Below are 1,153,053 nucleotides of genomic sequence, written 5' to 3' on the forward strand. Positions count from 1 at the left end.
CGGTCAATGAGAGTGAATGTCATTCTCATGAACTCGTGTTCTAGTATGGTAAGTGGGTCGTTCCGTCATCGATGGCCTACATGCGTACTTATACGATGTCCCTTTTTTCGTGCAAAACCAGACTCAATAACCAATATGCATTCCTCGAGACTTAGCGAAACATGGGGTAAAGGACCCAATTACTGACACTTAACAAATTACAGTCACCTTAAGCTATTTTACTTAAAATAACGAATAAATAAACTATAGTATATAATCTATAGTATAAATTATAAGTTGAATTACATAATTCTTTTCGTGTATGACTTTACAACGTTTATTTATTCGTTATTTTAAGTAAAATAGCTTAAGGTGACAGTAATTAGTTAGGTGTCAGTAATTGGGCCCTTTACCCTATATCTAAAGAGCATTCATGTTCGATTATTGATCATTTCAGAAGCAATTATAATCCATTTAGATATCGCGAGATTCGCGATAGAAGAGTGGCGAAGAAATTTTAAAACGCTGGTAATATTTCACGCGGTACAACTTTGACGAATTTGTCTCTCGAAGTGCTCCTTCCATCGAGATACTTGCTAGATGCTCTCAGATTCCATCGAGAAGATTATTGTCGCTAAGAACGCGCTACCGCGCATCGCAAACAAAAACAAATGACTGTCTTCTTAGTCGCGGAGGCACCGCGCGAGGAAATCGGGGGGCCCAGATGAATTCCAATTAGCTTCCCGTCTCATCGTTCGTTGAACTTGGCGCAGGAGTTTCAGAATCGTTTGATCGGGCCGAGATACGGTCAATGCCATCGCTATTAAGGTGCTTCAGCAAGTTTCTGCTGACGGTGAAGCGAAACACGCGGTAGAATCCAGCGGTCAAGCGCGCGCCAGGGCAAAGGGAGGAAAGCACTTTCACCACTGTGGCTGTTACCGTGGTTTCCTTCGGTGTATCATAAAATTCTACATGGGATACGATAGTCATCCGACCTTTGTGAAAGTCTACCAAGGAACCGCGAGTATACTTCCAGCAAAGTTTCCACGATTCCTTTGCACCGAGCTTATGCACCGAGCAAATCCATAATCATGAAACTATAAATTAATCGATCGCGCCGAAGGTGATGCCTCTATTTTTCCCAGCGCCTCCCTCCGATCGTTTGAAAATTAAAAATGGGACGTAGATGCATCGCTTATCACGCGAATAACAACTGCCGTTGGAAGTCGAAGGTCCCACTGGGTCAATGCAAATTGGCATTTTCGCGTTGAGAGATTTGGTCGAAGCGCACGTTTCCGCGGTTGTTAGAAGGTGGTAGATAAGAAAGGGAGGCGATAAGCTGAGTAACGGGGGATAGTTATTAACGTTAACGTCGAGCTGTTCGGTTATCGCCGTGGTTGCCAGTGATTAGACTTGCTCGTGCCTTATCGTTCATGTGGAGTTTATTATATAAAGGGCTAAATGCTAAAATGTACACAGGATTACCGTTATTAAAAATGGTTCATTATTGCGATATTAATAATTAATTACACATGAATAGTTTTCTTTCTAATAAGAGGGTGAAACGATGATTCTTACCGTGGCAAAAACGTATTAAATGCATCGATTTTTGCCGCGCGTTTTTATACTCGTAATTAAATTACAGCGGTACACGTGTCGTTACAAGACAGAATCGACGATTAACATGCGGATACGCCGTTATTACATACTAACCGACTTGTCTTTTCTAGGCTTCGTTCGTGTTCGCTCCGCGAGCATTGCCATAATAAATTTTCGTTCTCAAAGCACCGATTTACATTCAAAAGACTCCCAAGATCGTTGTAGCACGCACTTGTTCGCAGAGACAAAATTTTATTTACTTATTCTAGTTAAGTGACCGTCATTAACAATATCTCGGATTTCCCATTTTTTGTTTTCTTCCCATTTTCCCTTTATTGTTTCATTCGTTACCTAGATTTAGAAGCCGAAACACCGCTAGCACCGGCGACAGGGTGCGTCATCTCTAGATTAATTCGAACGAAATAACTTCCATCATTGTATAGATTGTAATTAGGTAGATTCAGGAAGTGATTTGAAACCTCACTGCAGTCCTTCGCAGCCACAATATATGCATACGGAGAGATGTCTGACGCACGTCGAGAAAACCAATCGCGGTGATTAATGCCTATCGCAAGAAAGATCATTTTACGCTATCGAGTGGTACAACAGGACTTTCGTGAGATAATGTATGACTTGGTGGTAATACGTGTTTATATTGTGGATGAAAAGGAAACTTAAGACGAGAATACTAAATAATAATAATAATTAATTAATTAATTAATTAATAATAATAATAATAATAGAAAGTTATCGCTTAAAGGAGAATGAAATTTACACGCAAAACAATAGTTAAACGCACTGATTCGAGAATAAAATATTAGCGACGGGCGAACCGTTGGCTCGCAAGGTACGACGCAAGGTTTTGCTTTATTTAGTATAATAATGACGCACTATTATAGAATGAATCGAGAGGATTTTACAAATCCGTCGGTTAAGCATTAGCGCTCGTTGAGAACAGTTCCTTATCTATTATCCGTATAACGCGTATTACGTAAGGGATTCAAACAAAACGTAATGTTCCGCTTTCATCATTTATCGATAAATAGTGACATCAACGACTACATTTTTCCCCCATATGTAAATAAAGCGAACCGACGTCGAACAGACGCGAAACGGAAACCGTGAATGCCTTTAATCGTGATAATTAGTATAATACAGTACAGGCCCATGAACGGCAGGTACTCATGTCGCGGTCAAGATAAGTCACAGAAACTTTTTCTCTATTTATACTTGCATACGCCGAATCGTCTCAAGTTCGTGTATATATATAGATAGTCCGATTTATCGATTAACGATATGCATAAGTAAACTACTACACACACACAGGAACCAAACCACAAAATTTCGAGTTACTCGTAGAATTTGTTAAGACAGGTGAGGAATTTTAATAATTGAACAAAACATACAGGTATAGTTTCAGTAGTATTTATATATAGCCCAGTCTTACAAAAAAGTGACTGCATCGTTCCAAGGGACGGGCAAACATTGCTCACTTGCGTTAAAACTAACAATCAGGTGTGCTGTCAGTTCAAGGTTCTTTGTTTCGTTTCGTTTTTTGTTCTCTTAAATCGTTTCACTGAGAAAGTAGGTATATAATATTACGGTATTATAAGCACAATAATTAGAAATTAAAATATTCAATTCAAATACAAATCCTACTTTCACTCTCCTATGTTTTACTTCCATTTCTTTTGTTTATTTATGAAAATCAAAGCGGACATATTTCTTTTTTTTTCCTGATTTTTATGTATATTATATATATATAATGTTAATGTGACCACCTTTAAAATTGCCTCAATTGCCATTGTGGCAACGTCTCACAATATTCGCTGGCCGCTCGGGACGAGGAGGAAATTTCAGATCGATCACGTTTGTCTGAGCATTCTTCGAACCCGAGTACTGGCTTAAGTTTAAAAGTAGACGAGCCATAGCTAATTTCAATCGGTGCTGATGCATAAGTGGCAATAGGCTGGGGCTGCTTGTTGGTGGCTTTTAGATGTTGAAGTCAACGGGGGTTGGCGCATCACATGGCATACTTGCGCGTCCATTCACGTGCCAATTCATTGTACTTCTCCCTGTCGGTTTTGTATAACCTTGCTATCTCTGGTACCAAAGGATCGTCTGGATTTGGATCGCAGAGCAAAGAGCATATTGACAGTAACACTGGAAAACGAAAAAATTTCATTCTAAGTAACGCGCTTCCGTTGCCTTCCTGTGTAACCTTCAAGCACATTTGTAAGGCTATGTACCCTTTGATATGGTGAGTGCTGGCGACCATTGCGATCTTAAAATATCCAAACAAATACTTCCATTACTGTTAATATTTGGATGATAAATTCTAGTCGTAAAAGCAACCTGTAGAAACGTGCGTTCAATTAATATGCTATTCGTACATAACCATATTACATAATGTTACTTTACATTCCATTTACATACCTTGGGTGGTTTGAACGGGTAATCTGTGGGGAAGTGAATTGTAAGGAAAAATACTCCTCCTTGATATGGACTGTCAGGCTGAAATTAATATTTACTTCTAAATATATCGCAATATTACAGTCAAACCGTTTCAAAAACAAATGCTCTTTTTAATTGCTTCTCACGATTAAACATTTTTATCCTTCATTGCGTAAGAAGAAACAGAATAATGAAATTGTCGTAATCACATTTGATAAGTGAAAAGTTACATTCTGTTGCTAAGTTATTTTAAAATAGCGCTATTAAAAGAAGATAAAGAAAAATAATTGGATGACGTAGATGCAAAAACATTGCAGCGTAGAAATATCTTGTGATTTAATGACAGTGAAAGTTATTTGTAAAATCTTATTCAAATATTACATGCTTCGCTTCATCATCGGTCAGATATAGTAAAGCACAAATTTCATTATTTAAAAGTTGCCTTCGAAGTTCATAGCAAAAGCAAAGACACTTTAAAGTAGTACTTGTAAATTACATTTATACGAACAAAAAACATTCAAAACAATGTATACTTACTGGTCCCATTATAGTTGCCTGCCAGTGGAATACTGAAAATGATAAAAGTGAAAATTATATTTCACTGTAAAATATTATTAATAAGCGTGAAGTAAAATAATGATTTATATCGAAACATTCGGATAAAGAACCATTCGTACATTTTCCCTTGCTATATAGGAATATATTTAGCTTACTAGAGTGTGCATAACATAAACTATAATAATATTTTAACAATAAGAAAACTGTAACTCAAGATACGAATAAAGTGAATACAGATATAATTAAAGAGACTTACAATCATCTCCTACAGGACCAGCAGAGCATTGCGCTGGTGGGTCTCTACCGAGGTCCTGAAGTTCCTAATTAACAGAGAAAAATCAAAGTTAAAGTTGACTTAATTTTACAGACGACCGTAAAGTTCGACTCAAATTTCATAGACTGTTATACTTGTCATATTTTCCCATGCTCGTCGAAGCTATCTGTAGCGTTATAGGGTCTGATTTATTTCAGACAAGAATGTACCTCTACGATCATATATTTATTTTATAAATTGAAGTTCAACTTTTTCGAACAACGTTTAGGTACATGAATAGATCGAAAGGGAATAAAGACTGTTCAAGGCACATGTAAACAAAATGCTCTGATATATATCAGACAAAAATTGAAACAAATTTTATTATTATCTCGCAGCATAGCGTTATAACCACACAAAATAAGTGTATCACATTCTTCGTACTATACATCTTGAAAACATAGTTTGAAGTGATTCATCCATATAAGAGATAATCATTTGGAGACGTATAGTAGTAACAGAAAGTTAAAGCAGAGAAGCCACAAATGTTAAGATATATAATTAAGTAGGCGAACATATAACAGTTAAAGTAGTCGGTTGAAAATAAATGTTATTTGTTAGATACGTATAACAGAATCAAACAATAGTATGCGGTAAAGTATTCGCACTACTTATATCGCATTGCCATAGAGGTACGAGTATAAAAGCCATGGTAAAGAGACGAGGGGCATAGGAGTTTCGCTGGATCCATGCGATCATTCCAAGGCTGATACGACTGGAAGATTCTGCTCTTTTGTCTGGAGTATTCGATTGAGAAATATTATAACAACTGACAGGTCAGATTGCTGGTATGCGTGATATACAAGCGTATCAGCCTTAAATGATTCACTTTATCTCACTAATGCGCTGCCGAGGCACATGGTGGAAATCACGTTATCCATCGAAGCAAATAACCAAAAGTGGTCACTTAAAAATTCCATGGGTGCCATCTCTTTCCACGGATGGATCGTGAATGCACTAATGAGATTTTCGTGATTTATCGGTTACCTACAGCTCCGCGCGTATACGCGGTACGTGTGTATATATAGAGAGATGTATGTAACGCACGGTTTTACGTTACTTCCGGCAATTTATCGGCTGGCCACTTAAAATATATATATATATTTTTTTTTTTCAAGATTTTCACTGTCACCCGCAGAGCTATGTCCACTGGCACAAAGTGGCACTGCGCTGCGTGCGCAATGCACCGTGTTGTGATAAACGCGTAGCCGAGTAAATGAAAGCACAGAAAGGACGAGTGCAAAAAGGAAAACGGGGAAAAGCCAACATGATTTTCAATGCTGGCTCTCACATTGCTTCACTGCAAAATCGTTAAGGGCGTTCAACCGCATTCGGCACACATCACATCAACACCCGACTGTCTCTGTACAATACGAACACCGCTGATTGTCCACGTACCTTATTAATTCGTTTTAAAGCCATTTGATGATTTGTGTGTTGATATTAACTGGCTGAAAACCAGACAGCGATAGCCGCTAGCCGAAGATCTTTGATTAGGGATTGCAAGATGGCTGCCTTCTAAACGTAGTCCTACTGCGTTCGTCAAGCCAGACACCGTAGACTATTCTTCCAGCATCCCCTCTGCGCCCGGCTGCCCTGTACTGCGCCCCGTCGACGGTTATTTTAAGGGTTAAATTTTATCGCGCGGACGCCCCGACTGCAAACCCTGTCCTTGCACTTTTTCCTGAATCTTTTATTAGTGAAATCAAGCCAGAGCCACCACGGATTTCCTTTTATCGGCAACTAGTGGATTTTTAACATTATACCAACGTTCGCCGACAGATGTCGCGCTGAAAGGTATGAACGATTGGTCAATGCGCGTGATTGAAACGGATTCTGTTCGTACTTCGTATTACATACATGCGCGTACGTGCACACGTACGTACGCGCGTACGTATACGTACCGAGTATTTGCATCAGCCCAACGATGACCGTACAAAATTTCAAATATTCCACGAAGTCACCAAACTACTTAGATTTGCACGTAACTCCGATACGAAGCACCGAGTGGAACTCAGTCGGAGACAACGGAAACGTCCTGCGATGTGCGTTTAAACGGATCAAGGGAGGATGATGAGAAACTCTATTCATAAATTATGCCCGTTCACATTCACGCCTATTGCGAAATGTAAAATAAACTGTTCGCAGCTACGTATGCCCCATGTGAACCACGCTGCATCTTCCCGGTAAAACAAAGCAAGTAATAGTCCTGTCAGACGCGACGCGAGGTTAGGCACGGCCAAGAAAATTAACAAGTACCGTTTCGACGAATAATTCACACCTCGACATCGTCGCACGAGTTTGCCAATAATCGATCAATATGGCCGAGGAGAAGAGGAAGATGAAAGGATGTTACTGTATCCGACAGAAATTGCACAGGCAGCAGCAAAAGAATCGGGAGCAGTGCAAGAGGAAGAGGCAAACTCTGGTGTTCAATTCCGAGGAGGAGATGTATCACGAGCCGTACATGAGGAACTTGAAGAAGGAGTTCTCGGACGTGTCTATACTGTGCGACTCGAAAATCGAATTGCCATGGAAGGACATCGCGTTACCGGCAGCCGGCATGAGAATCCGCCAAGACCTGTCATTGATGCCTTTACATGGCCAGGACGAGGACGCTGGCGACGAGACCGGGAAGGAACCAACGGAAGAGGAATCCTTGGGTAAAATGGCTCTGCCGTGGAAAGATCTGATAATCACGGAAGTGGTACAGTCGAGGCAAGCTGACCCGGCAAGTTGCGACTCTACGCTGGAAATCCCGTGGAACGATCTCGTGCTGGAGAAGCCGATAGAGATACGAGCACCATCGGAGGAGTCTTGCGACACCGATGACGTCGAAATTCCATGGAACGACATTCTGATACCGCGAAATATCGTGATCGAGTCGTCGAAGAAGAAGAAGCATCCATCCTCCAAGTACCCACCGCGTGGTACAGGCACGGGGTCCGATAAATGCAAAAGATGCTGCGCGAATGTCGTCGGAAGTAAAATCACGGCTTGCTGTAAATAATTCGTCGAAATTAGATAATGACCCTTCCCGTAGAAAATACAGAATGCTCCCGCTAATATTATACCGAAATGCGGTGTAATATCCACCACCTATATCGTAAAAGCGTTTTACCCACGTTTCGCTTCCGAAACAGTACAGTTACCCGTTCAGAGCTATATTGTACGTAGGCATTCGCGAGCATAACGCATAAAAAGAGCACAGATTACATAAGCTTTCGTAACTCCAAGGTCGGCTAGTATCTTTTTCATTTGGTTTATTTTTAACCGACCGAAATTGTTGGGCGTCTGGTTCCGCGGCAGTGGACGCGGAAATAATCTGTTCGGGAAGTAGCGAGAATATACATTCCATCCCGAGAGCTCGTGCCTCTTTAATCGTTTTACTGGAATTGATAAACAGCCGGCCGCGAGTATGCGCAAGGATTACAAGAGCGATAAAGAAATACGAGAAAAAGTGATCGCGGGGTTACGGCTAGCGACGGTAGTCGCGGGGTCAGTTCAAACGGTTCCCGCGGTGGCGCTGGGGGCTGTGCGCGCGCAGCACCGCGCCGCCATGTTGCGTCCGCCTGGTGGTGGTTATTGGCGGCAGTCGGCACTTGCCAGTAGGCGCGAGCGGTGGTTCGTTCGTATCGCGGTCGCGTTACATACCTGCTCGCTCGAAAATGGCGTAGTAAGGTGGGAGAGTGCCGTGATATATGTATCCGTATGAACGTACTCCAATCCAACCGGTACACGCGCGCCTGCTTGATTCTCGGGGCGCCTGTAATCGATACCGTCCGATCGAAGAGCGTTGTGATTAATTCGACGGGACACCGCCGTTCCCGCTATCGGCAGCGTGAATAAGTGTGTTGTGTGTTTTGTGACTCGTACTGGTGGCTTTGACAACGGATGTGCTCGCGTGCCTCGTAACGACGTGGGGCACGAGCGAAGGGCAGAATACCAGGGCGAAGGGGGGCGTGATCCTCTTTGCCGTCGGTGCTGGGATAACCTCAAGGATGGCACTCGTGCTCGCGACGAACCGAGAATCATTCCTCGTGACAGCTTGACGACCTCGACTCCAGACGAGTTCAAGATGGCGCCACCGGCATTTTGACACTTGCCCGAGATCCGTCAGCTGGATTTTACAACCGCCCCGTGTCTTCTCTATTATGAGCAGAGAATTCCACGTCTCCTGTACACCTTACACTTACCAGGTCAGCGGCAATCCGATTCCAGTAATTACTAGGCGAGTTAGCGTAAGCTATGTGATCACCGCCGGCAGTGATTACCCTCGCCATGTCTCATAAATGAATACTGCGAATTGTCAATCTCTTCTGGTAACAGAGATTAGTACCACCCCTGTTTTACCTATTAGATTTCATGACGATTCCATAACCGCACTTATATTAGACAGTTGAAGAATGAATCGTAGGTTATGATCGCTCTGGAATGAATCTCTCGAATCGCGCACGTTTATTGTAATTAGGCGGGACTGTGGTAGAGCGTGAGACGTCGTAAAATTCATTTAATGTACGTTGTCCGGAATAACATGAAATATTACGTAAAGGGTCTTGCGTTTCAAAACGAATGGCGTGATCTTTTTCGTCATTTACGTTTCAATGTTGCAGCAGGTGTTTGCTAGTCGAACTATTGCTATTGTTCGCGCTGCTTCCTTAAAACGTAATATTAGTGGTAGGTTAAGATCGTTAAACAGAGTGAAATAGTACGTAATACAAATTTCCCATGAAACTCTTAGAGACAAGTCGTGGTGTATTCGTTCAAACTTCAAGTAGTAAAGCAATTGGTGGGAAACAATGAATGCGATGTTAATGGAGAAACGACGGTCGATAGATGATCGTTGATGGTCGAATCGTGTGATATGTAAATTGACAAGTGACCTAGCAGGCCCATTTTTTGCTCATATTGTTTCGTTGAATCTTCCGGACACGGCAATGAGCGATGGGTGCTCGTCGAACACCGTGTCCGAAAATGATTTGTTTGAGTCGAACGCCGTGGGGGAATTAAGTTCGGGCAGTTCCGCAGCTAATAATGAAAATGCTGCGAAATTGTTTGCTAACGGTACAATAACCAAGAAGGTGAGATCAAAGAGAATTTCGTAGAGAATTGTTTTGTAGTAATGGGGAAGAGGAATTCAGAAGGGGACTGCATATTTTTCTATCGAAATAGGAAAGAAGTGTAATTAATTTCGCTATCGACACGTCTCGAGCGCGACTCTCAAGTTCTAACTTATTTTTGTCAATAGAAATCATTTCTTCTGGAATACTTCGCGCGTGGAAATATTAAAAAAAGATGAGGAACTTTCGTTATGCCTCTCTCGAAAAGTTCTTAGCGCACACTGCAGCTGTTGCTTTTCATAATGCTACACACCTCGCGAAATCACGCCTCGTTGCCTCTTGTTTTCGATCGAAACCTCGTTCAGTTATCGTAACGAACAGATCAGATCCAAGCTACCGAACATTGTCCACTACCTGAAGCGTTTAATGAGATCGAAGAGCGGAGGGAATCGTGGGATCGAGAAGGAAGCAGGCAGCTCTACCTCCCAAATCGTGGAAATCACGGAGAGCTTGTTGAGTCGCGTGATGCTGGAAGCTCGTAGCGGTAAAATTGTCATTATACACGCAGGACAAAGGCTCGAGTCATTCCTCGATGTTCGTCCGACAATAACTCAGCTTTCTCCCTTCTTAACGCTAAGAAACACTGGGGATAATAGAAAATTTCTCTATGCTAGAATAATGCTGTTCGTATTTAATCGCACGGAATACAATTATCGTAGGAACGAAAGCCACTGACGGTGGCTGCCGCATTATATTTTTCCTAATTTCATCTTTGCGGCCTGTGTAATCGCCTCAAATGACCAGTGGATTCTCTTCGTACCGTAATTGTTTCCCACCCCCCATTCGGAAAGGGTCATCTCGTCCGGCAAATCGGTTTTATTTCGAAATCGAGAATCCATAATTGTTTGTGCATTAAACCGTCGACAAAACATCATTCGCCAGTGTCCACGATGAACGAGCGTATACCGGAAGACGGGGATTCGGCTGACTGGTCCCAGACCCGTGTGGTCGAAACGAGGTGGTACGGGACTGACGACGACCCTTCGGATCATTTCACGGGGCTCGAAAACGAAGGACCTTCGACATCCATTACAAACACCGACGGCGATACAAGTATATGCTTTAAACAGTTTAGAGCGTTGATTATGAGGGTGGTCGTGGAAGTAGACGTACATGCGGGCTTATTGATCCTATTATTAAAATATGTGAATTCAGCGACTAATTCACTCATCCGTTGCTGTGTACGTTTGCCTGTATTTTGTCGTACCGTTCTTTGATACAGTGGGCTCGTCTGGAGCGTATAAACTAAAATTATTGGCATCTGCTCGCTGGGGGAATTTAACGCGATACGTAGATTCGGTGTGATAAATTGCCACACAGTAGGACTTTCCAGACGGTTCATGTTTATGGTAGGGTCGTTAACCTTTCTGGAGGTTCTAAGAAGGGTCGTAAACATCTGGCCACCACGTCTGACTGAAAACTCGTGTATTCACCACTGAATTTCGCGGGGGGTATCGCTCAATTTTCTAACGACTTCCAAAAAAGTGGTCCGAAGGGCCGGCCACTGGGGTTAGTTTCAAGAGGTGGTGGGGATAATTAGTGGACCTTTATGGCGTTCTGGAGGTGAGACTCTATGGGAGTTCTACTGTACTGGAATTCATCCACGATATCGTATTTTCATATTTTTTTTCTTTGATATGGTTAGAAGTAAATTCACATATATACTGATTTTTGGAGAAAATGAAAGTAGAAACTTTATAGAAATTAGGTAGAGTCAAATACTCGATTGTTCGGAATAAAAGAGTCGATGAATATTACGAAGAAAGAAGTTCGACGATGTGAGGCTGAAAGTTCATGCTTCGCCATTTTTCTCGCATTACGTGGATTGCGAATCCAATAACGTAATATTCATCGAGGCTGGCGTGACGAAATTCAGTCGGGCTTCCTTCCAGGCGAAGATCAGTCGAGAAATCGATCCGCGGACTCGACCACGTCCAGTTTTGCCGAAAGTGATCCCATTGAAACAATTTCGAATTCCATGAACACCGCCGAAGCAATGACCACCGACGACTTGTTTATTAACGTATTAAACCCTGATGTCCTGGTCACGGGGAGTATACTAGAGTTCGCTGAAGCTCTGACCCTGCCGTTAGGGTAAATTTAATTAGCATCTTACTCGCGCAGCCTACCTGCGTTCACTCAAGCGTGTTTCAAGTAGCAAAAGTGAAATTTTTAAGAGACCTTTAGCAAGAGCCGCGACATAAAGGACTCTTAATATTCTTAGAGTATCTCAGTTGATTGGTGAACAAAGAATTGGCACGTGAACGATTTTCAAAGTCGAAACGAAATCATCTGGTTCCTCAAATATATTATCTCCACTATACATCTAATTAACTTCCTTTTTTTATTCTTCTATCATTTTCTACTTCAAACACTTCAAGTGAAAAAGAAATCAGTCAAAAAATTTCATTACTCCAAAAATTGCCACCATAGCCGACAGGAATTAAAAAGAAAATTAATATATAAAAGTAGAGGAGTAGCTTTGAGCAACCACTTTCTTCCATGTCGATTGTATTAGAAAATCGAGATGCAGAGGGTTGCACAGCTCACCTCCGTTGTTTCCTCCTACCAAAAGGTACTTAGTTTGGTCCTTTCGTTGTTCTTCAGTCGCGGCCATTATGGCCCAAGATTCATCGAATATCGACGAGTTTCGGCTAAGAAATGCTATACGTAAATGTGCCCTTTAGAATACAAGGAATACAGGGTGGAGGGCTTAGAACTGAAGAGCCCCGTGCCGTCCCTTTGGTCTATATTCAGAACGACGACCGTCACGAACTTTATCTCGATGGCATGGTAAACGGTGAGAGCGGATTCAGTCGATCGAGCACAATCGGGTAAGCGTTTTGTGTACTCTTAAATTACGCTGCCGTTTGGATCATTATCCGAATTCGGTTATTCCATCCGTACCACGAAGCACGGACGATAATGCTGTAGGCTATCGATAACGAACTCGGGCCACCAGATCCTTTCCCGACAAGAAAAATATTTGACGCGTTGATAGTCGTAAGCAGATATTCTAATCTACGGCTTGATAAAGCGATAATTATACATGGCACAATCAGCACCAGCGAAAGTGCAAACGTTATCTATGTTTTCGCCGTCAATATTTTCGCAGGAATTTTCTCTTTTCTCAGGAAGTTATACTAATCCAAAATTTCTAATAAAAAAATAGCCGCGTTGACAAGTAAATTCGTCAAGGAAATCGCTAAATTAATTTTACATAATTTCCCTGTGGAACTTGGATTCGTTTCTTATTGTTACTTTTCATCTGTGAATAATCTGAAATCCTTGGCAAACGAACTCTGGCTAGCTTAGTAAATTAAAGCTTCGCATGGTTCTGCAGTTATTCGATCTTCGTTAGTGTCAGGTTGATTAAAACCAGATTGCCAGTACAAACCGAATGCTGTTCCAGGTTTCTACTCAGAGTTCTTCGTAAAAGTTGGAGGTTTCAAGGAAAGCCCATGTAGGCACACGCGCGCCCTCAAAATTGAAAGAAACTTATTACTTAATCCACTGGTTGCGGTTACGCGCAGTGTTTTCTTCTTTTGCCCCGGTTCTCGCTGGCGCGTGTGATCGCAGCACGCTCAGAATCCCCGCGACTCGTTGCAGAGATATCGAGTGTACTAGAATCGCGCGCAGGAGTCGGGATTGCGGGCGCATCGTGCGGCCCCGTGCTCGGCAAACCTATTCGCGTGCTAACCGCGCTAAAAAATCGGTAACGGTATCGTTATTGCGGTCGGTTTACATTCACCCACCGTCGGCGACACTCTCCGGCCGACGCCGCCGGAAACAGTTTCGGCTGGTCGATCGTCTTCACCCTTATTAACTCCCGAGCGACACAGTCGAGCGAACTTAGGGAGCAGTTGTTCACCTGTGACGCGTAATAATCGAATTTCTTCAACTCCGAACGAACCTCGAATCACACGAATTCGATCCTGAATTCACGATTTCGATCTTACTTCGGTCTTATCTTACATCTATATCCGAAGAAATATAGTTTAGAAGGATCCGTGCTCCATGTACCCACGAGACGCGCCTCTGAAGATTTCTGGTTGCTCCGAAACGTGCGGCAGATGAAGTGCCAGAAGGTGGGGACGCGGCTTAGAAAGTTTCCGCAAGCTTTGTAGTATTTTCGTTGATCTGTTATCCTGTTATGCTCGTTACCACTTCTCGTCGCGCTGCAGGAGCAATAGAAAGGAAGTTCTTATCCTTGCACAGTGAAATGATTCGTTGAGGTCGTTTCTCAAAGGAAACGTTCCATCCATTCTAGCCGGGCGTTCCGCCGCGCCAAGAAGCCAAGCCAATCGATTTTCCTAGAGCCCGCGTTTTCCCGTTCGGTTCCGTGATTCACGATCTCGCGAGCCCGCGAGCCGCTTCTTACGGATCGGATCGGCCCCGTGGCGTGCAACAAGAATGCAAACAGTAATTAACACGCTTCCTGCAGCAATAAGGAAGAAATAGCCGGGCGCCTAGCTGCTCGATACGTCGGTAGCAGAGGCGATGGGCGAGTCTGAGGGCGCGAAGCGATAAAAACAATAATCGCTGCAAATAGTACGTATCCGGGTCGAAATTTCGCGGCTCGTTATTGCGCCAGATACTGGTAGTCGCTTAGGAAGGCAATTAACCCCCTCGGACCGCGTGTTCACCTCAATGGACGCGGTTGTAAAATCGCGGAGCGTCTGAATGAAAACGAGACTCGGCTCCGTTCCCCTCTCGTCCTTTCCGGCGTGTAACCGCGCGAGCCGGCCAACAGAATGAAACAAATTCAATTTCTATCGAAAGCCCCCTCGGTTTATTATATTCAGACGGTGGAGTGTGACTGAACAAGTTCTGCTGGTAACGCGAGGTGGCCAGACTTTCACGAGTACGCGTCTTGCTCGCTGGATCGTACCGTAGATCCTATTTGATTACAGGCTGCGCTCTATCCGAGCGGTGGTTACGTCTGATCGTGACTCATTCGTTTCGTGCACGCGCGCCGGGGCACGTACACACCGAGGCACATTTGTATATCTATCGATCACCTCATTTGAGAAAGTACGCGTGAGGTAATGCGCATGGAAATATTAATTTCATCCGTTATTTATAGCGCTCTTTGTCTCCGCCAGGAACACGTGATCCTGGGAAGTAATTCATTAAATGTATCTCGTATGGTCGAATTTGTACCGAACCAAGTGCCACGTCCACGATCATATTCAGGCTCGAAGCGCCGAGCTTCGCTAGGGTAATTGTGGGGGAGATGCCGCACTGGCAGAGTTTAGTAAACATTAAAACGTTTAGAGTGAGTGTAAACGTTAAGAGTTTACCACAAATTAAAACTTTAATTTTTTAACGGTGAGAAATATTAAAATTTTGACTTTCGTTGATGCAAGTAGTAGCGCAAGATGCTCGACTAATAATACATATCCTTGGGAAAAGCTTCCGTTGTAAAATTTAGACACGGTGACAATTTTACGCAAATTGCGGCAACTCTCCCGTAATTACCCTTTGCCGAATCGCATAGTAACGCTCGGGCCAGGGATGACGAAACGCTGAAATTCCACCACGTCCACGCGGTGGATGAAAAAAGCACTCACTTTCTCCGTACCGGTGCGGGTTATGTAGACAGAAATTCGAGCAACGAACAGAGAAATTTCTCTTGTTAAAGCCTGCATCTGCGGTTACGCGGTCGCCCCTCCCTCTGTCCGCCGCGGACAGATTCTTGGGCTCTAACGAAAGGGTGAATCGCGCGTTCCGTTGCGGAATAACTCGAGCGATTTGTCAGGGAGGCAGGTGCATCCTGGCACGGATTATGGATTCGGTGTTCGCCGGTCGATCGGAGGTTTATACACATAGGAATAGGGCCTGGACGGGCATAGTACGGGCGGCGGTGGCGTGCCGATAAGCTTCGCAAAATTTCCATTACGGAAGAACCAGCAGCTAACCGCTGTCTCGTGATCCCCGAGGCAATTAAGCCTGGCGAAGAATTTTTACGAACTGCAACCGGGTCGAAAGCGAATCGCGACGAGTCACGATCGAAGGGCGTACGCTGACGACGAAATGGGGGATTAATGGCATATCGAATTAGAGAGACGGCCAGGTTGCTTTTATCGGGACCGGGGCCCGGGAAGACGATGAAGACGAACTTCGGTAATGTGGCAAGTTTCTGCGGTTGTAATCGGGTTAAGGTTTCTTGATGATATCTGGGGGCAAGGGCTGGTGGGTTTAGCTTCGTGTTTCGAGGGGATTGATAGGATCGATCGAGAGTGGGTTCCTCTGGGTGGAGGTGAACGATGTTGAGTCGCGTGATTCAGTTTTGTGTTAGTAGAATCTTCTCCCAGCTTTGAAACGCACGACGTATCTTGCGACGCTGAATCGCGTGCTTCCAACTACGCCTAGGAGCGTACACGTGTGTTTGATTTATGACCCATCGCAAGTCGGGGATAAAAGGGGACTGTGTCTATAATTATGTCAAATTTACTCACTGTCGGGTAGTGCTCAATTAACTATTTGCACCATCGAAGACATTGGAGTATATAAATTGGAAAGTTCTTACTCGTCGGTGCACAGGTGTCCTGCATGTTCGGAATTGTAAATTGAAATTGATTGCACTGTTTGAAAGCTTGGCTGTAAATTTGTTGAACATGATAGTTTTAGTGTATTCGCCTGCTTTCTGTTCCATTGAGATTCTCGCGGCGCGTTTGGGTCTCTTCTGTCATACGTGGAACGTGAAGTTTTCTATGTAAACAAACACCCTGTTCAGAGAAATCAAACTTGGCAGAGATTCAGAACTCTAAAGCGTATTGATTATTCCTCGTAGGCTTTCGACTGATTGTGCCACTTCCATCAGAATCATAACAATATCTGCTTATGCATTGGTGCACAAATTGTCTGATAGTGAAAACCTTGAAGGCTTCGCGAAATATAATTCTTTGTTTCTCCTGAAAATTTTAATAGTAGTTTGAACAAATTTTTTCGGGCTAGCTTACGAGAAAATTAATTAAAAAGAAAACACCACAGGGATGAAACTACTTAAGTTTAAAGAGATTCTAAAGTAGAAGTATTTGTGAGAAAGGCTACTGAAAACTTTCGTGATCGTTTTTTAAATTTAAACAACGTTTCATCGACTCCCAGGAGCGAATTTAGCAGCGCGTCCGAAATGGAGCAGGCGGAAACGCGTAATCGAAGAATAGGACAAGACCCTTCGCCCCAGTTCTACAATGGCACGTTCAACAGGGCAATTCGCAAGTCGCTTTGTCGGCGGGACGACGAATCGCACATATATTGATGTCGCAGCTCCATTTCCCGATACACGAATCGAGTATGCAAATTCGAACTGGGTGGATATGTGTAATAAAGGGATTGTTTGCCAACGAAATTTTCCTGCATATTCATTAATGCCGAGACCGGAATGTGTACTGAAGTTAATTTACATTTGTTATTACTCGTTTACACTTGCGCTATATAGCACAGAAAATTGCTATTACACATTACGGAAATTGAGTTGGAAAATTAATTGGCGGAAGGTGGGCGCGTGATAAGTTTCTCACGGTGGAACGAAATAATTAATACACTTGTGGCGCTAATTAGGTGACATTAGAGACCGCGTTTTATAGAATATAAAGTATTCTAGCAGTGCGATATTTTGAAACGTGTATCCAGTGATTTCGAATTCAGAATTTGGTGCATAAACGGGACAACAAATACTTTTTCGCTGGGTGTTAATGAACATATCTTACAAATCAGATATTAATAGACTGTTTGTTTAGCAGTCTGTGGGTACTGTTACAACTATGCTCATCCACTATGCATGGCCTATAATTAATTCGTGGCGAGCGGAATGCATGTACGAGCAGCGCGACCACGAACTGTAAGCGGAAGTGACTTTTCAGTGGGTAGAGGAAAATGGACGCGCTTCATCTTCGTACGAGTCCTTGTGAACAGTAAAATAATACCGTCCTTTGTGAAGATTTCACAATGAGAGATTATGCTTTAATCCCGGAGCAAACTTCTATTCGTCATTGGGGAAACACAATCTCGACGTTGGTTCCCGAAGAAGCTTCGGGGATCTATTGTATAAGTTCTACATTTCACGCGGTTAAATAATCACGCTGCTTAGAATAAATAGAAAATCGCCGACTCGAGTGGTTTCACCATTCAGGAAGGTATCCAGTGTTATACAAGCCCCAATCTACTATAGAAATTAGGTATACCGTCAAATGGGTTAATTGTGATAACAAAAGTAGATTTTAAAATAAATTCCCCTGGCATCTATTGTAGAACAGGCGTTACTCTCAGACAAAACGCCTTGAGTAGCTTTAGTTGCCTACTCCAAGATGCATTTTGTCTGAGAATAATACCTTTTATACAATAGATGCTACAGGAATTTATTATAAAAATCTAATTTTTTTTGGTCAAAGCTACCCTAGTAGTCAAAGTTACAGTAGGACATATAAGGATACACTCCCCTCTTCATCAACGGAGTTTACACGAACAGCCCAGTGATACTGTCGTCTAATTATTTCGAGCAGTGTAGTAAGTACATATATTACTACAATAACAACACTATTTAGTAACCCGGCGAGTATAATAACTCGAAAGTGAGCAAGGCAATGTAATTGCAACGATATATTTCACGTGTGTGCAAAGGGAAACTGTGCTATCCGTGCTAAATTCATGCTTTTAATGGAAAGAAGAAACTCTCGTCTAAATCTGAACGCGTATCACGTACGTTTTCCATAATCCGTTCCCTTTGGATTTTCATGGGAAGTCGTATACATTCGATCTCTCCTCGGAACGACTTTACGCCTGGCCACTGAAGAACAAGCATCGAGCGCAATTAGCAATGCCCTACTCGTTATGAAGACGCGCCTTTAATAGTGCATTGTTTTTCGCTGGAACACAGCGAGCTGGAAGGAATTCGCCCGGCATAAATTACGGGAACAACAGATTTTCTAATTTATGTTAATTCCGCGGCTATCTCTCGGATCGGGGCAATCCTGGACGTAGGCGCAAGTGCGAGGCTTTTCTTTCGCAAGTTTACTTTCGCGGTATCGATCCGATCGATCTGCTTTCAAGGAAGATAGGGCGCAGACTTTGTCAGCATTCTTAAATGCCTCGTGCTCTGAGTTATGCTGATCGCTGCTTGCTTCCCGCGTGTATTTTCGATGTACTAATTTTCTCATTAGTGGAAGGTCTTTCATAATTCAGTAGGGGGTGGCGTCACTTTATTCGACGACCTTATAGTTCTCGTACACTGCTCTCTTGAGTGGAACACCCAACGCGGTAGTTGTAAATCAGAAAGAGTGTTGCTGAAAAAATTCATTATGCAAATGTGTTGTAGTATTGTAGTAGAAAGAAATTTTTAACGTGGAATGCCATAGTTGGGGCATAATGAATTGATTACTCAAGGGCAGCTCCACCTCCCTGAATTTCATCGACATAGGTATATTTCTTCATCATATTCTCTTTGAATTTTTAATTAAAAAAATTCGTCGCCATTTCTCTTGCTTCGAATCTAATTTTCTGTCATTTGGAGTTGGCTCTTGAAAGCAGGGGAGCCTTCTGGTACCTAATTTTGACCTACGAATGGCTTCTTATTTTTAAAGAATTTAGAAATTACGCACGTGATAATATTTCCTTAGTTCCAGACTAACAGGATGGTGGTGGACGAAGGCAATTTTACAGAATGGCAGGTCGAGGATAAGATTCCGTGATTATCGAAGGCGAGTCGTTAAGAAGGAATTCGAACGCAGCATTATTTTCCTAGAAGCTATGACTCAGCCTTCCATAGTAACAAAAGTAAAAAAATACCCGTTGCAATAAACCCGCTTGTACGTAGAGCCTAAAAGCGTTACTCAAACGTGTCCCACTTTTAGCTAGCGACAAGAGTAGATGCTCGTATGCGTCCTAGGACTGGTATTAGAAAGCGTGTTACGCGATTATAGACCTTTGTTTATCCCTCGTTATTCAACCGATGATGGTGTTTCCCTAGTAATTCAAGCTTTTTTTAACGGCCCGGCCACGCAATGCCCATTTATAGGCGCATCTCTGCTGTTATCATCTCAGACTCATCGAACGTCCAATTGGAGTAGCACAGTTGATTCTTCTCCCCTTTGTACGACAATCAATTTTAATGTTTTTTTAATTTTCTGCGCTTCAGTTCGCGTACGCATGGCTTCAGAGGTTCATTAAGAGGGGGCATATAAGGGAAATTAATGAGATTAAGTATGAATTTCACAAGAGTGGTATCGAGCACGAAGAGGATTAAGTAGCCATGAAGTTATTATAACAATAGTTTCAGTGCATTAACTTAGTTCAGTCAGTTTACTTCATTTTTTATTATTCAGCATTTATTTAGACATACACAGCTGCGTTAGAGATATGTATTAAGGCTTGAGGAGGCAGTCAGCAAAATATTTAGAGGCACGCTTAAATTGACGAAGCCGTTTTATTCAGTTTGTAATACAGACCGAAAACAAGCTTTCTCCCGCTCGCCGTCACGCGATTTCAATTAAATGACACGAATGCCAGTACATGAGACCGCCAAACGAGAACAAAATTTCACGTAACCGGTGGAAACTTTTAATTACAAAACCTCCGGATACTCGTTACAGTTCTCTCGTGTGTATTTTTAAATTTCTCTTTCGAAGACACGGCGGTGCAAAGTTTACCACCACCTCTCTCTGGCCAGTGGGAAGACATATCAACTGAATCACGTTCGATAATTCTTCTCAATTATCCAACCCTACGGGATCATCTCTCGGCAACGCGTGAACTCTTGCAATTCTGCTTCAAGGCCTATCGAAGCTTTCAGATCAGAAAACCCTCGTCAGGCTAAAGCTCAATACTAAAAATTCTCTACACTCCGCACCATCACCTCGTGCCTACTTGAACCACCCAGCAAGCAGAGTCCCTGCAACAATGGACCCAAGCGCACCAGTGTTCCCTACTCAATTAGCAGTTGGTTCGAGGATGGGCCGTTTCCGTCTATCAGATACCCCGGCGAGGAGGGTGCTCCTCGCGGACGCTCGCTAAGCATCCAGGCTTCGCGGGCACGCGAATTAACGCGTAATGTTCGCGGATGGAGCGCGCAGATAGCGCGGTCAGAGGTGGTCGCGAGCCGAGGATAAGGCTGGGATCGCGTACAACCGCAACGCGGGCACGTTGAAAGGCATTATATCCGCGAGCGCGGCGAGTTTCTCTCGGTATTAATGCCGAGTTATCGCCGGCCGTGTCCGATGTCGCATTCAAACTCGGACAATGCCCGCCCACATTCTCCTCGCGCGAACCTGGAAAGCATCTTGCAACCTTGGCCAGCCAGCGTCGCCAGAAAAAGAGTCCGCGCGTCCAATTTACAACCGCGGCCCAACAGCCGCGAATCATCGTCCATTCAATTCTTTAAGGACACCGAGTGCACGGAGTGGGCCGACTTTGAATTTACCGCCGCTTTTTCGCGGCCACCCTCGAATCGCTGCCTATTCTACGAAGATGCGCGCGTGTTCTTGGCCTCGCGGCTCTTTGTACCATCGCGCCTATTTCCGATTAAAGTTTCTTCCGCTCGTACTTTAGAGCCGCGATACTCGAGCTGGGGTAGCAACTGATTTCTGGCTTTGCCATGGTGCTTTTTGCACGTGGTTCTGACTACTATGCTCAGCGAAGCGGGTCGAGGTGTCTGGATATTATAGTGGCTTCGTGAGTCGTAGGAGTTTTAGCGAAGAACGTGCATAGGTTTTTTTATAGGCGCTTTTAAGGTTCTAATAAACGATAATGGAGAATGCAGACGTGTTCGATGTGTTTTGGAATTTTAAGGGGCACCATAGTTAAAGTTACCGATGTGTGACTTAAGTCCTCCGAAGACAAACGCGAGGGCGAGCTTATGTAGCGTTCGTTTAGAGGTTCGCGCTGGCCAGCTGATTTTACAATGTTACTTCAACAAGTCGTTTAGTATCATTTTGTATCGTGGCTCACGAATTCAGCAGCTTGCACATGTGGCGATCGAGTCTTTACTCTCCACCCTCGAACCTCTAATTTTAAGATTAAATGATCGCAAGCATATCGCTGCTCTGTACTTAACACACTCGCCGTAAAGCTGTTGTAGACACAGGGTGTCACGTAAATCGATGCACATGTTTGTCCAGGTGGTTTTCAGTAGCCATCTTGCTGGAGAACTTAAACAAACGCGCGGAGCAAGATAGCGTTTCGAAGTGATTACTCTTCGTGTTGACCCTTACGTTTGCTTCGCGTCTTGAAAGAATTTAGATCGCAAGCAGATCGTCGTGGTATCGTCTCTTCCCAAAACTTTCAGTATTAACTTCTTTCAGAATTAAGTAATACTTCGAAATCCAACGGTACCTAGACATTTCTTTCCTTTCGGCTGCACAATTACGCTCTGACATTCATCGTGAACCGTTTAATCCCACAACATGCCAATCCTACTTGGAGAAGTAAAATACACTGGGTGGCTTTCGGTGTGTCAGTAGCTCGGTAACTAAAGCTACATCGTCAGAGCAGCATGCTCGACAGGAAAAGCGGATATCCTCCCAGAGGCAAGCCCATGGGACACACATCTGGCTGATGCTTGACGAGGATGCCAGAGTGAACGTATCGTAAATATACACGCAAGTGTTTATTAGTGGAAGCTAGAAGGTTTCACCGGCACTTTCAGCGGTCGGCCGCGTAAGAATGGTTTGCATTTCACTGGTGAAACTCGCGTGGAGCGTCTCGTCGTCGCGGTCGGGCGAAATACAGCCGACGTCAGGCTCGTGCGCTCGCTTTCCATCATACCCGCTTCTCGGGGTCTCCGGGCTTTTGTCCTTGCTGAACCTCTGCACGCGCCTTGGCGCATCATCTCCTATCTCTGGACACGCACTCATGCGATTTAACCTTTTACTTTTCCCGTAGCCTCGCCTCCGGGAGAAAACCTCTGTCGCCTTCTAGGTTCTACGAGGCATTCTCTTTTCTGATTAGAGATATAGCAAGGAGTTAGGATGATAAGAAACCATTTCTTCGCCGGGGATTTTTACCCAGTTGGGAATGTAACTTTTTAGTCTCTACCTTTTTTCTGATCGCCACTAAAAGTTCGCATCTTTGCTACTTAGTTTCTAATCGGTAATTGCCGTTTTAGTAAAAAGATGGCCATTAGTTTAGAATGAAAACACGAGGGACTTCTTTTTGTGAGATATAATTCGATGCGAGATATCCTGTTTGAAAGGAGTCGGTTTTCAGGTGCATTCTATCGCGTTATCGCGATCGTTGTTCTTATTAATAAGAAGGATATAAAATAGTTAGGATAAGGAACGGATAACCTCTGTGCCGAGGTTTCGCAGCAACGCGTGCGCTCGTAATTTCGTTCCGCGCACGTGCACTCGTACCACAATAGCACTCTCTCCAGGTCTCAGGAGCTTTAATGCGCCGTCGAAAAAACGAGGTCCCCTCGACGGCGCTCGTGGGTTCAATTATGTATTTCGATTCAAAGCCACCAATTGTCGCGTAGAGTCCCTTTTCACTGGTACTCGGAGTCGAACCAGGCACAACTCCTTTCGCGAGACAATGCCCACGCGAAGAGTGCCACGAGATTTAAATACAGGAACCAACTCCACGGGACACCATTGTTGATCCGTTGTTCTCCTCTGACCATCCAATTTGCCGAGCACGCCGAGAATTCCGTTTCTTCGGAAGCTAATGCAGGCAATTTTCGTTCACTTACCTTGCGTAACTGTGAGTTCGTTCCAATTTCGGTGGAGTGGAAGTAGAGTAGCTTCTCTGTGTCAAGGAGCAAGTAGAAGTCAGGCAAGCGACGACCTAAAAAAGATGAAATTTCACGAAATATCGAGCCATGGGTCTCGTGCTCTGCTGCATCTGTAGAGAATTATATTTTCGATAGCTACAGCTATTAAGGGGGTATACCCGTTTGAACCTTCGGAAAATGTATACATTTTGTGGATTTTTTTACAAGTCAACGGTTTGATGCAGATTTCCCGTTTTTTAACTATGTTTACATAGTATTATGAACTACTTATAAAAAAAGTTTCAGTTAAAAAACTATTGTTTTTCGGAAGTTACGGATACATGTCCGAAAGTCTCTCGATTTTAGACGGCTAAACGGTGGCCCTAAAAACTCGCGCCACGTTCAACCAATTTACTTCAAATTTTGCATGCAGAATCATAATAAGATTCCACATCGTCCAACGAAGGCTTTTTTTATTTTGATTCCCCGTTTATTATTTATAAAGGAAAAAGGTGGATTTTTCTCTTAGAAAAATTTAACTTTACCTTTGATCTCTCACCATTTCTTTATTTTTCAAAATTTTCAAAATCGCCTTCGTTGGACGATGTGGAATCTTATTATGATTCTGCATGCAAAATTTGAAGTAAATTGGTTGAACGTAGCGCGAGTTTTTAGGGCCACCGTTTAGCCGTCTAAAATCGAGAGACTTTCGGACATGTATCCGTAACTTCCGAAAAACAATAATTTTTTAACTGAAACTTTTTTTATAAGTAGTTCATAATACTATGTAAACATAGTTAAAAAACGGGAAATCTGCATCAAACCGTTGACTTGTAAAAAAATCCACAAAATGTATACATTTTCCGAGGGTTCAAACGGGTATACCCCCTTAATTCTAGAAAGAAAAGTCGATGTAACTAGTCGAGGAAGATATTAACACAGTTGCTAGACGCGCAACTATTTAATTGCGGAAGCTAATGACAGCAGACTTTCGAGACGAAAAAAGTACGATTTCGCAAAAAGTGTTTCTTAACGGGGCTTGCAACGGCATTAAAGTGCCCGTAAAATTCGCTTCTATGTAATGGAATATTAATTTTCGAGCCTGGAGTCAGCCAGCTGCGTTGATTCGCGCTGACAGCTTTGATTTCTAGCGATTTTTAGAAATCCTACACGTCGGGTTGTTTATTATTAATCGCTGTGTACGGTGAAAAATTCAATAACCATGAAAATGCATACGTTTTCATTGAATTCTCTCATCATTTTGCGCTTAGAATATTCAGAAAGCCTATGACGAGTATTTTCTATCTAACAATAATGGTTTAGCAATTTTTGCTGCGTCTCTGAACGTAACAGCCACTTTTTATTTTCATTATATTGCGAGGTTATTCTCGACGAAAGTTAAGTATTTCGAGGACAAAGAGAAAAAAAGGAAGAGCGGGCCATCAGTGTCCTAGACACCCGCGGTTTTGCACTTTCTCGTTCGCCGAGACATGCAAAAGCAATACGAAAACCTATCAATATTGACATACTTTTCGTCGAAAAAGTACCTAACCGCAATTCTTCGTCGAGAGGAGACCAGTCAGAAAGCTGGTAGCCAACGAAATGAATTGCGGTCTGCTGTCCGTCCTCCTGGATCTTCTAAAAGTCCATTCAGTATCTAGAAAATGAATTGTGGGATAGTAAACATTTGCACGATCGGAAAAAGTACAAACACTAGTGTTTTTTAACAAACCCCATAGTTCGACATAAGTAGCAACACTAATCTGCTGGAAAGCGTCCATTTGCAAATCGACATTTCATATCTAATTATTGTTAGAATTCCTCCAACACTTTCCATTTTGAAGCAGAATCTTTTCTCTAAATTATTCATTTTACTTTTCAATTCAGACATTAACTTGGATAACATCTCCCTTTCAGTCTGCTTTGTTGCTGCGCACAAAACGCCGCTCTATTTTATAATTAACGCATTCCGTGATTAATCACAAGGATTTTTCCGTGAAAAGAACATCGACGAGCAGATTTCTCTTTCCGTTTCCGCTACTTGTGGCCAAGTATTTCGCCACTCAGCCGCTTATCTCACAATTTCATGCTTGCTTTTATCATTTTCGCGATCGATCGTGGGTCACGTTCATTCTGAATATGAATTTTTATTTTATCATGCAGAAAGCTGATTTTACAGGCAAAAATTTACAAAATTATGGTCGAGAAATAAGTAATAAATTATACAGATGCTGTGTTAGTGGTTATGATCCTTCGTGATTGCACTGTGAAGGAAGGAAGTGGAATTAAAAAAACGTTGAGTGAGCTAGCACAGGTGTTGGATAAAAAGGGAAGACCTCAACAAAGATATTCAAAAAATTATAAAACTTTTGGGATATGTAGAGGATATATAGGTATGTATTCCACAATTTTTTTTGCTACCCATATTCACTCAAAGGGGGTGAAATTGACCCTCGAAAAGCCGGCTATTTCCCGATCTTCTGTTATAATTCGCGAACTGTAAGAGATAGAAAAAAAGTTTTCAGACAAAAGTTACTTCTTATAATTAGAACTATCATGTGGTAACTTACAGCTCGCGAGTTATAACACAAACTCGGAAAATAGCCGGATTTTCAGTAGTCAATTTCAACCCCTTAGAGTCAATTTGAGCGGCAAAAAAAAAATACACAGGTATCTCGAAAGTTTCATAATTTTTTTAATTTCCCAGCTAGGAATCTTCCCTTGTAAGTTACATATCCTAATTAGTAACCAAATAGGTATGACCAAAGTATACGAATTGAGTTTGAAATTTGAATAGTGGAAAACTCCTGACTCCTTTTTGCATTTAAATTAGTTCGTTGGAAAAGTTATGGGCAATCTATTTGAAAAGAAAGTCCAAGTGCGACATTTTCTTAAATATTAGGTACCTCGCACTATTAATTTACCTCGTTCGTTATCCCCCTCGCGCACAGTGATCGCCAACAACGATTTTTGACACGCATCTGAAGGAAGGGGCGATCGAATGCCGAGGCTACGAAGTCGAAGGAGTAGAGTCCTGATTAAGTGGTACCTGGCCGATCGTCAAGCCTCGCGTACCTTTATTCGCATCACGAATTTGGGGCGCAGACAGCGTCGTGCCGGCGTATTTAGTCCGTGGACATTTTCATCTGGTTAAAAGGCTATTTCTGTCCGACAAAGTGCGGCGAATTAGCAACTCATCTTGGTAGGTCATCGTAATGCGTGCACCTTGTAGACGGTGCATTCCGTTTCTCCTCGTAAAGCCGTTGTATAACGATCCTTTACGCGTACCGAGACGAGCTAATGTAGGATCCTTTGCTCGACTCTCGCTTAGAACCACGGCTTTATGATCCAGGAACTTCTTTTGCATTTCCACAACGTCTGCTTGCAGCCGAACGATCTGAATTGCTACAATACCAGGCATAATGCTCCAATAAACTTCTCGCTGGAACTTGTGATCTTGAAGTTAACGATCAACCGACGGGATAGAAGCAGGGAGATTCGCGTTGCTCCTGCAATTAGGTGTTGTGGAGGATTTTTGTATTTTATATTTTAAGGATTCTATTTTATTCAGATAAATATGGAAAATAAAGTTTGAAAAAATACAAAGTAGTTACTTGTACAAAGCTAGCAAGGCTGTGTGGTCTGCTGTTTTAAAGAATTCGTCCTTGTCTTGCGGTCTAGAGGTTTTTATTCCAACAAGCTTTTTCTTATTCCTCGGAATGCAATTTAATGTTTACCTTGATGAGACGAATTCTTGGAGTTAGGTGCATTTAAATGTCCCCAATGTATTGCTTCATCAAGTGAGTACCTCGGTGGACTGTTTACTTGATAGGAATATTTATCATGCTAAAGGTTAAAGTGTTTGGAACGTATCAGACACGATGCCTTCATTCATAATAAGTTAAATAAATTATAGGAGTAGTATTGATATGAAAGAGCCTTCCACGACGGTATCACATCGAACCTAAGGTCTTTGGCTGAAGTCGCCTGGCTTTTTAAGGAATCCACGCTGTTTCACGCCTCATCGAGCGTCCTTGATTTAATTCCGTAGCCAATTCGATAGAGAAAAGCGTAATTTTTATCGATAACCTTCGCTCGGTGCCTGACTGACTCACTAGCCGGTTCTCTCGCTACCTGTCGAATCAAATGTCAGGTGTTCTCTCCTCGACAAGCGATTTACGTTTCTCTTTCGCGCGATGAAAAATGCCCCATCGTGAAACACGAGGACTGGAAAGGTAGCAACTAGCGAAAAATCCTTTCTACTTTTTTGCCCATTAAAACGGGTTGGCAAGCAAGATGAGCGAAGTGATAATTGGCAACTAAAAGTTGAAACTCTTTCGATCCCAATTAGCATTCTATAAATGGCGGTGCCATTAATGATGGGCACAAGCGCCTTTCGATCGTTTCTCAATATTTTTCGCCACGAGAATTCACAGTTTCAACGCTCGCTGAGGAAATTTGTAGTTACCTGCCAGTGTCCAAAATAAAAAGTCGAGGAGCCCCTTATCTTGTCTAAATGAACAATTACAATTGGATTGTTTGTAAATCAGCAGAACGGGCGTTTCGAATTTAATTGTACGCAGTCGAATTTAATTCTTCGCGATGACGTTAGAATTACGTAGCTCAGAGGGAAGAGGCAATCGAATTGTTTCCTACGGAAGTGTAACGGTATCTAAATGGGTTAGATCTGTGCACCGTTACTCATCACATTATTTTCGAGCTATTTGCCTCTGCGATTCCACGCGGAGTGCCGAGTAATTAGAATTCGAGTCGAGTCGAACCGGAAGCGATTGCAAAAACCCGTAGAAAAATTGTGCGGACTCCTGCTTGCGAGTCAAGGAACAGAAAACGATGGTCTGCGAAATAAGAGTCTTTGTCTTCGGTTCTATAAATGAGACTTTAATTTTAAGAGCGAATAAAATCGCACGAGACCATCTGCAAACGAATATTTAATTTATTTACCTATATAATTTTGGAATCGAAGTGACAAGTTGAATTAACGCTGAGTTCGCAGTTTCTTTTTTTTTTGCTAAATACCTATCGTAATTCTAACGCGAATTCGCCGAAGGGAAGTTCCGCGATGCTCAGAAAGTGCTGCGAAACGATCACGATGGATCTGGATCGCGCGATCGCGCCGCTCCTTCCGCATTTCTTCAGCCATCAGCGCATTGTTTACGTGTCGTTGGGCACAAGTGTCTGTTCCCTCGTAGATTAAGTGGAAGAACACGCGGTATCCCTGATTAACGCCTAATCTGCATCGATAATACGGAAGCGCGAAGGCGTAACCCCTTCGGTGGTGTTTCCTTGCGAAACTGGTTTCCTCTGGCTGGGCAAGATCAAGGCTCCCGACGGATCGATCGGCGATTTCGAGGTTACGCGGCAGACACAGACGAATTCGATCGGTTCTGATAAATAATTTAGCGGCGATCAGGCGGAGTGAACGCTGCCAAGCCAGCGGAGGGCGCGCTCGTTGTCTGGCCTTTAATTACACGATCGAATCGACGAAACGGCATTGTTGGATCGTACCTTGATGAATCGTGAGAAGCGAGTGGTCTAATGCAATTGAATATTCACAGAGCGCAGGGAAACAAAGTTGCTAATCAGCAATTGCTAATCGACTTAATTTAACCTTGCGGGAATTCAACGTTTGGACGATCGGGTTTAGAAGCTTCAACGAATCGATTTTGAAATATTTATCGAGGAAATTAATTGCCCCGCCATTTATGTGTGGATAGTAGAGGTTTTTGGTATAAGTTTGAGGAATAATGACAAGTTTAAAAAAAGATTTTGGAGTAACTGGATCCAGGCTGAAAGAATTTGTTATAAAACTACGATTTCACGTTACGGACGTGTATGTTAACTTTTAGCCTCGAAAAGTCGTGGAACGATGTCTGATTCGCTGATTATCAGTTGCATCGACTTCACGTTCGCTGTGTTTTCCCTGCCGCTCGATTCGCACAAATTCCAGTGCGTTCCAACTGGATTAAACGTGAAATACAACGTTACAGGCCGTTTGCACTCCGTTTCGGACGGAAATAAACCTCTGTTTCATTCGCGAGCGGCGCAAGGCTGCGCGTGCGACTATCAAGCGTGGCATTTGCACGCGGAAACCAGTGGGACTGCTAGCATTCTTGATCCAACGTGTTATTTCAGTAAATCACAGGGGTATCGATACGCCTGTTCCGTTGGCAAAGAAAATGTTTTTCATGGGGAACCGATTACTGACTAATGCATCATTAGCTTTCCAACTACTGATCACTCGCAGTGCTATCGGCTCGTCGTTTATTCGAAAATTCATTCGAGTTGCTTCTTAGACGTAACAGGTTTAGTTTAATGTCATTCGTTCCTGATGCATAATACGAATTTGAGCGTTGCAACTTGATCGTTGAATAATAATTAATTTGTAAATTCTGGTTTTTCTTTTATTCATTCAGTCTCTAAAGTATTTTGTATAATTATAATTGATTTGTGCTATTAACTCACAATCAGGGAACAGTTGAACGTGCCTGCCGTAATGCGTTTATTTTGTGTTCTTTATTTTGTATTTTATTTTAATTCATTTTGTTTTGTAACTTGTTGCATTTACGTTCTCTTTCTATTATTATTGTACTTTGTCATGAGTCTTCTGGTTAGGCTTAAAAGCAGCAAATTCCTGAGTCTCGCACAGTACTTCTCTTTGTGTTTTTTTTTTGGAATGTAATAAAGACGTATTATTATTATTATTATTATTATTATTATAGTCGAAGGTTGGTATTGATCGGGTATGTAAAGGTAGAAGGATGTGCGCCCGATTATATCGTAGTGGTATTTTAAATCGAATAGAAGTTACGTTCGCGTGCGAAGTTTCTTTCGATTTTTTTTTTTAAATATAACGCAGAAATTATATTGTCTCGGACCGAGGAGGCACTGCACTGCAAATTAATAAGACACATCAATGTAACACGCAGATTGCACGACCTACTTCTGTCGAACCTTGTTAGTAAGGGGGACATGCTTGGCCAATGGCGCACCGTCACACAGCGTGGTGCATTTTAATTTACACGAGTCGTAAAAAATCATGCTTCCACCGTGGAAGAAACATCGATGCGAATCGACGTTTTACGTCGCCACTTTCGGCCGAGATGCACTCGTTTCCTTTGAATATACGAGGTAAGACTTGTTGAAAGCTATGTAAAATTGAATTCGCGATAAACACATTAAGTAAACGAGTGAATTAACGTTAAGTAACGCATGTACGCCACTTCGAATGTTTAATGAACTCGCTCAGTTCACGAGTTGAACTTCACGCGACTTAACCTTGCATCGGTGTTCTTCTAGCGCAGAATACTCTTCATTGTGTCGCCTTAATTGCAGGAAATAGGGAAAATAGTAAACTTTATTTATTTTTAAACGAAGTGCCAACGGGTAAGATCCGATTAAAGGAGCTGCATAGTTGATTTGACTGCAGTGTGTTCAAACGAAGCGTTTAACCCACGGCAAATTGAAAACTTGCGAGAATAGGATCGAATGAAAAGCTCGTGTGATGAATGCAGGTTACACACGCGTAAACAGCCAAATCGATCCGATCCGATTCGTTCGATTTATTATCGCGATTGCGCGGGCTCGTCGATTACGCGACGCGCCCATGGTTGTAAGAACAAATTAGAGCTTTTTACGTGGCCACATTGAAGGATCGAATGGCTGCAACGGTTTCGCGTAATAGCGGCCGATTGATGCTGATTGATGGTCTCGTGGTATCGCCGGGCTGAAATTAACGATGGATACCGTAGGACACGGTTCGTTAATCGGGCAACCGCGACTCTAAAGTGAGCAAGAAACGTGGTTGCACGGGTCCTGCTGATTCTTACATTCGCTCATCGCGATTCTACGGCGACAGGACGCGTCGCAAACGGGAGCCAAGTGAAGTTTATCCTGTATGATCATGACCTAAAATCCACCACTTGTGGGGCCTACATTTACTATAACTGCTTCACCTACAGTGACTCGCATTAATATTCGGACACTTTTTAAAATCGCATAACTTTTTTAGAATTGGTCCAAACAACTTGAGTTTTTTTGAGAAGCTAGAAGGATTAGTTTGCTAACTGACGCGTTTCGTCGTTTTGAAAAAAAATGTATTTGGTTGGAATAGCGAAAAGAATAGTAAAGGTCGATTTTTAAACTGTTTGTTGTGAGCTTGTAATGAAAATTAAAAAAAAAAAAACCGTTCGTAGATTGCAGTAAGTTGTATACGTGCCTAAAATTTCATCAAAATCGGTTAACGTTGCTGCGAGCTACAAACGTTTAAAGATCGCAGAATAAGGTCGAGAATCGCGAAAATTCCCGAAATCAGCGATTCTAAAAAAGTTATGCGATTTTAAAAAGTGTCCGAATATTAATGCGAGCCACTGTATATCCCCAAAAGAACCTACATAAAGAACACCACTTCGGAGCAAGCAGTGCCCTCTAAACACCTAAGTAGATCCACGAGTCCAGTCAACTCGAATTATCGGGACTCCAATTCCTAAGGAGAACTTGAGTGAAGGGGAAGCACGAGCAGAACAAAGCGAAGCCAACCGAACTTGCTTGGAAGAGGTGAAATTAAACAGACAGCTTGAAACCTCGTTCGACCCGACCGAAACTCGGCTTACCGAGGCTCCACTGTGCCCCCCCCTGTCTGGAAACCGGACTTCATTCCTGCTTGCATAATCGCGGACAAATATTCGACCGTGGCGTGCATTATGCAGGGTAACGAAGCGACAGGGGTCACGGCGATTTAATTGTACGCCGTGGAATTCGTGTTTCCAGCGTTAAACGCGCGGACGGCCAGTAGAAACAGAAGACGAGATCACGGGCGACGATAGAGCCGGGCGCGGGATGGCGATAATGCATGCGAGTCAGGCACTAAAGTTCCTGGCAACGCCCGTTCCGCGCTCGGCCATGCATCAGGCTCGCACGTGGCTTCGAAGAGTAAATCCACGTCGGCCAGGCGCTAGGCGTCACGAAAATCGAAGGGCAGCCTGCACCGGTGAATATAATTACCGGCGCAACGAACGTGCCTCGATTATCGCGGCAACGACGCTGGGCTCCCCGCCCTCGTCCCGCTACCCGCTCGCCCGATATCGCCAAGAAGTTTTGCTTTCGCGCGTAATCTCGGGGGTGGATCGATGAATAATACATGGGCCGTCGCGGGAGACGAGAGGCTGCGCATTGTGCCACGGGATTGGCAGAAAGAGGTGGGTCGCTGGCACGAGAGACGATTGTGTTTCAGTTTTCTGTGATCACCGTGGCGTGGGTGATGCCCGTGGGAGTTGGCCGTTTCGGACCCTGTACCGGAGATGCAGTATCTCAACGATCCAAACTGAATCGAGGGTTGAATGTAGTTCACAGTAGATTGTACTGTAATTATTAGATCGTGTTCCGATAGCATCTGCGCTTCGTCTTTGGGACGGTGTGCTTGAATAATTCATGCATCAATTCTGCACGTGGACTTTAGTGATACGCTCGTATTGACGGATCGTGGGCGTCGCGGAAACGAAGTGTCGACACTTCCACTATCAACTGTAAAGTATCACCGGTTCTCGTGAATAGCGTCTTGCTTTCTACGAGTAGCATTTGCGCGAGGATATTCATTGCGATGCCTTTGAAGCTGCTTCAGTCGCTTTAGAAGTATCCCTTTCCTTCTGGGTTTCTCTTATTAGGGTAATTGTGGGAGAGTCGCAGCACCTTTGGCAAAATTGTTGCCGTACCTAAATTATCCATATCCTTAGTTGAACATCTTGCGCTACTACTTGCATCGAAGAGAATAAAAAGTTTAATATTTATCACCCTTAAAAAATTAAAACCAAAAACATCCTTCTGCTGAGAGAGACGCTGTATCTCCGGGCGCGACGTTGCATTTCGGAACAATTTTAATTCTCCATTTAAAAGCTGAAATAGCGAAAGTGCGGCGACTCTTCCATAATCACTCTACATGAAATCCTCGTAGTTCTAGAATCGAAATTGTATTTTACTTCGCCCGATTCACCTGATATCGGCAAATTAGGGCAGACCTCGGAAAGCTGGAGAAACACTCTGCTTTCAGAAGCAGGCATTGCTGTTTTCCTTTGTAAATTTGCTTTCGAATCTTTTGTCCCTCCCTCGCTGCCACATATTCTGCATGGAAACGCTCCTCAGAAGCCCCGGACGATATTTAGCTGTCGGTGAAATCGTTCCTTGTCAGTTTCGCAACCGCCCTGCGGTTGAGTCAGGCACGGGTTTCGAAGTTTCTATCGTCAGCTACTAGGGCTGTCGATGAAATCGATTGTAATTACACCGCTACAGTGGCGAGGCATTCCGATGTTGCACTTTGGCCTGGAGGGTTACGCGTACCACGTGCATTTCGTTACACAATGACCTCCGCGATAAGAAAGTGTCCATCCTCGTCGGTAGGAACGTTGGTGATACAACTTTTGTATTCAATCATCGTTTGATTAAAAAAAATAAACGAATTAAAAATTAATGGACGATAGTAGAAATCCAAGCTCTTAGTATCGACGCGCAACACATTCCTCTCCAATACTCAGGAACAATTGTCCCGTGCTGGTTCCAATGATGGCGTCGCAAGGAAACTCGAGCAACGTCGAGCCTGTCGCCGATTGCGCCACGTAATTAAAGTCGACCGTAAAAGTACCTAAAACCAGTCCAGGTAACGAAGCTTCGACACGGGCTACTTTCTCGTTCACTTTTTTCCCCTTATTCCTATTACGACGCCCGAAATATCGGCGGGCGTCACTGGCCTGCTGGCTGAGGACCTCGTGCGCGTGCAGACACTGCGGAGAGCTCGTGCACGCGAGCAGTCTGACCTCTGAAAGACAATAATTCAATAATCAACCTCTGGAGGTCTGTCCTTATCTCGCAACTTACCTTTGGAACAGTTCTTGGGAATTTCAGTGACCAGTCGATATGTAATTGTAATCTCGTCGTAGCTTATTAACCCTTAACTGGTATCCTGGGGTCGCTCGTGACCCCAAGCACCCAAAGTTCCATGTACAATTTTCGGTTGTCTAAGTTGGTAAACTGAATTTCTAATTAATTTTATAATAATAGTTTAATTTTCTACGCTCCTATTATTTTATACATTACCTAAGATGAAAATATTCATAGTGGTTGCTCTAGTGTCGACTTTACAAATTTCTGTGTCCTTTTTTATTTGGGGTCTGCCACGACCCCAGTATACCAGTCACGTTTGCCAAAAACAGTATACCAGTTGAGGGTTAAATTCAAGCAGATTTTAATTTCACACGGTTGGACGGGCTGTTTGAACGTAAATTCTTTAATGATAGGAAACAATTTTATCGAAGAAGCAGCCTAACGACTCGCGCCAGCGTTTCCTCTCATTGTCGTGCACGACTCTAGGAAATGCATTTCGTAATGAAAAATTTCACGTGTTAGCTCCTCTTACTTTTTCCTCGGCGGCTGCTCTGGGTGCTTTCTTTTCCGTAAGAACACCGAGTCGCCTCTAATCTCGATAATTAGCCGGGTTTTCGTAATTAAGGATCGATCCCGCTGAACGAAAAGCGCGGTTCTGCTTCCTCGAGGCTTATCGGCAAGAGGAATATACGACACGCGAATTATAGAGTCTGGAGGTCTGTCAGCATTGTTTGTGTGCAGTGTCTTTACTTTTTAACTCGAGACGGAGGCATTACGAATTCTGCTTTATTTATAATTACCTTATCGATTTGGAAGGATCAGCATGTAAAAGTAGACGAAACAGACTTCTTTGTAGTGTCTAGTTTGAAGTGGTATAATGGTACTTCCTTATTGCTCGTGTTTTAATTTTGATTCCACGATTGCATTGCTTTTATTAACCATTCGATATTTCATAGTACAGGGATTATCTGTTATTTTACCCGCGGCTTGTGATTAAAGTTACGGGGGAAATTAAAGGCTTAGCAGCCGAGATCTCTGATAAAATTAAAAATGCCCGTGATTTTGTTAGACGAACATTAGTCTCACAAAGATAAGCGAAATTCAATGAAATACACCTTTATGCTCGTTTTATATTCTGCAGCATTGATTCACTGCATAATACATCGAGTCGGTTGATTGCATTATGTTTTGCTGACGCGCTGGAAAAATTATTATGAGAAACAAATGGAGTACTTTTTCCGTGTGAATGCTTGGGAAGAATAAATTGCAGCGAGAGAAAGGCTAATATTAATCTTCGTAATTATTCTGTAGTAATTAGTACTTATCAGAATTATTACTTGGAAGTTACGACACCACGCGAATCAGAATTTCATTTCAAATGCGTAGGTGGAGAAATGAAAGAGGCAGCGAAATTACATTTATATACTCTAATCGTAATTAATACCATTTTTGAAGTGTACATTTATTACAAATTTATAAGGACGAACATTTCTTATCTCAAACAAAAAGGAACCACATCCATCAATTTCAGTACACTCTGCACTATCATTTAATTTCTCATAGTTTCTCTTTAATATCAACACGATAAAATTGATACATAATCGTGCATAAAACAGTGATCATTGGATAGAGTAAATTGAAAACATAATGGCGTGCATTTTTTAAACACCGGGGAGGCATCGATATCGAAGACACGGAATGAACCAGGTTGTCTTCCGCCATAGATAACCATCCACTGTTCGTAATAATCGACTTTCATTCATTCTTTGACCGTGTTCGTTACGAGCTAGTCTCTTTACGTGACTAGCGCGCTGCACTGCCATCCGGTGCACGTATGTACATTCATTCGTTGCTATCGCCCCGAATCGTGCAGCACCCAGTGAATGTGCACGTTAATGAAGATTGCTACGATGCAAGATAATTGCCACATTGTGCTCCTCTCGTCAGATCTCAGATTTCGACTTCGACACGTCTGCCAGCAACCCGTGCAAACGCTGAATTTTGTGCGACATTGTCACCATAAATGCATCGTGTCGTTATAATTGATTAATTAAGGGAAGTTGTTAGATAATGAGTGCGCAACGATTTCAGATAACGAGAGAAATTGTTGTACCTGGTCAGCCAATTTCAGTGCCGATATTGCGAAATGAAACACACGAAACGGCTTGTATCCAGCTAGATATTCTGTGTTACAGGATTTTTGACCGTAGAGATTTTTGGTGTTAACTTTTCAAAGTCTATTATTGTACGCTTTAGTCTGTAATTTATTTCTGAATCTCCCTTTGTTTCCGTAGTAGGTATTTTATATTGCGTACACGGAAGCAACGGAAATGAATGAGTGACGTATAATTAAATGTAGCACCCCGTGTAAACATGTCTATTCCCACGGGAAATCCTTTCTCCCACCAAAAAATTGAAAAAAGAGCTCGAGAAGCGTAAAGCCACGGGTTGCCTGCTTCTTCCGTACTTTCTAATCGTAAAAATCAACCATGATAAATCGTTCTCCATTTAAAGATGGGCCGCGAAGTATCGCACGGATTTTGCACGGCTAATCAATCTTGCCCTCGGATGCACTGGCGATAGAGTTATCTAACGACCATTAGGGAAACTTCTGTCGTACGATTTCCTACTTAGATCACGGCTGGAAGATTTAAGCGCGTCTCCGATTCGAGCATGTCTGCGGGTATTTCGCTACGAGGCAAAACGGGAAAGCTGTTTCGCCCTGGTGCCAGGTATCCGTATCACCGATGGCAGCCTCGAGAACTGTATCGATCTTGCTGGACAAATGATGTCTCTGACGTTTAATCATATCCACTTTCCTGTCCTTTCACCTTTTACCTTTTAGTCTTCCCTTTCCCATCTTCCTTGCATCATTGACTCCTCATATCCATTTAAGCTTCTCATTTTTCTATTCCCTTCTTCCTTCACCCGGCTATAGCCAAGGGCGGATTCAGAGGGGGCAATAGGGGCGATCGCCCCCCCGCCAAGAGTAATAAAATAGAAAAATATTATGACACTGTGTACTATTCTGTATAAATAATTAATGTGAATGTAATTATTTAGGTTATAGTTTCAGATCGAGATATTAAAATATAAATTTCAAGCAAATTTTAAATCTTGTAAAATAAGACTAAAAAATGTACTTATGTACTTTTACATATTTCGCCCCCGCCAAGAAAGGCTTCTGAATCCGCCACTGCCTATAGCCTGAACGCAATCCTCGAGCCCCTCGAGGCAACTGACTCGATCTCGCCTCTCATCTCTCTTCTTTGCCCATCATATTTAGCAGACACAGTCCTTTCTTTCTGTCGCTTCTATTTTCCTGTAACTCCCTATCGCTACTCTCTGCCCCTCGTGTTTCCTATTTTCCAAAGCTTTCTCGCTTATCTGCACACGTCACGTGGCGTTTATCGCGTGTACACACGCGCGCGCCCGTCCACGGTTATCAGCGACAATCACGGGCCGGAGGATTAATAAAGGCGAGCCTGAGTGGAATCTAGGAAGTTCTCTATCGGACTCGCGGACTCGTTACAGCCGCGCGAGGGATCGATGCTGGTTTCTGGATCGTTGACCGCCGCGCTGGAAATCGCAGCGAGCTCTGCGGCTGGTTGGCACCCACCCCGAATGATTTATTCCGATTATAAATCGGCGTGAAACTCCTATATCATCCTGTCGCGAGTGGAACGATCGCGATGCCACGGCCACTCAAACTCGTCAATTTTCGGCCCACGCTTCGCACGTACGCCTCGGTGCGCGGGACTCGTGGAAACGGAACCTCTCACCTCTGACTGGCGCGCACGTACAATTTCGCGGCTGCGGGGCGGGTTTCGGGGGTTTCCGACGACCTGGTCGGCGTAATTGGGAGGTTGATCGGTGGGGGAGAAACGGCGTGGGATTAATTGTGGTAGAGAGCGGTGCAGGGCCATTTCTTGGGTAGAAGTGGGCTAGAAGATTGTAAAATGGAAGGAGTTTTGTCTCATTATTATTTCATTTTGTATGTTTCAGGTAAGACAGCGTCGTCGAAAACTGGCCTAGGATTCGCAGTCTTCCTGTTTTTGGTATTTCAAATTGACAAGTATATACCCCCTTTGTACAACGAAAACTCATTCATGTTACAAACACAATACACGATACAATTCTTAAACCTTCACCTACCACAGAAATCCAACCCATCACGCATCAACTTAATCGCTCATAAATCGACTACAGGTGCTGTCACTAAATTCTGTACCCTTCAAAAGGAACAGACTAAGCAAAGGGTTGTATCAGTGTCAGCCTCCCAAGAGTCAAGACTCTGCGAAGCCACGCAAGACTGTCTTCGACTCGTTACCGAAAGTTAATGATAAACCCGATTTACAGCAATTCCCAAAGACATCGCCACCCTCGGGATTTCCACCGGCGAAGCAGCTCCGCCATTTGCAGAAGAGTCCTCTGCTCAATTATTTTCGTGGCTGTTCAGCCGGTATGCACCGCGAGAGAGAGAGCCCTGGAAAGGTTGCCTCTCGTGCAGCGTTCTTTCGGCGTCAAGTGTATCGTCCCGTCTCGTTTCCTTCCCCTATCCGGTTCCCCTTTCGTCCCCTTTTATTTTCCCTCGTATTCTTCTCCGCTAGGGTCTCGGGAGATAATCACGGCCGTGTTGCTGGTCAGGGAACGAGTTCTGCAAGCAAAGCGACCCGTGCAAAGGGAACGAAGCTCGCGCAGTTAGCCTCCGCGCGATAGAAAGGCCTGGCCGAGGAGAAAAGACGGGCCCGGCAGAGGGAGAAAGGGACGGGGGAAGAAGAGGAGGTGGCTCGTTTGCATACGACACTCTCTGGCAGTAGATCGCTGATCGCCTAATAAAGCGAGGCGACAGACATTCCGCTACGCTTTGAGCGCACTTTTACGCGTCGTACGATCTCCGCGAGTAATTTGAGCGTTAATGAGAGTGGGAGAGAAAGAGAGATAGCCCCGCGAAGATCGGCGCGGTGGATCGCGTGGATCGTGCGCGTAGACGGAACCGGGCACGTAGGTGTCTCGTATCGGGCAGCTTGTTAGATCTTTATATGGCGAACGGAGCGGGAATTAAAGAAATCCGCTGCATTATATTTCAAGCTGTTTATTTATGCGTTGATAGAACGAACGGGGGAAAGGGGGTGGCAGGGCGTGGGGTGGAAACTTTCTTTACGATCGAGCTCTAGTGCTTCTCTTTTGCATGGCTCGAGAGGCGGGTATGGGGGACTGCAAACGCGAAATGCTGCAAGAAGTGCAACGTAATTGCGAATATTTTAAGTAATTCTATGAAAGTGGTATGCTATAAACTTCTAAATTCTTCGTTTTCTCCGCGGAATACTGTACTGAGAGTTGTAAAATATATTTCCAATGAAATAGCTAATGTTCTAATTGTGGTGATAATTTAGGAAAGGGAAACGTTATGGGAGCTTTGTAAATTTGGAAGTATTATTTTAGTGTCTTTTCGATATATTTGGTTTTAAAGTTATTCGATGAAATGGTGGAGGTAGTAATCTTAAAAGCAAGTAAGTACCTCAGGGAATTGAATTTCGATGAGGTGGCGAGTCGACGACATAGACTTTGATCCAACGGTGCAACGTTAAATTTCCAACGATATTTACACCTTCGCCTTTGGCGAAGGACAGTACGCCTCGTCGCAAAGATCACGATGTACGAAAGCGATACACACGATCGAATTTCATCAAGAATACGCGATGTCTGCTTATCGACGTAACCCTAGATGTGTACCATCTAATCAAACAGGTAACCAAACACTCGACATTACGCGAGGATTTACACCTTGTTTGCGCATACATGAATGTGAATCATCGTGAACAAGGTGATAAGCTTTGGGACTCTGCATTACATATATGTTCCGAAGTGTCTTCAGAATTGTCGCTTTAATAAATAATATTGCAATTATTTGTTAAAACTCCAAATTCGTCGAAAAGTATTTCGATCTTCCAATTTACTTAAACGATATCGAATTCCTTTGAAAAATCAAACAAATCAAAATAGAATGCTTTCCTTTTCGGTGCAGTGTGATTTTGATAAAATTATACAGAATAACCGTGCAAATATTTTTTTTACAAAACGCAACGCGTCTCTTGCCCAGCTGCCACCGATAAGAAGCAAAAAATTCGAAACAAAGCTATCAACGGGCTCTCGATAAGATAATGTTTCGATGAAAGTACAAGCTTTAGACCTCGAATATTTATCGTTAGCCACGAATTAATTCATCCTGCCCAGTTAGAACGTCCAAGTAGAATCAATGGGCGCAGTTGGCTGGCTTGCTTTTCTTCGCAGCCAGGCTCTTTCATTGACGATGCTCATTGAAAGCATCATCTGGGAATTGTTCGTGTAACTTTTGTGTAGTGACACAGTTGGACCTCTTTGAAGCCACACTGATTGACTGTACAAGATAAAAAGTGGAGAGACTTAGGTTACAATGGAGATATTTGCGGAAAATTGAGTTGATTGGTTAGTCTTCTGAGAGGCACGGCTAACTTATTTGGTCCACGAACTTGATCCTCAGCTCGTTCATTTCCTCCCGTTTCGGTAAGCTAAATTCTCGGCGAGTCGGGATGGCCGACGCGTTCGAAGCTTAAAAAAGAAAATGACAATCGTACATCCTGCGGAAGCGGATGCCCGCCGGTACGCTTGGCTGACCTCTCCAACCTTCCACTCCTCTCGCTTCTTTTCCCTACCTGCACATCGGTACGTCATTACAACAAAAATGGCGGTCCGGTAGATTGTTGCATTACATAAATCCGCATAAAGATGCGGGCGTCAGCGATGGTTTATTGAACCCGAAGACGGTCTTCGCGGGGCTGGACTGTTCCCCTTCCTAGCCGAATAATGATATTGAAATCTTTCGGTAAATCGACGGATTCCGTCGGTGAGGTGAATTAATTTAGATCGACGAAAGGAATCTTGAATATAGTTGCACGCGGTGATGCTTCAGGGAAGCATTTATTACTTTAGGTTATTATTTGCAGATACCAAGCGTGGCACGTGATGCGAGAGCGTTTATATTCCCCGCGTTTCTAATTCCAACGGCTCACAAAGTCCGAGTAACTAATCACAAGTTGACAGGGAAATTAGCAAGTGAAGACACTGCGTAGAGTCAGTTAAAGTTTCGGAGTTTCTCCTACGATCAATCACGGTCCAACCCTAAACCAACAAATTACAGCGATCACTATTAGTGTCTGAAATAAGAGACAAAGCAGAGGAGAACTTGATCCTGCGGACCGTATAATTCTCGCAATTCTCGTATCCACAAAAATTAGTGTTATCCTCATTCTCTGCATTTCCAAAAACAGATGCTTCATAAACCGCACTGCTATCGAATCATTTCTCTGTCACCGTTAAAATTTCCCATTCGTTACATTTTATTTACAGCGCCACGAATCCGCCAAACACTCATACGGTGCAAAAAATCAATCGCCCACAAAGTCCCACAGCTTGGCACCCCGCGAACACCATGTGCGCTCCCACTGTGGCTTGCCATATGCGCCGATTTCAATTCCAGTGGTTCATTTGCCACACCATAGGCAAATTCATTTACGCACGCACACGGAGCGCGTGCATTGAACTTGCTGCATTGTGCCCCTTACTCGTCGCCATTGCTTTGAAAGAGCAGCGGGCTTTTCAACGTTTGAACACCGGTCTCGCGACGCGTCAGCATCCCAGCTGTTTATCAGGCAAGAATTAAACGTAATTGAACACGATCCAGCGAAGGTGGTCCGAAGCACTGTAACCTCTCGACATGCCTCTACTGCGAGCTGATATCGTGGAGGACATGTTGCCGGTGATTTGACGCGGGCTACCACGGATCGATACTTTCGAGCGAGGTCATTCGTGGGAATTAAGGCGGTTCGATATGTTCGGCGAGCAGGGGAGAGTGTTTAATTCGCGTACTGCAGGAAGGGATTATGAGGGAATGGTCAACTTGGCTTCGCGGTGATGTAGGGACGTAAAATGTTGGGTTGCTAGATCTCGATTGCAGTGTTGTCCCGGCGTAAGTCCGGGTCTCCTGTTTCGTTGGAAGTATATTTCTATCCCCGCTACTTCTTTTGTGAAGAACAAAGGCGACCATATCGTCTCGTGGATATATGGTTACGCACCACTTGTGTAGTTACAGTCAAGATTTTGGCACTTAAAGGTCCATTCTACTTCGCTGAATATACATAAGGCCTATGTTCGTGAATTATTTTCGGATATTTGTGCCTCTGTGAGCAGACTGCGGAAGTGTTCGAGGGAAAACTATTAAGGGGGAGCCCTATTTAGGACGCTAGGTGTAAGGTGATTCTTGGGAATTTTTTTCTAAGAAACTGTTGCGCGGATCTTTCCCAAACTTTCAGGGTATTTTAGTTCACATTCAAACGATAAAAATTAATTTTTTCGTTACAAAGTGTTGGGTAGAAATGGAGATATATGAACACGTTTGTAGGGACTCGCGCGCCGGAGTTGCAACTTTGCGATTATTTTGGAGGCCTCAATTCTTCCGAGAATTAAAAAACCAAGGATTTTCTTATTTCTCGTTTATCTACATTGTCGGTGGACCTAACAAACGAAGAACGTGTAACGAGAACACTGAGTGTGCAATGCTCTGCCCCGAATGGGCTGGAATTAGCAGGATAGGAATGACACGCAACCCTGCAGCCAGCAATTCGGTTCCCGTTACGACAAAAGAATAACGCGTTGCACGGTAATCTCCAGCCATCTTACAATTTGCTACGTTTTCGCCGTTATTAAGAGCGAGGAGCAGCCCGCTGGATACCGTTTCACAAACAAGAAACCTATATTTCCACGGGAATCGTGGCATTATGCCGTGGCATCGCAGACAGAAGACAGATGGGTGTTGCGAGCTCTATCATCTTCGAGTGGGCAGGTCGAATTCACGATAGTCAACTAACCATTCGACCTGCTTTAAATACACTGCTTCCTATGAAACACGAGTGCATTGTGGCTTGCAGAGCTGTAGTGACAAACCTGAGACTCACTCAAGTGATTTGCAAAGCGGTTATTCTCCATAACACATTCTAACATACCTCAGGACCTTAAACTACTAACATTTAAAAGTCATTCTAAACACATCTCTGTTCTCAAGACACTTAAAAGTACTATGCAGGGCCGGATTAAGACCTTTAGAGGCCCTAGGCACTTAAAAGATTTTGCGGCTCCCTTAAACAGGGTGAGCACTGCAACGCGATGTACGATTTCATCGCCATTTTCGGTAATTTGACTGAAAAGTGTTTCTAACAGAAGTTAGATTTTAAAATCCAGAGAATTTCTATGGTGTCCATCTTTTGTCCTGATGCCTCAGCACGTGCTTAATTTGCCTACTGGTTAATCCAGCATCGGTGCTATTTGCAACTTTGTCTCCTGTACATCACTGCGTTGCAGCAAGCAAAACTGAAGTTTCCAGGAACTTCTATCCCGTCCCCTACTGCTCCCCAGGTCCACGTATCTCTGAAAAGCACAATAGACATTGTTGCCCGGGATACCTCGCACAGCGATCGCTGCAAAATCTCGTCTGCAGTCCCGCGTTCCTCTTGCGAGGCGGTTGAACGGCCTCGTGGCGTCTTGGAGAAGGAACGATTGAGCCACAAGCAGAGAAGCAGCCGCAGAGCTGCTCTCCGCTATCGTTTAACCGGATTAGGAAGCCAGTCGGAGAAACGGCCCTGTTCCGCGATGCACTTCAGATACAATGTCAACACGTGTACGCGCCCGGTGCATTACGGGCCCGCTTGTGCATCGGTACGCGCGTGCGTTACCGCGCCGGGTGAACACGGGTGAACCTTGTGCCTCTTACTCGGAGCAAGTTGCTTCGCGACGAGTGCGCGCACGTGGTTGCGCGGGCTTACAGTCGATGGCGTGTGTCGCCCCTTTTGCGTTTCCTGTTCGTCTAGGAACGCCTAATTAACCCATTTCCCGGCTGCGTACCACATGTGGCGCACTGATACTTTTTTGGGGCAAAAACTTGCATGGTACATGCCTGTGTGCAATGTGGAATAGTGTTCGCAAGTATTCGCCGCGTGGTTTCTCTGTTTCTAATGGCCAGGTTCTCTCTAAAAATGCCTGAAGATTAGATCGGGGAGCAGTGTACGATTGCAGCATTGGCTTTGCTCGTTATAGGACCGAACAAGGTGGAAGGAGCAGTGGAAGTTGTAAAGCAGTAGCTAGGAGTGATCTTTTCTGTTTATGAGGAATTCTCTTTGAGATTATTGACCTCCCTCAGGGCTTGGAGTTTACTTCATGGGTGTTTCATCCCCAAGACGAGAACTGGCGATACTGGGACACTTGAGCTCGCTCAGTGCTAAGACCGTGCAAGGGACTCAGTTGGTAGCGTTTTCTGTGGAGCAGAGATTAGCAACAGTTTTATTTAAACCAAAGTTTCGAATGACGAATGAAGTTGAAGTGACTTTTATTTCATCTGCTATTTAAATACTCTTTTATTTAGTTAATGCCCAACTCTCCTGTAGAGATAACATTGGAGTCTGCGGTTATCATTGAATTTGGGCTCCTCGAGGTAATTCCTCTGCCCCGACACTACCGGATGCGGTTCCTTGTGGCTGTTAAAAAATTTGATGAAGCCTGAGTATTCTGAGGAGCTGCTTTTACGTGCATCACCTAGAGCGAAGACCTCCCACTAGTTTTTGGATAAATAGTACGTCGGGAAGAGCGATGCAAAGGAGATAGGTAGATGGAAAATATTGTGACTAAGTCTCTGTCTCTCGTTTCTGTCCTTCATGCTACTCAGTATTCGTGTAAGCCCACGTGCGTACCGTTTGGTTAAGTGACGCGATCATTTCACAAGTCGAATGTCAAAATCGCGATGGTTGCCGGTTGTTTTCGCGTTGGGTTCGCGAATCGTCACGGAATGGAGCGTACACGCTTCGCATCGCGTGCGACAATTCTCGTAGGCAAGCTGGGGCCGTATGAATTTCATGCTTGAGCCGCGTTTGACGGTTCGTTAAACAGACCACCGTATATTTTGTAATTGTTCTCGAAAAACGCACCGCGAGCAGCTTATTTACCGAGCAGACCAGAAACCTCTCCAGGCTGAATTCTCCGCTTAAACGAGGGACCTCGCCACTCTTACAACAGAGAAGATGAAACATGGCGCTCGAAAGTGATAACAATTCGATGTTAAAACAGCAGGACTCCATTGCCACGCTTTGTAAACCCGTGAAACAGATTTCGGCGGTTGTTTCTTTAATCTTGCGAGATTGCACGCACCGCTACGTTGTCTGCGGCCTAATTAAAGTTTCAGTTTCGCAATCGAAGGAGCAAAAAAAAACACTTCCATTCGACCAGACTCCGAAAACTTTGGTCCACGAACCGCCATTCGCGTGATCAAATTTATGTAATCCTGGGAGAGTCATTCCTGAGCACCGGTTTCGTATTATTAACCTTCTCAGTGAATTGCAAAAGAGTTAGGGTACACGAGTGACTTCTGTCGGGCGTAAATTTCGTCAATTGGTTCAAATGAGAACGTCTACTTTCAACTTCACGCTTTAACTTGTCGATTCCGTAGAATATCTCTGTAGTTTAAACCTAACTACAAACGCCGACTCAGACGGAGGACAAGTGGCCCTAGCATCCCTTCCCCAAAGAAGGGGCTTTGTAAAAAGAAAAAAAAACTGGATTTTATTCTTTAAATAAATTTTTTAAATCACCTAATTCCTCCCACCAATATAAAATCTGGAGTGCGTCACTGCTAACCGCCAGTGCTTTCCTTCTTTCCACAGTAGTACACCAATATATTCTCCCATCCATTGGCCATTGTACGTGCAAATATCGTGGCCATTACACACACTCGAGCGTCACTGTCAAGTGAACACCAATTCCCTTCTCTTTCTTCAGGTTAATACATGCACTTTGTTGCATATGCACTGCCTGGTCCTTCCTTCCTTCCTTCAAAGTGCACTTTTATGTTCGGTCTGATGACGATACACGCGTATCGTCGAGGGTGGCGTTCAATTTCCAATCACTGATTACAGGATAATTACTGCACAGTGATTAGAAGATCCTCGACGCTAAAAGACTGGGGTTTCCGGTCCTGTGGCTCGCACCGGCAGCGAGTACTTAATTACAAGTGGCCAGATACCGTATCTCGATGCACTTTTGCGTGCTGCGTCCACATTAAGACCCATTCTGGACACAGTTAATCTGGCGCGTGCTTATGTCTTGGGCGGGTGCTGCTGTGTCTCGAAGACAGGGTCCACGTCACTTTGGTTTTCGGCTGGAAATTCCAATTTTAGTTTGGTATCTTTAGTCATCAGCTAGGCTTAATAGATCCGTGAAAGTTTTATGTGATATTCTTGGAAACATTCGAATGTATTTCGTATCGATTGCCAGGTAATGGGTCTCCCTCTGAAGACTCGTTTTCTTGTTCGTAGTTGTAGTTCTAGAAATTCTGTGGAAGTAGTAGACTGTTTTTTGGTTTAAATAGTCGAAGCACTTCTGGCCACCTAAATTTTCATCATTCTAATATTGGAGCTCAATGACGCTCATTGTTACAAGTGCCTGCTAATCTTCGGTGTTGATTCATCGAAATTAATAAATAATCGGAAGCAACAAACGCTCCACGGAAATGATTACTGTACGGCCAAGAGTGCTCGCTGCCTGACCATGGATAAAACAGCGGCCACGCTCTACAAATCAACGGAGAAAATGCGTATGCGCGTTGCCATTTCAATGCTTTATTTCTACGCGATACTCGATTCCATGGGTGCCGGTGTACGTGGGTTTTTGTAATGAAATGGCCCCGCGTAAATGTAATTCTTCGTTGAAGTATTATATTATACTCGGTGCCCGCTGTTTTCTGGCGAAACACGGCGCAAGATACAGCAATGTTTCGCAAGGTATCTTGTGTCGTACTCGATTTTCTCGAGAATTTGACTTTGCCTCTTATATTTATTAAAGCGACGCGCACTGACACGAGAATATGTACCACTTAGTACATATCAGATAACTGCGAGAACTTTTATGGAGCCAAGTATGGTCGAGTAGTCATAAACGCGGCTCAATTATATCGAAATGTATGATATTTATAAGTACACTAATAACTGGGCGCGACGCGAAGGGCAATTCGCGAGTTAAAGACGTCATTAAGACTTAATCACGGTGCGTTAACTGATCAGTGAATTAGAGGAGGGAAACGAGAGGTATAAAGCGAGGAGTGGTTTCGTACTGAACATCAGTGATGGATCGCAGGGAACTAGTAATTCCCAAGGAGATTTGCGAATCACTTAGCAAGCAGCTTAATTAAACGACTTGATGCCATTTTTCGTTTACATATTAATAGGCTTTCTCCCTATAAAACGATCGCGCGCATTAGTCACACTCGGCTCCATTACACGCCTGGCAAATGTGACACACGGCTATTTGCATACGCGGATGGAAAATCGCTCGCCGATCGGTTAGGGACGTAGAGCGTTCAGTGAATGCGACAGGAAAGCCGGATTTCGTTCTGTAACACGGTGAGTATCTTTGTTAGCGATGGATCTCGGCACGATTTCACTTTGTCCAGAGCCTGCGTTCCCATCATCCGCCATCTGTTACATTTTCAGAACACCTGTTTACCGAGAGTTCGTACCTGCAAGACGCCGCCAGCGTCGTGCACTTCCTCATTATTATAAAGAGGGGAATAATACGGCGTGATTCACGCGGAATATAATCCCCAGGTGCACGAATATTAGCCATTTCCCTCAGTTTTATGTAATCGGAGTTTCACTTGTTACACTTTTTATCGCGTTTCTTGTCTCCGTTCTTTTAAATGGCACTTTGTTTCTCACAGCAAACATAGATGCGTGTAGGAAGAAAGAGAACGAGAGTTGGAGATTCTCGTCTGTTTTAATTAGTCTTCTTTGAAGATATCGGGGAAGTTTAATAATCGAAGAGCGACCCGTCGGGGATGTTTTTAAGAACCGTCGGGGGACATATTGGCAACGTATGAAAATAAAGTTTCATTCGCCACCGATACATTATGCATAAGGAAAGTTACTAGCTATTGTGGTGTTTATAATTTATGTAGACTCATTTCGCTGCTGTGTTCGTTTGATTACTAGTGTAATGGAGTAATTGTCGGTCAATTTTCGGTACAGTTATTTGTAATTAGTGGTATCGCGGAGCAACGTTAATTTCTACGGGTAGCTAAGTCGATTTAGAATGCAGAGTGTACGGTATTATGGCAATTTAGTGGTCGCTTCTCATAGCGGAAGAGAGATTAATTTCGACGAAGCCAACACTTGGCCACGATAAATAGAACGATGAATATTTATAGCGTTGCTCCAGTAATGCGCGGAAAAATAATCGATAGATTTCGCGTAATCTCTCGTTTACACGATATATATATATTTATTATTTATTCGCCCCATTGCTTTCTGCAAATCGCAGAAATAAACACGTACACGTGGCATTTTAAAAGTATGGAGTAAATTTAAACATAATTTAACTTTCCTATAATTTTGGAGTATAACTTTGTTTTTCCACAGAAGAAGTGTCTGTTAGTTACACTCGCAGCTACGTGGGTTTAATGAAACCTCGATCCAACGAAGTTTAACGTTATCGTCTCGCAAGATGTCAGAGAAACGTGCCACTTAATCGCACGGAAGGTATTTTTCACTCCGTGACGTTGCAAGTAATCGTTAGCTGGACTTCACGTGACTTTCAACGTATCAAAATGAATATCGTAGTATCATAATTTGGCTGTTTATGTCGGAGCAGAATTTTACCTGCCAGGTAACACCCAAATGATATAACTCGAGAACACTTACGTTTAATGACGACTCGAATGCAAACTGTTGCATCATATCGACCTGTGGAATATATCTTTTTATATTACCTTGATTAGAATTTATATTAATTCATAGACTCAGAAATCACGGAGTAGGTATCTTTAAAAATTATACTTTCTAAGATAATGAATTTGCAACCAGTTGAAGGACATAATTGTATTTTTAATTAAGCAAGCTCTTCATTTCACCCTGCAGTCGAATAATACATCCTACTTTCCTTTTGCACCATTTCTACTTCTTCTTTAATCGCCATGCCCAATTCATTTGTACACACTGCTACTCTGGAGTCTCGATGACCCAAGTTTCGCTTAATCCGAGCTCTCGATAATTCCACTGGATTCTGTTTATCAGGGATTAATTGGCGAAGTCGAAAAGGCCACGATGGCCGTGGTCAATTAACTTACGTAATCACGCGAACACGGGAAGCGGTATGAATAGGTAGCGTCATTGTTCGTTCATTTGTCAAGGCATGCATCATCATCATCGGAGGCGAAGGCACCTGCTCGTTAACGCGGTGAAAACACGAGGACTCGGGGGCCCGCGATGTTTTCTTCTAGAAAGTGTTCGATTCGGCTCGAACGCGATCGAAAGGACGGTTTCTCGTCTACGATGATCTGTTATCATTCGCGAGACGATTTCTTCATCTTATTCGTGGCTGTCGAGAGCTCGATCAAGAGTCTGCCACGCGCGATACTTTCCCTCGTTCGCCCGTGAAAATGCGCGGGTAAAAGCGTCTTATAAAAGATCATCGTCGAACGATGGAAAGCGTTCCTCGACTGCCGTGCTCTTTGATTATTCGAAATTCTGAACCGAGTGTTGCGATTTGTTTTCGAGGTATCAAAGTCCCCTCTTTTACGATACTCAGAGTTTACTATTCGAATGATGGAAATGAAATGAGTTTTTTTTCAGTAAAAAATAGAGTAGATGTAGAAATAAGATGATCGTGAATATGGAAACCACGTTCCTCGATTTATCGCGCGTGCAGTGGAACTGTTTGCTCTCTATCGAAAACGTTCTGTTATCGGGTCTGACTTTTTATCTACCCGCTGGTACCACTGATCGATTAATATCTCTCCGATACTGTGCCTGCGCTGTATAAAGGTAGCAGAACTCGTAACACGTGACAGGGTTCATTAAAATATTACAGCACAGTAGTGGAGTAAATTATTCGTATAAATCATTAAAGCTATTCCTTCGTGTCGCAGCTGAGGATAAATATTAATTCAGCAGGTATCCCGCGAGTCCCGTCTGATTTATATGCGATTACTGTAAAAATTCGCAAGACCTGGGGGCACGAGGATTTTGTCAAACGACTGCAGCACGCGTTAAGGTCAACGCACTTCGTTTATTGCCATTTATGAATGGCGAACTCGCGTTCGATGAGCGTGAAGCTCACAAAGAGGCACGCAAGATCGTTTAAGTTTCTAGCTTTAACGCCGCGCGGATTATCATCAGCTCGGAAACATAATTTCAAAGGGCCATTAGCATCGGATTCTTCGAATCGAGCAGTTTCTACAGATTTAATTAAACGCAAGTATATATCAACAGTTACCGAGAGCAAAAACTCACAGATTCCTCCGTGAATTATGCAGCAGGAATGTTTCACAGCTGAATTACTCTAAACTTGTTTCACGCCAATTAGCTTCGCGATATGTTCGAAATCCGTTTGAAAACAAAACACTGTTAGATGCATATGTAATGGCGCTACAATAGCTGCACAGTTACAACGGAAACACATTAATCTGTAACGCGAAAACGTTGAAAACAGAAAAGCAAAAGCTCGCGTTAAAATATAATAAATTATCGTGTAATCCTTGGAGAAACCTCGAAAATAAGGTCCGCGAACTACGTCCACCCTGTTACCGGCGTGGCAACCAATAAAACGGGGGAAACGTAGTGTTGCTCATTACAGAAAGGCGGGAATGCGGTTTTGCCAATTAAAGAGCGGAAAAACAGAGAGGCTGGCAACGCGAGCGTTCGGCCGGATTAAAAGTTCGTAAAAGATCACCAGGGGAATTTCCTGCCCGGATGAGTTCTGTAGAATAAGCGCGATACACTGGGTATATTTTACAAACGTACGGAGACGATAGGATGTTCCCCTGATTTATTTCGCTCTTGATTCCTCGTTGGATTTATTCTCGTATCAGACGCGCGATTGTCGAAGCTGCCGTGTTCGCGAGAGGCAGCGTAGAAACGATTCGTTGTCACGGCATTTTCGAGCAGCCCCGCCGTAGAGCCGAAGACTTATAGCGGAATAGCGACCGAACAAAAATGGGTCGACGCTCGTGACAACGACGATGGTACGAACCGACACCGTGTCGTTAACGTCGTTCGCGTGATATTTATTGAATTACTGAATCGACGGGCAAGCATTTTTCCTCCTTTTATTTTCGAGCCAGCCTTCCTATAATACTAGCCTCTAAAATGGGAGCGGTGAATCTATTCCAAGAAATTTACACGTTTCAGTGACACACTGCCTTTCTTATCCAGACAAGCCGCTCTTGACGCCCGTTTCCTGGATAGCGGCGGAGCTCTGAATAAGAAGAGAGCAAGGGGACGCGAAAGAATGTAGAACCCGCAAGAAAAGAGCGGAAGCGATTGGGTGTTCGATTATAAATCGATTATAGCGCGAGGCTCTACGAGGTTTCTGTACGCGACACCCTTTCAAGCTGCCTTATACCTGCCTGCCAGTTGAACGTGCATCGTCGCAACACTGATACGAATATGCTTTATGCCGCAATACGTCGCGAATCGCCAATCAACTGCATCCTGCGACCTCGTTCATCCCTTTCTCTCGCGCGGCGTGCATCGTAATCACGGCTTGCCCGTACGCAGTCCGTGATAACAGACAGTGGTTATGATTTACACTCATTCGGGCCGGATCAGCTTCGCCGACCCAGAGGCTGTATCACGCGCGTTACGATCGAGGACCGTCGATGAGCGTAGCCTGATCGAGCGGGATGCTATTAATGTTTATTGAACGCTACGATCGTGCGTGCCTAGTAAAGCTGATTAAACGTTAGGTAAATGGGAGGACACGTCTTCTCGGTACTTTTGCGTTAACGGTACTTATCGAGTGCGAATGATACCAGCCAGTGGCAAGCTGGCTGCTTTCCTGATTGGACGGGGGACGTTGATGGATTTCCGAAGTTAGATGTAACTCTTCGAAGGATTTTAACAGGTCATTTTAAAAGTCTTTGTTTGCGTGTTTCGTAAGATGCGGTTGTGACGCTCCAGGCGCCTGTTTTTGCTTAAGGGTACTGGGCAGTCGTTTTTGTCGAAAATGCTTGCACCGTCTACTTGCAAGGTAAAATCCCGAACCCGGAAATTCAACAAATTTGGAGACTGTGAATATGTAGGGGATTTTTTTCTGATTACAACGCAAGTTTTGTTTGCTGTCCTAAATTACTTTAGGGGGGTGAAATTCACCGCTGTAATTTCGGCTGTTTTCCGATTTTATTTTGTAAATTGCAATTTGTAAGTGATAGAAAAAAAGTTTCGAGACAAAAGTTACTTCTTTTAATTGGGACTATCATTTGGGAACTTACAGTTCCCACAGTTCGCGAGTTGGAACACAAAATCGGAATTTAAGGGGTCAATTTCACCCTTTTAGAGTGAATTTGGGCAGCAAACAAAAATTGCGTTCTAATCAGGAGGTAATCCCCTACGTATCCACAAAGTCTCAAAATTTTTTGAATTTCTTAGTACTTTTAAGGGGGAAACCTATTTTTGGCGCTAAAAACATAGCAAATTTTGGGATTTTTTTTTGAGAAACTAGCGATTCGATTTATCTGAAATTTGGGGCATGTTTTTATGCATCTTTGAACAGGATATAGTTTTTTTATTATTAATTTTTAATATTAAATATAGAAGTTATGCATGATTGACTAACACGCCGCGCAAAATTCGTCGTCCGCTGGCGTGCATGATATTCATCGTCCAGGTAATCTGAAACAGAAAAATGAATCGGCGTTTCACTTTATAGATATGTAGCTTCAGTTTGACGAACCAGAATAGAACAAAAAAATGATTCAATCAGTACACTGAATTGAGAGCGAGTGGTCGCTAATTTTATTCCCCTACTAAAAATGTTAACACACTGAATTTATTTATTTCCTTTGCTGCTTCGTTTGCCAGTTTCACTGATACATTTACTTATTAATAGAACTAATAGAAACAGCAGCCAGTATAGTTCTAACACGAAAGCTATTGAATTTTTTGAACGAGGCATCGACTTGTTAGTAAAATGTTGGCAGAAGTCATTAAAAAGGTGAGAAGCTGCATTAATGATTAGATTTATTTCATTGTATGTTTTTCTTTGTAATAACATTCAAACGAAAATACGAGGAGACTTTCGAAATAACCTAATACCTGCGAGGATCTTGTACCTTCGTGATTTCTGTACAAGGTAGAGATTAATTTCGTCGCGATTCTCGTTTCATTTTCACTGTGCAGGAGGCACACGTGCCGGTGTGTCGAGGCTGTGCAGTAAAATTTAATCAAATAATATCGATAAAACGAAGTCGTGCCAATGCAAGCATGAACGACGTACGAGGACGGTTGTAATATTACGTCCGGCCAGCAGCGTCGTGAAAGCGAAATTGTGAATGTCGGAAGGAAATTATCGTCGCGCTACTTTTGCTCGGTAATTGTTTGACTGATCAAACAATACTTGCTTGTTGTGTTGGGCGGGGCTTATGGAGGCAGCAAGGGAAAGTGAAAATTAATCAGTGTCGCCTGTGCTAGTAACTGTTAGTTTTCAATTCGTCAGCTTCTGTCAGTGTCAGTAAAGCTAGAAGCGTGTTTCGTCGTTTTGAAAAAAATTCCAATTAGTCGGAATAGCGGAGAAGATAGGGGAGGTCGCTTTTTCAACTTTTTCATCTGAGCCTGTAATGAAAATTTAAAAACTCCGTTTATAAATGCTGAAAATTTCATCTGTGACTCACCGAACCAATATGGCAGCTCCATTTCCTCGTATTTCCTCAATTAGTTGCTGCGTGCTTTACTAATTTTTGTACGTCTATGCATCGTTCTTTCGACTAGCTATTACAATTTTGCTTTGCTTGTGTATTTAAAGAAATTTCATATTCCGAACCAACGTGCCTAGGGAGCTTAGAAGACTTTTCTCGGACATCGCGTAAAGATCCCTCTGTAGAGTCCCGTTTAAAATCAGAATCTAATAGAAAGTATCGTTGCCGCGCATCTCGTGCTTCTCGCTTAAGACAAAGAATCGACAGTAATTATCGAAAGAGTTTCGTTATTCCGACAATCATCGTCACGCTTCGCAATGCACGCGAAAAGGGAAACGGCGCTCGTTGATACGCCGCGCCATAATTTCGCAAGATTTTTCCAGCCGCGCGTTTTCCTCCACTTAAAGCAAGCATCCAGCGGGAAAAGCTCGAGCGAAAAAGTAGTCGATAATGAACACCTTGCGGAGAAAACGGCATAATAACGATGCAGTGTCGAGCGGCTAGACTAGCCAGCCTCCAATAAACGTGCACTTTAAGAGATCCGTGCTTCTTATTAATATGCCGCAGAGCAAACGCTCTCAACATGTCTAATTTTTCTCCAACGACGATCGTGAATACGCAGCTTAACGAGGTTAAGTAACCGCTGGAAACGTGAGCGACGATCGTTTAACCCCCTGACTAAGGGGAGCTTACCAGATGCTCGTTATTTAACTAATTTAATGACCGCGGTCACATCAGTTTCACCTAAATTCTAGTTCAGATCGAAAGTGTATGCACAATCGTGGCGGTGATTTCGTATATAAATTCTTGCCGGGAAAGTCGGAAGGGTTGAAGCTGCGGGTGAAATTTTCGCAATCATTTTCGTCTGCGCCAGATTAGCAGTGTTGTAGAGCCAGCTGACACTCCTCCTTACATTATTATTGCCCTATCTACTCGATGTGCCATTCCACTTGTGTTTCGATGAATGAGACCGTCTGGCTTCCAATTCCAGCCGGGCATGGTGTAACCCACTGTTTGCACAGGCGTAATTTCTCTCCAGGCGGGAACAGGCTGTTCGGAACATCGCCCACTGCGCCTTGGCTGGAATTGGCCGTACGATTACTTCGAAACGGAGACGTCGTGTGTAGGCATGACGTAGGACTTTGCTTTCGCTGGCGAAACAATAAAATTGGAGGTGCTCGAATCCGCCCGAGACGCCGCAGTAGGAAACGGAATAATAATGGCAAGTTTGCTCAGCGAAGTGGGCACGCGTCACTTGCGATGCTTCGCTGTTGGCGGCTGCGGCATAGGAGACACGAAGACGATTCAATTCCCTGCCACTGCTAGCGGCGCAAATAATTATGAAAAACCTCGAGCGCCAAGTCCGTGTTTCCACGATGTAGTATACTTGTTGCTTTCTCTGCCAGCTAGCTGAATATTACGTTAGTTCCACCAGTGGAGCAACTTTGCGTTGCAGAACGATGTGACCGACCCATTTCTTCGTGTTTTCGCAGGAACTTCAGCAAGTATGTGCGGTTCTTATTGCGTTGTACTTGTTGTTCTTCGCCCTGCTTTTGCACCAGTCGCAGGAGCTTGAATCATAAGCAAAGCCACTCGAAACTGTTCAAGCAATCGCATGAGAAATAGCCTCCACTTCAAAAGTGCCTCGCGCGATCCATTAATCCCTCGTTAAAGCTGGCCTTAAACATTAGACTCCTTTTAAATCGGAAATTCGCAGCGCCGCGAGCCGGCGGGCCTAACCTCCAGGCAAATTAGGTAAATGTGTGGCGAACCCAGCTTAATGCATAATTACGAAGCGTTTGTGGGCCACTACGATCGCCGGGGTGCGGCTTTGCGTCCTGGCGACTGCACCCAGAACCTTCGTGCTCATCGTTAATTAAAAGACGCGAGATCGTGCTTCCCTCGCTTTCGGCGAGCGAAGCTAGTAATCGACGGCAGAGGACGGTTCGCGGCTCATATATCCCCGTTTCCACGACACCGTGCTGGCAAATCGGTTCGATCGGCACGAGACTCCGCCGCCGATCGGCACGCTTCTACCTGCATAATTAACGAATGTGCGACGTCGTCTCGAAAACGCTGCGCGATGCGCCCGTTACGTAAACACGGTGCTGTCATAGAGAAGAATGAATGGCAAGCGGAAATGTTCCTTCCCACGTGGCACGATCGAAAACCTGATTATTTCCCGTTAGCCGTTCCTTCCGCGGCGTGGAATTTAATTTATCGATTAATCGGATACCGTTCTGCTCCGGAAAGGAAGGGAACCATGGAACTGCAACGATAATTAGGTCTAATTGAACCGCGGTTTCTAAGAAATTCAGCCACTGTTACCGCCGACTCACGGTCAGGAGACTCGTTTTTTTTCTCTCCCCCCTCGCCTGTCCCCGGCTTCGGCCATCGAAACACTTTTGATTCGCTTCGCAATTAATTAAAAGCGAGCTACGTGCGATGGACTATCATCGTGATTACAATTTGCTCGAAGCTGCTCGAATGGCTTATTGCGTAACAGATGTTTTTCCCATGTTGGAGGGTAGTGGCAATTTCAACGGAACCGAGAGTGAAAGAGTGTTTATTATTCTTCGGAATTAGAGAATTCTAAAAGGCTTCGCGTTTTATAGCCTTTTCATGAAGTGCAAATGGTGTAACCAGGATCTGCACCATGAAAACGAAGTCATTCAGAGTGAAGAGTTCCTGCGGTGTGGCGTAGTGTAATGTATTTTTTATCAAGCATCTTTTGCGCGTGATAATGTTCCTTTGAATAGTGGGCTGCTTTATATTTAACCAGTTTAATAATCTCCAACGGGAGCTTGAAATATCTGCAGGCATTTAAAATTTAAAGCGTAGTCTCGCCATTTAGTCTTTGTGTCTCATTATCATATAATTATCCGGTTCCCCACATTTTTGCCATTTGCATCAATTAACCTAGAAACTTGCAGCACATAGAGTACCTGGAATCCTTAAAAACGAAAAGGCCACTTATCGGGGGATTGTAATTCTATAAAGACACACTCCCACAGTCAAGGATTCTCCTCGTAAAAAGCTTAATTCACCGAGCTCGTTAACCACGAGTAATCACCTTTCGGTCCTTTTGTCTCTGCGGCCCGCGTGAAAGAATATTAATCTTAGAAATTAACCTAAACCCGTTCTATCAAACGAGCCATGTAGCCATTACGAGTGTAGCGATGTATCGCAGCCAGCGCGCCAATAAAATCACGAAAACGTCCCCAGCATCCTGAATACGTTAATCACTGGCGTGTCATGCTCGAGCAGCAAGAAGAAGAGAAAGATATCGCGATCGTATCGAATTACAGGAGAAAAGTCCGCAGGACCAAAAGGACGACGGCGACGATGGCGCGCGTGTCGAAGTTCGGATTAATCTGATGTAAGGGGGTTGTGAATCGGGTTCATGGTTGAATAACGGGCCCATGGCCAGAACCAGGGACAGGATCAGAGACGAGATGACAACTGGTCCTCGTATCGCCTTATATCGATGCAGTGATCGATAGATTCCATAACAGGACACGGCCGCGCGTATTATGCAAACCCTCGGGGACCAACCAATCGGGTCATCGAATCGGCGAGATTTCGCGAGTGACGGCTGGCTCGCCTTCGATTTTCATTTTTCGCCGGCCCTGCTTCCATGCGTTCGGGATACCTAATAAAACGTAGGCGAGTAACTGGGTCAGTTGGAATAACGTCCGAAACGGGTCGACACGCACTTGCTGGGTAAACTATCGATCATAGGGGACTGTGTGGGACACTTTCGTTCATTTCATTGGGACATGCAATTTGTAAGAGGAGCGAAGTCGATCTGATAGCTTCGAGACTTGTGATTCAAGCTATATTTTATTACCGGAGTGTCACGCTACACTAATACATGGGTACTACAAATTTAGGCGGTATGGCTGATTTATGTTAATTATAATTTCAGCACTAATAATAGTACTATTAATACTATTAATGCTAATAATAGTACTGATAATAGTGCTACTTATAGTACTAATAATAGTAGTAGAATAATAATAGTAGATAATTATAAAGTAAAGTCGTTCAGTTTTCACTGAAAATTTAGCACTGTAGCATTTACGTTGAAAGGGTGAAAACATCACCCAGCTATTAGGTACCTCTTTGTCATCCTGTGGAGATTCTTAAATCTAAGCTCGTAACCTTGGAGAAGGTCTTGAAATTTTCTTTAGACTCCTTGGTGCTTGTCAAAAAGTCGATCAATTTTCACGCAGCATCAACAGACTTGAATTCATTCAAGTATCTGCTGAATTAGCTCACGCTGCTGGTCCATAAGCTGCTCAATTTATAACTTCGTGTCTAAATGTTGTCTGGGAGTATTAAGAGAAAGTTCTGTCGATGATATAGTTGCTCCGGTTACATGGAATAATCTATATTTATTTAACATGCTACGAATTACCTATCGCCGGAGCGGACGTGTAAAACTGAGATCGAAAGTACGAGAAGCAGATGGATCTGTTCCGCTCCAGTTTTCATCGGACACTCCAGAGTTCCGTTCTTTTCGATTATTTTTCGAGCATCCTCGTGCACGGTTGCTGGACCGCGCAGGGGCACAACAGAGGATCGGCTAGAATGGAAAGTTACCGGTGATCCTGTTCCTCGCAGCCTCGATATTTATCCATTTCTTTATGGGTTCTTGATTAATTACGAAGCTAATGTACGGCACTTAGCGTTAGAGCCACTCGGGCTCTTTTAAACGAACACACTGGTTATTAGAATAATGGTTTCGCATTTTCATAAACTTTCTGCATCACGAGGCAGTAATTACACTCGTGATTAGTCAGGGAACACTTTGCTGATCGCAGAGTTAGTGGCTAATAGATCTTTGATCATTGGCAGGTTAACGCGTCGGTGAGAAACGGACGATAATTATTTCCGAGGCAAAGAATAATGGCAAGTAACCGTATCGCGATTATTCCCCCCCACCCCCAAAAAAGTGGTTTCTTTTAATTAAAAGTTTCGTTGAATCTGCTGTTCGGTACTTTTTGCTCCGTTTCGTTGTCTCGTAATAGGGAGCTTCTGGAACTGATCCAAGACTTCGGTCGTGATATTCTGTCGCGTGACAGACTACTATTGTTGGTGATATTGTACCGGTGATGCAACTCAGGGAAACTAATTAAAGGTTTCTTTTATGTCTCTTTTTCTATATGAAATTACAGAAGACTTCATTCTCATTTTATATCGCCAACATATATTTTTTTTTAACTGATAACCAATTTGCTACAGTAAATTACAATCTCACGTATCAGGATAACCATCTGTCGCGTATTTCTCGCAGGAGCTTTCATTTTGGCCAACCAATTTAAATTCTAGGAAGAAGTCCAGCATTTAAGAAGCAAATAAAATTTCGAAACGAGTCAGTTGTGCGAAAACACCATCACGAATCCCATGAATCTAACGCGATGACATTACCCTAAATAGCTTGTTGCAGTAACGAATGGCACCGATTCGTCAGAAAATTTCTAAATAGAAGCAGGAAGCCTGTGAATGATAATTATGTATCTTTTACGCTAAACTCAATATGTGCTGTAAAGAAACACATCTCGTAAATTTAATCCGACGACAGGACGCAATTAGTTATTTCCGACAACGATGTCGAATTTCTAAATCACAGTAAACTCAACCTTAATTTCACTCTACGTATATTAACTAGCTGTCAGCAAATGTTTAGACAAAAAGATCAGCAAGCAGATAGATTCTTATTTCTATAACCAATCTGATTTTAGCTAATTACTAAGTTACATTCAACCTATCTCCCTGCTTATACTTATTTTAAAAGCAAAGTTTTCCCGTGCTCTTCGATTCTGTGTCTATATATGTTAGGCTGTAAATAATGTATCGCGGTATGAAAAGACAAATTTCTAAATTGAGAAAAAAGGCAATCCACGTAACGGTCCTTTTGCTAAGATTCAGTAATCGATTTCAGTTCACCTGGACATGCGAAATCAAAGCGGCCGACCGTATTGACGTTTTACGATCATCGTAAAGACCACTTTCTATGCATTTCATAAACTCGATACGTCGATGAGCAATGAGCAATTGGTTCTCTCTATCGACGAACTTTCTATTCCATCTCTCCAGCATCGGCGTCGTTTCGTTTTACAAACTTGTTCGATTGTAACACTAAAACGTGCGTATTTGTTCAGCTCCGTTGAGTCAGAAGTATCTGCTCGGGTAAACGGGAAAAGTGCATCTGCGCGACACTGGCGCCCAACGGGGAGTTATCGCTGCAGCGTTGAAAAGGCAACCTAGTGACTCGTTCACGGTTCAAGTGCAGCTCCTCCGGTTTGATTTCTAAAGAGTAACAGAACGATTTGAAATTAAGATTGCAACCGGCTCGGCTAATCTGGATAGTGCAGCAGCTCCGATGATTGATACGCAACGTATTTATCGGTCTAGACATGCAACCAAGCGCCTCGTTCGAAGGTTCAGCGGCACACGACTCTAAGACGATTGGGAACTGACGTGTTACTAAGAGGGAACAGACAGATCGGTTACTTCGCGATATTTTTCCGCTGAGAAACATCGGTGCCGGCCCCCGATCGACCGGCGATACTCGGTTTAACAAGAGCAGGGTGCTAGAGCGATCAATTCGAATGACATGTAGGTAGGTTCCGAGCACTTGGCACAAATGCTACCTCGAGCTGCGAAGCTACGAACACGCTCGTCTGCTAAATGAGCGGCTTTAGCTTAGATGCACTTAGAAATCTCCTCTATCATCGATACATCTTCATGGCGCAGAGCTACGCAGGGGAATCCTGATTCCTAGAACGTCTCCATCATCTTCCCAGTCGACTAGTCGGTAGCAACACTTGCCCCGAGTGCTCCGACCGCGCGTTCCATTTCGCCCTGCCACCAGAACCCTGTCTCGTACACCAGGATCCCTCCCATTTGTCAGAAGTTGGACGAAACGGACTACTCCGCGGCAAGTAGGATGGCGCCTTGGGTCAAGGCCTGCGCGTTTCAGGATCATCGTCCTCCCGCGGCAAGGGAGCATTCCATCGAATGTCGAAGGTCAAGAGCTTCGAGGCGAAATAACTTAATGGACGGCATTTGTCTCGATCTGCTTCAGCTTATTATATTCCGCCGGCGTCGGGGTGTAATTGGAAAACAGAGGATCCCGGGCATCGACGCGGACGTTGCGTCGGCTTTACGCAACTCGTGGGTGTGATTAATGTGACGGTGTAATTAAACGCCGGCGGCGGGCTTCGTTTTCATGCCGGCGAAAAGCGTCTCCACCTTGACAGCGATCGTATCGCGAACAATGTGGATCGCTTGGCTGTCGGTGCGGGGGGATACTTCGCGGTGGAGATGAATCGTTAAAGAAGGGTGCAAACGTGGCGAATTAGTTAGATATATGATTCAAATTGGAACACAAGGGGTGCTTAAAAAGGGTTATCAGGGTTGAAGATTTTATGTTTATTAAGGGGTTACCTTGGAGGATCGAAAATCATCTGTAAGTTTCAGAACTTTTTGGGGCGAAATTATAAAATAAATGAAGAATCCTTTTTTAACCTCATCAAAAAATCGTCTAATTTGGTGCCGTTTTGAGCGTCTCAGGATGGCGTAACTTCTTAATATTCTTGCTTGTGTTGCTAATTGTTTGAGTTTGTATGGCTGTTGGCTGGTGCTTTATCCAGTTTCTCTCGAATTCCTTGGTAATTCATCTTCCTTGCTGGAAGTATTACGATCTCACCCCTTTCCGATCGAATTTATAAAATACGTAAAAGGAACGTGATTTATGCGACGGTGATAAGCTCGTGGGAATCAGTCGCGTGAGAAAGTTTGGTGAAATTTTCGCGGGTCTTGCATAGAAACTGCTTCCTAGTTGCCGATCATTCCGTAGATGTATCAGAAACCCCATTACTCTTCGCCTTGACCCTCATACGAATACTACTTTCTGTTTCTGTTTAAATCGTACAACTGTTGGAGAATTTGATTTATTTATTACAAGTGACTGCAGGCAGTTCATAATCCACCATTGCACTACCATATTAGAGTTGATGCATCAACCGAATTGGTATTGTATGCTCAAGCTATGCTACTCCTGATAAAAAAAAAACAGTGTCCTCTTACTAAAAATTCATTTATTTTCTCCTTCAACACCAGGAAAAGTTCAATCTTACTCTCGGCGAATAGAATTCTAGAAACATTGCGCTATAAATCCCGAACAGGCTTGCAGCAAATATTCTCGACGCGTTCCGTAGGTGTGCGGCATTAATCATAAAAAGAGGTTCGTAATTGGCGTGCTGCTTCGTGGAAAATTAAGAAATTTTGTTTCCCTCGCACGGTCAGGCACCGCGAGGCTTAGCGCGAGGAACTCTAAAAGGAGAAAGAGCAGAGTGATGAATGCGCCAGTAAAAATGGTAAAAAATCACCAGCCGCGTTGTTCGGCCTTACGGTGTTGTGCAAGGCGCGTGTTTTATGGTTACCTCGTAACAAGTTCATCAAGGTGATCCTTGCGTGAACTTTAACACGGCCTTTCTCTTGCCTCGTCATGCTGGCACCCACATATTGTTGACTGTAGATGGTCCGGCTGATAATTTCCTCGAAGAGCCATGAACTTGAAGTGGTACGTGTAGACCCGCGCGTAGGATCGCTCACAAGCACTCGAACGTTATCCATTTCACGATGTTTCTCCGCGAGTGAACGGTGATTAATTCGCGGCAACGTCTGGGAGGAAACCGTACTGTATAATTTCATGCCCCTCGGTAACAATGGTTGCGCAATAGTTGTTCCTTTTAATCTACTGCGATCTAAAGCTACACCGCGGCTCTGTTTTTACAGACGATTTCCCTCGAGTCCATTCACAACAGTAGAAATTACACAGTTCATTCGGTTTAATGAAAATACTGACTCTTACGCGAAGTGGAATTTAATGGACCAAGGCAGTGGCATACCCAGAGAGTACAAACTGGATTTTAGTCTTTAAATAAATTTTTATAATCACCTAATGAATTTCATTGAATTCGCATTAAATAAATTTTTCTTAAAATCATTTCTGTCCGTTCAACTTGGCTCCCCTCAAGATTAAATCCTTTGCGCGCCGCTGCACCAAGCTATGTATATACTTCTTACATTACACTTATGTGTTTCTAAAAAAATCTTTCAACCACCCACCGAACCAATATGACTGCAGCATCGCTCCCATTTCTCCGCGTTTCCCCGAGGATTCCACGTGTATGCCTGACTTCTATCTTCAAAAGGAATCTCCCCCAATATTCAAATTCCTCGCCGTTGTTTACCCGTTGCTACCAACCGAAATGCAAACATCGAACGCGACCCAAAGCAGTGAAGCAGCAAACACCTGCCCGTCTCAGTCGGCGACGCACAAAGGGGACGGTCGGGGCCTAATGAAATTGCGCCCGCGTCTCGCGGTCAGCTCGAACGGCGCGCGATTCATCGTAAACGGGCCTCCCTCGATTCCCCATAAACGTCCTTTTCCCTGCGCCGATATTATAATGCCCGGTCGCAATGGGTTGGGGGACGGCTGCCGTTCGACTCGAATGGGAACTGGCCACGGAGCGAGCCCGAACCGTCGCACATACGTGGTTCCGTGGTTGTCTGCTGGAGCACCGCGACGCACGGCTCTGTTCGTGTGGACGCGGACCTTGATGCATTAAGCAGTGTCCTTGAGACGCGAGGCCACCTCTTCTGCAGCTCGTGCCGCGGGCAGAGCGTGGCGCGCAGCCTTCCCCGGGTGCGAATCGGCGTATCGTTTACCCGGCGGAAACTGCCGCGATAGGTCGGCCCCTGGCCTCTCTGGCAACGGCCGTTCTGGGGACGTCGCGGCTCCAGACATTAAGATAAATGTTCCAGCGGAGTGGATGCTAACGAGAAGTCGGGCTTAATTGACTTGGACGTAGGTTCGATTAGCGCGGCGTCGTGCGACTTCGTGGGTGGTCTTGGAACGGATGCGCGCGTGTTTAGGAAGAAGTCTGAGTGTGGTGGCTTGTAACACTTTGGCTGGTGGGTACACTTAGCACCGGCAGTTTTAGTGTTCGTACTTGGGAAGTTGATATGGTTGGGACTTTGGTGTTGGATTCCGTAGCAGGAGAATCAAGCGTAACAAGTTTTTTACGAGTTCTAAGTACTTTCAAGAAGTTTTTGTTCAGAAGTCTCCGATCGGCGTTCTGACAGAGATTCCGCTCTTAAACTCTAGCAATGAGGTGGTCTTAGGAGTTTGCGACAGGGTTATATACACAGGAGTTGTGGAAGAAGGGATAAGGATGACGTGGAAGGAACTATCGTAAGCGTAAAGGTCGACGATGATGACTAAATCTTTTTCCGAGGTTTTGCGAGGGTGACTACTTAGTTGCGATGCATTGGCATGTATTTAGGATGTTTGTAACGTGTATCTAGCTAGCATCCAACATTCGATTGCTTCTTGTAGAATGTACAAACTTTGGGATATGTTGTGTGTATTGCTAGGTGAGTACTGAGGATTGGGGTAAAAATTCGATGCGCGTATTTGGTTGATGTCTTCACTGAGGTGTTAGTCGAAAGGGATAGTATCTTTAGACGGTTTTATGGAGACGTAGTGAAATTTCAGTGGAGGAACATCAATTCTACGATATCACAGGTGTAATTTATATATTTTATATCTGATATCGAGGGTTTCTAATTTCCTTGTAGAATACATTAGACTTGATAGTGAATGAATTAACGATATAAGAACTACGTGGTTGATAAGCTGAACCTGATCCAAGATCCTCAGAGGATCGAATAATAAAAATCATGCAAGAGAAGGATCCATGGCTGAGACAATTTGGCAGGCCCGCGGAACGTCCCGAAATCGAATCTGGTATAGAAAATTGGCACGAAGAAGACGTTAGGCTAGAGAAGGCGAATGCGAATCGTACTTGCGGCCAAGCCCATCCAGCCCCGTCAGTCCACTGGAAGAACAAGAAAATTAGAGTTGAAACAGCTCAGGAACATTACTTTGGCTTCGAACGCTGCACACTTGCGCGCGGAATCACATCGAACGATGCCCAGCCTATTGAATTACACGAACGCAGGCGGGATAAGCGAAGAGTCCGCGGCACGTGGAGGCGGACAGGATCCTCTTCCCTTCTCTCTTCCCTCGTCGTACGGGAAATAGGCACAAAGGATCCAGCGGCGAAGACGGCGGAACGAGCGCGTAGGCACCAGCTCGCTCCTTATAGGAGTGACACACGCGCGCGCCCGACGTGGAGGATTATTATGCGGATGATTACCGTGCTCCGTGGCTGGGGGGATAGTCGCCTCGCCTTGTCCAGGGCCTTATTTCCTGGGGTGAAAAGAAAAGCCACGCGATAACCATCGACGCCTCTTGAAACGCGCGTGAGCCCTGCTGCGGGCGTTTCTTCTCGCGCTTGCCTCTTTTAGTGTCCCCCCACAGCCTATACAGTAGTACTGAGATACTTGTTGAGGTTACGGGCGGAAGCTCAGAACCAATAGGAAGTGGAGAGGGAAAGCTGATGCTCTCTATTGTTGCTTGATTAGACAAACGCAATGTACTTTAGTACAAAGTACTTTAAGATCTGCAGCAGTGGTAGGCTGAGGCTAAAAATATTGGTTGCCAGGAGACAAAGAGGGCCCACTCAGAACTTCAAGACTGTCATTTAATTGTTTATAAGAAATAAATAAACATTTCAAAAATACATCAGTGGCAAAAGAGTGCAATTAAAATTTTTTGTGAAAGAAATGTATATTTTTAGTAATTACAGTGTTTATTTATTTATTTATTTATTTAAATAATTATACGGGGAATACCCATGGTTTACAAGAGACAAAGCAGAGAAATTAACTAGAGAGTCTATACAATAAATAAGCCAAGGATACACGGCTAACAAAGCCAACTAAACTGAACTAAAAGATAAACAAGAACTAAGAACACAACATTAAATACTAAATACCATTTGTCGTCGAGCAAGCTGACACCCTGGCCACTGCGCCAATGATCTGAAGTATACCTATTGAGGTAGATAGCTGTTTTGATTCTGCAAGGTCCTGCAGTGATGAGAAACATATACCTATACTAAACAGCTTACATACTCGCGAGATTACTTCACATTAGTGGAGCCTAAGTAAGTTACCTGTTCCAGCAACTAAGCATTTAAGTTCCTCTTCATTTTGGAATGAACAGGAAAGGGTGTCCTTCCTTCAAATATCCACATCAAGAGTGGAGGCAGAAGAATCACAATTTTCCAAACTACTTACCGTCTACACCTAAAAATTCTTCTCAATGCTTGTCATCCACCTACTACGAATGCACACGTTCCAACATAGCACGCCCCTTTATTATTTCATTAAAGCCCGTGACGCGCTCCAAAAAAGGCGCCCGCTGGTTGGTATTCCCCGCGGGAGCACGTGCTAGAAAATAAACCGTCCTTAAGTGGAACAATAGACTCCTTGCACCTGAGGACGCCGATAGAGCAAATCGCCGACGAAAACGGTAACGGCGAGTTTATCCGTAGATCGTCCGCGAAGATTGCCCCGTTCGCTGGCCCGTTCGTAAATTCCCGCGAATCGATCCGATATCTCGATCCTGGAATGGCTTCCCTCGCCGTGTAATTCGTCGGGGGGGTTCACTCCTGTTCCTTTCAAGCACCAGCCGCCGCATTGTGGCCCGGCATTGCGCAAGAATTCACTCCTGATCGTCCTCCTTCGCGCGGCGTCTAACGAGAGTCGTTTAAGGAACGGCGACGTGGCCATTTCAGGGGGAACAATGGGAGGAACGTGCTGGTGCATTTTATGGGGAAACACGGATATCCACGGTGTCGGGCTATACCGTGGATGGGGATCTAGCCTTGCGTGGAAAAGTCTTGGGGAATAAGTTGCTCTCTGGTGAAGGGCGATGAATATTTTGATTCGGTATTCAACTTCCACGATTAAGGAGTTGAAATGGTAAGCGGCGTAAGTGCCAAAGAGATCAAAAATGAGTTTTTTTAGAGGGAAAGAATGTAAACTCCATGCTGGATACGGTGGTAAATAATTTATTTTAGTTTCTAGGGCTGTCGCAAGACAGGCCTGAGATCATAAGTACCAAAGTCCCTGTGGTTCAAAAGAAAATACTGAAAATTTTCACTTCTGACACTTACGTCATTTACCATTTCAACTCCTCAATTCTTCGGTCTTAATGGTTAAGATGGGGCTCTAAGTGACTTGTGTTGTGATTTCAGCATCGTCGCCATTAGGATAGTGTTTCACTAGCATCAAACTGATTTTGCCGTTCAGAGGTCCAGATGAAAGCACTTATCGTAAGGTTAAACCCAGAGGAGGTCGCGAAAAATGCAATAGTCACAGTGTTTATAGATAGGTCTGTGGTTTGGATCAATTAAAACTCATTTCGGTGTCCTGTAATCGGTAAATTCTTACCAACGAATTTCAAGTTAATTTACCTTTCAATGAAAAATGGAATTTTGCCAGTCACGTGGCATGAAATTAACCAGCAGGGAATATAGATGTAGGAGTTATTGGCTGTTTTAACAACGCTCTCGAAGGAAACGACACTGTCTACCACTGGCATGAATCATCGCCGACTGGCGAAGGTGGGATCCGTTTCCTCAACTGGGACGCATTATGCTTCCAGGGAAATTACAACACGGCGAAAGAGGCTTTTAAATGCCGCAACCAGGTGACCCAGCTGAGAAAAGTCAAATGTTGGGCAACCGTTGAAATCCTGTCGGTCACTTGGTCACAATTTTTCTCACCGGGAGTCACGGCACCGAAGAACGTACGGTTTTCGTAATTCCTTGCCACATTGCACCGCTGTGGACATCCATGGTGTCTGGTATCAGCGAGGAAATTCAATTTCAATGCATCTCAACTATCATTAGGTTAACAAATCGAATTTCATTCGTCATTCGAAATTCTATTTAAATAAAAATGTCGCCCACCTCTGGAAGAGTGTATAGAAATATTCAAGAGAATTTAGTTTCTGTTGCACAAACAATTATTCTGAAAGTAAATTAAAGGAGAGATATTAGCGATACTCTTCGAATAATAGCGTTTTCTAAGCCTCCTATTATTCACGGAGATTGTAGAGAATCGTACTTTGATTTTCACTTGCAGAGAAATTGTAGAAAAATTCTTCCAAGAAGTGCGATCTTTGCGTCATTCTATTACCTTCGAGTTAGCCTGTTTGTTAGTTAAGGTTTCTATGTGTGTTCTAGAGAATGGCCGTAGCTTTCATCCACGTTTCTTCTCGATCCTATAAAACATCACCGTGGAAGAAGCACTGCGCATTTTTATTAAAGATAAAAGTTGGAGAAATTTCACCGCGCTGAATATATTCTTCTCTCCACGGAGCAACGATTTTCTAATGTTTCTTTCATACGTTGTAGAAGAATTACGGTATACAGAAACGAGAATGCAATGTAAACCTATGAACAGTATAAATCATGACTTCCGAGGCGACTCAGCGACGCTCTTCCTCCAGACGTGGCTGGAATGCTGAATCGCTGACCATATTATTGTCCATATCGTTTACCGCGCGGTATTCCGATACGTTATATCCGCGGCCGGTGCAGAAATAAAATAATCGAAAGATCCCCCCGTCGATTATGCAACGTCTACTGATGGGATGCTAATATCGTATCGTCGATTTCATCGGAAATGCGATGCAGACATTGCGCGTTTTCATTCGGTTTGACGACGGTGTTTTTGACTGACGTCAGTTCTGCTTTAGTCGATCGAAAGGCCATTCTATTCTAAGCATACAAAACCACGCGAAATAATTTTCTGACATTCAGTGTATATGTAGAACTTCGTTGCAAGCTCCACTTCCATTTCTTCTAAAACCCTCTGCGAGTTTATAATTCATTAGCTGAGAATAGAAAATGGTCCCAAGGCTATGAAAATATTTCTTGCAAGTGGTAGGCAGGATTACTCATACGTTCTCAGAAGAATACACGTGGGTACGTGAATTTGGGGCCGAACAATGGTGTTTTAGAATCTGCCATCGGTGGGTTTAAGGAAGAGATTCATGGCTGGAGCGGACGCAGGAAAGTCCACCCGCTTGGTTTATAGTGTTTATACTGTAAAGGCCGACGGGAGATCAGGAAATCCTCGCTTTTGCAGGGTAGACTAAGCAACTACTCTCATTTCCAAGCGCGCGTGACGGGTTAGACACGATGTCCGTCCCTCCTCCCAGCCCACCCCGTTTTCTTTTTCCAGCGATCTGACACTGAACTCGATCGTTGATCTCATTCAGGGTCGAGTGTTCCTCGAGTTCCTTGAGTTACGCTCGGCGTTGTTTTTGCCCATCGTTTCTCTCTGCCATCAAACGCTCGCATGCTCCTGATCGCCATGCTACTCTTTCATTGAATCTCTGTTTGTGATATACTCGAGTGTACGTCGAATTGATTACTTATAAATATACTAGACGCCCCTAGATAATAAGAGAATTAAATTTGACATTTTTTAAATTTGACAATTTACATTTTGCTTGGATCTAGTTTTTGGATCTAGTTAATCACATGGCAGGTTCTCGTGATCGTTCGTGGAAAATTGGCCGTGATTTAGTCGCTCGAAGTGTAAATGCGGAGGCTCTGAAGCATTTACTTAACGTCTGACATGGAAAGCCGTAGGAAATGTCATCGAAACGGAAGTTGCGCATCAGTTGCCTACGAGCAGCCTTGCCATCCTACTCACTTCTCGAACCTTACGAGACTGGCAGAAGGAACAGATTCTCAGACTTCTGTCTATCATTATTTTCGAACTATTTGTGCATGTGCTTACTAAAATATGTAAACGAGTGAACAGACACGCGTTACTTTTGAAAATGCGAAAGTTCAGTGTAGAACAAAATTGAAAGTATAATGATAAATTTGTTCCTCCGTGTATTTCAAGTTAATTTATTTCTTTTTAAGGCGATTTATCTTAACATTCTCATTTATGATTCTAAACGAAACGAAGCCTCGCAATGGGAACCGATATTCCACATTCTTCATTTCTAATGAGAAAAATTCCATCTTCAGCAAATTTCTTGCCTGTTCAAAATCACCAGGCATATTCACGCGTTCTCTTACACCAGGCTGCGCTATCTTGCACAACTCATCTTGGGCGAAATCTACAAATTACCGCAACCGTTTTTATCCGGCACAGTTGCGCCTGTTGCCTGCTCGCGATATTAGTAATACTTCACCGCGGTCTGATACTAATTAGCAAGCGCCTCGTTCATTTGCGAAAGAGGAATTAACGCGTTCCACGTGGAAGATATACCCTCGATACTGTGGCTGTTGCATAAAACCAGAGGATCGTGGATTTTCCTTTTGAAAACTGGATAAATGACAATCGATTCGAGGAATTCGTTTCGCTGCATCATAACAAATTCGAAGTAACTACCAACGCAACATTACTCTGCTCAATGCCACGTACCAATACAGAACGGAAGATAAATTAAATGGAAAAATATCCCCGAATCGATGAGAAATTATAAGCAGCGGCTATTAAGGGATATAATCACACGATCGCAGCGCAAACTTTTTTTCCCAAGTGGCAATTTATTTAGCTCCCGATAGTCTACCTGGAACAATTGCACAGCAGTCGGTCTAATGAATAGTCCGCGTCTATTACACGGGTAATTGCGGGGTGGTAATGCAGTAATCGTTTAATCACAGCCCTTCAGTGTTTGCTTAAATATAAAGGTTTCACCTCGGTGAAAGTTTGTCGACCTTTTTCCCCTGCCTTCGTGCCCCGTCCCGTGCAAATGTGTAATTGAACAATTATTTCGTGTGTTTCGTCCCGCGCCGAGATTCAACACCGTAATGGCCGGTTAGGCAGGATACGCTGTTCGGTGTTATTAATTTCAGCCAGCGGGGAAAAGTTTTTCTTCCTTTCCCAAGTAGGAGGAACCGAGCGCAGCGTGTCCCGTGGTTTCAGAGAAACTCGGTATACATAGTATAACGCAGATTCGTAATTAATTACTTCTGCTTTTTTTTCTGAGGTACTATCTCTCGTTTGAATATGTAGTAGGCTGGTTTTATTAAAAAAAAGGAGTTGTACCTTATGGAAGTAATTATTCGAGCATTACTGTTTTGTAATATACCTAATTATAGTCGAAACTAGATCAACTGGCTGCTCTTTCGTAATGATATAGGTATAACGATTGCATATTCACTTATTCAAATCAGTCGTCAAGGTTTCTCTCTTTTGCTTCTTTTAGAGTGTGTTTAAGTAGGAAAAGAAATGGAGTATTATTTATCAGGAACCTCTTTATATATCCAAGGCTTCATTATTTTTGTATTTCCCAGTTTGGGATCTTGAGACCAGTTATGTATTTAGATGTCACAGTTTTCCCATTATCTGCTCGTAAAGGCGCGAGAATTGGAGCGTAATCGTGGCACATTAATACCGTATTAAGCCTACTGTGCTTTGGAAAAAAACAGGGTACGCTGCCTTCATTCAGGCAACGCTCTCCATAGCCACCACAAGGAAATGTAGAGTCTCTCTTGGCTCTCTATGACATCTGTAACAGAGACTTTACGTTTCGTCGTCTCCGGTGTTCTTCCCTCGTCACAGGAATCATTACGAAGAAGGCACTTTGACACAAAAGCCCCGTTTTCTCTTACTTTCCTGCTTTGCCGCTCGACTACATAGTCGTGCTGTGCATCACGATGCAGAAACCCTCGACGCGTGCTCCTCGATTCTTTTTCGAAGGAATTGCTGATGGGCTTCGAATCGCAGCGAATATACTTTCGACGAGTCTTCAAACCCTCGATGTCGTTAGGTTTCTCAGTCCATACTCCACAGGTTGGCAATGAAAAAACTCTGCTCAGAGATCTCTGCTTTCTGCATCGGAATGTAATAATCGATTCTAGTCCTGCCTCTTGTCGTCTTTCTAATAACCCAGAGTTTCTCCAAGTGTCACGGATGAAACTGTACTCGCCTGAATCTTTTATTCGCCACCTGCAGTCGTATAACTCCCCAAGTAGAAAGATATTTCTGTGCAATTACTATTACAAAATTGCCTAAAACATCAGCCTAAACCTAGAACGACACTGTGAAATTTGAATTTCCAAAATCCTCTTAAAGTTTCCGGAAAAAACCTTTTGTATTTATCTATGGGCGTTTTCAGAGAAGACATTTACAGCATATAGTATTCGTTGACAGTAAGAAAGTCGAAATTTCGGAATGGAAGCTTGATATTCTAGCGTCCATCGACACTTTCGTAGAGGACATAAAATTTATCGAGGTCCCCGCCCGCAGTGTTCTTCTGGGGCTAATTTCACAAGCTTCGTAACACCGAAGCCCGTCCCCATTTCTCGGTGACCGAAGTTGCATACCGAATCCCCCGGATCACTATCGATTTCAATCGACCACCGCCGAAGACGAATGATTCTTAGATCGTCCGTCCTGCACGCACTCTCATTTTCCAATCCATCATTTCCATCGATCAAAGTCTGTTTCGATGCTCGGGCTCGGCGCAACATCTGCAGCGCAACGAGATCCGAGCGTTCGGTACCGGTTGGTTAGTCTCGTAAGAGAAACGGACGGATATTAGGCCCCAATAACCTGATTCTCGTCGCTTTATTCTCATCGCGCGTACTCGGACACGTTGTTTTTCAGCGCTCTCCATACGACTTAGGTGCATACCAATTACTCGCCGCGGCGCAACGGCAACCTGCACATGTGAAACGCAGACTTTTCCAGCTTGCAGTGATTACCTAATTGGCCGCAGATGCTTCGCCGCGTCGACTGTATCTTTCCCTCCGTTCCGACTACTCTTTCGCAGAGGCGAAAACTGATGAAACACGGCCGGCCCGCCGCGTGTCTCACCGTTTCCAGATCGAACGGATAAGCGACAGACCGCGGGCAACACTTTATTTCGCACAGTAATTATGTGTCAGATGCAGCGTACGGTTCGCGCAGTCGCTGGGTTGCATCACTCGTTTTAATCCTTCGATGTCTGTGCCTTTCTTCTGCCTTCTTGGCGAATAGGCGCGCGTTTGTTGCTGAAAGGTTGAGGATTATACCGGGGACATTTAGTGGATAAATGTGGGAAGTGTCGGAGTGAGGAGTTCGCGGGGGTACGATTGAAGCTTTGCGTTTAATTATAATTCTATAAGAATCCGACGTATAGGCAGAGAGACTGATACACAGGTGTAAAGTAGCACATCGTAACCATGAAGTGCAGTATAAATAATTAAGTTTCCTGTAGAAATCGTGGAAACATTTGGCCACGTATAGAGGATTACTTCAATTTCTACCTGCAAGTGTTGTGCTGGGCGCTCGAAGCTTAAGGCTAATTAGAAAAAGAAAAGGAGAAACTTATCGAATAATTCGACTCGGTACAAAAGTCATTACCCCTAAGCGTATTCCTCCCATTAGAATTCAAAGACCCGAAGGAGCGCGTATAGTTCTCGTTCCGTTCTTCTATTGCCGGGTTTAATTGATTCTTTGCTTTCTACGCCAGTGAAAATTCAGGCGCATGTGAATGCATTCTCAGAGCACGGGCAAAACAAAGAAATTAATTAGTTTCTCTGTCGTAAATGAAAGTCGAATAAAGTTTCAGCCACCTCGAGATATTAATCGGAGTCGTTGAGAGCAACGCGACAAATCGATCAGCGCGCGATAAAGGATCTTGAGGAAGGATGGGCGAGGGAAAGAAATTCTACTTTCGAATGCAATGAATCACAGAGATTATCGGTGCTGTTTCGCGTGTTGCTCGTGTCGCGGCAGCTCGTCACGTAAAAGACGACGGGGAGGCGAAACACGCGGACGACGAGGCACGTCTCGCGGGCTGGCAACACCTGCCACCGCGCGTTTTGCGCTCCGCGAGCATGGCGCGCGATTCGCCTCGAGACGTGTCATTTTCGCCGAAGAAAGTGCCCGTTTCTCCCCGACGTTTATGCAGTTCCGTAGCTACAGCTCTGTTCCCAGTATCTGGGTTGCGATTGTCGCGTCATCGCGGGCTGTCGAGGGCTCCGCAGGACCCCTGACAGTTTGTAGATTTACGCTGTCAGAGCATTCCGAGGCAGTTGCTCCTCGATCGACGCTAATTTTCCTGCTGGTAATGTCTGCGCTCCCGACAGCACGCGATGATAGCGCAACAGTGTTTCTAGCCGAGAGCCTAGCAACGATCCGCGATCGTGTCGCAAGCACCGGCATCGGCTAGCCCTAAGCACCGTACGTTAAGCAAATCGTCGCGTAGCCAAGCGTGCCGGTCGCTTTCCAGCGGCTTATATTAGCACAGCTATCTAACAGTCGCTGCTATGGGGTTGTTTCAGTGTGGCAGCGGCGGTGGGTCAACGGAAGGCGTGGTCGGTAGCGTCGGTGGTAGCGGAAGCGGCGGTAACAGCAGCAGCGGCGGTGGCATGGATTGCATGCCCCTACGTCCAGGCCCCTTTCACTATTTGATAAGCGAGCAGGCCAAGTCGTTGGTGGCCCTGCAAGAGCTGCAGAATGAGGTCGGCGCCCTTCTCGAGTTCCGGGACCTCGTCATCGAGACGTTCCCAAACCTCCGGCACAAGATGGCCGCGACGGCGTCCGCGGGAGCGTCCGTGATATCGTCCTCGTGCACCCAGAACTCGCATATCCCCCGGCCGCTCTCCAGCCCATCGAGGCGGATCAACGAATGGGAGCCGGGTAAGGTTAGGCGGCGGATACCGCGGGAAGGGGGCGAGTCCTCGTCGTCCTCGTTGCCCAGGAGTCGCAGCAACTCGCACAGTGGCGGGACCAAGAACTGCAGTGCCACCGTCCAGGACTCGGGCTTCAGCACGGAGACGTCCTCCAAGGACAGCGCCTCGACGGCCATAGCGCCCAGGCCGAGCAGCCCCCGGCCGGGTGTCCTCGACGAGGCGGAGGACGAGCTATGGAACCTCCTGGACGTGATCCATCGGAAAGGGATACGGCTGAGAGAGGAGGTGGAGTGCCTGCAGGGTAGACTAGAGAGCGTGGCGCCGGAAGATCTGGCGTCCACGGACATCCTGGACGCCGTGAGGAAGGTGACGTGCCTGGACGGCGAGAGGACGTCGCCGATCACCACGGAGGAGACCAGGGATTCTCAGGTGATAACGCTGAGAAGGGAGAAGGAGCAGCTGCTGGATAAGGTGGCCGAGCTCGAGGCTGAGACTATATCCAGTCGAGCCAGGGCGCAGGAGCTGCAGTCGGAGCTGGCGGCCCTGTCCGCGCTGAAGACGGGCCTGGAGGATAGGCTGAGGGCCGGACTGAACGATACTTCCTCGGATATCCTCGCGCCAGGGGCGCAACGGTTGCAACCGATCGTGACCGCGTTGCCCGTCGTCTCCTCGCCGAAGAGCAATACCGTTAGTAATATTAAGAGCAAATCGTCGGCGTTCGCCTCGGTGGCGGCGTCCACGAAGGCCCATAAGAGTCGCTTTAGAACGAGGACCATCGAGAAGAACGTCCTGCTGGATGTCACCGCTCACAACGAGGAGCTGCGCGACATCAACGTCGAGGCGGGCGTGAACGAGAGAAGGGCAAGACTGGGAGCGTTGGACTCCATCCTCGTGTCGCCCGCCAGGGTGGCGCACGTTAAGGACGTCGACGCCAACAAGATCGCTGCCATCCTCCGTGAACACTCCCCCCTCGAGCTGCAGCGGCATTTAATCACTACTACCGTCCATAATCAGGTCAGTTAACGAGGCTGCGTCTTACGGCGCTTTTCTTTGGGGAAGGATATTTACATACTTGGGGATTCTGTTCTTTTTTTGCGATTGAGTTATGACGTTCCTGATACCTGTTTCGATGTTTGCAAGAACAGTTTAATAGAATACTGTGGCTAATTACAGGTCCTACAAAAGAGGTTAGACGATGTAGAGAAAAGTACGGAAACCCTCTCCGAGCGGCTGGATAAGGCGCGCGAGGAGAACGATGACCTACGATTCCAGGTAATTTATATTAGAAAGTGGAAGTTTATTGCGAGGATGAATACTAGTGGGGCAGTTTAAAATTCATCAAATTTATCATAGATTTTTGTATTAATATTATTGATTCTCTAAATTTATCAACTTATAAGCTGAATTCTAGCCAAGAAGTCCTATATTCTGTCTATCTCTACAAGTGTCCCAAAATCATCATCGCATGCAAATTCCTTGTACTAAAAGGGATCTATATCTCTGCATGGCGGACATTAGAAAATTGTATATTTCCGATTTCAAGTACACTGGCTTACTACAAAAATGCAACAGCTTTCAAGCCAGGAATCCACCTGAAAGCTAAGCGAAGCTATGCAATGCTAATTTTTAAAAAAATTAATTTCAGTACATCCGTATAGAACCGTCTCCACCAAAAGCTAAGCTAAGCTGTGCCATGTTTGTTGCTTTATAGCACAGCCAGATAGCTTAGCTTCCAGGTGGATCCTCAGCTTTAGTCCCACCGCTCTTTTAGTACAAGTGATTCCCGCATTCCATTTCGCGGCATAAATTCGGGAACACCCAGTGCGTAGCCTGGCATTTCGATGACTGTTGCAGCTGGAGGAGAGGAACATCGAGCTGGAGGGCACGAAGGCGCGCGTCCGCGTGCTGGAGAAGCAACAGCAGCGGCCGCCGACGGAAGCGGATCCGGAGGCGGACGCGGAGCAGGCTAGATGCGAGCAGAACGGTCTCGAGCCAGGCAGCAGCACGGAGTCGGCTCGAGACCACCACCAGGCCGTCGAGGTGAAACCGTCGCCCCGACGGCGTCCTAGTCGTATACCATTACCCGGCGCCACGGCGAAGGCGACGGCGCCGAGGCCGCCCAGCCACGGCAGGAACGACAGCAGAGAGTCGTTGAAATCGTTAACGAGACCTCCGCGTGATTCTAGTCGCGACAGTCACGGTGGCAAGTCTCTGTCGAGGCCGCGCGACTCGAACAGGGACTCGCTGGGCAACAAAAGCCTGACGAGGAACAGTAACAACGGCAGTGGCGGCAACAGTAACGGGAACGGAAACAGCAAGGAGACGAACAGGGAGTCCCTGAACAGGTCCCTGCCGCGTAACAATTCCAGCCGAGACTCCTTAAACAAATCCTCCTCGCTGTCCCGCGCCCGCGACTCGCTGGAGTCTAACAACCTCGGCACGTCCCCATCCCCGGGGACGACGCCTCCTCGGCGACCGCCCGCTCCTGCGCGCCGTTCCTACAGCCTGGCCCGCGCGTCGACGTCCGTTGATAACGAGAACGGCAAGGTACGATCCATAAAGCAATACTTTTGGAACAACTGGCTGAAGCCGTCGTTGTCCAGCGGCCCGATCCAGTAGAGCGAACCACCAGTACCTCCTCTTCTCCAAGGACGGCCGATAGTCGCTCTTATATAGGGATAATCTACTGCTTCTAATCGCGCTCAGCCCTACCCCGACTCGAGCCCATCCTCCACCACGCCTCAACCGACACCGTGATTCTCTATTTCTCTCTCTCTATCTCTGTTCCCGTCTCGACACGCTGACATGTGCTCACCGTACGTTACCCGGTTAAACAAAACGAGGAAACATCCGCTACCGGAGCTACTTACAGTCCAACCCATACAACCCTCCTCACATCGGCCCAACCATTCGCTAGTCCTAATTATATCGTCCCCCATTAATTCGCGTTACACGGCGCAACGATATTCTATCGTCATCGATTCCCCTTTCTAATCGCGTCATACCTCTATCCGTCTCCCGATCTACTTCGTTGTCATCTGACGCGGTTCCTGACTCCTCGGTTGTCCTCCGCCCGTTCACACGACGCGGCCACTCTCGCGAGAGACTGGACACGTTTCTGATCAACCTCATCGTGTCGACACCATCATCCCTGCAAAAGTTATTCAAACTCTGACGCACACAGAGAGACACTCGACCGACACTTGTCTTAAAAACCGACGAATCGCCCGACGATCCACTACCGAAATGTCTGATCTGGAGCGCAGGCGAGCGTGCGTTCGAGCCCGTCCCCGGCGGTCCAATAAAGAAAATGGCCCCTTCTCGCGTGCCGCCGGTTTTTCTCGTAAGTTATGCTTCTTTTATTATCATTTGCTTCGATGCTTCTTCCTGGATGTGGTGAGCTATGAGCCTGTCTCTGGTTTGTTTTTTTTTTCATCCTGGTTCTCCTTCTTTTTTCTTCACACATCCTTTGATCAGTAGTGACATATCAGTAGCGACCCTCTCACCTGGAGTTTGGCATGCGCACGCACCCGTAGTGAGCCTTCCCTTAGGAGTTGTCGGAGCTGGTCCCCACAGTAGCGTACGTTTGAATGCATCCCCTGTTCCCATTAACTCCCAGACTTAAACAGGGCTTCTACACCCTCAGTCGCGACGACGATTGGAAAATTTACTGTCCGATTCTCCTGACATTGCGTTGCTTTCGGAATAAAATCAGTGGGCTGCTTAAGATCGCCCCTGCAACTCGTAAGCTGTTTTGTTTGAGGGATGAAAAGTTTGCACTTTTTGTCTGCCAAAGACAGTGGCTGAGAATGGCTCTGCCAGTATTCTTGAGCAGCCAGTTGCCCTTAATCCGACTGTAGGAGTCTCTGAAGTTTTCCAAGAAAAGAGTACCAGAAAGGACGTACTAATTGCAACTGTCCTGCACAGTTAAACAATTTCTTCCCCGCAGTATTAATCACGACCCTAAATTCCTCTTTACTTTCATACTATGGTAGTGTTACATTTACTTGCAGTAGAAGATGCATGTGGGTACCAAGAATCCCTGTCGAATTTTCTGAATGCACGATACGCTTGCACGATGAAGTAATTAACTTTCACGAGAATGTGAAACGTATATATCAGACGAGGGAAGTTTTAACTCATTATTAATACTTTAAATTCTGTAATTACTTCTGATACAGTGATTCAGAAAATTCGACAGATCGTTCGCCACGAGGCGAACGCGGGGGGATGAAAATTTCTCCCTTCGACTATCCTCACGTCCGTTCCCCTTTCACTGTCTACACTCCTCCGTCGTGTCATTACGTTTGTTGCAACTGACGAATTCACGGATCAAAAAAAAAAAAAGGAACGAGTGATTTATTCGACACGCACGTGAAATACGTCATTATACCGTAAATTTCCATCGCGCATATCGGGGCTCCCTTGTTTCTGGATGTCCATTAATCTTTTCCAGTTTGTTTGCTCTCTTCATTTGCTGATGTTTGATCTTATTTTGCTAGCGTTGCTTGTATGCGGACACAGCCTCGAGAGCCATGACGTGGCTCGGAGTCGCACTTATAATGATTGATGTAAAGGAAAATGAATCGACCACACGCTTACCTGCTTGGCCTTGCGGTTCATTGTCCATCTCACGTCCAGTGCTACGTGTCACTACGAATTAATCACTGACTTACGATGCAAATCGTACTTTAAGACGCATTGTACGTAGAGACCCAATCGATTCTGCTGAAATCTGCAGTGACGAGCAAAAGTTCATTCTCTCTCACAAACCACACGCAAGCTCTCCAATCTAATACGAGATAGAATAATCCTGTACCATTTTCGAATTCCAGGCTTCGATGCCATAAATCACAAAACTTTCTTCCGCCACACGATTCTTCAAATAACCATACAATCAATTCATCTAATATAACAATTCGAGTATTTCAATTTATCCTGTAACTTCGAAACATCCATAAATGCACGGATCGATCCTTCCCCCAGATAAAAAACCCACAAGCTTCCCATCGCCATTCGCAATACCGAATTCTTGATCGTCACTGCATTCGTATGAGGTCTCAAACGATCTCCATAGAAAATCGAACTTCACCGTTTGGTCGTCACGTTTCCGTGAGAGCTAGCAGCACTATTAGTAGCCTTTAGTACCATGTAAAGTACCAGAGAACGTATACGAGCACTGATCATTATGGGGTGTTTTTTGTGTGTGTACTTTGCCTCGGGAGGAATCGCCACGTGAAAAGCAGTCGAGTACAAAAGCCTACACGCCGCGAGTCTCTGAAATGTCGAATTCTCGTCCAGGAGCGGCGGTGGCTGGCCACGCAACGCTAATCGATGACGGTGCCTTTTCAGGTCTGCTCCGAACCACCGAGCTCCTGGTGCTCGACGAACGGCAGCTTCCGACACAGCGACTCCTCCTTGTACCCGGACTCGCTGAACCAAGAGACCTCGTCGGTGACCGGTTCCACCAGGGTGGAGTTCATCATCGGCTCGCCGACCAGGCGGTTCCGCCAGAGCTCTGTCTGGCCGCATCGTTACTTCGATAGCATAGATTCCACGGCCATGCTGCCTGAAAGTCTTCTAACCGACGAGTTCTCCCTCCGTCGCGGAGAGGCCCTCGCCGAGTGCGATTCCCTCGAATGTCATCCGATCTCGAACGAGAGCTGAGCCGTGTGAGACTTGTCATTCTTTGGCAGGTTGGATAGAGGATCTTGGTACTTTCTGTTCCTCCTTCTTTTCCGTATTTTCCTGCTGGTGGATCAGTATTTAGAGTGGAGAACGATCGGCACTTGAAGGCTCAGATTTCATGGCATTTTATTTGCACGAATGGTGGGGTTAATGGTTAGCGTGTACTACTGCTGTGGAACTTTGGATATTTACCATCGATTTGCAGTATCTTCTGGCTGTTATGATCATTGCGCACGAGCGGAAGCGACAGTAAATTGCAGAGGGATATTGAATTTTGGGTAGTTTGTTAGCCTTTGGCCTTCAAGTGGTCGTTGGAAGTTCTTCCGGTAGTTCGAAATGGGCTTACGTGGAATTTTATAGAGATACCCCAGAGGAAAGTTTTTATTAAATAGAATTTCGAACAGTCGTGTGAAAAAGATGCATCTTCTTCTTGCAGACGTCGGAAAGTAATTGCAGGCATTAAAGAATTTGGTCTTTTATTTTTATCTGTATTCTTTATCAAGTAAACGTTTGATAGAAAGATGGCAGGATCGAGAAAAGATGGCAAACTTCAAATACCAAGATTCTTTGGCGTATAGAAGAATGGACGAACGAAGAGAACGCATGTGTGTGAGCTATTTTCGCAGCAGCCTATCGTATCATCTCTCTGTCACCATCGTCTCACTTTCATTCTGCATTTCAGCTGCATTTTCATCGCGCAGATCGACTGCGCGCAACAGATCGGTCAGGGTCTAATTTACGTGTCTCGCGCACTGTGGAATTGTCCCTTATTAAGCATCGTCGATTTCTCACGACCGACAGAACAGAAAATTAACCGTGATTAAGTTGTGTCGGGTACGACGTGTGTTTTGCACGCGAAAAATTGTTGACTATACCATGGTACACCGTCGTGTGTTCATTTTCAGTATCAATCGAGAGACAGAATTGAACTTTCTTTAAAGTACAACTTTTTTAAATATTTGACGAGCACGCGCAGATTCTGCAATGATTTCCCGCGAGAGGATGCCCGCGAAGTTTCTTTTCGTAGGATTTAATTTTCTTTCGCAGACGTGGGGCACTCGCGGCTTTCGCGAAAACTTCTCTAACTACAGCGATCACTATGAATCAACAGTTTTCGAGGCATTTTCCTGACACTTGAGAGAGGAAACTGTAATTTGATGCGTTTCCATCATTTATGAATCCCCAGTTATTTGCATTTCGTAGCAATTCATTGTGCATTTATGAAGCCCTTAAAGTAACAAGGAGACCCAGTTTTATCCGCGTGTAGGATTATTCTTCAGAGTTGAGGATTATTTATGTAGATTATCAATATTAAGTACACGCGTTGCTGCATTTATTCGTATAAACTTTCATTTATTTCATAAGTATTATGTTGAAATATAATTATTGTATACTGTAATTTATGACACGTGTTAGGTCTAAGTTGCAATATACAATCTTTAGCAACGGTCAAAAAGATGCTCTGCTTTGATAAAGTCTCTGTGTCATTGTGTGTGGCGCTTATTATAGTTGGGACAAAATTAACTGGCCAGTTAAGATCATTTAAATGCTCCTCCTGCCACAAAATATAGAAGAATGGTGGGGTTAGCTCTGCCAGAGGCCGTGAGTGGCCAGTTGCATTTGTTGCTGCTATAATCGAACAAATATTGCCTCAACTCTGATATTCTCTTAGTACAAAATTTCGGAACCTCAAGTATTGCTCGAACAGTACCATTCGTATTTTAGAAGTGACCACTGTGAACGATTCTTATAGTTCAGTCAAATACATTTCCCCAGACACCATTGATATACAAAGCAATTGATGCATTCTTTTACAAGCAACTTCAAGGATGAGTTTGTATCACAAACTTTCTATTACTTGATACTGGTTCGGTATAGAACATTTCTTATTTTTTTTGTTTCTTTTGTGATTTACAATCGACTGTTAACGAAGTTTCTGAGGTGTACGTTTCAGCGCATTTTAGATTTGTATCTTTATATCTTAAGACTGTACCTATCTGCTGATATGAAAAATTGTCTTGTCATCGTCGAATATTTTCGTATAGAGTTATGAATATCGCGAGTGAATCTGTTCTTAACTTTTGTAGCGGTTCGGTTAATTCTATTAATCTTTTCGTGCTGTAATGGCAGTTATGGCTTTTAAAGAGATTCTGTAAATGATTTTAAGTTACTTTGGTTGCAAAATATTTGCGGCAATTTTCTTTCGCATTTATATTTATTTTAGACAAACTTTGACGATATACACATTTTCTTTTATTTTTTCCTGTTTAGAATACTGTATCGGCGAGATTTTTTTATCTGCGCGTCTAGTATGTACAAGCACGATGTTTTTGCACGAATATTTAATTTTCCACGAACAAATAAGGAAAAACATTGCTGAGTTTAATAAGTTGTTACAACTTTGATTTGATATCCTAGCATAAAAAAATCAAATTTTATACAGTTCGTTAAACGAAACTACAATTCGCTTAAATGTTTCAGCGGCTTTATCTTCTTTTCGTAATTTTGCACGAAATGGTTAATGAGAACGAACGTTAGACGATATCACGACCACCAGCACATTCCATTCTGCGAATTCGAGCCACAATTTCGTATTCCAATGTACCATTTGTACCTTTCGTTTGAACGTGCGTGGTAATTAATATAATTTATTTATTGTGTGCGTGTGCGATGCGGGGGACTAGCATCGAACGTTCGTAGAAAAGAGAAATATTGAAAGCGTCACAACCCTCGAGAAATTTTATCGACGAGTACCAAATGCGGGCGCGAAATCACGAGAAAACGAGCGGTGCGAAAGAGGAGGTTGCAATTCACGAATAGATCGTCGAAAAGCTTTTCTGGAATCACACATATCACGGGTGATGGCACGGAAATGTATCTTGGACAATATTACTCGCTGCTTGGGATATTCAATAAACTGTCAGATTTTTCCCATCATCGAATCGGGGTAGAAATCGAGGCGACGAGAATGCTCGTAAGTCTGCGGAATTTTCAGAGCTTTCGAAGGATTTCGAGGCAAGATTGACTCGCATAAACCCATTATACTTCGAAGTTTCACGGAATTGATAAATTTGAATACCTTAAACACCGAGATGCTTAGTCGACTTACTAATCTATCCGAATTAAAATCCCCAAATATTTCCGTCACGTCTACACTCGAATATAATCCTTCCATAGAGGACAATTACTTAATTACTTCAAAGTATCTCACACCCTCCGAATCTTTCGAATCTTTGTGAGATCCCAGACATTTACAATTAAGACAAACCCGTGACTAACGCAGGAATAGACTCTTTACACGTGAGAGAAGAGGAAACATGGAAAAAACGAGTATCGTTTTTACTACACGATCGTATTCGTTAGGGCGCACCACGTTGCGAGATCACAGGCTTCCATTATGGTCGGAGCAAAGTCGATTGATCGTTGAAGGCCACTTCCCCCGTTCTCTTCCTCCTGGAGCGCTAGAGACAAACTACTGGGAGGTACTCTGAGTCAAGGGCTGGCAGAAATCGATTGACTTCGTTCCGACTGTATTGGGGATCGTGAAAGGTGTTGTTACGGTGACTCGACGATACGCTACGTACCACACAGTTCCTTGCTTCAACCAATTTTCGTTATTTATAAAAGTGATGGTTAAACGGCGGGGAGGGAGAGGGGCGGGGGGTGGGGGTTAGAGGGGTTGACGGCCGCGAGAACATCGGGCAGCGTACGCGTCTAATCACAGAGCTAAACCTGTGATCCTAGTTCGTATGATATAAATATTAACCGCGCGAAACATGTGATTAACTTAGCCGAACTCATAGGACTGACGGACTTTACTTATTATAATTATTATTACTATTATTATTATTATTATTTTAGTGCCTAAAAATATTTTTTACGCGGATAGCAAACCAAAATCGAGGGCCGTGCGCGTGCGACCCGCGACGGTATCCTTCTCCTCGTTCAGCCGTCGCCGCGCGCGGCGCGTGATAACGGGTCGCGCGGATGCGATCGCGGGAATAGAAACAGAAAATGCTCAGAGGTAGTGTTTGGACGATTGTTCGGTGTGTAACAGCCGGCGGACTTCCTGTGCGTGCCGACTGGAGGCTATTATTTTTATATGTTATTAATTAAACGACTGCGAGAGGAGGAGAGCGTCGAGGCGGACCGCGCCGATCGGCGCAGCTTCCTTTTTCTTTTCCCTCGACGACGCCGTTGTTTCTCCCGTCGTTTCGTTTCTTCTTTTCTTTTTCTTTTATCGTCGTTGTATTATACGATTCGATACTTGGTCCTAGGTTTACAAGTCGGCCCGCGCTCGGGTTCATCGACCTTTGTTTTTATTATCGACGCGCCTCGATCAACCATTTGTAACATGTATATACGGTAACGACGTCGTGAAATTATTTAAAAGTTAGTTTAATGTACAGGCGAATCTGTGTAACGATATCTGCGATAATGTGACTCGGTTAATAAATACGATACCACTTAGCCAGAGTGATTTCTGTTTGCCGACCCTCCGGGGGAAGCTTTCTTGGCTGCTTCGTTGTTTCAGGTGCAAGTGTGCAGACGGCTCCTTGGGAATTGCTCGTCAGGTTTCGTTGTTTCTTTTTTCTGTGTCAAGTGGACATCAGTTTGTGACCGCAGGGGGTGAAGTTCAATTCAGAATACAGAAGGACGAGATTCTTCGCGGTGAAATAAGTCGAATATATGGAGTAAAGGTGTGCTTTCCTATACGCGTTCGGAAGCAGCGTTAAGAAATTCAAAGTCGATTTTCTTGAAAGTGGAGCGCGATGTCAACAAAAAGTTACTGTTCCTTTTCGATTTGTAACAAGTAAATGAGTCGAGAAAAAGCAATACAATTTTTTGATATGGCGCTTAATTTTCGAGAAAATCGGCTTTGAAATTCCTGACGTTGCGTATAGGAAAACCTACCTCAACCATATTTCTGTAACTCGATAAACACTTTTTTGTAATATATTCTTTTTAATCTTGCAAATACTAAGATCTAATTAACGCCATTCCCACTTGCATTTTTTAGATTAAGGGCTGTTCACGTCTGTCACCGTTTCGGATCAATTCGGTTCGACCACCTTCAAATGATATGAATACTGTTACTCACTTCGTCGTGTCACGTGTATATCTTATCTTTACATATTCATTAAGGTTATCCAGTTCCATAGTTCAGTAACCAAATACGTGAGTAATTATTCTACCCATTTAACGAAACTGAGATTCAGCTTCTCATGCATAATGTGTTGTTACTATCGACGTTGCATCTAAATTTATAATTCTAAGTCCGTTACTCATCACTTATTACCGAGAGCATTTATCGCCTCATTTAAGTCCAGAGGCGGATTCAGGAGCCTTTCTTGGAGGGGGCGAAATATGTAAAAGTACATATGTACATTTTTGAATCTTCTTTTACAACATTTACAATTTGCTTGTAATTTATATTTTAATATCTCTATCTGACACTATAGCCTAAATAATTAAGTTTACAATAATTATTTATACAGAATAATAAACAATGTCATAATATTTTTCTATTTTATATTTCTCGGGGGGGGGGGGGTTGACTGCCCTTATCACCCCCCTCTGGATCCGCCCCTGTTTAAGTCGCTAAATTGGCTTCATGAATTTTACAAAGTAAACGGTATGCTCCCAGATTATAAATATTTCATCTGATATAAATGCCTGGAAGCTGAAACTCATTACTGCAGCTGACAGATATCTCACAAAAAGAATTACATACTTCAACGTCCCAGAAAAATACATTGCTGAAATACATACCGCACCAAATCTGATACTAATAGTACCACAAAGTCCTACAAGAGAAAGAAAGCATTGCACTAAACATCTTGCAATTACGCTATCAAATATTTCTTCTATCATCCTAATCCAAACCAGTAATAATCGTAGAAGACCAATCAGACATTCAGAAACTGCTATTAAGGGCACCCCCCGGTCAAATCGCGCGAAAATGCAGGCCAATTTTTTTACAACGATGCAACACGCGATGCATATCAGAAGCAGGGATGGGCAGAAATGAAATAAAAAATTGTTTTATACTCTATATCTGTTACAGAATAAAGTGCAAAAAGTTTTGGACCCATTCTTTATATACTTTCTTCTAGAAAAAATCATAAAAGTCACCAATGCTATCGCGCGATTTGACCGCGGGGTGTCCTTAAATTGGGAGGCGCTTGAAAAGTGCACCTAATTCTATAAAACCAGTAAGAAAAGAAGAAACCGATAGAAAAAAAGAAGCAAACGAGAGTAGTTCCTCTGTTCTTTTTCACCAACCACCCCGCGTCGAACCTTGTACCATTCGAGTGTTCCTAGATGAATTCACTGAATGCTTTCCAGCGACTATTACTCACCGCGCAGCGCTGACGTTCCCCAGCTAGATCGGCTTCAGGTCAGACTACGGCATTTGTCAGGTGCCGTGCGTCGTTGCGCGAGGTCGCCAATTAAAATTCAGCTGCCTTCACCTGTCACGCATCGTTGGAAGTCCGGGAACGAAGCTTCCGGATATTTCATTGAAGGAGGAAGAAGGGGAAGGGACCTTGCACAGTTCCTCGGAACTCGTGATATGGCCGACAAGTGAGGCTCCGCCGCGATCCGCTTGAAAACCCCCATTTATTTGCCTCTGCATTCCTTCCCCGTGACACAGGTCCAAGAGCGCGAGACACGCGGAACACGGGGATGGAAACGAGGAAGACGATTACGATCCTGCCGCGCATCGTCCTCCCGGGCCGCTCACTTCGTAGGAATCTACGCTCCTTTTCATGCTTTTCCCCGTTTCCTTTCAAGATCAATTGGTATTTCAACGCGGCCCCTTGGTGGACAATCGAAACGCGGCAGCTCTTTGTCACTTTGCTCGTGAAGGGAGATTGTCCGGCAACAGGAGCCTCGATTACGCAACGATGGTCGGAAGAAAGTTTAGAATGCGAACGGTAACATGAATGGCGTGGTTTAATGAAAAGGAACGGTGTCGCGTGGGGTGTGCAGAGTTTATACGAGGTGGCATTAAGGATTGCGCAAGACAGCGGCGCGGTGATGATGTGCGAATAGGTGGCTAGTGTTAATGTGACTTGTACACGTACTTAAAAATGGCATTTCTCAACTTTCTTCTGGCTACCACCGTACACCGCGGGTCGAGAACGAAAACGAGAGGGACTCGTAAAGACGTGTAAATCTTAACAGTATGGTAATCCGAAGACATGCTCTGAATGTCTCAAGCAAGACGTACTGTGCAAGGTGGCACACTGTGGAGGATTCACGCAAGGAGTGACTCAAGAAATTGCCCCTTCTTGGGTCCCACGATTTTGGAACTGAATTTTGTGCGAAATGATAGCTTATGATGAGGCATCAATCCCGATAAATTTTCAAGTTGAGGTGGCAATTAGTTTCTAAGATATGGGAGATGAAAGAAGTGAAAATTCGTTAACGCGTCAGCCCATACGCTTCGATGTATAAACTTTTATGTCATTCCGATAATATAAACAATTATTTCCAGGGGTTTTGCTGTCTGCTAATAACGAATTTGAACTTAGATTTTCAAAATTCACGAAGAAACAAATCAAGAAATATAAATGTCTGTGTAGTAGGTGCGTTTTTAATATATCGTCCACAATGTTGAATTGACCATTTGATTTTTCACAAAATTCAGTTTCAAAATCGTGGAACCAAAAAGGGGCTAAAAAGCCTCATTTTGGGGTCACTCTTTCGTCAACACTGTAGATACACATCGGAAACTAGCGACATGGGAAATAAGAAGAGGTTCCCGGGAACATCGCACACGTGACGTGACTTCTTTATGGACGCAGACGATTCAGAGCACTTGGTGGTGGACATTAGAGCGGTGTTCAAGTTAGAACTCCGTGTGACATTTAGTTCTAACCGAACTCTACTACTTAATTTACTGAACTGTAGAAATTCGTACACGTTCGCGTGACAAATGGAATCTGAATTTCAAGGTTCGGTGGGATGTAGGGCGGCAGCTACTTAGACAGATTACTTAAGAAGACTGAAGAAATATTCTCTGCCATGTACTCCATCGCTTCGAATTGCAAAATTCTTTTCAGAGACCTCGCCGCGATGGTGCACCTTCTGAAGTGCTCGATTGGCAACGGGATCCTTTTTTTGCCGAACGGATTCAGAAGAGCCGGTTACGTGATGGCTGTGATTTCCAGTGTCACTATAGGCCTATTGTGCACTCACACGGTGGTGGTGCTGGTGGGTAGACGCGTAACGGGAAAAAGTAATAGAGAGAAAGACAGTTACTTCGAGGGTTTTGTGGCAATTAAGCCGCGCGATTGCGCAAGGCATTGGGTAATCGCGCGAGAACTATTCGGAAGCACGATGGAACGGAATCCGCCAATTGATCGTATCGCTGAAACGTTTTTGGTTTTCTGAAAATTGCATTTTGGACGGAAAAACGTGGAAATAACAAAGTACCATTACGCGAAAGTATTATTTTCGAATGGTAAACATCTAGGAGTATTTTGCCACGCTTCGACTAGTGCGTTGATACATTTCTCTAGAGTTCAGCAATTTAATCGGAAATTAAAAAATTCTGCACACGGTAACTGATACGTGCCTTTTTTGTCGAAACTTGACGAAACGAGACGTTGCGATTCATCTTTATCTAGCGGCTTATAAAACGCGCGAAATCTCGCGAGCAGTTCGCGCTGTATCAGTGTATTCCGTAACTAAATCTGGCCTAAGATTTTTATCATTTCGCGCGATGTAACTGTCTCTAAATCATTGCGCGAACCCTGCAATTATATTCCAGAAGCACGGAGCTGTCTAAAAATCGACGACGCACGGGACTAAGACACAGAAACGCGCGAAACCGTCTGAGGCAAATGCAATTAAGGCATTAACGGTTAATTATTTTACGACGAGCTTATCATTTTTTATTTACCGTGTCAACTAGAACAAACACCTCACCCGAGCACTTTGTAATTCGTATTCTTCTTGGATGCTGTTGCTGTCGTTGTAAAATCATACTCGTAATTGAGTACAAAATTGAAAGTCAGTTTCTTTTTTATATTTATTTATTAACTAGCTTTGCTACTCGGCTTTGCTCGAAATTTAGATTCTGTTTTTTTTTTAAATAGTCACATTCATCTGGATTAGTCAGGCATAATCAGCCGAGACACATTTCGCGATCCCAGAATAGGGCGAATTCTACTTACGCCCAAATCGCCCGCAACGCCCGTGGTTTTCCCTTCCAAATTTATGAAAATCTCCTGAAATATGGAAAAGAAATCTGTGAAAGAGCCATTATCGGTAAATACAGGTTTTTAAATATAAGTTTCGTCTCGAAAACAGGAACATATAATTTATGATATTCATTTTATTACAAAAACGGGAAATTCCTGCGCGGGCGATTTGGGCGTAAGTTGAATTCGCCCATAGAAAATAAGAAAAAAATAGCAAAATACAATGAAAGTAAGTAGAAGGTACCGAGAATTCTTAACCGCCTTCATCGAAGGAAATAAAAAAATTTATTTGAAGCTTTGACAAATACGACTGTGAAATTGTAATTTATCACGTCAGATGACACCATTTTTAAAAAATTCAAAGTGTGAAACCTAAACTCTTTTCATTTTATTATTTTTACTATATTCATCCAGTACAGACACTACTACTTTCAAAACGATACAAAAAAGTTTCCACAACTTTCGTTAGATCATTCTTCTGTCACTCATTTATTATCCATTCTCGTTATATTCCATAGCCACCAAAAAAAAATCATACTGACTCTGATTATACTCTTGGGAAATGTTCAGCATCAAAGAGGGTGTCATCCCCTACTGTGGCACACAAGATAAACAGCTGAAATTACATGGGGAGTGGCAAAGACGACAAAAGGGTGGAAAACGGAATACTTCCTTTTGTCGAAATATATTTTCATTTTCAAGAACGAGGGAGTGTTTACAAAGCTGTGGACTTAAAGGGGGTCGCGACGGTGAGGTAACAGCCGTGTCAGAACCGCGTCTGAGAACGAGTTCTTTGAATGCAGGTGCGATGCTCTCAGGTGTTATGCAGGCGTAATCGCATACCGGCGCTGGATCTCGCCCAAACCGCGACGGTTTCCTTGCAGAGTGGTCCAGAAGGGATTCGAAAGTACGGAAAAATCTTCGGCGTATTTACCAACGTCCTCATCTGCTTCGTCCAATTCCAAGCTGCAGTCGTGTACATACTTTACGTGGCCACCTCCTTCCAGCAAGTGAGAAACAACTCGTGCGCCCACTATTTTCCACCGACGCAACTAGACGACCAAATTAATTTCTCTCCGAGTAACGACGAAACGAACGACGATGGAGGATATTACATATACTTCAATAGGAATATTCTCGCCATTAAGGGGTACTTGCGGATTTGAGGTTTCAAAGAATCAGTTTTTTATAGGTATATAAATTGACAGTATGACAGCTCGAGAATAATCAGTTAAAATTTCATAAAGAAATCCGAAACATTATCGAAGTTATATCGTTGACAATGAGAAGCAAAGCAACTCACGCGATCCACGCTCGGTATTCAAGAGAAGTACCTACACTTTTTTCTCGAAACACCATTTCTCAAGTTAACGCGCACGATTAAGAGAAAACCACACGTCAGTTTGCCTATATAGCTAGGTCCCCTAGTTTTAGGGCTGGACTTTAAAAAACCATTTGATTTTTCGATTTCCAATGATTGAACGAGGTACTACATTGCACGCCGCAAACTGTAAAAAACATATTTTTTATGACAATATTTTAATGGGAAATTATAGTGCAAACATAGATTAATGAAATGTAAAAAGTTTTATCAATATATCTTGCATAGTTTTTTTAGAGAAAAAATCCTAAAAATCGTACCATTTTTAGGCGCCAAACCCTCAAGTACCCCTTAAGAAACAGTGTACACGGTTCTTTTTATTTTTTAATACGTAACACGAGTGTTGAATCGGAACTGAATGTAATTACACGAGTGGTTCAAGTTTCGTCGCGAATCGTGACCGAAACTTTCCGTTGCCAATTACGCGACTGGCACTTGCTTTTCCTCCTTCGAATGGTTCTTGCGTCGATCGATTCGTCGATGCGCATCGAAAGGACGTCGCGGTCGCACTCTTATTCTCACTGCATTTACGAAACCACTTTCGGAATGCATAATAAAGTCTCGCTTAACGCTCCCAGGCGCGGCCGTCACTTTCGTAAACCGCAGATTTAAATATCGTCGTTTCGGTGGATTAAAGCCCGCGGTAACTACGAACAAAATTAACCGCCCTTTCGTTACTTAGCTCAGCCGTTGTTTCACGCAGGCTTATCTCGAAGTGGTGAAAAATGCTATCTAAAATGCTACTTTAGCTTTTCATAATTTCAACGGCGCGCTGAATCTTAATGTAGATTTTCGGGTCTGAAACGCGTCAATTAGGTTTGCAAGACTATAGACTTTAATTTCTTACTAAAGATACTGAAAATTAATTAGCCCGTTGGCCAGCAGAATTATTTCGATGCGCCACAGCGATCGTAATCAACGAATTCCTTTCGATATGAACATACTTATATTCATCAGATTACAATGACTGTCCATCGATCTTACAAGGGGATCTTCAGGTTTGGCAATTTCAGAAAATGTTGATACTGAAGGTCTTCACTCGGACATTAATTTTCCAAAGCGGTAAAACGCGCTTTTCAGCCAAATTCAAGAAAATCGACTTTGAATAATTCTGAGTTCCCTTATATACAGGGTGTTCCTTTACCCATGATGAATACTCCAGAGGGTGGTTATACAGGCAAAAATACGACGAACATCAGGAGTGACGAAATTGCGGTAAAGGCTTCGTTTTTGAGAAAATTGATTTTTAATTTCGCCAGATACGCGTGCATCGAAGGCGCGTGTCCCTCAGGCTCAAGGGAGCTCAGAATTTTTCGAACTCGATTTTCTCGAATTTAGCTGAGAAGCGCTCTTAATGCTTTGGGAAATTAATGTCCGAGCGAAGACCTTCGTGTACACTAACAATAAGTATCAACATTTCCTGAAATTGCCAAACCTGAGGGTCCCCTTGTCAGTTTTGGTGTTGAGGAAAGTTCCTTTGCCCAACGGACACTTGTCACGGGCGCACCGTTGCGAATCGACACTGTACCCTCGGATCATGTGTTTCCTTCAGGTGATTGAGTTCTTTTCTGGTTTCGCGATGGACGTGCGGATTTACATATTGGCCCTGTTCCCTTTCGCCTGTATTCTTGGCTTCATACCCAACCTGAAGTACCTGGCGCCGTTCTCCATGATCGGCTCCGTCTTCATGTTCCTCGGCCTCTGCGTCAGCCTCTATTACCTCCTAGACGATGTCCCTGATCCTGGAAGGCTGCAGGCCTTCACGCACCCGTTCCCGGTGCCGATGTACTGCAGCCTCTTTCTGTTTGCCCTGCACAACGTCGCCGTGTGCCTGCCGCTGGAGAACACGATGAAGAATCCGTACCACCTGCCGCTGCTGCTAACGTTCAACACGCTGTTCAATATGTGCTTGTACACGGTGTTCGGGTTCCTAGGCTACAACAAGTACGCCAGCAATACCTGCGACACGGTCATCAAGAATTTTCCGATCGAGGAACCGTAAGTGGGCCAGTCCTGTTTCCAGATCCCCGCTGCTTCCTTCGATCATCTCGTGAAATGAACGGTGACGTCGTGTGAGCGGTGCGATGGAGTTGTTACTTGTTAAAATCTGTTTGCAGGAGCATCGTTTCTCGACGATGTGGATCTTTGGAGGAAGCAGCGAGGCACTTTTATCTTGACTAGGAAGAAGTTTGAATATTGAATTTAGAATTTGCTGCCTTTATCTGGTTGCAGTAGTGTACTCGGGAGTTAATGGGGGAGCCGAGTTGAAGGGACAAAAATATTTTTAATATTTAATATTTAATATTTAATATTTAATATTTAATATTTAATATTTAATATTTAATATTTAATATTTAATATTTAATATTTAATATTTAATATTTAATATTTAATATTTAATATTTAATATTTAATATTTAATATTTAATATTTAATATTTAATATTTAATATTTAATATTTAATATTTAATATTTAATATTTAATATTTAATATTTAATATTTAATATTTAATATTTAATATTTAATATTTAATATTTAATATTTAATATTACAAATTCATTTGAAGAGTAAATTCGAGTTTTCTTTTCTTTTTACGAAACTCTTAAATTACTTCAGTCGTGGATACATTAATCTCCTTTCTCCTTTTCCTTTGTGGAGTGCCAGCAGAGATTGAGAAACAATTACTTGAAATAAAAATTTGTGCACGAAATTTTTATTTCAAATAATTTTTTGCCCATCTCTGGGTATCAGGAACCCTTGGCTCTCCCCCCTGGGTGCGCCACTGTTTGGTTGGGTGTATCTTTGTTGCATTTCAGTTTGGTTGATTTGAGGGGAAGTATTTTACAATTGCACATTGCGGGTGCAGTCTTTTGGGAGGACACAGTTCACGGTAGATATAGTTCATTAACAAGTCCATTCACATCTAGAATTAATTTTCTCTGTTGGCTTCGAATGCAGGCTGTATTGTGCACATATTTCGAGATGATATTGATCGAATGAAATGCGAGGAAATACCGCGCACTGGTTATCCCGCCTTAAGAATTGATAAGATTGAAACGTGTGGACTAAAGTGCATCCACATTTTTCTCCATGTACAGCTTTGTTGTCTTAACGATAATAAGAGAGGCGCTGTTTGCTCCACGTAATGGGAAAAGAATGGTAACACGGCAGATTACTTTAACAAGGAAAACACATAATCCGTATAAAGTATATCGTAAACTGGGGGAACCTTGGTAGGGTGGAGTAACATTGGTAGTTACTTGTACTAAAGAAGGAAAAGAAGGTACAAATTTTATACGTCTTCACACTTGCACTGCAATCACAAAAGTCGCGACGTTAAAACAGGATTAAAGCGAACGTAAAAATGTTAATTTATGTATTATGTAACAAAATCTCACAAAACATGCCGGTGTTCCCCCACGGTACTTTGTAATCGAGATTTTCAGAAACTGATTTCCAAGAATCATAATTCATAACCGTGACATTCTGTAGATGAATCAGTTTCCTGTAATTTATGACAGACTTTGTCTCTCTTCCAGAGAACCCACACAGACTGAAATTAATTAACTGCCGAAGACTACTGGTGGCTATTATCCCCCACCTATCTTCCCTTTGTTGGTCCAAAAATAATAGCCAACCGATGTGTTTGTACCATTCGGTAACGCCACTTTAATTTAAACATGTCTTCAAGTGTCTTCCACTAAACGCACATCTGTTGCAATTTTGCTCCAGGCACTTAATCACGCAACGTGCAATTATAAGCTAAACGCACTCATACATAATTCATATGCTCTGTGTAAAAAGTTCCATGAAAATTATGCGTTTCGATAGGAGTAACGTTCAAGCCCCGCTGCAATACAGTGCATTCCAGCGAGAGTGGACTGTCGATCGTAACAGCGGCTGATCGATATCTTCGTAATTGAGAATTAGTACAACGGAAAGTACCTAAACAATGTGTCCATCACGTGATTCGGCCCCAACGTTAAATTAAACACGTGGTCCGATAATAATATTTAGATAACGACCGTGCCGGTATTTTTTGTTGCGTCAGAGGTAATCAAAAGAGAAGTTCATTCTCTACTATCTTACAGACCAGCTACATACCTGTATTGTCGTAATCGGGGCTCATCAAATAGACAGTATCTCTTTTAATTAACACTATAATGCTAATCCATTAACGGGCATTAACCCGTGCTTCGTGGATTGCCCGTGTTCCGTGGAAATCGATTATGCTTAATGGCTGATCTTAACGAGAGACACTTTATACTACAAAATCTCCTGGTGAACCTTAGGATTTATTTTCACACAGATGTAAAAGTGTCAGTTCCCAATTCTCCCTCGACTATCACTCTGCATGTAAACGAAAGAAGAATTTTATCACTGTACTAATAGTTTTCACGAAGATGCACATACCACTCTGTAGATTCAATTATACTCACCTATCCGCAATCGTCTGGTCGTATACTCAGACAGATCGTCGCGTATAAGTTCTCGCGTATTTATGATTTTAATCGAAAGATCGCCAAGTAGTCTCGAACCGATATCGCCGGTATTAAGGAACTCGATGGCGTTAAAGTCCCTGCGCTCTTTTCTGATAGAAATTCGGATTACGCGGCTTCCACTAATCCGTTCTGGGCGCCGAATGTAGCCGGGTGTCGCGTTAAAAAATAACGCGATTTTTATTATCCCCGTTGTTTGTACATTCCCGTTGTTGGATGATATATGGCCAGCTTAGAAACTAATTACTGGGAATCGACGGGGGATTCATCGAAAAGAATCGCAAGCCGCAGCGTTACTGTAATTTTCCATTAGCGACGGCGATGGCCTTGAAATTATTTTATTCTTTAGTTCGTAGTATCATACACGTATGTACGCATGCATCGAGTGAAAATATCAAGGGGGCTAGGGTAACTCGAAATTCTGAAGGACCCCGATACCATCGAGGCGTCAGTTTATTGCGATATTAATCAGGCCGTTATCAACGAAATTCTTATCGATTATCGAGGGAGTAATTAGCGGAATAGTTGGAACGGCTCAAGGTGAAAGAATTACGCAGCGAAATCCCTCTTGTCTTATCGGAATCAGTTGGACGAAGTTGCTTTTGGCTCTACAAGCTGCTTGTATCCATCAAACTCCTTGTGCTTTGTTTTTATAAGCATAAATGTCAGACACAAGCGATCGTTAGCAACGATCTTCAACGAGACTATTCGTACCATCGACTGTCGAAACGCGCCTGCTTAAGTCAGTCAGCTTTGCACCCCACAGCCTTGTGATACTTGGAAGGAATTAGACGTCGATTTATTCGTCATCGATTTGTCCACTTATCTGGTGACTATGTAGGCCGAGTACATGCGTCTCGTGGAATTCTAGTATCACTATTTACACGTGCTCTGGACGTTGCTTCTTATCGTGCAAATTAGCTGCGCAACTTTACTTGTAGGTATACGCTGTATAAAAAGCACGTGTGCAGGCGCTACATTCTGTCGGGCGCTCGCCACTTTCAGCTTATGATCTAAAAACCGCCCTACGAGTGGATGCTTCTCGTCGACGATAACTATCGCGATTACAGTCTGAATGCAGCGCGCCAGAAGTGTGTCGTGTGAGTGCCAGTGTCCTGGTAAAGCCTCGTTATTATTAACAGCCCCAAAAGTAATTGATATAAATAATTATGAATTTTTAAAAAAGAACTTGTTAATATTGGATTAAACTCTTTTGAGTTATAAGGAGGCGTCTTTAAGCTTGTAGGATTTTATATTTTTTATTATTTATTAAAATTGTAGAATCTTGTTAACCGCTTCGACGATGTAACTCCTGTTGGCGTGACGTGTAGCGCCTGTCACAGTCATCTGATTGCAAGACAACGAAATTTTCTTAAAGTTAGATAGTTTGCGCTGGGATTGAACATAATAATTAAACAATATGAGGTTCAACTTAATTTTTTTTCTTTCAGGTTTAAAGATGCCTCCTTATATCCCAAAAGAGTTCAATCTAATATTAAGAATAGTTTTTTTTTTAAATTGATAAATAACAGTTCTGTCTGGGGATGTTACACGAGAATCCTCCCTCAAGCCCCTGGCGTTAAAAATATGAAGATACATCGATCGATTTCGCTTCTGAAAGAGTGAGTATCTATGCTTTGGCTCGTCTCCGATGATTGAATTAGTAGAATGTATCGTACCAGCTGGTTTAACATCCAATCATTATTGATTGTGAGAAACTAAAGATTGTCAATGGAAAACTCACTGCTGTGCGCAGTTTACGCGATTCAGGCTACTCATAGGATGGACGAATTTCTGATTCCTTAAGCAACAGGTGCTATGAGGCTGCATAATGTCCCATTTCGAAAAATTAATTTCGTCTTGCGACTTTTTTTAATTGTGTAATAAGAAAAACCACACAAGCGAAGTTATTCAAGTGTTTACTAAAAATGATTATTGTTATTGTTACAGCCTCGCGCAATCAGTTAAGGTAGTGATTTCCCTGTCTGTGATGTTCTCTTTTGGGTTAGCGTACTATGTTCCGCATTCGATTATATGGCCAATGATCAAATCGAGGTACGAGACGCAAAAGTACTCTGAAGCCGCGTTTCGCTTGGTTCAGATAGTTGCAACAAGTAAGCGGAGTTAATCTTAGCGGAAGTTTGTAGTGTGTACTGAAGTGGACCTGTAGAAGGTTTCTCCAAAGTGACATAAAATTAACGCACCGTACAGGAATGTTTTAATGTATCTTATTTACTTTTCTGCGAGTTTAGTGACAGTAGGCATTGCGATCCCTCAAATGGTCCCTCTAGTCGCACTTCTCAATTCCGTAAGTATGACCACGATGATGCTACTGATTCCTGTGCTGATCGAAACGACAACGAAGTGGGAAACAGCTTCGAAACTCCTTTTCGCGAAAAACATCGGTATCTCCGTCCTGTGGATACTTCTGTTGGTGAGTGCCCGCAGGGGGTGTCTTCTGCTTCGACCTGACTGTAAGTATTTTATAAAGAAATCGTTCAAGAATTCCCCCAAAAAAGGAGGGAGGTACGTGAAGCATTCCGGAGTAAAGTAAATGTTAGAACAGTGATATTACGGAAAATTCGAATGAAAATACCAGCTCACAGATTAATGGCCAGCTGTGCTGCGTTGCAGGAGTTTATCAGTTTACATATAGATTTCTTTCGACAACTACTAACGAAACGATTGTGAAATATCGATTAGGATGGAAAACTGAGACAGTATATTTTGACGACAGATGTAAACAATCTTTCGTCTTCTGATACCGACAGCCATAGATGCAATTGGATCAGTCCAGTGGCGCAATCAGGATTTAATCGCGGGGGAGCCGAGTTGAACAGATAAAAAAAAATTTGAAGAAAAGTTTATTTAATGCAAATTCAATAAAATTTATCAGGTGATTATACAAATTTATTTAAAGAATAAAATCCAGTTTTCCTTTTACGAAGCCCCTTCTTCGGGGATGCCGGGATCCCTCCCCCTCTGGGTGCGCCACTGCATCAGCCTTTAGGAAGTAGCGTAGTATGTATTCTTTAACGAAGAATTATCGACTACTTAGTTATCGTCAGTTTATTTTATTCCGCGATTTTATGCGCAACTGTCGCGTGTAGTGTAAAATACTTTGCAATATCAGCATCGACTATGCTTTCCGCCGTCGTGCGTTGTAAAACAAAATATAAATCCCGATCTGCAATTTAGCTAATCGCAGAAGCTAGCCAATGTTTAACGTAAATCGCATCGCAATTGTTTTCACTTCAATATCGGTCGTTCGTCTATCGATTTCGTCGTCAAGGTACTTTTCTCGAAGTCTGACGAGCGATTTTGTCTGTTTCCGATTGAACGATTGCTCTCCTGCGTTCAATAGGGAATAAAATTATGTTTCTCCTGTTTCTCAGTTTTCTCCATTATGCTGCACTTATTTCCATGCAAAAGAAACACGCCTCCGAGCTGTATCAAAGGTAACATCTTTATCTCCCTTTGTCAGATTTCCGGAGTGATCGAAAGCGCGTGGTCCATCGTCAGAGAGTACAATGACGCGAGAGAGAAAGGGTGCTAATGAGCAGCCAGTGAGTAAAGGCGAAAATCGCTTCAGCCGTTGCCACGCACTAATTTTGCAAATCGACAGATCGGCAACCTATTAACTGACCTGAAAATACATTCCACGTTATCAGATTAGAAAACTTAGTTTCATTCGTTTCTGTAAAGTACCACTCGCGAAACCGGTGGATCCCGATAAGAAGAAACTCTCCCGATAAAGCGAACGTGAACGAAATAAAACTTTCAGCGGAACGTTACGCGACTTCCGATACTCCGTTAAAACGACCAGGAAAGACAAGCTTGTTCCGCAAATTCTCTGTCTCATTACAGCAATCGATCATAAATAACTATCCGCGGCAACGGAGCGGCATTAAACCGTATCCCACTTGCATCAGCGCGAAGGAAAGATAGGCAAATCCCGGAAACACTAGTTCTTGCGCAAAGCGGGCAGCTTTGAGCAGAAGCTAGGTGCAATTCACGCGGTTTATTAATTCCTCGCGACCACTTCGATCTGCACGGCTCGCGCTTGAATATCTCCATAAATTACACACGAACGAGTGCAATCGAGTGCCCATCTGAATCACTTAAAGCTACTCCATACCGAAACGCCGCGCTTTGTCTACTTCCCGCGCTTGACCCACATTCCACCACCCCGGCATTTAAATTTCAATAATCAAGAAGATTACGAGGGCACTCCTTACGGTGCCAGGCCCCGCATCTACCCTCCCCAAGTCAGCCCGCCCGAAGCTCCCCCGCGCTTCTCCCAATTCCTCTCAGCATCGTGCCCGCGACGGTGGGCGAGCATAGTCGTGATTCATCCGCTTGCACCACTTACGCAACGCTCGAGGACCGCCGCGAGTCGGGCTCGAACGAGGCGAGCGATGGAAAAGAGGGTCGGCGAGGAGATCGGCGCGCTTGGAGAGGGTAGCTGGTGGAGGGACACGCGGTGGCCCCGCTTGGGAGCTGCGGGCGAACAGGCGGGGGGCAGAGGGGGGCCGGAGGAAAGGTGAAAGGGAGCTGGCGAAATGCAGACAGCGCGAGATCGGCGCTTTGGAGCAGAGCGGATCGCGGCTGCCCCGTCTGTCTGCCCGCGATCGTCGCGATGCTAAGGACGCCACGGCGGGACCGTTTTTGAGACCACGGCAGATAGAACGCGGTAGGACGGCTTACGCATCTCCCCTACCACGCGTCGCGACGTCGATTCTAGCGGGACGCCCGGCACTGTATCACGTCGCGTATATATACCTGAGTAGCGCCGAAAAAATCCGGCCAGTCGTACAACGTCTGCCGCCGTACCGCAAGGATCACCCCTCGACTCCACGAGATCGCTTTGCCGCGAGGTACTGTCACCTCGATCCACGATCGTAAACGTCGGTTCCGGTCAGACCTGAGCCAGACGCTCGAGTGGCTGGAGAACGTAGAGAAGAACGGGGTGAACGAAGATCTAAGGTGGATCTCGCAGAGACTGCCGGGGTGTTCGAGAGGCGAAGAGTTCGCTGAGAGTTCGCTGAGACTTTGAGCGCTCTGGGAAGTTGGTGAATAGGAAGATTCCAAAGTGAGAGCTTCAGGAGGGATCAGTTTCCTCGCGGTTTGGGATATCAAGGGGAAGGATTCGTGGGGGTTAAAGGTCCGAGAAGATCGCTGCTCCCGGAGGCTGGGAGTTCTTGAGAAATTCAGAGGGAGAGATCGCGGATCGTATTCATTGACAGTGAGGAATTACGCGCACCAGCGGATGCACCAACGTCAGCGATAACCACAAAGCCTTATCAGCATTTCGCCTTCTGTATTTCGAAGGGATTTGCATCCGTGGTATCGGTAAATCAGCTTCTTGTCCGTGGCCGAGCATCGCAAGTGTCACATGCGCTTGGATTGAGCGGTTTCCTGCCGCGATAGCTGTCGAGACCGAGGGAAGGATTTTATAGGCGGCTCTCGGGGGACGAGTTTCGTCATCTACCTGCCGTCGCATCCTGATTATCAGCGGCGATAAGAGAAATCCCAATAGACGATTGAGCGTTTCGATCGGGGGAAACAGAAGCCGGGTGCCACTGTATCATTCCGCGGTATCAGTCGCGCGCGGGATTTCGATCTGGAGGTGCACAGACCTGCTGGCCAATAAATCATACCGCATGACACTGGCCGAGGCTGCTCCAGGATCCGCTGATAAAGCCATTATCTGCGGCGACGCTACCGTGCTCGCGTGATAAAACTACGGGGAACGGGTCTCAGCTTCTCAGCTTCGGATCGTGGCCAGGAACGCGTCGGGGAGGAAGCTGGATCCTTGGAAGATCGATCGAGGATGCGAACAGGACGCTGACACATCCAGCCCGCCGCATTCCCCTGCTCAGCTTCACCTCGCAGCCTCTCAACGCGGAGGAGGAACGCCGCCAGGCGCATTATATCCAGCCTTGAATTCAATCAGCCGAGGGTGCACGTGAGTACATCTATTTTGCATAAATACAGTCGCGGCGTATTCATGGTCGTGTAAACATGCCTCGGAGAGCGATTAGACACCCGCGACGCCTGCCGATTGTCGTCGTTCCGTTACGCAACCAGATAGACTTTAGACGTGGAGTACAATCGAGATCCATTTCGACGATTGCCGAAGCCGGTTAGCCGATCTCTATCGATCAACGTTGGGAGGATTGTTAATTTTCGAGTGGCGGACGCGCCGCGAAATCCTGATAACAGTGACGATAGCTGCCTGCCCGCGGACCGATCCGCTGGCTAGCCTGGCGACGTACGCGGAAACGAACTCGCGCGTTCCGTTCCGCAGCGCCCACGACTCTGGAAATCCCTTTATTTGCGCCTCGTACATGTCTGCCGCGTGTTTGCGTGCATCCGCGGCCGTCTGAAATCGACGGAATGCCGAGTTGATTGTCTTCCTGCTGGCTGAAATTGCTGTGCAAATAATTCCCGAGCGTGTCTGCGCAGCGAATATTCATACTTTCCTACTCCTGGAATATTAAGCACGCTTGTGTTAGTCGCGTTTTTAACGGAAGCACTCGAGTATTCTAAGCAGGTAGCGTCGAAGTAAGTTAAATTATAATAGGCGGGTAAGTGGCTCGAGATAAGAACTTGGGGCCTCCGCAAATAAGTGAGCTTTGAATTAGACGATTCTTCTTCCCATCCACTAACCATAAATCATTCTCCGCCAGCTTTTGAACCTTTGTTCGCCGCCGTTGCATGTGCCGTGCCTCGTCAGATTACTACTCGAGATTTTAGGAAGCATCCCCACTTTGTCCTCGAGCAAATGCGCGGAGTCGCCTTTGCGAAGGACCTCGCGCATTTCTGTCTAACACCTCCGCTCCGCGGTTCCTCTCCGCACAAGGAAACTCGACCTCGAGGAACATCGAAACGTGACCATTCCATGAACGTGCTTACCGTCGCCTTGCCAGCGGAGCCTTGAAATTAACGAGTTTCCTGTAACGAAGCGATTCTCCTGCCTCCGCGAGGATTTACTTCGGGAATCGTAAAATGTTCGTAAACGGCACTCGAGGCCCGCGGAGCTGTTCCGTTGCTAGGAACGGTGCTCCCGAGGCCTAGCCAAAGAAATGCACCACCAATGACGCCGTGACGCTATCGATCAGCGTATCGAATCATAAACCTGGCGCTCTTTTGAGATACCGCTCGCGTGGCGCTCGTGCGCACCGGAAGCCGGGGCTCTGTAGGCTGCGGCACTTATTAAAATGATAGAATGCACGTTTACCGAGGAATGCGTTTGACAGCAGTGGACGTTATGAAAATGACGCGCTTGTAAGTGCATTAGCATCAGCGATAACGTGCTTTCGCGCTGGCTAATATACAAGCTCCGGGTGGTTTCCTTTATTTCCTTCCGGGTAGTGGATACGAATCGTTATGCGAAATTTCGTCTTGAGCGCGGCAAATTACTGCGGCCCGATTCCATCGGAACTGGAACTTGGAGAACGCAACGGCGATTCGGGATAGCTTCGGTGGTTGCGGAATGGGAGGTGTAGGGAGAGATAGGCCGAGGAATATTTCCTGGCTGTATGGTCCATTGTGCGACGAGAACGGCGCCCGGAAGTCGGACGAAATTATGGCTCTGAGTCCGCAGCAACGCCGTGAGATGATTTCTAAGCGGATAAGGTTGTAATGTTAACGATTCTCTCTTCATAAATTTCTGGTACTAAACAGCTTCTGTATTTCTTGGTTCTTGGATATCTCTTGTCGACACCTGTTGATACGAGATTCGAATTGGCCAGGGCAATTTAACTTGCCACTTTGAATAATTAACACTATTCCTACCACGACCGGTCAAATGACCGTTTTTAAAATTTTGATTAGAATTTCCTGTATACAGCGTAATTGAATCGCCTTTAAACTTTGCGACTGTTCCTCAAATATGTGTATGTGCATGATACACTTCTGAATAAAAGAAACTATATATTTATACTGTCAAATTGGCTCTTATCTTCAGTCTGTATTAAAAAATATAAGTTGCGCTAAAGACCGGTCAAATGAATAGGTATCGTGGTAGGAATAGGTATACGTGAAGTGTCGGTAGGAATAGTGTTGAAGCAACCGATCCATATGGGGGATGGGAACACTTGTGGCTTACACCGTCGCGCGATAGTACCCGTCAAAAAGGGAACGAACGGTTACGTGACATTTGGCGAATCACGATCACGCGAATCTCCGTGAACCAGCCACGACAATTCGTGCCGATTTATCGCGAGATATCGCCCTTTCCTGTCCAAGATCTCGTAGATCTCCGTGTACCGGGCCTGTTGCCTGGAGCTCGGTACACCTGGGCGCCGTAATCCCTTCCAACGCGGTGGTTGCTCGTGACTCTTTTCTATCCCTTGCTTACATCAGAATCGTTTATTAGCCACGTCGTGAGTCCTTTCTCCTTCCTGACATTAGAAAGTACCCACGTGCATTGTGCGCGTACGTTCCCGCGGATTCGTTCAAGGATATGCCCCAGCTGCAACACCGTAATTGTACATACTTACGGGCGATTCTTGTGGCGGTCGATTACTCAACGTCCCGATCTCGTTCGTTTAACGAAATGGGCCCTTAAGCCGCGCTCCCACGTATGCTACTCGCTACATGTACTGTGCAGGAGTGGTCGCTGGTGTTCTTTAGTACTTAAGGGGGCACATGGGTATTTAGAGGTAAAAAAAATGGTAATTTATTTCGTTTGTTTATGATAGCCTTAGAAGTCTTAGAAGTACTTTAACACGTTGGTTGGCTGCCATGTGACCCGCCGGCGTGTCACGCAATGTCTTATTTTATATTGTACTTTTCGCGCCAATAAAAGACGCGACGACTTTTATTTTTTAGCGAAGAAACAGGAAAGGACTTAGCATCAATGAAGCGACTTTCGTTTTACGGTTGATAAATAAACTTCTTTATTCTCTAACAATAAGAATTACATTAGAAGCAAAATTAAAAAGGAATAAAATAAAATGAAGTAATCAACTAATATGAAGCGTATCGTCTTGCATTTTTTTTTTAAAATATAAATTAATGGTATTTATGAAAGCAATCTAAGCCGAAGACAGGTTTGCCTTCACATCTATTACAATAGGTCGGTACATTCTTACATTTTCTCATCGCCTCGTGTGTACAAACAGTCTTCTTCAATTGCAAGTAGCATCTTGAACATCTTTTGTGTATTTTGTGTGAATAAATGAAAATGAAATGTAACAAAGTGAGGCCGCCGGCGTGTCACGCGGCACTGCGAGAATACAAGATAACTCCAGTGCTGCGTGACACGGCGGCGGCCACAGGTTACATGCAGGTATATGCAAATGCTATGGCGAGTAGAACTCCGCGATTTTTTTAAAAATTTTCCACCGCGTTCCACATTGTAGATTTTGAGTTAAAGGATACTCATGTACAGCGATTTTGCTTTTAGATCAGTCGGTCAATCGGAATCGTGTTCACCACGTGGAGGCGCGCACTGTGCAACCACTCGCTTTGACGTCTTCTATATCAATTAATTTTTAATATTTCGTGAACATTCTTATTTGAAAATACGTCCTATATCCCTAAGAAAGAATTGTTAAAAGAGCAAATGTTTAAGTTATTACTGTCTCTACAATCCAGCCCAGAAGCAACCGTTGATTTTAGCTGTCTAACGCCCATGTACCCCCTTAATTATTTATTCATCGATGAAACTTTGTAAAATTTAATCTTCACAAGATGAACAGTTGGCTCGTTCCAAATTTGCGATGTTTCGTATTTGCCTATATTTTCTATAAAACGGGACAATGCAACCATCTGTTTCCTTGAATTCAATATCCCTGACACTTGTATCTTTCCAATGGTTCTTGCGCGTCACTTAATCGTTCCTTTTCGTAATGAATTATCACTACGCGGAAAAACCTGACGTTCCTTTATGTAGAGCAGTTATATCCAGGGTCGAGCAACGTGACGTAACGACGCGCGTTAAACTGAGCGGTGCAGTACAAATCGTAATTTGCTTGTTTTTGTTAATCGTCGGTGCTAATAGTGCGAGCGCTTGTTCCTCTGCAACGAGATGCCGTAGCCAAGAGTATCCACCCTTTTTCCGCAATGTTGCCCAGTCCTCTTTGCTGCAGACTCGAATCCAGTGAATTGCTGGCAATTACAGTCCGAGTAGCAGAGACTACTTTCTACGAAATTGCACGTCGGTGAGCGAATAGTCAGTGTTACTAGTAATGCGATCAAACTTCGGTGGATTTTCACAACGCGAGTCGTTGTGCAGAAGCGAACGATAAGCATCGATTGCTACAGCGAAAGCGTTACCTTAGGAATTATTTAATCATGTGCCGGTGCTTATCTACACTTCGCACCCGCTGGTCACTGCGCCGAAATATTTGTGACGTGCGCATATTTTTTTTTTTTTCGAGCTGCGCACAAGGCGGCCAGACATGGGATTGTGAATACGAACCGAAGGTTTCGTGACTCAGGATTTTTCTCAGCTTTGCGCGCGGTACGCTGTTCCTTCGGAATCGGAAGGAATGCAACCGTTGACCGGGCATTCGGTTAAGAACGATCGCCTTGAGCGGAAGTATTCCGTCCGTCATCGATCAAAACGTACGCGTCACGAATGGCCGCGAATTATGGAAATCCAGCGCGATAAGTGGAAAGAGATGGCTCGCCAGTAACGGTGGAAAATTTCCGCCGATAAGGGATGACCTTCGCCGACCGCTACATTCTTGAAACGTACTCGTAGAGTGGCCATTTGAAGCGCACAAAAGTTGTCAGATGGTTTTGTTTCCAAACACCCCTCCTTATCTACAGTGATGTTTGTATCGTCTATCGCGGCATCGCCACTTGTTATTAATTATTCATGCGCGTCCCGCGGTGTCGCTATTTTCGAGTGTCGACAAGATCGCCGTTCTAGGATCGTTTCTACGTTTCGATAAGTATTTAATAATCCAGCCGCAGCTGGATCTAATTTCGCAGAACTCTTTTTCGTGTACCAAATTACATATCTTCGAGCGATACCTATCGGCTAATTTAGTGAACCGATTGATAATCGTGGCTCGATTCCAGTAGATCGTGCGGGAGATCGATCGACGTTTCAATAACGATGAAATGCGCAGGACGCAGATATTAATTAACGATGATGTAAATAAACCATGAATTGCGTATTATCGCTTTGTTTTGAAAATACTGCGAATTTATCGTACCTAGGCGTATCGGATTTGCATACGAATTTTTTCCCCCCGGACATTCTTCAGGTACCGAGCGCGTGATTTCTGTAATTACTTCTAAGAACACCGCTCAGTTACCCACCTGCCATTCCATGCTAACAGATCACGATTCTATTTGCTGTATTCTAATCGCCGAGATTCGTATCTTCCTCGCGCAAGGATCATTGCGAGGCGAGCGTCGGAGTCCTGATTAACAGTGCTCGCGTCGTTCCCTGGCCTCAGGGGCGGTGCACCGTGTAATTGGCAAAGCGAAGTGTGAATGACGAGTGATAACGAGCGATTAAATGTGTGGCATGTTTAAAGAGAAGCATGTATACTTCGTTTCAGACTCGCCATGGGGAAGAATACAAAGCAGCAGGCGGCCATCGACAATCCGATGCAGGAGTTCAGTAGCAGGTATCGTTTAATAATCACGTTATTTTTACTTGCACGAGGAACTCTAGCACGTTTATCTGTCATCATTATTGATGACTGCTTAGATGGTGGAATTCTCTCAAGTGTCGTAGCCGTCAATTATCAATTGAAATCTGAGTGAATACTCTTGTCGGACGTGAAATTAATTATATTATTGTAAGCATCGCGTGACTGTACATTACGTCCGCTCAGGATAAAGACGGTGCAAGTTAAAGACGTTGAAAAATTGTTTTCTGTTTTAAAAATAATACTCTCGCTCCTCCTACTGAATATTATATGCGAAGAAGCTATTTTTTAAGGGAAGATAAAATTGACCATTGAATCAGTAAAACAGCCACTGTGATTCATCTTATTCATATTATATCGATGCATGCTCCTACCACAAAGGATTCAATAGATCCCTTAAGCGAACCCTAACACTCGATTGATGAGCTAAAATCAGCGCTATTTTATCAGACACGACCAACGAAGTCTGATAAAGGCTCGTCAATTTCTCGTGCATCGCATTTTCCGCGAAACATTGATCATTGTACTTATTAACTGACTCGCAATCGATGCGTATCACTTCAGAGATGTTTGACAGTAAATCGGCGGGAATACCTTGGCCATGGGAAGGTCATTCAGTTTAGTATCTTCCATACAATCTCGCTATCTATACTGTTTTGGCGCTGCTTTTAATAAAACGAAATCTGATATCAGCATAATTTCTTGCATTAACAGCACCAAAATAGCTGGCGTCGTAATTGGCGAGTACAACGAGAAGGATGAACTATACGACCCATTCGAGCACCGTGACAAGAAGAACACCAATTCGTATGTTACCATTTTCTCCACTATATTAAAACCATTTTACTCTAGACCCCCGTAAATCCCACCCTCCTTCCTCGCAACCCTCTCGAAAGCCTCCGCAAGTTCGTCGCAACGGAACTGAAGAGCATTTCAAATAAAAAAAACCAATGCATTGTATTGCACGTTGCAGAGACATCGGCGCCTTGGCGCATCTGTTGAAGTCGTCGCTGGGCACAGGTATCCTGGCCATGCCCAACGCGATATTGCACGGCGGCGTACTGTTCGGTGGAATAGGGACGATAATAATCGGCTTCATATGCGCGCACTGCGTCCACATATTGGTCCGGTCGTCCCACGTGCTCTGCAGGAGGACGAAAACACCTCAGATGACGTATGCGGAGACCGCGGAGGCTGCGTTCCTTTGTGGACCGAAGCCAATCAGGCCTTTCGCCAATGCCAGTCGAATATTTGTAAACAGCGCATTGTGCGCGACGTACGTGGGCGGGACGTGCGTTTACGTGGTCTTTATAGCGACCTCGATCGAGCAGGTAAGCAAGCCTCTTCCATCACGATCCTGCTGGTTTCTTGAGTTATATGCAGGTACCCCGCGTCGAGCACAATTTCACCTTGGCGGCGCGAAAGAATGAATTGTATTTTTGTGGCAGAAACAAATTGAACGATGGTAGGTACTTTCGAGAGTAAGGGAGAGGTGCTATAAAAGGGACGATTTTCTTTAGCGTCCATTTCTGACAATATCATTAAGGTATTTGAAGAACAAGTATATACGTTAATGGAAAGTATGCTTATTCGCCTTCAATGAAAATATATTGCAAACTCAATAACAGAAAATACCAAAATCTTCGAGTTTTAAATAAGTTGAGAATGCCTCTTTCACGACTAGGTAGTCTTAACCCTAGTAGCATTTCTGGTTGGCCCACAGTATCCCCAAGTTGGGAATTAGTTGGCCATCAAAATGCCAACGATAAATGCTACTAGGGAAATGGGAGATTAGGCGTCGTGAAAGGGACACGTTAATGAAAATAAATAAAACGAGAATAAAAATGAGATTAATTGTTAAAATATCATTAATAGCACATAGAATAAAAAAATGAAATTATTCAATTACTGGACGTGTCTGTTCCAGCGTTTACTGATAGCAAAGTGTTCTTTACAAGCACTGCACTCACTATTTTTTAGGATTATTTGTTAATAATCTCGCCTGTTTTCGTAAGCCCATACTCGAGTCAGAAGAGTGATTCTAAGTAAGTATGAAAGGGACAGTCATGAAACACGCGTCTCATTTGAGACTTGTTATGTCGTCCCATTTGAGACTAGGTATGCGTGAGCATATTACAAAATAACCATAAAACAAAATATAACCAATCAAGCTTACTTGTTACATATTCTCGTTTCAGGTGAATATTACCTCGCATTAAAAATATAAGGCTATCGCAAGCAAAATAACTTGTACGTGTAATGCGTTTAGGATTTTGGCAACCTGATTTGTTCCATTTGAAACTTACCCCTTTTATAGCACCACTAACTGTATTGTGATTACCTGAGACTTTGAGAGGAGACTTTGTACTCACGGTTTGAGTTCCTTTGGAGTACTGATACCGTCGCTTCGATTGCTGCAAGTGCGCTGCTACGGCTTCAGTGCAACACGGTTGTTTGTACTTGAAGCTTGAGTGTTTGAACTTTAGAGAGCGGTGATGTCAGGAAGTTAACTACCAGGTGACCATTCGTAGTGGATGAGTCCGAACAATAAACGGGGATAATTCATGGATGCCAGTGGATTGTGCTCGATTTTGCATTTGCCTGGTTGTTTAAGCTGGGACTTTATAAGGAACCGTTGGGTTTACAGAATGAGTCAAGTCTGGAATAGAGTAACTTCTAAGGTAGTTGTCTTTGCGAATTGTGTTCCGGTTTTGTAAGCCCGTCGAGGCCTAAGTAGATTGTAAAACCAGTCTAATCTACGTGATCAGTCTGTCCGTCGTCGCACGTGCATCTTTCTCCTTTTTTCTCCGATCACAATTGAAGATCTGTGCCAACGCGTAGCCTCGGGACTCGTACTGACTCGCGCGACCCGCAAGAATCCGGCCTGCCTGCTGGCATCGAGTGATTACGCTCTGTTTGAACGAGTTTCAAGCAACCAGTTCGAGGCATCGTGTAACTCTAGCGTTAAGTAAAACTTGCTGCGCAAAAATCGCCGGGTGGTCGACTTAATAGATACAATAACTGCCCCGGAATGAATATATCGGGTAGACGTTCTCTTTTTTGTCGAGCACACATCTAATAAGATAGAAAGTAATTGCCAAAGAACAAGTTAGAAATGGGCAACACAGTAGAAATTAAAGGGCCACGAAGAGAAGCTGAACTCTTTACTTCGCTTGGAGGGTACAGAAGCCAATACGTAGTTTAAAAAGCTCTTTATTGTTAAAAATTTTAGTTGATAAACCAATTAAGTCTCTGCTTTCATACGTAAGCAATAAATGGCGATAGGTACTTTTATATGGACTACGGAACTATCATACTAGGCAAAATTATTCAAAGGATAAATAGAGATGACTTCGATTTTAATATTTATTGTTAATGTACTTACACTGATTGGCTTCTGAACCCTCCACTTGCAAACACCAGCCTACTTTGCGGTACAACATTCTTTTCAAACGCCACCGATTACTACACTCGATTCACTATAATTTTCTGATTTCAGGTGGCCAACTATCACAGTGGTATGGACATATCGATTCGCATGTACATACTCACGTTGATCCCAGCAGTGCTGCTGCTTGGACAGGTGCGAAATCTGAAGTACATGGTGCCATTTTCCATGGTCGCGAACATTTGCATGATGATTGGCTTCGCGATCACCCTTTACTACGTCTTCACGGGTATCCAATTTACGGAGGACGTGAAGCTGTTCGCTTCGGCTGAACAACTACCCACATTCTTCGCCACTGTGATATTCGCCATCGAGGGCATCGGCGTTGTAAGTACCATTCTGCCCGTTTCTACGCGCTTTCAGGCCGTCCTTAAATTACCTAAGTGTAATTTTCGCGATTTCTTACTCCCTGCTTTCTCGCTCCCTTCCCCAGTATAAGAATTTGTACGATTTTATACTCCAACCCCCTCCCGTTGGATTCCGGGCTTAACTGTAGCGACTTCCAGAAAACACTTCGCGACCCACAGGTTGGGAACCACTCTTCGGTTTCATTCACAGCTATTGAACTGACATAATTGTATACCTACCCGTGATCTGATAAATTGATTTTCACACAGGTGATGCCCGTGGAGAACAGCATGAAGAACCCTCAACGCTTCCTCGGATGTCCAGGTATCCTCAACATAACGATGAGCATAGTGGTCACCCTGTACGCTGTGTTGGGTGTCTTTGGCTACCTGACGTATGGGGAAAAAGTTCTGGGAAGCATCACTTTGAACCTGCCAACGGAGGACATGTAAGTATTTCTGGCAAATTAATTCGGAATCTGTTCTAAGCTCCTAACATCGAGGCAGTAAACAGAAGGTTGACAGAATTCCTTACAACGAATTTTCTTCCTTCCTTTCGCAGTCTGGGGCAAGTGGTGAAGCTGCTCATCGCTCTGGCTGTCCTGTTCACGTACGGGCTACAGTATTTCGTGGCATTGGAAATCATGTGGAGCTCCATTAAGGATAAATTCAGCCACAAGTTCCAAGGATTGTGCGAGACTTTGTTCAGGGCGTTCATGGTATTACTGACAGGTAAGAAATTTCCTTTCGTCCCTGGTTATTGTGTTTCTCGGAATAAATTCTTTAATAGAAATTGGGCAATAGTAGCGTCAGTTTGAAACGATTCTACCGTCGAAGTTTGCTACTGATGCTAAAAGAAATTTTCCCACGAAAGCAATGCAAAGTTTACGTTGTCATACTCACAAAAAATTCTGTTACTGTCAATAATTATATTATAAAATAATTATTTATAAGTAAATCACGGCGGAAGAGCTAGATCGTACCCTGGGGTAGTTAGATCCAATTACTCCCTAGTCCCGTGATTTCTAAATACATGATAACAATTTACTACACTCGCTGACTGGTTTGCAATGCCTTCAGTCTCGATGAAGCAGGTTCCCACAATGATATGCATTATCCAGACGCATGAAGGGGAGGAAGAATTTGTAAGGTTTTGAATATCACACCGCATTCGCACCATGCCTTTCGTTTTGGCTATTAATCACCTCGGTGACGATGACGCCACGCGAGATAAGCGGTCTTGCTTAAAGTATCGTGTGGCGGCCTGATTCCCGAGGTTTTATTAGTCGTGCTCGATTAAGAAAGTTTCCACAGTGGTACACATCATCGAGACGCAAAATTGTAAATTACCCCAATTTAAAAATTTTAAAAGTGGAAGGGAAATCTTGTTCGGAATGTAACTCACTTAACGCGTACGTCACGTAGAACACATCAGTTATAGATAATTCTATTTAATGAAAGATTAATCTTTTCTATACCTTCGAATGAATTGTGTCGACTAATAGAAACTGGGATGAACCGCGAGTACCGCGATAGTAGTACTCAGACAACGAGTCGTGATTACTCTTCCGCTTATTCCTCGTCTGCGCTGCCAAGCGTGTACCAGACCACGCGTGTTACTTTCTTAAGGTAGAGAGAGAGAGAGAGAAACGCGAGCTGCAATGGAAAGGTGGAGGCAGACTGGGCCAGGGAAATACCTGTTGGTTCTATAACCGCATGACTCACTGTTAGTCGTAAGCACCGTTCAATGACTCGTGCTTGTTCAGCTCATTGAGAATCTATGAGTCGCTCTTTGCACGGTCGGCGTTTCGACTTCTTAGTGCAACAGCTGCTTCCACTTTTATACAGCAGACGTGAAATAACGGATATAGTTATTATTTTTGCCATGAAATGAAAAGTGATAAATAAACAAACTTGCCTCGAATCCTAATGGTATCTAAAGTTAGCTTCATCCATTTCTTGCATACTCATTATTCATTCAATTCATTAACTGAAGTATCTGTTTCAATTGAGCTTACTTACGCAAACTTAAGGGGTTGCGCTCAGTCAGGAGGCCGACAAAGGTGTGATTTTTTGGAATTTTTTCTCAGAAACTATAAAACTTTATTCAAAATACTGCTTTTTGTTTGAAAGGTGGGAGATTCTAGGAGATTGTAAATAACGTTGTTAATAATAAATATTTGTTAACGCCAAAATTCGGAGACTTAGCTGAATGTACTACCTTTCAAACAAAAAAAGTTTTCTGAATAAAGTTTTATAGTTTCTGAGAAAAAAATTGCCAGAAATTACACCTTTTTCGGTCTCCTGACTGAGCGCAACCCCTTGATCCTTCTACGTACTTTCCTAACTAGTACCTGGTGCCTAAATTTCAACCTGTACCGCCACTTTCAATTGAATAATTAAATTTGAAGCGATCAAGATATAACGAAATTACCAGAAGCACGACACGCGAGTCTGTCTGCTCCCTAAGCCTACTCGTGTAATCGATAAAAAAATATTATTTCTAACAATCTTCTCTTTGTCCTTTCAGTTGTGGTGGCCTTGATAGTCCCGGACCTTGGACCATTCATTTCATTGGTCGGCGCAATATTCTTCTCCATTCTCGGTATCAGCATCCCAGCAATCGTGGAAACGATTTCGTGCTGGGAGGGCCACCTTGGCGCGTTCAAGTGGAGGCTTTGGAAGAACACCCTGCTCGTGGTGTTCTCGATGTTCGCGCTGATATTCGGCTCGTGGATCTCCATAGTTGAAATAATCCAACTGTATCATTAGACGACGCTCCGAATCTGTTCACACACGTGCAGACTTACGATTGACAAGAAGTCAACGATACTATAGTCGGTGCAAAGTGAAGCGGCCACCCTCCCCGCTCTGAATATACAGTTATATTCGCTCGGAAGAGAGATGTAAAACAGTGGGGGAGACTTTCTAGTGACCTTGAAGAGCTGATTAATTTTGTTCTGTCTCTAGAGTTTATCCGATCACTTTTAAGTGTTCAACCAACGTGACATAATTACGATTAACACAGTTTACACTGCAGTACAGCATTTATTTGTAAGACTTTTTCATGTACATTCTGTATTTATTTTTACATTGTACTTAAGCATGTTTCTTTCAGGCACGCGAAATATCGTAATTACTTAAGTAGTTGTTTCGATTATTGTAATGATTGAGTGTTGTTACCCGTGGTTGAAATCAAGCAATATTAGAGGAAAGGATTGATAGTAGGATAAATTTTATTTATTGTAAATACGTATAATAGGAGTATGATTTTCTTCGGAGATAAGAGATTTGTATTAATGGCAGTTCGCTGATTAAGCAGAAGCTGTTTAATAGTGTACATATGTCAGGTCAACGTAGCTGTGCTCGCGTTTCAAAGCAGCAGTGAACTTCGGGAAAAAGGAAGAGTAAATTAATTCTTTTATTCAAATGAAGGAAGGTCACTTGCTTATGTGTAAGGATTCGCATAAGGCCTAAAATTTCCAATCGAATCTGAGGAATCTAAGTCGACTAATATTTAACATCGTTAGTAAATGTATAAAATGTAATGTTCGCAAGACTTTTTTAAAAAAGACAATCATTTGTACGCAGCAAACAACACTTAAAAGTTTAAACTACCTTAGCTGTCACCCATATTTTTGTATCGGAGAGTGAGAAGAATATTGCGCACAAGGAATGAAATAATTGTGCAACGGAAGCTGAATTATCTCTCGATTGAAATCGCAAAATTTTTGGATGCTTCGGTGCTTGCAAATTTGGTGAGCATATTACAGAGATTTTTACACAGGTGCAAGCAAACGTAGAAGTGTAATAGTTTATTAATTTCCCTTGCTCTCGCTCGTGGCTTCTACTTTAAAAAATAGTGGTCGCGCGTTGAAATCTCTCGAATGTGTGCACAGGCTGTCGCGGTGCCCGGCGCGCAGCATTATCAATTTGCGAATTCGGCGACACCAATATCAGCTCCTGCGTTGGAATCGGCGGTTGTAATTTACGCCCCGCGGAACAACGTAGAAATACAGCCAGGAGAACCATGTAAATTCCAATAATCAGTGGCAGATATTGCACGAACGACAAAACTCGTACAACACGTAGACTTTGATACGACGGCGCTATCACAGACAATGTTGGTGTGTTTCCCTGTAAAATATTCGTTACTTGTTGGATCGTCTCATTGTTACCCTAAGAATCTTCTAATTATGTTTTAATAATACGATTTTATATGATCCACTACCGTGTAATTAATGGACGCGACGAAGAAGGGCGACACTTTTGATAAAAACAGAAGAAGAGAAAATGAAGCGCGGCATTGCTCTCTAATTTTAAATTATTTATTTTAATATCTTGTCTCCTATTTTAAAATCGGAGCTTCAAATTCAAAGGCTACTACTTTATAATGATTTCTCGAAGAGGACTTACTTCCTCGCACCACATGAGAGGGAAGAAACCCTCGCTGACGTTAGAAAGCAGTTCCACTGGTTGCCTACTCAGCCTCAAATTTAATTGTATTTTCTTCTCACCAGAAAGCGGTGCTCCAGTCACTGGCTCGATAACGATAAACGTCGAGTGACGCTTTTCGTCAGGTTTCAAGCCGCGAGCATAGCTCAGAAGTTCTGGATCACCATGCAAGAAGTGCGGCTCCGACATAATTATAGGCGCCTCCTGCAACCCACAGGACATTGAATTTAAAAGGGACTCTTCTAATTTCAATATAACGTTACCTGACATTCCGCCACGTCGATCAACCCCTGTGGCAAACACTCCTTTTTCTTCTGCACTACCGCACAGTAACACTCCGTTTCATTTAGGAACCACACCCTTTCCTTCATGACATATCGTGACCCAATTAAACCATTTATAGACAGGTCGAGCTCGTAATCGGCATCTATGCTTCTGCGCACGGTTTCGTCCAAATAACTCGCATTGCGATAAAAGAATTCAAATCCTCTGTAACATTTTACATAGCAGTGCTAGGGTACCTGCATAGTTCAGGTATGAAGGTCGAAACGCTGGGCAGTGGCTCCACTAATGGCGCCCACGTGATGGTGTCTGTCCCTCTAATTTTGTTGCAACTTTCAGAAGACCAAAATGTTTGCACCCTTTTGCCCTTGAAGGAAGTCGTGTCGCCCAACTGGGTTAGATTCTTTAGGCCTCTGTTCGTAGAGAATGGTCCAGAAAGTGTGGCATTTATCTGGAAAACGTAGAAGCCCGTTAGTTCCTTTTATTCTCCATACTCCCACCGTTAAATCATACCCTCTGGAAGATACTAAGAAAATACACTCCTTCCTTCTCGGTTGCCCTCAGAACGGGTGGTGGCTTGGCTGCCAGTGTCTTGCAAATTAGTTTCAGCTCGGGAAATTTGTTCACATTGCAGGAAACCTTGACCCCGTTGAAGAGTATATCAACCGGACGAGCTTTCAAAAAGATGCTGCTGCGATTTGTAAACAGCTTCGGTATGTCGTCACCATATTTCTCCATAAGTTGGGCAGGCAATGTAGCTAGCTGGAATATCACGCCTTATTTAGAAAAATCGCAGACAATTAAATAACTTTCAATGGCTAAAATTGAGCCAAGTTATGCGGAAAGCTACCAACCCTTAATAATCCGAAATTGAGTATAAGTTTGAAGATTTAAATTATTAAAGAAAAGTAGTTTTACTTTTGTTTTTTAATGGCTTATAATTTAATAGTGAGTAGTATAACTAACATTATCTTAAACTTTCTGTAGTTTTTGTTTTCGAGCCTAAACTGGAACCATGGCGTGGTAGTTTAATAATTGTATAACGTAAGACTCGTTTTATGGATTCGTAATTTTTTTGCAAAATAAAGATCGCAGAAGTATGGGATCCGTATTGTGTTTAATTGATTTTTGTTTTCGCATTTTGAGGGTTGGAAGGTTTCTGCATAACTTGGCCAAATTGATGGTATCCTAACTTCAATAGCCACACCGTTGCTTGTAGATGGTTAGACGAGAAAATCAAATGTTAAATCCACGTTTAGTTCTACTCACGGTCAATATGGTGCCTATGTATGCTGGATTTAATATCGTGACTTTATCAGAGCGGGACAGGTTCAGGCTTTTATACTTATTGAAGGTGTACGTCGATTTTGCCATGTACGTGATTTCGTCTGTCTCTTCGTCGACGTCTATTATTTCCTTCTCTAAGAGTACGCTAAAAATGGGAAGGTTCTTAGCTTTGTTAAAAATTATACAGACATTTAAAAGCGTTATTGGCTAATCTTCATTGTTACTCGTATGTGAAAGGGCCACATTCGACGAAGTTCGGCTTATCTCCTCGCATTACGTCGTCTGGATTGGTAACGTTGAACAGATAGCACGAAAACAATAAATTTATAGGCGATGACCATGCCTGGTAATTTACTGTACCATCAATTAGCGGTATGTTCTGTAAATAGGCATTTTACAAATTAAATGAAATAAGTCTCCCCGCGCATGGATCACTAGTGACGTTAAAATATGAAGAAGGTTGTACGCGCGAGGTGATATCGAACGTTATTAGCATTGTTTGTTTTATAAGAATTACCCTGTGCAAGACGGTAATATTTTTCTTACAGTTTTCACTATGTAATCTTTGTATATTCACTTTAGCAACACATTACGGTATTAGCATTGAAAAATAATAATTACAGCGTACCTGACGTATGATAATTAATACGTAAATCATCAGGTACTGTCCCCAACCAAGCACTGCACCAATCACTAACAAAACAGCTCCAACTAAACCGCAAAGAATCATCGTTACTCTCTAGATTTAACTATCATGAAATATCCTGCATTCAATCGCGTATATTAATGAATATTTTCATTAGGATTATTAGTCTCTCAATAACAGCGTTTAGGCCTGAAACTCCAATGGTTGTTTTATGCAATGTTCTGGGATTCCCTTTCCATACTGAAACTCGAGACCTTTGCGTTGGCGTATCACTCATTGTTTATTAATTATACGTTCGTGCAGCTACGTAACGTGGATTTATGTTAAAGATACAAACGGTGGCATGAATTATTCGTGGCTCTCATATCATTCAATCAAATTCGAAACTGACAACAATTAAAATTCTCCCGTCACATTTTTCGTTTATGATCAATACTCAGCACGCGTTAACACTTAGTGATCTCGTTGACGCGTTTAAGTGAAATAAAAAATAAATTAAAGTGAAATATTTGTATTAGTGATCGATTGCGAATCAAGGGGCTACAGTTCCGAATGCTGCAGGTCCGCAATGGTAGCAGTGAAAGTGTTTCCAACGATTGGTCAGTAATATTTTATAATTCCTCCACTGCGAATTATAGCTCCTCAAATATCGCAAACTTTGAATTGATTTAATTAATATACTTGTGATAAAGAACGTCCAAATTTTATTAAGCTATTTTACCGCGATTATTATAAAACTATTTCAAATAATAAAGCGTAAAATACCAGGGTCGATTAAATTGCATAGAGTTACCGCGAAAAATTTAAACTCGCTTTTCGATAGAATCTGCCTTCACAGTAATTTTTCAGTTTAGATCGTAATCCGCGCTTTTTTAAAAATCGTGTGATCGCAAATGTGGAGTAAATTCTTTTGCATTTATATTTGTCAAGAAAATACAGAAATTTTCAGCTTGGCACTGTCATGGAGACTCCAGGCCCTAGAGCCTTTACGTTCCATGTTGGTTCTATCCATTACGTTGCCTGTAATATTCATTAAATTTTAAAATGAATCTACCCCCTCACTAGCAAAGCCCAAAGCTCTAACGGCGGGAGATTTGAAAAGCAACGTTCCGCTGCTTAAATCCATTCGCCATTGATAGGGGGCTGCGGGTTTCTTGGCCCTCTGGCGGTAAGCCTAGAAACCTACAGAACATGTGGAGTTGTGGCATCGAGCATGGTGGACAACAGGGACAGAGGGGAAAAATGAAATGGCGGCGTTACTTTAGTTTTTGTTAGAATTTCGTGTTTGTCAACGCCCGCCGCGATCGAAACGATTTTTATTTACCGCCACGATCCCGCGTATCGGCTCTCACGTCGCGTTCAGAGCTATCCTCACCGGGTCGAAGGTTTTACTTGGGAACGAGCGATCGGGAACGGCATAACCTAACCGAAAGCGTAAAGCGTTTGTGTTTAACCGCGTTGCGAAAGTATGGCAATGAACGAAGACTTCAATTTTGCCGAACTGTGCAGACTCTGCTCGCTGAAGAGTAATCACCAACTGCAAATATTCGACAAGGAGGGGGAGCAGAGGCAGTTACTCTTCAAAATACGTTCCTGCATTCCCGCTGTGGTGAGTCAAGTAATTTCGTCGTTTCGCTTTAAAAATTCCACGTTTACCCGATTCATTAGCGTTGAACCTGAATGTTATTTGATCCTGACGTATCTTTCATCTGCTCTAAAAAATCACACGCTTTATTCGATGCAGGAAGGAGTAGGAATTAATAGATGTATGAGTACTCACTACCAATATGCTATATATTGTTGCAACTGAGACTTCTATTAAAAGTTAAATTAGAAACTAAATTTTTCGTTGTAAAATGTTGCTAAGTAAATAGTAAAAAGAATGAACTTTGAAAGGTAGTGTGGGATTCAAGTCAAGGGTTGAAGGTACAGCGACAGGGTTAATTTCTGTAATCACTGTATCCTGACAAATTTATTTAAGCAACCTGACTGTCCTCGCATGCCCTTTGAAATGGAATTGGAAATATAGTAAAAATCAAGGGTTACCCCAAAAATTCTTTGTATGCTGATGGATATAAAACTCTGAAAATGAAAGAAGCCTGTGAGAAACTGAAAGAAATTCAGCTTCCTCCATATTTCTCCCTTTCAAAAAATATTCCACATTCAGCGTTACTTTCTCCATCAAATTTCATTGCAAATGTTCACCTCAATTTTCCTGTTTAAAGGGAAATTCAGTGCGATTTGATGCAGAACGAAAATGCTGTTTACTTCGTGATTTGTCCCCTCGGAAACGGCTGCGTTGAAATATCGAACTTATTGCAGATAACGAAGGAGGACGCGTTACCGAAAAATATCTGCCAGCGATGCGTGTACAAGCTGGATATGTTTTATGAGTTCCGAGTGAGTTGCATGACCACGGACACAGTGTTGAAAAATTACGCGGACAGTTTGAAGCATCTCGCCGCATCCGTGAACCAGGTAAGTCGAGAAAAACGCGAGAGAGAAAAAGGTGCACAGCCATTACCCTGAAAACCGAATTCATTCTTCTGTTACCTTCTCCTCGGTTCCTTATTCCTTCTCTACTACGAGCTATTTTACGAACACACCGATTCCGACTCTGTAATTCACTGCTTAAACAATTTATTGCCATGCGCATTACTCCTGGGCATTAAAGCGCAAATCTCGCACGCCGAAGTGGAACGCTTGACAAGCATAAAATATAATCCCGACTTCCGTGCGAGCGTAATGAAACTCATAAACATTGCAATGACACGTCGAAATTTCAACTCATTGTGTAAGCTCGACGTTCAGCGTTGAGTAATCCCTGTAAAAAAAAAAGCAAGGATCTCGAGGTAACTCAATTTTCGGACCACCCCTGCTTCCGCCACCCTCTGGGCAGGCCAACGGTAAACGCTACTGTGCATAAATCCCCCGATTGTTTCGTGAAGCTGGTATTCAGCGGCGCTGAAACGTACGGCACGTCCGTTTGAACAAGACACGGGCGAAAATATTCACAACGCACCCCCGTAAATACAGCTGAACGTAACGAACGAGCAATTCATAGCGGCCCGTTCACGGGCTACCACTTTATTTGCTCCTAATTGATTTCACGGGGACATCGGGCGCGTTTAAACCCCGGAGCCCACGTGGTTTACGGGCTGGCGAGCAAGTGCCTTACAAATGGCGGAGACAGCGCGCTTAATAAAGGTAGATTAAAGGTCTGACGTAAAGCGTACGGCGGGTATCTCCGCGCTGCTCGAGAGGCTGCTCATTTTTTTTTTTTTTTTTTTGTGGAGAGGGGTTGCGGCGGAATTTATCGCCGTACAACCGATGGACACGAATAGTCGCGGAGGACTGGCTATCCGAGTGGCGGTCGTACGTATCCTAGGAAGTACCGGGGACTCTTTACAGGCTCGTAAACTCGCGTAGCAATTTCCGACACGACGCGTTAAAGTGACTTTATGCGTCGAATGGGTGGCCGACACGAGTTCCACATTTCGACCGGCGTAAAAAGCCCTTGAGGCGACACGCGCCAGCGTTGTACCACCTCCTCGTGCCCGTCCCACCTTCCAGCCGGGGTGATCTCGCGTCCTGGTGCTCGATAAGCATGTCGATGGGCGAGGGGCGTGCGATGCTTCGCGGTGGTAATCGTGCGTCCGTTGCTGTTCCATTTTCTATGCTGGAACGTAATGGTGCGGACGTGATACTTCTGCAATTAGGTTAACAAGATTCCAAGCGCAGGGTGTAGGCTAACTGGTGATGCAATTAGGAAGTTGATTCTGTTATGAATGTGGAATACGAATTCGTTTTGGAGAAGAAACGCGCGTGAGTATTACGCAGGATGGAGTGTGCTGGGTAGTACGAAGGATAGGGGATGATAGCAAGTGTAAAATTAAATTGATAAGGGTAAAATGAAGTTCTTTTACGTAGAGCTGTATTCGCAAGGAAATCGAATTTGAAAATTCGTCATACCGAAAGCAACACGAAAGCGTTCCTGATCGGTAGTTGTGGCTGCTCGATTTCCTTGTTCCTCCACCCCTTTCGTTGTCCAACGAGGCATGCTTCCAATAATTCCGCGTCGCAGCAGACAGAGGGTGGAAGAGATAATACAGAGTAATTCTAGATACCGAGACTACTTAGGCTGTAGATCATACAGAAAATTGGGAATGTCGCGTTACTTAGTTTTTCTCTATTTTTCCATGGTCACGTTTCTCCAAGAAAATGCACCTATGTACAAACGAATAAAGTTCCAGTAAGGATACATCGGTTTCGAATCCAAATGTCGCAACATTTACCTGCACCAGTTTTCCCTATCTCTACAAAGGAGACCCACGGGTCCGTCCCAGTTTCTCGAATCACCCTGTATACAGATAAGCGCGCGGATGAACAGATAGGGGCGAAAGAGAGACCGATCGCGCGGAGCAGCCTAGGATAGAGGGTGTAATACGTGCACGCACGATCACGTGTGTGTGCAAAGCCGTCGCGGCGCTATTGATCGACGCTAGGCTGCGTCGCGCACAGAAAGCGAAAGTCAGAGAGTCCTCCTTTTCCACGGCGTCTCGCCTAGTCCCCTCTTTCTGTCCCTTTCCCCTCCGCCGGCAGGACGTCTCGCTTTATCCTAGCCTCTTCCCCACACCGTCTTAAGCCCGTCGGCGTCCTCGTTGCTCCGTTCCCGTAGTTCTCGCCTTTATACCTCTGACCGTCTCCTCTCTCTCCTGCCCCTCCGGTATCCCCAAGATCATTCGATCCCCTCCCCTGGCTGACCCGTTGGATCTCCTTGTCCCGGGCACAGGTGCAACGAGGAGCCAGGCCTGCACCTCTGAGAAACCTGTTTCGCGGTCTGGAATACCCCAGAACGGCCGGCGGGGTCTGGTTACCCAGGTCGATGGTGGATGGGTCCCGATCCCAGGAGGCCTGAACAACGGGCTAAACGGAGCAAACGGCGCGGAGGGAACGGTACTCGTCCGCTTGGTCGCGAGACGCCGCGCGCTTTAAGTCTCGCCTAATCGCGCCTTACGTTACCGTCCGACCGATACGCGTCTGCCTCCGTCCCTCTCGCTCAGTCAATGTCAGTGTCAAGGTCAGCGGGCCGACGCACTGCAGAGCGCCGACGCCGTCGTCGACTACGCTGCTCTCTTCCGTCATTGTGTGTATCCGGCAGGCGAGTCACTCGGTAGTCCGTGTACGCGGCACAACAAGGTATACACGAAGGTCTCGTTGGCGCGCATACTTTGCCCCTCTAGGGCGTCCCTTTGTCTCTTTCTCTTCATTTCCCTCCCCGCCCGCCGCTGCGGTGCCCTCTCGCTTTCGTTTCGCAGGGATCTCCATTCGATATCGTTGCACCGCGCCGTCTCGTCCGCGTATCTCGCCTCCTCCCTGTGCCTATTCTTCTTTCCCTGCCCGCCACAGTGTCGCTCGGAGCCTGCACCCGCGCCTCGTCGCGTCGATTTCGCCTCCGCCACGCGAGGAGCCGCGTAACCTCGTGGATCGAACGCGCAACAACTCCCCCCCTCGTGCGTGTGCTTGGCTCTGCCCAAGTGTTTCCCTGCTCCTTGTCCCGTCCGCGTACCGTCCGAGGCACCCTGGAGTTTCTAACCCTCTCCCAGTCGCTCCAGAAGCACGCCGCCACACGGTGCATTCCGCGGGGACCTCCACTCGATATCGTTACGCCGCGCTGCATTCGTGTGTCACCGGCTATCTCTTCTCTCCTCCTGCTCTCCTTCCCTTCTCCCCCTTGCTCGTCTGTCTCCCCCGTCTCCCTCCCGCCACCTCCTGCTCTCCTCTCTTCTTACCCTCTCCGCTCCTCCTCCCCCTTTCTCCGTCGGCTGCCCCTCTCTTTCTTTCTCTCGCTCTCTCCCGTGGCTATACCCCCTCCGCTCCGACGGGACGTTTTTTCGTCTCTTTGTCCTTACATCCTCCCGCGCCGGGAATCGGCGGCTAGCTCCGCGGGACACACTCCGGCTGCCCCGTAAAACGCGAGATTCTTTCGTGGCGTCGCGAAAAGAAACGAACGCGCGTGTCCGTCGTTGCTCGTGGCGGTTGCCGTCGTGCTCGTCCGCGGTCGTCCACGGTCCGGAGGCCCGATCCGTGCTGGAGACACTTCTTGGACTCACCTAGCCAGTGCACAGGTAGCCCCGACCTTTTTTCACCCACTTCGGAGAGACTCCCCACCGGCATGGGATCGAGGACACGGTGCTCCGTTTGAATCTCCGCCTGTGACGTCGTCCAGTGATACCGTTCCACCAGGACATCCGACTGTGAATCGATCGGGAGTTCACGGTTTCTCCATCGGGACGCAAAGTGTAGGTACGTGTGCCTGGAGATCGGCGGATAACGTTTGCCCGTCTTTTGTGGGAACGATCGTGTCTGGCTCTGTACACGCCAGCTTCTTTCTCTCTCTCTCTCACTCTCTCCCTCCTCCTTTCCCTCTCTCTCTGTCTCTCTCTCTCTCTCTTCGTCCCGTTCCTCCTCCCCAGCCCTTCTTCCCTTCCCCCGGTCGCCTGTCTCTCTCGCTTTTAGGTCATCGTTCTTTACCGAAGGACCTTGACGGAGCAGCCTGCGTGCAGAGATCTTTTCGGCTGCTCCGAAGTCCCCTGTCTTTTATGTATTCGATGTCGTCCTCCTGGGTTATGGGCTCCTGTAATGCTACTCGGCGAACAGGGGTCCCCGATTCGACGATCCCTCGGCTTCGGCAACGGTCGTCACGTGGACGAAATTATCGCTGGCCTGCCACGTTTCTCGGCAGCTACTCCTACGTTTTTGCCACTCCGACCCGCTCGCCCTGTTGAGCATCTGCTGGCTAGACGAGCAGCCGTAGACCGTTCTGTATCATGTTTTACGCATGACTTTTAAACCCGATCCAAGGATTAGCCGCAAAGCGTCTCGAGACTCAGTCGCCGGCTCGGCGGAATTTCATTTTTCGGAATGGAAGATGCGAACGCCGTGCCGTCGTCGTCGTTTGCGCCGCGTCGCTAGGGAATGGAATAACTTCGGCGTGTCCGCGACAATGTTTGAAACTCGTTTCGTCGGTAAATATCGATTACCGCTAACAGATATTTGGCACCGAGCGCGCCTTCGCCCGCTCTGTTCCCGTGATTAATCGTTTTCCCATATTGGCCCCGAAGCGGTCACGCTTTTGTGCGCGAATTGATAGAAATATCGCGGAATAATGTTTGCTGGTGCAGGCCGCCTTTAATTCAACATCCGCGGTGATATATTTCGCTGCTCGGCCGTGTATTTTGCAAACATCGCCGCTGCTACCCTCCCCCGCCTGCCGTTTCAATTCGCGCGCGTTATATCGCCCGACCTAACAATAAACTCCGAAAACCGCTGGGAACAACATGTCGCTCTGGTTTGCTGCCTCCGGTCACGTCTCACTCCGAATCGCGCGCTGGCTAATCTTGCTTCTTTTGTTCACTTTCTGCGCAGGCTGCGTGCAGAGTTTACTGACACTTAATCTTGTATTTTTGGCGATATCGACTCGGGACTGCCGATAAACTGCGATCGCGGCGTTTCGAGGCAATTGGATTTCGGTGTCGCGTACCTATTCCACGAGAAGATTCCATTCAGCGAGTGGATCTCCGTGTCACTTCGGAGATCCGTACTGCGAGAGGGGCTTTGCCGTTGTCAGTGGATGGGTGCGATGTAAGACTAAATGTACGATTAATAGGGCGCGGATAAGGACAAGATGTCCAACGGCAGCCAGCAGCAACAGCAGCGATCAGCCTACGTGGAAGCGCACGCGGTGGCCCATGCTGCGGTGCAGCAACACATGGCACAACAGGCTGCGCAGGCTAGGCTCGCTGGACCCGGCCCACCTGCGACACCTCAAGCGCCCAATCCTACGTTCACCTTGCCGGACGATGGCCTGGGCTACGACGATGGCGTGCGCGTTCTGCGTTCGATCGGTACCTGGTGGGTAGCTTAATGCGTGACGATCGGGTTGTACGGTGAGCCTTATCGATTAAACGCGGGAACAGGTCCCCAGACTACTCCGCTGCGATGCGCCCCGGCGGAGTAATGCCGCCATTCCCTGGCACGATGGAGCAGCAATTCGGGAGCAGGGCTCCGACTGTAAACCAGCCGTTAAGAACGACGAACAACGTACCCTCTCGCCCGGGCTTCGCGTCCAAGGCCACCAACACAGGGGAACCCGCGACGAAGGCGTTCGCATGCACCGTTTGCGGCAAGGGGCTCGCCCGTAAGGACAAGCTCGTCATTCACATGCGCATCCATACCGGGGAGAAGCCGTACTCGTGCGAGGTTTGTGGTAAGTGTGCTCGAATCAGTTGCGCCGGTGGTTCGATTGTCGAAGTTCAACTCTACGGAGGTTGCTTGCAGGGAAAGCGTTCGCCCGCAGAGATAAGCTAGTTATCCACATGAACAAACTTAGACATAGACCAGGAGTGGCGCCACTTTCGACGCCCACTGCTCCGAACTCGGAGCAGCAGCAGCAGCAGCAACAACAACAGCAGCAGCAACAGCAGCAGCAGCAACAACAGCAACAGCAGCAGCAACAGCAACCGTCTCGTCAAGACACTATACACAAGTTGAAAGAGGAACCGGTTAGTTGGGCGTGCGAGCTTTGCGGTCGAGCACTGGCCACGAGGGAGGAATGGATGCAGCATGCTCGGTAATTTTCGATTTACATTGTCAGCCTGAATGATCCCCGAGTAGATGGAAGCCTCGCCTGACATCGCCAGTGATTATTCTGTTGCAGATCGCATTTGGAAGCCTCAGCCCCACCGCAGCACGCGGCACCGTATTTCCCAGGCTCGACGGCCCCACCGCAGCCGTACGCGTCCGAGAGGCACTTCTGCCTCATGTGCCGCACAGATTTCACGGACAAGGCCGAATTCATGTTCCACGTTCGCTCTCACTTCGAACCTCACGCCCAGCAGACGCCGCCGCAGCACTCGGGCGGCAAGCAGGCCGGCGATCCCGCCACCGCGGAGCTGATCGCGCGCGGACTGGTCGACCCGTCGGGATTATGCAGCTAGAATTATCCCTCCTGTCGATACGTACCATCGATCCGTGTCTTACCATAGTACAAGTTCACAACTCCATTCTCGACCAGGACTTTTGCATAGGGTGTCATGCATATTGTGATTGTAATGAATATATACTGATTTATTAATAAGAGGGCGCACAGTGGTACGTTCGCGAGCAATGCGTCGGCGCAGTGACAATTACGAGCGGGAGGGGGTGGGATTTTACCGCAAGGTGTGTTCAACTACCGGTTCAGCTCATCTTGGTTGTCGTTTCATTTCACAGATGCCATCCACAGGTGGCGCCATTCTTTTCGTGGGGGAAAACGAAGAGTATCTTTTTCCATCGCGCGACATATCAGCGAGGCAGGCTCGAAGAACCGCGGTGGTACCACTGTGCGCCCCGTACATATGTATATGAATCAAGGCATACGTTATTCGTAAATTATTTAGGTATTGACGCGATACTGATTCCATGGCAAGAGTGAGTATTCCACTATCGCGTCAGTATTTAAACGTGATTACTTAAATAATAGTATACGTTCCTACATAGCTAGCTTCCCGCCATCTTTAGGCATTAGCAGTATACGCCATTCGATGTACAGGTTTGTTCTCAATGCTATCATATTTTTTTATACTGTACGTTCTGCGATACGGAGAATCCGCTGTTTCCAAGCAATCGTTTCTAAAAGCGCGACCGACTGTTCGGCGTGGTTGGTCCCGAGAAGTATACGAATACTTTTTACCGTTGGAAATCATTGATTAGAACAGCTGAGTTTGAAACGCGTCGATGGGTGAGAGTGCGCTCCGATCATGTGATTCTTTCCTCCCCCCCCCCTCGGTTTTCTTTTAAGTGAAACGAGTCCTTCAAGAGCAACGTATTTTTATCCTCATTATCGATTTGTAGTACCAAACGTGTAGTTTCTAACTGTGCTATAGCGTAAGTGTTGACAATATTACCAATCATCCCAGATGTTTTATATTCTTCATCGATTTTCAAACGAATAGACCATCTCTTTTTTAATCATCGTTTCTTTCTTTTAAAGCATCTTGTTCGTCGTTACTAAGCGTCCTTGGTACCTGAGGTGACATCGCGTACTTAACCAAGGAAGAGTAAGACTCGGTCCGCGCCGCGCATGCGTCGCACGGCCATTTTGTCGTAGGACAGTAGGGATTACGAAAAGTGCGCGGGTTTATGCTTGCAGATCAGTTCTCGTGATCCGAAGCGCAACAGAATGCGAATATTGTTATTTTATTTCATCGAATGCCAAGCAAACTGTCGGCGACAATAATTGTACATTACCATTTCGGTTTCAACGCAGAGATCATCGGTCTGTGTGCCGTCGAATGGTGTCTTTCAGTTTCGTCGAGTATCCTCCCGCGAGTGACTCTGCATTGCGAACAAACTGTCTCTTCCAAGTAACTTCGTAAGGGCTCGCTTTCGCAGCGCTTTAACACCCCTTTCGTCTTTAGAATAGAACGTTAGACAGCCAGCGCGAAGCTCTTGTTGCGAAACTGCCGTGCCTCCTGCCTCACGTACCCGACCCACTTCCGGCTTCTTTTCGGTCCGAACCATTTCCGGGACAACTGTGCCTAAGAGGGTATACTTCAAAAGCTAACGAGCCTACCGTTAGGTATATATTTTGTATAATTGTAACTAGTGCAATATAGAATTAATCGAATCGACAATAGTTGCGATTGTGAAGAGAAAAAAAAAAAGAAAGAAAAAGGACGAAGGAGGAAGAGAAAGGCATAGGGAAAGGAACGAATGAAAGGATGGGGAAATTTCTGCGAGTGATCTCGGTGTAACGTTCGAAAGCTCGCGACGACGAGTGAAGCATAAGTGGCGCTGCTTATAGCGATTTAATTAGTGCGATGTAAAAAACAAAAGGAAGAGGAAGGTTTAGACAGAAATGCTGGCCTTTCTTACACAGTTACGAGGTACTTCTTTGTACTTAGTGGTACGTATTAGAAAAGCGATGGAACGTCGAGCAGGATACGTGCGTCGTGGCCTGCGAACGATTTATTTTCAAATACAGCTCGACCGCTTGTACGGGCGCGATCTAAGAAAGAGGCGTCGAAGGATTTAGAAGCGTGTGGTACTTATAAAGGTGGATAAAAACTGTCCGAGTGATCTGGGTTCGCGAATCAACTCCGCCGTTGAAGCGAGGCCAGCAGAAGATCTTTATTGCGAGTCAGATCTTCGCTCGAACCCTCCAGGAAAGACATTCTATGTACCTGCTTGCCATTCCAATATAAATCTCAATTTTCGTAGCACAGAATACCGCGCGTTTCGGCAAGACACTTCGGACAGAAGTTCTGTAAAATTTCTTTACCTCCGCCGAGATTGATTTGCTCTCTTTCATCCTCCACAAGTACCGCGCTCCTACATTTTCGTCGACCTTTTCATTCCTCTTCATTTAGATCGCCCTGTACGCATGGATTTTCACTTTTTAACGGCCGTCAGTCGCGTTCGATCGCGGATCGGTGATAGCCGGCACGGAGTTGCAATTAAATCCCAGCTAGCACGAAGACGCGATTAAAGTTGATCTGCACGCTCGTCGGAGTTACGTTTCCGAGGGGAAGAAGTACCAGGAACCGACACGTCAGAGAAGAAATTATGCCTGCCATTTGCGCGCCGTCGAATTAATGTAAAAGTAGTTTCGCGAATGCCTAGCGCGATCTACGATCCGAGCTCTTGTTTTTCCTTCAGGCCCCTCGAGAGAGAGAGAGAAGCTCGCGCGGGGCGAGATGCCGGGGTACGAGAGGAAATCGTGACGATTTATATTGTAGTACTTTGTACGATCGAGAGACGAATACTGTATTTAATAGACGTATAGTGCCTTTTCTCTGGGACTTTATCCGACTTCCGATCATTTGAAATTGAACGTGTTAAGGAGGCACACTGGCACGAAGTGTTTTTTTTTCTCTCTTCTTTTTTTAAATTACGACGATAAGTTAGATCGTAGGCAAGACGAGGTTTATTCCATCTCGTTCCCTTTTATTCGATGTCTATTTCGTTTTTTTTTATTCGTTGTTTCGAGGCGTGAACGTTCGAATGCCACTGCCTCTAATAGCAGCTGTTTTTAGACTACTTTTATACTGTTGATGTCACGCGCAGCTACTCAGAGTCAGTATATTACTGCCATAATCCCATGAAACGAAATGTATACCCGTATACCTTTATAAATAAAACACGACTGGAAAAAGTAACGCGTCGTTTCTCGGACCATCGGATCTCCCAGGAGTGTTGCCAAAAATATACTAAAGCATATAGACGTGCACAGGGCGATAGGCTTAAATTAAGTCCACGGGAATGCCTGAAACTTGGTGATACTGAAAAATGTTTCAGATAAAGAGATAATCTTGCGGCACTAATTGTGTCGTAGGTAGAAATCTAAAGAAGATACGAAGGCGAACTTTGTTCTTTAAATAGTACCATAGTTTACTGTACAAATCTATTTAGCAGGCATTTTAATATTGCAAAGTTAAGGGGGCCACCGCGGTAATGGCCCGAAAAGTAAAGGCGTCTTTGGAAATTTATTAAAAGCAAACTACGTAATGAATCTTTCTTAAACTTTCAGGACTTTTTATTGGATATTCAAGTTATACGAATATTCTGCGGCTCGCGATTGATATTTCAGACTCAGTCGCACGTCTCCTATCTTTCTCTCGTTTCGCTCAACCGCGAACCACACAAGTGCCTCCTCCGAAAAGGCTCGCTGGATAATCCACAGCAGTGCGCGTAACGCGGATGCAGACGCAGGCAAATATGCAGCCAGTGGAATTGCGTTGCATCCAGCTGGACAGGGCTGCACCCGTTCGGCCATAAATTAAATCGGCGATCGACTTTCTCGAACGACACCAACGTGACGCGAAACGTTACGGTATGCGTTTCTTTCGGCCCACCTCTCTAAGGTTATCGAGTTCCTGCTCCGATATGGCTGGTTTGCCTTGCCGCGCCCGTAGAACCGCCACCGGCAAACGAACTGCATTTTTCCCCTTCGGCCAGCCTCCGCCGGTATTATTCGCGAGCCGTGGTAATGAGATAATCGCCCCTTTGTCTCCCGAACGCTTCCTTCTCGCTGCGCTCCGGAAGAGGGACTGGTATAATGGCAAAGTGGGACTCGATTTGTCTGAAGGATCGGTGGCCGGGATTGGATCTTTCGAACGCGTAATCACGATTTTTGTTAGTGATTAATGGCTAATAATGTGTGAAAGGGGACTACTTTTGCGTGACGCAAGGTGCAAGTGATTGAAAAGATGGATACTCGGGCCTAGTTATGCAGGAGACTATCAACCCTCAAAGAGACAAAGAATTAGTTAAACGGACCTCGTAATTCTGTGGTCTTTATTTTGCAAAAAATTACCAACCCTTAGAACAACTCTTATATTACGCAACTATTAAAACTGCCAAAGCATAGTTCCATTTAAGGCTTGAAGAACAAAAGCTACAGAAGATTTAAAATAATTTTAACTATGAGTCTTTAGGGTCGAAGAGTAAGGTGTTCTGTCGTAGGAGACTTTTACCGAGGATGGCTTATAGCTGAGTTTTCAATGGAAATACAGTTTCTGTGAATAACTACTGTTTTATTGACATGAAATTTACAGATTCGTATTGAGCAATCATAGTTCAGGTTGCTAACATGGATGTAAAGTTCAAGCAGCTTGTCTACCCGATGTTTCGTTATAAATGAGCATGGGTCTGCGTGATAGAATCGTGTATCCTCCCTCTGGAGTCACGAGATTCTCAGCAGTTCGCTGCAGCACTGCAGGGAACGCCAAAGGTTGCTCGATGAAAGTAATGTGACCCCGAAGTTGCTTGAGACTGTGCTCGCATTTGTGAAGAAAATTGCTATGCAAAACAGGGGCGTCGACCATGCGTCTCGATGAAGGAAGTCTGATCGATCGACGTTTCTGGAATGTCGATTGATTAATCATCCGTATCAGTGGTACCATCAATTTTATAAACTTCTCCGTCAGCTTTTCCCACAGTCACTTCTTTCACACTCCGTCGAGCATCCTCAAGAAATCCTCGCCGCGGCTCGAGCCTCAGCTCAACACTGTTTCCCTTGCACGTGTAAACAGCCTTCGTTTTTTTTTTTTTTTTGTAAGGACGTAAAAAAACACTCCTTTTTTGCGCATGCCTGTTTACACTTTTTTTCGTGATCCATAAAGAAGCGCCGACGATAAAGAAGCCGCCGCGCCTCGGGTCACGATTCCTTGTTGTTTTTCATGTACGTGCAACTGCCTTCGTTTTTTTCGCGAGGTCGCACGCATCGCTCATCTTCCTTGCACTCGTCTACGACTTATCTCGTCCTTCTTGCACTCGTCTATGACTACTTCCCCTTTATCTCCTGCTAGTTGTTCGCACCTTTTTTCAGCACAATTCCCCGAACACTGAGAAAAAAACAACTCGCCGCGGGCTCACCTCTTTCTTCCTCGCCTTGCGTAAACAACTCGATTCGTCCTCCTCGCACGCACGCACATCTACGCTCTCCTTCCTTTGCGTACGTCCGAGACCCTCTTCGTCCTCTTTCCACGCGTTTGCAGACTGAATTTGTCCTTTTTCTAGTATTGGAACGCGTTATCTCCCCTCGTTTCATTGGTCACCGAGGAAAGAAACGTGCTCGCCAGGATTGACAGCTGCTTGTCTAATCCGCGTGGACAAGTTCCTCCGTCCTTTTTGCACGCGTTTAAGCTTAGTATTACTCTGCTTTCTTTCTAGCAATGGGTATCCTCAGTTTGGAGCACCTGCTCCGTTTGGACACTTAGAACATCCTGCTCTTCTCGATTGGCAGCCGCTCTTCTAATCCGCGTGGACAGCTTCGTCCTTCTTGCACGCAAGTGCAATTTCATGTGTCTTACTTGCACTCATCTACGGTGTCTCCGTCTTTTTTCCACGCATTGAAGACTTAGACCGTCTTCTTTTTTTCACGCCTAGATGTTCACACTTTTTTTTCCTCGGCCTTTTAAGCACCGCTAAAAAGGAGACCGCCGTCCCGCAAGCTCGAGTTACTCTTTATTCGACCGCGCGGATACGACTGTGACTGTTTCTTTTGCAAGTTTGGGTACTTGAAATTGAGATTTGGGGTAATTGAAAAAAATACGAGTGTCTTAGATTTTAGTGTTTAACAGCATATTTCAAGGATAACAAAGTTCGCTGGTAGATACCTAATTTGACTTCTTTACCGTTGAATTTACGTCTAATTATGGTGCAGGAGTATCAGACTCCTTTGAACAATTATTAATATTTTCACCTGAAATTCACTTCAGATTACTGCACACGGATGAACATTCATTATGTTGCATATCGAGGCAAGAGAAATTCCACCGGAATAAATCAACGAAACTTTCCAGTAGATCTATGCTATCGCGACGCGAATATTTGCGTGACTCGGTACAGGTAATTAGGGAAAGTGTTCACGAATAAAGGAATCGTTTTTAATTGGCAAGGTAAACGGAGTAATTTATTCGTTGCATTCCCTTGAGAATTTATGCAAAGTTTATGCAGTTTTTCAACAGGAAGCTTGACTTGCATCCCGTTGCAAGCCTCGCGGTAAGATCATGGACAAGGCTCTGGTTACCTACAATCTCTTAATTATGAATGCATGATCGCGTATCGAATACAATCACCGAGAATTTCCGTGTCTGTCACATATGATCGTCCGTTATCGATAATATTACAAAGGCGTTTTAACCTCTTACTGAACGACTCTCCCCTGATCACGAGTAAAATTTATCGGATGAAAAACGATACAAGAAATTGCAGAAAAATTATATAGTTATAATAAATCGTACAGTAAGAGATCAATTACGCCCCACACCACAAATCGCCCACGTAGGAACGTGGCTTAACACCTATCATTTTCCACACAAATCTTTTTTTCCATTCAACCCCTTTTTAGGTGAGACACTTTTCTGGCTCGCGACTGAGATTTTATTCATATTCACGCATTCCCCATCTTTCCTGATCTTTTCTAAATCAATGCTGCCTCTACTACTCAGTACTCAGTAACTGAGTAACAGAGGGCAATTGAATTTTTATAAATGCATTTAAGGTTAATTACTTTTCATAAAATAATTTGAGTTCTTGGCAGATTTGTTTAAGATTAAGTTAATTTTATTAAACATATTTAAATTAATTTTGAGTAGTTGTACTTTTCTCAATGTATTTAAGGTTAATTATATTTCATAAATTAATTTGAGTTTCCTGGTAAATTTATTTAAGATTGAATTAATTTCATTAAAAATATTTAAATTAATTTGGAGTACTTGTATTTTTCTCAATGTATTTAAGGTTAATTATATTTCATAAATTAATTTGAATTTCGTGATAAATTTATTTAAGATCACCTGCGATATCAGTCGCGCGCCACAAAAGTGTCTCCTAAAAAAAGTTTTCTCGTTTCCTCCCCCCGATTATCGCTCATACCTCGCTAATGGAGACTTAACTTTTACTGAAGGTGTAGGAGTAGCCGTCAGGAGTCCTGTTGAAGCTCAATTTCCCCGGTGGGTAAAATCTGCGAGGGGGTGGCGTCGTGATCGCGTTGTACTGCGGCAGGGGCCTGGACGGGGGTTGATACTGCGGTCGAGGGTTGTACGAAGGAGCAGGTTGGGCCGGAGGTGCTGGCTGAGGCCTGTACTCGTACTGCTGTTCTGGCTCGTACGCAGGTTGAGGTTGCGACTGCACTTCGTACGCTGGTCGATTCTGCGGTTGGTACTGCGGCTGCGGGGGTGGGTTGTACCTCGGTGGTTGATAGTCTGGTGGATTGTACTGTGGCAAAGGCTCGTACTCCGGCTGCGGTGGGACTTGCGGGGGTGGAACTGGTATGCCATCTCCAGAGGCCTGGAAATTCGAATAAACCGGGAAACGTAGGTTGCATCTTTTTCTTTCCTTCAGCGAGAAGGTAGTCACACTGAGTTAGCATTATTCGCGAAGGCACAATCGCAATAATTAGTGTCGCAAGCGGATGCAGCAACCATATCCGATTTGTCAATCACTGTGGATAATAATTACAGCACTGTGAATGCTCATTTCGGAGATGAAGAATATTGAAAAAAAAAATAAATAGACGAGTACATGGAAAACGGAGTAAGATAGAAATCCACGCGAAATCTAATTTAATATAACTTTATTCCTATTATGACCTACCTGGAAACCATTTTTCCCAGCCGTGTATGACACCGTACGCCTTTGCCCCGTCGGATCTACGTAGGAGTACGACCCACGACGATTTCCATACACGTCACTTTCTTCTTTGAATTCGACCCCGTCTTCCTGCGAATAAGCGGCGCCAAAAGTTCCATCGCCAGCGAGATATCGGGCGTCGCTCAAAATCGCTGCTTGCTGAGGCGACTGGTACTGGCCGCTCGACGACCGACAGGACACCAGTGTCATCGTGCAGAACAGCAACACCTGGAGATTACAAAGGAACCTGGTTCTCGCCTTGTGAAATATTAAAGTAAGCAATGTATCAATTTGCAAGATATTAGAGTATATCATTCTTTCAATTGATTAAACTGCTTCGATAAAATGCAGTCACTATTTCGAGTTTGATTAAGGCAGTTATTTTTTCAGTTATCTTCGTGTTACGTTAAATATTCAAGGGAATGTGAAATGAGGATTATTAAAAAATCTACACAATGGAACGTGATGGAATGTGACGTAAGGATCGTCAAGTAGGGCACGCAGGTTATACATTACACTTGTATCCGTTACGAATCCGAGACAAATAAAGCGTTTCGAGTGAAATTGAAAGGGAGTACTCACGAATATGGCACCCATAATAGAGCGATAACGACACCGGGGCGACGAGAAGTGCAACAGTGCTCGAAGGACTGTTGAGAGGGGCGTTTTATACGGCAGATTGGATCACGTTGACCTGAAGAGGCCTTGATGGCCGCCCGCGCGCCCTGGCTGCAGAATAATGCACATTGCCCTCTGCTCTTCTACCACGCCTTTCGACTACCACTAGGCTTTCCTCTCGGGAGCTTGTACTGACATTTCTCTGAGCAGTTTCCTCGCTGTTAGACTACATAATGCAGTATGTTGCTACAAAATGTATTCTAGAGAGAATGTTGCATTCGATTTGATTATTGCTCCGAAGTCTCTGGTTAGAATCGTTATTTTATTGACAAAAAGGACGTAAACAATTATGGTGAAAGCTACGTCATTCATTCGTTCTTCTTGCAATGTATGCAATATTTCTATAACATGTCTAGAGTAGTCAAAGTTTAGTTCCACTCTGTAACGCCATTCTTGCCATATCTACACTATTACACACCCCGCTTTACACGCTACACATCACAATTCATACTATTCATGCCCTGCTTTGAACTTAATGTGGTAAGTAGTTACTCACACACAACACACTTCATAACTTTCAACATTCGTTTTAAGCTTCCCGCGAAAACGCAACAAAGTTGCAAGGGACAATTTTTTCAACAATGTTGCAAATGAAATTTCGGCGATCAGAAACCAAAATCCCGGGTTGCAACTTTGTTGCGTACCCGTGAGAAGCCGAATTTTGGTTTGCAACTTCGTTGCAGCTGCAAGAAAAGCAAAATTTCTGTTTGCAACATTATTGAGGCCCGCGGGAGCGCAAAAATGTTGCAAAGCGGTGGGTTTTTGATTCACGAACAGGTAAATTTTATTTGCAACAATGTTGAAAAAATTTTGTCCATTGCAACTTTCTTGCGTTTTCAGGGCATTACTTACCGGCAGCGAATTAAGTGGATGCGTACGAAATACCGGTCAATTCGAACTTGAGCTCTTCGGCAATACCGGGGGGTTTGTGCGAAGGAAATTTTGAGGGTTAAAATTGTTATTAACAAGTTTGACAAACAGGTAAAGCACTGTTACTGTTGAGATCTATGAAACAGCCGATTTTTATTCGACCGGTCGATAACCGAAATCAACAGAACGCCGAGATTTAGACTACCGGTCGATACGCGCTGGCTTCTTAATCGGCTGCCGGTAAGTAATGCGCTAATACCGGTATTCTAACTTATGAATTATGGTGCGGGAAGTGTGACGCGTGAAGAGTAGACGGCGAACTGTGAATTGTACAGTTGAAAAATCGGATTTGGAGCCTGGGCACTGAAATTCCATTTGCAAGAATATTGAAAAAATTGTCAGTTGCAACTGCGTTACATTTTCACGGGGCGTTTAGTTACGCCTTCCAGGTTCGATCCACTTCTGTGAGGCGTGAGGTGTGTTTTGTGTTATTTGGTACTACACGCTATCTAAATTTTAATATATGCATTCCAGATCTATTGGCATTCTTTATTTGCATTCAGGTGCCTTGTGTATATCGCATCACACAGCGGGGTGGTGTAAAACATACGTACGTCGTCTGGGAAAATCTCACTAAGGAAAAATCTATTGAAAGAGCTGCAGATAATTATTCCTCGAAGATATGAGAATTGTCTCGCGTTAATGTCAGTGCTCCTCCAGGTTACCCCGCCTCGGATCTTAAAATAAAGTTTCATACTGAAGTAAGTTTTATTTTAAATCAACGCAGGCCACTGGTATCCGACATTCGCAAGTGTTTTCCATAATTAAATTCCACGGTAAAAGCACGGGCACTGAACGGTACACCTTGCAGTTCCGTGTTACAATTGGCAGAAGGAAATTTCGACACCGTCGATTTGACGTCATACTGTTCGTCGTAAGTATTCTATTATTACCTTCTGCTTTTCCCTTAACGTATGTTTTACGATCGCCTTTTCTGGAACAACGTAACATCCCGCTTGTAATGGCGGTGATAATAAATTTCCTATTTTATGTTTGTTACTCTCGGGCATATCAAGTGGCATATACTCATAAGGAAAAAGGCTGAATGAATTTGAATTCCCATTTACTCGAAAATGAGAACCAGCGCGTTTAATTGCCCATTAACCATTAAATCTCGCGGAGAGGCAACGCAGCAAGTGGAGAAAACAAGGAATCTGCAATTATAATGTAACGGATCATCTGAATTTAACAGGGATCATTTTTCATTCGCCTTATCTTCTAAATCTGTTCAGATAGATTTGCAATTTGCTATAAATTCACTGTTGTCAGCTATTACAGAGGGCGCGGATTGCATCACGTGGATGCATCGGTGCACCTTTTCAGTAGGTCTAAAGAAATGCACACTTTTTATATGTATAATCGAGAAAATAAAAGCATTACGCTTCCCGTTTAAGAAATCGCAATTTAAAACCAACAGCTTTCACACTCGCACCGATTTCCCGATATTTTTGATGCCACGGAATGTGAAGCACGAAGGCTTATATAATAATGCTCTAAATTCTCTTGCAAACTCCGAGTATTTACTTTCGCAGTAAATAGATATTTCGCTTCCACTGAAATAAATATCTCCCATTTGCCAAAGATCGTTTCGTGCCGCTCGTCCGTCAAATCTGTCAGTCGATTCTATTAAACGAATGTTAATTCGCTCGCGTGGTTTCACAATACCGTAGAAAGCGCCCGGCGAAATAGAATTCGCTGCATAGAACTTACAATGTTCGTTTAGGGATACGCGCTACCGCGGCAATAACTCTTCGTTTTGCGATTATCACAATTAACGTTCCCCTGGTTGCCGCGCCATTACCTTCCTTTCTTCCATTTCCATATTTCCATGCATCCGTGACTCAGCCGCTGCCCGACGTTACTTTTACTTCGCGATCCCGCCGAGCAATCCTCGCCGCGAGATCTCCTTTGACCGTCATCCCAACCGATCGACCGCGGCTCCCCGTTTTAATTGCCGATCTTATTAATGACCGCCGCTCTCTGCGCAGCCGCGGGCTGCGATTGCAAAAAGGCGATTCCACGTTGGCGCGCGGAAAATCGCCGGGGCCTTAATATCCGCGAGTCGACGCGAGCAACGTTCTATTTTTAAGCGATTCCATGGAAGCACGGTCTTCCTTACGATAGACTTTCTCTGCCTGTTTCCGCGGAACGGATCCTTTTTTCTCATCGTGCCTTTCGAATATCGTCGAGGAACTTTCCTGGTCGATGCTCGTACGGTTTTTTGGCCTACCCGCGGTGTTTACACGGTGTTACCAAGGCTCCCGTTGCCAATTAAATCTGATAGATCACGCTAATCTTCCGACTCGATCGTGGCGCGCCTGGAGTTTAAGTCGCGGCCCCACGGGGCGGGCTTAAGACGCTTAGTGACGGGCTTCAAGACGCTCTGAATCACGTCAAACACATGAATGATAGTTGAGTGGCAAATACCTAGTTGCAATATGTTGACGGGGCTTGAACGTTTTAAGGGGTCCTACCTTGACGGACGAAAAATGATGCGAACTTTCGGAATTTTTTTAAAACAGAACCATTAAATATATTTACTTCCAGCTTTGCGGTTTTGTTTGTCAATCTTTAGAGAATATGAAGAAAAAAATTGTATACGAAAATAGTGGTTATTTCCAGAGATATAGTGCTTCAAATGGAGCGCCTTACAAAAATCATATGCGTATGGTTAGCATAAAATAAGAAGTTGTAGTTGTCTGAAATAGAAAATTTTTTCTGTAAAAAATTCGCTGGTTCTTAAGTCGCAAAAGTATTTAAGAAGTACTGAAGATATATACCAAGTTTGAAGTAAATCGGGTGATTGGTTTTTGACTATGCTAATTAATTCGAAAAACATCGTTTTGGGAAAGGCGCGTTTAAAGTTTTAGGTACCGTTATTTTTTAATTAAATGTTTTTTAAAATGCTACGTAAATATATAGGCATAAAGTTTTCAATTAATGTAATTTGAGGGGTGATTTATGGCAAGTGGTTAATGGAAAAAATTATTAAGAATGTCTGTATGGTCCATACCAGTCTTGCGATTTAAAGGGGTTCATATTTGGTGACAAATTGTAATGTGCTTGGTGCTTCAGGTTTACTTTATTGCATTGCACGCGTGGGAACGCGGCTTTACCTTTCAGTCCTTGCGATAGTAAACTATCTATTGAAGGTTGTGTTTGATAGTAATTAGTGATATGGTTCAAAAGGAACTGGGTACATGAAGATATTCCATATTCGTTTCGGAAGATTTTAGAAAGAAATGTTCTTATGTGTCCTTGTTACAGAGAAATGATGAAGAAAGCTATTTTGCATTATAAAATACAAATACATCGTAAAATTATTGCGATGTATGCTGTGATTGTATTAATTCATTGAATGTAGAACATATTTTGTTATGAAGTACTGAATGATTTCATCTTAATGACACTATTAAAATAAGAATAAGTAAAAGAGTGGTCGATACATAAATATAAGTAAGAAGCGAATTATCTACTATTAAGTAAAATCTTTTTTATCTTTTACTCACAGCCTTGTCTGAGTTAGTCACATGTGTGTAATGAATGTAATGATACATCATTATCATTTCAGCAACCAGATGATCTATAAATTAATTAATGATCGACATAAACTGAAATTTACGCCGAGAGTAAAAATTACGTTTCCATCCTCTATACTTTGAACCACTAACGTAAAAACTTCCTATTTCTGCTTCTTTTGTTCTTCAGAAGTACGTGGTGTAATGAAGGTAACAAGGATCTGGTAATTTTGAAAATTACTATGGTTTTTCATGCTCGATAAAAGAAGTCGAGGCTGCCTCCTCGAACTCTGTTTTATGAGTACTGATCTCTTCTGTAATGAGTAGTAATGAGTTCCGCGAACTGTCATCTCGCAATCACGATTTGAATATTTTTTTAGATTTATTGTCAATAAGTTTCGCGTCAATTGGCTTTCCAGAAAAGTAAATTTCTGAGATCGGCGATTTGTGTTGTAAATTATCTATAAATTCTTGCTTAAAAATTTGGAGCATTCTTGCTAAACAAATATTTCAATAAACTCCTGTTGCATTTCAAAAGCTACTTCTATAATAATCCATTATCTTATGTACTGATGTTTGAAAAATGGGAGTGATGAATATACCATAAATTACTCGTGTGAGATCTCTCTGAAAGAACGATCATATTCGTACATTTCAAAGTCTAGAGAACTTTCTCAAAGAAAAGTGAGTGCTTAGCCACAGAAGTGTGTAAAATGTATTCAATAGATACGTACTTATATTTCATCGACAAGGAAATTTCTTGAGAACGAAGCATGCTATGGTCAATAAGAAACGTTTAATTTAAAAAGAAATTGAATTTAATGGTAATGTTTAACATAATTTATGCACCAAACTAGTTTGCTATAAATTTTTTCGCATATATTTCCATTGAATTACAGTTTCGTTTTCGAAAGGTGATGATGCATCTGGAGATAAGCCCAATTGCACACAGTCTCGCTGCACTTTTATGCTACGTTTACAATAAACTATAGAAAAGAGAATGTTCTACTATTAATTAAATAATTTCAATGAGTAAAACAGTAGATTACCATAAAAATATTTAATTCTGGAGTACTAAAAGCTTCTTTACGTAGCAATACAACTTACATATTTTTAATTTAAACAATTATTTGACAGGGTACAGCATCACTGTATGCAAGAATGTTTTATTTTTCGTCATCGCAAAATAGAAAATGTGGAATTCTTTTCTAAAAGTGGATTCGACTGCATTCCACTACTTTTCGTTTTTAAAGTGCACGAACCATATCTTGTCATCAGTCTACGTGTAACGAATCGAGGCAATGTAATTACTTTTCGCTATTTCTATTTCAGAGAAGAAATGTAGGAGCTAAAAATAATTTCTCTTCTGTTATGCCTTAATTGAGTACAAGTGAACTATTTGATGCACGAAACTGGTTTCATTAGCTTCGAGATTTCTTTTACTTATAAAGGACCGATTGAGCAATAGGTGACTTAAATTTCTGTGCTGATCAATGTTCGGTACGAAACAAGCCTTTTTCCTTTTTACTCCTTGTACGTATTTACTCTTGTCATCGATTCCTGGATTACTAATTTTGTCACTCCCATTGAATCTTTTAGTCCTACTTACCTATATACAAATCTGGGCATTCTTGCTGTAATCAATACTCCAATAACTCACCATTCTCAAACGATCAAAATCACCAATTCCATCAGTTAAAGAAACTCTAGGAACCAAAGCCTAGTACAAAACTCCAAATAATACTAATAAATCACTAAATGGTTCAAGTCAAAAACCTAAAAAAAACCAGAATTTATCTCTTATTTTATTCAGAGATGGGCAAAATTTTTTATAAATAAAATTTTGGGGAAAGTGGTCTAAGCCATTTTTCTTTTCATTTCGCGATATTTAAATTTCTGCGGTTATGTAATCGATCCAGAGATGGGCAAAATTCTTATTTAAGTAATCTCTGAAACAATTTAAACAATCTCTGAGTCGATGTAATACAAAATAAGGAATAATTTCAATTTTTATTTCAAATTTTATTTAAAATATTATTTAAAAAAAATTTTTCCCATCTCTGCATTGGTTACAGAACAGCAGAAGCCTAAATATCGCGAAATGAAAAGAAAAATGGGTTCGACCAGTTTCATAATCACCGGCACAAATCTAACTCACCAAATTAACGCAGTTCCCAGTAACACCAGCTCCCAAACTCCCGAGGACGCCACGTTGCGCTCCCCATTTCCGTTACCCAAAATGGAGCGGTGGAGAGGGCCATTGCAAGGCATTTAAAGGCGCGAAAGCCCGGTGCTCAATGAATCTTGACTCAAGTATCTCCCCGTGCGTCATTGCCCATCCCGCGAGAGGTTGTAGACCGGTAACCTCGGACAGTTTTGCGTCCGCAGCTTCCTAGATCGGCTTTGTAACCGTGTTGCGCCAGAGAACGCATTCTCGCAATCGGCCCGGCGATAATATCCCCGAGGGCCCCCGTCGGCCAGCTCGTTACCCGGAGGCAGAATTACTTTAAAAGTAGGTAGGCAACGGCCGTCTGCTTGGCTGGCCAATTACACCGGGGCGACTCCGACTATATAGAAGAGGCAACGAGCCACCGTCGGCTGATTTCCACCCGTAGACCCGCGAATCGAGGATCCACGTTCATCGTCAGCCATGAGGCTTCTAGTGAGTGCATTCGAACGTCAAGCTCTGGGGGGGACTCGCACGATTCCCATTGGAACCACTTGGACAATATAATCCCCTCGAAGTTAAACTTAAAGTCCCCCGGGAGGAGGGTAGATTCCAAATTCACCGCCGAGATTATATAGCTATTCCCAAGTTTCTTTGGATTTGGCTTGTAGTTCCGTATTTAGTGAGTGATGGATTTCGGGATTTGGAGGAGTGCTTTTGTGCTGATCTATGGGAGGTTCGCCAGTGCTGGGTATTAAATTGGTAGCCGCGTGGAAGGTTCAGGAAAAGTGAACGCTGACGTTTGGTGATCAGGATCTATCGGCTTCGCCTAGCTGCCCCTTGTTTGGGCTTGTCGCTTACGGCGCTGACAGGTTTGATGCTCCTGGATTGGGAGAAGTAGGAACTGGAAGGGAATTTCGTTGTTGATTGCCTCAGTGGAATTGCGTTACTGAGGCATATCGTATTTAACTCGTTTTTTCTTGCGTTCGTTAGTTTGCTTCCTTCTTTGCGAGACTCTAAGTTAAGGGATAATGAGGTTGTGTAAGTAGTAGTAATAGTCGTTCTTGTTCCAGTTCAATTTTCCCTTAATACCATGCACTTAAGTAACCAACCACCAAGCACGTAGTTCGTTCATTTCAGCAGAGATTCTAAGATCCACAGAGATTACGAAACGTCTCCTTATACCCCGTTTATTCGAATACAATCAGTCTTGATTTCCCACCATGGAGCGTCGCTTAAAATAGCCATTCGGTGCAGTTCGTAGTAAACTCGGAAACAGGGCCGGGCTTAATTTCATGATAATGCCAGCGCTGTAGAAGGGAGTGAAAACGTTGGACGGCGTTACAAACGCCGATTCGTTATTTGTAAGGTGGACAGTTTATTCAAAGTGACGGGGCAAAGGCGGAAATCTAGCGCGGCAGTCGAATGTTTTATTGAAGAAAACGAACGTGCGAATTCTCTTCCGCGTGCGGTGTCGTCGGCATCGGTTTCCAACGGAGAAAGACGACCGTTCAGGAAGACTTCACTTTCTAACGGATCCCATTACCGTTACAGCATCATTGCATTCCTCTTTACCGGAGGTTTCTCGCGGGGAGTAATGTGTTCACCTTCGTGCCTGTTTGCAGATTCTTATTGCCGCGTTGATCTCGACAACGATAGCGCAACGAGGCCCGCAACGTTCTTCGCGAACACCTCAGGCCCAAATTAGGTACAACGATCCCAATGGTAAGTAGATTTTGGGGGTGAAAGATTCGGGGGAGAGGGGTATAGTTCCTGTGCAAGATTTAATATTGATAATACTGTTCGTATTTACATTAGTGATAAGGTTTATAGGAACCTATGGAGGCATTTGTCGTCTCTCAAGGATAACGGATATATGTATTTAAGTTGCAAGTATTATACATATATTATTATCACGACTACCCTCCCTGATTCCAGGTTTGAAGGTCAACTGGAAGTTCTTCGTGCCCCCAAACCAAGTGCGCCCTCTGGTGAGTTCTCAGCGCGCCGAGCGAGGGCAACCCCTTCATCCTCAGCAACTGCAACAACCACTGCAGCAGCACCTACAGCAACCACTGCAGCAACATCTGCAGCAACCACTGCAGCAGCAACTGCAGCAACATCTGCAGCAACCACTGCAGCAGCAACTGCAGCAACCACTGCAGCAGCAACTGCAACAACCGCTGCAGCAGCACCTACAACAAGCACCGCAGCAGCACTTACAACAAGCACCGCAGTCTCAGCTCGTGCAACAGCAAGGAGACCCCGAGCACCAGATACAATACAACGCGTACTCGCAAGTTCCAGCCCCGACGCAAGCGCACGCAGAGCTCAATCAGGTACAGTACAAGGCCTACCAACAAGTTGAAGCTCCAGCAGAGGCGCAGTCCGACCCCAGCCAGCTGCAATACAAAGCTACCACGCAGGCTGAACTTCCAGCAGAGGCGCAGCCAGACCTCAACCAGATATCCTACAAGCCCTACTCCGAAGCGCCAGCTAACGTGAAGCAATTGCTCTACGAGAACTCAAAGTCGCAGCGTCCCTATGTCGATCCAATCGGCATTCTCTATAACCCCAACTACGAGCAGCAATTCGAACAGCAATCGGCAACCGCAGAGCTCCCGCAGTACGAAAAGAGCTACGATCAAGCTGAACAGCAGAAGTCCAGGCGGGACTATTCGAGCAGGGGCCTTCAAGGCAGGATCGTGTACAAGGATGAGCAACCTCAGCAGCAACAACTGTCACAGCTGCCACAGCTGGTGCAGGTTCCGGTGCCAGTGGATAACATACCCATGGCACCAGCTCCTAAACTGCTCCTCGACAAGAACATGCCCGCGGAGCTGCAACAGTTGCTCGTCTACCAGGCGCAGGCACCGTACGACGTGATCGCAAACGGAATAAACTACAGGCCGAAAACCCTGTTCGTGCCAGAACAGTTGCCGGAAAATGGCAAGGGGCCGTACAGTTACCGTAGCAGGACTTACTACGTGCACAACGACCAGTACCAGCCGATTTACGACTCGTCCAAGCCTGTGCACGAGGAACAGAGGCTTTGATCGAGGGAGGAACCGAGGATGCTTCGCTAGCGGGATCTGCGTGTTAAGGTTGGGATACGTCTGAGGATGATCGAGAGCTTTCGGGAGCGGAGAAGCGTGGTTCATTTTGATCTTCTTAACTCTTTGATCGTTTCATTTGGAACACGAGTTTTAATAGATTATTATTATTTCTCTATTTATACTGGGTGGCAAAAGATCTGCAATGAAATGTTCATTGATTGGATAATTAATCTGACTGATACGTTTGAGTTTGCTGGCAAAGTAGAAGGATTGAAAATTCTGAGAATGTGAAACACGAAGGTTTAGATGTAACTGACAAGTGAAACGCATCTTCGTATTCTTAGGTCGCACAAGATAATTATAAATGTTTGTTTAGCATAGTCTCACTGATTGTAGATTTAAACTAATTCTGCAGCTTTAAAGTGGGCATGAATATTTGTTACCCTTAAATACACTTAATTACCCTTTAATACACTCGGTTATAATTTACGATATTATTAAACTTTCAGTTCAAGCACTATTGTATGACATACGAAATCAATGTCGTCGAAGATGAACATTCAAATTGTAAGCTCTAATCTTCCCTTGATCTTATGTTACTATATAAAGCGCACTATCATTTGCACCCAGACCCTTTTCATGCGAACTTTCAATTATTATTACTGTTTTTATATAAAACCTGCAGTTGTTAATAAACATTCCTCCAACAAACTTCCGCTCTTCTCTAAAACCTCGGATCCTTTACTTTATAAAAAGGAATGCAGACTCCAGAGTGTTGTTTTCCGTTCCCATAAAATGACCGCTCGCGTGTTCGCCGAGCAAGTGGAAGCGGCGCGAGCGGAACTTCCGCCGTAAAAGTATCTCGAGCGGCAGTTACGAAATCGTTATCGATCTACCACTTCCGAGGCGAAGTTTCTTAGGAGCAGCCGCTCGAGGAAGAACACTTCGAGGGGATTGCGATCTGCTCGGCTAGTTGTGGCTAACAAATCTCTTCTTATTAAGCCACGGTAGAAAGTAAGATGGTTTCCACCTTTCTAATAAAGACAGGCGGGGTTCGATCAGTGATAATAGAAAGCAATATCGCGGCCGGCCGTTCATCGACACATGGAAAGTAAGTGGATGATCATTTATTTGTTCCTGGATTAATATGATGCCCATCGGAACGGCGGACGATATCCCGTCTGGAAGCATCGTCTGGAAGTAGCGACCTAGCGACACGTAATTCTCTGAGTTCACGGTTCGTTAATTGCGAGAGGAAGGAAAATTGGCGACTACCAGCCGTGGATGCTCTAATTACGTGACTTTTCTCTTTGGTCCTAAATTTCAGTCGAGTGAGATGTCAAGAGTTGGGAAATACCGAAGAATGAAAGTGATGGGAGCTTGGGATTAGATGCATTTTTGCGAGCGAAGAATAGTTTCTATAAATTGGTACACGAATGAGTAAAAAGCTTATCCAACTTTTTGTTACCTGTCCGATTCTGCGCAGTGCGAATTCTACGGAGAAGTAGAAATGGATTGTACGAAAATTGGAGTCAAGGTATTATATGTACTGTAATTGAAACGTTTGTGGAATTTTAATCCGGATTTCATTGGACTTCGCAATTAAACTATTATCTTTCTTCGAAGTGTACTGCTAGAAAAATGTGGCTCGAGCGAAGTGGAATGTCCTGTTACGAAATTTCTATGAATTTCGCTACTGTATTCCGAAGTCTAAGGCAATGCGATTACTGGGTCACTTTATTGAATTCTGCAAGTGGATATGAATTTCTTTTTAAGCGATGAAAGTGGAGCAGAAAGTAGTTGGTTTCCTACTTTCGTATTCTTAACAAATAGTTCCAATTTCCAATTTTGTTCTGGTTAAAATCTAACGAGGAACAGTTCCCGGGTGTACAGTAATGAGACACAACAGAATCAGGAAACTTTTTGCGCGTGTGAAATTTTGTAGAGAATTTTTCGCTGCCCTGATACGTCTCGCGACAAAAACGACGGCATTTCTCCGAACAAGGAAGACCGTGCAAATCGGTTTCGTGGCCTTCACGCATTGTGCACCGATTCGCGTTACTCTTAGCGATCGCGATCATGCCCGCGCTTGCCCACATGCACACCGCAACTTTCGTTTTCACGTTGCTCGCTCGTACAAATGCATTATTCAGCAGGACGTCTTAGAGATCCCTGGATATGTATCTCGTCGGATTAACGGAATATTTATTCCCAGACATTCAAATAGCGTTTAACAGAGGAAACATTAGAGAACCATGAGATACCAGAAGTGCAGTTGCATTCCGAATGCAGTGAAAAGAGATCGACAAGCTTGGCTTGATATAAAACTGGTAGCTAATTCTGAATTAATAATCACCGATCTTAATCGAGTCTTTGCCAATACTTCTGTATATTTTTGGACCTTAATAATAACATTTAAAAATTAGGTGAATTTTAACAACAAAAAGAGGGAATCGATTTTATCCACAAATATTTTTTTAAATACAAAATTGCACATATTAAAATTTACATTTCTGCAAAAAGGGTATTAGAGCATTACGAATTGTTACTCAAAAGTAAAAAGATTCAAAAATATGAAAATGGTAACTCTAAAATGATGCTGAGGTTCAGTGAACCCCGTGTGATCAATTTGTGATTATAATGAGGTGTGACTACGGAGGGTCAAAGACAATATGGTGAGAAGAAAGTAAGAATGTGAATTGGAATATTTAATGTGGTATTAAGAAGGCTTTGCGGAACAGTCAACTCATTTCTATTATTCAGTCGTAACGATTACCCAAGTTGGATGCACACATAGGTGCATTAAACGATGCGCATGGTCATCGTGCGGGTAACCTTTCAATAGCAAACTCTTGGGAAACGCGGCTTTGAATTGCATTCCTGGACGATGGCTTCAACATTTTCACAGAATGCAATCGAATGCACTTTTAACGTGTAACGCGAAACTCCAGTGTGCACGCTAATATCGAGCCAGGTTCTGGGTACTTTTATTAATTTCTGCAATAGGTCCAGAGCAAGGGGACAGTGATCAAACGCGATTTCCTCAAACAAGAAACTGGTACATTCGTTGAAGAGGAAATCACCTATTACGTATTGCGTAACTATAAATACTAAAGGAAATGTGGGTGTTCAGTATTAGCCTCACCTATATCCTTCATCCCTCACGTATTTACATTGTAATTAAACCCAATATCAAAGGGTACTCACCTGTATAAAAATACAATACTAAAACACTAACTACAACCAGATGAACATCATCTTGATTTAACTCATCTTGAGGTATATGTATTGTATCTTCGCTTCGAGCCAAAAAGATATTAAGGACTCCATGAAAATACATTTCACCCCTTTTCACCACCCCCTTAGGGGTTGATTAGGGCAAAATCATGAAATTTGTTTTGAGGCATTTATGTGGGTAATCTTTCGAAGCAAAAACCAAGTTGATATCTAATCGAGCCTAAGAAATAATAAGCAGTCCGAGAAAACATATTTCACCCCGAATTACCCCCTTCGGGTTGGAATTCCAAAAAATCCCTTCTTATCGAGCAACTACGTGGCAAAAGGAATATACCATTCGAATTTCATGCTTCTAAGTTTGGGCTGGACTAAAAATTTTTTATTAAAAAAACTTATAATATATATTATTACTTTTAACCCTCGGCTGTCACATTGGTTCAAAATGGCCTACAATTTGACATTCAGGTAAAATATCTTTGAGGCATCATCGAAAATGGAACTACCGTTTAAACATGATGATACTTTAAATGTTAATCAGCGATGAACATACATTCTACAATGTTCGAACTAAATCTCAGAATTTTTGCGACTTAATTTAACAGACAGTTTTTAAACAGCATTGAAAATTGGCTTGGGTCAAATGGACCCAGCGTGGCTATCGAAAAAATAGGTGCGACAATCGAGGGTTAATAAAGATGTTGTTTCGACAAAGCGAACCAACTTTCGTACTGATCTGCTACAATAATAAAAGAACAGATGGACTTGTCACCATACTCCCAAACTCCCACACCCAATTATATCTGAATGCAGTCAATAAACATCACATAGCCGTGACCATCCACGCATAAAGAGCCATCACCATTGACAATGAGAGTGATCGACAGCGGGATGGCGGAAAAACGGTCTCGCGCTAAAAAGGCCAGTTCCGCGGAGCGTTGCCGGGGAACCGATGAAATGGTGGCCCGTGGAGGTGGCACGAGAAGTCATCCCCGTCGTCGAAAGGCGCCTCTTACGTGGCCGCCTATAAAGTTGTTCCGGTGACGGCGCGGCCGCCTCAGAAACGTTCCACCCTTGAACGCATCGGGCAGCCAGCTTTCTCGCCATGAATTTGCTCGTAAGTAAATCTTCCGCATCCATGCGATAAAATCGGGGCAATTAGCTCTTCCCGCGTTGCTCGTCACCGGCCCCCAGCATCCGTGCTTTCGGTCGATCTAGCGCGTGTAGCTGAACCGGGCCGCGACGGTCGAGAATCGGCAGCCGAGGATAGCTCGACGGTCATCCGTCGCACGAATATGGCGTGTCGCGTGCGGCTAATTGTGCTGGGATCTTGGACTGTCTTGCACTTCCTACGTGCAGGTTTAATTGGTAGGCGCGTCTATGCATCGCGGTTTAATTGGGCCATGGGGAAAGTAGATTACGAGGGAAGTCGGAGGGATATGGGATTTTCGGAGCTAAATCGCTTGGGAAATTCTGGGATGGCAGAAGTTACGCGTGGTTCTTAGGTTCCTTATGAGTTGGGTGTATGTACATGTTTCTGCGGAAATTTCGCTAATTGTGTCGGCTTCATTATGGTTGAACGAGGAGACGTGATTGAATTTTCAAAATAGTTTTGCGCAGTTAGATTCGAGCATCGAATATTCAGAATATGTTAGTTCATCTTACTCTGGTTATTTACTGGAGTCTGTTACTTTATTTTAGGCTTTCAAAATCTGTCTCGTATTTCGCTTTCCTTTTCTCGTTTCTAGGTATTTCGTATCGAAGTAAATTGGAACAGTCAGTTTTTATATGAAACTTGTTAACGTAAGAAACTTAATAAAGCTTGACCACTTTACTTATTCGAATAATTCAGGCGCCCAACTTTCAAAGAAATGGCCATTTTCTCTTCGCAGTTACGTTCCGACTAATCTCATTGGCAAGAAATGAATTGGAGCAAATAATATATTGGTGGTCCGTGGTTAACCTGTGTAGTTCAATTCGAAATGCCACGCTTTCTCAGCTTACGAGCCCAGTACATTAAACGTGACCATAACTTCATTTGCCTCCGACCAAATTGATCGCTGTAACTGATCACGGATAAGAACCTGAAACAAGACAACGGCTTAGATCAGTCCTGTCTAAAGTTACTCCTCTAAGAAAAATCCTTCCTCCCACTCTGTCTCAGTGCCCAGAGTCCAGGAATTGTACAGCCTGTTTCTAAAGAGGTGGTCCAAAGCTCGAAGCACTTAAAATGTATTTTATGAGTTTGAACTGAAAAGAGGATTGATTTAGACACCGAAATTTAATGAAGACACAGAAGTCTTAAACTTACACTTACTTGATTTTGGTTTTCGGGATACCTAAGTCTAACTACTATCAGATATTAATTTTGTTTAGAAATAACAAGGTTTATTTCAGAAAAGCTAATTTTCTACCACACCCAGCAAGATCGTACGTGAAAGTCTAAAACAAAATACAGCACTACCGATAATTTCATATAATTAATTATGCTTTACCTTGAAGAACGTTTTTAAGATACCATAAGAAACTTCGAACCTTCTAGTCCAATAATTTCGTTACTCAAGATGTAAATTGTTTAACGGATGTGCAAATATCTGCATTCAATTTCAAAACAAGCGTTGCCTTTCTCTGGGCGATACTTTCAGTAGACAGGCATCAAAAAGACAACCAAAAACTAGCATCACTTAGAGCTTACAATGTTTTCATTTACTTTCATCGTCGATACATACCCACAAAATGAAAGTCTCGCAAGAAGAAGGTGCAATCACGTATCCAACATGGCGAAAAAGCAGTTGCGCTTAGTCTTATGCTGACCCAGTTATACTAGCGTTATCCTTTTACTACGATCTCTTCAGGGATACTTAAACACTAAAACAAAAAGTGGCACGAATGTACAGTGGGTCATGAAAAAGCAACGATCATTGGATAGCAAATTATCTAAAAACCTCAATCAACCTTCATTAAATAGACGCAAGGTATCTCGATTTAAATTACACGAAGCTCACAGTGTCATATGTAGCAGAAAATCATTTGAATAGCATTAACTTGAAATTTTTATGGTGGTCCAGGAATTTACTTATTCATATTATTCTACAGTCTACACTATACAGTTTAACTTAATTTTTAAGAAGAATCTCACAAATCCATACGTTAAATTAAAAAGCATAAAATTTTTGTGAAATTTAAATTAGATGAATTTCGTTCTTGGGGCCCAATATTGCGTGTCGAGATCTGCTTTTCCAAAGGTATGCACTCGTTAGAGGGACACTTCTATCGGACAAGCTGAACTGGTAACTCCAACTTCTTTTTTTTGGTCGTGGCATAATCGAGCCAGGCGTGTCTTGTTGGTTAATTTATATTTCACTTTCTACCGGTGAGCGTGTAATTCCTGTAACGGTGTGCTCGATCGTTACACCGCCCAGTGGCTTAGTCCCGGTTTCCAGATAGCTCTCGTTCCTTTTTCTTGCAAACTGAAGGTGGAATGTTTCGGAGGAAAGGCTCCCCCCTCGCTACGCCTTTTCCCGAGTACGGAAACTGCATTTGCCGATCGAAGACACGGGACTTTCCCCTGGAACTGGAATAGCATATTCACTTGAGTAGAGTTCCTTAGATGAAAGAAACTGGAATATTCAATGGATCCGATTAAAAATTAAAACACTTTACTTTGGGATGTAATCCTTTGATCTTGACCGCGCCATTAGAATTTATTGAATTGCAGTAGTCATTTGCTGTGTGTTCTTATTTGTTATTATGATTTTTAAGTCGTGGTGTATTGGAATTACAAGGCATGTATTATTTATCCTAAAAATTATTGTATTAATTGGAATTTTGGGTTGTAGATCTTAATTTTAAATTAGTTAATGTATGCGAGATAAGTGCATTCGCATCGTGTAGCATTTAAATAAGACCTTGCGAAATTGATTTCACATTGAAGAATAATTAGGTAAATGTACGTGGAATTAGTGTTTCAGGAATGCAGAATTTTTTCCCAATCCTGAAATACTTTTACGCCTTGATTATTCTGTCGATGTAATCGTTTGGTATAATGAACACGTAATATGTTGTATGTAACGTTGTTGCACCGAGATGACAGATAAGGTGTTCGATTAAAGGAATAGATTCATTCTCGTTCGATTCGTTCAATTAAGTTAATTAGCGTTAACGAATGAATTAACCTTATGTGGTAGTGCGCAACGAACTGTGCTTGCTATACCACATTTTTGCAATTACTTTAAAATGAGTTGTATCACAAATTGTTTTATATAATTATTACTAGCTTTACTCGGTTTCGTCCAGAATTTCGATTCTGATTTTATACAAAAAAAAAGTTTTTTTTGTGAAAATAGTCACATTCATCTGGATTAGCTAGGCATAAATAGCTGGGGCACATTTCGTGACCCCATAGCTTACCGTTCGAAAGTTTTTGGGCGACAGATAAATAAACAAATTCTTTCTGGTTTATATATTATATAAATATATATAGTATTCAATTAAAAATGAGGCAGGAACCAATATCTTTTTAAAAACTTTTTCTCTTTTTCATGAAGGTCAAACACTGAAACTCTATTTATACTTTAACAAGAACAGAGAACACAATACCAAAAAATAGTACTGTCAAAAATTCCAGAACTATCGTTTGATCAGCACGTTCGCGAAACGTACTATTATTAACTTGACTCTATCTTGAAAGAATCTGGTCTATTCAAGTACCTACTCGAAGTTGCGACTTTCCCTCGCAGCTATTTTGCGCCGCTCTCGAAGTGCAACACCATATAAAAGCATGCTGCACAAAGTAGTACGTAATAGTAGCTGTCACTGCATCTAGTCCCACTGTATTAAATAATACTATGATTAAAATTTTGCATTACGCCATTGGTCACATAAAATTCCATATCCTACAGTTCTACTTCTCGTAATTATAATATAAATGAGTGCGATTAAGGTGAACGACACTTTAGTGACTGTTCATATATATATCGAATTTTATCGCTAATTATTAATATTAATGTCTGCTTGATATTGTCTAATATTTCAACAGCAATCGTGTTCGAAACTAACTACCTTCATTAAGCAGAATAAATTGCATTGATTCATTTAATTTAGTCTTTACGATTGCGCCTAAAAATGCAGTAGAATGTTAAATTATGAAATAAATATCTATACATTATAAAATTTAAGAATAAGAAACGAAAAAATATTTCAAATGGAAATATGGAGTTTACATTGACGTGGGATATTATTGTTCACAGGTTCTATTGTTAATAGCACTTCCTATGTGCATAGCACAATTCTCAATACAGGGACCAAGTGACGGGAACCGAGTCGCACAGGGCTTGGTGGTAGAGGAAGGGAAAGGAATCCGGTACACGGAACAAAATGGTAAGGCATGAATAAGAGACTGATACTATTACCTCGGGAAGAAAAATTCTGGGATATTATCTATCCTTCCTATTCCTCCAACTGATACGAGTTTACAGATCTACGATGCGGACTTCATTTCTAATCAATCCTAAAGAGGAAATCAGCGGGCGGATCTATGGCTACAGCTAGCCATTTAAACAATAAGTCATCATACAAATTGGATATTTTTATTTTAAGTTCTGAAACGCATGAGATTTGCTTAAGTGTTTTGCAATAATTCGTTTCTTAGTTAACATTCAAGTAATTTATCAAACATGCATTAATCGTGGGAGTTTCCCTATGGCAGGACGATTTAATAGTTTCGTTCAGCATGCACTATTAACTCTTCAGCTTTAATTCAGCTTTTTGTTTACGCTCTGCCCAATTTTCTATTCTCCAGATTCTCCAAGTGGTTTCACTATTCAGGGTGCTACTGACGGTCACTCCAGCATCCAGGGTGCCGATGATGGGCACTCGAACTTCCAGATTCAAGGTGCTACCGCTGGCACGTCGAATTATGTGATTCAGGGTGCCAGCAGTGGTCCAAATACATATTCTGAGGGGCCAGCTCCTCCTCAGTATAATATTCAAGGAGCCACGGACGGGCGCAGTCAGGCTGGCTATGGGCCTGGTGAGAAATCTCTTCAGTACAACGATCCCAGTGGTAAGCAACAAAATTGTACATTAAACTAGTGTTACTACCAAATTTTATCGTGAAAGATGTTTAGTGTCTAATAGATTCATTTCAAGAGAAGAGGAATTAATCTTGCAACCACTTTTTATCAAAAGATTATGATCATTTCTAAAAAAGATGTGAGACTTTAAACAGATAGTGCCATCTGCAGAAGACAGAAACACATAAGATTGACTAAAAGTCTCATCAATTTATTCCCACTTGCAATTTTTACATCGCGAATTCGAAAAGCAAGTTGTACTCTACGCTATTCGCCCACAGCACTTACAGAGCTTTGAGTATTAACTTGGACACTGTGTAAAAGGTTTGAGAGTGAACTGGAGGTCCTTCGAACGCCAGCAACGACTAGGTTCACAACAGCAAGCGCAATATGCGGAGGCGGCTGCTGTGCCACACACTCTTCCGCGCATCCCACCTCAGCAGCAAAGAGCTTACGCACGGCCTCAACCGCAGCCGCAGCCGCAGCCGCATCCGCAACCGCAGCCGCAGCTACAACAGCAACAATCTCCTGGTTTACCAGAACCAAAGCCGTTTGAACAGTCGCCAGCGTATCTGAAGCAGCTCCTGCAATATCAATTACAGCTTCCGTATCTGAACAACAGTCCTCATCCTTATAGGTAATTCACATGCAAATGTGATTGAGAATTTTCAAAATAAACTCGGAGTAAGTTCTGGGAAATTCTGGGGTTCAAACTCTGATCGATGCACTTGAGACCATCAAATGCTCACTTCTCTTAGGGATTCACTCTCACTTTGATTGTCTTTGGTAGAAATTGTAAACGTTTACCACTTTAATGAACCTGAGAGGAGCGCACGATTCCAGAAGAAATTGCGAATTTGTTTGGAGGTCTATTCTATAGTATGTACATTTTTCGCAATTCTCAGGTACGATGGTACAATCTCAGGGGGAACAGAGGTTGCGAATCAGCAGCAGGCTCAGTACCAAAACGAAGCCCAGGGTCAGCTGTCTCCAGAGCCACGACGCCCAGCCTACCGTGGAAAGTCGCGTGTTCATCATAGGCAAAGAAGACAGGCTCCGCAACATGGTGGTGGGCACCAAGCAACGCAGCCTCTACCTTCTAACAACCTGCCCCCTCATCTTCAACAAGTGCTGAAATTCCAGTCTCAGACTCCCTACCAAAGTGTGATCCCTGAACCGTTCAGGTAAATTAAACGTCCTTTTATTAATCATTGGCTGGCATGCCGAGGTCTGAAGGCTTTCTCGGACGCGAGACTCTGGGACTCATGAAAGCGTGTACATTGGACGTACATTCCATTTCTCATTAAGATCACCATGGCTTCCGCCATGTTTGACTTCTGGCTTCACTTGGTATCCCTGCTAAACTAGACTTCCATTAAGTTTAAATTGAACGAATTTGTAGTATTCTTGGACGGAGGATAATGATAGCAATGAAGGATATTGGAACAAGCTAAGTATATCTCGCCTAAATAGTTCCTGCTCAACCAATACTGCTCTCTCAACTTATCCTGTCCGCTTATTAGTCCCTGCCACTTAACTCCACCTACCTTTCAATTTACCATCTCTTTACACAGTATTAACGCAGTCCCAGTTGCACTCCAGTGTCTTCTACCTGTTTCGTTACGTCGCAGTTGCACACCTCGCCCTAAGCTCGCGCGAAACACCGCAATTTTCAGATTCGACCCGCAGTCAGCTATACAGGATCAAATGCAGCAGGTCGAAGCCTACTATCGGAACGCGAAAGCGCAGCCGCCAGAGATCAGAACAGGACCCAGACCGGAACCCAGGCCGAAAAGGCAAGCGCCACATCCTCAGCCGCAACCGCAACAAGTACCGGCAGAACCTCAGCTCTATTATTCGACAAATATTCCAGGTCCTCTGCAACAGTTGATGAAGCTCCACGCCCAACTCCCCTACAACATCATACCCAATGAGGTTTCTTATAAGGTTGACAAGACGTTCGTGCCTCAGCCCATTCCAACAGCTGCGCCTGCGCAGCAGGCTCAGTATCAAGATCAGGGGGCTCAGTATCAAGATCAGGGGGCTACGTATCAAGGTCAAGGGGCCGCGTATCAGGGTCAGCCGAGTGGATACAGTCAGAGCTATCAGTCAGAGATACAATACCCTCAGCCTGGCTACCAACAACCTGCGGATGACATTCGTCCTGTCACCGAGAATTAATACCGAAGGCGATCATTGACGTATTGATTGTTCGTATGTTTTCCTTCTCAATAATCAGGTGTTTAATATCGTTATCGATCGATCGAAGCGCATCGTATGCCTTCGTGAATCGTGCTTCTATATTTTTGCTAAAAGGCAGACCGATTAGACTTGTCTTGACTTTCACTTGAATTATTCGTTATAAGTGCTCGCGTTGCTTACTAAATAGTTCGTAAGCTTTCCTGGGCCGAAAAAAGAGTTCCATTAACTATTTTATTATTGAAAGAGTTTCCATCGCACGGAGGTCTATGTGGGGAGGGCGTGTTTTTAGGTAATTTGTACCCTTGGGGAAGTAAAAGAGGACAGGTTTGCAGGAAAGCAGCGCGCCAATTTTGTAGCTGTCGCCACAAGAATCATCGTGATACATGGCTCCCGGGAGGACGGATGTAATGTCGTGTTAAATGCTATGGATGTTATGCAATAAACTTATTTCTTTTTTTTTTATTATTTTTTTATACTTACATGTTTCTTTCGCTACTTTTCCCACTGGAACGATCGCCGTTTGGAAACATCTCGTCAAACACTTCCATGCACGACTGGTTGAATGTTTGAGCGGTGATAAATAATGCGCGAATGAGGGCCTCGCAACGGAAGTGGGTCAGGTTCGTCGGTGTAATGTTTAAGTTAAATTGTAGGTACACGTAAGGAACCAATACTGTGTAATTATGTGGTAATAAAAGTAATGGCGATGATACGTAACTACGTTCTTCTGATAGCACCTAAACAAATCTTAAAGGACCGTCATGAAATATAACAATCATCACATTCAATCCTCCGTTTATTAAAATTTCACACGTGATCCACTTTCCCTCGAAACTTTATTACCATTTAATCAGAAGCTAATCGCCCCAGTGATTTAATTGTCAGAAAGTTGCTTTCGTCGTTGGAGCATCGAGTTTCGCCCAGGCGTTTGGAAAAGTAGGATCTTCACGGTCACGCGATCGTTAATTATTATTAATGATCGAAATCAATGCTCTTCACACAGCATTAAACATTTAAGGCACACGTCGAGGAATGGATCGGCGAACGTGCAGCTGCATTAAGGTCAACCGTGCACGATCTACCGCTGCAAGCAAAATATATGCACGTACCGATGAAAATGGTAGCTTTTTATCAGAATACTAAGTCTCTGCTGAAACGGCACACTTTGCTCGAGATATTAATCGACCGGTCGGCTTAGGAATACGGAAGTGACTGGTGCATATGCTTCCTGCAATGAGTGACCGTACCGTTACGTGACCAGAAATACGGGTTTTACAATCATTGACTCGTGATTTATATTTACGTCGATACCGATTTTCGACCCACTGAATTCATTCCTATTCTACTTCCCTCGGTTTCGCTGGAACTTCGCGAGCTATCGATTACTTCAACAACTGTGCACTGAAGTTTCAAACGGACTTAGAAGATGAGAATTTTACATATATGTTTCCTTTTTGCGCAAACATCAGAGCCGAAGGAAATGAAAAATTAAGACTCATAACACTTAAGAGTATTAATATATTCTTTTCTGAAAACAATTGAGGATTCAGCTCCCAAACAATGTTATTCCGCAGTGAAGTACTTAATATTTTAAAAATACCAATATACTACATGAATTTAATAGTATTACACTAGGGGCATATTATTGGCTTCCACTTTTAAACTATGGTGCATTGCTCTGAATTGATTAATTCTCACGAGCTCTTATTTCTTTAAAAAAAAGTCCATCATACCGCTGCAAAATTCGTGAACTACAACAAGAAGAGAAATTATAATTTCATTGAAAGATTGATTTAAAACTAACTGTTGCGACGAAATAAAGATCACACGTACTTTTTCTCAACCACCTTCATTTCTCGTTTCTTTCATACACAAAAGACTACGATGCCGTTATCCAATGACAATGGCTGCAAGTCAGTGAATCAATTGCAGAAGAGTTGTTGGCTCCGAAGCCCGGTTTCAGTGGAACAACAAGGGTTGAACGATCGATCGATTATTTGGGGATACCATAATTACCGTGGCCCTAGATGCCTGCAATTTCATGATTTCCCTTCCACCAGGCTGAAGCAAGCTCAACCGCATTTAGAGTTGCCACTAGTATTTTAAAATAAAGTATATCTCAGCATTTGCTGAGAAGTTTTCTCTGCCATGAACGAGAAGTGGCGGGATGAGAGAAACAAGATCTCTGTTAATTTAATAAAGAACAAATTATTTATATATTTTAAAAAATTGCATATTGCATATATGCAATTGTATAAATTATAAAAAATTGCTCGGTATTGCTAGAAGCAATAAAAAATATGTTTGGAAGAAATAAACCGTAAGATTAAAATATACTTTTAGTTTTTTCGAGCGTACTTATTTTTATACTCCACGAAAGCAAATTTACGTTATTTTCTTGTAAAAAATGTGGCAACCCTAACAGCATCCCCCACTTTCTAGATCCTGCTGCAATAATCGACGCCCAACTAAAATTCCAAGTTACACAGTCGTCTATCGCGGCTAAAGGAAAAAGTTGATTGGACGACTTTCACGTAACTCCAAACTAACCTCTGATATAATACGCAGTTAGGAAAAGTCTGGTTCTGGATTTCACGCAGCGGAGCAAGGACTCGACTGGGAAAGTTCGTCGAACGAACGTGGATTTGTCGTGTCAATAATGCGGGGCAATTTCAAGTCTTTTTCGTGGGGGAAGAAAGTTGTCTCGTTAACATTAAATTTATACTGTCGATTGATACTGTAGCAAAAATAAATAAAATCACGATGTGTACTGTATACAAATAGGGGCTTTGGAAAATTATTTTTTGAAAAAGTTAAAGTGTGTCTGGAAGTAAAAAATTCTGAAGTTCTGTTCAAGGGATTTAATGAATTTTTAGTGTTTGGATAATTGTGGTAAAATGTGAAATCCTTTCTGTGATATCAAGTTATTGAATAGCGCTGCGTTTGTTTACTAAAACGTGTATTTATATTAATAAAACTACATTGCACTGTATTACGGGAATGGTTATGTAACGTGCGGCATGTAGTTATGTGGAACACAAAAAGTATTAAAACTGTATCGCTTTTAGATTTTAATGGTAGCAACTTTCTCGTGATTCCAGATTTTGATGGCGTCATACAAGCCAGATAATTTAGAAATAAAACGATTATATGTTCAAGTTTCTAGGGTAAAAGTACGCAGTATAATAGTTAATACAGAAGTATATTAATTAATACTACTATACGCATCATTAACTTTCTATTGAACCATAAATACTTATGAATATTCAATTAAGAATCATTAAGAGAACTTTAATACTCGATTACTTGTTAAAGTACTGAAACCATCTTTTTGACACCCAATTATCAACCACTGTAGTTAGTTGATGCATAGCACATTAGTATATTAAACATAGTACCCCAATCATCAATTATTACCAAACAAAATTAATATCCAGCAACAACCTTTTGCTTCCCCATTCAGTGAAAATGACAGAATAGCATCAGTTTTGTTCTCCACAAAATCAGTGACCTGTGACCCATTGATAAATAGCAGGTTCTCTAAATTACTCGCAATTTCGATGGGAACTATCGTGATCCTAGGTTTTCCAATGCAACTAGCTGGGTCACTTCCTGGGCAGCGGCGACTGAAATGCGTTGCATGCCGTGCATACAGGGCGCGTTTGTTATGTGACGAACGGGGGCAGGGGGCCTGCATGATGGAAGAAGAAAAAAAATCAGTCGAAACCGACCAACCGTGAAAGTTAGTGGCTGGTCGGACCATTTACCCTGGAAACGCTCGCCCATATAGAAGTGCGTCGCGACGCGGCCGCCAGTTTCGTTTGGCTACCATCCTGAAACCACCTACACCTGCACCATGAAGTTCCTCGTGAGTAGAAGTCGATTTTCTTGCCAACTTGTCTTTACTTCGAATCGTATTTTCATTTCTTTATCTTCCATAGTGAAAATAAAAATGGGAAGCATCGAGGGCAGTTGATTATTCTTTGCTAGATTTAGAATGTTGTATTTCTTCTAAAGAATCTCCCGTTCTTATCGAGATCAGAGAATGCTGTGGGATTTCTAGACACATTAAATGAGTTTCTTTTATCAGTGTAGTGAAAATTTAAGGAAAATTTAGTAATTTTAATAAAACAGTGCAATCTTAATATCTGGATCTGGAGTTATCACTTGTTTATAAGGGTGAAGAGCTACTGAGAAATGTGTTTAAATACCTAGCTATACAAAATTTATTTTTTTTTCTGTCAATGAAGTGATATTTGAACATTTTCTGTCGAAATATGGATTGATAAAGTTAATAGTTCCGTTTCCCGAAACAAGAGAATGAATATCTTGAGAAATGTTAGATTAAGGTAAACTCTTTAACAAATTAGCTAGATTACTTAACTTGACATTATTTAGCACGGTTTAACCCACATTACACGTTATCGTTAGTGTTAAATCACGGTGGGTCACTTGAAAGGTGTGCACGTATCAGATACTTTCATCCTTTCGTGAGAACTAGCTTCGATAGTTTGCTATCGGGCACATATGTATGTATGTTACGCTCGATGGTGTGCATCGTGAGAAATCAGTAAAGTGCATTATGCATAAAGTGAATTATCTAGCTTTCTCGATCGAGACACGCTGATTATCACGTATAGGTACGAACGATTATTTAAAAGCAACTATTCGTGTACCTTACTCAATTCTGATACAGTGGAATTAATTGTAGTTACTATTTTTTACGTTCCCCGTTATTCGTTATACGCAATAATACAAAAGTCACGAAATACCATAGAAATGTTCATATTTCTTAAACTTTCCTGTCCTGGAAGTTGTAAGTTTTACTTGCAACTACTATAAAATATATTAGGAAACTATAATTTTATCGAGTACTAAGGAATATTACGAATTCCAGGTTTTAATATTAGCCGTGGTGCCCATTTATGCCACAGGAGACGTGTTTGGCGATCTTTTGGGGCAGGAATTTCATCATGCAGCCATTGGTACAGTACACCCTCAACCCTCGAAACGTTCATTCCTCATTTCCTCTCCCCAATCTCTGAATTTGGATGGAAAAAATCTTATCACCCACTTGCAGACTAATACACCAATCTCTATTACCTCTAACGACTCAACCTTCGTTTCTTTCAACCCCTATCCACTATACAATCAACTTCGTTAATTTGCAGATCACGTCCGCGAGAAGAGGCAGGCCCAAAGCCAGATCCGTTCGTTCCACGAGGCGCCACCTTATGTGAAACAGCTTCTGCAGGCGCAAAATTCACAACCTCCTCTCATCCCTCTCCCAGCGCCAACAGTCCCAAAATTAGGCCCCTCTCAGCCTGTACAGCCGCAAGTAGTGCCACAGTCCCAGGTCTCGCAGTACCGGCCACAATTAATTAACCCCAACAACCAGCAGCCTCAGCAGCCCCAGCAGCTCCAACAGCCGAATTACAAGCAGATTCCTGTCAGCCCTACTCGGTACAAAAAACCCATCTATCCTCAGCAGCCTCAGTACCGTCCAGCCCCTGCCAATTACCCTCAGCAAGCTCAACCAAACTACGACAACCCTCAGTACGCTGCGAACTTGCCGGCTCACCTGCAACAACTGGTGCAGTACCAACGGAATTTGCCCAACGCACCTTTTGGCAAACTGTAGTAGTTGAAGGCTCGTCGAGGGATGGCAGTTCGAGGAGCAGAAATTGAGGGAACCGTCTGGGGAGGTATCGAGACACGTCGAGTTCGTTATTGTATATTGAATTTTGTATACCGAAGCTGAATCACATCTTTCGTTCTTGCACTCGATTTATAATGGAATTTCTTTTATTTCTTTGGGGGTTGAACTAAAATGTGGGTATTAAGTTGCAACGGTGAGAATGATCCGTTCATTTGCTGCGTTTCGATGGACCTCGCCAGATGTATGTTAAAAGTGGTGTTCATTGGGAGGACGAGATTGTTTCTTGGTACATGTATGATATATTAGGATTATTATGTGTTAATATTTTTGTATGGTGAATGTATATTAAATTGAGAAGTAGACAGTTAAGGGAGAGTTCAGTGGTTCGTTGAACTGATTTATTGTAATATTTATGAGCGATTGCTGATTGGAATTGGGAATTGTGCTTAATTTGTGATTACTAGAGCAATAAAGAGATATTGAATTCCGAAATAGGGAGCACAAAATGGAAATGAATATACTTTTATTTAATTCCATGAGAATGTTCTTAAATGAATTGCGAAAATATTTTCATTCATTGTATTACTCGTTTACAACTCCACTTCACCACCCAGAGTCTCCTGTTAAAATCGAGCTCAAAAGTCCATTTTCTATCGAGTCACGATTTACGCTACTTTCTTTTCCAAGCACACACATTTTTCCTGCATAAGCCAAAATTTGAAACTCGGTTTTCTACATGCAAAATCTGAACCAAATCTCTCGTAATCATATTCATAACGACGCCGTGTATCACAAGTACTTTCATATACTATTAAATATGCTTAAGAAAAAGGGACCATTACCATTTAACGCCACCACATATGGATGGCTTAATGCACAAATATTGCATGTCCGTTTTCTGCGAAATTTGAGTTTTTATACGCAAAAAATAGTTCGCGACTGTTTCTTTGTGCTGTATAAAAATCACATTTGTATCAACTTCATAAATTTGTCAGAAATAATATTTTTCTTCATTGTGTGTCCCTAAATCTTATAAACCATTGTACGTTTAACCTGTTTTTCTCGGAAACACTAAAAGTGGACATAAAATGTTAGTGCACTAAGCCATCGATATAGAGTTGACAAACATCCCCCCGAAGTTTCTAAATTGACTAACAATGAGAATCGATCCAAGGTATGTTCTCACCAAACGTCACCACCATTGCTTTCCACCGGCAATCCAAAAACGATCGCCATTATCGCAAACAAACTGAAATCACTCGTGAACAACGACGGGGTTCAAGCTGGCACGGTATTACGTGAAATTGCGTCGTTAAACGCGCCGGGCCCGCATTAAGCGTACTCAATTCGTCACTCGAGAAATCAAGGTATCATCGCACCGATGAATCCGCACAAGGGGCGGGTTTCTACCGTACCGTGGCGCGCCGGGGACAGACAGCAACCCCCTTTGTCGCCCCCCCCCCTCCCGCACGACATCCCACACGCTGCAGTCTCCGTGGCAGAGAGCAGCCCCTAAACTGCAGCCCGTACCGCAGTCACACCACCCCGCCCCGAGTTTTACCTCCGTGTGTGAGTTGAATACATCCCTCTCCCCCCTTGGATGGACTCACCGGCAAACAGGGAAGAGGATTAGCGAGTCCATTAAAGTCGCGGACTCTATTATCCAGAGGGCACGGCCACGGTGACATCAACCGCCTGTCAGTGGCGTAGAAACGCAGCCCGATCCCTGGGGGGGGACTTGCACTTTTCTCCCCTCCATTTCCTTCTCTGCGAGTACGTTCCACGGAATGATGGAGATTTTTTGCTATATGGTAGCTGTAATGTTGGCGGAAAAAGATTTAACGAATTGCTATTTTTATGAGGATTTTACATATTAAGTAGAAGTGGAGTTAAGTTCTTGTGGGTGAAGGATGCTTTCTCGGTTGACGTGCGCGACGCTTTCTTTGAGGAGTTACAGCGATCGAGAGCAGAAGTGTGTTTCAGAAGTGAAAATGACGTAAGTGAAACGTAGATTGATAGTAGTTGCGCTCGATTTAGATGCAACTCTGGGGCAATGTGAATGAAATATAGTTACACTCGAGAGGCGCTTAGAAACAGTATACGAGCGAATTAATATCGCTTTGGAACGGCTACTTTTGTTGTAATAAGAGCATGGTGAACGAAATTTGTAGCGTGCGTAACGAGTGAAACCGACGCGGCAATTAGGCTCGCAACTGGAGCATCGTATAAACTCGATTCATGAGAACAGGGAATACACCACCGCAATAGAGGAGGTTCTTCCTTCCTCGCGATTTAATAGTGACAGAAATGCATTGAAACACTGTCGCGAAATAAAAGTAAAAATTTGGCACGTGCGCCTTAATAACCCCTAAATCTTTTCACGGCCAACTCGGAAGCTCCCGCTAATTACCCCGAGATTAAATTCTCACCCCTACCGCAACTACATGGAAACACAGGGCGAAGCTTCGCTCCAGCAGCGCGCAAAGGACAAAAAGATCGCCGAGCGGGGCCGCCCGTCTTTCTGTCAAGCGATTCGTTTTCAAAAAAAAAAAACAAGCCAGCATCGAATCGACGCCACTGGCAGGGTGGTGGGGCGAGGGGTCACGGAGGCAAATTACAAAGGGAGGATTACCGGCAGCTGGGCTACCAGGCAACCATCTCTCTCCTGGGTCTTGCTCGCGAGCCATCCACGTCGCTCGAGAGCCCTTTGTCCTTCGACGCATTGGTAACATAATTATCGGAGTTATAGCAAGCCAAAACCGAATCCGCCATCTGAAGGGGTCGCATGTGACGCCCGGTTACCGAGCCGACACCACACGCACATGCCGAACGTGCGGGCCACGAAGTTGCAACGGGTATCCAGTGACTTGATTCCAAATTCACGGTGGACGTCCCCCAGCTTTGTGTTCTCATTGTGCGTCCAATGATTTCATTCTGAATTCACGGTAAAAGCCTCCCAATTTCGTGATTTTAATTTAGGATCGCGGAGAAGGCTCCCAGTTTTGAATAGTCAGTGTGTGTCCACGGGGATGAAGCAGAATTTACTGTAAATTTGTAGGTTTTCTTTTTTTTTAATTTTCATTGCATGTCAAATGACCCAGTTCTAAATTAAAAGCCTCTCAGCTTTGATTTCTTGTATTTATTTCTGTCTATTGGTTTGCACAGCTTCCTCTGGCACTGGGCTCGTTAAATGCCACGTGAAAACCGCGTGCACACACTTCGTACGCCTAATTACGAGGCAAATGCGATATGCACGAAAGAGATTTAGCATTCCACAGTTTCGCAAGCCAGCGCGATTTGCTGCAATCACCGTGTCACGTTTTTGCAACGTTCGAAACACGAGGACACACGCAGACAGAAACTGTTGGGTCGATGGTTCATTGTTCAGGCCGCGAATGCCGGTCTCTGATGAAATGTGAAAGGAACGGCGGGAGTAAATCCGCAAATTATCGGGCTGATAACGAATGGGGAAGGGTAATGGCAAATGGGAGATTGAGTGGAGAGGCTGAGGTTTGCGAAAATGCTTAAATCAGGATCAATCTGAATTATTAGTGAAAGATCAACTCGATTTGGTATGTGCCTAGTCGTTTAAGGAAAGGAAAAATATTTCCTTACCGCGTGGAATCTAGAACCTTTAAGAAACTCCACGTCTCGTTACGAAGAATGATAAATAGGTACCTACTACTTAAATCGCGATGAATTATTCGCGATACGCTCCTTGCTTCTAGTAATTCAGCTTTCATGCAGGTGATAAATTCTTTGCGGTAAAAAAATAATAAGCATCGAGGATTAAAGTAACAGAAACCGCAATTATTTCTACACCAACCCAATAGCTAAGTATTTTTAAGTAATCTTCCTTTCAATATTAAGATTTCCCTGTTTTTTTTTAAATTTTAATCGTTGAATTAGAAAGACACTCGAGTGGAGTTCGTTTCAAGTGTTATTGCAAATATTCCATTCGAACACTGGATAATCCCTCGGTGTTGGTTTATGAAAAGAAGTTCTCGAGGGATTGGCGTACGCAATAAGTCCACAAATCTAGCGGATTTGGTGAACTAATATTGTTGTTCGATTTTATCATTGTTAAGCTAAGTTAATAACTTTCATAACAAGATATAGGAGGAGCGTGTGAAACGGGTTGTGGTTTGCCGTAGCGCTCCAATAATTGCGCTTAATCCTTAGGGTGGCGGCACGCGGCCAGCAATCGCAGGCAAATCTTTGTCAACCCTCTCTCGTAGAGGCCTGCGCTTCCCAGCTCTTATTCCAAATTTGGGGTTTACTTGTCTAACACGTTTACAGAATCCTCGAATCCTCGAGTGGGTAAAACTTTTCTGAAAAGAACAAAATGCCTAGACCAATTAGATTTTTAAGAATTAAATTTCTGTGACTGTAATTGCTAATAAATTCAGAATATTTCCTATATCCAAACGATTAATGGGGCCAATAGGCATCGATAGATTATATTTAACCACGCCCCTGTCTTTCACATTTAAATAAACCGTGTTTTAAAGCCTCTCAATATCTTCTCCATTACACAACCACCTATTCTACCCGTAGCTATCAGCAATGTTGCATATAAATGAGACAAAAGTTCACAATATTTACCTCCATCGTTCATCGTTGATAGAAAGACGGGTCACAAAGGGAGAGGGGTAAAAAATACACGTACGCGCACGTAGGGAGGGTATGCTCTGGCTAAACGATGCCGATTTCGATGATCGTTTGACCCTTTTCCAGGTTCGCGGTACCATTATGAAAAGAAGCCAGACCGGAAAAATCCAGCATGGCCGCCGGCAGAGGGAGAGCACCAATGGTTGCGTGTCCCGCGACAGCTGCGCATCCCTCTCGGGGGATCAAGATTTCGACTGTCGTCCCTTCTTCGTTCCCGAGACGCCCTAACTTTCTGATTTTTGCCTTACGAAAGTCAGCCATTGTGAAGGGGGCCCTAGGTTCCCTTGAATATGGGCCTGCCGTGCACGAGGCTTCGTGTGGTCTTAAGCCGGGCATGCAGGATCCTGGGCCCAGAACGTTGTCTACGCTACACCGCGATCTCTTTGTAGACCTAATCGTGCTTTTAAAACGCTGGCGCAGTGTTTTCGGAAGTCGCCATTGTGAGACGTAACGGGCGTTCACGCAATGCGCGCGCTGACCAAAGGGATTAGAGAACTGGAAATACAGATTCAGCTGAGCAGGAGCTCGAAGTGTAGTTCTAACAATTCGGCGTGCAGGCAGTGAATTGCAAAGTAGCGCTTGGAATTTCGAAATTTCAGAACTTTGCGAATATGGGGGACTTCTCCTGCGTGACAATTTGAGGGGGAAATCTTCCGAATTTATTAGCAATTACAGTCACAGAAATTTCATTCTTAAAAATCTAATTGGTCTAGGCATTTTGTTCTTTTCAGACGAAATTGGTCCACTTGATAATGGATAAATTGATACAAATTATACAGCGAATACCCCATAAACGAAATGTACTTACTACCCCCAAAGTCCCGGCACGCGTTGATCCCCAGCGAGAAATGGCATACTGACCGACTCACTAAACCGCGTACCTTCCACAGTTCACCAGGGGTCAACACACTATAACTGTCAAGCGCCTTAAGTTTCGTGCACCTGCCACGACCGTACGCCGAGCTTCCAGGCTCGTTCTGCCAATTTCAACAATTAAAGTCAGTTATATCGGGGAAACAGATTATGAGCAGGACGATGATCCCTGCCCACTGAAAGGACGCTGCTCCTGCTGCGGTCCCTCGGTGTCCAAATCGATCCTGCTTACGTCTCGGGTCTAGGGCTTCTAATCCAACAACGAGGTAAGACACCGAGAAATCCATAACCATCGACACCTGTGACCGAGTTCCTCGAGGATACCGAGATAATGCTAGAAGGGGTGTTCTTAGCTGCATTCAACGACAGCTACGTCAGGTGGAGCCGAGACCAGACCCCCTCCCGGCGGTACCCTTTAATGCACTTTGACGTAGTTTAGCGCGCAACAGTCCGCGCCACGCTCGATGCCAACGAAACTGTTAACGCGAGACCTGTTAACCGATTAAACGGGTTCGCTAAGGCCACCGTGATCCCCTGCTTTCCACGGTGACCGAGTTAATTATCACGATTCCGTGCTGGCTGCTAATAAGCGTATTTAGCGCACGTGGGGATACTGGCCGGAGATTACGTTAAGACGATTCTGTAGGATCATCTTCGGGGATGAATCTCTGGTTCCCGATGGTCTGGAATTAAATGCCCGACACCGGGCTGCTCAATTGTCGTCTTAATTAATCCTGTATCTTCTGTATTTAATTCTGCGTGTTAAATTCGGATCTTAAGGGTTTATGCCTAGCCAGCTTTCGAAAATGAACGCACTTTTCGGGAATTTTTTGTGGAATATCTACTGTGTATTTTCTTCAATTATTTCTCTCATTTTAAAGGTACATATATGGAGAAACTTTCAGTAAATTTATTATAGAAAAACATTAAAAAATAAATGAATAACAGCCATTCTCCCGGGAGCTGTTTTGATATAGTCGCTGTGCCGCGAGCAAGTTTTCTCTGAGCCAGCTCATTTAAAATTAAAAATTAAAAAACATTCTGTTAACATATGGTTGAATTCGGTAAATTTGAGTTGATGAACGAAGGTTTTTTCAAACAGTTGTTTCTTTTTACAAAATGGCGGCCGTTTAACGCAAAGCCACGCTTTTTCGGTGTCTGAATTGTTCGTTTTTCGTTAATTAAAAATAGAGTTTCTGTTGAAATAAAAAATCCCTCGATCATCTACTAGTCTTTGGTATATAAAAGAAGTCTGCAGAAGTTTAGGCCAATCGATACAGCGGTTTCCGAAATATCTTGCTCACCGATATCGTTTCTTAAAAAGTTCGAGACGCTACAGAGACGCTGATCGTCAGAAAGGACATTCTCTGTGGAAACGTTGTCTCTGAAAGGATTAGCGCTGGTTAGAGGGAGGAGGCGGCACGTGACGTCGACCAGCGATGATCACGAAAATAAAGGAATCAAATCACTCGACAGCGGATACCCTATTTCTCGATCCGTGACATTTCACTCAGCGACCGGTAAGGGTACTAAGCGGGGGCACGATCGCCGCCCGATATAATTTATTCGGACAATGAGCATGCGTCCCTTCGGTGCCCTAGCCCCGTCCGTCGCGCCCCACCGCTCCGAGGCATCAGTGTCATGGCGGTGATGAGCCCCTTCAATGACAACGACCAACATAATCTGTTCCCATCAGCCAAGTAGACATAATGGGCGCGTCGACGAGGGCTAACAATGGGGCGGCATTTTACAGGAGAGCGCCGCTGGAACTCGAAAAACCCCCACGTGGAACCTGGGAGGAAAAAGTAGAACGACGCGTAAACGAAAGAGGGGGTTTCAATGCACGCACACTCCATTGGCGAAAATGATTGCCTACTTAGGCTGCGATATTTTAGTTTGCTGATGGCACTAATCCCACTCCCCTCCCTACTCCTCATTAAAATTGCGATAATATTGGGAAACGTTAAAAGCAGAATTTAATAGAAAAATTATAGAATCTTCTCTGCTTGTGAAGGAATTTTTGAAATGGTACTTAACCCTCATCCGTCCCACGTGCCAATTTGACACAGTGCCAATTTTATACTGTTCTGTAATTTGTGATTCTTGTAAACAAGCAGTATGTCCTGCACATCATTTTATTTTATGCGAAAGTTGCGAAAAATCTAAGATGTAAATGTTATCAATACTTATCAATTTGCGTAAAAAAGTATTGAATAATAATTGTTTACCTTGTCATTTCAGCGATCTTTTATCACTATACACCGAGGGACAGATTGAGTTCGTGCAATGAGGAACGGATGATGGTTAAAATATCCAATCAATTCCAAAATCTAACATCGAATAATACTCCAAAAATGAAAAAAGGTCTTCTCTTTTATTCTGAAACATTAACTAAAAGTAACAGCGAAAGTAACTAAAAGGGGGCATAAACGTTAATCTGACGCCTTAAAGGGGTGTATATAGAAGCCTGACGATACCTTTTCACCCCTCCGCGCCAGGGACGACGTTATCCTAACTGAACGCCGAAACGAAAGCATCCCGCCCGTCAGCGAGGAGGAGTCAGGAAAAATGTGCTAGCCAGCAACACCGACGACATCGCGAAGGGTAGGTGGTGCCCACCTGGCATCCCTTGAGCAGCGGGCGCAGACAAGGAGGGAACTCTGGCGTCGTTCGCCGTTGCTACGCTCGAAACCGGCGGAAACGTACGTGCGGGCCATGCCTCGGCTTTGCTTTATTAAATTCCTGACACGAGACGCCTGGGAGCACGTGCAAATATTCATTCACGAGGACGAAAAAACGGGAGGGTGCTCGGCGCCGCGGAGGCGCGCGCCTTAACGCTACATTCAAGGCGTGCCGACGCGTGTGATTTAGCGACGTCGTCGAGCAGTCTCTGTTTCCATTCTGCAAAAATGCCTCACCCAGTAATTCGCCTATTACGCGAACCAACATCCAGGCGGGACGTTTACATTCAGCATTCCAAACGTTCCCTGAGAAATGTCACGCGCGGGGGTGTAGATCTCTGAAAGAAGATTATGAGATTCTGTTACTAAAATATGTATGCATTGAAGGAAAACTACGTTTGAGAAATATTACTTATCTGTAAGAATAGTAACAGCCACGTGGATAATTATTATATGTTTCTAAGGCTTCGGGGAGGATACGCAGTATTAAGGGGTTAGGCCAAAATTGGAGGTCCGAAAGTCATATGTAAGTTTCAGAATTTTTTGGGGCGAAGTTAGAAAATAAATGAAAAAAAGCTCTTTAAAAAAAATTGTAATTATATTTTTTGACGTTCTGAAAATGCGGAAAATTTTCATTATTTACATGACATTTACTGCAGAATATTGTCTTTCCTAAAAATCAACAGCTTCGCGGGACAACACACAACTCGGCCATTTTTTAATATTTCTGTAGAATATTTATACAATATATTCATTAATGCATGGCCTAAACACACGAAGTATAGAAATAATTTTGAACCTCATAGTATCATAAAAAAATTCGTCTGATTCGTTGCTTTTTTTAGCGTCTCAGAATTCTAATAAACTATTAGCGAAGAGTAAAAATAAAAGAAACATTCGGAACAGCGGAGTTTCTTCGCCACAGAGGAACCGCGCGCACCAGCAACCACAACGCATCGATAACAATAAGGGGTTTGAAGAGCAAGGCGATTGTTACACGGCTGCGGCAACTGTAACGAGTCTCCCACGAAAGAAGTTACCAAAATCTAGATCGCTCAAGTGCTGCGTCGTCCCGGTTGCAGCGGCCAGGAGGCCCCTTTGGTTGCTCGCTAATTGACTACAATGCCTGCCGCGTATGGAGCGCATTTTCTGTTTTGTTGCCTCAAAACAAAGCCGACAATGCCGCTGATCCGTGGAGTGGCCACTCGAGTAGCAGCGTCGCGCGGCCGCCCCTCGCCGCGATTTCTCCCGTAGAAGCGTTCGACAGGACGCGGAGGACGACAAGTCGCTCGAGGATCGGGCGACGAAATCGAGATTGTAACATATAGTCGAGTGCCCTTTGTTAAACCCACCGGCGGAGAGCGCAATTACATCCTCGCCCCCATTGTGCCTCGACAGCTTTTTGTTACAGTTTCGTCCGGTTACCTTGTTCCGAGCGACAGCAATGGGCGGCAAGGGACACGGCAGCGAGGGGTAAGGGTACGCAATCGCAGATGAGGTTTCGCGCGGAGTAGTTCGGTGCCTGGCGAAAACCAGCCTCAAATTACTCACTAGGTACATGATCTTGGAAATTATTCTATGATTAGCTATTAGCTGGGGACTGTAGGTTACACATTATTATTATTACGACTTTATTACTCATTGAATGGAAGACATAATACATGTAGAGAAAGTAAGTAAGAGTAAAGGCGAGGCAGCAGTAGGAGCTGTCAATAACCCTAACCATAAGAACGTAATACTAACACTTACATGATACTAATTACTACAAATAAAATTAAATGAAATGAAAATAACAACGGTGGCTAATACACAGTACAAGCGAACCCACATCGTGGAGGAGTGTAAGATGTTTCTGTGCCAGAAGGAATGTTTCCTGCGAACATCCCCTGCTCATCTCTGCAGATGTGCTCTATTCTGAGAACAGAAAGTTCCTGTACTGGAATATTAAATCTGAGGCTCGCGTAATGAAGGTTTGTGCTACGAACGTTCCTCAGCAATCGATTCATCCAACTCGAAGTTCTCTATTTCCAGAGGTACAGTTCGGGTAAAAGTAACCACAGCCAGGCACCCGTCTCGCCTCATCCGCAGCGTAGACTGCGGGAAGGCAAAAAGACATGAAACAGACGACGACAAAAGCGGAGGAAAACAGAGGAGGGTAGAGCGGTGGTAGGGGAGTGGAAGAATAGCATTGTTTCTGTCATTGTTTCACGAAATGACCCGCGTGTTACGTACCCCATTGGCCGTCTCGTGGCAAGGTGCTGATGTCCTCGACCGGTGGGAACCACTTGTCGACTTTGTGAACGATACGCACACGTACACCGGGCGTAATTACGCAATTGCGCCGGCACGATTGTCACAATGGCGAATGGGGAGGTCCCTTTTACAGCAAAGCGAAGGAATTTCGTCCGCGGGCGAGCCGCACCATCTCGCCCGGCTCGTCATCGCTGGGCCCCGTTGTTTTCGTTGTTACCGCCGCTGCCACTCGGCCCCGTTGTTGCGACTCTCATTCGAGCTTCCGCCGGTCTCACCATCGAGATCTGGGGATTATTATTCGCTCGGCCGGAAACGTTACAGTATTACATGCTGAAAAGCTCTGCCTCCTCGAACAGAAGCACCACTCCGGGAGAGGGAGAGAGTGGCGCACAGGGGTGGCCCATGGCGAGCACTGAATACAAGAAATTGTAACATACGGTGGCTCGAGGGTTTCATTAAATCGAGATGTTAATTGCGAGCCGCACGATGTGCTTTGATTCCTCCTGCCTCGATCTCTCGCTGCTCTGTCTTCACCTTTTCCATCCATTTTTGCGCGTCGACGTACTACTGTGCCCGGATCCTAATCGAATTTAAGGGGAGGTTCCGGTCTAGAGCCCAAGAAAATAGGCGATATTTAGGAATTAATTAAAGGAAAACTACTATATATAATTTAATGGAACTTTTTGCATTGTATTAAGGATGTCTTAAATTATAGAAATATATTTTTTGTTTTATAATTAATCATTGCAGACGGCCCTGGGTAGCCGTTAAAGTCAAGGCGTCAAAAAATTGATCCAAATCGGTGGGCGCTGTATCTCCAAAAGTTATTATCCGATTCGACTGAAACCTTTTTTATTTTAAGAAAAAATATCTTTTGATGAATAAAATTACTTTTGGATATTATATGAATGTTAAAGCTTTATGCGATACATACAATATTTATTCCTGTACCCTTTTCCTTTTCAACAACGGAATAATTATTCTTCAAACAGTTTTGATGCTTCTTTCATTTTTCATGGAGGATTCTCGCTCTCGTTAAACTTGCACTGTTTTCTCAACGATCCTATCTGCCGTTTTGTCTCCCGATCTCGTTTAAGGGAAACTCGCCGGCGGATCAGTGGAGCAGTATTTACATCTGCTCGACCCAAAAAATTCTACGAACTGTCGAGGTGCAAGGGCTCCTTTGCGGGCGGCGTTCACCGATACCTTTGGGCGGACTGTTTACCTGAGTAATTTGTCAGTGTACAATGTTCGAATCCGAAATCCTCGAGCCTTGAGCCCTCTGGGACTCGGTGGTCACATTTTAATCCAAGCTTTGCGGCCGCATGAATGGTCTCTTGCCTCTGTAGCGACTACTTGCTGGACGTTTAGAAATAGCCGAACTCTTCTTACCATTTGACACTTCCCTTCGTGTGCCGAATTCTCTATTTTTATTCGCGATGGGAAATTAGAGGGTCAAGATATTTTCAGTTTGCCGAACACTCGGCTGATGTAACCTCGTTTAATTTGTCTTCAGATTCTACACAGGGGTTGTGGAATAATGTTTGTGCTTAATTTCCTTCTTCATCGACCTTAACAATTATTTTTCTTTGCTGCAACACGTGTAGATGAATTTTCACCAAGGTTTCTTTAATAATATTTTACTACACTCTGTAAGATGATGTCAACGTCTTTCTTCTAAAGCGTGTCGACGTACGTTACACCGTGAATGGCTCGAGTATCCAGGGAATTAAGCTGGTACCTATCGAGGTGCTGTGTATCGATGTATATAAACAGATTTACAAGCGAAGGAACACTAGGAGCGTGAAGTGCCAACATTTCAGGGCTCAGCCATGCGAATCAGAAGAGTCACTCGAACGCAGTTGGAGCTGGCACTGCTGTATTCTCCATCCCGCATCGCTTTTTCATTTCGTCTTCGAAAGAATTCCTGAGAATATATCTTCGAAGCACCAAATCGACGCAGTCGTTATAGCATACCTAACTTTAAGGAACCCTAAAATAAGCAACGACGGAGCTCTCGAGAAAGGGAGCATTGAAGACGAAAGAATTTAAAGAAGGGTAAAAACCGGTGCGGATGGTTTTACTTGACGTTCAAGTTAGAGGAGTTGTATATAACCATCTTCGAAACTACCGAAACGAAAACAAGTAGGACTTGAGAAACCTTCAATTCTTTTTTTACCATTAAAGATACACAATTCCTACAATATTCCAAAGAGAAAAAAGAAAATAAAAACCATTCGTTGCATGCTGCCTTGAACTCTGCATACAGATATCCAATGCAGACGGCTCACCTTTCCCAAAGACGTTCCAATGTAAATTCAATTACACCGTGCAAAATATCTGGATAAATAAATACGCTCGCACAATGATGGGCCGTGTACAGTCGATTGTAACTTGGAACATTCAGCCCCCGGGAAGGATCATTGATCCCAGATCATCGTTAAAAATAACAGAACGTATTTTTCAGAGGGGATGCGTGACATTTCGGTCGACAAAGAGACGTCGATGCAGACTTTGCCAGCCGACTTCCACTGGATATTTCCAATGCTTTCTCACCGGTCTACCAAGATGATTATTTACCCGCCTTAGTGATTACACCTTGGTCTACCGCCGCGCCGTAGGGAATGCCTCTAACTATGCTGACAGCCCCCGAGGAGGAACTCCGACGCGGGCCAACCTTTGTACTGCGATTACCACTCAAATCACCGTGAAATTCCCGTGAAATGCGTTTCATTGTGCCGCCGAAGTGCAGGTAAAATTTAGATGTTCCTCGTGTTACCACGAAAAAGATTCCTCTCGGTCGCTTCGAAAGCTTTTCCCAAACGAGCATTGATTCTTCTTAATTTTTCGTTTATTTCTCGATAAAATTTATTCGCAGGTTTCTGTCAAGAAATAATTATTATTAATCGTGAAGGGTACTGTGTTTCATTGTTTCTCCTTACCTGTGTTATTCTCTTTTTTTTTGTGCGTAATTGTTATATAATTTGTGTGGTTTTACAGATTATTCTAACGATTATATTTATGTATCCACTATTGTAGGTTTAAGGGAGAAGCACGGTGTACGATCAGTAACATTTTATTTACATACTTTGAAAGTTCTATGTACAATCAGACGCACGCCATGGGCGCGATAATATCATTCTCCAATATATTTGAACTAATCATTGCCGGCTAACATTGAGTCGTACAGATGTGTACATCGTATCTTACATTTGTACACGCGATTCCATTTCGTTTGCCCCTTATTCATGCAACTTTCTCAGCCGTCGCGAAGTGCAGCTAGAATCCTTAATTACCCCTACTGCTCCAGTGCCGACGATATCGATAACGAAATTTTATATCTCATATTAGGTTTATATTGCCACGAACGCAACGTACTTCTCGTGAAAGTTACGACTACTCTAAGTCCCTTATTTCTTAAATCAAAGTATGCCTTTTAATCTAGCTGAAGTTCAACGCAAAGTCCACTAAGCTGTATCTCGTTAATGCCGTCAGAGGCAGCTGCTGGATTATTGCGACCACCGTACCTCGTACGAGCCTCTGAGTATCGTACAATAATATAAAAATAACCTATGCAACATCTTTCCCCGTGGACGAAATATTACCGTGGTGTACAAAATCGTTTGTGATATGTCCCCCATCACAGCTGATCATTACATATATTATTCTCAACCTAATCTGATCGTTGCGAACCGAAATACATTCGTATAACCGTCACTTTCACGCGCGACCGTTAAGCTTCGTTGAACTTTTCGGAGACACGTCGTTCTACAATGCATTTCACGATATTAGATATTGCTCTTCGAAGTCTCACCGACGTGCAGTACAGCGTTCTGATATGTGTCTCCCTTCCTTTGGTAGAGAAGAAATTTGAGGAACCCCGGAGATGTTTCCGGAAACTTAGCACTACACCCTAAAGTCTTCTCCCCCAAAAGAGTCAAAGCTCCTAAAATCTGTGAGTGCTCTAGTTTCTCTTGTAAAATTTTTGTACAAATCCAGGCAGTGCGTAAATTAGTAACTCTATAAAAAAGTATCAAGAATCTTAGGTCCTATCCTAGCGCCTTTCAAAAACCCGTCCACTCACTACGAACCTAACAACCACCCAAGTCCTCAAATCATCGCTTAAAAGATCTACGTATTCCTCTAGCCCGCATTCCTTGATCAACAACAAACGAAGACCCATCGTTTTACCTCAAGCCACTCGCACGCTACATCCACCATCAACCTCCACTAAACTGCTCGATCAATCTCCCACCTAATTCCCTCCAGGCCTTTCACCCCACACGGGCCCCCGTTCAAGCTGCCTTGTACATGTCGCAGATGATCCTCTCGATGGGGATGATGCCGATAGTCCTTCTAAAGAAGAGCTCTTCGATCGCGTGCGTAGAGACCGAGCGGAGCGTTGGCAGCAAGAGCAGCAGCTTGCCGAACCTCAGTGCGCCGAAGGAGGCGCCGCTAAGCCTCTGCCCAAGGGCTAGTTGCGCGCCATCTCTCAGCCTCGAGACTGCGGCGGCGTCTCTGAGCCTGCTTCCACTGCTGGGCGACGCCGAGCCGTTGCTGCTTCTGCTGCTCGGCAGAGGCTCGCTGTCCAGGCCAGCCTTGAACAGTACGATCGCCCTGATGCAGGCGAACTCGTGCTGGTCGAGGTTCATCGAGTGGAAACCGGCTAACGTCTCCCTGAATCGGTTCACCTCCACCGCCAGGCCAAGGCCCTGGGGCCCAGGGGGAAGAAGGGCGGTCGGGTCCAGCGTTGGGAGGATCTGCGCGGCCGCGAGCAAGAACAGTTCCCTCCAGGAGGACTCCAACAGAGTCAGCTGATCCTCCGGTGCCAGGTTTGTCCCGGCAGCCAGGTCTCTGGCCCAGTGGACGTTGAGGAAGAGCAGCCTTGCTGCCTGCTCGCAGATCGACTCCGCTGTTATCGCTGTCATCAGTGGCACGGATGACAGGCCAGCAGTCATGATGCTCATTGGAATCTGCAAGTTGGAAGGAGGGAATGAGTTTTATGGCACTGTGGGTGCATTGGGACTTTATGGCGGCTTTGCCTTGGCCTTCGTTCCGAAAGTGTTTCGACGAAGGAGATTGGGAACAGGATGAGGGATGCGTGAAAAGAAAATGGCTAAGTTTGCTGTAATAAATATTGGAAACTTATGTTACTGAGACGTGGATTTGTGGATGAAGTTTCCTACTTAGAGGAGACACTAATATGGGAGCTATAATAAATTAGATTGAAGCTGAAGTAGTATGGAACTGAGATTTTCCAGTAGCAGCTTAGACATGAATTTTCATCTGTCCTCAAAGGACGTTTATCAATTGGACGTTATTCTAAGTACCATTTTACAATTTATGATTGTAATTAACTATTGGTGGCGGAGTAAAATATTATCTGCAAAAGTAGCTCACCTTCGACATGGCCATGCTGTTGCAGTAAACAGGATGTGGAAGGGGATGATGAGGGGTTGGCGCTGCGACAGAGACTCGAGGCTCTGTCGGTGGTTTAGGCAAAGCCAGATCCAAAGCCGCCGCTGGTGGGGGCACCATGTTGGCCATCATTTCGGGTTCTTTAAAATACAGGGCCATCTGCCTACGTAGAGTCGAGTTTCGTGGGCCGCGTTCGTGTTGCACAGCTGGAAAAATACGGAAATTCGCGTTAACCCACCGTTTAGCACACATTACAGAACGTGTTTATTTATCCTATGCCTCGTATTGTCTTTAGGGACGATTTTGATGATGTTCCGTGAAGATAAGCCTATCTTTGTGTCTTCACATTTTTTCGAGAAACATTTGACTTGAAATGAATACAAAATAATAAATTATTCAGCCAAAAATGTCTCCTGCTATTTAATTTTAGTACACCACGAATATCTGTGGTTACAAAGGCCTGGTAGCTGTGGCAAAGCTATGGCGGCCTCCTTGATCTTGCAGTGAGTTTTATATCGTAAGAAAATCCTTGTTTTGTGGAGCGTACTTTTCAACTTACCGTCCTTGTTCATGCCAGCTTGAATGCACTTGGCCAGGCGACACGCTCGACATTGGTTCCGATGTGTCTTGTCCACCATGCACCCCCCTTCGGACTTGGTTTTGCAGACATACTGACGGTTTCTTCGTATCGATCTCTTGAAGAAACCGGCGCATCCGTCACACGCGAATATACCGTAATGCTTCCCTGAAGAGTGGTCCCGGCACACCTTGCAGGGGATGTCGTAAAGGATGCGACCTGCAACAGACAGAACGCTCTTTCGTCAGTTTATACGATAAATGGCAATTCACAGGTCGAAAACCACACTAATTATATCAGATTTATGGAATTTAATACGGGAGTATTAAAATTAGAAGAAATAGGATGACATAGATAAAATAAAGAGAACAATACGACAGTTCTCACGAGTTGCTACATCTACAGTAAAATGGTGGTCCCAAAACACTGACCCTTGAACAGAAATCAAAGTGCAATTAACCCCTAACCAGCAGAAACTATCAACGAATCAGCATAAAACACTGAAACCTAATCCATAAAGCATTTCCAACCAGGCATCGAATCCTACAAAAATTCCAGCAGCAATTCCACGCGCAAGGCTGCCGTCAATCTCCACCAAAATACTCCCCACACAGTCCCCGAGCTAGACACAGAAAATACACAATCCATTTCCCTAAACTGGACAAAGAGCCGTGCAAGAAAGACGTTGGCCCGCGAATCTCGTCCAGGGCTAAACGTCGCATTGTTACCCATTCCCGACGGCCAAGAAAGCCGCGTCTAATCTGAAGAATGCCGGTATTTTGGATCGCCGGGCCCGTTTACCAGCGAAAACACCGTGTCCCCCCGTGAATGACGTCGCCGATGAATGGATCGATTTGTCGCCAAGTTAGAGGCAAAGAGCACCTCCTGGACGTGCGCGCCTCCGTATACCTGTTCCTCAGCGCTGGCCCACTCCTACGCGGTACAGAGAGGCAAGGGTGTGGTGTGCGTATATAATGGGGGGGTAGCAACTCGTTGTCACGGGCTCCGCCCACGCCATTGAGCTCGACGGGGCTCGTGAATGGGGCTGAATGGACCGGATGTGGCTGCTGCATTCAGCGTGCCCCTTAAGTGAGCAGCCCGAAACACGACACTTCGCTCGTATCGTCTGATCGCTCCCTCGATCGGTTCCCTCGCGCTCCTTTATCTTACTTAACGTGGATCTTATTATGGGAGAAGGTTAAACGTTTTCCAACCACCACGGTCGCCTTTTTTTCTCTCTCTCCTTTCACCCGTGCACCGGTGGTGGGTGGATAGAGAGATTGGTGAAGTTTGTAGAGGAGCTAGGGGGGTAGTCGATGGGGCCGTCGGTGGACAGACTCTGGGACTGTTTGCTTGGCAGATAAGACGGCCAGATTGTGATGGGGCGCGGATTGTGTCGGTTTTTGACATCAGTTTTTGGTCGGTTTTCATTGAGTCGTTGAGGAAATGCTTGTGTAGGGAGGCGGGTGATATTGTGAGAAGATTCTCGCGGAAGGAGATCTGTTTTTGTTGTAGAAGCGAGATGGAGGGTATGATTTCGGGGTTATGAATTGTCTTGCGAGGCTGGAGGCAGTCGATGGGTATTGGCGTTTGTTGAATTTTGGGAATTTGGTTCGCCTGCCGGGGGTTTGATTTTTCCGGTTTTTTAAAAGCATTAGGATTAATCTCGTATTACTTCTGAATGATTTTCGGGGGGTGATGTCAAAGTTCGTATATAGCAAGATCAAATATAATGTTTTCAGTTTATACTTTCTTAATTTTAATGAGCGACTTGATTCAATTCGAAGCATTAATCAACGCAAAATTGGAGCCAAAGGGGTGCAGGAGCAACCTGTTGATTTCGCGGAGCAGTATTCCATTATCAATCGCATTCAGCTCCGAGCTTATCAATACGTTTCTAGGATATTAGCATGTATACCAGGGCAAGAAGAAAAGCCACCGAATGCGTTATCGAGTGAAACGTTAATGAAAACGTGACCGCCATGCGAAGTAAAGTGCATGGGTACTGACCGCGGTGACAAACGGGTTGCAATTACAGGGTTGCTCCCTTCTGGGGCAAAGAAGACCCTCTTCTGCCACGGGGGAAAGTTCGAAAACACGTATGCTTTGCCTACGGAATATATTAGTAAACTTTCTCTTCGCGAAGTTCCCTGAAATAGCAAATTACTCAAACTTCACTCAACTTCAACTTCGCAGAATTCTGCACCGTACTCTTAATACCTTCAAATGAAACAAGTATCTTAATATATACTTACCTACTACAAACTTTGCAATGATCCAAAGATTCTAGGAATTCCGATAAAAAAAATAGGGGATGCACTGAAAATTCGTATAACTCGAAACGATGAACAGTTTCGCGATGATTTCGAAGAAGTAGAAAAACGAGCTGATACGTCCCCGAGTAGTTTCAATCAAGGAAAAATAATTCGTGGTTAAATACAGTTGAAAGGATGGTAAATCTTAAGAAACCGCGCTCGAACTCGCAGCAAGAGAAAGAGAAACGAGAGAGCAAGGGAAATGCGAGTTTCCGCGCCTTCTGCCCCCAGAAAGTGGAATAGATCTATTATTACGCACGCGTCTACCTCGCGAGTCGTTTCAATAATATAATTTGAAAAGAGGATAGCTCGGTGCTACCGACGAACGCACGCAGAAAGAGGCGGTGCACGAAGGAACGCGGGGTCCCCGATCGGAAGAATCACGCGATGCCACGGCCTGCGAGGCAATGCTCGAGCGATCCATGAAATTTGCATTCGCGAGTCATTCGCGGTTGAATTTTTCATCGGCTGTGGAATCGAGGTCTGTGTTTTACGAGGCGCCTCGCATCTACCTCCCGTCCTCCACCATCCCGTCCACTCGTCAATCATTCATGGGATTTTTACAGTGATCGAGCTCGCTCCCTCCGGAGAAATGGAACTCGGGGGGGGGGAGGGGGTGCACGCGCGCGCAGAAGCGCACGCTTGCTTGCGATTAGCCACACGCAAATCGCGTGCTCGAGCATGGAACGCACGCTCCAGGTAAGGGGGACTGCAAAACCGACTGGCTTTCTTGGCTCTTCCGTTCCCTTTTCGTTTTCCATGCTTGCTTTCAGGGACGCTCACCTTCCTGCTCGTGGAAGGGATGACTGTATTTGGCTGACCTCTTTTGATCGACGAGATAATTTCACCAGGAAGGGTGTGAAATTTTCAGAGCAGAAATGAAATCAAAATCGTACACTTGAAATTTTAGTAACTTGGACAGAAGCTTTATGAAAGAAGTACATACGTGGAATTTTAGTTTCTGGAAAATAAGGGTCTAATGCTGGTTAAATTTTGAGAATACAAGTGCAAATAGAATTGGTAGTTTAGTAAGTTTAATATTGTAAAATTTGGAGATTGTACCAGCAATTTCTGCGTTAAGAAAATTGAACATTATGCCTGCTTTTCTCTAGGGAAGATTATCACGAAGCATTTTTCTCGCGCAGCTGTTGGGGGTTGTCGTTACTGTGACTGCAGTTCCAATGAATTTCCAAGCACGACACTGCTTTTCGTGTCCCGTGCGCGACATTAAAATTACGGACAGTCGAAGTTCTATCCAACCCTACAAACTACGATTGCCGTTAGAGGGGTTAATTTCGGGGTTGATTCGACCGGATGTGATTCACTCCAGCCGTGGCGTCACTTTATTCGGAACTTTTCTCCGTTGAAAGCCTGTTGGTCGAGCAGCTTCGATGATGCAGGTTCGTGACGATAGAATTGAGGGAAAAGTTCGCCGCGATTATGGGACGTCGAAAGGGGTGAAAAGGGATGAAGCGTATTCCACGACGCCCGACAAAGAGTTCAACGAAAGTTCAAGTCGCAGAAGTTCGCTCTAATGGCTAGGTAGCTCGTCTGGTGTGTGCAATTGCTGTTTCAAGTTGACAAATTGAATTGCTTCTTCTACGCACACGTCCCTTCCAGTCATTTCACCACCAAACGAATTACGAAATTGAGACATTCATATGTGAACACAGGGGCGAGACGTAAAATTTGGCAGTCCTCACATGGGTTAACTTACAAAAGGCAAACTTTATATTTGCAGAATGTAAACAGTGTTTAAAAGAGGGTTGGGATAAACTACCCTTAGAATTACCCGCGACAAAAAAGCCTGAGGAATCTTGGGATTGAAGTACCTTTGCTGGCAGTAATACGGAGGTGGAACTTCTGCATTCCGCGTACTTTCAATCAAGAATTGTACAGACACATACTACTCAATAAATCAAATTATGATTCTTGAATCTGCAGGACACTTAATTTCAAATGATTTCGTAGAAAACAATCCGCAAGTGGCAGAATTAGAGAGGAAGAATCTCAGATCACTTGGTGCTTGTTGGGTGATGCCACCGTTCATTTTGTCATCGTCCATCAGGTGTTACGGGCATCGTTAGTGGAGCATGGGAATTTCGTGGCATGTGTCACGAACCAGGCGCTTACCACCGATGCATGCACGTAAAATATACGTGCACTCATCCGTCATCTGCTAACCCTAGAGCGGGTGTAGGGGTTGCGAGTGCCCATCCACCCCCTCGGGCGAAAGATGCGCGCGATTCTCCATTATCTGCTTTTTTACCATCCCATCACTGCAACTCCCGCCTCATTTAGAGGCCTCGGTTATTATCATACTTTTAGTAATCGTGGGCGAGCACCGAATGGGTGAAATTAATCGAAAACAACTGGAGGCTTCTAAACACGATATTTTAGGGAGGATGATGATCATACAGCAGGTAGATTATTTTGTGATTTAATAGCTAAAGAAGCTTCTTATTAATAGCTTTTCTAATTAACATTTAACGAGTAATTTAAGTAACTTGTTCGACTCTAATTCTCTACTGATGTATTTAAATTCAAGCTCATTTGAGTTTGCTTCTGATACTTGGAAATCGAATAGTGGAAGCGTTAAAATTTTCTTAATGAACGACATTCTAGGTTTAAACATTTCTATCCCTTTCGATTTCTTAATTCTTATGTGCACTCAGTGAAGTGCGCAAGAGTAATGTCGGCGAGCCTTTGGTTCTCGCAAAGTTGTGTATTTAAATTGAAGCATGCTGGCTAGAGACAGTGGAACTATACTGTCCAGGTGGGTTTTAAATGGATTCCCTAGTTGGCTAGTAGCGTTACGAATCAAGCGTGCATTGATTCCTCGACAAATGACGCCCGAGCTGAACCACCCACGATAACCTGCTAGTACCTATCACGAAGATTCGTAGTTACCGCGTCGCATTTCGGCCATCTGCCGTTACTTTCTCATGGATGAATGCCACTGGGGTCGAATCATTTAAATGCACGACTGTCCGTCGAGTTTAAATACCACGCATATGCTATTTGTTTCGCACGAGATGCGACCCGCGATGGGAAGCACCCTGCGACGGGCCAATTATAAACGCCTACCACTTTTCGGTGTGATTAACGATTCCAAAGTGAGAATTACAAATTTCCAATCTGGGAAAAGATATTTTAAAATAGGAACGTACGAACTTTCTACGAGAAGTACACGAGAAGACGATTGCAGAAGGAAAATGCAATATAAAATATTTAGAATTGCACTAACGATAAAGAAATTCGAGAAGATCAATATTATTTTATCTCTGAGTTGTATAGTTATTTATAATCAAACTTATGTCGCTTTGGAATCACATTAGATTCTAATAAATCGATCATCAAGTTATCCTACCCCCAAGTATGTACTCTTACCTCAGCGTTACTACAATTATTTAGAATTTAGGTATTCTAATTGTAAGACAAGGGTTTCGAACTATCGTTTCTTATTCAATAGTTGAGGATACCCTATTTTACAAGTACCCGAACCTCGCGGATCGTTGAAGTCCCTTCACCTGTGTACCCCCGCTGAAGCACAGGGGTAAAAATTACGGAAACGCTGACACCTTCCCGTCCAGGTATCATCTTTCTCAAGGCAGGTAATTATGCTACCTTGTCCGATGTTGACACCAGGTCCTGTGGGGTCGCAGACGGGAGCTTTTATGACTGTGGTTTCAGAGCTAACGAGCATCGTAAACGAACACTCCATTTTATTGCCGCCCGTGCGATAAACACGGCTACCGTTATGTACGGTATTAAAACGCATACGTTTTTTTTTTGCCTCTGAATTTTACAGAGCATCATTGAGTCAGTGAGAAAGGGGAGGAATTGCGTTAATCTGTCGAAGAAATAGCGCTAATCCAGAGATAATAAATATTTCGATAAAAGCTGCGGACAAGTGTGGAATAAAATGTAGATGGATTAAGTAGAAAGTAATGGATCGACGAAAATTCTGGGGTGAGAGGTACAAAGTGGCGGAACGACGCGCGACGAAGACTGCGCGGAGGATTTTAAGTAGAAATACACGAGTTTGGTCCAGCCTAAGTAGTTCGATACGAATCTCGAGAAACTTCTTAAGAATTTGCGGTCTCTGTTGACGTCAGATTTTTGGAGTGCCTTAAATATGATTTTTAAGTACTGGAGACAGATATTTTCATGGAATTATTAATGGCAGGTATCGTAAAAGCTCGGAAACAAGTGTACGTTGTAGAACGAACTTATGCGAAGATTAACTTAAAGGTGACAGAGATGAAAGAAATTTAATATTAAACTTTCAATGTCATTAAACAGTAATATATATTGGAGGACCTAGAAAATCCTCTAACAATTAAATTAACAATTTCATTAGACTCCCCATATAACTGTTCAAACCAAACCAAATACAGAAAAGAATAAACCTCAATGATCCTTAAACTTCGCTTTACCTATCAAATATCACAAAAATTCCCCGTTTTACATCGCAGAAGAGCCAATATAAAATATAGTAACCAAATCAACTATTCTCTCCCAAAAGCTAACAAAATCCTCTCAATTCAAAGGCACCAAAATTAAACGACAGGGAATTAAGTAAATTCCCCATGAAAAATTCAAATCAAACTATCGGAGTCTACAGAAAACAATCTCAGAAACACTCACTGGAAGAGGCGGGCATCTTCGGTTGCGGCACGGGAATATGTCCAATCTGTGGCTCCTGGTTCTGCATCTTCGCCCCGAAAGCGTCCTCCACAAACACACCAGCACTCCGCGGCAACGTAAAGCAGACCCGTGTGTGTCGAATTTGAAACTTCAACCGAGAATGTCGGCCACGATTCTATCGCACAGTGGCGCGGAGTGATTCGATAGCCGATCGGGAACTATGGCATGTGACGAGGAGGACTTCCGCACCCCGTGAGCGAAGGACTGCAACTCCGGCGTTCCCCGCTCCCTGCCTCGCGATGCTCGAAACGGGGGCTAACTTCGCGATGAAACGTGACTGACAGTCATCGTGGTCGGGACTTCTTGATGGTAAGCGCGGCTCCTGACCCTTCTCAAAACAGCGACGCCGCCGGGACGCTTCATTGGCTGGCAGCTTCCCTACCCTTGTGGAAGGGCGGTCCGTTCGAATGGAGCTGGTTCGTCCCTGGCTAGCTGGGGGTTGAATGTCAGCCGAGGCGGCAGGGAGAGGTGGCGAACGAAACTGGGGACGTCAGATGCCCCCCACCCTGTCGCCTCACCCTTTGTGTCGCCCCTATTCATCCGGCGGCGAGGTGAAAACGAAGGCACTTCCACCCCTTTGGCCCTGTCCGCGGACCTCTCGCCGCGCAACCGACCCCCTCCACGCGAGCGGGGCTAATTTCGTGGCGCGCTTACGCGACGATCAGAGACAATGTTCAGTTGCACCTTCTTTTCTTTATCCTTCGGTGTTTAAAGGGGAGAAATTGGGAGCTTTTGGAGGAATTCTTTTTGTAGAACTAGTTGAGTTTGGGTACGGTAAATTGTAGCAGAGAAATAGTAAAGTGATAAGGTAATTTGAGGACAGAGGAGAGCAAGTAGCAATCCATTTATAATTTGATTACATCCACGTGTAATTTTTTGGAGGCAAAAGCGATATTCAGTAATTGAGTACAGGAATTTGTAGAAGTAGTTAAGTTGTGGTGTAGTAAATTGTAATAGAGAAACCGTGACATGATGAGGTAATTTGAGGACCGAGGAGAGCATGTGGCAATTTATTTATATTTTGATTACTTCCACGTGTAGTTTTTTTTTAGGGAAAAGCGAAATTCAGTAATTCATTATTTAAATATGACATCGTGCGTTTGAAAATTAGGCGAATGGACGTTATAGGTATGAAAAATGTTACTTTTTTAACCGGATTAAGGTGAGTAACTGAATAAAGGAACAGGCAGGCGAAGGAAACCACCCTCGCAGTTGCAGCCAATAGTGTTCACCGAACACTGCTCTAAACCGAAACTAGACCACGCATAGTCTCGCTCTTGAGCTCCACCGATGCGTGGATGGGAATATATTCGGGTAAAGAGAGGCGAAAAAAAAGCAAGGGAAACAGAGGCGATGAAAGGAAGAGCGTGGAAGGAGTGCGAAGGTCAGGAGCGAAGCCTCGGCTTGAGGGCTGAATAGAGATACGCGGAGGAGGTTACACAGCCCCGTGCACCGTCGAATAATGCCTCGCGCAGGCAGATGCGTCTCTTCCTGACTCCCTGACTCCATCTTGAATTATCTCGTGCCTGTTACCCTCGTGACGAGCGCACCCCTCGCGCGGGAAACCCGTTTCTGGGGTGCGCGATGTCTATACAGCGGTACTCGTTAACCGAGCGCACGAATTACGACAAGAATCCCGTCATAACCGACGTAATATTACGGAGATTGGATCTGCGGATAGCGAGCTCGATCACCCCATCCAGGTTTCAAGGGCCTTCTCGATGATATCGCCCGATACGAGCAGGGGTGCGTTTCTCTTTTGGATGCGTGCATTATTGCGCGAACATCGATCAGATAAAACGTCTGAAGAGAGAAAAGAACGGGGTTCGAGATTAATTTCGGGGTTAATTAAGGCAAGAAGATAATGAGGAATGCTGTGTGGGTCCAGGGGTGTTTGTGCATATTTGGCTTTTCGAATGGCCTGAATTTCGAACTGCAACGCGTGATTGTAATGCAGAATGTGAGCAGAAGGAAAATTAAGATTTTACAGAAAATTTTGAATCCTTTGCTACTGCAATGTGAGATTATCTTAAAGTTCAGGCACTTAAATAAACTTTTATATTCCTGTTTATAACCCTACCACTTGGAACACCTATATTAGTTTTATTGAAGCAGTGTGCATTCGGGAGAGTAATATAACGAGGGAAAGCTTTCCTCGCTTAGATTATTTCGATGTTGCATAGTTCTCAGCGAGGGATAGAGACGTCCAGAGTGCCCTCTTCATATTTACACCCTCGACTTGCTCGGTATTCAGGCCTGGAAGATCCAACTTCAGCGAATGCTCGGCGGACCGTGGCTAGTTTTTGGCTTTGGCGCAATATGTCGAGAAAGAGAGGGAAGATTATCCACATAACTGTCCGGAGGAGGTTTCACAATGGTGTATTCTCTTTTCTGTGTTGCATGGGTGCACGCAAGAGGGACGAATAAGAGATTCGAGTCGCTTTGTCAAGAAGGCAAATACAGCTAAAACGGCCCCTAATATCGACGAAATCAAAATACAATTGTCTAGCGAACAGTAGTAACAGTATTCACAACGACAAAACGATTCTATCGAGATTTCTACCTACCCTATTCTGTCACACGGACCCCGAAAAAGGAGCGTGAAAGTGGAACATAAAATTCTTAGAACACTGATTGAAAAGCAGACATCTGATTGCCATTTTCTTTACACAAGCTTTTGCTTTCCCTATTCGCAAGAGAACATCTATGCTATAAGTCACAAGCTAACCAGTAAGAAAGACCTCCACTTTGTCGCTTCCTCTAAAAATCTCCTCCTCCATCATCTCGTCTACTAAACACTCTATGCTTATTATACCGATCTGAAAAATCTACAAAAACTAACCCTGCACCCAATCACGCGCAACGCAACCCCCAAAGTTTACAGCATACAGAGCCCAGAGCTCTACTTCGAGGACGCGCCACTACAGAAACCACCCCTCGGCGTAAACTTGAACGAGCGTTCCATTTAGATTCGAATACCGGTGCCCCTAGCTAGGTGAGCTTTGTGCTCGGGCGAAAGATCCTCCTCGGGAGGACTTGCTCGCCACCCCCCCCCCCCACTCCCCCAAAGGAGAAGCTCGCCAGATAAATGCCAGCAGATAGGGCGCCGATAATAGGGTCAGTTCGTAAGCAACACAAAGCCAGTTTAGTACAAGCTCCGGGCTAATCGTGCCACCAATATTGTCGTTAATTCGGCCGACCATCGATCCGGACAAAGAGTTATATAAGTAACGCAGGCGACGGGTGGTCCAGGCTTGTGGCCCACGCCGGAGGAGGACGAGGGATCGTCGACCTAATGGGTGGACAGGAAGCGGAAGGGAATAGGTAGAACGCCGGTAAGCAGGGCCTGGAAGTGGCCTCGCGCTTAGTAGCTTTAAATCCAGAAACTTGCGAGGCCAGGTAGAGATCCCGGGCTCTGCGTCTTATGTCGCCGCTATCTCCGTCGACATCTACGGGGAGCGCTCCGACCGTCGCGGCAACGATAATCCTGCCGGCGGTGCTATTCACTGTTTGCGCCTTGTTTTACTGGTATTGCATTTAACGAGGTTCCGTGTGGCTAGTCCCTCTTTTGGCGAAAGAAGGTCGTAAGCCGCAGGACGGAGGAACAGCTCGATTACTCGCGGGCGACTCGATGTGGCCTTTGGATACCTAGTCCCTGGAAAGCATCCCCTGCGTTCGTATCAGAGTGACAGGAGTTTGGAATGAATTTTGGGAAATAATTCTCGCTTCACTTGTTCTATTCTTTTCCTTATGTATGTTCATTGAGGTGGTGGGAAAAATAATGGAGCAGTATGAAGTGATAGTAAATTTAAAATTGAGATTAATCCTCTATCAGCATATGAATTTTAACAACTGAAAAATGTACAGAATAAAGAATCAAATTCTGACGACAATTCTACCCGAAATCTTCTCACAGAATCATGGAAACGGAATTATTACAATGTTCCTCGATCCTTTATAACAAGTCCAACAGCATCCATGCGAGAGTTTAAAAATCGTGATGTCCGTGTAATCTTACGACAAAAACCAACGTCATGTTCCATCTATCGATGATGAAAAGCGATCCGCCTTCAAGCGTGGAGGAGAACGCTGGACCCTCTTAAGTCGTCCCTGAGCACAACGAAGAGATCTTGCAAAATTAGGTTGACATTTTCCTAGCCGAAGCGCCTTCACGTTCGGAGCCATTGGAGCAAGTGGTAATCCCATAGCAATCACACGGTCGACTTGGCAGACATTGTGGGGCGCCGTGGGCTCTGTCAAAATCTCGTGCGGCCCCACAGAATCGAAAATAAGACGGTGGTAAGACCGTGAGCGGCGAGCACCGCGTTAATGGAGGATAAGCTCGTGCTTCTGGACTGACTCTGCTTCTGTTCCTCGGATATCCCACGGGAAGCTGCCTTTTACAGCGTTCACCTGCCGTCCCTTTAAATCTTCAAGGTATCTTGCTGTTCGCTAACAATGCCGCACTTTTGTTGCTCGCAAAAATGGTACTTCTCCACTAAATATTCCATTGTCACGAACACATCAAGCATTATTACGAGCCTGATTACAGTAGGCTTTACTATAGCCACACAAGTAAAATTGAAGAGTCCATATAGAAAACACTGTAAGCACCAAAATTAAAAAAAAAAAATATCGGAAAATGTTCTACGTACCAGTACTATAGGTGGTGTAGAATTTGATTTTTGGCACTTGCAGTGTTTCCTACAAGGACCCTCTAACCTTGAAAGAAAAATCTTCCTTCTACATCATCCTAGACTTTAAATCGAGCTGTACTCTTTGTGTCGACAGTCATTAATAAATCACCCCGACGAGATAAATAAAATTCCACCCCTGCGTTCCCTTGTCCAATCCATTTCCGATAGTGCTAATCAGGGGGCTGTGTACGCGAGTCTCGACACATCATATTTCATTAAGAACCGCCCTGCTCGCGTGACACACGAAATCGTTTTATCTCCGCCGCGATTAGAACAATGATCCGGCAAGCAACCTGTTGCTCCTCTGTCTAAACGCGATAACAGCGTGCACGCGTTCCTGGCGTTATGGGAAACGCGAGGCATATGGTCGGATCGATATCGTACGAACGCGATCATCATCGGCGGGCCCTCCGGGTTCTACCTGAACCGGGGAGGGTGGGTCGTGGGCGCCCTGGCCGAGGAAACTGGCAGTAAAATCGGGCCATATGCGAAGTTATGGCCTCATGAGAACCCCCGAGCCTCGCTGGTTAAATGCAATTTGACATGGGAAAGGATCATCCCCCGCGGTCGCGAAAATATTACTCGTCGATGATTTTCGAGGACTCCTGTGTGTGGGCCTCGAGTGGGGTTGTATAGCAATCGTGCGGAAATTCTCAAGTTATTTTAACATCTTTCAGAGAACGAGGTCTGATTTCTCCGTAAGTGTACCAACAGGAAAATCTTTAGGGATATAATGGTTTTAAAGTTAAATTAAATATATATATAATATTGATAGTATTGTTTAATATTATACTGTGAGTTTATTAGAGGATTTCCCATTTTACACTTAGAATATTACTGAAAATTACTTAGCAACCACTTCTGCAAAAGAGACAGCGCAGAAAGTAGGTACATACTTTCGTTATTCTTCAGTCGTGAGAATTTATATCCAGATTGGACTGAGTCACTATTTACACATCGCTCGCGTGGCCCTTGAAGAACTTTAAGAACAAGTCACGAAACTGGAAATGAAGACGGGCGCAGCGCGCCTCGCCCTGGCGGCGCAAACGTTCGTTAGTCGGCCGGAAGTTCAGTGTTATGAAAATCAGTCGTCGGTTAGGAGATCCCTGAAAAACCTAACGAACTTCTCACCGTTTACGTTACGCGTTTCTGCCGATGGAAAGTGGGCGTGCACCAGAGTGACAAGTAGCTGCACCGGCTAGCAGATCAGAAATCAGAGACGCTACCACCTCGAGGGGTTGAGAAGAAAGCGACGAAACTCCTTGAGCTACCTTGCAAGACGTGGATCCATCCTGGGCGGGAACATCCGGCCTCTGGTTACGCATTCACCTATCCAAGAACTATGAAACTGCTCCTCGTTATTGCCGGCGAACGAGAGCGATCAGTGGGAACCTTTCTCGTCGATTCCGTTGGGCCCCTCTTTCCCTTTAAACATGCGACGCTGAAAAGTTGCATCCATTTGTACTGGATGGGTACTTTATTATATTCCGAAGTGGCATCTGCTTGAAACTTGTAGAAGCATCACGATAGTGTCGAGAAATCATTGAGAAATCATTTCTTATAGTAGAAAGTAGAGTTTATGGTACCCTCAACTTCTACAATCCACGTCAACCCACTTCTCTTCAATCCCTAGAAACCTCCGTCTTGCCTCCAGATCACGAATCTTACTCGCGGTACTTTCAGGCATGCATAAAATAAGCTACTATTCCTGTCAAAGACACACAGCAACAGTGTATCTCCCAGATACCCGAGCAATCTCTATTGTAATATTCGTTCCCCATTCCAGGAGCCTATCGCGAGGTACCAAAAGCTCTTCCGCGGCAGCGTCCATTCAAGCCTTCGGAGCATTTTCCACCATACGCGTATTCACGATGGCGATGCTGCGTTTCGGGGCCAACCACTCCCACCTCTTCCATGAAAGGGCACAGGACGTCTTCTTGTCTCCCGGAGGAGAAAGATCCCCTCGGTGTTCTTGCCTTCGACCATAGCAGCACAGCCGCGCTGACTGTGAGCGAACTTTTCAATGGCCGTCCTGAAAAAGCACAACAGCCTAGCCAGTGACGTAACTCGAGCCCGCTGTCAGCGCTGACAGTGCTGACGGTCGATCCTTTGTCAGACTACTCGCTGGCCTCACCTACTTCGGCCTCCTTTTCTCTCTGCCTCTTCTGCCCCAGCATTAGCCTCTCTCTGTCTCTCCACCGACGTATCGCCGCCGTTCCTCCCTCTATCATTGACGCTTTCGTCGCGGCGCATCGTAATGGGAACAGGATGATTCAAAGGTTTTGTACGTGGAAAAGCTTTCTAAACGAGCACCGAGGATGATTCAATGAACTCGAAAGATCGACGTGTCTGTGTTTCTTGGGAGATGCAGTTCGCAGACTTGAGACTTATCGCTTTGATCGCGAATAACTCGGTCAATCAAAATCATACAGCAAAACCAAAACAACGAAATTAAAGAGAAATGTTTGCTCTATAAGAACCCATTCGTTGGATTTACCGGGAAAAAATTATTTCGCCCGTGCATACGTTCAAACTAGACAAAAATTTCTGAAACTTCGTTTCCTGCGCTTCATCTTGATAAAACAGTGTCGTAATGGATGAAAAAAATGTTGAGTCCTCGATTCGAAAACTAGAAGCTTCAATCGTTGGAGTGCGTTTTTTAAATAATTATTGCGACCATTTTTCGCAGAGATACAGCCATACCATCGCTTAAACTTACAAAATCTCAAACCTTTTTGTTTGAGTATATTAATTTGGCAACCCATTGTATATGGTACTACTGGAGAATTTATTCAGAGTCTTTATTTTCTAATATGGAATTCTATATTTCTTTCATCCCCACCTTGTTGTGTCTTTAAGAATTTGAAAAATTGTGCGTATATAATTAAACATGCATTGAGAAGTGTGCAATAAATGGAAGAAAGAAATGACACTTTTCAACCCCTGTGATGTTTTTTTCTGTCGCACCCCTTTGATACTAATATAATCATTGAGTTCCAAAACATACCGGTATGTTTAGAGCTCAATGAATATAATTCGTATAGATATACGAACGTAGTTAAGATCCTTCGATGGATATTAAAATAGATCCTTTCTACAGCAAATTATTTACCAGGCATATCGAAACTCATTGTTAGCGATGACTCAGCTATGAACGTCAAACTCGCATAAAATTGTTGAGGAACACGTGTAAGGTCCTTTCACAGGATCTCGATCCCGAGATGCGTAACAGAATTCTCTCTCCCTTTCTCACCAAGCCTCCTCGCCTTTGTTATTATCCTCTCTGTCCTGTTTTTTGTTAAGCGCGGCCGGCGCTGCTCTCGTTTCGCCTCGGCGAGGTCTCGTATTTCGTCGACGCCGTTTCGCCGTTCGCCTCTTCTTTTCATTCGCGTTCTCGCCGGTCGATTCGCCTTTTGACGAACTGCTTCTTTGGTTTGAAATGCGCGTCATTCAATGCCCGCCCGCGCCAAACAAAGCGTTTCCGGAAGCGTCATGAGATTTAACTATATCGCCGCGACGCAGGTAGATCATGACTGATTTCTCGAGTTAAAAACACGGGCTGCGCAGATCGCCGCGCAGATCGCTGCGCGACCCTACTGTGCACTGAATTTTCGAATAACTAACGGTAGTTTAAATAGACGATCATTAATTAAAGTGTCGAAAATTGATGTTTAAAACTGTACAGTTGAATAAGCTAAGCTGACAAAAATCGGTAATGGTAATTTCGGTAGAGTTTACAGTTTATACACTAATCGGTTAAGTTGGGAGATTATTAAACTTCTCAATTCGCACTTTCACGCGCCAATATACGGGCTACATGATTTATCGGCAAGAACACTTACTTAGAATATTTAGAAAAATACTTACCCCCTCGGCGCGACTGTTCCTTAAATCCACCACTGGGGATGATTAGGAAACGAAACGCAAATCCTCGTGGACGCAATTATCATCGGGACTCGTTATAATGCGTCTCTAATCCACTGTCCTCGGCGGTCGTCAAGGCACTAACACAACATTCGCAGCGTTTACAACCCCGCACGCTCGGTTTCCGCTAATCGCGACGGGTCTCTTTCCCTCTTATTGCCGCGGTTTTACGACGGTCGTTTTGCGGGTAGGATTTTTTGCGGCGAAGGTGCATTTTCGAAATCGTATCAAGTCGTGGCAAGGTGACGCTGGTTTTCCCTGTTCCAAGGCACCCTGCGCCACTCCTTCGCCCCTTCGTTACCCTCGAGGACCGCCACCATGTCTCGTTTTGTCTGGCATAATTTATAGACGGCGCACGACTGACCCGAATTCTGCAAAATTCTCCGCGATACTTCACAGCGCTGTATCTCGGTTCCTCCTTCTGTTTAGGCACGCGCCCACAAGCGTTGTTTATTGAGACCATTCACGAGGACACCGCAACAATGGCAGGCCGCAACGGGCCGCTGAGATTTGTAAGACAGATGGGCCAGAGTCGCAAATTTATGAGACGAGGCGTAAATCTTTCGATGCACCGATTCGCTGCTATTGACGCTGCTATTTCTGCAGAAAGCATATTTTGCGTTCAAAAATCACCTACCTACTTGAAAAATTTATTTCAAAGTGTTTTTAACATCCTCAAACCTTTTCAGGTATTTAGAAGTTGTGGGGAGAAAATGGGAAATACAAGTGAGTTTGAATTTAAACAGGACGTACCCCTGGTTATCTAAGAAGCTTGTATCTATTGTGTATCTAAAATGGACGAAAATGGAATTTTCTAGGAATCTTCGAATTTTACAGGAAATTCGCTGACCACAGTTACACTATCTCACCTAAGTAAGCGTGTACCTACTTTAGAAGCACTGGTTAATCCACGCAGATTAGCACGGAGAAAATTCGTCGCCCTTAGAAAAGGAAAGCCCAGCCCGGCAAGGGGGCTGGAAAAAATGTTTCCTCGCAGCTGGGACATGGAAAGTTTCGGTTTAATTTGCGTGTTTGCCTGGTGCGGCGTAAGGACGACGCAGGATTACGTATTATTGGTAGTGCCGTTTGTCTCTGGGCGGCGAGAGATTGCTGGCTTATGGTAATAAACGATAAAAAAAAATACAATTTTGGGGGAAGTATTAACGGTCGTCAGTTTCCGACGTGGGATTAGCTACCTGACGATCCTCCATAAAGATCGGCGCCGCCAGAGGGATCCTCCACGGGGTTGGGGAACTTTTTACTCGAATCGTAAACTACCGTGTACGGAGGTGTTGTTAATTGCTGGGGCCATTACAATACACTTCTCATTGATCTGTGTTGCAACGGTGAAGAGAGGGATACGTCACAGCTGTTCCCATTTCGGACACTAACGTGGGCCTCGTTCTGTATGGCGCAGAAGGTGATCAGTAATGACGTGTCAGTAGATTAGGGGGTGATTTTGTAATACTGAGGGAAAAGAAAATATTAAACAAATGGCATGTGGAATAGGATTTAAATAAGATAAGAGGTTTGATAAGTTCAGGTACCTAAGTAGTGTTTAATAATATGATTCCTTTTAGTTATTACGAAAGTATTAACCTGTTTTCCTTTCCTTCTCTTTGCTCTGGCGGTGTTTATCGAATTTTCTTAATACACAAAGAAATATCACGATGAATCTTTGTACTATCTTATTTACAACTTGGAGAACAAAGTCTGAGGGAGGAATTTAAATTAAAAATGTATTCTTGCTTCGTGGTCCCGATTTACACCCTAATGTTACCTCGTGTACTAATGTCAATTTTTATCTGCCATTTGCGATGCTTCATTTTCGCATCCCTCTCTCCAGCGCGATTTGTTACTCGAACGCTATCGATGCGTTGCATTATCCACAGTGCACAGTGTATCAATGGAAACCGTTACACGATACGTCAGCGCGGTGGACACGATAATCGCGTTAATGGAATCAGTAATTTGACAGGTAAGCGTACAGAGAAATTATTTCTATCAGGGACGTCTCCCAAGGACCCCGGTCAACGTGGTATTACGAGATAAACGGAGGTCGAGGGCGAGGGTGAGATCCGTGGCGCGATGGGGCCGTGATTCATGCGAACAACGCGCGACGTCTGACGCGATTGGAGAAAAAGATCGAGAAGGGAAGGACCGACTGCGAGGAGAAGGTGGGAAAATGGAGCACGTGTTTCTTCTATGGGAGAGTTCACACGGGGACCATTTCTCGTCAGCTAATCTAATCATTCCGTGGTAAGGTACCGTGCTTATACAGGGTGTGTCGAGAATCAGTCGCGAATCGAGGGAAACTCGTGGATTAATAGCTGGAATATTAAGCTCTTATCGTGTAGGAAGATTGTATTTCATGGATAGGTGCTAGAGAAGGGAATATTTTTTAATACGAATGTCCTGTAATTCAATTGAAAAATACGTAGTTCTTATGTTCAATATTTCGATATGCTGGAATATTGTCAAAATTGCAAAGGTTTTTAAAAGTAGAATTTACGAGGTCCAATAAAAACCAAATTTTCTTCGAGGTGTGTTATAAAATAGTTTAGAATTACTTCACCAATGGATGTTAATACGAGCAAATCGATTCGTGACACACCCTGTATAGACATGTACGTACAAGTAGGAGCCTCCCATCCTCTCGATACACCCCCGTTGGCATCGCCACGACGTCGATCTATTTACCCCTACGGCAGGACACTTCGCTGCCGTGTCAATGCGACCCCCGTTGAGAATTCCATTATCACCGCCACGATTTATGCCCGTCCCTCCTCCAGGCGTGTAGAAATGGAGCCCTCCCATTCCTCCGGTGTAATATACGTCGCGAAGAGCCCGCGGAAACAGATTTTCACTGATTCGAATATTCGTGGGATCGCCGCGTGGGTGGTGCGTACACTATTATGAAAGGAGTTACACTAACTTTTGTAGAATACAACTTCGAATTAAAGGAATATTTAGATTAAGGGGAGCTCAGATTATCATCAGATATTAATAATTTGGGATATCAAACCTTTGTTTATTAAATGAAGTGCAATGAGCTTCGTGATATTATAATATAAAATTCCGAAAACTGTACCGAGTACAAGTTCCTGAGGGGATCATTCAGCTCGAGGGTATATTACGCAGTCTGCCGGTCACCACGCCTCTTCTAACACCCGCCTACGATAGCTTTTTCGCATGCGTGGTATAGATTCACCACTGTGACCCCATACAAATTACAAACACTTTTATCATTTTCTCATTATCCAAAATTCACGTGCATTACTTATCGCACGTCTCCTACTAATTGTAAGCCTCAAACATTCGTGCAATGTATGCACAATAACACGAAATGCAATCCACGTCCCTTTTATCGAAATATAAAAAATAACAATACACAAAGCCTTGCCCGAAGTAGACGAGACCAAGCGAAAGGAATCGTCGCCAGTCCGAGCCAGATGCCTCTCTTAAATTCCCCGTTTCACGCGTAGATTTCGATACACGGAAGGAACTCTAGTGCTCCACAACCAAATTATCCCCCTATCCTCTTACCTCCCCTGGAGAAAGAATCGCGAGGGTTGAAGGTGCTCGACGCCTTAATAGAAGCAAGAGTTGCCGCGGAGCTGACAATGGCGCAGCGGGTGTTCGCGATATAAATATTTGTCTTCCAAGTGCCCCGCAAGATCTCGGGGTGCGAGCATGTGCGAGGTGGGGTTGCCGACGCGCAGGCGAGGGGTCAAAATAATGGCTGGGCGACGAGGTGTGCCCTGTTACGCGCGTGAATGTGTAATGCGCCCCTCGCGAGGTGGTTTTCGAAGCCGGAGGAAAGCCCTGAGCCACTCGAAAGACAAAAAGCTACCTTAGCGGAGATCGACCCGCATATCTTCTCCTGTCAACAGTTTGTGGGAAAGTTTCCGGGGAATATGAAATGTCAAACCTCGATCGTGACGCTCCACGCACTCACCATTGTTCCCGTTTCTCAGGAACGCCGATGATCGAGAACTATGTACAGTAAAACATTCAACAATCCGTTGGATTCACTATTCTGTGACCACTTTTTAGACAGTCTGAGAATTGTAAACTCCAGATAATAAGAATTGCGGAAGCTTCTGGGTCCTATTTTTACCTAAAATTTTCGGCTCACTTGTAGATGAAAATCACTTCTTCATTAATCGTACTATAAAAAAAAACTTGTACCCTCCGTATTATTTACTATACTGTCACAATTGTAACAAAGGCTTGAGCTTTTGCTAGCAATGCACGATAAGTCTGTGATCGAGGATGGATAATTAATCTGCACGCCAAATACGATCACTCAGCGAGCTTCTCGGATGCAAAATATATTCGCGCAGCCATGATTGATTCGCCTGGGTGGTTCGGGGACGAGCAAGGTCCCGTTTGACACTAATATCTCTGCGTTGGCTCATCCCGACAGGACTAAAAGCCGCCCCTTCCCAAGAATCGGACATCTACATTCACCGCGCAGGATAATGCTGGCTCCCGCAGATGGCAAGGACAAATCACTTAACGCGACCTGGCCGCCTGCTCGTTGCTCTTCGTCCTCGCCTCGCGGGGTGACAAATTATTTTCCATTATCACCGTCGATGACGTATACGCTTGGTGGTAAAATATGAGCATGCTATTCCCAGGAAACGGGGTTTAATTAAAGGAGGGATCTTGAGAAATAGACGACAACGAACTGAGTAGTTAATTCAACGGTGTCTAATTAACTGGGCATTCGGGATGTCGCTTCGAGAAACTTGATTATAATCTAATACGATGATGGTTTAATTTGAAAGTTTGCGTTGTTTCAAAGTAGATCAAACTCAGGAAGATTCAGGGGGTGGGAGTGCTTTTTAGATTTTCGTTTCACTCTCAGGGTTGTCGCGGTTTTAAAACTCTTTATGGAACTTTATACAGTGCATGGATTAAGGGGGCATTCCGGCTAGCGCGCCGATAAATTCAGCGATATTCTGGAATTTATTGCGACGAAAATAATTATAGAAATGGAATAAAACTCTTTTTCTATTTATTAAACTACATTTCTACAGCAAATAAAAAATATAAAAGTAACAAAATTTTTTTTTTAAATGATTTTGAAAGCGGTCTTGGTAACAGTACATTTAACAGTACATTCTTGAGGATACGCACTTTCGAAAAATGTTTAAAAAAATCGATTTTTTCAACCAGTCCAATAGGAACGACCCCTAAATAACAAACCTAGACTACTATTTTCTATAAACCAAATATTTCACTTATGGAAAAGACTGTCGAACGTGCTAATCTTCGCCACAGTCAAACACCGCCTGATCGTTCGATTGAAAATCAACAAGGTGGGAGCGCGATGTGTAAACAGAGCGTATTGCCCTACAACGTGGAGAATCCCTGTTTCCGGTATCGTGTAAATAAGTTTGCAAACACATCCCTGTGATGACAAAGATGGACTTACTTTTGAAGCACAGTAACAAGCGAAGAATAGTAAACAAATGATATAAAAATGTCCTCCTGCTAAAAACTTCCGGGTGTTAAAAACAGCCACGAAACAATTTTACCAATAACAAACAGTAGCAACCGAAGATTATACAATATTCAGATTATAATCCGAGGCGAACCGCCCTGCGCAAGAAAAGAAGAAAACAACACCCAGCGCGTGCTTTGAAACAGCCTCCCTCTGCCCGGAGCGTCTAGTGAAAGGGACCGATGAACAGAGATTTTGTCATCGAAATTCACTGACAGCCTTCCACCGGACGCCATGCGTGGCCCTGCACCTCGCCGGATCGAGATGAGATGTCGTTTTCAGCGCGTTTTCTAGGGCCCACGATGTACTCGAGGAGAGAGGACGAAGGAGGGCGATACACGGGGCATGAATGGACGCGGGGCATTCAGTGTTTAATCAAGGATCTATGCCGGCTGAATGCCTTCGAGGAGTACCTTTGTGCCCGTTCGCGTTACGAGGCGAGTCCTTTCTGAAAAGTGAGGGCGTGGGAGGAGTAACGACGCGGGGGGACGAAGGATGTGTACGAGTGCCTCTTTCTCCGGGCCTTGGACGTTCCGTCCGCGGTAGGATAAGGCACAGGTGGCCTCTTCGTACCTTCACGCACCACTAATTTCTTCCTCATTATCCTCCGCAGGCGGTCATTCGAGGTTCCGAGCTTCTTGTTCCGCATTTACCTACCCATTGTTAGCCGAGGGATCCCGCGGATCGCGTCTTCCCTCTCGAACGTGATCTCCGTTTCCTTCGAACGGGAGATGCTGAAGAGCAAGTTAGAGGGCGTTAGGTGCCTCGGTGAAAAATAAAAGAAAGTCATGTTTCAGATTGAGCTTAATCACCACGAATCTGTCTCGCTTTGAATCTCGATATGATAATGGGCCACGGAGTCTATCCATCTTTGCGTCCTCTGATCCTAAAGATCCTTCACTCTCCAAACTTTAGCATACGCAGGTACTACCTCCACCTCTATTCCTACAATTTCCTTAATACACTTCTTCCACCCACTTCTTTCTGTCTCTCCACTAAATATCCCAATTGATATGCTGTGTTATCCCTAATCTCTGCCAACTTATTCCTTCCTTTCGCCATTACTTCTTCCTGCTTCCTTCAACTCTTCGTCATCTCCAGGATCTGACTAAATAGCAAAGGAAGAAGACTTGCAAAGGGTAGAAAAGCAGGGCAGACTTCAAAGAGTTCAAAGGCCCAAGATGTGATCGAAATGATTTATTTGCTGGACCGTGGTCCCATCGCAGGAGAGATCCAGGGGTGAGAAGCTAAAGGGAAGCAGGAGCGCTCGCATGCGGAGTCACGTGTACAGCCTCAGGGTCGAGTGCGTGCGTCGCGTTTGCTTTCCGCTTTTGCGGCGCGCGTCGTTCCAGGATCACACCCTCTCGAGCACGCACTCCTAAATGCCGCTCGCCTGGCTCGATTAAGGTGACTGTCACTACCTCGGGAAAGGGGATTAGTATTTCAATTATTTACACAATGAGACATGGCCCTACTTCTCCCGTCCTCCTTGCAGCGCGCCCTTCGCTCATACGAATGTCCTTGTCGCGCGCACCGCGTTGCATCCTCTTTGTCCAGTGCGGATAACGTCGAGTGGCAGCGTCCACGTGGCGATGTTTGCTCGCCGGCAATTCAAGCTTCTCCAGGGGCTTTTGATCGTCCCAGCTGCATCGGTAAACCGAGCCCAAGACCCACCCCGGACCATGCCAGGATAAGTTATTCTTCTACCTTATCGACCATGTTAGGTCGCGTTTCAGGTTGCGGGACCGTCAGGCGTAGAGTGCTGTGTGTCAGGTTTAAGGTAGTTTTGCTTAGGATTAAGCTGATCTAATCTAAACGAGTGCATTCGTACAATTTCGATCTACCATTTCCCAACTCTTTTTCTTATTCAGATTTAATTTAGGTCTGTTATCTTAAATTATAAACAGCAGAAAATTATCGGGTTCAAAAGAATCCTGACAGGAGGAATTATGTAGCAATGTGCTCCCGATATCTAAATACAGTGTTCTGCGCAAGTTACTCTTGAAATAAATGAACAGAACTGAAGAGGAATTCAACAGTATTCAATTTGCACAGTTGTGGGATCAGGAAGCCCCATAAAAGGTAGCCGGAAATAAGAAACCGCGGAGAGGTAAAGAGAAACCTCGGTGGAGTTGGTTAGGCGGCTGACCGGTACGCAGAGGATCCGGAAGACAGTAGGTTCGAGTCCCAACGCCCGAGGCCTCTTTTCCCGTGGCTCCCGAGCACGTAGAAACTTTACGAAACCGATTCCTACAGAATTAACTAGAACCTAACGCCCAGTAATTACTTTACGACCAGTCGATTGCCGGGGATTGATGTCATACCATCCACCCGTCAGGTATACCTTCGAACTTTCTGAAGAACCCCGATAAAACCGCGTCGAAAGTCGTTTCGCCCGATGCAAATTATTCGCAGCAATTCGAATGCTTGGATTCCCCATCCAGAACTACCATATCGGGCATGGGAATCGACGGTGCGACTCGGACCGCGTTTCCCATCGTCCGAGTGGGCGTAAAACTATCGAACAGCGGTAGTATCGAAGGTACCCCGAGGGTGAAGGATCCCAGAACACCAAGGACGTTCACTGCCCCCGCGACTGAAACGCATACATATAGAGAGCCCACGATAGTCCTGTCTGGCGCCGGGATAATGAAGCTGCTTGGACGGGGCTGTCGATCATTCGCGGCGGGGTAGAATTATCGATCTAACTGCGTGAATATTTTATTCCGTCGAGAGCTCCGTTTCTGCTAGTCGCTGCTGAATTTAACGGAGAAGGGACTGGGATTAATAAGGAAAAATAAGGTGGCGTCGATCCTCGATAACCGTGAAACGTTTCAAGACTACCGGTTCTAACCGCGAGCTAGAAGAGCGCGGAGTTGAAAGAGCATTGAGGAATTGGACTTTGTTCGAGTGGGAATTAGGCTCGATAAATTTGCTGCGATTGGAATTGGAACAAGTGGTTCAAAGGCAATTTAGATTTAAGAAATGGGAATGCGATTTTTGAACACACTTGTTAGATGGTGAGTTAGTCTTAGGATTTTGAATACTAGGATTGTTTTTTACAATTTGTGCTTTGATCAATTACTCTCAGCATACCACGATTACACCTAAAGATCCATATTAATCACTAACCTTAAGAAGTTGTTCAAACTGCATTCAGGCTCCACGTCTGTATCAACGCGGTTTTGATAGATCGACGCGATTTAAGGTAATTTTTGTCCGCAATTAAGCGATGACTGCTTTCGACCTGATAGCTGGGTTCACAACGAGGTATTTATTCAGGACATAATTGTTAAATTTGTAGCAATCCTGGCTGTCTCGCGTGGACACGTTGATAACGGTGGATATCCAATGTGATTTACAAGCTCCAATTAATGCCAGAGTTGAATCATAAGGGAGGATTGTGTCTGTTATTAAAGTGGACCGCTGCTTGCATGAAATAATTCGGTATGTTAGGAGTTGAATAATTGACCTGTCTTGGCGATCGTGCAGTCATTGTTTACCATGAAAGATGGTCTCTTCTTTTTGATAATCTATAACTCATCAGTTTGGTACTCGAGCAGAGAAGCGTGGTGGAGTTATTTCACTGAAACAGCGCAGGCGTTGAACGTCCCGTAGCCGTGGGCCAAAGTGGCGATTGTTAAATTAATTTTTCTTCCGCATCACGATAAAATCGACGTCCTGAGAGTCGATCGAGAGCACGGATCAAGTTTTGAAGTGTGAATTACTGTTGCATGATTGGTCCTCTTCTGCCTAGCATAGCATTATTCTCTGGACTTGATCGCTTTATATCCGACTTTAACATACTCCTTCAACCCCTCTATTATCGACTTACCTTCGCGTCGATAATGACCGCATAAATCGTTCCGTAGTCGAATGGACAGTGAACGCGCGACGTCCTTTATTTTCCAGCACGCAACCTTGCGCGGGGCAGGAATTTCCTTTGAGGGGCCATTACGCAGATTATGGGAAGAATTCGACCTCCCTTCGGTGCCGGAGCATTGATCATGCCCGTGGTGTGAAAATTATTGAAAATTAACGTTCATTTAAGACGCATCAAAATATTTCTCATTTTTTACCATCTGAAACGTGCATTATGCGTATCGCATTGCGGATCGTGTCCTGGCGAGTGTATAGAGAGTTTAAAACGGAGTGTTATTTCTTTATTTTCTGGGGAACAGGTAGAAGTCGGCCTCGAAGCACGAAAATGTGATGTTTCGTGTATCGAATATGACAATCAGGAGACTTAATGACTTAGAATATGATACTCGAAAGATCGTGTCTCTCTGTTACAGTAGTTAATGAAGGTTCTATTGCATAGTGACGCCAATGAAGTTTAACAAAGTCTGAAGAATCGCTCGAATTTCATTTCTCAAATGTACCAACTTTCAGGATATCTGAACATGTTTGATCGCATACGGTGGGTCAACAAATTATTGGCACACCTTTTAAAACAGAATAACTTTTTTAAAATTGCTCCAAACGACTTGAGTTTTTTCAGAAGGTAGGATTAGTTTACTAGGTGACGTGTTCCCCGTTTTGAAGAAAATTGCAAATGGACGGAATAGCGAAGAAAATAGTGAAGGCAGCTTTTACAACTTCTTTATCTGAGCTTGCAATGAAAATTTAAAAATCCCGTTTGTAGATTTAAGTAATTTGTATTTGTACAAACTGAACATTTACTAAAATTTACTAACCTAAAGATTTGATATATTTCGATGCCTGTTGCTTATTTGGATTCTTAAATTTTCATTGCAGGCTCAGATAAAAAAGTTGAGAAGGGGACTTCACAATTTTTCTCTCCATTCCGACAAATTGCAATTTCTTTCAAAACGGCGAAACACGTCACCTAGTAAACTAATTCTTCCTGCTTCTCAAAAAATCTCAAGTCGATTGGATCAATATTAGAAAAAGTATTCTGTTTTAAAGGGTGTTCCAATCATTGTTTGACTCACCGCAAGTCGAGTACATTATTTCAAGGAGCAAAGAGAACCGCATCGACGCTCGTGTCATGGCAATTGAATTTATTACAAAGTTTCTTTCGAAGAATGACAATGGTTGCACAGCGCTAAGGGCAATATTCCATAGTAAAACATTAGCTACGGTGCGCACTGTGGAGCGCCTTTATCGTGACGGTATCACCTGCAACGTATCGGTATGCTGTATCGTTTACATGTAAAATAGGGACGATTAACGCGCGCTTAGCCTACGAGGATGAGCAACAATCGAACGAACGGCATTCGTTTCGGCGATTCGACGCTTTTCCCAGACACATAGCGGCGGATCGGGGAAAAGGTCGGGCGAGCTTACATGGAAACGATCGAGACCGTATAATTTAAGGTGAGTGTACGCGCGTAACACGTTATTCAAAATGGCAGGAGGAACTATCTCAAAGATTGAGGTAATGAGGAAGAATGAGCTATTTAACCCTAAATAAAATAACGTTGTCATCTTACGAGCTAGGGTGGACCCAGGGGCGACCGCGGGACCGTCGAGTGAGACGCTTCCTTTGACGGGGCTGGGCGTCTTAAAAAACTAGAGGAAAAACTTAAGGTTAAGGGGGTGCGGAGACGCTGCCGTGACAAGTCAGCGCGTCCATCGCAGCGGCGGAGCCGTCGAGTATCGATTAAAGATGCTTCGTAAAGGATTAATGAATTAAATTAGTCTTGGGTGGAGTCCGAAAGGTGAGGCCCTGGCAGCTGCGACTTCTCGATACGCTTTTTCATCGCAGAAGCGTCGCCGTGGACGAAAAGCACGCGACAAAACACGTTCAGTCGAATTCATTTTGCATCTCTCCTTGCATCTGCTCGCCGCCAGTTTGGTGCTGATAGCGGCAGGGCGACGAGTGATTGTCTGGTCGGTGCTGGTTGCTTGTCTCCTCTGAACTGTTTTTTTGTTTAAGTGTACTACTGTATGTATACACTTGCTGAGCACTCGATGGACAACGGTTCACATTCTTTTCTATCGAGATATCGGCAGTTTCAATCGCTTGCTTTAGCACTGCAATATCAAAGCTACTCCATTATAATTCAGAATGTGACCTATTCGCCGCTCTTGCAAATGATTGTGACGTAAATCCTTGCTCCCATCTGTCCACAAATCTCTTACATCGAAAAGTGTCGCGGTAATCTTTCACAAACGCAACGAAACTTTGTCCGACTCTCAGCTTCGCAAAAATAAGAACTGTCGCGGAAGAGGGGTACATTTTTTTCAGACGTTGCGGAAGAAACAGTTGAGTGAGTGAAGGAAGTGGCGTACAATTAGAATCACAACATGAATAGCATCGAAAATTATCTCAGAATCGTCGACTGAACAACGAGACACTGTTGCCTCTTCGCCGTTACACACACGTCAACGAAAAACACGCTTCTGACTAACGCGATCACAAAAATTACGCAACTTGCGTGGCGCCACGACCGGGGAATTGCCCGCGGCGAGGGACTCGATCGCTGGAGAGAAAGAATCGTTCCTAGGGCGATACAGCGATGTTAACACGATGGGCATTTAGGTAGCAGACAAAAGTTCCCATCTTCGCTACCCAAACGCGCAACTTTCGTTCCTCCAGTTTCGCAACCGACGGGGGATCTCTTGAAATTCGCCGCGTTTCGTACCGTCGAATCGTCCAGCGACCTTTCTGGATCGTTCGGAATGGGCACGCACGATGACGATCGACACGCGAGCTCTCTTAGATCCTAGAAGGCCGTCCTTAAAATTAATCGACGAGGCAGTTGCGTTGGTAAGAGCGAAAGTATCAGTCGTTTTCGTATTATCGATCATCGTCGCGACATATTGGACGAGTCGCCGAGCTTGCGACGTAGTCTCTCATTTTCTAATTAAAATTATTGTATCTGCCATGACGGACAGACAGAAGTTTAGCGATTATGTCACGAATGCAGGTTACTACAACTATTTGTTAGCTCTGGGTCTAAGTAATAGGAGTTTTAGATAAAAGATTTATGAGGCAACTGGTGGCAGCCAGCTGCGTCATCGAAACAGAGAATTCCATATTATTCTGAGACTACAGCTTCTTGGTTCTTTAAAATTCAAAAGCTTTTGACTCATTTTTTAATAAAAACGTCAAAGTGAATAATATCCTCAACTTCGTATTCTCTTCGTAACCTCGACCACTCCGATGAAAGACTCGATCGCGAAGCTCGCCGAGGATCTCTGTGACCTTTTCCAGGCCACAGAAACGACGGAGGTGACGACGAACCGATCATTACCGTCGCTATTAACAAGCTCACCTATCTGCGAAACTCAGGTGTACCATGTGTTTAACAGAATCGTTCCCTCGCTACACGATTGACATTGAATTCTCGAAATTACATCGCGCGTAGTCGACGATCGTATTTCGAACACGTTGAGTCCTAAACACAGTGTGAGTCCACTTTATCAGCTACAATATTTCCCTTACTTGCGGAGTAACGGAAAATGTTTCACGCGTACATACAATTGTACCAGGACGCAATTCCACTACGTATCTCCTTTTAATTAATTTCTATTTGATATATTTATCTCGGTTATTCTACTCCTCCAAACAAATTACATCATTCATCCACTTCCTCCTGTTACAATTCTCCAAACACCTTGGCATCGCACCGTGCACGCGTGAAACACTGTACTCCATCAGCTCCAAAAGGAAGAAGCACTTTATAAGTCCCCAGTCTCATCCTAATCCTAAAAATCTCAGTCATAAAACGAATGAAGATCCACAAGCAACTCCATCGACAAGAATTCAAAGTCCCTCTCCCCTCGACTCGTCCCATCGCGTGTCCCCCGGCTCGCAGAGCATATAACAGTCCATACGTCCGTGAAGATCGACCGTGCACGACCGATCGACAGCCGCGAGTGATTCCTTAGTTCCTAAAAGGGTCGTCCTTAAAATTACTTTCTGAGGCAGTTGAGTTGGAAGTAGCAGAAAGATCAGTCGTGTTGCGTCCCGTTTCGTTCCGTCAACGTCCAGCAAACATCACGCCGGGCTTGCCTCCGTTGACGTTCCTATCACCCTCCTCGCCGTGTTCGCCCCCCTCACAGGGAAAGGAACTTCATCAGTGCATCGTGAATTAGCCGAGGATTTATGGTGCCGTCCGCGGTGTAGCGGACACCTCTCAAGGAACCGTCGTCGTGACTGACCACACCGTACTCCCCGACGATGAAGCCGTCCGGAGTCCTCTCCTCGACCCTGTACTTCCTGTAGTTCCGTCCCTCGACGACGTAGCCGACCTTCTGGCCGTCCTCCACCCCAGAGGGATTCGAGGGCTCAGCGGGAATCAGCTGGGGCCCGTGCATGTTCCCATTGCTGCTCACGCTGGCAGACTCATCCACTTCGTAGTTCTGCTCGTCAGGTTCACCGCCGCGCTCGTGGCTCAACGGTTGGCCCTCTGAGTCGTACACCTTGCTGGGTTCACCGTAAACTTTGGCAGGCTGGGAGTACACCTTCGCTGGTTCAGAGTAAACCTTAGCTGGCTCCGAGTAGACCTTCGAAGGCACCGAATACACCTTCTCTGGCTCGCTGTAGACCTTCTCCGGCTCGCCATAGACCTTGGCTGGCTCGCTGTACACCTTGGCTGGCTCGCTGTACACCTTGGCTGGCTCGCTGTAAACCTTCGCCGGCTCGCTGTACACCTTGGCTGGCTCGCCGTAGACTTTCTCAGGCTCACCGTACACCCTCGCCGGCTCGCCGTACAGCTTGGCTGGTTCGTTGTACGGTCTAGCTGGCTTATAGCTCTTGGACGACTGGCTGTAAGCCTTCGTTCCAGGACGATTATAATGGGAGGCGTCGTAGTGCCTCCCGGCCTTCCGACCCTGGGCCTGGAAGTGCTCCGACTGCATCTCCATGGGTTCTTCGTTGAACTCCTTGGGCTCGGAGTCCTCCTCTGGCAGCTCGTAGTTCTCCTCCGTTGGCAGGGTGATCATATCCTCTGGGACGTTAGCTGAGCTGGCGTTGTCTCCGCGATGTTCACTGAAGGCTGGCGTGTGCCTGGCGACTGGTCCAGGGGTCACCGAACTCTGACCCTGCCAACTGGTACTCGGCGAACCCTCATCCACAGAAAACTCGCTTCTATTCGACTCTGACACGATATTGCTGAGCTCCTCCGTGACGAAGCTGGAAGACGGCGGCGTCACCGTAGATGACGTCTTAACCGTGGTCAACGTTGCACTGGTCGTTGTCCTAGCTGTCGTGTTAGGAACGGTCACTTTCGACGTCGATGCTCTGGTCGTTGAATTACTGGCGGTGCTCGGCGGTCGAGTGACGACCGTCGCGTCGCCACTGTCGTAGTGCTCCACCCTGACCTTGTACGGCGTTGCTTCGACGGTGGACGTCACGCTGACGCCGATCACCTTCTGCCGACTGACTTTGCTCGACGAGCCGCCGGTGGCGTTCGTCCCCGACGGGGACTTTTCTCGCGCTGCCACCGAAGAGACCGTAGTACTCGAAGTCTGTGGTGTCAGCCGCGTTGAGGATAGGTCGCTGGTGGTGCCCAGCTCGTCGATCAACGACGCCAGGTTCTGCTGCCTGTTTTCCAGTGTTTTGTGACTGATCGGGTAGAATCGGACGACCTCCTCCTTGCCGCTGGCGTTCCGCGCTCTGGGGACCACTTGCTTGCTACCCGGGTTCCGCGATATTCGGTAGATCGACGCCTCGTGCTGATGGGACTCCGCTGTCGCGCTGTCAACGGCTGTTGCCGCCTGTCCACCGCGCCTGAAGCTCCTGCGTCTCTGCGGCGGCGTGGCCATGGCGCCGTTTATGAACACTGACAGGAATTCCGTGCCCGCGAGTATGTCGTTCCTCTTCGCTGGAGCACCGTGTACTTCGTCCCACACCAGCGCCGCCTGCAGCAGTACCTGAAAGACGGTTTCCTCGGTTAGAGGGACACTTAAAAGGTGGCATTCAGGACTTTTAGAAAGAATCAATATAACCAGAAAAAAAAGTGTTTGATTTTCTTCCTCCTCGAGTGAAAGGAGTGTACAACTGGTAGAGTGGCACCAATCTTGAACCCGGAATTATAGACCGCGTCTGTTAGTGTCACCGTATTTTAAAGACATTTCAGAGGTGTACCGCTGTACAATAAAACCTTATACCAGAAAAGAGTATTTCTAATAAAAGAATCAACGATGACATGGTTGATTTCATATTCAGAAATTCATTACCGATTACTCAAGATTTAACTTCTTCAATGTAACCGCTGCAGAGAAAGCCTTTTCAACACCCGTGGCAAGTATTTACCGCAGAAACTTATCCTTACATAAATAACACGAATTTTTACAGTACCAGTTACACAATATAAACAAACATAACATGCTCCAATGCTCTTAGAGTCAAAGACATTAAAGTTCCATCAGACTCTTAATGACCACCCACTCATCCGCTTCCCATTTTGAATTTCGTTCATGTTCTAACTTACGCGATACTTAGGATCAGCGAAATAATAAAATCACTGAGGATCATGCCTCCGAGGGTGTCCAGCAGCGCAGCATCGGGCTCGCTCGTAAGCGGAACTAACGCGAAGCTTGGACCTGTTCCGCGGTGTATAAAGCTTGGTCGAACTGTTGCGAGGCCATTAAAGCCACGTGGAATCGGTGAACAAGTCCGTAAGTACTTTACGATCCGAGGACACACGGAACACGTCGGGCTACATTTATTTTTCAATCCGCGCGCGAAGCGATAAAACGCCATTGCGCCCGGCCGTTACTGGACACGGCGAAGGCCGCTGTCAGGTGCATCCGAGCAATTTATAAATTACGTTACGATCACTGTAAAGTCCCCCAATGGGCGCAGCTTATTACAGCCCACTGGGGCTTTAACTCGCGGCTTCAGGGATGTCACCTTCTTATCTCGCGAAGCATCTCATTTCCTGGTGTGCTTAAAAACCGGCGGCCTTCGATGCCCACCGTGAACGCCCGTACATCAGGAGCGCGTCGAGTGTCTTCTGAAATGAAAACCGACCGTATCGATACGCTGGGGTGCGAGTTTAAATTGATTTTGTATTATAAATTGATTTTGGTGGTTTCGAGGCTGTAACTTGATTCTTGGGAACCTGTTAGGCATGACGGAAAATAGAAGAGTTTATCGGAATGCGTGGACAGATTTATTGAAGTTTCAGAACCGATTAATATTTCTATGATGTAATCGCCATCGTACTTTATCGCAGCGGCTCTGGGATGCCTGGATTTAAGGACACACGAAGCTCGCGCTTTATACGGAGCGTTAAGGTATCATTTACGCTGTTATTACGACAGAGGGGACAGAAAAGAAGCGGCGAGAAGAGATAGGGGAAAAGAAGGCGGAGGGTAGAAAAGAACGTAAGGACGTTTATTCCCAATGCGAGAGCGCAAGAAGTCTGGACGTTAAGAATTTAAAGAGACACGCTTTGTCCATCGCGCACGGTTTTACTGCTGGTTTTTCGGTGTCGTCGCTGGTGGTTCGCCCGTAAAGCGCTCCGAATCGGATTTTTGCAATCTTGGGGAAGGTCGCCGCCAAGCTCGTTGCGTCAGCTCCGAAAAAACGGAACACAATGCGGCATCAATCGGAGGATTTGCGAGGGACATTATTATAAGTGAGAAGGAACGTGCTGCCATGGAGCAAGGGAATTATCTTCGCCGAAATAAGTGCCGTTTCTTCGACACCCCGCGTCCCATTTCCTTTGCGCAGCGATCGCCCGGCGAATCGCTGGAATTCCTTGGAAATTGCATCGATATTGTTTCCTGGCTATTTGCAGATTATCCTTAGCAGTCCTTTTTCGTTATAGACAGCTCCCGAACTCAATCGCACGTGTTATTGAGGAATATTCAAATTTCCAGCAATAATTTTCTACAGATGTTTCACTACAGCCGGAAAGGAGCAAGACGACGAAAATACGAATTCCTTTTAGATTCCGTGAAAGGACGTGCACTGCGTGGCGCGCTCCGCGAAAACAGAAGAAATGGATGGCGCAGAGGAGCAAACAGGCGAAAAAGGTGCAATGTGGGTGGATACACTGCGACAGATACTTTACGACGCGCCTATGCGGCAGTGCATTATTCCTTCGCGGATTCCTCGACAATGTTGTTTACATGCAGGGAAATAATACTGGAAAAAAATTGCAGCATCTCGAGTGCTTTTTAATCTCGCTGAGGCGATTACCTGACACGTAATATCCACTTTGATATCATGGATTTACAGAATAACTAACAGCAGACAATATAAGTGACTTACAGGACTCGTACACCTTGTGCTTTTCTTCTTTACACAAAATTTAACTAAACCTCTGCGATGGAGCTTGAAAGCATGGGGAAATTTTGTGCAAATTGTTCGCTGAAATTGACCAATGGAGTCAGAAGCTTGAAGTGCTTTTTCTACCACTAGCAGTCATAGAAAAGGCATCGAATAAAATTAAAAGAAGAACTACTATAAGAAGTTTATCTTAATTTTACACTACTTCCAAATTCAAGTTAGTTATTACACCTTACTATCGATCAGACACCTACAATAATCACTCCCATTATTATTGCGACTTTATTACTTATTAGATCGAAGATATAAACTTAGAATTAACTAAAATTACTGCGAATAAAATGAAATGAAAAGAACAGGAAAGAAAAACATGGCAAGGTAGAACTGACACTAAGGGAAGTGTTGGAGAATGTGTTAGATAGGAGTCTAACTGTCGGATAGTAGCAAGAAGAGAGTTATAGTAATATGCAGCGATATAGGGAAAAGAAGCTTCGAATTGCGTGGTACTGTGTGCAGGAATAGAAAGAAGAGATTGGTATCGTGTTGAAAGACAGCTGGAGGAGTTATAGGAAAGGTTGGTGAGTAGGATATTGTAAAGATAAGAGAGACAACGAGTATCTTAAGCACAAGAGAGCATAAGTAGAGTTTTCATCTTTGCGACATACGCAACCAGGAGAGTTTTGCAAAAAAATTATCTACGCATACTATTATATTCAAGGTTTCTCATACCCCCATCTTGTCAACAGATCTTCCCAGCCGAAAACCCGCCCGATGCACCGATCGCTCCGATCGTTAAGCGAGCTGCTCGAAAAACTGCTCGTTTCCAAATAACACGTAGCAGAAACGTGAGCCATCTGCAAGGGTAATAAGTGGGCGCAACGAGATGACCTCATCCGAGGTGTCCACAACGGCGGTGAGCGTTCTCCTTTCAACAGGAAATCGTTCTAGACCAGTCCTGGCCAGCTCGAGCGTAGTCGGTCAACTTTGTAAATCGAGCGTGTACGCGCGTTTGCGTGCGGACGATTTATGGCCGCGCGGCCAGCCTAACTGGCGATTATTAATTCCACCGATACCCGGAATCCACCATGGAAGGTATTAATCTCTCGCGCAGAACAGGCTCCTCAATTTTCTTTCATTCGCGACACCTTCCCCTGTCGTGTCATCGCGATAAAAAGAATTGAAGAGTCCTTGTAAAAAAAAACAGTGTAAGTGCCAAAAATAAAATTCTACACTATAGTAGAGCATTTTCCGATAATTTTTTTTCTAATTTTCGCACTTACAGTGTTTTCTGCAAGGACTCTTGAAATTGTTTAGGACCCAAAAAATTTCCTCTTCTCTGCCAAACAGGCTGCGTCGATTTAATTGTTGAGTTGGATATATATGGGGGATTAGTATCGTAGCTTGCAGAGATATAGTGTCTAACCTGGGACCCACTTAAATGAATATCTTTGAGGGTACAGAATACCAAATGGTTTCTTCATGGAGAACTTGATAGTTGACAGCGAATATGGAGTCTAGTTTCACGCATAATGTGATAAAGATTCCGATCCAGTTCCAATTTAACATTCTTGTATTTTTAAACTGCATAAGTAGTGATACTCTTGAGGAACGAGTGGGGCTAGTTTAGGGTGGGTCAAAATGGACCCCGTGTCCGTCAAGTAAGGAGTATAATACACACTGACTGTCCGAGAATGATATGCTGATTGTTTTTCTCGTGTTTTGCTCAATACTCCAGCTCGGGAGTGACTTCTGTAACTTTCCATCAAGCCCGTGTCAGAGACCTTGCCAGTGACCTCCGCCAATGATTTCGTCTGAATAACGCGATGGTCATTCCCGTCCGATCTAATTAAAGTCAGTTCACTGGCAGGTGTCTCAGGGTGAACGCACTTTCATCGAACATTGACGTAATGAATCCTTTCGAACGGCACACGAGCCAAATTTGGCCCAGGGGCTCGATCGATTCGGGCCCCGATTACGATCGATCAAAATCGACGCCGTTAACGGTAGACGCGGCTGCGCGATCGAGCCGTTAAAACGTGATCGGTGGAATTTGCGTGGGTACGAAAGCGGACAAACAGTGGACCCAACCGAGAGCTGATGTATCCACGTGCGTTATAAACAATATGCAGGTGCGGCAATTTTAAAGACGGACTCGTCACCGTTAAAGAATCGTGGAGTTTAATATGGCGGGAATGAGCTCAGCCTAGTGGCACGTCGATGTTCCGTGCACTCGCTGAAATTGGATTTGTTTTGGAATTGTGATGGGGTTAGTTAGTAGTAGCTTCAAACCAGGGCTGGCCTTCTTTATAAAGGGGCCCTGATGCAAGATATATTTTTTTGGGTCCTAAACAATTTCTCAACGGTGAAAAAAACATCTTTTCACGAAAAAGGATAATAATAACAGTAATAAAGAAAATAAAATAAAATAATAAGAGAAATAAACAAATAAACATTAACCTATTTAAATATATGTCTTTTTACTTTTTATTGCTGTATCATTAATAGTATTAGATTATTAAACATATTAGAAATTATATTCTAATTTCTTTTTTGACAGTCCTCGCATACCATGGTATGAATGCCACAACCACAATTGTGGTGTGTCCGTAGTATTGCCAGTTCTGTGTTTAGAGCGTGAAATTCAAGTCGGTTTATAAAATTAAATTAATGTTAATCAAATAAATAACTTTCGTCCCCTTTTTTCTCTTTTTTTAGTTTCTTTTTTCTTCATTTTTCCTTTTTTCTGTGGAGGGATAGAGTGATAAGTGCCAAGGGAAATAATATTCAGTGGGAAAAATAGTAGAACAAGAATTACTGCAATTGTGCTAATCCTTATGCTTCTAGATAAGCACAAATATTTTTTCAAAGTCTTAAGTTTCCCATTAATAACGCAGAGAAATTTCAAAATATGAAGAGCATTAAATTCTACCATATTTTAATGACAACGACAGATTCCTTGTGTAACAGAGACCCACAAGCCTATTGGGAAATGTTCCATTTGAAGATCAATCATCTGTTTAACAAAATATAATATAAAACGATTGCTACGAGGACCCAGTACGACTTACCAAAATATCTTGCGTAATTGCTGACTGATCGGAACTATTTCAAGAGACTTATCGGGCTTCCTTCAAGGGCGACATCAATTAATGGGATACAATGTTCCTATAGTAGTACGTCGTTAATAATAACATGCGGTTGCAACGGCCTGAGATTAATCAACGAGAAGGAACGTACGATGATATTGACTAATTTCTGATGTTGTGAGCGTGCTCAGCGTTGAGGCAATCCCGTAATTAAATTACGACAACGTACTAGGAAAGAAGCTGCGAGCGACGATAGACAGACAGCCGTTTCGAAGGCAAACTCATCGCGAAGGAGTCGCGGCTTTGAACAGATGCAAGTGGGCGCAAGTCCAGTTAATGCTGTCGCCCCCGTTTTCAATGTCTGTGTTTTTAATATCCCTCTTTCTCTCGGCGTACGGTTGGCTGGCCTACTTACGCGTGACTGCTCTGAAAATGGAAAAGAGTCGCCTAACGCGATAATTCAAGATTCTTTTGTTCCACTTCGCGAGGAAGTCTGGGAAGTAGATTAGGTTCGACTCGAGTCAGACTGCGTCAGCTTGCTGAAAATAGTTTTATTTCCTGTTACTACTGTATTTCAGAGAAGCTTCTCTTGTTACTATTAAAAATAGATCAATAATAGAACACAGGTGTGATTCGAAATTTTCAACTAGCCCTGAGGCCCATTTAAGAGAGTACACTAGTGTAACTGCCCGTTTTTTTAACGGCATCTTTGAGAATTTATTTAATAAAAACTATAAGGTTATACTATCTGGCGTTTTGCCTGCATATTAAGGTATGTTTGAAGTAATACTCAGAATTTATTTGATCTTTTTTATCGCGCATATACATAGATAGACTATACAGTCGGTGGCGCATCTTCAAAAAAAAATTCCGACGGGTGTTGTCGCGGAAACTGTTCTAGTGCTCCAAAATGAAAAAACTAAGGTTTATTTTCTTTATTATGTTTGTCGCTATGGTTGGAACCACAGAGACCCCCTAACAATAAAATTTTTCAGAATGACAGCAGTTTGAAAAGAATGTCAGATTTTTGCTGATAAATTTAGCTGTTTTCGTTCCGTAGAATTAATTTCATACAATATAGCGACAAACATAATAAAGAAAATAAACTAGATGAAAAAATTCTGAATATTACTTCAAACCTACCTTAATATGCAGGCAAAGTGCCAGATAGTATAAACATATAGTTTTTGTTAAATAAATTCTCAAAAATGGCGTTGAAAACAGGCAGTCACACTAGAGTACGCACTTAAATACCCAAACGAAAAATGTCTATTTAAAAGAAAATGAGGATTCTCTAAAATCAAGTTATAACTATGTTTATAAATTCTGAAAATTCATTTAACGCCCAACTGTTCGGCCTAAAAGTACAGCAACCTGCTCCTTCACCCCATGCCGCGCTTAACATCAATCAAACGACTACCAAGTACCAAACTCCGTTTATATCGTTCATTGCTGTCGTTGCTCGATGCACAGGGAACAGATGAAAAACATTCAGGAAGGAATGTCCGCCAGAGCGGACTGGCCCGTCCAAAGGAGGCGTCGATCATTATTCCCACGTATTTTTCCGTCGTGTCGGCGTATTTTTCAAGGAGGAAGCAAACGAACCCGCTGCTCGCCTTCTTTTTTTCACCCCGCCGTCGCTTATTTTCTGGCGGGCGGACGTGTCCAGCTCTGGCCGGCGGACGTGTCGACGTGAAGCACGTGATCGGGGGAATCGCTCGGCTGGCCCGTGCACGCCGAGTAAATGACATGAGCGTATCAGGTTCTGAGGAATCTGCGAAAGAGGCTGCGCGATCAAGGTTGCGACTGGGTGTGGTGAGGAATATGCATGTGCAAGTGCAGGCCCGATGGCTTCCCTATAGGTAGCCCGTCCAACTCGTTTCCTCCAATGAAAGCCAGTCCCTCTCGGCTCCGACTAATTGTCTTCCCCGTGACGCATGGTCTGTCAACGATCGCTTTTGTTCTGACAGATTCTGAACAGCTTCCCAGCCTCGTCTCGCCCGCGCTCTCCCTTGCAGGGTCTCGTATCGATGACGATGCACATAGTCCTACCAAGGTCGACGATTTCTTGCAGTTATCGCTACTTTATGGTGGAGGGATTCGTGTCGCGGTTCAGTCAAGCGGCGAATTGTACACAACGCGTGCTAATGTCGAAGCTCTGAGTCCGAGGGATCTCGCCTTGAAGGGAAGCTTTTTATTGGCAAACTTAGTGGTAGCAGTTTTAGAATATCATGTACTTGGGGTGCAGACTTTATTCTTTTAAGTTCTAGGGGTGTACGTTTAGAGATTGTTAGCTCTGTGATTGTGATGTTCAGAATTGCAGGTTCTAGGATGATGGGTCTTGGAATAGTAAGTTGTTCTAGGTGGTTGGCTTCAGATAATAAGTTTATGTTTTTGAGGACTCAGATCGTAAAGTTTGGAGCGTTGGAAGTTGAAGAGCTGTTGGTTCATTAATCGTAAGAAGATCCTGAGGTTGAAAACACTAGGGTATCGAATTGTGATGTTGCAAGTCTAAACTCTAGGCCTCCAAGTCACACGACTACAAATTACAAGCATGGATTTATAGTTTGTACGATACACGGATTAATAGAATCGATCAGTGTGCTTATACAGGTGCAGCTACCTCAATAGCAATCTCAACAAATTGAATTGCCTCTAGTGACAGCTCGTCTACTTGTAATTACAGGGTTCATACAAGAGCGCAACTAGTAAACCAGTTATTGCAGACCCTTAATTGTAATGAAATTCGTTTTTTCCTCGGGAATAGATTCGCTTTGTTATAGTGCCTACAATGATATAGGTCACTTCAGTGCGACAGTTCTTAATGAAAATTAACATCGCAATAGTAACGACGATTTCTTGAAACACACATTTCCTTCGAAATCAGAATAATAACACGACCAAAATTAAATCAAACCGAGATCACCGAACACCTTTTATCTCACGATTTGCAAACGTGAAAATGTAGCTTGACTAAACGAACTGTAAAGAACAGTTCTTTGTAAACATCTCAGAGACAAAAAAGTCAGTTTTCTCAGTGGGTTGCTTTTGAAGCGATTAAAATATCAATTAATAAGCAGTTCGTGGTTGCGACGAAAGCAATTTCTCGATTTGCTCGGCGATCGTGCGGCTCTCTCGATCATTCCCACGCCTGCAAACGAAAGAAGTCCGTGGAATTATGATCGGGGCGAAACTAATCACGCTCCTTCAAATGAACACCCTGCTGTATATTGTACTTGTACACCGTTCATGCAAACGTCCTGGCAAATTATTGTGCAGCAAACATTGTACACCGTTGAGCAATATCGAAATCATTGGCGCAACAACGCGGCGCAGGGAGTGTCGGAAACGTTTATGTTTCGTGGAGGATCGTAGCCTCAGCGTTTAAATATGTCGAGGGGTGCGACATAAAATGGTAATATGGATCGTTAAACGGCGGACAAAAAACGAAGAAGAAACGTTACGTTAATAACGGCAATAAAGAAAACAGTGTTAGGATCACTTAATATGTAATCATTTCCAAAGCACTCCGCTATCTGAATTTCAGCTACAACATTCCACACACTTATAGTGGAAGTAAGCCGAATTATATTGCGAGACGCGCAGTTTAACGGCGGCTTGTTAAACAGCAGACAAATACTAGCTCTGCCTCTGCCCGACAGGTCCGTTTAATTACAAAACTGCGCGTTTTATTTACTGAACGCGTTTATCCCCTCTCCATCTACCATCCCGCCGCTCGTTTTAGTAATAATTTTTTGTCGAAACGTTCTGCTCCTCGCCGCCGTGTTCCAGAAATCTTGTAAGGAGGATTATAAACGCGGCGAATTTTTAAACCGCGATGAACAAGGTCGCGATGGAATTAAGCAGTGTGTTCGCGCAATTAAATGGCCCATAAAGGTGGGCATCTTACCCTATGAGATGTTCGCTGGAAAAGCTTATCTTTTACAAGCAGTGCTCCTTAAAACGACTGATTTATGTCTTTCTAGATTTGAATAGAGGAGATTTAGTTGCTCACTTTATCTTTTTAATTCGCAAGTCTTAAATTATTATACTTTCCCCTCCATTTTCACCTCCTTAGAGTATACGCAACGAAGAATCAGTTTTTATAAATATTGTCACGAACCCCTAATAACAGCTCTTCAGGCTATTTGTAACGAATGAAAGAACCATCAGACTCTGTATGAACTTCGATGTCGCTACACACACAGGCAATTATACGAGTGATTATAGGGAATACCGTGCATATGCGAATTTTCAGCGGGCTTACCGCGTTCCTACGCACACATTGTTGCGATAATAACCGTGACACAAATAGCAGGAAGTGTAATATTAGCAATAACTATAAAAGTATTAATAATCGCCAGCGATGGTAGTGATTATTTACCCAAAAGGAATGAACAAAGAGCGGTGTACATACTTAAGTGCGCATTAAACGTACACCGCCGCCAATTAATTTTTATGGTAATACACTAATAGCCATAACAGAGAACATGAAACTTATAATAGGCACAGATGCTAATTGCTACGGTATTAAGGAGAAATATAATGACAACAATCGCCGTCGTACTTAAACGAATTTTCTGGACCAAGGTCGCGAAAGACGTTCGTCCAAATTATAGCCAGTCCGTGCAATTTGCTCCACTTCGAAATTTGTATATACGTAAACTCTTCTAAATGTTCCTTACAGAGCGATGGCAGGAACGGGTTTCTCGTCATCGACAGAAGTAAGGGTCAGTTTTCAATGTCTCGCCGCGGCGAAAGTTTAACTAGCATGCGTGTACACCCGTGAATGCTTACACAATGCACAGTGGCGTAATTTCGTGCTCGGGGACACCGTAATAAATGCTTCAGTCCTCCCACACTCCAGTTCTATATAATTTACGTAAGGTGCGCGGGCGCGCGCTTTATATAGACAAACAGGAAAGCGACTTTTAGCCACGGTCTATTTAGTTTTCGGTTTGATACTTCGGGCCTCACTTTTTCATACAGAAATGGTGTTTCTTTTGTGTGATATCAAGATCGTGAAGAGTGGTGTATACTTGGTGTAGCATATAACAGGGTACGTCAGTGCGTGATTCAACGTAGGAAGTGTGAAACATTAAGTGAAGGGTGAGGGGAAAATCGAGGAATGTCCATTTTTCGTGATTATGCTATGAAATTTATAATAATTTACATGTAAATATCTCTATTATTAAGGCCTACTGGCAGAAACGCTCGGACAGCTATTTACTTATTTTCGATATAGATCCATGCCAAGGCTCATCAAAATCGGTGTCTACCACATGGTGTCCTCCCCTTGTCAGCCTAACTCAACCCAGAATGTTTCTCAAATGTCTTCATTAAATCTAGTATTAACTTATCCTACCACTGACAAACCGCACGTATACAATACAGTGTCGTTCATAAGTATTAGGATACCTACTCTGTGAAATAATTGTGAAAAACCTTGCAAATTTATCTACTATTTTAAATTAAAAACACTGAAAAGTATTCAATCTGTACCAAATATCACGCTTTGCACAAATACATCAGGTGTCCTAATACTCATGAACAGCAGTGTACATACCTCTTCCCTCGATCCTAACCCAAACGTCCACCTCCAATCCCAAACCCATGCCACTCTAAACTGAATGCCTCAAAGCAGTGCCACGATAGGGGACAAGGAAACCCCTATCAATTACCTATCCATGCCCCTACCTTCCGTCAATTTCACACGTCTCCGGCCAAGGTATCCCAGCAGTCGCAGCAGATTGGTTACAGCACCCACTAACACCTACGCGGCCCCCTCGAGACCATCGATCAGGCCGAAAACGAGAGAACGTCACTGAATCACGCACGGGGTCGCGCGACCTTTCGCTCCCGGCGTCGAAAGGTCCCAGGGAAGTGTGTCGATGGGCACAAACATCGTCGCATCGTCGTGGCGACGAGAGCCACCGTCCCGTTTCGACTTCTATTTTCGTTTGTACGATGGCGACTGGCCACAGCCGAGATACGATCTTCCGTTACAGAGACGCGTTAAGGACAGAGGTGAAAACGTTTACGTGCATTCCACGTTCGGGACGTGGGTATTGGATAATCGCGAGGTCACGAACCGGCGACACGGTCCCCCAATGGAGGAGAGTAACGGACGGGTCGTACAAAAAGTATTCGGGTCATCGAGCGGTCGAGAGGCGCCTGATATCGGATACATCATTCTAATGACTTCCTCGTGCGTGGGCAGCTGTTTGGATCCCCCGGCGAGGAGCCGTGGTAACGACCGCCGCGACGCCATCGACGCCTGGCGCCAACAATTCCATTTCTCTTCGGGTTTCGTCACGAACAGAACTCGATGAAAGCGAAATTGAAGAGGGCACGTGGTTGCCGCGCATTCGTGAGACGTGTCACGTGCGATGTTCCAGCATCTTTTCTCAGGAATGATTGCAGGGTGAACGGTGTTGGATGATTTTCAGAATGATTATGTGAATGAGGGTAAGAAGGGTTGCAGCATCCACTACATAGCTAGGAAAGAAGTTTAGAGGTGATTGAAGAGTAGGTAATCTTCTGTATTTGTAAAGTGTCTTCCTGTATTAACATAGTCGATGCAGAATAAAAAGTGTTATAATTTTAAGAAAATGCTGTCCGTATTCAGTGTACAGAAATTATTGTGAATTAGAAATGTGAGAGATTACGCATCAAGTGGGTTCGGTCTGTCAAGAAACACTTCGTTACTATTTCCTATCAGTGTACGCTAAAAATAGCCCCATGACGAAATAGGAGCAACTGCACAAGAACGAACGGAGAAGGAAGTTGATCGTGAGGAAAGTTTGGTAATCGCTTATAAGAAAGCCATGTTTTTCGTGGGCCGCAAGAAGAGGATGCTATTGATACAGATCGAGGTAGGCTACGTTCCATGAATTTCACACCACATAAACCCGATTGAGAGAGGGAGCAGAAGAAGCGAAGGATACGATGCACGGTTACGGTCGTGTAATTAAATTTAACCGCAAGAATGCAGCATCGTAACAACGGATTGCAGCTGACCTTTCGAAAAAGTCGCCCTATCAAGCTGCACAGACCAAAGGGAACTCTTTCCACATCCCTTAGTCACGAAATTCAAGCTGAAATTTCTTACCACTCTTCTGTGCAAATCTATTGCTAGTATATCAGTCAGGACATGATATTATCTAAGGATTCTTGTTCGTTGCGCTCCCATCTGCAGTTGCATACACGTTCTATAAAGCACTGCACGCCAACGCATCCATTTCACCTGCTCGTTCCGCCAAACAAGGGTTTTAAAAGCTACCCCGTTGTGTAATATGGAATTAAGCTCCCACCAACTGATAAGACACAAGATAAAAAACATTTTTTAATTAAATTGTACGAACCAATTAAACATAAGTTTCGCGTTTAGCGTGAGTGAGTGCGTGAGTGCGACTCGCGGTGATTCAATAACGCTGATCGATTCAATAATAAAGAAATCCGTAATTAATCTCGCGCAAGTTCACACGGGAAGCCGCGACAGCTTGATTACAAGGCATTATAGACTCATCAAGTAATTACTCGCGATACGGTTTCGCGTTACACCAGTAGAACGCAGGTTAATAAATCGTCCAGCCTCGATGCACGTGTGCACGTGCACGTAGCGTGACTCTGCTGCACGAAATATGGCTGTCATTATTGCCCGGCAGTCCTTGTTTATAATCAGTGGAACGTGGGGTTATAAACGGCTGCCTCCTTCCTGGAGAGATTGCCAAAGTTTTCCTAGGGAAGTGGTTTCGCCTGACCACTTCGCTGGAAATGCAGGTGCGAAATGAAGGGAGTGATAAATGCATCTTGCAATTAGTTGCTCTGTGTGAATTCGTGGTGTATTGATAGATGAATGAGTTAGAAATGCTTTGGTATATAATTTTCGAAGGTTGATTATTTTTCAGTTGTCGTAGCCGTTGCTGATTATTGCAGCTGCGATTGAAACGATTCGTATTGACTGCTATGAGTTTTACCAAGTGCATGATTACATGTGCGATGGGTCAACTGATAAAGCAATAGACTTCATAAAATATCAGCCTTTACTTCAGAATCAGATCTCAAACTGAGTAATTAAATGTAGTTTGAAGATTTTAATTGTTAAAGAAAAGTAGCTTTATTTCTACTGGGTATATTTTATTTCTTGTTATTGTTTTACAATGTTTTTTAATGGGTTGTTTAATAGTGAGTAGAATAGTTTGTATTATTTTAAATTTTCTGTAGCTTTAAATGGAATGTTTCTAAGCCCAAAATGAAACTATGGCTTGGTAGTTTTAATGATTGTATTAATGTAAGAGTTGTTCTATGGGTTGGTAATTTTTTGCAAAATAAAGATCACAATGGTATGGGATCCATACTGCGTTTAACTAATTTTTTGCCATTTTGAGGGTTGGTAGCTTTCTTCAACAGGTTGTTTCTGATCTTATGAGTGACAGTAAAGAACACTGCTGGCTACCTTTCGCACTGAGCGTGAGTGGGCTTGCGGTTTACGCGAAGTTGAAGTTGAAATTGGAAACTAGTAGTAACGTGAGTTAGACAGAAAAGAGTGGTGATTTATTTTAGACTGCGAATTAGGTCGTCACTTCTGCAGGAGTTCCATTAAACGATCACATCATCCTTCCCACATCCATTGCACTCACTTTAAAGTCTACTCAAAAGTGTGCCCTAAATATACACCGTAATAAACTTGGAATCTCCGCGTGCAATTTGACCGGCGTAATTTGTATCAATTATTTGGACGAAAAATTTCAGAAGGGACAGATCGTATCGGCTAATGTATGGTAATCGCTTCCGAGTGGTACTGCCAGTTAAAAACGAGAAATTACAGAAGGAAAGGCGGACGTTAGGCGAAACGTAATCGCTTGGAATTTCCAATAAAACTGAGAAGGACCGCTGCAGGTCGAAAATTACGGAGAGTATATGTAAATTTTTGTTATTACTTACGGCCCCTTCTCGGCTGATCGCGATACTTTCCTGACAATTATCCGGAACGATCGCGCTCCTGTTGTAATGCTCTTGGATAATTATCGCGCGCGCCCTTCCGATCCTCCAGCGGATATTGATTACGACAATAAGCGTAGTTCGATTTTATGCAAACATATTAATGGTAATTTATATGCTAATAAACTGGACATTTACGCAAAATGCGCAGGGGTGGATTTTGAGATTTAGCGCGCCTAGGTTAACAAGCGTCTACCACCCTTTCCGTGGAATATCATCAAGTGTTTTAATTGAAAAGAGTCGAGACAATTTAAAAATTAATTCAACATGACTACTCACACGCGAGTTTTTGCTAATTCGCTACATGAAAAGAAGTGATTTGTTTTTAAAGTTGCCTCGCGCCCCTGTGTTTAAATATTTTTCAATTTTTTTCGCTCAATATTTGTCGCTCCTGAAAATTTGCCGCTTCCCAAATTTACCGCTCCTGAAAATATGTCGCCCCCAAAATTTTCCGCCCCTCAAAATTGCCGCCCCTGGAAATGTACCGCCCTAGACTGCAGCCTAACTTAACCTATACACAAATCCCAAATATTAGATTTACAATCATTCCTCGTGAAATTGAGGAAGTCTATTTCCCACGTTGCTTACTTTAAATATGGAATTCTTGAATGTTTGTAGGTAGTTTTCAAGAAACATTAAGGGTATCAAGAGAAAAGTATATTTAAAATTCACCAAACATCCTATCTGCTTTTTAATAATATTAAGAAACTAATTTCAACATTGCAATAAATTCACGAATTTGTACGATTAAGTAATTCTTACGTATCTGTTTTACGTAGACCAATGTGCCAGCAACGTTTGCAAAGCTTCGTGACCGATCATTATGAAATCAATTGTTCCGAGGGTCTTGGCGACGAACAGGTCGCGCGTCGAACAATTTCTTCGCGCGGCCTTGCAATATTACGTCAAGAAAGCAGAGCAAGAGATCAGCTTAGGGATACAGAGCTCGCACACGAGAAACGTGAACCTGGTGCTACGTGTCTCTCTTAACACGGTCTTTGATCATGTGTGTTCGTGAAAGGCTTATTGCAGCTGCGACGCGAACACTATTAGACAACCAACTCCGAGTGTCCAGTTTTCTGGTGCTTTCGTTTCGATCTCGGCTCCGTTCCAATATTCTAATTAACGCTTTACCTGCTACTCTTGCATACCGCCTGTGATCTTAAAAACTCAGTATTATTTCACACTTATCAGCGATAAAATTGTGCCATTGAAGGATCAAATACAGATGCTTACCAAATGTAATTAATCAACTTTCTGAGAATCAATATTCTAATTTGAGAAAGAACGGCGATTGTGAGTGGGCCAAAAAATGAAGAGGGTGAAGAGTTAAGGGAAGGTGACAGTAAAATAAAGTTCCAATTGGAAGAGAACCGGAGATATTTCGTACAAAAGCCATTGTGCACCTTGAAGGAGGATTTCGCTCATTTATCTATCAAGGTCTTCGAAATTACCCGCCCAACAGTCTCAACGAACCCGCCGACTCGTGAAAGGAGTGGAACAGTTCGCGGCAAGTGCGTACAGAGAGTCATGGAACATAACCCTCCTCTTTATTTCCTCCATCCACGAGCTGCAAAGTAATTCGAACGACCGCTGTTTTTTTTCAAGCGAGATTTAATTGAGACGTGAAGGCGTTGCACGACCGACGCAAGGTCGGCGGTGCACGATCCTTACGCCGAACAGAGAGGAGCCTCGTTATTGCAAATGGCACCCTGCGTCGCTTATTGTGGACGTTCGACTTCCACTTTCGTGTTTCGCGTCCTTCTCCGGAAAGAATTCTATTTTGTTGCGACGTGTCGGGGCAACTTAAGGGGACGGAATCAAAGAGACAAAGTACTGGGTGTCCTTTCGTGGATTCTTGGCGTTTGATGTTTGGCGGATCGAAGAGAATGCACGACTACGCATTCTTTCAGGGGTTTATGAATAATTCAGAGTACTTGGGCAATGGATTGTTCTTGCTAAATTGTTTTCTGTATTTGTATGGCGTATTATATGGCCATTTAGGCAGATTCTGGTTAACTCGATGCCAAATAGAGTTTATAAACTTAATTCAAAACAAGCTGGTTTCATCGGCTATTAATAATGTAATACACAATAAAATTAATTAATTTTATAAGGATTAGCTAAGTGGACCTATTTTGTGTTTTTAAATTTTATACAGGAAAAAGTTTTTTGTTTTGTGTTATTCATGCACAAATACATGTTAAATAAACATACGAATAACGTGATATTGTAACTTACTTAGGTATTTGGATAATGAGAATGATCATCACATGAGACATGTACAATAATTAAGAGTTAACAATTAATCCAAATTATATAAATTCCGGAGAAGGAGTTTATATAGTGTACCTTGTACTTTTCATTGAATGAAACCATTTATCACGAAGCTTATGAGTTTCAATTTTATACACTCGAGCAAATAATATTTATATTCCCGCGTACATTACTCTGTCCAATGTCCCACTCTTAATAATTCTCACTGCACACAGAATATGAGTTGAAATGTTCAACTCGCAGGCTAATAATAATTAACCCTGTCGCGTAAACTTGTCGTCTCATTTTCGACGAAGGGACTAACAGAATTTAAGAATCGCACGCAGGCATTAATGACCTTGCTCACTGAATTTATTAGTTACATGCCGATCTGTAAGGCGAAACATGATCTCGCGTTTATGCGGTATCGTGTGCGAGGCACGGTAGCCAAATTTGGAGTCGCGATCTTATCGGGAATGATTATGACATAGTTGGGCATACAGACGGGAGACAAGAGATTAAGCCATAACAGCACTATAAAATACAACTCGAGAAATTAATCTTCCGTTACATTTTTACCCTCCTCGTACAAGCACGCCAGCGACACGACTTCTACTTACTTAGCAGCTTCGGAGATTAACTAAGTTGGAGTACTTATTCCTGGCAGAATCTTGACCACAAATTCCGAGTTCACGAATTACACATCAGCTTTTGGATTTCACTCGAGTGAAGCGTGATTGGAATCTGCCTTTTTCGCGTGTAAACATTGCCTTCCCACTGTGCATTACTTTTTTCTTTATATGAGACGCGTCAAGAACAGACTCACTTGGTTTGGAGTCAAGGGCGGATCCAGAGGGGGGCGATAGGGGCGATCGCCACCCCTCCCAAGAGTAATAAAAGAAAAATATTACGACACTGTGTACTATTCTGTATAAATAATTAATGTGAGATAGAGATATTAAAATATAAATTACAAGGAAATTTTAAATCTTGTAAAGGAAGATTAAAAATTGTACTTATGTACTTTTACATATTTCGCCCCCTCCAAGAAAGGCTCCTGAATCCGCCACTGATTGGAATTTACATTACATACAGGTTTCAGAAATTTTGTTCTACCACAGTCGAGCTGGATATTGGAAATATCCATATCCACGCAACGCGAGAAAGATGCGACATTCGCTAGTCACGATCGAGCAAGTGGGATTGGGAGCTGCTAGCAGGAGAGTTAGCAGAGCCGTGGAAAATGACGTTCACGGTGGTCAGCGATTTATCCTCGAAAACGGGTCAACGTTTCATCGGTGCACATTTGATCTTGGCATTTGCAACGTGCAGCGTGTGTCGCGGTGAAATAGTGTCTTGGCTGTTGAAGTCGAGTTTCCATGGAAATCGGGCACAATGCCAGTGTCAATTCCACTTTAAATGGTAATTGAAATGTGCGGAGTGTTTCTTCGCATCAATGTGCATTTACTTAATTGAACAACGTCGGAAATATTTCACCCTAATGGTTTGCGCAGGTGCAACACGCTCAAATAAGAAATTTCTAATTAAAATACCGCAAGTGACCCCGTTTCCTACGACAATAAAATTATCATCGTAGCTTTTATTTCTGCTAATTCTGAGTTAACTTAATTCTAGTTGTAGCGATCCAGTTTGGTTTAAAAATGTCGATTATTTACAACAATATACTACAAAGTACTCCCACCGTGTTTCCTACGCTGCATATTCACGTAACGAACTGGATTTCGTCGATCGAATTATTAATTGCTTCTCGTCCCGTGCCTAAATTAAGTCGGAGAAAGCGGACCTCCCGTATGTGCATTTCAAATGTTCAGGTCTCGCTGGAATAACCGAGGGATATAAATTACTTCGTGCACAGCCACGCCGTCGAATCCATTTACTTAGACACGTTAGTTACTTAAAATTTTACGGTAATTTCACGAGCCACTCTACCACACCGGCCGATTATTTTCCGATAATCCTGCAAAGTTCGCCTTATATAATCTAAAATCCAGCTGTTCCCATTCACAGGCTGACCACGGTTGCGGGCCTGTTCTACTTGTTCTGTAACTGTGATCTGTCTTCCTTGGCGATACGCCGCCAATTGCATAATCGATCAGCCGGGACAGAATTTCAATCGGTATTGATAACCAGCACTTCAGGATCTCTCGTGTCTAGCAGCAATATCTAGTCGCCTAAGTAGGAGCAGGACGTTTAACTTCATATACTCTAATCCATTCGCTTTCAATCTGCAATACCGAAGCTTGTTTCTTTCACAAAAAGCATATGAACGGTTCCAAGTGGCAGGGAACCTGTCACTAACTGAACTTCCCAAAACTGGAGGATTTAATTGTAAGTACCGCCTACACAAGTTTGCAACGCGAACCCCATTAGCCCACTCCATCGCGAAAAATGCTGAAACGTGTCAAGTGTTACAATTTTCATCTTAGCGCTCCAATTACGCAACGCTTTATTAGCCATTAAAATGAAGAAGCTATCGCCAGAACAGTGACGAATGCTTTTGACGACCTCGTCCGTCGCCTCTAAGGATCTGCCATCTTACTCAATCGACAGGTCCTCGATGCTACCAGGCGGCCTCGAGGCACGGAAACGCGCGGTACGTGGACAGTGGGGTTTTTGACATAACGGATCGTCCTGGCAAAGAAGTTATTACGTCCATTGCTAGGCTGGAATAGATAGGATAGGTCTCATCTAGGAGGTGGAGTACGGAGAGCAGCCGCGGCCTGGCATTTACTCACAGTTATGTGAAAGGCATATCGGCCGTACCAAGGTACTCCTACATACTTGCACAATACTTTGTGCACTGGCGTTATTGAGTCCGACCGTCGGCGAGGCGGTAGAATAATTGTCCAGGGTAGAGAAACCACGAGTAACCAAAATGTATCCCCATTTTCGGACCCCCTTCTTCCTATCAATTTTCCAATCTCTTAGGAGCTTGGGATACATCGATTGTGACAAATGAAGAAGGCTGTTATAGTGAATTTCGGGGATCGTCGTGGACATTGATTTCTGTGTTAGAGGGATATTAAAAAAGGAGGGATAGGAATGTTTGTTTCAGAACATACAAGTGTTTCCTTCAGTGCGATACAAGGAAATAGATTAATTCTGCGTGGATCGCGTGTAAGTATGAATGGAATGTTAAAGAGTCAGATTTTAAATGAAAATATTGAATTAAGATTGCTTTTCAAATTTTTGAATTTGTATAGCTTGAAGTTCTCCTCAAATTTTCGAGACTCTATTTCTAAGCAAATGTGCATTGGATATCAAAAAGTACGCGAAAGTACTCTCTGATCCAGTTTCGGAATTAGAGACACAGTTGCCTATCGAAATTATAATTCCTTGAAATGAACCATTGTACACGGGAAACGTAGAAGCAATGGGAAGATCTTCGTACCTCTGTCTCCCTGTTCCCATGTACGTACACGTGTCCGAGCGTGGGCAAAACGCCCGTGGACTTGTTGCCTCGCGAATGTAATCACGGTAATCGGTGTAACGTTTCTCGTTAATCGTTCGTTATAACTCAATCGGGGCTGAATCGCGGCCTTTTATGAAGTACAGATAGACGTGGAAACGGAATCGGAGGTCTTGTTAGGCGTGTTCGTTCTTTAACGACGAGACAGAACGAAGGGATTGGGAAAAAAGGAGGAAAAGAAACGCAGCTTCGACGAGGCTGATTTACGAGCCTCGGCGTTTGCCTGTCGCGAGATCGGTGTACGATTCCGCGGCGCGATCGCTCGCTCGTTTGTTAATTAGTAACGACATCGTGGACGGGCGTAGTCGCGAATTCGGAACCGTTAGGATTCTACGCAGCCTTCAGACCTTGGAATAATAATTACTTTTCCCCCCTGCCGATTTAACTGGTTCTACTCGCTCCCGCATGCTGATCGATCCGCCTGCCGTTCGCGAACAACACGAGGGAACAATTGCACTGCTTCCAATAGGGCAAATGCAAATTTCCCGGCGGAACAGGTAATTAACGCTAATCTTTGTCCACGCCGACGATTTCGATCGTCTTTATCCGATGTGCAATTAACGAGCTATTTAGTAAAGTATTTCAAGTGTCAAGATGTTTCAATTCTTTCGAAGTAGAAACGACGGAGGAATATTCGAAGAAGCTTGAAAGATTAAAGGAACAATATTAATCATTCCGTTCTTCAATTTTCAATTTTTTACGAGGATTCGTATAATTTCGGACCTTGGATAATGGCGCTTAAATAGGTGGAGAAATGATTATACATATGAGATTATGTTTCTACGTCCACGTACCATCGTTCGCTCGAGCAATCGCGCCGATTATGCCATCGTATTCTATATCGCAATTAAGCACCGACTCGATCGAACGTTACGATGATTACAGGTAGTAAGTTTAAGTGGGCCGAAGGTGGAATAGCTGCGATTGAATGCACGAAGTTGCGGCAGGTCGAGACCTTATCGGTATACTCGAGCGATGCATCGTGCATCTCCTGCTATTTCCATTCCCCCATCGGAGGTGCAACAACTGAGGACGTTTTCTGCGGGGAACTTTGTATTTACGCGTGGGAATAGCCTCCCGTTTCGCGGTGCTTAGGCTGAAAGGCTTTCATCTCATTCAGCGAGGATTTCAGGGTCACGACCGAGATTCTTTCGTGGGTACATCGCTTTTGGTTATTTCCTTAACGCAAGTGGGTAGGTAAAACTAGTTATACCAGGGTTATTCACGTTTATGGGCATTCCAGGCCAAAGAACCACGATTGCTACACGCTATCGCAGAGTTCTCGTTTAAGGGGTCTGCCTACCTTGACGGACGAAAAATGACGCGAACTTTGGGAATTTTTTAAAACAAAACCATGAAATACACCAGCTGAGGCGCCCCGGATCGCCAATTCCCGTCCTGAGTATGAAATTCCCTTGAAACAAGCCCCAGTCTCTGGGGGAGAGCCGCGCTAGCAACCACTTTATTACAATCCCCAAAATTTCGGGAGCCAACCGGCTGCCACGCGGATTCCACGGTGGATTCCGATAATAGCGCGATCCCCTGGACTATTTCCGCGAGGGCTGCTCCTCCGTATGAGTTACAACTCATTAACCCGTCGTTTGTTTCCATTATGTCGTTCTTACGTCTCATTATAAATCACCGTGTCGCGTTACGAATTGCATCCACGCCGACCGGCCGTGACAAATTGCGCGCGATGCGAATCTCGCTGATACGCCGTGAAGGAGCGGAACAACGCGCCATCGCGATACGATCCGTCGCGCGAAGGTCGCTGGTAGCGAGGATCCACCGGATCGGCGGATCGATCCCGCAGGTCCGCGCTGCCCGCTGCCGAATTTTTCGATCACCAGGTCAGATTCACGGGTGACTGATGACAGCCAGCCACCGCTGCCCCGTCCCAGGTCAATCTTCGGCTGGCCATGACACCGAATCCCACGGGCGCGCGGCGCGATCCGCTTGTGAAACGCTAAAAACAATGCCACCCGAACGAATCCGTCTGGTGGCTTGCGTGTCGCGCGGGTTCGTTAACTCGCGACGTGGAAGAATTATCGTGGAACGGCCCCGCGATTCCAGGGGCGAGTTTTTGGAACATCTCCGCGACTCTGGCCTTGTGCTACATTTCTCATTGTCATTCTTTTGGTGCCAGATGGTGGTTGGTGGTTCGATGCTGTTGTAGAGTCACGAGTAGCTTGATTCGTTGTTGTTGTTCGTAATGAGGAAACCAGTGAAGGATGCTGGGGAATGTGGGAGTGCTTTTCTGGGGCGAAATTAAATTAGAGAATTCATGTAGAAAACACTGTAGGAGGAGTTGGAGCACTTTGGTGGAAGGGGCAGAATGAATTAATATTCTCTGGATATCAATTCCATTGATTGACTCTCTATTCCTTCTCATTCCACATCTAAGTTTAAATCATCTTTTTCCTACACTGCCGCTTAATACTTGAACGCTCATCCTACTTGCCCTTCAAGTCTCACACCCGTTTCTTTATCTTCCGTCCTTAAATAAGTCAATTTCTTACTTGTTTATTTTTATTTTTACTTTTGTATAATTGTTTTGTTGTCCCTATTTTAGTCTAGTTTTATACAGGGCTTGAGACGGTTTCGAAAATAAGTGTTTAAAACTGTTATAAAAAGCTTCTGATTACAACAGTTATGGAGAAACTTTATTCCATGTAACTATTATAAACAATCGAAATGTCCAACTATTATCTGTTTTGGTTACGGTTCCTATTTCCCTCCCCATATCGGTTCCATAACCCTTACTTTTTCGGTTCTATATCGGTTCCGAAACGGTTCCAGAATCAATTCTTGTATCGACTTTTCCCTACGTGTCAATGCTAATACTATATTATAGAATTTTAATTTTGACACTTACAGTGTTTTCTATAAGGACCCATCAATTGATTGTACGTCTAGTAACCACTTCATTTGACTAAGTAGCTGTGCTTGTTCTAGACTTAGGTACGTCTTGCTAAGTAGTTTATCAATGAGAATTCCACTGCAGACGTTGATGCAATGTTTCCTTCCTGCTCACCTTCGTCTTCCATCCATCATGACGGAATGACCCAGTTCTATTATCCCAGTAATTGGAACGAATTCGAGGGACGAATTCCACGCGGGGCGGGGCGAGAAGATCACAAACGGGTGCGTGCACGTGGAAACTGCATAATACGATGAAGGATATATAACGGCAACCGAGAGCTTTGTGCATCGTGCCGCCATAAATCACGGGAAATACGAGGTGACTTTAATGGCTGTTGCGATTTTTATCCTCTGGCGTGGCGCGGCGCGCATTTCGCGGTGCCCCGCGCCTCCCCACGAGAAAAAAAGTAACTCGTTGCACGCGAGAAGTGTTGAAAGTATCGAAACGGGAGGCGAGGGCTCGCGACGAATTACGAGAAATTTCGTGATTTATGCGGCCTGAATCATCCCTCGAATATCTCGTTGCAAAACTGCGGCGGCGCCATTCGATCGTGCCCCGAACAATTCACTCTCCCTCGCGTTTTTTAAACGTGCAACGAGCGTGGCATTGAGAATAAATTGAGGTGCCACTCTCAGTAGTTATATTACTTTCCCGAAATTAATTCTTTCGCAGTTTCCCGTCGCCGTCAGCGTCGCAGCCGTGGATTTCATTTACCGCGAAATGCTTCGCGTACTTTGCGCGGATACTATAGTAATGTCTCCAAGTGGACACTTCATATGTCGCGAGTTAAATAAGTATGAAAAGTTTCCTTCCGGAGCCGCGCTTAACGAGCAAGATAAACCCGAGCACGACTCTAAATGTTCGGACGCATAATTTCATGCCCAATTCCGTACACGTTGTATAACTCTGCGGGGAGGGACTTGAGGGGTACCGCTGCCTTTAAATTAAGATCAATTAATTTCTGAGTGCCCTTGCGCAATGCAGGATACACTCGCATAATAAGGATATCTGTCCAGTGATTTATAAAAGATGAGCCATTCGCATCCGCGAAAAATCGGCCCGCGTAGCGGGACGATACTGTTCGGCCCAATGGGCCGCTTTTACGAGTAATTAAAACGGTTTAACGGCTCGTTAAATTTATTAAGGAAACGGGGAAAATTTATCGCGCCGCTGCGCCGCGTGGAATTTTATAAAACGCAATGGCACGGCACTTTTATGCGAGCGGGGTGGAATGCGCGCCCTTTTTCGCGTGAAACCGCGGGAATCGTGCGGGCATTAAAGTCGGGAAGAGCGGCCGAAAAATATGGCGGCGTTACGGCTCGTTAATACTATCGTGAGAGACGCTCGATGGCGCCCCGTATCATAATCCTCGCGAAATTTTCATACACGCGAATAACGGAATTTACGAACGCGGTTTAAGTCCGCCGGGGGACGCGTCCGTGTATCGAGCGATAATTCAGAATCAGAATAATTATCCAGCCCTATTATGGTCGCTCTACAAGACCAGCGAAGAATCGACTTTGCGTAACTCTGGTCGGCTGCAATAATCCTGTCGTTTGTTTTCAACAATAAGAAAGCCACTCTGACCAGCGTAAACCGCTCTTTTGTATTTAACCGGACAAATTTAAGGCGTCCACGCAGCGTGGCTCGGTCCTAATGGGTTGTATTTCAAGATGATATCCATAGAATTGGGCGCAAGAAGAGGATCTTCACGAACAGATGACCGAAAATGTGCACAAATCGTATTTTGTTACGGTTTATATTCAATATTCGAGGGAGCACTCCCGCGTCGCTCAGTGTTAACTTTCTTTAACTTTCTTTAAGCAGGAAAATAATATCTAACGATTGCTTTTTATTATTCAGGGAAGTGCTCACAATTTACTTTAAGTGCTTCCATTGTGCTGCGAGTGGTGGTGCTGTGGGAAAGTGACTTAAGGAACGAGACAGCCACACTTAACGGTCCACTTCTCCAGTGTTCTAAATTATGCGGCAATATTTATTGCTGACATTCTGAATATAACTTTATGCTTCTTCGCGTCAGCGGAACTGAACGTATGGCTAACCCTGACTTGAGCTTCTGCTGTGTACATTCGTTACTGTCGCCGAAGTTGTTCATTTCTGACGTGTGCACAAAGGTCCATTAGCTACTTGAAACGGCGAGAGCCAATGCGACGCGCTATGCACCTCCGTGCAAAAGAATGGCCACAGATTTGTCCGCGAAGAGTCGACACTGGTAAACTGTACTTCATTGCACAATATAGATTCAACCACGAGGTTTATCCCAAAATAAATAACCCACTATTAGAACAAAACTCTTCAGGAATAGCAGACTAAAGACGCACATAATCTGTAAGTACATTATTTTCAACTCGTTCGTGTCGTGAAGATCCTGAGGGCCTGAATATTTTAAAGAAAATTCCATTTCACGGAAAGATATGTCCCTTTTTCTGAGTTGCAATCGTTTCCTGCTTGTGTCCACGCCGATGTTCGTAGACTGTCTTCGGATATCCAGTTACCTCCTGTAGAGGCGGGTGGAAGCTAAAAATGGACCCGGGTGTTTTGCGGTTGGCAAGTACGTGGATCCCGATCGGTGAAGGTCGTTCAATGCCGTCCGGGTCCGATGGCACGAAAATAATTCCGGCTGGGCACCCGTCTAGGCTGCTTCTAACGATAGACTTCTTCCCCCCCGATTCCTTTACGGTGGAACGCCCGGGGAAACGGCTCCTCCTCGCTGGATTTATTAGCGGGCCCCGACGAAGAATTTTATAGCTCCAAGTGATACTGGAGGTGGTCATTGACGCCCTCGATGAGTGGCCATTTTATCGCTTTATGGTGCGCGCCTTACCGACGTCTTTAAGTGCTTAGCATGCATGTCGAGGCATTTTTTTCTTTACTACTTTACGCTTTAAAATGTTAAACACTTTTTACCGCGTAGTAACTTTTCGTGCCTCGCGGGACGCCTGGTGTAATAAAAGAAATCTCTTCGCTGCTTGGTGATAGATCATTCGTCATCGAAGGGTTGATGAAATTCTGTATTCAGAGGGATTTCCATTGCCGGTAACGCGGTATTCAGGACCGCAAGGATTACCAACTCCTCTCTTTAACGCGGCGAAACGTACAGCGGCCTCTGCCTCGATACTCGCGCGCGGATCCGGCATTGTAACCATCCGGCTCGGTGAAATTCCTTGGAAGGAGATTTGCGTGAATCCCACCAGGATGTTCCGCGCGATGGCGGGAATAAAAGCAACCCTGACGCACGTAGCTTTGCACCGCGCTAGCCGGCGCATTTAGCCCCGTGAAATTACACGGGGAATGTGTCACATTGTGTGCCCATAAAGACTGCTTAATTGCCCGTAAGGCTCCGCTGTCATGGGATGCATCCGCGTATAGGTTAGCCGTCCGGTTTAAACGAAGTCACGCAGGCTCACCTTGGAGATGGGATCAATTTAATAACGTCTCGCTAAAAATCGTTTTTGACGTTGCCCTCGACTGGACATTTTACGCTGCTTCGCTCGCCTCGGCGAAAGCGTCGCTTTGTTCTTGAACAAAACCCCAACCCTTGGATAAAAGTCACGGCTGCGTATATCTGGAACTTAATTGCTATATTGGCTTTCATAAAAGGGACCTCCCAACATGGTGTGCGAAATATGTATATACCGAGGCGATTATTCTCACCCCAATTCCCCAACCACTCCGAACCCAAACTCCCTTTACGCCTCATCCACCTTCCAGCCGTATTTCTTCGCGGAATTCCCCGCGGACAGCGATTCAATCGTTCGCCACGGAGAAGCATAGCTATCCAACGGACGGGCGGCCTCGCCTCCGTAACGAGAAACCGAACGTTTCGAACAGGATGCATCGGGGCTGCCGTGTCACCGTCGCGATAACAAAAATTCCACGAGCCGCGGCCGACCACCGGGCGCCAAACATTTAAATTGCCGGGATAAACAGAAAGCAAACAACGGGCAGGAATCCCGGCAAGTGGACTCGCGAGGGAAGCGTCGCGTGCACAAAAGGAACGCGTAGTCGCCCAGGATGGGCCCAGGACACGTGGCTGTTTATCGGCAGTCTACCTTCGTTCGTCCTTGCGGAGGTCCTCCAACCCGGCCGGCGTCAACGGCCCAAATATATGACGCAAGGAACAGTCAGCGTTCAGATAAGGACGCCATCGGGATCCTTTCCAAAATTCCTGAAACGCTGCGCCGATATCGCGAAGCTCGTTCGCGGGTAAACATTGCGGAAAAGAGGCGGAAAGGCCACGGCGCAGTCCGCTGCGATATTCCTCGGAGGTGCGACACCCGCGATGATTTTAGCAGGCGCAGCGCGGAAAACCGTCGACGATTGGTCTTTTTATCGAATTCGCCATCATTCCGCTCCGTAAATACGATTGCTTCAGGGAATCGAAGGCGGCGCGGTCTCTTGGGAAACGCTCGCCGCGAGTGTGAGAATCGATCGCTTTCGCGCCAAGCTTTCGTACCGCGGGGAGCGTTTCAGGGGGAGACGTGTCGTTTTTGAGTAGAATTGAAGGGAAAGTAAAAATGCATAATGGCATAATGAAAGAAACTTCGCTGAGAGCATCTCGAAAAATCCGAGGAAACTGAAGTTTTACCATTTACTTTGTGCCGTTCTTGTAAAAAAATAAATAAATTAGGCTGTTTCTAGATCTCTACGAAGCAGGCAGGGGTTTCTAACTTTACCTGAAAGGCGAAAGACGCGTGAAACTTGGAATATTTCAACATTTGTTAAAAAGTGGACGAATGCTAGATGGGTAGGACATTTTAACTAAGGAGGGCAGTATATAAGAAGCTTCTAATATCGAAGTAGTACCTACTCCTATTACCCATTGCGTCTACGAACTAGAGACTAAAGACTGAGTTACATTTGATCTCTAATCAGTTACTCGTTTATTTTCCAAACGAACCATCCGTACTGCATGACGCTCGGTGATTTGAACGCCTGCACAGGCTCGGCGCTCGGTGATTCCAACGCCTGCACAAGCACGACTCTCAGTGACTTGAATGCCCGTACAGGCATGACGTCTCCCTCGTGGTCGTGCCAATTCTCGAAATTTCACGAAACAACGCAACTTGGTTTCCCTCAGCAGCGTTCTCAACGATCGAAGCCGACGATACCCCGGCTGAATGAAAGAAATTACACGGCCGATACCTCTCGATTAAAATAATTGGATTAAAAGTCCGAACGGGAGCCGCGTGCAGCGCGATTCGAACGTGAATGTGACACAATCTTCGATCTACTTTCCAGCCTGGCAAGAGGATTTACGGAGTGAACTCCTACGCGGCGGCACGAAACCCGTGGCGAGTTCGCAGGCTAGCCTGCCATTTTTTTTTGCGACCTTCCTATCAGGGAATAAGTAATGGCGCGGTGTCAATGAGTTTGGCGCCATCGTGTTCCACCTATGCCTCTACACGTGTAGGTACACGCCAGATCTACAGCACGATTCATGTAGGGGAGACCGGGGTAAAGTGAGCCTTCGGGTAAAATTAGCTCTCTTAATTTATTATGTAAAAATAAAATACATTTACACATTTTGGTAACATAATAAATGTATGTAATATAACAATGATAATTATGCACATTCAGATATCGAAAAATGTAAATTCATTTAAAAACTTGAGAATTAATTTTTAGGGACTTCTAATTGGTTTTCTTTTCAATTTAGTCTTTTGGATGAATCAGTCATAAATATATTATTTTAACTCAATTTTTTCTCTACGTGTTTAAAACAAGCTTATCAGCATACGTGCACACGCGTTCGAGAAAACATTAATCCCAACAGTATTAAATAATTAATTTATTCTTTTTATTCTTTTTTTTATCGCTTTTTCTTTTCAAGTTGAATTTTAATATATTCTAAGTTAATCTGAACCATTGCTACTCGTAATTTGTCAATAGTAAGGATTAAATTATATTATGCATTTATTCAGACACATTTTTATTGAACAGAAAAAATTGTATTCTACTTTAAACCTTTTATGCCCACTTTACCCTGGTCTCCCCTGTTGCGCCGTTCATTTACTTCTTTGACGACTAAACGTGCTGTGTATTTTTTTTAGAGATTCTTTTGATTAATGGGTAGTAAGGTACATGAATACTCAGGAGCACTCAGGAAAACTCATGTAAATATTCAGGTTTTATTTTTTTTTCGAGTAATAAAGACGATTAATAATATATAATAATAAAATAATAATACTTTCTGAAACGTCACTTGAATCTTCATTTGTCCTAGACTTCGAAAATATTCTAGGTATATTTTGGTCTGTGTTTTTTTTATAAATATTAAAAGAAGAATAGTCAATTTTAGCTCCTAAATTTACTCTGTATTCCTCCTAAATATGGTAACAATCAAACAACACAAGATTCAATGGATGTGCGATAGGAATTGAGGCGGTAGCATGCTTGATATCAAAAGGATCGTGTAGCTCAAAGTGGTAAGACGTGTTTTGAAAAGTGCACTGCAACATGTGTAACAAAGGGCCCTGTAAATTGAATTTAATCATCATACACGGCGCAAAGTGTCTTATCAGCCTCGTATCTCATGCGGGACTTTTCAATTCCACGATTAACCCGTCAAGCATCCGCGTGTCACTGGGAACTGCAGCGTAATCAATTTTCGCGTGAAATTCCATTTCGAAGTTCCCTCTCGGTGCGTTTCAATTAATCTTTCCATCTTGCCGGCGCGGCTCGTCACTTCATTAAGAATCCGCCCGTCATAAATCCGACCCCTCGAGCAAATGCAAATTGCGTGTACGCGGTAAATTGAGGTCCGCCTAAAAAGGACAATTTGAATTCGAACAGCTCGAGAATCCCCGGCACGTCGATGTTTCAAAAAAAAAAAAGAGAAAGAGACGAACTACACCGGCGCTGATGGCGGGACGATGTCATAACCAACGAACACGCTTTTATATCCTCCGCATGTGTAGCCCGAGCCGGAGCAAATAATCGTTTCACGACTCCCTCTCGGACGTCAGCTGAGTAGTCGGCTTCTATTAACGAAATTCGCGTTTTAGTTCCACGAGCACGGGCGTTCAATCGTTCAACGTCGCCTCTTAAATCATGCAGCGCGGATAAGCTTCACAGGCGGTAACACTCGTAGCCATTAACACCTGCGGGCATCCATCGCCTTCGTTCCCTTCGACTGCCTTTTGCCAGCCGAACTTCCCTTCGTCGACCGGCTTTCCTTCATCGTTCTACCACCAGCCCATTAATTCCCGCCCAATCTCTGCAATCTATCGCCCTCTAAAATCTCAGCCAATACGTTAACACGAGGCTCCTAGTCCCGAGCGCGGGTCAAAAGGAGCCGCGAAATCGCTTATCTTCGCTTCAACGCCTTTTACCGGGCGTCGAGGGCGTCCGACGCAGTCATGGCTCGCCTTATCTCTGTCCAATAAACTTGGAAATACTTCAACACCTTGCAGATCCTTGACGTAAGTGCCGTAAGTCATTCAAAAAATGGCCAAGTTGCCACTCTCCGGTACTTCGATCACTGGACATTGTCGCTCGATTATGTTAATGCACTCGCAGCGGAATGAAAGGGGAAATATCTCGGACAGCCTCTCGATTCAAGGGAATCGGCCACCTCGCAGGGACCACCCTGTACACGGGCGTCCGAAGCAACGCTCATAGGACGATTGACGCACACCATTCCAGAGAACCGGTACAAATAATCTGCCCGCACGACACCCTTCGTGAAACTCCACCCTACGCTGGCATTCGACTATATGTAGGAGCCGGAGAGATAACCTCAGTTCTATTAATAGCAGCGGGAATCCTCAGTCCTCCGTGGCGCCACCCACGTCTCGCTTCTTGACCGAGTGTCTCATGCTTCTCCGCAGACTTTGCCCTCTGCTCGCGCACCCTCTTGTACATACGTTTTTTGCTTGCGAATCGCGGGGAAATCTCGTGAACAGAGTATGGGCCTTCGTAGGATGATGACACAGTGGTAGTTAAAAGGGACGATAAGGTTTAGTCTGTGAAGGGATTTCGAAGCAGAGTATGTTAAGATTACTGTGCAACTTTAAAAAAATTCTAGTTAGGAAAAAGATAGTTGAGGGCCTCGCAAAAACAGTTCTACATTGATTGGTGCACGTTTCATGCAAATCTTATAACAAATGAACGATTTATTGCAAATTTTGAATCTGCACCCACTTAAAAGATTTGAAAAATTTGCCAGAAATAGAAATAGAAACTTATCAACTTAATAACTACTAGTTATTGTGTGAAAAATATATAGTTTTCAATTAGTGTTTTCTTTTCAATGTTAAGTCAAAGCAATAATTGTATAAACAGATTTTTCTAATTTACTTGAAGTTGGTAAAGATGGACCTGCACCCTTCTTGCTGCAAAGTCCTGAATTTGAAAATGAAGGTAGAAGTTTTAGATTTTCGAGAAACTTTCATGGTTCCGAGTTTGATTTAAGGGATGAAGATTTTTCAAATAGTAAAGTAAAGTCGGTTACAGCCAAGGGATGAGTATAGTGACTAAATTATACAGAAAACTGCTAGAACATCTCACGTTGCAATAGAAAAACCTTTTAAACAGAAATAAGCTTCCAACTGCCGGCGAAATAACCCAGAACTGATTCCGTTACGCTATTGCAGATAAAAAAATTTCGCTGAAACGGGGCAGCAGTCTCAGCTCGTTGGGGTGATATTTATTGCAACCAGCGTGCAAGCGAGCGCGCCGAGGTTCGCAGCGGCTCTCGAAACTGTTTGGAGCTGCCCGCGATTAAGATCTAAGGCCTCGAGCTTTCGTTGGGATCGCGCGTGCACGGAACAATGCCGCCTATCAATTTCATACGTGTCGCAATGATTTATCCGATAAATTGCCTAATGACACGCGGCAGTTTTTAGTCCGCGGCTGATAGATACATTTGTACAAACAATGTGGTTGCAGCTAGCCGATCAGAGCGGTTATTACAATGGGACGGGGAGGGGGCGGACAGGCGAGCTCGAAGTTCATATCTGCAGATACGAGTGCTGGAGAGGCGAGCCTCTACTCCCTCGTCTCATTGTTCGATCAATCCACTCAGTTTCTTTCGCTAATTCTGTAAAACCCATTTCCTCTAACATACGCTCAACGTTTCGATTTTTAATTAAGGGATGCCCAAATGCGCGCTGGCTTCGCGGGGACTCGCGGCGACACGAGACCAAAGTGGTCCGGGAAGGGACCGCGAGGCAAAGCGTGCCGCGTGAATTATAGCGACGCCGGGCCGCGTAGGTCGGCATTTTTGCGAGCTTCATTATTCCGTAAGATCAAAGCGTGGCGGGAACGAGACGCGGGGGTGGCTGCAGGCGACCTGGCGTGTGACGATCCCGGAGCGACAGCCAGAGATTTCGCAAGGTGGTTCGTTCGGTAGAGACAGTTATTCCCCTGGAATCCAGCCGCTCGTTGTTATCGCGCGAGTTTAAAAATACCTGGCGCCATCCGATTCGGCTGGCACGAGCACCACGTCTGGGCGGTGGGGCCCGCCATAAGTTATTTCCAGGATTGTTCTAGCGGCGAAAGTTTCGCACAACCCGGGGCCCGCGTTTCCGATTTCGCCTGCATTCCATCGATCCCCCACGACCTTCTTCGCGCGCCTCCCTTCCTCCTCCCTCTCGTCCAAGTGGAGTAGATCTGACTATGGGACCACACGGTGTCGCGCTGATGCTTCTCGTTGCGTCTCGAAATAAAGTGGAGCCAATTATGGGACATGGGTCCTTAGGTGTTCTGGTCGGGTTATCTGTCGTCGTATTTCCTGCTTTATTTTGCGACAGGGAACCTTTGTTTTTCGTGGGAATTTCGGAGACCTGTGCCGTATGAGAGGTTTCTGCGCTGGAGGAGGATAAAATGGTGTTGGTTGAATTAACCACCCCATGTTTTTCTTGAAATGGACGGAAGTTTGATGCTCGAGCTAGCTGGGAAGAAAAAGCGGCTGTTCAAATATTTGCAACATTCGAAACAATTTGCTGACAAATTCAAATGCAGCCCCCTGCGCCGAGTGTGATTTAAAGGTCTCCGTTGGCGTAGGAACCAGTTATGAAAATCAATTTTTTCTCGTCGCGAAATTTCGCGACAACAATCGAAACGCGACTGTTCCCGTGATAATAAGAATGGCGACGGAGGTGGACAAACGCGCGTTTATTCCGCGCTGGCGCGGTGAATTTGATGCAGGAAATATTGAACGCGAGTGACGCAGCCTTGCGCAGTGACAGTTAGATTGAATCAATTTGCCGCGACGAACATTCTCGATCGTGCGACGGCGGGAACTTGACGATACACGAGGCGGAATTAGTAATAAACAAAAGCACTTCGTTCTCGTTATGAACTATCGACGGATGTTCCTCGTTGTGGCGACACAGGAAATGGGGGTAAGGGAGCAACGACTGTGATTTGTCCTCATGTGACTGGTGTAATGTGATGCATCACACGAACGCACGCCACTTCAAACTTTTTCCTGGATCAATCAGACTTTGTAATGAAACAACTCTTGTGGCATTGCGTTGATTTATTAATTATAGTCAAGTTACCTCATGCTGTACGTCTACCAACCCCGATCATGGAGCTGGTTGACCAGCATGGAAGGTGTTAGGAAAATATTAAAATACCTTAAGTTTTATCATATTGAGTGAACTTTAATAATTTCATCAGATAGCCAAATGTATGCTCTATCAAATATAGTAACCGGTTTAATGATATTTCGTCCACATAATTTATTAAAAATCAAACACTGAAAAAGTGGCCTACCAGCTCCGGTTCTCCCTACTGTTTGTTCTCTAAAATAAGAATTTTTAAGAGTAGATGTAGGTAGAACCAGGCATCCTAATCAACGAGTACCTGCCCAGAGAATACATAATAATTTTGATTAATATGTAGGTAAATTAATTCCAAAAAAGTAATAAGAACGAATTAAACAGTATTTTACATTTTAGCAGTCCAATAAAAATTTACCAACATCCATCGCATATTTCCAATGCGCTACTGCAAAATCCTGCATTCCCCATTAGAATTCATCTATCACGAAGCTCTCAACCAATCAGGTGCACCCCCTGCATCCTGCAGATAACCCACGACCCCATGAAAACGCGACGCCCTCTCGTCGAACGTAATCTCTCGCGGACCCTGTGATTTTTTCGGAATAGAACAGCGGTACACGAGAAATGGGCATCGTTTTCTCCGTTACGGTGTACCGTTACCAAACCACGACGACCACCACCGTGTACCACCGCCACAATGCAACGCGTGAATTCCGCAGGTCTCTAATGCTTCTTAACGGGACCTCGAACCTGCAGACCTATCTTCTCGCTTCTTCTGCTTTGTTATCAAAGCAACGCCTCCTATTCCTTCTTCAAACGACCGATAAGAAGGTGCAGATTACGTGCAATACCCTTTTGTGTGAAAGAAACTCTTACAAGTGGTCAAAACACCTTTAGATATCGAATAAATGAGAAGATAGAAAGGAGAGATGAGCGTGTGTTGCTAGTGAAAGGTTTGAAGTGATTTATCTCAATTAGGTACTTTAGGAATAAGGTACTTCGCGTAGATATAATTTTTTTAGATTCTTTTAAATCGTAAGTACTCAATTCATTTTTTTAGCGTTGGCTCGGGCATCTGTGGCTTTTAATAGGAAACAGTATCAGCTGAGATTGGAAGACTTGCAGGGATTGAGCGAAGAAAGTAAACGAAGCTTTCTACATGCAAACTGACTGGAATTTTTTGGTCAACAGGACAGCTTTGAATGCCACGCATGCCCTACATCATTCTGTGTAACTGCGCCCGCGTTACGTTGTAACAGAGAAACTTTCGTAACGCTCGGGTTCCGGCAATGCTTCTATCGATCTTTCGTCAAGTGTCACGTTTGTATTTGCAACACTTTTTTCATTCCCGCTAGACGCCCGGAATCGTTTTAGCAGGAGGGAAATGATATTGAAATCGGATCGACACGGTTACGACACGAAATTTAGACCCGTTAGCCAATCGCGGTGTGCCACTGAGCTAGACATTGTGAAGGACAAGACTGAGTCCAGCATTGTCCATTTTTTTTTTTTTGGCAACTAAATGGACTGATCTGTGCTAAGACGATTTAATATTCATAATGTTCCTAATTCCATCAACAACTGCTATCTACCCAAGCAAAAACCTCGTCCCTCAAATTACAAATCTATTCAATTATTTCGATAGTGTTTATCCATTTCTCCTACAGAAATTCCAATAAACTTCTTCGAGCGAAATACGTACAAAAGAAGGAAAGACGCGTGACATCACCTGATTATCTCATCTGACACCAATTCACGACGCGGACTTAATATTCTCCTTGGAATCTAGTCTACCAAATCCCACTGTCCCGTTGGGTTTAATATTATTATATATAAGCCTCGCAAAATTGTCTGATTTCGTGCTATCGCAATATATGTTCTACTGTCGCCACTTTAGCAAATGTTTCTCGAAAATTATTGCCGTCCTGATGTTCAGCTCTGAATGGTCACGAATCGACTATGTCCTCAACTGTTCGCCACGTGAACGACGCAGGGATAAATGTTCGACGACTGTCGAAGATCGGCGAGTGGAATCTGGTAGCAGTGCAGTCTTCATAATCTGTTTTCTATTGTACCGTTGCAGCCGTTCGCAGCAACGACCGATGCCAAGGCAACGATAAATTCTCTCGTAATATCGGTGGACCGGTTTTCACTGACGGTTTCTAGAAGCAGCACGCGAACCAACGACGGACAAAAAGTGACCCGCGCGAAATTGAAGTCTCCTGCGCAACTGGGCTTTTTCTTTTTTTCTTCCGTCCTTTCCATTTCGCGTGAGTTTTTTATAGAGCCCTCTCCAGCTGTGCTGGGAATCGCGATGACACGAGAAAAGCTCGGAAGAAGATGATTATTAATATATCACAATAATTGCACTTTGATTAATTAAAATTAAATTTTAAAACAAACACCAAAGGAAATACTCAAATTCATCAGATTTACCTTTCAACCACTGGAAGTGCTAAATCAATCTGACAAATGCATGGAGTCGGTGCATTTGGCATTTATTTATTCCCCACAGTGAACAACAATCGTGGAAAAAGTTCAGGTGAAGGAGGGTGCCTCGAGTTTTCAGATGGTAGAAGTTAAAAAGCTCGAGTTTAATTATCATCCTGCGAGAATTTTACGCTGTGGTGAAATAAAATCGATAAAAGTTTCGAACAGGAGTTCCACGCGATCTTTCAATGCCGATCGTGCGTTCGTGTTTCACGCAGGTGCACCACGGATACCACACACAGAACAGTGTGGAGCCTGATAAGGAGTGCGGTGATTTATGCGTGAATTTCTGTAGCCCGTGGAGCGCGCGCGCACGTTACATCGTTACACCGGAGAACGTATGGGACCCCGTGATCGCTGATAACAGACGCTAAAATAAGTACAAGTTTCATTGTTCGAACTTTTATCGAGATAGTGGCTTTACGACAATTTTGCTTCGACAAGCATACTACAGATGAGAATTTCGAAGCAACTGGTTCTGACGATGACTCGCGAGATTAAAGTTCCTGGGTTTCAGTTGTAAATGTAGTTATCTTTTATGGGATTTTAAAAGGGGACTTTCAACTTCAATGAGTGTATAGGACTTACTATCTTGAGTAAAAATGTTTAGGTAACGTAGATTAATAGGAAAGGATGGATGGAAGCTGAATTTGATGTAGGCTAAAAGTGACAATTTTAAAGTGAGCATCCCTCCCAATCAAGGTGTTATTTGATAGAGAAGGTTTCAAAGAATTTGGTTATAATTTTTTAGGATTCTTAAAAACAAGAACTTTAAGCACAATATGCAAAAGAAGAATTTGTTTATTATAATGAGTTGCAAAAATTATTTTTCTGTTTAAAGAAAAATTTATTCCAGAAGGCCAATGTTTCTTCTTTGAAGTGAAAGAAGAATGAAGTGCATAGGTCTAATAGTTCCTGAGATAAAAATTCATTTGTAGAGCCCGTTCCCGTGAAAGTAAGCAAAAATGGCCAATTTCGACGGCGCGTACTTTTTAAAAAAATTCAAAACCAGGAAAATGATGACTTAAACCCCCCCTAATTCCCCGTGGACTACGTCATATTTAAATTTCGTCAAAATCCCCTGACATCAAGTTCGAAAAATAATCGATTTGCTGTGAAATGTCTTCCTAACTTCTACATCTTTTCTTCGTAATTCCCTGCAAACTAATACAAAGGAGCTTTCCAACAAATCCCAATTTATCAGCTAAACAAGCCTTAAACCATCGAATAAAAAAACCTCCAACACCCTCCATCCATTCCCCCAAGAACAACGGCCTTCCAAACCCGTCAAATCCTTTCCTTAAGTCGCCACATAAACCCATTGAAATGCTACACGAATAGTCGAAAGAGGAAGATCGATGGGGCTGATGTCACCACCCCGCGAAAGCTGTGGCAAGTTCGAAGCGATGCAAAATACGCGACAAAGCTACAAGTTCCATGCAACACGGGGCAATTTATAAATTGCCCAAAGAAGGATCGCGTGGAATGGATTCGATTAGTAACGGGCGCAGGGACAGGGCGAAGCGGAATATATCTTTGTAATCCAGGCATTAATCACCAGCCCGGGTGTACGAGCCTATAACAATCGTAATTAATAATAATTCAATATAATCCAGCCAGCGAGGGAGTCTGGGAAGGGCATAAATTTCGCGAGCGTGCACCGATCGCCTGACAGGCTAAGATCGTTCCCTTTGACCGTGACCTTCGGTCACAATGACCATTCTGCGAAGGCCACGAACTGCGACACGCGCAGAGAAACGGTCGCCCGTTATGCGAATTCGTAAATTCTTCCCTCTATTAAGTCGAGTTTATGTCCACCACCCGGGGGAGGGCTTTCTCTTCGCGCACAAAGACGGGTGTCTGGTGCAATCTTTTTCCACCGGCACCGTCCTCGGTATTCCAATCAACGATAAAATACTCGTTTCTGCCTCCACAGATGCGCCCTATTCTTCTCGTTTCTCCCGCAGTTTACACGCTTTCACGGAAGGGATCGCGTGGAGGATCCAATGAAGGCTTCAAGGTGAGGTATTGAACACACGGAGCAATAATGTGTCGATGATGTGGAACTTTTGTTGGAATGATCGAGGTTCTTACGCTCGGGTATGCGTAGATAGGGAGATAATGGGGAAGGATTGTGGGCATGAATTTGTAAGATTCCACTTAAGATGACCTGAATTTCTTATGAAGGGAAATCTTATGTGTATGGTGGTTATACGATGAACTGGAGGAAACCTGGATGATGAACATGTGGAAGATGAGGTATAGGAATAGTGGTACTAGGTGTATAGTCTCTTTAGGGTTCTACTTAGTTCGCCTTTCACCATTATTTTGCGCTTTATACGCCTATTGTTTCTCTCAGATCGCCTTCCCTTTCTTACTTATGGAGACACGACACTTCGTTTGGTATGAATTTATAGCGAACATGTTGACTTTTTTTATGGTACATTTGCCACCTTTAAATATCGTTTGCGGGCTTGGGCTCCCAGTAACGCCTCGGTACACGTCCATTAATTCTAATTCTAATTTTAATATTATTAGTTCATTAGTTCTATTAGTTTCTTGTATTATTGCTTGTTTATTTATGTACTGGTTTTTCTTCTCTTTTCTTTTCTTTCACATTTGTTCTTTGTTCATTTACTGAATTGTTCATTGCAAACTAAAGGGTATTTACCCGTGAAAAAAAATAATAATAATAATTATCGCCAATAAAGACATTTAACAGTAATAATAATATAGTAAAACTAATCTCAATATCTATTTAGTAACGAGTACGATACAATTCTCAAATGTTTGTATGTTTCCTAGACAGAGAGAAACAATTTCTCACAAAACCGCAAGAAAATGATTGCTCTAACTGAAAATTTAAAATTCTTCCACCCTCTTCTATCCTTTCATCCAACTCCCACCTATGTCCAGTGAATGTGCATCCTGATGTTTATCCTCACCACCTCTTCTAGTCTACAAACGTGTCTCACACATGATAAAGCTCTCTCTTCCCCACATCGCGAATGGAAACCTCGCTCGCAAATACCCCCATTACTAAAACCATGCTTCAACGACCACGGCAATGTCCCAACCACTGGCCTGACACGCAAATCTACAAATTCCTCTATCGGAGAAACCAAGAATCATTTGGAGGCGACGTAGGAACGGGTTCTGCTCCAAAATCTCCCCAGTGCCAGTTTCAACACGTCGAAGTCGGCGGAGCGAAGCGCGGGCGCCGAGTAAACGCGCGAAAAAGCAACGAGACATCGCCCGTACGGGCCATTACGAAACGCGACACGCGAATTTTTATTCAGGATCGCTACCGTTGGCCGCGGCCGCCTGTTAAACTCGGCTGGAACGGATTTATCGTAAGCACCGATTGTACGCCGCTTTTTGCCACCGACGGGACAACGGTCGTCGCTCGTTAACGCAGCGGGGTGTATCAGCGGTTGGTATCAATTTTCGCCAGGTCCCGGGACCGAACGTCTGCGCCGCTTCGCAATTTAATTAACCGGGACAGGCTCGCGCGGCCCTGTACCGTTTGTCGTCACTTCCACGTCGTCGGCTGCCATCGTGGTCCTCTTCAAACCGGGCATTGCCTGTTAAACTGGCCATTATCCAATTATCTCGGTGCTTGGAGTCCGCGGCCGTGCACGCTGCACCAATTAAACCCTGCAATGGTCGTTGGTGTGTCGCGAACTCGGGCGAATTAAGAAACCATTCGGATGCGTCGAGGTGTCGCTTTAAATGCCTCGGCTGCCGCCCCTCGAGTCTTCGCTCGTCTGGGCCGTTTCCTGACGGCACTCGACACTCTGCCCGTGAGAAACTCGCGAGGGATTCGATGGGATCAGGCTAGCGAGTGAGCCGAGAAGCTAAGAACCTGGGGATCTGAGGGGGCTTGATGGTTCGCTAGCTTCTTCGCCGATTTATGGGATAAGGGTTTGAGAATTGTAGGTGGGATGGATGCAGAGAGATGGTGAGGGTGATAGGGGTTGAAGATGGCGGAGTTGTTGAGTAATGGGTGACAGGTATGTATGTGCACACCTAGGGAAACGGTCTGTGCAGGTATTTGAATATACCTACGCCCATATTGCGCTTCGATAGGATTCCTGTCGCATTGTTTAAAAAGAGGCTCCCAACCGGTTATTTGTGAAGATCGGAGCACGAGGATCAGCCACTTCATAATTATCAACAGTGCCATGTACATCCTTAATCAACCGGCCGGTCGAGGTATCTTTCAAAGAAACCGGATCGCGGTCGATTAATCGCGTTTAATCGGTTATTAATGTCCGAAATTCCTTGAACATCGGGGAGTGTCGTGGCATCGTTTTGCCGCGGCTAATTACACCTCGGCTCACGTGATCGCGGAGTCGAGCAGTGGAAACGGAACTGGTATTCGCGCGACTCTCGACACGTGCACGCATTTGTCTCGGGGCCCGCATCTTGGCCACGGGTAATCTCTCTGATTGCCATCCCCTGTCTCGGATTCCTTCTATTTTTTTCGTGAGACAACCGCACGGGGACTCCTGACCTTCGATTGTTACTACTAGCGCTTCGCGATGTATCGGTGTAGAAGATGCGCCGAATGTCGGAATGCTTAAAGAATGATCGAATGGGTCGTGGAGAATTTTGAACGAAATAGAAAGGCTTGGTGGAAAGTGAAAATATTGAAGTAAAGAAAATAATCTCATAGGTATTTCTTGAACGATGATCCTCCTAGTGGGTATTTAAGCAACGCAAGGAACTGAATAGTTTATGGAAGAATATGCAGTACTAACAAAATACTACGCGCTTCGTTTCGGGCCTAAGAGATATTAAGGACTTCATGAAAACACAGTTTACACCTCTTCACCCCCTTAGGGGTTGCTGAAGGCCCATTTTTGAAATTGGTTTTTAGGCATTTGTGTGAGCAATCTTTGTGAATAAGAACCAAGTTGATTACTAATCGGTCTTAATTGATATTAAGGAATCCGAGAAAATACATTTTACCCCTTTTCACCCCTTTGGGAACAGAATTTGCAAAAATCCTTCCTTAGTGGACGCCTACGTTATGAAAACACTTTCCAAATTTCACGTTCCTTGGTTTGAGCTGGGCGTTGATGAGTTGATGATTGAATCAGTCAGTCAGTCAGTCAGGACTTCTTCTTTTATATATACAAATTAAAGCTCCTGTGAGTATCGTCCTTTTATGCAGAAATTTTATTTATAAAATTGAATAAAATATCAAAGCTTTCGGTTTCGTTCAGATCGAGGCACCACTCTGTGTTGCGTTTACCCGCAACTTTAATACAATTTATATTCCTCCGATACGTGTGGGGGAAAGTGGGCACAGTGTATAAAATTCGCAAACTGCCGTTTCAGGGAATGCGTGAGGAAAATACTGATTCAAAGTAAGTAACACATAGTAGAAAGCTTCTGTGTAAAATTTCAGGTTCACATTACAGATGTTACACATTTTCTTTTGCCACAATTGAATTAATTTTAATAACTATACTATCTGATCGGAGAACTACATCGTTTCGTACCTTAATCAATATATACCCCCACAGAAAAAAAATAGTAGACGATCCCTTCCACCTGAAAAGATTCTACTTCCAAAAAAGACGTGTAAAAGATTCCACTTCAAACAGTGGCAAACAATCTTTCCCTCCCCAAAGAAATTTCAAACATCCCTACAATAAAAAACAAATGCATCTTTTCGAAAAGGTTGACGATCCACCTAGATATCAAAGGATTTCACTAGAAGCAGGACGATCGACCTTCAGCCACGTTAGAAGATACCACGTCACGGTACAGACCTTTCCCCGATTTTAAAGACGACAGTCCCATCGGCGACATAGCTGGCCTGAGGATCGTCGCGATTCTATATTGCATAAGTCAGAGCGTAGAAGCGTAATCTCCCGTAGGAACCGCGGCAACTTAGCATTCGACGCTTGCATAACGAAGGCGAGCGCGCTCGCCATCGACGTGACATGCACCATATGCTAGTAACGAGCCCCAGAACACTACAAATTGCGTCGAATCACTTCTACAGTAATTCCAATCTCAAGCACTATAAGAACCCTTAATCAGTCTTGAAACTCTTCGCACACCTCTCGTTTGAAATCGCTCAATCCGCCACAAAATGCGCAATAGGCAACGTTATTAATCCACACGCGCGGTATGCGTCGCGCAGCACGTTCCCGTGTAATAATAACAGTGTTCCGGAGTGATTCGAAGCGAGGCAACGATCGAAAATTTGCAAGAGAGCGGATCGAGCACCCATCACCGCTATCTACGATTCAACGCTCTAGCACAGGCGCTCGACCAGCGTGTACCGCCGCGGTAAGTATAGCAATCGCTGGCTAGATAACGGCTGTATCCTTGACTCCAAGCTGCGTGTGCACCTCGACACACGGCCGTGCGCGAATGCCACCGGGTGTGATTGTAACGCATCGGTTTCGCGAGAACCGGAATAGAGCTGGGGCAGCAATGATCGACAGTGTCGTCACGCGGTGCAAAATCATAACGCCAACCTAGCGCTGTTACATACGATGGGGCAACCATTGATGACACCGGCGAGGAAAATGTCACGGTTTGCATGTAAACGGTACTGTTTTTCAAAGTGCAGGATAGTCTGCGTTTAGACGTTAATGTTTCGAGGGAAGTTTATTGGAGTTCATTGGCATTGATCGTTATTAATTATTAGTTGGGGACATATAGTTCCAGATGAAGATCATCTATGTGATGAAGGTATGTTGGAGATTGTAGATAACGAGTTTGTGGCGTGGATGAGTTTCTTGGGGTAGAACGAGGCTGAACACATTGATTGCACCCAGAGTTGGGCAAAATATAATCTAGTTACAAATTACAAATTATGATTACATTTTGCCCAACTGTGATTGTAACGTTATCGCCATATGGGTTACAGTTTTATAAAAATATTAATAATGTATTTACTACACCATTAGATTGTGTTAGATTAATACATAGTTAGTTGTTGTTGCTTTTGTGGTGAGATTCAGTAAAATGCTGTTTTAAAATCTTACCCTTTTGTGTTAAGCATTGTGATTCATGCTGATTTGCACCATCGCTAATGGTTTTTGGCAATGGCTAGAGGAATCAGTGAAACACTATGAGATAAATTAAAAATAGATTCAGTTGATATGAAGGCCACTCTAGTGAAACTTGCGTGGTAGTTAGCGTGTTAAAATATGGGGTTTGATGAGTGGCTTCTAGAATATTAGTTGTAAGTGAGTCACAGTTTCTTATGAGAGATTGCTTATGGGCGTTAAATGTCCCCACTCTAAATGGTGTAAGTAACAGAAGAACCGCAGGCCAAGCGTTTCGAATTGAAATCCGAGAAAAGGAGGTTCGAGTCTCGTCAAGGGTGCTTCCTTCTTTATATAATTATTTTCTTCGATTAAATTGGCGTCACGTAGTCACGGACTGTGCCCAGTATTTCGCTGATCAAACGAGAACCGGTACTCCTTGCTCAGTACAGTGCTGCTTAATGTTTTATTGAGTGACTATGAGGTGGTAATGACCTTCCAAGTGAGATGCAATGTGTGAAACGTTGAGAAGGATATACTGACGAATATGATAGAGGTACATTAACGAAGTCATTTAGTCTCTTGATGGAGAATGAGGTGTGAAAACATCCATGGCTGTGATGGGGATGATTACGAATGTCTCAATTAATTATCTTTGAATAGATATTACTTTATTACTTGCGACATGGCATTGTAGAAAACGCATTCCTCTCCCGAGAATAAAATTACCGATTCGAAGAATGGGTACACGATACTTGAACTGGATCCAACATTAAGTTTCACTGGTATTTTACAGATTATAGATATTACTTTGTCTGTAGAAATTTTAGGTGTATGATTAATATTAAATCTAAACGCTTCGAGTAGACTGTATGAATAGGAAAAATGTATCTATTGTTTTAACTGGGAAAGCGTTGTTAAACGGGCTATGGGAACATTGATCAAATTACTGGAGGAAATGTCACGGTTTATATTATAAAGGGTGGTGTTTCTGAAAGTAATATGATGGCTCGCGTTGAGTACGCAACAAAGGTTGACGTTAGCGAATTCGTGACATTTATGCCTGTGATGTAATTTGGAGTTATTTAGTGTAGATGTTGAATGCCTGCTCTCGGTTTGTGAAATAAGGAAATGCCGATGGTCTTTGGTATTCGTGTAATCGATTATCAGCTTCACAAATTACTCGAAACCCTTGCATTCCAATTTCCATGTAATATGAAATAGAATTAAAAAAAAAATTAAACAAAAGCAATTGCAAATATCTATGAAAATTTGTGCGAAGAGTTTTCAATATCCTTCCACAAAAATAAATAAAATATCGAAGAAGTAGCCAAGAAGAAATACAGAACGATATTACACCACCATCCACAATTTCCTTCGCATTAATCAGACGTAGAAAAATACCAGCCTCTCCTTTCTTTAACGTACACCCAATATTAACATAATACCGATGAAATATTCTCAAGCTAAAGGTGTATAGAACATAGTTATCCAGGAAATAGTATCTCTAAACTCTACGCTCGGGTTTGAATTCCACCGGGTTCAACGTGAATGTTACTGTTACAAAGCCTAACGTTCAGCTCCAGTACAATGCATCCTGAATGCATCGAGCCAGCGCACGATATTTATATTCGCGCCAAGTGACCTCATAAACTCATTAAGCGGTTCATAAAACTGATTTACAGTCGACTCTACGCAGCGAGCTAAAGCGAAAACTCGAGCGACCTAAACCCAAAGTCGTGTCCTTCGAAGTCCCAGCCCTTCCGTCAGTCACAATATTTACGACATTAAACCTGACATACCACCACCTTCCTCAATCAGAGGAGCGACACTTTTCCTCGATCGATCATCGGCAACAAAGTCATCGGACGTGAGACGCACGCCCCCTTGTAAAGCATCTGCCGGTAAAAAGTGAAAGTGCCACGTTCCGTCGGCGTACCATCTTATCAGAGCCTATTAAAATGATGCTCACGAGCCCGCACGCACACGCGCGCCCTCGGGCACACCGAGGCACGCGTCTGCGTGTAAAGAGGAGCACGGGATGCAAATCGCTACTCACCAGCAGGAAAAATACCGTGCTCGTGGCGGTGGCTTCGAACGATATTCCGCACGCCATTTCTCGCGATCGAACCACCAAGGCTCCTCCTCTACCAGACCATCATCCTGGGACCTGTCAGCGAGGCATGCGGCCGCTGGCTTCGTCGAGCTTCTCCCCGATTAACCTCCGATCACTTTTCCACCACAAAAACCACCACGTTACTCGAACCAAGCCTCTATCTTCCCCTCGGGCGCGATCGAGCAGCGCCTGGAATTGGGCCTCGATCTCAACCTTCTGCGCGCTGGCGATCTTTAAAGCTCCAGCCCCGGTCCAGAGCACCGAGGACGATCTACAGCTGTACGTCGCAGCGAGGATCGATCAGGCTTCCAGCAATTGCTTGACCAACGTGTTTCCTTCTCTCCCTCTCTGTCTCTCTATGACCACTGTCCAATCACTTTCTGAAGGATCGAACCGCAGCAGCCGGATACCGCTTGCTCCCTGGGTACTACGCCGTGGCCCCCCGCTGTCCCCTTTCGATCCACCGCCCGTCCAACACGCGCAACTGGCTGCGAGGACTAGAGGACGCGGCTGGAGTGCCCCGGTGGTTGTGTACCGTGAGGACGATCCCGCGATGCTTCTCTCCTCGTGGTTGAAAGGTGACGATTGCACGGTCCTAACCGTAGCACAGGGCTCAGGCAACTGACAGCGGGTCAGAGCCGCGGCACACGGCGCCACGCCGCTCTCACAGCTGATCCGAGGGACCCGATCGCCTCTACTCGCCTCTCTACCCTCTCTCTAACACGCGATTCTCAACCTCCGCCGCCGACGGTGGTGCTCCCCACGATTTTGCCGATCGGCGAACCGGAAAGCCACCGGGGAGTAGGGGCTGACGAATCGCCAGCTTCCCCCCCCGCGGCCGCCCGCGTCGCCGATGAAAACCGTGTAACCTTTGTGCACGCGAGCATCAGGGGGAAACACTGGGGAATTTTGTGACGGTGGTTCTTCTTCCTTGGGCAGCTTCCTTCTTGGCTTGTTTTTTTTCTGGCTTTGTAAGGTGGACGCGGGGCAAGTGGGTGGATGAGTATGTTTGGTGGATGTGAAAGTGGATGAGAACATGGAAGAATATATTCTATAGATAATGGGCCCTATTACGCTTGGACTTGGAATTTATAGGAATGGTGTAAGGGTGCAGGGGTTGCTGGAAGGATTAGTCTGCTTGGTCTGTAAATCAGTGATATTTCAGTGAGAAAGTCGAGCTTGCGGAAAAGGCAGCGGAATAAAAATTGCATGGATATGAAAGGAGAGGTATATAATGGAGAGGGTGAAGTTCTGAGATAAAACTCAATACACAGAGGTTGGAAATTAATATTTTAATAATTATAATACTAATATTACACCCGAAACTCAGTTAAAAAATTAGGTAGATTGTAGAAAGTGTGTTTGCGTCATCCCCTGAATTTAATAGCGTTAAAAGTTCGAGTTAAGCGAGTGCTTATATTCGTAACGTCAGGTTCTGCGCACGCGCTCTGAATACATAAACAAGGAGGGGAAGAGTTTGACGAAAAATGTCCCTTTCAACGTTGAACAGTTTCGAAGGAAAGTAAAATCGGATTGTCCAAGATCTTTAACTGAAACGAACTTGATAAACTGCTTCCTAAAATAAGCCTGCAAAAGAAATCGATGGCAATCGTGTACCGGCGATGAATTTTTATGAAACATGAATTTCAACGTGGTGGAAAGTATTCCTCTATAATCTACAACGTTGCAGCGTCTAATCACTCCTTGAACGACAAGTCGAACACAGCAACGACCCGATCGCCATCGCGATATTTTTTCCAGGGCACTAGTTCACCTCGTTTATGCGCTAAAGCTATGACCGTGATATTCACGTCTGATTAAGTTTTTGTTGCCGCACAATAGTGTAAGAGAAAGTACCGCGAAACGTGTGTTACACGTTTCAGCGTGGTGTTAACTGTAACACGGCTAAACGACGTTAATTTATCTCGTCCCCATCGATGAATTGCCCGCGCTTTTTTTCCCATTCGAGCCGAGAATAATGGAACACTGTTGCCGCCACCTTCGACCCTTAACGGTCCAAGTGCTTTGCGCATTTACGATGCAATTTAGCGGGTACAATTCATCCTTGGAACTGTCAATACGATTATGACAAAGTGCCCTTTTATTGTGCCTTAAATCACAAGGATACGAAGCTGGTTAAATGAGCAGCGTTACTTGCACACATCACTTAAACTACTTCTGACCAGAATGTGCGCGGAAACATTTCAGCCACTGCATTCCCAGCCAGAGTGACAGTCCAGTGTTTTCACGCGAAGTGACTTTTTTTCTGCCAACAGATTTTCTTCTTGGATCTTTCGACTCCACTTGGGCGACGTCCCAGACGCGCAGCAGTTCTAAGCGAGCTACTGACATTGAACTGTTATAAAACGATCGAAGGCCACGAACTCTTCACCGACCGCACGTCGCGAGCGTGATCTTCCGCCACGAGGCCGCGGACGTGAGCAGCAATAATTAATACCGCGGGAATTATTCATGAATATTAATGGGAGACCCGTGCGCGACGGACTCCCGCTGTCCCAGATTCCCGTGATCCACATTCTGCTTCTACTAGCTGGCAAAAATGTTCTACGAAAGCACGTTAATTAGGCGAATATCGCTCATTACTTCGAGTCGAAGGTCGCAGCCGAGCACGCCCCACAAAAGTGCTCGCCTCAATTACGCCTTCTGGATAAACCGCCCACGTGCCCTTAATGTCCGTCTTTTCGTATAATCTGTCACGGTCCCGCGAACTCCGGACGATTACCAGCGCAAACGGTTACCGAAGTTTTCGGAAGCTTTTACGCCTCGTTTTTGTTGCACGTCTGCGGCAGTGGATAGTCGAAGCCAGTTAATTGCGGCTGCTGCAGGGGCACGAACAGAATGTAGATACTTCTCGATGCGTGTTGCACATGAAGTTTAATGGATCTGAGTTTCAGATCTTCTTTGCGCATGTAGCTAATGTGTTTTCTTTATTTAAGAGAATTTATTTGCATCAATTTTTTCAATGAGAGATTAGTTCTGTTTCTATTCAATTAATTTTGTAATATAATATAAAAATTAACATTTTTACATTTGCCTTAACCCTTTCGTTGCGTTTTTCGACTCGAGCCGGATTTTGACTATAGTCCACGCATTAAAAAAAATGTATTTTTGTACTGTGATAAACATGTAAAATGCAAAAAGAGTTGAAAATTAAAAACTTTTTTTATTGGTGTAAAATTGACACTTTTCAAGAATCGTCCGAAAATTTACCTTCTTCTTTGTCCGTCTTACTTTTACCGTCTCCCTACTTTGACGGCCTGGAAAGGAGCGCGATATTGGGGATTTTTTTTAAAGAGAACCCCTCAAATTATATTCATTGAAAACTTTATACCTATACTTGTACATATTTAGGCAACATGCATAAAATTTGTATCCTTTTCCTTCTTTAATACATATTAAGTAACTGCCAATGTGTTACCTCGTACTTCCAATGTTCCACCAGTTTACGGTACCTACCTATTCGAATTCTGAGCAAAGAACTTCGAGTGTTTTGTAATAATGCTAAAGTTAGGAGAGATTTCTTTGTACATTTAGGAGAAGAGTAAGGCTCGGGAGATGCTTTAAAAAATCATAAAACACTAAGGACGATTCGCGAAGTTTAACATACAAACCGCCAATGGAAGGTCGGCCAAAGGCGTTTTTACACGGAGCCGAATCTCATCTCAAGCATGATTCGAGCTTTTATTGCGGGCATAAATTCCACCTCCCTCGCCCTGCTTCCGTTCGAGAAAAACTCAAAGTGAACTTAAAACCGTCGCAACCGCGACGGATAAAATAATGCCGAAGCATCACGTGGCCTCCTCCGAACGGTATCATGTTCGTTTTTAACAACTTTTTGAAATCGAATAAAGTTGGTATTTACGGGGCCCGCAGAACCGCGCGGGCCCATCTCGCCTGATGCAACAAAAGATCATAAACCTTGTCGGGACTGATTCCGTCTCGTAAAACTGCATCGGCCGCGAAGAGAATTCTTTACTTTACGCGCCGGTGGGAATAAATATTGAACGCTAATTGGTGCAAAGAGAGGAGCGCGGATAATTAAATTTCAAACCTCTTTCCAACGCTGGCAATCGTCGAGTCTTTTCGTTCCACTGTAACGACAGAAATTACCCGAATCGTGCCACGAAACCGTTCTGGTATTTCGTCCGTCGTCACGATAGACAGTCGCCGATGACTATTCGGGAATACAAAGCGATTTAATGAAATCCTTGTGCAATAAGCGCGGATGAATAACCGACCTTGCGTACGAGCTGTACGGCCTTCGTTAAGTTAAGAGCGCAAGGATCCTGCCAGTTTTTCACGTCACGACGAGCCCCGTCTCCGGCTCGAATTCGTTCGCGTCCAGGCATCGAAATCTCCGGGAATGCCAGGCGGCGCGCGCGCGCTTACGCGGAGACTTCAACGCTTGGGCATGCGGCGTTTATATCTCGGCACAGAGCTGAACAAATGCTTTTCGTAATCCGAGTTCAAAATAGTCAGGCTATACGCCGTCTGAGGTCTGTGAATCACAATTTAGTGATCTGTCGGATTCTTTGAAAAACTTCTACTATATAATCTTCGCATAAAACTTTTATATCATCACCTTCCTGGCTATTTCTTTTCTCCCTGGTTTATAATCCCAAAATACTTACTATTCAATAGCAGTTCATAAATAACGACTCCCACTGCTTAAATATCCTATTGCCACCATTTATCCCACCTTTCTTCCACTTCCATCGCTATTGGGTAATTTCGGGAGAGACACACCTGAAGGAGAGATGCCACCGTCTCCTGTTCCGGCTGCGCTAAACAATTGGCAGCATTGATAGAACTGTTAATACTGGTATTCTTGTCTGTGAACATAATGTCATTAAACAAAACACACCAATCGTGTTGTTCAAGTGCATTAGAACCGAAAAGGCTTTTCATTGCCTTGGATTTCCTGCGAAATATTTCTGTGGACGGTGAGTAAATGTTACCTTATTATCGCGTAGCTTTAACTATAATTATTGGTTTAGGGGCAGTAGTTTCTTTTCTCTGTATAATTATTGCAATATTAAAATAAAGTTTTAATACACCTACTGCTATATTTTGTTAAAGAGATTTAAATAAATAATCAAACTACGTTTACATATACTTTCAATTGTATTTATTTAATACTTTGCAAGCAAGAGAAAGAAATGTTGTTCGTCTCTACCGAAATGATCCCGCAAGTGAAAATCCTTCTCCTCGTTCCTCTCCCATGCTCCACGAAAGGAACTCCGAAACACAAGCGCCTACGACCTTTTTCCGCCGGCACTCGCGGCTTCTTTCCCCGTCCCGTTAAAACAGCAAAGTGCATCGGTGCCCCCCTCCTCGATCGCCGGACGCTAAATTTCCCCTTTATCTGCATTGCTGGGATGCCTGGCACCGCGTCTCCGCCTCGGCCGGCGCGTTTGCGCGCTGGAATTCCGTCGGCCGCGGCAAACGCGTCGGCTTATATTGGAGGTCAGCCGCGACCTAGGCATATCTCGCCGCATTGTTCCGTCGGTCGCAGCATTGTTTCGTCGCCGGTCAACGGGGTCAGCGCCGCGAACGGCCGAACCTGGATACGTATCTCGACGCCGCGCCGCCGTGGAACCGCGCAGGATCTGTGCATCCGCGCCCACCGTCCCCTAAAAAAAAAATCCCACGCCCTTCCACCGTATTTAAGGATAGCATCGGCGGACTTTTGTCCGGGCCGGTGCCCCGTGCACTCTCCGATATAATGAATGCATTACGCCGCGCGCGCTATCAGCCAGCAATAAATCGTGGGTCGGCGCGCGGTCGAAGGCACCGACACGCCGCGTCGCGAATATTACAGGTTGGCTGCTGTGTACCGGAGATAAAGGTTCGACGAAGGACACGGCCGCGCGGTGGGCGTCTGCCTCGACTCTTTTTCCCGCCGTCCTATTCTTCCTTTTCTCCCCCCCTTTATTTATTATATTTATCGCGCGTGTTAATATGTCGGCCGGATGATTTCTTGATCGAAGCCCGCTGGACCTCTGTGAGAGAGTGGGCGATAGCGAGCCGGTTCGCTGCGCCAGGTGAGGGAGATTGATTTAGGGGGGCAGTAGGAGCGCGTGGTCAGCTATCTGGAGGCGGGTGTGTGTGGAAACTTTGAATGCCTTGCGAGGACGTGATGATAGTGCGAGACGTGGGATGCTGTTGTTACGTCTTTGTTACAGTTGCCGCGAGGAAGCCTCTGCGAAAAGCGGTTTCTGCTGCAGTTGCAGGTATTCTGGTACTGCGGTAATGTATTCTGTGCCCCGATAACTCTCGATCAGTTTAGAGTGCACCCTCAAATTTCTCACCACCGCGAAACCAACGTCGCTGAATCTCGGTTAAGTTCTCTGCCATTGGTACTCGCGAAAGAAAAATTAAATGGAATTTTAGGCACGCGGTTTCCGCAATGAATCTCACCAAACGCACCTATATCGGGCTACACCCAATTAAATAAACGAACCAGTTCATAAATTACACATCGCTAACCGTCCCGATAGCGAAACACGTCTCCGCGCGTTAATCATGGCCGGATCGTTAATAATCTGGAACAAAAATTTACATGTACACGAACTCGGTCCGCGTACTTCCACCTTCGCTTCTACCTTGCCCTTCCTCTTCTCCTTTCACCGAACTGGCCGATAAAACATCGTTATAAGTCGAAATCGTTTGTGAACCTCGATTCTTTCTCCTCGTTTCAGCGGCGTAAAAAGAGGCATTCAATCTCGGCGCATATCTGTTAATCACTCGGAACCATGTAATTGCATTCCTTCTCGGACTCGATGGCTTCCTGATCCGCGCGATTCCTCCGACGGAAAATCTGCTGCTCGCGGAGTTATCGTTCCCTTTGCTTCGATCTCCGTAATGAATTCACAACGCGGCAGTGAGAAATGTCTTTCGTGTTTAATACTTCGTCAGGACAGTAATGTTATTCAATTCGCGGCCGTGCCTCCGCTGGAATCTCCTCTGATTATTTATTTCGCTATTCGATGCGCTTTGACAGAATTGCCAATTAGCGGGCCGGGGCTCGAGCAATTATAATAAATATCCAACTCATCGCCAAAAAGGCCGAAATGATTGCGAAGATCCGTATTCCTCGGCAGCGTCATTCGTACGCGTTGAATTAGTTCAATCTTCTTAACAACGTGCAAAACACGAGTCTGTAAAAACAAAGTCGTTCGTTAAAATACATCCGCGGCATCTTGAGTGCATGCTCGACATTTGAGCACCTTCATTAAAATTCCACGCCCACGGGGCTTGCCCCCATGCATCACGGTTATTATCATTTTCCTCTGGACATTGCTGACGATCAGCCTACTTGGCCGCCGAGTGACGTTCTAATTTACAAAAATGACATTCCGCTTTTCGGATAAGAGGCGAAACAGGACTGTCATCTATTTTTCTTGCTCGCGAGTGCCGAGGCAATCGTGTCCTTGCTTGAACTCTATCGCCACTAATTTGCCAGAGTGCATTTCAGTGTCAAGGAAAAAGTACGAAGTAATTTGTTCCTTAGTTATCCTCGAACTTGCCCGAGTTTGTCACGATGTTTTTTGCAACCATTATGAGAAGAGATAACGGTTCCTTTGCTAGCATGAAATTAATGGGCCCTCTTTGTCGGTGTCTCACGCTGAATATTGCCATCGAGAGCAATAAACTATCGCTTTGTCGAAACGTCCTTGCCACCCGCAGGCATACCACTGGGTCTTTGATCACGGGGGAATTTGGGTTTAGGCCAAGTAGGCTTCTCCCTAGGGCGGCAAATTTGCGGGAGTGGCAAATTGTGGGGAGCGACAAATTTTCAGCAAAGAAATTGGAAATGGTTTAAATACAGAGGCTTCGGACAACTTTAAAAACAATTCACATTTTCTCATGCTGCGAATTGGCAATGACTCAGATGTGAGTTGCCATGTTGAATTAATTTTGAAATTGTCTCGCCTCTTTTAAATCAAAATATTTGATGATATTTCACGGAAGGGATGGCAGATGATTGTTAGTTTAGGGGCGCCGAATCTTCAAATCCGCCCTTGTGTTTGATGCATTTTATTAGAAATTATCTCAAAATTGTTTCATGGAACTATTGAAAGCGTAGCTGGTTTGAAAACTGGCATAGGTATTTCGTTCTTATTGAGTCAGTAAAAGTAATTATATACCTACTGTAGACAATTATTTCATGTTCATTTACAGAGAACTGATAATAAAACTGAATAAATTATTAGGCTTATAGGCGGGATACTTGAGGATGCTACGTGTCTTTATGATTCATTGGAAATTCATCCCTGAAATCCCAGGTTCGTTCTATTAAAAAACCTTGTGGGTCAAATTTTACTACCGAACGGTAGAAAACCAAACCCCCAAATCTTGAAGGTACAAATTCCAAGAAACCCTCAGGTTTTATACACATGTAGCATGATTCATCGATTTAAGTCATCCCCGGACCTGTCATTTCGCTATATTTTAAGATCACGTTGACCATGAGAGCGTTGTTGGTCCTTTTTGCTTCAATTTTCCACTTCACTCCCTTGAGAGGTTCTATCGAGGACTTCTATCGGGGCGTGATAAACGTCAGCGGATTTGATTTAAGCAAACTTAGCAGAAGTGCTGCTGCATCGCTCCTCGATTCTTTTCTTTGTCGTCTCGTACGAGGTTCGGCTACCGGTTGCCACGATGGAACGCCATTCCCTTTTTCGCCTTTTTCAGTGATCGACCGCCCCGGCTAGACTTTGAACGATGAAAATAGCGACTGCCTGCTGGGAGTCCTTCTAACGTGTCGGGCGACGTTGCTTTGAGCTTCCGCTGTCCTTTCCCCTTCGATTTTTCTTTATCCTCCGCTATTCCTACGGGCGGGGAACAAATCAATGATAAATTTCGCATTGGACCACACTGAAGGTGAATTAAAATAAATTTGCAGGGAGGGTAGGTGGTGTGAGATGAATGGGGTAGTGGCTTCGTTCAGGGAACGCAGCTAGAAAAAAATTGAGAAGTTCAACTGACAAATATTTGTCGACCCTATCGATGCTACAAAAGCACAGCACCAAAGAGAACTGGTGAATCATATTTAAAAAATTCTTTGGAGCGATCTGCCAACTTTGCATGTTCGATGGAGATCTTTTGAATAATTGCACGTCCAATTAGAATGAAATTAGAATACTTTAGGCACGAATTCTACCCACTTTGCACAGTAATGCTAAGCTCATCGTTTTGTCCTTGTACGCGCAGGATCAGCTATGATCAGTGGCCGACTGAATAGAAGATCCTATGAAAAGGACCTCGTTTAATAATCCCGGTAAATCCAGGCTGGCGAGGATAAAGTGGCGGTTTAAACTTGCCCGGCTACCGCGCGCAGAGATTTACGACGCATGCGTGCTTGTGTTATTGCCCGCGCACTTGTTCCGTTTGATGCATTGCCCACGGGTGCAGTTCTCGTCCGATCGCCAAAGTAGAGCTGCGCTGGGCACAGTTGAGGTTTGAATGGATTTAAGAATATCCTTATGCTGCTGGTACTTTAATTGTTCGAAGCTGAAGACTATTGAACTCACGAACGATCAAGTAAACTGTGTTCGAAGAAGATCAAGGGTTTTTCTTTCACATGTCTAATATATCTCTTTAAGGAGAACTGCTTTCTGTGGTTTTCAGAGAAACAGAAATTCATAGGAAGAACACTCCATCGTCACCAAAATATGAGCGAGTCAGAAACTTTGTGTTCATTCAAATCTGAATCATCGGACCATTCCCTACCGCAATTCCGGAACCTTGAACAGAAATTGCTTAATTATACAATTTTATGATTTCATTCATGAATCGCTCGAATCTGTGATTTCTCACGGCGGGGGGACATCGCCTCGGCGATTTCAGAGATATCTGTCCCAAGTTCTTGCATAAGATCGTATAATATCGAAAATTCTTTCATCTGATGCAACTTGGAGCAAAACCACCTCCATACAGATTTATGGACAATCATTTTCCACCATGCACTTTGACTACACTGCGTTCCACATTAGAGCATGCTCGTTTCGCGCAGGGATACACTGTTGCTTGGTAGTAAACCGGCAGGGAAATTTCTACGACCAATCGCGTGTGTCAGATCCGTGAGAGCTGCGCAGATCGGTCGCAAATCGGTAGGTGCGTTGGTACACTCTTATATGGAACGCAGTGTACTAATGACAGTGATTGTTAATCACGGCAAGAATGGACAGATCGTTATGGCTCGGTTCGAACAATATCTGTTTCCTATTTTGAAAGACTTTGCGCTGGAATCCTGAGCAGGAAATATTCTTTTGCAAGCGTTTAACCGCGACTGCCATTCTTACAAATCTTGAATATTCAGCAAGGCTCCGGCGGGGACGAATGGCCATGCATCATTGCCGATTAATTCCGTTTTGTTAGACTGCGTCAAACGAGACTCTTATACATGCCCGCGGAACCGGTGCAGCCGCGATTACTGCAAACCATTTCGAATCTATAATTATTGTTGACTTTGCGCGGTCACTAAGGCGGTAGCACTGATGTCATTGAGTCGAACGGAACTAAAATCGGATCGATTGTTGGGAAATAAAGCTGGTGGAGCTGGCTTCTTTTGTTACAGTTCCAGCAAGAGCATTTCGAAAGTTTCGTTCAAATCAGTTTCTATAGCAATGAGATTTAAAATTTTCCAACTGTCGAAAATTCTGCTTGCAAGTTATATAAATTTTTAAATTAACAAAGGCATTTAATGACAAGGCAGTCTGCATTTATAATCCGTAAACGAATTAAAAACTACACTTGCAAATAATAAAATAAAGCCTGATTTCTTAACTCTATCGAACCGTTTCTGAGATATTTATTTGTCATCAGGCTTTCTTCCTGGAAGAAGCGTCGGTTAAATGATCGTGCAGTTCTCTGACTGCACAGAAGCGGTTTCCTCATATTCGTGATTCACGGACCATGGATATACATTGGTTAAAACGTTCGAATTCGAGGTTGAGAAAGGTCGTTCGAGGTTGCCGTTGCTGATTGGTTAGAGGAAATTAACGGCGAACGAAAGAGCAGAGAATTCGCCAGGCGATTACAGTGATTGCGTTAGACCTTTAACGCGTGACGTAAGGAATTCCGTTTCAGGTCGTCAGAAGTTTGACGTCACAAGGACAGAGGGGAGAGAAAAATCAGCGAAAATCCACGCTATTGAAATCGTGAGACTGCAGAACCGTATTTCCGTTTCCACGGTAATTATGCGCGTTTCTGTACCGTCTGAAATCTTAACACGCTATGTAACTTAACTTACGAGACGTAAGTACTAACGATAGCTTTCTAAGCGTCCAAGACTCTCGACCATGTAAACCGACGATTGCATCGTTTTATGATTCACGTGGTCGATGATTAGTCAGATACATCCAATTAAGGTACACCTTTCCTGCGTTACAAACAGTAAAAGTTGCGCAGAATACGTCACTTTTGCAGATCTACACGAAACTGTGTTTAAAATAGCAACCCCCATAAAAGTAACTTCCATGATTCAACGTACACTATTTATACAGTATAATTCTTTTACGTCTTTCCGATATTACGAAAGTATTTAGCACTAGAACCCCCGACAGTTTCACCTACCTAAAAGTATTTCAATAATTTTTGCGCACAAGTATCTAATGTAAGTATATATTTTCTTTTTATTAATATAAAGTAGCATTATAGCATATTAACATATGTAGGTACACAGCACATTCATTGTAGTAAAAATATATTTTTTACAGCTTGAAAGATTAACTACTTTAAGGAAAAGTCACTGACGCACACACGTTTAGTTGCAAAAATAAGAAGATTATGAAGACACTAAATTGTTTTAGGGGTATTTTTTCGAGCATTCTCATTAACGTGAATTCTCCAATTTGTCGCTTCTATTCTAATATAAAATGGTGGCCAGTGTTGGGCTCGTAACATTCCATCTCGACTATGCAGCGCTCTAGAACCAACTACTTAGTAGCCGATTTTACGAAGATATTAGCGGCCAATTTGGGACCACCATGGATTTCGATAACAGCTAAACGTTTTTTTATTCCATTATGCCCGTTCTTTCTGCATAATTAAACGACCCACCGCGGCCGTGCCACTGCGGGGAAGATCGCCGGGCGGACCCTGATCAATTTTCGTTGTTTTCGTCGACACACGTAAGACGGTAGCATGCTACGACCAGAGATTGACATTAAGATTGGATGCTGATATTTATAACGAAACAGACCGGCCGAGCTTCGCGGCCCGTTGCTCGCCGATGCATATTGCGGCCATCGTTTCGGGTAAAATATGGCTGGATTATTATCAGACCGATGAAATTTGATATTTCGCGGCCATGCACGCAGCGAGCCTCCTAAGAGGGTTCGCAGCGACCATAATTCAGGGACCGATTGTCAGTGTTCTCGTAATGATGCATTAAACGCGATACCATCTGCAAACATAACTTCACATTGTACCCCATCGGGTGGATCAATTTTGAAAGAGTTACAACACCTAGGAGAGACTCAAAATGAAACTGTCTTTCTATACTCGCAATTTTATCGCGAACAGCGGTGCCGAGAGAACCAGTTTTCTTAACAGGAAGCAAGATTAACTTTCGTTTTTCTCATAAAAATGGAGTATTCGTAACCACTGTGAAACTAATTTAAAGTAAATATTACATCCTTGAGCCCGCAAATGTAAATTTTAATCAAACTGTTTAAATAATAAAATATAATTAAATTTAGAAGTATAAAATTTAAAGGAACTCAACGAATGAATAAAATAAAATAATTTAATACAATCCCTCTATTTAATATCAAATATAATTAAATTTAGAAATATAAAAATTGAAGGAACTCAACGAATGAATAAAATAAAATAATTTAATACAATTTAAATTTTATATTTCTAAATTTAATTATATTTTATTATTTAAACAGTTTGATTAAAATTTACATTTGTTGGCTCAAAATATAAAGAATAAACAAAACTAAAAAAGGTATTATAAACGAGCAGGCGCGTGTGTGACCATGAGCTGTACTCGAAACCTTCACTCATCATTGCCTTTTCCCTGTGAAATTCCAATGCCATCGTCGAATTCCTTTAGCCCCAGGATATTGTGCTTGTTCGACTGGATACGTGCTTTTTGGAATAAGTCCATTTACAAGCTGGAACGCATCAGCCCGGTGCAGCTTTAAATTCCTACACGTTATAAATCCAGGTTTTATCGTATCACGGCGAGCGTGTCTCATTAATAATTTCCGTCCGGAGCCGCAAAAATTAATCATCCCAATACCCTTCCGCTTCGAGCGAGTGATTTACAGCATTCTTGAGCGCGGGACGTTAGAGTTCCCAGTGAAACAGTTCGCCCAACTTTTCCCCAACGAGTAACGAGACTGCAAGGGTCGCGGAATAAATAACTCGACGGCGTGTTGACTCTACGTGGTGTGTTTGAATAAAGTGAAGTTTTCTCCTCTGCCAAAAATGCCAACCGGAGGGGACCGCGTTTATTTATGATTCTATCGTAATTGTCAGGACCGTTTGTACCTATAGACATCGATTATTTATAGCGCGACGATAAATTATCTGGCGAACGCGTCTCTCTGGAAAACTCTCTGACTGCATGTCGCTTAAAATCTGCAATTCTGAGGCGATACGGACGTCCATATTTCTTCGTGGAGATTAAATTGCCACCTCATTATCCGCCTTACCTGCCGAAAATAAATACAACACTATCCCCCGACGAAAACAATGAAATATTTGCCGACCAAGTTCGCGGAGCTGCAATAATATCGCATAATTCAGTTATAAGTAGACAAACTGGTTAATGAGATTTACGCTCGAGGAAGCTTTGTCCAACTGTATCGGCCCCAGTGTCTCCAAGTTATTTTCATTCGTCACGCTTTAAACTCACTTGACATTGCGTCGAACGCGATAAAATATTGATCGCGCACCCATATGGCAAGAGGACGAAGCTCGCCGGTGAGCTGAATTGAGAAATGGGCCTGGAAAGTTTCGTCCGTGGCGGGGAGGATGACAGCGGGGGCCCGTTTCGTTGCTCGTGCACGGGCATGATCTACGGGACACGATGTTCCCGCGTACGATCGATAAATACCGACACATCGGCCCGTTTAATGGATGCAGCTCGGACGAAATTCCGGCAGCTTGATTAATTGCGCGCATGCTCGATGGCCAGCGGGCTGCTTGTCGACAGGCGTCGATCAGTGGTCATGAATATTCACGGTTTGCTGCTTCCTTCGGCGACAGTTCGATCAATAGAATATTAATAACCAGCGAACATGGAACAGAGGTACTTAAGGCGCGAAGAGTGTCGTTAGCGTTGCTTAATTGTATCGCTGCGCCGGCCTCGATTAATCAGCCAGAAACGGCGCTATTGAGAAGGCTCCTAGGGAAACTGAGGTTGCATCGTGTGAGGCAAAATTACGCGAGACTCTTAAAGACGTTCTGATTGATTGCGTAGCGCCAATAGTAGGCCGCTGCTGACAGATACCTACGTCTTTCGGTATGCAAAAGACAGATCAGCTGATGGCGGTGCACTTGCAAAGCTCTTCGTAAAATAAGTTCAAGAAACATTGAACGTTAATTAAGGGGAGAATCCTACTTCATGGGCTAACAACATAGCAAGATTTATGAATTTTTTTTTGAGAAACTAGCATTCCGATTCGTCTGAAATTTGGACCATGTTTTTATGCATCTCTGAAGAAGTTGCAGTTTTTTTTAATTCATCTTTATCGTGATTCATATTAATTTCAAGCTACATATGTACAAGATAAATCGCCGTTTCATTTTTCTGATTCAGATCACCTGGTAGATAAATATCATGCACAACAGCGAACGACGAATTTGCGAGGCGTGACGGTCGATTATGCATAACTACTATATTTATGTTTAAAAATTAATAAAAAAACCGCAGCTTCCTCAAAGATCCATCAAATATGGTCCAAATTTCAGATGAATCGAATTGTTGGTTTCTTAAAAAGAAATCCCAAATTTTGCTGTTTTTACTCCAAAGAATGGGATTCCCCCTTAATCCACTGAACACTTTCTAACTTCTGTATACTGTATTACTTGTGCCGTGTCTATAGATAACTCTTAAAGGAAAGCGTATTTACGCGAACTGCCCGTTCGTCGCATTCTTCCGACCCACCTACCCGCCTTCAAGTCGATCGTCATTTCGTGGAAAGAGTCGTTGCGTCGGGTAAACACGAGCAGGCCAAATTCCTCGCATTTCTCCGCCCCGACGTCGCGAACGGCGACGTCTGCCGCGAAAATTAACACGTCGTTCGCCGCTCGAAGGATACAATCAACAGGGAAATCGACGATCCAGTTCCTGACGCCGATGTTCCGTATAATTCGAATCGTCCTTTGCGGGCCGGGAAGAGGCACTCCGAGATCTGCATTTTTCGCAAGGTCAACCGGTGCCTTACACCCCGGCGACGGCGTCCAGTCCCATCTCGGGTCGAATTTCTGATATACAGAGGCACCGGCGATTTTTCAAAGTCGCACACCCGGCTCCGACACGGCATGGCCCTGCCCCATTTGCATAATGGGTTCGAGCACTTGTCCGCGCAGCTTCTTTCCTGGTCGTCACTTTTTTGAAATTACGCCGAAGTAGAGATGAAACGGGGGAAGGATACGACGTGTCCACCGTTCGATGGTGTATGATACTCCGCGGGAAGTATCGATACAAGAATCTCTGTTGCTTTAAGTATATTTATGGAGTCGTGGAAAAGTAGTTCCTACGACGCGTGGAATAATCTGTGGGGAACAATTGGAGAACGATGCTGAGGGAAGATCGTGTGATGAAGATAAAAGTTCTGGTTAAATTCAAGCGCAGCAAAATGAGAGAGCATGATCACCTGAAATGAATGTTCAGTTACTAAACGAGAGATATATTCCCGCTCTTCCCTGGTTTTAAGTGCTCTTTTTAGTTGTTACTGAATATGCCTGTCCCTCGGTCGTATGGGACCGATTGCAACCAGTTTCAGCATTCTACGACCGCTGTTGTACCGCGCTATGGTGTCTGGTCTCTCCCTGTCTCTCCCTGGATTTTCGCAGCACTCCCTCGCTTTTCTTCACTCTTCTCACTGGATTCTATCTATGCCTGTATCTCTTTACCCTTTGCAACTATTTGCCACATTCTTGTAATGCCACGTCCCTGGTTGCACCGCAGTGCCTGTCCCTGGCTTTACGCTTTACCCCATCGAATTTTTCCACATTTTTCATTTCATTCTGTATTTGCCTGACCCTTCCCACCGATCCCAACCATTTTCAATATATTCCCACTGTCCTGTTCCACTCGGCCCGATATTATTCCTTCGCGTTTGTTTAAATTTTTCAATTGATTCTGTATTTACCTGTCCCTCTCCACCGACCCCAACGATTCTCAGCATATTTCTGTTGCCACTTTGTTGTTACTCGTACGTTGAGAGAAGCGTAAACTCCCCCAAGGCAATATAATTAATTTTAAAGGAGTTCGAAAGAGAAATCTGATGTAACCTTTACAATAATCGCGTTTCACCTGCGTTATGACGTCACTTGCATAATTAACGCCGACGAAACAGCCGAGTTAACATTAATATAGTAACCGCCCCTTAATTAATTCCGCCCGAAGCTGAAATCAGTTTCCTGATTGTCGCGCGCCAGTAAAATAAAACCGGCTCGCCGCGATTTTTCTAACCTTGAACCTGGCTATCCAGAGAGTTTCCGCGCCATAATCGTAACCTAGATGCTTCATTGTACCTTATAGGTATCCTTGTCGATTTACCTTCCCCCGACGCAGACCCAATCAGATACGGAAAATTACCAGCCCACCTGTACTATTGCGTGTCCCATTACTACGCATGAGATACGTTCGAATCGTACGCCACACAGAATTTCCATTTGTATGCGAATACCACGTGGACATATGCAACTGTTAGCGGTTTTTATTGACTTCCATGCGGCCAAGGTAGGTACCTGTAGTAACTTGCTGCTTAGATCGGTGAACGCACTACGGACATCGTTTTAGAAACTTAGGTAAGGTAAGTGGCCTCACTATAGGACAGGTATGAACACAATCGTTTAGGAACCAGTATTCTTCCTCGCATTGCTCCTTTATATTCACTATTAATAAAAGATTAAACGCGTAGAATATATTGAACGCTCAAAAAGAAGGGGTCAGCCTTTGAAAGGCATTCATTTTATTAAATTGGCAAGTGGGTATTCAGATATTAATCACTGTCTAAATTATTTCCATGGAAAGTTGTTGCAGACCTTAAAATAGTAAAACCATCGTATCGGTCTCGTTTCATTTCGAAATTGTTAATCCCGATGGAAGGATTAAAAGAGTCTCTTAGCCCAGGGCTCAGTGATAGATGACAGTGATCTTGGCAGATTTGACCCACCTCTATAATGAAGGATTTCTTTATACAGTCTGACTGTTAATGGGCACACCTTCTGTAAGAATAATGCCTCCGAATTCTTCGCGTTCGTTTTACTTTTTTCCACCGTAACGTAATGTCTCTCTTGGCTACCCAAGTACAGTTAATTACCGCGGTTTCGCGTGCGCTCGAGTCGTCAGGGGTGCCGATTTACAATCGATCGAACAAAGCCGCGCTTATTCGCGGCCCAAATCGAGCACGCCCAATCGCAGGTGCAATTTGATCAGCAACAATAATTGGCTTTCGATTATGATATACGGGGCAAAATAAGTCCAGCGAAATCGAACCGGTTGCGGGGTCCACGCCAATGCCATGATTCATCCTTGATCCGAGAGCAAACCGAGCGATAATTGTGGCTCTGGTTAGCATTATCATTCGCCTTGGATATTCGAAGATAACGCTGAATTAGCTAGAAATTTTCGTTACTTACACTGGCGGATTCAATATTTGAAAATGCAGATGTTTCGTTGGAGGGACAAGAAATAAAAGCAACAAGCCATACGTTCAACATATTTGCAATTTAATAAAGTGGAAGGAATCAAACCGAATATCTTTCATTTCATTCGAACAAGCCTAAATGCATTATACATACTTAGCTCCTTCCACAACCTCTTTCCATTCCCTTAAGAATATAAAATACACAACCTTCCCAAACTGCCTGACCCATCCCGTACAAAATGAGCCATAAAATTAAATCAGCAAACTCTACGTTCACACTAATTCCCATTTCCAGTTTAGGAAACACACGGAGTCAAGAGGCACCTAAACTTACCCCCAAAATAAACTACCACCCCTGACACCTCCCTTATTGACAGTTAAATTTCATTCCCATCGATTCCACCAAAGATTCCTCGAATGGCACCTACCTCCGCGCCTCGGTTATTACCCAAGCCCGATACTTTTGACCAGCACTGTATCCGCCGCAACCAAACCCTGCAAGTTTCCCTCGATGGAAGAAACGCTGGAAGGGAGCAGAGTCGTAATAAAGTTTCGTGGCAGTCGCTTCTTTTTCTCGTTGCCAGTCCACCCACTCCCGAAATCTGTCCCCAACCGCATACCACGGCCGCTTAACTTTTTACCACGGCCGACGCGCGTTGACGTTTACTGCCGTGGCGTCGCGTCCCGCCGAAGACGCACATTCATTCCGAATATACGGGGCGATAATATAAACGGAATGCGCCGACGCACGATAATTGCCCTTTCATTGCACGCAGGCCCGGCGTCTATTTTATGCGACGTTTCAATTTCGTATATCACGCGGGAAACGATGAGGCGTCCGACGGTCCGTGGCGCGCTGAATCGGCCGCTAATCGAGATTTGTGAATTAACGGGGTGGGCGACGGTGGATTAATCCTCCACAGTCACGGCACCTCCTGGCGTTTCGGGCAGCGCTGCTCTCGATAAAGGACCAAGGCGAGTCAATTAAAGTAATTGCATGAATATGCAACGCGACCCCTTATCGTCCACCGTTTGTCTTATCGTTCATCTTCTCTTTTAGCGCCAACCCGGGGGCCCTTGATGCATTGGCGCTGCACGACTTTAGTTATCGTCGAGCTGGTGGGAAAGTTACCTCGATTATTTTCAGCGAGGGTAATAAGACTGGTTTATTGGCTGTATGGGGTTTGGGGGAAGGAATTTGAATTAGAGAGTGTGTTTTATTGATTGAATTGGGTAGTGACTGAAAATGTGCTAAGATACTACTGTTTAGTCAATTTGGATTGAAAGGGGAAGTTTGTTAGGGTGGGAAGACATTTTCAGTTTTGGTGACTCTGATGCTATGCTTATATCTTTGGTAATGAATCTAGTAATATTTTTGTGCTGAATAAGTACATTGTGGTACTTAAGAATAGGTCACAGATTTATTGGGTAGAGAGTATTGTACACTGTCTTAAATGTGAAGTCTTTTTTAAACACCCTGTGTATTGATTCCTTTCCGCCCGTTTCTGTCTGTACACCGCAGTAGAATAAGCTGTCTTTGGTCAGGCGCGATGTGAAAGTAACGATTCCAACGCAACAGAGTGTCGTTACCTTACGGTTTGCCGGGGAACTTCGTTCACAATAACCGACTGAGTTCTGCAGGTGTATATAGATTTCTTTAAAAAAGGGCAAGAAACGTATCGCCTACTCCACTATCTATAAAAGTTCCCTAGTCTTCAAACGCTTTTATCACAATTAGTATTTCGGATAAATTCATTTCCAAGATATAATGATGGTTAAAAAAAAAAAGAAAAAAATTGTGAGAATATATCCTTAATACCTGTTATGAACCACAGAAATATGTCCTATAAAAAGACTTAATGTAAATCAGTAATCTCAAAAAATACTTGTTTGTTTATATCTCACTTCTAAAATCGATCACTCTTTAAGCACTGCCGCAAAAATTTGATACTTATAATAGATGGATGTAAGGACTTGAAAAGAGAAGACAAAGAAATGTTTGTTCCAGAAATAAACTGAAACCCTATCCATTACAAATGCTTAGAACGTTGCTGCGACTTTTTAATCAGATATCATAGTTATCAAATTAACGAATAGTTTGTGCTAAGAAGGAAGACTGATTTAATGAGTTACGGTACTGGAATCCATGTTAGACAATACAGGTCTTACAAAATACTTGTACTGTTGAAAAATGTTTAGAAGGGAGTTCAACGAAAGTGAACGCCCTTGTTTCGCTAGCACAAGTGCTCTGCTTCAATATCGAATTATGTCGCACGTAACAGAGTTACGTAATTAGAAATGAGTCTAATGTCCCTTTGATGGACGAGCAGCGAACTCTGCATTTCGATTGCAATGACAACGTCCACCCTGTTTGTCATTCCACGGATATAAATTCCGGTGCACTGTCCTTTCTTACTTTCACTGCATTCAACTGCACTCTAGATGTCTCCGTGACGAATGCATTTCGATCACGATTGCTCGCGAATCGCTCGACGATTTTAAATCGTAAATCGGACGACGACATGAATGTATTATTCACGGTCGTAAATTCGTGGCAACGAAATAATGCGACCTCTCGAAATTGAATTTGAAGAACTGCGAATTAAGTGCTGCACTCGAATTGCGTGTAATGATCGTTGGAGAGTAAATGAAAAGGTAAATAATAATTAGTAAGATTATCGTTGTTCGAACAACTTTTTGTAAACAGAAATTGGAGATAGTTCTCCATTATAATAAATCAATTTGTGCCTTATGTACAATGCTTTCGTGTAACAATTGAAAACTTTAAAAAATCTGTGATTGTTTTATTCTGTGACAGTGAAGGAGATAATTCTTGAATTTGCAGGTACATATTGTATCTCGAAGGAAGTACAATTTATTCTCAGTTTTCACGTACATACTTTCTGAAATGTCCTGTATTTTTATACAGATAAATAGAATGAAGAACTAGCAGAGTAAATTGTACCTTTCTGTGACTTGTTTCCTAGTTTTGAAATTTAGAATATCCCTGGGAAGTTTGTGATAGAAGTTCCTACTTAATTAAGTGCTCTTAACTGAAATATCAATCTAATAGTCTCTATTTATATCACAGAAGTAATGCAATCGATAGTTCAGATAAGGAGCAAATAAATGTTCCTATTAAAGCAAGCTTATTGTAACACAAAAAAAAATCCTTTTCATTTCCTCGAACCTATCACTTTCCAGTGGCAAAAAACTAGCAAGTTTAAACAACACAAAAACACAATGTGCATTACGTAATACGAAAGTATCGTTCAAAAAGACAGTTCTAAACGTGAAAGCCGTTTCTGCAGAAATTGATTCTCACGAATCGAGCAGTTGGGTTGCAAGATCGCCAAAGGAGTGTATATTTCACTCTGTTCAGCCTTATGGCGCCCTTATACTATCACGATAAATGTCAAGAAGTTCTCTTATACTATATGATCACGAAACTTCTCCATCAAACGGTCATCTCTATAAGACCAATAACACTTTACCCTGATCACACTATAAACATGATACAGAGCTCTTTTTAGTATTATTTACGTGGCAATTAATGCCAAAAGAATAAAACTCTGTCGAAGCTGCTGTAAGTTAGAAGCAACACTACTCGGTTTCTACGTTTGTATGTTCAGAAAAATTCGTGTGTAATGTGGATCAGAGAGCCGAGGCGGACTTTCATTTCTAGTGGCAAGGTAGTGATGCAGCGAATGAACAGATTATCTCTGCAGGCGATATCACGCATAACGTCCTTGCGAAAAAAATATTTCTCCTGCAGAGGATCACCTTGCAGAGTCACAGTTCTGGAAAACACGAATGCCGGTTGTACACGTTCGTTCATGGGCTTCCCCTTGACTGCAACCACAGACACTATTACGCGTTTACCAGACGCCAGGTTTCGACATCGACACGAATTTCATCGATGTATGAAATCCACTATGGATTAAATATCGAGGTCGTAGTCTAAATGTTTTTAAACGATTGTATTAGCACTTGGTACCAGCACGATAATTTGGTACCAATTAATTGCTCCTCTTAAATAAAACAGACCTAGGATTTTTATTAAATTATACAAGACCAAAACGCCCCAAGCAACATTTCCCAGATCAGCAAATTCGTCGCATCACTGATGAAATAACAAACGCATAGACTTAAATGCACTCCAAAGTCTCGTGACAAATTGGGGAATAGTTACCTTTCCCTAAATTTCATCAGGCCTAAGAAATTCATCGGCAGTTTCAACAAAGCTACACGAACGCTGTGTCTAATTAGGGTTCTCGTCTAATACACCGAAATTTTCAGCGTTTCCCAAATGGCCAATTACGATCAACCTAGTGATTTAGAGTCTTCTGTTGCCCTTCTAGATGCCTCGATGGAATCGCGGCTTTTCACTACCGCCAGGCTTACGCAACAGGGCAATGAAAAGCGGAGGCATGTCATGCTCGACGGTGAATAAAAATTGTGACGTTAGAGATTTTCAAAGTCGCGATTCGGTGCGGTGAACTCGCGCACTTAGATCGCGGCGTGGCTGAGGCGGTGGTCGGGCCCATGGGCGGGCCCCGCCGCTCCCCAAGGGGGCCTATATAAGTTGACTCGCGATCGGTGTAACGCGATCCTATAACACAATCGCGTCTGCCTCATCAGCAACGAGACATGCCTCTTCCCGTGAGTATTCCTCTGTTTTTCCTCTTTCGCTAACAGTGCTTCCCGTCGATGACCCTTAGTGGACGACTAGATCACTCCAGAAACGTGCTTGCGTTACTTACGCCTGAGTGGGTTTGATGTTTGGACCAGTGTATCTTACATTTTTGCTGACAGTATTTTGTATTTATCGCTTGTTAGTGGGCGAGTAGAATCCGGCGGTAGGATTGCATTCGTTATGTGTGAATAACTTCGATATTTAGAACAGTGTGTCTTCCTCCTTCGCTGCCAGTATTTTGCTTACACTGTCCCCATGGTTCAACGCAGTATTTTGTTCGTTTGAAAGTGATGACGACTTGGACCAATTATTTCTTTAGTATATCTACCTCGACAGGTTAGATCAGTGCTCGTGTCAAGCCTAATAAACTTTTCAATAATTTTGTAATAAGATGTGTGTCTTTCTGTGGGTACTCTAATATTGTCACCTTGTCGGATAAGTTTGCCCATTGATAGCCTCGTGATGAATGACTAAATAAACTACTTTATTGGTACGGGTGCGTTTGATGGCTGGAGTATTTCGATATTGGGAGCAATAATTTAGTATACTAGTTTTCCGGCTTCCCCTTTAATTGTTTTCACGACCTACCCTCGAGTTTCATTCTGTCCAATTGCCTCTATGATTTAAAACGGCATTAGTTCATCTGCTTTGTAGTGACTTTGCATAATATAATTCGATCGCAACTGCTGTGCTAAGAATACAGTAAAAACTAAATAAAATATGTACGATGGCAAGGGAATTGCCGCGAAGTAACGTTCGTCAACCCGGCGTTAAGGATTTTCCTTGAGCGTAAAAACCGGAGGCAATTCGACATAGGAAAGAATGTCAAACGCGCAATCCCGGCTCCAGACTATCATTCATTGTGCACGAGGTTATTGGAAAGTCAACTGTTACCCGCGTGCCAACTGTTTTATGCAAACTCGTGTCACCAGGTGCTGTTTCTCTTGTTTTGCGCTGGCCTTGCGCTCGCCCAGCACAATCAATACCCCGTGACCACGCCGGTGCCTATTTTGAAGCAAATAAACAAGTAAGTATCGTTTCGCTACCATACCGCAGAGAATTGGGTCGACCAGCATATCGATGCATCTAATACTTCTATCTTTACTAAAATCAACTTCATCCTTTACCATTTAACACCCTCATCTCCACTTTAAAAGTGTCTTAGAATTTGTGGCAAGAGAATACTAATAATGCAAGAATTTTGCATTGGCTAACAAGGTGCGAAGATTTTTCTAGGAATCTCTGATTTTCATGCACAGACACGCCGTGGCTTCGTGCATTTACAGCGGGATAATAGGGAGAATGATTTGTAATAGAAGTATTGTTGTAAAATTGTGCACTTCCTCTTGAAGATTCAGACTTAGTAAGGACGAGTATTCCTTGGACGTAGTTTGTGGGAATTAACTTGTCCCGCGAAAGTATCGCCATCATGCGCAATGATTTGCGCAGATAGGTCGTGAAGCAACGAGCCACTGCGAAAACTGTATTTGACCATCGAAGTAGGTGTAACGGTGACTAGTTTCGTAAGATTCGTCTGTCTGCAATTTCAAGGGTAAACCTATGCTTTTATTCGATTCCGCAATAAGCTATTGCCGCGTGCATTGCGTTAACCCGCTTCCACGCGCTTTTGTAATTCCTCTTGGGATGCTCGTGGGCGAGATCAGTAAAACTGAATGCAAACTTCGTGAAATTAAGGATACTTTCGAATTACAAGCTACGTGGATATATCTTCCTCGCACCACTCGATAATATTTGCTGTATAAGCTTACATAAAATTATTTATGGATAGATAATAAAAATAAGAACTCTTATTGCTTCTCGTTTCCCCCAACACAGATTAACTAACATCATATTAAACGCATTTCCAAAAAACACAGCAAATCATTGCATAAACATCGACACCACCCATTACGTAACAGAAAAGGCACTAATATATGACAAAAACAATAATCAATCTACCTGCTACGATAATGAAACAGTTTAAAGTGATTGTACTTCACAAACAGAAAATTCACGAACATTTACTCAAACTTCCTCTTCGACTTTTACTATCCCACTGATTCCCAAACTTTTTTGAGTCGCGATCTCCTTTTATAATATTCAAATAACCTGCTTGCCATCCCCTCATGTAAGGTACGATAAATAAAAATAGGAATTTCGGAATAAAATTCTAACTTAGTAATATTAACAAAAAAAACCGTAACGACCTCCCAAAAAACACATCGCGACCAACAGGCTGAGAATCACTGTACTATCTAAAATCTGTATAAGAATTTTACATTACCTGTTCTCAACGACGTAATACACTTACATAAGTAACCAAAAAACAAAATTGAAGACCAGTGAACCTCTGAATTGCTCATAATCTGCGTAACAATCGTTTCGATTGTGTTAATAATCGATCCTAATCAATTCATCCCCCACCCAGGCACAATGGGGATGGCAGCTACAGTTACGGGTACGAAGCAGCGGATGGTTCTTACAAGATTGAGTCGAAATATCCGACTGGAGAGGTGTATGGAAAGTATGGGTTCGTCGACGACACGGGGAGCATTCGAGAAGTCGAATATGGGGCATCGAGACGCGGATTTGAGCCAGCTGGCGCTGGGATAAACGTGCCCCCGCCAACTTTGACTGGTAACAGCATCGCTAACCCGAATTCTCCCGATGACGACGGACAATATAGAGAGGATCCCTCTGTTTATTACACCGATCCCCGATTCACTAATGGAGAACGCTACGAGCCATCGCCCCGTCAACCTTTGGGCTACAATCAACAGCAGCGACCGCTTCCTGCACCGATTTACAACCCACCCAGGTTGGTGACGAACTGATTACTCTAACTAACCGTCTCTGTAGTTTTGAGCAGAAACTCGGCATTTTACTCGGGAAGGGTGGTACTTTCAAAAAATGCAAAAAAAAATCGAGTTTCTGACTGCCTAGTCCCCTTAAACTATACAATATGACCATCAGACTTTCTCTCCTACTATATATCTGTCTATATAAAAAGGAACTCCATTTCATTTTGATCTTTAAAATCACCCCCCATTAAATCAGCCACGCGAAACCTATTCCAAAGCAACGGCCTCGAAGATCGTCAGTGCCGCTTCCAACAGTTCTAAAGGAAAACTTCCTCAACGCCGTGCGCGCGCCTCCACAGCGATCCGCCTAAATGTCAAGTGAATCCCGCTTGAAAGTGCAGGGAACGTGACTTGCTCAACTCGGCGGCTACTCTTTGCTCGTTGCATTAAACGGCGGAATTAACCGACATACTTTGTCTCTCGGCTTTCCAGGGCTCCCCCGCAAGTGCAGTATCAGCCCAAGCCGCAGTATCAACCGGAATATCGACCGCAGTACCGATCCCAGTATCAACCGCAATATCAGGGCCAGCAACAACGGCCCGCGTATCCAGCCACGCCGATTCAAAGTGGGCTCCAAGGTCGCCCAGAACCCAGCATCGATCCCAACGCCGGGTTGGCCTCTTACACGGTTAATTACAGGCGATAGACATCTCTCTGGCTCGCGTCAGTTCGTTGTAAATATCGTTTTATTTATGCCGATTTCCGGGACGCGTCCTGTACGTCGTAGTTAGGGCCAGTTTTTCTGACTTGGTTCGATCCGCGGGCTATCGAAGCAAGGCCACATGCGAGCTTAAAATACCGAGAACTTGCTCTCTTTCGAATTGTTAAGAGGTTGCGGATTTTTGGGTTCTCGAAGGACACTGGGAGGTCTGAACTGATTTGTGGGTATTGATTTGGGGTTGTTTTTGGAGGAGATTCGATCTATTGTTCTGTGAATTCGATGTATTAGGCTGGGGGGTATGCTGATTCTTAGTTGAACGTTAGTGAGGAGTGAATTTACAGGGTGAGGTAGGAAGGTGTTGTATGAAGAGGGGATGCTGAATTTTATTTGTCAGTTATTGTTTGAATTGTTTTGACACTTATTTATATCGGAATTTCTTATTGCTTCTGTTTGAAAGCATAAGGTGGCGAGAGGTGACGAAAGTGAATCGAATTAGCAATCATTGACTTCATTCTTTAATCTATTTTAACTTAGGAAATAGAGACAGTTCTTTTCTTATCTCATACTTTAAGTTTACCTCCTAATACGTGGTTCAACATTATGGCTGTTCATAAGATTACGCTGAATTAACTCGTAATCACGATTTTAGTATGTTTAAAGTAAGAGTTCGACCATTCTGCTATGTGAACCGTACACAGAAGAATGGTAACATTTACCAATTCTCAAAATTTAAAAATATAAATGGGAGATGTTGTAAGATGCAAAAAAATTCGGAAGGACTCCACACACACGGGAAACACGAGCAAGTATACGCACACCCATCGCACAGCTATAGTAAAAACTTCTTTATGTTATATACTTTTATATGAAAAAGTCAGTGTACAGGAAATTGGAACGTTCCTACGCCACACAGGCTACAAGTATTGTTGCCCTTTCGATTTTAAGGAAAAAATTTTGTTTATTTTGAAATTCAGCGTAGGCAAAGAACGCATAGCAGGTCTTCACCTAGATATCGGCCGCTTGTAAAAACGATTTATGATGGAGGGGGGCTGAACAAGTGTTATGCGGTTCGCTTTGATGGGAAACGGTGGAAAATGACTTTTCTTTAACTTTTCCACTGTTTTGCCAATGCGTGATTATAAAAATGGCCAGAAGAAATTCGAGCTTCGCTCCATCATTAATTTTACAGACTTATACTAATTGATCTACTCTATCACTTTTCACAAATTATTCACTCCACAATTTCTGTACATTCTAGATTTTAAGATGTTTTGAGTTCCACTTAATCGTCAGACAGTCGTACTCCCATTGTGTTACATTTTAACCCTTTACATTTTAACGAAGCTTCAACTTGCAGCAGAAGGAACTGTTTTCTATTTCCTATGCTAAAGCTCACACCACAGCTGGATACCAACAAAATACCCAAATGTCAATCGAATTTTCCACAAAATCTGTGCACCTCGAGTGAGTTAGAGAACGTGGACCTCGTAACACCATCAACTGCATCAATATTTAACAACTATCGCTATTAACGAAATCCATGGCACCATGCCATCTCACATTCTACACGAATCTGCTGTTACTCTTAGAAACTCACCATAATACTCCAACAAGTTCATGACTCTTACCATAATTTTTACAAGTAGTTCCTCTGTGAAACTCTACCTCTCTCTCATTCCTTTACCCTCGTACCTCTTTATACTATCAACAACAATAACTTTGTACCATCATTCTTCCCACCATTTCTGACACCCGAAGCTCAAACCATCTGTTACACGTGCCCCACATAATCGTAACTGCGTTTCAAAACTATCTTCCTCGTAATCGAAGCATTCTTAAATCCCATTTCATCGTCGAAACTTCGAGATACATATCGACGCCTGCCAATCGACGATCCTGCCGTTCTTTCGCGCGATTCGCGACGAATGGGGTGAACAATTCGCGAGATATGCGTGATTGAGACGGAATCCTGTTCATGCTAATCAGCGTGTCGCGGGCAATTACGAATGCAACCACCGGTGAACTTGACTGGCTGGCAAAAAATCCCGGCGTTGGAATAGCTTCGAGCCAAGGCCTTCCGAGGATATCGATCAAGAGATGCATGTAAACGACCTGTCCAACGCAACACGTAGGCGATCCACCTACTAAATCACGAGCATGTCCGCGGGATTCCTGCGTGGATAATTTGCATCGCAGTTCTTTCTTCTATTCCCCGTCGGGAATGGACGGGAGGCATAAACGTTTAAGAGCGTGCGGAGAATTGATAGAGAAACGATGATGGATGACTGGATGATGTAATAATAAATGAGGAAATTTGTAGACATTTCTACAGATATGCTGTTACATATGTTACACGTGTTCGTATAGTAGAGACACTAATGTAATTTAGTGTGTTACCCGCACTGTTTTCGCATAATTTGATGTATCGAGTTAATAAAGTATTTATGGAAGAATTCGACGAGAGTTGAAGTAATCAAGACTTTGTAGTAAGAGAATGTCAGGATCACGATCTCAGTAGTCATAATGTCAGACAGGCTTATACACAGCTTTATTTATTATCTTGAAATCCAGAAACCTTATTGCAACTCCCACGTGCAACACTCTCCTGCAGCGCACCCCTCTTCTATAAACTTCGTGATACTAATACATCTTAAACCCGAGATCTACTGTGATCAAGAATCACCCCATCTACCACTCACAACTGATCTTCGTAACAGGCATTCGTACACTCCCTTAAAAATTCCTCGCCAAATATTTCCGTAACAACAAGTAGCGATCTCTACTTCAGTTATTATGTATCTAAAACAAACGACCTCGTGAATTTATACGCGAATTAATACTGCGCAGCAGGAACCAATATCCGAAACTTGTTTCAGAAACAACTGAACTGTGTCGAAAACGATTAACCTTGCCAATCTCCGCGCGGTGCACCCTGACCAAGAACCAACCCAAGCCACGTCACCTAAAAATTCCTCTGCACACTGTTACGCGCCAGGGACTAACAATAACATCCAGGACTCGCCTCAGAGGCAACGCAATTCCAAAACGAACGACCTTGCCATCCAGCACGAAAGCCTCGGACGCCAGCAGATAGCCATACAACTGCGCATACCGAGGGGCATTTTTCCACTGGCAAGGAAGGCTGTCGCCACGCCCAGGAATTTCATCCGCGCTCGTCGACCGTCATACGCATTGTGTAATTATCTGGTGCACCTGTGGGCGAAACTCTCCTCCGCCGTTCCTAGCCGAATTTTTCGTTCGCACGCGACCCTCGAGCCAAGAAGAGACCGCGAGCATGAATTTCATTAGGATAATCTTCGGTCGTTTGCCCCGATACAGTTCAACGACGGTCGTGGGCGTGCAGCTCCACCGCCCTCGGGCCTAAGTTCCGTCATTGACACTCGGGGATCCTTTGTTACCGCGTCGTATCGGGAGCTTGCGATTTGCGGTTGTCGCAACGCGCTGTAATCAACGTACGCCCATAATAGCAGACGGTGGTCGTTACGCGAGAGTTATGAAATTGCAAGAAGCACCGTTTGAACGTGAAATTCGAGGCTGTCCGACTTTCTTTTCCTTCCACTCTTCCGCACTCGTACAACGCTTTTCAGGTTTCACCTCAAGATTTGAATCTGAATTCGTTCCAGCATCGACTCGTGCTGCGCGCACTTTCGAGGAAATCTTCTGTGCTGCCAGCGGACTTTTTTCAGCGAAGACGTTTGAGTGAAGTACCTAATGCTTCTTGGCTACGTGAAAGTAGAGCCTCTGTGCTTTCGTTTTCAGATGACCTCATCGATATACGGAAATGTTCTTGTTCCTCTCGGTAAGGAATAGAATGCTTGGGATTTTTACGAAAGCTGATAGAAAAAGTTCGAGCATGGGCAAAACAGTTCGTTCTGTGCTCACTGGAGGGTGATCTTGAACGTGTGATCGATCCTTTCGCGTGTACAATGGGAAAGCAGCGGGGTATTTTCAGTGGAAATCGTTCGGAGCAAGAAGCAAGCGTGGAATTATAATTCGATGGAATTACATTTGCTTTCGGGCGAGGTTCAGTCATTTTTTCAACGGCGTACAACAAAATGAGATATTTCAGATATGTTGAACCAAAGTATTCGAATGAAACGCCATCCATATTCCATAAGAGGTGACTTAACTACAATACATAATTCAGCCTTCTATACAAACCGTACCACAAACAAGTTCTCGAACCATGGTACCTCGTTCCGCTCGCCTCGGGGATGAAAAAGAATGAATTCCACTCTGCAAACTCGCCACCTTCGCTTCAAAGTTTCACAAGAACCTCTAGGAACTTCACAGAACTTTTAGTCCTCCTTACCTAATCAATTCTGCCTCGAACAAAACATTAACACAACAAACCCAAACTAAAATAAACACGTTATCACTTATACCTCTCCTAGTACCAGACAAATATTATTGCAAAAATGTGTAGCTCCCTATGTTGGTCAAAACCAGTCGAATCTGAATAATTTTATCAATCATATTAGGTGCTATAAAAATTCTACGTACTACTTCCACCACTGTACATTATTACACGATATCAGTACCTGTACCTCAAACCGTCCCACACGTTCCCACAAGGTTCTATCATAAAAAAGAAGGGCCCGTGACTCAGAGGACACGAGTACTTCGAACCGCAAGATCGCAGGATCTGCCTCCATCCTGGGGACGCGTAGAAAGAGCTGCCAAGGTTTGCCCACTCGTTTCTGGGACGTCCTGTACAGAGCAACCTTCAAACGCGTCGATACCCTTTGTTCAGCGCGAAAACGAGATCCTGGTCGGGCGGCTGGCGTCAGCAGACAATTGAGATTACTCCTGACGTGGGCATGCGGGTATAACAGGAACCGTTGGCTGCCTTCCTGCTCCAACCTTTTATTCTGATCCTGAACTGTCCCGCGCGGACTTACACGTTACGCATACCTGATACGTGGGGACTGCCACGGACCACCGCCCATGCCCACCTTTCACAATATACGTGCCCCTCGCTTCGGCCACCACGAGATCTAGCCGATCTACTTCGTCGCTCGGCCCGTGGAAGCGTATCCTGATGCCCTTTACCGAACTTGCACCGCCATCCACGCTCTCTTCTTTATATTTCGATTTTCAATACACGCCCGGCATGTCCCGGCGTGTCTTTCCACCGTATATCATCCACTTCGCGCCTTAAATGTCAACGACATTGTCAATCCCGTGGTGGAGTTTGCGGCATCGGTTGCTGGAGGTGGTTCGATGGATTTTAGGTGAGATTGTTGGAGCAAATGTGAGAAAGGTTTGGGGTAATTAGCAAGGGCTGGGTGTGAATGAGAGGTGATTTTTGCGTCGAGCTGAAGTGGTCGCGTTTCGCGTAGATGTGTTATGTAATTTGGAAAGGAAAGTATGTTGATCTTGCCCCGTGTAACAGTTTCTTTAATTGGTCGCGTTATGGTGGACACTTGCAGGTTTCGGTCACCTTTGTGCTCATATATGGAATGGTATTTGGAGATCATTAGGGAAAGCAACTTGCTGCTGTTTGGTGAGCTGATATTTATTGACAATGAGTAAGGGTTTGTGATGTTAAAATTTATGAATATTATTGCAGTCGTATAAGATTTTCAGGGGCTAACGCGAGCATTTGCAAAACAGTGCAGTCAACTTTATATACTAGAATTAATTATTGTAAAACATATAGTATTTCCATGAAGCTTTTAAACTCTGGTAGAGAATATAACTTTATTTTATCATTAAGTAACTTCTGTTAGGTCAAGAACATATTTTATCGTAACACTAAGGTACCCTTTCCTCCTTATCTCAGCATCCGTTGCATAATAACGCGATAAGTCCAGTATTATAAATCAAGGATTTTTGTAGAAACTGAACCAACAACCTGAGCCTAATTATACCCACGAATCCTTTTAGAACACGGAATTACCCACAAGTAGGGATCGATAAAGGAAAAGAGACAGTTTGCCAGACGACGAAAGATAAAGACACTTTATGCACTGTGACAGAACTTATTTCCAAGCCAGACTTATTTCCTAGATACCAATACCAATAACGATACGCGTTTCATCGATACACCCGTACGCAATTTCGCGATTCCGCGTTCACTCTCGAGACATTCTGATGCAAGGCGTGGTACGACGGACTATCGCGAGCCAGATATGTATATCGGTGGAACTTGCTTTCCTTTATTCGCATAATACGCACGCACGACTTTCATCGCTTCGCTGCGGCTACGTAATTAAACCGTTTGTTTCGAATTGAATAAACTTTGTTTGTAAAGGACCACCCTGGTTGGTAGCAAACTAGAATCGAGTATGGCTATGAAGAGGGACATAGTTCCCCTTGTTTCAATGATAAATTCGTAACTCCACGTGTGACAAATTTGGGGAATTTTTATGGGACATTAAATTGAAGAATAGGAATTTAAAGTAGAAAGGAGTTGTATGATTTAGCGTTGAAATAAAAGGTAAGGTAATTAGGTCTTCGTTGAAAGCTGTTGTGTCGAAATTATAAGAAAATCGTTGGGTGTATTTTATATCGTAATTAATAATTTTATAGATTCAGATAATTCTTTCCTGAAATTTAAGGAAAATTTTGAGAAAGTAAGCTTCATTCTTTGGGAGGGTATGCGTGGTGCAAAGGTCCTCTAATTTAGGTCCAGAAATGGTATAACAAATTTAATTCCAATTTAATTCACAGTAAGCTTTCTACCCAAAAAAAGAAAATTCCTTTCCTTGCGTCACAATGTTTACTAATCGATTATTAATACTCGGCGAATTTTCGAGTATACCCGCCGTTTCTATCATTTAATTACGCAAATACTCTCCCACATGCATCGCGCATCAAGATGTCCGTGAAACTAGGGTCGTGAGAGACTGAAAAATGGAAACAAGTGTACCATCTGCATTGTCGCTGGAGGATCAGCGTTGGATTACTCGCGTGATTAAGAATTCACATACCGTGGCCTTCCATAAATAATAGACGGGGATTGTTCGTTCGCGAAGATAAGGCAGTTCATGGACGTTTCTCATGTTGAAGAAATAATCTATCCGGTTCGCGTGTGGATTCGCACGAGACTGGCCCAGCCATCCTCTTCGTAAATAAGATTTTATCAATTTCGGAAACTAATTCTAAAGAGCAGTAATTCTGCTGCCACCATTGGAAAAATCGCAGCATTTTACGAATGACATCATTTGCAACGAATAGAAACAGATTACTCGAAAAGTAGAAGCAGACCTGACGTCAAGATCGAGCGACGCTTACCTCGATCGCGAATGGAAATCGATCTATTGTGTATATGAATTCTTTACTTCGAGATGGCCTGTCAAACATCTGGAATGAAACAGAAAGCTCGCTCGATCGTAAATGGGAAAAGAATTTCTCAATCTCTCGTGCAACCACAGTTTAATCACGTCCTTGCAATAACACTTCCAATCCTGGTCGAAGTGACGTGATTTCGTTGTTAGTTAGCGCGCAGATGTAACAACGATTCGGTTTGTTACATAGAAATAGAAAGCGGTGTGTGGTCAATTAGAGAAGGCTGCCCGCTAAAAAAAAACACGTGCCAGTGAAAACAAGATCTACGCGGACGCGATAAAGGGAAATAAAAAAACTAGAGAATTGGTACAGTATGCCTTTGAAATGGTAAAATAACAGGCTCGGCATCCATACCAATGAACTCGACTTTACATGATCTGATCAAAAAGTATAATGCACTTATAGTTACACAATGTAACCTTCCTTTATCGCGAAACTGAAACGCGTGAAAAACTGCCGACGCTTGCGAAATCTGTGGAAATATTTCACGTGATTCATGGAGATCGTTTGAGACGTTTAAAAATGAAAAATCACGATGCAGAGACACAGATACAAACAGATTACTTTATTAACTTCGCTGTAACAGAATTCAGTTGCTACAGAATAATTTTAAAGGACACTAAACGTTGGTCAATTAAATTCAATTAAAGATGATCAATAATTCAGTGGAACCAAGAAGTGAGTGGTCTCAGCCTCTGACTAATTCTATGACCTTTAATTTCTATTAAAAAGTTGCTCTTGAGATCTGTTGCAACCAGAGCACGATGCATGCGCGAAGAATTGCTAATCAACAAAGCACGCCAGTGATTTCATTAATTATTCAAATGACGCGTGAGCCCGTTACCATTGATGCAAAGTAGATGGCCAACGAATCAATTTCCTGAATCATTGCCAATGCCTTCAGCACCTCTGAACGTTAAATTATGCACAGAGATTTCCAGGAATACTAGTAGAGAACTATATCCCGCGAGGAATTTAATTCAACCCAACAGTACTTCTCGTACGAAATGCTATCTTATGGCGTGTCTCTGTTCCCAAAGAGAGTGACACGTGAAAGGCAAGCCTGCAGTTCGGGTTGACCTTGCATACCTTCCAATAAGTCATATCGTTCTACCGACCGCGTGTTGAAACACTCTGGTTCGTTCTCTCAGATCCTACCGGAAGCTTCTACAGGGTGATCCTAGCGCGACTGGACTCAAAGAGATGCTGCCCGGCACCTCGTGGCGAAAACAACACGCTGCGATGCCTCACCGAGGCTTTCGACCCACGAAGGGGCTGGGATACCTAACCCAGACTTATTAAGAAGTGCGAAATGTTCAAGTCCCGCATTTCTCATCAGATCTTTGCGAAAACGCCAATCGATTCCTTTTGGTTTTCCGATGAAAATCATACCAAACGGAGTGTAACTTATTTTACGCTATTTTTAAAGTTAGCTTGAAATGATGCAAATCGATTCTTCATTCAATTTCCTTCATTAAAATCCAAAGTATGTCGCCCTAGGTGTTCTTTTCATCGGTGAAACATAAGGAATCGATTGGCATCGATTTCACGAAACGTCTGATGAGAAATGCGGAACTTCGTACGGAATATCGCACTTCTTAATGGGTATTCCAGCTCCTTAGTGGGTCGCAAGCCATAACACTTTGTTTCCCTTTGAGTCCAGTAGCGGGAGGGTCACCCTGTATATCGCCAGCAACGTTTCCGCTCCAAATCACGTCCGAAACTGGTTATTGAGCAACTGAGAAGACTTGACATATCCCCTGATGTCCCTCCGATTTTTGACTTATGTGTCCTATCGCAATAGGATTTCCCGGAATGGACCAGCAACACGAAGGGGGTGATTCATCACTCATAACTAGCCCTGCTTAAAACATCATGATAATAATTTTAATAGCTTCATCAATCAAATTCAATGAACTCACTTTCTAAACAAATAATCCTCAATAATCCTAACTGTTCCAACAGTTCTAGTATCCCAATCGTTTCCAACCACCTCAGCGTTTCATCTACCAAGTATAAATCGAAAAGCAGCCGATTACGTCGTTCGTAATCGAGGTTGCAGCTACCGAACAGAAATCGAGAAGCAACCGGTTACGCATTTCGTTCGGCCGAGTATTACGGTCTCGGAGCAGCAACCGAAAAGCAATCGGTTGCGTATTTCGACGCACTGGAAACGTCTGAAAGGCATCGACACGCTCGATTCACGATGGACACACGAAATCCACCGACCCGATTTCCCTTTCACCGTCTGGCATTGAGAGCACATCGGGACCATCGACGAGCTGAACTCGCGCTGGGACGTAATCTGGGTCGTTCGCGGGTAATTATCGCGACCCTTAATCACGAGCCGCACGCCTCGATGGAAGATTGCGACGAACGGTGTCGATGGACGGGCCTTGGCGGTGCAATTACTCCGTTGCGGCAGGAGGAAGCGAAAGATTGTCATTTCTGGGAGCGAGGCAATTATTCCTACGTCCGCTGCGGCCACGTAATACAATTGTGCGTTCGTTATAATTAATATGGGAGCCGTGAATGGATTCGAGCGGGTCACGCATGAAATTCGCGTGGGAATCGCAATCGAGGCCGATCTTTGTTCCATGCAGCGCGGATCCTCAAGACATTTCCATACGAGACACTTCTGCGGATCGTCGCCTGGCAATCTGGATATATTCACGTAGCGCGGACTGTTCTTAATTACGAAGCATACAGAAAGATAGGAAATGTGTGAATGTGTTCGAAATACCAGTGTGAAAAGGTGGTTAGACATAAAAAGACACCTAAAAGTTGCAAGGTATTTGTTCAGGTCTTGGGCTTGGCTTTCTACGTGACTGGTTTTAATCCTGCCTTCTAATTAAAGTAATTTATATTTATAGTTTAATGTAGTATTTAGAAGAACTCCTCTTGGATTCTAATTATTGCAATGCTCAAAGTTCACGTCATTGTTTCTTGAACTTTATACTCTCCTTTCATAATTTATAAATTTTGTAGGATTAGCTAAAGTACGCGTTACATCAATGTTGTATTTAATATCTCTCAACTGCAGAAAAATAGTGATCCTCAATTATATTTACCACGAACAAAATATATTAAGATTCCTTCCCCATCAAATTTATGTGCATTAAAGGCAAGGATTCGTATTCACCCGCTTATTAACGTTAATAAATAATTTCACTCTATTGCAACGAGAACGGCGGAAGTATGAATGCGTAGGATTCGTATGCTCGAAGAGAGTTGTAGAAGTTAGACACTGGAGGTACGAAATATCCATTGGTTGAAAGTCGACCAAGTAATGTGCCCGATAGAAAGTAACGAAATGTCGATCCCCCGCTAATTTTACGACGGAAACCGAGGCAGCCGAGTTGGACGTTTCGCAAAAGTCGAGTGAAAACGCCGAGTGCTCGGCGAGATTCCAAAGGCCGTGCACCGTTTTACCGAATCGCTGTTCAACCTTGCCTTCGGTCAGTTTCAAGGTAACAAGTAAGGGAATCGATGCTCTCCTTTTTCCCTTCTCCCCGGGCACGTTGCAGATTTTCAGCTGAGGGGTCCAGAAACAAGTGTGGCAGTTGACCCTTTTCAAGATTTCCTTTTGGTTTCGTTGCAAACACTTTAATCTGTAAAATGGTCCTTTCGAGGATCCAGAAGACAGACGATAAATTCGAAAATATAATTTGGGTCAAAAGAAGCTTCATTCCTTTTTCGTTTCTTCTGCCACTTCAATTTTGAGACGAAATTTCATTCAACCGAATAACATACAAAGATAGAAACAGCTGGAATATTCAGGATATTTCTAATTATTAAGAATTGCAAGAAATTGACAGAGAACTTAATCGAGACTGCTTGCTTGTTATCAGCCATAATCAGAGTGATGCGAGTTATCATAATCACAGGCAATTTGTAGCTCTTGATGGATCCAAGTCTGTCTTTAATAGGTAAACTACGTTCTGTCCTCCACAGACCATTTCAACTATTTAAATTAATTATATAAAGGTTATTTAATTGACGCAATTATTGTTACGTCACCGAAAGCAAAGTAGCGGGCAGTGCTATAATTAGAGATTTAAGCGCGTGCTGGCTGGTTTGCACTGTCTCATTCTACTCCATAAGCGCGCGACCAGTCCTGTGGCCGACAAAGCTGTCTATCCGTATTCAGAAGAATTATGTTGTAGATTACGTGGTTTATAAAACACTGTCAGATTCAGCGGGCATAATTGCTCCTTCATCTCTGCTCGAATTATTGCACTTCGAGAATAATCGTTTCCCAGCGAAGAGGGATCGTTATCAGTTAACTGCAAGGTGATTAAACATAGGCAACAGTGTCTGTAACGGTAATTCAAGTCTGACATTTGAACTTTGAAAGTTTTTCGCCTACCAAGGACAAACGATTACTGCCTGCAACAAATACGTTAATACGAAGCAACGGGAACTTTATATCTGCATGTTCCTCGCGCCCAGTCTGAATAAATATCACACAGTGTTACTGCCTTTCAATTATTTACGTTCAAGTACGTTTGCAACAAATTGGAGCACGGATCAATTTCTACGGTAACTTTACGTTAGTTTGTTTTAATGAAAACTAAAGCAATACATCTTTCAGGTGTTGCTCGTTGGGTCATTGTAAAATGTAGAAGTAGAATTTAAAAATCGAAAAATGATTGTTCAGGGTGTGGAAGGTGAATGCTTCTTATGTAATGATTTGTTGCAAGTTATGGTAGAAGTGTTCAGAAATAATTAGATTGTAATTGTGCAGGATACCAAAGGATAAGTTGTCGAAACAGTTATTATTAGCTGTGTTTTCATCGTTGTGTTTTTAAAAAGATCAATTGCAGAAGTTTTAATGATCCCACATGTGTGTACAGATACGAGCACAGTAGCAAAGCTAGATCAACGGATTAAATTAAGTTCAACACGCGAAACTGTTTCACTGCGAGTTCCTAAGGTGAAATTATTATGTAAAGGCAGCGATGTGGATATTGAGGTCACGTAACTGAAATAATATATAGTACGTAGGCGTTGAGGGAAAAAATTAAAGAATGCACTTGCCTCTATCGCGAATTTACCATTTTCTTTATTTTCAGAGACTTATCCAACGTCGGTGAAAAATATCCCACAGTGCGCGGCTGAAATTTCCACTGAATAATTTGCTACAGGCGATGTAGGTTCGCCGACCTATCCAGTTTTACCACTTCCATTACAAATATGTATATTCGTGGAATTAATCTACATAGAATCGCGACAATATGCAAAAAAGGTACAAGTAAGAATTTTCTACAATTTATAAAAAAAAATTAAAGAAAAATTTAAGGCATAATAATACCACAAATTACACAATAACTCTGTGCTGTCTCAGAACACTATTAACCGCAAAATAGAACCATACCACGCGTATTGAGATTAAGAAATTACTTCATTAATCAATAGTGAAAGTACACAACATACTTGCTCTGTTTCAATAAAAAGAATCACGACTACTGGGTCATTAGTAACTATATCTCTAAAACGCCGTTTCTTTGGAACACAACGAGCCGAGTGAAACATAAAAATGATCGAGCAGGCATGTAAAATAATTCCTTCTCCCCGCGAACCAGCGAATTTGGACAGTAATAAATCGCCATAATGAAGCACACGTGGTGACCGTTACGACCAAGAATCGGGGATACAGTGAAAGGTTCACGGCGGACAATAAAAATTCATCAGCGCTAGATCGGCGGTCCAATCGGGAACATTAGAATGATTTTCAAGAGTCACTAGAAACTGGAACAACCTGCCGGGCGACGACGTGCGGCGTATACGCGTTACAGCAATAAGGTAATACAAGAGGGCACGTGGACGAATTAGATCCATTCCATCAGCCGAAACCTCCATACGCCTAGCCCGATCCTCATTACCCGCCACCCACGGCAGCCCGTGCCCACAGAACAATCCAGCGCTTCGATTAATTGCACAACGTAACCGCGAGCCTAGTAATTTCGTTAAATCAAGAGGCCAGCTGGAAAAGAAGCATTACAAACGCCTTTCGCAACCAGCCCCTCCAAACTTTTTCACGCTTGCGTTCCCTATCAACGCCCGCCATCTGCCAATGAACGAGCATCTCTAATTCGAAATTTGACTGTGGACCTAGGGGACCGCGTAAGTCTTCTCCAACTGTCCGAGATGCATGGCCGAGCGGCGAGGAATGCGCGCCGTCGTTTAACCGTTAAAAACGTGCGCGGCGTCAAAAGTGGTTCATCGGTCCAGCCGGTCGGCGATCGATTTTCCAGATTCCCGAGAAACCGGGGCAGACTGGTGGGGAACATTTAGGGGATATAAGGTGCTGTAACAAGACAAGGCGGCCGTATGAACAGGAGTCGAATAGATAGTGAAAGTCCCCCAGAGCTAACAGGAGCGTAGATGGCAAGAGGGGGGTAGGAACGGGGGACCCCAGTAAGGTATATGAGGGCCTCAGTTCGAGCAACCGCTGGTACTCTAGCCTCGCTGCCTACTTACATTCACACACACTAACACAACTCACCACCTGGAACACAATGCACACCGTCGCGACGGTACGTATTCAGTGCGCCATCATCGTCATCGTTCTTATTACCGAGCCCTTCGCGAATCTCGTCACCCCACTTCTAATACATCGAGCGTCATCCTCCGCGGTTGTCGCACGATCGACGTGTCAACGTGCTCCCTCGCCGCCCGCGTCGTCGTTGGGCCACCTGGAGACGTGGTCCCGCGTGTGATGTGCTCGTTTCTGTCTCGAACTGTGCTTGTGACTTGTGCATCCTGACTGGTGCACCGCGACTGGACCCACAGCTATGTCCAGGCTTGATAGAGTTCGGCGGTCTGCAGCTCGATCTATGTAGTCGTTAAAGGTCGCTAGTTGGTTCGACCGAGAGTCGAGCGATGTAACGAGCGTGGAGGAAATTTCATTAGGCCCGGGCAGATGGGTAGCGGATCGTTATCCACCGCGTCGGAGATGAATCGCGGTTGTGCAACTCGTTACGTGCGCGCGCGAGATTTAAAAACGTTACTTAACAAAGGGGCCGTTCCTTTCCACGTTCCGTGAAATCCTGAAAGTGGTGCGCCGCGTGGCGCTTCGGCCGCGCAGACTTTTATTCTCCTCGACGCCTACTCGCTCGACGAAACGGCATTATGTAATGATCCCTGCCGAGCAGGAACACGCTCGAGAATTATGTCGGTCAGAGCGCGTGGCGGTAGAAACCGTTCGCGGCCGTTCGGGCGGAACAACAGGAAACCCGTTGCGCAGATGGAAGCCCGCGTAAGAATGCCCGTCGACATTTCGTCCGCCGGTCGTTTAGTGGACCGCGCATGCCCGCGCGACGTAGATTAGCCAGCTGGCGTGTAAGCGTTTATCGCGTGGCTCGGCTCGGCTAACGAGACTTTTACCGCGTAATCTGCGACCTGGCGATCAAGAATCCGGTATCCTTCGGCTGTGGTTGTCCCATGGACGTGGTGTAATAAAGTTACGTCTGGCGGTTAAGGCTCTGGTAACAACGGAGGGTCATGCATCACTGCTCGCGGACCTTTCCGCGAGCAATTACGTTTTATGAAGCCTCGAGATTAACACTTTACGCGACGCTGACCGCGGGCCGATTGAATTTATAGCGCTCGCAGCGGCCGTGCACCGTCATGAATCACAAGACGCACGAGTTTCGCGAAATATATGAATGGTTGAAAATGCTCTCTGAATGAACAGAGGTTGTTAATTGCATATTATAAGGAGGGTGCACATCGCACGCGAATTTAATTGTTCGAAGTACATTTCAAGGGAGATTAGCACTCGAGACTTATGTAAGTGTAGTGGTATCTTAAGGGGTCATTCTGGTAATCACGCCGAAAAATTCGGCAACATTCAGGTTTATTTCTCGGTGAATAGAATGAATAACAATGTCAAACTTTTTTTTTAATTTATTAAGCTACTTATAATGTATACGGAACAATTTATTAAATAAACTTTTAATTGTGATTTTTCAATGTTATCTGGTGTTAAAAATCGCGCCTTTGAAATGACAGCGGGAGTGGTTTCAGCTTACAGATTCATCTGAAACAAAAAACTCAAACTGATTCTTAATCATTATGAGTACCGCTGTCGCAGGTGCCAGAATTATCCACGTAAGTCAAAACTTAACAAAATTGCGCGCATTAGAACTTCAAGTCTCGAAATTTTCCATTTTTACTTGCAGTTTGAATGCGCGCAATTTGTTCCGTATACATTGTAAGTAGCTTAATAAATTAAAAAAAAGTTTGACATTGTTATTCATTGTATTCAGAGAGAGAAAAAAACCAGAACGTTACCGAATTTCGCAGCGTGATTACCAGAATGACCCCTTAAAAAATAGGTGGGAAATCTGTGAATGTGTATGGCAGTCTCGAGCCACCGGTGTCTCCCCTTAGAAAGCTCTAATTCAATTTTCCGGGAAACGTTACCGATATCCTGAAGAAAGAAACCGCGGAAGTGGGAGTCACTTAGTAATTGCAGTCGTGATCTTTACGACCGCTAATTGTAATCGATTAGAGGCAGAAAAAGTAACTGGGGAACGATAGTGTCGGTGATCGAACGACGCACGTAACGTTCTCGATGGCGATCGGCGATTAGAAGATTTCTAGCCTACTTCTAATAAAAGCAATTTCCACAGCAATAACATTACCGTAGGATTAATTGTACATAATCTACGGTGTCCGTGTCGCGTTTATATCCCCTCGCACTGACTATACCCAGAATAACACTTATCTCCACATCCTCAGGTAATATCACTGGTGGCTGCCATACTGTCAGTATCGGCTCAGCAATACCAACAACCAGGTGGCAACTATGTCGACGAATACTCCGGGTACGAGTCGCCAAGGCCAGCTCATCCAACCCCTCGCAGCTACTCCGCGGACTCGGCGCCGTCTCGCCAAGCTGCCGCTCCCACTACCCCCAAGCCAACTCCAGTGGCCATCTTGAAGCAGATAAACAGGCACAACGAGGACGGCTCTTACACGTACGGCTTCGAGGGGGGCGATGGCTCCTTCAAGATCGAGACGAAGCTGCCCAATGGAGAGGTGAAGGGTAAATACGGTTTCGTGGACGACACTGGCAAAGTGCGAGTAGTGGAGTACGGCGCGAACCAATATGGCTTCCAACCCGCCGGCGAGGGTATCACTGTGGCGCCACCGACGCTGGTGGACGAGACTACCAGCAAGGAGGCCCTGCAGGCCCAGGGGTACCAGGACGAGTACCAGCAGCAGGCAGCCAGGGCGCAGCTTCCAGCACCTCGACCAGCACCCCAGCAGATCCAGTACGACCAATCGGCCTACCAGCAGCCCCAATCCCACACCCAGGCCGTCTACTCCGCGCAGGTGGCGCCCAGGCAGCAGTCTCTGCCAAAGCCACCCATTTTCACGCCCGCAGCCGCTCTTCCCCAACCCGCGTACCCAAGGCAGTCTTCGATCCTCCAGCAAGCTGAGGACCCATCGCCACCTTCCCAGCTGTACAATCAGGGCCCCGCTCAGTTCGCGCCTGCCCCCGTTCAGGAGCACCGCTCCCAGCCACAGCCGCGCAGCCAGAGCGGCGGCATTCTCGATCAACTGGCCAGGGATTACGCTCTGCCTCAGGGATCCTCGCCACCGTTGCACGACATCAGCTTCGGTTACTACTAGGCCCCTCTAGTCCCCCCCCCCTCCGTGTTCGTCAGGGTGTCCCCCTGCGCGTTTTGGTCTTTCTATAACGTTCGAAGACGCGATGCTTCGATGGCGTGCCGTTTCTTTCACGTGGTCGCGGCGTGGCCCGTCGACTCTGGCGGGCTGCTCTGGGATTCGTGTATCACGTGACGATTATTGCCGAAATGGAAGCAGCAAGGGTAGAGAGCTTGGGGAGATATTGAGAGGGAGTATCGTGGAGAGGAGATTAGAGAGATTCTGTTCGTAAGAGATCTAGGGTATTCTTGCGATGTAGATGAATAAGCTGGACGTCCTTGGTTTCCATTTCGGTAATAAGCAGGTCGCTGTCGTGTCTGTCTACCCGAGTCGTAATTACTCTAATACTAATAGCACGAGTCCATCCTTGCCATTGGAACCAAATGTTAAGAGAATATTTGATTGCGAACTCTGCTAACACAGGATTGTTGAATGGAGATATAGAGGGTACTGTTACCGCGACTGAAAGACTTTGTGCTGTCGATATTTTCTCGCTCTTCTTCTATCAAACACTTCTGTATAGTGAAAGATTCCAAGGAATCTCGACTTAATTTTAATGTAGCCCTTACTGGACATATTATGTATGTAGCTCGTAATGAATTTTATTCGATGAAACTGTTTGGTTCTCATTTTTCAAAACATCCGATTCCTCGGAGTGAGAGTACCCTCGTTTCCACTTGATCAATGCGAAAAACGTATGTAAAAAATATTCTACTCGCTTGCCCCGTGGCGTGAAAGATTGTAAAGACATTGTAAATAAAATTCCACGATCCACGGCAGGTGTCCGTGCTGGTTTGAATCCTGCGGAGTGCAGTTTCCACGCGTCGCGAAGGATAACGTGACCATGTTTGTTTTCTACCAAGGAGAACCCTCGCTTCGTCAAGCCGCGTCTTCGAGTTCGTGTCTAGCGGGACTGCATAATAAATACAGCACGCTTACTATTTGTAATTAGATTGGAATAAAGTAAGACCAACGTAACACTTCACGTAACTGTAACGCCAACCTATTTATATCTGATTATGAGGATTAAAAATCTTTCTACCCATGATTCTGACGCCCCCTTTGATCGCAGGTCACGTTTCAATTTTATTAATGAACGCGCGAGCGAATATTGACAAATGGCCCCTGCAACTTTCTAAGCGGTCCCGTTTTTGAACTGGTCTGACTGGCATAGTTGCTTTCAACAAACGACCTTTCGAATTATTCCTTCTATGATCGACATAGCAACGGGCTCACTTTAATTGTATCAGGTTATACCGGAACCACGTTCGTTGGAATTTCAGTTACGAAATTTCGACGACCTTCGTATTCGTTCCACAGAAAGGTTTATGTGGACTGGACACTACAATGGTGCCGCGTGGTTACGTCGGACTTCGAAGTAAAAGGTAATATAGTGATTGTGTCTATTACGTGCCAATTAAGCTGTTGATGGATGCGAAATTTCTGGAGCTGTGAGGCAGCAGGAGTCCCACGAGGCTGAGGACAGTTTCTATGAAGAGCTTTCTACAGTTTCCTATAGACATTTCACTTTCCTTGACATCTGCAGTGTGGTTAAAGTGTGTATTGTTAGGGACGGCTATTTTCAATGTTTAACTTTCGTGTTGGAGTATTTCTGATTATGGAAGTTCTGTAAGAAGCTAGAAATTCAATTGCTGAAAGTACCCTAAGCCTTCGTGTACCTATTACAAGCAAATACTTCTTCTGAACTAATTACTTGAGTGAAATAAAGTTGCACTGAAATATATTGAATCAAAGGTAAGAAAATAAAAATGAAGAAAGTGAGAGATGTGAAACTTTACACTTCAGTTTCCTCAACTTTTTCGAAAACTTACCTTTCACGAACTTCATGTCTCCTCAGTTACCATCGCAGTAATGTAACCTGAATTCCGCGTGCAGCCTGCAACGGCGGCTACCAGAAATACATTCAAGTAAAGTGGGTTCCATAACAGCTGCGCCTTACTCTACGATATAGAAAGTGCGAAGCGCAGAAATTACTGTATATTTAGTAACAAATAACTCAATCACATTGAAATTAATCAATGCATCTGTTCGATATGATATACTGTCTTTTCTCCAAGGTTCTTGTTTTTCAAAGACCAATTTCCTAAGCTCAAATAGACTGCAGATTAAACTACTTTTTTGCTAAAACCATATTCCTATCCAATTTTCAAAAACAGAAAAGTACACACGTCTATTTTCCTAAGTGAATAGTGAAGCTAAGGTAATGGACGTTTCAAAACAAAGAATAGTACAGCTACGCTACTCTTTTCCCAAATCTTTCCATCACTTTTCCGGATCCATAAAATGACGAAATTCCTGCGTACGAATGTATAGAGTTTACAGCAGTCTTCTCGCGCAACGAACAAGCTCAGCAGCGACACGAAATTCTCTATTATCTCCCAGATCTTCGCCACCGAAATTCGTACAATTCCCACGCGCGTCCTTTTGTTGCAACTTGACAGTTTTCTACGCTACAACAGCGCTTCCTTCGATGTCGCCACACCGACATTTCTCTGGACACTCGAAGGAATATGCGTGTACCGTGGCCCACGTAGCCTTATTCAACAAAAGTACTACTCCATTCAGAAGATTTCGAAGTTAAATATGGCTCCATTGTGTTTTTCGAGAACATGAATATTCACTTCTGTTTCGCTGACCGCGGTAGTAAGGTACGCTTAGTGTTGCCTCACGAAATCTTGAGAATTGTTCCAAATTTCAGCACCTGTATCTACTAATCCCTCTGTAACACCCATGCCACCAATAATCTCCAACATTGATCGAGGAGTTGAAATGGTAGACGAATGCCAAAAAAATGAAAAATAAATTTCATAGTCGAGAAGGATGTGGATTCCATGCGGAACGCGGTGGCAAAAGTTATAAATTATTTAACTTATTTTATAATACTTAAATTATATAACTCATAATTATATAACTTATTTTATAATAATTTATTTCAACTGTTGTGGTGGAAAACGTTGGCAGTACCAGCAACCTTACGGCCCTAATATTTTTATTTCCCTCTAAATCTGTAAAGGTGGTATACGCTGAAAGTCCATAGCGATAAACGATCAAATTGCCAAATATAACAATGTAAGTGAGGAAATTGAACAGACATCCCTTTTTTGTTTCCACTGAAAATTTTAACTACTCGCACTTTCATCCTTTACCATTTCAACTCCTCAATTAACAATTCCCCTCAAAACTATCTGAAATAAAAGACACGCCAGTGCACTTATTATTACTACTCTGTAACCCAACGAGAAATCAAGTATTACTACCAATATTTCTCCACAAAAATCGTGCAAATGAATCCACACCACGAGAAACTTTACGGAACGCTTGCACAGAGTGCTCACGCGTCACAGGTGCAGATACCACCCTTAAATTAGTATGAATAAGACGTCAAGGATTACAGGACGAATCGCAGGAAAACGTTCTGGCACCGTACCAAACGATCGTGTCATAATGCACGTCTGCGCGAGGTGAGCATTACTCCATGTGCATTGACCTTCTTCTTCTGCGCAACAAGGCTGCCGCCATCACGTTCGCAGGTGTAACGTCGTACGAAGATTCGCGGGTTGCGCAATGACGTATAATAATATCGACGCGCGTGTCAGTGACTCGGGGCCTATAGAAAGTTGCACTCGTCAAAACTAATTCGACTTTCTTCCGCGTTCTTTTGCGACTGAACAATTCCGTTGGCCCTCGCACCGGTAATTTTCTCAACGACGAATAATCCTTACGATAAATCTCACGAGACAATTAAGTCATTACTTATTCTATTATTTTCTAATTCCTTTCTAATTAGGTGCATGAAATTAGACTCTCACGAGTCAAGTTATATATTTATATTTTCAAAAATCTTATCTCTCGCGACTTCTTTCATTATTTACAGTTAGTTGTTGAGATTTTTGTCTGATGACAGAAAATTCTCGTGTAAAATCTCATCGTGGATTCGCACCCTTGCAGTGGAACTGGCAGGCCAGCATAGCTCTTAGAGTTGATAGAAATTTCATCGAGGGCCCGACAGGAGATGCAGTTCGGGTGACGTTTGTTATCGTCTAAGCGAGTCACGCAAAGTTTGCCCACGGCTTTCAACATGCCAGGCCATAGTTACAGGGACCTGCCTACTTTGCCGGAATTTATCGTCATCGTTGGAATCGTTGATTGGTTGATGCAAGCTGTCGTGACCTACCCGTCGATTTCAGTTCTGCGTAAATGATTTGAAACGTCTTGGCAACTCTCGCCCAATGAACGGTGACCTATAACGGGGGTACACGTCAGATACGGCGTTTTCTTCTGGGGAAAGAAGGTGCGTCTGCGGAAACCTTGTTCAGCACGGTCTGTCGGCTGTTTTGCGAGCTACTGTGTCAACAGTCATTGATCGTTCCGTATAATTCGTGACGAAACAGCAATGCTTAAGGGAGTAAAAAAGGATTGGGCTTGTTTTCGGTTAAACGTCTCTCTCGTCTTTCTGATGTGAATTTTTTTTTTTGAGAGGCGGGCAGAAAGTTTTCAGGAGATCGATGAAAATAAATTGTGCAACATGGATACGATGAATGCACGTGAAATTTGCTCGGAAGCGAAAGGAGAAATTGCCCATCGATGAAGTTAACAAGTACTTGGATAAACACAAACATGATCTCGGTGTTTCTGCATTTTCTAACGGGGATCGCGAGACATTAATAGCACGGCGAGTAATTTTTATTCGTATAAAGCCGGAAGGTGAAACGGAGATAAGGGAACAAAGATATCTAATGAAATTGTAAATCGAGTGTTGCAGCTGCGAGCGCGAAGACGGACACGTGAAAAGAACTTTCCCCTTCGAAAGTTCTAAGACGGCCAGCTGAGTAACGTAGAAGCGTTTTATCCTTGAGATTTAAAACACCATCTTGCGACGATAAATAGTTAATAGTATTAAAATAATATTTCAAATCAACCAACGTATAAAAAGTGTAATTTATTACAGTCATGAATGCTTGGTTATTGGTGGGTTACTATTTTATTAATACACTTGTTAGCGTAGAATCTATTATTTGTATATATTACTAGGTTCTGAATGTATTAGTGGTGAGATCTAGTCATTAATATTTTAATAATATTATTTTTAATCATCAACTTATTTTACTACGGCCACTTAATATTATTCTAGCTATTACACTATGAAAATTGCGTGCTACTGATGCATTAGCATAATCTTAACTGTTCAGTTTTCCATCCTCCAAGCCAGAAAGTTTCCACGAAAGCAGTTTAGTTATCTTTATATCCTGAAGACTGAGGAAAGTGGCTATCCAGTGGCCATTGAATGGCTACTCGCATATTCCTCTACCCCATTCAATTAAACCATTTCCAAACGTTAAAATCCGGCCTGTTACTGATAAATGGGGCACATTATTCGTGAGATATAAGCTTAATGGCATTTCATCTTTTTGTGCAAGAATAATTTAGAATTCAGAGCAAAGTTCCACTTTTCTTGCGTCAGAGCTGTGTCCCCTTTTTCTGCCCAACAGAAACGAGGTCTTAAAAGCCAGCTAGCAATGAAACGGGGAAGCACAGTGCAAATAAACTTCACCAGTGCATCCATTCGTTTCTTTCCATTGATGGGGCCGAGAGTGAGCTGGAATCGTCGCCTCTTTCTCGCGGTAATGAAAGTAGGTAAGTGCATTTTCTTCCGAGAAACCGGCCCCGCGATGGAGCATAAATCTGATAAATCATGACAGATAAAGCGGGTTATTCGTGTTATTGATTTCATTCCATTTTACCCGCGTTTCGCGTCTTATTAATACCATCGAGGGATAAAAAAATACACGGTCGTTTAATGTAATTCACTTTCTACGTTACAGGTGAACTTACAAGGCTCGATTACTCCCCGTGTGCCAAAACATCTGGGAACACAACAAAAATGAAAACACGTTTGACTAATCGTTCCTCCGAACCGTACAGTGCAGTCTAAGGGATTTTTTACTTTGCATCAAGCGCAGACTTTAAAGGACTGTAAAAGGTGCTCGCACTTTTACCTCACACATTCTTTTTATAATCTCGCACCTCTGTGTTCAAGCGGATTATGGAGGTACTTTCTAAACGCGATACTGTAGGACTATTAGCGATGTTTCGATAGCTGAACCGTTCGTTTAAAATTCGATCAAATTCGAGGAACGTATCGTAAACAGATACCCGGCGGGGAAAGTTTACTTCCTTTTGTTTTCACTTTCAGCCAGTGCATAGCGGCATTTTTTTACGTGCGTTACGTTTTAGGTGCGCGAGCGTAAGCTTGATGCATTTTAAAATCTGTCCAACTTGATGGATTCGAATCCACTTCCGGCGGAGTTATTGGACGTAGTACTTGGTGTTCAGACGACGCGCGCAGTTAGCGAATCGATCAACTGCAACGGATCCGTGTGTGCATCCCTTGGCCAATGAAATAAGGGAAAGTCAAATTAGCCTGAGATTTCAAGCATCACGTGCTTTATGGACAGTGCGCGAAGTAGGAACATCGACGACTCTCTCAAATTACGATGCAGCATTTTCGAAGCTGCTTCGGTTATCGTCGGCGATCAAACCGCGAGATCCCACTCGCACTTTCTTCTAATACCAGCATCGCGGGAGTCTCGCGCGTGGAGGATTCGTTGCGGTTAAAATGTGATTAATTAATGCCTCGAAGTCGTTGAACGCGGTATCGAGCTTCCTACTTTTAATAAGCTTGCCGATGGTTTGATTATTTACTCAAAGATTCAAACGTTGTAATTACGAGGTAGGAATTTATACTTGACACTCAAATGGACGTGGCATCAACCTTCCATTTAATTGCTACTCTACGCATGATATTTAAATTCTGCATGTGGTTCGAAGTGTCAATTGCAAGAGTGTATTAAATGGCACAAAATGTAATTTTCTACGTTTTATATACATTTTATTATAAAATGGTAGAGTCATATGCAGCTTTGAATGTGCATAATATAAGTTTCTACGTTCTAGAAAGCTGCATACACTTAAAATGCAAGACAAACTCTTCAGAAATTTTTAATTGCAACAATATCTCATACTAAACACGTATAATAAACACATTCCTGAGTAAATTCTTCCTACCTGCGCATTTAAATTCCAATTACATAAATCAAATTGATAATCATCTAAGGAAGAATATAATAATTAATAAGCATTCAACAACGAAGGCTTGTTCATAGAAAAATAGTACAATACCACTAAAAATGGTACAATTATCCTTCACCCTTTCCAAGTACTACCTCCAAAAAAAAAAACGTCACACCAACAACTGCTCTATCTTCCAACAAACACCCCAAAATTCCGCGCCACACCTTCTCAAACATGATATTAAACCAAACAACCCTATTCCAAAGTCTACCCCCGAAATCCACACAAACAATCCCCAAACAACACCAGCAAAGCATAAGCTACACACTCATTCATCTTCCAGAAACGTTTCGCCTGAGAGTCACGTTCCAACGGTGCCCGAAAACATTCCACCAGTTACGTCATTCCATTGGGCAGGAATCGAAATGCAGCCTACAACGGAGAACCTTTCCCGCCGAATCGAAGGAGATCGTTATCGGCTCGAGCTTGTAAAACACCTAGTGTCGATCCTCGCGCGGAGCTCGACCTATATCCAGCTGACATGACAGCCGGACGCGATCCATGGCTGCGTCTACGCACGTTCACATAATGCAGGTTACGTTCACGCAGACCCACCCGCAATTTGGCAATGTCAGGCCCGTGGCACGGCGGTTTGGCAATGGCCATGCCGTGCCCCGGCCTCCGGGGAGTCTAATTTGCGGGTGTAACACGCTGTCGAAGAGGACGGAGTTACTATCCGCGCTGGGCCCCCACTATCAGCAAAACCGTTCCTATAGGTTATAAAGGACCGAGCAGCGTACTATACGACTGCACTCTCTCAGTGAAACTCTCGGAGGATCGTTCCCCCCAAGCAGCCCGTACCCTCCTCGTCTGCGACGCGTGCACCATGAGGATTATATCTGTGGTATGTAGACTGGCTTCTGTAATTTCGCCTCTTTCTACGCGGGGGCTTTCACGCGAGGGCGGGTCGCGAGCCATTGTCTCGACGTGCTACCGTGCAACGTTCCATTGACAGGGCACGCAGAGGCTGAGGATGAATAGCTAGGTATAAGTACATTTCAGGGAGTTCTGTACGATACTTTAGGAAATGAGGGTGTTGTGGATCGGTGTTGGAGAGTGGATGAAATTTTGAAGGTGAATGGTTGTTGTTTTTTAGTGGAGAAGTATGTTTATTGAATATTTCAGTGTGGAAAGTGCTGCATACCTTAGTAAGCGATGGAATTATTTGAATGCGCGACTTTTTAGTTAAGATGGATTTGTCGCGATTGAATGACAGTGAGCTTGGATTTTTTTTTAATTTAAATATGATTTTTTTCAATTCTATTGCTTCGAATTTTTTCGCAACAACAGGTTTCTTGATAATCTGCCCCAAGATTTGGGGCGAATCGGATATTTCTCAAGGTTTTGTTTTTCGCTTGCAGAGGAAAGATTTTTAAGTAGGGTTTTATTTTTTATTATTTATGTTCAAGCCAAAGGGGTACTATTTAGTTACAAATATATAATACAAAACTAGTTTTCTAATTTGTAACTCTTATTTCTCTACCATCAAACACACAGTGATCCGATTCGCCTCGGTAGAGCCTACTAAAAAATCTTAAAATTTACAAGAGATTATGGTTCCTTAGGTTACAATCTTTCGAAAAAAACACGCGTGCGCGTACAGTTTTCTGCTAAACTTCTAAATATTGCGATGGAGATAGTCTCGCGTTCATCGCCAGGGAGTGACTTCAATGCCTGGTAGAAGATAGCGCAGTTTTATTTCGAGCGTTAGCCTCTATCGAAAATTATGCAACCAAGTGTGCTCTGAATACCTACTTTCGACTGTCTTTCGTGCTTGTATAATAAATAACGCCGGATGAATATTAATGTTAAATAATAGTTTACATTATTCGTGTCACACCCACTGTTCACCAATAGGAGAAAACTTAATTACAATCTAACCTGAGAGTGGCAGCCATCAGACTAGTATTTCATAATATTAACAGTTGATTTGATATTACGAGACCACTACTTAATTGTTAATTATATCAATAGATGGATAGAAATATAATTGTATCTTCTTATAAATTACTCCAATCAGGATTTGTTTTTATTCAGGAAGTGTTACAAGCATTTCTGATAAATAATCCAATTTTCTCTCAAACAAAGGTAGCCCGGTCTATAAATAACCATGAATCACAATCTCATATTTAATATACCCGTAATTACTATACATTTCCTCTACCCGTGTAATAATTAAGCTGCACAGGGCTTTTATTGAATGAAAAATAGGTGTACTCTTCCCACGGTCGTTGCAGACATCCATGTACCGGAGAATAATTTCTGTTACAACGTATCTCGTTAAAACAATAATCCATTAAAGCCCCCGTAGAAACGTGTACGCATTCTTCATCTTCTCGTACGCACCACGCTGTAACTACTCACAGCGCAGCGAGCAGTTATTATTTTCAACAAGAGTCTTACTTGTTGTGCCCACTTTCATCTATCTCATGCAAAGAAAACATTCGAAATTTCTAAATTTAGGAGCATCGAATTTGAAGAACCTATAAACGCGAAATTTCCTGTCCAATAGTAGATAGAATTCAAATACCTACTTTGTTTCTTTCACGAATGAATTTAATTATTTATTGGTGACAAGAAAGAGGTTGGCCAATTTCCGTTCCATTTCTGTCCTCATGGTGATGTGACTAGGCTTCGTAATGAATTAACAAGTATGTATGTGGAGCAACGAAAGTGTTGAAACCGTGTGTCGTCTGTCGCGCTCGTGCGTCGCCATTCATAGAAAATTCGTCATAATTAACGAAAGCATTTCCCTTACTTGTTCGAAGAGGCATTCTCTTCTTAATTTCTGTGGGAATTTTCAGTCGTTCCAGGTTTCCCTTACGATCTTCTCTCGTGTGATCAGTTGTGCGAAAACATGCATAGAAACTCTAGTAAAACTCTAATTTCACCGTTTTTCCACCTGTGGCGTTTGTTCGAGCTATAAGGAATATATTAATGACTCAAGTTCAATTTACTTGTTCTTCTGCCTCGATATGGCTAGCTTCTGTTGGGGAAAGCGTTCCTAGCGTGTACCTAATTAAATAATAACGAGTTCCCTAGTTACTCGAATGGCTAATTAATTAATTCGACTTGTGAGCAAGTTTGATTAGTCTTCAGTGAGGGAAACAGGTATTTGTATAGAAATATTTTTATATTCCGTTCTGAATATTTATTCGAGGTATGGCGCAGAGATTTTTAATTGTGTCTTTCATTATGACACTTGCTTCGTTGAGTATTAGAGAATTCTTTACTAATTTAACAAATTACTAATGCTTTCAGCTTAGACGAAGTCGTTAGAAACGTTGTTAAAGAGAACATGGGAATGATCGAGGATCAACAGTCTGCTGGCCTAGAGTGTTTTATTATAGCTACTTTCACCAATTTATAGCGAAACCTGTTATTTCGTATATTCTTTAGTAAATCAGCGTTCAGTTTCATTGTCGTGAAATTAAGTAGCCTTGTCAGCGATTGCTTAGGCATGAACGATTCGAATTAGAAAGACTCGTGGATATTTTAAATGCCATGTAATATACGTATATTCATTAAACAGCGCATGGCGAATATCCCACTACTAAGACAAAATAAAAGTTCTGGAAAACAGTCCTTTCAAAAGCCTCCTTAAGCTTATACCAGTAACCCTCATAAATCTTCATAAATAGATTACCAGAACTATTACTCTCAATACCACCGGTAATAACAGTAATTATCCCAAAGCATCTACAAGTAGCAACATTAAACCTTCGCGGTAAAGAAAACGTTTCCTGCACTTAAAACACATTAACCATTGCAATTATTTAACGATCACTTTGTACTGGTACATGCACTAAAAACTTCCATTTGAAAACACCTTCGCGGAGTTCTAAACGTTTCTTCTACGTTTCGAAATGTTTTTCAAAAATCCATTATTCTCATATTTTCCCTGTAAAAAAGATAATCCTCAACAGATTGTTTATGCTCGACCAAAACACCCCACCTCGAACCTACTTCACAGCCCATCTCCAAAATAATTAATCGGAGCATCCGATCACACCTCGAATCGAAGCGTGTCCGCCACAGCAACGATGCATCGAATCTTGAACACGTCCTCGCTGAGACCTAGTTTCGGCCTCATAGGAGCCAATGACGGAGAAACTGTCCGACGATAAGTCGCGAAAGCGAGGCTAACGCGCGCGATGGGGGTAGATGTTGCTTTCCTCGCGTCGGCGAACAGTCATCAGCATCGGTACTTGCTCTCTACCTCGGCACGAGCGCCACGGAAAATTGGCGCCCCCTGTATCCGCTACAGATTAGTCGTTGTTAGAACTCGGTTTACGATCGTTCTCCCCGTTTCGTAACAGAAGGAAAATCGTCGGGGCCGCTTAACAAAATAGCCCCAATAACGTTCGTTGCGTGTGCACAGCGTTGGTAAACGCGGCTCGGGCTAATCTTACCGGCTGTAATTAAATTAAATGGGACGTAGCGGCGCACGTCCTAAACCAACAACGAATCGGACAAATCGGGAATGTTGAAACTGCCACTGGCACGCGTTCACGACTCATTGGTGGCTGTAGGAAATCCGTGTAACGCGGGTCGGCACGGTAACAGTTTCCAGTAAACGGCGCTTTAACGGGGAACTTTCCTGTTTTTGCACACCTCCGAAGGAACGGGCTCATTAGATAGCCGGGCCGCAGGAATAGTGAGAGCGAGAATGCTTCGTGTGCAGGAAGACTCCCGCGCCCCTCCGCGAAATGTACCGCGGCGCAGGAACTTTGGATCATTATAGCGCGGCGTGTTCGGCAGAAATGTACGACGATAACAAATCCTCCTAATTAACAGTCTAACGCAGACTTTCTCGCTCTTGCGTCTCACCTTAGATGCCTCGGAATAATCTTGTAACTTAATTAGACGTTAAATGATGTATGCATGCCCGAAGCTTTCGTCATTCGATTGGCGAACTTCGTTATAGACTATGGGATCTGAAATTGTTCCATTTTAGCATTTGATGCAGTTACAGAAGCGTCTAGAAACGAGAAACACATACTGAGAACAACTTGCTTATATTTTTCTGAAAGTAAGAAGGATCGCTAAATAAAAACATGAGGGGGTTAAAAAGGATCCTTGGGACATAGTAGGAATTATGAAATAAGAGCATGGTTGAGGTAAAAAGACTCAAGGGACGTAGGAGTTAAAATAGTGTTTCTTTCTTCCAAATGATCGATGACATAACATTTCCAATTTATTGCTATTGTTCGTCGCTACTTCTGCAAATCCACGCTGCTCTACTTTCAAAGCGGAACACAAAAGTAGAGATGCCTCACTTTCAGTGTAGAAATTAGTTCCAATTTCTTTTCCATTGTCGCGGAAGATACGCATCACTGGTTAATAGTGCATCGGCTGCTAAAAGCAGGATCCTGTGAGTCACGGGAGATTTTCGACGCGCTCGGTGAAATGTGAGAAACGAAATACAAAACGTAGTGTGGGAAACTGTGAAAGAGCCTGGTAAGAGTGAAAATGCATCCAAGGCAAGGGTTAAACATGGTCACGCTCTGCTGATTCGTAACGCGCTAATAGAACGTGCCCGTGCACACGGTATCTAATTTTCCAATGCTTCCTTAACCGACGTTACATAGGAGCGTTTTTTTCGCTGATTATTATGCTTCCTTTCTGACATTTCTCGGCGACTGCGTGCCAGGGAATAAGGGGAACTATTCGTGAAACGGCTAACCTCGAGCTACAAGTCACGTTACATTTACTTCTTTTGATAAGTCGGATTAGAACTAGGTCAGTTTTCTTGCGTCAGCATTCGTACGTTGGCCACTGTATTTTCTTGAAGATTTTGTTGAACTAGTGCTTTTTGAAGAATCATTGTCTAAAGTACTAATAAGGCTACCCATCGAGGATACTAAAATCAATTTTTAAATAAAAATTGCCGGGCATACACTAATCTTAAAAAGGCACTTCACGCTTCGGTCAACCTCCACGTCTTACACTTCAAATCAAACCGCAAATTATTCATGAAAATCGCAACCTGAGCTTCGCTAATCTCTTATGAGATAAATTTGGAGGATATATAGAAGACATCTCCCAAAATAAATACAGAAATAAATTTAACGCAACAAATCTAAATATTTCGACAAAAAGTGAAATAAATAGCTCTCAGACCTCGTCGAGGCATGATATTCGAATAACAGTGAAGCAACCTATCAAACGTAGCTGATATCGAAAGCAATAATAACTGTACCCGGTCAGTGGGGATTTTCAGTGCCCTGGCTCGCTTTCCAACTGTTACTTAAACGAAGGGAAACGCGAGTGGAAGAGTGACGCCGCGGACGAACGGCGCTCAGAAGGCAAGGGCAGAGCGGGTCCTGCATACCAATGCTCGGTTCTCAACGCCCATACGAAATGAGTCACGTTCACTCTCACTTGCTCTACGCGAAACCATATTTAGACTCTATGCACTCTTTCCCCGTGCATTTTACCAGGCCTGGGGAACGTTCGGCTCTTTACACTTTCGAACGTTCGTCTCGACCTTACGCGACGAACAATCACCGCCTCGCAGCGACTCGCGGGCGCACCCTTTCACATCTGTCTCGCTTCCGGCGGATACATTCTGCCGGGAAACGGGAGGACATACGCGTCATCTCGCATCCTCTCTATCACGTCCAAGTCGGATCCATAGATCTCGAGATACACGGGGCTCCGTTATTCACCTGTCGCTGTACCCACGGCTCCTCAGTCGTGTCTCCGAATGCATCGAGACCGCCCCGTTCGAACGAGAATTACGACGTTGACATTAATGGCGGCATTACCATTGAAATCCTTCTCTCGATACGTGGAAAATAATCGTTGGACGTTTCGAGGGAAGCTGTTAATACCGTGGGTAGGGGTTTGTTATTTCACAGCTGCGTGCGCGGCGACTCGAGCAGTGATTCAGTGCTTTCTAGACGCATGAGAAGAAACTCGACCAGCAAGGTCGTACGCAGCGACCACACGTTTTGTTTCCCTCTGACGTGTAGAAGGATGCGAATTCTTTTCTGACTGATGCATATGCAATCGCTGGATAGCGTTTATGTGACGATAATGTGGATTTCTTTTGAGGAATGCTTGGAAGTTGGTGTTTTTCTCATTTGTGGGTGATTCTTTTAATATTTCTGGCGTTTAGTATTTTCTTATCGTAGGAATAGGTTTCGTAATTCCTATATGTTCGAGAGCCACGGAAAAAATGGATGTCGGTGACGGGACTCGAACCCACGATCTTGCGGATCCTCTGCGTACTAGTCAGCCGCCTAACCAACTCCACCAAAGTCGAACCTCCGTGGTTTCTTATTCCGGACTCCCTCTTATGTGGTTCCTGATTCTGAAATATTTCTATAGAAGTGGGACTTTTGATGCAACTCAGTGCTTTAAGGTTATTCCATAATTTTTTGTAAAACTTCAATCACCATTTCTTTCAAAGGGACACTGAATCATATTCTCCTCCACTGAGGCATCTCCGTACGCCTAATTATTTGCTTGTTCCACTTCCCACGCATTATTCGGCGAACCTCGAGTCCAACTCCGAAATTAACAGAAAAGTTAGGCTTCGTATCTAATATTACGGTTGTAGAACATACTTTGTCCCTGAACATACACTCTAATAGTATTTCTCGACAAGTAATTTCATTCTATATTGGCTTCGTGCGAACGTTTCCTAAGAACCAATGGCCACCAGTTGCACCACATTCACCAACGCCGAGCGCAGAAAGAATCGTACGTGTGCACGCTCATTACGTCGGTCAACTAATTAAAGCCAGCCAGCAGGTGGTTTAATCTGAAACGAATCATCGATCGTGGACAGCTTCCGCTACGGAAATACGAGCGAAGAAAGCCTACACAAGACACTTTAACTACTTCCTCCCTCGAAACACGATATAAATCAAACGCCTGGCTCTCCTAACCGTATCTGGATCAGATACGCGTTACGCAGCGCTTGCTGCAATAGAGAACGCGATTCTGAAAATGCGACTAGTTGCCGTCATTTTTTCCTAAAAGCAACGGTTCACCTTCACCGTGAAAGTGACCGTTTGTCGGCATTCTAAGCTAGCTGTTTGCTAGCTGATGCGTGCAATTGCTGCGATAACATCGGCCCAGCAAATCTTCATCGCGAGGGAAATATCTTCCAGCGATTCTGACCCCGCGATGTTATTGGAAAACTTTGTTGTTTGACTCGTAGAAGTGATGCAAATATAGGGTGGATGATGGAGTTTAGAATTGGATTCGTCGAATGACACATCAGCTCCAAAGATAGTTGCGAAGCAATCGCTGACTCTTTGAACTTTCAGTAATCTTTCCCCCCCTCTCTGTACCTCGATGCATAGGTAACGGAAATAAATTGAAGTAATTGTAGCAAATAGGAACGCCGCTTCCAGCTACCGCCTCCCTCAAACAACAAGCTTACTTTTACTTTCGAAAGAGTAGCCTGGAACGGGTCGACCGGACCAACACTGCGCTCTTTCTCCGTCTGTAAATATAATGCTAGAAATCAGGACTATATAACAATGCCAAGCCATTACGCCACTACTGTACTATCAAAAATTAAACGATTTCCGAGACTTGGAACTCATTCAAACGCATACCCGCATTGAAAATATTAGGTCAGTTCAAAAGTTCGTTCCCTTTATTGAATCAAAGTTTTTATTGAAAGTAAATATAGAAGCTTTCTTAATCAAAGTATTTTCCTTGGCGAGCTATAACCTTTTGCTACTTCCTTGATAAACGTACAAGTAGGTGTAATAAAAAAAAGACATTTCCGTAAACCTGACAGAAGAAACTTTTGCACCGACTTAATATTTAATAGATCCCTTTTGAGAATCCCCATTAAACAGAGGAGCAATCAAATATCCAAATTTCGCAGATGACGATCCCACATTTTACACTTCGAACCTGAATTCCTCCAAAGCAACCGGAAACTTGAACTTCCACCACCGCGTAAAGCCATCGTCCACGTCCCCTGAAGTCGTGATTGCGAAATGCCAAGCGAGAACTCGGTTGCCCCCAAGCAACTGCAACGTTTCTTGCCGCTATTGATATCGTTTCGACCCAATTTCCCGCTGCGGAATAGTGCAGCAACCGCGATTCCGAGGGAATCGTGGGGACGTCTGCGTGCAGCCAGGCGGACCGCCTCCGTAACGCTTACTTTCGTAGGAGTATTTTAAAGCGAGACAGGTTTGCGCGGCAGTGCTGTTCTTCCTTTCTCTGGAAAGTCGCAGCTAGAGGGCTAGACAAGGCGTGGTAGGCCCGATTCCTTCCAACCAGATCGACCGAATGTGTCCGTGCCTCTCACTGTATGCGACTGGCATGCTCCAGCGGTGATTACAGAGCCCGGCCACGGCGTCACGATTTTCCAGACCAGATGGAGAGTCATTAGACTGTACACGCTTCCAGTGGACCAGGCTATCGTGGCCAGTGGGCCCCGTTCTCCGTAATGACCACGGAGTAGCCAGCGATGCCGGTTCCGTGCGACTACAATCGAGCCCCCTCGATGATTGGATCAATAACGAGGAAAAGGGGACAAAATTAGATCCTTCCTGGCTACTTAGTTTCGTTAGTGATCCTTCTGTACCTGGTCTTGATTATCCTCTGTTTAGCAATGGGAGTTCCATGGGGTTTGATAGTCGATTGAATTTAGTTCTGTTTAAATGGGTTTGAGTAGATTGCTTGCTGGTGTTTCTTTAACATTGTTCTTTTATTTATGTTGCTTGTTAGAGAGATCAATTTGTTTTTTCGAGGTGCAAGAAGTGTTCTGGATTCAACGGAGCGATAAATGAAGCGTGTTGGTTTTAGGTGGGTTTTAAGATCATCGATTGCTTCACCGGTTAAACGGTACCTTTTGGTAGATCAACTCAGCGTGAGTTTCATAAGTGGTTGGTAAAAAGGAAAAATATGCTACATGAAGGTAATCCTTTCACGCTGCTGAAGAAAGGGTACTATGAATAGCGCCGACTTTCATTAGTCGTTAACGTCTGAAGACAGACCTTCTGCAATATAATATAAACAGCTTAGTGGAACTACTTCATCGAATTTAGCTTATGGCTCTTTCGTTCTAAATAATGTAAACAAATTGCAAAACCACATGACACTAATTACCTACCCATTTCCATCGCATGCCACAACTGTTTCGCGTTACGTTCATCGCGGAACAAAACTCGGCGAAGTACAGCGTGACAGCGGCACATAAATCACACCACAGCGAGCAGCCAAATCGGAACTTTCAGATACGAAATCCCTGACGCTATTCAGCACACTCAAAGCATTATTTTTTATTCCCCTTTCAACCACTTTCGCTCGCAAACAGAGGAGGGTCCGTGACCTAGTGGTCAGATCTTTCGATGACCTTCGATTCTCCCACCGGTGACGAAACGCGTTCCATTCGTCGCGTTTCGTCAGGAAGGGCAGCCGCGTTTTGCCACTGATCGAATTAATCTGCTCACGCTCGCAAAGCACGATGCATACCGTAGCGTTCGAAAGTCCCGTAACGACGTACCACCCTGTCTCAAGGACAAGCCGTGTGCCAAAGGCGCCTCGAATATTCCCGCGGCTGCGCGCCCACCATCGATCGAGACATCGAAGTCGACGGTATCGCTGTCGACGCGCGACCCGCTCTCATTTAAAGACCCCACAGAATGTCGACACAGCGATCCGTTCTCGTTCGTTAAAATCTAAGAATGCAGTGTTTAATGCAGGATGAAAATTTCTACTGTGTTCTGTTCAGAGAGCCAAGGTTCTAGTGACTTTGGTACGATGATGGTTTTGTGGCAGCACGCTAAAATTCGTTGGTGTAAGAAATAAAAATTCTTTGTTCCGCTTTTATATTGCAATCTGCTTTTTGTTTCACCCTCTTGCACGTTGTTGAAGTTCAACAAACTCGCTGGGGCATGGGTCATGTAAGTCAGATATCGGGCTTTTGTGGGGCAACAGAAACTTCTACATTTTTCTATATTTTTTAAAGACTCGTGTAAAATTATAAGAGTACCTGTGTATGCTCTTCGATTATTTATATAATTGAACGAGACTTAGATCGCAACCATGGTGGAGAATTAATGGAGAGTGTAATCGACTTTTTAATTTTGTGGATAGACGAAAGCTTCCAGTATATTTTGCGAAGTAGAAAGCGTTTAGAGGCGAAGAGGGATATAACAAGTGGTCGAATAAGCCTAGAAATTGCTTCGTGTCGGCTCTATTATTTCATAAACGTAACCTTCCTGGAATGCATAAACATTAGACGCGGTAATTAAATCGGCGTCGCTTTCTACGCGCCCCTCGAAGGCGTGCGGCGCGGTTTTATGCAAGAATTTTCTTGTTACGTCGTTTCCACGCCGGCTCCCTGCACCCGTGGCATACCGAAACAGGGCATCGCGTAATTTTATACCGTCGATATCGTTCTACGTAACGGAAACTCGATAGAGCCCGCGCGGACGCCGCGGAATCCGTGTTACACGTTCGATAAATATATGGACACGGCGAGCATGAAAAATGATCGTCGGTTTTTGCACTACTCGTTCCCCTTAAGGACGTTCGAAAGTTGAACGGAATGAGATTCGCGGCGAGACAATCGAGGAAAACACGGTACAGGAATTTAGGCGGGCGTAACGAGAGAAATAATACACTCGCAAGGGAAAAGGGAAATTATGCCGATGAAAGGAGGAGAAAGAGGATCGCGGGACAATTACGAGCAACGGAAATCCCTGTTATTGGTTCCACAGACTCTGCGTAACCGTTGAAAGTGATAGTTGAAAGGACTGTGTTTCCTGCAGGTCGAACCTGCTGTTATTTTAGTCGAGGGATGGAGTTCGAGGAATTGTGCTTTGCAATTATTGTAACGAGCATTACGAGAATTCCGTTAACCATGGTGATAACGGACAGGAATTAATATTTGATACCACTGAGCTGAAAATTGAAAAGAAATCCGTAAGTGTTGGAGTTGCTTGAAAAACCACTTCCAGCTTTTCAGACCAGAGTGCCACCAATAGTACTACATACTCTTGAGGTACACCCTCCAGAATTTAAAGCACCAAAATACTTATCACAGTTCAAAAGAAATATCAAAGATACCCCACCTCCAAAAAATTCAAATCAACTCAACAACCACAAACTTACTAACCACAAATTAAATTACTCCTCAGTTTCATTCCGCATACCCCAACATCCTCAAACATCCCAAAGAATCCGCAAAAGTCTGATGTATCGAGGTACCCTACCAGGATCTAGAGTCGAGCCTCGCAGAGCAGCTAGTAATCCGTTTCGCCGCGAGGGAACGTTTTAAAAGTGACAGTCGCGGCGTTTCCTGTGAGTCGTCGCGAGGCGTGGTTGTCTTTTGCGCGAGCATTTGCTCCCCGCTCGGTTCAAGGAGATCCAGAAGCGACGGCGTAGCGAAACGGCCGTCGAGATACGACGCTCTGAATCTGAATCTCTCACGGTAAGCACGCCGCCATAATCCTGCCTCGCCCCGTATTCGGGTCAGCCGAGTAAGTTGCTGTTACGTAACACGTGTGCGCCGGGGCGGTGTTCCCACCGAGTCGGCTCTACCGGAAGTCGGGACCACGTCTAGTTGCCGTAAGGGCATACGGTCAGGCATGGGAAATCCTGCTCATAATAGGAAAAAGCCCGCTCAAGGATGAATCAGAGGCGACGAAAAGTATTACAAGGAAACTCGACCGTATCGATGGAAATAGGTATTAGATATGGAAATGAGAATGCAATTGAAGAACACGCGAGTGGAGATGCTCGTTTCCTGTGGAAGGAAGGTTGTAGCATTCGTCTTATTTACTGGGGATAATATAGCTTGCAAGGTGTAGGTAATTATTTCGATGGTGTCTTAATGGGTTAGACCACTTTGGATAGGTCAAGAAATATCGCATCTTTGGCAATTTATTTCTAAGTGACAAAAGCAGTCTTTTGGATTAAAATTTTTTAATAAAAATGGAGACATCTTTAAATAATATATACAATTTTTGTTCAAGTTTTCTTTAAAAACAAATATGTCGGTCGAGAGAATACCATGATTTCTGAAATAAAATTTTAACAATAGAATATTAAATAAAACTAAATTGTCTATCGGCCGACGTTCAATTTTTTCGATATTTTAATTTTTCCCTGACTTATTCGTAAGTAAAGGTTTCTTACACACGAAACTGAGCTTTTTGCTTCGAGGTGTACCTATTTTGTTAGTTTTCAACCAATCAAAAAAATTGTACGTCGGCCGATAGACAACTTAGGTTTATTTAATATTGAATTATTAACATTTCAGAAACCTCCTCATCAGAAATAGCGAACACCAAATCGTACACGCCAGTGTGTACTCCTGACCGCCATATTTGATTTTAAAGAAAACTTGAAAAAAAATTGTCCCTATCTTTATTGAAGAATTTTACTCGAAAAAAGTGTTTTTGTCACTTAGAAATAAATTCCCAAAGATGTGGTACTTCCTGACCTGGCCAAGGTGGTCTAACCCCTCGAAGTATATTGTAGAGTTTGGTTGATACTTTCATTTATAGAACATGTAGATTCCGGAGTGGTAGTTTAATTTATCGATACTCAGTTTCTGACGCGAATCAAGCAGATTGCGAAACACCCGTCCCATCTACCGTCCGCATGGACATATTTATCACACCTTTGTTCTCACGTTTATATCGAACAGCGTGCTGCAAAAATCATGATCTTGTTCCTGGAAATTTAGTATCCTGGTTGCACAATTCCATCGTGCGGTAAATCAAAACTTTCCACGTTTCGCGGCGATATGATTTCTCACGAGTAGAAATGTCTGAAATTCCTTCGACCCTGATACGTTTCCTACCGATCAGCAGTAACAGCACTGTGGTTTCCGATATCGTTACAGCCACGGCGCTGCTATAAAACCGCTCGGTTTATTAGTGCAGGAGCATCGAGAGAAACATAACGAGGCTCCGAGAGTGATAAACAAGGTCCCTCATTTGTTAACCACACGAAACTCGCGAGTTTCGCAGAAGAAAACAACCTTAATAAAACCCAGAAAGAAAGTGAATTTAACACTACCACTCAAACTACCTCCTTCGTAACCACTTAGTGCGCCTCTACAGCTTTACATAATAAAACGATATTTCACTAGTATTTTTCTCTCGTAATAAAGGCAGATTGCATCGAGCGCCGGTAAATCCGCGTATCGTAACATTTCACCAACGCGGCCTCAACACTTTCCTTCCTCGGTGTACACAGCTGGGCGGTGTATGCATTAACTGTCGGCAACGTTAAGCCTGCCTCCAGCGAGCGATAAGGAATTTTGCCGTACATACCATTCGCGCGTACTCGGGTTCACCGATCCGCGAAACACGCTCTCTCCTCGCCATCTTCTGCTTCCTATTGACTATAAACCGATGCAGATCCGGTTTCGTGGCTGGAAACTGGAATAACTGGCCGGTCTGCCAACATTCTATCGCTAATCCGGCAATTTCGATTACCCCTATGACGTGATGGAGGCCACTTCCCTCCTCGAGCGCGATCGACCCATCGGCATGGCCGTCCGTAGCGTCTGGCACGCGACGGCCGCTTCCACTTACTCCCTATGCCACTTGCAAACGAATTTCTCGCCGGTGCGTGCGATTGCACAACGTAGTGTGTGCTGATTGCAATTATACTAATAGACTGACAGCCTGATGACTGTAATAAGGCAAGGCGTTCCATTAGGTGCGTTGTTTTGACGGTAATTATTGAAATTGCGACGTCGTAGAACATGCAGCGCGGTAGTTTCTGAAAAGGTAGCAGCTGGGGATGTGAAAGGGATTGAATTGGATTTGTGTTGTAACATTTTGTAACAATTCCTGTCGTTAACATTTTGAATATTTAATTCTGTTTTAATTATTGGAGGTATACTCTACTGGCTTGTTTTTAATTCGAGAGACAGTGATACTTATGGTAGCTTTGGCAGAAACTATTATCTTGTGAAGAGGAATGTTTTATGGAAATGGTGCCGATTATTACTGAATAGTGTTGGGTTCAGGCGACTTATTGCGTTGCTCTAAGATGACAAATTTCAACTGTGGAATTCCTGTTTTTAGGTGATCCTAGCATGCTTCCTGCTACTAACGGAAGCGAAGCGTGTAGAGCTCCGACCGCGCATAGCTGAGCCGCAGGTTTACTACGAAGAAGAGGACAGCCAAGCGGCTGAGGACGACTACAATCCAGCGGTCTACCAGCCGCGCACGCGTGCTCTTCCTTCGCCGCGTTCGAAGGACGCTCTGCACTCGCCGAAACCGCCACCGGTACAGACCATCCGCAATTACAACAAGGTGAACGACGACGGATCGTTCACGTTCGGCTACGAGGCAGCAGACGGTTCGTTCAAAGAGGAAACGCGCGGAACTGATTGCGTGGTACGCGGCAAGTACGGTTACATCGATCCTGACGGCAACAAAAGAGAGTTCACCTACGTGTCCGGCAATCCCTGCGATCCAAACGCGCCGAAGGAAGATGAGGACGACCTGCCGGAGAAGCAAGAGGACGACGATCTCTCTGGACCAGCCAACTATCCGTCAGTCAGGCCAGTGCCGCGGCCAGTCAGGCCAACCTATCAGCAACCCACCACTCGGGCACCCACGACGATCTTCCAGACGCAGTACCAACTGGACGATGACGCCAGTCAGGAGTTGAGCGAGGAAGACTACATTAAACCTGCGCAGTTGAGACCATCCGCGTACAGAACGCCTCAGCAACAGTCCTACGCCGCAGTGACGCCAACATCAGCTCTCTACGAGCAGGCGCCATCCGCCAGACCTGGTCTCTACAGGCTAGCGTCATCGACCACCCAATATCAGACCACATCGTCGCCCATTCTTCGCACCCAACCGACAGTCGCATCTCCAGCCTACCAGTCCCTCGAAACGACCACTCGCCGCCCAGTAACCCGCCACCCGAAGCCGCAGTCCGTCGCCATCACCCCCAGACCGCACGTCGCGCAAGTGGCTGCCCAGTACGTCTCCCCCAGTAGCACAGAGCGTCCAGCGTTATCGTACACCCGCCCCTCGGCAGTCACTGCCTCGCCCAATCTACGCACTACCACGGCAGCTAGCTCGTCTCACCTTGACTTTGCCGTCGAGCTCGAGCGCTACGTGAACACCGTCGGCGTGCCCGCCGCCCCCAAGCCCGTGCAACCGTCGCCCCAATCGTCGCAAGTAAAATTGCCGAGTCAAGCGTCGATCACCGCCTCCGCCGCAGACCCCATCTATCAGTCGGAGCTGGTGTACGATCCCTCCACCGGTCAGTACAATACCCAACTATATCAGACACTACCCCAAACCACGGGTGACTTCACCCTAAGTCACAAACTCCAACCGTTCGTAGCCCAGCCCCAGCCCTACCTTGGGCTCCAGCAGCTCCAGCAGCTCCAGCAGCTCCCGGCTCAGCAGCCTCAGCGCCAGTCCCCACTGTACAGGCAGCCCGTCACCCAGGCGGCCCAGTCAGCTCCCGCTCCAGCGGTCAGCCAGCCCCAAGAGGTGCTGTACAGGAAGCAGCAGACCCAACTGCTGCAGCAGTCCCAGCAGCTCTACGCTCAGCAGCAACGACGCCAGCAGCAACAGCAGCAGCAACAGCAACAGCAACCACAGCCGGCGCAGGCGCACAGGCTTCAGCTACTCGAGTCCCAGACGCAACCCCAGTCCTTCTACTACGTTGCACCCGCGAGGTCCGCCAACGGTGCCAGCGCGCCCCTCTCTGTAGGTCAGATCGATCAGTACCTCCGAGCCAGTGCCTCTGGCTACTGATCCCGTTTAGATCGTGAGTCCTTTCTCTACGTATGAAATTTATAGGGATACCCTACGATTACTTCTCTTGCATTAACTCAGCCGTTGGGCCTCACGCGGCGCATTACCGGGCGAGATGGTGCTGTCTCTAGGCCCAGCGTGCAACTCAGCGTCCACCGTGCAATACATTCCAAAGTCACGCGTTGAACTCTGTCTGGAATAGAGAAAAAGCTTTTACGAGATGTATGTTTTGGTAGATTTCTTTAAATTATTACTGGCGCAGCTTATCGAGATTAAGCTGTGCTCGGAGTAGCTCTTGCGGAGGTCTATTCAGTTCAACGAAACGTTTCTTGGTATCGTTGCACGGTGTTTTGTACATACGTGATGTAATTGTGTGGGATGCGAGGTTTTCATCGGTTCAAGAGTTGCAGCGACTCTTGGAAAATGGTACGTCAAGGAAGCTAAAATTTTCAGAGGAAGAAAGAATCCGTTATTTATATCTGCGCAAGGCAAAGATATAATTACACGACGTATGTACATTAGATTCTGTATGAATCCAGTGAGAACGTCCACTATTCTGCTAAACAGAACACGCTGCGGAAACGAATCGATTATCGTGTGTTCGGTGCACGATGAAGCAGTCCAAATTTCTCTCGCGTTACAAATATTTACGATAATCTTAGGTAAACGTAACGATATTGGCAATGTCGGTCATTCAATTTCAAGATCTTGTGAAACATCGATATCAGATCGACACCAACACTGCGATACCACTAACCTCCCAGTTCACTGACTATTTAAACCTGCATGGAAATTTTGAAATTTATAACCTGCATGAAATAACTTATTTTATAGAAATATTCTCATTCGAATGGAACTTTTACTTATCTCTGTGGTGATCTCGATTCGAAAATCGGATTATGTACTTCCACGGCAGTCGTTACGACCGCCAAGCACTGCAACAGTGTCGATATTAGACGCTCTAGCTCCGAGACCAATTTCCATGACCATTTTTCCATTGTTTACGCCTGGAATGATTATCGTCGGCCGGTGAAAGTCAATGGCCTGACGCAATGCTCGCGTACACGAGATATATTACCATAGCAATTCAGTAACATGCTATACCGCGCAGATTCCACGCCATGGCCGGACTATTCATCGTGTACACGCGAACATTTCGAACACGAACCCGACCTACGTACTGACTGATTTGATTACAAAACACCGGTGACCCGTAGCATCGAGCCGGATAAACATTCGCAGCCGTAATAATGACGCTGCGGTTAATCGCGTAATGATAGTCCCAGCCAGAAACATGACAGACTATCGTGGAATCAATTACGAAGTTAAATCGAACCACAACCCATACGCGTTACGTGTCTCTATTTATAAACCAGCCGGAAATGCTTCTTTTTTATCCATCCGCGTTCTCATCGATCACTGCATCGTTATCCCCAGTCGAGATGCATGTTTCTTAGGAAATTACAGGCCAGGGTATTCAGTTGTTAATGCAAAAAAAGCCAACTCGAATCTCGACGTGAAGTGAAATCAGCTAACTGCATGTGTTTCGGTTCATTCATTTTCTATTTTCTTTCAGAAAAATAACAGTCTTTCACTGCCGATTATGTAAAGGCACCTATAATAACGGCACTGCCATTCCCTTATCAGTATTGGTCGTCAACACACTCCCGAATCTAATACCAGCATGTCTATCACCGCAAACTGTGCTGCGCATCAGCTCAGAAATCGGCATCGCTTCGCACCGGTTGCAGCAACTCTCGCAAGCTCGCCCGAAGCCAGATCGGCCCGTAACCGCCCTAAGAGAGCCAATGGTACTTTCATTGGCGTGGTCCCGCGTACAGAGACATTCTATTCAGCAGCCACGAACTTTCTATTTGCATTCCCTGTCGCAAGTGTGAGAATCGATTCGAATCTAACGCGTCCTACGACTCGATCCTAAGGAAAGTTGGCCGCATGTGTGTGCGTGCACGTGCGCCCATGGAAATCCATCGGGCGAGATCGTAAATCGAAAGGCGCGGACCGCGAGAAAAGATTTCGCACGCAAGAAAAGGTGTTCGCGCTGCGGGGGCAGCCCTGCCAGCAATTTCTCTCACGTTCCATCGATAATTGTCAATATAGTTACGCTTATCGCCCCCTATTTATTAGTCTCTAAGCTCGAGCAGAGGTAAATTTCACAGACACGACGGTGTTCAGGGAAAAAACGGTTAACAATTGCGAATCTAGAGCAATTACAGTGTATCTTGTAGGTAGTACCATGCAGAAGTGTCAGCGCGCACTTGTCCACTCACATTGTAAATACTTTTTCCCGTTAGCGTTAATATGATAGAGCGGCTGCACGGCCCCTAGATTTATGCGTTCAGTACTACTGTCGGTAAGGAGAACGTTTCTTACGTTTATAGTTGTTTTTTTTTTATATTATTTGTAAACGTGATCGAAGAAAGATGTATCGTAATGAAAATTACCGTGTCATTTATTCCTGGGCCCTTGAATAATATTAGTAGCCTCGGGTCACGCGACCTCTATCCAGAAGGAAGGAAAGCAAACGTGCTGGGGAGGATCGTAAGTATAAGCTTCCGTAATTTTTTGCGAGCTGTCGCGTAATTGCATGGAATTTGGAACATTTTGTAATTTTATCGCCAGATCGTTACAGAAATCAGAATGTGGAAGTTAATTAGAGCGTTTCTAGCGTTCTGAAGTATTATGCAATTTTTTTATGCAACGTCAATTGTTTATTTCTCCCGTTTGTTGGGTATTTAAGAAAGATGCGGAGCTATTTTCGATGAGCGATGGGAGATTGACGGTTTCCTTTCAACATAGCGAATTGCAGGCTTACATTATCGCGGAAAGGAAAATGAAGTTACTCGCTCATTTAGCATTCGATCCTGCAAACGTGTAATCCCCGCAGGCAGACATTAAAGAGTTCACTCCTGACAGCAAGCCATTTTCTGTCGGTGTTTTACAGTGGTTAAGCGCACGCGGAAGGCGTTTCCGTAAAAAGAAATTAGAAAAGTAAGGAAGCAAGCGTCATTACGTCACCAGAAATCTGTTATCCAATTGCCACGTTTTCACTGAACTCATAACTTCTTCGAGTAATTAAGGGCTGTGCCTGAAAATTAGATTGAAATTTGGTTGATGCTGAGTTGGTTAAAATGGAAATCGTGGGCACTAACGCTTTGCAATAATTTAAATTCGATGGAGCATGTCTATGGCAGCTGTACTTTTCGAAAATGGATTGGGTGGAATTCAAAATGAGGCAAAATTACATGAATATATAATTGCGAAAATTGAGGAAACCTTTTGAGATGAATAAAAATATCTTGACACTGAAGAAGTGGCGTTAAAGTTTTCTATATTTGATTTCTACTTTTATTAATTAATTCACATATGTAAAATTTAAAGGATACTTTTCTATAATTATCTTCTTTCAACATTCCTGTGTACAATATATTTTACTATTATGTTATTGAGTTCCTTAATTTTGTTAATAAATTCATACCGTTTCTTCTAATGGGTTCCTTAAATTCCATTCTGTTAGATTAACTCAATGTGACTTCTTCTTCTCAGCAAATATTGTCGGTTCACTGTATGAGTGAACTAATAATAAATCAAATAAGTCGAACAATAATCAGGAAATAGTGGCTTCGACGAAAGCGACCATATATTTCGTTCTAAACAAATTTCATAAAACAAAGCAAGATGCCCCCAATTTGCTAGTTTCATTCAATTAACTCTGGTAAGTAAAATGGATACAGTCCGTATCGCCCTACAAACCAGTAGTATTATTAGCCACTACTATAGTCAAGGCGTCGTATGTCATCAATGAGTCATTAACTGCTCGATATTCCATTACGAATGGTAAAATATGTATCTAGCGTGGGAAACACTTTGCAGAGCAATACGTGTTACTTCTCTCAGAGATAAGCTCCTCGTACAGTTTCAGAATCAATTTTAAGAATGAATTCCCCAAGTACTCTCAAGCCAGAAACAAATTAAACATCAAACTGTCTCCGTATTCGACAAGCACAGCATTCCCACATTCGAGGAATCCTTCGTTGCTCGTTAATAACGTTTCGCAATTTCCTGGTCGATTCGAATTGTTATACTTAGCACCTGGCAAAACCGTGGAATTCGAAGTTACATTTTCGGTATTACGGAACGCCGAAAACGGAACACAATTGTTCGGTTCACAGAGGAAGAATGTCGGTCGTTTCGTGGGTAATGATGTAGGCGTGCCAGCAGAACGAACCCGTAGTAAATGTGCGGTCCGTAGTTGCGTTACAATTAACACCATGCCTGCTAACTCCTTCCGGAAAGTTGGATTGCACGTCCTTAAGTATACACATCTCACGCTGGCCCCTCCCTCCCTGACATTCCAAGCATGCATACTGTGATTAACATCAATTAAGTTACGTAACGAGCAGCGCCACTTTATTGGGTCACTGTAACGATTGCTTCTGACCTTTAAATGCGTTTAGACACTCACCGTACGAACGGTGTCTTGAATGAAGTAGTGGGAGAGTCTCGTGTGTTTCACCACTTAAGTAAATTTTGTTGGATGAATTTTCTGGTACTGATTGTTAGGTACCGTAGGAAGAGGTGTGCGAGAATCTCTGCAGCAATCCAGTGTGTGAGCATTGCAACGGAAAGTGAATAGGTTTCAATGTTTTCCAATAAAATCCAATTATTACTTAAGGGGGCGTAGTACTTTTTTGCCCGAAAATTAAGTATTCTTTATGAATTTTTTCTGTATGAAAATTAAAAGCTAGAAAGGTGGGATTTGTAGCAAATGAAAGATTACTGTTTGATAGTATTAAAAGAATTTTTATTAAAAACAAATCACCCTCCCTGCCCTCGCTATAGTCGCTCAAACTTGGTTCCTCGCGGAGTGAGTACAATTGCGGTGCCACAAATTCCGCCTTCTGCGTTTATCTGAAACATAAAAACAAATTAATTAAAGTTCCATTTCCTTCTAAACTTCTGCGACCAATATTCCCCTAGATCTCTAATTTCTCCCGGACCAATATTCCCACTAAAATACCTAATCTTCCAAAGTACAAGATTAATCGCAATGCCCACCAAGTAACAGTTCTCCAAAGCGGAAGAAGCCATCACTACTCAAGCCACAACCTAGAAGTTAAGCAACAGTCTCTCAAAATAAGGAACAACGACCCGGTGCCTCGTAGAGAAAACTCGTTACAACGACAATTCGCGGGAGAAACGCAACGGCGTGCCACGAGGCGAAAGATATACAACCGATAGGTCCTAGACAAGGCATATCAAGGTGGCATCGAAAAATCCGTGTACGAAACTCCGGAGGAAATTGCATGATGTAATAATTGTCCTGTGGGAGTGTTTAGAACAGACGGGCTACCACAATACGAGTGTTGCACACTATGGGAACTATTGTTACAGATTTTACAGTCTACTACTGTTCTTGCTTGGCCGCGAACTCCCACGTGGCTTTCACTCGGTGTCCCCGCGAATCCAAAACTTCTTCGCGTCTCTGCCCCGTCGCCGCCTCTGCCCCTTCATCACCCGAGGAAACTTCCGCTCACTCGTGTCTCTGTTCCTTGCTCGCTTTCATCCTAATGGACTCCATTCTCCATTTCATTAGCGAGGAATTTTAGGTTCAGAGTTCGATGAATTTTTCTAAAAATAATTAGCACTGAAATCCACTTATTATTTCTGTAGAATTCTAGGGGTGGAATAGATGTTAAGCTGCCTTGAAGTTTCTTTGGTATTATTTAGATTTATAGCCTGTATTAATTTAAATATTGCATGCTGTGTCTGTCGAAGTTGGGGAAATGATACGTTTAAAATGAAGTTACGTTATGATACTCGTGTTGGCACTAGAAATGCTTACAACCTATTGTTGCAGTGACATTTGTTATGTATTACGAGGGATTTGTCGGTGGAACGTTAACGAGGTATTGTACGATGTTTTATAAAAGAGAGAAATTCAGAAGATAATTACTACGAACGAAAATCTTGTCTGGAAGATAAGAAGGAATGCGAATTAAATTGGAGAAAAATGCGTTGCCTATACGTTCATTGTTCAGGCCTGTGAAACATAGAAATTAGAAGTGCACATTAAAATTCAACTATATTATGCCTTAGATCGAAAGGATTACATCGTTCAGGAATTGAATTAATGTCGTTGAAATGTTTCAGCGTATACTTAGCGTGATAATTAACATTTTACCAGAACTTTCTAATTCCATTATCGTTATTGCGTTCGATGAAGGTTCACATTGAATTAATTTCTCGTACTCCAAGAGGAAAGCTGTTTTATCGTGTATCTATTAAGCGGACTGTAGTAAAGCCAAAACTCATAGATTAAGATTAACAAAAATTAGCAAAGTGCACAATAGATTTCAATGAATAAATATTTTTACAAATTGTAGGAATCCTAAATAGTATACAGTATTTAATAAAACAACCAAACTCGAGTTTAAAAAGAACTGGTCCGTAAATTAGTTCAAGAACTGGAGAATGAATTAAATTAAGAAACGTGAAAAGTGCATCAGTCCCAGTTCGAAAGGCATACGTGATTAGTAATCACTAATTATTTACCGTCCGTCATTCAACGTTACACCTTTCTGTAACGTTTAGGGGTCATCAAGGCTGCGGTGCAGTGTGTGGAAGTGGGAAGGGTGGTGGTTGTCCATGGTGTCACTCTATATATAACGGCAGTCAGCACCCCACGCGATATTACGAACGTTCACCGCATCTGCGGTAACATGGTTCCCCGTTACAAGGTACTTGCTCTCCGCAGCTCTCACGACTCGCCGGCAAGTGCAACAACGTGCACGCTGTGCTTAGTACCGAACAGTTACAAAGCAATCTTTAATTAATAAAGTTGAATTATAAAGTAATCCTCGCGGGGTACACTCAGTGCATTCCTAGTGATTGTGTATATCGAGGTGCATCGCTGGTTCACGCATAGTGCACGGCTTATTAAATCGCTCACCAGTGTCAACGTTTCCTTCTCTTCAAACTTTTGCAATGTTTACTGAGACTGTACGTTTTTGGTGAAAAGTGTCATAAAGTGTTTTAAAATCTTCAAGTTGATTGCTTTATATTATTTTTAATGCCTCTCACTTTACATTCAAATACGTGAACGAATTTTTAGTTAGCAGACGTATGAGATTGAGAATGGGCATTCTGGATATTAGTTTTTGAATTATTGATGTGACATCTTCAACTTTGTTCTCGTTTTTATTAGCTGACATCTTCGTAGTGTTTGAATTATTTTTAGGAAATTGCGTTTTGGTATCTTTCAATAGTTGCTTGATTAATATTGAGAGAGCTAATGATAGATTGATTGGTTCGTTCATTCAGATTCTTCTGTTCCTTGCCCCTAGATATTGTCACCTTCTACTCTGAAGATGACGACGTGGCTGATGGCGATTTTCTGTCTGGCAACCGCGGGCTGCTCGAACGTCACGGATCAGCAAACATCTGAGACACATCATGACCAGCAGGTGGCGATCTTGAAACAGATCAGAAAAGTGAATGAAGACGGCTCTTACACGTACGGTTACGAAGCTGGGGACGGCTCCTTCAAGGTAAGATTAAATGCCTACGTTTAATGCGAAAGGCATGCAATGGGCGTACTGTGTTTCCTAATACTCGAATAGATCATTTACGACTGCACTTAACATATTCTAAATAGAACTCGAGCACTTTGTTGGAGGAAAGCGATAACTAGTTCAGAACTGAAATTAGATGCAATTACATGTTTCGTGGTAACTCAATACTGAACCAATTAGTGGAGTTAATTCTGTTAAAGGGAATCTGCGTTTAGATAATTGAATATTAAAACAATGTTTGAAGAAATCAGTCTTTGGTACCAGTAAGAATATAGATTCAGTTTGTTTAGATTCTGTCAGAGACAGCAGTTTCTAATGTTGCAGAATCTTACTTATTTAAAGAAACATGAAGGAAAAGCATTTGAACGTAAGAAATGGTTGTCAGGTCGAGAGTCGCGACGTTCTAGGCAACATCAAGGGTACGTTCGGTTTCGTCGACGCCGACGGTGAAATAAAGAGGGTGTCTTACTCCTCCTCGAACGGAACGGGGTTTAAAGCAACCACCGTATCGCCATTGCAGGAACAAGTGTCCGTCGTGCAGAGTATCCCTCGCGTAAACCGTACCACGACCACCAAGAAGCCAAGCATCGTTTACCCAGCGTCCACCGAAGCCTCCACGAAATCCTCAGTAGTTCAGACGATACCGCGAAACAGAAAGACGACGACGACGTCAACCACGACGACCACCAGCACCACCACCACGGAGCAACCGAAGTCGATATTCGGTCACTACTTAAAGGGAACCGGAAAAACTAGACCACGTTTCGTGATCAACGGCCAGCAGAGACCACTGGTGATAGAAGAGGAAGAAACGGAGGACGAAGACTCTCAAATAAATCGACCCAGCACAGAGGACAAGACCTCCACCTACAGGCGAATCATCTTCGCCAAAAGACCGATCGACCAGACCCTTCGACCAATCTCGGACGACTTTGTGGAGAAAGAGGAGGACGCCAAGGTGACGAGTGGGAACAATTTAAGAAGGCAGCTGCACGATGAAACTACGAAGCCCAATCCGATCATAGAAGGTAGTAGCGACGACCACTCCGACGTCTACGGCGGATCTCTGTCCACGACGCGGCCTCTGTTCACCACAACCACCCCACCGAGAGTTCTCCAGCGTGTCTCAGCCAACCGCGTGGAGAGGCCGAAGGTTTACGTGAATCGGGAGAACCTCGGACCAGCAAGGTTCGAAAATGTGAAGTTCGACGCTTCCCGAGCCTACGAAGCTGAAACGAAAGCACCCCAGGGGGAGCGCACTCAAGCACAGCCTCTTCTAATCCGTGCCCCTGCGATAGTGCCTGAGAACAGGGAGTACCTGAGGCAAAGCACCGAGCCAGTCTTCGTCAGAGAGCAGCCGGAGCAATTTATCCGCGAACTGCCAGCAGGAAGGATCCTGGTTCCTTCTCAGCAGACCAACCTCGAAGAGAACCCTGGTTACAGGCCAATCCCCATCGGCAGAGTTCTGCTACGCCCTCTACCTAGCCAGCAGCCGCTTTTCTCAACCACCACCGACGCGAACATTCATTACCTAACGGAGAACCCTCTCCCAGAGCAAGAGGAAGACCCAAGAGTAGCCATGGCGCCAGGGTACGCGCGTCCGCGACCTTTCCCAAGGCCGGTGATCTATCCGGAGCCTGAACCAAGACCCAGACCAGTTCTGAGGCCTGTTCCGCACCCAGTGGATGAGAGAGAGTACCAAACTACCCCAGAGTATCCATACAGAGCTAATACACTCGCGCTGCCCCCAGAGCCACCGAACCCAATTGCGCCACCCCTCAGCAGACGCGACTTTCAGATACTACTGAGAAGGTTACTCGTCAGCCAATACGGCGTCCAGGCTCTTTCTTACCCGAAAAGCTACCTGGAGGACGCTTTGTACGACCAGCAACCCTATCCCTCTTACCAGCCAGGCTACCAAACTGCTGCCCCAAGGCCTGAGATAGGGTACGACCAGCAGTTGTCTCTTCAATACGGCGATCGTGTGCCTGTGAGGCGTCCTGTGTATACTAGAGCCTTGAATCCAGTCTTTCAATCGCAACAGTACGATGACTACAGCGATGGGAGGTACGCGAAGAGGGTGTACAGGCAGAAGTTCTACACGCAGGAAGTCAGCGACGAAGGGGACGAGATTTTACCTGCTCCTATCAGAGAAGCACTGCTGCTGAGAATGCTGCAGCTGGCTATAAACGCCGAGCGCCCCGCTATGGTTCCTACCCCAGTTATGACCACGACTACGCCAGCTTCCAGGTACAGGAAAACTGGACCAGTCAGAAGCGTGCAGATCATTACTGACGACGAGGAGGAGGAGAAGGAGATGAAGAAGAAGATGTAACGGTTAGGTATCCTTTTCGGTTAACTTCTGAAGCCTCACTGTTCGAAGGTGTTTATTTTTGTACGCGGCGAAGTTGCTTCCCTTTCAGGACAGTCACTTTCATTTTAGCCCGAATTACTCGGGCTCGTTTCGATTGAAATTGTAGTGTCTATTTATGGAATATCATGTAAGGTAAGGAGAATATTACGAAGTACGACTTCAGGGTCGTAATGTTTGATTTTAAGGGAAAGTGCGGCAGTATCGCTGTCTTTCTCTTTCAATTTATGGTGAAACTGATTTGGACGTAAGAAAAATGCGGCGTTAATTACGCTGGTTGGGGTACAATCCAGGGCCCATCGTTTTCCTTTAATGAGAAGTGTCGTACAATGGGCCGTGAGAAGGAGGGAAATGTGTAACGTCGATAGACAATCACGGCGGCACAGTTTTCACGGGGCGCGCTGGTATCGTCAGCGAAACGAATCGCCTTCTCAGAAAGGGAAATGTCCCCGCACACGTGTGTGTCTGTGTGTGTGTGTGCGTGTGCTCGTCCAACGATTTTCCGCACGACAACTTTCAAGTGTCTCGCAACGTGCACCGTTTTTGCTTTCCAGCTGGATCGTCGTTGCCTTTGAGCAGTTTCAACGCGAACGCAATTAAACGCACTTGATATATATGGTCAAGCAAGTACACGATTGCGCCGATCTTGCATACAGCTGCGATTGCACTGTGTCACGTCAACATCATATCACAGACCTTCCAAAGATGACCAGTAGAGCACTGAGCAAAAGTACTTTAATTTAATTTAGTTTAAAAACGGCTGCGCACGTTTAATGTCACCGTTAGTGATTTTCACGGTGACTGATATATTCTGTGGTGATTAACTCCTGGTTCCAATATCCGGGCTAAGTGCCAGTGGACTAAAAGAGAGTTGTGTTGTTAGTAACATTTATTAGGAAAATTCTAAATTTATTTTAGAAAATTTATGATTTTTCGTAGATCATTTATTCTATTGCAATATTATATCTGTCTTGTGATGGCTCAAATGACGTAGATACCATCTTCGTTCACTTTTAGCAAAACGAAGGTAGGTGCGAAGAGTATTGGCGGTAATATTGAACGTGCATAGCCGTATCACGACATCGCCCTTTAGCTTTCGTTTCCATTGTAAATACAACGTTATATAAACTAGTGTAATATACGTATCGAAATAAAACCAGTTAGATGGTGGATAGCCCGGTGTGAGAATTCATTTCATAAGCCTCTGAGAGCCAGGCCATCAGGAAAGAATAATAACGTGTCTACCGTTGGTAATTAGCATCGTTGGTTGCGACACTTTGCTGTCGGGTGCTTGTATTCTTGGGTGCTCGTATCGCCTACGCGATGGCTGCACGACGAGGGCGTAGATCATGGGATTTTACACGCGATTACCACGTATTCAGAGCTCGCTCACTTGTTGCCAAATCCTTTCGATGGAGACACTCTGGCTTCGGGAAAGTTTCCATGTACGCTCGCGTGAGGAAAACGATCGATCGACGCTGCCAGGATGTCTTCCATTTGGGGAGAAACGGGCAACGATCTGTAGCGTAAAAAGGTAGTTCCCATGTGTCAGGAATGTTCCTGATAATTTCAGGTACCTAACTTCTTTCGAACACTACATTCAGGTGCCTCCATTTTTGAAGATAAATAATTAAATCTGTGGCTTTCGAAATGTTTAATTACGACTGAAGCTTGAATCTAGAAGTATATTTCCAAATATTAAAATTTGTCCGACTCCTTAGTGCCTACTTTTCTAATCTTCCCACCCCTTTCCTGCATCGCAGAAACTTAATCTTCCCCACGAATACTTCCATCTCCATGATTTCCACCTAGATTTGTATCCTCATCTCTTCATACCTCCGTTCACTTTTAATTACCTTACCCATAAATTTACTCCTCGCAACCAACTGCATTCACAAAAGAAATATTTCTAATAAGCAGACTCCTACTTGCGCATAAGCAGTTCTCATGATATCAGTTGTAACTATCAGTTGCCACAGGAATAAAACGGAAATCGATAGTTTAGCTGCAGCAGAGGAATGGATTTTTTCATACGACCGCAGGCAACCTTTCAATTTTTCTCCGCCCGCCGGATGCACGAGTGAAAGGTTGTCGTTAACAGAAGTATTTGCCAACTAGACGGTGCTCTTATGTTTTGCAAGCTGGCGCTTCCGGTATCCTGCGAACGAGTCAATGGTGCGCGAGCACGTTTCGGTGGGGGCGGTACAGGGACAGCCGTCGCCCGTCGAGGCTTCTAATTAGAGCGGTCATTGCTTTTTCGTCGACTTTCCTCGTCGGTGATGGAAAGTCGCCGTAAGAGACAGAGGTTCATTGTCTCCGGGACGCGTGCACAGAGCTCTATACAATTCGCTGAAGAAACACGAAACAAAGGGTAAGAAAGGGGAATTCGCGCGGATCAGATGCGATCTTGATAAGGCCTCGAGCCCGTCTATGCATGTATCTTGCAATAAAATATTGAGGGAAAGCTACGCATGTCACATTTTGCGCAACATTCGTCTTCGCGCTGTTGGGAGTTCGCGCGATTGGATTTGTAGAAATTCAGAAGAGAAGTGTGTGGATGCGGAACCAAGGAGGTGATGGAGAACTGTTCATAATTCTATGTATGAAAATTTTGATGCGCTAAGGCAGCATTGAAAAGATGTTTTATATATCTTTAGAAGTGTATCTTTGTACATCTTCTCTTTAGATTTGTTCCTATTAGAATCTGCTAATAAGAAGTAGAACACTTTAAAAAGGAAGGGATGTTTCTGGTAATAAGTTACTTTTATGTTTATTCGTACCTCTCTATCTCTTTTTACATAAAACGTTGGAAACATTCGCGACACTTAGATGGATTTGTATGTCTGTGCGAATGGACAACTCCGGATAACTATAATAGAATATATGGAGTGATTCATAATTGCATGTGAACACATCGGAGTTCATTTCCTATGCTGAATAAGGAAAGAATATCCTGTCACTCAGTATTATCTACCATTTCTATTCGAACCGGTAAAGTGATGGAATAATTGAATGATATGCTTGCACTAAAAGGGGTGACGTGCACCAAATGCAACATGGTGCATCGACCACTTTTACTTCGCAATAACAAATATTCCTATCTTCTCATTTAATGGTCCATATTTACCACCAGAATTATCATGCAATTAAGAATCACCTTCTAAAGAGTCTCTCATCCACTTCACACACCTCCCAATTGTACTTATCCTAAAGTCAATCAATGACCTTCGTTTCTTGCACATCGTTCGCCCCAGCATTCGGGTTTACCCACGTGAGACACTCGAAAACACTGTAAATGTAAAAACTGTGGGAAATGAACGGGAATCAGATGGAAGCCAGCGAAACCTTCGAGTGGACCGAGGCAGAGCGAGGTACGTTCTTCAAACTCTCCACGTCGTCTTCTACAGGGTAAGGGTTGAAAGGCTCTGTCTGCACACCAACGTCCTCGTGGTCAAGTTCCAAAGCATCTTGTTCGTAAATCGCGTCGTGACTTCGCGGCCGTGCCACGGAGGGTATCCACGGTTGTGGGGTGCCTTTGCCAAGAGCCAAAAAGACCGCTGCGGTTGACAGGAGCACGACAGACGCAACGCCGAAGACAAGTCGCCACGAACCTGCGATCTGGAAACAAAATTCATCTCGAATTTGTACCTGTATCTTCCAATTAAAAAATAGCCTTCCACATCAGATGCCGTATTATAAAAAAAATTGTAGAAATTGAAGGAGTTGAATATCGAATTTTTATCCCATCTGTCACATTTATTGGACCTCACCCTCAATAATTACCAGTTGTTTAAATATTTTTATCATTTCTTAGCGAGTGAAGTGCTTTATAATAAAACTTTCTTAAATCTGATAAAAAATGGCTTGCAATGCAATGTACTGAAATTAAGAAGATCGTTTTCTTGATTAGATATTTCTCTAAAGTAAAAAAAAATAGTTTGCAATTTTGCAATGCAACTTACAGAACCGTGGAGGGCCTGAGTAACGAAGTAGTTAGCAGCCAACAGGCCTGCTGCCCCTAGAGTAGAGCACAGAGCGCATGCCGCTGCTGCACAGGCTGGAGATTCTACAGGTGCAAGATCTGCTATAGCCGCCAATGCACCTGCTGGGGCAGTCCCGGAGACAAGGAGAGCGGCTATGCCCAGCCATGCTGCCCCTAGCGCTTGACAACCTGCGTAGCCAGCGACAAATAGCAGCGCCGCGGGTATAAAATGAGCTGCAAATTAAATGAAAGTTAAATTACATTTGCATCTCAAAATTAATTGTAAATGAAGGAAAATATGGTAGATTGACAATTTTTGCGATATGTTGATTCATAGAAAATTTTAATTACGTGTCACCATCTATTTGATAAGTACAAATTTAACAAAGTTTCACTTTCCACGAATTTAAAGATCATAAATCGCGGAGACGCGAAGAACATCGATAAATTCTTTATTCTCTGCAGACTTAAAATTGCTTGTGGTAGCACTCATTTTCAACGGTATAAAAATTTGTAATTGAAGTATATACCTGTGTAAACGACCAACTTTCTCGCTGTGGTCGTGGAGACTATTTTCGATTCCCGGACGTGGTCCACCAGAAGACCACAAGTTAGCGCAGCCATGAAGTGACCAATGTGAGGCAAGGTCGTCAGAACCGAATCCTGAAAACGTTAAAAGTTGAGAGCACTTACGCCATTTACTCTTCCCAACGATTTATAAAAAGTGAAATGGGTAAGTCACGTTAGCTGTGGAGAATCCGTAGATAAGTTTCAGGTATTTCGTCATACCAAGAGCAAGCGTTGCATCCCCCCATTGATTCCCCATGGTTGCGACAGCGGATGCCCAGACAGGAACAGAACGCAGCAGTTTTCCCCATGGAATCACGGCTGCCTATGTTATTATTCATTTTAAAATTACATTCCTCAGTATTCACACTTTCATTCTTCGTTTATCTACGTTATAAAAAGATTTATTCAATTTCTCGTACACCAGGAACGATAGCCAAAACAGTCATTTATAAAGAATTCTCCAAGTAATGCTTCCTATTATTTTTCGTGAATTCTGATTCGACCCTCCAATTAAAAATAAATTTGAACAGTTTATTAAGAAGAGAAGTCATTCTTCTTACGTTTGTATCGTGCTGGTAGGATTTCGGCGTGTCTTTTACAAATCGTCCAAAGGCGAAGTACCAACACAATGCAATAATAACCAGAACGTAGCAAAGAGCGTCTCGACCAAAACTTCGGACGACCGCTGTGCCCAACCACCCTGTAAGGCAGTATCCAACGCTGACAGCTATTAAAGTGTTTATAAGAATTCTTTATTAAGAGAAATTCCAATTTCTTCGACTAGATTTCATAATTTTTATCAACTTTTATATCGAACTTCTAAATAGCTATTTACCAGCGTAACAACTGAAATACCAGCTTCTGTGGTTGCTCTTAAACCAGGTCATAGCGAGCATGTGAGCAGCAGGCATAGTTGCGCCCTATCAAAGTAAAACAATGATTTTCTACGTTTTACTGAGGATTCAAGTCTTTTCTTTATCGCAGTATTCGTGTTCAATTCTTACCGTACACAATCCCTGAAACAGGCGAAGTGCGACGTGAGACGGGCCTCTCCATGCAGCTGGTACCAGTAAGGAAGCCAAACAAGCACTAAGGACAGCACGCGAAAACACCATGGACGGTCCTGATCTTCCCCACACTAAACACCCTCCCAAAATCGGTCCAGCCACTTGCCCCCAGAGAAACGCCTCCCTCATGATGGATTCTGTGCGTTCCTCTGGTGGTAGCTGCAAGCATAGCCAATATTATCTGATTTTAATACGGGAAAATTATATAAATGTCTTATGAAATCCACTTTTGTTGAATAATCATCTAACCATAGAGATAATACGTGTATTTATTGGCATTAATCAAAATAGGAGCTGAGTAACTTATTCCTGCGTTTGCAAATGTAAGTTGCAAGTAGTTATAAGAATGTTACAGATCTTGAAATTTGTGTACTGTTTTAACTTTGTTTTGGATTTTGATCAATGGTTTCTATGGTACCTAATGGGTACCCGAGACCTGGAAGCTTTTAAGTTGTGATTTTGCAGTGTAATCAGATGTAAGAATTTTTAAGCAAGAAAATCGGCTCTCGAATCGCAAATCGGGTCCCGTAATTTCGAATACTCGCATACCCCTTGTTTCTATACATAGGTTTCTTGTGCTTCATTTTAATTATAAGGAGTAACATGCTTCTGTGGTCAAACTGTCGTAATTACCTCCATAAGTATGACTTCGAAGTCCTCCGTGCGATTACGACTGCTGATGTTGACCAGCATGTCACAGTGCCACGATGTGTCGATGATGGCATGGTTATCTTTCTGATTGGCAAGCAATGCAACCGAGGAGCTGACTTCAACTGCACCACAAAGTGCGAAACCAACTGCAACTAGTGCAGCTACGACGTGTCGTGCTCGCACCGCCGCTGTCAAGTCATTAAATTCTAATTTAATGTCAGTGATGCAGGATTTTTATCCATTCTTTTGATAAGTAGTCTTTTCTGTTAAACAGAGTCGCGGCTTGGTGAATTTCATTTATAAAGCTTTCGTGGCACTGCACGACTTGTCTCTAAGTTAGTTTAACTTTATGATTAAAAGACGAAATAGACGACACTTTTATAGACACGTATGAACGTATCATATTTAACGATGACGACGCTAGACGTCTCTCCTAACAGAACACTGTTTGATTTTGATAAGTTTCTCAAACACTAGAACTCCGTATTCGCGTTTAATTAGAGAAGTATGTTCTACTTATTTACCGCAATATATAAATGGAAATCTAGTAGAAACGGTTAAAAATTTACATACATATATTCTTCTCGCATGAACTGGAGGACTTTTACATTTAAAGCAGAATATGTATATGGTGATTGAATTAAATTCTATGGACACGAAGTATAAGTAAAGTTTATAAATCTTTGGTATAAATAGGTGCTTGAATTCTAAATTTTCCTTAGCATTATTATATAATTTAGATAATGTATTTGATGCAATTTAAAAGCTACGATGGAGCTTAAGATTAAAGTCGACGTCACGTGACACTGTTCGTTTTTAAGAAAGCAAAAATAACGTTACGCTAAAAGTATATCGTATAATAATCCTTGTCACGTGTAGTTTGACGAACCTCGAACCTCTTTTGCAGCCTGTTTTAATTGTTCACTATGCCTCACTAACTGCACGCTACCTCTCTTGACGAACTCTGCCATTTCACGAAACCCGAAAGAGGCAAAATCAACGAATGCAAACCTCCGTTATCAGTCTTGTCATTTAGTTCTACGCCTATTATCTCTTTCCTACTCCCTACGATACATGTGACCTCGACTTTGGTTTTCTCGCAGCGGAATAAACACGAAATGGCAGTTGACAGAAAATTTGAATACATGATGTGAACATTTTGTGATGCGTTCTTATCTTCTTACATTCTTATGAAAATTACTTTTTGGGAACCAAATGCTATATACGCAAATTATACGATAAAAAGTTAGGAAAAATTAGCGTGTCTCTTTTCGAGCTTTGATCATTGCTGATAAAATATGCTGATAAGGAGTAATTATCAGCAACTTATTGGAGTACCTTCGCATCTTAAGCTCAGGGCCGGCGCAAGAATGGTTGGCGCCCTTATACAAGAAAATTTTTGCACCTGTTTCCTATTTAATATGTTTCGTCTTTACAGAGTACACAAAAATAGAATTACGTTTACATTTGGTGTAAGTGGGTGTTGGATTCCTTTATTATTAAGCGTGGCCACTTAAATTTCTACATCATCTTTAGTATTTCATCACGGTTAACTGAACGCAGTATGCTACCCTTGATATCCTTATTACTCAACGAAATACAGAGAAACGTAAACGTTGTAAAAAAAAATATACATAAAACTTTAACAACTCTTTTCTCTGATTCCATACTAAAAAGCCATACACCAAGAACTCTATTACGTGACCTACGACAAGATTAACAGAATACTGCAAAATAAAAGTAAGTTACATTACATCGACAAGTAGGATAAAGGCCGGTAATATGGAACATCTGATTTCAAAAGCTTGTCAAAAGTGGGGGAATTTATTTTTTTTAATAAAACTGATATGAGGGGACGTGACATGAGGAGGAACTAATACATAATCATATTTACATCGTCAAATATAAAAAATACAATTGTTTTGCAATTATAGTAAAAAAACTGAAAAGAGTGAAAATAGGCCGTTCGAAAAATGGGTCCTAATATGGAACACCTAGGAAATTTGTGAAGAAAACTCAAAGATCTTTACTTTTTTTTACTAAAAATGAAGATTTATTAAGTAGAAGATACAAATAAATAAGTATACATCATTTTTGGAATTTATTCCTGCTTTCTGCATCTCCCACACTTTGGGCACGTGAATAATACGTCGGAAGCCCCACATTCCTCGTGTGCCCACTGAAAGCCGCGAATACATTGGGTCTACTTTTCATTGTCATTATTTTTATAATTACCATCGCAAAATATGCATTTCTCATCGTCGTCGTCATCGTTATTATCAACTTCATCTATGCTACTCGGTATGTTCCATATTACGTACACACATGTTCCGACAAGAAATTAAGAATTATACTAAGAAGAAAGTAAATTTATTGGTAAACTATTGTTGAATAATCAAGGACACACATATTTAATGATAGATTACATCAAAATAATACTTTGTAACATACCTTCACTACAATATTTAACTGTTTGATGCACTTTTCAGAAACTTTTACACCCCGCGAAAAATATAAACGTTTCTCTTTCAATGATGGATGCCCGACTGATACTCAATTGTCAGTATCATCGTTTATTGTGTCTAGGGATCTAGTATACGCGATTACCAGAAGAGTTCGTTATTTTTTTATCGAAATTTCACGAAGTTTCATAATACGTGCCGTTCCATATTACCTGCCTTTACCCTATATGAAAGTACCAATACTGAATATCCAAATGTATGCAAATAAATGAGCTCAACATTATTTAAATATTCCCATTCAATTCTCAGGTGACCGAGATCTAACAATGACGCATGGCACGCATAGAACACCGATAAATTTGTTCCACTGTGACCCATCAGGCACCAGACTCTCAACAACAGAAAACATATGATTCTTCACATGCCGCAAAATAAAAATTGAACTCATACCTTTCATTTCTAACGCCGCGTGTCTCAGCTGGACACTGCCACGTTTAAGACGGACCAGAGCTGCCATGGCTATCAAATGTACCGGCACACGAATCGACTTTTCATCACGCTGTATCGATACGTTAAACGCATTTTACGACGATTTGCTCACTGGCACCTATGCACCGCGATGCGTGGCCAATCTGACCGTCGCGGGTTGCACGAACCACACTGATGGTCATCGGGGAGTACGAGTGAATGAACATCTCTGTTAACGAGACTTGATACAATAAGTACCTATACCGGGTCAGCCTTGAAGCACCGTTTTAGGCCTGCCTTGTGATATTTCGCCGTCCGCGATACAAAACGATAGCGCACAGTGGATTCCGCGGCCGATAAGAGGCCGCCTCTAATTGTCTGTTTTCGTACGCGTTATCAACGTCTTGCACAACATTCAATAACAAACACCTCTGTATCTGTTTTAGGATTTGTTGGAATCATACGGCTGCACTGGTTGTTCCGTAGCTTACAAGGGGAGAGAACGGTATTTGGATGTAGGTATCTACTTTGTTCATATGCTGAGTGCAGCTAGCGCACGCGCGCCGTTATTCTAACCTTTGGGTAGTATGAGTTTAATATTATACTGAAATAGATGGTTGAGTTTGATTAGCAGCCACTTTTGGTGCTTACATTTATATAGTATATATAACGAGTCTTTCGCTCTCTTGAAATCGGCGGGAGTTTTGCACAAAGTTGCTGTGGAATTATTTACACGTTCGAATAAGAGTATAATAAAAATTACTAGAGCGCTTGTAGACCTTATACACTTTGCCTACTAACGAGAATAATTAATTAAAATTCCAGTCTTCTAAATATTTCGAGAAATATAAATACATTTTGCATAAATACATTTTAGTTAAACTTGGTGTAAATGAATAGTTACAGGAATATTTATGATACTTCGTCGATGTTAATAACTAACGGGGAGAAACAAGTATGTCACTCATATTTCTCCAAGTAACGGGTATATCTCAATGGAATCCTGTTAAAAGGCCTCCCACGTGGTCCAGTAATCGATGAAATTGTTGTGCGAATTGAGAAATCACGAGAGAATATGCACTATGACATGCACACACTTCACTGAACCGACGAAATTTCTCAGGGCTAGGCAAAATTTTATTTCACAATGCGCGTTTCAAAAGTAACTGGATTTGCAGCTGCATCCATGCACCCCACGACATTCATGTATCATGCAGCTTTCTGCGAGACTTTTAAAATTAGATTTTACTGTAAATTTCAGTGCTGGCGGTAAACTAATACTCGGGGCAAATAGGATTCAATTATTATTACTTCACTAGAATGATTAAACTGTGCATTGCAAAAGTTGCAGCAGCAGCAGCGTCAGCAGCGTGAAATTTTAATACTTTTCGGCGTACGATACGTGAAAGGGTTCTACTATACGCAAAGTACTAATAAACAATGTCATCTCGTAATTTATAGCTTGCACGGGCTTTGAAGAAATACCGTATTTGAGCGCCATAGTGTCTTCATCCCCGAAATGGATTTTCGGAGAGAAATCCGCGTGAGTCATTGACAAACCGAGCCAAAGCATAGCGTAGCAAAATCCTACCCTCTATGTGAAACTCTCTCTCTAAACAAGTCACACGTATACAAGTACGCACACACCTTTCAGCATTTCAACACATTTCAGAGTAGTTGCTGAGTTGGACGCTGTTCATGAGCAGATGCCACTACACTCAGACCTCAAATTATGAGTCGGCAATACAGTCTGAGTAGCGACACCAACATCCATAAGGTGATAAGTCTATCCTATACCTCGTCTGTGCTAATACCGAACAAGCTTCCAAAGCATTCACAAAGCACGCGAAGCGGGTTGCTTTACCGACCGTCGATTACGGATCACGGATAAGGCCCAAGCTGACTAGAGAGGACCCCATCTGGTCCCCAGATATCTTTTACGAGGCCCCAAAAGGTTGCGCGTCAGGTGGTCTTTTCCCTCCTATTTTCTGCCCCCCCACCAGGCGGCCGAGAAACATCCGTAGTATACCACCTGCGTGGCGATTGGTCAGTTCAGAGACAGGTCAAACTGCAACACGTCGGTTAGCGTCTCTGTCACGTTTTATCTCTCATTTCGGTGTCGGGTGGAATCGTTGGCCGGTGGTGTTTCGAATCCAGCTACGAGTGCTCGGATCACGTGATTCCCGCCGTACGCGCGCGTTCCCAGTGCGTTAAAAACCGTCCAATCGACTGGAGTGATCGCCAGGACAGGCGCATTCCAGTGGGGCTTTAACCGCGAGCATTTCAAACGAGCCACATTATGCGCCACGGTGACGCGAGTGCAGCCGAGTGTTGTGACACGAGCAAGATACGATGATTCCCCTGGAACGCCGTCTCCCATGAAGGAAAACCAGAAACGGCGCACGTACTGCAGTACCCCGGAGGAAGGATCGTCGAGGTGAGCGACACGCTGCTTTCCCTACCGTCGCCGTCGCTCGTTTGAGGTTAGGTTAGACCCCCAACGACCGCCAGCATTCCCCTGCTCGGTGGTCTTGGCCGCGCTGCGCTTTTGGCCTCGAACAATACCGTCCCTCGGAGGACCAAGCATCCGGGTCCTCTCCAGCCGGGGCCTAAAAGGGTCCTTTTTCGTTTCTAAACGATACGTGCCCGGCTCACGTCCCTCTTTCTCTCGACCGTTCTTCGTGGAATGCGAACCTCTGGGGTCCTGCTGTGTTTCTACCATAGACCTCTCTTGCAACAGGTAGTGATGGGCCACGGCTCTCCTCCACCCTCCCTCGCGTCTTTCTTTCACTTTGTCATCGCGAAACTTTGCGTTCTCTTCAATTCCGGGGATTGATTTGAAATTAGAGGGGGGTTGAAAGGAATATCTCTGTGACTTTGGAGCGGCTAGTTTTGCAGCCTCTTTGTGGTACTGTCTTGTGTATCAGAGGTTAATCTTTTTGTAGAATTTTGTTTCGTTAGATGTTCTTGGGGTTGGGACGTACAGTTAGGAAATGTAATACTTTTTGGGAGTATTTGTCAGGTAAAATTAAGAGTTCGTGAAAAATTGATGAAATTTTAAAAGCAATTGTGGCAGTGAGAATCGCAATTATTGGTAAAATAATTAACACAGTTATTATTCAGATTTGCGATTAATATTTCTGTTATTATATTAAGAGTTTGTTGACGTTTCTTTGGTATTGTAGTAACCTCTCCGGCGTTGATCAGATAAGGTTTATGTATAGCGTTGTATAAAGTGTGTGTAATTTATTTAAGTTCCAAAGAGGATTCGATCTATCTGGAGTTTCGTTTGTTTGGAGTTAACTTGCGTCAAATTTGCATCTCCTTAAACATTTGCACTAAAAAATACTGGATTCTCCAATATTTCGAGTTGCCTTCTATCGATCACTGCTAAGAAATTATTGATCCAGTAATTCTTCAGCTTATGAAACATTTCAGCTCCAAAATAACTTCTTCCTGAGGTGTTTTCTTCTGAAGTCCCAGGTATCTTAAGTATTTCCCGCTGATCACCGATAAGAACTCTCTGACCAAGGTTTTCTTGACCTCGCCGCATATTTTAACTCCGAAGACCGTTCTAGCCTTTCCAATGATTTTCACCTTACCAAAATAGTGCAACTGAGAAAAGCACTCGATCCGTCTAGAATTTTTAATGTTTCACCCGCAACAAATCGCGAATCAGGAGCACCGAGGTGTCTAAACAGCAATTGTTTACGCCCACCCGCATTGCACGCGCTCGGCAAATTTTAAAGGGTACCGTTGCACCCATACGTGCTCGATTTTCGGCACGCAGTCTGACCCGCATCGCGCGTTTATGTCTTTTACGTAACGCGAACGGATTTTGTAATCGAATGCGTAGCGCGAAAACGCTTCACGCCTTGACAAGTGTATCTGGCCGAGGACAGCAATTTAGCAATTTTCGATTTTGCAACAGCCGCTCTGCTATGCTCCATCGTTTGTTGACAATGGAGCGTGACCGCAGACTGCATGCATCTCCGCAGCCACAAAAGCATCGAGCATAAGTTTAGGCGCAATGCAAATTGTCTCGGTGCTAAATATCCTTCTCCATTCGCAACGCGGCCAATTCTATGCAGAATTCTACGAGGCCCAAAGTGCTCGTGAAAACAGCTAACGCGCCTCTCTGAGCGGGCATACGATGCTGCAGCGTTCATGAATAATTCATGGGAATCACTGAACATTTGTATTAGTTCTAAAGTTGCGAAGTCTACTTCATTCGAAGACGCGAAAGCAAGAGAAAGATGTCCTATTGGTCCTGCTTTCGCTCTTATTACTCCGACCGTGGAGAACCATTTACCGTAACCCTTGCTCGGTGCGGAACAGAGCAAGGCCGAAAGCATCGTGGCCCTGTATTTCTGAAAGTCATTTTGGAGGACGCGGCTGGTGCAATTTACATTCGAAATTTATGCGCAGATGCAGAAGTGCGCCGAGTTTATGAAAGTAGGATCGAATTTATAATTCAGGCGTACTTACCTTTTAACTAGCCGATGAGCGCGCAATGCCCCTTTCGTCCGATTTCTAGTATCCCAACTGAATATTCTGACTTTTAGATTCGACGAAATTTCACTTATTATAGCCACGTGAAAGTGCGGTGAAATTCATCGAGTTAATGCGTAGGTATTTCTAAGTGTATCGAATGCATTCAATTAGAGGGGCATGTATTTAGGTCGCAGTATTAGATTGTAAATAATATTCCTGCTAAATATCGAGGGGATTGCGAGTGGGGGTTTAATATCTGTGAGCGTTGCACTCGGTAGAATCATTGAAGAATGTTACTGGCCGCACAAAACACGTACAACAGGTTGCTAGTCGGGCTTTCGAGGGATCTGGTTTTGATCTAATTATCTGTAAGAGTCTTTATCGTAGGCTATTCGACCTGTTCTATCATACTTTGCCTCGATGTCCTGGGAATTCGATGGGAATCGTTGTTCTTGATCGTTCAATTTCATGTCACCTGGAAGTCGAGCTTACGTAAATGATGGCATAATGTGGAGGCCTCTGAGTGCATCGAACAAAATAGTGCATCGTCCTTGAATCCTCTATTCTTTGACTAACAACTTTGCTTTAAGAGGGAATCCTATTTTTGTTTTGGCTAAAAACATAGCATACTTTGGTAATTTTTATTTAAAAAGCTAGCGATTTGATTCGTCTGAAATTTGGACCATGTTTTTATGCGTTTTTGATGTTGCAGTTTTTTTATTAATTTTTTTAAAATTCGTCGTCCACTGGGAAAATTTATTGAGGAGATTGGTGAGCTTTCAAACTGAAAGGACTGAACGTTAATTTTTTGCTACCCAATTTTGCGCTAATTTTCTTATGTAACAAAAGAAGTATATAACTTATCGGTATTCTCGGTCGATCATGCATAACTCCTATACCTATTATCAAAAATTAATATAAAAAAAACTACAGCTTCTTCAAAGATGCATAGAAATATGGTCCAAATTTTAGTCGGATCGAATCGCTAGTTTCATTAAAAAAAAATCCCAAAGTTTGCTATGCTTTCAGCCATAAAATATACTTCCCATTAATGATCGTTCATTGCGCGAAAACACAGAAAATGTTTCCAAATCATTAGAATCTATTAGATCTGGAAAGAAACGTAGTAGAGTTCAATGACCGGTGGACTTCCATTAAACCAGTCGCATTGCAATGCCAGTGATTCGATTATCGAATGAATTCTTGCACAATCTCTTGCGTAATCAAACAAATTAGTGGAGAAATTAGGTATACCAGGCGGGGCGCTACTTTATGAAACCTCCATTTCGCAAGTTAAATTTTTGGGCGAATTAACGTTTCGAAGGAGAAAGTTGCGAATGATTTATTGCACATTTGCGTCGTCCCAGTCAGCTGGCGTCAACTGAAACCTGTATAATCGGTTGCATAATTCATATGTACCCATAGTAATCAAATTCAGATGCCCATCTTCATTATCTGTCCAACTTTGAGACTTAAAAGTTCTCGATACTCCCAGTGATACCTCCACTAAGCACTTATTCTCACACGTTTCAAGAAGGCACTTGAAATCAAGCCACTAAGTCATGAATCCCGCTTTCGTGGCACTGCATTCACACGTGCTCGCGTATGCTAGCGGAAGTTGGAACAAATGGGTGACCGTATCAGATGCAGAGCAAACACCTCCGGAGCAATCTCCTCGAAATCTGCCATAGAACGTGGCAATTTCCATGTGGCGGTTCGTTTCGCTGTTACGCGCCGTAATTCGACACGTTCCGCGAGCACGCTTTAATTCGCTGATTGTTGTACAGATCGCTGCACTTTGCTGGCCAAACAGAGGCAGACAAGCAACTATAATAAAGTCTCTAGTTTCTCGCGCCGTTCGCGCTACTTAAACGAGGAAATAACTTCATTCAGGGAACAAAGAGTTCTCGCCGTTCGCATGCATTCGGATTGATGGCGGCGGAAAGAGGTACGACGGACAAAAGAATGGCGGAAAGAAGGTGAAAAGATTTTCCCCGACACAGCCGCTCGACTAATTAGCGTTTCTCGTTTCATGGACCATTTGCGTGTTTCCCATAATTAATAGGTGCGCGGCGATTCGCTTTCCGCGTGCTGTAGAGCTTGAAATCGACGGCGCAAGTGTGTACTCACTTTCTTCATTTCGATTCAGAATCTGTCAAACCTGAGAAAGTGAGTCCACGGGATGCATGCCGTTATCCTTGGAAGAAAGTTAGCCTGTTGTATTGCTTTTTAAACGCACGCCTCGGTGCTGCATCTTAAAATCCTGGAGCTGAAAGAGAAATTCCTTTGGTAGAGAGAACGCCACTTTATTGCGGTGGAATGCAGTATGGGCTTAATATTGATGTACTTGGTGTTTCATTCGGAGATTGGTTGAAAAATAAATAGGTACTACTTCTCTGAATGCATTTCTTGAATGTCGAGTGTTGTAACTAGGGAATAGGAAGCAACTTGACATTGGACGAGAAGAGTTAACACGCTGTGAGAACTTAGGGGGTAATGACACAATTTCGAGGTTGTGATAGTTCCGTGTTTTCTTCACTCGCGCACCATTCTTACAAAAGTCAGTATTTTTTAATCTCCTCGTGTACTTTCCGAGATAATCTTATACAGAACTCAACAATTTTCAGTCTCTTGTTCTAGGTCAAATATTGAAGGAGAAATCTTTGCGGCCGCGAAACACTGTTTTTCAGAAGAAGCTTCTTTTGTTGAACCGTGGCGCCGCCATTTTGTATATTAAAAATTTTTTTTAAAAATTGTAATCATACTTCAAGGTATGTACAATAAAGGCCTTCAATCAGGTTGTGTATTCGATTCACTATACTCGCATAAAAAAATTCTCAAAATCAGGCTGCCTTTCCGAGCTGTACAGTGTCATTATCCCTTAATAATTACACTCGTTCGAAAGGAATAAATATAGCCTTGTTTCATAGGTAGCACTGCTACGAGCACAATGAGATTATTCGCCTTTAATCCCATTGAAATAATTTAAATTACAGAATGTTAGATACCTATGTGTACCATAGTTCTCCATTTTATTGAACCTTACGTCATGTTTCTAGATTATTCAATCTGTAAAACGAACGGTGCCCTCTTGCCAAGAAAGTGCGACGCGTCATTGAAATTATTAATGCGACTCGCCCGAAACTTATTATTACCGTGTATCGATTACGTATTTACAAGGCGGCGCATCGGTTGCGTTACTACGCGCTTCCTGTTTGTGATTATTGCAAATAGAGGTGAGACGCGCAGAAAAAGATCGATCCGAATCGAAGCATGCGGGAAGTGGTTCGCGAGAAATCGCTGTCGATCGTAACGAGGCCATTGCCGGGTGTATTTTCTCGGTGATCTAGGAAACGATTTCGTCCGTTCATGGCAAGCTTTTTTCTCATCTTTCTTTTTCCGCGGTGCGCGCTACATAACAAACTCGACCAGGCAGGTAAATAACGTCGGAACGATCCTCTTCCATTCTGAAATCGATTTTCGCGCTACGATTTACGCGACAGACTTTCTTCAGCCTTACGGAAGCTTCCTTAAATATTAAATGTATTTCAAAGTGTAATAACAGACGAATACATCCCTTTCATCTTCTCGCCGTTACTCGAGACTGCGTACAAAATAAAAATCTTGTTCATTTCTGCTGTACGAAATTAAAGATGCGTAGAATCACCGTCTTGAATGTTTTACTGGAAAAAACGGAAATCAAGTACGACTAATTACACCTCGACCTTGTTAATGAGAAAATATACACTCAGTTGAATGAATTTGATTTACATACATTCATTAGCCCTTTCGTAGTCACGCTCAGTACCAAAAGCAGACGGTGTGGGAAGCTTTCCGAGATGAGCCCCGCAGAAATATCGAGCACGTTTGCGTTTCAAGTACGAAGCATAATGGATTTATTATTTATTCGTCGAGCAGGTTATATTTCTCCTAGTTCTAGGAGCGCATTCTGATAAGGCATAGTGTGAGGCCGCGAATACGCATTTCCTGCACCTGTCGCGTATGTAACACGTTGACCATGGACATGGACACGTTAAACGGTGCACACACACGCGCACGCACTACTTGTCGTCTTGCATAATTTGCGAGCAATGCAGTGCGATTCTTCGGACAGCTATTTTTTTCTTTTTTTTCGCTGAATGTCGAAGGTATATTTACGTATGTATTTGTGTTTGGAGATTGTGGGATGTTTGGTTTTTAAATTCACGTCGTGTAGAAAGGAAGTGCGATAGTGTAGCGCACTTTAGCACTGTTGTTGTTAACAAAATTACTTTAGCATTCATGGCGCGTTCATGGACATTTCTTTTTTTAGATGCACTTGTCATTGTGTATGTACAGTCGAATGTCAATTGCTTTGACCAATAGCTTCGAGTGTCCAGCGTTCTTTAACAAAGTCACTGGTGAATTATCGTTTGCTTTAGTGGGAAACAAAATTCTCGCTGAAAGGGAAATACGTCGTAGAAACGAGCTGGTCTGTTTCGAATTGCTGGAAAATATTAAATTCAGGTTCATTTTTTAAACCAATTTAAGTAATAGTAAAGTATCCTTCACGTAGTACATAAAACAACTCCTCATTTGGATTTTTATTTAATATCGTAGACAGTTGAGAAATAAATTCATAATGAATCGATATGTATGGGTAAAATTTGATTTTTCGGTGTTTAAAAGATACATGAATATATTCATATTTACGTAGTAATAGGTAGCAACTAGCAGATAGTACAAAATGTAACTGTCGTTGAACCAGAAACATGATTCTCGATTTTAGAACACTGTGCCCATAAATAAGATGTTATAAATTTCCTCGTGCCCATATAATCCTTTTTTTAATTCGCGGTTGCATTTGCATCGATCACTCTGATGACAGTAAATTACACATTCTAGCACGCCATTTCCCTAGCTCCATAAATTCTTGTCATGAAACTGATATTGAATGACATTACTTACACTGTTGGCACAAGCTTTCACATGTAACAGTGGATAGATTATATTCCTATTCAGGATTAATTATCCCCCGAAGCTTGAATCGCTTATAATTGATTCCAGCGCCTTAATGTAATGCAAACATTGGTTAAATCGTTGTTGCAAGGAAACGTGCATCCTGTGAGGCTTTATATTTGTACTTAACTACTACATATAATTACGCCCTTAGGCTCCATTAACTGATGCTCTGAAAGATGTTCTGTATAAATAAAGAAACCCCAGACGACCGTCGTGGCGACCATTTTCTCCTTTGAATAATAACGAGCAAATTTCCTTAAATGCACTTATGTTCTAAACTAACGCTTCTATCCGCGCCTCTAATTTGCATCGAGCGTCGGCTTAATTGCCCGTTTATAAATCATTCATTTCAGCCTCGGTTATGGAACGGTGTCTTTTTGGAAATAACAAAACGTTGGATGTTTTAAAAAATAAAACATCAACGATGCGAGCTTACCCTGCAACGTTAATTCAAGGGAAATTAATGCAAAATAAGGATGATGGTACCACGTAATAGGGATATTACGATGTTGCGTCACGTCACATTTTTTCTACCCAGGCTACATGTTTATTATGTATATTTAACTTAGTACACGTGTAATCGATACTTCGTCGGTGTTATAACATTTCTTTTAAGGCGTAACATTGAAATATAAATGCGTCTTGAAGAATTCAGTGACAATGGATATAAGGATAGATGAGTCAGATGTAAATAAGGCTGAAGGTAGTGCTGGAAACTATTACATATTAATTATGTACAAGTCCGTAAGCCAGAAGATTACTCGGTAGAAACGTGTGCAAGTAACACGTTCCCGTGTAACTGCTTCGGCATTAATTAATTGCTCCGAAATGCTGATTAGATCCACTTATAGTTTCAAAGTCACTCCGCGTTAGCGATGATACACTGTCCAAGCATTGCAGATCTGGATTCAGGTTCTATCAATCGTTATATTAAAATATGCAGGAAGAATAATTAATATACAAGAAATTGCGTTAGGACGCCAAGCGCGCAGAGTTACAATCTTCGTGCAAACACATCTCGCCAGTGAGCATTATCGTGCAAGTCAAATAATGATAGAGCAGTATGTTAACTGGTCAACAATATCTTAATTTACGGAAGCACGATAACGTATCAAACGAAAGAAGCCGCAACGCGCCGAGTGGGCAGGATACAGGCGTGAACTTTTACGCCAGACGAGGTTCCCTCGTTTGCGTTTCAATTCCCCCCGGCAATGGTAAGCTTGCATAGAAATCACAGATCGCAATTTCTCTGCACTTTCACGGCAACTTGGTAGTTTCCCCTATATGAGGCCTCATTTTCGGGGTCAAAGGGCAGCGCTCTTACAAGCCGTGGCCTTATTCGAGGATTATCATCCCAGTCGAAAGTATTTGTTTCACATGGAAAGTGCATTGATACTAATGGAGCCGATTCGTCGTACCTGTTTCGCGCGGTGAGCTTGATTTTTTAGAGAAGGATAGAGTAATCGGTGACATTTCATGATTCCGTTTACTGAAGCTGTAGGAATAGGTGAATTAATGGGAAGTTAATGTTTTCTATATCGTACTCGTGTATACATAATTTGAATAATCCAGACATTTTTTTAATCCTTTGGTGGGTAATATAAATTCCTCTCTTTGGGTACTTGAAGATTGTTTTGTAAGTATAAAGAAACTTTGAGTGGATGAAGTAATTAGGAAATTATCCTTGACTGCATTCGATAACCTTCGCCTCCTCCTTGTGATGATTAACACTTTGGCATTGAAGTTCGCAAAAAGTGCCCTTTCTGCGTGCTGCCATATCTTGGAAGTTCTTTTTCCTCCCAAAGAATGGCATTACAGGTGCCACTGATATTACGAGACTCATTTCCAAGCCTTCCTCCGTGGACTCTCAAGAATTTCGACGAGAAACAGTTTTCATTTCCAGTAGCAAGTCCATGAAACAGGGCCTTCATGATCTAGTAACGCTTCTTCAAGGCCATTTAACCGTTTCTTCGCAAGAAGCTTCGTCTTCGAAAGTCAGGGGACAGTACTCGTCAGCAGTGACCCTCTCCAAATCCCCTATGTCCAATCTCGGTTTAAACGGCAACTCCGAAACTAAGATGCCTTCTGATGGTTCTTTCTCTAACGCGTCCTCCTCGAACTCCCAGAAATCATCATTCGAGAACTCATTCTTCTTGATCTGCTTGTAATCTTTCTCTGTGAAGATGATAGTCTTCAGAGTCCCTGTCCTTGGTAACCGATTCCCGCGCGAAACGTCCCTAGGAGCAGTCGATTTCTTGTCAAGTTTGATCCTCCTCGCGGGGCTCTTGGACGCGGAGGCCACCGATCGATGGCCATCGCCGTGGCTCTCTTCTTCAGGGTCACGGTCGCCATGATTAATGGGTCGTCGAGACTTCAGCTCGCTCTCCGGCGACTTCCTACTTTCCAGGCCCGATTCCGCGGCTGTTCCCAGGAATGCATTTTTATCGGTGGTTCCCCACGCGGCCTCGTTTTCACTACTGCCACCTGTCACCTCCTCTTTCTCCTTGGCCGCGATGCCCGCGGAATCGTTTTCTGCAGCTTCGACCGCATTGTCCGGCACGCTGCCTTCGGGGATCTCCTGCGGCGGCGGCACCGTCGCCGCGGGGCGTGGCGTGGTCGAAACGGGAGCGACGCTACCGGCAGAGTCGGCCGCCAAGTCTGATTTCATCCGCGGATTCTTCCGATACTCTTCCTCCAAGTAGCTCCGGAACTGGTCCCTGAAGTAGCCGTCGATCATTTTCCACACGCTGGTGCTGTACCAGGTGAGTACGCCAATGAGGAAAACCCCGCGAAAAATCAATCCCAGCATGGTTCCCTTTGGTTCGGTTCGCTTCTCTCTCAGGTTGGTCAGAAAGCGTAGTATTTGGAGTGGGTTCCTCCTTGGGAATCGTAGAGCTAGTTGGTTCGCTGAAAACCATTGAACATGATTGAATATTTGCATCTAACTGATCAGGCTTAAAAATCTTAAGTAGATAAATTTCGCATCGACATTTTTCGGAGCACTGAAAGGAATGGGGTGAACAATTGGAGCTGAATAAATTGGAGTGTTGAAGCTTAAGGGTGCTAGAAGATTTGTAATGGAACTCTGTGTAATATCACGAGCTATGGACTGTAGAAGAATTTTCGAACACTTTTCTCCGTGGCCTTCAGAATCGACACACCATACCGATCTTAAGGTACATTCGATACCTTGCAGCGAGCAAGGTAAAGTAAATACTTCTGTATCGTTACTTCCTTTGGGGCTGTATCGTGTTACGCGTTACTCGAATACTGGCACGCGTATAGAATTTACATTCTCAGGAAGCTGGTAATATTATCCACCGGGTACCGTGATGGTAAGGATTAAACTATTTGAGAAATTTAAGTTCTAAGGAAGCGTTTCAAGTACTTATAAGCAATTTGCTTATTTTAAATACTGTTTCTTTGGGAACGGTTTACTTCGACGCGCTGATATGTAAATCGTACCGTTGGCTCCTAGTTTCCATACCGAAGATGATAAAAATGTGTACATGTCGGTTCTAAAAGCCTGAATTTATGATTGGTTGAATCACCTGTTCGTTTATTCTTCACCGTTGATATATTCTTTGAACGAAGTGATAGCTTCCTGCATCTTGGGCCATCCCATTGTGACGATAATCAGAATCGTATTGGCGAAGACGAAGAGTCGCATCATTTCGATGCCATCGCTAGATCGTAGCCAGTCGCTAAACCCTTCGTTATCGATGTCATCGTTCACAGTTTTCTCCTCTTTATCAGTCTTCTTCTCGTTCTTCTTGTTCTCTGTAGCGTTGCTTTCATGCTGTCGGCTTTTTGCAGCTTTGTGCTCATGATGGCCGCGTTTCTTCATTGCTCCTATGTGGATTTCATCTGAAAACCGTTCTTCAATACTCACAATAGAAATTACATCGAAGCACTTAGAAGTAAAGGAAACGTCCCCAATATTAATTTCCACCATTGTAACTGAAAATGAAACAGTTCCTCCAAGCTTTCAAGTCTAATTCAAAAGCACAGGACTTGAATAAAACTGACTCGTCATTGAAATTGCTAATTTTAGAATGATTCTCACGTAGACATACGAAATATAATATTTCCTTGCATTTATTCTAATTCACGATATACAAAATGGCTTAGTCTTTAAATTAAAGTGTCAAGGCTTCGGAGTAGTTCAGCAGTAGTGAGAATTTGGAGCAAATTTATAACAGTAGCTCTTTTGGCCCCACCACATTTGCAATCAGTGCTATTTTAATCGTCTCTAAAGAACGGGTATTATACAGTCAGGCAGCCGTCGTGGCAATTTTGGAGAAATCGGTTCGTATAGAATAAGCTGGATCGTAGCACGCCCACTCCCGTCCGCGAAATGTCAAGCGATCCACGTGCATTAAGTTCGCGTATAGCAGTGACATAGGCATATTTCAGGCATTCCCGCACGTACAGAAGATACGGGTGCTCGAGTGAGTGCGATGACCGTGATCTGACGTACCTACATTGCATGATTCACTCGCGTGTGCACAATGCCCCGCGTAAAATGCAGCATTCCGAGACGAAACGGTTTTGGGAGTAGTAGAACGTGGGTGAAAATATCCATGCCTATAGTTGGCCTTTCCCGAGAGGATTTCTTGCGTAGAGTGTGATTGAGAGGCGGTCACCTATTTTGAAAATTTTATTTCTCCATTCTGCTTGACTGATTATAGAGATGAACGCACTTAATTAAATTTACAATCCGTATAATATGTTTAATATATTATGTGGCGTCACAGTACCAAGAGTATTCAGCTTGTTAGATAGTGGAGATAAGTTAATTTCTGATTTTTAAATAATGTTAATTATATTAAATAATATAATTCTAATTTTTTAAATAATATGGTACAGTTGAATGATCTTACTCATCAGTTTATGATCGGTAAGATTATTCGAGAGTTCATGGAAACTATTTTACAAGCTCAGTATATCAGAGAAGTGATTTACTTCGCACTATTGTAGGTACATGTTCAGATCGAGAAATTCGCGAAAGAAGAGGAAATTGTAAAGAGATTAAAAGTGAGGCTCTGTCTTGTGCAAAGGGGGTAAAAAGGGGTAAAATGTGTTTTCGCGGATTCCTTAATATCTCTTAGGCCCGATTAGATATCAACTTGGTTTTTACTTCGAAAGCTTACCCACATAAATGCCTAAATATCAATTTCATGATTTTGCTCGAATTAACCCCTAAGGGGATGGTGAAAAGGGGTGAATATTTAGCTAGTATTATATATCCATGATTTTATTGTAGAAAACTCAATGCGAAGCACGTGATTGGTTAAGATAGAATCCTCAGTCCTTTGTCCTGCCCTTGTTTCCTCCCTGAAACTTGGACCCTCCGCATCGATCCTCTAATTACCGGAGTTCGGTGTTCCATTATTTCTGTTGAAACTCGAATAATGTATGGCAAAAGTTCCACCGCCGCTGGCAAAAATAGTTTGCTGTTAACTAAGAGACAATTATGGGAACCTTCATCTGGACAATACTGTTTGGTGCCTGTTCTTCCATCTTTCTTTCAAAGAAGACGTTTCACATCTTACATATCTGGTGTCCATTAACAAATCTTAAGTCAAAGAATTTGATCGCAGGAGTGACGACTAATTACATTCCAATAATGTTCCGATAATTTTCTTAATTTCTTTCCACTGTACGAATGCAGCCGCTAGGGAACTCGTAGTTGTCTTAGGTCAGTGGAAATTCAAACCTTGAAATTGCGTTGCAACGAGATCAGCATATTGTAATTGCCTCATGAATAAATATATAGGCGTTTTCGTGTGAGTGGGGTAGCAAAATGCCTGCTGATCAATCTTTTCTTTAGTTAAGAAGGAAGTTTTTGCTCCACGTCTCTACTTTTTTCTGCGATGAATCTTTCCTTTACTTTAACCCCCTGTTTGCGTTAAGTATGATTTGAAGCTATTTACAGAAATAAGTTTTAAAATAATAATACTCCACAAGTGACTCTGTGATCTAAGAGTAAAATAATTGATGAATTTATTGATGAAATTGATTTTTCAATCTCTGCATTATATTTAGGTATTACACGCATATAACAGTCGTTTCTAATCTTCTCGTTTGCATCGCAGTACTGGTACAATACAAGCGCAAACTTTCATTTCCTTCTTTACTTGATCCCTCGCGATGAAGGAAACACAAAGTTTACTCTGTCTTTTATTACAACTTTGCACAATATTCCCCGAGGTTGCTCCATTTTCTAAAGCATCCCTTGAATGCACACTCACGAACGGTGCAATTTTAACGTTATCGAATCCAATCGTTAAGGATAATGGAGGTTTGAGTGGTTCCTAATGTCTAATGCTAGTTTGATAACTGAGCCAAATCAATCGATATGAAAACGTGATTAAGGGAATACTTGAGAGTGCAAGAAAACATTTCTGTTGAAGGGCTACTCTGTTACATGTATGTACATTGTACAGTCTGCAAAAAAAGATATTTATCAATTTTACTCGTGGAAAAACTATCTGCAAAACCCATTTTCAACTGATTCAGATACACAGATACATCCATGAAAACTGTAACATTATTTTTACACTCAACAGAATGGTTTCCAAAGCGAGCCTCCCCAATCCCGAATCTTAAAAAAAAAAACACAACACATTTTAATAATAAATGCAAAAATGAATTTCCTCCAACTTTTTCGCTCGATCTCGCGCACTTAAAAAAAGAACGATGGTAGAGTTTCGACAACTCGTACCTTTCCACACTGTATTTAATCTACAGTTACGTTCCAATTTCATAAACGGTCGACACTGACTGAATAACGTCACAGTTGGCAGCTTATTTTCGACGGCGTGCTTCGTTCTCGTTTTTCCCAATTCCTCCCTTTACGAACTTCAACGAAACCGAATTATCCGAACGCGGGGTTTCCATCGCGAGCGAACTCACCGCGATAAATCGGTTTCCCGTCGATCACGAGGCAAGGTTAGCGAATCCACAATTCACAGTCGAGTTTCCAGCAATGGGTGGAAGCTTCCTAAGCTTTCGAATGTTCCTCGCCTTCCCAGTTCGCGTCCGGTGGCACACGGGGCGATCGTCACCGACTGTTTGCCCGTTTTTCCCCTCTACGTTGCCGTGGATCTCGTTGATACGGCTTCTCCAATTGCTAAGCTCGTTACGAGTCTCTCCAGGTGCATCAAAGGTTTTCTTAAAAGCTCATACATGTGACGTTCCATCTAGAAACCCCTAGCGAGCTGATGCCGCGTATCGGCAGGTTCGCGGGGGTAACGAAACCCAATTGCCATATGCGAAGTGTGAATTGCCGCGGTTAGCACGTGTACAAGGGACCCCCTCAAACGTGTCCTGATTATTTCATCGGATTGAAATAATGCCAGTGGTTTCGTGCGGAGAAGGTACCTCGGTAGGAATTGTATTCTTTGGGAGAAGCATTCTGTCAGCGATATTGCGATAGATTCGCAGTTAGCCTCGCGTAATTGTCAGACGAGGGAAAGGGACAACCTGAACAAGCAGTCTCCATTAAGTTACCTCAGGGAGTCTTGCGCTTTCTCGACGAAGAAATTGAATTCTAATATAATTACCGCAGACCTCGTTCCGACGATGAAACTGCAGAATTTAGAATGCACTCCTGGGCGATCTTTTTAAAGAATTTTGAATCCTTGCATCAGAATTCTCCTGTCATTCGATCATACTGCTCTCCTCAGTTTCCACGTTCAAAGATCCACGTATGTACACACAGTTCTTATCTTGAGATTGCTTAGTATAGTAAATTCGCATTCTGTAAATTCGATTAAAAATTCTCTGGAGGGGGAATCGATCGTGCAGAAATAGAAGTATCAGAGAAAAAGCCTGAAATGTATACTAAAATTTAAATTACACATTCTGCATTTGTTACGTTGGCGTGAACGAGTAATCGCGAAGAGAGCATGCATCGTTTACAGTTTCGTGAAAGGGAAAAACTTGCTGTTTCCCAGTTACGATTGTCTTCCATTATCTGAGTGTGTTCCTGTTCTTTTTTTTTCACAAAGCGGAAAATCCTCGGTCAACGGATGAAAAGCTTCCTTTACGGTCAGGGGATAGAGTTTATCGGTGGTTCTGTTGAGAAACTTCCAGGTCGCTCGTAACTAATGTACCCTGTGTGGTCAAGGGTCTCTCTCTAGAACTCTTGCACCGTGTTATATGTATCCCTTCGTCCTACTTATCTTGTATCTGCTAAGGATCACAGAGGTAGTATCTCTTCGTGGAGTAACGAAAAATTATTGTATAACGCTCTCTGACAATGCAGAGCACGTAGCAGCGGCAATAAAAAATACTGGGCACGAGGTGCTTCCGGCTTAACGAGACGTTCTTGCTGTGTGATACGTCACCGTGGTATTTAACTTAACCCTCTCCTTTCCTCAGTATTTTCTAGTACCCCAGAACAGTATGTTTTAAATGGTCTTCCTACCTTGACGGCCTGAGAAGGAGCGGGATATTTGGGATTTTTTTAAGAGAAACCCTCATATTATATTAATTGAAAACTTTATGGCGATATTTGTACATATTTAGGCAACATTTAAAAAAAAAATTAATTGAAACAAAACGGTACCAAAAACTTTAAACGCGATTTTCTCAAAACGATGTTTTTCGAATTTGTTAGCATGATATCGCAAAAACCAATCACCAGATTTACTTCAAACTTGGCATATATCTTCAGTAGATATCCCATTCTCGCCTGTACTAAAGCTAAGTCGATATTTGCAAAATTAGAATTTTGCGACTTAAAAAACCAACGATTTTTTTTTGCAGAAATCGAAGTCTGTTTTAGAAACTGCCATTTCTTTTCATTTTCAGTATTTCTCATTTATTTCACACAACTACAACGGCTGATTATAAGCTAACAGTGCGCATATGATTTTTGTTAGGCATACAATTGTTTTTTCATATTCTCTAAAGATTGACAAATGAAGCCACAAAGCTGGATGTAAATATATTTAATGGTTTGGTTTTAAAAAATTCCGAAAGTTCGCATCATTTTTCGTCCCTCAAGGTAGGGAGACCCCTTAAAAAAACCTCCCCCATTCACGTAAACGAACCCATTCCATTCATGCACATCTCAAAACAAGCTTTTACATTAGACTTCAATCTTGTGTGACCTAAAATGCTTAGCTTCTTCAAGAAATAATACTAATCATAAGTAACATACGTACTTTGATATTTGGGATAGCTAATGATTTAGTTAATGAAAATAATGAAGACATTATTCCTATACATTCAATTTTTACACGCGACAGAAGGGTTCCCCAATCACCAAACAATTTCCCAATCACTCTGTAGAAATTAGGGGTTGCCCGCTTGGGGGGCAGCCTAGGGCACTGTTTGCCAGGAGATTTTCAGCACTCTCGTCCCAAGTGACAAGATTACGAGGCCCCTTTTAAACAATACCTCATCATTGTGCACGATGTGGCCATCACACTAGCACAAATATCACTACCTGTAATTGCGTCGCGAGCATGGTTGGAAGGGGGGTGGTCGAGGGCCGCCGAGGGAACAATACATCCACGCCACAACTATTAACTCTGCACTCTTAACCGTGAAAGGAGGAAAAGCAGCAGGTCGTTTCTCCGCGTTGACGCGTTCCCAGCAAATTGCTCCTCCAGAAGTGACTTGGGCTGCGAACGGAACGTACACTTTTACGCGGTGAAATTAAAGGTCGAGCGGAAGGCTGGCGCCAGGAATCTATGCAAAGTTTATGGTGTTCCTAATGACGGCCGAAGTCTGGCGTTCGCGCGCAACAACCACCCCTTGCGCCCTGTTTTCGGAGAGTTACCGAGCTCGAGATGGAGAAATGCGTTTATTTTATTTCTTATTCTATTTTATGATTTGCTACTTGTTGTATATAGGGGATGCGCGATGTGGAGAGAAATCCACTTGAGGGGTAGGAGGGTGGTTCTTTTGGGAGATTATAGATGATAAGAATATTATTCACGACTATGGAAAAATATCACTTTAGGATTTTTTTATGTTTGTAGGTTTTAGTTGGATTTCAGTTTTTCGAATAATCTCTGGTTGAGTTAGAGTGATGGTAACCCCAATACTGACCCTTGAGTTGCGACCGCATTTAGTTCTCGCTACAGTTGACACCTGAAGTTTCCATCAGCTTATTATAGCCTCGACGTTTCGCCGACACCAGCGGTAAACAATGAGAAATCAAACTCTCTCTTCGGTAAATGATTTTCGAACACGATGTCATTGTTCTCGAACTTGTTATTCAGAGAATGCACACCGAGTTCCGAATACTGTGTCTATGAATCAGCATTATTTAAAGGAACGTAAAAAGTGACGGTGACGTGACAGGCGCGATGAAAATAGTGTTGGGTGAAATTTACATTTGTTGGGTGGCTCACCTGTTACGCATACAATCGCCTTTGTGCGCGCACGTTGCGCGTGCGAGGACGTGATTTGTTTGCAGGATCGTTGAGATGCTCGTTACGCAACGCTAATTGCTTAGTGTAACAGCTCGTATCGGCAGTTAATTGCAATAATGCGTAGAGAGATTGCAGGCGGTGCCAAATGTTTTCAGAAACATTCACAATTGCGAGGCTGAAGGGTGCACAGTTGAAAAGTCAACTTATAGGACACCTAATCTTATTCAGACAATCTGATTGTTTTGCACTTTCATTCAGACCTACGCGCACCATTTCCTCCTTCTAATTGCAGGATAATTACATCATCGTTAATAATAAAAAGACTCGATTTAAAGAGAAAAAAATTGAGTATAACTTAACTCCACTTCAGAGGAGTTAAAGTTAACATTAACGTTTCATTCAGTAGATTGATTAACAATTAGTCACTAAGCGTACCACTCCTGGTCAAATATTTGGTTTAAAATTCGATTCAAAATACTGCATTAATTTTTCATTTAACCGGTTACCGGTGCCGGTACGTTTAGTTTGAATAGACACGTTCATGAAATATTTCCACAACAGAAAAACTCCGAAACAAAAAAAATTTCCAAAAAAGAAACTCTGAAAGTTCGATGGGATTAAAAAACCAACACGAGTAAGGGGTAATATAGCGTTTATTGATATTCTTACTCTATCTACTTTTCTACAGTAACATAATTACACACTTAAGGATAGTACAACTGTCAATTAATGCAACAGAATATATTATGTTTCACGAAAATGCCCTATACCGTTTTCATCCAGGCGAAAATCATTGGCATAATCGCGTGCCGGGATAAAGTACCGCTTGATAGAGCGAGTGAACCCAATTTTCGAGGTGTTGTATGGATGTGGCGAAGATGCTACCCTAAACCCGTTTAATTAAGTTTAATTCGCGAGGGGCTTATCACGCGCGGAGTAGTTAGTTAACTAGTGCGAAGCGATGGTCAAAATTAAAGAAGATGTCGAATTAGGCGACACTCGAAGGTTCAAGGTGCTCCTGGATGTTCCTAGGCTGTTTGAGTCCTCGCAAACGACTGCATAACTGCCTTGGACGTTTTTAGCGCTAATCTGGTGGATGACTCCTGGGGAAGAATATTCGGGATGCAGTTTTTCGAAGAACAGCGTTTTCGATGGTTTTTAAATTTCTTAGGGTCTTCTCGCGTAGGAGACTACTACCTATTGCTCACAATTTGTGTTAGGAATATTTTGACTTGACAAAGGGGTTGATTCGGAACAGATAGAGAAACATGTAAAATATGTAAATATTTTTAAAATATCGTTAATGAATCACAAAAGTGTCTCAGTTGCAAAAAGATCTCACAATAGTGAATGATGATTCTGTTATATAACATTGTGGATTAAGGACACTTGAGGATTTGAAGGGCTGCTCTTGGATGTGCTACTGCTTTAGATATTTTAAACTACCTGCTCAATTGTGTTAATATACCGATTAAGGCAGAAGGAACGTGAGTTTCAGGACTCTAATCTACAGCTGTCAATCGTGAATGTGAAAATTTAAGAGTATCGAGTCATTGAAGTGTTCAGTTAAACGATACAGTAAGAAATCGTACCATTGGAGACGGACAGGGCCAAAGTTGTCGTTTGAACAGCATTCGTTGGATTGTTGAACTCGACTACTCGACGGAAAACGGTTTCGTCCGCGTAACGTTGTCCAATCGTCAAATCCCCGATGAACCCTGGTCCACGTTCCTCAGGAAACGCACCTTGCTGTTAAAAGACAACGATGCGATCAGTGCATTAAAGCAGGGAATTACTTTTCGCGGGAAATCAATGCTGCGCTATCCCCTTCACAGTCAAAATTAATTGTGAAATGCCTCCAGTTTAATCAGATATCATGTTCCAAACGCGTCAAACAGGCACGCTTTTATCGAAGTTGAAAAGCTGCCTCTGACGTCGAGCATATTCCCATTCATGAACAATGTCGAAATAATTGAGGGACGGGCTAAAAGGAATTCGTCGAGTCTGCGACCAAAAATTACAATCTTCGTATTTAATAAAAATCTAGCTGCATTAAATATTCAAGCTTTCTATTCTTTGCAACTCCTGCATTCTTAATAAATATTTCACTCTGCCAAATGCACACTATTCCCCACTTCATTCCGTCGTTCACCAATCAGAAGATCCTCCCAATTAGTTTGAACACTACACCCGTATCGCTCTTGCTGTTCCCTTGTTCTTATCTAAAAAATCTCTGGATCGCTTACCAATCTGGTCTTCGACACACCGTCTTTATCGGTAAATTCCAATCGAACGTTCTTTTGCTTGGAAACGTCAACGGCAGAAGCGGCCTGAAGCAGTGCCAGGGCCGTGAAGAGGACAACGGCGATCGAGCGAGCCATTTTGTGTACTGTTTGTGACTGTGCGCCGTCGAGGGAGGTGCGCGTCTCTTTTATAGACCCGGCCGAAAGTCCGTCAAGGTGAACGTGACTTATCTGTATGGTTCTTTTGTGATTTCTCCATTGGCTCCTATCACGCTCTTCCTCGTGGAATACAAATAAGGGAAATGTTTCCCAGTACGATGGCACGTATGTTATTCCCCTCACGGCGGCAACGACACTGACCCATGAATTCTTCTTTTCACTTCATCGATCACTAGACTCGAACACCGCCTGATCGAAATTCGAGCATCCATCAACTGTTTCATTGAATCATTCACCAATTGACTGCGATCTCACTGAAAATTTTTTGTAATCATTCGATAGTTAGATTTCATCGAAGTAGGTGTTTATGGTGGGCTCTTTAGGGGTTGCTAAGTGATAGGATCAATTAGGGATGTATATTAATGATTTCTGGTGAATTTTTTATGGAATTGTAAAGTAAAATTTAACTCTTCTCTTGGATGGGAATTAAGTGTTCTTCGAGATTCTGGCTTGTTTTTATGCAAGTAATTAGAGTGTTCCTCGGTAGATATTTGGAGATTTCGAATGATGTTGATGTGTTAAATTAGATCAGGAATCTTTGGAACTCTGGATCAAGGGAAGGATGTTTGTGAACGCTATTTTTTTATCAGTGGATTCTTTTCCCTGAATATCCGGAATCTGGAATCCAGTCTTTGTGTAGCGAGTCAGCTGCTGTCTGCCAACTTTCTTGGCTGTTCGGGCAACTAGGCGGGCTACTGTGTAGAAGTCTTAACCTATATTCGAGCCCCCCTTCCGGTAGCTACCTAGTTCCACGAGGAAGTTCTTAATAATCCGATTACCGCACCCTTTCGAGGGTAAACACTCCGACTTGGTAATTTCATCCGCTAATTTGATCGTTCATCCCCCGTGTCAATATCTGGTGGCAGTATTCACTTACGAATCTGTTGGATTACCTTTAATTGATCGTGTACAATTATTTGTTCAACCCTGGTCCGGTGCACTTTGACCTTTAACGAAATTTGGCTCCACGGATTTTGCTAAATTGGATTTATGATTCATCAATTTTGCAGAGTAATATGAGAATTCTCATTCATTTTTTAAGGTGATAATTATTTTTTAATGACCGTATAAGGAAGTGTCAAAGTCCCTTTGGTAGAATGTTTATTTTATACATTTTTTTGTAATTCCACATGGAGGATGGTTTGTCAAACGGAACACCTGAGAGTATAACGAGATGTGGTACACAATGAATTTTTTCTCGTGGTTATTTTTTGGAATCTTCAAATGGAATTTGGAATTATGCCAAATGGAGAGACTCATTTTCCATATTAAATTCTTTCAACGTTGTTAAAATATTTCTTCTTTAACTTTTTAATAAAATTTCTTGCATGGGTAATATAGGGAATTAGGAGATTTAATTTAATTTCAGTATTACAGTAACGGGATACGTCTTTTTAAAGAAAACTTTTCAGGAAATTGAAGTGAGAACAGTTGATTCTGCCCGAAAATGAAAAGTACCTTTAATATTCCAGCTCTTTTTCCGCGCTTGTTTGATATTGCATTCGCTGAGTATTCTTGGGCAACGAAAAAATTCAATCAATCTGAACTACACACGGTCCTTTTTTTATTTGTTTCTTTGGCTCTGGTATTGAACTCCCATTGAAATTGTATTTCTGCGCGGCAAGCTCGATTGAAAATGGCAGACAATAGCATTTACATTCGCTTATTGCAAAGTGTGCCATTGACTTCGTAATTAGAAAGAATCCTATAAAAATGTTATTCCTCCCCCGCTCTGACAGAAGATAATTGATTTTACCGTTACGTTCTTGAAAATTTAGGATCGAAGGAAGAAGAAATTCTTCTCTCGTGAAGGAGCGTTTTTCTTCAGGAAACTCTTCAAAAGTTTATGGTTCCTCGCTGCAAACTTTTCTTTGCAAATAATCCATAAATTCCGTCTTGGATCGTTATTGTAATCACAAACGAGTTTATTTTTACTTAAACTTCCCAAGAAAATTCCGCGGGAAAAGTTTTAACACCAAATCCAAGTATCTTGAACTTTCATTAATACTTTCTCCTCATTTTTCAATTTAACGATATCCAACCTAGCAAAGTCTTGAAAATTACAAAATTCGATTAACACACACTCTGTTCCTTGTACACATTTTATTCAAAGCTTATTTCCATGCTGTTAACAGGTTCACGGGAGTTATTAAACAAATGAGAAACAGGACATCATGGAATTGTTTCAGCTTCATCCCTGTACACTTTTTGGAAGAAATTAACTGAAGGCACGAGGTGAATTTTATGTAAGTTGCTAATTATTTAATCTTTATCATTTTCAATTTTATGAGATATTCTTGCCAACTAAATGATACATATTTAAATAATATGGGTTCAGCTATTCGTGCGCTTGTTGAAAAGAGAAGCACTTATCGACTTCTAATTAGCCAGAGATAAATTATTCTCATTTTGTAGTCGTAATAAAAAATGGCACGTCTATTTTCAATCAGGGAGATCCTATTTCTAGGGTTCCTTCGAATTTGCATATTCCATGGTTTCTGTCACAAGAGTGTGAATCACTCCTTTCGTCGAAACTAAATTATCACAATTATCTTTCTATGACCTTCGTGCAGCGTAGTTCTTCCACCCCATAAATACATGCAGCGCGCATAAAAATTATTATCCGCGTCCATTAACGTTGCCTCTTTCGTTGAAGAAATTTACTTAACTAAAATTTCTCATTTATCGACGTGTCCGTTGCAAAACATGCCTGCTCCACTTACCCAATGCTTCTCATCCACGCCGAGAAGTTTGAGAAAAATAATTGAGAGAAGCTGCAGAGAGAATGTCATTTCACTTGCAGAACTCGAATCAATGTAAACAGAGATTTGGAGCTTCTGCATGCACTGGCAAACAAGGCTGAAATGACTGTAAAACTTTACGTAATAGGAAAGAGAATCGTAGGGAATGTTCCCAACGTGTTCTTCGTTTCAAAAAGTTTTACACCGGCAGTCTCCTATGTGTAGATAAATCGTGTACCGTTTATTGTTAGTAACCGACAGTGCCCGATTTTCTTTGACCCTTTGCATTCATATGCTAAAAGATTATGGAGCACAGGTGCAATAAATTGAGTTGGAAGCGTGACATATTAAATCACTTTAAACAGTGTCGTTTATACTAATATGTTATTGTTACAACAGAAAAGCTTGTATGAAAGTTTATGCAGAGTAAATGATAGAACGATGGAAATAGAAATAATGCTAATTAGTTAAAGTAAGAAGTAAATTAGAGGGTATTGGCAATTCACTTGGCTCTTCCTGCTAATTACTCACCCGCCTGGTCACGAGAGTTTCCTGCATACTTAAAGAGGGGTCCGTTCTGAGCAGTATTCTCTCTCGTTTTTAGAAAAACAGAAGGGGACACCCATTTTTAATTTAAGAAAGATAGTTAAAGATCCAAGTGTCCTCGCTGCTTTTAGTTTATTAATTCAGCGTGCACATTGCATGTGGGACTAGAGAATATGATAGAAAACTATAAGAGACAAGAATATAGAAATTCTCGAAAATACATAACTCATTCACTTCCCACTTTTTCCTTCAATATCTCGGTGCCACTTTAACATAAATCCTAAACCCATCTCCACTTCTTTTTCAGAGCTACATTTCACACAATTCCAAGTCCACTACCATTTCCTCAAATGAAATAACACATCCTCCCCATCACAAGCTTCCACTCTCAAAAATAACAAATTCTAAAATTACTAACACCTCCCAATACCCCACAATTATTATTTACCCAAGTAACTTAAATTCCACCTTGCAATTTTAAAGAACGAAAAATTGACACGTCTCTCCCGCCAGACCCTGCCATCGAATATCCACAATCTTAATTTATTCATCCGTCAGTTAATGCTCGTTTCGTACGAACCTGAAATGATGATACCCCTGCAGCGTCGATCGATCGATCCCACGTGACTGGATGATCGGCACGCGGTGAGGGAAAGTGCACGAGGGCGGTTAAGGAGTTGCAAAATGCTAAGGGACGATCGCTAATGGGCGGGGGCGCAACAGTTGCGTGGGTGGATGCGCGTTTGATGAGGGAGTGGAAGGGAGAGATGGCAGCAGGGCCGAAAGAGGGATGAGAGGCACACGTAGGAGGGGGTTAAATCTCGGTACCCGTTGACGCGGCTCAGTATTCACCTAGTACCCACGCGGTGAGCAACCCCATCCACGAAACTCGCCGGTGGTAGCCCCGTGCCCCGAGTCACCGTGCTCCAGCCGATCGGTATCAAGTTGCGCGTTTCCCACGATCAACGCACGGTTCAGTGCGCGTTGTGATACTAATCGGAGGACTTTGCAAGAAATTATTTCCACGAGGCTGCAGACGGTGCTGGCGGAGAACGTAACTGAATTTGTAGGGAAAGTCGTATGAGTGCAGTTGACACTTTATAATATGTAATCCCGACTTGCATGATTTAGATACAGGAACGTGGGTGTTGAACGTAGCAATCGAGCATCGCGTCTGGCAATTACCTTATGAAATACAAGAATTTTTATTTCGGATTTATTTGAGTGGTTGGAAATATTTTTACATGATATAAAATATATTCTGGACTGTTATTTCTAAGAAAAATTGTAATGCCTCCATGTAGGAATTAGGACTCCGTGATTACTGCAAGGTATTTATAAATATTATAGCGTAATGTGTTAAGAAGATCTATTCACAATTCTTTCTTGAAAGTAGCTGCAATCATGTTTCCCGCGCGCGTGCGTTATGAAGCCTTGCGCTGACCAGTAGGATCTTACTCTAAGTTGGATTATACGATTAGGACATCGAACCGAACCAACGTATCAATTGTGAGCACCTATAGCTTCGAATGTGATTCTGCTTAACGGAGCATCGCTTTCAATAGTTCTCATCGATCTGCTGGTTACGAATGTACCGACCTAATTCATAGGTATGTCGATCGTGTTTGCGTCCCGCGCAGTTTCTTCCGTTACTGGTTGAGAAGACCCTTCAATTGTGCATCCTGCGAAGGGTTTCCTTCATCGGACACGCGGTTATGAATGCCTGTTGGCAAAGTTCAAAGTTCGTCGCAGCGTCAGCCGAACGATTCTCTGCGAACCGAGGCGCGAAACCGAAGGTCCACGTGAATCGTAATTTCGACGCGATTTCTGTGTACGATAGATCCCTGCGCGTGTTCGGATCGGCGCGACGTGGATGATTGTTTACTATTTCAGCTCAGGAATATCGCGGGTGTCCTGACACTGCGCGCTCCTGCTGAACCTTTGCTTCGACGTTGTTGACTCGAGTCGATCCTATTGACACTGGCTGTATTGGGATTGGTTCTACAGTTTGTAGCGAAATACTGTGCTTCTAGAAAAATAATTTGCAGCAGCAGAGTTTTTGATAAGGGCAGATGTTCGTCGGTGATTTGAGGGGATATTTATTAGGATGGTTTGGGTATGAATAATTTGGTATAAAACAGGTGGTTATTGAATGTTCTTTATTAATGGAATTCTTGACATGGGTGGAGGGAGAGCTAATTACATATTTGTGGGAAAATTCTTTAGAACTCGATTAATTTGATAATTTTAGACCACTCCACTTGCATTCGTTTAAATAAATTTAATTTAATAACGTTATTATGGATCGAGAAGTATAGAGTCTGAGGTACAGCTGTAACTCTGCCATTAAATCCGACCAACAAATGACGTCACGTACCATTATCTTTTATTCGGCTCTAAAATTCACGTCCTAGTTAAAAATGTGTTACATATATTCATTCAAGATCAAATTCATCCAATTGCTTTACAACATAAATATTCCCCTTCGTGTATGCTGCATAACACACAGAACGCAAATTTTTAAATGTATAAAGGCGATAATAGAATCCTGTATTTTGCTCTTATATTTTGACAACGAACATGTTCGATAAGATTGCTCCGTGGAAAATCGATGTCACCTTTAGTTCTGAAATTTCAACGAATATTTACTTCGCCACTTTTCCTTCAGAAGACAAGAAAGATAATTCTTATTTGAAGCATGCCATTAGGCAGACATCTTACTCTCGCCCGACCCACTAATTTAAAGATTTCATTCCGAGTAAGTACATAGTCGGTATAATGGTGAACGTGTGAAGTTCCTTTCGATTTCACGGTGGACTACTTTGGAAAGATGTTGCTCCTTTGTTTAACGCGACGCTCTCGATTCCCTGGAACGCGACGCGAGCGAATTTATACCGTGCTAATTAACGCGAAAGGAAATTAGCACGGCAGGAGGAAAGGCACGAGAGGCTCGCGCATGGTTTTATCGAATGGCACGGGTAATGAACGTAGTAGCGTTCATTCACGTTTTCACTGTCGTTAGTAATAGGAAAAGTAAATTACTTCTGTTCATTCTCACGAGTAGCAAAGTGCACATCAGCGTTGTTTTAATTCGCGATCTGGGAGCAAGTGTTGGTTGGAATGTACCTTGATAGCCTAATCAGCCTAGAAGTATTGCAATAAGTGGCAGGAATATCGAAAGATTGGAGGAAGTGACTTTCTAAAACTCTGCTCTTCAAACTACAAAAGAAATCAATGACACATGCAGAATATACTTCCCTTCGTCTATTTCTTTTTATAATAAAAATTACAATATACTTTATATATAAATTACGAAAATTTAAATTAATTCAAAATTATCAATCAGGAGTAACAAAAGATTCTAGTCTTCCCTCAAAGCTAATGTCTCGTCTCCTTACTTCACAAGTATTTTTAACAAACACAATAACATAGATACTAAACACATCTAATTCCCTCAAAAAACAAATTTACAATATCTTACCCTCCATTTATCTATGTCTTATCATTCTTGAATTTTTTTAATCGTAGCACCAGAACTTGCAGAAATTTTCTGAATCTTCCCCACCCAAGTGCTTCATTAAAAGCAGGATAGCATTCGTCGGGCAGACACGGTCCATCAAAGAGAATTATTCTCAATGTTTTTTTATGACATTGATTGTTCGACAGTCCCCGTAGGCGATGCAAATATCATCTCTTTCCGATTCGAGAGATGCATTCGGCGATATCCCCGATCGCCCGATTATTTTCAAGGGAATAATGCCTCAGGGCTGTCAGGATTTCATCAGTCTTCGTTTACAGGCACACGGTCGACGACTGCCTCCATCGTTAAATTATTTTCGTGAAACACTGATAGGGATGAAGGGGCGCACATAATGGAACCGCGAAAACTAAATTGTCCCACCTGCGATGAACGGGCTTCCTCTTCTTTCCATTTCTGCGTCGCATCAATCATTGGGATTGCACTTCCCCCTGTTTCTTTTAAAATGCACATATTCGAGTTTTATTCGTTAAAGTATTGTTCGTTCGTTGGATAATGGAATTCTTTTCCTTCATCAATTCTAAATTATAAATTTCACGTCATTTCCACTAGTTCCTTCGAGATACACTCGATGATTTGAGCCCATTTTACTTAAAAAAGTTTCGAAGGTCTATTCGTGAAAATATTGCTCAGGAAGCTTGAATTTTTAAGAATGGTTAAAGATTAATTCTCTTTGGTTAGAATATTATTTTCTAGTTAAATTTCACTTGAATTTCATAATAAACGTTGATTATTTTTGGGAAGAGTTTAGCACAAAGTTTTTAGAATAATTTCTTCGTGTTGGAGATGTTTAATATATTGATCTGTGCAGAAAAATGATATTTACACTTTTTGTTTACTATATATTGACAGTCAACTTTTATCGAAAGTACCTAAGTAGTTGCCATTTCAATGAATAAATGCGTATGCACTTTTCATGACCCCCCCCCCCATTTCTGTTCTTACTTTTTTCCCCTACCTTTTTACATTTCCGCTTTACTCGAACCTCCATAAGAAGAAACGCGTTACTACCCTAGCGTTCTGCTAACGAGCAACGACCGCGGAAGTGCTGAAACGCCGCTTGGAAGTTTCGCCAAAGCATCAGCTCGTGCTAAACGCGCGGGAAAACTTCATTGTTTTTCTTGATAACTGGATTAAATAATACGGCCGCCAATGAATATCGCGGGGAAATAGATTTCAACGTACCTCGCCTAAATATCGAATACTTTCCATAAAATTTTAAAATATTGCAAAGTATATTCGTTACTTGCATTAGTGACATATTCCTCCTTAATATTTATATTCATTTGCTACATTCCTTCTCTAACAATAAGACAATTATTGAAATAATCCTTCATAATTGTTGCATGTCTCCTACTTCGGTGCTTGTCATTGACTTCCATTTTAAGAAAATCACAGTAAAACTCCATCACCTCACCTATTGTCAGAGTACTTTATTATCTGAACGCTAAAAGCTCGATTTTATATCCAGAGAAATATGGGACACTTGTATCTCCAAGACAAATCATTCTTCGTATCACTTTTCTATTCGTGTACAATCTTTAAAAAAAAAGATTAACATTAGAAAAACTACACTTCTTTTATCCTGAAATTCGCATCCAAACAAATATGTCCCGTTATTAATTCAGATGATGGAAGTGCCACAGCACACCTTTCCTCCGATCTTCGCGAAGCCTATGTTACTCGCTTCGATAAACTAAGTAGCCTTAATTACATCGGGCAACTTTGCGGGAAGTTTGAAAATTTTCAGGGATTCGCGACAAAAATCCACTTCGCCAGCGAGTGCGCGCACAGTGGGACGCAGAGAGCGAAAAATTGGAAACGTAAGATCAACGAGCACCATCGTTGCGTTAAAATCGGTTTCACGCTGCCCAGAGAAATTCAATTTACGCGGTGCGCGCTTGTTTTTCGTTGGACGATGCTCATTTGCACCGTGAAATTGGAATGAACGCATTGAGACAAAACGAAGGGAGGGACCATTTGTCATCTGTCCCACAGCGAAACACGTAGATCCGGTGTAATTATCGACCTATTTGTATAACGCAGCGGTTCTTGACCCGTTCCACGTTGCATCTAATTATTTCTAAGAGATTTCAACCATTTCCCATTTCAAAGTGCCAATATCTGCTATTTTCCTCCATTTATCATTAGGAAATACTATTTTAACAATTGCATAACAAATTAATCGAAATGGGGCTCTATCAAAGACAACCCTCATCGTCGTATCACCTTCCTTCTGTTAAAATTGAATCATTTCTCTAGTTTTTTTTTTATCAAAAGTCTTATCATTCTCACTCGACAGCACCGAACTTCGGTGCAGTATAACCGAGTCCAGTCACTTTCGAAAAGGATTCTTCTAACTTTCCAAGTTATCTACGCCGTAGGGAACAGTTGGAGCAAGATTTCAGATTATTCTATTCGCTACATCCATCAAGAATTTGGGTTGGTTTCTCAGGTATCACATCATTTTTCCTTGGCGATGATCCTTCGTCGATATTCCAGTTAGCTTCATCCTCCTATGTTTTGACCAGTGCAGATATCCACCCCATTCATTTCACATGTACTACGATAATTCACATTAATTTTCTCCTTCAATCTCAGATATTCTCACCCCCGGAGTTTTCAAATTGGCAGTGAAATATCAAATCTCTTCCCATACTGATTACCACTTTTTTATATAGATAAGCACTCGTGGTGCTCCAAACATGTTGCCACGTTGTTTCGATGATTCCCTCCAGTATTTATGGAGCAGAGTCGACGGGAAATTCTCCGAAGGAAAAGTGGAATGTACCGAATAGGAGAGTATCTCGACGTCTACTTTTACTGCACGAGTGACACAGCAGTCAGGTATCTGAATACGGAAGGCGGAATCGATATCGGCCCGCGTAACGTGCCGCGCGTACCCGCGGCTTCTGCAACTTCTCCAGAAATTCACGCGCGTGCTGGTTTTTCTGCGGGCGCTGGTGCATGTACGTACCGTTCAATTGGATTGAGAAAAGAGGTTACGGGAAAGATACCAGCGCATGTAGGAGCGTGTTGACGGGAACGGGCGTCGACACACGAGGACGTTGCTTTATACCGGTAATACGTCGTTTACCTTGCGGTCTATATCCGTCTGGGGCTCCTACAGTCAGACGTAAACTGTCCTGTCCTCTTTTTTCCCTGATCCCTGCGCTCTCCGCGGGGCGAAGAAGGTATTTACACACCACCTGATCGTTTGGTTTTCCATTTCCACGCTTACAAGAGAAAGATCCCGAACTCGGTAATTCAAAAAATTCTGAAACTCTGTGAATATGTAGGGGATTTCCTCCTGATTAGAACGCAGTTATTGTTTGCCGCCCAAATTCACTCGCAGGGGGCGAAATTAACCCCTGAAAATTCGGCTATTTTCCGATTTTCTGTTATAACTCGCACACTGTAAGAGATTGAAAAAAAGTTTCAAGACAAAAGTTACATCTTTTAACTAAATCTACCATTTGGTTAAAAAAATATTTTACAGTTCACGAGTTATAACATAAAATCAGAAAATAACCCGATTTTCAGTGGTCAATTATACCCCCTCAGAGTGAACTTGGGCAGCTAAAAAAATTGCATTAGAATTAGGAGGAAATTCCCTACATATTCACAAAGTTTCAGAATTTTTTTTAATTTTCGGGTTCGGGATGTTCCCTTGTTAGAACGAGTGTCTAAGGGTTTTTATTGGGAATAAAAACAAGTGACTGTGGAAAGGATTCACTGGTGCACTAATATTCATTTTCTTCAGATCTAAATTTTATCTCTTTTCTGCTGTTTTCTTTTTTCTTGGATTGTAATTACATAGATTGTTTAAAAAATTTGAGTGTTTGAAGAGTGTATGAAGAGGTCTGAAATTTTCAATTATGCAAATGTATTTTTTTAAGTATTTTGTTTGGGGAATGAAATATTCTTCTGTCCATTCTTTTTAAGGTGGAAGCTGAGAGTAAATTATAAGGAAATAGCGTGTGGACAATTTACCAGGATATGTAACTCTACAGTCAACTCTCTGTGGTTGGCAAAGTGAATTGTTGAATATTAAATCTGCATAGTCAAGTTTTCAAGTTGGAGCAGATGGATTTGGAGTATGGGTTTGAAGTTAGTGCGACAGGTCTGGGTCAGCATAGCGTGATCATTCGAGGAATGCTGTTAAGTTTAAACATATTTTCTTCGATTACGCAAAGTGCACTCGTCATTGCTTGCAGAAAAACACCTGAAAGACATGCAACAGCTGGCAGACGAGTGTGACGTTCCCTTTATTCATCTATTATCTTCAAGCGTATGGCAGCATGCCATTTTCGTTTTGGTTCCATTATCAGGGAAGAGCGACGATTGTCGACATCATTCAGGACTGAGACTCTGCTACATAGAGCAACAGATATTTATTCACTGACATTTGCAGAGACGACTTTCTTACTTAAGAAATAATACACGCACATTGACTTTATTATATCGAATACTAACGAAAATAACTTCATGAAATGTTCTTGTATAATGATCAAAATAGTTCTCACGAAGGAGAAGAATAATAGTAGTTTCTCGTTAAGATCACATTTCAAGGAACAATAACATAAATTCTACCATTGTCTTCTTAATTGTTAATACTAATTCGCTTGCTCCGTTAATAATTGATGTTTGTTTCGGAAAAAAATGTATGAAGTACAGCTAATATGTAGCTACACATATTTATACTTTTGTTTCATTTACTTATCTTGAGCAGTAATTAGCTGATAAAAAAATGATAAATTTAAGAGCTTTTACTCCTATATTATCCTCAAACGAGAGGCTGAAGATCTGAAACTTCACGGAATGGTCTTTCAAGTGAGGAGCAATTTTTAACAACCAGTGACACAAAATTTATTACGGGGGCCGTTTGCTCATGCTTATCTTGCTAGACTCTTTGAACTCGATGTATTTTGTTTGTGATTTATCACATCCTCGATTGCTGATAGTAGATAGCTGTTGTCTTCTATATCGTCGAGCCATTTACGAATTTTCGTGGGCGCTTCCTATCTGTGCGACCTGCGAGAGTTGGCTGGGGACAGGGTTTATCATTTGAGAGCAGACTTCCGTTCAGAAATTGTGTCGTCCCGTAAATTTCCGCCGGTAGTCGCGACGCGACGACCAGATGGAGAATCGGTTCGCGTCGAGCACGCGGTCGAAATTTGCGTAAGTGGGAAATCGTTGGACCACGCGCGTTTATGGATAAGCCAGATCAACCGCGATATGGCTGCTAATGACAGCGCTCGTTCGCGTTAATTGCCATCGAATATAGGGGAAAAATTTCCCGCGCCTGTCATTTCTGCACCCGCCTGCTTATCTAAATCCGAATTAACGTGGGCTCGAAATTGAAAATCAAAAACGAATGAAGGGGCTTGCAAATGACAAATCAAGGGCTTGAAAATTGGGAATGGATTTTGAGACAGTTTTGGTCATTTGGAACATATGAGAAGATTAGAATCGCTTAGAATAGATGACGGAAAATTTGAATCGCATGCGTAGGACAGAAAATTTAAATGATTTATATAGGTATCACAAAACTGTGACGAAAGTCTTGAAACTTGTGGTGGGTTTCATACTCAACAAGCCAATTAGAATTGTTGAGATTCGGAGATTGTTAAAATTTGTTGAGGTGATCAAAGCTGGAAGAATTGTTGAGTTGATTGAAAGTTTCCAGGAGACTGAATCAATGATGTGCGGAAGAAAACCAACAACGGTCGGCTCAGGCCATGTGCCTTCGCCTGCATTCGGGTCGCATGCGCCGAGTCACCACGAAGGACACTTCCACACTAGCATATGCGTTCACGCTCACCCTTTCTGACGTAGAAGCAAGCGATCCTGGCTACAGTTTCACCCGTCCACATCAGAATATTCGTGCGCGCTCAGCCTGCTCAGCGTATACTCATTCAGGTCTAGACCCGGCTTAAGATTAACCCCGTATCAGTGGATGAGCGAATCGGAAATACGAGATCGTCGAACGTCGCTGAAATAATGTCAAGTGGCTCTAACAAGCTGTCGATCGAAGTCGCACATTTCCCCACGGATTCCTGGAATTAAACCTGCCTTCTGGCCGTGCGTTAATAAACCTGGTACAATTTGTTGCTCATTAAACGTAATGAATTTATTCGTTACATAAATTCCCAGGGCAATAAGTGAATCATAAAAATTATTAAAAAATCCTCTGGTGAAGGGAGAATACACTTTCCATAGTGTGATAAACTCAGTACATCACATTTGGTAAATACCAACTTGTATTACACAATATTATAATATTTTTCGAACTTGGCACCTTCTTATTAATCATCACATAGTCACGTAACAACATGAATACATAAAAGGGCCTACCTAACATATAAAATCTTATGGAAAGTCATCTTCCAAGAAGTAGCCACATATTTTAACACCTGTTATTCTCAAATAGAAGCGATTTTTCCTCGGTACTTTTCTACAGACTAAATTGCAACCGATCGATGAGGATTCTTCTTTGCGTTGTGTCACTGTCCCTGCAAGTAATGGTTCCAATCTATCGCATTAAAGAAAACTACAATCCCTGGCCTTTCTGATACCTCAATCGATACACTGGGCATGTTGGATGGTTCAAGTAGCTTCTCTCAATCGCTATAGTTCTCCCCATCGTTCATATTCGATAGTTGCACCATGATTAAAGGTGGACTCAGATTAATTCAAAACTTTTGAACGCTGAGCGGGGTGCATTGAATTTTTAGTAACAATTGAGGGAGTTCAGAACTACGGGGACTGTACTTCGATAATATTTTATGTAATTACGTTTGAAAATCAGCTTCTGCAGTCGTAAGTGATAACGATTCCAATTATGTCGCATTAATTTCGCCGTGGAAGTGCCATTCATAACTGGCGATATCACAATACGCGATGCACAAATAGCCGATTACAATGGAGACAGTATTAACGATTCATGGATAACTTGGTATCGATAACCACCGCGGAAAATCCAATTATGACTCGATTCCTGGCCCAGGATTTCAACTGATTGCAGCTGGGCTGTCTTGAATAATCACTACAGGTTTCTCGACTGTTAATAGTTACTAATTTCCTGCAAAACGACGACATAGGCGAAAAGATAGATCTGTAACAGAAGGAAGCATTTATTTTAAGTAGGGATCAATAGTGACGCCTGAATTTCTAGTTATGTGTTCATTAAACATAGATAACTATTCAGATTTAATTGCGAAGCTTTTTATTCGTTTACACAAGATTTCTTTAAAGCGTGACAGGAGTTAAGAAAATGCCTGGGAGTAAGCACTGTAAACAGGCACACCGAAGCATGCCAGGTATTTCCAACCACTCACATTCTTCCACTTTCGACATATCTGGTGTATAAAATAATTTATAAATAGAATACGAAAAGAGAATACAGTCTATAGAAGTCTATGAAAGCAAAAGCTGTTAAAATAACTAAAATCCCTACAAAATATAAAATTTTTAAAAGATGCTACCAAATTATAAATCTTTATTCCATTCAGTATTTTTTTCTGAAAATATGAACTCATGAATATTAGTTTTACTGTAAACTGTTACCTACTTGTGTCCGAGGCGATTTCAAGTCAAAATATTAACGTGTTTAATTAAATAATTAATTCATCCATGCATATGAATTTTAAACCCGGTTTTTAAAAACCGACAAGCCCTAATTTACGAGGAATTATTGATCGCGTGGGTAATTAATTGTGTCAGGAGTTAATGGAAATGATGTAACAGAGTTGCTGAAAATTCCGATTTCACAAATATCCGTTACCGTGAAATGAAATTTTTCAATTATGAAACCTGGATGCACGAGTCTTCTAATGATAGCTTAAAATCAATAATACCAAAGAAATAAGAACACATTATCCTCCTTTTACCATCGAAAGTCCGTATCCCCTGAATCCTCAAATTACATCCCATCGACAGCACCACTTTACCAAAAGCGATACATCAACACACAACACAAGCAATCCCATGCTTCCCAGTATCCAATCGATCATCCAAATTCCTCCCACGCATCATTTTGCCAATGGAGGAGATTGCTGCGTTCAAATTTCACGGATCAGCCTTCCAAACAAATCTCCATGAAAAATTCGCCGCGGGCTGATTTCCGAAAATAAATTTCCAGTTCCCATCCCGCGTGGCGCGCAAGTGTGCGCGGCGGGGGAGGCGGTGTGATCTAAGGATCGAAAAATCTCGACCGATCGGGGCGCGAAATTTCGTACGTGGCCTGACCGACGCGTTTGCGTGCTCGACACAGTGTATATATGTGTGTAATGGTGGAGAAAGTTGTACGCGCACGATGCAGCTGATGACCTTGAACTCCCTGCTGATGTTCGACCTCGTGTTCCTGTTTTTCCTGTTCCTCGTCGGGGTCTCCTGCCTGGTTTACTATCTGCCAGGCACTCGCCCGAATGACTTCGCCGCGCATGAAATCATCACGTCGAGAACGCCCCCGCGTTACGACGCGCCCATCGACAATGTTTAAGGTGAGTGCCACACTCATCCCCTGATATACGCGATCGCCTCCTTCCGTTAAAACAGCAGAATCTAGGCGATACGAATCGGTCGGTGTAAGTTGGATCAAGGGATTGAGTATAATTTTCCATCCCCGAATTGACGATGATGTGCACCCTTCGCAGGGAAAGTGTAGTGGATGGCGGGGTGTTAGACGAAAGTTACCGAAGGTGGAGGACTTCGTATTATAAAGAAGATTTGGGGTAGTGTTTTATTTCGGTAGAAGGGGGATCGAAAAATATGGCTAATTGGATGGATGGAGTTTTGGTGTTATGCTGAATTGGGGGTGAGATTGAAATGGTAAGAATTGGGATAAGATTCAGGAGCTAATCTGCAGCTGGTGCTGATGAGCAGGGAGCTAAATTCCTGACTACTCGATAATTGAAATCTTTATAAGTTAGTTGCCGTTGATACTAGTCTAAAAAACGTTGGCGACTTTAGCGACGCGAATGGGTCGTTCGTGCGTATTCCCATTCATTTAAACCGCTTTAGACTGTTCTTTCATTGCTGTGAAAGCTCGATTCAAAGATATTTTTTTCTTTACTTTTTATTCTTCTTTCTTTACGGTCCCGTGGGGCGAGAAATTACGAATAGGCTTGTGACAACGTGGCGCACACGTGGATCGTCCGGTGATTTTTCATATTGAAACGAAACGCGCGTCAGTGAACAGACCAGCCGAAATTTAAATTTCTGTTGGCTGACTGACGCGCGCGTGTACGTTGCTTCTGTCCGATTTAATGTGTAACCGAGCTTTCACTGCTTTCGGGATTGCTAAGCTTACAGTGGTACTAATATCGTTGCTTTTTGTGCGCTGCTCAGGCGAGGTTTTAAACAAACGAATAATGGGAAACGCGTGACGGTGGCTTGTACTACATCGGAAACGAAAATGCTTATTATAGTGTTACACAGTGGTACAATTATACTGTTAAGAGCACTGCAATATTGCACGGTATATTATTTGAATTTTATGTGAAATAAAAAATCTGAAGTGTGATGGAATTTACGTAAAATTCGAGGAGGTTTAAGTCGTCGTTTCGCCCATTTCGAATTTGTTTAAATTGGCAAATTATATTGATCGGTAAAACAGAATCAAGTGCTTAAACATCTGGTTTTCTAACAGTAAAAATGTTAAGGACTTCGGAAGCAATAATTTGTTCAAAATTGGGAGAAATATTTTGGTTAAAAGACAGTGGCAATATTTTTGACACACTCAGTGAGAGATCAATGCGAGAGAATATCCCTTTAACCAGTTCGTCGAACGTGGAGAAGTTAATTAGTAATTAAACGTATCGAACGTGGTTTGAATAACACGTAATCGAATTTGAACGAAAATAATTGCATCGTGTTTGATTTCAATCAAATCTCTGTCTGCTCTTCGAGTCGCTATATCTACGTACATATATAAATGCATCGTGTGCTCGTTTTATTCATTTGAACTTTCCCGTGTTTCGATGCTTCCATGCGTTCACACATACGCTCTTTTAATCTATGACTAGAAACATAGAGCAAAAAGCACGATAAACTGAAAAAATTGAACCGACGGGGTTGAAAAATCAAAAGATCACTTCAGAGCCTTTCAGTACTTTTTACACGAACACTCTTTCATCAGAGATTTCTATAATTCTGTACAATTCTTAGTGTCCTTATTTCCATTAAAATTTAAAGATTATTACAATTAAAACCCTTTAAAAAAGTTATAGATTCTTTTGTGTAACACTTTCATTAAAAAAATCAAAATTCCAACAGTCTCACAACGAATTCAACTCTGCAGAAAATACAGATTGCAATTTACAATACTACCAACCCTCAAAATTAAACACACCTGAACTCGCAGAAACCGATTTGTGGAATCATAAACCACCCCTCCGATGTTTCATCTGTACCAAACACATTCCCATCAAACTGACAGCGATTCTTCCTTTATCTCTAAATGCCTCGCTGAATTACCTCGATTAAGCGTACCTCTCGAAATAAATCCCCTCGCAGGTTCGAGCAGGTCAGCCCGTTTAAAGGGACAATTTTCTCCTGGCAAGCATTTTCATCTCCAACCTAGTTCCAAAGTCCATTTTTATTTCGCGGCGTCGTAATACGCTTTGGCGCAACGTTAATCCAGCGAATGAACTCTGTTCTTTAGATCGTCCCTTGTAGTTGATAATTTTTTTAATGACCACCCCCGCCAACGGAATATTAGAGGCGTATTGGAAAAATTATGCCTGCAGCGGCGGGGTTATTCGATTACGATCGTCCGTAGGAACTTGCCGGCTGTAGTTTGATTTGCTGGCTGATGAAATTCCGCGGAATTAGGCGGGGCACTCAGGTCCCTCCATTAACGGATTGTCCCCTAATTAAACGTCCTGCCTTCTCGATCGTCCGTAACGAGCATGTTGCTGCCTTTACCTGCGGACTTCCGGTCGCGAATCGACGACGGAATAGGCATTAAGGGGACACATCGCTGTTGTTGTTCGCGACAAAGCTGTTTAGTTCTGTACTCGTGCTTTGTGTGGTATTATAGCACAATCAGTTGATAGTGGTACGCAAACGATATTTCTTGACAACATGTACCATTTGGTATTGAAGATAGGTCAAAGGATCAGTAGAGATCAATTTAAGCGCAAGGATGGTGGTTTAGTTACACTTCTAGAGCTTTTCTTAACTGTCAAGTAGCTAATATGAATAAATTTAATTAATTTCGGGAATATTGAATTAGAGTACCTACTCCAAGAACAGTTTCTTTTTTGTATTTTGGTACTTTCATTCTAGTTTTTTTCTCTACTGTGTAGTTTAATGGCGTTTTAACAGGATGTTATTGAGAATAGTTAGGAAGAGTATAGGAATTATTCACTTGTGAAATTCGAAATACTTTTCCTGCGAGTAACTTCTGGTACATTTCCCTAGCCAGCTCTAGCTATTATATTTTCTAGAATGTTATCGAGGTCGAAGGAAATAGTAAGCATTGCCCCCGTCCCTTTGAATTGCATTTTAAGATCGAATACATCCGGGAATCGCACAATTCAAATTGAATAATCTTCCAATCTCCTTTAAGTATCGAGTAATCGATGACCCAGTTCACGTCGGTATTGTATATTTCGTTGGTCGCGAAAGGTACTGTAATTTGCCAGTTAGATTAACGTACTTGTGCATTTCAAATATAAACAGTGTATGTATTTTGCGCCACTGTTCATTCGCATTACGCCCTGTTACGCTGTTAAAGTATAAATTATAAAAGTGTCCCAAACAACTGTCCGATTTATCATTAAAACAATGTGTGCTCTACCATTAAATTTTCGCGACGCTGCCAAACGAACCCTATCAAAATGGATGCGTCGATTACGCCCGGCATGGCGCGTTCATCCTTCATCGATGCTGCATTTTTTACCAGGGGAGCGAAGAAAACGAGGAATTTATAGTTTCCGGCGGCATATTTGTCGCCAGGGAGCTAATACTTCCCGAAAGTTTCCCCGATCCTTCGAGTAGAAGGAATTACCTTCGCTGGTATATAAGCGCCTTTGACGAGCGTTCTGCAAATACTGCAGGGCCGAAGTTCCCGAGCGAGGACGATAACTTTCTGGCATTTGCATTTAAAACATACACAGAAAGAATGATCGGTATCGGCCCCGGAAAGTTTGCAATTGAAGTTCGACCCTGGGAACCGGGTATTTTCAGGCGGACCCCGATTGTCGAGAAACTTCTATGTGGTTAATTCGAAATCGATCGTGTCTACGAACTAAATAGTTCCTTTACTAATGGCCAGATTATTAGAATTCTGCCATTACCTACACTATTCTCGTACGAATTTTTGTTACATTCGTAACTTTAATGTACTTACACCATTCTCAGAAAATATTTGAACTAAAAGATTGTATTAGGTATAGTACAGATTTTTATATATTTCGTAGGTTTCTCATTAAGGAGTCTCCCTACCTTGACGGACGAAAAATGATGCGAACTTTGGGAATTTTTTAAAATAAAACCATTAAATATATTTACTTCCAGCTTTATTTGTCAATCTTTAGAAAATATTTTTAAAAAATGGTATGCAAAACTAATATGCATAAATCATATGCACGTGGTTAGCATAAAATCAGCTGTTGTAGTTGTCTGAAAATTTAAAATCTGTGGAATCCATATGAGTGTGGCTATCGTCTGAATTATTTCGATTAAATGAGAAATACTGAAAAATAAAAAAAATATCAGCGTTTAAAGCAGACGTCGATTTCTGCAAAAAATTCGCTGTTTTTTCACAACACTCTTAAAAAAAATCGGTCGTAGGGAGACCCCTTAAGAACTTTAAATCACTTCATAAATTCCAATGAAATGGAAGATAATCAATCGCGACATCCGTGATCGGGTTCTTCGATCGAATAATACTCAGTGCGACGAAGGTCTGATCCCTCGAAACACAGGGGTCCCACGTTTCCCTCAATCTTCGAAGAGCTGCCACAAGGAGGAGACAAACGAGCAATTTCGGTGGGATTAATTAAGAAGACGCCCCTGGTCCGCCTGTTCCGCGGCGTGAAATGGAACGGAAGCGACACGTCGAACAAAAGGGATGGAAATAATCGAGGCTGCTGCATCCAACAAGCCCGATAAATCCAATATGCACGCCCCAGGCTGTTTATATTTGTTTGTTCTCGGCGAGCTGCGGGACATGTTGCTCCAATCTTGTTCCACCGTAACCAAGCTGATGTTCGCGACTTGTTCCGTGACCAGCAGCCACGTATTGTTTGCGAGCGAAAGATCGATATGGAATCTAAAAGCCCGCAACAAGATTCATCTGCGAACAGAAGAATCGTCGCACGACGCGTGGCTCCGAAAACCAATATGGCGCTGTTCCACGATGCACAGTGGCAACATTGGATCGCGTAAGATTGGATTATTGTTAAAATGTTTTGCAAGTCGTAGCTTCTAAATCTGTATTTTGCAAAGAGGTGCTCTTTGGAAAGTTACACTAACTGGGCGCTGAACTATTCCTAGTAGACCCACGGAACACACTTGTCTATTTACTAACTCTAAGTTCTATAGTTTACTTCAAGAATTTGTGGTTCAACCATCCTAGGCGGTGCTACTCGTGGTGTGGTATACGCGCCGAGCGGATCGATGAGCGGATCGATGCGCAATTCTTACGTATGCATAAAGTCAACATAAAGTATTATTTAAGCTTCGAGCCGGGTGAGTGATTCAGTAAAACCCCTACACCATTAAACATTAAACGCGGCGAAGCTGCTGCTTGGGAAAGTGAAACGTTTTATTGTATGTTTGAATGAAATTATGGAGTAAATTAAGAGCTCAGAGTTTAGGTAATTAAGTTGTTAGTTGGGTGGCTTGATGCTGAAGATGGTAATTGAACTGAGTTTCAGCAGTGAAATGGATGTGCAAATTATATTGTTTGAGGTAAAATGTGTACTGATATTTTCACGGACGGATTGCAGTCGTTTGGAAATGAAATCAAATGCTTGGACACAATGGCGTTTAAGTGGAGAATAAAGGGAGGCTATTTCGGAGCATCTAAACTGAATTATCTGGGAGATTTATGATGTTTCAGGTGGTTACGAGTATTTTATGTCGGTGATAAAGAACAGAGTAATTAGCGAGTCTTTCGTGGCCAGGACATTGCGTTAATTAATGTCGGCGAGACTGTAAGCACAGAGGAAGGGGGAGGATAGAATAAGAGTATCGGATACCAAGTTTCTTTTACTCAATATCAATTTTCTTATTCCTGTCGTCTTAATAATTTAAGAAGATAGTAATATAATGATTAACTACAGTTTAATATTTCTCACTTTTAGTAGTAATATTATATGAAAGTCAAAATTGTTTGTTTAAAATAAGAATGAAATTAACGAACGCTGGGTTGTTCGTTAGATTCATTTGACAAAATAATCGAGAGTAATCTTTAATTCAACCCTAATGTAGTTCGTTAATTTTTCTCTTTTCTGAAGGTGTGTACCTAATTTTATTTAACAGGATTATATCTTAAAAATTCGTTGATTTTTCAAAAAGATTCTATTACCAGATTAAAATGTGCAGTGTTGTTTATGTTGCAGGATGCAAACCGACCCAAGTGGAGGACCTGGCCTCGCTGTTGTAGCGGGAGATGTGCTTGCTCTGCGAGGAACAGGACTTGCCGCTGCAGAAACATGGGCTCTCCTATGCCAGGCTGCCCAGGCCCTCCAAGACCTCTTTTTGTCGAGTAAGAATTTATGTTCTAGCAATATACAATTCAGCCTAATTAGTAATCCTTAGCGCACAGTAAACAAAATTATCCCATTAAAGATGAAAATAAAAACCGTTTATATCTTTATTCTCGAAATACAGATAATTAACTACACAACGATGGGGATTGCAAAATTATCTATCAAAACAGTAGGTTCTTACATTTCCCTTTACGTATTGAACTTTGAGCTCGCGAGCTCATATCTGAAACATAAACATGAATTTTAGTAGTTTTTCTATATACATGTATTTTTTATCATTTGCACAATATATTCTATTAGTTATTATATTTTTATTATGTCTATGTTTTTGTTTATTTCAATTTGGGTGAATATGTTCATAAAAAAATATTGAAACAAAGAAAAAAAAATATTCCGGTACCGGGAATCGAACCCGAGCCTCCTGGGTGAAAGCCAGGTATCCTAGCCACTAGACCATACCGGATTGCGTTGGAGTACGCTTCAATTTATTCGATGATACCGGGTTGATACTACGTTACTTAATTGTCAGATTAAATCGTTCAAAAATATTACTAAATTTATTAAATAACCTACGCATTATACCTAAAATATTAGTATATCAGGAATTATCAAGCGCTTGATCAAATTAATGAGCACATCGTTCACCTCTAAGCAATACAGTTTTGGCGCGATATTTAAAACCCTTCACCTAGTACAGTACCTAGCTTTGGGATGAATTGCATTGGTCCTTACCCCCCTGGGAGCCTAGGCGCTGGTTTCGGCTAATAGCCTTATTTCCGTGGGTTAAAATTGGTGTTACAAGGGTGCCAGGTTTACAGGCAGGGACTGGTGGGCCGAGTGTCTGCCAGATGAGGCATACAAATCGTTGGAAACCCTTACGGGTCCTTGAGTTCTATGAGGAGACTTTCTCCCAATAAAATTCTTCTTTTTCCATCTCGTTAACGCGCCTACTAAGGAAATACGATCGCGGCAAACTAGAATCGAGATAATAAAGTAAAATTATACACAAGCTTAATACAAAAATTACCAACATTACCGATTAAGAAAGTTACCACTCACCGCGGCATCCACGGAATGCAAAGCAAGCGTCTGCAACGTCACAAATTACAATGCAACCGCTGGCGATGAATCAGTAGCATTTGCATGCATCTCGGCCAGTAAACAGGCACTTCCTGTGTTTCCACGTTTCGCGTTTACAAAGTGCGAAGGCTATCATTACGATCGGATAAATATCTATTAGGCTTCTGTTCTCTCGAGGATAGTGACTGGGAATCGAGTAAAGTAGAGGGGCAGCGGGATGGAACGAGTTGAAAGTGGTAGCGAGGATATCGCAGGGGCTGCCACCCTTGAGTGGATCGATAATAAATCTGAGGACCGAGAGTATTCGGAACGATGTTAAGTCGTCTGATCGCGGGCGATTACGGTTCGCCCCAGCGGATCAGGAAGTCAAACGTCGGCCAGTCGACGTTAAATATTCAATAATCACAGGGCGTGGAGAAACGTGACCGTCAAGGTACCGTTGAATCTGCAACCGTTGCCTCCCGATGGCATTCTGCGCGTAGACGTGTCTACTTTCGAATTCTACTTTCTTAGCTGGAGGTCAGAGTGTTCGTATCCAGCGCATTGTGGTTTATGGCACCCTGACAGCGAACTGGCGTCAAAGACCGAAGCACATTGCAGTTGAGTTGGGGTTGCGAGACACGTTAGTTGAATTTAGCTTCCAGGCTGTAATAGAATGTTGATAATATCTGAAGATTATTTGTTCCCCATTTGCAAGTGTTACTGCAGTTCAGGAAGGTGTAAAATGTGACGGACCGTTGGGATAATCGAGGCTCACTATTACTGAATTCAGATTTATGATCAGAGTAATTTTATACTGTGCAGTTGTAGCTAACGGTACTCGCAAGCATTCTTATTCTAAAAATACTGTTTCAAAATTTTTACACCTGCCAGGGTCGTCGTATATTTAGAATCAAGGAAGCTTAAGCGGAGCTTAAAATAACGCATCGCTCTATTCAAAGAACAGTTCCCCGAGGTACATCCAAATTACTAAGTACACATGAACAGCTCGTTATTAGCTGAAACTTTAACTATCTCCTTAATTAGATGCATAAAATTCATTTGCAACTCGTCGTCCCTTTTGAGATATATATCTCTCACCAGACTTAATCAAAAAAAAAAAATTGAAAGCCACTTTGAGTCAGCTTGCTTTTAACCTATCTCCTGCTACCTAAATGCATAATATTATAAACAAAAACCGACACCATTACCTTTTCTTTTCTTACGTTTCTTTACTTTTGTTTACCCGTAGTCGATATAAGGCCCATCTGGACCACCATTCAAAGCCACATGACTCATCACTTCTCATTCACTGATCCTGCGTACGCTAATCAAGCAGATTTTGCTCCGGCATATTTCTCGGGCACCAACGATGATACAACGTGGCCTAAGCGGCGACGCGCGAGATTACGCGCATTTTAGTCGCACACGCTTCCCTGGCGCGGTTCTTGACTCGCGAGCACGGCTTAACAGGCGTGTCCACAATGTTGGCAATTCGACGCCCCCTTCCCGGGGCCTTTGAAATTGCCAGGAGGTATCCTGCATGCGACTACGATGCCGTCGTTCGCATAGCATGACTCACGAGCGTCCTACGAGAAGAGCTACCTGCTGGATGCAGGGTCCTCGAGGCTCGAATGCCAAGGATTCGTCCCTGCATTCGGCTGGAGAGCGCGCGAAGTTGACGTCCGAGGAATTATAGCGGTCCGGACGTGTCCTAACGTTCACTCCAGATTCCAGTTTCGATTGTCCTGCGGGTATTTGCGAGGACATTTTGACTGGAATCCTTGGATGACGGGCCATCGCTGAGGAACGATGTTTCTCGGTGATGTTCGTGTAATTTCTGTTTCGATTGTCAGCTGCGAGGGTGAAACAGTTGTTACGTGGTTTGGGGCGAGATTAGTATCGCTGTGATAAGAAAGCACGAGAGAATTATGTGCTCATTTGATTGGATATTAAAGTGGCTGAAGACTTTAGAGAATAGACTGCAGAAGAGTATATTTTTAATATACTCGTGGAATGTTTGAATTTATTAGCAATGTGTCTCTAATAGCGGTGCCCATTACTTACACCTGAACTGATGAAATAGTGGACTAGCGGTAGGTATTTATTTATTCTGAAACGTCAGTTTCGTTATAGTCAGTGAAACAGAGTTTAAAATTTTGTTTCCATTTTGCGATATAATTTTATTCCCTCCACTTCTGGTATACAATTTAAAATCACACCAAATAGCAAACTAATAGCGCCTACTTCAGCACCAGAAAGAGGTCACTAACCTTGTACCAGAGTTGAGCTATTAAGGATTTAATTCACGGAACGTAATTCCATTCAAACTCTGCCACTTTCAATTGCTCTTTCAGTGAATCATTTTCGAGGTACCTACGTCTCCAAGAATCTACAAGCTGAATGCATCCGACTTAAAGTCCTCTGTTGAATACTTTAAAATACACTTTTACTCGGAGGCGTGTGGCGCGAGTAGTGTCTGTCGCTCGTCGCAGGCGCGATGCTCCATCGAATGAAACTCTCTTCCCCGTCCCACGCGGAATTCCTCGAATTAGATGCACTCAGAAATTCCCCTCGAGACTCCTTTGGGCGCGAGCTTAGCATAGAGCGATATGTAAGTACGACTTTAATAAAGTCTCCGGGCACAATACGGTCGGCGAGGCGTTACCACGTGTCTTAGGGAATGCCTCCGTTCGTTTCACCATTCATTGGGGCGAGAATCCGCGCCAAGCCTGCTAAATAATCAACCAAGTGCACTGTTACTCTGAACGCTGCATCCCACCCACGTTCGGTTGTTGTTATCGCCGCTGAATGGGTTCGTGGCTCGAAGCAGAAGATTAAAAATATTTGGACACCTCCGAGTGCCTCCTTATTCGCGTAAACTACTACTAGAATTTGGCACTAACAAGTTTAAGGGGGAAACCACTGTAAAACATGGAAAATATCGATTTTCCACATTTTCTAAAAGCCGTATGTTTCAAGAATGTTCTCTCCAAATTTTATGAAGAAATTCGTAACATTGACGGAGATATAGTATTTTCCGTGAAGCGGTGTCAAAGCGCGCGACTGAAGCGAGCGGAACTTTGAACGCGTTTTTCTCAGAATGACATTTTTCAACCGCGTTGACAGTATACAGAGAAAACTATACGTCCAATTTACGCTAGCAAGAGCTTTTATTGTGCGAAAAACCCGCCTCTATTACGTGACGATCCCTCTATATTTTTTATCAATAACTTGACCCCCAAAAATGATTTTTTTCCAGTGGTCCGCACTCGATAGCCCCCTGATTTTGCTCCAAGTTACCCACAAATACCCAAACTATCTTCAAAATCTTGTAAAGATATCAACCACCCCCATCTAAATCCAATAGAAAAGTCCCCAGTTACGGTATTGAAAGCACCACACCGTTACAACGCCATCAAACAAATCCTCCCCTTTGCAGCTCGTATCTCCAGCAAGTGTATCACCGCGACAGCCCTCTTGTGCTCGTGGCGACTATAAAATCAGAGTTACACGTGTATATACCTGCCTATGTACCGCGCGAAGCGAGACCGTTCTCTTCCTCTCTTCTCCGCGACACCCACCCGCCGTTCCCCTTGTGTGTGTACGCTAGTCATTCCAGAGGCGTGGACACACAATTGCAGAAACGTCGAAAACCCGGCAATACCTGGGTCTGTGCACACACGCGACAGGCACGCGAAGTTTGCGCTCTCCAGGCTGCAAAATACGTGTCTGACAGTGTCTGATGCCCATTACACGGCGCTCTGTAAACAGCCATGAGGATCGCGGCAGCGCGCGAGCGAGGTCAAGCTGCTCGATGGGGATGAAAAGGGAGCAAGCCCGGTAATCCCAACATATGAGCTTCCATCGTAGTTACCCGAGCTTCTCGTTGTCTGCTTCTGAAGGAACGCGCGTTCGCTCGACTCGTCACGCTCTTCACCTCGTGGCCTGCCAAAATATTCAATAAAAAATTTCATACTTTTAAATGTACAGCAAAGTGTACAAAGTGGCTGAGTCCCCAGATATTCCACGTACTGCGAGTTAAAGCCTTTTCACGTCAAACACTTTTATATCTGACGACTGTTTTTTTACATAGGTATTCATACTGCGCCTTTTCAACCAACATTTTTTATACGAATGCACGTATTTAAAATACCAGTCCTGAATCACAGAAGTGTCCTATGAAAAGGTCCCACATGTACCACTTTCTTGACACTTCAGTGCCATCAGTGTCAGTGATAAAACTTAGGTACCGTTTCTCTGTTTTGGAATGGAGCGGTTCACACTTGTCCGCGTCAGTTACTAACACTGGCACAAAGGGACCACTGTCGTCTGTGGATCCGCCTTAATGCAAATATGCTCGCGTGTGTGTTCTTCAGAATGTCGCTCTGCAAATGTTGCTTGTGCAAAAGTAATTGATTGCGATAGCAGTTCAGGGTTAATTGAATGGTGGGTGGATTGACGTGCATGACTGTTTATTTTGTTGAATTTCGTAATCATCGAAAGATGGGGATTAAAGGCGTATGCCAGACACGTGGACACGTTATTCGATGCTGGATGGAGAGCAATTTCAACGTGGTAATCCCAGTAAATGAGGTTGCCTCACACCCCGCCATATTCGTGTTTGCTTTTCTCTTTGTATCTCTGAAAATGTACATACGTGCCGTTTCCCAGCTTCCCCCTTTCCTGCTCCCTGTTCGTACACATTTTACTGCCACTATCATGAATCTAGAATACGTAATAAATTCGAATTTCGTCCTCGACTTTCGTCGATATTTTTTCGCCCGACTGTTTTTCTGTTGGGAATGGTGCCGCGAATACCTCGCTCAGAGACGAAGATGTATTCCGACGGCTTACCAGAGTTGCCGCGCGATATATCAATTTTTCTCGCGCGCCGCGGCTGCATGAAATATCGGCCGTGCTAAGTGAATAAAAAGCTTGCCGCGCAGCTTCGCGTTATCTCGATAGAATATTTTGTGCACGCGAGGCGTCGAAACTGGCGGGAATACAAAACTTAACGAGCAAAAGGAAATAATGGACGGTTATTAAACTGACAAAAGTGTTGGAGCCGGTTAAAACGTATCCTTCAAAAACACTTACGGGCGCAAACTACTTCGGCAGTTTAGAGATTAACGTTGAACCGTCGTGTTTGAAATTTTATTGTTTTGCGATTGAAAATAATGATTAAATACAGAAGAACGAAATTTACTTGCGGTGACAATTTTAATCGTTCAAATTGAAAGTAAAAGTAATATAATAAATACATTTCAAAATTGATCCATAAACGTAGATTTCCGACGTTTTATTCGTCATAATAGAAAGCAACAATTTGAGCGAAGATAGGATGTAGAAAAATGAGAAGAATTGCAAAGTAAGTGCACAGTGAAATTCCAGAAGAAATCGAGGGACAATTTTTGCTACTTCAGCATTGAAGAAATTCCTTCGATAAAATGTCTCTTCTACCATTGAAGAATATGAATCGAGCACAATTGTACAATAATTCTGAGAACAGAGCCGCGTTCGGACACGGTTATGATCCTCGCCTTGTGCTCGATATCAATGTCACTTTATAATATGCCAATGAGCGACCAGCTACGTGACCAGAAATTCGGATGAAAGAGAAATCAGTTTCGAAAAGAGGCACGTGCCAGGGGTGATTCAACCGTTCCTCTCTGCCCTCCAACATCTATTTCCGCTTTATTGATACCTCATGATTTTTAGAGGCCTGTGTGTTATAGAATTCTTAATGAGTCTGGCAAAGTATTCCTCATTTGTCTGAATTGTGTTCACAGAGACGTATTATCACGGTTCGTCGTATCTTTCACGTTCTGATAAAACAGTTATTATATTAAATCGCAGATTACTTCCTGATCCACTGATAGACTTTTAAATTGACGCAAAAAAGCTAAAGTAGGTACACGTACGCATCTCCTCTGTCAACAAACTTTATATACATTTATTTCGGCGTTAAAAATCAAGGTTTTTTCTAAGTGCAATTAGGAATAACGCCTTTGCGACTTGGTGCACGATGCCTCAATAATGGCTGCTCGAATTCGCAACATTGCTCACAGATTCGCCCATGCGAGATACTTCGCGTTCCCCGTTAGGGCTTTGCTCTCGATCTCTCTTCATCCATCGGGCTATATAACCAACATAGGATCCCTGTGCGTCTGTTCGTTCTATCCCCGACCATTAATTACCTCGAGATGCGCTCGCCTCGAACCCTAGACTGAAGTTGCCCACTCAAAATCGCCTTTCGCATTGACGAACCTGCCAACTTCCTGCGGGCTCTTCGCTATCACTCGTGGAAAGTGTAGCGTGGCACTTTTCTGCGGTACCTAACCACACGATGGCAATTATTTTTTGAATCCCAGCTTGGAAATTTCTTCGTCGAAAAATTTCTGGGTCGATCGTCTTTTATCAATCCACTTTTTGTGAAATTTAAGTTTTTATATGCAATAAATAGGACAGATATCCCAATTACTTATTTAGTTTATTTAATAAAAACGCAACGTGTATAATAATAATCCTAATTTAGTAATACATTTTTCTGTACATTATTTTTTATATTTTCACGATTTTATTGCATAAAATAAATAAAGTGAATAGTAACAGGGACACTGGCAGTAAATAAGCCATCTACCCTAGTTCTTCACTGTTTTTCTATTCCATAAATTTGTTAGAAGTAATATTTTTGTTCATTGTATGTCCCTGAATCTTATCTACCATTGCATACTTAAACCTATATTTTTCAAAAACACTAAAAGTGGATATGCAATATTTCCTCTCGAATAATCTATTCTCCAATGACTATCATAGTAGGTAATACTAAATATCCCATAATCAGAACAAGCAGCTTCAAACATACTCGCGACAAGAAATGATAAAAAATCAAGACGCCAATAAAATCCATCTAATAACACAAACTACCCCCCCGAACTCGACTTAATGCCGCCACGAGAAACACGAAGACATCCTGAATATTTTCGGCACAAAATTGTCACGAATACTCACCCCGAAAGCAGCCCGACTGCGAGAGATTCCCTAGTCGCAGGATGTAACCAAGCCACGAGGCTTCTAGCGTTTCGCACTCGACTTTAATCGTCAAGTTCCACGGAACAATCGCCAGTCCCGCCAAAGCTTTCTTCTGTAGCCGTTGCCACGGGTGGAGTATACGTGCGCGCCAACCCCCTTGGAGGCGAAAGAGGAAGTGAGGTCGCGGTGGATGTGTGTAAAACAGGGCATATTTTACAGCGGTATGCCGCCAGCCAGGTGCCCTCATCTCGTTCACCTCTTTGGGTTCGGGCTTCTGGAGGGTTGAGAGGGCCAAGGGTGAGCGACCCTCTCGCTCTTGAAGCAAGATAGTAGTCCCTAATGGCTTCTCGTCCTTATTTCGTCATTTACCCATCCGCCCTGGCCAGTCCGTGGCTAAATATTTACTCGCCGAGTAAAGTAGCAGTCAATGCCAGGCGTCACTCTGCGAGGGGATTTCTAATTTTCGCGTATTCTCTTTCGTTAGAGGGGCTCGTCTGGCTTTTAGAAGACTACCAGACGGCGTCGATAAAAGGCGAGTGTTAAATCAACGTTGACGTTCATCGAGGATGTTGATACGTTTATACGTCACGGGAGGCGATACCAATTTCGAGTCGTGGGAATTTCTTTGATAAGTGTCGAAGTGTCCCCTTGACTGAAATTGTCGTAGATAGCTTTGGTGGTTGTTGAGGTGGAATCTTTATTAAATAAAAATCAAGTAAGATGCTGCAATACAGCAGGTACTCTGTGGCTTCGTTCTCTACGTGCTATCTTTTTTTTTTTGCATTAAATGCAGTTCCTGAGATAGTTCTAAACTTTCACAGGCAGAACACGAGACTTCCATTATAAAAAAGTTGCCTTGTTCGAATCAGTGGAAGACAGTTTCAGTTGTAAAACCCTTCCAGCGAGAATCCTTGGGATTTAATTTGAATTAGAGGATAAGCAATCTCTTTGAAAGAAGTGCAAAGCTCGTTCATTCATTTGCACCGTCCGTTTTTTGTCGTGCGAGACAATTCTTCTAAATTCAGAGCATGTGAAACGCTTTTAATACATTTTCGAATTCTCTATAAGGAAATTAGAGCAGGCGGCCGTTCTTAAATAAGCGAGGAGCTACGTAAAAAGAGCCAAGGGACGCTTGAAAATTGAAAAAATTTGTTAATTACCAGTGACATACTTTTGGGTGGGTAATGATACTTGGTTTAGTCCTCGAGGAATGTCGAAATGTCGGGGGAAATAGTACATTTAATGAGTCTGAGAGGGGACAAACTGACGGGCAAGTGTTTCCCTCCGAAACGCGGGATTGCGCGAGGAAAATGCCGAACATACTCGAAGTGTATGGTTTTACATGAATGCTTTTCCTCTTGGAGCGAGGCGAGCATTCAATTTCCATAGCTTTTCAGCTTCTGACAAACATCGCGTGGCAAGTGTGCTTTTTTCGTCCGCGGAAGTCACTAGAATCTTTTTTTCACGGAACGAAAAGGTATTCTAAATTGCCGTAGCGTATTCTACGTTCACTTCGTGTTTGTGCGCTTTTATTTATCCATAAAATGGTTCCTTCTATTTATTTTAATCACGCAAGCAGTATTTCAAATTGTGCAATTCGATATTCGACAAGTGTTCAGATAGCTTTTTTTTGTACGTGATTTCTTAGAACCTTGACATTGTTCCATAATTTATATACATACGTTGTCTCCGCTTGTAAACCTTCGCGACCAGTGTAGCGGAAAGTTATGCAAATTGAAGGCACCCGGGGAATTCCACTTATTTTCACGTTTACCCTTATAAAATGAAATCCCAGCCACTTGAAAAACGTAACCTACACTTTCACTTATTGAAACTCGTACTCAGTACGGGTATTTTCACTCGTCATCTCTGGCGAACCCAAATTTCCCATGTTTCCTTCGCTGATAACATACTTCACGGAAAAATCAATAAACCTTTCCTTCGAAAAGAAATTTGTAAGCGTTTATTGGACAGGTACATACCAGCTTGGCATTCGGCAGCAACTAACTACAATTGGGCGTTCAGTAGCGACCGACGCCGTCAAATGTAAATAATCGAAGCTCAGCAAAAACGCACGATGCCGCGACGCAATGCCTTCGGAGGTTGCTGGTGCCTCGACCGGGGATATCGAGCGGCGTACATTTCTTATATGTTTTATCGCTAAATTAAAATTCCTTCTTAATTTGCTTCAGTTGTCTAATATGTCTTCAATATTTCTAGTAGATTTTAATAAAAAAAACTTCATCACTGCGCTAATATCATTCCAGTTTTCTACCCCTCCTGCAAGAATTAATTAATCTATAAAATACATATCTTCCTGATCTAAAATTACGACATACGTAGGCGATTTAACACAAAAGAACAGAAGAAAGTTTCGGTCGTTTAAGATCAACTTTGACTACTTGGCATGCAAATTATTAAATCGATCAAGGTTGATATCGGTACTAAACGTGTTGAGTTTATCGCGATTAAGCACGAGGTATGCAAGCCATAGGAAAATGTCGATGGTTAAAGAGTACAGAGGTGAGTGAGTTGCGTGCATTTTCCTCCGCATTATCAAGTATAAACTGTCGAAAGAGAGATTACAAAGTTTCGCTCGATTATGCTAATGATATCCTGGGCTGGCTCGTCGCCGAGCGACCTGAGAGTAAGCACCGTCGCCATCGGCGAATTTTTCTTCCGCTTCATCGCCGCCGAAACGGGACGTGTCAGTATCAGAAATTCTTTAATAGCATTCATGCAGTCAATGGAATTTATATTTCTCGGGATAAATCGTCTGTTAACGCGCAACACTTTTTCCCACTATGTACGCCTAAACGTTTTCCTTTTCTTTGCAAGCTTTCGAGCGTACACTTTACTTCCTTGCTGTTCAATATCGAAAAGAAACTCGAGATCTTTCAATCGTACTTAATTTCATCTTGACATCCGGATTTACATATTATTTTAAAAGCATTGAGAATATTTCATGGTTCGGAGTAAGTATGTTTTTATTGCGTCCTTTGGTAACGTTGGAAGGAATGCAGTATGGATGGGACGCAAAGGTTAATGTCAGATTATTCGCTGTGAAATGAAAAATATTACTGGAGAATAAAGTTCAGAAAGTGAAGTTCAGGGGTTGGAAATTTTTCATTTATAATTCGATCGGAATAAAGGGTAGTAGATAAATGAAACATTTAACTTACTTGTGGTGTTCTTTTGGAGCTGTAGTACGCGTTAAAGATAGCTGCCTGTTTAGTTTAGTGTGCTTTTCAAGGCTCGTGGAAATGTTTTGCGTCACTCTTGCATACAATCGTTGGAATTAATCTAATCTTCTCTTTGATGATTTTTTTAGTTGCGCAAAACTCGGCTGGGTACTTTAAATAGTATCGTAGAGAGAAATCGGTAGAGGGAAAGTGTGCACTGAAGTGGCGGGAAGATCATGTTAGATGCAGTTTTTGATACAGAAAACACAGTGTTGATTTCAAATCATTTTTCACTATCTATCGATCTCTGAAGAGATCTGTGATATTTTAACTCTGTGATATAGACGCCTAAAGTTTTGGATTCTTAATCCTCTATGTCCCTAGTGTTTCGAATTTTTAATGTCCTCAGTTTCTAGTATTTTAGATTCCTAATACTTTAGGTGCCTAGTATTTTAGATCCCTAATATTTTAAATTCCAAATATTCTGAATCCCGAATTACATGAATTCGTAATATCGTGCATTCATAATATTTTAGTTCCCTAATATTTTAAGTTCCTTACATTCTGAATCCCCAATCACATCAATTCCTAACATTGTAGATTCATAATATTTTAGAAACCTTCTCTCCAAAAACCGTCGAATCTTTTCCCTGTCACTTTAAACTCTACCACCATTTCACAGTCTCTCTACAGACTTTTAAAAGAGTTCAAAAACTGCCTGGCATCGCGTTCATTTTCTACTTAAACGCAGATGTCGTGCCTCTCCCAAGCGCAATTGACCCCCCCACCCACGAGTTCGCCCCCTCGTTCGCGAAATTCCGCTTCTTCAAGAAAATCCTTCCCGTCGTAAACACGCCTTTATTATTCAACCTTCTGTCGGCTGCAAGTGCACGACGGCCAACTAGAATGCCAAATTAGCCGTGAGGAACAATGGGTCTACAGTGGGCACTAAATATACTATGCCTTCAGGGCCATGTGGGAGGAGGGAGGGTGACTCGAAACGGGAGAAAACTGGGGATGGAGGGAAGATTTCGAATGGTCAGTGGAGTAGGCAGCGTTTAATAGGACGGACAGGAACGGAGAGCTCTAGGAGACTATCCATCAACGTCGTGGCCTGTACATACAACACAGAGATATATCCTCATCTTTCTCTACTCTGCCCACTCGTTATACAGAGTGGACCATAAAACTCGATCAACTTAATTGTCCTCGGAACCAGAAGATCGAGTTAAACTGACATTTTTGGACAATTTGGTTCAGACGAACCTACCAGTTCATTAGAATACATGTTCAGTGTTACTTTCTTTTTGAAATTTTTAAGATCACTTCTCTCTGTGAATGTGATCCTATAGTTCTCTAGTTTGTTTTGGTTATCTTCTTCCCACTTACCTTCATGCTCAGTTTCGACAGTAAAGAGATTTATCTTCTGGTGCCTGGTGGACTCCATTATGTGCCTTTTAAATTGGTTCCATGTAAAACCATCAAGGTGCCCTGAAAACTTGCGAAAGTTATAGAGTAAATAGCTTGTGAGCTACTCTAGATCAAATTGCCCGAGGTAAAGGGATTTTAAATAATCGGGGTGATCGAGTTATGTGGCTCACCCTGTACACGCGAGGATGGCCTGGAAGCAAAGTGTTGGTGAAATAGACGAGCGTGATGCTGGTATTGCGATGAATCTCGAAAACAATCTTGATGCTGTCGCTTCTCAATCGAGGGTTTGTTATTTCTGTAATAGCGAGACAGATAGAGTGTTTCCTGGCAGGGTTTAAGCTGGCAGTTCGCGGGGATGTTTGATTAAAATGGGGTAAAATGGGAATCGCAATTGGATTGATTTGTGTATAGTCATCAAGCATTGGGATCTGATTTTGATCGATGACTACTTTTATCGCGAATATTTTAAATGAAATTGTTAATCAGTATCGAGGAAATTAATCATACACGAGACTCTGATCCTCTCTGCCTCCTTGAAAGTCTCAGTTTAGTCCACCAACTACTACAAATTGTGATTTTACTAAACTTAAGAGACTTACGAGATTAGGTCTTTATTTCATTGAATTTTTTATCCATTCTTCATCTAGCTGTATTGCCTCTAAACCATGTTTTCATGGACACACTTTGTCTGTAATCTATCGTTATCTCCATTTTAGCAGTTGTTCTTATAATCATAATTTTAACTGACACGAAATGGGGCATATTCCTTGGAAATATAAAAATACAGGGTACCGAGGGGACAATAAATAATGTCTTGGCGAAAACGCAGGAACATCGATGAATATGCCCGTCCTGATCTCCCAGTATTGTTGTCAGGCGTAGAATTGAAAATATTTGTTTTCAGGCAGTCGCGTGTTGAATTAATTTCTTTCTGATGCACATTGCACGTGCTTGACTGTCGGAAGGGCTTCAGAGTTTTAATCTCGGTGGTGCAATTTAACGAGCAACAGAACACCTCGCGGACTTTGAAAAGCAGTCGACTTGTCGTGTGTTTGCCTTTCTTCTTTTCAAAGGGTCGTACATTTTCGTACCCTTTTGTAATCTCCAACGTGCTGCATACGGCAACCTTGTGGAAAGCTTTTTAGATGAGAAGAAAAAGGTGGGAATATTGAATCTCGATGTGAGACCGCGAGAAGTACGTAAAATCACGCGAGGAATTTTCTTTAAACATTGTTTTCTTTGTATATCTGAGAAAATCGATTCGTAGATCTGCTCCGATCTGTAATTGGAACACTGCAAATTGTGCTTTTATGCTAATAAGTGTTGTGATATATGTATTTATTCAGAACTACATCCGTGTTCGAATATAATGATGCTTTTGTAATAATATACCGTCTACATTATTTATTTTAATAGACAAATCAATATTTCATATTTCAATTAACGAAGAGTCGTGTATGATTTTAATATCTAGCATGAATAATACGTAATTCTAATTTTGCAGAATAGGGAAATGATAACGATGACAACTATTCATCATGATTTATTTGTCATCAATCATTCAGTAAAATCAATCGTTAGTCAACGATAATTCATGGTAATACAATTAAAAACAAAATTACATTTACTGAGTTGCTATCAACAACCATTTAAATGAATTAAAAATTGCAGCAATTCTGAATGACACTCGATGCTAAAAATTCTCATATCTGTAATTAAAATTCTACACAACTTGAATTTGCAAATTTTTCACATGCATTGGATGCATTGAATCGCGTACAGAAACTATAACAGTTTTCAGGTCTCGAAAAATGCGTGGAACAATTTCCCCCCCTCGTTTTAATCCGTACGATTGAATTTTAAATGAGAATGCATCTCATCGATCGCGAAAATCTCATAGCTCGCTTTGGAAAAATTTTGCTTACGACTATTTTATGCTAATGCGATGGAGTCAGTGTTCGCGTAGCAATGCTTTTGCTGTGAGTTTCGAATAACTTTGAAAATAATTTAGAACGTGTATGTGGCTTTTATTTAATATGTCACGCAAAGAGAGTTTTCTTTGCTTTCTTTAGTAATAAAGCTATTTCCGTTGCAAAATTTCAGTTGCAACATGGTGACTTCTGCATTCTCGACGCGAAACAGGAAACAAGAAATAATTCTTCGTCCCTGCTTTCTTCGTGAGAAAAGGCATTTGAAATATTTATCTGCAAGCATTGTCCTCGGACCAAATATCTGCCTCCACGAATCAGGACGTCTCGCATCTGGTGCAATGCATCCTGACGCATCTCTCGCGTCACATTACTATGCAATTAGTTTCGACTCGCATCTGGCGCGAAGGAACTAATATGTACTTGGTTTTTGTATGAATACATTCAGTTCCTGAATTAAACATGAGCCATTTAATACACCGACACCCGTCTATTAATTATCTCCACTAATACTTCGATCGAAGATCGAACTTGAACTTCAAGGCAGGTGAAAAGCGAGGGAAAGTAATATATTAATAAAGTAGTGGTTCCTTGACCACCATTGACTATTCACTAAGTTATGCTATTTCAAGGATGCAAACTTTGTAAAAGAGAGATAACCAGAGAAAGAAAATCATTTCCCAAACTGTTCCCTATAATATTAAACTCAGAATCGAATAAACATTATTAACATTAAACGACCATGCAACAGTTATATCGCACAATTCCACGAGATGAAGAACCCTTCTGCCTACGAAGGAAAACTTTCGATAAGTACCCAGGAATCCGCAGGAACTTTGAGCTGCAAGCAGAAGCTTGTTCCTCGAGCTATTCCATCCCGTAAGGCCCTTCAATTTCCTCGGAATTTCACCGTGAGGAAAGTATCTAGCGGGCAGGACGAATGCTTAAATTAGTAGGTCGCAGCGAGAGGGAAGACAATTCCCCGCATCAAGACGCTTCAGCGATCGTTAGCCTGTTAATGTCCGTGACACGCGCGAAATTAACGGCTGAATGGCGAATTATAGTGGATTTACAGCGACGGTTAAGGACAGATGGCACTTCTGGCCAGACTGTTTGCCGACTGCTCCGTGAGAACGAAGTGCGCTTTTCGAAAACAGATAAGTGTCTTCTGCACTGATAATACTGCACACTCGAAGTCCGCGTAATTAAATCGTGGGCACCTTAAAATCGCGACGGTGACTTGGTCCCTGATCTGTCACTTGATTGGTGCGTTAAATGAATGAACTGACCGTAGGTCGAACGGTGCTAATTAATTCTTATGTATTCTTCAGTTTTGAAGCCTCCTTCGGTTGACTTCGAGAGATATTGCAAAAAGTTCTTCAAGCGCCCTGAAATGGACAACTAGGAGAGACGATTATGATTAATTAAAAAGTCCTGACTCCTGTAAGGATTACAGTTCGCGATAGTTCAGATCAAGTGCCTTAAAATATGAATTTGAAGTGACTGCATTTCCTGATTTTAGAAATTTACTTTTACCCTACGACAAAGTCTTTACATCTCACGCCGACAAAATACCTTAACATCTATTCAGAGTTCTACCGAAACGTGATGTTAGAGAAGCAGCAAAGCAGAGCTCCAACAGCAGGAATCGTCAATCGGACGAGGCTGTAAATGTGTCCCTGGAATTTCGGCAGTCGAGGCTGGCGTAACGCGGTTAGATTGGATCCGAGATGACGGAAATAGAGCCAGCAAATCGAACGAACGAGATTATGGTACCGGCGATGAAGGATAAAGTGGCTGGAACGAGAGCAGCCGTGGAGCCTCTTTGCCGTTTCCTCAATTTTTCTTCATATCTACCCTCAACATTGATCCACTTCCTGGGAGAAGCTAATTCGATTCTATCGCCCTCTTCCTGTCCTCCTCTGGCGAGGAATCGCGTTAGGAGTAAAACGTTCGCGCGCTGCAAACGATAGTAAACGATTCGGCATGCTGGCGAGACACTGTCGCGATAAATAAAGCCAGCAACTTGCAAGGGAATCCCTCCCTGCCGTCTGGCAGATTCGAAACTCGAGCACCTGTGGCCGACTTCCAACTACCTTCGAACTTGTCAGTTCAACGAATACTTGGAGGTATTAGTTAGAAACATCCCGATTCGAAACACCCAACGGATCACTTGATATGCGCGGATTCGTGCAACAGCTGCTGACGAAACGCTCGAAATGAAGGACTAAAGGGGGTTGATTGAGAGATGCTTATTCTCACTGTGAAAATTGATGTTAGAAGTATTTCAAAGATTCGGGGTTCTATGATTTAAAAACAAATTTCAGAGCTTTCAAGACTGCTTGGGAGTAAAGGGCTCGAGGAAGCCATAGATTTGGAATACAAGATCAGAAATTGCTTAATGACGAATTGTGGGGCAGTGATCATAGAATTCTAATTATCCATAATTATACGCTTATTAATTATAGCATAAGAGATAGATGTTCCACTGTACAAACTGCAGTTCAATGTCATTTGATCAAATAGGTATCTTTTATTTCATAGCGTTTTGGCACTGTGCTACCATTGATCCTGCCGCACCACCTATGTACTCCTAATCCTATGTGCTCCTAATCCTATGTTCTCCTAATCCTACTCCTGTGTTTCATAGGCTACAGTAGCTATTAACAGCCTCCAATGCAAAATGGTATTACCCACATTAACATCTGAATTTTCATTAAAATCTGTTTCAGACGGCGGCGTGGTGGGTGGTTCGAGGGCTGGGCCGGTGGTGACCCTTCACACGTTGGAGCTGACACCACGTGGTAGAGTTTTGCTGCAACTTGCACCACCTGAAACAGCTCGGGCGTATCTGCCGCCTGAATATCGACCGGGCCGCGTATATTCGGACACCGATTCAGAAAAGGTACGCGATTCTAATTATACGCCGCTTTAACTTCCCGCCGGAGTTAATTAGCGGACCACGTGATCCGAGGGTGGAGGATTTTGTGAACTGGAGGATCGATAGTTGATTGAAATCCAAGTGCAGTTCAATGCAACTGGGTTAGTCGTACCGTAAACTTATTTATTCTATCAATTTGAAGTATATATTTTATATTATTGTACTTGCTTAAAACTGTCTGATAAAATCGTTTAGGAAATCACCTTATACAGATGTTATTTTACTGCGCTAAAGTGTACTTTGATATTCGAAACCTTTTTAATCAATTTTAGGGATTGAATTTTAAATGACATAGTAGCAAATCAATTGCTGAACGTTAGTGCACCAAAATTAATGTTAATTGTAATTAGAGACATTTTAAATGAATTTTTTTTCAAACTTCCCATTTACGATGAGAAGTATTTTATAATATAATGTCAAACAGTACTACTTTATCACTATTTAGCAATGACACGTGATCGAAGTCTGTCCCAACCTAATAACTTCTAACGAGGTACTCATCGAATGAACTTTCCTAATTTCCTAATTAAGCCTCGTTCAGTTTACGTTTACGCGACTCGGTGCTCGTTCACGGTAAACTCTGCTAAATCACACCGAATTTTCCCCCTCGCCCACTCGAGCGTAAACATTTTTAACTGAATAGCGGCGTTTCAGACGAAATTAACGCGGGCCACCGTGTTCGTGACCCGATAATTAATCGCGGTCGATGTGTAATGACGTTTTATACAATTCGACAATTTAGCGCGGAATAGCGTGGAAAGCGAACGGCCAAGCGTCGACCAGCGACCAACAAATTGCCAAGCAAATTGTTTATCGGGGAAATTAGCGACCCCCTTTTTTCGCCCGCATTCATCGTTTCGCGCGAACTTAATCGCGCGCAGACTCGCTGTTTTTGTTCCTCGATTGTCGATGGGTAGGGTAATTCCAGATTTGTGCTATCGATGTTCAGTCGAGTCCCGCGTTAGCTTGCAACGATACTGAAATGGAATAGAATTTTCAAATTAAACGCGGGAAGCAAATGAATTCAAAGCAACAAAGGGTGTGCTGTTGATATTCACGTCTGTGCCTGAAGTCATTTTAATTTATTTCGTTGACATCAGCTTTTTACTAACAATGGCATACTCGAAAATGTATAACTGCAAGAGATAATAGAAAGAGATAATAGCAAGAGATAATAGAAATTCTTGAAGAATTTGAAGAAAATGGTTAACGAAGTTTGAAATCTGTATTTTTATTTGAACATGGATACAGTACGGTATAATGTAATGTAATGAGGGGAATTGTCAGCCCGCGCACAATATACATTTGCAATAATAATTCTTATTGAATCACAGGAGGAAAGCAGAGAAACTGCTGTGCAGTTCGCTTCTATTGTGCGATTCCTCTTCCTCCCTATTTCCCCCGGTTTTCATTATTTACTCGTGCACGCGAGCCCATCGCATTTTGCTTGTAAACTAGTGTGTTTATCTCTGAACACCGAGAATCCCTTATTTGATAAACTTCATTTCACTGTTATCTGCAAGCCAATTATTTATCCTGCGCTGCGCTGTCAATGTACTCCTCTCAACATGGTGTCGATTGTTCCATGCGAGACATCCATAAAAATTAATGTAGGAATGATAGTAGAAGTTCGGCGAAGACGGCTGAATCGAGGCGGTGCTCGGCGGTCGTGGAAAGCGTGCTAAGAGCACAGTTACGTTGCTATTGTATTCTGTATTTCTTTGTCCTTTTACACTAATATACCATCGTTACATTTTATTATATCCTCATTGCACTGGTGTGTTTGGTTGTTCATTTTGTGAAACCCCGACGATCCTACATTAATGCCTTTTTCTAGATAACAGAAAAAGAATTATGAGGAATATCCGCGAATGTCTCAGCTTTCAATTCCACGAGCCTGTAATTAACGCGGAGCCAATTTCACGTGCGATTTGCTCAGCCAATTAACGAACCGATCGTTAATACCTTTTTTCATTAGTCGCTTGACGAAATATATAGCGCCCTTTTCCTTCCTCTACGACCGGAATCTGAAGAAATACACAATTTTCTTCTTGCCACGCGGCAATTTAGCATTCTGCAACTGTGGTGCTTGAATATCTGCGATATTACTGTAGTAATAGTTAGTTATTCACCAGAGCGACGTAATTCCACAGCGGATATCATTTCTGGAGGATCTAATGCGCGTAAGCAGCCGCTAGTGCAATTTATGCAAATGGCTAGTCGTACGCTTAAAATATAAACAGCCTAAGTAGTTTTGCCACGAGTTGCTTTCTTTAGAGGTATAAATAGTAAATACATATTTCCAAATCAAGGAGCTAGCATCGACATATCTCTAAAAACAGTTCGGGGACAGATGTCTCGACGCTGTTTGGTATTCCTATTATTTCTACCCTCTCAAAGAGTTTTATGACAGAGAGTTGAATAAGTTCCCCCGTAGGAAACACGTGGGTGGAAGGTCTGCCCACGTGGCCATAGGTAGCGGCTTAAAATCACGTGCCTGAGGTAAACGAACCCTACATTCCATTGCCTTAAACACAACGGTACCCTTCCCGAAGTGTATGACCGTGGAGCGAAGGAGTCGAGGGTGCCTTCAGGTAGCGGAGGCATGTTAAATCCGATGCCAGTTACCCTTCAGCTTCGAAACGGTCCGGTCTTCATCCTCCATAATCCATCTTACCAATATTCAAATCTACCAAACTCGTTTCGAACGATTACATTCTTCTGTGTCTGATCGCGCAACTATTTATCTTGATCGTTCCTGGATTTACATATCAAAAGGTAATATATTTCACAATCTCAGGGTTCGATTTAATAACAGTGCACCCCTCGCCGAATCTCTCCCGTTACACCACTAAACGAACTATTCCGTGTTTCTCCTCCCTTGTTTTATTAATGCACGCGATAAGGTAGTGTCGTAATAATTGTGAAATTCGCTGCTTTCAGATGTGGATGTACTCGCTGGGAAGGGCATTATTGGACACGACTCCAAGAGTCGCGGCGCTGACAGGAACCGTTTCCGTGTCACCCTCGTCGGCACTCCAGTCCGTTTTAGCTGCCATGACGGAGCCCGATCCTCGGCGACGAGCCTCCTTGATGAATCTTCTAGACGTAAGCCTGCAAATCCAGTGAAAATTGTTTCCCAATCTTCCGTCGACGCGAGATCTGTCGCGGAGATCGTGGCTGGTTTCTATTCGCCCTCTGCTCCCCCGCGAGTCGCGCTCGACGGAGAAAGAGACGCTCCGCGCGGAACAGGTGGATAAAATATATTTTCCCCGGCGACCCGTGTCTTTGAGCGTTACGCGTGTTGCCGTAAAGTGTAACTGCACGGCTTCTTGATAGCTGTATCCTTTGGTGTAAATTTCATTGCTGTCAGGGTGAGAAATGGAAAGGGAAACTCGGGGGTGGAGGGTTGTTGTGCAATGCAACGGAAATGGGGAACTAGGCGAGGTTTCTTTTTTAAAGAAAATTTGTAGGTGTGCTTAGGAATCTTCTGATTCTATGATAGTCACGGGGAAATGGTACTTTTACAGATGGTATAAAGTATAAAAAGTGACAGAGGAATCAGTGTTCGAACGGAGAACGAGAGTACAATTGGAATTAGCAAAGTTGATTTCGCAATCTTTGCGTGAGAAGGTTTTTAATGTTTTTCGCGAATTAAAGGGTTAAAGGTACAATTGGAATTAGCAAAGATGATCTCACAATCTTTGCGTGAGAACTTTTTTCGTGAATTAAAGGGAATTAGCTTCTTTCATACATGAGTCATGTTTATGGGGGGATTGCAAGTTACAGAAATTCTTATATCCGACTAGAATATTTGGCAATCGCAGCTATCGGCTCGGTTCTCACCGATTACCAGGTCTCACCGCGAGGAGGTTGCTGCGTTTCAAGACCCGTAGGGAGATAGATGGAATCAAAGTTCCATCGATCTCCCTGTACATTAAGCCAACTAAACCAAAGAGATGGATGGAAACAAAGTTCCATCGGTCTCTTTGGTTTAGATGTAGAATCTAGGGAACTGCCAAGCAATCACGCGATTAAAAGAAATTCAGGAAAGAAGGAAAGACTACCGGTGAGCATGAAAGGAGTATAGGGTGGCGCAGTTCCTACCACCCTGCTCTCCGAGTCGAAAGGGAAAAGCGCTCGACGCCTCCCAGACGATTCCTGTTGCTCCGATGCGACTCGTCAGGAGCAAACACTTGACCTGACTCAAGCCGTCCAACACGGAGATTGGGTAATCGAACCGGGTGACTTACGCAGGCAGTGTACCAAAAAGTACACCCCCTACGCCCGAAACTTTTCCCTTTGGACAAGAACACCAGGGGATGAAACTGATCCACCCATACCGATTCCATGCTCAGTCGCTTGCTCCCGAAAACGGAACCAGCGGCGACCTCCTCATCGGAGATGAGGAGCCAACGAAAGAGCAACAAAGTTGATGATTTAGTGACTACTTCGCAATTTTACATGGGGCCTTAAATACTTCGTGCTATAATAAACTAACCTGGGCTTCCTTAGATATCTTCTTCCACTATCACTTTGCACCAACACTTTTCACTACCACTTTTTTTTTTAAATATATTATTTTATTAACTCTCTTCCCCGCGAACGGATGAAAAAGAGCAACAAAGTTGATGATTTAGTGACTACTTCGCAATTTTACATGGGGCCTTAAATACTTCATGCTATAATAAACTAACCTGGGCTTCCTTAGATATCTTCTTCCACTATCACTTTGCACCAACACTTTTCACTACCACTTTTCTTTTTAAATATATTATTTTATTACCTCTCTTCCCCGCGAACGGATGAACCTGGAAACCGAAACAATCAAGTACGTTGTGTTGTCAATGGTGTGGTCAGCCTGAAAGGAAACTAAGAAAAAACTTAATTAGTTGGTGCCGATCGAGATAATTTCGACTAATAGCAGAGCACGCACGAGCATGCAAAACCATCGTAGAGATACACGAAGAAGAGCATGGAATGACGACACATCGACGAGACGCGCGATAGAGTGACAAAAGTCATACAAAGCCATCGAAGAAATCCATGAAAAGAAATAAATCATGAAAACCCATCGAAGTAATCCATGAAATAGAATAAATCATGTAAACCCATCGTAGAGATACGTACATCAAAGAGAGCAGGGAAAGGAAACACATCAGTGATATGCGTGCCAGGAAAGAAGTCTTGCAAAATCATCGAAGAGATCCATGAAAAGAAATAAATCATGCCAAACCATCGAAGAAATGCATGAAGTAGAATAAATCATGCAAAACCATCGTTGAGATACATGAAGGAGAGCAGGGAATGTAGACCCCCCGAAGAGATGCACGAAAGAGTAACAGAAATCATGAAAACCCATCGAAGAAATGCATGAAATAAAATAAATCATGTAAATCCATCGAAGAAATGCATGAAATAGGACAGATCATGCAAACCCATCGAAGAAATACACGAAATAGAACGACTCGTTCAAAAATCCTGGAAGGAATGCATGAAATCAGACAGATGATGAAAATCAATCGAAGAAAACAATTAGATAGAGAGGGAAATCAGTTTTGCCTTTGGCAGAATAATAAAATTTTAAATGGCTTAACGAACCCCAAAATTTCATCGGCACCAACCGAATAAGGTAACCCAGGCCAGGGGGGCGAGGGGCCGCAGGAAGAACCAAGGTTGAAACCCTGACCAGGTGTCCAGCATGTCCAGCAAGTCCAGTAGGTCCCAATGGTCCAGGGGGCTCGGGAGCTCCGGGGGTGGAGGAAGGACCAGGTCCCCAGCCAGTCCAGCAGGTCCCAATGGTCCAGGGGGCTCGGGAGCTCCGGGAGTGGAGGAAGGACCAGGTCCCCAGCCAGTCCAGGAAGTCCAGGAAGTCGAGAAGGTCCAGGTGGCTCGGCAGCTCCAGGGTCCCCGGAGGTCCTCCAGGCTCGGAGGACCGACGCGCGACTGAGTACATGGAGCTCTGTGAGCTCCTTATCTAGCCTTTGAGAAACGATGTCCCCCGATCAAAACAAGGTCAACGGTTAATTACAATTGCGAAATCCACCGAATTCTTTGGCAAAAATGGATTTTCTGCTAAAATATCCATTCCAGTGGTTATTGCAATGACAAATAATGTTAACAACATTTACACTAACCGCCCAGTATAATTTATTATTAATTATGATCGATAGAACTCGAGATATCGAGCAATTAGTAACATTTGCTCTTGGATTTGCAAATGTTCATTTGCAGTGCTCAGATTTTCAGCTTCGGTTTTAAGGAATTAGCGGGCGAGGCCTGTATTTGACACAAAAACTTTTATAAGAGGGCGTCGACCTTGTTTTGATCGGGGGACATCGTTTCTCAAAGGCTAGATAAGGATTCTTTTCTATGAATTGAACTCAGAATTTTTTATTTCTTCATGGTTTAGAGATAAGTGTAAAGTAACCTTTGACGATTCCCAATAATTATTCGGATCTATTGTTTTATCTTGATAACTTTGTGAAACTCTGGACTTCCAGAGGTATTCTAAACAGATTGCACATAAATATTCCGTGCAAATCGGATTCCGTTAACAGAAACTTAGTGATTCCGATTTTCGGCACGTATCGAGCACGCCCGAACTGTAAATTTTCGATACACGTGTAAACGGACGCTTACATCGAACGTGCGAAATAATTCAATAGGTATCGCCTCGCTATTCGATATTTCATTCTGCGTCGCTCGGCTTCGATATTTTCCTATTGTGTGCGCCTCCTTCGTCAGAACCTATCTCTATATACGGTTGCACGGGGAAAATTGTCACATAAATTTTATAGAATGCAGTATTTACGCTCCTATGACACACAAATATGGCCGTATTTTAAAAGATACACAAAGATGAGGAGACAAAATTGACGTTCTTTAAATATTAAAAATCAAAAAGAAATTATTACGACTATCAAAAATTCAAACACAGTTCTATCAGAAGATAATTCTCACACAAGTTAACAAATAACACAAATTAAACACACCTCGTCGTTCAAACAGATTCAACACTCCACTACCATAAAAACTAATACATATTCATTTAAACTATACATATTTGTGAGGTCACTTTACAAAATCAGAATCAAATTCCTTCATTTATCTGCATAATTCTTTTACTCAGTTGTATCCATATTTATACCCAATTTAATCCTGCAATTCCATATGATATCGCTAATTAATACGCTAGCGGGGCGTTTTTGCAAGCCGAAAATTAATTTCCATGTCACGGTCAGAAACAAGGAACAACACAGTATTATCTTCAACCGCGATCACGATTGAAGAAGCAGCTGCATTGGAGTTGAATCGGATGCTTATACGGTGCAAACAACGAGAGAACGTCAGGGGCAAACGTTCCTGGGCATAATAATGCAATATCCTAGCTATAAAATACAGTGGCTCATGTTATTGAAATTTGTGAACCGTCGTGTGTCGATGTCGAAGCTAAACTTCTGGTTATCCGATCGAATAAATCGAAAAGTGACCTAGAGCTACGAACTGATTTTACGTATGTGCATTGGACACAAGAAATTCAAGGTTTCCTTAGTCAACTACCTTCACCAGAGGGTAGTATATCTTACTGTTTAAGTCAGCAGGAAATTTATCAATGATTCCTCATAATTTTCTTCGCTGGTAAGTTACACTGCGGAAGTTTATGCAAATATATAATTTTATAGGAAAGAGCTAACCAAGTGGGATTTTGATAAAAATATGTTTCGTCATGAGAGAGTTTTAAAAACATATTTTTTTATCTAGCATATACAGAATTTGCTTATAAATTCCTCACGAAACCCTCACGAAATGACTATAGAATGTTATGAAATAGAAGCAAGGATGTTGCATTAACAAATTCTAGAATCATTAAATAACACAAATGCTGGGCCACTCTTTGCAGCATTCTGTATCTAACGAAGTGCTACGAAATAATTCTGATAGCGATCGAAATGGCCTAAGTACTTCTCTGCAGATGGCTGTATGTAAAGTGGATATTCCATTAAATCGTCTACAGCAAAGGGCCGAGGATTACACAATTACATCGCTGTCGTCGCCGCTGTCGTGGCGCGTTACCGATACAAATTTAATTAATATCGAGTCCGTGAAGGGCAGAACGATCCGTCGAACAGAGGCGAATATGACGAACTTAACGCGATCGCAGAGAGCACTTGAGCGCTTGCGGAGGCGGACACGGGTGCTCGATTTAATTGTATTATCTATCGCGCGAACGGAATGGTGGAAAGAGAACGGGATGGCAGTCGACCGTACATAACCCGGACCTAACATGGACCTGCTACTTCCAGAGAATTACAAAAATTCGGAGGTATAATAAAAATAAGCTGATTGTGCAGAAATTACATTATGCCAATCGATAAATTTAATTGTCGTTTTATGCATAAAATTCTCTGTGATTCAGTAGGGAAAATTATAGAAAAAATCATACTGCAATGATATGTAACTGTAAAAAAAGTTTGTGTGCTGGGTAGTGATACGTAAGGGTGGAGTTATTAGAGAGCTGATGATAGTGTAAAGATATTGATAATGCGGGCTGTTGAAAAGACGTGAGATGTGTTTAAAATAAAAGAAGTATAAATTGCTGTATTAAGTATTGCTAATAAGGAAAATGAAATATTGAAAAATTCGTCAGTTTTTGTACACAAAAATAGGTTACATCTTGTTACAGAGGTAGTGATGATTACAGCATCAGTATAGTGGATTTTATTAAGGTTAATGGTCTTTTGTTTCATATGCAAAATAAATCTTGTGATTCTCTGGGGATAAAGTACTGTCTTCACGAGTACAACAACTTTTACTTAAAACAATTTTTAAAATAACCATCGCATGAAAAGTTACAGAGGAAGATAGTTCCAGTCACGTTGCATACTACGTCTGACCATATATGGTCCTCTTTCACTTGATCTCCTCCACTGTGTCGCTGTCTCGCGCTTCAGTCTACGGATTAATCATACCTTCCCATATTTTTCTACTTTTACTACAAACATTCTCACGAAAACTCTTTTAAAAAGAAGTTATCTTAACAAAATCCCCTAAAACATGCAAATTATTTAACAATTTCACTTATGATTTTGAAGTAATAGTACTGCTTACCCTGTTATAAACCTCTTCAAATTATTTTCCTCATAAAAGGACCCATCATACGATGCACTTAAAAAGGAGAATAGTTCTTCCAAATTTGTTAACAAATTAGTCAAGTTTTTTTTAGGTGGAATCGGTGCCACACTCTACACAAAATTCCTGAGACTTCGAATTCTTGGTGTCACTCACGAAAAAACAGCAAAGTCGATCAAACTTCCATTTTCTGACTGAAGTCTCAGAAATAGTAGGTTCCGAGCAGACAATGGGTAGAGGAAAGGTCGTGCGATTACCACGGATGGTTCTCGATCTCGCGCGACGTCGTCTTCGCGAAAGTTGGCCACTTTTAATAAAGCTATTCGTTGGCGCGATCGTAATTCATCGGTTGCACCTGAATGGCCCGCGAAATTGATGAAATCCCGAGGAACCTCCACCAATTTCAGCGGGGACTCCGCCACCAGCGATAAATTATCCCCTCCGTGATCGTTTGCTTCGTCGGTCGACTGCTATGCAGATGAAACCGAAGGCAGAGTCCCACGAGGCTAGATGAAGAGTAATGTGGGTGGAAGGGGTATAGTGACATAGTTAATAGAGCAGATACACTTGACATATACTTGATGCACACTCTAGTGAACTGTAAAGCTATACCCTCAAACCTATGAATCATTAAATGTACTTTCCATAAATTTATATAGAACCTGAAAGACCCAAAACGCCTATCCACCTTGTTGCACTCAAAGCCCTTAGACTGTACAAATTTACCTAAGGCCCATACCTTGAATCCTTCAAGTATTAATCTCTAAAAAGTATGTCGAATACCCCCATGGACTTCTTGTATTTAATATTCAATGGTACACTACAATCTTCACCCCCGAGGACGTCTCCACACGAGACACTTTGTGATTTACACACATTTGTGTTTTGGTACATCTTCTTTAAATGTATGACACTTCTGCTAAGTGAATACAGTTGGTATAGTAATTGTGAGCCACAGAGGTGATCTCAGATTTTTGTGTGAAAGGGTCTGCGTCCAGGACTTGGATGTACGTATGTATACTCCTTTCACTCACAATACACTTTCGCTGCCAAAATGAACTGCATCGTCCTTCCGCGAACGCTGGCGCTAAATTAACCTTATTGATTTTACGTTTGTCACCAACGATCGATTTTTTGCTACCCAGAGGATAGTACGATGCGATATCGGGGTCAGGTATCTAAACCCCGTTTCGTGAACGTGAAATGGCGACGTGAGCCATTTCCTATCTTGGTTGATGAGGATTCGATGGTGGCTTCTGGGTTTGAATCGCGCAGTCTTCTTACGATTCCGCAGTAGTAGTTTGAACATTTTTAAGAATACATAGTGATGGTAATTCTAACGACATAGAAGTGTACTAATATACTGAGATATGATTTGAAACACTTGTTTTGTTTACATTCAATTTGAAAAGTTTTTTGAGTTGATCTCTTATTCTGGGTGAAATTTTAAATTGTTTCTTATGATAGTCGCCCAAATTAATATTTTCAAGGGTGACTAAGGTTTGCAAGGCCCCAGGGTTCCTTTTGATTAATATATATGAAGCAATAGATTTTCTTTCGTGGGAAATTTAGAAAACTTGCCGGGAGAATGCCTGTGTAGTGATGCTTCAGCCATGCTATGGAAATATACTGCTCGAAATAATTGGTGGAATGATTTAAATGAACGAACTAAATGTCAGGAATAGGCGTAGAGGTATAAAATCTTCTGGAACGTTATTGCACGTGGCACGAGACTTTAGTGATTTAAAAAAGCAGCACAACTTCAATCCAATTACTCAGAAAGTAGTTTCCGTCGTCGAGCAAAGTAATTAAACCAAATTCAGTGTTGTGTCGGACTCAAGTTCTCATAATTATAACTTGATAACGAATCTGACCGTGTTATCGCGTAATTAAAAGTCTTACAATCATGTTTCTACGACTCGAAGTCAAGGGCGTGTTCATACAAACCTACTTTACCAATGTTAATCTGTGTGACGTTAATTATCTCACAAACAGGCGAAAAGGGGAAACTATACTTATACAGTAGGATATTTTCGACTTCTAGAACACCAAATTTGCAATCACGATTTATTTTTGAGAATTATTTTAGATTCGTACTACCATATTAGTCAGACTACGTTTAAATTAATAAAAAATCTTCCATTGTACCCTTCCGAAATATGTAATTCGGGGGGGGGGGGGTTAATTTTGTTATATTTGAAAATAGTAAGGAAGATCATAAAGTGCTAAATTAAAAAAACAAATAAAACTGTGACACAATAATTTACAAAATGTCAATAATACCTCTAAAAATATTATTTAGTTGCCATCTGAGGAATACACAAATTTGCGAAGGTACACGAAAATGAGAAAAAAGAATTTCTTTACACACTTTCCTAGTTAACCAATCCGTCACAGTACATCGAACAGTTACAAATAATATATTTCAACCGAAGAGTATACAAGGATGGTTGAAGCAATTTTGTTAAAAAATTCTTGAGCTGCCTCGAGCAGAATCTACGGGGTTCCTTTGTCAACCCTCCCGTGACGGTGGCTAGACGTATGAAAAATACAAAGGAACTTCTACCAACTCCGTGTTCACCGAGAATTGCCTTTCAAAGACAGCCACGTATCCAAGAGTTGGCTTTTGTCGTTGCAGAACAGTGGCACAATGAAGCGATAATAGGTTGGACTTGCCGAGCAGCTTCCCCCGTTGATATCGTGGCTCACAGAGTCCACGGAATTCGGCGTCGGAGCCATTGTTCCCCCCCGCCCTGTCGAAACTAATAGTTTGTCTGACGAGGGTGGCAATTCCGAAATCGGATAATCAGGCTGGTCGCGTAACACGACAAACACGCGTGTACAATCTCATTAAGCACGCTGAGGACTGGTAACAGTATCGTTTCTGAGGAACTTGTGAATCTAATAGAACATTTGCCCCGTTCCAGTTGGGAATTCTCAACTGGATCCGCTTGCCCGGCGGCCACCCTCAGATGGCGGGCGATAGTAGCGGGGTGTAATCAATGAATTATGTTTTACTAAATGGTACACGAGTTCTGCGATTTTGTATCTGATTGTACTGTGGCTTAAAACTGTTTTTAATTGTTTTTAACATGTCTGTGTTGAAACTATGACGAGGGGTTTCGTCCATTGGGGATATATTTTAAGATAATAGCACAGGTAATATCAAATTTGTAGTGCATCTCTCTTTTCAAGACATGAAAAATATGCGAATGTTTCCGATACCACCAAATCTCGCCCAAAAGCTCTCCAACAAGCTGGAGGATCTCCTCCGCAATTCTAACAAAAGGACAAATTTGTTCTATGTTGCAGGTGATATCCGAGTATTGCCGTACCCGGCTGCAATCAAAGCCTTTCACCCACATCGTAATGGACATGTACCGAGAAGTGGTGAAATCGCCGCAGTTCGCTGCGCGGAGGCGCGTAGTCTACCAGCAATTTAATCCACCGCCGCCTCTGCGAAATCCTTTGGAAAGGCCAGAACAGAGTCGTCGTCAGAGCAATTATCCCCATCACCACCAGCAAGCCCCGCAGCAGCACGAGCCACTGCAATCGACCCACAGTCAGCCAACGAGTCATCATCAACACCAAGATCGTCCGTATCACTCGTCCACCCACTTCAACCCTGCCCGCCAGTGTCAACAGGATCAGGTGCAACGGTCCCTGAGTCAATTCCACCTGCATCAGCACCAGCAGCTTCAGGAGCCTCCCCAGCAGCCTCAGATACCCAAAACGCACCATTTCCCCCATCGTCACCCAGCGAAAGGTGCCCTGTTCAAGCTCCAGTCCCAGAACTCTCACTCCCACCCGAACTTGACAAGCCTCTGCGGCCAGCAGTCGCAGCAGCATCGACGTCAGGAGGTGAACGCGGAGGATCGGAGAGGGCAGTTTCAGTCCCAGCTGAACGTGCAGGCTAGCGGGCGCCAGGCTGGCCCAGCGATCCACCATCAGCGGCGCCACCATCACTCGAGAACGTACTCCCAGCCAGTGTACAGCAGGCTGCAGCACACGAGGAGCAGTGGCAATCTACCGACGACGGTCGTCGACGAAACCAGTCCCGGAGGGAACGTTTACAGCGACCCTATTTACGCGCTGCCCGTCAAGCCTTTCCTCAGCTCGCAAGACGTCAGGGTAAACGGGCTGTCCGTAAAGCCACCTGTCGGCCATTGTAACGAGGACGCTTATGCAGGCACGACGATCTCCAGGTAGCGTCTCATTCGTTCCCCTGCACCTCTCCCTTAATGATCCTTGCGATTACTTTCCGCGAGGCGGCAAGTGTTTGTTCAACCCTTCAATCGAGATGTCCCCGTTTCGCGGGCTGTTAGCAATGCATGCACGTTCATTTGTGAGCGAGGGTGTAATCAGCGAGGCTCGCGTTTCGTTTTAATTCTGGGACGAGGGGCCATGACATCGTCGCGGGAAGAATGTCTTTCAGAAACTCGGTTAAACGTCGAGGAAGGAAACGTTTTAGATACCTCTCTAGCCATTCCAGAGTGGGAAACTCTTGTTTCGATCATTTGGCGAATGTAGTGATGGGTTCGAACGGCTCGCGAGTATTTTTGTTTGATTGGGAACTAGTTGCTTCTGAGGAAGTAAGGGCTAAGTATCTTGATTCTCAGGTTTAACCCGTGGGATATTTATCACTTCTCTTCGAATACTTACTGTACCGCTTGAAGCAACTCAATAGTACAAACTTCTTTCGCACAGGCGGCCGTCAGCAGCAGGTTACTCACATCCAGACATAGCTACGTCGGCCACGGACCGTGCACGGGAGGAGATTTATGGGAAATCAGCGGGAAGAGGGAATCCTGCATTGCGCAGGCAACACTCGAATCCTCAGCTTCCCAGCAGGGAGCAGCAGGAGGAGGAGTTGAAGAGGTTCCCTGAGCAGAACCACGTGCCCAACGATCACAGATGCCCCGGCAGCAGGAGGAAAGAGGAGCAGGTAGTTCAACAGCAAAATCCAGTGTCTTCCATGAGAGTGAGGAGCGTTCAAGGACCGCCGAAACCTCCGCGAATAATCACCACCTTGAAGAAGGCGACGTTCTCCGACGTCGAAAGCAGCAAATCGGAGCCACCAGCGAAACCACCCAGGTAAGTGATTTTTATTATTTTGTAATTAATATTTGCAATGTTTTCGCGCGTGTAATGTGGTACAGAAAGAAGAAATGGATGCCTAATCATTGAGAAAATACTTTGGAGTTTATAAAAATACTTTAACTTCCTCGTATTCGATATTTCAGGAAGTCTAAGTGATTTTTCAAACGTTGAAAGTACCTTGACCATTTTCTGTTATACAAGTCACTCTCACTTTCCACTTGAATACTTACGTATTCAGTTTCCCTCTACTTTCTCTAATCATTCAAATCAGGCAAGGTGGCCTAAGGACCCTAAAAATGACGGAAAGATTCTTTAAAAATAAAGCAGTCACTAAAGTTACAAACGTTAAGCCTCGACTCATTATAAATTCCCTTCTGGGCCAATTACGTCCGTGACTCCCGCGCAATTCTTCGAGTTCGATAGCGCATCCCGAAGACAAAATGGATGCCCGATAGCCTCGGATCGACCCCTGTGCATCCGCGAAATTTACAACCACCGTTCTTGCTCGTACTTTTCCGTCGGAATCTCATGAATCTCGAGGCGAAGACGGGGCGTTAAATTAGAGTGGAGAGCGGTGCTCAGCAGTCAAACAGTCCTTCGGTTACTCTGGCCCCCTTTCCCCAGCCCGCATTATTAAGTTTGTCCCCCGAGTCATACGTCCGCGTTAATATATGCTTTCAAGCGATCTGGGTCGCGCCACCCCCGTAACCCAGCGTCCTCAAAGGGAAGAGTGCCAGAAGACTGTGTTCGCGCCTCAAAGCGGAAGGACACAACGGCGTTTGCCAGGTAGAAAGCCCTCGCGCAGCCATCCCGTAAACGACGGGGGGGTTTCTTTCACTGATTTCAAATTTCTGTGACGCCACCACGCAACAACCTTTCTAACCATGCCAAAGAACGGGTGTGCTGTTTTGACTCGCGAGGACGAAGTGATTAACGGGGATTTGGTTTTTGCTTTTGGGGAAAGGGCGTCGAATCTAATACTAATGTGGCGGTGTTTATTGAAGTGCTGGGAGAAGGAACGGCCATTCTGTCAAGTCGGTAACTTGTTGCACTCGATTTTGGGTATTTTGATGAAATTGAACAATGATATAATCGCCCGGTATACCACGGAATTTTGGAATCGATATTAAATGTATTACTCCTCGAAAAATGCCTTCACAATGTCATCAAATCTGAGAGAAAGTCTCCTCATAGAAGTCTAGGACTCGTAAGGGTTTTCAACGATTTGTACGCCCCATCTGGCAGACACTCGGTCTGACAGTCCTTGCCTGTGAGCCTGGGACTCTTTTAAACGACCCGGACACGTTGTCCATAAATTTCAAAAACTAACTTTTCTGTAAGCGGCCACTTAGGGGGAACTCAGTATACCTATGTACCTCCGAACAGAACTCATCACAGTGAAGAAGAGAACTCATCTAGAACTAGTACATATAGCACAGTTCCTACATTAAAGACTCTATCATATTTAGAACCATTAAGTTAATTGTTTTTTTTTAAGATATTAAGTGTCTTCGTTATCTCACAATACTCTATAGTATAGTACTCTAATTCAGTGAATTCTTATGGTGGTAAATCACCGCAAGAGAATGAAATTGTGTAGTGGAGCTTCAGAACAAATTAAAAAAAGGTGAAAAATGTGTTTTGGGAGTCTTCATTGTTCTAGCGCACATTGTTTGTACGACACGCGCTCAGAGCACACGCCCGTTAACAATGCTTTCAGAAATCTGATAAAGAATGGACCGAGGGCTCGGCGGGGTAAAGCTGTTCAAAGGGCACCGTCTCGCCTGTACAGGACAGTGGGTGGACCCACGAGGTGTTTCAACAAAGCGCAATGCGTTGGCCCTGAATTCGTGGTGCGTGCCAATCAGCCACCGAAAACACTGTGCGTCGGCCAAGTGAAGGTAACAAAACTTTCCTTTCCATCGTATACTAACACTCACTTAACATAACGAATTCTTATGATTTGTGTATAATAGTATTGTAGCGATAGCAGGAATTGGTATAAATCGAAGTGGCTAACTAGGAAAATAAAGAAACAAAATGGAAAGATACGTAAAGACGAAGCTGGTTGAGTCTGGTGGTTACCTATATTCAGAAGAATAGACTCTTGAAACATGTATTTATTATATAGAAAGATTATTTAATATCAGGGGTTGAAACGGTTCCGAAAATAACTGTTTCAAACTGTTATATATCGGTTCTGACAGAACAGTTATGAAGAACTGATATTCTGAATAATTGTTATAAGGTACCAAAATTTCTAACTCATCATAACCGTTTTCAACCCTTGTTTAATATGCAGGAACATTGAATTTTGTATAGTTATTGAACGAGATTATGTAACGTGAATTGTAATAGCAATTTTTAAAAGAAAAAACAATAAAAAAGAATTTTCCGGTACCGGGAATCGAACCCGAGCCTCCTGGGTGAGAGCCAGGTATCCTAGCCACTAGACCATACCGGAGATGGAAGCTACATTTCTTTTGCATGTAGAAGTGTGCTCATATGGAGTATTGTTAATAATATGATATAACAATTAACGTTCATTGAATAAATATAATGAACAAATATAATGAACAAATAAGTTGTCAAGTCATGCAGCATGAATATCAGCAAGTACTATGACAAGTACAGAAAAATCATTGGCAATTGTTAGTACTCTCATGCTTCCTAGATTATACGTTTTATATAATGTAAATAAATATTTTGTAAAAAGTCACAAATATGGATAAAATATGGATATCTTAAGTAGGTCCACAGAATTCTAACTGTTTCGATAACGACTACTTCAATTGTCATTAAATAATATATAAATTAATGGATTCATAGCAAAATAATGTTGGCATTAGAGATTGTTTATTTACTATGTATATTAGGGATTCAAAAAAAAAAAAATTATTCCGGTACCGGGAATCGAACCCGAGCCTCCTGGGTGAAAGCCAGGTATCCTAGCCACTAGACCATACCGGAGCTTGGTTACATCGTTTTTTATTTTGTTCACAACAAATTTATTCATAATAATTATAACAATCACTTCTTATACGTGTTTGCCCCTTAACAACGATACTGTAATAATTTCACGATATAGCAAAAATGAAATATTCGTGGAATAGTAAACAGAAAAATCTATTACCTCTAACATTGTCAGTGTTAAATATAGAATTGAGGAGAAATGAATGAAATTTTACATCAAATCATTCCGTAACTTTTGCTTTGAATACTTTAAGTAAATTAGTACGAAAGAACATCACATGTAGGTAGGCATTTAGTTGAAGCATGTTAGGAAATGGTGATTTTCAAACCTAAACCACAAATGATCTGTATTCTTTAAAATAGGCTGGCAATTCTGGACGAATAGTTGTGATAATGCTGACTGGCCAACGAGTGGAGGTGACTTGTGATCCTCAAAAAGTCACAGCCGGTGATTTGTTCCAGGTAATTGTACAATAAATTAGCCCTTAGTACATTTAGTTTCATTAACCGATCCGACTGGCCAAATCATTTTACTTTCAATACACGCTTGATTTTGTAACATGAATCTCTGGTGTTGGAAGTTCAACAAAATCCCATAAATTGATTCGAAGCATACATACGTCGCGTTTCGAAGATGAAAAGCGATGAAACGTGGTGAAGTTTAATCAAAAGGGCGAACTGGCACGGGAGTTTTCCATGGAGAGTGTCCCTCGACGATAAGAGATTCAATTTGCTGGGCAATTATGTTTGAATGATACGTATAACGTCATTTGCAGAAACGTTATTGACTTTCCACAATGACGTAAAGAGAAACTAGGTCTTTTCACGAATCGGGGATAATTATGTCTTTCTATTTCTAACAATATGGCTCAAAGAAATCTACAGAGAGAGTACTACAGGTATTATGGGACCACCTTTTCACTTTCATATTATTATCCTTGATAAATTTTAAAAAATAAGTACATCATTTTTCAATGCCAAAAAGCGCTGTTATGATACTCCGTTCTTATTGGAAGTCCATGAACCATACTCAACTGTATATCTGACATTTCGTAACGCACTGATAACTCTCCGTTATCAGTGAATTTATAGTTCACATTTGTGAAATAGGCACTTTGCAAAGGACTGTTTGCATAAGTGGAAATATGTTTTAGAATTACTATGAATATTTCATCACGTGGAGAATTTTCTTACAACCCTCATAATTGATCATTTAAAATTTTCTTACAACCCTCATAATTTACCATGTCAAATTTTCTATTAATGATAGAACCAATTACGATTAAGTTAATACATAAAAAATAAGAAAGAAGACATATTTTTTATTCTTTCAATCGATTTGAAATGTACACGTGCAAGTGGTCTCCCTGTTGCCCTGTGCTCGTTTTCGGTCTCGAATGGTCGTTTAATAGAGCACCAGGAGGACCAAGATGTTGGCCTGGTGGTTGTTGACGTGACCACAAATTCCAGTGTGAACTCACGAGAAATTCTGGCGTCCTGCCGGGGTTAATCGTTATATACGACAAATCCACAGACCATGAGTTATGCGATGCTAACAATTGTATAGCCTGAACAAGCGTCAATCACGTGGAAAGACTCGGTTTCAAGTGGGGGATCAATTCAATCAATTTTCTCCCAATTCGACATTACTCCTTATACCGTATTTATTTTTTAAAAATGATTAAAGTTCAATTTGAGTATCTGTGCTAGTGTGTAATATTTTATTACACACAGAAGTGGAGTCACAGTTTTTCATTTAAAAGATTTAACTAACTTGCCATATATGTTGAAAATGAAATGAAAGATTTCAGAAGCATGTTAACGGTTTAAATCTATCGATCACTTGCTCAGGCAGTTCGAGAGCAGAGTAAATTTTGAAGTTTCGCGGGTAGATGTATATACTTCGCGAAGTCCAATGTAAAGTTTCCTACAAAGTGCAAGAGGCGACTGAAATTCTTATACTATCGATCAATCTCACTTCTATCACAAAATTCCCATTTGAGATTAATTCTACGTTTAAAAGTATATCTTACCAATTAGAAACATACTGTGGTTCGCAATTATCGTGTATTTATTCTAAAAAATCACGCATCAAGTTAAAATATTTTTGCCTATATTTGCTCTGAAATGTTAGACAGTTACTTTGAAATGGGTAAAAATGAGAAGACCAAGGTATTCCTCGATAATTCAACGAACACGAATCGCAGCTGACCACAGAGCGATCTATAATCGTAATCCCGATAGGTGGCATAATACGTTCGTTACAAATGATTCCAGGCCATCGTGCAAGCTGAATGCCTCGACGAAAACTTCACCCTTGGCCTGGCCGTGCTGTTGGCGGGTGATTTCGCGATCTTACCCCCTGACACTAAATTGAATAAGGTCGCACCGCCAGGATGGCTAAGCAGCGGGAAGAGTAAGGGTCTCCTGGGTCTTCCCACTAGTTTCATGCTGTATTTGAGGCTCAGATTCTTTCTACCCTCTCTTCGTGGTATAAGGTACGCTCGAGTACCCTTTTCATGGTTAAACATCACACCGTGGATTTCGATGAAATGCTGTTCGGAGATTTATTGCTTGGCTGTCATATAAAGAAACACACGTACTCATTTTTCACGGTATACGAAATAGTGAATGCGCACTGTCGTTGAAGAGTTGAGTAGCAGTAACATTTCTGAAAGAGTTTACACGTACTTCGAAATAGTAGTACAGGAGAATTTTGAATTGCAAGTAGAATTTAAAATTAGGATAAACGCACCAATAAATGAATACTTAAGGGTAATGAATAGTCACTATTATAAAATTATGTTTGCAGCGCGATTGATTCCAATTGTTTGGATATGAAGCAAGAAATTAAAAGAAGTCCCTAATTAATTAGTTGCTTAGTTTAATAACTTATTTTACTAATAAAAAATGTTCATGCACTGGTACGTGTTCATTTACTGGTACATCCACCCTGCAAGCCACACAATTGTGATGCACGAGTGAAGAGTATTTACATGTCGACGAATTTTATTTCTATAGGAGTTGGATATCGAAGCATCTACTGTATCTGCAAATACGACGGTGCATATTGGAGCAACAGCTGGTGTGTCCACACCACGAGTTAATTAATCTGACCGGACTAGCTCTTCAGGCTGAATTCGGGAATTATAATGTGAACGTGAGTAAACACTTGATTCGTTGAATTCACGCGTACCAATGAAATTAAATATCAGTTCCAGACCGTGTAAGTCGAAATCAAATTAATTAAACGTCGATATTCACGAAGCTAGGCGCGCAAACTGATACTGGCTAATTACTCAATCCAAGTGAATGTTAACTCATCATCCCATACATCGAAAACGATATATCTTCCGCCCTCACTGGTCTTTAAGCATCTACTATCGATCATTCCGTATACAGTCAATTATTAAATTGTCATAACACCCCAACAACACGTTGCACAAACACCATCTTACTCTCTTTACTCTTATTAAGGGGGATTGCGCCTTGTTGGGCCGAAAAATAGGTAATTCTTTATGAATTTTTTGTACAAAAACGATTCGACAAATTAATTTGAGGTCTGGCAGGCTGTTTTATTGTATCTTGAACTATTGTTCTGAATTTTTGTGTGACAGTGAAAAAAAGCATGGCAGACCTTAAATTAATTGGTCGAACCGTTTTTATACAAAAAAAATTACAAATAATTACCTATATTTTCGGCCCAACAAGGCGCAATCCCCCTTAATACCAAATCGAGAGTTCCTCAAACATGGTTTGCTTCCTGATAAACATCTTGCATCATCCAATGAAGCCCCATGTTACTTAACATTTCACAGAAAAATCAACCTCCAGAAGCCCATACCAAACCCTCTAATCCTCAAAACAGATTCCGGTACCTGCATCCTTTCCCCAAGGCCACCATCACGCCCAAATCGTTCTATCTCGATAACACGTGGCCTGTCGCGCCCCTATGTAGGAGCACGGCTGCGGCGATTACTTCCTGCTGGAGCACTACGTCCCCGAGTCGCTGATCCTGAACATAGATCAGCATCAATCTCAGCCGTGCAACGGAGGGACGGAGGCTCTCCGAGCCCGCCTCCACCAGGCTCATCGGGACAGACGTGGTCTGGACTCGAACAAAGCCGAGGAAATGTTCGTCACTCATGCACAGACGCTCCCAGATTACGGCTCCCACTACTACATCGCCACCGTGGACTCGAAGGAGCTGGAGAAGGTGATGGCGCAGCAGAGGCGCCGGAAGACGAGCGACAGCCGCGATTCGTCTGACGAATTGCTGCTGGATGCCACCGAGGACCCTTACGGCAGGCCTCAGGAGTATCCTCCGCGAGGCAGGATACCGATCCCACGGTTAGGCTCCTGCGAAATCATCCCCAAGTTCCCGTACAGCGGTGACGAGGCGAAGCCCCAAGGCCTAACGAGGAGCGCCACCTCGAACGACATTTACGCGGGCCAGAAGTCGCCCAAGTGCCGCAAAGAGGCCTGCAACAATAACAATAACAACGTGAACAACAATAACAATATAAACCACAGCGGCAAAAGCGGTAAAAGCGGCAAGAAGAAGACGGAGAGCAACGTCTGGCTGGCCGTACACGCGCAGGGGTTGAAGCTGTTCGAGAGGGGCGGGGAACCGAGGGAAAGGGTCGAACTGGCGCAGTTCCAGTGGAAGGACATTCAGACGCTTAGCTACAGCAAAAGCTGCTTGGTTGTTTACAGCAAACTGAATGGGAAACGGTGCAAGTTTAAGCTACGAATGGATCATCGAAAGTGAGTACCGTGTGTTCTGTTGCTTTAGTTTTTTCCCTAGCCTCATCTGTTTTAATGTTTAATATATACGTACCTTTCGTACATTAAAGTGAATCCTTTTTCCCATTTACATAATAAATAATAATAAAATAGTAATAATTTGAGTGGTATTGAGCCACCAGGCTTCACAGTTTGTCGATGAATGATTGTCGAGTAAATGGAGCTAAATAGGTATGTCACGTCGAATCTGTTTGAAGTTTTGAAGTGAAAGGAAAGTAGCAAGCAGGGGGTGAAACCGTCTCGAGTTTCCTACGGTCTTGAATGGGATTGAAAAGGCGATTTAATGTACGGCACGAGACGTCGCTTGGGCATGGAGTTTCAGAGTATTTTTGTTTTCCAGAAGTTACTTCGCTTTCAAGCTCACCTCGCTGCACCATCAGTTCTTCCTGAGGCTACGCTCGGAACTTACCTCGCTTCAGGGCCTCGCGAAAGGTATGCTTCGGCTTTTACATATCGACTTTCCATTCGCTTCAGTGAAATTAAGCCGTTTAGACCCAAATGCATTCCATTTTAACATCTAGCACAGTAGTGCTGCAAAAAATACCAATATTGAAAAGAAGAAAGTGGAAATACATTGTTCAACATTTCCTTTGGCATTTCCAATCCGAAGCTCATTAATACACCCATCCAAAGTGAACCACCATCAAAATTAACTATCTAAAAAGTTATTCAGTATCAAAATAACCATTCAGGAATGCAATGTATCGCTTCCCAGAGTTTGGAGTCCCCATGACCACCGAGACGAAGGCCTCGCCATCCAAGTCCAAGTCTCAGGACACCAAGACTAAGATAGCCATAGCGAATACGGTGAAGAACGCGCAGTTGAGGCCGAATTACGTGATGCAGCTGGAAGAGTACCAGAACAAGGAGAACGAGAACCCCCAGAAGGATACGAACGCGGCTCCGAAGACGAAGGACGATCACCGCGAACCCGGCCTCTATTCATTCGAGGAGGACGCGCTTTACGCGCAAGTTAACGTCCGTTTAGAGCCGGAAGGCGAGTCCCGTGACACGGAAGATGAATCCGAGAGAAGTTTAACGATCCCCAACGAGCCACTCTCGTTAGACGCGAAGGGAATTAAAAGCGATGGGAAGCTTTACAACTGCCCGAGGATGGAGCTCGGAACGGAGACTGAATGCGGTTACTCCGTACCGAAGATCGTGACGCCCAACGACGTGGATCAGCTGACGAAGCCCGAGAACCCTGAGGAGCTTTACACGGCGATCAACAAGGTTGGAATCTCGAGGAAGAACGAGTTCCCGGTTCCCGAGGAGGTCTGGGATGTGGCGGATGTGAAGAAGTCGTTACACAAGGTAACCGAGATTTTCTGACCTCGATTTTGCATTTCGGGGGTGGACATTTCGCGAGGAATAACGAGCTCTGCTGAAATCGTGATTATTGATCCTTGGGACTCGATGACAGCGGTGCTGTGATTTTAGAAGGATGTTTGTAGTGGTATTTGAATTTTAAGAGGGGATTGAGTTACTTTTCAATTTGAAGCGAGGGATTTCTTGTGTAAGACTTTAAAATCGATATAAACAGAGAACTTTCAGGGGTCTCAGTTTTGTTACTCGGGAGTAATTTTTTAATGAATTGGAGGGGTTGCAGGAATTGAAACTACGGTAAAATTTAACATCGATCTAACTTTTAATTTATTAATACGAAGAGAGCATAGAATCTGAAGGGTCGTGCACATGTTGCAGATAAAGACTTCGAGTTTACCGAACTACGGCACATCCAGGCAAACGGGTGGTTACCGTACACCGAGCTTACCACGGCGTCTAGGGGTGAAAATGGGAACGCGAGCCATCTACAGCAGCGTGGCGCAGAAAGACACCGCCCTTACCGACGACATGGAGTCCCTATCGCTGAAATCAGATACAGAATCATCGATTCAATCGCTCTCCGCGAGATCGACGGAATCTCCTCAGCCAGAAGCATACGTGCTCAGTTAGTAACGTCATTTAAAACTTTTGAACCTGCGAACATCCGCTAACACAAAGTACCAACCCCTATAGAACAACTACATATATTATTGCTACTGCACTTCAAAGCACAAAAGTAAAGATACCTGAATTTAAAAAAAATCCAACTACCTCAATTTTCATCTACCAGATGCTGACATCCGTACGGATGACGAAACCTTCCACGTTACCGACGACGAATCGATGTCGGCCTCCTTAGCGGCGCGCCTCGAGGAGCTATCCTTCGCCGAGGAGCGGATCCTGCAGACGATCCAGCTGGAGAGAGGCCACGGCGGCAGCATAGGTTTGCAAGTGACGGAGGGTAACGACGGTGGCGTCTACGTTCAAGCCGTGTCGGTCGGTGGGTCGGCCGATATGGCTGGTAACGTGAACAAAGGTATGCAAATTAAATGGGCATCAATTTTTCACGGCGCCCTCATTAATTCCAACGATAACTTATTGCGCTTGCAGGCGATCGTATCGTGGCGATAAATGGCCAGAATTTATTACACTTACGGTACGAGGAAGCTCTGAAGATGCTGCAGAGCACGTCTGACACGATCGAGCTGGTCCTCTCGCAGCCTGCCCTTCGTAAGAACGTGACCTCTAGGCAGAACCACGAGCAGGCGGTTGTACAGAATAATTATTTGAAGTGAGTGCATAAACTTGTTTAATGTATTGTGCGCATTTATCAAGATTGTGGAATGTTGAATTGGAATATCAAGAAAGAGAGAGTATCTAATAGGAGATGGATATCACTCTGCGATTCAACCCTTTCTTCATCACCGCGCGTCTATCCTTTCTGCGCGTCTGATTTCGTTCGTCCTTTTTCCACTCGTCTAAGACTACGTTCCCCTTTTATAGAGCTAACTGTTCCTCACCTCTTCTCCCCATGACCCCTTGAGCACCCAGAATAAACCAACTCATCTCGGATATAACTCTATCTTCCTCTTGTCTGTTTGGTGCCCCTTGTTGCGAGGAATTCAGCACTTTGATCATTACAAGTTGTAATCGTGGGTTTCCATCGATTTTCTTCTGTTAAGTTTAAAGTTCGGTGTACATAGTGAAGTAGTCTGCCTTGAGGAGGAAGTTTGCGATGAAACAACTAATATGATATTAAAGTAGAAATTGGAAATGCATTTTTATTGCACTCATTTGAGCGTGGTATAATATCCATTACAAAAGGAAATGAGTGAACTTGCCTTATCCGAAGTATAGAGCCAAAGTTAATACAGAAGTAAAGTCGCTTAAAAATGATAGTCTTCCTATCAGAATAACTACTATAATCATTCAGAGAAGAGACTTCAGAATGCCCTGGTATCGATTTCAGTGGCATCAGATTCGACGTATCCTCGGAAGCGGATACATCGAGTGTGACGAATAAATGGCTCGTCCAAAGGACCACCGACGGTGCGTCCGTGCAAAATACTTCGAGCGCGTATAGCAGTGCTGCATCCAGTGCAATGGGCAATCACAATGCGAACAGCCTGTACATGAGCGATCTCGTCGATAACGGGGCACTTAAGTCCGCCAGCATGTTACTCAGTATAGAAGACTTCGACGTCAGCAGGACCAGCCGCCAAGTCTTCATTTAATCGACGGTAAACAGGTTGGTAGCTGTTCTAATAACGCATTTTACTCTACCTATACAGGAACAAAGAATAGAAGTTCAGCAAATTAAGTATCACTAACTTTAGAACTCTGACAGAAAATATATTTGCATCTCTTTTTAAATATTTTTTCAATTGTTGCATTTAGAGTATCACGTGAGTGACTATATTTATTTAATACAGGCTTCGCGATAGTATCGTCATACTTGATATGCAGTGATTGCAGAACACTTAATGAATTATTATAGATCATTAAAAGCGTAGGTACATTTTATTTAGGAATACGTCATTATGTGTGCAGTATGTAAACGAGATCTTAATAATTCCAGTTACGCTTGACCTTTCTATTGTCCTTTAATTTCCACTCTCGAATGGCAGATGGTCGATGCTCGTACGCGTAAGATCCCGCAGAAAATACCATTAAGGCCGCCTACGTAACTTAATCGAATTGTTTTTATCCAATTAGCGGGCGAAGCCTTGCTCGCAGTTCGAAGGCGGCACCATTTGCTACACTTTCTGCTTGCCCATTTAATACGAACCGTCACGCCAAGCTTGTCCTTTAACTGGCAACTAAAGATCGCAATCAGATCTCCATCTCTCACGTGTCCGTAATATTTGACACACGATTCCGGCATCCCCTTAACACGAACCTGGCTATTTAATCTCATTCCGAAAGCGAAGATTCGATTCCGTTCTCCAAGAACGAACCTTCCGAAGAAGTATCAAGAAACTTCGACTTTCAACTAGCTTACCCCTTCTAACACAAACTGCCAAGTTACTTTCACCCCTAGAGTAAGCTTCTTAAAGAAGCACCGACGTCAGAGGTACAAGCAGCTTCAAAATCTGTTGCAAACGTGGTTGCGCATCTATAGGGCAAATAATGATTGCTCACTTTTCATCCATTGTTTATCAACATCGCGTTTAGATAACGTTAGTTGTTTCGAATATGTACTGACGAAAATTGTAGTTGGCACTGGGTAGTGCTCGCGACTTCGGTCACGCACGGAGGCGCCATCGATTTTAGAATTTCACCCAGACGTCTCGTTAGGGTCTTCCTTCATTCAATAGGAAATTTAAACTTGGCAGCGTTAGTGAATCACTGCTATTGACCACACGGCCTGCGAAGGGAAGGGGCACGGAGGATCGTCTGTCATTTCTAGAGAATCACCTTTAGTATCCATCGGGCGGTCTTACGCCGTGGTCAGTCACGCGTTTCCGGATCTAGATTTGCCTCGATAACACCCGTCGCCTACCGGCCTCCAGAATGCACAAATGTAAATGTCAAATCACTGCTAGGAATTTCAAAGCACCGAGTATTCAGATAACTTCTACATACCTGTGCAACTAATGCTGCTACAGAGTGCAAATTTTACATTAACATTCGAAAATTCAAGTATTCAAATTTCAACAAAACTTGTGGATAAACTGAAGAGTAGTGAAATAATATATTATTTATAATATGTCTCTCAGAAAGTGAAGCTAAAGGTTTGAGGAAGAAAGTGACCTGTCCAGCTTTTTGCAGCCACTCTATATAGCACAAGCATTTCCATTAAGAGTTTTAGAGGGTAATAAGAGTCGACGATGGTTGTTTCAGGCGCGGAATCTGCAAGCACGCCGCCAGTCCCACCGAGACGCAAGAAGCGGAGAGCAAAGTTCGCAGCGGCCGCGAAATCACCACAGAGGACGTCGCCGAGTCTCAGGAAGCCAGACAGAAAGCGTCTGGCACCGCCACCGCCACCGCCACGAGCCGCGCGGAAAGCGAAGTCTCAGACAGCTCAAGATGCGCTGGAAGAAACGACTTCGGAGGATCCAGTAACCCAAGACGCGGAGGGAGCGCTGAACAGTCTAAGTTCCACCGAAACGGATGGAGCTCCCCAGCCGTCATCTCTGCGGTTCGAGGACACTGACTTAATACCGACCAAGGAGACGAGCAACAGTGCGAACGACAAGAAGGACACCCGCAACATGGCCCGCTCTGCAGCACTCAACGACCGTCCGTTCCCAATGTTCGAGACCCTGAGGAACGAGCCCAACAGATACCCGCCGTTGCTCTTCACGTTGCACGACTTCCAGAACGTGATGTCTGACGCGATGCCACTCGAGGAGGAGCCCAGCACGAGATCGCCCGCGGGCTCCGTCCGCGACTCTTTCCGCGAGTCGTTCGAGCAGTCGCTTGATGAAGAGAACGAGCTGTGCTTCCGCGTCACCACCACGAACCTGCCCTTCGAGAAGTGCCTGGACAGATGGAATGCCAGCTTCGCGGACCAGTTCATCGACCACGTTCAAGAATCCAGCCGCTTCATCTTCGAGGACTATATTGACAGGAGCAACAAGGTGAACATCCGACGATCGGCAGGACCGATGTGCTACGAGAGCTTTGAGCAGGAGCAGGCTGTCCCGCGTTTGACTAAAGTGAGGTTCGTGATCGAGTCGCCCAGTTCCTCGACCCCCAATCACGATTTAAGCGGCGACGGCGAGGACATGTGCGACAGCTTGCAGAATATCGAGCCTCTCGTGGATGAGGTAGTCGAGTGCAGTTATGGTACCTCTGCGAGGCTGACTGAAATCAAGGATGAAACGAATGCCGCGGATGGAAGCGAGGATGGAGATCACGGAGCGGGGTCCCAGGACCCTGATGAATTCGGTGACGTGCCCTTCTGCTCGGTTCTGGAGACTGGAGAGAGTGCTATTGAAAGACCACCAATGGAGAATGCTTTGACTTCCGCTGAGTTAGCTGAGGAAGGATCGCTTGCTGGGAATGAGGGCGTTGATTCGAATGACTCCTTTGGTGCTTCGGCGTCGACGAACTTGCAGAAGGAGTCGTTCGATTCTAAATGGAGGGTGGCGAAGATGAAAGCCGCGGACATTGGTAAATCAGAGTTGAACTCCGCAATGTCGAATATGGAATGCAATTGGAATTTTGTGTTGAATAAGGTTAAAGATGAGAGTTTGAAAGGATCTGTTAGGGAAGCTGCATCGGATTGCATGGGGATAGATGGAGGACCTCAGGATGATAAGGAATTGGCAGATGAGACCTCTGAGAAAGAAAATAATAATATTCAGGTGGATGAGGAGGCAGTTGTGGAAAGTACAAATGATGTTGGGAGTGAGGCTGTTGAACGGGAGATGAGGGTTGAATTTGATGTGGAACCAGTAATCAGTGAAGCATGTTTCGAGACCATTGAACGAAAATTGACAATAAATGAAACAGAGGCTGAAGTTCGTGATCAAACTTGCGAAGTAGAGGACGATATTGCGGAAGAACACTTAACATCAAATGAATCAGAAACTGGGACATATGAAAAAGCAGCAGAAGAGAAGGAAGAAGGAAATGAGAAGCCAGAGTCAGAAGCCCACCTCAAGTGCTCTCAGGAATACAAAAGGAAACTTTTTGTAAACGATTCGTTGCGAAATATTATAAACCACCATGATCTCTCGATAATTGATTCCGAGGAAGAAAATCAAATGTTCGAAGAGGAGAATAGTTCAGAAGCTTCTAACAAATTTTCACGCGAAGTTGAGGAAAGTTCTACCAACACGAGAAGCAATGCACGCGAAGTTAAAAATATTTCGCTTCCTGAAGGTACTTTCGCAAACGATGAGTTCCCCAAGAAGAATGATAACGTGAGCGTTCCAGTTAACATTCGACGAAATTCCTTCCTGGAAAACATGCTGTCTGAGGAGTCCTATGAAATACCAAGCATGTCAAGTTGCAAGATCGTTGCCGCTCACCCGAAACCATCTTCAACGACCGCGCACGAAGAATTACTCCCATTAAAAGAAGAAAGCCACCTAGCAAGCAGGCTAAACGAATCGATAAAAATGGACATGGAGATCCAGAAGAATTTGCGAGAATCCAAGGAGAGAGAAATACCTGCTGCTGTTCCAAAGCCGGGCTATCCTAAAGTTTTCGAACCCGCAAAAAAGAACGCTGGCGAGGCAAAGTGTGACGTGTTGAACGAACTACTCTCTAATTTCAACCACATCAAGCTGAAACCAGTAAATATTGTGACGAAAAGCAATGACGAAGGTTCTCCACAAGTAGCTACCACTCGACAAACCGACGACAACGAAAGAATTGAATCAAAGTCGGAAAATCACATGGAAAGTGTACGCAACACTAGCACCTCGCATAGCACCATTATCAAGGCAGCAGCCAACAGTAACGCAACTTTGGAACAGAAGATTCCTTTACCACCACAGAGGAGTTACGACGAAACTCAAATGCCTACAGGATTTTTAATGAACGACCAGAAGCTGACACTACAGAAGAGCGATCGATTGCCAGAGAAGCCTACAGAAGCTTCAAATGTTAGCTCTTCGATCAATACTATACCGAGACTAGGGTCCACGGTATCCCTAAGAAGTCGCGAGACCGCGCGCAACGGCAGCATAGAGGTGGTGAAGGTGGACGTGCACAGACCAGAATGGTCCCAGAACGAGGATCATCCCGAGTCGCCGATTAGTACGGGTGGAAGTCGTTTTGAGCCGAGGAAGAGTGACGTGACACCCCAGGGAAGCGACAGAGGCGTGGTGAACTCCGCTGGACCTCCGCAGCTTTCAGGCTGCGGCGAAAAGACTGACGCAAACGTTCGCGAGCTGAAGAGACGCTGCCACGCGGAGGATGTCTCGTGCAAGCGCGGCCAACAGTTAGAGTTAAGGACGAGGGCGGATAGCGGAGAAAAGAGTGCCATAGCTAGGAGGATTCCTCGACCCCATTGTAATAATAATGACAATAACAGGGCCGTAACACCCGTAGCTGTAAGTGACGACCAATCCCGCGACACTATGACGATAACCCCGGGTAGAGTTAGGAGCTTCGTTAAGTACTACGAGATCCGAGGCGAGGCGACGACGGCTGACAAAGATTCTAAATCTAACGATAGGGAGATAGTAGAGAGAGACGCGATGACGGGACACCAGTCGGTGTTCAGCATCCGCAGGGGACTGGAGGCGAGGGCCATCGAGGCTAGGTCCTTGGACGCGCGAAAGGACCATTTTCAGGGGTCTATGATGGACAGGGGTTCCGATATATTAATGGAGTCGACGAGGAATGAAATCAAGCCTGCTGCTGTGGGGAAGCACGGTGTCGAGCAAGATCCCAATTTATTCGACGATCGTGTCGAAAGGTTGCTAGAGGACGGTGGCGTTGAAAGGGTGAAGGTGAGAGACGGGGTACGGAAGTCTCATGGCGATTCCAGCAAGCAACCTGGTATGGTTAGGAGGAAGAAGTCGGTGAAGTTTCAAGGTGGCTACACTGTGATCGGTACGGGGAGTCCTGATGAGAACGGTGCCGTGGGGAGTCTCACGAGCGGAGAGGCGAAATCGACGGGAAAGAAGAGGGCTCCCGGTAGACCGGAAATTGGGGGAACCGTGTTCAGCGAAAAAGTCGAGTTTAAAGGTGCTGGTGTGGAGTTTGTGGACGCTGACTCGTGCTCCGTCGACAAACGTGAAATCGCTGCTCAGGTTGGTCATCTGTGTAATTAATGTTCAGTGACAGATAGTTCCTTTAATTCGTAAATATTAAATGTTGGGAGTTTTTGTATATTTAGTTGATGTTGAATAATGGACTAGCTTTCAATATTTGCGTTTGTATGAAATGACGATTCGTAAAGCACTTATTTTATCGAGTAACTCGGGATAAAGAGGGGATTTGAGTGCAGTGTGTAGTGAAGTTAGAGCTTCAGCGAAATGGGAAAATGCATTCTAAGTGCAGTCTTGTAACATGGGTCCAGTTATTGGAAAGTAATAACCGTTTGTTTCGTTTTTTTTCCCCGTAGATACAAGCCGCAGCAGAAGGCAAGGAATGTTCAGGTATTAATCGCTTCGTTCCAAAACCAGAAACCCCGCGTCTCGTATTTTACTGTACTGTATAGTTAAACTGTAGTTTTTACAAGTCGTCGTTGTCGTCGTTCCCCCGAGTCTCGACATTTTACCCTCGATGCTTCGTGGCGCTACAGCAAGCATTCCCTTCCCGAAGATTTCTTTCTAACCGAAGAACAGAGTTTTCAGTGCTCAGCGAGACCCACTGATAAGAATTCTTGCCACTGAAGTCTTAAAAATATGTCTTAAAATTACAAGACAAATGATTACCAAACATAAAACAGATTTCGCCACTTTCAGAAAAAAAGAAAGGAGACGAGGACAATAATTCGTTAATACAACAATTGCATATTTGTCCATAAAATCCCATAAAGTGTCTAAAAGTACACCTACATGAGCTCAGAGTACAGAGTATTATCAAATACTAGCTTTAATACTCGGCTTTGCCCGGAATTTAGATACTGATTTTATAAAAAAAGAGTCACATTTTTCAGTTTTTTTTTTGTGAAAATAGTCACATTCATCTGGATTAGCCACGCATAATGAGCTGAGGCACATTTCGCCATCTCAGAGTTTACCGTTCGGGTTTTTAGGCGGCAGACAAACACACAAACACACAGACTTTCTGCTTTATATATTAAGGTAATGAAATCCCAAAGATGCTTCAGTGGCTAGCAGAAATAGCTTCCTATCTCAAGAAAACATGAATCATCCTACAAACCCACGACCACGTAATCTGTTGGTCAGCAAACGAATCGATGTCGTTCAGCACATTCACATAATCGCATGCTTCCGAATGGTTTCCCTTCTTCCATTTCTCCAAGTCTTCCTCGCAGCAGGAAAAAGGGCACGTGACGTTTCATTTAGGCAAACCGTTTGTCTGGCGGACGTTCGGGGTCCGGTCGATAGGTAGATCGCGGCAAACGGATTTTTCGCCATTCCAGAGGGATTTAGAGTTACAAGGCGGATGCAGGTTCAGCCAGCAAACAGATCTTTCGGTCAAGTGCATCAGCTACGATCAAACCCAGGATCTTTGGCTCAGATTTATTCGATCCGGCCGGTTTCTCCGACGCTTCCCGGCTCGTAATTCCTCGCATCATTTTGTCCGACTTATTTTACGTATTCTCGGGTAATGGGGGCCTCCGCTAGATTTACTACCCCCTCGACGAGGAGCGAGCGGGAACGAAAACAAAAAGCCGCGCAATTTGTGGCTTCGTTTCAGACAGTATTTCTTGGACGACGTAACGATTCAATCGGGGCAAAAGTTTCGCAGGATAGTTTTGGACGAGCTTGGGCGTAATATTAATTAGAAAGCTTACGGAGCTAAACGAGTTTTCAAGGTTTTTCGTCGTCGCGGATGCTGGCGCTGCCCTAGGCGACTAAGATCACTTGGTATTCAACCTAGAAAACTTGGGAATTCAACATCTAAAACGGGGAAATAATGATTCCTCGATTGAACTTAGTTAGCTGCTCCAGAGCATCCGTGGTATTAATGCAAATCTTTCTACTCTGCATAGCGGTTATTCTTTTACAAATTTAACAAGCTTAACTTCACTTGCTTCCGAAATAATCCTCCTATGCCATTCACAAACATTTCCTACCTCAAAATACAATCCAATAAAAACACCAAAATAGAACACTGATGATTCAACCGAACATAAATAAATTTCGCAAAAGTATCACAAAGATGAAGCGCACAGTGGTAAAAATGTCCATTTCGTCCACTGAAAATCTGTTCTTTCGTTGATGTTCTCTAGCACCGCGAGTTTCCGTTCTCCGATGAACTTATAGCCGCGACAAAGTCAACTGCTCACTTCCCCCACAATATGTCACAGGTTCGCGACTCGTGGCAAGGGACGGAGTGGTGGGGCAGCCTGCGTCACCGGCCTCGAGTGTCCACTTGATTCTGTTCAGACTATAGTCGTGCACGTTAAACGAAACGGCGATCTGCTTTTAGCTCTGTTATTGTCGCAAACTTCCTTGCGCGTCTTTATAGGAGAACGTTGTTTTTTGGCGAAGCTATCGCAGGATACTCGCGCGTATAATCCCCCTCCCCATTATTGTCCCGCGCGTGTTGTGTAATTATAACGTAAACTGGACGTAATTTACGTGGTAGTGTAGCAGCGAAATAATATACTTGTTGCGCTGTTGTGTTACGTGTACGTGTTCAGCAGATCGATTTAACGCATATTAGTATTCAGTGTCGTAAAAAGTACTCCCATTTTGCTATTCACCGGTCGCTCTTCACTCGTGTCGCGTTCCCACCATCTCCTTTGGATTAAGTGTAGTCGTGAATCCAGAACGAGTGTAATGCCTTACCTCTTTCAAATAAATATGGTTTATATATTATTTATGGCAGTCGATGCAACGCGTAAGGTAATTTACGCGTTCGGTTAGAAAATCTGGGACTTTTAAATACGTCCAGGGTTACGTGGATGTTCGCGGGGATGAGGAGGATCGAAGTTTCTCGCGCTCCATAAAATTTATTTAATCAGAGGATTCAAATTACTTTCTGTGGTACACAGATCATCGGAACTGTTCAAATAATTGAATTTTATGGTAAAATCGCGTTCTGGAAGATAGCTGCAGCAGAGGCGCGTGCAAAGTTGCCCGATTTCGGGTACGTCGACTGCAGCAGGTGGCAGAAAGTTTCTAACATGCGTGACAGATCTAGTAAAAGGACTTTCCAAGCCTTCACACGCCCTTTGGCAAGTTTGCAGCAAGGAAAACTCGCGTTTTTTTACGAGATCGCGTTCATGCTTTTTTATTTATCCGTTGAGATCGAATCTTGTTGGATGCGACTTTCCACTTTACGTTCTACCATGTTTTAACAGGAAGTCACATGATATTTTGGAGATTTCGATGTGTTATTAGAAATCAGAATGGAGCGTTGAATGACGATGGCGAGTACAAATTGAAATGATAGTACTTTTTAAAACACCGACATACCGATGGTGATATATAGCGGTTTCCTTCGAAAGCGTGCAATTCGTCGGCCAAATGAGACTTAACGCGGTGTAATTACGCAATCGTTTTATTATCTTCCTCTGTTGAGTTATTGTAAGTACGATAATTTATCGTTAGACCGAGTGCATTACTTTATTATACGACGTAGGTGGAAATTAATGGTAACGATGAGAATAATGTGTCGTTCATACCTAGGATATACGTAAATGAAATGCTTCTTACGACTTAGTATTATTATATACGCACAGTTGCTGCCAATCGTGGTCGTGTTGGACGTAGACGATGGGTAGAAGTCGAAAGAATCGTGTTTAAATTGAAATTATATTAACGTAGCAGCTAAGCTAAATATGGCGATATATTGGAAATAATATTTTAATATTATTTAATATCTGAATATTTTTAATATTTACTTAATATTTTAATATTATTTAAATATTATTTTAGTGATCTTAAACGGCCACTTAATATTGCGCTATTTTTTTTAAATTTAAGATCCTTTTGAACTACATTTTGATTTTTTTTCAAATGATGTAGGGTAATTGAGTTTCTTGTTTTGCTTTCGCTTAAAAGCTATTCGCAGATCAGGCTCGCGTAAAAAGTTGTATTAAATTGAATGTTTGATTGATACATTTAACAGTTTGGGTAGAAGAATTCATATACTGACTTCTTTCACTTCTATTCGATATTTATGCTCCTTGTGAGGACGAGTGGAAGTAACTGTGTATATATTTATAGAGATATATATGTGCATGTATTTGTACAAGATGTATGTGAGTATTATTACGCGATAATTATCCCGTAAAACGCAATGCGATTTATCCCCCTCGCCCCGTTGGTTATGCGACCTTTTATAACGTTGATTTACATAGTTAGGTAGAACGAAGCGCAGGAAGTGCGAATCGCGAGCGATGTATCGCGTTTTCAGAGCGAATTCACGCGTAGTCGCCCATTTTTAAATGCAGATCGCAAAAGCAAGAAACCACTGTACACTGGATTCTTTTCGTCGCTTTGAAAAACTCTTTGCATTCTCGCGTCAACCAGAAATAACAGTCTTCTACGTTCCATGGAACTTCCAAAAAAGCTACCCAATAATTCGTTTAACTTCCGAACGCGTGAATGCGAAACGAATATTTGAAATTTTTAATACCAATTTACTTGCATGTGGCCTGCTTTATAAATTTATTACAAGCTTTTATTTTTTTATAATTGGTTTTCAACTTTTACAAACTCTTCATCAATTTTTTTTAAGTATTCATTCCATTCACTTCTTCAAATTCGAATTTATAATCTGACAAACAAGTAATTTCAAACGTGACTTCACAATTGAGGACCTTGCAGCTCTATATTTACCAACTTCAAGTAAATTACGAAAGACTGTTTACAAAATTATTGCTTTGACTTAAAATTAAAAAGAGAATACTAATTGAAAAATATATATTTTCACACAATAAGTAGTAGTTATTAAGTTCATAAGTTTTCATTTCTATTCTTGGCAAATTTTTAAAATCTATTTCATTCGTATTGCGCCAAACAGTAATGAGTGCAGATCTTTGCTCATTTTTTATCGGATTTGCCTCAAACGATGTAAAATTTTTTTTTACATATATTACACGTCGTAACTCAAAAGCAGTAAAAAAAAAAACAAATTCAGAAGACACCCCAGAACATTTTCACGTAACTTCCTGTAAAATATTTGTTCAAAAAGGAACAGTTAAAAATACATACATACATACATTTTATTTATTCAGCCCAACGTCGACTGAATATTTAGAGCTGCATTTCTATTCGGGTTGCTGTCGCGGAAGAAAACATAAAGCAATTGTAATTTAAACGCAAAAAGTAAATAAACCGAGATGTGCATCGAGGAAACAACAAACTAAAGCACGCACGGAGAATCCATTGTACATTCATGCTCGTCAAGCACGAATGCTTGAGGACGTGGCTGGTATCTATCAGAAGGGAAAGGAAATCATGAGTGAAGAGTTTAAAGGAATCGATCGATCAAGCTTCTTAATATATTTTTAAACGACCACGAGGATGTTATTACCGTTTTATAACTTTTAGCGGACGAGGCGCAAAACGTGCGTAAATGTGTGTGCCAACAATGCCTCAATAATGAGTCATTGCATTTAATAGAGTCATTCGATGTTGACATTTGGAACAGGATAGTCGCCGATTATATTCGTTTCGAAAAGGAATGTTTTCTCCCGCAGTACATTGTACGTTTATATTTCCGCCGAACGCTGAATAAATTATTATTTTCTATGCTACGAGGACGTTTCGCAATTAATTCGACCACCTGCTCGCGCGATATTGATCGACGCACCGTTTAAATTTAACGCAAATCCTTATGGAGAACTCGCATGATCGAGAAACCAAATTTGCAATCTGTTTTTGCAAACAAAGGGGTTGCTGTTGAGTCCACCCTCTGGACTCAAATGTTAAGCTATGTGTTACCTCTTTCAAGGAATACTCTGGTATCGTGGGTGCCGGAGAGTGGAGAATTAAAAAATCTTAAAAACAAACTTGAAACGCGTTCGTCTTAAATCGCTCAGAGCACGAAGAATGTCCAGCATCCAGGTAGTAAATTGCGAAGATATGAAAAATGCGCTAAAGCCTCCCCGTTTAGCGAGAAGAAATTCTGAGAACTCACGATACAGTTTCCGTGTTGCTCAAGTGCGGATTAAGCCAAGCTGAATAGAGAAATAATTTTCACGTTTGAAAGGGGAATTCCATTCCCCCACAATTATTATATAAGTATACAGATTTCTTTGAGCACGATTCTCTGCTCCGATTCGGAAAGCTTCTTTGCCCGAGCGACTGATTTGGAAGGAACTGAAAAGCATAGAGGGAATCGCAGCGACATCTTATACCTCCAAATTGGATCAATGTGTTTGTAATAGAGCGAGGAATATTCATTCGCTTTGTTCCACCGGATAAAGCATTCACCCTATTGCGGCAGAAACGTTTTCACTCGCACTTCGTTCCGTTTTGGTCAAAGGACCGTGTGCACGACAACGGAACATTAACTGGAAAGATTTATGCCGACGGTGTATCCGTTTGAACAAAAATTTATCGGACAGTGTTCCAGTATTCATCTCCCCGTGTCTTCGGAGATCGCGGATCCCCCGCTTACGCAACCGTTGTGGATGAGTAACGAGACGATTTGTGTCAGAGTGGCAATTTTTGGCAATTCCGCGTCCTCCACCGTGACTCACCTTTTGCACACATGTTGCGAAAATGGAGCGTCTATTAACGGCCGTTCCTATCGATTAATGGCAACTCACGCGTATCATTCTTCCTAAATTTAGGCGGGTTCGTTCTAATTATATCGCGAAATCAACTTTGTCTCCACTGAACTGGTTAGAATCGTACGATTTAGGCAGAAGTAAAGCAGGCATTAATAACACTCTGGATGTGGAAACGAATAAACACGAACTTACTGGATTTTATTTCCCTGAATTCACTGCAAGTGACGTAGAATCTAACGAGGTGAAATTTTACGTTGAATAAGCAGCTTCCAAACGTGAAATATGGACTGTTTTGGAGCTAAAGTAATTACAAACGTTTATGAATTGAACCGCGTTTCGAGTCTACCATTAGATCACAAACTTTTCATCGGCTTCAATGGAACGACGTTGTTATTGGACGATTTCAGTTAACTAGATTTCAACTAATGTGATTCCTCCTCGAAGTCATAAACTTGTACGGGAACTTAAATTAACGGTTCCCCCAGTTCCCTCGTATTAGATTTCATTTAACAGCTTCCTCTCTCAGTTTCAGCTACTGGCATTAGTACTTTGAAAAATTGCACGTTAACGAGCTTAACATCGTTTTGGGAAACTTTCCGTGTAAAAATAATACTCGCACGTATCGCGGAATATTCACAAATTCATAAACAATATTCAAGTAATGTGTGACACGAAATTAGGCTAACTTTATAAGCTGTAGTGGACTGGGTCTAAAAATATTGGTTGCCTGGAAGCGAAGGGGGTTAACCGACAAACATAAAGCTATCATTTAATTTTTATAACGAATAAATAAAATTTTCAATAAATACATACGTGGCAAAAAAGTACAATTAAATTGTTTGCGATATAAATGTATATTTTTTAGTAATATTTATTATTATTGTCCGATGTTTAAGGGGACCCACTTGCCATGGGGTAAGCTGACACTCTGGCCGTCACTGTTTATAAGAACATTCAAATGAATTCAGAGACTTGACTGGAGGACGATGAAAATGGTCTAATTTTTATTCGTGTTTACGTTGTTGAAGTTTTTCAATGAGTCTTCAATAAGTAATTGAGGTTCTACTGTAACCCACACCGTTAAACCACAAACTGGCGTCACCTTTGAGCCACCAAAAGCAACCGCAACATAGGGCGTGATGAACTGTACGTTTTATTTCCGTATCCAGCCGTGGTGCACATATGCACCTGTCCGCATACACGGCCTGCAGCTCACGTGATCGAATGTAAACAAATTTTCCATCGGCCATTAATCTGCTGTGGCTATGGGTCGCTTTTAGCAAACAATGTTGCGCGCCTCGGCTGCACACAACAGCAGACAAACTCTACATCTACATCGTTGCATCAAATTGCCGAATTTTGGGCACTTAGAAACTTCTAACGAAACTTCGGATAAAACTTATCTCGAAACTTGCAACCATGACGAGAGAAATTCTTGTCAACAATGTTAATTCCTTAAACGGCGAAGGTGGCTTGTGAAATTAGCCGACGCTGTGTTCCAGACTGCCATATTTCCTTTAAGGGAATATCGCGAACCCGCATTCCCCGATTGGGACGCAACTTAGCGGCTTTATAGAGTGACTCGACTATTAAGGGTGTGGAAACGAGTTTAATCCAATATGGCCAACGGTTTTTGTTTAAAAAAATCTTAAATATCAGTTACTTTTGGGGCTATTAGACGAGAATCCCCCTTAAAGAGCGATTGAGCAGGAATGAAACACACCGTTGTTCTCGTCTTGAGTCGCTCTGTAAACCCACAAAGTTGCGTTCCAATCGGTGCGCGTGGGTTCGCGGTGTTGCCTTGTGAGTAACTGGAGGTGAACGAAAATCCCTTTATTCTAAAATCCTATCTACTCCACTACCTCAATCACAAACTGAAGAAGCTACCAAGGTTTGCAGCCTAAGTAATGCAATCAATACACTTCCGACACCAACGCGTAAGGGGTAGCATCGAACTCATCAATATTCTTACGCAGAAACACCAACCTCAGCCGTCCGTTCACCGTCACAACACCCTCAAACTTAAAAAGAGGCTATAAGTCACAGAAAACGGAGGAAATCCAGCGTCTCTCAAGCATCATAGACTATTCGTCATTCGCGTTCCGAGGTTGCAGCAAGCAAATCCGTTTCGCAAAGGATGACCCAATAAAATGTCACGCTCCCAATGGGGCCCGGCGGTGCGCGCGGACTGACGGCGCATACCTGGCGGAACAGAGGAGAGCATGTGGAGCCGTGCTGGCAAATGATATTCGTGACACATCCCACGTGCCAGCATTCCTGCGCCCTACAGACCATTGGATCCCGCGGGATTTATTTTCGGATTGGTATGACGCCACCGTGGGTTTACACGCCGTTGCCGCCAAGCAGCCGAGCCGCGCTGCCTCAGTGAATCCGTGGCTGGTTCGTACGCGAGTCACGGCTACACCGACGATGCTGCACCCCGGCGACGATCGATAGCGATCGGTAAAGAGCGGTCCGTACGCGGGACGAGTCGCGAGCCTCGTCCTCGTGGCCCGAATCCAGAGGTGCGTTCGATAATTGGCCGAACCGCGACGTTCCCGCCATCCTCCCTCCTTCGTTGCACACAACTGGCGATGCTCACGCGGGCCTGTAACCGGGGAATCGATCTATCGTCCGTGCGAAGCCCGATCGCGACTAGCTCGTCGCTTCGACGGCCCGGCGATTTTCAGATGCGTGGACACACTCGCGCGCGCGAGAAGTCGGGCTAGTTGGAAAATCAGGACACCCCGAAGTTTCCCGGCTCGTGAGAACTCGGTCGAACAGTATCTCACCGAAAGTTCGCCACTTTCGGGTCACGTTGCTCCGCATTTGTTGATTCCGCTCCACGCTCGTCGTTCGCTGTTCCACGCGCGGATACTTAGCTGCTGGGTGCGGGGGGATCTTTTGGCAGCGAGGATTCTGGGAAATTCAGCGCGGAGGGAGCAAGGTGAAGGAAATTTAGAATTTTGGGGAGAATCGCTGGATCATAGATTGGTGGGAAAGTTTCGATGCCGCTACTTGCAGTTTCGCGCCGGATTATTTATAACCCGTACTTGTAAACACGCGTAGTTCGGCTTTCGCGCGAACTGCCCGCTATTTCTCGCCAGTACGGTTGTAAAGCGAGTAGTGAACGCCGCGTGATTCTTGTTGCACGTTTATTTCGGAGTGCTGCGCTGGGTGTGCTCGATGTCTTGGTTTTAATTGGTGGTAAAATAGTTGTGTTCTTGAGCGGTTGCAAGTGGACGTTGAGTATTGGAAGGAGAAGTGAGATGCGACTTGATTGCATTGATTTCAAGTGACTGACATACATTCAGCTATATTTAATCGCCGAGGGATCTAGCTCGAGCACAAATTATTTTCTATTTAAAACTATTTTGTACGTATGATTTAAATCGTCCACCTGTCATCTTGCTTCTTGCTCGGAACTTAAGCGTACAATTATATCCATTGAGAATTCGAGAGGGATTTCTGAGGGGGTAAATTTGGCTTCCTCTATTTATATTCTCCAATGAAATTTTACAAATTTTTAGATCACTTTGCGGGAATGTGTTAAACGCAGATACGTGTCTTTCTTTCAAGAGAACAGAGACGTCTGTCGATATCTATTCCTAGAATTGTTCTCTTCGACGATCGAGGGGCAGTGGGAAAAGTTCGTTCGTATATTCACGAAAAATAACCGCAAATATAGCGAAGCCAGATAGGAAAAGGGTAGGATGCCGTTTCGGAAACATCCCAAAGTCAAACTCCCTCGATTCTGACAATCTGCCAAGCGTCTGAGGTCACGTTACATAAGGGATGTAATATTCATTCGAATCCGTCGAAGAATGACTCTCAAGCGTGTCTGCCGTGCAGTGGATATCATGTGCATCGTCTCGGCCAAAAAGCAGAACATTTTGCAAATTGAAATGTGGAATGGTAATTATCGGCGGGCGTGGAGCAGTGATTAGCGGGAGTGGAAGAAGCAGAAATAAGGATTGTGATAATGTGAACGAACTCTGTGGCCGAAATATTTACATTTCACTCGAGAATATCTTTATACCAAAAGTGAATGATACTGAAGAAATGAAGAACGGAGTGACAGAATTCTTCCGATGATCTGACAAGTGTAAGTGCGACGTGCTTCAATTTCCTTGACAGTTCCTGACACCTCTGAATGAGTATTTGCGCATTAAATAGGAGGAAATATTGACAAGTTCAAATTTTCATTCCAGTTACAGAAGCACTCTCTTTCCCTTCACGTATGTTACCAAATCAACATGAATGAATGCAGTACCTCCGCAATAATTCCTTCATACTTGAAGAGTAGCTAAACCAAATTCACAACGCTGCACTTTGATAAATCATCGAGGACCATCAACGCCTGTAGAGTTCTATAGTTACCCCAAACCCCGCATGATCAAACCCAACCCGCCTCGCGTTTTTTTGGACCACGAAGACCGAAAACATGAACAACGAACATCCGATTATAACAGCCACCACCTCCAGTCTAGTCACTCCGGATTCCTCGTCGACTAGCGATCCAGCGGAGCCGATCATCAGGCTGAAGCTAGACAAACCGTTGCACTGGGAGTGGGAGCTAACCACCTCCGCGGACACGCTTCCTGTTATCCAGCTGCTGGACAAAGATGGCCGCCTGCTGGTGGAGACAACTGGAAGAACGGCGCAGAAAGCTAGAGGCTCATTTCGCGAGGGTCTCAAGTCCTACGAGGAGTTCCCTTCCACTCCAAAGACCCCAACTGCTTCCTCATCCCTCTCTTCGTGTACCGCCTCAACGATTATCGCGCCAGCGCAAGGGAATCGGAACGTGGACGGGTTCAGCTCGAAGTTCGGCAGCTGCGAATTCGGCTACAGGCCACGGAAGTCCAGGAGCGAAGTGACCGTGAAGGAAAAAGAGAAGCGAGGCAGGAAGAGGCACTCCGGCGGGCCAGAGTCGCCTGCAAAGCAGAACGACGAGGCGAAGTCGACGGTGAAGAGGTACTCCGCCGGCGATTACCTTCGACAGCAGATTATAGACGACCTACGGACGAAGAGCACAGCGGGCATGACTCCCGAGGAAGTCGCCAAAGCGAGGTGCAAGAAGGTGAAGGCCTACTTGAGGAGCCACAGCGAGACTCTGCCCAGACCTGTATATTTGGAGGAAGAAGAGACTGGCGACAAGGTGAAGTGGAATACTAACGGTGACAGAAATAGAGACAAAAGAATCGAAGATGGCTTGAACCGTCTGAGGAGAGCCATCAAGGAAGATATCGATGAAGCGAGGCTGAGGACGTCCTGCGACCCGGAAGCCTTCAAGGATGTTTCAAGGAACGATTTAATGGAGAAGCCGCCAGAGTTGAATGGGAGCTCGAAGCTGAAGGAGGCAGGGAAGGAGAACGAAGGAAACGAAAGAACAGTTAGGAAGATCAAGAACGAGGAGCTGGAGAAGGTGAGGGCGTTCCTGCAGAGGAAGCTGCAGCAGAAGATGGTGCAGGAACGGTCGACCAGCTCGGGCCGCTGCGACTCGCTGGAGCAGTCAGGTGATGGGATCAAGAAGAGGTACTCGGATTGCAGGCGCAACGAGGGTCCTAGGGGCTATTGCACTCGGAAGGTGCGCAGCGAGACGAACGTCATCGGGTTCGATCCAGAGGTGCTTCAGGACAGACAGAAGATGGCCAGGCAGCTGGAGAGAGAGATATCGAGGAGTGACAAGTCGCGTTCCGAGGATCTGCTGAGGCGAAGTGTGTGCCGTCGGTCAAGGAGCGACGCTGTCCAAGAGGCGCTGAAGGCGATGGACTCGAATAGCCGTCAGAAGGTACAGGCGAGGGAGTTCCCGGGCCCGGAGAAGCGGAAGCTCTACCGAAAAACGAGAAGCGACGTTCTATTGGGTCAGGTGGGGGGCAGCTTCGACTCCGAGCAGGGCTTGAAGAACCAACCGAGGCGGATCAGGAGCCAGGACAACGTGGACGAGTCCTGGCGCGAGTACAAGGAGAGGAAGAAGCACGAGAGGCTTCACCGCGAGACAGAGGTGAAGGAGGAGGATTTCATGAGGAAGCCGAGGTGGAAGGATCTTCAGGCTGATCTGTGCCCCTTCAGGAATTGCAAAGTCTGTCAGAACTTGCAGAACTGCGTGAATCCGTTGCAGAAACGCGGCGACAATCGCGAGACACTCGGGACCCCCGAGGATTGCCCAACGAAGGGCGCCTCAGACGTCGTTTCCAACGACTCCTCCAGCGACAGACCGAGCACCAGCTTGCAAGAGAATTATTTGGTCATTGATAGAAATACGGAGGGTGCGAAAAGCGGGGCGATTGCCAAGATACAGGTGAAGGATCACGGATTGGAAGCAACCAACGTGAACTCTCCTGACTGTGGATACAACACGATCCCCAAGAAGACTATCAAGGATTACAAGGAGCTGTACATGCGGTCGAACGTGAAGAAAAGCGATACGTTTAAAATAGTAGACGGTAGCGAAGACCCTAAAGGGGGCGGCGATCGAAGCGAATGGAAAGGTGACTGCGACGAGGGCTCGGTTGATACGTTCGGCTGCGCGACGAACGGCGAGGGCTTGTTGGCGAACAAGTCGAACGAGGACATTGCTAGGGATTACTTTAAGAGGGTTTACGAGCTGCTGAAGAAGCGCCAGGAGGAGGCGAGGAGGAATCAAAAGAGGCAGGAGGTTGGAGGCTGCGACGATTCGTCGTCCTCCGCTTACGAGAAGGTGCAGAAGAAGAGGCCTCGACGGAAGAAAAAGGAACGGGGCGCGCAAGGTAAGAGACGGTCCAACTGTCTTTATTTTATCTTACGGAATGTTCTCTATTTTCTGATGCGTCTGTAGGTTTTATAAATTATAATAGAGGACGGAAGATGAAAGAGAATACGAGAGCTTCTCGAACGGATCTGAATAAGAAAGCCCCAACTCTTTAATCGCCACGGGAATTTTGTGGTTTTCGATATCCGAGCTCGAACTGCAGGAGTCATCTTTGAGCAGGTGGCACGGCAGACGTTTGCAGAAGCCTCTCGCTAATGCGAAAACTTCCCCCTTAAAAGTTCGCCCGCTTTTCACTGCGCCACCGCGCCGTATTTACGCGACGCCGACTCTGGTCGGCATTCTAATAGAAATATTCAACGTCGCGTTATGGCGGAACTTTCGCGTTATATCAGAGAACGGCAGGCTGTGTTTGTTAATATTGTCCCCGCGAATAATGTTGCTTCTCTCCGCCCACGCGCCGCTGATAATAGACGCAGAAAAGTTCATGGCAGGGGAGAAAAAAAAACGGGACTCGAATGGAATATTCACGTTGATCGACCACTGCATACGCGTTTCTCCACGACGAAGCTTAACGGGAAAGTGCGGAAATGCATTCGGAGCTTCGCTGTATGAGAATTAAGAAATTGTAGGGCCCCTTTCCCAATAATTACTAATGGCCACTTACTGGTAGACTTATTTTTAATGGATAATTAAAATCGTGCTCGCCCGAATAACAATCGAGTCGGTGATATTGAAAACTCGGTCACGTCTGCGTGGGCGGTTAGGCATTGTAGATATTCAATTCCTATCGGAAACTGGATTACACGGTCTTTGAAGCTTTTAACGATTTCTTCGACCGAATATTCTGGCGCGCCGCTCAACGAAATAAAGGGTAGATTAAAGTGGCTTTCATATTCCCGTTGACATTTCTGCCGGAGTTCAATAATGTCGCGAATAAATAGTCACGAAATCAAGGACGCTACAGGCAAAACCTAGCACAGAGAAAAATGCAGAACCCAAAAATAGCAAAAGCTCATACAGAATTAATCCTTCAGCGGCGGCCTGTAGATTCCGTTCAAGGAAAAATGTCCCGTTTTCTTTTTATCGTTAGAAATTTATATATTTTTTCTTTTTTTCCGGAGGTTAAACTGCATAAAGCAATTGAATAAAGAGTTCAGGTAGTTCCACTTTAACAGGTTATTATACTGTGTTTTGGTATAAAAATATTTAGTTATTGCAAAATTACAACTGATTTCCCGGAAGCTGTTTTTAGACCGGTAACCACGATTTTTTTCAAAACCGCTTCACCAATCTTTCTGAAACTTTGTAGGTTTCTTCTAGACATTGAAATCTAGTCTTTAATCGAAGCATTTGTTTTTCCAATGCATAGTTTTGTATTTGATGGATGGAAAATGAAGTGTTTTTTCTACGAAAGTCGATCATTTCGCTTTAAACATCTGCCATATTGTACCAGATTAATATTTTATAAAACTGAACGATTAACGACTAGATAAACTATTGTACTAACTAAATCTTCTTCATTTTTTTATTTCAGATAACCCAGTTACGAATAATGTTGGTCACCGCAAAACGTGTTTCTAAAAACAGCTTCCGGGAAATCAGTCGTAATTGCGCAATAACTAAATATTTTTATACCAAAACATAATATAATAACCTGTTAAAGTGTCCCTCATCTGAATACAAAAATTATTACATAAAGATATGCATGTACTTTCTGAAATAAATTCCCAAAGAATCGTTTCTTTTTCTACCCCCTGACGGTAGGTAACCCCTTAAGGGGAATAGGCAGTCGTTTTCCGTGAAAGAAACACTTTCTTTTTAATGTCACAGTAGTTTCGGAAAAAACAAAAAAAATCGATTTTTCGACTGCCTAGTCCTCTTAATCTGGTGCAAACAGGTTAAGTTCAACATAATCTTGATATTCCCGTCTCATATTAGTTCAAAATATAAATTACCATTTGTTAGTACTACATGGATAAGAATCATTGTTTTAGTAGAATCTTTCAACTTGGTACAAGATTTAGAGGATCGTGCAATAGCTGTGTTTTAAAAAATCACTTGCAAGGGACACTGAACGATGGATCCACCGGATATTGCATGTCGTGTGTGGTTCACGCATGAACAATTGCTCGGATCTTCCTCTTGAAAAGTCAGCATATTGGTGTGACATAAAAGACTCTGTAACTCGAAAACTAGATCACGTCAAACTAGTTGCAGAATTCACATTTATTGTACTCCTTACAACAGGGGTCGTTTACACTCGATACACACCCTAAAGAACATTAAGGATCAGCGTAATTATACACACCAACCAATACTCTTTATCCGAAAAGCTACTTAAACAAAATCATGCCACGCAATGATTACAATTTTGCTTCTCCAACCACACTTTTCCTACTCAACCCTTCTGGTGGAACAGTTTCAGGAAATGAATCACTGATTTCCCGGATTACATTAATTGCAGAATTCTCACGGATTTAATTATCTGCCTCGTCGTTTCCTTGACTGCTTGTACCAACTTTCGTGGTCTGGCCAGGCCACCGTGAATATTCCCCAAATATTCAACCTCCTCCCTGACGCCGCGGTTGAAGGAGACGGGCGAGCAAGCCAGCCGAAAATAATTATTGTGAAAGTAGAGGCGGAAGAGTTGATTACGGTAAAGCTGGCGGATAATTTTGGGCAGACGTTGCTATGGACTTTGCCTGTACAACCCGTGCTCGTCCTTATGACGGGCTTTCAGCCAAAGAGATTAGTGCCGTGCCTTCCGCCAGGAAGTCTCGCGGAAGTCAGCGAAAAGCTTCGCCACAATTTTCGTGGGTATAATGCCTTTAACCGTTACCTCGTTCGTTTCTTAGCTTCTAACACGGAGCAGTCGTTAAGCTCCTTCTTTTTAGTCTGGGAACGTTCTGATAGCCCAAGTAATTGGTACAGTCCCCTCCCTCGCCTGTGCATTCGCGTAATTGGATAGAAGATGACTTTGATGCAATGAGACAGTTCCCTTTAGCTGCACTCGTTCCTCGCGTCTTCGCGCAGAATTATCATTCGTTTCGATGTCTGAGGGGCTGTGACGTGAGTTTGGTGTAGAAGAAAAATGTCAGGACTGGGTTTCACGAAAATAAATCGTTTCTGATAAAATTTCTACTTTCCAGCTTCTTCTACTTAGTATAATTATTTTAGAGACAAGTGTTTGATGAATATTCCGGATTATTCTTTTGAGTCGAGGGTGGACCTGACGAATTGGAAATTAAGTGCTCTATTTCAAATATAATTTGGAAGACAATTATATTCAAAATGACAGGAAGAACGCAGTGTAATGTTAAAGTAGAGCATAGATGATCCCTCAAGCTCACAGAGCTCAGTTGTTGGCAGCGAAGGAAATGCAATTGCTTCTTCTTTTTAAAGCTGCATACACCTCATAAATATTAGACCACAATCCTAAAAAACAGAGATAAAGCTCGTTTGATATTCTGTTCATCTTGGAAGCATCTGGGAGCCCTAGAAAATCGTATTTTAGACGAAAGGGCTTTCCACAGGGGAAGGATTACGTAGGGGTATGGCAGCGGTAGGGTGCTTAACGTGTGCGTTAAGAAGCGAATAGAACCCTCCGAGCTTGTAAGCACTTACATGCTGACACGTGATACCACATACACGTAAGCTGAGAAAAGCTTATTACATGATTGATGGAGTTGGTTCTACCATAACATCAACGGTGTGCTAATGATATATGTATACCTATGCAGACTTGTGGTGAGCTGTAGTTACAGAACACAATAGAAACGATAACTTGCACTGCTTTAATTCTATGCTTGCTCCAGTTATTCTGCAAATATAAATTGCTGCAAATAAAATTGATTCCATAATATCATCATGATGTTACCTTTGTGAATTCTTCGCCTCGAAACAATTCATTTTACAAAGAGACAGAAAAATATTCTAAGAAAATCCTGTAAGATACTTTGGCAAATTACTTTAGTCATAATTCATTCTACATTCAAATATCCAAAATTATTTTTAAAAAAATAATGCCTAAGAGTCTCTGCTAAGTTGCTTCGTGCATTCTTTAATATGGGAGATAGCAACTGACTATGAAGTATCATTTACTTGATATCATCACTTTCGGAGAAACGATATTTCGTATGCAGCCACGTAAAATTTCATACGACGCATTTCAGTCATCTTTAACTCATAATTTCATTTGATCCTTTTGGCATCAACTCGTAAGCGTGTCGCGTCGCGTAACCATCGGTTTGATCCGGATGTCGGCGTACAGACATCCGCATATAGAGGGAAACATCTACCTACTTGTTGCTAGGCACGAAGCAATACAGCGATGTTGGCAGAGGAACAATTGGCGAGTATCGTTTTGCCAGCTGTAAATCCAGTTCCGTTCAAACATCATCGCGGTGTTTAGAACTCGCGGAATTCGAGCCACCTTTTCCAACATTCTCTGAAGCATCAAGCATCAATATATACATACAGTGCCGGACAAAATATTGGGACACTCTTTAAAACAGAATAACCTTCTTAAGATTGGTCCAAACGACTTGGCCTCTTTTGAGAAGCTAGAAGGATTAGTTTACTAGGAGACGTGTTTCGTCGTTTTGGAAAAAAAATGCAATTGGTGAAGGTTGTTTTTTAAACTTTTTTTTTGAGCCTGTAATTCAAATTCAAAAAAACCCGTTTGTAGATTTAAGTAATTTGTATACGTGCTGAAAATTTCATCAAAATCGGTTAACGTTGCTCTGAGCTATAAACGCTTAAAGATCGCAGAATACGGTTGAGAATCGCGGGAATTCCCAAAATCAGCGATTCTGAACCTTATTCTGCGATCTTTAAGCGTTTATAGCTCAGAGCAACGTTAACCGATTTTCATGAAATTTTAGACACGTATACAACTTATTAAATCTACAAACGGGATTTTTAAATTTTCATTACAAGCTCGCATAAAAAAGCTGAAAAAGCGACCTTCACTATTTTCTTCGCTATTCCGACCAATTGTAAATTTTTTCCAAACACGTCACCTAGTAAACTAATCCTTCTAGCCAAAAAAAACTCAAGTCGTTAGCAACAATTTTAAAAAACTCATTCCGATTTAAAGAGTGTCCCAATACCTTTGTCCGTCACTCTGAAACAATCCCCACTTAAATGTTGGAATGGTAATATTACATTTTCCAGATGTTACTGTTGCGTCACGCATACCACACGAACAATTTCAAAAGAGAATAGCAATTCTTTCACAGACGCCTCGTCCTCGAATAAACTGGAACCTTCGCACTATTTTTCAAAGACAAAGATGGAATCGCAATTTTATTATCGCGACACAGATTGTAGTTATTCAAGCTGCAGAATGTCCAATTACAACGCAGAGTTTTATGGTGTGGCACACAAGTAGAGCGTACATCAAGACTGTAATCTAGGATCAGAATTTTTAGACCACATGCACCACGAAGTCAAGGTTCTAATCATTCCGAGTAAATTACTGCTATCCGAGCACGGTTCTCGTGGTCCTATATCAAAGCTACTTCCGTACGATAAGAAGGGCTTAACGAGAGCTTCCTACGAGCTTCTCCCTTTAATCAAAACGCATGGTATCAGCGCCTGCACGCGGCATGTGTGCAACGTGTGCGCAAAGAGGTGGCTCGAAAGGGGCATAGAAATGGAAACAAGACACTTTACTCGACGCCGAAGCGCAATTACCATACAGGAGTCTGGGACGGTAGCTTGTTAGTCACATTCATCTACGTCCACGGTACACTTGTTTAACGATAGAATACTCGGTATCCCGATCAAACGGTATCTGACATCAGGCGATCAAACGCTCGTGGAGAACATTGTGTGCGATTCTCGGCCACGGAAGTACGGCGTAAGTATTTTCATTAGATTCAAGGAACCCGGCCAGATTTTCACAGACGAGAATTATTTTCAGAAGTAAACGCGCAGCCGATTTGTTGACACGGGTAATTCCGCTACGTTACATCAGAAATCTAAAGATTTCACAGTTGGAAGAAGTTTTTGCAACCACTCAGAAAATAGGAATCTTGAAACAATTGTGATTCATAAATAGTGTCGATCACTTGGAAATATAATATCACAGATTCTTAGCAATGAATTTGTACTGTTGGATCCAAGATGCCAAAAGTCTGCTTCGAGAAAAATATCTGTAAACATTACGAAGTTAGATATTTTTTGTACATAGTGAAGTTGTTGTAAAACTGTCTATAATATTTAAAAAGTTGATACGTCTCCTTTGTAGTTGCGTTATAATTAGTTTCAATAAATTAATCAGTGAAATTAATTTTAATTATGGGTCTCTCAAGCCCTTCTTGCATACAATGGAGAAATATAGAAAAGATATTGTTTTTTTAATATTATTTATTATTTACTTAATATTTGCATAATATTTGAAAAAAATATAGAATATTGAAAAAATATAGTCAGACCTAGATCGTGCCATGTTCAGGTTGATGTATATTTGACTTACAATTCGATTTTACCATAGCTACATGTAGAGAAGAATAAGCAATCTAATTATGCGTTTTACAATTACAATTTAAGGAGTTAAAATTTTTTTTACATCTGTTAATCTCATTTATCAAATTGCACAGAGACGCGGTGTTGCCATGTAGTCGCCAAACGTTCTTTAGCGATAAATATGTTCGAAAATGAGCCTGGCTCTCCGCCAGGTGCACCGTCGTTGACTCCACTTCCTGACGCGGTAATAGATTTCGCGAGTCGGAACGAAATATCGAGATGAAACAGGGAGAAGAACGAAAATGGCGGGACGTCTGACTGATTCTTGTTACGTAACTTCCCGCTGCGCCCCGATGGGAAGAACAAACTCCTGTTTCCGGCTAATTGGTGCCTCATTATTTCCAGATCGAACGGGGCGTCCGACCGTGAGTCATTTGGTGAATTATCGATAGAGAAGAGAGGACGGTGACGCGCACAGGATATCCTGAATTCGAGCGCGATCATTTCACGTCGTTTTCATTCACCACGGCGTCTTCTTTAAGGCCAAACGCGAATATTGAACTCGTTGCAACGTGGCATTGATTACAGCGGTTGCTTCGAGGCGTAGAACCAAATGGTCGGGATCACTCTTTGGTGGGCAAATAATTTGTGAACGTTTGCATGGAAAGGTTGGGGGTGAAGGCAGGTTTTTTTTAAGATTATCGAAACGCGGAGTGTATTTGATACAATATTACTTTGATTAGTATTTTTTTAATTATGAGGTTGTATACTATTTTTGAAGTATTAAACAATTTGGTTCGATTTTGAGTAGATTTGTAGTTAGGGTCGTTATTGTTAGTGGACGTTTCCCTTAATACTAACTCGTCTCTACCTTTTATAATAAAACTGTGATTTTTCCAGCATTGATAAGAGTTATCAGAGAATCGTAAAATACTCTTAGCAGACAATATTTCACGCGCACGAGTGTTAAAAGCACTTCACAACTCTTTCTGCTTATCGATAGGGAACACTCTCTATCATTCCGCTATCATATAACTTATTGCCAAACTCTCTGGTAAATGATTCTCAAAAAATGAAGTGGGTAGTTTTAAACTGTAAAGTAGTTCGTATTTCTTAATACAATTTCTCATTACCCAGAACCATTTATTATTCTATTTCATTCAGAATTAGGTATTTCTAAAACTTATTAATTGTTAGCTTGAGATATCAAACTTACATTATCTTCAAACTCGATATAACCGAATGATCGTTTCCAAAACTTTTATTGACAGCTATTTTGAGGTAGGACAGTGGAATGGAAAAGAGCGCAGCCACATCCTTCGTGCAATCGTTAATAAATAATAAGAAATGAAAGTAGCCGAGTAATAGGATATCAAACGTCTATCTTTCATCGTTCGTGTACGCTCATGGCGTCCTCGTGAAATCGTTCAGAGCGAAGAAAAAGAAACGTACTTACGTTGACGTACCCGTCCCAGTATTTCCCTCCTTTTTGCATATCGTTTGCACATGCAACGGTGTAACGAATCGATCCGTTGCAACCAGTCGATGCAACCCGACGACAAATAACAGGAATCACGTGCTGGATGCGAGCGCAGCTCCATTTGCGCGGTTGATTGCTCGCGTTAGTCGGGCACGTAGTAATTATCCAGAAATGCGATCCAACGGTTCAGGGAAATAGTATTGGACGAGGAAGACGTTTAACGAAGATCTTCCCTTTTTTTCTAAACGTCTCTTACTTGCCCATGCCTTGCTAAAGGAGCTCAGAAAATCACTCGAGTAAAAGATATGAAATGGAATGGAGCAGAGAATCGACGGTGAATTTTCGAACGTTTAAAATGACGAATACTTTGTAATAAAATAGATATTTCGTGATATACGTTTACTTAACTCGTAACGCAGAATTGCGAATGGCGAATTGTGGTGTGTGAGTGGATAAAGTACCGCAGAAGAAACAGAAGTTAGAATTGCGTTTACAATGAGGTTGGTAGATGGTTTAATTACATCATATCGAACGTTGTATCTATTCCTGTAACTGAATTCGAAATGCGCGAATCAACCGCAGACACCGCATTGTTGGCTTTAAAAAACCGCGTGTAATTTAAGAGTGTCGATCTCTCAAGGAAACGTTCATCGCGTTTATTACAGCAAGCCGTGGATAGATGTTAAGATAAGAAGTAGCTAGGAATTCAAGTACAGTGGTTTACGTTTTCTTGGAAATTACACATTTTTAATATTTTTTATACAGCAATATCTTGGTGCTATCGAATTTTTACTTTTCCCCGTGATTATTATCTTCCACGACTATTGAACAGTTCTCCCTCGAAACCATTTGACCTGGCTTTTTATTACTGAAGAAAAGAAGTAATTTAACGCTATATGGTAATACTTTTCGGTGCGTCTCATCTCCAATAATTTATTTGCATTATGAGTAGGTCGTAATGTAATTACGAAGTAGTGCGATATTTACAAGGGAAAGTGAGACGAACATAATTTAAAGATGGAATATTTTATGAAGTGCAGGGATGTAGAAAGCACAGAATGCGCAATACTATTTACTGTAACAAGATAATTAACTTTTACAGTTTACATACTTTGAAATCACGCTGTTGCTATATATAGCATATACGGAGTGGTGCAAGTGTGAAGTGTGCCAGGTTGATAATAAAATAATCAGTCTTAATAAAGCTGCCCCGTCCCACTTCTTCTCTGACGTCAGATTGTGGCCTTTTCGTAACGAAAAGGTGGATATCCAGTTATAATCACTTATTAATTATTGGAGCCCGATCGCCTTTTTGTTATCACGGCAGCATAAAACATAACAAAATGACAGTTCTTATAATACCTTTCTTATAATACCATTTTAGTAGGTTAGTATGAAATACAAAACCTTGCCCCGAATTAATTTATCACATATAAATTATACCTAGCAATGTCTCCTTTGATATTTCTTAACAATAGTGAGTTTCCACATTTTCATTTTTGTAGATTGCGTCCCTGGCTTCTGGTTGTTGAATTTTTCAGTAGTATTTAAGGAGATTTGGCCAAATTATATGAGTTCACTCGTGCAAGATATTCTCTCATTTCCCGTATTTCCGCGTACCTTCTTGCTTCTAAATGCAAATAAAGTAAACCTCTTCCCCTTGCTTTGCGCCTTTCGCGCCTTTCCCTTTGTTCGAAAGCTTCAGGTTCGCCAGCGTTTTTCATTCGCGTTGGTAGCAAGTTCCACTTCCTTCCTTTTCAAACGTATCCTTTAATACCTACCTTTTCTCTCGTATAAACACACTTCAAAGGAGTTGGAAGAGGATTATATTTTATACGGGCCGCTTCAGCGCGTTATTTGAACACCGTGTTTCATTTAATGTCAGCCATCAATTTATTCGCACTTGACCTTTGTTATCAACGAAATTACGCTACCCAAGTAATTTTTAAGGTAGACTTTATTCTGCTGGATTCTGCTTGAAAAAATGGCCAACATTTATCCTCCACAATTTTTTCATCTTAATCTCAATAATTTCTGTACATTCTAACGAGTCATGCGTCCGCCTCCTTGCTTTGCATCTTCACGTGGAAATGTCACTCTCCACTTTACATGTTTTAAAATTCCTCCTACTTTTTCTAATTACACCAAAGTGGCGTGTAAAAGGATATTTACACGCTAAAAATCGTGCCCAGTTCAGAAATATGTGAAAAGTATTCAAATTCCGTCGCTGCCAGTCTGTCTTCATCCAAAAGGGCACAGTTTGAAGCCACACGATTTCCCCGCCTCGTCTAGCTTCCAACTTTTACCCTCCATTGCAACTATGGGATTTATAACTTCTCGTGTGTACGCGTATATGTGGCGACATTCTCGACGTTTCCAACTTTCCTGGACATTTTCCCTCGTGTCCTAACATTTGTTACATTAATGGATTCCGCATTCAAATCGGGCGTATGAAATTTGCAAGCCCATGTCCGAATAAATTGAAAAGGCAACGACGAAATGGACCCTCCTGTATTCATATTCAAAAAAGTGTATCTGACAAATACGGTTAGATCTATAAACTGAACCCTATTAAACTTTGCGAGACCTATATAATTCTGTCCGAAATTAAAATGCGAAAATACATATCCCTAACTTCGAGTTTGTATTAATACATTGCCATAGTCCAGTAAAATATCAATAATATTGTGAAATTAATATTCCACTTTTTTTTATGTTGTTTCTATTTAATTAGTTACATTAATTTTTGAAACAGTGCATGTGTTCCGTGTCTCCTGCTGAAGTTGACACCTGGTGCCTGGGGATCGCACGGAAAGGGAGGGTTTAACGGATAAAGGGGTTGCAACTGGGAGCTTGATAATCAGCAGCTCTTCTGTCATGAGTCAGACTACAGTCACTCTTTCGTGATACACCAGTTTTACACGGGAGAGTGCAAGTACAGTGTGCCCAACTCCCAGAAGTTATCCACCAACTAGGGTACTCCTCTTTGTTAATCCCCACTGAACCTCAAAGTCCCGCGATAACACGAATATTTCTACTGCTCCGTTCACAGAGCAATACCGAAGTAACTCTGACGAATTTATAGGGGCGATGCAAATGTTATTCCCGACCATTTAAATTTGATGTGTGCATTGCAGTAATACCGCGAACTTAAACGGAATGTTTGTGAAGCATTCTGATGCTGATGTTTATGCAACTTTAGACTTGTGGAGTAATCGCTCGTTTCTTAATTGCCGTAATTCAGAGACAGATAAAATTGTGCTCCAAAGTTTCCTTCACCTCTTGGATATTCCTTTGAAAATTATGAGTGACACAAAAATGTTTTTTTTTTAACTAATATCAACTAGAATCTAAAAAACATTTCAACTATCTTCATTCTTCTAATTCTTAATAGTTTTATGAACCCGAGAGAGTAAGGGATCTTTACTATGACTTCGCAGTCAGTTATTAATCCGTGCATTTGATACTGATATGGAACACGCATTAGCAATTAATCGCTACTGTACAGCGTATTAGGTTTATCCATTATTTATTATGATCGTAGAAGGCATGCCCATCACACAGTTGATATTCATGAGTGTGGCTCACCGCAGTGTCATTTTACCTCCACTTAAATTTGAATTCGCTATCTTTCGGCGGCTCACTCGAAATAGCTTGGTGACCCAATTTTAGGCAGTAACCTGCAGGTCAAAGCAGTAGCAGATCCACTAAAAATTTTACGACGAACAAGTTCACATTTGTATGCATCAAACAACACACGCGAACGTTGCGTTTAGTTTCGTTCTAATAGCCTGGCGAAGTAACGAAGGACTTAATGGAAAAATGCGGCTAGCGAGATATGAAGGGAGCATCTTTGCGGTCAACGAAGGCTTTCTGCCTTACCGGTGGAAAATTGTACCCCGACGAGGTTTCGCGTAGTCAGGCTGCGCGGCACCGTCGTTAATATTAATTATTAATGACGCACCTCCGTACGTGCGCTCGTACGCGGCAGGTGCAAGCGAGTTTTTTTTTAAATTAATGGAAACGAAGACACGGTTGAGACCACTCACGCTAAATGTTGATGCACGTGTGCCGTAGAAAAGCGATCAACCTGAAGTCACTTTCATGTACGTAGTGTGGCCAAAAGGAACTGAATGCAGAATTCAGGGCATACTGTAGTTATAAAAAATAAATAAAAAATGCTTCTTAACACAGGTTCAAGGTACTTTGCAATTTTTTTATTCCAGTAAAACAAATGAAGGGTCATTAAGTTGAAATACCGCCGTAAGATAATGTTAAATATTTTGTATACTGGTTGAAAACAGGAAACATTCATTCTGCACTGGAACAAAATACGGAATGTCCTTGCTCTTTGCCTAAAAGCAAGCTCCTGTCGTCAAGGTAAAACAAGAAATTATTTAAGAAGAAAATTATATAAGCAAATTAAATTCCCCTTGTTTCTTTACTGTTGGGCTAAAGTATTCAAACTTAATTTTCACGATAAAGCTGTTTTATGACATCCCCTGTTTCCCCCTTACCCTTTAAATGTCAGCGAAAAGCAGTGAGAGCTCTTTAATCAGAAAAAAACACCTAACCAAATGCATTCTAACACAGGACGATCCTCAGCTTGGAAATTCAGAAAATTATGAAAGTTTGAACGTAACAGTGTTGTTTGCTGTCTCAATTTCCACTGAAGGGGTAAAATCCACCCCCTAGATTGAGCTGTGTTTCTTTTCCATTCCATCCTTCAAAGATGGTAGAATATATCAGACGACTTTTAGGGAAGAGTTTTTCCTTTGAGCAGGCTTTATTGGAAGCTTGATTTCATCCAATTGGGGTGTATTCAAACTGCACAGCAAAATAACGTATTCGTCAAGATAAATATATCCTCCATACATTCCCAAAGTTCCATACCTTTCCGAATCCCCTGCGAGTCTCTGAAAATTTCACCCGAATCCCTCATTCATCAATCAGGAGGTTCCCTTGAATACCCCACGCATTCACTAACCTCTCACAAAAATAAATATTTCCATGAATATAAGTTCAGCCTACACGCGCAAGCATTCCACATTTTCATAACAGTCCATGGAAATCAATAGCAACAATGGTCCACGTCACCGTCTCGAAGCGACAAGAGCTGTGAAGTCAGTGACGAATTAATCCTCCAACCTGACTCGAACCCTCCGAGTGACGTGTGATCGAAAAATCGTCAATTGGTAGACAAAAAAGTGTCGCGCGTCAAGTAGCACCTCGTCTGCGGGGTGAAGACCGAAGCGTCGGTATTATTCCACGCAGCAGTTAGCATTTTCCCCGGAAAAAACTGTTTTCCCCGTTGGAAAGTTCAATCGGTCCTTCGGCAAATGGCTCGTCCCAGGTGCTGCCCAGTGGTGGTCGTCCATCGTGGCTCCGTTTCACGTGGCATGCGCGTGAAAATAAAAGGATAGAACAGTGGCAAAGGGAAATTCGCCTCTAGTATTGGTCAAACCGGATCAAACGCATGCCTTATGCCTATGGACGTTTTAACTGTGTACACTCCCCGCTCCATTTTCCAAGGATTTTATGGGTATTTGGTCCAGGTACACGCGTAAAACTCGAACTCGAGTTGTTATCGAATTGCAAATTAAAAAAGGGCGTGTGAAATTCAATATAAAACGGAGTGTATGGTTCTGGGTGGAATTTTGCCTCTGCGTGGATTTCTTCTTTTAAATTCGGGAGGCTTGCTGGGCACTGTTACCACTGCTCTGCTTAACGGATTTGGATTTTCTTTAATTAATTTGGATTAAATAGATTGGAATATGGTGTGAAAGCAATCGATGTACTAAATTACTACTTCAAATCAAACTCCAGTTGATTAAGCGCATGGTCCATTTATTTTGCTGCTAGTGCTCCGTCCCGATTTCTTCCATTTCATCGAATCTATCCTGTTTACTGGTTCCTCGCACTCTTTGTCATCGATTGTTCTTTCCTTCCATTCCGCCCCACATAAACAACTTGTCCAAGATTCAACGCTGGTGACGGCTCGCTTTGAGACTCTTCCTCGGAACTCCGGCATAAAAAGGCTGGAGACAGAGGTCTGCGGTTAACTGGCTCGACAGAAGCCACTGGCTGGCGTTATAAAAACTCCGGGGAACATCCCTGGGAATTGCGAGGGAAATATTATGTCGAACTGGGGCGCAGCTTCAAGGGGGATTTCCAATTTCTATGCCACGTAACCGATACTTGATACTTTCGAGGGTGGGGAGCCTGGCTGATGGAAAATAAGACAAGCGTCACCACTTCGCAATGTCCGATCTGAAAGAGAGAAAATGATTGGAGCTTACCGCCGTGCAGACTCTGACATTCGCATAATGGAGTGGCCCATATTTCCAGCGCAACCTTGGCGCATAATATAAGAACGCGGAGAAAGACGCGTCTAATTAACTTCGATCTATTCTCCTGAGAAGCTGCTTTCTTCCTTTCTCTAGAAACCTCGATCCATTCATCACTTGGATCATTAATGCAATTACTCAACTGAATAAAAATGCCAACATCGTTGCCCCCGGCGCAGTAAAGCTCCGCCGCGTTACCCGGGCCAATACACTTGCAACTTTCATCAATTTTTCACGAACCTGCCCTGGATTCCCGAAAATTAGAGTTACACCAGGCACCGTACCCCGCCGAGATATAACTTCGTCAGGCGTGAAGTCAAATCACCACGCAGAACCGCCAGGGATCCTCTTATTGTTCCCCTCCCTCGTTCCGCCCTTTGTGCGCAAATCATGCTTGCAGACAGCCGGATAAACGCGAGGTACCAGCAAAGAGATCCGCTTGTCTAAGGCCACGAAGGATGCCCCAGGCTCCGCGAGAGACGGGATAAATCTTGGGGAGGATGGTCGACAGATGAATTACAATAATAAGACGAAAGAAACGGGTCTCGCGTTTGTCCTTTACGCTTCCCCAGCGACCGCGATTTTGATTAATCGCGCGCCCCTCCTTTTCGCGGGCGGATTAATCACGCCGTGAATCTTGTTTACAATGATCGCGCGCGCCAGGATCCAGCGGCTTGGTATCACCCCATTTGTTCGCCGAAAACCATGAATTACATACCCACGGCGTTCTGGAATCATTGCCGCGCTCGCGTCCATACATCTTATTACGTCGAACGGCGGCTGGCTGCGGTGGTTCATTTCGGTGGCACGCTCGATGGGAATTAAGGGGAATGCGGGACGATATAATCATATTGTTGATAAGAGTAAAATACGGGATACGTAACGGGGTTACGCGGGCAGATTCGAAGCGAACGGAATGTTTTATCGTCGGCGTGTTTGTCGCCGCCGTGCTCGCGGATTCCTGGATTACGTGGTTTCCGTGACTAACCAAAGGGGCGCTCTAATTTTAGGAATGGGTTTGATCCACTTCGGAGCTTCCCCGAATTTCTCCACCTGATGTTGTGAACGGCTTTGGAGGGAAGGAGAAAGAGCCTTTTTTATGCCTGAGGATCAGGAATTCGTTTATAATTTTTCGATGTAAAAACAAATTTGTTCGGGAAGATCACTTTTTGGTGGTGGAAATAGAAAGGGAGTGAGCCATGTGGAATTGATGGGTTTGGAGATAAAAATTAATTTATGGAACCTGTGCCCTCGAAAATGGGTAAAGGTTATTGAATTTGAAGGCCTGTATTTTTTAAATGAATTGGAAACGAGCAAAATGATGACTTAAACCTCCCCTAATTTCGTGTGGGCTACGTAATATTTCAATTTCATCGAAATCCCTGGCATTGCTTCAAATTTAACGCTTTAAGTTTCTGGTTACTTTAATGATTTTTTTGGTAATTTGAAATATGAAAGTGTGGATAGTTATTAATTAGTTTCTGTTAAAAAATATGTGCTTGGACAAAATTACTTATCGAACGATATTGATCCATGTAATTTAATTAACATTGCGATCTACTTACGTTAGTTATTCCTTTCACTAATTTGCAGTAATCAGTATGAAATATTACTGCTTCGTATCAGTATTATATGCTTAACGGCCTTGAAAGTGGAAAACATAGAAACTTTTACTTCAGTTACGATTTCTGCTAATTAACTTTAATAAGGGTTAATATAATCCACTTTCTTTTCTCCTATCCGTTTTCCTTTCTTGAATAATGCAGAATTGGCTAACCGTAATACTTTGCTTCGTTTCTGTAAATGAAATTGTACGCTGGTTCCCCGTTCTTCTTTTGCGGCACGGCCAAATTCAACTAGAAATCATTCTTATTTATTCTCGGTCACAATTATTTCAAGAGCGTATTTCGAAACAATGGTAAAGAACGGAAACCGTTTCATTAGCATTCAGGGTGGACAATTCTGCTATCGGTGGATAAATACGGTTCTTGTATTTTCAACTCGAAGTCTACGGTGCATCGAAACGTAAATTACTGTTACGTGCACCGAATTTTAATGCTTGCGAATGCTAAGATAATTCTTTCTTCTAATTGTCCCCGATGTTTTCTTAATAGGATTAATGTTCCGACGGCTGATAAACATTTCAGTATAATTCCATTGCATGGAACATCAATCGAACTTTGGGGGAAACCTGTACAAAACCGTATACCATACTTATTCCTGAAAATAAATTAAGTTTCCGCTATATTGAACTGTTATTCAACAGAGATTCGTGATGAAATACGTACACTCCAGCGAATTATTAAATTTATTGTGTTTCTAAGTGCTCCGATCTTATTTTCGATTCACTTCAAGTGTACTATATAGTGTTTTGGTAATAATAATGTAACTTACATGAAGATATCTATTAATATTATATATTTTTATTATATATTGAATATCGTAGTCAATTGTTGTCATTTTCAAATTTAGCTGTAGCCAAAAGTGTAGATGCTTGCGTCTTGGGGCATAACCGTACGGGGTAAAACCGTACCCCGCTATTTCAAGCAACAAGAAGAAGAAAACACCTACACTGAATATAGAACAATGCATTAGAGCTAAAAATAAAAAATTGACAAACAAAAAATGCAAACCAAAGAAACGTGGAGAAAATAACGTTGAAAATAATTTTTGTGTAAACACGATGAACCACCTAAGACAAACCACCTAAATAATTTCTACAATTTTTGAGATAAGAAGAAATGTTTGAGGCAAAAGTCGTTTGGTTCCGAGGGGCTCGTTACGTCGCGGATAGAACTTGATACTATTCTTGTTACTTTAGATCCGGGCAAAATCGGAAAAGAGCAGGTTTCGTTTTATTATTAAATTAAGTAGCCTGTTTGAACTCTTCAATTATATTTTTGTTATTTTGTGTTGTTTATAAAAACATTTAATAAATACTATTTTCATTACCCAATATGTTTTATAATTTAAAAAGTTATGGACCTAGAATACATACATAAATTAAACAAATAATTCAGGCCCCCCAATAATCCCCACATTCAAAGATTCACCTCCTTCCACATCCCACCCGGAGTCCCCAAACTCTCCAATTCCATCATTCAACAAGCTCACAAAAATAACTGCTACCCCCCTCGAAAATTCCCCATTGAAAAATGCGTCGATAGAATCCTCTAATCCTATTAAAGCAAAAAATAACGCATCCCCTTCAGAAACAAAAAGGAGATCGATCTCGCAGTCGCGATGGGAGACTCTATTAAACTAGAAAGTGGAAAAGGAAAACAAGAAAATTCGTCGAATGAATCGGCAGTTTGATGGAACAGACCGGCCGATAAGTAAGCTAACAATGGTGGCGGGGATGGCCAGGTGACATGGAGGGGGTAGGGGATATTCCGATTGCCCTGATCCGGGTCCGGGATAAGTTCGAAAGGGGTTGCGCGTCGAAAGGTCGAAAGTGGCGAGGGTGCAGAGTAAGGGGTGCCAGACGGTGGGGGTAAGAAAGGGATGGTACCTGCGCCAGAGCCTCGGCTTGGAAGGGGGGTTTCGAGTGTCGCGTTAACGCGCGGCCGGCAGTTTCTCGTGAGCCGCGAGCCGTATCGTACCGTTCGGTTGCGCGCGTCGCCCCGTGGTCTCTCCCCTTTGCACCTGTCGCGCCTAACTTCGCGTGACGTGTTTTCGCGCCGTTCCTCCCGTGCGTCCTATCGATACACACACCCGCGAGGGACTTCCGACGCGAGTGACAGTTGGAGTGCATGGCGCCGCGCGACCTGTCGCGAAACTCGGTTGCCTTTATCAAACCAAAGACAGTAGAGCAGTTCTACAACAAAGTGACGGGGCCGAGAACTTAGTGGTCGCTTTAGTAACATCCCGCGGGTGCTCGCACCGTGCGCTCACTTCGAATCCGCAGTGGCGGTTTCCTGCCCGAGCTCGCGTGAGGACCGCTGTTAAAGTTGGACCTGGTAGCGCGCGGCTATTCGATGAACGATTCACTCTGGAATTGACCGCGTCTGGGGAACGCGAGCGATTTTATTTTAATTGTCGGCGGGCGCGTGCCCGCTCCGAAAAAGCTCGGCGAGAGTGGTCCAGCGGCGCGTGAGTTCCGTGGGCGTAAGAGCAGAGTCGATGTAATCGACCGCGTCCAGTCGAATCGCGGCGCAGTTACAGTTTCCCGAAAAGTATCGCCGGGTCGGGATGCCGCGGCGGGGAAATCCCTGTTGGCGGCGCTGAGTCGAAGGGAGGAATCTCTTTGTCCGAAGTGGACTGTGACAGAGTTAAATCGCGATCGCTGGCGGCGTTTTGCGGTCCAGAATTCGGGGGAATGGACCGCGGCTGCAGCGGAACTGGCGAGTGCAGTCTGAAGCTGGGCAACGGAGTGCGTCAGCCGGTCGCCGTGATTGCTGGACAGGCGTGGATAGCGTGGCACGAAGTTGTGAGTGGCTTGAATCGAATTCTTTCTTCTTAAGGGCGCAAGCCACTGTGAAAAGTTTTTTCTTTCGATTTTTCTTTCTGCGCAATTGCATAATATTTGGAGTCTCAAAAATATACCTGCGCAATTACACAGTGGATGTGGAAAAATTCTGGGAGCTGCGGAAGGCTTTTTATAGGTAGCGCAGCGCTCAGAATCGAGTGCGCGCATAGGTAGCTTGGTGACAATCGCCCGAAAAGTTTAGGTCCAAGACTCCAAATGTATCTAATGACAGGGATTATGAGCTTATACATTGTTTAGAACTAGGTATATAGAATCACTGACCACGACGAGGAAAATCGTAAATTCGGCTCTTAAATGCGGAAATATCAAATTTCCAAAGGCACGCTTACATCCTTCAACCCAATCCCTAATTCTTTAAATCATTTCAATCCACAGTGGCTTGATAACGCTAGGTTTCGGTGTTCGGAATATCCGTACATAAATATCCGTTAATATCGTTTCTGATCTCTTATTAAACACCCCTCTGCAAAATCGCCTATAAATCACGCCCGACAGAAAATGGTAAAAGTACATACCTTCTCTCGATCGCTAAGGAATTTGCAATAAAATGGGCTGTAACGTAGCGCAGTAAAGTAGACTTACGAAGGGATAGCGTGCACGAACAGTTCCGAATGTGTTTTGGTATAAGATATTTTTAAACGCGTGCAATCTCCAAACAGGATTTCCCGACGGATCCCTAGAAAATAACGTTTATATTTCACTTAATACTCGAACGGCGATCGATCTTGGTAATCTCCAGTGCACCAGATTTCCTTAAACCGCTTTCTTTCTTTGATCGGCGGCCAACAAAGATAAACGTCGGGAACTCGATTTAAAGTGCTTCGAAAGGGACGATCGGGGGCATGTTTTTGTTTTCGCAGAAAAATGAGCAATCGCGCCTGCCCTTTATTCGTCTCACACACCAGATAAAATATATCCAGAATCACATCTCACCTGTTCGTGCCAAATATTAATGAAATTCCCATTAACCCTTCAACGGTCTCGAATATTATTCCTTTATCTGTCCTCTATTGCCGATATGTTCTACTGGCAACGAGCGTGCAAAAATATTCCTGCCAAATTTTAAGGGTAGGTATCTAGTAGCCGTTACAATAAGCAGAAAGGATTTAACGATCACGGATTCGAAGACCATTCGTTTCCAAATAACAAGTCGACGTTTCATTTAGCCTAATGTTAACTGTGTCTGTAGTAAATGTTCAATATATCATTCAATCGTATCAACACGCGTCTCTGCACATCTTCTTAGGGATTGTTGTATACGTTAAAAGATCCCAGGCCTTTCTGTCATTTCTCAACGACAGGTTACTTCAATCTCTGTAACGTATCAATTATACTATATACCATAGTCTACAAATAGCTTGGTTATTTAGTTAACAACAAGTAGAGCAAAATTTCGAGTCTTACAACTTTTCTACTTATTTTGCTTAACGTACCTAGCCTCAAAGTTTAAGCCAAGTCCATAGTCAATCGATTAACCGATTACAATTAGCAATTCATTAACTACCCCGCCGAGCATCACCCCACCACCGACGGGCTATTGTGAATCACGTTTCGCTGAAAAGATTTAAATTTCGAAGGGGTTGGGACGAGTCAAAACTGATTCGCCGCGCATCGGCGCGAGCGAACAGACGCGGGCGGTTAATTTAAGACGATCGAGACATCCGCGGAATTCGCGAGCGAAACGCTCGGACTGCCGATTTGTTCGCTTGTGTTCCTATCTCTTCTAACGCGTCATGAGGCTCGAACGTCGTTAGAACCGATCGGCGCCCCCCGTCCCTCAGAACCAAGAATAGATCTCGATCGCTCGCGTCGCTCGCGAGAGCGATTTCAGTTTGGATTTTCAGCATTTAATCGCCCCGTTCCTACTGTAAAATCGACCTGTACCTTCACAAACGAACAAAGACAAGCTCATACGAGCGTGAACCTTTGGACAGGGGTGGCTTGACCCCCCCCTGTCGGATGCAGGGTCCATTTTACCACATAATTCGATTCGCACACGCTTTAGGAAAAGCTTTTATAGCAGAAGTAGCTTTTCTTGTGATTTAAAGATGTTTAGAGTGAGAATATAAATATGAAAATATGGTTCCTTTGCGCTGAACGATTATTATAACTCGTGGTGCCTGCTAAAAGTTAGTAGAAATGATCGTAGGTAGTCTAAGCACTGTTGTCGAAGTGTCGGTCAAAGCAGAAGGAATCAAAGAGCGACGTGACGCGCGGGGGAAAAGGTCAAGAGCTCGTTGCTGCGAGAACGAGAACCGAAGTTCTTTTCGTGCCAATCTCACATGCCCCTCGCAGGTGCAAGGCGAACGTAACTCGGAACAGAAGTAATGACCGATAACGGCTGTAAAGGTCCATACTCGTTAAAACCAGATCACATTTCGCGTAACAAAAGTTCATGACGCGCAACAGACGTAAACTACTTTATTCGCGACACCCACTCTACGAGTCACGTGCACAGTAATGCTTTTTTAGCTGGGGCAATTGTTAAAAGACGATATTACAAGCTAATATTTAACGAGGTGTGTTTAATTTTGTGGAGGTTGAGGCTAAGTGGACTCAAGTTTGAAAGCAAATCGTGCCAAGTAAATGGGTTCAAGGGAAAAATTACACTTTGCCATACTATAACACCAACCGCTTTCTAATCAACCTGTAGTGACTGAAGATTCGTATCTAACGACCTCTGCTCAAAATTTAAATTAAATTAAAGTTCTCTTTTGTTAGAGAAATTTCATCAGTTTGTAATGATTAAAAACAAACTGTGGCTTTTTAAAAAAAATCGGTATGATAAAGTTTAAGTATTCACGTGAGAAATAACCGTGCCAAGTTCCATTCAAATCGGTTCAGTATTTTTTTAAATATTATTGGCACTGTTTCCAGAAAACAGGATTTAAAGTTTAAGGTACAGGTTAAGGTGAGTTAATTTTATTTAACTTACAAAAATCATCGATTCTGGTGGCATATAATTGACCTTCCGTTGACGCTGTAGCTTCTGCGAATTCTTTATTGGAGACATCGATTTTTTTTACCACTCTAGGTGTATGTAACTTCTTAAAGATTGTTAACTCGGTCGTGTTAGCTCTTCGAATGATAAACAACAGATGTTTATACCCAGAAAATTATCTAAAATCTGTATGTGGCTCGTGCTTGAAACCCTGCTGCACAAAAATGGTCGCATTTCCTTGAACGCGAGTTTCCTATTTCTCGTCGTATCGAGGAGCACTTCCAGCGAGTATCAGCGAAATTTAAAGACGTCCAATAGGTTGTCCTGTCGCGCGACGACATTTATAAATGTGACTTACATTAGAAATAACGACCGATAACCACCACACGTGTCGTGTATTTTACAGTCGATGAAATGGCTACCTCGTGAACGATAGTAGAAGGCCTCCGAGTATAGGTATGGCACGTTTTTCGGTATCGTTGCCGCGAATTCTCGAAGCCATCCACGATTCTATACGCATATATATATATATATTACCAGCGTTTCACCTTCTTTTTTCTTGAGATTCTTCAGCCACCAGTAGAAAAATGCTCGGTGCAGAAGTTAGCTCGTTCAGACGCAGTTGCGAGATAAGCTAGCGCGCAACTTTTGCAGAGACCGTTGCGGCGAAAACTTACTTCCATTTTTTAACCGGTATCTTACCTCGTTTTTTTTTACACGCGGTTTCTATATTTGGTGGGGCGCGTAATTGTACGCTTTTGGCGGTAAGCTTTACGACGATGGACACGAGAAAGAGGCTGCAATGGACCAGTGCGTTTAACTGTAACATTGAAAAAACATATTGATATCTGATACCTTTTCTTCCAAAGTTCGCCATTTCTTCAAAAAATAATACTTTTTAAATCTGCACGGTTAACTGAAGCTATTGTAATATACTCTAAGAAAACATTCCAATTTCTCAATTCCGAGGAAACATTGGAAAGTTACACGACCGCCTGTTTTTTAATTTTTTTGCAGAGCCTAACGTTATCGTATGCTGTGACTATACAACCCCAATTTTTTTCAATCTAGGAACATAAAATATTAGTTAAACGTATATGTTTTCAGCTGGTAAGAAAGATTTCCCGTAAAAAGTTACATTTCATTATAAAAGAATTCTTTGAAAATGACCTATATTTTCGAACGTCAGTGTGGCTTCCCCCCTTAAACAGCTCATAATCATGATTCGCCGGATAAATTTTCTGAGAGATATCGAGGGTAGGTGTACCTCCGTGACATACTCGAAACTTACAAGTCGCTATCCCTCAGAAATTTGACGACGACTTCGTCACGTCCCTCCATGTACTTTCTGTTACAAGCTCCGCTCCTTCCAACAAGCCCCTCGCTATTTTCGTTTCGATTCTTATTACACGGATTCGTCGTATCTCGTGGGGTAGCGTTCGATCCTATCACGCACGACGGAGTTCGCGAATTGTTTACCAGGAGAGGCCAAACGAAAAACAGGGTTAGAGGAGATCGGGATCTAGGTCAGTCTCTATATCCTCCCCCTTCGCTTTCATACCGCTTTCCACTTCCATTTTCTCGCCCCCCCCCCTCCCCCTCCTGCGACTTTCTTTTCTGTCTTTGTGCCTGGCTCCGGCAGCGTTTCTAAATTCGCCCAGCAAACGCGTCACAATGCATAACGATGCACTGCCAGCCGCCGAAGAACACCGATGGCGGGGGTCCATTCAAACGAAACCTCGAATGATACAGCATTCTTGCCTCGTCCATAGATCCAAGGGGGAGGATGGTGATTCATCGTTTTCCTGGATTGAGAATTACGCGAGCGATAAGAGACGTTCCTGTGATATCATGGCTTAGCCTTCATGGTTAGCCAAATGTCCTTCTCAAGAGTGTGGTTTGTGATAAGGATAAGTGTGTCATGAGAAGTATTTTCAGATCTGATGAACTAGGTTCGAATTCCGTGCGAACACTTGGTGGAATCGCAGCAGCACTGGAATCTTAATATATGAAGCAGAAGGTTTATATAAGGTTAGATGAATGTGATTATTTTCACAAAAGAATCAAAGAACCAAACCATCCCCGGCGAAGCCGAGTAGTGAAGCTAGTGGAGTAGATATATTCTGGAATATTTTTTATAAGAATAGGTTGATGTCGACTTTATCTGCGGGGATATGGTAACGAGTGGAGGACGTTTATGAAGTGGGAGTGTCAGTAATGATAGTTCTATCGATGCGTATTGATAAGTATGCGTTTGAATATCATAAATGTTTAATAAATTGCTATCGATAGCACTATTTCAGGAAACATTAACTGTAATTGCAGAGATTTCTTCATTTTCGTTAAATACGATTTTCAACGGAAGACATGTCACAGAATAGGGTGGTATTTCTTTACTGCAAGGTAGCCAGTGGCTTCATCTGTTTCTACCAAAATTCATATCTCTTTTTGATCGACGCGAACACTTGATGACGCCCGTGGGTAATCAAGCGGCGTATAAAATTCACCTGTTGGCCGGCCGGCGTGTATTCGTACGAGTACAAAGCAAACGAACTGCGTATTTAAACCGGGCGCGAAGTGAAAATTAGTTGGGTAATTAGAGGGGAATTAGCTCGATGCACGGCAATTACAGGGGAGGCGATATTGATCCGCGGCGATTAGAATGCAAAACATTGACACGAGCCTCTGCCCGCCGTACGATCCTCGTTGCGGGAGCACCGATATACTTGTACGAGAAATTTTCGATTGCGGGGGCGGCGGTGGTGGAGTGGGCTCGGTTTAACGCAATTCATGCGGGCTAATTCGGAAACAGGGCGCAAGGTGACGCCTGATTGATTGCGGTTTGCACTGACTTGCACATGGCGAATCAATGCGCTGAATTACTACTTGTGCCTCGGGCGCTTTGTCGAGTCGTTGGACCGAGCGCTGGGTATGAATATTCACGAACAGTTTTTCTAGATTTTATAACTAAATAGTCGCGAGCAGTTCAGGCACCGAAATCGACTTTCGCTGTCTGTACCTTGTGTCCGTTTAACTAAATAGTTTAAACACAGTAGATTGTAGCACAGTATTGGAATTTTTGACTCTTTTTGGTAACAACTCTGAAGTTGAAAATGTTATATATATATCGAGAATTTTTTCAGATTTGTACTCGTATTCTTCTGGTCAGATATTTTAGTTTTTGACGAAGTACCTACTGTAGATGATGTTATTAAATGGAATAATTTATTTGCTTCAGGTGGGTAATTATTGAGCAGTTTGTCGGAAGCGTTTAGTATTTTTGAGAGGCATTTACTGTTGCTTTAGAATTGTTAACGTTTAGAGGCAGACAGAGCCGTGAGTGCAGTTAAACGCAAACGTTCAGTTGCATTTTCCTCTCGGGAGTTCAAGTTTTTTCGCTGAGAGTCGGCGATACCAACGTTATTCACCCTCGTTGAAAAGCAATACCTTTTCACTCGGGCGCGTTTTTCACATTTTTTTTCCCGCCAGTTCCTCACACGTGCCAATAAAAACAGGGCGGAACATACTGCGTGAAATATTCGGGCACACTGAGGCGCGAAAAATCGTAGGTCTTTACTGGAACTGCAATGTACACTACCTTTTTTGTTCCTTTTTTTAAAATATTGTTATAACGTAGAAATATATTTTTACTCACTCGTGATGATTGCCGAAGGAAAAGAAATCAATGTTTATGAATAGAAATTTGTGGCGATATCGAGATCATTGACCTGGGGAAACTGAATAATAATTTCTGCTCCAGATTTGAGTGCACGTGGAGGATGAGGTTATCTCTGTAGCTTCAGGATATATGAGGCAACTGAAAGTTCATACGAAAGAATATTTAGTTCAAAGTGGGTAGAAGCAATTGTTTTGTAGGTTACATAACTCGAGCGTACTGAAGCGGGCAGTGCACATGTGGGAGCGTGGTTTTAGCGGGCACGGCCTAATGTTCTGTTCACTGTGCTGTTATAAGTACAGATCTATCACGAAAGGGATGGCACCTATGTATTGTGCGAGCAGAATCCTGTTCGTTTTAGCCTACTGCGTAGCCCCATATTGGATTTCAAATATAATCACGCTCAACAACGGGCATGCATCTACTTCAAATAAATTAAAAATAACTTACGAATCCCCTGAAAATATTAAAATTCATTTCAACAGAAATTTAGAACATCCATTTTTAACCCTTCGTTGACACTCTCGGTGTGACATTTTGACTGATTTTGAGCCTGTACCTTTTCCAATACGCAGAATATTGTGGATATTCGTGGAGCATCTCTGTTTTTTCAATCACCGAAATACCCGACCTTCTATATGCAAAATAAATACCTTTTTTCCAAAGCCGACTTACAAACTATATTTTTTCCTCAAACTATTAAATCTGAACAACAACTCTGTAGATTTTTAACTTGAAATATTTAAATTTGTAAGAGTTACATTTTTTTTAAAGATTGTTGTCGTTTTTTCTCGACATACAGTAATCTAGATTTTTTTTTACAAAAGCTGTGATAAAATTTCAAACAAAAAACTATTGGAATAAATTCTAAAGTTTTTTATCATAACGATTGGATTTTTACATGAGAATAGCAGTCGTTCAGAAATTGCCCACCCAGCGTGTCAAAATTGATCGAAAAAGAGGTGTGCCAACGAAGGGTTAAATTCCCAGCCACTTTGCTCCAAAAACGGCAGAATATTACTGAACCGGTACAACTAAAATTACTTAAGCTTCAAATTCGTGTTCCTGGTAATCATTACTCTTAAACCTCTTCATACCTAGCTACTCGTTAGCGTCAATTTACTACTAAAGCGTTCGTTTAGCATGTCGAAGTTGAACCACCAGTGCAACATGCTTGTCAGTCGTAATTAATTCGTACATCTATTCAACACTTGCACGTTTACCGCATTTCAATTGGCACGCACTGTGCAACATATCCTCCTTCGTTACACGGAGGATTAATCTTTCATGTAATTCTGCTCGTTCCTCGGTCACCCCCTCCACCGTTAAATCGCGGGATCAGCTGGAAAAAATTTGAGACTGGAAAAGCTTCACATTAGAACGCACGTTGCGTAATCATATTTCACGGTACGCGCACATTTAATAGGTAGCAGAAACCGCATTGGCTCTGGTTGCAGCGAATCTCACCTTGACATCTAAGATTACATCATCGCGATGAGTAATTTTTATCGATGCCAGTGGCTTCATTAACATTCAGTCCCTAACGTGGCTCTTATGCTCGCGTTAGCGTGTCTTTCACTGTCAACCGCTGACATTGGAATAAGATAATTTTATTAATGCTTTCGTTACCACGTCTAAGTATACGCGCTTGTTACTCCTGACAGGTCGGCTGAATACATTATTCAGGCAGATATTAACACATTCGAGTCTGGAATCGCATTTAAATCGCTTTAAACAGCAACGGGGATTGGTGTGAGACGCGTACCGGCATTCTCAATATTCTAACAAGTGAATTATATCGGTGATAGACACGCGGTGTGATTCGTGATTACTGTAAAAGGCAACTTTGGATTATATAAACAGAAAGAGTCTTATGCGAGCATTCTTGTAGATTCTTTCAGGTTTATTTTCCAAGTTACAACGAATTGAAGGAAATGCTCGATAAACCTCGTTGCATTTGGTTGACGACTAGCATTTCACGCTATTTAAGTATATGTAGTCAGTTGCTCCCCCATTTTGTTGCTTCGTGCAGAAGTAATAGGTGCCATTCAATTATGAAATGCCAAATAAAACAGAATTGAAGAGCCCTTGTAGAAAACTCTGTAAGTGCCAAAATTCAAAACAAAGTTTTATCAGAAAATATTCTACGTGCCTATAGTAATACTACAGTACTTATAGAATTTGATTTTTTGCAACTACAGTATTTTCAATAACGACTCTTTAATTGTGATTTGAAAATATCAGATTAGTTTGCACCTTCACGCAGAGATGGACAAAAAATTTATTTAGATAACATTTCGAATAACCAACGAAAGTTAAAAAAATTATTCGTTATTCGTTCGTTAACCAGAGCTAGCTGTATTCGACACATGACGAATAATTTTTTATCTTTTTAAAACTCGTTATTCGAAATTTTATTTAGATACAAATTTTGCCCATCTCTGCTTTCGCGTAATCTGTTTTCAAGTTTATTTAATTCGCAACTCAGGAAATAAACCCTGATCATTCTCGATTGGTATAAACTTTTTCCTGTAATAGGATCTAGATTTATCCCTCAAAGTATATCATCACAGTTTTTATGATATATTATAAGAAATGAAGATGGACTCGAAACCATGGGGATATAGAAACTTTTCAAAATAATTAATATTCTCATCTTGAGCAACACAGAGGCAAAGTTTAAACTGCACTATAAACGAAGGAAAATGGGTCTTAGATGGGAGGGAGAAATTTTATGTTACCAAAGAAATTTCCCCGCCGTTCCGTTTAAGAACGGGGAAACGAACGCAGGTGCGGATGGACGTTTGCATGCAAATGCGTTCCGCGTTGTTAGTGAAGCATTTGACGCTTCCTCTTCTAGAATGCCTCCTTCATTGAAATTCGTTTACGCCTACTTTTTGCCGCTCCTAACGCTTCACGTCAGTCACACGTGAAAAGTGGCATTACTGTTAAAAAACATTAAAACATTATCCGTCTGGTATCACTTTTACAAATGCTGATACTTATCTTTGCTGTTTCAATTATTTCACTTAAATTACAATTAGCAAACTGGAGGACCTTGCAGCCAGAGGAGTGCACTTTATAACATTATTGCTTTGACTTAACATTTTCCTATTCTTTCCTTTCATTAATCACGATTAAACTTTACAGACAGAAGCTGTCTTTTCTAATAGAAGCTGTCTGCACAGTATCCTGTACAGTTTTCCAAATAATGAATAGTTGTGTAATGCACGAAGCATTTTTAAGTGGTTTAAATTATCGCGGATGTGTCTACAAGTTTTTTCAATTAGATTCTCATTATGTTTTACGTGCGACAGAGAACGCTGCTCATTGTATATTTAATGGTCAATAATGGCTTCAATCGGACATATGCGGTAATGACGTTAAAATACGAGTGTGCCGGTAATTGCGTTTAGTAGAGAGTTATTGTTGCGTTATATCTGGGCAGGTGAAATTTTCAACGAAGTGAAACGTTGTGTAATATATCAGGAACTTAAATAACACTTATAAAAAATTTCACGTCTTCGTGAGCTGTAGAGCGAAATTCACAGTCGCAATAATTCTGTGAAATGTTTACATAATTGTAAAGCACATTTTACTATTACTTTATGATGTAATATCGTGCTACAGCAAAACATTGCTATTCCATATTGCCATGTAAGTTAATTGAATCTAAAATCAAGTAATATATTTTACACAATTTAATTACATCAGCAGTTTGAAATGATCATAATTCGACCTGTGATTCATTATCATACTGGATTTCGTACACTGATTGTAATCAAAATTGCTTGCAAAAATTTTCGTATACTCTACAAAAACATGTTTTCGATGTTCCTAAAATATCCCAATATTTTTGGAAACCGGTATAGGAGTTGGAACAGAGCACTCAAATGAAAAACGAAATTTGTGTTGCAAAGTAGAATAGGCCTATACTGGAAATCCAGATTAGTAAACTCCTGGCCGGGTGTAAAATTCATAAGAATCACTGTCAGTGTCGTGTAACGATAATCTCACTGCTGTAATTGTCTATGTAGCTTAATGAAATGTTAATACAGCTGTGGACTGTGCGTTAATTGAAGGAAACACATAATCTAGCTAGCTTTGGCCACATTTTACAATTCTTCACGCTTCTTCTTTTATAATCCCCTGCGAATTACATTCCCCGATAGAATCGAATCCGAGACCGAGCTAAGCTCAGCTTACTGGAACAAGTAGAACCTCTGGTACAAGTTGACCTGCATTGCGCCATAAACTTTCCTGACACCGTGGTTAGATACTCTGTTGAAATAACACTAGGTACACATATAGTTTTTAGAGCTTCGAGAAAGTTTGGAGATTGTGGTCTGACTATGAGATAAAACAATTTGCAAAGAAGGTACAAAATTGTCCTCTCGTATTTATTCCTGTTCTGGCCATATCTGACTCTATCTCTTCTTCGAATTAACTTCTCTCACCTTTTTTTTGTTACGTAAGGCTCCTTAAAGGTCTGCCTTCGTAGGAAAAATATCTTCAAGTAGAATGTTAGTCAAGTTGTAGTCTGTATGTATATATTAACTATACTAAGCAATACATTGATTTACTTGCGTTGTTTGGTTGAAATAAATTCCCGAAAACACCCTTACTTTTCTGACCATTACAGTGATCTGCCCCCTTAAGTTCAAAATTTAAACGGGATTGCAGGAATTGTATAGTCGGGAGGATTTTGTAATTTTTTTCACTCAGTACTCTTTCGATTTAAAATCGTATTTGTGCAAAATTCGTTTTGCACTGTAAAACTGAATCTAGGTATTCGTATTAGTTTTTCCTATTGTCAATCTATATACGCGTCACACGCGTACACTATTCGCCGAAATTAAATGAAGAAACAGGAAATCAATTCTCTGCACATCTCCTGGATAATCGTGTAGGTGAATGCTCGTGAAAGATTCACAAGCTGTTCTGGGACGTCAATAGATTTCGCTAACGAAGCGATGCATCAAACAGTTTGATAACAAGCACTACTCTTGATGAGTGATCTACATGCATGACATTATTAGGAGCACTGATTGTCTGATGAATTAAGGAACACGCAATTTCTAGATTCCTGTTTCTTCTGCAAGCTGATGAATATGAGTGAACACTTTGAAACCAAATAGTAGACCCGTGTGTGGCGACCCAGTGCCTTTGTTTAATCGGTTCCCTCCTCCTTAAAACGTAGAAACTTGTACAAGCAGCAAATATTTTATACCACTGTTCCACCTCCTCCCTAACTTATCCAATTTTAATCAAACTAACTTTCCATGAACTCTCCTATAGTTAGATAATCAAAGTCTCCTCAAAGCCTCTTCGAAAGCCAACGCAGCATCATAGTCTCCTCAATTTTTAAAAAGAACCACTCAGTACTAATTACTAATTACTCCTCCAATTTTTCTCAATCTCCTCCACCAATATTTCCACTAGCTAAACAAGTAAATCACTCTCCACCAGTCTGTTTAAGGGTAGATACTAAGCAGTCATTCCTGTCTAAGATGAAGCATTTCAGTTTGAATTAATTAGAAAGAAACGAATTGAAACTGAGATTTGTTCTTTGGCATGAAGTTTATTAACGTCATAAGCTTTAAAAGACTCGTTTGTTTAGTAAAAAATATGCATTATACATGCCGCTACAGATGGATCATTAAAGTGGCTTTTTAAATAACTCAAAACTGGAGGTTTCAATCGATTCAGAACAAATTCGAGAATCTTCACAAAATGTGTAGTTTCGGATCAGGCCTAAATTAAAGTTAATGAAACCTCATACTTCATGAAAAGAAACTAAAATCCCACTGACACCCCATTGATGAGGTTTTACCACCCCCCAAGCCCCAAAAGATGAGGTCTTAGTTTCTTTTCATAAAGAATAATAATTTTCACTAACTTTAATTTAGATCTGGTCTCAAACTACACACTTTGTGAAAATGCTCGAATTTGTATTGAATCGATTTGAATCTCCGTTTTTGAATTATCACTGCGAAACAAAAGAAACTTATTTAAAAAAAAACCTCCTTAATGATCCATCTGTAGCGTCATACATAATGAAGATTTTTTACCAAACAAACATGTTTTTAAAGCTTATAATGTTAATAAACTTCGTGCCAACGAACAGGTGTCAATTACAATTGGTTTCTTTGTAATTAATTGAAACAGAAATGCTTCGTTTTAGACAGGAACGATTGCCTGGTACCCTTAACAGTCACTGTTACCTCTTAATTACCCGACCTTACCTTGGCCACGACTTCCGTCTGATAGTGGGTTCATTCATCTCCGCGATCACCAAGACCGTATCGAAGTGGCGGGCACAGTGGAGCCCGAAGAATGCGACACACGTGATTACAATGAGCGATACGTTTCGCTTTACGTGCAATCCTCGCTCATGCTCTCCCGCGTACGTGCAGGCTCGCGCGGCGAAACGAGCGTAACACACAATCTTCGGCTCCTGCTTCCTCGTAGCGAGGCCGTGTCCGCCTCGCCCCGCAAATAAACGGGATAAACATCATCGTTTTCGAGCGGTCCACGTATTTTCCGCGCATTCGGCGATACATCCGACCGCCATTTCGTGGTCGCGATAGCGTTGATCAAAATGGCAGCGACTCCTTACTCTAGCACCCTAACAGGTAGAACTAAGCTTCTCGATGGAATATCGCAGAGCCATGTGATTTAGTGGATCCCATTTTCACGGAGTGGAGAAGATAGATTCTCCCGGCTCTTTTCTGGAAAAATGGGATATCGTGGAGTTTACATTTTTACAGTGCTCGTAATATGAACGTTCGCTTGAATATCGCGTTACAAGCTGCTGAGCATCTGCGAGAGGATTCTGTGTTAAATTTTCATGGGTAGATGAAATGTTCGTTCCTGTTTACTTTATCCAAGCGAAAGGTTTGAACTCCTCGGACAGATTGAGCGATTTCAAGATTAAAGGTGGCTCGTGAAGATTCGCAGAAGTGGCTCTTTGATCGTGCATAATGCATTACATAATCAGCTTTTTTTTCTGACGGCGTTTAAGTTATCCGTGATCCTGTAACGAAGTTATCTTGAAGCGATTGGCTGTAATTGCTCGCGATAGAAATTGAACGAGGGGCTCTGTCAGCGTCGAAACGACAGGCATGCCTGATGTAAGTTTGCGATGGATCGTGCGTTTGCTTATCAGCGCTCCAGAAGCGGTTAGATAATGGAATTAAGAGGAACTTTTCAAATAATATTTCCACTGAAATTCACGACTGTCTCCTTGTCTAACGAGAGCGTATGTGGGCTTGCGCGATATAAGCGTTGCCAGATGTTGTCGCTTGCACACCTTTTATGTAACGACAGTCGTAATCGATAGGAACTGTTCCTTCGCTGGCATTTATCACAACTCGCAGCTATGCGTCTTCATTAGCTACGATTCCATTATGGTTACCGCGGAATTAAATCAAAGCTGCGTTATCCAACAATTCCCCGCGATCTCGCTTTTACGCTGATATATAAACGTTGGCCTTTAGTTGCTATTCATTTCGCCATCTCCCAATCAACTTTTCATTCAACGCTTCACTCTGGAATTGAATCGAGCATCGAACAACCCTTGAAAATATTTGCCACATTACACGAGCCGCGGGTAGTAAGAAAACATGGGCGGGAACTCGTAGCATTGAATGAAAACAAAAATGAGATTCGCGATATTGAATCAACCGCGTTCTAGTTTTCTCATTGGGAATTCTGCAAATTTTTCCGCACAATAACAAATTGATGGAACTGCGACACGGTGGCGCGCGCGGTATATAAATCGCGACAGAAATATGTTAGCGACGATGCCATGGGCTTCTCTGCTTATGTACGCGACCAGCTTTTCAGGAAGCATAAACCCACATTGATGCGATGCACATGCAACGCACTTTAGAATAAAGCTCCCCTGGTGTTAACCTTAATTCGTTTCGCTGATACCGTTATGCGCAGAGTGCTTTGGCGAAAGCCCTTTGTTTAAGGCGGTTTATTATTTCACGGGGAAGCGAGGGAGGATAAAAACTACTCAACTTTACGTATCATGGGTACGAATAAATATTTATTCCTTCGAGAGAAGCTGTTTCATTCGCGAGCTTTCGATATGGTGCTCGATTTTCAGTGGAGGAAAACATTTACAAATTGCTGTCTTCGCGATGATTGTTTTTTAAAAAATTGAAAGCGAGCGTCAAGCTTGTCTGGATAATGCAAAGCTTGAGGTAGGAAGATGCGAATGAAACTGACTTTTTAAAAGGCAGTAAAAATCGCCACTCTTCGAGAATGGAGAGGAACATCCTACCGCGGTTTTGTAGTCTGGATGTAATTAAAAAAGAAGTAGGTTGATCGCGTATAGCTTCGTAATTCTCGTGGAGCACGGCAAAGTTACATAAACATAGAAATTTGCGCGCGAAGCGTGCCGAGGCGTGCAATTTTCGTGCAAGCTGCGAGCAGCTTGCCTCGTTTTTTCCGTGTATAGTCGGCTGATAAGTCTGCGCCGGTGTAAAACTAGCTAGCAACTATCCAGCCTGCCTTTAGCGAGCAGCTTCGATTTTTGCTTTCACGCAGACAAACACTGCGGAGAGGATTTACATAGCAAAGCTTGTACAAAAACGAACATGGATGTATATAGGTATTTCAGTTTCCAAAGAAGCGGACAATGCCTTCAAACTGTTGCGCGTTTCTAATATCGTTAGTTAGTTTACTGCAACAGCTTTTCGCGGAATAGTGCATCAACGTGTTTTTGAATTTTATGGGAATAAAATATTCCCAAATCGTTTCACTTATATTCGTATCTGAAGACTAAAGTTCTCATTGGTAGAACTCCTCTTTTTGGAGGGATATAATAATTACTTTAAGCACTAAATCGTTTCTTAAAAGTTCTTATTTTTTTTTAAAGAAGTTAACATTTTCTTTGCTATTTAGAAACGTGGAACTCTAAATTCTTTTAATAGTGTATAAGACACGATTGATGAAGGATTATTTATTAATGTTCCAAGTACGATTACTGTTATTAATGTTAAAAAGATTTGCAAAGCCTGAGAAAAAGTCGGCAAGGTATGGGAAGAACAGAAGAGAGTAGAAAAAGCGACGTATGTATATCGTGCAATAGGTATCGATTTCTATCAGAGCCTTGCCATAAGCGCCATCGTTTTTCAATTGGAATTTCGATAAAGGATGATTCAGTACTCACCATAGATTCTGAACATTTTCGGTTAGCCGGCGTTCACGAGATCGCTACATACATGCGAGCGAAAGAAAATAATAACGTTATTACACTGGTGATTAATTGGGAATGGTATATCGGTTATATAATACTCGTATTTCGCTCATCAACAATTATTTCTGTGCTCTGCTGCACGTTCGAATTTAAACTAACTAAAAAGTGCGTAGACATGTTTCCTTATTTTTTCTATAATAATTATCCCTACGATTGGTTATTAAATTAGACCTAGTTCTTAGACCTAAATATAATACTAAGAGAAAATAATACTTTGAACTTAATTTCCTTACAAAATTTTGAGCAGTATGCGAAGTTTCACGGACCTTGCCCACTCCCCCTGTAAAAGAAATTTAAAATTACACAAAAATTCGACTCGCTACAAATACAGAAACATATACAAACTAAGAGAAAAGAAACTGAAACTGTTCGTAGCCAACTAGACTTGCCCGTTCGCGAAGTCGTTGGGGTGTATCAACCTTAGTCCGAGTTGTTCGTTTCGGAGAGGGAATCCGTACTCTCGGTATGTGCTAACGCGAGCTTTCAGCCGACACATGCAACGGTATCGAAATACCCAAGGAGGAATACCGGAAGCAGCACCATCTACAATGGTGTACGTGCCCGGCTTCCTGACCGAAAGCTGCCAGGGCGTTCAACAATGACAGACATTATGTTCACTCTGTTCAGCTTCTCCCTGATTTATGGGGTCAGGTCCGTTACAGTTAATTTACATCGAACTTTTGTGGGTCAACCCCTTGGGAATATAGTTTTGTACGCGCACACTCGGTGCACAAAGCTCTGCTACTTTGGAAGCCACCACACCTTCATTTTTCAAACGCGAAACTCTTCGTCTTTGGCTGAAAGCACGCAGGTGACTTTTGGATATTCGTGGATGTATCTGAAAGTTTTATATTCGTAAGAAAATAACAAAGGGGATGAAAGGGGTGTGATAGTTTGGATGAATTGTTCTTGGCCAATTTTTGCTTAATTGATTTATTAAGTGCAGAGTGAATAATTAGGAGCAGGCCATCTTGTTTTATCCTCTATTAGGTTCCTTTTCCTCAAAATGCTACATGTGTTAGTGAAGTAGATGGTGTATGATTCTTGGACTTTCTTAGAAATGTCTGAAAGCACTTCGTTGCAGTGAAACTTGAAACTTCGTTGCACGTTCTTATCGTAACAAAACACTTTGCTGAAGAATATAATAGCAGCACGCATATAGTCGGTGTAGAATGAAAACTGTTCGGCCCTGGGAATTATTTTAAAAAAATACTGCGTCCTGGGTTCTGTAATTTGCCAATTTCTCGTACAATTATGCGTAACCCCGGAATACAAATTAGGAGCATATTTCAGGCATAGGAAATGTACGTTCGTGACGACTGTAAGCTCCAGCTGGCGCCAAATTCAATTATAATTTGTAATAAATTTCATCACCCTCATATTCTATTCACTACCTCTGCATTCGTTTATAAAATCGAGGCTTGGATTACACGTAGCCTGCTTTTTGTAAACTGCTTCTCCCCTGAAATTGTAATTAAATCGAAATTCTAAAATTTCCACCGTACGAGCTGCTCGTGTTTCGTTCGATTTCAGTGTTCCCGATTTCTCGAAATTCATTTTTCCGCAGCTTAACGAGTGTTATTCGTCCCTTTGAAAATCTCTCTAAAATCAACGCCCTTCGCGCTCTATATTTCACACAAATTCGAAAGCAGCAAACCGATGACTTAAACTCCCCTTACTTTCACAAGCACTACCATACATTTCAATTCCATCGCAACCCCTTTTTCCTCGAGTGCAAGCAGTGATCGACTTCACGCGCAATGGCCCCGCAACTCACGTAATTGGCATCACTCGGCTTATCACAGTAGTTAAGACCAGCTTCACTTAAGAGTTTCCTCCATACGACTTCGTAGTCCAGACTTGGCGGGAAACTTTAAAAATTGACTCACAGCTCGCGATTTCGTTCCGATTCCAGGGATGCGTGGTTCTCCGCTCCCCACTGACTCTTTAGACTTCCAGTTGCACCGGCGGAAGTATACCGAGGCTTTTCGGGGAATGTTGGTTGTCCAGGGTCAGGTAGACGATGTACCTGCGGTCCTTTTCCCCGCATATTTCGCTTAAGAATTCAAATAAACCCCGCGCCCCGTTCAGGAGCGTGGAAAGTCACGTAGTAGGTGTGTGTCTCTGTGTCACGGGCGGAAATAAGGATTCCCCTGCCAGAAATCTCTCCAGAATATTTATTTCACTGGCCACCGGGAGGGAGACGAAGCTCAACTCATTCATGCTTCAAAGGCAGGGGACTATGGGGATGCAGTTCTCTGACGCACCTGTGTCCTCCCCTACAGGTTGCTTCACTGGGAACGGGGCATCAAAGCACTGTGAATGTAACAGGGGAATTTATGGAGGCTTTCAGTTTATTTTTCTTCGAAGCCATAAGCAGTGTATCGAGCAGCTTAAATCCTCTTTTAAAGCTATGGACTTTTAACGGCCGTGTAGATTTTGGGATTATACGCGAGACAGAATGAACTTGGCACTCCTGTTTACTTATTCAAGTTTAAATCACGCGGGTTCAGGGTTTTCGTCTTTGAAACTGACGAGATGAAAGGGCAAGGTAATGAAATATGCACGCAGTGCGATGGAGGTGGCTCTTTAGTGGCCTTGAGTCTTCAGTCACTGTTATTTCCACACTTATTTGTAAAACTCTAGTGTAGTTGCGAATTAGTGACAACACGTTCAGCTTTTATTTACGCACGGCTTTTCGCTGGTTAATTTATGACCGAGCTTTCGTCCATTTTACGGCGTACGCCGATATTCCAGCGATTTATTCCTACGCTCGCTATTTACATTGCCATCGAGTTCAGCGGTAATCTGTGTAGAAAGGTGAGCGAGTAATCAAACAAACATAACCGTTCGATTAAAATCTCGTCGGGGAATTTTTCATCGAATCGTTGATTGGACATTTTAGAGCGCACACAAACGAGTGTTTACCATCCTGTGCAAGGGAATTAAAACCCATTTGCTCGTGTTATTAGATCAGCCGTGGTATCGGCGAACTTCACCCTCCGCGATGACGATGACGACGGCGACGGCGACACACATTAATTGCTTTTAGCGGGCCAATTAATCGTGCGGGGCCTCGGGAACGATTGACTTTTATCGATTCAGAATTAAGTGCCTTAACTGCTTCCGCTGAAATTCCCTCCCCTTGTGACGAAATTGCAAAAGTTTGCAATGCACTCGGCGAGCTTCAATACCCAATTTGCAATCCGCTTCGTGCCGCGGATGAAGCTGCGCGTCTATAGGATCCGAGGGGAGAACGGGGTGAAATGCATGTTGCAGCAAGGGTTGAGTTAAGGGTTGCAATCGGGCGCCCTTAACTTTTAAAATTCATTCAATTTAACTTGACATCGCGCGTTCGAAAGCAATGAAATATTAAGTGACAATTACCTATGTGGAAACGCATTAATTAACAGACGTAAGAACTAATTACTTTGTGTTAAGTCGAGTGATTGCTTCTTTCATCACTGAAAGGTTTAATATTTATCGTTTCTTCTTCGATGGGTACAAATTAAACTGGTCACATTTATTATTAAGGGCCGTAATAAAATTAAATTCGTTTTGAGCTGCTTAAATGGAAACTTTTTAAATCTCGTCAGGTATCTCCTAAAAATTCGCCAACTTAACAGAATTCTCAGCTCCGTCGATATCATTCGAAGCATCGATCCGCCGGGTCGTAATCAGCCTCGAGGGCAATTGGAGATGCCAACTTCCTAATTCGGACAAAAAGTTCGCGTCTGAAAGTTCGCGTCTGTACTCGGCTTAAGTGCGAAACTTTGGACGAGAAAATGGCATCGAGCGTTACTGCGTCGAGTTTACGAATGCTCATCCATTAGTTCCGGGAATAATGTAATTTAATTGCGAATCAAGGCTTCGACTATGTCGGAGCTACCAGCTCTCCATTTATGCCCATCCCTGCGCGAGGAAGCTGCCATTTGGAGATTGTGAATTCAAGTATTTGCTGCCTCACAGCTCGTTTAAATACTTATTTCTACACAGAATTTGCAGCGTCCACTTTTTCTGGCAACGCGTTGCTACTGAACAAATTATCGACGGGGGATATAAATTCCAAAATTAGTGGTTTTGAAATATATACCCTAGTAACCAGGGATTGTTTTCATTCGTATCTTCATCGCTGCAGTAGACTTTATCAGTAGAGCTTCAGAATCTGATAAAAAAAATCGACTGTGATATTAATACCGCGTTATAAATAAATCTTCTTGTTATAAATATCGCGTGCTATTACTAGCCCACGTAGCACAGAACACGGCATTAGAATGTATACATTATCGTACGAGGATCTCGCGTACAATTATTAGAAATCTGCCGCAGACTCTGAAACGCATATGCCCTTTATCGCTTCCTGTTTTCAGTCATCAGTCGAGAATGAATTCAGTTTCGCGAGCGCACACAGCGCGATGAAGTACAGCCAGGCGAGATTAAACGCTGTATCCATTCTCCTCTGTAGTGCTAAACGTTTATAACTGAATACATATACGGTTCTGATGAATCCTGGCCCGGCTAAAACGGGCGATATATCCGACAGGAAGGCGCGGAATTAAAGCTGCGCTTAGCGGCTAGCGTGTGACACGAATTTACGCCACACTCTGACATTTCTGACTTTTAAGCTCTCGCGATTTGAAATTAACATATTGGAAATTTGAGCAGGTCCACCGCGGTTACTCTTCGTTTCTACACTTGCACTGTTTAACTGTGAGTTGATAATCTCTTTGCTCCACTGCTGACCAATACAGACATGGGAAACAACAGATATTTACCATAAAAGTAGATATTTCAATAGAGTGAAAAAATAGAATTAAACAAGTAAAACCGAAAAAGAACTAAATGTTAAAATCGATCACTTCTACATTTTAAATTTTAGATCCCCATAGTTTGGGCTTCAGCGAGTTCCTTTTAGATCGAATTTAATTACTTTCACGCGTCTTTATTGGCCAATGTTGGGGATACGAGAAGGAAATTTATAACGAGGTGCGTTATGGGGATAAAGATAAGTAAATAAACCGCGGTGTAGAAGTTAGACGCTATTAACCTGACCCAGATTATACTCCATCCCACGGGCGACACGATAAAACGCGCGAAACAGTGTGGACGTCATCCTTTCTTTCGAGCACTAGCTCGTAAGTTTGAAAAAGTGCAGCGTGCCGCGATGCATATTCCGATGCAGACGAGCGCAACCCCGAATAACCGCATTCCGAGGCGATCTGTGCAGTTGCATTCCTGGCGTTGGCGCATTGTCGATGATACTTGGTGTACCGTGGCTGTTGTTGTTCCGACAGCATAATCCGCCACGAGCAAAGAGACAGGGCCTCTCATCCTGTTAAAGAGTCTCCCTTCTCGAAATCATAAATCCTGCAAATTAACCGCGGTAAGTTTAATTAAAACGAAATCGCGCGTAACCGACAGCTGCCAATCGATGTTAATGTTAGCGAAGGATTCATCGCCGCACGTCGCACTGTAAATAATTATTCGTTAATAATTAGTGCGATAGCATGTGACTGAATTTGCATGCCGCCCTCGCGAAATTGTTTGCCTTCGATTTGCATGTCGCGCTTCATTTCGGATTCATCTGATCGCATAATGCTCCTCGTGGAAGTATTTAATCCTCTTCAGCCTGTTATTGCGAAGAAAAGGGTTCCGCGATCAACTGTGCATTGTGATGTATTATTCAGAGGACGTAGTGGAAGTAGTGGAATTTTTTTTGGATAAGGATGCAGTGCTTTTCCCGGGTTGTATTAGGTAAGGTACTTCAACAGTTTTTAATTGGATGCTTTTGCAAGTGAATTTACAAATATTGTGTACAGGTGTAAAAGTTCTGCAAAGGAAGTCGCGTCGAGGTTGTATGCGTTATCGTTATAGTTAACAGTGAAATTATGTAGGAAGATAATGCCATAGGAAAACAGAATCATTATGAGATACTTGTGCTTAAGTGCTCTCGCAGTGATAAATTTAACTCGAGCCTCTAGACGTAATAAAGCTTTTATGAAAGACGTCAGTCGGAGATGACAATCAAGCAGGGTCATTCTAACCCGAATGGCTATTTCGTTAACAAACGGGGAGGGAGGTTTCTATGAAATTGCAGCGTAAAATTAATGTCGTTAAAATGATTGTTGAGTGCCAATTAAAACGGTGCGCTTCAGGTTAGTAATTTGAAGCGGTGAGTTATTAATTTGATGTAATATTCCACTAATGCAAATTTTTTAACTGGGATTAAAAACAGCAGTTTCCCCTGAATTTATTACGAGACGCGTTTAAAATACAGCTGCAGAACAAATGTTGCATGAAAAAAGTGGTGCAAATCTTATTTTACATTTTACAGCAGAATGAAATTTTCTCTTTCACTCGTGTGGTATTATTATTCATCTGTCCTCGAGAGATATGGATGAAGACATTCTCATTTACTTAAACAGTGACACATAGTTCTTGTAAATCTATTGTATTCATTTCAATTTATTTTACCTTTAATTATTATAATTTTAGTAATTATTCCTTTATTTTTTTACATCTAAGTAGTCAAACAACCTCTTAGGTATAAATATACTTAAATATAAAATTCCTGTCCCTTTATACTTTGCAATCAAAGATATTTTAGGATTTATTTTAATTAAAATAATTAATTTTCTAATTATTATACAATATCCTTGTGTTTTAAAGTATCCAGCTAATTTTATTTCCGCTAATTCAGTAGTTACCACTACACACATTGCATACTTTAGAAACATACATCGCGAAATATAAAGAAATTCCATTCTGCCTCAAAATATCCAGATAAATAATCATTAAGAAATAATATTTTTCTATCCACTAAATACACCCGACACAAAACAGTATTTTTAATCGTTCAACGGCTGTTGCATCGCGAATTATCAACCTTTCAGCTAATCTCTGACATTCAAATAGCTTCGGGGAAACTGTTAATTTATTTTGCAGTGCGGAAATTAATTAGAAAGTTTTCAATCCGATTTCAAAAGCCCCGGCTATTCCTACAGGACGTCGAAACTAAATCGAGTAACATTTAGAAAGTGAAACGAGATAACCAAGTTGCCGGCATTAGCATACAGACAGTTTTCCCGCCGTTTATTTTTCGGTGTCTGTGTCTGAAAACTGAAGCTGTCTAACCGCGAAACTGGATCCCATCCGATTGCATTGTGCAGCCACCACCGTGGGCTTGATTCATGAAGCGAAAATACGTAAGTGCGCGTGGCAACACGGGGATTCCCAACTTTTTATCCCCGAAGCTGAATAGTAACTTTGAAGCCGCTTTAAACTTTGATCGCGAGAACTCGAGAACGGCATTACCCTGGGAAGGTGCATGAATCGACTTTTAATTTGTTACGTCCTTTTTCCCCTCCGAGGATCCCCGGGAAATTCCTCTGAGTCTGATCCACGTGGATAGATCGAATCCTCTTCGATTAACGAGGGGCACTATTTTCCACCTTCAAATGTATTGTTGAACATAAAAATCTGAGAGCCATGAATTTTATAATTCTCTTTCAATTTCGATTTTAAAGTCTGAAAGGGCCCCTCGAAAATTGAAAACTGCCATTCTGCTAATTAGAAGTTTTGTTTCTGTAGGGTAATTGTGGGACAGTTGCCGCACCTTGCCCAAAATCGTTACCGTGTCTAAATTTTGCAATGAAAATTTATTCCAAGGATACATATTATTAGTTGAATATCATTTCCTACTACTAACATTAAGGGAAATCAAAATTGTGATATCTGTCACTCTTAAAAAATTGAAACTAAAAACATCTTTCTAGTTTATACAGTTATAAAATACAATAAAATTGGAAAAATAAATAGGTGCAGATATTATTTCTGGTTTTCTAAATTTAATTGTCTTTTCTTCTTCCTTCCACATTCATTACACATAAAATAAAAATAAAACGTGAAAAAAGAGTAAAACGCCCACGAATATGTTTGGATTATCAGATTAGAATTATTAAAAAATAAATAATTTGCCTCGAGATATCACGGTATCTATTTTGAGACCCCTTTTTTGTATTTTTAACATTAAAAGCATCGTTTAGTCGACTTAGGTACCTTCCGATACAGTGCGCATAAAACTGCGGCATCTATCCCAAATGCCCGGAAGAGACGCCGCACTTTCGTGTTTCCAAGTGCTATGTCGAATATGACCTATTCTGGTCGAGAAATATTCCACAGAGTTCCTTCAACGTATTAAAAAAGTTATATCACGAAAAACTATGAATTTTTTACTACGATAGCAAAAATGAACAAAAATAGCAAAATCTTTAAAAGTAATAATGGAAACACGTTCTCGCTTATTAATCTAACCTAAACGAACAGCCTGAAGCTTTACTGAAATTTTATTTTAAAATCGACTGTGTTGTATTTTATTACCGATAACCCTGAAATACCGAAGGTGCGGCATCTCTCCCGCAATTACCCTACGCCATTGTGGGAAATACCCCCCTCCCCCCTGTGACGCAGTTACTGTAATCCATTACATCCTTAGCTGCGGCTGGTAACATTGCCAAATTCAAGGAGCTATTTTAACACCGTTCCATTAAGGAAAGCCGAGTTACAAGGGCGTGCTTACACTCTTGACCTGCTTCGAACTTGACCCAGTTTCCGTAACACTTTTATCCTAAAACAAATATGTACAGTGGGTCAGGAACGGCTGCGAACGGTGCCACGCGTTATCAAATTTGCTCCGAATTTCTCCAGCCCAGCCCCAATGACCATGCCTCGCCGCGTCTACAATAATTAATGATTAATAATTAACCTCAACCCCCTCAAGAAGCCTCGTTATTCACACGCGAATCCCTCGCAAAGACTCAAGCTCTTTACTTTCACAGAAAATTCTAGTAGCCGCGCCGGAGGCGTCGCTATCCGCGCGAACGACAAAAAAAGCCGACGGACGGATTTATACGTTTCAATCTGCTCGCATCCGACACGGAGCGTTTCCCATTTCGCGCGTTCCGAATGTGCGCGAGACGCCCGCGTAATCTCGTGCCCTCTGTTTAAATTCAAGCAGGCGAGATACGCAGGTGCAAGACTTCATCCCCTGTTACGCGCGACAGCGGGATATTTTTCATGCGAATATATATGCGAGACAGATGTTCCCAGAGGGGCGGAGGAAGAGACGAACGGATTTTATAATCAGAAAATTTCAGAGGAAGCGCTCGGGGTTGGCAATCGCGCGCATTTATTACCTCCGCTCGGCTGGGCCCGCTTTGATTCGATCCCATCCACCTTCGCCTTTGTTGCGGAGGAGTTTGACGGAGTTTCGACGTCTTTATAACGTCCCCGCTGTTCGCGGGCACACGCGTGCACCCCTCACGATTCGACAGTAAATGGAAGTCGACGTTTTCCACTTGGAGGAGCAGGCATCAATTTGCCACGCGAGTAGTTACAAATGAGCCCAGCCGTCGGCGATCGCAATTACATCCCCGTGCATGAAGAAGAATGAAATTCCGGCGTTTATTAATGAAATTCGCGTGCCCCGCGTTCGACGGAGGGATATCTGTGGCGCGCGCTTCAACGAGCTTAATAATCCTGTTTTCGCCAGTCGAAAATTTAATAGGGGCAGTCCAGGGCACAGAGCGTTATTAACCGGGCACGTACGAAATCGTACACGTACACACGCGTGACTATAACAAATTCATTAGGCGGCCTAAACGAGCACGTCACTCATACCTGTCCATATGGATACGTACGTACAGGCGGAGGGACGAGCAAGATGGCGCACGTGCGAAATTTAATTATAAACGCCGGCCACTCGAGCCAGCTAACGCTTCGTGCGCGTACACCGAGCTGGCCCGATATTTTGATTAATAAACGATCGATCGAGCGTGGAAGTCAATCAGCGAAGGGATTCCTTTGGATCGGCGAGTACCCTTTCTGGAAGCGATTTTGGATCGTCATTTGCTCGGTGGCCCGTGAGTTTCTATTCAATATCGTGATACATCGAGAATGCTCAAACTTTTTTTTTGGAAGAATACCAGTTTGAGCTTTTTTTTAAATTTTATTCATGTACAGTGGCGGACGAAAGAAAGTTTACAGCTTTTAAAATCGCATAACTTTTTTAGAATTGGTCCAATCGAAATGAGTTTTTTTTTTTGAGAAGCTAGAAGGATTAGTTTGCTAAGTGACGTGTTTTGTCTTTTAGAAAAAAAAATGCAATTGGTCGGAATAGTAACAAAAATAGTAAAGGTTGTTTTTGATCCTTCTAGCTTCTAAAAAAACTCATGTCGTTTGGACCAATTCTAAAAAAGTTATGCGATTTTTTGTTGTAAACTTTCTTTCGTCCGCCACTGTATGTACTTATTTAATTGAGGGCACACACTGTGGAATAAACTACTGAAAAAGTACTGTAACTTGTTGTAAATGATTTTTCAAGTTCAAGGCGGTGCAAAACGTGCACTTCTCTTAAAAGTAGTTCTCAATTTTTATCTTCCGATTTTATCGTAACCTTAAGATTTACATACTACCACCACATCGCTCGAATTCTACAATATAGTGTATAGGTATCTAAAATCCACAAAAACGCAAATGTTTTACTGCAAACAAGTTATAGAGAAGCTTCCTGTGACCCGCATTTCTCATCAATATAGCTTCGGAAACTTTTCGCGATGCGGAGCTCATCGTTCTTTGCATTCCTTTGACAAGCTTTTCCAGGTCTCCAGCCACCAGCGAAGATACGAATAGACGTGGAAACAGTGAAATCTGCAGAGCACCTATGTGCTTATCCCTGGCATCCAATAGATCGAATAACATATACCCATCTCAATATTGCAACAAAGTAATCCCTCATCGATACACATGCTACTATCACATAAAAATACGGCTTTCAATCAATAATATCGTAGTTTCCTCCCTCATCTATCAGTCACGTATAAATCAAACGATGAACACATCACAATAACCAAACAGAAAATAAAACTGCCCTGTTACTCTCTAAACATTCCTATTCAAATATTGTCAACTTGACAATATTTCAGCACCATTTTTAAAATTACCACCGCACCGTCTATATTAAAAATGCCCATTTGGCTAAACAAAGGTTGAAAGAGTGGAATGATACCATTCCTCACTGAAGGACGATACAATTACATGGGTTCAAACCTTTTTTCAGCTTCGTTAACCCGTAACCGGTGGCGTGGTGTTTGGAAGAGTCCTGCAAAATTATTGTGCCTATATTTTCGTCTTTTCAGTCGATCTTGTTTCACAATATGTCGTGTCAAGAAGACAATATTCAGTGATTTTGAACAAATCATGCAAAAGTGTATTTTCAAATATGTAACAAAGCCACTAATAACTGCAGTACAAAAATAAATTTAGACTTGACAATGTCAAATTATCAAAGAAGACTCTGTGAAACTCTACGTCGCCGTTTATGTCACAAAGTCACGCCACTGGTTGAGGGTTAAAGATTTTTTTTTTTCTTTTTTACTTGCGTCACACAGAAATGACATAAATTATTCACAGCTCGCGAATCGTTCACCCACCCCACTCGTTACACCGAATCGACGAGGAATATCACGGGATCGTTTTGAACGGAATGTTTCATTAATTTATTTAAGCGTGTTTCAACGAAGTGCGCGCAGCCCCGCAGAATTCCGCGTAACTCGCGCGTGAATTTCATTTTGCCGGTGCTGCGTGGAAAAATGTTAACGGTTCGCGGGTCGGTTTTCGCATAGCGCGGCCGAAATGAAAGCGTGCCGCCTCCAGCAAACTTTTCCGTTAATTGAAAGAAAGAGGAAACAAAATTTGTTGCTGGTGTCTTTACGACGGGAGCGCGGTAGCATTGAGGGCTCGGAATTCTGAAGTCTGGGTCCCTTCGTTTACCTTACTCCGCGGAGTGTTTCGCGTAAATAGAAATAGAAGGGTTTCGTTCTGTCAGTTTCGCCCGGCGAGTTCGTAGTAAACATTTCATAATAACGGCGAAAATATTCGGGCGATAGCGTGCTTTTGGTCAGCTAACTTTCAGAGAGAAGAGAATTTTATTATTTCCCGAGTTAAATTGTTTGCGCGAACGTGTCGTAAGTTGTTGCTATTTACGTCGACAGATTTCACCAAAATGACGGAAGTTAGTTGCTCTCAGAATGGAGTTTGCTTGAATCCCACTGTGGACTGATAAGACTTACTTATGGTCGCTATCTTTTTTAATAGCATCGAAAGAAAATCATGTTGTAGAACGGTGTACCTTACGCTCAATTAATTTCCTTGATTGTTCAAGAATGGAGATCGAGTGATAGAGGAATACGATTTTCTAAGTCAGTTCTACTAAAATTTACGAAGCTACGAAGTGTCAGGGTAGGGATTCAATATTATAGAATGGTTCTAACGAGGCACGCTGAGATATACACATCCGTTTTCATAACTTTAACTTCAGTGAAACCTCCAAAAAGGATAAAAGTTACCCCGCGATGCGAAATTCTCTGAATACCTCTAAGGCTTCCTTTTAACCAAATTTACCTGTAATTTACTAAAATTTACAAAGCTACGAGGTTTCATTATAGGGATTCAATACCATTATTACAAAGTGGCTCTAAAGCAGCATGCTGAATATACAAAACCATTTTCATAGCTTAAAGTTCCTTGAAACCTCTACAGCCGAAAAAAGTTATCCTCTCTAAAAGAAATTCTCTAAATACAAGGCTTCCAACCTCAGAATCCCTTCTAACACAATTCAACATATTACGCAACATAGCGCTTCCAAGTCCACCGTCCATTCGAAGGCTTCATAACGAAATAATTTCAAATTCCATACCCAGGGATAACGCGTAATAAAATAAATTCCTCGGGAATAAAGAGAGCGAACTGGGATTTACTTAACTGACTGTTCAGTCCCATCGACAAAGCCAGCGAGCACAATGAAACGTCGCAGCGGCGCGTCTCATAAGCGGACGATGGGAATTCTCTCTTTGGCGAGGAACGGTGATAGTGCATCGCGGCTTACGCGGCCCTCGGCCAGATTCGAACCTTATTATTCGCCGGGTAAAAGGGCTGACGGTAAAGAAAAGGCCGAGTGGAAAATAGAATCGCGCGGAAGGTGGCGGCGCGCGATCCTCGATGTAGCAGCGAGCTTTTTCACGGTTTACGCGGCGCGGCGCATTACTAAGCGCGACTACTTTATGCGAACGAGATGCAAGGGAGCATTTTTCCGCCCTTATCTCTCCGCGAACGGTAAATGCATCCTTCACTTGTACAAAGTACCCGGTTCGTCCTTAGTCTCTGTCGACGCCGCTCTCCGCTTCAGCGCTCTTTCCCCGCCATGCCTTCTCGTTCCTCCCTCTTGATCAAGGGCCGGGCTCCTTTCAAACGTAACAATTAACGGCCACAATTCAAGGTGGGTATTCAGTGACGAGAAGGTTGACGAATATCCAGGCAGAATGGAAAAATCGTTTCGGCACGGGGATATGAGAGTTGGAGTGTCTTGGATGTCCTTGATTGATGTTTAACAGGTTGCTTGATGCAGTGAGCTGGATGGTATTTCGGTTATTACAGTGTTGAGGACGATCGTAGGAAGTATCAAGCAGCTTAATTTGAGAATCTTACAATGGACTTGGACATTGAAGTTGGAATTTATGTTTTAAGTAGTTGCAAGGAGATTACAAGTTTCTTGAGTTCGGAGTTTGGAACTGGATTTAAGACAGTTTGAAAGTAACTTCTTTCATTGCATTAATATTGTAAAATTTGCAAGTGGCCGTTAGTATGTGTCCGGCAGAGAATTCCGTACAGGAGCTTGAAGTGGTTGTAATTCACAGTCGTTTCTCCTATTTGCTTATCACCCTCACTTTGAAGAAACACGTAGGTATCGTGGGGTTTGTGGGAGTGAATAGCGGTAGTTTACTAAATAATTCTAGGCGTCTTTACGCTAGGCACATTTCCACTGCCATCGATCACAAATACACCCGAACTTCCCTGCTTCCCTCAAGCGCGCTGCAACGTGTCCGTCCGCGTTCCGTAAACTATTTAACGGCGTATCAATTTCCCGCAACCATCGGGCAATTAACTTGCGACAGCGGCGACCTTTGCATTGTTCCACGAAATTTCGAGTACGCGTGAAACTGGGGCGAAACACACCCGCTCACCGCCGCTGTTTCATATGTTATTCGGTCTGCAGCGAGAGCGTAGGGAAAATAGAGGGCGACAGGGCCGCGGGTATCGCGATCGTAAACCGAACGACCGCGGGAACGCGGCACGCTCATTTATTCAGCATCCGCGAAGATGTATCGGGGTCAATGCTGAATTTTTTCGAACCCCCCCTGTAAATATCGCGCACGCGCGCTCCGAATTGAATGGGATCCTTGGGGAGACGGTAAGCGCGGAGCACGCCTGGGGGAGCATGCTGGAACAAAAGCCTGCTTCCCACGTTTTATTTACACTGTCGGGCCGCGCTTCCACACTTTCAGCTGCTGTTTGCACCAGCGCGCTATGTTCAACCGCGATCGCGGAGAAGGAGAATTATTTGTATATGTATACACAGCGGCCGGAGGGGAAATAAAAGGGTTGAAATCTTTGAGTACTTGTATCCGGAAATTGGGACACTGTGGGTCGACCCGCTGCGGATGGAGGAGTCCTTGAGCTCGGAGCCGAGGAGGAACTTTTCACCGTCTCCTGGAAAACATTCTTCAACCCTGTAATCCAGGATGCCGTCTTGCTCCCGTCTCTAGCAGTCTTGGAGGCGCCAGAGGGATGGAAGACACTAAGACCGCAGGGCTCGGCAAGAGAAAATAAAGCTATCATCCGCGGAGGGAGCGCGGGTTGGCGAAAAATTTCGTTTAACAATCTCGGGGACAATGGGACGTTCGAGGAGTGAGACGCCTGCTGCTGTGTTGCTTTCGCTCCCCTCGGAAAGGAGCAACGCTGGGCGACAGGCTGAAGTCCAATTAACTACTTAAAGCGCTACCGCATCGAGTATTTAGACCAGCCAGGCGCCCCTTTGTCTTGGTTAAATCGTCGGTGAGGAGTAGCGAAGATGGATCTGCGCGAGAAATATTCTTTATCGTCAAAAGCTCAACGAGCACAAAAGCCTGCCTCCACCCACGCCTCTCCGCTCCTTTGCCTAGAGCACCTCTACGATCCCAGCCGCTACCCCATGTTTCATGACTCCGCTGAGGAACAATGTCCTGCCCTACGTATGTTCCATCGTGCGGCACAATACGGAGGAGTCATTCGCGGTTGTTCGCTGGAAAAAAAAACGGACCGCGCCGCGCATTTAAGGGATTATTATTTTCGAAGCAATCCCCCTTTGTCGTCGGCCGCGAAACGAGTGGGAACTGGCGCGATATCCGCAGTGCGTATGCCGCACACTCATGACCCGCTTCGAAGGAGCTTTGAATATTTGGCGTGGAATAACGAGAAGCCTTTGTTTCGATGGTTCTCATCGGGGGTGGCTGGTTACTTTTCCAGCGCGATGGAACGCCACCACGGGGGGTGTAATAAGGACGATGTCACCCTGCGGACGTTTATGCGACGTGGTCCCTCATCCCCTCTCGTCCACGGTAATACGCTTTCGCGGCGGAGATTTGTTGTTCGTTGAGGGGGAAGTTTGTTGGGCACCTACAACAGTGGATTGTGTTTCGAGCAAGACCGTGTACCTTCTCTTCCTGTGTTGCGGTGTAGATACACTCTCCTAAGTAGGTACAATGTGAATTCAGAGTGATGGAGTTACGTATGGGTTAGGTGGAGATAGTAAATGGGGGGAAGAGAAGGTTCGGGTTATTTTTGTAAGTCTTTCAGGATCAGAAATTGTAGTTCAGAAATGATGGAGTAGAATTGGAAGCTGAGGGGGATGATTGGGGGTGGTTGGAAATATGTATTCAGATTTGTACTCACAATCAGCTACCACTTCGGTTAAAACTACTCACGAAGATCAAAGTCCATTCGTCGCGATGAATTACAGATACTGATGGAAAAATATACTATACTGCCTCCTTTAACCCTCATCCCAGTTCTCCCGTAATAAATTATACTGTTCTGTTATTTGTGATGCTTGTAAACAAGCAGTGTGTCCTGCACATCGTTATATTTTATACGAAAGTTGTGAAAAATCTAATACGTAAATGTTAACTCATCAATTTGAATAGAAAAATATCGAAGGATAACTGTCTACCTTGTCATTTCATCGATCTTTTACCACTCTGTCAATTTGACACCGAGGGACAGATTCAGTTCGTAAAACGAAAAACGGATGAGGATTAAATATTAAAATTACCAAGCCACAAGCCTCGGTGATTACAATCGCCGAATGACAAGGGAAATCAAATTACAGAAACATTAAATATCTCCAATCACCTAAAATACTTAAAAAAAAATCCAATCTCCAATTACCATCCACCAAATACACTACCTCCTGACAAAAACTTCTCTCATCCGCATCATCTGCGAGAATGAACTGAAAGAGCGAAGTGAAACATCATATTAAGGCGCCAGGAAGATAAAAATCGCGTCGGGAGGGGAGGCTCGCGAAAGAACGCAGGTCGTTAAGACTTTTTCGCCCTCTACTCGAGCGTAACGACGACACACGTTACTTTGGGGAGCAATAAGCGTTCTTAGGGTAACGACACGCATGAAACCGACGGGAGACGTCGTACTCGAAGTTACGAGGGGCGCAATTAAAAAGTTTCCAGCGTCCCCCAGTCGTTGACCGCGCGGTAACGCCGCAAAAACTGGCCCCTTATCGTTGCCACGAGAGCCTCTTGATACCAGTTAGCCCAAGAAAGCGACGCTCGCGGAGAGTCTTTTACGGACGTTTCCCTGGAATCCGTCTCACGGGTGCTTGATACAGCAGCCGGGCAGACTCGAGAGACAAGGCAGCCACTGTACTCGTTCCAATTGGTCCGCTAATGGCATGTGTAACTCGGTGAAACACGTATTCGTCGCGGAGGTATCTGGAGCAAACGGATGACGGCGTAGTCACGTATATACCGTCTTCCACGTTTGTTAGACGATCTCGGGACACCGTGAGCACTTGTACCAGCCAGTCGTAAACACTTTTGGCATTATTCCGAAGTTGGCGCGGCTGGTGAGCTACTTCTCGTGCTGCATTCAATGCCGTCTGGTAGCGGGGGACTATCTAACGACGGCGGGGAGGGTGTAAGAATGTGGGAGGGCAGGAATTATTATCCCCAGTTGATGTGGAACGAGGAATCTGACTTTGTATTTTCTTTTGAATTTTCTGGAGATGAAATGTCAGCAGGGAATTGGGACATTCTTTGCGCAAAGACAGCTACGTTTCAGTTATCACAGTTTATCTCTATCTTGGTTCTAATTCAGATAAAAAATTCACGTATCTCTGAACTGATGTATTTAACGTCACTTCCGTCTCGCAGATATCACTTGCAAATACGGATAAGATTCTTCCGACCCACTTGCATACACCTATCGATACCTGTAACTACTGATAATCCAGCTGCTGCGACCGACCAATAAATCAAGCAGTCGCGTTACAAGCAAAGCACTCGAAACCCCCGCGAACACTTCGCGCACGTATTAACGCTCGAAATTAATTTGCTGAGCCATTAGTCAGCGCGTCCGCCTTCTTCGCGTTTCGCCATAAATCGCGACCAACCGACTGTCATCGTTTTCGTCCCAGTTCCTTCGCCGAAGGCCAACTACTTAAGCCGCGTATTCACCTGCGCATTCGCCCCGAATGTGCATTCGGCGCGCACCGATTTTTTGCCCGTTCGGAGCTCAGCGCGCGTTCGGCGCGCATTCGGCGCGCGTTCGGGGTTGAGTGAAATTTGCGGTGTCCATTTCATGGTATTGTTCGGACCCGAATGCGCGCTTTGATGGACCGCCAACAAGCGGATCGGCCCGAATGCGCGCCGCGCCCCGAACACGCGGCGAACACCGGACGAGCAAAAAATCGGTGCGCGCCGAATGCACATTCGGGGCGAATGCGCAGGTGAATACGCGGCTTTAGGTAGCCAGGCAAAGCGTGAATGCATCTTCGTGCAGCGCGCGGATCGCCACCCCCCAGCGCTAGCGTCCTTCGTAACACGTACATACTATTACGAGGAATCGATGATCTCTCCAAGGAGATCACCGCGCGCCACTTGCCAGCACGTGTCGGATTTTCCAGAGAACTTTCCCGATTTCACCCTGCGCGCTCAGGAACGTGGCTATCCTCGCAGCCCCACTTAACGCTTCGCGTTAGAAGCTTATACCGCCGCGGATAGTTTCGGATGGTGTGCGAAAGCTCTCGCCGCATGTCGTGCGAAAAACCTCGTGGAGACTGGCGCAGTACGAGGACAGTTAAAAGTTACAAGACGTGTCTCCGCGACGCCGCAACTGCAACCCGCTTGGCTGAAAGGGATCGGCGGCGCAATGAAGGCCACTCGAGAGCACGGTTCCGCTCCCGTTTGTGACTCTTACAGCCCTACTTGCAGTCTTCCCGCAGAGAGAAAAGAGCCATTAAGTGCAGACGCGTATATACCTCGGATAGGATAAAATGCGCGAACGTGTCAATTACGCGAAAGCAGTGTAATAACAGTCGTTGAAGCGGAGGAGATCGCCGTTGCAGACAGTCGGCGCGTATCGCGCCCGTTGGACGAAAGTGGCCACTTCATGGGTGCTTTCGCGCCACGCTTGATTAAAAATGTATGACCGGGGCTTGATAATTCTACAGTGATATTATTAACGTCGTATTTCACGCTTTTGGGGATAAGGGAATGGCGGGTTTTAATTAGAAACGTGAATTGAAGAGCGTTTGTACAAAACACTGTAAATACCAAAATTAAAAGGAAAATTATTTTTTAAGGGAAAAAGTTCTATGTCCTATTGGTAATACTGTAGTATAGAATTTGATTTTTAGCACTTACAGTGTTTTCTACAAGGAATCTTTCATTTATGGTGGACATGTTTATGTAAGGCTCTGTGTGTTGATTAAGAATTCTCTTTGCGTGATTGAATTTTATTTTGATGACAAAATGAGGGGTTTCTGAATGAATCAACATGTATATTCCCGAGGCTTGGTCACATTGTACTAAGTTCCTGCAACGATTTAGAAAAGTTTCTATCGCGTTAGAAGATTTGCTCGAGGTCTTTAAACTTTGGAGTCGTGAATTGCGTGTGGTTTGATAGGAAGGATGAAAATCACCGTGTTCGACACATAATGGCAGTTCCTATTAGCGTTTCTCTTGGCGTCCCTCTTAAAAAGGACCTAGGACCCAGAAGTTCTTAACGTAGTTATAAATTCTGATTGCAACCCGTTGCGCCCGCTCTTCCAGGGGCCATTTTAATGGCAATCTCGTGTGCCCATACTTTTATACGGGCGTTGCTTTTTAAAGCTCCTTGAAATTCGAAACTTTTTACCATTTCCTCGAGACATTTTCCGCGCTGCCGGCCGGCGAGACTTTGTTCGATAAACGCTCGATAGAAGTTGGCGACATTTCGTTACAACTTGAAGTTAACGTGCCAAGGTCCTCCCGTGGAAAATGCGTTTTTGGCAGAAAAATGGCACGCGAAAAATACCTACGCTCTTTTATTAGCATGAAACCCAAGCCAAATGTTATTAAATTCGGTTGCAACAAATTCTGCTTCGGTCCAGAACTTCGAAGTGGATTTTTGTCAAAAGAAAGGTTGATTAATCGGTTTCCGGATGAAAGTTCAGATTTTCCCAGGCCACTTTTCAGTCAGAAAATAAATTCCGTTCAGGTTTTTTTTATGGTTTGTGTTACTTATTTCATTTCAGTGATTATACGTGCGTTTAAAACACTGTGGCCTCTTCAGTCTTTTTCGCAGCTTGCTACTAATGAAATATGCTCTTTAAAACGAATTCTCTAAATAATAGAACGAGGCAGGGAAAAATGAAAGTTTCACGCGAACAAGTATCTTCGTGTCTATTCAGGAGATTGTCGGTGTGATTTTGTCACGAGAAGGACAAGTTGTTAGTCATCAATGTTGAAAATCATATTTCAGAGTTGCTAACATTCCAGTATATTTATATTTGATTTCCAGTTCCAATTTTCATTTACTTCCACGGAATTATTTTCTCCGTTAGCGATACATTAACGGCATAAACGATAATAAAATTTTACTCGTCTCTAAAGGAAGCAATAAGTACGTAACAGGGCGAGTAAATTAACGTAGCTTGTTCGAGGTTGATGTAACGATCTTAAATATCCTGTAATTAGAGAAGTCATTTAATACGTTTTCATTGAAGTAGCTTCATTAGTTGCTTCTTTAATTAATGGATCACGAGGAACAGGTGCACAACGAGGAGCCAAGGGCTTTTTATTTAAAAATTTCAAGCTCACTTGCTGCATAATTTCAAGTTATTAAACCACGCAGGTAGCTGAAATAAAATCTGTGTTAAAACTGACATACTTTCCACCAGATATAAAAAAGTACGCTAATCAAAACACACTCCATAACTAAACAGACTCCTTTAACCAACCCCCAGCACCTATCACCCAAAAAGAAACAGAAATAGAAGCAAAATAGCATCGAGGCTGGTCCCAGATAGAAAGGAAATAAATCGAGTGACAAACAGGCGAAAATGTCTGTGAGAAAACGATCACCGTGCGAAGGCCAATTCACAGGTTGCAATTCAATCGTCTGCATTTTCAGCTGCACCTCTGTCACGCGAGCCTTGCACTTTGTCGATGCACTAGGGATACCTATGCAGTCGAATGCATCGCCTTTGACTGAAATCTCGTCGGACGCGTAAGAAATTGACTCGAACTCCTGGCTGGGCTCTCGCAGCTAAGGGCTTCTCTATTCCCTGGAACAGAAGTGGGCGTTCTTGTATTTCACGGAATTACATTGGAAATGGATCCGACGTTGTTCAACCTTCTCCGTCGGTTTTTGCTCGATATCGGGGAACGACGGAGCCGCGCGTTGAATTTTGTTGAGCAGCTATTCGCCTTTGAAGCTGAATAATATTGGGAGTGCGACGCACGGCTCGAGGCATTCTTATCAGGGGATGTGACTAATTCGAAGTCGAGCGAACAGAAATTCTTGGCACTGGGGAACTGTACGGAATTCTTGAATAATTTACTGTATAATGCTTTGCACGTTTTTTTTGGAAGTTAATATTCAGTCAAGACTGCTCGTTTTTAGGGGGCTGCAGATATGACACCCTGTAACTTTTTAACACTATCTTTGGGTGGGTAGGTGTTCTCCAATTTATTGGCAGAAATTTTCGTTGTTATTCTTAAATTGTGATTTATTTTTTGGAGATACGGAGGATTTTCCATATAATAACATCCGAGGGAGAATTTTAAAAGAATTATAAATAAATCAAATTTTCGCCGTAAGAATGTAAAAGGAAGCTACTCAGTTGAGGTAATGACAAAAGTAGTCCGATTTCTTTTCAGTATTAAAGCCTCCAGGAATAAAAATGGAATGTTAAATCCAAATGTACCCACTGTGTGCTTTTCAGTACTTTCATAATGTATTCCGTACGTGAATTCGCAACTAAATTCACGCGTAAACATTTTATTTTGGTTGGATGTTTATGAAGTGTGTTTAAAAATTTTCATAAATTTTGTGGCAATCCGCGTAACAATTTTTATACGCGTGCTTTTGTACACGTCTAATGAAGAACGATCCAATTCCAAGATGAAACCGTTGGCAGCATATTTCTCGTATTTTTCTGTCCTCCATTATAAATGACTGTGTTACGTTCCATTAGTTTTATTTGACACACAAATCACGAAAGTTGACTGCGTTCAATTTATCGATAACACATATTTTCTCCCACCTCCTATGTATTGTCAAAAAAGAAACATTTCGTCTCATCATTCATATTTTACAGTTTCAATGTGATTTTCATTCCACTTTCTAGTATTAATTCATTGCAATTGCTTCCTTAGTAGCTTAAGGGAAGAAGAAATGCGAACATATTCGAATGTACGAATAAAATTCAGCTCCTAAATTGTTTTAAGAGAATAATTCAGTGTGGGAAGAAAGTTCAGAAAGTTTGTCGATCTAAATACATTTTTCCGGAAATTCTTAACCGCGAGCATTGACTTCGGTATCAGATGGGCATAGACAGTCGTCGACATCACGAAGCCTCTACACGTTGCTACGTAACCGAAATGTCCAAACACGTATTATCGATTGCGAGTAGTGCTGGCTTGAGCATGTATGAATCAGTCGCGCAGTGGCCATTCATTGATCAAACAATGCTCCCGATACAATTGAATACATTTGCACGGTAACTAGAAAAACTGGAACCCAAATAAGAACTCCCCGAGCTGCAGACGTTCTTGCAGATAACCTACAATTCACGAGGACACAGTGTTTCTCCTTAAAATAGTCCGCGTGCTCAGTTATCAAGAGACATAAAAGTTCGTTCAAAATCAAAACTAATCACAATACAATGATATCATTTAAAAATTTATGACTTCAACTCCCAGCCTCGAGCCTTTTTTGCGCCCTTCATTTATGATACATTTATTTCAGCTTTTTGATAACCTTGCTCTGAAATTTTATTCGAAGCTTAAAAGATTTATAGTGCAACTTGTAATATTTCATTCAAAACTTTATTTTAAAAAATGCCAAGTGTGAAAATACCATTTTGCGCCCCTAAGCAAGCTTACGCTCTAGACACCTGCCTAGTTTGCCTATTGTATACCGAAGGAACATCGATTCGTAGCTCTCGTAACACTAACCCTCAGATTACAAGACAAACTTCTCTGACGCAATCGCTTGCTTCACTCCACCCAGAACTAACAAAACGCTATACCCCATAAAGAACACTGAAACTCCACAAACTAGAAACGAAACACCCTCAGAATCCACTGATCAGGTGCTCCCCAATGGGAGCTGATCCTGCGAGTCTCCAGTAAGCAAAAGTTCATTTCGAAGCCGACACATCTTCCAGGACCAGCTTGATATAGAGTCGCTGTCGCAGTTCCAGCTATCCCCCGTTTGTTACCCAAAAACCACCGTGTTCCATTTACCCCGCACGAGGGTATCGGGAGCGGGCACGCCACCGGAACGAAACTGGGAAACGAAATTCGACGAGCAATTAAGGGTGGGTGGAATATTTCAATGTCGATGGCGGTCAGACATCTCGCGCGAGTCAACGTTGAAGGCTCCACTCGTTGCCGCAATTACGACCGTTCCTGAGCAACCATCCATATATCCGTACATTGTGTCTATCCAGCTTGCATCTGGGGCCCCACGTGTTTCTGGATCGGCGGCTCGAACAATTGGCCGTGTTCTAGCCATTCCATACGTGGCCACCGCGCGATTCGGCGTCCCTAGTGTCGTTGATCCACGTTTCCAATTACCCGGGGGATATTAAAAAACCGAATGAAAAGACCGGCTGTGGGACCGTTTCGGCAGAAGGACGATTCTGCGTCAAGGATATCGCTTTCTGGCGGGTGAAATTGTATTCGGAGCCTGTTGGAAGTGTTCTGAAGCGAGACGTCGAAGGACGAAGAGGTGTACGATGATTTGAAGAAATAGTTGGAGGAGTATCGTGGAGAGGACGCAGTGGAATCAACAGTATGGAAGAAATATAACAAGAGGAACACTTACGAGGGAACTTTGGTTACCCGAACACTCCAATTCGTTTGAAACTTTACAGGTTTGTAGAGGTAGACAATAGAAGTATGAGGCAATTTTTCGTTTCTGCTCATTTTCGATTCTTCCAGGGTGAAAACACCCTTTAAAGATTAATGTGTGATTTCCTACTTTCCTCTACCTATATCTTGGGAACTATAGTGGATATGAAAAAATTATTACAATGAAAATTTAACTGATTTTTATGATCTATACAACTGTGGAATGAAATTGTTTAAAATTTGTAATTTAAACAGCGAAATGTTCCCCTTTACAAGCTTTAAACAATTCGGTTACATTCAATTTTCTGTATAACAATTTTGTTATGTACACTATGGTTTTCAAGATATGCAGGAAAGTAGAAAATCACATATTAACCCTCAAGGGGTGTTTTTATCACGAAGAACCGAAAACGGGCACAAACGAAGAATTGCCTGAAATTTCTATTGGGGTCTCTACAAACCTGTACAGTTTCCAAAAATCGGAGTGAACCGAAAAAAGTGAGAGGATACAAGTGAAGAGACAAGTGGGGGGGGGGGGTGGAGTGCAATAGAAGAAATAAAGTAGGAAGAATATTTTTTAAAACACAATTGAAGAAACATGGTGATAGGAATGCAGTGGGAGGAACACGGTAGACGAAATATAATCGAGGAAACATAGTTGACCATAGTGCGCATAGTACAAGAAATGCACAGTGGAATGAACACGGGTACAGCATAGTGGAAGCGCAGGATGTGAAAGAAGAGTAGGTGGAAATGTGGTGGAAGGAATATAATTGAAGAAACAACGACAAGAAGAGTGAAACGTTCAGAAAACCTACCCTGCATTAATTATTATTCATCTCGTGCAAAGCCAGATAAACACACTTCGAGTTACTTCAATTTCTTCATCGTGCCAGCTTGACAGCCCACGAATGCTGAGTAAAATTCTACTGAGGCTACCAAGGTGCTGCGGAAAAAATTCCTCATGTTTTATCTTGCTTCTCAATTTTTCGTTCGCGCATGGCACTCAATTACCGCGGAGGATTCATCACGCTGAAGCATGTTTTGTAGCATGCAGACTGAACTGGAACACAGAGCATAGCTGTAGGATAAGCTTTGGCTAAATAATTGCTGGGTATCGCTGAAGCTTCTTTGGCCACCTCTGGCCACTTTCTTTTGCAACTCTTTGGACTTTCGAGTTAGCCCGCGCTAAATTGATGAGCGCTTTGATGAAACTGTAGTCTCGTATAGTTCATGGAGGAAATTTGAGTCACCATTTGGCAAGTTTCGAGTTTAAAAAATTAGGATCTATGGTGTGTGCAATTTTCACCCATTTTTGGGAGAACAGGCTGTGTAAACGAATTGTTATCCACCAAACTATCAGTCACACGAAGGTCCTTCCTTTTTTATTTTAATCGAAAAGAATTGATCTTCGTAATCGATTAAACTATAAGAGAACTTCGATGATCGTTTCGTAGATAAAAATTCATGTAAGTATAGATCCTGTTAGCTTGAAAGTGGATAATTGCAAACCTTGACAGTGTGTATTTTTTAAACAAATGAGAAACCAGCCAAACGATGACTTAAACTCCATCTAATATCCTATGGTCTACATCATATTTCAATTTCATCAAAATCCCTCACACCGAACTAAAAAATTAATCGATTTTGGTGAAATAACTCCTTCGACAAGATTAAATTAATTCTTAATCAGTTAAGATTCGAAAGGTGTAAAACACCATCTTGCACTTCTACATTTAATCTCACAGTAAAAATCAAATAAAAAAAAAATCGTACACAGCTTCCTGAACAGCTAAAACGACACGATTCACCAGCAACAATCAGCAATACATAACAGACGGCGAGACAGCTTCTTTCTCTACCCCATCATCCGTCTATTCTCTATTGATTTATGTTGATATGAAGTGGTCAATCATTTACCGTGACACTGCACGCAACACGGAAACCACCATCTGATTTAGATCGATGTTCTGGGGGTAACTTGAAGTTGAACATAGGTACACAAACATCTCACTTGATTACACGCGAAACTTGGCGTTTCCCGCCTGGGAGGAACGCGAATGGAAGAGAAAACTTTTGACTCTGAAAGTATATAAGTAATTAAATCTCACCCACCCCTCACCCTCTTTACAAAAGAATGGGAGGATAAACGAAAAAGTTAAGATAATCAAGAAAAGATGCTGTCACTTCGCCCTGATCCTTGCCTCAATTCTCAGAAGTAACCTTCGTCATTACTCCAATCTCCTTAATTTCTAATCTCTAATTACTCCACTCGTCCTTGCAATTTCTCCCCGACAATTTCCTTCACAACTTCTCACCCACTATTCTCCCTTTTTAACTTCCAATCCATGGTTTCCCTCGCGACAGTGAACAGTATCAGAAAAAGACTGACTTCACCTTTAATTTTACTCCGACGCGCGATTATAAAGTGCTCGACAGGAACGACTCACCATCGTGGGGACGTGGAGGCCGAGGTCCTTGCGCAGCGTCGCGTCCGCCTGGCCTGTCGTTTTTCGGTGGCGATGGCGCGCATTCCCCTGCACCAAAAAGCCACCGATGCGATGGGAGAATGCGCTCCTTAGGACCGCGAGTTATTTTAAGAGAACTGGTTTGGTCGCCGTGCTATATTTACTTTTCTCCGCCACGCCAAAGTCATTGACAGCGTCCTCTCGCCCGGACCTCGCCTTCCTCGTCTTTCGAATTCGCCTCGATCGAGATCGATCTGGACGGCTGCGTGTCGATCTCCACGGATCGGGGCCGTCTGGGTTCATGTCAATGTGTCATGCTTCCTTGAGCTTTAAGGGCTCTCCAAGTGCATTCGACCGCGCTGATCCGGTGAGAGCTTGTGGTACAGCTGGTGTTAACGATAATGTTGACGATGAGTAGCGATAGTGCGGGCCGCTTGCCTCGATTCAGGGAGGCGGAAGATGCGAGGTGCGTTTCGAGTGTACGGGGACGCGAAGAGTTGATAGTGTTTCGGGGGTAAAGGGTAAATGGTTCAAAAATTCAAGTGGTGCCGTGGAGTGGCCGGCAAATCGGATTTAGGGTGTAAAGAAATGTTTAGGCGGTAGGTACATGTACCCTAAATCCGCCTAAACATTTCTTTACAGAAAAATTGGATTTAGGGTGTAAAGAAATGTTTAGGCGGTAGGTACATGTACTCTAAATCCGCCTTAGGGTGTAAAGAAATGTTTAGGCGGATTTAGAGTACATGTACCTACCGCCTAAACATTTCTTTACACCCTAAATCCAATTTGCCGGCCACTCCACGGCACCACTTGAATTTTTGAACCATTTACCCCCGCAACACTATCAACTCTTCGCGTCCCCGTACACTCGAAACGCACCTCGCATCTTCCGCCTCCCTGAATCGAGGCAAGCGGCCCGCACTATCGCACATGGTCCTTGAAATGGAATTTACTGTATCGTCGGGTTCTAGAGTAAGGTGTAATTGTTACTATGCGATGTCTGACACCTTCGTGATTCTTTCAAAGTGCTGCTAAGGTAGCTACCTTTGAAAGTATCCGATGCAAAATTCAACCTGAGAACGTGATGGAATATGGAAGCCAATGCAACGTTCCCAGAACTTATGAAAGTTATATTAGACGGCCATTGTAGATGGCTTCAATTTTTGTCCCCCCGGGGCGCCTACTTTCAAGACCTGGGCGAGTTCTTTGCAATTGAAGAATATTGCTGCGGTACCAGTAGCTTGATATGGCGAAGATATTATGATTGAATTATAAATTTAAAGGTTGTGCTCTATTTACAGTGTATTGTGAGGAATCTGTTGATACCTTCATCAGTGATAGTATGTAAATGAATAATTTAAAGAGAATTTCAAAGAATCTTTTACTTACAGTACTGTTTTATTAAGGAGAATAGGAGATTAACTTCGAACTGGATTCCTTCGTACGTTCCTTAGGAAACCCTTTAGGTGTTAGATACTTGGCAAGATATTACTGGAATCACTGAACAATGTTCAACGTATTCCTCATCCCTGCTTCGAGATTCTATTGTTTTCTAAGTCATAAATTATACAGAGTCACAATGATTCGTAGACTTGGTCGGGCAAGGCTAGCCTGAAGCATCTTCAAAAATAAACAGTAACAGATACGTGGAAAGAAATCGTGTAAAAATAAAATACGAGGAAATAAGAGACGCGAAGAAAATTTGAAGCATAAAAATTCTAATTTCATACAAACTTTACTTTCCTTTTGAATTTTGCTGCAAGACAACGATCTATGAATTTCTCATCTACATTTTTCATTAGTGTTGCATTGTGTACTACATTTCATAAATTCTACGAGAAATATTAGAAACGTTACTTCATTCTCTTTTCTTTCCCGGGAATTCGATTTGGGAGTAAAAGAGAAATTCGAGTATCGGTGTTAATTTTATCTAAACCGAGGTGCTTACCAGTGAGGGGTACTTTAGATTCCAGGTCAACAGGATAAAACTGTCTTTGTTATTTTCGTAAACGTTTATTCTGGCTTTCCTACGTATTTTTAGCTATGACACTACTAACCACAATGTACTACGGCTTTCACGGCTTACGCATCCAATATCTATTCGTATTAAAAGCAACTTACAGCCACGCCTTGGATTGAGCACGCAGAAAAATTTACATCAATTACAAAATTCCATACAAATTCAATCCCTTATTTCAGAACAAGACAAAGAAACATTTTTAATCGAATCTGCTTGGACATTCAAGCTGAAATGTTCGTTACACTTTTTCAATTAATTTTTCTACAACCACCTCCCCTTTGGTTCTCCAAATAAGTCAAACTCAGCCCTCCACACCTACACGCACATACACATCCAGTTATCATATTAGACTCGGCTTCGTCTCGCAGTTTAAACTGTCAGCACAGGGTTTCCCTCGAGAATTTGCCGATTAGTTTGCCAATCTGTGTCACGTAACTCGGGAGATTTAAGTGCCGGGGATCGCTTCTAGACGGACGAACTTGAGAGGCGAACGTAATCACCGTCCGTAAACAGGCGAATCCTAATTAACGGTCTACTTAATGCATACACGTGTGAACAGTATTGGTGTTCGTTGGACTTTCCAGATATGCATCGATTTTCTGGAGCGAGACGCTTAAACGCTTTAACCCTTGGACGGCGAATAATTCAGCGCACACTGGATGCTGGGTCCACTTTGACCCGTAATTCTTATACACACCTCGAAGTAACAATTAAATCGCTGGAAAAGTTAGAACGCTTTATTGATCCTAAGTCTTCATTAAAAGTAAAAATATATTACAAGTTCTATTAATCAGAGCAGACCTATGACCCTTTGTCACTTTTCTGGTAAAAGTGCAGGTAATGCGAACGAACTTCTGCACCGACCTAATAACATAAGTCATCAACCCTGTATCCGCCATTAGAGGGTTGGACATTGTTCAGCTATCATTGGAGCACAGTTCCCCGGCGAAGAAACCAGTTGGTTCCAGGCGTTCCGTCGCGCTGCCGTTAATCGGAATTATCGCCGTTAAATCGGCTAGAAGCGCGGCTGATAGACGGTCCGGGTGAAAATCCAGGGATTCGCTGCCTTTCTCCGTTAATCTCTCGTTACTGGCGTCGAGGGCGAGACCCCATTATTGATGCAACGCTCTTTGAATCCCGCGCCGCCTCGAGGCACGTCCCGACGCCACAAACGGCATAATAATTTATGTATCAGGTTCGCGACGGTCTAGTTTCGCCATTACTCTTCTCCGCACACTTGCTGCGCCCTTTTTCCCGTCTCGCCTTAACGCAGGCTCAGCTGTGCGCAGAGAATGGCCCTTCTGCTCGGGGAAACGGCGCGATAGGCGTGACGTTTAAACGATGACGGATGGAGGAGAAATTGCTACGAAGGGCTGTTAAGGTGCATTGCAAATAGCGGCTCAGAACTGCGAATGTAACTGGGTGACAGAAGCCATAGGAAGAAACGAACGTTTCTTGCTCCTTTTCCATCAGTTCCAGCGAACATTCGAGTTCGCACCTACTTGCCGCCTGCAGTCCCGGAACATTACCTACGTCTCTTCCTGCCCGTGCTCTCCAAGACACAGGAGGGAGGTGTATAATTCACTCGTCCCCAACCAGAACACTCCCGAGCAACTACTAAATCCTGGAATCCCCATGAAACTGCATTAGACTAATGGCAACGTCTACGATTGATCCTCTGTGGATGCAAGCTGCGTCACCGACATGATCGAAAGAGCTATTTCACAGGCTGTCGTGCGCTGGGAGGTGTATCGTGTTTAATTATCGGATATCGGCGCTCCCTGTTGCTCGGCGGAATTCTAGGGCGCCCAGACGAATTCCACGGTTTTCTCGGGACAGTGCGGGTTCAGCGTATTCCTGGGGAGGTCTTCTGGAACATTTTGCGCCACCCTGCGGACCGTCGTCATTTGCTCCCGGTCTGTGTGCGCGCACACAACGTCTAAGGGCGGTGGGATCATGTGCGCTGCAGGCAGTCCGTGGCAAAGTGAATGTCGAGGCGGAGGTGGCGATGCTCGATTACACCGGACACTTGGAGAGTGTACTCTGGAGGAAAGCTCTTTCGCAGCTGCAAGGAAATTCGGGGGCAACGATAACTGTCGGGGATTTCCCGCGACAACGTTGGAATTTTATATCCTCGGTAGGGAGGAGGGTCGTTACTTAAATCGCGAAACGCTCCCTAATTGAATAACAAGAAGACGCTGCGAGGGGAAATCCAGCGAAATGGGACGCCGCGCGACAGCGGTGGTATTTTATTTGGCAGGGCTATGTGGGGAAAATCTTTGATCGCTGCTAATCGCGCGAGAGGATGAACTTTTATCGTGCCTGTGCGGGGGAGTTTAATGGAACTACGAAAATTGAGGATTTGTTACGGGGAACTGTTACGTGGGTGAAGTTATGCAACGTTATTTTTTAATTGAGAGATGGAAAAGAATTATGTCGTAATTGAGAGGATGATTGGCAATTTGGTAGTTATATCGTATTGATTTTGGAGTGTTTATATAATAGTACTTAGCTTTACTACTCGGCTTCGCCCAAAATTTAGATTAAATACGATTTTATAATTTTTTTTTTTGTGAAATTAGTCACATGCATCTGGATTAGCTGAGCATAATGAGCTGAGACACATTTCGTGACCCCAGAGTTTACCGTTCGAAAGTTTTATGCGACAGACAAACACACAAACACTTTCTGCTTTATATATTAAGATTAAAAGGTTGCCAAAATCCCAGTCCAAAAAGAATGCCTCAGTTCTTGCGAAAATTAAAGAAACCTGTAACCGAGATAATAAACATTTAAAAAGTGGCACAGGGAAGTTCGTTAACTAAGTAAGTAGCCTTAAGAAAAAGCTGCCATAATTCGAACGAATTGGAAAATATATTACGTTATCACACTAAAATACCACAACAGAGTGCAAATACTTCTGGGAAGGGCCTGCGGTAATAACTAGACGCCAACATCCGCAAGTCTGCCAAACATTCCGCATTCCGTCTACGCTACCCTGTTTAGGGCGTCTTACATACTCTGCCGTGCTTTTCTTGTCATCTTCTTCCTCTCCACTTTCTCGCCACTCCTCTCTTTGCCCAACTGGCGACTGCTTCCGCGCGCATAAATAAAATAAGAGCCCTCCGCGACACTCGGCGGACCCTAACCGCACGAGTTACGTACCCGTCGAGCAAAATTGATATGTCACCGACAGCGTTAATAAAGTTAATCGAGGATGTAAAGTAAATTAACGGCGTCACTGCTACGACGCAAGGTTAACAGGAATGCCTGAGCCGTGGCGGAGCCCGGCCCATCAACGATTTACGCCGAAAGAATTTTCGGGGGAACTGAGAATCCGAGGAAATAGTATCGGCATTGAAATTGCACAAAATACAAAAATTAAAAAGCTTTTAACGCTGTAGGTACTCTGTCATTGAGAAATGGGTGCCACCACTGGATTCCCAAAAGTGAAGCTGTTTCTTTTGATATTGGTCGTATTTAACAAATGAAGATACTCTGATAAAGCCTTTATTATACTTTATCAGTGCTTTGAAAAATCTCACGTGAGCCTCAGATAACATTTTCCCAATAAGAGCCCTAGAAGTCATAATATTATTTCGAGGACAGTGTTCCATGACTTTTCACAATTTGTCTCCGAAAACTTCTTTTACGAATTCTTAAAAATTCGACTGGACTTGCTTGATCTATTATAGGGAGAGGTAGCAACCGTACGTCTCTGATGTAAAGTGTCACAAAAGTTTCTGACAAAGCTGATAGGAATTAGGGAGACTCTGTTGCATCGGGGTAATATTCGCGCGTTCATTTCCCCGTTGATTCCAGGTTACGGTGCATTCTCCCTGGGCGCAGGGCAACGAGCCAAGTTGATTTTGATCTCCGACAGGCACGGCCGTTCTTGTATAACACTTGAGATCCGTTGTGCTCTCGTGACCGTTTGTCCTAGAATCATGTCATGCATGCAGCTCATTGTTGGATCCCATCGACACGTTCCCCTTTGGGTGCATCTCAGACCACGCCGATCGGGAACTTTGATTCGGGGGTACGAAGTTCCAGGTGCTTGTCGATTGCCCCGGGAACACAGTTTCTGTTTGAGAACGTAGCTTGAACTTCTATCCCCCTCCTTCGATCCGGGTGAATACGTGTTCCTTTCAATAAGAAATACCTATTTCTCTAATAGCTAGCACCTAAAACACAGAGCATTAATGATCTTGATCTACCCGACCACTAATTAACTACCATAACACTGGAAATGAAATAAAATTGAAAGAGCGACGGTCTTTCACCTTACCACTGAACACCTGCAAACATCTTCGCACGAAAAGCACCCCTAGGCAACCCGATAATTTCATAGATCACTGTCGTACCCGCAGAGGCTTTACAAAAAGTCGCGGAGGAATGCCGAAACAGTTATACGCCGCTCGATTTCAGATAAACGAGCGAGCCTGCTCCTGCCCCGGCGCACAGAAGCGCGAAAACGGAAGTGGCCGATGATCGAGGGGCCGCGAGTTTCGCCGTCGCTTCGAGGCACTGCCAATCGAAGGGTGGCTGTTATCTTATCCAGTGGAACATGTTGCGCGTGAACTCGTGCACACGACATCGCACAAAAGCGAGGTAATGGGCCGCCTATAGACGCGCGAGGCTCTCGGAATCGTAGCGCGCCGCGATAAACTCCGCGATGCCCGATGGAGAGGAGCACCGATCTGCGCAATCCTCCGCGCGTACCCGTTATTCGAGGTCCGCGGTATTATAAACGACGCGGCTAATCCAGCCGAGAAATTATATCCGAATAGCTCGCGGAATGACGCGTTCGAGCGGCCTCGGCGTCGGACGCGCGATTTATTTCCCGCCGGAACGGGTGGAACTTCGAAAGCATTAAATTTCGTGCCTCGCCGCGGGGACTCTTTAAATCTCGAGGGAGGAGGGGGGGGGTGGATGCAGTTGTTTCATTTATCAAAAGGACAACGGGGATCGCGAAAGTTTGTAAATCGCTGGAATCCCTCGCAATGTTCCCTGCGAATGGCCACCGCATTGGCGCGGTAAATCGTTGCCGGGGAGAGCGACATATTGGAAACCGATGAAAATTAATTAACCGTTCAGTTCGGCCAGGTTAATAGTTGTGAAGTCACGTTTCCACGCGCGCAGCTTGTTCGGCTTGGAAAGGATCGCCTTTCGAGGGCTGGCACCATCGGGAAGGAGATTTAATGCGGCTTTGCGTCGCGCGTGACTCATGTGGGATCGCGGCTTAAACCTTTCGGCGCGCTAGCTGTGGGCCTCGACAGCCGCGCACATCAGAATTCTGTAGGATTACCGAGAGGAATGTAAGCAGGAGATAACAGGTGTTGTTACTGTAATGGCAGGAAATTCGTCCGACAGATCTGTTTGTCCGGTGCTCGAGGAGCTATTTTTAACGCGGGATTTTGACTTCACAAAATATTCACGGATATAAACACGTTATCGATCTCGAGAATCGCGGCGTGAATGATTGCAGTCTAAAGCAAACGTTTCAGATGGTAATTAATGATGCCGCGGGATTTTTAGGAGAATTTTTGTCGCATCAACTTCTTGAGTGTAGTGATTGTGGGAGTAGCTGGGATTTTTTTATCAATGGTTTCGAAAAATTTAGGTGTTCAACGATAAAGGAACGAGCATTTCGCTTTGAGGCAAAACAAGATGAACATACGTTTAGACGCTGCGAAAATGAAAGGTTTTAGAATTTTTTTAGGGGTTTTATTAAAAAAATAAAACAAAATACTTGTTACACGTGATTTATGTATTAGTTTACAAAGTACACGAAAAAGTTTATTTAAAATAATTCTTGTATTAAATTATTTATGATTTTTGAGGTTTTTTAGACCCTGCAGAAAAAATGGCTGGCATGATATCTGCTTTAAACATAGATGGATCTGCAAAATAAAATGATATTTTTGTAAAATAATGTTGCCATTATGGGCTGACGAGCGATTTTTTTTTATGTTTTGTTTAATTAATTTTTTATGCACAATTACAGAGAAAAATGTTGCATGGAAAGATTCGTTATTTAACTTCGCAGTGCTATAAATTGTTTATTTCTTTTTAAATTAAAAAATTTGACCCAGCAGCCCATAACGGCAACATAATTTTACCAGAATATCATTTACTTGTTTTTAATAAAACCCCTAAAAAACATTCAAAAATCATTTATTTTCGCTGCGGTTAAACGTATGTAATCCATTAAGAAGCGCATTCTCTATTATCGAAATCTTTTGGAGCGATGATGGCGGCATTTCTGTTTGGAAAAGTGGAAAGACCTTTTGTGTAGGCTAGATCGGGTCTCTCTCGGATAGGACAAACTTCCTCGTATGTTACTTTACCCATATCGGCAAGAAATACCAGGACAACGGAGTCCCAACACATAAACCTGGAGGCGATAAACCTTATAGTGAAATTCCTTGGCACATAACTGGTGGAAGAACCGGTACACCTCGTTATGCTCTTACGCTGAACTCGAACTGTCGTCGAATACTCGGCAGCTGATAACATCTTCCCAGTAACGTTATCGTTGGCTACCAAATGGCATGTGTGAAGAATCTCTGGCCACAACTTCCCAGCACCTTTCACTAATCTTATCGAAGGAAAAACTGGCATACAGACACGAATTTGCAAATGCACTCCTCTCTATGATTTATGGCCTTGCCTAGTTTTACCTCTAAGGATCATTTTCAGTATTGATCTGTTTTCCATACAAATATTTAATAATTGTCTTATTGATAACTTATCTATGAGACTGTCATAATGTATATGAGGAAGTCGTAGAATTATTTGGATATTATTATTACCTTGGTGAAAACTAAACATGCACTTAAGTTTGTATTATTTTTTTCATTGTAATTGTTTCTGCATGTATTAAGCCGAGGATGGCGCTGGAAACTAAGCTAAGCTAAGTCTTGCTACGGAATAAAATATAAAAAAGCATAGCTTAGCTTATGGTTAGCTTTCAGGTGGAGTCCCGGCTTTACACGTGGAAATAATAATTTCTCAAGGAACCTATCCACGATAAAACTAATTTTTTCACGGTCATTATGAGCGCAGTAGAAATGCCTCATTGTATAAATAGAGAACTAGATAAAATCGGGTCTATCGGCTGGATATCGGTAAAAATTGTTACAAATCACACGAGTCAACGTAATTTTTATCGAGACGCTTGATATCGCGTGTGCAAAATTCAAGCTTCGAAAATTTCTTACCGTGGTCTGACGTGCACAGTTTTTTAAACGAAAAAGAGGCACTGGGGTAAATAAGTTGACTTTGAAAGTACCAGAAAGAAACTCTGCTGGTTCCTGGTCATGTGGTTTTCAGTGAGTACCGATTTCTTTGCTAAATTATTAACCCCTTGTGGTTTGGAGCAGGGATACTCCCGGTAACATTCTTCCACCTGCAGCATTTGTGGCCCTCTAGGTTTCAGTTGCCAGCGTTTCAACGAAAGTAAATGAAACGCGCGTTCTTTGCCACAGAATTATGTCCCCGAAGGGTTAAAAGCGCCGCAACTTTCGCAAGGTAAATCAGTGGTTTGAATTAGATTTGAAAATGCAGGTCGTTTCAAAGAATAAAGATGAAGGACAGACATATTTTTCGTTGAACAGTTCTTTCGTTAATGTTGCCCAAGGTGGCAAAGTTTTCTTTCGAAATAAAGTATACCCAGCACTATGTATAATTTAATAACTACTATAATAACTGTTAATTTATTTATTGCGCTGTATTAATGTACCTATTCTGTATGTTGCAGGTAAGGAACGCTCGTAATTAACGTTTTAGTGGAGGCTCAGAAAACGCAAGATACGTTCTACGAGTAAGTAAATTTACCCCCAGTCTTTTTGAATAGTTTTTAAATGTCTAAGGAGTGGTAACAGGTATTCCCTGTACGTATAGTGATAAACATGCACAAATCCAGAGCCTTAAAAAAATTATTTACAAATTTTAAAAATTTGCTTCGTTAACTACAAATTTTAATAAATACTCTTGATTTTTATTATAGTCTATTACTGTTTACACTCCTTAGAATGTTTCTCGTTCTAGCCCAAGATAGATACATCAAATACATTTAATTCTACTGCACAAATTAGGTACATGCATTCAATTCTGGAGAATTATTTAAATATCAGAAATGAAAGATCATTTCTGGTTTAACATAAAAATTGAGTTGCTGTGGACAAGTTTGAGGCTTGCCTGTAGCTTTCAAAATATCGGTCACTCTATTTAAGCAGGATCCTCTCCAAAACTACATTCCTACATCTAGATCCCCTTTTTGTAGACTAATGTAATTTGCAATTCAATTAACTATATCTCCTTTCGCAACTCATTGTAAGTGTCATTTTCTCACATTCATGTATATTTACATCACCAACCCTATCTCTTGCCTCTAAAAGCCTCCCAGGAGCCACTGCAATCTAACCACTAATAAGTACAAACAAATTCTAGAATATAAACTCGTGAATGACTCAGCCATGTTTTAGACAATTGCTTTAGGTACTAAATTACTTCGTTGCTTTCAATCAACTTATAAATCCTGATTAAACGAATGAAAAACTGGTTTGCATCGTCACTACAGGGTCAATAATTTACCCAGAGCGCAGAGTTTCTTGTCGATGTAACTATGCTACGACGGAAGTGGTTTCCAACCGCCACAGTGGTCCAGGTGCCAGCGTCCTGAATAACGCAAGTCCCACAGCTCCAGTCTTTACTCGCCTCCAGCGAATTATTCCTCGCAACTTAAGCTCTCCGATGCGCTCAACTAATTAACACGTTCGCTACCACGCGTTCCAAGCACAAGCCATCCCATTTTGCACTTCACATCGATAATACGGGGTGCACTTTTTACAAACAGCCTAGTCGACATTTGGAATACCAACTATCTTACATCCTTTGCATATTCACCCAAAACATTCTAAATTCAGCAAAACCCTAGGTACCCCGCAGACTGCCTTCCTTCATTCCTTTACGACAAAACAAGAAAGCAAATCCTCCCATAACATCATGTACCACTAAACCCAGCAAAACCACAGGAAACAGCAAACAATCATAAGCATCCGAAGCCACAGTTCATCCGAATATAGATGCATCCCTGCAGGAAGGATTTCCACTCTTTCCCGTTTCTTCCTCGCCGTTGCGCCCGCTGTAAGCCCTGTCTCCGAATCTTGCTCCACATCTCTGCACCTTGCCGTTCCCACGTGCTGGCGCACCGGTCCGCGTGCACGCGGGGCCACCTCTTCCAAAAACCTTGGAGCGTCGCGCCCCTGCGCCCTCGCAGCTGCAGGAATGCCGGAGGGGGCCGGGTCCCCGCCGGGCCCCCGTGCATCGCGATAAAAAGGGCCCGTAGTAAAATTCCTCGGCGCGCAGCGGACGAACCGAGGTGGCGGTACACGCCCCCACCTTACGGTCCCGAACGGTCGCCAAGTGGTCGTCGACAACTAACGACCCGGTACGAAGCTATACCTACTGCGCGAGGTAGAGCGGGCTTGGCGCACGCACCAACACACTGGCAGGCCGTGCTATAGTACGGCAGCACGCGGCCACCAGCGTGCCAAGAGAGGTTTCGCGTCGGGCGAGCGAGTAGTCGCTGCCAGAGCCGCGGAGCTCCAGCTCAGCCACGCCGCCTCGCGAGACGAGCCAGCATTCCGAGCATCTCCTGGAATAGCCGAGAAACGAGCGGAACGCAGCTTCCAATCGCGTCTTCGCGGTGGCTCTCTGCACCCCTCTCACCTGGAGACGCTCCAAAGGGGACGCCCAGGGATCGGAGACACCTGATCTGTCCACCCTCGGCCTGGATACCACCTTCGACTGGGTCCCGCGCTCTGAGAAACACAGGATTTTCGTGCGCCACGCTGGGGAGAGGTGGTTGGCTCGCAGCACCGGGGGATGAAATTGTTGTCTGAGAGGTTCAAGTGTGGTTTAAACGGTGCTTCTGCGTGTTTAAACTGTCTCCGTGGCCGCTTGCGAGGCGATCAGTTTGTATCGAGTGGTGTGCTCCATGCGCAGCTCGTCCGGTTAGTGGAACCGCAGCGGCTCGTCCGCCGAAAATTCCGGCAACCGAAAGCCGCCCGCCCCAGCCAGACAATCTCCCGCTTTGTGGCGCGGCAGGATCGAAGCTGAGCGGTTCAAAGGAGCCTCTCAATTTCCGTGGAGCAGTTTCGGGGAATTCGAACCAGCGGATACTTCCCAGGAAGAGCGGGACGCATCCTTGCGTCCCATCCACCGTCACCGCAGCGAACACTCGTGCCCGCCGACCTATACAACCTCTCGCCACGGTCCCGACAACACTCGAACGGTTCGCCGAGAAGATTCTGTAAAACAGCCATGCATAAAATCATGGGAAAGTGGACGGTCCATTGAACCACCCGTTCACGGTGCACCGAGTCTCATCTCTAGCTGCGAGCCTCGTTGCGAGACCGAGGATATTTGCATCGCCCGAAGGTCCGGTGATTCATGCGCGTCCCAGCGCCGAAAATCTCCCTACCTGGCCCGTCCAAGGACCTTCTCCGTTCGTATTGTCCCGAGGTTTAAAGCCCGACGAGCTCGTCTCGCTGCTCGAGCCTGTTAAATACCCACGGCTCATGGGAAGCCGAGCCGGCGGCTGATTCCTAACGGAGTGGAGCATTCGCCGCTCGATGCGCCGAAATCGGAGAGAGAGAGAGAGAGAGAGAGAGGTCAGAAGGCCAGCCGGATCATAGGTGAGCAACGGAGGCTGGACCGTTAGCACGCACCCATGCGACTTGCACGGTGTCATTCGTACGACGTCCTGCTACGCGCCATTCCGAGTGACCCGGCTGTGCGCGTGCACACGGAAACCAGCCGCGATGCCGCTAATTAATGTGTAATTAACAGATCGTAATCTACGTAATAAGGAATCGCCTCTGCTCCCAGAACGCGAATCATGGAATACCAAGAATCCAATTACTTCGTGCCTGTGACTCGGAGGCTCGATTGGCTGCTCCTGCAGTTAATGATCCGACGGTTTGTTCCCGTGTGAGCGCCGCGGACGCGTGTCGTGTGGATGCGATTAATATTCTGGGCTCGGAATTTCAGTGGGTTGATTTCGTCGGCGAGTGGAACTGACTGCGAGGCTGGAAGGGCAGGTGGAGATTCTCTAAGTGGCTTGAAATTGGTGAGCACGGACGAAGCTACACTTGGGAATCGTGAGGATTGAATTATCTCGGAACTCAGATGACGAAGGATGGATTACAGGCCTCTTCGAGAGTTTCAGATAGGTATGCAGAAGAAGAACGGTGTGCTCGATCTATGATTGAATTCATATCTGCCCAGTTCCAGGATCCGAGAGTTCGCGTTTACTTGGCGATTTACAATAATCCCACTATCATCAGCGTCTAATCAAGCTTCGATTAGCTCGACTCCACTCGAAGGAGAAGTTGCAGAAAAATCCCAAACATCCGTGTCCGTATCTGCGGGCGTCGATGTGCAGATACGATCGGTCCGCTAATCGGAGCATCGATTACACGCCTCGATGGCAACGACAAACAGCGTCTAACTAACTGACCTCGTACTGGAACAGTCCAAAGGACGCCGATCAAAACAGCAGAGGCGTCGTCGCTCGGCGATTCGTTTCCCTGTTGCGCGCAATTAACAGTTAATGACTCGAGTCGCCCGCCGGATGGAAGTAGATCATCGTGGGCAGGTACCACGGGAAGATAGCCCACAGGCGCGAACGAATTGTGCAAACAGCAGGGCACCAGCCGCGACCGTCTAAGCCGCAGAGGCTCCGATGAAAGGACGACAGCTGATCCGCAGGCACGCGAATCGAAAGTAGAAACACCGTGATTAAAGGAGCCACGGCGTATCATTAGCTCTAACGATGGAGAGGCTCCCATCGCTGGGGTTCCGCGGCGTTTCCCTCGCGGCGGCCTGTTAAGTCGATCGCGGCATAAAGCAGACGAAAGGAGGCTGACAGTGATCATGGCCAGCGCTGCGGGACGCGTTTCCAAGTGGGAAAGAACGTAATCGAGCCGAAGATTAAGGGGGACGGAGACTCCAGTGAATTGCGGCGAGGGAAAAGTTAAGAACGTTTATTCGAAGCGAACGGTGTGAAATATTCATGCGTCGAAAACGCCTCGCTCCGCCGTGAAATGCAGAAGCGCAACGATATCGAGGACTGTTGAATAATACTCGAGTGCAGCCGACGGTGAAGCGATAAAAAGTTTCGCGCGATCCTCCGAGTGTAAGAATGGCCGAATTCACGGGCCAGCGAGCGGACTGGGATATTTGATGGAAGATCCAGTGTCGATGAGGAAAAGATGCGTGAGTATTCGTGCTGTTCGATTGGTAATGCGTTGTTCACGCTGGTAGATTAGTGTTCGTGTTGGCGAGGGGTAAGAGTGACGTAAGGCAGAAATTATAGGAAGGGGTATTTTAATTGTTTTTTAATTTTCACTAATTTGGAGTTGCAAATAGTTTCACTGTCTGTGGAGTCTTCGTAGAAAATGTAGAACACATCATTATGGAAACCAGCGTAATTACAGAGGGTGGTCAAATTATTATCCTCAAAACATTTCCGTCAATTTTTGGGATCATTTTCGAATGGATTTAATGCGATTAAAAAAAATCTTAAATTTGCCACTAAAGGTTCTGAAGGGAAACTTTCTTAGCTTTCAAAAACACTCGTGAAAATTTATCTACGATCATGAGTTCGCAAGTTGTAGGTGTTCAAAGTGAAAAGTACCTTTTTTGCTTTGATCGCGAATAACTCGGTCAATAAAAATCATAAAACACAACCAAAAAAAAAAACGAAATTAAAGAAATGTTTGCTCTGTAAGAGCCCTTCGTTGGATATACTGCGTTTCCTCCGCTTCATTTTGATAAAACAGTATCAGAATGGATGAAAAATATTGTCGAGTCCTCGATTCAAAAACTAGAAACTTCAAGCGTTAAAATGCGTTTTTTTAAATATTTTTCGCGGCCATTTTTCGCAAAGATACAACCATTACATCGCTAAAACTTACAAAATCTCAAACCTTTTTGAGTATAATAATTTGGCCACCCACTGTAGTTTAGTGAAAATAAAGAACTCGGTGACACGGTTAAATGACAAATATACATCCGAGAGGAGTAGTATAATCGAAAGAAAATTAACTGACCTGGAGCTGTCTCCGGTTTCCAATATAAATTTCACCTAAAAGCGACCGCTTCATTTTGCTGCGGCTGTAGCAGAAGATTATGTAGTAGGAGAAAGAAGCTTCCGAGCCATGCAGCAGACAGAAACAGATAGGTATAATCGGGAATAGGTGGGACGAGCAGTGGCGGGTGAAAAATTAGGGCGAATCAGGTAGCAGAGTGGAGAAGACGAACGGGGTATCCTGCAAATTTATACTTTTCCGCGAGAACTACGAAGGTAACGGTGTATTAAATCGCGGTAATGAAAAAGAACGTAATAATACGTAATTAGTTTTCACGTGAATAGGAGCCAGAAAGGGGAAGAGCCAAGGACAGCGTAATAGAAATATTGCCCCGGGTGCGGAATGAAACGTGTGCTCGCGGGAGAAAAATAGAGGCGAGAAAACACAGTTATTAAGGGGCGCGGAGGGGGATGGAAAAAAAAATGAAACGGCGTCTGCGTTACGGTGATTAACCGTAGTGCCCACTTAAGAATTTCACATAAGAAACAGTCTCCGAAGGAGATACCAGTCCGCCCACCGTGTTCGTTCGTATGATCGTTATGAAGGGAGAGAAAGAAAAAGAAAGAATGAAAGAAACGAACGAAACGGAATAGCAGCGTTCGCTCTCGGAGCTTATTGATTCGTTTCATCTCTCTCAATGCATTATTCAAGGATCGCCACGAGATACAGATAGCCGAGCCTCGAATCCGAAAACATGTCTATGTCCGCTTGGACTTTTTAACATACGTTTGCGTAATTACGAACGATGACTGGATTTATAGCCGCACGCGAGCCTCGCGCTCTGGCGGAATACAGAAACAATTGTTTGGGGAATTTATTTCAAACGAGTGCTTGGAGTATCATTGCGAAGCTTGGAGGGTTTCCTTTGCGCTGCCAGAGAAGGTAGTGCAAGCGGTGGAATTAGTGGAATTTTATCGTAACACAAGTTCTTGCGAACAAAAGCGAGGAGCTTGAAATTTTTAGTCGATGTTAATGTGGTACACTTTGGTGGTTACAGATTGTATTTTATAGAGCTGTAATGGTAACAATTTTGAGGAGTTTAGTCAAGTCAGATTGAAATTGGCACGAATCTTTGAAAAGTACTTTCATTTGGTTCCTGGTTTATCACTTTCACTAGAAGAAAGTGCATTGATGTAACGGGGAATTAGGAAGCAGCTATTGTTTCCTTTGGACATATTCATAGGGTGTAACTCATGCTTTATAGCCACGTAATTACTACGGTTTATGATTTACGTTTTCGCAATGTGCTTTTTACGATCAGTTTCAATTTTGACATATACATTCAGCAAACCACTGGTTGTGAGAATTAAGAATCGCATTAAAACACAGTTACGTTAATTCCCTGCTCAATAATATTACACAGGAACATTTCGCCCTGCTCGAAAAAAAAGTTGAAGAGAGAGGAATTAATGAGACGTGGAATATTTCCAATAAAGGCTCGTTGAGATTCTGCGAGAATTATATTATCAAGTGGCTGTAAAGGAGCCATTGTTACATGGTGTTAACGATGATTACGGGGATGATTAACAAGACCGGGGACACCGTCGCGAAATATCGACGATTACGTATCGCGTATCGTTAGTCGTCCCACTTTTCCCGTCTTTATCCGAATGCTAATGAGACGGAAAATAATAAATTTCAGTAATGAGCAGTTGCTGGGCTAACAACTTCCGCGGTGGCACGTGAGAAAAAGTTTAACTGCGCTCCGCTTGACTAATCCGCGAAACAATGTGTTTATTATGCGCCGCTGGCTTTCTTGATAGAATTTAGACGGATTAGCGGCTGATTTAAGCTGGAGGCGTGTTACGTGTGTTTTCTCAATATTATTGGCCGAACGGTTTCCAGGAAACTCGCCGCAACGCCTCTAAAAATGTTGCAACAGCCAGGTAACGGAGTACGGTAATTGCAAAACAGGCGGTAAAGAGGGATTACGTGGTTGGATGTTCACATGCTCAGTGAATATATTGGAACGGCGTTGTTTCAGTCTGCCTTGCGAATTTTCGATAATGAATTGCACTCGGAACGTTATTAAGGCGAACGTTTGAATTCTGATTAGCACTTGAAGCTCTGCTGATTTTCTTCAGATATTCAAACTTCGTACTTTTTCAGCTGTACTCCAAATTTAATTCAGGAATTATTGATGGCTGTATTCGGAGTACTTTTCCAGCATCTGCGATCAGATTTGTACAGGTAGTATTTGAAGATAGGTAGTGCTCCTAGAAACCCACGTGTCCCTCAAAATTCGAAAGAATTTACTATCAATTAGAAATCACCTTATCGAATATTAATATTTTAATCCAAGTCCAAAGAGACGTTCATTCCTAATAATTATCTCATCCAACTTCCAATAATTTTCAACATTAAAACTCCCAAAGAAAGGTAAGAATAACGCGCCCGAGGTTCATCGCGACGAGAAAGGAGTTTCGTGAGTGACGAGGAGAAAATAGTTGGCATTGCTGTTGACGAACGTGAATGAATCCGCGCATTAAATGCTTATCGGGTCGCTCGAATCCGCGATTCATCGAACCGCAAATCCCCCCGCGCGGATACCGAAATATCACCAGACGGATGCAGAGCGAGACACGCTGCTAAATAACTTAATGTCCCCCCGCGGCCTCGTTTTAAATATTCAATTTTACGAAATTTCACGCCCGACACAAGGCTACCAGCTCTGCACGACGCGGTGTTATGGGCTGATAATTCGCGGGTTCCGGGGATATGCTTAATAGCGTGGCGGAATATATTAACTTGCGCCGCTCGTTCTGTGTGAGATAATCGGGGAACGTATCCTCTACCACTTATGGATTAATTGACCATCGGCTAATGAAATGTAAAGTGTGCAGAAATTAATGCGCGCAGGGCGGCTCTGCGGGGATAGGTATAGATCGTTTCTAAATGTAATTAGAGAAATTTGGTGGAGGAATTAGTGGGATAGTTCGATGAGAACTACGTTGTTGCAATGGGATATTTTCTGCAAGTAGAACGAAAGTGTGACACGCGTTTCTTGTTGTGCAGCAAATTTCTCGCTTATTGTGAACGTGTAAATGCTTCGCTATTAAGGCGGGTTCCCACGTGCGCAAAGCTTTCGGCTCTAATAGTGGCAATTTTTAATCTTTGTTAAGTTACAATAAATTTAATTATCAAACACTTAGCAATATTTATTAAATAAGCAATTGATATGCATATTTTGAATTTTGCTGAAAGGTTGGTCTGCTTTCTAGAGGGTGAGCAGATCGAAGATATTTTTCAGGAATTTTGTTTAAACTTGAAGATCAACGCTTCTTAACGACCTATGACTTAGGGGGAAACTCTAGAAACCATTAACGTTAGTAACTCTTAGACGCTATCAGTGATACTTCTTAATTAGCGGTTCAAGTGGTGCTTTCATATGTTTTATGACGTTAGAGACTTTATTATTGTGCTTTGAAATGGTTTTGTTAGTTTGTAGGTGTAATAGCTCGAGCTATTGAAATTTTAGGATGAAAAATAAGGATTGAAGAAACGAAACAAAGTCGAAAGTAGTAGTTTCATAGGCATGAGTTAGCGAGAACTGTTTCGAGGACAAATAGCCAGCAGACTTACATCCACGTTTCGTGTTCACAATCCTTTGACACGTATTCCATTCTTCTAAACGTCGAACAAAAGAATCTAAAGACCACGTAGACGCAATCGCTTTCCCATAGTCTCTTCTCTAAATCACATAGTCATTTAACTTATAATTCTTATAGTCACGAACATTACGTCAGACTGTAATCTCTACTCTCCATTAACGTTAACAATTCCGCCAGAAACTTATAGTAATCATTATCCAGCGCAAGTGAAAGCCAGCACGTAGCCTCTTTAAGTTTCTCCGATTCTCGGCAGAAATTATGCAAAATTTACCTTGAATAAAGTAAATCCATAATTATCGTCGTCCATTAAAGAAAAGTCACCAGGCTCGAATGATTGCAGAGGAATGAACACTTCGAGCTCCCTCGTTGCAACTAAAACCTAACAAGTTATTTATGTTATTCGTTTCGCAATCGTCATTTCCAACCGGCAGCCTGAAACGCAATTAAATAAACCCTCCGCGCGCCCCCGGACCCCACTCGGGTAAAAATAGGAAGGGATCGGAGCATTGATATTCCGCCAGTGCCTCCGCTAACGTTCCACACACATCCAAATCCCGCGCGGAGTTTCACGGGATATTTGCAATCGCGAATCACCTCGTGGTCCTTTTCTGTTACTAGGCAACATCTGCAAAACAGCCAGCCAGCCTGTCAGCCCCCGCGTCGAAAACGTTTTATTGGCTGAATTTCATTCGTCGCCGACGTATCGCGAATAGCGCCGGGACTTACGTGGCTGCGAAATCGCGAAACGCTGACAGGTAATTCAATCTGATAAACGCGAGGTAGATGTTTCGCTGTCGGGGCAGGGGGGGTTCGTGCTATCATGTAAATATTATTAAGCCAGAAGTCGGCGAGACGTGCGGTTCGCGACAACTAATACTGAGTTTTCGACTAGACGAAGTTCCAAATGATTTTATTCCGTTGATTAACTCCCGAAAGACGGGCGGTTCGATCACGCAGAAGTCGACGTCTGGGTCACTTTCGGACCCGCATTAGGTAACTATTCTACTACATGCGTTTTAAATGATGTTCTTTTTCTTGGAGCAGAGAAGTAATTTTTTCAATTTCTCAATTTGTCACTGATTTTTATTACCCTTGGTAACGAGTGAGATGCTTCTGTATAGCTCGCGTAGGAAGTGCAAGTTTATAATCAGAGCGAAGTTAAGTTTGGTGACTGCAAGCTGCTTAACGAATTGAAAAAATATCCTTTTAAACACGTATTCTGAAAACTTTGAACATTCCAGAAATGAGATAAAAAAATCGATTGTTAGACCGAAACCTCCCCTTAAATTTACTCCCACCCTGTCACTTCTCCTCGTATTCAATCGACCCTGAATAATACGGATGCATGACTATTCGATATTATCAACCTAGGGAAGAATAAAATCAAACTAAATTACCTCCCGAAGGTTAATTAAAACCATCGGTCTCAGAAACAATCCAGTCTCAGATGCACATTGCACTCGACCAATCAGCTCTAGCAGTCTTCAAATACCTACTCCAAACCAAACACCAATCAGTTCAGCCAACAATCAAGCTCAACTTGATCATCAACTGTCGTCCTCATCAAGAGTCTACTGAGTTCCTAAAACTTCTCCAGTCCCTCAAGTGGCCTACCCAATGCGAGTAACAGCTCACTCCTGCGCCCGGAATTTCGTGTATGCAGTCCCCGCGAACATCCATTTTACTGATCCACGCAGGAGACCCTAAGAATCTCGATACGGATCATCCCTGTTCCACATGGATGTCCTCTAACAGGCCAATATCGCGGTACGTGGATCTTGATCCCGAGGCATCACGCTAGCCAGGCGTACCGTATTCAGGAGCACGAGCGTATATCTATAAAGTGTCATCCTCGCGCGCACGCGGGCGCAGCCTGCAGCCGCACGGATGCAATCGGGTTGGCGCATATAGGTGCAGCAGGCAATATCCGTGCAACAAGCTCCGATGGCTCGGTAATATGCAATACCTGCCAGGTCTGGCCACTCCTCTTAAGATCGATTCGTGCAACGCGATACACGGCCGCGAAACTTCATCCTCTTTGGCCCGTGCGAGCCGCATTTTCCCATGGGGCGCCAGAAAAAATGCAGTCGCGCTGGTTGCGGATTGCTTTCGGGCTCCAACGGAGGCCGCTGAATAACGAAACGCGCTGAGCTCAAGGTCGATCGCTGAATCTCATAAAACTCCTCGCAATTAAATCGCAATCGACGATTAAATCTCTTCCTGAGAGAGATCGGTTTTGCCAGTGAAGTTGCTTTCAAAGTAACCATTCGTCGACTCGCGGGCATCTCCGACGCCTTCCAGAAGACAGCAACTCGAGTCCCCCGGCGTGAAAACACGCCCGCGACAATGAAAGTGTTAATTGCTGTGGTCTGGAAAGCGTGAAGCTTGAAAGCATGCTCAGTGCTTGATCGCACATATAAAAGCTGCTCTTAAGATTCTCATCGCTGATACCAGATCTCACTAAAGCTTAAAGAGTTTCAATGATTACACTTGGAAGGCCATGCTACTCAAAATTCTTTCTCCGAAGCCCGTTTCTCTCCAAAAACGAGGGTCGATTTCCCTGAGATTTTCGCTTCAAAGTCATCGTCAGGACAGCCGAAGTGTGTCCAGTCGTTGCTGCGCTGGCGACGCGCGATTGAAAATGGCCCAAGCACCCATGGGTCCGCGCGAGGAACCTACTTCAACGGCATTCATCGCGCGCAATTAAATCAGCCCACCGTTTTCAGCGAACGGTGAAAGAAGCTGGCAGCGGGCGATTTCTTGCGCCAGTTTTTAACGAGGGCGGTCTTTCGCCGACGGAGCCCTGTACATCCTTTCTGATTACACAGCTAGCGTCCAACCGGGCGAGGCCCTCACCTTTCATCTTCGTTCCTGTTTCCATCCAGTTTCCTATTCTACCGGTCGGCCTGGGCCCACCCTTTCAGGCTCGGGGACTAATTAATTGTAGTAGCGTCTCGGCAGCGACTCGTTATGCTCCTCCGGCTCGTTCCAGCAAAGACTTCCACGGGTGGAAGTCTCGCTCGTTATGGGTTCATTACGCGGTTAAGGTGGCCTCGGCTACGCGTGTATACGTCACCGTAAACGCTCGGAGACCGGCGAATCTTGGAATTCGCCGGCAAATCCTGACACTCGCCGTTACGGGGCTGGAAACGTCCGAAATGTCCCAGGGAACATTCGAACCTCGGGCTTCCAACGGATGCTTGTAAACGTCGGGATTTACCGATCAGCACTGTCGGCAAAAGCCCGAGGTTTGAATATTTTATAAGATATTTCGGACTTCCATCGCCCCGCAACGGCAAATCCTAGGATTTACCGGCAAATTCCGCGACTCGCCGGTCCATGAATTTTTACAGTAACATACGTACAATGCTGTTCACAAATGCCAGGGCACCTGCTGTATTTTTGCAAAATGTGATATTTGGTGGAGATTAAATACTTTTCGCTGATTTTAATTTAAAATACCAGGTTAGGGTTCCTCGATAAATTCGCAACGTTTTACAACAATCATTTCACTTCACTAATACTTATGAAAGTAGTGTACGTCACGACGGCGATGCTGATTATCCTGCTCGTTTACGCGGATAGGCCGCCCCTGCACAGTGGTACATAATGACATTTTTTGTTCAAATCACCCTACAGGTCGTAATCTTTCAGTGAACTTGACGATTCTTGTTTTAAATTCTTCGCAATTAAATTCTCCATCGATCTGCCAGGCCGGATTTTTCAATTTCGTTGCTAAGTTTATTATATCTAGCGAAATATACAGCACTTTAGAAGATCAGTATCTGTGGTTTTTTTGGACCCCGGTTCCGAATTTTAAGTCTGATTTTTTTGTGATTCATTATGTACCACTGTGCCCTGCCGAGTGGGATTGAGGTAGACCGGCTGCAGCTTACCATTCACATTTCGCTTGGATCGACCTTGCAGGTAGCCGTGTCATTTAAATAAATTAGCTCCGGTGGCTGGTGCACGGCAATTAACGTAATCGAGAACAAATCCCGAGTATTCCGGCGATCGGGGGAGCAGATAGCTCCCCGCGTTCGTAACTTTTAATCTAATCGGTTACAGTTTGATGAGGAAAGGTGCTAAGTGGGTAGTGGTTAATTTGCAGCTTCATGGGAGGGGGAGGGGGTGCGGCAGGGTTAATGCGTTTCCGTGGAGTCTGAGTGGGATGTTAGATGGGTTCGAAGGTTTCAGATTGGGGAAAGCTTTCTTGTTGCCGTTAGAATTTTTACTTGAAACGGCGCTGGACCGTGGAGATTGCAGTGCTGTGGGTTAACTGGTACTAAATGGCTTTAAGTAAAATAATAGACGAGTGGAAGAATTGCGTTGTAGAGATGCCACTTCAGCCCATCTCTCCTCATTTGAATTTGAAAAGGAACTATCATTCAACTCGAATCGAGGGAGCAAGTTTTTATAGAGACAACGATCTTCCAGCATCAGATATTCGAATAATATTTCAGGCGTCCTTAATAGCGCCCAGATCCGCATCTGATCTTCAATTTTAAAAGTCTAGGAGAACTTTCAGGCTTGTTATTTGAGAAGGTATCTTAGTTAAAGGGGAATGAAAGCTTCTACACCCTCTGCAGTGCTGTCTAAGGGAGTTATCTTATCGAGGAAATACGAAATGCCATTAAAACAGGAGAAATTTGTTCTTAAAGTCCATTGGGGAAGGGTCACGCGCGTGCTACAGGGGAATGGTAAGCTAATGCGTATTCGAAGCTTGTACGCGCTTATTCTGCTCTCTTTCTCCCCTTATATTGCATTAACGGGGCCGGTGATACGTTGAATTACAGCCCAGCGACCTGGCCAGCTCTCTTTTGTGCTGTTTATCGTCCGCATTCCATTGGAATGAGCACTAGATAACGCTTGAGAGACATTCCAGACAGATCGGAAAAAATCTTCGACAGCTTTGCTCGTGTGTCGTAAAGATATCGACGGAAGCTAATGCCGCTTAGACGATGACGTTATGCACCAAAGTAGAGGAGATCGGGAAAATTGTGTCAATTCACAGTTGCATAGTAATATGATAGATTGATCGAATGTGACACAGAAACTTTAAGGAAAATACTTTGGAGCATCCTAGAATCTTCAGGTTATTAGAATTCGTCGAAACATCAAAATCATCGATTCTTATTAATTTAGAAAAGTGTGTCGAAGCAGTGCATTACCTTTTTCCTTCCTTTTATAAGTTCCTTGTAATAGAATGCGTCAATTTTTAATATTTAGGTGCTGGTTGAAAGAAAATTAAAATATGAATACTGATGATGTGAATTATGAATAAAATATGAATAACGATGAAGTATCGTAGCTTAACAAGAAAGGACTGGATCTCGCAACGTATAATCGTCACATAAAATGACAGAGTGTTTAGAATAGACCACTGATACTAACACGATGACGTAGTGCTATCAATTGTGAATCACTGGTATTGAAATTATTTATAAACGCATGTAAAAGTATCAATTTCAAGGTTTCTCGTGATCGTCACTGTAGTGTCATCAAGCCGTGTTCGAAATCACTGCCTGTCTAAAAGCTGCGCATAGAGTCAGACTGCTTAGGATAGGATATTACGGAGGTAACGGTACAACCTTAAGCGGAGTGTATTAGTTCACATCATGTCATTAGTGGCACGGTACTGCATTATTAGCTGAACCGACTGCATAATGCAACTTGCACATTCAACAATGCGCCACGAGTTGTGGGCGCTCTAAACAATGGAGACAGACGGTTCTAAGAATTGGAAAATTTAGAAAAATATCTATTTCTATAATTCGAAATTTGCAAACGTAGTGGTAGGGTGTATGTGTATCGAACAAACACTGATCTTACTTTAGAGATTTGGCAGTATTAGAAATGGGGCTGATAAGCTATATAAAATGTAGATGCTAAATAAAATGTAGGAGTGTCATTGGGATATCAAGATACTGAGAAGGAGAATTAAACTTTATCATAGTGGGGGCACGATCAGCTCTTAGCCACTCGCGTTAATTTTCTCCTCTGCGAATTAGTAAGCTCTTAAGAGAACGTCACGAGTAACGAGTACGCTCCTGATTTTAAGATTCAAAAATATTAGTATATTCAAGAGAGGTGCTGCTGATTATTGTTGCTTGAAAGGAGCTTGTAGGTCAGGTGAAATCTCACACTAGTTTCTGAAAGTCGTAATTCAGGGGTTTCAGTTTAATAAGACGGTATTCCTTGTGCCGTTCTTGTATCTTGAACTTAAGTGTATCCTCGAAGCAGCGAACGAGCTGTTCATACATTAACCGTATCACACTAATTTACATCGTTGAGAAACACACGAGTACTAACCGGGCAACTGCATAACGAGAACAGCGTTCACAATTGCACGCCATTGGAAAGCCTATTAGGTGCGATTTTCATGCGTTCTAAGGGACTTAAGGTTACAAAGGTAATTGTAGCTTGAAGTTGGATTATTGCCATAGATTTGACTAAAACTCACGATGAGTATGAACCAGGCACTTAGAACATTAACTAATTCAGGCAATTCTTTCCCTTCCACATATTGAGAAAATACATTGCAGTGGAACATTAATGCGTTGAGTTTAGAAAAATTGATGCACAATTGAATTATCTGCATTAATGACCCCCACCTACGAGTACATCATTCCAAACAGAATCGTAGGAAATTCGACCACAGTTAAACACAATTGATACTCGTTCGTTAAACTGGATTTTCACCAGAATCGTTATACCCAATCAGAACATAATATATTGAATAACAAATGCCTATCTAAATTGAAACCAGAGAACAATATTTTACTGCAGGTATATCGTATATTAATTTCACCAGATTACGAGGCAGATATTATCACGACCAAACCTCGCTCGTGCATAAACACACCGGTGTCGCGATATCTGCGTTAAAATAACCCTTCCCTCCCTCTGTTCCTCTTATCAATTGTTTCCGTAACACACATTTCAGCGCTATCAGTGTTACGATGCTCATTCAGTCTCATACCAGCCCGATGAGTCGGTGGACGAGTGATTTTAGTGGCTCTTATTCGAGGCCCGGGTTCGTGCAGCGACTATCAAACACCTTGCATCAGGTATGATAAAAATCTCGCGTGTACGCGTCGCTATCACTGGCCCCGTCCGTTTCCCCTTCGAGGGAACTGTGAAACTTTCGCGTGAAAGGATGATGCGCACCTTAAAGAACGCAATAAAGATTAGAAACTATAGCATCGGATAGGGGCTCGCGCACCAAGGCTCCGTTGCGACCATAAAGCAATTTCGTTCGAGGGAGGAGAGCCGAGCTCTAATCGCGTTTTATTACGTTCGTTTTCCTCTGCCCCATTCCCTGGGACCGAAGGTATTTTCGTAGAATTTAAAGTAGAGAATATTGCACCGGCGTAAGCAGGGCTTAATGATCCATGTCATTTGTGAGGGCCCGCGATGTCTTTCATTGCGATTTTACGAGGCATACTTCGGAAGATAATGAAACCGTTTGTTCTAATGGGGGATTGGAATTTTCTAGCAACAGACAAAAGGGGCGGGGGTGTGCCATTGATTGGGAACTTGTCTTCTGCGTGCGGTACCTTTTCACTAAGGTAGTGTTCAAGCACGTGTAAATTCAGAAGCCTGGAAATCGTCAATTCTTATCAATTTAGAACAGTGTATCGAAGCAGTGCATTACCTTTCTTCTTCTTCGTATACGGTCCTTGTAATAGAATGCCTCAATTTTTAAAATTTAGGAGCTGTATAACCAGGGACGAGTTTCTATCTTGTAAAAAATTAATCTTTCAGAACGAAAACAGCTAAAGTTTTAGCAAGAAGCGAACATTTTTTCAAAATGCTGTCATTCTGCAAATTTGTATTCTTAAGGGGTACCAACTATACTGACTGCCTTAATAAAGAAAATAAACCTCAGCTTTTCCATTTTGGGTGGCTATAAGAGTCCCCACACTATCGCACGTCGGAAAATAATTTTTTTGAAGAAGTTTACGCAACCGACTATATCCATATATATATATGCCGTAAAAAAGCTCAAAACAAATCTGAGTATTACTCCAAACATACCTTAATATACAGGCATAACACCAGACGGTATAAACTTATGGTTTTTGTTAAATAAATTCCCGAAGGTAGCGTTGAAAATCGAGCAGGTGCACTACACCACCCCCTTAATCTAAATTGTTGACTTGAATTTAAAACATCCTTATATAAATACTCCGACAACCACTAGGTACCTAAAAAGACTCACAAGTCATCCCAACATTCCTATACTTATGCCGTACAACGAGACATCGACATTTCACAAATAATGAACGTGTGCGGAGCAGAAGAAGTGGCAATCGATTGAAATTGAAAGGGATGGGGCCCGGGTGTTATTATTAATCAGTGTTAACGCGACATCGCTCAGACATTTGCATAATACGCGTAAACGCGGCTGACTGGATATATTTCGCTGACCGTTGTTTAATTATCCAAGGCGATATCACGCCCGCTGCCTTTGACCTTTCCATAATAAATCCGCGGCGGGCGCGCGGTTTAATTGGCATGTAAATGGATTTTCCTGCAACCGTTTCAGCACGAGTGGATACGCCGCGGTCCGGTTGATTGGGAAGCACGTGCTCCGCATATTCCGAATTGCTTTACGAACCTCACCGTCTACGTTTATTCACGCCGTGGATTTTCGTGTCCCGAGGTCCCATGGAGATTTTAGAAATTCTATGTTGATTCAGTGCGATATAGTTCTTTAGTCGCCGAAAGCATTGCAACATCATTGCGGACCCAAATACGTCGCTGGTAGTACTCGTAACTGTGACTCCTAAAGTGTAAGGATTATCAAATTGATTGATATCCGCTGGATGTACCTTACTAAAAAACAAATTAAAAATATTCTTTTTTAATTTTTTTGGTATAATACAAGAGTAGCTTAATTAAAACCAAAAAGGTTTATTTCATTATATGTTGTATTTACTAAGAAAAAAATCTTTAAAAATAGCTTGATTTTTCGACCGTTCACAGTGGAATACCCCCTTAGAACACCCCACGTCTGAAGTAATAAATTTCAGATCAAACGTCTATCCTTTTGCGAACTTCTTTTAGGATGCCAATAATCTTGGACGTTGACCCAGATTCCCCTTATCATTCCCAGCGGCTCGGATATCTTCAGAGTTTTGAAGACAGACTCTTGGTGCACTAAGGACCACTCTTTTAATGATGCCCTCCGAGAATTAGCAGACTGTAAATTGACGTCTGATTTCACCGTACAACACGTAATATATAAATGATAGTAATTATTCGTATTACTATCGGCCATAAGTAAAACCCAGAGTATGGTAGAAGCTAACTTTGCACCTTGAAAGGGACTTCGTTTCATTCAAAGTTTTAAACTAAAAGTCTCATGATACAGGATTAAACTTATATACTAAGTAATACCACCACAGAAGGGCTATGAATGGTATATACCTTTTGAACCACTCACAAAAGGAAACTTTTAAGGAGAAAAATTAAATTCAGTATCTCCCTTCAAAATGATCTAAAATTCGTGTGTCTAAAAAACCTGCCCCGCTCGTTATACATTTTTCAAATCCTCCCAAAAAGTTATTTTTTACTTTTTAGTGCATTTTTATTTTTTTTTTGAAGTCGGTTCTAATTTTTTATTAAACTTTTCTATTATTATTTAAACTTTTTAGTTTTACATATATATTTACACAACATACTGAGGAGATATGCGCGGATGTGCATAAAATAATAGTCTAATAAAAGTCGAATAAAAAGAAGATCATCAAAATCGGTCCATATGCTGAGGAGTTACTCCGGGACAAACATAAAAAAAATACGTACGAGTCGAATCTATAACCTCCTCCTTTGAAGTAGTTTAAAAAGAATCTTATACTGCCTCCATTATCCCAAATATCAGACAGGGACACCTTAAAAGAAGCTTCAAAATTCTTAAAGAAAAATCTCCCTTACACCCTCTGACCTCAGCAAGTGTGCTATTCCAATTGACTCATCCCCTATTCCCAAAGAAATCCTAAATGCCGGTTTCAGTGTCGTTGCCTGCAGTCGCATAGCTTGCCAGATAACAATAAGCTAAAGGCAGATTACGCTTGCCACCCTGTCGAAGTGCAGGAAGTGTACAAATCAGTTCTTTGGTGGTGCTCCTAGCTGCCTGTCACCCTCTTTTCGGAAGAGGCCCTTATCCGAGACCGCAGTAAGCGCCGGTGGAATCAAGATGTCGTAAAGTTAACCGGCGAACCGAAATCCCGTGCTTATCGATTGAACCTGACCCGAATGTCTGTCTCTACACCCTCACCGCCGTGTCTGGCTAATCGAGGACAAATGGATTACGAACATACTGGCTCGATCATGTGCAAACAGTTGTCTAGATACTTCGCAGATGCGTCGAACACAAGTTTGTCCTATACCAGAATTTCGATTTGTGGATGATGCTTGTACACTGGTGGTGAAAATGAAAATTTCACGGTTAATGTTAAAACAAGCAGTTAATTTAAAGCTAGTGGGGTAGGTTGATAGTCTAATTTATCGACACGAGGAAAGATAACTCTGAGGAGTTGGATTGGAAAGGTGTGAAGGAACTGCTGACTTCGTTCAGTGAGGATGGTGGTTTGCTTTGAATTATAATTACAAGATAATACCATTTTATATTCCCTTACAGGAGCTAGATGGTAGATATTCTAAAGATTCAAAGTGAACGTGGCAAGTGTGACGTATGGAGTGATAATTTCTATTCGTTTCGTTTATGAAGGTTCATTTTCGTTTCGATGATAAATTATGCTGAATTTGTTTTGTTAGGATTTATTGACCATCGATTCGTCTTGGCCCAATGAAATTACGAAGTTTTATTGAAGATGCTTGAACACGTCGTGTTTTCCTTTTAACTGCGGCGAGAAAGAAAACGCTGCTGGCGTGACGATCTGCGTTTACAGTTACCGATCAAAAAAGAGTTCCTTCGTGATCTATTTAACTATCTGTGCAAACGAATTGCGCATAATTACCAGACTGCTGAAAAACAGTCGAGAGATCCAGTTACAATCTACATAATAACGGGTTCGTGAGTGCGCGAGTATGCAACAATCGCGAAAATCGGTAACGCTCGCTGTGTTTCTGAACACTGTGCACGATCTATCAGTCACAGTGTCGTTCGTTTGCCTTGTGGGCGATTTTACGACGTCCAGCGCAGGCACGACACCAAGCAGATTCATTTGTAATTCAACTAAACTCAATATGCAAAGTGTCCCATGTGCTTTCTTTATTCCGCGTATCTTTCTTCTTCTTACTAATAATAGACAGAAATTATTTGATCGAAGAGGAGAATTATTTGTGCGAAACGTACATTTCTTTCGTCAAATTGTTATTTCGTTGGTGGGCCTAACCCATTACTTAATACTGATGAAATTAGTGTATCTGAAATGGTTACTTGGTTATTTTAAATTCTATTTAAAATTCATATCCAGAGGATGGAAGTATTTAAATATGGGAGCCTAGTTGAGACCTAAAATTTCATAGAACTGTCATGGAACGAAGATATTATAATACGTAATGCGGCCGAATATACGATACTGAACAAAGTATGCATTACTTTGTGGCTCTGATCTCGGAATTTCCTATTCCATTTGAAATTGGATTTGACGTCATGCAGACAGTCAAATATTGAACAAACATACATTCACTGTCCGCATACGGGACTCCGTTACCGCGTATATCTTCAAAATTATTCATGTTCCTTGTATGATTTAGTTACATAATACGTATTAGAATTATAAACGTGTGAAGAATCGTATTAATTTAATATTGACATGAATTGCAGCCAAGCTCTGTTTCAGTAACAAAAGTAACTTTTTCTTTTATAGCAAATAAGAATTTGAATGATACAGTACTGGAACTATTTATTGCATCACTCTCAAATTTACGTAGCAATATGATTGATAAAATGATTCGTATCCTACTTATTTTGGCCAGGAGAGTGAGGTACACATTTTTGCAACATACAAAGCTTACACTAATATTTTGCTAACACTAATAAAATAAGAATTTATTCAAGTGATGCAGTATATTATTTTTTTATTATTAACTTCTTAATTTAATTTATTAATATTTATATTTCCAGTACTGTAATACTGTCGATAGCCAATTTCTACAATTTTATGGCTCGCGGCAGGTCACTATGCTCGATTTTAACTAAAAACACTTGGAATAAGCCTGCATCGTGTAAGTCCAGTGGTTACAAACTCATGTGTTATAAATGAGTCATGCACTGGTAAGGTGCAATTACCGATGCAACGGTGGTTTCAGGCGCACCGTTCAACTTGTTTTTGTTCTGGCATGTGCGTGCCTCCAACAACATATAAAATGCTACTGTCAACACTCTGCTATTAGTAGTCACTTGCAGATTCTAAAAACAGGCTACAGTTAGTTGTTATTATAATTGGAATAACAAGAATTTGCAGATTAATGCCGGTAATAACAAACATTCTTTGCGGTGTTATCCCTGGTGTTATCTATTAAGCTGAAGTTAAGTAAAAGTTGGCAGTGATTTTTGCACGAAATAAGAAATTATAATTCTTACAAAAAATATTTACAACTTTTTTTTTATAGATGACAGTATTCGATTTTAGTGATTCTTTTCTCTGTTTGCAACTTTCTATTAGATAACCAGAAACGGCCGAGAATATCACGCGTGGTGAAATGCGTTATGCAAAGTCTAGACCACCATTATGGCGATCGATGTGACGAAACTTGCACAGAATAGAAGAAAATGGGCACGATGGTAAATTGGCCGAAACGAAGGAAATCATACTTTTACAATGCAACTTTCTAGAAGAAATATTCGCGAGACCAAATAGTAGTCCATCTTTCCTATAAATACGTGATCATAAACTTATCTGACTGAATAATAAGAGAATAATTAACACTTCGCTGAACTAAAATTTGTTGGAGTGTATAGAAACAGAACTGGGACACAACGAATTTCTATCGTTAAAAATTTAGCTGCTTCTTCGTACTCTCCTGCTCGGTTAGTTAATGTCGATCAAGATTAATTGAAAGCGCAGTGTACTATAATGGTGTCTCAATAGCGCGCGATCCACGCGAAGTTCGTTGACTGAATAATCAGTAACTGTACAATTACTAATTAATCTCTAACAAGAATGAAATAGGTTCACCTAATTTCTGATACGGATTTAAGTTCCACCGTGCGAACCGAGGTAATTCTTTTTCTTCGATCCGAGATTATGCCCGCGCAGCGAGCAACAAACGCAATTCAGTTTCTAATTTGCGGGCTTAATTACACGATGTACTTTCTAATGAGCTGATTGTGCTCCATTTTCACGAACGCCGACCAGAGGTCTCACTGATTACCACTACAGTTATTACACTGAAAGACACGAGTGTTCATTGATGAACGCGAGGAGCCGCTTTCTTTGGCAAAAAGAAGCATTTCATTCGTAAGTGTTCGACGTTCCTTGGTAGATTCACTCTCAGTGGATTAAATATTGAAAAATATATATTTTTCTTGCAAAAGGTATCTCAACAGAGCCTTAACAAAATATATTCCAATCTTACTGAATTATTCGAATACCTACACGAATTTTTCCGTCAACCGAAGATGTTCACTATCTCCAGAGTAACCTACTTCTTCACTCTGCCTCTAAAAATAAAGCAGACGTGACGTAATGTTGTGTGTGACGACACCTGTTTAATCGAAACCTACTTAAGTCAAACAGCCCACGTTGATCCACGAGCCCTCGAAACTTCAAACAAAAAAACTATATAAATAGTAACCTGCATTAATTTCTCAATCGTCAATCGTGCCACAATTTAGAAAAAGAATAAGCCGAGACTAACTCTCATGCAAATCCAAACTGAATAACTCAGTTTCTACACGTAGCGACATTTCCCAAGCAGAAAATCGAAGTCTCGTGATACCATAAACTCAGAAGCATTTTCAAAAGCATGACAAGGCTGCCCCGCTATTATAGTGGAGATTTATAAATCTCCGTAGCACAAAAATGTTTAAATCGGAACAAACTCAAGTCCCCCGTTAGAATTCCCAAAACTGAAGCGCTTCTGGTGTAACTTCCTTACAGCAACTTCCCAGCAACAGCATAATTAATTGTTTGCTCTGAAGATGGGCCGCGGTATGCATAATGCCAGGCGCAGGGTGGTTCTTGGAACGCAGCCGATTCTGTCGTGGAATTAAAAGTTGCCAAGCCGCAGACGCAACAAGCGACCGCGACACAACTCGGCTTTCAATTCAGCTCCGTTCGATGAATGCGCGCGCGCGCTCACGTGCGTACGCCTCTCATTAATAACACAGTTATGCAACGAGCCCGGCGCACCGTGGATATTAGTATCGCGCCGCAATACAGTGGGACGCCTATGAATCGGAGCCGATAAACGTAAACGCTAAACGTTATGCGCTTTGAATGCGGCATTCCCGTGCGGCGATGGCTTAAATATTCAAATGGAACAAGGCATCCAATTGTTCCGAGCCGCGTCGACCCGTTCTAACTCCTCCATTCTCATAACTAGAGTTTCGCGCCGGATTACAAAGGCAAAGCACCCTGTCGATCAAAAGTTTCGGATACACCGCTTGCACCCGTCACGCGTCGCTGGTGGCTGCAAGATGGAGGATTGATCACGTGACTGCTTCTTAACGCGCTCACCTCGAAGAATTGGTTCACTTTTTTGAGCATCCTATGCTGACTATGTGTGGATAGATGCTTAAATAGTTTAGTTTAGGAAGGAGATTAGTTTAGTAATTTGGTTTTGTAATAATATACTGAGAGATGTGGACAGAATTCTGATGGTTTCTGAGTGAAGATCGTTTGAATGTGTTGATTTTGGCGCCCGTGGGAAGAGAGAAAGATCGGTGGAAATTATGAGGTTAATGGAGAGGTAATTTCTAAAGGGTGTTAGGAAAGTCCTTTCGCAGTATAGTTATTTGCTCAAGGCCACTTTCCCCATTGTGAATCACACCGGGAACGTCTTCTACTTTTACACCGCGCGAGCTTACCGTTCCTCGGGAAATAGAGATCGCTTGGTAAACAAGTTTGCGTGGAAAATGTGTTTAATGAGGCATAAAGCGAAGGGGTAATTAAACGGTGTGATGGTGGATCTATTAATTGTGTTATAACTGCAGGTAGTCTTAAGCAAATTTAGATTCAGTTAAGAATTATGAGTGACTTAAAGCAATGATCTAACAGCTTAGTTCAGAGCAAATTAATAAAACGTGAGTGGAGTATGATTTTTATTAGAATAGATGACATCATTATGTGGTGCATAAAGGAACAACGCGTGCACGAATCCTTTAATATCTTTTATTAAAGGAGAACCAGGAAAGTAATGTCACAAGGGGAAATTCTAGTACGAATTAAGCCCTCGACATACTCCGATGACCCTGTCGAAGCACTGGCTACGATCCAAACCCATTCAAACCTCCAAACGAGTCTGACACTGGCGAAACATATTGCGTGGAACAATCGGAGTAATGTTACAAAAGGCTTTCTTAAAATGCTCCCCGTGAGCCAAAGTCGAATATGTCTGTGGCTCTTTCATTTCTCAAGCAGTTTATTTTAACTCACAATGCTCAATAGCAAAAGAAAAAACACATACATCACAACCAACAGAAATTTTATCCATATTGAAAGCGCAGGAAAATGTAACCATCCCTCTCAAAAATCCCTTTATTATCTTTAAAAATCAGCGCGAAAAATATTCATTCCTGATATTTAATTAGTTCAGAATTCTCCAGAAACACCCCTTCATTTATAAAATTTTCACGTTACTCCAAACCACATCACACAGTGTCACTTTCCATTTCCTAAGCAACCTTCACCGTTACACTACTCACAATCAGTCAAGCCCGCGCTGTCGTATCACAGAGATCGGATCTCGAAGCACTTTCTCCCCCGTTCCGTTCACTAATGAGCCAACTATTGGCGACAGTCCTCGAGCTTGCGCTCCGCCTGTCCCGCAGACCTTGAACGCCACGGAGCAGCCCGTAAAACACGATCGTGTGGTTGTTGCAGGTGAGGAAGTCGTAACAGTGCCTCCCACGAGCGGAGGTCAGGACAGCTGGAAGGTGCAGACACTTTCGTTGAGCACCGAGTCGCCGAGCAATCGTCGCAGAGGCTGCCGTCCCCAGCTACAACCCGGCAAACGTACACGTCCAGCCCCGCCGCCGCCCTCGATATCCTGCAAGGTCAATGCGAGGGACATCAACAAGTACTTCGACTGGCCGAACAAGGAGAACACGCCCAGAAATGCCGTGAACGCCAGCCAGGGGACGAACGAGCCTCAGCCCGAGGACGAGCAGTCGATCATGGGCTCGAATTTGAGTAGACACAACGGGAAGGGCCTGACAGGCCGTCGGACCCAATCATCTGGCAACCTGTGCGAGCCCAAAGGGAAGCTGAACACCATGGGGAAGATCCTGGTGCCCTGCTCCAGCGCGCAGAAGGAAAGGTGAGTCCTGGAGGCGCTGATAACTTTTATAGCTTTCAGGTTTTGGAAGAGTTTTGCATTTTTTGAGGGATGGTAATGTTTCCAGACTTCTTGTTCCGAAAGCTCAAAGCTATCAACTTTGGCAGTCTTGCAACTTTTGCGACTTCGCTGTATCCCTTATAGGTACTATACTGTATCTACCTTCGGGCTCTTCACAGGATACACTTTTGTCAGGCACGAGTGGTATTTTAGCTACTTCTACTGGGCAGAGATAGGTTTGGCTTAACCGTGGTCACACCTTATAATCACGAATTGGTCATTTGGGGATCATTGCACCCCAGCGTCATTTCTGAGTTACCATTTTCGTATTTTTGAATTTTTAACTTTTGAGTTTTAACTCTAATAGTCTTTTTCTAGAAATGTAAATTTTGGTATATTGAAATTTGTAGTTGAAAATATAGTTGTGGATAAAATCGATTTTTTTTGTTAAAATTTACCACATTTTTACATTTTATTATTAAGGTCTAAAAATTCAAAAATTGGCGAAGACATGTCCTGGGGTGTGATACACCCCGTGTGACCACGCAGGGTTAACGAGGATGAAGAAGGGTAGACAATATGGGAAATGGAATGTTTTACTGTTATTGGTAAGTATTCTATGTGTCGTTCGTCTGGGGAATTAGGGGTGGTTTAGGGACACACTGCGTGCTTGCAAATTTTTATTGCAGTTGTAGAATTAAGTCTTCAACTGTAATGACCTTGGAATACTTTTATAAATCTTCGGAATAAGTAGAAACACTGTTCACGATGGCGTCTTAGGTTCGCATTCATTCCACTAACTTTCATTCTGCTGATTACGTTATTCCGATGTCAACACGAACGAGACCAAGTTGACAAGCGCGTTAAACCTACGCTGCACGATTGAACGCAAGCCAAACATTGACGGAATATTAACTAGAATCGCCATGTTTATGCAATATTGTATCAATAGTCTATTCAAGCTTGGGACAAACGCGGCTTGAGAATACCTTACAAAAGAATCGATTGTAAACTGTCCTCCAGTCGCGAGGATCTTTTGTGCTCTCCACCTTTATCCGTACACTAAATTTTCGTTTACTCTGCCGCGGTAATCTGAGTGACATCAAAATCGGGAAAAAAATATTTCTGATCTTCAGATCGACTATTTTTATAACAATATTCAAAATATCCATCTAAATTTGCAAGCAGAATTCGCGCCAATATTCATTTCGATACTAATTCGAATAAAATTTCTGAAATTATTTTCACAAGCCTTTTCTACTATTCGAATAATCGCTGAAAAAAATTCTTTGGTTACTTTCCGTATATTCCCCTCTTCAGATATACTCTGAACTACATTACGCACCTATCTGCCATGGTAGATGGAAAATCTACTCCAGTTTCTGAAATGCGAGTAGGTATATCCGGTCACTGTACGATTCGAGTTAATTTGAAGGCCAGTGTAATTGGAACGGTGTTTTTCTTCGATGCCTGGCCGAAAGTAATATACACAGGTCTGGTTTGATTAAGCTGCCTACTGTGTTAGCCGTAAAGTGTTAAAATCCTACGCCGGAAGCACGTTGTAATTAAATCCGCGAGGGAGATGAGACGGCAAAGACAGTGGAGCAAAGCGAATGCCGGCAGTACTTTCGCGCGAATGGGATCCTCTTTTGTCCTAACTGTGAGATCCTTTTGCATAATAAAATCTGGCTACATTATGGCAGCATATTCAATTCTGTGGGACAATTAACTGATAACAGGATTATTGAGGGAGCGAGTCGCGATGGGGGTGGAAAGGCGTTCGTGGCCGACGTGGACTTAATTCGTTTGTACTTTTCGAAAAGGGCGCTACTTGCAATTAAATTACTGACAGCGGGCTCAAATGCATCCCTGACAGTTGTTACCTGGCAAAAGAATTCGTTGAAAATGGATACGTTAATATTATCAGTACTCTGAAAGGGAAGCTGTAATTTTTATATTACAAACTGGCAAAATTGAGCGGCACCGTCGCGTACAGCGCACGACTAGTGAAACATTAATATACGTGATTTTCAGTTTTAATTACCTAGGTTACTTGATAGCATAGAAAGTGTGCAGTTAATACGATGCTGATTATTAAATGCAGGTTTCCCGGTATTAAATGAAATTGTAAAGCTAATAAACTCTCTGAAACTACCGTTCCTTTTTTATATAATACTTTTCAGACAATCGGTAGCTAGGTAGTTCGTTGAATTAATAAATAACCTACCAGAGAAATTAATTACAAAGTTTCTACACAGACGTGTCAAATCATGTGTTACTTTAAGGGGCAACATACGCCTAGGAGGCGAAAAAGTATGACGGATTTGAAGAATTTTTTTTCGGCGGAGAAATGTTTTTATCAGAGATTTACCATCTAATTCATCTCGCGACTTTACTCCACAATCGCCGAATTCGAAATTAATTCCACGTCGTCTGTGGCCATCGAAATTAATTCAAGTAATGGGGGACCGGTGTCGAAGCGGGGCGAAAGCTATTCATAAACGAGATAAAATATGACGCTGCCAAGAATTTCTCGTTACGAGACGTTACTTAGTGTTGCTGGAACAACCGGCAGCGACGGTGGCATAACAGGTTGGTCGTGAGATAATTTAAAGTCCCTTTAAGGTCGGTCAGTCGCGGAACTGGGGTGGTTTCCATTAAATCCTCGTTTGCACGAAAGCGGACGCGAGGCGAGTGGAGGCACAGGCGGGGTGTGTAAAAAGAAGAGGGAAAGGGGTGGAAAGGTGCTCACATCTTGATCTCATTTGCGTAAGTGCCGTAAGTGCTGTTGTTTACCTAATAAAATTGCTCGTTTCCCCACGTAATCCAGGGGGCCGACTAATATGGCCACTCTATACGGAGGGCGAATACCTTGGGCAGCTCTAGTAGCATCGTGCTTCGTTCACGAAAAGCAGGAACGTTAATTTGGTTACTGTTGAATTTCAGTAAAGAATTTTTCACTGTACATTGTGTCACTTAGGATGCAATTTTTTATAAAGTAAACGAGCGTGAGATTAAACGTTATCCGAAGATTATCATCGCCATTTTTCAGACACCGAACTGAGGGGTACCTAGGTATAGTTTACGTAACATGGATCCTTAATGATAATGCAATTTAAAATAATAGAAAATCGTCTGCTCAAAAGACGAACATTTTATCTGAATTTCTTATCGAAGCTTCATACGAGGGAATGCTTTTCTTTTCTGCAGATACAAATTCTGTGGCTCGCTGCCGAATCATCTGGACGACAAGGATGTGCTGGACGACGGTCCAAAGGAAAATAACAACATAATGACGGACACATTGACTGGAAATCTCGGGGGGACTTTACCACATAAAAAGAGGTCTCTGGGCGTACATTTCTCAGACGGAGGGCCGACTGGCACTTTGGACCTCGTGAAACACCGTTCGCAGGACTCCTTGGATGAAAATGATCCTTGGAGGTACGTACTAACAGGCATTATTATATTGCTACCAGATATTGAATAGTTATGTTAAGAAATTCAAATTAAATTCAAAATTCCTCTGTGAACATCTAACTTCACAAAATCGATCATTTTTCAATTCTTGAATTTTACGAAGAAAGTGCAGTTACGTGGTAGTAATTATGATCACGGTAAATGCAGAATTGTAGTAGTAAATAATTCTAGAGAATTTGGTCCAAGAGTTTGGACTCCTCGTCGCGATACTCCTAATTCATTCGAATGCTCCGGGAACAGTGGGATTCCATCAAAGTTAAACTAAATTTGCTGCTGTAATCCTTCGAGAACAATACATTCCGCCGGAGCTAAGTTGCTACGCGGTTGTATCAATTACGGAAGCCATTAAAATTGCAAATATTACGTAGGAACGGGCACAATGTACCGCAATAGCGCGATTGTAGCATTTGCTTAAAGGCTCCCCCAAACCAACGCGAATATCCGCGCCGCGGATCAGACAAGGCAGCAGTTTTTTATACGTGGTGGCTTATGGTCATTGTTATTTGATCCGCGGCGAAATTCGCGTTGATTTGGGGGAGCCTTAACGACTGTACCACCGTGACGAATACCGCGACAGTGCAGACAAACATCTGCAGATGCGAAGATGAGATATGTATTCCACCTTTCCTCTTTGGATTTAAGTCACAACCACCTTACTCCAACAATTCTACAACTAATCCCTCCAATCGCTTCAGAATCAAACACACTTGAATATAATACTCAAACGATGTAATAAATATAATACCAAGTAACACCAAAATCAACTGACCACTCAAAGCCACTGTATAAAGTCTATCCCCATCATTCCGTCTCTCATTTCCCACACAAATCCGCAGACACCACGCTTCATCCCTCGAGCGGAGTTGCAAGCTTGCACAGCATAGAAATAGCAGTGGTGGCTCGCGCGAGTGAGAGTGGAGAAATTGATACCAATCAAGCAGTAAACCGTTCCCAACCGCAGTGGATATTGAAAGCCTCGATATCTTGAAATTTCACCAGGTACCAGCAGAGTGATCTCGATCTGGTGAGGTGTCGCCACGGGAACTTCGACTCGGTGAGAAGAAATCGCAGCGTCGACGTGGTGTCCAGCGATTCAGCGAGGAGGTACAACCGAGGGGCGTCCGTGGAGGACAGGTGTCACCGGAACTCGGATCTGGACCTGGTGGGCACGCTGCCTAAGCGGAAACCGGACGCCAGGAACGGCGGGAAGGGGTCCGAGACGAACTCCTCGTCCGCGCAGCCCTGCATCCCCGACCACGTCGATAACGATCTGCTGATGCAGATCGTGCACAAGCCCGACTGCGAGCTGGTCAGACATCGACAGCAGCTGGGCAAGTGCATCGATCTGAAATTAAACAAACTGGTCAGCGGGGAACCGCAGGATCAAGGTTACGCGTCGGAGCGCTCACCGGAAGACGAGCATCCCCCATCGCTGCCTGGGCAACCCTTTCCCAATATAACACCTGGTGAGTGTTCTTTTTTTAAACTCTACGTTTTGGAAATACCTTTCCAGTTCTGTATCTGGGTATTTTAATTTTGATAATTCTGTGGTGGTTGCATTTCTGAAGAATGGGGTAGTTCTGAGATCGTTAGGTAGGGGAATTATAAGCGTAGGACAGATTACTTGTGGTATAATAACGCAGGTGTTGGGGCTCTTCAAAAAAATTACTACGTTGAGGTAGTTGGGGATAAAATTGTGAAGGACTCTTTTACTTCGCGAAGAGGTAGATCGAATTTTGGAGCATTGCAGTTAAATGGATCAGGGGATATGCGAATTGAGTGATTTATTCGTTGAAGGTAGTTGGAAAATGGTAAAACTCTGTTAATTACAAATGAGAAACGACGAATGTAATCCAGTACAGTAGAAGCAGCTGCGCATACATACACCTGTACGATTCTTTCATTTTCTCTGGGCGTTTCTTTCCACGTGAAATGGATCTCGCTCCACTTGCAATTTCTTTCAAACTAATCGCTTCAAAAGTTCTCTTGTTACGTTGTGCTTTCTTTACTCTCTACTTTTGTTTCCTTCGCTGACCAACGAGACGCTGTTCCACTACCCTTCTTCTCTTTCTACTTTATTTTTCCACTACTCGATCCTGCTTTCTCTAATACCATTCTGCAACAGTGTTTCTGCTTCTCCCTCCTCCCCCCATTGCAGTTTTGATGCTCGCTTTTGCGTATCCCTCAAATAATTCCTCGTCCCTCCTTACGTTCACCCTGTAATTTCCCTTCGCTCGCCTCCGCCTCGTGCCCAACTATTCACAGTACATATCGCCTCGCTTCTTTTGGAGAAAGTTCCTTTATCCCTTTTTCCATTCGCACAGTTCCCTTCGCTTTTATTTCCTACTACATTCCACAGGCAACTTCGTTGCCTTTCCAATCTGCCTGCTGAATCCCGATCACTGTTTTCCTACCATCGCAATATCGCTTTTGCCAATTCTACTCGTGTGTCATCGTGAACTTTCGTCCACACTTACCACCCGTGAAACAAAATCGTACACTCAAAAATATTAGAAGCACTGAATAATAAAAATGCCTTACTACGTCGGTTTTAATTTTTTTTATTTATATATACGATTAGTACAACCTATTGTAATACATTATTGCTACTAACTGAATTTCGCAAAAAATGTGGGTTAGTCCGTTTTTGCTCTGAATGCCTCATACATACCCTGCATTGGTATACGAAGCAAAAAAGATAAAATTGTTTCAACGCCCACCTCATCCGCCGTTCTTTCGCCGCTCTGACGTTCACAAGTCACAACAGCTAGGAGCGCGTCTGCTCGTCTCGCAGCTTAACGAGCACCGTGACCAAACTTTACTACACCGCCTACACTTCATCGTGTCACAAACACCTCGAGGCCCCTTGCTCCCCCGGGGTTCCCCTGTCCAGTGGCCGCTTCACGGCTCCTTAGTTCTGTCGTTTTCCAGCACTCGCGGGCTTTTTGCCCGTCTAGCCGGCGTCACATCAAGCGCTATAGGGCGGAAACACAATGGCCGTGTAAGGGCGGGCGAACTCGAGGCTGACACACTTTCGCCGAGTGAATTTCGCGGGATAAGACGCGCAGGTATCTTCCGTGGGGAGGGATCCTTTGTCGCTGATAGACGGCGAAGTGCGCGTCGAATTCAGGGCTCTTTGTCGCGCCAAGAGCGATGCGCCAGTTAAAATGAATGTGGGAACGGCGTCTATTCCTCTCCTCGCCCTTTCAGCGCCTCCGCGCCCTATCTATCCTCAATTTTTCGCCCGGTAATCTGTTTCCAATGGGAAGGACGCTTTTATTGCTGAGAACGTAATAACGCCTGGACGTCGCGCGACTCCATTTCTCGCCCCTCTCCGCCTTACCTTTGTCTCTTTCTGGTATTAATGGCGCCTTATTAGTCCTCTGCATTGGGGGCTGCAGCATACATTCTGGCGACATATTTCAGTGGCTGCGTGACGTAGGGGCTGTCTTCTTATAGTAGGTACTGGGAATATTTATTGCATCACTCTCAGATTTACGTAGAACGAATAATTTGTATAGCAGCATGATTGATAAAATGATTCGTATCCAATTTATTCTAGTTAACATAGCGAGCTACACATTTTTGCAATAGGTACATACTTTACAGTAATATTTTCCTAGTGATGGATCAATTAATATTTCCAGCATTTATCTGGAAATACGATAAGGGGGTGGCTGGATTTAGATGGGGGAAATGTGGCATTTTTATTTTGACCAGTCTCTAACTGCGTGCCAATATAATTGGCTTACTTTGTCATCTTATATTTTCTGCTTTATGTGTTTGGAAGATTTATTCTGAGAAGGGGTGCGTAACGTTGGAGGTTAAGAATCCTTGACTTCGATCCAAATGGATTATAGATTTAGAGTGGCATAAGAAAAATTGCTTGGAGCAGTTCCATTGGAATTTTTATTCGGTTTAAATTACCCTGTCTTTAAGGAATAATGTTTAACACGTGTCACAAGCAGTGATGTAACGCATTGCAATTTTATTGATCGTGTGTTTGAAACCACCCCTCACGAAAGTGGCAACAGTTCATTTGATACGTATTAAATACTTGCTGCGCTACGTTCGATTTAAAAAGACACCCATTGAATCCTTTCAATATTCCATTTTGAATGATAAAACAGTGTGGCGGGGGTTGTGGCATTTACACCGCAGAATTATGGGAAACTCGCGGCAGAACTTCCTTGCAGCTGATAAAAATCCGGAAATCGAAGTTCACAGAAACAGGGACACCTGTATTCCCCCTTGTTTACAGTCTCCTGGTCCCTTCCATCTTCCGTCGAACTTTCTGCAGTCCCTGGACTTTATTCGCGCCTCGGTATTTCGCGGGAGCTCGCGGGAAAACACAAAGCACGCTATCTGTGCCAAATAAATACGTATTCAGAAGTTTCTCTCGCGTGTACAGCGCCGCAAAATAATTCAACGCGACGGAGGCATGACACGGGTCGTGGAAGGAATATCAAACCACGAAGTAATAAATTTGCGATGTTACTTGAACGCCCGAGGCTTCCTAAAATTACAATATCAAAGAAACCTTAACAAATTTCAAATAATCAAACTCGCCAAGCTCTGTATACGATTAAAGTGCTCTAAATTTTCATATCGTTTCACAGAAACTTATATTAGCGCCTCGAGCAAATGTCACAATAATTCGATAAAAGTGGTCTCGTTAAATGTCCACCATTTCCTCTGTCAGTTTCTATTCTATTCGCCGGTCGCCTGCCAATTTCTCTCTTATCCTCGGCCGGATCGAGATCGATAGTCTTCCGTGTAACAAACGAGCGTAACGTAAACCAAATTATAATGCAAACCTGCAGATTGAACGTAACAAAAAGAATACCTGCCGTCTCTCGCGGTGTAGCGTCCGCCGAAGACAAGCGGCCATTAATCACGCCCGTGGCTTGGCTCTGTTATAAAGTTATAAATTACCGGCGAAAATATATCAGAACGCGGTGGAGGGATCGCGTGTGTCTGACGGACGATGCACAGTGCCCTTACCCTTCATTTCGCGACAGCTAATAGTAGCCTGGTAAATATTCCGTAATTGAAAGCACCGTCTGACGAGTGATCTTGCTTGCCATCGTATCGATAATCGCGCGCATTATCCGCGTGTAATATGCAGGCGAATAAATCACCGTGCCAATCGTAAATTTCATCGTATCACACCGAATCTCGAGGAACGATAACTCTGCGTCGGTAACGCTTATAACGAAGCAATTCGACGAGCAAAGACTGCGACGAAGATTACAAGGTGATAGGTAGTAAATTAGAATAAATCTTCTGTGGAGAGATACTGGGCGATTGGAATGGGTGGAGGAATTTTGTGTCATTTATTCAAATATGTTAGATGTATTCGAAAAGAACGAAAGTATTTTATTAAGTGCAAATTACGTGTAATTTAAAATTTGTAATAATTAGGGGAGAGTGTGACATTCTGGTATTAAGATAGATATCTCCTTTGAATATAAATTGCCAGTATTAGTACAAGTAATGACGGTAAACAGCGAGGGGGATATTAAAAATTGTTGTGTGATTAAAAGTAATTCTTCTTTTTTTATCTGGCTTGAAATATGGAGGAGGTTAAACCGTGTTTCTCGATAAGGAAGCCATGAGGAGGCTAAAATCTTTGACACGGTTTTATAAAAAGTGATTTATCCAGGCAGAAACGACAGGGACTCGACAGTAATTAATCGTTCGTCCCCGAAATGTGGGTTAAAAACGTGAAAAAATCGACTGGATCGGGTTTAAGAGATTACACGTCGCGCGCGCGAAAGAGTTTTGAATAACTAATGCAGCATTTCCCATCGTTCCCTACAATTTCCAAGCAATTTGATCAATAACGGGTTGAGTGTACGTCGCGGTTTGCATTTTGTATGAATATGTCTATAACGTCGGCCGCGCGAAATCTACATATTTTCAATTTGAACCTCATGCATTCGTAAAGAGCCGCTTATCGACTGACGTTGACAACTCCGCGGAATTATTTTCGTCTGTTATTTTTAGTCCGCTCTCATCTTGTCGCCTTGAACAAAAAAATTCTCTCCTGCACGAAAGAACATTCTGTGCTCACTCATGTGCGCGAGTAATTTTAAAAACGATTAGTGCATCGTGCAGATTAGAATAAAATAAGAAGGAAGTTTGAAAGTTTAAACTCTACCAAGCGAGTTTTATCGAAGAAGCTTGAAACAATTTTTGCTTCCTGGTTACTGTATTAAATTATGAATATACATATTACATTGAAATTCACTTGGAACTCTTGCAAGTCTAATATAAAGTCATTTGCATAAAAATTACTAACTTCTCCTTCCACTTAGTAAGAAATTAATTTTTACAGTACGCATTTTTTCAATCGAGACTAAGCTTTGCCCCTTCACTCGCGAAATACGCGATGTAAATTTTCCTGGAAAAACGGCTTTGTAACCTCGCCGTGAAATATAATAAAAAATTTTACTACGCCCTATAAAACTTCGCGAGACACCGTTGAAAAGAATTAAACGGGTGCCCCCTGTAAAAGAAAAAATCTAGTCTCCGGCTTAAGAGTCTACGATTTTGCAAAGTCATTTCCTTACACGCCCTTCACCCTTTCAGCCAGCGTTATCTTCAAATTACACGACTATGCACATGTCTGACTTGGCGTAAAACCTAACGGTTAAAGTGAAATACTTCGATAAATCTAAAGCACCTTTTCGGTGCAAAATATCCATAAAAAAATTACCACTAGTTAACTATAATTCACTAGAGAGGAAATTCTGATAGTAACGCTTTACCCATCCTTACGTCTTCAAATCCAAAAGTAATATTCAACTCCCAAGCTTCTGGCGACTCACTCCTAAAGAAATGGATATTAAAAGCAATTGAAAGAATGACATTACAAGAAGCTTGAATCAAAATTGCATTTAGTTTAAAACAACGCAAAGATGAGATCACACTGAGAACCTTGAATCCCAGACAAGTATCGTTCGTTTCAAGCATTGTGGCTGAATACGACCACCTGTAATCCGCGTACCTATTGCGTGCTGTCGCTAGTCACTCGAAACGTCGCGGAAGCAAAGGGCCAGAGATGCGTTTAATACAGCACTCTGGCGATTCAACAGCCCTCCGATGCGCAACGTTTAACATTCAAATATCTCGGGCCAATTATTACCCCCGGCATCGACGAATGCTCCAGAGCCTCGGCCAGCGATTCTCAAAGCGAACACGAGGGTCCACTTCAGCGTTCCGGGAAGCTTTTCATCTGCCTTGAAATCGCAATTCGCAAGTACCCTCGTTTCACTTTTTCCAGCCCCTTTTGAAAGTGTGACGAGGAGGCGACTACCACCCCAGGCTGTCCCCCATCGCGACATCCTGTTTATATAAATTTATTTCGAGTTGTGAAATGGAAGGTACCTTGCTCGTGGGCCTTCCACGTAGATCGTTACGGTTTTATGGCAAAAAGACGGGTTTGGGTTTGGTATTCGTGGGAATTGTAGATAATTGTTTGACATGTTCTGTTACCCAGAATCTGGGGGACAGATTGAGGGTTGGTAAAAGTATTTGTAAAAGTTCCTTTGTTTCTTCCGAGGATGCAATAAAAATTGCTAACGCTGGCTTACTACTCGAGAAATGTCAGAAAAATTCAAAAGAATAAAATAGGTAAAAAGCGAAAACTATTTTCATTCAAACTTCATATAGCTTCTATGAAAATGAGGAATCGCATTGTTTTAATAGTATTCTTGTAATAGAGAGTGGGTGATTCTTTGTAAAATTCTTCGGTTTAAGTTTATTTGGTATTGCGAGGAGATTCGTGTTTGTTGCTGTATTTTCTGTTATCTATGTTCTCGCGTGTGAAAATAGTGGTTGATGAAGATCTTTAAGATCACTATAATGTAGAGAAATGGTCCGTTGAATTGTAATTAAACGTTAAGCGAGATACGGTGACTACGAAGCTCGCTTAAGTAGTAGAGCCCAGTCAATGGTCAGACAGCCCACTTTCAGAAACTCAGAGTCCAATTGCAGCCACGCATGAGTATTATATGCACGTAGGTGTCCTTTGTGAACGACTACGACTGAGCCTGCTCTGCATGGAAGAGCAGTTTCACAGAGATGTGTAATAGGTAGAATAATTAGTTTCTTATTAAAATATGTAGGACACTTTTGGTTATTTCAAAAAGCCACTCAGTATTTAATTTAGGATTTCCAAGGAATATAAAACGATCACTGAGATCTATTTATATTTTCTTCTTTATCTAGTCGCATATTTAAAAATATGGGGGCAACTAATCTCTTCAATTTCCAAAAACAGTATTTTTCCTAAATTTCTCAGGATATCCTTATTTCCTCTTAACGCACGACGTGTGGCAAAACAACTGGCTGAAAGAAGTGGAATATAAAATACGGAACAGTTTTGGCGCATATTTTATCGACTTGCACCACTTCCATTATTATCCACCCCAGTACCCTTCGTTTTCGCTGGCATTTATACATATCCTTCACCACCCAGCATTCGATCGAACGAAATCCAATATAAATCCCCTGCAAACCCTCAAATGCAAGATATCAATCTTCCAAAAATGAATCACCACACTCCAGAGTCATCGGACATTAGATTAATAGGACGTTTCCCCAATTATCTGAAATTCCAGCGTTTCTTTCGTTTCATTCTTTCGTCCCAGAGTCAAAGGCAGTCTCATTAAACGAATAATACGAATTCGCTTATTTTCCAATTATCTCCCGTCTCTGGAGATTAAAAAGCACCCTGCGAAGCGAATGGGAGATAAGTATCAGACTATAGTGTCATTATTGCGTCGGTGCTCGCTAGCGTCTTCTTTGTGCAAAAGCAAATTATCATCTCGGCCAGCGGAACAGACGATATCGCTGCAGACTTTACTTTAGAACTTTATCTTTCGTTTGATAACGGGCACGAGGTGTACCATTCTCCGTTTTCACCTCCTTGGATTCCATTTCCATGGCTCGACTGACGAAGAAACGGGGAAGACTCGCCTGGTCTGTGTTCCCCTCAAAAATACACGGCTCCTACCTACCTCTGCCGATTCATTTGCCACGCTACAGAATTATCGCTCTAATCCGTGAATACGAAATGCCGTTGGAATCCCTCGCACTGCCAACTTCCTCGAAACAAAGTGAATTGTTCCTTCTTTTCGCTGGATACCAACTCAGCCCGAACTTTCCCAACTGCGGACGAAATCTGTTGGACTTTGCGTTCCACGGTTTCGCCGCGTGCAAAATTCTCTGTACCTGGATTCCTTGTGTACCTTCTGCCTTGTCTCGTGCAATTTCGCGGGCCTCCAGGTGTACTTGCTCTTAATGGTATTCGATAATCGTAAGATCTACTCCAATGTCTCTTGAAAGGATAGATCAAGTTTGTCGAATTAGATCTAGGTGTTTAATTTAGTTATAAAAAGGAAAGTAGAATATTTTGTCTGAGATGTATGGTAAAGAAAAGGCAGATGAAGGAACTTCAGATAAATATCTTGTTAATATCTATAAATATCTAGTGCTCCCTGCGCTTTTATTTTTAGTCATAGAGGGAATTCTAAGGCAGTCATTATTAGGCCGGTATCAAATTTATTTTTTTGCTTTTTAGTGCATTTTGATAAAAGCTTGCTTTTAAAAGAAAACTTTTCACTATAAATTTCTGTCTTATGTCTAGTTAGCGCGGATGTTGTATAGTGTGCCGACGTAGGGTGTTCGGTATGCGACAAGTAATTTCAGTGACCCTGAGCTTAACGCTCTAAATAAGGCCGTGAAGCTCGATTTTTCAAGGGATAGGAACTTAAAATGCAAGCTCGAGGTGCACTTCTCTTGCGTTAAATTCCACTTCCTTGAACCAGCGATGCACGAAGGGCAGGAAATGATACGCCGTAGCAGCAGTAAAGTTTTAAATATCACGAACGTACAAAATTGTAATATTCTGAATTATCGTGTCTGTTACAAAATCAGAAGGATAATTACACTTTCTGTATAATTGCAATAATTCGCCATTTTTGCCACAGGGTAGGTTGATCCGTGTTTCGCGTTTCTAGGTTGGCGGCGAAAATTGTTTTTTTTTAAATTTCCTTCGATCGATAGAGTAAATTTGAAGGAAGCATTGCGAGTATCAGTTCCCCTTTCCACAGCACCATTTTTCCTGTAATTTAAACTGGCGGCTAAGCGTTCCCTAGACGCAATAAAAGGATTTAAAACAAGCATTGAAAGTATCATTTTAACGTCTAAAGTCCCTTTTGTGATCTGAATTGCTGCTTTAACAACGGAACGCGTGCTGCGGGGAGCGTCTCCATTAAGGCATTGCTTCCGTCGATAGCGGGATGAAGTGTAATTATACTCATTTTTATGTCTTCTCCGTAAGGTATCATTTCCTCGAGCTAAAAGAAATGTTGGACGAGAAACTGTAGAGCGCAAACGAAATATATGAGAATAAAATACCTTTACAATAATTTTACGCTGTTAAATTGCTCGGCAAGTGCACGAATACCTGTGAATAAATTCCTTTTTTTATGGAGAACGACAGAAATTTTGTATCGTGAAGGTAGAGTTACAACAATTAAAAATTATTTCGCCAATATACATTAATTCTGAAATTTATCATCAGGATATAAAAGTATATTTTACTGATTATATTCTATATAGTACCAAATACTATCAATCGTCATTGCAATTAGGAGTTTAGCAATACAATAAACGAAGTCATTGATCAAGTTCGCTGATACACAATAGGCAAACAAGAATCACACCCAATCATACAAAACTCCACATTTATCAAAAACACAATCTGCTCAAAAATAACACATCCATAAAATCCAGTGAAAACATTCAAATCAACCTAAATGGAACTCCAAAATTTCACTCATCCTCATCCACAACCAATGAAACTAAACACCACGGTACAAACTCGCACAGATTCCTAACATCCCCAGCACCCAACAGACTCACCTATGCCAGCCCAATATCCTTGCAACCATTTCCAAAAGAGAGCAACCCTCGAACGTAACATTCCCCGCCTCTCCAGCGTAACTTCCTGGTCCCCTGTCAGGCATAGTATTCAGATCCCGATCGAAAAATACTCCGCACCGATTTTCCGCCGTTCCTGCAGCCCATTTGGCACAGGCGCGGCGTTATCACTTTGGCACGTTGCACACGACGAACGATGCGACGGTTCCGTCGATGCTCCTTCACGTTGCTGATGCCGATACCACTCGATTCATTGCTTACCCCTGCGAGCAGACCCACGAGTGGCTGGCCGACAATCTGCCCTTTTAGCCACTGGTGACGAGCACTTGCCGCTGACATTGTAAATTTTCTAAGTCAAGAATTTGCTATTGATCGTGGCCACCACCTTCCCCCGCTCCTTGGAGGCTGACGTTACCCCGAACTCGGTCACTTCGGCGTACGTTCTCCATGCGTCTCACCCATTGACCCATTTAGCCGTAGGTCAGCCACATTGTTTCGGGTCCTGTGTGTCCCTGCGCAACGCTTAGCGCTCGCGGGTCACGTTCCCCCCCAGCGATCTAATGAAAGCCGTTTTTCAAATTCCGTCATAAGCTGGGGGCTGGATCGCGGCTCGAGGGCTGATCAAATGTTTGGATTATCGAGCTTACCCGCGGAGTTTTAATCGCGGCCACCTTTTCACGCGGACACCCCGGATTTACCAACTTCTCTGCGGCCGAGAGATACATACACAGCCGCGACCGGAAATTCTCGGGCGACCGAACGAACGGGGGTGGTTGGAACTTCGGAACCAGTGACTTTGGACTTGGCTAACTGTGACTCCGAATTAATCGTTGTAATCGAATTGTGAGCTCTCAAGCATTCTCGAATCTGGTTTGGCTTGTGAATATTCATGATGCCGGGGGGTGCTCGCGTTCTTGCTCGTTTTGCCAAGATTTTAGTTCACCTTGAACTGCGGTGTGCTGGAGACACGAATGGCGAGGTAAAGAAACTGGCGATAGACGCGAATTAGTTAATTATAGTAATAAGGCATTGCAATCGTAGGAACTAATGAAACAATCGTAGTAGTACAACAAGGCGGCTTCTAACAGAAATTCAAGTTTTGGGAGGGAATGTAAAATTGAGTTTTCAGGGCGGAGGAAATCCAATTTTGAGTTTAGAAATCCAATTTTGAGTTTTGAGGCGGGGAATCCAAATGTGGATTTCCAAACTCAAAATTGGATTTCCCCCTCCCTCAAAACTCAGTTTTGGAGACTCCTCAAAACTCAAATTTGGGTTAGAAACCGCCTTGTTATGCTACTAAACTGGTAGTCTTTATTGAGTCACTAATAAAACCTGTGGACAAAAAAGTAATTTCCATTCCAAACACTAGGTGACTTATCCTCGAGAGCAAAGTGTCTAAAATCTCGGAGCATGTATCGACCTCGTTCTCCAGTTTCGCGATATTTCATCCCCTCGATAAACACGTACGGACATTGATGAATGAAAGGCCCGTGGATAAAAATGGTAGGGGAAAATCGAGCGTGTCCACCGAGTTTTCGGTATGGGAAACCGAAAAGCACGGTCGAGCTTGTTTCTCGATTCGCGCGGTTGAGCGAGAAATTACAACATTTTTGTTCCATACTGTCGCCTACGGAGATCGATGAATCCGCTCGCGAATTCGTCAGAGCAGCGCGAAACAAGCTGCAAAGTGGGAAGGTAAAGGAGGGCAATTGGGGAAATAAAGAAGGGTGGATCGCAGACGGTGTATAAATCCGCCCTCGTCGCCAATTCGCTCGAGGAAAACGTTTCGCAATCCTCACGTCGGACGAACAAACGACGATCCGGCTTTCCATTAAAATTTTTCTACGCGTGCAGCATTTCCCATTCCCGCGGCAGAAGGAAACGGGAGAGCTGGCGGTTTTGATCCTTCCCGATCATTTTCCATCGAGGCGCGGCGGAAAGTATACGTTCGATTTAAATTATTATGCTTGAATGTACTCGCGGATCTTTTTACGCTTTTATGAGCTTGCGCTACTTTCGATCGTGAAAAATAGTGTTTTTGGGGAAAAAATTAGGATCACAAGGTACGTCAAAATATTTATTATAGGCTGAACTTATTATTGGTGAGCGTAATATTCTGAAACCACGTTATTTTATGCCTTCGTTCTTTTTTGAATCTTTATTTTTGTTTCGAGAGTTTCTACATGTTCGATATTCTTGTGTCTATAAGTAAGCGGAAATCGGTTTGAGTTAAATCGAGTGGAAATAGGACGAAAGTATTAGTGTATATGCAATTATACAGTAACGTTTGTGTTAAAAAATGAGGGGTCTGAGCATGGGTATAGATGGCTGAAGGTATTGCATAGCGAAACAAGGGGAAGCGGTTTGTATATGGTCAGACATGGTTTCCAAATCAACTGGAATTGTATCTCCCTATACCTTTCACCAGAGCATTATTGCAAACAAATTTTGCAGACAAATTTGTCCAAAATGACAAGAACTTCAGATTTTCAGGAATTTATATATTAAACATTGGATGTGTTTCACCGCTTTAGAAGGAGTATGGAATCGTCTCTGCTATAAAGTACAAATAATTCTCAACTAACAGTATTGTTATCAGTATTATCAATAAATATATAATAATAATTATTAATACAGACTTCATAACATTCCCTCAATAGCATTAACGAAACATCTCGTAAATTAGGTAACGATTTGATTTTTTTAAAAAATGAATAAAACACGAAAATCAAGGCTTCGTGTCGCACATGATTCTCAATTTGTCACTGAAATAATATGACACCAGAAATTGCGAGGAGAGGTTGACACGTTCCATGTGTAAAGTGAAATACATAAATATGAGCTAACCAAAAGCAACGTCGAATCGATTCGATAAATCCCGGAAAATCAGAGACCTCGAGAAAGTCGGCGGGGCGATGCTTTCAAATCGAAAGGGAGGTTTAACAGTTTCCGATAGCGTCCGGATAGGGAGTTAAATCGATTTCACGTTCAAAGGGAAGTAAACACGAAAAATCCGTCAACGGGTAACGAACCAATAAAACGAATGATAACGTCAGTTCCATGGCACGGTTAATTAGCGGCGCAAACTTTTCCCTTCGGCCGTGCAATCTTCCTCCATTTTCGAACTCGTCCGGTTCCTTTGAGCTGTCGCAAAAATAAATGAAAATATGAAATTCTAAAATGACATATGAAAAAAGTGCTGCATAATTGGCGAAACTAAATTGTTCTCAGTGCTGACTTACTGAAGATTGCCTCGACAATTTACGACCGTCTATGTTCCACTGGATATAGAACTTTCCTGAGTTTGATTGGCCCTGAATGAATTATATCTGTAGCTCCGCAGGAAGGCGTGCATGAAATGGGTCAGTAATTAAGCATGAGAACGGGGATCTGGATTCGACTGAAATCCAGCCGCGATAATTGAATTAGGAATGCGGGGTGATCGATTCGGTTCTTTCGTTCGCGATCTCGCTGCTCGATGGGCTGACTCGACGTCTGAAATTTTATAGATATCCAGTCGAGCTCGCATTGAAGGGAAGTAATACGCCAAAGTTAATAACCAACGGTAACTCCAAGAATGATTAGTGAGTTATGAATGAAAGTGGAGTCGATAGTGATTGAAAGATTGTAAGTTTTTATAATTTCTCTTATTATTTCTCTTATAATTTCTCTTATTATTTCTCTTATAATTTCTCTTATTATCGGTATTGCTTTGTCTGTGTTTAGGTAATATTCGTGGGAGAATTATTATGAGAGTGAGTGTTTCATAAAATCACTTTACAAACGTAAAGAAATTCATCGAATTCTATATTTAGTTTCGTAGTGTACCTAAATTAAATCCTCAGTGTTCAAACCTGAGTGCAGGGAATATTTTCTTCCGCGAACGAAGGGGCAAGCGAATCGTTGGTATCTCTACTCCAACGAAGCAAACATCCACCTGATTCGATAACTGCGTCAAAGTTAAAAACAAATCTCGTAAAACGTTTGCCAGAATATTCTCACCTTCGAGCCCGTATCTCCTCCTTAGTTTCCAATCAACTATCTCGCGGGAAATCGCGATAGAATGTAAGGGCTGGGTGAACTTCATAGTGAAATCGAGGATAATCGGTCCCATCCCTGGACCCCTCCGCGAGTTCCTACCCCCAATTAACTATAATTTCCGAACCACAACCCCTGAAACGCATGTGAGAAACGGCAAGCCAGAGAATTTCGTAACTTTGGTCGTACGTGCTAGACGCGGGTAGATACTATGGTCCACAGAACTATACGAACCTGTTGGCAAGTATCCTTGGGCTCCTAATTTTCTCAATATATGTCTGAATCGAGTCCATAGAATCGAGTAGAGCTATTTTCAAATATAATACGAAGTGAAAATTTATGTTTCAAGTCTGAAATTTTCACAAGGTTCATAATAAAACTAATTAAAAACAGCTATGTACTGCAAGTGTTTAAAGGGGTGGTATTAGAAATATCAAAACTGCAAATAATAATGCAAATAACAAAAGCAAAACTGTTAATAGTGGGGATGTGGATATTAAAGTAGAAATTGTAAAAGTAATAACACGTTTCTATTTAAATATATAGAGTTATTCAAATGGACAGTTTAAATCTATTCCGCGGTGTCATATATCCCTGAAGCTCATTTTATGGATAATGATGTCGCTGGCAGTTTTATGCCCGCCATTATTCTTTCAGCGACATTATTACAGTATTACCTTTGTGAACTTTTATGCAGTTATATCATGAATAATAGAGGACCATTTATTCGTGGATTATATTTAAAACTATACGATACATCAGGGATTTGTAGACCCGCGTTAAAGGCTCTAGCAAGGGCCTTCCATAGGCTGCTGTGGATCTATAATTTTCGGTCAACGACCGTTCGCATCGCATGTCAGACACTTCGAAATTGTCTAATTTGCAACCGTGAGTCATGGAACTCTGGAATAATGCAAAACTCACGGTCGTAAATCAAAAGCCCGATCGATATCTTAGAAACGGCGCGCCATGGATCTTTGCATAGCAGACTGCACTGCTATTAACCATTATTTCCCCGATCTTATATCAGTTACCACGAAATGCACGGCAAATGGCTGACGTAAAGTTGTAATCGTCGCGATAAATATTAATGGGTCGTGCAGTTTTATCGTTCATGCAAATTTAAGCCGAATTCTTTCATTCTTGAAAGTGTTGCGGAGGGTAGCTGAAATATTATTTAAAAATGGTACCAATTGAATCCACCCAGTACATTAATATAACCGCGATTTTAAGCACAATTTTTAAAAACACATCGATGAAAATTTTCGAGAAAAACGGGTTTAAACGTACATAACGTTCAGAGACATACAGTGACCACAAATAATACACTTGACAAATTTATAAAATAAATATAAATGTGATTTTCATACAGCATAAAGAGACAGTCGAGAATAAAATAAAATAAAAACTCAAATTTCATAAAAAAAAGTGGGCGTACAATGTTTCTACGCTAAGCCATCGACATGCACCTGTTTAAGGGTCGAAACGAATGGCAGTTCGCAAACCATATTACAACTCATCAAAGCCCAAAACCTTCTTTCATCAATACGAAAGAGAAACATTTAAAACAATATAAAATTTCCAATTAATTCCCTTCAACTAAACATTAACATACAAAAATCCGACCCTCCAAAGTCACTCGAACCAGAAACGAAGTAAAAACAAAATTTCCCTGTGATTAAACCTTTCTCTGCCTGCAAGTACTCCTCCACCCTCGACAGATCAACGACCCCCCTGACGATCGCTACAACCCTCGAGTCGTGGAGCAAGCCAGTGATTTCCAGCCGTCGTGGCGGACTATTCGTACCACGAGCCCTGTCGTGACATAAAGAATTTTACAATTCTACCGTCCAGGCTAATCCACCCTCAGGAAACCTCCCCCAACCGGATGTATGGAGGAATTTCGGGCGTTCGGGTCTGATGGCGTGCACCACGAGCCAAGCCGCTAATAATTCCGAGCAGGTTGTTATCAGGATCCTACGTCGACGGAATAGCTAAACGGACGTCCGACCAACCACGACGGGGATCCAGGTACACCCCCCTTCAACCCCCCTCCCCAACATAGGGTTAATTCATAGCCAGAGGTAATGGTGATCGCGCGTTATCATGGTTTAATGCCCCTTTTGCCCACTCTGTGAAATTCCTCGCTACCTGGCCCTCACTTCCAGCCCCCATCCCTCTTTTCCGGCAAGATTATTGGGGAGCTGTGGCGGGACGTTCGGAGATTAGTAAGTGGGAACACGTGGCAGGGGACGTTAAGAAACACCGTGGAACGCTCGAATTGATAATTAATCAGTTAATCCGCTTCGTGCCAAAATCGGATACAGGTAAATCGGATTTTTGTGGGTTGCTATTTATAAAGGGAAAGAATATCGGTTTATTGCTTCATCATTCTTTTGCAGCGTGTGTATTTTTAGGAGGGTGAAAAAGGTTTTGGAATTTCACCCTCTGCGGTTTAAGTATGCCTCTCTTGCACAGCAAAGTTTAACTTGAGAAAATTGAAATTTGGGAAACTAAGTATTCTTTTCATTTGTCGATCTGTTAAAGAAGATAAGACTAAGAGTTTTTAGTATTAAGATTTTAATTTTTTTACATGTTATTTGTAAAGCTGTGTGGTTTATAGAGATATATATTTCGTGGAGGAAGGTTTACTAGAACATAGATGCTTTCACTATTGTTAAATTAACTTAAGGTAATAACGATAATAGTTTCAGTTGAAGTTATTGAAAAAGGTTGACTCTGACCGATGATCCGCGCGATAAAAGTTCCTACTTTATTGGTTTTGAAGTATCGTTGCGAGCTTAATGGATTTGATTAATTGCGCTAGGCGGGGACATCATTAATCACGAGATCTAATACATACTCGCGCTGGGCCACTGTGTTATCATTATAAAATTGATAACTGATCCTCCACTCAATCTATCACCTACAAGTTATCCATCCAGAGTCGACTTACAAAAACAGATACACTGAGAATACCCATATAGTAAACTTGAAATTTTAAATTTCTATTAAATAATTTTACAAAATTGATGATTAATGATTATTTGGAAGCACGATGAGTTTTATTTTAAAATTATGTCGCACCCCATCAAGTGACTATGCATTTCCTTTTAAATACATATTTACAATGTACTTGCTGTACGCCATAAATTCCCTTAGATCGCAAGTCGAACGATCCCTTAAGGATCGTACATCATTAATCACCGACTTGAGCGTGATACCTACTTACGTGTTGGCAATGTGTTATCGGTATCGGATCGATGGTTTAGTGAACCAAATGTCGGTCGTCGACCCTTTTAGCTCGTTTTAGCGAAATTCTTTTCGCTTCTGTACAGTCTGGGACGAGGGAAAAAATATTGGATCGAAATAAGAATACGGAAATTTACTACGACGTACACAGAATTCCTCCTACAAGCCTTGCAGTATAAGCAGCCCGATTATTTTCGACTCCTCGCCTCATTTGCATAGAATGTATACGATCACGTGCTCTAAAAATATTTACCGCCCCCGAGAATATACATTTAAATAGAATCCCTAATGCGACAGTTAATTTCACCTCCAGCCGGTACAAATCTGAATAATCAGCAAGCCGGAAAATTGAACCTGGTTTAATCTGACCCTTCTTTCCATAAGAGTATCTCTTCCATTTAAAAAAATCATCCAACTTGAGCGTTGCCTTGACGAGTCACGTTTAAAAATCACTTGGAAAATGGGGGACCTTACAAATTCGAAAGGTGAAAATTACAAATACGTAGAGATATTCTCACTTCAAATGAACAGATTAACCATCAAACTTAATACTACTCTTATTACCACGACTTCCACTACTTCTACTACTACTCAGTGGCGCACTCAGGATTTAATTTTAGGGGCAGCAGAATTGAACGATTAAAAATATTTTTAATGCAAATTTACTAAAATTCATTAGGTGATTATAAAAATATATTTAAAGGCTGAAATCCAGTTTTCTTTTCATTTTACACAACCCCTTCTTTGGGGGCTAGCAGGCCCCCCCCCTGAGTGCACCTGGAGATGGGCAAAATTTTTATTTAAATAAAATTTCGAATAATGCATAGAAGTGAAAAAAATTTTCTAATTCGTTCATTAACCCGAGTTAACTTTATTTGACACTTGACAAATGATTTTTTTAACTTCTATTCGTTATTCGAAATTTTATTTAAATAAAAAATTTGCCCATCTATGTTGCAACATTGCAGTACTACTTAGTCCACCATTAAGTACGAATTCATGAATTTCTAATACCAAAATAAATAAAGCTTAAAACTGATTTCTACAAATCACAAATGCGTACTATCATCCCTCAACTACTTAGGTCCACAGCAACAAACTACAATCACAAGAGAAATACATATTGAGCATGCCCATTTAAGGACCCAGCCAAAGACCAACCACCCTCTTACTTTTCTCACGTAAATTCTTGAGTGGCGAAAACGTTTGCATAAAGCACCATAAAACACGCAACGCGTCATACTCTCGAGTTCACGCCATCGTGTTCACAACTCCATCACTCAGGCATGATGGCTGGTCCGATACGTCGCCTTTATGTCGATGCAGCGTAAATTATTTAGTGTCAGCCCGTTGTGTCGGCGGCTTTCACGGTCCTCGCCATTGCTCTCGAAATAACTCCCGCGGTTTTCGGCGTTTCCCACCCCCTCGGCATTCCTCGGCCCGCCCGATATTTACGATCTTCAGCCAGCGAATCGACGTTGTCGGTCTGATAAATAGAAAAACGTCTTGCTCAAGTTTCGTCACGGATAAGCACGTGCGCCATAAGGATCGCGGTAATAAATTGCGCCCGCGATAAATTCTTTGCGGAAGGCCGACGCGGGGGCGTGTATCTCCGCTTCCCGAAGACGAAAAGCAATCTCATCGCATGCAACCAGGTCGAGTCGATGCAATCCCTCGATCAGACGGTGCCTCGATGTACTTGCTAGGATCTGAAGGTGGAAAAGGCGCGAACTGTGAGATATCAATTAGCGAAAGACAACTTTCACCGGGGTTTTGCATCGAGGTACAAAGGGACGAAGATCTTGGAATGGTTGACAGAAGCGACATTGCATTTTCACTGAAAATAAGCGCGTTTGATAGTTAAGTTTCAGACGTAACTTGATTGCGTTCAATTAGAATCATATCAAGTACCTATTATTCTTTTAATTTTTGAGGAAATATTTTTTGCCACAGCAGTTCCAATTCTCAATTTTCTTATTTTCTTTAAACAAAATCAGCGGTAAAAAGTAACAGGCTTTAAGACACCCATAGTGTTCCAATCAAATTAATTCGAAGCATTTAATTTCAAAGCTATTCTGCCGAACTCACCCACCCCTAACTGTTAAACCATCCGAATTAAATCTAATTCCTGAGCAATCTAAACGGAAAGCTTCCACGATGACAGTTCCATCGCCATGGTAAGCGGGGACGCAATCTCGCACCAGCCTGATTGGCACAGAATCGATGTCAACATTCGCTTCTGATATTACCCCACAGGACACGCGAGCAACTGACGTTCGTCTAATACGCTGTGACTATTCGAAAACATGACACAGTAGAATTCAAAGGGCTGCGCTCGCGCGAGCACGGTTTCTGGAGGTAAATACAGGTTAATTACAGTTGATTATAAGCTGAAAGTACTCAGCCAGCGGCCCGATCTCATCATCGAGCAGCGATCAGCCACCGTTTATATGGCGAGCAAACGCGAGACAGGATCAAGAGATCTAATCTCGGTCGAATCGAAGCGTATGCAAAGCGGAAGTCGGTCTTGACGTCGCGTCAAAGCGGCCAGTTAATAACCGAGGCCGCTTTTCCTGGGTTAAAGCCACACTCGTAGAGCAACCACGGATATTACCAACACCCCAAATCTCCGGGATATGCGAAAACGTATCGTTTCTCGTAGCACGACTGAAGTGCATAGGAGCATCCTCTTTGAGCGATTAACCATTCATTTATAGAAAGGAAATGAATTTTAGAGACAGCTTTCATTCATGATAATCCTTTTAATCATTGGTGGTATCTTGTGTTATTCGTGGAAAAAAAATGTTGCATTTAATTTTGTATTTTTGAGTACTAAATTCACCAGAAAATGGAGAACTTTGCTTTATGATAATGCCTACGTATATGTAAGGATTTGCAACACAGTAACGTGCAGAAATTCATATTTATTTCAGCATTTAGTACATATTTATTTAGTATTTATTATTTATTTAGTATTTAGTGTTATTTAATATGTAGCATTTATTTAGTGTTTAGTATTATCTAGTATTTATTTAGTATTCAGTATTATTTAGTAATTAAAAAATCAGTGGTTGATGACCTTTTCGTTGTATGAGTGAAGAATTCTAATTTGAGTTTCAATTTGAAAAATTCTAGTCGATGAAATGGCTCGAAATCTCCATTCCGTCGTATTTGATTAACCATCTGTAATGACCAACGATGACCGCGTAATTCAACGTCGGTATCGATTCTTAAAGTTCACGAAGCGTTTCAGAGGGCTCGATCAGCGAGCTCGTATGGGACATTCACGGTTTCGGAGCGATTCCAACAATGGTCGGCTCTTTTGGGAAGATTGACACTGCAGGATCCCGAACAATAACTAGGGAATGAGAGGGGTCGATTTGAATAGTGAACAAAGTGAACAATGCGCGCGATATGTCGCCCGGATCGGGTCAATATCCGGTAAAAGGCGAGTCGTTTCGAGCTAGTGCTCGTTCCATGTTAAGTCCACGACCACGTGAAGTTTAAAAAAAAAAAAAGAGAGAGGAAAATAACGAGTTCAAACTGCGACCACCGCAGTAACAGTGGCCAATTCTAGCGATCGCGTTAGGGTCTGGCTTTTGCTAGCTTCCATCGAACTTCATATGCTGATAAGCATTCAATCGCGGCCTAAAAAATAAAGTGAAGATTTCACTAAAGACACCAGAATATTAAAAGCAAAATTTATTTTATTCACACCAAATCTCCATAATTATGTATTCAGTACTACAATACTGTGCGGAAATTTTAAATTCAACGAAGCAACCCCTTTTCCACCAGGAAAGTTCGGGATAAAAGAAGTCGGGGTGCTTCTAAGTAAAAGCAATCTGGAATTAATGCAATTACTGGCCGTCCACCTGATATTTATACGTGTTTCGAAAGTGCCCTTTTACACCGCGGAACCGCCTAAAATTATGACCAACAGGGTGACGCCGTGCGCCGTGAAAGTTGCTGTAACGCCTGAAATATGCAGCCGGTGCAGTGACACCGCATAGAATAGCGGGCAGAAAGTAATTGTTCACGCGTCCCAGCCCAATTCCAAATATTAGGTCGTGCGTCACACCAGCGGGCCCTCGTAACTCACAAGCTGGCTACAATTTCGAAAAATCCACGGGGCAGGAAAAAACGCTTCCTTTGAACCTGGTTCCACGTATTTGCGCAACCACCCTTTCGTCTTTACCAACGTGTACCCGCGATACATTTCCCGTTTCCGCGCCTCCACGAATTTGTTCGACGCAAACGAACAAATAAAATCGAGGGAAAGCAAACTGTCGATCAGCCTCCGGTAGAGAAGCGATACAAATCGATTTCTCTCCGTGAAATCAGAATTCACGTAAAAAAAATTTGCATCTTGTTTATGTACTCTAAAACCGTAGAAATTTCTTCTTCGATTTAATTGCCGCGGAAATTAAACTCGGAAATTTGAACGCTACTGCAGGTCGTGAGATTGTTCTTCTCGAGATAAAAGGATTCATTTACTGAATAGGGAAGAATGTTCTCCGCTTATCTCCTGATTAATTTGAAGCAGATTTTTCCTCCGGAGGCTCCGAAGTAAAGCAAGAAGCCTGATTTTCTAAGAAGCTTCCTCGGGAGTAATTGCACTTTGTATCATTTCCAGAGAGCACGTTTCGAGTGACGTTGCAAAAGAGCAGCAGAGGACTTGGCTTAAGCGTTTCCGGTGGCGGAACTGCTGGACCAGTTAGGGTAAAAAGACTGTTTCCTCAACAGCCCGCTGCCTTGTCCAACAAACTTCAGTCCGGCGATATACTACTCGCTGCCAATGGGATCCCTTTGACTGGCCTCACTAATTACGTAAGTGGCAAAACCAAGCTCATCGATTCCTCATTATTAGAGACGATGATTAGAGGATTTAAAGGGAGATTGACGAAGTCAGTGAACTAGGCACGAAGAAGCACGAGAATTAAATGAAAATTAGTACCCGAACAGCTTCGACGACAAAATATAATTGATACCTAATAAAAAAAAACACTTGACCCTGCCACAGGCCCTGCCTGTTCGAGATAAATATTCAAAAATCAGTACTCGTGTACACAAGAAGGCGACATTTGTCTCAAGCCGTTTTCCTTCATTTCTATTCGCCCAGCTTAACGCGATGAGCTGGCTGCGACAAAATAGCGATTACTATAGCTTTAGATGGGGTCTACAGGCTTGTCTTCTCGTAGCTCTTAGAGATTTGCATTTGATTAGCATAATACAGCTACATCCGGAACTCGTGGCGCGAAGGTAGACGGTATCTTGACTACACTTGCCCGTTTGTCCCCCGAGAATCAAGGTGTAATATCGGTTTATGCTTTACCCCGTACACCGGGCTTTCTACTACAGTACAACACATCGATCGTTAACTCGAAAACATTATGCATAAATTTGGTAACTCAATTATAAATTGTATTATGTAAATGATAGGAGACTCAGGCCCAAGAAGATGCAAGGCAGGTTGCATCTTACATAATCTCATAAGGAAACCCTCCCAACTCGAAGATTCTGATTTTAATGAAACTTCGTGTGAATGTATAGCATATCGGAGTATGCAAGGAGCAATTTTTTCTGCGGAAATTCACTCTGAAGGGGTGAAACCAGCCTTTAAAGTTGTTTTACCTTTTTTCGTTTTTTAACATAACTTTATTTCTCTTTTGGTAGTATAATATAGCACAGAAAATTAAACGATTTTTATATTAACTTATATTATATTATATTATATTATAAAACATGATAACATTAAGGGCTGATTCCACCACCACCATCTCCTTGCACACTCCAGTATGCTCTGCAATCTACATTCACACGAAGTTTCATTAAAATCAGAATTTTCGGATTTTGAACGTTTCCTTGTCAGTCAAAATGATTTACGACGTTTATTTCCAAATCTAAATAACTACGGAACTCCTCTTCACTGCTCTCTATGTACACGTGCTAATACTTATTACATTTTCTTTCACGTAAAGGCCCGCATTAAATACTGATAAGTGTCTGAAGGAACAATGGCAGATTGTATTACCACTTCACGATAATTAATTGCAAGAATTACTTCTCACATTCCTGTCGCTCAACTAGTCGATTTCATTTTCAAACTTGATTTCTATCTTTCCTTTCAAATCATAATGAAAGCCCCAAGCCTACACTTGAATCATATCGAAAGCCCCAATACTCATACTTAAGGCAGACGTTAAAAAAATATAAACTACAAATAAATTTTGCAATCATAAAATTCGACGAGCACTTGCTTTGATGTTATGCTTGAACGACCCAAAGTTTCACCCGACAGCCAGGCTAGGACAGACTTTTAATCTTACTTCTGATGCAACTTGTTGCAGGAGGCCCTCGAAGTTCTACGAACGACACCCAGCACCGTGGAGTTGGTGGTGTGTCGACTTCCTGGTGATACGAATGTCACGCCACCCGGTTCACCCCCTTTGCCCCCAGTAAGACGTGAGTCGCCGCTGCCCCCAGGAAGACGAGAGTCCCCGCAACCCCCAGCACGGGGTGACTCGCCCCTACTGACGGCAAGACGCGAGCAGCCACCGCTGCCCCTGCGAATACGCAACCCGCTACCACCGCTGCAAATCGAGCCCTGCGGGGTAAGTAACTTTTAACAGCTTGCGTCTCGCGATCTACCAGATAGCAGAATTTCCTGGATCACTGAGTATATAAACTCCCCCATTTTCCACCCCCGGCCTCTAATCGATAAAATTTGAAATTTTGACAGTGCAATGTTAAGATGGATAAGATGTCTTTATGACTACTAACAGGAAAGATGATGGTACGATTTCCTCGTCAAGTTTTTTGAAGAAAATATTTTGATTATTTTTAGGAAGATATTGATACAATTAATGGAATTGAAGGATTGTGTGTTGTGGAATATCTGAAGTGGATAGACTACTGGAGCATATAAATCTTTGGTTTCAATTCTCCCGTGTTTCTGCTGAGCAAACCCAGTGGTATAACCCGTATTCATAAAACAATGACCAATGAATGCACTGTGAGCTGTTACGTTTAGGATCTCCCGGGAGGGATGCAGAATCTCATCGAAGTTCGTTTACAATTTAGATTTCGGTATCTCCTGCTGGATACGTAGCCTCTGATGCATTTATAACAAATCCCTCGTGTTTGTATATACCTACGTGCTTCCGGAAGCCGCTATTAGCCGCGAAACATCCGAAAATCAAGTTGTAGAAATTGCAGATGCCTGCAGCATCACAAATCTATATGGCAAACATAATTCTTCGTTACCATTGACGCGTATATCGTACACATAGTAGTATCAAAAGCCTTAAAAATTTAGAAACTTTTATGTCCTCCAAGTTTCACTTCTGAACAGCCCCTTCTCAATAAAGTTCACTGAATAACCCTTCTACACCAAAAAAAATTGTATGTTAAACGATTTTATTAAAAATGCACTAAAAATTAAAAAATAATTCTTTTCTTGTACCTACTACAATTTCATGGGTGTTTTTTTTTCACTTTAAATAAAATCGTGGAGCAGGATAGGTATCTCCCAACAAATTCATTTCGACGCTTGATGCTGACGACTTATTTACAAATATCTTTTATTTAATTTCAAATCGCAATGCGACTAGCGACTCAAACGCAGCGGCTTTTTGTCATTTCCCTAAATTTATTCACCCTCTCTAGATTATTATTTTTTTTTAAATATTGTATTGCCACCCAAACTACGCATGCCTGCAAATTTTCAAGGCAATTGGATCGGTGGAAATTCAAACATACAAACAAACAAACAGAGGATTTAAATAAGGAAAATGAAAAGAAACTACTACTTACTTAGTGAATACGTGGAATGGTGATTGTACAACATAAGAGACAGCGTCGGACCATGTCTAAAGGCTAATTCAGACACGTCGAGTAATTTAGTCGAGTAGCGAGTAATTTATTAATTTTTCGTGTGTGAACACTAAAATTTAGTCAAGTAGTTTAGTAAAACAACGGTAAATTACTAAATTATTCGCTACTCGACTAAATTACTCGACGTGTCTCTTCCAGCCTTGAATGATTAAACGAAATTCTTTTGTCATCCATTACAGGAATTCGACATAGAAATGACGAAGGTCGGTGGTAGCCTGGGCTTCACTTTGAGGAAAGCAGACAGCAGCGCGCTTGGTCATTACGTGAGGGCATTAGTGCGAGAGCCAGCATTAAGCGACGGCCGAATTCGGCCCGGGGACAAAATCGTCGCAGTTGACGGTGCACCATTGTCACCCATGAGCCACGAAGAGGCTGTCCAATTGCTGCGACAATGTGGCCCCACCGTGAGACTTCGATTGTACAGGGACCTGGCGCAAACTCCTGTCTCCGCGCTCTCACCAACAGAGCCCGATCATCCCCTCCGTCCACCGCGAACAAGTTTGAGGTAAACTTCTCCCTGTAATTAAGGTGCCCTCTCGCGATTGAACAGGAAAATAAATTTCCCCTGCATAATTCACCTTGTACCCGGTGCAATTGAAACTTTTGAACTGCGAGAACCTCCACCACGACTCGGAGCACTAATATCTTTTTTACATTGTTACTTTGTGATCCTTGGGAGATCGGTGTATTCTTTATTGGTGAATAAATAGTTGCTTCAAGTCTTTCATAAAGATGGGGCACTGTGTTCCTTGAAACTCCTTGTCTCCTTAACTGTTCTATGTGACTAACCGCTGCATTTGGGAATATCTTGCAGGCAAGAAGCCGTAGACATGCTCTGCGACCTAGCAGTCCGAAAACTATCACCAGGCACATCGAGCGGTTCGAGCTGCAAGCAGTCACCTGGTGCATCCTGCAATTTCTTGAGACGTCGTCGTAATGCCGCGACACCACCTTCTGTCGAAAGCGAGCAAGGTAATTTAACGTTCCATCTGTACCTTTTTATTATATCACCCTGGATCTTGATAAAGCTTAGACGGAACAGTCGAAGCCAAATCTTTAGCAAATGGTACCTACTCTAAACTAGTCACACCCTGCGCAGAGTTGCTCCCGAAAACAAAAATAAATTATTCCATAAACTTCAAGCCTCGAACAGTACCTGTCCCCTAACACTTTCACTTCCACAGCCCCCCATTTACCTACCCAAGACCTGTGAAACTCCTCCGTCCCTTAACAAACCTTCCCCCCAATTGACAACCGTGTGCAGCGGCGAACCACCTGCATGCAGCAAGTCAGATCACGTAAAACGCGAACTTCCAACGTCCCGACTTCCCGACAAAACGTTAGGCTAAGGGTGGCATCCGTCGTTGCAGAGAGTCTGGAGAAGCATCCGAGCGTGCACGCGACATCGACGGCCAGCCAGGCGGAGACGTCCGATTCCGACCAGTGCTCGATCAGGACGCAGATAACGAATTCCCAACCAAACACACCTGGAACCGACATAATCGATCCGCCCCCGCTCTACGACGTCTGCGACTCCAGCGATTCCTCCAAGGCACCGCCGCGGCCGAGTTTCCTCGACTTAACGGCGCCCCAGGGGAAGCCTCATTTTCAGTTCTGCAGCCTGGACTCCGATCTCGAGTATCCGGGTGGAGATGACGGGGTCGCCGCCGAGGATGTCCGGGGCAAGGGGACCGAGCCCGATTACCAGAGAAGGGAGACGAACGTTTTGTCCGGCAACGAGCACGACACCGATCTACCATCTGAGCCAGCCTCGATGCCGCCGGTGCTCTCCTCGACGAGCAACTCGAGCACCGCTGCATTCAGCTACAAGAACCCAGCTTATCAAAGCGCCAATCCAGCTTGCGGCTCCGGCATCGACGCCACAACGAAAAATAAGGCTACACACTCCAGCGACCAGGACATACCAGGTGATTCGATGCTCTTATTTATTAGCGATATCTGCATTTATTCGAATTGCTCTTGCGCTTTTGCTATTAAGGGTGCTTTCGTTGTTGTTGCTCGGTGTCCTAGTTTGCTGAGGGACGCTTCGGGTGAGCGATGGTTCGATCAGCTTTTGAATCGTCTTGAATAATTGTCTGGGTGATAAATTAGTAATGGGACATGATTCTGACAATGCTATTGCATTTCTAATTCTGGTAAGAAGTTCTTATTTGAGCGGTTAAAGGAACGAAAGATTTGTGTAGATTTGGAACGACTTATTGAATTTTAGTATCTATTCAGGCTTTTAGAGATTTGGAGGTTTGAGTAGTGTCGAAAGCGATTTGATGAGGCTTGAAACTCGCCAACATTTTCATATAAAACTGCTACGTCCTCGGATTAAATGCCATAGATCTTTGCTCGCTCAGAGTTTTGAGAAGAACAAATTTAGTTAGGCAAACTTCAAAGATATATAATTTTAAATATATTGTACAAAGAAAGATCAAAGCAATCATACTTTTTTAGATATTATTTTAAGACAATTTCGAGGAGAACACGAGTGAAAAATATTGAATACTAGGAGGTCGTGCATCTTCTTTCTATGTGATGAATGATTAATAGAAGTTTTATAACTGCTGTTAGCTAACGGTTTGTGTGCTTCATTATCTTATCTGTTGAATAGTAGCACACAAGCGTGCAATATCGCGTTACTACTACGCCGAGTCACCTTGATTTTGCGCAGAACTCGGGTTGTATTAGTCGCGAGTGCGAACAGCAGTCGTAGCAGTTGTTGAATACTTTTATGCCACATCGACATATTGTATTATCTAATCTCTCATACCGTACACGTACCTGCACTACCTTTCTTCTGTCGCGACAGAGTTATACTAGGCTGGTTTCTATTAAAAAAATAACCACCGTGCGCATATTTCTACTACTTTCGCGTGATTCTATTATGTCTGCTAACTCCATGTAACATAATTAACAGTGGCAAGATACACTTTATAGAGGGAAAATCGATGGAATAATACAAACATCTGTTAAGAGTGCGATTGAGTCGAACAACAGCTTGCACGGCAGCCTGATGCAGAATTCTGATTCAGTTTTGCATGTGACGCAGGGAGAATCTTGGGGGCAGAAGATCCCGGTGGCAGCAAAGGGTTGTTGAAGTGGAAAGGCGTGATGTTCGCCCCGGATGATGGAATAGATGAAACGGAAAACGAGGAAGAGAGAGTCGGAAGAGACACCACGGATTCAGCTGTCCTCAGCGAAGAACTTGAACAAGGAACTGAGGTAAAGTTCTCCCCTCCAAATTGCAGCGGAGCGTCGTGCATTCAATTCCTTCATTCGTAAATGTTAGAAACGAATTAATGAAGACAATCTACAAATTTCAAAGTATTTCTTCGGTCCTCGAATTTTGAAGACTAACTCTTACTTGCGACAATATTTGTAATTCACTCCTACTACTCATCTTTCCTTCGTCTTAGAAATTATTCTTGTCTTTTTCAGACGGATCATAAATAACGACGTATCAATCGTTTGTCTTCTCTTTTTTTTCCAATTTTTTTTTAACAAGTAGAACACTGGATAATCGAGACTATAGTCTCTCAAAGTACTTGAGAAAATCGAAGGTTTTGTACGATCAAGTGAACTGTGCATCGAAGCAAAGATGATGGTTTCCCATGAATTTTCAGGTGGAATCGTTATTGTCGTTATTGTTAAAGGTGTTCATGGTAGAGCTGACTCGTGGGTGGAACAGCCGACTTGGGTTCAGCTTGCAACCAGAAGGGAACCATACGGTGATATCGGTAGTGCATCCTGATAGCGTCGCAGCCAAAGATGGGAGACTGAAGCAAGGAGACGTGCTTCTCATGGTACAGTAACGTTTCATTTCATCTAAATATTGTCAACAGTGGCGGATTTAACAAGGCGGCCGATGAGCAGTTGCCGCCCCATCTTTAAAAAAAATATGCTTTTGTGCAAACTATATTTTTTTCTGTATTACTACACTGAGCTCGTTTCTAGTAAACTACCTCTTCATTTTCCCGAAAAATGGGCCCCTGAGAACGTTTGCCACCTGGGCCTTTTTTCTTAAATCCGCCACTGATTGTCAAGAAAATAAATAATTAACGAAATCTTCAGAAATAATATAAAATGCCAGGTTACCTTTCGCATAAGCATTCTTAACATTTACGTACTGTTCGAAAGTACGTACTGTAATTTTGTATGTTAAATATTCGTTTCTATAACAGATTTCTGCATGCCTCTCCGCCGTAAATTATTTTCATCAAACGATATTTCAGCAGCTTCGAGTTACCACCACGATTAATTAAATTCATCGTTACATTCACTTCTATAATACAGACCACGCGAATTGCGAAATAAGAAAGTCCCATCTAAACCCAGCAGCCATTCGTGATCTACGTTCGTGTGTTAATACGCCGCGTAATTATGAAACTAATGAAGTCAAGAGCGGAACGTACGATTTTCCCTTTTATTAAACGCGTCTTTTTATGAACCCAACATCCCGCTTCCTTGAAATATGAATTCGTTTTACGCGAGGAAACCGCACGAGTTGCTTTTTTTTTTAAGACCAAAGACACGAAGAAAATGTTCCATCATTCATAGCGGAGTGAATGCATTTTCCAGGCAGATGAAATATGGAATATCGCTGTCCCAAGATTTAATTGCAACTTTATCTTCTTTCATTTACACCACTCAAATCCACAGTTAAATGTTTCGCTCTTAATAATAATACCAGCAAAATTCTAAAACAATATAACTGCTTCAGAAAAGATATTGTAAAATAAGAAGAAATTGGCATCCATTGTTTATTTAATCGCCAGCAAACGGGCACGAACTTAAGGTCTTCGCTTCCTTGAATTAAAAATAGCAGTACTTTCAAATCCTCCATTTCATCCAACTGCGTCGAAGCGTTGATAGTCGAACATTTCAACATTAATATTTTTCATGACCGAAAGGTGGTGTCCACTGTTCAATATTATTTCCCTTTCATTTCAGGTGAACGACGAGAGCGTGAAGGATATGACGACGGCCGACATAATAGATCTGTTGCGCAAAATACGGGGTGCCATAGGTATCACGGTCATGAGACGAACGAAACGGGATAACGTAACGTGACGCTAGTCAGGCGTAAAATAGAGGAACCCGGGTAAAGAGAGGAAGAACTTTCGCGTCCGTCGCTGCAGCGCGTTTCCCATTCTCTAATATTGAGCACAGTTTCGCGAGACTGCGGTACGAAGGTCGGATTCTTTGCGCTTGAGCTCGAGCAAATCGAGTTGAACTCGTTAACGGATGGCTTGTCCATTAACCCTTTATACAATATACAATCGTCGCGTCGATCAAGTGCAATATAAACTCTGTCGCGACTGGACCTGTAAATAGAATCTACGAAAAGCCTTAGACACGCTGTGGTGGTTTAAATAATTAATTCTAATACACTTCCTCTCGCAATCATATTCAACTGAACTGCAGCTTAGGTAGATAGTTAGTAGATCACTCATCGAGCCAGGTTTAAAGCTGCATTCGTCATGACACTCCAGGTAATAAAGAATGAAATCTATATATATATATATATGAAATATATATATATTGAAGAGATTACTATTAATGTAGAGGAAATCAACGATATGCAATTGAAGTGTATCGTTCTAGGCGAACCTCTCGAAGGTCGTTTAAAGTAATAAGACTGCTTTAAAAAGGGGGAGATACCGTGACGGTGACGGGAAGCATGGTTTCCATGTAGGTATTCAATCGATCAATCTGAAAATATTATAATGCGAGTCTTTATTTTTACGGAATTACTTGGAAACGTTAAGCTACACGTTAGAGTATATACTCATCGTTGCAAAGTAGGATATTTTTGTAAACTTTCGATCTCGAGGAGTTCATCGAGCTCTCGCGAGGCTCGAATTAAAAAAAAAATTCTATATATCGCGAAAACTTTATATTGTACGTTGTGTAAATATCCTGGAAAGATTATTTGAAGCGTTTCGCGCGAAAGCTTTGATGGAAGATATTTCAAGTCCCCTAAGAAGTCTTTAGTAGAAATTGGACTATTGAATCTGGGTAATTTGCGTTAAGAGTTACAGAGAGGGATTGGTATAGCCGCGTATCAATTCGGTGGGTGAAAGATGTATGTAAAAATGTTTTTACGAATTCAGTGGAAAATCAATGTTAAAGCGCGAAGGTGTTGTTACTCGAACTTAAGGAACATGTTAAGTTGTACGGCGTATTGAATCAAACTAGTGCGCAATGGTAGCTATGAACTTTTGGAATATTGAAAACGGATCTGGAGTTCGGGATTGAAAGTTACAAGAAACAAAGAAAAAATATAAAAAAGGCACTCACCGAGAGTTTGGTTCACTATGCTAAGCAGCGTAATATCGTCCTGTAGCGTGTTAGTCGAAATTTTAATTAAACGATTAAAATGCATGGTTTCAAAACAATCCTACGGAAACTACAACCACTTCTCGACGATCCACAGATCGTCGACCCCGATTTATTCTAACTACATCGTGATAATCTTTCGAAGGAAATAACGAATATGTCGATGGAAACGAATCGTAGAGATAACATATAATTGCAGGAATAATATAAATAATTTTAAAAGCAGAATTTCTTACTTAATATCTACGAATCCGTGGATACCCCCCCAGGAGGGGGGAGTAATCAGTGTTCCTTAAATTAATCAGCGAATTCGTATGAAAACAATCGTTCCAAGTGCAATAAAGTAGAAGATGAATCGAACTCGTTAATCAAAGAGTCAATCAAAAAAGCCGCGGGAAATAGCGACACGCAAAAAAAAGTGCAATCTTTAATGTGTCGCTGAAACGCCGGGTCTGTGTAAATAATTGTAAGATAGTTCTCTCTTCCTTTTTTTAATTTTACGTTTCCAACGTTCGACAGAGACGTAACTCGAACATATCGTTGCGAACTATGCCCCGCATGCCTATACGTGTTCTGTGCGTACGATATTAACGCGACTAAGTTAACGTTTATTATAATTACTCGCAAATCACGAAGTACTTACTGAATCGTATAATCGCGAGATTGATGCGCCATACTTTCTGCCAAATGACCGCATACTCGACACCCAATTTCTTGTACATACATACTTGAATTTCGGTATTAGACTTGTTTGGTATATAAACGAAATCGAGATGCTGCTTGAAAAGGAAGTATGGCTATTCGATGCGCGGATTTTGGACTGCTGTAGCATTGTTAACTAGTGTTTCTTACCGAAACAATACTATTCGTGTATATTAATCGACGATAAAGAGGAACTATATGAAATACAATCGTTAATCGTGCGATACTTAAGTTCTGTGTAGTGGAAGTCACTGGAGACCGTTTCAAATTCTTCGCGCCATGCGCGTTCGATACAATCGAAGCGCAGTGTGTTCTTGTTAGTATGGCGCCGGATACGAAAATTCCACGTAACTCTAATCCTTTGTTAACTATGATGTTTTAACAATTGGAGGAAAATGTTGCCTATATCTCGTGCTTCACAACTTTTACTTTCTAATCTATAAAAAATAGTTTGACGATTAAGGTCGTTTTATTTTGAAAATAGATGTTACAGTATCGTCACACTATACTTGCATCTTTTAAAAATCAGAATCATCTAATAAGGTTTATATTGAGAAAAATAAAATTAGAAATACTGTCGTTACATAAAATTTGAATTTTACATAGTTTCCTATCGGAAAAACGTTATGTATCGTTCACCAAATTATGGGGAATATTCTTACGAAGTTTTTGATACACTTCGTTTGTGAAGGAAAAATTGGATCGCAAGATTTCGAACGTTACAAAAACATTCATCCAGTGTTTTTTCAAGTATCAAAGGATTTCCATGAATTTCTATACACAGGAAGAGGAATAGACCCGCTTGCAGTATATTTAGGAGTGTAGTAAACGTTGAGTAACTACCTCGCGTGATGCCATACCATACAGCAGTGGTTCTTAAACATTTTATGCGCAACCTTTATCGCGAAAGCCTAAATCCGTAATCTGATAAATGAATAAACGAAGCTGTAGCGTTAGAGTAAAACATGGCAAGAATAATCTTAACAAACTGGAATTTTAAATCTGCCGGAAGACGATGGACATATTTTTGAAGATAACTTAATTTTTTAAATGTAATCGTTAAGGGATCGAGCGGAATGAATTATTATTTTCAAAGTACATAAAAATGTGCACAATTGCATTGCAATATATAATAATGTAAAAAAAAATTTAATGAAGAGTTATACTTGATACAATAGTTTATCAGTTTCGAATTTTGTTACATTGACATTTTGTTTAATACAATTATGTACGAAATAATGACAGATAATCAATTATATTAAGGAGAAATAATTATTTACCAAAAGGGACTTAGACACAACGAGATGATGTTCGGGAGTACCTACTCAAATCTGGTTTCGCAAAGAATAGTTTCAGAAACACTGCCAATTACGAATACCACTTAATTATTAGCGCAAGCCACTTTATGCCGTAGAAAATCTCATTCCTGTAACAATGTTGTGCTTGTATTTATTCGCAGGAGAGAACACATACGATATAAAATGAAATATATTAAATCACCACCCATAAGATTGCTGTAGACCTATTGAGAAAAAAAAATTGGAATAAAGTGTTTCGTGAATGTGATAGCTGTTCCACTAGAATATTAGAAGCCTTCAAAGTTCTATGAAATAAAAGGAAAATTATATTCGAATCTATCATGCGTATATAAAAATATGTATATGAATATATAACTATATATATTGCATATAGGTATATATACGATGTACATGAGATTAAATGTATAAATGATACCAAAGCCTACAAGTAATAAAATGCATAACAAAGACAGATATTTTATGCGTAAACAATATCAAAGACAGCTATTTTAATGTTAAGTGAGGCTTCTTACATTGTTAATATCTATACGTACGCGAGATGTAAGTTTGCGTTTATCGTCATTTTACCATTGTTGATCCCTTTCTGATTAAGATACTATGATATATTCAATAAAATTTGGTGTCTTTGATGAACAAATTTTCATTCCTTCTTTTCAGGGTATTCACTCGAGCCTGGGAAATAAACTTTTTTGTACGAAGAATAAACAGAAACGGAATCGCGAGGTTTAGAGATTGAAAAGAATTCACAAAGTCTTGGTGGTTAATGTCTGTTTTCTTTCACATAAGGTAGTTAAAATTATACATCATAGTATATACTAAATACACAACAAAAGTCATGGTCAATCGTAAAACAACATATAATAGAAAAGTAATTACATTTTTAATTGATATATTACTGTATAATGTTTCCTTTCGTGATACAATATTTCGCATTTCGTAATATATTATTCAAACTTGATTAATTCATAAATGTCGACCTAAATTCAATTTAATTCGTATTAATCTATTTACATATATTTTCTGTCGCAAATACATGCCACAGGCACTTTTCGAAAGCATAGAAACAGAAGTCCATATCGTCGTGATAAAAATCGATATATAAACTATCAGACTATATACTTACAGCTACTATACAAAAACTTTTACCTCATTCTCACAGAATATTATTCTTAAGCCTCGTTCTGACTGATTTCCTCACCACAGACGTGTCTTCTACGACACTATTCGTTACTCGTCTCCTTATTCGTGATTTATTTTGCGATCTCCTCTGCTCGTTCTGATTCAAGGCACTCACAGGTTCCTCGTTGTTCGACTCGTCTGTTTCGCTAGGGTAGCATTGCGATGATTTCTTAATTTTCTTCTTCATACTCGATACGACTCTATCGTTTTGCGCGTAATCGCGGCTTCTCTTTCGGAGGGAACGACTCGCCCCGCATTCTGGGGAGGAACTTATATTCTCTTTCTCCAGATTCGACGAATGCACTATGCTGCTGTTTAAATACCCATGATCGATAGCGCGTGATTTCCCTGTAAAAACGATCCCTACGTTCAACCTTTACGTCGTCCCATAATTTCGATGCGACTGATTACGTACCATGATTAGATTTACTGTCGATGCTGTCGTTACTCGACAAGTCACAAAGTATATCCTGCAAACCGGGCGATAATCTCTCGTTCGCCTCCTCTTGGTCAGAAACGTTATTGGAATTAGGCTCTACTTTGCTAATACTAATGGAATCCATCTCTCTCATTTCGTCCTTCACAGATGGCTTCTCTTTTCTTTGTAATAGCATTTTATACTTCGTTGCATTACACGGGGTCCTTGAGCCACTCTTTGGTACGTTCTTCCCGTTTGGGGTATTCATTATTGGACGTGATCCTTTACTAGTCACGGAAACATCGCTGCACGCGTCCGAATTGCAATCCTCCTTTTGTATTCTCACCATCTCACATTTAATCTTGGAGACATTGTTGTTGGAGGGAGATAAAGAAATATTAAGAAACTGCTTCGGATCGGTGCTAGAATACATTTGCAATGGGCAAGAAGTGTCGGAGTCAGAGTCCTGAATGTAGACACCAGGATTTATCGACTGAAAATCATTCTTTTCGGTCACCGAATCGTCCGAAGTTTCGGACACTATCTCGCGCAATGGACTCTCGTGGCCTTCTATGCTCTCGTTCAATAAATTTCGCCTTACAGACGGTTTCCTCGGTGAATTAATAGTCTTAATCTTTTTGATTAAAGACTCGAAACTGTTTTTATGCGTTTCCACTAATAACAAAAAAGAAATGAAGTAAGATTAGGATGATTGCGTTACATCGGCTAGTGGAAAAGTAGAAACTTACAATATTTTTTTCTCTCGTCATCTATAACATTCTGCTCTGTATTTCTATTGATTTGCAACTTCTGAAATAGTTAATGGTTTCGTGCCATAAATCAAAAGGTAATATTTAGAGGTGTGAAAAACGATGAAATGCATGAATAAAAAAGCAAGGTAATTACGTTCATAAACACTGATGATTTATTAATTTTTTTCTCAAGATTCTCTTCATCCTCGCATTGTTTAAGTAACTCTGGAATCGATCTTGGATTCGGTTTGTCGCATTCCGCGTTATACAAAACAATATATCTTTGCAATCGAGTTTCCAACGCCCTTCGATCCCCTTGCGATGACAAGCCAAATTCTTTTGACTTCTTTCGTAATATAGCGTCTTTCATTAAAGTAAATACTAACTTTGGCAGTGGCTTACGTTTTGAGTCCATTCTGTAAAGGTAATGCCAGTGAATTATATTCTTATTTAATGAAATGTATAATAAGCTAAGAAGAAAGGGGAAACCGGATTAACGTGTGTCCATAGGTAATAAGTGTGGGATTGGTTTTCTAACGCGAGGCGCTCGAAAACTTCATTTTCAAAGGCCTGTAATTTTGTTATTCGAGGTGATGCAGCAAAATGGTAGTAAGAAAAATGTATATTTTATTGTTCCGTATAAGATCCTATATTTACATTATTATTTATAAAGGTGTATTATAAAAATCAATGGTTTATTAGCAAAATAATATACATGCAGTAACTCTTACATTTGCGGTTGATCCTTGTTTGCTTCTCGTTTTAAACAATCGTCAAGATGTCTATTTATATTGGTTTCTGATATAGTAACTTTGCATACCGGACATATAACAACCTTAGTGTCTTCCATATTTGTTACAATTAAACGTTTTGAACTTTTAGGTGTAAACATTAAAGGTATCTTAGGTCTCCCACTAGTGCTGGGGCTACATAAATCCTTTTGAACATTAGTAGAGGGTGATGCATTAAGAATAACATTCCTACTAATAATTTTATTTTCTTGTTTATTTAAGTGCACCTCCTTTTTCTCGTGTACCAACTTTGGAGAGTTCAAAGTAATATCCCCTTTGTCGCTTTGCACAAATTGTATTTGAATTTGTAAACATCTTTTTAATTTATCTTTAATTCTCAGAAACTGGGATATAATTTCATCTAGAGCTTTATTTATCCTCAAATCCTTCTCAAAAGTTTCCGCAAAACAAACAGGACATTGTGTTTTATAATGTAAGTACTTTCTGATACATAAAGAGCAATCTAGAAATTAAAATTGAAGCAATGAAACGAAGTGTTCTATTAAATACAGGCTATAGAAAAGTAAGAAATTCTATCTTACAATTGTGAGAACATGATGTTGCGACGGAGGTTTCCATGTACTCGTAACATATTCCACAAATTAACAAATCCTCTATATGCTATGAAAGAGTCCACCAGTTTATATTTTACTTATATTATAAACGAATAAAGAATTGATATAAAAATACAGAACTGTTACCTTCAATTGTATATATTCCTGAGGCCACATTATGCTATATTACACATATATATAAATGAATTTCGAGGTTAGGCTAAATTATCATCTTTCCAATGAAATTCCATTATTTATTATATGGAAAGCAGACAACTCGATAAATAAATACGAAATCATAAGTCACTCGTACTAAAAGTAAACACAAAATCTATAAATATAAAAAAACTGGAACGAAAGTAACATTAGCATTAAAATCCCGCCGTATTAAGGCTTGTGCACAATAGAAACGTATCAGATGCAACGTAAGTCATTACAATTTCCTATAAACTTGTCTTCCGTTATCAATTTTACATATTTCAAACGCAAAAGTACTTTGCACTACTTTATAAATCGTTTAACTATTAATCAAATATTTATACGTATGCAAAGGTATACAAGAGGTATAAAAATTGAATGAACATCTTAATTTAACCAGGACACCATCTAAAGGGGTTGCTTATATAATTTTTCATATGACAGTCGAAGGAGCAACTGGAGCAATTGTGTTAAAGTAATTTATATTATATATACGATGGGTTTGATCCGGTTAGTACGCGCATTGAAATTTGAAGATTCGGTGTCGTTATGGTACAAGCAAGTTATCATGCGTACATAATAAGATCGAGATTTAAACTCGAGGTTATGTTTTCAGGTTTACAGTAAAAGCCACTGTTGTGGGTGGTATAGTATATTACACCTATCACGAAGGTTTGTGGTCGAGACCAGAGGAAACTGCTAAAGTATATGGAAAGATATCTACCAATATTGCTCCTTACGTTAATCACGACTTAGTTAAGGGAATAGTAAAATCGGTAATATAATTAGTTCTGTTATATATTTTCATAATCGTTATTTTAAATGAATATGTCATAGTTTTTGAAAGAAATATGCAAAGGATTAATGCTATAGGTTTTTGATTTCATTGCTTTGTGTACGTGTTATTTAAATAGAAGCTAATGTTTTAAAAATTATATTTAGCTTCCTGAAAGGCCACAGATTCCATCAATATCTGGGTCAAAATTATGGAATGATGGAGTCATGGTAAGCATAAACTTCATGGCCAATCTACCCAGTCATATGGCTAGGGGGGCCTGCAGTGCTTATGGGGCTGTTAAAAGGCAGATGGCAGATCTCAACAAATAGGTAGAAAATTAAATCGTGTATCATATTGTTAGTACCATTTTACATATTTTGTGTATAAATTATATAGCTGGCATCTACAAATAAGGTGATTATTTATTGTATTCCTCTGTTCACTTTGTATAGATTAAAACTTATACAACATTGTTATTTATTTTATGTGACATGCTTTTTATAAAAGCGCGTGAATAATAAAGATACTGTCGAAGGCATCCACAATTCATTGAAAAACGTATGTATTTACGAGTATATATGTAGATAGATAAGTGTTTAACGGTTTTGACGAGAAAATTCGCGACCCAGCAGTAGTCCTAGACCTCGGCACATTGCCGAACAGGATTGCCAGGCTTTTCCCTACGCATAATAAAGGGGCACACCTACAGTAGTGACGGTATATACGTGTGTGATGACGCCGTGACAATTGCGTTCGAAAACCTGGCAAACGACAATTTTGCCCTGACGCGACTTCAGGGCTGCCTTTATACTGTCGGAGACCCTGCGCGCAACATTATTATGGGGCCTCGAAAGCAAATCTATTTCTTCGGTGAAATATGCAGCTGCCTATATATAGGGAACAAAATTACCCCAACACTTTTTTACCTCGTTAGCGGAACACTCACGTACATGAATTTTACGCAATACTATTAGTTTTATATTCTAAAAAAAGTACAATGTATCAGAGGCGGATTTAGGAGCTGTTTGTTCCTCTCTCGGAGGAGGCGAAATATGTAAAAGTACATAAGTACATTTTTTAATGTTCCTTTACAAGATTTAAAATCCGCTTGTAATTTATATTTTAATATCTCTATGTGATAGTATAGCCTAAATAATTAATAATTATTTATACAGAATAATACAGAATGTCATAATATTTTTCTATTTTATTACTCTGGGAGGGGGGGCGTTCGCCTCCTCTGGATCCGCCCCTGCGATGTATTATGTACTTCAAATAGTGGCGGGAGGCTTTACAAATTTTTCAGCCGCCTCTAGTTTTTATATTATGAATTTAATATTTAAAAAGAAGTATTTTATTTTGCAATTACAACTATAATGTTTTTTATATCGATCTCATGGAGACATTGAATAAATAGTACTTACATATGTATTATGTATGGTACTGTACCATTGGTACGTTTCTAGTTCAGTACATGTTTTTTTACAACCGCCGGTTTCTTTAATTGTAATTAAGTATGGTTACATTGTTACAATTACTATCTACATACGTGTATAATTATACGTGTATAACAAATTAATCGAGTTGGTGGCGCAGCGGCTACAACAATTCAATTGTTTGATCACGATTCCACCTATTATTCGAAACACATCATGCGCAGCGCAACATAGGCGATCATCGCTGTAGAATTGGGAACGACTGGTAAGAAACTCCATACGAAGACTTTAATCAAAAAATGAATAGATTTAAAATGAGAATATTGTTGTTTCTGACCTTACCCAACCCTAACCTTCAATTTATAAAATAAAAAGATCCTCTTATTCACGTATTACGTCCAGTAGAAGAGAATAAAGGATCACAATAAAACGAAAACACATTCGCCCTTTAACCTTGCTGTTCTGTTAGAGTTTATTTAACGCAATCTATTTTAACGCTATATGCTTGTATTCTGGGGTAGGAATAATCGAACATTCGAAATTTCACATATGTAGTGAGTGTAAAACGTATTCGTACAGCGATCAATTTAAAGCAAACCTTTGTATATCCATGTCAGTAATAAACTTTAACGGAAAAAAATGATTAATACATATTCTTCGATGTTTGTAGAATAGATTTTGTATAAATGAAATTTCATTCCCCTTAACATTTACAAAGATATTAACAAAAAACAGATAAACGTGCAGAAATGGATGTGCAAAAAGTATTCGTACAGTTAAATAATGAATTAATAAAAATTTTTTGTCCAAATATTTCCAATTCACTAATGCAAACAAAATTCGAAATATTTGGGTCCAAAACACACTTCACAGTATGAAGAAAAGAGAATACAGTGTTCAGAATAGAAAATTGGCAACCTACAATGAAATACTACAGGGGTTCTGCATATGGCTAGGGCTGTATGAGTGCAATTGGAATGGAATCTCCACATTTCATCGATGACAATATGAATCGTAGATTTTATATTGACATCCTGAACAAGCACATCCATGCTAGTGCAAATAAAATGGGACTTATTGACAACTTTATATTTACCCATGATAATGATGCAAAGCATTCTGCATATAATACTGGGCATAGGGTTTTATGTAACACACCAAAATATTTGAAAACGGTACCATAATCACCACATATCAATCCCATAGAGCATCTGTGGGATTATCTGGACAAAAAAATATGTAATCATAATATTACATTTAAAGAAAGTTTGAAAACTGCTCTGCTAGAGGAGTAGAATAAAATGCAGCCTGCTATAACATCCAAATTAGTAAATTCCATACCAATAAGCCTCAAAGCTATTATAAAATCAAAAGGCAATCTCACAAACTATTAAAACATTAAATATTTAGTTTATTTCCATAATTTATTAATTCTTTATTTAACTGTACAAATGTTAAGGGGAATAAAATTTTATTTACACAAAATCTATTCCACAAACATCGAAGAATATGTATTAATCATTTTTTCCGCTAAAATTTATTACTGATATGGATATACAAAATTTTACTTTCAATTGGTCGCTGTACGAATACTTTTTACACTCACTGTCTGTATCTTTATTTCATATAGAAGGAAGGGAAGAAAGTTACATTTATTCTTACATTCTGTCAAAGTATTCCAAGTTTAAGAAATTCTTATACCTGAATAGAATATTTGACAATCGCAGCTACTGACTCAGTTTTCAGTTATTCATGAATTATCAGATCTCACCATAAGAAGATTGCTGTGTCTGGAGACCCGTAGAGAGATAGGTGGAGTCAAAGTTTTGTTGATCTGCTTTTAGTTTAGACATATAACAATCACTGCACGCTCGTAGATCTGTAAAATCGCCTTAGGGACTTAACATTGTTTAAATAGAGTGCCGTTTTCCTACCCTTTGTCTAAATTAGAGTGGGATGGTATCCCACCATCACTTTCTTCCATAGCCTACTATATCAATCACTAGAAAGTTATAATTGACATCCACTAATGCCAGTAGTACAGATGAAAATGTCATTTTCTAATTCAAAAATATTGATTCGCTATTCGCTGGAGCTTGAATATTTACATGTTTTACATCGATTACTCCTAAACAATTTGGAAAGACAGTACTTATTTCTTAAACTTATTTCTTTCCATTTTTCTCTGTTTGGAAGAGGCATAACATCGTACATTATTTATTGGACTATTACTCTACATGATTCAATGTACAATTGTGGATGCAGTGGAGTTTTCAATATGATAGTTAAGGTGGAGGAGCCAATTAGTGTGCTCTTTTGCAGGACTTCTGGAGTTCCTCCTGCGGTAATCCGGCTTTGCCGCGGATGACGTTCTTTCCGAGATTTCTTGTGGGAACACATGAAGCGATTTAATTCAACTGGACTGGTACCCGACGACGACTGGGTAAACGCACTGAACAACGGTTCTTTTGGACGGCTAACCAGTAGCGATGACTTTCGAAAATGGAAGTTGGAGCCCTTCGACTCGGAGTATGACGACTTCGATACGGAGTATGACGACTTCGACACCGAGGACGAGGAACCGATTACGGACCCCCGAAAGGATAAGAGTGAGGCGTGGCGGCCAAATGGGATTTTTGTAGATCCCCAGGAAGTAGGTTCAAGGATGGATCTTCCCTGCCAGCAGCACCTCTACAAGCTCGCGGAAGTGCAGAGGACGAGTGCACTCCTGGCCAAGGTCAAAGAGACCTTGGACACGGTAGTGAGGATGGCTGACAATTCCAGCCACGTCGAGACCGCTGCCGTGAAGGAGCTCCAGGTGGCCTTCCGTGTGGCCTTTGGTTCAGCGGATTCGGACGGGCCGGCTAGGAAGCCGAAGGACCGGGAGTTTATAAATCTGCAGAGGCTCCAGGATTCGGAGTCGGAGTCGGACTCCGACTTCGACTGCTTGGCAGAGGGGAAATTGATGTCTGCCCCTCCACTCCCTGGTCCGTCCTCGGCGGCACGACCATACCCTTCACAATTGGAGAACGCACAAACTGCCTTTTTGAACCGCCTGGTGGGCCTCGGCGAGAGGACCACCGAGGTGGACAAGATGGAGAGGAGGGTTGACGGGAAGACAGAGGCCTGCGGGCAGGAGGTGATTTTCTGCGAGGAGGTGGAAGCCCCAGCAGCGGTGCCAACAATGACGGGGCACAAGAAGAAGAAGAAAAAGAAGAAAAAGAAGATCGGGGTGTCTCCTCCTGTCGCTGCGCCCTGGACTCCAGATACTTCCTGGACTTCTGTTACCCCCTGGGCCCCTGTTTCACCTACGAGCTCCTCACCACCGATTACGGGAGGCAGTTGGGCCATCCAGCCTACACCGGGCCCTGCTAGCAATGGACAGAGGACGCAGATGTCGCAGATGTTCGCGGCCACTCAGGCGGTTCCTCCCTCCGCTGCTAAGAAGAGAAAGAAGTCCAAGGGAGTGGCTCGGCCGCAGATGCTGCGGCCGCCCAAGACTGCGGCGGTGTCTCTAACCGCCGCAGCTGGGCGAGAGAACGAATTCGGGCGTGCGATGGCCAGGGCGATGTCCACTGTAAAGGTGGACGAGCTTGGCATTGACATGATACGGCCCAAGAGGTCGGTGACTGGAGGACTTGTTTTAGAGATCCCTGGCGCCGAGGCCCATGAGAAGGCGGCGGCCCTGAAGGCCGGATTGGAGAAGGCCCTACGAGGGACGGGCGTCCGTCTATCTTGCCCCCAAAAGTACGCGGAGCTTCGCATCTTGGGGCTCACGGAGTTGGCCACCCCGAAATCAATACGGAAGGCCGTGGCCGCTGCCGGTGGCTGCGAGAAGGCGGACGTCACCGTCGGGGATCTCCGACGCGAAAACAATGGACTTTTTTCAGCGTGGGCCCGTTGCCCCGTCAGGGCGGCAGCAAAGCTCATAAAGGATAGGCAGGTAACCGTCCACCCCTTCGTGGCGAAGGTTGTGGCCTTAGCACAGCGACCGCTCCAGTGTCACCGGTGTCTGGAGTTTGGACACGTCCAGCTTCATTGCACCAGCACTGTTGACAGGAGCAACCTGTGCTACAGGTGTGGAGGGACGTCCCATAAGGCCAAGGGCTGTTTAGCCGCCCCCAGATGCCCCGTTTGCGCAGACCTGGGAGTGCCAGCCAACCACAGGATGGGAGGGCCGGCGTGCAATCCACCCCCCAGGAAGATGATGACCGAGAGACTTGGGAGCGGTGTGGCGCCTACGCAAGCGATGCCTGCGGTACTCCCCCCGGAAACTCCCACCACTTCAAGGAAGAGGAAGAGGAGAGCGAGGGCGCGTGGGCACGCGTCGGACGTACTCCCATCCTCCGAGCCCCCCGAGAAAATAAGCACGGTTGCACGAGCGCCCCTGCTTGCAACTCCCAAGATATTCCCCTCGGTGGCTGCTGTGGGCGCAGCGCCTATACGAGCGGATCTGAAGGCGTCCTCCCTGCGAGCCTGCCCTGTCACAAACGCGAGAACACTGAAGGAGATGCTGAGCATTGCTCTCAAGCAAGTGGCTCCCGGGACGTCCCCTTCAAGGACTCTCGCGGTCGTCACAGAAGCGTCGGGAGCAAAGAAGCTGAAGATGGTGGATGATGGTGGTGCTGTCAATCCCTCAGCCCTCGTGGTTCAGAAGGACGATCCGTCCACGGTCGTAGGCGCGAACCCTTCTGTGGACGTGGCTCCAGATGTGTCTCTCTCGGCAGCTGCCGCGGACGCAGCGCCTGGACGCGTGGCTCAGCAGGTGTCTCCTCAGGAAGCGTCCCCCGCTACAAACGCGAGGATAACAAGTGACATGCTGGACTTCAGGCAAGCCGCACCTGAAACATCCCCTTCAGAAAGTACCGCAGTCATCACAGCAGCGCCGGAAGCCAAGAAGCTGGAGGTGGAAGTTGGTGAGGGTGCTATAAAGCCCCTACTCCTTATGGTTCAGAAGGACGATCAGGCTACTGTCGCAGGGGCGGCCACTTCCGTGGTGGCGGATCCCGTGGGCCCTTTGGTGTTCCGCCATTGAGTCCCAATGTCGGTTACACGACAATGTGCACAGAGTGCGCCATCCACGCCGTCAGCTCATTCTTCCAAGCCTTGAGAAGCATGGTCCGATGGGAAGCTGCAGGGGGAAGGGATGAACAAACAAATACTTACATTATATATATTATGTTAAAACAAATATTTTTATGAAATATTTTAAATCTTGGTATGAAAATATAATCACTTCTAATCTAAAATAGTTTTTTTTTTTTTTGACAGATTACGTTTTTTTTTTTTGTAATTTTAACTTAAAATTCATAATGAGCGTCTTCAAAAACCTCAAGGTACCAAGTTTATAGACTGAATCTAATATTTTTTAACATATGTGGTTGCGTATTGGATTAGTCATTTTGCTTTCAGATTCATAACTCCGATCTTCGAGGAGAAATTTACAAAATAAAAATTTGTTTATAATTTCTCATGTTACAAAAATAATTCTTCACTTTGCAAAACTACTACTCAAATAAGGCAAAACCTAGATTAAAATCAAACAAGAATGAAATCAATTCGATAAAGTTTCCGACATCAAAATTTATAATAACGATCGGTTTCATGAAAATAGAAATTGCAAACTTTGACGGCATGTATTTTCTAAATAAATTCGGAACACGCAAAATGATGACTTAATACGACGTAAAAAAGAAAGAGACAGAAAGAGAGAGAGGAAATACTGATAGAAAGAGATAGTATATGTTTACTTCCGGTTTTGTCCCAAATGGCTGCGGTTATGCCGATCACAAATCAGTGTCAACATTGTTAACACAATTTTTGTTTTTTAATTGTGACTGCCTTGTGGCAGATGGAGCCACTAGCTTATAAAAACTTTTCACATCACAGCGGCTTCGTGTTTATGCATCCGCGTATTTTCGGTGTGCTTCGTCGCATTTCATTAAATAGAGTCGTCTTGATTTACGGATCGCTTATGAATGATGAATTAAAGTTTGTCATTTTGGGAATTTGAAATTTCGATTGATCAATCGGTAACGTCCACATTAATAACTTATGTTAAATGCAGAAGAATCAACGGCGTTGACGTTGTTGCGAGATTATAGGTGAGAGGAGCCAAGTTTCTTTATGAAAGAAGGTAGAAGCATGAGATGACAAGCACACGTGCATATAGGTTGTAGCGTAATAAAGCAAAGGCTTAAAGAATGGCGAAAATATTGAAGTTCTTTCAAACCATAAGGAATAACTGGAAGAAATCGGTGGTAGGAGTTGCAGCCTTATCATATGGAGTTTCATATAGCAAGGATGTATACGAGTAAGACGTAACCTTGAATTATGTAAACACTTTCTAATATGTATTAATGTTGTATTAAAAGTACTACTGTTTTTAGTACCGAGCAATTAATGAGGCAATATTGCGAGAACGCATCGCAGTACGGCGATGCGGCATGTCCAACACATGTGAAACACCGCCATGTGACTATCATTTTAAATCCAAATGCTAAGAAAGGGTTTGTCTGCTTTTCTATACGTATACGTTATAATTGTCATAATGGCTTAGTCATTAATTATTCAGTTATTGTTCGTAGGAAAGCTAAGAAGCTGTTTCAAAATTACTGCGAGCCATTGTTACATTTAGCTGGAATAGCTATAACCGTAATACAAACTGAATCCGAGAACGAGGCTAGGAAAATTATAATGAATTTAAATACACCCACTGATGCCATTATAGTAGCAGGTGGCGATGGTACTTTATCCGACGTCTTAACAGGACTAGTTAGGAAATATAATTCTAATATCAATTCAGTTAAACAGTGCCCGATTGGTATTTTACCATTGGGACAGACAAACAGAGTTGCGAAGTCCTTGTATCAGGAATATGATAGATTGTCCGATGTAAGCCAAATAATAGAGGCTACGATGGCGATTGTAAATGAAAAGTCTAAAATGATGGATATGATCGAAGTCGAACCTGTTGAAGTACGTTTAAATTACATACAATACATTCTTAACTTGTCTGATGTGTTTAAACTACATCTACGCATTGTTTTATGAACGAAGGAAAACCCTGAGGAACCGGTGAAACCGATCTATGCTATGGGGACAATTGAATGGGGTGCGTGGAAAGATGCTCATGCTTTTGCTAAAAAATATTGGTACTGGGGACCTTTACGGAAGTATGTACAGGTTGCTGGTATTCTCTAATGATCCTTTTAATTCTTCTGACATTTGCATAAAACTTATTATAGATATGCAACTTATATATTGAATGGTTACAAAGGGAGCTTAAATTGGAATTGTGATGCCACAATAAAATACACAAATCCTTGCAATGGTTGTTCTCGTTGCCATCGAAGCGACTTCTTACTAAATGAATCCATTAATACGAATAAAAGGTGGTGGCATGCCTTTATTCCAAAAAAAGGAATTACTATGACAGGTTCGTTGCGGCGTGTTTAAAAAGATTGAAAGATGTTTGAAATGTACATTTAATTCGATATTGACCCTAACATTTCAATTTCTTAGAGAACGTCGATTATAGTACAGTAATAAATGAACAATGTGGAATTCTTCACGAAATACCTATATCGACAAGTGAACTGCATATAGAAACTTCTAATATAAATAAATCGCAAGATTTGTCACCAGCATCCTTAAAAGTAAAAACTGGTAATTAAATGAATCCTACTTAACAGTAAAACATCATTTTTGCAAAAATAATCGTGAATACAAAATTTCATTTCTGTACTGCAGGCCCAAAAGACGTTGGCTATTTCTCTTTTGTGAATTTAGGGTGGAAACAAGAAAACGATAATAACGAACCACTGTGTGTACAGATACTAGAAGCAAAGGATATTGAATTAACCCCGCAACAGGTAAGTTCTTAATTACTTTAAAACGTTTACACTTCGTTCATTTTCCTATTCATCGATCTATTTCTAGATGAAGAAAGAAAACACGCTGTACATTGACAACGAAGAATATGAACTAAAAACAGTTAAGATCAAATTGCTTTCGCAAGCAGTAAAGGTATTTTGCCCTCATTATGTAATGTAAATAAAATTTAAGACTTATTTATTACAAATTTTAAAGTTTATATTTCTTTTATTTCCTGGAGAACGAAACAAACGTGAAATATTGGTAGAAAATTGTACAAAATCTTTTCGATTTAATTATATATATTTTTATAAAAATAATTTATTATTGCATATAAAAGGTACTTTATCCTATCGTCATCAGTACATGACATACTTGAGTATATAATCTATTTTTACATACTTCGTAATACTCGTATGTTTATGTTGGGTACCATCTATCTTACATCATAACATTCCTCCTCTTCACTGGCTACAAATTTCGATCTTTCCTTAGGCACCATACGATAAACAATAAAAAGCGCGTTGTAACTCTTATCACACTCATTAATTGACGCTTTGAATGTAGTTCTAGGCTATTTTATAAAATGTGTATCAAACAGTATGCGTGGGAAATATAACACAGTTAAAATACAGTCTAGCAACAGAAACGGTATTAACCACTAGCCTTATGTTTTTCTAGAAGATATTACATCAGCATCTTCGCAACACACATTTGTTCCACAATCTCTTCCAGTGATTTTGAAGAAATCTAATAACGAGGGAGCTGGACTTTTAGGTGCCTTGGATACTTTCTGCGGTTCTGTCGATCGTGATCTGCTACTTCTTCTCGCAGGCGTTGTATGGAAAACGGGGCTAGATAACTTCTCTGACACCACTTTTCCTACCTTTTGCTCGTATTTATCTCTTCGTATTCTCGTTAACCAATCAACATTTTCTTTGTATTTCTCTGGAGACAGTTGCAGTAAATGAGGCGCTGTGCCGTCAATTACAAAATTCGGCAGATTCAACGTGGGCGAGAAAAGGATCGCATTTTTGGTTTCCGTGGTGGAGGAACTTGTGCTTGGTTCGTCCGATTCGTAGCCTTTGTTCAACAGGGGATTATTATCGCTACTTGGACTAAATAATCTTCGTGCGCCGCGATTCTCTAAATGTGCTCGTTTCGCGATGAATTCGCGATTCTCCTGTATAGGCGACAGTATAGATTTAAACTTCCCGTCCGACCACGATTCCACCATCATTTGTTGGTAACTTCTTTTCATTGAATTACTGGTGCAGTACTGGCTGTGATCGTCTTCGGTTTGATTACAAGCATCCATTGAACTGGGCCCAGGTGTAGCACCTAGTAGAAGCAGGTGAAGATAATGTTTACAATACATTCGACAGAAGCTGATACTCTTACTTAAGAATAACGTACTAGGTGTGGTATCAGATCCCGGAGTACGTTCCTGGGACACCCAACGTCGGCTAACAGTTGGTGTAGTTTCTAGCTTCAAGTTCTCCAAGGGATTTTTATTACTTACGACTTCCGCATGACCACGTATTTCTACTTCCTCGTTCTCTATCTTATGCTCATAACCGACCCTCCAAATTCTATGGCACGAATCATCGGAACATGTTACTATCTGCAACATTTGAAGACATAATGTGCAAGGCAAGTGCATGATACATCATTAGCGTCCGAAGAGAAATTCAAGATTTTTTATCAATACCTTAGTTTCCCCAACACCGCACCATGCGATGCAAGTAACTTCTTCCGTATGTCCAGAGAGTTGCACTACTGGTGCTCCTGGCTTATTTGTACGCCAAATATATGCAAGTTCGTCGCTGGAACCACTGGCAATATAACGTCCGTCGGGACTCAAACAAGTCTTAACATAATATGTACAATTTTGATGGCCATAAAATTCTGCAACTAATATAAACGAGAGTGAGCATATCAATATGATTTGGTACATAATACGATATATGATATTTACTTGGCTTCGGATTATAAGATGATATATTATATGCATATATAACGTTGTCCATACAGCTTGCGTATAACGTAATTCTCGCGGGGCATATTAACAATGACGAAAATCCGTTTCTTGTACTATGTCCAGTATAATTCATTGTATGTTTAGCTAAAGGGTCCTTCTTATGAACAGTATAATTTTTACGCAAGTCCCACACCTTTATCAAACTATAACACCAATAATATTATTTGCCATTCTATTGCTCTTTTATGTTACAAATGTTTAGTTATATTAATGAACATACCCATCACCGGCAGCGCAGGACAATAAAGTGAAATCATCTTGGAACGCCAAACTAGTAATACTCTGCGCTCTAGACGTGTGATTGATCGCTCTGCGCTGTCGCATGTTGCCTACCGGTCCTAGATTGTGCGCATTGGAGATACAATTGTCTGGTTTACGATGCTCGCAATGGTTGGCTCTGATATCCCATACCATTATGGAGCCGTCTCTAGCCCCCGTTGCGAACACAGCTAAAAATATTGTATTGAAAAGTTAAATCTGGATCTCCAGAGCCCTCTAAAAAATTATAAGACACAAGCACAACGGAATACCTTGATCTTGGTAACGAAATACTGCGGTTTTAACGCTCCTCGTGTGAGCATGAAAATAATCGATCTGTTTTATTTCAGAGCCAGACACGTCCCACAATCTAGCCGTGTGATCGCCAGACGCGGTGACCAATTTCAATTCGCCGGGCATCCAGGCAATGTCGAATATCGCATTGCAATGTGCCTGAATGTGCGTTACACAAAACTTTGCGTTTATCTCAATAATCCAGATTCTTTGTATTCTAATATCGTACAATGTCAATACCTGTGTCCCTTCCAATGGTTGATTAGACGTCTCTCTAACATTAGTATCTTGCATAGCGATTTTCCCATCTTCGTTCGCCAATGCAATGATCTGTTCGTACCCTTGCGTAGTACAAAAACGGCAAGCGAAAACGGGTGGTTCAGGATTAAAATCGAGCGCATCCGTGTTCGGAGTTATTCCACGGTAAACATCGTCTTGGTAACATTTCAAACGACACAGGCCAACGTCGTAGTCACGTATCGATGCTGGAAAAAAATGATCCGATTCATTCCCGCAAAATTTACGCTACCTGTTATCAACATTATGGGGATTAAACATATTGCCGTTTGTGTTAGAATAATCGAGATCCTAGACGGTTTGGGTTACGTATAACCTGTCACTCGATATCTCTAAGCCGCTTAGGTTCCTCGTAATATAGAAGCCTCTAAAAGTGAATTACCGAATCCTCTTTCACGTTCCACAATGGAGCGCACTAAACTCATTCTGAAACTGCATTAAACCAAAAATTTTGTCAACACACGGTTCCGCGAATCGTTCGTACACGCTAGATCATACGCGGGAAAATGTCAGTTTTCCCGCACTTACAAATTCAGGCCGATTTCTATGTGACAACATTCTTCTTCCGTTGGGTGAGGTAAAAAATGGGTCACGGATGTATTGAGAACGTGGCCGAAGGGTAGATCAAAGTGCGTCGGCTCAGTTCACGTCGGTGTGCGCTGGTAAAAAGTTAAAAAGGAATAGTGACATATAGAGGGGTCGAATTGAATCTGTGTTTTATCCGAATTACTTACAAAAATGCTCTCCGCCGTCAGGAATAGTTTAGCGACAAAGCAAGGAGTTGCTAAATATGGTATGATAAACTATATCCCAACATTTATTAGACTACAATTTGGCCGGTATACGTGTTGCTATTTTCAATGATGTGGGTGCAAAGTACAAGAAGGTGTCGGTACAATAAATATAATTTAATAAACAGTAAAGGCAATGGAAAGAAATATTTCAATCTAACAAATAAATGATTTTATTTAAAGTACATTATATTGCTTCTTTTCTTCTTATATTCATACAATTTCATTTCACGAAATGTAATTAGTTTCAAATTTGGAACCTTGTACTGCACGGTGTACTTTTTCCATTAGCTGCAGCTGAAAATTATTGGAGGACATTGACGAATAAATCTTATGCGACTAAAACTGCCGCAGCTGGTCAGAATATAGTATTCATCGATGGTGTCAGAACGCCTTTCTTGCAGTCTGGAACGGCTTATAAAAATTTGATAGCGTACGATCTTGCTCGACATTCGTTGGTGTAAGTTAATTACGATTATTATTTGAACTTGAGATTGATTAGAAATCTCGTGGAATATTATAACATATTGTATTTTATTCTAAGGGCTTTACAAAAGAAAATTGGAATTTCCAAAGAGATTGTTGAATATATAATTTATGGTACGGTAATGCAGGAAGTACGCACTTCAAATATTGGTAGAGAAGCAGCGCTGGCAGCTGGATACAGTGACCGTACTCCCGCGCATACAGTAACCATGGCGTGCATCAGCAGTAATCAGGCTATTACCACTGGTATGGGCTTGATTGCCTGCGGTGCGTACGACGTAATTGTTGCGGGTGGAGTTGAATTCATGTCTGACATACCAATCAGGCATAGTCGATCCATGCGATCTTTAATGTTGCAAGCAAATAAAGCTAAAACGGTTGGACAAAAGTTGGGCCTTCTTGCTGGTATCAGGCCAGGCCATTTTGTGCCAGATGTATGTAATTCCTTATAGAAAAATCCTGCTTTAAAAACATTCACACGTCGTACCTGATTGTATTCACAAAATTGCAGCTACCTGCTGTGGCGGAATTTTCTAGTGGAGAAACAATGGGACACAGTGGTGATAGGTTAACAGCAGCATTTGGAATATCGAGGAAAGAACAAGATGATTATGCTTTGCGTTCTCATACTTTAGCTGCTAAAGCACAAGAACAAGGATACCTTACAGATGTAATACCTTACAAAGGTAATGATATTCAATGTGAAGTAAAAGGATAAATTCAGTAATCTCGATATTTCTTTTAGTTCCAAACGTAAGCCAAGTGGTGGATAAAGATAACGGGATTCGCGTTTCTACGCCTGAGCAATTAAGCAAATTGAAACCAGCGTTTGTCAAGCCATATGGAACTGTAACCGCTGCTAATGCTTCCTTTTTAACCGACGGTGCGTCGGCAGCTTTAATAATGACAGAGGAGAAAGCTCTTCAACTTGGGCTTACCCCAAAGGCATATTTAAGAAATTTCACTTACGTCTCGCAGGATCCTGTTGATCAACTACTTTTAGGACCAACATATGCAATCCCAAAGGTTACAAATTTCCTATTTTGCATATGTAATTAAAACCTTCATTATTGCAATGACAGTACTAAACGTGTAAAGCAAATTGCAGGTATTAGGAAAAGCTAAATTAAGTATAAAGGATATTGGAGTGTGGGAAATACATGAAGCTTTTGCTGGACAAATTTTAGCCAATCTGAAAGCATTAGATTCCGACTGGTTTGCACAAAACTATCTAGGAAAATCTACTAAAGTAGGAGTACCGGATCTTAATAAGTGGAACGCTTGGGGTGGTTCCTTATCAATCGGTCATCCGTTTGCGGCAACAGGAATCCGGTTAGCTACGCATACCGCTAATCGACTTATCAGAGAAGACCAACAATTTGGATTAATTGCAGCTTGCGCAGCTGGTGGACAGGTAAATAAAGATGCGAAAGTAATATGATGCTACCATGTAAGTTGTTCCCATATCTTCTCTGAATTACGTTAAACAAATATATTTGAAATCGCAGGGTGTAGGCATGATCATGGAAAGGTACCCTGGTGCTAAGATCTGAGACCATCCAGAGTCAGTTGCTTAAAATGTAAGCAGTTATCGTGTACAAAATATTAAATTATGCGATAAGAGTATATATTTTTTCATGAGAAATGTAACTTTTTTTTAAGTAGTTTTATATACAAATTTTTTATGAAAAATATTGTTTAAATATATTATTTGTAATATTATACTTCTGTATGTGATTTTTATTGAGACATCTAATCTAGCATAACGTTGGAAAGCGAAGGAAGAGCTTGTCTTAAATAATGCCTAACAGCACAGTCTAATATGGTCTTTATATCTTGACACCCGTATAATACACGTGATTTCAAAGACTCCAGATGTGACAAATGTAACCTTTGCCCTGCTCCTTGTGCTACCAGTATCAAACCTTCTTTCGTTACATTATCGCTGTCTGGTAATGCAACAACAGACAGAGTGACGCCAGGAGCACATTCTTCTACATAATTTGCATCCAACACTCCTGTTCCCTGCTTATTATCTTCATCTTCCGTGGAGGGGGAATTGATTAACGTCACAGTACAACCAACGGCATAATTCTGTGAGATAAGTTGTATTAAAATATGTTTAAAAATTGATAAATTGTATAACTATGTCGGCAGAGTTTATTCTAGCCAGTTACAGACAAGTTCATTTATTATGTCGTACCTTGATAGGAATTCCAGCATCTATTAAAGCGAGCGTAGCTGCGTTTACAGAACCGCAGTAGTCGCTTCCATCAACTTGCAGCATTTCTACATAAATATCTATCTGCGAACGTGGATACAATTCTAAATGTATAATAGCTTCCATAGCATGTTTCAACTGAAGCGATCTTTCTTGCGACTTTCGATCACCCCTTGGTTTCCTTTTGCGTTCCCCAGAAGACAAACTGAATACTGCCATGCTATATTGGCAGTTCACTATGCCTTTTGTCGCGTTACTTGTACTCCTTCCTGTAGAGCCTCGTGGCTGAAGAATTATAACATAAGTTACATATGAAATGTTTCGCATATTAATCATTAATCACGTTTGGAAAATTATTAATTTGTTTTCATTTTTGACATGCCTGATGTGGTCCATATACTGTTGCTAAAACTTTGGTGTTACCGTGCTCGATATAAGCGCTTCCATCGGCTTGACCAAAAACTCCCAATTTTATACGTATTTGTCTTAATTCTAACGCGCGCCTACCGTCCTGGCGCAATCCACTCTGATCTTCCATGTTCTCCATTTCAATCATGTTCGCTCGCAAATATTATAAACATAAAATAATGCACGTGATACTATTATCACAGAACAGACGAGGTATAGAATATGTAAACACAGACCAGGTATCAGATGGACTTATCACCCATTGGCTGCGTTCAGCCGACAAAACCGGTGAGTGATCTCACTAGATTTTACTCGCGTCGACCAATGAACGCGCAACTTCAAAGGAAAATCTAGTGAGATCACTCACCGGTTTTGTGGGCTGAACGCAGCCAATGCATTTATTTGTCACCGGTTTGTGGGGAGCTTAGAGCATATATACATGGAGGTCTCATTGAAAGCTTGAAACTGTCGCCAACATAGTGCGAGAGAAGTGTAGAGGAATAATCGACCGTAATGCGCACGCGCCGATATCGTGAAATTGCTGCAAGCGGTATGGTTTGAAGTGATACGCGGTGCATGCTTTCATCATTATATTGCAAAATATTTGACTTTGTTGTTTAAGGAATTGACATTTTAAAGCTTCGAATACTTCTTTTGTAAATCCTGGTCGACTATCGATCACTGCATACCACCTATGGATGGTCGAAACGTGTGGAAAAATATTGTTGCAGGTTTTACGTACGTATTTATATGTCTTTCTCTCTCGTGGAAATAACGTGCGCAGTGGGCGATTTTGGTGCAAGTGGAACGCACCCATAGTCGCATCGCGATTCCCGTAACGTACAAAATCTAGAGGAAGCCAAGATCTGTACAATAAAGTTTTATTATAACAATTATACATGTTACGTTTCACGATCCAACAAATGACTTTCGATGCATTATAGACAATTTAATTTTCCGCCATTCGAATTGCGATAATCTACTAACTAATAAGCGTTTAATCTCACAATTTGTAATCATTTTAATAAAATAATCAGCAGAGTTTCTTATATACAAAATTATCATTCACGATGATTGCATTACAAAACTAGCCCCTGATATAATAGGCTATCCGTTTCAGGCGATTCCATTCTGTTCCTTAGATATTCTAACGTGTTGGCCAAATGTTTTTGAATCTGTTCAGTTTCCTCGCTGACTTCTAAATTCGGAAGTTCTTCCCTAATTTTCGCGATCACCTGGTTTAAGATTTGAACAGTTACCTGCAAACAATGGTTACTTAACGGCTCGTTCTTCCGAATAAAAATAGTGAGAAATAGAAATAATATTTACCGCTACGTTTGCTTTCTCGTAGAAATAAATGTAATGATTTAGCAATTCGACGTAAAGTTGCACTTGAACCGATGTGTCCATGCACTGACTTGCAATTCTAATACCTTTCTTCAAACAGTCTAATACTTTATTTCCATCTTGCATCTAGAAGAATTGTATAAATAAAGTATAGTTCCTGTTCTTTATAATTATATAACGCTATTCGCGTAATACTTTAGAAGAATTCAATCTTACTTCTTTCCCTCCAGTTGCCAATGATTTCCCGGACCAAAATATATGCGAGCAAGTAGCAACCCCTCTGCATTGATCCGGTTTTCTTAGTAACTTGCTAGCATATAAAGCACATTGGTTACGCACTGGCTCTGCATTTTCTTCGCTGAAGCAGCTCATCTGCTCAAACGTAGCAATGATTAATGTAATAGCTGCCAGCTGGGCCTTGGAATCGCTTATTTCATCTTCGTATATGGAGAACGCTTGACTCATAAATTCATAAGCGACCATTTCGAAATTATCGAAACGTATCTCTCCTATTGCTATCGCACCCTGAAGGAACAGTCTCAACGGTAGCTCAGCTAATTCAGCCTTCATTAATGCAGTAATGGTGGCGTGGCAAAACTGAAAGATCTTTTGGCACTTCTTCTGCCACATTTCATCCTACAAAGAGTAATGGTTAAACCGAATTCAGAAAAATCGTATTATGCCTTAGTAATTTACTAACTTGGTCCTTTAACCCCTTGTATGTGAAAGCTAGTTGATAAGCCTGAAATACTATCGGCGGTAAAGTGTATTTTATTCTCTTATTTCCACCAGCACTGAAGTGCTTTCTAGCGGCACTTAATATCATGTACTGCTGATCAGCTGTCTCAGACTTAAAGTGATGTATCAGTCTGCCAAGTAGGCCTTGCTCTTCTGCGAAATCTTCAGGGTCTTCCTCTATGTTGGGCTGATCCGGCTGATCCTGCACCAAGGGAGACACCATGGAAAGCACTGAATCCACTTGTTCTTGAGTTGGTATTAAAGTTTCGTTTTCCAAAATGTTTGTTATTATATAAATAGCTAATAATTTTCTACCCTCGTAGTCGAAGTAATCTAATAATGGAGCGAAATGTTCCAGTTTCAAAACAGTTAATATATTTCTATAGTTATCTATAGGAATCTTCATTAATCTTACTAACTCTCTCGACACAGCGCTATTATACTCGAGCCTGAAAATTTATTCACACTTAATATATGTAGTTTTGTGCACACAGAAACTTAATTGAACTATATCGTTATATATACATACTTATCTACATTTTGTTTCTGGAATATTTGAACAGTTGTTAATAAAACCTTATCCACATAATCCACTCTGTCGGGATAACATTTGTGTGCCAAGTTAATGAGAGCTACTTGAAGAGAAACCACATCTTCCGGAGGCATATCTTGTCTAGTCTGCAAAGGAAATCAGTTCCATTAGTAAAAAATAACGGAAAGATCAGTAACTGTTATGGCAAATCATTTTCAGACTTAAACTTGGTGAGTAAGGATAATTTGTTATTGATAACTTCGATCATATTTATATCAACTGTGTGTAGTATCGAATCATCATAAAACTTATAAATTAAGTAAAGTTTTTTATTATATACTATTATAACCATACCAACCTGTATAATGATAGCAATCTGATCACTAAAAACATCAAAGAGCTTTACATCTTGTGGAATTCCTGGCACTTGATTGGGACTTCCTGGTCCTCCTACACCATCTGATCTTTGACTGAACGCTGCGAGACGGTCTATTAACGAAATGATTATATTCTTCACATTTACACCATTTTGTAACTCGGCGCAAGACTTTAAAAATGCGTTTAATGTTTGTAAATGGAACTCATCGGGAAAAACCTAAATAAGCATAAAAATACATTACTCACAATCATGTCGTTATATCAGCTACAAATATGCTGAAATATATTTACTTGAATTATACACTCCATAAGATATTCCTGGGCAATTGCATCCCTACAACTGACTACTTGCTCCAAGATTCCTGGTAAAACAAGCTGAAAATCATTCTATTATTAGTTAGTAATTTAAAAAGATCTAGATTGGAATACATCTGACATCCACCTTTTTATATTTATCTAATGTAACTGACTCCAACTGGCTAAGCCGTACAAGATTAGTTCCCACTAAAATTCTAAGCTCTTCTCTTTCTCGTTCTCTCCTCTCTCTATCCCTACTATGACCTTGATGTTGCATGCGCACCCATAACTTATTCATTTCTGCGAAATTCATCAAGACAAAATCTATACTGTCACGAACCTAAAGAAAAATACAGAGAATGTAAACTTATAAGCTGGATATTTCTCTCTCTCTCTTCGATACATACACTTCCATCCAAATCGTCGTCTTCGGAAACATCTGGCAAAATGTTACGAGTACACTGTAGTAAATAATTCCTTAAGAAAAGACCTCTTAAAGGGTGTTGTACACCCCTGCACATTTCTACCAGATCTCTTAACAGATCTCTCTTTAAACCAGGCGTTGTTTTGATATATACTAATCCAACCGTGATAAGAAGATACCTGCAGTATGGAATATATTATCATCAAAGCCTCATCAATAATGCATCTGTCGCGAATAATGTATTACATCTGTGTTGTTATCGTATGCATGTATCGGACTTACAGTCTAGGGACAATATTGCCAACGTATTGTACCAATTCGTATAAATCTGTGACTTTTCTTCCTTTTTGAAATTCATCCAACAAATACAGCTCCAAGTGCCTCAGTTCGTCCGTAATAGCCATATCTAAGATTTAATGTAAGGCGGGCTAGTAAATACTTATAAGAACTCTTTCAAGTTCATTCCACGATGCGGGCTGGTTAATTGAAGTTGATAAGGATACACAGCTCGTAGTAACTCTTGGGACTCAAAAGAGAAGTTCTAAGTTCACCCAGCATCGTAGAAGCATGTTTCAATGCGTCCATCAATTTGGATTTGTCCAGGCAGTGTTTCATTTGAAAAGCTTGTACTTTGACGACGCCGATCGCATCTTCGAGTAGCTTCTCCTGCTCTTCTACTCCGGTTATGGCGGGTGTCATTGGCTGAGAGAAAAACAAAGATACCTACCAGGAATACCAGGTAGTACCATGCTAGGTAAGCCATTCAACGCAGGCATGCACTATTTTACGTTTATAAAACGCAGAGAGCCGAGAGCAACTATAGCTGCAAATCTATCCCCTTTAATAACTATTTAAAAAGAAAAGCATGTAAGCGGTAAATAATTCACTGATATCACTACGGGCTTACAACAAATTCGTGCTGAAAGTAAAACGTTACAATCTCCAAGATTCAACGACGCTCACACAATGTTTTATTAATACCGAAGGTTATAATTTACGGCAAACTGTCGCACAATAAAAGGAAAGCATTGCACAAATGTTTCTTCCACTACACTCGATGGGGGATAAAAAAAACTATCAATCGGACTTTAAACATTCGCCGAGCTGTTAAACATAAACATCGAAATTTTTTGCGACAGTTAACCCTAATGACATTAAGATAACTTTCTTCACGATAGTTGGGTATATTTTTCGTCAAATTTGATTGGCGTTTAGTCAATTGATTACGCAAGCAAGGGTTTCACATGCTTCTTGAAATTCAGATCATGAGATCTGCACTTACCATTTTCTTTCTTAACAAACTGAACGCTCGCTTCCCGCACTTGAAACACCCAGCGACGAAAGTGACACGCTCTGCACACCTATATATGCATTAGTTATATGTACATAGAAGAAACGACATTCCTATACACACCATCAGACGAAACTGCTCGTATGTATGTATGAACGTGTGTGCAACTTAATGAAAAGTGCCTCTGTAATTGTGACAAACTTGTATCGTTCCATTATGAGATTAACATTTGGAGTTTAAGAAAAACTTTCAATGCGTTTCCTTCTACTAAACTGCATGTTTCTCCAACTGTTCGGATCTAGTTGTTCGTTTTGATAAATGAGCATCTGTTATCTTTAGTGATTTCAAGGGTTTTTATTTACAAATGTTGTACTTATATTACTGTACATATACAGAACTACGTCTGAGAGTAATCGTCGCATACAAAATTATCCGAGGAGAGTGTACTTGCAGTGACCTGCTCCTATTGAATAAATAATTTTTTCTGTGAATCAGAATCTTTTATGCGAACCGATCATAAACTGTAATATATCAATTAACCTTAAGCGATTTCATATAAATATCCAGTTCATCCTCTGTCTGAATTTCATTCGTATCTTCAGATGGATCTAAAACTTCGGGAGATTCTGAATCAAAATATTTGTCTTCTTCGTCTTGCGATCTTATGTCTATGTTATCGTACGCTTCGTTGTTATCCACTGTGCTGAAACAATTAGAAAAGTATTTAGCACGTATGGGTAAACAAAAACGCTTTTGTTAGAAGTGAAAACATCTTCTAGATACCTATAATCAAAATCTAAGTCTTTCCCCTCCAAGAAATTTTGATACATATTGCTCACAAATTCTTGTTTGAGTATTTGTTTCTCTGCTGTCGAGATGCTAGATAGATTTTTACTTCCTTGCCTGGCCATGTTCTGATGCTGCGCCTTGTTCTCTGGTTCGGATAATCTACCCCAGTGAGTGTTTTCTATGATTTCATTTAAACGCTCTGAAAGACAATTGTCATCTTCCTCTTCGTCCGATTCAGTTTCTTCCAACACATTATCCTCTTCCTCCTCTTGTAACCTTTGTTTCTCTTTCACGATGTCTCTGTCGATACTCTCCATTAAAAGATTTACAAACGTAATATTCTTGGTATCTATATTGTCCCTCCTTTTCTTTTGTTCTTCGGTCATATACTGTCCAACCAGATGATCGTACAACAAAGGATTTCGTTTCATCATCTCGGTTTCACTGAAGTAATCTCCCCGCTCAACTAAAGTCTTCAGAGCCTGATATCTCCTATTCCGTACGTCGGTCTGTCTCGTTGAATTGTTAAAGAATCTTTGTAATCTATTAATATGGTGGGCAACTTCGTAATCCTCGCCTTTGCTTTTCTCAAAGTATTTTAAATGTTCCTCTTTCATATAATGCCCAAACTTAGATAAGAACAAACAACAGCTCTTTCCCAAGACATTACGAGCTATTGTTAATTTCTCAGCAAGAGTCAAGTCTGGATCATCCTTTTGCTGGCTCTTAAAGATCGCTTTGCTTTTAGCTACATAATTTAACAGTTCTTCTAAATCTGTATTGTCCTCTTCTTTATTCAGAATACCTTGTCGCAGGTCATTGTTATCTTTTTCCTTTAATGTCATCCCCGGTACGTAATCTTGCGTGTTTTCCTTTTGATTCATCTCTAACCAAACTTATGTCCTTTAATTTATACATAAATAGACAGCCTGAACACCATAATTGAACTGTAGATTTCTTTGTCAATAGTGTCTTTTATATCGTAGCTGCGTATTTGTTAATATTTCGATACATATATCATAAGAAATTGCATATTAAATTCTCGTTTTTATCGCAACGTTCTCCCTTCTTGGGATTGGCAACACGCCGATGCACGCCGTATCAAATGCAATCAAATGCGTCATCGACACCCACTGACTGTCAGACACTTAACCAAGTAAACCAAGAATCCTTCGGTAGAATTAATCCGAAACATAATACTTTGCGAAACGCGTGACAAATATTAAGAAATCCACATATGTTGTTGTCGTATAAAGCAGGATATATGTTTGATAGGTAAGTATTTTTTAATACGATAGATCTTTCGTTACAAAAGTCGCTTTGAAAGTAAAATTCTCCTGAAAGCATTGCCACAGTAATTTGCAATTGAAAGTAACTTGTTTAGAATGATAAGTAATAAAATCAATTTAATAGCAGTAATTTGTTGCACATACCACGTAATACTCGATTGGAGTTTGAATCTTATATTGTACAATTGTGTGGTTGTTCAGCACTGTTTCTTTTCTTAGATTTTTCGTAGCTTTAAAATATGGATAATAATTGGTTAACCGATGGTGGCGGAGAAACATGGAAATGGAATTGGACAGAATTTTGTGGATACCATGGAGGCATTAAGCCGTTGAATCCAGATACACATGATCTCAATGTCTGCTTCCAACAACTTTGCCTCCAGGTAATTCTATATCAGTAGATTAATTTCTTTTACACATAGTTCGCATATGTTAGCACACTTTGTATTTATTGAGCATTTTTCTTGTAACTTTCAGATTCCAGTTTTATTTTGTATCGCAATAGTATCCGCATATCATTGCGGTAAAAGAAATCTATATCCCCCTCGTCATTTAGGCTCTAATTTTGTCATAAACTTGAGAGTTTTAATTACGGTGTGCCTTGTAATCCTTCCTATAATTAGAGCATATATAATTTTAACTAATACTACTATTGATCCACCGAATAATGTGCCATCTAATAGTAATTTGCTGCCACACGGGAATATTATGACGTCGAATAATGATTCGGATTTAGCCTTCAACATGACAAATATAATATATCACCTAAAAGATGGACTGGATCGTACTATTAACTTTACGAAATCAGTGTTTTTCCCAAAGGGTCGTGTAGAAAATGTAACCGAACCTTCTCTTACCCTCGATACGCAAGATTACAATCCAGCATTAAATGCAGTCGAGAACAAAATTACATCCGCCAAACCTATCGATTACCTCGTGGCGGGTACAGAAGGAATAGCATGGGCTGTTCACATTTGTTTCATATTAAGCTTAAGGAGAGGGAGGGATTTTAATCCACGAGGTCCTGTGATGGTTCGAGCATTGATATTCTTATTAATCGTCATTTCTACATTATTACTGCGGAGTCATATGAAATATACTCCACAAGATGTTTTGCCGAATTTGTCATTGGGATTTAGTATCAGTGTTGTCACTCTACTAATACTCTATGCTATAACACTGATACCGAGTCATAATAGTTTACAAGATATGAGATCATCTCGATTTAATGAAGTAAGTGATTATAAGTTGTTTGCTTCCAATATAGTGGTTCGTAGTATTATCAGTGACTAGCGTTTCTACATGCTTATCGATGTGAAAGATTTCAAACGTACATTGCCGAGTACATGTGCCATTAACAAATTGACTGTGATATCAGGAACCATAGATTATTAAATAAACACAGATATCACAGAGCGGTAAAAAATATGTTCATAGATAGGAGAGCGGACTGCACTGTTGAGTACTCCTAATTCTTCTTACGTAAGATTCCCAGAGGAGCAAGACCCAACTTACCTTGGGACTGCTATGGAGAATGCAACGACAACCTCTAAGCTCTCGTTTCACTGGGTGCACCTATTACTGGAAAAGGGTGTTCGTGGGGTATTAAATCATTCGGATGATCTGTTCGATTTACCAGAATATGTCAGTACTAATACGATTAGTCGGAAGATCGATAAATATTTTCAAACTATGGTAACTTTAAAATTTCGTTATCTCTGCTCCCCCAGAAGACAGAAGTTTCGATTCTTAAACGCACAATACTATATTATAGCCCAGCGATGTTAATAACAGGATGGAAAATACTGAATTAATGGCGGAAGGAGATGTAAAAATTATTAGAAACGAAATGACATTATTCCGTTTATTACATAAATGCTTTGGTTGGGAGTTTTACTCAGTCGGAATATTAAAATTTATTGCTGACTGCACTACATTTATGGGACCAATATTGTTGAATAAACTGGTTGGGTTCGTTGAAGACAAGAATGAACCCATTTCGTATGGATACTTGTACGCGTCGTTAATATTTATTAGTGCTTTAATAGGTACGCATTAAAGTATGCCAACTAATGTTTGTAGACAGTGTTTAATGCTTGAATTGATTTCATATAAACATAAGAAACTTTATAATTCAGTGTGTTTGGTATAAGGGACAATTTTTTTATTTTAGGGGCTTTTTGCAATGCCCACTTTACATTTTGGATGTCTATCATTGGCTTAAAAATTCGCTCCACAGTCATAACTTTATTGTACAGAAAGACTTTGCACTCCTCGAGCGTTCAATTAAAACAGCAATTTAACTTTGGAGAGATTATTAATTTTATGAGTACAGATTGCGATAGACTTGTCAACAGTTGTCCAAGTTTTCATGCATTTTGGAGCATACCATTACAGGTAATTTCTTAGTGTAGCTCTATATGCTTTGTTTTACATTATAGTAGTAATTGTAAGATATTATTATTAGAGACTTGGTCTTTGCTAAGAATATTCGACTCTCTGTGATGGGCAGATAAGAATTCCTTATATGCATATCTTTTCAGTTAGTTGTGACATTGTATCTTCTGCATGAGCAAATAGGGATTTCATTCTTAGCTGGTGTTTCTTTTGCGATAGTGCTTATACCCATAAATAAAGTAATAGCAAATCGAATTGGGAAACTTAGTACGAAATTAATGGAACACAAGGACCAAAGGGTCAGGCTTACAGGTGAAACACTACGCGGAATAACAGCGATTAAGCTGAATGTATGGGAAGATCATTTCTTGTGGAACATTATCAGTTAGTATACTTTCGTGTACACGAATTTATTTCCGGCCGTTGGTCTTCACGTATGACTATTTATCCTCTTTTCTTGCTTAGAATTACGAGAGAATGAGATTAAATATTTAAGAGGTAGAAAGTATTTAGATGCACTGTGCGTTTACTTTTGGGCTACAACACCAGTGTTGATTTCTATTTTAACATTTGCTACGTATGTACTTCTTGGAAATACTCTCGATGCGAAAACAGTTTTCACTAGTATGGCATTGCTGAATATGCTAATAGGTCCACTAAATGCATTTCCATGGGTTTTGAATGGTCTTACCGAGGCTTGGGTATCACTAAAAAGAATTCAAAGAATGTTAGATGTAAGTGGAAACTGCAATCTACTAATAAAGCTCAGAGTATTCGACAGTTCTAATTTCTAAATATTATTTATTCCAATTCTATCTCATAATAGTTATCAGACGCAGATATGTCATCGTATTATTCAGAAGCGCCAGTCGGTGTAGATTTAATGCTTCAGAACGTACTGCTGGGTACAAAAAAGCAACAGCTTAAGGAACAGAATGATCCCGACACACCTAAAAGTACTTCATCGCCATCTTCTAGCTCAGAATCTAGAAAAACTATCACTTTTGAGGGTGATGGCTCTTTTAGTTTGCAGGATATTAATATTACAGTTCCGAAGGTAATAAATCTGTAGCTCATCTTGATTCCTGGAAATTTTATAAGCCGAGTGATTTTGTTCTAGGGCCACTTAATTGGGATTATGGGAGAAGTGGGTGGTGGCAAGTCACTGCTTTTAGATGGCATTTTGGGCGAAGTTACTAAAAGTCGTGGCACAATAGCAGTGAACGATGTTGAAAAGGGTTTTGCATACGTAAGTCAGAATCCTTGGCTGCAACGAGGTACCATTCGAGATAATATTCTTTTTGGGAAATCGTACGATTACAACAAGTACAAGTGAGTATTGAATTGTACAAAACAGGCGTGGCGAAATATTCTAATACAAAACGCTTCGTATTCTTCAGGACTATCCTAAAAGCATGTGCTCTCGCGGCTGATTTAAATTCCTTGCCGAAGAAAGATCTAACGCCCGTGGGCGAAGCAGGGAATACTTTAAGTGGAGGTCAAAAGACACGAATTTCTTTGGCACGAGCTATGTACGCGGACAAAGATATTTATTTATTGGACGATGTTTTAGCGACTTTAGATTCAAAAGTCGCCAGCCACGTATTCGAGCATGTTGTTTTGGGCTTGCTGAAAAGCAAAACGGTACTATTATGTACTCATCAAACCCAGTATTTAATACACGCCGATCTGGTAGTAGAAATGTCAAAAGGCAGGATCGTTAAACAAGGTGAACCGAGTGATGCTTTACCCGATTTGGAAGACTACTTATTATCTTCGGAATCTATGGACTCAGATTTGGATATTACATCTATAAACGATTTACCAAGAGAAGCGTACCGAACTGACAGAGATCATAACGATCCTTTGCTCAACGAAGAGTTTTCAGAAAGGGGAACTGTACGTCTTGGGGTGTATGCCTGCTACGCGAATGCTGTGGGCCGTTATTTAGCAATATCGATAGTTCTCTTGATGTTTTTAATGCAAAGTTCTAAGAACGTCACAGATCTGTGGCTATCATATTGGGTCACTCATACTAATAATACAGCAAGCAACACTACGGATAGATCAAAGACTTTGCGATTAGAATCCTTCCTTGACGAGTACAGTCTAACTACTGATTATTATTTAACAGTTTATGCAATATTAGCTGTGTTTAATACACTCTTCACGCTTATGAGGGCATTTGCGTTTGCATATGGTGGAGTCCAAGCGGCTATCGTTATCCACAAGCAGCTTCTAAAAGTTGTTATACGGGTATGTAAAACACGTAAGAAACAAACGTCGAATTTTCGACATTCTGAACTGAACGTAACATGTACTTGTAGGCCAAAGCTGTGTTTTTCGATATTCAACCCTTCGGTAGAATCATAAATAGATTTTCATCCGATACGTACACGATTGACGACTCCCTCCCCTTTATCGCTAACATATTATTTGCACAACTATTTGGCTTGTTTGCAACAGTTATCGTCACGACGTACGGTTTACCATGGATACTTTTAGTATTAGCTCCACTTGTGCCAATTTACCATTGGATTCAGAATCACTATAGGTACATCGATTCCTTCGATTCTTCTCAATTCTCTGCTGAAACGTTTGGGAACGTTAAAGAAACGTATTGCTTAATTAAACATTTTCCAGACTAACGTCAAGGGAATTGAAGCGTTTATCGAGCGCAGCTCTCTCGCCGTTATACGCGCACTTCAACGAGACCCTGCATGGACTATCCACTATCAGAGCTTTTCGCACCGTGTCTCGTTTCAAACAAGAGAACGAGCTTCTGCTGGAAGTCAGTCAGAAAACGCAATTCGCGTCGATTGCAGTGAGTCAGTGGCTCGCGTTAAGATTGCAACTTATCGGGGTTGCTCTTTTAGCAGGAGTAAGCAACATAGCTGTTATACAGCACCAGTATAACATAGCGGACCCTGGCTTAATAGGTCTTGTTATCGCTTACTCCTTATCCATAACTGGATTGTTATCCGGCGTGGTGAACGCATTTACCGAGACAGAGAGGGAGATGATCTCGGTCGAGCGGGTGAAACAGTATTTAGAAAGCATCCCTGTGGAAACTGGGAAAGGAGATAATCCGCCGTACGCTTGGCCCAGCCAGGGTGTAGTCGAGTTCAAAGAAGTTGTTTTGAAGTACAGGTAATTAATACGATCAATTAGACGCTTCCATTCATTGTAGATGGCTAATGCTCAACGGCAAGTGGTATTTCGCAGAGATCATTTGGTGCCGTCCTTGAATGTTGTAACTTTTGTTACGCGGCCGGCAGAAAAGATCGGAGTTGTCGGGCGCACAGGTGCTGGGAAAAGTTCGTTGTTTGCTTCGTTGTTCAGATTGAGGGAGATAACTTCCGGAACTATACTGATCGATAATGTTAACATACAGACTCTACAGCTGAACGCATTAAGGTAACGTTTTTGTTAATACTTGGTAATTCTGATCGCTTCGATAATTCAAATACATCTTTTTAGATCTCGTTTAGCTATTATACCTCAGAGCCCATTTCTCTTTTCGGGTACCATTAGAGAGAATCTGGATCCTCTGAATCAGTACCCGGATTTGCATATATACAAAGCGTTAGAGAAATGTAAGGTTCATTCGTTAGTGTACCGCCTGGGAGGGCTTGGTGCCACTTTAGATGAGAATGGTAACAACCTCAGCGCGGGTCAGAGGCAGCTGTTCTGCTTAGTTAGAGCAGTTTTGCATAACGCCAAGGTACCGCTATGCATTCCTCTGTTACTAATCTTTTGGGGTGTCGCGTTTCGTGTAACATTAAGTTTCTAATGCTCGCCCGCAGATTGTCTGTATCGACGAAGCTACGGCGAATGTTGATCAGGAGACGGATAAATTTATTCAGACGACGATAAAGTCTTCCTTCCAGGCGGCCACGGTGATCACTGTGGCGCATAGGATAAGGACGATCATGCACTGTGATAGGTATGGTACTCTTATTATTCGCAGCTCCCGCTTATACTTGATGGCCGTGCATGTTCTAGAGTTCTTGTGATGGGAGACGGGGAGGTTCTAGAGTTTGACGAGCCTAATCTTCTGATTCAAAATGTCGATTCCCACTTCTATCAGCTGGCCAGTCAAGAGTTTTCCGACAAGGAGTGAAATTGATTATACACCATCCGACAGAAATATTTATTTCTTCTCATCTGACGAACTCTTATACGTGCCAGTATAATGTGTCATAGTATTACGATTATTGACTGCACATAGCGCAACGCGTCCTGTATATTATTGTTAAGACTGTATTTTAATCTATAAAATTGTAATTATTTTTGTACAAAACTGCGAGGACTGTATCATAGTCGGTAAGGTTACAAATAGCGCGGTAATTTAGTAAATACGTTACGAGATTGTGATAAGATACGAAGCTTTCCTTTGTCTTTTTTATTTACATATTTGCTTTGTACCTAAGTAAAGGTGCACCTCGGATCAAACTACCTCGTTGTAATCTTTTATACAACCGACAATATACTCGTGAATTCATCGAAATCGATGTACCCTTTCTTGTAATGATCCAGTTCCTTGAATACCGTCTGCCAGACGGAGGACGGTAGCTTCAAATCAACGGACTTGCTCGCGGAACAGAAATCCTCTAATACCAAATACCCTTTGTCTACAAAAAGTTTCCAACGGAGTTACTTGTGAACTTTCTAGTTCCGTGGAGGATAGTTACGTACAATCTTTATCCAGCAAGGTGAATAACATCTCCGCGTTAACGCGCGAATCGTTTGAGCAACACTTCTTATATACCCAATGTTCAAACTGCTCGTACGAGATTCTATCGGCAGACCGAAACACCAGTTTCACTTCCACCTGAAAGTAAACGCAGCGATAGCACTCCTTTAAATATCTATGCTCTTTCATTCGTAAAAAACCGCACTTTGTCCGGGCAGTATCCAAAGACAGCCGTCATCGCGACTTTGTACCGCCGTTTAGTCAATGAACCCTCGGCCTCCGCGTCAGCGTAGTCGAAAGCCTATGTTAGCAGAGCGCAGCGCCGTAAATCCCATTATTCCTCCCATCGCTGTGCCATTTTACCTTTCTCGCGCGCTCCTTGCAAACGTTCCGCGTCATTCCTCCCTCCCGAGATGAATGCCACCTGGAAGGAAACTTCCTTGAACGACTCCCATATTAAGGGTTCCCCGATGAAAGCGAGGCGTTTGCTCGTCGCGTAACGCGAGAGGCGCGTATCGGTCTTTCACGCTAGTAACTCGACCGGCACGCATTATATCGTAATTAAAACGCGGCTCTCCTTTCAGCCGGCGGTATTTTGTAATATTCATCGCGGGGCCAATTAACGCCGCCGCGGGACACGCACACGCCGCCAGCCGAATGACATAACGTCTGGCTATATCCGGCGTATTCAGCCGTCGCGTTTTCGCAGCCTCTGTCACCGTTCTGAGCCGCTGAAAACTAATGAGCTGTAACCGCGGGTTGATTTTGCTTCCCGTTTTTTAATTACCCGCCATTTAAATCCGTTCAGTCCGTTCTCTTCTCTGCTCAGCAGCGGAGAAGCGATATTTTTCATACGCCCATCCGCAACGGGCGAAACGCACGAGGGAACACCGACCGTCTGCGTTTCATATCCCTAATGATGTTCGTATCGCACGATCGTCTGTCGTCTATTCCCACCCCCTTTGCCGACAACGATTTAACGAAATTTTCACAGGAACGTCACTCCCTCGTTCGACGCACCGGATGCCCCTACCTGCGGCAGTCGCTAGAGACAATGATGCGCCGCTCCTCCAGCTTAAATCGTCAGGTTCTCGCGGCTCAATCGAGCAGGATGATCGCGGAGATCCGTGTGACGGGTCCGGGGCAAGCTAGACGACGGATCTGCGACGGTCTGGTATCGATCGCGTCACGATCGAGATGTCTACCGGCGCTACTTTGCGATGCTTCAAGCTCCTCTGGAATTCGGCCGTGTCCCGTTCCCCGAAAGAAGCCACGAATCCAGTAATTTCAGGACGACGAGGCAGAACAGATGGGAATCTAGCGTCGGCGCGGCTCTGTTTTTTCTTCCCCTACCCGCTTTGTGGGAGCCGCCTTTGAAACATGTGCGCTTCCGGCGCAAAGCACAGGCAATCTCGGCTGAAAAGCAAGACTTACGGGTGGCGTTATGTCATCGGCCGATACTCTCTGACAGGCCATAAAACCGCACGGGCATGGAGAGCGTTACGCTCCCCTCGTAAAGGCTAAGTTCGCGGTGTGCGTACGCCTGCCGCGAAGCGTGAGTTTACGGAAACGTCTGGCGGCTACTAATTTGGAGAAACGTCACGGATCCCTGCTCCTCTCGGACGAGAACAGTGGAGTGGAGGATGGACCGATACTATTTAGAAATATTCTCGAGTGGTTTTCGGCTGGGCCTCGGGGGAGGAGGATTCTTGAAAAGAAAAAGCGGATTCCACGCGCCCCCCCGTGAAATATTTGAAATTTCATCCTGGATGTAGCTCGTCTCGTGACACAGGCGGTGCGGCAGCCCTTCGCTCTTGCGCGTCTCGCTGGGCACTCGAGGCTTGAAGCACAGTCACTAGCGTGGGGGGCTTGCCGGCTACCCCGAAAGTGCACCTATCAAGGGTTGGTTCAACGAGCATACAGCCCTAGAGACCCTTGCTATCGCGGAGACTGCGCGCCGCCCTTTCGAAACTAGCTCGCGTTTATTATCGCATTCGGGCGCAATTCCGTTTCCGGCTAGGCGGGCCGCCGAATCGGATCGGACGGAAAATATGTATATCCGGTAACCGTTATAACGAGCCACGATATTAACGTGCAATTTATCCCGCTACCCTCGGCTAAATTGCGTGCGTGATTTAACCGCGCGATCTCTGCGCAACGAATATTATCGAATTTGCAAATTAGAGGCACGCAGTCGTGGTGATTATACATACGTACATACGTCGTAACTCGGGCGTTGGATCGAGCGGCATCGCGGCCTCTGTGCCGGTGAAGGGTGTCTAGGCCTTCGTTCACCCTTGAAGTTACGCAGAAAATATGCCAGTGTTGTTTGAACGAGGGGTCCCGGGATGGATAAAGGAGGCAGGCGGCGGCGCACGATTGCCAGCGGAACACCATGGGAAAACGTTAACTAGCGATCGCGAGCCCTCCACGAACGGTTTCCACTCTGGGAGAAAAAAATCTCGATCATTGGACACGGGCGGCGGCGTATTCTTCCGCGTGGTGAGCGCGCGGCACGTCAGCCGAGTGGCTGATTACGCAGCAGCGGGCCATATATTTGCATTAGGCCGCGAGAGTCACCCATAACTCATTACCGTTCCAACAATTCTCTTTCGTCAGCCGGCAACGCGTCGGCCGCATAAATCACAATTTGCCCTAGTGCTCGCAGGTGGACAGGACTAGCAGCGGGACTGGTGATCCAGGAAAGCACGCGATCGCGCGCGCTCTTCCCCCGCGGAAACTGTAATGATTGAGCGTGGCGTATTTAATTGACTCAGACGTTACACCCGTCCTTGGTAATTACGGGAGCGTAATAACGATCGCTCGACGTTTCGCGCCGGCTGCTCATCCCCGTCGACGACCATCGAGCGCGGCTCCGCCGTGAACAATTGGTCCCTTTCGGTCGATCGAAGGAGAGATCGATACCCCATCGAGGGGATGGAACTGGTTCAACGTGTTACGTGGCAGAGGGTGCCGATTATTGGCCGTGGCTTTCTTTCGCTCTCGCAAACACGCCCGTAATTTTGGACATGGGGCGCCGCGGCGCGAACGGAGGAGACGTCGACGCCGCGTGTTGACACAACGGCCGCGGCGGCTCGTGTTTGTGGAACAATGTCCCCGCGGCATTACTAGGAATAAAAACAAAAAAAAAGGGGGGAAAAAAGGGAAGAAAAGCGGGATAGACGTGTCACCAGACGAGTGTAACGTCTCTCATATCTCCATTAAGTAAGGCAAGACACAGCCGGATAACGGATATAACGGGCGCCAGCTACGGCTTTTACCGTGATTAGTGCACGGTGCAATGGGAAGCTTCGTACGGGGTACAGAGGTGCGTGGCAACGTTCTCGCGTATTCCACGCACATAGTATAAATGCGTTTGCAATATTAACGCGCGCGCACGCCTGTCTCCATGGTCATGGATCTTGAACTCTAGGTTCGTTCATATTGGGTCTCTCCCCCGGGGGAGAGTACGCGTCGCACTGAAATGTCTTCGTCTTTTTCTATCGTCCCTTTTCTCCCGACGTGCTCGCCGTCGTCGACGAACGCGCGCGAATGAAATCCTGCGACGTTGACTCCATTAAGTCAACGTTCGGTTTCACCGCGGAACGGTCTTAATAACGTTCGCGTCCTCTGAATGGGGGTTGCAGGGGCGCGTCGTCCTGTTTTTCACGCGTGAAACCCTTATCGCCTGTCGCGTAAGTCTTATTATGCTTTGGCAAAAAAAAAAAGAAAAAAGAAAGGAGAAGAAGAAGGGAAAAAGGAAACGCAACTTCTGAATTTCCATCAAGGATCGTCGAGACGAGGTTTCGGTCGAAGCCTCTTCTATATACCCGTGCGCGTTCTCTGTCGCGACACCAGGCAGTGCGCGCATTATACGGTCTGTTGCGACGAGAAATAGCAGAGACACGAAGGTGGCGGGTCTTCTACATTTACTTCTGTGTCCCCGTAGAATCATTACTACGTCCCGGGCTAAGCGAAGCGCACGGGCGCCTGTTGACGGCATCCGTTGATGCGTTAAAGGGGCGAGGAGATAAGTTTTTTTTCGCGAATTATGAAGGCGCTCATTCATTACGCGTCCCGTAATTGACGAGTCGCCGGGATGAGGATGCTGCCAGTATCAACAACGCTCTCTTCCCGTCCGGATACCACCCGCGCCCGGTGGTGATATTTTTCTCCAAATACCTGCACGAACGGTCGCCAGCAATTAACCAGAATCACTCATCGATCGGCGTCGGACAATGAAAAAAATGCGCTCGAGGCAAACGCGTTTACGACGCCGACGTAATTAAATCCAGAAGAGTGTATCGGCGCGGCAAACGTTAGCCAGGGATCAGATTCGATTTCGTAATTCATTAGCATAGAATTTCCGGGGAGCTATGCTTTGTTCGCCCGGCATTATAATAATTTAGTACGGTACTATTGAGCGGGACTCGCGATTGGCTCGGTCCGGTCTAGCACAATTGGCTTCCACCTGATGCGAAATAGATGCAACTCCAAGCGGATGGAGTCCGTTCGTACCATGCCAAATGCGGCGCAGATAGTAATTGGATTCCCCTCTCTGTAGGATCCCTGCGTATGGTCAGCAATAAAAAGCGACATGCATATTACGCGTAATACAGAGAGAAATTTAGCCGGGCCGCTGGCAGACCGAACGCAAAGAAATCTTTAAAAACCACGGAGCAAGCGAAAATACCTACGCGGTCGGAATTCGTTACGTCCAATTGAATTTCGGTAGATATTGGGATCGGTTAATGGTCCAATGAATTACTAAGATTAAATTTACTTTCCGCGCGGTGTACGCGTTCACTTTTAAGGAACAAATGGACCCTGATGAAATGTTTCCATTTGCGTGGCTTCCCGGGAATTTATTTATTTTTTTCAACGTCTGTAAAACGTAGGGGAGATCGGGGCTAGTTGATACGTTACTCAGTTTTCAATGCTTTTCATTTATGTTTGAATAGATTACTTGATAACAAAAATGCTAAAATATACTTTGGTCCTTCCTCTTTAATATATTGTAAATGAAAAGTTGGGAAAATAGATACAAAATGAATGACAAAATGTTATTGGGACGATCAATTTGTATGTATCAAAACTATTTACTTTTTCTCTATATAAACGGAACAGTTAAAAACCGATTGTTAACGTCAATGTGCACACTCGTATGCTGGATCGTAGGAAAGAATTGAACAGCAAACTTCACATATCTTGCTCAAATGGAGCTACATATATACGGTGTCAAGATAATTCGTCTCTATCAACTTGCACCTGTATCAACTAGCCCCTGTCTCCCCTACCGTAAACTGGGGGAATATTGACATGTTTTTGGAACATTTTGCTGTATAATATAAAAATTAAAATTTTTACATTTGCTTTAAAGTTAAAGTTTTACCTCATCAAATTTTTACATTTGCTAAAAAGTTAAAGTTTTACCTCATCTGAACTTAAATTAACACTTAAATTTGTTTCTTTTTATGTTCAAAATGCTTTATTTTTTACTATTTTTATTTTACTGTTTTTTTTTTAATTAACATTTTTAAATTTTGTTTAGGTATCCTATTATAACATTGCATCGTTTGTGATGGTAATACAAGTGTGAAAATGTATAAAATCTGTTTCCTTTTCCTTTTTAATACATGTTAAGTAGATGCCAATGTTCCCCCAGTTTACGGTACCTATCACAGTTTAGATTTTTACCCCTTCGTCTTTCGCTCTGCTGGCTTGACAGGCTGCGTTTCGTGCATTGATTACAATCATCACGTTGAAACGTTGTCTCTTTACATAGCCGGGCGGTAATTAAAAGCAGGGTAAAAATCGATCGATCTTCCCCGGGCGATCTTGAAACTCTATATCCGTTTCCTTCGATTCCTCGTGCAAGCGACGCGTTTGGTGGCCTGCGACGTCGACCGGGGGCTTCCTTCTCGAGGCGAACACTTGCTCGTTTACAGAGCACCCTCTCGCTTTTCTCCTCCTGTTAATCTCTCCTGCTCGTCTCGTATCTGGTTTCACGCCACCTCCCCGCGCGAGCTTTGGCGTTAAATGAGAGCTGACAAAAACACGTGTAACTTTCAATTGGCTGAGCAGACGCCCGAAGATTCTCGGCAGGGTTCCTTAATTGGGTTAAATAAATTCGTTCTGGTGCCATGTGTGTACGCAGCGGGACGGGGTTCGCCTTCGTGTGGGCGCACACCGAGTCCCACGACACGCGCCCGAGCGCGGTAAGACGAACCCTCTTGGGCCGCGTTCGTGTTGTTCCAAAGGGTTGAAACTGAACGCGGGCCCCACGTCCAGGAATTCGATAAACGAAACCCTCCCCGGTGGAAAATTTATTTACCTAGGCTAGGCGATCGAATGGTCGGAGGGGGAGGACGGAACGGCTCGACAATCGAGATAATCGCGTTGGCCCCGACATCCCTGTGCGTGTCTTTATAAATATTTAAAGGCGCCAGCGGTGGCTCGCGAATTGGATTCCACGACGATATTCCAGTCCCTGTTAACGCAACGAGGTCCTGCATTAAAACGTGCTCAATATCGGCAGCGGCAACGGGCCGTTACGGTAGCCAGATTGAAAAAGGTAACGACGGAGGAGCGCGAGGAGGATTCGAGGTGAACGAGGGAAGGTCTGCCTGACTGGCGGAGCTTCCGCTCGGAACCAAGGACTCCCCGTTTTAATGGAATAAAGGAGCGCTGGAGAGTACCGGTCTCCCCCGCGGGATCTCGCTTGTAAACGATATTATTACGAGGTCGCGTTAAAATATTGCGACGCTCTCGCGGCGACGGGCGGATGTTTCATTTAGTTCGACGATTCAGAAAAAGAGGGATGTTTCGGCCCTTCGCTGGGCTTCCAGCCGACAGCGGTGTCTGCATTTATAAAATGCAATACGCGCGGAGGGAGGTTGGAAAAGCACGAGCTCGTAATATCGCGGAGAGCAGCGGCGCGTGATCGTTTAATATATTTCATATATAACGGATTCATTTCGCGGAGTGCGAAGTTTGGCGTCTTGCTCCCGCTTTGTTCCGCGATAAAACGAGCTGGCTTTTAAAACAACACGGCGCAACTCGATGCCGGCAGCTAACCCCCACCGAGTGTCTGTCGAGCTCGGTGGAAACGCAAATTTTCTCGTGTTTCGCTGTTGCTAGGAGGCAACGTTGGGCGGCGAGAAAAGTTCAATCGATCCCCAGTAACCCCATTAACGAGGGTTCGTCGCGGAATCCCCGGAGTCCGTTCTTTCGAGACATGTCCACGGGGAACAAGAAGGTGCGCCGCAAGGCCAAGAGGACCACCGAGAAGGACAAACGCATGGCGCAGCTGGAGAAAGACATCGCGCGATTGGAATACGAGAACGGCCAGCTGAAACGCGACAGTGCCGACTACGAAAATCGTCTTGCCGCTTTCGTCGGCCCGGTACGCTTTAACAAAGACTTCCCAACGGTGAATCGCGTGCTGCGATCGGTCGCGGAGAAGAACCTTCCGCCGAGGCCCGAGAAGCATTTCGACGATGTGACGCCGGCTGGGAACGTCGGCGGCAGTGGACCAGGCAAGAAGAAACTGTCCCCGAAAGCGATGAAGTCCAAGAAGCCAATTTCGAAGAAGTGAATACGAGGTCTCTTGTTCCCCGTGGGCTCGCGCTCGGTACAGAAAAAAATTTGCAAAACCCTTTTCGACGACCGTTCGACGTTGACGTTTCCGAGACCGTCATATCGAACGCGACTCTTGAAAGGCGATACCTTCAAGCGGCGAACTCTTTCGGCCATTGAACGGTCTAACCATGCGTCAAAATTAATTGAAGAAACTCTCGGTACCGAAGCGACGCGGCTATGCCAACGCATGTGCAAGAGGTACCATGCCGACAGAAGCAAGTGGTAGCGAAGTGTGCGAAGAAAGTACTATGCCCCCAAGGGAAGCCTAAGAAGAAACAGATTCGAGAGGTGCGATGCCCGGCGGCGGAGCGTAAGAAATCTTGGGGACGCGAGGAAGAGGCACTGTGTCCAGAGATGGAGCGCGGAAGAAACGGCGGTCAGCGCGTATCGTGTCCAGGAAAATCGAATGATAAGCCTGTTAACAACGCGCAAAAGACTGCGCCTTGCCCGGCGGGGGAACGAAAGAGATCACCTAAAGGATGTCCTAAATGCGAGTACGATCGGATGGAGAAGCTGGAGTGGGAAGTGGGGCATGATTTCTGTCGACATTCAACCGATCGGGTTCCTAGAAACCATCTCTCATGTGATATCTTATTCACAGGTGTACCAACTGCGACGGGAGATACAGTGCATGAAAGAGGATCGAAAGACGGCCGAAAAAGCAGTGGAGAGAGCAATCATCCGGGGCGCCCGTGCTCTCGGGGGGAAATTTAAGCCCGTTGTTCCGGAATCGATTGAAAAACTTTTGGATAGTTGCGACAGCGATGGCTCTTCGGCGTCACACTCGATCAAGTTCTGCTCGAATAGAGCCAGGTCGGGCCCCGCAGCCGGTGGATTCTGCGTGGATAAACCGGCGAAGAAAAGGGAGTTCGATTGCTGCAAGTAGACCACGCATCGGTTAGGCACGTGTGAAAAAAAAAGCGACGCTGTCCGGTGGAGCAACTGTCGGCGCCGGGTATTCAAATAAAGTGAAACCCGATATTGATTGTAATTAATTGCTTCGCCGCGATCGGGATGAATGGGGACAAACCGACAAGTAAATTGTCGCGGTGCCGTTGTCGGCTGCAGACGATTTTATCGCGTGGTAATAAGTTCCTACGTAACGCGTTAATTAATAAACGGGCAAGAGCGACGGCTGGGCCCGGGCGTCGATTTAATTACACGTAACCGTACGTACCCGACATACGCACTACTCGTGCTCTACTCTCTCACGCGGACTTCTCGCGCGTGCACGCGCGCCGGCGTCGAAACGGCATCGTTAACACTGATAATATTCTCCGGGCCACTCGACCTGCCGGAAAACCGCGGATACCGTCGCGAGCGCAACGCGCGCAATCGAGATAATTAACGGGGCTGCCAAAGAAACGCTTTGTTATTCCGCGGGACGAGAGGGACGATTGCGCCTGTAATCGAGGAACGCGAACGTGTTTCGGCTGTCACTGGAGGTTTTGCTGCCAGCCACGGACAACGTTAAGGCAGCGCAATTTGTAACGGGACGTTTTACCGGATAATTATGCCCCGGTTAATAATACCACGCGGAACAACAATGAAACGTTATATCGGGCCTGGGGAATCGGAGTAATGGCTCGTTGTTTATCCGCAGTGATGCAGTGCTCGTCGTATTTGTCAGCGGTGACTGTCGATGATGAGTCTTGATATTCTATCCGTAAATGCGATGATGGACCGCGGGATCACCGTTCCGATTCCCCTGCCCCCTCTGTCGACGGTCACGCGCGAAAAAGCATCGACAAACAAGCCCGGCATCGTTATAAAATTTCGCCGGGAAACACATTGCCGCATTACCCGTTTCGAATCGACAGACACGTGTACGGACAATCGCGGACGGGCCGCAGAATCGCGCTAATCTGTTGCGCCGTAAAATTTCCAATCGACGCCCCCGAGTATCGACAAATAGAGCCGAGCGAATCGCGAATTTTTGATGTTTCGTTAATTCGCGGGAAATGAAAACATTCGTTATTTTATTTTTTTTTTTGTTCATCCCTCCACCCGCTCGATTCGGACGGGAGTGTGTAAACCATAAAATTGGCTCTCTATTTGAGCAAACAATCGGGGCGCGGTTGATAAGATCCGTTTTGCGTTAGTTGACCAGAACGGGAACGTAAAACCTGCCGCGGCGCGGTCGTGGAGGGCCGTATTGTAAATTGATAGCGATAAAATCTACTCATCTCTCGGTTTATTCGGCGGAGCCGAGCGAGCACCGACTTCGCCGTGGCATTATGCGGCGCGCACCAGCGAAATGGCAAGATTATTTTAAGGCGTATCTCGGTCTTATGCGATTTCACGTTACCCTCTCCTCCCGCCGCTCCTCCTTCGCGACACTGCTGGCTTCTCGTCTGTTCGAGGGGTCTCCGCGTTTACCAGGGGTATAAGTTAAGCCCCGGCGAAGAAGCGAGCCACTCTGACCAGCTAGCAAGCGAGCAAGCAAGCCCCAGAAAGAAAAGAGAGCCGTGTCTGCTGATGGTTCCTTTGCGATATCGTTCTTGGCAAATATTAGATGGTTCCGTCGACTGGAAGACGGTCCAATGTTTTCATTTAATATCCTGTGAATGTCGGCCGGACTCGCATCCGGCATTCAGGGGAAAGATTGCGAGAGCCATTTCCCGTGACTAGTGAGCGATGTCGTCTTTGAGATAAAGCACCCTGAAGATCTGCCGTCCGCGATGCTGCCTACGGACAGACGCTGGCTACGAGTTAAAGGGGTTGTTACTTACTTCGGCTAGTTTTTAATCGCGGTGGAACAGAGGGCCGAGTCATTGCTCCCCGCCGTCTCCTCTCCTCTTCGCTCGTTACCGTCGTTACTCCGAGCCGGCGAGCAGCAGAGGGACAGCGGCTTCGTACACCTACGCGGATAACGCGGCATATGTCCGACGCGATAAATTAACAACGATCGCCCGGTTGATGTTGATAGGGCTAATTCAAGTTTATCGCGACATCCTTATCTATGGGAGCAGCGCGTTTGAAAGCGCGATGAATGGCAGCAACAGAAATTGAACGGCGCCGCGTCGGGAAGCGTTCCAAATCAGATCAAATGCCATGAATTCCAGCCGCGCATCAAAGGGAGCCACCGCGAGCAAGTCGCGTATGCGCGCCTATTAACGCGTGCCCCGATAAACGCGCGATAATGACGATTGAAGGTGTATCGCGGGGCGCAAAGAAAAAGAGTCCAGCAATGGGATCGACGCGGATCGGCATCTCGTTAACGATAAAATATCTCTCGGCTGGTCTGGGGGCCGAATGGAAACGGCTGGGACGCCGGCTCGTTGAGATACGTATTCTGAGAATAATAACGTCCAAAGGAAATCACATTCGCCGGGATGAACCCGGCTTGTAATAATTCCTGGTCCCTCTGTCGCGATAAACTTTCACAATCGTCAGCCATTTGCTTCAAAGGGGAACGGTTGTCGGTGAGGGCGTACAAGAGTAAAAGAGCCTGATTATCGATGCCGCGAGGCGGGTGGGGGCAAAGCGAGGCGAGCTCCGTTAATAGCAGATTATTAAAATAAGAGAGGCAGACGAGTGGGTAGACCGATAGCGTCTGAATTAACAACTGTATCCAATCTGCTAGGTAATCGGACGTAAACTTGTGAAACCTGAAACAGGGATAATGAATTTACCCTCCTTTCCTTTTTTTTTTTCCTTCTCTTCTATCCGCCGTGCACTTCGATACTTTCATTGGAAGCCTCAGGTCCATCAGAGTAGTCCTCGTAATTTTTATGTTAAAATCGAGGCATAAGATTTGCTAAAGGGGTGCACAATATGTATCTGTTGACTGATGGCACGAAACAAAGTGGCGTAACGAGGCAATTTGTACGAATACAGTCGTTTAGAATGCTGCGCACCGACAGGACGGCCGCGACGATGTGACAAATTCGTGTTTACGAGGGTATAATGTCTTGGACACGCCTGTTGGGCCGGCGCCAACGGTTGCAAGCTGTATATTCGGATATCGCGGCTCGATCGCGGTAACGTTTTCGCTATTCGCTAGACACCGCGAGCGAGTTAATTAAGCGTCCGTTCGTTTTCCGTTCTCCTTCTATCGAGCGTGCCAAAACTTTCGTAGGCCGCAACTTTTCTCCTTGTCCCGCGACTTTCACGCGATTCGCGTAGCTGGCACGAGGCTGAGTCGTGGCGGCTCGATATAGTCCATTGAAATTAGGATCTGTCTTCGGAATAAAGCCCAGCGAGCTAAATTTTGGTATGGGCCTTTATTTGGTCGTTTTAAACAATATGTCAAAAGTCTCCATCGCGATCCGATCGCCGCTAAACATTTTGCAGGGGGTTGAAAAAAAGTAATTTCACTGGACTAATAACAGATTCGGCGGGAACGTTGATCACCGTGGACAAGCGAGTTTCGAAATGTTTCCGTCGAGGGTGAATTATAATATCAGTCGATCCATTAAGCCTTTCGCTCGTTCGTTATCCAAGGAGTTGGAGGAGTAGGGTGAATTTAATTTTTTTCTAATTAGCGGGACCGACAGCGCGAAAACTGCAAGTGCCCAACTTACGACGGAAACGGAATGACGAAATTGGCCGGGGGGTGTCCAGTTCTGGGTTACGGCAGCGAAACGGTCGAATGGCACCGTGATGTATCGCTGAAGCACGACAACAACGTCTGTACTTACGTCGTCCGCGTTACAGCCCCTTTGAATTCAGACGATAATCGCTGGTCCCGTATGCAGAAGTGTTCCACCTGTCGCGGACTTTATTGTCATCCCGCTCGTATTTCCCTCGCGCGAGCAATACGAATTGTCGGCTGCGCGCACGCGGCCAGCGGTAGATTATCGTCGACGGCGCAGCAATTCTTGCGGCCTGACACGGTGTAATATTTCAACGCCGCCTTGACAATATTTTTCACCGTTCCGAGCACCGCGGTGGGTATATCGCGAGAGTAGGAAATATCAGTGGATGTGCTGCGGCCTTATGCGCCGCTCTGACATGATTGCTGGAAGATCGCGATAGCGTCGCGAGCCACGCTCAACTTCCTTTCGCAAGCGAAACTTCAACGTTAACCTTTGCCTGGTTCCGTGAAAAATCGCGCGACCGTTATTATACGGGCGTTGCTCAGCGTCCCTCCTCTCATTAGGCACTCGAATTCACGGGCCTGCGGCTCCGCTCGCGAAACCGCCACCGTTTGATAACCGTTCCCCGGGAGTCGGGATACGTTAGACCGGTAAACGCAGCAGACGCGGGTATGAATTAACGTGGCGGAGCAGCGGGAAACATCGCGTCGTGTCCTCGATTGTGCGTGGCGCAGGGGGATCCTTCTTTCAGGTTTGACGAAAAAAAAAAGGAACGACAACCCTTGGAAGAACGGAAAAGCCATCAGCGCTGATAAATAAAATGTTAGCGCTGCACCGTCGCACCGACTGTCTGCTCTGGCGCGTATTCTTATTAAACGCGCCTGTATACGTATATACACGTACACTTGAACCCCCTGCTTTTCGCCTGGGGTGCGTTAGGGGGTGCGTGGACGATGTGGTGGCTCGGTGAGGCGCGCCCACGTATAGATCCAGCCACCCTGGCTCTCGGCGCTACCGCTACCGCTGCTACCAGTGAAACGCGTGCACTCCAGCCAAACAAAAGCGACCTGCGCCACCCTCGCCCCGCTCCACCCTCATCCGGCAGCTTTGTGCCGCTCTTACGTAATACTCCGACTTATGTCTACCTATACCAGATTGATCGAGCTTACACGACTCTGTGAGCACATAACCTCCGTTCAGCTTTAAGGAAATTGGCGAATCGACCTCTCCAGACCACTTTCTCAAGGGACTTTATTTACCGTCGAATGCAAACGAGATTAGAAGACCCTGCATACATTCCATTCGAACACTCCAAGTGATAGGCGAACGGTTTTACGAAGACACGCGATCCCCATTCGTTTACTTTAGAAATTGCAAGCTGAGCGTTTGCTGCTCCGTCACCCGCGGTTCGACCAAGAAGCAACGAGTTCCTCAGCGAATGACAAAGTCCGCGGGTCGTCGACGCCGCGAAAAGCCTCACAATACCGAAGCCGAGCCCTTGTTCGCGGCGCGGTGGCAGCGTTTCTTGGCGACGCTCTGTTTCAGGCGCCGCCGTGGAGAACAACGGGGCAACGGTTTCCCCTTGTCCTCCAAAGAAATCTCGTCGACCGGGCCGCGACGCATCGTTTGTGCCTTCAATAATCCGATGAGCGAGCTTCCGCCGCAATGGCAATGCTCGGCGGATCGCGCGGTCCCCGCTACATTTCCTCCTTCCGCGTCATTATGTCGCCGGAGACAAAGACGTTCGTCGTTGGATTTTCTTCGCCGCGTCACCGCCCGCTTAAATAGACGTCGCTTAACGGGGTAGGAAGCGAGCCACCATCCATAATTATTGTACCGCGGTTCGAGGATCCGCGTAACGCGCGCACGCGGCGGAATGGAAATTATCGTCGTTAATGAAAGGCTGAGAACGCGCGCCGCGCCGGTATTCGTTTCGACACGCGGCCTCCTCTCGACACCTCGACGACCGCGACGGCGACGACGAGCGCGAAAAATGCCAAGAAATCGTGACACACCGGTACCCGGCTTTAAACCGCGTTTATTATGTGGAATGCAGAGAAGTGCCGAGTGGCACATAATTTTTTGCGAAAAAGAAGCTCGACTTACTCTCGAGGATTCCGCCGTTCGCCTTTCAGCGAGTTCTTTTTTCCTCTCTCTCTCCGCGCTCGCCATTTAACTGCAGCCCCTATTTGCGAGCGCGTGACTAGGCAATATTAATTCCTCGGCGGGGATTTAGATTTTTCATCGGGCTCTCTCCATCCGTCATGCAAGTGGCGCTGCGAAAAGAAATTGAGAAACTTGTTTCTGCGCTGCTCCCCAGCAGCCAGAAGAGGAGTTTCTTTCACGATAATTCTTCGCGCGGTGCTCGGCAGTTAACAAAACAATCTCATCTCTCGTCGGTGCTCCGCGAACGCCGGCTTTCAGGCAGTCCTCGCCGCGGCAAGAGGGAACGGGATGACAACTGGACAATCTCCGTAACGAAACTCGTTTAAATGTGCCGTGACTGGATGCAGGAACGCGCGAATGCATCGTGCACACAGAAAAATCGAAGGATCGCTTGGAAACGGGAGGAGGGCCGCGATGAAAAGGGGCCCGAGAAAGGGCCTGCTTTAGATTTTGGTGAGGTTCCTTGCGAGCGGCGACCGTCCACCTTAATTGATTCGCGCGTTAACAAGAACCGCGCGATTTACGTGCTCGTACACAATTACGAGAGGATCGCGAGTTCGCAATCTCGTGTCCTTCTCCTGATCCTAGCTGAGTGCCACTTCGAGCGGGGCGTTTTTTTCCCCCGGCGCGATACTCCGCCGCTCGTAAACACGGGAAAATTATCGTAAGCTCGGGTAAAAGGTGGCGGCGGCAATGTAACTCCAGCCTTCTCGCTGTTTATGCCTTCTGCCCTTCTGGCGCGAATGGGAGAGAGAGAGAGAGAGAGAGAGAGAGAGAAACGCCAGTAACATAAAGTAGCGTCGTCTGTTCGTTAGTTACACAGAAAATTTTCGATTACTTTCTTTCCGCGTCGGCGGCCCGGCTCCTCGTTACCCCTATCGACGCAACCGAGTCGCAGCGTTGCGCTCCATCGGCGTCGCTGGGCCGTTTCCTCCGGCTCGCGGATCGTTTCCACCCATTGCAAATCGATCGCGCGAGTATAGGACGAGATCAGACTTCGAATGGACTAGAAAATTTTCGATTACGCTCTTCCTGGAACGATGGCGCAATGTTTCGTTGGAGTGTTGACGGTTCGGGGCTGTACGGTCACGTTCCATGGGCGACAACGGAGTTGCCTGCATTTCTCTCGTTCGTACGTTACGTCGTTTCGGCTGCCGGGAGGTACGTGATCGTTTAATATATATCGATGAATCCACGGGGGTGTACGGGTCGTCCGAAAATCGATCGCGTGGGCAGCGGACAAGATCGCAGCTCGAAAGGAGCAGTAAGGCCGATCTGTAAGAGTGTCGTACATTGTTGCACGCACCGAGGCCAACGCGGGCAAAGAGAGATGGGCAGAGGGTAGAACAATAGCCGCGGAGGAACGGAGGGGGTGGGACGCGGCCGTAGAAAGCAGAATAAAGGTGCCAGGTAATGTGATATATGGGATCGATTTGAATCGGGCGTTTAAGCTGCGAGCCATAATTCAATCTCAATCGTTTTCTTCTCTGTTCCTTTCGTCTATCTGTACCTTCCACTTCTCCCCAGTCCTCTCTTTCTCCTGCTCGCCCATGTAGCGATCCCCCCAAGGGCACGCTCGATACTCGATATATACTTAGGTACGTCCGAGCTACTCTGGTACTACCTGGTCGTGCATCCTATAATATATACGCATATCGCGAATCGTTGACTCCTTTAAGTCTCGTTCACACTGGATTTTTCGGCGATGGAGATTTATCGAGCCGCCTCTTGCCCTGCTGCACGAGAGCGACGCCGTTGCTGCCTATCCTTTTACGGACCTTCCCGGTTCGCGCGGGCTTGTAATGTCTGGCATTACCATAAATGTAATGAATTGAAGGGCGAGGAGTTCGAAATTGATTCGAGTAACTCCGAGCTCTGGGGCTTTTGAATAATGCGGGGGATTAATTACGGATTTGCCGAGGGGTGTGGTAAGAAGATGCGCGTTTGGAGATGCGTTACACGGTCGGTGGCGCTCAAGCCTCCCGTCGCACACGCATTCGCTTTTATGCAGGAATGTACGTGTAAGAACGCGTGTCGAGTTGTCTGGGTTGGGGCACATAAGAGACGGAGAGCCGACGACATTAAGAGAGGGACTCTGAGGGGAGGCTCTGTCAAGGTCCCCGAAATAAGGTAATTAATATTAATTCAGGAATATCCTGATGAACCGCGAAATTCGGACAGATATGAATGTACTTGTGACTCGGATAACAAATACATTTGGAGGACTAATCATCTTCTTCCTGTACTAACATTTGCATTTACCGAGATATGCATACAGAGTGTTAGAACATCTTAGCCTGCTACAAAATCTCAGTCTACTCCATTTGACTCGTACCGCGTGTTGTGGGGAACCATGTACCGTGAGCCACGAAAGTATTCGAACGCTCGCTATTAGAACTGTAAACAATACAAATATACATGTTAGACTTAAGTTCTAAAAGTAATGTTGTAACTACTGTAAGACACAAGTATCGAGATTATATATATGAAATTTGAAATGAATCGGATAATATTTGTAGAAGTTACGAAACATTTATTGCAAACATGTAATGAAACAGGGTCACAAAAGTATTCGAACGGCATTAATTATAAATATTAATTTAAAATAAAGTGCGTATAATTAATGTCGTTCGAATACTTTTGTGACACTGTTTCAGTATGTATTTGCAATAAATGTTTCATAACTTCTAGAAATATTATCCGATCCATTTTAAATCTGATATATACAATCTCGATACTTCTGTCTTATAGTAGTTACAACATTACTTTTAGAACTTAAGTCTAACATGTATATTTGCATTGTTTATAGTTTTAATAGCGAGCTTTCGAATACTTTCGTGGCTCACTGTATACTTTCTCATACTTTATTAACCCCGCAAAGTTCGTTTCGTGTATCGCCGGATTTTCCGCGAAACATTCAAACGGTCTGGGCACAATGCAAAATGTTCTCCGCTTAAAATTCAATACACTTTTGTGGAGTTGTGCATACGGTCTCCGTACGAGGTCCCCTGTGCCGTCTCTTAATAAGCGGAAAAATTACAATCAAGATGCTTCGGTGAACGCGAGCCACGCAGAAAACACCAACCCGGCGGTGCAATTCCACCGGGGCGCCGTGGTAATCAAGCTAATAATAAACGAGGCAAAAGAACGAAATTCCCTCTCCGTCTGTTTATAGGAATATCAACGTGCTCAAGGACAATATCCAGGTAGGTACTGACTCTCGGTGCGCTGTTTACATTGGCCAGGGCTGACTCAGTGCAGAGTTACGCAAAATTTTATTTCCAATTAAAGAAAGGAACGACGCCTCGAAATAAGTGCAGTTTCATACAACGAAGCAATCTCATTATGTTTACTGCATGCAAGTCGAGAACGTGCTCGAAAACCTCGGACTACTTAAGAACACTATTAATTTGAAAGCAACGCTTGAATGTATAATAAGTAACACAATTCGTTAAACAGGCTATAGAAAATTAAATTATATTTCAAATGTTATCTCCCGTTTGGAGCGCAGGGGATTTCGACTGTGCAGAGAAAGAGAGAAAAAGGATAGGCCCGTGTGCGAAATGGAGAAAGCAAAGTTCGAAGAGAGGGAGAAAGAGCGAGAAGGGGATATGGGGTCCCGTGCTCATTCGTTTCTGCAGAAGAAGACGGCTGGGCAAGGGTGGGGGGACGTCGGAACGGGAACCGCGCGAGCAGTACACGCGCAGCCGCCGGGACACGCGCATCCCGTGTATATTCGCGCTCTTCCAAACGTCCCAGGAGGAGCCCGCGAAATCTCGATTAACGCGGCATTGTACAACGTGCCTCGCGACCGTGATCACGACCGATCACTCGGTTACGCGCGTGTGCCCCGACTCGCCCATTAATTTCCGTCTCGAAGCACGACCGCGGGAATCTCACGGAGAATGACGTACAAGAGCGCTCACCCGACGTCCGTGCCGTGGAGAAAGCATCGTTTCTCGCCTGGTCACCGAAATGCAGCTGCGCCGGACACGATCGTTGTTTAGACAGGAGCCGTCCTGGTACAATATAGGCATCGGTGTTTCGCAGCGGGTCCAGAGTTGCCACAGGTAAAAATCAGTATCGAAATCGATGCCAGTGGCGACGGAGCAAAAACCGCAAGAGCAGCCGCAGCGACGTGAAGTTGCAGCGGAGCTCGAGATCGGCCAATTGCGATTCTTGAACGCCGATGGCGCGGCGATCGTGCGGTTCTAGTCGCCTTGTCGCCGGCGAATTCGTGAAAAAGCCTGTCGCCGAGGGCATACCCCCGTGCCGCCAGAAGCTCCGCGGCTCGGGCCGCTTTCCATTCAGTGCGAAAAGTAAACAGAGCCGAAGACGCGCGCGGCGCGCGCATTCTTTCGAAGGACGTCCCGGTGTGCTGCCTGGCGTCGGAGAATTTAGTCGGTTGACGAGTCGCGCGCGTACCTCAAACGTCTCGGAGCAGCGTCGCTTCCCGCGGCTTCGCCTTTTAAACGCCACGTGGGCTTTCCTTTTGTTCCGTGTCTCCGTCTGCTGTGCGTTGCGTTATTTCGGGCGCGTGTAATCGCTGTCGAGTGAATAATATCCGCGAGTGTGACGGGCCGCGTTTCTCGTCGAACAGTCCTGCCGCGTGACCGCCGGCTACCACCTCGTAGAAAACTGTCGCCGGCGGGAGAAAGGGAGAGGAGAGAAGAATTTCGTGGAATCGAGGACCGCGAATTCGGGAATACCGCTCGGTGGAACCGGTTATATCGTGGGAAGCCAGCCTCGGGGCAAAGGGCCCGCTCGATAGAAGGGAGAAATCGGCGGGAAATTATTTAGCGAGGGTGCCTCGACGATGACACCAAAGAGGGCGCGACAGGATATCAACGGATGTGATTGAAGTGTGACGCCAAGTGGATCCAGAACAGGTGCATCGAACGTCGAACGGCTCTGCTTCGCTTCCGGTCCAGGATGAGGCGTCGAACTGTGACCTTCCCTCGTGACGAGTAGCTCTGTCCTTCGTCTACGGCCGGTAAGTCCTTTTTCCTTACGTTATTTCCTTGCAATCGCGCTAAGCCTTCCGGTGCTGGGAAGGCTTTCTAATGTTCGCTCCGCGGGGCACGTGCGTTGAACGCCTACAGGCGTTCGGCCACTGTGGTTAACTATACGTAACCAACGAATTCCGCACACCGTGTATGAAAATTCAATACCGAAAGTATTAAAGCTGATGCCAATTATTATTGCTCGGATTTTTATTGAGCGTCTTTGCGAAGCTTTTTAAACGATTTTATTCAGCTTCGATCCTCTGTTTGTTTGTATGTTTGTATGTATGGTTCAAATCTAGCAACTCAAATTTAACCCACTTCCAAATATCCAATTGTCTTGAAACTTTGCAGGCATGCGTAGTTTGGATGACAATACAATATTTTTTAAAAAAATTAACCCCGACCGGGTGAAAAAATTACCCAGTCATCGATAAATGCAACCCATAACCACAAATCCAAACGACTTGAAATCAGCCACTCGCGTTCTTTATGAAAACGACAAAAAGTAAAACTAAAACTTTGCAGGCGTTCGTAGAATATCACCATCGATATTGAAGTACAAGGAAATAATTATTTTTTAGTTTTTAGTCTATTTTAATTTAGTATCTACTATATTTTTAATAAACGCGTTCAACTTAAAACTTTTTTTTATAAATATTTTATTTTTCAACAGCAATTGAGTCAATTTCGAAACGTTACAATATTTATGCAATTTTCGTAATGAAACAGAGAAAGAAATCTTGATCGTCGAATTCCTTCGAGAAATCACTTTAAGAAAAATACATTTGACGAGGCAGTCTCGGGTACCGTGAAACGCGGATTAATCCATGCAAGATACAAGCCGCAGAAAGAGATCGAAAGTATTGCATCCAATCGTTGCGCGTGTGTAAAAAGCCGCGTAGACACTAACAGTTGGGTCGGGAAGTGCAGTCAATTGACATGGGTTGCGATCGTGCATCCATTGGATTCGTCCTCTTCTACGTACGTTATATCTTCGTACTCGCGTTTCCTCTTCTTCCGCGGGTGTCTCTGGTTTGCTCTTTCTGTCCCCCCTGTCCGCCGATCGGTCGTTGTTTTTCCTTCTGAGAAGGGACTCGCCGGGTAGCGAGAATTAATGTCGAGTGCACAAGGGATTTCGAAGCAGCCAGTAGCTGTTTCCGCTATTGTCGCGCCTCTCTTCCTCTCTCTCTCTCTTTGTTCCCCTATACGTGGGCGCCTCCCCCTGGTATTCCATATCGCGAGCGCGATTTTTACGGGGAGATAAATCGGGAACAATACCAGTAGGGCGGCGGTTAATATCAGAGGATGTAATTATTCGACGATAGAGGCTAATAGAGCGAGCGAAAGGCTGGGGAGCCGTAAACGAACAAAAACGCCGGGGGCAGAATCCGGTCGAGGAAGATGTCTGCGGCGCGGTGAACTCTCCGCGCCTCTCGGGGAAAGTCTTACTCTAATTTCAGCGAGGTACGACCTCTCCTGGTCGTCTATCTCGCCTCGTTTTCGCGGCGTTCAGCGTTGGCCCTCGCAAAAACGAGAGGAACAAGAAGCGCGTGTACGTGCACGGCGCGTGCACTGATGGAAAGTAGGCAGAAGACGAAGCGGAGACGAATCGCTTGTCCTCCGCTTCCTTTCCTCCGGCCCGTCGAGAGATAAGTGTATGAGAGATGAGAGGGCAAGAAAAACAGAGTTTCCTCTTCGCGCCTCTCGGGCCAGACGAGGAATTTTCAAAGGCGCCTGGCCAGACGTCCTGAACTTGCGATCGTTCCGTTCGTCTATCGCAACAGTGCTCCCTTTGACGCTGAAAAACGGCACGCGCGCGAATTCCACGCGCGTCTAGTCAGGTACAGCCGATCAGGGCCGGCGAATCGATAGTGCGACATGTTTGACGACCGGTCGCATGAATGAATAAGCTTAGACGACCGATGCGTGACCGTTTAACCAAACGTAGGGACGCCGGCTTGTCTTTCACCTCTCTCGTGTCCGGACTCCATTACGTATAAAACAATATTAGTTCGGCCGCGTCAATGGCACCGGTGTTTATAAATAATTACCGCCAGGGACCGGGTCGGACGTGTCGATGGTCGAAAGAGAGACGAACAATGGAGCCTCGCTCGCCGGGGTGCAGGTAGACGGACGGGGGAACGAGCGAGAGGGATAGCAAATTAGATGACGGGAGAGGGGGTGTTGTTTGCTGCAGGGAGGTTCATTTTGAACGAGGAGCATTCTCTGCGCTCGTCTAGCTCGATCTAAACGGGCAATATTAGCTATTGACTCTGGCTCATGGGGTTTGTCGATGGTGGGCTAAGTGATGGCGCGGGTTTCACGAGTTCTGTACAGGGGATTTCGATCCTGTCTCGGCCAAAGCGATCGGTCGTTACAAGCGGGCCAAACTCTGCTAATTTCCCGGCCTCCTATGCTCGCTGACCCCCATGGTAAATAAAAGTAACACGCGGCGGAGAGGACTTCTCTGCCGTGTCACTTTTCCCTGCCCTCCCCTCGCGATTCGATTTGGCATTACGATCGTCGGTACAGCTGTCGACCTGTCTCGGGTTCGCGATCCCGTGCGCCGCTCCACGATGTTCGTGACCTATCCACAAAGCTTCCCGTTGGGGTTCACGGACGCTCGTAAAACTTGGCGTCGTGGGTAGGTGCGCGTATGCGTTTCCATGCCCTCGCTCCTAGCAGTTTGTCTCCTTCGAATGGCATCTGGTATAAATGGAAGTTTCCTTCCGAACGGACTTTTGTCCAGAGTTTCGTATTCATCGCGCGCCTCCTTCTCTACCCCACAGCGATAACTTTGTACGCCGCCGGAGAAAAGATTTCGATAAAATCTTGGCCGCGCCCCTCTGTTTATTTATTTCATCGCGTACGAGCTGGCGATGTAAAAACTGCAGGTGGAGAGGAGGCTGGATCGTTACTCGGTACGAAGAGGGATTCTTATTTCTGGGCTGAAGTACTACGTGGGTACGTTTTCAAAATGTTCAGGGGGGTGGAATCTGAACGGTTCCAGAAATCACGGGGATATGATCGAGAAGTCGAGTATCTACAATTTCATTCTTACTTTCCCAAAGTCGCGGAAGCCTCGGGAAGGTTCCAGGGTTGTACAATAGAAATTCCAAGAGTTTACATTGAATTTCGTCAATGAGGGCGCAGTGATCGTTACACAGTGGACCCATATTTGAGATTCTACAAAATACACTCGTGGCACAGGTTTTCGACTGCGGCAGGTCCATAGAAATGGATCGAAACCCTCATGATAAATCCCCAGCCTTCTGTGGGCTTTATTCGGCCTTCATTGTGGTGGATAGAATGGGACGAAATAGGTGTGAATGTAAATCCTATTCGCCTCAGTTCGGACCGTACAATGGAGCTCGAATATTAATTATTAACCGTACAGAGAATCGTCAAAAGGCATGGCGTTTATGATTTTCTTGTCACTCGCGTAAAAGGGAGAAAGACAGACAAGCAAGACAAAGCAGATTATTCTCGTAGGGGGCCAGTGTGCTCTCGAAGGCATATCCTTCACGTAATTCCAAAAATTTGTTCGCACTGCGAATCGAACCGAACGAAATTAAGCGAGCAGAGTATACACAGGGTGACCATTCAATTTCACGTTTAAGCCTGCGGAGAGGTTATTGTGCAATACGGTGGACGACGAGGAGAACGGGGGGCAGGTGGGGCGGCTCGGTGTCTCTCATATTTCCGGGCCCGATAATTATTCATTTTCCTGCGCGTAATTTGGCTTAATTTAATTGCAAACGACGGCTCGTCGTACGCGTTTGCGGAGATCTGTGTCCCCCTGCTGTCGGTTTATCTCCAACGGTAATAACCCTTTATGGATCCCGCAGACTGGCTTAATATAAACTGCGATTTAATTGCCGCGTCGCTCGATAAATCACGCATCGGCTATAAATCTGCCGGGGGTACCGTCGTCGTCGGGGCGACGCGATGGGGTAAAACGCGACGAGTCCTCGGGCAGGATCCAGTCCTTGTCGGTGAAAAGCCATGGACGCGCGCCATCGAGCATTTTCCGCCCAATTATTCGCCGGTGCGCGTGAATATGGATAAAACGGGCGCGGCGGGAATTTTCGAAAGCGAGAGCTTTCGACCGCGAGAACGCTCGATTTGGCGCGTCACCCTGACGCCTGGCCAAACCCGGCCGCTAACCGTTGATTCAATTCCAAATCCTTGGCTCGGCCGAATCCCACGATTATTCAGCACCGGCTGTAATTATCGAGTCACGTACGCTTCTCCCGCGTCATTAAATTCATCCCGCGCTATCGATAACTTGGCCCCAGCTACCTGCGCGTCCCTGCTCGTCGGCCGTTCCAGATTAATTTCGCATTTCTAGCCATCGGTTCCTCGGGCCATTGGTTGTATGCACACTTCCAGCCGCGTTCCCTCCGCTCGCTCGAATGTTTGACTGTTCCAAGCCGCGTTGCCTCGCGCTACAAGAAGAGTTTTACGGTAGCGTCTAAGTTGTTGATGGAAAGCCGGTAACTAGAGCGAAATAGGCGAGCGCGGGCCGGGCGAGAAACGGGGGAGAAAGAGGAATACCGTGAATTCTAGAGCTGCCAGCGAAGGTAGCGCAGGCACCACCGCGGAATATTGGGTGGTGCTGGATCGAGCGTCGTGCCGAGAGGAATTTCTTCCTTCGAATCTGTGCGAGCCGCTAGGCCGTCGACCCTCGAGCTACTTTGCGAATCATCGATTCGCGGTTGGGGAGGAAAAATCAGCTCCGCGTAGGTTCGTTTGCTAATTAAGAAGCCGTGGCAGCCTCCATTAGATGGCTGCGTATATCTGGGTGCAGCCGTTGCCGCGGTATCTCGCTGATCAAGTGGCGTCGCGATCGCGATTATTATTGTTATTCCTAGAACCCTGTCGTCTCGCTACCCGCGGATGAAAATGAAGGAGGGCGAGGGCAGGGAGGAGCAAGCACGGTGGAAAGTTGATTTCGAGCCGATAGTTGGTTGTAGTTGCTGGTAGTTGGCTGTAGTAACGGGCGATTAGGCAGATGCGGTTCTTATTGTTGCACTCGAACACGAGGCGGAATAACACTCCGGCCGCGGATAAAAGAGGCGAACTCGAACGGATCGACACCATCTGGTGTACCTGAGTGGCTGCTGCATTACCCTTGAAAGCTCACCGCTCTCGAGTGACGCGGCTCTCTCTCTCCAATGCCGCGGGTGCATTCATCGCGTAATTAACGTCTCGTAATTATGGCCGCGGATGGGAGAGAGAGAGAGAGTCTAGACGTCCCGTGGCCTCTCGCCCGCGCCAAACTACACTCTCTCCCGTTGCTGCTGGATATTATGAGCTTTCATGGGGCTTCACGTGAATAAGGCGCTTGGCGTTCCTCTGAAGAGGGTGTTACGTGCATTATGGACCCCTCGACGATGGACCAAGTGTTGGTCAACGAGCCGTTCATCGCTCGTTCAAGGTGCTACGCGTCTTGGCCTCTCTTTGACGACCAGTCTGCCCCGTCCTCTTTCTTCTCCCGCGAGTTCTCTCTCCTCCTTCTCTTTACCGAGACCTAAATCCGTATCGCTCGTTCTCCATGCACGCTTTTATGTCTCCTGGCCGATTCAGTGGCACACGTTGCCCGTCGACGGTGCACGCGCGCCTTCACCGTACCGCCAGGAATCCCTCCGCAGTCGACCAACGAACCCTAACCCCGCCGGCGGGGAAACCAATGGCGACGATCCTTCTTGCTCGAGCTTCCACTCAGACGAATGGTACCGTACGAACTCTCCGTTCCGTAGGTCCCTTAAGAACCACTTTCCACTCGCCACCTGCCAATGAGACCCCGTGCCGATTCTTTTCCCTGAAAGGGTTGCTATCCGCCCCTTCCCTCGCCCTGTATCGGCGCCAGGAAACGCCAGCCATAGGAAAGTCGATTCCAGCGATTTATCTCCTCGCTGTGGAAACTCTGCCTCGAAAGGGCACGGAATCCGGCGGCACATTCGTCTTCGTTTTAATTCGAGAGAACCCACGGAATCACGTTGCTCACGTTCGGTATTAGCATTATATTCGAGTGGTATCTCGGCAGGTAGTTCTCGGCGCGCTTTCGTTGCACGGTTGCGCAAAAACAGGAACGGCTAGGGCAAGGGGAATAATAATGGTGGCCAGTAACGCGAATAATGTCGAAAGTTAGACCGGGTGGAGCGACGTGGACGTTATGCACGGCGCTCACCTCTGACCTTGCGGTCGGCCCGGCGAACGGAAGTTATGCGTCTGGATCGTTTCGCGGAACAAGCAGGAAATGCAGCCCGAGCAAACCGTTACGAGCCACGAGGGAATCATTACCCGCCCGGTGCATCGTTCGTCGAGTCATAGAACGCGACTCCACCACCCCCGAGGACACCGTCGACTTTCGTCCTCGATGCTGTCCTGTCTCGCACCGTCTAATCCCACTGTTACAACCACGTCGCGGTGTATTGCCCGGCGCCGCTGCAGAGGAGAAAAAACGCAATAACACGGATCGCGCGGGCAAGGGTCAGCTCCCCGATTTAAATTCAAATTGCTACTACATTGCCGCGCCGCACAGTGGGAAAATTTCGCGGTTTTAGGGCCAAAACCACAAGAATAAATTTTAGAATTCGACAAAATAAATGCAAATGTCAATTGAAGAACTAATATCAAATGCCACCAATTTTGCCAATGCCACTAATCTTGTAATTATATGCATTTTTTTAAACACGATCCAGTGTGTCTTGTCTATATAACACACGACATAACTGTGACCGAGACTGGTTGACATGTTATACATTACAAACTTTTTTATTCTTTTTTAAACGATTTTAGTCAGCTTTGATTGCTTGTATTATTTATGTTTGTTTGTCGTCAGAAGCGATAACCCTTCTGCTACGCCCTGCTGTACTGTAGCAGAGGCATGCTCTAACAAAGAAAAAAGTGTATAAATGTAAATAATAAAAAAATCTTTATCGTTCGCAATTTTTGTAAGTGCTGTTTCTCGGATAATTTAGTTTCTCATATATTAGAACGTAAAAGTGCCGAATTTTATATATTAAAAATAAGTTTTGAGGTTTTCACCACGAAAATGGAAATAGTCCTTCAATTGACATTTGTATTAAATTTGTAGAATTAAAAATTTTCATTTCTGCAGTTTCGGCCATAAAATCGCAAAATTTCCCCACTGTGCGCCGCTTCGATCCCTTTGATCTCCTTTCATTTGTCCGAAGAATAACATAATTCAGATTTCTCTGCGCCCCGGGGTAGTGGCCTCCTCTCGTTCAACCCCGTTCCCCGAGCATGCCGGAAACACCTCTCGCAATCTCTTTCCAAATGAAATTCTATTTCGCCCACTGTTCCGCGCTCCGGGCGCGCTCTTCTTACCCGCCGTTCACTAATTGCGCCGAATGCCTAACGGCCGCCTAACAAAACACGCTGCAGCTTTGTCGGGCCTCCTAGGGACACGCGGGGAAGGCACGAGTCGCCATTCGATCGTAAAATTGGTCACGTGGCTAGAAATGTTTTGAACGCCCGCGTGTAGGAGGGAAACTCTCGTCAGAGGGGCGAGCCGCCTGGATCGAGCCCGCGATTCGTTATGTAAGCGGATGCGTGCTCGGTTTTACGGCGCCCTCGCTGCTCGTCACGCTACTGAAATCCCCGTCACGTGCGCGGGCGAGAGGAACCAAGTCAAAAGATGGCCGTGACCAAGCGGGGTACCAAAAAGAATCGTCGGAGTTCCTTCGGTAACCGCGTGACACAGTTCTTGGGTTACTATCGGAGTTTCGACGACGAACGCTTGCTCCGGCACGCTTCGACGCTCCCATACGAACGGGAGGGAATAAAAGATGCTCGGGTCGGAGGATATTCGACCGAGCTCTTACTATTTATTGCCGCCACTTGTCCGCGAGACGAATTTAATAGCGAGCAATATTCAGGCAAGGAAAGAGGGACAGCGCGAGCACCGCTAGCCCCGATACAGTATCAATCGCGGGGAAATATTGTCAATCGCCTGGCAATTTCGCCTCTATTCGAGGAGCCGCAAAGCCGCTTCGATATTACGCGAGGTCGAGGAGATGGACGAGAAACATGAAAAGAATCGCGATTGTTGGCGAGCAATAAATTACTGGACGGATATTACAGTCGCAATTACCTGCAGCTCGATTGATCGGACGAAAGCGGGGCTCCTCCGTTTGCCGGTGTTCAAGGGGAAGAGCTATCTCCCGTTCGCGGAGCTTCTTGGAGAATAATAAATGCCCGGTAACCAGGGCGGATATTATCTAGAGCGTCCCTGTTTGAAGCTCACCATTGCTTCCGGGCGATCGCGGGATTTTATGGGGAATTAAAAATTTTCCATCCCGCCCCGTGGCACGGTCGGACAGCGATGAATAAAACATCGTGTTCCGCGTGGGTGAGCCTCATTATTTACGCAGTTACGTGCTCACCTGCGCAATCCAAAATCAATGTAGCCGCGTCACGTAAATATCGACGAAGCCTCGACGCGGAGGCAGGACTTTTACACGCGTGTTTCACCGTTTACACCCCCGTGACATCGGGCTGAAAATCAATAGCATCCGTCCACCTCGGAAATATTCTATGCATTCCGGGACGAATTTTCAATATTCAGCCTGTCGACGGCCGCGACCAGCAAGATCAATCGTGTGAGGGGGTGGGGGAAAAAAAAAACGAGACCGAACGCGTCGATTCGCTTCGTCGCGGATCTTTCGCTGCGATCGTTCCCGGGCTCCATTTCGCCGAATCAATGGGCACACTGTCAAGGTCACCGGAGCTCTTTTACCTCGAGGACCCATTGGTCTCACCCCCGTGGACGCAGACAGCGTTCTGACGCTTGCCGAGGGGTGGCTAGGCATCCCCCTGTTCGAATTTCGCTTGTACGCGGCCACGTGGCGGGGTTCCTGGGGGGGAACCGTCCCGCGTCTCGTTCACCCGTAGATCGAGCTGTAAAATCCTGCCGAGAATCATTTCGCGGAACTGAAAGATTGATGCTGACACGCGCGCCAACCATTCAGACACTTTCCTTCCCTGCCGGCCGTGCGAGTTCGGCGCAACTTTGGATTAGAACGATCGATGATTCGTTCCGCTCGTTAAATCTCGGTCTAACTCGATCAAACGATCGCCCGCGTTTGCTGGGAAATCGTTTGAGCGAGGGGGATGATCGCTGCTCACGGAGATCAAAGGAAAGGAATCCCTTTTCGGGGGTAGTGAAAACGTGCTTTCCTCTTCGAAATCATTATTTTAAGCAGCGGTGGGAACGGGCAGGTTTTTGTGCGGTGAAGGGGTTTTTCAGCTGGGTAATAGATACATTCAGTCGTAGAATTAACTCTTCTCTGCTATCCAGTAACCATTCTCCAACGTTACGATTGAAGAATATTTCTCTTTACGTCTGCTTGTTTTTACAAAGGGAAGTCGTTTCGACCGGGGGATTTAATAGGCGCGTAAAGGAGGGATTTATTGGGCGAATAAAGCGGAACGCGTTCGTTACAGTGTTTTTCGATGGGGCGCATCGAATCGAACGGAATCGGAGTTTAGATAGGAAAATGGGGGTTCGGTTACTCGCGAGAGATAGAAGTAATTACACGGGCGGACCGGTGAACGCCTGTTGCCGTAATGATGCTTTTATGCCTCCCTCCTCGTCGAAAACCCAATCGTATATATTTGCACGCTGTCGTTCGCCGTGTCTGTTAATAATAGAATAGAAACGATGCCAATTTGTGGCTCTCCCTAATGCATCTGCGGCTGGCAAGACGATACCCGCCCCTGCACCCGCAACCATCCCCGTCTGCGGGGTAAACCGTCGACTGGGTCAATATTGAATGTCTTTCGAAATGCTGTTGGAGGAATTTCACGCGTCTCTCGAAATGGTCCCTCAAGGCTCTGTGAGTTTCGACGGTAACTCCAACCCCACCTGTTAATCAGAATCGAAGGGATAGGGTAATTGTGGGAGAGTTGCCGCGCGTTACGCAAAAAATTGTCACCGTGTCAAAAATTTGCAATGAAAATGTTTTCCAAGGATACATATTATTAGTTTAACATCTTGTGAATCTACTAGCATTAAAGAAAATCAAAATTTTAATATTTATCACCCTTAAAAAATTAAAACTAAAAACATCCTATGGCAGGAAAGACGCCGCACATGCGGGAGTGGTGCCGCATTTCGAAAAACGTTTAATTTTCGATTTAAACGAACAGCCTAAAGCAAATAAAATCGACAGTGTTGTATTTTATTACCGATAACCCTGAAATACCGAAGTTGCGGCGTCTCTCCCAGTGCCGCATCTCTCCCACAATTACCCTGATCTTCAACGAACGTTCTCGGCATTTTCACCCCCGAAGAAAGACGCGTGGAAAAAAAGATAATTTTCTGCGGCACGAACGAAGGTGAATAGTCGTCTCGTTCATTCCCGCAAATTCCTTTTTTACCTCAGCATCCATCGCATACTTTGCGACCGCGTCGAGACAGAACTCGCGCTCGCTCCGCAGTCAGACAATGCCTAATTATACGCAATCGTCGTGTAAGAGGTTTACAAACTTGGGATTAGCCCCGTTCATCCGAGAATAAATTCGTCCGCGGAGAATGGGGGATGATCGAGGAAGCAGGCTGAAAGCAACGGGGGTTGGAGCGAGACACCGAGATTTGGGAATTCGCTTCGGAGTTCGCTGCTTTCTATAGCGCGACGAATGAATAAGACAGTCGTCCCATTCAGGAATTGGAGTCGGATGCGTGCTCGAGGGCGTGCGAGGTTTTTGTCATCGACAGTCATCCTCGTTTATTATCATCGTCGCGAACCGTCGGGGCCATTTACGTTTTGGCGCGGTGATCATCGTTTCCATCCTCCCCCTGTCCCTCGTCCCAGTGTCTTCTGCTCGGGTTAACACGGCGGCTCTTTCGACGGATTTTCGTGACTTTTCCATCGTAGATAATTTGTTTCCCGCCAAGGGAGAACGAGTAGACGCAGCGGCGCTCCCGACATATCCGATTCAGATCCCCGATCCCATATCCGCGTTTTATTATTTGGTCGCGCCGTACGGCTAGGCAGATATTTTCCTTTGCCTCTCCACTTGCTCGTTTTTTCTCGTCGAGCCTCTTTCCTGCATTCTCTCCTGAACCATTTTCCCGGACGCGAAGGAAAAACAGCGTGCATATGTATGGGAGGCGGATGGGGTGTTTGCGCAGACCCGCCCCGTGTATCTTGGCTTTTATTATGTACTCATCTCCATTCTGATTTTAAAGCCGTTATATATCGATCGGCCGCCCCGCCGGGAGTGATCCGTGCTCGGTGCGTCTACGCCCTTAAACGGTCGAGTACAAATAGAATTGTAGCTATCGCGGTCCGAGCCGTCGCTCTGTTCTCGAGGGATAGTGATTAGGCTGAGAGTCTTTCCTGGTTCTCTCTACCGAGCCGCGGTGCAATCGTTGAGATTATCAAGTGTCCTCGTCTCTGGCACGCGAAGAAGCATCGCACAGGGCTCTTTGTTCGAGTATTCTCCTCCCGACGAGAACATTTCTGATCCATGGGAACAAGGGTATCGAACAGGGATTGAAACGGTTCCGAAAATAACTGTTTCGAACAGTTATATATCGGTTCTGACTGAAACAGTTATGAAGAACCGATATTCTGAATAACTGTTATGAGGAACCGAAATTTCGGAGTATATCGATTTCGGTTACGGTTCTATATCGGTTCTAAAACGGTTCTGGAATTGATTCTCGCATCGGTTTTATAGGAATTGAAATAAGTAGATATTACGCTTACAGATTACTGCATATTAAGAATTTATTTTCAAGAAATATTGCTAAGAAATTCAATTATCTATAATTTTGTTACGGTTTAAGCGAATTACTAATATATCGTTAACTAGGTTTCCGTTCATTCTCGAGCGATGCGGAGATAAAATAAATTTCAATGCCGAAAATAAACGCTCCACGCTTACTTGCGTTGGTGGTACAGCTAAAAGTACTTCCGCTAATTTGTATAATTCGGATGTATTTTCATTATTCCACTACGGCCAAATATCAGTGGACGATTTTAATCGCGGTTCTTTCAGGAAGTCGTCTAATTTATTTTCAACCGAACAGTGCGACGTACTAAAACATTGACGTAGATACATTACTGAGATGATGGTTAAAGCAAGAATAGACGTCTGCGTTCGAATTGCATTGACAAAATAAATCCATGCACAGCCATCGGAGAGTTAACACATATAACAATTTCGTAGGAGCAATATAAGAATCAATTTACGAACGGAAATAAACCGACTCCAGAACCGTTTTAGAATCGATATAGAACCGAAAAAATAACGATTTTAGAATCGTTATAACCGATATAGTATCGGTTATAGAACCGTAACCGAAATCGATATACTCAGAAATTTCGGTTCCTTATAACAGTTATCCAGAATATCGGTTCTTCATAACTGTTTCAAGAACCGAAACCGATATCATAACTGTTTTAAACCCCTGGTATCGAGTCATCGACAGCCACTGGCCTCGCATTATCCGCTAGTGCGAAGCCAGTAGATGTCAGGTTTGTTTTTTTTTCTATCTAAGCGAGATTCGATCGGCGAGATGCATTTGAAAATTCTCACAAGGGGAATCGTGCAGACGCGAAACGGGAGCGCGTTAAGCAGCTCGCGTTGCAGGGGTATAATGACGCTGCGGAATTTATACACCGAGTCCGCGCAGCCGATACCACCGCGGATCGAAGGAATATTCATTGAGGGGGATCTATGGAGGTGGTCCTCTCGACACGACGTCGAAAGCCACTCCGGATACTCCGGCAGCCAATATACAGCGATACATATCCGTTTTCCCTGGGAAAACCAACCTAGTCGAAAGGACTTGCCTTATTGAAAGCGGAGAAGGTCGTGGCGGCTGGGGGGGGGGGGGAGGGGGGTCTGAAGCTCGCTAAGAGAGGGTTTATTGAAGCCACCCACACTACCGTATTTATGATTCGAGCATCGTCCCTCGATAACGCTCAACTACCAACGATCCAACTATCGAGCGCACATGTACGTGCACGTAGGCGCTGATTTATTTAATAAATAGCGCGACGCCGGCATTCATATTAGATGCGGCGATGTACGAGCCTCGTAGGGTGGTGAACGCGGACCGGAGGGGGAGCAATGCCGCTGAGAAAGGAGAGGGAGAGCAAAATTGATTGAAATACTCGGATCGTTGTCTCGATCGCTCCAGAAGAATTGCCCATTTTTTTTGCTCTCGATGGTACACCGCCCCGCTCTGTGCATGGCAGTATTCGACGTCGCGCGAAATCTTGTACCGTTCCCCCCGCGCTTTTCCATTCATCTCGAGGCGTTGATTAAGCTTTCGGGCTGTGCGATGGCGCGATTACAGGATCCAAGGTGTTTGACTGTCGCTGACAAACGCACTGACTTCGCTCGGGATCGCTCTGAGAGCCTCTGACCCGGCAAGCAATAAAGGCCAGGCTCTCAATCTAAACATCCTGTCTTCGGGCCTTCGTGTTTCCATTCGCGCGACGTCGGGGTATACATCACTCGAAACGTCTATAACGAAACGCCCCCGCCGGCCTGGGTCTCCATGGGTTTCGGTGGCCGAAACTCGGGGAAACTGGCTGCGCGCTGCAACACAGCGGTTCGTGACCCACGCCGGCCATACGGCTCGTTATTTCGTACCTCGAGCAATAGCTTTCTTATATTAATTATTACAACGTGCCGGCGATAATTAAATCATGTTTAATTGGCCGCGAGTAATAGGGCCGTGTTGACCATCGTGCAATTACGCGCCGGGTTTGATTACTTTTAGTTGATTAAATCGTACGATCCAATCAAATTGGTTTATTCGATAAAAGGTAACGCGTGGTTTCCGCTGGCCCGTGCGCCCGGTGGCTTTCGATTCTCAAACGTTCCCATTCCGTAGTCGAAACGGATCCATTACATTTCGGCGGCTAGTTTCGCCTGGAAACTGGAGGGTTACCGGTGGGTCGTGGTTAGAGGGAGAAGCGTTGTTGTTTCTTCCGTATTTGTCGTTGTTCAGGTGCGAGACAAAACGGAGGCACTGTCGGACCCCTGCGTCGTCCACCTCATTAGCGAAAGGGAAGGCAAGGAAGGGAGGAAGCGTGCGACGTAACAACCCTTTTCGCTGTTGCACAGATGACACCTCACCGTTTCATCCCCGCTCTGGCACACTGGCCCTTATCTTTTAAAGCTTCGGTTTAAACACGGAAATCGATGTGGCGGTAACAAAGGGCGGCTATCTCCCCCGCAGCACGAGACGCGCCCGTGGGGGCCTCTCGTCGCTTAAATCCACCGCTGTTCGCTCTTTTTTTTTAACCCCAAACACACCGCATGTCTGGGCACACATCCGCGTGTGACGAACTTTCATGTTAATTATAGTCCAGCGGGCTCTGGTAGGGCAGGGACAACGTTTCATCCTAATTGCCCGGATCACCGCCGAAAACGTTTCAATTCCGTTTTATTGGCTTTCATTAGCGTTCGCGCGCAGTTCCGACCATCAAATATTTACTTTGTCTGCGAAGTTTTTCTTGAAAATCCGGAAATGCTATTAAATTAACGAGCCGCTTCGGAACTTTTCTGGTCAGGAACTCCCGCGGATGGTGCCGCGGAATACGGGTAATGTAATCGCGGTAAATTTCTGTTGCGCGCGGTCGAGGAAATATAAAAATCTCCCCGATGGTGGAACTTTTCCACCTGCTCCAGCTCTTCACGCGATTTTGGTTTTCAGCTGGCCATTAACTAATGCCTCGGGTGGGTACTCCACTGTCAAACAAGCTTCGAACGAAAATTCCAGATTACTCGAGCTCCGCCCGCTCCACCCACGCCAGAGAATTCGAAGCTGCTAATCCCCGAAGGCTTCAACCCTTAACTTTGATAATCGCTTAGATTAGGAACGCTTTCGAATGTTCGGAGAAATTTCGCTGCAGGTGGTTAATCCTCGCGGTACGTTTTTCTCTACGCATGTATTTCTACGGCTCGCGCCGCCGTGCCTTCCGCCGGACACGTTGAAATGGTCCGTCCATTAGAATCGCAGCCATGGCCGAAAGGATTAATGCCGTGCGCGTGTCGTTCGTATTCGCCATCAGTCGCGGCGAAATCACCGCGTCGCGTCGCGGCCGAAGAAGAGAGCGTTTCCGATAAGATACGAGCAATAAATGACTCGCATCGCGACGATATATTGCCCCCCTAGCGCTGGCCGCATGGCTTTCCACCTGGAAGCGAGGCGGTATCGCGACATCGATATCCATCCGTTGTAGGGGCGATTCGGCAGAGGAGGAAGAAAAGGGGGGCCGTTGTTCGCGGCTGGAAATTTACGCCGATCGATGGCTCGGCCGTTAATCGACCAATAAGAATAATTCGCGCGCTGCCACGAGACAAAGCCAGTGATTATTCCTCGAGGAGGCGAGCCTTCGATCGACGCCTTGTATTTCGCGTACTTTATTACACGATATTACTCTCGGGCCATCGAGCGGTTGGCCCGTGGGCGAGCGTTTACGAGTCGACCGTTTCGCGGCGGCTGAAACGGCGCGAGCTGGAAGACGAGCCGGGAAACAAGGGGCGGGGGATAAACGCGCCGCGGTTTTGAGACAGGGAAGGAAACAAAGGGTCGAAGACGAGAGAAGGCACGCGAGAACGAGTACAGCCGCGGCGCGGCGGGATTCGGTGCGGAAGAAAAAGTATGCGAGGCATGCCCCTGTGCCGAGCGGGGCCGAGCCGAGGCGAGCGAGGGAAGATGAAAAATCTGTTGAACTGACGTTCATTGGGAAATTGCAACCAGCCGCCTTTGGGACAGGATGATTAATGCGCGCTAGACGCTCCTCCGCTGTGTTATATATGCATCGAGTACCTATACATACACGCGTACATGCGCCCGCTGCAACTTTCGGCAAGCTTTCCCAATTCGGCCAGCGGCGAACTTTTCCTTCGAGTAATCTTCGAAGCAGGGATCCGAACCGCCGCGTAACCCTAACCCTTACTCGGTTAACCAAGGAAGGTTCCTGTAACCCATACTAACCGCGAGGGAACGGTTCTTAAATTCTAGAAAGAACCGAAGTAACCGGGTTAACCCGCTACGAGCGGGTTACTAGTAAAATAAGACAGTCTAGCCTAGATTGTAATTCGGAGTAATTAGAATCGAATACTTTATGGTAACTAATTTTATAATGTAATTTATAAGTATAAGATTTAAATCAGCTATACAGTTTATTTAGAACATAATTTTTGTAAATTTAAAGTAAACTTTTATTTTATAGTTAATATTAAATTTACAAAAAATTAATTTTTAATATCTTTAATCTGCAACATTTATTTATTTATGCTTTTATGTTATGCTAAATAGTATTTTCTATAGATTAGACCAACAGATACTGATTTTATTGCTGTGCTCCGTTATTGCTGAATCCTTTACGAGTATTTTAAAAAAAAAATTATTGAAATCGGTCAAGATTTGCGCTGTCGAGCGATTTTTGTCCAAAAATCTCGCATATTTATTACTTTCACGTGCATGCATCACCCTACCAAGGAGTCTCCGATATGAAAATAAAATTCATCTGTATTTGGAAACATGGTTACAACTACGTTTTTCACCGTAATACTGTAACCGCATTAACCCGGTTAACCGGGTTACTCGGGTTACAGATGATTTCTGTTACCCGGTTAGGCGGGTTAGTCGACGATACGGCGTACCGAATCGGGTACGGGTTAGGGTTCGGTTTCCTGCTTCGAAGTGGAGAGAATCCCGCCAAGCCTTATCGCTCCAAACTGTCTTACTTCTTCCATTCGGTGGAACGTTAATGCCCCCGTTATCGAGAGGGCGCGCCACTGTTCGTATTCTCCCGATCGACGTGTCTCGCGATCGCGATTCCCAGCGCCGGCGGGCGGCGAGGGTGAAGCTGACGCGTCGCGCGACGTATCAGCACAGCACCGGGGTGGAATGAAAGTGGTCGTAATGTTTGCTCGTTCTTTTCTTTAATTACGCTGGCAATTGAGACGTGGTAGGTGATGCGTCGAGATCGGATGAGCACCGCTGTTAAATGGCACGATTATCTGTCTCGTGCTTTATTTGCCGCCGGTTGCTCACGTTCTACTTTGCTCTCCGTTCCTGTCCTTCTCCTTTCCCCGTTCTACTCGTACCCCGACCGGAGCATTGACTCGAGAGGGTTTTTGCACGGTGAAGAGGTCGGCAACTCGTGCGCCGCGGGGTTGGGGAGGGTCCTTAAAAACAGATCCATTAAAGTTTTTCCGGCGCGTTCCGAGGTGGTAGTGGTTACTCGGCGAGTACTATGGTAAGATTGCGCATTTCTCCTATTCACGTGCACGCGCGTTACGTCGTTGCCGACCAGCGAGCGGGCGCAGACGACGCAGTAACCACTTGCCACCGGATACAGGGGAAAACTCTCACCGAGCCCCTTCCACTTTTCCACGCTTCTCCTGGTAAAACAGTTCCTGTCTTTTCTCCCCTCCCGGCCGTTCCGCGATCGTAAAAACAATTTTTCGCCCTCCGGACTCTTTCAAATCTTCTTCACTCTCTAGACGAGACAATTGACCCAGATTATAATAAACACTTTTGTTCGCCCGACCGACTCGACGTTCCCCATTGTCCCCGATGATCAGAGCTAATTAACCGTGCCGGTAATTCATCTGTTGTCGCGGCGGTTCAATTATTATTCCGGAGAAGAGTTCACGGAAACGTGCACCCTCGAGCGGATTCGCGATGGTCTCTTTCGTCGCGCGGGGTCGACTACTCTGCATCGCCGATATCGGAAAGTCGTGTGGCCGGACGGCAAAGTTTGGAAAGTGAATTCGCTCCCTGGCCGGACGTTACGAGCCGACCCCGAGCGAAAAGTTCTGGGAGAGCGGCGAATCGAGCCACGAACCCCTTTTCCTTCGCGTCTCCTTCCCGCTCCACTGCTTTTCCTCGGCTGCCTTTTCTCAGCGTGCAGGTGGATGCGCCAGGGTTCTTTCTAATTCAACGTTCCGCGCCTCCCAACTCGGGAAATCGGATTTGCTCGCGACGCCTAGATAAACTCACCTCGGTACAGCGACCTGCGAGGGTCCGTTTCAGCGACCGTTCGAAGCGCGAGAGAGCGAAGGAAAAAGGCTATAAAGCGTGTGCACGAGGAAAGACAATCTTTTTTCAGGGCGGCAGCCCCTGCTCTCCCTCCGATATTTGCTCCTTAACAACGCCGTCGGATAGAATTTCCAATTTCCAGTGGATCGTGGCTAAAGGCCGCGAGCTCGGTGAGTCGGGGAAGGGGGAGGGTAAAGGGATTCGTCTCGAAGATTCACTTTCAAGTTCCAAGGAAAACACGAGGCGGTGTCTCGCGGTAGACGCGGCGAAGTCGGACCGTTTTCCTACCCTTTCGCTCCCCAGGGAATTATTGGAAATTATTGAAAAGATCGAAGGGCACGATTGAAGTCTGAGAGCGGTTTTCAAGACGAAACGAGAGTGTCTTACTTCCGTAAGCGGCGATATTAACGAAAATTCTATGGTCGGGGGGGTTACCTTTGCCCTTTCGAGTAATGCTCGGTAAAGCTCGCGGCCAACGTTCCACCTCTGTACCAGCGACAGGTGATAGAAAGATTTTCGCGGTTCAAATCCCATCCACGCGTCCGTGGATGGTAGAACGATTTCCGAGCCGCCGACGTCCCTTTAAACGCGAGGGGTTTCCGGCGTCTGCCGGTCCAAAGCATAACGAGTCTTTTTCGTTCGTAACGAGAAGACGGTTCACCGATTTCTCTGAGAAGGGAACGAGCACCGAGAAGAAAGGGTAGTATTTCTCTCTTTCGCTTGACGGGAACGTTCCTCGATCCTCCACGGCTGTGCGGCTTTCCGCGGGGCGATTTGTGCGATGGCAACTGGCTTGGGTGCTTCTTGGCTCGTCGTTGCATTCTCCCTGCTTTCATCGGGAATTATTGTTTCCACGGGCCTGGTGAGATTTGTTGGCCGTCTACGTTGACGTAGGTCGTCTAGACGCGCGCCTCGGCCCTTCTCGCGTATCGCTCCGAACTGGGGTAGGCGACAGGGAGGGTAGAATTTACCGATACAGCCGAGGGATCGCGTCATTCCCTCGTTACATCCGCACCCGGCACCAGCGCCATTGAAAGTGGCTTAGGGTCTTCCGTAAATTGGGTTACGACTCCATCCAAGGAGAGCACCGGATTCTTTGAGCAACTTCGACGGAGGAGAGCCGAAAGATCGATTTAAAGCGATTGGACTCGGTTAAATCGATCAGGGAGACTGTCAGGCTGGCCGAACCTCCTTGCTCGTCTGTTCTGCGTAATTTGTCCAGCGGAGGATCGAGGCGGGTCAGTTTAGACGCGTGGAAATTCGAGACGCTGGAAGACAGGGAGGCGGGTAGACCGAGAAACGTCCATCGACGTGGACGACGGTAGAACTGGACAGAAATCCTTCGGAGGTGGCCATTAGCGATGACGCGAGGATGCCACGGGCGGGCCAAAGTCTTAGGCAACCGGGGTTTAAAACTAAAAGCATTCCTCGCGATTATTGACAAGGGTAACCGCCCGCCATTACGTGTTTCAGAGGATCTCTAATCCCTTTCTGTCCTTCCTTCCTCTCTGTCTCGCCTTCCCTCACTTGGCCCCCGTCTAGTTAAAAGCATTCTCCTGAATTATTCACGCGACACTAAGATCCTGATGCGCGCGGAATTTAATTATTTTCTTCTCGCGGTTCGTAACGCGAACGACAAACGTCCGGCCTCGGCGATCCTTCGGCCCGCGCCTTCTCGTTAATACAGTCTCTTCTTTATTTCCCCGCGATCGGGGACAATCACGGGGCGCGTAGGCGGAGCGAGCGAACTGATACCACCACCGGATCCTTTAAAGGCTAACGGCGTTTCGCGGGAGCCGGGCCGTATATCAGATGATTTGGAAGACAGTGCATGAAAACGGCGACGCGCACGCATGGAAATAAATCCTTTTGGGCGGACCGTTCTCGCGCGACGCCGGTTCCACGCGCAGGAAATCCCGAATAAATCCAAACAAACGCGCCGCGCCGCTACCAGGAGGAGGATCAGACCTCGCCACCTACGATTTCGAAAGGGACGAGGTTTTATTTATAGGTGCTTTGGCCGACGGCACATGGCGCGGTGGCACGCGCGGAATCACGCGTGTTTCCGTGCGCACGAGGTGCACGCTCGCCGTGTAAATTATTTGGACAAGTCGTCGCGCGGCCTTCGCTACGCTGCTTCCTCGAACCACCGAGCTCGGGCGTTTCGTTTCCACGAGTAACTGTTCCTTACGCGCCCGTTGACGACAAGCGATTTTAGACGAATTAGTGGCTGCAGATTTCTTCGATTATTTCTTAAGTCAGATCTTTTCCCATGGAAGCGTCCGAACGTCTCGAAAGAATTGCTTCCACGATTTTCTCTCCAAACCAAACAGACGGCAGCCACCGTCGCGAGGTTCACCGTGCGCGACGCGGTTCTCGAACCGTTTCCACGGACTCCGAAAAGAGAAATCGAGCCTTGTCCGCGGTGTTTAAACTGCGCGGGGTGGATTTGCTTTCTTTTTCGGCCTCGGCGCTCGCCGTGCTTTCGATGGCTCATTCGTTTAATGGCCAGCTAAATATTGACTCCCGGTTATTCGGTTTGCCTGCGACCCGCTCATCCGGAGCGTTTCGTTGTCCGTAAACCTGTCTGCCCAGCTAGGATAGGTAGCAAACGGTATGCATGACCGTGCACACCTGTGGATCTCTTAAAACGGTGAAGCAACTGCGTAGACAGTCGTGGATCGACTTCCCTCGATCCCGATTACTTAGTCGATCCAGCGCATCCCAGCTTTCCCATACTTTTCTCGCTGGTTCCTCGTGCAAAGTAGCTTTCATGCTGAAAGTGCTACATTCGAATTCCTGGGAGAGAAGGCAACCCACTTTTTTTTTTTTCACTCTTTATCACGCGCTCCGTTCCCAGGGACTCGTTCATTTCCCTTTGCAAGTCCAACTCAGAGAACAGGTACTATCTTCGCTGCTATCTCGAAATTTTCGTCGAGTTTAGAGGGGAAATGCTGCGGAGCGAGAGTAGAATGACCGAGAGCGTTCTCGCGGGAGGACGTTTCCATTTCGGAGCGTCTGCTGAGCGATCGGCGGCCAAGCACTATCGTAACGAGCACCGCGATGCCTGCTCGCCTCTCTTTCGAGCCTTCCCTCCTGTGTCAGCCTGCTGGTGGCTTGGCCAAATAAATCCAACACATTTTTAATGGACCGCGGACAAACGCTTGCGTTTTGCGCGCCCACTCTGCCTGTTTGGTACTTAATGCGTGCAGCAGCTCGCATCGACGATTGTAGAGGCGTCTGGGGACCAGCAACGGAAATATATTGACACTACTGCGTTGAATTCGGCAAGGGTTAATCGCGATTTACAGCTTCCACTGGGCATCGATTCTCGATTCGCAATCTACCATATCCACCTGGATAGCCGTCCTTTTTGCGAGGAAAATTCACTGCTGTAGACGGTAGGTGCTTGGGAGTTTTAAAGTCAGTAGATTGCGAGCATCTGTCTATGGTCTGGTTAGCTCGATCTCGAATCCCAGATATCCCATCTGTCGACCCTTTCTTTCCTACAATCGGAACGCTAGTAAGTGGCGGGATTGCTTTCGGTACACGAATCCAACGCTGAATCGATACGCTCGTTCCCGATACAGCCGAGAAACAAAGGAAGAAATCGTGGAAAGGATAAAAAATATATAAAAAAAATTATGTTAAACGATTTTACTAAAAATGTAGTAAAAACTAAATTAAAATGCACTAAAAACTAAAAAATATATTTTTTTATATTCTAGTTTTTAGTGTTTGTGGATTTACATTTCATAGCTCAGGCTTCATTACAAATATATTTTATTACTGTATACAGTTTAACAATTTACTTAAACGTTGTAGTGCTACAGTCACTAAAAAATAATTCTTTTCTTTTACTACAATTTCGATGGTGATATACTACGAACGCCTGCAAAGTTTTAGTTTCACTATTCGTACAGCGGCTTTTTGTCGTTTTCGTAAAGATTTCATCTCGTTTGGATTTGTTGTAATGTGTTATATTTATTGATGACTGGGTAATTTTTTCACCCGTTTGGGGTTAATTTTTTTTAAAATATTGCATTGTCATCCAAACTATGCACGCTTGCAAAGTTTCAAGACAATTGGATATTTGGAAGTGGGTTAAATTTGAGTTACCAGATTTGAACCATACATACAAACATACAAACAAACAGAGAATCGAAGCTGAATAAAATCGTTTAAACAGAATTAATTGAAAGCAAACATCGAGACCACCACGGATCGCTGGAGAGCGTTCGATCCGTGACGAATTTGTCCGCGAAGAATTCGCCGTAGAGAGGTATTAGCTGGCGGATTTCTAGCAACAAGTGACGCTACCTTCTTCCTACAAACCCTCGTCTCCTCTTCGCGAATGCTCCGCGTCGTTTAGCGTTATTGTCAGCCGGCGTCTCCTTTATGCAGCCTCGTTTCGCTCGCGCGCGTTTCGTTTTCCAACGAACAGAGGGATCGAACCATTTCCGTCGCGTTCTGCCCGATTCAAAGGGCTTCCCCGCGATTCCGAGATTCAATCGATAACTCTTCGCTCGCCCCCCTATCCCCTCCTCTCTGTCGTTTCGCCGTTAATTCGCGACTACCTTCGTCAGACGGTAATTCGTGCGTTTCGACGAGTTCGTCTCTGCACACTTTGTTCCGCGACCGTGGAGGAAGCTCGCGACATGGCCGGAGAGCAAGAGAAAGCTGGGCGCGGGAACGGGTGGCGCTTAGAGGGACAGAGAGACGACGGGAGGGTTTAAGCCGATGCGACGTCGCGTGCAAAGCGAGAAGGAGAGAGGAGTTAATGGATCCTGCGGGATGCTAATGGGCTACACCCGCGCGCTCGCGCTCTGTATACAGGCAAAGCCAATTACAGCTAATTCGACGGCTATTTATTAGCCGATTAGTCGGATGTATTCCGGGAGACCACCCTTCAAGGGCGTCTTTATGAACGATCCCTGGAACGGCGATAACCGGGGAAACTTGCCCGATTATGTCCCCGCCGCGCGTCGGTCGTCGGCGCTCCCGGCTCTTTCTCGTCTCGACTTGCCGAACCTCGGCGACAGCCTTTAAATTCCATGGTAATTCAGTCACGATCGCGAGCCCTGCTCGATGTATTGTTTCGCGCCGGGTGGCTCTTATAAAAGAGCATCTAATTAAACGGAGTAGTCGAAACACTGTGGAGGGGGAGGCTTTGCCACCAACTTGGCCGTGCAATAATCGCCTGTGGAGGACGGTTCTCGAGCAACTTTGAAGTCTCGCTTCTGAAAATAATTTAGCCCCGATCACGGTCGCTTTGAGGCCCTTCGCGCTCCCCCTCTCTCGCTCTCTCTCCGAGCCTAAATGCCCCGTTAATAGGTTTCAAGACTTTCGGAACGGTCGAAGAAAGGAATTAGAGTAGAACCTTGACGGCTGCTTTCTACTTCCTTTTTTTCCTCTCCTTTTTCCGTCTTTGTTTTAACGAGCTGCTCCGTTCACAGTCGACGCGAGCGAAACGATGCAAATAGTCGGGCGATCGTTGCTTTCATACCCGTCGAATCGATCCCGCTGCGACATGGTAACATCCCACAGCAGCCGTTTGTCGTTTTTTCGGTTCCCTTAGGAGCGCATTGTTGCATTTTCATGGATTTCAGCCGGCAAGCGTTTGTCTCCCTTTCGTTCGCTGGTTAATCGGCCTCGATTTGTTCTATTCTCCGCCCCAGCCTCTGTGCTCTCGATTAACATTTAAGGGTCACGGTGTGAAACGTCGATCCTTGCTCGATTCATCTGACGGCGAGCACTGTTCTTGACCCCACGGCCCCATTAGACAGGGTGATTGCGTTCGTGCACAAGTAGCCTCGGATAAAGGAATCGCCGCCGGTAGTCTTCTTATTCCTGATCTCCGCCTGCAGTTCCCCCGTTGATTCCCTCCCTAGTGACTGGGATGGAGCGGTAAGGAAAAAGAAACGGAGGGAAAGGATGAGCATCCCAGCCTTTCAGATCCCAATACGATTCTACATCATCAGCCAGCGAATCGATGCTTTGAGCATTTATCACCTTCCTCGTTAATTCGGCAAGTCCTTGATTTTCCAGCGGCGGGAAAATAAATTGCAAGCTCTCCCAGGTCAGCCGAGGCGGCAACCTCGTCTCTGGCAGATGAATTGCTCGATCCTCGATCGATTCTCTATCCTCGAGAGGGGCACTTGGTTTCATACCGACAGCGATTCGTCGCTTGCAATTTTTTTAAGTATTTCCCCGAAGTTTGTCTTGTCAGGGTGGAGCGAAGATCCGTGGAAAGAAATGGGAGTTAGAGGTTCAGCCGGGTTGAATTCGCAACGGGGCGGCCACAAGAGGGTGGCTCGTCGGCCCGGAAAAAATCGGCCTTTATTGTTTTCGTTAGCTCTCCCTTCTCGCCGCCTCTCCCGTCTCCTTCCATTCGGGGCCCACCCCGCGTTTCCCATTTTTTCGGGGGCTCGTCACCGAGAGCACGGAACGAGGTAACAGGAAAAACCGAGAGTGGTGGTAATGGGTGTTGAATAATAAAGAGGACCGTTCCCTGGCGAATCGCCCGTTCCTTCTTACTTGCGCCCACGCCGGGCTCGATCCTAAGAGGAAATTAAAAAAAAATTCTACGTCTGGCCGCGTCGTTGATCCTCGTCCGGCGATTTAATCGCGAAACAAGGGACACGCGCGCGTGTTTATTTCAACCGGTCAACGAGCGTTGCAACGTTATCGTCGCGTTTTTTCGAGGGTGTATGTAGGTACTCGCAACTAAACTGTTTTCCGCGGGGCACGGTCGACCCGATAAAAGTGTCCACGCGTAGAATTCACGGCAAACATGGTAGATTTTACCAGAATATCCGATTACACGGGGAACGGGGAAGAGTGTACGGTTACAAAACCGTGCAAATGCGCACGATCGAGCGATGGTAGACTTTACACGCGCGCGTCCAGCTAGAATTTAATCAGTCGTCGCGGTGGTGGCCGTCTCGTGAAATCGTCCACGTCGGGATTGATCGGGTGCTCGCCAGCGTCAGGAGTCGAGCTTCGCGAACGTTCGCGCGCATCGATCGGCCATATATTTTCTTAATCGTAAATCGATGACCGGTTAGGAACCAACCCCCGGCACCCTTGTGTTATGTATCTTGTAACGCAACGTGTCACGAGTGCACGCGGAAGAGAGAACGCCCCTCCGAGCGAGTATAAAGTATAAAGGGACCAAAACTATCCCCCTGTCGAGGTGTTTGCACAGGCCAGCTGTTGACGGCTGGCCCGAGGCCGCAAAAGCTTAAGCATCTATCCCATCAGCCACCGCGCTGTGTGCAAAAATTGTAAAAAGGTAGCCGAGGATTTTTTTTCGAACCTGTTCCACGACTTTTCCTCCCTTGAAACTGTACCACTGGATCGGTAGCTAACCAGAAACCTCTGATCGTTGGATTTCAATGAATTTCCGACCGATGGGGTATCGTGGGCGGAAGGGATATAGGCTAACGCGCCGTGGTCCTTTTCTCGAAGATCGCGGCAAGTCGACGGAACGATAAGGGAAATAACGGAGCGCGCTGGGCGTAAAATCGGTGGATCCGCGGCGTGACGATCGGATCACTTGCTATCTAATTAGGCACGTGCGTAGGTATGCGAGGATCCGTTCGACAGGCGTGCGCTCGTTTAACAATGGGTAATCCATGCATTCATGGCGCTCTGCGGCCGTTGGAGAGCGGATTCCCGGTTATCCGCGTGTGTGTGCGCGCCCCATGGAGAGCCAGGCCATAGAGGGGTATACGCGGGTACACAGGTACTTGTGAGTACCCCATAGGTTCGCGGATAAAGGAGCCGAGCAGCCATATGGCGCCACACCGAGGTCCTTACTCTCCCTTTCACGCGTGCACCTACGGGCGACTCTTTCTCTCCCCGTCCCCCTCGTTCCCTCTTGCTTCTCGATACATACAACTCGATTCTCTAATGGCTTTGTGCCCGCTGCTCCTGGCCGTGTGTGCACGTGGGTGGACATGCGCGTGATGTAATCGGGGGCTGATCTATCGGCACCCCGAGCGGCTCGAGGAGCTGGAGCATCCACTCCTGCCGGACGGTCCAGTGGATTGGCGTTTCACAAACTGTCCGCGACACCAGCCTCGCCGGTCGTCAATCGCTAGGCAACAGCCAGAGAAAGGTGCATGTGTCGTTCGGTCGGTGATCGAGAACGATGAGCTATTCTTGGCAGCCGAGGGTCGACAGGCAATCGTGCCTGATGGCTACTGATTGTCCAAGTACTCGCGGCTCGTTTGAACGTCGCCAGTGGCGGGCCAGCTCGAGGAGCCGCGACAGACTCTATCCCGACGATGGGATCGCGCAGACAGAGAAATGAGCGAAGAAACGGCAAGGTCTCGGCAGAGATTAGAGATGAAAGATGGATCCGAGTAATGGACGCAGTGGTGCAACGGTAATTCCTCCGTCGCGTCGTAAGTCGGAGTCGGTGCACACAGTCAAGGAGCCACGGGCCAGACGCGGCCATTCCATGGCTCCGTTTTGTCTTTTCAGCGCGTCGAACTTCCGTGCACCCACCGGGGGCTTCCTATTCTGTAGCTTCTTCTTGCGCCTAATCCGGCAACTTTCGGTCGGAGCCCCGCTCTACAATGGGCCGCCGTTGAAAGTTTTATTATTCCAGAGCCCCGTGCGTATTATCGTTGGATAAATGGCCGGAAAGTGAGGCGAGATTCGGCTTGCGGAACTTTGAGTATCTTGACGAAATCGCGCGCACACCTGACGCACCATTATCGCAGCGCAAACTTCTCTACGGAGCAAGAGTTTCGCAATTAAAGGGGAAGCGCGCCCCGATGTTTACGCGCGAGGAATCAATGGGCGCGTAATTCCATTAACGAATCCTCCGCTTCTGACCGCAAAACGCATGGGTTCCCTTCGCCCGATAGTCGGGGACGTGTAAATTTAACTCGCGCACACGCGTGCAGCCGCGACAGAGGAATAAAAGCATGCACTGTTATTATTATTCACGGTCCGATCAGCCGAGCAGACAACATCGCGGATGTTTCGCGAATAACAATTAGCCGGGGGGATGGCGCACGCTCGAGACGACTCGACGACTTAAATACAGCTTAACGATTCACCAGCGACACCTCCGCCGTGAAGTTTTTCAACCGTTTCCGTTTCACTCAATTAGTACCGTACTCGTCGTCCTCGTCGCCGTCGCCGTCGCAGTCGTTGGCGGCGACGGCGTCGTTATTTTTCATTTTTCCTCCTCGATAGACGCCTTAAGGGGGGTCACTCAGGTGAAAATGAACTACCAGTTATTTTGCAGATAAAAATTTGTAAATATGTGTTTCCATATTATTTTTTACGCTGAAATGAATTATGTAAGCGTTAATGCAGTGACGATTTTTTTCCAAATTTAAACAAAAAATCCGAAAAAATTATTCGATTGTAAAATCCACACCCTTGTCTCTGTAGTACTTTATACCTTCAAAGACTGCGAAAAAATTCAACTCGAAAACTTCATTTTTGTCCGAGTTATAAATTTTTTTGTTTTGACGTAGTAACTAAAACGCTCCTGCTCCATACGTTGGATCTTCTTCTTCTTGCAATGTCTGTTCTCATCGTGATTGTGCAGTTCGTATCATTTTTCTTGCACGTTTGTATCTCGCTGAGGCTTTTTATACCTGAGAGCTCGTATTTTGTGACGGTGTTGAACAATTTTCAACGATTGTTCGCTCATTTGCATTTGGTTGTCCTTTTTTGCAGTCTTTGTATACAATACTACAGAGAAAAGGGTATGGATTTCACAGTAGAATAATTTTTTCGCATTTTTTTTAAACTTGGAAAAAAATCGTCCTCGCGCGCGACGTTCTTATCGCGCCTTTTTCAAAAATCCGTTCCGTTCGTGGTGTTACTCTACGCCGAGAAATACATCATTATCCTGCAAGGAACTATCGCCAGTAGCATATCAAGATGAGAGTAAAGGCTCCGAAACGGAGAAATAACGACGCGGCGTTAGTTGGATCGAGAGTCATCCATCGACTGGCGTAATCCGGCGAATCACCATCGCCGATCGGCTCATTCCTTTTTTCCCCGCGTCGCGAATCATTCCAGCCGCGTATCCAAAACATTTCTACGAATTTGAAATTCGATCACGTCCGTCGGACATATGGAGCGTGCGGCGCGACGGGACGTTATCGCGCGCGCGATTCGACGATCGTCACGCCGCGGGAATACGTTCGGAACGCGGTGGCGGATGCATATTTATGCGACGATACGTCCAAGTCGTCATCGCCGACAAATGAACGGGGTGAACTATCCGCCACGCAACCGTCAGTCATCAATATTTCATATTCGTTCGTTCCCGAAGCCAAGGAAATCCCCATGGGTTTTAGTCGCTTTGTCAGTGATCGCTGCTCTCTCTCTCTCTCTCTCTCTCTCTCTCTCTCTCTCTCTCGCTCTCTGAAATTGTCCCCGAGTTCCTTATTTCGTCGTCACAATGGGATCATCCGACCCGCTTCGAATCGTCCGGATTTCGAATATCCCGCCGGAATGGTCGGGCGATACTCGGCAGGCGTTCGTTCGCCGCTCGTAAATTGCACGCGCTCGGACATCGCGAGGAGATAACGAAGGCAGGGACGTTCCGAGCGCGACAGACGATACCGAGGAATTTATCGGGCTCTACAGCCGAGAAGGGCGCGAGAATATCGTGGTGTTTTAGTGGCAATAAAGGCCTACTTTGTAGCTGACGCGACTATGGGGTTTAATCGTAACGAAAGCTGTCCTTTCGATTTCGAGGGTTAGCAGCGGGGGATCGTCGCCTGGATCCTGCGAGCGACCAGCAGACGTCGTTTCGTCCGGCGCGATTGGAGCGCCTGGAGCTATTGGCGCACAGGTGTCGTCATTATAGCGGCGTTTATCGAAACGACCGCGTTACCGGTCGCATGATTCGCAGGAACGAGTCGATTGACTCGACTTTATTCTCCATTTGAAATGCAGACGCACCGGATCGATTCCTGGCTGTGTCCCCCCTCGATCCCACGTGTCTCCTCCGCTCGGCGGTGTTCCCTCTTGCTCGCCTCCATCGTTCCTGGCGAGCGTTACCGGCACGATTTAACGAGGCATGAGTTAATGCCTCGTCGTGTTTCGCGCGCTTATAAACCTATGCGTAGGAACGTTCGTATGCACGTCTGCCGTGGGTGCGCAGTGTCGCGCTCGCGAGCCCTCCAACAGGTACTTACACGCAGATACAGCGTGCGTAGCGGTCGGAATACGCTTAGAACGTTACAAACGCCTTCGTCGAACGTCGTAATTTCTGCGTGGACCAGCCTGACGGGCTCGGCAGCGCAAGGATCTACTTTTGAAATACAGTAACGCCGCGCGGCGTAGTCGACCGGACGTCTCGACAAGTGTCCCGCTAATTCGGCGCTCCCCTTTGTTGCGCGTAATTTATCGCCACCCATTCCCGCCCCGGCAGAGAGAAACATTCGGCTATAAATATAGACGGGCCGCGCGATAAGTTTGATTCGCTACGCGAGAGAAAACACGGCGAGGATAATGGAGGACACGGTGATTCGCAGGTTGATGAAGGTCTTACTTCCTACCGAGGTACCGTGTAACACTGTACAGGGTGTTACAGAACCAAGAGCGTGGATTCGCTTGGTTAGCGGAGGTCGAAAGCTGCGCGCCGATCTAAAACGATGAATATGTAACCGCGAGACACGAGTCATTTCATTCGTCGAGACTTCGCCGTCTCTTTCGATCGATTGTATTAACCAGTGACAGTTGCAACCGCGCCTCTGGAACAGCCTCTGCACAGACCCGTGGGTACACCTACGCCCGAGATTTATTCAGCCAGCAAAGTGGAGGATTGCGACGTTTCCAGCGGCTTTTAAATCCCCACGCGTACCGATGCTTTTTTCCAGCGTCGCCCGCGGAAACCGAGCTTTTCCTCCAAGGGCGAGTGACGTCTGGGGAAATCAGCGGGCGAGTGTGATACACCCTCGGAATTTAATATTAAAATGTCGGATTTGGAGAGCATCGCGCCGAGCCGGACGGGAGTCCGCTCCAATCCGCGGCTTAAGGGTGTTCCCCGGCAACAAGCATTCTTGGAATTTATCTTTCGCTGTTTGTATTCGTTATGTTTCGAGCTTTCCGCCGGCTAAGAGAGCCCGGAGAGTTTGTACTTTTCTCTCCCTCTCATTTTCTCGTTATTCACTGGAGCCCCGGTGTACCCTTTTGGTCTTCTTAAGTTTCCCGCGTCTCTCCTTCTTCGTTACGTTCGTTTCTTTGCGAATATCTCCATCTACCGTCGCCCCCCCCCCACTCGATCTCCACCCTGCCCTCCAACCGTAGGAAAATCCGAGAAAACGCGCTTATTTCTTCGGCTTTGATCAAACGTCGTCCCCCGGCGCGAGATACCTGAAGTCGCGGGAACGACCGGAGAAGTCGTCTGTGTCGGCTCCGTTTCCACGGAGAAAAAACATCTTTGCCGTACTTTTGGCCAATTAAAACGTCGCGAAAGTTAAACGTAATACATCAACGGCTCGTTCGCTCGCCCCTTTCACGGATTGCACCTCGTTACCCCGATCTTTTTCCTAACGACTGCGGCGACCGAGGCTGCCGATCCTCCGCGGGATTCCATTTAGAAGACGCGCGAAACTTGCCGCGACTCGCGAGCCATTCTAACCGCGCCCTTCGCTTCTCCTCCTTTTCCCCATTTTCAAAGGGTTCCTGAACTCCCCTGTTCCCCGACGTCCACTCCCTGGAACGTTAAGTCGGCCGGGGAATGTGGAGCACGGTCGACAGACGGGAACGAACGCACTAGAGGGCCGAAGGGGTGAAAAAGGCGCGGAAGAACTCTTCGGCGCAAGTTACGTAGCGTCTCAAGGGTGTGCTTGAATTGCCCCGAAGGGAGGCCGTGTGTATGCGGAACGAGCGAGGACGACACCGACACCGCCGACGACGCTGCAACAACGGACAGGGTGGGGGAGAGAGGTTTCTGATGACGAGTCACTGTCACATGGGCTGGACGAGGTTAATGTTTAGTGACCGGCTGGCGAGAGTTGAGACGCGCAGGTGTAGGTAGCAGGGGTTGGAGGGCACACGAGACACTGTCACGAATTCCAACCACACAGCAGTTCTACCCTCGTTTCAGCAGTCTCCTCTCTCGTTGTCTAGTGATTGCTTGCTTTGATCTCTGTAATCATCCTGCCCCCTCCCCTCCCTCTCCGAGTCCGCCGGTCGCTCGACTTAAGTTCTCGTCACCTTGTTCGGCTTCCTCTTCATCCTTTCCAGCCTGCTCATCACCCGATACGCCCGGGCCGAGTGCTTCTTGCCAGGCACGAGAGCAATAATAACGCTCCTCGATTCGGGGTAATCAAGCCTCTCTCTCTCCGCCTCCACCTCGCACACGCCTCTGCATATCAGTAAGGTACTGTTCCTGGTACGCTCGATATTTCAAACGGTCGCTACGTTTCGCTGGAAATATCGTAGACCTATGTATGTTGCTCGAGCAATTTGTGCCTGGACTAGGTTAACGAGCTCTCGCTTTGAAAAAAATGCCTAGTAATTTATCCCCGGGGCGGGTGTATCCGGTTTGAAAGGAGAGGATCTCTGAAGTTGAACTGCTTAACGATCTGTTTGAACGACAGCTCGAGGCTGGGTCCTTTCTGCGATGAGTTTCCTTTATGAACTCCGAAGGGTCCCGCGGAACTGGATGTAGGCCAGGATTGGACGCCCTCGAGCCCCGTTACGCGGGCAACGATTTGTATTTATTAATTTTGCCGCTTTGTTGGGCGAGGTAACCTTTCCCCCGATGCTCCACGATGCACTCGAGGCACGACAATGAGCGCTTCTTTTTCATTTCCACCGAATGAAAGCGAGACTCCGAAGCGTGCCTGGAAACATTCGCTACGTTAATCGTCCATTATCGGCCACGGTGCCCGACAGCCGCGAGATTTTTGGCTCCGCGTGCGAGCCGAAATACCTACATTCTGTCGAAAAAGTACCGGGAATTGGTCAATGAAACAATAATACACTTATGCCAACTAAGAACCCAATCATCAAAACATTTTTTCAACGCATTTATTGGAATCAACTTCAGTACTCGCCGCGAATTCTCTCTTATGTCATCTATCGACTGAAAACGGGTGCCTCGAAGTGGTGATTTCAGTTTTGGAAAAAGAAAAAAGTCGGCCGGAGCCATATCAGGGGAATACGGTGGCTGCTCGATAAGATTTCTCGAGTTTTTGGCCAGAATTTCGTTCGCAATAATAGCTTTGTGAGATGGTGCGATTCCCGGTACTTGTTTGACAGAATGTACCGAATCCCCTTCATTAGCTCCGGCGCGTTATCGTCGTTTTCGGGGAACGACGATTAATTATGCAGTTTCGGTGGTTCGTTAAACGAACCGGCCGATTATCCGTATTATTACCTGTTGTGCCGTTAATTCACGAAAGATTCCCACGGTCGGTGGCTATTTTTCGTAAATTACTGCGCCGCGGTTCTTCCTCCCTGCTTATGCGCCGCTTACGGCCGCTTCTCGTTAAAATATTATTAATTAAACGCACGGCCGCGCGGGGTTGTTGCTCTCCGGGCGCCTAGTTAAAAGTGAGCCGCGAATAAATGAATAATTAATTAAGCCCAAGGAAATGGGCAGGGTATCGAAGGTAATGGAGTGGCTTAGGAGTCGGGGGCGAAAGGACAACAAAACGGTCGAAGCCGCGGTGCGTAGGAAAACACGGGCAGCGTGTAGAGGCCCGCGAATCGGCATGGGGGCCAATTTAAATGCAGATGGAGGTTTAAACGCGACCAACGTTCGAACACATGAGACCGCCGCGCCGGCACCCTCGGAGCCACGTTCCTCTTCCCGTTTCCACCGTAATGCCACCGCTGGGATTTTAATCGCGAATTTCCACCCGTTCGGTTCCCCCCGTTCCGTGTTCGTTGATCCCGACAACCCTGCTTTTTTCCCTCCACGGTAATCGCGACATCGACGACTTCCTTCGCCCCCCGTCTGCGTCCCCTTCGTTTTTACACCCCCTCTGCGCGGCACGAAACTGTCGACGGCACTGCGGACAGATCGTTGGGAACACGTATCACTGGCGAGGCGGTGGCTCTCGTCAGGACGACTCCTTCGCGAGTCCTTTTCAAACGATCCGACAAACGGAAAAGATGGACGGGTGGTTGGGAGGTCATTGATTGCGGGAGGGTGGCGTAGGAGCGTGGAGGTGTCGCTTATGAATATTCAGAATTCGTGCGTGTCGTCGCTACGTGACGAATATTCGCAGGGCAGCTGACACGTACGATAGGAGGAGAGCGTAGGGCAGAAGAAGCGGGGTAACGAGGGGGGAAAGGCGAGAAGGGAATGGGAGGCGATGATAGGAGATAAGGGTCGCGTCTTGCCTATCGAACGTCTCGCGTTACAGGATGGGGGAGCGCCGATAATCCGCTTAGACTCGACAGACAGATAAACTGTTTATTATTACCCCGGTCGGGCTGGCCGGAGAGCGTGCACGCGGCTCGAAACGGATCGATAGAATGCTCGATATCAGTCAGTCAGTCAGTCAGTGAGCGAGTCAGCCGTTCTTGTCCGAACCCCCACGACGAGGGCGCACCATAAAATCCATTTTCCCGCCTCTGCGTGGGACGAGATTCGGCTTCGCGGAAGGGCTCCGTGGATTCGCCCGCGTAATCCAGTTTTATTACTTTTCAGTCAGCGCGGGGAATGGAGGAGATATTTCCCACTTATCCGGGATTATTTCGGAGTTAATATCTAACGAAGGAAAATAATGGTGGGTGTACTCGCGGGTTCACCGATCGTCATCGGTTATAACCCGTGGGCCACTATTCCTCCGTCCCGTTCGTTTGCCTTCACGCGGTAATCCTCGTCACGCCGGGATAAGAGTTTTTCATTCGCCTCGCGTACGCGTCTGCGGCTCGTTCAGCCTCTCCCGATTTTTCCGAGCTCCTCGATCGGGGGTGCTCGGACAGCTGCATCCACGGGAATTACCATCGCCCGAGAGATAGAGGGAGACCGTGAGTGTCTGGAATCGGCGAGTGGCCGCGCCTGCACATCCTGCTCCTGCCTCCGTTATTGGTTAATCAAATAGTAGATCCTCTTGATTAGCCCCAGGATGCTCCTGGCATCTATCTAATAATACCTGCCAGATGGCCAGACAGATTTCTGTCAGACTGCATCGGGATCTCCCGGAGCGTGTCTAATTCCGGAACAATATTGCCCGGGAACCGGCAATATCCCTGCACGCTCGAGCGTTCTTCGCGAATCCTGCGTTGCTTAGGATTTTTACAGAACAACTTTGTAGACGTTTCTAGTTTCTTTTGTCTAAAGTCGTGCTTAGTACATCGAGTTCAGGCGTAGTATATATCTACAACCCTGATCTGTCTTAATTTTCCATTCCCAGTCATTAAGCACAGAGAGAAGCAGCCCCTTCAGAGCCAGTAGATCAGTCATCCAATGAACGAAAGGCCGGTGCTCACGCGGGGCATAAATTAGCGCTCGTTTTTCATCGCAAGGAATACATAGCTACATATATCCAAGTGTCACGCAAATGAGTTACGGGAGTTGGCTGGGAAGCGTTGTGATTAAATTATCCCGAGTTTATCTCTTAATAAACGCCGAGGGCCATGAAAACGCTTTCTTCGACGTGGAGGAAACGAGGGTGTCGGCGGTGTCTCGATGCGTTACAGCGGCGATCGCAGACGTTAAGCAGAAACGTGTCTCCTTTAAAATTTATACGACCGGGGCCCGCTGCGTTCGCGCGTGCGTGCACGCGATTCTCGTGGCCGACTATGGAGTCATAACGCGATCAGGTAATGACCGAGATCGTGATTAAATGCAACGCGGGCTCATGGCATCCTGATCTCTATGCAGGGGGTCCTCGCTACCCTGCGGTGCAGTGATCAGAAAAGTCGAGGGCGTAATAGATATGTGTCATTCGACACTTGACGCCGTGGAGAGATTACGAAGAACGCTGCTCCCATTTCTGTTGGCTGAAAGACCGCGAAACTAGAATCAGAATTGGAGCGGAACTAAGCGGGAGCGCGTCAGGGCAAAGGTTTAAATGGCGCCTTCACCCCTAAGCCGAATGCCTGAAAATTGCTTTCCCGTTGTACCCTCGATCGTTTTACACGGATCGTAAAAGACATCGAGCGTCGTGGAAGGAAGACATAGAGGCACGGTTAGTTCCTTTTGATAGAGCAATTACGAGACACTCGATACCGTCGGGAGACGGGGGGAGCACCGTCCGACTTGGCGCCTGATTCACGGACGATGATAAAGAAAGTAACTGAGCAACGGGCAAACGAGTTAAACTGGCACATGCGCGTGGCGAAAACGATGCGAGAAGGGAACTCCGTTTAATGGTCGAGGACTGACAGAAATGCGATTAGACGCTCTTGACGCGAAGAAGTCCATGATCTGTCCACGTGGAACCTGTTGAGAGGATTCAAAGGCTTGTTTCTTTTAATCCCCTCGCGCCTCTTCTTTTGATCGGGCTTTCTTCATTCGCCCGACATAGTCCAGTGAAATTAAACGGAAATCTGCTCAATCTACGGAATAAATCCCAGCAAGTTAAATTTTGGTATGAGCCTTTATTTGGTAGTTTTAAACAATATGTCAAAAATCCCCATCGATCCGACCGCCGCTAAAAATTGTACAGAGGGTTGAAGAAACAACTGTTTTTCGCGAATATCTCGTTATCTAGCAGTTTTCCGACAAAAATGGTTATTATACAAATTATAGCCTAGGAAATTCTCTACAAAAAAGGTCCTACGAGTTTTTTTCGTAGGAGTAATGAGAACGTCAGCATCAATGGATGTAGCACGTGTAGGGCGAATAGAAAGAACAAGAGTAGGTTTATTGCTATGCTGTCTCAAAAATTGGAAGCTGCCAACATCAACGCGAAACACGCTCAAGACGATGCTGGCTCATAGCAAAATTTAGCTTGGTGGGATTTATTCCGAAGACAGATCCTAATTTCACTGTACTAGACAGGCGAGAGACGCTCGAGATTGGTATCCCGTGTCGCGACCGATTCATTATCCTCGCGGGAGCAGTCGCGGAGAGCCTGATTTCGTTTCGACACTCAGATTCTGACGCGTCACACCGAAAAGACGCGAACGCTTCCTAATTAAGTCGAGCTTTTAAGAAAGACGCTGGATGGTTAAGCGAGCATTTCTAATTCTTACTCCGTCCGCGAAGCCGACGCCGGCTGTGCATTGTGCAAGAACGTCGAAACAAACGGCCGTGAAATATTGTAGAAGGCAGCGGAAACGGAAAAATGTGCGTGTCTTTCTTTCAGCCTAGACCCAGCTGTCTGGCCCGCGAACTGCAGCCACCCCATGGAAATGCATGCGGGGGTAGTTGTTGTTGCAAGAAGGCCACCTTAAGCTCAGGCCGCGAAGAGAAACGGAAGGAGACGGCGGGAGGCAACAGGGGGTTGGGTCGGGTGGGCGGTGGTGGTGTCTGTTGCGTCCTTTGAGTTAAGTGGTACTGTTTATTGTTTGAGCTCCAGAACGCGTGGGTCTTCATTAGCAGGAATTGCAGCGAGACTGCTCCGTGGGCGGAGCGGCGACGAATATAACAAAGAAGAAGTTGAAGAAGAAACCTGCCTACTTCCGGCGTCCCGTTAATTAATTAAATTAAGATGCTCGGTGCGCGTCGCTCTGAGATACCTCGCGCGCCTCCTAAATGGCAGTGGGCACGGCGTTCTCCTTGAATGTCGACTAATTGCGCGATCACAAGACACATCTTTAACAAAAAAAAAGGACGTGGGCGTTAGTGGCGTTAGTTTCTTCAAATAATCGACAAGCTCAGTGGACGTGGATCGTGAAAGACGCGAACGCCAGAAGAGTCACAATTGAACGCGAAAGGGCGCAAATGATGTTTCTCCTACCGGGTTGCCCTGGTGCGCCATTTTTCATTATCCCAGCGAATATGCCCGCGAGCGACGCGGCTCGCGCGATTAGCAATTCTTCCTCCACTCGAACCAGAGAGATGCCTCCTCGCCTTTGTGCCAGGCCACCCCGGTTCTCTATTTTTCGCACCCCCGTGGACCCCCAACTGGCTGTGAGTCAGAAGTCATACACGCGTGTACACAGAGGGGGATGGAAGTTCGAAATAGAGAGTGCACGGTGTACAGGCTGATTTCGGCGGTGCTACGGCGCCCCATCATTTGAGTTATGGCATCCATAACTAGCACCTACGTCTTTCATTAACCCCGCCATTGTCGCGTGTACTGCGACCGCGTCGTTAAAGGGGGGAGCCGAAAGATCTAGTCGGGAGGGCTGGGGAAGAGACACCTATTTGTTTTTGCTCCGTTCGTATTTGCCTGCCATATGTCCCACTTATCCTGGCTCCGTGGGTCGAACAGCCTGGCTCGTACGCTCCGCCGATCGATTCCTCTTTGTCTCCCGATTTTCGCCAGAATCCATCGACGCGGAGGATAAAGAGACTCGAGCGGGGCGCGCCACCCCTGTTTCCACGGCAAACAACATCAATCATGATCGCGGTATTTAGATATTAGATACATCGCGACATCTTGGGTAATGGATAAGATCCGAGCCGATTGGGGATCACGCGAGGAGCGTATCAGCGTGCGAACATCTGCTCCGAAACGCATCGCGGCCCGTGTAAGCTCGAGCACGAAGCTGCGTTTATTTTCTCGTCTTCTTCTAGAGCCGAGCGTAAAATATCGCGTCCGTGGGAGGATCGGAATTAATCGTGGCCCTTCGTGCAGATACGATTAAAACGACAGCCATGCCACCTGCGCGGGATGTAGAGGTAGTCGGTGCAATTCCAGGGGCGTATTTTCATCCCTTTTCCCTAGGGGTTTTCCATGGCTGTTGGCCGGTCGGGCGTTTATTAAAATGTTTATTCGACGACGTTGAAACCTACCCTCTCCCCGTGTACGCGAGTCCTCCACCGGACTCGCGTTCCTCAGCGCGCGCGTTCCGAACCGCCATAGTTTTACGCGCACTGCCTGCAGCTTGGAGCCGTTGAAACCAAAAAAAATACGCCCGTGGAAAAAATACGGGCGGCACGTAGCGCCGGGAGTAACTTTTCCCCCGCTGGCGGTGAATTGCTCCTTTGCCTTGTGTTCTCCATCGTTAGTGCGTAGTTTTTCGGCCGATATAGCCGGATGCGTCGTAGAGCGAACGCGGGGTGGCACCCTCCCGACGGATCGCAGCGTGCACTGCTTGTCCCTGTAAAAAATTCACCGAAACCCGGTTTCGAAAATTCGCCATTCTGGCGGCGGGCGCGCGGAGGTTTATCGAAAATTAATAGAGACCGGTATAGAGGCCGGTATTGTCTGTCGGTAGGGGTTTTACAAAAATGTCGCTTTCGAGCGGACTCGTGTCCTGCCGTGGATTTATAATAAATGGACGGCCGTCAAAACATCGCTCCGCGGTTTAGCCGCGGTGCCCGATTTTAAAAAGCGACGGAAGAGGAAGAGTAACGAGGGCGATGGCGCGAGGGTGTCGCTATGAGAAACGGCTCGTATTTTTAGCGCGACCCGTTCGCATCTGGGTGGCCCCAACTGCTTTTTAGTGTCTACTAAACACCGCCCAAAGATAAACTAATTTGTCCCGAATTTATAAAGTCCGCCTGCCTCTCGCGCTTCACCATGGAATTGATACATGGCTCGTTTATACATCTAAACAAACATCGATTAAATCACACACGCCGGGGTAAATATGGCTGTGGTGTGTTTGCTGTGGTCCCATAATTGTGATCAAAGTCGATTAGTGTACCTTAGGGTGTTTCAATTTTTCGAAGGTGCTATTTTCATGTAACTTTGCTCACCCCCCCCCCCGTTGGTTCTATTCATCTAAGTGATGTGTATGCAAAATTTTAGACAAATTTAATAATATTTAGGGGTTGCACAGTTTTATCACTAGGGTACGTCTGGGACGGCAGTAACACTTTGACTTTGGAATATGATTACGCAGGAACTATTACAGTTACGACAAAAACTCTTATACGGAAATGTTACTTACTTATCTGACATCATTGAGACACAACAGTTCCCCTGTATGTCAAGTAATATCTAAGATATTAATAAAAAATGAGAAGCGGAGTGTTATAGCCCTAACGTTACAGTGTAAAGTGTTGCTGAAACTAGTGTTCCTGATTTCTCGATATTTTTTGTTTCTGGAGAAATCAGAAATCAGATTAGAATTCTCAAGAATTCTCGAGAAATTGAAAAAAATATTACGCAATTTATATTTTTGGAATAATGTTGATAATATTTATCAAAAACACAAGCAATCTTTAACTAATTGTTCATTCCTGTCTAATTTTTACAAACTTTGTATCAATGAAAAAACAGATATTGAATATAATTGATGTATTTATTTATTTAATACAAAATTTGTGCAAAGCGAAACATTACATTTTATTTTAAAATAGTTTTTTAATCTGTTTCTTTTTTTTGTGATAAAATCTGTAGCTGTAGAAAATTTTCTTTCGATTTGAGTGGATGTTGACTTGATCCTATGTAGCAGATCCAAAAGTCATGGTAAATTGGGTGTCGTTCCAGTGGACTCAAAAATTTCTCAAAAATTTCATATAAAGTAAAGATTTAATATTTAAATTTTACCCCTATAATATGAAACACCTTAAGTAGTGTACCTACTGTACAGGATTTTGATAATTCATGGATTCACTGCCCAGCAGATATCCTCATTTTCTTCTCACACGGAGAGAACTCTTCCTATGAACTTTGAGGGATGGTTTCACCCTTTAAACTTGCAAACGGGACAGAATAAAAAGACATCTATTTCTTATTTTTCGGCTCGCTAAAAGATATCCAAAAACCATAGCAGTTGGAGGCGGAAAAATTATAGACCAGAAGCTTTACATTTTTCTAATTTACCAGCAGCTTACATTTCTTCTATCAATTCTACCATTCTTCTAGTAGAAAATGGTATCATTTTCGTGGCTCGCGTCGATTGCGCAAGGATGCGATCCAGCGAAATTCACGGTTCCACTATGGTGCGCTGTATATACATTTCGACACGCGATATCCATGAGAAGCTAGGGACTGGTTGCATGTGTTGACCACGTCGCGAGATGAGAAACTCCCGCATGCGTTTCGGTATGGGTGTGCTGCACGTACCCGTGCCGTTGCGTCGGTGATTAATAGGGATCGACAGATCGACGGTGCTGCAGCGGGCACGAAATATCGGCGATAAATTTCCGACGGTGCTGGTAACGTGCTCGCGGACAAGGAAATATTTTTTGCCGGCTGATATCTTTCTACCCTCGCGCGGGATCGTCCGTGTTTTGCAGCGCCCAACAAATGGCGCGAACAGCGTGACACAGATTGCTTCGTTAACTGTTCCATTGAAGGGAATTAATCGATCGAGTGGCCACCGCGTATTGAGTCAAATGCGAATAAATCTCACTGTTACAATATTGTAAAAGACATCAGCAACTGGCGACGTCGGTGCGCAGTTATTCGAGTATCCGATAGTTTCCGGAGTGGAGGGAAATTGTACTATCGTCAACGTTTACACAAGCATACCCACGGCAAGCAATCATTCGCCTCAGGTAACGAGTGCTGGTGAATCCGTCTTGAAACGATCATCTCCCCCGACGAACTGCTGCGTGAGCGGAAGCCTCGGTCGATCTCCATAATTTCAATAACGCGGCAACTTTCTCGCCAACTTAATACACCGTGAAAATAATTACCGCCGCGGAAATGGATTGTGGAGTCGACCGCAACGCGAGCTTGGGAAGAAGCCGGTATATCTCGTAGAGTACGGGTTGCCCGTTCATCGACGGGATGATGGCAGGGCAGAGGGCGAGAAACAGATATCCTAGCTGTCGCCGTCGCCGTCGCGCAACGGCGGCGAGGGGGTGGCCTGACGTGTCACGAACGATGGATGCACGAGCACGAACTTTCGTACCGTCGTACGCGATACATTGTTTCCGCGATGTACCGGCTGGAATACGTCGTTTCATTTTTCTCTGCCGCCCCCCACCGCCTCCTCTCCGCCCTCACCCCTGGTGGTGTCTGCACAAGTGTATTTTCCTTTATCCGTTTCCAGAGTCGGCTCGGCCCTCTGCGAACGCATTTGTCGGCCCTCGAGTAGGTGTTATTGTGTTACGGGATACAACAGCTTTCGAGATGCCTACGCTCCGGCGTACACGGATCCTGGGCAAACGTGATTATTTTTCGCAATTTGCTAAGCAGATGCCTCCATTGTGCCGCGGCTCCGCCGCGATGCAGGAGTTTGTATTCGCCACCCCTTTTTCTCTCGCTCGACTCCCCTTCTTCCTTTTCCTCTGACCTCCACCCCCGCCGAGCCCTCGTCTCGCCGTGCCGTGTCGACCAGCGACAGGATTTTTTTCTTTTCACCTGTGTATACACGTCGCCGTGCACGCGTTCCCGCGTCTATTGGCGAGCACACACGCCGAGCCTGCACAGAGACACGAGCCTCCGCGATTCCTCGCGACCTCGCTCCACCCCGCGCCGAAGGGAGGCTCGCGCTCGTCGCGCACGCGGGGGCACACAAAACGTGCGAATCCACGCACGCCGGGGGCTGCATATTTTAACCAACTTGCCTACGCGCATTGTCTTCCCGACGTCCCCAGCCTTGCTACGCTATACGCCGAGAAATAATGATCCGTACCCAACAGCATCCTGCTCCTCCGTCTATTCTTCGCGCGGGAGAGCAAAGCATCCGTGACAACAATGTTGCGCCACGCTCGAGAGATTGCGCGTGTCCCCGTATCCTTTTCTTGCTTCGATTGTTGTCCTCCCCCGGCCATCCTGAGGGGTGAGCGCGAGGCGGATCGCTGCGAGGCTTCTTTCGCGGGGCGCTTCTCGGTATCCTCTTTCTCTGTACACTCAGATGGACGAGGTCATTCTGGATTAATTGGGCACATTGCGGATTACTAATACTGTGATAAACTTTGAGATCATCCGCATAAAAATTAAATTCAGAATAGAGGAAAACTTCTCAGATATCACTGATAAAAAGTATAAAAAATAGTGGACCCAAGTGCGAACCCTGCGGGACACCCGAAGTGACTTTGATCTCTCACGAGTAAGAGCTTTTAAAGTTAACAATTTGTATCCTGTCCGATAAAAAGCTAGTAATCCACGAGAGTACGCTACCAGTAATTCCCAAAGACTTCAACTTTGCAATTAAAACAGTATGACTTATAGAATCGAAGGCTTTGCGAAAATCTGTATACACCACATCTTGCAGCCGGCCCATTTTATAGAGGAGACCCGTCCTGGTCCCTGTGAATTTTATCGAAGCCCGATCGGTTGCGATCTGCTCGACGATCGGTGGACACGATCCTTCAATTCCACGTGATCTTCTTCTCATTGGATGGTGTCGCGTTTCGAGAGGATATTTCGTCGACTCGGTCAGCCGGTTCGAAGACGCCCAGAAGAGAATTCGAGCCGATTGTCCTGCATAATTGAGTCGCATTCAGGCTTAATGAGCTCATTGTACGCGCGCGGGGCACGGTTGATCGAAGCGTGTTGGAGGTATCGCTCGTCGAAGGCCTCGCCAATTCGGCTGACGTGACAGTTGAATTGCCGCTATCACGAGTCGATATACTCTGATTGTTCCAGCGTGAGCCGATGGGCTTTCAGCTGGCACACCTGCTCGCCTTTTCTTCTCTCGCGTGACTTACGCACGAGTGGACTCACTTTCTGACCTCGAGAATCGAACAAGAGGTAATAAATGGCAGTTGAAACAGTAGAGTGAAACGTGGTCGTGGCGCACGTCCAGAGAATTAGTCTATCGATGAATTGAATATCCTGTTGGCGAAGCGCGTGCACACCTCCGCGAAGGGAAGCAAACTTCCTTTCGTTCGCGCAACATTGCTGTCGCGACACTAATTCGAGAAACAAGATTTGCAGCGCGTCAATTTAAAGTTCATCGCTATCTAATTGCTGGCAATTGACAGTGGGAAGAGCGGCACGCGACCCTCGCCGTTAATTAAGTTTTTGTTTAGCAACTCGTCTGAATATTCAGGTCGCAGACTGCGCAGTCCCCGATTGCTCAACGTCCTCCGTGTGTCACGTAATCTCCGTGGATTACAGAACACGTGGGATGCTAGTCGGCCGACTCAAAAAAATGACGGAGCAACTGCCGCGTTACGTTTTTCGCCTCCTTAACGGCGCGCATCGCGATGAAAAATCTCCGCGAAAGTTTCGCGAAGCACTTGTTCCGGTGGAGCGGCCCCGGTTGTGGAACCAACGAATTTCGAAGAATGGATCCCACGAGAGGGTAGAAGTATCCGTCACGCCGCTTGGCTCCTGAAGAACTTACCCTTTTCGAGTCGTCTTCACCCCCCAGCCGTCCCTCGCGATAGATTATGTTTCCACGAACGCACGCACGACTTTTTGCGCTCCGAGGAGCTCCGAAAGTGCGCGACCCACAAGTTTAACCCTTTTTCTTCCTCATCTTCCCTTCTCGAGGATCTTGTGAAGCCTCGCGATTACGATTCATGGTTCAGGAGGCAACCGAGTACCTTCCGAACATCCCTTTCTCGTATTGGTGTTTCCGTTTGAACCGTAGCAACTTGGAGAACTTGCCTCGCGGAAAATCGCGCAATGTTCGAGGGAAAATTTAGAGGACGGCTATTTCGCTGTGTCAGACTTTCGAGGCGCCTTGGAATTTCGACGGGAACGAAAAGGATCGGAATGGAGGTGTAGGTGTCACTTCGACCGAGAAGTAGCCTTGCGAGACGGGCAGAGAATGGCGGAAGAATTGGAGTGCGAGGAGAAGGGACCACGGGCTGTCACTTTGGTGGCAGGGTGCTCTGAAAGCACCCATTGAAATGGCTCGCGGTGGCCTGACGTGCGCGGATCATTAATTGAAATTCCGTTACGCAAATGCAACGTACACGTACGCTACCCGTTTCCTCGCGTCTCGTGGCAGGCTCTTGAGCACCGGCACAGACTAGATTCTATCGTTTTTATCCAGGTAAATTAGCGGAGCTGTGGGGGTGGTGGTGTAGGCATGCGCTTAATTAGAAACACACGCTCGCCGCCGTGGAGTTTCGCTGAACACGACTGTTCTCGCGCCGCGAAACGGCAAAAATAATTGGCCACCCAGGCAACGTTGTTGATGGCAACAGAAATCGGCTGTACAAGAGCGAGTTAATGATCCGTTGGGATAAAGTGACGATTATGAAAGTGGCGACTGTATTGTGCGCGGCGGCGAGGAATGGGGGGGACACAATCGGTATTACGCGCCGAGTAATTATCGGCTGGGAAACGTTCCTCGAGGAAAATAATTGTAACGTTTAAACGATCGAATGCCGTTCGACAAAGGGCCGCGTAAACAAAGTAGCCCGGGACCGACGAGGGATTTTATTTCTGTCTCCGCGATTTTCCTGTCTCCTTTCTCTCCGGCTCCCTCTGTGCACACGTTCTGCACGCGACTTTCGGGATCGCTCTTTCGAAGTTCACCGCAATCCCTGTGATGTCTGCCTGGCCTCCCGGGCACAAGAGAAAATGGCACTTTTATGTCCCGGTTACTAATGCGTCTCGTAATAATTTCGTTTTTTTTGTCGACTACCTTTTACGCGGCTGGTTTCCCCGTCGCAATTTCTAGATCGTCCCCTACCCTCGGAAAGACCGCGTGGCGCCGGGAAAGATGCGACTGAAAATCAGTCGGGGGAAGAACGAGGAGAAAAAAAAAGCCACCGTGTTTTTGTCTGTCGGGGATCTAACAAACGCGACGTTTCGAATGATTCGCAGAACGCAACATGGAAGTACGGACAGAGAGGCCACGGACCGCTGGCCGGATAGCACCGACCGGACGCGTTACTCCGACCATACATCAAACAGGTGGAGGAAGAAGAAAAGCGATACCAGTGCCGCCGCCGAGGGTGCCAACCCCTATGCCCACTGCCAACAATAATCAGCAAAAGTGAGTGAACTTCTCCATCGATACACTTTCCTTACAATCCCCTAGGCTAGATGGGCACGCATCGTCTTAAGAACTCCCGTCGATCCTTTAGGTTCTCGAGCGAGATCCTTAATATGCTTCGTATCAGTTTCCATTGCGAGCTTTCAGCCAATATCGTAGGGTTCGAACAGCAAGCCGCGCCGAACGCGAAGGGACAGACGCCATTAAGTAAGTGGGATTAGGCGCGCGCGGAGTTTGGTCTCGACTGATTAAAGTTTACCGAGCTCCTGTCGGTCACTCCGTACTCCCTCGACCAATTCCAAGATGTTCTCAACTATACATATAGACTGTTTCGCGTAGTTTCCGCGCGGGGAATAGCGTGTAATTCCGCGCCCCATTCAATTACATTAGACGCCCGATTGTGGAATCGTTGGATCGCGATTTCTGTGGATGACAGCCCGCGGGACTTTGAACCTCTTTATCCGTGGAAACAATTGGGCAGATGAGGATCGGCGAGGTAGCCTTCTCGCCAACGAATCGATGGGATCGATTTTTCTGATCCTGTTGGCGAAGTGACGCACTCGGTTTCGCCCCTCGACGGAGCGGGTACAACTTTATCTTGCGGTTTAGGGGATTTCGCGCGGGTTTCGGGATCTATCGGCCGGCAAAGCGAGGTTAGGCTTCATTAAGTACGCCACACCGGCGGAATACAGAGAGCTCGGCCCGTCTGATTAAAGTTCGTGAAACACGGGACCACCACCGGCCACTTTGCTGATCTCTTCGGGCAATCTACTTCGACCACACGCTGCCTGCCGTCGGTACACGGATTTGCGGGGCTCTTTGCCATCGTATTAAGCACAGTGTACATAAACGTCGCAGTCCTCGCAGCTAGATCGTTACTCCTGTCTATAAAAGGTGGCAGGTGTTTTTTTTTTTTTACTGTAACATTTTAGAGCTCGTTAAATAACGCGGATTATCAGAGGCGCGTATATTATTCCCCCATGCGGGAGTTACAGGGCGGATGGGGACGAGTGGTACGGAGAACTGGCTGAGGCCAGTCGGACTCGTTATTCCGAGAGACTCCGCTGACGTCGCGACTGCGATAGACTCGTAAAATGTGCACCGCGCGCTGCTCAAGCACTTACCGCGCAACTTCTGTTTCGTAGCGGATTCGAGCCACGTAGAAGAGTTAACGGAGTAACCGTGCCCGCCGGGCAACTGGCGAATTCATTTCCCAGACGTCCCATATCCCGCGGGCGGCCGCGTTTTCGGCGTGTCTGCGTCTTGGAGCAGCCTCCCGCATACCCCTCCCGGCCGGTTTAACGATCTCGATAGCGCGCAAATTGGCTGCAGGCTTATGGCGCGACATCGTGGACGTCCGATCGCCCGGGGGAGGCTGTCTCGTGCTTCAGTCGCGAGCCACGCGGATAGTTTCCTTTCACGCGATCGTCGCGATTATATTTAAATATCGCGGGGCAAGAGGGGCGTTTAATTGTGTTCGAGGGCCGAGGCTCGGCCGAGCTAGAATTATTACGGCGGGGCGGAGCGAGGGAAAATAAAATTCAGTAATTCAGTCTGTCGGTATCGCGGCGGTGGCGATCGATGGTCGGCTGGTTGTTCAAATTTTTAACGAGTCTCCCGCAGCACCGCGAAATTAATTACTTAACGGCTGGAGTTTTTTCCACGGTTTGAAATGAAACCTCGCTCTCTCCATTTCCGCGGGGGTTCATTCTCCTCTGGTTTTCTCCGCGCAACGTATGCATCGGCGCCGCTTTTGTGTCCCCGGCGATACACGCGGGATACATCATTAGAGAGCGATAAGTGTCGCTACTTGTCGAACGCCGGCGAGTAAATGATTTTTATTCCGCCGCGCCCTCTGGCCCCTACTGCTGGCGGCGTTAAATCGAGGACCGATACCGTGGGTCTTGGGCGAAGCCGAGTCGACCGTGGAATTCCCCCGTACCCAATATTCCACGGTCTGCGAGGGGCTCTTAATCCGCGGGCTCGTGGACTAACGAGAGAAGCAGCAAAGGCGGGGACGGAAGAAAGAGAAAGGTCGAAGGAGAAGATTAGAGATCCACAAGTTATCTCGAAAAGTGGTTTTCGTCGTTGCACGGGCGGCCGTAAGCGGCTTAGGGGCGCTTTCACGTGATTTCGGTGCGTGTCCCGCGCGACTTAATGCCACGCGGGTAAGTCTGCATTCGATTAATTAAACACTCGAGTTTGCCGACGCAACGCTTTCGGGTCATTCCACGCGAAGTCGGACACTTTTCGGAGTAACATTTCGGATTTTGGTGCAACTGGGATATGTTGCAGTCTTTAGGGGTATATAAACATATCTCGAAGGATTTTTCGAAATGTCAAAAATTGTGGATGTTACAGCTCTTTGAAATGTAGTGTTTACTATTTTTCCAAAAATTATAACTGTTGAACTAATAAACTGATAAAAATGACCTTTTTGGTGCTTACAGTGCAGATATAAGAGTACCTAATAAAAATTATTTCACTTAATGAAAACGAATATTTGACCATTTATTTAGTAATTGTTCTAAACAAATGCAATTTTATAGTTGAAGGAACCTTTTTAAAAATTTGGAAAAATAGGAGGATAAAGCCCTGTTTTTCCTCTTTATGGACGTGTTTTGAAATACGTGGACGCTTTAAAATTGGCCAAATGAAAATTAATTGAATGTAACGCTGCGTCAAATAACACTGGCTCGACTGGTCGCTCAGGTCGTGCGGTACTCGCAGCGGCCAAGCGGCTATACCTGCCACTTTTATATAGGGTATTAATGAGGACCGCTGCAAGGTTTAATACCGTTAATAGTTGGAAACTCACTCGCTATCGATGGCGCTTATTGTTTGAAACATTTATGTTGCCATTGTTCAATGGAAACCACGAGAAGGTGGTGAGTATTCTTTCATCGGGAGAGGATGGGATGTGATGGGATTATGTTAAAGGATAAATGTTTTAATATTATGTTAAAGGATAAATATTTTAATTCCCATCACATCCCATCCTCTCCGGATGGAAGAATACTCACTTTAAAAGGGGTCCAGCTGAAGGAATTTGGAAGGAGTTGCTTGGCAATTGTATCTACTTATCCACGTTCCAAGTGTCTACCAGTTGATACTTGGTTTTAGGCGGTATTTGCAACAAGAGTGCACCGAATGCCAGTTTCTCTAGGCAGGCACCAAGCGAGCGAGTAAAAAGCTGTAGGTAAATGTGCTGGATTAAGATCGTTTAAATTTCATTCGCTCGGCCTAATTACCTCTCGGAGCGATCAGTCTCTCCCCCAGTTCCCGCGGTTTCGAGTTCCACCCCGTCTTCGTGACTCTCGTTACTGGAAAATAGCCTCGCGGAGCTCCTCGTGGCTCTTCTATTTTTCCAGCGGGGTTCGGCCCCGATCGGCCTCCGTGAATGCTCCCGCTGAAAACCAACGGTTTCAGCGAACTACCTCCCTGTCTACTTTCGACAAAGTTTGAAGCGTAATGTCCGCGGGAAACCGAGCAATTATCCAAAATATCCTCGATCGGGGAGAATTTTTCGACGGTGGGATTTTAATTAATTAGCGGCGTGCACGCGGCGCGCGAGCCTCTAGCCTGGCAAAGGTTCATTAGATCCATGCACGGGCTGAAATTCTGTTGACCACAGGGCAAATAGTTCGCCCGCGCTTTATGTAAAGCAGCGACTGTGCCTTTGTATCAAAGAGAGAGCTGCCCGTATGTATTCATTAGGCGGTATTTAGCATAGTTCCAATGAGCAACGGGGAGCCCCGTGCCTCGTAGGTATAATGCGCGTCTCGGCGCAGCGTGTGCGCGAAGAATTGTCGATGGGAATCGGAATCACGGCGCGCGGCACCGTCCGCGAGCGCAGACGTCTGCAGCCCAGGAGTCGTGGTCCTGAACGCGGGTCGTGCGACCAAAACAGGCGTTTAATTATTCCGATCCGCCTCGTTATAAGGCTAACGTAACGCTACCTTGGCCTTCGCGGGCCCCCCTTTGTGTTTGGCAAGTCACCTGAATTTCAGGGGCATAACGGAAGCATCGGGTAGCTCCATTGCCCTGGATACCATTTCTTTCTCCGACCTTCCACACTCCTGGAAGCCTCTGACTCAATGGATCTCTCGGATCTATGGCGATCGCAGGGACGATGCTAATTAACGAATATCGATAACATCGATTCTGCATTAGCCGGATGGGGTCGGGCCAAATGGAGGCCGGGACAAAGACGGACGACGTCGCGAACTTGGGATTTCCATCGGCTGGAAACGGTGAACTGGAGCGAAGCAAACATTGCGGAGTGTTGCGCGACTTTTGATTGCGAGACGGAACGTTCTCGTGGTCTGTTTCGTAAATAATAATTACAATATAAAAGAAAGATGTGAAATCAAAATTAGCTGCAAGTACGTAAAGGTGCTTTGTAATAATCACGAACATTTTAATAATGTGTAGATAAAATGTAACATCTAGATAGACATTTGCCTAGATGTCCGCGGCCTGGAAGTCAAATACTTGACGTGGCCAGGCAAGGTCGAGGTATCGTTGAGTAGGAATTATTTAAAAACGCAAAATAATGAAAGTGTATTCATATTGTCAGTTTTAAATTGACAAATTATCTGAAAGCCTGCGAGTAGTAGTTGACTACCTAAGAGCTTCAGTTTAGCTAAACGCTATGGAATAAGTAACTTGAATTTTATAAATGAAATTTTGTTATACAAAGCGGAAAGATTTATTTTATAATACTCTTTTCCGTCCTCGACTTTTTCACGTACTTGGCGTAATTTATTTCTTTTTTCGAAGTTTTTTTTATGGGGATTGACTATTTACTGGGACAAACGGAACGGAAGCTAAACTCTCGCTGTTTGCTCGCCTCGCAAGCTTCGCTACTCTCCTGTCAAAAGATCAAAGCGCTGACCTGTCTGTCCGAGGATCGCGGGCGTATTCATATTTTTTTTCGAGTGCGCTCATTCGGACGCGCTGCCCCCGACGTAAGCCGGAAACACGGATGAAGATAAAGAGAAAACGGCCTGGACGAGACGCAAAGGCACGCTCGGCGACTAGATTCGAAACGCTATGTCCGTCCGTATCGATCTTGCACGCATCGCGACCGCTCGTTATGTAAGGTTAATCTGCAAGAGAGTCTCTTTATTTGACGTTCGATCTTTGTCCCCCTCTACGCAACTCACCGCTGCCGCCCTCGCGCCGGGGCAACCCCTCCCTCGATAACGCGTTTCATCTTTACAGTGTTTCTCCCTTGGCCGATACTTGCTCCTGTGTCTAATAGACTTCACTTTCCCTGTTTACTTTTAACGAGATTTGTTTTCGGCCAAGCCTCCGACCATAATCCTGTCGACGATTTACTTGCGCGCGTCTCGAGTGCCCGAGGGCTCATTAGCGGACTGCGAACGCCCGCGTTCTACATAATTCAACTTCGATGGACGACTTTCTTTGTGATAGCTGGGCTTAGGATCCGCTGATGTTCGATGCGCTATCAATAAGTAATCAAAGGACCTGTCCTTTGGGAGATATTTGCGGTGGCATCGATTATTCACACTCCTTCGAGTGCACGTTATAAGGTTTTATACGTTTTCCATTATTCCACGGGACATGGTGCATAATGGGGGGGAGGGCAGAATCGCATACACCGTGGGGCAAAGGATCTCGCCGTAAAATTGTCCCCTAATCCGTTTATATTTAATATATTCATTATCGCGGGTGCACGGGCTAGGGGTCGGAGGATTTGATTTCTTGACGTGTGCAAATGCATCGGGACCGGAAGCGAGGGTGGCAGGTCTCCCTTTGACGGGAGGCTGGGAGCGCGTGCGAACGCGCCATCTCGAAATACGTCAAGCGATTTAATGAGCCGGATTTCACGGGATCGGCGTCGAATGTGTGGGGAGGGTACGGGGATCTTCCTATGGGAACTCAGCGGCGTATGAGCCGATCGGCGAGCTATTGGGGGGCGAAACGCACGAACGAAAATGGTGAGAGGTTGACAGCGAGGCAGGCAGGGTGCGTAGGGTGGGCGTACGCGGAAAACTGGGGTCAAAAGCCCGCAGAAATTTTCAACAAAGCCGCTCATTGTGTTCGCGAGCGGCGAAAGGGGTGCCAAGCCACGTATATAATGTTCGCGACCCGAGCGACCCGCGCGCTTTCCTCTCTTTTCCTCCGCGTTTACGCACCGGTTGCATGCGTGCCTGTCGCGAAAACAGCATGCAAGTAAACCACTCCGCGCCATTTTCACGTGCGCTTCTTTCCGCATTTTTCCGCCGCCCATCAAACCGGCCAGCCACCCCCGGGCGGGGGGCATGTCGTTCGATTGTCACTCGCACGAGTCGGTCTACTTTGATGCAGGCGTTCCACTTGACTAATTTGGCACACGCGATACGTATTTGCCGCTCCTCGTGTATCGTATCGCGAGTCGAAATTAACCGTTACACCGGGGCGAGAATGCAAATAAAATGTCCGTCGAACGCTCCTGTAATTTCGCTATTTTAATTGTCAATTGGGTTTCGAAACGGGAGCGGGGTATTGCGCGACGCGTAGGTAGGTACATTCGAAATGGTATCTGTGAAAGACACTATTTGCCGGATGCCCGGTGATTCGTGCATCCTCTTCACAATCACCCTCCAACCGCCCGGCACACCTATCGCTTCGAATCGACAGGCTCGCCGATTTCAACCCTTTCCGCGCTTTTTTTTCACCACCGTCCCGGTTTCCTCGCCGCGTCACCACCCTCTGTCGCGCTTTTCGGGCCTTTAGAAAGCTGTGAACGCGTGATAATCGAGAACGTCGCTTCGATTGCCGCGATCCTCGCACCTTTGTCGACTGTCGGACCGTTATGATATAACGAGTCAGCGACGCTTAAGTTGGTTAAAGTGCCTGCTGGTTAAAGAGAGCCACCCTCTCTCTCTCTCTCTTCGTCCCCAGTCGCACGAGTTTGCCACAACGTATCCGAACAGGATCATTCACTTGTCGTATCAGCCAGGCCACCCTGGCTCGTCTTTCCCCAGACGAAATAATATCAATGGCACTTTACACTTGCGTATCCACCTCTCCAGCTTGCCCCCTCCTTTCGCCTGCTCTCCGTCTCTAGAGTATCCCAGGCATTGACGGCGCGGCAATTTAGCTCCCCGAAGGTACACGATTCCCATGGAGCCGCGGTGGCACTGTCTGCGACGTTATCGAGGAACAAGATCGATCGTGTCGAAAAAAGGCCGACAGATTTATTCGCGACAAGACCCGGTATTGAGATCTCACGTATCCGAACGTTGTGCAACTCATTTCACCGTAATTAGCATAATTGAATCGATTGGAGATTTATAGGCGGGATCGACGATCCTGTTTTATCGGCACGCGATATATACCGTGTGTCGTGATTAGAAGTAACGTCGTCTCTCGATCTGGTGGTAGGCCGCGGAAGCATCGACGTCGGGACGCCTGCTGGTTCCAGGCGTCCCCGCTGGTAGGCGCCACTCTACTGTCAGAGGGTTGCAGTGGCTGATTTCAACCCCTAGCTGCTCGCCGGCGAACTTGTCCACTCTGTCTCTGACCTCCATGGAAGCTGCATCCACTTTCAGATCTTCTCCCTCTTGGAACTGTCTTTGCTAATCGAGGGGATGATGTAGGGGGTAAAATATGCCATTATCTCTGAGAATCAATTAAAAGCGTGCTCGACTTGTCTTCCAAAACGTGTAGCTCTCAGCTGACCCACTTCTAACGAATCGACGTAGCAATTCCAAGCGCACCCCGTACGTTTAACCGTAATACATGCGTGTATTACAGGAATACAAGAATCAGCTGATCGATCGACCAGACCACGTACGAATTCCGCATTTCTAATTTGCCGGCCGGCTGCTTTAGCCAATTGAGCCGTCCAGCTCGTCGACAGCTTCTTTTTCCAGCAGCCTAATGCACCCCATGCACTCGCCTATCCGTTAACATTATTCGAGCTGCACTAGTCTATTACGAAGCCAGCCCAGCGTCGATGGGAAATTACCAGAGGCTGATCGAGCCGTTGATGGACGCATCCAGACGTCGCGGTGGAACGCGGAATTTATGACTCTCAATCTCTGTTCGGTAGTTATTCTCTTAGACTCGCTCAGACGATAGTCGAAGCGCGCCTCGCAGAATCGCGTCGCAATTATCCGCATGGTGAATAGTTTATCAGGCGTGGGTCGTTAACCTAATGGAAACGGCGTTAAGGCGAGGATCGATATGGTGCACTTCGTCGTCGACATCCTTCTGCGAGGCCAATCGCGAGAAAACGGCCATGGCGCGGGAGGGCGGGGGAGACGAGGCGAAATCCGCGGCGGCTCTAATAGCGCGTGAATACATTTAATGGAGCCATTTGAATTATAATGGTCGATCGGTAGAAAGAGCAAGAGAGAGGGAGAGAGCGAGAGAGAGAGATAGAGAGAGGGACCAGCTCCGATTGGCAGTTGCCATCCGAGAGATCTCGACTTGTTTCTCGCTGCCTAATCTTTTTCCGCGATTAGAAACCGGTACCAGCGACGACCTGGTCCCGTTATTGAGCCATTACCGGCTTTTAGAGTTCCCCGAGATTAGGATCCCGATTGGTGACGCGGGTGTTTTCGATCGCCCTGGAATCGGGGACCGGCGCGTTTTCGACGTGCCCGCGAATCGACGGCTGACGGATGGTGTCACTATCGAGCCACAGGATTATGATAATTCGGCCCGAGGGGATACGTGGACGCGGAAACGCGGCGGAGAGATCGATGCGCGGGCGACTTTCGCGTAAGTGTCACCGTCAGACTACGCAGTAAGCTTTTTTTTATACCTTGGACGAACGTTATAAAACGTCACCGTGGGGGTTTTTTTTATCGACGTTAATTCCACCGGAGCGGCGGAGGCGGCTTTACGACGAGGCTCGCGGTCCCCGTTGAATTCCAGATCTCTCGTCGACCTCGTAAAAACACCGAGGCCATCCTTCATCCGATTTCACGGCGATCGGGGAAGCCTGATGCTCGTTAGCCCGCGATTAAGCGGGCGGATCTCGCGGAAGATGTATCGGGAGGGATATTTCCAGGACTCGTGGCGAAGATAGTCCCCGGACGAGACGAGGCGAATCGATAACGTAAATGCAGCCGGCCCAGCGCCACCGCTGTGGGCTAGAATGGTCGTTAACGCCGTCGAACATAATTATTTATAATTTATTTAATATCCATGTTTTAACGATGTTAATTAGACGGGAAGGGGCGCCCAGCATCGTCGCCTCGGCGTAATCACCCCTCGGGACTCCGCGCTCGAATCTCTGGCGACCTTTAAAACACACCCCCGGACCCTTCTCCTCACCGATGTCTTGATAATGACTTCGTTCCACCTCGGCACTGTGACAATTGCTGCCGGTTACCAGGCTTTCAGTGCTCCTCGCGAAGACGCTTCTTTTCTCCCGTGACTTCATCATCGCGGTCGTTACGTAGGTGTAATACCTTCGCTTCGTGCGTTAGCAAAAATGCAAGGTGGATAGTATCACCACCCCTTTCTCCAGTCCTCTTTCTTCGTTCTCTTCGCGCACTCGCGATCCGTGGTATCGCGACGGCGGAACACGAGCTGACACGTCTTCGAATGATGCGCAACCTCGTCGCAGCGAAGCTGCCTCTGTTAATACGTGCAATTTAAGGAACATCGACGGAACGTTCCCCTCGCGCGCGAAGGGGACGGTCCTCAATTTCCGACGTACACTAAGATCGCGTGTTTATTTCGACGAGCGGGTAACGAGACGTCGTGAAATTCACGCGAGTCCTCGAGAACGTGCCATCAACGCCCGCCGCTCGTCTTAGTTATCTATAATGACGGTAAATTACCATCCCTATCTGCCGTGTCCTCGTGACTGGGCTGAGGAACGGCGGAGAACACGGACGCGTGGGTGGCTGACGTTCGACTCCTCTCTGGATGTTCGACCACGATTCAACAGCCACCTCAGGGAACGATCACGTAGGGAGTTTTGCACGCGTGTCCGTTAAATCGTCAAATGATCCCCTATGAATAATCGATACTGCGTTTCGCCAGCGTTTACTTAACTCGGTGGGTGTGCAGGTGGGTGGCGAGATGGATCACGAGATTATCCTGCCGACGGTCGGACGTCCAGTTTCGTGCAGGCTGAGATCTTTTCGAATTTAGGTAGCTAGGGTAGACCGGGGCTAATCGGATCACAGTATTTGGAGCGAATCGGATCACTCTTTTTTTTCATTTGACTATTTTTATGATTATAAATGTGATAATTGTTTATATACAGATGGTTTGTACGTACATAAAAAAGAGCAATCAGGCATCATGTCAAAAAAAAAAATAAATAAAGGAAGCTGTGATAAAAATTAAATCTAAAGAAATGACGAAAAAAATTAATTAATGGTCTTAAGAACCTGTGGTATTATCTTCTATTTACCGTCAAACACAAAGTGATCCGATTCGACCCGGTCTACCCTACGTAGAAAATGGATGCTCGGGGGATGCTGGAGTAGCGGTGAAGGGGGTGACGTGGAACAGGACTTAGAGAAAGGCGAGCTAATATTCGATGGCGCGAAGGCTGGGGTAACTCGGAGAAAGTTCTAAAGTGTGACTGAAAATATTTGCGTGGAGCTGGCAGGGATCGTTTTGCGTTACAGTGCGATAGCCTCCTATCCCCTCTCATCGTGCTCCGCGACTGGTTGCACAAGACGTATTGTAAAATTCCGTGATTTATCTAGCGGAGCATCGACTTTCCCGCTCTCCCCGATCGAAATAAATTCCGCGCGACGGGATTCGTTACGGCCGCGTATCAGCCCGATCGGCAGAAATATTCGCGCGATCGGCTTTCGCCCGTATTTATTACGCCCCCTTTCGTTTTGTTTCTGTGGAACAGAAAACTGGATCAACCGTGTAACCCGGCGTGTACGTCCTAACGAGCGACGCGCGGTCGCGTTAAGGGAGCAAATAGACACGCACGAGTTTATCCGTCGCGAATCCTTTCGATTCGCAAGCGTGTCTGGTTCGTTATCGGTCGCAACGCTCGGTTACATCTTTTAACGAACGTGTAACGAATGTTTTGTGCGATACGCCCCGCCGATAGCGGAGCTAATGAAATTGTTAAAACCGGTGACACGGATCGAGTTAACGAGGCGGACCTGACTCTTGAGATTAAGGACTCGCGTGCACTCTGTCGTTTGCCTTTTGCTCATTTCGGGCCGGATAAATTGCAATTTGTAACTGCGCTTTTTGCCTGCTACCTGGAGCAGCCGAGACAGCGCTCCATCAAGGCCAGCGAATTTGCAATGGATTTCGTAGCTGTGATTCGTCGCCGCGACAGACATCCTGCAAAAACCCCGCGGCGTTTACATATTTGGCCACTCGGCGACTTCCGATCCGAGCGCGTGGTCCACGATAATATATCGATCTGCCAGGTGCAGCGCGGTGTCGCGCGAGATATTCAAGGCAGATATACAACCAGCCATATTTCCTCGATATTGTCTTTACCGCGTTTCCGCGTGCAGTAAGGAATAATCGCGCGCGCGTGAGGGACACCTCTCGCCTCTTGCGTACGTAGTTTATTCGACGAGATAATGCGCACTTTTGACCAGCCCACCACGGTAAATTATTCCTTATCTCGGGTCGCAAACTCGGCCTCTCGGCTCGCGAACGGCTGTCCGCGCGATGACAAACGCGCGTTTGTTCATTATTTTATCGGTGTCAAAAGCACCGTTTCGAAATCTCTTCGATCCCCCGTCACATTGTTTCGCCTCCCGCCTTTTTCCGCGGGCCCCCGGTCGACCTTCCGCGCCGATGTGGGAACGAACGACACCTTCACGGCTGGGCGCAATAAAACCTGGCCGTCGTGCTTCTTTGCCGGATATTTATCGCCGCCAGGATTACGGCCGAGTAAATAAACCGTAAATTATCGTAAACGCGGGAACGCGTGGCGCAATCGGCGCACCGTATCGCAGCTTCGTAAAATCGATCCGTAATTTACGCTCCTCGTCTCCTCCCGATAAAAACGTCCCGTCGCTCGGGGTTCGAACGTAGCCGCGGGAGAGGGCCAGGTGAGAAAATACACGGGACGGAGGGAGGAGGGAGGCCACAGCGAAGAATGAGAGAGGACAGATAGAGGAACATTGTGCCAGTTCAGCGAGGCAGCGTGTAAACGGGGTCCACGGTGTGTCCTCGGCCGTGTGCTCGGTGTACATTGTACATCGCGCAACGGAGAAAGGTGGTGGAAGCGGGCTCCGAGGGAGGAAGCCCCTTCCACTTGGTGCCGTGCGCATACAATTGAACGCGTTAATTTTTCTTCCGGCACGCTCTCCCCCGTCTATGGAACGAGCTACTCCAAAGTAGGTATTCTAGATCCATTTCTTTCGTCGCGCTGTACGTTGCGCGAAGCACCGATGGCGACGGTGATCGATGATCCTGTTTCATAGTCGACTCTTATGAATCCTCTTTAAAGACGTTAGTTTCCAAGTCCCTCGTCGTTGCATCTCGTCGAAGGCGGGTGCCCTTGCTGCTTAGTGAAATGGAGCGCAGGGAAGGGGCACAGAATGCAACCTCGCAGGGAAGAAAAATCGTCCAGGTTGTTAGAGGTCTGTTTACGGCGAGGGCCGCCGTAAATCTTGTTTGACAGTCGCGATCGTCGCTTACGGAGGCGATTCGAGCGACGCTGGTCGCGCGAGGTCTTCCCCGGAGGCGTGTTCGGGTTCATCGGTATGGATGTAACGCGCCCGAGGATCAATCCACGTGGAATGCCTACCGGCGGACCAGCCGCGTTCCAGCGGTTGATGTTGATGGATAAGCGGCTCGTGGCCCGCTGATGCTCGATTTGTCATCGTACAATGGGACGTGCGCGTCGCGAGAGATAGCGCGCGTTTTTAGGTCCGCGCAACGCCATTTACAGGCCGAGGTGCCGGCGCGAAGGACACATTCCCCGGCATTGTCCCGGAGACAGGAGCCCCTGGGGCGGTGGGCCGCGTGTCCGAGCATCTTTCCTCTGCTGGTCCAATTTCGGTTCCTCCATTCGATGCTGCAATCAGGGAACAGCCGTATCTGGTCCGCACAGAGCGATACATAGAGACGGCTAGACGAAGTATCCCTTCCGAAGAGATCGATCGAGTGCCGTTTTCCTCCCTCGAATTCCCTCCAAGCTCCTCCATTTCCTTTGTTCTTCCGCGGTCGTGCGAGCGTCTCCCTTGAAAGGAATCTCGCGCCGCTCGACCGGTTGGAATCCGGCGTGCGAGTGAAATATCCGAAAATTATGCCGGTAATATCTGGCAACGACACACGCGGCCTCCCGAGGGTGCGCCGCGTCACCTGCGAGAAAGGAACGAAGGAGGATACGACAAGGAGCTCCCTCGGGATCCTCCTGGCTGCCGGTGCCCTCACCTCCCGCGGCGAACATTTTCATAAACTCCCTCATAAAGCATATTCGTGTACTCTGCCGCTGGTATTCGCGCGGCAGACAAGTCGCCCAGCGGCTGACATTAATTATTTCTCAGTGGAATGCGTAATACGATTGTTTAAAACGGCACCACTCGAGCAGCGCGTTTGGACCCGCCCCCGTGGCTCTTGATGTTTAAGGCTCGCCCTGAAGACAGGAGACCTTCTTTCGATCAAGCTCGAGGGGGAGGAACGAGGGAACGTAAACAGTGATCGATAGGAACCGTGTCACGGAATTAATTCGCTGGTGACGATAGAAGAAAAACGGAACGCCTCTTCGCGGACGATCTCATCTCGCCAGCGACCCGATGAATATGGATGAACGCGACCTTTGTTCCGTTCCCCAATTCGCGCGATCACGATCTTTGGATCTATGGTCTCTTTCACTGGTTACGATCGCGCGGTGTTGCGTGGTCAGATTTATTCGTCACCACGTTGCGTTTAAAGGCGATGGCGAAAAGTGCAATTTTTAGTGGTATTCCTGTGCTTAGTCAAGTAACCCCGTCCGCTATTGTCAACATGTTAAGGGTCGTACGTACGAAACCTTCACGCACCGGGTAAAATAAAATACCCTAAATTATAGTCAATGTATCACGTTTCCACAAAATATTCATGAAAAAACATCAAGCAATACTTAGTGGACAAAAATTCATAAATAGTCTAAACGAGAATATTTACTTCCCGCCGAACATTTTTCATTTTCACTGATAGAACACGCAAGTTTTTGTCACAGTGACACATTAAATGGCAAGCTGGTCATTCATATGCTTCAATATCGCGAATCGCAGCATAATTTTTAACATAATACAACAATTAAAGGGAATCAACTAACCTCGTCAGTCAACTAGCACCGGTCTCCCTTACTGGGCAGCTGATGGTTGATCAATCTTCTCTTTATAAACTTTAGATTCTTAGCGGTGCTGCTTAATATTTCGTGTGCCCGTAATAGCGTTGTTAGTAACACTAGAATCGGGTCGTCGACGAACGTGTTCGAGTGGTTACGTAAAAGTTTCCGCGGACTTCTTACGATCGTCATCTAGGGGCTTTATGGATCCTGGCGGTTACGGCTGAGGGGGTGAGTCCGTTCGAACGACGTAATGAAATGTCGTGCCTAAGACGCTATTGGACGACAAGACAACGCACTTATGGGATCCATGGAGTATCAGAAGGCGAAACGTACGCACACGCGCGTCTGCGTCTGTGCGAGGGTGGCCAAACACTTGTGCGTTACGCTTGCGTTTAATGTACCATCCACGCTTTCCCCTTTATCTATCCACGAGTTTAGAAAATGTTGAATTACACACTCGAACTCGGTGCACATCCTCGGGGGACGACGATTCATCTCGTTCGTTGCAAATAACGTTCCCATTGCCTCGACAACTCGCCTGGAAACAGGGCAAACGAAAAAGGGGGACATAATACCCGAAGATCCGTCTTGGATCTGCGCTGTTGCGATCTTCTATCGGCAGCATTTTCTTCTGCGGCTTGGCGAACGAGAATTCTGGGTAACGGGCGGGAAAACGACGAGAAAAGTAGTTGTCGGCGAGCGTTAACGTCTTCTCGGCCAGTGGTCCGGCCACCCCCAAAGAGGAAACCATTTTCCAGCAGCGAGATTCTCTGATCCTGTCGGACAAAGGGTCGGGACCCGCCCGATACCTTCCCGAACTTTCCACCTGAAAGGGAACAGAAATCATATCGCTCCCGCTCGTGCTTATGAAGCATTACGTAAGCGGAAAATGAATCTCGAAAGGGACAACGACGACGGAGGTGAATCGTTTCTCTTTTAAAACCGAAACTGCGAGGGTCGCGATCTGTCTTCCCAGATATAGCGCCACTGACTTATCAGGTGCACACTGAGGTGCATCAAGATTCGAGAGTCATTATCGCCGCTGTTTAGGAGCGTATAAAGTTCTCTCGTTAAAACACGATTCGAGGTTTACGCCGGTGGTCGTCGAAGGTAACTATCCATGATTCTACTACAGTTGCTCCGTCCTCCTAGTCGACTACGTAACGACGTACCTTACAAGGAGAGTATCCGCGCTTTCGCTACAATTAACCGAATTGCCAAGTAATTAATCGAGGAATGATGGTGCTCGAACGGCGGCAGCCACCGTCTACCGCGCAAGCCTCCTCTTCGCGTCTCCCGGCTCTTCCCCACTGTCACTCAGCTATTCACCGTCAATTTCTATCCGTCGTTTCATCATCTCGAGGCTAAAGTGTCGATCGAATTACATTATGGCTTGTAGGCTGAAGACGAGAAGGCGTTCGTTGCCATCGACCGTGCTTCCACCTAAGAAAACCCCCATTGCATATGAATATAAGTGTATTATCATAATATCGCGCCTAGGGTGGCTTCCCTTCTGCTTCGCTGCTAGGGGCCCTCGAAATCCCGCGCTGCTCCGCCGCGCGGTGGAGGGAGCCAGCCCACTTTTACAAGGAGACGCGTATGGATGGAAATCCTGATAGGTGGTACGTCGGTGGAACGCGGGGCCTCGCTGTCTCGGGGAGATTGAGCAAAATAACTGCCGATTTATATATAAAGGTATATATGGCCGGGGCGCATATTTAATGCCAACTATGCCGGGCTTCATAAAAAAAAGGATATATCGCGAGAGAAAGGTGAGACACAGTGGGGCTGGGCAACGTGAAGGAGGGAGCGTTCCTTGGGTTCCTTGGTCGCGCGGCTCCTCCGTCTTTGTCATGACGAATGAATCAATGGATAATCCAATAATTTAGATCGGGGGAGAGATTACGGGACGGTAGAAGTCGGCTGCACGGCGCGAACCTATCGCTCCCTTCCCGCAGCTTTTACAAAGCCTTCTGTCTGCGAGGCGCGCGGAAAGACGGGAGAAAGGCTTGTCGGGGTATACAGGTCAGCGGCACGCGAAGGATTAATTTAATTTCCGCGTCGATACGACAGCAGATATCACGGTGGGACGAGTGGAATAGCCGCCGTGGGGATTGATTATCTTTCTCCGCGGGAAGCGGTCGTTCGACAGCCGACAAGTCGGCCGACAATGCGATATCTACGCCGCCTCGATCGGATGTCTATATTTATCCCCGTGGCGTGGCTCCCGGCTGGATTTGTCCGTCAATTAATGGCCGTGCCTTAATTAACGCCCAGCCTCCGCGAGGCGTCCCGGACGCGTTCAGATAAAATGTCAAAGGACGGAACTCTCTATCTCCCCCCTCAGGGACTCGGGGAAAGAGCCCTCCTCGGCTCTTCACGCCCGGCGACGCAAAGTGAATTCGAGTGACCCACGGAGCGAGATGGAGCGGCGAGGAGATTTTCGGTCGGCGATCTAACGTCTCGACGGACGCAACTGGCCTCGCGATTAGACGCGCACGGTATGCAGATAGAAGAAAGGGTTCGCCTGGACCGTGTCCTCCGCTAATGGAATAAATAAAGTAGAACGAGGAGCTGTTGCCTTAGCTGCACCATTGTGCTGCTCCCGGCTTCGCAGGAATCGAGTTAATCGTTTTATTATGTCCTCCCGTCTTGAGGCCCCTTTCGAAACGATTCGAGGGAGGGACAGAGAGCGGCGAAGAAATCTTGGATTGAACGGGGCTTAATTACGGTTAAAAAGACAACGACAGTGGGCAGTTAATAAAACGCCGTTGCGGAGGATGATTCATGGCTCGCTGGAGGAAACGAGGTGTCGTTCGAGAAGCGATATCTCGCTTATATTTCGAGGGCACTCGAGCGACGCTCGATTTGTCGGGGCATTGGGCTCGCTGAGCACCGGCTACTTGCGGTGATTTAACAGCTGCGCCCAAGAAATGGCGGGCAAGGACTCGCGGGGGCAAGTTTCGCGACGGGTCTAACAAGTGTCCCGGCCTGTCCCCCAGTCGGACTTATGTGGTGTCGCAGGTAAACATGGCGGAGGGTAAGAAAAACCGAGTAGCGACTTGGTCCCTCTGGTCTCGGCGTTTTGCGGACCAGCAGCGGGGCAAATCGATGGCCATTAGTTCGATAGTCGAGTTTTTAGTGGGCTCCCTCCGGCTGGCCCTCCCACACCCCGAGGCTAGCCGTTGCTTCGGCTACCGGCTCGCGGAGAACAATGGGTCACAAATCACCGTGTGGAACCAGCTAAATCTCGTTTCGCGGACTCGAATGGCCGACGTAAGTCCTAACGATACGCGGAATAAAAGAAAGGCTCTTCCTTCGTCTCGTCTCCCGTCTGGCCTCGCACCTCTTTTTTCCCCCCTAGGCCGTGGCCGAACCAGAATCAATCCCCCGGGACGAATAAATTCAACGGTTTCTTTTCTGCCACGCTCGATTTCTCTTGGAGCGTTCGGTTCGGTTGCGCGGAACGCCGCACTGCGGATCGAAAATGGGGCACGGCTGATAGGAACGGGCGAAGCACATTTTCCTGGCTTATCGTCCAAACCCTGGCCCATTTTCAGTTTCATCCAGCGGACAGCAGAGTGGTCGCGGTGATTACATTTTCCGTCGTGTCCTCTCCCGTTCTCTCGCGCTATTTGCTTTCCCCGAGCTAATGGAGCGAGGACCTCCGCGCGGAGCGAGGAACGTCCGAGGCTCTTTGATCGGGGATAAACGTCGGTCTTGTTGTCGAGCTTTACTGCTCGACTGACCGGCAAAACCCTGCGCCCGGGAGATCATCCTTCGTTGGGTAGGAAGGCCATGAGGTACGGGAAAGAAACACCGTCCGCGAAGTTCTGCGGGCGAAGTCGTCTCTCTAGCGTTCCTGGAGAATGCCAGCGAAGAAGCTGGGAGTGGAGAAGAAGCGAGACGCCTGGGAGAGGATGGTAGCAGGAGATAAAAAGTGAACGGGAGTATCCTCCGGACGATAATCGTTATCATCGACGGTCACCGGTGCTACCAGCAACAACAGTGGCCCGGGAGTATCTACTTACAAGCGGGAGAGCACGATACTCGGATATTACAGATATTTCTTCGATACGGGAGGCGCGCGACGTGTGGCAGACGAAGGGCGTAGGAGCTGGAGGAGTGGAAGAAAAGGAAGAAGAGGAAGAAAAGGAAGAGAGAAAAGGGAGCGAAAAGGGTAGAGGCTGAGAAGACGACGGTGCAGAAGCCCGAGGGCTGCCAGCGTGCCGATACGATCTGATCGCCTATTTATCATTCGCCGCGCTTACCTTCGCTACACCCTTCGTTTAGTTTTCATGGGATCTTTACCTGACGGTCTTTACCTCCTTCGCGCGTAACCACCTCTCAGAAATCGCGACGACGTGCCGTCTACACAGGGGAAAACAATCTCCCCTTCTCGAGAGTACGAGAATGCCATGCAGGTAGGTAGATGTACACCAATCGCAATATTCATTCTGGCGACATTAAGGGCTGGGTGTCCCGCTGCTCTTCGAACCAATCCTACTATGTACCTATGTGGTGGACACGCGGGGTGTCGGTGTGCCCGAGTCCGCAGCGATTTCGAGTTATTTCTATCGTGACTTACGTCGGGCACGCCGGTTCGTGCAATGAATACGCCACTGATACCTGGTCGAAAGGATGGGGAGGCAGAGAAGGATATATGTTTGACGACTGGACCCGATTGTATCGTATAGGAGAGCGCGGCTCGTCCAATGGCAGATCGATATCGCGGTTCTTAACGGATTTACGACCCGTCTTATCTCTCAAAGGCACCGACGACCACGCACCGCGATCGCTCTCGGATGCTATCGCTTAACGATTTCGTTCTGGACTTTACCTGTGCTCAATGCCAACGATTGTTGTGGGTTGCAGGAGGGACGCGTGCGCGACCAATCGCTGGATACGATATCGTTTAGATAGCCGATCGGTCCTTGCTACTAACGCTCGATCGCAAGTATCGCAACCTCCTTTGGAAGAGACGAGAACCGTGAGTCGATGGGTCCAGCATCCTCAGAAGTCTCCATCTGGTAGCGTTACACCGATCCAATGAATTTTTCGTAATCCGCCCTTTACATCAACTTTTCTGGTACATTTGTCCATGCGCAAGGAACCTCGTCGATAGGCCACTCGATTAGGGTAATCGCCCAGCAAACTGATTCATCGATCCGTCTCACCAACCCTTAAAGATTCTCCTGCGAATGCTGGAAACGGGGATTCAAGGTCCCACAAGAAAGTTGCGCAACAATCGCGCAGCCCTCGAGCGGATCGAGTTCATATTTTCGAAATTGCCACGACCTCGTGCATCTTCCCTCCCACGATCACGAGAGCCAGCTCGAATAGCAGCGCGGAAGGGAATCGATACGAGGAAGTCGTCTCGTTACCGGGTAATAGGCCAGCATCGGGAACGTGCGAACGAGCTAGGAAGACGAGTCGATCTCTGGCTGGAGCTCGTGCGCGATATCACGCGAGCTGCCGCCAACTTCCGCGGCAGTGTCTCACGGGCGAAAGTGCGCCCCCGTGGATACCGATCAACCCGTTGAAACCGCGCATTACGCTGCATTACGGGGCGCGTACTGGAGCGTACCAGAGCTTGCTGACGCGTCGCTCCTCGCACAATCGGGATCGGTTATGGCTGTGCGCCTCTGGGCCCGATTAACGTGCTCGAATCGCCTGGTAGTAGCGTGGCAGGAGAGGAACGAGAGGAAGGCTTGGTTCCGCGATAGACGTCGCCGTGGCTAGCAAGGTTCCAGCGCCGAATGCTCCGTCGACGATTTTATTATTATTATTATCAGTTATTCACGGGTAAGAAAAACTCTTTAGTAAAGTACAATTATGCACATGTAAGAGACAAAATTAACAGGACAGTAAGTAAATAAGGTGGAAACGGTGCAACGCAGATCGTACAATTTCGTACTAAAAGCACGTACATTTTGATAGTATACTAAAGGGAAGGAGTCTAGTTTTTTCGATTAACAGAATTAACTATTATTTTAGAAACTCCCCTTACAAATTTAATAATAATAATAATTCTTCTCTTAAATTACTTAAACAGACTTGTTGCTTTCTTGTGCGATCCTCACTAATACAAGCAGGTCCATTATATTTCTTCTTGTTCATAAGAATAGAGATAACATCTTCTCTTGAACTTAATATAACTTTAAGAGGTCTAGGACGAACACTACGATTTCTTCCCGCACGAAATACTTTACGAACAGAAACTCCGGATGGATCTATCTGCCTGAGGATACTATCCACTACTTGTTTATCCAAGGTAGTATTACCAACAGATGAAGTGTCAGTATTCGAAAGATTCTCGTTGTTTGTATGCTTGGAAGATGCTTCAACATTGAATATCACGGTATTACACGATCTCTGCTCCCTGTCAGCAATTTCTGCGACGATGTCCTCTTCTGTGCAGGGAAAGGCGGAGGTTGAAGACAAGGGAGATATCTTCTCCTCTAGATTTACATATCGCGCATGTCGCACTTGTCTCGGAAGCATTTGTCCGCGCGGTGGCTCGAATTACCGCGAAAACCGAGGGTGGCTGGTAATACGCCGCCCGGGAGGAGCCGACGGAGAGGGAGTATGGTTCGATAACGCGGGCTACATTCTGCACACGGATCCGAACGACTATCGCGGGAATCCGCGCTCGGTTCTGGTGTTTTTGTTTCGTCGTAAACGGAGCGCTCCCCCTGCACGCTCCGAACCCTGTCGATTCGTTCGATCGAGCGAGGGTGGATGTTACGGGCGAGCAGCGCGGCCGTCCTCGCGTTTTACTGCGAACGATGTATCCAGCTGCCAGCCAGACGTTGCAGCCTCGTTCGCGCAATAACGTCCGCGATACGGGACGACGATCGCCGTGGAATACGCGCAGTGGTATGCGCAGATACTTGGCTACGGTAATGAAACGACTCGTTCGCGAATAATTCGCTCGTAAAGAACACGCGATATCGGGGGGACAGAATAATACGGAGTCGCGGACGGTAGCCGCGCGTGCCTCGCGACTCGGGTAGCCCGGGGGAAATAAACTTGCCGACGAAATAGAGCTTTCACGTTAGCTAGACTGTCGATCGTACGTTATAAGCGTAAATCGGCGGTGATCCCCGAGAGTTGCCGCGCAGAGGGGTCGAGGAGTCGTCGCCGTTGGACTTCGCTCCCACTAAATACGCGGATTTACGCCTCGCGCGGCGACATTCTAACGCAATCGCTGTTCTATTGCTCGTGAACACGACTAGAATGTTGCCAAGAGCTGCTCCCTCTGCTCGTCTCGGGCGAGCCTCGCATACCGATCGGTAAACGAGTTACCCGACGTAACGCTCCGCTTCGTCCCTGGCGTCCGATCCGTCGAATCGCCACGGCAAAATTTCGCGTCGAGAGCGTAAATTGTAAATTGGCCGCGAGACCGTAAACGATCCAGCCGCGAGACGCTCCACGGCCACTTGGGCTCGGAACGATCGTTATTCGTTAATTCCCGCTGAGGCATCGATCAGCGTTTATGGATATTTCGGGGGCCCCGGTCGTCCGCGATCCCCTGCTCGCGGAGTCACACTCACCTGCTGCGTTAGTGGCTGCCTGTTGCCTTAACGACGCACCGTGGACAGGTAGAGAAGCAGAGTGCCCGTTAAACTATCGAGTTTATCGTCCGGAAGATCGTAAAGTCCGCGGCGAAGGTCCTCGCGGGGCTCCTGATTCCACCGCGGCCTCCGACAGGATGAATTGCGACCGAGACCGAAATTTCGGCCGGTCCATTTCTTTATCGTCATCCCCGTGCTCGAAATAAACCGCGGTGCACGACTTTTATCGGAGCCCCTGCTCGCCTGATTTCCTTGTTGAGTCCTCCGTCTCGACACGGACGATTTATTATCTCGGAGTGGCTTCCTCCGGAGCGTGGCCCTCGCGCGGGCCGTACGCGTTCACCACCTGACGATCGCGTCAGGGATCGGCCCAAGTGTACCGTGAATGCCCGTCCACGGACGCGTGAATTTCCCGTGAGAAATTTCGTATACGAAGAGACACCTGCGACAGCGGTCAACACCGATAGCAAAACGCCTCGCTCGTCGAGATTTACCCGTGGACAGAGGACCCTCTAAGCCTCCAGAAGACGCGCTGCCCCGAAGATTATCTCGAAGAATGCTTGCTTTCTCGATCTTCGTGTCCGACACATTTCCCCATTCCCCCTGTCCAGATGTGCTACTCTTCCACGGGCTGTATTATTAACTGCCGCGTTGATCTTGTTGCGCCAGCTAGCCGAAGGGGCGAGAACGGCGCACAGTGGGACAAACTGCTCCTTTTTCTGTCAAAATCGTAGAGCTTTTAATAGGAATAGGATAGAGGCATGATTCTTTTTCGAGGTTCAAGCTAAGATGTTGCAGAATAAGGGAAAAATATTGAAAATGTATGACAAACAAGTTTTGACCTTGAAAATCTACGTCAATCTTAACATTTTTCGAAGAAAATTTTTTTTTTTTTTTTATAACGCGTAGTTGAAGTTTTGTTTACTTTTTGTACATCATTTCGTATAAATTTGGACGCGGTGAATTCAAATCTGTTCGCAGAATTTGTCTAGGCCTTCAGGATTCGAAGAAACATGCGATTTAAGGGGTTACGCTCACCAGGGACGTTCGGCAGCCCGGAAATTCAGAAAATTATTTAGATTTTTTAAAATTATTTTTACGCGGGTTTGTAGATATAAGAAAACGATGTATCTTTTGCTTAAACTTCATCTTTTGCTCAAACTGCATTTTTTTCAAGGTATGATTTCACCCCCAAAAATTGCATTATGACACCAACAAAATTAAGGTTGCATTACGGATGAACTACTCTATTTGCACATCGAGTTTCATAATTTTTTTAATTTCCTAGTTGCCGAACGTCCCTTGTGAGCGTAACTCTTTAAATCATATTTTTTCTTCGAATTTTGAAGGCCTAGACAAATTCTGCGAACAGATACGAATTCAGCACGTCAAAATCTAAACGAACTGATGTACAACAAGTCAAGAAAATACGTCAACCACGCGTTATAACGGAAAAACCGAAATTTTCTTCGAAAATGTCAACTTTGACGAAGATTTTCAAGGTCAAAACTTGTTCGTCATATATTCTCAACATTTTTCCCTTATTCTGCAACATCTTAGCTTCAACCTAAAAAAAGATTCATCCCTCTATCTTATTCCTATTAAAAGCTCTACGAATTTGACAGAAAAAGGAGCAGTTTGTCCCACTGTGCGGCGTTGCTCGCTAACCGTCACTCGTCCTGGGTGTGTCCGCGCTACCACCGGTACACTTGTAGCAACGTAATTAGCGCGAGCGCTGCAGCACGAGAACAAGTGAACGACAGAGGAAGGATTTGTAAACGCCGGGAATCGCGGCCCCGCCGCGAGACATCGAGATCAAAGAGCCACGGTGAAGCTGTTTCTGCGTCCTGCTCGCCGAAAAGGGATGCGTACGGTGGATTTCACGGTAGAAACCTTGCGAATTGTTTTGTTGCTGAATGCCAGTCGGGTAATTAGTACCGAGTGACGTGTCGTTTTTCTGGGGCAAGAGCTTGCTTGCTCGGGGGTTTTGAGGGTTCGGGAAACAGAGGAGGTACCCTTGAAGCCAACTGCTTGCGGTAAGTCGCGATAATTCACAGGGAATCGCAGCGAATAGGTGAAAGGCGGGGGTGTCCCGGGGAACCCCAAGGCGTCGATGCGGAGAAGGGCCAATAATTTCGTCGGTTTCCAGGGATCTTGGGCGTAATTTAACCAAGGGCCTAAAGCGGCAGCTGCGACTCGACAGCGGCGGACACGGGACCACGGAGTCACGATAAACTCTCATAATTCACTTACGCGATATCCTGGCCGTATAAACCCGTCGCGTCGGCTTGAGCGCGCGCCGGCAAATTCGCTATTGAATGCGAATGCCCGTTTCGTAACATTTGTATACGCGCGTGCACGATTATTCATACCTGGCCCATTGTGCGCGGCCTCGCGCGGATCTATCGTTGCGTCGTAATGCTCACCGAGACGTACAACAGATGGAAATTTTGATACACCGCGCAGCCGGGAGAGTAATGAGCCACGCGCCCATAAAATTCCGTGTAAAAACCTCGTGGAAAGAAGTTGTAAAAACCCAGGAAGAAGGCGGGCCATTATAGCCACCGGCGATAAATAGCGGGCGACGATAAAATGAGATTAAGAGTTTACATCGCTAATAAAGACGCGAGTATAAAGCCGGGAGGAATCTAGGTATCGGCTTCGACAGGTTGTGCGATTAGGGTCGGTGCGCTTACCGAAGAGAGCGCTGGGATTTTCAGCTCGGGGAACGGTAAATCTGAGGATTTTAAAGGGAACGTAGAAGCCGAAGTCCTACCTCAGCTGGGAGCTTAGCAAACTCGCGCGATAGAGAATCTTAAACGTTCGGGGACGTGATCCGAGTGGACAGTAGGGACGGAAGTCGCTACACTGGCAGAATCCGAAAAGAACGGCGCGTAAGACGCGGTTCGTCTCGATTCCAGGCGAAAGCAATCAAGATATCGCGAACGATAACAGAGCGGCGTAATGATCTGCCCGGGCTCGAGATACGTATTGTTGTCGGCCGCCTAATTGCGAACTGTTTCGCCGCGCAGTGCCGCGCGACGTGCAATCTGGCATCGGGCGATGGTCGGTGACGGTGGTGATGGTGCGGTGGTCCCGCAATAGATTCGGTTTGATACATTGCCGGAGAGCAGGAGACCGTTAATTTCGTGCCCTCCTGGCCCAGGGCGGTCCCGCGCGCGGATTGCCCTCCTCCGTCAAACGTCGTTCGCGTTAATAACTCATCGAAGTAAATAATAGGCGTTTGCCAAGGCACAGCTAGGGAGACGCCACCGGTTCCCGGTTTGTCACTATCGAGATTCGGTCCCATCGATCGGTTCCTGTCGTTAATGCGTGTCCCCGTTTATCTCGTTAGTACGCCTCGACCCATCTATCTATCATACTGTTATGGGTCTGTAAACGGAGGACGGGATCCATAAGCCTTCGTTTGCAATACTTGTTGTTGGGGAAGCACCTATGTCCACCGTTAAAGAAGGCTTTGAAACTTTGCGTGCCCTGCAGCTTTTTTAGAGAGCACGCAGCTGCAGTTGCTCCACATTTCCAGCACATCTATCCGACACCTTTTCGCGAGTCAAGTAACCGAGGTGTTCCTTCATCGTTGACTCCTGCATCCCGAAAAAGGAACGTGTCCCGATCGCTTTGATCGGCTGCGATCACGCCCACGCTCCGACACGTTCCCAGTAACGTTTCCGATGCTCACGATCTCGTGTTCACGCGTTTGTTCCAGAAACAATGCCAACGGTGACGCCCCGCCCGCGGTTCCAGCGCAGAAGAAAGAGCCGCACGAAAACATCGCCCGGATAGCGAAGCGGTATCTCGACGATAACATGCAGCAGGCGTGGATCAATCCCCGGCTAATATCAATGGTGAGTGAATACAAATGCAGTGATTATACGGTACGTTAGGCGCTCGTAACCGAACGTTCTCACGTTCTCCGCGCCAGGGATACATCTATCTATCCTGCCGGCGCATGGACACGCGCGGGGCTGTAATTTCAACCGTATAACAAATTAGTTCGTACGAGGCGGTCGAATCTGGGAGAAGTCTCCGCGTTAATTTAGTCGACGGGACGTATCGACGAGGCGAGGAATTTGATTACAATACCCCTGCTGGTATTTCTCACCCTTTGCGCGGAGATTCTTCTCATTTCCGTGGCTTTCGTCCCTCCCAGCTTTTTTTCAATCTTCCACGAGCTACGAGCATGAATTTTCTTAAATATCCATTCCCGAGAGCTCTCTCTCTCGGTCATCTACTCCAGAACTTCGTTTATTAATCCAGACAACTACCTCGCGTCTCCGTTTCTCTATCTGCATAGCCTCTCTGTAACGTTCCCCTGAAAGCGTCTAAACGGTCACGTAGATAAGTAGTCGAGCGTAACGGGCAGTCGGCGTTGAGGATATTGCCGGGGATAAAACTCGCCTCGGGTCGAGCCTCTCATTAATGTCGCCACTAGACTGGTGCTCGTTGGTCTGAGCAAATGGCCAGGATTAAGACGTGCGCTTGCCAGCCGTCTGATCGCGCCTTTGTGCTTTGTGGCGCGTTCTTTGCCGCTTTCTGTTTCGCGGGCAGCACCGTTTCGAAACGCTCTGCCGTGGGAATTGCGGGCAACAAGCGAATCGGGTCAGGTCGACGAACGAAGGGAATCAATCGATCGGGCTATTGGATGGAAAATTCGACGTGGAACGTTTCGGCTCGGCGGCCCCGGCTCCGCATAGTAGCGTTATTCGGCGGACGCGGCCGCTCGTTGCCGGATAGTTATTGAAATTCCGCCTTCCCCGTTCCACTTTATACCTGATATATTCGGATCACGGGGCGCAGCATACGCCAGGCTCGGCGGGCCGCGTTATATCGGCGTTCACGGCAGATTGGCATTCGCGCGCGTCAGACTTGGCCTGCAGACAGGTAGAACGAGTGGACGAGTCATTAAGCGAGCCAATAACAAACTCGTGATCCACATAACCCTTCGTTATGCTCGTGGCCGCTATTAGCCCGCGCGAGGCACCGGCAATCATCGCCGACCAGCCAGGCACCGACCACTCCGCGTTTCGTAACCTGGGGATCTCGGCTGCGAGACAAAACTCGTTCTCCTCTTTCCTTCCTGCCCCCGAGATCCTCCTCTTTTTTCTCCTCGTTTCCCTCTCCGCGACCTTACGTAACGCCATGCACGCTCTCGATAATTCGACCTGCTTGCTCGCACACCTGCGTCCCCTGCGCACAATGGCGCAATCGAGTGCATCTTTCTCCGTCCTCTCGAGGGGACACGGGATTGTGCTCGGAGCGTTTCCAGGCAGACGATCGGGCCTGTTGAAGCTTGATTCGCTGGTGGCGGGATCTTTGAGGGCGTGGGAGGTCGAGGTGGTTCGTTTCAAGTCGGTTGTCCGCGATGGATCCTATTTCATTGGAACCTTTTTGTAGATATCCTCCGGGGTGGTTAACCTTTAGCGCTCGAAGCGTACCTCCTTATGTAGAAATTCGTCAGTGGACGAATTAAAGTGGAGAGTTACGTAAACTCGATACCGAAAGATCGCGCGTTATCGTCTCCATTGGCGAGCGACGAGGAGCTAGTCGCAGGGAAGATTAACGTACTCTCGTCAACGCGAACAGCCAGATATCTGGTCGCTGTCAGCGGACGAGTTACTCCGGGAATAATGAATATTACTCTCTTCGCGTCTGTTCGCTCTGCTGTCGCGCATTTGTCAAATCGGCTTGAAACGGCTCTGTCTGTCCCCGGCGAGGCCCTGCCTGTCCGTTTACGCTACCGTCGCTGCACTTGCACGCGTGTTCAACAGCTCCCCCCGGCGGCAGGATTTACGATCGTTCCACGTTACTTATAGCTGCCGGCTTTATTAGCATGATCGGCCGCTCGGAGGATAGATTACCCCGTGAAACCGGATCATCGGTCGGCCGGGCAATCCGATCGTCCGGCAGCCACGCGGCCAAGTAGGACTCGTTCCGAGGCGTACACACGACACGACAGTAGTCCTCGTCTTCCGTCAGGAGTCGACGATGCCATTTGTAATTTGCTACGAGGGTGCCTCGTTACGACCGGTTCTAAATTCCTACGGCTCTCCTCCGTTGTCGCGACACAGGCTGCTCCGCTTCTTTGATCGGCTTGCAGCGCACGGCTCGCGGGGAAAAATGGACCAATCGTTGGCTCTGAGAGTCCTAAGGGTTGCTGGTACATTAAACGGCGAACGAGCGACGAATCGCTGGAGCTCTCGAGGAAAGTTTCAGCCCGTCGACGTAGGAAGAGATAGAGGGAAGGATATATATTTGCCCGGGCGATTAATAGCGCGGCGAGGAAAGTTAATTAAGGAACGGGCGAAACAAGATTCATTCCCAGTCTCGTCAGCCATTTAATAATCTCGAAAATTCAGACGATTAGGAGAAGCTGCGCGCACACGCACGCGTCGAGTGTACGTGTGCCTCGCACGTACATACGTACAGAGGAGGAGAGCCGTCCCGTCTATCCGGCGCGATTCCCAGAGTGCCCTGCACTCACTTCCTCTAATAACAATAATAATAAGAAGGGATGGAGGCCCGTTTTAATCAGAGGGTCTGCCTGCCTGACGTGATTAACTCGAAGAGCCCAGGGAAGACGGGAGGAGGTTGCAGGCGGGAGAAAAAGGGGGAAATAGACTCGGGGGTGGATGGTGCTGTCATTTTCGGTGTTTATCATATCAGCTAGGCGACGGAGGGGCCTTCATTTCGTCGCCCCGGGCGGATGGATGGGGTTGAATCTTGGATTTCACGGCCGATTTGTACCTCCCTCCCTTTCTCCGTCTCGTTTGCATTTCGCGGCCGTGCCGCGCTTACGGGCCTCACCCTTCGCCCATTGCTCAACCGTTCGAGCGTAGAAAATGCCCTTTTATTTTCATCGCGCCCGTTTTTCCGGCGCGGAGATAGCACGGGTATTACGAAATGTTAATGCACAGCCGTTGGCTCTATCGACACGGCCATAAATCGGCGGCGTGCGAGGCTCGCGCGAGAACGCCGCGAGCCAGAGAGGGTAATAAGGGAAAAAGCCGGATAATTAAGTCCCGTCCGACGGGTAAATTATTCGCGGAGACGTTCGATGCACAAGCCGTGTCGATACGTTCGATGCGCATACAGGACATCGCTGGGAGCATGAATTTGTCCTGCGATCGACGCGGCCACGTAATAACCGTTCGCCGTCGCCCATTGTTCGCGATCTTGCCGTGGACCATTTGAAAAAGAAGACCGAAGGATGAATGCCATTATGCGTGCTATTCAAAACGACGAAGAGAGCAGAGGCTGCTCGATGGAGGAGTCGAGGGGAGGGCAGGAAGGGACTTTACCTCGAAGACGTCGCTCTTCTTCCCGGAATTAAAGTCATGTCTATGGGGTCCCGACATTGAGAACGTCTCCGCTATTTCTGTTCTCCCGGCTGGCTGCCGCCTTACGTCTCGCGCTTTACTTTCGACGTCTAATTAACAAGGTTTTCCTGGGGGTTTTCATGGGGTCTTGCCGCCGACAAGTAACTTACGAAGCGGTAAATACCGTCGCGCAACGAATCCACTCAACCCGCTTGATCTTCTCTCCCCTCGTGTCCGCTGGAGAGGCCGGGTCGAGGCAATAGCCGGTGGATTTTTCGATAGAACACCTTTCGATCTTTCCCTTCCTACGATTCCACGGTGGGGGATCGGGCCGGGCTCCGATGGCGCGGAAGAAACTGGTTTCTTCCGAGTGAAAAGAATCCGCCGAGTCACCCCGCGGAGAAATTACACCGCCGTTCGATGACTTCTTAAGTAGTATCGTCAGCGGTCCCTTGCCGTGTACCTTTCCAGAGGATCTCCACGTAACGCTCATAGAAGTCGTCGGATTTTTCTGGCATTTTTCTTCGCCGGTGTCCAGGCTCCGTTGCGTTTTTATCGCACTCCGAGCACAGTAAGCTCCGTTTAATTCCCGTCCACCTATACATGTATGCCCAGACGCTTATCGTACTACTGCTCCGACACGATGCGGAATACGACCAAGCGTCTCTGGGGCTCTTCCACCCACTGTGCGTATCGATCCTTCCTCTTCAAGTCGAAGGTTACGGAAACGAACGGCGTAGACGAGCCGGGGGACAGATAAGCGAAGAAGGATTGGAGGTTGGTTTAATATTCAGCTTTGTCCGGTTCATTAGCGCGGCACAAAAGTGGCTTAAAATAATTGAGTCTACGCCGAGTATAATAGCCATTCTGATGTTCCATTGTCGGCTGCCACCTCGGATTCTTGATTCGCGGCGTTATCAATGGCTGCTTATTTCCTTCATTGTCGTCCCGCGGGCGGGCCCTTTGTTTTTCTTTAATTTTTCAACCCCTCCGATATCTTCCGACGACCAAGTCGTCGACGCTCGTATACGAACCTCCCCTTCTTCGTCTGCATCGTCTCGCATTTACCAGCATCCGTCAGCCTGACGAAAAATTCTGATTTATCATTCACCACTGCGTGCATCCTCTCCCGATACTTTGTCCACTGCAGAATCTCACTTTGACGGACCAGTCGTTCCTCGCCGCTGATTCTCTGCTCGCCTAGCTCCTTGCAAGCCAACCCCTGCTTTAACTAGAGGAAACAAGTAGAACAAAACGTTTATGGCGCGACGTAAACGTGATTGAGGCCCGTTAAGCGAGGCGTTGATCCATTTTGGCGGACGTTAAAGGGATTCCGTTGTCCTTTCCTATCGCGTTGGTGAAAATAGGCCCTCTAATTCGTCCCTGTTCCCGCGAGATAAAGGAAAAAATGAGGCAGCCTTCTCGAAACGCTGACGAGGGCTGTCCTTTGTATAATTGAATCTTTGATAGGGCCGTTCCATTAGCCTGGCGGAAAACGAAGGCAAAGCCGCGTTCTTTTTAATTATCGTCCCTCGCCGGGCCGAGATACGAATTACACGTTCGAGGCGGCGCTGCTCTGGCGCTAGTGTAATTCCTCGTCGCGATGTCGCATTACCGAGCACCCGGCAAAGAAAAACACCGGCTAGCTGCCGGAGAGCGCAGAATCCGAATCTCAAATTAAATAAAGCATTCATAAATTCTCGGCAGGGTGCACCCGGGAGGTGGAGCGTGGTGGCAGCGATGGCGTGCGGGTTTACGCCTGTCTGCCCCCGAAGAAAGTACACGTAGGCGTCCTTTTAATTCCGTTGTTCAATCCCTCTGCTCCCTCGGCCATCTGCCTCTTTTTCATCCGCGGAACGTCTCCCTACCCTTTCCGCCCCATTCTTGTCTAATATTCTTATCCAGTGGCGCGGTGCCGCGGCCCGCATTTTTCGCGCTTCTTCCGGTAATATCCGGCTACTTTCCCTCCATAAACCCCCGAGTTTATGGTAAATTGGCTGGGAACGGGATCCTTGTACCCTTTCCGGGCGATGTTTCTCTTTTCCCCGATGCTTTCTTGCAGCGAGGCCCCCTCTCTGCTTCGCGAGGCATTGTTTCGGCTACATTTTACTCGCGACGCGTTTAAGAACGTTTGGTAAACTGTGCAGACGCAACTTCCTTCTTTTTCGCCCGAGGGTCATTCCACGCGAAGTCGGACACTTTTCGGAGTAACGTTTCGGATTTTGGTGCAACTTGGATATGTTGTAGTCTTTAGGGGTATATAAACATATCTCGAAGGATTTTTCGAAATGTCAAAAATTGTGGATGTTACAGCTCTTTGAAGTATAGTGTTTACTATTTTTCCAAAAATTATAACTGTTGAACTAATAAACTGATAAACATGACCTTTTGGGTGCTTACAGTGCAGATATAAGAGTACCTAATAAAAATTATTTCACTTAATAAAAACGAATATTTGAGCATTTATTTAGTAATTGTTCTAAACAAATGCAATGGCGTCAAACAGCGGGGACCGTGGTTAATCGCAAGGGGTTACGTTCGTAAGGGGTCCGAGAGCCTCGATAGCATCCAATTGCTCGATTCATTTACCCACGATCTACTGGGCGCTCCGAGGCACCTGGTCGCTTTGAAAAATTATCTCAGCTCGCGTGAAAAATGATTGACCGGTCCCTGGAACCATTTACCACGGTCGCCAACCTCGTAAATCCGCGCGAGATCGGCGGTGATCCGTGTCGGCGTTGTTTTGATGGGTGTAGCGGGGGTTGATTCCCGTTGACGGGCCTCGAGTTTTCGAGTAATTAATAACGAGAAGTCGTGTACATGGTACCCGAGGGGGGTGGCAACTTAACCCCTCGCTCGCGTTCTCCTCGACGTCGAAGAACGCGGGGGAAGGGGGCGCAAACGAAACTTCCGAAGTCTCGCCGAGTGTCTCGAATGCCGCGAGGGTTCTCGTTAATATACCTTCGTTCCGCGAAGCTTCTTGCTCCCTGTTGAACTTGTCGTTGACGCGGCACGCTGACAAACGCATTTCGCGTTAATAGGCAGCTCGACAATCTGCGTCCCGATAGCTACTTCTACGCGATTCCAGCGAAGGAAAGCCGGAGGAAAAATGTGTTTCACTGTGGGTACCGCGAAACGAACCGCGCCGCGACGCTATGATTAATGCAGCACGTGCCGCGGTGCTTGGGCTAACTCGATCGCTGAGAGACTTTAGCGGACCCTCGGAAAAATTGCGCGGAGGAAAAGTTCCGCTCTGGATGGTCCGTCCAAGTCACTTTTCAGAATCAATTACCAACGCCGCTGGCAAGCGGCAACGCGGAGACGGGTTCGCAGACGTCATAAACGTAGTAGCGTCATAATTCTATGGATGGCAACCGCGTACGTGTAGATGGTCGCAGTGTATACGTTCTAGATAGCGTAAGTCCCCGAGTATAAGGGGTAATATCGTGAAACGAGGGATACCGTCCGCAAATCCCCCTGATCCCCCTTCAATGCACAGTCTGACGTCTTAAGGTTATGGTACTTTCTTGGGGGGGAGGGACAACGTGATACCCTCGGTTTAATATTTATAAACCAGATATATATATATATATATATATATATATATATCGTCACGTATTTGCGCTGCTAGTGCACGAAACGAACGTTGCATTCGCCTCGACTGGGAAATGGACCCTGGACGCGAACGATGTCGTGTCAAGGGACGCGCGCAATTCTCTCTGATTTTATTCCCAATTATGGAAATCGCGGTGCCCCAGCGTTCGGGGCGGCGCCTGGTTCCGTTTGTCGTTCTCCGTCGGGCGTTCTCTGAAATCGATTTCTCGATTTCTCACCCTGGCCCTCGAAATTAACGCGGCCCATTGTTCGCGAGTCGCACGCGGCCAGATAGAAGAGGGAAACCGATGGGGCGGCTACTTCAATCTCGAAGGAACGAATTTCCGCTCGTGCTGCCGCGCGATCCCCGCGACGACGTCGATGCCGAAGGTGGCGGCGCCGGTACAGCCCTAAAAAGACTCGGGTCATTTGGCAAAGTGCTACTTTGTGTCACATAAAAAAAGCACCGGCGTCCCTCACCGACGCCAGTTATTTCGCAGTCAGCGTTTTCCGACGCTCGAATCCTCTGCACCCCTTCTCGCAGTTCCCAGGGAGGCGAGCTATCGAACCGCGTCTCCTTCCCTCATTGTCGTTGGACCACGAACAGGCGATTCGTCGTGGAGCTCTAATAAAACGCATCAGACAGAGTGCAAGTAGTGGAGGATTTGTGTCGTCAACGAATTTGCAGAGATTAGGCATCGTTGATGCATTAGGGAAATAAGTTAATTCATAACTTAATTGGAAGTGGACCTGATGAACTATTCCACTTTAAAGTTCCATTTTTTAGTTGCTCGAGTTAGGGAGGAAAAATCCACCTTCCCTAGGCAAACTGTTGTTCGAAAACAGTGAAAAGGGAAAGGAGGGCGCTCCGTCGTTGGCCTCGACAGGCAAGGATACGTGCACGCTCGAGATAACATCGGTGTCGTTCGCGCTGCAGCCCGGGATAACGCTGGAAACGGCAATAAAAGATAAGAAGACGGTTACCTGAACGAAGTTGCAATGGATCGTAAAAGATTAACTTTCACATTCGCGATTTGCATAGGTAGTAGATGGTTGGCGCGGCGCAGATAGGTATCTGCGATTTTTCCCAGCTTCGCGAACCCTCTTACGTAAAAGCATCGACGCGATGGTAGCTACAGCCTGAAAGCCGATAATGAAACGGTTCTGAAGCGTCTCGGGCTATCGAACGGAGGGGAGCAACTTGGGCGGAATTTTTGGCCGTTCGAACTGCATTATTGTTGCGAGACCGTAATTACACGGCGAAAGAGGATAAGGATGAATTCGTTATCTTCTCTTCGCCTTTGCTCCCCCTGCCGCACCCTCCACGGTGCAAAACTCCCGCGAGAGTTTTCAGAAGTTTTCCCAGCACCGAGTAGGGTGGCGAGTGGAGGGGGTGGAACGGAAAAAAGTCGGGGTAACAGCTTAATCGCTTCGGAAATGCATAGTGCGTAGTCCGGGCAATAAGTTATCCGTGGCAAGAGGAAAGATTGTCGGCGCTCGTCGGAGAGGGTCGGAGGAACAGGGCGAGCCGAGAGTGTGTGTCGAGCCGGTGGAGTCAGGGATAAGAGGTGGAAAAGGGCGGCTGGCAAAGGGGGTAGCCCGTCGAGCGTCCGTTAATTTATGGACTTATTTTTCCCGGCGTGCGGTCGCAATTAATCCTACGCTTTAATTGCTTCGTAACGCGGCCCAGCCGCCCACGCGAAACGATCCTTCGATTTGATTAATCGGATTCGACGGATGTCGTCGCGCAGTCCCGACGAGAACGGATGAATCATTACGTAGCCCGGAAAGAAGGAGCCTTCGCCCTTTTTCCGCTCGGCGACATTTGTCGTAACGGCGACTCGCCGGAGCGATTAGTAACTTGCCGATTAAACGGAGGAAAGCTGGAGGGAAAAATCGAAATTAACGTTACTCGCGGACGTGGACGCTGGCCGAACTGGGCGGGGCGTAAAAACAGATTCGCAGAGGATACGGTTGCGAGGGTGTGGGTGCCGCGACCTTTTGGGGAAAAATAATCCAAATATTTAGGAGGCCATGACGGCCCTATAAAATTCCATCAAATTCCCGACACATCCGAACCACCCCTGGTGAAAACCGGCTGTAAATTAATCCACGAACGCTTTGGACGTGTCCGCAGACGCCGCCCCCGTCCACCGTATCGGACATTTAAATCGTTGAAATACCAGCCAGAGACAATAGGCCAGGTTTTATGGCGAATAGCAACCGGGATACTATAAAAAATTAAAGTCCGTCGGATTTCATACTTGTATTGACAGAACCCGTGGCGGTTTTTCCCGCCCTCTCGCGAACGGGACCGAAAATAATTACTCTGTTCCACGGTTTTCTGGGAAACTCCGCACTCGCGCAGAATTATTCTTTTACCGCGTTTTTCCCCCGATCTTTCTGCCCCTTTCCAAAGGGTGCGTGACAGGAGTTTGTAAAAATTCGGAAAATCGCCCGTCCGGTCCGAGAGGAAGTTACGTAGATACAGATGAACGGTACATCCTGGTGGATGGATTAAATATCGCGAGCGACGTGACGCGAAACTGAAATATTACACTGTTTATGCATCCATTCCGCATACGAGAAGTTTAAGAGCTTCGATCCGCGACGTCAACGCGATATTGGGGCCCGATAACGACATCCTCGCCGAATATAGGAAGTTTCCTCGCAGAGGTTGCCCCTCTGACCCTTATCTCGACGGCGACCCGGTCGTTTCGACTGCAATGTAACATTCTCCTCAGAAGTAACAGCCACCTAATGCATTTAACGGTCTCTGCACGGTATCGCTCGCCGTTTCACGGTCGTTTCTCTTCGACCCCGAAATTAGTGGGGCGGAAAGATACGCGATTCCCGGATATTCCCGGTAAGTAGTGGGCAACAGCCTAAATACTCGCGCGGTTCTGAAATAGGAGCAGCACGGGCTACGTCGAGGGAGAAAGAGAGGATTTACGGCCACTTTATTTCTCATCAGACGGTGAAAAAGAAAGCGCGCGAAGTAGAGGGCGGCCGAAGATCCGAGGAGAGGCACAGGGGCTGGCAAGCTGCTCACGGTGAGCCTCGCGACCGTCCGGGTTCGCCAAAAATTTATCGTCCAATTTATTGGTCCCGCGGCTGCGTCCGTAGTTCGCCTCGGCAGCTCGCGTTTCGGATGCCGTTTCCAAGAAACTGGGCCCATTCTGTCCCGAGGAAATTGATTTTGCTCACGAGACTGAGACTCAAATACCTGGACGCGTTTCACCTTTAAGTGCACTTTTCGTTGAATCTGCAATGAACAGAGACAGCTTGGTGGAGACGCCAAGATTTATTCTCTCCTCGGAAGCAACGATTCCAACAATGCATCGCACAGCTGCACCGCTTCGCCCATGGCAATGCACAATAAGATGCACTGTTTGCCTACATGGACGTGATTAAGTTTCTAATCGAAGCATTCTCGATTACGCGGCCAGCCCTGTAGCCCCTCTCCGTTGCCGGCCAGAGAAGGAAAGAATTTATTCGTCGTAATCAGCAGGTTGGAATCCCAGCCGCCCACTCCTTTATTATTTGCTCAACGTTTAACGAACTCCGAACGTGTACGTGACAAGTATATCCGCGGCGGAGAGTAAATTTCTCCGAGATCCCGAGGTCTGGCGTTCTGACGTTCCGCGGAACGGTAAGAACTCTCGTTTCCCCGGCTAGGTCACCTCCCTCTTCTTATAAATCATACTTCTATTCGGTTGGTTAACCCGGGGGAGCCTTTGCCGACCCTCACCGCCCCACAGCCCGCGGCCATGTTTATGTGCCATTTGCCAGGAAAGTGAAATAATCGTCGTCGTTGCCGGTGTAGCCGTGGGTCGTCAACGTTCCCGCCGTCGTTCTCGTCGTCGTTATCGTCGATCAGCCGCAGAGTTTTCTGCCGCTCTGCCCCAGGAAGGAAGGAATAATCGTCGCTGGTAATTCGCGGGAAATTCGCGGAAAATTCGCGGAAAATCCGCCCCGCTGAGCGCTCGTCGGCGGAACAGATGCATTTTAGCGGCGCCAACGGTATTAAACGACACGCATTAATAAGTAATTTAATGACCAGTCGCCGTGCGTTCATAATATAACGAACGGCTGGATTAGCGCATCATATTGCGGATTCATCGGGGATGACCGCGAGCGGGCGATGACGGAATTCTTCGGTGGACGCGGCGAATCGTTAAACGCGGCCGCATTAACGAGCACCGGTTCGCGCTGCGCGCGGAATATAGAGCCGCGTTATTATAAAAGTGTTAATGTTGGCCGCGGCGCGGCGGCGATATTAAAGCCGAAACGGCGTATCGGAATTCGTTGTACATAGGCCCGCCGTTGGAACCCGCCCCGCCACGCCGCTATCGACAAAACTTTCTCGTCGTTCTCGGAATGGCCGAGAGGAGAGCGCAAAGCCCTCGGACACGATATATTGTGGTCGGATCGACGTGTGCTCGTCGGATTTCCATGTTCAGGAATTCCGTAGGAATCCGTCCGCTGTCTCATTTACCGCCATTTCAGCCAACTATCGCCTACCCTTTTTTCCAATGCCGTCGTCAGCTACCTTTTCTCCTTTTTTGGCTCTCGTGTACGAAACGCCAACCAACCACCCTGTTCCTCTCCGTTTCTGTTTCTTCGGCTGATCGGTTTACTCAGCCCGGGACTTATCTGGCGCGCGACACGACGCTGTTAGAAATCGAGAGGGTGAAAGCGATATCCTGCCGTGACGAAGCAGTCGCGCAAGGGTGCGGGAATAATTTTCGACGGGCGGAACGGCCGTGAATCGATCGGCAAAATTGAATATTCTCGTTAAGAAAATATTTCCACAGGCTCGACCGCGCGGATTAAGCCGGCTTTGAATCTCAACACCCTCCCGGCTACCCTCCACCCCCTGCCGGGCTCAGAGGGCGAAGCCTCGACTGGTCTGACCCGTGCCTGCGCACCGACGACACACGTTTCAGGAATTTTCAGGAGGTATTCGTTTTACGGCAGCAGTTCCATGTAGGTAGACGAGGTGCAGTATATTTGGAATACCAGTTCGTTTAAGATGAATAAAAAATTACAGCAGAGGATGTTTTCACAGCTATGATGTACCTAGTATTCAGGGGTTAGTAATCGGCGTCACATTACTTCGGGGTGAATATAATTATCGGGATACAGAAAGCAAGGCGGACTAAAGGCATACGTTCGCATAAACATGTTTCTTCGTTCCCTTATATCGAGTTCACCCCTGAACTGGCGCGCACATGTTGTCCCGTGCCCTGTATATAGGAATCTCGCAACGTTTCGAGGGTAGGTACTTGTGGCCTGCAGCGCTCCACCCTATCGCGACCACGGACTTGACGGCTGATTGAAAAGTTAGTGCGCCCCCAATCTGGAAGATGAGTCTTCGAAATTAAATCACTGCCTTCGGCGGGGTGGGTTCGTTGGGGATCGCGCAGCGGGAACCTAACAGGGATCGTTCTGGCATTTGTCTCGTGGACCATTAGACCAAGTTGGGGTTTGCTTCGACCAGCAACGCTAAACCTCCCTTGTCTGGCTACAAAAATGATATTCAACTGAAATAACGTCAACCCCTTGGTTCGATGCACCGACCCTCGTGTCCGAGTGCACTCGCGAGTCAATAAATCCTTTAGCTAAATCAGAAAACTTGGTTCGTGGAAAGTTGGTGTTTCGTCGGCTGGAACGATGGACGGCTTTCCGTCCGATGACACGAGGAACTGGCGACGATGATAGGTGGTGTGCGTGTCAGGGTGCAATTTGTCCGAAACGGTTTGGAATCGCAACGGAGGGGACCACCCGGGTCGATCGCATTAACGACATTTTTACGTGATAACCCGGACTGCACGCGACCTTCCATTGAAAGGGATCCCTCCTGTGAAAAAGAAGACGTCCCGGCTGGACAAAACAGCCCGCGGCGACGCAATTTAGTTAATCAGATTAGAGGTGTAATTAGCGGATCCAGAAATTCGAGCGCCGGGAACGTATCGACGCGCAGCCCGGGCGAATCCCTCGGACGACATAGTCGCGCGGGTAATTAGCGATCGCAATTCGTTAATTATACGCATTAACGAGGGCTGTGGGCATCGGGGCGGCCGGTGATGGATCCATGGATCGCGTGGGCAAGGGAACGCGCTGGTAATTAATTGTCGTGGCTGGAGAAAAAGCACGGACACTTGCCGCCGCTGCGTCTCGATGTTACTTCCGGCCGAGGAAGAAGCGCGATAATAAACAACGAAGCAATCCTACGTTTTTCCTCGAGACTGCCGTTCATCTTCGGGCCGTGCCGAATGCTCGCGTGCTCGCAGATCGATTTCGCGTTGATGGTCAAGAAGATTCTGCGTGGATCAACGCAGACACTCGACGGAGGATTTGTTCCCTTCTTCTCTCGATGATGTCGAAGGTGTCCGGGCGCGTAAAGAGGCGAGAGGATTACGGGTGCGGGAGGCCGCTCCTTTCCGTAATTAAAATCTTCCTCTTTCTATATTACGTGAGAAAGAGTCGAACGAGGGCGCGAAGCACCTCGTTACAAGAGTTGTCCGCACGTAGGGCCCCGGCGAGAAAGGGAGGACATTCGGTGTCTCCATTATGCGAGGGTCACGCGTGTTAGGCCAACATAATATGCGACGGGGGCCCGTTCTCTTAGTTGGCGCGCACCACTCTGTCTCGAAAGGAAAACTGTCGCGATGCGAGATGAAAAGCCGTGTTCAGAGGCGGCTAGATCGCCACGGCGCGGCGCGTTCTTACGAAAACGAGAACAGAGGGGAGAAAAGGTGGGCGCGTCTTCGGGACACGGGGACAATCACGGAAGGAGCGAGCGCCTGGGCGGGGGTCGTTAAGTAAAGTAAGCTACGACCTCGTTATTTTCTTTTCGGTTACCTGCAAGTGTGGAGGTGCTGATGCAAAAGTTGTGCACGCCTCTGTTCCTCGGGGCTGGCGGCGAACGCGCGGTAATATTTTAACCGGTCAAGAATCGCAATGATGAAAGGCACACGAGAGGGTTCTCCGACCTCCGCGAACACGCGGCGAAGTATCATTCGCGGGGGAGTAGCTGGCTGCTTTCTTGATTTTCCGAGGATAGTTTTTTGGTAATCAAGAGGCACGGCTGTGTCTCGCGCCAAGTTCATGCGCAGCGCGAGACGGCCGTGTCTGTATTACGTCGTGCAGGATTTGGAAGAATCCTTCGATCATCGAATCTCAATAATGGTTGAGCCGATTAAGTTTTGAATGGTCTTAATGGATAGCTTCGGTTTGATTTACATGAGAAAAGTGAATTAGTGTTGCTAAACTTTTCTTTGTTTCTTGTCTCAGTGGTGTCTTGTCTTATTTTATTATTTATATCAAGACAATTAACATGTTTCGGTTTCGCAGCGCCAAGTATTTTGAATAAAATATTTACTGCTATTGAAATATTTATTTGTATAAAATAAATATATATCTGCTTAATATTATTTAATACATTTTTTGTTTGTATAAATAGCCATTGTTATAATTGGTGAAATTTGTATATATCATTAATTTTGTAAAGCTAAATGTAGCACACTAATAAATTTGCGACAGTTTTTTTTCGTTCGTCTGCGCGCGCGCGTATACTTGGCGCACTTTTTTGTACCTTTTTTTTAAAAAAAGGTAATTTTGTGGTCTCTGACTACACGGCGCTGGATTAGAGTGGTGGATGAACAAGGTGGGAGAGACATTTCCCAGTGACCACTCGCACCGTAAACGGACGCCACGTCACAGCAATCCTCAATTAAGATTTAGACCCTCGATCGGCCGAAAGTAATCGGAAGCAATCCTCCCTGTGTGGGGGGCTGCGCGAGACATAAAGCATCCCAGCACCTACGCTTCTGCCCCGAGAAATCAGTCGGCGCGGTGGTTCGCAGGCGGGGCCAGAGGGGCGACCGCAGAAGGGACGGCAGAAACGTCGAACGGAAACTGCGAGCAGACCATCTCATCCGCAGTGCGCTTTAATCAATGCTAACGATCCGTTTATTATTCGAAGGGTCGAGGGAAACCGGGGGACAGGGATGACCTTTCGACGGACTTGCGAGGGTCAGTTCCCTCCTGCAGGCCGATGAAATTGCGTTACCGCGTCCAGGCGGCGACAAACTGGCTTCGCTCAACCGACACCCGCACCCTCCCCCGTCGCCAGCCTTCAAAGGAGCACGGTCATGTGGATTGGGATGACTTCCAGCGGCGGTCGATCGGTGAAAATCGACGATAAGTCCGCGCGCTTTACGTCCCATTTGTCGAAAGTCGTCTCGGAGCGGAGGGTTATTTTAGCGGGAAGAAAACATTAAGCGACTCCGGGAGTTTGCAGAGAATTATCCACGGAATGCTCTAGAAGCAGCTTCCGCGTGCTAGGGGGGCATTCATTGGTTTATTCGAAGGAGTTCCTTCGGAAGTTAGTCTTCGGGGAAGTCTATACTCGGGCGGCGAGTTGCCACGAGAAAATTGGAACGGGGCCACTCGTCCAAACGCAATTAAAGTTCCAATGCGGCTGCCGCTGATTTATGGATCGTAAAGAAGATTCGTTGCTCATCCCGATAGTTCCCTTCGTTTTATTGTAAATAGGGCCTCCACTTTGGAGCCTCCTTCCACTCCCGTTGAATTTTCTTCCCTGCCACCTCGGATCTCCGCTGCACCCTCTATCCTTCTGCTGAACGCGTTTCACGTCCGCCGTTCCACCTGCCGTGCAGTTGCACGGGCGTCGAAACAATCGCGAACGCTTATTGCCAGCGATAACGCGACCGGCTCGCGTTTGCCGCGTAGAATCGCGCGGGGATGCGCGATGCACGCGGCCCTGAGTGTACTCAACGCGCGCGTACTTACGGAGCAGCGGGTGGCGGCCCACAAAGACGCCGCAGTTTTAATTACAATGCAATTTTCTTTGCAGTGTTCGTCCCTTTGAAATGCTGTTAGACTTCCACTCGAATACACGAAGCAATCACGTGCTCTCGCGGTCCACAGTCTCGTGGCGATGCAACGCGCCGCGACGTTTTGATCCGCGAAGATTAAAGGGGGGGCTCCGCCCTTTTCTCTCCCTCGTGTACGTATCCCGCTGTTCCACAACCCCCTTGTAACTTTGCTGTGTCTACCGCAAGTGCGCAAATATCCCGAAGACCCGCGACTATTCCGTGCGATCGTCTTCGGCTTGGAAACGGGGGAGAGTTGCTTCAACTTCGAGCGACCATGTCTCCTTTGTGGAAATACCATCTTTTATAGGTCGATAAAGGGAACAAAGAACCGAGACTGCACTTGACGGCGAATGTCCGATAATGGGGGCCATTTACCTCATACGAAGCTCGTAAATCAACCCTCCATCCAAACATAACACGACCCTTCAAAACTACCGCATGAAATATTAATTCATCGCGAGACGAGATCGAGAACGGGAGCCGCTGCGGTTCGACAGATTTTTCTCGGGCCGCGTTGTCAGCTTCCGACTCACGCGTTAAATGACTCGATTCCGTATCGCGTTATTCCCTCGCCCGGGGCGATGCTTTATCACACGGTCATCGCTTCCACGCTCGTCAGCTTCTCGTGTACCACCCCCCGCCGGCCGAAATTCCGTGTAAACCCCATTTGCGATCCAATTCAGCCTGATAAATTCCAGAAAACGTGCGAGTCACCGGCGGGATGGGTATCTGGCATGGGGAGGACGCAAGAACTATAATGGATTATCGGCCGAGGGAGGCTGATCGGTAATCGAATATCAGCCGGGGTTAAAATCCATCAAGTCTTCCTCCTCCGTCTGTCGACGCGACAAGTTACTCCCGCCTTTTTCTCCTGCAGCCACCCTGGTCTCTGCCGGGTCATTCCACGCGAAGTCGGACACATTTCGGAGTAACATTTCGGATTTTGGTGCAACTTGGATATGTTGCAGTCTTTAGGGGTAAATAAACATATCTCGAAGGATTTTTTGAAACGTCAAAAATTGTGGATGTTACAGCTCTTTGAAATATAGTGTTTACTATTTTTCCAAAAATTATAACTGTTGAACTAACAATCTTTGCGTGAGAAGGTTTTTAATGTTCTTCGCGAATTAAAGGGTTAAAAGTACAATTGGAATTAGCAAAGATGATTTCACAATCTTTGCGTGAGAACTTTTTTCGTGAATTAAAGGGAATTAGCTTCTTTCATACATGAGTCATGTTTATGGGGGGGGGGGTGTGTGTTTATATACCCCTAAAGACTACAACATATCCATGTTGCACCAAAATCCGAAATGTTACTCCGAAAAGTGTCCGACTTCGCGTGGAATGACCCTGCCCCGAGCTGCAGCCTTACTGTTATCTCGCGCGATCACGGTGTTCGCTCGAATGTTTCATTGCGCGTGCCTAATGCCGCGGTTCGTTTCTCGCGGGGCAGCAGACCTCCCTGGAAACTCGGCTTTTTACGAGGATCGGGGGAAGCTCCTCGCCGAGAAGGAAACGAGCCTACGAATGCCGAGTAATTTCTTTGTCGTCCTTTAGAGACGGCGCTCCCTATATAGATAAATCAAGGAGACCTCTTAAGGGCGGCGTGATTCAGCGGAGCGCTTTTGTCGCAGCCAAGTGGTCCTTCCTCTTGGCTCTCGCCCCCGATACTTTATACCCTGGCTCGGGAGGACGCTGGGAATCGAATCTCCGCGACTCCTAACCCAAGCGTTCGCGTACAAATTTTTCCACCCTGTGCGCGGCTAATGATCGAACATCTTTAGCCGTGTTTGCCTTTTTCTTCGACACACCGCACGCGCCGATTACCAGGGGATGATCGATGACGATGGAAAGTTGGGGCGCGCCGAGGACGGCGGAAGTGGACAGCGTTGCGAGAATGAAACATTCGTAACGTTATTGTTTGGCGAAGCCCGCCGCGCCCGTTGTGAACGCTGACGTTCCCATCCGTCATGATGTCGTCGGGCATCCAGCAGCCTTTCAGCCCCCATAGAGGCACCATCGGCCCCATGTGCGCGCGATGCGAGCGTAATCGTGCACCAGGTGCCTCGCTAACGTCTCTTAACGAAGGACACAACCCCCGTCGCGCTATTCGTCCTCTCCCTTTCACCTGCCCCTTCCTCGTTTCTTCGCTTTTTTCTCTCCTTTCACCCGGGACAGGCAAGACACGCTCGCTCGAAAGCGGGGATGGGAAAGAAAGAGAAAGAGAGTCGAGGCTTCCCTTAACAAGCATTGAGCAACTCGCCTCGGTACTCGGGACGTAAAAGGGACTTTTTGCTTGTTAGATTGTTTGCTCTCGTCGAACGAGATGGCAGACGATTCGGTTTTTTAGCGGGGTATAACGCGTCCGTCTTCTTCGAGGAAGCTTTTTTGTCGATCCGTTCCACAGCCGATCGGATCGCAGAGGTCGTGAAAGATCGTGTGATCCTTCGATAGCGTCATTAGATACCCTAGTCAAACACCAACGTAGACGGGACCGTCGCGGGGGAAAAGTGTTCTCGAATAATATTTATTCGTGCCTCAAAGGTTCGCCGATCCACGGGGTCAGATCTGTGCGACGCTTTTGCTGTCGAGGAGCTAATTCCTCGAACAGCAGCGACACGGTGTTAATTTAATCTAAAACCAGAGGCAACGACGCTGTTTTATTCCCCGAGCTTCTCGTCGATATCTCCAACAAGCGGCCCAAGTATCCGCGCGGATATCTCGCCAGATTTTACAAATCCTTTGGCCAAACAAGTGGCGAGGATCTGGCAGGTGCCATTTGCCATTGAAATCCTGCTGCCATTAGAGACGTCCGATCTAAATCCCGGTGGCATTTGCGCAACGGATTGTCGTCTTATCCACGCGTTTCCCTCCACCCTGGCCTTCTATCTGCCTTCCTCTCGCTCCCCCCCCAAAGCACGCACCCTCCTACCGTCCTGCTTCCTCGTGCGTTCGCCCCTGTCGGTGCATTTCGGTCTTGTTATTTCACTTGCCGTCCCTCCGGTGGCCGGTCGACCGGTTGCTCGCCGCGACGTAGAATTTCTCATCGAGCGTTACCAGCGACGAACGTTACCCTGTTAAGATCCGCAAAGCAAACACCGCCACGCGGATAAGAGTGTCCTTCGGGGGCCGGCCAAGGATAACAGAGACCTTTAAAAGGTTCGTGACGTCCTCACCGGCTGCTCTCCGTGCGGGCATTTTTCGAATTCGATTTGCCCAGGTTCCTCCACTTTTTCCACCAACCATGGACCACACTTGTCGAGCTCCAGTGTTCCAGCGTGTGCCTCAGTGTTTGCTCGCTCGTCTGCGGGTCATCGTTTAGAAAAAACTCTGAAATTACCTCTTTCTCCTGAGGGACATCCAAATTTCGCAGATGGAACACGCTGGAGACGCTTGAAGGGCGTCCAAGTTTCTTTGTCGAAGCAGCAGTCGCCGTTTCGCCGCTCGATCGTGCACGGAGCACCGATCTTTGACGCGGGGATTCCTTTCGCAAGAGAATAATGGGATGAGCCTGGAATATCTCGTGGAACCGATGTCAGCGAATCTCGTCTGCGACGCGGCTGAAAGAGCCGACCCAGCGACTTCGGTTTTTCTATTTACCGCGTGTATCGAATTTTCGCGCCCCGTTCTCGTGAACCCATAGACAGACGCACGCACGATTTCCTCTCCCATTCATCCGCGCGTCCCGTTCATTCAATTTCCAGGCTACCAACGGGCGAACGAACGCTGGATCTTCTCCCATTGCCGACAGCGCTTTTCAATCTGACTTCATCTTGTTACGTATTCAATTAGTTCGCGAGACTTGCGCATTGCGCGGATACATCCTCGATCTGTTTCCCGCTGCCCCGGCTAGAGGTGGATAAAAGGACCGGTCGGGAGTAGAGTCGGCAAAAATACGGACATAATTTAAATTTTTATCAGCGGTAGTGTATACCGAACCGCGATTCAAGCCTGGGGAAGATTGCTCGGGGCTGGACTCCTCCGCGGCTGAATCGAAAAAATCCTGCATTACCGTAATAAAACTCGTTACTCGCGTAAACCGAGCCGAAGGATTTCGTTCACTCGTAACAACGTGCCATCGTCGAATCCACCGCGATGTATCCGTGGTCGGGAAGCATCCGTACGGTGAGGAACGCAATCTTTGTCTGACGAAAGAAGAATAGCAGGGACCAACGAGGTTGAAACGATCAGGGGAGGGTACGATACGCACGATCATCCACCTAATCTGTTAATTGCGTGATTTTCCATCCACGGGAATTGGATGGTGCGGAGTTGGTAGGGTACTTAAGCGTAGCTTAAAGGAATTTCACGGTACTACGACGAAGGTTGGTGGTTAAATATCGCCTAGTGTGACGCGAATCTGGGTTCCTCGTTGATCCGCCGGCAGGAACCATGTTTTGGACGTCGCAGCGTCGAATGCACTCCCGCGATCCGCACGAGACCTTCTCGCTCAGGTTTTTCGTGGCGCTGCGTGCCCTCTGCTCTGGCCTCCCTCATTTTCGTAGATGCGATGACGCGAGAGAGTGCCGCGTGTCCCGCGATGATTATTCGGAGTGATCGGGGGATGGTCCCCGTCACGGGGCAAACTCGACCGTAAGAGATTGCTCGGTCTCCGCGCCTGTTCGCCCGCTTTCCTAGCTACAGCCGTTATCCACGAGTTTTCCCTTTGTCTGGCCCTTTGGTCGCTACCCCTGCGCCGTGTCAGTCAGTCAATCAGCGGAATCTAGCGGTTCTACGCGCCCTACAGAAGCCCCCGCCGCCGTCGATATTAAAACGCGTCCCTTATCCTGTTCCTGTCCGCCTTCTGCTTCGCGCTCTCTCCCTGAGAGACGCGAGTCTTCGCGGAAGGACACACAGAATACTCCTGCATAGAGAAGCCCGTAGCTTCCGACATTAATGAATTAACGGTTCCCGTGACGTCTTTCCACGCGGAATAGCTGTCTATGGCGAAGGGATAATTGGCGGTGTGTAAGCTCGTTGCGGCGATAAATTATCGCTGCATAATAAAAGGCCGGTGACGCGCGAGGCTTTGTAGCGATCTAACGACGTATCGGCTGGGAATTGGCTGCTTTTTGTCATAATGCGCGGCTGGTTTATTCTGGAACAAAGCGCGGGACAAAACCGGCGAAGATTCTCATTCGACCGTTCAACCGACCGTCTCTAATTTGATTGTTGGGCCCGGGCCTGGGGGAGACGGCATTGAGACAGGTCAGCCCGCTGTGAAAATCGGATACACCCAGCCCCCGTGATCTACTCCCATCCCACTCTTCAAAGAGAGGAATGGAAAATCCAGTTATGATTTCGTGCGAGTAGAATCGTTGTGTGTTTTTGGCTCGCGGTTAGCTACGAATGACGCTCGTCACTCTCCCGTTAATACTTGTCCGGCTGCGAAATCGATTGGTAACGCGAACGATAAATTCGGTTTCGGGACAATCACGAGTGTAACGATCGCCGTTGTGCGGTATCGTTCGATATTGGAGACGGTGGTTTAATTCGCGCGGTCGCAGGGCATTCTACATGCAGGTTGCCTGGAAGGTGAACATCGACGGCTCGACGTCTGTCCCCTCCACCCCGAATCGTTGCCTTCCGTAGGATCAAAGATAAAGGAGTTATTAAAGACGCGAAGTCGAGGCGACCGTCGTTCTACATCTGGAAACGTAATCTTCTCACGGTTCACAGAGACAGACGCCAACCCCCCTTCGTTCAACTCCCTTTACAATTTAGAGAGCCACGGTCGAACATGGTCGTAATGAAACGGTCGGTCACTTCTTTCTCGATAATATTTGTCACGGACCGCTGCGCTCACCCCCCACGAGCTCAGCGAGCGGAATGAAGTTTGTTACCTGCCTTTATTTCGTGTTTGGACGCGGAACTTTGTTCCGGGCGCGTTTGCACGGTAACCAAGGACCCCGGTGGCGAGACCAGACGACCATCTACGTCCTGCCAACTCCTTCCACCCTTCTCTCTCTCTCCTTCTCTCCTCTCTTCGCTCTCTTTCACCCTCCCTCTCTCTTATCCTTTTGTCTTCCTCTTCCGACAAGTTCCTATATCCACCTCCTCTCTCTCTCTCTCTCTCTCTCTCGTTGCTGCTACGGGGGAAAATATTAGCCGCGGGCGCAGCAGCGTTAAAGGGGAACGGCTAAATTAATAATTCGCAAATTGCCAAGAGAAATGCTGCTCGTACTTGAACACCACCCCCAGCCCTCCCGCGGCGTTGCCCTGTTCGCGGGCTCGCGGCGCTTCGCTGGCCTCCGAGGGGTGGAACTGGGCTCGCCGGGACACTCTGTCGACGTTAAACCGCTACTTTCAACAACTACTGCCGATTAAATAGCCAATTAGCCTCTCGAGCTCCCGAAGAAGATTCGTTAGCATTCTTGGTAACGCTGAAGCATCGGTCCATTAGCCGGCAAGCAGGGATTTACTGGGCGGCTTTTCATGTTCTTCCCGAAGTCTCTCGGAGACCGCTTGTTGTTCGTCGTTGCTCGGGATTAATTATGCTTGCATCGGGTATTATTATCAACGTCGCAGCTCGATTTCTCCGCTGTGCCGAAGGGGAACAATTCCCCAGCGGAGCGCGCCGTAATCAATATTATTTCTCCGCCCGGTTGGCCTTTCTCGCCGGACGACGGCCTAGCATAGTTTCGTGGCCGGGGCGATAAATTGTGGGCCCAGCACGTGTGCAACGTCCGCCCCGATTGAAAAAGGAACGCGGTAACGAGACGATTTCGCCGGCGTCGCTAATAATACTAATCGCAGGACTCCTCGCTGCGCGAAGGTGGTCGTTTACTCGCGAGACACCCCGTGCATCGCGCGAAACCGATTGCTCGGGATAATTTTACTGGGCAGCCGTAATTGCTGGGCCCCTGTCCGCGGCCCCGGCACGGGCCCCCATCGACCCCGCTGCTCCGCGACCAAACTTATTATTGCCAACGCAAACAACGTCATTATAGTCTTCCGGAACGGAACTTTCGAATAATCTGTTAATATTTATGATCCCTCGAGAGCGGGGTGCCTCGCCTTCGGATACTTCCTGCGGGTAGGCAGCTACGTTGCCACGGGATTGAATCTCTTCTGACTTGACAATTGCTTGAAACTTACTTGATTTTGTATGAGGAATCATCCCTTGATTGTTAGTGCGGATGGCAATGAGAAATGGGTTGAGATATAACGATACGAAGCGGAGGAGGCACTGGTCTCTCACAAATGAGAGCTGGTGAACAATGGTGGAGCCTGATTTGCACTAAAAGTAGATTACTACGTTGCATCGTTGACAGGATATTAAAGGTGTAGGGTATTGCCAGCGGCTAGTGCACGGAGGAACCATTAATTCTGAAAGATATTGTGCAGCAGAGTCATAAATAACAGAGGAAAAATACGTAAGAACGGGACGCGTTCGGGACGCGTTGCCTCTCGTATACACCGGCAAAAGGAAAAAGACTCTTTCACGCGAGCGGGGTATAATATCCGCCTGGATCGAACGGCGCGCGGAATTCGGACGACTATCGTCCCTCGGGCCCGCGTATTCTTTAGAGAACAGCACAGTAGCCTTGCTTTATTTCCACTGTGCGCGTGAGCGCAGTCGATCGAGCACGCGTACCACGGGAAATTGAAGGATGAAGATAAATGAGAAGTCTGACGGGTGGGACTATCAATATCGCCCGGCTATCATACACCCGGGACACAACCATCCAGCCACCTGAAGCACCGAATCCCGTGGAAATGATCGACTGCCGGTCAGTCCCGTTCACATGGCCAGTTCCGTGCTCCACCAGGCCCAGTTTTCACCTTGTAAGTATCTGCCGGCGCGGCGTGCCTTCGATCCTCGGCGAAGATTAATCCTCGCGTCGCGTCGTGCGGAATGATCCCGTTCCCGTGCGAATATAATTGATACAAAATCGCGCGTCGATGGCCACGGTGCGTTGCGTGGCACGCCTTTCTCTTCAATTATATGTAATAATGGCGGTGCCATGTAACGGCGGGAAAAGTGGCGTGGCCAAGCGTATTCAGGCCAGTCTCGCGACGAAAAATATCCCTCGGCACGATCTTCCCCGCGATAACTGCGTATCATTTCGTTCTGGTATTAGTCTGAATGAGTCGAATGCTATTGACGCCCTTGTCGAGAATCTCAATTATTGTAATATATTCCAGATGAATACCGTTTTCAATCAACACGGATCTATGCTTGATTTGTTACTTACGAATGATCCTGAAATAGAGATTGCGGCGACTGTGGATGGTCTTCTTGCGTGCGATAAATACCATCCACCTCTTGTCATTAAATTGTGCTTTAATGTAAGGTCAAACACACACCTCTTAAAGTCTTCATCCGTTGTGTGTGAACCATTTACCTACTTTAAGTATTGTATGTTTTTTTGTATGCGCTGTGTATTGCTATTTCTTTTTTCTTTTTGTCTTTTTCTCTGTTTTTGCTCTTGTACACTAATGGGACTTTATCCCGTATATATTATAATAATAATAATAATAACTGCGCGCCTTCTCAGCCTGGACGGATAATTTCGGCGCACACGTGGTTAGGGGGATCAGGAAAGGGATTTTGGGTTAAGGTTCGAGAAAGGCAGTTTAACGAGGCCTACGAGGTAACGAGACCGAGCGCGGGCCCTTTCTTTGTCGGTGGCGAGGGCGAGAGGATCGCTGCGAGACTGCCGAGACCTCAGGCGGCTTCTCAACATGTTAATTGTATATTTGAGGCGAGGTGATAAACAAGGCTGCGTCGGTAGCTCGCTGCTGTGGAGTCTTCATTACAGCTGGCAATATATAACCGCGGCCCCCAAGGGCCACTCTCGATGCTCCAGAAGAAGTTATGAAGTCCCATATACCCGGTGACCCGACAATGCAGTTACGAGCGCACTCGAGGCCCGGCTCCATCAGCGGAATTTCATTCCAGGTCAAAAACTTGATCCTCCCCGAGGGCCGATAAATGCACCGATTACATGATTAATCGACCAGCGGCTTGCTTCCCTTAATTCCTCCGGCTTCGTTAAGCCTGGCCACGCTATCGCCGCAGCAGCCTCCGCTGAGAAATTTAATATGCACGATATTAAGAGCGAGTCGGTATTGTCCACGGACGGAGCGGGTCGCGGGAGTACGCAATCTCGGCAGAAGCGAGATTTTTACGGCCCTCGGTGAGCCGTCTAATCGTGGTCATGCATCTCTCGGCGCTGGTCGTGCCTCGCGGCGTGTTCTGGATAAGGGCTCGAACCGTAGAAAAAGAAGAGGAGCACGCGTGATCTCGGGTGCATCGTGAAAGCGTCTCGTGACGCGCTCGCATACGTACACGGGCCGATCGATTGGCCTTCGGGGCCCAGGAGGTGCGAACCGGTTCCTCGGTGGCCGAGCCGATTTTCGACGTGGAATTCGGCGCCAGGAGACGACTTCCTGCAACCCTCCGTGGTCGTTTCACGAGCGGGGTTCGCTCTGGAACCGTCCGCTTTCCCTCTGCGCAGGCCGAAGGAGGCTGGCTGCCCTTTATCCGCGAAACAGAGGTAGACAGGGACTCCCTGGCACGCCCCCGCGGTGTCAGATTTTATTTATCGCACCGTGGCTTTTTGTTTCACGGTAAATATCCTGGGCATTTAAGAGTAAGACGTTGCCCGATTTATGGTCCCTCCTGGCCTCAGCCTCGAGTTCCTCCTCTCACCCCTTCCTTCGTCGAGCGCCATTCACTCGTTTTCTCCACTACTCGAAGTGTAACCCCCCTTGGATCTCTCCCCTGTATCGGACTCCTCCTTCAACCCTCTCCTCTGCCGTCCGTTCGCTCGAGAACTCCATCGATTAACGCCGATTTGTTTTCTGTCGCTGTTTCAGATCAACATGGAGGCCGTCACGTCGACGGAGTACGACTCGTCGAATCTCAGCAGGAACTTCAATCAAGTGGGCTTCAACACGTACAATTACTCGCAGTTCGAGGAGAAGTACAAGCCGCGGCAGGTGTTCAAGTACGGGGACGAGTACCTGGAGTACGGTCGGAACTCGGTAAGGCTGGGTCCGAACGAGAGATTCGCGAGATTGTCCTCCAGGCACCAGGACGGCGTGGGGAAGCCCGATCAGAGGTACGCGCGGAGCCAGTCGCAGCCGGAGAGGCAGCACAATTCGTCCCACGAGACGCGCTCCAAGTCGCAGGACTCCCGCGAGCTAACCTTCTATCAGATCGAGCCGCCCGTCAAGCTGGAGAACGTGCAGCACCACTCGAAGGTGCACCGCTCCGCGGCGGACAAGTGCCAGGGGAAGAAGGAGCAGCTGACCTTCTACGAGATCGATGGGCCCGCGTCCCAAGAGAAGACGAAAGACAGCAAGCTCGAGGGCTGCAAGGACAGGGGCGACAAGCGGGACAAGTGTTGCGCGGGCCAAGAGAAGGCGAACCCGGCAAAGTACGGCAAGCAGAGCCATCAGGAACAGAAGGCGAACGCCCCGCCGAACTATCAGCTGAACAGGTCGCAGTCAGATCTCACCGAGTGCCAACTGCCCAACTACTACAGGCACCAGGACAACCCTTACATCGATCCACCAAAGTACAGGCAGTTCGACAGGCCGCCCAAGTATCAGGAGACACCGCCAAAGTCGGAGCCTCCACCCAAGTACTCGGAGGTGGCCAGACGGCAGGACGATTTCAAACGCGTGCAGGTGAGTCTATCCTAAGCTACTTCTAGATGACCCTCGTATACGAAATAACTGTTAGGGAACGGTGGTAGACTTCCTTCAGGGCCATTTTCTTCTTAGACGAAATGCATTTATTCTTCCGACACCCAAATTCGGTTGCACTTCCGGTTCGATCTCAGTTGCGCGGGCCATCTGCGGTAATGCGTAACGTTATCAATTCGACAGGAGGAGAGGTTGAAACGACAAGGAAGCGTGGGAGGAGGGAGCATAGGGATCGGTGGTGGCGGTGGTAGCAGCAGCGGTGGTGGTAACGCCGGCCGGGGGACCGGCTGTACTCATGGCGCCGAGACGCCCTCTAATCTGGCCAGTATCACGCCAACCGCGCGAGAAGCAACACGCGTCCCTCCATCGCGATCGCGTCCCCCGTACAAGCCCTGTGACACGCGTTGCTCCAACAACAACAACAACAACAACATCATCGCGAAGGAAGACGCTTACCAGGAGGTGACCGAGGAGCCGGAGGTGGTGTCGGTGTCTAGGTGTCACGCGGACCTGTCCAAGTCCCATCATCATCAGGGTCGTTCGCCCACCAGCGGTGGTGGCAACGGTAGTGGTTCTAGTGCGATTCCTGGCAATGCTTGCCACGGTGGTTCCGGTGTGCCGTGCGAGGCAGCGACGTGCGACAAGTACAAGGGTGCCGTGGATTCTCTGCTGAAGGCCAGCGAGGCGGTGCAAGGTCGTCTCTGCGAGAGATCGATGTTGAAGATCGAGAAGCCGTCCGCGAAGGCGATTCTACACGGTATCGAGGCGATCGGAAAGTGCGGGATGAAATCGGCGCAGGAGCTGGGAGGCAAGGTGAAGGGCCACGGGGATGTTGGTCACGGGTTCAAGGCCGAGAATATCAAGTACTACGGGGAGCTAAAGGGGTACGACTACAAGTCGTACGGGACCATCGACAAGCCAGCGGCGTCTGCCCACGAGAAGTCTCACTCGCACGTCGCCGAGAAGAACGGCCACGACAAGTGTCACTCGAAGACGACGTCCTCCTCGTCCGCTATGCAGAGCTACGGCCTGGCCAAGGTCGCTGGCGAGCGGCCGGCGGAGAAGGGCCTCTACGCCGACCACTATTATCACCGACCGTCCCACTCGAAGCCGCAAAGTGCGTATCAAGTGTACCAGGAGACCAAGTACTCGTACAACGTGAGCGGGGTGCCAGGGACGCCGGCGCAGGCCAGCGCAGCCGCAGCTTTCTTCGCAAGGTCAGTTACTCGATCCACCATGCACTATCCTACGTTGCTTGCGATCACGCGCCTGTCCACCTGTTTCCGCGTAGATTTACGACCATCTGCCTGCCTTTCACTCTTTCTCCGGTCATTGTTCCCCCTGGCCCATCTGTAATTGTCCGCCCCGTAGCTACTGTTTGTTTACGCGACGCGTCCCTTGGCTTGGCGGTTACTCCTTCACCTGGGGCTCGCTTCGCCCTGTGTACCATGCGCGAGGCACGTAGCTGGTAGCGTTACATTTTCTACCAAACTACATATTAACTCTGAATAGGCGTCTCTATTGTCGGACGTAAACACGAACTAGCTGTGAGGCTCGTTAAGGTCGAGCCACGTAGTTTCAGCAGTCTACCGTAGCGAAAACTGCTGGATACATGTTACTGTGCACGAAAACTTCGCGTCACGTTTCACTCAGTCACACAAGTCTACGTGTATTCTAAATCAGTGGTGAGCAACCTTTCGTCCGAAGTGGGCCACAAGTGAAAATCTGCTACTCTACGCGGGCCGTAATATTAAATATATAAATATCACTAATCCAAGAATTTTAATTTATGGGCTGAGTTTGTTTTTTTAAATTTGATGTAATATATACCTACATAGTATAATATAAACAGGTATATGTATATATATTTTTCTAATTAAATGAACTTAAATAAGCATTGAAATTTACTTAACGAGATATTTGATTCTGTATCTCATTAACGAACTTGACAATATTGGGTGCGATTTTCGAAACTGCTACTCTAATACAATTATTTAATCGTTCGTCAGCTAGTCGATTACGTCGATCACTTTTTAAAATTTTCATTTTCGAGAATAGTTCCTCAGACTCATACGTACTGCCAAATAAGCTTATTATTTGCCTGGAGTGGGTAGCTAGCAATGGAAAAAAAAATTTAATATTTTTTCATCACCCTATAATATAATACAAAATGATACAGAATTAAGAAATAAATTTCAGAATGCTAGTCTTATTGTTTTATAAGCGTTACTTTCCGGCTAATAAATTTCCATTGCTAGATACCCACTCCAGGCAAATAATGAGCTTATTTGGCAGTACGTACCTATGCGTGTGAGTAACTATTCTCGAGAATGAAAATTGATAAAAAGATCGTCGTAATCGACTCGATAACGAACAACTAAACAATTGTATTAGAAACCACTTAAAAGGGCATTAAATAAAGTACCAAATACAGTTTTCAAATATTTTTATCATAATTAAGTTAACAGAAATGAAAAAAATATTAAATAAACGTAAAAAAATATAAAATTATGTAACATTAGAAAGTAATAATTTTATCCTATTTTTGGCGCAAAATTTATTCCGGTATCTTTTAAGGTTCAAAAGATATATGCAAATGTTCAGGCGGGCCGCAGGTCAGCGGCTGGCGGGCCGCGGGTTGCTCATCACTGTTCTAAATGACGTGGCGGTGAGAACAAAATTTTCGCACTTTTCAGTACCGTTCGTGATATTTGCATGCACGTTCCGCCTAACATGTATACGAAAATTCTATAGCGCACGTAGACTTTAGTGGCTGACTATGCTTGGCTAGCACTACTGCAAACTTTTTCTCCGCGATACCACTATTTAGCATACATTTCGACTATGAATCAAATGAAGTTGGCTGACAATTCTCGCCCCTTCTTTTGTCGCATCAAGTATCGTTTTCCGTGCTCCTTAGGAAAAAATTTTTCCCAGAGAATAGAAATCTCGCGAATTCGCGGGCGACACTCCTGCGCCCCGCGCGCCCTCCTCTTTCATACTCGGCAGCGACGCGCGGCAATGAAAGGGGGGGCGGGCTGTTCTACAAGCGCGCACAATCGCGGATTCACAGGGAACAATTTCAAAGGTGGTTGCCAGGGGGATTGAAGTCGCTTTCCTTAAGACGTCTGGAGCTTTGATCTTCGGCACGCGTGCGTTTTCGACAGGCAGCCGCGGAATGAAAAGCGGCGGGCGGTCGCGTGAGCGCGTTCGGTCGAGCATAAATCGCGTGCGGTTCACACGGCAGGATAAAGCTCCTCCCCAGGATCTGTTGGTTCTCCCCTTAACCCTAGCCCCAGCCGCGACCGCGCTTGCCGTTTAATAAACCTTTCCCCGTAGCTGGTGGTTGTTGCGCAGCGCACAATGGCATTCCCCAGGTGTCGCGTGCTCGGGAGTTATCGGTGGAGAGCAATTGCCGGCTTCGCACTTTGTCGCCCATTCTGGTGCGTGGTAACCTGTTTCGTTCCTCCAAAAGTAGGGTAGACCGGGGCGAATCGGATCACTTTGTGTTTGACGGTAAAAAAAATACTAGTCGAACATTAAAAAAACAATTTTTTATTATATATTCGTGACCAGTACACCTTTGGCTTTAAGGTTAATAAAAATAAAATCAAACTTAAAAATGTTTCTTCTGCAAACAAAAAAACAAAAATTGAGAAATATCCCATAAATTTTAGAAAAAAACCTGAAATCTTCATAACAAAATCTTTAGAATGGACTTAAACAAATCTAATTTAATGACAGTGAAGTCGTGACACTACTCAGCACACAGATCGGAAGGATATTTCCGTTTTTTTCCGCCTCTATCAGCACAATTCTTGTGGCATCACTCTTCTCAGATAATCTTCTGAAAGTGGACGAATTAATTTTTCACCAGAGTAAATACAACGCCATCTTCTTAAGACCATTAATTTATTTATTTTATTCGTCATTTCTCTAAATTTAATTTTTATCACAGATTCCTTTATTCTTTTTTTTTGGACACCATGATCCCTGATTGCTGCATACTAACTATCTGTATATAAACAATGATCATATTTATAATCATAAAAATACTCAAAGGAAAATAGAGAGTGATCCGATTCACCCCAAATAACGTGATCTAATTAGCCCCATATATAACTATTTCAAAGGGTGTAGATTACATAAACTAATTATGATATAATAGTCTAAAATACACGAAATACTAAACTTGGACACCGTGCAAACTAATAACAATAAACACATTGGAATTTTCAAGCTTACTTTTTATTTTAAACACGAATTTACAGATTACGTAGGTTAGATTCGGACCAAAATTGTAACGTTCGCACGCGTCCATGTCACTGAAAACGTATGCCAGCTCTAAACAATGACTTAAAACAATTAACGTGCTTTTGCGGTAGGTGCGGGGGAGAGGGACGAGGTACTACGAACGATCGGAATGCTCATTTCTATCGCGATGTAAGAAATATGTACTAAATTCTTATTTTCATCGGACTCGCCCCGTGATCCGATTCGACCCGGTCTACCCTATTAATACCATCCGTCGAGAAATTAAGGATTCTCGATCGGCGCAATTAACGCCGTTCGGCTGATTTCTCCGGGTGGCGAACGCGAGGACGAGTTTCTTTTCCGAAAAAAAGACTGCCCCGTGGAATGTGGACGGTGTGTCGCGCGGTAATGAAAGGTAAATTCGCGATTTCGAAAGAAATACCACGTAAGGGGGGGGGGGGCAGGAATAATCGCGAAGAACCGCGAGCCTCCGCGGTAAAAGTTTCCTGGAATGCGTCCTCGTTACTTGGGTGACGATAAACGCTGGCGCGACTTGGTTCGCAATTCCCGCTCGATCGAGCTTTGAAAAGCCGTATAACTAATGTATCGTTAATGGATAGCGGCGTATAATGGTCCTCGAACGATCGTGCCCCGGCTGCGAATCATTTCAATGGACTCGTCGCGCTCAGGATCAGCGCGGCGCGGCGCCTCGTCTCGTTTCCTCGCGTTCTCCATAGCTCTTCCCGCGTCTCCGTTCCCTTATTCCATCGCGATTCTTTGGAATTGCCGTTCACCGTCTCGTAGGAAGTGGTCGTGCGACGAGAATTGAAATTAATCGCACCTCGACAATCCCCGCGATCTACCTGGTACTTCTTTGTGCGACTACTGCTTTCACGGCTGGACGAGACGCGCTCCGTCTGCGTCCTCGAACCACCGGTGGAAACAATCGATGCACAGGACGGTTATACATCCGCGGCGAATGTATTCGGGAACAGCCGAGAAACCCCAGCTTCTTCTGTCCAATATATCTCTCGGGGTTGCGATTGGTATGCGCTCCTCGAGTATCGCGAAGTGTCGTCTGGTTTTTTGCCACGGGATCTCGTTGGAAGTTCTCAGAATACGAGTGTCGTCCCGTTACTTTCGAACTTCATGAATATTCCCCAAACCTCTGCCGCACCGTGGCGGTTAAAGTGCGAGGAAGAGGAAGTACGAGTAGGTACGCGCTGCCCCCCAAAAGTCTGGGATCACTTACCGCTATGAATTTGTAAATTGCACATTGAGGGCGACAGACAGGAGCATCTCTGGTTCCCGTATATTTTTTCTCGCCAGTGCAGTAACTTCATTTCGGTCGAAAGAACTTGCTCCCGGTTTCCTAACGACCGTCTCTGTCCTATGGTAAATTGCAATAACGTTCAATCGCACGCGCAAACATAGTTCATAAAAAAGTCAGATGGTCTCGGGACTTTAGAGCGACAGCAAGTTTTCAGCTCGCTGGAACTCTTCCGTCCGCCACCGTCTATTCCCCGACGGGTTTACCAGGCCAGCCCGGGCGAAGTTGGAATTTCACAAGTTCGAAAGCGGCAGCCGCGGTCTCGCGACAAATAAAATTGACCCGCGGCTCGGGGGGGGAGGACGGGGCGCGAGACAGAGGATATAAGGCGAAGGTGGCGGGCCGAGTCCGCCCGTATTGTTGGTCGTCGTGATTTTATTGCCCCCTTTATATTGCCTTCGCACGCTCCTCCGTTTTTCGACTCTTCCTTATTCCCGCGGCCTCTTTTTATTCCCCAGTTCTTTATTTCACACGCGCCTCTGTCCCCGGGCAGCGAACGGTGCTCCGTTCGGCTGGCGAGAACGATTTTTACGAGGAGATTCGCCGATTCCCGTCTCTGTTTCCTGGGAATCGTGACATCGACGCGCGTGTCGCGATCGCTCGTAATCGTGCCCGCGACAAATAATATCCCGCGTAAACCTGCCGCTTCCTCGGGGTCTTCTTGCGCCACAGGTCCCACGAAGAGCACGGGCCCCGTTGCTCCCTTTCTCGTTCCACCTCCCCCTCGAAGTGTAGTGAATTTTCTCGAGCCTCGACGAGAGCTCACTGGCTACCATCATGGTTCTCGCGGCAGTCGGCGAGTGTCGTGGATATTGAAATGCAAGGTTTGCCCACGATACCCAGCCTAACTACACAGTGTCCGATGAGCGCATAATCTAGCAGGCATTCGTGACTCCGCGACGAGACTGGACGGTGAAAGAGATTCCGGGGAAAAGGAAGGAAACATCCGGGCTCCTCTGGCTTGAATGACACGCGTTATCCTATACATATTTATGTCCCGCGACGACGACTTTGTCTCCGTTTCGTAGAATGGAGCCGTGCGAGTCGGTTGAGCGCGCGTGCCGATCGTATCGCCGATAGGAAAGTGGTCCTTAATTGGACAGGTGACATTTCCTCTTCAGCCTTTCTCGCGCAATTCTTTACCCGAGCGAGGATCTCTTTGCCAAGAGACTCCTTCCTCCTTCTCTTCCATAGCTTGGTTTCTTCTTGTCAATTTTCAAAATTTCCAAAGTGACGATAGTCACAGCGAACAGTTGTTCCTCGCGGCAACGATATTCACTGCGCGATCGACTGGACCCGATGGGTGCTCGGGGTCCGAGGTGTATACGTCGATGACCTCGAAGGCCATGGCGCGGAGCGTATCCTGTAGGTCAGCGTGGGTTTGAACTCTCCGTTCAACAGGTAGCGCTCTCGTAGCCCGGGTTTGCCAGCGACCCGGCCCTCTCCATTATATTCATATCATGTAAATGTGCCCTACCGCCAACGGACTGCCTCCCATTTTCCACCCCCTGCGCCAGACCAGACGCGAACCTGCGGCAAACGGGCTGGCTCTGCGCGCGCGAGAGAGAGAGAGAGGCGCCGGGCGAAGGAAGCGGAGGGGAACGAACGAGGAGAAAATCAGTCTGTCGGACGAGGACGGCGGCCGAGGGGTGCGGGAAACGGTCGCATCGAGATGGGAGAAGCCACCTCTGCTTTGCATTTATTCTAATGGGATAATACTCGGTGTCTCGGCACCCGGACGTGGCACCTCGTTTAGTATAATAATTCCCCTGGAATACCATCGCGATACCACCGATTATCGGTCGACCCCGGACGATTTATATATTCTTTTCGTCGGGGAGAAGGGTAACTGCGCGCGGTAAGCCGCTTGCTCGCGCTAGGCGCCGAGCGTCGGCCGCGTGGGCGAAGCGCACGTAGACCCGTGTCCGTCTTCTTTTATAACGCCACGCCGTGTTAACGCATCGGCTATTAACTTACTCCGTATGTCACTGTACATACCTACACGCCCCGAGCGGCTATAAAGGATCACCGAAATCACGCTAAAAGCTTCCCAGGAATTAATCTTCTATTTAAACGAGACCCGCCTGGCGAGAGATGTACAGTGAGCCACGAAAGTATTCGAACGCTCGCTGTTAAAACTGTAAGTAATAAAACTATACGTGTTAGACTTATGTTCTAAAAGTAATGTTGTAACTACTATAAGATACAAGTATCGAGATTGTATATATCAAATTTGAAGTGAATCGGATAATATTTGTAGAAGTTATGAAACATTTATTGCAAACATGTAATGAAACAGGGTCACAAAAGTATTCGAACAGCATTAATTATATGCACTTTATTTTATATTATTATCTTATATTATTACCTTATATTTATATTATTATTTTTTATATTACCTTTGGCTCCAATTACGCTTTTGAGACGAATATATATTAAATATATAATCTCGATACTTGTGTCTTATAGTAATTACAACATTACTTTTAGAACTTAAGCCGAACATGTATACTTTTATTGTTTACTGTTTTAATAGCGAGCGTTCGAATACTTTCGTGGCTCACTGTATGTACGCGCGTTCATGGCACGACGATTTAAGGGGAGGCTCCTCCGAATTCCTGCTTGAATCTCGTGGCAACGAGGCGTTTGTCTAAGGCACTGATAACGGTGGCACCAGATTCCTCTGATTTCTTCCAACATCTCCACGGATACCCTATTGTATCCTTTCACTCGACAGTCTGCTGCGCGACTCCTTCGCGATTGAGTCCTCGTTGGCCGATTGGAAGAGAAAACGCGTGCGTGCCGCGCCGATTAACCGACAGGATCTTAACGAGTTTCGCGAGCGATTATTAAAAGTCGATAGGTTCTCGGAGACGTGAATGTAACGGGGAGCGAGGGAGACGCGGTGGAAGGGCGAAGCTTGTAATTATCCTGCCGGACGTACTTGCGGCCACGTGAGCCGACGCCGGCGAGCAATTATGTCACACATCGGTACCGATATTACTTTTCAATTTGATACCACGTCGATACCGTCTCGCGCATCCACGTTTACTTCCCTCCTACGGCAAGGCTTTCTTTTGCTCGCTCTCCACGGTGCTCCGCTCCCGTTCATCATTCTCCCTTCGTGGCGCCAATTAACGGGCGCCGTTTCGCGCGCGCGGATACCTATGATTAGCTGGTTAAAGCGACGCGATGCGGATATTGAAATCGCAGCTGTGCGCGATCGCGAGAAAAGTAGTAGCCAGCGGCGCGAACTTGGCCTAAATTACTCTAACTCTAAGTGGCTCGTACTGCATTTATTATCTATGGAATAATAACGACCGAGCGATTCGACGCGGCCGCTACGGGTAGCCAGCGTGCATAGCGATGCCTTTGACGAGCGCGCAGGAGCAACGAACTCGTTACCACTAGACGCTTAATCTTCTCCATTACGGCTGATCCCTGTGATCGCGATGTTACATCGCGTGACGTTTACGAATTGGGTTCTTCCCTCTTTTCGAGTGTGTCCGTAATCCGACGTCCATTCGCCGCCGCCTCTCTGGAACAGAGAATCGTAGTAATTAGCCGAAGCTTGGACGTCGCGAGGGCTAACGAGTTCCAAAATTTATCTCCCGCTCCCCTGCTGCGTGGCCGCGATCCAGACTTGCGATTGAAATGCAATTTAAACGACTTACAGTATTACTGTATCGGGCGACCTGGTGCATCCTACGTGACCGAGAGAACTCGTAGTACCTGTCGTGATATCGGGGCCGCGCGAGGGTCATTATTTATCCAGCATTATGGCCCGGGAACGATTCGAATCAATTTGGAGGTTCGTAACCCCTGCTACGTGGGGTCCGCGCTCGCTCCATATATCACTGGACGCCGGTCCAGCGATGCAGGCCAGAGGGCAGAGTGGAAAAGACAATCCGAAACGTTCCTTGAACGCCGGCTTTTCGATCTCTAAAGGTCGAGGAAAAGCCATGCCAAGAGCAGCGATTTTCCCGAGTCTGTTGAACGCCAAGGGTCTCCTGTTTTCCCGTGCGATTGAAGCGTAATTCATTTCACCCGCGTTTTCTAGGTAGTTCCCATAGAATTTTCGTAATTCAGTGTCGAGCTCGTGTCGAGGTAAATTGCACGGGGTCCCTTGAAAAGAAGCGAGCAGGCTCGAGAGTTCCTGACAGCGGCTGTGTCAAATTGAGCCGCGAAATTTACGCGCATGCAAATTGAACGTACAGGGATTTTGCATCGGCGAGCGTGCGGTAATTATATATTATTTTCGGCCGTTGTCTTCGCGACGTTCATTTAATTCGGCGGCCTTTGTGTCGAGCGACCAGCAACTTTTCGGGACGGGTTTTCGCGGCGCGGTTATTTTGCCAGGAGGTGGACTATTGGGAGTCGATCGACGGAACTCGTTACAGGAGTGACTCTCGTGGCTGATTTGCCTCGATGTGAAAAAAGACTATTACGCTTGCTGGGAGCTTCGCGTGGAAAAAAAAAATTGGAATATGACGGCGGGAGAAACTCGACGAGCCATGTTCGTCGAGCTTTGACTTTTCGCTGTGTGAGGTTCTCTGAAATGTGCTAGCTGCTGGAGGGGATGGTGTCTGAGAGCTTGCAGACACGCTTTATAAATTAAAATTAGAAAATTAATGTCCTTCGACGTGTACCTGACACTGGAAAAATTTAAAGCTCGCACCGTGCAAATAAAAATCGAAGTGGTCGTTGGGCGAGCACAGATTGAATTAGAGGGACTTCTTTTTTATTGCCCGCCACGAACCACCGCGTTATTATACAAATATTTCGCTGTTAAGAGTCCAGCGAATGGTTGTACAGGGTAGGTGAACAGAATATAAACGACAGTTGACCATTCAGTCGCTCGAGTCACGTCCGCCAGGAATTTTTCACTGCGCTCTCGTTTCTTGCGATTTTCTCATGGCTGCTCTCTTCCTCCTCTTTCCTTCCTCGCTTCCTGTTACTAACATTGTCGAGATCGCCCCGCGGCGAGAAGATCGAATATGAATTTACCGCGCTGGCACGGCGAGACTGATATTTAATTAGGGATATGTTGTTGACAGCGAAAAAGAGACGAATCCCCGGGCTTTGTCTTGAACTCGCGTGACGCAAGGAGCTTTATGAAAATACGCTGCACAATGTAACTATTAACGCGCAGCGCAATATGCTTTGTGACGTTGAAGCTAACGAGGACGGTGGAAGAGGGTATGTTTCAAATTTCATGGAAATGGGAATTTCGTAATTGTATTTATTCTTGCGCAATATCGCCAGAATGCTTGGTACATTATATTTCTATTTGATGGTAAAGGATACTTAACAATTTCATAGGTCGTACTTGTTAGCTTTTAGACATTAGAGGGAGTCTCGAATTTCTAGTTAGCGAGCGTTTCAAATATTAAAGCCAGATAGGTGGAATCTTCTAATCACTAGCTCAAGTGCTGCAGCACTCCCCTACTTACAATTAGTCTGATTAGTGATGCGCGTGATACCGCTGAAGCAGAATCGATACCTAGCGGTGAAGTATCATGGCATCTCAAGCACGTATGAGTACCGTAGGTATCAAAAGGTATCGACACCTAAATGATACCTACTCAAAAGGTTCGATCCTTTGTAGGTATCAACATCTTGGCTGGACTTGGTATCGATACTATTCTACTAGAGTTTACTATCGAACCTTCGAACCTTCCAAACGAATACTTTAGGTATCGAACACTACTTGAAACTCACGAGAAAGTCTGGTATCACGCCCATCGCTAAGTCTGATGCCCGTGAAAAGTGTCCATCGCCTCGTGCTGAAAGGTTCCCTTATTAAGACCGAACACTACGATCCGTGATGCAACATCTGTCGCTCTTATTTCTTAGCGTGACACGCATCTAGCTGCATTAGTATGGATGCTCTGCCCCGAAGCGTTACTGTTTACGACACCGTCGCTCGCGGGGCATATTTTCGACGAGACCTTTTGTCGTACCATTTTCTAGATTCAATTATAGATCCTAGGCAACGCCCAGGAAAAAGGTCGGCCGCGTTGATAAATCAGCACGCCGGGAACATTCGTGCCCCGCGATGGGGTCCCGGGCCGTTTCACCTTCTCGCTGTCAGGGCAAAGTGTCACGATTCCTACGCCTGCAATTTCACGGCGTGTAGTAAAAACAAAAAAAAAAGTACTAACAATAACCGTTTCAGACGGTGATTTAATCGCGACGTGCCTCGGCGTTGTTTACCAGCATCGATTATCGCCGCGCGCGCTGCTTTTCCACGTCCTTCGAGCAATTTCCCTGAGACCCCTCGCCCTCTCAACCACTCCGATTGATATCAGGCCCTCGCGCTTACAATTAGAAGGGGCGAGGACTTTTTCTATCGCCACGCGGTAGAGGATCGATTGTTCCTCATCGTTTCGCGGATTCGTGGCAGGGGATCGCGCGACAGGCGACGATGAAATGTCGCGTACGAGGCTGGAATCGCCATGGCGAAATAACAAACAGCTCAATTAGCGGCTTGGTAAAATGCAAATGTATGCGCGTGCCGCGCACGGACGTGCACGGCAAGTCTCTCACCCGCGAACGTGGACGGAGACGCGAGCGATCCGCCGCCTGCTACCGCGAATTCGCGATCTGCCCGGAAGTTGGGTCTGGAACGTTAAGGGGCACCGGAGCGCGGCTAGGGGAGCGATAAAACAGTGCCACGCCAGCGGCTTGTAACTTTCATGTGATTAACAATTCATTCTCAGCGGAGAGTTACATAGAACTCGAGAAAGAAGTTAACCGCGAGTAACGCTCAAAGGATATTAAAATTTCACGGTTACCGGGCCCTTTGAAAATTCTCCCGTCCGCATCATATCGAATGCCCCGCTGCCGGCGCACACACGCGACCCCGCATGCACGTAGGTAGAAAAGTCGTTCGCCCGGAACCAAACGGATGTAATAACTTTAATTGTTAATTAACGCCGGCTTTGTGTCGGACACCGTACGAAGTCCCTCTCCTCGAATATTGCTTTACAGCGCTTTGTTCTTTGCCCGCGGAAACTCTTTGCGATTCAAATGTCATTTGCTAAGTCTCGCGTTGCGGAGGTAATTAATACCCTCGAATTTAATAACACCGAGTCTGCGGGTACCTGGCCGGATGGAGATTTATGTTTTTAATTAGCGCCGGTCTGCCCTCTGTCGATTAATTATGATCGCGGGCGTCGCCGAGCTTTGAATTTCCCGCCCGGAGTCGTTTCAACTGCTTGTTTGTGCCGGCTGAAATCCACTTTTCTCCTTTACGCGGGCCTCTTGTTCGGAGTTGATTAGGCCCGTGGAGGATCAGCCGTGCTCCCTCAGTTGCCCGGCAGTTTTCGCGTGGCGACCTCGTCTCGCCTATCTGCGCGCGGAATGTTCGGTAATTGTAAATGCCCCGGCCAGCCATTTACAGGCTCGCTAAAATGTAAATTTCCTGCCGTTTAACAACGAAAATGCCGCCGCTTTGATGTCTGGAGTGGCCATCTGTCGCGAGCGCGGCGCGACGAAATGCGTCTGCGAGAGAACTCTCTTTTGCTTCTTTAAGTTTCCCCTCGGAGACTGTAATTTCTCCTCCTTACGTGCCGCAGAAGTTTAGCCGGTAGAGCTTCATCTTCTTCGCGCAGTTTCCCGGCGGATTTCTCGGAAAAATTGATCGCAATAATGGAACCTCCGCGGAGCCTTAATCTTGGACAGGGAAGGGAAAGCCCGCGGAGTAGGATTTGTCAATCGGCTCCGAAGCATGGGAGAGGCGATCTCATAGAATACGTGCAGCGTAACTTTTTTACGTGACTCGATAGTCGATTCATCATCCTGACCACTCGATCAACGCCTCCTAGACGTTGCCCTTACGAAGGAGCCGGCGAAGGAGGCGCGGATGATGAAGTCGCTAGGTCAGAGCTCCGGTGCATCTGGTTTTCCAACATAATATCCTCCCTCGGACGCAGCAGTTTCCATCAGCATCGTAATATGTTAACCTCCGGTAAGGTAAATGTCCCAATACCTGGACACGTCCCAGTACCTGGACACCGGTGTAAATAATACTGATTATTACATTTAATATTCGCTTTATCCATGAAATAACTATTTTATTCAAATGCTTAATAAAATATATTCATGTACATATTTTTTTTAGTAAACTTGTAGCACTCATAATAAAAATAAATTTTCTAGAACTCTCCACTTTACACCATTTTAGTATTGTTTTTATCTGATTTGCTAAACACTCTCTACTTTTTCTTAAGCGAATATTAATAATAATGTTTAGTATATCGGTACAACTAATACATTTTTAGAAAACTGGTACCTTGTAGTATTATTTTTTGATTGGAAGATTAAAATTAAAGGTTTTATTAGTTTTTTATTCGCGTGTCTATCCACTGGTACAGTAAAATTGGGATACCGGGATATACTAGTTAAGCTATCCAGATATTGGGCCATTGTAAGGACTATGAATTTTCAATATTTTACAAAATTATTCGATCCAATAACATGTTGGTTTTATTAATGATAAAATAAAAAAATCGACTTGTATAACTGCAAAATTCTCAATCGCGTTTCTGCCGTACCTTAAATGTCCAGGTATTGGGACATTCACCTTAAATACTAATTTCTCTACGTCTTCCGATCGCCATATAGTCATTTCTAGATAGCGAATGCATCTGTTCATCGTCTTCCCACCGCCATTACGCAATTTCAGTGTACACATCACACAGCAAGCTTGCAACTGGGAGAAGAATAACTCTTCGCGTACATCCGGCTAATAGAAAATTCGTGAAAAAAAGTGCATTCCATCAGGGGATTGGTAATATTTCACGTTCATTCTCGTCGAGGCTTTAAGCGGAGGGGAAGGGTGGTTTCTCTATCCCCGACGTTTGTCCGTCAATCTTTGTCGCGAGCGTTGCATTAGTATGCGGGTCAGGTGGGATCGTTTATGCGAGATGTGCCGCGCGCGGTGTCAGAAGATCGGGCGAAGATAGAGAGAAGCCATTGGCCGATGGCCATTTGTATTAAGATCGCATTTGGGGACGGATCGGTATCCTGATTGATCGCTTGTCGATTACGTGGTCTAATCCGACTTCTATGACTACGGTAAACTAGGGGTCACCGGAACACAATTTGTCATTCCGGGCTCGCTCCACTTCTCCCTCGGTTTCGTGGCGATCGAATCACCGCCGCCACATTTTCCTTTCCGTCGATAGCCGAGGGAAATAGCCCGGCGTTTCCCTCGGTTAACGAGTCGCGGTTTGAGCATCGTCGCGGTTCCACGTGTATCGCGCGTCATAGAGGCGATAAAGCTGGCGAACGTCGCGTAATAAATTTGCTCGGGAACCCGGCAGAAGAAGACCGCGGCCCGATACACCCCTTTACGAGGAGGCGCGGTGCGCTGGCTTTGCAGCGCGAGCTTCCCAGGGAAATTTAGAGGACGCTCGGTCGTAACGTTAAGAATTGTACTCGAGTATGGTCCATTAAGCGCGGGAATATTTCGTACGTGAGTCGCTCGTTTCCCTGCTTCCATCCAAGCCGTCGCCTCTCCGCGTGCGACGTATCTCGCGCATCGAGATGTCGACCCCCGATACGAGCGGGCAATATACGGACAGCTTCGAATGCCGTGCGCCCCGTTGAATACGGAATGCGATTTTGAAACGTGTGTCGACTCCGTGGTCGAATTCGGCTACGAGCAAGGGCACAGAGCCCCCCTTCGTCCATGCCTCTGCTCGCCGTTGTTCCTTGATACTTTCCCGGCGAGCGCGGCTTTACGACAGAAAGCATCGTTATCTGTATATCGGTATCGCGGATGCGCCGCGCGGTCGCTGGAGTCGCGCTCGACTTTAGAAAGTCTTGGGTGAAACAGCTCCTCGGGGCAACCCCCGGCGCAGTTATAGCCGGATAACGTTTAATAGATGCGCCTCCGTATCTCCAGATAGGGTTTTAAAGCCGTGGAATATGAGCGGGCGATTAGATCGAAGCAGGTTTACGAGGTTCTCGCGGCTAAGATGATGCTGGAAAGCGGGCACGAATGATCTACGAAACGATCCTAGAGACGTCTCTCGGCTGCCCTCGCATCCGACCGCGTATAAAGAGAGGTGAATGATTAATGATCGTCGAACGAGGAAACTATAAAGGGAGCCGGGAAAAAGTACGCTGTCGCGTTCAAAAAGGTCAACAGACTTATGGAAAAAATCAGATACTATTTATGCTTATATAATGCTGGAGCAACCTATCGTGCACGCTATAAACGTTCACGTAGCTCGTCCGATTAAATGTTTACGAGCGAAGGAATGTTTACCCCGTCGCCTATTTACGCGAACAGTCGCGGGGCATCGGCTGGGCCTTTGCGGACCAGGAAAATCGATTAGATTGCGTAAGTTAAATGGCAGGGAGGTACCCCACGCGATAGTCGATTACACTCTTTCACGGGCTGCCAATTTAAGTGGACGCGTGTCCTGGCGAGATAGTAAGGTAAACGTTTCTCGATCGGGATCGAGAATCGAGTATCCCCGTGCACGTATCAGCCCTCGAGCACCATTAGAGCCGACGATCCGCCAATTAGAAATCTCACGTGGTACCAGCAGCGCGGGGCAACAAGGTACGTGCCGCCGCCGCCGCTGCCGGCTCACCACTATTACCATTGCCATTATGTGCCGCTACTACTATTACTCTCGTCGTTATTTCGATAGTCACGCAACGGTGCCTCTCCGCCGAGTACCCGCATCCACTTTGCCCGCCCTCCCTGCACCGACAACGGGAAAAGTTGCATCGCTGACGCTGCCGAGCGCTCGCGCACACCACCCTTGTCGTCGAGATTGAAATTGAAACGTCTTCGGCCCTCCGAACGCGTGTTTGTTTTGAAAATTGAAATGTTCAGTGAGAAAGTGGTGCATGAAAGACGGGAGCGGCTCTCCTTTATTCCTCGAGACTCCGCTTTGAACTCCCCTTTGGCGACGGACTGACCGATCGCGAGAAATCTCACCCCCCACGGGCGTAGAACGCACGCATTCCTTAAGGGAGTGTCCTGCTTTACAAAGTCCAAAAAAATGATTTTTTCGCGATTTTTTTTGAAAGGGAAAGGAACAATTGATGTTCGTAAACTTTTAGGTATATTTAAACATATATTTGATGAGCACAAAATTTTTTTCCTATGTTTCTAAGTAATAATCGACGAATAGGGACGCGTCAAAGGGTGAAGCACGCGCCCGTTTCCGTCCGAGCGCTCGCACATATGCTCGCCGCTTACCTGCTCTCGGTTCTGTATCTTTAAAAATACTTCGAATTGGCCGCTATAACTTTGCGAATATATTCTTGGATAGTTTATCTATCGATTTAGTGAATAACAAGAAAATCGATATTGTGGACCTTATAAAGCAGGACACCCCCTCAAGCACGGTAAAGAAGATGGAGGAGCAATTATTGTCTCAAGAAATGCGTTTTAACTGATATCGTTTCGAGACAAATGGTGACGCAGCTGCGCGGAAAATCAGTCTTCGTGGAAGACCGAGAGCGAGTGCAGGTCGTTGAGAAAGTAATCTTGCCGCGAAGATGGAAATCTGATACGCGATATCGGGATGTTAAACGTAGGGAGATATATCCGACGGTGTACAAGGAGGGCCGACCTCGACGTCAATGAAGGAGAATAAATAATGCTCGGGGATTCGGTCGGATCCGCGCACATATTCAACGGAGTCGAAGGGCAGGGATAAATCCATTTTCTACCGTTGCGGAATAAGATATAAGCGTTATGTCAGCTTCGTCCCCTCGAGCAAGCTTTCTGCCGCGCGTTCCGCTTCTTCAACGAACCTTTCGCCCCCGGGCGAAATCCCCGAACTGCTTGTCCGGGATTTCGAGGGCGACGGGGGCGGAGCGCGAAAGGTTAGGAATATTTAAAAACGGCATTCCTCGAATGCCAGCGCAGTGGGGGATGCGAGGAATCTGCTCGGATGAAACAGTGCCGCGACAAAATCGTTACGTAAATTCATAGCAGCCGCGTATTTCCACCTTTAAGACGCTCGAGGAACACCGCGAGCATCCAGCACTTCGCAAACTTTCATGATCCTCGAGCGTTACTTAAGCTTGAACGGTCCTCGACTCGCGATTCACGCAATTATACTCGGGTCAAATAGCTCGAGGCCCTCCAGCGGAGAAAACCGAGTGTCTGTCTGCATCAGCGAGGCACAGCGGAGCGCATCCTCGGTGCAAATTATTTACAAACATCCACGATGGGGGGTGGGCGTAACCGATGGCGGAAAATAATGAAGGTTCGACCGGCCTGCCTCGAAGGGGAGGATATCCTCGCGTCGGTGATCGCGACACGGTAGTCTGTCGACTGTTTGCTCTGCGGGGGTGAAGTAAGTGAATAAATTTAATGGGTGTCATGGTCGCTGGGGCGAAGATCCAACGAAATAATGGATTATTCTCGCCCGGATTCCAGTGGAACTTTGCGCCTGGATCCGATCCACGGACCACGCAGCGATATCGCGCTGGAAAATTCAAGGGAGGGCGGGGGTGTAACGAGCAATTGAGTCGATTAGCTGTGGCGGTCGCGTGGTGAAGGGGCAGCATGTAGTCGCGGATCGAAAAGTGCACGGCGGGCTTGTTTACATCTGCAGGGTGAAGCGGGTAAATAAAGTTAATGGTTCTAGCGGGTCGCTGGGTGGCGCCGGCACCGAACAGGCAATTAATTACGTCGAAAAACGGAGCGAGACGGGGTGGAGGGGCTGGGATTAAAGGTGAACACGGAGAGACGCGTGGTGGTTCCTTCTGGCCGAGGCTGTTGCGGCGGCACGACGTTATCACGGCATCGTGTAATATTGTAATTATATTGCCGCGCGTCACGACACAGCCAGCGTAGCGTAGCGACGAAAAAAACCTGCAGGCCACGATTCGTCCCGGTGAATGACGGCTACGTTCGGCCGATTGCCCGTTTTCCAGGTCGAGCGTGACTTACCCGCGTCCTCCTGCGCCTTAACACTCCAACGATTCGCCTCCGTTAGGAAACGCCTTTCCTGACTTTCCTCGTTCCGTGAAACAACCAAACTAACCCAGCCGGCCCGCCATATCCCTTTTCACCGCTCGAGATAGCCCGTGGGGTGGCTTATCAACGGGGAACGACAAGCGCTAATGGAAAGGGTCGCTAACGAAAGCAGAAGGTATTAAACCTGCGGAAAAGAAGCGTCTGAATCCGTTGATCGCTCGCCCCATTGTCTATCGCACGAGGACGCTTTTGCGCGGCACAGCGTAACTCGGGCGAGCGCAATCGAGAACGCATAATTCCGTGTCTAAGTAGTTACGCGCCCGGTAATTATCGTCGGGGGACAGGTGGAGAGGAGGGAACAGTTGGCGCCTTATTTGCATTCTAGTGTCTCGAGGTATGTGGAATTCGCGTTCTCGCTGTACAAACCGCGCGAGCACGCTTCATATGCACCGTATTCCGCGCGGGATCGCTGGCTGCCGTCTGTGCTCCAGGATTTCACTAATTCTCGACGTTAATTGCGGCGTCGAGGCTCCGGGGTCTCCTCGCGATTTATCTGCGCGTCGATACAGAATTACGAGACCCACTCGTACCGTTCGTGTTTCTTCGTCGCCGCCACGGCTCGGCTTACCTACGTTTTACTCACGCTCCTCGTTTTTCTCTCCCGTCTTGACACTCCGCCGGCTCGCTCTCGCGTTCCCGCGAGCTGCGCGTCATCGATGATCATTTTAAATCGCGTTCGCCTATTCAATCCCGCGCGCGGTTCTGTCTCGGCTCCAGTTAGCCCCGCGAGCATCGACACGTTTTATGTTCGGGCCATCAATATCGTTGCGCAGGGCCGTCTCGATAATTTACAGCGACAGCTGCAGCCATTTCGATATTAGGGCTGGGAGAAAGAAACTCGCGAATGGAAAGCCGGCTGGTTCGATCAACAGAGCGAAAGCGTCCAGGTTCCAGCGATGCCTGATCAGTCGCCGACCCTTTCTCCCCGCGCAGCTTTCAAAAGCGACATTTTTGCACTCCTCTGTGCTTCGAGTCTTGTCACACTGACCGAGCTGCAGGCGACAGCCATTTGGATATTAGAAGCGCACTGCGAGTAACCCAAATTCCATCCAATCCTCCGGAATGGACGGAACGGTCTAGCTGAGGCTGTTACTAAGTAAACAAAGGGTTGCTGGTTCTTGCTTCACTGGCCATTCGCTACGATTCACCCTCTTTGCCTGGCCGCGAGTTGCCGATCGTACAGTTAACCCACAATCAGTGGCCGCAGAACCCTCGACGGAAGTGCGCCCATCCAAGACAAGCACTTTGGAGTGGCGGCTCGCCGAGCGCGGCCCCCCGAATCGCGTTTCGGGGGTGAGCATTTCACGCGTCGACCGATCGGTCGTCGGCTTTTATCTCAGATGGAGATTGGCGCCTGGTCTCTGGTCGAGTTGACAATGTTATGGATCACCGGGGTGCGTGCGCCCGTGCGTGGCTGCGTGCGTGCGCCGTAACGTGCGTGTCTCGGCCCGTCCTGTAGAACCATTCGCGTATAACGGTCCGTTGGGTCCCCCTTCGCCCTTCCTTGGATCGTGCTTCTCCTACGAGCCCTTTTAGGAGCCAGGCTGCCGCCACTAGGTCAAACGGAACGAACACGCTCGATATATCCTGCGACATGGGAACAGATCGCCGCGTGTGGAAGCTTGAAAATTACCTCTTTGTCTTCAATCCGCCGGCTGACGGCTCCTTCTGGGATCGATCCTTTCGATCCGGAACGAATCGACCGCTGTAAACTGCCCGGATTTACGGCGTACCGGTTGCACTCGAGTTCCCCTCGCGCGGCACGGTCGCAGCAGACGTGTCGTCGCAAAGTACCGGGGACCATTTTGATTTCTCGACGAGGGGTCAGAGTCAGAGTGTCTGTCAACGTTGTTTCTCGCAACTTGTTCGTCGTTTCGCGGGCGCAGCGTTCACCCTCCCCGTGGCTTCCATCGCAGCGGTGCGACGCTCCACTTACAAAACGCGACCATTCACCATTGTTATATTGCTCGCTAACACGACATTAATACATCGCCCGGGGAGAATTATGAGGCCGCGGCATGGCAGAGGCCAGGGAAGGAAGGTCCGGGACTTTGAAAAATCGTCTCATACGCTAAAAGCATCAGAGATTAAAATTAAATCCGACCCGCGCCGCCCCTTCTCGATACAGCACCCTCGCAACGCGCTGCGTGCTCGGCAACCCCCCCACGTACAGCCTGGGGTTGTGGCGATTTTTTGTTGATAATTAAACGACGATAAATTACACCCGCTAATCTCGCCCCATCGAATTCCAAAGCGAGAATTTTTCACCGAATATTTCAATTTAATCGCGCTCTACCCTCCGCGACCCTTTCCTGTTTCTGCTCCTCGCGTGTTCGTATATTCTCGCGGTCAGGCGGAAGGAAGGAGAAGTGGAGAGAAGTACTTCCTTAAGGGTACTAGGCAGTCGTTCCTGATGAATTGAAACTGAGACTTGTTCTTTGGCATGAAGTTTATTGACATCATGAGCTTTAAGAAACTTGTTTGTTTAGTCAAAAATATGCATTATATATGACGCTGCAGATAGATTATTAAAGAGGCTTTTTAAAAAAAGTTTCTTTTATTTTGCAGTGATAACTCAAAAACGGAGGTTCCAATCGATTCAAAACAAATTCGAGCATCTTCACAAAATGCGTAATTGCGGGCCAGACGTAAATTAAAGTTGATGGAAACTCTTATTCTTTATGAAAAGAAACTAAGACCTCGTGTTTTGGGGTTTGGGAGATGGTAAAATCTCATCGATGGGATCTCAATAGGGTTTTAGTTTCTTTATATAATGCATACTTTGGACTAAACAAACAAGTTTATTGAAGCTTGCGTAGTTGATAAGCTTCATGCTGGGGAACGGGTCTCAATTTCAATTTGTTTCTCTGTAATTAATTTAAACAGAAATGCTTCATTTTAGACAGGAACGGCTGCCTAGTACCCTTAAACGGCAGCTGATTTAATCGTCGAATTGTAATCCTTCGCTTTTTATAATTTTCGGAGTTCTTGTAAATCAGAGAAATTACATATCAATTAAGCTGTAATTCCGAATCTAGAGAGTTTTATTCAGCAATCGTTTTGTGCCTAGATGGGGCGTCACTGTTCCCTAGGAATGTGAGTTTTCGATTCGTTGAAAAACGAGACCTCTCTTGGCGGATTTATTTTCTCCAGTTTGGTGGCGCGCGCTCCGATCTTTTTTTGCAAGCGTCCACTCCGAAGGTTTTTGACGGAGCGGGACAGAGAGTCGTTCGAAATTTAATTACGGCATCGCGGCTGGCTTTTCGGGTGAGTGACCGGGGCGAATTTACCGGCGTGGCCATGGTTAAGCCAAAATTGCCACCGTGCGTGTGCACGAGCCGACGTGCTAGCTGATAATTGAAATGCATTTTTTCGCCTGGTCGAAAAGCACCGTGCAACCGGTGTATTTAATCAGCGACCTTTTTCCTGCTCCGAGTAATGCTCGTGACGCGTCGTCAAATCCTCCCCCCGGGCTAAAAGCCACCGTAATCGAGCGCGAAATCGCGACGCGATACTCGGAAAGGGTTCCTCCGGTCCCTGAGTAGTAGTGGTTAATTTTCAGTCGCCGATGCCGCGACTTCAGAGACACCCGGTACGTCACATCGATTACATCGCTGCAGTTTCCTACGGTTATCGCCCGCGCTGGACCTGTTTCGTTTTCCACGGCATCGCCGTAGGTGGCGTTGGCATGCCTTTTTCGAAGTAAACGGTGAATTTAAATTAAAGATTCGGTTTTTTTTTAGTATGCACTGATGGATCGTTAAGCTTATTAGTATCTTTATCTCGGTACCTTTCAGTTGTTAGCTTCGTTATTTTTGCAAAACGACGTATGCAATTTGAATTTCTACTTTCTACATTTCTGTTCTTAAATCTCTCTCGCGTTCGTAGCGAATAAGAATTCCAATTTCGACTCGACACTTTCACCGACTAAACTAAGGTAAATGTCCCAATACCTGGACACGTCCCAGTACCTGGAGACTAGTATAAATAATACTGATTATTACATTTAATATTCGCTTTATCCATAAAATCACTATTTTATTCAAATATTTAATAAAATATATTCATGTACATATTTTTTTTAGTAAACTTGTGACACTCATGATAAAAATTAATTTTCTTGAACTCTCCAGTTTACACCATTTTAGTATTGTTCTTATCTGATTTGCTAAACAGTCTCGACCTTTTCTTAAGCGAATATAATTAATATTTTTTAGTATATTGGTACAACTAATACATTTTTAGAAAAATGGTACCTTGTAGTATTATTTTCTGATGAATCGTTATTTAACACCTTAGCAATTATTACTTTGTATTCTTATTATCTTGTTTTAATGATAATATTCAATTCAATATCCATGTTGGTTTTTTTTAATGATAAAGTACACGCAGTGCCCCGCGCAATTGCAAAATCGTTTTTATATAAATCGACTTGTACAACTGCAAATTTCTCAATCGCGTTTCCGCCGTACCTTAAATGTCCAGGTATTGGGAAATTTACCTTATCACACTATAATAGATACAAGAAAGATCGCTTTGAAATGTTTGTGTTCCGCGAGTGTCTCTAGTGCATAACTCGACAAGCCCGAAACGTCTTGAGTTGACGTTTCTCAAGGAATTCGATTAATCCAAAAGCCCATGATAATTGCAACAATCGGTCCCGTCAGATTCCCTGGACAGCGGAATCTGTTCGACGAGCCATTAACAGGCGAGCGGAGCATCGATTGCAGAGGAAGATACTGTTCTTCCTTCCAATTCCGACGTTTCAGTAATTGCCAGCTCCTGTCGGTGAATCTCGCCGGGCGAGAGGAGGGGCGGCGGGGTCGTTTGGCGGGAGATCGAGAGATCAGCCGCGACGAGAAAGCGAAAAGAAGAGCGGAGGGAGAAGGAGACGGACTAATCCCCTAAGATAATCCGGCGCGAAAACAAATTAAAGATGATAATGCTCGGATAATGGGTTTTTGAGCATCGGCCGGCCTGCTCCTGACTTCTCGTCGAACAGGCAATTTCGGTTTTCGTGGCTGCGATTCGGCGCCGCGCCTCACCCCATCCGCGCTTATAAGAGAAGATAGGACGGGGGAGGGGGAGAAAAAAGGAAGGATCGAAGGGAGAAAGGTAGAAACGAAAATCACCGAGGGACGATAAAGAGGAGCAACGGACCAGCCACACCCTGCCGTCGGAGACAAATATTATTGGGACGAGATTAATCGTTGGAGATGAATCCGCGGGCTGCTGGAAGTTCTCGGCGTACCAATTGGCTCCTCGTATCCGTTCTACCCTCCTCCTTCTCCTCCCTCTCCTCCGTCCCTCGGTGTCTGACGCCGGCAGAGGTATCGAACAGCAATCGCACGCATCCCCCTTTCCAATCTCGAGGTTGTGACCGCCACGGTCTAAGCATCGCGTCCTTATTCCCCTTGCTCGAGCTTTCGCGGGCCGGAGACAATCGAAGGCGCCCAGCCTGGGTATTACCAGCGATAATATATGCGAGACACGGCTTAAGCTCTCACCGGTCTGCAACGGGGAGAATAGACACGGGACCGGGCTGCACAATACACGCTCCACCGGGGGCTTTATTTCGATTCTTCGGCCTCTGGTTCCACGGAAGATAGCATTCGCGAGGGGTGCATCGAGAATGCGGCCAAGGGGTTGGGACCATCCGGCCAAGATTCCCTCGTGGCCTCGCACCTATTCAGACGCCCCGGCAGCGTAGAGCGTAGGCGGCGGCGGTTCCGGCCAAAAATATCCCAACTATTCGGGGCCATTAGCGAGGAATCATCCTTCGGCTACGTACAGGCTCACGGACAATCAGTGCTCGCGAAATTCATACCTCCGCGCCACACTTAACCCTCCTATGATAAAATTCGACGGCAGGGGCCAGGGAGGAGGGTAGTTGTTCGTGACCCACGCCCTTCCAGAACCGTGTTAATCTCCTCGGGCTGCCAATATCCAGAGGGTGGTTTCCACCTGGGAACGCGACAGCTTCTCGCCCCGACGAGAACCCCTTGCTCCGCCGGGAAACCGCGCCGCGGTTATTTCGTCGATTATTTCGTCTTCGATGGAACGCTTCCCAGTAGCCACGGCCGACGCTCATTCTCGCAGTCATCTATTTAGTATATTCCGCAGTGGCTACCGCGATATTTCAGCCGCCGTTCCTCCGTGGGCATTGTAGGTCTGCCCTCTAACTCTTAATTAGTGCATTTATTTACTCGTTACCGTTTAACGAAAAAAAAAATAAATAACACTGTCGACAGGGGGCGCGCGCGGCCTCGCTAATGGCGACACTCAGCTTACAATATACAAAAGGCCAGCCTTTCATTCGTCGAGAAAGCAGCGGTACATTACAACCGGCTGGATAATTAACGATCAATGGAACGGGAATTTCTGCCCGCAATCAGAACGAAAGTAACCAGCGACGATTCACAATGAAGTCGCGGAGTGGAATTCCGCGTCGCGACTGGCCGCATTGACGCGTCGAGCGGCAGAGGTTGACGCGTTAAAATGATCCCTGGAAATGCGGCGAGCGTTTCCTCGACAGGGTGGGGCTGAAAAAAAAATATTTCATCCACTCGTCCCACTGCTTTTCCGCCGAGTACAGGAAGGTCTACGAGTATGTTTAATGGAGGGTAGTCCTCGGAAAAAGCCGGCCGCGTTTTGATATTCATTATCGGTGGCAGGTTGTCAGCGAACGAAGCATAATTACGACGGCGGTTGATCCTCGGGCCGGCTGCTCTGACGGCTTCCTCCTTGTATCCTGTCCGACCGGTATCCCTCCCTCTTTGCCAGCAAATTATATTCATATTTGGGGGATTACGTCGACGATCCCCCTGGATCAGGAACCTTAAAGGGACGCTCGCCGTGCTAATTATTTCCCGACGGCCTTCCGCTCAGATTGAATTTCACCGCGGCGGACACGAGGCCAAGACGATGGAGATTGCTCTCTCCTTGCTCGCCACCGAGTCTCCGAGTTTCCTGCTAATTAGGCTGCTTGCCGCTTGCTCACCCAGCCGCCCAGCCTTTGGATGTGCGAAACGTTCGGCCCAACATCCAAACAATCGGTGGAAACTCGATTCCGCTATTGGAGCATGTTCCGATTCGTCTCCGGGGAACGAAATTTTCCTTATTGTGCTAGTGGAATCGAAGCATCGCGATGGAGGATTAGGTAGCTAGGAACGCTAGCAATTGGTATTCACTATGGTCTCGCGAGATTCTACTGTCTCGACAATTCGGAGCTGTGGAAGATTAATGCAATACCGAAGGCTTCGTCGGGATAGTTTTCCTGTCTCCAGGAAGCCTTCGAGTAGTTTGTTATTTGGGAAGTAGCTAGCATTCCGTGGAGATCCATGGATGCTCGAAGAGAGAAGTTACGGACTCGTGCTTCGTCGTCTCCGTTAAAACCAAAGCGACTGGGAAGTAGGCTAAGCCGAGCTCTGTTACGACGAACGCCCGTTGGAAAGTTCGGAAATAACAGGGGAGAGGACTCTTCGCGACGAAAAGGGAGAGGAATTCTCTGGATGCTGGATTTTCAGAGTCCCAGAGGGAGGAGTTGCTCTCTCGTCATCGTAGTTTGCGATCGACGTGCATAAATCTGTGTCTGGGGTAGAGTGGCCCTTAGGAATTTCACTGCAAGTGCTTTATTCGCGAGGACACTCTTTGCAACGCGGGGATCATAAAAGCCACCACACCTTTTCTTAAACAACAGCACGCGAGATTATTCAGTGGAATAGTAGGGGACGTACCGCTGTCGATGCGAGAGGCACAAACACGCCAGCGTCGTGAATATTCGCGTGGCAAGCAGGCACAGATGCTCGCGTTCGCAATTCTACGTAGGAATCGTTATATTCGGATTCCTTGCGAACGAGTTTTCCCTCGAGCAAGATGTCGCCGTGATTTTCTCGTTGCCTCGGATCATTTACTATTCGCGTGCCGCGGCACGCACGCCGTCGCGCGAGCATCCTCGCGGAACCTCCTTTAATGGCTGCATTTATATTCGTGCCGCGTGGAAATCGACCCAACTCGCCGCCGCCGGTCCGTCGAAAAGCCGAGGACTCCACCGAGGACGCTATCCTCACGTACCCCGAGCCGCTGCGCATCCACTGTGTATCGAAACAATATGTAAAATAATGAGGCAGCAGTCCTCGAGGCGAACCCCAATGCGCTTCCTCGCTCGAGCGCGAGCCGAATATATCGCCGGGGCTTTGCAGAGAGATTTCGTTTTGCGGGACGATACGTGAGAGATAGGATAGGGTCGAAATGGGACAATCACTTGGAGCTGTTCGGTTCTTGTAGAATACCGGGGGGTTGCGGCGCGGGAGAGCTACAAATCCTAGCTTTTTCTGGATTCGTTAAATCTGTTTGGGTGTTGCCGAATAGATGGGGTAATTCCCGTGATTGGGTTGCTGGCGAGGTGTTTACCGCTGCGGTATTTCAGGGCACTTTTTATCCCAGCTGCTTGTATCTCGCCACTCGAGGGAGGATTCCGAGCAGCGGCGCGATACATTCCCCGTTTCTTGCTCCACTTTTTCCTCGAACCTGTCAAACATCGTTCGCTAAACCCATTCGCCGTGATATCTCGAACGTGGCCGATCGCGAGCTTTGCGTTTCACGGTTCCGCGCGAACCGACTTCTCCAAGTGTTAAACGTGGAAATCGCGAGACGCCCCGTCGGATTGTTATACTTCAGTGACGCCCCCGCGAGGAGTCCAATTTACATTCGTGTCGCCTTTCGAGGTAACGGGACATGCCTCTGTCAGCCCTCCGTTGTCAACCCCTAATTAGGAATATCTTCGCGCGTGGTACAGCAATTTACTCCTGTTTGCCTTATTTCGTTGTAAGACTGGCTGCTCTCAAAATATTGTTCAATCTACCTCGAACGAAGACGCTATCAGCCCCGTCAGGCATTAGACTCGCCGAGAAGGAAGCTATCAGTGGCGTCGTTAACTCGATCAGCAGAGAAATGGTTTGGCAAACGGAAGCGCAGCGTTCTCGAAGATAGCGGGAGGACGGAGGATCCGTCACGGTGCGCGCAATTCGTTATCCCAAGGAGCCTGGCCGCCGATGATCACTTGCCAGCCACCGCAAGCGCTCGCACACATGGGCGTCTTTAAATTGCGCGCAGATATCGGGAGGCACGCGTGTCCGGCGATAGAGGCGAGTCGAAGCGAGATGGCAAGAGGGTCGGACAACGGGCTCGTTTGAGCGTGCTAAACCGCCGAGGTTAAACCGCAGTCAGTCGTCACGGACGAGGCTCGAGCAGGACCGAGACAGGGGAGGATTCCGATAGACAATGGGGGTGGTATCGTGGAATCGCGTCCTGGCACGCATTGTGCGGACCCCCTAACGACGCCCGATTACTATCCCCGACGGTTCGTTTCGTGGGGTCGGGAGCGGCCCTGCGATCTCTCGAATTAAGCGGCGATCCTCGTCCCCCGTGTGTCGGGAATGGTACGAGCACGGGCGAGCGTTACAGCCCCGAGGAAATCGTTTCGAAAACGCGCCTGCCCCTCCGCCTCGAGGAGGAGGAAATTTATTCGAAAGCATCCACTGATAAAGCCTGTCTCTGAGGATTCTTCTCGCCTCCCGCCGTCGTCGAGGAGCGGTTCGATGCTTCTTACGGGCGCAGCAAGAGGATATCGAGATGGATGCGCCTCGTAAAGGGACTTAAAGGGATCGTCCGCGACTGGACTCAGTTGCACAGGATCCTGGAATACCCGCCCTGGCCACTGGACGTCACTCGAGGCTGGTCAAAAATCTTGATTCATAGCCCGCAGCCATCGATGCCGGGATTTATAGCCCTCTTCCCGGCGTAACTTATGCCCTCGTTCTTTCGAGCTGGAGATCGCGCGATCCTGTGTGCATGCGAATCCAGCGTGACCTACCAACGATGAATCTTTGGCACTGAGAGCCTTGGGGTGGGATGTATCCAGCGCCCTTAGGCTTCGCTTTTATCAGAGGAAAAGGTTAACGAAGGAGCGCTTCTATTCTGGTTCCAAGTGGTTCTAAGTGGTGGCTCTTTGAATCCGTATTAGCCATACTAGTTTAGCTTCGATTGTTCAATTAGAGCTCTGGGCTTGAAGCTAGCTCTACCAAATCCTGATATCGAGTCTGTTTATTCCAAAGGACGTATCTACGTCGGTCCATCGTTATTCCGATCGAGCCCCGCAATCACAGACCGATTTTTCTCCCGCGTCGTCGGACATAGGTTAGTTCGATCCGTCGTGGTCCTCGTACGTGAGTTATCTCGCGGTGAGCACGCGAGGAATTTCCCTCTGGCCCGCTGGTGTTTCGTACGTGCTCGATTTCAGGCGTCGTCGGTGTGGAAGACCGGAGAACGGGAGGGCGGGCAGAGAAGAGCGGAGATTTTTCCACGGTTCCATCGAGCCACGGTAAAATTCCAATTTAATACCGCGGCGCAAAAATTAGCACGGGAAAAAGGACAGTTTTTGCGGGGCCTTTATCGCGATCAAACGAATCGTCGGGTATAAAACGATCGTTATTGGCCGTTATTATCGCGACGCGTTTAATACAGACCAGCGAGCCCGAGGCTGACACCGCCGCTGGCCAGGATAAGCCAATATACGAGCAGGCTTACCGTTAATCCCGCGATTTTTAAATTATCCTCACGAAATTGCGTCCCCGTAGGATAGAAGGCTGGAAGTTCTGAAACTGGTAGATAGGAGGACCTGGCCGTGCCCGCTTAGACTTGCCAAGTCCAGCTCGGCTAGGATCACGTTTGATCCTTCTGGGTATACCCTGTCCCTCGAACACGCCGCTGTCGTTGTTGCACGGCACGCGTCCCACCGCGGGAACCAGCAAATTTCAAGGCACCTTTGAGACTCTGCGGGTTTTCGCGTTCTCCTTGCGAGCTACTGCCTCTCCGGGCTTCCCTTTTAAAACAGGCGAACCGTGCCGGACAAAATGTAAACCGCTCCTGGGCCAGCGTGACCCGACCATGCAGCTTTTTACATTTTCCTGCGGGACGCTCGCGGTACGAGGCTAAATATTAAAGTCTCCGTGCTCCCTCTGCGTTCCGACTAATTACGGGCCAACGAGACTCTAAGTTTCTGAACTCCTGAATCTGGAACGCTTCTGCTTGCCACCGAGAGTGGAAGAAACGAAGATTCTACGCTCCGAGTAATAAAACCTAGTGCCTCCCTCCAGGATGTCTTCTGGTCCTACCGAACACTTTCGTCGGCTGTAAATCTAACGACGCTCCGCGACAGAAATAGCGGACGTAGCGCGCACCCCGTCAGCGGCGGGTTCTAACACCAATTTTATTTCGCCCCCCGGGAAATTCCACTTTGTCAGCCTTCGGTGGATCGGGGAACTAAAGACTGGAGGTCTTTGACGAACCGAAGAGAGACGAAACTCGATACGATCGGTGCGCGCGAATGGGAGGAGGTAGAGAAGGAGGAGATAAAACTGGCGCAGACCGTCCACCGGGTTTCTAGGGGTAGCAGAGCTCGCAAAGACGTGGGAGATCGCGGAGGATCGGGGAAGGAACGAAGGAACGAAAGACGGGAGCAGAGAAAGTGATCGTAGGTGAAAGAGGGAGAAAACGGGGAGACGGCTGGCTCGACCGCAAACACCTCACGTAGCATCGCGTAGATTAAAGCCTGGCCCGGTGTGGCGTGCGTGTGGGAACGCATGTGGGAACACGCGTGGAAAGCACACGGGAAATCTTGCGAGTTCGCGGCCGGCTGGAGAGGATGCAGGAGAACGTACACGCGCGGAAACAGTGGCAGGGTGATAAGAAACGAGGGTAAGAAGGCTCGCGGCGGGGGCAGAGAAAAATCAACTCGAGAACTCGCCGGGATCAGACACGCATTCCAGGGAGGGGGGCTTAGTTTCGTAAGCTGCCGCTTTTTTATCGGGATCAACGCGTCACGGGACAGAAGGGTCGCCGACGAAACTTTTCCAATTATCTCGTATTAAAAGCCTGTCCGCGATATCGGGATTCAAGATGTCGGTGGCATCAATTTTTTCGCCCGATCCTCGAGGAATACCTCTGGATGCGTGAACAGCATGCTCGAGGGCGTCCTCGTCCTAGGGAGAGGAATATTGCGCGCTCGACCGCCTACATCTGCTTTCCCACAACGAGGGAGAAAGTTCAATTTTGTGGAGAGGAGGCTGACGAGCGCTGGGCGTAGTTTTAATCGGATGTCGTGAATCCCGTGTCTTTTACGATCGTGATTCATAGAAGGCGCCAGTCGTGTCCCTCGAAATTCGACGTTAAACCCGGCGTCGAGGCGTTGCGCTGCCCCCGAGGGTGTCTCCTTTCACGCCTGTCCACGCGGGTGTAGCGCGAAGGTGGGCGAACCTTGGTGACATCGCGTGGGGAACACGAAATTATACTTAGTAGAACATTTCCCGCTATAAAGAGGAAAGAAAGCGGCCCTGAAAAACGTCGCAGAACGATTTCAGGCTGACCGCGACGTGAACGCGGCGATGGCGCGACGTCGAGGGTCATAAACGCTCGAGGGTCGCGCAGCCGTAATTTTCAGCCGTAAAAGAGAGGTATAGGCCGAGGGTGACTTAGGCTCACGGTGCGTTACCCCAGCCGTTATTATTTTACTGGCTCTAAACGGCCGCCACAGGAATACGTTCCAGCGGCATAGCAATCGAGCCGGTCGGATCGCGCGATCGCGAGCCGATTTACTTTCTAGGAAACGAGTACCGACGTTAACGCGCGATAACGTCCCGATAACCCCGCCGGCTACGAAAACCTCGCCTCTAGCGGGGCTGCAATTTGAAAGACGCGTTTTCTCGGTACACGAGAACACGTGTACGCTCGTAATAAAAAGTCTAATGAATTTAATTGACCACCCACGCGATCTCGCAATCCTTACAATCTTACAGTCGTTACGATTGCACGTTTCCCTTAAATGCATTCCTCGCTACCCCGTTCTTTCTCGTTCCCTGTAGTAACGCGTTCCACGTAGCGTCAAGGGTCATTGTCTAGGCTTTTTTTCTCCCCGTGCCACAGTGTATCGAGTATATAAAAAAAATCAAAAATCAATTTTCCATTAAGATACAGTTGTTTACCTGTAATTGATATGTTAATCATATTTGTACACAACAAAATTAATTTTTAACATATAATAATTCATTAAAATATATTTTTGAACATAATTTTTATTAGTTAATTATATCGTGCATACTTTTATAAACAAATAAAACATATATTTTTTTTAATATATTTAAACACAAATTAATAACAAACATATGAGACAATTATAAAAATATAAAATTAATTTTTTAAATAATTTGAAATTGATAATCAATTTTAAATTATTCATTCTTATTATACGTATTCATCACTATCAGTTGAATCTGAAGGAATTCAAAGCTCAGTGTGTTTTAGAAATAAATATTCTAGCACAGGTTTGTCCAATTTTTCGTTTTATTAATGTATTTCCTCTTATGTGAGAGCACTCGGGAACAGATACAATTTACACCAAATTAAAGGGCCTAAAAAGAACTAATTGCAGTAAAAAAAAATGAAAGAACCGATATATTTCGTTTTTTTTTTTAATTCTCTCCAGAAGTTAGAAGATGCGACAAAAAAAAGTAATAATTTGAGGCACTATTACGTATCCATATCTTTAAATGCAAGAATTTTTAATTAATAAAACGAAAGAAGGATATATTTTGCTTATTTTCCAAAAAGAAGAAAGAAAAGAAATTACAAATACCTACAACAAAAATGCAGTGTTATGATGCAAGTTACGATGTTTTTATGTCGGAGGACTGCTTACTACCAATTCCATGAAATGAAATACAAAATTTAAAAACTCAAATTTTTGCTTTCTGAACACGTGCCGCGACACTGTCGTGCGAAGGAAAAATCAATTCACCGTGCTGGAGCTTTCTAGAACTTCAACAACCCCCATCATCGACGATAAACTTTCCACATGGACGCAATTATACGACGCCCACGCGTTCGGAAATCCACCGTTCATGTGACCGATCGGTCCACTCGGTCGTAAACAGAATTTCCTCCTCTGCAGAGACGTTGCAGGCGCCGGGAAGGAACGACGAGGTACCTAGCGATGCGATCGGGAGGAAAAGTGCGACTGTGCGCGTAGGCGAGGGAAAGAAACGACCGTAGCTTAATCCTCATACGCACTTACGCAAGAACGTGGCGTGAAAACCATCCAGGATGGCTCAGTGGAGCCAGGCTTGCTGGATCAGTCTCCTCTGGATATAATGCTCGCGAAATGGCCGCTTTAGTATGATATACGTATCACTTACACGGGGCGATAATGAAAAGATTTGCTGGCTCTTTATGACTTCCGTGGCTGCTAACGGGCCTCTCCCGCTTCTCTGCCCCTTTCCCTCTCTGTTCCAGGACTTTTCCTTCGCACACGAGCGCGAGCCATTAGACGCTACCGTTTTCCTCGTACTCGCGAGGTTTCACGGGGCTTTTATTAATTTTTCATTAGCCTTTCATACGACCAAATTAACCGGCACCCCTCTTTGACTGGCGGAAGGTAAGACTTCTGTCCGCTTCAAAAGACCATCCCCCGTTGTTGCTCGGCTGAAAGCAGATTGAGCTTTCTTTCAAAATGGTGCGCCAGTGTTGGAGGGTGTTCTCCATAGAATTTAAACGGATCCTTAATCGAGACAGTACCGTGACGTTGGAACACGGTATCTGTGGGTCGAGCCCAGAGGTGGTGAGCAGAGCAAACGCTGGAGAACGAGCTCGTAAAGTCGCCCAGGTGGTCCGCTATTTGCAGTGGCCGCTTACGTCGTCTAGTCTTACCTATCTGGCGTCGCGACGCGTAATTTCGCCGCGTGCGGAGGGACAAATCCTGGACGACAAATCTCGGGGTCCAAGACACTTTGGAAATCGCGCGGAGCTGGCTCGGTGTCGCCCATCAGCCGGCAGTTAGGCGGATGAACGATGCTGGGAAAACAGCGTGCGCCATTATTTCCGCGTGCACGCTAAATCATACTTAAAGCTCGGCGATACCGCGCCCTCGCCGACCTTCCACTCTATTTCCGCGGGCAGCTTTTACTCCGAGGACTGTGGCGCCCTGTAACGAGCCTCCGCTCCGAACCGACGAAAAAGTGGATTCCTGAAATTTCGAGGGTGGAATTTTTTAATACGCGCCTTTCGCGAACATTGCGCCGCTCTCTGTTCGAGACCTTCCTTCGACAGACTTCAAAGAGCCCGCTGCGCGCCAGGGAATTTCTGGTAGACGAGGGGGTCGCGGGAGCTGGAGACGCGCATGGGTTCGACGCGGTTTAATTGAGGAACCGCGGGTAATCTGTGCAAGTTTCGTGCCAGCTCGCGATTACTTTCAAACACAGGGGGTGGTTGTTAATAATATTCCCGTCCCCGAAAGTGATCTTTCATTCTCCACTGGTTAAGTGGCGAACTTCCTCTCTTCGAGGGTCTAGCCGGGTAATCATAGGGAAAACCAGCACCAATTTTAGTATTTATGTGTTCCAAATAATGCTCCTTGCCTAAAGAAACACTGAGAGAAATTTCAGATCTCTACCCCCTTTCGTTACGGTGATATGGGGATAACAACCCTAAACTTTACCATTTTTTTTCTCAGCAACTACTTAAGATATTTTAATGTTCCAAAGTGCACGTAATAGGTAAATCGTAGCTCTATCACATATATTTTTTTCGAAATTGCAGATCTATTTTTAAGGGTGGAAATAAAGGAATTAATTTTTGGGAGGTTGTTTTTGCAATCAGGAGTAAAGCGTCACTACTTAGGTATTATCTGTATAAGGTGCAGAGGGGTCAGATTGGTGAAACATATTAAAAAAAAATAAAACGTATATAAAACCTGTTGGCAGATTGTACTAAATGGGCCGGCCGCATGATCAATAGGAAGGGCGAAAAATCGTGCATGTTTTGGATACTTTATAGGAAAGCTTAGGAAAATGTATATTCATAAATGTCATTACGTTGTAAAAATTACATATTTAACGAGTTTCGGCAATTATTATTCAAGCTTCATTCGCTTCTTCCGAGGTTAACTGTGCTCGTTTCCCTTTACATGCCGGCATTAAAACATTTATCCTTGATCCTGCATGTTCCGTACAGCATCACGGAAACCACGGTCGACAATACAAAAATCACCTGGCCGTAAAATTGATTTGGAACCCATAAACACTAAAATTGGTGCTGGGGCCGTTTTCCCTATGCTTACCCGGCTAGACCCTTTGCGCCAACAAATAAACGATCCGTCCTTTCGGAAGACTGTCCGCGTCCCGTCGCGAATTTATCAAGCGAGAGAGCCTCCCCCCGACGGTGGTACGCGCGTCGCGGCGATGTCCGCGGACATCATTTAGCACTCTCGCCCGCACGAATTTCCCCCGCGGTCGCGCGAGTATCGGCATTGAAAATTGTCGGCGCGCCTGGTTTTCTCCAAGGAGAGAAACGAGGAGCTTTTATTAATTCGCCGCGGGGAGCGTCGGGAAGCGTGCGAATGGGTGGTTTCGTTGGACGGTGGCCGCGCACGGAGGGTCGATAGCTGGTGCACGAGAATTCCGGCGTTAAAAGCTCGTCGCCCGGGCTAATATCTGTCTCGGCTGGCGGCTTAAACGCGAGCAGCCGACATTTTTCTCCGGTCAATTTAAACGCTCTCTGCGAGTGGGCCGTGAAAGGTTCGCGGCCGAGTGATGCGCGGATCGCGGCGGGACGCATCGTCGTGTCCTCTCCTCCTCTATTTTCCCTCCATTCCCACCGCGTGGATTTTATTTATCGCGCGACGGTCGAATAAATTCGCCATGCCTCGAAGCGGAGTCGCGGACGAAAATAAAGGTTCCCGCGAGCCGCACTTGCGCTTTTTGCTCTGGTAACGCTTCTCGCCAGCGGATTCTCAGGGTTAGAGGTCCAGCCTCCTCGCGGAGACTCGATTCCTCGTTGCTCTACTCATCGTTTGCTGAACAAGAGCTCGGTCGTTAATCATTTCCATTCTCTGCTCACCTCCGGGGTTGGAAAAACTGAGTGACGTTTTCACAGTCAAGACGGATACTGCGGCGATAATAATTCGCCGCGACTTGCGCATGGAAATGGAGGTTTGGTCGCAGATTGTCACCTGCACGCGGTCGGGGTCGGCCTCTCACGGTTCTTCGATGGGCCTCGAAACGATCGATCGGCTTCTCCTGAATCATGCGGGTGTCTGGTGCGAGCCACGCGAAATATTTCAACCGTGGTCGTTCGCCAGGACGAACGAAAGAGCGCCACTTAGGTGGGGGGTAATATACGTCGCCGAGGGCGGTAACTGTCCCCGTATATTATGTCCCGCGTGTCCACGGGGACGTACATTCCAGTCGGCTGTATCCACGGTAAACAATGTTCCGAGAGTCGTGCCTAAACGATTCCTCGTGTCTGCAGTTATTTTGGCAATTAATCGCCCGGCCTGGTGCGCACCCCCCGCGCGCTGAAATATCGTGTTTCTTGTCCGCGTGGGCGAGTTTTTCATTCCCTTTCGCCTGTACAGTTCGCTCTGCCTACCCCGGCCCTGCCTCGATTTCCCACCCTTCCCATCGCCATCCACTCGAACCTCCTTCGCGACCAAGACGACGAGGATGACGAAGGCTTTTAACGATCGCTCTCGTCCTCCGTCGGCACGTACCGCTAAACTTTTCCTCGTCGCGGGGCTTCTTCCCACGAAAGGGAAGGACTCGCCTTCCTTCCTCCTTCGATATTCCTCCGGCTGGATCACGATCTGACCCACTCCGATCCACGTCGCCGATTCTCTTCTCTTTTCTTCGCCTTCCGGTCTAACGGAATTCTTAAACTGGACCAGGGCTATGTGACGGGGACGCGACGAAGTTTATTACGGTCGGAGGATCGTACTGGAAGTTTCGTGGAAGTCTCGGAAAAATCGTGCGACTCGCGCGAGAAGAGGCGAGGATCAGAGTCGCTCGCGTATTTCCAGACCGTTCGCGAGGGTATCGTTTCCGCGAGACCGTCAGGTTTCCCGTGGACTCCGACGCTTCATTTCTCCTGCATTAAAAGGAGAATTAAACGGAGGCGGGTGACGACGGAGGAGCGTATGAAAAATCACCGTCTGACTTTTCACGGGGAAAGGATATTACGATTGTTACGTTTTTCCTGCTGGAATCGTAAATCTTACGGCCCTTCCACCAACTTCTCCGACGGGGGTTTACAAGTCTCGTTTACCGAGGGAATTCTCTTGAACCGATAAGGGCAGGATCTCTGGCAAGCACCTATATTCTACTAGTTTTATCGGTGAATTCGCTTATATTCCACCGTCGAGTCTTCGAAATTTCCTTGAACGATGCTGCTCGAAATATCCAAACGAAGCACCCTTTTGAGGAAATTACTTTCTTAAGCAATTTCTAGCACCGAGGCGCGATCAATCTTACTTGAGAGAGGTAGGGCTACTCCCCGACCAGCCGACGCCCAATAAAACGATACCCGCGATAAACCTTTCGAAGCCAATTAGGGGCTAATTGATTTTAACTGTAAATCTATGAGCGCGGTGGCTGGTCCTCGCCTCCGGTTCCACGGGATTGCGGTTAAGACGGAGCCGGGGACTCTGCCAAGCAGCCAGTTGTTCCCGATAAATTTACGATGACTAAACCCCCTGTTCCTTACGCTGCTCCCTCTCGTTTTCTTCTGTTTCTCGCGTTAACGAGTCCCGATCCGTCGCCATCCGTCTCACCGTCGAAGCCTTTTGTCTCTCGCGAGTCCTTCTCCCCCTTTCCTTCGCGACGTTTCCGTGTCCACGCCGCGAAAGAAGTTATTATCGAGCCCCGGCCCTCGGATACTCCCTTAATCTTATCACCAAACAGCGGTGCGAATCAAAATTGGAAATTAACTGAGATCAAAATTACTTAATAAACGGATCACATAAAAGTAACTTTAACTTTAGATTATTTGACGACCGAAGTTAATAAATTTTTTCAACATCCACTTTAACGAGTGTCAAAACGAATCGTAGAATCGTCCGGATACTAGTGAGTTTATTGTTGCGAGCAGTGCATACAGTGCAGGTTTTTACTAGCGAAGCCTCATAAAACAGTCATTGCTTCTTCGCCTAGTCGACTGGGGTGGCTAGTACGTGGCTTCGAGGAGTGACGACTTTTTTCGGGAGAGCATTCTTTAGGTGCCCTTTAACTGCAAACGAAAAAAAAACAGAGTTTGCACGGGGCGCACCGAGCGGTCGTTGGATGTCCGCAGGTTTTACGATACACTCACCGCATCCTAGGTACGGAATGCAGATGTGTCCCGCGGGGCATGGATTCTCGTTTTTGCACAGCCTATCCGCTTGTCGCTTGCGCCTTCTGTCTGGTAGGTCCAAGGTTACGACCTCGGATTGGTCCTGGTGTTTCGAGAGAAATTTAGCCGCCGGGAGACAATTTTACTTAGCACGTAGTTGCCCGACGCTGGCGCAGAGTGATTTACTAAGCAATGACTCGCGGTAGAAGATTATTTTACTCACTGACTCTCCACTGAGGCTTCCTAAGCGGATCACGTGCACCTCCGGCTCGTCCTGTAGGGCCCAGCACGATTAGAACATGATCGCGATTTACCAGTAACGAGTGAACAACTCGTTCGTTCGGTACGGCAAGCCCGTATCTTCGTACCTTGTCGTTGACGATGCACCTGGTGGCCGAAACGACGCACACGAACAGTAGGATCAGAAACAGACGACTCATCTTGCAAGCTCCTGTGGCGGACACTGACGATCCCGAGGAGACTCGCTCTTTATACACCGAGAGCTTGCGAGAACGTTGGGAAACTCCGCGTTATCTCTACAGTAAACCTACATGCATTTCAGCCGAGGAAAATGAAGTTTTCAATTGCACGGTGAATAAAATGCAGCTTGGCCTTCGAGTTGCACGGTAACTGCTCCCGTTAACCAGTGTTTCGCGGAATGTCGGGCCGAGGCCTCGCCGGCGGAAGGAAGACACTCGATATCGTAAAACGCTGGCAGGGTAGCCGGTCTCGGTCACTTCATTTTCGCGGGGCAGTCTTTATCTAAATTGGAAAAGCAGAATGGCCTGTAAAGCGTGCCGCGGCGATTGCGCTCCACGGTTTTACGAGCTGTTGTCAGAAACGCGTTGCGCGATTCGTGTAATCCTGCAACGGATACCGGGGATGTGTATCGTCCACGATATCGTTGCGCGTCCGACACTGTTGCAGAACGCACACGAACGCGTTCACCGACTTGCATTAGAAAATTGTCAAACGAGCCCTGCCACTTTACAAGTTCCGAAAACTCCTGCTCCCGCGGAGCCGCGCGGTGTTTCAGCGGTGGATAAAAATTGTCGGGTCGCGTTACGACCACCCGTTTCACGTCATACTTTACAGCCCCCATGGCGAAATTAATTATGTATTCGCGGCGGTTCTGCAGGGGACCCGATACGGCAGAGTTTCGCTTCGTTTTAGTGGCGCGTGATAGTTCTGCTATTGGAAATTCGCCGGTCCATTGGACGCAGCCATCCCCGTCCCGTGAATATGGCCTCGCGACCAGAGGGGTGGGACACAGAGGGTCGCGTTTGCATGGCCGCGACGGAGACGTCGAAGTTGCGGACGACTCGAAGCTGGCGGTCCTCCGACGGTCACTCGACGTGACCGTCGGGCCCTTTGTTCGCTTGATTACCGAACACCCTGGAAACTAGTCATTAGCTTGGCAAATAGAGAACTCTCGACCGTCCGTGGAGGCCGGCCCGCGAGCCGCCAGCGACGCGAATATCCGCGGACGCGCGTTGCCTCGTTAACTAATTGAACGGCGTTAATTTGCCCTCGGACATCCTTCGTTGTCGCGTTCCTCGGGCTCTCATCGCCGCGACTCCTTTGATTCCCCCCTGGGTGCGAGGGCGCCTGCACCTCGAGGAACGGTGGTTTTCGGAGCCGTTTCGCTGGATCATCCCTCTTTCCTGTCATCGAGGCCGTTGACGAGCGACGCTGCAACCGAACGGTCGCCCTTTGAAGCGGAACGCAGGCAGATGGTATTTAAAGTGACGAGGAGAAACGCGATTAGGTACAATTCCCCGCGGCGCGGATCTAAATCCGTCGCGGGGTCGACGAAAGACTTGGACAAACACGCGAGGAGCGCGCGGCGATCGTGCCGCGCTAATCCCGCGAAGAGAAAGAGCACGTCTCGAGGAAACGGTGCACGAAACGGGCGAACCGACGCTTAGCGATACACCTCGTAGTTTCCAGCGTTGAACGGCCGAGCCTTGGTCGGACAAGCGCGAAAATAAATGGAAGGAAAAGGCGTCGAATTCAGCGAGATCGTTCGTCAGTCGCGTATATTTAGACCGTGACTGTGTCCCTCGCTCCCTTTTTCCTATCTCATTTTCTGCGTCTCGCGATCCTCGAGCAGTTGTTGCTCGCTACTTCCGTCTGGCTATCCGTCTTCTCCCGATGTACCAAGTTTTTCTTCGGCAATATTAATATCCCCACGGATCGCGGAGGATCGAAGTCTAGGGAAACGTCTCCGAAGCTGCGTGTAGGGGAGACCGGGGCTAAAAGTTCCGGGGGTAAGTTGTTCCGACGGCTCTATCTTCAAAATAAAAAGAGCGTTGTACTTTAATTTTATTTAGAGGTATAGATATTATAAGAGATTATAAATAAATTACTTTCTATGAAAAACCTATTACAATATACTAAAAACAAGCTTAAAATCAGAAAATATAATAAATTTAACAAGAAATTAGTGAATAGTGAAGAGAATAACTACATTATTTTCCAGTCATTTTTTATGTTTTACCGAAATCGGAACTTTTAGCCCCGGTCTCCCCTACTTCCACGCAAGAAATGGACGAAGTTGTCAGCTTGTAATTGACTTTCCTGCTCCATTGGACGAGCTCCAGCAACCCCTGAACTCCGGTGCCCATAATTGATCAGAGTCACGTTGTCGCTGATGTCGCGAGAAATCGCGTGAGAAGTGACGGCCAGCGGGAAGCTCGTCGTCGACGGACCGTGCCCGTCGGGGAATTAATATTTCAAGCAGACTGGGCGAACTTCATTCGCGTCGGGGATGCCCTCTGTTCGTCGGCCGGCCGGCTGCGACGAATAACGGGTTACAGTTTCGATTGTCGGCGTAATCCCATCCATCAGGGATTATAAGTTAAAATTTTACAGGCTGATTACGAGCGAACGGGTGGCACGAAATTATTTAATATCGATACCGCCGCGGAGGGTGGCGGGCAGGGGCGGCGCAGGGACAGAGGCTATTATTGATATTGATTTCGTTGGGAGCGTGTACCGTGCCGGCACGATTCGAATCGTGGGAAAGCAGCTTAATTGGCACGATTATCTGCCCAGTCAAAGAGATAGCGACCAGCATTTCATGATGCACTTACGTAACGATTAAACCGCGCACATAGGCCACGAGAATACGTCGGAGGCACATCGTTAACGATGAAACTAATGCGGGACGGAGATTGGGGCGGTGCGCTCTGGTCGATAGGATTCCCTCATCACGTTCAGGCCTGACTCGCGTGCTCCTTCCATTTACGCGCGATATCTGGCCGCCCTAATAGGGAAGCCTGGTCTTGTCTTACGGTTCATCGATACACTGTACCGAAAGAGCGCGGTAATTGTCCTTAAATCGAAATTACGTTATTAAATCGATTAGCGGCGGCCGGCTCTTCCCTGATTCCATACGATCTACTAAGTAATCGATAGCATTAACGTTCCTTCGCTCGGAACCTGTACGATAAAGTCGTCCTTTTGGATAACCGACTCGGTCATCAAGCACCGTTACGCATTCATCGCCTTTTACGAGCAGCGGGGAAACCTGTTCCGCGGGCGAAACGGAGGCAAACGGTTGCCAGCGACGCTGCCACTCGCCTGTGTAAACGTCGGGGGAGTTTGTTTCCCGTTAGAGGTTCGCACGAGGTGCAATCGACAGGAAGAACTCCTCCTCTTCCTTTAGATGATACTAATCGAGGCACATGCGTCTTCATCCATCGACGGGAGGCCGTCACCTCTGGAAAACAAACTGGCTCCGTTTGGGAGCACGCTCGCCACCCTCGCGGTGCCCGCCTCGACCGCCAGATATAGACTAATTTCGACGAGCGTCCCTCGCGACGTCTCCCGGGAGCAATAAGGGGGGCTGGGAACCGTTCGCCGTCGCCATTCAATTCTATCCATTTATCCGACCAGCCCGCAGAGACGAGCCGCAAAACTCCTAATTTACCCATGTGTTTCCCTTCCAACCTTCTCTCTAGGCTTCTCCCTTAAACGGCGCCACGTTTAAACGGCCGTAAATCCTCGACGCCTCTCGAGCCGCGCGAAATTATCGGGCCGGCGAATCGCCGCGAGAATGGGTTGCGAATCTTGATAACCGCCAGTTTTTGCACGCCCCTCGATTGTTCAGGGGTTCGCGGGATTCCCGTGCCGGGATGCGAGGGACGAGGATTCGAGCCTTAATCGGTATCGCGCGAATCGCGATAACGCTGGCACGCTGGGAACAGCGGGAGCTGACGATCGGATGACGCGGGTGAATTACAAAAGAACGGGGAAGAAATTCGGTTTTTCTTCCCGGTGTGTAAGAAACTCTGACTAGACGGGGAAGGCTGAGTCGCATCGAACAAAGTGACCGTCGAAACATTCTGCTCGAGGCTTATGGCTCTGTCATCGTCGCGAATTCCCATTGATCACGCGTACGTACGTAGGTACCACGGACGGCACCGTGTGGAGTACTCGGAGGTGCCATAAATATACCGGGTGCACACCGTAGCTGTGTGCCGGAGAGCTCGTGACTTAATCTGCAAGGGTATCTAGGCCGTGTACGACCGCGTTACCGCTGTTCGTGGATTTATGGGCCGATTCGGGTCTCGTGCTTTTAGATCTTTATTCCCCGTCCCTCTCCATCTCCCTCTTCCTCCCTCTGTCCCTCTCCAACGATATCGCGTATCCGCGTGCCCTTGCGTAATATCCGCGATGCATCGACAGGGCGCATTTGCGTAATTGCGCGCCTGTTCCCATTTTACTCGTCGATTTTTCGTGACTCGCGCCGCCATCGGGGCAGCGTTTCGGGCTAATCATTCGAAATAAATAAACAAAATGGAGTGGCTGGAAGTAATCCCGAGAGTGGGCGTAATTTTGGTGATTCGACGGTGCATCGTTCGCGATGATTATCATGGACGCGTCCTTCTGAATCGAAGAATAACGAAGAGAGCCATGTGGAAGTCGGGGAGGTGCAGTTTCAGAGCGAGATCAATTCCCAACGTTTCACGCGTAACTATATACTGCCACGTTGCAGTGAACAGCGAAAAGAACTGTCAGGGAAGTTCCCTCGAAATCCAGGGGAGCAATGGCAAGTTTTGCTGGCGCCGCGGTAACTTGGGAAGCCGCGATGAACGCGCGAAAAGGTGCAAGAAGGGGCAAAAACAGGGGTTGGCGAGATAAAAGGTGGGTAACGGGCGCGGGCGCGCGGGTACGCGGTTGCTAGGCTAAACTCGCGATATTCGCGCGGTTCTTGGAAAGTTGGACGGGCGGGGAACGCCGCTGCCGTCCGCGCGGAATACGCTCGAACACGATACTCCACTCCGGGAGGCTCGCCGATGCACCGGTCGGGATTTCCACTTTAGACGACTGTGCGCGCGAGGGCTCGCAGGAAAGGTGAGGGTGCCTCTAAGCCCAGATAGCGAAATATATCCGCAGTCGTATAGCTTTCAGGCTTCTCCCGGCATCGAGTCGCGAAAATCCCCGTAAGGCTTCCGCCTTAAGAACACCGCTCTCGTCTTTCACCGGAGGAATTCTGCATTCAGACCGATATCCGAGGACTTGTCCGCCATTTGAATGGGAATCGGTGGTCAGTTTGTGTCCGAGTAATTGCTACCCTCGCCCGTGATCTTCGCGTACGCTGTAAGGAATCCCCCGTGAAGATGGGGTGGCTGTTTCGTGACGGAAAGAGTCCATAAACTGATACACCAGCATGTACGTGAAATTCAGCCGTGGTGGGTAAAGCTCGGTCAGTTTGACGGTTCGGGGTGCAGACCGTGGGCGCCAGCCCTCGTCATTTTTCCTTCGACCCTCGAGGGTGGTCCTGACCCACAAGCAGTAGCGACGTTTCGCGGTGCTTTCTTCCTTAATTGGGCCACGTATTAATCCGCTTCGGGCGTCTGACCGCGACGATTTATTCGAGGATCCCGAGGGGCGGAAAGACGAGAAAAGAGGGTGATAAGCGGGCCACGGAGGAAGCGCGGGAGGACGCGCAGGATTACGAGGACTTAGCTAAACGGACAGCGTCGGACGAGAGGATATCTCTTGACGTTTTATCGCGCCCAGCGCACTGACCTCCGCCTATTGGATTATGACTGTCCTCTAGGGTAGCTCTTACTTACTCTTGGTAAAATTTTTTTTCAAGATTTTCTTCGGAGCACCCTCCAGAATAGTTCAAAATAATTAAAAAAAATCCGTGTAAAATTTCAGCTCGATCGGATAACGGGAAAGGGTGTCCCTGGAACCTTAAACATTTCAATCAGAATTTAACAGCTCGCGAAGTCGATTTTATATAATATCCTCCAAGTTATTGATTAAATAAAAAAATATGTGAAACAAATTTGTAGATCCGGACAAGGAGCATCTTTTATGTTGTGTTAGTTGTTCTCGTGCGACAAACGGTTTTCGAAAAAAGTCGGAAAAAGTAAAAAAAAAAATTTTTCCCTCAAATTTTGAAAGTTTAAATGCTTCTAGAACACTGCTTATTTATGAAGACGGACGGAAAGTAATACAACATAAAAGATGCTTCTTGTCCGGATCTACAACTTTTGTTTGACATATTTTTTTATTTAATCAATAACTTGGAGGATATTATATAAAATCGACTTCGCCAGCTGTTAAATACTAATTTAAATGTTTAAGACTTTACACGGAATTTTTTTTAATTATTTGGAACGACTCTGGAGGGTGCCCCGAAGAAAATTCAAAAGTCGAAAATAAGAGCCACCCTACTGTCCCGTCCCCTGTCACAAAATTATTTGAAAAATCAAATATCATCGGGCACAAGCGGATGAACTGCGAGCTATCTGCCGATCGCTTTTGAAGTGTCGACAATGCCACGCGATTGGAGCAGTCGAGCCGCGCGGACAAGGCGTCTGTATAATAATTAGCAATTATTTAATAGAGAGCCGAAGAGGCGCCGAGCGCATTGTGAGCGATGTAAAATTGGCGCGGCCAGGCCGCGGGGGAATCCACGGAAAATATTCGAATATAATTAATGCCAGCGACACCTTGACGTTTTATCCGCTCTCGCGTGCTCACCGCGCCGGCCACGGTTAATTAATAATAAGCGCTTAATTAAGCGAATGGATGAGCGCTTTTGCTGATTGTGCTCGCGATACCGATGCGCGCGTGTGACCGCGTGCCACGCTTTCACATACAGGGTGGACCGCGTCGATATGCCTGTCGGAGTAACTGCACGTTTCGATCCAAATGCTCTTGTATTTTTTAAGGTCCCACAGACCACTTCAATTTCACGGCTGTCGTAATTCTTCCGTAGCAAAGTATATCTACCGTCGCCAATTGGTCCGTCTAGCTTGTTCACAGGTTTTCATCCCTTTAACGGAGTGGATTACATTGGAAACTTAAGAACTTTGCGGGAATCAATACCAGCCACTCGATACGGCCTGCCTCTCTTAAAACGCTTCGACGCGGCGCGGAGAAGTGAACAGGCCATTCAAATTAAAGCGATGCACCCAGTGTATTCGGGGGAACCGCGGCTGGGGTAGGGCACCCATTTTCGGCGCATTTCCATGCCGCCTCGCGTCCGCGCCTCCCTGCTCGATGGTTCGACCGGCCGTCCGTGTCACTGTCACAATGCAATCCACCCGTTGAAACATATCGTTCAATTATTCCTAAACTAATATTTATCACCGGCTGCCCGCCAGCCGCTCGTTTATTGCCGTCGCGCGCTTTTCCCTCCCTGAAATATGAGTGAGAAACGTTACGACTCCGCGGCGATTTTACGAGCACCCTGTAATTCCGCGGGGCGACGGATCGTAAGGGAATTATAAAACGCTTCCGCGTTCTTGTGCTCCTGGGATGGACGTAGAAAGACGACTGGATGAGGCAGTGCGGGACAGAGGGGTTGTTTCTCGGGGGGGAGGGGTTGTGCTTTGACGTTACGCGTGCCACTCGAGGGTAAACGTCCCGCGGGCTCGTATCAGGCTGCAGACACGCGGGGACAGGCTTCATCCGTCTTAATTTTCGAACGTTGTCCGTGAATACGTGCTCGTCGACTTTGGGGGTGGTTCGATCGCCACCCCTTGCGCGTCTAACTGTATTATGGGAATTAGCGTGTCAGTGATTTGGCAAGGGTGGCGAAGATTAATGAAAGGACACTGCGGACGATTGAGATCGTTCGGCTCTTGTCAACAAGTTGCTCTCCAGCGACCGATCCACCCCCGTTTCTTCCGTCGCTTCTGCCTTTTGTCCGCTCGCTGATTTCAGTTATCGATCAGCGATGGAGCTCTATATAGGACCGGCTTCACGCAACGGAATCGTGGTTGAAGATCGACGATTTTTCTTGTGTTCTTAAGGGGCTGGCGATAAAGGAGCACGACGGGGGTGGGTGGTTTATAAACGACGCTGTCGCGAGTATTGCGCGTTCGTGCATCGGCCGGGATTCCCCGATCTCGCGATCAAGATCGAATTTCAGTCTTCCTTCCTCGAGTCACGTGGCGCAGGGGCGCGATAATTAATAAACAAACTCATAGATATGCGATAGCGCAGGGCGAGCCGGTCGCGTGAGATTTACGAGGGGTCTCGCTCGCTTATCGGCGATTAGAAAGGCGAAAGCTCACCGGGTGCGGATGTTCTTCGATTCGCTGCCACCCACGCCCCGGCCGGAGCCCATTCGTTGTCTGTCCCTCGCTTTTTATTTCCGTTTCGATTCGATAGAACGACACCACTTAAGGGATGAAAAGGTTTTAACGGCGCAAAAGTAAGGAGAGAAGAGGGAAAGTGGTGCGTGGAATCGGCAGCCACTGCGGGACGAAATTCGCGGTAAAAATCTAGCTGTATCGGACAAAAACAAGGGTGAGTTACGAGCGGAGGGTACGTCCGCTCCTACTCTCGCTCTTCTCAACCTCCGTGCCCTCGCGAGAGCAGGATAATTCGAGCGATACATTTGAATTTTCCGCCATTACCCCTCCCTACGTCGCATCAGCCGTTGCCTCCTTTTATCCCCAGCCTCCGTCCCGCGACCCCCCTCCCCGTGGCCATCAGGAATTTCCATTAGCTAATTACCGACTCGACGGATAGGCCGCTCGACGTTTTTGCCTCCTTTAACCCTCTCGGTGGCTCTTGGGGATTAGATTCTTCCGTGTGGCCAATAAGAAACAGGATTCCAAGGTCGGGAGGGGGAGGGCAATTAAAACTCAATTAACACCGTTTGCCGGGCGAAATTCGCAAGACTTCAGACTATGGCTTCGATCCCTCGACCTTACGCACATTAGAATCACCCGAGAGATGCATTTACAGTAGGGTGGCTCTTATTTACTCTTGGTAAAATCTTTTTTCAAGATTTTCGTCGGGGCACCCTCCAGAATAGTTCCAAATAATTTTAAAAAATCCGTGTAAAGTTTGTGCTCGATCGGATAACGGGAAAGTGTGTCCCTGAGCCCTTTTGTTTGACATTTTTTTTAATTTAATCAATAACTTGGAGGATATTATATAAAATCGACTTCGCGAGCTGTTAAAAAATGATTTAAATGTTTGTGGGCCCAGGGACACACTTTCCCGTTATCCGATCGAGCTCAAAATTTACACGGATTTTTTTTTAATTATTCAGAACTATTCTGGAGGGTACCCCGAAGAAAATTCAAAAGTCGCAAATAAGAGCCACCCTAATGTACAGCGTGGCGGTCGAACGTCAACGATCTGATACGAGGGTGGAATCGATATAACTTCACCTCTCACGTCGCACTCGTGCTTCGTGACTTCGCCTACGGGGAGCATTCAATTTTCGCCGTATTTCTATGATTATCACGGCCAACGGACACCAGGTTTATCATTTACACCGTAATTAACGCCCGTGCAACAATTAGTGGCGATTAGGGCGTAATCGCGCGGAATAAATTACGCGACGCGCAATGAATGCGTGCCTGCGATGCGATTCACCGCCGGATTCTTCGTTACGATTTACAGCCCTGCCCCGCACGCTCTCTGACCAGTGTCTTCCCGTTTCTGTTTCAGGTAAGCGAGACCAGCGACCGTGCAGACTTACGGCATCCTCTGCATGGATTTCCAGGGTCCCGCGATAAAACGCGGGACACTTAGCACGGTATTTTGGTCGACGTGATCGCTCCACCGCGAGGAGAGAAATAAAAACAAAGCGCGAAGAGGAATCGGTAGCGGCAAAGGGCTAAGTGGGTAACGTAATGGGTCTCGGTTAACGCGAGAGCGACCGGAAACTGGGGAGGGTGGCGACGGAATTTTAGCTATTTCCTACGAATTGTCTCAGGCACGTATTTTTCGAAGGGCGGCTGTGACTCAGTGGTCACGGTCAACCCCGTCGAGCCGGAATTCCATGGAAAAATGGATGGTCCTTTTAACGTAACTGCTCCGAATGACGCTCGACTCGCGGCATATATTTCACAGTCAAGTTCATTTTACTCTCCCTCTCGCCTGCATCGCGTTGCAGCGCGTTGTGCTAGGGTTGCAAACGGTCCCTCGTACCTCGCCCCGATGGACTCGCACACTCGATAAATTATTTCTTTTCGAATCCTCGCCGCTGTATTGCGCGATGCACTTAAAGTCGCGTAATTCACGCGCCCGCCGATCGTCGTCGTCGGCACAATACCACCCCCCGTCAACGAGGCGAACTCGAAGAGAACGTTAGGCCCCCCTGACTTATGGCGCAAAGTTTTCCGGCCGCGAGCAACTCGAGCCAACGCGAAAACAAAGTTTTTGGGGACCCGCGAACCTCGGAGTTCGTTTACGCCTCCCGTGCCGCTCGCCCCAGTTTACGGTGGTTTAATTATCGGTGGTAAATCAAGGGAGGGGAAGCGGCGCTGGGGCTCGTCGATAAATCACCGCCACTACTTTGCACCGAAATAACCGAGAGTGGCTGCGAAACATCGACCACCCCGAGAATTGACTCGCCCCGCTTTCTTCTTAATTAATTTTTGCTAATCCCGACCGGCTCGATTGAATCGCTGGCAGGCGCAGAAGAGCCGCGTGAAAAATTTCCACCGGCGGACGGAAGTTGGCGCGCAGATGAGGATATTTGCATAAACGATCCCCGGGGTGGTTAAATTTCCGACGAATTAGAGCTGGAATTCGGTGGATGGAGGGGTGACTCGGAGCGATGTAGGTACCTAGCTTGAAATAGAGTGCTCGCGAGGGTAGCGGGGCGTAATATTTTTCGCGCGACTATTGGCCGTCTCAGGACGAAGTGTTTGCCCCGAAGCAATCGACGTCCGACGTGTTTGTAGAAGAAATCGGATTTCCGATCGCTCGTTTCCCTGGAAGTTTTGCGTTCATTGAAAAAGCTCGTTTCTCATGGGGCTGGAGGGTTGCTCGTCGGGACAGGCTATCGAGCGGTCAGACTTCCGAGTGTTTCACCGAGGGACCGTTTTTCCTTGAGCCGACCTCGCCGAAAACGAGGGATTTTGCGGGCCCTTGGAACGCGGGCGTAACGAAGGGCCGAGGGTGAGGACACGTCTCATCGAGGTTCGCAGCGCGAACACGGCTGAGGATGGGATTTCCAGCGGTTTCTGGAATCGATTTCCCGACTTCTCGCGGCGGACTTTCGCGTAGCGAAATTCGATCGTCATCGAGAAAGGCTTTCCTCGAGGACTCTTGGGTAGACGGACAGGAGGGGAGCCTGTGCTAACGAAGCCACTCCCTCGTCTCTTCAGTGACCCTTGTTTCACTCCACTTTGCGCTGGAAACTCCTCTTCGTCATGGAAATTACTTCCGCGCGTGGTGCTCGTGAATGTCCATTTTTTTCCCTCGTGCCCGGGGATCGTCGAGTGCCACGTTTCGCGGTGGAGTAACCCCGTGGATCCGTCGCGAGCATCAAGGTCCAATCGAATTCCATCGCGACGTCGAAACCTCCGGCGTCCCTCCTCGAAACGGCTCCGTGCCGCGACACTTTTCATGCCACTTTTATCGACCGCTATCGCCTCGTTTCGCCAGCGGAATGGAGGCCAGAAATCTCGATGGATCCTGCCACAGACGGGGTTGGAAACGGTGAAGATTTCGAGGAGATAAGCCTAAAGACAATGGGGTGCCAGTAGGAAATGACAGCGCATGGGAGTCGCAGAGATCCAAGGTAGATTAAGGGTCGTGAAATCTTTCCCTGTTTCGTAACCTGCAAAACCCCCCCGGCTGCCACCCCTGCTATTTTATAAACTTGCCGAATCCCCGCTCGCGAAAGTGCCTCCTCGAGTTCTTGCTCGACACACTTGCCGAGCCACGAGGATACGGAGAGAGATAAAAAACAGGCTGGAGGAAGAGGCCCGGTCCCCTTCCTCTGACAAAGTAAATCCCTTCGAAGCCCGCGGAGGCACGATGCTGATTCCGAAAAAAGAGGAGCACTTCTACTCGGCCGCTTATTGCGGAAACGCTGAATCGTTGTTAAATTATGCCTCCCTCCATCGATTCAGTGTCACTGTTCTCCTCCTTGGTGGGTTGGAGGTGGACAGTTCCGTTGAATCCCTGGACCGCCATAATTCACCGGGTGTAGCTATTGTTAATCACTAACTGCAGTCAAACGACGCGTTAATCCGTGAAGCAAAGCCGATCTGGAATCTATGCAAATACAATTACCCTCCTCTTTGGCATCGAGCTCCGGCCCCGTAGCCCTTGGCACGGAGATCGCTCGGTCCTTATCAGCTCGTTCTTCAGAGTATCCTGCAAACGAGGCTGGATCATCCCGGGGACTATGTTAATGCAATGGGGAGAGCCTTATCCCGCGGGATTAGCCGGGTTCGCGGCCCGTTCTTTTCCCTTTTCTCCTTTGTTTCTCCGCCTTTTTCCAGGGCACGGTGAACGGGATCGATCGCGGACCGTCTGAGGCCGCCACGAATAATTCTCCGACGGTTTACCGCCACGATGGCGAAACGGGGGTGCGTTTTAAATTTCCAAGCAGAATTTCGCGCGCTCCTCCATCCTGACGGGGTCGAAAATTGCACGGAGATTGAGATTGAAATTCCACTTGGCGTACATTCCACGCCTGCTCTTGCTGGCGGCTTTAAGTTTTAGAACTGTCTGGGAGTTTCCTAAAAACTCGCGCCAGAGAGAAGTAAGAGGGAAAGAAATCTTGCAAATAATCAGCCACGCGTCGCCAGGCCCCCGGAAAAGGCCATCCAAACGACCGAGGAAAGCGATCGTCACGTCTCGGGTCTCTGTTTAAAGTGGCCGCTAAAAACTCTTGTGAGCTTTCCGCGAACGCAGGATGTTTTCGCAAAGCTCGCGCGGTAGCCCTTCTCGCGCCAAAAATAATCGCCACGGTCCTGCCCACGGACAGCGGGGGCGAAGTTTCGCTCGTAAAAACAAAGTTACACTCGCCAGCGTTCCCCCTTATCTCCGGCTCGTTCTGGCCAGGTTATAGCCAGCCGCAGATAACGGGGTAAAGTGCATCGGATGCACTTGTACGAGCAGCTCTCGGGGTCGCGCTGCCCACGAGATTCTAATCGATGCGAATCTTAGCACGCGTGCGGATAGGATGCTTTAGTTGTGGACAAGCTTAAGCCTTACATTACTAATTTGATCTGTGAAGAACAACGTGGTTTCATGCCTTCGCTATCAACAGTTACAAATCTTTCGTATTTTGTATCATCCTCTCATTATGTATCATCCTCTCTGGAGCACAACTTTCAAGTCGATACCATATTTACGGACTTTAAGAAAGCCCGTCTTGAAGTTGCTTAACTTGAAATCGCTTGAAAGTAGGAGGGTACGCATTGACTTTCTGCTCGTGTTCAAGTTGATTAATGGAATGACAAAATGTCCTCAACTCCTTCGGTTAATTAATTTGTATGCCCCTACAAAATCTTTGCGGTTGAGACAATCCTTTTATCCATCGGTTTATAAGTTGAATCACGGTTTCTCAGACCCGATAAATCGTGTTTGTAATGCTGCAAACGCTTTTGGCGATTCTCTTGATTTTTTCACGGAATCAACCTATTCCTTTAACAAGGCTCTTGATAAACTTATGTAAACTTATGTAACCTCGTTGTGTGTGAGTTTATAGTGTGTGAATCATTTATCAACTTTAAGTATCGTATGCTTTTTTGTATGCGCTGTGTATTGCTATTTCTTTTTGTCTTTTTCTCTGTGTTTGCTCTTGTACACTAATGGGACTTTATCCCGTATATATTATAATAATCATCTCTGGGTCGAAGCGTACTCTCTGGTCTGTGCGCCATGGAATCGGCGGGATTGCCAGCTCGTGGCTAGTCGAGACAGTTCGCCCCAGATTACTTTGCGGGGCAGTCAGGCTCCCCGCGATTGAATTATTCGTGGAAAGAGGGGGTGCAATCGTAACGAGGATTCAGATTGCCGCTGTACACGGTGTCGTTGGCTTTCAGCCTATATTTAGAGGCATAAATGGACAGACAGTCTTGCAAAATGGCGCAGTTCTTTCCCCACGAATGGGCCGGAACAAGTGGAGGGCGGTTTAAAATAGCGTAGCCAACCACCGGCCCAGTGGCCCTTGGAGAAAGCTTTTTACGACAGACAAATGTTTTCAGGGCCTGTCTGTTACCCGCGGGTTAACGGTGCCAGACGATTCCCGAACTCCTTTCATTTGCACGGGAGGGAGAGTATGTTACATCGCCTTCTGGGTGTGGCATCTTTTTATGAGGGAGTGGTAGTTCGTTTGAAGGAAGCGGGAGGGTTACAGACATTTGCCTTTGTTTCCTTTGTATCTGCTTTATTTCCAATGATCATTAATCGCAGCATTCTCGAGAGAAGCTATCTACATTTTCATTGCACCGAAACATGGAAAGCTCGTTCGGGGTGGAATGAGGTGCGTCGAAGTGACCCTTGAGACGCGTGGCAGGTTCGACGTGGATTGTGAAAGGATTCCAACGGCGGAGGGTGGCAGTTGAATTATGCACCCTGCAATAATCTCCAAGCGTCACGTAGTGGTTCTCTAATGTAGGACATTATACCCGTTTTTACGCCGCTGCGACCAGGGATTGTCAAATCGCGTTAAACTCCCCCCTCGATCGGTGATTATGTTCAACGAACCTTTCGCAGTTGCTCGCTCGTCCAGCATCACGAGCCCCTCCCCGACGGGATTCAACGATTCGGGCGATCTCTGTCCACGGTGTGAAAAAATTTATCGTTAATGCGAAAGAAGAGGCGATGTAGGGTAGGTCCGTGGGCAATAAATCCCCCGACACCACTGCGGAGCATTGTCCCCATTTTTTTCGCGTTAATTGCTGGCGAATTTGCCCTTTGAGTCTTGGCCGCGGGCAATTAATGACGGCGAAAGTGTAATTAATAAAGGGTGGCTCGAGGAGGCTACGTAGGGGCGAAAACTTCAAGTTACCGGCGTTTGAACTTACGCGAGGATTGAGCGGGGCATCGTAAGTCGAGGCCTGGAACCAATGCCACTTCCTGTACTGCGGACACAATGGTGCTTCATTGACCGGAAGGAGGCCACCTTCCACCGCGTCACTGGGAATAGTCTTCTAGCGTCGCGGCATATTCGTCTGGTTGTCTTCTTTCCCTCCTCCTTTTTTTAACTTAATTAGGCCTCGTTATGCAGAAAGGTACCACACCTCAATGATCTGAAACTGAGTAAATTTAGTTTGGAGATTTAAATTGCTAAAGAAAAGTAGCTTTATTTCTGTTGGGTATATTTTATTTCTTCTTATTGGTTTACATTGCTTTTTACTGGGGTTATTTAATAATGAGTAGTATAATTAATATTATTTTAAATCTTCTGTAGTTTTTGCTCTTTTTTTTTGCCTAAAATAGAACTATGACTTGGTAGTTTTAATAATTCACTATATAACGCAAGAGTTGTTCTATGGGTTGGTAATTTTTTGCAAAATAAAATTGTCAAAATTATGCGATCCATACTGCGTTTAATTAATTTTTTTGTCATTTTGAGAGTTGGTAGCTTTCCGCATAACTAGGCCCAATTCTAATTCCCTTCCACGTCCCTACACAATTCTGCCTTTCTTCTTGACATCACACTCCCCGGCTCTATACTTTCCATCCACAATGTAGAAGCATCCCTGCACCCACGCGACGATTCTCAGACAACACCACAGTCGATTAAAAGCTCCGCATCCGCAGATCTCGCTTGCAATTTCGGCCCGCCACATTTTAATCACCGGCGATAACTCTTGGGCCGCGCGTATCGACGGTCAGGGGGGGTGTTGTGCATCCGAGTCGCCAGTTTGCCATGCGCCCCGTTCGTCCCTGTTCCTTGAGCCGCAACACACACAATCCCACGCGGAAGGAAGCAATTCGGCATCGAGTTGCCGTCGATTGGAGTGGGGGTCCTTCAATATTTCGGCCAGCTATTGTGTCGGCCGCAGGACGGATGAATAGTGAATTTTTCCACGGTGGCCCGTACAAAGTGGGGCAGTGTGTACCCTGCATCCGCTGGTGTCCCGTCTGCGTCGATATTCCATCGAATATATTATTCCCCGTGGCCCGTCTGCATCCGCCGGCTGCATCCTCTGGCAGCCAGGTCGAAGCGCGTCGATCGATGCGTCCGTGCGATGCTCGATAAAAGGTCTAATTTCCATACGCACCGCGCACAAGGCACCATCGTGCATTCGTATTTCGCCCGGCTCCCGCGCAGCGCATGCACGCGCAACACCCTCGACCGTCGGTGCATACAGGGAGTCTCGCACGGAGCTGCACGATTTTCAGAGGGCTTCCTCCACTCCTGAGGGAGACAAGCTCTACGAGGAACAGTGTTCGTGACTCGCTAAGAAAGTGTTTTCACGGACGTGACCGTGCCACACCCTTTCATCTCGGACACGTGTAAAGTAAGCCACCAAGCTTCGGCCTGCTGTATCTGGGCCACCCTGTACAGGTGCTACGGAGTATCTGCCGCCGTTGCTGGGTATATTACTTGTCTACCGTGCTCCCAGCCGATTTTAATTGACAGCGCCTCGACGTTCGCCGGGCCGCTGTTCACCAGGGGATTTCGCAACCCGCGGCTCCCTTTATTTTAGCCGCAGGCCGTGCGTTTTTTGACTTGTTGCGTGGATATAAACGCTTATTTCCATTCTTCCTCGTTAGCCCAGGCTGCATCGGTGAACGATGAATGGAAGCTGACGAGCATCGCGCATTGTGCCCGAAAATGGATGGAGGAATTTATGGAGTCTGGGGAACTGGATACAGGATTGGTTTTGGGTAAATACTTTCAGGGGTGGATTCAGAAACTCCTCTCTTCTTCTTCGCGGAGCCAATTTCACGCGAGCCGAGCTTCTCCAGTCTCCCGGATACTTCGTCATCGCTGTTATCGTAGTTTTATGCTGGTCGTTAGTCGATGTGACGAGAAATCAGCAGCCAAGCCGCCCTCGTAAATATCCATCACGAGGTGCCTTCTTCCTCGAAGGTGCGTCGATGCACTGTGAGAAGATCGCGCATAAATTAAGGGGCGCATCTCGAATGGAGGCTGCTCGATACGCACTACGTACCTGGAGGATCGTAATGCGACCGCAGCGGCGTGTTTTATAGCCGCCTCCGTGGGCCGGAAATGGGCCGCGTGTGAAACGACACGAGCCGGGCGAATTGATTCTTAAGATTCCGCCCGCTGCTTTACCGCCGCCGCGGGGATCCAGGATAGGAGGTCGTTAACGCGGGAAGAAAAGCTCGGACACGTTTCTCTCGCGCCTAAAGACCACTTCGCTCTCTCCGCGAACAATCATAGGCTTTCTCTCGGTAATGACGAGGGGATACTTAATACATAACCGGGCGTCTTTTATTGGCCGCAAACGGTAACTGAATAGAGGTACCGTTTTCATTTCCACAGCCAGGATCCTAGTGCCGCATAATTCAAAGGAGGACGAAGGTTATCTTCAACCACAGATGCTGTCTCGTACTCGCGAAACCGTCGGGAAATTAAGAAACGAAAGTTCCCTGGGAGCCTAACAGCCCGGTCTCTGTCGCGAGTATTTGTACAACATAGCCGACAGTCGAAGTTTAAATTGAAAGCTGGAAGGAGCCGAGGACAGAAGGATCCGGCTCTCTAATTACCCGTGTTATTTTTCCGAAGAAGTTGATGTTGATCGAGAAGAACGTTTCCATTCCCGCCATTTGTCTGAACGACGGAAAGAGGGCAAACCCTACGGCGCGGTTAGCGATCAGCCGTCCCACGGGAGCGCGCGCTGCTTCTCGCGGCGCAGAGCGAGGGACGTGCGAGAGATTTGTGTATTTTGACGAGTTTCGACCTCTTGTCAGAGCCGGATGTCTCCACTCGGAAGCTCGGAGGCGCCGACCAGCTGTCTCCTCGCTTTTACGCCCTCCTGCCTTTTCTCATCTCTGTCTCTCTCTCTGTCTCATTCCTCCTGCTGTCCAGGACGAGTCGTTATAAATGCAAATAACCCGTGCGCGACTTTTTTCCGCTTGACGGTGTCTTCCCCGGCTGAAGGGAAGCGAGCTCCAGTCGCGGGCTAATTAGTAAGAGGGATTTAGAGGACATCTATTTCGTCCCGACTCCCACGGGACGCTGTTTGCGCTTGGAATTCGACAGGTAGCTTCGCGATACTTCTTTGCGCGGGAGATTGCCATCCGAGCGGAATACTGATCAAAGAGTGTTTTATCTCGCGCAGACTTTTCAAAGAATAACGCCTGAAAGAATAACCCCCTCAGCGACATAGTCTGAGGATCTAAAATGCTGTTTCAAGGAAAGATTAGACTGCAATCTGAGGAATAAAGTCTACGCGTAACAGAATAAAGGACTCTCCAGTGCACTAAATAATAGCCGGTGCTGCTTTTGGGCCCGTGGCAAGGCTGCTTTCGATTCTCCGTTCGGCAAAGTGGCCACCAACCGGGCGGTGGCGCGTGCGCGAGCACTCTGCCGGCTTACGGCGTGGCGTCGCGACGCCAGACGTCGGCAGTAGCGCGGCGTGCGCCGTCACACTCGCACGATCCTCTTTCTGGAGCTGCGCATACCGATGTAGCGCGCTTCGGAGCACGTTCTCCTCCACTTAACACCCGCGTGTCGCTTCAAACCGATCGTCCGTCGACGTATGTACCTACTTCGAGCAAAGAGAAGCTGAAAAAGAGACGGGAAAGACAGCGGTTTAGGAACTGCCCGTGATAACAGTGTGTGCACGAACGGCCGCGAGCAATCTCGATCGAAATGACGCGAGGCACTGCGTCGAGATCGGCGGCTGATGGAAACGGGGCATCGAGCTTTTTTAATCGTCGCGCCGTCTGACACAAGTGGGAAAGCTACGCAGGGCTGGCCGATGGGAAATTAAGAGGGGCGACTACCTGTGCGCGCTCGCGACGGCTCAGGTAAACAGAGGACGATAAGCGCCGGGACGTTTGGGGGAGAAGGTTACTCGTCGGGGCACAGTTGGGTCGCGCCTTTCGTGCGGGACGGTATTCAATACGCGGCTGTCGCGGCGGAGAGAAATCGCGATAAATCGCGATAAATCACCGGTTCGTGAGCGAGCACGGTGCCTACGCGATGCACGGCCTGCTCGCACGTGTCCTGGCCAACGTGTTTCTCTCCTGCTTTTCATCGTTCTACGCTATTACGAGTTTATTACCGCGTTAGTCGCGCTTACGTCGTTGGCCGTCGATTAATTAACAGTTTAGATTACGCCGTGCGCGTTTTACGATGCTCCTAGCGGAGGGATTACCGAGGCTGGACGCAGCTTCTCCTTTAGGCGACTCGAGCGTGTCGCGATCTCGCCGTTGAGCCTCCACGTTGACGCTTCCCGTTCTCCAGATGATTGTCCGCGGCACTGGAATCCCTCGTCGCGTCGCGTTGTTCGATGGTTCATCCTTCCGTTACCTGCACGCGTGATCGATGCCCGTTGCGGGAGAGTTGTGAGAAAGTGTTGTGAGATTATAGTGAAGTTAATCGTGCCGAGGGACACTGACCTAGCCGGCGGAAGGTCCTCGAGATCGGCGGAACGACATGGCGACTGGACAGCAGGAGGGCAAGGAGTCTCCCAGGTATTTCTTAGGCTAGGTATCGCGCAGAATTTCGGTTGGTTTTGACGTGTTAGGAACCAACTGTGAGGTAATCAACTTTGTTATCTGTTTGGTGCTTCGAAGATGTGTCAATCTAGAGATATATTGTTCTCGTTAGTTTAGCCAGGGATTAGTTAAGGAATTACCTTGTACTTCACGTTCGTACACGTAGAATAACTTAATCTATATCCTCTGCACTGAGAAATTCAACTTGCATTGACTTGCAAATCCGCCCTGTTTCGAAAACTTCCACGCTGCGCAAATAATCAACTTCTTTACCGCTAAATACCGCTATCAGCCCGATTACCAGCTATCGCGAGGTCGTCGGCGGTTAATTAGCAAACAACGATCGAATCGGAGCGGAAATCTGCACCCACGCGTCTTTGAGTTGCATCGCGCGTCCAATTACCGGGTAAATCGAGCGAATCCTGTGGATTTCGCGGCATTCACGCGAGCACGGGCCAGCGGCCGATTCATTTTTGCCGAAACGCGTCAAAATTAAGCGCAACGAGATGTCCCCCCCCCCCGCGCAATAATAATCGCGGCACGTAGACGACCGCGCTCGCGATACAAACGAGCGAAGCGTGTACGCTCGCGATTCAAACGTGTGCAGTTGCAGCTTGCACACGTGCATAGGACAAGAGGCGCGCGGACTGTGCAGGAGAAACGGAAGGGCTGGAAATTGCAAACAAAACTTGAAATGCGCAGGGGGCCTTCGTTCGTCGGCCCACGCAATAACTAATTAAAAATACGCAAATTGCTGCGCCTCGTTAACGGGAATAGCGCGCGAGGCGATCGGGACTGGACCAATTATTCACGATTTAATCGCAAGAATTCGCAGCCACCGCTTACGCCCGTCGACGTGCACGGGTCCTGAATTCCCGATAGCTCGCGGGAAATGTGGAAGGTTAATACAACGTGGGACGTGGATCGTACGTAGTGGACGGTAATATGGACGTCGATCATCTTTTTACTCCGCGAGAGACTTTGATGGAAACGAGTGGGGGAGACTCCGGGGCTAGTTGACTAATTTTTAACATTTATAATTTTTAGAAATAGACCATTGGTATTTTGTTGACTTGTTGCACGCCGAAAGTTTACAAATTTCATTAGATAATATACTGGCTTAACTTTTAAAGTTGTTTTAATTGAGTCTAGGTCGTAGTTTTTATTATATTTAGAGTAGAGAGATGAATAAGTCAACAAACCCCGGCTGTGGGGTTAGTTGACAAATATGACGGGGTTAGTTGACTTGACATTTACTTTTCAGATTTAACCCTTTGCCTGCGAAGAGGCGTATATATATATAGATATTCTACGACCAACAATTTTTTTTCACTCCTTCACACCGTTATTTTTTTTATTAAGTATCATAGCGTTAGATACTGTAATTATTTTCTACTTGTTTGTTATGGTCTATTTGGAAGGCCTGAGAGTTTGAAGGGAGGATAGGGTGTAAAACTGGTAGGGGTGAGTTTGGAGGGATTTGTGGTAGGGGAAGTGGATTTGAGCTGCTAAACTCTTTGCCTCGCCTGCATCTTGAGGATAAAAAGTCCAATTTTTAGTGGAATTCCTATGCATAGTCAAGTAACCCCGTCCGACATTGTCAATATGTTAAGGGTCGTACGTACAACACCACCACGCACCGGAAAAAAAATAAAATACCCCAAATTATAGTCGATGTATCACGTTTCCACAAAATATTCATGAAAAAACATCAAGCAATACTTAGTGGACAAAAATTCATAAATAGTCTAAACAAGAATATTTACTTCCCGCCGATCATTTTTCATTCCCACTGATAGAACACGCAAGTTTTTGTCACAGTGACACATTAAATGGCAAGCTAGTCATTCATATGCTTCAATATCGCGAATTGCAGCATAATTTATAACATAATACAACAATTAAATAGAATTACTCAACTAACCTCGTTAGTCAACTAGCACCTGTCTCCCCTACTCCAACGAAATTTCTCTTCTTTCTATTGCTCGCGAGCTTTTCAACGTTTGCGAAGATCAACGTTTACTTGCTCGTTCGATGCATCGCGTGTATCCGCGACCGAGTGAAATCCGTCGGAAATTTTCATAGAATCTCCTCGTCATTGTCATAAAACTCTACCCCCCCTCGCGGCACCGTAAACATTTCCGTGTCGGTTCCGTGCGAGTGGAATGTTCGCTCGAGATCAGCCAGAAACCCATCTAAGCTGGCGCTGCCACGGAATTTAATCTAAACACGAAGACGCGAGTAATCTCGGTGGTTGGCGGAGACGGCGAAACAGCGGCGAATAAGTTTCCATTTTCCGCGGCGGAGAAGCACGCGCTAGCTTGTGCTTCCCGCTGGATGTCCTCGTAATTTTTCCATCGGCGGGGTGACCCGTGGCCCCCCGTCGGTCCTCCTTCGTGCTCGTCTTCCACTTATTACGATTCTCCGTGGCTCCCTCGAAAAGAGACTCCAATATTCCGGATATTGTACGAACCACGGCACCCGATTATTTTCTCCTACCTTCCTCTCCCTTGCCTCCTTCGTTCTTTTTTTTTTTCTGCCCCGCGCTGCTCGTCCGGTTATTACGAAACTCGCTTTCAACGGAGGCTGCGGCACTACCTATACGTGCCACCAGAGAAAAATGTCGGATGTATGCCCGTAGGGCTTTGTCATTTTCGTCGTGGCCGCTCTATCTCTCTCACGGCAGCATTTCCGCGCTTTTCTGCTCGGCGTTGCTTCGCTCCTCGCTCGCCAACGGCGAAAACCCTCTTCTTCCCAGCATCCACGGGATGCCACCGGCAATGAAAACGCGCGCTCCTTTATTTTTAACGCGCGATATATATATTGGCAGGTCCTTTGTGTGCCTCGCGCCTCCGTCACGCGCTCCTTTTCCACGGCTGGCGAGGAGATCGCGTGATCCAGTAGTTTCGATCCCGTGCTGCCCCGACAGTAGAAGAACCTCCCATTGGGTCGACTTCGGAGCGGTCTATCATTACTTGATACTCCGCTCGTATAGATATTTCATACCCTTTAAAACGTTCAACGGATTTGAGTGGAAAAGCGTCGACCCAGTTTCATATCTACACTCCTTGGAATATTTAACAGATCTTAAGCTATCGTGCACCTACTATTCTCCCAAGAAGTAAAGTGAGTCGAGCTAGCGCTGCACCCTGAATGTCTTCGAGAAACGCGGAGCGATCGCGTAACAGGTTCCCATTGTTCTCCCCGGTACTTCTTCGAATCAATTCGTCACGGAAGTGTAGGTACCCTCGGCGCGTGTTTCCCGTACGAGAGACTTCGTACCACCCTTTCGCCGACTCGAGGAAACCCTGGCACGGAGGTAGGAAGGGCGCAAAGGCGAGCGGACCTGGGAAGGAGTACGTGATGCGAGGGAGGAAAGAGGATTTCCCGTAACGAGGAGGAGGAACGATGAATTTCATTGGCGAAACTCGTCGGCTTGCACGTCGTACGTGCGGGTTCACGCGTGTACCTTGCAGAGCCCGTCCACTTTGTACCCTTCGCCACTATTTGTTTATCTCTGTCTGCCAGCTCGTCGAGAGCATTTCTTGCGGATACATCTTGTGTTTGTTCTTGCTCGCGGTTCCACCCCTCCCCGTCCGTTTGGATAAGCTTGCGCAGCCCGCGATACATTTTCCCTCGCGGTGGTAGGGCCTCGTCGCCCAAGGAAAATAATAAATTCAATATTAATCCCATATCCCTGACCACGCAGCTCTTTGATACTCGAGAGGTGGCTCCTCGCGAGCGCAGCCTCGAATTCTCTGGGAGACGAGCCCTTCCGTCCCTCGCGACACCCAAATAGGGATAGAAAACGCTGAATCTCATTCCGCCACTCCGTTTTTTCCTCTCCCTTCTCTCTCCCTCTCTCGATCTAAATTTCGCTGGACCGCAGCGCACCGGGGGCGAGTTTTTTCTCCACCCGTAGGAATTATCCGTCCCGGTAGCGTCACATAATACGTATTTCGTCGAGTCTTTTACCGGGCGGTTTGCGACTAACGAACGATTCTTCGCGGCAGAAAGGAAAGTGTCTCGTCAGCGTCAGGGCTGAAAGGACGAGGAAAAGCTTGTCGGCTGGGGCCCGCTGCGAAAATTGCGCTTCGGGAGCCCCGCACGTGCAAAGGAGCGACGGGCGGACCGGTGTAATTTGTTTTCAGCCTCCTTTGCGTGTTCCTCATTTTTTTTTTTCCCGCCATCCCTTTTATCTCCCTTATTTCTATCTCGAGCGTATTCTCCAGTGCCAACGAGCTAATGAAGCCCCCTACAAACAGGCATTCCCCGCGCTCCTCCGTTCGTATCTAATCACCGCCTTTCCATCGCGGAAACGTCGCAGTCTTCCGCGGTGTCGCGTCAACGGCCACCTCGGTGGCATTTCTTTCTCGCGGCCTTCAATACCCCAGTCCACCCCCATTGACACGCAATTATTCCGGCGCTTCGGAGCGAAATCTCACGCGCTGCACGCCACAATACGCGTGACACACCTGCGCAACACACTGATGCACGTATGCGGGGTAGGTAGCATTTTTTTTTCCGCGCGGCTGTTCATGACTGTAAGTCGCTCACGAGGAACGAATACAAACGGCAGGGCGGTGGGCGGAGGTCTCATATGCTTTAATTAATTACTTTTCGCTGCCGTGCCGGTGGAAGTTTCCTTTGGAAACCGGTTGCTGGACTCTTGGGCGGGCGGGCGCGCGTTCTCGCGACTCCATTACTCGTCTCTTTGAAAATTAGTTTGAGCATCGCGGCGAGGCGCGCACGGCGGCGCGGGGTCTGCTCCGTAGTTAGTAGGAGGCGAGCCGTGCGGACTAAACTCCCGCATAATGACGCCAGATTGAAAAAGTTTGTCGGTCCCAGGGTTGGAGGGCGCGGGAGGGTGTTTTCTTCCGCGAGAGCCGCGTCGCTGTTCAGCCGGCTTAAATGGAGGTTACGCGCGATTATCCTCCCCTGCCACGCGCGAGGATGATACCTTGTCCCGAGCGAGCGTGCGACGAGCGCGGGATCTGGCATTGTGACGAGTCTCTCCGTCGCGGAATTGGGTCTCGCGGCGACACTCGCCGGGGATGTTTCTTTTGTGATCGTGCCTTTGCCGTGGCAGATTGTGGCGCATTGCGAGTGGAAGGAATGCAGCGAGGTATCCGTGGCTGAGAGGAGTGTAATGAAGGCGGAGAGGTCGAAGACACTTGTGAACTTTGGTGTCAGGTGTCGAGTTCGGTATTAGGAACTTGGGCGCCCGTAACTGGGAAAGTCTTCTGTCTTCAAGGGGATCGTTCCTTGGGAACATGTGCTACGAACGATTCGCTGCTCTCTTTCCACCCACCGTCATCTAATCAAGCGTAATCCATCCACTTTGTGGGAAATTGCGAGTACAGAAGAGCGCGGTTATCGTTAAGAATACATTCAAGCGCCACAGGGAGGATGTGAAATGGGACGATCTCGGGAGTTCGATAATCCTGTTTTCTGTGAATAAGTTTGATCGCAACGAGAACAGATATATCGTTCGTGGTCACTCCTACGGCGACTCCATACTCCAGACGATATCACGCTGGTCTAATTCACCCTAGTAGCTCCTCCGAAGCGCGATTAAGGGGTTATACCACCTAGTCAGGCGGCCGAAAAGAGGCGAATATTTGTGATTTTCTTTTTGAAGAAGCGGAAGCTTATATTTTTACAAAACTTTTTGCGCTTAAAAGAGCAACAATTAAAGAACATTTGGTAATTTTTTCGTAGAAAAATATTTATGTTTATAATAAAGTAACAACCGACATCCAAGAATCATTTTTAAAAATTTAGTTTTTAACTTTAAATAGTCACCATTTTGTTTTAAATTAGTATTTCGGAAAATTCTTTCCGCCAACCTGGGGATACATTAATATACTAACGAAATCTGTTTTGTTTTTTGATTTTAGCAAAACCAAATTTTTAAAAAGGCTTCTTGGATGTCGGTTGTTACTTTGTTATAAACCTAAATATTTTTCCACGAAAAAATTACCAAATGTTCTTTAAATGTTGTTCTTTTAAGCGCAAAAAGTTTTGTAAAATTATACGCTTCCGCTTCTTCAAAAAAAATTCACAAATATTCGCCTCTTTTCGGGTGCCTGACTAGGTATAACCCCTTAATGGTCCTCCCATGCGCGTTTCAAAGAAACCGCCCCGTTGCAACAACCGAGATTCCGCTCTCGTAGAACGGGCCTCGGTGCATCGCGTGACTTCGACCGTTCCCTAGACCTCGCCCTCGGCCGACTCCGCGTCATCTTTAATAACGAGAAACGCGTGCAGTTACGCGAGGCGAAGGGCTCGTAAAAAATAAGAGCACGGAAAGCCGTTAATTACAGTCGCTTCTTTTTATCTGAGGGGGCAGTGCCGCGTAGCGTGGACGAGTCGAGAGGAAGGATACCAGGCGGCCAATGAGAAAGAGAGTGGCGAGGCGCGAGGTAAGACTGGCGAAAAAAGCGTCGGGGTAGGGTGGCGTGCCTTTGGAGGTCAGAGACGTGTCGGCGATGGAGCTTACGAGGGTGGGCAGAGCTTTTTCCACCGAACACAGGCCTCTTTCTTCCCCTCGAAGTCACCTTTGGGAGTCGATCGAGCAGTTCGGGCTAAACCTGAACGCGGGCCACCGATTACGGACTTATTTATCGGCCCTATTGTCCTCCTTTTCGATCCCTTTCCTCGACTGGCGCGTCAAAGGCTCCCGGAGCCTTTCTTTCCCGTCGCGACATATTACCTTTCACCTTCGATCGGACCGTCGACCGCTTTTCTATCCGCGTCGGTCTTCGAGTATTCGGCAATTTGTCAACCCACCCCCCCCTCCTGCTCCGAAGTGCTGCCTTAAATCAACGTTATCTTTCGCTGCCGCTCGAATGGAAGTCGCTCGGTATTAGAACGCACGGATTCGAGCTTGCCCAGTGATTTCGCCCGGCCTCGCAAAAAGCTGCCGCGACGAGGAGCAGAAGACAGAGTCGCTCGTGAATGGTTCGCCGTGTCCAGGGGAGGGCCGACGCGATTCTTCCACCTGGCCGAGGGAAAGAAACCACCTAGGGGTGTGTTGGCATAGGTTAGGAAGGAAATACAATTCTTTGTTACGTAATACTTTACTTAACTCTAGAAGCACATGACGTTCATAGGTCGACTGAGAAGACATACCATATTATGGAGTATGTCCTGTAAAGACGATAGAGCAGATTTCTATATATCAACACACTAGGAGAATCTTCTTTCGAGCAGAACTTACATCTCCGGCTTACATATACACACGGGCTAGATGAAAGTCAACTCGAAATGCATCCTGTAGGCCGAGGAAAACAGGATAAGTCCACCGAAACGGCCAATGGCCTTTCAGCCATCGCCCCCTTTCCTCTTTGGAAAACCGATATCCTGTGAAAGAGGTGTCTGTGGCACATTTCTTCGTCCTCTCCCGTCCCTCCCTGCACCACCCCCTTTCCCATCCTGCGGTGTATCTAGACGACGATGCAAAGTGCACAAAAGCGACGAAACGTCGGTGGAAATAGCATTTTACAAGCCGCTCTCGATGTACATCCATTTGTATTCGTTTTCTCGCTCTTTCTCCCTCGCGCTCGGTTTGGAGCGGTGTGTGTGGGTGTGTGCAGGACTTGGGGTGGCTTCCGAGGGGAGATATAAAGTGTGTAGACCGGAGCGTGTGATAGAACACTGGAAACGATACGAGGAAAGCGTCTTATGGAAGGCGATACCCTGCGTCCGCATCGTGGACACAAATCGCTCTCGCTCCTCCCCCACATTCTCTCTGATTTATTCGACTATCACTGAGAATAGAATCTCGGGAATTGCCAGATTCCGGCTGTAACAAGCGCTAGAACATCCGGCGCAAATTCCCTCATTTATTCCCCACTTCGTTCGGAAAGTAATCCCTGGCTGTGATTACTTAAGAGATTCGTTCGAGGACCTCTCCTGTTAACGTACCCAAATTGTGAAATTCATTATTCAAATATCGCTCGCTTCTAAAGCATCTAGGCCAGCAGACATCGAATTGGCCAGTTTCTCAGTGATTCGAACGAGGCCATGAATCTTCCTCTGGGATTTCATTTTCAGCCCCTGCTCGGGTGTCTTAATCGGGTCGTCGGCGCGGGGCGACTACCAACGGGAGGAAAGAACGGTAGAAGAGGCGCGGAAGTTTCTTAATTATGCGAGTGCGTGGCCCCGGAGAGTAAGCCCCTGTTGGACGAGCCCACGGCAACGACACGGGCGAGAGGAGAACGGAGGAAGACGTCTCTGTTTCGGCCCCGCTGCGCCGCGCCACGCCGTCTCACCTCTGCCGACGACTCTCTCTTGTCTACGTGACGTGCACGCAGAACGTCCGACATTCGTCGCTCGATATATAGCTTCGGGGGTGGTCTGGTCTCGCATCCCTGTCGCACGCACCCCCAGCCCGTTGGCCATCCCTCGCCGTTGCGCCTCATCCTTTGAGCTTCTTCTTCATCCTTCACCCTCGCTCGTCCGATCCATCTATAGCCGCCCTTGGTCGGCGGTGGCGGTGGTTGCGTGGCGGGCCGATATGGAAATAAGATCAATACCATTGTTTCGCGGTTTGCACCGCGAAATTGGGTCGTATTTTATTTGCCCGGGAACCCATCAAGACGCACGACATTTCTCCGTCCCCTCCCAGAGCGGGGGACTCCCCGAACACGCCCTGATTTATTGATCGCCGATCGTTCCTTTCTTCCCTGATATTCATGATACGATTGCTTCCCGCCTATTTCCCTCCTGCGCCGAGGAGGATCGGATCGTTCCAACCCCAGGTACCTACCGCATAGGGCTCCTTTCCATTACTTTCGGCAGTTGTGTGTCGTGGCTCGAAGCGCAGGTGCACTTTGCAGAAATCTATCTACTTCGCTTGCTCCAACCATCCCTTGTTCGCAGAGGAGCTGGGCGTTGGGTTGTTTTTTTTTAAGACACGCGAATAAAGATTACAAGCTCATAAAAGTAACCCGGTGGACTGGCAGCGACGATAGCAGCGTCAACGATGACGGCGACGCGTGGAATTATCGAGACACAAGCTTCTCGCGAGATGTGTCGTAAAATCTAGATGAAAATTACGGGGAAACGAGGCGCCCTACGTGCTCGGCATATTATTCGACGACGAGAGAAGGAGCGGGTGGGGAAATGGCCAAGGAAGGAATAAAAAAGACAGGGATCAGAGGGAGAGGAGCGTGACTATCGTGTCTATGCGTATTACGTTATGTCAAAGCCGACGCATCCATCATACCAGCCGCTGACACTCGGACTCCTTTTTCGCCTGCGAGCGTGTGCACGTCGAGCACGTACCGGGTGGAACGCACACGCGTGTAAACGCGGCTGGAGCACGGGCATCCCTCGAACGCCTGGGTAGTTCCACGTCCCAGGGGACGTTCGCGGTGTCAGACACTGACGTGACCTCCGAGGTGACGCGACGCTCCCACGACGCCTTCAGGAATATGCGTAGGAACGTGGCTTTTCTTCTCCTGGCGGTAATTCCACCCGTGTCGTCGGTCAATTTTATTTTCGGCGAGACACGCGTGAAATTGCGCGGGTGACGTTTCGTGGGGAGGGGCCCGATTCGCGGTTCTCGCTGCACGCTTCTCCGTCTGTCTCGGCGTTCCAGTAATCGGACTAATTCTGGAGTGGCATGTAGATAAAAAGAAAGGTACACCGAATATTCCAGAATTTCTCCGCGCGAATCAGCGAATGAGCGCTGAAACGGTTTCGATTAACGACGTCGCGGCGGACTCGCGGCCGGGCCGCTTTGAAAAATGAATTACGAGCGAGGGAGACGCGCCGCGAAAGACATCGGCCGACAATTTTAATTTGAGGACCGCGGAAGGCTTCGTCGCCCCGTGAGCCATAATTCACGCTGGTCCCGACGCTCGCAACGCCTCCAAAGATATTTTAATTGTTCGGGGCTCGTCGCGCGCCCTTTCATCTCCGCGTACCTCTACCGCCGAACGCGTGAAAATAGAAAAGAAGTCCCTTCTCAGGGGCAAGGACGTCAGTAGCTTTCGCGACGATCGAGTCTGTGCTCCTCGCGAAGGAGGTTTCAGCAGCGATCTCTGCCTCTCTAGCCCTGCCCGCGTGGATTGTACCCAATTATTTCGTGCTCGTGCATCGATTCTGCTGCGACCGTTGCTGCCTCCTGAGCACGCGGCATGCGTGGCGACAATTAATCGCGCGTATTACAGAGACGATGGTTGTTGCTTTGCAGCTGGCGCCGCGGGAAAAAGGGCCCTCGAGAGACGCGTCCCTTTGAAGCCGCGACTCGCCATTATCGGCGGGTACTCGGAGATGCGGCGATCAAAAATAAACGCGGACGCGTTTCAGCGAAGTATAGCTGGCAAAAGTAGCGCCGCGTTTGGTCCGTGAAAATAATCATGGATCGTACTTAAAACAGAGACGCGCACGATAATAGGCGCCCTTTTTTATCAAACGTTCCTCTTGCGCGCACCAACGTGACTCTCGACCGGTAGTGTGGGATCAGGAACCCCCGTAAGAGGGGACACGGAGCAACGACGACCGGGGGAAGTCAGCGGTAGCCGAGGTGGTTAAGGAGGATTTAAACTCCCTTATAGTAAAAGCAATAGATCACTCAACTCCGCGTACAACTTCAAATTTTAACTCAGTAGACAGATATGTCACCCCAAAAATCAAAAACCTACGTAAGAAAAAGTGCTCCTTAATTACCTAAATTAACAACCTATCCAGAATCCAAAACTATTCAATTCATAACAACTCCCTACTAAAAGCCTTGAAAGATAAAGCAATCAGAACTGAAATAAAAAAAGCCTTTCATAACTCAGTTAACTCTTTTCGGAAAAATAAGAATACTAATATAGCCACCAGTAAACCCAAAGACCTGTTCCTAGTCATCAATTGTATTTTTCGACGCAAAGAATATGATTCCATCAATTCACGTATGTAATATGTTAGATTACGAACGCTAACCACCAGAGCCATTAATCTAGTTTACATTTTGTTCTTTCTTGCTAACTTTCCGTGCATTTTAGTTTACTGCACCTCTTTTGTATATATGTATAATTTGTTTTTCCTTGTTACTTTCACAATAATCGCTCGTTATAAAGAAAAAGGTGGTTGAGGCGGCTGGCCAGCGCGCAAATCTGGAGATCGCGAGTTCGAGTCCCGTCTGGAGGATTCCCTTTTTTTCCGTGATCCTACAGTAGTCACGAGCTAATCGAGCAAGGGGAGAGGACAATGTTCGCAGGAAACGAGAGCAAGTTTGTATTCTCCAGGAGATGCGAGTCGAAGAAGATCGGGAGAAAGGGTTGGAGGATGACGTTCGCGCAATGCCTGCCCCGGGAAGCAGGAAGCCCGGTGAACGAGCCGTTGGTCTAATTACCGATGCAAACGCAAAGGGAGGCCACGCAATCCTCTTAGCGCGCGTGCCATGCTGCCCGTTCTCTCTCTCTCTCTCTGCGCCGCGAGATTACGCGGAGCAACAAGCGAGGAGGATCTTTGTTGTCCGCGGGGGTGTGTGCGCGCGCGAGCGAGTAGACGGAAGGATGCCGGGCAGGAGGGGAGACGGTGCGCGTAAGCCTTCTCCAAACTTGGCGAATACTTGGTTGGAACACGGAACTTCTTGCACCGAGTGAATGTCGGATGAAAGACGGAAGGGATAAGACGCGAGGAGAACCGGTGGCGGAAGCGGGCCGGGGGGCACCTCCGCAAGAAGTCGAGGCCCGGCGCTCGCTGGGATTGCTTTCGGTTCCGACGTTCCTGGCTGCGTATGGACAGCTCGGAGCCTCTCTGTGCTCCCCTCCTCGCCGCAATTTCGCTATTGCCTCGTGTACACAGACGCGGGTCCCTCTCTATTTGCGTGCCTGCACTCGGACGATCTTCGATCTTCCGCGCGCGGGGGTGGCGCGCCGTGCACTTGTGCGAGTCGATGGAGCACAGAGTACAGAGCGAGCCCCGCATCTCGACGGTCTTGCGTTGCTCTCCGAGTTGGTTATCCAAGTTGCGGGTAGCAATTACTTTGGATACGGGGCTTTAGAGGCTGATAGGATCGAAGTGTCGTCGTACACGCTGTCCATCACTGATAGCGCATCTGCAGCGAAATTCACTTGTCAGTGAATTACATGGTGTCGGTCACCAGTTATCCCGGCGACACATCAGCGCGTTGAGCAGAGGAAGATTGCGGTGGATCGCAGTGTCGATCGGTATCGATCCCCGCTTGCCAACTAGAAACTTACGATTAGCGTCAACACGAGCGACCGAGCCGATGCGAGCAGGCGCCTGTCTCGCGTGCATCAACGCGAATGGTTGGGGGCTCAGCCGGGGCTTTTGAAATCGCATAGTTTCCAGTGCTGGCACGCAGACGTTGCGTGTCCAGGAGGACTTCACCGGTCCTGGCGCGGATAGGGGCGAGAGGCAGGGGTGCCGTAGCGGCTGGTGCGTGCAACTGCGACCGTTTGTCGTCACGTACGGCACCGGCTACGCGAATAGTTTCTGAATTCGAGATCGCTGCCGCGCTGGTCAATTCGACGAGTTATCGTGTCGCACCCTTGAGAGTTGACGCGGCTGTCTTTAGTTAGAAAGCGACGATTGTTGAATGACAAGGCTGGCATCAAAGTGGCGTAGTGGGAGGATATTATTTGGAAACAGTCCTCGCGCTCCATAGAAATTGCATTATATCGACAAAAGGCATGTTAAGCCCGAGAGATACTCTCCCCTTTTCCCTTCTATTTCCTTCGTTTTCTTCGTCTCGTTTCGAAGCCTTTACGCGGCAACAAAAGGAGGGTGGGCCTGATGGTCCACAGTCTGCGGAGGGTGGTCTCTGTGGTCTTCCTATCGCTCGCTGGCAACAACCGTAGCCACAGGCAGTGAGACCGCCGAGATTAAATAAAGGAACGCGTATTTACGGTCTGCCGGAGATGTATCTTCGATTATGCTCGGAAAACCACGTATAATTATCGACGAGCGTGCCACGATTCAGCCCCGATTCAGACGCACGCGGAATCTTACTGCATTCAATTAATTTTCATTTAGCCAATTTTAAAACGTCCACGTTTTTCAAAACATGTCCATGAAGAGGAAAAACAGGGCTTTATCCTCCTATTTTTTCCAAATTTTTAAAAAGGTGCCTTCAACTATAAAATTGCATTTGTTTAGAACAATTACTAAATAAACGGTCAAATATTCGTTTTTATTAAGTGCAATAATTTTTATTAGGTACTCTTATATCTGCACTATAAGCGCCCAAAAGGTAATTTTTATCAGTTTGTTAGTTCAACAGTTATATTTTTTGGAAAAATAGTAAACACTATATTTCAAAGAGCTGTAACATCCACAGTTTTTGACATTTCGAAAAATCCTTCGAGATATGTTTATATACCCCTAAAGACTACAACATATCCAAGTTGCACCAAAATCCGAAATGTTACTCCGAAAATTGTCCAACTTCGCGTGGAATGACCCTATATCGTAACGAATACCTCTCGGACAACATTCTCGTAATCACAGCTTCCCTTATCAAGCACTCCTGCGCCTTCCCTCCAACCCATGGTACCGACCTATCCGGAAGAAGGAGCAGAATCAGTTCCATCTGGATTCGTTGCCATTGTATTCGCGCAGCGGGTCGCCCAGGTCTTGCCACGGACTCGAAGCGGACCAGACACCGCGTCCGTGTCCTCCGCCAAAGAAACCGATAGTTTGTTGTTGGGTAGTTCGAGCGATATCAGTCAGAAGCAGTGGAGGTGTGTCCGCCGGCTGGAGAGCGAGCACCTGTCGGCCCTCATTTGGCCTCAACTACTCAGAAGCCGGCCGCGGCTGACCGCAACAACGTCTATACTACTGCCGGTTACTGGCTCATGTTACGCCCGTAGCGCGTAGGTGCGCCGCCGGAGCAAGTGGAGTAGATCCGGGCAAAGTCTGTCCGACCGACTCCTTAGTCAGGATCTCCGGGGAGATGGACGGCGTCTCGCCAGGTAATTGCACGAAAGCCGTGGAGCAAAGGGAGAGGGGGAGGAACAGGGGGAGGGGGATGGAGCGGAAAAGTGTATTATCGGGGACGTCCCGGTTCCAGTTGGCCCGGGCTCTCGAGCATTAGAGATATTACACAGGGTCCCGAGTAGCATTAAGGGTCATGTTATATTTCGCGGCCGCGACGGGGAATCCCTGAAAGAGTAATTCCCGCGGCAGACGTCTGGCAGAGAGGGATAGCTCGATTACGGGGGCGGGAGGGGGGGGGTGGAAGATGCTTGGGAGCTTGAATATTTCCCAATAAGCGCGATGGAACCGTAAGTATTAGTCGTGCGCGGTGATGGGCAACGACGCGAAATTTCCCAGGCTTTATGCACTGCACTGGGCGGGGCGTGCCTGTGGAGTATCTTTTATGGATAATACATTTTAGTTCGCGTTCAATAACGCCGCGGCGATACGAGGAGGACGATAAAGCTGGCAGGGCGCGAGGAAAGTGGGCGTTTGACGAAAAAATGGCAGTGTCGTCTCGCGTCCCATGACGTTTTATCGAGTTTGCCGGCGGAAGATTAAGCCCGGGGCTTGAAAACTGTTATAATATCGATTTCAGTTCTCCAAACGGTTACGAAGAACCTTTATTCTGAATAACTGTTATGAATAACCGAAATTTCCAACTGCTATCTATTTCAGTTACGGTTCCTATTTCCTTCCTCATATTGGTTCCATAACCGTTATTTTTTCGGTTCTATATCGGTTCGGAAACGGTTCTAGAATCAATTCTTGTATCGACTTTTCCCTAATTGATATCATTAATTATTGTAGCTGCAGATTACTGTGTATGTGCATATTCTTTACAAAATCCTTAAAGAAAAAGAAGAAACATTTATACATATCATGTATAATAAAGCGTTGAAATAAATAAATCAGCTACATATTTTTTACATTCACTCACACTATACTATATTATTCAGAATAGGAAATTAAAAGTTTCTCCTGTTTCTATAAGGATTTTGTAAAAAAGATGAACATCTACAGCTACGATAATGAATGATATCAATTAAGGAAAAGTCGATATAAGAACTGATTCTGGAGCCGATTCGAAACCGATATAGAACCGAAAATATAACGGTTATGGAACTGATACGAAGAGGAAAATAGGAACCGTAACCGAAACAGATAATCGTTGGGAATTTCGGTTCTTCGTAACAGTTATTTGGAACAAAAGTTCTCCATAACCGTTTCGATCGGAACCTTTATATAACAGTTTTAAACAGTTATTTTCGGAACGGTTTCCAGCCCTGATTAAGCCCATGGTACGGGCGGGGAAGGAAGGAAAGATCCAGAGGGAATGGGACTGACGAGAGGAGAGGAGATGGTGGCCAAGGAACGCGTGCTCGTGCACTCGCGCGCGGGGAGTTTATTACGGGGAGATAAAGGGTGGACGAGTTGGACGTATTAAGCCTCTTCCGTCGCATTCGTAACTTGCTCTACGTTTCACGGACCAGTAGGCGAACGTCGCCCGCGTTTAGCCGTCTTCCGACGAGAGCGCCGGGCCGTAAACTCGACGCTGCAATCGGCCAGGTATATCTCGACTTTAGTGCCCTGTGTCACATGCCACGGAACGTTCCGTCATATTTAACTTGCTCGTAATTCCGGCGACGCTGGCACGTTCTGTTCTCGTCGGCCCTGGGAACGAGCTCGCTCCCGAGACGATGGAGACCTTCGGGGAAGATAAATGGACCTCGTTCCGCTGCGAATCTTGGGACAGCTAAGGCCCTCCACACTGGTACGATCTCTTTTTATCGAGCCACTAGGGCTGGCCGGGGAGATGCTCCAGCCCTCTAATTTGCGAATCGCGAGGAATTCGACGCGCTCGCGGCGCAGGCAGCTGGGAGCTCGTGTAAAGTCCCCGGAATTACCGTGCAGCAATTTGCAGCGCGTTTCGGGGCATCGATAGCACGCGAGACTTCGCAAAACTCCGACGAGCCCGCGGGAATATTTTGCCGCTCGCGTTCGCCGCGCCCCCGCGCACCCCCAGACTGTCGATAGCGTGAAATTTTATGACGCCTTGTATAGAACGCGTGACTTCTCCCCCGCGACTACGGCGAATACTCCTGTCTGACATTTTTAAGAAATTCCGACCCACCCGTCTTACCTGCGCTCCCTTGCCGTCGCCCCCGGCTGACATTATGCTAACCAGACTCCGCTCCGACCCTCGATATTTCGAAGCTTCGACGCTTTCCTTGATCTACGAGGCCGCTTTTCCCCCAAACTCCCTCTCGCTTGTTAACGCGTTCCCGCGGCGGGCGAAAATCGTGCGTCTGCGAGGGCGAGCGCACGCGAGGAAGGATCAACCAACCACCCACGAGCCTCCCCGAAAACCCACTCCCGCTGGGAGTATTCGGGGGATCGAGTTGAAGGCGACTTTGGCGCTTTCCATTTGTCATTTCTAGCTTGAAAACCGCTGTTTTCCTGTCTCGCTTTATCTGAGATCATTGAGTTTGATGCAATCTTGTACCGTCAGATGTCAATTCTTCGCTTGTTCCGCAGGTTAAAGGGCAGGAAGGATAATCGGTTGGCTAACGTCGCGATACCAAACGGGACTTCCGGCAGCGATGTGATTTATTCTGAAGCGTTCGGTGCTCAGACACGTTCCTGTCATGCGCGTGGCATATTTCAGCGTTATTTCGGCGACGGAAATTCGATACGCGCCGTCGCGTCGTCGGGACAGCGGAATCGGAGCGATCGTCGACCGTCGACGTCGGTTTATCGAAAATTTATTCGTCCCAGCGACGTGTGACTGGCTCGCTTTGAAGGGAACCGACAGCCAACGAGCATCGTCACCGTTGACAAATGAAAGTTACTCGATATTGCGCCAATAAAATTCTATCCGCCCGATAAATGCCTGGCCCCATCCGCGCCAGGCGACGCCATCCAAGGAAACCACCCCCGGGGGAGAGAAAAAAAAAAGCCAACGGGGAATCCGCAATTTTTGTTTACGGTGGCCCTTTTGCGCCCGTTCGTTTTCACAGAACGCCAGTCGCACGTTTTCGACCGAGTAATCTAATGCCGCATGTTTTTCTGGTCACGCGAGTCCAGCGCGGATCGAAGTAATTAACTTCGCCGTTGGACTGTGAAAGCATTTCCGATCTCGCTGCGACTCTGTTGGTAGCTGTCGCAAGAGAGAATTGCAGGGTCAAATTCATCTACAGCGTGGCCGAGCTGCTGTACCCAGGAGTTTCACTTGCGCAAGATAATCCAAGCAGCCCGAGAAGCATCGCGAGGCAGATGAAGAAAGCGACCTCGAAAGCTATCACCCCCGCGCACAGTGGGACAAACTGCTCCTTTTTATGTCAAAATCGTAGAGCTTTTGATAGGAATAAGATAGAGGGATGAATCTTTTTTTAGGTTAAAGCTAAGATGTTGCAGAATAAGGGAAAAATATTGAGAATGTATAGCAAACAAGTTTTGATTATAAAATTGGCAGCTGTAAAACGGCAAATTTTAGAGAAACTTGATTTTTTGCCAGGGAAAAGAGCCATTTTATTTTTTTTTTTGCCAAAACAGAAATTTTCACAGACTTGCGCGTAGGTCCAGGTCGTAACTAGACGTGTTTCACATATGCTGACTTTTTTTCAAATCGACTTGTACCTCCGTTTTTTCGCAATCACTGCAAAAACAAAGAGGAAATATGATTCCGAGAGAAACGCGTTTAAAGTTTCGAAAGAGGAATTAGTCTACCTGCGCGCGCGCAGAAACGATTTACGACTCGCTGGACCTTTTGGACTGTAAATCCTTAAATTTGCGAACTTTAACATAAACCAAACGGCATTTTACTCGGGAAGGGTGGTACTTTCGAAAAATACAACAAAAAATCGAGTTTCTCACTGCCTGGTCCCCTTAAATCGCATTTTTCTTCGAATCATGAAGGCCTAGGCAAATTCTGCCAACAGATTTGAATTCAGCGCATCAAAATCTATACGAAATGATGTATAACAAGTCAAGAAAAAACGTCAACCTCACGTTATAACGGAAAAATCGAAAGTTTTTTTTCTCGAAAATGTCAAGTTTGCCTTAGATTTTCAAGGTCAAAACTTGTTTGCTATACATTCTCAATATTTTTCCCTTACTCTGCAACATCTTAGCTTTAACCTTGAAAAAGATTCAGCCCTCTACCCTATTCCTATCAAAAGCTCTACGATTTTGACATAAAAAGGAGCAGTTTGTCCCACTGTGCGGCGCGGGCGAGCCCGAATAGCCGCGAGTTTACGAGCGTGAAAATTAGATTTACCAGCGTCGGAAGTCGACGAGGCGCGCGGGACGCGCGAGTAACGCGATAACGTTTCGCGGGGGCAAGAAACATTTCCATTGGGCGTAGCCTGGAGTGCGAGACCGGTCGGCGGATCGTCGTCGAGAAGACACCCTCCTCGATGGCAACGGCAATCAAACTTTTCCCTAACGCAAATCCGATTTCCACGGTTGCTCGCGCGCCGCCGGGACACGGCGCTCAGCGTTTCCTTTCCCGATCGCGGTCGTTGTCGCCGCCTCCTTGAATATTTATGGTCCCGCGACGGGAGGGGAACCGTGGCGAGCCTGGAGGATCGTCGACCGGGGCATGGCCACTCTCTGCCCCGTTAATACGACGAATAAATCAGGACAATATTCGAAAATTACGCGTGTAACGTGCCGTGAAATGAACCGATCGGCCATGGCACTGCTCCACCACCTCAGCGGCTCGGTTTCTCTCAACAAAGACTCGTAACTATATTTCAACGGGCCCGCTGGGATTACTTTCCCGCGACCACCCTCACAGTTTCCCACCCCCTTTCCAATTCTTCGCCCGCGTCTTGCGTTTCATTTCGCGCCCGCGTTCGTTTTTCCCTGCGCGCTCTCCATGGCCGATAAATACGCGAGGTTTTCATTGCACACGCCATCGTCTCTGGCCACCCTACACCGGCGGGCTGCAGCCAACCCCCTCCGCGCGCCTCGTAGCTGCCGTTGATGGACGAGGAGCCGCGCTCATCCCCTTTCTATACATCAATTTGGCGAGTTCGCGCGCGCGTACCCGTATATAGACGCGGCACTCGTGTATCGAAGGGGAACGGGGTGATACTCTCGCCCTTCCTCCCACCTCACTCCCCTACATTTCGCGTTCCCTCAGCCGCGCGGCACTCCTTTTTGTTCCGTTCTTATCAATTCGAGCGTAATGCGTCTGCAGGATGAAACGCATCGCGCTGCGCAGGATCACAAAGAGCCCGGTTCGGTGGAGGACCGTCGAGGGGTTGCTCGGTCCATCTGCAGCCCGCAATTTCCGCCTTTGCCCGTGGTCCCATCGCGCTCGCTTCATTTTTTCTCCGACGGTCTAACCACGCTGCCGCCGATCCCCGTAGCCATCGCAAGCTTTATCGACGACCGGTGCGTCTCTGGCAAATGACAAACGACGGGGGGCTGCGATAGGAGGCGATGCGACACCCTATGTTGTGGACGTCGCCCGCTCTTCGTGTCAAGGTCGCCGTCCTTGCCAACGGCAAATCTAGGAGACTGAAGCGTACCGAGATGGTCCTCTGGAGCGTATCGCTGCGACGAACAGGGAGGAAGGAAATATTCCAAGCACAGGCACTCTGAATCTTCCATTTGCCAAGGTGAACTCCTGTAACCAATTGATGTACCTCTGCTGTCGCCAGATTCCTTCTCCTCAAGCCTAAACGTAGATTCTCACTGCGCCTCGCCTCATTTTATCCTCCTCGGCGCGACTGCGAACCGCGGATTTCTCCTCGAGGAGAAGTGAGAACAGAAGTTGCGCCTCGGCGAGTCGAGGCGTAGCGAGAGCCTACCTTGATACCCGAATAGCCAGCCCCTCGCATCCATCTCCCTTCTCCTGCGACGAGTCTTGTTTCGATGCAGCATCATGAATGTTTATCGTCGAAAGCGGGCCGTCGAGATCCATTTCTCGCGCGAGAGACGCAGCCACCTCGCCACGGGGCCACGGAGAACAAAAGCGTTCGGCAGCCCTCGATGCGGAAGGGAAATTATATCGACAGCTTCCATACCGCCCTGTGGATTTTCTTGGCACGGAATCGACACACGTGAACGCGAGTTTAGAAGGGCCCGCCAGCCTGTGTGTCTGTCGGTTTGTTGTGCGCGAGAAAACGGCGGAAGCAATTCAATCAGAGCTGCTAGCGGCGAACAGCTGAGACACCCGGCCACCCTTCCTCTTCTCCTAGCAGCTCGTTCCACCGGCGTTTCGCCCGCTTCTCGTCGCCGTCCCTGTATGATTTACGACAGCGGGCGGCCGCACACGTGGAGCGATGTAAGTTAAACGGTCCACTCACGCACGCCGTTTCCCTCCGCTGCGTGTTGCGGACGTACCGCGCCTCGCGGAAACAGCGCGTCCGAACTTCCCGTTCTTCCTTCTTCTTCCTGGAAACCCGAGGGGAGTTTTGTTCCGACCAAACACTCCGTTGTCGTTTTCCTTTCGAGATACGAGAGTCCACGTCTGCAGCTTGTAGCCACAGCGAATTTCGAGGTAGCAGCTCGAAATTTGCTGGCTGAGCCGTTGGTCATTCAAATTCACAGTCAAGGGTCGCACATTTATTCACCCAAACTTCGAATGTTGATAGTCAATAGCGAGACGCTTGAACTTGCCAGCTCTAGTGTCGATCTTCCAACTTTGCAGTGGGGGATGTTAAATTTCCTAGCTCGAGTTCCAGTCGTTCGAATTTGAAGCGGCCACTCCGAAGTCCGCGAGCCCGGTACTGACCAACCCTTCGAATTTCCGTGCTACTCTGTTCGCACCTTCGCTGTGCTCGAGGTTCCAAAACGCTTTGGCGAAACGGGCAAGCGCTGTCCGTTCAGCAGGCGAGATTCCGGAGCGTGGAATCACGGCACGGGGTGAAAATCGGCGATTGGAAAAGCAGATGGATGGTGGACGAGGGGGATTAGAGAAAGGGATTGCCCTTGATTATCTTGGACGGTGGAAGTGGGAGTGTAGACTCGACGATATTACAGGGCGAAGCGGGAAGAGAAAGCGAGGGGGAGCGGGGATAATGTGAGAGGCACGTGAATACGCGGTCGGGATTTTTCACGAATCGATTATGGCAATTCAATCAGGTGGCTGGGCGGAAGGGTGGGAGAGGGATTTGTCGTTTCGATGCGACGCGAACCGTCGGGGATGTGGTTTATCCGGACTTCCTCTCTCGGATGTTCTCCATCCATCCCGCTGGAATCCTCGGTGTTTTCTTTCCGTTTCCGGGCAACTGGCTGGAGGAGAGCATGAAAGGGACGCCCGCGAGGAGAAAAAGATCAAACTGGAAGAAGAAGGTTACGAACTTGTCGACCCACCTGGTGATTCGCTTGCAGCCCAGAGCGAATGTAGACATAAAACAGTGAGGGTAATAAAAAATATATAAAAGAAATTTGGTAAACGATTTTATTAAAAATGTAGTAAAAACTTAATTAAAATGCACTAAAAGCTAAAACATAATTCTTTTCTCGTACTTCAATTTTGATGGTGATATACGAACGCCTGCAAAGTTTTAGTTTTACTATTCGTACATAAATTGGGTGTTGAAAAAAAGTTAGCACTTTACTTCAAACAGCTGTAAAATCGACATTTTTCAAAAATTTGAAAAATCCTTTGGGGTACGTTTAAATATCTCTAAAGTCTACAACATATTCAAATTTCAGCAATCTACGAAAACTTACTCCAAAATCTGTCCGAGTTCGCATGGAATGTCCCAAAGAACGCGAGTGGCTCATTTCAAGTCGTTTGGATTTGTGGTTATGGGTTATACTTATTGATGACTGGATAATTTTTTCACCCCCATTAGTTAATTTATTTTTTTAAATATTGTATTGTCATCCAAACTACGCACGCCTGCAAAGTTTCAAGACAATTGGATAGTTGGAAGTGGGTTAAATTTGAGTTGCCAGATGTGAACCATACAAACATACGAACAAACAAACACAGCATCGAAGCTGAATAAAACGTTTAAAAATGTCTTCATAGACCCCTACACCAAAGACCAGACCAAATACGAAAATACTTAAAACCAAGTGACTCCTCGGTTCCCCGAACCTTGGCCCCCAATTATTTTAATCAATTCCTTTCGCTCCGCTCGCAAGTTTACCAGCTCCACGTGGTTCATCCATCGTGGACGGCGGAATAAAAAGTCCCCAGACGTATTCTCGTCGGGCGAGGCTCGCGTGCTCGCATCTTTCCCGAAGTTTTTAATTCCAGCCGGGCTGGTGCGTATCAGGCGCGTCGGAGCAGGAGATATGCGACCTTACTAACGGCCCTCGACGTTTAAAGCGCTTCGCGCCATAATTTCCTTGATTAAGCCGAGATACGTGGCGAGTTGCCAAGAAGGGCGGCGGAGGGTGGCAGAGGGCGAGTGTCCGCTCGCTCGTAAATAACATCGCGAATTAAGCGTGTAATTTCCGTGCGAATTACGAGCGTACGAGAGCACGCTGCGCGCAGGCGACCCTCTTCGTGCTCGATACCTTCGTTGCTACACTATATACAAAACATATATATAAAACAACAAAACAAAAAAAAAAGGAAAAAGGAAGGGTGCGATGGGAGCAGGAAAATTTATAACGGCACCAACGCAGGGGCCTCTGACGGGGTCCGTCAACGTCGAACACGGTCAACGACGCATGATCGATGCTACTACCAATCCGATTACTCGACAGCATTTTTTTCAGCGCTCGTCGTTTTAATGGCCTTCTAACTCATTCACTTTGTCAGCGGGATCGATAGTCGCGGACTCGTCTGCAGATATAACTATTTGCGCGCCGCGTATTGTCACCGACCCTCTTATTTATCGCCCCGTAAACACTGCGGATAATTGTAATTAATAGAGGCCGAGGTCCGAAGCACTTTTCACCAGCCCCGACTTTGCTGAAGGTTGTTACGCAGAGCTTTATATCCGGGCTAAATAATGTCCCAATTCCATTCACCATATCGCAGCTGATCGTCGATTACAGGTATGCTGGGAAACGACCTTTCGTCGAAGATTGAGAACACGCGAGGAAACTAGTACGCATCTGTTCCTCGTGATTGATGCGCAGATTGCGTTTTCGCGACGCGCACCTGCGCCTCCCCAGATCCTCCGTCTCGTTTTCGGATTTCCGAAGCGCGCCACGGGGGATGGAAGAAACGACACACTTTTTCTCCCCGAAACGAAGGGACTGCCGTTCGTTCTATTCTGTTACAAAACCTAGCAAGTAGAGTCAGTCGTCTGCCTGCCACTGCCGAATATTCTCCCGCGACAAGGATTCTGCGAGTTGTCCTCGAGCGTTCCTCTCGATCGTTTTGAGAGTTCTTCTTCGGTCACGAGAATCTAAGTAGCAAATTTAATGATTCCATCTCCTAATCGCCTCGATATTTGTCGCAAGTCGCAGCAAATTTGTTACTATTTCGTGACAGTGTTTCGAAAGGCGACTCCATATTTGAGAGGACAAATATTAAGAGGCTCAATTAAACAGACTTGCCGGGTAGGAAAGAAAAGTGACGCGTGAAAGAGAGGGTACTTTCGCTCAACTACATTTTCTCGTCGACGGTGTTGACTCTGGCGTCTGGCTGTCGCAAAGTATCCGAACTTTCCCTCCACCTGGAAACTTACTTTCCCGTTTAAATATTTGGCCGAGTGAAATAAGTTTCTCGCATTCGTCCGCCACCATCTGGGAGCAATCGATGGTCATCCGAGCACCGTCGCCAATTATTCCGCTTGGAAATAGCTCGTCACCCCTCCACCGCATACCGATCATGGAGCAGCGATTTCACCGGGCAGGGCAGTTTCGCGGATCGTCGAGCCTGGCGAAAAATCAGCGGCGGCGAATAAAAAGCGTGGCGCCGATAAAAACGATACTGTGCGACTCGGTAAGCGTTCGCGAATCCGACCAGTGGAATCGCTCGTCGAAGTTCCGGTTCGTAAAATCGGGGGCGGATGCCGAAGCGGGGCCTGCAAATAATTAAAGCGGTCGTCAAAGTCGAAACGGGGCGTCAACTCGACGCGGAGGAGGGACGCGGCGCGACGATTTTGCGGTGGACACTCGTTAGGAGGGGCCGCCGAATTGTTGACTCGTGAATTCGAGATCGGTCCATTTCGGGAGTCCCTGATCTCTGAAAATGCTGCGTATCTCGTTCCACCGTAGAGCCGCGTCCCTCGAAAAAGCCAGCCTGCCGAGAAAAAATCTTTGCACGCATCAGCTAAACTCTAGTCACCGTACAGTGACGCTCCTGTCCCGCGAATTTTTAACATTTATCTTGGCCGGTTGGTTCAGCCGGTAACGAATTTTTTATAGCAACGTGGAGCTCGCGCGACAGACCGTTGCTAACGTCGCGGTAAAAAGAGCAACAGCGAGAAATGCGATTCCGCGGCGCGACAGTGGTGTGTGGTTATCTTGCGCGGCGCGGGAGACTCTATTAGCCTCGGTCCATGGAGGCGAGCGGCGGGCGGCAAACGGCGCGGATTATTCGGGCGTAATGCGGCCGGAAGTGGCGGCTCGCGGGCCGAGCAAGCGGCCAGAAAACCTTGATAACCGTGTCCCCCTCTCTCCGCACGCTTTCGAGGACCTTTCTATTTTTTATCACGCTCCCCGCCCCCCAGCGGTCGGGCGAATGCCTGCACGGGGGCGCCGCGGAACGAGGGCTGCTGGCTCGCTCTCCGGAGAGCGAGAGAGCGTGAGAGCGTGAGAGCGTGGAGGGAAGAGAGTTAGTCCGCTCTCTCGTTGGTATTTCCAATTTCACAGAGCGTGGGTTAACGAGGCCCGAGGGCTGGAGAAGTTAGGGCGACCGAGCCCCTGGAACGTCCTCTGTCCCCGCCGAAACTGAGCCCCTGATGGTCCTGCTGTTACACCTCTTCATCCCCCTGGCGACCTGTGCACCCCTTTAAACGCGGTGCCCTGTCGCGCACGGGGTTCCGGCACATTACCTCCGCTGATTACCGGCCTGCCCCGCGGAGTATGTCACGCAGCCACCCCCGAGACACATACCTTCCGGAATCCCGCGACCCTTTCCTACGGTTCTGGTTCCGTATCTAGGAGATAGGCATCGCAGGAAGCGCTCGAGACGAACGAACGACCGTCTGCTCGGCTCTCCCGAGATTTAAGCGGCTCCCTTCCCCCGCACGATCGCTCCTGTATGCGACTAACGGCCACGTATTGGATTCCGCGGTAGAAAAAGTTTATTATACATCCGCGCGAGGCCGCATGCGAGCCCGCGAGACGCACGCTAGCGTTGTCTCTTGGCTTTTTGCATCGCGTGCCGCTGTGGAGTCCACGGGATATTGAAGAATTCTCGGGGAACAGCCAGCCGAGTCTCCTTCTCCCTCTGCATGTTTGCGTAATTAGGTTTCGAGATTATCAACGCGTGGGGCACGCGTATTTCCCCGAGCAATTCGATATCCGCTTTTAGTATGCGCCTACCAAGGTAAATGTCCCGAAACTAACAAAAGACAAAATAGAGCCAGAATTATTTTGTAAAACACACATATGTTGAGAAAATACTGGGGAAAATGTACAGAATGAATGAAATTAAAATTGAAATAACAAAATAAAATGGAAAAAACAGAAAATTGAGAAAAAAATAATGAAATTTTACTGTTTTCACACAATTGTCTCTAGCTTCGGTGTTTATCTATAGATTTTCTTCGGTAGCACCTTGTTCTCTTCGTAAAAGTGCAGATTCACAGTAAGAAATGAGACACTAGGCCCATTTTTGAGATTTCAATTTTTCCCAGAGGGTTAAATGAGTTGTCGATGTCACTTTCGGTCGAAAAAATGAAAGTAAAAAATAATTATTTTCTTGTACTTCAATTTCGATGTTGATATACTACGAACGCCTGCAAAGTTTCAAGACAATTGGATAGTTGGAGGTGGGTTAAATTTGAGTTGCCACATTTTAACCATACATACAAACATACAAACAGAGGATCGAAGCTGAATAAAATCGTTTAAAAATAGTGGCATCTACTGCACAAAATGGCTGTAAACCGGTGTTATTAAAGAATTAATCAATTACTCTGCAAATTTAGATCACAAACAAATTTGTTACACCTTCTTTATGTCGAGTAACCTCTTAAATGTGTAGAAATTGGTACATTCACATTATCCCGCGATACTTTGAGCTTGTTATTCCGACTAACAAGTGTTGCGTTACTGTTTCAGAGCAGCGCAGAAGTTGAACCTTTCGTCGAGCCCGCACCGTCGACGTCGCTCTGGCGACGAGAACATCGGCTCCGAGGAGCAAACCATCTTCCCGAATGGATACGCGGCTCTGCTCATCAAGTCGCCACCCCCCGCGCCGCCCGCCCTACTGCGGAGGATAGGCGTGAAAGAGTTGACCGGGGTCGGCAAGGTGAGTTGATTATTACCCCCGATCTCTCTTCAATTCCTTTGGAGCACGTGGAGGCTAATTAACATCGTCCGATCGGGCGGCACGGCGCTGCACGTCCACTTACTGATAGAATCTCCGGGCGCTGTTTAATCGGGGAACAGGACAGGAGCACGTAATCCCGGCTGGAGGGTGGTCGGTCGGCCCGGAAGCGTGCTCGACTTCCGGCCGCCTCGTTTGTCCGCCGCTTACCGTAAATCCGCGCGCGTTCGATCGGTGGAAGAAGGCCGCGAGCGGAACGACCCGCTGGCGATCCCGAATCCATCGTGCCGCATTCCAGCGCGTGTACACGCGATCCGGCCGACACCGTGGCTCGCCCGCGTCCCCAGGTATTCGAGCACACGGACCTCCACAGTGGCGCTTGGAAATCTTGGGCGAGGGGGCGGCCGATTTGAAATGCAGATGAGCGTCTCGCGCCGCTATAAGCTGCGGCCGCTCCTAGCTCTTCCTCTTCCTCTTCCCGTTCCCTGCCGGGATTTTCTTCCATCGAACCCTTCTGCCCGCGAAACAGATTCACGGGTGCGCCGCTCGTCGAGCGGTTCCACGGAGGATCGATGGAGCGCGATTCACCCAGAGCCGCTTAGATCGCGGGCCGAAAGTGTCGTTGGTAACCTCCCGTTTGCGTTTACTCGACCGCTTGGAAAGAATAGCGCCCGCTCTGTGTACCGTGGCTGAAAGAACGCCCGTGCAACTAGTACAGTGCAGTACAATCAAGAAAAACGATACTTTCCAAAAAGGGGGCTAGCTTTAAAATTGGTTTTCTTATTTTCTCGAAAAGGGTTTCGAATTCTTGACAAAATCGCAACGGCACAACGCGGTATAAACCTAGTACAAACTAGTACAACAATGACTTTCTAATTTTAGAAAAAAAGACCCCGCGTACCAGAAAGAGTGACTAAAAAAATAGCCTCCTTTTGGGCCCACGATTTTGTGACTGAATTTTATGCCAAATGATACCTTATGATGAGACATCAATCGCAACAAATTTTAGAGTTGAGGTGATAATTAGTTTCTGAGATATGGGAGGTCAAGGAATTGAAACGAATTTTCACTTCTTTGACCTTCCATATCTCAGAAACTAGTTATCACCTCAACTCTAAAATTTGTTGCGATTGATGTCTCATCATAAGGTATCATTTGGCACAAAATTCAGTTCCAAATCGTGGGCCCAAAAAGAGGCTAAAAAAGGCTTCATTTTTGGGTCACTCTTTGCAGGAGAGGCAGCAGATAGTGTTACGCGAAATGGGATGCTCGTTAGGTTCGCTGCCACGAGGCTAGCGTCGTCGTTCTGTGTGAAAGCCGCGGACTCGCGCACGCCAGCGAGCGGAATTGTTGGAAATTAATTCATCAGAAATAAGGGCTTATTGTTTACCGACCGGTAAAGCTAATTAAAGCGGAGCTGAGGGCCTCCACAGCAGGAGGGGGCTGGGAGGGCGCGAGAACAGGGGGTTGGGCCTGTCTTCTTTAAAAGACGAGCAGCATTGTTTTGCCTGGCTCTTTAGAAGCAACCGGGCATACTAACTTCCGTCTCCTCTCTCGTCTCCGCACCTTCGGTTTGCGGTGCGCCAGTGCCCGCCTGCAAACCGAAAATTCTGCGCCCAGGGAACAAAGGTGCCAACGTCGCTGGGAAAAGTCCGCAAAGAAGTCCGCGTGTGCACGGAAGTCGATTGAACATCGCAGGTGCGAGTGTACAAAGCGATTTCTACGAAACGAGTAGCACCACTGTCTTGAGAAGCTTGGTACCACTTAGTCAACACACTCGCTTATCTCGGCAGAACGTGCAGCCACCCCCTTATCAGCGATGAATTTGCCACGCGAACGGTGACGGCGACGTTTGACACGTGTGCTTCTACTCGCGCTTAGCGCTACAATCTGAGCAGAGAGCATCGTAATTGGAGTGAAATGGAGCGGGGAGCGATCGATTGCGGAATTAGACCGGTAACATTACAGTTACAGACGCCAGCTTTGCCTCGGTAATTATCGTTTCTATGACAAGCGGGCAAGCTTGGGCGCGCTGGCCAGTCCAGCCGCCTCACAGACAGTCGAATATTTAGTGTCTCTATGAAGAGAGTAATTAAACCGCTGGTAGCGCGCCGAATACCGGCCAAACGTGGCTTTGCTTTGGCTTTCTCCTCGTTTACTCGTTGCGCGGTGTCTCTGTTCCGGCCGGCCGGGCGGTCCTGTTCCTGCCGGTTCTGCTCTCTCGCGCTGCTCGCGTTTTACCAGACGCAAGAGATTTTACCGCTCCTAGGTGGTACGTCTGGCCGTCTGCGCGTCTGTGAACCCCCGGTGCCGCTGGTACTTTCGGGCCGCGCAGCCAGCTTCCAATTTGGCTTCCAGCCGTCGTTTCAAGCGAAGCCGATGCGACAAAGCTGCTCGCCTCTGGTTTCATCATTCGAGCACAAACTCCCGCTCCGGCCCGGGCGACATCCGCCCGGCAAACTGTTTTTCGCTGCGCGAGAAACGAACCCCGTTGACCGATCTCGAACCTCTGTTTTTCCCCTTTGAACGCGACGCGATTTTACCCAGCTGTTTGCTCACCTCCGCTCCCTCCCCCGCGGCTCTTCCGTTCAATTCCCCGCCGGACCGTTGCTCGAAAGGGCTTTCAGCCTACAAAATTGCTCCGCTTATACAAGTGTAATTACCCTGAAGCATCATTGATACGCCGGGCAAAGATTCTACGTGGAAGAAAGTGGACTTATCGAGCCGACGTTCTTCAGCGAGCTCGTTAACTGGCCTGGAATACCCACCCCCTGCCCGATCGCCTCGATGAAGACGTCCGAGCCTGCTCGAGGGGCAAACATTCCGATTTCCGGGCGAATCTCGATCCAATATGCGACCCGTGTGGCCCCAATCTGCGAAAGAAAAACCGTTCCTTCGGAAGATTGGGGGGGATGGGTGGACGCGCGCGCTCTCGCTCGCGCCACCGTACCGAGAAGGATTCATCCTTGCGACTCCGAGAATCGCAAAGTCAATAATCCATCGAGGGAGGACGGGGAGAGAAGAGGGGAAAAGGAGAGGAGCGTGATTTTTATGGGCTCGTACGACCGTGTACCGGCTATTTTCTCTTTTTCCTCGGGGCTGGCTGGTTGGTCTGGCTGGTCGAGGACAGCAGGAAGGTGGACGGACCGCGGGAGGAAAGAGGGATGGTACGGAGCTGGCTAGGAATCCGTGAGAGCAGGACGAAATGAACCGTGATCGCCCGGTGGTCGTGGTTCCCATCCTGGGAAACAACCGGGGGGAGACTCTTACGGAGGCGATCGCCTCTAAGACAAAGGAGACGCGGGCCCGCGAGCATCCTCCTCGCCCCTACACGATGGGAAGGACGAACGGGGGTCGGAAATGAAGTTTTAAAGCCGAGTCGAGTGGAACGCAGACACGATTGCGAACGAGATTCGTTTCGCGCGGAAGACAAATATCGGTAATATTTTTCTTCCTGCCGGGGGCTGATGAGGAACAACAGGAGGAACGGGGACAGACGGCGGAGTCTCCGGAATAAAGTTTTAATACAGGACTCTCCGCGCTATCTAAAAGGTTCTCTGTACCGGTAGATTCGCGGAGGGTATTTTTAATGGCTCATCTCAGCTCTGAGCCGGGGCACTGGAAGGTTTACCCAAGTTAACGGGTCCCCGACGACCCAGCCTTGGAACACATTTCAGTTTCAGCTAGCCGAAAACCACCCCTGGCACGTTAGCGTCCACCGACTCGCCCATCAGGGCCAGGGGACCGCGTCTTCCGTTATACAAAAAGTTGATCAGCAAATCCATTCCACCGTTCACGGGCCATCGGTTCGAATCACCTCCACCATATCCGCCGATCGATCTAGAAAAATGCCGTTGTCCCTCCGTTCTTCCCTGGCACTTTGTTAACGAAGTTTGTTAACAACACGCTCGGCGGCTCCTGGCCGAGCTCTCGTTCCAATCAGCCGCGCTGTAATTCGTTTCTACGTCGGATTATTTCGACGACGAATTGAAGCGCGGGCCAGATCGAATTTTAGCGGACGGAGCAGGGCCGAACGGGAGGAAGAAAAAAAAGGGGGCGAGAGGCGGACGCGCCTGGCTGGGAAGATAGATTTATAGGGGAGAAAGTGACCGTGGACAAGAGGCGCGGAAAGTTCGCTGGGAAATCATGTCGCTAATTCGGGAGGATTGATGTGGCGGGCCGCCAGAGGGAAACGCGCGCGTCCCTCTCTCCCCTAGAGGGAAGAAAGTTTTATGGGCTCTTCGATACGGCTGAACTACCCTCGCTTACTCCCCTCGATTATTCGTTTATTAATAGCGCGTTCAGCTCGAGACCTCTCCCCGCAGACCCTTTCGTCGAGCGTTCCCCGCAGGTATCTTATCGAGACTTCTGCCACCGGCAGAAGAAACATGCATCGTCCATCGTGAGTGGCGGTAGCTCGCCAGGATCGATCGATCGTCGTTATCCTGGCGTGCCCCGGAGATAGGCGCGAGGACATGCGCAATTTGATGGAGGAAGCTGCTGACCAGGACGCGTCGCGGTCAGCGATTTAAACCCACGCGTTTGCCAGGGTTTATTGAAATGTCCGGTCTTAGGCGGGAACAAGACGAAAGGGATGCCGGACACCCTCGCCACCCTGGCAACCCTCTGACCTCGGAATACCTAATGAGGACTCTTGATTTTCCTCGGAGCTCCACTGGCTGCAGGAAGTTCGCCCGAATCCTGGCCAATCGCGCGTGTCATTAAACGCGAGGGGATGATCCGTTGTATCTCCCGCTGACGAGGATCTCGGTCATTGAATTCCACGGAGATCCATTGGCGAGCGATCGGTGCCCTTGATAAAACACGAACCACCCGCCTACTCGCTCGGCGAAAAATAATCCGGCGGTAGATTTCTAATTCGATTTCGCGCGATTCCGCTGTAATACTGGACGATAACGAGGTCCCGGCCGCCGGGTTATTTTAATAATGAATTAATCCGGGAGGGGCGTTATAGGCATCGGGAAGACCGACATAGGGGTGTTTGCGGACAGTCCGCAGGGACCATGGGTACCACGTGGTACCCACAGGATAATTGGAGGTCAGTGCGGTTTTAGGGACTCCTCCGGCCCCCTTCCGGAACGTTCTACGGAGACCCTTACGTGCACGAGCCTCTGTATGCGCGGCAGTTCGACTGCTGGCATTATCCGGATTCCTGATTCGCTTGGCTGCATAATAATTAAGGATTTTGCGTGCCGTGATAGAGTACCGTTCCTACCGCGAGGCTGGTCGATCGTGGAAACGGTATTGCAGCCGGTTACGCGGGGACACGGTCGATGTCCCTTTGGCGGAATTGCCTCTCCAACGATGTTGCGCAAAAAGGACGTTCTTTTACGAATCGAATTCAACTGGAACCGCTGTACCTTTCAAGCGTAATCTCGCGAGTTCGCGGTGGATCTCGGCTGCAGCTTCCAAGTATTCGTGGTTAGAAAAATGTGTGAACTTGGCTTGGAAGCAACGGCGTAAGGGGTGGAATATAGGACGGTTCGTTTTTCAGGCCTGCGGCTGCGAACAGTGCGGCCATCGCAGCCGCGAGGCAAATATATCTTGGCACCATGACGATCCAGCGTGGCCGTGGAGAAGCGTTTAATTAGCGGACGAGCTTTGATCGGATTTCAATGGAGGTGAAATTAAATCACCGCCAGAGGAGTGACAGCGGCCAGGAGAGAACGGCACGCGGAATTATTTTGTTGGTGCCCGGTGGAATTATCGATCCAACCTGCATTCCTTTTTTCGCCGTGTTCTCTAGCTATGCACGAATTTCCCAAGCTCGTTCACCCGCGCCACTCGACATCCGAGGCTTCACACTTTGCTCGGTGCAATCCTTTATCTCATAACACGCATGAAAACAATCGTTTCTCTCTGTGAGAAAAAAAGTACTAATTACGGAATATTAGAACTTGTCGGCACTCTATGGTAGCTAATATTTATTTTCTAGCAGGGAAGATCATGTAAGGAGTCATCGATATTGAGTGGCGCCAAACTGTAGCACGATGTCTGACCAATTATAGAGATATCTACTTGATGAACGATTATGATCCATTCGGTTCATTGATAGAAAACAGATACAAAATATATATAAAAAAATTATGTTAAACGATTTTATTAAAAATGTAGTAAAAACTAAATTAAAATGCACTAAAAACTAAAAAATAATTCTTTTCTTGTACTTCAATTTTAGTGGTGTTAATATCACTTTAAATAAAATCGTGGGGCATGATATTTCATAACAGGATATGAATCACTTTAATACTTCAACTTCTGGTTGCACATGGTGCCTCACGATTTTATTTAAAGTGATATTAACACCATCAAAATTGAAGTACAAGAAAATAATTATTTTTTAGTTTTTAGTGCATTTTAATTTAGTTTTTACTACATTTTTAATAAAATCGTTTTACATAAAATCTTTTCTTATATATTTTTTATTTTCTAGTTTTTAGTGCTTGTGGATTTACATTTGACAGCTCAGACTTCTTTACAAATATCTTTTATTACTGTATACAGTTTAACAGTTTGCTTAAACGTTGTAGTACAATTTCGATGGTGATATACTACGAACGCCTGTAAAGTTTTAGTTTTACTATTCCTACATACGTGACGGATCGTTTCTTGATAAATTGTGTATTTTCGGAATTTGCGATGCGACCAGCGTCCCGAACGCAACGACTTTTCGTCGTTTTCGTAAAGAACGCGAGTGGCACATTTCAAGTCGTTTGAATTTGTGGTTATGGCTTATATTTATTGATGACTCCAGCTTAATTTTTTTAAAAAATATTGTATTGTCATCCAAATCACGCACGCCTGCAAAGTTTCAAGACAATTGGATAGATAGAAGTGGGTTAAATTTGAGTTGCCAGATTTGAACCATACAAACAAACAAGCAGAGGATCGAAGCTGAATAAATCCTTTAATAAAGATAGATGAAACCATAGTAAAGAACTTTTCTACATTGACAATATTGAGATATTCGGTATACGTGTCTGGCCATATACGATCCTCTACCACTAGCGCTCTATTTCTCTTCTATTATTCTCCACTGTTACAGTCGTGCTTTCTCCAGCAGTTTGCATCGCGTTACTCGACTAGAATTTTCTCCCCGATTCTTGCAATGTAACGTTCGTAGTTTGGTGCACCCGTTGCCCGCGTTCGCGTTAAAGAGTTCCTCTCCACGCCAGTGCGACGCTCGATCTTTGCCGTCATCGCTAGACTCAATTACCAGCGCAGCTTTTTCTCTGCCAGCCACCGTCGCGATTAGAACTCGCGCAAAGCTTTAAACAGACCGCTGCACAGCGCATCGTGACACGTTTAATTTCCCCGCGTTGTCTCTAATTGAAATTACGGAGACAAAAGGAGAGCTGAAACGCGCAGCGGAAGGCGTCCCTCCGCCTTTGGACAGAGAAACGTTTCCGCGCGTTTCATTAGTAAAGCCCTTCATCCCGCGAACCCACCGGAAGAATCTTTCAAAACGAATTCCTGTTTCATTCAACGCTCTGCACCAGAAACTGCTCGCCTCGTCGTACCTAAATCAACCAATTAACAATTATCGCGCAAGCTACTCTTTCACCCGCGCAGAAGGAAACGCCAGGGAAATTTGTGCACTGACGAGCTCGCTGATACACGGCGCCACGTGATCGGGCAGCAGGGGAGACGCGAATAACGTCGATCCAAAATGATCGCGATTGAAGGATGCCCGGCGTGGACGTTATTTACGAGCGTCCACGCGCGTGTTTTTCGCGACCGTTAATTACCAGTCGCATCGCCAGTTATAAAAACCCGATCCGACCGATAGGATGGCCGGTATTCGATTATTTCGACCAGAAGCAGACGTCTGACAGGTGCCGCGAAGCCATTCGCGCTTGCAACACGCTCTTCCTCCACCCTCTCGTTGCCCGCGCTCCCTCTCCCCCTGATTGGAATACCAGGGCCGCGCCGCGCCGCGAGGCGAAGTTCCGCGATACTTACGCCGAGGAATGTGTCTCGCTCCGCCAGGGAAACTGGATTTTCCAGCCACGGTCACGTATCGTAAAACACGGAGAGCAGTTACGAGTTCGGGGCTCGCTGTTTTATTCAGGGGATCGCGTACCTGTCTTCGGCGAGTTTACACGCGAACGTGGTCGGTAACTTTCGCCGGGCGTGCACGCGTAGAAAGGTTCCAGGCATTAGCACTTTTACCACCCCTCCCTGTGAATTTACTCGAAATTTCAAGGGTCGCTGTGGGGAGGAAAGGGACGGCGGAGAGGGGTAGGTGGGTTTTACTAGCTTGTGAATTGACTTATTGTGGGTGGAGAAATTATAGCGCGCCGCTCGAAGCACTCTGGAGCGTAAAGCTGTACCCTTGACATTTACTTCGCTTCCATTACTCGAGTGCAACAACAACTCCTCTTCGCTCCTTTCCATTTGTACGACGTTGGTGTATTCCTTCCGCGCACGGTACCGAGAAATCGGCGAAGAGCGGCGAGGCAGGAAGGCGAGATGATGGAAGACACCGGTACCTGACGCGGACCGCCTGTTTCCCGCTCGCGGGCGTTAGTTTTGACAGGGTGATCCGTAAAGGAGCGCGGCCCGTGACGAGTCTCGGAATTATTTGCCTGGCCCCGTTGTATATTTTTACGGAAACGTGTCTGCCCCGTGGCACCTGGCGCGTGTCAGACGCAACGGGAACTAATGACCGTGCCTCTGTTTGAAGCGGGATTTTTGATCGCGGGTCAAAGCCGGCGGCGCGGTCCCCGGCCTCCCGGAGCGTTTATTACCGGCGGGACTTGTAATAACAGCGGCGGTAAGTGCCCGAAGGGAAGAGACCAGTCAGATCCAGGCACAATGCGAGCAACACCGAAACGCTGCGCGCTGCGACCGTGGTGAATAACCTCTCGAACCGCCGACGAAAGAATTTCAATTTCGCCTGCAAATTAAATCGCCAGACAGCATCGTCGAAATTTCCAACAATATTTACGGGCGATAATGCGAGGCATCGCGGGGTTAAACGATCGAGCCGTGTTTTACAGGGGGAACGCGAACAATCGAGCAGCCTGCGGAGCAAACAAAACGTATCGTCCGTCAATCGCCCGAGAACGCGCGCGTTGCACGTCGAGCGCAAAAGACGCGAGCGAAAAAAGCCAGCACGCATTTTCATTTCGCTACGCGCGCGCACTCGCTCCGAACAAGTATCGATGGGCTCGCTGAGCACGTTTTCACGGGGCTTGCGTAGGAAAATTTTTTAGGCCCGCCGTACTGGCCGGATTTCCAGCGAATAAATGAGAAATTCTAGAGAAAACACGGCCACGGCAGGGAAATTACAGGAAAATTCACGCTGCGCCCATGGTTCGGGGCAGCGCGCGGCTCGTTCGTGGGCGATTGAATCGGGCTATGGGCCACGGCTCAAAAGCCTGTCCACTGGATATAAAGCAGAATCGACACACGTGCGCGCGCTCTTTTTCGCTCGGTGGAAGGCAGATGCTCGCCGACAATGAGCTCTTTGATCGGCGACGCGCCGCGCACAGCCTCTGTTCGCAGTAGTTAGGGTAAGCAGGCCAGTAGATGGACGAATCGTTGGTTAATCGTTAATATTGAAAGAACTAGAGTTTTAATCTATATTATTATTTTTTTATTTTGTAGAAAAAACGTTTGTTGTTTTATAAAACATTAATAATGTATTTATTGAAATTTTTTATTTGTCATCCATCTACTGGCCTGCTTACTCTACCGACTCACTTCCCTTCGATCCTTTCGCCGGCTGGTTGGCAAAGTTTCGATCGTAATTACCCGTTCTAAGCGGATTAACGAGCCGCGGTTCCACGAAACATCCCTTCACCCACCATCTTGTTACCTGGAGAATAACTTGAGCTCGGCGTGCATTTAACTGGCGCGCTGGCCGCGCCTGTTTCGTTTAATTCCGATTTCTAACCCTCGCTACGCCGTGCGGGTGGAGTTCGTTAAGGAGTTAAGCGGCCTCTGGTTCGGCGGAGTTGACCGTTTGTTGCTCGTTTCGGATATTCATCGATTCCTCTTTGCCCTTTTGTTCCTCCTCTTCTGTTTATCTCTCGTTTCTATTCTACCCGGCTCAGTTTTTTAATAAAGCGATCGCGGCACGGAGCACGAAAGAATCCGATGTTCGACGCCAGGTGAGGCAGGGAGGATGAAATCGATCTGCCCACTTTCTGTTTGCTCGGCCAATGAGTATTTCGGTGTAAACGAAACTCGATGGGACGAGATCCGACTACGTTCCAGGCCGCGGATCGCTGCGCAGGAGGAAACGTTGTTTAATTTCGACGAACACGTCCGGTGCGTTCGGGGGCTGCCGTGTATCTCGTGCACGAGTAACACGATTCCGGACGAAATGCAACCACAGTCCCAACGAAATCCCTTCTGCAAACTTTATCGTCGCCCCTGTCCCTGCTGTCCCTCGATCACCCTTTCGATCTACCCCTCGATCATCGTGGAACTCGCTGTAAGCAAGGACCATTTACAATTTGCCAGACTTTCCAAAGATGTACGCCGCTGAGCCGGATTAATCGATTCGATATCAGACGGAACATCCGCCTTCGGTTTTCAACGACCCCGCAATGAATCCTCGAGTTCTCGCTTCCATTGATCGAGCTAGAGGAAATGGGAGCTCGTTACGCAACCTGCAGGTATCAACTAAACACGTAGGCTCGCGAAATGTCGCGCAAACTCGTCCCTTGGTGGATCGCAAAGTCCCTCGAGGGGGAAGGGACGGAGACTGCGCGAAACGGCCCCCTTCCTTCCTGCAACCTCTCTCCGGCCCCCTGTCGAACGGGTAGCACTTTAATAAATGTCCCTGACGCGTGGTCGGCAAGGGTACAAATCGCCTGGAACCGCAGACACAATGCTTAGTAATGGTGAGCGACGGGCTCGTGCAATGTCCCCCTGCATTACCGGTTCCTGGTAGCGCGCGATACCCATTCGTTATGTTCCTTGGCCGGCGAGCAGTCGCGCGCGCCTGCCTCTGTTCGGTGCGATTTGATTTCGGCGCAAATCGCCGGACAAACGACCTTAATTAATCCTGCTCGTTCGATGGCCACCGCGCGTCGCTGTCGCTCGCCATCTGACCTACGACTCCATCCGCACCGTCATTGCTTTGATCTCGGCAGGACCCAGTACGGAATTTCGCTGCTTTAATGACCGAGTGGCCCTTGAACGTCACCGTGGGTCCTGATCGAGATTGAAATTCGCGTGGTTTCGTTGCTGAACGAGGAGCGTATCTGGAATAATTAATCTAGTAGGTGGCCGGGGTTATTTCGACCGCTCGTAGAGCTTCGTTCCTGGTGGGATCTCCGAGTTAGCTCGCTAGGAAAAAAGTTTCATCGACGCGCGACAGCTCTACGGAGGGGCAGGAATTTGGAGCGTGTTCGCGACGGAATTCCTCTCGCAAACTCCCCGGGAATTCTCGAGACGTCGGCTGGGTAATACCGGTAAAACTCGATACGTGCACGTGCTTATGGATTATCGATATTTACCTGCTAGCGGGGGCGTCTCGCAGGGTCTGGCGAGAGAGAGAGGTCCGCGCCATACGCCTCCTTGGATCCTGAATAAACAATATTCTCAGGGCTCCGGGTGAGTCGTCTCCTGAACATTCATACATTCGACGCCTCCTCTCGAATTCCCTTTGAATTTTACGCTTTACGCCGTCACCGTGTCTCGTGCTTCAACTTTATTACGCCGCGTAGCAGGTCGCAACAAGGCTGCCCGGCTGTATCTCAGGAGGCGGATAAAATATACAGAAACCGATGGCACGGCCGCGTACCTTACTAGGGGACCTATAAAAATGCAGACCTCTCGACCCCGGAGAGTTCTGCCTCCTTTTCTCGAGTAATACGCGTGTCGTCGGTGTACGAAAATATCTTATGACCCTTCTTTTAGAATATCAGCATACTCGCTCGTGGAGCCTGCTAACTGATCCACAAAGCAGAAGAAGAAAATCCCGCGGGAACACCGGACGAGTTAATATACAGTGGCACCTCCGACCGCACTGATTATTCAAATCACCCCGCGCGTCCCGACCTTCCCAATCTTTCGGCCCCCCGATTATTCACCACCTGGATTGTCCTCACGCTATCTGTCCGCGTAGGAAAAAAGAATTAGGGACTTGCGGGCTTATGACGGCAGCGAGAGGCCTCGCAGGGAGGGGAAATTGCGTTGCGAACGAGTAACACGAGTCGTTAGCGGCTAATCCGATGGAGGGAACGCAGGGAACAGGGTTCGAACCGTGGTGGCTTCCACCCCCCCTGAGGGTGGGAGGAGTGGGACGGGCTCAAGAGTTGCGCGAAAACAAGCGGACAGGTTTCGAGGGGTCGCGAGAGAAAGGCGGCTCGTGGATGGGCGACACTGCGCCAGGAGGGGCCACCGAGGCCGCCGTTGTGTTGATTCAAGTGGGCACGTGATAAAAATGACAATGATCAGTTAATGCAATAACTGTGTACCTTCCCGAACCCTCGTGTGCCCGACTAGCTGCGCGGGGCCTCGTGAACACGCGTTCCGTTTGCGTTCGCTGGTGTTCACCCCCTACACTACCGTCCATAAGTATTTGCTATTTCTGTTTGGAAACTAATTTGCTCGTTGCTGGACCAGTCGCCCCTGCTCCTGGGTCAAAACTTTGTACAACTGCCACCTGGGACATTCCATGCGAACTCGGACAGATTTCGGAGTAAGTTTTCGTAGATTGCTGAAATTTCAATATGCTGTAGTCTTTAGTGATATTTAAACGCACCTCAAAGGATTTTTCGAAATTTTGAAAAATGTCGATTTTATAGCTGTTTGAAGTTAAGTGCTAACTTTTTTTCAATATATTATAGCTATGGAAGTAGTAAACGGATGGAGATGAGCTTTACGGTGCTTATAGAGAAGACATTGAAGTTTTAAGAAAAAATTATTTCAGTTTAAAAAAAAATTTTTTTTAACCATTTTTGTGCATTTATTTGAAACAACTGCAGGTTTTTAACATCGGGCGCGATTTTAAAAATCTGAAAAAGGAGAATGTAGTTCTATTCTTCCCCTTGATGGACAGCTTTTCAAGAATATGGACATTTTAAAATTGGCCCTGTAAAAATTGCCGAAAGTTGACGCTGCGTCGCCCAGCACCGGCTCGACTGGTCGGACCGTGCGGTACTCGCAGCGGTCAAGAAGCTATACCTGATATTCTTATACAGGATTCTCGAAAATGGTAAGTATCAATTTTACAGGGTCAATTTTAAAATGTCCATATTTTTGAAAATTTGTCCATCAAGGGGAAGGATAGAATTATATTCTCCTTTTTCAGATTTTTAAAATCGCGCCCGATGTTAGAAACCTGCATTTGTTTAAAATAGTTGCACAAAAATGTTTCAAATTTATTTTTTTAAAGGGAAATAATTTTTTCTTAAAACTTCAATGTCTTCTCTATAAGCACCGTAAAGCTCATCTCCATCCGTTTGCTACTTCCACAGCTATAAAGTATTGAAAAAAAGTTAGTACTTAACTTGAAACAGCTGTAAAATCGACATTTTTCAAAATTTCGAAAAATCCTTTGAGATACGTTTTAATATCACTAAATACTACAACATATTGAAATTTCAGCAATCTACGAAAACTTACTCCGAAATCTTTCCGAGTTCGCATGGAATGTCCCACCTGGGACATTTGCCTCTGCGCTTGTACCTCTCCTTACCATCGGTCTTCAAGTGTTCACTCTGCTTTAACCCGCAAATTATGTATTACCCGTATATTTCTGACCGAAGGGTAACCAAAAATACAATCGTCTCGCAAGGGAAGGCCCCCGAAACGCAGCTAGAGGAATACTTGTGGAGGGTAGTGTACACGCGCGTCCATCCGGTGGACCGTTTCCCAATTCGATGCTCGATACCGCTCGCGCCCTTTCGCTCTCGTCGCCCTCCCTTCGGCCGTTACTCCGGACCTCCATCCGCGTAGACAGAGGTGTAGGGGTCGAGGGGTGGGCGAAAGGGGCGCCGATAAACCGTGGCCGTAGCCGATGGAAACTGTATTCCTGGTATTTAGCGCAGGCCCTACCAATTTACTTCGCGCGGGCAATAAACCCTAGCTAAACGGGATTAATGCCTAGCAGTCTCGTGCACTCCGAACTTTGGGCACGCCACCCTCCCCGCTATCAGCGTCCCCGACCAAAGAAACGAGTCCGTCTGGACCGTCCTCCCTGGACACTTCCTTTATTTCTCCCTCACCGATCGTTGTCTCCATTTCTCCTTTCCCGACTGTCTTACCACGAGCGTGACCCGATTATGATATTCGTGTTCAGACGTCGGTAGCCTTCGTCCTCGAGGATTCATGGTCTGCGCACACATATTCGTTCCGTGTCAGTTCCGTGGTCGTAAAAGGTATCGGTCGCTAGTTTTGGAATGGAGCAGCGCACACTTGTCAGTTCCGTGAAATTCCACGGTCTCTCCGTACCCGTCAGTTCCGGGCCGTGAGGATCAGTGTTAAAAAATATCGTTTTGTACGTGTACGAATACTTTTGTCACCTACTAACTGAAAGAACTGTACAGCAGACTTGCAGAAACCGGCACAACAGGCGACTGGCGTGCTCTTCCAGGACCTAAAGAGCGACTGCATTCGAGCGCAAAGTGTTACGTGACAAACTTCCATTCGCATCCTCCACGCGGCTCGCTTACTCGCTACCTCCGTTTCTGAGAACAGGCAGGGTCACTGTTCACGGTGCTCGCCGACTAGTCGATGCTTCGAGGCAGTCGATCAAGCACGCAGCATCGCTCCATTCGCACCCTTCCCTGGTATCGGTGCTCTCATTCAAATTGGCCATCCAGCGTCGGTAACTTAACGAGACACGGCGATGTCGATGATCGATTTGCAATTTAAAAACGCTTGTTAAAACCGCGAAGACGGTGGTGGGGCACGGCGTTGTTCCTGTTGCCCTGCCCCACCTCTCGGCTGGCTGTCGGCGAACACACGGACCGCCGCTTGGATTTCGGGGCTCGCGACTGTTTTTGGAGTTAATTGGCCGCTGGATGGGCGAGAACACTGCACCGGCCGAGGCCCGCTGCATAATTAATCCACCGCCGGCTGACCTCACGGTGCACTGACCACTGTTGCCGCTGTTTGCGCATTTCGAATGGCCAGCCGGTCGAAGGCACGGCCGATAGCCAGTTGGCTGAGGGCACATTGACTTCTGTAACAGGCGAAACACCAGGCCCCGAAGGCTGTCTAGATTGCTCGAGCGTACGACCTGGCCAACGTGCTTTCATCCGTGCCTCGCGATCGATCGCATTGAGAATTTTCGCCGCGATAGCCGCTGCCCGGCTTGTCATTTAATCACTGGCGGATCGGCTAATATGTTGGATCAGATTGGGACCGCGCGGTGTGCCGGCTAACTTCCAGCGGATTTGCAGTGCGCGTGTGATTGCCGGGGTGAAGGTATCACGTAGAGACTCGACCACCTTTCGATCATGCGTACACCGTGCTCCCGTTACCGAACCCTGGGTCTCGAAATGGATTCTTTATGACAATCGACGACGTTCTGCACAGTGGTTGGATGCAGATGAAGCCCCAAAACGTATGCCGAAACGGAACCTTCATCTGCGACAGATTTTGGTGTCTGTATGGTGGTGTCAACAAGGGGTGTTGTGCATTTTTCATTTTTAAAACAAGGTGAAACCATAAATTCAGACAAATACTGTCAAGAAATTGATATCATGTATGAAAAACTGCGTATTCAATAGCCGGCATTGGTCAATAGACGTGGTGTGTTATTGCTTCATGATAATGCTCGACCACACACTGCAAAACAAACCTTTAAAAAGTTAGCAGAATCGAAGTGCGAAGTTCTCCCTCACCCTCCTTATTCTCCTGACCTTTCACCTAAAGACTACCATTTTTTCCAGCACCTAGATAGCGTTTTGATTGGAAAAGTGTTTTGAGAAGAAATGGCCTGTAATTTATTGCCTCTCGTACTCTGGATTTCGTTCAGAAAGGCATTGGTGCACTTATTTCGCGTTGAAAGAAGTGTATTGAGGTCGATGATGACTACTTTGATTGATGCAATACGAATTATGTTTGTCAAGTACAAGTTAAAATTAAAAAATCAGAAACAGCCATTTCATTCGCAACAACCTAATACAAAGAAAAGCCAGTCACAGATCTGTATGGATCGGTGGGAGGAGATCGAACAGCGCACCCCTATCTATCAAACTCCAAGCTCGTCGCATTTTTCTCCCCCCAACCCTTCGCTGGTAATCCTCTTTCGCGGGCACGGAATCCCGAACTATTTGTTCTACTTTAATGATTTGCTCGTAAATAATTCCTTCTCCATTAGAATGTCGTCCCAGGCGGGGGCGCTCGGGAGGGGCCTGTTTACCGAGCCGAGCTACCGGCGTGTTCTAAGTGAACGAGTGCATCGAGCGACTTCCACAAAGAGAATATTCATAAAGTCACCAAGACCGCCCTTGTCCTCCAGGACGTCGGGCTGTGGAAGCATGGGAGCTGGAGGTGGGCGGATGGGCGGGTGGCAGAACCGGGAGCAAGTTGTACGGGGGGTGGTGGCTGAGCCGCTTAACGGCAGACGATACCCATCTAGTTCGTCTACCCCCTTGGGCCGTCCCTTCCTCCGCGCTGGCTTCTCGAATCCTTCTAGCAGGCGAGCCGATCGTCGGGGTTCGGCTCTCGGGCGCATAATAATTTACGTCTCGGTTGCAGCTGCGCGACTCCGCCGCGACCGACGACGTTCCACTCGGGAGTATCAATTTTACTAGTACAAGAAGCTTGGGTGTTGAGGCGCTCCCCGATCGGCATGATACAGGCGAGTTACATTCATTAGTCTCCCGCGCTATTTCTCTAGAATCTAGAGTCCAGTAATCTTGAAATTAGCGATACCTAAACTTCGTCCCTCGGATCCCTGTCCTTCTAGCTTGAGCTCGAAAAGCGTTTCAGCGACTAAGGACGCATCGCTGTTTCTTGATCGAGAGATCGGATGGAGGATCGACACGGGCTCCCGGTCAAAGCAAGCTTGTAAAGCCGTTGCTCGCCGATTTACGATCGCACACGCGGAAGCCGTTGGACAATCGGACCGGCGCGAGAGAGGGAGCACGGTGGTGGGTTACAAAGATCAAGGTCGGCGAAACGCGGCTGGAATCAAATTTTATCGGCGACTCGTCCCGTTAGCGCCGAAGGCCTTAGCCTGTTTTACATTTAAAACGCATTACCGGGCCGCTCGCCTCGAATCCCATGCGGCGATAAAATGAAATTAATGGTCGCGCCCGCCAATTCGAGATATATCGACGGAACGAGCGAAAGGGGGAGGCGAGAGAGCGGCGAAGGAGCGGGGGGAGCAAGAGGGAAACAGGTGAACGTGGGCGAGATAACGGGAGATAGCGATCTCCAGCGCGCGGCCCTCGCCCGTTTCTTTCAGGAAAAATGGATTTCTTAACGGGAAATGGAAGAGGAGGCTCGCGTGCCGGAATACTAAGGACTTCGATTCGACTTTTCGCCGGCGCCTCGTATTACGGGCGAACGCGGCCGTTGAAAGCAGCCCCCCCTCGCGAATCAGTATGAAATTTCACTCCTCGTTAAAGGGAACTTAGCAGTGTGAAAAATTCTTTCCACTGCTTCGCTGGGAGTCGAGTGAATTCGACGTGTATGTACGACAGAGAAAGCTTCGGAGTACCTTACTCGAGACTTCTGGAACAGATCACCGACGGGAAACGTCGAAAGTCTCCGTTGCGTCGAAAGTTTATTCCGCGGGCAACGCTCAGCTCCGAAGAGCAGTGTCCTTCTCATCACTATCCGCCCCAAAATCTGCAACGATTCACGCACAGCGATGCTCGGCCCCGATAACTTCGTCAGCAGCCCCCACTTTAATCAGCGAATTGAGCGATATAATTACGCCACCCTTTGCGAGCGCAACTCGGATAATCTTATCCCACAGAGTAGCGCTTCCGTTTCGCAGAATCGTGCCGCTTGCGAGCGTCGCGCCCGCCACGTCCGCCGCTGTCACCGTTCGACGCAATTTCTCCGCAGGTAAAAAGGAGGCATTAAGGGGCTCCCGGGCGAAGGTGCGCGTCGTTTCAAGGGACGCGCGAAAGGGCCGGGAGGGTGAGGAAAAAAAGGAACAACGAAAACTTAGGAAACAGCCATTTCCCTGCATTAGGCGGGACGGTTTTTGCTCCCGAGGGCTCGTAGCCGGTGGATATAGCCCGCGAGGGGGTAGGAAATATGAGGGGACCCTCTCCGGTAATAGACGAGCACTATTAATTAGGTAGATTAAACTTTAAGTGCCCATCGTTAGCCGGGGCTGTAGGTGGTTCGTTATCCTCGAAAGAGAATGACAAAAAAAAGGAGGGAAGAGGGAGAAGAAGGGGATGTATACACGCGTTCTCTCTCGCGATGCGACGTTTACACGCAGCAGGCTCGGGGGTGGAGCACTTCGCGGATTTAAAGGCACACCAGGAGGTAGGGGGGAGGGTTGGAACGCGGGCGTAACGGGTAATTGGACCGCGCACGCGAACGTTGAATATGATTTCCGCTTTGATCGGGCAAAGAGAAAAGATTCGCTATCGTTTTAATTCGCGTCGATTACACCGAGCCTGCTTCCCATTGGCAAGAAACGAGAGTATCGTCTCACTTTGCGTCGCGCTTCGACGGAAGACGAGTTGGCGGAGTAAGCGATCGCGGGAGTAGCCTGCTCGATACCGCGCCGATTGCTCCCTTTTTCCTTGGACGCCGCGCGTCTTCCGTCGTCGAGAATCCCGGGGGACATCCGGTTCACGAGCGTCCGCGACTAATGGACTCCCCCAAGACCGAGCGGACAGTGAAAAGGAAGTAACAGCTTTAGCAGAAATTGCATTTGATCTCCGACGATATCCCGAAAGAAAGAAGGAAATAGAAAGATCGACGGAGGCTCGATCCTCCTGTTTCCTCGCGTCGCTGGCATTAATTTCATCCCCCGGAATTTCCAGCCAACCTCCTCCGTTCCCTCCGTTTTCGACCGCTGGCCTTTTGATTTTCCTTCCCCGGCTTCTCGGCCGCGAGCTGCAGACGCTTTGAGCGCCGGCAAAACTCGTTCCAGGGATTCGATTATTGGTAACCTAGTTGATTTCCTTTTGACGCAGCCCGAGAGAACGGGACAATAAACCACCGGTGGCAAAATTATCGGACAGAGTCCCTCTGTTTCGAGGGCGAAGCTCTTTGGAAAAGAGGGAGAGGAGAAGGTAAAGGGGCTCGTCCAGCGTGTTCCCGTCGCGAAATGAAATCTTTGTTCCGCGCAAACAGCTCCGTACGATCGCGGAGCGACCCGACACGGTCGCCATTCCCCGTTCTATAATTAAATATCGCGAGTTCATCCGTCAGGATCTAGGATTTCCCAGGTGGACGAGATCAGAATGGAAGGACGCGGGGTAGGGGTGTATCGCCTCCCGCCCCCGTTTCTCCAGTCAATAATCGATAGCAGGTTCGTACTCGCAGTACTCTGATCCGCGTCACCCCTTTCCAGACCCTCCCCCCTGTGTCTTGATCCCGGCCCGGTCGGAACTTTAATAAAATATCTGGAATACCAATATTGTTTCACGCCCACGGCTCGCCCTGTCACTCCGAGCCCAGTCGATAGATTAATCTCGCTGCTCTTCTTACCCATCGGATCGCTAATAATATTCATTCCCCGTGGACTCACGATCGTTCTTCGTTTTTCCACCAATCTATTTCTCGCGACACCTTGTTCCACTACCCCCGAGGACCACTTGTTGACGGGCGCGCAGTGCAATCGCTGGCAGATTTTCCAGCGCGGTCTCTGGGATCGACGGAACGCGGCGAATTGCAGAGGAATCGCAGCCATTCGAGGGAGTGTCCAAGCTATTACTCGGGGAGGAGAAAGGCTCGACGGAGGACGGAAGTCTGCGAACTCCGAGCGGAGAGCAAACGGATCCTGTCAAACTTTGATTTCCAGGTTCAGCCGTCTGGGCCGCGTTTGACATGAACTTTTTCCCTGGCCCCTCGCGTGCTCGTTTTGTCCCGGGCAAGAAAAGGGAGACGCGAGCCGAGTGGGTGGGAAAAGGACGACGGAGAAGTTCTTTCGAAAAAGTTGAGTAGCCCTCCCTCCGTGCCGCGGAGAAGGACAGACGACGTGTCCTCTCGTTCTATTATTCGCTCCAAGGAAGCCTGCGCGTAATCCGGTCCAGTCACTTCGAAAATTCGCGCACGGCACTCGGATCCATCGATTACTTTCCTCATTTTTCTCAGCACGGTACTTCCTACGTCTTTCACTCAATCTTCCTCAAATCTCCAGCGAAACTAAAAGCTACAAGGCCCGCTCTATTGGCTTCCCAGTCGCTTCTTGCTCGAGACGTGACGGTGGACGTTGAGGAGCGTGTAGGACGAGGGTCTCGTCGATTCTTTTCGACGCGTGTCGAGACTGGGCGGTTGTTACAACGCAGCAAGAAACGCCTTATGAGCCGAGCGGGCAAAACAGTGTCGAAATACCGTCACGCAGCCCAGGCCGCTGGCCACCCGACGTGGCGCGGGCAAAAACGGCAGTTTGACGCAAACTCGACCCTTCTCAGACTCGGAAACAGTCTGCTGGAAAACAATGCGCGGTTCTCGCGCCTTGTCGCTCGCCCTCCCGTCTTTTTCGTACGGTTGCACTCTTTTATCCACGATGTCCGCTGTTTCTGCCGCGTCAAATTCTAGACTGCATCTCACTTTTTCGCTGTCCGCTCCCGGTCGATCCTCCCCGCGCCCCTTTCACTGGGGATTTCCTGCGTTGTCGTCGTCGTTCGCGCGCCGGATACGCGGCAGTTCCTTGGAATTGAATCGCGGAGGAAGTTGGCGATATCCTCGAATGATTTGTCTGATTCGAAACCGATAGCGTGGGAACTGTGGGAATACAGGAGACTAAGCTTGCTCTGCTGGGACCTAGGAATCCCTTTCGTTACAGATATTGCACCGTCTAGTAGATCTAGATCTTCCCCTTTGTCCCGCAAGGTGTAGGCTAGCGGAATGAAAGTAGAAGAGGTATTGTTCTGATAGAGGATACCTTTGATCTTCGAATCTTTAAAGAAATGTACCGGAAGTAAGGCGAAGAATGTTCGTCTGGTTCGAAAAGAAAGGGCGGTCGTTCGTCTCGATAAATTTGACACGGGACGATCGTGAAGCAGGGAAAGGGTTGTAATCCCTTCTACCGACATAGTAATACCGACGAGTGGTGGAAAAGTGCTTCGACGGGTTCTACAAATACTTTCGTGCACAGCTCTGTGCTTGACGGGGACGGACTTTTCCCCGAGTCGTTCTACTAAAATAGTCTGCTTAGAGTGTTGTACAAACTCTTCCCGTCCGGTATAGGAACGCACTCAGCAGAAACAATGCCCGAGCCCTTGGTACTGTCGTTTCCCTTGGCCTCGTCTCTCTTTTCATCATCTTTTTCCCTTCTAGACGCAGCTTTATCCTCGATCTCACGTTCGAAACGTACCTAGGGCACTATATTAATCCATCTCCTGGTCCACGAATCTAAATAAAATTCACACTTTCGTAACTATGGGTAAGGGGAAAATGATTTCAAGTAACAATTTAGATATCCGCAATGGCACAGTGCAACATATTCCACAGAGAAAGGGGAGAATCCAGGCAACGTGGTGCTCTGTTTTGACAAGAGACTCGAGGGGGTTGAACAAGTCGTTTGAAGCTCGAGTCTTTTAATTGGCAATAGGGGAGGCTCACAGTTTAGAAATTAATCCACACTGCGATTATCACTTAAGGATGGCGAACCGCGGGTACCGAGATCAGGGCGCCTTAAAGCGCAGCCTGAAACGTCGGCGAGGCAAGGGAAATTCGGGGAGGCGGTCCGAAATTGGGGAAGCGTTCTCGAGATCCCGTAGACTTTTATTTTTAATGGCATCGACGGGCGGAGAAAGTTGGGCGGTCGAGTAAATAAGTGGAGATAGAAGAAATTCAGCCCTGAGCCAGGCGCATCCCCCTTTTAAATTCTCGAGGGCGGCGGGTGTTGGCACCTCGAGCCATCTACGCCAGCGTGTGCGCGCGCGCTTGGGGTGGTATATACGTACATAAGAAACGCAAATCCATCCTCTCCTCTCTGGTCTGGAATTCTCTTTGCGCGATCCCTTTTTTCTCGCCGCGGTGCGTAGACGCGTCCTTATCTGCCGCGCTCTCGCCAGGATAAAGGGAGTAATCGAGAAGGGAACGGAGACGCGTCCTGGCGTCCTCCTCTCTTTCGAGTTCTCTGTTTCTGCCGGAGGAACTTCGGTTATTTGACTTGCTAATGCACTGAAAATACTCTGCGGGATTGTGCGAATGGAGGGCGGAATCATCGCGGCCCGTCGAAGACTGGTCTCGCACCTTTTTCACGCTCGTCGCCCGCCATTTTCATCCAGCCAACATCTACCCTTCCACACCCCCGCGCGAGTGTCACTTCCGCAAAACTTGGCAGCGGTTAAAACTTTTGTAACCGTTCCCTTTGTCGCCGCGATACTCTTGTACTACTGCCCTCATTAGTTAAAACGTCCTATTTAGCATTGCGAAACATCCGAGGAAATTGAAGTTTAATCATTTCCTTTGTTGCAGCCTAATATTATATTTTGTCATAGGTCGATCTGAAAAGCAGTTAGGAAGAATAAATTAGACTGTTTCTAGATCTCTACGAAGCACGCAGGGTTTTCTAACTTCACCTGAAAGGTAAAAGATACGTGGAACCACAAATATTTCAACAAACCTTGAAAAAGGAAAAAAAGCTAGATAGGACGTTTTTGCTAAGGAGGGCAGAATAGTAGTAGCTACTTCCAGTAGTCGGGCTCGCTAGTTCCCCGGGCGAGATGGAACATCCTCAGATTCGATTAGCTTATCGCCGAGACTAGCGGACGAGGAAATATTTGAAGAAGGGTGGAGTGTCATCGTTCGATTCGCCAACCGGGGAAGAAAGCAAACCCGCCCTCAAGTATTTGCTCCCAATTAGGTGACACACGTCGTCTGCCTCGATACATTTATGGCCGTTTTTGCATCCCGTAGGGATTAACCGCGCGTTACTTGCCGCGGGGGGTGAAACTATCAAAACGCGCGCGGACCCTATCCTAATCTTTCATGCACCCACGCTGGGGGCTTGACGCGGGTAACAAGACGAAAGAAAAAATAACGTCGGATCGCTGGGGTTGAAAATCCATAGAATATTCAGAGCGTTTAAAATCCCATCGCCATTCGTGTTTGGTTGGGTTTTACTTTTTGCGGTAACATTTATAATAATAATAATAATAAATCGTCTTTATTCACCACAAATTACATAAATTATGTGATAAATGGGCGAGGTTCAGCATACCTGCTGTTTTGCAACCTAACCCCAAAACATTATCTGTCAGAAATAAAGCTAGCGAAACAACAGAGGAGCGAGAGAGAGAACCACAAGATAAGGGGAGTTACGGATAGTGGACGAGAATAAAAGAACGGGCAGCGCGTTTAAAAGCGGGGATAGAGGACAGAGAACGAATTTCCAAAGGAAGAGAATTATACTAACAGTAGGATAAATAGGAGAAAGATGCCGTAAATTAAGGGTGTTTTCTAATTTGCGCTGCACTACTAGCGCGAGATATCAAGTGTTTCGTCAAGGAATTGCCAAAGACACTCTTCCAGGTGGCTGGCACGTGTTATTTGCTATTCCCGCGTGTACACGGGGGGTGCGTCGAAGCCTCTGTCTGGACTATCGGGGCGCAGGGGGCGGCCCCATTCGATGTATTATTAATCCCCGCCTAACAATGAACGCGGGACGCGGAATTCGCAAATTGAGACCGCGAGGAGCATCTGTAATCCCCGGATGATGGGCTGCGGCGGATAATTATTATTCCGTGGGCGAGATCTTACGTTCGATCGGCAAGAATCCGCCGAATTAATTCCATTGTCCAGCGCGCAGTAGCCAGCAACATTTCTGTCACGAGTCACGCGAGCAATTACAAGTTGCTCGCCCTCGGAGTTCCTCCGTGGGAGCGAGTAGTTCCGCGCTGGTGAATATTAATACACCCTCGCTCCTCCCGTGAGAAGCTTGGCACTCCGCTTTTATAAATAACGAACGATCGCATCTCGGCTGGACGAGCCTCTGTCTCCCTTTCTCTCTGGCGGGTCCCTAAAACTTTTAAGAGTCGTTTCGACCGTTCAGTTCTTAGCGACCTCATCCCTTGCAGTCCGCTCGCGCCCTCCTCGGGGATGAGTGACGTCCGTCGAGGGTGCACGGCTCGAGATAACCTCTGCGCCCGATGGGCGAAAAAGTTAAGTGTATAATTACTTTAGGATGACGAAGCTCGCGCGCCACGGCCACCGCGAAGAATTCGCTGACTGTAATTTAAATCGACCGACGGAGGGAGGGGTGTTGCTCGTCGGCCAGGGGTCGGGGTAACTTGTGAATTTGTGTATCACGGGTGGGTTGAGTCAATCTTCGTTGGGAACGTTCCATCGAGCGCGCGGCTATCTCGCGTGCTGCCCGTTAATCGAGTTAAACGCTCGTCGAATCCCATTTTTCTTCAGGGGTCACGGCAAGTAGTAGATTCTTGAGGGTCCCTGGACTGTTTCCGTCTGATTAATGAGGGACGTTTAATCGGGATATAAGGGGGGACAAGTTTAGAGAACGATCTCGCCCGGAGGTATTAAAATGTTAATAAGATCGGACGGTCTAATTGACTAGCGAAGGAGCGGGGGAAATAAAAGGGCTCGCGGAGGAGGAGAAAAAAAAATAGTTTTTGACCCACTGTTCAATTCCATCAGGCTCGTCTGCGCGCCGCTGTAAGCCGTTTCCTCTGGAGAATAAGCGTGTCCATCAAACGTCTCGTTACCGCCGTTCCTGTAACGTTTCCCGTCGCGCGTTCCCGTCTCCTTCTCCTTTTTCCCCTTTCCCACCCCCGTCACGGAGAGAGAGGGAGAGAGAGAGAGAGGTATCTTGCCCTTAATGAAAATGAGTAAAATAATTTGACGTGATCAGAGACGGAGACCCCGTGGAATTAAACGTTCGTCAAAGGGAAACTCCGCGACGCGAGCGGATCCGATAGAGCGGAAGAAAAAAGAGCGTAAAGGAGAGACGGGGCGGTAAAGTGGTTTCCGTAGTTACTTGTTTCGCGCGATAATTTTGTTCGCCGCTCGGGCCAGGGCGTAATTGCACCGCCACCGATAATGGACGCTTTATTTACGGGTTTACAACGGGTCCTGTAACATTATCGGCTGACAATTAAGGTCGCAATTGTTGCCCACGGACCGAACTCGATCGCTGGAAATATCCTTTATCTCAGCGGCACGCGTGTCCACCAGCTTCTCTGTCGCGTAATGATCCTTCGCGTCCTCAATAAAGATGCACTGTGGTGCTTTTTCCCGAAAAGCTGGCGATTTATAATTTATATATATATATATATATATATATATATATATATATATATAGTGGTCGGTTAATGAGATATAGGCCATCAAAGTTGACGAAATTTCGTGCTTCTTTCTTTGGAAAAATTTCGGACAAGATATTCGTAATTAGCGACCCAAAGAACAATAGAATACCAATTTTCGTGCATATCTATCTTTTTTTTTAATATACACGTCCGCCACGTTGTATTCGCCATTTTGTTTTAAAATATTTGAAGTTCAGATTCGTAATCAGTGTAATAATAAATTGAAGTACGTTTTGAGGGGTTTGCCGCTTTTTAGCGATTTGGAAACACTGTGCGATGGTTTCACTTTCATTCTCCGCGATGTTCCTCTGAATTGAAAATACTCGCGCGGTATGCACGCGAAAATAACCAATCGAATCTCCTGCCAGGGAACAGTAGGAAAACCTTGGTATATAATTCGTTCACTTTTGTCCGTCTACGAGCACGAAAATAGAGGGATAGAGCCGCGTTTCATTGACGCTGGGGAACAGTGGGCTCGTATCGCGGGTGCGTCATTTAAATGCGACGAACATGAATGATATCCCGGGATTACTGTGCCGTTACCAGCACCAGATCGAACGTCAAGCCAATAGCAAGCGATTTCCCATCGTTGCCCACGAGGGAGGTCCTGGAATCGCGGGCAGCCCTTTCATGTTCCCCATCGGATGACGCGCGATTCGCTCGTGCATTTTCGAAAAAGAGAAAAGAGGAGAAGAGGTGGAGAAGCTGGGCGCGGAACGAGGCAACGAAAACGTGTACAGTGCGCTTAGCGGCACGAGCTATAGCGGGAGAAATCCCATCAAAGGCAGCGTGTAATTTCGGAGCGAGTTTGGCGCGTTCACGCGATCGCACAAGCGTGCTGGACATCCGCACAAAGTAGCAGCCTCGATGGCCAGGTACCGGCGACATATCACGAGACTCCGGACGGTAAATTTTTAATGGCCGCGGCTTAATTGTGCTTTGAATCCGCGCGAGCCAGCCAGAAAGAACCGGCGTGTTGAATACACGAATATTCGACGTTTTGCCAAATCGTAAGCGTACTCTCTTTATTTAACACGAGAACTTAATATCGCGTTACTGTGAAGGTAATGAATGACTCTGTACATGTGAAACTAAGTTACTAATGGTATATTTAAAATAAATGTAGTTAAATTCAGAACAGTGGTCGAATGAGCTGTTGCTAGCTTGACTATTTTCTTCGATCTGATCTTTTTCTTTCGCTGAGGCCTTACGAAGCCTTCAAACCTCTGCAGGGGTGTGTCTAAAGCAAAAGATGCTAAAGCCTATTGGTTGACAATGGTAGAGAAAAACGGAAAGGGAAAGTACTCTTTCCACGAAACCGAACAGACGGCGCTACGCCGTCTGTTTATTGTCGTCAAGATAGCTCTCGACTCGGCCCAAACGGTCCCAATCCCATGGAGACAGCTGTAAATAATCGGGTCCTAAGAGTTAGGCCCGGACAGGCAAACCAAGTGCCAGCCACGTGCGATGTGACGAAGGTTGAAGCTCGAAACAAACCGTTCGCGCTCAACATACCGCCCGCCTTGAAGGGTTACATTCAATAAGTATCTCTTGCAAGACATCCATCACATACCGCAGATCTAATTACTATCTAAAATGAACATACTAAACACACAAACCAAAATCAAAATGCGTAAACGCTAGTAATACATCAAACAATACTAACCAAGAACCTTATTCATCTATACTTACAAGATAATAAAAAAAAAAAAACCACAATGTGACATTGCACACAATATACACATGAACGACAAACCACACACAGACATAACTCGATGCCTAGGACATGACACACGTAATTAAAACTATTAATATAAAGAATGCGTGTAACGCGATTATCAATACATATGATGCGATTAACAAAAATACTGCGAAACGCTTAAACTATATTCACTAGATAATCCAGTTCAAATTCAACTCAGGCAATCAGTCCAAATCAGGACTCTCAATGGGAAGCGGTGATAGTCTTTTCACACAGCGTTTGTACGTGCCCTGAGCTGTCTTAACTGTCACAACACGAACAACATTATCCTTGCCCGGATGGATGTCCACAATCCGACCAAGCTGCCAGTGAAGAGGTGGAGCGTTGTCCTCCCTGATAGTCACCAACATGCCCTTTTTAAAGTGAGCAACGCCCTTGAGATGCCATTTCTTCTTCGTATGAAGTACCTGCAGATACTCCTTCTGCCATCGGGTCCAAAAATGCTGCTTCACCTTCTGCACGTGTTGCCAAAAGGAGAGCCTGTTGCTCGGCACATCTAGAAAATCACGCTCCGGAAGATTGCACAACGAATCGCCAATGAGGAAGTGACCAGGAGACAAGGCAACAAGATCATTGGGATCAGAGGATAACGGAATCAAAGGGCGTGAATTCAAAATGGCTTCTATCTCAATTACTAAGGTATTGAATTGCTCATATGTGAACAATCCCTCACCCACCGTTCTATACAAATGTCCCTTAAACGACTTAACTGCAGCCTCCCACAGACCACCAAAATGTGGTGAACGAGGCGGAGAAAAATGCCATTGAATGTTTTCAGTGCTTAAAAAATGTCCCATCTTATTTGCATATTCTTCCGAAGCTAAGAAAGCACGAATCTGCAAGATTTCGTTTCTTGCACCTACAAAATTAGTGCCATTGTCCGTATAAATATTCTGAGGTTTTCCCCTTCTAGCAAAGAACCGCCGTAATGCCGCCAGAAATGCTTCCGCAGTCAGATCCGTAACCAATTCTAAATGTACTGCTTTACTTGCGAAACAAACGAAGACAGACACATAAGCCTTAACCTTTGAACGGTTGCGCAATTTCTTTTCTTTTATGAAGAAAGGACCACAAAAATCGATACCGATGTTCTGGAAAGGCCGCGTTTGTGTTACCCGGTTACCTGGTAAATTACCCATAATATAACTTGGTATCTTGGGATTCAATTTGCAGCAACGTATACAACCATGTATCAGCCTCTTAACTGCGTTTTTGCCGTCAATCGGCCAATAACCTTGCCTGACAGCATTGAGCGTGGCTTGTAAGCCTGAATGCCAATGCCGAATATGTTCGTGTCTAATTATAAGCTCAGTAATATGATGGGACCGTGGTAATAAAATAGGGTGCTTTTGTGCGTAACTTAACGGGGCATGCTTCAGCCTGCCGCCGACCCTAAGCAGACCGTCTTTATCTAAAAACGGGCTTAAATTACTTAACCTGCTTCCCTTGGGTAATCCGTGTCCCTGTCGTAAACCCTCAATTTCCCTCGCGAATGCCTCAGCCTGCACTTCGCGTAAGATTCTCCCGTGAGCTCTATGCATTTCTTGGGGTGTCAATTCACCACTGACCCTTTCTTTATTCCTTGTGTTATATACGAAACGAAATATATAACCTACAACTCTAGTTAGCCTGGTGAATGATGAGAATCTTGCAAATATATCATTGTTCCTTTGCTCAATGACAAACGATAATATGTTCCGGCGTTCCGAAACATTGTCCACCGTGACATTACTAACTGGCCAGCAACTCTCGTCCTGAGAAAGCCAATGAGGCCCCTTTAGCCAGACCTGGTTACCAACAAATTGCGCTGGTGATTGCCCTCGTGATATAAAATCTGCAGGATTATCAGCTGAAGCCACGTGATACCAATCCTGCACATTCGTGTCTGCCTGAATCTTACTCACACGATTTGCTACAAAGGTCTTGAGCAGATGCGGTGCCGTCTTAATCCATTGCAAAGTTATGCTTGAATCCGACCAAAACCTGATCAAATCAAACTCAAGTCCCGACAACGATCTTACAGCCTCCGTGTATAATTTAGCTAGCAGTCTTGCAGCACAAAGTTCTAATCGCGGCAGTGACACTACCTTAACCGGAGCTACCCGCGATTTGGCACACAATAAATTGACTTCGTGAGTTCGCTTATTATTAGAAACCCTAATAAAAATACACGCCCCGTACGCGCTTTCACTAGCGTCGCAGAAACCATGCAACTGTATGTTGCTATATCGCTCAAGCACCACCCTTCGTGGAGCTGAAAAATTGTCTAACAAGTGCAACTCGTCCTTGAACTCTAACCACGTTTGCAAAACATGTTGAGGAACAACCTCATCCCAATTAATGTTAGCCTTCCAAAGTTGCTGCATAATTATCTTCGCCTGTATGATTACAGGACCAAGCAAGCCAAGAGGATCAAACAAACGCGCAATCTGCGATAAAATTAATCGTTTCGTAAAGCGTGGCGAATCCGTGAAAGGTTTAGACTTGTAGACGATGTTATCATTACTAGGATTCCAAAAAACTCCTAATGTTTTCTTTGTCTCAGCATGATCCAAGCATAATGCTTCCTGACTACCGTTTTCCTGTAAGCCATTTATCAATCTGACTTCGTTCGAAGCCCACTGACGAAGATTGAAACCCCCTAATTTAGCGAAAGCAATTAAATCATCCCTTAATTTTAAAGCTCCTTCAAAAGTAGATGCCCCGGTCAACAAATCATCTACATAAAAATCGTTTTTAAAGCATCGCGCTGCGTCTAAATATTTGTCGCCATTGTCAATCGCGAGCTGCTTCAAACAACGCACCGCTAAAAATGGCGCTGAAGCGGTACCATAAGTGACCGTATCTAAGCGAAAAACCTTAATAGGTTCGTCCCTGGAGCTACGCCACAGAATCTTCTGATAATCAGCATCTTCGGGTTGTACTAAAATCTGACGAAACATTTTTTCAATGTCTGCTGTCAGAACAAACACGTGAAATCGAAACCTAAGCAGAATAGACCACAATGTATCCTGAATAGTCGGTCCAGCCAACAAGGCATCATTGAGTGATACGCCCGTTGAGGACTTCGCGGAGGCGTCAAATACGACTCTGACCTTAGTGGTCACGCTCGATTCCTTAATTACCGCGTGGTGCGGCAGGTAAAAACCCATCCCCTCTTGCTCCTGACAAACCTCGCTCATGTGTCCCAACTCAAGGTACTCGTCCAAAAACTGCTTATATTGATTTAAAAGTCTTGGATTCTGATGAAGCTTACGTTCCAAAGAAATGAATCTATTCAACGCAGCACCTCGGGAGTTACCAATAATCTCCTTCTTCTGGTTGAATGGCAAACGAACTATGTAACGCCCGCTTGCATCCCGAGATAAATTACGAACAAAATGCTCCTCACACAGAATTTCCTCCCTAGAAAATAATGGTTTCTCAGAGATTTCTTCAATTTCCCAAAACCTATTCAACGAGCTCTCAAGCGATGACGTTACATGATGTGATTTTAGCGGTTCCATTACTGAGAATCGCTTCTGCCAGTTCAACGAACCTGTCACTATCCATCCTAATTGTGTTTCTTGTAAAATGATCTCCTCATTGCAGAGTCTAATCTGCCCATTGAGCAATAATCTGTAAAACAAACTATTTCCTAACAGCGCGTCAATTGCTGCCGGCTTATGAAATTCGGGATCTGCCAACTTAATTCCTCTCGAAAACTGCAATCCGCGTCGGTCAACCTGGGACGCAGGTAAAAGTCCCGTGATTGTAGGAAGCGTGATAAACGTGACTCTAGACTGAAACGAGTCATCTCGCGAATTAACAATCGCATGAACGAAGTGCTTTGCATGCGTTTGCAGCTTAGACAACCCGTAGAACGACAGATCTATTTCATGCTTTGCCAGCTGCAATTTATCCGCGAAGCTATCAGTCATTAAATGCGCTTGTGAACCGCTGTCCAGAAGCACACGGCATACATGATCATTGTCGTATCGATCCCTAACCTTTACTAATGCCGTACCAAGTAAAACCTCACTATCGAAAATTACAGTCATTGATGCCTTCACCATTTCCGCAGTGGGTGCAACATCGCTATTAGTTGCCTGATTGCTAGTAGTCGCATTCTGTCGCGGTTCAAAGGGCAAGTGTAAAAGCGTGTGGTGTTTCTTAGTACACTTGCGACAACTCCCAGATTTGCAGTTGAAGGCTATATGATTCGGCTTCAGACAATTGATACACAATCTTGCACGTTTCACAGAGCCTATTCGATCACGAACCGAGAGCTGCAAGAACCTGGCACACGTAAATATCAAGTGATCCTCACCGCAGATTTCACATGAATTCGAGCTGTTGGTAGACAAATACACCTGGCCACGTTTCGGCTCCTTAGTACGTAAGCGCATAGAATGTTTATTCGCCTTTGGAGCATTGGAACATTCATCATCTGAATCGTCCCCGCGTGATCTCTTATTCATAAACGCGATCAATTGCTTGAAAACAGGCATCTGATCGTCCTCTAATGTACGATCCCAAGCCCGTCGCGTTCCCTTGTCTAATTTTTTTGTAAGAATATACACTAAAATTGTATCCCAAGTCTGAACTGGCTGTTTCAGAGACAAAAGAGCATTAACGTGCATTTGAGCAGATTCCGCTAATACTCGTAAACTCGACGGAGAGTCACTAGCTGCTTCAGGTAGCTCATATAATGATCTTATGTGAGCGTACACAATTTGACGTGGTTTATTGCATCTTGTTTGCAACAAATTCCAAGCTACCAAGTAATTTTCCTCTGAAGCATTGACACCGGAAATCACCGACGCTACCTGTCCACGAAGCGCATTCTTCAATAAATGAAACTTCTGTACCGACGGCAAATCTTCACTATCGTGTACTAACGATTGAAACGTATCCCGAAAACTGTGCCATTCTATAGGATTTCCGTCGAACGGCTTAATCTCTATCTTCGGTAAAAGCAGATGTGCCTGCTTAAGCATTACGGTGGTCGGTGACTCTACACTTCTACCCGTAATAGGAATTCTGGCTGATGCACCTCGTAACGCCTTTAAGCGCGTATTTATAAGGTCCGCAACCTGAAAGTATTGCCGTTCAAAGGCCTCACGCTGAGCCTCGTGTTCGGGATCATCATTGTCCGCTTCAATTGCGAACTGATACTCAGAAAACAAGTCGAAAAGTTCACGCAACCTAACGCTACGCGTTTCTAACGATTCGATACTCATATCTGTTTCCTCCGTAATAGAGGACAGTAACCGAGTCAATTGACCTTTGACAGTAGCACGCTGTCGCTTAAGACTCTTTACAACTTCCGCGTCTGAAGCCATTTTAAATTGAGATCGAAGCAGGAAAGTGACAATGGAAGGAAAGCGATTCGTTGTACTCACCCAGGCAGTGATCCAGGATGCGTCCCGTGATTGACTGCTGGCACCTTCCAAACGATCCCTGATGAACCCAATCCGTTCTCAGGAAAGCAGATGTATCACTGTTCCGTCGGAAGCTACTGTCCGTCCGGCCGCGTCGTGGTTCCGCTACGCTTCTTCCAGTTGACCCCTTGCAGACCAAACCTCCAAAGTCCTTGGTGATTCGACACCTCTCTGTCCAAGATTGATGTCCAGTGCGAATAGGACTCTCGGAATGTATCCGAGATGTACAACTATCCGGGTATATTCTTTGAGTGCACAAATCACACTCAGTACCCACAATGCACAGGATTCATAATGTACCACACCATATATTCACAATGTACAGATCCGGCTCGAAGGACCAAAATGTTGAATACACGAATATTCGACGTTTTGCCAAATCGTAAGCGTACTCTCTTTATTTAACACGAGAACTTAATATCGCGTTACTGTGAAGGTAATGAATGACTCTGTACATGTGAAACTAAGTTACTAATGGTATATTTAAAATAAATGTAGTTAAATTCAGAACAGTGGTCGAATGAGCTGTTGCTAGCTTGACTATTTTCTTCGATCTGATCTTTTTCTTTCGCTGAGGCCTTACGAAGCCTTCAAACCTCTGCAGGGGTGTGTCTAAAGCAAAAGATGCTAAAGCCTATTGGTTGACAATGGTAGAGAAAAACGGAAAGGGAAAGTACTCTTTCCACGAAACCGAACAGACGGCGCTACGCCGTCTGTTTATTGTCGTCAAGATAGCTCTCGACTCGGCCCAAACGGTCCCAATCCCATGGAGACAGCTGTAAATAATCGGGTCCTAAGAGTTAGGCCCGGACAGGCAAACCAAGTGCCAGCCACGTGCGATGTGACGAAGGTTGAAGCTCGAAACAAACCGTTCGCGCTCAACACGGCGAATTAGGGGGTTGGAACGAGACGTGGAAAGGGATGGCCGGCGCGGCACCGCGGCGCGCCCTCTCTCTGATATTCATGCATAGATGAAATGTACCGAGTAGCAGAACCGCTCCAGGCCTGCTATAAAATGCATTACCGAAAGAAACACCTCGCCCCCGTGGCCGGCGCGCTGTACCTCTCGCCGTCCGCGAAGAAAGCGGAAACACCGATACCCCGTGTATCGCCGTTCGAAATTCCCTTGTAAATTTCCCTGCCGACGCGGACCGCCCACTTCTTCTGAATTATTCGCGCGTGGAATTTCATGCAGCTGCGTTTCGCCGGTATCCTTTACGAAATTGGTACCGTAAAGTGTGTGGTCGATGCATCACTGGCGAAAGCGTTTGTTTTAGATGACAGGCAGGCAAGTAAGAGAATCGATCAGAGGAATGTTTAGTGTAGAAGGTGTGCGATGAAGAGATATCGTATTTTAACAGAGAGCTGGTTTAATTCTGTCTTTTGGTAGAATGCACTGTGGGTGCAAGTTTTAGTGAAATAATGCGTCTTGAAGTACGTTGAAACTAATTAAGCGTGGCAATCATCGACCCCTTGATGGAGTGAGTTGCTCGTCAATTTTCAATCTCTCCTCCCTCGTTGTCGTTCTTTTCTACGTCGCTCTATTTTCCCAACGACGAGCGTTCAAATTTGAGGCGAAGCCCGCGTTCCTTCCGCCTTGGCATCCTCCCATCGTTTTTCCACTATTTGATTTCGCCCCGGCGATGCGGTACGCCGAGACGGGGGAAGGCAGAGTGAAAGAGGGAGCGCTCCGGGGAGAAGCAGAAAGTTCCAGCTGGAAAAAGGGATTTAATTACTCGACTGCGAGCGTTCCGAGTGGACGCACCGAGGAGGAACTTCCCCCGCATTTCCACTGCCTCGAAATGCGTGCACTTCTCGGTTGCCCATGTGTACCTCGGATCTCTCTATTTGTCCGTCGCGCAGCTCGCGACAGATCGACGATAACCCAGATTCAGGACACCTAAGGAGGGGCTTAAACGCGCGGGGCTAGGCGCAGTTTTCGCTTCTGAAGATCTTCGCGATGCTGTAGCTGCCAGTTTTCCCTCTGCTTCTTCTAACGCGACGTGTTTTCCTGGCTCGTTTGCGAGACAGCAAAGCAACATTGTAGGAGAGATCGACACGGCAAGTTGCAGAGGGTCGCGAAACGCGGGGTGAGTTCTTGGTAAAGTGGCTCTCGCACCTGAAACAGTTCCCGCGTCAAAGGCGAAGCGACACGATTCTCCCGACACTCGTGTCGACTCCCACGAATGCTCTTCAACCCTTCGCCGCGGCAAGATTCTGCCTACACTCTTATCACGACGGGTTTCCCAACTACGCATGATGAAGCGACTAGTTTCGCGAGATGAGCCGACTCCCACCCCTCTGCGTTTTTTGAATAATTTATTTACGAGTACGGACGCGATGTAATTAAAGAAATAAGGGGTTAATGAATAAATTTAACTGGGGCGTGATTGTACACGGCGATCTTATATAGCAACAGGGTTGATGTTGAGTAAAAGACAATACTGTTTTTCCCAGTTATTAATTCTAGTATGTAAAAGCGGTGCTCTTCAAGGTACAAGAATCGTGCAATGGGATTTAGAACAGACTGCTTTGCAAGTTTATAGATTTGCAACTGCGTTGAGTTATCGCGAGAAGCTGTATAATTTGTGACGTGCAAAGTGCGATGTTGCGATGTGTATTTATTGCGTGATGCTGTGATGTGTGTGATTTTCAGATTTTGTGATGTTGTGATATGTAATGTTTGATGTAGAAAGTGTGGAGTGATGGTGGAACTATGTGGGAAGGGTTTGGAATTGATGTAGAAAGCGTGATGGACTATTGTGGAAATACTACAGGTTGCATGTCAACTAGCATACCTTCGTGTGTCATCTGAAAGGTATGAAAATTCTGAAAAATTGGGAAGAGTAAGGAGTGTGAGATGTATGAAACATGTTATATACTTGGTATGTGTGAGAGATGTGTGACATGTGAGACATGCTAGATGTATGAAATGTGTAGAGAACGAGACAGAGATAATGTATTACCGTATACTTTATTTATCATTTCTAACCATTTCGACGGTATATACAGTCAGTCGTGTTTTCCTGCACGCCAAATATACCAATGAAATACTAATTACAATTCTATAATAAACACATGCAAAAGCTATTTAAGTACTCACAGTAGAATATCTCATTATTCGACAAAATTCATACAGATTGCTGAAAATTGTTCTGGTTCGATGCTACCCTCGACGGACTCTACTCTTCCTATACGCTAGTCGCTTGCAACCCTCCTACCACTTCTCCCTCCATCGAACTACCTGCGTGCCCCCTAAGTTCGCAAGGAACGTTTCGTGCTCACGTGAGATTCACTAACGAAGACGATCTGTAAAAGAAACAAATTCTCATTGTGTACCACGTAATGCATATATATTATCAATTCGTCGTAAAGAAAAATATAACCTGCCGAAAGATATACATATTGTTTGACAATTATTTAAACCCTCCGAACCGTGCGACCTATCGATGCTCGCAAAATGTCTCACACGTTTACCAAAACCCTGTACAGATCTCGCGTGCAAAACCGAAAGTTTTGGTGACCAAAAAAGTGGGGAAAGTTAGCGGAGTGTACCGTACACGATTAACAAGGGAAGCCGACGTGCGTTTGTCGAATACATCTCCTCCAGCATCTCGAGGGTACCGTTTCCTGCGGCGAGAGCTGTGTTAAGCACCTTACCCTCGCGTACTCGCGTAAAAATCCGTGCACTTGGCTACGGGGTCACGTTGAGCGGTGGTGTAGCAACCCTCGTCCCCTGCAAGGGCACCTGGGGGATCTGACACTTTCCTCCCCGCGGGGAGGGAAGAATATCGCGCGTGGTCACGTTCATCGCGGTTGGAATTGAAAAACTACCGCCTCGGGAATTATTGAATTCCTCCCGCGAAGCGCTGTCGCGAATAAGGAAGACGTTTTTCAAACAATTGATTTCTGTATCTACTTCCCTTATCGCGTTTACCCGATGCTGTGTTCCACCGAGGTTATAGCATCCGCGGATCAGGGGGAATTCTTTCAAGGTATCTCCCAGTCGCCAGAATACAAACGTCTCGTCGCAGCAGACAAACCCCCAACCCCTCTTTGTAGTACTTGATCGCAGGACGCGTCGGAAAATTGAACGCGAAAGGGAAGAGGCATCGGTAAAAGCGCGGTGGAAGATTTCGCTGGTGGCAGGGTAAACCAACAAGAGGGTGGCAGAACAGGAGGGTGGGGCAAAGGTAGTGCACCCTCAGGTGCTGTTCCCGCCTGGTGGCAACCCTTTCGGGGTAATAATCGGGAACGATACCCCAGAGAGACGTCCGAGCTGCTGTGTATTAGAACGAATGGTAATGATGGAGCGGTGCATACTAACGATGTTTATAACTCGCTGTACATTCGCATGGCTCCTTGTTCGCGTTTCATGATCTTCCTCTCTAGGATTTGCAAGTGCGCCTCTGTATTGTAAGATATATTATTTGAGCACCCCGTATATCGCCGATCCAGACGTAGCAACGATATAGAGCGCGGTCCTCGATAGTTGTCGTCGATGGCGCTGCGGTCGTTAGCAACAGCGAGGGAAGCGCTCGCTACGTAAGGCGAACGGCCGAGCTTTGTACGTGTATACTACTGTGTCCCGATGGAAAGAAGTCGGCCGAGAAACTTTAGGGTTCGAATATCAGGTCCGAATAGTATATCCCTATTGGCCGGTGCGACAACGTCGACGAATACAAAGTAAGCAAACGGGCGGCAGGAGCCAATGCGAACGAAGGACTCCTCTTGCCTCATATTTACTCATGGTGAAATTTGTTTTCAAAATTTTCTTCGCAGCACTCCCCAGAATACTTCCAAATAATAAAAAAAAATCTGTGTAAAGTTTGAGCCCGATCGAATAACGGGAAAAGGTGCCTCTGGGCCCTTGAACATTTAAATAATTATTTAGCAGCTCACAAAGTCGATTTTATATAATATCCTCCAAGTTATTGATTACATAAAAAAAATATGTCAAACAAAAGTTGTAGATCCAGACAAGGAGCATCTTTTATGTGGTATTACTATTTCTCTTGCGACAAACGGTTTTCGAAAAAAGTCCAAAAAATTAAAAAAAAAAGTTATTTTTCAAATTTTAAAAGTTTAAATCCTTCCTGAACACTTTTTATTTACGAAGGCCGAAAGAAAAATTGTAATTTTTATTTTCGAGGACTATTTTTTAAACATTTAGGGATATGTCAAAAAGGTAAAACATTTTTTCCCCCGTATTTTCAGTGTTTGATATGTCATGAATGTTTCGTGAAAATTTGGGACCGAAATTTGCAAAAATATCGACGATATAGACATGCTTTGTCAAAAGAAAAGGAAACAGGACTTTATTCTTTAAATAAATTTTTCATACAAATATTTTTATCCGTTCAACTTGGCTCGTCCCAGGATTAAATCCTTTCTGAGTGCGCCACTCCAATTGATGATCTCGAGCAATGACCCACACAAAAGTTGAATGTACCTCCAACAGTTACTGAGATATTCGAAACCACTAAACGCGACTTGGAGGCATCCCCGAAATAATTCCACTTAAAGTAAGGGCATAAATGTGTTACAATCTCGACCTAATATGACGTTCAACAAACTGATCCGCCAATCAATGTACCTACTCATCCTTTCGACCTAAACAATTTATCGCGATAATGGTGAGCCGGTGTCGTGGCCCGGCAGCGAGCTAATAAACGCGTGGTAATACGATCTTAAGATAGCAAAGATTAAGATAATGCCGGATAATGGCCAAGCTCGTTACAGGTTCCCCTGCTACGCTCCGGCAGCGCCCATAAATCCGATATAATTGGGAAGCAATTAAAACGTATCGAAGGGTGGGGGCCAGGGATGCCGGCGGGACTTCTTAATCGGTGGATTTAATTGGGGCCCAGCAACACGGCCGCGATAAAACTCCGCTCGCAGGGGCACGGCTTCGAAGCGATCCTCCCGCGCGCCCCCAAACTTTATCTATAATTCAGCGCGCTTCCAGGGAGCCTGCCGCTGGATATCTTCCGGATTTAACTCGTCGACGTCGCTGTGAATTATCGAATCGCGAATTCGAGCGGCCGCGTGGGGGAGGATCGATTACGATGAGATTTGACCGGGTAAGCAACGGAGAAGCGAGGGGGTTGGTTGTTGTGAGTTGAGCGCAGGCGAGAGGGGTAGGAAGCGGAGGTGCGTTCCGTCGCGGCTCGTAAGGATGGACGGAATTTAGATTGCTTATTAAACGGCGAATAAATAACCGACGGCACACCGACTTGGGCGAAGCTGAGGTGCCACCGCGTTCCGGAAATTTCTTGGTACTCGCGAAAGAAGTGCTCGGGGGGGTTGGTTGGCGGCGGTGGTCGTGTTTACTGTCGGGAACTTTTCGTTTCGAGCAACTTGCAGTCGATTCGTGGAGCGTTAGGAATCTCGTCGGGGAGTTTATACGCGTTTTATGGTATTTACCTGAATACCCAAAGTGTTCCAAAGTGCTTATCTAAAGCGAGCGGTTCCTCCGGGCTTTCCACCGCGCCGCTGCTCGGCAGCGCTCTTTTTTTCCTCCCCGCGGAATAGTTGCGAAATGCGCCCGAGAGGGGCCGGCTAGATTTCATCCACCATTGTTCGCGTTCCGTCGATTTTTCCTTCCACCTACTGCAGGAAATACTTCGGCTTCGGTGTTCTCTGCCGAAAAGTTCGGCTGAGCTTTCCTCCAAGAAGGCCACCCCAACGAATATTCCTCAACAGTCGCTCAGTTGGCCGTGAAATTCCCTGGCTCTCGGCGGGGACACGCTCGACGTTTGAGCTTTGGGCCCCGCGAAAACATCTGGGGCGACTCAGACGGTGGCGTTGCTAAACTACACTTTTAATTTGAAAAGCTCAGACGAGCTTGCCACCCCTTCCACGGCTCCTCCATTGTACCGTTTCCGCTACAAAGGGAGCCGAAACCGGCTTTGTTGTTTCACGGCCGTACCAACACCGCTAATGCGCGTCTGCCGCTGCTATTCGACGTCCATCCCCCGATGTTGTTGCCTGCTAATCCTGAGATGTAACGCGCGCAAACCGTGAAATCGCTCGGAGCTCCGACTTTTGTAGCCTTTGATTCGCGTCGCCTACCTCCCCCTCTCTCAAATCTCCGCAAGGTTTACTCGCGTCCCGCCCAGCTTTCACATTCGAAAATTCGGTAACAGGAACGCGGTAAGGTGGCTAGACTGCGGCTAGAGACAGGTATGCCGGTTCTGTGAAATCTCCGATCGATCACGGCACCCGGGTCCATCTCGATTTCATACGATCCGGTTGAGCCGCCGCTTGAGCCGCGCTTCATTATTCACGGCAAGACATCCGTCCCGTCCAAATAATTCACGAAGCCGGCTGTGAGAATTGAAATCGCGAGCCGGGGATCCATTAGGTCCGCTCTAAAATTCCGATTCGATCGTCTGGGATATTTATGCAATCCTATACGAGCTACCATGGTTTTTGACGTCGCCCCATCAACTATGTATCGTTCGCGGCGGCTTCTCCGATGTATCGTCTCCCTGAAGTGCCACGAACTTTCCCGTGAAATACGGCCAGACTCCTACGTGACCCAAGCCATGCGCAATTGCGAATGTCTTTCGAAATAACGAACCATTGTAACCAACGTCCCTGTCGCTGCGTTAATAAACTGCGCATCGCTAAGCTTCGCCTAAGTCCGGGGCATTATGGTCTGCGCGGAGACAATTGGCTGCTCTAGGCGCCCAGATAGCTCGGGGTAGGTAGATCGGCGAAGAGTGAGCACCTCGGTGGATCCTGTCCTTCCCGTAGCATACACACCCGTTCCCCGAACTAGCCACCGAGTATTCGGCCGTCCTTTCGTCGATGAAAATTTCCCTGGGCGGATAACACGCCGGTTAACCGGCGTGACAGTTTACCGGGAAGACGGGGCTGAGGCGGAACGTAGCCTCCGACGCTCTTCTCCGGCTGCTTTTGTGGGAAATAATTGAGACATGAAATACCGACGCGGCGCGCGCGGGTTTTGACGTAAGCATTCCATTGTCTTCCGCCGCCTCCTTTCGAGGGGCGCGAGAGGGTATGAAAAACAAAGGGGCGGAGCAAGGGAGAGAGAGGATTTCAGCCTGGCAGAGAATAAAAGCCCCTGGCGTGCGTGTGCGTGCCTCAGCCAGCGGAGAGGACGGTCGCAGGCGGCTGCGACGCACCGCTCGGCTCGAGGATGCGGATTAAAGCGCATCGTTAGTGCATTCGTCACGAAGCGTTTAAATACGGATTACACGGTTTATCGGTCGCGATCCAGTTGCTCCCGACCTGAAGCGTTTCGTCGATCCTCGCTGAAGATCGAGGAGCGTACTTTCTTCCTGTTTGCCGGTTATTTCTTCGGCGAGAATTCGGGAACTCGGATCGGAATAGCGAAACGAAAGCACGGGCGCGTAACTAGTGCCTGGAATGAAAATTATTTCTGTACGGTGGAGAGGACTCGCTCTACCCCGCGAGATGTCAAAGTTTGTTTAAATAATAAATAACGCGCGTGGGAGTCTGCAGGGGGGCGACGGGTAGAATGAAAAACGGACAGAGCCCCCGTGCTGCATTACTTCGTTAATTTTAATTGCTCCGCCGGCTCGTAATTCCGGTTAGTTTCGCTTCCCTCTTGGAAGCTTGAAGAACTAGTTGCCACTGGGAAAAGAAACCGCCGCGACGGAACGAAACCCCGCGGAAGCCGGGACGCGGAGACGAATGGAGATCGGTGGAGGACGAATTCTACCCCTCCACGTCGATTCTACCAATCTTTTGTTAATGAGGCTGCCTTGGTCTACGGTCTATGCGATGAACGTACAATTAGAGTGAATACAGCAACTTTTGAAACGAGACCGGAGGATCTATTCTCTCGCACAATCGTGCCTGCGCCATCAACCCTCATTGATCGACGGATGGCTGGTGCATTCGTGGAAATTCGACACACGACTCTAAATAACAAACGTCCGCGTCACTTTGACCATCGAGTGGCGGATGCTGGGTCCATTTTGACTCATCCTAAATATTATTATTATTGTTAGTATTAATCTTTGCAGACGATAAGGATGTTGGTTCGGAACAAGGTTGGAATTTAAAGTAAACGATTATTCCGAGGTGCGCGTGAGTAAAATTATGAAAATTAAAATTGCTGAAATTTGAAAACGCGTTGCGGTTACTTATGCGCGGGGGTGGAAACTTAGATGGGGCAGGAGCGCAGTCCCTTTCCGACCGTAACTTAAAATACATGTGTCTCCTTGTAACAGAGTTTACCAGTGACTTATGGCCGAGAAACGACGAGCTTTAGCGGTCCACCCGTCTAGATTCGCGGAAGACATTTATTTCGAGGGTGTTTCGCGGCCCCGTCGTCGCGACGTTTCATTCGAAAAGTGGCGCGCTGCAGACGGCAGGAAAAGCGAGGAAAACAAGCCGGTCGCCGGTCGCTCGTTCAAAAGCGCCGCGGTACCCAAGTTGCTTGGCGAGCTCGCGAGCACTGGCAATTTATTCGCGCACAGTGGTCGATTGTCTTCGCGAAACGAGCCCGGCTATCCTGGCTATTCGGAGAAGCCTGCGCGTGCGATTGTCGCGCGTGCTCGGATTCCCCTCGGCCTCGCCATTCTGGCACGCGAAAGTGGAACACTGTATGTATGCGCTTGCAAAGTGACGATTACGATCGAGTCTATGAGTCGAGCATCCCTCGGGTTAAGGGGTTACTTACCGTCAGGAGGTAGAAAAAGAATCGATTCTTTGGGCAATTTATTTCAGAAAGTACACGCATATTTTTGTGCAATGGTTTTTGTATTCACGTAAGGGACACTTTAACAGGTTATTATATTATGTTTCGGTATGAAAATAGTTAGTTATTTTGCAAAATTACAACTGATTTCCCGGAAGCTGTTTTTAGGCTGGTGATCACGATTTCTCCGAAACCGCTTCACCAATCTTTCTGAAACTTTGTAGGTTTCTTCTAGACATTCAAATCTAGTCTTTGGTCGAAGCATTTGTTTTTCCAATGCAGAGTTTTTATTTTATGGATGGAAAATGAGTGTTTTTCATACGAAAATCGATCATTTCACTTTAAACATCTGCCATTTTGTTCCAGATTAATATTTTACAAAACGGAACGATTAAAGCCTAGGTAAACTATTGTACTAACTAAATCTTCTTCGTTTTTTTATTTAAGATAACCCAGTTCCGAATAATGTTGGTCACCGCAAAACCTGTTTCTAAAAACAGCTTTCGGGAAATCAGTTGTAATTGTGCAATAACTAAATATTTTTATATGAAAACATAATATAATAACCTGTTAAAGTGTCCTTCATCTGAGTACAAAAGCCATTGCATAAAAATATGCACGCACTTTCTGAAATAAATTCCCAAAGATTCGATTCTATTTCTACCCCCTGACGGTAGGTAACCCCTTAACGGGGAGAGGCGCGAGTAGCGCGAAATTATCCGTCGCGACTCGGTGGTGGAAACGCATTCCAGCAGTTTCGCCACGTATCAGTGGACGATGGAGTTCCTCTGCGCGTGCTTGCTGGCACGACAGACGGCGGACAATCTCGCGTACAAATTTCGTGGAGATCACGTCATTCCGTGGTTTTCGCGATGGTCGTTCGCATAATTCAGCCGAAACGAGCGCGCACGCTCACGTCCTGCCGTGTGCATTGCCTCCGAATGCGCGCCGCGCGACTAATAATGCCGGCGGATACGCCCCCGCGAGCCCCCGAGACCCTTCGTCACCGTGCCCTCTACGTCCCGTTGCGAGGCAACGACGTTCGTGTACCGCTAATTTCGCGGACCTGTTGTACACTCGTTGGAACAGTTCGCCGGAAATGCGGCGAATTTCTAAATGGGAACGGGAGCAGCTGTTTGCCCTTTGTAGACCGGCTGCCGGCGAACGAGACGAGAAAAATGGCCACGGGACATTAGTCGTGGACAGAGGTGAGGTGTGCGAGAGAGAACGGGGATGGCCGAGGTTTAGACAGTGGTCTGGGAAAGGTCTGCAAGTCGCTTTTATCTCTTTGCAATCTTTTTTTTTGTCTTGTCTTTGCGGAGTAGCTTCTGCTCTTCGAGGTACTTGTTGCGTCTGCCGATATACCTCCACTGATGCGTTTCATAAGTAAGCCAGAAGAAGATCGCGATATCCTAGGATCAGTTTATTTCTCAGTCACAATTTTCCATCGACTTTCCTGCGGATATCGTTTGTGAGTACACAGAGGGACATTTCAACCCTTCGCTAAGTGACTGCCCTGTCTTAGCTATAGACATCCTCGTTCCAGCCCGAGCGCAGCGGTCGAGCTTACTTTTCGATCGATAGCTCTCCACCTTCGAGTGCCAATCGACGAGTTGAACGTCACTTCCGTGTCTACCGGGGAATTGCTCGCCCGAGAGGGGTAACCCTTGTCCAACTGCAAGCCACGAAAGTCCGCAGACCAATTCGGGAGACGTTCACTTACGTCCCCAGGTTTTACGCGCTCCTTCGTCCCGGCGCATTAAAAATTTACAGCCGAGCAGAAGGAGCGCCCAGCACGACGATACGTTTTCCTCGCCGGGGCGGAAGTGCCAGGTTAACGACTATGACCCGCTGCCAGGCCGACTTTACGCCGTTCAATTATCCACGGCGCGGGGTAATATCGCGTCGGGGGGCACGCAGAAATTCGCGTTAACGCGAATACCGACGACGAGTTGGCGCAATACGCGAACCCTGTACATTTCCTCTCGGCCGGGCATAAAGACGACCCCGTGCCCCTCGATCTTCGTTACGTTCGCCCCCTCGTTACCTTCGACTACCTCCGCAGCGAACTTCTTAACGCAAACCGCCAGCACCCTGTGCTTTTTTTCATCGGCTCCTTGATGGTGAGCGAAGGCCACGTGCATTTTCGCGCATCGTCAATTCAGAGATCGACTTTCCGACTTTATAGTCAGTTGCGCGCTAAAGAATGAAAGATCATTCCGCCGCTTCGTTTCAATCTTCCACCCCCGGTTTGTGCGCCTGAAAGTGTCGTTCTCGACGCAGCGAGGCAGGTGTGCAAGGCGGGTGGTATTTACGCGTGGGTCGCGTGCCTGGTGGCATAACGCCAGGCGTACATCGGACACCCCTTTTCCGCGCGGTCCGCCGGAAACCATCGGCGACGATATCAGGGCGCGCGTGCGTATCGTATATCATTGATAAACGTCCATACCGGTGCTCTTGCCGTTATCTTATGCCTGCCTCCGCCGTGGTTCTCCCGATCGACCCTCTCACGATTTCGGTATCGCGATCCCGCTACCAGAGACGCGCCCCTCCACCCCGTCGTTACAGCCACGACGTCGAACGGGAGTCGGGCGTGGAGGCTGTCGGTTTTACATCTACCCTTCGATGTGATAGAACGTTGCCTAGGAATGACAGCGAAAGAAACTCTCTCTCTCTCTCTCGAGCAATTAATCTCACCGCGACTGCTCGAGAACGGAAATCGAGAGCCTGGCTCGCGACTCGAGCTCTCTCTAGTCCAGTGAAATTAGGATCTGTCTTCGGAATAAATCTCAGCAAGCTAAATTTTGGTATGAGCCTTTAAATTGAGCCTAAAATTTTACAGAGGGTTAAAAAGAAACAACAGTTTTTCGCGAATATCTCGTTATCTAGCAGTGTTGCGACAAAAATAGTTATTATACAATTTATAGCCTAGGAAATTCTCTACAAAAAAGGTCCTATGAGTTTTTTTCGTAGGAGTAATGAGAACGTCAGCATCAATGGAATAGGAAGAACAAGAGTAGGTTTATTGTTATGCTGTTTCAAAAATTGGAAGCTGCCAACATCAACGTCAAACACGCTCAAGACGATGCTGACGTTCTCATTACTCCTACGAAAAAACTCATACCACCTTTTTTGTAGAGAATTTCCTGGGCTATAAATTGTATAATAACTATTTTTGTCGCAAAACTGCTAGATAACGAGATATTCGCGAAAAACAATCGTTTTTTATTCAACTCTTTGTAAAATTTTTAGCGGTGGTCGGATCGACGAGGACTTTTGATATATTGTTTAAAACGACCAAATAAAGGCCCATACCAAAATTTAGCTTGGTGGGATTTATTCCGTAGATTGAGCAGATTTCCGTCTAATTTCGCTGGACTACTCGGCAGCGCAACAGGGAAGCATTTAGAGACGGTAGGTGGGTACATACCTGCGTCTCTTCCATTCGCATCAAGCCACGACGTTCCCTAATGGCGCATTAACGCGGCGACCGCACGTGTCTAAAAGGTGCTCCAGCGGCGCGAAGCGGCACAGCCGAAGAAAAAGGAGAAGGCAGAAGAGTCGGGGATCGGGGGATGGAGGAAGGGGCGTGGAAGGAAGACAGATAAGACGAGATAGCGAGTGCATTTACTCAGCCTGTTCGACCGAACGTCGAGCTTCCTACTCTCGACATTTACACGCGGTCCGTATTTCGCCGGGGGATTTGAAGGGCAGCCTCGTTCGTTGCTCCTGCACCAGCTCGTCGAACTTCGATCAGTCGATGGCCGATCGCGCGCCGCGTGTACAGTCAACTATTAATTGCGTCGATACCCAACGATGGACACGACCGAGGCCACGTTTAACGCCATTAACGCCCCGATCACTGTCGTTTTAATTTCCTGCGCGGGAAAATCCGTGCTACTCTACATACGTTTCACGGAGATCGGTTCGCCGGTCGCTCCGAAATCCGAGCTTGTTCCTCCCCTGTCCCTCTCTGCAACGAATCAACTGGCAGGTAGCAGCGTCGACCGACGCTGCCTGTCCGGGGAGGGCGGACAGCGTCCGCTAGCCCCCGGGGGTGATACTCGCAGGCCTCGATACCACCGGCTGGGTGGCCAGCTACTGCACCGTTCCCAGGACTAATGTTCCCTCGGGCGGGATGCCCGGTATCTCTGTACACCCCTCGACTTGCTCCTCCTCGAGCAACCCTCCTCCTCCCCGGGCGTGTCGTAATAAAGGACCGATCTAGGAGATAACGGCGCGCACCGCTGCCCGTCGTAAAGCGCTTTACATACGCAGTAAAAGAAACGTTAATCACGGGACCATCTGGCTGACGACCTCTCCGCCGGTCCCCGCCTTTTACGTCGCATAATCAAGTCACCGCAATAAAACCAGGAATTAACGCGTCGTTCTGTCTTCCACCTAACCACCCTCCTCGTCGGAGGCTGCCCTCTTTACAGGGGCGCTGTTTTGTCCGGGCGTAGGGTAATCGAACGGATCCAAAGGGTGATGGAATCTCGCACGTGTCCCTCTTTTTAAATCCCCGAGATTTCCAGAGGCTCGAGATTGATGAGAAGCGATTCGAGAGTGTAAAGGGGTTGAACGTTCCCGAGACGGAGGCGTCGGCGAGGGACAGGGCCGAGAAACTAAAAAGGTCAACGTCCCGCGTTTGAAAATAGAAGGGAAAAGAAGGCCCGGGTCTGAATGCGTCGAGGGATCTTCTTCGTTACGAATTTCCTTGGGGACCTCCGGCAAGTCGACGCGATCCCCTTCGTCACCCGCCGCCACGGCGCCTGCGTACTATCTGCACCGCGTTGAATGAAATGCTGCGCGATAATTCCACCGAAAGTTAATCGCGCCGTCGATGCTCTCCCCGGACTGTCCAAGATAACGTCATCCTTAGCTTCTTTCTAGGGAACGCGCGAGAACGTAGGAGTCACGTAATTTTCCGGGGGGGACCCCTCCCGTCTATCCCGTAAATTCTCCCGCCGAGTCTTCTGGCGATGGTCCAGCCGATAGCCCTGGAAGACGATCGTGGACCTCCACCTGACCGTTCACGAAGAAAAGCTGGTTCGGGCTGGTCGGCTGGACCAATATTTTTGACGATTAAGGGAAGAGGTGGTGCTCCATCTGAGGGGTTACAGGGGGGAAATTGAATCGTACCCGTTTTCCCGTGTGTTCCTCCACCTCCTGCCGCCTCCTTCTACCAAGTCGTTTCCGCAGCCGTTGTCGTTGGCCTCTCTCCAGAAAATATAACCCACTAGCGCGGCCTCCCATCTCCCTGCTCCCTCGCCCCAAAGCTGCCCGCCATCCTAGAGCCATTTGCGAAACGACCGAAAGAAGTGGCAGCCGATAAATATCGAAACACTTAGCCTCTGTTTTCATAGCGGGTGAATTTGATGTTCGAGGCTGCACGGCTCCTTCTCTTTCCATCGTCTCTCTCCCGCCTCTTAATCTACCGGGTATTTCTCCTCCACCCCCTCCCCGATCGCCCTCAGCCTTTCATTCAGGCGCAATACCCTCCAACTGTTCGCGAGAAGAATGCTGAGAGCCGACGGAGCCCTGAGCGAGCGGCTGCCAGTAGTACGAATCGTGGATGTTCAGGCAGTGTTGCGAAAGCGGTTTTTCCGCTTATTGTCGCACTTTCGAGGGATCGCAAAGGGGTGTTGTCCTTGATTCGGTAAGAGGGAGGTACTTTGAACAAAGGAAGACAATGCAGGTCCTAATTTTAAGGGGTGGTTTGTGCGGAATTCTCTCAAATTGATCATTCCAGGCGACAGCTAGATCACCGTCTGCCAAGAATCTACCTGCACAGTGTTAAGGTTAAGGGGACATTCTACTCTCTCGGTCGAAAAATCCGCCACTTTTCGGTGATGGTTTTTATAATGAAATACACACTTAACGTTTTCGAAATTCGCGCGGTATATTGTACCACTTTTAAAATACAAGAAAAAAATATTTGTTGTTTGTTTATTTTACTTGTTTACTTAAATATTTCGCAGTGAAGTTGGCGTTTTCAGAATTGCTGGCGGTTGAAATTTCGAACGAGTGGATCACCGGAAACAAAAAAACCAAACATATTTTTAATTTGCAGAAGTATGGCTATCTCGCTAACCACAAATATCTTAAGATTTCTTAATATTTTCCCACATTTTATATCTATTAAACAGAAAAGAAATGCTCTTTTCTGTACTTTCAACTTTGATCGACTTCCATTTTAATAATTTTGGTTAAAAATTGTTCTTTCGTTTAAAGCGAGATAACCATACTCCTGCGAATTAGAAATATGTTTGGTTTTTTTATTTCCGATGATCCAGTCGTGCGAAATTTCAACCGCCAGCAATTCTGAAGCCGCCAACTTCACTGCGAAATATTTATCCAAACAAATGAAATAAACAAACAACAAAGATTTTTTCATTTATTTCAAGAGTGGTAGAATATACTCCCAGAAATTCAAAAACGTTAAGTGTTTATTTCATTATAAAAACCATCACCGAAAAGTGGCCGATTTTTCGGCCGAGAGAGTAGAATGTCCCCTTAAAGTAAACGTTCTGTGACTGCAGAAAACGCGGACCGCCGAACTAGGCAGAGCTCCTCTGAATCTACCACCCTTCAAACCACCCCAGCCAGCTTCGCGATCGCAACTCGTTGAATTTACAAAAACACCCTTCGTTGCATACGCTCGTACTTCGCTACTCCCGTCGGACGAAATTATTCGATACACCGTAATCGTTGAAGGGATCGGGAATCATTAGCAGGAATTGATGCGACACGCCTCCGGTCGCCGTCGTATCCAGGATGATTTCGATGTAGGCCGCGTGAACGAGGAAAGACACTCGAGAAATGGGGATAATTATGCGGCCAGGGGCTGGATGGCGTCTTTCTCGCGTCGCGGTATCGGGTTTATCTTTGTATGGTCGGGTGAATAGAACCGCGGGGACGGGATTCAGCCCGGGAGCATAACGGATATCCTATTATCTATTAACATATAACCAGGTCGACGACACCACCGACGGGTAGCTAGGTGTTCATCGTTGGTGGGCTCATCGATTTCGTCGGGACGTTGCCCGGCTGCCTCCGTTTCGTATCGAGCGCCGATATTTCGAGCGCCGTCAGACACGTAACGTCGTCGTTAAACGAATGGGAATAATTGTCTGTGATGGGACGCGGACGTCACTCGAATTAGAAACGTCGCGGATTTTAGTGGGGCTGAACGACATGCGACCGCTGTGAAAGATTCATACGGGGGTTCGCCGACCGCCCATCCCTCTCTATTTTTCACTTCCAAAATAGTCGCGGGATGTTGAATTGTCAAGCGACCGTCTGGTAATTCGCGGACGGTTATGGAAAACGTTACATCCGCGGTTTATGCAGCTCCCTCCTTCAAGTTAATCACTTCAGCCGTTCCATTTGATCATTTGATGGACGCACGGTGTCACTTCACAGCGTTAGGAAAACAGCCAGCTGTCTGCGAGAGAAAGAGACTGGAAAATCTTCTAACTCTGTTGTGCATTTAGTTGATTTCTTCTGTTACTTAGTGAGCAAGGCGGTTAACCATTACCGTTAATTTCTATTTGCGTTTCATTGTGTTTTGTTATTTTTCTGCTTATTTTCTATCTAGATTTCTGTAGGATTTTAATAATCTCATTTAAAGAGAATTTATTGAATTATAATTGCACAAAATATAGGTATATAAGGAATATTGGTTTGATACACAGAACTTTAAGTCGTAAGCCACGCTCGATCCGATTCACTCTTTTCACAATATGCACGATTTTCACTAGGATTCTTAACGACTGTCTTCAACGGTTGTTCTCACAGAACTGCCACGGTTCGCACCGGTCTGCGTCGGTTTGGGTCAGTTTGGCGTACCGTCAAGGACCCAGTTCCTGATCAGTTTAGATAAATAAACCAAATAATAAGCTTATTATGATGCAAATTTATTCTAACAAATTACTAAATAATTATGAAGTATTTTGAAATTTATACGCAAAATTTGATAGCATAGTAAAACGTGTGACGGTGATCAGAAACTGCTCCCTTTTGAAGCGCGCGACTTTTGAACTCTCGTAGAACACATGCATTCCTAAAATACTGGATTTCTTTTTTCCTTAATTATTCTGTTTATTTTTCTGTTCCTACTTTTAAGTACTTATCAGTCCTCTACTGGTTTTATCTCTTCTCTATGTACCAGAGGGTTTTCCCGTATACATATCAAGCAATAAGTAATTAATAAAAAAAGAATGGTCGTATGAGAGTAAGGGTACATTTATCAACCTGATCATAAAGATGGTTCGTGGGAGAAAGAGCAGAAGGACTTGCCAAAGGAGGCAATGAGATTAGCAAACACAGGTGTAATTGCCATCTTCCGGTTCATTAGGGTGTACTTGACCGAGACGGTGGTACGTTCTTTGATGCAACGTTTCACTATTTGTATCATCGCCCTGTGAATACGCGGAGGGTGGGGGGCGGTTCCCCCCCATCATGGCGCGCGCGTAAAGCCGTCCTAACGAGGCCTCGATTTATCGAACACGCGGCCGATTACCTCTTTCCGCTGTCATTACGTGGCATTATGCGGTTTTCCCGTTTGAAGTGTTAATCAACCGGCCGCCGCATTCCTGCCCGGCGTAAACGAACTCTAAATAGCCCGAAACGTAAACAGCGTGTCACAGCGAAAAGGGGCTGCTTTCTCCCGTTCCGTTCCACTCCCTACCCTCACTCGCTGCTTCTTTTTATTCTTCGGCCCCTGGCTCCCTTCGTTTCCACCCCCTCTCCACATCGCTTTGTATTCGATATCGCGACAACCCTTTCGCCGACTGCCGCTGGATAAAGCGCGGGGAGAGAACGAGTTTAGACACGCCGGTGAAGGGGAATCAAAGTCGCGGCGCTTCTACGCGCTTTTCGCGCCGCTCTTCTTGACGAATTTATGGAGAGCGTTCCGCAGCGTCGCCGGCCAACGCAGCGGGACAAAGGAGACCGGAGAGGCTCGCGCGCTGGCCTGGTCATTTTTGCCAAGCTTCCCGTTGTCCCGTGTTAATTAAATCGAGGCCCGAAGAACGCTGGCGCGTTAACAGCGACGCCGCGAGATCAAAGCTCGTCCATATATCCTTCGGCGCGACGGTTGGCAAAGGGCGATACGCGGCGCGAGGGCTGATGGAAAAAAAAAGGAATTAGAGCGAGGGCGTGAACGAGGCGAGCCACAACCCGACCCGATCCCATCCAGCCCCGCGCCGGTGTACGGTAATGCAACCCGGTAATTACGTTATTCGCGGCTGATTGGCCTCGCCGCGGTGCGTCCGCGTTAACGCGATTATCAAGGAATCGATCACTTATTCCGCGGCGTCTGCTATTCCCAACTTCTGCCCCCCTCACTTCTCGCTCGCGGCCCTCCCGCGTCCCACGCTCCTTCTCTTTACTTTTGGCTCCGAGCCGCCGAAAAGTTTTCTTTGATTGGAGGACGGACGCAATTAAAGCGGCACGGCGACGACGAACACGCGACAGAAGTTGCCCGACCGAGGGAACAGCCGGAGGAACGAGGAAGACCGACCTGTCCCCCCTGTTAATGAGCCAGAGACACAGCAGCATGGAACGACTTCCTGTCCGGCGAAAGGAACGATACGGAGTTCTGGACTTCTCTTTTTTCGCGCGAGGGTTGTTTTCCCCTGTTGTTGCGACGGGATAGGGTTAATTATTAAGGGGGAGCTGTCTGTTTCTATGCTTCTTTCGTTCGCATCGGTCACACTTGGACGTCTCTACTTTTCTCCATGTTTTCGGGAATGTGGCATTGGGATAATATGAGCCATTCAGAGCAAGAACGGATTAATCCACGTTGAAGAAAATTAATTTTTCCAATCTTATCTGATTAACCAGGATTCTCCTGAAAATATAGGAAAATTTACGGGTCCTCAAAATGAAGAATTACTATTCAGAAAACAATTAGAGATAGCAATCGCAGAGAGCCTCCAAGAAATTAGTATCAACCAAGAAGACGATAAATTCTGGACTTTAACAAAAGAATTTCATATTTTTCAGTCCACTGGAAGGACACCCAATTTACCATAACTTTTGGATATGCTGCATAGGATTAAATCAACATCCACTCAAAACGAAAGAAAGTTTTCTACCGTTACAGATTTTATCACAAAATAGAAACAGATGAAAAACCATTTTAAAATAAAAAAGTGAATGTTTCACTTTGCACAAATTTTGTATTAAATAAATAAATACATCGATTATATTTAATATCAGCTTTTTCATTTATACAAGGTTTGTGCAAATTAGACAGGAATCAACAATTAGTTAAAGGTTTCTTATGTTTTTGATAAATATTATCAACATTATTGCAAAAATATAAATTTTGTAATATTTTTTTTCAATTTCTCGAGAATCCTCGAGTATTGTCGAGAAGTAAAAAATCTCCCCTAGAGCCTACTGCAATACATTATTCCTTCTAACTGAATTTCGCAAAAAATGTGGGTTAGTCCGTTTCCGCTCTGAATGCCTCATATGTAGACTGGGAAGACGGGGAATCAGATCGCGCTGGACGAGGCGTTCAGATCTTCTCATTCCTTCAATTGAACCGTTCCAATCAATTGAGCTATCCAGGTACCTACTTCTACGAATAGACACTTCCTCCAGTGACTCAGCTCGAAATAGTACTCTCTACCCTACCTCCGTTCGTATCAAATTCTTGAGCTCCTACAGCCTCGAGTTATCGTAACGAGAGAAAAGGGTGCGTCGCGAGATAAGGACCGTTCGACATCCCATTCTCGGAGCTCCCGCTCGACAAAGGGAAAGTCCCCCGAGAACGGAGCACCCGGAGTACATTCTCAGGTAAAACATCTTCCACGCGGAATCGTTCGCCTTCTCCTTTCGCGGGGGCTGTTTGAAAAATCGAAACATCGCAGAGAGCGCCTCCCCCGGAGGGCGGGGGTGGCTTTCCCCGCGTCCGTGGGACTTTATCAGGATACGCTCGGGCTGAAGCGAAACCTCGGTTCTCGCGACGGACGGGGGAAGTAGCTTGAATGGGGTTCCAACGTTTTCGTGCTGGCGGAACCATCTCATTTGCATAATGCTGTTAGTACTGCTTGGGTGGCGATGCTTCGGCCGCGGCGCGCGGGCGGGGGCTGTTGGGTCGGGGGAATTGCACTTCGAGAGAAAGTGAAACGACGGTGGAAGGAGCCCGCAGCCTACTCGCTCGAGTTTCGAGACTATGGGAGCGTGTCACTTCGAAAGTGAATTCGCTGTTGTTGGTCTCCGTCGTGGACGAACAACTCCAACGTCGCCCAATACTTTTTCCTTACCACCGAAAGACACAGTACCTTATACTTTAGCCGCCACGACTCTACTTCCACCTCCTCGTCCAGTGAAAGTCCCGAAAGCAAAGGGTGCGATGTAACCCACTGCTCGCATCTCTGATAAAAAATTCCAAGCGTCGCGACCAATTACAATCTCGCGCCACCTAGCTTGCTGGCGTTTTTCCCGAAAAAACGGGGTTGCGATTTGTTTCGAGGCGGGACCCGGCGCAGGAGTCATCTCACGGACAAAAGTCCTTTATCGTGCCGTTGATGTGACGCGAAAAAGGGAGGCCAGAAGTGGCGCGGGGTCGGCGGGGGATTTTGAATGACGGGCACGTTCGTGCAATATGCATAACCGGGACTGGGAACACGGGAAACCTCTTTGTGAGCCGCGACCGGTCCACTAAATCATTCATTGCCTTGGACCGTCTCGAATGACTAATTAACGCCGGCACAGATTGCTTTGCCCAGACGTTCCCGGTTATCTAATCAATGTTATTCCGTTCGTGACTAGCGGCCGATAATATTATCGGAAGGTGCTTCCTCGCGCACGGGGAGGAAACCAATTATCTCCGCGACGCTGTCTGGGCTGAAATAACACGGGAAAACGGTGTCCTTAAATTTCCCGCGCAATAAAAGCTGGCAGGCTTCTCCGGTACGTTCGAACGCTCCCGCGAGTACAATGTCGCCTGGGAAAAATCAATTTCACCCGGCTGCGACGACGCTAAATAGTCCTCTTAGAGTCTTGCAGCCCCTGGAAGAGCCCGCTTGTTCGCTCGGGCGGCAAGATGTTGCAATAATCCGGACTCTTCGTTTGCCGGTGTAACGTCGTTGCACGAAGATGGACGCCGGGGGCCCATGCGATCGAGCCTTTTCAGACCGATTGAACGATTTGAATTAACGGCTAGCGGGCAGGCGGCTGGAGGGTTTTATCGGCACTGATACGGGAGTGGTCGATGTCCCTGGGTAAAGAGAAGCTATAAACCAGGAGTTGCGAACAAATCAATGTGAGTGCTCTCGAGGCTGGGGACGATCGTAGGAAAAGGAAAGGAGAGCCGCTCATTTACTTTAACGGCCTACACGAGCGCATGTGAACCCGCCCGAGCGAGGAGCTATCAATCTGGTCATCGAAATCCGTCCCCTTTTTCCTTAAACCCAACTGCGAGCCCGATGGTGAGAGCGGAGTTTAAAACGAGTCCGTTTCCCCAATTCGTCGACACGTGTCGTTCCGTTGAAACGTGTCGGAGCGACGTTGAGCCAGCTTCTTCAGCTATTAAATGCAACCGCGGGGCTGTTTGGGCTTGAATTAACTCCACTTAACTTGGGGTATGTACCAGAACTTCTGTGGGAGACAAGATGATTCGTAGGACACCCTCGTAGCTAATATTCCTGCAGGATTCAGCCGCGACGGAACGTTTAATTACTAACAATGTCGGCGGCTAGTTGAACGGATCCAGTAATCCCATTCTTCCTCGCCTTCGTTCCGTGGGAGAACGTTTCTGGAACTTTTGGAGGGCCGTCGAAGGGGGATCCGCGGTGGAAAAGATTTCGTGGGAGAGCGAGGTCTGCGTTTGACAGTCCGCTCGTGGACAACGGAAGCCCGCGAATTGAAAGCGCGCGCGATGAAAGAGGCCTCTCTCGCGGCCGCATCCTGGGTCCAGAGTTCTCCAGAAAGCTGTTCCAAGTTTCGCAGACGGTCCGCGAGCGCGTAGGAACGTTGGTCCTCGATTGAACGTAACGCCGTTCGATCGCAGGCGGCGTTAATTCCTCTAACGGCTGCTCGAAAGCTCGCCCAGCCCGACTACCGGTCACACAGCAAGATCGCGCGAGAAACGAGGCATTCGACGACGCGCTTAACGAGTCCTGGGTCACACGCCGCCCTGTTAACGAGGACGTATTGTGGGCCAGCTCGCGGTACGAATTGTTACAGGAGGCCAGGGAACTTGCATTGCATCGGGAACAATAAAAATCATCGCGGGGCTAGCCGTCTGGAGTTTAAAATTAGACCCGTCGAGCGACGCAACTTTCTCCGGGGCATAAAAATCTATTGTTCTTTCCAAGTTTCTTAATTGTCGCGACTGGAGCCTTGCGGCGCCCAGTCTGGAGTCTTACACGCAGGAGCGTAGCTACTAGCTTCAGGAACTCGTGTCGCCAACGCGAGAGCGCTAGTTTCGACGCCTCTGAGACCAGCAGACTTTCCACCCTGTTGAAACTTTCCGCGGCTATTATCCGTGAAAGTGATACAGCCGACGGGGCTGATAATATAGAAAATATTATCAACAGCTCGATTCCCCGATCCGCGGAGGGTGTATGAAAATGAGCGCCAGGGAACGCGAACTCACGATCCAAGTTTCTCGCAACCCTTCCTCGCGCCAGCGGCAAAAGTTATCGTTGGCGCGCGCGAGGAAGGAACAGGCTATCACCGGTTCCTCCGGGTGCAGGCGTTGAAGTACGAGCGTTAGCTGTTCGATTTCCATAAAAATCGCGACAAAGGGAGTCTGAGGAACGAGGGAAGGGAAGACTGGCCTCGGGCCAGCCGTCCAGCCTCGATAGAATCGTCGTGGAGGTCCAGGAAAAGGGTGCAAGAGTGGGGCGGAGGGTTGTCCAGGGCGAGGACGGGTTTACGAGCAACCAGGGGGCACGACGAGTCGGTTTATCGGGTCTCGGGCAGTGGCGCTATTCAATGAACAGCCGTTTAGACCAGGCGTAGCATTGTCGAACCAGACATCACGGAAATTCGACTTTCACCCTCTCGCCCAGCCCCGCTCTATCGCCCAGTCCGCTTCCCTTTTCCCCCAAGGTTACCTAAGCGACACGTGCAAATGACTGGCGAACCACGTCGCCAGCTCCCGGAGTCGAAGAAGGATCTCATGCATCTTTGATGCAAGCTTGTCCTTTTCCACGGCCGCGCCACGTGCGCGGCCCTGAAGAGTACGTGGCTGGGACGCCTAAGTGGTCTGGATGCAGAGGCTCTCGAGTTTACGGCGGCAGCGGCTGCTACTGATGAGGACTCCGTTGATTCCACTGTTTTACTCTTTTTCACTGTTTGTCCAACTGGCGAGGATTCTAGCGCGTATGTGCAGGTCGAAGAACTCGAGCACTCCTGTGCTCGTGGATTTTATATCGAAGAATAAGAGACTTTCGGCGATTTCTCTTGTTGTGTTTTGACGAGGACTAGGGGTCTAGTGTCTGACGAGTCAGTGCTCCACTTTGTAGCAACAGGAGATGAAAAGTTTCACGAGGATTTGGAATTTCGTTTAAGGGGTAGGTAACCCTCAACAGCCCAAAGTCAGGCCATTTTCAAACGCATATTCTGAAGTAATAAATGAATATAGAGATAATTTTTGTTTTACCTTTTAAGCATCATATCGTTGACTTTAATGCGCAAAAAGAAAATTTTAAATATATTTATAGGAAGGAAGTTATTAATATAAATGTGAGAGCGCGTACGCGATGCACCGTTTGATGGTGAATACGATTCCGGACAGGTGAATTAGCTAAAACACAAAGTAAAGGCATTTTTATAATCTGTAAGACAATATCCATCTTTTGCAGGAAGCAGAATTTTGTTAAACAAACTAATACAATTTTTATGTTAATGTTTCTGATTTTTTCCTTTTTTGTAGGTAAAATATTTATTACCCTTTTTTTAAGAATTTATATGGAAAATGTGCTCCCAATACATGGAGGGGAATAGTTTCCTGCAACCCGCTGTAAATTATCATTCAAATCGTTCGAGCGGTTTTCGAGATTTTATGTTCACCGTTTTGGAAAACGTAGTTTCTGGGACATCGCGTTTAAAGTTGAACATCGTTATCCGATCTCATGTGCAGGCTCGTACATTTTTTACTGTAATTCCTTCATTTTTTAGAATTTCGTTGCCCGGTTGCGCTTAAAATACGTCGAAAAGATGTGAAACTTTTGAGGGTAACCTACCCACTTAAAAGGTACACAGATTGTCGTCGTTCGTGGTACGACAGAACGGAGGACGATTTTGCATGCAAAAATGAAGGAAAAATGTGGGATCAAAGTAGACCGTACGTGGCTTCGTTTCCGAGAGAAACAAATACTTGATTTCGCTAACGTGTCTGACCATTGATCGATGTTTCTACTTGCGCGACATTCCTCCCGTGCCAGACGTGTCTACGCATTGTCCAAACGCGTTTACACATAAAAACCAATGAAAATACGTTAAAGGAGCTGCTCCTTTACCTTCACAAAGGAAACAGAACCCTAAGCGTTTCAAAGGCTGCCGTGCATCGCGATCGAATTCCAAGGAACCGTTTTCGAGCGCGCGTTAACTCGTTCAGCGAAACTCTTCGTTGCACCGGCGATGTTATCGCGGTTTCCTGGTAATCGTCGGTAATTAGACGGCACAAATTATTATTCGCTGCGCCGTAACCCGCACCGAAATTTATGGGAGCGTCGTTGGCGGCTCTCGTGCGATGCCGCGCGATAAACTTTCGTCGAGGCCCCCGACGAGCTCGCGAGGCAACTTGTCCCCCGAACCGTCTTTTTTTCACCCCCCGGTACCAGCCCTGCCAGAAAATCAAGGGCTCGCAGGCGTCGGGGGGATTATTATACGTTGCCCCGTCGTTAAAAAGTCAGCCACTTGGCTATTATCCGCGAACAATTAGCTGGAATTAATTATCACGAATCTTGCCGCTCTCGCTTTTCCATTCGTCGCGTTCCCCTTTTGCCGGGCGGTATCCTGTATAATAAGCCGAAGTTCGGGACGTCGGGGCGTCGAAGTCCCTTAATCCGACAGAATCAGTCTGCCAGCAACTTCCGGCTCCATCGGCGTCCTCTTGAGCTGGCCGCCTCTCCTCTATGGAGCCGCGCCACCGAATCTTTTGATACCTCACCCTAGAAGGCTAACGATCCGCGGAAAGTAAGAGTCCGACCATTGAAATTCCCCGATGAAACGTCACCAGGCCTCCACCTATTATTCGGGAGACACCTTAAGCCTCTTCCTCTTGTTTGCCCGCGCAGACGAGTCGCCCCTTTCCCACCCTCTACCAGCCTGGACGCGAGCAATTTACTCCACGTCTCTAGGAATCTTCCAAGCCCGGCCACGTCACGAGGTCCTTCACGCCGTGGATGGTACCGTGCCCTCCGTAGATTGACGTCGGAATTATTATCACGACCCACGGCCGAGGCTGAAGCGGCAGAATTCCCGAGTCGAAAATCCACGAGGGCTTTATTACGCGAAAAAAATTATAATCGCCGCGCGACGTCGTCCGCGGACGAGGTAAATCAAGACCACGGAAACGCGAATGGTCGAGGCGATTTATTCTCAAGCTCGAACCAACCCCCGTCGCCTACGCCGTGTCGCCATTCGTTTTCGATGCTTCCCTCCCCCGCCGCCAGCTGAAATTATCATTTAGCCAGCGAGGCTAAAGCACGTATCCTCGTTTAGTCTGCCGGCGGGAGACAATTTACGACACTTTCCGCGGGCCCTCGCGCTTAATCCAAGCTTCCAGCGGCGTTTCCCGCGCCAGTCGCCTCGCGTCTACCACTGTCGGTCGTATTACACGCGTGTGCGCGTACCCGGTACACGAATCGGGCTTAATCCCGCGTACAGGGCTGCTTCGAGCAGCGGCAGTCAGGGTATCGCGGGTCGAGCTTCAGACTTCAAAGAAGCAGAGCGCTTAGTTGCTCCTGGCTTGCAAGCAGACGGATTGTAACGCGAATTAGGCGGCTCCGTTGTAGCGAGGAATATTTGCAGGTAGGGTGGATGAACGGATTGAACGGATTGCGCGAGGCCATGCACGCGAAACTGTGTGCTCAAAGATTAGGCGAGGTTAGCTTACCTGCGTTCCTTGCGCAGTCTCCTTTTCAAAAGCTGCTACTGTATCCGAAAACTTCAGGGTAACTGGCGAGAGGAGTTCCAACGGTCCCCTATTTCTATCGCGCCCAACATCCACTGCGCTGCCAGCCGATTCAGCCGCCTAATAATTATGTAAACCACACCTGGACCGATTAACACCAAAAACGAAGCCACGCGGAGGGTTAGGATCGATAATTGAAACGCGCCACAAATCAACGTCACCGCGCGTGTAGCTACACGTGCCGTGCGCATACGTGTCAGCCTATAACGCAATTTGTCTACGCGCGGGAGGGTCGAGCTTGAAATGCTTCCTTCTTTTTTTTGCTCCCAGAAAAGTCATCGACGAATGGAGCGCCCTTTATTAAGCGCAGGAGGGTGGCAGGCCTTCCCGTTTGCCGAAATTTCCAGCGATTTTTCATCCGCTCTCGCGTAACTCGCGCGCGTAGGGGTGGACGAGTCTCGGGGCGGTCCTCTCATCGAGGAGCGCGTGCCCTCTCGCCTCGCTGGCAGTTCCGAGGAGTAATAAATGGCACGGACGCGCCTACTTTTCAATCCGGCGCCTCTAAGAGTCAATAAGTGTCGAGGGATGATGTACAGTTCTATGGGTGGCGTATTAAGGACACGGTGCGTTCACGGGGCCGCCGTGGAAATTCCACGAGCGTGCAAAGAAATTCCTGCTCGGCCCCGCGTGCGCGGGGGCAGTTCTTTATTAGTGGGCACAGCTTGGCGGGTGAATTCGGGGCGTCGGAGCGGTGAAAAATGTCGGCGCGAAGCCGTGCATTGTTTGGGCTCCTTTTCGAATTATGCACCCTGTCTGCGCCCCGCTCTCATTAAGAGACCAGGGTGAAATGATTCGCAGCCACGCATGAAAATGTTTGCAGATAGTTATGGCCGCTAATGGCGAAACACCCTGCGCATTATCGCGAGCTTTATCCTCAGCGGTGGCTGCGAGTCGTTCGAACGTTTTAAATTCCCACGTACGAGTCGTAAATAATCCTTTCGCGGCTACCGCGGATGAGCTGCGGCGCGCACGCAAAACAATGCTGCATAATAAGCAACATTGAAATTACCCGGGCCACCGGAGTTTTAATATAAATTCATACGTGCGGCCGGTGCATGAATTATTCAGAGCGTAATTTGGAAAAACAAATGTCGAATAAGCAGTCTCTGTGCACGGCGAGGTCTATGCTGGGGAACGTCCAGGGGATGAGATTGTTTTAAACAGTCACGAGAAGAGTGGTGGGTCGTGATATTTGTACAAATCCGGAGAAGAATAGCGCCAACAGTACCTAATAGTTCGTTAAGGGTAGGTTACCCTCAACAACTCAAAATCACGCCCTTCTTCAAACGCATATTCTGAAGTAATAAATGAATATATAGATAATTTTTGTTTTCATTTTTAAGCGCAAAAAGAAAATTTTAAATATATTTATAGGAAAAAAGTTATTAATATAAATGTGAGAGCGCGTACGCGATGCACCGGTTGATGGTGAACACGATTCCGGGCAGGTGAATTACCTAAAATACAAAGTAAAGGCATTTTTGTAATCTGTAAGACAGTATCCATCTTGTGCAGAAAGCAAAATTTTGTTAAACAAATTAATACAATTTTTATGTTAATGTTTCTGATTTTTTCCTTTTTTTTTTAGGAAAATTTTTTATCTTTTTTTTAAGAATGTATATTGAAAATGTGTTCCCAATACGTGGAGGGGAATGGTTTCCTGCAGCTCCCTGTAAATTTTCATTTAAATCGTTGGAGCGGTTTGCGAGATTTTATGTTCACCGTTTTGGAAAACTTAGTTTCTGGGAAATCGCGTTTAAAGTTGGACATCATTATCCGATCTCATGTGCAGGCTCGTACATTTTTTACTGTAACTCCTTCAATTTCTGGAATTTCGGGACCCGGTTGCGCTTAAAATACGTAGAAGAGATGTAGCTAGCCGAATATACAAACATCCTAAATACCAATTTTCGAAAATTTTGAGGGTAACCGACTCCCTTAATGCGTTTGGAGTATCCAACGATAAGAAGAAGAAGAACCAAGTTACAATGAAGTAATTCAACTTCTCTGCACCCCTATATTCCAAGTCCTAAATAAATCTTGTCTCTCCCAGTTTCCTCCCCCCCCTGCCATTCTTTTTAGCATTCTTGACCCCTTCTTCGTCAACGATCCCCGTTGTCATAAACTGGAAAGCTTCCTCGCAGCTGTCGCGACGATCCAGGAACGAAAGCCCAGGGAAAGAGCGAAGAAAGGGGTGGTTTTAACAGCCGATGATAAATCTCGCCTCGCTGACGATTCGCGAGGTGCCAGTGGCAGGGTGTGTCGACCTTCGAGAGAGGCGTCACCATCGACTGGCAGACGTCCTTCGAAGAAAAGGGCTCGGCGACGGATTCGTCCATCTGAGGCGGGTAAATTGCATCCGGAGTTACTCGCACATACACGCAGGGCCGGTCTTTTCGCTGGCGAAAACACGAAAGTGCACTCTCGCGAGTTGGTAACTCGCGAAATACCATTAGGTGCGCTGCTTGCTCCGTTTATTAAGAGTTATGAACGTACGAGACACTTATTAGCCCTCTCGCCGCGTAACCGCGGCCACGAGGCATCGATGTCTCGCGACTAACGACCCTTCCGCTGCTTTCCAGGCCCCGACGGGCATTTGAAATCGGAACGCTGCCTTCCGATTCTCTTCGCGCACTTGGAAATTCGATAAAGGTCGAGGAAAGTCGTGGCAGAGTGCAAGAAATCCCTGACGCGCGTTCACCTTTAAAATCCACAGTTGCCACTTCATCCCGCGACCGCCTTACACCCAGTTCGCCCTCCTTCGACGTCTTCGTCGAGGGAGGATTGAACGGGCCCGCTCACCCTCGATGACCCGACTTCCCAGTGGCCCGGTAATACCGGCATCCGGCATCGCTTTTGGCAGTTTAACGAGACAGTTGCTCGAACTTGATCTACGTTTAGATATTTTTCTCATCAGCGTTCCAGGGTGGCTCGGTGAACGGCGCAAGCCACGAGGCGGATACGAGAGGACGCGGGACGGCGGAGGGTGGGCTCGTGGCTGCAATAGGGTGGACTTGACAGCGGGGGGAATTGGGGGATCGCGCGGGGAGGACATATTTTTCTTGAAATTTGTCGCGGCTATCTGCCCAAAGGGATCTACCCTCGCGTATAATTCCCAGCTGGAGAAGCTGCAAATCTCGGGTCCTCTATCTCCCCGACAACCACCCCCTCCCACCGCCCCCCGCTGGCCATTCAACCGCCCCGTCACGCCCTCCCCCGAGGCTGATATAAACGTTTAAGATTTCTGCGTTTACGCGCGGAGAGACGGGATTCTGGTACAATAAATGCGACCTAAACACGCTCTTTGCCGGGATCCTCGCTACTCCACGCGCTGTGCTTTCGCGAGCGCGTAGTCAAACATCTTTGTACATTCTGTCAAAAAAGTACCGGGAATCGATCATTTAAAAAGTCTCACGAATCAATTCGTACCATTTTAAGAAGGTGATGTTGACAGTTTTTTTTCGATTACCGCGGTGTTGTGCACTCGGAATTCTTGCCACAAGGTAAGACAGTAAATAAAGAATATTATCTGAGCGTTATGCGGCGCTTGAGAGAGCAAATTCGTCGAAAAAGACCAGATTTGTGGAAAGAAAACTCGTGGATTTTGCACCACGATAACGCACCATCTCACAAGGCAATTATTGTGAACGAATTTCTGGCCCAAAACTCAACAAATCTTATCGAGCAGCCACCGTGTTCCCCTGATATGGCTCCGACCGACTTTTTTCTTTTCCAAAACTGAAATTACCACTTCGAGGCACCCGTTTTCAGTCGATAGATGACATAAAAGAGAATTCGCGGCAAGTACTGAAGTTGATTCCAAAAAATGCGTTCAAAAAATGTTTTGATGATTGGGTTCTTCGTTGGCATAAGCGTATTATTTCCCGGTACTTTTTTGACAGAATGCACACCCATATTCTGCGCGCGAGCTTGCTGTTTGCTCGTGAGCCCAACGCTCCAAGTTCCCTCGTTCCGTCGCGAGGAGTATCAGAGGAAGTTTGTAATATAGAGATTTCGGGGAAATTTACGGGCACAGTTCGTGCTGATGAATCAGCGTCGCGGCTGGAATATTGGGATCGGGAGGATGTAAAAGTGCAAGTAGTCTTCCTTCTTTTTACAGCCCATCAGGTGGAGATAGAAAATTGTCCAGACTCTGTAGGCTAGCGACTAAAGTGAAACAGAATTTCTTTCATGCTGCATCCAGAGCAGTGGAAAATCTGATCTCCCGCTTCGCGAGTACATACATCACCCCCGAACAAATCACCAGGATCTGTTGCACAGGCGTACAAACGAACGAAACAAATACCCTCCGAGGTGTGCGCCGGAAATTAATCGTCCGCGCGGTGTCGTTAGGGCCGCGACGAGACTTTCCCTCGGAAATTTCGTAAGTTGGAGGGAACGGTGATATCCGTTATCGTTAATCCGTGGACGTATCCCGAGAAAGGAGTGAGTTATGCAACGGAAGAAGGTTGCGCCATATTTCACGTAATCCCTGTCGCGCAGTTACGAGGGGCCCGCACTCGTTAAGGCACATCCCCAGGCGTCCGCGACAATCGGGGCCCAGCGCGGCGTTTACATCACGAACACGCGTTGCACGGACAGCTCCTAAGCCACGTAGGTGAAATCAAGAAGATTTGTGGAGGACGAACTGCGTGGGATGGGGTTCGTAGCTCGCGTCCTTCGCACCCCAGAAGCCAAGGGGCTGCTACCCGGGGAAACGCGCTGTACGCACGTTGGATAAAGTCACGCGCGCGATTTAAGGGTGGATTTCGTGCGGGAAACGCCGTTTAGACGGTCGTCACGAGCCGTCGTTCCGTGCGCCAACGATATCCCCGTTTTTTTCCCTTACATTCCTAAATCAAGGGAATCGGTCTTTGGGGGTGGCGAAACGGGACGTTACGTCGGGGCTGAACAGTCGACTCCAGCAATTCGGAGGATTAACTTCTGGATCACTTGGAACTCGAAGTCTAATCGAGAGGAAAGGAGAAGTCTATAGAGAGCTAAGGGAGCCGCAGAATTTTCATGGTCGCTTAGTTGCCAGAAGTAGACACGAGGGGGGTGGGTTTCAATTCGGTGCTCATGCCTCCGTATGCACCCGACCCCAATGTAGGTCAGTGGGGTGAAGGTCGTCTTCTTTAATTCGCCGATTCCCCATGCAAGTGTTACCCCTCGTTCCAGGCAGCTCGTCGGGGGTAGGCAAGACGCGCAGCCGGAGAGACTAGTTTCACAGTCGACTGTGAAACTCACCCCCAGCCGGGAAAAGCCAGCCCCAGCCTCGCGATCCCCATGAAAGCGTACATATTTAACGTGACCCTGCGTGAATAATCGATGGACCAAGGCGCTAGCCATTTGTACTTCTCCAGTCGCTAACTGCGCCCCTTTTAAACATTCACGGAGCCCGGCGAGGCGGTTCTTTTTCTGTTTCCCGTTGAACTGCAACCCCCTCCGCCTTCCCCAGAGGAAAGGAAAAACAAGGGATGGTGTTTCTATCGCCTCGTCGAGGTCGTGCAGAGAGAGGCTCGCCACTTTTTCTCGCTCTCTATCCGTTGGCACGCTCGATGAGGGATCGCTTCGATTCTATATCATAAAATTTCAAATAGAATTCTCGCTTCTTCGTAGCTTCCGGGGATGCCTCGAATTCCTTTGGGAGAACTGCAGATGGTCGCTTTGAAATCGAAGAATTCGTAACACCGCTGCGTAATCCGATCGCTGGCCGATTCGCAGCAACGGTTTCGCCAGCGGAAGGAAAAAAGTCGATTACTTTCACCAAATCAGTTTCGTTTAACCGGCCGGCTGCGAGAGGGAAATTCGATTTGACGGAGTCGCGTGGAAACGCGCGTGGATCAAGCGTATCATTGGCGCTGGTCTCGGGAGCGATATAAATCGTCTATAGCCTGCTTGAGGGAGAGAGAGAGAGAGAGAGAGAGAGAGAGGGGTCCGCACCTTCTGTGGAATTTCATTCGAAGAAAAGGAGCGCTCGCGATTGAATCGTCGCGAGGCCGCGCGATACTTCCGCGCTCGCCCCCTCTTTTCTTCTCTTTTCTTCGCGTAGATCGACTGGCGATAGAGCTCATGAATAAAATCGTAATTTTTCAGATTACCTTCGCAACAGATTCTCGCCTGGAGAGGTGGAGATGGGGCGATAACGCGAGCAGGTTCTCGAAAATCGCGATATACCGGAGCGCCTCGCCCCGCCATCGGTTCTCCATTTTTCACTGAATCCCCTGGGCTCCTTCGGGCGGGCAAACGCGCCTTCCGAGGCGTGTAACGCGGCCTGACGGAGTATCGAGCGAATCTAACAACCTGTCTCGAGCTTGTCGCGCGGGTAAACAGCTCCGGCTAATGAAAACAAAACAAGCTCTCGCGGTGCTGGGGCCGTGCTCTCTCCTGGTCGGAACCGCGCAGGGCGCCCTGGAGACTTCGCAGATCCGCCAGCGGCTCGCGAAATTAATAATGCCGGGGAATTAGCGGGCGGTCCGTCGAGGAGGAATGCCTGCCCCGACGTGCAATCGTTTTGAAACTGGGGGGGGGGGGGCCGAGGAAAAAGATGAATGTTCAAGGTCCGCGCTAGGAGGCTCGCAGCGACCGAGCTTAGGGGGATGAAATTCAACTACGGAGAAGTGTTTGAGCAGATAGGGTCAAGGGTAGGTCGGTGTACTATCTTCCCCTGGCGATGTACTCGTTGCTTTTAGGGGAAATTAGTATGGTAGGAGCTAGTTTCGGTGGATTGTAGCGTGTTGAGGTTCGGCGCTGATTAGCAAGCTCTGTGTGCGGAGCGCAATCGAGCGAAAGCGCGTTACCTTGGGATCGTTCAGCGGGAGGAAACCGAGGAGGCTGACGGTAGACATCTGAGAATGATCTGCATTAAAGCCGCGACTGTTTTAAACATCGAAATATTTGCTACACTCTGATCGATGCTAATCGCATAGAACGGTATTGATTCGATGACGCCAGCAATAACATCCCCAGAATTTCAACGAGAATGTCCTTAAAGAGACACCGGCGGAGAATCAATTTATGCGAAGCGCCCGACATCGCTAATGCTATAACGTCTCCTTTTCCCTCTATCGGGTAGCCCCGTCGCGGAGAAGGTATCGGGAGCCTCGCCAAAAGAAACGAGACCGCGTCGCGAGCTGGATGCAACTCGAGCATAAAAATCTATCAGCCCGAGCAAGCATATTCCGTGCACGACACGGTATAAAGGAGTTTCCGGTGGGAGCCTAGTAGTCGCCTCCGCTTTTTTGCCCGACTAGCAAGGTAACTCGAGCACGGTACACCGTCGTTATTTGCAAGTACACGCCACCGAAATTACCATTTTCACCTCTATCAAGTGGCGCTGGCGCGCGATCTCCCGCTTCCTTGCGCGATTTTCTGCCGGCACCGCCAGGCCAGCCGGCTCCTGCCATCTTCCACATTGATATTAATGTTGCCCTTCCCGCGCCCCCACCCAGGACAACCGTGGATTAATATTAATCGTCGCCGGGCCGTACGTGCCCATGTTGCGTGCCCCTCGCGTACCCCGGGAGATCTGCTCCTCCCGAAAACATTCATCCTCCGGGCTGCCCCCCTCGCGGTGAACACCTACCGAGCGTGTTCAATGTCCTTGAAAACTCGACCCGACGTTTTCCAGCGGGAGAAAGGGTTGGAAAGGGCCGACCACCAGCTCCCGCGCGGAACTTGTTTTAAGAAGTCCCTGGTGCAACGCTAACAGGCAGGCTGCTGGTCGCGGTGCTTTACGGCCCGGCAAACTAACGGCTCGACCGTGCACCCGCGGAAATTTATAGGAGCAGGGTTGTAAATTAAATCGAGAGGGCACGTCGACGTTGCCTCGCCGCCGTCGATAACGCGTCCCTCCGATAAGAGGCTAGATTCAACGCGACGAGCAATTGAAACTGGTCCTCTGTTTCAGCTGCAACATCTTCGTTATCGTAATTACACCGACGGATATACTCGAGCGCGGAATACGGTACGACGAGGGGAGTAGTTCTACAGTCTGCCGGCGTAAATTCCGCGGAATTAACGTTGGAAACGCGCGAATCCGCGGAGAAAAGAGCCCGCCAGTGTAAAATCCGCGGCGCGTCTCCTCGAGCCGCGATTACACCGACTCGACCTCGATCCGCCGCTCGTCATTTTGTGACCAATTACCGCGAGAAACCCCCGCGGTCCTATTAATTAACGACATCGGTGGCCGTGGCTTCGAAAAGCCACGCCGAAGGTGAGACCGCGAACGAGCGCGGACGGTGGGAAAAAAAGAGAGGGCTGGTCGCACTCGGTGGTTGAAAACCCTGGGGTAACCAAGCTCACCACCTCCCAGCGCTCTTTTTTTGCTCGTGGCATTGCGAGCCGGGTCTCAGTTGTACGCGTAACCGAGTTACGTGGGACGAGAGATTTTTCGGAGGCTTAATAATCTCAGCGATTTCTCACTCGTCGCCGCGGAGAGACGGCTCCGGGGGCGGAATCGAGCCGCGGGATCGTTCACGGTTACGGAGCGGATTAGCTCGGCCGTTCCGGCGCGATTTGAAAGCTGCAAGCTGGCTCGTTGAGCGAATGAAACGTGAACGTAATTGCATCGTAATTAAACCATTAACGGCGGCTGGCGAAAAGAACTGGGGGAGCGCGTGCGAGGCGGAACAGAGGGTAGACAAGTGGAGGAGGACAGAGTTAACCGATCCGAAGCGCATCCAAGGGATATGTATTTTTGTTTGCCGCGGCGAGCAATCGAATCAATTTTTCAACCGAGCGCCGCGCGCCGCTTTGCATAATCCGGTCGGATGAATTCGAAATCTAAATGGCCGCCGGCAACGTCGCGTCCTCGTCATCCACCGGAATCCAGAGGGGAGGCCTGGCGATCGCTTTGTATAAAATAATAAAACGAACCTGCGCGCTTCTGGGCTTTGGCAGCCTCCCCGGTCCTCTCCGCCCGCGATCGCTTTCGATTCATAGAAATCCCACAATTTTTCTCTCCTTGATTTTTAATCACTACACTGAGCTGGAATTATGCGTCGAGTGCACGCAGCGTGGTGTGCTTCGAAATTCGCTTGATCTCTTTATAGGCGAGGGTCGTGGGAGTCGCTAGCGGTCGCCATTCGAGCTGGGGCGATTCGATTTCGACATCTTGATCGAACCGCGGCAGTCTGCGCGCTCGCTCGAAAGAGATCGATGAACCGGGATGGGACTTTTTGTTTTTATCGGCGACCATGTTCTCCAGAATCAATCCCGAGTCGACCGTAAAATCGGGAACGAGCGGGGACGATGACGCTCCCTGCAGAGGGGCCATCGAGGAAACGTCAGCGAGGAGTGGCAGGGTTTATTGGGACTCCGAGTGACTCTAGAACGTGACAAATTAAAAATTCGCTCGTGCAATTAGAGTCTGCTGCATAGTGTGCAGAAATGCGGGGGGAAAGTTTTGTGGCGGGGTGAATGAACGCGGAGTGCATCGGGGTGCCAATGATATGTAAGTGCTTATTTAAGGGGTTAAACCTAGTCAGGCGGCCGAAAAGAGGCGAATATTTGTGAATTTTTTTTTAAGAAGTGGAAGCATATATTTTTACAAAACTTTTTGCGCTTAAAAGAGCAACATTTAAAGAATATTTGATAATTTTTTCGTAGAAAAATATTTACGTTTATAATAGAGAACACCGACATCCAAGAAAAGTCGGTTGTTACTTTATTATAAACTTAAATATTTTTCTACGAAAAAATTATCAAATGTGCTTTAAATCTTGCTCTTTTAAGCGCAAAAAGTTTTGTAAAAATATATGCTTTCACTTCTTAAAAAAAAATTCACAAATATCCGCCTGTTTTCGGCGGCCTGACTAGGTATAATTCCTGAAGAGTCTGAATAGTCTGTCCTTACATCCTCATGCGTTTGGTGGAAGTCAGTTTCAGATGTACCATTATTTGAACCGAGAATCGTCTTTCCTATAAATTCTACCCTGTCGAATCTCTGCTGTTGTAGCAATAGCGTGCTAGTTTCGAGGGGATTAATGGAAAGTAATTCAGGTTCTATTGGTACCGCGAAGACAGTATCTGAAGGCGATAGACGAGGGGAGTGGGTTGGCAGTTTGCCGGGAAACAAGCGAAACCAAGCGCCATTATCGGCAATCGTCACAGTGCGTATTCGCGATGCGACTTCAATGCGAAAGCGCCACGAGCTTATGAATTATGAATTTGCGGAGCGCACCGCTGGTAAAGCCACTTTAACGACCCGCGCCCCGCACCGCCGAGATTAAACTGCCGCAGAAGTTGAGGGAACGGAAAAGTGGGAAATAACAGACCACTGAATAAGAAAGTGCTCTATTAACTTCGATAGTTTGGCAACTCCTCTGACGCTCGGCAGCTCAGTCGCTTTTATACACAGCGAACGTTTTCCCACGCAGTCTCACTCCACGATCCTCTCGCTTCACCTATTTTACTTTAGACACCGAGCATTTCGTCCGCGGACGATCATTCTAACATTCGAGCCACCTCTCGATATTCCCGGCGATAAAATTCGTCGCGACTCACGCGTGCCTTCCGATCTCCGTATTTCACCGTACCGTCGCGTCTCCCTTTCGCTCGATCGAGTGATCGTTTACGCGCGAGAACGCACCCCGGGCAGGGAAACAACGTGGACGTAGACGACGCGCGGGGGGTGTACCTGTTGAAGGCTGCAGGTGTGCCCGCAAGTGAAGAATGGTAGGTGAGGTGGCAGCCACCCATGGGTAATTTAATACACGGGCAAAGCAACGGTCCGCTCGTTTCTTTTTCCGTCGACGCGACGGTGCTTGCTTATGCGGAGCACGGCGTCGATGCATCCACCAAAACGGGAAATTGAATAAAGTTTCAGCACTCGAATCCATCGAGCGGAATGATATATTTGACAAGTTCGCGTATTGCTGTGTGTATTACACGCGCGATAGGGAGCGCCGCGCCGGCTCGTCCTGTCTGACCATAGACGCGTCGATTTCACTCGTTTCGATCCTGCACCCTCTCTCCACCCTCTATTTTACACTACTCTTCGCCATCTTCCCTCCCCGCCCCTGTCTGCACCTATACCCCAGGCGATATGCATCATGCTAGACACCAGATACGGCTGGGAACGCTAAACTACCGTTTCCGTGCAACACAGCCAGCCCGAAGCCACCAACTATCCCATGTGACAGAGAGCAGCTCGAAATCAGAGATAGAAGAATGTGTTTCGAACGTCGCATAGGGCTTGTAATCGGAGATATAATTGAACGGGCGCTCGTGTCTGACCGTGCACGGGGACGTATTACTTGGCCGGCCTTCTCTCTTTCGATGGAGGTCAAACGCGGTTCACACGGTGAATATGGATCGGAGGTGCGCGTCCGCGGAACATTTACAAAGATACGCGATATTGTCTGCTGTCAAGTAGGACTTTTAATAAATTACACGAATTTACGCACGGATTACACGATCCTGTTATTCTCACTTCAAGGAAGCCACCTATTAGCATCCATCACCACAGTTTTGTTGAAATTAAAATCTATTTCAATCCAACACGTTAATATTACTAGCTGGAGGAGCTAATTTTTTTGTAAATTTTTATTAAGTTTATTACTATTTTAATTCATTTCCTTAAACTTACTAGTTGAAGGGTCTAAATTTTTCGTATAATTTGTTCAAGTGATATTGAATTTCAATACATTTCGGTAAAATATTTAATTGGAGGAGCTAAATTTTCGGTATATTTTGTTGAAATTAAAATTTATTTCAATCTAATACGTAAAAATTACTAGTTAGGGAAGCTAAGTTTTGTGTAAATTTTATTGAACTGAATTCTATTTTAATTAATTTCCTAAAAAATTCTATTTGAACGAGCTAATTTCTTCGTATATTTTGTTGAAATTAAAATCTATTTCAATCCAATCCGTTAAAATTACTAGTTGGAGAAGCTAATTTTTTTGTAAATTTCCCAACATCTACTCAACGCCGGTGCTATGATAAATGGAATTTCTATACATATTAAGTCCGCTAGAAGTGCCCGTTTCGTTCAGCTTTCCGAACGGTTGAACTCGCTTCGACTTACATCGAGCGTGACGCGGGGAACAGCGGTGCCCGTCTCTTTTTTTCGCCCCCTGCGAATCCGCGCGGCAACGAGATTACCGCGGCCGAAACAACATTTTTCACGTCGTCAAAGCGCGTTCGTTGAGCTCCGTTCGCGTCCCGTGGATCGGAGCCGTCGCGGAAAATTTTACCGCCGCTGACAGAGAACAATTAACGGCGATTCAATTGGGGGAGTACGTCAATTTCCGAGGATCGGATCCCTCAGCCTCGATTTCCGACGCGCTTCCTACGGGGAAATATATATTTTTCTCTGCCACGAGCGCGCGCACCCCCACACTCCGTGCGTCACGGTTCGTTTATGAATATGTAGAGGGTGGCGCGGAGGCGCTGGTCAGACACCGGAAAACTCTAGATAGCCGGCGCATGAATATGCTAAGCGCATCGCGGCAACGAGGGCTAAAGTAATTTTTTTTCTCACTGTACTCGCCCCCGCGCCAGCTTCCGCGTTCATCCACGAGCTTGGGCGATCCTGTCGACTCTGTGACGGGGGATGATTTCGCAGCAAGCTTCGTTTTTCCATCGCAATATATCCTGTTCGCTTTTTATCCTCCTCCCTTCCGTGACGCACCGCGCGCGGCTCACGTATTTAGTACTCACTGAGATTCTCGTGGATTCTGTTACAATCGGGGAGCGCTTACGCCTGACGAGGTCGCGGCAGTCGAAACGTATCGTGGAAGGGGCATGGAGGATCTCTGTGGTTCAACCTTTCGCTCCTGTATGCGCGAAACAGAAAGGAACGTTGGAAGGAAGAAGCTTCTTGCAGGTTCAAGGCTAAAAAAGCTCAACAAGCCTAAGGTTATCGAGCGGGGATGAATTCGCGTGACGCTCGGCCGTTTACGGGACCGTGTAATTATCGTTCTAACCGGCCGGCGCGTATTTTTCGCGACGTTTCAGCAAGAAGTGAATAATCAAAGACCAGAACGCCGACAACGCCAATTTTCTGCGATCGACGCGGCTCGATCGTTTAGCGATACGAGGTTTAACGCGCTGCGAGCAGCGCTGCTCGCGTCGCTGAGTGATTTTTTACGGGTTCGCGAAGGCCTGCGGCTCGGGTAACGGGCAAAGTGGCGAAAGGGGAAGGAGAAAAAAAAAACAACGGCTGATAATAATATCGGCGTGGCGTGACGGCCGGCCATAAGAACCGACGCGTAATTGTTGTCGTCGCGGGTAATTGCACGTATTTCTGCAATACGGGCCTCTTTCCTGCGCTGCCCCCCCCTCGGGCCAATCTGACGATCGATGTGCTAAAATCCGAGATAAAGCTCGAACTTTCCCGTCACTCGTAATGTTCGGTTTTAATATCGAGGAACGGGCTTCGTGACGGGCAGCCGTAACGAAGGAAACTGCGCGATATTAACGTTCACGGTTCGCCGATAGTTTTCGGGCGAAAGGGGAAGGTATCTGGCGCACAGGGAGCGGTTAGGAATTATTTTCCGCCCCGACGAGTTTCCTGATTATCCTGCCTTCGATAAATGTTCGATTAAAGAGTCGCTCTTCCCCCCCTCGGAACCCCCGAGACATAGATTTCCACCCCCTGTTGTCGAGGCATCTCGGAAATAGGATTGAATTTCTTTGCTCGCACGCGATGGGCTACAGCCACGTGGAAAAGAGCGATCGAGAAGTCGCGGTGTAGATCGATGAGTGCCGACTCGCCAACGGTAGCTGCGGCATTCGTCAGGAAGAGAAAGTATGGATGATCAGGAAGTTGGGCGATCTTTAATCCTCGTGCGTGATTCGAGACTTTATCCCCCGCTCGGTAGACGGCAATCGTCGCGTCTTCGCCGTCGAGATTTATTGCTCCGTGGCTTCAGGCAGACGCGAGCAATTTACATTCCCAGCTAGACGACGCACGCTTGCTTCCCGACCGTTTGAAGGTGTAGCCAATCGTCGAGACGTCTCTCCCCCGTCTAGTCGACGTCGAAATTACCAGGGATTACGGCTGCGGGCCAGTTGCCCCGCTACGAGTGCGAAAATCGATAGAAAAATTCTTCAGCGGCGACAGTAATTCTCGCGGTATCGCTCGAACAGTTTACTCGTTTGAGGGGCTATTCTACCCAAAAATTCGATTGCCCTGTAGGCGCGATAGGTTCTCCAGAATTAATTTCCAAATATCACCTTCAAAAACGAGTGTCTAGACTAGAATACCCCCTTAATTGCACCCTTCCTACATTATGCTTCACGCAAGAATGACACGCGATCTTCAGAAAGTAGACGTATCTCTGAACGCAGGAACAACGCGCCTCCATCTCGGTCGTGTTTCGTCGCAGCAATAAAACCGGCACATGACGCTCGGCGACATTTATCGGGGTCTGCGTTTCGGCGTCTGGATGGAGGACGCAAGGAGTCAGGGTCAGGACGGCGAGCCTTGATTATTTCGCGAGGCAGCGACGAAAAATTTCGCCCGCCGGTGGAGCGACTCCAGCGGAGTCTTAATGGACCCCCGGCGCGCGCCATTATGCTCAAAGGATGAAAGGGTCCTTCAAAGGATCCTTGGCTCCACTTTCATTTGCATTCAGGATTGAAAAAGGCCCCGGTCGCCTCGCTTCGTTCGCCATTCGTCGAGGCTAGAAGCGATGATCCCAGCCGTGGCCGATGGCCCTCCCGTAATGAGGAATTGGGTCAGCGGGGTTGGGAGGCAGGGCGGAAATGAGAGTAAAAACGAAGTCAGCGGGGAAAATAAACCGATGGGTGCAAGAGGGAAGAGAGCTGGTGGGACGACTCTCTGTCGGAACGAAGTGGCCCGAAATTAGTTTACCTTTGGAAAGCAATTGCTTTCTGTTTCTTTGCCTTGCGCCACGATGATCCCGCTTCCTGTCCGACGCGAGGACCATTTTTCTGTTGCGGAGACGGCCCGTCGCGACGGCGGAGAAAATAATAAAAGAGCTACGCACGATCGAAGAGCAATATCTGGTAACGTTTCGAGTAATATCGGCTCCGATTGTTCCCGCGTGGCCGTGTACCTTGGAAGACGTTTGTTTTCCGCGAAGACGCGCCCCATCCAATAGATGGGGATCCTTCTGTGCTCCGGAGCTATTTATTCTCACGATCCGCTGATGAAAAGTCGACGAGATTCTGCTTCGTTCTCCCGTAAACTCTTTCATCCCTCATCCAGTGTTGTTTACCTATCCGCCACGTTGAGCAGAAGTAACGAAAAATCGCAGACGTATGTTGCTTAGCTGCCGTCCATCCAGGTTTGCTTAGGAGATTCGAGATCCCCAGGGTGAAATCCGAGCAACGACATTCCGCCGGGTTAATCCGCATAAATCACCACGAGCTAGTTTTTCCGATTCCGTCTGGAGGAGATCGGCGAGGACAGGGAATACGGACAAAGAACAAGAAAGGGAATTGATGGCGCTCATGATTCGCACCCCCGTCAAGCTGCTCTCCTCGTGTTTGGACTGCCATAATCCGTCGGCTTAGCGTCCGAACGACAGACACCAGCATTTATCTCTGCGCCCAAAGTCGGGATTATCGTCGAATAACGTTTTTTCATAGGCGCGCGCGTCGACCCCGGCGAGGATAATTAACATCAAACACCTCCTCGACGGCGATAACAGCCTCCAAACTTCGTCCCCTCGAAATCAGTTTCCCTTCTTAAATCACGGCCACGACTTTTCGTCCCCGAGATCCCCCACTCCCTCGATGCCTCGGCAATTAAATCAAAGGCAAATTCGTTCGAAAGTTTCCAGCTCGGTTTCAAAGCGAACGAGAAGACCGCCGGTGGGACGGTGGTAGGTGAAGCTGCGCGGAATGGAGGGCGCGGGGGCGAGGGGCTAGGTAGGAGACCGGGTGTAACTAAGTAAACCGAGCATTTCAAGTTGTTCCTTTTCACGTCGCTAGACGCCCCGATATTAAGCGTATAACGTGTACCCCCTCGCCATTATACAGCCATTACTACGTCACACCGTTGTTGCATATAAGCGGCGTTCCGAGCTCGCTAAAGTAGCGTGTGGCACGCTTCTGCCGTGCCGCCTATCGCTACTTGACTGACAACCCTAACCGAGTCTACGCGGGCCTCCCTTTCGTCCCCTGCAACCAGGGCTTGAATAGGTTTCGAAAATAACTGTTTCAAACTGTTATATAAAGGTTTTGACTGAAAGAGTTGTGAAGAACCTTTATTCGGAATAACCGCTATAAAGAACCTAAATATCAGACTATATAAGTATAAGTTACAGTTCCTATATGGCTCTATAACTTTTAGTTTTTAGGTTTTATAACTTTTATTTTTTAGGTTCCATATAAGTTACAAAGCGGTTATAGAACCGATTCTTGTAACGATTATACATAATTTTACAGTAAATGAAATCACAACATATTACAACCACACAGTAATCTATAGTTGTAATATGGAACCTAAAAAATAAAAGTTATAGAACCTAAAAAATAAAAGTTATAGAGCTATATAGGAACCGTAACTTATACTTATATGGTCTGATATTTAGGTTCTTTATTACTCTTTCAAGAACCGAAATCTTTATAATAACGATTTCAAGCCCTGCCTCCAACTCCTGACGCTTATACTAGCGAGACGACCACGGACGTATTAACCCTCGTGCACAGGTAGCTGCATAAAGGGAGGGGGTTGCCGCGACGTCGTAGCTTCCTACTAAATCGCGAAATTCCGGGCCGCTCGCGAGATAAGGGACATACCAGCGCGGATGTTTCGGCTCGCGTGAGCACGCGCCGAGAGATTTTTAATTGGCGGTTCATTAGCAATTCCGCTGTGACCGGGGGTGTCGAGGTGATCTCCCTTGTTCACGCTGTCCCTCAGCTGTTTCACACGCGAAACCTTTCTTCGTTGTCCAATCAGACTGCTCGCTCGCTCGAAACGCCGGGTCATGTTTAAACAACCGTAAAAGGTTTAAGAGGTTCACTCGCGACGTAGATATTTTCATGAGTCAGACGTTGTAATGCCAGACCCTCTGCCCCGAAATTACGTAGTTTCCGTGAGGCCAGGTCCTCCATCGGCGAGGAAGACTCGTCGGGTCGGAGGATTGCGCTCTCTCCTCGTCTCGCGGAAATCACATTTGTCGACGTGCGCGCCCCTGACGAAGGGCTGCTGCCCGCCCCTGACCCATTTCGCGACGCAAATTTCGTTCGAATAGCCCGGAGGTCTCGACGGTAGGAATTCCTGGACGCTCGTCGACTTTCACCCTCCGCCGTTTCGCCCCCTCTCCGCGCCCCGGGCCGTGTATTTAGATACACCTAGACCGTGGAGGAGATAACCGGAGTCTGCCGGTTTCCTCGTCTCGGCGAAAGAGGTGGTGTTCCAGGAGGAAGCGAGACGCAGAAATTCGGGAACGTCGAATCGTCGAATCAAAGGGGCCATATCTTGCGGCCTCGATCGCTATCAAAGGCTTTATCACCGCGCCGCGGTTCGCATGATAACGGGTTTACCGTTTGACTGCAAGTCGATCCAAGTTGTATGTGGGTTAAGTTTCCAATTCCGCGGCTGGTAAATCAGAAACTTCCACCCCCGCTTCCGTCTTTGCCCTCCGGGCTCCGCCGTTGGCTAGATATTTAGTCTAATTATTATTGAACTGTAACTGTGCACTTGGGGCCACGAGTTTCCAGGAACTATCGTCGAGTTCCCGGCGTTTCTCGCGGATCCGCGTTCGTTCGTGTGAATTTACGTGTGTTTACACGACGGCGGTGCCGGAGGCGGGCGAACCCGTCCCTGGCGATGCAGCTAGGCGCCCCAGTGAAATGTGTAATTATGGGATCAGACTATCGTAAATTCGTTTCACATCCACCGTTATGTCCGCTGGCTTTATGAACTTGCAGCTGCTATCTTAGGATTAAGAATAATCCCCCTTTTTCCCTTCAGGGCCTTACGACGCAATGTCTGCCCACGCGGAGAGCGCGGTCGCCGAGAGAAACAACGGAAACGATAGTTTTCCGCATGCATGGAATACATATGCTGTTTTTTACATATTACGCGATAATCGTTCGTTTGCTCGGGCAGAATTCAATTGCCCTCCCTTTGTTCGCGGAGAGGCGTCAAACGGTTCCCTGCATCGACGGGAAATCCAAAGGACGATCGGATTTGCATAAAAGCGGCTGCCCTTTATCGCGAATTCGGCGCATTGAAAAAAAAACTGCCGCCGGGAATTCGATTACCGCCGGGGAATCGTTACACGCCGGGAATCGATCGTGTCGCTACCGGTGGCCCTTTTAAAACAATGCCACGGCCACTCGGCAGCGGCAAATACAGAAGTAATCGACAGTAGCCATTAGCAAACTGCAGCTTATCTTTCCCCCCGATCAGTCTTCAAACTGGCGATTGAATCCACGGATCTGTCCGCGCCTCGCGAGCCGTTTCTGGGTGCGTTCAACGAAGTCGATCGACTTCGAGCCCGGGGCGGTTCGTCGATGACGTTACTACCGCTTTAACGAAGGGGTTGTCGCGAAGGAATCACATTTTCCCTCCAGACGATGATTATTTAGATTATCCGCAATCGTCGAGTAATCTCTCCGGGCAAAGGGCCCGGGCGTGGTGCCTCGCAAACGCTTTGATGACATTCGTCGTCCAAGTTGAATCCCCCCGGGCGGCGTTTCGTCTCTTACAGCGAAACGGTACGTCGCGGAGGTTGCCGCTGCAGCTCTGCCCGCGAATAAAAGCCGGAGCGCGGCTCGATTAATTCTGGTTATTTGCGCGGAGCCGATCGACTGGAGCGGATCGTTTGTTTGCTTCTCGGGGCGGTTCGTGCTGAATATAGTATCGTAGATATTCCCAGATAGGCGGAGCATCAAATATCCGGACTATTAACTCCTGCACATTAACAACGGCCATACTTGTGGTCGAGTTATACTACTGTCCTGCTTCGGGACTCGGTTGAAACGGATGGATCATTGTCTCTGCGACAGCGATGGGACATATTGTAACTAATATCAGAAGCTTGGGTGATCTGTATAGTTCTCAGAGGTTGCGATCCTCCTTGGGTCCCTTTTCAGTGTGGAAGATTTCAGCGAGACTTATACCAAGATTTTCTATTACCCAAATCCTTAAGGGGTCATTCTGGTTAGCGCGCAGATAAATTCAGCGATTTTCAGGAATTTATTGCGAAGACAGGAATTATAGTAATGGAATAAAACTTTTTTCTATTGATTAAACTACATTTCTGCAATAAATAAAAAATATAAGAGGAATAAAACTATTGCTTTTAAAATGGTTTTGCAGACGATTTTGATGACATGTTTAAAAATTCATGCCTCGCTCGTGCAGGTGATTTCAGCAGTTGGACTTATCTGAATCCAAAGATACAAACAGATTCTTGATCAGTATGACTGTCGCTATGGCCAGAAGTAGAATAAATGATTTATCCTTAATATTAACAAAATGGCGGGCGAAATACAAGAATCAATTTATTTCGGCTGTGTTTTCTGTGCTATTTTCGATTTTAAAAGTAGGATAGACTGAACAGAAATACTTGGTAATAGTACCGGCCAGAGGCATAGGTGTGTAGAATAAGCAGTTCAATTTATAAAGCAATCGGTTCGATAGATTTTCAGATTTTACCTGCACCATGTGAAAATGTGACGTTTCGAGAAAAACGCGTTCAAAGTTTCCATCTATAGAGACCCAGCCTCTGCGCTCCCTACAAAATGCCTATGTAGAAGCTAAAATAATTGGAATTTTTCACTGAAAATTTAACAGTACAATCTTGCGGATATGTTCTTTCGAAAAATATTTTTAAAAAATCGATTTTTTCAAACCATCTAACCAGAATGACCCCTTAACCCGAGCCTAAGATAGTCCTGCACTATCGCAGACCGTTTCTTGGTGTCTTGTCGGAAGTCTACCAACAGACAAATGCGAATTTATATCGAACCGTGGCGCGAGCCATCACCGATATAGCGCGCTCCAAGAGGATCGTAAATTGGGGGATAATACCCGCTGCAGCCATAAAACATTTCTACACTTTAACGTCCGTCCGGAGAACGACAGCGGGGTTCGTGTATGAGGCACGGCGAGCGGCTTATTCCCGCTTGGACGTTGAGAAATTAACGCTGGGCTTCCGGCTCGTGGCCCGCTTCCGGTGTCACCGACGGACCTCTCTGTTAAAAGCGAGAAACTTGCCGCGTCGCGTCGAATCAACGCCTCCGCGTGCTCAACGGAACCGAGCGAAGAGGTATGCAAAGCGCGAAGTTAAACGTAGACGCTGCCACGATCTACGAATCTGAGAATTCACGGATTCCCCTAGGAAACCGAGCGGAAACCGTCCTCAAAATTGTAGTATTTTAACCCCCTGTCAACTGTGCGAAGTCTCGCGGGAAACGGAGGGTAATACCTGAGGATCTCCCCTTAGGAGGCACCGAGGCTATGGTTAATCGCGGGACTGCAGGTGACTAACTGGAAGCAGCTCGAAGGTTTTCGAAGCGTTCTTCAGAAATAGTCGCCTCCGCCAGCGGAACTAATTAATTCCAGGCGGACCGGGCAAATTGCGCGCGTATTTCTCGCGGGGCCGCGTATAAATTGACGGCGGCGCGCGGGCGGTAGTTGGACTTCCTTGAAGTTCGCAGATTGCTCGCGAATCGACGAAGTTTTTCCCGTGTTTGCTCGCCGGTAGTAAAGTCGACGATTCTGAAGGGCCGGTCTGGTGCGCGGCGCAGTGGACGGAATGCGAGAGGGGACAGAGAAATACCCGCGACGGAGGTTCGAGAGCATGATTCCTGGAGTCGCTCGTGCGGAACAGATAGCTAGTCCCGAAATCAGCCTCGTTACGAGATATATGAGCGCTGGAGGCGAACGGAGGCTAAACGAAAGGGAGACAGGGTACTTCACGCTGGTACATGCATCGGCGGGTGTAGCTGGAGGAAAAAGGGACGAAGAATGGACGGACGGGCCAATCGATATGCAGAGTTTTTCCCAATAAGACTGGGAAGGAGGTATTTTATTTTAGGTCGCTCGATCGCTGGCACTCGGCTCTTTCCTCGAAGACGCTCGCCAGAGGGAAAGAAAGGTATATGGACGGGGGAGCGTCCTTTTTCCAGTTACGGGTCCCCGTAGCGACAAGCCCGTCCCCGTATGCAGAAGATAGAACGTGCGCCGCAATCTGAACGAAATCTCGAAACGCAATTTCCTGGACAGCCGGCCGAACGGACGCGGCGTCGCGACGCTGGTACACCGCCGACCGGGAGCATCGATCTCTGAGCAACGAATGCAGTTTTAATGACGCATCGATGCACTGGCAGCCACCTCCCCCGCGGGACAGTGCCGCCCCTCCTCCTGTTTCGCGTCGCGGTTGGAAATTTGATTCGACTTCCTTTGGAGGAGGGTGCAGGTCGGACAGGAACGTTGATAAATCATCGTCGGGGCTTTGAAGTATTTTTATCGAGGTGACAAACGAGGGGAAAGTTTGATCTCTCGAGGGCGATGCTCGCGCTTTGATTCCCCCGTCTTCTTGGCTTCTGATTGCGGTTAGACTCGCAAATAGGTTATTGCACGCTTCGACCATCTTCCTGATAGATGCGCGTTTACGCAGTTCGACTATTATTGGTCGAAAATGGTGGATTGAATCGACGAATGGATATTGGTTAAGAAACTGGATGAATTATCTGCAACGAGAAAATTGACTGCCTCGACTTCGTCAAAGATGTCGATAGGAATATCTTTGGAAGTACGAAACGTTGTACTCGGAACCGTTGCAGTTTATTAAGTTCCATCAAGTGATTAGTTCCCGTTCCCGTTCGAAGCGAAGAGCACAGCGATCGTTCATTGAACCGGATCGGTTAACGGGGGTCGTCGTAATTTTAGCCCAGCCGTCCATTTTCCGGCTGAAACTGTCCATCAGATAATTCTGATGAGGCTATTGTTCGGCTAAGAGAAGATTTCATTCGCTACGTAACGTTAATCTATTCCATTGGAATCGCTGCACGCCCGCTTCGTGAATATCTATTCTTATCTATAAATAACAGACCTGTCTCTAAAGGACCAATTAGCCCTTGTCTTTCTTGCCTCCAAAGGAGCGTCACGTTTGAAAGGGACGTTAATTTCTATTTTCAGGTGAAAGTTATGTTGAAAGTGTCGCCGGGGGAAGGAGGGAGCTTCTTCAACGCGGACAAGAGGAAAAAGCAGGTGACACTGGTCGATCCAACAGCTGGACAGTCCTCTTTAGCGGAGGATCGCAGACCTACCGTGGCGGCGCCCAAAATGTTCGCCTTCGACGCGATATTTACCGAGGAAGACTCTCAGGTAAGAGCGCCAGCCCACTGTCGACTTCCTTTCGCAGGATCCCAACAGTTCCTGATGATTCGCGGCCATGGATTTTTACCGTAATCGTCCGACTGTTTCGCGCTTACTCGATCAGCTCCTTAGAAAATTCAGCCCACCGTCGGTCTTTTCACTCTCCACCTCGGCGAATCGTTTTTCCATAGTCCCTCGATACCTTTGCGATCCTCGAGGAGCACGGAACAGCCGGCGCTAGGTAGATAAATAGGGAAAGAGAGGAACTCCGGAGGAAGCTGAAGGAAGGGCGAGAGGTGGGCGGTAGAAAGTCAGAACGTTGAAACGTCTACGTGCTCCGTCGTCGACTTACGTTCATCCTAGAGGCGCAGAAGACGTCCCTGCCGGGCGCATAACTAAACTAATTTCCCGACCTCTAAACTCCACCTCTCGACAGGAAAATCCACCTCTCCCCTCCCCCTCTCCGGGCCCCACGCCCCCTCGGGCGAATGTTGCTTCTTGCCCCGTGACTTCTCCTCGGCGCGGAGGAAATCGAATCGAGCGCAGATAGTCGTGATTATTTTCGAATTTACGTAGCCGAGCCCTCTCTCGACGAGAATACTTACAATTCTTCCCCTTCGATTATCTATTCCATTATCTCCACCCCACCAACTGACTCGAAAACTCTCCGAGATCTTGAAACGTTCCTCGTGTCCTCGGCTCCCTCGATCTTGAAACAAGTCTCTCGGAGTTTCGCAGGAAACGGCGGATCCAGTAGTACAGTCAACGATAGCTCAGCCGGCAACATTAACCCCGCTAATTGCCGTTTATCCCCACTAAATCATGGTTTCTTTCACGAACCGCCGCTCGTCCCGAGCCCCGCCGCGCCATTCAGGTACAGATAGTAAGAGAATACCACCAGGTGCATCCATCCAGAGACGAGGCCCCGATCGATCAGCGTCTCGCGTCTATCGCCGGCGCTCGCAGCCGCCGAGGCTCTTTTCTTCTCCTTACCGCGGCGAATTTTATTGCGTGGCATTGATGAACGACATCGGCCGCGGAGAACGTCGTCGGGGACCGTGGAGCGTGTTACGATATCGCGGTGTACACACCACGTATACGTGCACCGAGATATTTCGGTGCTCTCCGGGGACATTATCGAGCGTCGGATTCAAATGAGCCCGGAGCTACTCGGTTTTCCCGGCTGTTCCACTCCCCAGCCCTCTCTCCTCGTCCCTCAGTCCTCGCCTCTCTATCGTACGCTGGCTACCAGTCCTCTCCAGGGACTAGCCCTTCATTCCTACCACCCATCCGTCCTCGCTCGCCCCTTCTCCGGCCCTTTGACGCGCCTCGTACCCCGATCCGTCTGTGTTTAGAAGAACCATAGAAACCAATCGATTGATTCCATCAAATGTCCGCGTCGGCCGCGACGATTGTCATCAAAAGTCACAATGGCCGCGCTCCTTTTTCTCCCCTTTTTCCCTGCCATGCGTCGGCCGTGCACGCGCGGAGGCCCGTGTGCTCCCTGTCGGATCGCTTCCGGACCGGCCGAACTTCAGAATCGATGAAGGGACACCGCGCCGCGGCGGCCCCACAGAGAAAAGAGCCCGACAGAATGCGCCCGACCTGCGTCCTGGGGGACCTTCCACGTCCTCTCCGAGCCCAGCCGTCCAACGCAGAGCTGCGTGAATATTTTAAGGACGCTGCCGACCGATTCCGTCCGAAAGTGGTCCATCTTTAATCAGCGTCCTCCCTCGGTCTTTCAATTCTTTCGGCTCGCCTGTCGCGGCTCGTGGACGTCGTAAAGCGCAGGACCGCAACGTTCCCGCCACTCGATATCACTTTCAGCTTGAACAGGGGATCGATACGATCTTCGAGCCTTCGATTCTCCCTTTAATGCTTCATTTGAATGCTAACTGGGGATTGTCAACGCCACGCTGTGGCCACTGCGCGCAACCCGTTTCGGTGACGTTGTTCCGTTAACGAATAGAACGCGACCGCGGCGAAAAATCGCCTCGCCAGCGTGGAATTACACAGCGAGCCCACGCGACAAATGTAATTCAGCACGGTTGCAATTCCGATTCACCGATAATCTTCGGCCAGCGGATACCTTTGCTACCTGAGTCCGCAAATACGCGAACCCCGAATACGGCTGACCGCTGTGCGGAGAAGCATCCCGATGTGACGCGCAAACAGACCGCGTCAGATTGATTATGGGTCAGTCGAAAATTAACGTGGCCGGCGATGGCCATTGGCCATTTAGCGCAGGGGCGGCCCTTCGACATTCCCCGCGCGAGGGTTGAACGCGAAATATCGTTCGCGATTCTCGTCGCGACTCTCATACGGTCCCAGCGATGCGCGACTCACCGTGTCGCGCAGCGTATTCAAACGATTATTAAATGATTTTATTCGGCTCGATCCTCTGTTTTTTTTTATATATTTGGTTCAAATCTAGAAACTCAATTTTAACCCATTTCCAACTAACAAAATTATGAAAAAAAACCTGCGAGGGGTTTAAAAAATTATCCGGTCGTCGATAAATATAACCCATAACCGCAAATAAAACTTAGACAAAAAATATAAAAGAAAATTGTGTGTTAAATGATTTTATATTAAAAATGCACTAAAAATTAAAAAATCATTCTTTTCTTGTTCTACAATTTCGACGGTGATATGTCACTTTAAGTAAAAACATGGGGCAGCATATTTCACAACAAATTCATATCGACGCTCGATGCTGTATTAAATTGATTCGTATCCTGCTATGAAATATCCTGACCCACGATTTTATTTAAGGGCCTTATTAAGCCTTTCCGGCCTCTACAGTGTCATTACCCTTTAAAGTGACATATCACCATCGAAATTGTAGTACAAGAAAATAATTATTATTTAGTTTTTAGTGCATTTTAAATAAAATCGTTTAACTTAAATTTTTTTTATATTATTTTGATTGGGACCTTACATGGTAAGAAGGTGATCTAGTTTCCCTTTTCGGGCAAATAAAAGAGAAAATTGTTTCGCGGAATTCCAGCGAGACGGGAAGCGAATTACAATGGGAAGAAAATTCACCGCGAGAGAGAGCCAACGTTACGTCGACTAAGCGTCGGCCGAATCTTCGATAAATTCGTAATATCGCTGGCTGTCAGGGCCATTCATCCCCGCGGAATCGAGCTACGGGCATTACGTAAGAATAGACACGTATACAGGTTGCGGGGGCGTGCGCCCGTGGGCTGCTACACGCTCGCTCCGAAGTTTATTTCCGCGAGAGACACCCGACGCGAAGACAGGGGTCGGATGGAGGAAAGGGCAACGCCTCCGAGGGAAATGTCTTTGAAGTTCCAATTTGTTCGATGCCCTTTTCCACGCCTGGCTCGGCGCGTCGCTGCGCGAGCAATTTTCGGTGTAGCTTACGGTGGTGCACCGGCAATTTGCCAAGCACAATACCGCGAGCCCGCGGCCGAAAATACTTCCGGCACAATTTTCCAAATCGAATTACGCCTCTCCGCGCTCGACCTTATCTCCCAGCGATCAGTTCCCGGCAGTAATCGGATAAAGGAAGGAAGGTTTTTCCACCGGCCAGACAAACGTACCCGAAACAATTCCAAATTCTCCCCCGTGGCCGGTCGAATTTTCAGCAACTCGACGCACCGCCGCCGGGGCGGATAAAACGTATCGTGGGTTTGCTAGCTCGGCAACGTTAACTTCCAGCTGTTCGTTAACGGATTTCGTGCGAGCTTTCGCCGGATTTCCAAGAGGCATTCCGCTCCTGTTGGGCACAAGTGTTCGCTGAATCGATGAGTCTCCTATTTCTCAAGCCGTTTCTTTCGCCACGCTTATTCTACGCACCCTGACAGCTTCGTCCTTGAACGAAGCTCTCCGATAATCGCGGTTTGATTGCGTATGCAGATGAAACGAGGTGTCCAGTAAATTAAATATATCCGCGAGCGTGCCGCCGGAAGAAAAGCTGTCGATTTCAGGCGCCCCGTGGAAGAACGCAAAGTGTCCTCGAGCAGCGGCTCCGTGGGCCCCGGTGTGCAAATGAAACCTGGCCAAATTAATTGAACATCCATCTCAATTACGTTGCTGCGTACGTGAATACCCAGGTAGACGGGTCTCCGTTCTCGAGATCTTACGCGTGTGTACACCGCATATATCGCAGTTGGTCGCCGACAATTCTATCCCAGCGGACGATCCAGCAGGACAATGCATCCTGGACGGAATAATTCACTGCAGCCATTATGGCCGGTCCAGGACAAGGGCTTTATTATTGACTTACGACTAATAGTCACGCTGTGGATTACGCTCGCGTATACGCCGCGCAATACGCGCGTGCGCTCGCGTCTTCTCTTTCCCTTTCGCTCCACCGGTCCGTTTTACCTTCCCTCTTCCTTCCTCTCTCTTACAGAGAGCAAGCTTCCTCTCTCGTTCTCCCCGCGACCGCTGGTTCCGCTCTCTCCTGGCGTGCCTTCGATCTATTGCTCATTTCCACGGCAAATGCTGATCGAATGGGCCCCGTTGCGACGCTTGGAATATTCACAGTGCCGTAGCTTCTATCTCCCTGCCGCTGGTATCCGGTGTCCCGACGAAAATGGATCGGCTGTTCACCCCCGCGCAGCCAGGATTGGCCCCACGGAACCGTGGTATCGGTGGATTTCTTATTGAGTCGCCATCCGAAGCCGACGGGTTCTTATTAAGAGGAAAGGAATCTCCCGGCGGTTTCTCCGATACTTTACGCTCCGCGGTATTCTAATTTGCGGGTCGATTCGATTACGACGATTAACGAAAAATTGTGCTCAGCCCTTCTGGCGATGAGATTAAAACGGAGGGGCGTGCTTTAGGGGGGATCGATCGGGAGGAGGACCAAGTTCCTTCGCCCTTTGATCAAGAGGAGCTTGCGTTCAGGCTTCCTAGATTAGTTCGATAGCTACAACAATTGTGGTATACTGATGAATGATAGGGAATTGGTCGTCTTCCCATTCCCTTCTGCGGCCTGTTTGAAAAGGCTCGCGAAACGATCGCGGACGTTAGAAAAATGCATGTGGCAGGCTCTCGACATGATCGTCCAGATCAGTCTAACGAATAAGCAGCGGCGGATAGGGGTCGATAGCGGCGATCCACGGCAGACGTGCGGTAATCTGTAAACCAATCATACGGGCCCGTGGAACGGATCCACCCCAATTGGCCGCATCTATATTCCTTGATCTGTCCGGACCGGATCTTCGCGTAGTCCGCTCGAACGGCGCATTTCCATATTACAGTAAGATTAATTCGGCTCACGACTGCGGGTTCATCAAGGGCTGATGAAGTTTGACAGGTGTCCATCGCGCGTCCGTCGCTTCCGATAACGCAAGACGTTCATCTTCGAGGTATTACCGCATAATTTTCATCGCGTCTCCCTATCCCCGAATCAGCCCGCCGCGTAACGCGCGCTTTAAATCGTTAGGGAGTCATTAAAAAGCGGAAAGCTGCTGTTTCAATTTCCCCGGCCGGCTCAGAGCGCTTTTTAATTATTTTTAACAACCGTCGTTTCAAGCAGCCCGAAACTCGAACGAAGGAGAAAAAAATAAACGAAAGAGGGGGTTGCGCGGAGGGCGAGGCCGGAAGAGGGTTGTCGGCGCGGGGCGCGGATAGTGTTACTAACGATTTCGATTTCGCATCGCTCAAACCGACCGCGTTGGATTTCGCGGATGCTTTTTTGATCCGGCGAGCCGGCCGACGCTATCTGCCAGGGGGGTTGAGGGTCGGTTCAGGGGCGGGGGTGACGCGAGGGTGCTCTCACTTGCTCCCCAGGCGCCAATGACGCCAATCTCCCGTGTAAATCGCGACATATTTCACCAGCTGCCGCGGGGTAGGGGTCGCAACGGTGAACATCCATACCCCCCCTTCACCCCCAGCCATTCTCGCCCCGGCAAGCTCCCGATCGGTCTTGTCGCGTTACTTTGAAAACGCGTCGGGACTGGGATAAAAACTTTCTCGCCCCGTTATCCAACGAGTTATCGCGTAACACCGAGCTTCCCAGAGAAGTCGACGAGCTGAAAATTCCGCGTCGAACGCGATATACTTACGTACGGAGAGGCCTCGAACGCGCCTATCGATATCCACAGGGTAATTCTGTGGGAACGGTGATAGGATACATCAGCGTTTAAAGGATAGAAGACTCTTGCACGAAGAAGCTACACCGACCACATTTTCCTCCCACTTTTCAATTCGCATCCACTTCTCTCCGCTTGTTTTTTAACCATGAACAGTGAACACGCTCCGCTCGCTGGAACGCCGCGGAATTTCATTCGAATACTCTGCCAGACTACCTCGCTGGGCAGCGTGCTGGCGCGAATATTTTCCCTGTCGATCGAGCCCGGTTCGATCGGAATTTATTTATAAGCGAGTAAGTCGTCGAACGGATCACGGTGCGCTGCACAAAAACCGGATGTCACGCATATGGCGACGCAATTTTCAGAATTATCGGCTCGTGAACGCCGAGCTTTCTGCGCGTACACGCATCGCCGATCGTAGACACGCGCGCGCGTTGCTCGTGCAGGCCGGGAGTCGGGGACGCAAAAGCACCCCCTCGGGCCAGTTTGTTTTCGATACGGTTTTCATCGAGCAACGTCGCGCCGCTGAAACGCGCCCGGCCGCGTTCAACATGCAAATGCGACCTTTCTTCGTGTTTTCCTCTCTTTCCAAGGCCATCGAGCGCTTTGTAGAGGAGCACGGAGGTGGCGCACGATTATCGTAACCGCGCCACTTACGCGGGACGCTGCAATTGCTTAACGTCTGTCGGGGGTGATGTTCAGCTTATCGAGATGATGGCTGCTTTGTTACTACGAGAGGGCGAATTTGCACGTCGTCTATCGATAATCTTGAATTTCTCAACGAGCCACCCCCGTAAAGGGAAATGGGATCGGTAAACCTCGATACTTAAGGGAGTATTCTACCGAAAAATTCTGTTTTTTTTTTGTTTGATTTTCAAATATTTTAGGGTTTCGAAAATATGTCTTTAAAATTTTAAGGTGAAATTCGAAAAACTCCCAGAGTTATAGGGGCTTAAGACCGCAGCATAGCCGGCAGTCGTTCCCTCGATCCTTGTATTTAAAGAGGCTATGACTGCCAGCAGAGAAGAGAGAGCTGCCCAACATGATTTTTTTGAAGCTCAGGAAGGTTTCCTCTACGATCCTGGTATACGAGGTTAGGGATAAGTTGCAGAAATTAGTTGTTATTTACCGCAACTTCAGTCGTATAGGTCGTACTGCATGAAAAACTTTAAACGCGTTTTTCTCGAAACAATTTTTTTAAATCGCGAGCACATTTTTCGCAAAAACTATTGGACTGATTGAGCTAAAAATTTACACACATTTAAAGTGAATTTGTACCTATAGCCGGAACTAGAATTATATCAATAGTTTTAATACAACTTCCCCCCAAACCTTGTTTTAGCTCAAGAAAAGTCGAAAAAATCAAATATAAATTTTTAAACAGCTGCGATTTCGGTAACAATGTCCGGACTTGGTTACATCTAGTTCGGACGATAACTACACTCATGTAGTTTAAAAAAATCTTTGGTACTTTCGTTTCAGATGACTAGGACGGCCGCAATTCGTGCGCCCGATGGGACCGGTTTTTGATGACATGACCTGCGCTTCGGCGTGTAACTTGTACAAATTTCAATATAACGCATTCCAAAAATTTGTGTTGATAGTTCAAACACTACTAAATATGCGTGTAAAACCCCTGCCCTGTAGGTGCGATAGGTTTTCCAGAATTAATTTCCAAATATCACCTTCAAAAACGAGTGTCTAGACTAGAATACTCCCTTAAAACTGAACCACACCTCTTACCGAATTTCCTCCTGGCTCTTAGCAACTTTCTCCGTGAAAGTCCGAACCTTTCCGAGCCTGCCTTTGTACTCCGGCGTGCTCTCAGGTTACAAAGGATAGTTGCAATTGACCTAGCTGTCCAACGCAAGAGCAAGGTGTGTGTCCACTGCACCGGGGCGTTGTTTCTCGCTTGAGTTTCCGCGTCTCCTGCGGTTCCAAGGGAAAGGAATAACACGTTCCAAAGGGCTCTAACAATAAGTAACGAGCCCGTGAAAGCGCCAGAGGTTCAAGAAAATAGAGACCAGCGACACCTGTTTCGTTCACTTGGGCGTAGCGGCAGGCGAGGGCATCTGGAAACTTGCGAATTAAGAGATCGTCGAAAGGGGGTCATTCGATTATTTCCAGCCATTAAAAGGGTCCCGTCTTCCGCGCCCATCCTTCGCGGCTCCCTATTCCGGGAGAGCTCCCAGCAGCTTCTTTTCCAACTTTCTAACACGAGTTTTACATTTCGGTTGCGCGAGATGGGAGGAGGGTCAGGAGAGGCTCGGGGGTTCGCGATGTGAAAGGGAAGACGCGTGCAGGCTTCCCAGCAACTTCTACGCCGAGGAGGAAGGCTGTCTTGGGCCACGGGCATCGGCCCCGGCCCCATCCGTCCCTTGGCTTTCACCCTCGGTGTCATTGGTATTCCGCGCGGCCCCGCCAATATTGCGTTACTAGAACGCGTCCTGCAAGCAGAATTGAAGCGGCGCGGGCCACGATGACACCTAGGCGGCGCTGCGTGGCTTGTAAGTCACACCGCCACGGCTATACGGCTCCCTTTTAATTTACACCCTGCCCGAAATTAATGTCCGCCCCCTGGGCCGTAATTGAGACGGCCTGGTCCATGCTCGATTTTTTTCAATCCGACCGAGCGAGCCGATGTTCCTCTATCGCTCCTTCAATTCCGTCGACCCTCGTCCCACGAGCTGGGCGTTTGTGCCTCGAATTCTTCGGCTCGTTTTCTTAAGTGCTTCTTCTGCACGACCACTCTTCCTCTTTGGCTCGAATGTTTCCCAGGAATTTTTTTTCTCCGATCGTCTCGGAGCTGCAGGTTTGCAAAGTGCCATAAGGCGCCTAGGCGATTTTAAGATTGTAATTATTCGGTGATTCGATGGAGGTAGAGTTGGAGTAGTCTGCCAGTAAAAGGTTTTTAAAAACTGGGGAATTAAATTCCTCGTGGCAAAATTCAGTCCGCATTGCAATGTTCGACAAGGCGTGTTTCATTTACGAATTCTTCATGGAACGAGATCGAACCCGCCTCCCCCGGGCAGGGTCAAAAACGGAATTTGAATTGGACGCATTATCAGCCGGCGGCTCCCCGCTGCGAAAGGGATGCTCGTCGCGCGGAGGGCGGCGAACCCTTCGCTCCTCTCGATTCCAGGAGCCGCGGAATCAAGTGTTTGAGATTATGACGGAGGCTACGGTCACGTATTTCATTAACCGTGATGCCGTCGGTTCCGTGGCCTCGTGGGGAGGCCGGGCGGGGATCTCTCGAGGGTGTAGGTAGCCGCGAAATATGTTTGCTTTGCGTTACATCCCCCCGGGATGATCCCGTTATAATTATGAATGTCCCTGTTGTACCCGCGAACGAGCACCAGCAGTTCTTCGCCACTTTCGACTCTGTTAATCTCGCCCGTGGAGTTAGGACTGCTGCTGTTCACCAGCATTCGCGATGAATTCACCCTCCCGGCCCACAGTGTCGTGGCACGTGTTCAGAAAGCAAAAAATTGAGTTTTTAAATTTTGTATTTCATTTCATGGAATTGGTAGTAAACAGTCCTCCGACATAAGAACATCGTAACTTAGTAACATAAATAAAGGATTTAAGGTCAGTAATTAGATTCAATGAGGAATAACCAAACGCAAGCTGCCACTACACATAGGAAATATTTATCCACTGTATTTTTGTTGTATTTATAAGTTCATTTCTTTCTTTCTTTTTTGAAAATAAGCAAAATATATCCTTCTTTCGTTTTAGTAATTAAAAATTCTTGCATTTAAATATATGGATACGTACCAGTGGCTCAAATTATTACTTTTTTTGTCGCATTTTCTAAATTTTGGAGAGAATTAAAAAAAAACATATCGGTTTTTTTTCATTTTTGACTACAAGTAGTTCTTTTTATGCCCTTTAATGTGGTGTAAATCTTATCTGCTCCCGAGTGCTCCCACATAAGAAGAAATACGCAGTAAAACGAAAAATTAGACAAATCTGTGCTAGAATATTTATTTTTAAAAGACACTGAGCTTTGAATTCTTTTAGATTCAACTGATAATAATGAAGATGTATAATAAGAATGAATAATTTAACATTTATTATGAATACGAATTATTTAAAAAATTAATTTTATATTTTTATAATTGTTTCATATGCTTGTTATTAATTTGTGTTTAAATATATTTAAAAATATATATATATTATTTGTTTTACAAAAGTATGCACGATATGATTAACTAATAAAAATTATGTTCAAAAATATATTTTAATAAATTATTTTATGTTAAAAGTTAATTTTTAGTGTACAAATATGATTAACACATCAATTACATGTAAATAACTGTATCTTAATGGAAAATTGATTTTTTTCCCTATATACTCGTTACACTGCGCGGCCCGTCGTGTCGCGATTAAAGCGGATAAAGCGTTTCCGCGGGAAGCAGAAATACATCGCTTCGAGTGTATCGAGAAGATTCGTTCCTCGGCTCGGGCCGCTTTGAAACGAGCAACGACAGATTGGAATTACCATATTGGAAGAGGTAGTGGACTCCTTATTTCCGTTTCCTTTCGCGACGAGAGGAGAGCTAAAGAAAAACCCGAAGGGCTTCTACTCTATCCAAATCGCTCGCTATCCGTGGGAGTCTTCTCTCGCGCTGGCCTTGCGTTCCCGAGTAACTGTCTCCTGCCTCTTGCTCCCCTTCATCCCCTTCCACCTCGAGCGTTCTCTCTCTCTCTCTGGGTCTACCCCCCTCGTCGCCCAGCTTTCATCTCCCCTTTCCCATCTCGGGCCTCGAGATTCATCCGATTCTCGTCCACGAAGATTTCAATCTTGTTTGGTCGAGGTATCGACACGTCCTCATCTTCCTCTCGATATTCCCGTGCAACCTGCTCCCCCTTCCATCGTCTCCCTCGCACTCGTTGTCTCCCCTCGCCCCCATCCGGTCGCGGAACGCTCGCTAACCCTTGCGAGAGCGAAAGAGGACGGTCGATGTCTATATCGATCGGTCAGAACGAATCGCGTGCAGGCTCCAAGGAAATTCCCGGTCGCTTCCGCAGGAAATTCGCGGAACCCCCGGAACGTGCGACCCTCCGCCGATTTCCACCCTCTGCCCCTGGCTCTCCCCGTAATTCTCTGATCCACGGGCTTCGAAAGCGTCGCGGTATCGAAAATCACGACGCCGCCGACCACTTGCGAGACCGTAATATATATAATCGTGAAAACACACTAGGGAGAGAGGGGGAAGAATGACGGAGCCACCCCCTTAAGATCTCGTGGTCTCTCTCGGCCCTGGGAAAGGACTTTTCCAGTCTATGAATATATTAAAAGCAAACAAAGTCGCTCCTCCCGTAATCCTCGCCTCCTTTTCTCTATCCTTCTTCTCCCGCGCCAGAGGAACGTTACGCGCGTTTATTAAACCGTCCGACAAACGCTTTCTTAAGCACTTTAAAGTTAAGCTCCATCGTTACCCTCGAATGTCCTGACGTTCCGTCTCCTCCTTTCGCTGGATGAAACGTGCCCGTCCCTTAGCGCGACGATGAGGAGCAATTAAAATCGCGTCCATCGTGCTTCACAAACGCCGCTCGTTTTCGTCGTCCCGTTGCTCGACACGCTTACTTAGAGGGCCATGATTAAACTTTGAATTTGAGATTCTCCTAAACCGTTGGTGCCTGTCGCGCTGGTCGCCTAATATATTCTGTATCTTTTCCAGACTGAAATCTGCTCGAGTGCCCTGACGGACGTGATCCACGCGGTGATCAATGGGACTGATGGTTGCCTCTTTTGCTTCGGACATGCAGGCTTGGGTGAGTTCTCTACCTCGCGAACAGCTACAGTAATGAACGCCCCATATATTACGTCTCTGGAGGATCTCGCGTAAACAGATGCCTGCCAGCGCGTCGAGAATTCAATCGGGACTGTCGCGCATCGAGGTTCGACGTGCGGAACAAAAAGCAGGATAAGATTTTTCCTGCTTGCTGCGCGATGGGGGGGACGACGACGTCCCTGTCCTTTCCCCTGGCATTGTTCGGCAAAGTTCTACGACCCCGTAGACAAAACGCTATTGTTTCCATCGCATCGTGAGGAACTCATCCGAGCCGAGCGTGGAAATAATTACATGAAATAGAAATTCCTCCAAGGATTCTCATCGTTCTTGTCGTCCTATTGCGCTCCTTTTCTGCGCGTTCGTTGATGCAGTGAGATGTGATCTTGTAGAGATGAAATAGTTGCTTGATATTTCCCCGTACAATTTTCTTCACTGTGATCCTAATTGTGCCAATCACAAGCGATACGCTTTGGAACACCATATGCGTCTTCAAAATCGAGTTCACCGTTCGACAGGTGAAAAGTGGGCGATGTTAACTCCTTATTTGGACGTTTCCTTAGCCCAGCCGTAGCACCCTTCACGCTCGTTTGCCGCTCGCTTTTCATCGTTCTCCAGGAAGCTAAGCGGGGAATACAGCCCGGCGAGACGCGAGAGTTGTTTTACATTTTAAGTAGTGATATCGAGTTTGCATGCAAATGCATGATTATGCGGGGAAACCGAGGGTAAGGAAGGTTTTCTCGGCTTGTAATGCCGGGCGAAGGATGGATCGGAGGCAGCGTTCTGCGGCTCCGGAAAATGGACGAGGAGCGAAGAGGGCGGTCGGGGGACGGGAGAACGAAAAGGTGGAGCCGAAAGGAAGCGAGATAATGTATGCTACTGGGACACGCTCTCCGTCCACCCTTCCACCTCTCCAATCTTAACGCACGCCAAAGATTATCTTCGCCTCGACTTGCTTCACTTTCAGCGGGGATAATTTCCGCCCTGACGAATTTATAGCGAGCTCCGCGAGGAGGACGATTAAACTTCGCTGTTTCCCGCTCTCCGCAATCTACGTCGGCCGCAAGGAACGCCAGGAGAACCACTCAAATTCTCGAGTCAATCGTTATTAGAGGGCGGGGTGGTTTCTGGGGCGTCAGCTTTTCTCGGAAAAGGAATTCAATCGAGACGAGGCGGTACAGAGGGGGGGAGAAGTACGCCAGAAACAGCGTTTCCTTAGCCTGCATCGAATTCCCTTAACGCGGGGCGGAGGGTGTAGAGCTGCGAGACGAAATCGTGCCACGATCCTCCGAGCGCTCTCCGAGTTTCGAGGAATCGAGTGAGTGAAATTTACCGCGAGGGAAAAATCAATAAAGAGGGACGCGAGGAAGATAAAGAGGGAAGTTGAGCGCAGCAACGGCGGGAGATAAGAGTCTACAGGGCGAAGATAAAGAAAGGCGAAAGAAGAAAGACGTGGAAGGAAGCCGAACGAACTTTCATCCCCTGCGCGCCACAGGCGCGGCACGGCGGAGATACTTGAGGCGAGTCCGCGAGCAAACTGCTTTTGATCATCGCTACGACAACGCACTTTTCTCCCTTTCTCTTCTCCCTCTCTGTGTCACTTTTCCCTCTGTTCCCCTTTCTTTGTAGCCCGTCTCCCCTAACTCTTTACCTCGCCACTCGCAGCTGCTTTGACACAGAGAGGACGCGGCGAACGCGGGACAATAGGATAGATGGAGTAGAAAAGAGAGGTCCGAAAGGAGCCCGCGCAGCGTGGAAACGATCGAACGAGCCCTGACGATCTTAAAGCGCCTCGCAACGTCGAATCGTTTCTTCGTTCTCCCGCGCGGCACGAGAAGAAGGAGGGATCGCAAGATCGACTGCCGACACGAGTGGGCGAGCAAGAATGCAACGAAAGAAACGAAAGAAACGACAGAAGCCGCTCGGGCTCCCTTTCAGAGCGAAGGGATTTGTCGTACAGAAAATTATAACGGGTGGCAGAGAAGGGCGAAGGAAGCGCGGTGTCTGCACGCAAGCCAGACAATGAAGCCTTTTGTACTTTGTAACGCGGTGCTAATTACTCCGCATCAGCCGCGACCCTTAACGTACACGCTGTCGAATCCTCTTTTTACCGCGAGGAACCACTGAGAAAGCAGATTAACCAACAGAAGGTGGAGACAGAACGCGCGCCGGCTTCTCATCCCCCCCCCTCCCACCTTCGCTCCTCTTTGAGATGCAAATGCTCGCGATAATTATACCGGGGACGATGATTCGCGCAAGTTTTTCGCGCGGTCGCCGATCGGCATCCAGGAGCGAAGAAACGCCGCCTGGAATTGTACTGCCGCGAAGTTCCCTGGTTTCCCTTTGAAGTGTAAATCCCCGAAGCGAAATCGATACCGTTCAGTCGGCCAATAGGGGTTCGTTTTCGCAATCATTTTTCCTCTTTTCTCTACCACTCTTCTTCCCTCTCCATTTTTTTCATCTTTTTTAATTCAGTTTCACCGCCCATTTCGAGGCTTTTCCCTCGGTGCTCGATCTCGCGGAATCGACGAGACGTGAACGACCGCCGGTTTGCTCGCGGATCTCGATTCCCGTTGCGTTCGCGCAATCGACGGGACGAGGCGCGATTCTCTTGCTCGCGGAAAGGGTGAACTCGAGGGGAATTCCAATCGGCAGATGCATCGGCTTTAAAGCGCCCCTACGCGGGGAGCAGAGTTTTTTTCCGCGACGCCGTTTCCTGAGAACGTTTCTCGCCTCCTTTTCGCTCCTCCGCTATCGCGCGGCCTGCTGCAGCTTGTCGCGGAATTTGCCCGCGTGAGTCGACAGCTCGCGTGTACGCGTACGGCGATCGATGCGATTATTCACAAAGTTGGCGCAGAAACACCGTGCTCCGCCGAGAGAAATGAATTCGTACCGTGAAAGTATTTTTTCCCCCAGCTTTCTAATTAAATAACAACATAATTCAACGTCTCGCGTTGAAACAATTAAACAACGTTTAAGATTCAGCGACGGCTGCCGCTGCTTTCCCATTATTTCACCGTTGCCGCCAGACCTCGACCCTCCCTCGAATTCTTACGCCTTTCACTTTCACTTTTCCTCTCCCTTTCCTTCGGGGCGAAGGCTCTCCATCCTATTGTTTTACGATTTTAATAAGACTCTTTCGTTTCCCTATCAATAATATCCCGATCTCTCGCCTTCTTTCTGCCGAAGCCCCAAGTTTCCACCCCTTGCGAACAAAGTTGCGGCCAGATGCTAGCGTAACGGGGACACAATTTTTCTTTCGGTCCTTAACTGGTAGGGGAGAGTAGCAATTACTAATATAGTTCACAAAAATTTCTTATTATCCAGAGAAATAACGGAAGATTGCCTTGGATACGTATAACTGATGATAATTAGCGACACGTGTACCAACATATCGCATTCCCGCTGAATTTACTCGGGCATCTCCTACTGTACACAGAATTAAGTAGTACAGCGCCGCTATGGTCAGACACATGGAGCTCTGGCTCACGTACGCGCTGTAAGCATCGATTGACCCATTCCCCCGCGTTCCCGCGTCCCAAACCACTTTTCATCAGACACCAAGTAGTAACGCAATGTCATAGCCAGCCCAGCGAGGCGGCACCGCAACAGGCGCGCGCACGCTTCTCTGGAAAAGCTGTGCGCGCCGTGAAATTGCCGTTGCATAAACAACGACGGCTGTTAACGCATAAACGTCAAGCCACGCGCCAGTCTCGATTACATCCATTTCACCCGTCACCGGCCCGACCCGCGGACTTGTAACGTAACCGAATTAATCAGTTCCAATCTATCCCCGGCGTGTAAATTAGATCCAGCCCCCGTCCCCCCGCCGACGGGCGTCGTTACGCGTTGTAACTATGATCGAGCGTTTATCGCGGCGAGAGTTGGCGCTCGTCGACCACCGCGCGCCCATCGTCCACGGTAAATAGTAAACAAATTAATTGTCGCGTGCCCGGGCTACAAATCAGACGAGACGCGCGGGATTTGATGATTCGAGAGCATGCGGATTTATCGTGTGCCTCGACGGCGGATTTTCAAAGGTACCCGCCGCGAATCGATTCGGTCCTGGTGGCACACACGGTTCGGAAACGCGAGGGAAAACAATGATAAACGGCTGGGCTGTTTGTCTCGACGTGACGATGTAATCGAGGTCACGTTTCCTCCATCACGTTAAGCGGGGAAGCCACTGTGAAAAAAATTTTTCTCAATTTTTCTTTTTGGGCATTTTCATAATATCTGGGGTCTCAAAAATATACCTGCACAATTTCAAAGTGGATCTCGAAAAATTCTAGGAGTTGCGGAAGGTTTTGTATAGGTAGCGCAGCGCTCAGAATTAAGTGCACGCATAGGTAATTTGGTGACAATCGCCCGCAAAAGTTTATGTCCAAGAATCAAATGTATCTAATAAGAGGGATTATGAGCTTATGTATTGTTTAGAACTAGGTAGAGAATCACTGACCATGACGAGAACATATAAGGCTGCGATCTTTGAATTGCAGAAAATAACTTCTGTCAAAACTTTAAACGCGATTATCTCGAAACTACATTTCTCAAACTGGACGCATTAATAACTCAGTCGATTTTTATCGGATTCACTTGAAATTTTCAGGAAATATTCGTAATACAATTATCTTCAGTTAAGCGTACCAGTTTTTTGATCGAATGCCGTGGCGATACTACCGAAAAAAATTTCAATCTGGGAGCATAAAATGTTAGTTAAATATATGTATGTTCAGTTGGTAATAAAGATTTTTCGTAGAAAGTTACATTTCATTATAAAAGAATGTCTTGAAAATAGCCTTTATTTTCGACCGTCACAGTGGCTTCCCCCCTTAATCGCGACTACGCGGTGGATAGAATGGCATTAATCGACGGAGAATTAAGCAGTTGTTTCACGATATGGTAAATCAAGGCTGTCTTTCCCATTTTCCAGGGAAATCGCACACGATGCTGGGCACAGCGGAGGCTGGACACACGTTGGGCGCGATCCCCTGCGCGATCGCCTGGCTGTTTCGCGGGATCTCGGAGCAACGGCAGAGGACGGGTGCCAGATTCAGCGTCAGGGTCAGTTGCGTGGAATTAACCACCGGGCAACAGCAGCTAAGAGACCTTCTCGCGGCCCACGCTAACGGTGAGTAAAACCCTAGCGTCACTTGTTACTCTGGAGGTCGTAAAAGGGTAACGTGGAGCAGAAGTTGCTTGAAACAGGCAGAGTGATTTTAACGTCTGCAGGGTTGAAGAAGAGGCTCGACGTGGTGACGAGCAAGCGATTGGAAGCATGGTGCCTCGGTTACAGATTACACGTAATATTCGCGCCGTAATCGGAACGGCGCCCAAGTTTTCTCGTTTGAACAGCCGATCGAGATAGCATTGTGTTGCTCGCGCGTCGAAGAAACTCCAGTCGTAAGAAACACTTGTCTCGGCCGTCATCCCCCCAGTTTTAAGGGCTTCCTACCCCCCGCAAGCCTCCTTCTTCTTGGACGAACCTAAGATTCGCCCTAACCACGGGGCGCGAGGAGTGCTAGATATATTTGCGGAGGGGTTGAAACTTTCTCGGACGGTTCCCTATTTCGCGATAGGGTTGAACGTTTTCCGCAATTAATTCAATGCCGTGAACAATGCGGGCGAGTACAATCGTTTTGGATTAATTGGCGGAGAGCGCCGGGAACGACGAAGGGGTTGTGTCGTCTTCACTCGTTCCTCGCGGTCAAGTGTTCCGAGTGCAAGGGATTGCCTTCAAAACTGAAATGTGGATGTGAATTCTAACGTACAGTCGTCAGTTCTAAAGAATACCAGCGGAGAAGGAATTAGTCGCATGGAAAATATCGATCCAGGCATGGCAAGATGCAAAGTGAATTTGGCGGACCACGTTGGAAGCGACGCACAGTGGCTCCAAAGTGCCTTTTTGTGGACAAAATTCCGTATCTCCGTCAATTCTCAACCGATTTTTGATTTTTAATTTCGATTTTGAGGTCCCAATGGCCAACTCCGTCTGTTGCGCTTGAAAAAGACCCAAAATATCTTTTGTTTAATTATAAAGAAGATGTAGAATATATGGAAGAAGACTAACTAAATGAAAAAAAGGTTAATAAACTCGTTGTTTCGGAACCAAGAGTGCAGAATTTTTTTTTAATCCCTAAAGAAAATTTTGGAAAACTACTGTTCGACATTTTAGCAAATTTAATCCCCGACAAAACGAGCAGAAAAAGATAAAAATCGGTTGAGAATTAACGGAGATACGGAATTTTGTCCACAAAAAGGCACTTTGGAACCACTGTGCGACTTGGAGAAAATTCCATCGATAAAAGAGGCGGGATCCCGTGGACGGGAGCGTGGGCAGGATCTTAAATGCACAGCGTATCCAATAAAACGAAAACTTGGGGACCAGGGGAAATTACATTCGAAAATCGCGTGTTGCATTTGCTCGATACTTGAAGACCGGTCTCCTTCCCCCGGTTTCTGCTTGAGCATCCGCGTCTTCGAATCGGCAAGGATGCCCCATAATAATGCGATGGGCGGAGATCGGCCGAAAGCCCCGAAGAATGAAATTTTCCTTCGTCTGTTTCTTTTTACAAACAGTCTAGAGGCTCGCGGTTCTGAAGGATTCCGCGGGTAATATGCAGGAAACGGGCACGGAGAATCGTCTTCGGCCGTCATTTAGTTTGGTCTTCACGGACCACCTCGTCCACTCGGTGGTCCGTAAAATTGACGGGTAAGATTATTTCTCCTTCTTCTCTTCCCCTTTCCTCGCCCTGTCCTTCCACCCCCGCAGCGTCCCCATTCGCCTTTCTCCCGTTGTTTCCCGTCTTGCGTGGAGTCTTTGCGGGAGGACCTCGCAGGACTAATAAGAAACCGAAGGGTGGAGCCTCTGCTATGGTGCACTTATGGGAAACTCTCGACGAGCAAGGGTCTCGGAGACCACGAGCGACGAGCTCCTCGACGATCTCTGAAAATTAACCTTGGACGGACGCTCCTCTCCGCGATCATCCCTGGGGATCGTTGAACCTTTTGTATCGAAGGATCAACATATTTCCATATCGCCCGTTCAGAATAATTATTTTATGAAGCTTGTACTGTGCTATTCCAGGAAATACGCTAACCGAGCTGGCTATCGCGGGAATGTATCTGGCTCCGTGGCATGGGGTTTATGAGCTTCTCCTTCGTCTTTCTAAGGACGATCGAAAGTTATTGGGTAGTTTGCCGGACGTTGAAATTATCTGGGACTACGTTTATCCGGGCCGTTAAGCTCGAACTTTCAAATTAAAAAGTTACGGTGCACGGTGTGTGCATGCGTCGGGAAACAATTCACGGTGTACAATGTAACCGAAGTTATCGTGATCGTGCCGCGGGGAACGGATAAACGCGAGAGGGTCGTAATCTCAAAGGGTTTAGGATCGTTGTAAATTTTTCAGCTGACATTAACGCAGAAGTCGCGTGCCGCGCCTCAACGCCCGCGTCGAACCTAACGCGAGACTCTTTTCTTCCAGCGTTACTGGGATACTAGCCTATAAACTGATGCCAATTTTTTGCATATTTTGCAGGCCTTTAACGATACTCCTGACCCTACACTATAAAAGCCGATCCACGGGACGTTAAGCCTCGGTTTCAGCCCCCTTTTGAAACTGAGTCGATCGAACCAAGGGATGAATTTCCCTAGTCAGAGTTTCCCAGTTTCCCCCTTTCCGTTCGAAAAACACACACCCCTCCCCCGGCTAGTTTCACGGTGATTTTACTTTCGAAACGTGCTCGTACGGATCCAGCAAGCGGCCCCGACGAATACTCTTTGCGACTTCCCGAAACCCTAACTAATTAAGAAGCGGCGCAATTAATTTTCCAGCTTATTAAATAATTAACTCGTATCTCGGGCTCTGTCTTGGCCGCGTAAGCCTCCGCCTCTACCCCCGCTATCGTTTCGACTTCTCGTGTCTCTCGTTCTACCTAGGCCGGGGAGCCGAAAGCTCCGGCGTTCCTCCCTTCGCCCGCGTGCGACCTCCAACTTCGTCTTTTCTGCCGGGAACTCGATAATCCCGACCCTGGTAATTATTTAAAGTTTTCGACGGGTCCCAGGCAGAAACGGAATACCGTCTTTGCGGTAATTTACTTTTGTTCCTTCCGACCCCCCGCCCACTTCGCCTACCCTTTAATTCCGTCGCGCCCTGGATCGACTTCGATTCGCTGGAACGTTCGGGACAATTCCGCGCAGACGGTTTCCCAAGGAAATCAGTTGTGTGCTTTACGAGAGTCAAGCCCAGCGTTGATCGATGCGGGAAACAGTACACAGGATCAAGTCGGTATGCGGCACGGTATCCTCGCGAGAGGAAGAGCTCTGAAAAGCAGATCGCGTGTCGCGTGCATCTCAATGCTCCCCGGAGGGAAGGAAAATATTTTCCTCGAATATTTTCCGAGCGAGCCCTCTCCCCCGGCGACGCTGCAGCCTCGCAATAATTCTCATCGTGACTCGCGCCACGGTTATTGTTTTATACTTCCACGCCCGTTCCGCGCATAAAGCGGATAAGAAGGAAGATAAGGACGACGACGGGGAATAATGGCGGGGCGGACAAAAACGTCGTAGCTGCGACGTCACTGGAGCACGCGGCTTTTAACGTGCGCATTAAACGCGGATGGGAATGTTTCTCCCTTTTGTTTTGCAGAATGGTTAAAAGGGTTCGCAATCGATGGGAAATCGAAGGGAGGAATCCTGCCGCGGAGCGGAGGAATTTTTATTTGTTTCATTTCCCTCGGCGCTCGCTGGCACAACGGCGAGCAAATTTCCCTTTTCGCTCGTTCACCATCATTCAAACGATTATTTCCAATGATATTTTTATTTCTTTTACAGCCGCGGAGAGGTGGAAGGGGGTTCTCGTGCCGCGAAGAGGAGCTTCATTGGCAGTTGTGCGAGAAATTTTACTGCTGTGTACGTGAACTAGGGGCGGGGGGGACAGTAGACCCTTCGATCCCGCGAATTATTTGTTAATATCCATTTTGTTTGCCGACCCACCGAAACACTCGATTAAATAACCTCAAAGCCACATGTTTGCGTTTCCATACGCGACGGAAAGTATACAGGATCGATACGGAGGGTTGGGGGATGTAACCGATGGTGCATCTGTGGCCGAATACGTCTCTGCTTCTACGTTTCCTCGAATAGTCGACTCCGGTCCCTTTATCGGCTGCATTATTCTGTAAACTTTGTGCAACAGTCGTTTAATTTAATTCCAGTGATGCTTTTCGTTTCTTGATTCAATGTACTCCTTCTTTGGACACTTAACGATGACTTGAAATGGTTCAGGGCTCTCAGGATGATGATTTTATACGTTCCATTGCGTTATTTTTTAAATAGTTCCACAGAGAAGACGATAATCTTTTAATCTTCATCTGTATAAGCGTCTAGCCTGCAGCGCATCTGTCTACGTCCTCGAAGAAGATTCGTCGGTTCATCGATCCTTCTAATGTGCCTCTCCTGTTCATTTCCTCCGAGTTCCCTCCCTTTTCTCATTGCGTGGTTGATTTTCTCTCTTTCTGGCTGACGGGCACCGAATCGTTTGCCAGAGACAGTAACTTTTACGAGGGGATACGGCCGCGGGATCCGCCGTGCGGTAGGCAATTAAAGAAAACCGTCGTCTTACGTACCGGCTGGCTTCCGAGCAAATGGTAGCGAGCAATGGCCCATGCTCGGTCCCCTCTCGCGGGGAAGAGGAATCGGAGGTCATTTTGTTAACGACAGCTTTCCTCACTTCGTCACTTGAAAGTTTAATGACGCGAGGCCGCCTCCGTACCTCTCGGCCGGAAAGCAAACTGTTGGTTTACGCCGGCAATAAGTTTAAAACCACCGTAAAAGTGAAACACCCAGCAACAGCTCCGACGCTGGTGCCCTCTAGCATCGCTCTAGTCCTACGACGCTTTGTTTTTCTAATTTCTAACTCACGACTCGGGAGCTGAATATCATAGGCTCACTGTCGCCAGTGAAACCGTGTTTCTCCAACATCAACGCCGCGCGCAATTAAAAGCTTTGAAATGGAGGTGAAGGTGACTGGAGTTAAAATGCAGAAGAGAAGAGGGAGAACTAGAAATTCCGCGTGCCCGAACGAAACGGCAGGCGTAAGCAGCGGAAGTGCGGCGCTAGGATCTTATGAAAGAATAACACGTGAAGTTAATTCTAAATGGCCGTTCCGTGGATTAACAAGATAGCGGGCTTTATTATCCACCTGTCCTCCATTTCGCCAAGATTCCGTTTAGTATACCGCTGTTCGCGCGAAAGCGCATCGAGCCGAGATCGCCTACCGTGTGTGCGTTGAGGAATATTCGGCACTCAGCGATAATTAAAGCACTCCCCGTTTCGACCGCCGGGACGTTGACGAGAGAAGGGGGAGGCCGTAAGAATCGCATAAAGGTGGCCGCATTGAGGGGTCGGGACAAGCAATAAGTCGTCGGTATTAAATTAAAGGCGGTTCGAGTTAAAAGTACCGAGCAATTCATCCCCGCGAGCGTATAAATAAGGTGAACGACTAAATGAGCATTCCCTGTGCTTATTACGGGCGGAAATGATTTATAGAAAACTTTCTCCCCCGCTTCACCCTGCCGGCGAAAAAATACGCGAAACGTGGCGTCTCCCTACGGATCCTCGAGTTATAGTCAAGGCGGGCCGTGACTTTCACGGCGCACGACGAATATTCGCAGCCGCTTATTACGAGGTTTTCCGTGGCTCCCTCCGGGTGCCCGGGGTCTCGACGACCTACAACCTGCCCCGCAGGCCCCGCAGGGTCGTCTTAACGCCGGTGGTAACCCTTCGCCCTCCCCCGTTACGCCCCCGCGAGACCACCGAGCCGCTGGTCTTCGCGGAGCGCACTTATTTCGGCAAACGTACGGCCGCGTAAAGCACGTCTACCGCCACTCCCAGCACCGCCGACTGTTTCCACTTTAATACAGGATCCGGTGCGTTCGTTAATTTTCTTCCTTCTCCTCTTCGTTTCCTCTTTTCACCGCACAGCCAGCCACTGTCTGCGCACCGCGACCCGCACACCGGACAGAATGAATACGGCAGGGTATAGCGCCTCGCGGGATTATGGAAATACACAGACGTAAACCCCGTTCGAGTGGCGTGGGAAATGGTATCCTTCGGGGTAGACACCCTCCAGTGTGTTAAACGCGGTGAATCAAGTCAGGTGTTTTTAGGCGTCAATCTTAAAGTCCGATAGAGCTTGAATGTTACGGGTAAGAGAAAGTAATGGTTACGCGCGGATGGAAATGCCAATGGCCGCTAGATCGTCGCCGGACGAATTACAGGGAAAAGCTGCGCGGCGCTGAGAAGCGATTATCGATCCCCCTCGGAAGGGAATTACCGCTTCCGGTGCAGCCGATCCGCGGCCGATACGGCGAGCAATGATTATCGTGGTCCCTGCCTTGCCGCGGGATGAAAAACAACGACGAACAAGTGGGAAAATTGGAGCTCGGGTGCCTGTTCTTTTTTGGCGGAAGGTGATACTTGAAGTTCGCCGAGCGTCGGCCGCGATCGCGATTACACCGTCTACGCTAGAAATTAATATGGTATTCCAGTTTGTGTTACGTGTCGCGGATGAAGTTACACGCTAACTGCTGTGCGCTAGTTCGCTGTAAACTATGACGGAATGTGGACTATGATTAGAGACAGTTGATGAGAGGGAGCTGAAACTTGGCGCATGGTAACGCTGGAAGCTGAAGCGTAACGCTCGGAAGGGATATCAGATTCACTCCAACCACCTTCTGTCTCGCACAGTTTTTCATGGTTAAATCAATAATAAAACCTCGATCATTCCTTTGCCGTTTTCTCCTCGAATTCGCCCTTCGCTTTGATTCCCCTTCTCGGACATCCCTGCTCGCTGGAATGGGCCATCGTTGGCGCTTAAATTTCAGGCCTCTCTGACCCAGAATGGCGCCTAGAACCGTTTCGAGGAATCTACGAGGCATTTGGGGAAACGGTCTCGCAGCCCCGCGTATACCCCGGCACATTCGAAAAAGCGGAAACAGATTTTTTTTACTGCCCTCCGACAGGCTCACCCTCGAGGGACGAGATTGGCCCGCGGATACGCGTGGCAGTATTCGAAACGCGTCGAAAAACGATTTATCCAACGGGGTGGTGTGTCCGACCCCTGCGCGGGATAGCACCGCGAGCAGGCTGTCCATACCACGGATCGCTACGAGCAGAAGCCGCATCCATTACGCCTCTATATGCCGGCGAGAGTCCTCTTCTCGCGGTGGATCATCTTTTTATTTCCTCCGAGTTCCACGAGCAACGTTTGCGCCGTCACCAGCGAGCCTCCGTGACGCAGCAGGCGCAGATGCCGACAATATTACTTTCTCTGGTCCCTTTTATGGATATTGCCACGCCTCAGCCGCGTTACACACCCGTGCTTGCTTGCGTGAACATTATTTTGCGTTCGTTAGACCCTATTGCCTCGGTGAATCGTCGCAGTTCCCTTCGAGGATGTGCCCTCGACTATCTCCGTAGGTGTTTGCGCGAAGGCTTCGCGATTTCAGGAGAATCAAACGGGATTATTGTAGAGCGAGAGGTGGTAGGAGGAAGTAATGTAGCAGAGAGGCTGAAGGAGGGCTTAATCTGCGGGAGTTCTAGGTGTCTATTGTCTCGCGGTCGTTAAAAGTGTTGTAAAGTAGAAGCAGGCAATGGGGAATGATGTATCAGTGGCTGGGCAGCCTGTGTTCTTTACGACGTTGATAGAGGTACTCGGAAAGGCGAGTTCGCATCTTGCGGGACAGTAAAACGTTAATTGGCAATTTATCAAGGGGATTATCCAAGTGTCCTGGCACCGCGAAGAAGGTTCACGGTAATCCGACCGTAGGAATTCACTAATGCGAGTATATAGCAGGGAAAATCGAATAACTCTCGACGGACAGTTTCGCGACATTGCGCGCTATCAGGAATTTAACAGTCGTCCATCAAAGAGCCAGGAATCACGGGGCTCTTGCAGCAGAAAACCGGCAAGATTTTTATGTTTCTGCCGTTTCACGGCGATAGACACGTAATATAACGATCGTTGTCTCCCGATATTCTTGCTCCTCCGTCGTTTCGCATCGAAAGCTTTTCCTAGGGCGCGCGCAATATGTCACCGGCGAGGATGTACATAAAATACGGGGACGTTGGTTTACGAGGCGATCAGATGACGCGCGTATTATTACGCGGACGGTTGCGAGCCTCTTTGGACAATGAAACTCTGCTCTCCTGGGAGACACAGTTTCCTTCATCTTCGCAAAAACTTTGAATAAAACTTCCCGCAGGAAGATCTACCCGTAAGTTCCCGCGTCTAAGGTACCTTCCACACTTCCCAGTTTGTGTAGAAATATGGCGAGGGCAGTAGAAAGTTTCAATTAAACGACCCAGACGCCCCAAAAGGAGCATGAACCGACACAGTCAGGCAACCGGCGATTCGAGTCGCTTGGCGAAGTTTCTATCAAGAGACGCAAATTTCCAAAGGAATCTTTTGCAACTGGAAGAAGTGCGCGTGATTCGCGTGCACCTACGTGTATCCACGCCTCGGCGAGAGCTTTAATGCTGCTTTTACGTTGATCACTATTTACAACTAGCGTCCCGCATTACGTTGATTATTCGCGCACCAGCCGGTGACCATTGTACACGCCAGTCAGCGTGATAGCCCATGATAACACGCCCGTGATATCTTCGGGACGCGTATCGTTTCGACGTTTTATCGTCGTCGTAATTCAGGCTGAGACTACGTCGTAAGTCCTGGCCGGCGGCCACCTGCATCGCCCCCTGTCCATCCCTCGCTGGATATTATTTTTCCCGGGAATAATAGAACCAAATGACGAGTCCGGGGGGTTGGACGTGACTTACGCGTCCTGCATTGTGCACGAAATCGCGGATAGAATGCTCCGGTTGACCCTACTTCGCGATATATCTGTGAGTGTTGCGGGGCAAGTGCGCGACGCTCGAGTTACAAACTTGTCTAACATTCTGGTGTGTACTAGTCAAAATCCCCCGGGAAAGGCGAGTGCGAACTTTCGAAATTCAGGTAAATACGATGTACCTGTGTTCGGCTGTCTGCGAAATCACACTTGCGCTGAAGTAACTCCGATCGAAGTCAACTTCATTTGGGCGACTTGATGCAAGAACTAGAATCTTGCGATGGGTTCACTGTTCATGTATTTATGTATTTGTACTTATTATGTGCCCTCCAGTTGAGCATGCTAGCTTCACAGGGGAACCGTGTAAAGTGATTTGCCGCGGCTCTTTGTTCCCAGATTCCGAGCAGTCGCCGGCTGTGTACTTGAGGGACGACCCGCTGTTCGGCAGCCTGCAGTTGCAGCAACACAGCGAGCTTCGTGCACCAACTGCAGAACGCGCAGCTTTCTATTTGGACGCGGCGGTGGCTGGTCGACAACGGGACGACGGCGATGCTCACATGCTTTACACCCTTCACGTTTATCAGTACAGCGTCGCTGGCAAGGGTGGAGGTGAGTGTCCTCTTCGAATTGACCACCTCGCGCGTCACAAGCTAGCGAACCACATTTTTCAGTGGAAACGCTTGAAACACTCCTACTCGGAGGTAAACTGTTTTAACTGCTGCTCGCGAGAAATGGGCGCCTTCAAGTACACGCTATCTACGAAATTGGTGCACTTGGGTGGCTATTGTTTCTCAAGGGGGATCGATGAAATCGCTGTTCTAGATTTCGTCGCTTTTAACTGCGCGTAGAGGCGTGCTCTAATAGAGACGACAAGAGTGTAATTCAGGTCCGTTCACGGGTAAAGTAACGAGTGGTGTTAGGATTATCTATGAGTCGTATCGCGGTGTAATTCTGAGGGAAAGGAAGTAGATCTCGAAGCGACGAGAGGTGATTCTACCCGTGGACAGAACCCAGCTAACCAATTTCCAACGGGCACCGAATACACGTCTCGATTTTCATTCCCCAGTCGCTGGCGGCAGAAGCAGACTTCATTTAATGGACCTGGGCAATTCGGATCGCGGCAAGTCGTCGGGTGGTATCCCTTTATCTGGCCTAGGCAATATCCTGCTCACGATCTTCAACGGGGGGAAGCACCTGCCGTACAAGGAGCACAAGCTAACCCAATTACTGAAGGAGTGTCTCGGTTCGTTGACGTGTCACGCGGCGATGATCGCCCACGTGTCCCCGAACGCTCAGCATTACACCGAGACGCTAACCACCGTGCAACTGGCTTCGAGGATCCATCGACTGAGGCGAAGGAAGATCAAGTTCGTGGGTGGAGGAACTCAGGGTACAGGTAGCGGAGGGAGTTCAGGGGAGGAAGCTGCCAGGCAGACCAGCGAGTGCGACCCAAGCTCCAGCGATCTGTCCGCGGACACCGTCATCTATGTCGGCCCTAGCACCGACGACGCGACGGACGGCGAACATCCGCCGGTCTACATACCAAGTTTGAACTCGGGTGACAATCGCTGCGCCATGGGGAAAGCTCTGCGCGGCTCCGCCGCCGAGAGGCCCGCCAAGATCCCCGAGGAGCGCAGCCCAGCGCACAAGGCAACGAAGGCGGTGAAATCGTTGACCCAAACCGCCTCGAAGCAAACCTCGCCCGCGCATACGGCCACACCGAAGGCCAGTCCTGCCAGGAAATGTTCCGCTACTAAGGTATCTTCGTCGAAAGCGAACGATTCACCCGGCAGCAAGATACCTGTCGCAGCACCCAGCGGAGGCTCCGACGAACAGTGGATAGACGGTCCGCGGATCTCCAAGTCGAAGGTCGCGGAGGCCAGGCACCTGCTGAAGGACTCCCATCACAAAAGGGAGACGTGGATCGACGGGCCGATGCAGCTGACCGGTCCAAATACTCTGCAGATGCACGCGCAGCAACATTCCACGGGTTACGGGTTCATGGACAGCCACAAGAAGAGCATGATAAGGAAGTGGGTGGAGAACCAGTCGTCGCAGATTCAGAGGAGCAAGCACACCGGGTCCAGGGTCGAGTCGTCCAAGGTGGCGGGTCAGTCGTTGCAGTTCAAGGAGCTGACGACGTTCAAGACGTGCGGCGGCGTGGATGACGATGACACCTCCTTGTCCACGGCGGAGAGTGACAGCTTGAAGGCGAACGAGATCGAGGACATCACGGAGAAGCTGGGGGTTAAGCTGAATCTGTTGAACGTTAAATCTAACACGGACTCGGGGCTGGATCTAACCGCAAGTCCTGTGATGGACGATAGCTTGGACAAAGGGAAGCTGGATCTGCAAGAGGACGAGGACGACGACGAGGAGATCGTGGTGCCACCGCCGTTGCCCCTTATCGAGCCTCTGAGCAACGGCGTCAGCAGGGAAGTCTCCATGGAGAGCCTGAACCTGTCGCACAAGGACATCGTGCTACCCTCCAGGCACTCTTTGTCTTCCGAGGACGAGATTCTGGAGATCGTCGAGGTCGAGGACTTGGAGCCTGTCCCCATGCAGGACTCGTGCCTCCAGGTCACGGAGGAGGACATCGCGATGTGCATGGGAGAGAATCCTCTGCCCGAGAGCGACCAGGAGGAACACCCATTGAGAATCCTCAGCCAGGAGAATCTCACCGTTGTCTCGACCTTCACCGGTAAATTAATGAGAACGCTCGCTTCTTTTATTCCTGTCGATCATCTCTGATACGGCGGGAAACTATTTTTCTTTAGCGATTGCTCGTTTGTATTTTGAGCCTGTCATCCTCCGGGAGGTGAACTCAAGGGATTTATCTTGTATCCCTATCGCGGAATATTCGGGGCTCTCTTCGGCAATATTTCATGACGTTTATAGTGAAGAAAGCTATCCTTCCCCTTTCCAGTTCATTCAGAGGACTCTCGAACGAATGCCTTGAGAGATTGTTCCCCCGTCCCTCCGAGAGTCGGGTTCTTAGATCCTCCGAGCTTCGTAATAGCGCACCCGATGGAAAACAATCATGTCGACGGAGAGAGAGATAGAGAGAGATAGAGAGAGAGAGAGAGGCAGAGAGAGATTGTGGGTGGATGGGAGAGAGAGACAGGAGGAAGCAGCTCGATATAATTACTCGTCGATATCTCTCGTGTTGTAGCTGCGGTCGAAAGAGACAGCTTTCAGCTAAATGCGCTCCTTCTTTCCTCTTCCTCCTTATCTGCCCACCTTTCTACGCCCTCCGCGTAGAAGGTTCCGAGGGTACGAGGGATGAGAGGCAAAATATGTCAATTTCCAGACTCGATGTCGGTGATGTCGGACACGGAACGGTACAGACCTCAGTATCCACCACCGGTTGGCGCGGGAGTACTACCGAGGCCGTACTTCGACCACGAGGACTTCCTGGAGCAGGAAACCAGGTACAAGTTCGACCAGCTGGCTCGACTCCACGAGCTCTACCAGAGCAAGCTCGCGCTCGCCAATGTCTCCAACTCGATCACCTATCAGAGGGAGAACTCCTCGAACGTCAACGTTAGAGACGTTCCATGTAAGTTTACCTACCTCTACCTATTCGTTTGGGGCGGAAAGTCTAGGAAACGGTATAATTAACTCTTAGGGACATAGGGATATAGGTTTTGATTTTATTTAAGAGCGCCAAGTCTTTCACCTCCTTTCCTAAGAACATGAACACAAGTAGTCTAATCTCTCGCAAGTCAGACGCCCCGATTAGCTGTAGTAAACTACGCGTAGAAGTTTCTACACCCATTCAGATGGAACCTAATAAGAATACTCCAACCAACCTACTGAGAAGAACCCAATTAAGATCACACTGTCAGCCAACCGCTGTTGGTCTACAGCAGATATAATATTAACGCAGGACAAATTCCAGCCGCCCCCGTCTTCCGTCCGCCATCACGCTGTCAGTCCTTGTCCCTTTCGGACATGATGTTCAACGACAATGCGAGCAATCACGGCAGCATCTACAGCGAGCCCGCATACATCGCCGGGAAGTCTGATCAGGAGAAGATCTGCGATAATTGTCGTCAAAGCATGACGAGGCCAGCAACGGCCTCGTACTGGTATCCGAACAGCGTGGCTCACATAGCCAGCCCCAGGAGGTACTGTGGCAAGCTGGGCGAATGCAACATCTCTAGTCTGAGGCATCCGGACGGCGCCTCGAACCCCAACCTCAAGGAGGAAGTGGAGAGGCTACCTGGCAACGGAGCATCAGGTTCTGATCCCGAGGAGGAGTACATCGAGGCGAAGAAGCTGTTCACTGCGGCTGAGAGGTCGGAGAGGACCGTCACAGGCAAGTCTGACATCGACGAAGACCTCAAGATACAAGGTAAGTCGTGTGTCTTTAATTATTGCAGCGAGATTTTGGTTCGAAAGTGGAAGAATAGGGATTCGTTCAAATTCGAGTTGGTCCTTGAGAATAGGAGGTACAGATTTCTGTTGTGAAACTTTGCAAAGAAGTTTTGGGTGGAAGTGTTGAAGTAGGATTCGGGAGAGATTGAGAATCTGAACGCACAAAATTTGTTTCGCAGCAACAGCGCCGCTGCAGTTATCCATTCCATCACCAGTTCCGTCCTCTGGCCGAATGCAACGCAAGATCACCAGCCTGGGTTCATCGTTGGGCCTGAACAAAGAAGGCTACGACTCCGGGGCCGATTCCACGCCGCGAGCGGCGAAACTATCCCCAGCGACCCTATCCAGGCATCGCGCCGAGAGTTCTGGCTACGACAGCATTGTCAGGGACAGCGAGACCAGCAGCATCGCCAGCGACTCCTCGAGGCAGACCGGCGCTCTTCAGGAGCACCAAGGTAGTTGATGCATTCGACCCGTTCACTGAGTCTATCGGGAACACGTAATCGGAATGCCTGCTTGGCGAGAAGTTCGAGGAAACGTTCCAATTAGCGATGGAGTCAATCACCTTGTGTATTCCATAGAAATCCCTCGAGTTCTTTAACAATGTGAAAGCTTCTGACGAACCTCTTGCACGTTTTAATCGCGTGTCCATCTCCTCGCAGTGGTATCGCTCCTCGAACAATAGAAGCAGAGTTTGGCTACCTCGATCGAGAGAAAGATTCGAATTCCGATGAATGGAATCAGCCGATTCTTCCTTCCTCGCTCGAGTTAGTGCGTGCCTGGCATCCTCTCGAACTCGATAGAAGAGTTTTCTGGAGCAGATCGCTCCGCAGGCCCGTTAAACTATGTTCAAAAGCCTCTAAAATGGTCCCTCCGTACGGTGGTTCTCCTCAGGTGGCGCGCTGGGGGTTCTAACCTCGACGTTGTGCGGCTGTTTCAGCGGTGGAACAGCGGGTGGCAGAGTGCGGGCTCCGGTCACGGGCCCAGTGCCGGGCCCATCTGCCACGGGCGCCTTCCGCGTTGTCGGGGATACTCGCCTACACAAGCGAGGACGTGGACATCCTGGACAGGCGCGCGCAGTTGCGCTCGGATCCACGTGGCACGATGTCCAGGATACACAACCTGCGACTACGCCAGCGCCTTCTTAGGCTCGAGCTGCGCGACGCTAAGAGGCGCCTCATGGTGCCCGACACCCGCTGGACCTATGATCGTAAGTCCCCTTAACATCTAACTAAACTACGATTCGCGCGGAACGTACATATAGCTTTGTACTTATAAAGTGAATCTGTGTCAGCTATGAACTCTACTTGATATCAAGCTAGTTTACGCGAGTTTCGAGTTTACGAGGACTTTGAATAAATTTTTACGAATTCTATGTTTTGTGATTACAGTCTACGTGGAAAACGGCATGGACTGGCACGATCCATCATTCCTGGAGGCCCTGCAGGCGGAGACGTGTATCCTGCAGAAACGAGTGGAAGCCTGCAAGAGCCACGTCCTCCTGGTCACCTGCTTCGACTCCTGCCCACGGCAACAGTGGACGCGACAGGCGGGACCCCTGCCTGTGATTCGGATCACTTAACCCTGACTTGGGTCAGCGCGCACCACCGCGTGCTGATCGTAAAAGTGGAATCGCCAATACGATTAGAAACGAGACGAGCGAGGTCGGTGATGGCGGACCGCGAGGCGAGATACGTCACGATGTCGCTCGACTCCGTCCAATAGTTGTTAAAAATGACACATAGTTGTATCGTCATCGTCGTCGTACGTCGTCGCTGTTGTTACACGTGTAATAATCGATAAATAAGGAAGCTTTCACCCTTTTTTTTCGAGCATAGGGAACGCGGGCCGCGCGCGTCACAATCGCACCAGTCATTTCTCGCGTTTCGATCGCGGTCCGGGGGAACCGTTGTGTAAAGTTACGATGATTTCTGGCGAGAGACGTTGAAGCGATGTTACGATTTGTTGGCTAAATAAGCGCGTAGAGCACGAGGCGGCCCGACCGATCGCGGGCTCGCGATCGTTGAGGGTACTTGTTGACTTAAATAATTTAGAGCATACGTGTTGGTGCTGTATTCTTTTTATACCGATCGCGCGTCAGAGTCACCCTTTAGGTAAATTGAAACTAGGACACTGCCCGAGGTTCGATTCGGGACAAGCGGATACGTCTTCCGATATTGGAAGACCTCGGGTCGCGAGAGAGATTGTAAAAGGTCCGCTATATGTGAGCATGATACGTTATGGCTAATATGGGGAGGGAATTAACACATTGACGCGCCGTGCATGTCTTTTGTCGATCGAGGATCAAGCATCGACGTTGAGAAACAGGGGAGATGGAGAACGAGGAGAAGAGCAATCTGTGAGTACAATCAGACGTCCCTTGGCACGATCGTGACCCTCGATCGACGATTCGGGACCGAAATTCAAAGCCAAGCGACCGTTCAAATTTGAAGGGTAGAATGGTATCGTTGAATCGAAAAGAAAAAGAAGGAGGTACAGTTAAACATCGTCGCTGTCGAATGACAAACTGCCAAAAAAATAAAATAAAAGAGAAACGGGAATCTCGCAGCTATGAGAAACGATTAATACAGGAAAGAATGGGACGAAGGGAGAAAGTGTCGATGAACGCGTCTTAACCATTGTATTTAATGCACGCACATTAATTCAAGATATTATCGTAGCTTTAATCGTTATCAACAGTTACCGCACTTCGTAGGGACTCTGTAATTTCACTTAGAGGGACGAGAGAACCGATGGGAATGCAAGAGAGAGAGAGAGTGAGAAAAGGACAGGGAATGATAACGAGCGCGAAAAGTAACCGGGGAGAAGCGAGGGTGAGGAAGAGTTACTTTTCGATAGTGAATTCGTATCTGTAATTCCGCGAACGTCGTTGTTCGGTGCGACGAGAGCTCTCTGGTAATGGAAGACACGAAGGAAACGAGCGAATGTGTGTATATACGTGTGCCAGAGAGAGAGTGAGAGAGAGAGAGAGAGAGAGAGTGCGGGTTTATACGTGAGAATCACGTATCAAGAAAACGTGGGCGTTGGAAAGCGAGAGGGGGAAAGAAGCCAGAGAGAGTGAAAATAGACAGGATGGAAATAAATCGGGGATGGCGGTAATGCGCAGCAGAAATAGAGAGAGATTCCAGCGTTCTGATACGGAGCGTGTCGAGCTGGGGGACACGATGCCGATGAAAAACACTTACAACTACCGCACCGCAGGTACACAAACATGTAGCCATCCCGACCCCCCAAGTACGCGAAGCTAATCTTAAGGGGTTATGCCTAATCAGCTTTCGAAAAAGAACGCGATTTTTGGAAATTTTCTGTGGTATATCTACTGTATATTTTTTTACAACTATTCCCCTATTTTAAAAGTACATATATGCAGCAACTCTCAGTAATTTTGTTATAGAAAACCCTTAAAAAATGAACGAATAATAGTCATCCTTGCGGAAGCTGTTTTGATATCGGTGAGTAATATATTTCGGAAACCGCTGTAAAAATTGGCCCAAACTTTTGCAGACTTCTTTTATATACCAAAGACTAGTAGATGGAAAACTCTATTTTTAATTAACAAGAAACGAACAATTCAGACATCGAAGAAGCGTGGTTTTGCGTTAAACCACCGCCATTTTATCAAAAATCAACTTTTTGAAAGAACCTTCGTCCATCTACTGAATTCAACCGTGTATTAACAGAATGTTTTTGAATTTTGAATTTTAAACGATCCGGTTCAGAGAAAACTTGCTCACCGTACATTGCCTTTATCAAAACAGTTTCCGCGAGAATGGCTGTAATTCGTTTATCTTTTAATATTGTTCTATAACAAAATTACTGAAAGTTTCTCCATATATGTACTTTTGAAATAAGCGACTAATTGCAAAAAAATATACAGCAGATATTCCACAAAAAATTCCCGAAAATCGCGTCCTTTTTCGAAAGCTGACTAGGCGTTATGCCTTAACTTAGAAACTCTAAACTGCCAAACGACGAGCTTAACAATTGTCTATACCAATTCGTTCGGACCTTGAGGTTGCCTATGCGAACTGTCCACGCTGGCCCACGGAAATTGTCCAACATTTTACTCGAAGATCTTCCTAAGAATCCCTGCCAATAGAATGACCCTGTCCCTCTAGGTTCGACAATTTCCGCGGACCACGATCGCGCGTCTAAAACGCGCACCGGCGATTCGGACCAGACTAGAGAATTAATTGTAAGTAGTAGACTCACCTACGGACGCAGGACCGCCGATCCCCGCCGCTCCAGAGGATGCTTCTCGATGATACCGGAACCGACGACGCGAACCAAGGACCACGTGTACGCCATTCGTCCGTGTTTCTACACTGTTCTCGACTCATCGCTACCGATAACAACGCGCCGGCTCGCACTCGGCGCGATCGTCCTTCGTACTGCTATCGCGTTGGCTCTCCCCACTTATCAGCCCCGAATTCGTCCTTACGACCGTGCCGAATCACAAGCGACGCACAGGACGCGCGGCCCCTTCCACTTGCCGATAACTCGCGGCAGGTGTGACGTTCCCACTCTTCGATAAGCTACAAGGACCTCACTCCCCACTACAACGATCCCTGTTGTCCTTGTTTCGGCTTCTCGTTGTACCTCGTCCTCCTCCGATCCGTTCGAGCTGGATACGTCATCGCGGGCGCGTCACTCCGTCTACCATGGAACACGAAATAGTAACGATTAACGATTAATAGCGCCATAGCCAATTATCGATTAAGGAATAACCGATCTCCCGCTGAAGGAAGCGTAGACAGAGGAGAGGCACACACGCGCTAACACGAAACACGATCGTACCACACATACATCCACACATACTTAAGCGTCTACTGTACCATAGTACTTGTACCATATTTATATTTTATATGTACAAATTAGTCATGTAATTTCTTGTAATAAAGATCAATTTACAACGTGCAACGCGAACGTGCTTTCAGCCCCCACCGAGCTCCACACCGCAGGAATCCCGTCGCGTTCAATTCCGGTCCGCTGTGCCGCGACAAAAAGGGACGCAGGGGGGGCGACGGCGGGGGCAGCTGCCTCGGAAGAATTCCTCAGACAATTTATTGGGACGTTCTAGGCCGCGACGAGGCACCAGACGGTGTACAAGCCGAATGTAGGTCCACCTCCGTAGTTTGCTCGCGTTTCACAGCGCGGATCCGCGTGATTGCTGGGGAAAGGAGCGGAACAATGCGTGAGGAGTCACGTGTCACGTACACTCGCGCGATCATTAGAGATGGAGCCCTTCAGACTGAATGCAGGGGTACAGGTAAGGACGCGCCTGGTAATTAGACGCGGAGAAGCGCAATTGTACTAATGATGAGGAAGATGAACAGCGATCTTCACAGATTTTCCAGTTGAATGAGACCCGCACTTGTGGGCATTGAAAAGGGCTGAAGAGGTCGTGAACTAGAACTTTTATTATTCAACCTCCAAAGCTTGCAAGTGCTCTTCAAAAATTCTAATCTAGTCCTGCTTCGAGTATTTCAACGGGTTTAGAATGATAAATTATACGGGCTTTCACTCTCGGGCGTTCCGCCTCCTTTCGACTCATCCCTCAAAATAGCCCCATCTGCGCACGCGATGCCTTCGAGTATACGAAAGCCTAGCATACCTTGCTTCTGTAAGAAAAATTAAGCTCCCGACAGGAGATTTAATGCGCTCCTCCGCGATACTTGGAGAGTAGTTCTTAAGGAAGATTTAGATTGTATCTGCAAGGTAGCTGCAGGAGGAAATAAATTCTCATTGGAGGAGGCGTCGGATCATGGGATTGAAATTACGCGGAGACCAATAATCGCTGAATCTTTGAGATCGCTGTGGGCACTGGATGCAAAGTGGAGTAACCTTCAGGGCCAATTGGACTGCTTGCCGATAAAACGCGATCATCTTCGCAATTAAATCGTTTGAAAAGCGTACGCGCGAAAATCACTCTCAGCGGCTCGTACAACGGCGGCCTTGGCATTAGAATGGACCGAAGGTGCAATTGAATCAATCGGTCCTCTACGCGCCGCCGACTCATTTCCATTACGCATTCGAGATAACAGATAACGTCTTGGCGGAATAAAAATAGACGCGACGTAACATTCCCCGGTTTTCCTTATTATTTCGTCCCGTGAAACGTAATCTCCGTTCGATCGTTTAGAAGCAGATCAACGAAGAGGTAAGGTTCATTCATAACGGGGTTCGAAAAATGGAACGAACTGAGACATTATCAGTCCAGACCCTCGATAGCTGAAGCCTAATGTCCTGTATGCACGTATATTCCTGTCAGAGACATTCAGAAAGGGAGAAGCTGGACAGCACCGGTGTCCACTCACAAAAGACTTGACTCTCAAGCCCAGATTGTATTATATAACCGCATAGAATAATTGCCATCCGATCGAACCCTAATGGGAAAGAAATACCGCGGCGGAGATGGAAGCAGGGCCCCGCGAAAAGCGATGATCAGACGACGCGCAGATAGTCGCGCGTGCCCTCGCGAGGAAGAAGCGCGATCGGTGCTGGCGGGCGGGGTGGGGCACGGGCAGTGGCACGAAATTATCGGCGGCCACGGGAGAGAGCGTGGAGAGAGAGACGACGGTTTCGTGCGTTCGAAAGAAGAGCGAACGAGCGTGGACGAGCGGGCAAAGGCGATTTGGGGGGCGGCAAGAAGACTCGCCGCGTCCGTGCCGATCGGCAGTAGCGTTAAGGCAGTCCGAGAGAATGACTCGTCGCGCGCGTTTCAGCGTACTGTGGCTGGCCGCCGTGGCCATGCTCGCACCCTTCGCCGGGGCCATATCCAAGAACGACCTCTACCCGTACGCGGTACCCGGTGCGGGCACCTTGCAGACGGATGTCAACGGATTGCTCCTCTCCGCCGAGACGAACCTGAGGACACCGATCACCTTCTATGACAAAATCTACAACGCCATATTCGTGAGTAGAGCCGAGTTTCGTTGACCTTTGGCTACTGTCCCACTGGCAGCTAGCGAAGGGAGGTCGTGGCTTGGAAGAGTGGCTCGTGGATGGAACGGGGCATAAAATGTTAGAAGTAGTTGAGTATCGATGATACTTGTAACGTCAGGCGCTGAATGGTAATTATTTTTTCGAAGGGTGGTTAGAGTAGAAAGGGGTAGATATCGAAGAGGTTTTATGTCATAAGCCTGGTTCCATCTAAAGTGTGCTCGACTAGGTTGCGACTTACTTCTTCATTTAAGCGGTGAAATCACACCACTGGCGTGGAAGATTTAAGGTGGAAGTCTGGGTTAGGGCTTCTCAGAAGTTCTTGTAACGTTTTACGGACGAGTTCTCTTAATTGACCAGACAGATTATTTGTCTAAGGGATTGCAGCTTCCTTTGAAATTGTATTCTGATATGGCCGTCAACGTGCGCGGAATATCTGATACGATATAAGAGGGTCCCAAAGAGGTCGCGTCTATTTTAAAACGCGATAGAAAGCCGCGCGGATTCCTCTGAAAAAAATCGTTATTTTTATCCGCACTGGACACGGATTTCCATCGGACAACGGTGGCCACCAGCATTCGGCCCCGTTTCATTTCGGTGGTTCACCGAAATACTCGCCGAAACCGGGGAGGCCGAGCGGAGGAGCCGCGCTGGAAGCAATTCGAATGTTACCGCGTCGATGAACCCTTCGTGCGCGCGAAACTGTGTAAACACGTGGCGCGCGTGCCGCTGTTTACACGTCGTGGGGAAGAGGACGGTCATTGCCCAACAGGAAGGCGAGAGTCGTTTATTTGAACATTTTAAATTAAGACAGCGTAACCGGCCGTTGCGCGTCGCGTGACAGAAAACATCTGTCCTGTCCCTCGCGCGAAGCGTAAACCAAATAGTCGGCCGCGGAGCGCTCCACCCTGATCGAGTCGGGTGGAAAAGATTCGAGCGCTGAAGGAGCGAGGGAAACGGAGCCACGTTGGCGTCGGCCACCGTAATTCCTTCGTTAATATTAATTCACTCGGAAGCAAGAAAAGCCAGGGACATTCGGTCATCCCCTTAATTCGGCTCGTGGTCTAATCTGCCGTCATCATCTGGCATGACACGAATTCATTGTCCACGATGACGGTCAAACGGCCGCGGCCCGAGCTGCAATCGCTTAATTGCGCGGCTGGGTCGTCGCACGAGTCCGCTTCACACCCGACGTCTCGCCGAGACGTGGAAAGCTAGCCCGGTCGGCCGCGGGAAGGAGAGAGCAGCGATAAGAGTCTCGCGATTCGCGGAATGTTTCACGGTTCAAGAAAATAGGCTCGCGCTGGAAAAATGGCTGGAAGAGAAATCGTCCCCCCTGGAGATTAGATTTCCACGGTTTATCGCGCGCGAGGGCGGTCGAAGTGTTCGGGGAAGCCGACCACGGGGGAGATTAATCGTGAAAAGCCATTGAGTCACGCGGTACGCAAACAGAGGACAGATTAGTGGAGTCCTGCGGGACGAGGTGATCTCACTTTTCCACGAACCGATTCACCGCCGTGAGCGTGGAGCGGCGTGAATGAACGTTGATTGCGCGGCCCGTCTCTCGTATCCGGAGGGATCTTCGTTCTAATTGATCCGTGCGAGGCAAGGTGCATGATCTCATGCCGGCCAGCGTCATGTTTTCATTATGTGCGACGCGTAAAATGCGCGCCTCCCCGGCGAAAACGCGCGGCGAGGCCGAGCTAATTACGCCCCGGACTTGCTCTTTTAACGAGGCACTCTTCATTGACGCGGTTAGTGTTGATTCCGTTACAGTGGGTATGCAATGCCGCCGGGACGTTTTAATGTTTGAAGGGCTTGGGTTCAGCCCATTCCTGGGAAAGTTGGGAGTAATAGGGCGGAGCGGAAAAATTTAAATTTGAATTATCAGTTGGCCTGGGTGCGGAATAATTGTCTTTTGGTTTAACCAAACACCACTGTAAACAAATTTTGGAAAAATATTCATGTCTGCGGGTTGCTTTTTCTCCTAAAAATGATTATATTAATATATGATTATATGATTATATGATCATTTTTAGGAGAAAAAGGGACCTGCAGATATGAATATTTTCCAAATTTCTTTTACAGTTGTGTTTGGTTAATTAAAAGACAACTATCCCGCACCCAGGCAACTGAAAATTCATATTTAAATTTTCGCCTACATAGTATCGTTCCACCCTAATGAGTAATCCTTGAATACCAGTGCATCGTATACCCACAATGTTGAGGATACTTTAGTTAGTACAATGCATTTCCTCTACAGAAACTAAATACGCTTTCAACGTGTTCTCGACCTACGAGAATATTCCCCATTTGTTTCCATTACTCACAATCAGCATACCCATCAATCACTCTAGTAGTACACATCGCCTGCATGGCGTCATCTTACTCGTCAATACAATAAGTTTGCACAGTAGTGTACGAGTGACTTTACCTTCCAAACCCCACTGATTCACTCCACGTATTTTCCACGCGTCGTCCCTCGTCTAATGTTTTTCAAACATTGGCTAGCTCAACGTCATGGACAAATACCCATGAATGAAAACGTCAGGCTTGCGGGCCTCAGGTTCTTAGCCGCGTAAAGCTCACCGTCGACCACGTGCTCCCGCAGCGTACCGTCCCATTCATCGACTCGGTCGATGATTCAGTGCCCTTAGCCGAATCACCGACGCATTATCGATGACGCGCCCGGCCACGCGTTACCGAATCGACGCTGTGGAACGAACCGAACGCGGAAGGCAGTTAGGCCGGAAGGGAGCGGGATTAATGACGGATAATCGCGGGAGTCTGGAACTGGAGAATCGAGGCTCGATGCCAGAGATACCCGCGGAGCATCCGTGTATTCGATTGTCTTCATTCATCAAGATTGCATTGTGATAGCACGAGACCCGCGCAACCGGCTTCCACCGATCCGTTTCACCCAGCCGCGGCTTTTCGTCTGGCCACGGAGCGCATCTTTAATTAAGCTTCCCCCCGACCATCAGATAAAACCGTAACGAGCCACCATTGCGCAAGAGCCCAGGACCCACGATAAATCGGCCAGACAAGGCCCATAAAGCACCACGAAACTGTCAGCGCAACAATGTACGCTAGGATAATTAAATAGATAAATACGTGAACGGATTTTGAAGCGCCGAAGGAAGGCCCATTAGCTCGGGCAAATGCGCGGCCGCCTGTTCGCAGAAATGGAGCCGCGCAAAATCACGGATACCTGTTGGTTCCGCGGCGCGATACCATCTGCCGGGCGAGCGATATCGGAAACGTACTGGGATCCGCGTGTGTACATCAAGATGGACGCTAACGCGACGGGCGATTTACGGCGTAAACGCGGGCAATTAGCCTTGACGCTTTCCCACATTAGCTAACGGGCGACTTGTGGGAGGAGGTTGCGAAATTCCGCGAGCGGATTCCTCTGGATCGCTGGCGACGTCACCGCCGACGGAGGCACGGAGCACTCTACCACGAAGGGCAGAGAAATACCACTTAGCTAATTGCAATTAGAAGTAGCATAAAGCGCAGCTAAGGCTAACCCTGAATTGTGCGAAGCAATCGCCTCCCATCGGATTGTCTCGCATTATTACGGATGATTCTTCGCTGTTCCTCGCCAGAGAATGTTCCACTGACTCGATGACGCGAAATCGGACGCAGCAAAAAATAAGGTGCGGCCAATTAGCGTTTAATCGGCGCTGCGACAGGCGACCAAGGATCGCACGCAAGAAACGTCGCGGCCCACGCGGACCATCTTCGCGGCCTCCTCGTTCGGCGGCACGCGATGCAAGCGTTGCAGCGTTAGCCGCGATTCCCTTGGAGAGCGCGGCGAAACCGAGACGAGGCTCGCGGATGTTTGCCATGCAAAACCCCGGGCCGATTCCGTGACGAATTGATTGACACAGATGTACAGCGCGATATATCCGCGACGATCTACTTAGAAGCTCGTCCTACACGACAATCATCTCCATTCCGTCGGTTATCGTCGACGATTCGCAGTCATCAGAATGATTGCGGCCGATTACACGATTGCGTTAGCGCGTGCCGCCCGCCTTACCTCTTGCTGCGCGATCGCCGTGGTCGTCGGCCAGGATGCGTTGCCCTGACGGTCGCCGCGAGGAGAATTCAACGGGCACCACCGGCTCCGCGCGAAAGGGACGGGCAATCTCGTTATCCCTGCAAAGTGTCCCGTGAAATGATCGAGTTTTCAAGTTTAAACGAGCGCAAAGTTGCTATTTAACGCAGTCGCGCGGGCAACCCGTTGTTGCTTGGGTAATTGAGGCTTTCGTGGGGACTCGCGGTTCTCGCGTCCGACCGCAATCTCCTCTCGCTTCTAATTTCTTCGTGAATTGAAGGGGAGCCGAGTTACCTTGACTGGCTCGTCGAGACCCTCTTCCCTCATGGGTGAATCGAGTAATCGGGCACTCTATCGTACGACTGTCGATCATTCTTAAGAGAGAATATTCTAACTGATTCGCTAATGAACGACTGTAACGCTGCTCGATGGATTCAGACGAATAAGAGACGAATCGTAATAAATCTGTTCGCGGAAGCATAATCGTTCCCAGATCCCCCGCTGGCTTTTATTTTCCGATCGGCCCGGCGAGATAATCGGTGACGCGAGGATGGGAATCTGCGAGCAAAATGGATTCCACGTACTACTTCCAGCTTAGGCCGCTATCTATTTTCACCGTTTTCTCCGCGTTCACGATTACAGGGGATTACGTGTGTGCGTGTGTGTCATCGGCTCAGAGACGACCTACGACCCCTCGCGATAGCCTCGCGACAGATAGCGAGCGAGTCTTAGTCTACCGCTGCCTCGAAACTCGCCGAGTGTCAAAACGCCCGAGCGTGGCGGACGGCGGAATCGCGGGGAACGCGCAATCGATGACCACTCCCCGAGGCCTGGACGTCGCTCCGGCGGCGATTATCGGTGATCCAGGTTTGCTGGCAAGCTCGCAATTATCAGCTGGGAAATCGTCTAATCGGACGCGGCTAATCCGCGCCGATTGCTATCGATCGACCTGGAATTAAAAGGAGAAAGGAGCGCGCTGGCCGATTGGAATAATTACGGGGAGCTCGACGCTTTTTTGCTTAGGAAGTGGCGCGAAATTGGTCGAGTAGAGGATTGATCGGGATCCAAAGGATAATTAAAGTTCCTGTCGGCCACTCTTGCCTGGCTGCGCCACGAAATTTGTAGGGTAGAAAGGAGCACGATCGATCGCCCCGCCCGAGATTCGAATATCGAGTCCTTTGTCCCGCGGGGCAACGATGTCGACACCTAAAGCGGGACGAGAAGAATCCGACGATGTGGTGAACAGCGTTGGTGGATCATTGCTTTGTAGAACTAATTCGTGTCAATTCGCGTGACCAGGTCGCCCGTTTAAACGACACGCGGCTCGGGTGTTGAGTTCGACGCGACGCTGCGCCCGCGGTATTAGCGTCACGTGAAAACAATACCAGCGTCGAACAATCAACGCCGAAGTTCGAGTGGCGTATGCACTATTAGCGGCGTTTAGGAACAGGGACGTGGGAACGGCCGAAACCAGGCCGGAATTCGGTTGTCGCGCTAAACTTCGCCAATTATCGTTGCTATCCGGGCCTACGGACCGCTGCTTCCGTCTTTGCGTAACTGTTCACGCGCACATTGTCACCTCGTTCAACGCGATCGCGCGCAAACGTCCGCATAGGTATCGCGGCCTTGCAGATGCGATTATAAAAATCTAGATATCCCGAGGAGGTAGTAGAATCTCCTGATCTTCAGATGTTTTGGCTTGTCATCGGCTGGACACGTCTATAAATTCAGGGTAGTTTATCGCGGCCAATTTGTAACGGCTCTAGGCTGATGTAAGCCAGATGCCGCGACCCGAGCGTAGTCCCAAAGTGTTTGGGTCTGTCGGGTGTGGTCGCCAGGCTGAGTTTTGCCAGACCCGCTGTTCGAGGGTTAGAATGACTTTACCTCGAATAAGCACAGCTTACCACCACTGACTAGTTTTGGGCCCAGCAAATAACAAATCCAAATTTCAATTTTATTTAACAAAAAATATAAATATAAGTCAAAGTTCCTCTTTAAACTAAAAACTATAAAAATCGCTCAACTAAAACAAAAACACTATTTAAAGACTTTGGCATCATTTCTTTATACTTTGGCCATCTTATTATGAAAACAAATAATAAAATATACATGTTTTCAGTCTGAGGAACTTTTTGCCCCAATGGTAGCTCAATAGATTCTGCGATATATAAGTTAGAAAATATTATCATTCAGCAATAAACAATATCACGCACACATTACTAAAGGAACATATAATCTTAACGTATTTGGCTGATGCGCTTTTAAACCGTGGTTTACTTCGTATGAAACAATAAAGACGACGTAATTCTTTTGGTTTGCGATACATAAAATAACGATGGCGTCGTGTAATTCGCACAAACGTCCAGGAGCGACAAGCGACTCTGTGGTCACCTCCGTTCTTCCCGGCTTTTGCACAGTATACTGCGAAACTGAATACATTGTTTAGGAGTAGAGATTTCGAATTCGGGACTTTTTACCCACCGGAGTTTGAGCCCCACTTTACCCTACTTCACCATCAAAATTGTAGTACAAGAAAAGAATTATCTTTTAGTTTTTAGAGCATCTTTAATAAAATCGTTTAACATAAACATTTTTTAATATATTTTTTTTATGTAAAATGTAGAAATTTATTGTTTTATGATCCACGAGTATATACCTGTCCTCTTCTTATTGATCTCACACCAAGGCAAGCTGGCCTGCGAGGTACGCCTACGGTTCTGCAATCGAGTTTCGAACATTCCCGTACGCAACACCTGATATCGGCAACACCGAACCCTAGACACACCTTCCATTCTCATTTTTAAAAGTTTTCTTCAATTAATTCGACCCTCGCCATTTCCACTCGGCGCAAAATTGTTTTAATCAACGTTACAAGCGGCCCATTAAAGAATCCCTTAAGAACATTAAAGCGCGCCGTGAACGTCTACAGAGAGATTGCTCCTGAGACGCTTCGTTAGCGCGACTTCAATTCCCGTCTCTACTCTCCGCCGGGCCGAAAATACATAGCGCAACGAATTAGGTCCGTCCGGACAGCACCTCCGACGCGGCGCATTCGCGGCAAGCGAAAACAGTCGCTCGCTGGAGTTTTAATTTCGTCCCGTTAATGACGAGGAGGCATTCTCCGGGGCAGAGGAGACAGCTGCTGCTCACGCGGCGAATGTGGAGCAAAGCGCGCGCCTTTCAGTTTAGCCAATTGAGGAAACGACGTGTCTAGACCAGAGCGGCCTGGAGGCCTGGCCCTTTCCAATACTTCAGCGACGCTGTTGCTCTCTGTCGTCGGGTGAATGACTCCGCGGCGAACGTACGCGTATCCCGCGAGTCGCTTCGTTACGTCAGCCACGGATTTCGCGGCACGTGCTGACGATTTACCTGTTGACACGGCTTACCGCGTGGACGATGCTGCGATACTCTGTCTACGCGAACCTTTCAGGCAGGAGCTAAACGAGTCGTTACGACGATGGTAACAGATAACATTAGGAAAAGGATAACTTCGTAATCCAAAGTTCTTCCGAAGCATGAAGCATCTCTATTCCCACCCCATTGGGCTGGAGGAGAACTTAGATATGCAAATTTCCACGTTCGAGCTGGATCGCGTTGTGGACACCCTTGAAGTTCCCAGAGCTCTCGGCCTGCAGGCTATCGGGCTGGAGTTTACTTAAAGACTGTCGCTGAATTTTTATCTCTAGATTACATCGAACGGCTAATGAAAGTTTCCACAGGCTTAAAGCCTCCTGGCTTCCAAGTCTCCGCGTCTCCCGTTCGAGTAATGGGAATTTTAATTACGGAGGCTTTCCGCATGTCCCTGGGATCCTACTCTCCACTTCTTTGCTTACTTCTGCGCCAAGGAGCGGCGGACAGACAGGGTTATCTTTTCCCTATCGTTGCAGGTAAACGGGAACGGCATCCTCTCTTTCGCCAGGGCGATGCAGAGGTTCTTCAATATCGCGTTCCCGCTGGATGATCCCGTTATCGCGCCGCTCTACACCCACGTCGACACCAGGGGATCGGGAAGGGTGTACTACGGTGAAACAGACGCGCCTGAAGTCCTCGCTAGAGCCGGCGGTATGGTCCGAAACGCCTTCAAGGACGCGATGGACTTCGTCCCGACCCACGTGTTCCTCGCCACCTGGCTGGATGTTGGTTACTACAACGAGAGGAGCGACAAGGTAGGCAGAACAGACGTCAGACCCTTGCGCGGTGGAGGAAGAAGAATCGTGATTGGAAGTCGATTAATCTTCCCGTTGCTGTCGGCGCTGCTCGAATTCTCGTAGATGAACACGTACCAAGTGGCCATCTCCTCGAATGGCACGCATTCCTACGTGGAGCTGCTGTACCCGGAGAATGGCATACAGTGGATTCAAGGTGAGTCGCACCCCAGCGGCCTCCCAGACGCCAAGGCGCAGGCAGGATTTATGAGCGAAGGAAGAATGTACACGCTGAAGGGTTCCGGGACGGATCAGATCCAGAACGTCGACAAGTGAGTCGGGGGAACAGCCTTATTTGTCTTCCTTTACGCGACGGGATTCGTAACGCGCGTGTGTGCGTATCTTTCAGGTGGTCGAACGTGAACAGGCCAGGAGAATGGCTGTTCCACGTTGGACCGATCCCCGATGACCAGGACGTGCAACTACCAGACAATGTTCAGGGTAATCTTCTATCTTCATGAGTTGATTAAGGTTCTGAGGAATTCTGTTCCACCATCGTGATTTTTTCTTATCGATCAGACACCAGCACCACGAGTCAGACTGCCAGCTGCAGCACGGGGGCGACGATTTGCCACAGCAAAGCTACCTGCGTCGATTACGACGTTGGATTCTGCTGCGACTGCAAGCTGGGGTACTTTGGCAATGGGAAATCCTGTCAACCAAATGGTGAGAGTCGCTGCCCGCCGTGGTTCCTTAGGGATTTAAGTAGCTCACGACGCAGTAGACAGATTTAAGAATCCTTTGATTACCCAAAAGCGGGGTCCCTTTGATGTGGCTATGGGACATAAAAATCTAACTTCAAGGGACCTCCCTCGGGGCTCGCGCGGTTTTAACTGTCTCGTGCACAGTGTCGCGAATATGACGGACGATTCCACCCGCGTTCTGTCTGATCTATTCGTAGATCACGAGGCGACGGTCTGACTTGCTTCTTCGGCGACCTCGTAAACGATGAAATTCGCGGGAAAAGCTCGCGTCGTCCCTTGAACCTCGCTCGAACACTTGAGTCGTCGGGATGGAAGATTTTTAGAGGGACTTTAGTAGGGTTTGTACAGAAACTGATTTTCCATTTCCACTAGTTTAAAAAAATCGGTTAAACCGGTTTTCGAATTTTCGCAAAAATTATTATTAAAATGGAAAATAAATATTTGTACTTATTTTAAAAATTTTCAGTTTTTGTAATGTTTGTGGAATTTCAAAAATATAACTAAATAAAATATACTCTATCTACATAAAACCAAGTAAATAAAAAAAAATTAAAATAACTAAAATCCGTACAAAATATAAATTATGAATCTTAATTTCATTTAGTATTTTTCTTCCGAAAATATGAATTCATGAAGATTAGTTTTACAGCAAACTGTTACCTACTACAATATGCTTTACAATTAAATAATTAATTCATTTTTACATATTAATTCTAGTGCATAAAACCAGTTTTATAAATTTAAAAACCGGTTTTCGAATTTTACAAATTTATAAAAAAAAAACGGTTTGTAAACCCGGTTTTTAAAAACCGACAAACCCTAGACTATAATGTGTAAAAACTCATAGATGTGCCGCTTCGCGTGATTGGGCGCGTGTCTGGGACGATCAACGACGTGGAGTTCCCGTCGAGGGACATGCAGTGTTACGTGCAGACGAAAGACGGAAGAACATACACAGCTTTGTCGAGGATACCTGCGGAAATTGGCGCCAGTTTCCAGCTGCTTGGCAACCTGGGCGGTGTGATTGGCTGGCTGTTTGCTAAACCCGTGGGCGAGACGAAGAACGGATATGAGCTGACAGGTACTGGCGACTGTTACTACCTGTACAACTTCCTTCCGACTTTTCATTGATCTCTGGTATCGGGCGCTAAATGGTCAAGCATAGTCACAAAATCCTAGAATCTCGAAAAAAAAGAAATTCGAAGCGCCTAGTATCGTCTGAACAGAACCCTCAAGACCAGACTATAGTTGACAATGATTTCGTAACCCGACTAAATGCGCGTGCTTGCAGGAGGCTTGTTCAATCACACGGCAGAGCTTTCGTTCCCCTCTACGGGGGACAAAGTGACGATACGCAGCAATTACCTCGGCCTGGACGTCTTCGGGCAGCTGAAGATGGAGGCGGAGATCAAAGGTACGTTGCCGCAGTTGACGAGGGACACCCGGGTCGACTACGGCGACTACGACGAACTTTATACCAGAGCGCAAGCCGGCGTGATACGTGCACAGAGCGACAGAATTTGCAAGCTGAACGTAGAGGGCGAGGAGCAGCAGCTGAACTTCACGCAAGACGAGACGATCGTCTATAACGAGTGCCTGTACCTCACCGTCAATCCGGAGGACGACACCACGAGACTCAAGTTTTTCAGGGGCGTGACCACTTACGAGGCTACCGAAGGTATCATACGTTTCGCCGTCAACACGAAGGTCGCCCCTCTGGAGGAAGAAGACCCCTGCATTCAGGGCAGGGAGGCTTGCACCGATCACAGCAGCTGCGTTGTCGATGGAGACAGCTTCAAATGTGTCTGCAATCCTGGGTGAGGCTCTTCGCTCCTTCATCCAAGTCCCAATTACTATTTCTGATAATCCCCTATTTTTCATCACCGCTTTTTATACTCGAAGAACCACCCTCTGTGGCTTCCTTTGCCTCAATTGCACAAGGACGATTCAAATTCACTTCTTCCTCTTTATCGAGCAGGTATCAATACCTGTACGAAGAAGATGGCAGCGCGATCTGCGTGGACGTGAACGAATGCACCGCCGGCAATCACATGTGCTCCCCGGACGCACAGTGCATCAATCAAGAAGGGAGCCACACCTGCCAATGCAGACCTGGTTTCTCGGGAGATGGTCGCAGTTGCGAGAGTAAGTTCGCTTGTCAGCGAGTTTTCTATACAAAAAAAACACCGTCGAAGAAGTTACCATAGTTTGATAACCCCTTACCAACGTCGAGTCACTGCTTGACTAGAAGGAAAATCGATGCTCACGTATCCTGGCGAGGAAAATACTCTGCTTTACGCTTTGCCAGTAACTCTTGCACCTTCTGTTGACAATTTAGGGCTTCCATCGTGCGAGAATACGCGGTGTGGTAATTACGAACAGTGCGTGATGATCGAAGGTGCACCCGACTGCGTGTGCATGCCAGGTTTCGAGGACACCGAGCGGGGCTGCTATCCTGTGCAGCATGGTAAGGAAATCCTTCGATTTTCGAGTGACTATTTCCTGGGGGAGCTCTCTCTATTACCATGGGATTCTTCGCAGGTTCCTGTGATGTCGAGGATATCTGCTCACCCAGTGGCTTCTGCAGTTTCGACGGGGATAAACAGAAACACGAATGCGTCTGCTTACCAGGCTTCCTTGGTAATTCATTTATACGATAATAATGGTACTTTGCGTCTAATCTCAGTTTACGAGTGCTTTACACCTTGGACTTTGTATAGTACTTAAAAACATGATGAAATATTGTAAGGGATGTAGAATTGGAGTTCCAAAGATTCGACTTCGTAGTACGACAGGATATCCTTTTACGGCCGAGTTACATAGAAGCAAGTAATAATTGAAAGTGAATCCTGCCGCTGTTGTACATTACGCGCTGGTCGCATCTGTTCCGTCGCTTCAATCTATCGACGGTTCAAGCGAGCGAAAACAATTAAACTTTCCTCGCAGTCTCACGCTTAATATCGTTAAGGGCGACGAACTAATAAGTAACAAGTTCCGCGGTGCCGTGCTAGGTTTTCGCCCCGCGGTGCAAAGTTAGAAAGCGACTTTGCGCGAGCATCGTGTGCACATGCCCCGCGTTCCAATTGAATTACAATGGAGTAGAACGATCCTGGCGGGCGCAATGCCCGCGATAGCGCAAGGAGACCCCCCTTCGCGCGGTTTTCGTTCGGTTCGCGAGCAAATCCGTGGTCTTGCTCGTCTGTTTTCGTAATCAGCTTCCGCTTCCAATGATCGCCAATCGATTCCAGGGGATGGTTACACGTGTGATCCGGAATCGAACGTGACCACAACGAACGAACCGCCGAAACCGCAATGCTTGGAAGAGATCTGCTGGTGCCCCGGCGGCTGGGAATATCGGGGCAACGAATGCGTGCCGCAAGAAGAGGGGAACAGGACCGTCAACTACGATCGAGATTGTAAGTACGAAGGCAAATACTTTTTCGAGGCCAGTCTGCCGGCCGTTGATGAATTCTTGAACCTGGGTTTTATTCGAATCGATCCGATTTATTTATCGGGGACCAATTTGCCATTCTTGCTATCATCGATAGACGAAAAGAGCCTCGACTCGCGTGACACAGATTTCGCAAAGACCGAGAGTTCGAAAATTTGTTGGAATTTTGGGCTTGTTGTACCGTTCGTCCTTTTATAAGAATTTCAATCGTTTAAGGACAGAGTTCAGCTCCAAAGTTATTATATTTAGGAGAGCTTGAAAGTTTGAAAGCGCTGTCATTCCAGAGTTCAATAGTTCTTAGATCCCATTGAGTCTTGAAAGGATTGAAATCCGTGCATGACGACTAATCGCACGTGATAGATAATTCGAGCACGTGGAGATAGCATGTAGCCGCGACACGAACCGATTAGAATTACGTCACGTCCGAATAACTACGATCACTAACCACTAGCGACGAACGGTTTGCATCGTGCGTTCTAGTATCGGCACGTCCAGTCCCGGAATGCGTCGAAGACTACTGCATATGTCCATGGGGATACGATTACGACCATTTGGAGGAGATTTGCGTGCCTCAGCCTGGATACAACCACGAAACGATGGGTCCATCAGGAGTTCACTGTACGGGCACCTTGCTTCGCTTCCGCTAATTCGGCCAATTAACAGTTTGCGCCGCGAACCGCTACGCTTCATGCAAACTTTAATTACTTTCATGACGTCGTAATTTATCCTTTCTCTCGCCACGATCGAATTTACTTACTCACGCTGCGATTCCACACTTTGCAGATAGAACTACAAGAGACCTTTAAACATTCGCATACTTTAAAACCAATATAAGTGTCCTCAATAAATCACTCTACCAAACTTCTGCTACCTAAAGCGCTAGGATGCAACGTGGTGCATCTAATCGAAGACGCGAAGGTTTTTAAATTCGATCGGTGTGACTGATTGGCGAGGCCGCGTCATTAATTTCGGACGTGAAACGGCCCAGTGGCCGAGCATTATCATAATTATGCGCACTTGTGTCCAGTATCGTGCAACGTGGTGAACAGGTGTCATCCCTACGCCCAGTGCATCTACGTGCCGAGTACAAGCGACTACGAGTGCCGCTGCAACGCCGGCTACGAGGGGGACGGTATGGAGTGCACGAAAACAGGTACGTCTATCAGCATCTTGCCCGTCGATCTCCCTGCACGAATGCCACTGTTCGTGCCGCGCACAAAATGAACAAGGATTGTTGTTCTGGCACAGAGGTGTCCTGCTTGGAGGTGGACATCTGCGACCCAAACGCGTCCTGCCAACACGAGGAGCCGCTGGCTAAGTGCGTCTGCAATCCAGGATACGAGGGGGATGGAACCACTTGCAGTCCTATCGGTCATATCACCTTCTACTTCTTTCTCTATTTCCCTCCACTCTGCACAATAGTGCTTTCGATCTGAGAACCATTAGCTTTTTATTCACCCTGCTCGTTGAATTCATGCTCGTAAGAGGATCGTCGCTTCCGCAATAGCGATCACCGTAATCGCATGATCATCCCCGCGTCCCTGAATTTCTGAACTGATTTGTCGCGTGACGGTGTTCGATGCTGGCGTTACAATGTCTGTTTATGGGGGTGCAGACGAGTGTAGCGGTCCGACGGACTGCTTGGAGAACGAGCGGTGCTCGTATAATCCCAGCAGCTCGCGTTACGCGTGCACATGCAACTCTGGATACAGCATGGTGGACGATCGCTGCGTGGTGTCTGATTGCTCGACGAATCCCTCTCAGTGCCACGTGAACGCACAATGCGTGTCGGCCGGGGAAGGTGGCTACAAATGCGTCTGCATCGAAGGGTACAACGGCGACGGGATCCGCCAATGCGTCGAGGATCACATTGGCTGCAACGTCCTGCATAACTGTGGCAGGAACGCTGTCTGCGGGTACAATCAGACGTCCGTGAACTTCGCGTGCATCTGCCAACCGGTACGTTTCCCTTAGCCGTGCGGGCCCATTCAGACGGAGAATGTAGATCGATTGGGGGCAGGTGAAAGTAGTATAGAGCGCTCGGTGGTCAGCCGCGGAGCGACGCAGTAGAAACACTCGACGCTTTGTCAGACGGGCGGTAGTAAAGGACAGTTAGTACGAATTACAGATACTCGAATAGATAGCGATCTGTAGTGCCGAAGCTAAACGTTTAGAGGTTACTTACGAGCTGTGTAGAAACAGTTTGCGTGCACAGGTTGCACGGGAACGATCGCACGATTCCGAGGGTAATGCCGGGTAAATCCTGTTACTTTCAGGGCTTTTACGGTGATGGGTTCACGTGTCTGCCTCAATCGTCCTGCAGACACGACCCGAACCTTTGCTCGCCAGACGCTACATGCGTGCCAGCTGGAGACAATCAGTTCGCTTGTGTATGCAACGAAGGATACACCGGCGACGGGGCCAATTGCAAGCCGCGACCGAAACACGACTCAAACTTCCTCCTGGTGAACCAAGGAATGGCCACGTTAAGGATACCGCTCGCGCCGACACTCGCGAACCCAGGCAGCCCTATTTATTTCGACATGCAAATGGCGATTGGAATCGACATCGACTGCATGAATGGGAAGGCTTATTCCAGCGACATCACTGGTAACTACTTCTATTTTCTTTAAATGGATAATCAAGTATCGCGAAGGAATTTCGGGCGAGGGTCATCGAGGAAATATCCTGAGGAGCGCGGCCAGTCTGAGTGCTCTGTCTAGACGGAATTTATTTTGCAGGTAATCGAATAATCGAGTTAACGTACAACGGATCGACGGCTGGAACGTTCCTGCCGGATGTTAGCAGCCCCGAGGGGCTGACGGTCGATTGGGTTTCGAGAAATATTTTCTGGACCGATTCGGGCAGGACCACAGTGGAGGTCGCCAATCTCGAGACGAAGAAGCGTAAGGTGCTCGTTTCCGACGGACTGGGCAATCCTAGAGGGATCGCTGTTCACCCGTACCGAGGGTAAGTAATTCTCGGGCCGAGCCCGGAGTATCTTTCCCCTGGTGTAAGGATATGTTCCTGGGGATCGACAGCAGCGGAGGTTTGAAGAATGATGCATGTGTATATAATGGGAACGAGGCACTGGAAATATTTGGTCATTTTAGGAAGATATTCTGGTCCGATTGGAGCCGCACTTCGCCAAAATTGGAGTGGGCCAACGAGGACGGCACCGGGCGTGCAATCTTCCTCCAAGGGGATTACGTGAAGTTACCGAATTCATTAAGTATCGATTGGGCAACGGATGAGCTGTGCTGGGCGGACGCCGGGACGTTTACGATAAGTAAATACAGACATCTCCTGTGAAATTTCTCTGCCGAGAGGCCACCCCGATGATCGCGCCCCGAACTCGATAATCCTACCCCGTCGTTCCTCTTTCGGCAATAATTGCAGGCTGCATGGAGATCGATAGCAGGGAAATTAACGTGGTAGCCAACGAGCTTACTTACCCGTTCGGCCTGGCCATCTCGCAGCAGCACTATTACTGGACCGATTGGAAGACGTAAGTCCTACAGAGATATACCCCACTGTCCTGCAACGAGAAACGTTACGCGCGAATATTAGAGTAGTATTAGGGTAGAGACCGAGGTGAATTTTAAACGGGAGACAATTGAGATCGCGGTAGGATAGAACAAAGCGCGCACAGTTGCGAGATATTTTAAATCATCCATTATTTACCGGCGCAGCCACAAAATCGAGGTTGCCATGAAGAGCAGCGGGGACAGGAAGCCGGCCATATCGGTTCCACCGGGAGGAAGCCGTAAATTATACGGAATAGTCGTCGTTCCTGAGTCCTGCCCAAGAGGTAAATCAAGTTTTACGTCACCGTTCGACGTGTCCTCCCACGCGAAACTGATCACCCCCGCCGGTAAAAAGTGTCTATGCTACCGAGGGACGCCAGTAACTCGACGTTACCGAATAATTCGCCATTTGTCTGCTCGTTGCAGTGTCGAACGTCTGTCAGTACGAGAACGGAAGGTGTAGCAAGGACCAACTGTGCCTGCCGGACGGCCAGGGCGGCAGGACGTGTGCGTGCGCGGACGACGCGACAGGGCCTTGCACAGATTCCCATTAGCCGTCGTAGATCGCCGTCGAAATGGAGAAGGAGGCGACACCGGGTCCCTGCCAAGGTTCACTCGTTAGATCGCGTGTAAATTATATTGCTATTCTCTGTATGATTAGTTTGTCGTCGACAGTTTTCGAGTAACACACCTTTTGTATTCTAATACGGTGGACCGCGGCGTGGAGCTGGCTGTATGGCGTCGCGGCCCGCCAACGCGTTATTTAATAAAACTCCAAGAAAATAATCTCCGCTGCGTCGTCTGAGCGTTCGCGCGGAAAGCAGCCTGATTGACTTTTCCTTGATGGAGCACGTGGAAATTGCGCGTAAAGTGGCGTCGTCCTTGGACGACAAGGGAATTGTGCTCGCCGTCTGGTCGAGATAGAGCGAGACAAAGAAGAAGACGAAGAAGGGACGGCGGAGCTTTGTCCCGCGACCGATTACGAGAGTTTAAAGCAACGCTTCGTCAATGCTTTCGCGCGAGCGCAACGAAATTGTCGCGGCATAGTGGCGATAACGAACGAGGGGTTCCGCTTTCGAGAGGGTAGTCTCTTTGTTCCAGCGGGGTGAAATAAACTTCCACGAAACCTCGGCTCGAAAGGGGAAGCCAATTACTGTGTTCATTACCGGCGTAACGACCGCCCATTTCATTCTCCCGTCTTTATATTACGTTAATAAGCGACTACTTACCAGCCTAATAAGAATAACACGGCTACCCAGCCGCGGCATAAAAATACAATCTCCCTCTTGTCTACGATCAATTATCTTTCCACGATGACTAACGGGGAAAGAAGGAACGGCGGAGAAGGGGAAGGCGGAAGAGGAGTTGGAAGGAAAGAGGGCCACGGTTGAAAAGTGCCATCCGCATCGAGCCGCAAAGAGTCCATCGTCGGACAATTCACGACAAGACAATTAAATTTTCCTTGCCCCCGATCCCTTTGAATGCGTCGCGTTTAATTGGCTGACCGCTAAAACGGGGCGGGTCGCTGTGGCCCCGACAGCGGAACCCTCGTGCAGGAAGATAAGACGACGAACCGAGAAACCGACAAAGGGTATCAAGCCTGGATGCTCCGCAGCTTTTTCCTCAACCATGGAGAGACAAGAATCTTCGGGGCGATGCGTCTCCGAGGAGTCTTCCGCAGTTGCTTAACGGCCACGAAGAGATTCCGCGAATGGGAGGGAAGCACGGCGCAAGTGTCGTCCCCTCGTTTTCCCCAGGAAATTACACGGTCCTTTCCTCCTTTTCCCTGCCGCTGATCGACTCGAAGCGATCCGGGGATAAAGTGCTCGCCCTCTTCCACTGTCTACTCTTAATATCGTTAGCTTTACGCGGATCAAATATTTGACAGAGAAACAAACAAGACGAGCTGGAGGAGTTATTCGGAAAACAAATACGTCGTGGAAGCCAATATCGAAAAACGATGAACTACTTTACAAAACATGTGCCTCACCACTCCCCCCCCCCCCTCGTAGCGCCATCGCGGACAAATCGATTTACACTTTATCAAAGGATTCATGCACGCGAGTGTCTAATTTCCACCGTGCACGCCCGTAAACGTTGATTGGCGTAACGAGGCGTCGTTCCTGGCGAGTGTAGTCAGAAGCGCAATCAAAAGCAACGCGGAAGCCAGTCGATGGTGCCTCGGAATAGGAAAAGTTGAAGCAGGAAGAGCAGGGTGAACGCCGAGGGGTTCGCAAAGCAGCGCGTCCGCGGTGAGAACGGTATTCGTGCAATATCAAAGTGCGCTTGTAATGCTAGTCTCGAGGAAATTGAAGAAAACCATCGCGCCGGTGATGCTTCACGCTGGGCATCCGCTCTCGGACGATGCGTTTCTACCCCGCCACAGAAACAAACGGCGGCCGACGCGCAATTTGCAAAAGAGCCGGCCGCTTTTGTCGATCGGGGCACGGTGAATGGCCACGCGGATTGGGAAATGTCGGTTAGACGTCTGCCAGCGACGGGTGCTCGATCAGCCGCTTACACCCTGTCCTTTCAACGGATGAATTCCGACTTTCTTGCCCCGGCCGGAGTAAATGCCCTCGTTCCCTCTTTTCCCGGCCGAGTATCTTTTTCATTTCACCGCCTTGAAACTCGCGCCGGGACGAGATCGAGTGAAATCGAGAGTTAGCGATCGCTTTTCATCCCCCATTACTCGCGCTTTGTGGACCGATCTGCTTTAGGATTGCACGCGAGTGCATGCTACCGTGATTGCAGATGGTCGGTGCGCCGAAATGTGTGGACCTCGTAAATCCAATAATCAAGGGAAACACTCTTGATACCCGTGCGCATCCGTTTAGCTGCATCGATATCTAAATACCGCGTGTGGATTCCAATCTTCGCTGATGCAATACGTGCGCGCTGCCGTGTTCATTTAATTATCCCTCGGCATCAGAAATGCATTCGTTCATAAACGCTCGCGGTCACGGGCGAAACGAGCGCTCGGCGTTATACGGGCGCTCGTAGAATTCACGGATTCAATAGCATTCCAAGTTTAATTACTTTATGAAACATTTCGCGCCGGCTCTCAGGTGGCGCCGCCTTTGATAGCTGAAATGCAAACACGGATAATATATCGGATGAGGTGTACGGCCCGCGTAAGAAAGACAAGTGGTGTGCAACAGCCTTTTTCGGTAGACACAGCCGAAAACGTACCCGCTCCCAACGGTGTCGTCGACAAATACCCCGGGGGCTTCTCGTTAACGTTCTGCCGCGCCCGTCGCCCTCTGTACACGACGAATATTTGCGAAATCTCGATTGCAGTTCGCGAACGCTGTTTGTTCGTCTCAGAGTAACTCTTGTTACGTGTTCACGAGGGATACGAGGGTTGCTTGGAGATATGTATTTCATGGGTGGTTCGATCATATGCTACTGGCCCATATCAGGTTCCGAAGCTGTACCACAAATTACAGAGCATCCTCAACTTCGACCAAGACACTTGATCCTCCCCACGACGCAGCAAAGCTTATTTCCCGCGGTGGAAATTTCTCGAAACGAGCTGCTCGCGATGAACGCCACTGGAACGGTCCTTCCAGCAAATGAAATTACATCCCCGCTATCCGGCCGAGTTCCGTGCCGACGGGAAATAAGAAACGAGGTTGGCCACTCGCGCGGTACAACAATTACGCGACAATTATCGGACAACGCAATTACCAGACGCACACTGGCCACCGGACGTTAGTACACGGGCGATAATGTGCCTGCACGGTGCACCCCCGTGGAGATAGGGCAGGGTGAATAAGCATCGGCGGGAGGGAGGGCGGCTAGAAGTCGGGGGGCAAAGTAACGAGTCAGGCCGCGGAGAGGGTGCCGCGAGTGGAGAGGAGCAGTCGAGCGGAGCGCTTGTTTCGCGGCGGTCCGCGCAAAGCTCGCGGCAGAGCGTACCGGCGCTTCTACTCCGCGTGCTCTCTGATCGGTCGCAGGAGGGGCGAGCGAAGAGGAGCCGCGCTAGTCAGTCGGCGGCGAGACTCCGCGTGCGACGCGTCGTTGATGGTGATTCCTTCCTACCCTCTGGAAAGGAGAGGCGCGTATTTTTCAACCCGCCGGTCGCGAACGCGCCACGTGTCAACTCGTCCGCGAGAAACAGAGATGCAAGAGTGGCCCTCGTGTGATCTCATTGTGGCTGTGCAAACGATAATTCCGGAGTGTGCTCGACCAACGACTCCGAGTTTCCACTTACCCGTCGATCGTATTCGTTTACGAGCGGTTTACGACGTTTCGACGGCCGATAAACACGGTAGATCGATCTCGTTACGTCGCGGATGTTAGGCCTCCGTGTAACATTTTATTCGATCGACTCGGTCGGAGCAGGGACCGATGCACGACCGCGACAAAAATATCCGCGAAAAATCTCGGCAGCCGGCCAAGCGGCCTCGAGAGATCGCTATAGCTTTTTGGGGGGACGATTTTGATAAGATAATTTGAAGGGGTGCCCGTGCCCGGTTTCGGCGGGGGGTGATAAATGCGCGCGACCAGATTATCCTCGCCTTTTTTCCTATTCCCTCTGAGTGGTGCTTTCTCGCTGTTCCATTCGGGGATTTTCAACCGTTTTAATTCACCGTTATTGCATTAGCATTGCGAGCTCATAGGATGCTTTTAGCCACACTGTCGAGCCGCGTTTTATGAGAAGTGACTTACTCGCGGGGTTGGGGTGGATTCTCTCCCGCTTTCATGATGGATGAAGGAGAGTTCGCGGAGGAATAACGCCCACGTGAAAAGTGAAATGTTCGGTCACTGATTGGCAAAGGGATCTAATTCGAATTACGTTAATTCACGCAAGGATTGAGTCTATTAATGGTATATTAAAGGAGAGGAAGACCCGCCTCTGAAGATTTACCTTCTCCGTCTCCCTCGTGCAAAGATCTACGTCCCTCAAAGGCACCGTGGACGTTACTTTACGTGTCCAAAGCATCGCTGCGGATCTAAGGTCGCGAAGAAAGAGAATCTTAGAGCACAGTGAGTCGAGTCAACTCTTAAAATCGCGGGAAAACAGTCGGCGTCATGTATACTCAAGGTGCTAAGGGAAAAACAAGCGTATGAAAAGTTGATACCCCCCGCGGCCAGAAATGCAGTGTGGATTTTTGCGCCCGCTGTCGACGCCGACAGTTAAACGAGCGTTTTTGTTTCGGCGCTGGGGAAAAGATTAACGGCCAGGGTAAATAGTTTACGTGTAACGCGATAAAGTACCCTCTGGGGCTCGTGGTTTCCTCAACAGTCCAATCGGAGAGGACGTATCACTCGGTCTGTCGCCAGCAATTAACGGATAGCGAACAATCGCGCGACGGGCTCGACAAAGAAGAGTGTCTGATCAAGTGTTTCGTTGAACGGGTAACCAAGCGTCACAACGCAATTGTAATCGATTCCGTTACGAAAGCCCTCGAGAGCCGCGCCGCCAGCTGGGGAAAAAATACGAGCAGTGAATCTCCCCAAATCGATTAACGAAGCTAATTGCTCCTAAAGAACGAACCACCTTTCAGAGACCCGCGGTGCGATGGCGGTGAAGAGATAACCCGTGAAAAGAACAGGCTTATCGGTTTTCAATTTAACCCGGTGCTTTAACAATTTCCCTCGCACCCGCCGCGAGGAGTGTTCAATATTCGATCGTCAATGACATCGGCGATATACTTGGATTCTCTCATACTGCCCCATAAAATTCTGCCTCCTATCCCGTCACACTGTATCCCTCTCGCTGTTTTGTTTACGCGCTTTCATCGAGCACGGCCCCGCGTACCTTACTCGTAAATCATTCCACCCCATTCTTCCTCCCTCTGTTCGCGTCGCCCGCGAGATATCGCGGCCCCGCGAAAATATTCGTCACGTTCAGATAACGGACTAGCCGGGTCGAAACGCGGGGGCGGACGATACTGGTCCGATCGAATCGTCGTCGAGAGATTCGCGGAGGCGCAACATCCCCGTGGTGTGCAGATGCTCGCGATTAATTTCGCGTGCCTTTGTCCCAGACAATTTGTACGGAAAATCTGTCGACACCTATTTCAGACGGCACACTTGGTCGCGCGCTGAATTAAACTCCCAGGCGATTATCATCCGTGGGAGAGTGTTTCGCGAGTGAATGACGAGTGATAGGGATAACTAAGGTCAAGAGCTCGGAAGAGTACCGGCCACTCCACCGTGGCGCGATTCGCTTGTACATGCGTGTGTCTGTGCGCGGGTGTGCGGTGACAGAAGCAACAAGGAGCAAGCGACAGGAGGAGACACGCGTCCGTGGAAGCTGGGAGGAACGTTAAATGAATGTTGTTGCAAGGGGCGGCTGTGATCGTGAGAGTAGAATCGGTGCACGGCGGGATCGGCCGATTTCAATTCATAAATGTGCGAGAGGAGGAGCCTACAATGGTGGCTCGGCTCCCGCAACAAGTTCTGCTGCTGCTCGTACTCGGTGAGTGGAACGCCCGTGTGTCCATATTCTAAATTTAGGTGGACGCCAGAGCCGGCCCGAGACTCAGCTTCCGGCCCACGTATTTGGAGGAAACAGAGCTTCTACCCTTGACGGTCATGCTCGGTCCTTAAACGCCCGCTACTACGAGGCCTTTTCCGCGGTGCACGGGGAACGTGCCACTGCTACCTGTTACGCACGCGGCTAGAGAAAGTGGAGAAGCGGAGAGGCTTCCGTCGTTTCTTGTTACAGAGCTTTGCGACATTGACGGGATCCCGTTTTTCCCACCTGGCGAAAGTCTGCAGTAGCTATTTGTAACGCTGTCACCGTCGCGTTTCAAGTAATAGATTTATCGCCATCGACCATCGAAGGTAGAAGCTCCGCTGTTGATTTACCTCCCAGGGAAAGTTTGTTGAAGTACCTACTTCAAATCCATTTTATCCTCGAGATATACGAACTCTTGTTCTATAGAATCGTCGGATTCTCCTTAGAAAAGTCAATTAACCTTTGCTCCGCTGCACAGTGGTTCGAGTATGCTACATGCTAGCTGGACAAAATTATTTTTTCGCGGTATTGGGTTTGTATGGGTTTCAAATTGTTAGAAACAAACCTGATTCGTATCACAGTTTATTATTTCACTAAACATATCAATAAAATAAAAATCTGAATAATTCAATAAAGGAAAAAGAACAAAATGACAGTAGGTATTGTGCTTTAACTATAATTATTATCAGTTATAACATTATGATTATTCCTGTAATTTCTGAGTTTTCACATGATCGGTCTGCAAAAATTTGCAAAATTATGATTTGTGAATTGTTTTCGAGTGTGACGCTCGGCAGGAGAGATAGCACAGCTGTTATATTTCAGACTCTATACGTATTACGCCACAAAAGGGAACAAAAAAGACCAAATGTGTGCTAATATAGCATAATTTGTTGGGGCAATAAAGACGTATTATTATTATTATTATTATTATAGAATATCTATAACTATAAGTGTGCCTTATAACTATTAATTTCTTGTTAATTACTTTACATTACTGAAATATAACAACTGTGCTATCTCTCCTGCCGAGCGTCGCACTCGAAAACAATTCACAAAATATAGTTTTGCAAATTTTTGCAGATCGATCAAATGATTAAAAAAAACTAGAAAGTCTCTACTTTACGTACATTCAGCCCTTGTTGCGTGGAACGACGTGGAATATATAGTAAACACTGTTTTAATAGTCATTTTAGGTGAGTCAACTGTGGCTCGAAATTTTTTTAAAATTCCACAGAAAACTCAGAAATTACAGGAACAAACATAACGTTAAAACTGATAATTATAGTTAAAGTACAATACTGTCGTTTTGTTCTTTTTCCTTTATTGAATTAGTCATATTTTTATGTTATTGATATTTTTAATGAAATAATAAACTGTGATACGAATCAGGTTTGTTTCTAACAGTTTGAACCCCATATAAACCCAATACCCGGAAGAAATAATTTTGTCCAGCTAGCATGTAGTATACTCGAACTACTGTGCACTATCTCGAAAGGGGATAGGTATAAATTCCATGGAAAGTCCCTTTGATTTTTCGACCTTTCCTCGCATTTTTCGTGACACGGGGTCTAATCCTATTTCAATTTCAATCGGACGGTTGTTCAGCCGCGCGGGACAAAGGGATTTTCGCGACTTTAATTGACTGGCTTATCGATCGACAACGCTGGTAATCGGAATTTCCATCAGGATGTTTGTCAAATCGAGCTAATTGCCGACCCTGTCAATGGTGGCCCCTGCCGCTTCTGATTTCTGTCAATTCGGAATCCCGATATATCGATCGGGGCCCCCCCGGTGCGTTGACAAAAATCCCCGCCAATCAATTTCACTCGTGAACGCGGGGGGTGGGCTTGTCAAGCTGCGCGTATAATCGAGACGTTTCGCGCGATCAATTACATTGTCCCCTGTCAGGGTGCTCGATTGCGCTTTCAGGCCGACTCAGACTGGAACAATTTGCATTGTCCCCGGTGAAGCAAAGTGTAAACTACCGGGAGCTTTTAATGACGCGGATTCCTGTCCTCTCTGGGACAATGGGGGCCGTCTCGCTCTTAAAGCAAACGATAGGGATCGGCCAAGTTCCACGCTCAACTTTGACCGAGCGTATTTTAATGTCCTTACCGTGTTCTCGACGCGTAGTGTTTGTACTGGAATTTCCCAGCCGTGTAGCGGACCACTTTGACTTTAAAAGTGTACAACCTTCTTATTCCGATCGAGTCGGCAGCTCGGGGGGGGAGGTAGTCTCCTCGTTCGAGTTGATTCATCCCACCCCCAAGGTGGGGGCGCGAAGCGAAGTTTAATTAAGCAGGATTATTCGCGAATAAAGTTTCATTAAGGAAGATCACGAAAGGTCGACGTTGCTCAGGCGCTGTTAAGCAGAAACACGAGATCATAAGTTGACTGTGAAGGCGGCACGTCATAAATGCGATCTGGGGGGAAATCGAGCGACGAAAAGTGGAATAACAGTTTAGGAAACGAAGGCAAATATCCTGAGAAGCTTTCGATTCGTCCGCGGCCAACGAAGCATGCCTACGCGAAAGCGCAGCATCCTTCAGTCACGCCTGGTGTGTATCCGCAAAAGAGCTCTCAAAGAATTCCACCCTGTTTAAAGAAATTCCACTCATCTAGTCTGCATCAAAGCATCGATACGTCGGTCCGTAAAACGAGACTATTTCTATTCCAGAGCAGGTCGGTTGAAAGAAGTCTGCTTCCTTGAGAAGCAATCTGCTTCCGCTTTCGCGTAATATGGCGGTAGAATTCGTCGCCTGGTCGCAGTGGAATTCCAGTTGATCAGTTGCGGAGCATGTTCCTCGTTCGAAACACTTTGTTCGTGGCTCGTTCTCAGCTTTTCCAAGACGAACGCGGTACAGTTTAGTCGTTACAGCGTCGGTTTTACCCTAGACTTCAAGGAACAAAGTGGGTCGCTTTAAACAGCCTTCGAGGTGGCTGAATTTATCCACTATTGTGATGAAACGACACCACTTAGGCTTTTACGCAGCGCCTAGTGTTCCTCTGACTGGTTCAGCGAAATTTTCTGTAGAGCCTGTTTCGATTATTCTCACAGGCGTCGGCAGAATTTCACCAACGGCTCACAAAGGGACGTCAAACGCAGCGGGGGTAATCGGATTTCGTTTAGTAACGGATCACGTGCTCCTTGAGGCGGGTTCTGTCCCGCCATGCATCAGCCACTCGACGTACATGACCTCCTACATTTTTCATAACGAATCGTGATTACGTTTGATTGATTATTGTGTCCGCCAGGTCGGTGGTTGCGGCAGGGCCGTAAATCTCACTGGGAATCGTGAATCGCGAGAAGCCGCAATTTCAATGTCGGGATCTTTCGCGGATTCCCTGACGAATTGCGAGCCACCAGGAACGAACGTTCCGTGGATGCTTTGGCGGTGCAAAGTAGAATCAGCTGGTGTCTCGCTGAGGCTAATCTCGACAGGTGATTACCAGCAGGAAGTTGCGCTACCCTCGACCATCGAACACGCAACACGATTACCGTCGACTACTCGCGTAGCAGTGGAAAATCAATTTGCTACCCGGGGGGGGGGGGAGAGGGATTCTCTAATAATTCAATCGAGGCGGAGTCCTCTCGTCAGCCTCGGCTATTCTCACCAGCGTGGACTTGGGTAGTTTTACGATATTCTTGGCCAGTCCGAACCTCCTCATCCGTCTCTCTGCATCTCCTCTGAGCCCTTCACACGCAACACGCTTAAAACCCTCTTTCCGTTCGCTGCCAGCTAAGCACATTATCAGCTTGCAGCTTCGTTACAGCTCGACATTTCCATCTCTGGCACAGGGCGGGCGCTCCTCTTTGTTTCTGCTCGGATCGTGGGAAGCCGAGGAAACGTTGCCGGATAGCTGGCGAATCGCGCGCACGGCGTTTCGGAAATTCCCACACCCGCGGAAACTTTCTTTCGCGGACTTCGTTGCGGAGCCAGCGATTCCCCGCGCGACGTTTCCCGACCAATTCCTCCCCAAGCCTCCTCCATTCGAATACTTCGTTACTTTTAGTTGGGAAAACGAGTTTTTCGCCGAAACTCTTAAAATCTATGAATCTCGGTGGAGAGGATGAGTCGGGGGAGTTATCGGTGTTCGCGTCGATTCGGTGCGAAACGCCCGTTTCCTCGGACGCCACCGACGTCGTTGCATTTTTCCTCTGACACCGCCGGCGCACGTCGACGTCAGCGTCGCCCCTAAACGCTGTCGGCGACGTGAGGCATTTCAATATAGCGCGAAAGTGAATCTCGCCGCACAAAGGGCGGTTCTGCGCGCGAACTTACCAGCTACGGTAATAACGCGTTTACCGCGGGACTCTGTAGCGAGCAGAGGTGCGGGGGATACAGGAAGCTCGTTGCACGCCCCGTTCTTCCGGTAGCCGGTGGAAAAAGCGGCGCAAGGTATCCACCCTGACAGGACGTCCGCGTTACGATGTCACCGGGCCGCTTCTCGGCCTTACTGGATTACAAACGGATCGAGTTATCGCGGGGGAGGAACGGAGGAACTGTAGAATTCGCTGGCCGCCCAATTACGCCCGACGGAGTAATATTTGCAGCGGGAGGGGCTTAGGTAATTGTCGACTTCGTAAATTTAATATCGCGAGGGAAAAGCTTGATAAAGCCGGTGATCAGCGCCGGTCAAAGGTGCAAGGAAAACTCGAAGCTGCTCCACGAGGGGCTGCCTGTCAGGCTTTTATTAAAGTCAATATATCGCGCGGTCAATTTGCAGCTCTAATTGGCGATAACAGTCGCCATCGCTGTCACTGTGAAGATACTCGATCGCAAATTTCTGGCTACGCGGTGTCTGGCGTGAATCGAATTTACGGGCTCGCTGATTGCCAGAGCACTCGATGGATCGTCGATATTGGCGCACCGTCTCCCGTGATGAATTTTCAGATTAAAATTTCGGGATGCGCATAGAATGCCGCGAGAACTATCATTTCGAAAGTTCGCGACGGGTCTGAAACATAGTTTCGAAAAAACATAAAAAATTTTACTTTGAAGCACGAAAAAATTCAACCGTGTATCACCGCCATCTCTGAAATGGCAGCGACTTGTAGTTAGGCATCTTTGGGCATGCATTAGTGTTGCTACAAAGTGAAAATACTTTCGTCGTGGGAAGATTCTTTATCTTTTAAGTAATTGCAATGTAAGTACCTTTCAATACGTGTCCCTTTCATCCCACCTCTCCCCTACTCAACGGATTATGTAATAAACTGTGTAACTCTACTCTGTGGAATAATACCCGAATAAGAACAACACGGTAAACCGCTTGTGATCATAAGTTCCCTCTGGAAAGGTACCAATGCGCAGCGCATAAACGGACAACAAGGTACAGAGCATTAGATAACCATCGAAAACATGTTGAAACGCTCTGAGCACGGTGTTGTTTTTCACAACAGCCACGCGTGCATGCTCTTGTTTATGAAATGCATAAACACGGCTGTTGCAACACGTTGCCTAATAGTACTCGAAGGGATTCTGCGCCTAAAGGGATTACGTGCCGTTCAAATTTTAAGAGGGTGGACGGTGGAGGGATGAAACAAGTTCCTGAGAGCAGGAGTACTTTCCGTATGGGGGAAGGAACAATTTTCCCCAGGATATATGATCGAGTCCCCCATATTTCCGTACAGGGATACGGGCGCTGCGGTTCCGCAGCGTCGGCAGGAGATAAAACCCTGACGATTAATAGGCACCCGTCGTTTTCGCCGCCTTTTTGTCCCGCGACCGAGTTATCGCTACCTCGCTGGTCCCTGCAATCGAATATTCGGCGACGGAGCGCGGAAGATCGCAGTACCAGTGACTGGTAAACAAAAATACGGCTCCTCCTTGCTCGAATACATTTCGCGATATTTGTGCGCGGGGCCCAACCAGTGGAAGTCGATAGTTGACGAAAGCGCGCGGAAAGTTCGCGGAACCTCTGAATAGAATTGGGTTCTAGGAGGATTCCGAGGACGCGTACCTTTGATTCGCGAGTACCTCGGGGTCTCGAGCGTCGTCTGAGATGTGTCGATCACTAAACTCCGAAATAAGTGACAACGAAGTGCCTGTACGCGATTCCAAATCCAATAACGATGCAGATTTCCCGGCACTCGGGGATAAATCGGTAGCTCACCGGCGATGTAGCGAGACGGGACAAAGTGTGTGCTCGAGCGCGAGCGGAACTACCGAACGAAAATTCCACGCCGAGGAACGCGGAAATAGTAGAAAATCGGTTAATTAAATTTGCTGCCGCGCCAATATCAATGAAGACAGACTTCAATTAATTGTACGGGGAGGCGTTCATCGGTGAAATTGAATTTCGCTGAGGCCCACAGAAACGCCGTCGTTTCCAACTCGCTTTTCTCCCGGCTGCCAGTAAGTATGGCTGCCAGCGTCGTAGAACCCCGTCAACCTGCAGCCACCATTCTCCTCCTTCAATTATGTATTTACATTGCCTGAAAGGGTTCCACTCTCTGCCGAATGTGTGGCACTCGGGGCTGAAGGCATAAGCCGAAACTGCTTTGCGACAAGCACACGGCCGACTCAACGAAAAGGAGCGGCATTAGTTGCTTGCCATTCGAAACGACACGAGGATTTAAAGCGCGAGCTTAAACGGTGGATGGCACGGAGCAAAAAGAAGGGGGCTTTCTACCCCTCCCTCTATAAATATTCTGGTATTCTCCATCGACACAGCTCGTTTCGCTTGTTACGATACGTGCATCGCAGGGGGAGGAGCGCACGAATGTTCGTGAGATGGAATCTGCGGCGTCGCGAACTTTTTTAACTGGTAATCGTAAAAATTTAACGAAGAGGGTCAAAGGTAGAAGATTACAAGGTGGAAAGAGAAAAGTAACCGTCAAACTTCTGAAGCACGTAGTAGTCGTCAAAGCAAATTGAAAAGTCTGTTCGAAGAGGGGATGAAACAAATTAACTCCTTCGGATGTAATACGTTTACGAGTTTGTTCAGGCTCAGTGCAGATCCATCCAGGCTCTGTTGAACTTTCTGTTGTTCAGTTAGAAACAGGACACTCGATAGTATTCCCTAAAGTAAATTTGTGAACCTTCGATAATTCCCTGCTACATCCTCCTACGTTTCCGTAGCAGCTGGTTCGCGAACTCCATAATATATAAGCACGCTCGGAAAGTTTAGGGGCAGTCCAGGGAGTATGAATAATAACACGGCAAAAAAGCAGTCGCAGGGGGTGAATGGAACCGAGCGAAAGTGACGAAGACTTGCCACGAGAAAGAGTTGCCCGAGGCCGAAGGGGAGGACCGTGTGCCAGGGATGCTTACAGGGGTAAGGAGTATTTGAAGTGCATAAACGAGTCTCGAGGAAAATTTAAGCCCCGTGGCTGCCGGGCAATTTCAAAGAAATACGGGCTTGGACCATGGCCCTTTGCGGATGTCGAGTGCATGAGAGGGCTGCAAGTGGATTTCCGTGGCAGCAGACATCCTGAAGAATGAGGCACTTGTAAACATCCTCGGGGGTGACGCGAATGGACCATCGCGGCGAAACGTCCGCCCGAACAGGCGTTTAATTCCATCAGGCTGAAAGCTCGCGGGCCGAATTAATTCCCTATTCGCGAGCAAATAGTAATAAAACTTTTCGCTATCCCGTGCATGAATATTCGATCGGTTATCGGGAATAACTAAATTATTACATTCCTGTGCATTTCGCGGCGAGATAGCACGCTACAGTGAACTCTCGGTCCTTTCGATCCATCCGGGCAGAAATTTTACACTGAGTAGCGCGGCGGGAATGAAGTCTAGTCTGCCAGGGTTCACTTTACTGCAAAGTACTTCCCGTATGTGGTCCCATGGCGTGACCCTTCGGTTAGGGGAACGCGCAGATAGCGGTCCACGAGACGAAGAGGCTTCACCCGCGTCGTGCCTTGTTTTCCACGATTCCTCGGTCGATTCCCCGCATTCAGCGACTCGTGACGCGCCCCCGACGAAATTGACCGTCTTAAAATACCGGCTGCGTGTCCCGTCTCTCGGAGCGAGCGAGCGAAGGGCTCGCGATTTGGCCGCGAGCACAGGCGGGTACACGGCTCGTACGCGAGTTAATGATATTAATACATCAACCTACATTCACGGTTGCGCGCTGCTCGCCCCGTCGGACGCTGAAGGGAAAGAGACGAAGGTTACGGTGCGCGTTTTGTTAATAAACCGCTCTAGACGCAGCGCGTCTCGAATTGACCCAATTCCCCGAGATTTCTGGCAGCCGATTTCACGGCGCGTCGTGCGCTCTCTCGGACGGTAGAACATCCAGGCGTCGTCCAGGCGATCCACGATTTTAAGGGAACCGCCGCCACCCTTTCTTTCCCGCAATCGAGCGCCAAGAATCGGCCGCTGGTGTCCGAGGAGTATCGATCCCCTCGCCCGGACTACGTCTCGTTTGCATGCAAATTCGCGATACGTCCGGTTGCGCCTCCGCGAGCGGAATCGCGTCTCGCTTTCAATCTCGCGACGGGCGCTGGGCCGACTGCAAGTGTCGCGGGCCGGATCGAATGCAAATTACCGCGATCGAGTTTACTTTATTCAACTCCCGGGGACAGATGTTGGAACGAGGGATTGCTGACGAAGTTACGAAACGCCACGTGCATTACACATCCGCACTGCTCAGCTGTTGAATTCGCCGGTCCGCTCGCATCTTCGGATTTACATCTCGTCTCTCGTACGACTCAAAGGCTCTCGCGTTTTCGGTGCACCGCGTGCCTCGGCGTTCGACGTACGCGCAGAATGGAAAGTTAACGCTGAGAGTGCCGAGCAAGGAAGGGCCCTCGGAGCGAAGAAGAACTAAATGCCCATTCTGAACGCATTTCGACTCGACGGCCATACTTCAGCTAGGCATCGTCGCCCCTCGACAATGGCATTCCCCGTGAGATTGAACGCAGCTCAGACGTGCCGAATGTTTCGTTACGAGCTTGGTTATGTGCACACGCGCGGCCGTGATCAGTCTCCGGCGACAGACTCTAAATTCGAAGTTGTTTACCAGCCGCTGAAGACGGGCTGCCCGTGGAGCCGACGACCGCCGGTGAATTCGTTGAATGTCGCCCCCTGTGGAGCTTCTATTTCCAGGCAGTTTCCGCGTTTCGGCCGAGAATGCGGGAGCGTTCGCCGGCGATTTTTGGGAACGCCACGCTGGACGGGACGTGACGAGGAGCAGGGAGGACAGGGCAAACATTCGCGCGGACATAATTCTCGGGAAGAAAAGGCGACGGTTTAAGTTAACTGGAGAACTGGGGCACGGGCGCGGAAGATAATAAGAGAAACGACCGAGAGAAATTGCGGGCGAGGAGGATGGTAGGGTGGTAGCAGCGGTAGGGAGCGAGATGGAAAAACCCGGGAGGAAAACAGGAGAAACATCCGAAGCGAGCCCGAGGTTACCGTGAACGCGGAGGTGAACAGCGGAACGGAAGAGGATAAAGTGGCAGTTACTTTGCGAAGAAATGGGAACGCTGATGCGGTTAAATATCGTTACAGTCAAATTAACAGCTTTACGAGCCGCCCCCCTGCCTTCTGCTCCGAGCTGAAGCACGCTGATGCAGTTTCCGCTAAGCGTTCGACTTTTTCTTTCCGCGCTCCAGGAGCCAACCCCTATTCTAAGGTCGCTACTCGATAGCCGAGGGTTCGGAAGTGTGACATTATGTCTAAGCGACTCGAATATTCGCCACTAATTCCACTGTTCCCTCCGCTGTCGCGTGTCCCCCCGCCCCCCAGCAATCAATACAACCGAGTGCAGGAAATCGTCACGCGGAGCGCTTGAAAAACGCCGGCCGTTAAGGTGATTGAATTTCCGTCGCGATCGAGCCGATCCTCGCAGCGCTCGCGGGCGTTGATCCATCTTGTCAAAAATGAAATCCATCTTTCCCCGTCAGACACGACGAGCCGTAACGGCTGGTAAGCAGAAAGCCCGGCATGAAAATCGAGTCCACCGAACTTGCTCCATTACCACCGGGGAACGTTTTTGCCTGGACGTGCGCGCGTCAACGTTCGCGCTCGCCGCGGCTCGTTTGTCAGCGCGAAGTTTTGACAGTTCCAGTCATTCCGGTGTACCCGGCGGCGAAGTAAAATCTGTACAAAGTGAAACAGGTAGGATGGAAGAGCCACGGGGATGGCGGGAAGGCAAACAATCTGGGAAAAACTGGCGGGAAAGGTGCAAATATTTAAAGAACGAAATGGCGGAGAGGGTGACGGCAGGGGATGGTGAACGAAATCGATAGATTGGAGCGACCCGATGCACGGGCAAGTCACGACTGCTGGTAGATCGTATTTCTCCCCGGGCAGGTGAAAAAGAAGAGAGACTTCATTGGCGCTGAACGAATAAAAATGCTTGATCGGTGCAACGGCGTGACTTGGACGCAGAGCGGCTCTGTTAACCGAGGACTTTAATAACCCATTCCCAACCCGTGGCCTCTGCTCGCGCAGGTTCTTCCCCTTTAAAATACATTCTGTCAAAAAAGTACCGGGAATTGGTCAATGAAACGCAAAATATGTATTATTCATCCAAATTTATTGTATCGTCTTCGAAGTAGGCCCCTATCGAAATAATACACTTATGCCAACGAAGAACCCAGTCATCAAAACATTTTTTGAACGCATTTTTTGGAATCAACTTCAGTGCTCGCCGCGAATTCTCTTTTATGTCATCTATCGACTGAAAACGGGTGCCTCGAAGTGGTAATTTCAGATTTGGAAAAAGAAAAAAGTCGGCCGGAGCCATATCAGGGGAATACGGTGGCTGCTCGATAAGATTTCTTGAGTTTTTGGCCAGAAATTCGTTCACGATAATAGCCTTGTGAGATGGTGCGTTATCGTGGTGCAAAATCCATGAGTTTTCTTTCCACAAATCTGGTCTTTTTCGACGAATTTGCTCTCCCAAACGCCGCATAATGCTCAGGTAATATTCTTTGTTTACTGTCTCACCTTGTGGCAAGAATTCCGAGTGCACAACACCGCGGTAATCGAAAAAAAAACTGTCAACATCACCTTCACTTTTGATCGACTTTGACGTGCTTTTTTCGGTTTCGACTCAATTGGAAAGCGCCATTCCGAAGCTTGTTGACTGGTTTGCATGTCAAACTCGTAAACCCATGTCTCATCACCAGTTACAATGGGTTTTATGAATGTGGGGTCGGAATTGACTCGTTCTATCATGTCTTCAGCGACCCTAACGCGATTGGGTTTTTGCAGAAAATTCAGGTCATTCGGCACTAGTCGAGCGGCAACGCGTTTCATGCCCAAACAATCGTTTAAAATCGTACGAATTGATTCGCGAGACACAGAAATATCGGTGGCTATCTCTCTCAGGCTTAAACGACGATTTCCAGCCACCATTTCCTTTACTTTAGCGATGCGAAGTTCAGTCGAAGACGTTGATGGAGTAATGATTGAGCAATCAGTTGCAGCGTAAAAAAAAGATACGTGTTCTCTATAATTTGTGTATTCCTGGGTGGAGACACATGTCCTAAACAGCAATTAGAATTTGAAGCGGGGCAAAGTGCGAAGCAAAGTCCACGCGTAGAATAATTGGTCTGAACGCTATGATCCTCGCTTTTATCGCACCGGTGCTTTTCGACTGCAGCCGTTTAGCCATTGAACTTTTGCTGGTGTTTTAATGTACAATCGTGGCCGTGGCTGCGGGGAACAATACCCATTAGCATAACAACCCATTATCATATGTCAGGCAAATTCGTGGTGTGTGTATCGATCGGCCGACACTTTCTCTACGCTTTCGGTCCAGCCTGCTCTCTCCTCTCTTGGGAATTTACGATCCACCGATAAAAGGGCCGAACAAAAACCAGCCCGTCGTTTACGCCGCCAACGACGAACCGTTATTGCACGGCACATAATTAAATTCTCATAATCCGCACGCATCGTCCCGTGAAACGTTGCTGGTCCATTCGTTTGGCGCCATACCTCCTCCGTTCCACGGGCTTTCTTCTGCTTCCACGTGATTCATACGCGACTCCCCTGCTGGTATTACGCTTCGTAAGAGAAATCCCAGAGGAGGAGGAAAAAGGAGAAGGACCTCGTTGCCCTCTTTGCATGTCCCTCCTCGTCTGCAACGCGTTTTGTGCAAACTCTCGCAATTTTTGTGCTCCAGACACTCCCTAGGCACTCCCGGGGCGAAGAGGTTTTACAAGATGCGCCAGACAGAGATTCGTCCGATCTCGTCGCAATTTACAGCGATGATATGTGTAGCAGGGCCGCGTGGCCATTCGTCCCAACCAGGATATCCGGACGCGGCGGAACTGGAGCGCATTCCTTTGGCCCGCGCGAAACGTATACGAGCATAATAGCCGCGTTCACCGTGAACTTACGATTATGCTCGTGGCTGTAAAATTTCAAGGAATCCCGCCGCGAGATTCCGACGGATTACTCACGGCACGTCGCGCTTGAAACGCGTGCCACCTCGCTCCGCCGGCCCATTGTTCGCTGGAACATCGCGATGAAAGACAGCGTCAGGGATCGATCGTTTTCCGCTTCCTGCCCGCTAAATAACTGTTACTGCGCGGTTTCCCCGCGAAATTAAAAGCTGGCCGGCTCGCTCGCCGCATCGCCGCGATGGAGAATGAAATTCGATAGTAACGCGCCCCTTTGCTTTCGGCACGTTCGAATCATTTACTCCGCGGACTCTGTTCGCTGCAGCTGACGGCCTGACAGTTTCACACGCAACACGCGTGTAACAAACGGCGCGCCCGAAGCGTTGCCCGCTGAAAAATTCAATAATGACGCGTCGACGGCTATCCTCTTTCCCCCTCGACGCGTTACAATTACATATATCACCCCGGGCGGTATCCCGCGCGCACGCCGATGTCCGGCCAAGGGCGCGCTGATTCCACTTGCAGCGTCAGTGGGACGCTACTAGTCGCCAGCTATACTACTTCTTTTGCGGTCAGACTCGATTTTCGCTTCTACGGGCGGGCGTAGCGCTGCCTCCTCGTCGCCAGACGCTCCACCACTCCGCCTTGGCCGAGTGCTCAACGAGCTCTCTCACATCCAAACACTTCGCTGCTTCCTCCGCGATCAGATACATTATACTCCGCCACTTGATCCGTTACTACGCCCTGTCCCACTATTTTTATAGACAGACACTCGATTAACGTTCCATCGGTCAAATATTTTATCATCCCCTTCACGGCTCGGATAGCTTATTACTTCCCTGTTGACAATCCTTCCTCCAAAGCTAATCTGCGTTTAACTCCCATTCCTCGTTACGCTGTTCGCGCAGGCTGGTCCCAGGGTGGAACGTTTATCACGTGTTTATACGACCTGGGCTAAAGGCGAAGGATACAAGGGGCAGCGTCGGACGGGGTCGTGAAAAATACGAAGGCTGGCGAAGGATGTTACGAGCGTAAGCGTAATCGGATTACGCTGGTAATCAAGAATCAGGCATCGATCGAGCACTGGAGGAGGCCCGCGGGAAGCTTGCCACTAGACAGGACCAAGGTTCTCGCAGGCCACGACACGCGGCTCTCGAAATCCCCTCGAGCGACTCGGCGTACGTGAGCGGGATAAAGGATCAGCCTCGTTTAGGGCACGCGACTCGCCCGCGACAACGGACCGTGAAATCTTATTAGCCGAAAAAAACGCGGCACGTCGTCGATGGGCGCCGGATGAAAAATCCCGGGATAAGATAAGGCGCGATCGAGCTTCAGCCAAGGTGAAACGAAGGCTGCGAGCCGTCTTTGTTCGCCCTCGAGGGGCCGGCGTCCATCTTAAAGCGGACGGGCTTGGAGATCGGGACGAGCGAGAACAATTACGGGGCGGCGATGGCCAACGTGGCTTTCCAGTTTCGCCGGGGGGAAGTTCACGAGCTCTGCCGCAAGTTCCGAGATGCTACCGGAAGCTGCGGCCTCGGAAAACTGCTGGATGCCGGTCCGCCTCGCTTCCGCTAACTTGCTTCACGAGTTGCGAGCGCTTCCCTTTATTTACGAGACCAACTGCCCTGTTTTCTTGTTTTCTTTTTCGCGCAGCTTCTCTCGCGTGGAGCGTGGATGGTGCAGCGTCCGCGCCGAGGCAGGGAGATTGGAGCGAGTAATTGACAGTTCCGCGATATCATCCGCGTCCGTTTCATTTTTTGGACGGCCGCGTGACCAAGTAACGACTTAATTAAAATTGTAATTAGCCCTGGGACTTGGCATTAAAAAGAGAGGAACGAGGCGGAATATAATCGTACACAGTAATTCCCGTCGATGTACGCGCACGCGGTGCCCGAAGCTGGGCGATACGCTCGCGCGAACCCGTTTTTATCGAGCGGCAGCTGACAGAGCTCTGCTTCGTATCCAGCGTAAATGGCGACGCGCGTCCAGCCAGGCAGAAACAGGCGCAGACGTTCATGTTGATCCAACGAGTCACGAATAAACGCCGCCTGTCACGATATCGGTCCCCGGGAATACCGTCGAGCGGGATATCTCGCGGCCAGAGTCCGTTTGCACTCTCGGAAGTCGGCTGAAGCCAGATTGCGGGCTGGATGGACGTTGACGGCGTCTCTAGACTGCCCGCTATCGCTGATCGGGCCGAAGGCTTTAACCTAGTTAGAGAAACCTTCCCACACTTCCCACCGAAAGACAATATAATTGGGTTCCTCTGGTTCTCGTGGATCCTATTAAGACGCCGAGGAGTCGACAAAGGGGGCATTGTGAAGTTCCTGTTTGCAGAAGGATCTTAATAGCTGGCTCAATAATACCCTTGATATTTGCCTAACTGTGGACGTGGCAAACTTTTCCTGCGTGAAGACTAAGGGCCATTAAACACGCTAAGCCAGGTCGTGGCTTCCAAGGAAAACTGGCGATCACGACATTTCCCAAGCAGGAAATTGATGAGAGAGGGTCGCGAGGATTGAGTCTCGGCACAGAGTGACCAGCAGAAGAAACCATCTACCTCCACAGTTATTTACGCTCATTTTTTTTATAACAAAGACGCATTGCTTAGTCCCCTGTGTTTAGCAAGGATGACTTCTCGACTTCGGTAGCCACATGCGCGTGAAGTTACTAAATTCCCTTAGAATTTCAAGCTCGTCCGTAGACAGTAACAGCCGCCGACGACTCTCGCGAGCAAATATTGCGAGTTCCCCGAGGCTGGCCGCGAATTAAGAGCAAACGGTGGCGGGAAAGAAGGCAAACAAATTGGACGAAGCGTCCCGCTGGAAAGCTGCCCGGAACAACCGCTACTGAACACCGCTGCGAGTCTTTATTTACACGCGCAAACTCACGCCGGGTTTCGAAGGAAGCCACAAGATAACCGCCGTGGTGGTCGCGCCGAGATGCTATTGTAAGAGTTTCGAAGCGCTCGGCGCCGCACGGTTGGCGAAACAACTTTAATTTGCTTACACGGACTGGGCCAACGGCGATGCCGCGCTCCATTATCAGGAAGCTGATAATAGAGAAGTTTAGAAACGTCCCACTGCCGTTCGGCTGGATTGGAGGAACTAGTTGAAGGTGTACAATTTTTTTAAATCTCTTGCGAGTTTTGGAGAAAGCAGCAAAGTCGTCGCGGGGGAGGTGAACGAACTTGCGCGAACGTGCAACTGTAGTTTCTTCAAATTTTTTCTGGCGGTTGAGAAGATGGGCCCCCGGTGCTCTCCGTTTCGATTATTAAGCCCCCGTTTCGCGGAGCTTTAACTCGGGAGGAGGAGTTCACGCGCGAACCGCGAAAGGGGCTCTTCCACGGCTTGCGCCGTGCCTGTGTCTGGCATTATCCGCAAACATTCTTTCCTCCTCGACCTTAAATCCTTTCCACTCGCCCAGGCTTGCGCATGTAGGTTAGTCAGATAAGTCGGGACGTCTACACTGGTGGTGAGACGTGGACAACGGAGCCGAGGCATCTTGCTCTATCTCGAATATAGCCTTTCAACGGTGAATAGCGTTCTAATCTGCTGTAAACACGGCCCGGAGTCCTCTTAAGCGTAATACGCGCTCCACGTCCATTCTGACGCGGCGAGGGGCAGGCGAAAATTTGCGAAATGCTCGTGCCGCTCGGTCGGATTAGTCGACACGCGATCCCATAAACGTCAGTCCGCAAATGTCTGCCCCTCTAAACTCGCCGCGTTTACCCTCTTTCGGCGCGCCCCATCCTCCTCGGGGGCTTAGGCCAGGCGACGTCGCCTACGCTCCACGGATAGAACGTGTCGCCCTCAGAGAGACACGGGGGATGCAATGGGCGATAAGAGCAGGTCGAATAATCTCGCGTGAAAGCTGCTGAGGCGTGTAAAATAATTTCTCGCGAATGGGGTTAACTGTTTGTGGACCGGAGTGTAGTTTTCACTGGGAATGTGTGCCTTCGTTGGAGGACATTGCCGTCCCGACGCTGAACAGCGAGACCGTGCGGCCACGAGGATATTCTCTGACGCGGTGAAATTTCCGACGCCTGCTAGTTTCAGATGCAGATTCGAAGAGTTTCATCGATGTGTTACGGAAATAATGCGATTACGAAACACACACGAACTCAAATTGCCACGTGTGCGCCGCGTTCCTGATCAGTAGAACGAGGCAGCTTTGATCAGACGGTGCGCGACTATATCAATTGCAACTAAACAGGCGGCCGCCGCGAAATCCTCTTTCATCATGAATATTTCAGGAAGTCTGGGTGGTAGAGGGACACCGTACAATTTCCTATCCCATCCACGAGCTCCATTTTAATATTTTTCCCGGTGGAAAACTGTCTCCTGGAAGCGGCGCGTAACGCGAGTCACGTTCGTGGCCGATTAAAATCGGAGTAGCCCGCCATCGCGCGATCGTCCCACCACCGCTATTTCATCCCCTGGCGTGGCGTGCATCGGCGATTCTAGACCAACCGCGGCGAAAAAACTCGCACCCCATTAGCGGCGTCTCGTGTTCCTACGGATGACCATCGAATTATCGGGCTCCGTCTACCACCTGTCGGGCGGGGCGTCTCATTAAATCGGACGCGTGAGCGTGCTTTCTCGCGGGAAATTCCATGGGAATCGACGCCGTGTCTGAGGGGTTCTGCTTCTTCTATTTTCGTTGCGCGTCGCTCGCCCCAGGGGGAGGAAACACGGCGCCCAGCCACGGAAGCGAAACAGATCCGTGGCCAAATTGCTAATTACCGAAACGCGACGGGCATTATTAACGAGTGGTTCGAGCTGCTTTCGTTTCCCCCTATCGATTCCCCAATTTTATTCCGCTGCTCGGTGGATGCGCCCAGAAATTCAACGCGTGGAAGCGCGTTTCGACTGCTCATACCTGGCAGCTGAATAGAAGCTGAATGAAATAATGCGAGATAATTTGGCTCCGCGTAATTCGTGAAACGTTATATCGAAAAGGCCGATCTGCTTAAATCGCATAAATTATCGAGGAAATCAGAATGCCGTTATTCGATACGATTCCGAATAGGATCCCACGCGAATGGAACAGACAGTGGCGAATTCGGCGGAGACGTCAAGGAGATATCGCAGTGGACTTGGAAGAAACACGGAGAAAAACGGGAGACTTTTTCTGTCTCGAATATTCATCTTCCTCTTCGAATGGATCGCGCTTCAATCGATTGACACGTCTCGGAGGGGCGTTATTTGCACCGAACACCCTCCGACGAGGGCGATAAAAATCGATACGCGCGGAGACAAGCAAATTGAACAGAAGGTGCCAAGGCAGGGAGCCGATCCGGAATATACGATCAAGGTGGCGCAGTCTCGGCCAAGTTTCCAGAAACAATACGCGCGATCCAGGTGACGCTGATAACGGAGAAGTTATGCGGAAGCGCTCCATGCCGGCACACCCCGGTATCCGCGAGTCATCAGATTTACGTACACGGTGCTACTTGATCCCTTGAACACTGAACAACCAACTTCTCAGGTTCTCGTAGTCGAATACCTTAATAGGGTAGTCGATAGCAGAAGTACGGGATCCTCCCTCGTTCTTCGGGAGGTTCGATCGCTTAGAATCGCATCCCCCAGCGAGCAGAGGGGCGTTTTTCAAGCGAAATAAAGTCAACGTGCCGAGAATCCCCGATGTCAGCGGGCTGCGCTGCCAACTCGAGCCCGGCTGTGAAATATCGCGAGGCAGGCGGCTACGTCGTAATTAACTTCTCGATTACGCCCCTTGAATTAACGAAGGCCGCTTGCGCTCGAGCAAATGGAAAAATTTCGCGGAAAGTATCGAAAGTTTCCGCCCCCGCGGCAAAATTCCCACCGTGTTCTTTTCCATGCAGAGCGTTCGCCGAGCAGCTTCGATCTAGTTTCGCAGAAGCTCGAAAGTTACGGCCGATGCGGAAATTAGCATCTTGCGTCGCTTGTGCTCGAACTCCTGGTGACGGTGCCGCCGTTCCCGCTGATCCATGCGAACCTCTGGAATTGACCGACGAGCAACCATAATTAATCCACCGACGCGTAGGATAGAACGGGAACGCGACCGCGGAGACAAGCGCGAGTTTGGCGCGAAATATTGAATAACAGTGGCGAGGAGGAATGACAAAAGGAGAGATAGCGCTTCCCGCAGAAGTTTACCAGAAACGTCATAAATGGGCGGCTTGCGCGTTTCGAAAAAAAGAGCGAGAGCCATGGTCCATTAATCGCGCTTAAAAACACTTCATTGTGGCAATGACAAAAGGGTCTTATCACATCAGCCTGAAACGTTTCTGTCTCTATTACCGCGCAGAAACTCCTGGCTCGGAACAACCGTTGGACAGATACAACACAAACAGGGCGTTGTTAAAAAACAAACTCTCTTTTAGTTGCCGCTTGTTTCCACTTCAATCCGGCGGAGTGCTTTCGCTAGAATATTAGAATATATAAATCCTTGAAAAACTTACTTTTTATGCACCGGAGCGTTGCCTCAGAAAACATACTCTCTTCCTTCCCGAGGCACATCGAACACTCTACGGCTACTATAATAGTCTTAATCGACTTCTAATAACTTCGAAACGGTACTGTAACTCTGTTGACTTCGTTAATAATTCCTATAATTCCTTAAATACTCTGCTCTGACTGCCGTTCGTAGTTCCCGTGCCCCTTAACTTTTACTATTATGTTTGCTGCTGTTATTATTATTATAATTTTTTATATCTAGTTTGTGACTATCGTTAATGGTTCTTTTGCGCTTACTTCTCCGCTTTTGTTTCTTTTCATTATTTTTCTTTTGTACTTTATAATTGTTTGTTCTATGCTTGTGTGACTGCGATTTCAACCGACTCGCACCTCGCACGGTATCAAACGCGATCATTGTATAAAAGCATACGCAGTATTCTTCCGTTATCTAACTTTCCTTGAAAATGGTCACAACCACTGACCGAAACGTTGGAATTTGATAATTCTCAAAATTGCACAATAGCTTTTATTTAATTACTTAATTGACCGAACCAGTGCGCCGAAATCATCTCTTCTAATTAGAACAATTTTTACGGTCGAAATTCAAATTATATTATGCGATTTGTACTTTTTACAACAAAGGTATTATCCCGTTGATATACTTAAATCAGTGGAGAGTATTCTTCGCAATTTCGTCCACGTTAACCTTATAAGGGTACCTATCCAGTGTTTGAAGACATCGCGAAATCCCTGGCACATCTCCGCTTTTATAGACGGTATCGTGTCATACATCCGAATTGACGTAGGCAGTGACCTCATGGGACTCCAACGAAGTCAGACCCCCGCTGCACTGCTTTCACGAGAAACATGAAGCTGGGTGAAGCTTTTAAGTATAAATTCTCTATAGTGTTGGCTACTAGCTGCATGAATGAATTTTACATCGAGCGTCCCTTGACCAGTGCGACTCTCCACTCGCGAGGCGCACAGTGGCGAAACGACATGAAAGAGGGAACCGCGTCCCCTATGGGGACGCAAGTCGCACGTTTCGACGTTACTGCCAAAATTGCTGGAGCACCAGGTTGCCTCGTGCTGTTTGCTCGTTAATTAGTGCCGCAGGGCCGCGCTACTCCGTCGAAACTCCAAACGAAAGTTCCCGTATCCTCTCGAGACAGGGCGCTTTACATCTGGCCTAGTATTACGCCCCTGATAAGACGGCCGCTGCTGCGCTAACGTCTTCTGCAGCGGGAACAGCTGCTGCGGCGGCTTTACAGCCTCCACATTCGCGAAAGACCCCTCGAATTCGCGGGAGAAAAATTCTGACGCGAGTCGAACGCTTCTCATGCTGAACCTCACGTACGCAATAGATTCTATTTTCATACGCAGCGTCAACGTTGACAGTTTCGTCAGGCTCTTATTCAGCCCCTGTCCCTCCCCTGCACCCAGGATAATAGGATTCACGTCGCAACACGGTGAGCACGGGCGAAAGCTTGACGGCTCGCAGCGGTTCGCGTCAATTTTACAAGCCTCGGGAAACATTTTGCAATACCACGTGCAGGCTACTGCTTGAACGTCCTTTAACGGAATCCCCGAGTTACGGTAATAGCCGCGCCACAATGCATCAGCTAATTTGCCATTGAGGCGGGTAGCTGCATCTGCCACGTGTCCTACAATCTCGAAACACAGCCCTGCAGGGCCGTACCATACCGAGAGTAATTCAGATCACTCTGAATGGTGAACTTGAAAGTAATCCGGGGTTCGTCAGCTTCATCGTGCATTCAGGAGCGGGCACTATATTTCCATGGCATCGGCGGTAACTCAGCCCCTCGCTCGCCCTTCACTTTCCACCCTTCTTGCTTCCTCGCCCTTCGACTCGCCACCCTTATAAAGTGAGCAAAGTTGGTACATAATGCATGTCTCGTTAGGGGGGCTGCCTATGCGCGCGATGAATAAGAAGGCCACGGGACGACGACGACGACGACGACGACGACGACGACTACGAGCCCCTTTTCTCTCTTCAGTTTCTCAAACGGGCTCGGCAACTCTCGGCAAGAAGTAGTTCCCCAGCAAAAGGACCGGGGACTCGGCGCGGCGACAGGGTCACGAGTTTCACGAGTGGATTTCTCCTCGTGGCTGTTGAAACTTGCCAGGGGAGAACACGATAATCAGAAGCGAACGCGACGATAATGGGCCAGCGAGAATGCCGCATGATTGATGGATGGGAACACGTGCACGTGTTACCTGCCGACCTGTGCCATTGTGACGTATTGGAATTCAGGGGGTAGGTTTAGCGCGCGTACAGTCAAGGTGCACGCGTAATTAATCGTCCGAGGCGGTGTTTTTGCTACCGCGAAATAGATCATCCACTGGCAGCATTCAAAGAGATTTACTACGGGAGTGTCGGTGAAAGACGTTCACGGTGGGACACGGCGGGCGGAATCCATTCCCTCCGAAGTCCCTTCCGCTCTTTAATTTTAAAAGATTCTTGCCTGCACCGGCGAACACCGCGGAGACAGTAACGGGAAGCTGGTGGCTCGTAAACCCAGGCACGAGACAGAAAAGAGGCGGTGTAATGTGTGTGGTTTGTTTAGTAAGCACCCTCCTCTTCCCATACCCCGGCGAACATCGAGCGTTCTATCATCGCCACGGTTTACTTCTTATATTCTCCGGATGCGCGGAGAGGAACTTTCCACATTTTATATCCGACATTTTTCATTCAATTCCGAGGTTGATTCTTCCGCCGCGTCCTTGGAGCGTGGGGAATCATACGAAAGGTTAAATCTGAAAAGTTGACGGGAGCCTCGATCCATTTTCTCCCCGTAAATTCCACGGAGTCTCTATTTTAACCACTTTAACCAGCGAGTATCGGGGAAGGAGTGGAATATCAATAAGCACGGGTAAAATAATCATTTTACCCGGGTCTCGGGTGCAGCATCGGCGACCCCAATTTTGCGTCAGCATTTATCGAATTTAATATCTGAGTAATCGAAGCGACACGACCACGATCTTTCCGGATAGGTAACAGAAAATCGAATCTCGCGTTGTATCGCTACTTCTCTTCCCTGCCCGCCCCCTATCCACCACGAATCGTCTTTTAATTTCCTCCCAGACTGTGCTACTCGTCGATTTTTCTTCAAACGAGACGAGAGGAAGTAAGGGGTGATGGAGTGTTTCCGCTTCGTTGTTTCTAGCTGCGTTCGCAGCGAACATTAACCGACTTCTTCTCGCTCGTTTCGCCCTATTACGTATTCGACCGGCCATTACAGATTTCTCGTTGACCCTGCACACGAGGCGTCGTAAATACATCGAAACGATCGCTCCTGGAATCCAGATCCTCGAATAATTTCGCGCCTGTCGTTCCTTAAATATACATATAACCGATCGAATGCGTTTCCAGTTTCTCTGTACTCAAAGCTACGAGGTTCCACTGAAATAATCCGCGAATTGGCCAAGACAATCATTATTTTCCACGCACAAATCACGCCGTAATTTCCCTCGCCTCTGTTCTGCTGGTCAGTGTAAATTGCCTTCAATATTTGTCCCATTATTACATTACCGCTTACGCGCGTGGCGGCTTTCCGCCGCAATCAGTCTGATGGATATCCCGGCATTCATTAACCGACGGGCCCCCTTCGTTCCCCCATAATCAGAGGTGAAACACGGGCAAACACCGAGCGGTTTTTCTTTGCGCTGCCGCGCACAGCTGCCCGTCTTTATGCAAATGAGCCGGCAACCGGTCGTCATGGAAACAGCGAGGAAATATCGGCACGCTCCTTTTTCATCCCCTGCTCCGATGGTAGCACCAGCTGTATAGTTGCTGGTCGATAACGTCATAGGCCATCCAGCGATTGCCTGCACCTTACGCCTGTTGCTGAGTAAATTAGATGGACGAGGAATCGAAGGTGGCGTTGCACGAGCCATGAGACTTCGCGCACTGGGATTCTTGGGCAACTGGCTGACAGTTAAACTGACTACGACACCTGCAGCCAGAATACAACCCTCTCTGTTCCTAAATTAACCCTTATCAGCGGTCAGCCACGAATCACCACGTTGCTGCACCGCAACAACGCCGATTTCGCGCAACAGAAGCCTCGCGGACAAGCTAGTCCCGCCGGAATCACGGGGATAGTCATCGAGCAGACGATGACCGTGATAACGTCACGGGGACGGACGCGCATTAGTCGGGACTTGCATCCGATTAACGCGAGCCCGTGTCCGGCGCTAACTGGCTGCCGCATCAATGCGACACGCAAGTCCCCCCGGAGGCAATGGGAGCTCGTTCGCAGATTGCGTCTGAATTTCAGGGACGTCTCGCGCCGTGATAAGATTCGCGGCCGGAAGAGTCGACCACGGGGTCCTTAACCTTCATTTCCACGGGCCGCCGCGAAGTTTATAATTCGGGAAAAGAGGGCTCCATTAATACCGACGAGGACCGACCGCGGAATTTTCCATAAGCAGCTTTGCCCTCCAGTCTGCTTTTCCTGGGTATTACGAGATTCAACCTGGTAGGTGGGATTAAATGAAATAACAGTCTCCTCAAAAGCGGAGAACCACGTCGGAGTTACTCCCCGAGGTTTGTCACGGTTTCCGTGTCCCGTGTGCAGACGCTTTTCGCAGAGTATTTGGCGACGGGACACGTAGCAGATGATGATCTCGTTCGATCGATCTGCGGCAGTCGCGAAACGTGACGGGCGTTCCTCTCGACCCATGTTTGCGATTATTAACGGGCGATCCGTAGCGGAGGACGCAAAGGCTTTCGTTCTAGGGTGGAGTGCGCATTCCACGCGGCCGCTACGTGCCCACCGTCGGGAAAGAACCGCGAGAAAGAATGAATTCAGGTTTAATGAAATAGTGAGATGGAAATTGGTTATGCGGGTTCATCAAAAAGTTCATTATAAACTGTGGCCAATTTCTCTTGTTTGATAACATTTCTGCCATTTCGTTGCGCCCCGCAGGGAAAATTAGTTACTCGTTCAAGTGAGCGGAAAATTTGCCGTTCGGGAATACCTACTGGCTACACGCTCTCCTCCGCTAAAATTTCCTCCGACGAAAGCTACCGTGGACCGTCGCATTATTTCTGCGAAATCTGCCAGCAAGCACGTACCGATTCCTCCCCCTACAACTGCCACGACATTTACCGCCGATATTTTCGCTGGCAACAGCTTGCCGGCCACTATTATAATTCCGCTTCGTAAATGAAGCCTGGTCCTTTGCTTAGGTATCTGCAAAAATTTCCCTGGGCCCCGAACGAAATGGAAACCGTAAATTTCTAATCGCTCGAGCACGTATTGCAACGAATATGCATTCCGACGTATCTCTAATTTTCTGTTCTGCATTGTTCGCGCTGTAATGAAATACGCCAGCGAGTGTACGAAAAACAATGCGTCTGGAGCACGCGTAACAGTCCCCCGTAAATTTGACGGGTCACCCCCGTCGGAATATTCGTAACAATCGAGTTAGCTTCCATAAGATTACGCGAATGAATTACGGAGCGGGCAGCGCGCGGAAATGAGCGACAGACGCGCGAGGGGAAGCAGAAAGAGGCTAAATGAGCGTGCTTTAACGCGGATGACCTCGTTTGGCTATCCTAACCCGATGTTATCTGATAAAATTTGCGCTCACTCCCCTTTTTGTTCCCCCAGCCGGTGGCTTTCCCTCGCTATTGTACCGCCGACGATGCAAGTCCGCGGAATCCACGGAATAATAACCAGGATGGATGTTGCTTTTAAGGAAGAGGGTGGCGGAAGCCTGGCGGGGGGCGAAAGGAACACGAAAGGCACAGGAAGCGAAGGGGAGGCTTCGCCAGAGGTGTAATTCGTAGTAATTTGAAGCGATTTAGCATCGTAGGCGTTCTCGCCTGACCCGAGGATTAATCGGTCGGCTGTACCTGAAAAACGCGACGACGAAACGATCGAGACGGTTCCCCGGGTCCCTTGGCACGTAAAAACGCGATGGATCCTTTTTGGAATGGTCGGTGAAAAATTCGTCGACTTATCTTTGAGGAAGGACGTATTTGTTCTGTGGCAGAAGCGTTGGAAGTGTTCGAAGAATTTTGGGACAAGATTTTTGAAGGCAAGGAAATTTTCGCAATTCCTTTGGAACGCCCGATAGTGGCTCATAATTTGGGAGTACGTGATTTGACGTAAACGGGCGCGACGTCATTTTACGCCATTGTTCCGGTGCTATTGATAATTGTCGGTTGGCCAAGCAAACAGGGGTAACTCCGAATCCCAATAGTATTCAGACTAACAATGTGTCAACGTTTCCAGTTCCGTCCCATTTCACGGGAAAAATACACGGGCCGAACGTTTTGTCGAACGAGAATGCGGATTAATTAACTGGAAGTGGACAGAACCACGTGTCTCGTCCATCGTTCCCTTCTCCTTTTTTTTTCTTTTTTTTTCCTGTTATCCGCTGACAATACGGACTAGCGGGTTGTGATCAATGTAGCTGGATTTACGTGAACCCGTGACGCGACGACTGAAAATAACGCGGAAACGCGGGGCCGGTGTAAAGATTCCGTAAAACCCGGGCGATCGTTTGAAATTTGATATGTCTGATGGCGTTTTATTAAAATTCCATGCTACGGTTCGTTCACGTTAGCGGGGCCGCGCAATGAAAACGAGCGACGGATTTTAAAAAATTAAAAAAAAAAAACCCACCCGCGTTCTTTTTCCGCTCGCAGAAGCATTTCTGTTTAGCGAACGCGTTTGACGAAAACGAATGCTTGGTTCGTGGACGCAACGCGATGACAAATCGCCCAGCTTCAATTGCACCGTTGCTCCTAACTTCGTGATCCTTGGCGCTGCGCGAAAATACCGGAACAGTTTCCCGCAGCTAGCCTCGATAAATAGGAGAGCTCACACGTGTGATCTTCCGATGAGAACGCTACAGCGAGCACGAACGCTTTGTCACTCGGAGCTTCCGAATCACGGAAGTTTGAGCTCGGTGCTGTCAAACCGCAAAGCTGAAAATTTACACCCACGTGGGAAACTTACGCCATTGAGCCTAGGCAATTGCAAAGGCGAGATTACACGGTCCGATGCTTGATCCAACGTGGCCGATTCGGACGAGGAATTTCGACGGTGGAGTGGACTGTACGAGAGTAGACACGCTGGGCTCGTCCACCTACAGCGTCAGTTTTATGGTAGCGTGTTTTGTGTTGAAGAACTCGGATCAACGGGGCAGAAGAACTCGGAGGGTTAAAAGTGACAAAACTGTATCACCGTGTAGCAGCGAGCAGAAGCCCCCTGAAGTGTCCAGGATTTCGTCTGTACCGCAGGGGTGCAAGCTGCTGCTCCCGACTCTGAAGGTGAAGTGGAACCCGCACACTCACGCTTCTGGATAGGTTCGCCACCCTCACAGGACGCTCTTACCCGACGGGACCGCCAGTTCCCGTCTTGAGGACGTGCTTCCAGAGAATGATCTCCCACGAGACAAGCTTCGAGCGTCGGAGGATATCCATAGGGACGAATTTTTACAGATTCCGTGATCATAGCCATACTGAATCAACTTGTCTGCCTCGATAAGAGAAAAAAACACGGCTCCGTCGGTGGCTGCGGCTGTTCAGCGCAACCCGATCGCAAACAGTCGATTCGATAATCGTGTCGGGGGGACTTCCGCGGGCGGCCAGGCCGTTTAAAGGAGCGACGATAACGGGGGACGTGGAAGCTTCAATCGGGCGTGAAGAGCGAGGGAGCAGCGCGCGACCACGATGCAATGGCTTTAGGGCCCTCGACCGGAAGTCCACGCCGGGCGTCCCGGTCATAAAAATAGAGTTGTCGCTGCTGGCGTCGTAATATTTCATGTCCGCGCGGAAAAAAGAAACGCGGCGGTGGGAAGGGGGAATCTCGTGCGATCTAGAACAGTGGGAAGCTACGATATACTGCGCCCGTAGGTCGTCCGCCCGCTCCAAGAACCATCGACCTCTCGATTTCCTGCAGCAATTCAGAATCCTTTCTCCCCTTCCCCCGTCGCCCCTCTCGCCCCCTTTTGTGTCCCGTATTTCAGAGCACACAGCGCGCCCCGGTAATCCTCTTTCTATTCCACCTGCAATCTACTTGGTTCACCGCGATGCGGTTCATAATCAATCGACGGATAAAATGGAATTGGCCGACGTTCGCTGATCAATTTTCCCGTAAAATTTTCAATTTCGATAACTCCATCCGGCCCCTCGATTCCAGGCTGGCTCACCGCGACCCCCGTGAACCGGCCGCGCTTCTCTCTGTGTATCGCCTTTATCCGCCGTGTCTGACGCGTAACGATCTCTATCTACTTACAGAGCGGCGTAACCAATGTGAACGCTTGATTATCGCGCGAAAATTGAACGGGAAAGTGTTGGCAGTGTTAGCAGACGATCGTCTGGCGGGGCGCGGAGCTCGTGGGTCGCTGGACGATGGAATTATGGTGAATTTTTGGTGGCAAAACCGTGGTCAGGGGTAACCGCAGGCCGCGAGAGCGACGATTATTTATACGCAGCGCGATGGGAATACTGTCGTTGTTTTTGTCGCCTGAAACGAATAGCCGGCACTCCGTACCTGCGGCAATGCGCCCTTACGTCCAGCCGAAATTATGCCGCGAAATTGTGCGCGTCGCGCCGGTTATGGCCCGACGTTAATTAACTGTACGAAAATGCGTGCCTGGTAACTTTAACGCCATGGACAGAAGACTCGTTCTCTTCGGCTGGCGCCCGCGATGCCTGTGTTGGTAATAAACGGACGGAAATCTCACCCCTAGAGATTTATGCTAACCGCTCGCAAGTTTGCGCAGCAGGCACGCGAATATATGGAAACGGTCACATAGAATGAATTTTTCCCGCTGAAGTATGCGGCGGAAAGCGAGATCGTAATCGCTCAGTGATAACAGGGGCGGCTCCACTCATTCGCGGCACTAAAGACCGTTCAATCTGAACACTGAATGCTCGGAACGATCGAGTATTATCCTCGAGTATTTTCTACGTTCAACGACGTCAGACAATTGATTTATTTCGTCGCTTTATTTTAGTTACTCCGCTGGAATTTCAATTTTCTATTTCACAACTTCGAGCGTACGTATCGAGTGTCAAAAGTGTGGAAGTCAAAGCGGCCACCGTAAATTTGATTCAACCCCGGAAATTTCAGCCATGCGACCTCCTCTTGTTGTGTGCACGCGCGTGCAACGCTGCCAGCATGGACCGATGTAGGTAATGGAAACGGAGGAGGGTTTAGTCTCTCGCGGTACCAGCGCGGAATTACTGGGAAAACTGAGAAGCGTTCCTCGACACGGGCCGCATAATTCTATAATGAGATACCAACGGAGGTTTTAAGTGTAGACATCATTTACTAGGTGGATCGGTGAATGTACCGACGCTGAATCAAGCTCTAAGGAGGTCGCCTCAAAATTGATGTTACGAGGGTCGGTTTCAATGCATCCCCCTGAGCCCGCCGTCGGGCTCAAACGAATGATTTATCATTCTCGTTCGGCCCCGCGACTGGGAATCCCGTCTCAGAGACACTGGACAGTAAGATCCCCCTTTGGCCATTAATGTATCGTGCCCCCGAAACGGCGGCAGGATGAATACGTAACTTCTTGCCCGGGGAAATTAATTTTCCGTTTTCCCTGGTTATCGCGGCGCTTCAAACTTCTCCGGAATTTCCATTCGCAGAAATTGCAAAGGCTAATGCAATTAAGGCGTAACTAACTTTTCCGCCTAAATACACTTAACGGGCTGGCAATTGCACGAGGCATTGGTAAATTGGATTTAATTCACTGTTCCGCGGAAAGAATTTCGTGGGGAAAGAATTGACGGTCGGGGAACTTGAAGGAACTTGGACCGTCGTCGAGGTTTCTTTCGCGCTTCTTTTCACGCTTGGGTACTTTCTTCGCTGAAGTTCGTCCGAATAAATCCTTTGCGTTGTGATCACGGCTATTTCGATTAAACTGACTTGCAGGTGTAAATGAAATGAAGCAGGGATGATTCCTCCTCGGGAACATGCCCGTGAACTTGGCCAACGTATTCGAGCAGGAAGTCGCTGCAGGCGCGAGCAAACTTGCTCATCCATCTCCGGGCGGATTATCCGGCTTACGGGCTGGCGTGTGCCTCTTTTTTCGTCGTTTTACGGCGAAACTTTATTGAGACGTACGTATACTCCGATAATGCTCGATTCCATTATTCGTCGGCCCCTCCGCATAGACGGCTGCTCGGCTCGCCCCGACACCCCCGCCCCTATCCGCACCCTTTACCGACGACTAAGCAGGAACGTTCGTCTTCCAGTTTTATCATCCCGCTCCTCTATCATCCACATTATTCTCCGCCGGGGCGATCGCCCCCGCAACATTTGAGTAACTCTTAACCGGCGGTACGCGATCCATAGCTGCGGCAGCGGCTTTCACGGAAAGTACCTTCGCAAATTCGTTTCCCTCCGTCCACCGAATCCACGATCGAGCCTCGAGCAACTTCCAAGCTTTACGAGGATTTTATTTGTTCTCCGAGAGTTCCGGGTGCCCGCGAAGGGGGAGAAGTTCCGTGGGAAGTCGGTTAATACAGTCGGCTTGGATATTGGGCAATTCGTAGGTTCCTTCAGGGTATCGAATTCGATGATGCAGGCTTTCATCGATCGTGGAGCCCGGGGAGGAAAAAACTCGTAGGTAGGCGATCTATATGGGTCAATTGGTAGGATAGTTGTGCCTCGAAGGGAAGAGGTAGTCGAATTTGAATCCCAATTCAACAATTCAATACGATCCTTTTAGGAACCAGGGCGCATTCTTCTACTCTCTGTAGCAGAAGAATTTCCCTATTTGCCTTGGTTTCGCGTTACTTCGAATTTCGAGCACCAGACCCTATTTCTATGGGTTTCTCTATATCGGTTTAAATGTAGGCCTCAAAATTCATTTAACCACTCCTTACTCGACATCCCCTCGTTCTTGCCTCGAACGAGCACTTCGACGACCCCGCCTAATGATCGTATTTGCGTGGGCGCATTAGTCGTGCATTAGTACGTTTGGCACGATCGCAAAACGCGCCTCGGTATAAATAATCCCGGCTACTCCCCGAAACACGGGCATAATAACCGCGCGACATTACCATAATTCTGATAAGCGAACAGTGACACGTGCAATTGACGTAATTGTTCGCGCGTTATTACGCGGGCGTCAGTTGCCGGCCGAGGGTCGTCGGAAAGTACTCTCGTGTTTGTTGCAACGTTCTCAGATCGGGCAAGAAGCTGACCGGCCGCAGGGAAGACATTTCCATTCGCGACCGCTTCGAGGGCCACGATTGCCGAGCGGTTGCTATTGTTCAATGAGCACCGAGCGTAAACGCCTGTGTGAAAATGCACCTAGGCTCCCGAACCCGCGATGGAGGTAACAGGAAATCGCGTAGCGATGGACAATAGACGCGAAACACAATAATGCGGAAAATCGTTAAGGGGAATTCTCGAGTCATCAGGTGCGATGGAAAATTTACAGCGGAATAAAAGCTCGCGTATCGATCGTCGATGTTTATTCATCGGGACGGTGGACGTGAAATTCATACGCGACCAAATGGGAATGAAATCGCGCGCGGTTGCTCTACAGGTCGTTCGGGATCGTTTTATCGTAACCGTTCGGCAAACTCGACTTTCCCTGGCATAAATTTCCCGGATCTATAACTTTACGAGGATACGATGAACGTTCGCCTGATCCTTCCACCGAGTGGTGCGCCGCGAAACACAAAATTTCCACAGCTGAAATGTTCGCTGAAGGAAGTCGATACACCAGAAAAATTGGCACGAGGGTGGGTAGGTACGTTTCAAACATTCGAGCCATCGCGCGGGAACTCAAATTTACATCTATTATTTCGACGTGTCGCGTTTCAAACAGGGTGAACTAATATCGCTGTAAACGAAAGAGGATTTGTGTAAAACTTAAGGGGGTATAGAACTATTGAACGACTGAAATCGACGGTTTCTTGCCGGTTGGATTGCTTAGACACCAAATAATCACCATACGGGTATTTTTCACAGTTTCTTATGTACGCTTTTACAAGTAACGAAAGATAAAAAAATTGTCAGAATGTTGAAAATTATTCAAGTTCTTTGAAGCTAAAGATGATCCCGCGTAGCGCACAGCTGTAATCGGTGTACATAGTCCTAGGTGAACCAATAATCTAAAAGCAAAATGCTTTGGGGTGAGTAATTTCTACACTAATAGTTATCGCGTGAAATTTTGCTGGGCGAATTTACAGGAAAATTGTAAAAGTTACACACGAATAAATTTTTCCCCACATTTTTATGGGAGAAAATCGTCTTTAATCAGTTATAAAATGTTTTACGAACATCCAATGTTGATGCGGAAATTCCTCACGATAGAGAATGGAATTCTCCAGCTGCAGTTAAAATTTTAAGTGAAAATATTCATTCGTTCAAGAGTTATGATGTACACCGTGTTTGAAAATGTAGTTTCGAGATAAACGGCTTCAAAGTGTAGTCCCCTACGCCAATACCGCTCCGCGAGGCCGCTACTCGACGGTGCACTCAATTATGTTCGGCGCTATAATTTCCGTAATTATTCGAATTTCTTCGCGAAACATTGTTGCAAATATTCACGAAGCATGGCACTTTCAGAATTAATAATAATAAAAAAAATCGATTTTTTAAGATTTCAAGAGTCCTATACCCCTTTAAAAGCATCTGTATCTGGTAGGGGATTTTAATGCATCACGCGTCAGAGCTCCAGAAAAAGCAGTATCACCGTGAAACGCAAATCTCTCTCTCTCCCCCTCTCTACCCGTCGTTTCCAGAGAGTCGTAAACCAGTGAATTCAAGCACGAGTTAGTACAGCCTCTCTGGGATTTCATCGAAAAAATCGCAAGGTATCTCTCATGAACCACACGCGAGTTACCCGTCCGCAGAAAGTCGTGTAACAAATTCAAACGAGATAGTCGTATGTAATGAATCATTTACAATGTCCCGTTAACATGCTTGGAATTTAAAAAAAAAAATGTTCTCGTGCCGCGGGCGACATTAAATAAATCCAATACCCTTTTTTTCTATGTTGTCGCGTTGATGAATAATTCTCGGCCATTTTCTGTGGTTCTTACAACTACAATACTTCAGTTAACGTTTGCGTAACGTGATTCCATAACGCAGAGGTCTCGTGCGGAATAAATGTACTGCACCGATCTAAGTACACGTTCAACAGCTTTGACGAAAAGCACGCGGGGCGCGAAAAGAGTTGTGATGGAATGCAGAAATGAAGGGGGACAATAAAAACAGGGAAATCCAGCCGAGAGGCGTTTCTATCTCATTGCTATTTGTTATCGTTCGCGTCAGAAATGCAGGCTCCACTCGTCGGCGTATTCAGCATTATTGAACCCTCGGTAACGCGCGCTAGACACAGCCCGCTAACGACTTTACTTTTAATCACGGATTCCGTTTCATAAGCGTAGAGTAGGGGAAAGTGGCACTCGGATTTTCCCCCCGCGTAGTTCCCGAGGGGAAGAGCTGTTTTCGCGGAAGAAAGTGTGGAATAAACCCTGCGTTAACTGGGGAACACTTGCAACGTTGCCTGTGCCTCGGGACAAGAAAGTCGGCGGCTGCAGTCGGCACAAGAGCTCCCCCCGCATTTTAAAGGGCGCAGTTTAAGTTTCAAGCGTTTCCACAGCGAAACGGAGAGTTTGTTCACATACTGGCGTTGCGCGACACTCTCTTCATACCTCTGCTTTAAATGGACGCGGGAATTTCGTTGGTTTTACGCGTCCTTGCCAGGCACTTCTGCGCGGCCGTGGAAGCTACACAATAGAACTTGTGCCGTTTAACAATGAATTCGGCGAAGAAACGGCGGCTGATGCTCTGGCAGGTGTAATGGAAGCCGTTGTCTCGCGATTCGAAGTGGCGTTCCGAAAGATAATAGTGGAAAGAAGATGTTTATCGAAAGTACGTACATGCGCGTAGGGTAATTGTGGGACAGTTGCCGCACCTTAAGCAGAATTGTCACCGTGTCTAAATTTTGCAATGAATATTTTGTTGCAAAGATACATATTATTAGTTGAACATCTTGTCCCACTACTAGCATTAAAGAAAATCAAAATTTTAATATTTGTCACCCTTAAAAAATTGAAACTAAAAACATCCATTTTTTAGGAGAGACGCCGCACGTGCGGGAGTGGTGCCGCATTTCGAAAAACGTTTAATTTTCCATTTAAATCTGTCAATTTTAACATTTTACTTAAAAAAATAGTAAAAGCAAAGTAAAATGAAACATCTTTTTAATTTATACAGTTGTAAAATACTACTTTCTTATTTCCAAGTGCTATTCTGGCCGAGAAATATTCCACAGAGTTCCTTTAACGTATTACAAAAATTATCACGAAAAGCTATGAATTTTTAACTACTACGATAGCAAAAATAAACTCGACGTATAACTATTGAGGCAAAGTGCGGCAGGCTTACCTCGAAAAATAGCAAAATATTTCAAAGTAATAATGGAAACACGTTCTCGCTTACGAATCTAACCTAAACGAACAGCCTAAAGCACATAAAATCGACAGTGTTGCATTTTATTACCGATAACCCTGAAATACCGAAGGTACGGCGTCTCTCCCAGTGCGGCATCTCTCCCGCAATTACCCTACATACCATCGTAGGGAAGTCTGATGGGTTAGATACTCGGTACAAGAGGACCTTTCGCCCTTTACTCTACCGAACATTAATAATACCACGATTCCGCAGAAGCAGCAAAAGGAGCACGCTGTTCTACATTTCGTTCAGTTACTCACAACTCACGGCTGCATTTGGCTGGTCGAAATTTTTCCGCGAAAGCTCGTGGAGGATTTGGGGAAGCTCGCCGGTCCGCGAGCAAATTCCTCGAATGCCCGAGGGAGGGGGAGGGCTGAAATCCGCGTTCGTAAACTTATGTAAAAGAAGGGGAACGCGGAAAAAGAGCAACAACGGCTCCCCGGCAATAACTCACGTCCCTCCCTCTCGCATGGATTCCAAAATTAACGCGAACGCGGTTCGAAGGAAGGATGGAGGCATCGGGGAGGCATCCGAAGACAGGAAAACCGGTGCAACCGCGAGACAAGGACGGGAGAGAGGAGCCTGTATATTTAGAACTCGCGCATACCGGGCATTGTCAACGATCTCGGCCACCAAGTGGTGCGTTCCATGGTCCGAATAGCGGTTCTCCGCCTTCCAGAGAATCTCAAATCGATCCGGAATTTAATCGTCGACACTTTCGGGAGACGCGATCGTCCGATAGACGCGCGCCACCGCGCGGGGAACTTCGTTTGCCGCCGACTACCCCGCGATTGTCAATTAGGGGATGGAAATTGCCGATTCATTAATTTATCGTTGCTCCCGCCGACTCTCTGTGTACCCGGGACTGTTTACTTATTAAATAGCGACGACGCAACGGTGCGCTCGCGGTACAATTGTATTATTGCGTGGAGTTTGCCACGCAGGCCGACGGGCCGGGGTGATTCGGAGCGTGGGCGCTAAACACCTAACCGCGCATTCGCTAAGTACTCGCAAACAACCTTTGGAGTCCATTAAATTCCCGCGCAAGATATTGCGCGCTTGGCGAGCGCGGGGAACTCTGTTTCTTATCCCCCGTTCCTGGCTGCACTTATCTCCGCAGACCCATCTCTCTGTCCAACCCTCGCGAGGACGAATTCATTACCGCAAAACCGTAGTTGGTTAAGTGAATCGAGGTTCGCGTTACGTAGTTTGCACGCGCGCGGCCCTCTCTTGTTTCCCAAGACGCGGCGCGGTTTAATGCTCGCGCGCTACGTAAATTATTGGGAATCAGGGAAAATTCTAATGCAGTTTGCGAACTTGCCCCAGCCGCGGCGCTGCGTACTCGTTGTCTCGCCGTTGGATATGAGATGGAACAAAGGGTGGGTGTAAAATACTGGCGAATAACGGAAGAAATACGGCTGCAAGATTGCGCTCTCCCTGGTCCCCCTATCGTCCTGCAGATGATATACGCGGACGGTCGAGTGAAATTAGGCAGACCCCGAAACTAATTCGATATACATAACCAGCCAAGGACTTGGACACTTCGGGCCATCGGCTCTGCCCCGCAGAAACCCTGATTCCCGTCTAATCGCCAAAGTTAAGATACAGTCAACACTTAAGGGTTAGTACTTGGGTCAACGGTAATGTAGCAGCTCGGTTTGCCTGGACACTCAGCGCTGCAGATGCCCAGCTAAATGACCATGGTACACCATTTGGCTGGCTCTTAACTCTCTCAACCAATGGGCAGCGCCCTCAAAATTCGATCCCGAAAATTTCAGAACCCAATAACGCTACTCCCCCGTAACGCTGGTCGGTGGATCGTTAGTTTAATTGTTAAGCAACATTCGGCCAGCACGCTGATTACAAAGGGAGCGCTCTATCGCGAAGGGGTCCGTTGACCTTCGCGCAATTAATGTCTCGCCGCTAATGGTTTTGCGCCATTGTGAGCCCCGGTTTCGGGAAATCCACGGAATTTCCATTATAAATCGTCGGTCACGGGTACCGTGGGCTGGGCGAAGTCAGCGAAAAAGATAGATGGTGCTCGCCGCGAAAGACGGTGGGAGGAGTCTCGCCGAGATTCGACCGGAAGAGATCTAATGTTACGATCCTCTCCTTCGATGGTCACTGGCTCGGAGCCCGCTACCCCACTGGAAACCTCCCTGCCACCCCGTTGGCCACTATCACGGCTGGTCCTGAATACTGGTGCCGATTTCTGGCCGCGGGTCGCAGCCGTTGCGTACACCCGCGACTCCTCCCGCGAAGAGAGAATAATGTATAACCGCGCAATCAGGATATCGCAGAGCAGATTGCGATATCCCGGCGGTGTTGGTGAATTTTATATAAGGAAAGAAAACTCCCGCGGTCGGCGCGGGCCGCTACGCCGCCGTGCCGCTGGGCTGCTGCATTTTAATGAAAGAAGGGAGAATGGAATCTTAATTTTGGGGAATCTCGGGGAAGAGAGCGCAACCGTTGCAGGGGGAAACCTCGGAACGCGAACGTGGCATAAATTTACCGCGATGGCGCAACCCTTGCCGCGGCTGGATCACGAACGAAGCCAATCTCCTGAAAAGCGTTAAATTATTAAGCCGAATGGAAATGAACCCTTTCCCGTAACTGGGGGCGGTTGTTCTTGTTGCAAGGCAATCTGTGCTTCACTTAGCGTCCCTTCGTTTAGGCAGCGCAAGAGCGAGCGTACACTTTGTCCGTCAAGAGATCGCCGTGGTTAAGAGCTACGAACACAGCTCCTTGGAGTAGGAGGTTGTTCGAAGACCTCTGACAGCCGCAAAAAGCGCGGGGAATATTTCTCCACCGTCATAGGCAGGAAAAACAGCTGGAACACGCGGCATTCAAGCTGAGAGAAATGTTTCGTCAGTGTCAACCTCAAGCTCCTCGTCGAGAAGTTGGGAAATCAGAAGGAGAATAGCCCGACGATAAATCTGCCCAGCGGCCATTTCTCGGCGGTGTACTCCTTGTATCGAGGAACCGTCTGCAAATCCGACAGAGATTTATTCACGATACGCTTGCAAGAGAAAGAAGGATAGCGGGGCCTAAAAAGTTCAATAATCCAGAACGAAAGGAAACGTCTGGATGTTGAAGAAGCGTTTGGATATCGGGCAATCCTATCCGACAGCAGACACAGAAATACTCGGATCAATTAAACGTGCTTGTTCCTAAACACGAATTTCATAATTTTTTATAACAATTCACTAACACTGCCGAGAACATTGAGAAATATCGCAGAAGAACGCGCGTATCGAATTCTTGTCTACTCCCCTGAGAATGAGGAAGCGAATATATCGTTCCTCGCATACTCCCACCGCGATGCACGCGATTTTTAAGCAAATTTCAAAGCCGAAGATCGATTCGATGATCATCGAGCGTAACCCAAGGGAAATGGATTACCTCGAATAGTGCAGCGGCCTGTCGCGGGAGTCTTAGAGCACTGTAAACTTCTGCTTGGAGCGATTTGCAATATCCACAGCGTAATGTAAAAGTTACAGGTACACTTAGTCGCCGGCAACTCCTTTCAAACGCGCCATTACGAAGAGACACTCGAGATGTTCGAGGCGGAACCTCGCGAGCGTCTTCAAGGAGCTTTCCCGTGTCCCGGAGGAACAATCAATCGTTACGCGGCAGCTATTGATTTTTGCTTACTGCCATTTTAACAAACAGATAGTCGCGGTGGAACCGTTCGATGCGTGCAGTTCGAGGAGGAAGGAAGAAGCGAGGGAATAGAAGCGTGGTGAAGATCACAGCTGCCTTTGAGCAACGATGCCTGGATATATGACGAAAATTCTGGATTTCTGGTGAACATGCACTAGGGTGGCTCTTATTTACTCTTGGTAAAATATTTTTTCAAGATTCTCTTCGGGGCACCCTTCAGAATAGTTCCAAGTAATTAAAAAAAAAATCCGTGTAAAGTTTGACCTCGATCGGATAACGGAAAAGGGTACCCTTGGGCCCTTAAATATTTAAATCATTATTTAACAGCTCGCGAAGTCGATTTTGTATAATATCCTCCAAGTTATTGATTAAATAAAAAAATATGTCAAACAAAAGTGGTAGATCCGGACAAGGAGCATCTTTTATGTTGTATTACTTTTTCTCGTGCGCCAAACGGTTTTCGAAAAAAGTCTGAAAAACTAAAAACCCTTTCCCTTTATCCGATCGAGCTGAAACTTTACACGGATTTTTTTTTAATTATTTGGAACTATTCTGGAGCGTGCCCCGAAGAAAATTCAATAGTCGAAAATAAGAGCCACCCTAATATGCACGAAAGCTTGGACGAAAAATGAGCAGAAAAATTTTGCTCCTAATCGACGTGCAATCTGATTGAAATTCCCTCGTGGAACAGTCTGCCCGAGTAATAGTAGACGGGAATAATTAATAACTATCAAGGAGCACGGTTCTTCGAGCAGGAAATGAATCTCTCCTCTCACTGCAGTGATCATGGAATAAAATTTCAGACACCGAGAAACATAAATCAGACTACTGCTCTCCGGTTTTAACGAAGGGTCAAGCCGTAGATACTCTATTCTCCCGTCTTCAACGCTCGGCTTCGCGCCCCGACCAGCGCCGTATTTTATCAGCACGGCTATAATAGATAAAATTCCATAATTCACCGGTAAACAGAAAACTTTTTGTTTGCGGTTACCGCTCAATGAACTTTACGAGCGGCGCGACCGGGATCGCGAATATTGTTCGCGCGAGCGCGGATTTATCGCACCCCCCCCAGGTTCTCGCGGGTCAGCGTGTCAGTGACAAATCAGCTGGACGCTAGAATCCTGCTATACGTGTACGGCCTTTGGTAAAGTCCAATCAGCGGAGATTAATGCAGTGGTGGTAATTTTGGGACGATGTTCCCAGCTTCCAGTCGCTGTCAAATAATTCGATGAGCGATGAGTGACTATATGTGGAAAATGTCCTTAGAATTCTGATGGTGATTTATGCCGTTTCCTGAGTGTGTCAGCAGTATCTCCTAATATCCGCCTGTCGAAAAATAAAAATTTGAAAGCTCTGGTAGAACACGGGACCCTCGAATTGAATTTCCTCTGGCACAACGACTTTCTTGCCAGCGCAAATGTCTACTAAAGATGCGTGAAAATAATCGCATACATCGCGCCCAAAACACGGTTACCCGGCAGCCATTCGATCGAATAAGGTGTTCGCTGTATGTAATCTAAAATTTCAAGGTATGCACGCCGCGCGGGTACCGAAGGAAATGGAATTCTTCCTAGGGTGTACGTGCGTGTCCGCGTCACGCGGGGTAGTGGCGATGGTTGAGGTCCGTCTGAACAAAGTCTAAGCGGGGTGCACGGAAAAATTCAACTGGCTGCTCGCGAGGCACGCTTGAATATTCGAAACAATAAAATTGAAGCTATCGCCCATTTGCTCCGGAGATATTCGCCAGGATCGTATGGAAGTCCTGTTTCCAGCGTCTCAGACGTATCTGGTCCAGTCCATTCTGTAGATTGGAAATATTTTACGGCCCGACATATTTCCGTGACATTTCACGGCGGCGTAATTCACCCGGGTAGAATTTTTAGCCGTTGCACGTGGCCAACGGATCAGCTTTAACAACCCAACGGTTTACAGCCGTTGTTATCGCGCGATAATTCATCCTAAGAGTTTCCATTCATATGTATTCCTGGGTGGCAAGGTTATTATTTCGCGGGGGAGAGTGAATTTTCCCGTGGAAATGAAACGACCGGTATTTAACCGGCAGCTATAGGCCTCTCAGCGAGACACCAATTTTTAATATCGCCCGGCTAGCGCGTAGACAATTTCCCTCGAAGTTGCCTCGTAATTTCATCCCGCAGCGCGGCGATAAATCTACGCTAGTTTCCCGAGCAAGTTAGCGAACTTCCCAATTTGTATGGAAGCTCTGCGTATCCGTGCCGTGAGTTTTAATCGTCGTTTAACGCACCGCGATGGAACACGCAGGGGTTGCGCGAAATTTCGCGAGATAGGCGTCGATCCATAGAGGCGTTATACCCCATTCTTTCTGTGAATACCGCGCAAAGATCCTCGTGGACGTGATACCCGAGTCGAGTATTCGATATGGAGCACCTCAGTCGCGAAAGTTTCTCGATTTATCATCGAACGCTCCTTCAGAATCGCTCGCGTTACCTCGGAGTACCAGCAGAAACGTGGCAACTCCGACGAGCGAAAAGATTCAAACGTTGCGCAAGGATTAAACGTTGAAGGAACAAAGTTGCCCATCCAGGCTCGATGCTGCCGAACTTTGGTGAGACGTGCAGGAATAAGCACTTATGGGGGGGAATTTCTAAAAGGGATGGGAAGGTAGATGAATGCGTGGGTGTTGCCAGGCTTTACTCTCGAGAATTACGACATGAATTCAAACGAAGAGTAACAATTCGAGGAGCAACAATTACCTGTGTTGAATATAACGGGATGTTAACATGCATCGCTGTCGAAAGGCCCGTCATTTTGCGAAATTGCCTGCTAATCAGGCTGGCTGAGTAAATATCACTCGAATCGATCCATTATGAGTATGTACATGTGCTATAATAATTTCCATCCAGCAAATATTTGCGCAGGGCGTTTCCTGCTTTAATGCGAGCTTAATTAGCGTCAGGCATTTCAAAATATTAACGAACGTGTCGTAACGGGTTTCTACAAAATGCCGGTTAATTAGCAGCGATTCTAAACTCTCGCGTTATTAGCTATTCCTTTATAATGACTATTAACGCAATTAGAGCGAAAGCTTTGGCTAATGTAACGCGCAATGAAACTTTGGAATTCCAATTTCTGATTATTAATACGTGATATATTTGATGCAATATAGCTATGGCCCGCGATTCAGCCAGCTTAATGTCACTAGAGTGGGTCCGTGGAGAAGCTGATGGGAAAGTCGGGCAATTCGATTCTTCAATCCTCCGTTTACTTAGCGAGCACACTGTCAGCCGAGTTATCCCCTTCATAAACAGAGTCCTTTTCCTTTGGGCTGTGAAATCTGCTTCCGACTCCGCAGCGGGATCGCCCTTGTTTTTCCAGAGAATTCTAGTGCCTCAAAGAATACGTTAACACTCGCACTTTCCACACTTTTCCCTGATATTCCCACAAAGGGAACTTATCTCGACGTCAAATCCGCCAAAGCTCCTACGCGGAAGAGCTCAGCAGATTAATGGAAACTTGTCTCCTCGAACCCCGTGGCATCGTTCGAGATCCGACGGGGTGTCGTTTATTTAGCATAGAGGAAACGGCGAAAGGAAATAAATTGAACGTTAATTCCGTGCGACCTACGCCGCGCCTCCGTCATCGTTACATTAAAATATTTCGTGCTTGTTCCGTTAATTGGATTAAAGGGCGCGCGGCGCTAATTAATAGAACGGTAACCGGGAGGCCACGTGCGTGCCGGGCCTCGAGAAAATGAATTGGCGGTAAATTAAACGACGCAAAAGGGAAAAGAAGCTGCAGAGTAGACTGTTCCGCAAAGTGCTATCCCGTGGGAAATTATAAATAGAAGGTAATACTCGGGCTCGTGGCGCAGCCTCGCAGCTAATATATAAATAGTTAAACTTGCCTGGCAATTTGTACATTCGAATTATCCCGCAGTTTCGCGAGCTTTTTTCCATCGCTAGTTTAACGTGGCTGGAATGGAGCTTCACAGGAGGAGGAACACTGTAATTCCCCGTTTTCCTTCTTCGAAACACGAACCGCTCGATACCGAAACAACAACTGAACCCTGAGCAAACATTGAACCTGGCTCGATTAATTCGGCCCCTGCAGTTTGCATCGGTGTCGAACTGACCGGTGATTGGATCGAAGACTTTGCCGTGCGAAGGGTAGAAATCGTCGAAAGGAGGCGAGCTGAGGGGCAGGGGAAAAATTGCCACGACGGAGAAATATGCGAAAAGTATGTACCTACGAGCGAATGCGGGATCGGAGGGAAGCATCGCAGGCGGAAGAAATATGAGGATCCCGAAGGAAAAAGAAACAAACTCGTAAACAACGTGGTAAAATCTCGCTGCGCGGAAAAAGTGAGGATAATGCGGGGCGTTCTTCTTGGCGAGCGGGCGATGGAACCAGGAAGAGTCTCTGAACCGAGGCGCTGAACGAAGTAGGAGGAATTGCAGAGAAGGAAAAGGGGCAAAAACAAAGTGCCTTGCGCGCGCAACGATCAGATTTACTCGGCTAACGTGGATACAGATCTCTGTCGCAGCTTCTGACCTTAGAAATCCACCCTTGGAAATTACGCGGCCCGAGGACTTCCGGGAAAGCCCGCGGCGAAGTTGAAATTATTAACTTGAAATCAGTCGAAATTATTAGAATCGCTCGACTACCCTAAAAATTCGTCCCCTTTCGAGGAATTCAACCGTATTTCCATCGGTGAATAACAATACTATTTTCCACAGTGCGATTCACTTCTGCGCGACGTGTATTCGACGAGGAACAGGTAGCGAGTTTAATCGATGGCAATGCGCTTCAGCTGGTTCTGAAAGATGTCACCTGATATTCACCAGTTACTTCCGAAACAACTGTCCGGTCCGTGCACGCTGAAAGGGCGTCGCAGAGGAAATCAGATACCGGACTCTTTTAACGTGTAGACAATATCTGGCGAAGGGTACACTTATTGCTGCAGAGGCAGACATGGAAGACGCGTTCTAAAAGGACAAGAAATGCGTCGCAGGGTTATGGTGGAAGATGTTTCGAGGGAGCATAACGCTTTCCTGTTTGCCTGCACCGAGTCGATGGGACCAGGGAACCGATAAAATTTCAAGTTTCATCTTCGACGTCTGAAAGGGACGAATAAATTCGACGCCACAGTTTTGTCTTTTACTTGCTGCGCCCGACGTATAGGTATACGCGCCGAGCGTCGGGTGCCCGTCGAATTTCGGTTGCGTCGACGAAGCTGCTGCTATCCCCGTGCAAATTAAAAACGGTCGAAGAAGCCCCAAGTGGAAACGCCTCGCGCTTCTCGCGCTAATTTTTGCTAATGAAATTGCGGAGTTCCACCGGACGCGAACTCGGGTAAGGCCCCGCCGGTACTCAATTCGCGCGGTGTTCTGCGCGGAAAAAGGCGCGCTTGCGAGCAATGCAAATTAATGGACGGCCGACGGAAGGGAATTAAACGCTTTAGACGAAATTACACACGTTTTTTGGTAGGAAAATGTCGGCTTTGTTAGAGAGGACCGATCTCAGAGACACTTCGAGCGTACACCGTGGTATAATTACGCTAAAAGACGTGCCTTTGTCTTCAATAGATGGTGAGATTACACAGGCGCTTCCTTCTTAAGGCCATTTTGCACAGGCCCTTCGAAATTGGCATTCTATCGTGCCTCGGCCGTTGCGACCAATTCGGGAAAACCCTGCACACGATTTCGCAGTTCAGCCTCGGCGATGCCCGTCACTTTGATCCATGGAAACGAATTCCTACCTGATAACCGTTTTCGCCAACCTTTCGAGAAAGCCAGGCACGCAGAGAAATTCATTTACACGTCGGCCCGAATCCGATTTCATGTGTCCAGCGAACGAGGTCGCACTCGAATTGTCGCGAGCCGATGGCTGTTGAGGGACGAAAACGGGGATAACTGGAACGAGGGTTAAACGGATCTGATTGTTAGTGTTCTCCGTAAGCCGAATTCGCAGATTTCGACTCTGCGATCCTGGCCACTCCGTCAGTTTTCCTTTATACCATTAGCCTGATTTTCTGAGGAGTATATTTAAGCTGCAAATTCGAAAGCTACGAATTCAGTCCGGGGGGAACAGGCCGCAAACATTTCCCTCGAATCTGTAAATCTCTGTTTAAACTGCTTTTCAGCGAATTATTTCAAAGCCTAGTCCGCAAAAACTCTGTTGCGAACTAAATTTTTCAGGAAAAAGCATCGACACGCTACGAGAGATGCGCGTGCACGCTGATGGCTTTTTAGCTGAAATTAATTTTAACGAGCGACCGCTATCGGCAATAAAGTGCTCATTGTCGCGTTTTTAGCGGAGTGCTTAATCAAATGAAACATTTCCCAGATTCGTGCGCGGCAAAAACCTCATCGCCGTTGAATGAATTCTATTCAAATGCTCCACTGCCGCGGAATCGATGCCGCTCGCTTCAATTTATGTGAAGCTGAATTGGAGCCGCTTCGCTAGACCAGTGTGATCTGCAAGAGCGATGACCGCAAAATAAACCAACGTAAAGACCTTCGTTGAGACGGACACGGCCATCCCAGAGTCGTTTCTTTGCACAGGAGCCTTTGATCTGTTAAAGCCGGTCTGTTTATTCTAGGGGCTTCTTGCATCAAACGTTCTTGAATGCTAATTTGCGATAGTATGGGAAATAAATAGCTATGAGAAATACGATAGGAGAAACGGTATGGGAAAGGTATGAGTGGAGAAACGCTAGTGGATTCGTCGATAGACGTATTTACAGATAAATACTGTGGTCGCGGGGGTTGCCTGACATTTTTGGGCGGGAAATGCCAGTGTAAAATAAAGAAGAAACGAAACAATGCTCGTATGCGCTTCGAATCGCTTTTGTGTGCTGGAGCAATCATTATGTTTCTACGAAATGAATTTCCAGACCGCTTAGTAACCTAAATGTTCCGACAATGAATGTTTCAGTCACTGGGACAGCCGCGGAAGCCACACGCCAAACAGAGGAGTCACATTTTAGTACTCACGACACACGAAAGGCCGGTCGATCCTTTCCTTGGTTCTCCTCCAGCACAGACCGAGCTGCGGGAGAGGGCAGGTCTATCGGGAAGTTTCGCCGGGCGACTTCCTGGCAAGCAGACACCTCGAGCCCCAGGGAGCAGGTTGCGCTGCAAGTGTTGGAGCTGGTCAGCGTAAGCCCGAGCGACGTGGAGGAGATCGAGATGCAGAGGAGTATCGAGACGCTGAGAACCGAGAACGACACGGGGCAAGTGAAAGTCTCGTGTCCAGATTCGACCGTGTCCTCGAGGAGTACGTCCGGCGGGAGACAGAAGATAGATGTGTCCACTGGGCGGACGTTTGTTCAATCAACGACAGGACGATTGAGCTCCGTCGAGGATATCCCCACATCGCGAAGTTTCAGCAACGTAAGTCAAGCAATGTTATACTATTCATTCGGTATACCTACACTTGTCCCTTCGATCACAGAATACCTTTCAATCGACGAATAAGAATGTTCCTCGAAATTTTTATTCGAATGAGGATTACTAGAGATCCCGAACGAAATGTTCGAGACTCACAAGGGAAGATCCCGAACCTGGAATTTCAAAAAATTCTAAAACTTTGTGAATATGTTAGGAATTTCCTCCTGATTACAACCCAACTTTTGTTTGCTGCCCAAATTCCCTCTAAGGGGGTACATTTGATTTTGCGTTATAACTCCTGAACTGCAGAATAATTTTTTATACTCACAAGTTTCAGAATTTTTTGAATTTTCGGGTTCGGGATCTTCCCTTGTTAGCTACACCAATGTACGTGTTAAAGAAACGCAAACAGCGCGATACATAAGGCTGTGTAGGAACTCAATAATAGTCGCCATACGCTCCCTAGGTTCCCAATAATTTCGTACAGAGGGGCGATAACTATAATTTAAACGCTATTAGCTATTACGACACCAGTTGCCCCGAAGCGTCGTTGGGCTCTCATTTAATTAACGATCTGACACCTGTGCATTGGAGGATTATTGCCGATCGACCGTATAAATTTTCAATCGCAACGGACTTAAGTTAATACGGGATCGCTTTGATATACGCGTTTCGGGCGTGTACCGAGGTTTTCGCGAGGGGAAAAACAGCCGGGGGTCGGATAAACGTCATCGCGTTCACCCTGTGAATTATCGCGTGAACTTTGAACATGCGCAGATAGCGGCGAGGCAGGGGAATCGCTCGTCGTTCAAGGAGATCACTCTGCAAAGTCTGCAAGGGTCCAGCACGGCGCCGACTACGTACGTCGCGAACGACGTCGTTCGACGTCAAATGAGACACGTTTCAGACGTTTGCGAGAAGTTCAGCACAGGGGAGGAGGCCAAGCAGGAATTTTACAGTCCAAACTATCCAGACAACTATCCGAACCTCACCGAGTGCGTTAAAGTTCTAAAAGGTGAGCAAACTCTGCTTCTCTAAACATCCGGTGGTAAAATATCAAGATTTTTCTCGTCAAGTTTACCCAAACAGGCAATAAATACTTCGTCGCGGAACACAGAATTGAAATAGGATATTGTTAGACCATGGATTTCCCATTCGTAAAGGTAGGTTTTTCGTCGTAGGCAACGCCGATTATCTCGATAATGAAGCGCAATATCAAGAAATTTTATTCCTTTTTCTCGACTTATTTACTTGCTACAAATCGAAAAGAAACAGTGACTTTTTTTAATATCGCGTTTCATTTTCGAGAAAATCGACTTTGAATTTCTTCACCAGACGCGTATAGAAAAGCATACCTACTTTTACACCGCGACCTATTGATAGAATCGTCGCCGTTGCTACGCGTTCGGGCCACAAGAGACCGTGGAAAATGGCATATTATATCAAAGAAGGTAAATTCATTATGGAAGTGAATTTTCGCTTATCTCTTTAACTCGAGGAATTAACTCGACGCCGGCGGCGCGGCACGTCGGAACTCGCGCTTGATATTCCACTCGTTTCATATGTATAAGTTCCTCGTAACTTTCCGGCCGTAGCACTGGCGAACTTTGAGCAGGGCGAGAACGGCGGGATGATTGATACACCCTGGTGGTTTCGTTTGGCCATCCCAACCTCGAGTAAATCCGCCCAATCGTCTATACAGAACGCATTCATGGCGATCGGTGTAATGAAAGCGAGGCGCCACTCCTTTCCCACCGTTTCTCCCCATGCAAATAAACACTGTCGGCCAGCGAGTTTACATGAAACGTCAGGCATTGGCAATTCATTAAATACAGAATTAATAACGGCAGTGGGCGTGCTCGATCGCGACCAATCGCTCGCAAAGGAAACCGTTTCGCTCTACCCGAGGCTGCAGGGGAATATGTTCTCGTCCGGAAGGGCTCGCGGGTCCTTTAAACGCTTCGCGTCTCGTTGCAGCTTGCCGCTGAGGCAATTTCTCCGGTAGCGATCGAGAAACGTTCCAGGGACAAGTGGCTCCATTTTTTTGCCCCGCTCCTTTCACGCAGGGTAGGCGAGTCGCGACGTAAAGTGGCCGCGATTCCTTTGTGTGGGAGATAAAAGTGGAAAGGAAACGGGCCGGGACGCGTGTCGTTTTCGAGAAGCACTCCGGCGTTCCTTTTAGCAGCTCCGAAACGCCTCGAAACGCCGGCGGATTGGGCAAACGAGGGCAGCTGGGTCGTGTTCGAAATTGAGTCAGGGTCGCGACGAGCCCCGCAGCCGTGTACACCGAATCTTCTTCTGATGTACCAAAATAGTATCCCACGGTGATTGCTGGTCCTCGGCCGAGTTTTGGAAACGATAGGCCCGACCGAGGCAGACCAGCCGCGTTCTCGCCGCGTCGGAGTCGTAAAACCGTATGGAAACAAGTCGCTCCTGCGGATACACAGACGTGCCGAACGATATCTGGCGAGGAAAGAATCTCGAGGGCGATTGTTCCCATCGCCTGGCGCGTAGCAGTAACGCCGCGGATGTTCGCGGAGGAGCGGCGAGGTGGCGGGATTTATTGGTAAATATCGCAACGAGACGTCGTAAATCGGCGGAGCCGAGTGTCGCGGGATGGAGTAAATACGAACTGAAACCCCTGTAAATCATATGCAGCCGATAACGACGCGAGCCGACGCACCTTATTTCCTTTCTGGGGCGTCTGACGCGATGCCGAGGCTACGGTATTGCCTCGAATTTGCATGGGGAAGTTCGCCACGGATTACGAGGCTGGAGAACATAGTCGTTTGAACAGTAACAACGTGCGCTGAATACATTTGGCGACGTACTTCTCTGATAATATTCTTTCCACGGTTCATCGAGGCCGGCTGATAAGAGCGAGGTACTGCAATTGGTTCTCCAGAGATAAGAGACCGCTACGCCTCGAATCGGCCGCTTAACGCTCCGCGCGAAGAAGCCTGTACCGTGAAACGCGAAAGGAGAGCCTTGTTCTAATTCGAGCGTTCGAATGTTCGCTGAAGAATGTACCGTGACCGATACGATCGAGTTCGTGCCGCGCGCAGATTCTTTTCGTGAACGGAGAAGTCGAAAGCGATTTCCTAGGGGCAGACAACAGCCCATAACAGGCGTGATTAAACGCGTCAGCCTGACAGTGCATCAGGGCCGCCATTACATCGAGCGAGGTGATTATGGCATATTAAGCGCCCCATGTAAATTACGTCACCCAATTATCCGGACGTCCATGTGAGCCTGGTGGGGATTAAGGAAGTTTCGCCGTGAAGCGGATCGACGTAAAGCCCACTGCACAACTGGATTGTTTGAAATTATACAAATTGCCCTCGGTTAAACAGCACTCGCGACCCCCTTTGTCTCATCGTTTCCAGAGTGCGGTGCATCTCTCCCGACCGCGTTACTGCCTCGAGCATCGTTCTTCTCACCTTTCCCGGCGCGCCGCTCGTTCCAGTGATTTCTTACGCGGTCGAGAGCCAGCTCGTTAAAGTTAGGTCCTCGGTGCCAGGACGAATCGTCGAAAGTTTCCGAGGATCATCGAGCGGGTAAAGGTCAGTGTTCCAATCGCGTTTCCAAACGTTGTCCCCGCAGACGACAGTGGCGGTGGAGCATGCTCGATCAAAGTTTAATTGGAACAATTGGGGTAGTTCTGCTGCAGCATGCGAAGACGAAATCGCTGGCAGCGACGGGATCTATCTGTGCGCGTTCGCGTCCCGCCGAAATTGCCAGCGAATTGATGAACGATCGAGGCAGAAGGCTACTCGATCCTGCGCTTGATATAACAGAGATAACATCCAGCCGGTGGAATACTGGAATTGGTATCCTCTATGCATTCGCGATGCAGTTTCGGGTTCATGCGAGGCCGATTTGGAAAACACATGCACCGACGGAAGCTGGCGCGCTACGGATCAGCCGTTTAGATCGCCAAAGCCACGGGAGAACCCTTTAATGGTATCGAGCCCTTGGCGTTTACTTCATTAACGCGGCGATCGACGGCGAGGGGAACGCGGCCAATTTCCGCGGTTCCGTGGGCAGGAAAGTTTGCACGTTTCTGTGAAGCGGACACTCAACGAAATTCAAGGGGGAGCATCTTGCGGGCGTCGTTTAAATAAAATTCCCAGTCGAGCAGCGGCGAGAGTCTTACGTTGAAAAGATTCGCAAGTTCTGAACGGGACTGCATCTAGCCGAGTGCACGATAACGTTCTTCCTCCACCCCGACTTAGAAAGATCGCTGGGCTGTAAACTACAGATTCTAGCCCGGTGTTCCCGAGGCAAGTTTCCTCGAACCGTTGGAAACTGGAACAGAAGCCCCCAGCTCAATGGATCGACGCTGCTATATAACGCAGACACGGATGGCGTCTTCCTTTTAATTCTTTCTTTCCAGCACAGCCAGCCACCGATCCGCGGAGCACGCAAACGGGCCAAGTAGCCCTTCCGGGGAGGGCCGTCCTCTTGTCGGAAGGTCCTAATTGCACGGATGGAACCTTTTTAATTGCTCGGTCGCGAGAGAGAGAGAGAGAGAGAGAGAGAGAGAGAGAGAACGCGATAACGCGGCTACAGAGGTATTATTACGAAATGTGGGACAGTTTTAAGCAGCCGTAGCCACTCAGGCACGTTAATGAGATCACAGTCGGTTGGAGACTGAATAAGCATTCGCCGGAATGAAACGCGATCGAACCTCTTCCCTTCTCCGTCGCGGGATTCCATTTCGGTACGACGGTAACGAAGAAACGGAACTCGCGGGACCGCGGCAGTTCGTTAAAAGGGTGCGCTTCATCTCCCTTCAAGGATCTAGGAACGGTAACGAGACGAAAGACCCGCAACTTCTTTTCTAATTACTCCGAAAATCGGCCCTCCGCAACCACTCCTCCCACATATGCGAATTGCCCAACGATCCCGAGTCATCGTCATCCCGCGATCGGACCGGCGGCGCAGTGTCCCGCTAATGTAACTCGTGAATTATTAGCCTAATCCACGAGATTGTCCGTGATACGAGCAGCAATCAGTTTTAAGTCCGGTCGATTCTGGCGCGCGGGCCCGACCGCCGCGCCGAGTTCGTGATCCTGATAGGTTTAAATTTCCAGATCGCCGGGGCTGATTGTGCGCTTGAATTATTGCGTACCCCAGTCCGAGAGAAGCCGAAGGTATTTAGGTACAAATTACTTTAGACGGCTGCCTAGAGCAGCCTCGTTATTAATCCTCGTGTTTCGAAGTTTCTTTTGACCTATTGGTCCGGGTTATAATATTTTACACGCGTACCGAACATTTGCCCAGCGAGAGGGAAAGTGGAGGAGTCTTAGGTGCTAATTTGTAGCGACTCATCCCGTAAGTCTGTCCTTTAAATTCGCGAGCAGCTAGTTTGCGGGAGCAGAGTCAAAGGAAACGGAAGAGAGTCGGGATGAGAAAAGTTACGAGTGCTCCTTCGTTAAGCCCGATCCGAAAGTTCAGCAGCGACACGAGAGTGTTGACCCGTCGCTCGCTGGTCCTACGTCCGCGAGATTTTTCGTAGACACGGTCTCTTCTTGTCCCTCGTCCCTCTTGGCCGTCATGCTACCTGTAACCGCCAATTCGCCACCACCGTCGCCGTCCGCAATTTAAAGCGTGTCGTCGGCCCCCCGGCCTTCTTACCTCTGCCAAGTTTCACGTTTCACGCCACGGCGCGGGAACTCGCAATAAAAACTTTTCCTCTCCAACGCCAGGACACGCTGCAACCCTTCCCCTCGCGGTAATTACGTTCCGCCCCTATTAACCCCCTTTTAATCACAGTCAAGGCGATCAATAAAATATTAGAATCAAAAAATCATGTTGCACCCGGACGGTGTCGCTAGGAGCGATCGAGTAGAGGATTATCGACGAGAGAGCTAATACCGTGGACCCTCGGGTTCGCTGGGATTCGAAAGGTGGTGACCAGTGGAAAGAAAAAATTGCGGCGGAGACCCCGATAGAAAAGGCTCTCGAGAATCGTCGGGTGTGGAGGAGGAAGTCGTGGCTGAGTTCCAAAGTGGACGAGCAAATCAAGTTATCAACCACTCAGGAGGTAAGGGGCCATCAAAGAACCGTTTAATACGATCCCACGTAAATCAAGAGCGACCGCCCCTCTGCCGTCTCCGTGTTTCGTGGAACATCGAAATACTCTAAGGCCGGGAGTCTCTGCAAGGGAAGCCATTAATTGCGGCAAGACGTCGCGCTTGTCCTTGAACCAAAATGGCGTTAAATACCAACCATTGTGCGCCTTGGCCATCGATCAGTTTCCGATACGAAAAACTTGCGGGGATTGCGGAATATTCCGCCACAGAAGCGGCACCAGCTACTAAAGTGCACTCTAATCGCCCTGGGAAAAGGGGAGCCTCCATATTTCTGCGCGCCTTCAACGTTGCACAAGCATTATCTTCCATACGCCGAACTATCGATCCCGTTACCGAACTCGCCGAGGCTCCATTTACGGCAGCACGATACAGGATTAGAGCCCCCGTCTAACAACGTTTTCAGTCAGCGAGGCCGGCCAGGAATTACGCGCGACTTAACGATCCCGATCGGCGGAATTACTCGGCGCCGTGTCCGAATCGGTGAATTCATTGGGGGAGCGTCGGCGGCGCAGTTAGTCGTGATAAAGTTCGCGCTGGTTAATTCCTTCTTGCGGCTGGCTCGTTCTCCATTGTCCTCCAGCCCCATGACGAGTGGCGTCGTCGAACGCCCACCGGTAACTGCAATGAATCACCGCGGAAAACCGGAAATCTCCGTGCGCTGCCGTTTAAGCGAACGCCGCGAGACGCATCGTTGCGTCCGCATCCATTCTGCACCGAGTGTCTATACATCAGCCCCGGTGACAAAACGGGCCCTTCCGCCGATCCAGGGGCAAGAAGACCGTCTTCGGAACGCCAGCCAGCCACGTGCCGCACGGTGCACAGTGAAGCGAAAATAATGCCCTTAACGTCGCTGCTTTACGAGTGGACTGTACGCTAATTTTTTGCACACCGAAATGGCGGAGTACTTCTTGCCGGAGCACGATTCCGTGACAGTAGTCGAACGAAGATCTTGGATCGAGTCCAGAGGGGCCCGTGGGAGATAGCGGCGGTGGGATGGTTTATCGATTTGCATCTTCTCGAGAACCGTCTGCTCCTTGATCAAAAGCTGCAGATAAAGAGAAACGCCGGTACATAAAATCCTCGGAGGATCTGTCTCGACAAACTCCCCCTTCATCGGCCCCTAACAGCGCGTATCACGAAACGGCTCGGGCTCTCATGACTTTCATGGTGGCTCGTGCGCGTACCACGGTCATCCTCGGCGGAGAGCTCGTTAAATGTTCTCACTCAACGAGATACGACTCGACGCGAACGTGAAAGGAACCGACTAGCTCTCTTCCCCGAATTCGTAGAGTCCTTAAGCCGCCTAATGCCTCGTAAAATATGGCAACGTTCCCCGTGCCCCCGGTGAAATACTGTCGCCTTCTACCTGCGCTTTCTGCTACATCCTAGTCGTTTGTGTCTCTCGCGCTAATGGAAATCGTGAAAATATGTCCGTTATGCTCCAATTTTTACGGGGACATTAACGGGGAGTTACGCGAGCGATACAACAGCCTCCTCGCCGTTACTTCTGAGAACGTTAATCATTACACGCGAGCAAGTACTCCCTGCAGAGGGCGGGTCATTATTATGACGATTTGTTGATTCACTGGTCCAGAGACGGAGACGTTGCAGGAATCCTGCAGTGCTTCTGAATCGAGCGTCGTAAATCATCCGTGGGGGAAAAATGAGTTAGAAACGAGATACCATGGCGGTTACAAAACGATTCGAGGGAATTAAGGGCGGGGAAAAAAGAAGACACGTGCTAGTTTCGCGGAGTGCCCCCTCTCTCCTCGTGTTTCCTCGCACGAAAATTGAAATGAAACTTTGCGACGAAGTTCCCTCGTTCGCATCGCAGCCGCCGCGGCTACCCAGATGGAAATTTATTTACCCCCGTTGCCGCTGCGGACTGAAATATTCAGTGGGACATCACTCGCACCGTTCTCGCGGTGTAATTCCATCCCTTCAAGGGCAGGGGCGCCGATTAACCGTGTCAATTGAAATCGAATCTGAATAAACAGCCGTGGAAATGGGAAATATGTTCCAGCCGTCGCCGAAGGGAATAATTTAGTTAGAAATCAGGGAGGTGGCAGCGCAAAGCACGCTGCGTCCTATCGTTTCATAAAAGATTAAGCCGACGTTAGTTCCGCCTCATGAACCTCGAGTTTCTCTTGGCCAAAGTGGCTTTCCCCTCAGTACCCTTCCTACGAAGATAAAGGGAAAGCGGAATGAACGTCGAAACCAATCGTCGTCGAAACCATATATTTTTCAGCAGTGGCTGCGGAAACGTGACAGAAAAAATCGCGCTCGCCTGAAACAATGCTCGACTCTTTTCAATGGAAGTCGCAACGCAGTGCCGTTTAAATGTCCACGGGAAAATCAGGTTTCCCCCATAACGTTCCACTTCTCCCCGAGCGAAAAATCTGTTTATTCCGCGAACGCGCTGAACTAACAAGCATCTTGTTTGCCGTCGTTTTACGAACGCTAAATGGCCGCGCGCATTTTTTCCTCGCCGCCCTTTGGCGCGCGAAAAATTTGCGAACATTAGGCCGCAACACGCAGTGACGATGAGCATGCATGCGGGGGAGACGAGGGTGAGCTTAGCCACGAAGCTGCAGCGTTTTGCCACGGAGTTTCTGGAACGGAGCGGTTAGCTCGTTCAACTACCAGGAGCGAGGCAAGGCACACCCTTATTCTGCGAAGCTCCACGGAAAATTCGATGACCTACCCCCGGGAGAGATGCCGATCGTTATTGCGAGGGACCACGAATTCACGAAGCCCAGCAAAAACCTCCTGCGGTGCAGTTCCTTTTTATTTTTTTTTATCGGAACCGCTCCATGAAGAAAGCGTCGTTGTCCTGCACGAGGAGTTTCGCTAACTTCGTCGGAGGGAACAGTTCGGGGGAAGTATTCTTGATATTGGGATGCTGTCTAAAGGACATCCAGCGAGCTATTGGAAAGGAAATATTGAGTCCCTTTTAGGGCGGAGTACTTTAAAAATCTTCAAAAGAAACTCCGGTAACTGTGTTCTGTTAGTTTCGATATCTCAAACACGGAACGCACCAGAAGTTACAGAGAAGCAGCTCCACGCGTCTGACTGCAGACGCCCTACCACTTAAACATTCACGCTACTTCTCTCCAGCACTGCATTTCACTCGCGGAATCCACTGTATTTGCTGTAGTGTATCGATTCCGCCTTCCCAGTCTGTGTGACATAAATAATGATGCAGGACCGTTTGAAACCAGACTGATCTCCTTTCTACATGTGTAGTTATCGTAAAGATAACCCGCCCCTCGAAGTGCGACTCGCGTGAGATTAGCTGAAGGGGGCCGATAATCAATTGCAGATATTCGAAACCGAGGCACGCGCGAACCTTAATATTTTTTCACGGGAACACCTGGGGAGGACATCTCTCTTATCTCTGTTGATACTGCTTTACCCTCTCCCGGGGAAGAGGAGGCTAATCAATATAAGGAAAGCCACGTAGCCCAATAGTTGCCGATAAATTCTTCGAGCAACCTTTCCCCCTGAACATCGAACCCTGTCCACGTTCGCTCAGAAATCACCCTCGAGTTCGCGCTGTGTTACTTTCAAAGGACAGCGATCGAAAAGCGTGAAAATACGTTTGCAGGGGCTCCGTGACTTGCAGTGCTTCCGCGTCGCTGCAAGACGAGGCCCCGGTGTCATTGATTTCTGTGTCAAAATCCGCGGGTGTGCCGTTAGACTACGAAAGCGCGACAGAGGGGCGAAACGCCGCGGAAATATCGGTGAAAATTTCGTCGCTCATATTACAGGAAAACGGCGCTCATTACCTGGAGAATGGCAAAGACGGATAGTCGACGGGAAAGTGACAGAATTTCGAGGCAGAAGGGCCTCTTGAGATTCCAAGGCGGGAACGTGGAATACTGATATCGCGGTCGCGAGTGCGACTCTCGCGGATGCTTGCGCGTACCTTGGATTTCGCAGTGCGGTGAAGTGACGGAAGCTGTTCGTTCCGTACGTAAGCACTGTTCACAGGGATCTCGGGGAAGTTCGCGGTAGACATCGACAAGTAGGAAAGCACGAACTTGGGACAGATAGTAACCCTGCTCGCTAGAATCTCTGACTCCGCAGTTCCGAGAGCCCCGTTGCGCAACCGTTACATAATTCGAAATTAGCTACAGCAAATTACAGTAGGAGACACTGCAGGTTAGTCGACGTTCGAGGGCTCGAGATCCTTGGAGCGATTCGTGCCTGAGTCGAAGAAGAATTGCAAGCAGGAGAGACGAAGGGCGGTGATCTATAAGTGAATCCCGTGCGCGGCACAACGGCGGGAAATAAATTACGAAGCCCTCGGAGGCTTCGGGAACGCGGTGATTACAGGTACGAGGCGGAAGGTGGTGCAATCAAAGGATAATGAAGCGTAAAAGGACGGCGTGGGAGACGCTGCCGGTCCGCTGAAAAATGCGATCGACCATTCCGAAGATGGGTATGCCAGTAGTATTTCCATGCGGAAGTGGACAGCGTCTGGGGCGGATTTGCCGTCGCTTTAGAGCTTCCTCAACCCTCCTCAAGGAAATGGTGGCGACGGAGGCCTTCACTTTTCCTTTTTCTCTCTTTCGGAGCTTTCCCCCCCTCTTCGCCTCGAAGAACGCAGCCCCTGCTAAACGAGGTCTTGAAGAATCATCGAGCCCCGGCTATTCAAGCGCCGTTCGCGCAACCAAGGACGGTTACGCTCGGCGAGACGTCCTCAGCGTCGAGAGCGAAGGCGTCCTCGATCGAGATGGGAAGCCCCGAGACTGGCTGCCGGTGGCCATTTCCGCGAGATTTCCTATCGCGACAGATTCTCGCGATCAACGAGCCAGGGCAGAATATACGCGCGGGCGTCCTTCGGTCGAAAACGGGACAGTGACTCGCGTGGGTTGATCCCAGAGGATCGCCAAAATTTCATTCATAGCGTCGCATAAATACCTGCGAGCAGCGTTACGCGGCAAATAATAGCATCCTCGTGGGCACGGCATTCCTGCGCAACTAGATACTAGGAAGGCTAATAATAACAATAGCGATATTATTGTTGACAACGTTAGGGCATACAAGCGACGATGAGCGAAATTCAGCGCATTTTTCTGTTAGAAAGTCTAAACCTAATAGGGCGAGAATTGGATAACCATGCTTAAGGGAGGTTTGCGCCTTGTTGAGCCGAAAATAGGTAATTCTTTGTGAATTTTTTCTACACAAACAGTTCGACAAATTTATTCGAGGTTTGGCTAGCTGTTTTATTGTATCTTGAACTATTGTTCTGAATTTTTGTGTGACAGCGAAAGAAACACAGATACGGCAATAAATCTACTACCACCGATAGCCACGTTCATATAGATTGAGAATCTCTTTTCTTTTTTGTGTTTCGGATAAACCTTATAGTACTTTTCGTCAACGCGAGGACCACCCGATTATTTTTCAACGCTCTTTCTGTATCTGCCATGTTTCTTCCACTGTCACACAAAAATTCAGAACAATAGTTCAAGATACAATAAATTAGCCTGCCAAACCTCAAATTAATTTGTCGCACCGTTTTTGTAGAAAAAATTCACAAAGGATTACCTATTTTTCGGCTCAACAAGGCGCAAACTCCCCTTAAGACTAAAATGGGGGGAGTGGCGGATAGATCTGATAAGAATCGTGGTATCGTGTGGTATAGATGATTCGTGGGAGTTGTTGGCGAGGTTTTAATTGGCTCCGAAATAGACGGTCTATTTCTCGAATGCCGTTTAATCGTTGCGACCGTTCAAGAACAAACACGCCGCCCGATAACGGCGATATAATTTCCGGTGAATATTTCCCTTGCTATCGCGGCGGGTGGACCGACCGTAAATTTTTACTCAGCCCCAGAAACGGCAATGCGAACGTGATATTTTATTCGCAAATAGTGGATATTTACGAGCGGAGCATGAGCCGCGTAAACGCGCGCCTCCCGTGACACGCTTTTATTCCACCGATCCACCGATCCGAGCCACGGGGTTCAAGTGTGGATTCACATTGCTGGTACATTCTGTTGCGGAACATAGTTGAGATCCTTTGAAAAAGGGCGCTTTAATAAGACAGCGTGCACAAGCTTCGCCGTGCACTCTCGGTAACAACGTGAAAGGAATTTGCGTACCTCTTGTACCACTGTGTTCGAAGAATATGAACACTCCACCAGATGGAAATTTATATATTTATGAAACGCTGCTCCGCGGCACGCGGTGCCGCCCTAAGGGAAGCGAAACCTATCGAACGTATAGATCGGTACTGCCGAAAAAGATTTGTTCCTATGCATCGCGGAGAGCAGGGCGCTCGCAGCCTCGGATTTCAAGTGCTGCCAGTGTCTACTGTGCTGCACGTCGATGCAAGCTGAATGCCAAAAGCTCGCCGCACGGCTCGCTATGTCTGTGCAAACCTAAAGCGCAACAGTCATTGAAGCGTTAGGAATGTAGCAGCTATTTCAGCGGGCAAGCGAGCCTCGTGTATACGTTTTCATGTTCAATAATCCTACGGATTAATCCCGTGGAATAATTATGCTTAAGGGCAGGCAGGGATACGTGGGTGCGGCGTTGTCTGCTCGACGAAATGGAAGGATTCTCTGTAATTCGCGATCGCACGCGGAGAAAAATCGGCGCGCGAGGCCAAGCCACTGTAAGGCAAGATAAAGTGAATTCTAACGATCGGTTAGCGCTGAATAATTCCTGGATAATCTTGGTACGTGCGGGGAAAGTGAGGGCCCGTTTGCATCCCAAGAGCCTCATTACAGATTGCATCGCGTATCGGCCCCGAGATTTACGCGCGCCGCGGGTGTGGTAAGGCCGTGATTTTTGCGCGAATCGCGCCCTCGTATTCCACCCACTGGCCAAGGTTATGTCGGCAGATAAGGGAACGTCGATTTCGATTTGTCGAGCGGGAACGCGACGGTGCGCGTCGACTGCAACTGCTATCCCAATGGAACTTTATCACGCCGTTTGACGAAAAGTACATAATATCCGCGAAGCACTGGGAACGACGGGAACCTGCGCTCTCGCAGTCTCCACGGTGAATAATCGCCGCGGAGAATTTTACCAGAATTAAAAAATTTCCTCTTATTCCGGCTACCTAAAAATGTATGGAAAAGTACCGTGGGAGCTGCACGCTGTACTTTGACGAGAGGTGGCGGGAAAAAACTGCGCGACGGCTACGACGAATAACCTGGCCCGGGGCCAGGGCGGCTCTCGAGGCTAACGACATTAGAATATTTGTCGCGTTCCCCGATCAATCGCGAGCTAATTCGTTCCGCGAGGATTCGAATAACGTAATTCCTGTGTGCAGGATGAGGTGAATCGTTTTACCCGGAGAAGCGGTCGCTCGGTAAGTCTGCCGGTGCATATAATCTTCGAAGCGGGTACCAAAGGTCTAACAGGAAGAGTTGCCCGTGGAATTTCGATATCTGCGAACGTAATCAGTGGTGAATGCTGAGAAGTAACCAGAATGCATGGATTTTTGCTGCGGAGCAACAGTTCTTCGTAACAGAGCCAGGAAATCGCTCCATCACCGAATTCCTTTTCCCAGCAGTCTCTAACGTCGCGTTTTCCCCCCTCTCTGGTTTCAGCTGACGAAGGTATGCTGCTGAAACTCGACTTCCGAGACGAGTTCAAGCTCGAGGAGAGCCCCGAATGCCGTTACGATTTCCTTGAGGTACGTGACGGCCAGCACGGCTACTCCAATCTCCTCGGCAACTTCTGCGGCACGAATTTCCCCCCTGAGATCACGTCGAAGACGAGATACCTCTGGCTGCGATTCCGCAGTGACGATAGCATCGAGGGCAAGGGCTTCAAGGCCGTCTGGAGTATGATACCTAGGCCAACCTCCCGTAAGTCCACGGAATTACGATCTTTCCTCCTGCCCGTCACTCCGCACGTTGTCTAAGATTTTCCTGAAGAGAGACCACGCTCGCGGCGCTCCTGCCGGGGATTCGCATCCTCGGAATTATTCGCGCGATGTCGGGAGCTCTATAAATCGCGGAGATCTCGTGATACAAGCCATTCGGGGGAATGTGAGGGACGATTACGCAGGCTGATACCAGAGACGAAGAGTTACGGTCGTCGTTCAGACACCTCGGGGTAGATTCCAGATAGAAAAAGTTGATGGAAATGTACGTTCTAACTACTGCCTGACCCAATAATTTGTTTGAACTTCATCTCATCCGTTCCCACCCCCCCGAATCGCCTCCCACCAATCCACATACGCATTGCGGATGGAAATTTGGAAAATTCATATTTCATATCCCTGCACTTCGTATGTTTTCAAAGCGATTTTTCAACAATCCAAATATATGAATAACGTTAATGAATCTGGAAGCTGCAAATACCGACATATTCTTTATTTCGCGAACGAGTACCAGCGCCGGTTGTTTAATGGGGAACAGCGAACTTATTCTTTGTAATATCATTGTTATTCGTGAAAAGCCGCGGGTTGTTGCGATCGGTGGGAGGAGCAGGTTTCGAGGAAAAGTATAATCATCCGTGGTCGTTAATAATATTTCACGGGGAGCGGTTCTATCGCGAATACTCGGTAGTATCTGGCGCGTTCTTGGTGGAGAAATTACGGGACACTTTTGGGAATAGATGATCCGAGCGGTAGGTACCGTGCAAGCGCGGACGGAGGCCAAAATTAATTCATAGTCGCCAGGAAGAACGGGGTAGGGCTATGAATACACGGGATACACTAGAAGCCGTCGAGGTGTTCTATAGATCTCCTTTTAGTGGCGCCCCGTCTTCGAATCGCCGGGGGTCTCGTTAATTGGTAAACGAGCGCGATCAGACGATTACCTTCCGACGAATGAATCATAGTCCACTTGCCGAGAATATTCCAACATCGACACTTTGAAGAGGGTAAGGATCGTTTATAGATGAATGAATGCTTCGGACCTGAAGTGGAGCGAAAATTTCATTCCCAGCGTGGGCGTGGATGTATAAATATCGAAACGTAGATATTCTCTTCAATTATCGCGCCGCGGGGGACAAATCGACATGAAAGCCGGATAAAAGGCACCGCTGGGATATTTCCCTCTGGCAAGTGGCTGCGAATTGTTTTATCCTGATGCATCCGATCTGCAACGGCGAAGATGCGAGAACCGAATTTAACTGCGGCAAAATTCACGGCGCTAAGGTGAATGTCCCAGTTTCTGCTCATTTAAGAGGTTGCTCGTCGGAAAGAAGGTGTAAAAAATTTGTTTGCGATGAAAATTTGCAGAGTAATTGATTAATCCTTTAATAATAAATCAACCAGTCGAAAACTATTTAAGAAAGATATTTCAAGATGTTTAACTACTTGTAATTTGTAATTAAATATAATGCTTTAAATGTCCGTATTTCTGCTCACGAAAAATAGCGATGTACGTATTTCTACTCACCATTTGTATCAATTTCTGCTCACACAATATGTTGCCTTTTCGGGTTAAAATAAGTTACATCTTTTATGCAGATGTGTTATAACACAACATTAAAGCATAAAATAATGATAAACAAAAAATAAAATAATTGTAAGTATAGTACAAACGTGACGCTTATAATAATAAGAAAAATACGAAATGAGCAGACATGGGGAAGTGAGCAGAATTTGGGACATTCACCTTACTCGTTAAAGACAAAAGCGGCTGGCGGACGAATGCACTCCGATTAGAATTCTGATCCGGACGTTAGCCCCGATAGATCGGCCAACGTTGGGAGGCCACCATACCCAGTGAGATTTCCTTTCCAACCGGGACCACGGTGAAAATATTTTTTTTCCATCGCAGGCTAACGACAAATAGAGGAGCGGGGGGAATAACGATGAAAATAAAACTCGACCTCCGCCACGGTAACAAGACTTTGTGCCCGATGGGCGTCCATTGACGTCGCGGAACATTCTTTTCCGGTGGGAGCGGGTTTTAAGAGGCAACGAAACAGCTCGCAGGCAGGATATTCAAGGAGGCTGGCGACGCAACATTCGAACCCCTGATAATCGCAAGAAGTTGCAACGGGGTGGAAGGTATTTCTCGCGCGACGGGGCCGACGTAGCAGAATTCCATATAACTGTTCCCTCCTTCCCGTTCAAATACGGGCCCCGCGAATCTGCCACTCTGTTCGCTTCGCGACGCGAGATAAATCGATGACGCGCCGGGACCGGCGCGAAATACTTTGCGGGCGCGCCGTGACGAGGGGATACACATAAAGCAGTAAATCTCACGACTTCCTGTGCGTCACAGTGCGCGTTTCCCTTTTGCCTGTGACGGCGATATTCATCCGTGCTTTATACGCCTCATTATTCCTTCGCGTTCACGCTCCCCCCGTCGCGAACACTGTTGCCCCCTAACAAGCTCCAAAACATGTTGGCTCGGTCTTGGCGGGGGTACGGCGAAAGAGGGCGGTGGATGAATCGGACGAGGGTAGAATCTGTTTACGCGTTTGATTAATTTCCCGCTCTCATTGTTCGCGGCGAGCTTTGCAGAGCCGATTCGAAACGGCTACGGGAAATTAATTATTCCCCGGGAACAATGGCGGGGTACTTTTTTGTGTCCATTCATGGCCAGTTTTTTTTTTTGTGTTCCACGGGACGTTCAGGTGGGGCTGGTAGATTGTTCGAAGCTCGCTGGGGCGAGCATTCCATTGACTTTTAGCGAGGCCACGATGAATTTTACGTTTGCAAATGCGCGTGCCGGTCGTGTCTATCGGGAGGGCCGCGAAGCGTGTGCATCGGTCGACTGACCAAATAAATCCCACTGACACCGAGCGTAGGGAAAGCGTATATACTGTAATAGGGGGTGATTCACAGCGGGGGTGCCACCGGAGCCGGAACCCTGCGTACGCGAAGTGAGCGGCATGGAGGCGATTATTAACAGCGACGACGTGCTGGACAGGAAAAAGCTCGCCGAGAAGGAGGGCATCGCCTTGGACTGTATGTGGAACATCACGGTCAAAGAAGGGTGGAAGGTAACACTTGAATCTCTACTAACCCTTCACTAAAACAATCTCGTAAATTTATGAAAAAACAGACATATATATACATGGAGGTCTCATTGAAAGCTTCAAACTGTCGCCAACATGGTGCGAGAGAGAAAGACATCGTGCGAGCGAGAGAAGTATAGAGGAATAATCGACCGTAATGCGCATGCGCCGATGTCGTGAAATTTGCTGCAAGCGATATGGTTTGAAGTGATACGCGGTGCATGTTTTCGTCATTAAATTGTAAAATAATTGACTTTGTTGCTTAAGAACTTGACATTTTAAAGCTTCGAATACTTCTTTTGTAAATCCTGGTCGTCCATCGATATTCCTCTGTACTTCACTCTCTCGCAGCAGTTCGCACGATGCTTTCTCTCTCGCACGATGTTGGTCGGCAATTGGATCCACAGAAGACATAGGCCATGAGACCTCCATGTATATATGTTCTAAGGAAACAACGCGAACTCTGACTAACAGAACTAAAAGCTTCCCTTTCGAAACGCGCTGCCATTCCAAACAATTCAGTCATCTTCCTATCTCAGGAAAGCCTTTCGCTGTGACAGTACCCCCTCGGTCTCCCGGGCGTCCTGAATAACGCTTTAGGTTTCGACAATTAAAGGAGGAAGCCAACGTCATTGCGAAAGAGTACCCGGTATTTTGAATGAAATCGTTCAAAGACTACGTCGTGCTCCTTTTGTCAGGGAGTCTTTGATCCCTACCCTCCTTTAGGGATGCTCCTCCCTCACTTTCTCTATCGCCCAACGAAATAACGACTCGCGCAAAAATGCCAGCGATTCTGACGTCCCTCCCGTCTCATAAGATGCACCGTCTAATTGGTACGGATCCTTTGAGCCAACCCTTCGCCCGTTACCCTCCAAAAAAAAAGAGATCCGCCCGACGCTTACTAGCGGGAACACGTACAACTTTCAGATTCAGCTGACGTTCTCGGATCCCTTCAAGCTGCAACGACCGAACGAGTGCGACGCCAACTTCGTGGACATATTCAGAGAACGCACTGACATGTCCTCGAGAGAGAAGAATTTCTGCGGCAGCATCGCCGACACGGTGCTCATCGGGACCAATATCGCCTTTGTCAGGTTTTACGCCGAGCCGAAAGCGCTGAACAGCAGCTTCGAGGCCGTCATGACAGCGCTCAGGGACAGAGACCCTGGAGACAAACGTGAGTCCACAGACATGGGTCGATTAATTGTCCGCCCCTAGATAGCTTCCATTTCACCGTAATTCCGCCGACGATATTTTTCCACTGAAAATTGCGACTGCCCAGGGATCGATCCAAGTGTTAGGATCCCCTAATATTAGGGTATATAAGGGATGCTAAAGGATAGGCATGCATTTCACGCCGCTCGATATATTCGTAGCTCTGCCAAATAGATGATTAGCAAAAGATCGGCGAGTAGTACTCTAGAGTTAACGCGGAACGTAGGGATCTATGGGATATCGAGTGATTGAGATATCTTTATCTACGTCCGAGCGCGAAGAACGTTCACTCTGATGAGAGACACCGATAACAGTTCGTTGAATAACGCTGTTAATTAATTATCGCCAAACGAACCTGCGAAAACTTGTCGACGGGCAATCGATGCACCCTATCGCGTCGAGACAAAGAGCTAATAACCTAATTAAATATATCTTTAAAGGATCCGTGGCACGTTAATAGGCTACGCACCGGTAATTGCTGCTCTTTCGCCGGCGCCTGGAACAAGAAACTTTAATTTCCATTGTCGGGCGCACGGCACGCGAATATTGCTGGAGTCTGTGTTCGGCACGATACGCGGGTAATTTCGATGTTAAGTTTCATTAAAGTTAACACCCTGCCGGGCCCCCGTTTGCCTACAGAAAACATTCTCGTGCCCGAGGGATAGAAAAGATACGGTCTAATGGAAACCTACAATTTAACGTCGCCCACTGTGTGTTTCACGGTAATGAAAGTAAAAGCGGTGGATGGCAATTAGGTGATTGCCGGACTAATCACCGAAATACAGGACGTTATTATTTTTCAATTAGTATTTTTCATTCGATCCATTAACCGAAGTAACTCGTGGTGCCCGTTTCGTAAAGAGTGCAGATAAGAATGGAATAAAAAGTATGGGAATTGATTTCGAGCGATCAGAAATTCGATTTCTCCGTTGTAGGGCCAACAAGAACGGTACAGGAGCTTCTTACGAGGATCTCGTTTCGCCTAACGTATTTTCCTTGTGACACGGAAAACAAAATATTGAAACCCCTAGACTCTACAGTTTTTTTTAAGAGAGTTGGTCACAAGAACTGAATGTTTCGTTCATCAACCTGACGAAACACCCTCGTTCCATTCGTAATTATCTTACCACGGGGAAGTATTTATGCGATGTTTAAAAGCCACTGATACAACTAAATCGTTACAGTTGAAGCGATCAATTAATATCACCGATCGGATGCAGCATCGCATCGTCCTGAAACGTTTAAGCCGATAATTGCAGCGATACCGATGGGAGTAGATAATCTGTTTAGCTGATTCATATTGGCGGGAATAATCAATCGGTGGAGAAGGGGTTCGAATTCTATATTAACGGCGGGGTGGACTGCTGAATGGTAAATGGAGTAAACCGCCGGGAGCGGTTATACGCGAGGAATGTCGTCGTTCTATCTTGGCACCCTTGGGGAAGAATTCCTGGCTCTCCACACCTGCCATCCATCCGCGAGACTAATATCTTACGAGTGACTCGACCACGGACTCGGGAAATTCACTTGTTCCGCACTCTACCGAACGCTAAGATCCCAAACGAACAGTTTCTCGCGCGACTCGAAGGGGTTCGCGACACCTGGGAACTCGCGCCGGCGATAAATCGAAAGGTAACCCCCCCAACAATCCTAACTACAAACACTGATACCGTTTCCGTTTTATCGCGAGCCGTCGCCCTTTATACTTGCCACCCTACTACCAACGCCGCGATCACGTCCGTGCCGCTTTAACCCCGTGAAAAAGCCGGCAGCATCGGTGATAAAACGGTGTTACATAACTCTACTTTGTACAAGGGAATGTTGAGCTACGCTCGCCCTTAGGAATATAAAAAAGCTTGAAGGATGATTTGGAAATACGGGCGCGTCACGCTTTCATTGTTCCTTTGCTCCTTTTTGTTCCCAGCTTGCTCGGACGGCGAGTACTATTGCGAGGACGCGACTTGCATCGCCGCGGAATTGCAGTGCAACGGAAGGGTCAATTGCCGTTTCCGGTGGGACGAGGAAGACCAGGCCTGCAACGTGAGTGGGGGACCATTATATCGAGACTAAAATTCAATACCAGCACCCTCCAAGAACGTTAAATGTTTTCCGATTTCCGGGCTCGAGTCATTTCCTATCTTCCCGTTTCTCACCCCTTACTGTTACCTTTGCTTGGAGCAGCGTCGTTTAGGCAAGCAGAATCGACGGTTCGCGCGCTATCTGTTAACAAGTCAGAGCCAGCAGCAACTTGCAAGCAGTTTTATGTATTTCGACGTAAACTGGGAAACTTCAAAAACGTTCGGCAACTTCGGGCAACTGTAGCAGAAGGATGACAAAGCGGGGCCCTAATAATGTCTCGTTTGTCGTTGCACCTCCTGCGAGGAACAAATTCATCCGAAAGCACGTCCATTGTGCTACTCGAAAATGAGCTACTTGAAAAAGAAGTTGCAGTGATATCAGGAGAAGTTTGCTGATCCAACGACGAGGAAAATCCTCCGGTGTAGAATGCTCAGCGTGCTGGGACATATTACCGAAGCAAACAAATGGAAGCGCATTGTCTCATGAGTAATGCGACATGCTTCCACAGCGGTTGGTCCTCATTCCTCTCGAAAATGTCATCGTTTCCTGGCTGGAATTATCCGGCTTTCTCATTTCTTAGTGCCAAAACGGAGTTCCAGTATGCGCAGCGCCCGCGAGGATGGCATGTCGCCTAGACTCAATCGCTACCCACCATTTTGCTCAGCCTCCTCCAGCGGGGCTAATTAATTTATTCGTGGAAAGTCACCGCTTTCTCATTAATTTCAGATGCACGAATTTTAATAAAGGAAGTACAGTATGTTCGGAATACCAGTTTCTTTAGGACGAATAAAAAATTACAGAAGCGGGTAGGAACAAATAAAACTGCATAATATCATAGGGAAACTAATAAACTTTAATATTTCAAACTCTGAGTAATAATAAAAAAGAAAAAGTAACTGAAACTTTGGCCTAAATAAAAAATGACAGGAAGTATCGATTTCGTTAAGGTGCAGGTAATTTGGAATACCGGTACTACAATTTACCTTCACTTTATAAACTTAAAAAACCATGTAGATAATAAAATTATTTGCTTCTATGACTTTATCAGGCTCAAAAATCAAAATATAGGAACAATCTTAGGTAAATTCATATAAATGGACAGCGCTGGCCGAAACCGAAGCGGCGGTAGCTGTTGCGCGTGAAACAAAAGCACCGCCAAGCTTTGGACTATTCCAAATTACCTTCGCTATTCCGAATTAGCAACATGGCATTGAAACCTAAAATTGCATGTCACACTTTGTATTCTCGAAATTATCGCAAAACTGACACGGAACCATAGAAGAAACATGTAAATGAGTAGATCAAGTGTTTAACTCTAAAGTTTTGACATTTTTTAGCCATGATTGGAACGATTGAATACTTGCTGAAAAAGTTTTGCAGGTTGACGCTTTCTTATTCTGCAGATTAAGTCGAAACTGTCAAAATGGCGGTTCATCCACAAATGTCATTAGTTAACAGTTCATTAGCCCCTATTATCTACGGTGTTACAAATCGAATAGCGTTAGTAGTTTCTTAGATACTTCGGTATTCCAAATTACCAACAGTATTCCAAATATGCTGCACTTCCTCTATGCATTTAGAACTGGACGCTTCATTCGTGGGAGTAATACACCACGGCAGGCGAACATGGAAGTTCGTTCGTGAATCTCACTCCTTGCAATCGGAATGTTGAAGCGTTTCCATGTTCCCTTTGTCGAGCAGCTCCCATCCAGATTATATTATCATAATAAATCGTATTAACGTTTAAATCACGGTGTACGTAAGTAGACCAGGGGGTATCCGTTCTAATTGAAATTCATCGCTGTCCCACGAAATTCCGCGACGGTCGATACCATTAATATTCCATGAATTCTTGATTACGTTCATTCGGGATACCTCGCAGCGTTCTTTGCTGCAAACCGCGGGGGATCCGGAGTGTGCGCGCAACCCTAACAGAGACTTAATATCCTCCCGCCTTTCCGTCCTGTCTCTCTGTCCGCTCTCCAGTCGGTTAATTAATTTATTCAGGGCTGCTTTCGCCGGTCGTTCCGTTTCCCTGACCTCCGAGCCCGCGGTTTCGTGATATCCGAATGCGTATCGCCCCTGCCTGTACAGGCGGGGGTGTTTCCGGTTCCGGGGGTCGGGGCGCAAAATAGTATGCGCCTCTGGCAAACTACCAGAACAGGCCACCTCCGAAACGACGTCACCGTGGCACCGACGGGATATTAATCTAACGGCGAATAATGCCGGCGATATGCTGCCGTTCGATCGCGCCCTTGTTCCCGCGTGTGTCTTACTCTTCCGTGCTGTCTGGCGAACGAGAATCGATGAGTATCTGGTGCACCATTCACTGCTACCTAACAGACATCGATCCCCTGCTCTTGTTCAGGGCGCGTCACAACGATAGTGTCCGTTAATCCGGTTAATCGAATGACCGTCGAGTAGCATCGACTTGCGACCGGATTTAACATCTCGTCCCCCATTTCCATGAAAAACGCTAATGCAACGGAGCCACTGATACGGGGTACCCTGGGTCAATTGACGTCCTGACTTTGTTTCCTGAAGGAAATATCGCGGACGTTCGAGTGGCTCGTTAAGGCCTCGGTCGAAGAAGCAGAAGCGACAGAAACGTGGTTCGGGATTGAAGTACCCTTTCTTCTAAGTCAAATGTTACGAATAAAAGAAGTAAGTAGCCGCAAATAGAGGTCCGCTCGGCGTGGTCGCCAACAGGTAAAGGGAAAGGAAGCTCTCATTTAAACCGGAAAAACGAGCACTCTTTGCGGTCACTCGTAGCCAGTAATACCCCATCCGCAAGATCGTGGACTTCTTATCCCTTGGGCAGCGGGCCACGCTAAAGAGGTTACCCGCGAGGGATGGCTGCTCGAGGATTCCTTTTGTGTCGGTACGATTTATCGGAGACACGGGGTACAAAAGATGCTCCTCTGGTCTATTTTCGGGTAGCCAGTTTCAGTTTCCAGGAGCTTGACGATCGCGGAGAGCTACGTTATAAACAACCCCTCCGCCTCTTTACTCCTCGCGCGAGGAAACACAGCGATTCATCGCTATTTTTAATAGCTCGCACGGCAATGCAAGAATTGCTTTTAAATCGATTCTCCTCTCGCTGTAAAAAGCGTTCCCAGTATTCCGCAGTAGGCAAACAGGCGGAGAGATGCATTGTGAACTTCATCCAATACCGGTCCTTCGATTTCTAATTCCATTCAGTAAGATTGCTTCCACGCGAGGCGTATATCGAATTCCTCGATCCGCTGAATGGGGCAGTCGACGGCTCGCGCGAGAACACCCCATTACTGTATCGATAACTTTATCAACTTTCCGTTGTGTACTCTCCGCGTGAATTTATCTCGCCTGTCGCGTAGAATCGACGTCAGGGTCGCATCCAGTTTCGAACTTTCTCCTCCTCGTGCCTAGCAAAGACGTGACGCGGAGCTGCAGCCCGACGGAGCTACATAAAAAATGATCCCGATTCCCGTGAAGCTTCCTTAATCTCTCGAAGGGTGCGCGGGGAGTTTGGCGAAAACGGGGAAGATATTTTTTACAGGGAGAGCTTAAACGGCGAGAAACTTCAACGAAGAGGCGAGGGTAATTTATCTGGACGAGTTTGAAATTGATTTGGGACAACGAGACGTAAGACACCCCAATAGCAGCGTCAAAAGCTATCGACGTGCATGCTGAGAACTCGAAATTAAAGGGAATGGGAAACTTGTTCGGTGAACTGTTGACGAAAGGGAGTCCTTTACATATCTTTCGGAAAATTATGCTCCTAAGTAGTTGCGAACTTCGACGAGCACGTACTCGAAACTGCGTGTAATGTACGGACCGAAGAGGACACTGATGCCTGGCTCGGCGACTTACAAATTTAATTAAAATCAAAGAGTCCCTTTGACTAAGAATAAGGAACTGTGGTGCCTGTTTATGAAGAAGCTACGGGTCTCATCTTCCACTTTCTTGTTTCCATTCATCGCGCCCCTGCCTCCTGTCTCAGCGCCCTCCTACTGTGTGCCTGACCGTGTCTCATGACTGGAATAAAGCGCGACAAGATTGTAGACCACGATAGTGGTTCTATTCGCATGGGAACGCGGCCAGGAAATTGACGGACACAGCGCTGGATGAAATCGCAGCAGCTACCATCGCCATGCCAGCCGTCCGATCCAATTTTATTCCCGTCTAATGGAAAACACAACCCCTCCACTTATCTTGTTCCGTGCTCGCAGGTAAATATTATACTAATGGAAAAGCAGACGCGGGGAAGGGGGGTGAAAGTCGCGATGGGGAAACAGTCTGGTTCGCGAAATGTATCCGTATTATATAAAGCCGACAGCTCTCACGTCGAAACGAAATTCCCTTTTCGAAACTACCTCTTTTTCGGTGGCCCGAGGCGAGTGTTCCCCTAAATAAAATTTTCACTTCAGCGAAACACGGCAGGATCGGGATCCCTTGTTTCTCTTCAACGATATTCCGCCCCGTTTAACTTTCCTCTCGCCATCAATCTTCCCGTTGCAGATAGTTACCCCGTTCGTTATCTTTGAAGTTCGAAGGAAAAGTTGCACGTCGCTTTCGACTCTTCCCGGATCGACTGCGCGCCTCCATTTATTCCCATTGCCCTCGACCTATCTCGCAGAAGCATCGATTCCATCGTGATTCATCGCGTCGAGATCCCGCGATAATTACACAGCGAGAAATGTTCTTTAATTATGTTCTTTGCGTAACACCCCTCCCTGCAGCCCGCCCTCCGGCGAGACGAATCGAGAATCGAGAACATAACAAAATCCCTCCCTCTGTGGTGTATTCGTTACTCCCCGTTAATGAGAAGATCTTCAGTGTCTCTGGCTGGAGACTAATTATTCCTTTTCTCGGGCGAACGGCGGAGGTTCTCGCCGGACTATCATTAATTTTCCCCTTCTGCACGCGAATCTGTGCCTCGGCAGTGATCCAGGTAAAAGAATGGATGAACGCGAGACGCGGCGATTCTCATTCGTCTTTGAGAGCGCTCGAGACGCCTGCGAAGGAAAGAACCGATACTCAACCGATAGGGCCGCGACCGGAAAGGGGCGAAACAATATTTCTCTTTGTCAGCGCGGATGTACCGAGCACGCTACGGTGTAGATGGAAATAGCAGCCACTTAGAATGGAGGTTGATAGAATTCCACCGCGTGCGAATTGAACGGAGCAACAATAAAATCGTTGGTAACGGGCAGTAAACATTTGCGCACTGTAAGGAATATAAAGCGGACTGTTGGACGCTGGAATTGCAAAGAAGTTTGTTTTCCTTTTCGACATCGGGGGAACAGGTATTTTTCACAGGTGAAAAAAAAGAATAGGGACACTCGATATTTTTGGAGAACCATGGAAAAATTCTGTAATTTGAGGTCTACAGGATCAACAGAGTTATCACTAACGCTAGTCACCATAAACCTGATATGACGGGGGAGGCGGCAAATATTTTCTGTGTCCACACGATTGATTTGATTGTTCAACCTCCCTGAGCTGACTCCAGAGCAAATGGAAGAGAAAAGGAAGAGTGCACCGAGGACGTTTCGTGCTCGTTGCATTCGTCCTAGTGAACAGTTTGATGTTCTCTCATCGTGACGTGTTTGTCGAATGTTCGATAAATAGGAATTTTCTTTAATGCGGAAAGTAGAAGCGTGAGGCGAGGATCTTACAAGTAAACATTCATTTATAGGGAATAGAGTTTCCCGATTTGGAGTATATATTTTTAAAGTACTCATAGTAACTAAGAAATCCTGAAAATTATATTTGCAATGGACCTATTTTATTCATGTTACCAATAACATTCAATATAGTCTGAAGGCGTATGCGAAAAACAGCAAAATCCTCTTATTTAAGAATAATCTGCTAAAACCTGGCATCTGTTTGTTTTTTGTAGTGCTGAATCTGAATATGACGTTATTGTTTGCGTAAAAAAAAATCCTAAGGTAGTTCTCTTAATAAAAAATCGCTTTTATTGGAGATAATCCAAAAAGGAAAGGCCGGAGAAGTTTTTAAATATTTTTTTCGGATTTGCCGTTTTTCGCATACGCCTTGAGACTATATTGAATGTTATTGATAACACGAGTAAAATAGGTCCATTGCAGATATAATTTTCAGGATTTCTTAGTTACTATGAGTACTTTAAAAATATATATTCCAAATCGGGAAACTCTATTCCCTATAACTGAATTTTTACTTGTCAGTAGAAAATACATAAACCAGCTTTCATAAAGTATTAATATCAGCGAGCCGGGACCCGAAAGAAAGCGAGGAACGTGGAAATGGATATCCTGACAGAGCGCTGATCTTAATAAACTCTGCTGCCGAAAAAGGGACCGCGCACGGTGAATGGAAAAAAATATTTGCCGCGCACAAAAGGCGACCTTCGTAATTCCCAATACAACGACCGTGAATATCGGAGTCGGATAGATATCAATATAATCGAGAAATATCGAGCCGCCTCCTTCAAGCTGGAATAAATCCGTGCTCGATAACGGAGGAGCGCGTCAGGAGTATCTCTCGTGTCGCGAATACAGTGGCCGCTGGAAAAACATATTTTTCCGCGGACTTTCACAGACACGCGAAACGCCTGTCGAAGTGTGCTCGCCCATATAAGCATAACAATAAACCTCTCGGGCCGGCGGAAGCAGAAATAGGCATTTCCAACCCCTCAACCAGAGCTTCCCTCCCACCCCCGCGCAGACACTACCCCGGTTCAAGTTTCCCCAGGAAAATGTAAGCATCTAATGCTCAGGAATCTCGTTTGAGTAGAGAGTAGAGGAAGTGGAAACGCGATAACTCCGTCTGTATTGTTAATTGTGCCGATTCGCCGCAAGCTGCGCTCGTTACGCGGCATTATTCTTATTACTCTTATCGCGGTCCTATTTTCCGCGTTTTAACGTTTCGCGTGGGCGAGGGGAGAGATACGCTGTTGCCGGTCGCTGGTAAAACGAAGATTATCCCGATATTCGATTGAGAATAATTTAATCGCGATTCTAATGCAACTGCGCGGTAGTCACTTCAGGGGACGCTTCTAGACCATTATGCCCCACGTGCATTTCACGAACGATAAAGACGTCAGTGGTCGCGATCGATTCTCCAAAATACCCGAACGCGCTTCACCCCAGTTATTCCAGTTGAAATACCACCCCTCGTCTTGCAGCAACTATTCCGGTTATTTTTATTCCTGTTCATAAAAGTTCCAGCCCCCGGGGCGAGAGGATTTTCGAATTAAGCCCCCGACGAAATATGCCCGTGGCACTACCGGCATTCCCACCGTTTAGTTACTATGCGGGGCAAGCACTGGACGACACGAGGATACAACGATAAAGATAAGAACGGGACGAAAGGAAAACGCGAACAACAACCCCCAGCCCCTACTCGACGTTTGCAGTATTCTAGGAATGTCGTCCTCGAATTTTGATCTATACGGAGGTCTAACATGCGCGGTACACTGGTGCACCCCTGTAAATTTTAGCTGGATGTTTAATGCTGCGAAGCCGCAGCTTGCAAACACGAGCAACACAAAGGCTGAGAAAGAACCAACACTTGGCTCGCCACGTTATGCGTTATTTTCTGTACCGCGTTAACTGTCCCCGATAAATGTGTACTTTGCGATCCATTATCCAACACAGGTACAAAATCTCGCACGTGATAAGTAACCAGATATAATGAACGGTCTTTTGTCAACATTTTGTTTCGTGCTTTCACCCTCGCGTTGTTGATTTAACGTAAATTATGCCACTGCGTTTAGTAAAGAATTATTTATCGAAATTCTGATACATCAGCGTTGTCCATATATCAAGATAATCTAGGGTAATGTTTCGCGTAATTAACTTCGTGCAAACTGGATTCTGTGGAATGGTACTGTGTCGGAAGGCACGATGGATGATGAGAATTGTTCTTTAATTAAGCGTTATTTAAAGCGCATTGATTTTGTATTCTAGGTGTGTATTTGCAATGAGGAACTTTAATCAGAGAAATAGGAATACAGTTCGCGTTACCATGACAGGTAGACCACCCTGTACACAAGCAAGCTCGTGCAAAGAAGCGGTGGCTACTGAAGAAAGTAGTCGCTGGAGTTAATGTAGAATTCCCTTATCCTTTTGTCTTGCAGAAGAAGAAATCACGGCTGATTGACTCCCAGCACATCGTCATCATCCTCATCGTCTTCTCCATGATTCTCTTCGGGATGAGTTTCGCCTTCGTCTTCAACTGCGTCCGAAAGCTCGTCCGGGACCACCGAATCATCCGGGTAAGTGAAGCCTCTGGCAACAACCACCTCGCCCCCAGTTTACAGGAAAATTGATACAAGGCCACGATTAAACCTCCCGGAAAAAAAATCCGGCTGGTTACCGCGCTATTAAAAGCTCGCGCCAGCATCCCTACTTTTACGATCGAACGATATTCCAGGGAATCGAACGCTCTACAGGCCCCCGGTGGCGTAACGTTGCCTCGATCGTTCAACAAGTTTATTGTTCGCTATTAAAGCACCTCAGTTGCGATGGAAGTATATATCAGTGTACTCATTTGTGCCTATGTTCGAATCCAGCGAGCGTTGCACGCGATTCGACACAATTAGACATTTTCCGCGTCGATAAATATTGTTAACTCCATCGCGAAACACCATTATATAAAATTCCCCTCGAAAACTGTACGCAATGTCATTGAAATGGGAGGTTAATGTATTAAAAAATCACGGGGTACATATTATACATTTTTGTGAACCATATACCGTAAGCCGCTGGAACTCGGCCCTGGAATTTCAATTGGGCGTCGAACGTGGGAGATTTCGATTTGATTCGTGGTCCCGAAATTGTCACGTACGACCATACGTGCCTAACATCCGCGCAACACGGGGGAGAAGAAGCTGATAACGTACGAAATAAGCCCACGGTTCGTTTCACCCATTCACGGTGGATAAAATGCGGAAAACTGGGGCTGGGCGTGTCACGAACGACCGGGAAGGAACTTTAATAGGCATTAACAAGCGAATGGAAATTAATTTTCAACCAGCCATCGGGTTGAAAAAGCGGTAATTGCTCGGGGATATTATTCGAGCCTCGAAAACTTTATTCGTTAACATCGTAACGAGGTATAGGTAATGACATTTCTCAACCATTACGTTTAGGGTATATTTTTTCCATTCGTTTAAAAAGTCCCCCTTTCGATGCACAATAGGATTCCTGTATCCAATTAGCACAATGTATTAATTCTACTATTTTTTATTTTAAAAATTCCCTGCAGCAATTAGCTGCGCGGGGGAATTTCTATTTCAGCTTGGAAAGAAAAATGTTGAAAGGAGAGTAAAAATGTTCGATAATGAAACTTGCAACGATCTCTCCCAATTTCCATTCCGACGAGTGCCATACACCGCGTTGTACATTCATTCAAAGGTAACCAACCAGTGTGTCACTCGCAAAGGCTCTGGGAATCCGAAGTGAAAAGCAACAGAACCGGCGCGCGAAAGAAGTGCTTTAAATTTATGAACGTTTATACATTTAAACGACGTAATTACGCGGCAGACGGAATGTCACGAGCTGCTTGAGTTGCAATGTTTATCCTACTAATCGAAAGAATTCGTGTGTCTTCCCCTAGGAACACATCAGGCAGTCCAGAGAGAATCGATTAGACGAACTAGGCCGTAAGGCGACACCCTGTCCGATCTCGGCTTCCAGAACCGACATCAGGGATCGGGACAGCGAGTCGCCGAGCCTGGAGGTGGTCCCGAGCAAGGAGCTTCTGCCACCCACTACCCTGATACCGCAGGAGTATACGAAGGACCTCGCGCTGGAGATGAGCTACAATACGAGGGACATGAACGACATCCACCAGAGCAACAACGTGAGCAACGCCACGCAGGAACGGCTGCAAGAGTCGAACGAGGAGCCGGAGATGAGAGACAACTCTTGCCAGACGCGGGAGAGCCTGTTCGAGGCGAGGATCTCGGACAGCTCGATGCCTCTGGGCTTCACGACCTTCGGTGTCCGGGGGCCGAGTTCGCAAAACGGGACCAGTCATCTGCACCATCATCGTCACCACCATCTTCACCACCATCAAAGTCCGCCCCAGTCGCGCCACGGCTCTCAACCCCCTCAGCCCTCTCAGCATAGCACGCAGCAGTCTTCCGAGCACAGTGCCCAGCAGCCAGGCTCCCAATGTTCCGGCTGCAGTCCAGCGTCGAGAGGCAGAGATGGCAGCATGGGCGTCTGTCCCAAGCACAACCCAATCCCAGCACCTCATGGCTGGTCCACTCACGAGACCGGCTACCCGCTACACCAAGGCTCCCCTTACACGGAGCCACCAGACTACCCTTCGTACCAGAGGTTCCAAAGCCCGAAGCCCAGCAGGGAGAACAGTGCCTATCGCGAATCACCTAAATTCATGAGGCAGGCGACAGTTGGGTCCGGTGAGAGGTACGGCAGCTCCGTTTACGGGTCTGGGCACGGATCTAGCAACACGCAGAGCACTCAGCATTCTGGCACGCCCAAGTGCCCCCAACAAACGACGCCGGACCCGAGGTACAGGGCGGAGGCAGTGATAGAGGTGGATCAAAGGCGGCCCTTCAGCATAGAGAGCACAAAGAGCGCGCCGGACGTGATCGCGACGCACTGACGCCGGGGTCCTGGGGATTGGGAGCCCTACAAGAGACGCCATCCCCGTCAAACTGTCACCGATCATCAGCTGCCTAGCCGAAACGAGGGAAACAAAGTGACGGTGGCGACGCAGAGCTCTTTGGACGACGACGTCTCGACCAGCTCGACAATCGAGGCGAACTCGTCCTCCTGATCCACGTATACCGGCGCGATCGATCGGCCAGACCAATTGGACTGCTCGGATCAAGACGATCGGAAGTCCCCAGACATGTTTGCGCGGGACGCCATTAGGGACTCCGTGACATCGAAATCTCACGGAACAGCCAAGCGGAACGACGCCGCGCTATCGAGGCCGCCGGACGAAGTCGCGAGGATAAAAGAGACGGGGACCCGTCCGGGCGATATCAGTGAAGTCAGCGGGACAAGACCGAACGACGTAACCGCCTGGGAGTCAACCGAGACGATCGCGGGGACATTACTCGACGATGTCGCGACCCTGCAGTCGACCGAGCGCGACAGGATTAAGTCAACGGACGACGCTCCGATTCCGAAGGCGTCGCGATCGAGCCCGACTCTGAAGCTCAACGATCTGCCGATCCTGAGGCCACCGGAGGCCTTCAGAGCTCCTATTTTCCGGTGCAAAGCGCCGACCTTGGCCTGGCAGCATTGTGGCTGCCCCTCGCATTCCCATCTGCCGCCGCGAAGGTCCTCGGTAATCTGGAGTGCCTTGAAACGCTGCCACCAAGAGCCCTTCTATCGAACCTGGCCCAACAGGGCCGCCAGACGAATAATTCGACCCTCGAGGAGAACCGTTGGCACGCAGAGCTCGTTCGATGGCTTGAGATCGTCCCTGGGCACCCGTCGCTGCGTGGTCAGATCGATCGATATGACGGAGAGATCGATGGACCTGGAGATCGGAGCTACGATACCCTTCTAGTGTTTAATTCGGAACCGAAGCGTTCCGTTTTTTAAAGGTAGAATAGATTGGATAAATGGTCTTGCAAACGGGACAACGATCGTAATATTGTTAAAGTGGGGGATTGTTGTCACTTAGCTCGGATGCTTTCTATAAACGCATGCTGTTCGTTCGTAAATTACGTTAAATTTGGAGTTCATGTTGACGTTGCGATTTTCGCTAGGATCGTGCGGATTATTGTTCGGTTGGTGCACATGAAATCAGACTTCCTCGATGAAATTTCCAAGGGATGCGGCTACCTCTTAATGGGTTATACCTAATCAGTCGGCCATAAAGAGGCGAATATTTGTGAATTTTTTCTTAAGAAGCAGAAGCGTATTTTTTTACGAAACTTTCTGCGCTTAAAAGAGCAACATTTAAAGAACATTTGGTAATTTTTTCGTAGAAAAATATTTACGTTTATAATAAAGTAACAACCGACATCCAAGAAGCATTTTTAAAAATTTGGTTTTGCGGTGAGCACTGCCATTCGGAACCAGATTATCTAAAATCAAAAAACAAAAAAGATTTCGTTAGTATATTAATGTATCCTCAGGTTGACGGAGAGAATTTTCTGAAATGTTAATTTAAAACAAAATTGCGACTATTTAAAGTTGAAATCCTGATTTTTCGTGCAAAAATCACGCGAGAAAAATCAGGATTTTAACTTTAAATAGCCGCCATTTTGTTTTAAATTAACATTTCAGAAAATTCTCTCCGTCAACCTGAGGATACATTAATATACTAACGAAATCTTTTTTGTTTTTTGATTTTAGATAATCTGGTTCCGAATGGCAGTGCTCACCGCAAAACCAAATTTTTAAAAATGCTTCTTTGATGTCGGTTGTTACTTTATTATAAACGTAAATATTTTTCTACGAAAAAATTTCCAAATGTTCTTTAAATGTTGCTCGTTTAAGCGCAAAACGTGTTGTAAAAATATACGCTTCCACTTCTTCGAAAAAAATTCACAAATACTCGTATCTTTACGGCCGCCTGACTAGGTATAACCCCTTGAATGTTGTATAGGGTGTTTGGGAACTATAGCTACATAGTTGATTGGGAAGTAAAACTCATGATCACACTGTAGCCTCGCCATTTAGTCTAACGAGCTACGCATCAATTGTCTGTAAACTATTACAGAATTCTCCTGTATAGACAATTTCTTCAAGAGACTAAATCTTTTAATAAATTCAATTATCCAGTTTACTTTCTGTTGTACTATTACCCGGCCGAAAGAAGATCCCCAAGAGGCGGGCTCGGGCGATACAGTCCGTCGCTATGACGATTGGTCGAATCACCTATTTTGGCACACTTTTAAAGACGCGACACACGAATTTTGGTTATTGGCTGAAGTAGGCACATACATTATCGCACCGCGCGACGAAGAGAGCGCACAAAACACATCGAGATCGAGTGGAATAGAGCGATCTGACCGACGAACGCCAAAGCAATAGCGTAGGCATCTCAGACGGTTAACCATTAATATATAATAACATAAAAATTTCCTTATTTTTCAAACAATCTGTGCGAGATTGCGTTTGGGCTTATTTTAATCAGAAAAATCTAACCAAACCAATGATAATACTTTCCTGAATATATTGTGAAAAATAAGGAAATTTTTATGTTATTATATATTAATGGTTAACTATCTGAGATGCCTACGCTATTGCTTTGGCGCTCGTCGGTCAGATCGCTCTATTCCACTCGATCTCGATGTGTTTTGTTCGCTCTCTTCGTCGCGCGGTGCGACAATCATGTGCCTACTTCAGCCAATAACCAAAATACGTGTGCCGCGTCTTTAAAAGTGTGGCCAAATAGGTGATTCGACCAATCGTCATAGCGACGGACTGTATCGCCCGAGCCCGCCTCTTGGGGATCTTCTTTCGGCCGGGTAATAGTACATAGTTCCGAAACACATAATACACATGATTGAAATAATCTTTGACCATCAGCAAGCTTCATTATGGCACTCTGGTTAAACAAAAGTAGCTTAAAAAGTCGAAAAAGAAACGTTGATGCAACAAGCAAGACGACGTCAGAATTCGTGCTTCTCAATGGCGCGGAAATTCAAACGGTGAAAAGGCGTCATTTCATATGCATCAATACAGTATATTCACGCGGCTCATTTGACCATAATTGTGTCAAAACGGACATGTATTAGCGAAGTGAGTAACGTGTTCCCTTCCCATCGAGGTAGAAACAGCGAAAATCGTCGGAATAATGACGCTCGGTTTCCCGCCAATTTTGGCGTCCGTGACGTCCGGTGCAAGCCACTTACCGCAAACTCCGACTGCTTCCCGCGTCGCAGCTTGTTGACATTATCGCGGCGTCATTGGCGTTCGGAGGTCGAAGCGTAACGGAACGCGAGGCTCGCGGCACTAAACTCGCGCTTGATACACGGAACGACGGTGAACAATTAATTTAAACGGTTTCTCCGCGAGGAAAAACAAGCCCGTACGGGACGAACACATATCGGAAAGAGACACAGCTTCGCACTGTTTTTAGTTATTCGCATGGCCGCAGGTGGCGGGTCGCGAGGGCGCCGCTAGTCGGGAATCGCGTGACAGTATCGAAGTGATCGTGTTCTGTGAACGAGTGAAGGACAAGTTGAAGTGCTAGGCTTTTAAAAAGGGTGCTTGGAAATAAGAGGTGCAAGCTGTCGGAAGCGGTTGATCACTTTGGCTAATCAGTAAGTAGATTCATTATTCGAGGCTGTCAACACGATTGACGAGGCAATTGATATTCAGGCCGAACGTAGCCTAACCATTTTTGTACACCGGCGTATCGATTACGCCCGACTTGATCGTCGGGCTACGTGTGACGTGTAAACTGTACGAATTAAGACACGATATTAGGCAAACTATTTTTCCACGGTGTTTCCACTGTTAGTCGCGGATGCAAACGTGAATGTTCTCGTGCACTCGGTCAGGAATGTCGAAAGAATGCATTTATACAGTAGGTGATACGCGGCTTCGGCTCGACGTGTCCAATTCGGATCATTGTTAATCAGGACGGTCGATCGCCGCCATTTTGTCGACATACATTTTCCAAAGGGCGTCCCGAATGATTTCCGAAAGGCAACAGCGTAATGGTATTTCGTCGTACGATACTCTATTCGATATACTTTGAGCAAATTCGATCGCGCACGCACGTTTCGTTGGTTAACCGAATCACTGGTAGCGTTTTGTCGATCGAATGAGTACGGAACGTAGGCGTTCGAGGAAAATTGAGGTTCCATGGCTCGTGTGCGCCATTACTGTGCCCGCGAGCGGACGAATAATTAAATTAGTCAATTAAATGTCGAACGGTCGGGCGAAAATAAGAAAAAATGAGAGAGCGAGAGAAAGAGAGAGGGAGCGAGAGAGAGAGAGAGAGAGAGAGAGAGAAAGGGGAAATGTGTGAAACACGTGCGTGTTAACTGTAACTGATGTATGCAAACACGTTATAAAGCTGTCAGGAATCTAGCGATTAGTATTAATCGGAAATTCTTCGCTTCTGTACAGATCACGTGTTAACGTTTACCGTCTAGGAGCAGAATGAACAGAGTGTACACATTTGTATATAAATGACGCATGATCGTCTGTTAAAAGCGACACGTCAGACGAATAATAAATATAGTACTTTTAAAATAACCCAGACGCTTCATCCAACCCTCCTTTGATCACGGATTTACCCTCGTGAATTATTAACGCGTCGAGCGCCACGAAGTTGAAAATAGGGCCTGTAGGGACGTATATACCTGCGTAGAAAGAAGCTTATCCGCCATCCATATTATTTCGCAATTTCTATGCCCTTTTGATAAATAAGCCGCGGAGACATAATTAGACTCCCATTTCAACGGAAGCATTTTCACTCGTTAGTTTATCACTTCGCGCAGCACTTGGTTAGTTGCTCGCTTGTCCGCTTCGAGGGCTCGTTTCACCGTGGAGTAGATTTTTCCCCTGCTAAGCTACTAATCCACTTTGACCGCTGATGTGACTCCCGTCGCATGGCGATTATAAAATACGATTTACATGAATACCTTGTACGCCTTCGTTGTTTCTTTTTCCTCCCTTCTTCTTTTGCATAAACGTTCGCCCGGCGTTCCAGTGAAGCGTACCCCGTCGCTTTAACCAGTATTTTCATCCAAGTTTTTCCTCGGAAAATGTGTAACGTTTGACGGAAGCTTCACTTCCCTAGGTTACTCGTTTAACATTATTAATATTCTCTTTACCATCGGGGGGGAGGGGAGCTTTGCTTAAACCTCTGGTACAGCTATGAACTACTTAGCTTTAAATGATTCGCTGATCGCCTTTAAGGATTTAGGTACTTTCCGCAATAATTGGGGACTTGCTCACAGAGTGCTTTCAAATTATCCACTTTTCTTTTATCGAAGTCCCACAGAAAGGAGAATTCCAAAGCTGGATGTAAGTGGAGGTAAGATTAACCAAATCAATGTGGCCACTCAAGTCCACTTTAACTCCGGAACCTTTGTCCCCCCACAATATTTCACGAATACCTGCTTTATTAGCTGCAAAAATGCGTCCCGCTCAGAATTAACGCGGGAAATTTAATTCTGCTCGCTCAAAGGGGTTAATAGTAAACTAATATCGTTGAATTTCCCACGCCTCGTGAAAACTGTACAAACAACAGAGAGGTTGATTTTTGCTCATTTAACAGAACCATGGTCGTTCCATGAGACGGATGAAAAGAATATGAATAACGAGGGGGCCGAGTTAAATTGAGGCGAAACGCGGCTTCTTTTGAAACGTTGTATCCCATGTATGCACAATATCTGGGCACATGTGTAGCACGTACATATGTACGTCTATATGGATGTACCTAGTGCCGTGCTCGGTCACCTTTATCTCTTCCGCATAATTTGTAATTTATGTACGTGCGCTCAGCACCGTAGTCACGTCGATGTCGGTGGCCGCGTGACGACAATGAGATATCGCGCGTTAAATGTAGATTCTTCTCCGTCTTCCCAGCGAAATTCCAAAATCGTTTGCCATATTTTCCAACGGAACCTCTCCGAGAAAGTTGACGCGGACGGTGCGTAAGGTTGCTTCCCGTTTCGACCGTTCCTCCCACCGGGAAAATGGAAGTAGTCCTTTCCCTTGCATTCTAATAGTTTCAATTTCCCGCGACGTAGTCACACTCGGCCACCCGCCGAAGATGTAGTCGTTGTTTGTTCATTCCGCTACCATTGGTACCGCCCACCTACAATCTGGATTACTCAGCTCGAAATAATTAACTGAAAACGGGGTAATTACCGTTGCGCACGCTCCCGTTTGGATTAAACTTTCATGGTGAGGCTGCGCCGTAGCGGGAAAACAAGAGTCAGCGAAAAAGGACGCAAAAACGAAGTTCTATCGCTTGAAAGTTTCGGTCGAGTCCTCGGCATTTACCAGCGAAGAGATAAGCCTATGCAATTCGCAGTAACGATGGGAATTGTGCCCACCCGTGTGTTTCATTTTCGCCTATGGGCAAATTTCATATTGAAACTCGTTAGAATGTCGCGGATCATTATCTAAATAGTAAAGGAGAAGCTTAGTGTTGGAGCGTCGGGGCATATTGTGAATTTTTTATGAAGCTAAGTAGGGTTTGTCCATAAGCGTTCCTGCTACTTTCACAAAAGCAATGTACAAGAGGAAAGTGAAATCACTTATTGGTTATGCAACTGAAAATTCACGGCGCAGCTATGCAGTCTGCTCTTTCACACAGCCTCGTGTTTAGATTTTGTTTGACGTGCCTATACGAGAAGCTAAGTCGCAGGCTAATTTCACCGTGTCATCGTCGGGAGACAGTCGCAAACCCTCGAATTCGTAATGCCTGCTATCTCAATTTCCGGCGAAATTTCGTTTCATTTAGTTCGTATCTTCCTGGATTATAGCCCAGCCGGGTTATGTGCTCAGTTTCTTATCGAGAATGATTTATTATTTTATCACGAACTCTCGCCGCTGGTATGATTAAAATTATCTCGAATGCGTAATGAAACTTCGTATTCATCCACGGGGATGATTGAATATTAGGTTGCTCCCACGGGGAGCATTGATTAACTCGTAAATTTAATATCAACCTGTTAACCAATGGTGTTATATCATTTGAATATGATCATTGCCAGAAGGAAAACAAAAACTTCGACAACTCTAGATTCATACTGAAAATGATACGTATGCGTATTTATATTAAAATTATCGCACGCGAATTCATATTCCTACAGTAATTGGCCTCCGATTTCGATGCCCGGAGCTACGTTCAAATTTTAAACGCACGCTCTGCGTATACGGAATTAAACCGACGTGTTATATCGCGGAATTATTTAGCATTTATGAGTCCTAGGGAATTTCCAGCTCCGCGATTCGTCGTACGGTCTAATAATTACGAGACCTCCATCGCCGCGGTATGAGATTCGCATGATCAGTAGGCAGACTTATTCGCGATCCGTCGTGCCTCGCCTACTTAAATCCGTGTAATCAGCTTAGAGCGTCGTTGTTACATAAATCAGCAACATGTAATCTTTCGCTAATGGTTCCTCTGACGAGCTCAGCTCCAGGATAGGAGGCAAAAGAGCCAGTTAGATCGTCAAGGATCAACTCGGCGAAATTCTCCGTTGTAAATGCAATAAGAATCTTTGCAACTGAACGAGGTGAACGCGTCCCTCCCTCATTTACCTCCTGCTCGACCCCTTCGTTTTTATTGTCAGTCATTTCCGTTCTCCGATGCGACGAGTATTTATCGGAAGCGATTATGGCGGCTGGCCTTTCGCCAAAGTATTCTCCTCGCGATCTTGCGCGATCGTTCCATCATAGACCGTGGCCATCCTCGATAAATAAAAGGTCGATGGAGGCGGGCGAATCGATTTACGGTTATCTCGATATGAAAATGTAAGTAAGTTCGACAAGGAGGTCCGAAGTGGCACCCATATATCTCCTTCTCGCGGAAGTTTCGCGAGTCCGAAGGACCTTCGAGTGGATGCGACGCAGAACACTCGTCTGATCTCGAGAAGGTCGATCGAGTAGTCCACACACAGAACGCAACGTAATATATGGAATCCCCCTATAAGAATGAATTCAGCACTTGAAAACAGTAAAATGAGTTCATGTATTGCTTCAAGTAGCCCATGAAGTAGTCTCCCATCTCTCGCGGAGTGTTCTCATCAAGAGAACTACAGACAGCGTTTAGGAAATGATCAATCAGGTCGAACATGGATTGAATTAATTAGAATTCCTGCAATACGAAGATCTTTATGGCTGAATTAGGTACTAGACCAGTGTTTGCCAACCTTTTGTGAGTTGCGATCCCCTTATAGAATATTCAAATAACCTGCGACACCCCGTCCCCCATATAATGTATGTAAATTTATAATCTGTGCTTCATTTATCAGTGTATACACTGCTGTATATTGATTTATCAAAGGGCTTCCGTTTAAATAAATAAATAAGGTGAGGTAAATTTAATAAGGTAAAGAAAACACATTAAAAATAGGTATTTTAGAATACAATTCTAACTTAATAATATTAAAAAAAAAAACTCGAAAACTGTGACGACCCCTCAGAAAACACTTCGCGACCCACTTGGGAATCACTGTATTAGACGAAATCGTGAGTATGCTCTCAGAAATTCAATTTGCCGTCTGTGAACGTTGAATTCATTCCTGAAGTGGGCCCTACATGTTATGTCGCTGCCTGTATTATATAACACTGGAGGTCGGGATTCCATCGTGCGGTGGAAAGGGATGGCTACGAGAGGCAACGAGAGCACGATACAACGAGGGTGCAAGCCCGTACTTTCCACTCCATCTGTATTTATTGTAAGGCGTCCGTGGGTTACGGCGAATCGAAGTCGAGAGTTTTACGCTCATTGGAAGATCGCGCCTTTATGACGCCGTGCCGTAAAATAAGCATTTCGAAAGCTCTTCGGGAAGAAGGATCTTCCCGACGTGCCGCGGAGCGAAGAGAACAAGACTCGCGCGGGGGGGTCGTGGAATACGGTTTATATACGGCGATGGGGTGAGGCTGTTCGAGCAGCAGACGTCGCGGTAAATATACGTTTGTGGGTCGTGAATGTTCTCTTGGCGGCCCGTGCACACAGGCATCGAGCCACGCATTCAATAGTCTCCCTATATCAGCGAGAAGATCCATGCTCTTGCCGCCTCGCTGTAAGATAAATTCGCCTTTCTTCCTTCTCGCGGTGTTTCAAAACGAAGAGGTTACCGCCCCTCTTCGATTCTCCCCAGTATTTGGCAGCCGAAGACAAATCCCTCTGCCGAATCTCCTCGAATATATGTTGCGCGGTGGCTCGTTAACGTTCGAGGCACATTCTCGCCTCTGGAGCAATGCGATGATGGTGGAATAAAAAGGGACAGTCATCGACTATCGTGAAATTAATACCCTCCTCCCAGTGGCAAGATCTCGCTACATAATGGCCGCAGCTGCACCGCATTCGACAAATTTATTCGCGTGATGGGAAATAAAAGGTGCCGGAAGAGGCCGCGGAGGTTGATCGAAAAAGAATTCGCCACCGAGGAAAGATCTCGACCGCGTGAAAAAATTTACGCCCATCTGTGGGAGATCACGATTTCATGACGACGCGACGTCTGCCGCGCTGATATACGGCCACTAAAGGAAGTTTTAAGATGGGGCCCCGAGGCCGTGCCGGCTTGAACGCCTATTGGAGAATCCCGCTTTTTCTCGCGGATGGCCCCTGTGCCATTATTCCTCCAGCAGCGGTATATTTCCCGGCGTCTCTCTCAGGGGCATAAATACGCGTTAATGGCTGTGTCCTTGGAGGCGCGATCGACCTACTTATTTCGCCCCGCGAAAATTGGACAATACTCTTTATTGTTCCCGTTTAAATATTACATTCTGCCGGACGGACTCTCGCGTACCGGCTACCGAAACTGGAACGGGGTACCTGTACGAACGCCCCGACAGTGGTGGCCGCTAAATAAATGAACGATCGAGTTTTCCAGCGACTCGTGGCCACCTGCTTCTCGACCTCGGGGTCTCGTGCTTTTTTAGATCCAGGGGCGGGCGTTAATGGTACTGTCGATTACGGATTTAAAGCTAATGCTCCGTGCAAGTACTTCGGTTACGGCGCCCGTCTCGCCTTCTACCCTTCCCTTTGTCTTCGTTAACGCGAGGGGAAGAAGTTTCCAGCCCAACTGGAAGCTATTGTTTCGCGGCCGTTGCTGTGTCTTTGTAAGCCCCGGGCTTTCGGTGTCGTTAAACTAAATTACAGAACGCCTCGCGGCCCAATTGATATAAATATTTTCCCCGCTGACAACTTTCGAAGCCGCCGCTTTAATTAACCATTATAACCCGCGGAAACTTTTAATACGTTGCTCGGTTCCTCGCGATGTTAACCAGTTTCTGATGAAAATTCTTCGCCCGGAAGGAGTTCCTTGTTACTTGTCGATACTCGTCATGACGGCGATGATTAAAATCGATCGGCTCGGCCTCGCCGGCTTCCCGTTCTTTATTAGCTCCACCTCTGCGCAGTTATTTTTTTGAAAAATCCGCGGGAACGTGTCCCGAGATGGGCGAGAATAAAGACGCTGCAGGCTGGGTGTCCTGATCTGTCTTGGATAAGATGGATCGACGTATCCGCGGGATGTTCACCTCGTGTAAACAACGTTATTCCGAACGCGGCGCGGAAGGGTGTGAGGGGCGCGAGCCGTGGCGCGGAAAAACCGTGGAAAACGCCGACAAGAAAAACGGGAAGGAAGGAAAATGGAGGAATAAAGTCTGAGCTTTACGGGCACGGCTTTTCCCCGTGTGTCGCGATGGCCGCGGATCAGGCTCGCACATCTGCATCGTTGCACATCTGCATCCGCCGCAGCATGCGGGACTCGTAATATCGGCGGGATCGCGATTTATGCCCGGCCATCGGCCGCTGTCACTTTTAATAAAATGTAAATACGCGGCTCGATACCCTCGAAACCGCATCAATTCGCATAATTTCGTTGCGCGATAAATACCGAGCCGGTTGCAATGGGATTACGCCGGCACTTTTTCTCCTCGCGGTGTCGCCGCTGATAGACGCTAATAACGTTCATTTTAATTCCCGATATTCCGATTGTCCACGTACAGGGTGCTTCGTTTCGATATATAAACAGGCCGGCACGAGCCAGGTTGGAAGTTGGAAGAGCTGCAACAGACACTGTCACCCTGAAATTGAAAAATAATGCCGAGTTCCACTATTGAATCTGATTCGATCGAATTGCAACGTGTCCCTCGACCTCTCGGCTTTCAATGTGACCCGTTTGTTTTTCAATTTAACGCGCCATTCGAGCACCGCATCCGTATAAGCTATTCCACGTCAAAACGGATAGGTGAAAAATTTAGTTTCACCGATTCTCTTCAGAATTACAGCATTTGTCGATAACCTTGCAAAAACAAGGTATACTAAATTTCAGCGGCCTGTGACAAATAGTTTTCGAAATATTTAATGTTAAAGTTTTGAAAATTCAAACAAAATCGGCTGACGCGTCATCACTTAAACTGTAATATCTCGGTCATTTTTAAAGATAACGCAACCGGTCTTGGGTTCATTTTAAAGCTGAAGGAATGCTTTCTCAACCTGTGTATAAAATATTTTGTTTATTGTTAATAATCTTAACAGTAATCGATGTCAAAGTTTTAAATCGCGATTTGACGTCGTTCCCACCCACGGTCCGGCTTGAAAAAAATACCATTCGATTCTTTGAGTCTTCAACTAATAAATGCCTTTTTCAAGAAAGTGGCATTCCTTCAGCTTTAAAATGAACCCAAGACCGGTTGCATTATCTTTAAAAATGACCGAGATATTACAGGTTAAGTGAATTTTCTACTAAACTATTTGACATAGGCCGTTGAAATTCGGTATACATCGTTTCTGTAGGGTTATCGACAAATGCTGTAATTTTGAAGAGAATCGGTGAAACTAAATTTTTCACCTATTCTCTTTGACGTGGAATAGCTTGTATACCACTTATCGCGGGCCACCCTGTACGTTCGTACCATAAACGAGGAACGAATCGCTGGATTTCCATTTACGGGATCCTCGGGCCCGGCCAAACGCGCGGCGTCGGAAGTTGTTCGGCTCTCGGCTTGAATTATGAATATCAAAAAGTCACCGAATATTAACGGCGCGAAGGGTCGGAGGGACGGCCGATTCGAAAGCGCGACCGCGGTCTAGTAAGGACGTTTTCGAAAACGCAGGCGGGAGGCCGCGGCAGCGTGATATTTGTGGGCGGAGGGGTCAGATCAATGGAAATTTAATTAACCCGGGTAAACGGGGACTAGAGGGGGACGTCCGGCTAATTCGTTCTATCGAGCTTTAATGCTTTCCCTCCCTTACGAATCCGCTTGCCTCTTTCATCGAGTTGCCCTCTTGCGGATTACCCGTAACGAAATTGACTCCGCGAGTAGATCTGTTCGTCCGTGTAAAGCCTATCGATGTGTACCCCCCTCTGTGCAGTCTCCTGCTACGTAAAATAAAAATCGTTGCCTCTTTTTCCATTAAAACCGCCCGACTCTCGGTATCGATCCCCCTTTCGCCACTATTCGCCCGTCCATCTGGCCTTTGCGCGAAGAAATTATATTCTACTCGATAGAAAAATAGAAAAGACAGACGACTGCGCGTATCCCTCTGACGTTCTCCACGGTCTCTTAGAAACGTTAGGATAGCAAACGGATGTAGCTAATATTTCCCGTTGTTCGATCGAAGAATGCTATCTGTACTTCTACGTGTAACAGGTAAACATCCCGGTTTCCCAACTAAATTTTCTTATTTTCTTGGTCTTATTATTTCCAGACGTCGCTTCGGGTTGAGTTCGTTGGAGAATTCACGAAGTCCGCAGTGCAATCCAACGACGCAGTGCCACGAGCACTCTGGAACGCGGGAGATGCATTTCGAGTTGCATTTCACAGGGGAAGCTTTCACCTCTCATGGACCCCGAGACCCTTGAACGTCTGTATCATTTTTTAACTTCGTTATATGATCTGATTTATGCCAATATCCTACGCTGGTAACCAGAGACCACGGTTACAGACGAAAGCCGTACGAAGTCAGCTCGAATTATTGTGAAAAGCACTCCGCGACAATTTGACTTATTGCGCGGGCCCCGCTCGCTCGCGCAAAGATAGAATCTGGAATATTTCAGCCAATTGACTTGATAGGTCTCCCTAGCCCCGATTTTCAGAGACCAACTCAACCAAGACCCCTTTGCCGTGAACGAATTGGTCGCGAAATCGTGCCCTGAGATAATTATTCGTTCAATCATCGCGATACAACACCGCGAGACGCGACCGATACGATCCGGCCGTTCCAAAGCCCTTGGGGGGTGATTCTGCCGCGGCAAAGATTCAATCGTGATCGACAAACGGCCAAAGGGTCCGGTCGCTGGAACCGCACGCTTTCTAATTCCGAAATCGTTCGGGATCCAGCAGACGCGACATCGCGACAGAATTTGATTACATTAGCATCCGACGCGGTGGCGAGATTATAGGCAAGTTAAATCTTTTAAGCGTCTCGCGGCGAGTTGCAAAGTTTCCACCCCCCCAGCCATTCCGCGTGAATAATAAACCACGCGGAAAGTTGTTGTCGGGACGCGAAGATATCCTCCCCCGTTGTTGGAGTTTTCCTGGACCCGCGATTGAGCAATCAGCGGTGGGCTGTTGCCTTAAGCGCGGCTGGATATATTCAATTAAGGTTTACGGGTGAAGGATCAAGCCGCGAAACTTTAATCCTTGCCGTATGGTCGACGAAGTCGATGGATCGCGTACTCGTTGCCTCTACGAGCCTCGAATTACGGGATAACGAGCTACTTGGTCGAAATTGTGCAATATACCTTTTTATTCGGCCCTCCTTACCATCCGCGCTCCAGGGTGCCTCCCTCGTTAAATCCAGGTGTAATAAACTTTATTATCACGGCTCGCGAGCAAGTTATCGCTGTAATGGACGGCATTGCGATCGCGGGCGAAATTTCGAAGGAATCACTCCGGCAACTGTCTCGCGGTTCACAGCCGCCGTTAACCCAACCCCTTCTATCTTCATTACACCGTCACGGAGCATTGTATTTAATGCTTCTCCGTTCGCTGTGAAAGGGATTTGAAATTTAAGTGGCAGGAAATCGATCCCTCGCCCTGCACGGAGGAGACTCCAACTGCTTCGGGATGCATCTCCCCCTTCGGGTTTTTTCTTCGCTCGGTGCCGCCCTCGTCTCGGAGGAAAGCTCGACGTTGCCTGTGTACCTCGAGGATGCACTCTTCGTAACGGCGTAAACTCCCTGCCTCTGGGCGCGTAGCGGAGTGAATCGCGCTAATGAATTCAAAGGATCCAGTCCTTGATGATTCGGGTAATCGAATCAGTCGCGACTGAGCGAGCTTGGACAATGCGGATGGTGGAGATTGATCATCGCCAACACACCTTGCAGCGACTACTGCTGCGCGAAGCTGAGCGTGTAGTCTTCGGTTGGAGAAGTTTGCTTTATTCGGTCGAACGAGTCCGGGCGGTGATTGATCTTAGGCCAGCGAGCAGTCCTTCCCAAGCTCCGAGGCAAGAATCGTAATCAGAACTTAATTACGCTGTGCTGTTACGCGAACCGTGAACGGTGAGCGTACAATGTCTGGGGCGAGCGCTAGCGACGTGTTAAACCGTCACGCAGCTTCGTAACTTCACTGCACGTCACGCCAGAAAATCGTCCCCCCCCCCCCCTGATTTATTCAAAACGCACCACTGCAGCGGAAATCAGAGAGTGACGCCGGAAATAGAGCCGGGGCAGTTTTAGCCGGGGTTAAAAAATATTTCACTCTTGGCCAATGGGCGCTCCACCTATTCGAACATCTGCACGGATCAGGGTGTAATCGGCTCACGGCTGGAGGTTCTTTCTTTACGCATTCAAATCCCCTGTCTCGCTTGCGATCTTTGACACGATTGTTGGTAGCATAGCATCCTCGGCAAGTTCTCTTTCAGGTTTTAACATTTTCACTGGCAGATGTTGCCGTGAATGATTCTATTTTCCCGACACAGTAATACCGAGCTCCGAAATCTGGGGTAAAGAAGGGGTTACCGCCTCGGATGCTCCTCGAATGGATTGTACAATGATAAGTAGGCTTAAGAGTGCAGCGAACATCAGAATAGATGCACGCTGCTGCACCCTCGCTTATTATGCACCGGTAATCCGACCTACGTGCCACGAAGTTGTTTAATTTCTAATTGCATGTACTCCACGCGTTTCCGGATTACAAACATTCGACTCGAAGTAAGTTCAATGAAGGTTTAATGAAAACACTAGAGAAGGGAGGGAGCCGCGGAACCACGCATTCGACGTCAGAAATAATTGAAAGTAAATAGCACATGCAACTAGCGCAAGTAAAGTAAATAATCCGCGGGGCCGATCGATTAACTACAAAAATGTCAGGATAGAGATGTAGTGATTCGGTTTGGCGTCAAAATTCCACTGCAATGATTTATTGCGTTAATGCGTGCAACGTATCTCCATGTATTTGCGCAACGGTTTCGACGTATTACAGAAAATATGTGTTTTTTTTTTCAAATACCTGCTCGCAAGTACGATGCATGTGGTAGAGGTTTGGGAGGACTTTCCAATATATAACTCGCCAGTCAAAGTGTTCGCTGTTCAAACTATGCGCACGGTATGCAGGAAAAAGGGCAAACGAATAAAAAGTTTGTTGATTCTCGCCTGAGAATATAATCGATCGGGGCAATCGAATTTTCGTTTCGAAGCCAGAAGCGTTGAACGAGCCAGCTGCAAAACCAATAAAACGAAAACGACCAATCATTTATTGTAGCGCGGAGAAATGACAAGCGAGAGTTTAAATGACGTTTTACGCGAGAATCTGTCAAAGAACAAATAACGAGCGTCACAGGACAACGCCGACGCCTCGATCGGGCGATCGGCGCCTTGAGCGAGGAAAATTGCTCCGATCGATCATCGAGCTTCCTTGCCCAGAAATAATTCCAACTACAACGCGTTACGTATTATGTTTCTCAAGATTCGACTACCCTTTCGTGGCGAGAAAGAATCTGGCACGTTGCTGGCATTGTGTGCAACGAATTTAGGTCGATAGAAAGAGCGGCACGCGGCCTCGTTGAAATAATAATGGCCGAAAGGAAATCCATTGTTTGCGTGGAATGTGCAATAATTAATCACACTTTTACGCCGGCAACAGGAGGGACCACTCAAGGCTAATTTCTGGCCGAGGCCGTACCCTGATTACTGGCTAACGATGTTAAACGCGAGCTATTATTTCGACCCTTCTTCACGTAACAACGTGCACCAGGCTCATTCACACTTCCTTCGAGTTATCCCTTTAAAAAGTACCTGTATTCATAACCGTGACGGGTGAAAAAGCAGCGCGCATTTATACAGAAAGGGGGTAGTGAAATCCGCCCTAACGAAACGTTATAAATTATCATCCCTGGACGAGTTCATTCACTGTCGTAGCTTTACAAAAGCCCTTTTATATTAATCACCCTCCCTCGGTGATCGATACAGGACCCTTTTTTATTCTAATGGTACAGCTTCGCCGCTATGCGTCATCTCTTTCCACGAATCTGAGACGAAGCTTCGGTCGAGACTTTCCGTAGAGGTTAGCCGCAAATCGCACCGCTCGGCATCCTGCGGAAAATTAAGCTTTATCGTAATTACCAGCTACCGCGACGATACAGCACCCTGTTCCTCTGCCTCTGCCGTTCTCCTTCGCAGGATGGCGCACCGACGCCATTAAGGATCTTTACGTCGTACCATTTTCCACTCGCCTTTTCCAGCTCCGTAATTATCGTATGAATTAGTCATACCCCCCCTTCGTCGTTCAGCCTCTGCCCCATTCGCGGTTCTGTCCTCGGCACTGCACGGACGGAGAAATTTTAAACTTCTATAGGCACGCCGGCGCTGCTGTGCTATTTCAGATACCCAGGTCGCCAGTGGCAGATTTTTAAATTGGTCAGCCAACGAAGTCGGTATCAGACCTCCGACGCAGCTGGCTGCAATGTCGGGATCCACGAGCGGCAGTAAGTTTGCTCTGAATTACTCGAATCGTGTGTTTTCGTCTTATCGCAGTTTACCCGGCAGTCAGCGGCGCGGTTGACGCGTGCAACGTGGGCGGTTTAATTAGCGTGCTTCCCCGAAATTTGATAGTCGTGGCCCAGAACGCGTGGCCTCCCCTGGCTCGCCTAACGTTTAGGGGTAATTCGTTAACGTCCATGGTAATCAGGAAGGAAACACGGCTGGTACAGTGACCGTCGGTTTTTAATTGGCTGGACCACGCCTGTTTCGAATGGAACAACGTTTCTCGGGCAGCGCGTGACCTGAAGAGGAATTCCTCTAGTCCGCGGACAATCCTCGTCCCTGGATCTGTCCCGAACGACCGCCATCACCGCCGCTTTGGCTCCTGGCACCTCTTTCGTCCCTCAGGACGACCGGTAAGCCAAATCCCGGCAAAGCGACGCGATGGCCGTGCACACCGAAACGCGCACGTATTTCCACTGATTTCTGGCTGTGCCGTATGTTCATACGCCGAGCTACACACACACACACCCGTCGGTATTCTCTCTGTCATCCTCTCTCTCTCATCCCTAGCGAGCCAGGGAGTCACAGGGATTGGTAAAATCCAGACCTTGAATCGAGCGCACCCTCGGGTACGAAGATTACGCTTTCCTTTCTCTTCTTTTCCTGCCTGCACCTCTGCTTTCACGAGCCGCCTTTTTTCCCTCATTTTTCCCGCCAGACCTGCTCTCTGTTTCCCCCAGAGCTACCCGCCCTCCTTGTCCCAGGGTGGCGGGAAGTCGGTAAACCTTGGTACCGCCGAGACGAAAGGGCGACAACGCGAATTGACCATTCCCTCTCGCGTCAACATGATTTCTATAGAGAAACACAGCGGAAAATGGAACTGAAAAAGGAATTCACGTGTCCCCTTTGATCTTCGTTCCGCATACCACCATTCCCACGTATCCTATGTGTCTTCGTAAAATGCGCGTGATTAGAAATTCGAATCCCAGCGGTGTTGCGCCCCGCTTCTTTGTCGGTCGCGGCGGAATTCCACCGGTATCGAGATTAAATTTTCCTTGAGAGAGGGCCACCCTTTTGCGTCCTCCCCTGTGTCTTCGGGCGTGGCAGACGTACTGGTTCATAGGTACTCTGGCACGAAGACGCGTGTAGAGATTTCCGCGAGGATATCCATTGAATCTGAAAAGGATGGTGGTGGTAAGAAAGTTTGTCAGAGGTATTTACGAATGCGACGAGGCCCCTCGAATCAGCATTAATATTATTCTTCCTCGCTCAAACTTGCCCGAGGGAGGCAGCCGGTATTTCAGGCTGACGAACACGAAGCTCCTCTCTCGCCTCCGACAGCTCCGCTTTGTCGGGTCTGCGGGTGATTCTCTCGAATCCATTGATGGAAAAATACGGAAGTTTCGCGGGAGTTAAGCCGTGGGATGCGTAAATTTTGTTTACGCGTCGGGGTAGGTACCGAGCGACAACTTCCAGCGAAGAAACATAAAGGGTAGACTCGTGGCTTGAAAAACGAAGGAATCGAACAGAGGGCGGGGACGCGTAACGATACTCGCGGTAAAAGAAAAGAATCGCTGGGAGAGTTTTACAGGGAGACGTCGCCCGGGTATTTGTATTGGGACGCGAACTTCGCCTTGAGATGTTATTAAAGTGTAGACTGTATCGTTAGCCGCAGGGGTAACGACCTGGCTCGACCCAGGAAAGTGGAAACAGGATCGCGAAGAATTACGAGCCACCGTTGCAAAGGGAGAACCAACCGTTGAATCGGAACGGGAAGAATTCCGGCGCCTCCCTTAATAATGAGGACTAGCAGGCTAGAAGGCAATTTCTTCCTTCGGTTTTGGATACACCAGCCTCCCCGATAGTTACTTGAACACGAAATTTCCTTGGGATTCACCAACGGCTGATAGTTCGCCGCCGCGCTCGACCAAGTAGATAGGTTCCCCAACTTTGTCCTCGGCAAAGCTTGTTCGATATTTCGAGTTCGTTAATCAACCAAGAGACTGTATTAAAGGAACTACGGCGGGGCTGGTTAGCAGATTTATAGCCAGCCATCGATTCACCTTAGGGGAGCGAGACTTACCACGTAATAATTAAAGGAAGAAAGATCAGTCCATGGTAGTAATGAATTACGAATTCGCCAGGGGCAAAGAGGATCCGTGGACGTAACTCGGAGGCGTGTCTTTGAGCGCCCGCAGCATCCGTTCAAGAAATTTCGCAGTTACAAAATTCGAGGCCGCTCCCTGGTAACAAGGGACGGTGATTAAAAGCCGACGATCGATTTCGAGGATTTCCCCGAGGCGCTGTCTTGACGCGCCTAGCATCTTATTCTGGGCGAAGTTGCCTTATCGCCTAGGTTCGTCGACCGAGTGTAATTAATTCGACGGATGGTTTCCTCCTGGGTAACTTCCTTCCCGACTTTCGCCGCGACCCGCCATCAAAACGCTTTGTTAAAGATTCGATCCACGCGTCAGCTCCTCGCCTTTTAGTTTTCCCCCAGCTAATTACCCGTTTACGCGTGGGCCTCGCCTATCTTCCGTCCCGTCGGCGCGCAAATCCGCGTTATAAGTAAATTACGGGGCGTCACCCGCGAGCCGCGGGAATATGCAGGAGAATTCAATTGATACAGAGTGCAATTAATGAGCCGCGAAATAACCGTGCAGGGTGTTGAAGAACAGTGGTACGCGTCTGTCGGAGTCAATCGAAAAACCATTTGGATCACGGCTCTATTCAATTACGTGCACGATTCGGCTGTGTTCCGCAGCGGATGCTGCTGGGCACTCGAAAGAGCCTCATCGACAATTAAACTTTTCGATGGACATTCGACTATTCGAGCCTGATTCTCGCTTTTCCCTGGCGAGGCTTCGCGTTTCCATTCAACAAGTGCTCTCCGGCCGATTGTTATCGAAACGAGCAGCGAAACAAAAGGAAGCGCGCGAAACATTGGCGGTAACGGGGCTTTAAAATATCCAGGGGAACAGGGGGCGTTTCGATTTCCTTGCAGGCATTCGACTTCCCGGCGAAAACTTTCAACGTTACCGCGACTATTCGTGGCTGATGCTGCAGTTTGCTCCAACACTTCGGTTTGTCGGTTAACAAAGTGATAACCACGCAAACCATCGCCGCCAGACGGAAACTGGCATATCGAGCCGCTTGATGAAACTTCGGGAATCGATGAGAGGCAAAGTTCGCCGGTGAACTCCGCCCCGCGACTCTCTGTGATCTTAGAGCTCTTCTCCTGACGGGCGAGCATGCGACCGATTCGATTGCTCCGCGCGCAATCGTCTCCGTGACAGTATAGGTTTCCAAAATTGCGATTCAACCGAACTGTTACAGAAGATTCAGTGCGCTTGGTAGGTATACTTAATTTAGGCAGCGTGTGTGACTTCGAAACCCACGACTGTTCGGTTACTCGAGCCCTGGACACCGCCTTTAAAGATTAATCGAATTACCAAGCAAAGAGCACCAGCAGCAATGATCTTCCAAGTCGTTCGTTCCACAGTATGGCGGCGTTTAAAAATGTAACGGCCAGCGTATTTACCCTCGCGAACGGTTCCACCCACCCGACCTTATTAATATTTATCAGCAGCGGCGGCAGCAACAGTAAGAAAGCGTTCTGGCACCGAGTCAGAATGGTTTAAGGGTCGGACGGGGGATTCTCGTGGGGGGTTAATACCCAGAAAGCTGCGCGCCGCGCCGTAGAGCCTCAAACAAGCTCCGATAAGGGTTTTCCGCGCTGGGATCGATCCCTCCATTCGGGATTTAAGATCGAATCGGCCCTAATCTTCCACTGTGGCGGCCCTGATGCCCTCGGTACACAAGACCTACGTGCCAGCCCTCGCCTCGCATTGTGCGGACTGAAATTCTTCGCGCGCGACACAATTCAGATCCCACAGCTCGCCGCGGCCCGGTTGCATCGTGATCGGGGGAATATCGTCTTATTGCATGCTTCTGAAGGAAATCGAACGGCATTCCGCCGCGGTCCAGAAGCTTAATGCTCCGCCTCTTGTCCCCGAGGCTCCTTTATGCACTCATTACCGTGTATTGCACCCGTGAACTGGATCTCCGAAAGCCGCTCGCGGCAGACTTCACGAAATGGTCTGTAAATATTCAAGGAACCCTATGGAATATATATAGAACCGTGGAAAGTAAAGTCTGGGAGAATAAGAAGTGCGCCTGTTTCTTAATGCTCTGATATTTCTCGGCATTCTATTCTACCCTTTCGCGCGGAAGTGAAGCTTCGCCGAAGAATGTGAAGCGAAGCAAATGAAACGGATGAGAAATCCTCCTTTCCATCCCCGGTCCTCGCAAGTTAAATACAAGGGGCAGAGCACGGTGATTAGCTCGAGAAAGAAAATGGGTTAGAGGGAGTATCTCTGTAACAGTTGAAGGATGATTAATATCCCGGCTTTATCGGTGTGCAACTTGTGGAAACTCGTTACAAATTAATTAAGCCACCGAAGTGCCATGGGACCGTGATTTATTATATCAGATTATTACGGGGGCGCGGGACAAAAGATTTACGCGAAATATCCGCGAGCGAAGTGATAGCTGCGGATCATAAACGCGTGCTCGAGCACCCTGTTTGTTAAAAAATGATACAGACCCGTTATAAAGCAGTCCACCCTCCGCGCAGGGAGGTAAACACCGCTCAGTCCGGCGCAACAGCTACAAAGATTAATTTCACGCATCGATTTACCGTTCGTTCCGAGAGCGTTCCGCGGGAATCGTTGGCGCGCGAGGCGAAATTAAACGCATTCGTTTCGCGAACGTTAATTAGCCAGTGGGTGCGTCTGTTGTCGTGAGAAGCCAAGATGTAACGCGTGCCGCCCGCGATAAATTGCATAACGGAATGGAACTCCCTTTTTCCGCGCCGATGAGCCAGCTCTCAATTTGTACCGCGAATCGATCGGTACTCATCGACGTCAACGTGGGGAGAGTAATCATCCGGTACCGATAGCGACACGAGCACGGAAAGAACGAGCCGCCGATACGACGTAATTGATCTTCCACCGGCGTGAATAACATAATTGAAAGTTCGCGAGAAGTTGCCCGCCGGCGAAACTTCCACCGTCGCCTTGTCGAGATTTATTATTTCGTTCCGGGACACGTGAAACTGTTGCCTCGGCCACCAGGGAACTTTGTTTTCGACCACGGCCGATAGGATCATATTTTACACGGCGTAGCCAATGATAGAGACATCCTTTTCAACCGTGCACCGGATAGAGCACAATTTGTTGCCGGAAAGGCACATCGAACCGGACAATCGACTTTTCCTAGATATCAACCAGGGGCCCCCCGTTTACGCGGCGAATCCCGGCGAGCTCGACGGCCGAATAACGCGGGCGGGCAACGCGCACGCGGAAGCTAATGCTATAAAACATAATGAAGTATTCATTGTCTGCCGCGATTAATTTACTATCGGGTCGACGAGCCAACGATGGGCCGTGATGAATATCGCGAGCGATTAATACGGAAATGGGAATTGTTACATCATCGGGGCTTGTAGCGTACCATTGTACTCGTTCATATAATGTGGAATTGGGCTCGATAATCCGTATTGTGTCTGTCGGCAGGGGAAATCCAGAAAGGTATTTCGAGGGGCTTTATTCCGCGAAAGAATTTCCTTTATCCTCTTGAATTTTTGCGCTGCAGCTTTAGCGGCGCGTATTAAATTCCTTTTAGGTCCTTCATTAGTGACTGACGTCGACGAGAATCTCCTTCAGATGTCTTTGTACGCTCTGATCTACGCTGCGCGATTGGGATAAGGCGGGGAAGATTCCGGGCGGCTCCTCTCCACGAGAACGTAATCGAACTTCGCGGGATTACTGTTTAATTTCATCGAGATATCACTTCGCGCGTCGTCCAATCTGTACGGTTTCGCTGAAAGGCGGTGGACAAAAAGGTTAACTAGATTTTTTTCATTACCGCGTCACGTCTTAGGGAATCCATTTTGGAATGAGCTTCGGGGCCGAAGATGGAACGTCTGTCCGTTTTTGTCCCGTGTCTCTTATAACGCGCTGGACTCGGGAGCTGGCGGGAAGAAGGGACAGCCGCGGATAGGTTTGCTGTGAAACGTTAAACCGAACGTCGCGATGGAAGCTTATCCCGCGACGTCTCGCGTGCAAATTGTCACTAGGGAGTACGGATGGAACTGAATCTGCCCATTCGGGATAGATCGTATAGGTTTGTCGCGTCGCTTTTGTCCCGACGCTTTCTTCGCGCTCTGTGCGCGAAAAATGTTTATCACCGTCAAAATTTCGCGCGCTGTATACGCGCGGGGCACGCTTCGATGCTTTCATATCGGGGAATCTATCATGGTGTCGAGTTCCGCGCAGCTTTGCCTATTCAAACAGAAGGGCAAAAACACTGGCGCGCCGTAGTTATTGCGAATAGTTGGCAAGAAAGACGCGTGCAAAAAGTCCCGGATATCCAGAAACGGAAAACCCGCGCACACAGAGCTGTACTTTATGGGGAGGGACTTTCGAAGGTTGAACCAGGATCCTCTGCGTGCTTTCCGATAGCTATTTCCGGGGGCTGAATGTACAGTGGCCAGATTTTTGTAATCATTTCTATTTACCTACACGGTTAAATCAAACCTTGATCAGCAAACTACAGCATTTATTTTCCATGTGCAATTGGTCTGCATCCTGCATTTCCCAATCCCCTTTTTCCAGCGCAAACACATGCCGAACTTCGGCAGCTTTATTATTCCACGCCGCATTCCCCGTTCTCGTATACTAGCTCGGTATTTCTCCACGTCCAAACGAATCGCCTCAAACACTCGCAATAAAATGCGCGAGAAAAAACCGAGAGAAAGCGTGATTGCGTCCTGGTGGCTGAGCAAATATCGTTCTCATAACACCTAAGGGAATATGCGAAAGTGAGCGCACCGGGACAGTGCGCTTTGAAATTCATCCTCCTATCGCGATTTCCATGTTCCCCAAGCTTCCCATTAAGCTGACGGATTCGCAGCTTGTACGCCGCTCACTTTCCCTCGTCAGACCCCCGTCGAATTTGCTCGTCGAGCCTCTCGTACATGCGGTGTATCCGCGCTGCGTGGCAACACACGCGGTCTGTAAGTGCAGCAGGCAGGGTCCGTATCGACGGTGAACAGATTCCGTTGTATTTTACGTGCTGGCCGTGGCCACTGCAATTCGTGGCTCCGGGCCGAAGGTCCTGGAAAAGCTGATAACGCAGGGCAGGCAATTGTCGCTGGTACAGTGGTAAAATCAACAGGAACTGCTGCCTCCCTCCGTAACTGAAAACGTTCGTAGGGATTGGTGCTTTCCTCTTAAAAGCTTCAGGAACCTCTCTCTTTAACGATCGCCATGCTCGAGCGGTGTACATTTCAGTGGGCACTGCCAGGCTTCGCCGAGCCACGGATTGGTTTCCATAAAAGTCGATCGACATATACTATGACTTTTATCGGATCTGTCAGCGAGAGAATAGCGACGGCAAGTTCCGTGCCGGCGACATCCCCGCTGGCCAGACGCAGCTGCGCTAGCAAACAACCGCGGAACAAAAAATATTTGGCATCGGTGGGAGAGCGGGGCCACGATCTGGTTAGCTCTGTTCCCCCAAGTTTTTATTTGCGCGCTCGATTCGCATCCGACCGGAAATCGCCACTAGAAGGTTCGACGGGAGAACGGAGGAAAGTTTGACGATGGATTTAAATAGCCAGGGCGCGGTGGCTGGTGAGAAAGGCGAAGGGATGCGTGGTTCCGCGGCGTTTAAACGCTTCCCCCGTTACCTTGACGAGCATCCATATTTCACGATAAGCCGCAGAGTATCGCGGCCCGTATCATGCCCAACAATGGTCGATGATGAATTATGGAAATAAACGGGAAGATCCAAGTGCCGCTCCGCCATCAGCGTGCACGGGTGTTCGCGGTGAACCGCGATGAACCACCAGCGTTGGCCGCGAGAATTTTTCAATAACTCTTCCACATACCACCGAGCCTAACTCTGTTTAACGCTTCGCGGATGATTCCAGTGGTTAAGTGCACGCGGTGTCAGCCTCGTGACGCGCCGCGCGTACTGTTTCGTCACTGTAAATCTCGTAAGCAAGATTGTTTCGTACAGTGATGGGCAAAATTTTATCTAAAAGCTTTAAAGAAAGATAACTTTCGGTTATCCTTTATTCGTACTTGTTTTTCTGAAGAATATATTCAACATAGTTTATCTGTGAGATTTTATATCAGGAAATTCATTTATTGGTCCATCTATTGGTTCTAAACTGTCCATCTACTGGTGACACGAGCTATGAGTAGAATTTTCATCATTTTATGCTTAAATACATTAATTTTTTTACTTACAGTAATTTTTTTCTTCAAATTTATACATTTTTACGTGCAAAGCTTTTGATTTTTTTCTAATACAATAGATATTTCTAAGAAACACCTTGATGTAAACATCGGAATATGGACGTCGGATAAATGGTGGCGCTGTATTCGACTGTCAAATAACAGTTGGAGATAACGAGAAAGCTCTCGGATAGACAGAACGAATAAACTCTCTAAACCAAGCTCTGACGGATAAAAGTTACATATAAAGTCTCGCGCTACATCCGTCATCGAATAACGAACAAAAGATACAGTAACTTTTATCTAAAACATATTTTAATAATTTTTTACTTAGACAATGCTCATCTCTGGTTTCGTACATATCTCCATTAGCGATCGTGCTTCCTTCGTTAACCAGTCGCTCCTGGCTTCCCTGCAATATTCCCTTGCAAACCACGGAAGTCCGCCAATCCCTGAAGCTTTGCGAGGTTAACATCGAGTCAGAGTCCCGCCAATCGGGGCAGCAATTTATTCAGCTTCAATTTTTGCGCAAAGATCCCTCGCCACACGCGACTCCCAGTGTCCATGATACAGCGCTCGGTGGTTTAATTTAATCCTTTCATAAATCTGCTCGCCGTCAGGACGTGGAACACGCGCGCTCGCGCGGCCGTGTGTGCTGTCGGGAAGTGCGAAAATCCGACGGCGAAAGGAAGCGTCATTCGCGACAGCCCAGCAATATGTATGGTAATATCCCGACGCGACGAGACCTGTCCCGGAGTTTTAAGCGCGCGTTCACTTTTCTTCCTGTTCTCGGAGCCCTTTCACCACTCGCCGCGCGATTGTCGACGCTCCACGAAATTGCCCCCTCTCGTCATTGTCGTTCGCGTCTGAGGGGGTTTTCACTGGGACCGCGAACAACCCCCGTGATCGTCGATCCTTGGTGACTGCATGAAAGGAGCTCGACCACGCTCGCATTGTCACGAGATCGGGGGCTATTATATTTCTGTTTTTGTCCGGCCCGCCGCGGTGAATCGCCTGCCGGCAGATCGATAGAAACGCTCCGCGATAATCGTCGAAGCTGCACGGATCGCGAAAGCGCAGGTGGAGCTCGCATTGGTAACGAGTTTTCTCGGTATCTATTGTCCATAGAGGAAGCTCTATCGGCTCGGCCACTCTTTCACCGTTCCGTTGCGATTCGTCTAACCAAAACGCGTAACCAAATATTCGCGGAATATACGCGTGGCCTCTTTGAAAGCCAATCAATCGGCACTGTGGACCGCGGTCCGTGAAAAAGGTTTTCAAATTCGATTGGCGGCTGGAGAATAGATATACTGCTTCGCTGTATGATTCGCGGAGGAATAAATAGGGAATGCTTGGTGGAGATGCGTCTGAATGGTACCTGCACCATGTCCAAATCAGTAGTCAAAGATTCACGAGGGAACCTACGTGACGGAATCCCCCCGATCGAAAAAGAGGACACCGTGGACCAGCGACGCGATAATGAAATTCCTAAGAAAATTAATTAATCGCGCTCGAGACATCCGTCCACTTAATAGACGGCTGCTGTCACTCCGATCGTTTAGAAGTCATTAACTGTATAATGGCATTGTAATCGAGATGAATGGATCCTCGGAGGAGATCACGGCTCTCGTCGCGATCCGGAATAATTGCGTCCATGAAGGAGCAGTCGTAGGGCACTCGATAAACGATTCCCTGTCCCTAAAAATCCACTGGATCCTCGTTGAAAGGAGTTGAAACCCAGGACCATGAAAACAGGCAGAGCCGAGTTTGAGTTCGATGCCTTTTACCGACCAATCGTCTGTCAGTTTGACCACCTCGATTCAACGGTGCAACTTCGTCGACTTAAAAACGTCCAGAAATGTTTGCCGTGGTAGTTGTGCAATTTTAACGGCTCCCTGGACGCGATTTCAAGTTTGTCCCTGTTCTAAAACATTTAAAGGGGAATAAGAAGGATAAAACGGAGGGTCAGGGATGAAAGATCGATGCGAGGAGCGAGGGCACCAAAGGGATGCTCGGGCGGCGTCCGTTTCTGTGCCTAGAGGGTTCTCTTCTCTCCAAGAGGAACTTCTTAAGATTAGGGTTGCCCGAGGGATGCAGGGGGGGAGGAGGGAGAAAAGGAAAAAGCGAAATCAAGGTTAACCTGCAAGTCGTGTTCCTACCAGGCCACTTACCGACATTTCTTTCCCGAGGCCGATTCTTCCTCTGACCGCGCATTTAGCACTTTCCTGCCCGTTATTTCCTCTCGATAGCTTTTACACCCCGTCCACCACCCTCGTCCGGTCGATCGCCTGAAAAAAACTCCACGACCTTTCCGACTTCCGCCGTTTCTCCGCAGGAAAGGGCGAAATAGGTTGTAGCCTGGCCTGATATTCACCCTTTCCCCCTGGCTGGAATTCCAGGGGAATTCAATTAGCCCCCTTTTTCTCGGGCTATTTCACAAAACCGTAGCACCTTCGGCAACTCGTAACGTCCGAAATTCGAGGAAACGAAGCATCGGCTACGAACTCGATGCAATTCTGGGTGATCGCGAAGTTTCTATTCTCCTCGAAGGGTGGCCGTGGCTTTAATTGCATCGAAACGATTTAATCCTTCGACTGTGTCAGTATTCGGCTCCGCGCAGGGCGGAGAATAGACGGAAACGCGAGGACCGTGTGAAAAGAGACGAGACGGGTGGTTTTCTCTCCTTTCTCGCGAGACGATTCACCGATCACGCGAAATTATGGTCGACGAGGTTTCAGAAAACGTCAACCCCGAGCTCATCGCGTCGACCGTTTTGTATTCGTTCATCGAACGCGAACGCGCGCCTGCATATTTCTATCATTCCGCGCTCCTCGTCGCCCTTTTATTTCGCCCCATTCAACCCTCTATCTCGCCTCTTTACCTCCCTCCCCCAACCCTCCACCCACACCGCGTTCGTGCACTGCGATATAAACGACGCGTCCCACTATCTGCCTTCAGTCAAGCTGAAAACGAGCCGGGACGACAGGCGGAAGATCAGCTTCGTTGTTTGCACCCCCGACGTTTAAGGAATATTTCTTATGGGAGTCGCGAGTTCTATGGCAAACCAGAGGCCCCTTTCACTGAGAATCTAACATCATCCCACAAACACCGCAAATACTATCGCATTCTTTTAAGATCAGCTTGAAACCCGCCATCCAACTGTCACTCCACGTACAGTTAGACTTAAAGGGCTCACGAAATACACAATAATTCGCGGATATCAATTGTTCCCTTAAAAAGGATCATTGAATATCGCGACAGCTAAGGGGCTCGGAATTAAATGCACATCGAGCGGGTAAAAGAACGTCGTGGCGGTGTCGGTGGACAGGAAAAGTCGCGTAGTTTCGAATAGTCTTTGAACCAGCAATCCCATATGTCCCGAAGCGTTGCACACTCGTGATCCTCCCTTTATTACAGCTCCACCGTAGCTTCCCTTATTCTCTCTGCTGCATCGGACCAGAAGCCTATACGTATATTTCCATATTCCTTTACTGTGATCCTCCACTGCCGCCGATAGAGTCGATCCAGCGATCGAGTCAACTATCCCCTCGCACAGTCCTTCGCCACACCCCTCCTCCGAATGGCAATAGAAGCGGTGAACAATATCAAAGACAAACGCTCGGCTTTGATTTTCCTCCGCGAGTAATTGCGACGTCGCGGCGTATAATGATCCCCGTGGTAAATAACGAGATCCAATGAACAATGGCGCTGTCTCGAAATTACTGGAGACTTGTTCGAATGGCAGGAGGAAGCCCTCAGGGCCGTGCAGAGACAGGCGCCTGAGAACTATTTAATGGTCGTCGCGTGCACAAACAGCGCGCCGGGCATGCATAACGCTAGTGCCTTCAAAACTCACTGATATTAGAGCAGCCCACTGGGTATGCAAATTCCTGCGATTTAATAGGGATGCTTCTATGCGCGCATGCAGGTCGCCGTAACGACCTCAGACGCGCGAAAGGGCTCGGTTTATAGGCTCGCGACTCCCTGGAATCGACTTCCCGCTAGAAATCGAGAAAGTACCGGTAGCCAGTCCCTTCCTGGTCGCACAATGCGCCAGCTTCCGTAATCCGAAGCTCGTGAAGCTGATAGCTATAAACGAACCGCGGAGACGGGCGATAATTAGAGAGAAGGTTTTTCCTCGTTCGCCTCGTTTTCTTCGCGGAACATTTGACGATCGGCTGAACGCCCACGAAGCTGGTAAATTCTCCCTTTCTGCAGTTATTAAGGGAGCGTGCTGGTGGAGCACGAAGTGGCTGCGCCCCGTCGTGCGCTCACCGCGGGAGCAAACGTTGATTCTTGGATTTTAAAACACGACCACCCCCCCCCCTCCCCCGGCAAAATCGATCCTATATAAATGCAAATACGGCGAAGGGTGGAAATTAAAGGACCTAACGAGATGGCCCTGATCGAAGATAGAAGAACGGCGAGGTCGATTCAATTTCCCAGACGTTGAATTGCAGCCAGCGGAATTACGTCGAAGCAGATGGACGAATCAATTGCAATGCTCAAACTGGTAGAATGGTACCGAAACGTTGACTCGCCGGTTTATTCCTCTTTCGGTGGAAGTCACGCTGGCGGGCGTTGCGCAGCAACGAATAGCAAATAATTGCACGGAGGAGTGGATGTTTTAACAAAAATCATGCACTGGCGAGTTAAACAGGAATATATATATATATATATATATATATATATATATATATATATATATATATATATCCTCCCGCTGCCCTTGCAGCGTTTCGAAAACATGCTGGTTAAATTATACCGTCATCAATGTGGGATCAGGAACCCCCATAGAATAAAAGGGAGCCCGGACTCAGAGACCAGAGAGAGTCCAGCGTAGCCGTGGTGGCAAACGCGACTGATAATCAGCACGCGAGCGGCTCGAGTTCGATTTCCGACGCCCTGACTCTCTTTTTCTGTAGTTCCCAAAATACGTAGGAATTACTACATCTATTCCTACATCATTGAAAATAACCGACTGTCATCCGTAAACGCTGGAACACAGCAGTGCAGCGGACTCGAGGCGATATTATAAATATACCGTTAAACCGAATTACCTGAAGAGCAGTGAGACGCGGAGAAATTCGTACATGCGTGCTTTTTCGAGGAAAAGTAGAACCGAAGCCACTTCAGTTGGTTGGTATCCTCTTTGGCGGAAGCTGAAAGTCTCTGGACCAGCCGCGATAAGAGAAGCTGCTTAATGTCAAATCAACGGTAGGGAACAGTCGAGAAAGTTGCCAGAGAGCCGGTTAAAGAAAGCACCACCCCTTCAGCGCGATGGCATCTCGCCACGATGTTGCGTGGCCTTGAATCTTTTCCCATTACCCGGTTGGACCACTTATGGTGATTCAAAGGTGAGCGTTAGGATGGCTCTTATTTACTCTTGGTAAATTTTTTTTCAAGATTTTCTTCCGCGCCCTTCAGAATAGTTCCAAATAATTAAAAAACGTTTTTTAGTTTTTCAGACTTTTTTCGAAAACCGTTTGTCGCACGAGAAAGAGTAATAGAACATAAAAGATGCTTTTCTTGTCCGGATCTAAAACTTTTATTTGACATATTTTTTTATTTAATCAATAACTCGGAAGATATCATATAAAATCTACTTCGCGAGCTGTAAATAATGATTTAAATGATTAAGGGCCCAGGGGCACCCTTTCTCGTTATCCGATCGAACTCAAACTTTACACGTTTTTTTCTCTCAATTATTTGGAACTATTCTGGAGGGTGCCCCGAAGAAAATTCAAAAGTCGAAAATAAGAGCCACCCTAGTGAGCATTCGATAGCGATAGGGGAAAAAATGACAAGGAAGATGGTAGCCGTCTGTGAGGTACTTACAATTAAGGGAATTGGCCTGTTCAGATAAAGTGGCTTCATTCGCAAGTACATACATAGGTCCCATTCAGGCGCGCAGCTATGCACGAGGTACGCGACGTCAAAAGCAGAAATTGACTAAAGTAGCTTCATTAGTTCCCTCTCTCTCCCTCTCTCAACACTGCACACATTTGTCGCTTAAGCGCCTCGATTTATCTTTAAGTATCAGACCACTTGGAAATGGGATGGGACATATTGGCAAGCATCTACGCTTAAGTGCGTATGAGTAGTGATGGGACCAAGTATGCAGCAGGACGGAAACGGTACTCGTCAATGCTTTGTTAAAGAAGCTGTTGAATTTGAGAACCTGGCTGAATGAAAAGGCCACCATATGTACTCCATCAGAAACACACATTTTTGTGGCTACTACGTAGGTGTACCGGAAGGGACTTGGTTTCAGAAATGGTTACCATTCACGAGTATGCTTGATTCCACTGCTACTTTCAAGGTAGCCACGGAACTGCGAGGTCACATGGAATGCTTCAAAGGATCCAACCATGGCGCTCAATTAACTAGGAAACGTTGATAGCTAAGTAGTTGCAAGAGTACATCGCGGCATAAAAATGCCACAACGGGTGAAGGAACTTGCAGTTGAATATTTGCAAGAGAATGGAAAATTATATTTAGCCCCCGTTCCATGCGGGGCCTCGATTACAGGAATAAAATGATAAATGATGATTACGAGGCTCTTCCGCGTAACCGGTCATGAAATTCATAAAACACGTGACACGCTGTACCGTAACGACGCCACATTTGTTACCCACTGCCCCGTCCATTTTTTCGAACATTTCATGGGCCAAGGAGACCGCACGCCTCGCGGTCCGCGTGCAACGAAGCGCCGGTCAGATTTACTTTATTCGACGAAATTACCCTTTCCGTGGTCTGCCCGCAGGAGGAAAACATCGACGTCAAGAATTTATTACCGCACATATTACAAGCGGAAGCACCCCGGTCCGAGGCTTCTTGTTGGAGTCACGTTTAATTAAAGTCCTCCCCGTGATTCGCTTGAATTCGCAAAAGTGCAATTTATACAGCTACACGGCCGTCCACGAATTTTAATAACATTCCCCGTTCCTATGGTCGTCGTTTAATGTACTTTGCCGCAAAACCGTTCCCTTTCGAATTTATATTTGCACACCGGCTGAAACACTCGCGCAAGACACATACGCACGCACACTTCCGCATAGAAGCTGGCCTGATTATATCCCCCGCCTCCGCTCCGGTTCGTTTCGATCAGCGTCGATTGCCACGAAGTAACGTTTCTGGCGTGTCGACGAAAACCCTCAGTTTTCTACTTTAGGAGCACTTGGTCCGTTTCGTTGACCATCGACCCTTCAATTATTGACTTCGCGTCCGAACCAGGGCCACTGAAGTTTCCTAAGAGACAGGGACGTCGATGGAAGTCCTTGGCCTTGCCTGGTACCATCTACGTCCCACTACATCCCTCTCTGTGTCAGACAGCATTTTCCACCGAGCACACAGACCAGTATTGCTTCGCCGATTGTCGTTTTTTTCCAAAACTCTATTACCTGAAATTCCATCCGCGCTTTCCGCCTCGCGCAAAACGATCTGCCCTCCAAGGAATCCCCATAGGTATCGCGAGGGCTCGTTACAATTCAATTACATCAGCCCGCATAGACTCGCATGTCGGCTTAATGCTTTCTCGCTTCGAACAATTAAATTAACGAACTAATAAGAGCAAGACGTGCCCGACTCCGCGAGAATCCACGCTGCGCTTCGATTGCTAAAGCAAGCTTTCAGGCAGCGGTTCCGCAAGTTTCAGGGATTTTTAATAACATGGTCGGGACAGCGGGCAGACACCAGTCGATGGGCGACAACTTTCCGACGCGCTATTAAAAATTGTCACGGAACCGTGCGCCGATGAAATTGATCCCTGAGCCTGTTTACAGGAAGTTACGCCCGCAATAGTTATTGCGTTCGCGCCCGGAGCCCCCCTGTCCGAATTAATTGCATTTGCTCCATTGTTCCAAAGTGGTTCTGATCCCGCTGGCCTATTCAACCTGCCGCGTACGTGCCCAGCCAAGTTTCTGCTTCTTCGAAACCTATTTATTCAAATTAAACGCCGGCGAAACTTCGTCGCCGTGCGATACAGGTCGAGCCTAAAGGGCGATCTCCTTCGGCTGCAATAGCCGGGGGAGTGAATGAATTTCCTTCGGGGAAACTTTTACCGGGCAGAGTGGAAAAGTCCGCGAACGCCGTTTGATTGCTGCGAGAATTTATACGACCGAGAAAACCGCCGCGTATATTAAAAATATAACGCAGAACAAACACGCGGCGCATCGAGAATTTCCGCGAAACCACGGTCTATGTTTTCATTTCATTTTCAGCCGAAAGAAAACATCGATTTTTCAGTCGTCGATGTAACTGTGCGACAAAACCGGAGATACAGATTCACCGAGGACCTTTTTTTTTCGTGCGATTCGAGAACGATCGAGGGGTGCTCGAGGGGTTACGTATATACTCGCGGTGTGTGAGCTGAAGCGCTGCACAGTATCGGAAATGCAGCGTATTTCCACTAGCCCCGTTGCTCGTGGTAAGGAAAATTCGCAACCGCTCTTAAGGGGACCTTCCGGTCAAAACGCTCCAAAAATATGTGATCTTTATGAATTTTTTACAAGAAGAGGTTATAACATATCCTAAAAAATGTTTTTCGCATTTATTAATACACTCGTTTGGGCAAAAAAAAATTATTTCGTTTCAGGTTTTCGGTCCTGATGCATTTTGAACCGTTGCTCGAAACAAGTCTGAAAATAATGCACGGATTGAAAGATACGAGGTAGTGGAAGATATGATTGATCTGTACTACTGGCGCGCGCGAAAGGCACTGTGCGAGAGCAAGGGGAGCAGATCGTCTGGGCTAGGCGCGGCGCGGAAACCGCTGACTGAACTATATCTCCCCGTAACTTTACGAGGAGATATTACACACGTGCATTGTTTTAAAAGCTGCGTCGAGCAAAAGTTATCCAAGTTCGTACGACCTCGCGAACCGTGTACATATCTTGCTGCGATTTCATTCGGAATTTAAACTGCATCTTAAAATTGCAGTTATAATTTCCTTGATCTGTTCGGAAGAAGCCACAAGCCTTCTTATTTCCATGTAACACGAAAGGCTTCGTCGTACTTTGAAATTTAATAGTAATGCATGGAAAAGGAAGCCCCGATCGATCAATGAGCTTTACCTCGCCCAAGGCGCGAGAAATATTGCGCTACAATCGTACTTTCACGACGTTAAGAACCCTCAATAGGAATAAAGCATGATTAACAAGTAATCTTCCAGGGTATTTAACTGTTCTAAATCTTCTTCTCGCGCGTAATCATTTCTCGGAGCAATTTAAACTGCCCCTCGTTCCTGTAATTCTTCTCTGATTAAGGTACTGCAAGTTCGGATGAATTTACAGGAATGAGAAGTAAGTTTGCAATGTATGCAAATGAACGCCATGAGAAATAGCGGTGGAAGGGAAGCTCTTCTTCTTAATAAACCGTCTGCTGTATAATGATCCGCCGCGCCGGCGATGGATATAATAAAGATATTTATACGTGCAGAATGCGCGCGCCTCGCGAAAAGAAAGAAGGGAAGGAAGTGGCTGATACCTTTCAGCCAGGATTTGTTTTAACTCCAAAGGATAAATTAAGATGCTCCCTCTTCTGCCGGCGTTTATTATCCCTGCTCGCATTGCGAGGAACACGCTATTTCTCGGTTCGCTCGAGACAAGTGGCTAATCAGATCCTCTGTCCCCTCGGAAAAATTTATTTCCCTCCAGGTAAGATACCTTTCGGTTCGTCCTGGTTTTTTTAAATAAGCCATGAGTACTAGCGCGCCGAGGGAGCAGAAATACGCGCACGAAACGAAACGAAACCGGGCGATAAAATTCTATTCATCGGCGAGCAAGACGGTCGTTAATTAGAGCACGGAGGAGCGTGTTGCTGTCAAGCTCGATCAGCTGGAATATATCCTGTTAGCGTCCATCTATCGATATCAGGCAAATCTGACTGGGTATAGTTTCAATCTCGGACAAAGCCTCGTTTCGCGCTAATCGATCGTGTAATCTGCGAATACCTTCTCCTAGTTTCACAAGCGCTTCCAGTGGAGCAGGCGTGAGAGGAAGGGGGAGTTTCTTGGTGAAACTTCGATGATACCCCTCGACCTGAGCAAATGAGCCTAAAACGATGAACTGCTACTCTACACCAAAGCCAAAGTTCAAGACGTCTTATGGTAACGCGCCAGTGCAATATAATCGCGTTCGCTTGATTCACAAAGCTTCCTGCTACGCTTTCAAATGAAATACAACGTTACTGCATCACCAACTTTCCTTCAAGATCGACTGGTTCAAGTAGATGAAACCCAGCTTGAATAATCCTCGATTCAAGATAACAGTCAGAAAACATTCCACGTTGAAATACTGGGAGTCACTTGCATATATTAACCACTCCTGGTCTTCGAGTTTATTTGAAAAAAAATGGAACAGAAGACACTACTTCTCAGCAGACTTATCAGGGTCGATAGTCCCCAAAAGAATCCGTAATTTCAATCCTGTGAATGCGATAAAATCGCGGGGCAAACCAGCCGAATGGAATCGAAACTTAGTCCACGACGATCGGCAGGGACGTCGTTAAAACTATGGAGTTATCGGTGCCGCTCCCTTCAGTGAACTTCTACTTGTTGAAAACGGCGCTTGTTAAGTATCCAAGTGGTGGTTTGGAATTAACATTATTCCCCCTTGCTTCCAGCCGAATAAACGGACGCGCTGCCGTCGCCACTCTATAAAGTACAATCGTGCGTCCCGTGGGTATTGAACGCCTTATTTAGCACCGATGGAATTAAGGTAATCCCATTCCCAGCGAGTTTATGGTTACATTATGGTCCCGTTGCACGCCCGGTGGAAGTGGCGCGGATTCACAGGGCCATTTCGCCCCGACGACAGCCCGTCGCTCGCCAACTTTTTGTCGCCACGCGGACGCGATTTCGTAATTAAAATTCCCCGCGATCGGGCTGACGGACGCTGGCCGGCCATTACTCACGCCCCGTTCGTTTTTTCCCGAAGTGTTTTCAGGGGGCTGAAATATTCCGCGTCAAGTCCGCCAAGTATCGGTGGAGCTTCGACGGGAAAAAGGCCTGCACTTCGGCCAACTTTCCCGCGATGCGTTTCGCCCCCATATAACTGTCGTTGCAACCAGTAACTGTGCAAAATGTGAGAGGAGGGAAAGGACAAGCGATGCGGGACTAAGTGTATTAAAACAAGTCGACCGCCGATGAAAATTATACACGGCTCCGTGCCTCGGGGCAGTCATGGATTTTTTCGAGAGGCGACACCGAGATGAAAAATCACCCGTCGTTGCACGCTTTGATCCACTCGGCGACAAAAGCCTGTCACACGCTCGAAAACGTCGTGAAGTTTTAAAGGCACCGCTGTTAATTCATATGGGCATTCATTTACCGAGCTGACTGGGAATTTCCATGGTACTAGGACCGTACGAATTATACCCTCGATCGACAACTCTTATAAAATGCCCACTGGCAATCCAAACCCAGTTCCCGGTACCTGTTTGAAGGAGCAAGGACACCCTCAACGCCTCTATTCACATCCAGAGAGCGAACAAAGAAATCGAGAGCTGGAACGCGTATCGACGATAATTAACCACTAATTAAGCGAGCTTCTCTGCGGATAGAAAACATATCGCGCTGGTTACGAGCCCGCGGCAGACGGAGACGCTCTCCCATAAAGACGAACGTGCAATTGCGGAAGCATTCGCGGTTAACGTTTGAACCCCAGCGAACCGCGCGGAATCCTGTCTAAGTCACGGTAGACTTTCAAGGAGCCTCTTGAAGCCAGCAGCGCGGCGCACTTGAAGAAATAACTTTCGAATCTCGAGTGACATCTTTACAGCGGCAGCCACTTGAATGCGCGGCCCATAATTAAGGCTAGGGGATAACGAAGTTATCATCAAGACCGTCATTCGTACTCGAGCCGGCGCGTCCCCCTCGGACCGTGTGTGCTCTTTAAGGGTGGCGCGAATTAAGAATGGACGACGGGGCTGGGACGAGCTAGAGGGCTTCCCTACCTCCGGCGACTCTGTGTGAAAGCTTGATCTCTGAAACGTGCACGTAGGTCTCCCTGGAATTGTACTAGGCCTACGTGCGTGTATTCACTGATAATATCATTAATGATAAGTCACGGTTGGTAAGGCTTTTCATAGAGTTATCGTAATACTACAGCTTTTCGAGCAATACAGAAGATCTTCCATGTTTCACTTCACTTCGAACGCGGGCCAGTGATTACTCTTGTAATTGACGCAACCGAATTCGTAAATCTCCCTTCTCTCCTGTATCACTTCTTCCAGATAGGCGCCCAGGTATCGGTACGCCAGGTCCTGCTCGAAAGTGAGCCACTTTTCTTTGGGCAGATGGATTTTCAGGAAGTCTAACTGAGCCGCTCGTATGATCCTGGAAATTCCAGAATGCTCGGGCCACTCGCGGGTTACATAGTTCGTCGGTGGGCTCGCAAGTTTCTATCAAATATGCGAATCAACGCGAATATTGCCGCGGGGATGCCGTGTGGAAATACGTCAACAAATTACGGGCGATTAGCGGGTGGGAATATTTTAGCGGATACCTGAAAGTTCTCGCGTCTAGCACGTCGGTGGGCAACCGACGGAGCGCCTCCTTCACTATCAAATTCTCCTCGTCGAACAAATCGTGACTGTACAACCCGTATCTGTTGAAGCCCGACCAGTTGTACGCGAATTTCCTTAGGGCGAAATGGAATCCATCCCGTTGATTTTTGGTAGCTGGATTCCCTTTGATCGAGCCCCTGGGCACTTTCAGCATCGAGAAGAGCCTCGACATCGCGACAGATTGGAGCGGTGGAACTTAACCTCGGAGAAAATTGACACAGACAGAACAGTTAAGGGATCGATCGTCGCGTGTCTCTCGATCGTATCGAGGGGAGCCAGTGTTCAGCCGTCAGGGCTATCAAAGCTTTCGCGAACGATTATGACTTTTGTATTGATCTTACCCGAGTTTGCGGCTAATGGCGAACGGAGTCCACGGTTCGATTTCGCGTAAGAGCTTCCCGTAGTTGGGAGACAGACTTTGCGAATTGGTCGACTTCAAAGCTTGCAATGGTTGTTATACTAGCGCGACCAAAAGTCTCGAAAGAACTTGCCGCAGTTTCGTCTGTCATTACGAGACAATGCTCCTCCTGTTCCTCTGTTTTTCTTCCTTACGCCGTTACGCTAGGACCGTTCTTATATTCAGTAAACGCCAAGACTGTCCGAGAAGATTGCCGGCTGTCAGGGGAAAAAATTGGAGCGAAGCGATCCCACCGAGCTCATGAAAAGCGCTGCGATGGTCGTCGATCAACTTTCGCCAACTTTGCACCCGATTATCCGGAGGAAAGCTTAACTTTGTTTAAAATTCAACTTCTAGAGTCTCGTTGGATCGGAGGTACGTCTATTACGCCGTAAACTCCTCCCAGTTTTCTTAAAGGGAAATGAAATGCTTCGGAGGAGCTGTAATACTTTGTGTTTGGAAGCAACTTGTCTCTTTTCTTTAGCGCGCGAAGCGTTAGGTAGCAATTTTGGATTATGTAGGATGCAGGAAACTCTCGGTACAGAAACTTTCCCCGATTCCCTCCTCATTTCGTGTCATATTTATTTCATATCTCTCGCGAAACTTGTCAGTAACTAACTGCAGAGAAGCCAAATTCAATGTTCAACCCATTAATAACTGCGCAACCTTATTTACACGGTTCCCAGCGACCAGAAGTCAGAGATACCGATGGCTAGGCGCTTTCAGTAGTATAGTCAATGCTTGGTCAGTCGTTCCGTCTAATCCCAACTGCGAGTCTAGCGGTGAACATTAGAATGCAGCAGTGAATGGAGGCGAACCAGGCGAGCGGCACACGTTAAAACGAAGAGTCGGGTAATTATTCTCACAGAGTTTTCCACGATTTATGCGAGAGTTCGGGCCGTGGGGAGCGTCGATGGTGCGCGTGTACGACGCGTTTCCTTTGGAAGATCAGCCGCGCGTACACTTACAGCGGCGCATTACACGTAACGGAGAGACAGGGTGGAAGAGGATTTATGTCGGCGGGTCCGTTGGTAACGTGCCACTGGCAGAGGGTGACCAACCCTCTATCGTTCGCCGTGCTACGCGAGTTTTCGTATCTATTCGTCGTAGGAGCGTGCTCGCGCGTGCCTCTTCGACGATCGGACTTTCTCTACGAACGGAAAGTCCAAGTTTACAAGCGGTTGATACAATCCTAGTCGCGGACACCGTTATTTTTCCAGCCCGGTCCCCCATTTTTCGTTTCCTCGGCCGTCTGCCGCGTGCTACTTCCACCGACGTAATTCATACATGTCAGGGCGAACATGCATGCAATTTACAGGATGCTCAGATCCCCGTCGACGAGCGTCCCGTTGGTTTCGAACGGAAGGGACCCCATTTCTTAGCCAACGTCGACGACGCTCCCGTTGCGACTGCTGCGAATTTGCGACGGCGGTGACGCGTGGCATCTATGGAGCGAGGAACGCCGTGGAAAATCGTTTCTCATCGTTTACAATCGGGAACCCTGCTGGGCCTTGGTGTGCGTGAAAAAGTCGACGAGGAAAATTGTTCGACTTCAGTGAAGGGATTGGATACAGAAGGGTGCTAATATGATGCTGCGAAGGTGGTGCGGGCTGATGGAAAAACGTGCTGATGAAGGAGCGTGCAGAGAGCAGGTGCGGGGATTTTTGTAGTCAACTTAGATCCCTCGGGTTATTATTTAAGTCAGTGATAAAATGAGATTTCTCTACTTACAAAACTTAATCTGTTACATGTACACAGCGGAATGCTTTTTGAGCGAAATGTATTTCGATTTGCGAAATGTATTTCGACTTGCGAAATATTGATCACGCTCGGTTCAATTATAGGAAAAGATGACTGTGGGTTAAACGGAAAAGTGTGTTTTTTTATTACAGTTCCTTACAATTTTAGTGTAAAGATTGTCGAAATATTCCCACATCATTTCACACACCATTAGAGGAGAGGTGGATGAAAGGGACATTTTTTTAGGACCAGATAGTAATAACACTAAATAACCATTCGAGTTCTAATTGGTAACATTAGAAAAAACCAGTTATCTGGTCATAACAGTACACAGTCTTATTAAGCTTCTCTCTATATTTACATGTCTTATTTTTCGCTTTCTAAAAAAGTGTGTTTCGTCCCTTTCATAAATTAGCTGTATTGAAAGGGACATCGGTGTTTCTGAATGGGACAGTGTAATAAAACAAGGTAATATTAATATTATTCCTTTAACTATTATTTCTGCTGGTACCGAAATCGTAGTATTGATGTCGACAAGTCTATAAGTCAACGTTTTTCTTAAGTTACATAAATACCAAATTGCCAAAATATTTGTAACAAACTTTATATTAAGCTTACATACTTTTAGCGTTACCTAGAGCTAACGACGTAGACGTAGAAAGTTTTTGTTTTGTTCAAGTTTTTCTTTTTTGTTATTTTTCTTTTTTCCATGATTTTATTTATTATTTTTGGTATTTTTCTGTTGATTCAGGAATTATTTTATTTTGGAGAATCTTTTGTGTTCTTTTTTTAATACAACGAATTTATAGTCGAACATACATACAAACACAGTCGAGCACTAACACACACATACGTATTTATACTTTAAATCATTTTTTAAATACTGTTTACTCAATGCTCAAGAACAAGACATATAAGTATGATTTACTACTTTACACTTTATTTGTTATTTCCAACCATTTCGGTGATACATTATATCCAGTTCTCCTGGCTGCTAAATATACAAATGAGACACAAAATATAATTCAAGGTGAATACACATTATAATTATTTATATATTCATGGGAGGTGCAACTTTTCGGACTGATGGAAGCAGAGGGCTCAAAATCGTTCTTGTTAGAAGCTGCACTCCACGGAATACTATTTGCCATATGCTGATCACTTGCAACCTCGCTCTTCTTCCTCTTCTCTCTACATTCACGTCTCCCTTATTCCATCTATAAAATAACCAATTTCACATTGAATCACATGGCATATAGATTGTCCCAATATAACTGCTTCAAGCTACTGAGTTTTCTGCACAGTAAGTACCATTCCCTGATACGATTCTCCAGTAAATTAAAAAACCTGCATGGAAGAACTTTTCTCTCAAACATTTTTCTATACCGTCTATAGCTTCAAAGGTATTCTTCCGATTCAATTAAAATAAAATACCCTGCTTATATAGGTCCCGGAAAAAAACACGCCACGTTAAAGAATGCAAAGGAAATTCATGCAGGCATAAGATTTGACATTTTAACAAGCACGGTTCTAAGACAAGAACTTCCAGGTGTCCACCTCTCGAATGCTACCCTCGTACCAGCCACATTTTCCGCGAGAAATGAATCACCGAAGGTCCAGCTGAGGTTCTCCAGTAAATCTCCAGCAGCAGAAGTGAGCGTCGGTCACGTTTACGCGGATTCCACATATTCCAAGGTAAGCGTTTCAACTTTTTTTACCAACACCTATCCTCGGTTTTAAGGGAGAACCGATAAAACTGTGCGTAAAAGTATCAACGATTACACCAACGGCTCTGCTCAGGGGAATTAAGCAATTCCCGTGCCTCCTCGACGCATCGATTTGCAAGGAGGGGTTCGGGGTCGGTGCTTGGCCTTTTACGAGTTTACCCAGTATCTTCTCGCGTCTTGATTTTTCCCCCAGTCGGCAAGGCAAAGTAATTCGAGAGCACCGCGCGATGCTCTCTCGAGGAGACACTATGATCTTGGAATTAGACTTTCCAGCTCCGTTCTAGCGGGAGTTACGACTCGACCGTGGGCGAATAAACCAGGGAAGCGTGGATCATCCGTGGAAAATAATCCGCGTCGCAGTAGAAGCAAATATGCTCGCAGGATTCCCCATTGACCCGCGACGTTCATCGTCGTTCACGGGGCCGTTACCTTTTTCCTCCTGGGACTCCGCGTGAAAATTCGCAAATATTCTTAACAAGAGAGCAAACATACTTTCACTTCGCGGCGTTCGGTTTCACGCTGGTCGTCGCGGCAGTAATTAAATAGACTGGATAATTTCATATTATTAATCGATCCTGTTTAATTTAATTCGCTGCTCGACAGCAAGAATCGCCGCCAATTAATTTGATTAGCCGAAGTTACCAGCGGTAATCAGCTGGATATTAATGCGTTACGGAATCGCTCGTCAAATATGCACTGCGTGTCGGGGCATGAGTAATTAAGCAACCGAAACCGTTCCGTGAATTAACCAGCATTGCTCCAACTTTAACCAGCAATGCGAACTATTGTTTGCCATTCGTTCGCCCGCCCAACTGCCCGTCGATCATCAATCCTGATCAAGCCCCGCTCACGTGGCGGGATTCATCGACCCGCTCGCCGCCACACTTTTCGCGACATTTTCGGTCCGATCGTCGAGAAATCTCGCTTCGACGGGCGACGAGGCGTGTAATAACCAGACAATTCTCTTTCCCAACCCTCGATTCTATCCACCGCGATACCTTCTTCGCGAAAACACCCCCGCAGGCTTCCTTGGTTTTATCTTGAAACCATCCCTGTTCCGGAGCTAGCTTAGACTCGACAGTTCTCGATACCCTTTTCCCACGATCGAGTTCCTGGATCCACCCTGGACAGTTTACTTATTCGAGGAGGATTAAGACGATACAAACGTCTATCAAACTACCAATTCCGGCCATCGAACCAGTGTAACAATATATACAATCGGCCGTTACTTTATCAAATGTGGAAAAAGGAAAGAAAGGCCTAATGGAGAAGGTATCTATGTGATCTCACCAGAAATTGAGTAGATCACTGCCTTCCCACGTCGACGCTTACAGACAACGGCCCCAGCTTCACTGCCCTGTGGATTCCAGCTCCGGTAGACTCTAAATTCTCCCTCGCATTGCTCACCACGCCTGTTCCATGATCGAACAGTCTTCTGGGGAGCCTACCGTTGCCCTGATACACCTCAGAGTGCGTAGGCCTTGGCACCGCGAGTCGGTCCAGCACGAAGTTAACGATCCTCCTAATAGGCTGACCTGGCAGGCCGAATCTGAAGTCCTCCCGGGGTCCGTTTCGCAACAGACCAGGAATATTCACCGAGTGTTGATTGCTAAATATAGTCCTGTAGCTGATGGGGTCCTCCACTCGGCCCTGCAACGTTATCTGAAAGCCAGGCTCGAGAGAGTTCCCTTCGGCATTGTTGATCGAAGCAGCGTCTCCTTGCTCGCCCGAGTGCACCGTAGAACGTTGACTTTCGCCGCGATCCGCCGTGGGAAACGAAGAGGGAGGCTCAGCTCGCGGATCAGGGCTAAGTTCGTCGTTTGCATTGAAGGGTTGCTTCGTGAATCCGGAATCGGGCGCGAGCGTGCCGCGTCGATCCTTGTCTCCTCCCGTCTCCAACGCGACCACCGATCGTCGATTCAATTTTCGAGGTCCCGCTGACCTATTTCCCTCGCCGTTCTGCTCCGAGCCTACAGCTTCCGATCCCAAATAGACGTCCAACGGGAGCTCCTCCCCTAAATCCTCGTTCGTGGCACGGGGAATCGTCGACACCTGAGGAGAAGTCAAGTCGTTTCTTTCGCTGTCGGTGTACAGTCATTTCCAGACGAGTGATGCTCAAACGGCAAGAAAGGGGAAGCAATGGGGAGAAAGTAATTAACTCGTATTGTCGTTGAATCGGAGTTACCTGGTCGGCGTTTTTCCCCGGGACTGCTGCAAGTTCGTCAAAGAAGCCTCTGTAAACCGTGTTAACAGCTTGGTCCTCGGATGTAATTACTCCGCCATAGAGAAGAGGATTCTCTTGGCTCGGATTCAGCTCTTCGGGCTTCCCATGCACGCCATCGTGAATCGTCTGCCGGTCGCAGGCGGCTCTTGGTAAAACGCAGGCGACGTAGAGCGTAGCGACGAGGAACGTATAAGATATCGGGCGTATCTTCATCGTGATCCCTCGATCTGGCACTTTCGATCCCGTCACTCGATGTCTAAGGTGTTCCCGTTCGGAGTCGCGTTTATATGGGCGATCTGGTAGCTACTTGGGAAGGGAATCATTGCGCAAACGATGAAATATCGAAGCTCGCAGCGTCATCGAACACCGACCGATCGTTTACACAGTCTGCTTGTAACGTCTTGGCTACGATCAAACAGTGTATAAAAATCGCGCGAGCCGCGGAAATGTGGATGGGTAGCTGGAATTTTAGGGGATCGGCGGTGGCTGACGATCAAGTCAAACACAGATGGGCCTGTCTGCCAAGCGAACTGACACCTCGAGGACATTTCCGCGAGGAGACGTTCGGTGGTAGTCGAAGCTGGGATTCGAGACGCGATTCGACGAGAGCTACGAAAATATTTTGAAACGTTTTCCGTATGAAATATTCTTACAGCGGCAGCAGGATTTCTGGCAGATCGAGCATCAGCTTTGCCCCCAGCCGCGGCACGTGCTCGTATCGACGAGAAGGGTATAACTTTCCCGGGGGGAAAGGCCAAAACTTTCCACCAACTATCGTCGTTTGTCATGCAACTTTTCTGCTTCCTCTTTCGCCAGGGCCGAGGTATTCGCAAAATTCTCGCGGAAACTTTATCGTTTCCCGATCATAACGCGCCGTACTTGTCTCTGACCCTCCGCGCGAGCTGCAACTATTGAACAGTCACGTCGAACGCGAGGATTCCAAGTGATATTACAATTTCGCAATTTCCCATATCCCCAAGCGATCTTACCGTTCAATCTGCTAATATCCACCTTATTTTCCCTGTCCCCTCCCAATTAACGCTCGTATCTCGATGACCACGATGGAAACAGAGGTCCTCAATTCGCGTGTCAGTGTGTTCGACTCTTTCAATCAAACTCCCTTGTACGTCCTGATTGCGATTCTTTCACGAATTCCAAGGAAACTCGCGTTCACCCCGTCGCGAAGCCAACGTTAGGATTGTGCCGGTTGATCGCGACCCACCACGTACAACCCCAGGGATCAGCCGCTCGTTCGGACGAGCTAATTGTGAGCGAACCTTAGCACGTCGCGTGGCCCGTTGAATTTTAATGAAATGGCGCGTAGATTCCTTGGCTACGGCGTCTTCGGTCGTGAAAAGAACGGAGCGCAAAGCAGCCGCCTAGCATGCAGACACTCCCGAGAACAGGGCCTCCCGTCGCCTCCGTTTCTCGCGCTGTATCGCACCGCCGTCCCATTCATAACAGTTAAATAGAGTCAAACGGAAGATCGAATCATTCTCCATCGATTCCTCGCGCAGAGTTTCCGCGGGGCACGGTTCACGCTCCACGAACAATATATGCATCTAAGAAACGCGCCTGACTGCCTCGCAAATGGAAATGCAATCGGAAGTTTCGAGCTGTACGTGTGCACGGGGTCGCGATATTTCGGTCAGCAATTACTGGCACCGGAAATGGGACGGGAGGCCATCGTGTGCCCGTGGCGAATGGGGCGCGCAGGGAAATCGATGTTAGTTGCAGTGAATTTGATTCATTAAGCATCTTCAGAATAAATGAGAGTACGACAGATTGCATGTCCAACGAAATTATCGCGTTGCGAAATCATTGTTTTGTTAGTTTCACTCGAGAGGTTGGGGTAGGGATGATTGAAACCTCATAGCACGTTCAAGACTGCAATCTTTATTGTATTTTTTTTATGAAATTATGAGCAGCTTCTCCAGGAACAAATTATTGTCGTTAAAAGGTCGATGCTCGTAACCTTGAGAACTATACAGATTCTTGAGCTTTTCGGTACTCGAAGACGCTTCCACGCTCGATGAATCCTTGCGCGCTTCTTTGCGCTGAAGCAACCCTTGCTCCGGGTGCACCGTACCCACCGCCACCAGGAGTCTCCAGGATAAACGTGTCCTGTGTAGAAAATCATTACATCATCTCGTTTTCTCAGCAGCCCAAGGAAAGCTGTTCGAATTACAGGAAGATCGCAAGCCTCCGTCTTTCGATAACTCCACAATAATACCGCGATATAAATTCTCAAGTTTTACGCGAGACTATGCGCGCAAGGCAGTTGCAAACGAGGGGATCGTATCCGTCGAGATAAAATGTTTACGAGAGGCAGCGTAAAACCCGAACCGTTTCCTTCTACTTCCGTCTTGCGTGGCTATTCGAAATCGACGTAGACGGCAGTGTATTTTTTGCACTTTATCGCGACGATTTTACAACACGGCGTAAAGCTTTACGCAATTCATATTTGCGCCTCGGAGGATGGACGATGCTGGATGTTAAAAGGGATTGCGTTACTCGCGAGCCTCTTACCCCTGGACAAACTGGAACAGCGGTTTTGGGGCCCAAATTGATCTTTCTACCGTCTGCCCTCTTCAACGTGTTCCTCCCACGTCCACCGGGAGACCCTCCCGCTAAACCAGGCGGACTGTGCACCCTTCTCTCCGTCAGTACTGACAGCATCATGGGTGCCCTGTGAAAGAAACACTGAGCTAGAAGTGACGGAGGAGAATAAATCCAGGAGTTTGCCAAAAGAGCTACCCTGTGTACTTAAATCGTCCAGAGAAATTTTGATTCAGCTACCTGAAGGTGATTTCACGGATAACGCCGTCGCCACCGCAGTGAGCACCGGGCCCACCACTTCCTGGACGGAGGGAGAATTTATCAAGAACAACAGGGTACCGGAGTTCCAGTATCTCTGGGTCGGTGATCCTGGTGTTGGTCATGTGGGTGTGCACTCCCCCTCTACCATCCCACGTCGGTCCCTTTTAAACCGTGTACAGTGTCATACGATAAATGAATCTTATAGAAAAAGGTTGAACAGATTAGGGAGGGTGTCTTACAGCTCCGCTGCCGCCAGCCACAGTCTCGTAATATCCCCATTCCTCTGTTCCCAATGTCACGTTATTCATGCAGCCTTGCGATGCAGCGCACGCCCCGAAAGCTTGCAAAACAACGTCAACGACGCGTTGGGATGTAAGGACGTTGCCACCCACCACTGCAGCCTCCTCTGATGGGTCTAGGAGCGACCCCTTGGGAACAATCACCTTCACAGGCTTCAAGCAACCCTGAAATGGGAGGAAACGTGGAACGATGATCCACGAGATCGCACAGTGAATGCAGATGGTAAATAAGAGTGTAGTGTTACCTGGTTCAAAGGAACGTCTCGACCAACGATGCACCTCAAGCAGTAAATCAAGGCAGAAAGTGTGATCGCCCGAGGTGCATTACAGTTTCCCCAAACCTCGTACCCAGTCCCACTGCAGTTTCAATTTTTCATTGCTGTCCCTTATCAATTCTCATTTAGAGCGAATAAGAAAAGCTTACGTGAAATCGCAGACTGCCTCGCCCTTCTCAATATCGATGCTCAGGAGGAATCTTATTGGGCTTCCATCGTCCATGTAGTCCACTGCAGCTGCAGTGGTGTTTCCGGTTTCCTCAAGCAGCTTTCTACCGACAGACTTTAGCATATCCCTCACTGCGACCTCCGCGTTGTGCTGGATGTGACCCATGTAGGCTTGCACCACGTCCAGGTCGTATATGTCGATCAGTTCAGTCACCAATAGCGAGCCCTGCACCAAGCATTAGCAAATCCTTGGAATTAAATCAGGAGAATTGATAATCGACTCGTAACGCGGCCTACCCACTTTGTGATTAGCTGCGATCTGAGCTTTCAGATCGCTCAGATTGTCAGACAAATTCCTGGTCCCAGAACTCCCCGGAATCTTCCCCGGTGCCATTAACTCCTCCGTCAGTTCTTTCTCTCGAAACTCGCCTTTGTGCACCAACAGGAAGCTCTTGAAAGCAGCGCCCTCCTGTAGATAAATCATCCTTTTGAATCATAAATAATATCAGGAGCAATCTTTTCCTGAAGCTCTTTTCACCTGAAGCAAAGTGGTCGAATGTGGCGGCATGGAGCCAGGCGTTATACCCCCGATGTCAGCGTGATGGCCTCTGCTGGCCACAAAGAACACTGGCTTCTCCACGTCCCTGTCGCAAAATCATTCCACATTCACCCACCGTCAAATCGTCACTGATTTGTTTATCGAAAGGAACGAAAGAAATACTTGTAGAACACTGGAGTTATGACTGTGAGGTCTGGAAGATGCGATCCACCCGCTGAAGGGTGATTCGCGAGAATCACGTCGCCTCTCGTGAATTCCCCTTTGAACGCCTTCATCTGATACTGCACCGTCTCCTGCATAGCGCCCAGATGAACGGGAATGTGGGGTGCGTTGGAAACCAAACCTCCATCGGGGCCGAACACCGCGCAGGAGAAATCCAATCGTTCTTTGATGTTGGTTGAGATGGAGGTTCTCTGAAGAATCCTTCAAGGACAGACTCTCGATTAAGAAAGCCCTCTGAGACAACCTTGCAAGGCTTTTAAATTATCGCTCCATCTACCTGCCCATCTGCTCGGCGATGCTCATGAAGCGGTGGGAGAAGATGCTCAGCTGAATCGTATCTAAATCGGTCGTGACTTTCGTCCTCAGACCTTGACCGATCGTTATCTGAACGTCTCCGCGAGACGTGATCGATGCCATGCAATCAGGCTCGATCAGAAGTGTGCTCAGGCTGTCCATTATAATAGCCGGCCCGTGTATCGAGTGGCCAGGCGACAAGGAATCTAATTGGTACACTTTGGTCTCGAGGCAACCGTTTTCGAAGTACACCATAGTGGTCTGTGAAGAAGTCGATGCATCTTTCGTACACTAAGGATACATTTATCTACCCATTGTTGGTTTCAAATAGAATCTTTCTCGTACACTTACCTTTTCCAACTTCGGAGGTACAGTAGAAGCTGGTCGAATCGGGTCTTCCTGTACGTCAGTCTTCCCCACGCCTCGCACTCTCACGTCGTTCACCAGAATCTTCCTATTCGGCATAGTGAAACCGAACTCCGTTTGATACCTTGATCAAACACGACCACGGTTAGCGCTTCTGTTTCATTTCCTCCCAGCGCATCTTACCAAAAAAAGCTTCACCTTTCCAAGAACGTGGTGAGGAAATCGCCATGCTTCGTGCCCTCGTTTCCAGCACCCTTTGGACTCGGCGTGCACATCAGGGCGCAGTCTGTCCCCTGGTAACGGAGGTGCAGGAATGGTTCTGTGACTATGTGAGAGTCGTCGAATCCTTGTGTGGTTAGTTTGGCGCGCACTTTCTTCTGCAGGGCATCTAGACGCTCGTCCAAGCGCGCGAATGATTCTAACATTCGAGGAACATGCGTGTTTATATTGAATTAAAGGCTGTCGGTTGTTGTGCAAACATACCTTGCTCGTAGACTTCTGCACTGGGTTCCTGAGCCTCTTCCACGACGTCCGCCAAAGCCATACCATAGGCTGACAAGATCCCAGCGTACTTGTGGACGAAAACGGTTCCCATGCCGAGGGAACGCGCGATGGCACATGCGTGTTGGCCTCCAGCGCCACCGAAACACGCTAAAACGTGACGAGATGTGTCGTAGCCCTTGGCCTATTCGAAATATAGGAGAAAACATGTTGACTATTCGCTACATATGCGCTTGGTAGAGTGTACTTGATAATACCTGTGTCAAAGCTCGTATAGGCCGACACATTGTCTCGTTAGCAACCCTGACGAACCCCATCGCCACCTCCTCGGTCGTCATCCTCCCTTCCGCCTTCTGACCTTCATTCGCTAGAAATTCGTTTATCTATAAACCAGAGTTAATTCCTCGATAACGATTCACTTTCAATACTCCAATGACGTAACTAAAATCCTCAGCTTGTCATTCTGTACCTCTTATACTCGAAAAACGACCAATACGTACTTGATCAGTGAGCTTCTGGAACTCGTGCATCGTGCGCGACTTGTCCAGCGGCTCGTTTTCATTCGGCCCGAATATTCTCGGAAAGTACTCAGGCAGCAGCCTTCCCAGGGCAAGATTCGCGTCCGTGACAGCCAGGGGGCCGTTCTTCTTGTAACACGCGGGCCCAGGATGGGCGCCCGCGCTCTCAGGTCCCACCTCGAACAGACCTGACCTGAAGAAAAGCATCGATCCACCTCCTGCCGCCACTGTGTTCACGTCCAACTTCAACCACATTTAATGTTTCGATCGACATCGAGGTTTCATGGAATCGAGTCTAGGAAACGTGGTCGCAAAGGGGATGGTACCTGCGCGGCTTGGATCGTGACACCAGCTGTCGTGCTCTCGTATACGTGCTCGTAGCTGCCCCCATAACGACTCACATCGGTGGAGGTGCCGCCCATGTCGAATCCTATTACTGGCAAGTCGGTTTCCTTGCCGTGGGTGGTCATCGCGTAGCCCACGACTCCTCCAGCGGGGCCAGAGAGGATGGCGCGAGATCCGTTGAATCTATGAAAACGAAATACCTAGGTGGATGCTGTTCGAAGTGCTTCATTAATACCTCGCTGAAGATGCACTCACGAGTTCATTGGAGTGAGCCCACCGTCGCTTTGCATGAACAGTACGTTCACATCCTTCAGCTTGTCCTTGAAGCCGGACGAGAAGCCCTAAGAGATGGACGTGAGTTATTGCTTCGAGCAAGAGAAGAAATTAAGGTGGCTGCAATTTAGTAGAGTACCTGCAGGTATTGTTTAATATGTGGAGTCAAGTATGCATCGGCGCACGCGGTGAAGCCTCTGGGGACGATCCTCGCCATGGGCATCACCTCGTGTGAAAGGGACACTTGCTGGAAACCAGCCAGCCTCGCCAGCTGACCAACCCTCACTTCGTGTTCAGCGAACCTGAAGTAAGACAGTCGTCAGAGAATCTGATACCTGATTGTAGTCGCTGTTTAAAATAACTGACATGTAACTGTGCGCAAGAACCACCGCCAGGCTCTCGATTCCAGATCGTCGTAGTTCCTCCAGGTCCCTCTTCAGCCTCTCCTCGTCGAGTTCTTGCGTGACGAACAGGTCCTCCCCCGTGGAGCCCTTCGCTCTTCGCCACTGCTTGCTGTCTAATCGACACCTATCAGGCAGAGCAGGCACCACCCTGCATCTAACTTCCACCACCTTCTTGTACAAGACTTCCGGCGTTACTACTTGCTGTAAAGAGTGCCATTCTTCCATACACTTCCTCTTACAGCTTCCCCAAATCACTAGTATATTTATTATCTACTCGTGTCGTAGGCCCAGCTCAATTCCGCCTTTTATTTATAATACCTACGTTTATTCAAACTATTCGATGACCATACTTTGAATTTTTATTCCCAGCTTAAAACATTTATAGTACAACTTGTGATATTTAAAACTTTATTTGAAAAAATGCCAACAATAAAAAGACTATCTTGCGCGCCCTAGTCAACTTTACGCCCTGGGCAGCTACTTAATTTTGCCGGTTACATCTAAATACGAACCAGATCGAAAATATTCGGCCGAGCTTGGTTCCCTATATAAAGAAGATCCCTGAACCCCTCGTTAATCAGCAGTGCCATTTTCGCGCCTTTTCTCTCCAGCAAGGCGTTAGTAGCCACAGTCGTACCCATTCGGATCCACGAGATCAACGAAGTATCAATCTCTCCATCGATTCTCCGCCCGGTCTCCTGCAATCACAGTCGCGTCGGGAATAAAGACCTCTCACAGTGTCTCTAAAAGAACGCTATCGTTACCTGCTCGAGAATCCTGCGTATACCCTCGCGTGGCGCGTCTTCGTAATTGGCAGGGTCGACCGACAACAGTTTCATCACTCGAATTTTACCGCCAGGACACCTCGCGTACACGTCCGTAAACGTGCCGCCGCGATCTATAGCGAACTCGAACTTCGTCTGTTCCATTACTGTTCGCGCGCCACTTGCCAGAGTCTGAAATCCCTGTCCAACTGTGATCGCGCCCAAGGAACGCTCTAAACTAGCTCAACTTACACCAGCCACGCGAACACAGCTAAATTCGACGCGCGATAACGTCTGATAAGATTCCGAGCAGCCAGGAGCTTAAAATCTGTACATAAAACCGTCGGAGCAAACAGTAGGCCCGACTAATTGCTCGTCACGCGAACAGTTGATGGAGGATTTGTGCGATTTCGCGACTAACAGTTGCGTTGGAACACAAGTAGCGATTGGGAGAGACTATCTCCTCGTAGACGCTTGGAGCAGTCTAGACCACAGGATGCCTTCTGTTTTCGCGTGTGTGCCGTCCTTGAGAATTTCTATATTTCTATTTGCCTTGGGGTGACCGTGACTTCGTCGGGCGATCTGTGGTCTCGTGCACAGCAGCACTGTAGCGAAATCGACGTAGCAGGCTCTTAGTGTTTTTCCATTTTTCCCGCTCGGCAACAAGTGTTACGTAACGGTCGCGGAGCTTCGTCGAGCCTGATAACAGAACTGCCTTGCGAGTAGCATTTCGATCGTGGTAGCCGATGCTTGTTGACTGTGACTCGTGAAAATCGAGTTTATTGTTAGTCACGAGTTCCTTGAACAGGTACAACTATGACTTCACTTTGGAGAATGATTTTGCTTGTGAACGGGTCGAATTGTTTCGAGTGTAGCCAGGAGGGTTGCGAACTGTTTGTACGAACTGATTTCTTCTTGTTTTATTATGAATCGTGGGTTATGAAGGAGGTTGGATCGTACACGACGCCTTGATAAAGACAAAGGTCACTGAGCTCCGGAGACTGCGCACAAACGATGCGTGGTTTTATTAGAATCCGCGGTACTGGGTGGTCAGAAAGTATGTAGTCGTTCAAGGGATAGAGTCTGTTTGGAGTTAAGTTTTTCTTAACAGGGAACAATTTATTAAACTATGATGAGTTCCGTACTACGTACAGTATCACTTTACACTCGCAGCAATATGTGCTCATCACTTTCCTCTTTACAAAATCGTTTCAAGTCTTAATCTCTATGAATCTGGCTGGTAAAGTATATCTACAGTTACGACTAAGGAGTTCAAAGGAAACCGTATACACAGGATGCTTAATATTCTACAGAATTTTGGAGATCAAGAGCTACGCGATTTCGTAAGATAGTATCGGTGTAAAAATATGTATAAATGCGATTATCCTCGGGTTAATACGCGGTAAAAAAAAAAGGAAGATATAAAATTGTAGGCACGGTGAAAGACAACCAATCGATCGAACCGTCTTCGGTTCAGCGGACTCCTCTTTTCTACCAATAAATACAAATTATACAGAATTCGAATTACACTCGCAGAGAATTCCTCTGCCTTGGATCTTCATCTGTAGAATTCTATTCGCGACCTTTATAATCGAGCTCTTCCCTCTATAATATCGTTGTAAAGCTGCTCCGTGAGTTTCACGTACACGCCGGAGTTGTCGAGGAAGTAAACTGGGTCCGTGATCTGGAAAGAAATTCGCGAATCAGCCCCGCATCGAATTATATCCGCGTGGGAATAATCAGAGAACCTGACACTTTACCTTCCTGATGTCGAAGCCGACGTCTTGAAGGTCTTTCTTCTTCAACTTGAACGTGCCTTTTGAAACAAACCGAAAACCCCTGTTATTGCATCTAAACATTGAAAAAGCATCGACGCGCCACATACGAACGAAACACTTGCCGGTAAGTGGTAGTTCCGAGAGAACTCGAACGAACAGAGGCCTGGCGTACGAGGGCAGGCACTTCTTCAGACCGTCCCCCATTTCTTTGATGTTCAGGGTGTTGTCTGGATCGTAAATCGCGGCCATTCCAGCTTTCCCTTCGATCATAGGCACCTACCAGTGTCACAACGCATTCTTACTGTAATAAGGAGGCTTTCCTCTCGCGGGATATCAATTACTTCCGGCATGCTGTTACCTCGACACCGTAAACCGCTGCATCCTTCAACCCTATCACGTTGCTGACGACCGCCTCGACTTCGGAAGTGGCGACGTTTTCGCCTCTCCACCTGCGACGATAATCGTGACACGATCAGAAACGTTGAAACGATCGGGGCCAGGGCGCGTCAGGGGAGACAGCTTGGACTTTCAATAGTTCAGTTTAAATTATAAATTCGGTGCTAGTCAAACCGTTCAAACTTGTACGAAACGTGCAAGGGCTTACCTGAACGTGTCACCGGTCCTGTCCTTGAAGTAGAAGTAGCCGAACTCATCCATAACCAATATATCACCTGTTCGAAAAACGGGATTTAATCATCGTGGACGTTTTCACGCGATACAAACAGATCGTTTCTTTCATTTACGAATCACCGACCGGAATTGAAGACTCGGTCGCCCTTCTTGAACACGTCGCGCAGGATCTTCTGCTCGGAGGCTTTCCTGTCCACGTAGCCGGAGAAGTCGTTCACCACCTTCTTCGGGTTTATCTTCCCCACGAATATACCAGGCTCGCCTGCGAACACGGCCGAAGCGCCAGGATGTACTAAGATTCAATAGAAACGATTTAAAAAAATTCCCAGCTGACTATTAGGTTTTCTTACCAGGTTCGCAACGCATGCACAAGCCGTCGGGCCCTCTCACAGGTTCCCCAGTCTCCTCGTCGACTTTCAGCAAGGCCACAGGGTACAGAGAGCCCGCGCACAGTGGCACGAACCCCACCGCGCCGATTTTGTTGTCGATATTCACTGAAAGAAATAATTCAGTGACTAAGAAGGTAACCGGTCGGGGACAGAGGTGTCCCAATACCATTCGCGGCTAAAGAAACAATCGCAAGTTGGTACCGAGATTCGAGTTCCCCTCGGTGGCGCCGTAAAACTCGCCTATCTGCTTCACGCCGAACCTCTCCACGAAAGGCTTCCAGATGTGAGGCCTCAGGCCGTTCCCAAACATCAGCCGGACTTTGTGCTTCGTATCGCAAGGACCGGGAGGAACGGTCAACAGATAGCGACAGATCTCGCCGATGTACTGTGCGATCTGCGACCAGATGCACCGTTTAACGTTTCATGCAACCAGCCACGCGGCTTCGTTGTTGGAGAACGGTCACTCGTTACGAAATCAGTGCAAACGAATCGATAGAACTGTTTACACGGGACGGTATCGTTGATGGGGCCGATTGGAATTGGCATTCCGAGTAGCTGGCGCGCTCGACTGCGATCCCGGATCGCAATTGGTGCGTAATACGCTTTTAAGGATGTATTGGACCTATCTTCAAAATCGTACCAAGTTGATGAAAATTTGTGAGATTGTTCTCTCCAATCTTCCTGACGTGCTCCAAAAATTTTAAACGAATTCACTAAATGATTGCTGAGTTATAACGATTTTAATTTTCAATGATTTTACACGTACTCTTATGGAAAGAGACGACCTTGACAGATAAAACAGCTGCGAAAATGGTGAAGAAATGGTACCAATGATTTCATTTTTTTTTTTACATGTAGCATATGGGTGGATGAAAATATCTGCCAAGTTTCAATTGTTTTCACCACACCGTTTTAAAGAAATAAATTATAACTTGAGAAAATTGTGAATTCAGGGCGTTTTCACTGCCAAAAGTATAGCAAATAATACTTGAGAAAGGATTTGTAAAGTGAAAAATACCTTCCTAGGAGTAAAAATAAGACTCCACCTGTCGTTCGAGTTCCTTACACCTAGATTTACTATGCGTAAGACGTAGATATTCAAGTATTTCAAGTTTCATATACTTTTGTCTAATATTGTACGTCCCATACATCCTTAAAGTTTCGCGGGGTAACGCGTCGAAGAGAGCCACGTACCAAGTGAAACATTTGGATGGTTTAAAGTTTAGAATCTAAGTTTAGATCAGTGATGAGCAACCTTTCGCTTATAGTGGGCCCAATACTCTACGTGGGCCGCAATATTAAATACTTAAATATACTGATCAAAGAATTTTAATTGGTGGGGTGAATTTGCTATTTCCGACATAGATTTATAATTGAGATAATTGCGGGCCGCAAGTCCGTGGCTAGCTACAGGGCCGCGAGTTGCTCATCACTGACTTAGAGTTTAGATGATCGACGGGCAAGAGTAATCTTACAGTGCATTCGTAATGGACGCAGTCGGGCCAGAACTTGGACGCGCTGAAACGTCTGCGAAGCACGACCGTGACACCCCTGAGCAGTGCCTGACCCACTCCGATCAGCCCCCCTGCTGTGTGATAGAGCGGCAGAGAATCGTAAATGCGATCGGTCGATCGTAGATTCAGCATGAAGTGAACGCCGCTGGACATCAGCATGTATCTGAAAGTGCAACGAAAGTATATACGCCAGATATCGACGAACAAGTCGGCGGGCGTTTCTGCCGTCGCGAATCTCGGCGCTCGAGGGGATCTGCCCGCTATCGTGACCGTTCAATTAATCCCTGTTATCGTCGATAACGCCAGCGTCCGTGTCACCGCGTTTTACAATTATTTTCCGCGAACAACAAGGTGCCTCGATAAGGCGAAAACCGAGGTGGACCAGGTCATCGACAAATAGGTTGTTTATCGTGTTTGGGCGAAACGCTGGCGATAAGGGTATCGTACCTCAGATTAGTGATCACTGCAGCCTTTGGCATCCCAGTCGTTCCCGACGTGTAGATGTAGATCAATTTGTCTCGCGGAGTGCCAAGGGCAAGGTCGTGGACGAGGGGTGCTGAATCGATGCTGGAGATCTCCGTGTTAAGATCGGTCGCTCCTTCGAGGCACGTCGTGTCCGGCAGCTCTGACCATTGGTAAAGGGACAGGCCTGGGATTTTATCCGTTACCTCGCGAATCGCTGCACGAGAAATGCTTATTACGCTTGCAGCTAAGCTGGTGCATCTGGTCTAAAGTAGCCTGACTAGTCTGATAACTGGGGCACGCGGAGCAACGACCTATTGACCGTTACCCGAAAATGGGAATACCAATCGATTCCACGTGAATCAGCGACGCGTGCTACTTTGCAAATAAGGAGCACTGCTAACTCAGCTCCTATCAATTCTGTAGCTACGATCGCTAGAGGCGCTCCAGTGATCTTACCCTCTTTGAATTCCGATCCAAAGATCACAGCCTTGCAGTTAGCCGCCTTCATGCTGTGCACCAGCACGTCCTGTCGCAGATTCGTGTTAATGAGCGCGCCCACGAAGCCAGCCTTGCTCAGCCCTAGCCACGTTCCCACGTACTCGGGCCGGCTTTCCATGATCACAGCGACGCTGTCCCCGCGGGACAGGGATTTCGTGCGAAAGTATCGTCCCAGGCGATTGCTGTACTCCTCCAGCTGCAGCCAAACCGAGAGCGTTACAACCTCGCTTGGCCAACGAGACGTCGTTAAGGGGACATTCTCGTCAAATTGCTCAAAAGAAGTGCACTTAGTAACCTTTAAGGTTTTTTCAAAGTATACAATTTGCAGTAAAAAACTTAATGGCCTTTATTTATTCGTTATTCAAGAATATGAAAAAAAAATTATCATTTTTCTGTGTGTATTTCTACGTGGCGCCCAGTGCACTGGTACAACAAAATGCGACACCTCGATGGTAGCCGGTATAAGCGAAGAATGTCCCCTTAATCCTTCGTTGCATTCTGTTGCAAATATGCAATATTACATAATCTTTTTTTTAATAAATTCCAAAAACACCCATATTTTTTCCCCCGTCTCATCGCTTGTGCGAGTCCAAAAATGTACTTTTTAAAAAATCGAAGAAGTTACGCAACGAAGGGTTAATGTGACTGCTTACCTCCCGATAGGTCCATTCCTTGTCCTCGAAGATGAAGGCGATCTTCTCGGGATTCGCAGCGGCGTATCTGCTGAACACCCTCGCCACCGTGAACCCCCGTGTCTCCCACCACCATAGGAGAAGGTTGACGCGAACGAACCTGTAGGCACCCCTGTTTCGCCACAGGAAAACGATGGCAGATGTTATTGTCGATGGTGCGACGCGCTGAGGGAAACGGCGCGGCGGGGGAATCGGTGTTACCGGTAATTTACGCGGGTAAGGTTGGCTTCAATATTATTCGACGCGCCGGGTTTCTGCGATGGGAAAGGGGTCACTCGGAAAGGGATTAAATGGAACGATTAGTTGGGAAGCGAATTAGGGTAGAGGCGATGGAAACGGTCGCATGTCTTCTGGATCAGTAATAACGTCTCCCTTGTCCCTACCGCGCTCCCCTAATCACACATCCTTTCCTCTCGGAATCAATTGGTTAATATCGCGGCACGGACACGCGCGTGACATGTGTCCCGCGAACGCAACCTTTCCGTGATTGCTCCTTTGACGCTTGCCTGATTGCGCGTCTATTAGCGCGCCTTGGCTGAATTCTTCATTAACGGGCCTGGACCCAAGCCGCCGCGGTTCCACCGTGTTTCGAGACGTTTCCTTCCGAGCGCCCTTAGAAATTATAGTAGCACGCTTCTTTTACCCTCCCACATAATTTTCCGCCCCGAGAACCGTGCCTCCCTGGTTGCCCTCCGCCAGTGAATTATAAATTATAATTCCACGCTCAATGAAATTATAATCTGCGGGCTGAGGTCTTATCGGAGGGGTTAAAGGTGAGCGAACGGCGGGCATAACATTGCACCGAATTCTATTTACAAGAAGCCGAGAAGCGAGGATCCCCGGAAGATTACGCCTTTGCCGAAGCTCTCGTGTCGCGCGGTGGGCATACGACACCAGCGGTCGGCCCTATGCAGCGCGATGCCACGGTGATTAAATGAAATCAAATAAAATAACGAAGCACGGTTGCGTGCTAGGTGCGAGAGGACAGGCCACAGATGCGGTGCATCGCGGTTTCCTTGCCACACGTTAGCCCTTCGAGATCTTGGCCCGTTTACTCCTCCTCGAATTGACATCCATTACTCGTTGACCTCGCTTCAGCCGATCACGTGAAACAGTCCGTCGAAAACGATGTTCGCGCCAGAGACTCGGGCGGAAGAAATGGACGAGCTATCGAGTCGCTTAGCGGAACGTTTATCAGGCCAATTATAAGATGCACAACGTCGCCGGGTGTACTTTGGCGCTGGAGAGTCGGTCGCGGGCTGAACGACGAAGGCAGGGGATGTTACGGTAACTTATTCGGGGCCTTTTCGAGCAGGAACGAGAGAACGACCGGCGATAAGGTTCAGGAAGCTGTCTCCCAGCGCGAGCAAAGGTCGCAGGATAAAAATATTGGACGCGAGCGGAGCCACTGGACTCCTGCTACGTTTCCAAGTTATTTCAAGCGGCGAGAGAAACGGAACTGGAGGAACTGAGAATATCTTGTCGTCTCGTAGGAAACTGCACCGCGTACACCGCTGCGGCGCAGGGCAAGTGAGACGCTTGCTCTTCGAGTCGCGATAGACCAGCGCTTAATGGAATGTAAACGCTGGCATCCAGCGCTCGTTCTCGGGCAAGGCCGCTGCTCGAGCTGTTTACCTTACTGGCGGCGGAGAATCTTCACAAATATTATGCCGGCGATTACGCGTACCGCGGATACATCGAGGGCCCACCGCCAACGCGATAAACGGCCGCGGAAACGTGCACCGTCGATACCACCGATATCGCCAACCTGTTGCGGCAACAGTTCGACAGACTTCCGACTCGCTCGGCCCGATTACTGCGTCTCGCGGAGCAGCCGTACGCCGCTAATCGATTCCCATCGAGCTCTCCAGTCACGGAATAAGGAAACGGCGCAATTTTCATATGAACGGGATTGATTGAATTCCCCTCTGGCGACCGCCAATAGATCCTCCGTCTGTTGCCGCGCGATTCGCGCAGGGGACGGGCGGGACGAGCGGGGCCGAATGGCGCGCTGGTAATCGATATTCGAACCGTTGCGTTCCATTGTACTCCCACGTTAGTCTGTCCTCTCTAATAAAATACTCGTACCTCCAATTATCACTGGCAATCGAGCAGCTATGCTAGAGTAATTGTGGGAGAGGTGCCGCACTCGGAGAGTGCGCCGCACTATCGGTATTTCGGGGATGTCGCTAATAAACCACACCGCTGCCGATTTCATTTGTTTGAGGCCGTTGATTTGGGTCAGCTTGCCAAGCAAGAGCGTGTTTCCTGTGTTATTGTTAAAGATTTCGCTGTTTTTTCGAGGTAAGCCTGGCGCACTTTGCCTGAATAGTTATACGTCGCGTTTATTTTTACTATCATAGTAGCTGAAAATTCAGGGTTATTCTTGATACAACTTTTGTAATACGTTAAAGGGACCTTGTAGAATATTTCCTTGGCAGAATAGGTTGCTTTCGACATAGCATGTGGGAATACGAAAGTGCGGCGCCACATTTCGGATAGATACCGCACTTTTACTTGGGATAGATGCCGCATTTTGATACCGTACTGTTTCGGAAACGAAGTCGATTTAAATTATCTTTTTAATGTTTAAAATACCAAGAAAGTGCTTTGAAACAGCTAACGTGGTATCTCAAGGCAAATTAATTATTTTTAAATGAAGGAAGATGGGAGGAAGAAAAAAAGAATGTTAAATTTCGAAAAGCAGAGATAATATCTGTACCTACTGTACCCATTTAATATTCCAATTTTATAATTGTATAAAATAAAAAAGTTTCATTTTACTTTGCTTTTACTATTTTTTTATATAAAAAGTTAGAATTAACTAGTTTAAATCGATAATTAAACGTTTCTCGAAATGCGGCAACACTCCCGCACGTGCGGCGTCTCTCCTACCAAAGGATGTTTGTAGTTTCAATTTTTTCAGGGTGACAGATATAAAATTTTGATTTGCTTTAATGCTAGTAGAGTCACAAGATGTTGAACTAATAATATGTATCCTTGGAGGACATTTTCAATGCAAAATTCAGGCAGGGTGACAATTTTGCGTCACGTGCGGCGACTCTCCCACAATTACCCTATCGGGGCGATTCGGAGCCGTGGCATTCCGCGCGACCTACTTCTCCAGGGACATTGGCAACCGGAGGGCACGCTTCTGCGAGGAGGATCGCGCGAGAACGGCCATCGCGATCGCGCCGGGTCCCAAGCCTCTCTCTGTTTCTTTCACTGCGGCGCAATCGCGGGATTACGGCAATGTTATTGAAGAAGGCTGTTTAAATTCCATGCGCTCGATTATTGGCTCCACAATGGTCGCTCGCGGCGAGCACAATGCGCGAGATCCAGCCCGTCGGTGAATGTGCGCTGACGAACTCACGCGGGGACCAGCGGTGGCTGGCCACGGTATGTCAATCAATGACTGGTTCCGCAGGCCTCGGATAAAATCAATGCCAAACGAGCCGGCTCGTTCGGCGCGCATTACGCAACCCGGTCTGTCGTAACATCTAAAATCGTGGGCAGCAGCGGGATCGACGGTCGATCGGGCGTGGACCGATTTCCGCGTCCGAAGTGACTCACTCGGCCGCCCGGCTTAATCGATCGACCCATTAAACGCGCGCACACGATGGAATCGATCAAAGATCACGTGCTCGTAGGGTGGGCCATCCGATCGTCTCCCATTGTGTAACGTCGCGGCATGCGTTGGGCAAGTAATTCGATGCGCAGATTCAGGGAAACAAGATGCCTGCGTATATAGCGTGCGTATGACGAGAGGAATGGGTAGATTCGGCGATACTTCCGTCTACGCCTCTACTGCCGTGATTCGTAAACAAGCACGTGGCCGTAACGCCGAGGGAATCTTTGATTTAAAGAAATTAAAACCAACGCTACTTTCCATCAATACCACCGTTGGAGCTAAAGAACAACGCGACTCCCCGCTAACTTTGCTACAAGCGTCGAAGCATCGCGTCTCGAGAGAGAAACCCAGAACGCAGAGACTCCCCAATTATCTTCCATCTCTAATCTACCCGTCGATTCGATCGAATATTTGTGCTGGACAGGAATCGCGAAGCCTCCGCTTCGAAGTGCTCGGGCACGGCTGACGTTACGCGCAATCGATTCCAATCGCAAAGAGGGACTCGCCTACGCCCGTGGCCGCTTCGGTTCTATTGGAGATACTCACAGTATGTCCCTAGGCAGAGTCTTGTAGAGCGCGTAAACGACGCGTCGGCGGTTTCCTGTGAGCAGATAGGCGCCGATAAGGGCGGACAGGGCCGCGATCACCAGCTCGTGCACGGCCATGGTCCTCGGCCAACGTCGAGCGCACCGATTGATTCAACCAGGCGCGGGCTCGACCGCGCTCGACGCGGTGGATCGTTGTTCGGGCGCAGAAAATCGGGGAAAACGGCGCACGGTAAAAGGCTCGCGGCCGATACGGATGACGGGCGGACGGTGACTGAACCGAGCGTGAGCGAGCCTCGCGTCTATCTGCCGACGTGTGTACTCGCCGGCTTGTGTGTACCCGTGTCGACGGGACGACTGATCGTCATTGATAGTCATTGGCGTAGCCAGCCGGACTTTGGAAGGGGACTTTCGACGAGCGTCACTTTTGTTTCGGGGCAAATTGCGATTTCACGAGCGTAGGCGGCTGACGTCGAGGCGCTGTGGACTTTGAAAATTTTTGATAGTCCGAGGGCAAAGAAAGGAATTCGGAGTGCCAGAGATTGGGGCGACAGGACCGTCGCGGAAGCAGGAGAGATTAAGTGCGAACTGGTTTGCAGCGACTGAAGCCAGTCTCCTTACAACTTGTTAGTCCCGTTACCAGTTATTAGCGATGCGGCTCTCTGTCACCACTTAACGGCGTTTCTTAAATAAATCCGCTCCCTCGGGTATCCTCTGCTTCCCAATGGTATACCGAAATTTTCGCCTTTACTGTGCGAAGGTAATGCTACTTTGTGCGTATAAAGGGTGTATGCAGAGGTGGTATACTTGGGAGGTGGAGAAAGCTTTTTACCTTGGAAGCACCTGTAATTCTTGAACGCAGGGATCTCTCGTGTTTGTTCGAGGATAAAAGGGGGAGTTAATTGCCGTTGGAAAAAAAGAAACGTCGCGTTAAGAATAATCGTGGCGGGTTTAATCGCGTCGTAATAGGTATTAGATCTCGCGAGATTCAGATGACTCTGCTTTTGGTTTGCTGTGGATTCAGAAGAGCACAGGTTTAAAGACGGGTTGGAGAACAGAAGCTGAAAGAACGCGGCGCAATTAAAAATAACAATATGTGTATTTAGCCAAACTTATCGTTATTTATAATACACGTGTTTCATCCAAGGAAAGTGAGATACAAATACGCAACGTACGCCCGCAAGCGATCGTGTTTTTTTTTTCAGTCTGGAAAGAGCCTCGGTCACGAATATTTCACGACGATGGATACTGAAAAATAAAACGCCAGTGATACGTACGCGAATCTTGTCTCTACCCGAACAGAAGATGAGAATCGAGGCGAACAACAGTATGAGTGCAAGTCAGAGGGGGAGGGCATGATAAGCAAAGAACGTCAAGAAAATAAAACGCGTCTTGGCGTCGAATTCCACGTCATACGCTGTATTTCAGAGACTGCCTGCTTGATCGTTTACCAGAGATTTGACAAAGCCGTGAACAACTGCGAATATATTATATTACTGAAAAATTTATGAATACCTGGTATCGAACGATCGAGGCTCGCTACACCGTGTTTGCTATCTGAGAACCAGGTAAAGCACCATGATGTCCAGAACTGAAAACGATACGCGTCTGTCTGACTACGGGGACTGCGTGCGAACGATCTTTAAATGAGAGCAAATGACTCGCAGCGCAGAACGCAGTTGCGAGAAGAAGGGAGGAGGAACATAGTCGGGTGCTGGATGCTGGCGATGGAATATCACAGACGTTCGATGAATATCTTCACCCAGGAATGCGCAATTCAAAGGAGAATGTCTGTCCGAAACTGGGTCGCAAGTTTAGACTGAGATTCTTTCACGCGAGCCTTCGTTTTTGGGGAACAACGAATTCTCCGAAAGTGGAATTTTGCCGCAGGGGTTACCTACTTTCGTGGTTACATTATAGTCATTATACTATACGATGCAAGAGGGACAAGGGACGCTCGTGTCCCATTGCGCATTCCTGTTTCTGGACCCGAAGTGCAGGGACATAACAACACCGTGCACGGAGCATGCACTCCAGGGTTAGTCTACTTGCTTAACTTCGTACCAATGATGCAGATGACGACCGTCATCGCGATGGTGATGAGGATGATCCTCGCCCTAAAGTTCTGAAACCATGCCCTCTGTTGAGCCTTCTTAGCCGCCGATCTGAACTCATTTCCAGCTGAATTCAAACGATCGCTGGCTTCCTGTAGATCCTCGAGTTTATCGCCCCGCTCCATCACCTTCTGCACGTTCTCGCGCATCACCTCCGTCACCTCCTGGATTTGCAGCCGCACGCTTGAACCGAGAAGCGAGCGCTGAATAGAACTCTTATAAAAGCTACGCGACTAATCGCTGTTCAGCGTCGACGAAGTATCTATCCGGCGCGAAATACAACACGGCAATAAAGTACGAAAGAAAACCCGGTTACGCTAAACCTTCGATCGCCTAGGCGCAAAACTGTGTCGGGTATGTACCTGTCCATCTTTCCATCCACATTGGTCTCCGCTGTGGACGTGCTTGGTCGACTGGAAACAGAAATAATAAAGTGCAGCGCGTTGACACGCAGGAGAGGAAGCATCGCGGTAAAACAGAATATCCTTTCAACTCACTTGAACACCATATTCTCATCCTGGTCGCTGTCGTGCTCCAGCAGCATCTCCTGAAAACAGTCGACTTTGAAATTCCCGCTACGCGGTGCCGAGTCTCGATTCTGCGCGTCACCGATTGTACACGGGACGCGTCAACGAATGCCAGACGACTGACACGCTCACCCTTTCGTCCTTATCTGCGGTCTTTATGTCCTCCCTGGACAGATTCCACTTGCTGGCCGCTGCCATCTTACCCCAGGTACACCACTGCCGCCCGTGCTCCAACGTATGTGTCGTCGATTCCGATCCGCAACGAGCAGTTCCCACGATCGCGCCTCAAGCACGCAGCCACAACACTCGACGCGAGGCCATATTGCTGTGAAACATGCTGTTCCATCGACCTGCAACTGGTTCCGCAGTGTGAGCCTTCACGTTAGATGGCGGCAATCGTTGCGCCGCGACGACTTTCTGCGCCGGGCGCACGTTACACGCATTCAACTTTGCTTAGGGTGCGCAAAGAAACTTGGAGATTCCTTCCAAGTACATAGAAGTACTCTTTAACCCCTCGACGACCGACCCCTGAAACGAAAAACCGACCGTGAGGCCCGGGCCCTCGGAACGAAAACCTCCATTGTGTTTTTCCTGGTCGGTATAGAAAATACGGCTTTAAGGTCTGCGCGCACATATCCGTTCCGTGTCAGTTCCGTAACTCTCGTGCCAGTGGTATGACGAAGAGGGGCGTAGAGGGTCTCTTCTTCTTACCACTGGCACGACGGAACGGTACTGACACGGAACGGATATGTGTGCGCAGACCTTTAAAGTCTGTACGAGATACCGAAACAGGCGATCTGTGCAAAACGGAGGGTCCGTACAAGATACTGAGGTGGTCGTTGAGGGGTTAAAGTAGGTACTTTAATTTACTTACTTACCACTTTAAAGAGAATTGCCACTGACGAGTTTAATGCCATTCTTTTGCACACTTCTAATTGTACTTTGATCCTTTTGCTTCTTCCTTCGTTTGCTCAGGCCATTTGAGGCATTGAGAAAAAAAGACGGACTACCCCACATTGGAAAAATATTAATTTTTCCTATTTCATATGATTAGTACAGCCTATCGGAATACATTCTTGCTACTATCTCAATTTCGCAACAAAAAAATGTGGGATAGTTCGTATTTGCTCTCAACGTCTCGATTTCATCCTGAGAGATTAAACATTCCTCTGTAGACTGACATCCATGCAGATCAGAGTCCAATGGGACGTTATATCCCCGATGCGTTCGAGGGTGACTAAAATGAAGCAAAGAATCGACGCGCATATTGCTTTTATTTCGACATAAACACCTAGAGTCTAAGTGCTACCACAGATATCCAGTACAGTACGATAGTTAACAAAATAAGTTGATTGTCGTGTGGCCGTGCAGGGACTCAAAGGGATCGCGAAATGGAACGGCGACGATTCCGAGCAGCTCTTCCGGTTTAAGCGAACATCGTTAGACGGTAGCAGCCTGGACCCTTCCGCCGCTTCTTATCAATCGGACTCCCAATTTCGGGGCTGTCGCTGGGAAGGGGCACGCTCGCTCCCTGCACGAGTTCCTCGCGGTCGAGCTCTCGCTCTTACGAAGTAGAAAAACATCGATCATGCCTGGATGATAGATTTGTAATAAAACGTGTCGGGCGAGTTCTGCTTATATAAAAATAGACCAGCCTTTCGTAGATTAGCTCTGAGGTGTACGCGTCCTCCGCGATTCTGCGAGGAGGATCGACGATACAAGGGGGGGGGCGTTTCGCGTCGAGTTTCCATCGACGATCGCGAGCGACGCTTGAGAATTGCTTCACCGAACAATGTGTCCTCCGGCGACGAATCGATACTGTTACAATAACGATACAGAGAGAGAGAGAGAACTGACAATTATTCTTTCACGCGTGTGCACCGAGTAAGTTTACGATTAAACACCACCGACGAATAAATCGATACTTTCTACTGTAGAGCAACCACTGCTCGATATGCAAAGCGATTATCTAATACGCGCGACCACGTCTAACGTATCGTCACTACGGTAGTCGATCGTTACGGATCATCCTCCTGGACGTGATATAAATCTATACTCATCCACACACGCGCGCACACATAATATATACCGACAGGTAGAGGCTTCCTCCTGTCTTGTACGTTTTTAGGCCGTCCCTACTCTATTCGACTTTCATCTCGTCTTTCTCTATTTCAAATTATCTTAACGACACTCGGAGAGAGTCCAGTTTACGGCCAAAGCGTCGCGTTCAAGGGAGACAGATCGGTGACCGATCGAACGCTCGTTCGCAGCGGTGGACAGACTTCCGTGCTCGTCAGGAACGATTATGTCGTTCGGATTAGAGGCGTACTACTACTATTCTTAGTCGCAGGAACCGGCGAGAATTCTCGAGTTGAGACCCCCAGAGCGGTCTAAACCTCCTACGAAAGAATCCGCATGGTATACGCTCGCCTAACTATTAAAGCAAACTATGTTTATTCATAACGGTCGATCGGTTCGCGCGGCACCGAGTGGGCGGGACGTCCAGCGCCGAGATTGGACGAAACCAGCGTCCAGCAAAATGCGAATGTCTCTTCGGTCCGGTCGCTCGATTTTCACAGCGAAATTCCAAAGTACAGGCGAGTTAATTAGAAGAGCCGCTGACGAAAATTGGCATCGTTGAGAACGCCTCTCTTCCAGCGCGCGTTTAATTAATTAACGGAATGTTGGTCGACGAGCTTGACGGGTCAACGGACTCGATCATTGTCGGCGCAAAGACAATCGGATGCACCGAAACATCAACGAAGTCTTCGACACGCGACCGTTGCAGGCTCTTTTCTTGAAACGGGCCAATTCGCACAGGAATTGGCTCGTTATCGGGCATTTTTTACCTCGATTAATGGGAGCCGCAGTGTATCGCGTAGCAATTATCGGAAAACTCTTCCACGCGTGCACACATGGAAACGCCACGGACGATTCAGAGATTAGGCTGATCGGAAGAGAAAGGGACGTTTTCGCAGTTCTACGCGAGACTCGTCTGTAAAGTTTGAGAAACGGTGGGGGAGAATGAATTGTTTCTAAGAGAAGTGGAGGGAATGCTTCTGCTTTGCGTGGAGGATGTCACGGAAAACTCCAGTCAACTTCGTTTCCTCGATTGAAACTTCTCCGCAGCTTAAAACGCATTGACCGATGGCATGAGAAACAAAATTGGCATTGAGGCCGTGGAGAAGAAGCTACATCCACGATACAACTCCTTCCAATTAAGGGGGTAGATTACCCTCAACAGCCCAAAATCAGGCCCTTCTTCAAACGCACGTGCTGAAGTAATAAATCAATATAGAGATAATTTTTGTTTTACTGTTTAAGCGTCACTTCGTTGACTTCAATGCGCAAAAAGAAAATTTTAAATATATTTATAGGGAAAAAAGTTGTAAACATAAATTAGAGAACGTGCACGCGATTCCGGACAGGTGAATTACCTAAAACACAAAGTAAAGGCATTTTTATAATCTGTAAGACAGTATCCATCTTCTGTAGGAAGCAAAATTTTGTTAAACAAATTAATACAAGTTTTATGTTGATGTTTCTGATTTTTTCCTTTTCTGTAGGAAAAATATTTTTTATCTTTTTTTAAGAATTTATATTGAAAATCTGCTCCCAATAAATGGAGGGGATTAGTTTCCTTCAGCTCCCTGTAAATTTTCATTGAAATCGTTCGAGCGGTTTTCGAGATTTTACGCTCACCGTTTTGGAAAACGTAGTTTCTGGGAAATCGCGTTTAAACTTGGACATCGTTATCCGATCTCATGTGCAGGCACGTACATATTTTACTGTAATCCCTTCATTTTTTAGAATTTCAGGGCCCGGTTGCGCTTAAAATACGTAGAAAAGATGTAACTAGCGGAATATGCAAACATCCTAAAAACAAATTTTGAAAATTTTGAAGGTAACCTACCAGCTTAAGTACCTTCCTATGCACCTTACTCTTCCACGTGTCCTCGGACTTAACGAAGAATAATGTCAATCTGTTCCCAAATTTCGGCTTGCAAATGTGCTCGCGCGCGTACGTTGCAACACGAGAGGCGAGGGACACGTGTTGCTCGTTAGATCCTAATAAATAATCGAACCTCTCGCGAGGCAGCCGCCAAATTTACCTCAGCCGCGTCCCGTTCGTCCCGCGACAGGTTCCCTCCATGGCCATTCGTCTTTGATTCTAATTTCGAGGGCTGGCGCGCGTCTAGCCGCGACGTATGTATGTACATTGGTCTAGAATCAATTCCGAAGAGGAATCGCGCTTTGATTCCCGCTTTGATTCGCGCTTTGATTCGGGCCTGGTAATCGTTACCGTGAAGGATCGCCTCGAATTTATGGAAAAAAGGGAGTCGCGGAGTCGACCAGCAGAAAGCTTTCTCCAAGCATCGACCCCACGTCGATGCATCTTCCCGGCACGATAAGAATGATCGATATCCACCACCCCCTCGGCCCCCAAGTTCACGGAACATGAACGCGTCGAGGTATTCACGATCAACCCATTCTCCGCCTGTTTTCTGCGATTGTGAACGGTGTTTACTTACCACTGGCGATAAAAGTCGGGGCAAATATTGTCCGAGGGACGGGGGGGGGCATGATTGGAAGGGTGAAAGTTTCCTTGTTTGCGCGCCCATCGGGCTTCTGGGGAGGCACACGCGTAGGCCTGAATTCGTTACGGCGGTGAGAAGGCAATAAGGAATCAATAAACGGAAACGGTGGTTTCCGTATGCGTGTGTGAATGCGTTTCTGCAATCGGGGCTGTTCCACGATCGATTTTATTCTCTTATCAAGAACCGTCCACAGGCGGAGTCCGATGGCGGCGTGATCTGGGAACCCGGAAACGCTGGGAGATGTAATGAAGTCTGCGTAATTGGACCGCGCGAAGTCAGTGGGCTCTTTACAGCTTCGAGGCTCTATTTACAACGATTCGAGGAGAACGGAGGGGGATTGGGTGCCGTGGTCGCGCGAGGCTCTTAGAGCACGTGCAGGTTCTCACAGCTCTTGCTCTTGCTGTCGTTCAAGCACATCTTGTTGAAGATCTCCCTGGCAAGATTCAGGCTGAGCGCGGTCTTGCTTCCGTGCAGCTTCGATAGGATCTTCCCCTTGCTGCCCTGGCGTTTCAGCTTCTTGTCGCGAGTCTCCCGGAGCCTGATCTGCTTGAGAACGCCCACCAGAAGCTCGTCCACGTTGTGCTGTATGCCGCTGGACGTCTCGATGAACTTGCACTCCCTGGACGTCGCCAGCTGCTTGCCCTCTTTGAAACAACACGGAATTGTCGTCACTCCTCCTATAAAGGCGATATAATCGGGATTGCAACGAGCTTGCAATTCCGACACCTCGGCCCGCTTGACTTCCATATTTACGGGGGCTTCGCGCAATTCCAGCGCACCTTTATGGAATTATCGGGGGCTTTTTTGGGGAATGGGAATTTCGAATTTGGCGAGGGAGGAAGGACTGATCGATCGGATTACCGGGCTGCTGGGGCGCCTCGAATTCAAATGTTTCGCTCGCTGGTTTACGAAGCTATCCAGATCGCCCACAGGCTCTTCGGCTCTGGGATTAATATTCGAAAAGCTGGGCTCGGGAATCTGCGGCTCTGAGTCTGAGCAGGACGAGAGCGAAAGGTGAAGAGACAGGAGGATATAGTAAATCGACCATCCGCCAGATTCCTTCCGCTTAATGCTAGCAGTGAGATATTGGACAGATTTAAAGGCGGGCTGCATCTGAAAGAGCTCACCATTCGCGGAGATTGTGCGACTTCTCGCCAGGTCAGACTTGTTCCCGACGACGATAACGGATCGCTCCTGAGTGTAATGCTCCCTCCACAGATAATTCAGTATCTCCTCGGCGACCTGGAAGCTGGTGCGAGAGACAATGGAGTAGACGACGATGCAGGCGTGAGGCTCGTACGTCGACAGAGAGTTCTCCACCTGGGCGACACCGATAAACCGGATTACATTTATTAATCCATCCAGCGGGCTCTCCAATGTCACGTTTTATCACTCGCGAAACGTCGATTCGTTTCATTTCATCTGACGTGTATTTCCCCTCTCCCTGTTCGCTTATCCCCTTTCGATTGGCAGATACATAGCTGTTGAGACTCGATAGGGAAGCGCACGAAATTTCAGCGAGCGAGGGTAACCACGCGCCGCGAAACGAGAACACCACTTACGCTCATCTCCACGTGGGGATGATCGATGAACACCATCTCTGACTCCTCCCCGTCCAGCAGGATCGAGACTGTCTTCTCGCCGAACTCGTCGTCTGAAACATAACGCAACTCTTCGATGACATAAGGGGCGAGGGGAGTCTCGCGACGGCATTCGAAATCCAAGGAACACAGGCCCCGTAACGTACGTCGCCGCGAAGGCTCCGAGCAATGGTGCCATTAACGCGACGATTACGCGAAACGGAAACGCAAGGGTTGCCGGGGGATGGAAGTCAGTGAAAAGCTTAATCACTTCTACAGGGGACAATAATCGTGCCGCGATAAACGCGGCTGCTTTCCACGAGTGGGTACACCTGCAGCGAGCAGACGCGTTAACTATCCGCATTCAGGCAGCTACACGAAACCCCCATTATCCTGCTGCCAGGGTGGAAAACCGAGGGGTGGCCTGCGTGGAAAATAGCTGGCGTCGCTTCCCTTAAAAGACATACCGTGTTGGACGTTCGATGCCATCTTTCTGTCCCTTCGCCTCGAATGTTTTAAATTGTTCGATAGAAAGTCCTGGATTAAACCTAGCGTATTACAAATTACAGAGTGATTAACCCCTCTCCAGGATGCGCCCTATTAAGAACAGCAAAGGATTTCGGTAACGTTTTAAGAGAATTTATAGGGAGTCCGATTAATCATCGTGGTAGCTTCTCGTATAGGTAGTTTTCTAGTAATTGGAGGAATTTAATTGCTTCCTGGAGGCAGCGGGACGCTCGCAACGGTATCCATAATTCCAGCTCCGTTATTAATCGAACGTCGTTAATCTGGCATTCTAACAGTGATTACTGGCGGCGGTGATTCCGCGCCTGGGCCGTAAAAAGGGGCATCAGTCAGCGACAGATAAGGCGGTAATTCGTGAGAACCGTTTGCTGGGATCGTGACGATTCTGCTTGCTTAGATTGAAGTCGCAAAGAGGCTAATTAAACGGGGGAATCAGATTCAACAGCGTCGTAATCGCGGCCGACCGAAACGCGGCGTAGCGAAAGACCGACGGAAGGAATTCATTAGAAGTGGCCCCCGGTCGTTAAAGATACCGCTAAAGGGAGCCGAGTAATGAAACACTTGTCGATTCCCGCCCTTTGCCGTCATCTCACGCGTACATTTATAATTAACGTTGCGCGTCTACCCGCCAACGGAAACTTCACCCAGTTTCCGCCTCGCATTTTCAAAAGCTGCAGCTGGATTGCTCGCTGCCGCTGGTCGGAGATAGGAGGGAGGGTCTCAGTTTCCCGGTGAAATTAAAAATTCCCCCTTTCCACGGAGAAAGAGTTCCTCCGTCGGTGTACAACTTACGCGCAATTAGAGCAGGCCACGTTCGAGAATGGGCGAGCCGTCGTTACTCGGAATGGAACTCTTTCGGACGTTCGTGCCGGCACGTCGACCTGCGAGCCATTGATAATAGCACGGGGGATCTTGCCATCGGAGTTTCAAGGGGACGTGGCCGTGAATAGCAACGCGTAGGTAGCTTCCGAGCTGTACAAACCGTTCACAAACTAGGCACCCTTTACTGTCTTTCGGATTGCATTGATTAATCCATTCGGCTCGTACTGTAGCCCAGTCAGCCTTTTAGAGAGAACGCAAATGCAACCGTGAGTCGCGGGGTCGGCCGAAGCGTGGAGATGGTGAAAGAAATTGTAGAAAAAAGAGACGAGGGTAGGAGCATCGAGGTGGAAAGTCCTCGCGGAACGACCACGTCCGCGAACAAATGAAGCCGCAGAGGAAGAGCTCGCGATGAAACCGCGCGAAGAAAGCGCGGCTACGCTCCGTGCCCCGTTGCAAGGAAGCCTCGTTACCGCGCTTTAACAGCGCTCGAAGCGCCGTTTGCTTTATGAAAAAAAGCAGAGGAAAAGGGGAGGAAAGGAATGGGGAAGGTACGACTGAAACGGAACGCGACGGGGCAACCTCTTTCCGCTTCGCTCTATTATTAACTTGAACGCTCCTTAAGCTCTCGCCGCGGGTTGTAAGTGGAATCCAGTTACCGATACGTTCCTACGGCAAAGCCGCGAGTGATCACCGACGGAAAACTCGACTCCGAAGGGGAGGAATAGCTGGTTCTGGTGAGGAGTAGAATACAAGACACCGGTACTCGCGGAGCAAGGTTGATACACTTACCTAGACTGGCATCGTAGGTGTTCATGTACTCGCTGGTCATGAACTGCGAGACCAGGGCAGTTTTCCCAACGCCAGAGTCGCCGAGTAAGACGACTCGATATTTCGGCACCTCCTCGATCTCGTCGCTCTCCGTGCTGTCCGCGGCGACGCCCTGGCCACTGCAGCAGGAGCCCTCGAAGGGCGACCTCTCGCCCGAGACATTGCTATTTCTGGGAAACAAACGTGGATCGAGAGTTTTGTAATACCGCTCTGCATAGCGGGGCTTCGAGATTGCGATAGAGCGTAGGGGAATACGACTGGGCAAGGAGTTACTAGAAAGCATAAGGAACTTTTCTTAATCAACCCTCCTTCGAAGTACGCGACGCAGTCTCCTGATTGTTATCGTACTAATTCGCTAGTAAGAGCAACAGGTTCGTCGAAGGGGCAAGATCGAACCACGCCACCTACGACTCGATGCTACAGTGACCTACATACTCCCCCTTTCCAGTTCTGCCGCGGTTACGTATAAGATAAGCGACTTTCAGCTGGAGCCGAACACGAGGCTCCGTATCTTCTCCGGCTACGCGAGATCGGATTGCTATTCATTCGGTGGTGAAGAGCAGGCTGCAGCAGGGAAGCGTAACTGCTCCCGCGACGTTCTTCTGTTCCAATTTCCCAAACAGCTACGCGCCGAGACAACGGCTGAGCCGCACCACTGTCGGCGGGGCAACGATTCTTAATCATAGCGACGACGCTGGGCGATTCGCGACCTAGGATTACAATCGGAGACCGAATTGGCTTTCAGATTGACGTTGTAATTCTGTGGCTTGCTGAATCCCGATAATTATCTCGCTGATAGCCTCCTCGGTACTACGGTTCGTAGCGCGCAGTGTCCGCGTAAAAGATTGCTGGCTATCGATTCGGAGATGGGAAAAAGATGCTCGGAACTGTGGCTGATGTTCCGCGTACGAGCAGTGTTATCTTCTTGGCGTCGATCCCAACGTTTACCATCGACGTTCGGTACCGTGGAGCGCGGAGGAGTGGCTGCTAAAGGCTTCGGGACAAAGGGAAGAGATTCAGAGACAATTCCAGGTTGAAGATTGCCTCCAAAGTCAGCACACCCACAATTATATTCCCTTTCGAGGATTTATTTTTACGAAACTCCACGTCACCGCGAGTTCGCGCGTATCTCCGTGCTCCAGAAAGGTACATACGCGGCTGGGATCGAGAAACGGGGTCGTATTTCCATTTCAACCTCGTCATCCGGACCGAGCGAGACGGCCTCGAAGACAGAGGAGCCCGAGGATCGAGGAATTTCTCCGTCTATGCCACCTGTTTTCAGGTCGACCGTCGTTTCAATCACGTGGCCGATGAGTCGGAAGCAATTCTGACGGGTCACAGCAATAAATTGGTATCGACGCGGCCTTGATTTCCACCTACTCCGGCAACAGCGACGGAAAAGCGTGTCGCCCTTTGACGCGCATCAACTACACACCCCATTAAATCACAGCGTTTCGCGCAAACTTTCCGCAGCGCAAATCCAACGACACGCCTGGCTTGAAAAAAGTCACGGTCTTTGCGGGCTAATGGTCCAGACGGACTCGAATCGAATGTCGTCGCCTGCGGGGTAACCGTTCGTGGTATCCGTGAAATCAATTCCCCCAGCGATTCAATTTCCGCCGATGCTCCCGAAGCACCGGGACGTTACGCGAAACATCGCCTAAATCTGAACGAGATTTCGAGATGTCGTCGGCGGTAGGCTTCGTATCCGGATTCACACGAAACGCTCCGCGAAACCAGAAGAACACGAGCTAGCAGATTCGCTGGTTTCTGTCTCGTGTCTACCTGAGTTCTTGAGAGAACCCCTTTAAAGTCGAAGCTCTTCCAGCATCCCACGTCTGCGCCGATCTACTTTCCCCGTCATCTGCCCACGATCAAGTTCACTTCGTTCCGTACACTCGTGGACAGCGGTCGAATCCTCCAAAGAGCCTTCCTGCGCATTTCCAAAGCGCCAACGGCCACTGAGAGCTGACGGACGCTGAAGCTCGACCGCGCGGAACGCGCCTCGAGTTTCCTGTCCACGAGAACGGCGACTTCGACTTCCGATCGACGCGTGGCCGCAGCAGGCGTATCGATCGCGTGTCGGCCGGCTAAACGAATTTACGTGCAGGACGCTGGGCACAAAGCGAGCAGACGCGGAAAGGAGCAGGGCAAGGGATCAGCTCCAAGGCTGACGGAGGAACCGCGCCGGTCGACGGGAGGTTCGGCACGATCGGACGCGAGTCTGAGCGTGACACGGGGTGGTTGGAGTGCCTCCACCCTTCTCACGGGATTGGGGTTATTATGTCTGGTGCGAGCGCAGGCACTCGTTGCTATCGCGGATACCAAAGTATCGGGGGACTTCTGTTTGCAGATGAAAGCAGATGAAAACGGAGGGTCGATCGGAGTGGCTTCCCGCGATAAAACAGGAGGGAATAAATAATCCGGTCGTCGGCCGGCGCGGCGTCACGCAGAAATGATGCAATTTCATGGCGCGGCCGAATTCAGGAACGGCGCTCAAAGCGCCAGCGAATAATTACTCGCTGACAGGATGAAAAGCTGGCGATGGCGAAAACGCGTTTCGCGCGGCCGACTGCGACCGCTCCGGAGTGAATTAATCGGGAAGGCTCGCTTTCGGGCCGCGGGAATATTTAGAATGCTAATGAATCGGGCTCGAGTGACGCGCGAACCATCGAACGCCCGGCTAATGTGCTTCAACGCACATTTGCATCGTCGAATGGTTATTGGGAGCGTCACGCCGTTACACTCTTTTGCCCGAACCATCTCGTCCCCCGGTGCTGAAGAGGATTGAGCTTCCATAGACAGAGCACCAGCTACATCGGGGAATTAATTTCTAACAGATGCGAATCGATGTTGATAGGACTAGGCAGCCACGAAGACCGTCGAAGACTATCAGCGAAACTCGGGACACTGATGATTCCTGCAGTCGCAACTCGGCTAACCCTGTCGAGAGGCTTTGAGCCCGTTGTTATTCCGTCGACCACTTCGATCAGCGACTTAGAATTACGTAGCAGGATCAGTTAACGTGTTTTTCCTGCATGGTTATTAAGAACGCGCTGTCCCGGCTCCTGGTAGTCGCGCCGCGACAGGGAGCGCGTTGCTTCCCGGCCAAGAACAATGCTCGCGCATTCCTACGGCTTGGCACGTGTATAAACCAACCACGAAGATGGCGGTGAAGGTGCAGAGTTATATATAAACGGGGGGAGGTGTCGGTAGGAAAAGGAAAAAAACGGTACAAATATTTACACCGTCTATTTGGAGAGACGTCTGAACGCGACGACTGGTCCGCTCATCTTTGCGGATACGACGTAATAATTCCCGTAATAACCAGGGGATTCTGATAACAATCCAGCAGCCCCTCGCCTGCTCTCGATCCCCCAACACATACCTTCCTGCACTGTACAATAGAAATCGTATTTCGTTCCCTGAATCTGCAAGCCAATCTCTTTCTCAAGTACCTGCGCAAAGTTTTCTAGGGTACAGATAAAGTAGAGAACCGTGAAACAAAATAACTTTTCGATACCCCCTAAAGTAACTTTTTCTCACTGACTTAAAATTGTAATATAAATACTGCCTTTGCAAGTATGTGCTTTTTTCGATTTTTTAGTCTGTAATTGGACGTTTTTTTAAAGTAGTACTGATCGTTACTTAGTACTTTTATGCGGCTCGTTAGTCAAAATTTATAATTGAAGTTTAAAAGCATGGTCGGCGGCGATTGTAATATCGGCAATCGGGGTCGGAAGTACCGCAATACAAGCGAATAGTGACAAAGAAGGATAATAGTATTGTCTTGTTTGCATGGAATCCTATAGCATAGCACAATCAAACCCGATGAAAAATAGGTGCAATGTACTGAATGTAAGAATTGAGCAGATGAAGAATGCACCAGCCAAAACGTGTTTTATTTCTGCCACAATTGCGATATCACATAATTGGTTATAGATTTTACCTTTTTCATTTATTATTATAATTTAAATCAATAAGTATTTTAATTTTGTAAAGTTAAATTTGTGCTACTATCGACTCCATGCAGTGTTACAACCGAACACTTTACACGCTTCACATTTTTTTTATTAATAACTTGGATATTACTTGACGTATAGCGAAACTGTTTCGACCTAATGATTGTGAAATAAGTAAGTAACATTTCCGTATAAGTATTCCAAAGTCAAAGCGTTACTAAAGCACCCGGTCTACCCTAATCTTGAATTTACGACCGCTGTTGGTAAAAAATATAGGTCTCGGTTAGACTAATTCTCTCTGGATCGTTCAGGACCTCTTCTGTATTAAGATCCAAGCTGAATTATTATCCGTCCGAGGGAGCAGCCAGGTACAAAGCTCCCTGAACTTCTCCCATTTAATTGCCCTCCCCGTCCAATTCTTTCCCGTGGATCTCGTTAATCTTCGGCCAACGGACCAGGGGAAACGTGAATTTATAGTGGTTCCTTCGTAAAAGCTTGATGGGGAACGAGAGGTAAGACGACGAAAACCTTTCAGAAGACCCAGGCAAGCCGGGCCTCCCTGCGCGAAACTTATTTTCCTGGTCACGTTCCCTGCGGGATCGCCGACGGCTGGTCCGACCGACGCGACGGCTTGCCGCAAACAGGCCGCGACTATTTTTGGGGAACGGTCTATGGGGTATCGAGGGGGCCGCACCACCCGAGGGCGACGAAAAGAAATATCTCGACGGCCTGATTTTGAATATCAGGAAGTGGAAGCGACGTGGAGCGAAGTTATCGACGGCGGATGCTCGGCCCAGCCGCTGTCCGGCGCCGACGTTCCGAACCGCTTCGGGGGACCTTCTGCCGCGGAGACGTTCGACAGCTTTATTTTCCACGGAAATTTATACCGGCGAAAATCACCTTGGCCGAGCTCGTTACCGCCGCGTAGAAATAGCGCGCAGCCTTAGTCATTCCGTTACAACAAACATAAATAAAAGTCCTATTCTCGCGGCGGTTCCGTTTGGCAGTGGCTCTTAGCGGGCGGGCGTCATCCGCGGAGCAATAATTAAAGATTCCTGTCGAAATTTCCGGGGGCCGCGATTAATTGGGACCGATTCGGCATTGGCCCGGCAATTACCTTGCCGAATATTTATCGCATCGGGCGCGAACCTTGGACCATGTCCACGGAATATTCGATTCGCGTTAAACTGACTCACCGATTCCGTTGGCCGCAGATTTACTGTCGGGAAATCGGTGACTCGTCATTCCAGCCGCGGGAAATCAGCCTTTAAAATTAGCGTCTGTCGAGGAGGATTTCGCCAGAATTCCGCTGGCTTGGGGTGTCGCGGGAAAAAGTGCAAGGGAAGTTGACGAATCTGGCAGAAATTCAACCAGCCTTTCCGCTGTAGACGCGGAATAATGCCAGAGCGTAGATTGTTCGCGCCGTGCATCGAGAATAATTCGCGAACGGAGGTGAACGCCAGGTTCCCCGGAATCGCCTAGGTCAGCTGTCTCGTCGGACAATGGGGAGACAAGAGTTACCTACGTGAGAACGGTCTCTATGATCGTGACGAGGGAATTCCAGCTGACAAGTGGATCCACAGTTGCGAGAATGTAGTCGAAACTCCGCGGAAACGGATTCAATTCGTAGGAAACTCGCTTCCCGGACAGCACGTCCCCTTTAATTCGTCCTTCTCCTCCCTGCCGCTCTATTCCACGTAGAAGAAGCTTCCTTCAAATTTGCACATCCCACTTTCAATCCAACGCGACGGCGTGTCTGTGCGTTATTCTTCCTTCGGAACCTTTCGATAGAAAGTTTAGTAAAAGTCGATTCACCCGATCCGAGTATTCCAGCACTGCGACGGAAGGGTGCTGTAAAAGTCGTGTTAATCCAAAGAAGCTTGACGAACGGAACACGTATTTCCATCCTTCGCAGCCCATTTAACTGTAGCCCTGATCCTAATTCCTCGGCAAATGAGTTCCGTTCCTCCAGTTTCTCCCTCGAGATTCCTCCCCGCTGAACTCGAGGCACTCGCCTCCGACCGTGGATCATCCCTTCGCTCCGAGCCCTGACATGCGAGCCCTCGGAACGCCGCCCAGGCGAACCAAGGAAATAACATCGCTGTAAACATATTACCGACCATCGTTCTCCTAGGAGTGGAATCCCGCCCGCTTGCTCGATGGGACTGTAAAAGCTGCTATTATTATCGCAGATGAGAGCTTCCAATTGTTTATGCTCGACGGTGATTCAGAGCGAGTTACAAGCTCGTTTGCAGGCAAGTTCTATTGAAACCATGACAACGATCAATTCTGAGGAAACAGCGCTATTGAATCTGAAAGGAGACTCGCATTCTTTAACCAGGGCCATTTTTTGCGCTAGATGTTCAGAGAATCTTGTCACGCTAGCTCTGATTCATTCCCGATCGCTGGCAATTCGGGGTAGACGAAAGAAAAAGCGAGCGTCTGGACGCGTCTCCGCGACGCATCGCTGTCAGAAGGGAACATTGACTCAGCGTCGGGGCGCATACGTCGCGAGCCATTCGGGATTCCACGAATATTCACCGCCACGTCGTAAAAGCCGCCAAACACGCTTAAGATTTTTCGCCCGTCCCGCGGGACCCCTCGCCACTGCACCTCCTGCCACGTGATCGTGGACTTTCCCCCTCCCGCGCCCGGTGACTGGTTTAGAATAACCCGAAGCTCCGCGCTTCTGTCCCATTCGCGAGTTCGATCTCGAGTTGTTCGCGCCTCGCTGTCCTCCACCCTTGGGAATCCACGGCCAACCCCCGGACACCGACCCGCGGAACTCAGACTCGATAATGGAGGTCGCTAAAGGTGCGTGTAACGAATTCAGCTGGCCGCCTAATCGAATCCCTGTCGCGCTACTCTGTAGCACGGACCATCGTGTGTAGATTGAAATTCAATTTCAAAATCCATCAGCCCTTCTTGGCTGCTCCCAGTTCCCTTAATTTTATTGCGTATTTTTGCGTCGGTGAATCGCAGTCAGAAATCCTTGGTGAAAATCGTATCGTATAGTGTCGCAAATCGAATGACAACACTGTTGCTTCCTCAGCAAACGAAACCGCCGGCAGCCTGGTGGAGCAGTCGCTGAACGTCTCGGCGGAGTCCAAGTCCGTCTCGACGATGAAGTCCGTGCAGAGTGTACAGACGAAGTCCGTGGTCCAGTCGTCGACGTCGATCAAGTCCGTGAGCTCCTCGTCGACCAGGTCCCAGCAGTCGATGGAGCTCGAGGAGACGCTCGAGTACACCGACTAGGAGGAGCATTCATCGCCATCACCAGAACTTCATCCCCTTTTCGACATCGTGCCACGTAGGAGAGACTAGACGCGGTATTTTGGACTCGACTCCAGCGCGGACCCACTGCGCTGTTTTCTCGCGACTCCCTCGCAGCATCCAGGATTCGAGGGACTCGAGTGGAACAGCCGGGTACGGTTTGGGAAGCTCGTCGCGTTCCTCTCAGCCCTGACGGCTCCATCGAACATGATTGAAAGGAAATCCGGTTACGCCGACCACGGGATGCCTCCTCGCGTTCTGCATGTTCGGTTGGAGCGAGTCAGGAAAGAAGAACGTGCGGATGTTGCGGATGGAGCGTCACCCTTCTCGCCAGGCGACTGAGCTGGGGATGCGCGCTTGGGGATAGAAGAAGAGGGAATAGAGAAGGCGCGCAGAGTCGAGTCGAAGGACCGATCGGCAGGTCAAGGCGTCCATTTAATCGGGGTGCGCTACAGAAATAACCACCGCGCTTCTGAGCCATGTGACAATGAAAAGAAGGAGAGGAGGAAGACGTGGAAGCTGAAGAGAACGAAGGAGCGTTTGGAAGCCTCGGCCACGAGCTGGCTCTCCTCCAATCGGCGTGGTTCGCCGCCAAATACCGACTGGCCCATTCCTTTTTCTTCCCAGGACTCTCCTAGGTCGTCCCTTCGATCACTCCGTTGAATACGCAACCCTCCTCCATCATTCACGCGTCTCGATCCCAGACTTCGTTGCGAGCGTTCGATAATCTTTGTACAATAAAGTTTCTAAGATATTGTTCCCTTGTTCGTGCATTGCCTGCCTTTCCCGACCCCCTTTCATTCGCTTCTCCAATATACTCCGTTGAATAGGCGGGCGGGAACAGTAAACGAGGGCGTCCTCGAATAATGGAGCCTGTTGAATCTGAACGAGTCGCGTGTCGGGATCATAAACAGATATCCGAGTGTTCGAGACCGGGGCCGAGACCGGGGAACAGAAGTTTGCCAAGTTACGAGTAGAAGCCTACTTCTCTTACAATTTCTGCTCTTTATTCGTGTACCTGGCGCAACAGTCGCATTCATTCGATGGCTGGCCGGGGCGACGTCGATACCGATGACTGTCGCGCGATTATCACGCTCACCCTTCACCTTTTCTTTGCCGCCTATCTCGCGCGAGATTCTAGAAAGAAATCGTCGCGCTGTCGTCAAAGCCACGTCTCCGAGATCCAATTAGCCTAGGTTCCAACGAGACCCGCGAAAAAACCTAAACCGTCGGCTAACCTCGCGGGGGAGGCGGCCTCCTTGAGTCAAAGGAGAAGAAGAGCCTGAGAGGCGTCGCTCGACAAAACTCGGATTACAGTCTCTGCTTTCTACGCGATCGACAAAGCGTGCCCGTGTTACTCCAATCTTTTCAACCGCGAGCTGAAAGGTCGTCGCGCTCGCTGGCGTTTATACGCGTCGCAAAGTGCCACGAGAACACGACCATTCTTCCCCGCTCGTTTCGATCGACAGCGCTGTCGTCGATTCACTCCAGTTTAGCAAGGAGAATACCTGCCCCTGGCTGGCGAGCATAAATAAAGCGGCTAGACATCGCGAAGCGGCGGACGCGTTTATTAAGCGAACGCGAGTCAAGGGGAGGGGAACGGGGTTGCGCGCGATAGAGTCGAAGCTGAGATTTATAAACCTGACTTCGGTCGCGCGGGATAACGCAGAGAGGTAAATTTTGTTTGAACTGCAATGTTCGGGGATACTTTGAAGAGTGTATAAAGACACAGGGATGTTTGCGCGTGCGGGTGGAATTGAAGATGGAAGGAAGAATTGTTTGGAAGCTATTGTGGGAGGAGTGTGAATGAGAGTATAAGAATAATAGAAACGATAGGATAATATGTGTGCGGCTTGACAGTGTTCCTGGGTCCATTATTTTTGGCCACAGTCACGAACCAATTATTATCAAGATTTTCACTTTTTATGGATCAGAACAAAACGCGTATATCGGGACTCGTGGCGGAGGGAAACAGGGCAAAAGGGAAAGTCGGGGGGAAATGTAGAACAAGGCAGGGTGGAATTCACTGACGGTTCCCGAAATTAAGTGGCACTCGCGGGTGGACTCATGGGACACGGGGCTTCAGCAGCAAATGTCGCTGAAAGTTTTACAGACCACCAAGTTCTGAGGGGCTCCACTCGTTTATGGCTTCTCGTATCGCGAAAGCTGGGTACGAAAACCCATCCCCCGGGGAATTTCAATATCTTTGGTAAATACGGTAGATATTCGAGGGCCAAGAGTTAACGTGTTTCACTTTTATCCCCATTCCCAGCGAGAAATGGTCATGGTGGAGGAATCATTTTAATCGCGTTCTTTAAGGCGGCTCCTGTGAAATGCCAATGTGGACGTTCCACGCCAGGCATCGAATAACATTCAGCAATAGCAATTCGGATTCTAAAACGAAAGTTTATATCTGACTCTCGGTAACTGTCGAGACTTTTGATTGGATTCCGTGTTACTACAATGGCGGTGTAGCCAGTGGCATTTTCTTAGCACGTCTAAAGGACAAACTGTTTTCTATCGCGCGTATAAGGTCTCTCCTTGTATCGCACAACATCCACACGAGCCACATATTTTTTCCCAGACTTTTTACAATAACCGAGACATCGTAGGTGGGCGAGGTTATTACGTTGTATATATTCAAGGTGCACATTCCCTCCGTGTGTAGCTTTTATTCATAAAGGGTGGTTGGCGGTCCGTCGGTTTTATCAAGTCACGTTTCAGTTTACGAGTCCACAGGGCCTTCTAATAGAAACCTTCACCTATGATCAACGCCGGGGCAATGCAAATTTTGATTGAAAGTGTTTTGTAAATACATTCCCTTGCCCCCGGCTTTCTCGCTGCTTAGCGATCAGAGCTCCGAGGGAAACGTTTACGTTAATCGCCCAGAGGTACCGGGGAACACGGTCGACTTGCTGGCCCTCCTTTCGGCACGACCGATTTATCGACCCTTCGCCGCGACAAACCCGATTCCTTATCGCCCCGTCGAAACGCAATTCCGAAATAAACAACCCCTCGCGATCGGCGATTTCTCCAGCCTTATCGCGGAATCGCGAGCGGATTAAATTTTCGGCCGGCAGCCCCGATTGTCATAAATTTTTATCGCGCGTATCAGTTATCGCGGCCCTGGTAGAAACATCGGTCCTGGCGTGTACAAACGATTCTTCTCTGTCAGTGAAGGGAGGACTTATGGGCACTCGCAACGAAACTCCGAGGGAATCGAACCGACGATCGTACGAAGCGTCGCGATCACGGTACACCCTCGCTTGGAGAATGTATTTCGGGGAACGCGGGTTTAATCGGGCAAGAGTTGAATGTAGAACGTGGGCCAATTAATCCCGCCGCGATGGCGGGGCTCGAGTCTCTGCGTAAATTAGGAAAATCAGGATCGATAGTCTCTTGAGCGATGCTTCTCAAGACGACCGACGAGCTAGGATTCTCCGCGGCGTTAAAATCGACGCATAGTTGGAATTTTATTAATTCCGTTTCCGTCGAAATCCTCTAATAACGTGACGGTACAAGGGACTCAACCAGCGAGCAGGCGAGAAGAGCTAAGCTCCAGGCAGTGATTAAGTTACCGCGTCGCTGTTCAATTGAAATTATTATTATTATAATTATTATTATTATTATTATTATTATTTCAACGGGAAAACCCTTTAAAATACAAAGTATACACAGATAAATACAATAAATAAAATAAAATAAAACAAAACAGTCTGCATGCAACAACAAAATTTGCCACCAATGGTAATATAATAATATACTAGGCCAGGAGTAGCTTAAGCAGTTGCTTCCGAAACGAATCGAGCGAAACTGAAAACAGGTCTATGTCCCCAAGTCTTTCGGAAATTATACCGATCGGAATCGGTGCTAAATTCTTTCCTCTTCTTACATCGGCAAACGTGTAATGCAACATCGATGTCTCCAATTGACGAATCGCAGAAAACAGGATTATCAGGTTCAACGCGTCGAAAGCTAATTAATTATTACGAGAACAATAGCAGGGAAGATTGGAATGAAACGTCGAGTACGTAGGCCGGATCGCAAGTTGATCGATGAACGAGAGAGCGTGTCGCGCATTTCGCTTGTCATTGTTCTGGTTCTAGGTCGGATTCAGCGCGATTTAATGGGAACGAAAGGAAGCTGGAATATTAATCCCGAAAGTTGGGGAACGTAATCAAGAACGAATCCGTGGGTCTTTTAGACACTGGGACAGTGGATTAGGTGTCCGCGCAAAGTCGCAAGTAAACATTCTCGTAAAAAATTACAGTCGAAAAGCGCGCTAGAAATTTATAAATGTAGAAGCTTCTCGGGCGGCAATCATCGTAGGAGTATTCCGAGTTCTCAAGTTCGAAAGATCAAAGTTTCGAACGTGTTAACTTTAGATTTTACTCGCGAAATATTCGTCGAATGATTAAATCACTGTTCGTAACTGATTACCTGCTGCTGTTAACAGAAGTGTTGCTCCTGCTGCGCCTCGAGATGATCGAATCCCCTCGATTGACAACGCCCTTAGGAGTGATACTGAACGCCCGAAGTCGGTAGAGGTCGTCGCCAGCCCTTGGGTTGTACGCTTTTTCTGGTAAGCTGTGCACACGCGGCCTGATATGATCTGGAACTGCAACATATCGATGGACAGTTAATTAAAGCCTGGTGATTACTTCCAACGAGACAACGAACTAAATAGATATCGACTGGACGTTCCATTAATTAGATACATGCTCTTCGTTAACTGATATCGCTGACCGTACTGTCGCCAATTTTGGATATCCATCAAACCCTATCAAACTATGCATCAAGCGTTCCCTATTTCCCTTCCGAAACCCGTAATGACCACCCCGCAGCGATGCATAATAAATTCTATCTAGTTCCAGCACTCGGCTGGGCGAACACCACGTGGAAGTACTATAAGAGGCGAAAGGAATTGAAGACTCTGAAGTTTGCATCTTGAATTTCTCATTAAACGTTGCACGGGTCAGATCGTTTCCAGCTCGCAAGCTGTCTCCAGTTTCCTGTTAAACAACCCTCCACCAGTTTTACCGTCCAGTTTTTCGACTCGCTCAATCACGGAACGATTTCCCGTGATTTCAGCGATCAAAGGGTCGCGACTGGCAACGGCGAAACTACCCCGGCTTCGAGTGCTTCTCAATTTCTCCCCGCGTTGGAAAAGCACGCGAGCTGTCGACGAGTCGCTGCACTCTTTTTTTCACGTACTGCTCTGCAATTTCGATCCGCGATTTCTTTCGTAACGCGAACAACCACGCGTGCTTCTATGGAGCTAGCCAGCGTCCGCCTCGTGGCATCCGTGGTTTTTAGAGCGTCCAACGTTCCGGACGGGCGTTTCGCGACGCCAATTCGTTTGGCGGCGGTCGTCGATTGGAAAAACAGGAGGTCTCGTCGACCGAGCCCTCGAGTCAAAGGGAAAAATTTCATTGGACCCGCGCTGCGAAATTCCCGTGCGATTTCGTTCGCTCGGGCGCGTTTAGATCTATCGCTAGGGCCTGCGCGCGATTAGCTTTTACCCCGGTCCCGGTGTCATCCGGAATTTTATTAAATTTTTATCCCCCCTTATTTCATCCTCCCGTGGGCGGGCGATATTTGTACAACGTAATTCGCGTTATATGGCGAAATATCGCTCGCATCCGTCCCGCGTTCCAATTGCCGTCGAATGTGCGCGCGGCGTACCCTATTACTCAACTGAACACGCGTATGGACATCGACCATGCGGAGTAAGCTGCGTGTCGTGTTATAGATATTATTTGAATACGTCCATTTGCGTCATGACAGTGTACGGACGGGGACAGTGCTGACGTTTAAAAGCGCGCGTGGACCAACGTTCAAAAGGAGCCACTTGGATGTGGCTAACCACGGGTCGAAGGGCAGTCCTGGCCTTTAGAGGCCAAAGGCAAGCTATGCATAGTATATTCGTAGATTAGGACGCGGGGGATCTCCGCGAGACGAGCAAATAGAACATAGATGCGAGAATTCTGCCTTCTATGATCTATACTTATCCTCTTCTGAAGTAATTTTCATTCGAAGTGAAGAAACATGGATAAAGAGAATTTTCTGTTTCCCTAAATAGAATACCAGAGTCCCCCTTTCGAAGGACACTATTTTATCCGCGGGCCGATCGTCGGCACGCGAGCACATGCAAGTTCGTCCCGGATGGAAATTGAGACACGACCGTCGGCTCGACAAAGGCTGGCCAAAGCTTCGACATTTGATGCGGTTACAGTCGACGAGGCACTCAAGAAGTTCGTCTCCCGACAGGCTATCTAATTACGGCAACGACGCGAGCTGGAACTTCGGGTCCCTTGAAATTGGCGACGAGTTTTCGTCGATTCCATGGGAATTTTCAATGCCACCGCCGGCTTTAAATAGCGCAGTGAGGGAGGAGAGTGACGTCTCGATTAATTAGTCGCCGATTAAATTACATAATCAGCCACGACCAGCCGTGTCCGTAAGAGAATCAGAGACAGGGGAATGGTCCACGTGACTCAGGCCGGTCGATTGATAAAGCAGCGAACAGTGGGAGGTTTCTGAGCTTCAACCTTGATCCAAAAACTCCCACAGACAGGTCCTTTTCCTCTGTAAGAGGGTTTAGAAGCGACGCGTGCCCATTCTTCGAATCGCAGCGCGCAGACATTTAGGTATTAAAATTCTGGAGGAGAAGAATTCAAAGGGTACGCGGTACGTGCTATATAATTGGTAGAGAGATCGTCAGTGAAATGACAATTTCTGCAAGTAAAATTGAGGCACGCGCAAGAGAAGGAAAGGATTTAATCAGAGGCTAGAAAGAATTCTAGAGAGTTAAAGAAGACTGTAAGCACGTCTGACCTCGCTCGACTCGTTCTACTTTGCTCCTCCGATTGACTTGTACTACTTGCATACGCACTACATCTACATTCAAGTTCATTCCTCCTCCCGGATTTCACGGTACTGCGTGCACTATGGAAATCCGATGCTTGAAATGCTAAGTAGAAGTATCTGTATTAAAAAGGTAAGGGATACTTTTGATTCACGCGTTTTCTAACATAGGTACTCCACGCGTGGTCCATCGTTTTCTCCCGTGAAAAACGACATCACTGCGCTACGCTGCTTTGTTGGGAGATACGTTGCTCCCAGACGCCTCGGTTATACGCGTTTATGTACTCACATATTTCCATCGTATTTACCGGTACGCGTATCCCTTTCAAGGGGAACTTACCCACAAAGTGGCCTACCTTCAACCCCAATGTTTAGGAAAAAAATATGTCTCGAAAGAAAAGGTCAACGTTGCTCGACAGCCATTATTCTGAGAGGACATGCTCCTTGGAATAAAAATAAATTTTGTAATAAGAATATACAAGACATAATAAAGAATACAGTTTCCTAACTGTACCTCACTCAATGAATTTCTGTTATCAATCCCGCAGCACGCACGTCACAGGATGCGATAATTCTCATCGCCAATTGATTTTCTATTTTTAGCCAGTTATCGAGGTTATTAATCAGAGCTAAACAACCCGTTATCAGTGGGAATCGTCGCAGCAATCTGCGAAACAACATTGTCTTCTCTGCGACGCCTTGAGCCAGCTGCCGACACGCTGACACCGCGATTCCTAATAACGCCAACCCTAATACCCGGCAGAAAAGCCACAACGAGACTGGCTGTTTGAGGAAAGTATTTACCCAAGCAGACGTCAGCCACGTAATTAATTTTCTGCGTGCAGATACACCTGTCGCGGATGTACTCGGTGGTAATCCGTCACGGTGATACATCCTCGCTTTGGTATTCTAGGCACGGCGGAAAATCCGCTGGACAGGAGTCGCATACTGACACGATATCGCCAGGAATTATTCGCCCGCATCGCAGAAACTCGAGAAACTAAACGCGGACGCGTTTCGGTGGTTCTCGGACGGTCTTTTAGAAACGGAGCTCTGATTCAGCTCCTTGGGGGGTGGATCGTCGACTGGCTCGTAGACGCGAAGGTGGCCGGTAATGGAGACAAAGAGAAAAGTGCAAGGTGAATGTCGTCACGTACCACCTTGGATTCCGAAGGAACTGTGGCCGGAGCAAGAGCGGGGAAGCTCGCCTTTTAAGCCGCGAGGTCCACTGGTAATGGGAAAGCTTGCTCCATGTAATTGCGAGTCGGGTTTCTGCGTTGCATGCCGTCTCGTTAACCCGCGTGCACCGGCAACGTTCGATTATTACCGTTGATGGAACGCACCGAGGGCTTATCGATTCGGGCAAACGAGAGTAATGCCGGGGGGCTCTTGGTCCGTTTCGTGGGAAACGCTGGAAGGGGGTTCGGAATAGCCTCGGTCTCGTCGAATACAGCGAAACGGTATTGGAAGTGGACCGAAGAAGCGGAGAAGTTCGAAAGCATCAGTCACGTAGCGGAAGATTAATGTACACACTGCATACACACTAATCTCTATGGTCGGTTGAACTGTTGGCAAAAGTTTGCAGAAATTTCCAGGAGTAATCGCTTAAGAAATTACGCGATCCATTTTAACGGCCAAGCAAGTTGCTCCGCCACGATCGCGGGGCGGTTTTCAGGTTGTAAATTCACGGAACAACGAATCCCACGGAATGCGCGTGCACATTTGTTTCGTTAGCGGAGACCGCGCCTCGCGTTCAAAGTTTAAACCAGGGCAGGGAGGGCCGTGTCCCTACCACTTCCGATACAATTCAATATAAACGGCGACGCACGATTAAAAACTACCCGGGAACAATGCCCGATCTGATAGTTTGACCTCGTTTCTGCGCGCACGTCGCTCAATTGCCACGACCGTGTTACAAAAACTGCCGCGGCGAGTAGGGAAGGTAGGGAAAGTTTGTTATCGCCGAAAACTACTAGGTAGCCTCAAACGCCACTCTACGCGCCTCCCCTTGTTTCTAACTTTCGGAGCAGTTCGGAGCACTCATATCTATCCCATTGCACTTAATAATCTGCCTCGAAAACGAGCCCCCTTATTTCCTGTATCTTCGACAACCTCGCAATGCTTAGCTAATCCGAAACACCAGTGTCATCGGTCCTCCCTTAGACCGTGTATACCCATATACACGGCCGTCTGCTCTATATGAAGCCACGAGTCAAAGTGAAGCAAAGATAACGTGGAAAAGTGACGTCACTTGTGGGCAAAAGATAATCCAAAATGTTGGATATTGCCTCAGATCTTAGTTGGTCCTTTATATCTTTTTCCGTGAATAATTTTGGAATAATTATTAATAATGGTGCAAAGATTTTGTACGAAGAATTGCAAAGACAATGATTAAACCGTATTTTCGTAAATATTTATACATTGCTGGAACTTCCTTTATTACGTTGCCCACAAGTGACGTCACGTAGATGATTTTACCCGTGCCTATGGATATATATCGTCTAAGGGTCGTCCGAAGGGACAATCAACCCCCTTTGTAAGTGTCAGCGGTATTCGAATATTAAGTTCGGAGAGAAGAAAGCCCGCCGTCTGGGTAGCTAAATTGATAAAGCAGACGCAGGGTCCCGTTCAATCGAATCAGTCGATTCCTTTTGTCCCCGCGTCTCCAACCCCTCGATAACGACCCGGCTGGTCAAGGTACGCTCGATGACCAGCGATCCCCAAGAAAAATCGCCCTCCGGGCGCCAGTTAACGAGAGACAAATGCCCTTACCTGGTAGCTCGAGAAAGTTGGACGTCCTGCGCTGTCTGGCGCGGGGGTGCGCGCTGAAATTCAACGGGCCCACGTCCTCGTTGCTGACGTTCGACAAATTGGAGCACTGACTGTCACGGGAGCCGCGTCTGGACGCGAGATAGGCTGCAACGCACACAGAGGCACACGTCATACACAAACGTGACGGAATTTCATGAAATGCCGGCGGGCAGTTCGTGACGCGTACCGCGTCAAAGGGATCGTTGCGGGGCAAACCGCGACGCGATGCGGCCCGGGCAACGATTATTTCCCTGGCAGACTACATAGGCGCGTGGAGAACCGTTGCCGGGGAATACCATCGGAAGATGTTAACGGTTCGATTTACCGCGGCGTTGATCGTCGATCGTGGAGGTCCAAGCTAATACTTTCTGGCGTTCGATCTCCTCCGCGCGGCCGTGATTCCGACTCGCGAGGGGATTAAAGGTCGAAGGGGGATTACGGGATTACGCATTCTTGAAATACGTTGAACAGCGGGCTTTCAGAGGCCCTGATGGAAGAGGACAGGGGGTAAAGAAGTAGTTAACGATTCGGGGGAGAAAGCGCCGACGGGAGAGCTCGATTTACTCTGGACCTTTAAATGAGGATCTAATCGGATCGAAGAGGCGACTGGGGAAAATTATTAAACCGAGTCCACGTGACTTTGATCCTTTCTTTGTTGCGCGATTCAAGGCCGCTGGGATTCACCGTAATTAGGGGATGTTATGTCGACATCCGATCTGAGCCTCCAGGCACATTAACTCGTTCATCGTGGGGAATAAATGTTTAATAAAGATCAGAGCCAAAGATTGGTTTATGCAAACAAGAGTGGAATAAAATTCTGCGCTTCCGTTTCTCCTCTTATCTTGCCGTCTCTTTTTACCGCTCTCGCGGGACCATTACCGGCGGAACGATTATTTAACCCGCGTACGTGTCCTTCTTCGTATTCCGCGGTTCCGCTCGACAATTCGCGCTGATTGCGAGATTCGATGCAGCCCGGCGGAAACGCGACGGCGATACTTCTCTGCGGGTGCAACGGAAAAAACGCGTGCCGTTATGCAGATGGAAAAACGGATTTCCTGAGGTTGAATTATTCCGGGCTGGGGCGCGCGTTTAGGGGCGAGAAGACGAAGGCGGGGGCGTTAATTACAGATGACAATCCCATCGAGCGTTACGAGGCGAGCGGATAATTTATTTAAAAGAAATAACACGTCACGTAACGACGTGAGGTTTTAAGCCGATCAATCCCTGCTCGTTAATCACCACGCGAGAGCATTGTCTCGTGTACGCTCCAACGTTGACATAATTAGATTCCTCTCATTACGAGGCAACGCGATTGGCGATTTCGCCAGTCACGCGGCTCGCCCGCGTGAAAAGAAATCGATAATTAACTGCCCCTCTTTCGGCACAATGAGTTCGATAATTAATTTTTTCACCCGCCGCCCTTTGCGAACGCGTTTCAAAGCGTTCCGAGGCGATCCATTTTATTATGTACCCCTGGAACCCTCCTCGTGACACAGATTTCAATAAATCCCCATAGAGGTATACCTGCCACTTATAAAACAGTCCCTCAAGAGTAACGAATCCAGGAATACGCTTACCGAGACCGCCCTTCATCGAGCCTCTCCTCCTAGGGCTGGACAGCAGAGTGACTTCCGTGTCCGCATCCTCGATCTCCGTCAAGTCGCTGGTCGACTTTCTGGCGATGTTCCTTCCGCTTCTCCTGTGCCCTACCTCCTCGTCGTTGCCCTTTCCGGCCTGATCCAGGCAGCCCTGGCTTCGGTTGAAGTGGCTGCTCTTCTTCGCACTCTTCTTCTCCATGGGACTGTCGCTCTTCTCCTTCAACCCTTTGATCGACCCCTCCAACGACGAAGTCCTCGATGCATTGTTCTTGTAATTAACGCTGCTCGGAGACGGCTGGTCCGGGATCACTTCAGACTGCTTCGGACTGGGCAGTCCATGGGGCGGAGGCGTGACGATCGTCGGGGACATGGGGCTCTTGGCGCTGTTCAGGCCGAAGCACGAGTTCCTCCGGTGGTCGAGCAGCTTCGGACTCTTGCAGCCGAAGCTCACGGAGCTAGGCGACCTGGGTGGGACGATCGGCGGCCCGGAGATGGGACTCTTGGGCGGATAGCTCATGGTCTTCCCCAGACACTTCCTGCCCTCGACGAACTTGAAGATCGGCGACTTGCGGCCCGGCGAGTGCAACAGGTCTGGGTTCGGGCTCTTCGGGCTCCTGCATCCTTGGCGAGCGTAGCAGCTCGGGCTTCTCGGCAGTCGGTCGGGTTCGTTCGCGCGGCCGAACTCCTCGAAATCGAAGTTCGTGTTGGGCGTCTCCGGGTAGCATTCGGGCGGGAACTCGAACACCAGCGGGGTCCCTGGTGATTTGGTGACAGACAGCTGCGTGGGACTTCTTTGTCCGCCGATCGGGATCTGGGGCAGTTTGGGTAGCTGGCGAGGACTCCGCGGGGACCTGAGGTGTATCGATTGTCCGGGGCTGCTCATCGCCATTTCTCATCTGCCAGTCGATGAATAATAGCTATTCCTCGTGCCGTTCCTTGCCGCTTCTCGCGACCTCCTCCACCTTCTCGTCCCTTTCAATCTACGAGGGGAAGAGACCAGCCTCTCCTCGGCTCATTGTGCTCCCGCAGCGGCGATGAAACGCGAGATTTTTCGTCCGTCCAGATCGCCCCGTTTTCCTCTGAGAGACGCGCGAGCCGTTCGCTGCAGATTGGATTCTCATCTCACCTCCTATCGCCGTCCTCCGCGACCCTTGCCGATGGCTTTTACGTAATGGCGTCTGGGCACGATGCAGCGCGTTCGAGGACGAGATCTTTCGAGGGTTCAGCGACAGAATTCGGAAGATCAAAGCCGGTGCGCGCGAAACGGCGCGGCGCGTCGGCTTCGGGTCGACGAACCTGAAAATTGCATCCTCTTCAATATTCCGCTTGTATCCGCGATGGAAAGCAATCACCGCGCTGAATAACTTTACTCGGCGCAGACGATGAGGAACTTACCGCGACTCGATAGTATCGTTCTGCGTTACATTGAGCTTAAAAATCGAAAGCACGGACGAGTCGCGAAAATATTAATTTCCTCGAGCAAACACGGAGTGCCCGTAATTTCCCAGCGCTCGATTCGCGCTTGCAAAAAGCTCGAGGAAGATTAAAAATTCCCGCCCGACGATCGTTTCAAAGCTACAGTCTCTGAAAATCAATCATCTGACTGGTAACGTGCACAAACGAAAGAGCGGCTTGCTCCCGCCCGAGCTACATTTCGTCCAGTTACCGCGAGACCTAATTTGCCTGCTTATTCGAATGAAAAAGCCCTTTGCGACTCAGGGAAAATAGTTCCGACGAACTGTGGTGGCGTTTTACGGGACAGGATCCGAAATTAATATCAACCACGGCGTACTTCTGATGGAGCTACCCTTGAAACGCGGACGGGTTCCCCTTCATCTGTGCAAAATTAATTTCCAAACTTTGGCCACGAGGCGGAAATAATATTCATCGCGGAACAAAGTGCTCTTGACGCGGCCCGAAAACGTTTAAAGCACTCGCGAAATGTGAACGCGGTTTTTTCAGGGGCCCTTAGGTCTTGTAAATTAATTGCAGCGATACGAACATGCGAAACTAATATTAAATAAAATAATTAAAAGCTCCGACACTGACAACACTCAAGTTTTCTCTTCATAAATCTGCGTGTTTTTTACCATTAACGATTCAAGTAAACAGCAATTGCAAAGAATAGAGAGCACGGTGCAGCTTATAATTCATCTTTAATCGAGAAAACACGGAAGACCTGTCCCACGAGAAATGTCCCACTGAATAAACTGTGAGCACCAGAGATCCTCCTCGTTAATGTTCGCCGCAGAGAGTAAACACCCGATTCACGCAACAGAATTTTTCCCAGAAAAGCACCGACCCCTCGAGAAGCAAACTCGCAAGATCGACTCACCAGAAACCTTAGTTTCTCTGCGAAGAATTAACCTGTTGATCGCGACCGTGCCAGAAGTGTCATTGCGGTGTTTCGTTCCCCCTTGAGTGGCAGTTCCAGTTGCCTTCTTCCCCGACAGAACAATTGCACGGGAAGCGAAGCTTCCATACGCGAGAATGACCGAGTGACGACACGAGGAGGACAACACTAATCTGGCCGCGGTATTTACATCGAGGACGAGACACATAAACCGAGGTACACGCTCGTGAAAGGCTGCCGCGTTACTGAGGGGTTGAAGCGTACGGGCCACAGAGTCCCTACCCCCGCCACGAAATTTACCTTGCTCGACCCCCACTCCGTGCTGTCCCCGGGGTTTCCTTTCTTTTCGCACGTGTCTCCTTACCAATTCCACCATTTCACTTCAGGTATATTTCTGCGGGGTCTTCCCGGGTCGCGAATTTTCTATCCCAGCAAGGGCTTCGCCCTTGGAAGCAGCTTTCCGACCCCAAATTATGCACGGCGAAAGCCTCTCGAGCCTCTCCGTGTGGGACACTTTTATGGATCGTATGTGCTTAATATCCCTGACGTATCGATACATATATTTCCGCAACTTTCCTCGAGCCATTGTCCAAAAATCGAGGGGCTGAATTATGCCCTTCATTCGTGCACGGAAGTGGAACTCTGGCTACCCAAAGTGAACGTCATCCTTGGGGTTGTTGCAGTATTTTCGCAAGGGAATTGGTCAATTGATGATTGTGATCGATGTGGTCAGCGATCTCGAGTGTCGACGCGTTGTCACACCCCTAGTGGCGATGAAAGATCGCAGACTTGATTTTGAAGGGTCGCAGGAAGCTTTGGATAGCTGGCAATTTTTTGACAAGCATCTCTCACAAGTGTTTCTCGCATCTCTTCTCGGAGGAACTCAAGCTATCCCTTCGTCTTTCTTCACGAAAATGACTCTCGTCTACAGTGATATCTGATTCGAAGTATAGCGATGCTGTCCAACGACAATTGCACATGCACGCGGATCGCTGGCGCACCTCAGGGGAAATTGGGTTCCCGCGTAAAGCCGCAAACAGTTACTACCATGGCGGAGGTCCCTTTAGGGTAATCGATGGTTCCGGCGACACCGTAAACGTTCACCGAGATTGCTCTCGAATTCGCACCACGAGGAGCCAGCGGATGGGACGCTCGGAGCTTGCGGTCGGACTTGAGCAAACACGTCCAACAGGTACACGCTCGATGCCTCGAGCTTGTCGTCCCGTCTGGCGGGACGAGACCGCAACACGGCCATTGTCGGAGCAGAAAGTTCCACCTCAAACGTTTACCGCTCCACGAAACAAGGTTGAACGTGATTTCAGAAATTTCCACCGCGTAGATGTCGTTGCTCGTTAGCGATTCGCGTCGTAATCACTTCGTTGCATGAGCAGCCGAGCAATCTAGATATTGCAGAGATTAAATATATATTTTTAACATCGCCCCAACTCTGGCCATTTGAAAACACGGTTGGTGCTCGCGACACGTGGCGTTTCTCTGTCCAGGCTTTGATATCTGTTGCCCCAATGTACACGGGCAAGCAATTTCGAACACGTGTGATAAATACACAATATAGAGCTATTGTGACTCAAAGCTCAGTTCCCCTAGCATGCTTTTGTTTCCTTATCCTCTGTGTTCGCAACTAATTGAAGCGTGGCTTCTATTATCCCGATACGAAAAATAAAGCCAGATAGATGAAACCTTGTACCCTAGGAACAAACTTGTTAGCGAATGTACGTGCGCCTAATAACAAGGCCCACTAGTCGAAAGTAACTAACAGAATCATTGGGAGAGCACTCCTCCGTCCAATAATCAAGCTTCACGAACCAGCAGCGCAAATAACCGCGGTTCGATAAAACCGAAAAGCAGATAGACTATCAATCGACGGCGTATTTAATTTTTGCATTGGTGTAGACAACGGAGCGTCATCCTCGTCAGCCGGTCCGCCAGGGAGTGGCAGGGCAGCAAGATAAATTCGCAGCCGCGCCACTGCGCTGGCGCGAAAAGCGATATCGATTGTCGCGCCTCGAACGAACTCTCGATTGCTTCGCGAGCGGGAAGCACCGGTGACTATTTCGAACCTGGCCGTCGCGGGCAATTCAACAACCTACGTTACCTAAGAGACATACCTCTGGAATCCCGAGGAGCCTGTTTCCTTTAAGCTAGACCTGCGTTCTCCTTCCTATCGCGAGTGTTCCGAAAGCCTCGTCGATAACGAGCAATCTCTGCACGCCTCGTAATCTCTATCGGTGCCTCATCTCACCGATCCAGTGACTCATCGAAAGGAAAATCAATTTAACAGCCGTTCAGTAACGGCGCGAGGCGTCAGCCTGGAGACAGCAGCAATCGTGCTCGAGTAGTGACGTTTCAGCCGACAGCGGAGGCAGATCTCTATAATTCACTCCGCAACCGGTCCCGGTTTGTAAATTGCGCGGCAAGCAGCTTCCTCGACAGCGAGTCATCCTCTTCCTGTACAGTTTCCCCCTCCTCCAGTGGTCAGCGGATAGACTCGCTCGATAACAACGTTTGGACGCCAGTCCCGTGTGCGATCCGTGCATGATGCCGTCGCTGAAGACGTTCCGCGTCGAGTTCGATCGACCTGATGCGACGTACGTGACCGGCGAGTTGGTCAGCGGGCACATAGTCCTGGACACCAGCAAGGAGAAGAACGTGAGAGGTGAGTTTCGATGCGGATAGATCGATTGTGGAAGGAGGAAGTGACGCGCGACATCCTGGCGCCTGGTCGCAGTGCCGTAACGCGAAACGGCGGACGTTTGGTACACACAGTGCGTTGGTAGCGATGTCGGTAACCCCTTATTTCATTCGGAGAAGTAGGGATCGTAGAAGCGTCGACACTCGTAAGGTCTCGTACTTGATCGCGACGTTGGAACGCAAAGGTCGCGCTCTGTTTAATCACGATTCCAAGGACGACCCCGTCGACAACGCGATGCCTGTTGCGCTTGATTGATATATGTAGGCTGATGCATGTGCAAACTGTTGCGATTGGTATCGCCGGTGGCTCGGGTTCCATTCACGAAGGGTAGCGTGTCTGGTCGGAGCGCAATAGCGTTTCTCGAGCTATTGGTAATGCAAAGGGGGCGCGATAGATTCGAAGAGGGAAATACGCTTGCACCGGACGCGCCGCGTAAATATTTTATCAGACAAATTTCCCAGAATACGGAAATCCCCGAATTGACAACACCGCTGATAAGATAGGGTAAGAATGTATTGATTTAAAAAATTGACAGGGATCCGTGTCGATCGGTGATACATAAAGACAAAATGTTACGTAACGCGATTAAATTTTAATCAACTTGTAATTGTTTATTATCGATCGAGGATTATGCAGCCTCTACGCGTTCTCATTCTACGAACCTAATAATTAGAGATAAGGAAGGAGTCGTAGATGAATTTATCTATAGAACTCGATCGACGAATCCTAGGGTTATACTTCTCTGCCAAGGGGACTGCCCACGTGCAATGGTCGGAGAGCAGGAGCAGCCGAAACACACATGGGAAAAATGTGACTGTTTACGACACTTACAGCAATTCCGAAGACTACTTCAACTTCGAGTTCAACATACTGGGCGCCAGAAGATGTGAGTAGGGTCCACCTTGATGGTCGCCCAAGTCCTTGCTTACTTATCCGTCCGATGGTTTCCAGCTGACATTCGATTGGACATCCCCGCCGGGCACCATCGGTACCCTTTCAAATTCCAGCTACCCTATAACATACCCAGCAGCTTCGAGCACCTGCACGGATACGTAAGGTATACGGTGAAAGGTGTGATCGACAGGCCATGGAGGTTCGATCACGAGTGCAAGGCTGCGTTCACTATAATCTCGGTCTTGGACTTGAACACTAACCCGACTATACGCGTAAGATGTGCTCTCCTGGTTACACTTCCAGCTTTGTGGCTTCATTTGTTAATTTTTAGAGAATATGAAAAAATAATTGTATGCAAAAATAGTGGTTATACCCGGAGTTATAGTGCTTACAAAAATCATGTGCGAATTGCTAGCATAAAATCAGCTGTTGTAGTTGTCTGAAATAGAAAATTTAAAAGTTTGTGCAATCTGTATGAGTGTGGCTATTGCCTGAACTAGATTAAATGAGAAATACTGAAAATTAAAAAAATAATGGCAGCGTCTAAAGCAGACATCGATTTCTGCAAAAAAATCGCTGGTTTTTTAAATCGCAAAATTCTAATCTTGCAAAAACCGACTTGGGTTTAGTACCGGCGAGAATGGGACATCTACTGAAGATATATGCCAAGTTTGAAGTAAGTCGGGTGATTGGTTTTTGAGATATCATGCTAACCAATTCGAGAATCATGGTTTTGAGACAAACGAGTTTAAAGTTGTAGGTAGTGTTTTTTTAATTGAATTTTTTTTAAATGTTGTCTAAATATGCACAAATATAGGCATAAAGTTTTTAAGTAATATAATTTGAGAAATTCTCTTAAAAAAAATTCCCAAGTAAGGCATTCTTTTCGGGCCGTCAAGGTAGGGAGGTCCCTTATTAAGTATTGTGCTTTTTGGAGCAGCTGGCTCTAGACGACGAAGTCGTGAAGAACTTCTCCTACTTCTGCTGTATCGACCAGGGCGCGTTGAATCTGCGCTTGAGACTGCCTTCCTCGGGGTACGTTCCAGGACAGATGATAAACACGACGGTGGATTACGTGAACGCCTCGGATGGCATTCGAGTGACGAAGATCCGCGCGAAATTGGAGCAAGTGAGGCAGACGTTTCATGTAGAATTGTCGCTTGAAAGATCCAAACGATTATTCCTCGTTTCGCTTTTTTCTTTCAAAGCACATGAAATTCCACGCGACTACGAAGACGAAGACCGCCAACAGCGAGATAAAAACGGTCACCAATTCGGGGCCGTTTTTCACCAAAGGACAAGTGATCATGGAGCTGCTGGTACCGCCGTTACCGCCGTCCAATTTGGAATTCTGCAGAATTATTGACTTGGAATACTTTTTGAAAGTTTCCGTGCACGTTTCGGGCTCGTAAGTAACTTGTGCCGATGATAATTATCTTATCACGCTGGAACTTTGATAATGGAGTACAGTCAGCTCGATTTTCCACTGTTTGAATTAACAGAGCAATTGTACTCGCGATTATCTAAGAGAATTCCTAGAATTCCTGCTGCACTATCGCTCGTCTGCTTACTTCTGTCTATTTCTTCGAGCCTTGGCTTTGAGCAAACCCTTCTGTGTGCTAATTAGGCATTTTGCAACCCAGAAGAGTTACCCTGTTTTAATAGGGACAGTACCTCTGTACTATCCACCGACTGCACCACCAATGGACTCGCACATCGTTGCACCCCCGTTCAAAAGACCTGCGGGAGATCCAGCTATGATGGAAATCCCGATGCCGATGCGAATGCAACCTGGTGTACATCATCCACCGGATGCTCCCATTGGCTTCTTTCATCCGGGCCAGGCTGGTAGCTCGTCTGTCAACTCGCAAATACGTAAGGGATTAACGATAAGTGTATTTAAAGTGAAAGGGTGAAAAGCTGTGAATGTCCATTTTTCGTAATTTTGCGATTTGTAGCATATTTTGTTGATGGCAACTTGGACTATAGAACTGTCGAGTGCCCCGGTAAGATAACGTTAACGTTTTGCTATACTGGTTAAAAACAGATAATGCACCGGAACAAAACACTGAATTTTCTCGATAAAGCTAATTCGTGACATTCCCGATATTTTCCCCTTATCCTTCATTTGAGAGCTGGCAGTGGAAACAAGTGTCCCTAATAAATTGTCCTCCATCTTGATCGACTCGCTTTTCAATCCAGCGCCTCCGTCCTACGAGGAGTGCATGTCAGGAGCTGAGCACATCAAGGATCACGGTGAATCGATCTACGTGCGCGGCGCGGACAATCCTTTCCTGCCTAGGTATCCTGTATTCGACTATCCATCGCCAAGTAAGATTGCAGTATCGATTCTACAGCAGCCTGGGTGTACTGTACTTGGATTCTTCTATTTAATCCAACGTTCTTGCTTAGGTATACGAAATGACTGAATGGAGAAGCGGAGAAACGGGAAAGGCCATTTCCGCTGACGCAATTCCGTATACAGACTTGAAAGTCGTGAATTTGACGCTCCAAATGGAGTTCAACTGATAGTGATTATCTACCTCGGCAAATCTTTGTGCTATCGTGTTTTGATATGAATATACTTCTTACCTTACGATAACATTCTGTTGTTGTTTGCTGTACAGGAGATAGGAGACGCAAGGGAGAAGCGGTTTTACGAAAAATAATATATTTACACGATTTATTTTCATATCTCAACATCGTCATATTGTAATCATAATCATCATCGAGTCATATAATTAGAAAGAAAGGTAACGATACATCGTTCGTCGAAAAAAAAAATATACGAGGAGAGGGGTTGGGAGGAGAACGTTATATGGAATTTTGGCGAAAGTAAGAGTACAAAAGGAATGAGAGGATTCGTCTGTGAACAAACTACTCGGCATAACCAATAGATCGCAAATCGGTCGTTCTCGGAACGTTCGGGTATGAAAGAGGGTGAATAAAAAAAAAAAAGGGGAAAAAAAGAAACACGCGGAAAGCGTGGGGCTAACGAAGTCGGGGGAGAAAACAGGCGGGAAGGCTTATCAACAGGTTGCGAACTTATCTCGAATGATCGCTCGTATAACATCTCTTCTATTTCTAAATGTATATACCTCTGAACTTCTGCAATTCTGCAAATACACACGGTACGATTCGCATTTCAACCACCAAATGCCCGATGAACGTGTCATTGTAGGAACTGAACCCAACCGTCTTAAACGTTAAAGGCTGTCTTAAATACTGAGACACGGATCTCGCCGTTGTCGATTTTTCTTTCGTTTCTTTTCCTGTATGGTTTTGCGGATCGGATGACTGTGAAGACGTTACACTTTCGACATCGCTCTTTTTTTTTCTCCGCGTGAAAGTAAACGGTTCGACTATTGACGGAGACTGGCGCAGTCAATTCCAATTGTATACCCTTTACCGTGGCGTTCGTTTCTGCTGGTCCCATTTCGTACACATTCGCCGATCTTAGCCAAGGATATTGCGATTCGCCGCTTCCAAGCAATCGCGTGATTACGATGGCATCCACAAGAGCATCCGACGCAGAATTAGATAAGGGCTTCGGCGAAACGGCATTTCGAATGAGTAATTCCGGAACTGGCATTCGGTGTCGTGAAATACTCGTGGTTCGTTAAATGACGAGCTTGGATTTAGAAGTACAGACGTGAAAGTGTACGCGAGTTCCTTCCGAAATTGCAAGTCGCGCTGAACGTAATTTCGATATTGAAAAGTAAGAGGGAGAAAGGGAAAAGCTGAAAGGAATCACAGAGTCGAATTTGAACGCGGTCGAAAACCAGAGAAAGGAACGAAGCGAAAGGCAATAATAGTCCGCGAAGTAATGCGCTGAAATTAAAGTAGCGGTGGCTCTTGAACGTTTCGGTACGCATATAATGAACAACGTAACTCGGGCGCGCCGCGCATTGACGCGCGCGTTCTTGACTCGATAATGTTTCCTGACCATTTCTTTTTTTCCCCCTTTAAATCTCTCTGATTAGCCTGATTCCTCGGGAGGGGAAAGGAACTGTGCGCTCCGACTTTACAAAAATTTGCTCCGCTTATATTACAATAACCTTCCCTCGATTAAAGACATTCAACCCTTAATATATTATTATCATAAATAAATTTGGTCTATCGGTAATATTGTGAATACGCCAGTACGAGTACCGGCAGTATTTGGTTAAGTAAGAAATCATGATCACTAGAAGAGGTAACTGGCATCGAATTCGAGTCCGACAACTGTAAAATAAATGGTTCTGCTGTTCCGATTGCCCGCGTAGTCAGCGGTGAGAAACGACGCGATCTATCAACCCACGTGGATAAACGAAAGAGAGCACTATACGACACGCACGTTACGACTTCCAGTAAACTTGATTTGACATTCTTTCAATGGGTTACGGTGGGGGTGGGGGGGCGGGAGGGGTTGTTGCAGATCTATTCGCGATGCGATCCAAGTTTCATGCAAGCCGATACCAGTGGATGTGTCAGCAAAACAATTCGGTATTACAGAGTCGAAGTATCAGCAGAATCTTACAACACACGATGATATCGAACTTTACTTCTCCAACACTCTTCTCTTTAAAAGTTATTACATAGCGACGTTGGCTGGTGTTCGTTAGCAAGGGAAACGACGGAAAGAGAGATTCTGTTTGACCAGCGTTTGGTACGGACCTCGGGCATATCGGTACACTCGCGAATAGACCGACGACGGTACCACCGATAGGAAAGTATAGTGAGTCGGTAGATCCATTTTAAAAAACGGGTAATTGTACAGATGTCTTTTAACATTTCTGTTTGATCCACGAAACAGCCCCGGTCAGCGTGTATTGTAAACTATCGTGACCCACTTATTTAGTTTCTTTTTTTCCTTTGCAACACTTTGTTTTAAAAAAATAATCAATGTTGTCGCTGCAGCCATACTATGGCGCAATGGGTTTCAAGGCAAACATCAACATTTCGTTCTCTACCATATCTGGATACATCCATTCAATACAACGTTAACATCAACTGAGATTAAGAAAAGGCATAATTTACATTGTTGCCTTGCGTTGATCCGAGTCATGAACCAGAGGACACTGAGTTGTGCACACGCAGCGTGTGTTTCTTTATAGTGTGTGGTATATGTCTTTACGCGATCACTTTACATTATTACACTTCTTTTTGCTTTTTTTTTTTTTTGCTTTGTTTTCAGTCCGCACGCTTCCCAAAAATCCTGAAATAGGGCCAACACAATCCCTCGTTTGTTCCACGCAACATTTGCCGAAGTAATCCGAGTAACATCTGTACGAATGAAATTGCGATACCTTACCGTAACTACATGCGCAATGTTTAACCTTCCCTCTTGATGGCACCCGGTGCTTCTGCCAACCCTTTCACTTTCAGTCGGTCGGCAGTTTTAAGAAACGCAGGCAACTGATCCTGTGAAACATTAACTTCCCCTGCGTACATGAACTCCAAGATAGCCTGGAGATGGCTGTACGCGACGTCTTTTAGAATTATTATGGGATGTTTGGACGGATTTTCCTACAATACCCCAACGATTAATCATCTCGTGACGGAGCAGCCACCGTCGACTTACGGCGCGTGGAACATACCTCTAACAAAGACTTAAAATAAGGGCTACAAGCGGACAACACCATCTTGTGTGCTTTACAGGTCTGACCGTCGCAAGCTAATGTCACATCCGTGAAGCTTTTCTCATCTCGTAGGTGTTTAAACGACGATACCATGTTAGACTGGAAATCGTTCCATTTAAGAAAAAACTGTTGCTGTTCATCTGCCATTATTGACACCCGATGTCCCAATGATCTTCCCTTGAATCCGTAAGCTGAAAATATTCCTCCCGATAACACAACATCCTAGACTACAGAAATATCGCGACAGCCGTGAGGACAGGTGGTGGAGGAAAGCAAAGGACGTGTTAAACGCGGAGGCACGGACACGTGCGTTAAACCGAGAAGCTTATCCACGAGTTTTAGAGGAATTGCGTTAATTGGAGACGATCGAGAAACGAAGCGCCGAGGTGCCGAAAAGTCGATGCCACAGATCGTTGCCGTGTCGCACGGAATATCGCGTACCAGATTTCCGTTTAGGTTAAGCCCGAAAAACATTCAACAGCTTAGATCCGACGCGATCGGGAGCGTTCGATGAACCGAGAGCGGATAGAAGAGAGGAAGGATCTGAAATGGAATTGGTTCTATCCTGGAATGCGAGAAAGGTTGGCGAGACGTGATGCTCGGATTTTGTCATAACAATACGCGTACATCCGACGGACCCGTTCCGTCAAAGGCCCAGCACGGCCCACGGACACGAAACCGCGCGTGAAAGAATAACCTAACGGAGATTCGTTACTCACCTCGGGCTAAGAAACCTCTGAATGTTCGAGGGGAACGGTAGAGCGCACAAAGGGAGCACGGAAAATATACACGCTCTGGCCGAAAAGTTTTTACACGAGTGTTACGAATTTTTTGTTGTGGCTAATATCACGGCGATGAAATTCGGTCGAATTCGGAAGTTTCCGTGGCAGGTCGGTTCGGGAACTGTACCGACCGCCGGCTGTATTCGATTCCTCTCGCCAGATGTCGCGGCCGCGGTCGTTTCGCCCGCCGCGCAGGAATATTCAAAATTCCCCGCAGCGTAGATAAATGTCAATCCGAAATTGTATATCGACGTCAGAGCGCAGAATGCATTCCCAGGTGTATTATTAAAAGACACAAGCTCTCGAAACGGAAGCCGAGTAGATGAGCGAAGATAGAAGCCTGTATCGCGAAGTGAATTTCCTTAATTCGTTTTATAATAATTGATCGAAATTTCCTGTCCGTCACTTTCGAATGCGTTGCTCCTAGAATCGCAACGTACCGTTTACCAGCTAGTTAACTATTCCACCGCGATAGATTCCGAGCAAGGATCTCGCGGCTATTACCGATAATATCCTCTCTCACTTTTGTTACCGCTAATTGCGCAATCTCACGCAAGCAATTGGACGGGTATCAGCGTACGCGCTAACTGACAAATCGAACGTGCCCGGTGTTATATAGAAATTGGTTCCGATCGAGTGGCCAACGATGACGGTAACGATAATCGTCGGATTTGTTGTTCCACGAAACGAATCGCGCGTACCTGGCGCGTACGCGTCACCGCTGAGACCGATAGTTACGAGCAGAGTCGAAATAAGCAAATTCAAAGACGGGTTTGCTAGTAGATGTGGACCAAGAGGGAATCGGATTAACCAGACGTCTTGCACCGACCGAACATCAGCCAGAAGTCGGGAATGTCGGGGGAACGCGAAATCGGCGGCGGAAAGCCTTTCGGTTTCCGTGGAAAATCCGTCCGTCGAAAGGGACGGCGTGTACAAGAAGTTCTTATAAATAGAACCGAGAAAGGCGAGCACCGGAAAAGTTTTCCTGTCGAGCGATGCCGCGACGGGACGACAGCGTGTCACTCCATAAGGCGAACAAGGAGGGATCGAGGGCCCGAGGGGCGGGAGCGGGCGATGGACAGAGAGGGAGGAAGGGAAGATAGAAGAGAGAGGGATAGAGATGGAAAAGAGTGAATCGAGCGCGGGTAGCCGCGGAGGAGGGACGGACGCGGACGCGCGGGAAAGAGGCTTGGCGAGGGCAGAGGGGAAGCGCGATCGCGGGCGCAAGCGCAATGAGGCATGGAGTTGCTCTCGACGCGCGCCACATTGAAAGCTTGCGACATGCCGCGAAGCGGCTCAGTCGCGCGCCAGCTCTCGTGCGGGTGGTATTATTTTTTCTCGTTTCTTTCCGGCGTTCTCTGTGGTGTTACCGTGTGGCGAGGCACAAAAAAGCCCGCGTAGGCGTGGTGAAGTTGAAGGCACGCGTTGGCACGAACGGGACCACGCGGATTCGAGCAGTGCTCGGCGGAACGGTAACGCGACGCGCTCGTCGTCCTCGAAAATTGGAATAGTCGAGGGTCGCGACTTTTGCTACTCTTGGACCAGTGTCAGATCGCTCTCGGCTGGTCCGCAGGCGCACGGGAAAATCCCCGCCGCTGCCGACCGCGACGTTCGAGGTCGCCCTCCGCGGCGAAGTTTCAGCCGCGCGTTCGGCCGATTACCATATTCCTTCGGGCGAACGTGCTCGTCGATCTCTCGACAGAAGTTTCTCACGCGGGTTGGATTATATAGCCCGCGAGACCAACCGAGGGGGTGACAATCGAATCGGTGGAAAGACTGATTATCCGTGTCTGTGATGCGCGAGTGAGCGATGGAGTCACCAGTCATGTACGATGCGGCGGCCCATCAGGCCCAGGCCCACGGTGCGGCCGATCTCAAGAAGTCCCACGTGCTCAACAACAACAACAACACCACCAGCAACAACAACAATCACCCGAGCAACAACACTAATAACACCAATAACCCGGCCAACAACAACAACTCGGCCCTGCAGGTGAATCACAATCACAACCAGCAGCAGAACAGCGCGGTAGTGAGCAAGGTCTCGGCGAGCAAGGCTAGCCTTCACCAGCAGTACGCGGAGCACTGCGCCGCGGCCGGTGAGCTGACGGATCTCAACACTCCGGAGATCTCGCTGGATCTGCAGCACCTGATCGACGACAGCCACTTCAACGACGGCCTACTGGACATGCTGGGAGCAAGCAACGGCGTGGTGAAGCACGTCCGAACGCCGGGCTACCCGCGTACCACGCTCGCCTATATGCCCCAGCCGGTGCACAGCGGAGCCAGCTACCATCAGGGGAGCAACAGCTGTAGCGACAGCAACAGCTCCAGCTCCGAGTCGCCGAGCATCAAGGAGGAGCCTCTCGACCCGGCCGACTACCGTCGCCACTGCCCCCAATATCCGCCCGGCGGATACAGCCCGGTAACCAATGGCCCGTTCGCCAACGGGGCGCCCACGTTCACCACCCTGACGCCGTCCACGGTTCCGGGCGGCCACCCTGGCGCGCCGGTCCACCAGCCACCGCCTCGGGGCGGCCCAATGAAGCCGGTGATGGCGCACCAGCATCACGCCAACACCGCCGCGGCCGCGGCCGCTGCCGCTAGGAAGCAGACCAAGTCGATCGACAAGGCGAGCGACGAGTACAGAAGGCGGCGCGAGAGGAACAACATCGCGGTGAGGAAGAGCCGCGAGAAGGCGAAGGTTCGGTCGCGAGAGACCGAGGAGAAGGTGAAGCTTCTGGTGAAGGATAACGACCTGCTGAAGAAGAGGATCGAGCTGCTGACCGAGGAGCTGAACGTGCTCAGGTCCCTGTTCAGCAGCGTCGGCGTGGTGCCCGAGCAGCTGCACCGCGAGATCTCCAGGCACCTCGATCAGTTCCAGCAGCACGCGGTGGGACCGATGTAGCGCACGGGGTGGCACTGCGCCCTTCTATCGTCCACCGGCGTCCACCTCCGTACCTCCGCTTTCAGGCAGTTACGATTGTGAGGGCGGTCGCCGCGAACGGGCCTCCGTTTTGCGCACCTCTTTCGAGTAAGAGTAAGAAAACAGAACAGAGAGACAGAGAGCGAGTGGTGGATGCATAGAACGTCTATCGCGTCTTTGTCTCTTGTACCACGGAGTGGAGGACGCGAGGTGCACGTGCGCGCTTCGGGAGAGCGACACGCGCGCACACATAGGCTCTCGCGGATGGAAGAAAAGACGCGGAGGGAATGGAAACTAGAAGAGCGGAGCGAGCGGCGGTGAATAGGAGAAGGAGAGGCCGCGGTCCGCTGGAGGAAGAGGACTCGTCGGTCGGTTTCCCAGCCGGAGAGCTTTTCGGCAGCTGGAGCTTTCACTCTCGGCGGCTACGTGTGGACGAAAAGTGCCTCAGCTAATGGCGAACTTTTTACAGAGTGCACCGGACACTTCCCCACCCCCTCCCCCTACCCTTTACGTCTGTACAAAACGGAATACAAAACAAAAGAAAGAAGAAGGAAGACTGCTCGCGTGGGCCGCCATGTTGCTGTCCTCCGCGTTGGACCGCGGTACCGTTGCGCGTGCTCGAGATAAAAAAGAAATTGGCCGAGTCTCTTTGATCCTCTTCGTTTCTTTGTTCTGATTCTCTTTCCTTCTACCTTCTTTCGTATCTACCTTTCACGTGTACGTAAAGACTGGGTGGTGGTAACCACCTCCATTCGATCGCGTAATTCACGGCATGGAGACGCGCGACGGTTGCGGCTCTGAACAAATCACGCATCCATGCGTACAAGCGCGTCAATCACACTGTCAGACACATAAATAAATACACGCGCGTGCACACAGAGGCGGAGAGAAACGCGTATGCGGGAGGAGAGATACACCTGTACGAGGGAGCGCGCGAAGACGATGCGCGCATACGTAAGTTCGTCCGCATGATTCTTCGGTTCTCTGTACGGTACACATTTTCCGTGCACCCGCCACCGGATCGTATACGGCCGCGCGTACGTGCGTGGATCCTGAGTTCGAGTCGAGGGGGACACGCCACAAACAGGGACACACCAGACACACACGACGATGCGATGGGCGCGATTCGCACGGGTTGCGTTCGGATTCGTTCTTAGACACCGACCGATCGATTAGATTATCGTTCTCATTACCGAGTACCTAATAAAGAAACGGCGTACCGAGATGTACACCGTGTAACCGCGATCGATATCGGCAACGACGCGAGCGACACTCGCGAGGATTTCTCGGCAGGGTGGAGCATCCGATGGAATTAAGAAAATGTGAAAAGAAAAGAAAAAAAAGAAAAATGGAACAAAAACACTCTTACACGCCCTTGTATTATAGCTATATTATTAATTTTATTATATTTCGAGATGTATGTACATATAAAAAAGCTAATATATTTTGTTAGAGAAGCGAAACGCTCGTGTTTTGTGCGCCAGAGCGAGAGAATGAGAGAGGGAGAGACAGGGCGGGAGAGAACGGAAGCGTGAAAGAAGGAGCGAGGAATGCGAGTGTACGTGTCGAGATTGTGTGCGCGAGTGTGTCCAACAAACGATCGTTATAGTTATACATTTTAATGCGAGCGCATGCTAGAGATTACGGCGAGAGAGGAGAGAGAGAGAGAAGAGAGAAATATGTATATTTCGTCGACGTTACCTGGGACCCGGTCCAACCGCGGTCCCTCTACCTTCAGTTACCGTAAAATCGCGTGAAGCGGGCTTCATTTTCATCTTAATAATTCCCCACCCCCCCCCCATTCTTTCATTTTATTTCCTTTCTTTTCGTTTGTAGATCCGGTCGCATGCGAGGGAACGATATTTGTTACTACCTTATATACGTATACTTGTGCGACAAGTTTTAAGAATTTCTTCTTTAATTATTTCTTCTTCGTTTTTTTTTTGTTTCTTTGTTTCTTTTTCTAAGACGTTTCGTCGGGTCTCTCGGTGATGCACGACTCAAAATATGGAAACGTGTGCGTGCGCGCGATATACATCACCGCGCGCGGGTATGCGTCTGTGTGCGTGTGCAAGAGGCGCGGGCGCGCGCACGCGCTCCTTGGCGTATGACTGATATGTATGTTAGGTACGAGATTACCTGTCACGGTTGTCTTCTTGTCTATGCACAAATATATTTTGATAGAAAAAAAAAAATCTGCCAGCCTTCTCTGTTCCCCCGTGGCCCCTTCCCTTTTCTTTCGGGCAACCGTGTCCTCGCGTTTCAGCCGACGCCTACTCGGCCCCGGTGAAAGCGAGAAGACGACCGCACGCACGAGGAGGAAGCGTTTCAAGAGCCTGCCTATATCTTTCGAGACGATAATGAGGAATAATTACGCTGCTTGAAATAATTGGGGGATGAGTAAACTCGTCCGCGCGAATGGCTTCGTCGTTTAACACGTTCGATTGCCCTGTGAACATTGACTTTCCAGCGGGACCTTTCGAGCTTGCTGTCGCGAAACAATTAAATCGCTTCTAATTGATCCGAAAGCCTAAAGCCGCGAATCCACGACGAGATTTCACCTGAGACTTTTCTATCGCGAGACAAAAATCTCAGCGACAACACAATGTAAATAATGGAAATGAAAGAATAATAATAATAATGGAGATTAAAGTCTCGCGTGAGACACGACAATTTTGTCTCATCGTGGATTTGCACCTTAAAGCTCCCAGGAGATCGTTCGGCGTCGAGAGACAGAAAGGAGACTCGTTATCATCCCCGCTTTTCCGACTCGCGGGGCAAGTGTTTACCGCATTCAGTATCCTCCTTATTGCGCCGTGAAAACAAGACGATCGATCAAATCGCATTTCCTCTTTTCCTGCGACGTCGACAACGTCGTATGTGTATTTCCAAAATTCACTGTCCGCCTTTGCGCGGAAAACAGAAGCGAACATCGCGCCGAAAATCGCGTCAGGAGTGCCAGGACACGGGGCGCAGCGCAGCGCGCTCCACCCCGGGTGGAGCGGTTGTTAGCGTTTAGAAAGCAGGCAAAGCTCCTTCGACGCAAACAGAATCGGCAACAATAAAGCTGTCAGGCCGTTAATCCAGCGGTAAAAATCGAGCGTGTCGCGCGCGCAGAAAACGATCAGGCCCTCGCGGTCGCGCGAATCCGTCGGCCAATGAGTCACGAGATAAGTTTGTTGTTAGTCAGATAAATAGATTAACACCATTGTGACGAGCGTAGAGCGCGTTCCCTCTGCACTCTTCTGGAACAGGATACGACGTTCTACGCGTTCGCGCAGCTTGCACGTGAGGTCGCGCGCCTCCATTATGCGCGAAATTGTACGAGGAAACGGTTTGGGATCGCGGTGCAATCAATCAAACGAGTTTTTCGTATTCCGATGCAAAAAGAATCGCGAGACGAGATTTCCAGAGCAGCGTTCGATTATTTCGAACTCACCCAGTGCGTCCGGTGTTGTTTCTTCGTATGCTGTCCCTTTTGGTCTCCACTGTGTGGTCTGATTAGGAATTGCATTGGCTCTCCATTTGACGATGATGATTTGTAGCCCATTGTTGTGCAGGAGACCAGCGGTTTTGTTTCCAATCATTTCAGGATGGCTTTGTTTCTGACTTTACCATATACAGTGAGTGTAAAAAGTATTCGTACAGCGACCAATTTAAAGTAAAACTATGTATGTCAATTCACTAACGCAAACAAAATTCGAAATATTTGGGTCCAAAACACACTTCACAGTATGGAAAAAAGAATACAGAGTTCAGAAAAGAAAATTCGCGACCTACGATGAAATCCTGCGGGGATTCTGCACTGAGTGCAATTGGAGTGGAATCTCTACGTTTTATTTGATGGCAGTATGAATTATAGAGTTTATATTGACATCCTGAACAAGCACATCCATGCTAGTGCAAATAAAATGGGACTTATTGACAACTTTATATTTACCCGTGATAATGATCCAAAGCATTCTGCATATAATACTGGGCAGAGGGTTTTATATAACACACCAAAATATTTTAAAACGCCGCCATAATCACCACATATCAAACCCGTAGAGCATCTATGCGATTATCTGGACAAAAAAATATGTAATCGTAATATTACATTTAAAGAAAGTTTGAAAACCACTCTGCTAGAGAAGTAGAATAAAATACAGCCTGCTATAACATCCAACTTAGTAAATCCCATACCATTAAGCCTCAAACCTATTATAAAATCAAAAGGCAATCTCACAAACTATTAAAACATGAAATATTTAGTTTATTTCCATAGTTTATTAATTCTTTATTTAACTGTACGAATACTTTTGCGCGTCCATTTCACCTCTTTTTTTTAACAACTTTGACATACCTGGGTGACTCACACCCAGAGCAATTTTTGAACGACTGCCATTCCCATCTAAAGAATCTAATAGTTTTGAAAAAAATCATGGGTCACTTTCAAAGTCTCTACAATGTATTTCAATAGTTGTTTTATTGAAGTTTCATCACAGCTTTTGTGGAAAAATTCTAGGTTACCATATGTCGAGAAAAGACGAAGAAAATCTTAAAAAAATTATAACTTTTACAAATTTCAATATTAGAAGCTAAACATCTACAGAGTTCTTGTTCAGATATAATACTTTGAGGAAAAAATAGTTTATAAGTCGGCTTTGGAGAAAAGGTATTTACTTTGCATATAGATGGTACAGAGCTTCAAATCAGCTTATAGGTGGCTCACATCCTAAGTGTCAACGAAGGGTTACTTATTTTTTCCGTTAAAATTAATTACTGACATGGATATACAAAATTTCACTTTCAATTGGTCGCAGTACGAATACTTCTTACACTCACTGTACATATTAGGGTTGCAGTTAGCGTTTGGGTGGAGAATCGACCACGTGGCTAACCACTGAATCACTCAACAGGTATTCAAACCTGCTGGACAGTATCGCGCTTTCAAGTGCTTGCAAATTCGGTCGATTTCCCATTGATTAGTAACCACTAATCACTTGCACTGGAAGTGGATGATACTTGAGAGAACACGACTTCATACAACTTTCGCGCGGAACATTTTACGTAGGAATCTTATCGAACAAGTGGAACGAGAAACTCGCTGTTCTCCGAAGAGACGTTAGAAGCTCGTTGCATCGAGCTTTATCGCGAACATTTGACAATTATGTCTATTAAATCTGAAATCTCAAAATCTCGAGATCTCTGAATTATTCAAGAACGTATCAAACTCCTGAGAATTTAAAAAGTCTCTGAACCTAGGGGTCGTGGAAAGTTGGACAAGGACGAGTTGCGCGAAAGTGATGGTTCACTTGGCACCGCCAAGAGGGTAGCATAATTAATCGTCAGCTTACGTCAACTAGCTTCAGAGCCGAAGACCGCCCCGGTGTTATAAATACACCGCGGTCGCGAAAGCGCGATGAACACGAAAGCAGTTTCCGGGATGCTCGACCTTCCACTTTCCAGAGAGCAGCTTATCTCTCGATGGAACGACGGGGGAAGGTTCGAGCAAGCAGAATGGATCTCTCTTCCCTTACGAGACGGTGTCTGGTTAATGGGACGCGAGCCTCTGCCCGCTTCGTGGCACTCGAGCAATGTTGACACACCTGCCGCGTACTAATCGATACTTTAATTACCCTAAAAGTTACATAATCGCGATGCTGCTGTTCCGTCGATCGGCCAGCGTTGCGGCCGGCTCCTCTGGCGTTAGATAAGTCGCGAACTGTCTCTGCTGCGCCGATGACGGAAGTGAAACAAAACGAGCGCGCTTCCGTTGCGCGTTAGGTGGCAGAAGGACGTCGAATGCGGCTGCAGCTCGACGCCCGTGCTGAAACTATGACATAATGCACCGAGTTTTGACGCCGGGGTGTCTACGTGCACACGTCGCGGTCGTCGCTAGTTTTAGACGCAGGCTCTGCCAACGACGGTCGCTCGTCCGAAGCGTGGATTTCGGGATAGCCGAGGGATCAGCTGGGGGCGAGCCACCCTGGCCCGACTGTCTGCCATCGGGCTCGGAGCGGGACTAAAGCATGCGGGCTCGCGGAAAGCCCGGCAACTGGCATTCCAACGTTTGGGGAACGATTAATTATCCCATTGACATTATTGTTTCTTGAATAACAGTCACCCGAGCCTCGGACAGTTCATAGTTACGCCGCAAGCAAATGCTTCGGAGGATAGGGGGACAGTCTTTCTTCGTTCACAGGGAGTTTCATTCCCCTGAAATCTTTTGCTTTCGACAATGTCACCGTTATTAACGGCATAGCGGCAACGGTATTATTATCCACCCTCCTATTATTCGTCTGCATTCTGGCTCCAACGGTATATGGGTTAGGGCCAGCTCAACCAACACCGTTTCCTCGCCCACGCACCCGCGAGCGCTTCTTTTCCCTTGATCGAAGAGGAGCGCGTGTACTACCGTGCACCAGCTTGTCCGCGAGAGGATTCATACTCCGTGACTGGCCTGTACGCCCAAGAAACCTAAACGTGATTGAACTGAATAAATTCGACCAGCTGGATTAAACTTCTTAGCAGAAAGTGCTGGACGTCGTCCCACGTGGGTTCTTGTTCCAGGGGCAAGGGAACGAGGAACGTTGTCGGACTGTCGCTTGCTGAGGAACCTCGGAACAAGGAGGCTACCCGTTCACCTCCCCTCGGCAAGGCGTAGCTCTCTCGGTTAGATTGAAAAGTATCCGAGTTAAAAGGGGAGTCGCCGTAGATCGGCATCGCGGTTCACTGCTGCGAGCACGATGTGGGTGTGACCTGGTTTCCGAGAGTTTCACTTTCCTGTAACATCGTTGCACGAGGTGGAGGAGGAGGTAAGGAGGATTCGACCCCAGAGTGTTACGTCATGCATTGTTATGCCGGCCGTAACGGGTCCGTAGACGTACGTGCGGAACTCCGCGGGAATGAAAATCACCGGGCACGCTAGTTTGCCCGCGATAGATGAAAAGCCATATCTGCCCGAGCCGTGGAACGTGCATCGTCGGTTGGCCGTGGCTCGATCCGTGAGTCAGAAAAACGAAAAGCCGGATACATACTCGTTGAAGCGTTCCGCGCTCTCGATCCCTCGCTCAACCCTTGGTATTTTCTCCGCGATCCTTTGTTCCCGCGTAAAATCGCTGAGTCACGTCGAATTCGCGCGAAACTTAGAGGGAAGACTGATTAACAGAGAAACACGGAAACAGTCTCCCCGCGACCGGCAGCAGAATTGCACGTTTCAGGTCGCGCTACTCTTATCACCCTTATCAGCCCGCGTCCCAAATGTTCGGGCCAACCGGCGGAGGCTGTTAATTAGTCGCCAATTGTGTTCCCGGCGCATTTACGCGGATTCCGCGGCGCACAATGGCGGGGGATATTAATGAATTCATAACTCGTACGATGCGTAATGCACTCGCTCGCGTGTCGGCGCTCGTTGGTGTGAGCGCGTGCGCCCACCTTCGCCACGATCCACGAGCGTGTGGCGGCATATATAAAAGAGCGTTCTAGCGTGCGACCTATATTCCACGCCTGCATTGCTATATTAGACGCGCGCGACGCATCGGGGACGCGCCTCGGCCCTGTCGTCCCCTCCTCACCTCACGCCAATCAAACACCAATTCACTGAATAATTCGGCGACTCCTATTGTTCCCTGCCCGATACGCGAGGCTCGCCTTTCCCTGTCAATGGTCACGATAGAATGCGTTCATTATTCCTGGCGCCATGTACGCGAGCTGATTTTTTAAGGAGACACCTAAATGGGGCCGAGATCAGAGGCAGTAATTTCGCGGAGGCACTCGATTAACCTTTCGCGGTGCAACCCTGCCTACCAGGTGCAAATGACATCGGGCATTGCGGTTGCGTTGTATTTTGTTCTACAGCTAACAACACTTTTCCCACCCACGTGAAGCGAATTCTTGCCCGGGTCAATGAGCGCTCTCGGTACCGTAACAAGATGGTATTATTTACAAAGCGAAATCCGTCATATCGGGTCGCTGATGCACCAATCCGCGACTCTGAACAGTCGCCAGCTCCGTCTAACGATTCATCCGTCCCAGGCCCGCGTACGCGTGTGTCGCGCTCGCCCGTCCGTGTGCGGCGGACGCACCCACGCGACCACGAGGAAGCGAGGAATTTATTTTTACCACGGTTTCTTCCGTACGGGCGAAACGCTTCAGCCGCTCGATCGATGGACCGGCACCGTAAAGGCGACGCCGTCTAGGTATCCTCAGTGTAAATTACACTTTGATGGCCCGACAAATGGGCTCTAGCACCTCGCTCTATCGCGTACAAACACGAGATCGCGCGTTTGCCGACGCATCCGCGGCGCAAATACAGATGATCAAACATGCAAGATTATTCCGCGCGGCGGCGGGCGCCACCGCGGACCCGCCGTGAAGTGTCTCAGACGATCGCGGAAACGCGACACTTCCGAATGCGAACTCGCAGTTCAGATATCTGCACTTGAAATACCTAAAGCCTCCATCATCCGATGTAGCTGACGGGTCTACCTGCAAGGCAGCGATAGCGACGGGCACAATGAGTCAAAGGAAAGAAACGCGACTCGATGTACCGAGCGGGGGCCACGGAGTAAGGCTGATCGAGTACTCGGAAAAAGCGAGCCGAGCCAGGCTCGGTTTTTCGAGCCGAGCCGAGCCGAGTACCCGTAAAAACTGAGTGGCTCGATAGAATCGAGAAGCTTGAAATTTTTCGAGCGACTCGAATATACTTGGAGCAGATCGAAATTTTCGAACAGACCAACTGTGTCGAGTACCTTGAAGCTTGAACGTTTCGAGCAATACGAATGTTTCGAATATTTTAGGTTACGTTTATCTACGGGAATGTAAATAATAGCTCTCAATAAGTAATGTGAATAAATCAAATGTAAGCTGTAAATAGAAATATTCTGTAACTTTTGAAAATAAGTACTAAATTAAAATTTATTTTCTTCATTTTTTTGTGTATTTATGGACGTATTCATATACTTCTCTTTATGTTATCTTCCTTTTCTTCTTACGTTTTTCTTTATAACCTAAAATATTCGAAACATTCGTATTGCCCGAAACGTTCAAGCTTCAAGCTTCAAGCTACTCGACACTGTCGGTCTACTCGAAAATTGCGATCTTCCCCCCAGTAAATTCGAACCGCTTCAAAAAATTCGAGTTTCTCGGTTTTTACGAGTACTCGGCTCGGCTCGAAAACCGAGTCTCGGCTCGGTCCGAACTTCAAGCTACTCGAATATTCGAGTACTCGAACAGCCTTAGCACGGAGGTCCGTAGAACACCGTGGCTGGACAGATCGATGGTTCGAACCGTCGATATCGTCGATCAACGTCGATCGAGCCGATTGGCAAGCGGCTCGGGACGAGCGGATTCGATGTGGCGCGCCGCGCGATATTAATAACTGGCGAGCGAGAAAGAAACGCGACGATTCCGTTCGCCATATGGTCAACCTAAATTCTGAGAGCCCGTCGTAACTAGCGTAACCGGGGTAACCTACATTAAACGGAGCAAACAGAGGACCGGAGGAAGAGGAAGAGAGATACGCCGAGTTCTAGAGCGCGGCTGGGACGACGGCGAATGGACGAACGAATCCGCACAGTGGCTGCTGTAACATATGTACGGCGAATGTCGTGAATTCCTTCCACGTTCCTCGGCCGGGGAAAAAAAGTGAATGAAACGTCCGGCGTAGCGAGCGCCGAGATCCCTTGCGCGCTGGGGCAAGTTTATTGGAGCGTCGCCTATCAACCGTGATGCCGTCAATCCTATCGGCGACGTAACGCTTCCTTGTGCGACTCCTGGGCTCTCGGAAGCTGCTCGACTTGGGAACAGAGGGTCTACTAAAGAGTGAATCATGCAATTACTCGCATAGGTGATACGCTCTGTAGTCTTCGGTCCAACTTGAAGCCCATCGAGGACGAAACACTGACGAACACAATGATGATACTCTCTCGCGCCTGAGTTCCACAGAGATTTAAGGAATTACATAAGCCTGGGGAGGCGAAGATGAAAAGTTGCGCGACATCGTCCTCGATGCTCCCCGCGGAGAGGATCGTAGGACTCGCTGGTTCACCGAATCGACAGCAGCGGCTGCACAGTCGTTGCCCTGCTATGGGCTGCGGTCGAGACTTCTCCCATTAAATCACAAATGAATGACATTAGCGGTGCTATAATATCGTACCACTATTACCGTGACGGGTATTACGTGTCACGAGGCGCGCTCGTTCCCTCTCCTCTCTCTTCATCCTCTCGTCCCCTCTCTCGCTCGCTCGCCTAACTCCTCCGTATTCCCCGTCACTGTCCCCCCTCGACCCAGCGAGCACTCTCTCTTTCCATCTCCCTCCGCCAGTCTCTGGAAACACTCTCTTACCCGCGTTGCATGCAAGGAATCAGGTCACTGCGCTGCAAGAAAGCAAAAGCGGTGCTACGAGCCGCGGATTAGTATTATCGAATATATGCGCATATATATGTGTATATATATATATATGTATATAGATGTATATACATATGCACGGCCGTTGTATACCTATATCCTCCGGAAAAGGACGATGACTAAGGCGTCGTTTCGACAGAACTTTCGCGTACCACGTTAGGCCAAGCATTGCCACGGACCGACGGCTGGCCAAGCATATGTTTCGCGAGAATGATTCTGTTTGTTCGGCTGGATCGCTGTTATACGCTGAGAACGAAAACGATTTGGGTCATCGCGAGCCGACAACAATCGGACGAACCAATTCGATGATTCCCTGCGTCGAGGATCGCGGGAGAAGGAAAGACAGGAGTCGTTTTATGCTGCTTTAAGGGACAGTGCCGAATTGCAATTGATTCGTAGGAATTATGCGAGAAGAGAGACGAACGTATCTTGGCGATTATTTAACTTTCACGTTAATAAAGAGCGAGCCAGGCTGCCGAAGAATCGAATGACGAGCCAAAACTGACGAACAACGGTTCTATTTAAAGTTCAAGCCATTACGAAACAGGATCGTATCAGCTGGCCTAGGTAAACACGATGCAGCTAGGCTGGCTGCAACGCGGTATAACAAAGTTCGTGCTCCTACGGCGCGGTGCGTGAACGCTTTAATTAATTAGAGAAGCGAAGCAATTACATCCTTCCGCCGCGTAGCAACTTTCGCAGTTTTACGGCTCACGTAATCAACTCGCCGTTGCTCCGTTTTAATTAAGCCGTTCCGCGGAGTACGTAGCCGAACGCCAGGCCGTGTCGTGAATATCTGTTTCCCCTTGATCATTTCACAGTGGAAGATGTCGACCGCGCGAACGGACATCCGCCTGACCGCGGACGGTACGCTTTCCACGGCTCGACGCCGCGCGTGCGAAGCAGAAGTAGAATCAGCCCGACGGACAGTCCGTACACCGGCGTGCCGCTTTCATAGCGAGGGATCCTTTCTGCGTTTCGCAAGCTCGCGATTTTGCAGGCGGAACAAAGGACCGATATCGCCGAGTCGACGAAAATCCAACAACCTGCGCGTGCAGGCACGGTCGCGTGCTCTTTCGTAGTTCATCGAACCTACGATCGCGATTCACAATCGAGCGTTCGTTCCTCCCTGTTCGGAGGCGAGAAATTACTGTTCACCTCCCTTTTTTTCTGCACGGCGCGATAGCACAGCCTGCCTATCTTCACAATTACATAAGTGCTCGCTGCTTTTAGCAGGAACGAGGCTGCCGTAAACACGCCACGAAAAAAGGAGACCAGTTTGCGGGCAAAGCCCACTCGACTGACGGACGTTTCGAATTTTCCACGAGAAACGGCCAGCCTTCGACGCGGCTTCCGGGATTCCGCGGAGCAAGGACGGGGAGCGGATCTCATCCTTCGAGGTTTCTAGATCCTCGCCCCGCGCCCCTCAGCGCGCAAGTCACGCCGATGCCGCGAGGTTCTCTTTGTTCCGCGCGATCGCCTCGCGAGCCACATTTCTTCACTCGGTCCTAAGGCTCGTCGGCAAATAGCGACCGTCCAGCTTCTCCCCGGCAGATGCGGAGGCACGAGGCGTTATTTTTTTCGTGGAAATCTACCTGCTTGCTTCCCTGGCTGTCGTAGCGACGGTGATCGCGATTCAAGCAGAGAGCGAGAGGGGAGGAAGGTAATCGTCGGATAGTCAGATGGGTTAATTCACGGATTACAAGCAAATTGCTTACGCGTGATTACTTGCAACGAATAGAGCGGATTACGATAGACACCGCGGGGACTACAATCGACAATCGCAATGATGATGGCGACTGCGACAACGCGATCATAATAATTATTGCATAATGACGACGTCGAAGCTGGCCGCCAGCTCGAACGCGGTAGCAGTCACTTTCCTTTTCCAGTGGCCTGGATCATCCTATCTTCCTCTCCTAGGCTTCACTTCCAATAATCCAGGATTAAATACCTACTACGATTCCTGAAAAATTGAAAACGGGAAGGGAGATCCTAAGAAGAGTTTCTGTGCTCGTACGGCGCTGATTTCGAGAAGAAATTATTTTGGAAAAATGGCAGCTACTCAATCTCAAGCATGTGATTTTCGACCTAAGTTTTCATCTTTTTTTGTCAATAAAAACTAATCGAAAAATCTTCTCGACAAGTACTAAATTATAGGCTTAAGAATATTCCTGCAAAATTTTATGCAAATCAGTCCCGTAATGCTTCCGCTTCTTCAAAAAAAAATCACAAACATTCGCCTCTTTTCGGCCGTCTGACTAGGTATAACCCCTTAAGATGCCTATCAAACTTCTTTTTGAAGAGAATACCTACAGCATAATTTATACACAACGAGATGAATATCTTAATTTTTAAATATCACGTTCCATCATATAAAAAAAAAAACATTCAATTCACCCTATTCTCCAGCTTGTCAAGGGTACGTAACCTGTTAACGCTACAAGCACCTGCTAAAGAGAATCCCGACCAGACTTCCAACTTCCCCAGGCATCAGCCAAAAGTACCGCAACCACTAGGTCCCCCCGAGACACCTGTACGCACGTGCAGACTGAAAAACTTGAAAAATCTCGCGTCGTATGGTTTCACCGAAATCGGGGAAACTGTGGATCGGTGAGGAGAAGCCCGCGTGCAGGGGGATCGTGTGTCGCGGTGCATCCACTTCGCGCTTCCCGACCACGTGCCCATGGAAGCACGTATGTATACAGCCGCGCTTTTGTGAGTGCCCCAGCAGCGGTGCGTGCGTGTACACCTTTTATGCCAGCCATGTCTCCGAGGGGAATACTAATGCACGCCACGCTGGCGACTGTTCTAGTAGCGGCACCCGAACTGGCAGCTTCCGGTCACGTCGATACAATGAAAAATCATTTGGAGCAGGCGAT

The 1,153,053-nt window shown here is 46.1% G+C and overlaps 43 protein-coding genes, 5 long non-coding RNA genes and 3 other non-coding genes across 92 annotated transcripts in view; 24 read left to right on the plus strand and 27 right to left on the minus strand.

The window, feature by feature from the left end:
• Nucleotides 1-2,987: 2,987 nt before the first annotated feature.
• Nucleotides 2,988-6,636, minus strand: Eff (ubiquitin-conjugating enzyme E2 eff). Its single transcript, XM_076816937.1, has 6 exons — nt 6,302-6,636; nt 4,847-4,910; nt 4,570-4,601; nt 4,015-4,092; nt 3,828-3,933; nt 2,988-3,741 (listed from the first exon to the last, which is right to left on the minus strand). Exons 1-6 carry the CDS (start codon nt 6,323-6,325, stop codon nt 3,602-3,604), a joined length of 444 nt encoding a protein of 147 aa, XP_076673052.1. The 5' UTR covers nt 6,326-6,636; the 3' UTR covers nt 2,988-3,601.
• A 1,347-nt stretch (nt 6,637-7,983) lies between these two features.
• Nucleotides 7,984-84,304, plus strand: Jvl (javelin-like). Of its 2 annotated transcripts, XM_076816924.1 has the most exons (6): nt 7,984-9,102; nt 12,711-12,857; nt 74,618-75,982; nt 76,142-76,240; nt 76,823-77,515; nt 80,321-84,304. In XM_076816924.1, exons 3-6 carry the CDS (start codon nt 74,705-74,707, stop codon nt 80,633-80,635), a joined length of 2,385 nt encoding a protein of 794 aa, XP_076673039.1. In that variant the 5' UTR covers nt 7,984-9,102; nt 12,711-12,857; nt 74,618-74,704; the 3' UTR covers nt 80,636-84,304. The 2 variants fall into 2 exon arrangements, with proteins under 2 accessions (XP_076673039.1, XP_076673038.1); XM_076816923.1 differs by lacking the exon at nt 12,711-12,857 and having other exon boundaries at nt 7,985-9,102.
• A 4,334-nt stretch (nt 84,305-88,638) lies between these two features.
• Nucleotides 88,639-99,682, plus strand: LOC143371783 (proton-coupled amino acid transporter-like protein pathetic). The gene is made up of 6 exons (XM_076817376.1): nt 88,639-88,876; nt 90,672-90,878; nt 92,802-93,247; nt 97,700-97,863; nt 98,002-98,183; nt 99,234-99,682. Exons 1-6 carry the CDS (start codon nt 88,688-88,690, stop codon nt 99,303-99,305), a joined length of 1,260 nt encoding a protein of 419 aa, XP_076673491.1. The 5' UTR covers nt 88,639-88,687; the 3' UTR covers nt 99,306-99,682.
• LOC143371785 (uncharacterized) lies at nt 90,822-93,389 on the minus strand. Its single transcript, XR_013086123.1, has 4 exons — nt 93,209-93,389; nt 92,904-93,125; nt 91,581-91,896; nt 90,822-90,920 (listed from the first exon to the last, which is right to left on the minus strand). It is a non-coding gene; the product is annotated as an uncharacterized LOC143371785 (long non-coding RNA).
• A 406-nt stretch (nt 99,683-100,088) lies between the features above and the next one.
• Nucleotides 100,089-115,392, plus strand: LOC143371782 (proton-coupled amino acid transporter-like protein pathetic). Of its 3 annotated transcripts, none has more exons than XM_076817375.1 (8): nt 100,089-101,717; nt 107,272-107,346; nt 108,085-108,177; nt 108,344-108,701; nt 110,870-111,145; nt 111,436-111,614; nt 111,728-111,897; nt 113,696-115,392. In XM_076817375.1, exons 2-8 carry the CDS (start codon nt 107,285-107,287, stop codon nt 113,935-113,937), a joined length of 1,380 nt encoding a protein of 459 aa, XP_076673490.1. In that variant the 5' UTR covers nt 100,089-101,717; nt 107,272-107,284; the 3' UTR covers nt 113,938-115,392. The 3 variants fall into 3 exon arrangements, with proteins under 3 accessions (XP_076673490.1, XP_076673489.1, XP_076673487.1); XM_076817374.1 differs by having other exon boundaries at nt 100,090-101,717; nt 107,278-107,346; XM_076817372.1 differs by lacking the exon at nt 100,089-101,717 and adding an exon at nt 103,123-103,390 and having other exon boundaries at nt 107,278-107,346.
• Nucleotides 115,393-115,861: 469 nt separating this feature from the next.
• Nucleotides 115,862-118,099, minus strand: LOC143371784 (sensory neuron membrane protein 2). Its single transcript, XM_076817377.1, has 6 exons — nt 117,818-118,099; nt 117,414-117,568; nt 117,172-117,334; nt 116,416-116,664; nt 116,142-116,353; nt 115,862-116,055 (listed from the first exon to the last, which is right to left on the minus strand). The coding sequence occupies exons 1-6, from the start codon at nt 117,917-117,919 to the stop codon at nt 115,869-115,871; spliced, it is 1,068 nt and encodes a 355-aa protein (XP_076673492.1). The 5' UTR covers nt 117,920-118,099; the 3' UTR covers nt 115,862-115,868.
• An 806-nt stretch (nt 118,100-118,905) lies between these two features.
• LOC143371595 (uncharacterized) lies at nt 118,906-130,035 on the plus strand. Its single transcript, XM_076816925.1, has 6 exons — nt 118,906-119,444; nt 120,158-120,313; nt 125,505-125,749; nt 125,815-126,104; nt 126,176-126,467; nt 126,555-130,035. Exons 1-6 carry the CDS (start codon nt 119,304-119,306, stop codon nt 126,832-126,834), a joined length of 1,404 nt encoding a protein of 467 aa, XP_076673040.1. The 5' UTR covers nt 118,906-119,303; the 3' UTR covers nt 126,835-130,035.
• Nucleotides 130,036-134,165: 4,130 nt separating this feature from the next.
• Nucleotides 134,166-135,806, minus strand: Cpr19 (cuticular protein 19). 2 transcript variants are annotated; one of them, XM_076816934.1, is made up of 3 exons: nt 135,596-135,806; nt 134,978-135,271; nt 134,166-134,671 (listed from the first exon to the last, which is right to left on the minus strand). In XM_076816934.1, the coding sequence occupies exons 1-3, from the start codon at nt 135,608-135,610 to the stop codon at nt 134,273-134,275; spliced, it is 708 nt and encodes a 235-aa protein (XP_076673049.1). In that variant the 5' UTR covers nt 135,611-135,806; the 3' UTR covers nt 134,166-134,272. The 2 variants fall into 2 exon arrangements, with proteins under 2 accessions (XP_076673049.1, XP_076673051.1); XM_076816936.1 differs by having other exon boundaries at nt 134,978-135,241; nt 135,596-135,805.
• A 6,681-nt stretch (nt 135,807-142,487) lies between these two features.
• LOC143371097 (uncharacterized) lies at nt 142,488-146,063 on the plus strand. Its single transcript, XM_076815961.1, has 3 exons — nt 142,488-142,801; nt 143,932-144,031; nt 144,245-146,063. Exons 1-3 carry the CDS (start codon nt 142,790-142,792, stop codon nt 145,360-145,362), a joined length of 1,230 nt encoding a protein of 409 aa, XP_076672076.1. The 5' UTR covers nt 142,488-142,789; the 3' UTR covers nt 145,363-146,063.
• Nucleotides 146,064-149,558: 3,495 nt separating this feature from the next.
• Nucleotides 149,559-157,580, plus strand: LOC143371216 (uncharacterized). The gene is made up of 6 exons (XM_076816170.1): nt 149,559-149,713; nt 153,846-153,975; nt 154,397-154,660; nt 154,995-155,307; nt 155,576-155,854; nt 156,347-157,580. The coding sequence occupies exons 1-6, from the start codon at nt 149,702-149,704 to the stop codon at nt 156,849-156,851; spliced, it is 1,503 nt and encodes a 500-aa protein (XP_076672285.1). The 5' UTR covers nt 149,559-149,701; the 3' UTR covers nt 156,852-157,580.
• Nucleotides 157,581-160,648: 3,068 nt separating this feature from the next.
• Nucleotides 160,649-162,984, plus strand: LOC143371418 (uncharacterized). The gene is made up of 3 exons (XM_076816569.1): nt 160,649-160,740; nt 161,770-161,857; nt 162,044-162,984. The coding sequence occupies exons 1-3, from the start codon at nt 160,729-160,731 to the stop codon at nt 162,511-162,513; spliced, it is 570 nt and encodes a 189-aa protein (XP_076672684.1). The 5' UTR covers nt 160,649-160,728; the 3' UTR covers nt 162,514-162,984.
• Nucleotides 162,985-176,076: 13,092 nt separating this feature from the next.
• Tll (nuclear receptor subfamily 2 group E member tailless) lies at nt 176,077-194,922 on the minus strand. 3 transcript variants are annotated; one of them, XM_076816199.1, is made up of 4 exons: nt 194,594-194,922; nt 178,975-179,223; nt 178,410-178,633; nt 176,077-177,982 (listed from the first exon to the last, which is right to left on the minus strand). In XM_076816199.1, exons 2-4 carry the CDS (start codon nt 179,063-179,065, stop codon nt 177,305-177,307), a joined length of 993 nt encoding a protein of 330 aa, XP_076672314.1. In that variant the 5' UTR covers nt 179,066-179,223; nt 194,594-194,922; the 3' UTR covers nt 176,077-177,304. The 3 variants fall into 3 exon arrangements, with proteins under 3 accessions (XP_076672314.1, XP_076672313.1, XP_076672312.1); XM_076816198.1 differs by lacking the exon at nt 194,594-194,922 and adding an exon at nt 185,970-186,152 and having other exon boundaries at nt 178,987-179,223; XM_076816197.1 differs by lacking the exon at nt 194,594-194,922 and adding an exon at nt 185,970-186,152.
• Nucleotides 194,923-204,316: 9,394 nt separating this feature from the next.
• On the minus strand, nt 204,317-255,966 carry LOC143371189 (uncharacterized). Its single transcript, XM_076816139.1, has 2 exons — nt 255,235-255,966; nt 204,317-210,008 (listed from the first exon to the last, which is right to left on the minus strand). Exons 1-2 carry the CDS (start codon nt 255,289-255,291, stop codon nt 208,191-208,193), a joined length of 1,875 nt encoding a protein of 624 aa, XP_076672254.1. The 5' UTR covers nt 255,292-255,966; the 3' UTR covers nt 204,317-208,190.
• Nucleotides 255,967-277,759: 21,793 nt separating this feature from the next.
• Nucleotides 277,760-281,931, plus strand: Cpr27 (cuticular protein 27). The gene is made up of 4 exons (XM_076816359.1): nt 277,760-277,817; nt 278,784-278,878; nt 280,280-280,669; nt 281,145-281,931. The coding sequence occupies exons 1-4, from the start codon at nt 277,806-277,808 to the stop codon at nt 281,356-281,358; spliced, it is 711 nt and encodes a 236-aa protein (XP_076672474.1). The 5' UTR covers nt 277,760-277,805; the 3' UTR covers nt 281,359-281,931.
• A 10,857-nt stretch (nt 281,932-292,788) lies between these two features.
• Cpr97ea (cuticular protein 97Ea) lies at nt 292,789-299,353 on the plus strand. Of its 5 annotated transcripts, XM_076816191.1 has the most exons (6): nt 292,789-293,189; nt 293,282-293,357; nt 293,435-293,686; nt 293,763-294,492; nt 294,806-295,226; nt 297,436-299,353. In XM_076816191.1, exons 5-6 carry the CDS (start codon nt 295,209-295,211, stop codon nt 298,330-298,332), a joined length of 915 nt encoding a protein of 304 aa, XP_076672306.1. In that variant the 5' UTR covers nt 292,789-293,189; nt 293,282-293,357; nt 293,435-293,686; nt 293,763-294,492; nt 294,806-295,208; the 3' UTR covers nt 298,333-299,353. The 5 variants fall into 5 exon arrangements, with proteins under 5 accessions (XP_076672306.1, XP_076672307.1, XP_076672308.1 ...); XM_076816192.1 differs by having other exon boundaries at nt 292,789-293,357; XM_076816193.1 differs by lacking the exon at nt 293,282-293,357 and having other exon boundaries at nt 292,789-293,012.
• A 6,737-nt stretch (nt 299,354-306,090) lies between these two features.
• On the plus strand, nt 306,091-324,845 carry LOC143371208 (uncharacterized). Of its 2 annotated transcripts, XM_076816161.1 has the most exons (3): nt 306,091-306,364; nt 320,550-321,747; nt 321,832-324,845. In XM_076816161.1, the coding sequence occupies exons 1-3, from the start codon at nt 306,347-306,349 to the stop codon at nt 322,248-322,250; spliced, it is 1,635 nt and encodes a 544-aa protein (XP_076672276.1). In that variant the 5' UTR covers nt 306,091-306,346; the 3' UTR covers nt 322,251-324,845. The 2 variants fall into 2 exon arrangements, with proteins under 2 accessions (XP_076672276.1, XP_076672275.1); XM_076816160.1 differs by having other exon boundaries at nt 320,550-324,845.
• A 4,040-nt stretch (nt 324,846-328,885) lies between these two features.
• On the plus strand, nt 328,886-332,177 carry LOC143371205 (uncharacterized). The gene is made up of 3 exons (XM_076816158.1): nt 328,886-329,008; nt 329,615-329,818; nt 330,363-332,177. The coding sequence occupies exons 1-3, from the start codon at nt 328,991-328,993 to the stop codon at nt 332,175-332,177; spliced, it is 2,037 nt and encodes a 678-aa protein (XP_076672273.1). The 5' UTR covers nt 328,886-328,990.
• A 2,780-nt stretch (nt 332,178-334,957) lies between these two features.
• On the minus strand, nt 334,958-341,737 carry LOC143371181 (sialin). 2 transcript variants are annotated; one of them, XM_076816129.1, is made up of 9 exons: nt 341,396-341,737; nt 338,466-338,671; nt 337,770-337,991; nt 337,601-337,685; nt 337,326-337,492; nt 336,938-337,087; nt 336,726-336,858; nt 336,176-336,429; nt 334,958-335,831 (listed from the first exon to the last, which is right to left on the minus strand). In XM_076816129.1, exons 1-9 carry the CDS (start codon nt 341,460-341,462, stop codon nt 335,538-335,540), a joined length of 1,578 nt encoding a protein of 525 aa, XP_076672244.1. In that variant the 5' UTR covers nt 341,463-341,737; the 3' UTR covers nt 334,958-335,537. The 2 variants fall into 2 exon arrangements, with proteins under 2 accessions (XP_076672244.1, XP_076672243.1); XM_076816128.1 differs by lacking the exon at nt 341,396-341,737 and adding an exon at nt 339,373-339,530.
• A 1,720-nt stretch (nt 341,738-343,457) lies between these two features.
• Nucleotides 343,458-581,814, plus strand: LOC143371323 (uncharacterized). 11 transcript variants are annotated; one of them, XM_076816343.1, is made up of 19 exons: nt 343,458-343,850; nt 365,900-366,010; nt 385,166-385,311; nt 402,683-402,855; nt 405,835-405,999; nt 415,336-416,228; nt 416,731-417,117; nt 418,844-419,024; nt 420,460-420,558; nt 422,374-422,594; nt 423,118-423,256; nt 424,055-424,863; nt 425,243-425,334; nt 425,618-426,216; nt 426,607-426,853; nt 427,019-427,264; nt 427,339-427,519; nt 428,198-428,476; nt 430,072-430,210. In XM_076816343.1, coding segments are annotated over exons 2-18 (4,845 nt in total). In that variant the 5' UTR covers nt 343,458-343,850; nt 365,900-366,008; the 3' UTR covers nt 428,463-428,476; nt 430,072-430,210. The 11 variants fall into 11 exon arrangements, with proteins under 11 accessions (XP_076672458.1, XP_076672456.1, XP_076672457.1 ...); XM_076816345.1 differs by lacking the exons at nt 343,458-343,850; nt 365,900-366,010 and adding exons at nt 367,889-368,158; nt 378,733-379,093; XM_076816344.1 differs by lacking the exons at nt 343,458-343,850; nt 365,900-366,010 and adding exons at nt 367,889-368,117; nt 378,733-379,093.
• Nucleotides 350,568-354,599, minus strand: LOC143371153 (uncharacterized). The gene is made up of 2 exons (XM_076816101.1): nt 354,460-354,599; nt 350,568-353,815 (listed from the first exon to the last, which is right to left on the minus strand). The coding sequence occupies exon 2, from the start codon at nt 353,715-353,717 to the stop codon at nt 352,857-352,859; it is 861 nt and encodes a 286-aa protein (XP_076672216.1). The 5' UTR covers nt 353,718-353,815; nt 354,460-354,599; the 3' UTR covers nt 350,568-352,856.
• On the minus strand, nt 361,958-363,997 carry LOC143371330 (uncharacterized). The gene is made up of 3 exons (XM_076816361.1): nt 363,549-363,997; nt 362,895-363,051; nt 361,958-362,405 (listed from the first exon to the last, which is right to left on the minus strand). Exons 1-3 carry the CDS (start codon nt 363,681-363,683, stop codon nt 362,251-362,253), a joined length of 447 nt encoding a protein of 148 aa, XP_076672476.1. The 5' UTR covers nt 363,684-363,997; the 3' UTR covers nt 361,958-362,250.
• Nucleotides 385,707-385,778, minus strand: Trnae-uuc (transfer RNA glutamic acid (anticodon UUC)). Its single transcript has one exon. It is a non-coding gene; the product is annotated as a tRNA-Glu (tRNA).
• Trnae-cuc (transfer RNA glutamic acid (anticodon CUC)) lies at nt 419,516-419,587 on the minus strand. Its single transcript has one exon. It is a non-coding gene; the product is annotated as a tRNA-Glu (tRNA).
• On the minus strand, nt 420,022-420,093 carry Trnae-uuc (transfer RNA glutamic acid (anticodon UUC)). The gene has a single exon. It is a non-coding gene; the product is annotated as a tRNA-Glu (tRNA).
• On the minus strand, nt 428,428-442,734 carry LOC143371333 (uncharacterized). The gene is made up of 3 exons (XR_013086000.1): nt 442,721-442,734; nt 428,818-429,633; nt 428,428-428,511 (listed from the first exon to the last, which is right to left on the minus strand). It is a non-coding gene; the product is annotated as an uncharacterized LOC143371333 (long non-coding RNA).
• Nucleotides 581,815-582,035: 221 nt separating the features above from the next.
• LOC143371327 (uncharacterized) lies at nt 582,036-585,280 on the minus strand. The gene is made up of 7 exons (XM_076816356.1): nt 585,019-585,280; nt 584,860-584,938; nt 584,258-584,780; nt 583,681-583,942; nt 583,524-583,584; nt 582,772-583,449; nt 582,036-582,704 (listed from the first exon to the last, which is right to left on the minus strand). The coding sequence occupies exons 1-7, from the start codon at nt 585,046-585,048 to the stop codon at nt 582,331-582,333; spliced, it is 2,007 nt and encodes a 668-aa protein (XP_076672471.1). The 5' UTR covers nt 585,049-585,280; the 3' UTR covers nt 582,036-582,330.
• A 102-nt stretch (nt 585,281-585,382) lies between these two features.
• LOC143371331 (MICOS complex subunit MIC13 homolog QIL1) lies at nt 585,383-586,382 on the plus strand. 2 transcript variants are annotated; one of them, XM_076816362.1, is made up of 3 exons: nt 585,383-585,621; nt 585,686-585,845; nt 586,012-586,382. In XM_076816362.1, exons 1-3 carry the CDS (start codon nt 585,566-585,568, stop codon nt 586,174-586,176), a joined length of 381 nt encoding a protein of 126 aa, XP_076672477.1. In that variant the 5' UTR covers nt 585,383-585,565; the 3' UTR covers nt 586,177-586,382. The 2 variants fall into 2 exon arrangements, with proteins under 2 accessions (XP_076672477.1, XP_076672478.1); XM_076816363.1 differs by having other exon boundaries at nt 585,424-585,579.
• A 6,852-nt stretch (nt 586,383-593,234) lies between these two features.
• Mulk (acylglycerol kinase-like protein Mulk) lies at nt 593,235-595,361 on the plus strand. The gene is made up of 8 exons (XM_076817454.1): nt 593,235-593,596; nt 593,673-593,792; nt 593,871-594,261; nt 594,343-594,458; nt 594,531-594,721; nt 594,808-594,951; nt 595,036-595,157; nt 595,225-595,361. The coding sequence occupies exons 1-8, from the start codon at nt 593,487-593,489 to the stop codon at nt 595,336-595,338; spliced, it is 1,308 nt and encodes a 435-aa protein (XP_076673569.1). The 5' UTR covers nt 593,235-593,486; the 3' UTR covers nt 595,339-595,361.
• Nucleotides 595,362-595,442: 81 nt separating this feature from the next.
• Nucleotides 595,443-598,591, minus strand: L(2)dtl (WD40 domain-containing protein denticleless). Its single transcript, XM_076817451.1, has 8 exons — nt 598,431-598,591; nt 597,992-598,236; nt 597,730-597,910; nt 597,420-597,648; nt 597,137-597,342; nt 596,870-597,072; nt 596,575-596,782; nt 595,443-596,499 (listed from the first exon to the last, which is right to left on the minus strand). The coding sequence occupies exons 1-8, from the start codon at nt 598,471-598,473 to the stop codon at nt 595,826-595,828; spliced, it is 1,989 nt and encodes a 662-aa protein (XP_076673566.1). The 5' UTR covers nt 598,474-598,591; the 3' UTR covers nt 595,443-595,825.
• Nucleotides 598,592-598,671: 80 nt separating this feature from the next.
• Mtpbeta (mitochondrial trifunctional protein beta subunit) lies at nt 598,672-601,049 on the plus strand. Its single transcript, XM_076817453.1, has 7 exons — nt 598,672-598,841; nt 599,131-599,299; nt 599,384-599,759; nt 599,837-600,011; nt 600,071-600,351; nt 600,434-600,739; nt 600,834-601,049. The coding sequence occupies exons 1-7, from the start codon at nt 598,787-598,789 to the stop codon at nt 600,876-600,878; spliced, it is 1,407 nt and encodes a 468-aa protein (XP_076673568.1). The 5' UTR covers nt 598,672-598,786; the 3' UTR covers nt 600,879-601,049.
• Ski6 (exosome complex component Ski6) lies at nt 600,936-602,177 on the minus strand. The gene is made up of 3 exons (XM_076817455.1): nt 601,929-602,177; nt 601,529-601,831; nt 600,936-601,419 (listed from the first exon to the last, which is right to left on the minus strand). Exons 1-3 carry the CDS (start codon nt 602,100-602,102, stop codon nt 601,078-601,080), a joined length of 819 nt encoding a protein of 272 aa, XP_076673570.1. The 5' UTR covers nt 602,103-602,177; the 3' UTR covers nt 600,936-601,077.
• Nucleotides 602,178-602,819: 642 nt separating this feature from the next.
• Nucleotides 602,820-607,050, minus strand: LOC143371326 (vacuolar protein sorting-associated protein 35-like). 4 transcript variants are annotated; one of them, XM_076816352.1, is made up of 12 exons: nt 606,953-607,050; nt 606,174-606,393; nt 605,953-606,076; nt 605,654-605,849; nt 605,392-605,586; nt 605,241-605,324; nt 604,930-605,166; nt 604,569-604,717; nt 604,002-604,488; nt 603,518-603,937; nt 603,284-603,427; nt 602,820-603,213 (listed from the first exon to the last, which is right to left on the minus strand). In XM_076816352.1, the coding sequence occupies exons 1-12, from the start codon at nt 606,953-606,955 to the stop codon at nt 603,034-603,036; spliced, it is 2,439 nt and encodes an 812-aa protein (XP_076672467.1). In that variant the 5' UTR covers nt 606,956-607,050; the 3' UTR covers nt 602,820-603,033. The 4 variants fall into 4 exon arrangements, with proteins under 4 accessions (XP_076672467.1, XP_076672468.1, XP_076672470.1 ...); XM_076816353.1 differs by having other exon boundaries at nt 606,174-606,372; nt 606,953-607,049; XM_076816355.1 differs by lacking the exon at nt 606,953-607,050 and adding an exon at nt 606,578-606,751 and having other exon boundaries at nt 606,174-606,372.
• On the plus strand, nt 606,971-615,820 carry LOC143371325 (ATP-binding cassette sub-family C member 10). Of its 4 annotated transcripts, none has more exons than XM_076816349.1 (17): nt 606,974-607,102; nt 609,259-609,422; nt 609,517-610,272; nt 610,477-610,734; nt 610,814-611,087; nt 611,213-611,436; nt 611,583-611,820; nt 611,902-612,170; nt 612,263-612,493; nt 612,557-612,768; nt 612,837-613,692; nt 613,764-613,990; nt 614,080-614,586; nt 614,662-614,853; nt 614,917-615,160; nt 615,243-615,382; nt 615,442-615,820. In XM_076816349.1, the coding sequence occupies exons 2-17, from the start codon at nt 609,279-609,281 to the stop codon at nt 615,557-615,559; spliced, it is 4,890 nt and encodes a 1,629-aa protein (XP_076672464.1). In that variant the 5' UTR covers nt 606,974-607,102; nt 609,259-609,278; the 3' UTR covers nt 615,560-615,820. The 4 variants fall into 4 exon arrangements, with proteins under 4 accessions (XP_076672465.1, XP_076672464.1, XP_076672463.1 ...); XM_076816348.1 differs by having other exon boundaries at nt 606,979-607,106; XM_076816347.1 differs by lacking the exon at nt 606,974-607,102 and adding an exon at nt 608,869-609,025.
• Nucleotides 607,304-608,835, minus strand: LOC143371328 (coiled-coil domain-containing protein 97-like). Of its 2 annotated transcripts, XM_076816357.1 has the most exons (3): nt 607,745-608,834; nt 607,502-607,664; nt 607,304-607,424 (listed from the first exon to the last, which is right to left on the minus strand). In XM_076816357.1, the coding sequence occupies exons 1-3, from the start codon at nt 608,632-608,634 to the stop codon at nt 607,359-607,361; spliced, it is 1,119 nt and encodes a 372-aa protein (XP_076672472.1). In that variant the 5' UTR covers nt 608,635-608,834; the 3' UTR covers nt 607,304-607,358. The 2 variants fall into 2 exon arrangements, with proteins under 2 accessions (XP_076672472.1, XP_076672473.1); XM_076816358.1 differs by lacking the exon at nt 607,304-607,424 and having other exon boundaries at nt 607,516-607,659; nt 607,745-608,835.
• Nucleotides 615,615-634,573, minus strand: LOC143371332 (EF-hand calcium-binding domain-containing protein 11). The gene is made up of 4 exons (XM_076816364.1): nt 634,407-634,573; nt 616,338-616,556; nt 616,135-616,270; nt 615,615-616,070 (listed from the first exon to the last, which is right to left on the minus strand). Exons 2-4 carry the CDS (start codon nt 616,368-616,370, stop codon nt 615,910-615,912), a joined length of 330 nt encoding a protein of 109 aa, XP_076672479.1. The 5' UTR covers nt 616,371-616,556; nt 634,407-634,573; the 3' UTR covers nt 615,615-615,909.
• Nucleotides 634,574-634,735: 162 nt separating this feature from the next.
• On the plus strand, nt 634,736-932,129 carry LOC143371115 (uncharacterized). Of its 3 annotated transcripts, none has more exons than XR_013085976.1 (16): nt 634,736-635,473; nt 680,235-680,406; nt 705,962-706,100; nt 731,897-732,712; nt 732,914-733,947; nt 816,535-816,724; nt 898,273-898,461; nt 910,211-910,304; nt 915,255-915,452; nt 924,572-924,784; nt 925,242-926,876; nt 927,486-927,734; nt 928,077-928,532; nt 928,735-929,010; nt 929,450-929,765; nt 929,947-930,080. XR_013085976.1 is itself a non-coding variant. In XM_076815997.1 (16 exons), exons 2-16 carry the CDS (start codon nt 680,243-680,245, stop codon nt 930,135-930,137), a joined length of 6,114 nt encoding a protein of 2,037 aa, XP_076672112.1. In that variant the 5' UTR covers nt 634,736-635,473; nt 680,235-680,242; the 3' UTR covers nt 930,138-932,129. The 3 variants fall into 3 exon arrangements, 2 of the variants coding, with proteins under 2 accessions (XP_076672112.1, XP_076672113.1); XM_076815997.1 differs by having other exon boundaries at nt 929,496-929,765; nt 929,947-932,129; XM_076815998.1 differs by lacking the exons at nt 928,735-929,010; nt 929,450-929,765; nt 929,947-930,080 and having other exon boundaries at nt 928,065-928,153.
• On the minus strand, nt 770,287-771,127 carry LOC143371614 (uncharacterized). The gene is made up of 4 exons (XM_076816967.1): nt 770,916-771,127; nt 770,771-770,821; nt 770,527-770,650; nt 770,287-770,445 (listed from the first exon to the last, which is right to left on the minus strand). Exons 1-4 carry the CDS (start codon nt 770,985-770,987, stop codon nt 770,366-770,368), a joined length of 327 nt encoding a protein of 108 aa, XP_076673082.1. The 5' UTR covers nt 770,988-771,127; the 3' UTR covers nt 770,287-770,365.
• A 3,080-nt stretch (nt 932,130-935,209) lies between the features above and the next one.
• On the plus strand, nt 935,210-952,254 carry Ndg (Nidogen). Of its 2 annotated transcripts, XM_076815969.1 has the most exons (21): nt 935,210-935,491; nt 943,469-943,747; nt 943,853-944,058; nt 944,136-944,227; nt 944,306-944,452; nt 945,338-945,571; nt 945,782-946,307; nt 946,469-946,635; nt 946,829-946,957; nt 947,032-947,130; nt 947,739-947,906; nt 948,422-948,559; nt 948,969-949,094; nt 949,190-949,312; nt 949,557-949,900; nt 950,218-950,551; nt 950,683-950,911; nt 951,055-951,230; nt 951,341-951,449; nt 951,634-951,752; nt 951,895-952,254. In XM_076815969.1, the coding sequence occupies exons 1-21, from the start codon at nt 935,279-935,281 to the stop codon at nt 952,020-952,022; spliced, it is 4,086 nt and encodes a 1,361-aa protein (XP_076672084.1). In that variant the 5' UTR covers nt 935,210-935,278; the 3' UTR covers nt 952,023-952,254. The 2 variants fall into 2 exon arrangements, with proteins under 2 accessions (XP_076672084.1, XP_076672085.1); XM_076815970.1 differs by lacking the exon at nt 948,422-948,559 and having other exon boundaries at nt 935,213-935,491.
• Nucleotides 952,255-955,362: 3,108 nt separating this feature from the next.
• On the plus strand, nt 955,363-1,033,144 carry Neto (Neuropilin and tolloid-like). Its single transcript, XM_076816866.1, has 10 exons — nt 955,363-955,741; nt 957,502-957,898; nt 1,001,743-1,002,200; nt 1,002,975-1,003,212; nt 1,015,866-1,016,126; nt 1,019,069-1,019,226; nt 1,020,169-1,020,418; nt 1,022,381-1,022,496; nt 1,030,640-1,030,777; nt 1,032,121-1,033,144. Exons 2-10 carry the CDS (start codon nt 957,754-957,756, stop codon nt 1,033,135-1,033,137), a joined length of 2,781 nt encoding a protein of 926 aa, XP_076672981.1. The 5' UTR covers nt 955,363-955,741; nt 957,502-957,753; the 3' UTR covers nt 1,033,138-1,033,144.
• A 2,159-nt stretch (nt 1,033,145-1,035,303) lies between these two features.
• Nucleotides 1,035,304-1,073,685, plus strand: LOC143371574 (uncharacterized). 2 transcript variants are annotated; one of them, XR_013086045.1, is made up of 4 exons: nt 1,035,304-1,036,765; nt 1,045,858-1,046,013; nt 1,066,605-1,066,810; nt 1,066,979-1,068,639. It is a non-coding gene; the product is annotated as an uncharacterized LOC143371574 (long non-coding RNA). The 2 variants fall into 2 exon arrangements; XR_013086046.1 differs by lacking the exons at nt 1,066,605-1,066,810; nt 1,066,979-1,068,639 and adding an exon at nt 1,072,665-1,073,685.
• On the minus strand, nt 1,070,524-1,071,121 carry LOC143371193 (cytochrome b-c1 complex subunit 7). The gene is made up of 2 exons (XM_076816144.1): nt 1,070,889-1,071,121; nt 1,070,524-1,070,719 (listed from the first exon to the last, which is right to left on the minus strand). The coding sequence occupies exons 1-2, from the start codon at nt 1,071,119-1,071,121 to the stop codon at nt 1,070,524-1,070,526; spliced, it is 429 nt and encodes a 142-aa protein (XP_076672259.1).
• Nucleotides 1,073,686-1,073,822: 137 nt separating the features above from the next.
• LOC143371572 (uncharacterized) lies at nt 1,073,823-1,077,643 on the minus strand. The gene is made up of 3 exons (XM_076816870.1): nt 1,076,999-1,077,643; nt 1,076,104-1,076,865; nt 1,073,823-1,074,303 (listed from the first exon to the last, which is right to left on the minus strand). The coding sequence occupies exons 1-2, from the start codon at nt 1,077,248-1,077,250 to the stop codon at nt 1,076,119-1,076,121; spliced, it is 999 nt and encodes a 332-aa protein (XP_076672985.1). The 5' UTR covers nt 1,077,251-1,077,643; the 3' UTR covers nt 1,073,823-1,074,303; nt 1,076,104-1,076,118.
• A 1,281-nt stretch (nt 1,077,644-1,078,924) lies between these two features.
• On the minus strand, nt 1,078,925-1,085,263 carry LOC143371569 (5-oxoprolinase). The gene is made up of 21 exons (XM_076816865.1): nt 1,084,846-1,085,263; nt 1,084,594-1,084,779; nt 1,084,044-1,084,282; nt 1,083,817-1,083,979; nt 1,083,660-1,083,745; nt 1,083,386-1,083,587; nt 1,083,042-1,083,302; nt 1,082,799-1,082,924; nt 1,082,524-1,082,725; nt 1,082,239-1,082,458; nt 1,082,026-1,082,164; nt 1,081,658-1,081,935; nt 1,081,321-1,081,581; nt 1,081,138-1,081,243; nt 1,080,901-1,081,068; nt 1,080,581-1,080,825; nt 1,080,402-1,080,513; nt 1,080,097-1,080,321; nt 1,079,837-1,080,018; nt 1,079,567-1,079,726; nt 1,078,925-1,079,161 (listed from the first exon to the last, which is right to left on the minus strand). The coding sequence occupies exons 1-21, from the start codon at nt 1,085,008-1,085,010 to the stop codon at nt 1,079,021-1,079,023; spliced, it is 3,867 nt and encodes a 1,288-aa protein (XP_076672980.1). The 5' UTR covers nt 1,085,011-1,085,263; the 3' UTR covers nt 1,078,925-1,079,020.
• Nucleotides 1,085,264-1,085,493: 230 nt separating this feature from the next.
• LOC143371575 (uncharacterized) lies at nt 1,085,494-1,086,272 on the plus strand. Its single transcript, XR_013086047.1, has 2 exons — nt 1,085,494-1,085,604; nt 1,085,635-1,086,272. It is a non-coding gene; the product is annotated as an uncharacterized LOC143371575 (long non-coding RNA).
• On the minus strand, nt 1,085,944-1,095,330 carry Fatp3 (Fatty acid transport protein 3). Of its 2 annotated transcripts, none has more exons than XM_076816869.1 (13): nt 1,094,989-1,095,330; nt 1,090,773-1,090,923; nt 1,090,078-1,090,315; nt 1,089,604-1,089,835; nt 1,089,118-1,089,319; nt 1,087,844-1,088,036; nt 1,087,604-1,087,747; nt 1,087,378-1,087,515; nt 1,087,228-1,087,294; nt 1,086,982-1,087,072; nt 1,086,735-1,086,899; nt 1,086,606-1,086,650; nt 1,085,944-1,086,529 (listed from the first exon to the last, which is right to left on the minus strand). In XM_076816869.1, exons 1-13 carry the CDS (start codon nt 1,095,105-1,095,107, stop codon nt 1,086,431-1,086,433), a joined length of 1,884 nt encoding a protein of 627 aa, XP_076672984.1. In that variant the 5' UTR covers nt 1,095,108-1,095,330; the 3' UTR covers nt 1,085,944-1,086,430. The 2 variants fall into 2 exon arrangements, with proteins under 2 accessions (XP_076672984.1, XP_076672982.1); XM_076816867.1 differs by having other exon boundaries at nt 1,086,606-1,086,661; nt 1,086,746-1,086,899; nt 1,094,989-1,095,329.
• A 737-nt stretch (nt 1,095,331-1,096,067) lies between these two features.
• Nucleotides 1,096,068-1,097,989, minus strand: LOC143371573 (vesicle-associated membrane protein 3). Of its 3 annotated transcripts, none has more exons than XM_076816871.1 (6): nt 1,097,761-1,097,989; nt 1,097,599-1,097,648; nt 1,097,464-1,097,514; nt 1,097,052-1,097,284; nt 1,096,503-1,096,627; nt 1,096,068-1,096,235 (listed from the first exon to the last, which is right to left on the minus strand). In XM_076816871.1, exons 1-5 carry the CDS (start codon nt 1,097,824-1,097,826, stop codon nt 1,096,527-1,096,529), a joined length of 501 nt encoding a protein of 166 aa, XP_076672986.1. In that variant the 5' UTR covers nt 1,097,827-1,097,989; the 3' UTR covers nt 1,096,068-1,096,235; nt 1,096,503-1,096,526. The 3 variants fall into 3 exon arrangements, with proteins under 3 accessions (XP_076672986.1, XP_076672987.1, XP_076672988.1); XM_076816872.1 differs by having other exon boundaries at nt 1,096,503-1,096,578; nt 1,097,761-1,097,980; XM_076816873.1 differs by lacking the exon at nt 1,096,503-1,096,627 and having other exon boundaries at nt 1,097,761-1,097,978.
• An 892-nt stretch (nt 1,097,990-1,098,881) lies between these two features.
• LOC143371490 (uncharacterized) lies at nt 1,098,882-1,128,998 on the minus strand. The gene is made up of 8 exons (XM_076816705.1): nt 1,126,828-1,128,998; nt 1,124,472-1,125,788; nt 1,122,856-1,122,999; nt 1,117,657-1,117,834; nt 1,105,943-1,106,151; nt 1,103,789-1,103,880; nt 1,103,354-1,103,546; nt 1,098,882-1,102,870 (listed from the first exon to the last, which is right to left on the minus strand). Exons 2-8 carry the CDS (start codon nt 1,125,379-1,125,381, stop codon nt 1,102,590-1,102,592), a joined length of 2,007 nt encoding a protein of 668 aa, XP_076672820.1. The 5' UTR covers nt 1,125,382-1,125,788; nt 1,126,828-1,128,998; the 3' UTR covers nt 1,098,882-1,102,589.
• On the plus strand, nt 1,112,599-1,113,973 carry LOC143371494 (uncharacterized). The gene is made up of 2 exons (XR_013086028.1): nt 1,112,599-1,112,757; nt 1,112,996-1,113,973. It is a non-coding gene; the product is annotated as an uncharacterized LOC143371494 (long non-coding RNA).
• A 190-nt stretch (nt 1,128,999-1,129,188) lies between the features above and the next one.
• Nucleotides 1,129,189-1,134,096, plus strand: LOC143371491 (arrestin domain-containing protein 17). 3 transcript variants are annotated; one of them, XM_076816707.1, is made up of 8 exons: nt 1,129,190-1,129,519; nt 1,130,192-1,130,441; nt 1,130,507-1,130,721; nt 1,131,390-1,131,578; nt 1,131,658-1,131,857; nt 1,132,077-1,132,324; nt 1,132,652-1,132,780; nt 1,132,862-1,134,096. In XM_076816707.1, exons 2-8 carry the CDS (start codon nt 1,130,249-1,130,251, stop codon nt 1,132,876-1,132,878), a joined length of 1,191 nt encoding a protein of 396 aa, XP_076672822.1. In that variant the 5' UTR covers nt 1,129,190-1,129,519; nt 1,130,192-1,130,248; the 3' UTR covers nt 1,132,879-1,134,096. The 3 variants fall into 3 exon arrangements, with proteins under 3 accessions (XP_076672823.1, XP_076672822.1, XP_076672821.1); XM_076816706.1 differs by having other exon boundaries at nt 1,129,192-1,129,519; nt 1,130,286-1,130,441; XM_076816708.1 differs by lacking the exon at nt 1,132,862-1,134,096 and having other exon boundaries at nt 1,129,189-1,129,519; nt 1,130,286-1,130,441; nt 1,132,115-1,132,324.
• Nucleotides 1,133,116-1,153,053, minus strand: part of Lolal (longitudinals lacking protein-like) — a 69,159-nt gene continuing 49,221 nt past the window's right edge. The window contains exons 1-4 of one of the 3 annotated variants that reach the window (XM_076816711.1): nt 1,149,920-1,150,064; nt 1,136,029-1,136,261; nt 1,135,743-1,135,957; nt 1,133,116-1,135,646 (exon numbers count right to left, since the gene is read on the minus strand). In XM_076816711.1, coding sequence (XP_076672826.1) covers nt 1,135,763-1,135,957; nt 1,136,029-1,136,261; nt 1,149,920-1,149,983 — 492 coding nt within the window. In that variant the 5' untranslated portion in view covers nt 1,149,984-1,150,064 and the 3' untranslated portion in view covers nt 1,133,116-1,135,646; nt 1,135,743-1,135,762. Of the gene's footprint in view, nt 1,135,958-1,136,028; nt 1,136,262-1,136,789; nt 1,136,974-1,149,919; nt 1,150,065-1,153,053 lie in introns of those variants that run through there. The other 2 variants (XM_076816712.1, XM_076816713.1) reach the window with 2 other exon arrangements.
• Nucleotides 1,138,042-1,140,329, plus strand: LOC143371492 (CCAAT/enhancer-binding protein). The gene has a single exon (XM_076816709.1). The coding sequence runs from the start codon at nt 1,138,663-1,138,665 to the stop codon at nt 1,139,758-1,139,760; it is 1,098 nt and encodes a 365-aa protein (XP_076672824.1). The 5' UTR covers nt 1,138,042-1,138,662; the 3' UTR covers nt 1,139,761-1,140,329.

The sequence above is a fragment of the Andrena cerasifolii genome, chromosome 7, assembly GCF_050908995.1.
Source record: "Andrena cerasifolii isolate SP2316 chromosome 7, iyAndCera1_principal, whole genome shotgun sequence".
In the NCBI taxonomy this organism is placed as follows: domain Eukaryota; kingdom Metazoa; phylum Arthropoda; class Insecta; order Hymenoptera; family Andrenidae; genus Andrena; species Andrena cerasifolii.

Excerpts from the sequence above, each read along its gene's own strand:
- Eff (XM_076816937.1), bottom strand. The coding sequence starts at position 6,325 with ATGGCTTTAAAACGAATTAATAAG. Across the intron at positions 4,602-4,846 it reads TGGTCCTGTAGGAGATGATT|TATTCCACTGGCAGGCAACT; the intron begins GTAAGTCTCTTT and ends TATCATTTTCAG. Across the intron at positions 3,742-3,827 it reads AGCACTCACCATATCAAAGG|TGTTACTGTCAATATGCTCT; the intron begins GTACATAGCCTT and ends TTCGTTTTCCAG.
- Jvl (XM_076816923.1), top strand. The coding sequence starts at position 9,058 with ATGAGCAGAGAATTCCACGTCTCCTGTACACCTTACACTTACCAG. Across the intron at positions 9,103-74,617 it reads GTACACCTTACACTTACCAG|TGTGGCAGCGGCGGTGGGTC; the intron begins GTCAGCGGCAAT and ends GGGTTGTTTCAG. Across the intron at positions 76,241-76,822 it reads ACGATGACCTACGATTCCAG|CTGGAGGAGAGGAACATCGA; the intron begins GTAATTTATATT and ends TGACTGTTGCAG.
- LOC143371783 (XM_076817376.1), top strand. The coding sequence starts at position 88,688 with ATGTACTCCATCGCTTCGAATTGCAAAATTCTTTTCAGAGACCTCGCC. Across the intron at positions 93,248-97,699 it reads AATTTTCCGATCGAGGAACC|CCTCGCGCAATCAGTTAAGG; the intron begins GTAAGTGGGCCA and ends TTATTGTTACAG. Across the intron at positions 97,864-98,001 it reads GGTTCAGATAGTTGCAACAA|TGACAGTAGGCATTGCGATC; the intron begins GTAAGCGGAGTT and ends CTGCGAGTTTAG.
- LOC143371782 (XM_076817372.1), top strand. The coding sequence starts at position 103,248 with ATGGGAGGTGTAGGGAGAGATAGGCCGAGGAATATTTCCTGGCTGTAT. Across the intron at positions 108,178-108,343 it reads GACAAGAAGAACACCAATTC|AGACATCGGCGCCTTGGCGC; the intron begins GTATGTTACCAT and ends TGCACGTTGCAG. Across the intron at positions 111,615-111,727 it reads AACCTGCCAACGGAGGACAT|TCTGGGGCAAGTGGTGAAGC; the intron begins GTAAGTATTTCT and ends TTCCTTTCGCAG.
- LOC143371784 (XM_076817377.1), bottom strand. The coding sequence starts at position 117,919 with ATGATTCTTTGCGGTTTAGTTGGAGCTGTTTTGTTAGTGATTGGTGCA. Across the intron at positions 117,569-117,817 it reads TATTAATTATCATACGTCAG|AACATACCGCTAATTGATGG; the intron begins GTACGCTGTAAT and ends GCCTATTTACAG. Across the intron at positions 116,665-117,171 it reads ACATAGGCACCATATTGACC|CTAGCTACATTGCCTGCCCA; the intron begins GTGAGTAGAACT and ends GTGATATTCCAG.
- LOC143371595 (XM_076816925.1), top strand. The coding sequence starts at position 119,304 with ATGGCAATGAACGAAGACTTCAATTTTGCCGAACTGTGCAGACTCTGC. Across the intron at positions 119,445-120,157 it reads GTTCCTGCATTCCCGCTGTG|ATAACGAAGGAGGACGCGTT; the intron begins GTGAGTCAAGTA and ends AACTTATTGCAG. Across the intron at positions 120,314-125,504 it reads TCGCCGCATCCGTGAACCAG|GGCGCGGATAAGGACAAGAT; the intron begins GTAAGTCGAGAA and ends TACGATTAATAG.
- Cpr19 (XM_076816934.1), bottom strand. Across the intron at positions 134,672-134,977 it reads CTGGGAAAAATGGTTTCCAG|GCCTCTGGAGATGGCATACC; the intron begins GTAGGTCATAAT and ends TCGAATTTCCAG.
- LOC143371097 (XM_076815961.1), top strand. Across the intron at positions 144,032-144,244 it reads TAGGTACAACGATCCCAATG|GTTTGAAGGTCAACTGGAAG; the intron begins GTAAGTAGATTT and ends CCCTGATTCCAG.
- LOC143371216 (XM_076816170.1), top strand. Across the intron at positions 155,308-155,575 it reads AACAGTCCTCATCCTTATAG|GTACGATGGTACAATCTCAG; the intron begins GTAATTCACATG and ends CGCAATTCTCAG. Across the intron at positions 155,855-156,346 it reads GTGATCCCTGAACCGTTCAG|ATTCGACCCGCAGTCAGCTA; the intron begins GTAAATTAAACG and ends CGCAATTTTCAG.
- LOC143371418 (XM_076816569.1), top strand. Across the intron at positions 161,858-162,043 it reads ATTTCATCATGCAGCCATTG|ATCACGTCCGCGAGAAGAGG; the intron begins GTACAGTACACC and ends GTTAATTTGCAG.
- Tll (XM_076816197.1), bottom strand. The coding sequence starts at position 186,036 with ATGCAGAACCAGGAGCCACAGATTGGACATATTCCCGTGCCGCAACCG. Across the intron at positions 178,634-178,974 it reads CAAGGACGGTAAGTTGAAAA|CTGTGCAACACGAACGCGGC; the intron begins GTACGCTCCACA and ends GTATTTTTCCAG. Across the intron at positions 177,983-178,409 it reads ACAGCATGGCCATGTCGAAG|ATTCCAATGAGCATCATGAC; the intron begins GTGAGCTACTTT and ends TCCAACTTGCAG.
- LOC143371189 (XM_076816139.1), bottom strand. The coding sequence starts at position 255,291 with ATGGCGTGCGGAATATCGTTCGAAGCCACCGCCACGAGCACGGTATTT. Across the intron at positions 210,009-255,234 it reads GCACGGTATTTTTCCTGCTG|GTACTGCTGCAGGCGGCGCT; the intron begins GTGAGTAGCGAT and ends ACCGTCTTTCAG.
- Cpr27 (XM_076816359.1), top strand. Across the intron at positions 278,879-280,279 it reads ATTTTGAAGCAAATAAACAA|GCACAATGGGGATGGCAGCT; the intron begins GTAAGTATCGTT and ends TCCCCCACCCAG. Across the intron at positions 280,670-281,144 it reads CCGATTTACAACCCACCCAG|GGCTCCCCCGCAAGTGCAGT; the intron begins GTTGGTGACGAA and ends TCGGCTTTCCAG.
- Cpr97ea (XM_076816190.1), top strand. The coding sequence starts at position 295,862 with ATGTCGGTCAGAGCGCGTGGCGGTAGAAACCGTTCGCGGCCGTTCGGG. Across the intron at positions 295,949-297,435 it reads TTGCGCAGATGGAAGCCCGC|GTAATATCACTGGTGGCTGC; the intron begins GTAAGAATGCCC and ends CCACATCCTCAG.
- LOC143371205 (XM_076816158.1), top strand. Across the intron at positions 329,819-330,362 it reads CTGGGGACGGCTCCTTCAAG|GAACAAGTGTCCGTCGTGCA; the intron begins GTAAGATTAAAT and ends TCGCCATTGCAG.
- LOC143371181 (XM_076816128.1), bottom strand. The coding sequence starts at position 339,454 with ATGGCAGAGTTCGTCAAGAGAGGTAGCGTGCAGTTAGTGAGGCATAGT. Across the intron at positions 337,992-338,465 it reads TCGAAGTCATACTTATGGAG|CTACCACCAGAGGAACGCAC; the intron begins GTAATTACGACA and ends CTATGCTTGCAG. Across the intron at positions 337,686-337,769 it reads TGTTTCAGGGATTGTGTACG|GGCGCAACTATGCCTGCTGC; the intron begins GTAAGAATTGAA and ends TTACTTTGATAG.
- LOC143371153 (XM_076816101.1), bottom strand. The coding sequence starts at position 353,717 with ATGCTGGGATTGATTTTTCGCGGGGTTTTCCTCATTGGCGTACTCACC.
- LOC143371330 (XM_076816361.1), bottom strand. The coding sequence starts at position 363,683 with ATGGCTCGCTCGATCGCCGTTGTCCTCTTCACGGCCCTGGCACTGCTT. Across the intron at positions 363,052-363,548 it reads GTGTGTCGAAGACCAGATTG|CAAGGTGCGTTTCCTGAGGA; the intron begins GTAAGCGATCCA and ends GTCTTTTAACAG. Across the intron at positions 362,406-362,894 it reads GGCCCTGTCCGTCTCCAATG|GAGTCATCCACCAGATTAGC; the intron begins GTACGATTTCTT and ends ATTCTTCCCCAG.
- LOC143371323 (XM_076816336.1), top strand. Across the intron at positions 434,292-542,735 it reads AGAAGGCAAGGAATGTTCAG|GTGAGGAAGTCGTAACAGTG; the intron begins GTATTAATCGCT and ends TGGTTGTTGCAG. Across the intron at positions 543,172-546,399 it reads TCCAGCGCGCAGAAGGAAAG|ATACAAATTCTGTGGCTCGC; the intron begins GTGAGTCCTGGA and ends TCTTTTCTGCAG.
- LOC143371327 (XM_076816356.1), bottom strand. The coding sequence starts at position 585,048 with ATGTGGCCTCAGGAATATATACAATTGAAG. Across the intron at positions 583,943-584,257 it reads AACAAGGATCAACCGCAAAT|AATGGACTCAAAACGTAAGC; the intron begins GTAAGAGTTACT and ends TTACCTTTACAG. Across the intron at positions 582,705-582,771 it reads CGACAGTAAATCTAATCATG|GGAAATCACGCGCTATCGAT; the intron begins GTACGTAATCAG and ends TCGTTTTTACAG.
- LOC143371331 (XM_076816362.1), top strand. The coding sequence starts at position 585,566 with ATGGGTTTGATCCGGTTAGTACGCGCATTGAAATTTGAAGATTCGGTG. Across the intron at positions 585,622-585,685 it reads GAAGATTCGGTGTCGTTATG|GTTTACAGTAAAAGCCACTG; the intron begins GTACAAGCAAGT and ends TTATGTTTTCAG. Across the intron at positions 585,846-586,011 it reads TTAAGGGAATAGTAAAATCG|CTTCCTGAAAGGCCACAGAT; the intron begins GTAATATAATTA and ends AATTATATTTAG.
- Mulk (XM_076817454.1), top strand. The coding sequence starts at position 593,487 with ATGGCGAAAATATTGAAGTTCTTTCAAACCATAAGGAATAACTGGAAG. Across the intron at positions 593,793-593,870 it reads AATCCAAATGCTAAGAAAGG|GAAAGCTAAGAAGCTGTTTC; the intron begins GTTTGTCTGCTT and ends TATTGTTCGTAG. Across the intron at positions 594,262-594,342 it reads TCGAAGTCGAACCTGTTGAA|GAAAACCCTGAGGAACCGGT; the intron begins GTACGTTTAAAT and ends TTATGAACGAAG.
- Mtpbeta (XM_076817453.1), top strand. The coding sequence starts at position 598,787 with ATGCTCTCCGCCGTCAGGAATAGTTTAGCGACAAAGCAAGGAGTTGCT. Across the intron at positions 598,842-599,130 it reads GCAAGGAGTTGCTAAATATG|CTGCAGCTGAAAATTATTGG; the intron begins GTATGATAAACT and ends TTTTTCCATTAG. Across the intron at positions 599,760-599,836 it reads CAGGCCATTTTGTGCCAGAT|CTACCTGCTGTGGCGGAATT; the intron begins GTATGTAATTCC and ends ACAAAATTGCAG.
- Ski6 (XM_076817455.1), bottom strand. The coding sequence starts at position 602,102 with ATGATTGAAATGGAGAACATGGAAGATCAGAGTGGATTGCGCCAGGAC. Across the intron at positions 601,832-601,928 it reads CAGTATATGGACCACATCAG|CCACGAGGCTCTACAGGAAG; the intron begins GCATGTCAAAAA and ends ATAATTCTTCAG. Across the intron at positions 601,420-601,528 it reads ATGCTGGAATTCCTATCAAG|AATTATGCCGTTGGTTGTAC; the intron begins GTACGACATAAT and ends CTTATCTCACAG.
- LOC143371326 (XM_076816352.1), bottom strand. Across the intron at positions 603,938-604,001 it reads ACAAGGGGTTAAAGGACCAA|GATGAAATGTGGCAGAAGAA; the intron begins GTTAGTAAATTA and ends TACTCTTTGTAG. Across the intron at positions 603,428-603,517 it reads TGGCAACTGGAGGGAAAGAA|ATGCAAGATGGAAATAAAGT; the intron begins GTAAGATTGAAT and ends CAATTCTTCTAG.
- LOC143371328 (XM_076816357.1), bottom strand. The coding sequence starts at position 608,634 with ATGAATCAAAAGGAAAACACGCAAGATTACGTACCGGGGATGACATTA. Across the intron at positions 607,665-607,744 it reads GACTTAGATTTTGATTATAG|CACAGTGGATAACAACGAAG; the intron begins GTATCTAGAAGA and ends TAATTGTTTCAG. Across the intron at positions 607,425-607,501 it reads TTTATATGAAATCGCTTAAG|GAGCAGGTCACTGCAAGTAC; the intron begins GTTAATTGATAT and ends TTTATTCAATAG.
- LOC143371325 (XM_076816349.1), top strand. The coding sequence starts at position 609,279 with ATGGATAATAATTGGTTAACCGATGGTGGCGGAGAAACATGGAAATGG. Across the intron at positions 610,273-610,476 it reads GATCATCTCGATTTAATGAA|ATAGGAGAGCGGACTGCACT; the intron begins GTAAGTGATTAT and ends ATATGTTCATAG. Across the intron at positions 610,735-610,813 it reads ATAAATATTTTCAAACTATG|CCCAGCGATGTTAATAACAG; the intron begins GTAACTTTAAAA and ends ACTATATTATAG.
- LOC143371332 (XM_076816364.1), bottom strand. The coding sequence starts at position 616,370 with ATGACGGCTGTCTTTGGATACTGCCCGGACAAA. Across the intron at positions 616,271-616,337 it reads TTGGATACTGCCCGGACAAA|GTGGAAGTGAAACTGGTGTT; the intron begins GTGCGGTTTTTT and ends GTTTACTTTCAG. Across the intron at positions 616,071-616,134 it reads CACCTTGCTGGATAAAGATT|ACAAAGGGTATTTGGTATTA; the intron begins GTACGTAACTAT and ends AACTTTTTGTAG.
- LOC143371115 (XM_076815997.1), top strand. The coding sequence starts at position 680,243 with ATGGAAGTACGGACAGAGAGGCCACGGACCGCTGGCCGGATAGCACCG. Across the intron at positions 910,305-915,254 it reads CTTCGGACATGCAGGCTTGG|GGAAATCGCACACGATGCTG; the intron begins GTGAGTTCTCTA and ends CCCATTTTCCAG. Across the intron at positions 929,011-929,495 it reads CGCTCTTCAGGAGCACCAAG|CGGTGGAACAGCGGGTGGCA; the intron begins GTAGTTGATGCA and ends CGGCTGTTTCAG.
- LOC143371614 (XM_076816967.1), bottom strand. The coding sequence starts at position 770,987 with ATGAGTCGTCTGTTTCTGATCCTACTGTTCGTGTGCGTCGTTTCGGCC. Across the intron at positions 770,822-770,915 it reads GGTGCATCGTCAACGACAAG|GACGAGCCGGAGGTGCACGT; the intron begins GTACGAAGATAC and ends TGGGCCCTACAG. Across the intron at positions 770,446-770,526 it reads CATTCCGTACCTAGGATGCG|TTAAAGGGCACCTAAAGAAT; the intron begins GTGAGTGTATCG and ends TTTCGTTTGCAG.
- Ndg (XM_076815969.1), top strand. The coding sequence starts at position 935,279 with ATGACTCGTCGCGCGCGTTTCAGCGTACTGTGGCTGGCCGCCGTGGCC. Across the intron at positions 949,095-949,189 it reads TATGGAGTGCACGAAAACAG|AGGTGTCCTGCTTGGAGGTG; the intron begins GTACGTCTATCA and ends GTTCTGGCACAG. Across the intron at positions 950,912-951,054 it reads GCTGTTCACCCGTACCGAGG|GAAGATATTCTGGTCCGATT; the intron begins GTAAGTAATTCT and ends TGGTCATTTTAG.
- Neto (XM_076816866.1), top strand. The coding sequence starts at position 957,754 with ATGTTGTTGCAAGGGGCGGCTGTGATCGTGAGAGTAGAATCGGTGCAC. Across the intron at positions 957,899-1,001,742 it reads TCTGCTGCTGCTCGTACTCG|TCACTGGGACAGCCGCGGAA; the intron begins GTGAGTGGAACG and ends TGAATGTTTCAG. Across the intron at positions 1,022,497-1,030,639 it reads AGGAAGACCAGGCCTGCAAC|AAGAAGAAATCACGGCTGAT; the intron begins GTGAGTGGGGGA and ends TTTGTCTTGCAG.
- LOC143371193 (XM_076816144.1), bottom strand. The coding sequence starts at position 1,071,121 with ATGTCGAGGCTCTTCTCGATGCTGAAAGTGCCCAGGGGCTCGATCAAA. Across the intron at positions 1,070,720-1,070,888 it reads CTAGACGCGAGAACTTTCAG|GATCATACGAGCGGCTCAGT; the intron begins GTATCCGCTAAA and ends TGGAATTTCCAG.
- LOC143371572 (XM_076816870.1), bottom strand. The coding sequence starts at position 1,077,250 with ATGAAGATACGCCCGATATCTTATACGTTCCTCGTCGCTACGCTCTAC. Across the intron at positions 1,076,866-1,076,998 it reads CGGGGAAAAACGCCGACCAG|GTGTCGACGATTCCCCGTGC; the intron begins GTAACTCCGATT and ends ACTTCTCCTCAG.
- LOC143371569 (XM_076816865.1), bottom strand. The coding sequence starts at position 1,085,010 with ATGGAACAGACGAAGTTCGAGTTCGCTATAGATCGCGGCGGCACGTTT. Across the intron at positions 1,080,826-1,080,900 it reads AGATCGCAGCTAATCACAAA|GGCTCGCTATTGGTGACTGA; the intron begins GTGGGTAGGCCG and ends TGCTTGGTGCAG. Across the intron at positions 1,079,727-1,079,836 it reads ATCCGTGAAATCACCTTCAG|GGCACCCATGATGCTGTCAG; the intron begins GTAGCTGAATCA and ends TTTCTTTCACAG.
- Fatp3 (XM_076816869.1), bottom strand. The coding sequence starts at position 1,095,107 with ATGGCCGTGCACGAGCTGGTGATCGCGGCCCTGTCCGCCCTTATCGGC. Across the intron at positions 1,089,320-1,089,603 it reads GCAGTGATCACTAATCTGAG|ATACATGCTGATGTCCAGCG; the intron begins GTACGATACCCT and ends TTGCACTTTCAG. Across the intron at positions 1,086,651-1,086,734 it reads CACTTACCGGCAAGTGTTTC|TTGAAGAAGAAAGACCTTCA; the intron begins GTTCGTATGTGG and ends GGCACGTTCAAG.
- LOC143371573 (XM_076816871.1), bottom strand. The coding sequence starts at position 1,097,826 with ATGGCAGCGGCCAGCAAGTGGAATCTGTCCAGGGAGGACATAAAGACC. Across the intron at positions 1,097,649-1,097,760 it reads CCGCAGATAAGGACGAAAGG|GAGATGCTGCTGGAGCACGA; the intron begins GTGAGCGTGTCA and ends GACTGTTTTCAG. Across the intron at positions 1,096,628-1,097,051 it reads GGTCGTCATCTGCATCATTG|ATCGTTCGCACGCAGTCCCC; the intron begins GTACGAAGTTAA and ends TCTCATTTAAAG.
- LOC143371490 (XM_076816705.1), bottom strand. The coding sequence starts at position 1,125,381 with ATGGCGATGAGCAGCCCCGGACAATCGATACACCTCAGGTCCCCGCGG. Across the intron at positions 1,106,152-1,117,656 it reads ACTTCTGTTAACAGCAGCAG|AAATAGCAATGTCTCGGGCG; the intron begins GTAATCAGTTAC and ends TTTGTTTCCCAG. Across the intron at positions 1,102,871-1,103,353 it reads TCGCACAATCTCCGCGAATG|AGGGCAAGCAGCTGGCGACG; the intron begins GTGAGCTCTTTC and ends GTTGTTTCAAAG.
- LOC143371491 (XM_076816706.1), top strand. The coding sequence starts at position 1,129,399 with ATGATGCCGTCGCTGAAGACGTTCCGCGTCGAGTTCGATCGACCTGAT. Across the intron at positions 1,130,722-1,131,389 it reads ACACTAACCCGACTATACGC|CTGGCTCTAGACGACGAAGT; the intron begins GTAAGATGTGCT and ends TTTTTGGAGCAG. Across the intron at positions 1,131,579-1,131,657 it reads TCCGCGCGAAATTGGAGCAA|CACATGAAATTCCACGCGAC; the intron begins GTGAGGCAGACG and ends TTTCTTTCAAAG.
- LOC143371492 (XM_076816709.1), top strand. The coding sequence starts at position 1,138,663 with ATGGAGTCACCAGTCATGTACGATGCGGCGGCCCATCAGGCCCAGGCC.